The sequence below is a fragment of the Nyctereutes procyonoides genome, unplaced genomic scaffold (assembly GCF_905146905.1).
Source record: "Nyctereutes procyonoides isolate TBG_1078 unplaced genomic scaffold, NYPRO_anot_genome, whole genome shotgun sequence".
In the NCBI taxonomy this organism is placed as follows: Eukaryota; Metazoa; Chordata; class Mammalia; order Carnivora; family Canidae; genus Nyctereutes; species Nyctereutes procyonoides.
In genome coordinates this window covers 14,857,501-15,751,064 of record NW_026575134.1, presented here as the reverse complement: position 1 = coordinate 15,751,064, position 893,564 = coordinate 14,857,501, and the positions used below count along the sequence as shown (strand labels likewise).

The following is an 893,564-nucleotide window of genomic DNA, read 5'->3' as shown; positions in this document are numbered from 1 at the left end:
ACTGGATATTCACTTACATTACTGCATGTATCAATATTTCCTTTTTAAAAATTTCTAAGTGATATTTAGTTTTTTTAAAAAGATTTATTCATTTATTGAGGAGAGACACAGAGAGAGAGAGGCAGAGACACAGGCAGAGAGAGAAGCAGGCCCCGTGCACGGAGCCCGATCCAGGACTTGATCCGAGGACTCCAGGGTCATGCCCTGAACCAAAGGCAGACGCTCAACCACTGAGCCACCCGGACGTCCCTGATATTCAGTTTTGAAGGACAGTTTTCCTGTCTTGGCTTATAGTTAATTTCCTTTCAGCATGTTGAATATATCCTCCAAATGCCACTGGCCTCCATTGTTTCTGATGTGAAGTTAGCCATAAATTGCATTGTTGTTCCAGTGTTCCTATGAATTGTTTTTCTCTTGCTGTTTTCAAAAATTTCCCCTTGTCTTTAGCTTCAGCAGTTTAACTATGACGTACCTAGATACAGGTCTCTTTGTGTTTATCCTACTTGAGATTTGTCGCCCTTGGATCTGAAACGTTTTTCATCAAATGTAGGACGTTTTCGGCTATAAACTTCCTGCCTCTTAATGGGGTTCTCATTACACATTCTTGGGTACATTTGATATTGTCCTACAGATGTCTGAAGTTCTTCCTTTTCTTTAATCTTTTTTTCCTCTGTGCTCTTCAGATTAGATCATTTCTCTTGATTTATCTTCATGCTCAGTGATGCTTTCTTGTATGATATCAAATCTGCTGATATTGCTGAATCCATCTAGCCAAAGGCAGATGCTCAACCACTGAGCCACCCAGGTGCCCCAAATTATTATTCTTATATTTATATTTGTTTAATCTGATTTCCTAGAGGTTTCCCCTAATTTTTTTTAAGTATGCTTCATGCCCAGTGTGAGGGTTGAACTCACAACCCTGAAATTGAGAGTCTCCTGCTTTACTGACTGAGTTGTCCAGGAGCAACTCCAAGTCTTCCTCAGCTTTTACTTTCCACCAAATCCTTTTTTGCCTCCCCTGAATGTGCACCCCATTCCTCACTTGTCCAGGAATATGTTGGAGAGCTTATCTAGCTTGCGTATGGCTCTCTCGTTTCCAGACCATCCCCATCAAATTTGTATCTCATCTGCTGCTTGTCCCAAGTGGGACCTCAAGCTAGTAGAGCCCTGGATTTTCCACACTCATTTCCTACTGAGCTTGCTAATTTTGGTAATAAAGTTGTTTGGCATGGACTTATCTACTCGACTCCAATGAAGTCTTCTCCTTCAGGCAGAAGCTGGTGGTGTTCACTGTCATCCGTGCTTTGCTAAAACGATATGCTGATTGAGCCAGCATTGGGGAGTGGGGGAGGGTAAGTAGGAAGAAAGTTACCCCAGGCAAAAGGACCACAGACTTCCAAAGTTCTAACCAAAATTCCAGAAGTTCTTCATGAGTAAACACCTCTCAGTTTGTTACCTTTGGTCAAACTTCAGAGCCTTAAAATAAATGGCTGTTTTAACACTTTCACTCGGTTTTATATTTGCTTTCGGGGAGAGGATGCACTGCCTTCTTCATGCTGCCCTGAGTGAAAGTTAATTGTTATTCCTTTATTATTTACTCTGTACATTTAAGTAACATTGCAATAATAATTACAAGTCATTACTGTCAGTGTACTACTTTTTTTGTTGTTGCTTTTATTTTTTTTTAATTTTTAAAAAAGGTTTAATTTATTTTTTTCATGAGAGACACAGAGAGGCAGGGGGAGAAGCAGGTGTCCCTGTGAGGAGCCTGATGTAGGACAAGACCCTAGGATCCCGGGACCTGAGCCAAAGGCAGTCACTCAGCTACTGAACCACCCAGGTGCCCTGTTGTTTTTATTTTTTAAAAAGATGTAAACAGTTTGTGAAACACTGTAGATGTGTGAGAATTCACAAGGCAACATGTATTTACTCCACTTTGAAACTAAATGCCGTTTCTGATCAAACACCGCTAAACGGGAAGAATCACCTATCATGTCTGAATACTGTAGAGTGAAGAAATTCATTATGAATTTAGCTTCTCATAAGACTTTTTTTGCAGTGTATTAATTTTCCATGAGATAAAAAGTGGCAGATACTTAAAAAAAAAGAATAAATGGGATGAAGTGTTTATATAAAGTGAAATAGTCTGTACCATTCAGGTGAAAATCAAATATGCATATAGTCTTTCCAGGAAACATTTGAAAAGTAAGTTGGTGTTAAAGTTTTATCAGAGGCTGGATGTGGTAGGTTTTATTAAAGTTCTTGATTTTTCACTCATGTGTTTTCTGTAAAAGTGTTTTATGTCTCTAGCACATTGACTTTTGGTTTCTGCGTATGACGTGTGTTGGCCAATGGAATATGAGATGACATGCTATATTTGAGCAGAAGTATTAGATACAGTTTTATAATGTCCCTCCACCTCTTATACTTCTGTCCTTATGCCAACACGTCCCAGGTAGGAGAGTGCTCCTTCAACTTGGACCTCAGAATGAGAAGACAAGCAGACCTGTAGTTAGGTCCACTGCCTGGAGCAGGACCTTAGCCAACTGGCGACCATCATGCGCTGTGGAGTGGAGGTAAATGTTTGTGGGTACAGGCCGTGAATCTGGGTGCACTTCTGTGGCTAAAGCTGACTAAAATTGGCATAAAAATGTGCCTCTTCAACAAAAGCACAAAATCACCAAAATTAATATTTCTGTATTGCTATAGCAGTAAAAGAAAGCATGTGGGCGGGTTTCCTTTACATTTAGAGGGGTATCTGGGGTGATAAGACTTAAAATACATGCTTTGTGGATTGGGGATATTCTCAGAAAGGCTGAAACTGAGGTTTGAGAGACTCAAGTGATTGTCAAGTGGGAGAGACAAGGTTTCTGAATAAAGATGTGTCTAGCAGAGAATCCAAGCAGTGGTTTCAAATAAGAGCTCAAAACTGAAAGCACAAGGGTACATGTTCCAAATGAAGGTGTTGATTGTCAATCAAAGTGCACACATTGAATGGGAAACTCCATAAAGCAGTTTCAGAATTAACAGCAGATACAATTTTTTTAAAGATCAGGAAGATGAAATGAGTGCGAGATGGAAAGAGAATAGAACACACATACCGAACTGAAAACTTTAATATAATTGCTTCATTACAGACTTAAAAAGTCATACTTCAAATGATGATTACATATCTATAGTCTTTTATTCAATAGAGGTCACTACTTAACCTCAGATAGAATTGTTCAGAAATCATCTTTAAAAGGTTAACGGACAAATGGTTCTTCTAGCACAGGCTGTAGAGGTGTTCAGCCTATGAGAAAACAACTTCTGTTCTTCTCTGGAATCTGGAAAAGTGGAAAGAACTTATAAAAGGACTGATTCTTACATAGAATACAAAAGAGAAGAAAAAGGGGGAGGCATTGTGGTGCATACAGAGGAAAAGTGAAAGAAGAATGATTGATATTCCTATTTCCCATTTCTTCCCTTACGTGGAACTCACATCTCTTTGCACGTGGTATTTTCTAAGGTGCCATGAAATCAGAGCCTTGTGATCAATGTGATCTTGATTTGCAGGGGGCGTTGAAACACTCAACGCTTCTGATTGCTACTACTGACCTAGTAACTGATGAACTAAGAGGTGTTTCCAGACATCTGAAAAGCCCTAAAAGAGAACTGAGAGGGGGCAGGGACAGAGAGAAATCCCTGGTCAGTAAAAAGAGATTCAATATTAGAATCTATATATTCTGGAGTGGGATCTGATACTGACCTTGGTAATAGCCCTAGAAATTGATGAAATATCAGATTTTAGAAATCATCTCTTTCTCCATTTTCCAAGGTCACAGTAATGAGTTACCCGAAAACACTAAGTACCGATTGCCTGAAAAATTATCACAGTTGGACTTCAGGACGGATTTTCCATTTCAAATAAAATGTCTGCATCTCGAGTCTGATATCTCTGTTAGGTCTCTCCTCATTTTTCTGCAAGTACTGGGTTTTATCTTTTATTTATTTATATTGCAAAGTCATCCTAGAATAGTCTTTGTAGAACAGAATAGAATTCTACTGCGGAAAGGGACCTTGGAATTCATCTGATATCCTCTTTCCCACATCATAATTGTAAAGATGAGAAAATGGAGCCCCAAGAGCTTCAGGCTCTCCCAGCTAGGCAGAGATGACAATGGCATCTGGATCCTGTCTTTTGTCATCCAAGGCTTTCACACTTTCCCAAGCCGTCACAGATTAGTTTGGGATCAAAACATCTCATCCTTTAACTTACCCAGAATCTTTTCAGTTGTGTTACACAATCCAACTATTCTTTTGTTGTTTTCTGTTTTATGGTCCTCTCGTTCATTAACACACAGTTTGGGAAAAGAGAGGGTCTCACTACTGACTCTTTGTGGCAGTAAGGGAAAAGCATTTTTAACAGTCAGGTTTGAGATTTGAATGTTCAGTGTGTCTAATTTGAGGCTGTCAGTGACACTGACTTCTACTAGTTATTTAGCACATATGAATCATATTATAGTTTCAAAATACTCTTCTATCAATAGTAACTTCTTAGCATGAATCAGGCTAATTTTATTATTTCCTCTTCCCCAAAACAGCTTCCCTGGTCACATCATATTTGATAAATGTAATGAGCTGCCCAGGTGCTTAGGTGTGTGAAGTCCTAAAGTCTACATGGTGCCAGACAAAAGCTTTACATTCATTTTAGGGACAGTGCGACCTCTGGGCTTTCTGGTTGCAAAGGGCAAGGTTGAGATGGGCAATGGAAGGCTCTGGGAAGATGGGGAAGGATAATCTGCATTCACGGATGGGAACTGAAGAGTTTACAGGAGTTCTGGCTCATTCTTAGTTCCAAGAATCTTGGGAACTCCTGCTCATCCTGGAAATCTGCTGTGGTACAGGGCAGGATAAAGTTCCAGAGAACAGCCATTGGTGCATCCCTGATGGACACCACGTCTCAAGGAGCAAGAACTCAAATTCTCAGGGGAATCCATGGACGCACTTAAGTTCATCGACACACCAACACCAGTCTGTTTCTAGTTGCCGATGACCAGAGTAGACACCTTGAGTGTGTCCCCTGGTGTAGTGATTCTGAGCACGAACCTAGAGGCAATTCTAAACCTGGAATAAGAATAAGGCTCTCCTTGGGTATGACTCAAATAGAAAAGCTCTTTGAATCACAACATTTGAATCTGAGTCACTCGCCAGTCTTTTCTCTGTCCTATAAAGGCAATTTAAGCACTGAGGTCTAAACTAGGCTTTCTGATTCTCCGCCTTTCCCCTCTCAGCAACCTTCCATCTCAACTACCCCATGGGAGCAGTAAGATCTCTTTTAGGCCTTGATTTTAAAGAAAGACCACTTCATACAAGCAAGTTTGGGGGGATTTGAGGGCTTGGGAGAATCGTTAGAAATTATTGTCAGTTCATGTTGTAAAGCTATGTCTGCCCCTGGGAACCATGGCCTGCCAGATGGCCCCATAAATCTGATTACCCTCACCTTTCGTCTTCTTTCTTCCATGCTAAAACTCCTCTGATTTTCTGATATACCAGCAACTTCAGGGGAGTTAAAACAAATAAAACCTAACAGAAGTTCTGACCCTCCATTGCCACCAATGCACTGATGATGCATCATTGTGAATTATATTTTTAGCGGCTTGCAAGTGTTATATTGGGCTGGCTGATATTTAGGTCATCTTCCCACCTCCCCCAAATCCCTCTGATTTTTTAAAGACCTTCTGAGAGTGTACAACCATACTTGCAAAAAAATTCTTAGCCTCCTAAACTTACAAGTCTCACTCATGCTTCTGTTTAATTCTGTCCCCTTAATCTCCAAAGACCCGCCTAAAGGACCTGGAACCGTAATACCTGAACATCATGCTTATAGGACACACCAGATGTAAGGTTCCAACACTAATCCATTTATTTATTTATTTATTTATTTATTTATTTATTTATTTATTTATTTACACTAATCCTTTTAGATTCTTTCCCAGTTCCAACAACTGCCCCTTCATTATTTCTTGCCTCCCATATCCCTATTTCCACTCCCTCTCTCTCCCCATACAATCTCAAATCTTCAGGTTATTAAATGATGGGCATGGTTGGTCTTCATCACTTAGGGTACCATCTGAATCCTCTTCCATATGATAGGTAAGTAGCCGGGTACCTTTTGGAACTTGCCTGTCTGCCTTCTCCCCTTCCTTCCTCCCCAACACCCTCTGCCCCTCATTGAACCGTTTTAGCTTTCTTATCCATTCCTAGTAGTTTCAAATTCCACCTGGTACTCCCCGTTTCTCACTGCTCTTGTAAGGCGGTCAGTTTGGGCATAATGGCAAGATGAGGTCCAGGAGCTTTTATATGTTTTTCATCATAGTAAAATGTGGAAGTGAGTGGAGACTTATGGGTCAAATTCTGACAGAATCCTCTCCTTTCTGCTTAGAGAATTCAACGGTCATATGGCCCGAAATGGTTTATTACCAATGGGGTCGCTGCTATTGCGCATTCTGGTTTCATTGCTTTGAGTGCAGGTTGCCTATTTCTTTACATCGGAATCCGAAAGAATCAGGAAAGGAGCCAACTGAAATAAAGGAACGGAGATGGAAAGGCAGGAACTGTTAAAAGAGCAACAGAATGACTGTAAAGGGAAAACATGAAGCTAAGGAAATTGTACGAAGTGCAGGTGTAAAACAGCAATGCCACACGAGAGTGTAAGGAATTACACTGTGGCTGCTTCACGGGGAAATTGCTCTGAAGACAACTCTCGGGGTCGCTGGAGCTTTGGGGTGCGAGGGAGGGGGAGGGACCCGGACGGTGCAAACGATCACCTGCCTCCTCCTCACTGGAGCCTTGGCACCCCAGCACCGCGCCTCAACACGGAACAGTTGCCAGGGAGTGTCTGCGTAAGAAACACAACAGCAGCCCAAGTCCCCGGGGTTTTCAGACAAACTACACATTCCCGTGACACAGTCACTTGCACGCCCCGCAGTCTCCATCTAAGGCAGGATTCCTGGGGGAAATGACCTGACTTCCAGGAGGGTGTAGGGCCTCCGCGGGCTACAGTTCTCTGGGCTGCGTGTTGGGGCTCGGGCGGGGTGGGGGGTGCAGAGAGGGCACAGCTCGGTGGAGCAGATGCCGAGCGCCCCGCAGGTGTGCCTTCCGCTCCTCCGCCCGGCGGGCCCCTGCGCACCCCTGGCCCGCGGCGGGCAGCTCTGCGGGGGTCCCCTGTGCCTGGCGCCTCTCGCCTGCACCCGCCGCCCCAGCAAGGATGCCGAGGTCCAGGCACGTTGCCGTGCGGCGCCCAAGTGCTCCCCAACACCAGCCGGGGGCCGGGGATCCCCAAGCCCAGGCCCGCCTGTCGGGCCCCCGCCCGCCGCTGTCGGGGGCAGGTCGGGGGGAGGGGGGAAGGCGGGAAGCCGGGCGGGGGCCCCGGAGCCCCGCTGCCCCGCTGCCCCGCGCGGGATCCGGCGCCCCGGCTGCCGCAGCTGCAGGGTGGAGGGCGGCGCGGCGGGCCGGAGCGGGGGGGGGGCGGGGGGGCGGAGGGGCGGGGGGAGGGCGCCGCGCCCCGCGAGCCCGGGGGCCCGCGCTCCCCGCCCTCCTTCCGGCGCCGCGGGGCTGAGGCCGAGGCCGGGCAGGGGCGGCGCGCGCGGCTCGGCGAGGGCGTCTCGGGAGCGCCGAGGGGCGGGGGGAGGCGCAGGCCGCGGAGGAGGCGGAGGAGGGGGAGCCGCGGGAGGAGGGGGAGATGCCCGGAGCCGCCGCCGCCGCCGCCGCCGCCGCCGCGATGCTCCCAGCCCAGGAGGCTGCCAAGCTGTACCACAGCAACTATGTGCGGAACTCGCGGGCCATCGGCGTGCTGTGGGCCATCTTCACCATCTGCTTTGCCATCGTCAACGTGGTGTGCTTCATCCAGCCCTACTGGATCGGCGACGGCGTGGACACCCCGCAAGCCGGCTATTTCGGGCTCTTCCACTACTGCATCGGCAACGGCTTCTCCCGGGAGCTGACCTGCAGGGGCAGCTTCACGGACTTCTCCACGCTGCCCTCGGGCGCCTTCAAAGCCGCCTCCTTCTTCATCGGCCTCTCCATGATGCTCATCATCGCCTGCATCGTCTGCTTCACCCTCTTCTTCTTCTGCAACACGGCCACGGTGTACAAGATCTGCGCCTGGATGCAGCTCACCTCCGGTGAGTGCGCGCTGCCCCGGGGGCGGCGGGAGCGGGGGGGGGGGAGCCCCGGGGTTCCCCAGCCCGGCCCCGGCGCCCTGTCCCGGGCTTCCCACAAGCTCCGGAGCGCGGGGGCCGCGCGGGAGGCGGGGCGCCTGCTGGGCCGGGGGGGGGTGCGACCCCCGGGCGCCCGGGGCGCGAGCGGGAGGCGGGGGGGTGGGTGCTGGGGGAGCCCGCCGGGGAGCAGGGCCCGGCCGCGCCCCGGGAGCCGCCGGCGCGGGAGGGAAACTGTTTCACTCCGTCCCGGGCAGTTATGCAAAAAAAAAATTAATAATAATAAAAAATAATAATGCATCCTCCACCTGGAAGGGAGTCAATGCCAATTCTGCTTTGGGTTCCGCTCTTTGAAGAACAGAGCAGCTTAGACCGTCCCTTCGCAGTTCCCCAGGTGTCACGTCCTCCGCTTGCTCCCTTGTCCGCGAAGGTCCTCACCTGAAATCCTCCAACGGAGAGCCCCAGGGGGTCAGGACGTCTCGGGATCTCATCCCGGGGAAGGGGCTGTAGGGACTTGCGTTCACAGGGAAGGTCTCGTTTCCGTAGCGTTTCTGATCACTTTTTTTTTTTTTTTTTTTTTTGCCCGTGCATGCGAGATTGTTGCGAGCTGGAGGATATGAAAGTACTTTTTTTCCCTGAGCATCAAAGTTACTTTTAACCCAGAAAGGATGGGAGGTGCATTTCTCAATGGCTCTGGAGACGCCCGGGGCCAAACGGACGCCCCTCTCGGCTGCCCACTCTGCCTGGCACCTTGGGTGTCCTGCCCTCTAAGGGCAGCCTCGTCCCTCGGGCGCTGGACACCCTCCTGTTCCGACACCGCGGGGGTCTTTTGGTTTTATGGATGGTTTGGTTGTGGAAGACCGTAGGATATCTCAGGCAGTCAGGCTGTCTAATTTGTGTCCTGTTTTATTGCCCCCCCCCTTTTAAAAGCTGTTACCTTCAAAGATTTTGTACTTATGCCTGGAGAGGTTTTTTGGGGGAGAAGGGATCTGATCCCTGAGTTTACCGGTGTTGTAGGATGATCAAGTCCTTTAGAGGTGCTGGGCGAGAGCATTAAGGTCCCTGATCTTCTATTGCTGGTTGATATAAGAGAAACTTGTGGGAGACTAAACTTGGGTTATGGAAGTATTTGCTTTGTATGAAGTGGAAGTGTGTCTCAGCTGATTGTGATTTGCCCTGTTCTTTCTGGGAACACGTGCAGGTGAAAGGCAAGAAGTGAGCACCAGCTGAGAAACCTGTCCCCCCCACCCCCTTCTCCAGACTGCCATCTCTCCGAAATGCTCCAAGCACTCCATGGACACCCTGTGTTTTTATCCATAATGTTAACTTCTATGGCAATTTCAGGAGCAGACTAACTTTGACATTGAGAATGAATTCATTTATTACAGTCCTTGACATTTGGCTCTGGTTTGACTTTGAAGACATTAGGACATTGAGGATGCAGATGCTTTAGAAAAAGAATTGACCCTGCACAGCTAATTTTAATTTTTCTAAGTTAAATGACCTATTTAGACTGATGATTCAAATTAGATTGTTTTTTGAAGGTTTGAAAGAAATTTGCAGGTGATTTCTGAACAACATGTCCTTAAATATTTTATTTTATTGAGTTTTTGTACTCTAAACCCAAGCTTTTTTTTTGTTTTTAGTTTATTTTCAAAAGGAAAGAAAACAATCTTTGGGAAAGAATGACCGGTTTTGGAGTTAATAGGACTGTAACTATGATAGTGTTTTTTTTTTTTTTCTTTTTCTGGAATAGAGCACACAGGAATTATTCTGGGGTAGTTGAAATGCGATGTCATGTTTTCAGAAGTTTCACATAAATATACTATCCTGTTTCCCATATGTCAGCATCAAATGTGATGATGGCCTTTGTACTAATGAAGACATTTGGATGTTTGCCTCATTTTTGGAAGAGTCCAGGTCGTTAAGTTCTAGGCATACTTTCTAAAACCTTTATTTGCAACTTATTTTGTATTTATTCCTCAATAAGCCACAGAAGAGCATAATTTTATTTATTAATGCAATTTATTAAGGAAGAATGATTATGATGATGGGCAGTTAAGAGTCAAAGTCAGCTATATCCACAGATTTTGAAAGAGTGGGATATAGAGGATATTTTTGAAGGATGTCTCATTTACCGTGGTTCTCTTTTTTAAAGTCTCATGGCACTAATGAGAAATCTCGCATGATGGAAGTTATTTTCAGAGTTTGGGTTCTAACCTTTAGACTGTAATGTTAAGCTTTCCTCATAATTTAACTGTACCTAGGTTGATCGCAAGTGTAATTTGCATGCTGTGAAAGATGAGACTTAATGTGCTATTTGCTTATTAGAGACTATTTAACCCTCACTGGAGGTCCAAAGGATTAACTTGTGTATTTAGGTATCTAAGCATTTTCATGTAGTAACATTGTAAAGCAGAGCCAAGTAGAACATAAAATCCCATATGAAATGATAAGAAGATGATGAAGCAGGAGACTTTTTTGGGGCAATACAGTACCAAGAGTGATCCTTTTTGTGGTTCTGAACAATGAATAGAAAAAGTACTTAATTTATTGGACCTGAAAATGATGTTGCTCTTCTAGCTAGATGTGCGAAGCACATATAATTAATGGTGCTATTATGAACACCTTGCCCTGTCCCTTTCGCTCTCCCCTGTAAATCATTATTAACCTCAGTAGAGTGAAGCTGCTGAATTAGGATCTAATATGTCATACTACTTCTTGATATAATCCTATACTTATGGGCCATGCCTAATATAAAGACTGAAGACAAAGAAAAATACACAGAATAAGTAATAACAATCAGAGATACAAACTTTTCCTGATCTACAGAGAGACAACTTGAGAAGAAAAGAGACTTTTCTTTTTTTTCTGTATGATTTCTCTAACATTAACAGGAAAGAGGTAGATCTGTAATTGGTCAAGTAGGGTAATAAAGTTCAGATTTTTTTTACTTATAATCAGGATGCAAAGGGAATTTTGTTGCTCTGGGAACTTGGTTCTCTGTTTCCATGTTCTCGTTTAAGTCAGTGAGTTTTGGTCGGTTTGCAAGTCTGTTAATAGCCAAGTCTCATAAAGGTGTTGTTTTGTTTATTTGTTTTATTGACTATAAACCATGTCTGGAATTGTTTCTAGATGCCCAAGTGTTAGCCATTATAGACCAAATTCTTTCTTCCCTTCCTTCCTTCCTTCCTTCCTTCCTTCCTTCCTTCCTTCCTTCCTTCCTTCCTTCCTTCCTTCCTTCCTTCCTTCTTCTTTTTTTTAAATAAGCTAAAGCATTAAGGGGATCCTGGCCTGCTCTATCAGTAGAGCAGGCGACTCTTGATCTTGAGGTTGTAAGTTCAAGTCCCACACTGGGTGTAGAGATTACTTAAAAATAAAAAAAAGAATCTTTAAAAAACTAAATAAGCTAAAGCATTAAGGTACAATATAAGGTTTTCTAGGCATCCACCATGGGCTTCTTGGTCAAAAGCAGCAGATGGGGAGGTAACTGCTTTCACCTGTGAAGAAGGGGCACCAGATCCAGGTTGGATTTCTCTATTCAGGAGGGATAAGGTTAGGAGAAAGGGTTGCATTTACTACATCCCTCCCCTCTTGTCATTTAGAGTATACCAACAAGAAGAGCCACCAAGATGGCAAGACTCCATGGCAAGGGCTGAATTGCTTCGTCACTTTCCCCGGCTTCCCACCCTTAGTTTTTCCCAGCTCTTTTTAGCCAACTTGATTTCTTAAATTTTATGACTTAGTTGTTTAGGTGAGATGAGGATCATCAGAGGTAATCCCTGCATTTCTTAGCCTGCAAGAAGAGCCTTTATACAGTGTTATATGATACTGTCTCATGGCACCTCCTCTTTTCTTTGATATCTTAATCAACATTTGAGATGATAAACTTGTTTGTGTGTCTGTCATCTCTAGTGCATGGAAAGTTCCACAAAGCCATGTCTGTTTTTCTTCATATCGTATAAAGGTCACGATCGTGGACACTGGAGTAAAAATATGTGGGTTTCAACCCTGGCTCTGACACTCACTGACTGTATGACCCAGGGAATTAATTTCTTTATACTTCAGTTGCTCATCTGCAAAGTGGACACGTACTTGGACTTACCTCAGGAGATTGGTGCAAGGGTTAAAGAGCTAATGTGTCTCCTGAGTTCAGTACCTGGTGCACTTAGTAAGCAAGCACTATATGAGTGTTAGTTGTGGTTACTGTTCTTGTGCTATTACTTCTTGGTCTTGGCACACTGTAGTGTGTGTATGCCATATACTGAATAGCAGATATTCAATAAATTGTTGTTACTGAATAGAAGAAGAATGATTAATGGAGTGAACAATGAAAGGAGAGATTTAAAATTTCCCGCATGTCATGTTGAGAAGTAAATCTTGTATATTCTTTGAAGTCACGATGCTCATCTTTCTCATTGGTTTGTGGCATCGGCAGTAATTGCACTAAAGAATCTCTTCCAACATTCTTTGACAGCAATGATTGTGACTTGACAGCCTAATTTGTGATGAACTTATTTCCAAGTGGGGGTCTCTTCTGATGCGGGCATAACAACCTTTATTACAACCATAGGACATAATCAATCATAACTCAGGATTCAGCAGGTTTTTCTTTACCATTTGATTTCTCATGAAAAAAATAATTCAAAATGGAGGTTTTACGTAAGAATCAAAAGATCAGGCTTTCATAAGAGCAAGGACCCCGTTAGAGATTGACTTTTCTTACATACCTTCAGGAGCAATCCAGATGGAGGAGGATGTATCGTCTAGGCTTTCCTTTTGTCTTTCTGTAAGACAAATGATGTAGCACATCATTGTAGATGTATTCTTGGACTTGCCAGAGGTCCTGCCAGACTGCTCAGATGGGTGGCCTTTGTGTTCAGAGCTGTGATGCTGGTTTCCAAAGAGGGGACCAGGTTGGGATTTACTGGCCCTCAGGACCATCATCAATTTTTTTTCAAAGATTTTATTTATTCATTTATTCACGAAAGACACACACACACACACACACACACACACACACACACACAGGCAGAGACACAGGCAGAGGGAGAAGTAGGCTCCATGCAGGGAGCCAGACATAGGACTCCATCCTGGGTCTCCAGGATCAGCCCTGGGCTGAAGGTGGCGCTAAACCGCTGAGCCACCCAGGGATCCCCACCACCAACAATTTTTACTGTTAGGCTGGTACTGGGCATCTGAGAGAATGAGGTCTGCTTCAAAGAGCTGCAAATCCATTCTATGTTCAGAGTTGCAGGATGACCTTAAAAGGGGGTTTTTCCTCTGTCGAGGCATTCCCAACACTAGCCCAGATGCAGAGGGAAGAGTATACAACTGCTGAGGGCAGTTTTCATTTTCTAATGACATGTTCCACTTCTAAGAATTTTCTGTTTACCAAGTCAGACTTACAAGAAAGTGAGTTGAAATGAGAATTTAGAAACTGTTTTTTTTTTTTTTTGCTTTTATGCAGTGTGACATGGGATGTGACAATTGAAGAGATGTTGAAAAATATATTAATGCGAATGTCAAAACAAATGATTTTTATAACAGATTTTAAGTGAACATCTGTGAAAAATAACAGACCCTGTATAACCCCATGCAGTGTATTATTGGGTGTTTTTTTTCCTTTGGTGCAGGGCTGCATATTTAATGGCTTTTTTACCCATTGAAAAATATGAACAAAGGTGCCTCGTCCCTCCCCTCACTTAGAGTATACCAACAAGAAGAGCCACCAAGATGACAAGTTACCCGTTGAAATTTTTTTTTTTTACCCATTGAAAAAATGTTAACAAGGTGCTCACATACTTCTGTTACGTAATAAATAAATAAATACTTAACCAGAATGTGGAATCAGATGCTTAACATGAAAACAATTATTTAGTGATTAGTGCTTACGTTTGGTATGACGTTGTATCAGAGAATCCAGATGGCCAGGCCAGTGTATTATGTCCCTACCTTAGAAATCTTTCAAAGTGAGTAAGAAATTCTAAGTGAAGAAAAGAGCAGAGCAGAGCATATAGCTGTGGGTGGCGGGTGTAGGTCTGGGCACTTGCGTGTGTGTGTGTGATGTGAGGCTATGGAGAAAGTAGTAGAGAGAACGTCACATCACACTGGCATGAAGCAAAGAGCAAACGCCCTGAGAGAATTCTAATTTGGGGGCTTAATAGCATGATAATTGGGAGAGTTTTAAAGCATAATTTCCATAATACATTTGAACTTTGGGGGTCAGCACCAGCTTTAATTAATGTGATTTTTGTTTATAATGAGTCAACTGGAATTTTTATTTGATACGAGGGAAGACCAAGGAGTTGACCTTTATTCTTAATAATAACAAGAAGGTATTAATAATGACAGAAAATAAGAGGCTGGTTCATATAGCAAATAGTAGGTAAGTTGTTTGATGGCTTAAACAGAACACTGTTATGAAGAGTCATTGGGGCGATTCAAAAAAGAAATAAGCAAAACAACCTCTGCTAGCATTCTTAATGTTCACGTAATTAATTATACGCAGCTCTCCAATTGTGACTATGATTCTGTGATGCTCCTACTGCTCTGGGTCAGAGCATCTTCCTAGATTAAACCATCCTAACTGTAATCTTAAACACATTGTGCATCTCTTCTGCTGAAATGGAACAGAAAATTGGGTGGTTGCAAGAGAAAGATAAATTTTGGACCACCAGAGACATGAACCCTGTCTAACTACTATGAAAGAAGAACAGAAAGAAGACAGAATGAAAGAAGAAAGTAAACCTTTCTCAAGTGGAGTTGCTGGCCTTTGATGACCGTACTAGGTCTCACGTACCTGGATTTGATGTCTTTCCCACACTAGTGAAACCAGGTCTGCAGCACCGTAGGGGCCGTCTCTATATGCTGAATAGGACCTGAAATTAGGCTAATTGCATGGAATTTTGAGATTATGACTTATCAATAAAAGAGCTAGTAGCAGAGGCATGAAAGGTAGTGAAATTAGTGATAAATGATGGTCAATTAGAAAAGAGGCCTTAACTCCAAACAGAGAGATCTTAATGAATCAAGAGAGTTCTCCTCATTCTTTGTCCACTTAGAAAACAATGGCTCACCTTAGTTTTGGTATATAGAATCATCACAGGCCCATTTGCCTAAGTGTCTGGAGATGCCTTGTGGAAATAGTCTGGGGGGCAGGGTGCTCTGCATCTCCCTTTTTTGCTTTAATGAAGATCAGGAGTGAGGTTGCAGAAATCAAAATGAGAAACGTGTATCATCATTGACAGAAGGCTCAGCCTTTGAGAAACGGGCAAATAGATCCAGCTGTGGAGAATGACAGGGAAAGCAAAGAGTGACACCAATAAATGAAACGTGAATAGAAAAGACGAGAAGAAATTCAGGGTTGCAAAGCCTGTGGAATTTGACAACACTAAAAGCCTGTTGAGGCTGATATCATCAATGGCTCAAAAATATATTGGCACAGGACAAGCAGAGAGCTGGAATATGCATTTGTAGGGCAAAGCTGTGTGCAAATCCCAATTCCCAAGAAGGAAAGATTAAGGCTGTGCTGTACACCCCCCTACCTCTCAGGAGTCATAATAGATTCTAATATCAAGCTATTCAAAGAGAGAGATGATCGAACTTCCTGTAGCAGATGAAAATATGGAGGATTAAAATAAGCCAACCAAAGAAAGAAAAGGTCATTGTGAAACTTGATAAATAGAATTCCTATAGTTTCTCTTTGAAAATCTGGTTACAGATTGTGAAGCTAAATGGATTTCTATAATGCCCTTAATGGGGAAAGGGAACTTACAGGCAGTATTTAGAGCATTTTAAGAACATGGATTGTTGCAAGCTAGACTAATTAAGTTTAAGATTCAGGTGATTAAGACCCAGCAATATTATGAATCTCTGTAATGCCCAAATATCAGTTAATAGAAGATCTACACTTTAACCAGTTGGCTGAGCAGGATGCAGCACTGAATAGTTAGCATTTCTTAAAAACCTTTGTAGAGAAAGGAAGGCTGCCCTGCAGCGTTTTGCAAACTATGGTTGGTGACCTTTTGATGGGTCATGATGTTGATGTTGAATTAAAACAATAGAAAATATGAATATAATGTAAATAGTGAAAATTTGTGAAACCGCTATTTCTTACAATATTTACATATGTGTATGTGGACTAGATCACGATATATAATGTATTACTTACCTGTGGGCTGGATTCAAAATATTTGAAAGATGCTATTCTAGAGGAAAGACGATTGGATAGGTTTAGAAAAATAATGATCTGGAAAATTGTGGAAGTTTGGCACCAATTCATAGGTAATTTTGTATTTAGAGAGTAGATTAGGTAAAATATACTAAACCTAAGTATATTTGAGACATTTTTCTTTGCTTTTCTTTCTTCTGTCAATGACCTTGATCACTGATGTGTCCCAATTAGATTGTGGGTGGATTGAAAGAGAGAATTATTTTTCCAGCTGTGATTGACTGGCCATTCATGCTATGAAAAATGACACAGTCCATCTCTAAGCAAACATTTAAACAAGTGTACTTAACCCAGTGCCAAATGGATATAGACTCAAAAGCTTTTAGGAGTTGGAAGGATATTAATAATTATTTAGCAGCTTCTTCATTTTCTAGATAAAGAAAAAGTGATGGAAAATACTATTGAGCAACTACCATTTGCAAAAACCTTTCGTTTAGTATATTTAGCTTTCACAGTAGTTGTATAAGGTTAGTATTATTATACCCATATTGCGGATAAAGAAATTGAGGCCTGAAAAATTGTTCAAGGGCTTGTGCCAGTGAGTGGTTTGAGCCAAAATCAGACTTTCCCCCTTTCCTGCAGAATGTTGCCTCTGAATCTGAGAGAGGAGTCTTGCCAAAATTACACTTTGGTAGAATTAAAACTAACACATCTGATTCCCAGTGCAGTTTTATTTCTACTACTTTTCTTTTGTTTCCCAACTTGACATGCATTTGCCTAGTATATGCCTCCAGTATGCATTTTCATCATGCCGTGTCAAGGGAAGAGGCTGGTCTTTATAGGGAAAATAATTGCCAAATGTTTACCAGACTTTTCTCTTCAAGCCTGCTTAGGAGTGCAGAGGTGTTCCTCATCTCTTCCTTTTCATTTTCCTAACCTAGAGCCTGGGTGGTTCTTTGCCCACAGCATCCTCTTGTTTGCACATCTGGGCTTATTGCTATTATCCTTAGACTGAATTCGTATGGGCCAAGGGCTCTGTTACCCATTCCTGCCCTGGCTCAAACGCAGAAATGTTCTTAGTGGATTTGCTTACCAATGGTGGTGTCGAAGGTGGTGATGCCCCTGGACAGGATTGCCAAGTCACAGACACAATTCCAGGAAGGTTAATAATAGATGTGGACAGCTTCTGGAGGCATCAGGGTGGGGAAGGGGAACTGGTGTGTGGTCAGAAGATGTCTATCTTGACCTGCCCACTTAGGGCTGGATGACTTTGAGCAAGTCATCTGATTACTCTTGGCTTTTCATTTTCTTCACTCCTTTCATTTTTCTAAGTTGTATATAACTGTGTTACAGATACATAAAAAGAGATCGCAAGTTATGGACATTAAAAATACATCATCTGCTAACTAGTTGTTGCTGTGCATTTACTGACAAAGTAACTGGTAGGGAAACCGCCAAAGATAGGGTGCACTTAAAAGAGAAAGCAAATATAGAACAATCCTAGACAGACAGGTATCCAGAATTAGTTTTCCTCAATGTAATGAAACTTTAAATAAAATTACCTATCTACGAGGATTCTTAGGATTATTGAATTAATGCCTGTGAAATGTATAACTAGACCTGGCACACAGTAAGCACTCTATAAATACTGGCTGAGTCTACTGTTATTACTGTTACTCTATTACTATTAAAGAGAGCAGGGCTGGAGGAATGGGTAGGATTCAGAAAATTTAGTAGGCAGAAGAATCGAACTCCAAATACACAACGTAAAGAAGGACGATTTCGTTTCACAACTTGTGTATGTCAGACCTAACTTGTTCTGAGGATCCAGTAAGATAATGGCAGTGAAAGCCTTTTAGAAACAGCACAGTGTTATATATAAATGCCATTGTGCTTCCTGGAATGGCTTTTCTACATCACTAACAAAACACCATCTTCAGCTTAGAGCTTAAGTTTGTGTTAACAGTGTCTAGCTCTTCCATTTTATTTATCTAGAGTAATGGCTCAAAGTAACAAAATGTATTTCGGAGATAATTTTGAATGCTTAATAACTTCAGCTAAACAAACTTATCACAAGAAGCCATGTTTTGAAGGCAATGTGGACAATCTTTCATGTCAAGACCTAAGTACTCAGGCATTCTTATTAAGTCCCCCCCCCAAATGATAGGGAAATATTATCAGATATTACTCAAAATATTTCCTCTTGACAGTTATCAAAAGCAACACTGAATATTCTTGATCTTTAGTAACGTCCTAGAACAGGAACAATTTAGAAGTAGCATTTTTTTTCCTGTACGGTTTTAAATGTAGCTGCAATATGTTGAAAATTAGGTTTCTCAATGTTATGTGTGTGTCTTTATTTTTTTCTTCCTAAGCAAAGAAAGAAGTGATTTAAGATTCTCAGATTAATAGTCAAATGGTGATTGTTGTTCTCTTTTTCATTAACATGTTAATTCCTTGAATTTCTTTAGCTTTCCTAAAGAAGGTAAGAAAAACAAACTCAACATTGCTTCTTATTAATATTTTTAGTTCAAGTTTAAAGTCATCAACTTTTATAAAAGGAGAATAGCAGTTTGTTATGGCTACATGTATGACTTGACCCAAACCACTGAATTGAATACTGAACAAAAGAATGTTCTCTGATCCACATAGTATCAAGATGCCTTTTGTAGTAAATATATAGAGTTGAGGTTGACAAGAGAATTTATTAAATGGTGATGCTCCATCAGACTCTGCTTTTAGACATGCTGGTGAAGAGATATTTGGTGAGCACTGCCGGGCAGTATCCCAACTGTGTCCTGGAGGTCATAATGAATAGCTCTTCTCTTCCCGACCTCTCAGTCTTCTGGAAAGGGCTCTCCAGCAAGATGAACTCAGATGGGGAAATGGGCCAGGTTCTACAGAGCCCTACTTCACTTTACTGAGACCCCTCCATTGAGTGCAGGATGGGCTCTAGAGGGAGCTCCAGCCCTGTCATCTTGTGTTTCTCAGAACTTTCCCTTTTATAAGGTCAGGTCCAGAGTCATTTTCCCCCTGATACTACTTGCAAGATAACATTTTAGAGGTTAGAGAGTGGAGGATAAAATATGAAGGGTGCAAAAGAATAAGAAAATGGATTCACTCGGAATACATGCAATAGAACAAAAAGTTCCTTTACCGAGAAAAAGCCAACTCCTCCTAGACTTTTCTGTAGTCCTTTGTCTTTATATAAATTTTTTGAAATTACTCTCTGTAATTTCTCTGACCTTTTAAAAAGCTGTTTTGACTTTCCAGTGACCTACCTTTGTAGAGGACTCATTGGGATGGTCTTTCCCCATCAGAACATTTTGGCTAATTTTTCTTAGTCTGGAGATGGACACTTTGGAATAACTTGGACATCACCTGGAGAATAGGCAGGTCCCTGGAGACCTGGTATAGTAGGTTACTGGAAAACTCAAAAGAAATAGAGGAATACAGAACTGCAGAATTTGAAATAGCTGTTTGATCTTGGTGGTCATGAACTATGCATTATGGCTGCCTCTCTGCAGCAGCCTGAGCACATTTTGAAAATGAGAAAAGCAGAATTGGAAATTACATTCCTTGGGAAACTTTAGGGACTGTTCAGAATTTAAAAATAATGTTTACACTAACTCAGAACACAGACCCCAGCCATAAGCAAATGGGCACCTAATTGCATTACGAGCTCCTACCTATACATCCTAGTTTCCATTTCCTAAAATACAGCAAAATGAAAAGAAGGAGTGAGTGCCTACTATACTCACACATACTGTTCTCCACTGGAAGCACCCAAAGAACACATAAATTCCTTTCTTCTTTTCTTTTCTTTCTTTCCTTTTTTTTTTTTTTTTTAAGTGGGACCTGAACTCAGTCTGGTTTCTATTTTATCTCTTTGGGAACCCGAAGTGCAGAAAGTTCTTTAGAGGAAAACTCAAAAAGCACACTGCCTGCTCAACATAAAGCCTTTTTTCCATCTCATACTCAAAAAGCATTTTTTAAAAATCCTCACCAGAATTCCCCCTACCTAGCCCCGAGGCCCCCACTCTGGCCCTAGTGCCTGGCAAAGTGTCTGTTCCTGAACAGGCCAAACAGAAAATCTGGAACTGTACTGGTCATATGGTTTAATATGGCACACTAGCATCACTGTGGGACCTGTTAGGATTTGGGGCTGCATTTCATGTGCATTGAACAAAGGGGAAACGTTCTGCAATCAATAGGAGTTCATTTGACAAGAGCTGTTCCCTTCCGCTGTGTACTATTAAAGAATTGATTTTTTTTACAAAAGGTTTCTAAAAAACTAACCTAATGATTGTGAGAAGTAGTCCCTGAACACTAAAGTTTTAATTGTGATAGATGTATTTAGGAAATAGAGTGAGTCTCACATACGGTTCTAATTCTGTAAGTCTCATGGTGACATGAGCAGTTCATTTGGAATTTATTCCTAAATGTGTTAAAATATTATTTAAGTTTAGTGTAGAAATATGACTTATACGGAGGCAAGCTTGAACTTGTCCAATGAAAAGAGGAGGTGATTTAAATTTCTATTGTAGGGGCGCCTGGGTGGCTCAGTGGTTGAGCATCTCCCTTTGGCTCAGGTCATGATCCCAGGGTCCTGGGATCGAGTTCACCATCAGGCTCCCTGTGGGAGCCTCCTTCTCCCTCTGCCTGTGTCTCTGCCTCTCTCTGTGTGTCTGTCATGAATAAATAAATAAAATTTAAAAAAATAAATTTTTATTGCAGTTACCACATTATTTAGACTAGCTATCATTCCGGTTTTGCTTAACATTTGCGGAATGAATCGTTTCAGTTTATCTGCGAACGTGTTATGGATAATATACTTTATATTTGTGTGTACATACCTGTGTGTTTCTATGTGTACAGTTTAAAAAATATTAACAAAATGACCACTTGTGTATCCACTAACCACTCTCCTGATGATATGTGCCCAGAGGTAGCCACTTCCCTGAGTTTTGTGTTATTAACCTACATTCCTTATAGTTATCATTAATACAAATATACTGAATATATATCCAATACATTCCCAAGTAACAAGTTAATGTTTTACTGTTTCTGTTTTTAAAAGAAATTTTTTCAATATTTCACTGTTCAGTATGACATGTGCAATAGGTACAAATACTATTTAATAGGTTATGAAAGTTCAGTTAACATTCCTCCATTGATAAGAAGTTTTTAGATTTTGAATGTATGTTGAATTTATTAAATGTACTTTCTTGTACCTACTGAGATGGTCAAATGACTTTTTGGAATTAATACTGATGATATGAGTTATAATACTGGATTTTATAATGTTAATACATTTTAAAACCAAAGCCAACTTTCACACCCATCATGAGAGTCTCTTGTATTGTATTATTTTTTTTAAATTTTTTTTTAAATTTTTACTTATTTATGATAGTCACAGAGAGAGAAAGAGAGAGAGGCAGAGACACAGGCAGAGGGAGAAGCAGGCTCCATGCACCGGGAGCCCGATGTGGGATTCGATCCCGGGTCTCCAGGATCACGATCTGAGCTGAAGGCAGACACTCAGTCACTGAGCCACCTATGCCTCCCTATTAATTTTTTTTTTAAGAACCTGCTTTATCTCTGTTATTCTTTTGCATTACATTTCTCTGTTCAATAGCATTAATTTTTGCTTTTATTTTTTACTTTTTTCCCCTTCTATCTTCTCTAGGTTTATTCTCTTGTTCTTTTCCTAACTTCTTAATTGGTTACCAAGCTCATTAATTCTTATCTGTTACAAGCTTATGGAAAAAACTCCTTATCTCTAGTGAGACTTTTGAAGAGACCATCCTTAAAAATTTTGATCGGGAATTATATGCAACCATCTCAAGCATTACACAAAATGAAGAATATATGTTCTTCATGACAGAAAGCTCAAATTACATATTTATATTTAATACTGGATATATATTCAATATATTTTGTATTAATACTTTATATTCTATGTGTCTTCTATGAAGTAAATTTGAATGTTTTTACAAAATCACATATAGATGCTCCCATTTATTCTAGCAATTGCTATTGTAATAATATTTTCTGTGTGCATCATGATATGAAAAATATAAGAAAAAACTCAAGATCACTAAAGATCAGTGGATGCCACCAAGGTCAGTATTTGCTTTAGTGCTCAGTTGCTTCTCTGGATTTTTGTTTTGTTTTTTTCCTTACCTATAAAGGATTTTTCTTACTTTACTATTGCTGAGCCATGCACATGAAAAAAAAGTTTTGAATTTTTATCCAACATTTTTAGGTATTCTACGTGGGAGTGTTTTTTGGGTCATCTGATCTGCCATGTTTCCCAAAATGTAGATCCCATGGGTAATATTCAGTTGACTTTGTTTAGTTCTATGGCCACATGGACTCTAAACTTCCAAGTGCCAAGTCACCAATTTATGCCATTGCTGAAAGGGGGAACGATCAAAAGAGTGTGGATTGATGCATATAATTTAATTATACTTTCTGAATCTACTACTCAAAATTCATGAATGTCCCATAGTGAGTTAGTGTCATATTTTTCTTCTTCTTTTCTTCTTCTTCTTCTTTTTTTTTTTTTTTGAGAGAGAGAGAAAGAAAGGACAGAGGGGTGGGAGTGGGGGGGAAAGAGAGAATCAAATGCAGACTCCATGCCCATGCCCAGTGCAAAGCCTGATGTGAGGCTTGATCTCACAACCCTAAGATCATGACCTGAGCCGAAACCAAAAATTGGATGTTCAACCAGTTGAGCTGCCCAGGTGCCCCAGAGTCATATTTTTCTCAGATAAGCCATGTAGTAAAAGCAAAAGAATGAGTCTCTACTTCCAGTGACATATACATGAAATATAGATTCCTCTCAGCTTTTTTTAAAAAGATTTTTTAATTTATTTATGAGAGACACACAGAGAGAAAGAGAGAGAAACAGAGAGAGAGACAGAGAGAGAGGCAGAGACACAGGCAGAAGGAGAAGCAGGCTCCATGTAGGGAGCCCAACATGGGACTCGTTCCCGGGTCTCCAGGATCACGCCCTGGGCCGAAAGCAATGCTAAATTGATGAGCCACTCGGGCTGCCCTCCTCTCAGCTTTAATATAAAAATACCAAATTACCTGACAGAAATATTGTCATTGGGTTCTCAGTTCTTTTATTTCATTCATTCATTCATTTATCTTTCCCAATTGCCTGCCTAGTATGTGTATTAGAGAAGATATGGAGCCTAAAGCACTTTTTTTTTAACAGGTAATTTTTTTAATTTTTATTTATTTATGATAGTCACAGAGAGAGGCAGAGACACAGGCAGAGGGAGAAGCAGGCTCCATGCATCGGGAGCCCAATGTGGGACTCGATCCCGGGTCTCCAGGATCGCGCCCTGGGCCAAAGGCAGGTGCCAAACCGCTGCGCCACCCAGGGATCCCCGAGCCTAAAGCACTTCTAATATTAAATACTAAATATCTCTTCGTGATTGATTTTTCTTCTTAGGATTGGAAAGAGTTCTGAATTCCTAAGAAGAAAAATGTGGAGGCAGCTATCACATACTAGAGAAGTGCATGAGCTCTGAAACCAAAACATCTAGGTTTGTGTGATGGCTGCATCATTTACAAGGTCGTTTACGACCTTGGACCAGTTCTTTAGCCTATCTATGCCTTAGTTTCCTCATCTGTAAAGTGAGTATAAATATAGAACCCATCTCAAGTCTGGAACACAGAAGACACTCATAAATATTAGGAATGCATATGACCATCATCAATGTTGTCATCATCATCAATAGAAATTGGTCCCAGAAGGAACAAAAGGAAGTATAAAGTACTGCTGTTCTATAGAAACCCCATATCACCTCAGATTATTTCTCTTTTATTTTATTTTTTTTAACTTTTTTTTACATTATTTCTCTTTTAATCTAGAAAAGAAACCATATACATTTTGAAGGTGTAAATTCATTGCTACCCCATTTTTTATTGGGTGAGGTTAGCCCTTTCCATTCTTGGTCTATGTGGGAATTTTATAACAGAGAATGAAGGAAGCTGTGGAACTTCTGTGAAGTGGGTGCCTTTTCAGTCCTCTTCTTGGGTTGAAGATTGGGGTTCTGTAGAATGATATTACTAGGGCTCAGAGAAGAAGTGTAGCAGTTAAGAGATTGTGGTTCCTTGTGCCCTACGTACTGGAAGCTTCCTGAGGGCAGGGATCATGGTGGTTTAATTTACTGTTGTACATTTAATGCTTAGGGTGCTTTTGTTGCAGTTTGCCTCCTCTTTCAATGCCTTAATTTCTCAGCTCTTTTTAGAGAAGGAGTCAACATAGTGATTTTCCCACAGAGTCAGTGCAACCGGAGATCTTCTCATTTTCATATGATTTAAGCTCTACTTAAGAAAACAAGGTCCTATTTTTATTTCAAGTTTCAAAATCACGAACTGTGAACCAAACTTGATTATACTTTAATATCTCATATACATAAATATAGAATGGCACATTCTAAACGGCTCACCTTGACTGGAGAAATTTGGCACTGAAAAGCAGATGTTTTGTTAAAACTGGATACGTGAGTCCCATGGCTTGTAATTTTTTACCTTAACACAAAGAATAAAAATGTTGTAGAACCCAGGAGACACTAAACACATTTGAATATAAACTTTGTTTTTAAACAGATTATTTTCCAAAATGAATTCTTTTAATTCTCTGCCTTTACCGTAACAACCACAAAATCTGAGAGTCGAGCAAGGTGGGAAAGGACAGGAATAAGACAAGACACAGGGGAGTACAGGTCAAGGCGCTAAACAGAGGGAACTGGCATGCAGGGACAAAGCAGCCATAATCTTGACATTCAAATTCTCTGAGAAGGATGACAAATTGAAATGTTTATAAAAGAAAAAGAAAAAAAAAACCCACCTGTGTAGGTAGGGAGAGAACATTTTATTTGGAGGCTAAAACGAAGACAATACAAAATAATAAAAAATTAATTCAAGTCTCCTTCAAAATACAATAACATCAGTTTGCTGCTTCCCAGAGCAATAAGAAAGTGGTGTCATAAGATATACTCTCTAACCATTTTCTTCTTATAAAATAATTGTTTTCTTTTTCACTGTTGAGTTTTTTTTTTAAAGATGTATTTATTTATTTTTAGAGAGAGAGAGTTCATGTACATGAGGGGGGGAGGAGCAGAGGAAGAGAATCTATGAGGCAGACTTCCTGCTGAGCAAGGAGCCCCACACGGGGGCTCAATCCCATGACCCATGAGATCATGACCAGAACTGAAACCAGGATTTGGACGCTTAACCGACTGAGCTACCTGGGTGCCCCACCATTTGGACTTTTTAAAAACACATAAATAAATCTTCAGACATGAGCAAAATGTGTCAAATCTTGCATGCAGTAACATCGATCTGGAAAACTAGGGGGCAAGTGCTAGGGAGTGAATTATTCCCTATGATCAACCCCAGGCAGACAAGGGAGCCCTTTCCTTATATTGCTCCATTACATTGTTCACAAGGATTCTTTTAAGAAGATGCTCATTGTCTCTGATTTTGAAATGACTTTGCGATGTCTGGCTGCTATGGTAACTGCTATTTTATTAAAGAGTAACGTTGATCGTCAACTAAAATTGTCAGCTTGTTGGCACGCTATTCCAGATGTCCCTTAACATTTACCAGTTCTGACTTAAAACATATTTGATATATTCTTACTTTTTGGAAGCGCCCCTATTTCCCTATGTCTATTGATATATTAGATTAATATTGTTGCTGTGTCCGAGTAAGGATACAGTGCTCTTGCAAAGCCTGCTGCTTTTGTCTGCAGTGGAGCTGCTGGTGCACAGGGAGCTCACTATGTGCCAGGTGCAGTTTTAGCACTCTGCGTGTTGCCCAATCCAGTCCTCACTAAATCCTTTGGGGTGCTGCTGCTGTGTTGTTATTATGATGATTACTACCACCCTCTCACTGATGGAGATGGAGGAATCGGAGGCATAAGGAGATTGGGAAGTGTTGCCCAGGATCACACAGCTAGAACTGTGCTTTCAAATACCGTAACTTCTAGCCACGTGCTGCTGGTTAAATGTAAATTTAAGTTGAACTAAAAATTCACTTCCTCGGTTACACTGGGCAAACTTCAAGGGTCCATGTGGGTAGTTGCTACTGTGTTGGATTGTGTAGGATGGAGAAATGGAGACCATCTATCATTGCAGAAAGTTCTATTGGTTAGTGCTGTTGAAGGAAGCAGTGAAGCCAGGGTAAGGCCAGGTGGTGTGGTTCCAGAATCCAAACTCATCACTGCGAATCTGCGCTTTCTTATTTTCTCCTTCTATTAATAATAGAGGGATTTGTACTGACAGTTGATGAGTTAATGTTAAAATGAAGGATAAAGAGCAAGACTAATGACTAAAGACTGAATGAGGGATTCATTCATTCATTCCACGGATATTTCTAGAGCCCCTGTGGAGTGAGAGACACTGTTCTAGGTCATCCTTGACATATTGAGTGCCACAGAAGAGGGTGGGCACCCACAGACATTCCTTCTCTTCCTGATTCTCATACAACTCTTCAGCCTTCCTTGCCCTTGGCATGATGTCACCTTTCTTGCCCGGTTCCTGTACCTCTTTCTTTGTGCCATCGGAGCCCGTTGCATTTCTCTTGCAAATATTATCAGTTTTGGACGTTGCAGACTTTGGAACATAAAAGCAAATCTTAGGCCCCTTGTGTGAGTGACCTTGTCTTCATGGGATCACAGGATCATATTTGTTGGAAAAGTCTTTCTGCCTTCCATGGCCCTCTTCCCTTTCTAAACAGAGTCGACCCTCTCGGATCAAAAGCTATTGTATGTAAAGCCAGGACAATAACATCAGTTCTAGAAGAAAATTAAGATGAAAAGAACCTAACCAATGGTCAAAAATTTTATTCCTAGACCCAAGAAACAGTCTTATGAATCTAATTTTTCACTGTTAATGGTTTAACATGGAAAATGAATCCCGTCTTTGAGTAAATTTAAATCTTTCCAGATGGCGACTATGTTGGCAACTTGTAAGGATACATTGAACCTTCCATTTGCCAAGTGTTAGGAAAGCTTTGCTCCATAGGACAATATCTAGGAATTTGCCTGCACTGTCCTCCCTGACTGTAGCACTTCCCCTCTCTGTTTCTACATCCTGTAAGTGGTGCAAGTCCATGCTCTCCTTTTCTCTATTATGGTCTAGTACAACTTTCTCACTTTAGCTGTGAGGACAAAATTAATGAAAGACTATAAAATATTACTTTTATATTTGTATTCTAAGCACTTTACCCACAGAATACTTTTACGTGTAAAATTCTTAGAATAGTACCAAGTACATGGTGAGCACTCCCTAAATGGTAGCTATTACTGTTATTCCCAGTACCCTCCTCTCTTTGTTTATGCCGTCTTGCCTGAGTGCGTCCTACTTTGCTCTGCTCTGCGTGTTGCCCAATCCAGTCCTCACTAAATCACCCACCTGTCTCTTCCGGTCCCACCTCTGTATTCCCAGCAGCTCACACAAAGTACGTATCTCCTTTGGTGAGTGCTGATTGCCCTCCTCTTCCTTTGAATCTGTCCTGCAGATGGAAGTTCCTCTACCCTCACAACTTTCAAAAATTCTGTGCTAGGTCCTGTTGAGATTTCATTTATTTGCAAGCATTTTATAATCTAAAGGGAAGGCCTCAAGGCAGAAGACAATATAAGCTTGTTTCTTCAGGGACAGAGCTTTCTTCCTCCTTTTCTCTCAATGTAGGGTGGGTCATGTGGGCCCACCACTGAGTCTTCAGCCAAGAATCTGGGTCCAGTGGGTGTGAGCGGGATCCAGGGAGAACCAGTCTGTTGTGCTCCTTACTAATCTTCCAGTGACAGCTGAGGCTCCCAACCTATTTCAATACAACCCAGAAAAGCTTGAAAGTTGGCAGCTGAGCAGGAGTGAGTCTTCAGCTGCACTGGGTAGGTACCTGATTTCAAGGGAGGGGGGAGCCTGTGAGTGCGACACAGAAAGGCTGCTTTCCCTCTGCAGTTCTGGACGCCTCACAGAAATGTGAAATTTCCTGATTTCTGTTTGTAATGTGCTGGGGAGGGAGCACTGAAAGCTCTGACAGGTTCACAAAGCCAGGCATTTTGTCTATTTTATATTACCAAAAGAAAAGGATAGAGAGAGAAAGAGAGAGAGAAATATAGCACACTGCGGGCCACTCTGTGAGGAAATGTAAGATATTTAGCAGTAGCCAATGTTGGAGGAATTTACATTTTATTTTTTATAGATTTTATTTATTTATTCATGAGAGACACAGAGAGAGGGAGAGAAGCAGAGACACAGGCAGAGGGAGAAGCAGGCTCCATGCAGGGAGCCCGACATGGGACTCGATCCTGGGTCTCCAGGATCACGACCTGGGCCAAAGGCTCAACCGCTGAGCCACCCAGCTGCTCCAGGAATTCACATTTTAAAATTAGCTGAGCTTATAGGCAACTGCCCCAAGGAGGAGTGAATTCAGGTACCCTGTGCCATTGTGGTGTGATGTGCAATGAGAGGAAATAAATGATGGAATGTATGGGAGGGATCACAGTTTTCTTAGAACTTCTTAATATTCTGACATTGAATCATGTTAGTTCTTTTTATTTATGTTTCCGCAGGCCTTAATTTAGGTCTGTGTTCCTGATAGATACAGTGATAAATTATTCATCTGTATATAAATAAAGAGCACACTCTGGTTGCAAAAAGTATTTGCAAAGTGGGAGTAATTTCTGTAAGATAAAGGATAATCCTTTATAACTACCTAAACGCTGAACGATGGCACCTTATTTCCTCCATCGATGCCTGGTTAGCCAGAGATTAAGTAAGCTGTGAGCATCACTGCCTGATAGAGGAGAAAGGATTTGCTTCAAATGGTGAGCAGAACCTGCATGAACCCCAAGTGATAATGGCTGTTGTCGTTGAAGAAACCCTGGGATAGTCCAGCACTGTGCCCGGTGCTTTACACACCACACATTTACTTCTCTTTCTTTTTTTTTTTTTTTTTTAATTTATGATAGTCACACACACACAGAGAGAGAGAGAGGCAGAGAGAGGCAGAGACACAGGCAGAGGGAGAAGCAGGCTCCATGCATCGGGAGCCCAATGTGGGATTCGATCCCGGGTCTCCAGGATCGCGCCCTGGGCCAAAGGCAGGCGCCAAACCGCTGCGCCACCCAGGGATCCCTACATTTACTTCTCTTAACACTCTTCAGGGGGGATGTTGTTATTTTGCTGATGATGCGACCGAAGCTCAGAGAGGTTATGTGACTTGTCCAGGGCCACCAAGCGGAAAAGCAAGGCTCTGTTCTGTGTCTCTCCCCTTTTGTGTATTTTTTTCTTTTTCTTTGCAAAAAAAAAAAAAGATTTATTTATTTATTTTAGAGAGAGACACAGAGATTGCTTGAGCAGGAGGAGGGGCAGAGGGAGAGGGAGAGAGAATCCTCCTGGGGACTCCCCGCTGAGGGCGGAGCTGGAAACAGATATGTGGGCTTGATCCCAGAACCCTGAAATCGTGACCTGAGCTGAAGTCAAGAGTTGGACACTTAACCAACTGAACCACCCAGGCACCCCCATGTATTTTTTCTAGTTAATTCCTTTTCTCCTCATTTCCCACTCACATTGCCTTCCCACTGACAAACCATTAGAATGAGTCTGCTGTGTATCCTTTTGTTCGTGTGGATTCTTATAAGAAAAAAAAGCTTTCTCTTTTGTCTTCCTGTATTTTAAGTTTCAGTCAATGGTATTTTGCTATAGATTTCTTTTTTGTTTTGTTATCCATTTATTTATTTAAAGCATTAGTGTGTGTGTGTGTGTGTGTGTGTGTGTGTGTGTGTGTGTGTAGCACTAGGTTTTAAAGATCCATCTGTGGGGCTTTATGTACTTCAGGCCCACTATTGCCAGCTGCACAGGACTCCAGAGTAGCATCCACCACATTTCATCTGGTGACAGACCTCAGTTTGCCCCTGGGTCTCCACCACACCAAATAACTCCACAGTGAATACTCTGTCCACATCCCTTGATGAACGTGGGGGAGATTGAGAATCGCTGGGCCAGAGGGAACACATACACTGACTTTGACCACATGGGATCAGTCTGCTGTCCAGGCTGGCTGCTCCATCCACATGACCACTGGCCATGGAGGAGCGCCCCAAATCCTCTCATCCCCACTGACGCTTCCAGCTGTCTAATTTTTCTAATTCTCTACCTCTGCTCAGCCTGTATGTATAAAGTGATATCTTAGTTTTTAGTTTGTATTTCTCTAAAATTTTGAAGTTTTTCAAAAATCATCTCTTCAGAGGTTTGTTAGCCGCACTCTTTTCTGTTGCTACATTGTATTCCCGTTGAAGGGAGGAAGGTCATAGTCAGGGCCCTGCCGCTCTCTCCAGACCATTCAAAATATAATACAAACCACCTATGTAATTTCAAATTTTCTAGTAGCCACCTTAAAGAAGGTAAAAAGAAATAGGCGAAATTATTTTTTATGACATGTCTTATTTAATGCAATAGATGGAAGTTATTATTTCCATATGTAAGTAATAAATAACAATTATTAATGATATTTTGACATATTTTTTCAAAAGAAGTCTGAAACATTGCACATCCCCTGATTATACCTCACATGACATAGTTCCTTCATTTAATCACTCTGAGTCCTTGGGTTGATTGCATTACAGGTTGTCCATATCTTTCTAAGATGGGGCACCAGAAGCAGCATGTTTCTTCAGATGTAGTCTATACATTGGGTGGTGTTCAGATGGGTTTTAGCTTCCTCTGACCCAGAAACTCTGCTACCACCAGTGTAACATGAAACTAAGTTAGCTTTTTGGAGTCACATTTGGACTTGGCCATTGCGTCTTGTCTGGTAATTCATCTGTTGATGTTCTTCAGGTATCCGGTGTATGTTTAATATGCCTCTAAGGGTACAGATCAGATGTGACTTCCTACTTCCAGTAATTTCTAAGCAAAGAGAATCAAGCTTATAAAAATAAAATTTATTTAAGTAAAATAGTCCTTCTCCACTGTAACTCCTCCCCAAAAGCCCTCAGAGACCCATCTTCAGAAATAACTGTAGCATATCTTAAGTACTGGAGAAATTTTTTATACCTGAAATTGGTGGAAAGCAACTTCTCCCATTAGTACCCATTCAGCCAAGAGTCTAGGTCCAGTGGATGGGACAGTCTTTGAATGTCCTGTTAACCTGATATAAGGATTAGCATATTTTACTGCAGAGGGAAAGCCAACACAATCTCATTTTAATAAGAAAAATATGATATGGAAAGATAAATTTTCATCTTGATGGCGATATAGTTCATTACACAGATGAACCAAATTAAGAGATAATGATATGCAATATGGTAGGCATAATAATAAAGATAATGTGAAAGATTGTAGGAAAATGTAGCATCATTAAAATGATCATATTAGGATAGAGCTTTTTTAGCGGGAGGAAACATGCTATAACAAAGGAAAGAAAAATGTGGTTGCTTGAAACATACAGTCACATATGCAGACTTGGTCACTGCTCAGTCCAGGGGGTGGAAGAGAAAGACAACAATATAGCAGGTAAAAGAACCTTCTGTGTTTTCTCTGCTCCTTAGTGTTGACTACTGATTTCCCCTGACTATATCCAGAGAAAGGGATAACGGCATTCATCCTTAAATCAGGTGAGGACCAGGATGAGAAACACATGGTGGAAAGGAATAATTAAAGAAATGTGAAGATATGTAGGCCTAGAATCATTTTTATGTGACCCTTTTCAATTCCCCCCATTTTCTATCATTTCTAGGAAGAGTTTCATTCAGACCATGAAAGCCATGGAGTTCCTTTAGCTTTGATAAACAGAGGAAGAGGGAAGGTGTTTGGGAGAGAACAATAAAGAAAAACCTAGCTCTGACCCTAAAAGATTCAAGATGGACTCTGGCCCTCATTTCTCCCTACATTCTTAGGACTTAATTCACTTCAGCAAACAGTCTCCTAGCAGACACTGTGCTAGTCTGTATAGGATCTTAAAGATGAATGGTCCATTGCCCCCACAATCTAATGGAGGAGAGATGGCACAAACACATGGACATGAAATCAAGGGCAGAGTGTGCTCAGTGGCCTACGAGAGACGCCGAATACTATACGAGTTCAAAGGGGGAAGCCTTCATATTTAATTTAATTTGGGGACTTGGGGTGAGCTATCAAGTAGATAGTCTTCTAGGTGAACTTAAAGGATTTCCACAGACAAGATAAGCTGGTAAAAGTATGCTAGGCTCTTCCTTCAGAAAGGAGTCCCAAATGGTATTAGGCAGACAATTTCTTGCCCGTTATACTTAAAGGTCTATGTAGTAAAGGTGTCTGCAGCCATGCTCTACGGCTTCATACATTGTGAAGATTACCCAAAGCAGTCTCAGAGCTGTGAGACCAGGGCTTCCTTGCTTCTTTGACAAGTCATGTGCAGTATTGGCCAGATACCTGGTCAGCAAGTATGAGTCTGAACCTGGATACGAGGAGTAAGGCCTTTTCCCTGCTCTTAATGGTAATTAATAGGTATTGACTAGGGCATCAGGGGCAAATGACTAAAGTGACCTTTAAAATAGGTCATTAAGATAAGCACTAACTTTTAGGGAGCCAACTTCAGTGGACTAGACAAATTGGAATATTACGTAGTTAAGTCTTTTTCTTTCTGCATCAGTCAGGGTCCAACCAGAGAAACAAAACCAATGGGAGATAAGATATTAAGAGATGTATTCCAGGAAATTAGCTTACACAGTTGTGGGGAACTTGCTGGGCAAGTCTGAGATCTGTAGGGCAGGCTGTCAGGAAGGGCAGGTGGGCTCTCTTGGCATGAGTGGAAGCTGCTGTCCATAAATGGAAGTTCTCCGACCTCAGACTCTCTCTTAATGCCTTCTGATTATGGACTTCTTCACATCTACAAAATACCTAAGTGGATTAACCTAGACTCATGTTTGATGAGTAACTGGGGCCAGACAAATTGACATTGGTAAAATGGATCATCACCCCTCCCACAGACCAACCCTGATGTTAAGGTGAGGGCTCTTGACAACAGGAACAAGCAGGTTACGGCAAAGGCAGAGGGGAATCCATCAAAGGTATAAAATGCCACATATTATGTGAATCTATGCAGAGGACAGTCCAGAACAGACGAATCCAGAGACAGAAAGTAGATTATGGCTTAGGCTAAGGGGGAAGTGGGATGACTGTTTAATAAGTGTGTGATCTCTATTTATTTATTATTTTTAAAGATCTATTTATGTATTTGAGAGAGAAAGGGAGGGAAAAAGTCAGGGAAAAGCAGAGGGAGAGGGAGAGGAGCATGTCCCCCAGTGAGTGCAGAGCCTGAGGTGGGGCTTGATCCCACAAACCTGAGATCATGACCTGAGCCGAAATCAGAGCTGGATGGGACACTTAATGCACTGAGCCACCAGGCACCCCCCACCCCTTGCCCCTTTTAATAGCTTTATTTATTCGAGAGAGAGGAGTGTGGAGTTTCCATTTAGAAATGAAGTAAGAATTCTGGGACTGGACGGTGGTGATGGCTGCATGACATTGTGAACGTACTTAGTACCATTGAATTATACACTTTAAAATAGCGAACTTTGGGCAGCCCGGGTGGCTCAGTGGTTTGAGCGTCTGCCTTCGGCCCAGGGCGTGATCCTGGAGCCCCGGGATCGAGTCCCACGTCGGGCTCCCTGCATGGAGCCTGCTTCTCCCTGTGCCTGTGTCTCTGCCTCTCTGTCTCTTTCTCTCTCTGTGTCTATCATGAATAACTAAATAAAATCTTTAAAAAATAAAATAAAATAGTGAACTTTATGGTTTGTGTATTTTTACCATAATAGAAAAATAACCAAATGTAACTGTCATTAAACAATTTTCTGTACAGCCAACTGCACCGGCCCCGAAATTGGAACACATCTCCTACTGAGGGTCACCAGGGTGTGATTTAAAAGTGTCAATTTAGTGTGTTGACCTTTGTTTTAGCAAGGGATTCAGGGGCTTGACAAGTGGCAACCTCAGCTCCCTTAGACACTTGAGGTGGACATCGTTCTAGCCTGTTGTTCTGAATCCCCACTTGTAATGTGAGGGCACAGGCAGGCTTTGCTTAGACAACCTGAGAGTGAATCGAGGAATAAAGGTAATAGAGGATGGGGTGGCTTCCACAGAGCTGGTGGTGGAGATCTTCAGATACGGGGAGCTTTTGTTTAGAGTGTGCTGATCGGGAAGATGGTCATGAAGCTCTGGCCTGTCAGAAAGAAAACTGAGATTTAGCTTGACTGGTGTACTTGGGTTCCTGGGAATATTTTACTGCCATGGCTCTTTTCTTCTCGATAAATGCTTTTCAGACTTGCTCTTTATTGGGAGCTGTGACGTGTGGGTCCCCTCCTCTGTGTATAGCATACGCTCTCGCTCGGTGTATGGAGGATGTCAGCATAATGATCCTTTTGCAGTGATGACAGTTCAGAGAAATGTTTTTCAAATTTGTCGCTACTGACAGACACAGATGAATTCCCAACTAGAGTTACGGATCGCCAAGAAAATGGGCTGTGACAGTGCCCTGGAGCCAGGGAGTGAAATGGACCTTCCTTGGAAGAGGCTGCGTGGGGCATATGTTCACAGCGGCACAGAGAGGGAGAGAGGGCCAGCTTGGCATGTTTATGTTCTGTTTATGTCCATGCTTCTTCCTTCTCAACTGGAAACAACATGTTGTATGTTTCATGCCCTCTCCTTGGACATATGTTCAGCACTTTTTATTTATTTATTTCTATTTTTATTTTTATTTTTTAATAAATTTATTTTTTATTGGTGTTCAATTTGTCAACATATAGAATAACACCCAGTGCTCATCCAGTCAAGTGCCCACCTCAGTGCCTGCCACCCAGTCACCCCCACCCCCCGCCCACCTCCCCTTCCACCACCCCTAGTTCGTTTCCCAGAGTTAGGAGTCTTTCATGTTCAGCACTTTTTAAAGCAACATTAAGTATCTGAAGTCACTAAGGAAGATTTTATTTAGTGGCATCAGAGGGACTTAAGTCAACTGAAAGGATCGGTGTTGAGCTTTGTCTGTCATTTTACAAATTAAAAATGAAATTTAAAAGTTACTAGAAACCATCATATATGTTGACTTCACATGACTGATTTTAGCCTTTATTTATTATTTGTTTTTATTTTTTTAAAGATTTTATTTATTAATATATTTGAGAGAGAGAGAGAGAGAAAGATCACAAGCAGGGGTTAGGGGCAGAGGGAGAGGGAGAAGCAGACTCCCAGCTGAGCAGGGAGCCCAATGCAGGGCTCTGTCCCAGGACACCGAGATCATGACCAGAGCCGAAGGCAGATGCTTGGCCCACTGAACCACCCAGGCGCCCCTGGTTTCAGCCTTTAAGAAACAGATTTTATTTTATTTTATTTTATTTTATTTTTTTAATTTTTATTTATTTATGATAGTCACACACAGAGAGAGAGAGAGAGGCAGAGACATAGGCAGAGGGAGAAGCAGGCTCCATGCAGGGAGCCTGACTTGGGATTTGATCCCGGGTCTCCAGGATCGCGCCCTGGGCCAAAGGCAGGTGCTAAACTGCTGCACCACCCAGGGATCCCAAGAAACAGATTTTAGACGAAATTAATATTTTGAGGTGTAAATATTCCCATCCTTAATGACTCAATAAATGTGTGAAAAACTAACAGTTTGATGTGGTTCTTTCCACAAAATAGAATCAGCCAACTTACCCATCTCAGGCATCCTCTGACTTACTCATGTCCCTGAGTCCTACACACGAGGGTCTTGGACAGCTTTGTATTTATGGGAGGAACAATTCTACTGAGCTTTGACTACCAAAGGCCTAGTGCGGTGCTCAGATGGCCACTGTCAGGATCCTCACTTCAGGCTGGCCTCTCTCGAGGAGACACCTGTTGGAAGACAGTTATTTAGGAGTGTGACGTAAGTATGTGAGATGTCGAAGATGTGCTGGGCATTCCATACACAGGACGTATCTTTCTGACAGTTCTGTGCAGTATGTGTCATATCATGAAACTGATACTCAGATAGGTTAGGAACTTGCTCAGCGCCACCCCATAGGTAGTAAGTGACAAGAGCTGACTTCAGACTTAGGAGAGTCTGATCTTCCACCTGGAAGAGTCACTTCCATTGCACAATGCTAAAGTAACAAGGGTTTCAGAACTTTTAGCCACAGAGCTGATGCTGGGGTCTGTTCTGGCTACTAGAACAAAATACCACAGAGTCAGTCACTTACAACCAACTGAAATTTATTACTCACAGTTCTGGACTCTGAGAGCAGGGTGTCAGCATGGTTGGGTGAGAGCTCTTTGGGGTCATGGACATTTTATGTCCTCACATTGTAGAATGGGCCGGCAAGCTCCCTAGGGCCTCTTTTATAAGGACACTAATCCTATCCGTGAGGGTTCCTCATGCTTTAAGTAACTTCCAAAGGCCCCACCTCCTAATACTATCACCTTTGGGGATTAGGATTCCAACATATGAATTTTAGGGGCATAAACATTCAGACCATAGCAGCTAATCGCCAGGAAACAGCACCAAAGGCACCTACAGTTTTAGAGGAGAGAGGCCAATCCAGGGAAGTTTCCTGATTAAGATCTGGGCAATGGCAAGTAATTCACCTGAATAGCTTCTGGGCTCTGAGAAAATACAACTTAAGCATAATCTCATCCGCTCAGAGCCCTGTGCTCCCACACATCCTGTTCCACGGTTAACCATGTCTTCTGTGCTTGCTGTACACCTGCCCATATGTCTCTACTCACACTTGTCATACTTTATTGTGTCTGGCACAGAACCTGGTAGAGTGAGACCTTAATGAGTGCTGATTGAATTAATCAGGTTTAAGGCATCCAGGCTCATTTCAGAGTGTGGGAGATCCAGAGGGAGACTGGATGGGTGAAGTAGGGAACCAAGGAGGGGCTAATTGGACTTGAAGATGAGCCACTCTTTACGGTGTTTTCCTGAGAATAGGTCACCTGGCACCTGAAATGTAAATATGGTGACAGACATGATACAGCCAGGCTTTCTTTAAAAAAAAAGTTTTTATTTATTTATTCATGATACAGACAGAGGCAGAGACATAGGCAGAGGGAGAAGCAGCCTCCCTGTGGGGAGCCCGATGTGGGACTCGATCCCAGGACTTCAGGATCATGCCCTGAGCCAGAGGCAGATGCTCAGCCACTGAGCTACCCCTGAGCTACCCAGGTGCCCCTACAGCTAGACTTTCTATTCATTGTGTTTTCAGCTTTAGGGAGGTTGATTTCTACAGCAGACTTGTTTTCTTAAGTAAGGGCTTTCTCGTGTGTGTGTGTGTGTGTGTGTGTGTGTGCATGTGCACGCTTGCACTCATATTCATCCATTCACATGCCTTCTTGCCCAAGATGAAAACCATGAAAGAATATGGATAAAGACTTCAGGGAGAGTGAAAATGGGGAGGTCATCTGCTCTGAAGATTCAAAAACCCCCATTTTGGCTTATAAGCTAAAGTATTGGGTAGCTGTAAGCTCTAGACCAAGCCCCGCTAGCTGTCTGTTTTTTTATGGTCCTCCAAAAACCAAAGTAAGAACGATTTTTACATTTTTTAGTGGTTGAAAAAAATCAAAAGAGGAATATTTCATGACATGTGAAAATTATGCAAAATCCAAACGTCAGTGTTCATCAGTAAAGTTTCATTGGAACCGAGTGACACCTATTCACTTATGTATTATTTATGGCTGCTGTTGTGCTACAACCACAGAGCTAAGTAGTTGCAACAGAGACCACATGGCCCACAAAGCCTAAAATATTTACTATCAGCTTCTCTGCCGAAAAAGTTTGCCACCTAGCTCTACACCATAGTAGTGTCACCCCTTTTAAGGCTGGTGGGAAAACAAAATAATGTTGTTTCCATTGTTTCAGGAGCCTTTTAGAGGAGCATATGGATTTTATTTATAGATGCTTATTGATTTTTGGTCTTACTTGAATCTGTTGAGGTGAAGGGACTGGAGTAATTGCTGTACATTGTGAAGGTACATTCTAATAGCATCTGGAAAATCTCTCATGATTTTGGTAAAGAAGTTTTAATTTATAAATTGCTTTTGAACCATCGCATCTGAGAGTGGGAGCTGAGGGAAAAGGGTGGGATGGGAATAGCAGCCTTTGGCCCCGGGCCACCTCATGGGCTGCCATGAGATAATATATAGGCAGGATTTTGTGCTTCTCGAGGAAAGGTGCTACATAAGACATTATTATTAATAACACACAGAGGGCCTTGAGGGAGTGATCTTCATCTCTGACTCACAAAATAATAGGTTTCTACTAAAACCGTTTAGATTTGATGATTAAGTGTGTGTTTGTGATGGAGCTAAGGTAGCAAGGAAATCTTGGAGCAATGAGCGAGATCATAGTGACTTCAAGATATATAAATCTGTCTTGATTTTTAAAAAGACAATTTGGGGGAGGTGCTGCTGAGAAAGAAAAGTGTGGGAGCAGAGAGAGGATAAGGAAGAGGAAAAGACAGTAGAGGGTGTGTTCCTTTGGTGGTTAACTTATGGACAACCAAGGCTCCGGCTCCGTCACTGAGGACACTTTGAGCCACTGGGCAGAGTAAGCCTCAATTGTCCTTTTGAAGGAAGTTGGGGTTAGTCAACTCATTATATAAGAAAAATGACCATTGTCAGGTATTGAGGTCATACATTGTGCCAAGAGCTTTGTCTAAGTAGTTTTATTTAAAAATTTTTTAAAAGATTTTATTTATTTATTTATTTATGAGAGACACATAGAGAGGCAGTGACATAGGCAGAGGGAGAAACAGGGTCCCCACAAGAAGCATGATGTGGGACTCAATCCCAGGAACCTGGGAACATGAACTGAGCCAAAGGCAGATGCTCAACCACTGAGCCACCCAGGTGCCCCTAAGTAGTTTTGTTTAAATCTGAAAAAGATCTGGAAAGGCACCTTTAGTCACATTGTACAATAAGAACCTAGTATAAATTACATAAAGTCACTTAGCTGGCAAGTGTTAGGTCTAGGATACAGATCCAGGTGTGCCTAAGTGCTCTGCTCATGCTCTTTCCTCTATGTTCTATAAGAATGTAACTGCTTCCTACTACAATTTATGTTGTTTCTAATTTGTAATGTTGGGAAGATGGGTGTATGTTGGGCAAGTTCTGCTGCAGTTACATATAACCCCCAAATCTCAGTGATTTAACTACAGCTTTTTTCTCTTAGTACATGTCCATGTGTGTGGCAAGAGTGGCTTCATGTTAAGAGCATCTTCACTTGAGGTTTCAGGCTGATGGGATAGCCACTGTCTTGGCAGTTCTGGCTTCGGGGGTGTGGCAAGCGAGGCACCTCTGGCACTCGTTCTCAGGGTCATGCAAGTGGTAACCCTACATTCATATGACCTTGGGAATGAGTGCTTCCTAAATTTTGTACCATAGGTGCCTTGCTTCCTAGTCTAATCCATGCAGTGGAGGGAAGAGGGCCTGGGGAAGTATGCATAGCCTCTTAAAACTTTCACCCAGGGGGACATGCTGTTTCTGTTCACATTTCATTGAGAAAGCAGGAAGGACATCGGATATTGGTGAGCAGTAATAGAGTCTCCCTGAGTAGGTTTGACTTAAATCATTTTTACAGGCCTCTTCCTTTTCTTGTGAACAGATGAACAAGTTTAAGCTATGAAGCAGATCATTATGACTTGGAATATGTTTATTTAATTAATTAATTAATTAATTTTTATTTATTTATTTTTGGAATATGTTTAATTTAAATGTTGACTTTCCTTTTGTGGTCTTATGGAAAATTCAGAGTACCAAGTGCTGTAGCTGAAACTTTTTGGGTTTGGGTATTTGAGTAACAAGGCAGGTGCTCTGTAAAAGTTCCTACTACCAAATCAGCAGTCAAAAGCTAATCTTGGGATTTAGCCATTTCCTAGATGGCCTGTGGAGGCAGAGGAGACAGACAGGCAATTATTACACAAAGATTTTTGTCTTGAACATGTAATAATAGCCTCTGGCAATAGGCACAGTTTGATATTATAACAGCGTGATAGTGGTGGGGGCTCATTTGTGAGTTGTTGTCCTTTTCAGCATGTGGCTCAGCAACTTCTTTTGTTGTAGGCTACATTTTCTCTGTGAGCTGGACACACAACCAGAGTAAATGCAGAAGGAACATTAGCTGCACGCACACATGCATTTCAAAGAGGTATTGCAAGGAGAAAAATGGCTTTGAACAAATAATAGTAAAGCCGATCACAGATGTTAGGTAATTATGTCTGCTCATCCCTGTTCAGAAGTCCAGATCCTCTACCAAAATTCTACTTTTGTTTTGGGGCCAAGTTCTGGTGGTGAAAAATGGTGTGGTACCGTTAAGATTGGAATTTAAGCACTCATCAAAACCCCAAATAATCCAATTGAAAATGGGCAGAGGACCTGAATTTTTCCAAAGAAGACATACACATGGCCAACAGGCATATGAAAAGATGCTCAGCATCACTAATCATGAGGGAAATGCAGATCAAAATCACAAAGAGTTGCCACCTTGCACCAGTCAGCATGGCTAATAACAAAAAGACACGAAATGCAAGTTTTGGTGAGGAATTGGAGAAAAAGGAACTCTTGTGCACTGTTGGTAAGAATGTAAATTGGTCTTCCACTGTGGAAGATAGTATGGAGGCTCCTGAAAAAATTGAAACTGGGAATACCATGTGATCCAGTAATTCCACTACTGGGTATTTACCCAAAAGAAAATTAAAACACTAACGGGAAAAGATATCTCTACCCCTAGGTTTATAGCAGCTATATTTACAATGGCCAAGATACAGAAGCAACACAAGTGTCCATCGATACATGAATGGATGAAGTAAATATATATACTCTGTATATATAATAATATGTAATATATACATATATATGTATATATAATAAAGTGTATATATAATATTCCATTGTATATATATATATATAATACATATAATAACCAGTTATAAAAAGAATGAAATCTTGCCATTTGTGACAACATGGATGGACCTAGAGGATATTATGCTAAGTCAAATAGGTCCAACAGAGAGACCATGATTTCACTTATACGTGGGTTCCAAAAAAAAAAAAAAAAGGAACAAACAAACAGAAACAGAGTCATGAATATAGAGAACAAAGTAGTGGTTGCCAGAGGAAGAAGGGGATGGAAGTGGGCAAAATAAGTGAAGGGGATTAAGAGGCACCAACCTCCAGTTATCAAATAAGTAAGTTGTGGGGATGAAAAATAAAGTACAGGGAATATAGTCAATAATATCGCGGTGACATGATGACAGATGGTGACTGCACCTATCATGGTGAACATAGACTGATGTACAGAATTGTCGAATCACTGTGTTGTACACCTGAAACTAATATAACATGTCAACTAAAGGAATTTAGATGTTGGGGAGAGGTTGGGGAATTTAGGTGTTGGGGAGAGGGCAGGGTATTAGGAGGAAGGGAATTGTATCACGGTGAGAAAGTATTGCATCCTTGCATTTTGTCCACTGTAGCACGCACATTTGTGTCACCATTTAACTTTGCTTCCTTCCCTTGTAAGATGAAACTGGAGGAAAAGACTGTAGCTCTGAATTTGGTGATGAAAGTAAAGGAAGAGATTTGTCAGTTCAGAAGGGATAGCAGGACCGAGAAACTTCTTTCTTACGTTAGAAGTTTGTAGAGAGGAAAGGCTGAGTGAAGGAGTTGGTTGAGAGAGTTTCTGAAGGGTTGAGGGAAGGAGAATTTGTGCTGTAGCAAGGTTGCGGGGGAGGTGAAAGAGAATTGCATTAGGAGGCCAGGGTGGAAGATTCAGTCCTGAGTGGCTGGAATGCCCCTCCCTCTATGACAGGCTGGAGTGAGGATGCCATGGGTGGGGGTACAGATGTTGAGAAAGGTGAGGGAGCATCCAGGGGATAAAAAGCCTCATGCCAGCTTGGTCATCTACCTAGAGTGTGTTGGTGGGGTGGACAGAGGGACATGTTAAGGAGTAGAGAAGAAGTGTGGAACACCTGTGTGGAGAGTCATCAAGACAATTACGCAGAGGGCAGTAGAAACAAGTGGGAACATAGCAAGGACTCAAATGAAGTTGAACGACAGGAATTGTGCTGGAGCCGGTTGCCATGGTTTTCATAATTTAATGCCCCAGGACAAGGGATGAGGGAGTCTAGGTGTAAGACGGGGCCATCTTGGAATGAGGGCCCTTGGCAACTTGGCTTGAGAGGAAAACGGAAGAGTTGAAGGTTTCCTGTGGTTTCTGTGAGGAAATAGAAAAGGTTTAGTAGGCACCGGAGTGTGGGAAAGATGGAGGGACAGAAGCTTTGGACACACAGGGAACGCAGGAGGAAAACCGATAGTTGGCAAGGAGGTACTAAGATCTGTGAGTGATTGAAGTGGGGTGGGAATTAAACTCTTTTTGTGAGAGGGATGAGGAAGAGGGAGGCAGAATGCCAGACCGTGAGCCCAGTGAGGCCAGGGCCAAAGACTCCTTTACCTGGATATCCTAGCCCTTGGCGTGTCATCAAGCACGTTGGGGACGCTCAATCAATCTTCGTAGAGTCAGTTAAGCTAATGTTATTCAGGAGATGGTGGCAAAAGGTGGAGTCAGGAAGTAAATTCTTCAGTGATGGGGCTGTACACATGGTTGGAGTATGCTGGCTTCATCTCATTCAGAGGAGGTGACCTAATTTCTCTCGTCAGGCAGCCCCTCGAGGGCTTTCCTTAACAACTGTTAAACAGCTGGTTCCACAAATAAGGGGTAGCCTCCTTGACTATGCCAAATTTCCATGAATACGTGAATACGTCTTATGGTCATGACTTTGACGATATTCTTGTTAAAGAGTCACTCATCGAGGCTTGGTAAATACACTACAGAGAAGATGAAACAAAAAATGAGAAGCCAGCTAATTTGTATTAGAGATGGGTGAGTCCATTTGTGGATTGCTCAATTTTGAAAAATAACCAAGAAATAGAAAACAAACAACTAGCCCTCACGAATGTAGGGTTTCTTTTTTTTCTTTTTTTCATTTATTTTGCTAAGTATGGATGGCTGTTAATTACATATTTATGATAATACTTCATAGCTTAGTTGTGGATATCCTGAAGCATGTTTTCTAAATGTAATAAAGTCTGGACTGCACGGTGCCGTCTTGTTCCACTGTTCTGCTGTTAAATTTGACCTAGGAAGTGGTTTAAATTTGCTATGGTGTTTGTGGATTAATTATATTGGGGTGGGTGTAGCTGGGATATGATGATCAAACTAAAATGCCAGACAGACATTCTTAATTTTTGAGAAGTTCTATAAAGTTTCTAGCTTTACGACACACAAATAGTGCATTTAATCATCAGAGAGAACTATTTTGGTGTTGAGTTCTGAGGGCCTTATGGGCTATAAGTGTCCAGACAACAACCCTTTGATTGCCAGCTTGGGAATGGGATGCCCTGTGTTTCACTCATAACATGAGTGAACATCTTTCTTATTCTCTATTTCCAAATTAAAGAACTGGTATGTTGTTATAGTCAAGCTTCTGTGTTGTAAGGTGGGATTCAGTGGTAACCCCTACCTAGTATCGATGTTGTTGGGATACAGACTGTCAGATTATAAGCAGGTAGAAGTGGGAAGACTGCTATCTTACTGACAACCAGAACAAAAAATAATGGATTTGGAAACATCAGCACAACGGATACGTGTTTTCTAATTTAGGAATTCTAAAGCTGCTCACAAAGTATTAGAAAAAAAAAAAGTGTGTGACAGCACCTGGGTGGCTCAGTTGATTAAGCGTCAGACTCTTGATTTTGGCTCAGGTCATGATCTCAGTTCATGAGATCAAGCCCTGGGTCAGGCTCTGCGCTCAGCAGTCTCCTTGAGATTCTTTTCCTCTGCCTTTCTCCCCACTTAATAAATCCTTTTTTTTTTTCTTAAAGAAAAAAACTGTGTGTGTATTTTGATTTATTTGTTTTTAGTTTGGCCACCCAGACAAATAAAATTGAGTTGTCATTACTTGCAGATGAACATAGCTGCTGCTAGGGGATTGCTGGGCCTTGAGTTTGGGGGAGTATCTCACAGTAAACATATTTTTAAAAAAAGTTTCAATTGAAGACACACAAAAAAATGCTTCTCTGTAATGGTCCATTTACTTTAAGTAGCTATATCATCAAGACTTACTTTCCCCTCATACCTCTGAACTTTGAGCTGTTAGCTCAGAAGCACTCAGAAATTTGTCATTGTAATTCTTTGGCTATCATTTCTTGTCTATGAAGCCAGCTTTCCTCTATTGGGTGTTGGGTGCTCTTGCTGGGTTGTTTATCCGCAGAGAGTGGTACTGAATGGAGCTGTCAGCTCATTAGCAGCAGGGCGTGGGCTTTAGGTGTACTTGGAATTCAGGAGGGCTGAATTTAGGAGGCCTTGCCAGGCAGGCTTTGCTGTGGGTCCTGCACTTCATTTTCCCCATCAGGATAATCTGGATTTGAATAACATTTTCCTTGTTGTGAAAACCCCTGTCCAGCATATTTTGAAAGGAGGTGTGAGGGGGAAAAAGGAAGGAAGGAAACGGAATGGTTCAGTTTGGGACTTTTAAGACAAATTTTTTTTTAATTTATTTATTTATGATAGTCACAGAGAGAGAGAGAGAGAGAGGCAGAGACACAGGCAGAGGGAGAAGCAGGCTCCATGCACTGGGAGCCCGATATGGGACTCGATCCCGGGTCTCCAGGATCGCGCCCTGAGCCAAAGGCAGGCGCCAAACCGCTGCGCCACCCAGGGATCCCTAAGACAAATTTTAGCTTAGCAAGAAGCTTCCAGACCTTGGCCAAGACAAAATGCTTGTAGACACCCAACTACCTGAATGGGGTGGAGGAGGTGGGGACCCACTTATTTGGCTTATCATCTCTTCCTTTATGCTCACTACCACTTCCTGACTTTCATGTATTTCTTTGTTCCTGCCCCTGTCTCTTTCCTTTTCATTTCTGCCCCCAATCCCAGCCACAGCATCTTTGCCCTGTTTCCAGACATATGTGTGTGTTGTTTTGCTTTGTCTTTATTTTTCTTTGCATAGCATTTCCATAGACTGACGGTTCTGTTATTTCCAAATGGATACCTCCTTTTGGATAGTCTCTGCTGACCTCCTAGGAGGGCATGGACAGCTTATTCTTTGCTGGTGCTAATATTTATTAAGCACCTGGTATGTGTCAAGCATTGTGTCAAGTGCTATGTACACATAATATTCAATTTGCTATAGACAAAGTAGTAATGACACAAGCGTTAACACTTATGTAACCCTATGTGCCAAGCACCACTGTACATACCTTCTGTGTATTGACTTGTTTTACATTCACAGCAACCCTATGAGAGTTACATCAGGCAGTGTCTATCCAGGAGACAGAACCCACACTGCTTAAAAGATAGTTTTATTGGGTATAATTTGTATACCATAAAATTTACCCATTGTAATTATACACTTCAATGACTTTTAATAAATTGGTAGATTGTGAAATCATTACCATAAGCCAGTTTTAGAGCATTTCCGTCATTCCCTAGAATACCCTGGAGCCTGTTTGCAGTTAATTCTGGCTCCCATTCCCAGCCTCATGCAACCACTCATTTGCTTTATATCTCTATCGATTTACTTTTCCTGGACATTTCATAGAAATGGATCCTATACCATATGGTATTTTGTGTCTGGGGTCTTTCACTTGCATCATGCTTTTGAACATTATACTTGTTGCGTGTATCAAAGTTCATTCCTTTTGATTGCTAAGTAGGACTTCATTGTATGGATGCAATACATTTTGTTTATAAATCCAGTTGATGGACATTTTCATTTTTCCCAGCTTTGACTACTATAAAAAAATATGTGGACATATGTTTTCTTTTCTTTTGGATAGATCCTAGGACTAGAGTTACTTGATTGTATGATAAGTTTATGCATAACTTAAGAAACTACCAAACTGCTTTTTTTCCAGAGCGGATGTACCATTTCACATTCTCACAAGCGATATAAGAGAGTTCCAGTTTCTCCGCATCCTTGTCCACACTAGGTATTATTTGTCCTTTTGATGATAGCTATATGAATAGGTGTGCAATGGCATCTCATGGTGGTTTTAATTTGCACTTCTCAAATGAATAATGGTTCTGAGCACTTTTTTTCATGTGCCTGTTAGCCATTCTCATGTCTTACTTGGAAAATTGACCATTCATGTTTTTTGTTTATTGTTTTCTTATTTTTGACTTATAAGACGTCTTTATATATTTTGGATATATATTCTCTGAGATATATAATTTGCAAATTTTTTCTCTCAATTCATAGCTGGTTTTTTTCTGCACACTAATTATTTTAGTAGAGAAAATTTAATATGAAGGATTATTAACCATGTGGACATACATGCCAACCATATGTGGAAGTCTTGAAAAGGCAAAAAAAGAACATAAAAGTTTCACGGAGGCAACCACTGCAAGAGGCAGCTAACACCTCTAAGGATGGAGGAACAGAGGGCAGAGGTTGAAAGCACAGGACTTAGAAGCATGACGAAAGAACTGAAACTTAATCCTTTGAGGAGAGGATGCTGCCCAGTTGGTGCTGGTGGCTCTGAGGACAATGAGGCTGGTTCTTGCAGTGTTGGGAAAACTGCAAACCAGAGTCAAGTGCTGTCCCTGGAACTAACTGCCACTGATGGGAAGAAGGGTGGACCACTAGCTAAAGAACAAGAAGTTCCTCTTTCTTCCTCCAGCCTTCCCGTCTCCATCCAGCACCCTGCCCACCCAAGGGGAACAGAGATGGCAAAGGCAGAAATGTGGTAGGCAGAGCCAGCATCAAAGCATAGAGCACAGAGGGAGGGATTGAAGCTGATAGGCTGTGGCGTAATGACCAACATGAGTAGGTGCCACCACTCTTCCTGTTTTACAGGGGAGTATACTGAGGGATAAAGAAGTTATATAACTTTGCTAGGATGTTCAAGCTGATAAGTAACAGCTGGGATCTGAACTCACGTGTCTGGCTCCAGAGCTCCTTTTCTTAACTGCTACCTAGTCTGCCTTTCCCATCCGGCCATATGTTGTAGTAAAACAAATGCAAACAGTGCTCCTTCCTGTTGAATTCTTGGCTCTTCTGTGGTCCTGTGGTCTTGTTAGTTGAGAAAAACCACAGTTTTTTTGAATTCTTGAAAGTGTAGGAGAACAGTAGCGTTCTTGATTCTACTCAGATCCGGTCTTCAACAGAAGCCAATCTACACCATTTATGTTGTTTTCTCCCCCATACCTTTGTCTCCCAGTTTTGATTTTCTACTTCCTACAATACTAAAATGGTTTACTATCAAGGGCACATGGTTTTTTCCCCTAGTGTTACCCATGGGAGGTATTTGGCATTAGAGGACAATCATTAGGATACAGTTCTCTCTTATGATAAGATTCTAATTCACCTGATTCCATGTTTTCTAGTTGAGTATACCCTCGTCTCCTGATTTTTAGTTGCTTTTAGTTCTCCGAGTTTCAAAACGTGGCTCACTGTTTTAACTTTGGGCTTGAATTTGATGCTTTCGTTGCCTAGCTTGCAAGTACTGGAATAGTGATATTTTTCCCAATTGAGAAATTAAGCACATTTTCTTTCTTTCTTTCTTTTTTTTTTTTTTCCAAATGAGTCACAATATGGATGTTACACAGGCACAATCGGTTCAGTAGTCTGTGTGGTACTCCTTTGCTTAGCATTTGAAAGTGACATTTTAGAATTCTTGTATGAGTATAGGCACATAACTTTGCATAGACAAATAGTGTTGCAACAGAATAAAGTCAGCTGCCTGGGATATGCACATAGCATATGAGTATTTCCCCATCTTATGGATAGACAGATAGGAGATAGATATTTTCCTTCACAGATGTATCTAGACCAAAAGGCTGGCCCACAATATTTAAGCACACATTGAGAACATCAGAGAAGATAACATTTTTTTGGTGGGTGGATTGTTGATTATCAGTTAATTTCAGCAAACATTATGGCATATTTAGGAGTAATCTAGCCTTTGGGGTGCCTGGATGGTTTAGTCAGTTGAGTGTCTGACTCTTGATCTTGGCTCAGGTCTTGATCTCAGGGTTATGAGTTCAAGCCCTGTGTTTGGCTCCACGAGAACCATTGCTCTTTGGTGATAATTTGTTACTGTTTCAAACAGTCACTAAAAACAGTGTGAATTCATCCAGAGTGGTCAGGACCTAAACTGGACTTCAGTATTGTAGCTGGAAGGATGCGTGGGTCCACCCACAACACAAAAATCCAGACTCTGATGGTCCAGGAGATGGTGAGGAAGTTACTTTCTCACATACGTTTGGTCTTTTAGGCTCTTGTTCTTTTCTGATCAGGGAGCCTATAAAACGGAAATTCAAGGTAACAGTTCTATTTTTTTTTTAATTTTTAAAATTTTTTAAATTTTTTAAATTTAAATTTTAATTTTTTTTGAGGTCACAGTTCTAAATGTATGATGTTGATGAGAGAATAACAGGAGCAATAAATCTGATACTTGCATTTAGGTATTAGTATAGTTCTTGATTCATCTGTGACTTCAATGTTCCCAGGATGCTATTTACATCCTATTATTTCTAGCATCAGCTGTTTGTGATTTTATTATACATTATCTAGTGAATGGTCGGAATAATGAATGAAAAAAAATAAAACACTGTGTCTGTCATTGATATGCTTCTGAGTAAAGGAAAATGTCTATGATTTAGACATGTATTTCCCAAAGTTTTCCCGAGAGATGCTTTTTTAAAAAAAGATTCCATAGGCAAATAAGTTTGTGAAATGCTGTATGCCCTAGTCTTCTACTAAAGATTCATAAAGCTTATTAGCATATTAAAGGTTCTGAGAAGCCCCACAATAAATAATGCTGGTGAACTTTGTTAATCCAACATGTTCTACTTATGTGACTGTTAGATCTTCTTCTCATGTAACATCTAATGGAATAGTGTATCCATTTGGTATATTCTGCTTTAAGCAAATTTTTCAAGACAAGGTGCTTGAATTTTACTTGGAAATAACATCAAAGGAAAAAAATCTTTCCGTACATATTTGCACAGTAGAAGCCCCATTTCAGGACAAATTATGAAGTGAATGAAATGGACCTTTGATTAGATGAACCTAGGAAGCAGTTGGTTTGAAAGTATTATGTAAGTTTTTAATATTTGTGAAGTTATTTTTGGTTTCTGTTTATTGATGGTATATTATGACCTGCCATCCCTTCACCTCCCATGCTGGAATAAACATGTCCTGAATATTTGTTGATTTGGAGGATAAATCCCTTATCTATGAATGGATATTAAAGTCTGTTTGCAGACTAGGGTAGGAGAGGCGAAAGACATATATTAAAAATGAACATTAAGACACAGCATGAGAAGTATTAGGTGGGGGTTGCTTGAGATATAACAAATACGCAGATCCCTGTCTTGATCTAATGGGATATATTGGTAACAAGCTCCTATGGCCATCACAGGCACTAATGTTATTGCAAATAATTTTGGAGCCCACTAGAAGTGTGGGCTCCTCTGCAAGACTATGAGCTTCTTAGGATGGACTTTGTGTTTTTGCATTCTTAGGTCCTGTGCACATGGTAAACATGATTTTTATTTTATTTTATTTTTTTACTCTTCAGTGCACTGGTAGGATGAGAAGCAGAATGTTTTGACCCCACCTGTCACTCAGGTCCTATTTCTTTGCCTTGCTAATGCTACTTGCTTCAAGCACTAAATACAATGTGTTTTTAAAATATGTGTTTAAATGCAATTCATAGTAAGTTTATTGAAATGATAATGCAAAATAAGAATGAAGATGTGCATGGTAAAATTTGGTATGTTTGGAAAGCTGGTTTTAAAACCAAATCTGTGTGATAAAGTTGAATCTGTGAAAACTTGACCTGGGAGAAATTAGACTTGATGAAAAGTAATCAAAGTGATATAAAATTAACAAGACTCAGAATCACACATGGTCAAATTTATTATTGGAGAAGAGTTCACATGACAGTATTTAGATATGCAAGATTTGACCCCAGGAGAATAACTGAATCTGGTAGAAACAGTGAGTATAAAGGAAATCTCATAGACACTAACCTGAATCCTTCACTTTGGTAATGGGTTTCTGGAGGCAAACCTGCAAAGGCTGGTGTTTCTCTCACTTTGTTTTCTAGAAAATGCAATATTATAGTTCTCTAGCATCATTATAGTTGCTGCTTTCATCTCCTGTATTAAACTGTTTGCCATCCTCTCTTCCCTAGCTCACTGTTTCCCAAAGTGCTTTAGCATCATCTAAAATACTTGCTAATAATCTGGATTCTTAAGTTTCTTCCTAAACTACTAAATCTGAATCTATAGGGTTTGTCTTAAGAATCTGCATCTTTACTGCATATTACATTGTACTGACCCTTACACAGATTAAAGTTTGGGAACTACTGGTTAATATGTAGGGTTTGTGATATTGGGTGTGGCAAAGGACAGAAATAGTACCAATGGTGGCAGGATGTTAGGGCAGCACAAAGTCATCTATTCACTGATTTATCCAATCATTCAGCACACAGTTTGTGGACACTTTTATGTGGTAGTCTCTGCTCCCCATGCTGGAGTTATGTGAGGGATTCAACAAGATCAAGACCCTACCCTTATTAAGTTTACATCTTAATGTGAAAGACTGACTCTACACAAGTAAAAAGCGTGTATTTTCAGATAGTTTTTGCTTTTTAAAGATATATTTATTTTTTTTCAGAGAGAAAGCAAGTGAGTGGGAGGAGGGGTAGAAGGAGAGAGAGAGAGAGAATCCTGAAGCAGTCTCTGCCCTGAGTGCCGAGCCCTACTCGGGGCTCCGTCCGAGGATCGCAAGATCATGACCTGGGCTGCCCAACCAACTGAGCCACCCAGGCACCTCTTTTCAGATACTTTTAATTGCAATGAATAAAGGGTAAGGAAGTTTTCATACATAACTTTTCCCTGCATCTTCCAGGGCCAGGAGCCCATAGGAAAGGAGGTGGTTGATGAGATCCCTGACATCAGTCATCTCCCCAGCAGGGGCAAGGGTAACACTGGAAATTTTCTCCTTTCTGTTCTCCTGATAGGATCTCTGCTACTTTTCTTGGAATGTAGGTTATCATGGTGGTAACTTGGTGTTGAACTGGTAGGGGGTTGTGAAAAGTTGAATCCAGAGAAGGAATCTCTACGCTGCTAAAGCTTTTGTTAAAGTATACTTCTTGGGTGAACATCAATAAAGTAATAAAGTTGGTGAAACTTCTGCTCTTGGCTGGCAAGGAAGTTGTGGCTAGAGTCCTCCTCCTCATTGCTAGAATATATTGGTAAATTATGTTATGTTAGTCATTTTACCCGTGATATTTCTACATCTACAGTTCATAATATATTGTTTTTTTCCTTGAAAGTTCTAGGGGTCCTGCAAAACGTTAGCACTGTTGTTGGTAGATAGCATACCTGCGTGATCTCTTTAAAATTTCGATGTGTGTTGCAGTATAAAGTTTAATTTTGGGGACGCCTGGGTGGCTCAGTGGTTGAGTGTCTACCTTTGGCTCAGGTCATGATCCCGGGGTCCTGGGATAGAGTCCTGCATCAGGCTCCCCTGCAGGGAGCCTGCTTTTCCCTCTGCCTATGTCTCTGCCTCTCTCTCTCTCTCTCTCTCTCTCTCTCTGTCTCTTGTGAATAAATAAATATGACCTTTAAAAAAAGTTTAATTTTCATGGTGGTAATTTTGCTTGGTAAGGACAAAAAGGAAACATCACAAATTGGCCACATTTTCCCAAATATCTGGACAGTTGCCAGCTTTCCACTAACTCCATTAGGACTGCAGGAAGGTCAAAAATATCCCAGTTGTGGGTGGCAGGGAACTGGATGCATTGTGACATCTTGTAAAGTTCCATGCCTTGTGTAATCGCGGGATAGAAGGAAGGAATTTGCTGACTCATCTGTCATCCTCCAGGTGCGTGAAAGGTGACCAAGACAGGGATCACGGGGTGCTGTAAAATGCTGAATGCCTCTTGCAAAACACTATTTTTATTTCCCTGCTTGTTTGTTACTTGGAGGGAGACATAGTTCCATCGTTTATAGGCAAAGGAGGGAAATCAGGTTTTGATGCCTCACAAAGGCACATGTAAGTTGGAAAAGGAAGAATTTTTGGAGTGAGAAGGGGTACTTCAAACTGAATGCCTGGAAAAGCATCTCTTCATCATAATATCCTTTCACTCTTTGGATTCAGTTTTTAAAGAAACAACAGAATCCTCATTGCTTGGAAGACTTAGAACCTTCTATTGGCGTCTCTGAAGAATCAACTTGCACCTGTGAGGAACTGGGTCAATTAACATAAGTTGACTCTCCCTGCTTTCCGTGACAGTTGGTAAAACAGTGACTGCTCCACATTTCACCTCCATCCCCACCCCAATCATTGCAGCGTCTCCTCAGCATTACATAACCTCTGGGAAGGACAAATCTGCATAGTAAAAAAAATAAGAATGCTTCCCACATTTCCCTGTCTTCTCAATAATAATAGATAAGTTTTTGTTTGCCTTAAACTTAGAGACTTAGAGTTTACGTGCCTGTGGCTTCTTCAAATCTTGAAAAAATTGGGATCCCTGGGTGGTGTAGCGGTTTGGCGCCTGCCTTTGGCTCAGGGCGCGATCCTGGAGACCCGGGATCAAGTCCCACGTCGGGCTTCTGGTGCATGGAGCCTGCTTCTCCCTCTGCCTGTGTCTCTGCCTCTCTCTCTCTCTCTCTCTGTGACTATCATAAATAAAAAAAAAAATTAAAAAAAAATCTTGAAAAAATTCCATCGTGTGAAAATAAAATGGATGCAGCATTGCACTAGAATTTTAAACTTTTCCCAAATGAAATTTTTTTTCAGTTTAATCTTTTAAATATATCAACTCTTTGGGAGTATAATTTCCATTTAAAAAATACACTCACTTCATGTGTGCAGTTGAGAGTTTTGAGAAACTGTACCCCTGGGTTTTGACAAACTGCACCACCCCTCAAGTTTTTCTCCTGCTACTTTGCCATCATTCCCCTCACTCTGGACCCAGGCAACCACCGATCTACTTTTTGTCATTAAAGATTAGTTAACATTTTATTTATAGAGAATTGGAATATGCAATGTGTAGTCTTCTGCTTCTTTTTCAGATTCGTCAGTTCATTACATTTATCAGTAGTTCATTTCTTTTCATCATTGAATGATATTCTGTTGCATGGCTGTACAATATTTGTTCATCTGTTGATAAGGATGTTGTTTCCAGGCTCTAGCTATTATGAATAAAGCTGTCATGACATTCATGTACAAGTCTTTGTCAACACAAAGAAAACATGTTTTCTTGGGCAAATATGTAGGAATGGAATTTCTTGGACATGGGTTAAGTCTATGTTTAACTTCTAAGAAATTGCTGCACTGTTTTCTACACTGGCTGCATCATTTCACATCCTTACCAGCAATGTGTGAGAGTCCCACTTTCTCCATCTTTGTTCACACTTGGTATTGCCCGTCCTTTGATTATAGCTATTCAAGGGATGTAATGGTGGTATCTCATTGTTTTAATTTGCATTTCTCTGATGACTAGTGATGATGTTAAACATCTCATGTGCTTATTGGCCACTAGTGTATCTTCTTCGGTGAAGTGTCTTTTCAAATCTTCTGTAAGATTTTGTTGTGAGAGTTCTTCATACATCCCTGATACCAGTCCTTTGATATATATATAGATCTTGAATATCCAACCTTCCCCCCACCCCAGTCTGTGAGTCACCTTTTCATTTTTCTTAATGGAGTCTTTCAAAGTATTCAATTTGTCATTGTGTTTCTTTATACTTTAGATCAATTTATTATTTTTAAAATTTTTTCTTTGAAATGAAAAGACACAGCTGGTTGTTTACTAGAGACAGGGCCATACTGTTCAGGCACAGGCTTTGAGCAGACCAGATTGTTAATCTTGTATTGGATTTTGAGAAAGGGTGAGTTTAGAGATTGGTGAACTTTCAGAGCTCTAAGTATGTTCACTTTATCTAGAGGAGTGATAACTTGGGTGAGACTACTGCTGATTGGTTGGCACTCAGAGGCATGGTTATTGAAGTGAGTCTCTTTTTGGTTGGCTGATTTTCAGAATCAAGGGGTTGTCTTAATTGGGCTTGCAAAAGCATGTTCAGTGGGGTGAGTTATCATTGATCCATTGAACTGAAAACTGGCTCTGATTTCTGGCAAATATCATTGGAATGTGGGAACTTACATTCTTAAGTCTCCCAACACATCATCCATTGTATTGCTCCTAAATTCTGAAACCAGGAACCAATCACATCCGGTGAGAGTGCTGACTTCTGGTTTATAAACTTTGCACAGAACTTTTGAAAGAAATGGTGCCAGGTGGCTTCTCCAGGCCTATGGACCTTGCTGTTTTCTGCCTGGTTTCCTTCAGTCCAACCAGGTCCACGTCTAGGGCAAGCTGGGAAATCTAGGTTGATTGGCAGATTGTTGGTACTGCTCCAGGACTGAGCCAGGTCTCCAAATTGGTATCTCAGGGAATTTGAGGTAATCTGGAGGAACAGTCCACACTTTCTGGGTGTTCCTCAATGTGGATCAGCTTGAACCAGATCAAACTCACTGCTGACATTTGGGAATTACCCTTTTAAGTTTGTTAGTGTTCCTGTCTATTATTGATGCTTTCTTGAACATGGCAATGGAGTTCCTCCCTTATTCCAAGAAGCTAGAAAAAGGAGTTTTTTTTTTTTTAAAGATCATGATGCATCTGAGAGAAGTGCTATATCTAAAATAATAAACTGCTTGTTTTTTTTTTCAAATCTTGGACAAGCCAACTATTGTCCAAGCTGGCAGTAAGGAAGTGGGACATCTCAGGAGGAGGTTGGCTAATGGACTTTCCTGTAGGTGCACCAGTTAATGCTCCTAGGACAAGATCTAACAGAACAAAAGCCACTGAACCTCTTTGGAAGGAAGTCACAAAGTTTCATGTAAATATGCAGATCCATTTGGAACTTAAGGGGAGGTAGAGATGGGGAGAAAGGGTTTGCCATAGTCTGGGACTCTTGGTCACAGTACCAGCCCAGATTTCACCAAATCTCATGCTTATCATGATGGGAAATCCCGTATTCCACTATTTATTGGACTACTTATATGAAAATTCTTTGACTAGAACAGACAATTGAATTCTGTCCATGGCACGGATTTAATGAGAAAAATATACTTTCTAGGGGCTCCTGGGGGGTTCCATTGGTTAAGCGTTTTCCTTCAGCTCAGGTCATGATCTTGGGGTCTTGGAGTAGAGTGCCTAATCAGGCTAACTGCTGAGTGGGGAGTCTGTTTCTCCCTTTCCCCTGTTCCAGGCTCTTTCATGTTCTCTTGCTCTCTCTGAAATAAACAAACAAACAAGCAAACAACTAGCTTTCTATTTGTTGGTATATTAAAACTTTATCTGTTTCATTATGATACAGATCATATTCTTATTGGAAGCCTGGTGGTTAAGGGCATAGTATTAATAACTATTATTTTACTTAAAATTAATATGCTTGTAGAGATATATTTATATCTATATGGAGAGATGAAAATTAAGAGATATTAGATGTGGAGATGGGAAAAAATAATCCAGCACGTGGTAACTGACCTTTCTTTCTTTCTTTCTTTCTTTCTTTCTTTCTTTCTTTCTTTCTTTCTTTCTTTCTTCTTTTTTTTTTTGTTTTTTGTAACTGACTTTTCTAACAGAAGGTTCAAGAAGAAATGGAACATAAGAAGAATTTATAGTATAAGTAAAGGAAAGCATTCCAGGGCTTCAGGAAGACCTGAATCTGCAGATTGAGTTTACCATGTTTCAGGAAAAATTAATGGAAATAGCTGTAATCTAAACACAATCTGTGTGACATTTTTGAATTTCAAGAGTAAGAAGAAATTCTGGCAAGCATTCAGTAAGGGAAAAAGGTTTCATACAATAGCATAAAAAGCCAAGTTAATCTTAGACATCTCCTTAAGATGAAGACCATGTGTCAACAGGATTTTAGGAAAAACATTTGTGACAGAGGAATTCTAAACTATATATGTCTGAAGGAATCAGAAAGACATTCTCAGATTTGGAAGGGCTTAGAAAATATGTCATTTATATACAATCCTGAAAATTTTACTTACAGGCATTCTCTAGCCAAGAAAGAAATGAATAAAAACAAAGAAAGCAAGAAGCTTGGGGAATTCACGTCATGAAAGGCATCATTGTGAACATTGAAATCGCTGTATAGACTTCATTCTTAATTGTTGAAAATTTGTTTATTGAGTAGAATGTAATCGTAATAAATAATTATGAGAGAAAATAAATGCTAGTTTAGAATGTATAAACTTGGAAAAATCTTAAATTATTTTTTAAAATAGCAAGTGTGAGAAGTGGTAAGGAGAAAAATAGTAAACACATTCATTTTTTAATGTCAAGAGAGGGAGTTAATAAGTATTGTTTGACTCTCCTGCTGCTAATTAGTGTCATAGGCTCAATGAATTGTTTAAGGTATGCGTAAGAATTTGAAGTAGAACTGTATCTTCCAAACAGCATAGAGACTGCCAATGGGCATGTATAATGGGTGAATTTTAAGGCATATAAATTATATTAAAATAAAGATGCTTTTAAAAAGTATAGAAAAATAAAATATAATCCATGTTGTTAAAAAGATAGACTGCCAAGGAAAGATCAAGGTACTATACGGAATAAAAAACATGAAGCATGACACGATTAAAACCCAGTGTTTATTGATGACTATATTTAGTTCTGACTGTAAGTTCCAATGGGTGAGTCTATGTACTAAGCAAGATTCACAGATCAAGTCCAGAATGCTCTATATAAGAGCACATGTGACTCAAAAAGCTCTACTACTATTGAGTTTCTAGCATTTCTGCTAGTTATTTATTTATTTATTTATTTATTTATTTATTTATTTATTTATTTATTTATTTAAAAGAGCATGCACGTGCAGGAGTGGGGGAAAGGGCAGATGGAGAGAGGAAAGCAGACTCCCCACTGAACAGGGAGCCCCACACAGGCCTCAGTCTTTTCCATGTTTCCATGTTATACTTTTCAATAAAGATAATGACTATTATCTCTCTACTGTAGACTACGCCCACTTAATCCCCCTTGCCCACTTATTATTTTTCTGCCTTGCGTGACGTTATGATTTCTTTGTCCCTCTCCCCTTCCTCCCCTCTTAACATCCTCTCTTCTTCATTTTCTTTGTCCAACATGCAGCTTATTGAATCTTTAGTAGATATCAGGCACTGTACTTATCCTGTATATAAAGTTGTAAGTAAAACAGCTGTGTTCTTGCTCTCACAGAATGTAAAACTTAATGACAAATTAAGTTGTGACTCCCATTTTCATTATTTGCCTGATGAATCTCTGCTCGTCCATTTACCATAAAATATTTTTGTAAATGGATAACGGTAAGTCGATTTTGACTTAAAAATCCAATCTCTTTCATTGTACGCTCAGTGTTGGGTGAAATCTCACTGCTTCCACTGGAACGGACTCAGTGGCATGATGAAAGACATTAATTTGATTAAAACTCCCAAAGATAGGCACAAAATGCAAACCCTTGTTTATCATTTGAGTGAGCCTTTGTAAGGGAATTGTGAGTTTTGTTCCCCAGTGTGTGTTCCCTGACTCCATTCTGGTATACTTTGCTTTCCCTATCTCTCCATATATTTGCTGTCCTACAACATTCTGGCTCCTCAGACTCATCCAGGTGCCTGGAAGCAGAAGAGATTCTTGATGATCTAGGACAGTGGTTCTTCAAGGATTTTCCTGAACCAGCAATATGAGCATTACCGGGGAATTGTGTTAGAAACGCAAATTCTCAAGCTCTGTCCTATCTCTAACTGAATCAGAAACCCTCGGGGTGGGGCCTAGAAGTTTGTATTTAGGGGCACCTGCATGACTCAGTTAAGAATCTGACTCTTGGTTTTGGTCCAGGTCCTGATCTCAAGGTCATGGGATCAAGCCCCGCATTGGGCTACATACTCAGTGGGGAGTCTGCTTGAGATTCTCTCTCTCTGTCCTGCTGCCTCGCCTCCTGCTCACTCTTTTCTGTGTGTCAAATAAATACGTAAATCTTAAAATAAAAAAAAAAAAGGAGAGAAGTTTGTAGTCAACAAGTTCTCCAGGTGGTTATGTTCTGGCGGTCTTCAAGATGGCTGCACAGTGGAATCACCTGGGCAGTTTAGCTACTTACTGATTGAGTCTCACCTCCAAGATGCTGGATTTAATTGTCCTTGGATGTGGCCTGAGCATCAGGAATTTTGAATCTGTACAGACAAGGTTGAGTGCCACTGGCCTTGTTCTTTATAGACGGTCATTCTCTTTCTGTCCCATTTCTGATCACAGTTTGCATATTTATAGCCCATTTCCACAAAGAAATCTGAAAAACAAAACAGCCAGCTTCATTAAGATCTTACTGTGGTGAGATGGTAGGCAAAGTGCATGCCTGGGCTTTGAGGCAGATGGCCTTGATTGCTGTTGAAGGCTCTGGCACTTTACCTTCTATGACTGTCAGCAGGTTACCTCATTTCCTTATGGTTGAGTCTTCTCATCTGAAAAATACTAATCAAGATACCTGTCCCATACTGAACCACGTGCCAGCCACTCTTAAAGGCCGCCTATGTGCCATCAGTAATCTACTGTTCACAGCAGTCCTATGAGATCAGTACACTAGTTGCCCCCTTTCACAGATGAAAAAAACGAGGCCCAGTGAGACACTAGCACATGACAGAGCCAGACTTTGAGTCAGTGAGTGTAATTCTACATGCCCTGCTCCTTACCACCATGCCTTGAATGTCTCAGTGTCACAACTGTCAGTTAGACCTCGTGAGATTTTGGTGAGGAGTGTTCCTAGTACCGAATGTGGGAAACCCTAGCAGTACTTTAATATCTGTGCTCTTCCTCCCGTTCCTTTCCTCTTGTGAACAGTGCATGATTTAGTTCAGTCCTTACGGAGGCTTCTAACACAGTGACAACCATGTTGAGGCTTCTGGTGCCAAGACAAACTTTAGATGGGGTCTTGGCCACAGGATGGTCTATGCCTGTCACAAATTCGTGGCTTCCTAATTGGCTCAGACATAGGCTGGCCTTGTCAGTCATCATTAAAGTTATTTTTTTTTTAAATGAGCATGCTAATTGACCCCTGTGGGTCTACTTCCTTTAACCACATATTCAGATGAACCAGCATTTCAAGATCTTCTGTTCAGCAGTTTTTGTGCTCAGATCTTAGCATTTCATTAGCATTTGATGATTGAATACACAGCACCTGGCTTCTCTTTCAAAGTGTTACTATGAAAGAAATGGTCTTCTAAGGAGCAGCCTTTTAAATTCATTTGATTTCTGGATGGAAAAATGTTGGTCTCTGAAAGCCTGGACCTTGTTGTGAGTTTGCTGCTCTTTTTGACAGTATTTATTAATATTTTTAAAGATTTTATTTATTTATTCCTGAGAGAGAGAGAGAGAGAGAGAGAGAGAGAGGCAGAGACACAGGCAGAGGGAGAAGCAGGCTCCCCATGGGGAGGCCGATGTAGGACTCAATCCCAGGACCCTGGGATCACAAACCTGAGTTAAGGGGCAGATGCTCAACCACTGAATCACCCAGGTGCCCCTCTTTTTGACAGTATTTAAAGCCTGAAGGTAAAATTATAGGAATTGCTTATCTTGCTTAGAAAAAAAAGCTTTAAATGTGCAAGAAAGGAGTGGCACTGTGTTTTGTTTTTTAATTTGTCTCCTTATCAAGGGGAGTGGAGGAGGTCTTATGGTCCCTCATTAAAGTTTAGGGTTTTTTAAAAGATTTTATTTATTTATTCATGAGAGACACAGAGAGAGGCAGAGACACAGGCAGAGGGAGAAGCAGGCTCCATTCAAGGAGCCCAAAATGGGACTCGATCCCGGGTCTCCAGGATCAAACCCTGGTCTGCAGGCAGCACTAAACTGCTGAGCCACCGAGGCTGCCCTAAAGTTTAGTTTCGAATCTTCAAGATCAAGAGGGCTTGTTTCTTCTGCCTTGTGGAATTACTTTTAAGCACATTCTCCATTGTCTGATCTCCAGTGTTAACCATTCAGTTCTCAAAAAGAGGATTTGGTTAATTCTGGAAGGTTGGTGGACGTATTACTCACCTGTCTTTACTTTTTCCACCTGTAACCAATAAGGGTGTGGGGGGAGAATAGAAATGAGAGAAAGTTAGAATAATTAGAGCAGAGTACATGGGAACAGTAAGTTAAACCAGTAATAATGAGAAAGGAGACTAAATGAAACCAACCATGGGGCATATTGAGGATGGAAGAAGTGGAGGTTCTGAGTAGATAAGCCTGTCAAAAAATGTTTTTAACTCTAGAAATTGAGGGGGATTGAATTGAGAGGGATTGAAGAATATAAGGGGGATAGCAAACAGAGGGTGTAGGGGAGAAGAGAAGGATCAGGGGATTTGAACACAAAATACAACAGTAACCTGTTCAGTGCAGACCCCATAAATACAAAACAATGGTAGAGTCAAGAGGTGGTGGCAAAACTGAGATGTCTCCCCGAAATTGGGTCAGGGCAGCTGTCTCTGAAGTTGATTGGAGAGCCTTGAATAAAGCTAGTGTAAGCCTAAAGAATGAACCATATCAAAAGGGGTGGTGGTGTTCAGAAACAGCATCTGTTAGAAGGGAAGTCGGCACAGGGGGTCTGAGGGTACCATCAAGCCTTGCCCATGAGAGGGAAGTCCTTGGCCCCAGAAGGGTAAGGAACAGCTGGGATAATTAAATCTTTGTCGTGTTTTGTGGTGGAAAGTTGTGTGGGGTCCCCAGGCTGGACCAGAGGGTCTCTGGTTTTCAGTAGGCCTTTGTTCTCGTGGCTGGAATGGTCCATTTGAGAACCTGGGGCTGCTGAGAAGATAGGCACTGAATGTCTAGTTTTCAAAAGGACAACTGTAGATCACTGTCCCAAACTCTGTCCCTTCTCACCCTTCTCAAGCTCAGGGAAACTGTGTACACCCTGGTTCAGGCCACTTCCTCATTGTGTTTAAAGATTTTATTTATTTATTTATTTATTTATTTATTTATTTATTTATTTATTTATTTATCTATCTATCTATCTATCTATCTATTCATTCATTCATTCATTCATGAGAGACACAGAGAGAGGCAGAGAAGCAGGCTCCATGTACGTAGCCCGACATGGGACTCGATCCCAGGACTCTAGGATCACGCCCTGAGCCAATGTCAGGCGCTAATCTGCTGAGCCCCCCAGGGATCCCCCTCATCGTGTTTAAACATCTCTCTCTCGGGATCCCTGGGTGGTGCAGCGGTTTAGCGCCTGCCTTTGGCCCGGGGCGCGATCCTGGAGGCCCGGGATCGAATCCCACGTCAGGCTCCCGGTGCATGGAGCCTGCTTCTCCCTCTGCCTGTGTCTCTGCCTCTCTCTCTCTCTCTCTGTGACTATCATAAATAAAATAAAAAAAAAATTATAAACATCTATCTCTCCTTCCCAGTGTGGCTGTTCCCGGCTTGACTCCCTGCTGAGCTCAGGCTACTGCACCAAGGCTGGGAGTGGCCCAAAGGAGCATAAAGAGGGTGCTTTTTTCCCTCTGTCTCTTCTACCTCCCTGCCTGTTATTCTAGGAGATAAGAGGAGCATGAGATATTGTTTGGGAAGATTACCTTTTTATAATTCCTAGTCTCCTAAAACAACAGGAACAAGGCAGAAGTTAAGATTTTAATACATTCTTAGACCTCAATAGCTCAATTATCATTTAACATTTGAATTCTCTAACATTTCTCACTGTCCTTTTCTCAGTGTGCTCATCTGGCAGACTTCTCAAAAGGATTTGTGTTCCCATGTAGGTCTATCTACAGGGGGAAAAGGCACTAGACCTGCTGATATTATGGTCCTCATGGCATTTATAGTTCCTATTGTAAATTAATATGTTGGCATTCCGATCTCTCTGAGCTGGGTTAATGAGAAGCTGTCTGAGAGATGTGGCCCCACTTACAGGCTGACAGACTGGCTTTAAGCTGAGTCTGCAGCTCTGAAGGCCAGACTTGGCACCAGAGTAAAATCACCAAGATAATGATTGTCTCTCTAGAAGGCATTTTGGGAGGCAGCCAACCTGCCTCTCCTGATGACACTTGAAATCCCTAGGAGGATGGATACTCATCATTTATGCATACGTTCACTCATTCATTCACCCACTCCTGTACCAATTCACTTATTCATTCAAGAAATAGAGTGAGTTTTACTTTAATGCTAGGATGAATTAAGGTAACTGCACTTTCTTGCCTACATTTTAATACTGTGACCTACAAGTGCTTCTAGACTGAAGATCAGTGCAAGAAATGTCACATTCTGTTCTTTTGTGGGGTTTTTTAGTGTGGAAGTAAGTACTAAAATACTTATTTTTAAAAGTTTGAGAGGAGGAAACACTTCTGGAATGGACTTTCACAAATTGCACTTCCTTAAAAGCAATGAGAGCACTGGTAAAAGTAATCAAAATCAACTTTTTCAGAGTCCTGGAAATTTACCAGGGGCTTGCAAAAAGCTGAGAAGCATCTATCCAAGAAAAATTGTTGAATCTTAGAACAGTGAGATTTATGGCATTTTTACTTGTCCTATACCCATCTTCTGACCCTAGCTCTGTGATGGCCTTGTGGAAAATGGCAGCCTACCAGTCTCTGCACTGGGTACCATAAGTTTTGAACTCTTTAAGAAGTCCCATCTCCAGAGTATTGTCATTGTTTGACTTGTCTTACAGTTTCTTAGAAAAACTTTATTCGCAGGGCATTGTTCTTATTTGACCTGATTTGGAGCTCGTCCTGCAGGTAAAAAATAATCACTGACAGTTGCTTAGTATCACAGCTTTCTGAAGCTGCAAGTGCCAACTGGAGTAGACAAGAGTATGGCCGAAAATTTACAAGGAAGATGCAAGAAGCAAGATGTCCATAGGACTTTTTTGAAAAGCTCTGCTGTAGTCCAGGGGACCTAGAAGGCCACATATACATGCAAGGTTGTAATCATGTCAAAAAAGACCAGAGAATCTCCTAATTTCTCATGTTTGGCTGACCTTGAGGCTCTGTACAAGCAGGAAGGGAAGGCACTAAGCAGCTTTGTAAACTTTCAAAGAATTATAAATGTGCCCCAAAACACACATAGAGTCCCTCAGCAAAGGCCAGGAGATTGTTGGTTCAAGGCAATTAAAACCCTTGTCCAATCATTGACTGGCTATTAAGGTCATGAACAAGACAAGAAGGTCCACTCCCACAACTGCTATTCAGCATTGTACAGTAGTTTCTAGCCAGGGTAATTAGGCAGGAAAAAGAAATAAAAGACCAGGATTAGAAAAGAAGAGGTAAAACTATCTGTTTGCAGGTGACATAAACTTGTATTTAGAAAAATCCTAAAGAATCCATTAAAAAAAGGATTAGCACTAATAAATGAGTTTACCAGGATTAGAAAAGAAGAGGTAAAACTATCTGTTTGCAGGTGACATAAACTTGTATTTAGAAAAATCCTAAAGAATCCATTAAAAAAAGGATTAGCACTAATAAATGAGTTTATCAGGTTTGCAAAATAAAAAAAAACTAATATACAATGATCAAATTGTATTTCTGTACACTATCAATGAACAATATGAAAATTAAATTAAGAAATCAACTCCACTGGGATGCCTGGTGGCTCAGCAGTTGAGTGTCTGCCTTCAGCTCAGGGTGTGATCCTGGGGTCCCGGATTGAGTCCCACATGGGGCTCCTTGTGGGGAGCCTGCTTATCCCTCTGCCTATGTCTCTGCCTCTCTCTATGTGTGTCTTTCATGAATAAATAAATAAAATCTTAAAAAAAAGAAATCAATTCCACTTATAATTGTATCAAAAAGAAAAAATGCTTAGGAATAAATTAAAAAAAGAAATGTAAGGCTTGTACACTGAAAATTATAAGACAGTGTGAAAAAATTGAAAAGCTAAATAAGTATAAGGACTTCCTATAATCCATGGACTGGAAGGCATATTATTATTAAGATGGCAATAGTCCTCAAATTAATCTATAGACTCAATGCAACCCCTATCAAAATCTCAGCTTGCTTCTTTGTAGCAATCAGCACATTGCTCCTAAAATGCCTGTGAAAATGTAAGGGACTCAAAATAACCAAAAAATCTTGAAAACAAATAACAGAAGTTATTCACATTTCTCAATTTCAAAACTTACTGCAAAGCTACATTATTTAAACCAATGGAAGACTGGTCTAAGAATTGACACCTTGACCAGGAAATAGGACTGAGAATCCAGAAATATACATTTCCTTAATTAACTATCTGCAGTTGTTTTGTTAATTATCTTTTATTTTTAAATTTTTAATTCCAGTATAATTCACATACAGTGTTGTATTAATTTTAGGTGTACAATGTAGTGATTCAACAATTCTATACATTACTCAATGCTCATCGTGGCAAATTACTCTTAATTTCTTTCACCTGTTTCACTCATCCCCCCCCATCCTCCTCCCCTATGGTAACCATCAGTGCATTCTCTATAGTTAAGAGTCTGTTGTTGCTGTTGTTTTTTTGTCTCTTTTTTTCTTTGTTCATTTGTTTTGTTTCTTAAATTAGTGCAATCATATGATATATGTCTTTCTCTGACCTATTTCACTTAACATTATAATACCCCCTAGATCCATCCATGTTGTTGCATATGTTGTCAACTGATTTTTTAACAAGGATGCTAAGACCATTCAATGGGGGAAAGAATAGTCTTTTCAACAAGTGGTAATGCAACAATTGGATATCTACATGCAAAAGAATGAAATTGGTCCCTCTCCCTTACACTGTATAGAATAATTAACTCACACAAGATCCCAGACCTAAATGTTAAAACTATAAAACTCTTAGAAGAAAATATAGCTATAAATCTTTCTGACCTTGGGTAATGATTGCTTTGTAAACACACCAAAAGCACAAACAAGAGAAAAAAAATAGATAAGTTAGATTTGATCAAAGATAAAATTTAAACCTTTTGGGCTTCAAAGGACATCAGTAAGAAGTGAAAACACAACCCACAGAATGAGAGACAATATCATATATCTGTTAAGGATCTATATGTGGCAGATATAAAGAACTCTTATAAGTCAGTAATAAAAAGACAATCCAATTTAAGTAAAGGATCAGAAGAGACATTGCTCTAAGAAAGATATACAAATGGCCAATGAACACATGAAAACATAGTCAACATCATTAATCATCAGTGAAATGCAAATCAAATCCACAGTGAGATACCACTTCACCTCTAGTAGGATGGCTAGAATTAGAAAGTCAGATAATAACAAGCGCTGTTGAGGATTTAGGAAATCAAAACTCTCATATCCTGCTGATAGGAATGTAAGATGGTGGCACTACTTTGGAAAATTGTCTGGACTTCAAACAATTAAGCAGACACTTACCATTATGACTCCACAATTCCATTCCTAGCTATGTACCAAAGGGAAATGAAAATATATGTCCATACAAAAACATGCACATGAATATCATAATAGCCCAAAAAGCAAAAAGAAATCTCATCAACTGATAAATGGTTAAACAAAATGTCATATATCTATACAACGGAATATTATTTAGCTATAAGAGGAAATGAAGTACTGATATATCTGATGTATGCTGCAACATGATCAATATTGAAAACATTATGCTAAGTGGGGATCCCTGGGTGGCGCAGTGGTTTAGCGCCTGCCTTTGGCCCAGGGCGCGATCCTGGAGACCAGGGATCGAATCCCACGTCGGGCTCTCGGTGCATGGAGCCTGCTTCTTCCTCTGCCTATGTCTCTGCCTCTCTCTCTCTCTCTCTCTCTCTCTGTGTGACTATCATAAATAAATAAAAATTTAAAAAAAAGAAAACATTATACTAAGTGGAAGAAGCCAGCCACAAAAGACCACATATTGTATGATTACATTTATATAAAATTTCCAAAATAGCCAAGTCCTTAGAGACAGAAAATAGATTAATGATTGCTGGGGTCTTGGGGAAAGCAGGAGTGGGGGACTAGCTCCTAATGGGTATGGGCTTTTTGGGAGGATGATGACAATGTCATAGAATCTGATAGTAGTGATGGTTACAAAAGGCTATGAATATACTAAAAACTGATTTACTGATACTTTATATTTTTTATTTATTTATTAAAAATTTTTGTTTATTTGAGAGAGAGAGAGCATGAGTAAGAGGAGGTGGGAAGAGGGAGAGGGAGAAACAGACTCTCCACTGAGCAGGGAGCCTGATGTGGGGCTTGATCCCAGGACCCCAAGATCATGACCTGAGCTGAAGGCAGATGTTTAACCGAGCCATCCAGGTACCCCGATTTGTATACTTTAAATGGGCGAATCCTATGGTATGTGAATTATATCTCAATAAAACTTACAAAAAAAGTTCTGGTTCAACATTATGGTAAAGCAAACTAATAGTCTACCTAGTAAGTAGTTCTCCACTTTAGTGTACATCAAATCACTTGGAGAATCTTATTAAAATTCTGATTCAGTAGGTATGGGCTGGGGTCCGAGATTCAACATTTCAAATGAGTTCCAGGTGACATAGATGCTTCCAGTCCCCAAAGTATTAGACTTGCAAACAGAAAAAAAAATGTCTAGAAAGAACTTTTGAAATGTTATTAATAGGTGTGGTATAATTTAGATCATTTTAATTTTTTTATACCTTTCTAAGTTTTCTGATTCTTTGAATGTTCTTTAAAAAAAATTCAGCCGGGCACTTAGCTAGCTATCAGTAGACCATGTGACTTGATCTTGGGGTCATGAATTCAAGCCCCACGTTAGGGATAGAGATTAAAAAGAATCAGAAAGAAGTAAATAACCATTTCTAAAAAAGGAAAAGAAATTCTTTGTGAGTATGTTATATTTGTTTTACACTAGAGTTATTTTTCTATCCTACATTTCTGTCAGGAGAATTAATTTCGTAAAGCAATTATGGGTGAAAATCTAAATATATACGTTCATATTATTATTGATTTTATATTTCCTTCTTAAACATTCTCGTTAGCTTTAATAAGGCAATTGAGATTAGTTATAATTACTACTGCTATCTGCTAAGGATCAACACTACCATATACTATGACTGGTTCTTGCCCAGAGAACTAGAAAATTAGCTAAAATATATCACAATTACCAACACCTATTATGCTACATTGCTATGAAAGACACCAAAGAAGAAGGGATTCTAAAGATTTGATTTATGAGAAGCTTATAGTTATTTATTAACCCCTGGATACCTTGTTAAATAACAAGCCTTATTTTATTGTATTTTTATTTTTTAAAGATTTTATTTATTTATTTGAGAGAGAGAGCACGAGCAGAGGAAGGGACAGAGGGAGAAGTAGACCCCCACTGTTGAGCAGGGAACCCGATTGGGGACTTGATACCAGGACCCTGAGATCATGACCCAAGCGAAGGTAGATGCTGAAGCAATTGGGCCACCCAGCTGCCCCAAGGCTCATTTTAACATGATGGACAAACATGGAGGTTTTCAGATTATATCTGATGTGTCCTGAATACATGTGTCCATAGGCATTTTGCAAGGCTGACCTCTGGTTTGTCACTTCAGAGCAGGTCAGCTGTTGCAGGAGCTGAATCCCCCTGCCTTCACGAGCACACACATCCTTGAGTATGTTCAGTGACGTACCCGTGTGCTCCAGCCAGTCTGCCACTTGTGTCACTTGTATCATTACAGGGAATAATTTTTTCTGAAACTGGAAGCGAATTTTCTTTGCCACCTACTCTCAGACTTTCTCCTCTACTCTTACCCCAGAGACATTCTCCACAGTTTCTATTTACTTAGTTATCAGAAGAGCCCACTGACTGGCAGTGGTGAGGAGAGGTGGGAGTAATTGCATAACAAGTGGAAGAAATAAATTGTCAGCTGCGGAGCTACTGTCTTCCATATTTTTCTGTCTCAATTTCTCTCAGTCCCAAACATACTTTATGAGAATAAATTTCAATACTTTATGAGAGTAGATTTCCTCAGCCTGGTTTTTTTTTCTAGGACACTAGGTTATTTCTCATATTGGATGAAGTCAGAGTGACAATTTCTCTTTATTTCCTAATGTTTATGGTCTTTGGCTAGCTTTAGATTTTCAACATCCTCCAAAATAAAACCTTGATTTTGATGAATGTGTGTTTATTAATAAAGGCTCTTTCTGGCTAAAAGTGAGAGAAATAGGCAACATAAACCTAAGTCCTAAAGGGGAAGTCCAGGTTGTCTCACTGGCTTCAAGAACAAGAAGGCTGGTATGTCTGAAGGAAGGAATATTGGAAGACCACCCAAGACTCACTCCTTCATTCTTCTCTCTCTGTAGAGCAACTTTCCCTGCCCTTGAGTCCACATGATAGAAAACTTCACTACTCCCATCACCTCTGAATTTGTATTCATAAGCCTATAGGTTTAGTCACACTAAGAGGGACCAACTTTCCCTTAGACCTATTTTCGATTCTTAAGAAAGGGAATTGGCCCATTTCTTTTCAGTTGCCCACCTTATGTCAGGTTTGTACAAAATGGCTTCCTCAAAGCCACTGCCACATGGGGCTGTTGAAGGAGGTCAAATTTAGGAAGATGGAAAGGGCACAAAATGACATGAAATGGCATTGACAGTAGAGATAATGGCCCAGGAATGAAGGACTTCGGAGGAGTGGATATTCTAGGATACCAGAGAAATGTGATAGATCAACAGACTGACCAGAAGCACATATGGTGGGTGGCAGTGGTAGAGTTATGGTGCTTTACTCTGAGCTCCTCCAGAGAAGGAATGAGTGACAGGGCTATCGAATGAAAGGTTCGACACTGCTCAATCTAGGGAAATCAGGGGCATCCTCTTTTCTCCAACCCATATTTTTCATTAGATCCTCTGTTTTTATCCTGAAATACAGATATAAAAGCATAATAATAAAGAATTAAGAAAGGGAAAAGAAGGTAAAAAAAATGTGAAGAGGTTTTCTTTCAGTGTTAGCCATAGTGTTTTGCTTGGTTTGGTTGAAAAACATCAGATTAATATATTCGAGGAGTCCCAGTAAAAAGTTGAAATCAGAGAAGATCGAAAATAAAATCAAAGGTGAAAACATATGTTAAAGTATAAAGAACATTCTTACAGATTTTGGGATGCATTTAATTTAAAGTAATTAGTAACAAATGACTTTTCCTGGGGCACCTGTGTGGCTCAGTGGTTGACTGTCTGTCTTTGGCTCAGGTTGTGATCCTGGGATCGAGTCCCACATTGAGCTCCCCGCATGGAGCCTACTTCTACCTCTGCCTACGTCTCTGCCTCTCTCTGTGCGTCTCTCATAAATAAAATATTAAAAAAAAACAAATGAGTTTTCCAATAAAATTATACAAATCATATTAAAGTAAAAATTAGAGGCTATAATTTTACATCATCTAACATTCTAAAAAATACTCTATATAGCTGCAATAGAGAATCTTGCTGGTTTTTTGGGTTTCATTACCCAACAGACCATTTCACCAGGTTCCTATTAACTTCCACAGTCATTAAAAAATGTATATAAATTGGGATTAAGTTTATACTTGATTTTTGACCTCACCACACCGCCTAAGGAAACCCAAGAGACATTCCTGGGAATTCCGGGGAGGTGGTGGCCATGTCCTCAGTGGTAGCAGGGAAAGAAAACTGTAACTACTGGTAAAGTCTTCACCTACTTTTTCACATTGCCTTCTAGTTTTTCCCGAGTGACAGCACTTTCCTTTACCCCTTCTTTGGAAGCAATATGTCCTCCCACTGCACCTGCTCAGATCAGAAGGCATATTTGTTACCCTCCAATAACCCACTTATTTAGCAAACAGTTACTGAGCATCTACTAATTGAAAGGCAGATGGGGGGTGTGTGTGTGTGAACAAGCCAAAGAGAAGCAGTGTTCATAAGAATAAACCAGCATGTGTAGTTCAAAAAGGAGATGAAATAGATTTGGGTGTTGAAGGGAGAGTGAGCATATGATAGTGAGCAGAGAATAGGCGTTCCATGTTAAGCTAACAGCACAAGTAAAGGCTTCTGTGGGTAAACAATTTATCTTGAGCTCCATGGAGATAGCAAAAACCCAAAAACACTTCTACATCCAGTTTCTCATAATAGAAAGAATGAATGTTTATTTTAAATTTCTCTCTTCCACGATGAGAATCCAATCCCTTTTAATTTTTAACATGGGTATATTTTTTTCTATTCATTGAAAAGTGAGTGGGTTTTGTTTTGTTTCATTTTGGTTTTTGGGTTTTGATAAGCATTTTCAGCTTTTCCTCAATTTTTTTTAAACATAAGTTTCACAACTATGCAAGATCCTCCTATAAAGGTTTTACCAGTCATCATACCAGGGTGAATTGTATGAGTGAATGAGTTGTTGCCAGTTTGTAAAAAGCTCACAGGAATCTTTTCACTGGATCAGAGTTCAGTCCCTTTACTTGGGAAGCAACTCTGGATTATCTTCCATGCGAAAAGCATGAGGAAGCAGAGCTTTAGGGATCGCTCTCTTAATTTTCAAATATTCCCTGAACAGAGGGACCACAGGTGTTGCACATGCAAAGGGAATTTTGGTCAGCATCAGCAATCTATTGCTGTTCCACCTGCATCATTTTTTCACGCTATTTATGCATCTCCCTTTTCTCATTTTGTGGCAAAATTAGGGCAAAGTGAGGAGGCCGGGGAAGAACTGTCCCAGTGAAAGCAGTAATATTTTTAAAGCTTTTCAGTTTACAGAGCCTTTCCAGTGTATCACCTCATTAATTCTCACATCCATCCTGTGTTTATTATCCCATTTTACAGAAGAGAAAAGTGAGACACGGAGAGATTAGGCAACTTCTCAGTATCCTCCAGCCGTTAGCAGGTTCAAGCCCAGTCTTCCTGCCCTTTGCAGCTTCTTACAGTCCAGTGGACAGCTGCTGTAACCCCATACTTCACTCCTACTCTTCTCTTCTTCGCTGGCGAGCTTCTATTTTTCCTCCTTCAGGAAACTCTCCGACAGAAGAGTGTCCCCCCTGGTGCTGTCATAGAAGCCGTGCACCCCCGTATCGCAGCCCCTGTCACACAGTCTTACAAGGATTTGTTTGCAGGGTTTTCTCCCATGTTGGTCTCAGCATCTTGAGAACAGGGAGTGAGTCTTCCTCGTTTTGCTACCCTCGATGCCTACCATAGGGTCTGATGTACAGTAGGTGCTGAAAACTGGTCCATTCCTTTCTACTGACTGGGGTAATAATCATGGTTGGAGTAAAGGCATCAGTTTCCAGGAGCTTCTGTGTGCAGCTGCAGGTGACAAGGAGTGGTGAAGAAGGATGTCGCTTCCAGAGCAGTTTTTTTTTTTTAAATAAAGATTTTGTTTATTCATGAGAGACACAGAGAGAGAGGCAGAGACATAGGCTTAGGAAGAAGCAGGCCCCATGCAGGGAGCCCGATGTGAGACTTGATCCCGGGACCCCAGGATCACTCCCTGAGCCAAAAGGCAGACACACTTAACTGCTGAGCCACCCAGGCGTCCCCCAACAGTTTCCTGAGGGATGGTTTCTGGGTGCTGGTCCAGAAGCTGCTACTCCTGATGTCCTCTCACTTCCCTGGACATCCTGGGTTCTCGACTGCTGGACTGAGACACCAGATTGTTTGAAGTTACAACAAATGTTGGTATTTTGTGCAGTTTTACTTTTGCTGAGTAACTTAAGATTTTTATTTATCATTTCTTATTGCTCGGATGGTTTTTTTTCACACCTATCACTGGGTGAAATCAGAGTCAACTGTCTGAGAGTTCCATTGCATTCTTCTGTTCGTAAGGCGGCTACGTTAGCCTGGAAGGGTATCTTGCGTAGGTTGTTTTGAAGGCTGTATAAAGACTCCATGAGAAAATCGCCAACTTGTCTTGCCATACATTTATTCAGAATAATATCTTTGAGCAGTCTTCCAGTGTTGAGTTACTTATTGAAGTTCAAAGAAGACGTGCATTCTCAGCAGTGATGATGAGACGAGAAGTGTCTGAACCTACAATTAACTTGTTAGAACAGTTTGGCGTACATTATATTGCAACTATACTATTGTCCGACACTTAATGGGAGAATATTATTAACCCTATCAGGTACATCAATTTTTTTCAGCTACCTAGGGGAATATTCTTAAAGTTGCTCGTGATAAGTCATTTGATTGCCATTTTACTAAAGAAAAGAAAATAGATCATATACACAGATCATATGAGGTTGTTCAGTTTATCAGTAATGTTTGCCCAATACTGTCCATTTTCTGTTACCTGTCATCTGATTTTTGCCAGGTTGCATAAGTGGTAAATTAAAAACTCCAGAGAATTGAACCCGATGACAATATGCTTTCCACTCAGCCAAACCAACAAACTTAAATACTCTTTAACACTATCTAAATGGCCTACTCTCCTCTGCAATTCCAGTGAAAACCACAGGCGTTTAAAAACTTTTCTCAATATTTTCATCTAAAAATTTTCAACCTCCTTCTCCAAACCTTTCTTTTTTTAAGATTTTATTTTTTATTCATGAGAGACATAGAGAGTGAGAGAGATACAGAGGCAGAGGGAGGAGCAGGCTCCATGCAGGGAGCCTGACGTGGGACTCGATCCTGGGACTCCAGGATCAGGCCCTGGGCCAAAGGCAGGCACTAAACCACTGAGGCACCCAGGGATCCTCTCCAAACTTTACATAAGGAACTGTTTATGAATTTCCCATTATACATCATTTGGAATTATTTTGTAAATACTCCCAATTGGTGAGGAGAGCCACCATCTGTAAAAGATGTGCTGACCTCTCAGTGTGCCTTATTACATTGTTCTAATTTAGAGCTGTGAATTTTACATTGACATCTACACGGAATCCTACAGAAGGGGCAAAATGTATGTAATTGTCTTGTTTGTTAGATAGAAGAGAAGCCCTAGAACCAGTTCTAGTCTGGGGTAGGCCCTGGTCCTGGGCTTGGCCGTTGGGTCACTTTACCTCTCCCCTGTCAGTGGCAAAGGCTCTCATCCCTACATAGTGATGAGAAGTAGTACAACTATTGAGTTTTGTGTGGAGAAAATCAAGATTCTCAGCTGTCAACTCTAAACATGATAGAACACGGCTATTCTAAGCCCATTCCTAATATTTACCCCAAGTTGGTTTATAAAGATCTTTGAGATTCTTGAGGAAAAGAGGACTTTATTTTTGTGAAAATAAGAAAATACTATTTTTATGCATTTTTCAAAGACTGTAGGATGGAATTTTTAAAAATGTGTTTGGCATAACATTTAAGCGAATATTTTCATTAAATAAAAACAGCCAAATCAATTTCAGCAGTGTTCATAAGACCAGAAAATAATTTGTATTTACCAAACAGAAAAGGACAGAGACCAATGGAGAAGAAAAAAAATGCATATGAGTGTAACCTTTTGGGTGACTTAGAATTTAAAAACAAAAACAAAAGCAGAAGTCTTAAACGCAAATGAATTTTATTGAAGGAAAAAGAAGATACCTTGTACCAGATATTTTTTCAAAATTCAATTTGGGAAAGAGAATATTTAGAAAATAAAAGTGAAGACAAATTGGATTTATAAAAACAGCCATAATTAAACTAATACATTCTCTGTTTTTATTGTTAGTATGAGTGGCTCAGTTGTGGACCTTTCATTAAGAGAAAGATTCAGAAAATTGAAAAAAGAATCCAGTGAGGAGAAAATAAATATACAAATTATTAAGGGAACAATGGAATTAATTTATGAGGAAAGATTAAAGTAGCAAAGGACGTCTAGCTTTGCTTACAAGTGACTCAGGGGAGTGATAATAACAGTCTACAAACATTTAAAAGGTGTAAAACACCGAGAAGAAAGAGGAATTATATAGCATGATGCCACATGGGTAAAATCAAAAATAACAGGATAAACGCAAAAAGGCTATCAAAACGGCTTCCAACCAGTGAATACTTCAGCACTGAATATTTACTCCCACTAGAAGTGCTGCAGGTTTTAAACATTGGGCTTTTTGATCAAATAAAACATAAAAAGGCCCTCTTTGTTATTACTTATTAGTCTCCTCACTTAGTCCATGAACATCCCAGATCCAAATTCCAGGGAGGTGGATCCCGCAACCTACTTAAGGTAAATTTATACAAAAGTTTAAATTAGGAAATTGTGTCAGGCTTACTTAGCCAAGGGCTTTTGCCAGTAATCTTAGCTGATGCTGCTCTAGCTCACCTTTATCTGTCACATTTGACTCTTTCCTTGAGACCCCGTGTAGATATTATACTGGAGAACACTTTGGCACCAGGTGAGGGCTGGGCCTTTGACTTGGGTCCTCCCGAGATGGAATGAGGATGGCTGTACCCTAGACGACAGCACAGTGTGGTGGAGCCTGAGTCTAGCTGTCTGTCTCCCCTGCAAGACTCTTTACTCCTTCAGGGCAAGAACTGTGTCTTACTCATCTCTGCATCCCCAGCACGTCTCAGGGCACTGTGCACAGAACAGGCACCCTAAAAGTCTACTACATGAATGAATGAATGAATAAATGAATGAATGAATGAATGAAGAGAAAAAGATATAAGTAATGACAATATTATTCAGTTCTTCTTTTGAATGCATTAGTTTGGTCTCTGGGTAAGTTTTTAATTATTAGATTCTTTGTAGCATTGTTTGTGTTTAAAGATACCTTTGAAGGAAAAAAAAAAGGAGAGAAAGACTTTAAGGTAACCCTCCAGGATTTTCCTACAATTTGTGGTTTTGGTGGCACTGGGGTTCCAAGCATGTCCTCTTGTGAGCATAGGATCCCCTCTCTCTTTATATGACAATATGCCTAGGGTAGAGGTGCCTTTCCTGTACTGTGGCTAGAACAGGAGTTGGCTAAAGCAGGGCTTTGGCCTGCCACCTTGTTTTATATAGCTTATTATCTAAAAGTTATATTCATATTTTTAAATGGTTGAAGAAAATCAAAGGAAGAACAATATTTTGTGGATCTGTAAAAACTATAAGAAATTCTAATCTCAATGTCCATTGATAAAGTTTTATTGGAACACAGCCATGCTCACTTGTGTACATATTATCAATGGCTGCTTTGGTGCTACAACAGCATAATTTGAGAAGTTGAGAGAGATCTATGGCCCATACACCTACAATGTCTACCTGGCCGTTTAAAGAAAAAGTTTGCTGATCCTTGCTCTAGGGAGATTATAGAGTTCTACAAACTGTTGTAAAGAATGGTATCTTGAGGGATCCCTGGGTGGCACAGCGGTTTGGTGCCTGCCTTTGGCCCAGGGCGTGATTCTGGAGACCCTGGATCGAATCCCACGTCAGGCTCCCGGTGCATGGAGCCTGCTTCTCCCTCTGCCTATGTCTCTGCCTCTTTCTCTCTCTCTCTCTCTCTCTCTCTCTGTGACTATCATAAAATAAGTAAAAATTTAAAAAAAATTAAAAAAAAGAATGGTATCTTGATTAATAAGCTAAATCTTTAAAGATTTTATTTATTTATTTGAGAGAGAGAGAGTACAAGGAGGGTGAGGGGCAGAGGGACAAGCAGTCTCTGATGCGTGAGAGCCCGACATGGGGCTCTATTCCAGGACCCTGAGATCCTGACCTGAGCTGAAGGCAGATGCTGAACTGACTGAGCCACCCCAGGCATCCCAGTAAGCTCAGTCATTAAATAGTTATTTAAATGAGATCACTTAGTTAATTGTTTTCTGATTTTCTTACTTTCTGTGATAGTTATTGGTGAAATAGCCATGGTTTAAATATTTGAAACTAAACATTTTTTCATTTTCAAAATGTAATTACATTTAATGAAGAATCTCTGAAGTTGGACTCTTAGCCAAATGAAGCAAAGATTTGTTCTTTAATGCTTAAAATTTTTTTTAAATGATCAATGATGATTTGATTATATGTGCATTTTTACTCATGTCAAGTTGTTTGGAAAATGCATCATTTTAGAGACAGTGTTTTGAGACACAAAGTCTGGCTTGAGAATCAAGGTTACTGACTTTTGAGTCTGGTTAGTAGCAATAAATCACAGTAGTCACCTCTCCTGTCATAAAGAAAGAATCTGAATTGAGCCATAAAAGTGCAAGACAAACTACACTAGTTCAAACTAGCAGGTTCTGTCGCCTTGATGTTTTGCCTCTGCCTGTGTCAGAGAGGAGCCTTTTTAAGAGGCTAAGTAGCTGAGCTCCATGATTCTGACCTGAAAAACTCAGGTGAGTAGGTGGTACCTTTCTTGCCAGTAATGAGCCACCTAGGAACCTAGCTAAATATTTATTGAACCATTTTGTATTTTCATCCTATGCTATCTTATAGGGACCATACATGCCTCGATTTCATAGCTTACTCTCCAGGTCATTTAAACAAAAATAATCAAAGAAACATCTGTGGAATTACCTAGATAAAGGGCAGGAAAGTTATGTTGTTCCCCAATTTGTAGTTTCACCCTGGTGTATTGCTGATAGTTGGCATTGACTGATCAAGTCCATATAACCTACTCAACAAGTAGTTCCATCTACTTTAGTTATTTTTGTTTTTCAGGAGAGATGTGTGAGTGAGTGAGTGAGTGAGTGTGTGTGTGTGTGTGTGTACATGCATATGTGTGTCCATGTGATTGTTTCTAATAAATTCAGATAGGTAGTTTTCAAGATAGTGTTGATACTATTTGTGAGATACTACTTTTTACTTAAGGTAAAGTCAAGATGGGATTTGTCAGTCTGTTTTTCTAATGAGTAGATTTTTGAGCCTACAAAAACAATTTCAGTGGGATGGAATTAGAGAGTGAGGTGAAACTGACATTTGAAATATTATTTTCTCCTAATGAATATTTTATGGTGTAAAAACAGTTATTTCTCCCTCCTGTACTTTTACTTATAAATAATGTAGAATTGACTGAGACTAAAATGTTTTTCATTGCTGACTTCAGCAGTACATTTAATACCTAATTTATCAGATGACCAGCAAAGGAAAATAAAATTCAGATGTTCCCGAGTAATGATAGCTATCATTTACTGGGGAATTATGTGCCTGGCATTCTCTAATGCGTTCCATTAAAATTTTTCCCTTCATCCTGTCAACAGTCTAATGAAGTAGGTACTGTGATTATTCTCATTCTATAAACTGGGGCAAAGAGAGGATAAGTTGTTTAACGGTGGATTTAGGATTCAAATTCAGACTGTTTAAATCAGAAGTCTGTGATTTTACACTATGCTATGCTGCCTCCTAATCATTATCTTGCTGGCAACTTTTTTTTTTTTTAAAGTAAACTCCACTCCTGGTGCAGGACTCAAACTCACAACCCTGAGATCAAGGGTTGTATGTTCTACCCACTGAGCCAGGCAGGGTCCCCTTCCTGGCAACTTTTTAATTACAAATTTTGTTTTTAGAATTTTGGAACAAAACATTTAAAGTGTGGTTATATTTGAGACCATTTGGATTCAGCCTGCGTTAATTGTCTTTAACATGTTAGGTAGACCCTAGGCCAGTGACGTTCGCTTCCTGTAATTCCCTTTAATCCTCATAAGAGTGTTGAGATATAAGATTCATTATTCATTTTTTATATAATAGGAAACCAAATCTTAAGGACATTAGCGGGTTTCTGCTAGCTGGAATTCTCACACACAGCAACTCTCAATGCATCTGGCTGGGGATCTCTTTTTCCTTTATTGTCTTCTAGATAAGGATTCATTACTTTCAACAAGTATGCTGTCAAGTTGGAGTCGTTCATTAATTTAAAGCTTTCCATTTATTATGTAGCCATTCTCCACCTAGATCCTTGCCAGTTGAGAGCTGTTTAGTGAGCTGGGACCTCTATGAACAGAAGCATAATTGTGCTACAGATACATTCCTATTTGTCTGGGGAAGACGGTGAATCTGAAGATTGCAGACTTGGACCAGTGAAGCTTCCTTGCACGCAGGAGATAGGGGGAGCGCTTTACCTGTGGAATCCAGGTGGAGGTAAACTTGTTAAGAAGAATTTCGGATGTGACACTAGCAGCAGTTGTCCAAGAAAGGGTCAAAGTGATAATCGATTATGAATTGCTGCCATAGATTAAATGTTTGCCCCTATCCATGCCCCAGATTCATGTTAAAACCTAATCCCCAATGTGATGGTGTTAGGAGGTGGGGCCTTTGGAGGTGATTAGGTCATAAAGGAGACTCCAGAGAGCTCCCTCACCGCTTCAGACATATGAGGACACAGCAAGAAGATGGCCATCTATGAACTGGGAATTGGGCCCTTACCACACTGAATCTGCTGGTGCCTTGACCTTGGACTTCCCAGTCTTCAAAACTGTGGGAACTTCTGTTGTTTATAAGTCACCCTGTTAATAGTATTCTGTTATAGCAGCCTATACAGACTATTGCCTATTTACTATATGCCAGGAAATTCATGTTGAGTCTTCAAAATCATTGTGGGATTTTATAACTATTTCTATTTTAACTGACATATTATCACAAAGTCAGAGGGTGAATAATATGCCCATAGTTATATAGTAGAATTCAAACTATAGTTGCACTATTTGATTCTATGAATTTGATTTTAGATACCTCATATAGGTGAAATTATGTAGTATTTATCTTTCTATGACAGGCTTATTTCACTTATTATAATGTCTTCAGGGTTTATTCATGTTGTCACTGATTATAGGATTTCCTCCTTTTTAAAAGCTTAATAATATTCCATTGTGGTATAAACCACATGTTCTTTATCCATTCATCTGGTTTTTTTAAAAAAGATTCTATTTATTTATTTTCGAAAGGGAGAGAGCAGGAGCAGAGGGAGAGGGAGAAGCAGATTCCCTGCTGAGTGGGAGCCCAAGGCAGGAGTCAATCCCAGGACCTCAGGATCATGACCCAAGCCGAAGGCAGACACTCAACTGATTGAGCCACATAGGCGCCCCTCCATTCATCTGTTGACGGGTGTTTAGGTTGTTTCCACATCTTGGTTATTGTGAATTATGCTGTAGGAAATATGGGAGTGCTAATATATTTTTGAGATACTAATTTTAGTTCTTTTTTTTAAGAGATTTGTTTGTTGATTTGAGAGACAGAGAGTGCATGAGCAAGGGAAGGGGTAGAGGGAGAAGGAGACAAGCAGACTCCCCACTAACGTGGGGCTTGATCCCAACACCCTGAGATCATAACCTGAGCCAAAATCAAGAATTGGATGCTGAGCTAGCCACTGACTGAGCCACCTAGGTGCCCCACTAATTTTAGTTCTTTTAATAAATATACAGAAGCAGTAGTTCTATTTTTAATATTTTGAGGAATCTCCATACTGTTTTCCATAATGGTTTGCCATTTTGCATTCCCACTAACAGCACACCAGGGTTCTGATTTCTTTATATCCTCGATAACATTTGCCTCTTGTTTTTTGGTCATAGCCATCCTGGTAGACGTGTGGTGATATCTCATTGTCTTTTAATTTGCATTTCCCTGATGATTCGTGATATTGACCAATCTTTTCTATTTCGATTGGTCATTTGCATGTTTTCTTTGGAGTTACTGTTCAAAGAACAGAAAGTTTCAGTTAAGCAAGATAAATAAGCTCTAGAGATCTGCTGTATCACATTGTATATACAGTCAACAATAATGTATCCTTAAAAATTTGTTAAGAGGGTAGATCTCATGTTATGTTCTTACCATAAAATAAGTTTAAAAAAATTAGGTGATTTTTTAAAAAAATTATTTATGGGGTGCTTGGGTGGCTCAGTTGGTTGAGTGTCGGACTCTTGGTTTCAGCTCAGGTCATGATCTCAGGGTCGTGGAATTGAGCACTGTGTGGGGGCCCACACTCAGTGCAGAGTCTGCTTGTCACTCTCTCTCCCCCTGCTTGTGGTTTCTGTTTCTAAAATAAATATATACATACATTCTTTTTTTTAAGATTTTATTTATTTATTCATGAGAGACAGAGAGAGGCAGAGACATAGGCAGAGGGAAAAGTAGGCTCCCTGTGGCAAGCCTAATACAGGACTTGATCCCAGGACCACAGGATCATGCCCTGAGCCAAAGGCAGATCATGCCCTTAAAATCTTAAATCTTTTTTTTAAAGTTTATTTATTTAAGTAGTCTCTGCCCCTCCAGGTGGGGCTCAAACTCATGACCCCATGATAAAGAGTTACATGCTCTTCTGACTGAGCCAGCCAGGTGCCCCCGAAAATTCAGTGATTTCAGTAGAAAAACAAGAAAGGAGCAACAGTTTAAAGGGGAAACAGATAAAAAACACAAATGTGAAACATGTAGAAGTCTAAGAAGTGATCAGAGAGGATAAAAACAACAACAAAAAAGACGTACTAGGAAAGAGTGATGTTAATAAATTCAAGGATAAAAGGCGGCAAAATGAAGATACAAAGTCAAAAGGTGACCAGCTGGTGTAGTGAGGAAAGAAAGAGCATATAACATTGTTACACCGGGGAAGGGAAAGGAAGTAGTGTGGGGCAAAACAGGAGTTCTGCTTTGTTTTTAGGTAATATAACCATGCTGTTTTACAATTTTCATCTTTTTTTTTAAGATTTTATTTATTTATTAGAGAGAGAGAGAGAGAGAGGCAGAGGCAGAGGGAGAAGCAGGCTCCATGCAGGGAACTTGACGCGGGACTCCATCCCATGACTCAGGATCACGCCCTAGGCCAAAGGCAGACGCTCAACCACTGAGCCACCCTGGCATCCCCAATTTTCATCATTTTAAACGGAGGATAATAGGCTCATCATTCAAGAAATTTAATGTATATTTTTCAGATACGTGGAAACATGTATGTATACTAAATTTAAATTTAATTTAAAATTCAGGGCAATTTTTCATTATCCAAGTCTAAACTACTCTTGGCATAAAACTTAGCTTTGACCCAGCTACAGCTTAAAAGAATTGCGATTTATTTATTTATTTATTTCTGCAAAATGAAGTAAGGCAGCCCAGACAGCTTACAAAGTGGCTATAAGCTTTTATAAAAAGGTAGATTAACTCACAGAAGGAGCTTACAGTACAGCTTGATTCTTCTCAATCCTTGGCTACATTATGTAATTTGAAATAAATTAAGATTGACTATTTCTCTTTACCTCATTAAAAACAGAATCTTTAATCTCTTTGCTAAATTGTGTCCTCAAAGTGCTGATGTACAGATTTAATTTCTAAGATTTACATAATTCCTAACAATAAAGAGCATACATTTCTTTTGTCTAAAAAAAAAAAAAAAGCTGAACACCCAGTAAGTGGCGCAGCCTGCAGTTGGACCCAGATGGTATTATAATTCTAAACTCAGTGATGTTTGTTTCAACATCCCGGTTGTCATCTTATTCACTCTCTGGCTGTGGAACTCCAATCGGTTACTTCTGGCTTGTTCTTCTTTTGAGCCCTCTTCTCAAATGGGATGGTCTAGGAAACCCGGAAATTCCTTGCTGCATATGATTGACCCATCTGCTTGGCTCAGCTAAGCCAGAGACTTTTCTTAACCAATGCTGTTTTCCAGCAGTATGCAATGACTCAGACCATTATTTTGAGTCTTGAACTGTTTTTTTTTTTTTTTTTGGCTGTAATGTCATTTCTAATCTATATAAGAGCAGTGTGTTTAAAATATATTTTTTTCTCATTTGTTATTTTAGATTCCCTTTATTATTCAATTTCAGCCAATAACAAGGGTTAATTTTTGAGCCATCTGGTTCTTGTGGGACAGGTTTTCCCCAGGTTGGATTTAACTTTCACATGTGAATTTGTAGTGTTTATACATACCAGCTAGTGGATTTGCTCGCCAAATCTTAAGATATCTGGAATAAATTTGATGTGGTCTTCTGCATCTCTGAAATATTGATCAACGTTGGACAATGTGATACAACTCTGATGTTCTAACCATCGTGTCATGTGAATTGAACAGTTTACCTCCATGAGCCCTATCTTTGGAGATAAGCTCTTGAACCAGACAGTCAACTATCTGGTCAAATTAATTGTAGCACAGATTAATAATGCTGATCAATAGAGTCTGTCTCAGAAAGAGCAAATTGGTTACAATACATAAGCCAATTCTGAACAATGGGATAGGGGCTATCTGGATACTTGAGGCAGAAGGCTGAAACATGTCCCCCATTCATTGGAATGAGTGCTGTGACAAACTGACAATATCTACCTTTTTTTTTTTTTTTTCTGTGAGGGGAGGGAGGAAGAAAGAATGAGTGGCAGCTCTAGTCAGGTAATTGTTTAACCCTGTTGAAAGGGAGGAAAGTAGCTCCCAAACCCTACTCTTTGGTCTTCCTACATCTTGCTTTCATAAAATCTACCAAAAAGTTTAAAACTTATGTGTGTGTATATGTCTGAAAGTCATTGTCTTACAAATATAAGAGAATTTTGGGTGAGCCCTTGGCATTGCTCTGATTCTTGGAAGATTTGTTTCTGATGAAACATAGACTTAAAAAAAATTATTTATTTGAGAGAAAGCGAGACAGCACCAGTGGGGTTATGGAGGGGAGGGCAGAGGAGAGAGAGAAGCAGACTCCCTGCTGAGCAGGGAGCCCAATACAGGACACTATCCCAGGACCCTGCGATAATGACCTGAGTCAAAGGCAGACACTTAGGTGACTGAGCCACCCAGGTGCCCCCAAAATAGACTTTTTAAGAAATGGAAAATGCTGGAAAGTTAAGGGAAATTAAAAATCTTTCATAATTTCACTACCCAGGGATAAGCACTGTTGGCAGATGTTATCCTCTGAGCAGATTGCAAGCATTTTCCTGTTGTTCAGTAGTCTTGAAAATAAAATGAATGCGTACTATTTCACTGTATTTAAATAATTGAAATATTTTACATCTCACCTTTTTGGGTGTCTAGGTGCTTTTTTTTAAAAAAGAATTTTATTTATTTATTCATGACACACACACACACACACACACACACACACATACACACACACACAGAGGCAGAGGGAGAAGCAGGCTCCACACAGGGAGCCCGACGAGGGACTCGATCCCGGGTCTCCAGGATCACGCCCTGGGCTGAAGGCGGCGCTAACCCGCTGAGCCACCCGGGCTGCCCCCTAGGTGATTTTCAATTAGCTGCTCTTACAAATAATGTGACAAATATCTTTGAACATAAATATTTGCTTGTATGTCTGACAATTTTTCTTGACTCCTAGAAATGGAATTAGTGGGGTGTTATAAACGAGCAGGTTCTTATTACAGACCAACAAATTTCTTTTAGAGAGGTTGTATCGATTTGCTCTCCTGCCAAGTTCCTTAGGATTTATACCTCTCAGAAAGCAATGCACTGCTGGTATGCTTCCTTTCTCTTCCCATTCCTCCCTTCCTGGTTCCTGTGGTTTTCTGCCTGTAAGAATTTCCAAATGAATGTAGCAGGAAGCACCTGAAGAGAAAGGATGGAGCCAGTGCTTGGTGACAGTAGGCACATGAGGCAAGTACATGGCAGAGAGATAGTACAAAGCTTTTGGGTTGATTCAGGTGCTGGATTATTGAAGCCAGGTGTCAAGGGTAGTGGGGGCAGGAGCTCAGTTGTGGGGACAACATTACTCTTGTCTTCCCGGAGTCCTTGGTTATCTCAGTGGGAGGTGTATGGCAAGCTCCATTTCTGGAGCCATTTCATGGCCCTATGGGGTCTCTCTGTCTCTCTATCTTTCCCTTCCTTCTTCTCCCCACTGTGTGTGTGTGTGTGTGTGTGTGTGTGTGTGTGTGTAGAAATGTAAGAGGAATAAAGAAAGACACTCAGTCAAGGATTGATAACTAGATACTATTTCAAGCAAAATATTGGTGTATGTCTTCCTTCCTTCGTTCCCTCCTTTTTTACAGTGTTGAGGGGAACACTTATTTCCTACCCCAGCCTTTTCCATGGGGAGGGGCCTCTTTTGTTTTGTTTTGTTTTCCTTTTTTTAAAGGATTCTATTTATTTATTCATGAGAGACACACAGAGAGAGGCAGAGACACAGGCAGAGGAAGAAGCAGGCTCCCTGCAGGGAGCCTGATGTGGGACTCCATCCTGGGACCCCGGAATCACACCCTGAGCCAAAGGCAGACACTTAGCCACTGAGCCACCTAGGTGCTCCATCTTTTTTGTTTTCAATACCCATTTTTAAAAACAATGTTCATTAAGTTTAACCCCCACCTCTACACCTGGCTTTTTTGAGATATAATTGACAGATAGCATTGTGTAAAGTTAAGGTGTACAACATGATTTGACACATTTAGGTATTATGAACTGAGTACCACAGTAAGGTTAGATAACTCTTTCATTACATTGCATAATCGCTTTTTTTTTTTTTTTGGTGGTGACAGCACTTAAGATCCACCCTCTTAGCAAATTACAAGTTTATAATAAAGCTTTTTTTAACTATAGTAACCATACTATACGTTAGATCCCCAGAGTTTATTCATCTTGTAACTGGAAATTTGTACCCTTTGGGGAACCTCTTTCCATTTCCCCTACCTCCCAGCCGCTGGCAACTACCCTTCTATTCCTTGTTTCTATGAGTTTGGCATCTTTAGATTTCACATGTAAGTGAAATGGTGCAGTATTTGCCTGTATCTGACTTATTTCATTTAGTGTAATGCTTCAAGGTCCATTCATATTTTCCCAAATGGCAGGATTTCCTTTGTTTTTATGGCTGAGTAAGATTCCATTGTGTATATATACTACAACCTCTTTATCTTTTTATGTTAGTTGACAATTGGATTGTTATCATGTTTTGGCTATTGTGAATAATGCTGCATACTGCATGAATAATGAGGTGCAGATACCTCTTTCAGTTAGTGATTTTATTTCCTTTAGATATATACCCAGAAGTGGGCTTGCTGGATCATATGATAGTTCTCTTTTTATTTTTTTAAAAAGATTTTATTTATTTATTCATAGACATAGAGAGAAAGAGGCAGAGACACAGGCAGAGGGAGAAGCTGGCTCCATGCAGGGAGCCCGATGTGGGACTCGATCCCGGGTCCCCAGGATCACACCCAGGCTGCAGGCGGCACCAAACCGCTGTGCCACCGGGGCTGCCCTCTTTTTAATTTTTTAAGGGACCTCTGTACTGTTTTCCATATTGGCTGCACTGATTTACATTTCCCCCAACAGTGTACCAGGGTTCCCTTTCTTTTACATCTTGCCAGTACTTGTTATCTCTCGTCTTTTTGATAATAGCCATCCTATCAGATGTGAGGTGGTATCTTCTGATTTTTAGCAATAGCCTTTGAACCCAAACCAGGAGACTTGGTCCGGATTACTTCACTAACCAGCTACAGGACTTGAACAAATTATGTAACGTGTGTCTGTGTTATCCATTGAAAAACCTATCCTACCTCCACAGGGTTGTTATGAGAATCAGCTGGATGACATAAAAGTAATGAATGTGAAAGCAAGTCAAAAGTTAACATAAATATAGGTCTGTTAGTGACTAAAGAAAGTAACAATCCACAAGTTGAAATATTTTGCCGTTAAACTGACCCACCAAATCATTCATAGCTATAACACATCGTATTAAAGATTCAAACAAGGTCATGCAAAGGACATGAGTAGTGCATTATTTTGTAGCACCGAGGAAAATATTAATATGTTGATTAATATGGATCATACAAAGATAATCACCAAATGATCTTAATAACTCAACAAGGAAGCAGCTAAGAAGCATTATTAGTAAACATGTAAATTAAAACACTTGAAATATGGATTGGCAAAGCAAAATGTCTAATGCTGATAAAGCTTGAGTGTCTCAATGTGATTCTGAATGATTTTTCAGAAATGTGATTCATCTTTTCAACCATCCGGGCAAAATAGGACCCATCCAGGAATTATTTTAATGGAAAGTACCTCCTCCTGTGATTGAAAGACTGCGGAAGAGAAAAGGCATATTGACTATGCCTTCATAAAAGTAGATGCTTTCTAAGTGGATTAATTTCAGTGAGGGTATTTTAATTAAAAGATAATATGAGCTTAGTTGTGTGGAACATGTTATAGCTGTTCTCATGCTTGTTGGTGATCAGTTGGTTTTGAATGTATTTAACTTTTTGGTGTATGACTTAGAAGTTCAGTTCTGAGTGCCAGTAGTCTTTTTTTTAAACTGATAAGAGTGCTGATTACTTATCTTTATATGTGAGAGGATTAACAAGATATAGCTACAGTGCCAATGACTGTTTTATGAATACCTTGAAGTCATTCCTTGGTATGAGGTTATTTTGCTCTGATGTGTTTATGTTTTTTTGCAGTGTAACAACCAGAAGGGTTGATTGGTAGACCTCTAGGTAGACCTAGAGATGGCTGGAGGGGAAACAGTTTGTGTCAGTTTTTGGAATTCGATAGTCTTAATTCTTTGGGACATGCAGGGGAAATGTCTGTCCTTTAAGCAGCCTTCCTACTTTCCTCCTAAAATCATCCATCATAAATCTAATTGAGGTTGAGAATAATAATTTTAGAATAAATGGAAATAGGCTACCCAGAAGAAGTACTCAGAAAACAAAATTTGCTCTTTCCAACTCCTTTCTTTAATGGTTGTGAGTTTGTTCTAATTTCATTTCAGGCTCTCAGAATATCAGCAGGACAAATAGCACACAAGTGAAAAGAAGTTCAGACAAGGGTCGTATTGCAAATAAACCAAAGGATTATTTTCCTTTTAGAAGTGGTACTGCAATACTGCAAGTCAGCTGTTAAAAAGTAAAACAAAAACCAAAAAAACAACATTTCTTGAAATTGGTGCAGTCTATAGACCTGGATTTGCTAACTCCAAAAAACACACAAAGCAAGAAGCAATATTTTAGATTCTTTTTAAAAAATCTATTTCAGAAAATGTGGCTGTAGTTCTTTGTGCAAATCTCTTTCAGACTCTTCAGATCAGAATAGGAAAACACTGGCAAAAAATTAAGGCAAAAGAAATGAGGTTGTTCTCGTTTTACTGTCTTGGTTCCCTCTCTTATCTGCCAGCAAACGGCACTGATCTAATATTTAGTCAGATCTCCCCTTAATTTTAACAGGAGGTGTGATTTAGCCACACCTACTGGGGTTTTTGAGCACTGTATTAAACTCTTTTAATATACTCCGTTGTTCATTTAATCCTCACAGCAATTCCAGAGTGGGCGTGGTTCTCCCCATTTGATAAATGAGAAAGCTGAAGTGAAGACAGGCTGGATACTAGCCCGTAGCTTTGCAAACAGTGAGGGATAGAGTTCACACCCAGAGCCCCTGCTCTTTACCAGTCCTCTCCACTCCCCTGCCTTCCTGTGTGAAGATTGTCACAGAGGGGGGGCACTAGAAACTAGAATTGCTCATCAATTATTCAGACTAAGCCTAGATAACACAAAGCATCAGATAGTGAAATCATACTCACACATTTTACATTTTTATTTAAAGTGTTTTAATTAAAGATTTTAAGGATTTTATTTATTTATTTGAGAGAAAGCACAAACAATTGGGAGGGGCAGAGGGAAAGGGAGAAGCAGGCTCCCCACTGAGCAAGAAGCCCATGTGGGGCTCCATCCCAGGATCCTGGGATCATGACCGGAGCAGAAGCGAGACACTTAACCACCTGAGCCAGCCAGGTGCCCCATTAAAAACAATTTTTTAAGGCAATCTCTATGGCCAACTCATGACCCTGAGATTAAGAGTCACATGCTCTATGGACTGAGCCAGCCAGATGCCCCCACTCACACATTTTGAAGATGCTAATCCAGTGTTAAGCTTCACTAGTAATTTCAACAATATATAATTGCAGGGCCCAGGCTGAGCTGGGAGTGTGGTGTAGGACCTCCAGTGTGGCACCCTGGGTCATTTCTTGCTCCACCAAGATATACTGTTAGACAGGGTCAACACAGGAGGTGTATAAGTGATGGGTAGAGTTCACATCACTTGCACAGAAGAAGGATCTCCATTTTTATACTAGAGAGTTCCACAGCTTATGTGACATTTTCTATTTCATGTCCCATAAATCTGCAGATTCAGGTATGGGAATTCTAGGTAGCTGCTGGTCCCTTTTCAAAATCAGAAATATGCCAGACAAACAGAAGGAGAGAGGGCCTTGTTTGTTGCTACCTGCAGATTCCTTCCCCAACAGACCAGTCAGCGTGGTAGCCAACATCAGCCAGCAGAGTGAGACCCCAGGTGGGACTGTCTGCTTCTTCCCTCGGATGAATTAGTTATTATTGAACCCATGTTGCCATAAATGTCATGATGTAGGTAACCCCTCCCCCACCATGTTTGTCTCTGCCCAGGTTATGCCTATTCCCCCAGTAGGCCCTTGCCCTTTGGTTCTGCTTCTCTGAATCATCACCATCTACAAACAGTTACAGTGGTTAAAACTTAGAAAGTTATTTATTTATCTGGAACTCTTCCAAGGTCTTTTTATATTAATTCATTTAATCTTCAGAGGAACCCTAGCATACCTGTTTTGTAGTTGAGGAAACTGAGGTACAAGCAGCAAGATAACTTGCTCATGATCACATAGTCTGTCCAGGGTAGAGTGGAAAGGGGAACGCAGATGATATGGTGCCAGAGTCCATGTTCTTGACCATTAAAGGAACTCTACTCCACATCTGGGATGCTCCAGATGGTGGTTTGTTCTGCGTGGCAAACCTTCTGTGTGTACTCATAGAAATAGCATCTCACATTGTTTTTAGTATCCCAAGGTCATCATTGGTGGCCCCTCTTCTCTTCCCATCATGGTCAAACAGCAGGCAAAGCTTCCAGTACATGGGATCACTTTTTTTTTGCCAGGAACCCTATTTTTACTTTCCATTTGACCCACTGTCCAGATGAATTTCTTTTCTGCAGATAAAATGATTTAAAATATAAGAATCTCTCATTCATTAGAAAAGGTAGGCTTTTAAAGGTACGATATTACAGTATAGATGAATACTTAAGTGAATTCTTTTATCTCTTCTAAATGTGGCACTATATTTTTTCATTATTTCAGTGAAAGAGAACTGTATCACACAAACGTTTTTCTTTAAAACCTGCTCATTGGCATTTAGCATGAATAGTAGATAGGGAATCAAAGTTATGCCGAAAATGATTAACCATCAGTCACAGTGACTTTCATATTTTACCCACGTAAAAAATATGCTCTTAATTAGAATTTCCCTTTTGCTTTTTAAGAAAAATACAGAGCTTCAGGAATAAGAAGAGGAAATTGCCACTGATGAGTTTTTCATGATCCCTAGCAGAGGAATTTCTGTGTTGATTTTTAAAAGAATCCTACAGAAGGAGAACATTGTTAGGCGTCTCCTAGAGTTCTGGGGAGCCTCTATAGTCTGAGCAACATATGATTGTGCCCAGCTCTGAGGACAGGGAACTCTGAAATGAAACACAGCTGTCCTGATATTTTTAAGAAAATTGTGAGGGAGACACTATGTGCAATCAATTAAATTGTTCTTTTCCCCTTTCAGAAGACAGAAACAATTTGTAAATGCAGAGTTGCTGTTAAGACTGTAAATTGGCTAGAGTATCTGTTTATGCTGTTAGATTTATGCATAACCTGTAGATGGCACAAACAAGGTCTTATTGACCTTAGCGGCTAAGCGGTGATCCAAAAACAGGCTCATTGCCTTCAATTTCATGCTGCCAACCAGCGGTCTTAACTTTTTGGTATTGAGGGTTGAATTCTCTTACTAATTTAAAAAGGACTTTGACAAATTGAGAACATGTTGCCATCTAAAAATTGTATCCACCATTCCAAATGGGTGTGTTTCCAATATTTAATAATGGCATTGCTTAGGATGTGTTTGGATTTAATGATAGCATTCATTCAGAAAACAAATTGCCTCATGTAGTTAGACTACCAGTAAATGTTAACTCTGATTAGCATATAATTGAGATCATGCCGGAAAACAATAAATTCGGAAATTGATTTAAGAGCATAACTTAAAAAATCATCAATTGGTATCAGTTTGAGCAGAGCCAAGAAATTGGAAATAGAAAAATGGGAGAATAAATTCTTAATCCTACATCAAGGATACTTGCTTATTCATGCAATTATCAATGATTTAACCATTCAACAACGAATATATGTTGAGCATGGTTCTGTTTGTGTTGTCCGTACTAGATGCTAACAACAAAACAGTTAACATATAATCTTTGCCGTGAGAGCTTGGTTGGTTGGCTGCCACTCCTTACTATTCTATGAATGATGCTTCATATTTTATTTCTCAATGCTAGAGTGTTGGTATTCCCTATCTCCAAACACTATTATGAAATTCCTGCTAAGAAAATAATAAATTACAGTATCAGATTGAAGGCAGACTTTGGATCATTTATTTTTTCTTTCCTACTTCTGCAGTTTTTGAAAATTAAGAGACTCATATAATGTGAAAGATAGTTGTGAAAAACTAATAAACCACGGCTATTCCCTCACCCCAACCAATACAACACGGTATTCTCCTAGTGTTACTTCCCTTTTCTTGGCTACCTAAGTACATATTTTCATGTGACTACAACCCTGAAATGCATTCCATTTTCTGGTCTTTTTCAGTGAGCCATAAATACATTTTTAGGTAACAGATTTTGGGGGAACAGTTCTATGTTAACAGAAGAACTGGACGGAAAGTACAGTGAATTCCCCTGTTAACCCCCACCCCCTGACCTGCATACAGTTTCTTCTCTTAATATCCTGTATCTCGTGGCATGCTTGCTTGTTAGGGTTGATAAGTCAACATTGACACACTGATAGTAACTAAAGTTTACAATGTACCTTGGGGCTCATTCAACAAATGTACATTTGTCCTTTAATAAATGAATGGATATGGGCAGACCCGGTGGCTCAGTGGTTTAGCGCCACCTGCAGCCCGGGGTGTGATCCTGGAGACCTGGGATCGAGTCCCATGTCGGGCTTCCTTATGGAGCCTGCTTCTCCCTCTGCCTGTGTCTCTGCCCCTCTCTCTCTGTCTCTATGAATAAATAAAATCTTAAAAAAAATGAATGGATAAACTGTGGTACATCTAGAAAAGAGAATATTATTCGATGATAAAAATAAATGAGCTATCAAGATGAGAAAAGATATAGAGGAACCTTAAATGCATATTGTTAAGTGCAAGAAGTCAGTCTGAGAAGGCTACATACTGTATGATTCCAACTATATGACATTCTGGAAAAGGCAAAACTATGGAGACAAAAAAAGATCGGTGGTTGCCATGGTTAGTGGGGAGGGGAAGATGAATAGGTGGAACAGGGATTTTTAAGGCAGTGAAACTATTCTGTATGGTACTGTAAGAGTTGATATATTAGACATTTGTCAAAACCTACAGATATATAAGTTGTTGGGGGATTTTTTTTTAATGGAGAGAGACAGAGGGGAGAGGCAAAGGGAGAGGGAGGAGAGAGAGAAGCAGCCTCCATTCCTAGTGCAGAGCCCAGTGCCTAGCCCAGTGATGGGCATGATACAAGGACTCAATCTCATGACCCTGAGATCATAACCTGAGCCAAAATCAAGAGTCAGCTACTTAACCAACTGAGCCAGCCAGGGACCCTGATATATAAATATTTTTATACTTTTGAATAGTTGTAGAATGTTCTTTTGTTGGAAGCAATAGAAATATAACCAATTCAAGTAGAAAAAGATTTATTAAGGGACAGTAGGTGGCTTCTAGAATTTCCAGAAGGGCTATAGTTGACCTGAGACTCCAAGGCAATGTTCTGGTCAGGTTACAACCATTAGGAGTAAGGACGCCCTACCACCTGCCACCAAGCACTGGACATTGCAGCTTGCATTGGAGATATGCTGGCGTGCTTCGAGTAGATACTACCTATGGTTGCATTGTGTCCCTCCAAAAAGGTAGATTGACATCCTAACCTCTGGTACTTCAGAATGTGACCTCATTTGGAAATAGTTGCAGAGGTAATTAGTTAAATTGAGATTATACTGGGGTAGGGCAGGTCCTTAATCCCACATGACCAATAGTATCCTTGTAAGAGGAGAAAGACATGCAAGGAGGAGATGGCCATGTAATGAGTAAGGCAGAACGTGGTGTGATGCAGCTACAAGCCAAAGAATGCCAACGACTGGCGGCACACATCAGAAGCTAAAAGAGCAAGGAATGATCCTACCCTGCATGTTTCAGAAGGAGTGTAGCTCTGTTGACATCGATTTTGGACATCTGGCTTTGGGATCATGGGATAATAAATTTCTGTTGTTTTAAGCCATCTGGCTTGTGGTATTTGGTTATAGTAGCCCTAGCAAACTACTAAACCACCTACCACCATATCACCTACTCACTGCCCACCCCCCTCATACCCCTCTTCCCCTGTCAGCTGCAGAAAGAAACTGGGCCTCTTCCCTCTTTTGGGATCATCAGCTCTCCTTGACAGCATGGCAGGAGCATCTGAGCAGTGAATTCTAGGGCATATGCTCAAATGCCAGGCAACCAAAAAGAGTGACAAATGTCCAATATAATTAACATTATAATTATGAATTGTATTATTTATTTATTTGAGAGCGAATGAGTGTGTGTGCATGTTGGAGGGGAGGGGTAGATGGAGAAGGAGAGTCCTAAGCAGACTGCATTGAGCATAGAGCCCAACATGGGGCTTGATCTCACAACCTTGAGATTATAATCTGAGTTGAAGAGTCACATGTTTAACCAACTGAGCCACCCAAGCGCCCCTATATTTATAATTTTTAAGGGCTGCATAATATTCCATTGTGTTGATACCATTAATAAAAAGTTTTTTCCACTTTAATCGAGAAGTTAGAGTAACTTTCAGATTGCTGGTTTTTACATGGTGACATTTGAGGACCTGTAAGTTTTTGCTTCTATTGAGCTTTATCTTGAGGGAATATTAGAGCCTTCATGACTACCACTGCATATTCATAGATTCTATTTTGAAAGCAGTTTCTCAGTTTACAACTTCATAAATAGTATAAATGTGTGCCTGCTTCTTCATAATTCCAGTATTAAATTATTTTTTTTAAAAAAATATTTTTTTAACTGGTAAAAATAGGTATAAAGTGGTACCTTCCAGTTGATTTGATTTGCATTTGGTTGATCTTTAAAAGAAATAAATATTTTCTACATGTAGTTTACAATTTGCATTTCTGGATAGCAGACCATGTGCTAAACTCTGCCCTGCACATGCATTATCAGTTTAAATCCCATGAGGTAAATACCCTTATTTTTTTGGTTTTATTGATGAAAAACTATATCTCAGAGAGGTTATATAATTTACCCAAGATCACACAGGCACAATTGGCAGAATTTATAGCTTGAATTCTTGTTTTCCTGACTCTAGAGCCCAGGCTCTTTACCATATTTGAGGAAACTGTCTCACACAGTAAAACTAGCAGATCCCCATTTGGTTGCAGTTTAGAATGCAAGTTGGAAATTGATGAAAGATAAACCAGAAGAAGAGGTATATTGATGAAAAACTATGGAGTGTTGGATGAAGAATTTTGAACTTCATTTAGTAGGGACTAGAGTGCTGCTGGTATTCTAAGCAGCAGAGCAAGAGGTTTGGAGTGTTGCTTTGGAAGGACGATCTGGTGACATTGTATAGGATTTATTGGAAAGAAAAATACCGGAGTTCAGGAGTTCACTTAAAGAAAGAATAATCATTGACTAGTAAGGTAACAAGAACTTAGATATAGTCAAGAGATTCATATAAAACAACTGTGAATTTGAAAGACATTTCTAAGATGAGTGAACAGAATTTAGTGACCCATGGAAAAATGGAGAAAAGGAAATGAAAGTCAAATGAAGTCAAAGATGTACCAGTGTCTCAGATCTGGGTCACTGGAGGATTATGATACCATTAAAATCCCTTACATAGATGTTAGAAGGAGAGTGGATTTTAGGGGGAATATTATAATCTTGCCTTTAAACATGTTGATTTTCATGTGGATGTCTTTATCAAAAAGTTTAAGAATTCAGAACTAGACCTTGAGGGGAGGAATGAAGCTAATGCTACAGATTTGAGGGTCCTCTGAGTAGAAATATAGTTGAAGACAGTGGCCATATGCATTGACTGTTGGCAAAGCAGTAGGGGATGAGCTGGAGGCTGGAAGCTGGGAAATATACTGAATGGAAGGGAGGAAGGAAAGGGGGCAGGGAGGGATACAAACAATACCTGAAAATACCCCGGTCATACCCTTGACAAATTTACTCTCATCTTCAGGCTTCAAAGTGGAAAAAAACAAGTTCAAGAAAGGCAAAGGCTGAGGAGCACTTACTAGTTGAAGGCTTTGGCTCCAACCCCAGAAAAAGTCCAGGGGCCCAGACTCGGCCGTGTGGAGGATTCCATCTGCCCAGGCTGAATAAGTCTTAGAAGCCCAGAGGCAAAGCAGGATGGAAAATACTTTTCTGGGCTTTCTTCCAAGAGTTACCACCAGGCCTTCTTACTGCTTTACCACACAGAAGGGAGAAAACCAAAGGGCCACTCTAGTAGTGGAGCCCATCCCACAGGCACAGCGGTTAGCAAAGAGTCCACGGCAGCCTTCCCTCTGCTTGTAGATGAAGGAAGCAGGACATAGAACAGTTAAAGCTACACTCTGCCTTCTGCTTAAGAAAGAGACAAGACATGTGGACAGGTGGGTAACAAAGAAGCTCGTCAGAGAGGAAAGAAGAGCTGAGAGACAGAGAAGTGGTAAGTGTCAGCTCTATAGAAGGACAGAGGAAGGCCAGCCCTGAAGACAGGTGACATTTAAGTTTTAGATGGTTACTGGTGGCCTTCCAAAGGGTGGGTTTAGTAGAACAGTAGGTTTGAATCAAATGGCTAGGATCAAACCATAGGAAGGTGGGAGGCATGGAAAAGAATCAATGTCAACCATACTTGGGAGTAATTCTGAATCCAAAGGAATGAGATGGGCTAACAACCCCAGGACCTAGCCAGCCTGAGACTTCAAAGACATTATTACTGTATGTTGTTTGAAAGGTGGGGAAGGCTGGCCAAGAGAGGAACCAACAAGTAGAGTAAGTTTATGCGAAAGAGAAATGTGTACCTATTAAAGTATGATCCTGAAGGATGTGAGAAAGAATAATGCTTATGGTGCAGATGTGCTGATGGCCTCCTGTTAGCAGGTGATTGTTAGGGAAAAGACCCAAAGAAACACAATGGGGAGGAAGAAATGGGCTGAACAGGCCTGATACAGTGGAGGAGCATTGCATTGGATGGGGGAAAGTCATATAGAAGTCTTCTTGGGGAGAGGCCAAGAGAGGATTTTTTTTCCCAGAGCATCTTGGATGAGAGGAAATGAAGTCTTCACCGAGGGTTAAGAGGCTTGGCCAGGAAAGTCAAAGAGAAGATGATAGCTGTCAACACTGGAAATAGAGAGTTAAATCACTGCAAGAGAAAAAAAAGCTCAGCAGAAAAATACAAGGGGGGAAGAATAATATAAGTCGTCAAGACACATTGGAGGGAGAGATGGATTTTGAAATTGTTTAGACGTGGAAAGCAAAATTGCCATAGTCTTCTTAATGATGGTCTAATTTCCTACTACCCCCAAATAATGAGGTTAGGCTATGTGACTTGTAGAGATTCACTTCACTTCACCTCTCATTTATTGCAAAAATAATTAAGCAAGAGTTCTAGAGTTGAACTGTTCTGACTTGCCTGGGCCTGAATCCCAGCTCCATGGTGTACTGTCTCTCTGTGACTTGGGTAAGTTATTCTTTCTCTAAGCCTCAGTTTGCTCCCCTGTACAAAGGGGATCATAGTACACTGCCTACCTCATGATGATGAAGATTAAATATGGTGTTAACACCAAAAAGAAGGGTCACAGAACTGGCAACTAGTACACAGTTGTTAATACTCCCTGTTACCATGATGACGGTGGTGGTGATGGCCAACTACACTGGAAGCTCAAAGATGGATAAAACATAGTCCCTGTTCTCAAGGACTCAGAGGCCATTGGGAAAGATATTCACATCTCTGAGTTAACCCACAGTTACATGAAAATTAACTGATTCTTTGAGCAAATAGTTATTGAGCCCCTCTCAATGTTCCTGGTGCTGGGGATATGTTGGTGAGTGAAACATCCCAAGATTCCTTACCCTCAGGTAGTTTGCATTAGAGGAAGGGGAGAGAAGAATAATAAATAAATGGTAGAGCAAATAATTACAGTCTATTAGGAGGCTATCTGTGTAAATGGTAATGGAAATGAAATGCTAATGGAAGCTAATGGTAATGATAATTAGGATGAGGAGCAATGATGGGTTTGCCTGTTAAAATAGAGAAATAGAGCATGAAGGTAGGCCTTGTTGAGCAAGATGTGTGGGGGTTGTGATGCACAGTTATAATGAAGTCATCAGATGGGTTAGTGCTTCTCGAAGTACAGACTGTAGCCTGTCCAACTTGACCTGGCCATGAGAGAAATGAAAGGGTTCCCAGTCTAGAGGATGTCTGAACTAGAAAGGGCCAGCAGCCATCATCAGAAAGGCTGGAAGAACTGTGCAAAACAGCACCGAGGTTCCTCAAAAAATTAAAAATAGAAGTATCATATGATCCATCAATTCTACTTCTGGCCATAAACCAAAGAAAATGAAGTCACCAACTCAAAGAGATATCTGCACTCTCATGTTCATGGAAGCATTATTTATAGTAGCCAAGACACGGAAAAACCTAAGTGTACATGCATGGCTGAAGAGAATGAGGTATATACAGGCAATGGAATATTATTTAGCCATAAAAAGAAGGAAATCCTGTGTCATTCCCAACATCATGGCTAGACCTTAAAGATATTATGCTAAGTGAAATAAGTCAGAGAAAGACAAAAAATACTGTATGATCTCACTTATACAAGGAATCTGAAAAAAGCAAACTCATAGAAACAGCGAACAGATGGGTGGTTGTCAGGGGTGAGGGCGAGTAGGAAAAGACTGGCCAAAGGATATAAATTTCTAGTTCTAAGATGAATAAGTTCTGGAGATCTAGTGTACAGCATGGTGACTAGTTAATGATACTGTGCTGTATTTGCACAAATTGCTAAGAGAATAGATTTTAAAAGTTTTCAACACATCTCTACACACACACATATGCACACACACACACTAAATCTGTGAGGTGGTGGATGTGTTAACTAACCTTATTTGATAATCATTTTGTAATAAGATATATAAAATTACATCGTTGTACACTTGGAACTTAGGTGATGTTGTGTATCCATTGTATCTCAACAAAGCTAGGAGTAAAAAGTGAAAGAAAAGTTGCGTAGAACTGGCCCACGGAGAAGTAGTAGTCTGGGAGGGCTTTAATTTTGTTAATAAAGGAAGCAATACGATACACCCTAATGTGCTCTCCTAAAACAGAACATAGTAAAAAAAAAAAAAATCACTCAACTAGTACTTTAGATATGAAGCGATCCTATAAATGCTTTTCTCCTGTACGAAAAGGGGGGGGCCTTTAATTTATAGTGTTTTTCACATTAAGTTTATTCAGACTATGGCTACCTTACCAAGTGTGTGATTTACTGGTATTATTACAGAGAAATTGGTTTTGTGATTTAGCTATCTCTTGGTAGGCATCTGCTTGCTGTGCAGGAGAGGGCAAGACCCACTTGGCTTGAGGTACTTCTGCTGGGGAGTCTGAGAATTGTCTGTTGTAATTCACAGAAATGCTGCTGAATGAAGGTCCCGAAAGAAAGAAGGCCTTCCCCTGAGGCACAGAAGAGCACTCATGGGGTCTGCACCAGAACTAGCCAGCCTTTGAATTTGTTCAGAATGCTCACAGCTTTCCCTTACAGAGGAGGTTATGTAAAACCAAAGAAAGATACATAATAAAAGGCTAGACTACCTGAATAGATCCACTGTAGCCTCCCAAGCCACACATCCAAATATTGGTTTATCTAAAGGGTCAGTCAGCCAGGTCTGGAGACATTTTTGGTTGGATGTCAGTTACTGACGTCTGGTGCGTAGAGGCTAACCCTAGGGTATAGATGTCAGGGATGCTGCTGAATTGCCTGCAATGCACCGGACAGCCCCCACCACAAGGAATTGTCCAGCCCCAGTCATCCTCCTGCCAAGGCTAAGGATGTAAAGCTGGGAAAGGAGTGAGCAAGACATGGAGTACACACGGGGCAGTGAAGAGTGGTGGAGTGACTTGATTGTAGAGTCCAGTAAGGGGGAAAGTGTCCTGGAATTGTGGAAAGCAGATGCGGGGGTGGAGAGTGGGAATGCTTCAAAGGATTTTGTGGGGGGGGGGGGTGTTCCAGTTATTGATATCGACAAAGAACATTGGTAGATGTGAACTTGAGCATTCATTCCAACGTGTAGTGACTTTGTGATCTTCATCAATTTCTCTGGGCCTGTCTTATCTGCAAAACTGGATGTTTTCCTCATTTGTCTCCTAGAAATATTGAATGAGATGGTATACGTAAGCTCTTTCCTTTTGTTTAGATGCTGATGATTTATTAGGTGTTGAAAATGACTTTGGCAGAGTACAAAGAGGAAAAGCATGGCCATCTTTTAGAGATTCTGATGAATTCCAACTTAGAGGTTTCTACTTTTCTACTTTTTTTTTTTTTTTCACTTTAAGGATGCTGGAGCAACAGTGGAGCTCCCAGGCATCATCCACACATCTTAGATCTGACTGGATTTATGAGGACAAGAGATCACGGCCATAAATGCATGAAGGAAACAAGCCTTTCAAACTGGCCTTCTCAGCAGTGTATTATTTCTCCCAAGCTCAAATTGTACAAGTTGGGTTTCTTTCATTTTACTACCTGTATTCTTTATGCAGCAGGAGCAGTACAGTGTTTATTGCTTGCAATTAAATTGCTTATTGCAGGGGATCCCTGGGTGGCGCAGCGGTTTGGCGCTTGCCTTTGGCCCAGGGCGTGATCCTGGAGACCCGGGATCGAATCCCACGTCAGGCTCCCAGTGCATGGAACCTGCTTCTCCCTCTGCCTGTGTCTCTGCCTCTCTCTCTCTCACTGTGTGACTATCATAAATAAATAAAAATTTAAAAAAATTGCTTATTGCAGGAGAAATGACATTCTTTGATAAAGAATGCATACATTGTGTGGTACCGTACATTAATAGTTCACTGTAGGGTTTTTATTTTTTTTGTTATTTTTTTGTTTTTTGGTGGGGAAGGGAGAGTATGTGTAAGTGGGGGTTTGGAATGGGGTTGGGGGAGCAGAGGAGAGAGAAAGAATATTAAGCAGGCTCTACACCCAGAGCTAGACTTGGGGCTTGAACTCATAACCCTGAGATTATGACCAGAGCCGAAATCATGAGTTGGATGCTTAACCATTTGAACCACCCAGGCACCCCAGTTCACTGTATTTTTAGACATAGGATTAAATCATCATACTACACTTCTTTTAATTGAAGTATAATTAATATGCAATATTCTGTTTCATGTGTACAGCATAGTGGTTCCACATTTGTGTGCATTGCAAATTGATCATCATAATAAGTCCAGTTACCATCTGTCACCATGCAAAGTTAATACAATATTATTGACTATATTCCCTGTGCCGTACATTACTTATCCATGACTTATTTATTTTATAACTGAAAGTTTGTGCCTCTTGATGCCTTTATCCATTTCATTTCCCTCAAACCCATTCCCCTCTGGCAATTACCACACTGCTCTGTATCTATGAGTCTGAGTTTTCTTTTGCTGTTTTTTGGATTCTACTTATAAGTGAAATCATGTGGTATTTGTCTTTCTCTGTCTTACTTCACTTAGCATAATACCCTCTAGGTCCATCCATGTTGTTGCAAGTGGAAAAAATCATTTTTATGGCTACATAGTATTACATTATATAGCACTAGGTATAAGATCTCTAGATATTTTCACATCTTCTTTATCCGTTCACCCATGGATGGACTCTTAGATCGTTTCCTATCTTGGCTGTTGTAAATAGTGCTGCAGTAAACATGTATGTAGACATGTATGAGGTACATGTATGTTTTCAAATTAGTGTTTTCATTTTCTTTGGGTAAATATTCAGGAGAGGAATTGCTGGATCATATATGGTTTTTGAGGAAGCTCCATACTGTTTTCTATAGTGGTTGTACCAATATACAGTGTATAGGGGTTCCCTTTTCTGTGCATCCTCTCCAACCCTTGTTAGTTCTTGTCTTTCTGATAATAGCCATTCTGACGGGTGTGAGGTGGTGCAGCATTGTGGTTTTGATTTGCTTTCTCCTAATGATTATTGACGTTGAGCATATTTTTATATATCTGTTGTCCATTTCTATGTCTTCTCTGGAAAAATATTTATTTAGGTTATCTGTCTATTTTATAATTGGATTGGGTTTTTTGTTACTGAGTTGTATGATTTCTTTATATATTTTGGATATAAACCCCTATCAGCTATATGATTGCAAATGGTTTTTTCCTGTTAATGAGGTTGACTTTCATTTATTGTTGGCTTCCTTCACCGAGCAGAAGCTTTTCAGTTTTGATTAAGGCCCCTCTTGTTTATTTTTGCTTTTGTTGCCCTTGCCTTTGCAGTCAGATGAGCATTGCTAAGACCTATATCAAGGAGCTTACCGCCTGTTTTCTTCTAGGAGTTTTATGATTTCACATCTTACATTCAAGTCTGTAAACCATATTGAGTTAATTTTTGTATATGATATAGGAAAGTGGTCCAGTTTCATTCTTTTGAATATAGCTGTCCAATTTTCTCAATATCACTTGTATATTCTTGCCTCCTTTGTCATAAATTAATTGACCATATATGTATAGATTTATTTCTAGGCTCTATTCCATTACATTGGTTTATAGGTGTTTTTTTTTAATGCTAGTACCATACTGTTTTGAGTACTCTATCTTTGTACTGTAGTTTGAAATCAGGGAACATGATACTTCTGACTTTGTTCTTCCTTCTCAAGATTTCTTTGCCTTTTTGGAGTCTTTTGTGGCTACAAATACATTTTATGCTTATTTGTTCTAGATCTGTAAAAAATAAAACTGGAATTTTGATAGAAATTACATTTAATGTGTAGATTTTTGTATACTATGGACATGTTAGCAATATTTATCCTTCTAACCCATGAACATGGAATATCTTTCCATTTTTTTGTGTCATCTCTAATTTCTTTGATCAGTGTCATATACTTTTCAGTGTACAGTTCCCTGGTTAAATTTATTCCTAGATATTTTATTTTTTATGATGCAGTTATAAATGAGATTGTTTTCTTGGTTTCTCTTTCTGATAGCTTTTTGTTAGTGTATAGAAATGCAGTGGAATTTTGTATATTAATTTTGTGTCCTGCTACTTTCCTGAAGTTATTAGATCCAACAGTTTTTTTCATGGAATTTTTAGAATTTTCTATATAAAGGATCATATCATCTGCAAATAGTGACAGTTTTACTTCTTCCTTTCCAATTTGTATGCCTTTTATTTTTTCCTCTTGTCTAATTTCTCTGGATAGGATTTCCAATACTGTGTTGAGTAAAAGTGGCAAAAGTGATCATCCCTGTCTTATTCCTGTTCCTGTGAATTTGTCATATATTACCTTATTATATCGAGGTACATTGCTCTGTATCCACTTGTTGAAAGCTTTTTTATAAGCAAATGTTGAATTTTATTATATGCTTTTTCTTCATCTACTGGGATGATCATGTGATATTTATCCTTCATTTTGTTGATGTGGTATATCACATTGATGGATTTGCAGATGTTAAACTATCCTTGAATCCCTGGAATGAATCTTACTTGATCATGGTGTATGGTCTTTTTAAAATATTATTGAATTTGATTTGCTAATATTTTGTTGGAGATTTTTGCATCTTTATTTATCATAGACCTGTATTTTTCTTTTTTTTCTTGTGTCCTTCTCTAGCTTTGGTATCAGGGTAATGCTAGCCTCATAAAATGAGTTTTTTTCAATTTTTGGGAAGATTTTGAGAAGGATAGATATTAAATGTTAGAATGTTTGGTAGAATTCACCAGTGAAGCCATTTGGTCCTGGACTTTTGTTTGTTGGGAGTTTTTTGATTACTGACTCAATCTTCATACTAGTATTGGTCTATTCAGATTTTCTATTTCTTCATGAATAGTCTTAGAAGATTGTATGTTTCTAGGAATTTATTTTTTCTAGGTTGTATAATTTGTTGGTATATAATTGTTTATCAGTATCTCTTATGTTCTTTTGTATTTCTGTGTTGTCAGTTGTAATTTCTCTTTCATTTCTAATTTGGTGATTTGGGCCCTCTCCCTTCTTTTTTTTCTTTGGTTTTCTAGCTAAAGTTTTGTCAATTTTGTTTATCTTTTCAAAGAACCAGTTCTTAATTTCAATGATATTTTCCTCTTTTTTTTTTAAGTCTTTATTTATGTTCAGGTCTTTATTATTTCCTTCCTTCTACTAACTTTGGGTTTCATTTGTTCTTTTTTATTTCCTTTGGGAGCAGAGTTCAATTGTTTAGTTTATATTTTTCTTGTTTATTGAGGTAAGCCTATTTTGCTATGAACTTCCCTCTTATAACTGTTTTCTATATCCCATAGATTATGGCATTTCATATTTGTTTTCATTTATCTCTAGGTATTTTTTATTTGTCCTTTGATTTCTCTGTTGATTCTTGGTTGTTTAGTAGCATGTGTTTAATTTCCCTATTAAAAATTTTTAGGTTTTCTTCTTATAACTGATTTCTAGTTTGATCCCCTTGTAGGCAGAAAAGATCCTTGATATGATTTCAGCCTTCTCGAATTTATTCAGGTTGGTTTTGTGGCCTAACATATCATCTGTCCTGGAGAATGTTCCATATATATTTGAAAAGAATATGTATTCTGTAGCTTTTGGGTGAAATGTTCTGTTAGGTATCTTTAAGTCTAACCGGTCTAATGTGTTGGTTAAGGCCAATTTCTATAGGTTTTCTGTATGGATGATCTATCTGTTTATGTAAGTGGAGTGTTAAAGTCTCCTACTTGGGGCACTTGGGTGGCTTGGTGGTTGAGTGCCTGCCTTTGGCTCAGGTTGTGATCCTGGGGTCCTGGGATTGAGTCCCACAATGGGTTCCCCATAGGGAGCCTGCTTCTCCCTCTGCCCATCTCTGTCTCTCTCTCTCTCTCTCTCTGTGTGTTTCTCATGAATAAATAAATAAAATCTTAAAAAAATAAAATTCCCTATTTATTAGGGTATTGCTATCAATTTCTCCCTTTAGGTCTGTTATTACTCATTTTATACATTTTGGTACTCCTATCTTGGGTGCATTTATATTTATAATGGTATATCAGCTTTCTAGATTAACCCCTTTATCATAAGGAAATGCCCTTCTTCATCTTTTATTGATTTTTTTTATAAGATTTTGTTTTGGTCTAATATAACACCAGCTTTCTTTTCATGTCTATTTGCATAGAATATTTTTTCCATCCCTTCACCTTCATTCCATCATCACCTTCATTCTGTGAATATCCTTACTTCTGAAATGAGTCTCTTGTAGGCAGCATAAAGATGAGTCTTGCTTTTTTAAATCCATTCAGCAATTCTCTGTGTTTTGATTAGAGAATTTAGTCCATGTACACTTAAAGTAATTATTGATAGGTATGTGGTTATTGCCATTTTTTAATTGATTTTTTTGTCTTTTTTTTTTTCATTTCTCTGGTCCTTTTGCCTTCTTTCTCTCTTTCCTTATGGTTTGGTGACTTTCTTTACTATTATATTTAGATTCCTTCCTCATTTTCTTTAGTGTATTCCCTATAAGTTTTTGCTTGTCGTTACTGTGAGGTTCACCTATACTATCTTAAGTTTATTATCCTATGTATACATATCCTATGTATATATATCTGTCTATGCTAAGTTGACAACAACTTAAATTTGAACATATTCCAAATTCTTACATTTTTATCCAACCCCCAGCACATTTTGTGTTTTTACATCTTTTTATTTTATATATCCATTTACTAATTGTAATTTTTGTTAATTTTGCTACTTTTGTAGTTTTGATCTTCATACTAGCTTTATAAATGATTACTACTTTATTATATCTATTCTATATTTACTTTTTTCAGTGATATTTTTATTTTCATTTGTTCTCTGGTTATTAATGAGTACCATTTCTTTTCAGCTTAATGAAGTCCCTTGAAGATTTTTTGTAAGGCCAGTTTAGTGGTGATTAACTCCTTTAGCTTTTGCTTATCTTGAAAACTTTTTATTTCTCTTTTAACTTAAGTGATAACCTCGCTGGGAAGAATATTCTTGGAAGTTTTTCTTTTCAGCGTTTTGAATACTTCCTACCCTTCTCTTCTGGCCCATAGACTTTTTGCTGAAAAATTTGCTGGTAGCCTTATGGGGTTTCCCTTGTAACATAGCAAGTTGTTTTTCTCTTCCTGCTCTTAAGATTCTCTCTTTAACTGTTGACATTTTAATTATGTATCTTGGTATGCATCTCTCTGAGTTCATCTTATTTGGAACTCTCTGGGCTTCTGGGACTGAGAGATTTTTTCCTTCCCAAGATTATGGAAGTTTTCAGCCATTATTTATTCAAAAAACTTGTTTGCTTCTTTCTCTCTTGCTCTTCTTCTGGGTCCTATAGTGCAGATATTATTTCACTTCATGTCCCATAGGCCTCCCAAAGGTATTGCCTCTTTCTAAAATATATTTTCTTGTGGGGCTTTATCTTTCTGAGTTCTATTACTTTGTCTTCCAGTTTTCTGATCCATTATTTTACTTTATCTAGTTTGCTGTTAAAACCTTCAAGTGTAATTTTTCAGTTCAAATACTATATTCTTCAGTTCTATGACTTCTGTTTGGTACTTTCTTATACTTTCTATCTCTTTGTTGAAACTCTTTTACTAAGCTCATCTGTTCTCCTGAGCTTGTGACTGTTACTTTGAATTGTATATCAGGTCGATTACTTATCTCCATTTTATTAATGTCTTTTTGGAAGTTTTGCCTTGATCTTTTGTTTGAAACATACTTCTCTATCTCCTCATTTTGCCTCATTCTCTGTGTTTAATTTTATGTATTAGGTAATGTAAGTATTTCTCCCAGTTTTAAAGGAGTGGCCTTGTGTAGGAGATGATTTATGAGGCCTAGAAGTACAACACCTCTACCCACCAGGTGCTCAGGTGCTTAGGAGGTCTGTGGGCTACCCTTGCTCATGTGCTAGTTGTGCCTCAGGGAGCATATGGAGCACTCATCCAGCTGGTTATGGTGCAGCTACAGCACAGGGTATGGGATAGGAGGGATGAGGCTAGGTGCTAACCCTGCTCCCTCTGGTACTCTGGCATGGGAGTGGAGGAGCTTGTTTGACCCATTTTGGTGTGGCTACAGGATGGGTGTGGGTCATGGAGGTTAGAAGGAGATTGCCAAAATGGTGCCCAATCCCACTAGCATTAGCGGAGTAGAACGAGATCACAGAATGGTGCTTACCAGTGCTTTTGTCCTGGAGAGCATCCCATCAGGTTCCTGCCTCCCCCACAGTCACTTTAAGATTAGTAAGTGTGTCTCATTCACATATGGTGTAGACACTTTTCAGACTGCTGCTTTTGCATTGGACCCCAGGATGGGTAGGTGATTCTGCAAACCAGGCCTCTAAAAGTAGATTCTCTCTACCCTATAGATCTGTGGTTCTCCTCATTCATTTTCAAAGCCAAACTTTTGAAGGAGCTCTTCTCTCCAGTGCAGGACCCAAGCATTGGGGTGCATGATATGGGGGCTAAACCCCTTTTCCTCAGAAGGAAAAGTTCTGTACTTTTGAGATCCCTGTAACTGTGGGTTGTCATGCCTACGGTGAGATTTTTGGCAAGAGCACTTCTCTGCCTCTGCCCTTTTATCCTTGTTATGGAGGCACTATACATTTAGCTTTCAGGACTTTTTCAGAGGATATTATTCCATATGTATCTGTGGATTTGTTGTATCTGTAGGAGGGTATAAGTTCAGGATCTTCCTACGAGGCTATCTTGAATTGCTTCCTATATAAGCTCTAAATATAGTGCTGTGTAGTACACATTGGGTGTACAATAAATGTTATCACTATTATGTTGATGGTTAGAAAGAAGACAGCTATGGTTATTTGCTATATTGTTACCTGAGGGGGAAAAGAGAGGCAAGAAATGAAAGAAAAAGGAAAAGAGTCTAGATGAAATGCTTTTCTTGAAGATTTGGCTTCCCTCTTAGTTTTAATGTTACATCTGTAGGTGACTAATTATATTACTAATTTATATTTTTGTGTGATGAAATTGTATTTTTATTTTTACAGTTGGGAATGCCTGAGGAATTCTTTTAACTCTGGGAAGAAATGATTTGGTGAAATTACTTTCTGCAAGACTATTTGGAAGATTTTTATGTAGAAGACCAAATTAAGTATTTCTTTCATCTTCTCATTTTTAACCTTTTACTTAAAAAATAGATAGGCTCTTATCTTTTCCCAGCTCTCCTTTATATTGGGCTAAATACTCTGAAAGTATTATACGTAGAAGATAAATTTCAGGGAAACTTCTGCATCATTTGAAAATTGTTCCATCAACACTACCTATTACTTCTGTTCACAATGGCAAAATTGTAGTTAAGTACCCATACTGTAGTGTAAAATGCCTTACTATGCCTCAGGTGATGCAAGTGGCATTAGGGTAGCCTCTAGTTTATTGGTAAGGCATTTTCAACACTGTCCATTTAAGCAATGTATTCTATTGTATGGTGGGATTTAAATTCTTTTTTATTTTTTGCTTTTTAAGGATTGGGATTTTAGTTTGACTTATATATGATATTTTTATTCCTATGTCCTATACTATGTTTTGAAACATGGTGAAAGTCTCAAAAAAACAAATTCAGTGTTTATAAAATGAACCAAATTAAGAACAGATCAAAGAATTTAAAAATAGGTGTACCAGGGAGTAACTTTGTACTGATAGTTTTCTACCATGTATATATTTTGTGAATAATTTTCTTTCCCTAAGACATCCTTTATTCTTTGTACCAACTCATGCTTTCATTTATGTTAGTAGGTTAAAATAAACTACATGATGAATGTCTTAGCATTGAACCTCTACACCGCTTTATAATTATTTGCTATGGTCTTTTTTCTTTACTAGTTGTGATTCCTTGAGAGAGGGGAAATCATGTATTTTTCATTACTCTCACTGTTGTCCCAGCCGACCCTAGCCTAATTCATGACATGTAATAAGCATTCAAAAAATGTGTGAATAGAAGTAAATTAATGAATAATTAGTAAATACTTATAGAGTAACTATTGTGTTCTAGGTACTTTGCTAAATTTTAGGGATCAAAATATTATATTTTAAGGTGTTCAGAGTCTGTCTAGTCAAATCCAGACTATGGTTCATGGCCAATAGTCAGTGGTGTTTATGGAAGGGTGAGAGGCAAGGTGGAAGAAGGAGAAGATGAGAGGGAAACAGCATTCGATGTCCTTGAATCTCTTCAAGGAGACCAGTCTAGTTCTCATTTGAAACCTTTGTGAACTTGGGCACCTGGGTGGCTCAGTGGTTGAGCATCTGCCTTTGACTCAGGTCATGATCCCGGGGTCCTAGGATCGAGTCCCACATCGGGCTCCCCACGGGGAGCCTGCTTCTCCCTCTGCCTGTGTCTCTGCCTCTCTCTGTGTGTCTCTCATGAATAGTAAATAAAATCTTTAAAAACAAAAAAGAAACCTCTGTGAACTTGAAAAGCTAACTTTGTGGATGAGTGAAATATCATTATTCCTAAATCTATCCCAGCCTACACTAAACTAAGTAGAGGTTATGCTAAAAAATAAGAGGTGAATCGATATAGAGCTTCTGCTCCACTTCCTAAAGGAAGCAAATTATTCTTTTTAATCTGTTAAATTGCTTGTATAAAAACAGATGGTGCTGGTGTCAGATCATTCTTTAAAGCAGGTCTGGCAGGGTCTTTACTTGAAAATGTTTTGTCAATATGTAGTTTGAATTACTGTGTAAATTTGAAAGAGGTAAGCCTCATATCTGAAAAAAACATCCTACGTTCATGCTTTGTACTGATGCAGCCTGCCTGATTCGATCCACATTAGGGCTCTTCTTTGCTGTAAGTTGAAATCATTTGTGCTCTCTCCATCTGAAGTTATAAGCAGACCTGTGGTTTATGTGGAATCAGAAGTTCTGAACTCTTATTTTAGATTCAAATCATCTAGTTCTTCAAGTACTTGACATTTTTATACGCAAGGTCATGGACAAAGTAGCTTGGATTGTTCAATTCAAGCAATCACAACTTGAAACACCTCATGCATCAGTTTTTGCTGTGATGAGCATCATGAATGAGAACTATCACCAGCGGTCTAAACTGCTTCTTCAAAATATGAAAGACGAGATTATATAGCACACCCTGGGATAGAACTTGTCTAATTAAAATAGATGGAAAGTGCTATCACAATGCACCAGTAGGTAATGGTAACATTTCACCTTGGTCATGTAGTTTTTAAATGGACATTTAATGCGCAGATATTTCTCCAAAAAAGATATCCAGATGGCCAACAGACACATGAAGACATGCTCATCATCACCTATTATCAAGGAGATGCAAAACAAAACTAAAATGAGATATCATCTCACACCTATCAGAATGGCTAAAATCAACAACATAAGAAATGAGGTATAGATGTGAATGTGGAAAAAAAGGAATACTCACTCACTGCTGGTGGGAAAGCAAACTGGTACAGCCCTGTGGAAACCAGTATGGAGGTTCCTCAAGAAGTTAAAGACAGAACTACCTTATGATCTAGCACTCAAACTACTGAGTATTTACCCAAAGAATATGAGAGCACTAATTCAAAAGGATACATGCATCCCTGTGTTTATAGCAGCATTATTTACAACAGCCCAAGTGTCCATCAATTTGATTGATGAATGGATAAAGAAGATGTGATATATACATACATGTGAAATATATTTACACATACATGTACACACACATACATACACACAGTGGAACATTAGCCATAAAAAAGAATGAAATCTTGCCATTTACAATAGCATGTATGGAGCTAAAGAATATTAATGCTAAGTGAAAAAAAGTCTGAGAAAGACAAATACCATATGATTTCAGTTGTATATGGATTTTAAGAAACAAAACAAAGGCAAAAAAAAAAATAAGAGGGAGAGAGAAAGAGAGAAACTCAGAAACAGACTCTTAATTAATAGAGAATAAACTGATGGTTACCAGAGGAGAGGTGGTTGGAGAATGGATGAAATAGGTGATGGAATTAAGGCATGCACTTGTCATGATGAGCCCAGCGTGATGTATGGAAGTGTTGAATCACGGTATTGAACACCTGAAGCAGTATGTTAGCTAACTGGAATTAAAATTAAAAAAAATAAATGGTCATTTAGCCACTTAGACACTGCAGTCATATTATCCTGTCTTTGCCTACTAGCATCCAACATGATAGTCATTTTATAGATGTCTGTCTACAATTAGTTAAAATCTACATGTATAATGTGGCCTTTTTCCTATAGAAATAGTTTTCAACACCTACTGATGTGCTCCCAGAGGCTTTATTTATTTATTTGAGAGAGAGAATGAGCAGGAGAGAGGCAAAGGAAGAAGCAGACTCCCCACTGAGCTCGATCCCAGGACCCTGAGATCATGACCCGAACTGAAGGCAGACGCTTAACCGACTGAGCCACCCAGCTGCCCCTTTGCTCAGCTTTCTAAAGCAAACAAATTTCCTCTGAATCAGTCAAGGGATGGAAATTTTCCCTATATGCCCTTGCTAGGCACTTGGAAATAGATTTGCACTCCTAGCCAGAAGTTTATATGTTAATCATATCTGATGGTACTTAAAAATAAAAATAAAAACAAAAACAGACAAACAAAATATTGTGGAAAATACCAGAGAAGAGCAATAGACATTTAAAGATTCAGGGAAGGATCAAGAACACACAGACGTATGGGTCTTTTTGTGACATTTTAAAATTATTTCTAATGAAAAGGTTGGATTCTTAGCACCACTACTTGGGCTATAAGCAGTGCAGCTTGGGCAAATTCTTTGACTTTCTTTTTCCTTATCTATAAAGGTAGGGTAATAATACATAACAGGGTTGTTTTGAAGCTTAAATGAAATTATGTGTGTATATGAATTTGAAACAGGACCGAAGCAAATCAACAAAGAACAATGAAGTAAGTCTACAGATCTAGGAAAGAAAGAAGAGTGACAGAAGTAGACTTGTGGTTTATGAAAAGCGATGTGTCTGTTGATGTTTGAACTGTTCTTTAAAGGCAAGCTTATGGGGATCCCCGGGTGGCTCAGCAGTTTAGCGCCTGCCTTAGGCCCAGGGCGTGATCCTGGGATCCTGGGATCAAGTCCCACGTCGGGCTCCCTGCATGGAGCCTGCTTCTCCCTCTGCCTGTGTCTCTGCCTCTCTCTCCCCCTGTGTCTCTCATGAATGAATAAAAACAAACAAACTTTAAAAAAATAAAGGCAAGCTTATTTTACTTGAGATACAGGAGGACAAAATCAAGGAGAAACAGCCTAGTGGCTCCTCAGGCTGCTCTGGCCATTACTCCTGGCAGGGCTTCAATTTCAATGGAATGTGACAGTGACAGTCATTTGGAAAACATGAAGGAATAAATGAGACAATGGAAAGATGAAAAAAAAAAACTAAATTCAAGACGTTCTTTAAAAGATCAGGTTTGCAGAAAACATCCTTTCAATCTTTGTCCTGTCTGCTTTCAAGGGGGAGTAATTGATCCTTTATCCAGGAGACATCTGTTCTCTGTGGAAGCTAATGAGGACATTAGAGTAGAAAAATGATGGACCAAGGTAAGGATTTAGCCAGCTTTCCAGAGCCTGTGGCAGCATCTTGTGTGAAGGCAGACCTGTGTTCTAGTTAAAATTCGTGTTTAAGCAGGTTGAGTTTTAAGCCGAGGGTTCTTGGCTTTGCGTTGGCTGCTAGGAAGCCCGGCACCCACCTCTGCCCCATTTTTGCAAGTGCATTTGGGTGTGCATTTTTGTATATCCCTTGGTTCAAGGTTTTTCCATGTTCATTTCCCCTTTATCCTACCTTGCTCATCTGGTTGTATGTATCTCAAAACCACCTCAAATTTATTTTATGATGATAAATAAAACGAATAAAAATGTTCAATTTCTGAGACACCCTCCCACAACCTGTTATTTCACCTGTCTGTGATTTCCTCTCTTTTCCTTTAGAGACAATTTTAAAAGATTTTTCTATAACTTCTGTTTGTGTTTATGTCTCACTCCTAAATTCATGACTGTCTGGCTTTAGGCACCCCCTGCCTTTTTTTTTTTTAAGATTTTATTTATTCATGAGAGAGAGGCAGAGACACAGGCAGATGGACAAGCAGGCTCCCCACAAGGAGCCCGATGTGGGACTCAATCCAGCATCCTGGGATCACGCCCTGGGCCAAAGGCAGATGCTCAACCGCTAGAGCCACCCAGGAGTCCCCCTCCCCCCCCCCCCGCCTTTTAAAAACTGATTAATATGATAGTCAAGAATGACCTCCATCAGTAGATACTTCTTATGGTTTCTCTTGGCCTCTGTCATAATTGTGAGATCACTGTTTTCTTCATTGTTATCAAATTCTTTTTTTTTTTTAAAGTAGGCTCCATACCCAGCATGGAGTCCAACCATGGGGCTTGATCTCTCGATCCTGAGATCAAGACCTGAGCTGAGATCAAGAGTCGGACACCTAAGTGACTGAGCCATCCAGGCTCCCCAAGGATTCTATGTTTCTATAATTTATTTGATTATTCTTGTTTCCTGTATCTCTTATCTGATTCTCCTGAATTTATTTCTTTTTAAAGCACTTCTTTAAAAAAATTTTTATTTATTTATTTATTTATTTATTTATTTATTTATTTATTTGAGAGAGAAGCAAGCACATGAGTGCAGGAGAGAGGTGCAGACGAAGAGATCCAGGCAGACTCTCCACTGAGCACAGAGCCCCACTTGGGGGCCCAATCTCATGACCCTGAGATCATGACTTGAGCAAAAATCAAGGGTCAGAAGCTTAACCTACTGAGCCACCTAGGCGCCCCTTAAGCACTTCTAAAAATGTTTCCAAAGTAGGCCTTTGTGTGGCAAACATATAAACCGAGGGTATATTTATTTCACCATCACATGTATATAATAATTTGTTGGACATAAAATTGTAGGTTCGAAGATTTTTTCTTCAGTATTTAAAAATATTACCCAATTATATTTTGGCATCCAATTTTTCTATTGAGAGAGATGTTTTCATTCAAATTTTTACCCCTTTGGAGACGATAAGCTGTTTCTGCAAGGTTCTTTGTTTTCTCTTGCCTTACAGTTCACTCTCCTTCTGCAAGGTTCTTTGTTTTCTCTTGCCTTACAGTTCACTCTCCTGCCAGTCTTCTTGGCTTCTGGTCTCCTGGTCTGGAAGCTTGCAAGGGAGAAGGGGTGGAGGAGAAAATGTTCCAGGGGTTGGTTGGCTGCGCTGGTATATTCCAGCCCCCCCCCCCACCCATGGCCTCTTGGGCTGCTGGTACCTTACCACAGGAGAAGGCTACTGCTGCTGGCTCTGTCATCAGAAAGGTGATGGAGACTAGAGCAGAATTTAAAAACTCCCCCTCAATAAAGGGAAAGGAGAAAAAATGAGTGAAAATATCAGTGAGGGTGACAAAACATGAGAGACTCACTCCTAACTCTGGGAAATGAACCAAGGGGTAGTGGAAGGGGAGGTGGGTGGAGGGTGAGGGTGACTGGGTGACGGACACTGAGGGGGGAACTTGGCGGGATGAACACTGGGAATTATGCTATATGTTGGAAAATTGAGTTCCAATAAAAATTTTTTTAAAATAAATAAATAAAAGCTCCCCCTCAGGGATGCCTGGGTGGCTCCATGGGTTGGGCGTCTGCCTTCAGCTCAGGCCCTGATCTCAGGGTCCTGGGATCGAGCCCCGCATCAGGCTCCCAGCTCAGAGGACAGTCTGCTTCTGTCTCTCCCTCTGCCTGCCACTCCCCCTACTCTCTTTCTCTCAAATAAATAAATAAAATCTAGAAAATAAAATAAACGCTCCCCTTCAGCCTCTTCTCCCACTGCACCAGGCTGTACTTGACCTTGCTGATTCATGGCAGCCTTTGGCTTAGCCAGGATCTTCTCAGTTTTTGTGTTGCTGCTTCTTTCTGTCTGTGCATCCGCTTGCCTCTCTAGTTTCTCCAGTGTTGATCCTGGGAAGGAAGGCAGCAACCAGGTTTGGTTCGCCATCTTGACAGGCCCCCAAGACCCCTCTCAGTGGTGCTTGACACGGTCGACTCATGCCTTTTTCCTCAAACACGATTGCCTTACCTTCCTGACAGTGCATTTAGGGGATACTTTCTTCTCCAAGAGTCCTTCTCTTCTGCCCACGTCTCTTTTGGGAATCCTGCTTTCTTGTCACCCTCCCCAGTCCTCAGAGATGATCTCATTTCCTTTAAAGACCTCAGGTGAGGGGATCCCTGGGTGGCTCAGCATTTAAGCATCTGCCTTCGGCCCAGGGCATGATACTGTGATACTGGAGTCCCAGGATCGAGTCCCACATCGGGCTTCCTGCATGGAGCCTGCTTCTCCCTCTGCCTGGGTCTCTGCCTTTCTCTCTCTCTCTCTGTGTGTGTGTGTCTCTCATGAGTGAATAAATAAAAGCTTAAAAAAAAAAAAAAAAGACCTCAGGTGAGAGCACAAGCAGGACTCAAGGGGCAGAGTGAGAGGGAGAAACAGACTGAGCAGGGAGCCCGATGTGGGTCTTGATCCCAAGACCCGGAGATCATGACCCAAGCCCAAGGCAGATGCTAACCCCTGAGCCACCCAGGTGCCCTGCCCCCCTTTCTCTGCTCTACGTTAATCTTTAAGCCAGGCCACAATCATCACTTACCCAAAATGGAAATGATCCTCTTAACTGTCCCAGCTTTGCCCTCTGTTTCCCTGTATCCGTTCAGTTCTGTCAAAGCGAAACCTTTATTTTTTTTTAATTTGTATTTATTTATTTTTTTAAGTGGGCTCCACATGCAGTGTGGGGCTTGAACTCACGACTCTGAGATCAAGAGTCAGATGCTCCACCAACTGAGCCAGCCGGGGGCCCCTGAAGCAACACTTAATTCAGTGGTTCTGAAACTTTTTGTCTCAGGCAACCTTGGCATTCTTAAAATTTGTAGAGGGCCCCTAAGAGCTTCACGTATGTGGTCTACATAGATACGCAGACGTAAACATAGATGCAGCTATAGATCTAGACATTATAGATAGAGACATTTACTTCATTAGAAATTAAAAAAGAAAAATTTAACACCAGCATCTATTCTGAGAGCTGTCAGACCAGTGGCATCATCACTCCAGGAGTAGCCCCTGGAAAGCTCTACTGTACACTCTTCAGAGCATGAGAGTGAGAAAGGTAAATGGTATCTTACTATTATTCTTTTTAAGATTTTATTTATTTATTTAAGATGGGGGGTGGTGGGGGAGAGTGAGTGCACAAGCAGGGAGGAGGGCCAGAGGGAGAGGGAGAAGCAGACCCCCCCTGAGCAGGGCTATACTATTTTCTATGAAAACGAGTGAGCTTAGGTGCAAGATCAGTCAGGGTCCCAAGTGCGTTTTACAATGGCATGTTTGTACTTACTATGACTCTCTGAGAATTTTTTATTGAATATGTGGGATTCTGTACTGTATCTAATAGGAACTAAGGGTGCGAATCTTTCTAAATCAGACAGCTGCTGTGCAAATAGACTGTGCACAGCTACTCTGCAAATGGAAAGTGATTAGAGTAAATTCAGACCCAAATTTTCAGGTTATGTGAATAAATCACATCCAAGATAGCCTCATGCTCCAAAAGCTATTTTGTAAGATCTTATTTCAGTTGCTGACCAATTCAGTAGACAGTTTTAAAAACACCGATATTTTTCATATAGATACTCATTAACAATATGATTTGTTTTATCAAGTGTTTAATTGGCTGTTCCATTTATTGTTTAATAAGTATTTTGTTTGCATCTGGGATACATCTTTCTTGTTAAAGATGTGACTTCCATATTTAATACCAGTATTAAAGGAAAAGCAAACATTTAAAAGTGAAAATGAAATGAAAAGTGAGATTAAGTGCTTTTCGTAATATTCTAATATTCATTTGTTAAAAGGTGACTTTGATATTTTTTTCTTCCAGATTAGATTTTTTAAAAAAATTTTATCACCCCTCCCCACCTAAAATACACATACTGGTACTCATTATTATAGGACATACTCTGTATTTTTTTTAAGGTTTTGTTTTTAAGTAACCTCTCTACCAACTGTGGGGCTTGAACTCATAACCCCGAGATCAAGAGTTGCACACTCCACAACTCAGCCAGCCAGGCGACCCATATTCTGTATTTTTTAGAGCATAAATGTGTCCCCAGTTAAAGGCCCCTTGCTTGGCTTGTTGAATATCTTTTTTTTTTCCTCTATTTTGAAAGTTCACCTCCAGAAAGTATGTTTCTTGTTGAATTCTTTTTCAACTGTACATTTCCTCCTGCATTCATTTTATGTTTTAGGTAATTATAAAATGACTGATTATTTATAGACTGGCCTTATAGTCTGTGATTTCATTTAATAAGGTCAAATGCGTTCCTTATGATTTTTAAACAACAAAAATAAGGTCATTTCCAAGATTCTAGGAGAGAAATGGCAAAAATAATGCTATTATATTTGATCTAGGAATATAGTTTGATTTGCATTTGAATGTAAGGATATCTGATATTTGGGCAATTTTAGTAGTAGTCATAATAATAAAAATATTTCAAATAATAGCCATTATACATATTTATTATATTCTAGATTTGCACTGGCCAATGTGGTAGTCCCTGGTCACACGTGGCTATTGATCACTTGAAATGTGACCAATGCCACATGTTGAAAGACAGTATTTTGGAGATACAAGGTTAAATAGAGTACACTATTAAAATTGGTTTCATCTGTTTCTTTTTGCTTTTTTAATGAATCTACTAGAATATTTAATGTTACATAAGTGGCTTGTATTATTTATTATATAAAATTGTATCATTATTGTTATAATGACTATAATAATATAATGTAATATTATTGCACAATATTATTATATAAAGTTATATAAGTGGCCAGCATGGGTGTAGGCACTTTGTATACATTTTAGTTTCATTTAATCCTTGTGACAATTCTATGAGTCATGTATCTTTAATATTCTCATTTTTCATAGAAACTGATAATCAGACAGATTAAATACTTATCCCAAGTGATTCATGGTAAAGCCAATACTCAAACCTAGTTTATGTTCTTAACCAGTAGTCTCCAGCCTTTCTGGTAGCATGCCTGTCAGTTTTTTTTTGCCACCAGGGACAGCAATGTGATTGAATATCCTTCTTTATTTTTAAAAATCTTGGTTTCTTACTTTGTGATAAAGCAGTTTGAAGGTCTCATTCATTTTTAAATGCATGTATTTAATGGATCCGATGGCTGAAATACATACCCTACAAAGATCTGTGCATCGTAGAAGGAAAAGCATCATTGACTGCATGTATTAAATCATGATGCTCAATCTTTTTATCCACTCATTAATTATTCAGAGGCTTTTATTGAAATTCAGCTAGTAGATTTCTATTTCGCCTCATGTCATTAAGTTGTTCTTACAAACTAATTGCAGGATGTGCATTTTTATATTATCAAATGGGTCCTACTAAAACTCTTTGTTTGAAAGATTTTAAACAGGCTTAAAATGATGTGAAATTTTAGAGGCAATTTTTTTGAAGTGGAAACATTTCCATATGTTTATCTTTAAAATTCCGTATGTTTAAACATTTCCATATGCTTATATTTTAAATCTTTCTTTCCTTTTTGCAAAAAATGACACCTTTACTTTTAAGGACAAATAAAGTATGATTACATTTTTTCAAAATATCTATGACCATAGCATACTACTGTTAACCACTTGTCATCACAGATAAGTTCAGAAAATTTATAGCACTTGTCCTTTCTCAAAAAAGGTGTAACGTCTTTAAGTTCAACAATTTTATTAAGTTCTGTACTTTGTCACAAGATACCAGAGATAAAACAGTTTTTATAATTAGCAACTATCTTATTTGAAAGTATTGTAAAGATTCTATAAGATTTTACTTTATTTTTTATTTATTTTTTTATTGGAATTCAGTTTGCCAACATATAGCATAGCATCCAGTGCTCATCCGATCAAGTGCCCCTACTTTAAAATATGATACAAAATGAACTAAATTGATTCACTGCAGTGAATGACCACATGTGGTGCTTTCTCTGTAACTTTACCTTGGAAGTACTTTAAAAAAATAATCCTTACTTAAAATGTTACTTAGGGGCGCCTGGGTGGCCAGGTCAGTTAAGCATCTGCCTTCAGCTCGGGTCATGATCTTGGGGTCCTGGAATCAAGCCCCGAGTTGAACTCCCTTTTCATCTGGAAGTCTGCTTATCTTTCTCCCCTTGCCCCTCCCCCCACTACTCATGCTCTGTCTCTCCCAAATAAATAAATAAAGCCTTTTTTATAAAACTTAACTTTACTACTTGTTACACTTCACAGATTTTCCACAAAACATTGTTCTCGTCAAATAATTCATGTACTGTGAGCATATAAATTTTCTGATATATCTTTTATTTAGAGGTTTACAAAAATAATTCTTTATGATTTTGTTATTGAGGTGTAGTTTGTGTATGGGATATTAGAAAATATTTTATTTTATTTTTTATTTTTATTTTTTTTTAGAGAGAGTGTATGCATAAGTGGTGGGGAAGGGGCAGAGAGAGAGGGAGAGAGAGAATCCTAAGCAGGCTCCATGTTCAGTGCAGAGCCCTATGTGGGGCTTGACCCCATGACTGTGGTATCATGACTTGAGTAGAAATCAAGAGTCTGACCAACTGAGCTACCCAGGTGCCCCAAAAATATTTTGAACTAAATGACAACAGAATACAATGTATCAAAATTTGGAGATACAATATCTAAGAGAAATTTGTAGCTTCTAATGCTTATATTAGAAAGGAGTAAATGCTTAAAAATCAGTGATTTAAGTTTCCTTGTTAAGGTAGAAAAAGATGAGCAAACTAACCCAAAAGTAAGTAGGAGAAAGAAAAAAGGAGGCAAGAAATACATGAAATGGAATGCACACAACAAGAAAATTAACATAGCTAAAAGTTGGGTTTTAAACACATTAACAAAATTATTAATCTCTAGTAAAACGGTTCAAGAAAAAAAAGAGAAAATATAAATTACCAATATCAAGGAAAAGGTTTATCACTAGAAATTCTATAAACTAAAAATAATAATGAAGAAATAGTATACATACAAGTCTATGCCAATAAACAACTTAGGTGAAATGGACAATCTCCTGAAAAATACAATTTATCAAAATTGACATAAGATGAAGTAGAAAATATGAATAGGCTTATTTTAATAAACAGTCTTGAATTTATTAACAGAGGTCCCCTTACAAAGTGAACTTCAGATCTGGTAGTTTCACTGTTGAATTATGTCAAAAAAATAAGGAAAAAAATACTCTTACATGAATTCTTTTAGAAAACAGAGGAAGAAGAAATATTTTGTAATTAATTTTATGAGGCCAGAATAACCCTGGATACCAAAACCACGTAAAGAGATTACAGGAAACAACAAATGAATATCCCTCATAAACATAGACAAGAAATCCCTTTAAAATTAGCAAGTCAAATCCATCAACACTTATAAAAACATTATACATATGATATATATTTTTAATAAATTACAGATACATTTATCCCAGGAATTAAAAAATTTAGCATTTAACAATTAAACAATTTAACTTGCCGTATTAACAGACTACAAATTCAATATCATACAATAATTTCAAATGATGCAGAAAAATCATTTGGCAAAACTTGATGTTCATTCATGATTTTTAAAAAAGTGACTATCGTTAAGTGAGGAATGGAAGTAAACTTCCATAATCTGGTAAAGGGCATTTACAAAAAGCCTACAGCTAAATAGCAATGGTGACAGATTGAATGCTTTCCCCTTCAGATCAAAAACAAAGCAAGGATATCTATTCTCATTATTTTTATTCAACAATAGTAGTAGAGATCCTAACCAATGAATAAGGCAAAAAAAAAAAAAAGAATTAAAAATTGGTGAGAGAGTAAAACCGTCCCTATTTATAAACAACATAATTGCACCCAGGGCACCTGAGTGGCTCAGTTGGTTAAGGGTTGGTTAAGCTTTCAGCTCAGAGCATGATCTCAGGGTCTTGAGGTGGAGCCCTGTGTTGGGTTCCCTGCTCAGTGGAGAGTCTGCTTCTCCCTCTGCCCCTCCCCATGTCCTCTCTTTCTCTCTAATAGATAAATAAAATCTTCCCCCCAAAAATAAATAAACAAATAAACAACACAATTGCATAGAAAATTCTAAAGTAGTCCTAACCTCAACCACCACAACAAAACACACTAGAAACAAAGTGAGTTTCAGAATACAAGGCCAGTATACAATACAAATTTGAATATTTATTTATTCAAATAAATAAGTGAGTTTCAGAATACAAGGTCAGTATACATACAAAATCATAAACTTGTCACCCATAGATTATGGTTTTAAATGAACCAATAAAGTATTGGTTTGGCCATATGAAATTTTGACCCATTTGAACTACAGTTATCTGGAATGGCCTAATGAAACGGGAAAGGAAAATTTGAGTAATTTAAGTTCCTATATAGCTAATAAATACTTATATACATATGCAAAACATTTAAACATTCTGTCTTTGGACATTCATCATTTGAAGAGAACACTTCATTGGCTTATTTTCTCTTTGCTCCAGTTTATCTCGCAGTAGCACTAATTAGCACAGAAACGGTTGGAGAGGGAAAGGGGGAAAGGGAAAAGGAAGAGAAGGTGAGGCTTTTTAGTAGCATGGCATACAATTGCTTGTTGACTGAATTAAAATGCTGGGGGCAGAGGTCAGGAGGGATCATCACCCCAGACACCTTCTGTTTGGTTTAAGACATACGGACTATGGGACTCTCTTTATAAGGAATTGTGTAATCACCTGGTTTGACCATCAATCCTACGGAAGATGGTATATCTACTTATAGGATATCTCCATATACACCAATGTCTGATTTGTGACCTCAATCATATGAGTGGTTTGTTTCAATTATTTTTTAAAGTTTTTAAAGCAGATTTATTGAGTTATAATTGATATACAAAACAATAGCACATACTTAATATACACAATTTGATGAGTTTAGACATATATATATATATCTGTGAAATCATCACCACAATCAAGGTAAGATGTATTCATCACCTGCAAAAGTTACCTTGTGCCTCTTCTTTCCTTCTTTTCCTTCCCTCTCTACCTCCCTCTTTCTCTCCCTCTTTTTCTTCAATGCTAACTATAGGTACTATGTTGTATAGCAGACCTGTGCAAGTTATTCATCTTGCATAACTGAAACCTTATACCCATTAAACAGCATCCCTCCATTTTCCCTTCATGAAATCCTTGACAACCATCATTCTACTCTTCTATTGTATGAATTTGATTTTAGTTACCTCCTATAAGTGGAATCATGCAATATTTGCCCTTCTTTGACTGGCTTATTTTACTTGACACAAATTCCAGGTTTATCCATGTTATCAGATATGGCGGGATTTCCTTATTTTAAAGGCTAAGTAACATTTCAATGTACGTATATGCCATGTTTTCTTTTTCTTCGTTAAAAATTTTTATTTATTTATTTACTCATGAGAGATACAGAGACATAAGCTCCCCCTGGGGAACCTGACGTGGAACTCAATTCCAGGACCCTGCGATCATGACCTGAGGCAAAGGCAGATGCTCAACATTGAGTCATCCAGGTGCCCCTATACCATGTTTTCTTTATCTATTTATCCTTCAATGAATATTTGGGCTGTTTTCCATATCTTGGCTAATGTGAATAACAATGCAGTGAACATGGGAGTGCTGACATCTCTTTGAGATCCTGGTTTCAGTTCTTTTGGATATACACCCAGAATTAGGATTGCTGGATCATATGGTTGTTGCATTTTTAATTTTTTTTTGTATTTTTAATTTTTGAAGAACCTCCATACTATTTTCCATAGTAGTGGCACCATTTAGCATTCCCACCAACAGTGTACAAGGGTTTCAGTTTCTCCACATTCTCACCAACACTTGTTTTTTTATAATAGCTTTTCTAACAGTTATGAGATAATTTATAATTGCGATTTTGATTTGCATTTTTCTGATGATTAGTTGAGAACCTTTTCATATACCTGCTGGTCATTTGTGTGTCATCTTTGGAGAAATGTCTATTTCAATGTCCTGAGCCCATTTTTCAGTTGGATTATTTACACTTTTTGCTATGAAGTTGTAGGAGTTCCTTGTCTGTTTTCAATATCAACTCCTTATCTGCTTCAGTTCTTTTTGGAAAATCCTAGTCTAACTGTAATTCTTCTCCATTTCAGCCTATGTTGATGGACATCAACTTGACACTTTGATACAGGGATTCTTGCTTTTTATTTTTTTAATATTTTATTTATTAGAAAGAAAGAGAGAGAGAAAGAATGAGAGATAGAGAACACAAGTGGGGGTTGGGGGGAAGACAGAGGCAGAGAGCCAGAAGGAGAAAGAGAAGCAGACTCCCCCACTGAGCAGGGCCCTGAGATCCTGACCTGAGCCAAAGGCAGATGCTTAACTGACTGAGTCACCCAGGTGCTCCGGGGTTCTTTTTATATATATATATTTTGTTGTTGTTGTTGTTGTTAAAATTTGTATTTATTTATTTGACAGAGAGAGAGAGAGAGAGAGAGAGATAGCACAAACAGAGGGAGCAGCAGAGGAAGAGGGAGAAGCAGGCTCCTTGCTGAGCAGGGAGCCCAATATTGGGCTTGATCCCAGAACCCCTGAAATCATTACCTGAACTGGAGGCAGATGCTTAACCAACTGAGCCACCCAGGTTCCCCTGGGATTCTTACTTTTTAAAAGATAAAATGGGGGGATCAGCGGTTTAGCGCCTGCCTTTGGCCCAGGGCGTGATCCTGGAGTCCCGGGATCGAGTCCCGCATCGGGTTCCCGGCATGGAGCCTGCTTCTCCCTCTGCCTCTCTCTCTCTCTCTCTCTCTATCTCTCTCTCATGAATGAATAAATAAATCTTTTAAAAAATAAAACGGATAACATATGTTGAATTGAATTGAAATACGTTGAATTGAATTGACTGAGAAGTTTATGGAGGCTGAGGAAAAAAATATACAAAATTTAGAAGAAAATATCTAAAAGAATAGGTTGCTAGACTTTTTTGTATCATCTTTTCATGAAGCAATTTATATCTAGGAGCCTAGATTTGTGGCCTACAGGTAGAATCTGGGTTTTTAGGTTGATAATTCTCTATTTCTTTAGCCAGATGGTTCTGCAGGCTGGGTGCCATCTGACCAGGCAGTGTTTAGTTAGATTATTTAATTGTGTGTTTATTACAGCTTGCTCTTTCTGGCAACAATACTGTACCGTACCTTTTTAGTGTCTCCATGGCAAACTGCTGAGTTTGGGGTGGTGATTGTTTTTTTAAGTATATAACTGGGGCTGCCAGAGTTCACTACTTACTCTCCCATTCTCTAGAATGCCAAAGAACAGGGCTTCCTTACCTTTGGACTTCACTGTACTCCTGCAAAGGTTACTTTTGATTTTTAAGTCTTAATTTTTGCAATATGTAGAGCTCCTTTGGAGTGATTGTTGTAGATGATCTAATGATTGGTGATTTGGACCTCGAGTCCCTTCATTGATTCGAATCATCTTGAGGAGTAGAAATAAGTTTTACCTGGACAGTTAGTAACCATGTCAGAATCCCATTTTCAAAAGTGTGGTTAGGGTTAACCTAAGAAGACAGAGACCAGTGTGGCTGGTAGATGCCTGAGAGACTTGATTTTGTGGTCCTTTGTGGTCATTGAAGGGGATGAAAGACAGGCAAGATGTAGCCCCAAGCCTGTCCCCAAAGTGAATAGCACAGTGTCACACAATACTAGCATCCTTCAAACCCATCCCCATACTAGGACTATACCCACACTGGATGGCACAGTTTAGGGTGAACAATTTGTCAGGCGAGACAGGAGGAGTGGAGTCCACGAACCATTATCTCCAGTGTACGGGCAGTTGACCTGCAGGTCTGTGTTCTCCTGTGAGTTCTAATTATTTTGTGTTAGCACTGGTTGTAAGCACTGTTAGACATCTTGGCATGAACCCCTCTACCCACCAGGTCCATACTCATAGATCAAGCACATGGCTCAGAAATGTCAAACGTGTAAAGAGATCCTCTATAACAGCCAAGAGAAAATTCAGGAAGATTCAAGACAAAAGAAAAGGAGGTTGACCCCAACTGTTGCTGTTTAACCAATAGGAACATGTAATTATAGAATTCCTTAATCCCAGAGCAGCTCTGACTCCTGGCCCCTGGCAGGTGGCTTAAGTGAGGAATCTGGAACGCCATTCTCATTTCAGACTAAGGCAGCCCTAACAGTATTCTGTAGATGCTGGTAGCCTATAGAGAAGCAATTATAGAGATGTTCTTCAGTGGTCAGAAAAAAGCAGAATGGGTGTGTTTCTTTTGACAATGAAAATAGAGTAATAGAGGAACATACAGAAAGCACAAGAGAAATGGTAGTGATAAAAGGATGATTTAACAAAGTCTGGCACCTTGATGGACTTATTGAACCAAAATGTAGATTAATGCAATATTCATCCCTCAAAAGTCAACTCATCATTACTATGTAATATGCGTTGTTTGCAAATTAACACCACCTTTGGGCATTTCATACAGGGTAGGAAACCTGTCATTCCACAAGCAGTTAAATACTGTGAAACTGAGTCCCCAGGCCTGGTTCAGTATAGAGAGGCAGATGCCATCAAGGGGCCACTTGTGACCCCATTTCCCCATCACCATTCATTAAAAGACATCCATGCCTGGTGACTCTGGCTGGGTACACATCCCTGTAGAAAGCAAACAATAAATAGCATTGGGTTTTTTGTGTTGTCAGGACAATAATATGTGTGTCAGCTAAAGGAGTGCTAGTTTGCGATTGCTCTGAAATTCCTTCCCTGAGTGTTACCTACTTTGTGCATGTGTTAGAAGCCACTCCTCAGTATGTCTAGAGATCTGTTGCATATGGATTATGTTTAAAGGACTTTTCCAATTCTTCACTGAAGATTCTAGGCACCACTACTGTGTTAGTTACAGAGTACCTTCTGTCAACCTCACATAGATTGTTTGTCCTTTAATTAAACACTAACTGTTGGTCCTTTTCCAAGATTTGCAATCACCATATTTATTGAATCATAAACATGGACTGGCAGGATCAAACTGCAAGGAACCCAATAAGGGTAGCTTGGTCATTTTTTTTTAAGATTTTATTTATTTATTCATGAAAGACACAGAGAGAGGCAGAGACACAGGCAGAGGGAGAAGCAGGCTCCATGCAGGGAGCCTGACGCAGGACTCGATCCTGGGTCTCCAGGATCATGCCCTGAGCTGAAGGCAGGCGCTAAACTGCTGAGCTACCCAGGGATCTCCTCATTTCTTTTAAAGAGTACCATAGATGTGGCAATCCTTCTGGATCTCTGTTAATTTGAATGTACTCTATACTTGATCTGAAGTTTTGTGTCATCTGGGAAGTTTTTCGTTTGTTTATGGTAGCTGTTGTTTTTGTTTTTAGTACAATATTGGTCACCTGGCCAAGACGTGGTAGTCTTGTGTATCTGTTTGTTCTTAGCAAAACTTAAACACCTTATGTTATTAAAACACAGGTTGATGTTTTTTTTTTTTTTTTGGAAAAATCAATTTTGCAAGCTTTAGTATATGAGGAAATAGGGTAGCATGATGGATGAGAGCACTAGTTCTGGAGTCAGAGTCCTTGTGGTTAGCTCCTGCTTTCCTTCTTCCTAGGTGTTCTTGTGCAAGCACTTAATCTTTGTAATCTTTGGTTTCTTCACTGTTAAATGGGGATATTGAATACATACCTTATAGGGTTGTTGTGAAGATTGAATGAAGTAATCCACTAAACACAGGACCTAGCAGTCAGTAGACATTCACGAAACTTTTATCATCTCATCTGTTAACCTACTCATGGGCTTGAGAAATGGTGCCTGCCCCTGGAGTTAATGCTTCCTTACCTGGGTGCTGCATTTATCTTAAAGAAGTGACACAGAATGGTCAGATATCTAGCCTAGAGCTCCTATTTTATATAGTGATACTTTTTTTCCCATCTATAACAATCAAACTTTTGCCCAGGAAAAGTTGAATATATAAGACTTAGAAACCGTTAATTTCATTGTTTTATATGTAGCTTTTAAAATTATTTATTTATTTATTTATTTATTTATTTATTTATTTATTTATTTATTTATTTATTTATGAGAGACACAGAGAGAGAAGCAGAGACACAGGCAGAGGGAGAGGCAGGTTCCACACAGGGAGCCCGATGTAGGACTTGATCCCGGGACTCTGGGATCACGACCTGAGCCGAAGGCAGATGCTCAACCTCTGAGTCCCCCAGGCGTCCCATTTTAAATGTAACTTAAAAGGTGATTTTGCACATTGCAATACTCCACCAATTTTTTGTACCCCACCCCTCTTAATATCTCTCCTGCAGATAGTAGCAAAACAGGGAGAGAACCAAGACCATTTTTTCTGTCCTTTGATTTAATCTGAGCCTCTTGACCCTCATCCGTAAAGCAATACCTTTCATCTTCTGCAGGAGCTACTAATGAAAGTCAAGTGTTATAAGACATTGTTCTCATCACCAGGAAGACTTATTAGTCAGTACCTTCTCCGAGGGACACAGGGTAATTGGACAAAGCTGGATATTTATTTGATAAAATGCCTCATAGGTCAGTTTCTATGATTTTTCCTCAAGAGGCCTAGGAATTATCCCAAAAACGAATAAAAAAATCTTTGGACTTGAGAGGTAATTTTCAGTAGAAATTGACTTAAGTGAAATCAGTTCTGTTTGTGTTTTCTGCTCTCTGATCATTTGGAATGGCCTTTTGGATTACAGGAGGAAGGGAGCAGTGGAAAAATAATGATAAAAAGATAAAAACCATCACTGAAGACGTGGCCATCAGAAGATCAGTCAGGGCTATGTCATATTTTTTCTTTACGACCTTTTGAGTAGGAAGATTCTTCATCAGAGCTATTTATAGAAAACAGTTGTATTTGGCACTGTTTTTTTCTTTTAACTATCAGTGACAAAATAATGCTTGCTCTGATTAACTCATGCTAATAGATAAGTGAATTCTTAACTTTAGGAAAACTTTAGTTTTGAAAAACACAGATAGGAAAACTATGTCACCTGAGGGGCAGTATTGGAATCTGTACTTGTTATTGTGCATTGGGTCCTGACTGCAATTTTCTGATACTTTTTGCCTTTTTTTACAACTCTTGTTCTAGTGTATTATATAGATAGCTGAATATCAAATTGAGCTTGGGTCTGAGACTGCAGAGTATGGGGACTTGCCCATGTTTCTGGGGTAGGAAGAAGTGGGGTTCTTTCTTTCTCTGAAAACCTCCAATGGTAACTTTAATCTGCAGTGAACAAAAAGTTACAAATTTCCCTTCCTGGTGGTCTTTGGGACTCACGTTCTAAATCCTGAATTAAAAAAAATAATACTTTCTCTAATTGGTCAAAGCACTTAATGGATGCAGACGTTGGCACTAGGTGAATGATTCAAAAAACTGCAGGTTTCAAAATTTTAAAGACAAGTATTGTATCCCTGGGGCTGAAATGTCAGGAAGGCCGATTTAACTCCTTACTGTATAAGGAAGATACGCTTAATATTTGGCTTCATGTAGAAATAGAATGGGATGCCTCCTAAAGTCATGATCTCTGTCAGTGGAAGTAATCAGAGAAAGTCTAGGTTATTTTCTGTCCAATCTGTTGTGAAATAGATGTCTCTAGTGAGAGAAGGGATTACTGGATTATCTTCAAGTTTCAAGTTTAAGATTCTGTGATCTGATTTCTAAGATTCTGTGATCTGATTACATGACTAAAAAGTTCATGATTCTTTTTGTTGAGAACAATATATAAGAACCTATTGCCAGTTTCTTACCTTCAAGAAGTTTCTCGTCTACTTTGTGGTACAAGTCAAAAAGCCAGTCAGGTTCTTTATAAATCAAGGCCACTGATGGTCTCTAAATGTTGAAGTCCAATGACATTTTCTTGAGTACTGTTTTCTTTAGCTCCAGTAGTGTTTAGCATCATCCGACCCCTCATTCTGGGGACCCTAGGCTGGTACTCTACTTAGCCTTTGACTTCTGTGTTCCCTAAAGAGAGATTTTTATCAAGGTTCATGTCTCAGGCATTTCTATTCCCTCTGAAGCATTCATTTTTATAAAAAAGCTTTTAGAACATTACTTTATACTTTTTACATCTTTCTATCAGTCAGTTTGAATAAATGAAAATAGCCACCTATCTGCGAGTAAATGTTCAGGACACATGTACAATATTAAGTTGGACCATATGAAATTACTATTTTTGTAGGTCAAAAATGGTCACATATTTGTAATTTCCTTTTATATTTTATTTGCTTTCTCTACTACCATGTAGGAAATCCATCTTCTACTTTATAAATTGAGATACGATTTACCTTGAGGCTTTCCAATACGTTTTAATGAAAAAATTCTCATTTTCAACTAAATTGATTTATTTTGATGTTATATTTCCCTCCTCAAGTCATGTGGATAACTTCCACTATCATTAATATGGTATAAATATTGCAAGGGAAAAGGGCATCCTTGAGTTCTTTTCCAGTAAAATAATTTATTGGACTCAGATTTAAACCAGTAGACTTTTTTGTCTTCTCCCGAGTAATACTGAATAGTGAAAAAGACAGGAAGATTCTTTTCCTTCCTTTCTTTTTCTTTACTATGTAGTTTATTCATTCTTGTCTGCAGTCCCAGAGTTAGAAATAATCATAGCCAAATTTCAAGGTCTCACCCTGTAGCAGGTTCATCGTGCTCCTTGGCAGGCACAGACAGTGCTTTATATGATGACTCTATAATTACCCAGTTTTGGTAAACACACATTATTTAGCCAATACAGCAAAATGGCTCCTTCAGAGCCATTACATTGCAGTTCATCAAGTAAATAGTGATTTAGCCATTTTCATGAAAAATGTGTGTTATTTCGTTGATAGCCTGTCAATCCACAGCATTCAGCTAATTCCCTATCACCCCTTATGAATATTTGGAACCTCTTTGTGAAAACCATCACTGTACTATATGAAGCCCATACAGTGGTCTATTCCAGTGTAAAAATCACTTGGCATGATTGATTTTATAGGTATTTCTGGTATGAAGGGTCCCCCTTTGTGTTAGAGATACCAGGACTCAGCATTGGGGCTATTAACGTGAATTGCTTTGATAGAAAAGAAAAAGGCTTGATTGCCTTTAAAGAATGAAAAGAAATGATTTTATAATGTTTAGGGCCTGGCCAAATTTTTACTTGATCATTTAAATCTAGGGTCATTTAATGACAGAATTATCAAACCCATTTAGGAGGGTATGCTGATGTGTCTGTTGTCACTGTCTCCAAGCTGGTGTGCACTGATGAGGCCGAGTGTTAACGCTTATAGTCAGTTCCACAGAGATGCCTTTCAGGTTAAAATTAAGATGATGTTGGAATGCCTGAGTGGCTCAGTGGTTGAGTGTCTGCCTTCAGCTCAGGTCGTGATCCCGGGATCCTGGGATTGAGTCCCGCATCGGGCTCCCTGCAGGGAGCCTGCTTCTCCCTCTGTCTGTGTCTCTTATGAATACATAAAATAAAATCTTAAAAAAAAATTAAGGTGTTGTTTTTATGTCTCTTTTGAAAGGCTTTAGTTCCTCCAGGATAAAATAACAGTGTAGGGTTTTTGGCCTGCCTGATTGAGGGACAAACACCCAAGAAGTAGAGTTCAGACCTCAAAGACAGAATTCCCATAGAGAGATGCTGGTAAGGATCCTATGCTTATTTCTTTTAGTGATGCGTCATGCAAGGCTTTCTAACAAAGCAACGCATTAGGATGTAGACCGAGTTCCTACCCACTGTAATGATTTTTTTTTTCCTGAAAGACAAAAATAGCTTCCTTGCCACACGGTGCTGCCGGGCTCTGATGGAAAATATCATGCTGTTTCTTGCTTCTTTCCCTGATGGCATGATACATATATTGAGTACAGGTGCGACAATGTAGGTATATTTAGCAAATCTCTGCAGGGCACAGGAGTGGGAAATTAGGATGGAATCACATAAGGACTTCAGATTGGAATCCCACAAACCACATCAAGCTTTGCTGCATTCGATAACTATGAGGACAAGGACAAAGAAGAAAATCTTGATTGCTCCTCACCTGTGGGTTAGCAGTGGTTCCTAGTTCAGTGTGTCTTTTAGGACTTAGCTGTACGGTTTGCCTTAATCCACCAACATTCCTGAGAATATTCTTTCAGTCCATTTTGCTAATCCAGGTGTGATTTCATCGGAATCAGGGCGGAAAATGGAGTTTGAGGACAAAGGACATCTCTCCATGGTGCTCTCCTGTCATCCCCTGCGGGTACACCTTCTCTCTCCAGCCAATGACTGTAGGCTGTCTTCCCTAAGAATGGTGAAATGTTAGTAGCGATTTCCATCTTGCACAGTCACTTGTTTGATAATCAAAAGATCCTTCCTAGATTCTCTTGGCCTCTGACACAGGGGGAGGACAGTTTGTGACACTTCAACCTTTTCCTTCAGCGCATAAAACTTTCTGGGTTTTTTTTTTTTTCACATTTTCATCCCTTGTTTTAATGGATCTATTCAGGGAAAAGGGCAAAAAAAAAAAATCCCTTTATGATGGTTACTATATGGCAATGATCTTTCTGTGCTCCCTCCCCACCAAGCCCCCAGAAAGATCTGTGGTCTAATGAGTTTCCCTGAGAACTCCTTAGGAAGAAAAATCTCCTGAACCTTTCAGAGAGAAATCTAGAAAGTAGGGATAGGCAGAGGAAAAAAAAAGCTTTGCTATGGTGCTTGGCATCAAAAGTGCCATCCTTGGGACGCCTGGGTGGCTCAGTCGGTTATCCATCTGCCTTTGACTCAGATCATGGTCCTGGGACCTGCCTCCAGCTTCCTGCTCAGCAGGGAGTCTGCTTCTCCTTCACCCTCTGCTCCTCCCCATTGCTTGTGCTCTCTCTCTCTCTCTCTCTCTCAAATAAATAAATAAATAAAAATATATTTTAAAGTGCTATCCTTAGCATTAAAAGACCCTTCTCTCCTGACTTCTAAATTTCAAGTAGTACCTTTTAAAAAGTAGTGCTAGGAAATGAAATTACCCTTCTAAATAGGGACAAAAGACAAAGAATGGTGGTCTGTGCTCTGCCTCTGCCTCATGGCTTGACCTTTGGATGTCCTATTCCCATTCTGCAGTGAGTCTTCTTACTCTCTCCCTCTGAAAAGCCTTCACTGAAGAGACAGACTGGAAATGGATGAATAAGGCTTCTATAAACCCTGCTTTAAGTCTTCCCTGTTCCATTCAGTGGGGCCCTTGTGGGTGGGAGGCTCATAGGTGAACCAGTATCCTGAGCAAGGAGCCCAGAGCTCCTCCTACAAATCTAGTAGGACTAGGACCAGAGAGAAGTGAAACTGCAATTGGAATCATAGACCTAGATTTTGTTTTTCTGGATGTTAAATGAATGTAATGGCTAATTTGATGGTTCATGGAGAATGTCAGAGTGTTAACAGAGGGGACACCACTCATACAGATGATGACCTTTATAATGTCTTCCTGGTGAGAAGATAGCAAGGCTGGAAAGTGAACTTGCCTGCCATGTTTAAAGTTAAGACAACACAGTAACACAGTGGATGGTGGGGGGAAAAGGATTAAGAGGAATCAGGAAAGACCCCGGCCCTGTAAGCCTGGAAATTGGGACTGAGATGGGATAGCCATGGGGCGAGATTGATTGACTGATTGATTGATTTAAAGGTTTATTTATTGGGGCACCTGGGTGGCTCGGTGGTTGAGCATCTGCCTTTGTAGATCACCTGAGCATTCAGCTCAGGTGGTGATCCCGGGGTCCTGGAATCAAGTCCTGCATTGGGCTCCCCAGAGGGAGCCTGCTTCTCCCTCTGCCTATGTTTCTGCCTCTCTCTCTCTCTCTCTCTCAAATAAATAAATAAATAAATAAACAAATAAATAAAATCTTTTAAAAAATAAAGTTAAGACAACAGAAGGAATTGGAATCAGCACGGCAAGCCAATCAGTTACAAATTGATTAAGCATATCTAATATGCAAACTATTGGGGTATTAGGGAAGGAAGAATGCCTTGATGCTGGTGATGCAGTTTTGTTCTGTTTTCTAATGCAATAGCTTTTCCTGATTTTAAAAGTAATATGAAAACAACACAGAAAAATTATGAAAAAAGTAAAAATTGGTAATGACCATCTAGTACACATAGATAATAGCTGTCAACATTTTGGTAAAAACGTCTTTCTATGCCTAAATATATATGATAAAATTGGTTTTAGAGTTTGTTTTCTTTTAATTTTATTTTATTTTTTTGAGAGAGAGAGAGAGAGAGAGAGAGAGAAGCTGTGTGTGTAAACTAGTGGAGGGGCAGAGTGAGAGGGAGAGAGAGAGAATCTCAAGCAGAATCCATACTGAATGCAGAGCTGGATGTGGGGTTCCATCCTACGCCCCTGAGATCACGACTGAGCCAAAAGCAAGAGTTAGACACTTAACTGATTGAGCCACCTGGGTCCCCCTAGAATATGTATTTTATGTTTAAAATATTTTACTGTTTTGATAAAAATGACACATGTTCTTTGTTTAACATCTTCAAATAATATGGCCAAGTACCCAAAATAAAGAAAATTTCCCCCAAATTATCACCCAGCAATAGCTACTGCTAACATTTTGGTGTTCTTTTCTTAGAAGCATGTCTCTCTGCAAGGATGGGTGTGGATTGATTATGTGACTTTTATGTGAAGGACATCTTATTTATTCAAAATATAGCATGGGTACTTTTCAAATCAAACATCAATTTTAATGGTTACATTGTATCTCCTTCTGGAGGTGAGTTTTATTTTACCATTGCTTTATTGATGGGCGTTGAAGTTGTTTATAAGTTTTCACAGTGGTACAGTAACATTTTTGTACCTGGAACTTTTGTTCACTTGTTCAATTTATTTCCTTAGGGCCAATTCCGGAAGTGTAGTTTCCAGGTCAGTGCCTATTTTAAAGACGTTTTATAGCTAATGACAAACTGGTATTTTATAGTTTCAGTTTACATTTCTTTGTTTACTGGATGGACTTAACCTTTTCATATATTAACTATCCACTTGTATGTTTTTCTTTTATTTATATTTTATTGATATTTTGCTTATCCTTTTATTTGTATCCTTTTTTATGAATTGCCTATTTTGTACCTTTTGATTTATAAAAGTTCTTTAAAGAAGTAGATATTAACCCGGTTTTGTTTTTCAATTACTTCTCCAGTTAGCGATTGGTCTTTAAAAACCTACGTAATAATGCCTTTAGAGTCGGCTGGTTCTTGATCTGCAACTTGCTTGTGAACCAGAAAAATTGCACTGGATCGGTTAAACAGGCAAGGAAGACTTTATTTAAGACTATTGTTATAGGCAGAGATTGAATTCACCGAAACAGAAGGTGGTGTTTTAAGTACTTGAATCAGCTAGTACAAAAGTACTGGAGGATCTTTAGACAAGGGGGAGTGTAGTCAATGCAATTGAGGCTATGTGTGTTTGCTAATCAGCGGTTATTGAAGTTAGGTTCCTATCTTGCTCACCAGGGGATGGTCATAGCCTTCTCAGAAATAGGGAAGGTGATCAAAGAAAGAGATGGGGGAGAAATGAAGAGGTCTGGTTTTTCCATGTACCAACGGAAGCACTTCTCAGGCAGGAGCTAGGATTGGAATTCATGTCCTGTATGTACCAAAGTAAAAGGAACATGGTCGGGGCATCAGTGGGATCATAGGTAACCCCTTGTTTATCCTCCTGAAGCCCTCCCTCAAGGTCAAGTTGTGGCAAATTAAGCAGGCAGTCAAATGTTTTAAGATTAGTCTTCACGTGTGAGAAATGGGAATTATTACTGGACACTCAGAACTGGGGTTCTGCAATTTCCTACTGGACTTACTGCATCCTTACTTGCCACAAATTTTGGTGGTAAAGGATATCTAGAGTTTGTACCCATAACATTAAGGAACAGCAAAAGCCTTTAGGCATGCAGGCCTGGGTTCTAATCACAGCTCTATTATTCAGTAGTACCGTGTAGACAGGTAATTTAACCTGTGAGGCTCAGTAGCCTTTCGTCTAAGATGGGGGTAATAACTCTATTCAAGATCATTGAGATAGTTCATGAAGGTCATGTATACAAAATGCACGGCCCATGTATCTCCCATAGAATGAACTCAATTTTTGTTTCCTTCCCTACCATATGGCCTCCTCAACCCCATAAGTGGCACTCCTATTTTGATTAAAAGACATGAAGAGCATAATTGCCTGTCTGATTCTTTAATTCCTATAGTGCCCGTCTATAAAGTTACACATTACTTGGAAATCCTATCCTTTGATTTCATGGCCCAGTCTGTAGTGTATATGGATGCTGAATGAACAGAAAACAAGAGTGTTACCTGCTTCTTCCATCCCGTCTTATTAGCTGTGATGAATTAGTTGATGTCCTCGTCTTGCGTCTGTCATTTTGCCTCAGAGCCTCCTCAGTGTTTTTCCTTTATAGTTTCGTTTAATCTTGATGCACGACCTACGTGTGGATCACAACTTTTCACTTCATCACCAGTATCAACATTGACTTATAAGTAGCCTGATTTGCCAAAAATGGATCTTGTGATTTAAAAATGCACATTAATTAGCATTTTGCATTTAATGAGTTATTGGTGATGAGGCAAATTAATTGAGTCACAAAAAGCTTAGCCCAGGTCTGTAATGTGCAAATTAGTTGATTCATAACTAGTTGAAAAAATTCTTAAAATTTGGACAATGCATAGCAGGCCCTTCAGAAAACAGAATCTAAAACTTGAACCATAAAAAAAGAGAGACTTAAACTTTGAATTCTGTATATTTAATAGTTACTTCTCTTAAACTGCTTGAGAAAGTATATTCCTTATAAGATTGTACAAATATTTTGTAAGAAAAATATTCAAGAAGTCAGAGCAATCTCTAGTTTTCATAAATTGTTGCATGTAATTATCCAGTGGTAATTACTTTATATTTTAAGTCAATTTAGTTAGTTGATTATGAAGTTTTTTGTTTTTGTTTCTTTCTGTCATCTAACACAGCATAGAACACCTAAGTGCCAGGAATACTCTGTACTTATTAATATGATCAAGGAGTCAGTTTTCAGAAAGTTGATTATTATAGTCATGCGTATATAGATGAAAAGTGTCTTTTACAGTTTTATGCACTCCACGAATAAAAAAAGAATAGTGTGTATATATATACATATGTGCATACATATTTCATTTATAAAATTGTATTTTATATAGTCTGATGCTTTATGTTTTTGAAGTTCAGAATGATGATGCAGTAGTTAACTCCAGATGGAGTTATTAAGAAGCTCTCAGGGGCACCTGGGTGGCTCAGTTGGTTAAGCATCACTCTTGATCTCAGCTCAAGTCTTGATCTCAGGGTCATGAGTTCAACCCCCATGCTGGGCTCTGTGCTTGGCATGAAGCCTACTTAAAAAATTGTTTAATAAGCAGACAAATGCACCAGAACAAAAACCTCTTAGAAGAGCTTTGATTTACCTGAAAGATTGAAGGGTGGACAGAGGAAATACACAGAGAACTAATGTTGTACACCTTTCTACAAAAAGGTTACTTAAGAAATTAAAACAATAAAGAGATTATGTAGGTGTATTCAGACTATAATTTTAAGAAAAAATCCCAATATATAAAAACAAAGATGTTGCCAAAGACCTGGTAGGAAATATATAGTGGCTTCACATTGTAGCTTTACATATTTCAGGATTATCATCAGCTTTCATCCCCAACTCATTTTTGAAAGGGTCTTCTATTTTTTTCAAACCCTGTGTGCTCTGTTGCCTCTTTGCTCTCAGCTATCCTGTGCTCTGCTCCATCCCAGAGCTCTCAGACTGTGTTTCTCACACCCTGTTGTCAGTGGCCTTTTCACTGGAGTCTACTAATGAAAGGCATTAGCAGGAGGAGGGAAGATAAGGAGATGGGAGATGGGAAGCATCCTGGTTTGGGAGCATTTCCAGCAGGGCAACAGAGGTAACAGCGCTGTGGGTCCTGGTGATGGGAGTGGGAGTGGGACGGGGGCCTTGGCAGCAGAGCTTTCCCCCAGCAGGAGCACAAAACCAGGCTGTGCCAGATGGCCCTGGCCTCCCAGTATTTCTATTCCTCCACCCAGGGTCACAGTGGTTTCCTACAGTTACTGATCTTTGAATAACTTGACCTTGTTGGCTTTGGCTTCTTAAATGTTTCCAACACCTGCGTAACCAATTCCTCTATTAAATTTCTTCTTTGTGAAATATCTAGAGTGGTTCCTTTTTCCATTCAGTTCCTAATGCATGGCATTCAATCCTACATTTAAGTACCACTTGTTACTTGTTAATGTGTCCAAATCCTAGTATGCTAATGCACCCTGAGTTTTACCTGAAGTAATAGATTTAAATGGAAATGGAATTGCAGCCTTGGGCATTAGACTTCACCGTGAGTATTCTTCAAAGAAGTCCATATAACAGGGTGAGGTGGACAGAAATACTGGTCTGAGGAGATCAAAATTCATGATGCAAACTGCTACCATTGACCACCCAAAGAATACTTTATTGAATGTTTTACTGTGGAGGATGTGGAGGGCAGGAGGTATAGGGACCCAAATACTTTTATAGCTGGCTCTATCCATCTTGTTTGTAGCTACATCACACCTGCTCCAAGCAATTGCCTTGAAAAGTGGCAAAAGGAGAAGGGTCTCATTGGTGACTGCCACCAGAGAGGAAATAAGTAGTTAGGTGTCTATATACTTGTCTTTTTGTTCCAGGATTAATAATGAGATCTAACACTTGAGCAGGGTATCCTCCTTTTTGTATATGATTTTCCAGTAGAGTATTAGAGTGTTAACCTTGATTTTAAAAAAACCTTTTTTGCTTAAATAGATTTACCAAAAAAAAAAAAGCGTCAGTAACACCTTTATTCAGCAACAATTTACATATCTAAAAATCTCAAAAAAAAAAAAATATAAAAATCTCTAACTTTTGCTATTGTGCAAAAACCAAACAAAACCCTGATATTGTTAATGTGTAGATACGTTTCTGATTCCAGTCTTCTAAAAATGTGGTTATTGAAGACCTCCTAGAAGTTAGGGATACATCTGAATTGAAAGGATAACTGAAGAACATACATATATATTTTTTAAAGACAGTATGTAACATCTTTGCCCTTTCCCAGCTGAGCAGAAAATATCAACATTGGAAACGAGAAATAAGTAGACTGTGTTACACAGACAACTGTGCGTATATCCTAGTCCATTCAGGCTGTCATAACAACGTACCAGAGACTGCAGGACTTACAAACAACGGAAATCACTTCCCACAGTTCTAGCGGCGGGGAAGGCCAGGCGAAGGCACTGGCAGATTTTGAGTTTGGAGACTTTGGCTTCCCGATTCACAGCATCTTCATGTCCTCAGATGGCAGAAAGTTTGAGGGAGCTCTATGGCATCTTTTTTTTGAGAGCCCTGATCCCATTTCATGAGGGTTTAGCCCTCATAATCTAACCACCTCCTAAGGGCCCACCTCCTAATAAATCACATTGGGGGGTTAGTATTCTAACATATGAATTTTGGGGAGACAGAATTATTCTAGAGCATTATACTAATGCTACTACTACAAATACCTAATACAAATACCTAGGTCATCTGGGAATAATCTGCTCTTCCACTGTTAAAAAGCGACTTTTTAAAATTTTTTTGCTTTTTCTTTCTTTTTTCCCCAAATTCTATACCATCAAGTTAAGTCCCCGTGTTGTTGTCAGTCCTTTGGGTGCGGCCCTGCTAATATTTCTATCAGTTCTATCCAGCTGAAACAAACTGGCTTTTATGTCACCTTTTATTTGTTGGGCTGAGACTTTATGATAAGTGGAGTTGGATGTTTGACCTAGCTATAATCCCTGCCTATGGATTAAAAGGGATTTTGTCTGGAATTCAGATCTTCTGATGAGAGTCCATGATGCCATGTTGCAGGACTCCACATGTCCCGACAGCATATAGCATTTGCCCGGAATCAGCATCTAAGTTTTCGTTACTATTCTCATGGTTTCATTTCTCAAGGACAGTATTTCTGATGCTTCCCTTTAATTTTATTTCCCTCACTTTTAAAGCTCTCACCACTGCTAGGAACCAACTCATCATAACGATTCTCCAGTGTTCAACTCCTTCATTAACATCAGTTTCATCTCTGGCTTCATCTTAGTGTCCTTCCTTCCCAGCATTCTCTCTAGAACAAAATGGTTTTCATTTTTGTGCTTGCATCTACAAAGTCAAATAGTGTCTAACATTGGTCGTTAGTCAGCGCAAGGGCCATGATTTCAGTTTATTATTCTTGGGTGGGATCATATGATTCATTTAGAAGTGGGAAGGGAGGTGTTGCTTGGCCTCCCTTATCTCGCGTGGCTGGTGTGGCACTCAGACAAGTCATAGGAGGCAGTGGGGGGAAGCGTGGGGGGGTATCAGAAAGGTCCTAGGACTGAGGGAGGGGCAGAAAACTGTAGCTTGACTTACAGCTCTGTAACTCAGTCACATGGGGTCTTCCTGAGTGTCAGTTTCCTACACTGTAGAACAAGAGTGATAATAATTCCTACCCGTCCGTTTCAGAAAAGTGTATCAGGAGCAAATGAGATACGATATGTAAATATAGCTCGTACACTGTGAAGTGCAATACAGGGTAGGTTGTACAGGCTTATCTCTGTTTAAGAAGAAAGTGGCAAATTGACTATGGGGGATTAATCTGTTTCATTATCCCTGCATTAGATTGTGTTGCATGACAAACAGGCTATCTTCTGTGATTTGGCAAACTGTGTATAGATGCATAGCCAACTTAATAACATTTCTTGGGTTGGTTTCTCCTCACCCAGTCACGAAATTAGATACGTTTGGATAGGACCATATTTGAGGACAGAAAGATTGAAAGCAGGGATTTGCTCTGAGCAAATTATCAATTTAGACATTAAGTCATTTGGTTTTTTTCTTTATCCCTCCCGCTCATTCTGCTCTACGTTCTCCTCCTCCTCCTCCTCCTCCTCCTCCTCCTCCTCCTCCTCTCTCGCCTTTCCTCCTTCTCTCTCTCCCTCTCCTCCCCCCAGATCTCTGTATTGTTTACCATGTCTTTCAACTGTAGGCTGACTCATGGATTTCCTTCCTGTTTAGTGTTTTTCTTTCCTATAACATTAGCAGTATTGGGCAGGTCGTTCTCTGATTCTCACCCAGGAGAGATGGATCTGTCAGTTTTCAGTGCATTCAAGATATTTTCTTTCTTTCTTTCTTTCTTTCTTTCTTTCTTTCTTTCTTTCTTTCTTTCTTAAAATCATTTAAAAATTTTAAATTTATCAATTAATTAACATACAATGTATTACTGGTTTCAGAGTAGAGGTCAGTGATTCATATATAATATGATTCATTCATCATTTTCATTCTTATGGTTTGTCTCCCTCTCTGATTTTATCTTGTTTTATTTTTTCCTCTCTTCCCCTAAGATCCTGTTTTGTTTAAATTCCACATATGACTGAGATCATGTGATGGTTGTCTTTCTTTGATTAACTTATTTCACGTAGCATAGTATCCTCTAGTTCCAAACACATTGTTGCAAATAGCAAAATTTCTTTTTTTTCCCCCATAGCTGAGTAATATTCCATTGTATGTATATATGCACCACATCTTCTTTATCCATTCATCTGTTGATGGACATCTGGGCTCTTTCCATAGTTTGGCTATTGTGGACACTGTTTCTATAAACATTGGGGGGTGCCGGTGGCCCTTTGGATCATTTATACCTTAGGGGTAAATACCCAGTAGTGCAACTGCTGGATTGTAGGGTAGCTTTGTTTTCAACTTTTTGAGTTTTCCAGAGTGGCTGCACCAGCTTGCATTCCCACCAACAGTATACGAGGGTCCCCCTTTCTCCACATTTTTGCCAACATCTGTTGTTTTCTGAGTTGTTCATTTTAGCCATTCTGACTGGTGTGAAGTGGTATCTCATTGTTTTGATTTGTATTTCCCCGATGCCGAGTGATGTGGAGCATTTTGTCATGTGTCTGTTCGCATTTGTATGTCTTCTTTGGAGAAACATCTATTCATGTCTTCTGCCCATTTCTTGATTGGATTATTTGTTCTTTGAGTGTTTAGTTTGATAAGTTCTTTATAGATTTTGGATACTAACCCTTTATCTGATATGTCATTTGGAAGTATCTGTCATTTGTCTTTTGGTTTTGCCAACTGTTTCCTTTACTGTGCAAAAGCCTTTTATCTTGATGAAGTCCCAATAGTTCATTTCGCTTTTGTTTTCCTTGCCTTTGGGGACCATTTGAGATATTTTAAACAGAAGGATTTGATAGAATTAGATATTCACAAAATTATTGAAAGGGCTGGAGGAGCAGAAATCTGGTCTATTGATTTCAAGGTTTAACTACCTTAACTGCAAGCCAGAGGTCAGGAAGCTGCTAGTATCCTCTCTCTGCCCCTCCCCCCTCCCCCCTTTGCCTTAATTGGCTTGTACCCTGAAAGTTGGTAACTGGACACCAGAATATGAAATCCAGCTATTGAGGCTGTAAGTACCTATCTTGCCAGCCAGAACTCACATGAGGACATCTCATTGGCAGAACATATACTGCATCCAGAAACCTCATTGCTATAGAATCTAAAAACGCAGTTTTTAAATTCCCATCCTCTACAAGAATGGGGTGAGAATGAAAACTATTGCCAATAGCTTCAGCTTGAGAAGCTGGCTGGCTTACGTTGCCAGGTCATTCTAAAGTTTTCAGAAATGAAAGGGCGAAAATAAGGGCTTTGAGTTATAGAAAACCAATAAAATGGATGCATCACTTGGTGCCCTTGTGAGTAAGAGCAAAGACAGGAAGATCTGCCACCAGCGTGAGAGTGCTGTAGGCATGTTTCAGCATGGAATGGTTTCCATGGAGAATGACAAATTCCCTAAGTAGGAAGCACTTGTGCAAACATTTCCTACCTTTAACCATTGAGGTGCTTCCTAGGGAAGGACCCTTTGATTCCCTTGGCTCTTGTGTGATTCATTCTATGGGGACTCCAATTTATCAAGCTCACATCAGACCTTTGCCCTGTGGACATATGGACGGTTTGATCCAGCCTCTAGACACTGGAGTAAATAAAATGAGTGCCAACAGCTTCTGAGCGGACGGATTTATTTCTGAAATGGCTGCTGTGGATCATTACAAGTGCTTTCTAGAAACAGAGAAGCATTGTCATGCAGGGGGGCTAAAAGCAGATGGTGCTTTTCCTGGCTCAGCAGCAGTGTGTTTCATGGCCATAGGAAAAGGTCAGGGACTGTCTAAACCTCTGCCACCTTTTGTGGCAGGACCTATATGATCAGCATATTTGATGATGTAGACTTGAAGCACCTGTGCAATGGTATTCATTTTGTGAATACTTCCTGGTAGGCATTAATTGGGAGTGGTGTCAAACTGGATTTTGTTTGTGCCTGTTTTTTTCTTTCTTGTATATGCAAAAGTTTCCTCCTCAAATAAATACCCTATTAACCATCCTTAATGTTATTTACCCGGTTTACAGAACTCCTAAGACTTGGTATAAATCTCCAAAGAACGGCAGTATGACAGAGGTAGCTGGTAACTGAAAATTTGCATTTCCCATCAATTTTCTTGCCTACTCTAATTGAATTCAGCTCTTGGAGATTTCCAGGATTCACGATGTACCCCCCCTCCCTTCTAAATTACCTTTAACAGTGGTAACAGAACTCTGTTCCCTAATAGTAAGCATTAAATTTTGTTTCTTGTTTCCTAAAGGTCTATGAAAAATGGTTGTCAGAGAAACTTTAACCGAATTGAATCAAAGTAGCATTTTTTTGGTTGGTTAGACAAAGGTGACATTTCTTAACTTCCACAGCATGAATGAAGTACAGTTATCATCCTAAATGTGAGACAAATAGTGTGTTAATATCTACCCCTAGTCTACCATTTCCTCTGAGCACAATTGTAGCATAATAACAGAAAAGTGTAGGAAAGTAGGTGGCTGCATTTAAAATGCCACACTTAGGATCCCTGGGTGACTCAGCGGTTTAGCAGCTGCCTTTGGCCTAGGGCCTGATCCTGGAGCCCCGGGATCAAGTCCAGCGTCGGGCTCCCTGCAATGGAGCCCGCTTCTCCCTCTGCCTGTCTCTGCCTCTCTTTCTGTCTCTCATGAATAAATGAATAAAATCTTTAAATAAATAAATAAAATGCCACACTCTGAGGAGCACCTGTGTGGCTCAGTTGGTTGAGCATCTGACTCTTGATCTGGGCTCAGGGCATGATCTCAGGGTCGTGAAGTCGGGCCCTGCATCGGGTTTTGTGCTGGGCGTGGACCCTGCTGAAGATTCTTTCTCTCCCTCTCCTTCTGCCTCCCTACCCTTCCTCTCAATCAATCGATCGATCAATAAAGTGCCGTACTCTGAGAATGCCCAGACCCTAGGTAAGCGTGTCATGTGGGCGTTCAGATGTTAGATTAGAGCATACATTGCCTTATGTTTCCTTCTGAAAGGAAAGACCAGTACTGAGAGGTTAAAGAATGAACCAGCAGGTTGGTACTCAGAAAAGAAAATGAATATTATTAGGAATTCTTCCCCTCTGTTCTTTGTACCTGGCCCCATATTTTCAAAAGCAAGAAAAGGGAAAATAATCAATTTGGGTGGCTTTGGCCAGAATTGTCTTTTATGGTTAATTCCATTCTACTTCTCTCTGGTGGGATAATTCTGAATGTGAGAAAATGAACTATTTCACAAACAGGAATTAATCCATATTAAATAACTACTCCTTCTTTGTGACCCTCTGTTTCCCGCTCAGGTAATGCAGTGTGTAAGACAGGATTTTAAGGCATCTGTAGTGTCTCAGCTGAAACTAACCTGGCTCAGATAGAGCAGCTCATCTTCATGAGCACCTGCCCAGGAACAGAACCAGGGGGTTATATCTAGCGAGCACCTTTTGTGCTTGCTTTGTGTGACTACAGATCTACAAATATGAACTCTCCGAACTCTCGTAACAACCCTGTTGTTCCCTGTGGGACAGATGAGGAAGCCGAGGAACAAAAAGGTTAAGGAACTGACCGAGGTCACGCATCTAGTGAGTCCTGAAGTGAAATCTGCACCCAGGTCTGCTGGCCCTAGAGTCCATGTTCTGAACCAGCCCGTGTCTGCAACACCACCACATGGACAAATGCTTGTAATTTCTTTTCATGGGTGCTTTCTCTTCACAGCAACTCCTCTGGCTTCTCCTCTTCTTCCATTTTACTCCAACTCTCATCCAGTTTCTGGTGGGACCTTTTCTGTGCAGAGGTAGAGGGAGAGAGAGAGAGAGAGAGAAAAAGAAGCAGACTCCCTGCTGAGCAGGGAGCCCGACATGGGGCTCCATCCTAGGACCTTGAGATTATGACCCAAGCTGAAGGCAGACACCCAACGAACTGAGCCCTCAGGTGCCTCTTGTTGGCGCTTTCTTAGTTTCCGATGAGTCTGACAGATCTCAGCTTTTCTGCAGAGGTATCCCTGACCAATAAAAAGACAGTTTGTCTTTATAAACACATTTCCATGGATTCCCATGGAGAATTCCCATGGTTTTCTCATTCGTCATATTCCTGATGTGTGATTATTATGCTGCATACATTAAGACAGTTAAATATTTCTTTCCATCAGGTATGCTCTTTTACTGTTGGTAGTATATTTTCTATGTGTGTTAATGGTCTTGTAGACTCTAGAAGTCAGGAACAGTACTTGTAATTCAGCTCAAAGCATCCCATGGAGTGTTCTTAATAAATACCTTTGATGGCAGTGGTAACAGTTATTGACAATGACAAAATTTAGCTGCCAGATGGGAATGTGATGTTTTGCTGTTGCTGTTGATACAAAGCGAGATGACTTCATTGCTGTCTTCTTCCTCCATCTCCTCCATCCTTGTGACTATGTTTTACACTGTACCAGCCACAGTTCTGATACACGTTGCTTCATCTAAGCCTCCTCAACAGTGTACAACAGATGTTTAGATAACTTGCCCTGCTCATAGATGGGAATACCAGGAATCAAAATGAAGACAATGACTTCAGAATCTGTGGTCTTGATAATTACTGTATTTAGCTTACAGAAGCCTTGATGAACCTCAGATAAAAGGTTCTCTACTGTGTGACTTTGGGGAAATTACATAACCACTCTCTGCCCCATTTTTCCTAGATACACTTTGTTTTAATTAATAGAATCAGGAAACAGCATAATGCAGTTTCACACTCAGCACTTTCCATTTGGATTCATACTTAGAAATTGAATTACATTAACAAATAGATGCTATGAAAAATCTCACGCTGAAGTTGGTTCATTAATGCTTTGATCAAGTGTTTTACTCCAGGTAAAATTTTCATTACTCAAGGTTACCGAATGTATGCTATTTTAGTCACTATGATTGAGCAAAATAATATAGAACAGCCTCTTGCCACTGATGAATTTTATATGCTTTTATGAAGGAAAGGTAGGAAGTGGAGGGAAGCTGCATTTTTAAGAAGCTAACTTCCCTTTTCATCAAATGGATATGAAGTACTGTCCTCAAAAGTTACTTTCTTCTATTTTCAGTAACCTTTAAATACTACATGTGCTTTGTAGAATATTAGAAAATATAGGCAAGCAAAAATAAAGAATACAAGAAATCATTACATTCCTACTACTCAGAGATCATAACTGTAGCATTCTGTGGATCTTTTCAAATGCCTTATATGAATATAGGTATGTGAGTATTTGTGACTATTTATTTTTTTAATTAATCAAAATGTTAATACTCCTATGCATACTGTCAGGTGATCTGGTTTTTCAACCAAAGATTTCCTTTCCATTTAGGTAAAGTCTCATGTCATCTCAGTCAGGTCCATATTCCTGTTTTCCCAAATGACCCAAGATTTTTCTGTACTTTGGTTTTTTCAAACCTGTATCATTATATTTGGTTATTATCCCTTTAAGTCTCTTTTAATTTAACACAGTCCATTTTTATGACACTGGCTTATTTAAAAAAAAATGTAGTTTATTGTGAAATGTCACAATCCAATCCTTGATTGAGGATTTCAAACCTGATCAAAATAAAATTTGAAGTGGCATTATGGAAGCCTCCTTCATCAGAGCCTCTACAAGATTGGTAACAAATATTAACGATACTAATAAAAGAAATTCCTAATTTCAAATAGCTATAAATTTTAATGAAATTATGATTTTATTCTTGGTGGAACTAGAGGCAGTGAAATGGAGAACTATTTTCAAACAAATGGTTCAGAATTATACTCACATATTTATATGTGTGAAATATATGATTATGAACTATAAATCCTACTAACACATTGTCAGCATTCAGAACAACTACTGGAACTCTGTAGGGAATACATGCTTCTTTCAAACTTAAGTTTTACCACCTGTTAAAATGTTTTCCTGTGTATTTTGTGATTGGTCTTTGTAAAGTTTTCTCTCTCTTTTTTTTAATTTTTTAAATTTATTTATGATAGTCACAGAGAGAGAGAGAGAGGCAGAGACACAGGCAGAGGGAGAAGCAGGCTCCATGCACCGGGAGCCCGACGTGGGATTCGATCCCGGGTCTCCAGGATCGCGCCCCGGGCCAAAGGCAGGCGCCAAACCGCTGCGCCACCCAGGGATCCCTGTAAAGTTTTCCCTTAATGAAGATGAAGATTTTCTTTATGTAGATTCTTCTCAGTAGGACTTCGTCTCAGTGGAACACCTACATACCCTACTTTTTTTTCACTTGTGTCTACTACACAATGAATAGCAAATGGTGACTAAGTAAACTAACATTATCAGAGCTTTACTGCAATTATGCTTGGTTCTTATAATCTTCCTATCATCAGTTGCTTTCACCATTTGCCAAGAAAACAGATATTTATTGAATTCTAACTTTGTGCCTATCTATCCATTGCACTGTGGTGGAGAACTTGAGCTCTGGAGTCAGAACATCATGTTTTTAAATCCCTTCTCTATAGTGTAACCTTGGGCAAATTACATGACCACTTTGTACCTCATTCTTCTTGATTGTAAAATTAGACTAAAACAGTCTACATCTCATGTGGTTGTTGTGGGAATTCGGTGAGAAACTCATGTCAATCATATAGAGTAGTGGCTAGCACCTGGAAAGGACTAAATAAATTTTAGAGTAAGTTTGTTTTAGAAAATGAGTTTGACAAATAGGATCTGAAGGTGCTGCACTGAAACATATTTCTTGATATCTATCCTTCACTATGAGAAGAAAGAAAACTAAAACATTTATTTGCAAAAAAGTGTTTATAAAACTGCATGACACATATATCCTCCTTATCTTACACACACACGCACACACACACAAACGCACGCACATGGTGTACTTTTTGTCCATAAGCTCACCATTCAACCCTCAAACCTACCTCTATAAGGAAGCAGGAAAACCTCCCAAGCCAAGAAGCACATATGATCTACTCAACAGAGAAGTCTGGGTAAAATTAATCCAAAGATCTCTTGCTTCTTCCCCAATCCACCACAGTACAATAAAATCATTGTAGCCCATTGTAGCTTGTTCCTGGCCTTCTGGAAAGATATAAGTCATCCCTGAACAATTAGAATTTGATCTGCTTCTAAAGACCTTTTTTTGAAGGCCTATTTTGAGATTCAGTTCAATTCAGTTGGACAAATATTTGAATATTTCTTATAAAGACACCTCGCTAGGGCTAAGGTGAATGAAAATATTAAGAAATTACCCTTGACCTCCAAGATCCTGCAGCTTTAGAATAGGGGTGTAGATAGCAGACATATATGCTGAAAAGACATAAGCAAGGAGTCATATAAATAGAGGTTTTATTTTCTGGAATGGAGAGAGAAGGTAAGTTCATCTTTTTAGCAATTTTATTTATTTGATAGAAGAGAGAGAGCACAAGCAGGGGGAGGGGCTGAGGGAGAGGAAGAAGCAGGCTCCCTGCTGAGAAGGGCGCCCTAAGTGAGGCTTGATCCCAGGATCCTCGGATCATGACCTGAGCCTCAGTCAGACAGTTAGCTGACTGAGCCACCCAGGGGCTCCAAAGATGAGTTCTTCTTTAGTGGAAAGCATGGGGGAAACACATTCCAAGATAAAATCATGAAAGGGTACAAGGGTTTAAAAATAACATACAGTGTGGTGAGGAAGAGCAGTATGTCTGCAGCACTGAGTATTGAAAAAAAAAAAAAGAACTATAAACCAGGACCAAATCACAACGGGCACAGACCCTTGCAAAGAAACTTGAACTTCGTCTTTTAGGCTATGAGAACCACCGTTAAGAAGTCATGATTTGATCAATTGAAACATACAAGCATGCCTCAGAGATATTGCGGGTTTGGTTCAAGACCACTTCAATAATGCAAATATCGCAGTAAAGTAAGTCAAATGAATGTTTTGCTTTCCCAGTGCCTATAAAAGTTATAGTTAAACTGTACTGTGGTCTATTCAATGTGCAATAGCATATTGTCTAAAAACGTGTGTACCTTAATTTAAAAAATAATACTAAAATACTAAAATAATACTAAAAAGTGCTATCATCTGAGCTTTCAGCTCAGATCATCTTTTTGCTGGTGAAGGGTCTTGCTTCAGTGTTGATGGCTGCTGGCTGATCAGGGTTGTGGAAGGTTGGAGTGGTTGTGACAATTACTTAAAGTAAGACAGCAATGATATTTGCTGTATCAGTTGACTTCCTTTCACAAATGATTTCTCTGTAGCATGTGATGCTGTTTGTTAGCATTTTACATATTCTATATATTTTGGATATTATGTTTTAAGATATATATCGTGTATTTTGGGTATTAACTTATTATTGGTTATATTCTTCGCAAATATTTGCTCCCATTCAGTACATTGCCTTTTTGGATTTTTTGATGGTTTCCTTCGTTGTGCGAAAGCTTTTTAGTTTGATGTAGTCCCAATTTTTGATTTTTGCTTTTGTTGCTCTTGCCTGAGGACACAGATCCAAAAAATATTGCTAAGACCAGTGTCCAAGAGTTTACCACCTATGTTTTCTTCCAGGAGTTTTATGGTTTCAGGTTTTACATTTAGGTCTTTAATCCATTTAAAGTTTTTTTTTGTATATGGTGTAAAAAAGTTATTCAATTTAATTCTTTTGTGTATAACTGTTTTCCCAAAACTATTTATTGAAGAGACTCTCTTTGCCCCATTGTATAATCTTGTCTCCTTTGTTATAGATTAATTGGCCATGTAAGCATGGGTTTATTTCTGGGTTCACTATTCTGTTCTGTTGATCTGTGTGTCTATTTTTGTGCCAGTATCATACTGTTTGGATGACTGTAGCTTTGTAATATAGTTTGAAATCTGGGATTGTAATTCCTTCAGTTTTGTTCTTCTTTCTCAAGATATCTTTGACTATTCAGGGCCTTTTGTGATTCTATACAAATTTTAGGGTTGTTTTAGTTCTGTGCAAAATGCTGTTAGTATTCTGATGGGGATTGCATTCAATCTGTAGATTGCTTTGGATGGTATGAACATTTTCATGATATTAATTCTTCTAATCCATGAGCATGGTATATCTTTCCATTTATTTGTGTCATCTTCAATTTCTTTTATCAGAGTCTTACAAGTTTCATAGTATAGGTCTTTTACCTCCTTGGTTAAATTTATTCCTATGTATTTTATTCTTTTTGATGCAATACAATTGCAAATGACATTATTTTCTTACCTTCTCTTTCTGTTAGTTTATTATTTTTGTATAGGGACACAACAGATTTCTTTTTTTTAAGCTGTACTTTTTTTCATTAAAGATTTTATTTATTCATGAGAGACAGAGAGAGAGAGAGGCAGAGAGACAGGCAGAGGGAGAAGCAGGCAGCCTCCATGCAGGGAGCCCGATGTGGGACTTGATCCCGGGACTCCAGGATCAGGCCCTGGGCTGAAGTTGGTGCTAAACTGCTGAGCCACCCAGGCTGCCCCAAAGCTGTACTTTTTAAAAGATTTTATTTATTTATTTGATAGATCACAGCAGGGGGTAGAGGCAGATGGAGAGGGACAAGCAGACTCCCCACTGAGTGGGGCTCCTGATGTGGAGCCCAGTCCCAAGACTCTGAGATCATGACCTGAATTGAAGTCAGATGCTTCACTGACTGAGCTTCCCAGGTGCCCTCAGATTTCCATATATAAATTTTTGTCCTGCAAATTTATTGAATTTATATACTAGTTCTAATATATAAATTTTGTATCCTACAAGTTTACTGAATTTATTTACTAGTTCTAAAGACTCTAAGAGTCTTTAGGGTTTTTCCATATATGGTATCATGTTATGTACAAATAGTTTTAGTTTTAGTTTAGTTTTGTTTTTACCAGTTTGGATGCCTTTTATTTCTCTATCTTGTCTGATTGCTATGGGCAATATGACTTCCAGTATTATGCTGAAGAAAAATGGTGAGCCTGGACATCCTTTCTTGTTCCTGATCTTAGGAGGAAAGTTTTCAGCTTTTCACTATTGAGTATAATATTAACTGAGTTTGTTATATATGGCCTCTATCCTGTTGAAGTGTGTTCCCTCTATACTCACTTTGTTGGGAGTTTTTATCGTGAATGGATGGCGAATTTTATCAAATGTTTTTGAACTCTACACCTTAAAATATTTAAGATGATACATCTTATGTTATGTGTTTTTAACCCAATTAAACATTTTAAAATTAAAAAACACCTTACAGAAGGGGCTGTGTGGTCTAATATGCTTTTGAAACATGCATACTTCTGATATCATTCTGGTGACTTAACAGTTCACAAAGACACTGAGAGCTCCTGCAATAAAGGAACCCATTTAACTTTGTTTAGAGCTAAATTTCTAAACATAGTAGTTTACATTAGTTTTTCTCATGACAGTATTTGGAAATGCTTGTCTAGTCTATATAACTAGAAAATGGTGGATGATTTCTTTTGTATTTCTTGAATGGAATAATATGAAATTCATAAAACAGTGTTTTTTTGCTATTGATTCTTAGGCTCTTATTTTTGAGAAAAACTTCGAACAGGTATTCTCACTGACATTAGTCTATTTAAGAAATAATTTTCTTCTTGCCTTAGTGTAGCCTGTCTTGAACCTGTGCATACTGAGCCTAGAGAAATTGGAGTGATAGCATTTGTTTACTTTCAAAAACCCTTATTAGAGGGTCTTCCAAGCATTTTTCACTGACAGATGTCTACTTACTTCCATCTAAAATGGCATGCCTAGGGGTACCTGGGTGGCTCAGTCAGTTAAGCATTTGCCTTTGGCTTAGATGGTGATATCAGGGTCCCAGGATGGAGTCCCACATAAGGCTCCCTGCCCAACTAAGAGTTTGCTTCTCTCTCTCTATCCTTCCCCTCACCCCATTTCTGTTCTCTCTCTCTTTCCAATAAATAAGTAAAAGCTTAAGAAAAATTAAAATGGATATGCCCAAAGGAGCCTCTTTCTCAATGATTATCATAGAAAAATTAAAAATTAAACAAATGCAAAATCCCATCAAAGATTTTCCAACTTGGAGATCCCACACAAGAGATGTTAACTAACAAGGTAATGTCACAGAACTGTTCCGGTGTAAGGATTGGGAAACTAGATTTCAGATGTCAACTGTTGATTCTACTGATTTTTGTCACCCATGGGGTGACAAGACCCAAATGTTGGAGGAAATGGGAATATGACTTCTAAAAGCCTGATATGACTCCTTACCTTCCCTCTTCTTTTATTGCTAAATGAAAATAAAAAAGAAAGGAAATGTTTTGGAAGAATTCTTTTCACTAAAATCCTATTATTAGATAAGTTAGAAACAAATATACTGCATGGGATCACACATCTGGGCAATTGCTGCTTTAAGGCAGGAAAGGGACCATTTGACGACTTTCTGTTGATCTGTGTTATATAGTTCATTGTGATACTGGTCTCTACAGAATATAATTTCTTTCTTTCTTCATTTATTCACTCATTCAGTAAATATTTATCAAATATCCCTGTGTGCCAGGCACTGTGCTTGGCTATAGGCATAAAGTGGTGAACAAATCCAGTGTGGTTTCTGTTCTCATGCAGCCTACCATTAGGAAGAGAAGATAAATATTAATCAAATAATCACATGGATGAGTGAATGGTTATGAACATAATGATGTGGCTTTTTATAAACGAATGCTGTCCTATAAGGGAATTAACAAAAGAACATGATGGGTCGAGGAGGATTTCATTGAGGAAATTCACTTAACTGGGATCTGAAGGATGACCAGAAAGTAACCAGATGTTGAGAGAGAGGAAAAGCTCTAGAAACATATGAAGAGCTTATGAAAAGGAGTAGGGACTGGTCCATGTTGAACCCTTTCCCATGGGGAAATAATACTGAAATCTCTGAAGCTTCTTTCCATTTTGCATTGAGGAAAGATTGGAAGAATAAGGATAAAAATGTTAAATTTCAGTGCTTTGTGTGTGTGTGTGTGTGTGTATATATATATATTATTGCCTTTCTGTTTTTATTCCCCACTTTATTTTATTTTATTTTTTTTAAGATTTTATTTATTCATGAGACACACAGAAAGAAAGAGAGACAGAGACACAGGCAGAGGGAGAAGCAGGCTCCATGCAGGGAGCCCGGCGTGGGACTCGATCCCAGGTCTCCAGGATCAGGCCCTGGGCTGAAGGCGACGCTAAACCGCTGTGCCACCCAGGCTGCCCTATTCCCTGCTTTAACAATGAAGATAAAATATTTTTAAAGTTAAGAGGTTATAAAAATCCCCTTGAATCAAAAAGGACTTTATCAGATTGAAGGTTTTATAGAAACCCTTTTATGAGGCTCCATTATTTTAATAAAACTCATGACTGGTTGAAAAATGAATTCAACTTGCACAAAATTATCTAGCATGGGAAGATGTTTGGTCTGTGGGGTTCTGGAGCTTCAGTCATCAGAGGTTCCTGGAAATCATAGCTCCTAAAGGAGGAAAGAGCCAAGATCATGGCCCTGGGGGGTGGTTCTTGGAACAGTTTTGGTGTTTGCTTTTTGGTCCTTTGTCCTTTTTTTCCCATTGTTCCACTCACTTGGACACAGAAGGTCTTAATGAGGCATGGAGTCCTCCAGTGGGAACATGGCAGCAGGGTGGAGGTGAAGGCACTTCTGCTCATCTTGGTCCATCAGTGGTCAGTGGTTTACCTTTTTCATTCTTCTTGTATCATGCATGTCCCCGGTGTGAGGCTCCCATGCAACAGGCAATATATGCGTCCTCTAAGTGCTATATACAAGTGGGTTCTGTCCATGAGGTCTGTCCTTGCAGCTTAAATCTCTCTCTTAGGAAGACTTAGATAAATACTAAGGGTACTAATCAAAGAGCCTTCCCAAGTCTCAGGCACTCCTTAGTGTGTTGCTGCCATTGGTTCTTAAGAATTAGTCTCATCTCTAAATCACAAAGAAAGTGCAAGACTATCCTATGGAGATAGTGAACACTGCCTGAGGGCAAGTGGTAACAGGACAACACTGTCCCAGAACCAAATTAGGGGACAGTGATCTAGTTAAAACAGTCTTTTGCGGGGTGCCTGGGTAGCAGAGTCTATTGAGCATCCGGCTCAGTTTCGGGTCAGTTCGTGATCTTAGTTTCTGCTCAGGTCACAATCTTGGGTCATGAGATGGAGCCCCAGGTAGGCTCAGGGCTCAGCATAGAGTCTGCTTAGAGATTCTCTCACCCTCTGCCCCTCCCCCCCAATAAATAAATAAATCTAAAAAAATTGTTTAAAAATACAATGATCTTTTAAGAGCTGTGCAGAAAAACTGGTGAAGCCACATGCTGGTGCTGTAATGGGAAATTTCCCTTCATTGTCGAGGAGAACCACTCCCAAGCAAACTGTCTTGACTGGAGTCTGCAGTGAGCTGGAGTTGGTGAAGCTGGGATTGCCAGTTGGCTTCAGCTCACCTGGTAAAGGACTTCATGCCAGAAGAAATCTCCAAGAGCCCACAGGACCCTTATCTGGAAGCAGAGAAAAGAGTGGGCTCTGTTTATCTAAATCTAGTCATTGTGTGTCCTTCATAGTAAGCTCTAACGTATTAGCACTAACAGTCTTCATTAGGGAATTATTATTTTCCTCAGGTGTTTAACTGTCTAATGGCCATTCTAAGGATCCCTTAGGGGTTCTTAGGTTTACTAGCTCTGCAGCACACCAAAACCAAAACTACCAGGAAATGTTGAGAGGACATACAGGGCACTTCTTCCACTGGTACCAACATTAAACAGCCCCAAGAAGGAAATGTGTTCAGTTCCCAGACTCTGTGTCTGCCAAACCTGCATGATTTTTGAACTCTTTCAGCCCTAGCATCTGTTTTCTACCCTCAAATTTCACAGTTGTACCTATTATACGTCACACATATAATAATACTTTCTGTGTAGCAGTTGATTATTTTCTAGAACTTTTCTTGTTGATCAAAAGTAAATCTGTTCCTCAGAGTTATTCTGTAAGATTAGGTTTTATTATCTTCATAAACAGAACAGAAAATGGAAACTTTAGAGTGAAGTTTATTGCTTGAGTAGTATTTACTCGTCACAATTTTATACCACACAAGACTTTGAAGCATTCCATCATGGATACAAGTATGGAAAGAAAAAAGGACTGCATAGTAGGTAAATCAAGACCTTTGAAGAAAAAAGACTCCAGTGTGAATCCATGGTGCCATGAGAACTTGATTAATCATTTAACCTCTCTGAGCCTCTCTCCTTCACTATAAAATAGGAAATAAGATTTTACCTCACAGAATTGTGAAGATTAAATGAGATTACATACGCAAGTCATCTAGTTCAGTACTTGATGCATAGCAGGTGCTCGACGAATGTCACCCCCCCCCCCAATTATCAAAAGGCATGAAATGAAATGGTACTCAGATTAACATCTAATTGTGAGTAGACTAATGGTGACACATCCCTGCCCACCTGCAGATGAAAACTGGCAGAAAAAATGCCCTTCCGTGAAATGGAAAATATATTTGGAATAGAAAAGAAAATAAATGACTTTCCTTAGACAATTGGAGTGGACTGTTCTCAGAATATTTCAAGGATGTGTGATTTTAAGGCTTGGACATTAGTTATTTATGCCCAGTTGGCAAGTTGAGAGCCGCCTCTTTGTACAACTTTCCATCGTAAGCTGTTTTAAAACACTTCATTAGAAAGTTAAGTGTCTGAAAAAAATAACAAATTGTGGAACATATCCTATTGCTATTGTACACAGAGCATCCCAGAGCTGAAATTTTGGCCCAGACAAGATGTTTGGTATGCAAATAAGCCAACAGTAATGAAATCTTGAATAACCTGTGGGCAAAATCAGGAATTTAGGTAGGTAGGTATTTGTGCTGGCTCTTAAACTAGAATAGCTGAGGGTTGGGTGGTGGGAATTCTGATTTATTTAGAAAAGTGTGAGACTTAAATGCTCATGAAATAAAAGCACCAGATCTGGCCTTTTAAGAAACAACAGGTCGGGAAACACTGGGATGAAGCAAGAAAACCAGATTTGGGTCTCATTTCTGCCACTGGTCAGTCATGTCACTTGTCTTACTGGGCAATATAATTCTCATCTATTAAATGCTGGTTTATTCGCACACAGGCATTCTACATGTCCATGAGTAAGGCCTTGAATAAGGACATGCAAGGCTCTCCATGATCATGCTCTGCTTGTCATTCCTGCCTGATCTCTCACAGTAGGCTCCAGCACACCTGGATCCGTAAAAATGGCAATTCGGAATCCGGAAACCCAATTCAGTTAATTTTGGGGAGATCACTGGTACAGACAGGTGACTCCTTGTTCTCTGAGGGAGAAGTTCTGAGCTTGGGTCACCTGTGCTTCCTTTTAGAAAGCATAGATACCATCAGTCTGGAGCAGGGAGGGCAGGACCTGAGAAGTCTTATGGCTACAAAAGGAGATGGGAAAAGAGAGATGGTTGGAGATTAGGAATCAGAAAAGAGAATGAGGGCGTGGGAACTTGGTGAGGGATGTAGTGTGTTCATGGAAATATTTTTTTTAAAGATTTTATTTATTTATTCATGATAGTCACAGAGAGAGAGAGAGAGAGGCAGAGACACAGGCAGAGGGAGAAGCAGGCTCCATGCAGGGAGCCCGACGCGGGATTTGATCCCGGGTCTCCAGGATCGCACCCTGGGCCAAAGGCAGGCGCTAAACCGCTGCGCCACCCAGGGATCCCTCATGGAAATATTTTTAAAGAGACTATCATTATGCATAATGGGAAGCAGAAATTTTTAAATGTCTCCTAAATACAAGAAATATGGCACCCCACTCCAGGCCTTTTTTTTTTAGCATAAGAGCCATAACTTATGAATATAGATAGCTCTTTTAGAAAGGATGTAGACTTGAGCACTAAGTGGTTGATCTTGTAGTCGAGGCTATGCCACCGTGTGGTAGCAGCTATTATGCCCTGCACACACTTGCTAGGGCTCACCCACCTACCCCTCCTGCTCCATGAACGTTGGCTGCTGTGGGCCCACACATGTAGCTGTCACTGCAGAGTTGTCTATATTGGAGGGTCATTGTCCTGCCTGAATGGTTACACACTTCCCTCCTTCCAGAGGGGGCCTGCAACTGATGAGTTGTACCAGGGATACAAAAGCCCAGCTCCTTTTTCTCAAGGTGAAAGAACTCTGCTGTGCATCTGTTTGCACTCTAGAGCCCTTCAGGGGATCACACTGAGATTAGATTTCAGTGCACTCCTATCTTTGCTTTATCCTTCCCCTGGCATCTCCTTCTTCCCTCACTTCCTTACAAGTTTGTCTCTTGAGAACACTGCCTCATAAATCACTTGCATAATTACTTGGCAAGGCCTCTGCTTCCAAGAAGAGCCAGTCTAAACCCCATGGGTGGCCTGGAAGTCCTCTCTGGAGCCAGATCTTTCTGATTAAGGGGTTCCTAAGTGTTGCTGCTGCAAGCCGTGCATTTACCCAGATGGAGCCTCTTTCAAGCCACTCTTCTCACGCTGAATAAATGTCCCATTCATGGGGGTAGTTAGCAAAACCTTCTTTACATTGGGTCTGTCCTTTTAGACTCCCATGTGTTTACACCCTGCTCTGCTGTGTGTAGGAGGCAGACTGAATCAGTCATTTGGCCACATCTGGGACTAAAAGAAGATATTGCCTTTCTAAGCTTTGCTTTTCATGTTGTTCCTTCTCCCTGCCACCTCCTCGCACCCTAAAAGAGCAACTGTTTGCATCCCATGGACATTGAGCAGATCTAGAACCTGGAAGGCAGCTGTCAACATTCCCCAGTGTGTACACATGTCCCTTTCCATTATAGGTATTTTGCCTCTTGACTGGCTGCTCACAGGCTGGCTAATGGTCCAGTCCGAGGAGAAGACCTGGGAAAATATACTTTGCAACATTTTTTACAAAGCCAAGTCTTCATCTGGGTTAGTTCATTGGACAGTGTTTATTTCCTACCCGTATGGAAATGAACATGGGATTATAAGAAGTATGTTGGATGTACTTCGTGCCTTGATGATATGGACATATATGGAACCACATGGATGCTCTCCACCTTGGTGTTGTAGAGAGTTTGAAGTGATCACAGCATATAGACTCCAAAATAGATGAAAGTCATTAAATTCTGTAAAAATATTCTCCTTGTGATCACAACAAAAGTCTGGGAGCAGTCGTTTGTTCTCACTCTTACTCCTGATTTGTTTTAGCAAAATTGATTCCATTCTCTTAGATGCCCTTCTTGTCCTAAAGTAGGATAGAAACAACCTCCAGCTAGTAGTGTTGCTTAATTAAGTCTTGAAAAACTGGTTTTGGGTACTGAGATTAAACAGGAAAGATATAAATCACTATGACTACCACTGTAATTCACCATCTTATAAATTTCATGTTCAGTTGTAATTTCCTTTCTTTCCTTAACCAAAGGGCAAGGTTTTAAAATTGATGATCCACAGACTTTTAAAACTATACAGTAATTTTTACTGTTGGTCTCAGGGAAAAAAAGGTATACCATGTAAAGAAGATATGAAAGTAAATATGTGAGTGAGGTACTGTGGGCACATTTGATATATTTGTAGCTCTTCCAAGCAACTTAGTAAAAAATCTTAAACTTGTATTTTAGACATGTAATCATTTTACACAAGATATTGATTTAAGTAGATGAGCAGAGTTGGCTTATGTAACAACTGATATGTCTTTGCAGTATCCTTGAGATTTTCAATTCTTATTACTCAGAATAGGTCTGGAGAGTAGCATTTTTAATATCTTTCCCTTCTTTTTCAATGATTTGGGGCTCCTTAAGCTCTTATGTCCTTTCTCTAATAAGATAACTCACCTGGCTGTGTTGTACCTGTGTTCTACTTCTTCCCTCATCAGATTTGAGTGGTACCTCTGGCTCTGAAAGGGAAGCTAGACAGGTATACCTCAATGTACAGAGGGCCTCAAAGCACATGCCCCACTGTACTCAGCCTGCCATGATGAAGGGTCATCTTTCATCTCCTCCCCTCCTTCGCTTTATCTCTCAGAGCATGGACATTTCTGGGCCAAAGTGCTGGGGATGGAGCATCATGGGGAAGGGGGAAAGAGGGGAAGGTAAAAACTCTAAAGCCCACAAGGAGTGATTCCTTTTGATCTCATTGGCTTCTTGATTTATTTATTTATTTATTTATTTATTTATTTATTTAGGATTTACCTTCATGAAGTCTCTCTTCTCTCTGGTGAGGTAAAGAATTTAAGGTACCTCACACATGGTAGGAAGTGTTCTCCCCGAGGTGATGAGCTAAGGAATAAAAGCCTGATTAAAAAGTCTTTCCTTTTTAACATATTATTTGTAGTTTTTAATTGGTAATTTATTCATGTGATTTGAACATCATGAGATATATAAAAATACACAGTGAAAATGCTTTCTCCTTTATGTTATTCTCATTGTCTCAGTTCCTAGGCATCATGTTCACTTTTGCACTAAGAAAAATATATTTTATCATGCAAAGGTGATGTCTCTTAATTCTCATTTTATGATGCATTCTTCAAAAAAATGTTTTTAATGGTGATCATCTGTTTTTATTGTCTTGAAACTACTGGTGGTGGATTATATTAATATGATTCTAAACATTAGACCATCCTTTGGTCATTTTCCTTAATGTACTGTTGGATTCCATTTACTAGTATTTTATTTAGAATTTTCTGAATGATATCCATGAGTGATACTGACCTATAGTTTGAGAATGTTTTTCATGGACTCTTCATCATCTTTTGGTATTAATATTATGATTCCTATATAAAAATATTTAGCATGTGTTTCTCTTAATTATTTTTTCCTCTGGGACAGTTTATATAACAGTATAATTATATTCCTTTTAAAGACTTGGTAAAATTTTCCTTTGGTAGCAACTCTTTTTAGGAGTTGGGGTGGGGATCCCTTGATAGCTTCTTCCTCTATTTCATTTATGGAAATTAGACACTTTAGATTTTCTATCACTTTTTTTTTTTTTTTAACTGAAGGGGGAAGGGGCAAGGGTAGTTTTGCATGCAGCTGGGATTCAGAAACCTGAGGCTCTCTGCTTTTTGGCTTCCATCAAGACAGGCTGCTTCCTGCAAATATGGCTTGTCTTTGTGATTCGTCATGTAATTCATTCTCCTTTGCTTCTCTGAACCAAATCAGATCGCCTCACTCTCACTTCCATCCCCACTGTTGCAGGCAAGGTCCCCTTGGAATGGACCTCGTGATATCCAAGAGTGTATTTTTGCCAGTTCTTTGCGAGACCTCCCACAGCTGTGTTCTTGCCATAGTAATCTCTGTTTGGCTTCTCTCCAGTATTCTCCATGAAACTCCTGAGTGAACTTGATTGCTTTTGGCAACCCTTAACAAGTATTTTAGAGTTTCTTCTAGTTTTGCCAGAAATTGAGTATGTTTTTTGGATGATTTTCAAGAGGAGAAAGGGAGAATGCTGAATTATGCAGCTATGTTCATACTAGAATTCCTTGTTGATCTTTAGGGAGCAATGCTATTCATACCGGCTCATTTTTCCTTGGAGAGTGGTAAGGTCTTTGATATCAAAGGGCCAGGAAAGCAGTCATGTTCCTTTCATCTGATCCACTAGAGTTTGGGATCCTGGGACATCTCTTTTCACCATAGGGTTATGATTTCACAATCTGTCATACTTCCAGAGCCGGACTAAGAATTTGGAAGGTCCAGAACTTGCCCTTTCAGCCCCTTAGGGGGGATGTCAAATGATCAAGGGATGAGAGGAAGTCCAGCTGACCATAAATGGAGGTCCTATTGATTGGGCAACATAGGGCATCTAGACATATGGCAAAAGTTTGAAGGCATAGTTTAGGTAGGAATGTGGTATCCTGAACCCCTGCTGCAGTGACACTGCGTGTTGAGAGTCCACAGCATACAACAGTGTTCTAGGCAGCCAGTAACGTCTGCCAGCACTTAGTAGGGTGCAGACTCCACCGCTCAGAGTGAGTGGAAAGTGGTAAAAGGCAGGTTCCAAGTTCTTGGGAGTCTGGGGTTTTAGGCAAAGAAAATAAGGTTGTGTAGCTGCAGCTAGCTTCATGAGCATTTAGCCAGTGCTGCAGTCACAGGATTCCATGCTCAGAGGGGGCCCCCAGGTGATCAAGTGCTCTACTGTCACAGTCTTGAAATACTTAATAGTTTTGGAACAAGGAGTCCTGGATTTTCTGCAAATTCTAGTGAGTGTTTTGTGTAAGTCAGGATAGAGCCCTGGGAATTCCTGTTTATTCTTTACATTTCAGTTCAAACACTCTACTATGTCCTCTCTTACCTTTGTGGCCTCTGATGTGTCACTGAGTGTACCACTGTAAATATTTAATTAGTGTGATGGTCGCCAGAGGGGAGCTTAAGGTTCAAGTAATTGACCTTGGGTTCTTTCAGTTCCCCCTTTGTCAAGAGTAAGATGGAATTCAGAACCTGAGGAGGGAATAGAAGCACGGGTTTCTCAACTCTAGGCATCGTGACGTGTGGGGACAGGGGGCTGGGCTGTTGAAGACCTTGGGTGGGTGATGCAGGGTAGTACCACATGGGTGGTACCATAGTACCTTGGTGAGCCCCTCCTACCCTGAAATCCAGGTAGGTATGACCTTGCAGTTCATTGGAATACTTGGGAGCTGAGGGATTGTTGTTGAGGGTCTCTTACTTGCCTTGTGGCAGGGCGTAAACAGTTCTACAGTTTGCTGCCTCCTTACTGCTGTCACCTTAGGCTTTTTTGATTCCTCCCACTGCTTCACTCTGTGCCCACTGCAGGGTCACTATGTGCTTATCAGGTGAGTCTTGCTGTATATGCCAGCCACCTGCCAGCCTAGTGTAGGAGCTTGTACCAAGAGCTGTGTGTTTACCTCATCATCAAGCCCTTATTAGGCCATTTTGTGGCTAATTTTCAGACCTCTTATATAGTTTATCATCAGTCCCACTTTTAACCTTCCTAGTAGTCCACATTTTTTTTTAATTTAGAAACTAGACTTTTTAAAAAAGATTTTATCTGTTTGACAGAGAAAGAGGGAGAGAACAAGCAGGGGGAATGGCAGGCGGAGGGAGAGGGAAGAGCAGGCTCCCCACTGAGTAGGGAGCCCAATGCTGGGCTTGATCCCAGGATCCTGGGATCATGGTGTGAGCCGAAGGCAGACGCTTAACCAACTGAGCTACCTAGGAGCCCCTAAAACTAGACTTTTCTTGATCAAACCTCTTTTCCTAATCTCCTTACTAAATAAGATGAAAATAATCCACAAATGAGTGACCAACGTTCCTTCATCCTTTTAGGTACTTCCCTCTTACTCCCATGCTAGTAGGTGATTTTTACATGAAATCAGCCACGTCACCCCAGGTAGAGTGATACCTCTTTCTAATTCATAAGAGATGTACACGTAAATAATGCTCCCTCTCCAGACAGACTGGAGGGTGTAGCAAATGTGTGGGGATATTAATTCTTTTTGACCTGCAGCAGAATATCTGAAAATCAGCCCATGGGGACTCAGATCCAAGAAGTATCCCTGGTTACATTAAGCAGCCCTGAAACACATGGGCATCAAGCTCACCGCTCTCCATTGGGTACATAGAAAGCCATGGAAGGGCCTAAAGATCTAAAGCTTCTAATATAAAAACTTCAATCTCTATGTTTAAGACATAATAATAATCAGAAAAATAACCAGGAAAAAATGGATTCAACTGTTTTGCCAAAACTCTTGCTCTAATTCTTTTTCCAGATAGAACAATGTACAATGTAAACACTGATTCTCTTCTATCTAAATACTACTCTCTGAAATTCACTTTTTCCTCCTCCTCTCACATGCTTCTTTTTGGGGTGCCGCCTCCTATTTTTAAGGCCTTCTTAGGGGGCTACATTTAAAATAGCCACAGCCACCCATGCTTGGTCCTTTTTCCTGCCTTGTTCTAGACCCTGTGGCCCCTGTGGAATTTTCATAAGAGTGCTTTTACATACTAAATTCATTTGAACCTCAGATAAAGTTCTTTAAGGATTGGTAGTTAGATTCCAGAGGCTCACAAAAAAAAAAAAAAAAAGATTCCAGGGGCCCAGGATTTACCCTTAGGAGTGCTCAGGTCCAGAAGAGCAGACCCCAGAGAGAAGGAGCCATGGCCTCACTTCAGGTGTGGCTCTAGGAGACAACCTAGGGTTTAGATTAGACCAGAGATTCAGACATGCCATGCTGGTGTTTCATTTTTTCCCAACTCCAAAAATTTACCTTTTATATCAGTGATCAGTTCACTAGGAATTCTGTGGCACTGTACTTCCCCACTGAAGAGTTAGAGGAAATGGAATGGAAAACGATCCCTTTTATTCAAGCTTTAGAGGGTTTTTCACGTGTGCCTAGGTATCTCCCCTTGTAGATCAGGATATGTTCCTGCTGAAGTTCCACATTCATATTCCTTTCTGGGTATTTTCATTTAGTATTACAAATGAGAAGATGACCCTGTCAGGCTTGGCAAAATAATAATAACTTTTCCATGGGAAAAAATTATATAGATGGAGTGAGAGGAGCTAGCTAGACATAAAAACAGCAGCCCACATCTTGCCTCAGGCTGGGCAGGGAGATATCAGGGCATTGCCAGAACTCTGCAGGAGAGTAGCTCGAATCACAGTAGACGAGGGCTGATTGACCAGCCGTGCAAGGTTCTCCCACCATTTCTCTAGGCACCAAAAATCCTAAGCAATGTAGGGGGAAGCATGGAGGCATGAAATAAACAAAAGTACAGAATTATAATTCTTTTCTACTTAAAAAGTGATTTCTATTGTAGTGTGTGCTTATATCATCCAAATTAAATGTTATATCCAAAACCGTCTAAAGTTTTCCCGTCCAAATTAAAATGACCAACACAGAACACAAAATATAAATTTTCTAATCAGAAACTTCTTTATACTTACTAATTTATTGTAATTATTGTATTTATTTATACCAATTTCATTCCCATCACATTTTTTTTTAAATTTTTTTAAATTTATTTATGATAGTCCCACAGAGAGAGAGAGAGAGGCAGAGACATAGGCAGAGGGAGAAGCAGGCTCCATGCACTGGGAGCCCGACATGGGATTCGATCCCGGGTCTCCAGGATCGCGCCCTGGGCCAAAGGCAGGCGCCAAACCGCTGCGCCACCCAGGGATCCCTCCCATCACATTTTTAACAGACATGTTTTCATTCAAAAATCACACACACAGATTAGGTCTGTGTTCGAAGGAAACATGCGTGTGTGTGTGTGTGTGTGTGTACTACTGTTAGAATGTGTGTGTAGAATATGTTAAGTGGGTTTGAATGTTTCTTTCCTGTAGTATGTGCTGATTCACCAGGCATTAACTTATTTTAAAATTATTAATTTTTTTCTGTTCTGCCATAAATTCTCAACCAGTAGATTAAAATTACAGGATTGTTTGAGTAATGATGCTATTAGGAATTGGATTTTATTTTTAAATGTTGGTTTTACGTTTGTTGTTTCATCAAATGATTGTTCTCCTTATTTACAAGTAGGCAACAGGAGACAACATCAAAATTTCTACAACTGAAGCAGGATAGTAGTGCGCTGAAGCACTGGTCCCTTTAATCTCTGAGGAGGAGATTGACTTGACCCAAATTATTCATTTTAGGAAGAATGTTTCAAACTGGGTATCTCTGAGATGGGTTCATTGAAAACATGCCTGAAACTGGGGTCAGACCCTAGACCATATTGAATTCACCAAAGAAAGCTACCATGAGAGGTGCATTGGGCAATAGCTCTGAATTCAGGCTTTGGCTAGCACATTCCAACTCTTCCGTTGGCTGTGTTTTCCATTTGGAACCTTCAACAGTTAGCATAGGAGAGCTTAATAAATATTGTAAATTAATAAATATTCAAGACATAGGTTCCAGATTCTTATGTAAATTCTTATGAAAATCTATTCTGCTCACATTCATTTGTAACTACTATGCCCACTAATTGAAAAGATATTTGACTTATAAGAGCCTCATTGTTTTCCAATTTAAAATGTGTTATTTTACTCTACCCCCTGTCCTGTCCTCTCTGACCTAGAGGAGGATGTTCCCTCTCTTTGAATCTTTGATCCTATTCCCTCCAGCCTCCTCGGGAGCCTTCATCCATCCATTATCACTCTCTGCTTTCACCCCTCCTTTTCCACCAGCCCCTTCTCCTGAGTCTATATACAGGGATGAGTCTCACTGATCCTAGAAGACAAAGCATCAAAAACTTCACTTTCTCCTTCAAGCCGTTCTCCCTTATTCCTCATTTATTTATTTTTCAAATGTATTAAAATAGTATCATTTGCACTGTTACACTTCATTTTGCACACGCTCTTTAACCCCATGTAATTAGTTACTGTTCCCACTATGCCCTGGAATCTGGAAAGTTCACAACAGTGACCTCATTAAAACCCCTCTCAGGTGTAGGTGCTCATCCTCCTCCCCTTCTCTGCAGAATCTGACCCCTTCTATTCTCAAAGTGTGCTTCACCTTGGATATAAGGCTCTCCCAGTTCTCCTTTGAACTTTTTTGATTGCTCCTTCTCCATCTCTTCTTCCTCTCCCACTCCTCACTGTTTATGTATAGGTGGGATTTTTAATCTTTGGCCCCTTTCTCTCCCCACAAAGCTCCCCACCTCTGAGATGTCACCTCCGGGTTTAAGTGTCTCCTCTGGGTGATGAGCTCCTGACCTACCTTTCAGTGCCCATCCTCTCTCTAGAACCCTTGTATCCCCAGAGCCTGCTGACCTTTTCAACTTATGTGTCCTTCAGATACATTCAAAACTAAACTCGCCATCCAACTCCCCTCCCAAGCCACTAGTCCTGTTGCATTCCTAGTCCTGCTGACACCCCCATCATCCCAGACCTGGAGCCCTTAGGATCAACATTGGCTGCTCCCTCGCCCTTGATCCCATTGTCAAGTTAATTTTCAGGTGCCCGTTGGTTTTACTTCCGCAGCAATTCTAGCAGCTATCTTTTGTTGTTGCTGTTGTCTGTCCAGATTCAGGCCCTTGTTACTCCCGTGCTGCTTCAGCCATCTCCTGATTATTCTTCTCTCCTGGTCTCTTACTTCTCCACGTCATCCTAGAGACCTGTGCTACCTATTAGGAGCCATTGGTCACAAGTGCTACTGAACACTTGAAATGTGGGTCATCCCAAGTGAGATATTCAGTAAGTGTGAAATCCATACCTGATACTGAGTACCTAATTCTGAAAGAATCATGTAAAATATCTCACCAATAATTTTGGTATTATTACATGTTGAAATGATAATATGATATATTAAAATTAATTTCATCTTTTTTTGGTGGTAATTCAGAAGTTTAAAATTACATAGGTGGCCTTAAATCTATTTCTATTAGGGAGCATCACTGCAGCACACAGTGAAGCTGATGTTTTTCTTCACCAACTTTAGCAGTGTCTCCTTACCATGAAATGATATTGGCAGTAGAAGCATACGTTGTGTATGCTTTTATGTAATGCCTCCTTTAGTATTGAATCCAAATCGTTTCATTCAATATTCCATCCCCTGAACCATGTGGTCCCAACCCACGTTTCCCATTCATTCATTCATTTATTCATGCGTTCCTGCAGCAGTTGTGCACCATCCCCCTATTCCTTGTTTGTACCCTCCATAGTCAACACCTTGCCGGCCATGTACTTCCCATCTGTGCCCTTGCATTCCCAACCCCCTGTTTATAACGTTCCCTCTGCTTAGAACTCTCTTCTCATTTTCACATGTCCATACCTTCACATCCTTCACTATCCGTAATAGTGAATCTGCCCGGCCTGAAAAAGACTCCTCCACCCACTCTCAACTCCCTTAGCACTCTGCATAGTATGCACAAAGTTGTTCCACGAGCCTCAGGAAAATCGTGCTTGCTTGAACCCCTTCCTCTTTTAAAATCTGTAGTAAGAGGTGGAAGCCAGTATTACAGTTGATTTCCCAATGTGTTACCTTATCTCCCTGCACTGCTAGCCATCCTACAGCATTTCTACAGTTCAAACATCTTCTCAGGGAAGGCTCAACACCTTCCTCTTCTATCCCCCACCAGCCACACAGCCCCTACCCTATTTGGATTTTCACAGCACCTTTATTTGAGCAGTGTTTTATTTCATTTTGTTGTCAGTGCACGCCAGATACTCTGTGTGTTATCTCATTTAATCCTCATTTATTACTTCATTCTGCAACAATAAGTTAATAGCCTGAAATTGCATAGCTACTCAATGGAGGAACCAGGATTTTAAACAAAGTCTTACTGGTTCCAAAGTCTGTATTTAGCCATTAATCTGTACTTCCTTCAGCTTAAATGTAACTGAACCCATGCCCTTGACTGTGTATCTCATCATCACTGCTTGATGCTGAGCCCACGGAGGGCAGGAGCAGTGCTTTTTCTCCGTGCCTTGCATAGAGCAGTGCAGGTAGGATGTGAATCCAAAACATTCCTGGAAAGGGGTGGAGGGGAATGTGGAGAAATTGTAGCATAAGTCCTTATAAACTTTTCAAATCTTAGGAGCTTTTCCAAAACATTTCCCAGATGTCATTTGTACCTTTTATGATATAAAATTCAAGGCCTAAATGAAGAACAAGGTCTCTTTTGCTCAATCTATCATTCCTCCCCTAAACATCTCCCAGTCTCCCTAGAACCAGATGAAATCATCCCTCAGCCTATTTTGTGGTTAGAGACTCTGGTTGTTACAGGTGATTTACGGGGAGGCTGAGGTGCCAGGAGAGAGTGGAAGACTAGATTATCTGATTACCACTATTATGGTCATCAAGTATGATTGACAAAGCAAAAAACAAAAGCATTTTTCCAGGAGCATGTTTTATGCATTTACAGTGTTTATTTATGTGTCGGAACAAAGCATTGCTAATTGACTAGATAAAGAATATTCTTAGGTAAGTAAAATTTCTTTTTGAACATTGTTAATTTAAAAACTAAACACACATCATATGAAGGTATATATATTTTCAAAGCTTTGCTCATTTATCTGATGAATGAGATTCTTCATTTTCAATCTCAAAAAGCAAAATTTCCCTTTGAACATGAACAACAACAACAACAAAAACCCCTACACATGTATAATGTGGAGGCATCTATACTGAAGGTAAGATGATGATAAAGCCAACTGGAAGCCACATTAGAAGCCTTTGTCTTCAGCTGGGAGACCTGACAGCTCTGCCACTTTTAGTAAACAGCCTATGATATGCATTTTGGGGGTGAAATCTCATTTCTCTTATTCTGCTGTTACTATGGTTACCATCCTACAGGATCCTTGTGCACACCAATAGAAAAGAGAGGAAAAGAGCACAAACATACATTTCAATATTAACATCCTTCCTTAACTATGCAAAACCAGATACGGGATACGCTGGGGTATGGAAAGAGCTGGCCATTGGTCTCTCCAGAGGAGCCCACTGCTGGGAACCTGCCTGGAGCCTGGTTAGAAATCCCTTGGCACGGATTGCCACTGTTGCTCTCTGACCCCATCTCCAGTGCCCCTGTGGAAGTCAGCAGACACCCAAAGGGCTGACAAGGCCAAGCCAGAGCCCTGCATGGCTCATTTTAATAATGGACGCTGGGCCCCTGAGGCCCAGAGTCCTAACCTGTCATAGTCTGGCACAGATGACAAGAGAGAAGCCAGAACCCAAAGGCCTGGGTTTTAAGGAAGTCAGAAACGCTAGGCAAGGATATGGGCCAGGCATAGGTGCCCAAGGCCTGCCTGATTTTTGCCAAGTTTTTTGTTGTTGTTTTGGTTTGGTTTTGTTTTTGTTTTAAGGCAGATTTATCTTTGATGCTCCATTTCCTAATCTCTAACGTGAAGACAAAAAAATAATACCCCACAGAGTTATTGTGAAGATTAGATGGGATAACCATTGTGGATATAGTTTGTGGGCTCACAGTGCTGTAAAATACCGTTTTTAATCATTGTGGTTATGGTTATTACTATGACGACACAATCAACCATGACAACCATGAACTGGGAAAAAAAATGCCTATGTGTCTGTCAAACCATCTGAAGCTTTGACAGAGAAGCCTGAGGTCTCTCCTGTGACCCGCTTCTGCACTTGTTCTGGATATCTTACCTTTGCACTAGAAGACAATTGGGCCAAGAATTTTTCATCCGAAATGAATTTTAATCTTCATTTGTTGCATTCCCTACGCTTCACTCTCCATACATGGAAAGAATTTTTAATAAAGTTTTCTTTTCCCTTGGCAATAAGAACATTTAGAAATGCCAGCTGTTAGGATGAAAATGGGTCCACAGTCAATTCTAAGCTAAAAATGGAACATTTAAGTAAATTTTTAAATGGAAAGATGCATTCATCTATTTCTCCTTTGAGGACCACTTCCAACAATAGGCAGTGAATTTCCTTCCATGACGACAGTGGGTCTTAGCTTTGGGCCTGGCCATTCCCAGCTATAGTCAGTCACTCATAGAAGCTCAAATGAAGCAAAGCATGACTGAAAATAATTTTTACTCCAAGAGTGATGGCATAGAACATGGTTAAGAGGGCTTTGTATTCCCTTACTTTTGTTCCCAAGGGAAGCAATGTCTTCTTAACTACTTTGGGAGGAAAAGAAGAACACAGAGCTAAGAGTCAGGAGACATGGCATCCAGCTTTACTTTGCTATCAACTTGATGGGTGATCTTAGCCAACCCACTTAACCCTCATGTCCTGCAAAATGAATCACACCTCCTCTACTTGTCTTAGCAGAGCTCTTACTATAAAAGGAAGTGATTGATGTCAATAGGCTTTGAAAAAAGGTGGGTTTTTTTGTTTTGTTTTGTTTTTTTGGATTTTTTTTTTTTTTTTTTTTTTTTTTTTTTTTTTTAGTGCTAGCCCAAACTTAGATTGTTCACATTTTTGTTAGTTATTTGCTCATAAGGGAGGAAACCTGTTAAAGTTACAATGAAGTATGGCTCAGTTCTTACCCTTTAAGTAACTACTTTGGTGTCACCTTGTACAGGCCCTATGGAAAGTTATACCACCAGCCAGTCTTGGTGGCTCCCAGGCCTTTATGAAAATGAGGGAATTCTTGGTATTGTTTGTGTTAGCTTTCAGTGCACCAGTGCTGTATCATTAATTACAGAGTGTTTTCCCTCCCCAAAGAGACCTGGTGACTAGTAATAAGATGAATTGGCTTGATCTGTTACGTTAATTTCTTTTTATTGGGAGGTTTAAATCATTAAACTAATGATCTCATCCATATTTTGAAGCAAGATAATAAAACACATGCAGTTATAATTACATTTAACCCCAAAACTCTACTGAACTTGGTAAATTGCTTTAAAAGATTCCATTATATTTTTAATAATGCTTTCTTAACAGCAGAAGCAAAAACACTGCCAGAAATAAAATAACAAAATGAACCAACAGATTAGAAAGATGTTTTACAACTTTTATTTTTCCAAATGCAGTAAATGTGTTATCCTGTTAAAGACTTATTAAACACAATAATACATTTGAAGGGATTATGAATCCTTTTAACAGAGGATTGAATCATAAAGATGAATATGGTATATAGCTGGGTAAATGTTTACATTGATTGTGTCATCCTTGATTGGGTGGCCATTTCCAGGAATGACTGGGTCCAAGAAGTGGGAATGTGGGTGAATATTGGCACCTCAGAGGTTTCACCTGTTCTGAAAAGAACAACTCCCAAAACAACTATACCATGTTCTTTTCAGAGACAGGTGAGGGGGTTAGCCAGCTTCTGGAAAGGTATTCCAGCAGTCTGCTGATTTTATCAACATCTTTGTGATCCTTCTTATCAATTGGAGTTAAGTATTAGATATTTTGAAAAACAAAATAGAATTTGCTATAACTATTACTTACTGAATTTTGCTTTATAAAGCTGGAGATATGCTAATGTTTCACCTGTTTGAAGGTAGCAAAAAGATGATTAGTGAAATTCATATGAAAGTGAAATATATATATGAAGTGAAATACATATATCTATAATCTTTACAATTTCATCATTGAGCATTTTGTGCAGTGATGCGGGATTGAGGTCTCTGTGGTTTGTGCTGTCTCTTAAATCTACCCACTGTGTCTCTTTCCTCATTACTTCTGGGCTCCTCAAGACTCATCCTGTCTCACCAGGACCATTGTAAATGAGCTCCTTTTGGTCCTTCAGACTTATATCTTTCCCTCTTCCACATTCTTCCCTCCCCACAGAAGATTGTGAATTTTCTAAGCACAAATCAGATTATTCACCAGCCTGAAATTCCTTAGCAAACCCCTGCCTGTAGAATAAATTGTCTCTTCTGTTCATATGTGACTGTGTGCAGTTCTTTGACTACTCCATGCTCCTTCATGTCTTCTAACCTCCTCTCCCAGGAATAGCCCTACTGACCTTTTAAATGTGTTGTTATCCTTTAAGTGTCTTGTGTCCCCAAGATGCTCTCTCAGACCTACCCCATCTTTCCTATATTTCCAGGCAGCTTCACCCACTAGCTAACCCGGTATATAGTTATCTTGGTATGTACCCTTGTCATTTTGTGCAACTTTGTATTTACCTCTTGCCTCCTCATCTTTCTCATTTGTATATCCCTAAGATTTATCACAGGGTCTGGCAGAAGTACTCAATAAATGTTTATTGATTGAAGGAAGAAGAGAATAAAAAAAAGGAAGGAATAAGCAACTTTTGAATTTCAAATACTATTCTTTGGTTAATCAGAAGTATATTTTTGCAGACTCTTTACAATATAATAACCCAATACTATATGTCACTTTAATGCTGCTTTTCTTTCAACAATATTTGTTCTACTAATTTAAAAGCTATTATGCAAGACGAAGCCTTCAAAACCAGTCAACTAAACTGCTCCTGTCAGTTGGGAGCAGTTAGTGCTCTATACAATTGCTAATATGATTTAAACTGAAGGCAAACATTTTTAGATTTGAAGTAAGAGCAAATACAATGTTAATAAAATTTGGGCTCCATCTAAATAGAATATTTTACATGTGGTTTTATCGTAAATTGTAGAACTCAAGATTATCCCTGTCCTTTAAGTGTCATGGTGAATCATACTGGACAAGCCCTCACTCCTTTTCTGGGGGCTTGGGGACTATTACCCAGGCCCTGTTCTTCTCTGAGGTTGACCATAAAATACCCTGAACTAAAAAAAAATACCCTGAGTTCAGAGGTTCTGGGCTATTTGACTTGATGATACCTAAGGCTCAGGTATGTTAAGAGAAATTTCTGAAAGGGAGTTCTAAAAATGATGTTTCTGTTTGAAATAGGAGAGAAAGGAAACCTTGTAACTCAAGAAAAATCTCAAAGAAAACCAAATATATTCTGCAGCTAGGTCTAGCTCTGCTATTGAATTAGCTGTAACATAGTTGATTTGATGGTTATTGTCCTTTTTCTTTTATTTTTCTTTTTCTGGCTGTAATAACTGGATTTCTGACAGTAAATTAGATCAATTGTACTGTGCTATGTATCAAACTAACTGAATGGAATTTCAAAATCATCAGATTGTGGTCTATATATTGTAAATACATGTGATCAAAGGAGTGAAAATTAGATTCCTAAAGATACGTATAAGGAAAATGATTCAGTGCAAATAGACATGAATTATCAAACCTTCACGTATTATTATTGAGATTTTATGGATATTGAAACAATTAATTCAGAATGGTTCATGTCCACAAGAACTATAGACCTGGTGTCCTAAAAGTATAGCACATTATTTTCTGTGTTACATATAAAATGTAATAGTGCAAAGCACAATTGTTTTTGGTAATGCTTGAACTAGTTAAAATGTGTTGTCTTTGTTTGGAATTTGAAAATACATTCCACTTTTACCTAAATAGTAGGGAAGAAGTCAGTATTTCGGGCTTCAGTTCTTAAAAGATATAATGGTTACCACCAAATAAAAGAAATGATTTTATAACCTTCTTATTTGAAGTCAAAAAGATATGCAGGAAAAGATCACAAAAAAGAGTGTTTTGTCTACTTGTTGACTAAGCCATCTGGCCAGTAAGGTATGTACAGAGCTCTTGATTCTGACAGCATGAATTATTGCTCCACATTAAGATTACAGAAGATTATACCTGTTGTACCTGGTAGATTTAGGACTCCAGTGTTCCACCTACCCCATTATAGGCATCATCTCCTGAAGAATTTGGGTATGCTCTTGGTAAAGAAGGTGAAATACACTTAGGCAGTGTAACTTGCACAAAGTGCTTTTCTAACCCTTACAACCAAAGAGAACAACATTTATTTTTCCAGTGTCAGTATTGTTGGTCCATAAGTAGTATTTTTTTTTCCTTTATTCAACTCTCTTTCCATACCAACTGGGTTTTAGGACGGTTCTGGGTAGATCTAGTTTTAAAAGGTTGCTTTATGTTCATTATGTTTTAAAATGATAATACCCAGTTATATCTGAGTCCTTAGAAAAGGGCATTCTTTCAGACTTCAGTGATAGTGTAAGCCATTTCAAGTTTTCTGGAATATAATGAAAAAAGTGTTAATAACAGTTTTAGAATTCTGCAAACCCTTGGTCCAGCAATTGCTTCTAGAAATCTATATTAAAAATGTAATTACATATGTTTGCAAATACTTAATGATATAAACATGTTTGTAAAAAGAAAAACTAGAAATACTTTAGATACCCCAGATATGGAATTGGTTAACTAAAGTAGGCTTTATAGGACAGTGGAATACTATGAAGTTATGAAAAGATGATCACATATAATTTTACATGGAAAAATCAGGTTAAAAAATGGAATGAACAAAGTATCTCATTATGCTAAAATAAACATGGATATGTACACACACACATATATGTGAAGAAAAGACTGGAATAATTTAGCTCTTTCTGACTTGTGGGATTATAGATGCTTTGCATATTTATCTCTTTGCTCACCAATTTTTTCCAGATTTTCTATAATGAATGTTTATTTTATAAGAAACAATCATTTTTTAAAAAGATTTTATTTATTTATTTTAAAGAGAGGGAGAGAGCATGCATTTGCATGTTTTTGCATGCTCATGAGATGGGGAGGGAGGGACAGAGGGTGAGGGAGAGGGACAAGCAGACTCCACACTGAGTACAGAGCGGAGACAGGGCTACGTCCCACAACCCTAAGATCACCACCAGAGCTGAAGCCAAGAGTTGGATACCCAACTGATTGTGCCAACCATACGCCCCCAACAGTAAAATCACTTTTACGTGTTCAAGGCAGTGATTTCCAAGATGCTTTCAAGTATTCTATTTCGTAGTCTGATGGTGTCCCTATTTAGGAAATTTTTTTCTTAAGTCTCAACCAACATTTTGCTAGCATTCATTAGGCTCTTGTTTTATATGTCTTGTTTTGTCTTTATTTGATTGATAATGAAAAATAACTCTTCAGCACAGTTGCATGATCCATCCTGTAGTTGAAGATAGTAATCAAGTCACCTGTTACTCATATTTCTCCCCAGGCCTGCAAAGACTCCATTCCTTTTATCTTTCTTCGTGAACTGATTTTCTATTCCTTTAATCTTTATTTGCTGTTCACCTCTGAACCTTCTCTACTTTTTTCGTGTAGAATTTAAAATGCAGTGACCAAATTGGAGACAATCATAGAAAAACGTAGCTAAGACTGACTACAGTGGAAAGAGCTGTTCTCAACCATTAGCTATTCAAGAATATGATATGGATTTTCTCCCATAGTCATAGTTCATTGTGTATTCACTTTACGCTTAGAAGTAGTTAATATTTCCCAGGATTTTCTCTTTTTTGCTATATTTTTATCTTATTATATTTTATCCCAATTTTTAATCTCTGCTGTTAGATTTTTGTCCTAAATGTCTTCTCACTTATATGCTTACTCTATGTAATTAAGTTGCATTCTTTTGACACTGAACTATCTCAAAAAATGTCAGTCATTTTGAATGCTGTCAGTGGCGTTAAGAGCTGTAACAACCCTTCTGATTGAGAATTCTCCACAGATTTGGTAAATGTATTCCTCATTCTGGGTCATGAATGTTGAATACAAATACAGTGGCCTCACGGCTAATTCCAATACACACCACATCACCTTTTCCTCCAGGTTGCATCTTTGATTCAACTATCTACCCATATTACAAAAGGGCAATAAAAACCTAACTTCCTGTCTCATTGATGAGACATGATGTATAATGTTGTTAAAGCCTTTGCCATACATATTTCAGGATAAACTACTGGAGTCACTATCCCTTTGTTTTTACTGTGTGGTAATATCATCAAAACATGCTTTGTTCTTCATAGGATTATTGTGGCAGTTTTTTGTTGGCTGATCATTAGCAATGGAACAGTAAGTTTGGTGAAATTTTCCTAGTCTTCAAAGATTACAAAGTCACACTGCTTATACGTGGGAGGTAGTGCATCAGAGGAATTCTCTTCAACATTTGCAGTTGTGTCAGAGTGGCATTGACTCCCAAAATCAATATTCAGCAAGATGAGCATAAAAGAAAATATATGTTACTTTTCTGTCCTATGGGACATAAATCATACAACCAGTGGGATTTTTTGTCTTCTAACTCCATGATTACATTCAATCATGAATAGGAGAAAACATTTTACCTGGGTTGCATTTATTTTTAAAGCCATCACATTGAAATGAGATATGGAAATGAAAAGCTTTCACATTGCTGATGTTGAAGAGCAAATTAGAAGCAAATGATGATAATTACAAAGCACAACCTTGTGTTCTCCCAGATATGCCTAAAGGTAATGAGAAAGCAGAGGGTACAAAGTTGGAGCTGGTGAAGATGGAGAACGGTGAGCTGTCAGCGAGCTCCAGATGAAAAAGGCATAACATCTATCGTATTGGGTGTCAAGGGGAAGACTGTCTGAGTATGGATGACTGAGTTATTTTGTTTGAGAAGAAAAAATTTAAACTCTGGGAATATGGCAATTGGTTAATTATCATATATATAAAATATATTTATACAAAAAAGTAAACACAAGGTAATGAATGTATGACAGTAGTAGAAGAACCCAATCAAATATTCAAATATGAATAAAGGCAATTAATGGAATTAATCACTGTTAAAATTATCAGAGCATGCCATTGCTAATCCTTCTCAAGTAGATTAATGACAAGTCTTTAAAAAGTTACTTTTCCATTTTCAAAGATCACAGTTAGAGACCAGAAGTTATATAGTGAAAAGACATCTTGTATAGATCTCTTTCTTCAAAGCTGAAAATGGACTTAATTATATATAATATGTACACATTTCTTTGAAATTGAGCTTCACTTTCATTTCGTTGGAATAGCATGAAAACTGAAAAGTTTATATATGGAAAATACACTTTTTTCTCCCAATACCTCAGAGTTTGCTGAGCACATTGCATCCATTCTCCTGTCCCTAAACTCCTGTTCCTCAGGACTCAGCCTAGATGTACATCCTCTGGGAAGCCTTGCCTGAGCCCTCAAGTCTCCTAAATATTCCCATGACAATTGCTGTGCATGTTATGTTCCCTTCTACTTACTCCATGTGTGTTTACTTGTCTCTTATATGTCAAATCCTTGAAGCTGTATATACTCACTTTGTGTATATCCTACCATAGTGTGTGACACTGATTGGTATTCATTAAATACATATATTATCACTTGGGCCTCAATTTGACCCTAAAAGGTAGAGGTCAGGATTATAATCCCCATTTTATAATGAAGAAAATGAGGCTCTAAGAGCTTCTGTGATTTGCACAAGCACACACAGACAGTGAAAAAGCTGGGATTCAAATATTTGTTCTTAGAAACCAAGGGAGATAGAATTTTAACAGGAGTGGCCGAACAGTTCTAAATACAGCAGACATTTGGATTTAATTTAAAGAAAAGGGTGTGGGGTAATGTAATCTTTGAGAATAGTCTAATGGAAACACAAATCCAGGAAATTCAGAGAAAACAAATGGTAATAAAGAGGGAATAATAGAAATAGCTAATTCACAAAGTTGTTCATCGGAGGCCACAAAAATGTGGTAGTCATTAAGAAGGTATATTTAAAAAATTCTTTTTCAGAATGAAAGACCTGGTGCACATTTAGCATGGAGCCAAGTTCCCACCTCCAGGAGGATAGAGAAGTGTATTTTCTTCTATTCTCCCTGCTAAGCACAACTAAAAACTTTGGATGTTATAGATAAAAGAAACATAAGGAGACTCTGAACAGTGCAGAGAAGAAATCAGATGGACTAGGGACCATTAGGCTTCAAAGAATAATATGGAACTGAGTTCCTAGGGTTTTCCTAGACTTGGAACTGAAGAGACCAGGCACACAGAAATGCCAGTGGGCACTGATGAAACAAAAGTCCTAACAAGAGCCTGCTCTTGCTAGCCAGAACACCAGGGAAGAGGCAGCAAACAGAAAACTCTTAGATTAGAACCAGTCTACTCCAGCCAAACATTACAGATGAAGCTATGGTCCCACCTTCATTCATGCCAACAGCAGCCAAATGGGGACCTTACACTTGCACATTCTTCCACTCTCTCTGCGCTGTATGAGTTCCTCCCCTCCACATGCTTTGGTGTCAGAGGAGACCACAGGGGAAGCCTCGACTTCCATTTTTACTCGACTTCCATTTAACCAGGTACTCCGCCCCTCCCCACTGGATTGGTTTAGAGGAGGTCTAATGTTGAGTCAGGACTTCCCTTATCACCAGCAGCAATGAGACCACAGACCACGTCACTGCAGTGTCGGTGGAAGCTTCATGGGGAGCACAACTCCCATTCTTCCACCAGGAGTGACAAGAAGCCCACACCCTGGGGTGTCAACAGATCCCAAGTAGGGAATGTAGAGTTCTGCCTCCACCTTGAAGTAGTGGCACGATTCATCTCCCCTTTCCTCTGCCAGATGATGTCAGAGAAAACCAGGAAAGACAGAAAGTTTAAACAAGATTCAAGGGGGTCTGGGTGCCTCAGTTGGTTAAGTGTATGGCTTTGGCTCAGGTCATGGTCCTGGGATCCAGCCCCACATCAGGCTCTCTGCTCAGTGGGGAGTCTGCTTCTCCCTCCTCCTTCTGATGTCCTCCTGCTTGTGCTCTCTAGCTCACTCTGTCAAATAAAATCTTTAAAGATAAAAAAAAAAAGAAGGTTTAAATAAGATTCAGTCTCATAACATACCAAGAAAATATTCAGGGCTTAATCAAAAATCACTTGTCTTACCAAGAACCAGGAAGATCTCAAGCTCACGGCGGGGGGGGGGGGGGGGAGGAGACAATCAATAGATGCCAACACCAAGATGACAGGGATGTTAGAATTATCTGACAAAGGTTTGAAAGCAACTATGATAAATGAGTAATGAGTAAGCATGAATACGCTTGAAACAAGTGAAATAAAACAGCCTCAGGAAAGAAGCAGAAAGTCCCAGCAAATAAACAGAGAATATAAAGAAAAACTGCATGGAAATGTAGAACTGAAAAAGATACTAACTGAAATTAAAAGCTCAGTGGATGGGATCAACAGCAGAATGTAGAGGTCAGGGGACTCAGTGAACTGAGAGAGAAGAACAATAGAAATTACTGAGTCTAAGAAATGGAAAAAAGAGACAAAAAAAAAAGAGAACCTCAGGAACCTATGGGATTAAAACAAAAGATCTAGCATTCATGTCATTACAGTCTCAGTAGAAGAGGAGAAAGAAGATGGGGCTGAAAAGGTACTTGAAGAAACATTGGCTAAAACCTTCCCAATTTTGGTAAGAAACCTATATCCATTGATCCAGGAAGTTGAATAGGATAAACAGGGTAAACTCAATGATACCCACACTGAGACTTTTCATAATTAACTTATGAAAACAGACCAATAAAATTAAAAATCTCTAAAGCAGTCAGAGTAAAATGGCAACTTACTCCTAGGGGAAATAATTCACATGGTGTTGGATTTCCCATCAGAAGCCATGGAGGAAAAGAAGAACTAGAACCTTATTTTTCAAGTGCTGAAATAAAAGACCATCCACCGCAAATCCTATACCTTGCAAAAAGATTTTTTAGGAATGAGAAAGAAATCATGGTCTCAGGTAATAGGAAACTAAGAAATTTGTCACCAGTAGACTTATCCTGAAAGAGTGGCTGAAGGAAATTCTCAGAACAGAAAGGAAACAGTAAGAAAAGGAACACTGCAGGGCACCTGGATGACTCAGTTGGTTAAGCATCTGCCTTTGGCTCACGTCATGATCTCAGGGTCCTGGGATCGAGCCCCCACATTGGGCTCCTTGCTCCTTGGGGAGTCTGCTTCTCCCTCCTGCCTCTGCCCCTCCAACCTGCTCATGCTCACTCTCTCTCTCAAATAAATAAAATCTGTAAAAAACTTTTTTAAAGAAAATGAACATTGGAACATTAAGATTGAAGAAAGAATGTGATAAGCAAAAATATAGGTAAATACAACAGGCTTTCTTTCTCCCCTGGAATTTTCTAAATTATATTTGGCAATTGAAACAAAAATGACAACATATAATTAATTCTAAATGAATATAGAGGAAGTATTTATCACAATCTTATAAATAAGGGAGAGAAAAGAGACGTGGATGGTGGTAAAGTCTCTATACTTCAGTCAAACTGCTTAAATTATGACACTGATAGACCATTACAAGTTATGTATAAATAATAGGCTGCTTGGAGTGACTATCAAAAAGATCTATACTAAGAGAGACACTAAAAATCACTACAGATGAATCAAAGTAGAATTATAAAAAATATATTCAAGTTACCCCAGGATGGCAGGAAAAAGATAACAGAGAAACAAAAACAAGAGAACAAATGAAACAAAATAAAATGACAAACTTAAGCCCTAACATATTAATGATTAAATGGTTCTAAACACGGGAAATAAAAGACAGACTGGTAGAGTGGTATTTGCAGAGGGATAGATGCATAGATCAATGGGACAAATTAAAGAACCCCAAAATGATCAAAGGTGTAAAAGCATTTTAATGATGCAAATATAGCCTTTTGAATAAACGGTGCTAGAGCAATTGGACATCCATAGGCATAAAAATGAATCTTGCCCTAAGTCTCACACCTTCTACAAATATTATTTCAAAACAGTTTATGGATTTAAATGTCAAATTATAGAACCTTTAGGGGAAAAAATCCTTGAAGAAAATATTTGTGAGCTAAGGCTAAGGACACTTGACATCAAAATGAAATCCATAAAAGGAAAAATTGGCAAATTGGATTTTGTTAAAGTGTAAAATTGTTGTTAAGAAAGTGAAAGTGTAAGCTGTAGAATGGGCAGGTATATTTTGCAGACCACGTATTAGACTAGCATATAGGGCTTCATAAGGAACTCTCAAAACTCAACAGTAAGATACAAACAATCCAGTCAGAAAACAGACATGAAAAGACATTTCATTATCAAGGACACACAAATGGTAAATAAACATGGGTGAAGATAGTCAAATCATTAGCCACTAATGACATGCAAATTAAAACCACAAGGAAAGGGACGCCTGGATGGCTCAGTGGTTGAGCATCTGCCTTGGACTCAGGTTGTGATCCTAGGGTCCCGGGATCGAGTCCCACATTGGCTCCCTACATGGAGCCTGCTTCTCCCTCGGCCTAGGTCTCTGCCTTTCTCTGTGTGTCTCTCATGAATAAATAAAATCTTTTTTAAAAAATAAGGACAACATGAGGGATCCTCATGGTGATAGAAGTGTTCTGTATCTTGAATGTATCAATGTCAATATCCTGGTTGTAATATCCTACTGTTGTTTTGCAAGATGTTACCTTTGGGGGAAATTCGATGAAAGGTACATGTTTCTTACACAGCACATGAATCTGTAATTGATCTCAAAATAAAAGCCTTTATGTTTTTTTTTAAACAACATGCACAGAACCAATAGAAAGGCAAAGACTGAAGATGAGAAGAGAGAATGTAAAGAAGAAATGGGAACAGGGAGTTTTACTTTTCATTTAGGAGCTGTCCCTGGTGTTCCTGCAGTTTTAATTCCAATCCAGCTGTTTATTAAGAAGTTATAACACAGAGGAGATCTCCATTACATGGTGAGCCCTAATGCATTGAGCGGAGGCAATAATTAAAAATGGAGAGTAGCAAATACAAACACAATTTATCTCTCTCCTCCTTTGGTCCTTCCAGATCAAATCCACAATGGTTCTCCATCTTGGCTTGCTCTCCCTTGAGATCATCAAGGAAGCTTTAAAAAAAAAAAAGTGCTAATGCCTGATTCCCCACCACAACCACCCCAAAGACACTGATTAAGTCCATCTAGGGTATCTCTTGGGCATTAGCTTTTTTTTAAAAAAAAAGATTTTTATATTTTTTTTAGATTTATTTGAGAGAGATAGACAGAGAAAGAGCACAAGCATGTACACGTGGGAGTAGAGGGAAGGGCAGAGGGAGTGGGAGAGAATCTTCAAGCAGACTTCCTGCTGAGTATGGAGTCATCTGGGACTTGAGCCCATAACCCATGAGATAGAAACCCGAGCCAAAACTAGGAGGAGTTGGAAGCTTAACTGACTGAGCCACCCAGGCACCCAGGGCATCAGCATCTTTACAGGTCTTGAAGTGATGGTAAAGGTGATGAGCTGGGGTTGAGAACCACTGGCCAAGTGGGGATCCACAGCCTGTCTGAATCTTCTCTTTGAGTACATGTCATGCGTTTGTTTTAAATCGAATGTGAAGGGACAAGGTTGTGATGTGTGTAAATTGTTTCACTGTGCCTGTAGAGACAAGGTTAAGTACATCTTTTAAGGTAGAGGTTATATTTATAAATGATATCAACTAACATAGTTGTTCACTCCCCTAAGACTTCCCAGTGTGCCTCACTGGCCTTCCTTCAGCTCCTAGGACATTGCACATTTTCTTTTGCCACGGAGTTTTTGATACATGCCATTGTCCTACCCAGAGCAAGAAGTCGCTCCCTCCCTCTCATACAACCCCATTCTTCTTTCCCTCCTTTGCCTAATCAATCTCCTTCAGCTCTCATTCACTTTTCACCTCTGAAGAGAAGTCAACCAGTGTCTTGGGCTACCATGAACCTCTCCTTCCCAGTACATGTCACAGTTACAATTTTACAGTTATTTTATAATTATTCCATAATGTCTGTCTCTCCCACTAGACTGGGAACTCTTTGAGGGCAGATATCTCCCCTGTAAAAAGCTCCCCAGCCATCAGCCTAGTGCCTGATATACTGTAGGTGCTCTGTAAATATTTTTTTTTTTTGGCTTGAATGAACCAACTAGTCTCTGTTTAGAAGCTTGAGAAGTATTCACCAGAGATAGAGGATGTCACAAAAGTGGTTAGCTAGGCATGGTTCAACTGTAAAATAGTTAACAGGACCTTGGGCAGGTCACTGGTTCTTCCTGTGGCTCACTGTTTGTGTCTGTGAAATGAGAACGGTTCTGGAAGTTGGCTGCACATGTTGAAAACCACTGGGGAAGGACGCCTGGGTAGCTGAGGGGTTGAATGTTTGCCTTTAGCTCAGGGCATGATCCCGGGGTCCTGGGATCGAGTCTTGCATTGGGCTCCCCGGGGGGAGCCTGCTTCTCCTTCTGCCTATGTCTCTGTGTCTCTCATGAATAAATAAAATCTTTTTTTAAAAATTCAAAAAAATTAAAAACCCTGAGGAAACCTAGAATACCAATATTTGGGACTCAACACAGATATTTTTAACTGATTTGAGGTAGAACTCGGGTATTGGACATTTTTAAATGCTCTAGAGTGATGGGATACACAGTCAAAGCTGAGAACCGCTAGCTGGACTTAATGATGTCTAAAATCTGGCACAATTATAAAATTTTAATGTCATATAAAGTAACCTACCTTCTTTTGAAATAATCCTCCTTTACCGCTGGGATAGTGCATTGAAGGGAACCCAAGCTCGTGATAACTCAGGGGCAGACACAAAGTGAAAAGTATTTATAACCTACCACATTCATTTTTTTTCCTGCTTCTTTTGCTTTCAGTCATGGTGGTGTTTGATGGGGGGCCATCTCTCCACAGACTTGGCCTGCTGGCACCCTATGAAGTGAGATTGTGTTATGGTGCTGTATGTGGTACAAGGAAATTGGGAATTAATTATTGACATAAAACAGAACAAATAAAAATTTGCCCCTTTGATTGTTAACTTTCTGCTTTTTCAGAATAGCAGTTTAAAAACACATCTTTCCATCCACATGCCCAGAGGGATTAATCTGCATTGAAGATTAATTCCCTGAGATGTTTCACTCTTTAACAGTCTCCTGGTTTGGTTTTTAATATTTGGCACTAAAAATAAAGCCTGACACCACATTTCATTTGTTGTCACTCTTGAGCTGTAATTGACTCTAAGATCTAAAAGAACTCATTGGGTTCCATGACTTTTATCCATCACAGAGGAGTACCCCTGTTCAAAGAACTGGGATCACAGAATGCAAATAGGGAGTTTGTTAGCCAGGCATCGAAGAGGCTGTTCCAGAAGTAAAAAGTCAGGACTGCATTCTCCCCTTCCCTCCAGGTTGTATTATTTTTTGCTGTCGTTTACTGGCATTGTGACATTAACCTCCACTGATGAGTAGAATGCCTGGAATTATGAAGGAATCGTGCTTTGAAGTAGTAGTGTGATTTCATTCTAATTAGAAAAAATCATTGGCATAAGGAATAAAAGTGGTATGAGGAGGAAGGATTGTTTCCATGTCTTGGCAGCCCTTGAGATGAGATGTGCTTCTATGGTGGTCCATCCAGAGGGTATGTGGGAACCATGTTGGAGAGCACCAAGACCTTGTAGGTCTTTGGGAGGCAACCAAGAAGATTGCCCTCTTCGTCCTCAAGAGTATAGACAAATACATCTCCTCCCCAGCCTGAGTCACTCTGATACTCAGGTGAGTGTCTAAGAAGCCTGTTCACTTCATGAAGACAGAAGGGTGCTATTTGAGCCCATTCTTCAGTCATTCAGTTACTTATATGGTGTCCTCCCGAGTGCACAATGTACCATTAAAAGATAGAGGCCTGAATGTACTCCTGAGTAGGTTAGGCATAGGAAGACCTTTTATTTTGGGAGTGGGAGGAGACAAACAGAATAGCTGACTTTTTATTTTTCTGTATTGGGGAGGGGTGATGACTAAAAGAAACTTGCCTTTCTTTACTTCCACCCCTCAAACAAAATAACTCTGGCTGTATTGCACCAGTTACTCCTCTTTTAGAGTGGAGGCAACCTCTGGGAGAACTAAGCCTTTTGACCATTCACACTTTAGTCTGAATTATGCAAATTAGAAAATCAGCTCACTTTCCTCCTCAGGAAAGTCAGCCATAAAGAGAGACTGAGAGTCTGGATTGGGAGGGAGATGAGTGAGGTTACTTTCAGAGCTTAAGGAAAGAAGGTTTGAGCGGCATCCCAGGGTGGGCAATTTTAAATGGTTAGAATCAGTGTGAGACTTCCTGATGCCTGAGCATAGGAGTGAAGTCCAGGAATCAGGAATGTTACAGACAGGACAGACTAGAGGCCATTTAGAATAAGGTTTGTTGACTTTGTATATTTGCCTAAATTTAACCATTGAATAGCATAGCAGCAAAAAATATACCTCCTGCCATATTGGGTGTATACATTGCTGTAGGCAAATAAAAGATTTGGTTCTCTTAACCTAAAAATTAGGAAGTGTGACTTCCTCAGGAAAACTTGCACAGTTGGCCAAAGGGTACCCAACTGCCCTCATAATCTCTCTGTCTGGATACTCAAACACTGATTGTACCACTGCCTTCCATCCTCCTCTTGGCTCCCAAAGGCCAGAGAATTCCAGAGTGGGCGTCGAGAGCTCCCAGGACTCACAGAGAGTGTCCAGTGTCCATGCAGGAGGCACACACACAGAATATAAGGGGATCCATTTCTAGATCCTCGGTGTGCACATGTGCTCTTTCCTAAAACTGAACTGCCAGAGAGCGGACTTGCAGTGACCATGTTGGGATTCGATCCTTCCTGCCTCTCCTTCATATTCACCCTTTTCCAGCTTTATTTTTTTTTCCTGCTTTATAAAAGAAGGTTTCTTTTACCCTTCTGCAGTCTTACTACCATAACCTCCAGAATGTCAAACAAAGGGACAACTGGAGATAATGAAGTTGGGTGAAGCCTCCCTTAAAACACGTAGGCAGGGCATGCATCTTCTCTGTCTTAGGCACAATTCTGTTACAGACCAAGCATGGTCTTAGGTAGCAAATGTGCTGGTCCTGTTAAGATGTTCTAAAGTCCCAGAGTGATGGCAATTTTTCCTTTAATGACCTCATTTCCCCCATTCCCCAACTATTATCAAAGAATGCGTTGCTCCTAAGGGAGAGTTTTTTTTTTTTTTGAGAGCGAAGTAAACAAATCATAAAAAGAAATACTGAAGATGACAGCAGTTTAGTTTAGTTTTGCAACAAACTCCTTGCAACAAACTCTTGGCAGAGCTTCATACCCTATCCACCTATTTGAGAATTAAAAATCTGAAGTGAGGTAGCTGCCACAAAGATGCATATTAGCACAATTTTTAAACTGAAACATGAGGCTAGACTGTTTCTCATGAAATGTGAGCTTGTCAAGCCAATTGTTTGATAATAAGGACTGCTTTGCTGATTGTATGATATCAAAGAGATCTTCCATAAATTGAATGACTAGATCTTAGGCTCCAAAGTTTTGACCAAAATTTGTTATGCTCTATAAAAGTTTGTATTGGCAAACGAATATTGAAATGAACAATATTTTTATTTCCTCAACTATTTCTTTTTTTATTTTTTATTTATTTATGATAGTCACACATGGAGAGAGAGAGAGGGGCAGAGACAGAAGCAGGCTCCATGCACGGGGAGCCCAACGTGGGATTCAATCCTGGATCTCCAGGATCGCGCCCTGGGCCAAAGGCAGGCGCTAAACTGCTGCGCCACCCAGGGATCCCTCCCCAACTATTTCTGAGTACATGGAGTTAAATAAGATGCCTTTAAGTGAAAGAAAAACAGGTGTAATGGATAGTCATTTGAAAAGTCTTTGTAAAATCCTTTTGGTACACTTCCTAGACCTGATAAAGTTAATGATTCTAACGAATAAGCTAATGACTCTATAATGAATAAGTATCACATGTTTTTACTAGACAGGTTTCTGTCTTCCAAAATGAATTAAAAGTTGCCTGAGGCAGAGGTAGGGAAATGGGCAAAATTGGTGAAGGGAGTCAAAAAGTAGGAATTTCTGGTTATATAAAATAAATAAGTCATGAGCATGTAATGTGCAGCATGGCAGCTATAGTTAATAGTACTGTATTGCATATTTGAAACTCCCTAAAAGAGTAGATCTTAAAAGTTCTTATCACAAGAAAAGAAACTTGTAGTTGTATGGTGACGGATATTAACCAAAATTACTGTGGTGATTATTTTGCAATATATACAACTATGGAATCACTATGTTGTACACCTGAAACTAATGTTATATGTCAATTATGCCCCAATTTAAAAAAATGAATTAAAACATTAAACTTAATTTTAATAATTATACTAAATTTAATTAAATTATCTGACAAAATAACTTAAAATAAAATTAAATGTTATTGATTAAATTATTAAGTAATTTTTGTAATAGATCACCCTGCCATTTTTGGCATATAACTCAAAATCTGTTCAAATAATTGGTTGGTGTTATTATTATTAAAAATGAAAAATAGGAATCAAGTTGAAAGTGAGCCCTGTTTCATCTTAGTAGTAAATATTAATCTAGGAACATATGAACTAGATTAACCATAATAATAACAAAACATTAAGAGATGCATTTTTAGTAACATTTTACTTTGATAACTTATCAAAATTTATGATTTGCATGTATTGTTTTGATTACTCATACTACTAATATTTATATGTTACTAATAATTATAAATTCTTCATTCGGAAGAAAGTGTTTAAACTGTTTGCAACCTATAATAACAGAGTATATTTTAAAAACTCTAAGTTATGTGCTTGTTACAGATACCTAGGATAGGATAATCAAGAAAAGATTTTCAGGAGTGAAAATATGTCATGTTTGAATAATAATTAGTGGGGACAGTGGAAGGCAAATACAAGTTAAAGGAGCAAAGAAATGATATAAAAATACCTGCTTAAAAGATCTTGGGCCTGGTTTCTTTAAATGAATCATAATGGATATCCAATCTCCATGATATTTAAATTCCACTGGATATGTTTAAAAGAGTGATGTAACAGTTTTGTTTTAGAATATTGATATACTTCCTTTATAATTTCTCAATTTTACAATAAAGAATTTTAGATGTTAACTCGAGAAGCGTACAAAGGAGGTACATAGCTTCAAGTTTGGGGCGGGGGATGTTGGAATATATGAACAGAAAAGCTTTGGAGACCCTTGCCTTAGAACTTTTCTTTCTTTTCCAATAAAACTCTCTTCCTCCTTCCCTCAGAACCCTCACTGCTCCCTTACAGCCTGACAGGCTCATTCTCACTCTGGTGTGGGAGACTGCTCATTACTTGCTCTTCTCAAAAGGTGTTTGTGTTGTACCAAGTATTCCTAGAAACAATAATGTAGCTTCAAAGAATGATGTTTGAATAAGAATTTTCAGCCAGGGACAAAGACATCTGAGGGAAAAGGAATAGTTCCCAGAACTCACATGGGTGTTTTGAGATTTGCTGGGCCTTCTCTGATTTCAGGTTACACTGCCCTGTCAGGAGAGGTGGCATGGACAGAGAGCTTCATGGCTCAATGAGAGTTTTGGTTAAACTTGTGACTAAGAAAATTAAATTCAGTAGATATGTGTTGCTTTTTATATTTTAATTGTGATGTTTCTGACATTTCCCACTCCAACACTTTAAGGAAGCTGATGATTTGCATTCTTTGGTTTGTTTGTGGGTCTTTTTTATGTTACACTGACTCCGTTTTCTTCCAACAGATCACTGTGTCAAGAAAACATTTTTGATTTTTTTTCCTTTGCAAAAACTCCTCTAAGTAGGTCAAGGTCATGGCTTTGATGACTGTGTTGGCTATTAATCTTATGTTGCCTAGGAGCCATAGACAATAATTGATATAGAGAAGACAAGCCAGCTGTGCACAGATGCCTCCTTGTGCTTCTGGGGAAAACAACTGTAGCTGGTCATACTGGGCAATGGTCAGGAGCATCATTTTTACAAATGAACAATTATAAATTATAAACAGGGCTGTACTTGGCACTAGTAGAATTCATCCTGCCTATTTCTTTGGACTTCTGCAATTGTCAAGGTCTTGCTAAATGGGAAGGTATCAACTCACTGAAAAAAAAATTAGTGAATGTTAACTGTAAAGATAGACGATAGAGAGATAGATACATATGAGCTTACTTTCTAATGGTTTACTCACAACTTTATATAAAATATGCTTCTCAAATTGATCCTGATTAATAGCACCTTCCTGAGTAATAATAATTAACCACTCATGAACCCCTACCACGTGCTAGACACTGCAATAGACCCTATGAATAACGATGTTATTATTAAATTTAATGATCTCATGTGGCAAATTTGTCTCTGGGTTATATAAAACACACAAACACTGGAGAATCTAGAAAGAGTACTTGCCCAGCTTGTGTCTGTTGATGGATGGATGGATAAACAAGTTGTTACACACACACAGTGGAATGTTACTCAGACCTAAAAAGAATGAAATGCTGCCATTTGTGATAACTTGTATGGAACTTGAAGACATTACGGTAGATGAAATAAGTCAGACAGAGAAAGACAAATACTCTATGATCTCACTTAGATATGGAATCTAATTTAAAAAAAAAAAAACAAGTCACCAAACTCATAGAAAGAGATCAGATTTGTGGTTACTAGAGGCATGGGATGAGTGGAGGGGGAGCTGGAGGAAGGCGGTTAAACAGTAAAAACTTCTGATTATAAAATAAATAAGTCCTAGGGATGGAATGGATAAGATGATGACTGTAGTTAACGCTGCTGTACGGTATACAGGAATGTTAAGAGGGTAGATCCTAAAAGTTCTCATCACGAGAAATTTTTTTCTTTTCTTTTTATTGTGTCTACATGAGAAGATGGATATTAGCTGAACCTCTGGTGGCAACATTTCACAATATAAGTAAGTCAAATGATCATGCTGTATGCCTTAAATTTATACAGTGATGTATGTCAATCCCTTCTCCATAAAACTGAAAAAAAAGTAAATGAATTAAAAATATTTTCTGACCCTTTTTATAATGAAACAAGACACTTTCTAGGACTAGGGAGAAAAAATTAGTTATGATATCAGTTGGATTTTCCTTTACACGTGTATCATGTGTATTAACAGTGGGAAATGTATGAAGTGAATCACAGCTTCTCTCATGACTGATCCATTCACCAAAACTTTGGGTGAATCCTGATCAGGAAACATCCAGATGTTGCCCCTCATTCCTTCTCCATTTGGTCCCCTCATCTGCAGTGTCCAAGCATCTTTTCTATGCTCCCCAAACAGATTCTTTATAATGAATGTTTAATATACATGTAGCCACTTAGATATGCGATGCATGCACATGCTTCATGGTCCCTTCTGACCTGGAAACAGATGACCAGTCTGTAGTGAGTAACTGCAACAACAGCAAGAGTCCAAGCCGATCCAGGACTTGGGCTGCCTTCCTTCTGGTTTGGTAATAGAGGAACAGGGCCTCTGAAGTGGTAATCCTCCAACCTGGCTTCACTGCCAGCGAGAGTTTAAAACATTCAGATTCATGGTTCTCATCTTGAACTTGTTAAGGAACAAGCTTCTGGATCCATCTCAGGAACCAAAGGCTTAAATTTTTTTTTCTAATCATTCTGATGTAGTCTGTTGGCCCACAGACTGGTGTTCAGGAACCATTTCTGTCCATGAACATTACAGAATGCTGACGAATTTATCAGGACTGCTTTCTCCTTTGCCTTACACTCCGGCAGTATCATATTTGTGTTGAGTTAAGTGACAGATATATATATGTAGTTATCAAATCTGGCCAGATTATAGCACAGAGGCAGAGGATAAAATAAGGAGAGGACGGGGATCCTTGGGTGGCTCAGCGGTTTAGCATCTGCCTTTGGCCCAGGGTGCGATCCTGGAGACCCGGGATCGAGTCCCACGTCGGGCTCCCGGCATGGAGCCTGCTTCTCCCTCCTCCTGTGTCTCTGCCCCCTCTCTCTCTCTCTCTCTGTCATGAATGAATGAATGAATGAATAAATAAATAAATAAATAAATAAATAAATAAATAAATAAATAAATCTTAAAAAAATGAGAGGAGGAGGATAAGGCAAGTAGGATGGTAAGCCCCCAAACAAGACTTATGGCAACAAAAGAGGCAGGGAGACATATAACCCACATAGACCTTCGAGCTGAGGCATGAGGAGTTAAGTTTACAAGAAGACAACTAAGGAAGGCCAGGCAACAAAAGACCCAGAGTTAGGGAAGTCTTGCTCTCAAGAATCTGAAACTTAGCCCCTGTGCTTCATAGGAAGCCAATTTCCTTACTGATTTTATGAGGGGCCAGCAAGTGGCCCACTGGTCCTAACATCAGTGAAATGATCTGCATATGGCTCCATGCCTTCAACCCTCGTGTCCTCAGGCCTAGCCCACTGCTTGTCAGTTTATTGATCTGAATTAAACTGAATCCACAAGTGTTGATAGACTCAGACCCTTAGGATCGATCAAAAGTCTTATAAAATCTTATCCACAGGGAAGAAAGTGTGTTTTAATTCTGTTCACTAATTACAATGCTACGTTGAATAAAGACCACGACTGCATTCTTTTGGCCCATAATCTTTCAGATTTCTTCCAAAATTTTTAAGTTCTGGGCTTCCCGTAAAGTACTCTTCAACTCCTACTCATCTCAACCTATTCGTTCTCTTTTAACTCTCAGCAGTTTATTTAAACACACACACACACACACACACACACAGTTTTCATTCATCAATTTCTGGTTTGGCTTCCACAGTGCTTCAACCCCTGACAAATTACATACACCTAGTTTTTCTGCTACAATGCTGGCTTCCTAGAGAAGCGGAATGTGTTGTGGCCATGCACATCATAGTGGAAATATGAGAAGGTGGTGCTGATTTAACAGTTCCTTCAGCTTCTGTTGGAGTAACAGTTCCCCTTAAAGTAGGAGTGGGTGTGTTTGTTTCCCACTCAAGAGTTGAGCTCCTCGGTGTGCATCACACATCTTAAATCTCAATATGCTGCTCACTGTTTTAGCTCTAAAACTACCAAATTCAAAGCATCCCCAAAGAAGCAACTCCCCTCCTCTTCCATTGGCTCACGTCACCACTTCTATATGTACTTACTCCACTCCTAATGGAATATACCCACATCAGGCATTCGAAGTCTGAAGATGAACAGCACTTGTTTAAACATACATGATAAATATTCAAGGAGTCTTCCAGAGCGTGAGTTTCATGGGCATTGTTTTACTCTAGGGTAGGGAGGATTCTTTGGGAAGTGACAGAAATCCAAGTCAGTGAATTTAAGCAAAAGGAGAAAATGTTGGCTCATGCAGCAGAGCTAGTTCACAAGATTGAAAGAAGAGCTTAGGGAATCAGGTCCTGGGGATAAGTCCAGAGTAATTGCCTCCAGATCTCCATCTTTATCTCCTCTTGAACCTGCTTGTCTCTCCTTGGCTTTAGGGTTGGTCTCACATGATTCCTATTCCTACCCCTTTGATCAGGGTTTCTCAACTTTTGAAAATTCAGATTCCCATGAACCACCAGCAGAAATGCCAATTCGGTAGTTATGAAAACTGCATGAAGTGGGGAAGAGATGATTTTCCAAAGCAAAGGGACACTAGCCAAACAAACAAAAACATACATCCATGGAAGAGCTTCATTTAGGATTTGTAATTCCATGAAAATGTCCAACAAGCATCTGTGTGGTACAATAGTGATGTCAGAAAAACACAGAGGTGGGCAAAAAAGATGAGGCTTTTTGTATGAAAATATCAGAGCAGTCCCCAGCTCTCTAGGTATAAATAACAAGTGCATTAGTTACTTAATTTTTTAAGATTTTATTTATTTGAGAGAGAGAGAGAGTGAGCATGAGTGGGAGGAGGGGCAGAGGGAGAGGGAGACAGAATCTCAAGCAGACTCCGTGCTGAAGGTGGAGTCCAATGCAGGCTCCATCTGACAACCCTGAGATCATGACCTGAGCTGAAATCGAAAGTTGGGGGATCCCTGGGTGGCTCAGCAGTTTAGCGCCTGCCTTTGGCCCAGGGCGTGATCCTGGGGTCCCAGGATCAAGTCCCACGTCGGGCTCCCGGCATGGAGCCTGCTTCTCCCTCTTCCTGTGTCTCTGCCTCTCCTCCCTCCCCCCCCCAAATAAATAAATATTTAAAAAAATGAAATCAAAAGTTGGAACCCTTAACCAGCTGAGCCTCCCAGGCACCCCATTAGCTACCTACTTAATATAAATAAATAATGGCCAGTGTCAACTTGGAAGGTTGGCACACCCCTTAGTTAGTTAAGCATTTCTTTAAAATGCTAAGTGCTAATGTTCTAAATGTTTGTATTGCCCCCTAAATTCATATGTTGAAATCTTAGTGCCTGACTTAATGGTATTAGGGGGTGGTACCTTTGGGAGGTGCTTGGGTCATCATGAATGGGATTAGTGCCTTTATAGAAGAGACACCAAAGAGCTCCCTTGCCCTTTGCCATCATGTGAGGACACAGCAAAAAGGCACAAGCTGTGAACCAGAATGAGAGCCTTCACTTGGCCATGCATACTAGTACCTTGATCTGGACTTCCCAGCCTCCAGAATTGTAAGAAATAAATTACCAATCTGAGATACTAATCAACAATGCTGTTGACCCACTTGAGAAGTGTTATGCAGACTTTTGTTGACATTGCAATTAAGGTTTTTTTGGTGCACTGACAGCAGAGCCCAGAAAGCAATTTTAAGATTTAGAAATTAGTTCTGCTTCTGTGGACCTGATATTAATAACATGGAATTCTTATCAGTGAAGACAGAGAACCACTAAACCATTCAGTGGTTGTACTGAGTACCTATTGAATGAGAGACATTATTCCAGTGATGAGGAAGATTCAAAATTCCTATCCTCATGGAGCTTACATTCTAGTGGGGAAAGAGTAACTAAATACACACTATCTAATAAAAGGCCAAATAGTGATGAGTGCAATGAGGAAAAATGAAGCTGAAAGTTAAGGTGTCAGGGAGACTACGTTAGCTGAAGGGTCAAGGAAGATGACACTGAAATGAAGTGAGAGTGCCAGCCAGTGTAGATCTGGGGTAAGAGCACAAAGGCAAAGGCCTTGAGGTGAGCACAAGTTTGCTGTGTTTGTACCGGTGTTGCTAGAGCAGCAAGTTGGGGTGGGGGGTGGTGGTGGATGAGGTTGAAGAGGTGGACAGGGGGCAGATACTATAAGGCCTTGCAATCCACGGCAAAGAGTTGGGGCTATATTCCAAATGTGGTGGGAAGCAGCTGGGGGACTTGGGGTAAGGGGTGGCAGTGGTGATTGATTAAAATCTCCAGCTTTTACATTTTGTAAGATTTTCCTTGCTTCTGTGTAGGGCATAGATTGAATGGCCAAAGTAGAAGCTGAATGATTGGGTAGGAGTTCATGAAACACTGTCCCCCGTGGAGGTGGTGTGTGACATGGACAGATTTTGGATATATTTTGAAGGGTAATACACCAGATTGGAGAACAAGGGGAAGAGAGTTTCAGTAAGAAGAGGGTAGGAACTAATGTTAAGACTCTCCCCAAATAGGGAGAGTGATGGCCGAGGAGAAGACCATGGATTGAACAATAGGTAAGTTATTAGAATTTTTAAAAGATTTTATTTATTTATTTATTTATTTATTTATTTATTTATTTATTTATTTATTGAGAGAGAAAGAATGAGCTGTGGGGAGGGGCAGAGGGAGAAGCAGACTCCCCTCTGAGCGCAGAGCCTTACATGGACTTTGAACCCAGGACCCCAGGATCATGACCCAAGCCGAAGTCAGACACTTAGCTGACTGAGCCACCCAGATGTCCCAGGTCAGTTATTATTTTTAAATCGAAGTATATGAGTAGTGATCTTTGAGAGGTGCAGGGAGAGTGTTGGAGACAAAGCTGGACTGCAGAGGAGTGAGGATAGGGGCTGGGTGATGAGAAAGGTCAGGCCACAGACCCACAATGGTCCCTCTGAAAGCCTGGCCTCCCTATGGCCATGCAGCTCACTTCACCTCGGATATAGGTCTGAATGTAGAAGGAAATTCTACATTCTCAATTCCTGAACTCTTTCAGAAATACCCGTTTACTTCTCTCTCCCCTCTTGACATGCGATAGCCTGGGACTCAAAAAAACTATGAAAAAAGGGGCACCTGGGTGGCTCAGTTGGTTAACTGTATGACTCTGGATTTCAGTTCAGGTCATTATCTCAGGGTCGTGGGATCAAGCTCCACATCCGGTTCCTCGCTCAGTGCGGAATCTGCCTGTGATTCTCTCTCCTTCTTCCCTTTACCCTGCTCGTGTTTCTCTCTCTCCCCCCCTTCTCTTTCCCTCTAAATAAACAAATAGGACCTTAAACAAATTACTGTGAAAAGGACAGAACCTGTACTTTTAATATTCAAAGTGGGTGACCATGTTTATTTGAATGTAAATCACAAATCAAAGTTTATACATGGTTATCTTTGGGGACATTGATCTCTATCCTTCTCCATCTCTTAGAAATGGCTGTTCCAAATTAATTAATCTCTCAAGAGAGCAGGGGATTCATGTAGAAGGCTGATAATTAAATTAATAGCTCTTTAGACCTTGTGATACATTTTTCACAAAGGAAACCGAAATAAGTTGTTTTTACATCAGGAACTCTGTTGGTTTGATCATTTCAAAGGGATCAGTGTTTTCCTTTGGGGTTTGGCAGCCACCGGGGGATTTATCAACATATTTCAAAGCAATTGGGTGAGTTGCTCTGATTGGTAGAAACACACACAGGAGTAGGAGGACTTTGCAGCTCTGTAAATAGAGTCACTTAGCTTCCTTTTGGAGAATAAGCAATGTTGTATACAGGGACTGAAGGTAAATTTGGTGAGAAGGGTTCACAGATTCCAGTAGAAGGATTTGCCTTCCGTTTCTCATTCTTTTTACCCTAGGCAGATAAGCAATTGAAAAACACCTACCTAACGCTTAGGACCGTGTAGTGCAAACAGAATCACAGGCCCTGGTATCAAAAAGGGAAGAGCAAGTGAACAGGTGGGCATGCAAGAAGCAATGATAAATCATCTAAGGTAATATATAACTGAAGGGTTAAACCACGTCCCACAAAATATGTTAAAGAATCTTCTAATCACATGGAATGACTTACTGTTCCTTGAGAACACGGAGCCATTTTCAGGATTGTGAAACATCAACTATGACTCTCCTAGTCATTTAGATAGTTGTAATGACAGAAATTCCATGTCCTCATGCCTTGTCTTTTTATTTTCTATGGAAGGAAGTCCAAACACCTTAGTGTGCCATCCAAGCTGTATGGCTGAAGAATTTTGAGAGGTGTATGGGATGCGAAACCCAAGTCAAACTGGCCTCGGCAGGACAGGAAATTCATCAGTTCACGTAACCCTTCCTGTCGGAGGCAGGGGGTAGGGGTTGGGAGGTGGCTATTTTCATGCATGGCTTGGTCTAGGAGCTCATTTCTCCCCAGCTCTCAGGGAAGCCTTCTCCTACAGTCTTCTTCAGTCTCAGATTCTACATGGTAGCTCGTGGCAGCTCTCGGCTCACAGTCTCCACAGACAAACAGCACATGCTTTCTTCCCAAGAGGTCCTGCAGGAGACCTGCAGATTCATTGCATCTCTTGAATCTGATTGGATCAAATGTCCATCTCCGAAACAATGACCTTCGCTACTGCTTGGGTGCGCTACTGCTTGGCCAGACCTTCTTAGTATGGATCCCCTTGTATGTTCTTTTGTTGTCTTTAGAACAGCGAAGCGACATACCTTAAACATGTGATTCCTCAGTGAAGCCTCAAATCCCCAGCTTCGTCTCTTGCTTGCTATTCCTTGTTCCGCCCCCAGCGTTCCAATGACCAGAAAGTAATTCCTCTTCCCTAAGGACGCAGAGTCCTTTCCAGGATTATAAGCTTAGGTCAGTGGCTGTCCTACTGCCTGTGATGGCATTTCCTCTCCTCAGGAAAACTCAGTCACCCTTTGAGATCCAGCTCCTGCTTGACGAGTGCAGGGTCCTCCAAGAAGTGTGGTGGAGAAAGACGCATCATGTATGTGGTTGGTGGAAGGACCTATGTCAAATACTGGGCATTACACCCTCTTCCATGAAAGTCGTCATCAGGTGGTTCCCACCACCTATCTGTGGCTGACCATCCCTCTTTCCCTACGAAAGGCAGAGTGTGTTGGAAGACTCAGTCCATAGTTTGAGGGCCAGACTCATTGGGAAGATGGGGGAAGACCCAGGCCAGTTCTTCAGTTGGCCTGCAGGGTGGCATGGGGAGTCCGAAGCAGTTATTTGTGAATAGGACTGAATTCAGGAAAGGCTGAATCCTCACAGAGGCTAGAGGTGCTGGGTGGGAGTCTGGTGTCAAACAAGTGAGGTGGGAGGAGCTAACAAGGGGCAAATCTGAAACAGACTCGGGTAGAATGAGTCAGGCTCTGAAGGGAGTGTAGACCTGACAAGAAGAGCAAGGATGTGCAGGTACCGAGGCCCAGAGGACACGGAGCTAGGAGGGAGTATTGCTTCAAGTGCTTTCCATCCACACATGTTCCCATGCTGTGTTTTTATCCTCTTAGTCTAAATGGTCTGTAGAGCTTCTGCTGAAGTGCTAAGACTAGCGTAGCATCGGAAGGGAGATACATAGAAAGGAAAGATGTTATGATTGAATAATCCTGTTTATGACTGCAACTCAGGGTTTGAGACTCGGTCCTTAGGTGTAGGTCTAAGCCATTTTTACATCCCACCGGAATGAAAACAAGCTCATTCCCATAGATTTGCAGAAGATGAGATATTGGTTCTATTTTCCAGCGACTCAAATATAGCCAAAATTTGTTTTCCGTGGAGGCCGTGTGGCTCTTTATGACCACAAACAGCAAGCATATGGCCCGGAAAGTGCTTTCCCCCTGCTAGTTACGTTTCCGGTACACCCAGGACCCAGCGCAGCCACCACTGTAATTGGCAGACAGCGAGTACGGCTGGTTGTTTGCTTGTCCTTGTAAAATTGAGTGTGACAAGCCAATGAGGGGTGGAGCTGTGCTTGTTGTAAACACATTGAGAATTCAAGAAAAGCCAAGTGTAGATCTGAGACTTTGATTTGTGAAGCTCATAACTATTCATTCATTTCTTAACCATAGTTCGTTAAATTTAACAGTTGTGTGACTCCAAATCCACAGATGACAACCGCAACATATTTGGAGCAATAAATTACTGGCTGCTTTAAGAAATGGGACTGATTCAACAGCGTATCCTGGAGTAGTAATAGAAGCACTAAAATCTATCTTTCTACCTCCGAGGGAGGGGTTTGTTTTAAAGGTTTAGATTGCAACAATAAACATTCTTTTAATATTACACCATGCAAGCAAGTCCACTTGCAGAGGCAATCATTTACTGGTCTTATAATAAAAAGTAATTTACAATACACAATATCGATTTGCATTTATACTTTCTCATCATGGCAGGGGCATAATGCTCCTGCGTTGTTCTAGTGGAAAGCGCTTTACAATTATCTAATGTCTGAAACCAAAATACGGTCTGTATTTAAAAAATAAATAAGAGTTCTGAAAGTGGGAACAGGGCCTGGAATGGGTCTGAGTTCCCAAAGTCAAGTCTGGGCTCAAGGATGCTCACCTAATGCTTCTTGCACCAAATCTCCGGTGTATGATTTTTATGACAATAATGCATCACTTTTTATTTATTTCGATCAGTACCGAGTGCTCTTTTCTTTCTCTCTACAACGCTTTCCTCTCCACAGAGATGTCCAGACAAACCCACTCACTTGGTCGGCTACGAACTTCAGGGAGTTGTAAGGCCTGGAGTGAAGATATAAAGCAGTCATCCTAAACTAACAATCACAGCATCTGTTAACCACCAGATAAAATAAGAGTTGGCAAGGGCCCTCGGGTCTGAGCTGATTATTTTCCTAGTAGGAGGGTTCAACTTCTGCTGATTAACACACTCAGAATCCTGATTAACTTTGGGCATGATGTTCACATAATTATGTCATTGGCCTTGAAATGAGAATCTTTGACTTTCAGAGATGCCTCAGTGTCAGTTTTCCTTTTCTCTGCAACCTGAGATCCTCACAAAGACAGCCTGGCCCACCTGTTGTCTGCAAACAACAGCATTTTCCTAAGGATTATCCAGATGTGTAATGATGGGGTCTATATGGGAAATTATTTATGTGGGGGATTGGAGTTAAAAGGCCACAAACTCAAGAGCCTAGGATATATCATATTTCTTTATTTCTAAGTTAACAATTTAATTATGACTTTGCGATACACCGTATCTGGCTAGGCTATAACCTCAGCTCTCTGTGGGGCTCTCCCACCCACCTGTGGTTGTGCTCAGGTTATAGGAGGCAGGTTGGCCCCTCTAGCCTTTAGGCCTCTGTTTCCACATTACGCCAACCTGTGTCATTAGTACATTGATGAATGGCTTTAGTTTGACACTGGGCACACAAGACACTGTGTCAAGGCTGAGTCCTGGGCTTTGGTTCCTCCTGGGTTCAGTCACTTCTTGGAAGTGTCAGGCACCAACCAGCACATGGATTCTAATGCCTGAGGAACCACACACTTCCTCCTCCTTTTGGTCTAGATAATCTGTTTTTAGCTTTGGAAAAGTTTCCCTCTCTCCCTATTTCCATCAGAAGCACCCACATAGACTAGTCTCTTTCCTCTTCCTTGGACCCCTAGGAATCTATTTTTATCCTGGAAAAACCTTTCTCTCCTATTTCCTTATAAATACCCCATTTCCTCAATACCCCATTATTCTCAATGGGCTTTTGCTTCTGGAAACAGAAGTCAAGAAAGGATGTTTGGATAGGCAAGTCTTTGTTTCTTTCCCTGAAAGGGAAGAGAAAATACAAAATATAGGGTGAAAATCATAAATTACTACCACAAAAAGCTATCTTAGCATAGAATGTATGCATGCATTCTCAAAGGCAAATGCCTCACTGATTCATTTTTGCCCTGGAAAAAAAAATACCCAACAAACCAAACAAATAAAATGCACACTAGGCAAAAGGGCCTACAAATCGTATGTGTTCAGTAACTTGGGAATTTGTCACTTTTCAAGGTGAAAGAGAAACGGAGTTTAGTTTAACGTGCCAATGAGGAGACAGTGAAGGGAGGGTCAGTTTTCCAGAACACCTGTCTGAACGTTTCCTGACACTTCACACTCAACATTTCCAAAGCAAAACGCCTCACCTTCTATCCCACTAACCGTACCCCCTCCATATGATTTCTTTTTATCCACACGGTTGGAATTCCCTCCCTGCTCTTTAATCTCGACCAGCCCATCCAGGCACACAGAATCAGTAGCTGTGCTAGGGATGGCTCCAGCAGCTCCAGCTGGACTCCCGCACTGCTCATCACGGCTCTCATCCCGCTGGCTTTGGGACTTCAGGGGTGACGGCTCTGTGCCTGACCCTGCCGGTTTGGTCCTCTCTAGTCTCATTTTTGCTTCTTTTTTTTTTATTTTTATTTTTTATTTTTTTATTTTTTTATTTATGATGGAGAGAGAGAGAGAGAGAGAGAGAGAGAGGCAGAGACACAGGCAGAGGGAGAAGCAGGTTCCATCCAGGGAGTCTGATGTGGGATTCGATCCCGGGTCACCAGGATCGCGCCCTGGGCCAAAGGCAGGCGCCAAACCGCTGCGCCACCCAGGGATCCCTCGTTTTGGCTTCTTGAACTGCACCTTCCCTTTTAACACTTGACCATTCTATTTCTTTATTTTTTATTTTATTTTTTAAATATTTATTTATTTATATGTATGTATGTATTCATGAGAGACACAGAGAGAGAGAGGCAGAGGCATAGGGTGAGGGAGAAACAGCCTCCCTGAGGGGAGCCTGATGTGGGACTAGATCCTGGGACCCCAGGATCACAACCTGGGCTGAAGGCAGACACTCAACCGCTGAGCCACCCAGATGCTCCTCATTCTATCTCTTTAATACTTGACTGTTCTTGTCTAACACAATCTTGGAAGAAACCTCCCTCCACCAGTGGGGCTAACTTTCTAAGCTTCCAGGCTCTGCTTGATTCCTTGCTTGCCTCTACCTCCTCACATTAAGTTAACCTCTAACCCCTTATTGAACCTGTTCTGGACTCTGCAGACACTGCCTTAATTTAAGCCCTCATCCACTTCTCCCTGGAATGTTCAAACAACTTCCACGTGGTTTCCAGTGTCCCCTGTTGTTCCCCACACAGCAGCCAGAATAATGGTTCTAAAATGCAGTGTTGAACATTCCTTTGCTTAAAACTCATCGGCAAATATTTGCAATCCTGGTATCTCATTAGAAAAAAAAAATCATGAAACATTTCAAATCTATTGATTTTGGCTTCAACACCAGGGAGGATAATTCAGGGGATCTGAGATAGAGCTGTGTCATCAGTGTGCTGCAAGACCTCCTTGAGTGACTCTGATCGGCAATCTCTTAGCACGGCCCTGCCAAGTCGACCATAGCCTGCCTCCACCCACATTTCTATCCCACCTCCGGCTTCAGGAGAGCTGGAGGGCATCTCTTACTGTTCCCTATCCTACGGTCTGTTACAGTCTTGATGTTCATTGACATTCACTGGACTGCTGCAGGATGACAGCAAGTATTATCAAAGAGCAAGAGCTGTTTTTTTGAGGTCATTAAGGACCTGGAGCTACAGTTGAAAGAATTCCTTTGCAGTTGTTCACACTGTATTCCGTGTATTCCTTTTCTAATTTCTTGTTCAGTGCTATTTCTGTTGAGTACTAGACAAAATAATTCCTCACCCTACTTGGTATTTACACCTTTAAAGTATTTATAGACTGCTTTTATGTCCTCACTTAGTCATCACTTAACTAAGCTGTATGCATTTTGCTTCCACGCTATTAATTTAGAAATCCATTCTTCCATAAGGCAATAACTTTTCCTGAATCATTCCATTCTTCTTCTATGTAGTTCTTAAATTGTGGTTTTTCTGCTTTGGATAAATAGATTATAAGCCCGTTGAGGATAGCAGTTATGACTCACAATTAGGACTCCAGCTTCACTGATATTTCCCATGCTTTACCCAGAATTGGGCATAAAATATGGAGAGGAGGGTGGATTTATCAAGATTATTTAGGGACCATAAGTTCTAATTCCCCTTTTGGTCATCTTTTGTCATGTTAAGCCATGCTTAAGATGCTCATTACTCCTACCGTTGGGTGTTTTTAGGCATCAGTATTTCTCTGATTGAACTGTGAATAAGCTCACTCAAGATCCATTATTCTTCAGTAAGAAAGAAAATCTAGGAGAAAATGGAATACTTTGTAATATTTTTATCTCTGGAAAGGGATTGATCACATCTTATAACTTGAGAATTTGCCAAAAATCCAAATGATGCTTCTATCAAGCAGTGCAAATTGTCATTCTGGGTTTGTATTACAAGAGGTTGTTTGGCTACAATCCAATAAAATGTACCAAAATGCAATCTCCAAGGCATTCATTCAGCACTGTACCCTTCCTTTGATTCTGTGCATGCCCATGTAGTAGCTGGAAAATATTCATTAAGTTTCTATTACTGAGTGAAATAATTCAGGACCCACTTCAGTACATTTTTGCTAATTCATAGACATTCACCCCACCGCCAGCCCTCCTCAAGCATCCAGTTCTGTTCTAATCACAGTTGTAAATGGAAAACGGTCTTTATCAGCAGAGGAGTAACCCTGGAGCCCAGCAACAGTGAAAGCCACAAACACCTAAATTTCAGACAGAGAACACTGTGATTAGTTGTTAGCCATATTATGAGGGACAAGACCCTGTGCCAGTGGAGGAAGGCCTCGGGACCAGGCTAGCTTTTGAGAGCTAAGGAACAGGGGTGGAACATGGGCATCCAAAGGGGCAGGAAAGAAGGAATGCAGAGAGAAGAGCATGTTGATGAATGTTAGAAGCAGCAGGGATAACAAGCCGTGGAAATCATAGGCTTGTTACAGATGTTGAGATATAAGCTAATGGAAAGACCGAAAGACATCATTGGAAAGTGGGACGCAAACTAGCGTCCGCATTTGCCTTAGCAAACCCCGGAGCCAGCTGTGTGTGCTCATTAGCACAGTTAGTGTAGCTCTGTCACCCTAGGGGCCATCCCTGTGTCTACAGGGCCCCCTGAATAAGCTACGTCTGCCTGCGGCCCACACCATTCTTGCTTTTGTCTGTAGCCATAGCTGCATGGAGGGCAGAGTAAATGATTCACAGTCCTAAAGAGGAACCAAACTCAAATCAAGATAAAATAGCCACTTAGTTTTCTCTGTTTAGAAAGTCACAGATGGGGGCACCTGGGTGGCTCGGCTCAGTGGCTGAGCATCTGTCTTTGGCTCAGGTCATGATCTCGGGGTCCTGGAATCAAGTCCTGCATCAGGCTCCCCACAGGGAGCCTGCTTCTCCCTCTGCCTGTGTCTCTGCCTCTCTCTGTGTCTCTCATGAATAAATAAATAAAATCTTAAAAAAAAGTCACAGATGTATATAGTACATTTTTAAAGATTTCTAATTTAGAAATACTTTGTATGAACCCTCAAACAAGGAACACAAAATAGAAAAGAACAAAATCTTTTCCGGACACACCTGCCACCCCAAGCTGCAATAAATGAAGATGGGAGACAGATGAGTGGGAGAGGACTTTGAAGTTAAATTTTGACCAGTTCACGCATCATTTCATGTTTCACACAGCCCACGTGCCTGGGAACACTTGCGTTTTCATCTCCAGGCCAATTTGAAAATTTTTCCCCCAAGGATGATTTCCCAAACCATTACACAAAGTCTTCTCCTAGTGTAGGAATAAATAATTGGCTCTTTCTCACTATCAATTAAAGTTATTGAGGAAGCTATTGATCCAAACTTCTGTGATCTGATCTTGCTCAGGAAACATACCTTTGGACTTCTGGCCTCTCACATGTTTCCCCTTGAGTGCCAGCCTCAAGTTTTCTATTTAATTTAATCCTTCTACATTGATGATAAGATGCCCCTACCGTTTACTTTCCCTATCCAACCTGTACTGTTTACTTGAGAACGGTAGCAGAGTAAGCTTGCATTTACTAGAGAGCTCTTCTACTGTTGCCTTGCCTGTCGATACATTTAATTATAACAGAATACATCGAAAAGTACCGAAGAATGTCAGTGATGAGCAATAGCATTAATGGCTTAAATGACCATTGATTTCATCCTTTTTCTTCTGTATTCTTTCCTGTAGTCCTTGGTATCAATGTTGTGGACTATTGAATCCCCCAACTCCAGTTAGCCTTTTATTTTTTTTTCCTTAGGTTCCAAAAGATGTTTTAGTTACTCAAGATATAAGGCAAAAAGGAATTTTAACTGTTGAACCCTTGCAGCTTCTTTAATGAGCCTGGCTGATCTTTAACCCAAGAAATTGGTGGTCCATCTGTTCAAGAGGAGCTTGACTACTGTAATTGTTTGGCTCACATCACAGAAGGCATTTCAGCACACAGCCTCCATCTGGTCACTGCTGCTTGCTAATCTAAAAAGAGACTTGGGGATGTGGGGGAGAGTGACATTTCCAGTTAATAGTAATTATATCTAAAAGCTCTCAGCTTCTTTTCATGTTTCCTCCTCCTTCTTGATGCTTCCATCTCCCACAGAGGACTCTTAGAAAATGAGATTATAAGAAGGAAGTTCTGATGCTACATTTCCTCAGTTAGGCAACCTTGGCTTTGTTTTTTGGTTCTTTGTTACCTCCTCCTACTCAGTTGTTTATGGTTGCCAGCCCCAGTTGTTTGGTTTTCCAAGGTACATTGCCCATATCTGAAGCCTGTGTGATAGAACAGGGTGATCTCACTAAGTGTGCACCTGAACCATCACCCAGTGTGTCTAACTGTTCTGTCTTGATGACTGATAAATGTTGTGCATATAAATCTGTGATGCATCTATCAGCTTTGACTAATGTGAATAAAATTGTCGGTTCCCTGCTTCATGAATGTGAATGCTTTGAATTTCAGATAATCATATATAGATGGATTATCATAAATGACACACCTTTTGCTAACCTTAAGACAGCACTCTCAAAATGTGTTATATATTTGCAATGGAATATGATTGTGCCTTGAAAAAAGACATCCTATTGTTTACAAAAACATGGCTGAACCTGGAGGACATTCTGCTAAGTGAAATAAGCCAAACAGAGAAGACGAATACTGCATGATCTCACATATGCACGGAATCTAAAATAGGCTCCTGGAAACAGAGAGTAGCATAGTAGTTGCCAGGGGCAGAGGGGTGGGGGAAATGGAGAGGTATTGGGCAAAGAGTATAAAATTTCATTTATGCAAGATGAATGAGTTTTGGAGATCTAATGTACAACATGGTTGACTGTAGCTAACAATACTGTATTATATACTTGAAATTGCTAAGAAGGTAGATCTTAAGTTCTTACCACACACCAAAAAATAACAATAATAATAATAAAAGAAAATAAGGTAAGAAAATGGTAGCTGTGTGATGGGTATATACTGTTAATTAGTTTAATTGTGCTGATTATGTTACGGCATATACATATTTCAAAACATCAAGTTGTATGCCTTAAATACATCCAATTTCCATTTGTCAGTTATACCTCAATAAGGCCGAACAAAAAGGAGAGCACATTCTTTCCCTGTTGGTCTCTAGTGCAAATGGTTGAGGGAAGTTGAAGAGACTTATCTAGGATAGCTTACGTACAGTCCTGCCTACAAACAGGTGATTTCTCTAGATTCCTTACCACCAAGGTCTTCCTTGGGTAGATAAAGGCTACTCGGAAGCCAGAGGTAGCTTTAGTCATTGTCAAAGCACCTAACAGATAGTAGGTCATAGTGAGTAAAAATCAAGGCAAGATTTCTTCTGCGAGAAAGTATCTCCTGAGCCTCGCTAAAGAAAATAAGACTGAACTCTGGGTTTCAGTTCAGTGGTAATTAGTGATGAATGCTGCCACAAAGACCTTACTTACCATGCACTATTATATTAATTAAGCCTTGAAGTGCCCAAGCCGTGAATCACCACTGCATAATGAATGCTAAATTTTAAAACAAAAATAGCCCTTTCTACCCCACAAAGGCTTTGCAAATCTGAACAGTGTGACAGCTAAAGGGGAGCTTGGGAGGGATGTGTTCTTAGATCAAAGCTCAGGAAGCCTCACTGTGTAAGGTTCCAAGATGCTAAAAATACAGTGACACCTAGGAATGAGTGTCGCCCGACCGCACAGAGCCAAGTTACGAAAAGCTGGAGCCCAGTTTAGAAGATTGTCTTTCAGATGTCTTGTGTGGCCAGGAACATTTGTCTTTGAACATAAAACCATACTTACCTAGGAATTGGAGGAAGGCATCAGTGCATTTTCAAATGTCTCAGAATAAGATATTTTCAAGACCTCATCATCCACTCCACATGGCAGCTGTCCACTGCACAGGGCGGACGTTTTGCCATTTCTTTCTTCATCACAAAGGCATTGGAGGGAGCTTTGTATCCCACGTAGACCTGCGTTCAGATCTTGACTCTGTCATTTGTTATTTTTGTGATCTTGAGCAAGTCTCCGATCATGAATAAAGAGTAAAGAATGTGGATTGATGAAGAACTGAGTGTGGGTGTAGTAGGCATAATAACGGCATAATCCTCAGGATCCGTGAATGTGTTAGTTGAGATGGTGGAAGTAACTTTGCAATAGTGATTAAATTAAGGACCTCGAGAAGGAGAGATTACCCTGGAGTATCCAAGTGGACTTACTCTAATTGTATAGATCTTCAAAATTAGAGAAGCTGTTCTGACTCAGGTCAGAGTCCGAGAGAGATGTGCCTATGGAAGAATGATCAGAGAGATGCAACACTGCTGGCTTTGTAGGGGTTGGGGGGGGATGGACTATGAGCCAAGAAATTCGGGTGGCCTGTACAAGCGGGAAACAAGGAGACAAAATCTCCCTTAGAGCCTCCAAAAAGGATAGTAGTAGCTTTGTCAACACATTGACTTGAGCCCAGTGAGATTTGCATCGGATCTGACATACAGAACTCTAAGATTACAAATTTGTATTGCTTTAAACCACAGAGTTTGTGATAACTTGTTATGGCAGCAATAGAAAACTAAGAATAGTTATTCCTGGTTAGCGGGAATGGGGAATGGAATATCCAAACCCAGAGTCAATTTGACCACTTAATGCAGCATGCATTTTCCAGGGGCCCACTATTAACTGGCAAGGCCCTTTTCTTCAAAACTGAAGAGGTGCTGTGCTGCTGGTTGTGACCTATATAAAAACAACTCTGGTAAGTAGAATACAGGAAGTGTCCGCAAGACATAAGCTAAGGAATGAAAAAATCTGCCTGTGGTTTGGGGCACAACTTAATTTTTGAATGCTATAACTTTGAAGAAAGAGTAAAAGATTTCCAGACAGGGATGGGTCGGAAGAATGTATTGGGGTGGGAGCATACAGAAAGGCATAGGCCAAGAGGTTCAGGTCAAGAAAGGGGATAAGTCAGATCAGGTTGGCCTGGAAATGAGATCAGTGGTTCCTAAATGCTGATGCATGATGAAATCTGTACCAGTGTTTTCTCAGAAATGAGGAAAATAAGGACAATGTAGTGAGTTCTTTTATAAAGCTAAATTCATTCCATTGAAATCCCTTTCCTTTATCCTGAGACTATGTTTTCTGTCTTTTTTGGTATTAAAATTTCTATCTTTTGATATTAAAATTTCTTTTAACAAAATGATGGTGGGTGGTTGTTGCTATTACTATTGTTGAAATGCTCTTACCTGGAAAAATTAAAAGTTGGCAAGCCTACATTGGTTTTCTTCATGAGGCGTGCTGGGGTGGGGAGTGGTCCCTGATTCATGAACTGTAGAAGTCTGGAAGTTGCCATTTTTCATTCTGGCAAAGGATGAATTGAGGGAATAAACGGAGATAATGAGACTCCACTGGAGAGTTGGTAGGATTGGATTTAGGTTGACTGCCATACAGAGTTTAGGCTTTATCTCTTGATAATAGAGAACTGATGAATATATCATTCCATGACAGTCATTGCTGGGTGCTAGGCATTGTTTAAGGTGTGGGGAAATTACATGGAGTGAGAAGGGGATGAGATTGTAACAAACCCTTCCTGGCTAGAGTGGTGGTCCATGAGGAAAGCAATCAAGAAGCTGTAGCTTTGAGGATAAGACGTGGGATTGAGATTGTGGTTGGCACTTTCTAGAACAATGGTTCTAAACTATAAGCTGATTTTCCTTCCAGGTTACAGGAATGTTTGGCAATGTCCAGAGACACTTTTGATTGTCATCCCTGGGGTCAGGGAACTCCTGGCATCTAGTGGGTAGAGGCCATCCCACGATGCATAGGACAGCCACTGCCCCCCGCCCCACAAAGAATTCACAGATCCCAATGTCAGTAGTGCCAGGGCTGAGAAACACTGCTCTACAGGAAGTCAGTTTCAATATAATAAAATAACAGGGAACTGCTATACATTCTGGGGTAGGGTGTTACAAGATCAATACAAGGTTTGTGGAAGGAAAGAAATGAAAATTTATTGACGACTCTGTGTATATCTTGTTTTACCATCACAGTGATCCTGTGTTAGTTATTGTTCTCTCCCTCTTACAAATGTGAAAACCCACAGCTGGGGAAGGTAGTGATCGGCCTGCAGTCCGTTTAATGACCAAGATCAGATTTGAACCTGGACCTGTCCAACTTAATCACTCACCAAGGCCAGTCAGTTATTGATTATTCCACTTCTGTCCGTCCACACTGCCGCTATCTTACTTCAAAGCTAGCCTTGTTGCCCGGGTTACTGAATGCAGCAACCTTCAAGGAGCCTGCTGAAGTCAGGGGGAGCTTTCTAAACAGTGCTTCTGACCCCATCACTTTGCTTAAAGCCCTGTAGTGAGGAGGCCCTGGCAGTTTCTCTGCCTCACTATGCTTGTGCTTGTTCTCCTTGTAGCCACATCCTCTCCGCAGCATGCATGCGTGTGCACATACCCCTACCTCTCTGGCTAGCGCCTGCTCCACTTCCTTCAGAACTCTCAGAAGGGGAGCTTCTTTGATCCCCAAGGGTGACGTGGGGGCCCTCAGGGTACCTGTGCATATGCCATCATTGCCTCAGCCACCCCGTGTGTCAGTGATGCACCTGTCTCTCTTCTACTAATGTGTAAGCAACCTGAGAGCGAGCGCGGCACAATTCTGATATATGCCCCCAGCGCTAGGCACATAGTAGGCACCAAATGCTTTGTGTTGGGTGAATGACCCCGTCATCACTACACATCACATCGAGTCAGGCTCGGCATTCTCCACCGAGGAAGGCCAGACAAAAGACCGTTTTCTCCCTCTAGACACAAGGCGTTAAGGATATTGAATAAGGTCTGACCGTGCGGAAGGAAAGGGAAGACGGGGCATACACAAAGGAAACAAGTCTCCAAGACTCGTTGACAGATGGGCAGTGTGGGAGGATGGGGAGCGAGAACTGCAAAGGAAGGATGCTTGGTGACCAAGTGTGGAGGACTGGGGTGCCAAGGTTGTCAGGTATGATAACATAGAAGCGTGCTGCTCTATTGCAAATTCTCAGTAAATTTCGAGGAAATAAACTTCACTGTTTTTCTTCAAATTTAAGAAACATCTAAATAGAGCCCAGATGGTATTTAAAACCATAGGAATAAATGGGATCCCTGAGCGGTAACACCTAGAAGGAAGAGAGGGAACCTACGACAAAACCCAGGGAACTCCAAAAAGTATAGGTCTTTATTTTGTGTGTGTGTGTGTGTGTGTGTGTGTTCAGAATGATCTTTTATTTATTTTTTATATAAATTTATTTTTTATTGGTGTTCAATTTCCCAACATACAGAATAACACCCAGTGCTCATCCCATCAAGTGCCCCCCTCAGTGCCCGTCACCCAGTCACCCCCACCCCCTGCCCACCTCCCCTTCCATCCCCCCTAGTTCATTTCCCAGGGTATAGGTCTTTAAAGGAGGAGGCTGGGAAGAGGAGGAAAAAGCAGATGCCAAAAGGTAGCAGAAAACCAGCAGAAGAGTGAGAGTGTGCTGTGAGAGCCAGGAGAGGAGAGTTTCTGAGGAAAGAAGCTGTTGTGTCCGAGCTGTGCTGCCGAGAGAGATGGAGCCACCGGCAGGAAGTGGCCATTTTCCAGAGCTTTCCTCCCTGGCAGTGGAAGTCCCCGAGTGCCAGCGGCCACTGAGAGGAGCACAGATGACTGCTAAAGGGAGAGGCGGCTTGGTTTTCCAGAACCTGGTCATGGAGACCTGGCCTAAATGTGTTTTCATTCCTTATATGACTTTGTTGTCCTAAACAAGATAAGCCAGCTCAGCTAATGAAGATTAAAGCCCTCCACCTGTCTGAGTGTCTTGAGGCGCCGGTGCAGGGCTTATTCAATAACTGTGATGGATGAGCCAGTGAGGAGCGGCACAGAAGCAGGTGTGGGCACTGCCATTAAAAAGCCTGAGACCGGGACACCTGGGTGGCTCAGTGGTTGAGCATCTGCCTTGGGCTCAGGTTGTGACCCCGGGGTCCTGGGATCGAGTCCTGCAGTCAGCTCCCTGCAGGGAGCCTGCTTCTCCCTCTGCCTGTATCTCTACCTCTCTCTCTCTCTCTCTCTCTCTCTCTCTCTCTCTCATGAATAAATAAAATCTTTAACAACAAAAAAACCCCACAGACCCAGGTTGCTCTTTGAGACTTCCCAAATTCATCTTGTGCAGAACGTGCTCTGATACCCAAATTCTTTTGCCCCACCTTCCCTAAAATGGAATCTTGGCCAAGACAAGTCAGGGTCTTCAGTAAGGCATTGCCCTTGCCTTCTCTCCAGGCACACCTGTCCCAGGTGGGAGGTGACTGGGCCCACCCCGTGTGCGGTGGACTCAGGAGAGCATTGATGCTGCCTCCTTTTTCACTGACTTTCCTCAGTGCAAGAGCTCCTGAAGAATTAGGAGATTTCAGTTCATTCAGCCCACAAAAGTGGGGTGAGGAAGAACAGAATCATCTGCTTTTCATTTTTCTATCTAAACTAGATGCCATTCTGAGCAAGTGGGAATAATTAGCGCATTTTAATTCCAGTGCTGATGGTCATGAAACATTAATAACTGGAACTGCAGTCCCTTTCCAGTGAACTTTAAGATCCCAGTTTTAGAGAAATGAAAGTGACTCCAACAGAAAACTCAAATTCACATTTATAGGTTTTGGGGGAAAGTTTTATGACTTCGAGGTTATCTCAGGATACAAGCTAACTATGTACACAAGTCACTTTATGTAGCTAGTAGTGATTAGGCAAGCAACCACAAGATTATAATTTGCCTTCGCAAAGACGAAAATTTGGAGCATTATAGGTCAGATGCATTTTGATGGGACATCTGTTGTCCTCTCCCTCAGAAATATAACATTTTCTTTTCCCATTAACCTCAAGCCCCGAAGTCATTTCTCTGTTGGCTCTTTCTAGGACAAGCAGGAGTTTTAGCGGAGAAATGATGGGTGAGGGCAGTTCAGCCTCAATGATGCCGGCTCTTGACAAAGACAAAAACAGCGCACCTCACACGTCATTTCCCCTCCATCCCACCCTCCATACTCTATTTTTCTGCACACATGATTTCTGAAGAAAAGAGGTGTGTTTTCAGGTGCTCAGTGGGAAATCATTTGGGGGGGAAGGGGTATGCAATTGTGAAATTCCTTGAAATGACACGTCCTCTCCGTGCCCCATACCGGAAGTGGAATTGTCACAAAGCAGGCTCTGGAGAAACAGAGAAGTATCCTTTAACCCTTTGAAAAGGTATCTGGCTTGATTGAGGGCAACCTCATTAGGCCTGAGGTATAAGATTTCTGGATGAGGACCTCACACAAAACCTGAGAGTGTGTCCGTTGAGGTTCATACCAAAATGGATGTTGCCTCATTTCATCTGTGTCCTGGTCTCTCCCACCGAGCTCTTACGTCATCATTACCTTTGAAAGCTGTCCAATTTCTTCCTTTTTTTTAAGGCCACCTGAGGAAGAAAATCATTCCCACTTACACCATTCCTGTTAAAAATACGTGCTTCTCCCCATTTTTATCCTCATGTTTCTGTGGCCTTGTTACTTGTCGCAGAAGATCCACTGTCACATAGAAGTCTCCCCAAATGGTATCTGCCCAGCAAGCTCCAAGCTTTTTACCTCTGAAGAGCCTGCTCCCAGCCTCCTCTCCATTTTTCACCCTTGCAAATTCCCATCACATCCTCAATCCTCTTTCTCCTCTAGGACTGGCTTCAGAGGATAATCAAATCTTGTCACCAGTCAATTCATCTGCATCTTTCCTGCTGGCTTTCCAGAAGGGGTGTAGAGGCTTTCCTTAGGCAGCTTGTGATCTGGTTGGCTTTGGTAGAAAACTGTGTGAGCCACCACCTGCCCTCCCATCGTAGGGATGGCCCCAAGAGAGGCTCCTGCACTAAGGGGACTTTGCCTAGCCATTTGCATCCTTTCACCAGTGGCTCCTTCCTTCACCCTCCAAAGAAGTAGAGTTTGTTGCTTTAGCAAATTGATTGGAAAAGCCAGAGAGTGAGGCAATGCTGCCAGTCCTCCTGGGTCTGTCTCCTGCCTCCACCAGGCCTGTTTCCCGTGGGGCATTGCAGACTGAAACATTCACAAGCAGTCAAGCACCTCTCTTCCACATGGAACAGCAGGCATTTTCCTTTCTTTCTCTACCTGTGTGAAAATCTTCAGACATGAATGACTAAAGGATTGTTGGCTGCCTGTGAGCCCACTGTGAGCTAAAAATCTTACAAAGCGTAGTTGATACACACACACACACACACACACACACACACACAGATACACATATTACAAAGGAGAAAATTTTGGTCTGGTATTACCAAACTAAATTTTTATTTCAGAGACTAGTTCCGGGCTGTTGAGGCATGTTCTGTTATGACATAAATGTTTTAACTAACTTTTTGAATCAGAATGTACTTAATGGGTCTTTAGTGGGCACACGCTGTTTGCAGCCTGACTTTGAAAGAAATATCCCAGGGAAAGAACCATGGAATTTGATTTAACACCTCATTTGTGGTTTGCATACGATTGTATATTTCTAATAGAAATACATGAATCCACAACAAAATATTTAATTTAGCTCCTTTGGATCAGTAAACTAATTTATCTTTGAATTTCCCTTGATATGTATCCAAGACTCGTTGCCAACCCACTGTGTATGTGAAGATTCATGAGTCCTAGATAATGTAATGGGGGGAGGGCAAAAGACACAAAAAAAAGTTAGATAATGAAACTAGTAATTGACTTGAGGACTGCTTTCTTAATGAGTAAGTCCTTCTCTATAATGTAAGTGATAATGTAGATTTTTTTTCCTGGTAGTACTAATTGTTACTATAGCCGATGTTCTTAGCACCACATTGACTTAAAGATTCACTGTAGCTTTAGAGGAGCATACAGAGAGCTCATCACCTACCATAAATTTAGGTCCTCCAAAGGCGACACAACATGCCTGCTTTGCATTGGGAGGCCTGGCTTCAGGTTCCAATTCCATGGCCTGCTCTCAGAAATGTAGCGTTGATCATTACTTTGTGTCTTGGTTTTCTCTTCTGTAAAATGAAAGTAATAATCTGTACCACCTTATAGTGTTGTTAAGAGGACTCGAGAAGAAGATGTAAGGTTTGTTATGTATGTTAACAAGAATTCAGCAAATGGTGGCTTTAAATAAGTATAATTTATGCCAGTTAATTTCCCTGGTTTGCAGGTGGAACTAATGTATTCACCTTGTCAGGGGGATGGTTGCATTGATTACTTCAATCGGCCGTCATTCAGTTCTTTTTTAATAGCATATTCCAGGAGCAGCTGGATGGCTCAGTCGGTTAGGTGTCTGCCTTTGACTCAGGTCATGATCTCAGGGTCTTGGGATGAAGCTGCCAGTCAGGCTTAGCAGGGAGCCTGCTTCTCCCTCTCCCTCTGTCCCTCCTCCACTTGTGCTCCCTCTCAAGTACACACACACACACACACACACACTCTCTCTCTCTCACTCTCTCAAATAAATCAATAAAATTTTTTTAAAAATTGTGTATTCCAGGTATTAGAATCTGGACTTGGGAGTAGGAGAATTAGAATAGGTGTGACACATATCTGGGGTTATCCCTCAAGGTTGCCTCTTGAATCTAAGAGGAGTTTGTGTACATATATATCCTACATAAATTAGTCATGATTCCTGATGATGGCGAGAGTAGGTGGGGTTCTGCAGCTGTCTGGGGGCCATGTCTGTACACACGCTTCCCAGATTTAGGAAACAGCACATTGACCTACCGTTTGCTGGCCTTTCTTATAGCATAGGACATGAGGAAAAGTAGGATTTATACCCTTCCAAGTTCGAGGAGCCAGAAAAGCGTGCAGAAGGAATATTTGGGCCATTCCTTTTCAGATTTTATTTATATCAAATGCATCTGGTGAAAATTAATATAACAGCCAGCTAGAGTTATAGAATTTTAGAAAAAAATATTTTCATTTCCTCTTATGGTGAACATCAGCACGTACAAGTTAAATCCCTGCTATGCCTAGTCTGGAAAAAATAATATAACATGATTTTTAGAAATATAAAATGCATCTAAGCAACTATGATAATATATATAATTAAGTATTTTTTAAAATATTTTATTTATTTATTTATTCATGAGAGACACACACAGAGGCAGAGACACAGGCAGAGGGAGAAGCAGGCTCCATGCAGGGATCCCGACGTGGGACTTGATCCCGGGATCCCAGGATCATGACCTGAGGTGAAGGCAGATGTTCAACCACTGAGCACCCAGGCATCCCTAATTAAGTAATTAAATATTTATTAAAATTTAAAGCTTACTACATTTTTAGGGTGTTGTTTTATCTGAATAGTATTTTCATCCCATGTTTAAGTTAAATCAGAACGAAAATGTCTGAAACTAATATTCTTTTAACCATAAAATTATTTTTCCAATAACTAATGATGTTTTCCTCTCAGTCTAGATATCTTATTTTATTTAAACATTTGTTTTCTGGTTGCATGTGTGTGTAAACACATAAATAAAACATAAATTTCAACAAAATGAAAGAAAGAGAAAAAAGAAGCAAATGGTGAGCTCAAGTAAATATAAACATTTATAATCTACATAGAGACCCAAGCTGCTTAAAAGAAAATAAATAACTGCTGATTTTTTAAATTAAGCATTCCATTTGTAACTGCTATTGAGAAATTCCTATTTAAGTGCTCCAGAGGAAAGACCTGCCAAGGAGAGACATGGCTTGGCCAAGCTTGGACTGGTTAGCCAGTCCAGGGAAGTGGGAGGAAGAATGAGGTGCCCACACTCCTTTTCTGTGCCTCTCTGTGTGAGAGACAAAGCAGCCTTTGATTCTCTACCAATTAGCTCACAAGTAAGACCAGCTGACTGTGAGCCAGCCCAGGGAGGGCTTGAGACGCAGCCTGCAGCTGTTGTTCTTGCCTTCAAGGACCCTACAGTCTGGCTGCCCACACAAAACAGCTAGACAGTAGCTCAGTACATTTATTTTAAGTGTTTGATAGAGTTGTGCAGTCCTTAAGGGATTCTCAGAGCAGAATTTTAGAGTCAAGAAAATAGAAGAACTGGACTTTACATAACTTTATAGGATCCAGTAGTTGGTCTTGTGGAAAAAAGAGACCTCTATAGGCTGAAATGAGAGTTAATAAGATCTATACAGGGAATGATGGGGGAATCTGATGCATCAGTAGAGAAAGGAGTAAGTAACAAAGATGATTTTTAAAGTAATGTGAAAGTTCAGACTTGATGCAGTAATCAAGGTGAGCTGCTGAAGATTAGGAATAGATATAATATATATATTTAAATATATATTTATATAAATATATAGATCATTTAACCCGTGCCACAACCCAATGAAGTGGATGTTGTTAATCCCCATTTAACAGATACCGACATTCAAGCCCTGAGAGGTTAAGTCAACCAACGTAGCTTCACAGCCAACCTGGGATGGAGTTAAGATTTGAGCCCAGGCAGTCAGTTCCACACATAACCTTCAACTACTACCCTATAGTGCTCTTGAAGTGAAGTGCTAGAGGAACATTACATGTGATTTTCTGTCATTGAGCTCAGCTTAGTGCAAGGGAAGAAGAGAGAAATTGGTCCAGGAGACCTGAAGTCTTGATAAATGCAAATGAAGTCTCAGTCTCCTGCCATGTAAAATGGTATGAAAATAATATGGAACCGTTTTTAACGTTCTGTAATGCTAGACACATGGTAACTGTCATTGCCTGGCACAGATAGTCAAAATTGATTAAAAGAGGGCTAGTGGAGTCACTCACTAGCTTAGTACATTTTCAAGGTATACTTTTCAGCGCCACACACACACACACACACACACACACACACGCATGCACACGTGCACCTACACATACAATACACATTTCTTATGTACTACTTCTACCCAAATATGTGCTGGGGTGGTAGGAAATTACAAAAGGGCATTGCTTTTAAGGTTTTGCTTTTATAATTGGCAGATAATGAGGAGTAAGAGATCAGATTAGAAATAAAAATTATAATCTGAGGATGTCTTCATACAATTGGGAAAACTGACTTAAATTCTGTATTTCTATATCTATCTAGAGACCTTGATTATTTATAATTCAACTTACCATGTCCCAGGCAGTGTTCTAGGTGAGCACTGTCTTCCTGGAATTTACAGCCAAGGGGTGGACAGAGATATTAACCAATAAATATCAAAAACATGCTGGTGTTATATCATAGGCTTGCAAAACATTCAGTGGAGGCCAAAGGGAAAAGACAATCAAATCACTTTTACCCTGAGGAGAGGAATAGAGGATGGGGCAGGGCTGTCAGGTAGTGTGCTATGGTGAGGAAGAGTCTGCAGATGATGTGGGAAAGGACATTCTGCCCAAAGGCTCGCAGTTACATCATGGGTCATTTGAAGGACAACAGAATGAGTGGGGGGGATATAGTATATGACACAGGTGGAAATGTAGTTACTGGCCAGAAAACCGAAAGCCTTGATTGCAGGGTAAAGGGTTTTTGGACTTTCTCCCATAGGCCATGAGGAGTCATTGGGGTTAGCAGCACACCATCCTGGTCAGCTGTGTGTCTTAGAAAGGTCACGTTGACCTCAGCTCTCACAAAAGCAGCGAGATTACCAGCTCTATTGAAACCTGTGAAAATGATTTCAGGTTCTTAGAGAAAGATCAGCTGGAGGAGTATAGTGTTATTTTTGATTTTTTTAAACAGTGAAAAATTATTCTAGATTTCTCTTTAAAGCTATTTGTATAGAAAGTTATATTTGTCCTTGATACCTCTTTTTTTCAGTCACACACTTCATAAAGAGAATGAAATCCCTTCAAAAAATGTTCTTATCTGCCAAACAGTATGAAAGCCTCTCAAAATTTTCCAGAGCTCTCTCAGCTCTCTCTCACTAGGTTATATTTAGCTCAGCTATAGACCTTGACCTTTTGAATAGACTACACAACACGATGCACTAATCGGAACGATTCTTAATAGACTTGAATGAGCACTTAGTAGCCCCAACCCCAGCCTCATCCACACACACATAGAAACACACACACACACACACACACACAGCCCAAAGCACACACTCATTCATGTTTTAGAGTATTTGGGAAAACAACTATCAAGTTGGTCCAGGGGATGACAGATGTTGTGTAATTTTGCCACCGATATAGGTTTTTAAATAGGCCCTATTTCTTTGAACTTAGGGAAGGCATAGAGTTGTATGTCTTCCTTTCTTAGGAAATTTTTCTTTCTGTTTGAATAATGTTGACATGTTTTCAGTTGCTATAAATCTTACCTTGAATAGCTCTCCCTTGGTTTCTATTTTTCAGGTTGGGTTTGGTTTGTAGGAGCTGTGTGCAGAGATGGACCTGCAGGGGTATAGTGTTTTTCCTGGGAACATGAACCCTCCCCTTTTCTCTGTCGCAGTCCTCCCCCAGCCTTACTGGCCCTACTTCTGTGGATTGATTTTGCTCAGGGAGACCTCTGTCATAGTATCAAGGTATTTTACTGCAGAATCACATTTGTTCACAAATGCCTCCACTCTATTATTTATTATTGTATTAATAATAATACTAGTTACAGTGTGGATGACAATGTGGGAAGCCAAGCATACTCTCCTAACCCTTTGGCAGCACAACTACTCAAAAATAACCTGAACTTGGCAATCCTATTTAAAATAAAAGGTATTGGTGATTCTCAGAAATAAAAATAGAGGAAAGCTAAATAATCAGGGGAAATGCTGAGTATTTCTCCCATGGAGGAGTGTGAGAACAGGAAGACTACTTTTGAAGCACATCAGTTTCCAAGAGGAGATTCTTACTTTCTAGCAACTTTGCCAGCTGGTCATTTGCTCATTACGTGGTGTGCCATGCTCATCAGCCACCTTCTCCGCTCTAGGACACTCAGTTTCCTGGCCTGTAGCCTCCTGCCTGCTTCTGTGGAGGCCTACCTCAAGTCCGTTGACCTTTATTCAGGAAAGTGGTTCTATGTGGATATCAAGGGGATGGTCTCTGCCACTAGCTTGGCCACAGGGCTTAAAGTAGTCTTCAGCAACATGAGAGACGTATCAGACAGCAACCAAATGAACAAGACATGAACCAAGTAATCAAGATATGAGGGCTAAAGACACTGGCAAAACCTTGGCTCAGCAGCCGGGTTCAGACAGAGGTGAGAACCACTGACAGCTCCACAGAAACCAGGCAGACAGTGGCCTTTCCACTAAGGAATGGTTCGCTTTCTGACTTCCTGCTATAGCAGTTTCCTCCTAATTGATTAGTCCTCACTGGATTTTAAAGATGACCAGAGTGTCACTCTGTCCATGGTTGGGCTATTTGACATCTTCTAACCTGATTGAGATACCACCGAGACTCCTGTGAGGAGACTTTAGGTTTCCTATGGGTGGAGTAGGAAGGCATCTCTTTCTCTCCCCTTAGAAGTCCTCTTTGGGACTTACTGTTGCTTCTGAGCTAAGCAACAGAGGTCTGAATTAGGGTTGGAGCCTTAAAAGGAACAAACTCAGTTTGGGGCCATTTTTAAGAATGTGCCTATGTTACCTGTAATTAATCTAAGCTGTGAAATATATATATGTGGAGGGTTTACAATGGAAATATCTTTAAGTGGCAGATTTTTAAGCTTGCTGATTGTAATCTAATGAATCCAATGAAGTAAATTGCTCCCTCCTAATTTTCTTCTTTTATTAATCTAGATTTTTATCACCTGGAAATATAAAGTAGGAATTAAGCTGATGGGTGCAGATCCTGGTCCTACCTTTTATTATTTGTGTGACCAGCATGCCTCTTAAAACTTTTTTAAAAGATTACTTATTTATTTATTCCTGAGAGACAGAGAGAGAGAGAGGTAGAGACATAGGCAGAGGGAGAAGCAGGCTCCTCACAGGGAGCCTGATGCAGAACTCGATCCCAGACCGTGGGATCATGCCCTGAGCTGAAGGCAGACGCTCAACCGCTGAGCCACCCAGGAGTCCCTAAAACTTTTTTTTACATCCCAGTTTTCCCTCTTTAAACAAGGATATGAGTGGTACATATTTTCTGTGTTATTTTGATGATCGGATGCGTTAATATCCATAAATACATCCATAACTATCCACTTAGATGGCTGCCTCTTTACATATTAATCTGCATTATGATTATGGCTATTTATATATTAGATTTTTTCATTGTAAGGTATCCTTCCATACCCCCAGCTCAGTGTGCAGCTTTCTACCATGTTATTTTGATCCTGGATCTAAAATAAGAATCCAGGTCTTGTTTTATAGATGCTTTGCAATATCCTTGCCCAAAGAAACAACATTTCACATTCTTAGAGTTCACACCTTTTGAATTGGAGCCAGAGTTTGGCCTTCAGATTAATAACTCAGGGCAGAAGGCAGCCCATAGAAACTGTGCTGTGAAACACAAAAATATGCTCTCCTCTGCTGCTTTGCTACCTTTCTGTCTATTTTAATAATAAGTTATAAAGGAACCAGCATCCTCCACTTAGACTTAGGCCCTTTTTTATCCCTAACATGGGGAGGGGGGAGGAATGACTTGAGACTACTTGCTACTTCCCTGTCTCTGAGCACTTTCCAGAAAATTTTTAACCCTAACTGCCCTGATTGGATATGAAAATGCCACTATGCCCAGTACATGCTTAGGAAAATGAATCCAAAATGCAAGTGGTTTTGGGACACCTGGATGGCTCAGTGGTTGAGCATCTGCCTTTGGCTGAGGTCATGATCCCAGGGTCCTGGGATCAAGTCTCATATCAGGCTCCCCACAGGGAGCCTGCCTCTCCCTCTGCCTATGTCTCTGCCTCTGTCTCTCATGAATAAATAAATAAAATCTTTAAAAAATATTATAAATAAATAAATAAAAATAAATTCAAGTGGTTTAAAGTCACCTTCTTCCCAGTTCTCTTTTCAGCTGAACTTTTCTTTTACTGTGCCTTACTGCTCTACATCACACTCTTCACGAGCCTTAAGGCAATTTACAAATTAAAACCACAAAATATTGAGATCATTTCATACCCTACAAGTTAGCAAGTCCCTTCTGTTCCATACTAACACCCCAGTTGTTATTGACATTTCATGCTGAGAAGTAAACACTGGAACTTTATTAGTCTAGGCCTGAAGGAATCTTTCGTTCCCAGTAAGCAGTGTCTGGCCAAACTAGAGGCTCAGCTGTTGACAGCGTGAATGTGAATTATTATGGATTGTGGATTCATTCTGATTTATTCTGTCTCCCAGTATTTGCTCAAGATGTCTCTATCCCAAAGTCCTTTCCAAATGATTCTCAAGATTCTTTGTGATGTGACTATTTCTGGCTGATGGCAGTTCATCAGTAGGGAATCTCTGATTAAGCGGTCCAAGATGGCAGCATAGGAAGACCCTGAACTTGGCTCCTCATAGGGACACACCAAATCTACAGCTACATATAGAAAAATTCCCTCTGAAGAGACCTGAAAACTGGTTGAACTGCTCCTCCACAACAAAAGATAAAAGAATCACATTGAAAAGGTAGGAGAGGCAGGGACAGTCTCACTAAAAACCCCATGCTAGCATGGTGACCCACAATAGGATGGGATCTCACAAGTCCAGGGTTTTCCCCAAAGGAGCAAATGGCTTATGCCTATATCAGACCTCCTAACCCCTGGGACCTGCACCAGAGACATGTGTCCCCAGAATATCTGGCTTAGAAAACCAAAAGGCCTTACCTCCAAGGGACCCAGAGGGCTGTAAGGAAATGAGATAATCCTTTTAAAGGACTCCCATGCAGTCTCACTCATTCTGGAACCCAGGACAAAAGCAGGAGTTTGAAAAGTACCTAGACTCTATGTGAAGGGGATTTATTTGCTAATCTTAAATCTTCTGCTGGAGAGGCAGGAAATAATTGGAACTTTACAGAGTTGCCTTACCGGAGCTGATGGGCATGTGCAGACACAACACATTCCTTCTACCTCACTGAAGCAGACAGGTGTACAACCAAGGCACTTCTTCCACACTCTCCAACTGTGACACTAAAGCCAGAGGGTACACTCAGTGCACCCAGCGGACTACTCCTTGATCACCTAACCCTGGTGGTCAGGGGTCATATAATTCTGTGCTGCATAGGACTGGAACAACTGGAGACAGTTCTTGGCAGACTTCCATTCCCAGGGTACTGCACAGACAATGGACTGACACACTCCCGGTCTTTCTAAGAAAAAGAAAGACTTTATTTATCCTGGAGCTTCAGCCTGAGAATAGGCTTCAGGTTTGCCACACATCTAGATACTATAGAGGAACTCTCAGGAAATGTACACAGGGAGACACTATCCTTGTGCTCTTTCCTACCCTCACTACAGCTTGCTGATATGCCCATCTCTACTGATGGGGCTAACACACCCATCTGGAGTCAAATTTTTGCAGCTGTTGCCCAGGAACATCTTCAGATCTCCTGGTCTGGAGGCCAGCAGGATTTATAATTGAGACTGCACAGGACTGCTTTTTTTTTTGCATATTTTAAAAACTACTTCCTGAAGGTCTGGCTTCAAATCAGCCAGAAACTAGATGCTGAGATCCTTTACCTTGGAACACTAATGAGTTTTGGCACAACCTCAACAACTAGGACCTGTCAAGAATAAATCAGGCTGCTTATACAATCTCAAAGGTTCAAGAGACAACCAAGAGCTAGGGCAAGGTTGAAGGATAAGGTTCATCACCTCCACATGGCCACTCCTTCACAACTGGGAGAGGTGGCTGTTTTGCTTAGTGCATTGAAACAGACACAGAGAGTCAAGCAAAATAAGGAAACAGGAATATGTTCCAATGAAAGAACAAGATAAAACCACAGAAAAGACCTCAATGAAATAAAGATAAATAAACTACCTAATACAGAATTCGAATTAATGGTCATAAGAATGCTTACTGAACCTAGAAAAGGAATGCCTGAAATACAATGAGAACTTCAGTAAAGAAATAAAAGACTTAAAAAATGTAACCAAACAGAAGTTAGAGAGCTGAAGAATACAATAAGTGAACTGGAAAATACACTAGAGGGTTCCACAGCAGCCTGAATGAAGCAGAAGAATGGATCAGCAAGCTGGAGAACAAAGCAATGGAACCAATCCAGACAGCAGCACAAATTTAAGAACATTTTAAAAAGTGAAGATACCTTAAGAGACCTATAGGACAATACTAAGCAGAATAGCATCCATATTATAGGATCCCTGAAGGAGAAGAGAAAGAAAGAAGAAGAAGAAAAGTTATCTAAAGAAATAATAATTGAAAACTTCTGTAACCCGGGGGAGGAAATAGATATCCAGGTGCCAGAAACACTGAGAGTTCCAAATAAGATGAACCCAAATAGTTATATACCAAGACATATTATAATTAAAATGTCAAAAATTATATATAAGAAGAGATCTGAAAAGAAGCAAGAGAAAAACAACTTGTTACATACAGACAACCCTCAATAGAGTCTCAGCAAATTTTCAGCAGAAACTTTCCAGGTCAGAAAAGAGTGATCCTATATATTCAAAGTACTGAGAGGAAAAACTTTCCAACCAAGAACACTCTACCTGACAGGTTATCATTCAGAATAGGAGATATAAAGGATTTTTCACACAAGCAAAAGCAAAAGTTGATCACCATTAAACTTGCCTTGTAAGAAATGTCAGAGACTTCTTTAAGCTGGAAAGAAAACTCGCTATAGTAAAAGCTTATAAAAGTAGAAATCTCAATGGTAAAGGTATATATATAGTAAAATAGTGAATTAATTACTTATAAAGCTAGTATGAGGTTAAGCGCCTGCCTTCCACCCAGGGCCTGATCCTGGAGTCCCAGGATGGAGTCCCACATCGGGCTCCCTGCATGGAGCCTGCTTCTCCCTCTGCCTGTGTCTCTGCCTCTGTGTGTGTGTGTGTGTCTCATGAATAAATAAATAAAATCTTAAAAAAAAATGAAAACAAAAACAAGTGGGACTGCATCAACCTGAAAAACTTCTGCACAGCAAAGGAAACCATTAGCAAAATGAAAAGGCAACTTGTTGAATGAGAAAAGGTCTTTGCAAATCATATACCCGATAAGGGGTTAACATTTAAGATATATAAAGAACTCAAACAATTCAGTAGCAAAACCCCCCCAAAAAAATCTGATTTAAAAGTAGCCAGAGGAGGTGAAAAGGCATGCAGATGGCCAACAGGCACATGAAGAAACACTCAACATCACTGATTATCAGGGAAATACAAATCAAAACCATAATGAGATATCACCTGTTGGAATGGCTATTATCAAAAAGAGAAGAAATAACAAGTATTGGTGTGGATGTGGAGAAAAGGAAACCCTCATGCACTCTTGATAGAAATTTAAATTGTTGCATTCACTGTGGAAAACAGTGTGGAGGTTCCTTGAAAAATTGAAAATAAAACTAACACTGTCAATTATACTTCAATCTTAAAAAATTAAAAATAAAACTACCCTATGATCCAGAAAATTCCACGTCTGGGTATTTATTTGAAGAAAACAAAAACACTAATTTGAAAGAATATATGTTTGTCACAGCATTATTTATAATATCTAAGATATGGGAATAACCTATGTGTCCATGGATGGATAAACATATAAAGAAGAATTGGTATATATGTATGTAGTGGAATATTATTCAGCCATAAAAAGAATGAGTTCTTGTCCTTTGTGACAATATGGATGGACTTTGAGGGAATCATGGTAAGTGGAATAAGTCAGACAGGAAGAAATATCATATGATTTCACTTACATGTAGAATCTAAAACAAAACGAACAAAATGAAACAAAACCCATAGATACACAGAAAAGAATGGTGGCTGCCAGGAGGAAGACAGTTTTGGGGTAGGCGATATAGTTGAAGCGAGTCGAGTAGTACAAGCTTCAAGTTATAAAATAAGTCGTGTAGACGTAGTATACAGCATAGTGACTGTAGTCGATAATACTGTAATACTTAAAAGTTATTAAGGGACTAAATCCTTAAAGTTAACTTTGTATGGGGATGGACGGTGGACAGATTTATTGTGGTGATCACTTTATGATGCATATAAAAGTTGAATTATTATGTTGTACACTTGAAATCAATCTATTATCTGTCAATTATACCTCAATAATTTTAGAAACAAGAAGAATCTGACCTTTGCACCATGCTTTTGTATTGTTCACCAATCTTAAAGCAGTCGTTCTTATTTATTTGGTCATAATGAACAGCTCAAGATTTTTGTGGCAAATATGGTTTCTGTTTCTGTTTTTAAAGTTTTTTGTTTTGTTTTGTTTTAGTAATCTCTACATCCAATGTGGGGGCTCGAACTCACAACCCTGAGATCTAGAGTTGCACATTCCTCCAACTAAGCTAGCCAGGCACCCTTTGTTTTTTTCCTCCAACCAAGCTAGCCAGGCACCCCTTGTTTTTTTTTTTTTTTTTAACAGATTCCACTCCCAGTGTGGAGCCCAATGTGGGGCTTGAACTCACAACCCTGTGATCAAGACCTGAGCTGAGATCAAGAGTTGGACACTTAACCAACTGAGAAACCTAAGCCACCCCTTTCGTTTGTTTTCTTACACAGTGTTACCAATCTTAGCTGATTTGATGTTCTTACTTTCACTTAGGAAAAGTATTATAATAATATAGTTACTTATTTTTTTTAAGGATTTTATTTATTCATTCATGAGAGACACAGAGAGAGAGGCAAGGGACATGGGCAGAGGAAGAAGCAGGCTCTTTGTGGAAGCCCTATGTGTGATTTGATCATGGGACACTGGGATCATGCTCTGAGCTGAAGGCAGATGCTCAACCACTGAGCCACCCAGGCGTCCCAATAATATAGTTATTTTCATGAATATTTGTTTTTCCTATGCATTCTAGATGATTTACAAATCTTGTCATCATGTTCCAAATCTTGCAAGGCAACTAACCAAATTGCAAGTCAACAACCTGATTGGAAAGACCACTGGAATATATTTTATCATATCAATATCAATATCAATATCAATAAATATAATTAAGAAATCAACTGGCTAAGCAGAAATATTAAAGTTGGCATTCAGCCAAGGACTTAATGATTGAATATCAGGCTAATGGAGTTGTAATCACTGATCTTCCCACTATAGAAAATTTCTAATAACAATAGTAATAGCTACCATTTAAATCTATAATTTACTATTAATAACCATTGTGTGTTTATTATGTACCTAGCATTATGATAAACACTTCACATGTAATAATTCACTTGATTCTCGCAACAATCCTATGGTGTAGCTATTGTAATTTCATATAAGAGACAATAGAGATATTAAGTAACCTGACCAAAGTTACACACCAGATAGAATTAGTTTTTTTTTTTAAATTAGGATTTATACCTAGGTGTGTCTGACTTAGGACTTGTGTCCATGACCCTTATGTTCTAGACTCTTTTGCCTCTACTTTTACTGATTGATGTTCAGAGGCCTCAGGTATAGTCACAGCCTCACTTGTCATATCCAAGACTCAGTAATTCTTTTTTTTTTTTTTTTTAGTAATTCTTGATGTAGTGATACCACTTTTAGAAGTGATACCACTTCCCTGCTTTATAAAATATATCACTAAGATGGGTGAAACAGCCAGCCTTAGGAAATGAGGACATTCAGTTATGTTTTATCCAATTCAATGCATATTGACTGAGGGCCTATGGTTTCTAAGATATAGAACTGGTTGTTGAAAAGATGCAAAGATATTTGAATAATATAATGAACTCATCTAGAGATACCTGGTCATCTAAATAAAAATTATGTTTTTATGTGAGAAAGAAAACAGACAAAATTGGACATAAAGAAATGTGTTCTCGGGTGGTGGCTCAGCGGTTTAGCACCACCTTCAACCCAGGGTGTGATCCTGGAGTCCCAGGATCGAGTCCCATGTGAGGCTCCCTGCATGGAGCCTGCTTCTCCCTCTGCCTATGTCTCTGCCTCTCTCTCTCTCTCTCTCTCTCTCTCTCTCTCTCTCTCTCTCTGTCTCTCATGAAAAATAAATAAAATATTTTTTAAAAAAATGTGTTCTCCTGAATGTTTTCCTGTAAGCTTTCAATAATGCCTTACCCAGGCAATCAGATGTAGGTCTGTACCCAGTCTAGTTCAGAAGGCATTGGGAAGGGGCTGAGGGTGGGAAGGTTGGCCTTGAAATCACATATTGCTGGGCTTTCTGGTTCTGAAGCCCATGAGGGCCACCCCATGACACCTACCTTGTCTCTGCGTAGAAGAGAAGTGTGTCTAGATTCCAGGGGGTCTAGAACACTAGGAAAGAAAGCACCATCCTTTCAGTGCTGCTGTAAGGGCTTGGAATCTGGCTGTGTGAACATGAATTACCCATGCTCATTGCTCCCATTATAACAACTCTCCTGTAGTGACAATAAAATATAAGCTGAAGGACATCAGTGATGTAATCTTGTGAACCTGGAAAATTAAATAACAGTGTGTGGCGTGCATTGATCTGGAAAGTCATTTTACAAATGGCTTAATTTATCATCGATTGAAAATACTAGTAATTAGAGTTAATATTAGAGTTGACCAGTAATTTTTAGAAAAATACTAGTAAGGCTTTGAAATTATTTAAGCATTCGAATGAACGAGTCAGATTTACTGAAAAACATTAAGTCCTGCGGAGATAACCTTATTTAGCATTGTGGCTCATAGATATTTTTGAAAGAAACTAAAGCCCTCCAGAAAATCATAAATTTAAGTCTACCTCCTGTTTGGAAAGCTCTGTGGTTCAAATAATATGTTTAAGAAGCTAATGCATAAAATGAAATGCTGCTGTTTCCCCTGAACATTCTTTAAAAGGCTGTATTTAAGAATCAGGACTAAACTGGCCTATTAGATAAATTGATCCAGTTTGTCTGCAGCAGGTTTGTTCAGCAGATGGGTGGAGAAGTTGTGTTGGGGGAAGGAGGGAAAAGAAATGATTGACTAGAAACGGAAGAGGAAAGATGGAAGCTGTCTGCTGTCCCCCAGAATGTTTGTAATGTTTGTAATTTAAAATACAGATCATTTATTGCTTGGCACGTTACTGAAGGTCATTGAGCAAATGTATGTACTTCATCTGCTTGGATAACAAGTATCCTCCTTACATGAATGGCACCACGCTTTATCTTCCTGACTGTCTATAATTCTAATTATCTCGCCATATGACCTATCACTCCAAAGGATCAATTTTGGCACAAGTGTAGTCAAGGGAATGTGTCAGGTTGCAACTTGATTTATCAGAAAGTATGATAATAAGTGGCTTTTATATAAAAACTGTGTGTCTGTGAAGGTATAGATGAGTTTTTGTTCCTCTTCCCCTTTTATAAGCCTTCATATTATCAGTGAATAGATACTCTGGACTCCCATTCTGCGGCAACCACTGATGAGTGATGACTGTGACCATATGTGACACGGCCAGCAAGCATGGGACACCGTGAATGCCCGTAGCGGCACCTTCACCAAAGGGAAATGGCATTTCAACCAAAAGAGCCAGAGATAGGAATTACGAGGTCAGCTGTAATCAGTGTTGTGGCTCAGAACCCACCTTTTCCCTACACTCACTGGCTACCCTCAGTTTCCCAATCATGGAAATAAAAATACCCATACTTTTCCTGACAAGCCTTTCTATGCACATTTAGAAATTAGGTTGTAAGGGTGTCTGGGTGGCTCAGTCGGGCATCAGCCTCCCAGCTCAGGTCATGATCCTGGGGTCCTGGGATCGTGCTCCCTGTGGGCCTCCCTGCTCAGTAGGGAGTCTGCTTCTTCCCTCTGCCCCTCCCCCTGTTGATGCTCTCTTTCTCTCTCAAATAAATAAAATCTTTTTTAAAAAAAGAAATAGGGTTGTAAATAATATTTATACAAGGGCTTTCAGTGTTTCTTTTTAATATTATGGAGGAAAAACAGTGTTTTTTTTTAGTAAGATCCAAAGATTGCTCATATTATTAAAACTTAGAATTGTGGAGAGCACAAACACCTTGTTGTAATCTCTTTCCCACTAGTCAATCCATGGCCCTGGAAGCCTTGCCTTTCTCCCTCAAAGATGACACCAGGGCAGTTGGGTACCCTAATTCATTGAGAATAAATTAGCATTTTTTAAGATGAGAACTTCTGAGGAAATACCACATGTGATTGGACCAAGTCTTCTCTGTGCTAGTTCTTTCTTTGTTTACCCACACACCAAGGGAAAACACTATTGATTTCCTAAATGCAATTTTTCATTTCATAACTACATGGCAGGAGGTATTTCATAAGGAGAAAATGTTGTAACCTTTCAAATGAAACAACAACAAAAAAAATTCTCCTTCTTCTTCTCTCCAAGTAATGTGCTTGTGGCTCATCCCTCACACTCCTTCGAGCCAGAATTCCCCCAATGACTGTTAGAATTCCTGGCAAACGTGGCTTTATTTGCATAGCTTTTTCCCCAGACAGCTATATATTTTATATATGTTATATATAAAATAGAGTCAGTTTTATATAAAAATAAGTTTTTAGGTGATACAGGCTTTTTGTGAAAGCAGTTTCCAAAGTGATTTCTAGTGATTGAGATCCCATGCATATTTTAGAAGATTATATTTCCTTTGCTAGGAGTTCAATGACCTCTCAAAACTTGTATCCAAAGAAACACATGTGCAATAGAGCGTGTTTCATCAGAGCAACGTTTTAGGCCCTCTAAATAAATCAGCCTTTCTTAGCAAAGGCCACTGATTTGATGAGTCTTCTTTAGGAAGTGCAGCTGTCATTTGCCTTGGTTAGACCCACACCACACTGTCTGGAGATGTGGACATTCCGGATTTTTCTCTTTGAATACACTCACATCCCCGAAGCTGGTGGGTCAGTCCATCTGTTGCATCAAATGAGGACCTGTATTCCAACAGACAGCTAGGACAAAAGTATTCTTCTAGGCACAAAGGTTGATGTGTTTAATTTTCTTGGTTGGAAGTTTCTAGTATTTATTTAGACACTCTGAGAAGGCTGTTTTTTTTTTTAATTTACATTTTCTTTATTTTTTGAGAGAGAGAGAAAGCAGAGGCAGAAAGGCAAAGGGAGAGGAGAGAGAGAATCCTAAGCAAGCTTCCTGCTCAGCTCAGTGCAGAGCCAGATGTGGGGCTGGATCTCATGACTGTGAGATCACGACCTGAGCCGAAACCAAGAGTCAGATGCTTAACCAACTGAGCCACCCAAGAGCCCCCTGAGAAGGCTGTTTTGTCAAAGACCAGCCCACGGTGAAGAAAGCGAGTGGGGCTGGTGGGTGGGTGAGCAGGTTTCTTTACCTCTGTGTGTGGAGATATAAGCCCTAGGGATCCAGTACCGCTTTCCATGTGCCCCTGTGACTCTCCTCGTGCTGTAGCAGGTGTACCTTTGGTACAAATAGACAAGATCTGCTGTTGAACTAGTGGGCATGCCACCTGCATTGTCCAGTGGACCTTTCCACCTCTTCTGGACCTGAGATACTTTTCCTCCCATGTCTCTGAGCCCTGGACCTGCACTCCTGTCTGCTGCCGTCTCAGTCAGATCTCCAGGTACCAACAGTGGCTTCCCCAGGAGCTGTGCTTTGCTGTTCTGTAGGTTCAAAGATGTCAGGACGGAAAGAGCCTGAATCTCATACCCTTACTTACATTTCCCTCCTTAGGGATGCCTGCCTGGGTGGCTCAGTTGGTTGAGTGTTCAACTCTGGGTTTCTCTTCAGATCATGATCTCTGGGTTGCAGGATCAAGCCCTGAGAGAGGCTCTACACTCAACAAGGAGTCTGCTTCTCTCCCTCTCCCTCTGTCCCTTACCCCACTCATGCTCTTGTGCTCTCTCTCTCTCAAATAAATAAATAAATCTTTTTTTTAAATTACCCTTTTTTTCCAGCCCTCCTGTCCCCCATTCCATGGACCCTCAAGGAACCCTGGAGACAAACAGATTTTAATTCTAGAAGGATCCTTGAGGTATATATCTGAGATTCACCTGGGGAGAATTTTCAAATTCAGACTCCACTGGTGGCAACTGACTTGGCAGGTGTAACTCCCAAGGTGGTTCTGCTGTGCAGTCCTGTGGCAATCTTTTTCTTGTGCAAAGGTACTCGGGTTTTACTCTTCTCCTTCACCAAACTATGAGCTTCTTGAAGGCAGGGATCATGTCCTAGTCTTCCCTGAATCTTACCACCTATCTTATGGTAGGTAGTCAGTATTTATAGGAGAGATGGGAAGTTCTTTAGCTCAGAAAGCCAAGGCTTCTGCAGGTTAAACGTCTTAGCCAAGGTCACAGAATGAATTTGTTGCATGGATCATCTCAGCTCATTATTCTTTTTCTTATTCCAGTACTGTCATCTGAACTTTACCCTCTAACTTTATAATATCTGCATATCTCTTTCTGCTGGGACCTAACCCCCAATTGAAGCTGATATGACATGCTAAAAACCGTGCTGCCCATCTGGCAATGTTCTGTTCCCTTCTGGTTGTCTCTGTCTTCTTAACACCCATGATATGGTGTAGATTCTTATCTTCCAAGAAACATAGGTGGTGCACTCCCAGAGGTTAGAGGAACCAGAATTCGTCTCCTAAATCATTATAAGTCAATGACTAAACTTTACAGTCAGCTCCTAAGATTCCTGTTAAGTTTCCCATGATGCTGTTCCTTGGGATGCAAAACAACATAATGTCACTAAAAATCTAGTGGACTCTTTTTGAGTTATGTGAATTAAGAAGAAAAGAATCTCTGTATTGACTAAATATTGATACATGTATAGAATATATGTGAAAGGGACAGGCTAACAAATATCTTTTAACAACAAGATTCCCCTTAGAATCATTAGATTTGGTGATTGGTCTTCATTAGAGGATTTACAGCCTCTATTGCCATATTTTTTTAAATTGGGTTTTCCAACTCATCTTTTCTATTGGAGTCCTGGATATATGGCCCACTATAGACAATATAGTGATTGAAGTACAGAGAATCAGAGGATGAAGTCTTCCTGTGTCCTTACTTTCCATCCTCGGGCCATGGTTTCTCTTATAGTGATCTCTAGTGTAGCACCATGACATTGTACAAATGTCAAAGACAAATATTTGTCTTTATGACCATGTCCTCTCCTAGGCTCCAGGCCACATAAGGGCAGAGAAATATCTTGTCCATCTTTGTATAATCAGCACCCAACTGATAATAAACACATTTAAATGAATGGATGATGTTTGACCGACAAATTCCAGATAAATATTCTTACTTTCATGACAATGTTAGAAAGAATTGCACATGACTTAGTCCCACATTTCATCATTCAGTGTTCTCAATAGCAATAATCATAAATACAGTATGCATAATGATGGCTAACATTTGTTGAGAGTTTATTATTTGCTGAGCACAATGCTTAGTTTTGGATACCATGCCATTTAATTCCAATAGTGAGCCCTATTAGGTAGATTCTACTGTTTCCCCCTGTGTGTATCTGATATGAAAGAAATTTAGAGAAGTTGTGTAACTTGCCCCGGGTGACGTAGTCTGTAAATAATGAAAGTAAGACTCAAACCCAACTCTGCTTGACACCAGAAACTATCTTCTCAACAGCTACACTATACTACCCTTCCTGCCCTGCTGCCACCCAATTTCCTGATTATCTTCAAGGATAATCTTAAAACAAACTCATGAGAATCGTATAAATATTTGCTGTAGCAAAGTCATGACTCATTATGTTTTGGAGCACCAGAGTCTTATAGGAAAATGTTAATTTTTCCAAAATATGTTTGCTCTTAAATGTTTAAAGTGCTGCTTAAATTAGACTGTTTCTGCGTTACGAAAGCTTTACTTTCCACCAGCCATTGGGAAATTGTGAGATGAATGGAATTTGTCATTACAGAGCAGTTTCAACTGATGGATTGATTGAAGCCTTCCCATTTCTACCTTCTGCCTGCTGTGTTGGACCTCGCATGCTCAGCAGTCATTAGCACCCCTTATACCCCTAACGGTGGCACCAGAAAGGTCAGCTAAGAAAGGCTTGTGCATCAGATTTTCCTGGTGACTTGCGTGTATGAGAATGCTTTGCCCCAAAGATTGGCTTTTTACAGTGAAATTTCAAGAGCTCAGCTGGCTATGTCTTCATTGACACCAGTTTACTCAGCCAATATGTTCAGTAGTTCTGGATTCAAGTCAGGACTTGGCCTTGATGGTAGGGTTTTGCACTTTTTATTATGTGACAAGCCAAAAATTGGAGCAATTGTCTTAAACTTCCATCTCTCTTGTAAAAGGACAGATGCTCTATCTGAAAATAACTTACTTCCAGTGCCTGTTCCTGTTTATCTTAGGGTGATGCCTAGGAGCTATGCAGTCTCTATCATGTTTCTACCAGTAGAAGTGTTCCTAACAAACTCTATGCTGCTTTCTTTTCAAACTCATATATGTAAATATACATTCTACCTAAATAATTCTGCTTTTCCTTCCAATAATCATCCTGGAATAATGGCTGTGTTTATCTTTAAAAAGATTCAGGCATTTTTAGATTATTCAGACATCCTGCCTTTAGTGTTCACCTGTAAAAAGAGCTCTTTTGAAGAATCCAGCATATGTGAATAAGAGTAGCATCTGAACTAAAAATGTTAATTTGATTATATTTCACACTTTGCTTAAATTTGTCTTACTTCAGTGTTAAAAACCCTGTATAAACTCTTTCAGCAGCCTCACCCTAAGTGGTTTGTCAGTAACTCATATTTATTATTTTTGCTTGATGCCCTGAAGTGAGTATTTTAGACCATCTAACAAAAAGGACATGAAAAAGTTAAGAATTCATCATTTTGTCCAGTCAAAAGACTGTAAATGATTCTCCAGTAAACCAAACTTCTGTTTTTTTTCAGTCTTCAATCAATGGCAAAAGATGAGGTATGGAATGAAGTTCTGTGTTTCAGCATAAATCCAAGAATATTTCAGTTGGAAGGAGATTCAAAGCTCCTCCGTTCTCCATCCTTTGCTTTTTTCCAGTGCAGCCATCTCATCTTTAAAGTCCTTGCCAAGTGGTTCCCAAGCCTTTTCTTGAGCACATTTAGTGAAAAGGAGCTCACTCCTTTGAAGGAAGCCAAACCCACCAATTGGTGGCTCGTGTTATAAGAAAAATGCTCTTTGAATAGAAATAAAAATCTACTTCCCTGTTATTTCCACCAATTAACCTGAATCCTGCCTTCAGAAGAAACACTGCATACATTTCATTCTTTTTTTTCCCTCCTGGCAACCCTGTAGGTATTTGCAGACAACTAAGTTTTCTCCAGGCTAAACATTCTCACAGTCTCTTCCTCCCTCAGAAGCATGGTGTTTAGTATATTTACCATCCTGTTGATTCTCTAGTTGCACTCTATCTTGGTAAACATCTTTGTTAAAATTATACTTTTTCTTATTTAAAAAAAATCTGAAAATATGCAATATGTAAAGTAGATTATAAAGCCTTCTAAAATGGAAACATCTCCCCACCCTCCCCAAGGGATAACCATTTTAAGCCATGTGTTGTGTATTCCTCTGTCTGCCAGTCTGTCTCTAGTACAGATTTTAACTGAGTAATTCTGTTCCCTTCATGAGACGTACCACCCAAGTTTTGAAAAAACAAACTTGTGGAATCAAAAAGCATTGTGGTGTTTTCAAGTATTTTCCTCACAGATTTGAAACTATATTTTGTTATTTTTTTAAGTTTTAAAAAATAACATACAACTGGGGCATCTGGATGGCTCAGTTGGTTGGCTATCTGCCTTTGGCTCAGGTCATGATTCAGGGGCCCTGAGATTGAGCTCCACATCGAACTCTCTGCTCAGTGGGGAGCCTACTTTCTCCCTCTCTCTCTGTCTGCCACACCACCTGCTTGTGCTCTCTCTGTGTCAAATAAATAAACTCCTAAAAAAATAACATCCAACTATAATTTTAGGCTCATCTATGATCCACCTTTTAGAGATGTGGCTTTGGAAGCAAGAGAGAAATGTGGGTTTCCATTTGGGGAATGATTAAGTCTGCAAATCATTCATACATTAGGGGATTAATATCTAAAACATATAAAGAACACAACTTAATGTAAAAAATCTGCGAAAAATTTGGCAGAGAATTTGAATAGACATTTTTTCAAAGACATCTAGATGGTCAACAGGCACATGAGAAGTTGCTTTAATATTACTAACCATCAGGGAAATGCAAATCAAAATAGCAATGAGCTATCACCTCATACCAGTCAGATTGTCTCTTACCAATAAGATGAAAAAAAAACCCCACAAGTATTGGGGCACCCTCATATACTGTTGGTGGGAATATAAATTGGTGTAACCACTATGGAAAATAGTATGGAGGTTCCTCAAAAAATTAAAACAAAAATACCATTTGATCAAGCAATTCAATTTCTAGTCTTAATCAAAGAAAACAAAAGACCAACTTGAAGATATGTATGCATCCTTATTTTTATTGCAGCATTATTTACAATAGCTAATAGCCAGAAGAAACCTAAGTGTCTATCAATAGGTGAATGGATAAAGAAGATGTGGTCTACTATTAACACAATGGAATATTACCCAGTCATAAAAAAGAATGAGATCTTGCTATTTGCAACACCTAGGTAGACCTAGAGGGTATTATGCTGAGTGAAATAAATCAGACAGAGAAAGGCAAGCATCTTTTGACTTGACGAACATGGGGAATTTAAAAAACAAAACAAAACAGAAACAGACTCACAGATACAAGAAATAAACTATTGATTCCCAGAATGGAGAGAGATTAGGAAGAGGTGGCAGGTTAAATAGATAAAGAAAATTATGAGGTACTAACTTCTAGTTATAAAATGAATAATTCTTGGGGATGTAATGTACAGCATAGAGAATTTAGTCAATAATATTGTAATAACTTTATATGGTAACAGATGGTAACCAGACTTATCCTGGGATCATTTTGTAATGTATAAAAATATCAAATCACTATCATGTACATATGAAACTAAGAGGATAATGCGCATCAATTATACTTCAATTTTAAAAAAGGAGATTCTACTTGAGAAGAGGAATTTTATAGCTTCATGGACTTCAAGCCTTTAGAGATTTCCTTTTCTTTGAACACTGGGAACATTCATAATATTGTTCAACAATTTTTATATAAAATAATGCCACAGAGTTATGTTTTCTCTTTGAAAAATGTGTCTACTCTGTTGTATTCCTCCTTGATAATTTTGCAAAAGAGCAAAAAGTTTCTTAGTACTTCATGACACCACCTATTTCCTAATAGTGCTCTGCTTCAGTGAGTTGATCTTGTACAGGGATTAAAGTAGATCAGTGTTTTCCTGAGTGTGGAACTTCACTACTGGTATTACAGCAGATGATTTTTAGGCATTCTAGGGACCACCATCAATACATTGATTCATAAGTGAGAAAAGTATTTCTTCTTCAATTTTCATTCAATTCTGTTAATTAAAAGAAGAACAAAATCACATGTTGGTTTCTAACATTAACCAGTTTCCTTTAGAGTAGAAAGAATGACTTTTTTTTCACTGCCTGTCCACAAGATTTAGCTAGAATTAGATAGAATTGTTTTATTTTCACTTTATTTACATTAACAATTACCTTATATTTATGGAAATTAACCCTCATTTTCTATTGAAGCTAGAATAGGAAGTTTTTTTTTTTCAATCAGTTCATTTAGGGAAGAAAAATGTGTTGATCTGAAGAAAAATACTTAATAAGTAATGCACAGGTGGTATTTGGCTATTAAGCCATATGTGGATGGATTTAGGAAACCCACATGTAAATGATATGCCAGGTAGTATGAGAGCATAATCCTATTTAGGCATTTGCTCCATTTGGAATTTTTTGGTCTCTCCTGGCCTCAGCTACAATCAGCACCAGTCATCAAATGGCCTCTTCGCCTTACCAGTGAGAATCCGGGGTGGGGGCATGGGGGTGTGACCTGTGACTGTTTTGGTTTTTCTTCAACAAGTTCATTTCAGTGGCCCTTCCCCATGGAAAGGTGTCTCCTGGGGGACATATCCCTTCTCTCTCAATACCATCACTGATTCTGGCCACAGTGTTTTGCATTGCACAGCTGTGTGCTGGGTGCTCATTTCTCCTTTCAGAGTGACCCATCTAAGTTTACTCCTTAGCAAAGACTGTTAAAAAGGAAAAATATTTGACTTTAACTTTGGTATCAGTGACAATGACATCCATTCACAAAAGAGCATAAATTGAAAGAGACAGAGGAGGGAATCACGGACATTTGCGATAAAAGATGAATGCATCATCGCTTAAAAATACTTACTGCTAATTCAGATCTCTTGATTGTGATCAAAGCAATACAAGTGGTCCCGAAAATAGATACCTATAAAAAACCCCAGCAAAATTAAGAAATTGTAGATGTTCTCAATAATCTGTGTCATGAAGATGACTTAATTGTCTTCCCAGTAACCATTGCTTCAGCTGAAAAGAAACATACAACAACAGTTCACCAGCATGCATTCTCATGCATGGAGTTTCATTAAGGGACAGGAACAAGTCTTGGAAGTAAGAATAATATACATAAAAATTCTACAATATGATTAATGGATTATTAATTTTTAGAGAATTAAAGTAGAGCAAATTACACTTAACATAAAGTTTTGCCGAAAAGGTAACTCTTACCTTTTTATTCAGAAAATCCCTTAAAGAACTTCACGGTTTTTTTAAAAAAGATTTTTTATTTATTTATGAGAGAGAGGAAGAGAGAGAAAGAGAGAGCAAATGAGCAGGAGGGAGGGGCAGAGAGAGAAGCAGACTCCCCGCAGAGTAGGGAGCCCGATGTGGGACTCTATCCCAGGACCCGGGGATCATGACCTGAGCCTAAGGCGGATGCTTAACCACCTGAGCCACCCAGACACACTGAACTTCACATTTTTAAAGAAAGAGTTTTGGTAAATGCTAAATCTGTGCAAGATTACTCAAAGCAATTAACAGATTAGAGTTCCCAATCCTATTGGAGTCTTTTCATTTTTAAAAGGGGGAGAAGGGAGAGGAATTAGTAAGATGCCCTCTAGACACTAAAATGAAAACAATGCCATAAGAATTTGAGAATGGTAAACATAGATATTGTCAAAAGTCCATCCATTTATAAGTTTCTTTGATAAACAAAAACCTACCTACCTACTCTGAAGGGATAGGTGCTAAAATATCTCTTTTGATTTTGTAAAGCTTACTTTATTTAATAGTTAATTTATTTGTTAATTTAGGATTTTTTCCCCCAGTCTTGCATACTCTTAGGCTTTTGCCACTAGTAATATTCTGTATATGTCACTGTTTTGTAAAAAGAAGGCAGCTGAGAAAGAGGAGCAGTACGATGACGGATGGAAAACTTGACCCTCTCTGCATGCAGGTCCTAAGGAAAGGATAAGAAAGGGTGCTCGGTGTGTTTTAACCACAATATAATCTATGAGAAAATGATCACTGCTTTCGATGGATAAATATTAACTCTTTAATCATCATTAATATTTAATGGAAGTAACACATTACTTACATATTTGTGAGGGAATGGAAATGCAACACATGTAACAGAAGACTTTTTAAAAGAGGCTAAGGAGGGACACCTAGATGACCTTCGGCCCAGGGCACGATCCTGAATTCCAGGGATCGAGTCCCATATAAGGCTGCCTGCTTCTCCCTCTGCCTATGTCTCTGTATCTCTCTCTGTGTGTCTCTCATAAATAAATAAATAAATAAATAAATAAATAAATAAATAAATAAATAAATAAAATCTTTAAAAAATAAAAAAATAAATAAAAGAGGCTAAGGATATTTTGCATTTTACTAGTTCTTTAAAATTGAGAATTGGAAGTAATCTTAGAAGGAATCCAGTTTCTCCAGTTTGGCAAATCAGAAAACTGAAGCCCAGTGAAATTGTGTCTGACTCAGTTAACCACCAAACCAGAACTACATATCAAGACTCTTGCCTGTCAAACTCTCCCTCTTTGTGCTGCACCATTATTCTTCTCCCTTGCTTTTAAGAATTTTCCTTAAGGGTTTGCATGAAGTCTATGAAATACCCCTAATTACTTTGAAAGGATGAATCTTGAAAAGAAATTTGAAGATTAGTTTATTTAAGGAATGTAATAATAGAAATTGAGTATGGCTAGCTGTGCAATTCTGACCGTAAAATTCTGGAAGTACTGTGTATATTTTTTGTGTGTTATTGGCAAATAAGCCTGTTTTTAAAGTGCAGGAAGTGGGTAAAATAGCAGACAGTACCACCAAGAGCTTTTTTTTTTTTATAAAAGCTTTTATTTATTTATTCATGAGAGACACAGAGACATAGGCTGAGGGAGAAGCAGGCTCCCTGGGGGGGGAGCCTGAAGCAGGACTCAATCCCAGAACCCCAGAATCACAACCTAAGCCAAAGCCAGAAGCTCAACCACTGAGCCACCCAGGTATTAATCTCTCTGACATCTCTCATTGGATCCTTGTCCACAATGAATCTTTACCCAAAGGTTCTCTTCTTACTTCTTTGGGCTCTGGGCTCTAGCTCAATCCTCTGTTTAACTGGTTGCCTTTTGATGACTCTTTCTCTTATGAAGCGATTCAAAATCAACTGAATTCATAGATTTTCCGTGTTCCATGTAAAGGATCCAGAATTTCATAGATTTATTCATTCAGTACACATTTACTAAACATCATGCATGAATCATAAACTTCTGTTCTAAGGATATAAACACTCAGTTTTTGCTCAGAAGAGGGACATATATTGGGGGCCAGACATGTTAAGAAAATAATCAAAGACAATGTGCTTTAGGAGAGGCTATGGGAGTGTGTAGATAAGCACACCCTGACTTGAATCTTAAAAGATGAGTAGGCATGAAATAATGATTAGAGAGAGAAAGGTATCCAGGCAGACAAATACCATACACAAAGTCCTGGAAATAAGAATCAGAACAGAAGGGGCACCTGGGTGCCTCAGTGATTGAGCATCTGCCTTTGACTCAGGTCGTGATCAAAAGGTCCTGGGATCGATTCCTGCATCGGGCTCCTTGTGAGAAGCCTGCTTCTCCCTCCGCCTATGTCTCTGCCTCACTTTCTGTGTCTCTCACGAATAAATAAAATTTTAAAACCTTAAAAAAAATCAGTACAGAATATAGAGAATTCAAATAGGTTGGCATTTGGGAACATAAAGCATTAGGAAGAAGTGCGTGGCTAGGCAGTCACTGGGAGTTTTAAACATGAGAGTAATGTCAAACTTATAGTCTAGAAAGATCACTCTCACTAAAGACTGAATGAATTGAGATGTCCAAAGCTGGAAGTTGAGATGTAAGTGAAGAGGCTGTGGCTATCATCTAAAGAAAAATGATAAGGGCCTGAACTAGACCAGGGGGAAGGCAAATGCGATAGCTAGATAAGAATTAAAATAAGCAAGACTGGGGATCCCTGGTCACCAGGTGACTCAGTGGTTTGGCGCCTGCCTTTGGCCCAGGGCGCGATCCTGGAGTAGCGGGATCGAGTCCCACGTCAGGCTCCCGGCATGGAGCCTGCTTCTCCCTCCTCCTTTGTCTCTGCCTCTCTCTCTCTCTCTCTCTCAGTCTATCATAAATAAATAAATAAATCTTTAAAAAAAAATAAGCAAGACTTTGTTGATTGATTGGCCTTGGGGTATATGAGAAAGAAGCAACAGTCAAACTAGGACCAGGCTCTTAGCTTAAGGGTTGGGTAGATAGTGACAGCACCATCTGTCTGTGGAACAGACAATGAAGGAGGAAAGCTGGTTCAGAGGAGGAATAATGAGTTTGGTTTGGACTGTGTGGGTCTGAGGAGACCATCAGACATTCAAATGTGGAAGTGTAGCACACAATTAGAAATACAGGAACCTTATGTACTGGGCAAAAATATTTAGGTAGATAAGATCACCCAGGGAAATTTTATGGAATGATAAAAAGAGTAAGATATGAATGAAACTCCGGGGAAAATACACACTTCAAGAGCAAGCAGAGGAAGAAAATCCAGGAAAAAAAAAAGATTTTAAAAAAGGTTAGAAAGAATTGAGGAGAACTGAGAGCCCATGGTGTCATGAAAGCCAAGCAAGGGGAGTGTTTCAGAAAGGAAAAGATTATCAGTAGTTAAGTTCAACAGGGAGGTTCAGTAGTTTAAGGATGAAAGGATGCCCATTGGTCCTTTTACAAACCAATGCAGAAGAATTTTTAGTAGGATAGGGAGGAAGAAGATGAAGGCCAGATTGCATGAATGGATGGGAAGAAGCAAGGGTATATTTGAGGTCATGGATGAAAAGGGAAGAGAAGGGGCACCTGGGGGGCTCAATCGGTCGAGCCCCACGTGGGGCTCCCTGCTCAGCAGGAAGCCTGCTTTTCCCTATGCCCCTCCTCCTGCTTGTGCTCTCTCCTTTTCTCTCTCTCTCCCCCCCTCAAATAAATTAATAAAATCTTTTTTTAAAAAAAAAAAGGAAAAGGGAAGAGAGGATGAATCAATAATTACAGGGATACAACCAATGGAAGGAAACCAGCAGAAGAGTGGTAGTGATTGAAGATTCAGGGAAGGGACAAGGTACTGTCAGATAAACATGGTTCTAGAGTTTACTGGAGAGGTTGTGGTGAAGGGCACAGAGAGAATATTGGACTCGCGCAATTCATCCTCTGAAATTTGAGTATGCATATGGAAACGGGATAATATTAGGGACACCTGGAACAGGAAGTTGCATGAGATGGCCCCAGTGGCCCCTTGTGAGGTAAGACTTCAAAGGAGAGGGAAACGGGAAAGAGCTGACTGAAGATATAAAAGAGATTGATGAGAGAGACACTTCTCTGGGCATTTCTGGCCACTTGGGAGGAGCATTGATGCTGGGCCTCATTAGCCAATAAAGGAAGGGCCTGAGTTGTCCTAGTTCAAACCCCTCCTAGTAGGTGGTGGTAGCAGATAAGCTGTGATGAGGGTAGAAGAGGGTTGTTGCTGGGATGTAAAAGGAAAGAGAGAATCACTCTCCCTTGTCTTTGAAAGTACTAACGCTCCTGGAGAGGATAATTTAGTTGAAGCTAACAGTGAGCAAATCAGGCCAGTTTTCACGGTGATGTTTCAGAGACTTGCTTTCCATGGTCAGTGGTGTGTCTGTGCATATATGTCTGTGGTGGGATCTCTTTTAAAGATTTATTTATTTGAGAGAGAGAGGGTGGAGAGGGGCAGAGGGAGAAAATCCTCAAGCAGGCTCTCCCACTGAGTGTGGAGCCCGACGCCAGGGCTCGATCTCCTGACCCATGAGATCATGACCCCAGCCAAAACCAAGAGTCAGACGCTCAACTGACTCAGCCACCCAGGCGCCCATCTATGTCGTTGGTATTAATGAAGAGCCAACAGTTGAGTTTAATGTTGTAACCTTCTTGTTCTCCTCTCTTTATTCTGACCTCTTCTCTCCCCTGGATCTAAATTTGTTCTGTGATTCTTAATTCCCAGCAATGGGAAAATGAGAGCTTAAACCTTTTTTGTTCTAGTGCCAGCTGTATTTTAACTGATGTCAAAGAAAAGCATTTGATGTCAGAGAAAGTGTTTGAACTCTGGCAGTTAAAATTCAGGCATCAGACTTCAGATGGCTGCTGACTTGGAGCAGCAGCACAGGATTTTTGGCTCATCTATGAACTGGCCTGTCCTTCACCACAGACTAGCTAGTATGTCAGAGACACTTTTACTTAGTGGGTCAGAGTCCATCACAGAAGGAACAGTGAGACCAACTTGCACAGTTCTCCCTTCTGAGAACATTTGAAAAATCTGGAATCATCGATCCTGTTGAGTTTGTAGTTTAAGAATCAGTCATGATCTAGGGTCAGGGATCATTATCATGATAGAGAAGATTTCTCAAGTCACAGTTAAAATGTTTGATCAGCCACCTTTGCTCATATTAAAAATTTCTGGGAATAAGAGAAATGAATAGGAGTTTCATCAAAGTTTTTAGGAGAGTGTTTTCCCTCCAGAACTCATGGACTGGAAATTTTCCACATACTTAGACTGTATTTCTTTTAGTTAATTAGCTAGACTGCTTGAAACATCCTCTTTGAAAACTGTATTGGCTTTATGATTCAACAAATATTTAGAACACCTAAATTGGTGTTGCTAGACACCTAGCATGTGCCAGACTGTGTGCTGGTTGCAAGGGATACAGAAGTGAGCAAGACATGGAGCATGTCTTCAAGGAGTCAAATATGTGCCCACCTCATTGTCACTGTGAGAGGACAGCTGCGACAGCAAGAGGCTTTGGGAAAGGAAGGTGACAGTGCCACCATCAAGTTTCTGTTTTAGAAAGTTCATTCTTGCTTAGGGATTTAAATAGTCTAGAGCCAAAACTCAAAAGCACTTGGCTGATACGGCTAGCAGTCTAGAAACAGAGTAATGACCAATTAAGGAAAATCAAATGAAATGAAGTAAGGAAAAAGCAACAAATGAAAAAATAAGGAAAATTCAAGATCCCAAAACCCCCAGCACTTTAATGAGAGAAATGCTTACGTGAGCTCGATTTTCTCTGATTATCTTACCTGACGGGATACCCAAAAAACTGGAAATTAGAGCTAAGTGTTCATCTCAGCACACTTCTGCTTGAAGCTCTCAGATCAATCATATAACCTCCCTCTGTGCCTCAGTTTCTCTACCACGTAAACAGAAGCAACAGTGGAACTAATGTTCTTACATCTCAAAATCCTCTCCTGCCTTTCTCTTCTGTGGCATTGGGTCACACGTGCCCTGCCTACCCATGATAAACTCCTTTAATCTTGTCTCATAATTCAGTTGGTTTGTGTTAATCACTTGCTGCTGCCATTCTCTGAATTCATGCCAAGATTTTTTTTTTTACCTCCTTTGACATTGAAAACGCTGTATTCTACTTAGAGTTATCTTGATGCATGTGAAGAAAAGAATCACATCCTTCTCCTGTGTACTTTAACCTTTGTGTTTACAGGATCTTAGAATTTTGAGTCACTGCGTTTCATTGTGAGACCACATATAATTTATTTTCTACCCATGCTCAAATATTTCACCCTTTTCTAAGGTTTTTCTTTCTGTTCAGAGTCTGCAATTTGAGTTAGCTAGTCCCTCCTACACTGAACTCCTACTTTCGGAGTGTCATTAAACTCCTATTGGATGATGAACTATCAAACATTTAAATTAAGGGGTTTTGTTCCCCTTTGGCTATGTCAGAGAAATTTATTTTTGCATTCCTAAACTACATTGTTTTATTAGTGAAAATCTACTCTCTGTGCTTAATAGATTGTGCCGAGTAATAGGCAATTAAGGTATTTTCCACGTGAGTGTATCCTTATGAGGTGCTTAAAGGAGTGGAAAAATAGGCTGTCATATCAGAGCTACAACAGATTTCCTTCCTACAAACTGCTGGGGGGCCCCATTAGGGAGAGATTTAGTGATCAGAGGTGTCATTATATAACACCATCAATTGAATTATGTTCTGGTTTAAATTCAGTCCTTGTTATTAGCTAAATAGTATTCGCTTACCTAAAATCATTACTGTTGATATTTTGTTTGATAGGTTCATTTTCAAGGAAGCTATGATTATTACCGAAGGCAGAGTATTTAATAAAAGGCTGTTCCATGAATGTTAATGAGAAAAGGTATGTTTGAAGGATATGAAGATCTGTTCTTTCTTTTTTTTTTAAGATTATTCATTTATTCATGAGAGACACACAGAGAGGCAGAGACATAGGCAGAGGGAGAAGCAGGCTCCGTGTGGGGAGCCCAATGTGGGACCTGATCCTAGGACCCCGGGATCATTACCTGAGCCAAAGGCAGAGGCTCAGCCACTGAGCCACCCAAGAGGCCCTGAACATCTGTTCTTGGAGTTTCCTTGGAACTTGGAAGCAAAGGGGTCAGGCTTGCATGGCAACTCAATAAGAGATCTCTTCATGACTTCATCTGTAAGTTTTTAAAAACTCAACACCAGAGGCTGAAAGGGTCAAGGACCTCACTTAGTTAGTTTCCTTCCTTGTCTGGATGAGGGTCCTAAGCTGTAGCTGTCAGCCCAGGTCACAAGGCTGTCTGGCTCCCGGGCTAGAACAGAACCTGGTGCTGAAGTCCATACTGTGTTGACTAGTCTTAAAAAACATCATCCACATGGCGCTGTGATACTCTATAGTGGTACAAAAATCAAGACCATAGAATCATCTGAATGAACAAAGTGAGGTGTCTTGTTCATTTCAACTGTACCAGTTAACATTTCAAAGTTCTGTTTCATGATGACTTTAGAAAGATCTAGTAATTTCGTGTACTTATTCAGCAAATGTTCACTGAAGACCTGCTCTGGGTCAGGTATTGTGTTCAGTGAAATATTTACTATCATTAAATAGTATCAAAACATACTTTAAATTTAATCAGTGGTTTGGATTGGCATATTATTTTTTTAAGATTTTATTTATTCATGAGAGAGAGAGAGAGAGGCAGAGACACAGGCAGAGGGAGAAGCAGGCTTCCTCCAAGGAGCCCGATGTGGGACTCAATCCCAAATCCCGGGATCACGCCCTGAGCCAAAGGCAGACGCTCAACCGCTGAGCCACCCAGGCATCCCTGAATTGGCATATTATTTTAAAAAGTAGCCAATAGAAGTTTGCCTAAAGGCTTTTTTTCTGTACATTTATCATTTAAGTTACTTAGAGGTTAATTCCACAAATCTATGTTGAGTGTGTGTCATTTGCAAGGTCTATAATTGTTGTGGGATTTAAAGGTACAGATGTCGGAGGAAAAAACTTTTCACTGTGTACATCTCAGACACTTCTTAGACTATGAGTGTGTCCCGTGTGACCAGGATACGAACGCGTATGCCAGAGGTGTAGGGAGCCTGCCCATTTTGTCAATAGCTTGCACTCAATCCAAGTGGGAAACTCAGTGCAGTGTGGAGGCTCATTTGCTTATTTATTCCACCTGCCTCCAAACAGGATATGAGGAGCAAACAATACAAGACAGATACCATATTTTATCAATTCTAAAAATATACATTTCTCATTTATATTTCTCTGAAATCAGTATGCGTCATAAAATGAATAGATTGTAGCATTGTTTCATAGGTTAATTGGCAGTGTTTTTCTTTCTGAGTTCTTCATAGAATAATGTTGTTTTATAATCTTAGATTGGATTAAATAAAGTACATTAGGATAATTATAATAAAGATTTTTTTAAAGGTACCTAAAATAGTTAAAAGTGAAAAAACTCTAGGATGTCAATTATACCTCAATTAAAAAAAGGTTTTTTAATTTAAAAAATTTAAAAAATTTTTTTTGTTTAAACGGAGACTAGGGCTAGCTAAAAACATAAGTAGGATACCAGTTAAACATGGCAGTCCCTTCAGAAACCCTAGTACAGTGACAATGCAGGAATAATGTAATACAACTCCCGACTACCCACCACTCCCACCCAAAAAACTAGAGAGACTGTTTCAAATGAAAAAATATATTTTCACAAGACAGAGAAGAGCAGATAGCAGAGTGGTAACCGGACATAGCAGAGCCAAGGTAGCAGTAATCCAAGTGCCCTAAAAAGCATTCTAATGAGAATGGTATTAAACTGTAATTCTGTGAAGGTATTTGTAGGGGCAACTAAAATTATATAACCTAAGTAGATGGAGTTTTCTTAAGTACTTAAAGGGTCTTTCTAACGCCCCTCGGAAAAATTCTCCAGGCCAGGGGTGGAAGCAGTGGATGAAATAGGACACAGCCAAAATACCCACATTCCTCCTCTGGGGCAGCGCTACAGTAGGTTTCAACCTGATGGTTTGCTTCTAGCTTTTAAAACTTGTTTGAGATTTTATTTAAGTTGGGATAGTTTAAGAAACTTAATCAATGATACTTTCTATTTTAAGACATAGAATGTTTTGTGCTTGGGATGGTGGGCTAAATGGATGGATGATTAAGTTACAGCAGTATATAAATAAATATAGATATAGGTATAGTTAGATATAGATAAATACAAGTATGAGTATATGTAGTTTATGTATTTATAAATGTATATATGTCTACGTGTGTGCATGTATGGATTTCCTTTGTGAAATGAATTTTTATTGGTTTACTTTTAAAGCTGTTGAATTTTTTAAGAGCTATTTATTTATTTGAAAATAGAGAGCATGAGCTGGGGGAGGGGCAGGGGGAGAGGAAGAGCAAACTCACCACCCAGTGCAGAGCCTGACATGGGCTAATGGGGCTTGATCTCAGGACCCTGTGATCATGACCTGAGCCTGATCTGCAAATGCAGTTAAGCATCTGCATTTGCAGATGCTTAACTGGCTGAGCCACCCAGGCTGCCTCAGAAATTTTATTTAAACTTGCAGGTGGTTTCCACTAGGGTTCCCCTTGATACTCGGTTTTGCTAGAAGCTCTCTTCTGGTTTCATAAATTGAATGCAAACACCTAAGCAGGAGATAGGGTTTATTCTCCATAACATGAAGCGTATTGTTCTGTGGTTTCTGTGAGTGGTCACTGTCATTATCACCTTGGACTTCCTAGAAAACCACCTGTGTCCATTCTGCCCCAAGACCCCTAATGCATTCTGACATCTTTAATAAATATTTAAGGCATGCCAGTGTAATACAGATTCTTTCCCCCCCCCCCAACCATGGGGAAGTGAGAAATATATATCTGAGTCTGTTTCTCTAGGGAGGAACCAAAAAACGAAAATCTGGAAGAAAACTCTGTTGGTTAATCAGTTTTTATTGAGACATATGCAGATGTCTCCTGCTTTTTGAAAGCTTGCTTTTACAAAAGACCTACATTAGTACCCGTTTTCACTCACTGAAAGAAATCCAATTTTTGCTTTGGTGAGAAAAAGGCAAAAAGTGAAAGTTCACTGTATGTTTTGCAGCCAGTCTCTGTAGAGGCTGCAGGTACCCTGAATGCTGAGAATGGCCCCGTCAAGCTCCTTCTGGGGAACCACACTCAGCATCTTGGCATCGAGCCCAGGTAGCTTTGAGCTGTGCCTGTGAGCAGCATCTGTGCTCTATCTCTATTTATTTCATGCATCCATTAGTAAGATGTGTCCTAAGGTATCAAAAGAGCTTAAGAAATATTATTTTTGAGGTCTAGAAATACTCAAAATCTTTTCCATATAAATTAATGGTAATTGCATCTTTGCTTTATACCATTTCAGCTTACAAACATTTTTGTAGGAATGCTCTACGTTCAGATGTCAGGAGAAACCTATATAGCATATAGGGGCAAATGGTACCTGAGATAAAGAAAGGCAGTAGAAGACAATTATTTAAGCCATTTTTCTAAGTCACTTAATATTGGTTGCTTGTGCCCCATGGGTCACAAAACAGTTGTAGCCCGCTTTTCTACGAAAGTAGTTTTAGAATGAGTCATCATGATTTGTGTTTTAAGGTTCATGGTATTATAGATTTGTTCTCAAAAGGCCTTCTCCTGGTCGGTGTAGGTCCTAGTGAGCCCCACTGCCAAGAAGGCTCCGTAGAACCATGTACGATTAACCTGCTTCCGTTACAATCCTTGTCACTTTCCATCCCACTTCAACAGATGTTTGAACACTGGATTCCCTTTCATGGTAGACAGAGTCTGCCTTGGGCTACCCCGTCTGCACTCTCTCTCTCCAGCCAGTGGCACCCCCTACCTTTACCTGTGGGTTCTATGCCTCAAGGCAGCCAGGCAATAATGTTCGGAGAATCAAATAAAATATCTGAAAATATCTCAAAGCCTTAAAATGTCTGATACTATATTGTATTATATCACATTATATTGTATTGTTCGTATCCAGTCCTATTACATTATCATCTCCTATTTTGCACTACTAACCTTGCTTCACTGTTTCTCCTGGCCAGTCCCCGGCATATGTTCTTGGGGCCTGCCCACCTGTGCCCAACCCTAGGGCATGTTGGATGCCACTGGACAGTGCCCCCAGGAGAAACCACTCTATACCTTATCTTTCTCACTCTGCATTTAGGTGTGGTTCTGAATAGAGTTAGAATTGGTAGATGGACAGATGAGCAGATAAAGTCAAAGTCAACTGATGAACAGCTAAGAGTGGTCAGCCAAAAAACCATGCTTGGCTACTCCTGAGCTTAAAGTAGAATTTTCTTTTTCTTTCTTTCTTTCTTTCTTTCTTTCTTTCTTTCTTTCTTTCTTTCTTTCTTTCTTTTTCTTTTTCTTTTTAAAGAAGGAGATTGAGAGAGAGAGATATTGGAGAGGCAGAGGGAGAGAGAGAGATTGGAGAGGCAGAGGGAGAGAGAGAATCTTAAGCAGGCCAACTGCCCAGCAGGGAGCCTGATGCAGAGCTCGATCTTACAACCCTGAGATCATAACCTAGCTAAAACCCAGACTCAGATGCTCAACCGACAGAAGCCCCCAGGACCTCTAAAGTAGAATTTGATTTGAAGTCTCCTAATTTAATTGTAGTGCCTTGCCCACCAATTTCCTGGGGGTCCTCATTCTTTGACTAAGTTTTAGAGGATTTTAAAAATAGATTTTGGAAGCATTCTAGAAGTCTACTGGCCTGGACTACATTGCCTGATCTTAGCTTATGCTTATCTCTCCCCCATTTTCTGAAGGCCCAGGTACTAAAGACCAGCCACTGAGCCAACATTGGACATTGTTATTGTCATTAGTATTGACCACTTACTTTGTATTTTATAGCTATCTAACTTACTCCATTCAGAGGCAAACTACACAAATTGGATTATACCTCTAGTGAGAAAACTGAATCCAATCCATAAAGTTACCCTGCCATTTAATGTAAGAGGTAATTATTGTATTAAATGCATACTATATATTAAATAAATACTGAGCATCTACCATGTGCAGGGAAGTTGTGTCAGCGATGGGGACACAGTAGTGAATTAAGACAGAGTTTCCACCTTCCTGGAAGTCACTATGTGGCTAAGCTAGAGCTAAAGCTTGCTTACAGGATGTGCTATAGCTCTTGGGGGTTAAAAGTTATGTCTCTTTATTAGCTGACTGCAAGATTTATAGCTCAAAACTACACTTTTTGTAATGCAGTATTTAGCTTAACAATTGATGGTAGATTCAGTGCTATAAATAAAAGACCTTTCTAATGTTCAGTCCTAAGTGGAAAAGGTGAGATGCCCAGCAATGTACTTGCAGAGACTCTCAGGAGATGGATAGAAATTAAAACACTCACTCATCTTTCAGCTGACCAGTCAGGTTCCCTTTGAAACTATATATGCAAATTATTGGTTACTATTTGTGAAGGCCCAGGAGTACAGTGTGTTACAGATGACAATTGCAGTACATGTTATTTTTCCCTTATTCACAAAATTTTATTATGAAAATTTTTAAACGTAGGAAAATTTGAAAGAGTTATGCAGTGATCCCCCATCTACCTGCCACGTAGATTCTAGAATTAACAAGTTTGTGCTTTATTATGTATCTTTTCATCCATCCTTCCATTAATCCATCTTTTTATACATTTCAAAGTGAGTTGCGGGCACCAGTGACCTTAACACCTAAGCACTTTAGCATGCATATCATTAACTAGAGTTCAATATTTCGTTATATTGTAAAGTATGAATCTTAAGCATTCCATTCAGTGAATTGGGGAAAATATATACATCCAAATAGCTCAAAAGCCTGTAAAAATTTAGGACCCTAGAAAATTCACTCCCATTCTTCCCAATCAACTCCCAACTCCTACTCTCAGAGGCAACCACTCTTCTGGTTTATTCCATCCAAGATTAGTTTTCCCTGTTCTAAAATTTCATATGTTGAATGAACTCTTATGTCAGGTTTCTTTCACTTGGCATGTTTTTCAGATCCATTAATGATGTTGTATGTACCCTAGTTCTTTTTATCATTGAGTGGTATTCCAATATATGAATGTACCCAGTTTGTTTATCTGCTCTCCTGCTGATGGACATTTGTTATTTTCAGTTAATGATCATTATTAATAAAGCTGCAGTGATCATTCTTGAATAAGTCTTTCTGTGGATATGTTTCATTATACCTGGGTAGGAATCTAAAAATGGAATTGCTAGGTCACAGGTAGGTGTATGTTTAGTTATATAAGAAACTACCAGAACATTTTCCAAAGTGGTTGAACTATTGCATATTTGCATCAGCAAAGTATAAGAGCTCCAGTTGCTCCACATCTTCACCAACATTTGATATTGTCAATTTTTTCGGTTTTAGCCATTCTGGTGGATGTGTAGTATTGTATTACTCTGGTTTATTTTATAAATCCCCAAAGAGTGATGATGTTGGGCAGCTTTTTGTGTGCTTAATGGCCACTCATATCTCTTCTTCTGTGAAGTGTTTGTTCAAATATTTTGCCCATTTTTATTGATTTGTATGCCATTTATTATTTTGTAGCAGATTTTTTTTAATGTTCTGGATATAAGTTCTTTCAAATGGTTTATAAATATTTTCTCCTATGGTGTAGATGGCCTTTTCATTTTCTCAACAGTGTCTTTTGATGAACAGAAGTTTTTAATCTTGGTGAAGACTAGTTTATCATGTTTTCAATTTTGTGCATATTTGCTGTGTCCTCTCCTACTCTCAGTTTGTGAAGGTATTCTCTGTTTCCATCTGAAAGACTTATAGGTTTAGCTTTTACATTTGGGTCTATGATCCATCTCAACTTAATTTCTGTGTGTGAAGTTCACCTTTTCCATATAGTTATTCAGTTGTTCCAGCACTGTTTGTTAAAAAGACTGTTTTTAAATCATTGAATTATCTTGGCACATCTATCAAAAAACAAACACAGAAAGTCCCTGACTTTTCATGGTTCAACTTAAAATTTTTTGATTTTATGATGATACAAAAGCAATAGACATTCAGTAAAAACTGTACTTCAAATTTTAAATTTCGATTTTTTTTCTAGCCTAGTAATATGTGGTCCAATACTCTCTCATGGTGCTTGGTGAAGTAATGAACCACACAGTTCCCAGCAGCCATGCAATCATGAGGATGAAACACTGATATACTTACAACCATTCTGTACCCATATAATCATTCTGTTTTTCATTTTCGGTACAGTATCCAATAAATTACATGAGTTAGTCAATACTTTATTTAAAAATGGGCTTTGTGTTAGATGATTTTGCCAAACTGTAGGTTAATGCATGTCCTGAACATATTATAATGTTCAGTAGGCTAAGTGTATTAAATGCATTTTTGACTTAAGATATTTTCAGTTTATGATGGGTTAATCAGTACAGAAGTCCATCCTAAGTTGAGGAAGATCTGTATCCTTGTAAGTGTGGGTCTATATCTAAGCTCTCCATTCTGTTCCACTGATCTAGTTGTCTCTTCTTATGCCACTACCACCTTATTTTGATTAATGAACTTGATAGTAAGTTTTCAAGTTTTAAAGCTTTTTCAAATTGCTTTGGATATTCTGGATATTTTTCATTTTCATAAAAATCTAAAATTTGTATTTTTACCCAAGAAAGCCTTGATGGGATTATCAGAATTCACTGAGTCTATGATCAATATGCAGAAAATTGATAATCATGTTGAGTCTTCCAATCCAAGCTTCAACTTCTGCCAGCAGTATCTTATAGTTTTCAGTAGAGAGGTTTGTACATATTTAAATATTTATTCCTCTTTTTAAAATCCCTTTTTAAAATTTATTTTGGGGATCCCTGGGTGGCGCAGCAGTTTAGCGCCTGCCTTTGGCCTAGGGCACGATCCTGGAGACCCGGGATCGAATCCCACGTCGGGCTCCCTGCAGGGAGCCTGCTTCTCCCTCTGCCTATGTCTCTGCCTCTCTCTCTCTCTCTCTGTGACTATCATAAATAAATAAATAAATAAAATAAAATTAAAAAATAAAATTTATTTTGTGTTTTTAATACTATTATTAATGGAAATGTTATTTAATTTTATCTTTCATTGCTAATACATAGAATGTTACCAATTTTTGCATATTGACCTGATATCCTGACAATTTAATATAATCTAATTATTAACTTTAATAATTAGTTTTTAAATATTTAAATATTTTCTACTTATGTAATTATGCCACTTGTAAATAGAAGTAGTTTATTCCGTTTCTTTTCAATTTATGAGCCTTTTATTTATTTTTCTTGCCTTATTCCACTGATTAGGATCTCCAGAACACTATTAAGTATAAGTGGTAAGAATGGACTTCCTTGCTTTTTTCCTGATCATAAGAGAAAATACTCAGCATTTCATAATTGGAAATGATGCTAACTGTAGGTTTTCCGTGGATACTCTTTACTGGATTGAGGAAGCCCTTCTATTCCTATTTTGCAAGTATTTAATTAGAATGAATGTTGAATTTTGTCGGATGTGTTTTCTGTGTTTTTTTGAGGTTATTGTGTAATTCTTTTTTAGTCTGTTAATGTAGTGAATACATTGATTATTTTGCCAAGAATTTTTGAATTTATGTTATCTTTTAATAAAATAAGATATAATATTTAAAATCATTGAGTAGTTGGTCTGGCACCCCTGAAGCCATTTCAGAGAGCATCTGGATAGGTGAGGTCTCAAAGTTCTGCGAAAATCGGCTTGTCCAAACCAAAACATTGCAAACATCCATTTCCTCCCCTTTAGTTCAATAACTAAATAGAAAATTAAGATAGTTTACTTCATCTTTATTAATAGTTTTGACAATTATTTAATTATGTTCCCTAGCAATTAACTAAAATATCATCTAAATGTAAAACAATTGTTAAGATATTATCCAGTAGTAGAGTTCAGTTATTATATATCAAATTAGAAGGTTAACCAAGGTAATGAAAGTCTCACTGAGTTCTTAGTAAAGAATCTTGATTATTTGGGAAAAAAATGCATTTCCTTAAGGAAATACACACACGTTACCACTGGAAAGAAATAGACCCAGAAGCCATCAAAATAAGAAAGACTCATTACATAGTAGTCTTTAAGAGAGAGAGAGAGAAAAAGCTCACTGGTCTTAGAGGTCCACAGGATAAATAGGAATCAGCACAGTAGTTCAGTAAACCCAACTAACCTAAATCAAGTAAATATTGAGTTAGGCTTACCAATATAGGTAGCATCAGTAGGACTTTTTTTTTTTTTTTGGCTTTATGTTTTCATATGTTTTATGTTTACAACAAAGCCTCATGCATGTACATGAAGGATGGCCATTCTATGACACTCTAGCCCTCAGTGGCACCTGAGCCTCACAGCTCTCTGCCATGATTGATGCTTTTTTCACTTTCTTATCCTATCTCCTTCTCCCTGTTCCCAGCACTCTTGTGTAGTATGTTACCTGTCCTCCCTCTCTTCCTCTTACCATCTGCCTTGTGTCTTCCCTGTGCCTTGGTTGTATCACAGCTTCTTGTAGTACCTGGTGACTCCTACAGGGGCTACTATGCCTGGGGGATGTCTAAGACTGTTTGCCTGAGGGGATGCCTGTGTCTAAAAGGATTCTACCCAAGAAAACTTTATAACCCACTCTTTGTTCCTCTAAAGGAAGATGTTGACATTTGCCAGGAACACGTATTCCTTTTTGTCAGATCTCTAATGGGCTCTTCAGCATTCTCCATCAACTCCCACATCATTTTGATAATAGCCACTTTGTTTGAATATGATGCAGCCAGGGATGTGGAAGTGAAGTATGGCATTGGGAAAACCACACACACACACTCTAACACGGTCTTGTCCCTGATGAATGTTGAAGAGAACAGAAGCCTTTCCACAGTAAAGGTTTTGGCAGGCTACATTGTTCTACAATTTATCAGCTGATAAGTTTTGCTGCCTCCAAGTCATTGTGTTTTCCCAAGTGAAGAACCTTTGGCTGAGCCCTGGAAATACACACACTCCACAGAAATGAAAAGTTATTAAACCAAGACTGCAGGGGAATGCAGAGGAATGCTCTATTTGTAATTCTGGGGGAAACAATTTGGAACACACTTTAGAAAGCTTAACAAAATTACTTGAAATCTCACAGGGAAACAAGCAGCCTTGTTTTTATCTGGTCTCCAAGGATTACATTTATCTTTTAGATCTACTTGCTGCAAAATAGTGATAATGCACAAATTCTGTGAGGTGTTAAATCTGCATCTACCCGTGGCTTGCCAAATTAATCAAATTACCTTAAAGTTAATGCAGTCGGTGAGAAGAGTTTAATGATATTCAAAACCTTCATGGTAATAATTACAGATGAAGAGGGTCAGTCAGTTGAGAATTAATGTGAAAAGTGAATAGAATGAAAATCCAAATTAGGATATCAGAACGTGCATAAATTGTGGGGAAGGTGAACCATGAAAATAAAATTCATTTATGTTCATTCAGAAGGAGGAAATGAAAGAAAATGTGTTGGAATTTGAACCTGGAGAAATTTTAAGGATTGAACAGTTCTAATGGAGGAAGAGAAAGAGGAGTTAAGGATGGTTGGGTAAGCCACATTATTTCATTTTATGCCCACTTATTCCATTTTTGAGGTGGGGGGTAGGGAAGAGGGACAGAAGGAGAGGGAGAAAGAGAACTTCAAGCAGGCTCCACGCCCAGTGCAGTGGAACCTGACATAGGGCTCAATCCCACAACCCTAAAATCATGACCCAAACTGAAATCAAAAGTTGGATGCTTAACTGACTGGCCACCCAGGGACCCCTGCTTCTCTCACTTTTTTAGATGCTGAAAACAGCTACTATAACTCATGTAGCACTTCCACGTATAAGTCTCTTCTCCCTGATGTCATCTGTACAAACATTTTTTATTTCTCCTTTGTGTTTTTTTAAGTCTTTATTTTAATTCCAGCGTAGTTACCCTACAGTGTTATATTAGTTTCAGGTGTACAATATGGTGATTATTTCTCTTCTGTATTTTACAATGAAGAGATAACATGGTGTGTAAATTATCCTTCCTGTTCAAAAAATATGATTATACAAAGCATTCCAAAATAAAAAGTTGAGATGACTTAAAGTAAAACACATTTGAATTTAATTTGTCTTACCTTATTTAGATCCCCCTTTTTAAATGTTGAAACATCTGTGTCTTTTTAAGGAACTTAAATACTCTTTTTAAGATCTCCAATGAGTACAACATCTTACATATTTTAGAATTAGTGTTGTCTACCCACTGCGTTTTTTTTTTAAAGATCTTCTATTTATTCATTAGAGAGAGAGAGAGAATGAGCAGAGAAAGAGAATCAGAGGATGAGGGAGAAGCAGACTCCCTGCTGAGCAGGAGCCTAATGTGGGACACAAGCCCAGGACCCTAACATGACCTGAGCTGAAGGCGGATGCTTAACCACTAAGTCACCCAGGCACCCCTACCCACTGCATTTTTATAGAAGGCACTCAACAACAGTTAGTATAGTAACTTTAAAAAGTGATTATAGATGTGTGGCTAGGCTTTTGCACTCTTTATTAATAGAGTGTCCAGTGAGCTCCAAATCATTATCTTCTGACTTTTCCATCCCCCTAAATGACCATGAGCTCATTGAGAGAATCAGTGACCCTGCCTTGTTCATCTGTTTTATCCCCAGCAGGAGTCCCAAAGTCTGACCCACATCTGAGTGCTGAATAAATGTTGAACTACAGGCACTCACAAACACTGTCTCTTCTGTTCTTTCCTGCTAAAAGCGCCTGTAATCATCTGCCCTTCAGATAAATTAATGTTGTATCTGTTTTTAAGTCACATAGCTATAGCATGATAAATGGATGTATAAGATTTCATAACAATAATAATTTGCCTAATGGGAGTAACATCCTTTTATTAATTTGTGTATATAGCACATGAAAGCATTTCTCTCCATTGAAAGTTCTTTTTGGGTAGTTGTTCATTCTTCTTGTCTTTTGAATACTACTTCATTCATTTCAGTCATTCTTTTTGTGAATGTTCATTAGAGCTGCCTTTAGAGTTAACTACAAAATAAAGTTTCCGTATCCACTCTTTACATTTCAAGCTTCCATGCAACTGAATCATTAAGCACTTTAGTTAAGACTTGCAGATGCATCTTTAAATTGATCCCCCTTGATTAAAGCTAGTTTGCAGGCTCCTGATAATACAGTCATACCAGGAGGAATTAAATGCTTATTATTCTCATTAGATTGTTCAAGTCTACTTTACTTCACTACATAAATAGACAAGTAGAGCCTGTCTCTATTGAGATATGTCGTTTTTTTTAAAAAAAATGTGGTTACTTACTTACATTAATTCAGAGGAAAAATAATCTTCAGTAATTAAGTATGAAATAGACTGTATTTTTAAGGACCTAGATTTATCTTTGCCAAAATTCTGACTAGAATTATCTTCTTTCAATCAATATATAAAATTACTTTGTATATTGACAATACTGGTTTCTGCTAACATTGTGATTGCCCCTTTTGCATGTATATGAATGCTTCTAAGGGACCAGAAAGCTGTGCTTTGCTTTGCTTTATGTGTGCTCTCTCTCTCTCTCTTTCTCTCTCAGATTAGACATTGTGCTCTGTAATTTTTCAAATTTTTAAACTATTTATTTAAACTAAAAAAAAATTGTAAATTGGTAAATATTCTCCCAACCACATCAACATATTATTTTTACTGATAATAGAAAACTTTACTTTGGCTTCCATCTGAATGGAAGCCAGAAGCCTCAGATAAGGATTTAGGCCTCTTTGTCCTTGGCCTGATATCCTGTATGGTAATGCGCCTGACCTTCCTTGCCATACTTTGATGTTTAACTCTTGGAACTGTAACTCAAGGGCACTCCTGGCATTGACTCATCAGAAATGCTGAGGAGTGAGGGACAGGGAAGATATCTGAAGTCATAGTAGGAGAATGGTTAACATTCATCGTAACATTGTTTCACTACTGAATACATACTGGGCTGGCTACTTTTGAGAATTAATCCTTCATTCTTTCCATTCGTCATTTACTGAGATACTGAGCTCTCTTCTGTGGAGTATAAGGAACTACCATTAATTCTATATACTTTCCATATCACCAGGCTCATCTATGACTGAAAAGTTATTGTCATGCAGGTTCTAATAGAACCCTTCATGTTCAATTGAGCTGTCACCAGAGCCATTGGAGCTGTCATTTTGATGTAGATGATAGTAATGACAAAAAGCTCATGTTTCATAATGCTTTTCACTTTTACAAAACATTTTCCAAACTGCTATCTCATTTTATCCTCAGAGTGAAAAAGTAGATAATGAGATAAAAATCTTCTTTTTACCGATAAAGATTTAGAGGCACCAAAGATTGACTCAGTCACTTAGCTCGTGGTGAAGCCAGGATAGAGTCTCATGCTTGAACTGCACTCAGTAATTCATAAGTGGCTGTACTGTGTTATCTCATTCATTCCTCACAGTGTCCTGTGAGTTGGAATTACCACCCTTTTACAGATAAGGAAACTGAGGTGATAGAGGTGATGTAGGTACCCAAGATCATACATATTCACGTCCAGCCAACAGGTATTAAGCAGCTTCTCTGGACCAGGCACTGTGCTGAGTACATTCACATATAGTGTTATTTCTAATCTCACAGCAATCTGTAGAATAGGTACCATTATCCATATCTGACGGAAGAGTAAACCAGTTAATTATGCACACCTCCACTAACCAGCAGTGGAGTCCATTTTTAAACTCCTTTCTCATGTTCTTTTCATTAAGCTAGAAGTTCTCAGCCTTTTTCCCATCTCCAATCCATTCATAAGCAGAGCCCATGTTCATTGATAATATCTCTTCTTGCACCACAGAGATTTTTGATGAAGGGTTTGGTCCCCTAGGAGGTATATCAGAATCTGCTGTGAGGAGGGGCATTCAGGAGAAAGAGTAGCTTAAATCAGCACTCTTCCCCTCCCTGATTAGTGACTATTATATCTCTTCACTCTTACAATAGTCTTTTTTTTTAAGATCCAATTTTATCTCTGTTTTGTCCTCTCAACAAAAATCTATTGAGTACTTCTGTGTGCCAACTGTGTACTAGGGGCTGAAGATATGGTAATGAGCAAAATCTGTGAGGCCCCTACACTTATGAAGCTTATATTCCAGTGAGTGACAAGTTCTTGGAATGAATGAAACAGAATGATGAGATAGAGGAGAGAGTGGCTGCTGTATAAAATGGTCAGGGATGTCCTCTCTGAGGAGTGACATTGAGGCCAAGACTGCAAGGCAAAAAGCAGTCAGTCTTTCAAAGAGCTGGAGTCAGATCTTAGATATTTTCTCATCCATGGCTGGCACTGGCACTGCTCTCATCATCCCACAAAAGCAGCAAGCACAAACTCAGCCTTCTTGACTCCCAGCTCTGGCCATTCGGGGGAAAGTGCCAGCCAGGCCTTTCTCTCATGGAAGCCTGGAGCTGGCTCTGGTTCCCATGACCCGGAATCACAGACTGCCCCACACATTGTCCCACAGCTCCCCAGATCCGCAGGAGTACCTGTTGTTCTGCAGCATGGGTGGGAACCTATACAGAGAGAGCCCTTGACTCACGTGAGAGCTGACTTCAGAATATCAATTCTTTCAAAACTGAAAAGCATTTACATTAGCAGTTGATTTTTCTATAAATCAAGCTGTCTTGTTAAGGATTCAGATTCTTTTCTTTCCCTGTCCTCTGAATGGCACTTAACATACATGCAGGAAACAAGGTGATCTGTGGAGCCAGTAGCAACTAGATTCTGGAAAGCAACGTGGCTCATGATTCATTGTTTGACATGTCTATATCCCGTGTCCCGTAACTTCTGCAGGTAAGGTGACTAAGTGGTGGTTTCCTAGAATTAAAACTCAAGGACACAGAATCAACGATGTTCTCAGTATCATATCAGAAGTGTTTCATAGCAAAGCAATCACTGAAATAGATCAGGCTAGGGCTTAAAGTGAATGGGATCCAAGTTTATGTTTAAAAGTGAAACATAGACTTCAGACTCTAACCTAAAAGATCAGTGATGGGAGTAAAGGAGGCCAATGGCCCTGGGGAGAGTTTTCAAATTAACATTCCTTTTTCTCTTTGTGAGGGAAGAAAAGAAAAGAAAAAAAGAAAAGAAAAGAAAGAAAAGAAAAAGAAGGAAAAGAAAAGAAAAGAAAAGAAAAGAAAAGAAAAGAAAAGAAAAGAAAAGAAAAGAAAAAGCATACAATGGAGATATGACAGTCATTATACTCAGTTCTGCTCCTCTTGGTCTGTGTTGGAGCTGAAAGAAAATGCTGGAACCTGCTGGAAGAGTGACTTTTTTCACAAAGTCAATCTTTAAATAAAGTAGAGTGACTTTTTTCACAAAGTCAATCTTTAAATAAAGTAGAACCTGTAGAATTTGTCTGTCTGGGATCAGGGTTTGTACCTGCATTGATGACTCCAAGTTGGAATTCACACACTCCCACCCTCTCACAATGCTTGGTGTGTCTATAATGGCATCTCTGTATTGAGTTGCATTAATCTGTAATTTGTGTTTCTCTTTCCCATCTCAATGTGAACAGACAGACATCCTTCACCTTCATAACCCCCCAGTGTCTTGTATGTAGATAACGAAGATTTGCTGAATAAAATGTGTCTTCAGACCCTTAGGCATTTCCTAATTTTTTGCATTGATGCATTTGGACAAAATTCTGAATTTCTAAGATGAGCTTCTCAAGTAGTACTATTCTTTCATTAAGTATCCCTTAGCATATATTATGTTGATCAGCTTGCCTCTCGCAGATTTTAAAATACATACTTAAAAATAACATTTAACCATTTTTGAAATCTGTGTAAGTCCTGATGATTTAATTTTGCGGTTTTTATGACTTAAAAGTTCTTAAATATCTCATTTGAATCTACCAAAGTTGACGGAAACTCTGAAATAAGCTCCTCCAAGAGACTAGGATAAACTGTCACTATGATAGGATTTTTTTTTAACTTTTGGGGAAAGCAAATAGCAGGAAAATCCAATTTTTCCAATAATAGATTTTTCCACTCAATTGTTCAGCCATCGAAGCTGCTGGGCCATGCCAAACTGGTTTCAAGACTGCTCCACTGTCATATGAAGCAATCAGGATTGTCAGTCTCCAGGGAGCCTGAGAATTATTTCAAAATGGTCACAAAGGACTGTCAGAATTAAATGTACTTTACTGGGGGGAAATAGATACTTTCCTGCTGGGATTTACCAATGATTTCCTTCATCTTTCAGGGTTCTGAAAGGTTTTTCAATACACACAATTTTCAACTATCTATAAAATGTATCGATAACTAAATATTCAAATAACCGAGATTTGGGTAGTAAAAACACAGAAGCTATCTTTTTTTTCCTAATCTGCAAGAGACATTCTACACAATCAAATAAGGTTCTTAAATGTTTGACTGACCGTTCTCAATCGAAATAATGGCTTTCACTTTGTTTCATAAAGGCAATTCTTTTATTTCCCTCTTTTTTCTTCGAGAGGGAGGTAAAAGGAACCCTCATGCACTGTTGGTGGGAATGCAAACTGGTGCAGCCACTGTGGCAAACAGTATGGAGGTTCCTCAAGAAGTTCAAAATAGAGCTACCCTATGATCTAGTAATTGTACCATTGGGTATTTACCCAAGGAATACAAAAATATTAATTCAAAGGAATACATGCATCCCTATGTTTATAGCAGCATTATTTACAATAGCCAGGATATGGGAACAGCCCAAGTGTCCATCAATTATTGATGAATGGTTAATGAAGATGTGGTATATATACAATGGAATATTATTCAACTATAAAAACGAATGAATTCTTGCTATTTGCAACTACATGGATGGAGCTAGAGAGTATAATGCTAAGTGAAAAAAGTCACTCAAAGAAAGACAAATACCATATGATTTCACTTACATGTGGAATTTAAGAAACAAAACAAACAAAGCGGGAAAAACAGAAAAACCAAAGAACAGACTCTTGACTATAGAGAACACTTTGACGATCCAAAGAGGAGGTGGGTGGGGGCACTGGTGATAGAGGTGAAGGGAATTGAGAGTATATTTATCTTGATGAGTACTGAGTAATATATGGTGTTGTTGAATCACAATATTGTACACCTGAAGCAAATATAACACTGTTAGCTACATTGGAATTAAGAATTTTTTAATTTTTTAAAAATTCGAATTTCCAAAGAATTACCTTCTTATTCATGGAATTAAAAAAAGAAATGAACCATGTTCTCCTATTAAAGCAAGTACGGAAAATGGTCAATTCCGCTGATTTCCAGTAACAGTGATAGGCACGTATATTAATTTTTTTAATGGCTACTCTGTCTTCGGTTAAGTTTTTCAAAATCATGCTCATTCATGTTATAACTACTGCAGTTGTACAAATTTATAACTTAAGAATATTAGCTACAGGGGCATCTGGGTGGCCCAGTCCATTAAATGGTCAACTCTTGATTTTGGCTCAGGTTATGATCTCATGATTGTGAATCTCCATCAGGCTCACTGCGCATGCAGGGAGTCACTTGAAATTTCTCCCCCTCTCCCTCTGCTCCTCCCTCTGCTCCTCCCTCTGCTCCTCCCTCTGCTCGTGCTCTCTTGCTATAAATAAATAAATAGATAAATAAATAAATAAATAAATAAATAAATAAATAAATAAGCAAGCAAGCAAGCTGGCTATAGAGTAATGAGAGAAAAATATTTTAGCAGTATATATTTACAAATTGCATACAGAATCTTTCACACACACAAATTCTGAGGTGTACTCTGATTTGATAAAGCCAACTGTAAAATTGTAAACTCACCAACCTAAGTATGTGATACTTCTTATAAAAGCAATCTTCCTTTAAGAGCCTCAAATCACATTTTTTGATGATTTAGTTTACAGATAACTTTCAAGAACATTACTCTTGCATAAAGTAATGTTTACCACAGTTGATACAACCACAGAAAAAAATACCAGACTTGCTGTCATATGGAGAGTGCAGAAAATTCAAGTCCTTTTTGAAGCTGGTCGGAATCAAAATAACAGTTTCTAAAAAATAAATGTCTTTAAAAATATTGAAAAGCTACCACAGACTTTGACAAGCTCTCGTTATTATATATGAGGGTGTTGGTTAGAGCCAGTCCGAGAAGACATGTCTGGAAGGCAGAATTTGGGAGCTTCGGGGACCTGAGAACCTGGGATATCAGCCACACCTGTCTCCTCATCAGCCACCTTTATGGATTGGGTCACTTCATAGTGCTTCGGGCTTGGACAGACAGTAGGAAGATTTAGAAATAGAGAAACAGAGCTATTGGAAGGCATTGTTTCTTTTGTCTCTCTTTTTTTTTCTTTATAAATGGATCATTTGGTCAAGTCCATAGACAACTAGCTTTGTTGTTTTGAGCATAACTGACAGGTGTCCAGCGCTGGACTAGCTTTGACTCTGTGTGTGAAATGCTCCATCTTTCATGAGCAGGCAAATCACTTATCTTCTTTGAAAACTCAGGTTTCCGTGAAAATGTAAAAAGTAGAGATAATGATAATCCACTCCTGCCTGCCTCAAAGGATTGGGAGGAAGGTCAAATGAGATCCTCTACGATAAGGAGCTTTGAAAGCCACAAAGCACTGCACAAGTGTATGGTTTCATTCTGATGGGTCTCAGAAGAGCTGTCTGCCTGACACACAGCAAGCAATCCTGAAACCCTAACTACGTGCAGAGCCATGTGTTCAGATCCGGTCGCTCGCCTGTCTGCCAAAGGCTTTGCAAAACCCCCTGTGTGATATCCCCTCTATAGACCATCACCAGGGCTGGGTCCAATAAGACTGAAGATTCAGGGCTCATGGGAGAGGAGAGTCAGTCTCACCCAAGCATGACACCAAAGGCACCACCACGTCCGATATCTAGGAGTACATGACAATTCCTTGACTGAGAAGCAGGGGTAAGAGATATGGACCCTTTTTTATTTTTTAAAGATTTTACCTATTTATTCATGAGAGACACAGAGAGAGGCAGAGACACAGGCAGAGGGAGAAGCAGGTTCCAGGCAGGGAGCCCGATGCGGGACTCGATCCCAGGACCCCGGGGTCACACCCTGAGCCCAAGGCAGACACTCAACTGCTGAGCCACCCAGGCGTCCCTGGACCCTGTTTTAGACACTGTGTCAGTCCCGTAGGAAGAGTTAGGACAACTATGGCAGAAATCTAACCTTTTCAGCAAACCCACTCAAATCTAGTTTTGGTGGTTAAGTCAGTCAAGTATAGAATTTAAAAAGTAAATTCTGCTCCACCCACCTAACCAGTGAGTATATTACAGAACCTCTCTGTGCCTGGGTGTTCTCATCTGTAAAATGGAGATAGCCATAATGCCCATGCAAAGGGATTATTAAAAACATTCAATGAGATAATACAGGACTTAGAAAAATGCCTGCAACATAGTAAGGTCTCAATAAATGTTACCTACAATTAGTCTTATTTTTTATTATCTTACTCAGGTTTTAAACTCCAATACTCTATTTGTTCATCTATAATATAAATGTAAGCAACTACACGTTTCCTGGAAATAGAGTTTTTTTTTCCTGTAATTGAGATATGGCTTGAGAGATATAAGTAGATTTTTTTAAATTTTGAAGTAAATATTGTTCAAGAGTAATACTCCCTTTGGTTTAACAAGTCGGACATAATAAGGGGTCTCAGTTTAAATGAGCAGGAAAGGGCACAGAATCACAGTAATGGAAATGGTGCAGAGAGTGTAAAAACCCAGGAGAACAGTAAAGTACATTTAAAATGACAATATTGGTATTACACAGTGCCCATAAAACAGTTAAACATGCAGTTCCTGCCAAACTTGTTTGCCATCACTTCCAAAATTTGGCTGGTAAGCAAGAAAGACATCTGGAAAAATGGTTAAAACAAAACAGTATCTAATTAGTTTTAAAATATTTTAGTTAAAAAGTACAGTAATTAAATAATGCAATTGTGAAGGGATAACAGGGAGAAACAAAGCTGAGAAGACACAGGATTGTGTTCTCAGACATTGTCCGTAGAGACGTTTGGAGCTTGTGAGGGAAGCAGAATTACTTCTTTACTTTTTCATAATGAAACTATTCAAACTAAAAAAAAGTACCAAAACTAATATGATACATTTTCTCACCACTGAAATTAAATAGACATCAACATTTTGCCTCAATTCCCTCAGAGGTATTGCTAAAGCCAAAACTATATCCAATTATTATGTTATTCTAGTTCTGAGTCTACTTGGCCATATAGCTATTTTGTGGAACTAGAGATACAATACAATAAATTAAAACATAGGAGTAAATGTCAGATTCTGAGTTGTAAATAAAAAATCCTCCCGGTATCCTGAATCTTCTAAGAGACTCACTAAATATCAGGGTATTTTTGATGGAATTAGTCAGGGTTTTGGGGGGTTTGTTTTTGGTTTTTGTTTTTTTTTTTTTTAATTCACTAAAGCAAAATCAACACTCTCCAATAGGTGGTATGATTTAAAACACCTTATATAGGGGTGCCTGTGTGGTTCAGTCTGTTAAGTGTTTGTTTTGGGCTCAGGTTGTGATCCTGGGATCTAGCCCCCAAATCAGGCTTCCTGCTCAGCGGAGTTCTCAAGGCAGGAGAAGGCTGATATCCCACCTTGAAGACAGGCAGCTCAAGAGAGAGAATTCTTTCTTACTCAGCCTTTTCTTTTACACAGGCCTTCAATGAACTAGATGCAACTTATTCACATTGGCCAGGAGAATCTTCTTTATGCAGTCTACCAGTTCAAATGATAATCTCATCCAGAAACATCCTTGCAGGCACCCTCAGAAATAATGTTTAACCAAATACCTGGACACCACATGACTCAGTCAAGTCAACATATAAAATTACCCATCACATCGTGAATGTGAAAAAGGGGAGCACCTCCCTTTATTAAAACATACATTCATTTTAAATATCCAGTTTCTGGTTGTCTGGAACAACCTTCTAATTGTCTTTCCAGATGAAGAGCAGCATGAATCACTGGAGTTCTATGAATGAGATGCTAGACTGGTAATTTTAAAATTCAGTGAGACAGGAAGAGTGAGAAAACAAAGCATTCTTGAGATGTCTGGACCAGGAAAGGTGGACATAAACTGATAAGGAGTTGGAGTAAACACTACGATGGTGGTGGTAATAGTGGTGGTGGTGATGGTGATGATGGGTATAGCAAATAAAATTTATTAAATGATTATAATGAATTAGGCAGGTACTATGATAACCCTAACTTGATTCAATCATATGAGGTATGTACCATTATTATCTCCATTTACAAATAAGAAAATTGAGGCTTCTGGAGTTTAGATCTGAAGTCACAGGATATTGGTCATTTACCAGGTTGAAATTCCAGACTACTATGTGATACTCCTGGAAGGACATATCAATACTAAGCAATGCAGGCTGCGTGGGAAGAAATACAGGCAAGAAATACATCATAACACACAGCATGCATTGCACAGTTATGCTCTAACTAATTCGGGGAAGGATGTGTTTGTTAGAACACTTGAAAGTGTATGAATCCAAAGGCAAAACAAGGAAAACTAGTCTCATGTTTAGCTTAACTCAGAGAAGTTGTCAGTAAGGATAGTTGATGTAGCAAATAAAGAAAAGAGAAAGGGTAAAAGGAAAATAGAATCATCTTTGCCCAATTTTCCCATCCTCAAGTTTGAAATTAATTATTAAGAAAAGAAAAGAAACATGGGGTCAAAAATAAGATAGTTGATTAAAAGGCAGAAAATATTAGCAGAAAAAAAGATTCAGATGGGTTTCTATGTACGGATAACAATAATAGAACAAGAGTAGTTACAATTATATGAATTAAATTCCAATTTAGGTCATTTGAAGGAAAGAAGATAATACTGAGGTGTTGTGGTTTGTATAATAGATAATACAAAAAAATAGATAATACAATCCTGGGCTGCCTTGGACACTTCATGTTGGCATGTAGGCTATTGAGAGCATGTCATCATTTCTGGCATCTAGCGTCTGACATAGCAATTTGCCTACGAATAAGTATACAGTAAAATATTGTCATTCTCCCAAATTGAAATAGATGATTATCTCAACAACTACTTTTCCATTATTAAGCAACAGTCTAATTTTCTTCTTCTTTTGGAGTAACATAATATATGAAACATTAGGGGGATTAATTATGTATGTTTGGAAATTCAAGACCAAAGATTCAGAGCATAGACTTTGTAGTCAAACCAGCTTTTTAATACCAGCTCCTCCACCTTTAAATATGATTATCTCTCTGAGCCTCATTTCCACATTTGTAGACTACTGCTGATTATAGTTACCTCCCAGGTTGTTGAGAATTGAACAAAATGTGTCAAGAATTATCTTGTTGCCTCCATAGTGATAATGGATGGATTAGATGGATGAATAGATTGGATGGATGGATGGATGGATGGATGAATGGATGACCAAGAACCAAAACAAAACAAGTCAGTGAATGCTTCAAAAAAAATGAGTGGACTTATGTTGGAATAAAGAGAGGTCCTAAGAATTTTTAGGACCTTGGTATTAGCTACTAGTAATTTTTAAAGTATTTGCATGCCCATACGATTTGCTTGGGCTTCTAAAATTTGACTATGAATTTAAAAGCTTAAAAAGAGCTCTTGAGGAAAGCTCCATAGGCATCTGTGTAGAGATCTAAACTGTCACACCTCTCAACTGATTAATCATTTAATTGTAGGTCAATACAGGGAGGTGGAGTGCTATGAAGGATGTTGAAACTGCCTTGCCCAGAGAAACATTTCATTTTCCTAACTGCCTTGCCAAATGATTCTCTTCCCCCTCCTCCATAGAATGTCTTTGAAAATCCATATGTTGTGAATTAACCTGTGGCATTAATCATAGCTTCCTTGTTCCAGAATTTTTCATATCAGTGTTTTCCCATGCTAACTCAGCTCTCATGTTTATGATTGAGAGTTGGAATTGGAGTAATTCATTCGGAAACAAATATGCAAAGAAATGTATTTAACAATCACAGTGCTTGTAATGAGAGTTCCTCACTTATATATAGAATCATAAAAAGTCAGTTTCGTAACAGGGAATAGAATAGAGGTTACCAGGAACTAGGGAAAGGGGAAGAAAGGGTTCAAGCTTTTAGGTAGAAGATAAATAGGTTCTGGAGACCTAATGTACACCATGATGACTACAGTTAATAGTAATGCATTGCATACTTAAAATTTGCAAGTGTTCTCACCACACATACACATACAAAATAACTAAACGACTATTAATTAGCTTGATTGTGATAATCATTTCACAGTGTATACGTGTGTCAAAACATCATGCTTTACACCTTAAATATATACCATTCTTATTTGTCAGTTATAAAGCTGGGGGCAGGGAAAGAAAAACCAGTCAGTACTAAATAGTGCCAGAACCCCAGAACTTTTTAAAAGCTCAATGCTCAGGTGAAAACTCCACAGGTCAACTTAGGGCAGATCTAGCTTAAAAGCAACTTGAGCTATTCAAGAAGAATTTTAAGAACATGAACCTTACTGTCTTGAATCCTATAATTTCTTTTCTGTGTAATTTCAAATGACCCTCAATACCTTTTAATTGTTGCTATCAAAGAAAAAAAGATCCAGGCCTTAGAAAATGATCATGCTTTTGAAATTACCTCTTCAGAACCAGTGGGAAGGCTAAAAGTGGCCAATGGTTGATGAAAGGTGTTAATAGAGAATGGTATATCCCTTCTTGCCTTGCACACCCACCCCAGCATCAACCCACTTACCCTCTACTCATACCCCATCAGTGCTTGCATAGGTAATTCCAACTTTCAGACCTTGGCTTAATCATCACTTCCTCCATGAAGTGTCCTCAATCGCTCTGCCACTCAGTCTAGATTAGGGTTGTCAAAGAAAAATTATATTGAGCAAGGAAGACTTTATTCAAGACTATTGCCGTAGGGGAGAGAGATTGAACTCAACACTGTTGAAATAAAACGAGGAGGAGTTTTTAAGTCCTGGGGTGTGCTGGTGGGAAAGTCCTGGAGGACATTAGAGGCAAGGTTAGTCAATGTGATTAGGCCATCTCTGTTTGCTCATTGGCATTTAAGTTAGACTCCTACACAATTACCACCACTACCACCACCACGACCTCTACTACCAAACTAAAATATGGAGGTGCTATCTTTCTTGATGATTATATTTCAAAGGGATGGCTTCCAGGTCTTTAAGAAAGATATGTTAGGTTGTAAAACCACCAAGAGGCTAGGAGAAAACTTATATCTCAAAGGGACAAAAAGAATTTACAAATTAGTAAGGAAGCAACCTGTCTAAGGTGTAGTCAAAATGAAGACAACATGAAGGACAACTTGGTTAGGATCTGCCCATTTTATGTTGTCATGGCACTTTCATAATAGTTGCTTTAATTATAATTCTTTATTTTGGCTTCTAAACATTTATTGTGAATTTATAATCTTCAGAAGAGCTCTTGATGAGAGCCCTAAAGGTGCCTGTGCTGACTGTAAGTGATTTGTCTAATATCTGCCCATGTGGGCAGGGACAATGTCTCTATTTGTTTACCACTATATTCTTAGTTCAAAGTACCTGGCACATTGTAGACTCTCACTGAATATTTGTGGGAAAAGGAGAGAGTTCTATAAAAACCCAGATTCTTCAGAGTTCTTTCCTGCTCTTTCTTTGGTATCACAGGGTTAAAGACTCATTTGAATATTGGATAACTAGGGAAGGAATTCATTCATTAATTTATAAATATTTCTTACCATGACTAGAGCACTGTCCTGTCCAAGTAGAATCTATCTTACCTGATTTTCCCTTGGTAAGTCAAATAAAAATGATATACGAAAAGTCTACACACAAGATGCACAAAATATTCTTTCACATATATGAGCTGGCTCAAATAGATAAGCTCTACTAAGTATGAAAAAAATGTTGCTATTTGTGCTAATGTCATTTTTTCTTTTCTTGAAAATACTTCCCTGTGGCAAGTAAAAGCCTTTCCAATCACCCACTGATCATTCTTTTTCAGAAACAGTCACCGTAGTTTTAGAAACATTTTAAATCATCACTCAAGTCTAGCCTTGGCCTAGGAGAGTAAGTTCTAATGGAAGAATTAAAGTATTTACAGAATGTAGAGCACAAGCTTGTCACTAGGGATGGATCCCCTAAATTCAGGGATTCAGCTGCCTTTTAAATAAAATGAAACTGATTATTGACTAAATGTGAAACCCCACGAAATAGACTTTATTTACAATAAATCTAGAAATTTAAGCACTTTCCCTGGCCACCAAGAATCACTCGTGGCTTTTCATGTGTCATAAGGACCAACAATCATAAATCACAACATGAAATAAAGGCTTCCGTTTCTGCCAGATCCTCCTGTGATTGCACGATAAAGAAAACAAAAGCTGATTTTCTCCTCTGCATATTTAATCGGTCCCTTCCAAAGTTTCCGAGTCGGAGAGCTTTAGAAGAATGGCATCTTACGTTTCTTTGGTTTTCTCTAGATAGAATTCATGTTGACTTCATAATAAAACATCTGGACACAAAGAGAAAACTCTAATTCAAAGCCTTCTGATTTGTTCTAGATAATATCTAATATCCAAATATTTCCAGATGCCTGAATCACACACAGTTGTCCCGTTAAAATAAAAACCGAGACCAGCCGTGAAAATTCCCCGAGCAGACAAAACTCGTTTAGTCATACAAAGTTTAAATTAGCTTATTTTGCAAGACTAACTTGACCTGAGTCATTTCTTGCTTGTGCTTCTGGAAATGATAAGTAAAACCTGAATTATACGAAAAGGCTACACACAAGATGCACAAAATATTCTTTCACATATATGAGCTGGCTCAAATAGATAAGCTCTACTAAGTATGAAAAAAATGTTGCTATTGGGAAATGTTTCCAAATGTTTCCTTGGGAACTGTTTCCCAAGGTTGATATGAGGTAACCGCTGACCAATTCCCGTTATTCAAGAAAATTCTAATAAAACCAATCACTGTCAAGGATAGACAATCACTGATTTCCCACTGTACCTGTATTTAAGATCCAATTTAATTATACAATCCATATTTAATTATAACAATACACTCCTGAGTCTCATTCCATGTTTTGGTTTGAGTGCTTCTCATATGCAAAGCATTTTTTTGGTGCGTGCACGATAAACTTATATAAGTTACTGCTTTGGTGATTCATTGGGTTAACTTTTTTTTTTAAGATTTTATTTATTTATTCAAGAGAGACAGAGAGAGAGAAGCAGAGACACAGGCAGAGGGAGAAGCAGGCTCCGAGGGGAGCCTGATGCGGGACTGGATGCTAGGACCCTGGGATCACACCCCGAGCCGAAGGCAGACACTCAGCCACTGAGCCACCCAGGTGCCCTCATTGATTTTACTTCTGTTATTCCTGAATTTCTTTTTCCTTTTTCTGAACTTTTGACACAGTAAATAATTAGATGAATGATCTGCCTTTCATCCAAGTGTTCGAATGTCACCTAGTCCCAGAGCTCACTGCTCCATGCCTTCAATAATGACTTCAAGCTGAGACTTCAGATTTTTAGTGTTTTCTTTAATATATTCACTACAACAGTAATTCCATAGTTTGCTGAAGACAAAACTGAGCCAGTGTCTGTGTATCTAGAGGAAATTTGCAATCTGTGCACACCGTATCAATTATAATCCTTGCCACTGCCAAGTAATAGAAAACAAACTCAAAATATCCTAAGCCTTAAGCTTCAACAATAAGGAATTGAATTATTTCACTGAACAAGAGCTCATTGGTAGGGCAGTTCCAGACTAGTTGAACCTGCAAGGTTAACAGTAGGGTTTTCCTTGGCCTCAAGGCCAAAAGTTAACTGCCCCAGCACCAGATAGAGTGTGTTGAGAAGGCACACCTTTTCCTACAGGTGTCTGTTTATAGGTGAAGGAAACTTTCCCAGCAGTCTTTCATACTGCATCATATCACATCGTTCTATCAAATGGACAGGCCTAAGCCAGTCACTTGCAAGAAGAATGCAACCATCGTCCAAGACAGAATCATCAGGATTTCCCCTGATAGGATGCCCAGATGGAGCCAGGCTCTCCAGCAAGGAAGGAGGGGATGGCTTTGAGTAGGTAACCCCCAGGGAATTCTGAAACTCCTGGAGTTCAGCCAGCAGCCACTTTCTCAGTGCCTCCTGGAGACCCTGGAGATGGAGCAGTGAGCAAAACAGCTAAGCCCTGCCCACGTTGAGTGCATAGCCTAGAGGCGGGAGATGTTTAAAATTGAAAACAAAAACCAGCTAGACTAGGATATAAGTGCTGGGGAAGGGGAGAGGGGAGGTGATGGGGCTGGGGAGTTTCTGGTTCCGAGGGCAGTGTGTTGTACCGGTGTAGCTGGGGGCGGGGGATGTTACTATATTATATGGGGCATCTGGGGAAGACCGCACTGGTAAGTGTCACTTGAGCAGAGACTTGGGATATAATTCTGAGTGAAAAAAGAAGATAATCATTATATGGTTTCACTCACACAAGGAATATAAAAAAATAGTGAAAGGAATTATAGGGGAAAGGAGAGAAAATGAGTGGGAAAAATCAGAAAGGGTGATGAAGCATGAGAGACTCCTAACTCTGGGAAACAAACAGGGGGTAGTGGAAGGGGAGGTGGGCGGGGGAATGGGGTGACTGGGTGACAGGCACTGGGGGAGGGGGGCACTTGACAGGATGAGCACTGAGTGATATACTATATGTTGGCAAATCGAACTCCAATAAAAAAAACATACAAAAAAGAAAAAAGATATTGGTGGGTTTGAACAGAAGAGTTGATGTGACCGGACTTCTGTTTCGTTTTTTTTTTTTTTAAGATTTTATTTATTTATTCATGAGAGACACAGAGAGAGGCAGGGACACGGGCAGAGGGAGAAGCAGGCTCCCTGTGGGGACCCTGATGCGGGACTCGATCCCAGGACCCTGGGTTTACGACCTGAGCCAAAGGCAGACGCTCAACCACTGAGCCACCCAGGTGCCCCCAGACTTCTGTTTTTTAGCAAATAGACTCTGAGTGGGCATGGGCTGGCATAGGAGCACTCCGAGGAGACCATTGCCACATTGCAGGTGAGAGATGATGAAGGTCTTGACTCAGGGTATCAGTGGAGGGGCTGAGACGCGATGGCACTCCACATATGTTTTGAAGATAGAGAAAAGAGGGTTTGCTGTTGGAGGATGGGATGTGGTGGTGAGAAAGGAAGTCAAGGGTGACTGCAGAGCCCCTGGGCTGGGCGGCCAGCAGGACAGTATCCCATTAACTCAGATGAGGGATGAGGGCCAGGGTCGGCATCAGGAGGGAAGGTCCGGGTACGGATCACTGGCTTTAGCAACAGGTGAACACTGGGGACCTTGGCAGGGTCTTTGTGGTTAAATAGAGGAGATGGACGTCTCATTGGAGCACCTGCCTGCCCTTGAGGAATAGGGTTGAGGATGTTGGCAACGTCTTTGTTTCAAAAACCAAAGTGGTGAAAGCCAAGCCCCCTAGCAAACACTATGCCCAGAAGTGCGTGTAGATAAAACTCCCATCTGTCCGGCCAGAACACTAGACGTGAGCAGAAGGGAGCAGCACATCCTGAGATGACATTGGTGGGTGGGCCCTGCTGCCCAGCGGTTTGGCAGCAGAGGTAATTACTGTTTTAACAAGGGTTCCGCTTTCCCCACACCTTTTCCCCAACATCACGAACAATTCCAAAAGTCATTATTTTCTTACATGTGACCCATTTTAAATTTTTTTTAATTTTATTTATTTATGATAGGCACACAGTGAGAGAGAGAGAGAGAGAGAGAGAGAGAGAGAGAGAGAGAGAGGCAGAGACACAGGCAGAGGGAGAAGCAGGCTCCATGCACCGGGAGCCCGACGTGGGACTCGATCCCGGGTCTCCAGGATCACGCCCTGGGCCAAAGGCAGGCGCAAAACCGCTGCGCCACCCAGGGATCCCCACATGTGACCCATTTTATTCACCACTGTATCCAGCAGCCAGAAGAGTGCCTAGCACAGGGTAGGATTTTAATACATATTTGTTTGTGGAATGCATGCTTATTTCACAACAGTACAACTCCCAGGTAGGACTCGGGGGGAAAAGGATTATGTTTATTCCTTGCCTGTTGAATTTTTTTCCCTATAATTTCTTTCCACACTAGTTCCATAAAACAGCTGTTGCTTTTTTTCCTTAATAGCTAGAGACTTTTCACTTTGGCTGCTTACTGCAATATACGATACCCATTACTATATTTTAGATACGCTATATTTTAGGGAGTATGTTTTAAAACCATGGGAAAAAAAGTAAAAATAAAGAAATTCCGTAATGAGGAAAACAATATTACCAGGGCTGTAATGCACACATACTTGATCAACAACATTCGCCACCTTACCCAGTGCTTACCATAAGCTTTCTGACCCCTGTTTGCATAATCCTCACCACAGTCCCCCTGGAGGAGGTGTTACTATTATAACTCCCATTTTACAGATGATAAGACTGAAGCATAAAGAGGCTAAGTGCCTTGGCCCAAGTTTCATGGCTAGTAAGTGCCAGGACCAGGATGCAAACCCAGATAATCGGTCTGTGGTGTCCACATTCTTAAACACCACACTCATTTTGAAGACCCTACCTTTTCCAAGTCATTGTATGTTGTTTGATCATCTTAACTTTACATGTCTTCCCATTTCTTAATGAAAAACTTACTTGGGCTGTGTCACAGACCTAAATAACCTAAGGAAACATATTAGTTTAAAAACAAAAGAGGGGATCCCTGGGTGGCTCAATGGTTTAGCGCCTGCCTTTGGCCCAGGGCGTGATCCTGCAGTCTCGGGATCGAGTCCCACATCAGGCTCCCTGCATGGAGCCTGCTTCTCCCTCTGCCTGTGCCTCTGCCTCTTTCTCTCTGTGTCTCTCATGGATAAATAAATAAAATATTTTAAAAAATAGAAATAAAAAATAAAAACAAAACAAAATGGTTCTTGTTTTCAGGGAGAAAAGCTGTATCCTAGGATTCTGAAAGGGAAGAGTAATATAAAAATCACTAGATTCAGATTATTTGGTCCACATGGGAAACTGTAAGATCCAGAAAGGTCACATGACTTAGCCAAAGTCCTACAGCCCCTTAATGGTAGAGCTGGGACTTGTATCCACATATCTTGCTAGCTACTTCGCTAAGTTTGGGGATATCTTAATTAAATTCAAAATGATGTGTAACTAACAGGGTAGATTAGTGGAATGCAAGACAGCTGGAAAAAAAAAGAAACAGGTCCCTTGGTGGCTTCTCAGTTCATCCTCCACCTAGTTTTTTCACCTAGTGATCAAATAAGACTATTTGTGGTTGTATCAGGAGCATTGCTCAGGCTTCACACTGAACTCCATGAGAAACAAGACAGCATGCCGTGTGTACCGTGGAGAGTGGAAAATTCTCAAGGCTTTTTAAGACTGTAAAAATCAATTTTTTAGATATAAATGATTTGGTAAGAGTAATACCATTTCACATACTACATCTAGTCCAACTTATAATCTTCTTTATTTGTCTCTAATAATGTTTATTTCTGATGCTGTTTTTAGACCACAGGTATGAAATATGTTATCATTAATTCTGTTGATTTTCTTTATCCCTTCTCTGTACTTCTATTATTTTTCATATATTCCTTTTACTGTGATTTGCTTTTTAAAATTTCTAATATACCACTGGTATTTTAAGGTTACATATCAGCTTGTGGTGATAGCAGCTTTTTCTTCTTTTAGAAATTTTTTTTTGCCAAATGCTCATCATATTTCTTTTATATAATCCAATTAAAATTTTTATTAATTCAGAGTGATTTGGATGAGAGATATTCTGGTTAATAGAACAATAGATATTCTAGTTAATAGAATACTATGTATGTATTAAATCAACATACTAAGGTAACAATTCTCAAATAACTCAAAGTAAGCATATGTAACTACTTAATGCGCATTAATTTATCATTTATTACATGGATCAAGCAGTGTTCTAGATACTGGGAAAATAACGGTGTCACAATATTGCTCCTCAAGGAGTTTATGGTCTCCTTGGGGTGTTAGACAAGTATCACATAATAATGCAAGAGTCATATGACGAGGGTAAGAACATAGCACTTAGGGCACCTTTAGACAAGACTGTAACCCATCCTTGGGAAATCAGGGGTGCAGGCACATCGCGTTAAATATAATTTCATCTTGAGTGACTCAGAGGACATGTTGGGATCTAATAGTACTATAGATTTGTTATTAGAAGCAGTTATCACTGGGGTGTCTGGTTGCTCACTTCGTTAAGTGTCTGCCTTCAGCTCAGGTCATGATTCCAGGGTCCTGGATCTAGCCCTACGTTGGGCTTCTGGCTCAGCAGGGAGCCTGCTTCTCCCTTTCCCTCTGCTCACGCTCTCTCTCTCGCTATCTCTCTCTCTCTCAAATAAATAAACCTTAAAAAACAAAATAAAAATTATGAAAAAATAAAAATTTGAAAAATCTAAAAAAAAGAAGGAACAGTTATCACTGTACTATAGATTTATAAAGGTATTTGTCAAGGATTTTAGATGGGGGGGGCCACCTGGTTGGCTCAGTCAATTGAGCAGCCAACTCTTGGCTTTGGCTCCGGTCATGATCTCATGTGTCATGGGATTGAGCCCTACTAGGGCTCCGCACTCTGCGGAGAGTCTGCTTGAAGATTCTCGCCCTCTGCCCTTCCCCCTACTTGCACACCTGCTCACTCTCTCGCTCTCTCTCTAAAACAAGTAAGCAAATAAATCTTTCTAAAAAAGTATTTTAGATGGAACAATGATGCATATACCCTTTTGTCTATATAGATTGTGTTACATATTTTCTGCTTCTACCTCACCTTTTGCTTCATTGTCAAACTGTACAACATTTGCTTCCCATTTGACCATTTATCACTGTATGACAGTCTTTGCTTTCTTCCTTCAAGTCTGTGATTCTTGAAATACTTTCATAAATCAACATCCATTTCATTTCTACTGGTACTCCTTATCAGTTTTAACCCCTTGCCTAAGCCTTCAACTAGTTCCTTTGTTATATGCAGCAACTCTGGCCATGTAGAAATACATTTTATCTTTAGTGTAGCACTTTCCCCCCAGTGATTTTCCATTTCTAGGTACATAATGGCCCAGAGCTCTCTAGTTCATCATTGAAGATCTTGAAATGGCAATAATTTCTGTGTAGGAGCCCCATTTGGGGTTTATGATTAACGAGAAGCCTTTGTCACAGAGAAAGCCTTTTCCTCAACACTTTCCCTCATTAGGAAAACCCTCACTCCCAGCTCACAAAGTTGGCCCTGTTCAAGCATCTTTATACATTTCCTCTTACATGGCAATCCACGGAGCAAAATGAGGACTTGAAGTCTTCCATTTCTTTACCTCTCAAACCTGTGGACTCTTTCTTCAACCCCACCCATAATCCCATGATACCTCTGTCACCCATCCAAAAGGCGACGAATGAGATCTGGAACTGAAAATTAGTTTTGTGGCTCTTGAGTTTTACTGAGAATTGTGTTCTTTCTCTCTGATGGGTAGCGGAAAGCTCTAATATTCAATGAGAGGTTGCGCTGAAAGAATTTGCCACTCCAGAAGCAAGCATGCTTATGTTTTTGTTGGCCTTTCCTGCAAGCACCATGCTAACATGTGATTTCCCAGAGTTAACGCTTTTGCAAACTGAACTGCTGCCCACTCCAGCAGACTCAGATTGAAAGAAGCAGCTGCTACTGCAGTGAATGAGAAAGACCATTGGAGAGTGGGCTGAGCAAGGTGGGGGAGCCCAGAACCTCCCAACAGAGGTGCTGTCATTGATACCTTTCCCTCCATGGAGCTGGATGATCACTTAAACTTACTGCCATCTGTGGAGATGTCATACTAGGGAACTGTTCTCTCACAAGGGAGTTGTAGCTGGCTTGTTAGTTGTAGCTGGTTGGGTCTGTAACTAGGAACAGAGGTGACATGTACACTCCAACGTCAATGCTCTTATTTTATTGTAGAACTGTTAGAAGAAAAGAGGACAAGAACAGAGGACTCCTCCCCTAATAAATAGAGGTTATAAAACTTTGACTTTATAGCAACTTTGAGCTCTAAGTTCCCAAATAACATAAAGAAAGAAAGAAAATTGGTCTCTCCTGCCCAGTCTTTGAGTAGCATATCAACATAAAAAACATCTTCCACCCATCAAAAAATACTCTCCCCACCCCGGAAGACACAACACATGTGTTTATAATTAACTAATCCCTTTGATTTCCACTTATTGTGGCATAAACAATGAATCCCTCTTAGTGTGGTAGATTGTGTTTCCAAAATGGCTACAACAATATTCCCCATCCTATAAATTGCTTTGTTGAGACATAATTCATATAACCATAAAATTTACCTATTCAATGTGCACAATCCAGCCGTTCATAGTATACTCACAAGTTGTGCAACCATCAACCACAATTGATTTTAGAACATTTTCATTACACTCCCCCTCCTAGAAAATCTGCATACTCATTAGCAGTCACTCTCCCCTTCCCTGCTACTCCTTCTACCCCACAGCCTTATACAACCACCCCTTTTAGGAAAGCCCTCATCCCCTGTTCACAAAGTTGGCTCTTTTCAAGCATTTTTATATATTTCCTCTTCCATAGGCAATCCATGGAGCAAAATTTCTGTCTCTATAGATTTCCCTATTCTGGATATCTCATATAAATGGAATTCTATAATATGTGTTCTTTAGCCACTTTTTTTCACTTAACATAATGTTTTAAAGGGTCATCCCTATTGTGGCATGCATTAATATCTCACTCCTTTCTATTGCCAAGTAATATTCATTCAAAATTCATGGTATGAATGTACCACATTTTATTTATCCATTTATCAGTTAATGGACATTTAGGGTTGTTTCCACTGTTTTTGCTATTTGGAATAATGCTACTCTGACATTCATGTAAAAGTTTTTGTGTGGACATGCGTTTTTCTTTTTCTTTGGTGTACACCTAGGAGTGGAATTATTGGTATATATGGCAACTCTTGTATTTAACCATTAGAGTAACTACCAGAATGCCTTCCACAGTGGCTGCACGATATTACATTTCCACCAGTGCATGAGGGTTTCAATTTCTCCACAACCTCACTGACACTTGTTATCATCTGTCTTTTTTATTGTAACCATCCTCCTGGGTGTGACTGTGTTCCCTCACTGTGGTTTTCCTTTGCATTTCCTTGGTGGCTAATGAGCTTCTTTTCATGCATTTATTGCCCTTTTATATAATCTTCTTTGGAGAAATGCCTATTTAAGTTCTTTGTCCATTTTTTAATTGGGTTATTTGGGTTTTATTGAATTTTGAGATTTTTTATGATTATAGGTACAAATCGTATATGATTAGCAGATATTTTCTCCTTTTGCATGTTCTTTTACAATGTGATTTGGACATTCCTCTTTCAGTGTGGGCTGACTCTTTAGCCCATTTGACCAAGGAAATGTGACAGAGGTGACACTGAGTAACCTCTGAAACTGTATCTTGTGGGGTCTGCAGATTTTTCCTTTAAAATCTGAAGAACTTCTTGAACCTTGCTTCCATGCTGTGATGGCTAAGCAGCCACGTGGAGAAACCCACATAGAGGAGGTCCAAGGCTCCTGGCCAACAGCTCTGACTGAGCTCTTAGCCAAAGCCAGCATGACTACCAGCCATGAGTGAGGCCATTTGGGGCCTTCTGTGTACTTACTCCAGCACCCCAGTCAATACAAGTGAAGCAGGGGAACGCAGAGGAGCCCTGCCCAAATTCCTGACTCAGAATGATTGGAAAATAGAATAGTGTTGTTTGTTTCATAAAAATGGGTAACTGAAATATTGAGTAAGTGACTAGTTGCGTCTAGTTCAGAACCAGCAGGTTATATTTATTGAAGAAACTTGTTATAGAAGAAATGGTTTTCTTTGATGTTATTATAAGGATCCTAGTCTTGAATATTGTGGATGTGAGGTTTTTCAGGCATTTAGGCAGTAGTGACGTCTCAACCACTATATCACTTCAAATTTAAACCAAATATCTTGGGACGCCCTGGTGGCTCAGTATTTGAGCATCTGCCTTCAGCTCAGCACATGATCCTGGGGTCCAGGGATCAAGTCTCATATCTGGCTTCCTGCGGGAGCCTGCTTCTTCCTCTGGCTGTGTCTCTACTTCTCTCTGTGTGTCTCTCATGAATAAATAAAATGTTTTTTTAAAAATAAAATAAACCAAATATCCTGAGACTTTTATATACATCTAAAAGTGAAATATCCACCTCCAAAAAGAAGTCAGGGAGCAGTTTGTGGAGCTGCAGCTATGCTCAGCAACCCAGCTACTACCTTAGTAGTCAAATCAGGAATCAGAGTGTTCTTCTAATCAACTCTTGTGGTCTGTAAATAGTGACTTACCAAAATTCAAGAACTCCCATGGAATTTCAACTATTCTGACAGTCACTCGGGGAATTCTTCTTGGAATTTATCTTCCTCAGTGTCCCACAGTGTGTGTGAAGGTACTTCAGTTACACTCCCAGCAGGAAAGAAGTGGAGAGAAAGGAGGACAAGGCCATGAGTGGGCCTCCCCATGACCACTATCCCTTTAGGCAAAGCAGCTCTACTTATTCCTGATTTAAATTTGTAATAAAGAAGAGTCATTATTTCAAATTATTTTTTTTAAGATGGGGTAGGATGGATGGATTGAATAAATAGGTGGACGTATGGGTGGGTGGAAGGAGAAATAATAATATTCTTTGAGAGACCATTTAATGGTGTCCCTTCAACTCAAAAAAATTGAGTGTTACAAAACGTGGCAGGTTGAGATTTACAAAGGGTGTATTTTTCTCCTTTCTTTCCTAGTGGAAAAAGCTGGATAGATTGGTTTAACATATATGAGAGATATTTATGTCCAGAGAATTCATTAAATAGTAAGTGGAGAATAAATCTGGGTTCAGGTATAAAAAGAATTTTCTGATCATGTAGGATATTAATCCTTGAGATGGTTTGTAGATAATAAGCATTGTGTTTTCACCTCCTAAAAGATTATGAAGAATTAAATATTTATCTTCCTACAATGGGTTAGATGACATCTGCCTGAAGGTTATATATAGAGGGAATCTTCCTGCTTCTAACTTATTAAAACATCTTAGAAAATCATATATAGTCAGATGAACTCTTCTCTTAAGATGGTCCTTGCATTAAGTCTCCACCTGGATAGTGTTAAATATTAGGCAATTATTTAAAAGATACCAACTGCATTTGAATATGTTGTCCTCCTTCACCCAACAAAATATATGAAAAGAAGGCAACCATTCTGAATTAATTATGACATCTATTTGAAAACAATGATTTTAATTACTTTTGGCATTTTGGGGGCTATCATAAGAAAGAGCCAGTTTAAACAGCAAACTTATAATTTTGCCTTTTTGTTCTGTGGGCAAAATGCTGCCCATCTCAATTCCACGGTACTGGAGACCAGAATCCTCCCATTCACGAACAAAAGCCCAGAAGCAGTAATAAGCGTGGCATTCCAGAAAAGAGAGAAGTCACACTTGGCATTTACTATCTTCAAAGTGTTTACCACACCTCCCTTATTGCTGTTCCTCTATATTTTATGCATAAAGGAAGGAGAAGATCATGTTTTCCTTTTTAGCATTGGTCTTTCTGTTGAGAGTGACATCACCAGTTATTTGTGATGTGAACACAGGGCTCCCTTGTTCATTGGCTGTTCTCCACCTCCGAATAACGAACAACTTTCAATCACTAAGTGATCAATGGCTTACCTAAATTTGGAACTTCAAGAGGAAATTTTACCAGTTTGTGAGCTCTTCCCTGGGCTCTTTCATGCACTGCATGTGACTTTGCCAAACAGATACAATCAAGGTTATGCACACAAAGATGGCAATGTTGATGGTTTTTAATTTTTTTTTTAATTTGAGTATCGTTGACACACAATGTTACATTAGTTTCAGGCATATAACATATGATTCAACTTCTCTCTGTGTTATGTTTATATGCTCACCACAAGGGTAGCTTGTCATCGTACCATGCTATTACAATATCATTGACTGTGCTTCCTACTACGCTGCGCCTTTTATTCCCATGACTTACTCATTCTGTAAGTAGAAACCTGTATCTCCCATAACACTTCACCCATTTTACCCATCAACCCTCTCCCAGCAACCATCTGTTTGCTCTCTGTATTCATAGGTCTGATTCTGCTTTTTGTTTGTACGTTGATTTGGGTTTTTTGTTTTGTTTTGTTTTTAGATTCCACATATGTGAAATCATATGATATTTGTCTTCCTCAGTCTCACTTATTTCACTTAGCGTAATACCCTCTAGGTCTATCCATGTTATGACAAATGGCAAAAGAACTCATCCTTTTATGGCTGTGTAGTATTCCGTTATGTATATGTTATAAATATATCACATTGTCTTTGTCCATTCATCTATCACTGGACACTTTGGTTGCTTCCATATCTTGGCTACTATAAATAATGTGAAAAATGTAGGGTGCATATATTTTTTGTATTAGTGGTTTCATTTCTTTGGGTAGATAAATACCCACTAGTGAGTATTACTGGATCATATAGTGGTTCCACTTTTGATTTTTTTTTAATTTTTTTTTATTTATTTATGATAGGCACACAGTGAGAGAGAGAGAGGGGGAGAGACACAGGCAGAGGGAGAAGCAGGCTCCATGCACCGGGAGCCCGACGTGGGATTCGATCCCGGGTCTCCAAGATCACGCCCTGGGCCAAAGGCAGGCGCCAAACCGCTGCGCCACCCAGGGATCCCCACTTTTGATTTTTTGAGGAACCTTCATACTATTTTCCACAATGGCTGCATCAGCTTGCATTCCCAATAGTGCATAAGTGTTTCTTTTTCTTTGCATTCTTGCCAACACTTGTTATTTCTTGTCTTTTTTGAGTCCAGCCATTCTGACAGGTGTGAAGTGATATCTCACTGTGGTTTTGTCTTCATATCTGTGAGGGTTAGTGTTGTTAAGCATCTTCTATTAATTTGTATTTTAATTCCAATATAATTTACATACAGTGTTCTATTAGTTTCAGGTATACAGTGTTGTGATTCAGTAATTCCATACATTACTCAGTGCTCATCATGGTAAGTGTAGTCTTTAATCCGTATCACCTATTTCACTCATGCCCTCACTTCCTTCCCCTCTGGTAATCATCAGTTTGTTCTCTATGTTAAGAGTCTATTTCTTGGTTTGTCTACCTTTTTCCCTTTTGCTTGTTTTGTTTCTTAAATTCTACATGTGAGTGAAATCATATGGCATTTGTCTTTCTTGGACTAATTTCACTTAGCATTTTACTTTCTAGCTCCATCCATGTTGTTGCAAAGGGCAAGAATTCATTCTTTTTTATAGCTGAATAATATTATATTATCTATATTTATATATCACGTCTTCTTTATCCATTCATCTATCAGTAGATACGTGGGCTGTTTCCATAATTTGGCTATTGTAAATAATGCTGTAATAAACATAAGATACTTGTATCCATTTGAATTAGTGTTTGGGGGTAAATGCCGAGTAACATGATTACTAGATCTATTTTTAACTTTCTGAGGAACCCCCATACTGTTTTCCACCATGGCTGCACCAGTATGCATTATTACCAGATGTTGATCATGTTTACATGTGTCTGTAGGAAGAGGGTGATGTTTAAAATGTTCACATGGGGGGTTTCTGGGTGGCTCAGTCAGTTAAGCATTGCCTTTAGCTCAGGTCATGATCTCAGGGTCCTGTAATCAAGTCCCACATTGGGTTCCCTTGCTCAGAGGGGAGTCTGCTTCTGCTCTACCCTTGCCTCCTGCTTGTGATCTCTCTCTCTCTCTCTCAAATAAATAAATAAATAAATAAGGTCTGCTAAAAAATAAATAAAATAAATAAAATGTTCACATGGTACTCTCATCATGAAACTTCTTCAAAGTTTCCAAAATAACACCCCAGCCAGCCAGCTGTCATCTTTCCTCCCATAGCCCTGCCAGAACCAGTTTGCCTGACAGGCCTTAATAAGCTCGGCTCTCATGCTTGGCATATATACTCAGTAAGAATAAACAACACAATATACTATAGTTATTCCTTTTATATAAATAAGACAGTAATATCATGAGAAAAACATCCTCCAAGCCCATGTAATTTTTCACTTTAATCAAAATATGTACTAGCTCCAGAGCTGAACATTTTAGACATGAGTGTCTGCTCCTTACAAGATTGCTTTCCAGAGAGGGTGATGTGTGTGACTCATTATCAGCCCCAAAGACACTTCATGGCAGGGCTCTGAGCATCAGACTTCCTGCCTCTAGAGTCCAGCTGTTCACAGTTACAAGTGTGAATATCAGAGGCAGAAAGTTTCAAACTTTCATTCTATTTTTTTCAGTTTCCCAAATAGGAATCTACAATAAGCTGATTGCTCGGGTTTGCATAATATCCTTTCCTTGTTCTCTCATTGTTCATCAAGTACCTTAGAGTACTTAACTCCCCCCTCCATCTTTCACTTTTAAGGCCCTCTTTGTAGTGACCTGAAGTCCAATCTAATATACGAATTTATATACTTCAGGAGTTTTAACATGTGAATGATGGACATTGTGAGGACAAGAGGAGTTTAGACATTATGAAGTGCTGATATGTCCTGGTTGGGAACATCCAAAAACAAAACTATTTAATGATAGAGTACACATCCTGCTGCTTTTATAACCAAATTATGAAGTGTGGCTTTTTATGATGATGGAAGGGACATCTTCAGGAAGAACTAGAAGATATTGCACCACTGGACAGAGTTGAGGTGAGCAGACTTATACACAAAATTAGGTGTCCTACTGGGCTGTTTTTCAAAAGCAAAGACTCTCCTTATTTTTGCTAGGCCCTCATGAAGGTGCCATTTCTTTCATTGTACTCTCGGTGACACACTAGGAGTTTCAGCACCCAGGACAGTTCCTTGCCTGCTGTAGCTGCTCTGTGTTGAGAATTTGAGATTAGAACTCTGAATTTGAGTCTCACCTTATGAAAGTGTCAGAAAATTCAGAAAGAAGAGACAGCCTATGATGTAGCAACATGGGAAGATTTTCAGAGGGTTGTCATATGTAAAAAGCTAAGAGGAAGAAAAATAACTTTACTCTCAGGCTGAGTGGCTGGGGCCATGTAAATTTAAAGACATTAACAGGAAAAGAAGGTTTATTTCACATGCACATGGAGACGTCTCACAGGAATGAAATGAAAACCCCCAAAGAGGTTATCAGATCTGGAGGCTTATATGCCACTTTAACCAAAGACATTCAGTCTAGAGCAAGAACTTACACTGGAAGGAGACTCTTGAAATGTACATAAACAGCTTTTCATTTTCATTTGCAGAGAGGTGTCCAGACAAAGGAAAAAATGGTGGTATATTCTGGGAAGGTAAATATGTGGGCCAATGAATGTAAGATAAATGTTATTTCAGTAGGGTCTCCTTATGCAGATGTTACTTGGTGCCATCTTCTCCTTCTCATGGGAGAGGAGATGTGGGACACCCTCACAAAGGGAGATTCATGCCCTACCTTTTGGTAGATAAGAGGAAGATGGAGAGATTTTTCTGCATTTGCTCTTTTTAAGTTGCTTTGAGCTCAAAATAATACTTATGCCAAAGTGGCATGTTTTGGGATGGCATATTCTCCCATAATCTCTGATCCCCTTCATCATACATGAGAAACCATATAAATGTGATTGATACAGGGAGTATTTCCACAGAAGTTAAACGTTGGGATCAGGAAAAAAAACATCAGGATCAGAAGACTCATAGAATTAAACATATGAATATAATGAATATGGAAATACTTTCATAGAGACATAAAATATTGTATTACATCAGACACCTGAAACACATGAATAGCCCAGTAAATGTCATGGGTCTTGGAATGCTTTCAGCCAGAAAGCATACCTTTGAGAACATCAGGAACTCAGAGGGGAGAAAGTATAAAGACAACTTATGTAGGGAAATTTATCAGCCACATGTCAGGGCTAAGAAAAGATAGCAGAACTCAGAGAAGGGGCTATAAGCTATTAAATTAATAAACAAGGATGTTCCTCAAGAAGTTCCTTACTGTTCATAAGAGAACTGATTTAGCCTGTTCAGGTTGCTGTAAGAAAAATATCCAAGACCAGGGGGCATAAATAGCAAGTATTTATTTGTCATGATAATTGAAAAGTCCAAGATCAAGGCTATTGTCTGGTGAGGATCCAATTCCTGGTTCATAGATGGCCATCTTCTTGTTTTGTCCTCACATAGAAAAATGGTCTAGGGAGCTCATTGGGACCTCTTTTATAAGAACACTAATGCCATTTATGAGGGTTCTGCTCTCCTAACAGTCATCTCCTAAAGTCCTCTGCTTCCAAATACCAGCACATTGGGGATTGGGTTTGAACATAGGAATTTTGGAAGAATACCTACATTCAGTCTAGAGCAAGAACTTACAATGGAAGGAGACTTGAAATGTACACAAACAGCTTTTCAGCTACTACGGATACTTTTAGGTCTTATTGGACATCAGGAAATTCTCTGAAAGAAAAAAGAATCACTGGAGGTAATGAATATAGGAAACACTGTGTATAAATTCAACCCTCAGTAAACTTCCATTGTGGAGAAACACAGAAAATAATAATAATGTGTAAGTTTTTTGTTGAAAGATTGAATCTCAGTAAGTAGAGAATGAAAAAAATCTAGGAAGTAATAAATGTATGATAACTACAGCCAAAAACCACCTTCCTCTGGACAACAGAAAATGCATTGAGTGGTAGAGAACTCATAGTACGTCAACCAGATGAAAAATCTTATGAAGGCAATGGATTTGGGAAATTCTAACAGAAGTCAATCTGCAATAAATTCTATGTAGTAGAATGTAGGTGTCAGTGTTAAAATAAGTCCCACAAAAGACTTCTTCATCCTTTATATTTGGTCTCTTATCTCTACACTGAAGATGGAAGAGTACCACAACCACATGGAAGAAGCAGGACTCAGGAATTACTATGTAGAAAAATTCCTTCCTCTAAGCAGTTTGACTTTTGTGAGGAAGAAAAAACTTATCCTATATTGAGCTGTTATAGGTTTGTATCTACCTGTAACTCATATATCCTAGATATCTCAGCTAACACAAGCTATGAATATCATCCTTTGAAAAGTGCCAAGTTGGTATGTGTCAGAAAAAACACATGGGAGATACTGACAATATCCTGAAAAGCCATTAGCTATTGACCATGACTCTTTTATTTTTAGCCAAGTAAATAAGATGATTTGTTTAATGTTTCTTTATGATTATATTTTGTACCTTTTGTAGTAATACAAGTGTTGAGGGTATCTTAGTACTTCATATCAGGAATCACATGCTGTTAATCAGTCCCATTAATAGTGATACTAAATTGGATAATATGGTTTTTAAAAAACTCTGAATTTCTAAAATTTGACCATGATCAAACTTCCAGGCTATATTGCCTCCAAGGCAGAACCTAAAGAAAGCACTTTTGCCTCACTATGTGGTATGATAGGCAGAGAGTTATTGAAAAATCAAATATTCTCTTTCTTCAGTTGTCTACTGCTCTTGCAATAAAGGAAATAAGGAAATAACCATAACTATGAATTATCCAAACCAGATGTCCATAATCCATTAGAGGGAGTAAATGTATGATCTTTTTCAACCTGAATCATCAGGGGTCAAGAAAGCTGTGTCCACAGGTAACTCTTAATGTCTTGAATAGAAATGCCTGGAGGGCAGGCAGAGGGAATGCACAAGGCTGGAGTATATGACAGTGAGAACTGTTCTCTTGTCCTCTGAAAATCAGATACACATGGCTCACTCCTGTTCTACATCAATGCTGGTAATTATACATGGATATGGAGTCTTATTGCAGGTGATGCTGTATTAGGTACATTACCAAGCAAGCCCTAAATAGAATGGTTCTTTATTGCTGCAGCTACTACCCTAGACAAAACCTTCCATAAATCACTTCCATATTCAGCTAAGATAAAGCACCAGAAATCAAAATACAGCATTGCCTTGGCATATATAATCCCCAGATACTGGCATTAAATCAAGCTGTAGAATTTGACAAACCACAAAAATCAAATGCTCAATGATTATTTTTTATCTGATGATGTACCAAGAATCCTTTTTTGTTTACAAAATATTTCTTGGGGAGATCTCTGTGATGATGTAAGTAATATTTACTTTGAACCTGTGTTGTCAGAATACTAAATTTAGTTAATAAATCTTCCCTTGTGGTCCCATCAGGTAAACATTGTCAATAATCTTACTGTATGTGCAGAATTGCTAAACTATTACAACTAGTAGTAGTGTTTTTTGGTCATTGGAAATAAGTGGCCCTGTGTGATATGTGTTGGGGCTGGAAAGGGAGTGGGAAAGCAGGAGGGAGAGAGAGAAATTTTCATATTACCGAGATGCCCTGGAGTTAAACTTGTTTTTTTCAGGTAAAATTAAATATCATTTTTGTAGGAGTTTTCTGTGTAATTTTAGCCAAAGATTAGTTCTTTATAAAGAAATTAAGAACTGGCCTCCATTCTACTCTCATTGATTATTTTTAAGGTGCTTTTGGACACTTAGGCCATAATTTGGAAAGGCTACACCATAAATAGGAATCTTTCTTGATATCAGATATGAAGTAAGCTTCTCAGATCCAGGGATCAATGACTGATCATATCAGTGTTGACTTAAGATATGTGGAAAATATCCTTTGTCTAAGTATCTGGGAATGTTGCAAAATAAAATACCATCTTGCCTTCTGTCAGATAAATTTTGTTTGGGTTTTATTCCTCTTGTGTCACTGTAATACTGCCACTTAAACAACTAAAAATATAGGTGTTACCAGCTGATGACCAGAAAAATCTGTCTCCCCTTTACAGGGTCAATGTTCTCCCATACTTCTTCTGACATATTAGACCTGTCTCACTCACTGCTTTTTGTATTCATAGCAGAATGCTGTTGGATTCACTGACACTCATGTGTTTTGGTGACAAGGGCTGATGAGGGTTCATCAGCTCCCCACTCATTGCATCCATGTGCATCTTCTGGAAAGTTAGCTGCTGGCTTGGTCACTGTTCATAGTTCTGCTTCTCTACTCTCCAGAATTTGTGGTCCTGCCATTCAGAATGATTTACTTGGTTTCAGAGGGCCACAAGTAGCTTGCTGTAGCTTGCTGCTTTAGCAATATTTATAGTGTAGGTAGCAGCACCTTATGTCTTCCTCAAGAAGTCTTCGTCTGCCCTTCCCCACATGGAGGCTGGTTAGCATGCCTTCTGCTCTCTGTCACTTGAACATTTCCAACCCTGCAGAGCTAATGCTACTCCAAGCTTGGCTTCAATACTGATATAGTGGCTGTGTTCCAGCTCACCACTCGTGACTTAGACTTGCCAATTGATGCATAAAAGGTGTTGAGAAAACTATTTAAGAAGCCACTTAGAGTAGCCAGAGCCAGTCTGTATCCTAGCCAATACTGGCCAGTAAACGCAGTCCCTGTTCTGTAACTGCTAGCTGACTCTCCATCTTGATAGGGTTGATGCCATATTGGATGGGATACACTTCTGACTACTACTCTTAAGTAGGAAGTATATAAAATGGACCATGTGCATTTTTGAACATCACACATGCCTCAAGAGTGTGTGTACTTCTTTGTGCATTTTTCTTCTTCTGCAGCTGTTGTCAACACATCATGTTGTTTTGACATCATTTGTCAAAGAACTGAAGGTTCCAGCTGTCCCTAGTCATTCAGTTAGCTCTGACCTCATTGAGCATAGAACCAGGTCCCTCAAGAAGGCATACAAGAGAAATAAAAGAGAAAATCCCTGCTTTGGAGGAATTTGTGATATTGTCAGAGTCTCAATGGACTTAACAAGATTTCAAACATTTGAAATGCACTAGCACCAGGGCCCCAGAACTGCCAAGGGCAGTTGCAGGATAAATGAGCAAATCATATGTGTTTAGGTTCACCTAGAAATATTTCTTTTTAGAGAAACTGAATGGTAAGCCAGCTTTGTAAGGTGGCAGAACTGATTCAGAGGAGGAAAAACCGCATCAAGAAGGAAATAATTACATGCAAGAAAGGCATGGATGGTTATGAGAATTAGGTCACCTTCTGAGGGGCAGCATTGCAGATTGGGCGGGAATAAAGAATGCTGGCAGGAGATAAAGGAAAACTAGATTTCTGAGATCGTATAGCAAAACAGAGACCATCAATGGGACACCTGGAACACCAGGCACAGGAGTTGAATCCAGTGACTCAGCAACAGACAATTCAAGGCAAGAGCACAGCTCCATTGCTGTGTTTTGCATTTGCCAGGTTTTGCAGAGATATTTACTTACCTGATCTTTTCAAGTCGAAGCCAGCTCTTTCTCAAAGCCCTTGTATGACACTCACGGTCCTATTAGGAGAGAAAAAATACACAATAAATTGAACTGGGAAAATTGAATATAAAGAATTATTATTTACAGGAGGAGATTGGAACAACAAGAGATTAGCTAGTAAAAAAGTAAAGAGCTCTAGAGAAGATAAGAAAATCAGATTATAAGGAGCAGTCACTCCCCTTAGAGCTTAGACAAACTATCCAAGGAAAAGCCTCCCCTACCTCAGGATGAAATATCCAGACCTCACTGGAGAGGGAAGAACTATGACTCATTAAATGGCAGAGAAGTCACTGTGATGTGGTAATGATAGAACACACGGGAATCTGCCCTTGGGTGCCAGGAAAAGCTATTCACGGGGAGGTGTCTCATCTCCTGTGGTATCTCTGCAACACCCCTTTCTGACCACACTTAACCTCATACCAGCTGACAAAGGAAAGTATTTACAACGTCCATCTCAATTTTTGCAGGCAATGAAGAATGGATTTGTAGCTGAGGTAATAAATTGATGATTGGAACACCGTAACTTCTCATTTCCTGAAAATTTACTGATATCCTCTTATTTTTCAAAGAGAAAGCCATATTGGGTTTCCCTTTGAAACTGGTCACCGGTGCCCTGCTTGTCAACCTAACTCCATCTCCTCCAGAGATCCTGAATAGTCCTTGGACGGAGCATGACCCGTGACTGAGAATCAATAATCTAAATTAACATGCTGATATTTAGTAGGGACATGGAAAGGATGGAGGAAGAATGGGTTTATCAGTTTTGGGGAAAAAGAACTTAGGGAGAGGGAGTTCGTTTGCTCTAAATACATTATGGGTCTATAATTTGATATCCCTAAAAAAAACCACTAATACATTAGGATGCATTAATGGGGTTCAGAGCAAGAGATATATTAGCCTGTTTTTATCTCCAGAGCTTTTCTTAGGGCCTGAATATTGCATTCAAATCTAGGCACACCCACTAAAGAAAGCCAGTGAAGAACTCTAGTGCTTCCAAACCAGTATGATGAGGAGCCTGAGAAGAGTGACAGGACCTGAGGACATTAGCCTTAGAAAAAGAAGGCACCAGCAAGACATGGTTGCAACCTTCACAAGCACTTTCACATTGGAGGATAATTTAGGACAGAAGAGGAACCATCAGGAAAAAGTTATGGGAAGGAACGTGAGATGCAATCTTAGAGGGCCTTTCTCAACATTAGTGTTGCTGAGAAAGGTCAGGGATGGCTTTAGGTGCTGACGAGTCACCTATCTTTGGGTAGAGGTGGGGCACATTTCTTTGGGTTTCCTTCTTTCTCTGGTCCTTTATGAGATTCTGTGAGCACGTCAGGGCAGCTCTATTTACCCCAATATTCCATCAAAGAGACAAGCCTCAAACTTCATAGTTAACTTACCCTATAAGTTATTTGTGCCTGATGAGGTCACAGCTCTTTTAGGAAGAAAACAATGAAGAGAACTCTAAAGTCAGTTTTTCATATCCAGACAGCAGTAAAACTTTCAATCATCCTAGTCCTAAAGATCCAAATAATTAAGTCCCTGCACATAATTAAGTTGCATAGGGCCATTGCTAACACTACTATTTGAATGTGCTCTTCAGGATGTAGACATTATTATAATAAAAGGAAAGGATTTGATGGTTCATCTTAAACTGGTATGTGAATTCTTTAGCCTAAAGATTATTATAGTCCTATAATGGAAAGCAATTTCTAAAATATAACTATATAAAATAACCCGATTACATTTATTTTTTTATCAATTTATTTTTTATTGGTGTTCAATTTGCCAACATATAGAATAACACCCAGTGCTCATCCCGTCAAACGCCCACCTCTCGATTACATTTAAAAGGTGAATAACTATTTCATAAATGTTTCCAAGAAATTTGATTTGGTCTCTCTAGTTTTTGATACAGATAACTCTTTTAAATTAAGTCAAAGTTACATACAATTCAGGTCACAGGTTAGATAACTGGTATCTAGCGATATCTAATGATATCATTAAATGATAAGGGTATAGAAATGGAAACTATGGATTTTATGCAAGTAGCTGGACAGTCTCAACAATGCTTTGAGCACATCAGAGTAGGTGTTTTTGCAGTAAATACAAAGGATGATTTTAATAATGATAAAGATGATAATGATGTCTAAAGACAATTTTAGTGCTGAGAGTGGCTGCTGAAACCTTCCTAACCCTGGCTAAGTTTTCTGTTTGGGATGTCTACAAGTTATTAGATTTCTCAATGTCAGATACTCTCTGGAAAACATCAATCTGAGTCCTAAACACTTGGAAGCATAATTTAGTGATTTGTCTTCCATTCTGAGTTCCTAGATTATATTCAACAAATAGAACGTTCATGGTTTTTTTTTTTTCCAAATAGGACTTTCTAGGGAAAAACATTCATTCATTCCACAACCAATAACTGAGCACCTACCTTGTGATAGGCATTTTGTTTGACTATTTCTGTTCAAGTAGGTGGGAACACCACTGGCAAAACACCTTTCTCTATTCCCCTCTATAGTTCAGTTATTCTAATACAGCACAGGCTGAGTACTATAATTAGCCTAAACTCTTAGAAGAATATATAACAAATATCTCTGTTTCCTCACTTATGTCCTCCTCATTTTCTGTAGTAAATGTAAAGTTCAATCGTTGATAACCATTTTTTTTCGTAAAATATATATATGGTCACCATGTGTGTTAGTCAGCACAAGCTGCCAAAACAAATACCATAGATTGGATGGTTTAAGCAACAGAAATGTATTTTCTCAGTTCAGGAGGTTGGAAGTCTGAGGTCGGGGTGCCACACATGGTCAGTTTTGACTCTTGCTGATAGTATTCTGTGTGGTTTATAGATAGCCTCTATCCACTGTGTCCTACATGGTGGAGATAGACAGCTCTGGTGTCTTTTCCTCTGTTTACAGGGACACAAGCTCTATTGGCTTAGGGCCCCACCCTTATGACCTCCTTTAATCTTAATAACCTCTTCACAGATCCTGTCCAAATGTAATCACATTGGGGGTTAGGGCTTCAACACAGGATTTTGGGAGGTTGGTGGGACACAGTTCAGTCCATAGGACTCTGTCTTCAGGATTCCTAAACTATTAGCTGCAGAGTACCAGGAACTATGCTAAAAACTTTACTATATATTCACTTAATCCTTTATATGACTTTGAATTTAGTAATAGTGTAGATAATTTAAGATCTAAGAAGTTAAGAAATTGTCTAAGATGAGAAAGCTAGGAAAACTTAGAGCTCAGATTCAAGCTCAGCTCCCTCCAATCCCAGAGTTTGTGTTCTTTCCAATTATCCCAAATTGCCTTGAAAAATAAATTGTCAAAAAAAAGAAAGAAAAGAAAAATACATTGTCCATACATTATGAGCAAACAACTTATTAGACTAACATTTTATTCAATGATTTGAATAGCTATTTTGGCCTATGGATACAGGTTATTTGAGGAATTGTGCCCTTGTCTTTTTGATCCTATAACTTATGACCCTTTTCTCAAAACATACACACACTCACACACACACACACACACACACACACACTGACAACAGAGAGAACTAAAGCAGAAGCAAAAACTTTATCTTGAATTAAACAAAGAGGCAGATACCATCCTGAATCACAAAAATATAAAAGAGAAAGCAAATAGAAGAATGGTAGATGAATTACCTAAAAAGAGTAAAGTTGATCTTCTTTACCACACACAAGGGGAAGAAGGAGGATGACAAAAAACAAAGCTCTCTTCTGTGGGAGTCTTGAAAAGTCTTAGAAATTGGAGACATTTGGGCACCAGTGGTTGAGCATCTGCCTTTGGCTCAGGTCGTGATCCCAGGGTCCTGGAATCGAGTCCCACATCGGGCTCCCTGCAAGGAGCCTGCTTCTCCCTCTGTCTATGTTTCTGCTTCTCTGTGTGTGTCTCTCATGAATGAATAAATAAAATATTTTTTAAAAAAATAATAAAGAAAGAAATTGGAGACATTGTGCACCACAGGAGAAAGAAGGCTTGTGGCTGAAAAAGAGGGGAGGATATTTAAAAGTCTGTATAAGGAGTAAATAGAACCTCTCAGAATTTTACCTCCACCCCATGTAAGAGACAAATATTCTCCCACCTTTATAGAAAATAAGGTTTTTGCCCTGGAAAAAATGAATCAGATAAGTTCCAGATTAAGGGCATCAAGCACCAAGGAAAAAAGAGTGTTGGGCTTAGGGGGGGGGGATTAAGTCAGCCTCGTAGTGAACAGTGAGACTCTTAGAGTCTTCTTTTCCACTCCAGCTCTAGCATCCAGAATCATATCTCCTAAGAAGAAGATTGTAAGATCCTTCTGTGAAGCAAATGAGCCACACCAACAACTACAGGTACTGAAATGTTGACCTTTCCCCCAAGATGCCAGCTGGCCATCCTGTTGCTCTACAGTAAAGCCCCTCAGTATACCAGCCCTGCCTGTACCCTATGAACTTCCAAGACTCTTTTTGGTGCCTCACTCTTAAATATTAATGGACACAAAAGGACCATGTGACATTTGAATCAAGTCTCCAGCATGAAATGCAGAAACAAAAACAAATAAGCAGAAAAAAAAGAGCTCAGGGGAAACAGAAACAGTACCAAACAGAACAGAATCAAATGTCAAAGAAACTATAATTAAAATGCTCAGAAAGCTAAGAGAAGAAACACAAAAAAAGAATAAGGTGCTATATTTAAAAAAAAGGACAATTAAAGACGAAGGAAAAAACATTTGTAAATCTTAAATGAGGTAATGGCTTTCAATAGAAGGATCTCTCAGAATGTAGGACAAAAAAAGACAGTATATATAGAGAAAAGGTAGGAAGTTAGCCTATCAATCCAGAATGCCCAACATCCAACTAATGTGAGTTTTAGAAAGGGATGACTTAAAAGAGAGTGAGGAAGAAATTTTAAAAGAAATGGCACAGCATTTCCTAAAATATTAATTTCTAGTTTGAGAAGGCTACCAAGTAGTCAATGAATGAACAAAGGCATACTCCAAAGTACACCATAATGAAATTTCAGAACACCAGGCAGAAGGAGAGGATGCCCAAAAGCTTCTGGAGAGAACAAATGGACAAAATGTAAGGGAAAAGGGATGAGATGGTATCTAACCTCCCAACAGACATGTTGGAAGCTCAAAGGCAATAGAGCAATGACTTCAAGATACTGAAAGAAAATGATCTGTACCAAGAATGCTATATCCAGCCAGACTGTCATGTAAATGGGAAGATAGGACATTTTCAGACAGGCAAGTACACAAAAAATCTCTCTCTCTCTCTCTCTCTCTCTCTGCACCATTACTCAAGAAGTTACTGAAGAATGTCGTCCACGTGGAACTGGAGGGTATTATGCTGAGTGAAATAAGTCAATCGGAGAAGGACAAACATTATATGGCCTCATTCATTTGGGGAATATAAAAAATAGTGACAGGGAATAAAGGGGAAAGGAGAAAAAATGAGTGGGAAATATCAGAAAGGGAGACAGAACATGAAGGACTCCTAACTCTGGGAAACAAACTAAGGGTTGGGGAAGGGGAGGCGGGCTGGGGTTGGGGGTGCCTAGGTGACGGGCACTGAGGGGGGCACTTGATGGGATGAGCACTGGGTGTTATTCTATATGTTGGCAAATTGAACACCAATAAAAAATACATTTACAAAGAAAAAAAGAATATGGTCCACATAACCGAAGGGAGTGAACCAAGTATGAGGAAGAGGAGTGTAGATCCAATATAAGAAAGAGATGAAGGAAACCTCCAGTATGAGAATCAAAGGAAGCCCCAGCATGACAGCTCTGCTCCAGGTCAGAACATAGCCAGTCAAGATGGGAGCAGGAAACCAGAGGACTCTAGGAGGCATATGTCCAGGGGAGAAACAGGCCAAAAAGTTAAATGACAAATTTGACCATGTAGAAAATCATACTGAGAGATATTTTATAGAGCTGTTGGAGGTTGTGGAAAGACAATCAGACATTCCCCTTCCAAATGAGTAAATTTAAAAAGCAGTTATTATCTCTAGGAACAATAAAATATAATTCAAGAGAGGAAATGGAGTCATATTAACTTTCTGGTTCAGCAGTGAACAATTCATACGTAGTCATTATAATGAAAACATTGAATATGTATGGACCTAACGAAAGCTGAAGTCTAATTATATTGGGAACAGAGGAATAATATTCACCTATCATAAGGGAAATTCAGCCTTTTTTCAGTAGTCAGTGTCTAAAGCAGATATGTTAAGAGGTAATAGTACTTGTACTACTTAGAAATATGGAAGTTAATGCCAGAAGAAGCAGCTCAAAGAGTTGAAAGGGGTTACCTCTGAGGGATGAGGAAAAGATGGGATACAGGAGACTGATAGTTTTTATTATAAGAAGTGTAGTACTGTTTGACTTTAAAACTATTTGTATGTGTAATATTCTTATTAAAGTAATATTTTTGGGGGGGAAAGTGGATACAAATCCTCACTTCATATTTAGAGCAGTATTTTGGAGCAGGAAGGAACGTTTTAAAAGCAATACAATGGGGCAGCCCGGGTGGCTCAGTGGTTCAGTGCCTCCTTCGGCCCAGGGCCTGATCCTGAAGACCCAGGATCGAGTCCCAGGTCGGGCTCCCTGCATGGAGCCTGCTTCTCCCTCTGCCTGTGTCTCTGCCTCTCTCTCTCTCTCTCTCTGTGTGTGTGTGTGTGTGTGTGTCTCATGAATAAATAAATAAAATCTTTAAAAAAAATAAAAGCAATGCAATAGAAACTATCATTTGGCTCTTGGAAAGAAGCTGAAAGCCACACACATCAGAGATTAATATTTACTTATCTATATGCCAGATTTATGTGGGTTGATAACTTGATATATGTAAAACCATTGACATCAAATAATTACTCAGCTATACGTTTGGAAATGTACTTGAATTTTCAGAAGTCCTAAATTATTCTGTGATCTTTTTACAGTTTTAAGGTGTTGGGGAAAATATTTTGGATTACAAATAGACTGATGTTTGTAAGTAAGTCTCATTTAGAGTATGTGGTACTAGCATCTGTTATGTAGAGTCTGGTCTCTCTCCTCTCAAGCATAACTGGAAAACCTGCCATCCATTGATGACACAGGGCTTTCTATAGAACCAAAGTTCTTGAGAACTTTGCATTTTTAGGAGCAGTACACCTAATTCCAAAGAAAACTGTGTCCTTCTTCCCCAAATAAGGACACTTTGAGCAACTAGGCACATAATAGTTAACTTTTGATTGATTCTGCTAATGGAGGAAATTGCATAGATAATCTAAACACTGCCTGGAAAATATTTATGTTTGGTTTTGGATCACATTACATGATTTTAGAAGCATATTTACGCCTTACATGATGCTTCCTTAGATTGACTCGTATGAAAGATGGGCATGCTTTTCCCAAGTGAACATATGCTGTGGGTGGGGGAGCAAGAAGCGGGTGAGCTAGGTTGAAAGTAGGATAGGAATTAAGTAAGTGTATGTTGACTGTGTTTTGGCATCACATTATTTCCTAGACAGTCTATCTTACTTCCAAGTGGGATCCCACACAACTTGAGAAGAATCAAAAGTAACAAAAGTCTGAATGTCAAAATATCCCCGGCCTTCCTTCTGATCCCCAGCAATGCACAAGATAGAGCTGGCACTCCCAGGCTTCAGATCATCAGTCTGTGAGTGAGATCAGAATCATGAGTAGCTTCCTTTGAATGGGACCATGCTACCCCCTTCCTCACGCACCATGGCGAATAGAATGTGCTCAGTAAATTATGTAGAGGATACATGAGTGCGCAAATTGTGTTATCAAAGAGCATCAGCCCTACTATTTACAGAATGATTATCTCTCAGTAAGTACACAGCCTTCATTTGTTCCATTTTCATTGGAGGTGAACTTGGGAACCAGAATTGGGTTCTTCTGGGGAGAGGATGGTACTTGTCATTATTTTGGCAGTCTCCTTTAAGTAAAATATGACAGGGTTTCTCTGGTGCCTAATCACTCTCTTTTGTTAATGTGCTCTGGCCTGTGGTTTCAGTGACAAATTCAAACTGAATGGGGAGAGCTTTATACAAAAGTAGAAATAAATGAGAGAGATTATAAAATTCCATGCTAAATTATTTTCAAGACTACTCATTCACCTCCTTGGAGGATTAGGCTCTTCAGAACTTTTTTAAAAGTATTGCACTTCTATCTTTATTGAGATATGATTGGCATATAATCCTGGGTACATCAGAATTTTCTTTTATTGGGGATCCCTGGGTGGCCCAGCGGTTTAGCGCCTGCCTTTGGCCCAGGGCGCGATCCTGGAGTCCCGGGATCGAGTCCCACGTCAGACTTCCGGCATGGAACCTGCTTCTCCCTCCTCCTGTGTCTCTGCCTCTCTCTCTCTCTCTCTGTCTATCATAAACAAATAAATCTTTAAAAAAAAAGAACGTTCTTTTATTATATACATAGAAAAAAGACTGCTTTATGGGTGTGATGGGTATCTGTTGTTTGTACGACAGTATCAGCCATTGTTTTTGAAGTAATATGTAAATAATGAAAAACAACCCAAGTTTTATAGCCAGACATAACAAAATAGACATTAAAAATAATAAGTCTTTGGTTACTGCTCTTAAATTCCTCAGGAACAATAGTTAAAATGCTTCACGCTGAGATTTTCTACTGGCCCGTAACTGGTGAGTTTCACAAATTGGTTTATTTTCTCTTCCTCCCCTGGAGTAATCTGGTTGTTCTAGAATAAATATGGTAGAGAATAAACATAAGTAAGAATGTTACCAACTGGGACGCCTGGGTGGCTCAGTGTTTGAGCATCTGCCTTTGGCTCAGGTCATGATCCCGGGGTCCTGGGATCAAGTCTCACATCCAGCTCCCCGCAGGGAGCCTGCTTGTCCCTCTGCCTGTGTCTCTGCCTCTCTCTGTGTGTCTCTCATGAATAAATAAATAAAATCTTTAAAAAAAAAAAGAATGTTTCCAACTGAAAAATCTCTCTTTACTTCACTCTCAATTTTCAGGGCCTCTTGCCTCTAACATTTCCAGAATGAAGCCTCTCACTTGGGAAGTTTCTCTCCTCTTTCTCCTTGTTAGCCATATAGAGTGGTTTTTTTTCCCTTCCATATGGAAATAAAGCCACTTTTTAGCCACTCTCCCCCAACCCCATTGTTTCCCATAACCTGGGTCCCACTGTGCACGCAGTACACGATAGGAGAGGATTGGAGGACGTCACACTCCCATCTGCCACCAGAGCTGATTATGAGACATCTGGTGCAAGGCTCAGCTCTGAAAGTTTACCCTTCACCAGCTGGCGCTCCGAACATTCGAAGATGATCAAACTATAACCCGGCACCTGCCTCTGGAGCTGTTGTTTTTCTTAAAATCTTGTAACATACAGTGATTTTTCTCCTTAATTTTCTCTGGTTTTATGAAATTAAAAGCTGACCTCCCTTTGTAGTCTAACTTCAGGGATATTTAGCCAAGGCTTTTTTCAAGTTTATTTACTTATTATATCTCTTGTCTTCAATCTTTTTCAAATAAGTTTAACGTGGTCTCTATTCTGCAGGGGGGGCAGGGTGTGAACACCTACCAGAATCTGAAGTCTAAACTTGGGCTAAAATTGGCTCGTCAGGGAGGCATTTCTCCTTCACATCACTTGTGTTGTTGGAGGAGCCTTGACTTTTTCACCCAGCTGTTTGCAGGAAGGCAGCTCCTCTGGCCTCATTTTCTTCTGACCTCTTCTCTCCCAAGTTTCCAAAGCAGGAAATTGAAAAGGGAGACAGTAAATAAAACCTCTGGAGCCTTTCTCTAAGACTTCTGCAGCCTTCACAAGCCTCAGTGCTCTTATTTTTTTAAAAAATAAGAACCTTCTGTGTATGTCATATACATCATGATTCCTGCATATGTGATGATTCTTTCGTATGGATTTTCTTGAAAAGTTTCTAGAAATTTTTACATTTATCTTGCACCTTCCAGAGTAAAGCTAGAGCAGTGGGAGAAATCGAGTGTCCTACGGGGAGGTGTAGGTCAGGGGGGTCAAACACTGGAATCACCTGGAGAGGATCACCGATTCCTGATGGCTAGAAACTTCTCCCCTCCCCACAGAATTATTAAATCATTCATTTTGAGATGCAGCTTGGCATTAAAAAAAACTCCCCAGACGATTTCAGCAGGTAACTGAGGATAAAAACAACCATTTTTGTTTAGATTTAGATTCAAGCCCCCCTGAGCGAAATCTAGCACAGGGCTCTATCTTCAGCATACAGCTTCTTAAAAAATGCCAGAGCATAGCCCATTCACGAAAGAACTCTCCACCTTTTTTGGTAAGAACTGGAGGATGTTCTCGGGTGGCTATTGAACCATGATCCTACACACGAGAGGCCCTGAGAAATCTATTAGTGAGCTCTTATAAGCTAACGTAGTTCAGATCCAAGCATCATTGTATCAACTACTAGTTCTCTGCTGACGTTACCTGTCGTAGGAGACTATAGCCACTGATAAAACATTTCCCATTTTTGAATTGACAGTAGTCAAAATAACTTGTCATTGAATTCACAGATTAGTCAAAATACTAATTATCAAGTTTCTCTTCTATCACCAAATATTACACTGCCACAGTCATAAATCCCAATTGCAGTTTCTGAGTCTTTCCATTAGATTCAAGACCTGTGTCTGTTCGGATCATCAGCCCCATGGCTGCAAGGCGCCAACCTCACACATCCTCCGCAGCCTCTCACCCAGGGCTCCTGCTCAAGTAAAACCCAGGCGTGACCTGCCAGCACCGTTAAGAGTTCTTCACTAACTTTCTTTGACCCAGTGGTCCCCAGGAAACCCCTTCTTTACACACTGCCTCTAACACAGCCACAAAACAGTATCGCATGATTATGAGCAAGCTGACACACATTAAAAAAAAAAAAACAGGTTAATTAGCAGCATCCATGCCTGCTCCCGGAAGAAGCAACATCTAGAATTGGTGATAACAAAACTAAGCCAGTAGCAGCATTTTCTTGGTAGAAAGACAACTTGGTGTCAGGCAGTGTGTGTGACATCCAGCAGAAGTAATGGCTTTCTCCTCAGCCATTAGAGCCCCGCTCAGAGCCGAGCTGTAAGCGAGGCCCTGGGGCAGACGCCCCTCCCCTGCCTGCACCTGCTACTTCCCCTGGAGACGTCTATCATCGTTCACAGTGGTTTTCTGGCCCCAGCTGAACATAAGGATCACCTGGAGCAACTTCTAAATGATAGGAGGCCCAAGCTTCATGCTAGATCAATTGAAAAAACCTTCTGGGTATTGGTGTTCCTTAAAAGCCCACATGGTTTTGATATATAGTGAGTGTTTCAAATCACTGACCTGGCTCTCACCCCACTCCAGCCCCTCCCAAGTTCTCAGACCTCATCTCTGCCCCAATCTCCAAAAATGTTTCCCCCATAACAAAGCAGCAATCGCCCAGGCTTTTCCGTTGAATCTGCATTATCTAGGTTCTCCCTATGGCCTCCTCCATGTGGGACCAGCCTATGCTCTGCTTCTTCCACACCTGCAGAGCAACCTCGAATGCTTTTTTACCTGGTGGGCTGGGTCACTCCTAACGAGGCTCCCAGCAGAAACAGGTCTCTATCCTGACGCATTTGTCTGACTCTTGTTTTTTAAAAACTGTGCTCTAACTTGATTTGCAAAGATGAATTGTGCCCAGCGGTCAAGCTCTCAGTTAGCTTGCTGTTCATCCTGTTCATGATTCTTTTCAAAAAGGACAGCAGGGCACAAAAATGGATTAGAAGCAAAACTGGAACAAGGGTGGACGGTGTGCATATAATCCAGGCCTTCGTTAGCATTTGAAACAAGGGTGGCGTCACGGAAACATCCCTCCATCCCTGGGTATTCAGCAGAGGCGAAATGTCCGAGAGCTCCGTGGCTAGAAGTCCCAAAGGTACAGCAAAGGCTTCTTTTTCTAAAATCCTTGTTCTTTAAATTTTTCTTTTTAACGTGTCTTGCAAATTAGTTCAATTTTATCTGAAGGTAAATGTTGCTTACACACCTGAAAAACAGAATGAGACATTTATCTGAATGGAGAATGGACTCCAAAAGGCTCTCCTATTATGAAACAGTGTGCCCGTGGCCTAATTTGTGTTTAAATAAAATTCAGTAGTTGGAAATCGTTCTTTCCCAGGACTCCATGTCTCTAGATTTATGTCAGTTCCAAATAAGCAGTTTTCTGGGAGAATGTGCTACCTGGTGTCCAGATTCAGAGCACATTTCCAATTTGGTCTTATCATCTGGGGGGTCGGGGGTGGGGGGGAGAGTAGGCACTCCCATACCTGCTGGGTCTCCTGGACTACATGTTAGTTCTTTTTATTTTTTATTTAAGATTTCTTCATTCATTTGAGAGAGGGCGGGGGGCGGGGGGGGGAGGGACAGAGGGAGAGAATCTTAAGCAGATGCCCTGCTGAGTGCAGAGTGTCCCTACCTTCCCCCTGGGGCTTGATCTCACCACCCTGAGATCATGACCTGAACCGGGATCAAGAGTTGGAGGCCTAGCAGACTAAGCCACCAAGGCGCCCCGGTGTTAGTTGTACTCAGGCCATATCTTTCACCCTCAACTCCTCCATCAGAGAAGTGCCCTGGCAAGCACGGCTGTCCAATTGAGGAAAATTTGGGCTGCTTTAAGGATGTGTTGGTTTCCACTTTCCCACCGCTTCTTGTGAAGTAAAGTGTGTTTGAGACAGCGTAGCTCAAGGGTGATACCTCTGGCCCTGGTATAAACCTTGACTTTCTCAAAATTAGGAACAGCCAATTTATTGAACATACCTGTGCCCCAGTGTCCACATGGACCAAATAGGATTGGCCTGTTGTGGGGGTTGAATGAGAGAGTATGTGTGGTAAGCATGCAGCTTATGTTTATAATTTCTACTGTTAGGTATTTAGGAGCATTTTTTAATTTGGAAGTTTTTTCCCATATAACCATGGAATGAATATAAAGCATGTTACACAGAAGCATTGACCGGCTGTATTAACATATTTTTGGTTGCAAGAAACAAAAACCCATGCCAGCTTGCTTAAGCAGCCTGAATTATTAGGAGGATACAAAGAGATGTTAATAGAATTCAAGGATCAGAACACAGCCTGGAAAGGACCAGAGCCAGGGACTACTCTGTGATTCTCCTCTTTGCTCTCATTCTCTGTGCACCTGCTTCCTTCCTCTTTGCTAGACCAGCTTTATCTCCTCCTCAGTCATTTAGCAAAACTTAGCTGCCAACAGGCCCAGTTACCAAAAAAAGTCAAGTTGGTCTCTCTCAATCCCAACCCTAAATTTCTTGATACAGGTCTCAGATTTCCAGTCACTGATGTCAGGGCAAAGCAATGTTTTGGAGGTGTTTGTTTGTTTTATTTTTGTTTTGTTTTGTGGGGGTGGGGGGAGGATCAAAGGAGAGGGAGAGAGAATTTTAAGCAGGGTCCACACCCAGTGCAGATTCCAAGGCGGGGCTCGATCTCACATCTGAGATCATTACTTGAGCCAAAATCAAGAGTCAGATGTTCAACCGACTAAGCCACCCATGCACCCCAGAGCAAAGCAGTGTTTCATAAATGGCTGCTGGGAGCCTACCACTGTATGTGGGCTCTGGGTAAGTAGAATCCTACAAAGAAAGAGTTGAGGAGGATCTTAAGGTAAGTTGGAAGACACAGCTAATCTGCAGTTTAAATGATCATGGTTCATGTGGTGAACCAACTATATTATAATGAATAATTTTTTTTTATCTTAAATACAGTCCTTTAGAACTTGAATTGCTCCAAAGTAGGTTTACGTACTTCCAGGGATGATCTAGAAATGTGACTGGTAGAAATCTTCCTGGATTGGAGATGAGGAAGAATTTTATGTGATATTAAAGTAAATGTAATTATTTGTGCAGATGACCGAGTTGTAGATGGGAACACTTGAATGTAATAAGGATATCAACTCTCTCTAGGCTAATCCCTTAGCTCAATCATAATCGATAAAGGTATTAAGAGCCCCCCTCCCTTTTTGGAAGCAAATAAGGTAATTAGGTTGAAATTGAAAAACAGACAAGCAAGAATGATTAGGGAAAGTTTGAAAATGACCTGTTATTGGGAACTAACCTCAACTAGATTTTATGACATTATAAAGCCTTAACAAGTAGTATAGTGTGGTACTGGTGTATGAAGAATCAATTAGACAAATGTAATTAAGTAGAAAGTTCAGAAGTGGACTCTAGTATGGGTAGGATTTTGTGTTTGTGTGTCAACTGTACTTCAATAAAATATTACATTAGTTTCAGATGTACAACATAGTAATTCTACAACTTTATATATTTTATGCTCACTGCAAGATAACTACCATCTGTCACCATGTAATACCATTGACTATATTCCCTAAGCTGTACCTTTCATCCCCGTGACTTACACATGCTATACTGGAACACTGTACCTCCCACTCCTTTTCACCCATTTTTCCCATTCCCCCATTCCCTCCCCTTTAACAACCATCCATTCTCTGTATTTATGGGTCTGTTTCTGCTTTTTTGTTTGCTCATTTGTCTTGTTTTTTAGATTCCACATATAAGTGAATCATATGGTATTTGTCTTTCTCTGTCTGACTTATTTCACTTAGCATAATACCCTCTAGACCTAAATATGTTGTAAATGCAAGATCTCCTTCCATTATGTGTATAAACACACACACACACACACACACATTTTCTTTACACATTCATCTGTGGATGACCACTTGGGTTTCTTCCATATCTTGGCTATTGTAAATAATACTATATTAAATAGAAGGGTGCATATATTTTTTTGAGTTAGTCTTTTCATTTTCTTCGGGTAAATATCCGGTAGTGGAATTACTGTATTGTATGATATTTCCATTTTTAATTTTTTGAGGGACCTCCATACTGATTTCCACAGTGGCTGTACCAATTTGCATTCCTACCCACAGTCCTTTAGACTGTGCATTAGGGCTCCTTTTTTCCCCCACATTCTCACTAACATTTATTACTTCTTGTCTTTTTTAGCCTAGCCAATCTGACTATGTGAGGTTTTGACTTGCATTTCCCCAATGATGAGTGATGCTAGGCATCTTTTCATGTGTCTGTTAGTCATCTGGATGTCTCTGAAAAAATGTTCAGGTCTTCTGCCTAATTTTTAATCAGAATCTTTGTTTTTTAGGTGTTGAGTTGTAAAGTTCTTTATATAGTTTGGATATTAACCCCTTATTAGAGATATCATTTGTAAGTATCTTCTCCCATTCAGTAGGTTGCCTTTTTGTTTTGTTGATGGTTTTCTTCAATGTGGAAAGAAACATTGTGTAGCCAAAGTTTTCATTTTGGTGTAGTCCCAAAAGTTTATTTTTTGCTTTTGTTTCCATTGCCTAAGGAGACTTACCTAGAAAAATGTTACTAAGGCTCATATCAAAAAGATTACTGCCTATGTTTTTTCTTCCAGGAGTTGTATGGTTTCAGGTCTCACATTTAGGTCTTCAATCCATTTTGAGTTTATTTTTGTATTTTGTGTAAGAAAGTAGTCCAGTTTCATTCTTTTGCATCTGGCTGTCCAATTTTCCCAGCACCATTTGTTGAAGAGACTGTCTTTTCTCCCATTGTATGTTCTTGCCTCCTTTAGATTAATTTACTAAATAAGCATGGGTTTATTTGGGGGCTATCTATTCTGTTCCATTGATCTATGTGTCAGTACCATGCTGTTTTGATTACTATAGCTTAGTTAATACAGTTTGAAATCTGGGATATGATACTTCCAGCTTTGTTCTTTTTCAAGATTGCTTTTGCTCTTTAGGGTCTTTTGTGGTTCCATACAAACTTTAGGATCATTTGTTCCAGTTGTGTGAAAATATTGTTGGTCTTTTGGTAGGGATTGCATTGAATCTGTAGATTTCAGTGGATAGTGTGGACATTTTAACAATATTAATTATTTTAATCCTTGGGCATGAAGTATCTTTCCTGTATCACCTTTAATTTCCTTCATCAGTGTTTTATAGTTTTCAGAATATAGGTCTTTAACCACCTTAGTTAAGTTTATTCCTTGTCATTTTACTCTTTTTGGTGCAATTGTAAATGGGATTGTTTTCTTAATTTCTCTTTCTGCTACTTCATTATTAGTGTATAGAAATGCAATGGTTTCTGTTTATTATGTATCCAGCAACTTTACTGAATGTATTTAATAGTTTTTTGGTGAACTCTTTAGAGTTTTCTATGTATAGTATCATGTCATCTGCAAAGAGTGCCAATTTTATTTCCTTCTTACTAATTTGGATACCTTTTATTTCTTTTTCTTGTCTGATTGTTGTGGATAGGACTTCCAGTACTATGTTGAATAAAAGTGAAAAGAATAGATACCCTTCTCATGTTTGTGATCTTAGAGGAAAAACAGTTGTTTATCATTAAGTATGATGTTAGTTGTGGATTTATCATTTATAGACTTTATCATGTTGAAATATCTTCCCTCTAAACCCACTTCGTTGAGAGTTTTTTGATTATCAGTTCAATTTTGTTACTATTAATAAGTCTGTTGTGATTTTTCTCTTTCATCTTGATTCAGTTTTAGAAGATTGTATGTTTCTAGGAGTTTATTCATTTTTTTCTGGGCTGTCCAGTTTGTTAACATGTAATTTTTTGTAGTAGTCTCTTATAATCCTTTGTATTTCTGTGGTGATGGTCATTACTTCTCCCCTTTCATTTCGGATTTTAATTATTTGTGTCCTCTTTTTTTCTTGATGAGTCTTGCTAAAGGTTTATCAATTGCATCTTTGAAAGAAGCAGCTCTTGGTTTAATTGATCTTATCTAGTTTTTTTAATTTCTATATCATTCATTTCCACTCTGATCTTTATTATTTCCTTCCATCTACTAACTTTGGCCTGTGTTTGTTCTTCTTTTTCTAGTTTCTTTAGGTAGAAAGTTTTATTGGGTTGTTGTGAGGTTTTTTGTTTTTTTTTTGTTTTTTGTTTTTTTTACATTTTTCTTGTTTCTTGAGGTAGGCTTGCATCATTATAAACATTCCTCTTTTGTTGCATCCCAAAGATCTTGGACTGTTGTTTTTGCATTTTCTTTTGTTTCCATGTATTTTTAAATTTCCTATTTGATTTCTTCATTGACCCATTGGTTGCTTAGTAGCATGTTGTTTAGTCTCCATGTATTTGTGTTTTTCCCATTTTTTTTCTTTTAATTGATTTCAGTTTCATACCATTTTGGTTGGAAAAGATTCTTGATATGATTTCAATATTCTTAAGTTTATTGAGTTTTTTTGTGACCTAATGTGATCTATTCTGGGGACTATTCCATGTGCACTTGAAAAGATATGCATTCTGTTGTTTTGGGATGGAATGCTCTGTAAATATCATAACTCCTAGATGGAATTTTTCTATGACCAAGATGGTATTGCAAGTCAGTGGGGTGGTCTGCTCAATAAATGATGTTAGAACAACTGAGTGCAATTGGAAAATAAAAACAAGATTTGACTCTCATGTCACACCATACATCACAATAAATTAAAAATTAAAGAATGTGGCCATGGAAATTCAATAAAACACTGAAAGAATTTTTATATAATGTCAGAGTAAAAAAAAGACATTTCAACTATGAATTAAAATCAAAGAGTAATAAAGTAAAAAATTGATATCTTCAAATACATGAAATTCAAAAAACTTCTCAGTGGCTAAAAAGCACATTAAGTAAAATCAAAAATTGAAAAACAAACTGGGGAAAATATTTGTAACTCCTATCACAAAGAGCTAAATATATTGATTATATAGAAGAGCTCATAGAAATCAATAAAGAAAAAATGAAACAAGGAAAACAAAGGCTATGAAAAAGATCACAAAAATATTAAAAATGGTTTGATTGAAAAGATGTTCAGCTTCACTCATAAGAGAAGTGCAAATTTGAATTGCACTGAGACACCGTTTTTCACCTATCAATTAGCAAACCTTCAAAAAATTGATAAGCTATTATGTTTGTGAAATCATGGAGAGATCACCTTTCATATGTAGTTCATGAAGTGTAAACTGGCTCAATTCCAAAGAATGAGATATGGCCATATCTATAAAATGAAATGCACACATCATTTGACCCAGAAATTGAAGTTCTGAAAATTGATCCCACAGATAGGCTTGGAAATTTACAAAATATCTGCGCAAGGTTTTTCAATGCAGCAAAAAATTAGAAACTAGAAGTCCATAAAATGAGGGCTAGTTCAATAAACGATGGAATATATACACACACACACACACACACACACACACACACACAATGCAAAGCAATGGTGGGGGGAGAAAAGCAGGGTGCAGAATAAAGTGTATCATGTGCCAAATATAATTTTAAGAGGATTAAAGAATACATGTGTGGGCATGCACTTGTATTTACTTCTTTAATGTCTAAACATCTCTGAAAGGAAAGACAAGTGGGGACCCCTCAGTGGCGCAGCGGTTTGGCGCCTGCCTTTGGCCCAGGGCACGATCCTGGAGACCCAGTATCAAATCCCACGTCAGGCTCCCAGTGCATGGAGCCTGCTTCTCCCTCTGCCTGTGTCTCTGCCTGCCTCTCTCTCTCTCTCTCTCTCTCTCTCTCTCTCTCTCTCTCTCTCTCTCTCTGTGACTATCATAAATTAAAAAAAAAAAAAAGGAAAGACAAGTGACTGAAACTTACTGTGATCTCTTTAGCAGGGGGCTAGCAATTGGGAAGGTGAGCATAGAGATTTTTCGTTAAGCTTTTTAGACTTTTTCTGTCTGAGCTATATGCATGTGTTATAATGTAGTCAAAACTTGCAATAAGTACAGCTTTACAGAATGAACATATGTTGGCATAAGATACAAAATTTGCCTCAGACCTTTTCTTTTTTCTTTTTTTTTTTTTTTAATTTAGTAGTTGCCTCAACCCCTGTGGGCACTCCAAACCCTTCCCAATCTAGTCCTCAGTGGAATCTTTCAAAATAGATTCATCCTTTACTTCATCATAGAAATAAGAAATTCAACTGAATGATATCTGGTCTTGTCACCTGAAATATAATTGCCAGTGAAAAATTTTTAGAGGGGTGTCAAGGCATGATCTCTGGGTCCTAGAATTGAGCCCCATATCGCGCTCCCTACTCAGCAGGGAATCTGCCTCTCCCCTCTGCTCATGCTCTCTCTCTCTCAAATGAATAAATAAAATCTTTTTTTAAAAAGAAATCTTTAGAAATTCCTTGGTGAATACCGTTTTCTCAGAATATCTCACAATAATTGTGTTCCTGACAAAAAGAATGTGAGGTGATTCTGTGAAAGAATAAAATACAGAAAAATGTTTCTAAAAAATCATATCTAACTCCTCTTGTGATGTGATGTGAGGCTTTTCTGCTCTGTCGGGGGTAGGTTTTCCATACTGCTGCTCTTCAGGACCAGGATCACCCTCAGAGAGCAGAGCGATGCCTCACGGAGAGACCCCACCACCACTCTCCAGGCGCCGTGGCCTCTGGAAACCTGAGGCTCTTCTCTCAGACAAATCTGGGTTTGACTCCAGGCATTATTACCTCTTCGTAACTAGCTAACCAAAAAGAAGATACTTAATCTCTCTGAGCTCATTTTCCCTAGTTACAGAAGAGAGCCATAATAATGCTGTTGGGGAGTACAAATTTTTCTCTGCCCTTTTAGGTTCAGTCAGTGGGGGCCTGTAAATTTAACGCACACAAGACAGATTAGCAGGAGCAAAGGGATATAAACGTATTCATATCCTTACATGCATGGGAATTCCCAGAAAAGAAACGAAACCCAAAGAAGTGGTTAGACTCAGGAGCTTATATACTCTTCTTAACAAAATAAAGAAGGTTTTGCCTTCAAGGGATGATAAATTGTGGAGAAGTCACTAGGACATAGAGGAGAGGGAATTAATGGAAGAATAGGGGTATTTTAGTAAGATCTCTTTATCCAGACTCATGCCAGGGATGGCTCTCCATCCCCTGTGATCTCCTTATCCTAGGACAGGAGAAGGGGAAAATTTATGCCTGGTTTTCAGGCAGATAACTCTTTCTGCAACTGCTGATCTGCTGATCCAGTTGTAAATGATCCTTATGTCAAAGGGCTTATGTGAGGGCGGCATATCCTGACCTCCACTGATGCTGATGAGACTTAAGTAAATTATGTAGAGCAACAACACCAGCGCCAGGTGTATCTTAAGTGATCAACAAATTGGTTGTTCAGTTTGCAAATGTGGATTTTAAAGAGTTTGTTCACTTCCACTTGGATTGCTAGTTGCTCACCAATTATTTTCTGCAGCACACTCTGTGTGCTATTAACATTTTCCAAATGATCATCAACATCATTGTAAGTGAAGAAAAATAGTGCTATATGTGCGTACAATGAGGAATTATGATTCACAGTTTTATTTCTGTGAAATAGAGTATAAAAATTGGCAAACAGAGAGAAAAAAGATCTGAAAACTTTTTGGCTGCATTATCTGGTTTCCATTGGGAAAAATAGATTCTAAACTCAACAAGAAAATCGTTTTAACTGGGAAGACTCTCCAAATTTACTTCTAATGTGTATTGTACTAAAACAAGTTAAATGGGCAGGCACAAATTATAGTTGTCCTAATCAAACATAAATATAATTATAGGAGATTGTGCTATTGAATGTTTACATAACCTAAATCATTAGTCTCTAAGTTGGTTTTCTGCAAGTTTAATACACTTAGAATATAACAATGAGATTTGAATTATCAGCTCACTGTTAATAGAAGCTATTTCATTTATTCAGTATTCAGCAAGCTTCTACTGAATACCAAGTTCTGTGCTAAGTGCTGGAATACAAAGATGAATAAGCACAGTGCCTGCCCCAAACATCACCCCCGGGAGCCTCTATGGAGCTGTGAGCATGAATATCTCAATTCAGTCTACAGGGCACTATAGCACCACTAGAAACAGGCATTGATTATCTTGAAGTCAAACATCCTATCCTCTGCCCAGCGAAGATCCCAGAACAGTCTGGAAGTCTCAGGGAAGTCTTAACTATTTACTTCTGCTCATTTAGCCTAATAAAAGCATAAGTCTCCCTATTTTTTTTTTAACTATCTGTAATAGTTTAAATGTATGAGTCGTAAACCTAAGTTTTTCAGGACGAGAAATTCTTCTCTCTGGACCAGCTCTGGAAAGCTTCCTCCTTAGATCTCAAAGGCTCATGTCCCCCTAGCACTGCAAGTAAAAGGGCCTAAACTAAGTCAGGTTGATACATTTCCAACTCAAGGTAGCTCTGGACCTCTAGTAGCTGGATTCAGCTTGAGCTGTGATTCCTGACTAAGAAAGAATTCATTCAGCATCCAAAGAAATATAATGAACTAGGGCTGGAATTATGAATTTGAGTTCTACAAGCATCTAGGAAAGGCCCTGAATAATCAGTTTGTCTTCCTGTTGTTTCCTCAGTTCTTAGCACATGTTTGCAGGGTTTTGCTATATCAAATATTAAAAAGTGCCATATGATATTTAGAAATGCTTTAGTGCTCAACTAGAGTGACTTAAAGAATAGTTTTTCCCATGTACAATTGCTGGAATTAGTTTCAATAAACCTATAAGGCCAGTGCAGAAAACTTGATTCTCTTATCCTTGTCCTCACAGTCATGGTTGGCTGCTGCAGTTTCTGCCACTGTTTTTATGTTCCTCTAGAAAGAAGGAGGTAGAGGGAGGGGCAACATTTGTATCAGAAAAGCAAAAGCTTCCCAGGGAGCCTACAGCAGGCTTCTGCTGACAATTTATTAGGCTGGAAAGGGAGTTGGGAAGGGGATGAGTCAGCCAACCACCAGAATCAGCTCTTCACCACTCTCATGGATGCAGTGAATGATATTGGAATAAATGGTTAATTGGCTTCACGTGTCTGCTAATTAAAACAAATTGATTCTTATAGGCAGTGATATCTGGTTTCTGCAGGAGGCTTCCAATGAACTAATTGGAGAGTGAAATATATATTATTGCTATTAGATATTTATATGTGTATTCTCCACCTTTTTTACTGGGTAGGCCGGGCCATTTCCATCTGACAAATCAAAGCATCAATATATTTATCCCTCTACCTCTCCTACGTAGGAAACCAGTGGCAGAGGTGTGAGTCCTGAAGAGTGCTATTCCATTCGTGGGCTGCTTCTATTCATAAAAATGACAATAACAACTCTGTACTGAGTGCTTGCCCATGGCCCAGCCCCGAGCTCAGAAGTGAACTTACCCGGGATGGCCTCTCTGGGCCCTCCAATCAGCTGTATTTCCTCAATCCAAAGACCAAGCTCTTAGAGAATGTCTACAATGAATAGTTTCTTTCTCCTGACCCCCACCAAAAGGAAAGCTGTCCTTAAATCAGTGAAGTATCTTTCCATCAGTGGCATCGAAGAAACCAAGAGCTATAGTATTATTTCCATCTGAGACACAAAAGCTTGTAAAGGTAAGTTTTGATAACTCGCCCAGTGCTCATCTCCAGCTCTAGAGACCAAGCTGGTGTGATCGAGGCCAGCACAATTTTATTATACTCAGACTGACATGGTACTATGTGATATAGTAACAACTGTGTGCATGTACTCACTTTGTGCCAGGCACTGAGCTACATGCTGGTCATAGAGAAGACCGCTTCATCCACACAGCAGCTGCCCAGTGATTACTGGTCCTAGTCAGCACAAGTCCCATCCGAAAACAGATTCTAAGGATTTTATTTATTTATTTGACAGAGAGAGGGCACAAGCAGGGGAAGAAGGAGAGGAGAGGGAAAAGCAGACTTCCCATTGAGCAGGGAGCCTGATGTGGGGCTTGATCCCAGGACCCTGGGATCATGATCTGAGCCAAAGTCAGATAGTCAGATGCTTAAGTGACTGAGCCACCTAGGCATCCTGGGAAGACAGATTCTAAAAGTAAAGTTCCTTATATTAAAGTCAACTTACCTGTTCCCAGGTGCCATGTCCTTTACCACGGTGTGGTACTAGTTCCTAGAGGGACCCGTGGGAACATTTAATTCTCCTGTATTTGACATTGACTTGTCAGTTCCCCATGGGGCCCACACCAGAGGGGCCTCTGTGGACACATCCCAGCCTTCAGTTCTTTTATGTGCCTTCCCTTCCTTTTTTTTTTTTTCCTCCTGTATTCCAGTAGAACAAATAGGTTAACTAGCAGAATTCACTTTATTGCATTAACTTGAAGAGCAGGGAAAGGCTCTGGGATCAATGCTAGGAACAACAGAATATATTGAAGGCCCCTAAAGAAAATGAACAAGGAGTAGTGGAAGGGGAGGTGGGCAAGGGGATGGGGTGACAGGCACTGATTGAGGGGGACACTTGACAGGATGAGCACTGGGTGTTATATGTTGGCAATTGAACTCCAATAAAAAAAATACCAGAAAAAAAGGCCCCTAAAGAATTCAGGATCTGGAAAATGCATTTCAGGGAGAGAGACAAGCAAATGAACAAAGTGATCTGTCCTGAAAGCTGTGGGAGCACATAGTAGAAAATAACTCTGCTGAAAATCCAGGAGTACTTCCCAGAGGAGGTGGCATGGACCTGTTACCGCTCAACAGCAGAGAAGGGGAGAGAGGACAGGTAAAGGGGTGGTGTGCGCAAGAGCCCTGAAGAACAAAAGATCTTGGAGAGTCTGTAGGGTGGAAAAGGCAGGGCCTGGCCTGGAGCAACCTCTCCACATGGTGATTAAGTTGAGGCGGGGAGCAGGAGGCCAGCCCAGAAAGCTAGAGGTCGAACCAAGCTATTTGCTGGATTTGGTGTTTGACAAACTAAACATGAGCTCCTGCTGAGAGGGCACGAGGCTGCCAGAGGCGCTGAGGTCCAGGGAGGAGGATGGATTGGTGTGTACATGACCGCACAGAAGTGTGACATGACAGGGAGGCACAGGAGCAAAGAAAGTGACTGGGGATCCCTGGGGGGCTCAGCAGTTGGGCACCTGCCCTCTGCTCAGGGCGTGATCCTGGGGACCCGGGATTGAGTCCCACGTCGGCCTCCCCGCGTGGAGCCTGCTTCTCCCTCTGCCTGTGTCTCTTGTGAATAAATAAATGAATCTTAAAAAAAAAGAAAAGAAAGTGACTCTGACACCCCAAGTGGAACATGGGCTTGGTGGGAAGGGGGATGTCCTGAGGGTGCTCTAGCAGTGTCCTGAATGTCTGACTCTGGAGTTGGGTGGTGGTCCGCCGGGCAGGACGTGGGCCTGGGCAGGACGGCCAGCCTGCAGCCCCCGACGGTGCCCACACGTCTGCAGTTCTAATAGGGTGCGCAGGCAGGGCCTGGGCCCGCTCAAGTTTGCGGGTGACAGGAGCCGGAGGAGGGTCCGTCCTGAGCCCCAGGCCAGCAGGCGGCCCAGCCGGGGCCAGCAGAGCGCGGCCAGCAGGCCGACGGGCGCCCCGGGCAGGGGCTCTCTAGGCTGCGACTCGGCCACCGCCACCCACCCGCCTCCCTGGCAGCCTCCGAAGGTGCTGGAGACCACAGGGCCGCAGCAGCAATCCCTGTCCCTCTGGGGCCAGCAGCCCTGCTCTCAGGAGGCCCCTGGGGAATGTCTTGAATTAGTGACCCGGGAGTATGAGGGGGCACCTGCCCCACGGCCAGCTCTAGGCCCAAGCTGCGCGTAGGCAGTTACTCCGGCCACACCATGAACTCCTTGCTGAAAGCGTGATTTCCATTACACGCCAGGCCTCCTAGAGTTGGTGACCTTCAAAGACTCTTCTAGAGCCTGCAGAAAGCCAGCCCTTTAATGCCACAAGCTGCTGCTGGCCTTTCCTGCCATCAGCGCAGACCCGGGGTGGGTGCTAGAAACTCCCCAGAGGGCCCCCCCAGATGCGGGGAGGAAGAGGGACAGGCGGCAAAAGCAGAGTGGGTGTCCCTTAAGGTGACTCAGGCTCCTATGGGGCATCACCCTGGAGCCCCTGAAACAAATGATCCCGGTTACCAAAGACAGTCTGGTTTAAAAAAAAAAAAAAAAAAAAACAGGTGACTTGCAGTAAGGGCCTGTCTTCATCTCAAAGGACTTTTAAGAACCTAACTGCCTGTCTTCGTGGGGCAGGGTCACCTCTGAGTAACGCGGGGGTGAGGACGCAGCCACCATCAGAATAAATCAGACTGCATAGCGCCACGTGGGGTGCGGAACAAGGGTGAGTTTGAACCCAGCCCGTCAGGGAAGCTTGTCAGATCTTCGAACAAATGGAAGAGAGGCTACCCTTTCAATGGGGCCACGTGGAGAAGCGCTTTCCCTGGTGATGCGGTTTCTCTTCCATGAGTTAAAACTCAAACCTCCCCAAGCACTAAACTGGTAGCAATTCCCACAAAGACTCGATTGTCTAGGACACTTATTGCCAGTGTTCTGAAATAAAGATTTTAAAGCGGAGGCTAGGAGGCTGGAAGGCCCTGGAGGGTGTGAACCCTGGATGCAGGAGGGATTAAGATGAGGGGAGAAACCCGGCTCTGCAGCTCTGACCCCAGGGCCCTGGCACCTGCCCCAAGGTCCCTCTGCACCTGGCAGTGGATTGGCCGTTCCCTGTGGCCCGTGCCCTCAGCTGTACAGCTTGGCAAGGGAGGGGAGGCAGGCCGCCTGTCTTTGTTTTTCATACAGAGCTGGGTTCGATACAAAAGATCCACAGTGTCTTTCATAAAGGTGTACAAATGAAATAAAAATGACTTGAGCCAGGTGTTTGTCCTTCTGTCTCCAAGTCTGTACACAAAGATACATTTCTGATCCCACCTTCTGTGCTTCCAGCCTACACCACCGCTTTGGGCTTGCCCACGAAGCGCATCAAAGCAAACCTTCCAGAGTCACTCTGCTTCTCACTAGCAGTGAGACCTGGGAAAGGCAGTCACTAACCTCTCGGAGCCTCCACTTCCGGATTTGTAAATGGTGATAAAAATTCTAGTCTCACACATAGTGGTGAAGGTTAAACGACATCACATACGTGGGGCGTCTTGTGTGGTTTTGTGACCCATAGTAGATGCTCCATGGCTGGTAGTTACCGCATCTGTGTCCGTCCTATGCAGTAGAGGTTTTGCGATGCGATGTGGAAAGGGAGCAGGAGAGAAGGCTCTGAGTTTCTAAGGTTAGTGAGTAGGTTCCAGGAGCTGCTTTTAACTCAGAAGGAAATGTAGCAGGAGGACTAAGTATGGGGTGAGATGCGTGGTTTGACACATGCTGAGTTTGAGAGGAGGAGAGGTCTAGAGAAACTTGGAAAGATGAACTGGTAGCCTGGACAGTGGGTGGTGTCGGGTGAAAGCATTAACAAGGGCATATAGGGGCTAAGCATCCAACTCTTGACTTCAGCTCAGGTCATGACCTCAGGGTCCTGCATACTGGGCTCCACAGGCCATACTCAGGAAGTCTGCTTCTCCCTCCCTCTCTGCCCCTCCCCCATTCGTGTGCATGCACCCATGGGCGCTCTCTTTAAAATTAATACATAAAATTTTAAAATTAAAAAAAAAAACAAAGGCATGTAGACTATGGAGAAAAGGCCAAGGAAAGAGCTCCAGGGAGCACCAACATTGAAAGGTGGAGTGGAGAAAAGAGTCAAGTCAGAGAAGTAGGAGCAGAAGCAGCTGCTGACAGTGCCCTAGACTCGGGAAGTTTCAGAAACGAGGTCTCCTCCTGGGAGCAAAGGCAGCAAAGACCTGAGAGGGTGAGGACGAAAGGAGGTCAATGGGGTAGGAGGTGGGTGTGAGGGGTGGTCAGTGAGGATACCATAGAAATAGCACTCTGATGGCCGGGGACTGATGAGTGGGCGGGAGGTGAGAGATCAGAGGTGGTGAATGAAGGCCGCTCTAAGAGGGGACCAAAGTTGGGGTTGGTGTCAAAGAGAGAAAGCTGGATACTAACTAAAGGCAGGCACTTTGATTCTACTCTGTGACCGCTGCAGTAGAAAGAGGGTCCAGGGGCATCTGGGTGGCTCAGTGGTTGAGTGTCTACCTTCAGCTCGGGTGGTGATCCTGGGGTCACGGGATGGAGTCCCGCATCGGGCTCCCCACAGGGAGCCTGCTTCTCCCCCTGCCTGTGTCTCTGCCTCTCTCTGTGTGTCTCTCAGGAATAAATAAAAATAAAATTTTTAGGAAAAAAAAAAAAAAGATTGTCCGGTGTAAACTGAGACATGCCAAGGTGCCTGGAGTTTTGAGGGAGAAGAAGGGAGTGGGCAGGGGGAGAGATCGAGGGCTCTAGCGGGGTCTGTCCGGGAAGTAGAAGCTTAGCAAATGTGGGTAAAGGTGTGGGTCAGTGCGATAAGGCCATGTGGCTTTACTCACCGACGCTGATGGAAATTAGGCTCCCAGCCTCCCACAGGGACCAGCAGATAGGGGTCTTCTCTTCTAGAGTTTCTTGGAGCAAACAGTAAACTCTCTGGGCAGCCTTGAGTTCTCCGGAGCACGCACAGGAGGAAGGGCTGGGTCGGCCCAAGAACGTGGCCTTAGAAACATGCTAGAGTCTGCTCGGGTCTCCTAGTGGAATGGAGGGTAGACAAAATCTGGGTGACTGCGGTTCTGATAGGCCGGGGGGCAGGGGGGAGGCCTAGTCAAGAGGAGGGCTCAGGGGAGCCTGAGTTTGGTCAAGGAGAGTCTTTGTCAGAGGAGTCAGGGTCATGAAAATGTAAAGATATTTTTAAACTGAGTGGAAGGATCAGACACAGAAGAAAGGACCAGAAACTGAGAACAGGCTACAAAGCAAATACGCAGGGTGGGAGTAGGAGGCCGGCAGGGACGTCTTAAGTCTCACAGTGGTGACGTTCAAACCAGGGGTAAGCCGGACTTTCTCTGTAAACGGCCAGAGAGTAAATACAAACCGTATACTATGGTCCCTGCAGAACCTTCTTTTTTTTAACCCTTTGAAAACACAAAAGTCATTCAGGCTGCGAGCTGGATTGAACCTGCCATCGCTTGCTGATCCCTTTTCCAAGCTGTGGTTTGATCCTGTGTGTGTGTATGTGTGAAGATGACCCTTCGTGCACCCCATCTGTACACTTCCACCTGTCTGTGGGGACTTTCTCAGAAAGTTCACCTGCAAAATTCCATCCCCTCCTCCCAGCCAAGAAAAATAAATTACAACCTCATCTACTTGATGCAGAACTAATTTGTTGCTTGGCATCCCCCCAAATCCTCAGGCCGGATTCATTCCATCAAGCGGCATGCCAGCAGTCTCCATTCAGAGCCAGGTGATGCTGTCTCCTTGGAGACAGCACTTTTTGCCCACTACTTAAGCCTGATTGGGAGCAACTTCCTGCATGACAACACTCACATTAAAAATATCTTAGGATGGCACCTAAGGTCTGCCCATTCACCGTGTGCCAAGGAATTCCTGACTTGCTTCCAGAAAGAAACCACCAGTAGGCAGTTCCAGGTCCCCTTGGATTGCAGCTCCACATGTGATTTAATTAATGGGTTTCTTGGTTGCATCATCTAAGAACAGCAACGGGCACGCAGAGGCGGTATCTGTCCGAAGCGTCGTGCTAATACTTCAGCCCTGTGTCATTGGCAGAGGTCCCAAGGGCTGGCTGACCAAAGGAATCTGCACCTTTCAGCTAACGATGTCTGAGAATGTCATTTGTTTGTTTGTTTTAAATATTCTGACCTGTTTCTGGGACCACAGGGTGTAGGTGGGGTGCCATGAAGGAATGATTTCCTGAACCTTGTCCCTTCTGAAGGGCACCTCTCAGAGAACCAGCATGTCATCGCGGGAACGTTCCAATTTAGGATCCAGACTGATCCAATTTAGGATCAGACTTGGGTGGGAATCCCAGAGTCTGAGATCTCATCACCTTGAGCAAGTTACCCTACGTGTCTGAATCATGGACTTTCTCCACTGTGAAATGAGAATAATCGCGCGTATCTTGCCTGATTATCATGAGGATTAGACATGATACTTGTAACCTTCCAAATGAGGCATCCAGCGCCCAGAAGACGCTCAGTGGTTGTAGTAATAATAGTAGTAGAGTCTCATTTCAGAAAATAGAAAAGAAACTAGATGCTGTTTATGCCCAATATTTTGGATATTCATTCATCTGAAGCTGAATGGCTGAGCAGCGTGATTTTATTTTTCAAAGTCTCTTTCCATTCTAGTTCTATAAATTCCGGGTTCCTCATCACGTGCTGCTTTACCCCACCGCCTCTTCTTTTTTCTTTTCTTGAGTATAGTTGACACATAATTAGTTTCAGGTGTACAGTAGAGTGATTTGACAACTCTATTACAATACCATTGCTTATATTCCTTAGGCTCTTTCATCCCCATGACTTCTTCATTCCATGACTGGAAGCCTGTATCTCCCTCCCTCCCTTCCCCCTGCACCCATTTTGCCCACCCTCCCATCCCACTCCCCTTTGGCAGCCATCAGTTCTCTGTATTTATGGATCTGATCCTGCTTTTTATTCAATTCTTTTGGTTTTTAGATTCTTCATAGCAAAATCATATGGTATTTGTCTTTCTCTGACTTTACTTAGCATAGTACCCTCTAGAGTCTATCCATGTTGTCTTAGATGGCAAAATCTTATCCTTTTTATGACTGAGTAATAATTCCTGTGTGTGTGTGTGTGTGTGTGTGGTGTGTCACATCTTATTTATCCATTCATCCATGGGAGGACACTTAGGTTGCTTTCATATCTTGGCTACTGTAAATAACACTGCAATAAACATGGGGGGGCATATATCTTTTTGAGTTAGTGTTTTCACTTTCTTAGGGTAAATACCCAATAGTGAAATGACTGGATTGTATAGTACTTCCATTTTTAAGTTTTTGAGGAAGCTCCATACTGTTTCCACAGCGGCTGCACCAATTTAAATTCCCAGCAACAGTGCACGAGGGTTCCTTTTTCTCTACACCCTCGCCCATGCTTTTTATTTTTGTCATTTTTTAGCCTAGCCGTTCTGACTGGTGTGAGGTGATAACTCACTGTGGTTTTGATTTGCATTTCCCTGATAATTAGCAATGTGGAACATCTTTTCGTACGTCTGTGGGCCATCTGTATGTCTTCTTTGGAAAGAATGTCTGTTCCAGGTCCTCTGCCCATTTTTTAATTGGATTATTTGCTCTCTGGCGTTGAGATCAGTTCTTTATATATCTTGGTGGATAACCCCATATGAGATATGTCATTTGCAAATATCTTCTCCCATTCAGTAGGTTGTTGCCTTTTTGTTTTGTTCATGGTGCTTTCCCACCAGTCCCTCCTTATCATGTACGCTTACTCCATATACAAGCTAAGCAAACCTTGTGTGTGCATGCACACACATACACACACTCTCTCTCTCTCCCCCTTATACCAAGTACAAATTGTTCTTTCGTACCTATGAGCATTAACACCTGATGCATTCCCTACCTCAGGAACCTCCTATGGACCCTCCATCTCTACCTCCCCGTGTGCCTCCTCCAGCTAATCCAGGAAGCCAACCCTGAGTGATGACAGCCCTGGCTCCCCTTACTCCATCTGACTCCCACACAGGCATACAGTGCTGTGTAGCCAGCTTTGGCAAAGGATAGTTTTTATGTTTTCTCTGGCTATACTTCCAGTTGGATGTCTTTTATTTTTCCATTCCATATGTTTGTTCCATCTCCATGGTTGTCGATCCCTTGGCCTGGGGTTCTATATCTAATTTCTTCTGTCTTTCCTCTCGGTGCATGGCTGGCATCCTGGCAACGTGTTTGGCGACTGAAAAGCGAGAGAGAGGATTGTGTGAGCAGATATTTGGGTGTGCCTCATGAAGAGGTGCGATTGGCAATGTTATATCCAGGAGTGACAACTTGGCAACCACAGCAGGGACTAAATATCTTGGCAGGAAATAGAACATTGGGACAACAGCGCTTGAGGGCAAAATTGGGGATACCTGAAAGGCCACAGGCAAAATGAAACGTTAAATGGGTGTTATTATAAAACACAATGCTGCTATGAGCTGAAGCCAAAAATAGGTATTCCTTATGTAGAATTGTTCGTAGCAGGACATTTTGATACAGGGAATCAGCAAAATGCAAATAGAGATGTTATTTACAGGATCCTTGGGCATGGCGCATCTTTTCTTGCAGTGGGATTTAACCTATAGTTGTATTATCTTCCTCCTGCCCCTTCTTACCTTTCTCTGAAAGATTGTTCCAGCGACACCCAACCATTCATTGTTAGTTTCCTTGGTTACCAATGACTTTCAGTTTTTCATTTGTGGGTTTCTGGTGTTAAACAAAAATCTCTCTGCTTTTGTGCTGCATTGACAAAGGTTAGAACTAGTGGTTGCGCTTTTGTCTTCAGAAAAGCATTGCATTTTGTTTTTTCAATAAAATTACTACAGTAACAAAAGAATAGAAAATGACTCGTAGAGATTTTCTTTACTGGAGAGGTTCTATTTCTTGTCACCGATTTCAGAATTTTTGACATTTGATTTAAACTCTATATAATCAGTCTGGTTGCACAAAAAATAATTTGAGTTTCTCCGCTTAAATAAAATAAACAAGATTACTGCTGCTATGTTTTTTTAGACCCTCCAACATCCCTGAATTGGCTAAATGTGTTTTATATGATTGCAGGAAGAAGTAGGTGAGATGGGAATCAGGGAGTACATGTGAAATGCCCATATTTTTTGCAGATGACTAAGTACTATTATATGCAAGAGTGAGTTCCCATGAGCTTAACCCAGTTGAATCCTTTAGTCTGGTGAGGTCTGGTGTAGATCCTAGAGGAGGTAAAATGAGCTGGAGTGGGTCTTGCTGAGAAATGTCTGTGAGCAAACCTTGGGGTTGCTTTCAGGGATGTTACCCTACTGCCTCCCTGCTCACAGACCTGCTTCTAGATTTCCCTCCTTGCTGCCTGGAACCTAGTGCCCAGATCTCCTGGCAGAGGCTAACATACAATCCTGAGTTGGCAATGACCCGCCTGGGCATCGTCCCCATCAATGCTTCCTGAAGGGGGTGGCCCTTTGGACATTGCTCGGCCAGAGAAGAGCCTGCCCAGAGGCAATCCACAACCCATACACCACAAAGCTACTCTGCTGTCCATCCTCACAGCATTCCCGCCAGACTTTTCTAGAACTCCATGAGCTGAAGGACCATGGACGCATCAGGCCAAATATCTGCTCATTGTAAGACCATTTGCAAATTAAATTTGCAATTTATTTTCCTTTTAAGACATCACATGGGTATTCTAACTCCCTGTGTGAACATTCTTCACATTCTACTGTCCTTTTAAAGAAAGGTCATGGGTGCCTGCCACTGCCTTTTGGAACCCACGTTATTTACATTTCCTGAACCTCTGCTTATCCACAGATCCATCCCTGAGAAGGAACACACCTGGCTGGAAAACAAAGCCCTGGCCTCCCATTTACCTTTTTTTTAAAGGTTATGACTAGGAGCTTGGCTGATTGTGATGATTCAATTTCTCCACATACCCTTTTTGAATTTATCTTTTTTCAATCATGCATAATCTAACAGAAGATAATGCATGCTGAGCAATCTTATGTGCATACTAATTTGTGTTATGAATCCCTCTCCAGGTGGTTCTGAGGCATCAAAATATTCCAACACTAACCTGCTTTTCAACCCTGTATTTCTAAAACCAGTAGTTTGTTTGTATAACCTTATCTATGAAGAATTCAGACTAAATGCTCCTAAATATTCTTTGCTTTCGAAAGGCATGCTCTCGTGAACCTGACTATCAGTAGTTTCACCTCTTCTAAGGCCCATGTCACTGATGATATTAGAGAAGCGAAGTTTCAGTTTGACTCTTCAGGCAGCAAATCATTGGCTGAAATTCATTATGACGACTAAAAATAAAATCTAGGGTTTTTTTTTAAGTGTCTATAAGATATACCAGTGTCTAGTTTCAAAAGTTATCACTTACTCAGTGTTCAATAGCTACAGAGATTGAACCCACCTAGCAGCCCTGCGACAGAGACAGTAATATCCTCACTTTACTACAGAAATTGAGGTCTCTATAGCTAGGTACCTTGCCAAATACATGAAGGTGCCTCCATGTGGATACAGGTCTGGTTCTGGTTCCCACATCCTTTCCAGTACAATTAATTGCACGTTCTCTCTCTCTCTCTCTCTCTCTCTCTCTCTCTCGTTCTCTTTCACTCTCTTGTTCTACCTTGTTCTCTCTCTCTCTTTCTTTCCTTATATTTCATTCCCACTCACCCTTCTGGCTTTCCATCTTCCTTCTCTGGAGCTTCCTTCCTGGCTTTGGGAAGACTTCCCCTTCCCCAACTCAGAGGTCATGGCTTTAAACTCTGTGTTCTCCGTTGTCTTGGAAGCTTCCACAATCACATTCAATTTGAACTGCTCTAATGATAGTAAATCCTGAGTCTTGGCAGTTGAATCATGTTCCATTCTATTTGGTTACTAACTTTCCAATAGAAAACAATTACAGTGATAGGTGGGCCCACTTAATTGCATATTTTCCTGCAGGTATTAGTGCAGTTGTTTTCTATGCTAAGCCTTTGGTAGGAAAAAAAAAGAGCTATAATATTAAATCATAAAGTGTTCATTGGAAGAAAATAATACATGATTTCAAGTAAAATTATGGAGAGCTTTCAAATTTCTTGCTGCCTTGCAGTTAGAATTGCGTGGTATTGAATGCTGACTTGGTCAAATGCTATACATGTAGCATTTTATGTCCCACTAAATATATCCATATATTCTTGCAAGTTCTCAGTTCTGACTTCTTTTAAGTATCAAGTGCATTTCTAGGTGGATCAAGAAGAAAGACTCAGGGGATACTTTTTCCCAAAACGTATAAACATACACTTTTCTGTATTCTCTTTTACTCTAGTCCAACATTGAAAACATGCTAACCTACTCCTTTAACTACACAGCCTGTGAAATCAGTTTAGTTCACCTCTGAATTGCCCAGGATCCCTATAGACAGTATCAGTGGTTCTCTGTCTTTAGTGTCTGGAGTACTTACTTAAAAATCACTGGAATCCACACCCCAGATACAAATTCAGGATATTTGGGCTGGGACCCAGGAATCTGAATTTTTGACAAGTTTTGTTTTTGGTTTTTTTTTTTTTTTGACAAGATGATTCTGACACAGGTGAGCCCCAAACCCTACCTTAAGAAAAGCCAAAGAGGAGCTAGCATAACAAACATGACCATATTTCATTCTCAAGATGGGCCTATGAGATCAAAATTTACCAGTGGAAAATCTGAGGTTCAGTGAGGTCCCACTACTTACTCCATCTGGTTCCCTGAGCACACCATCCATGTGCCTTTACATGTGATCTTCCCATGTCCTTTTTTTTTAAGATTTTATTTATTTATTCATAAGAGACAGACACACAGAAGCAGAGACCTAGAGGGAGAAGCAGGCTCCCTGCAGGACTGATACAGGACTCAATCCCAAGACCCCGGGATCATGCCCTAAGCCAAAGGCAAATGCTCAACCTCTGAGACACCCAGGTGCCCCTGGAACCCTCTTTTCTTCTACTCTAATGAAACCCTTCTTGCCCTTCCGGTCCCATCTCTGTTTACGCAGAACTCCTCATCTTCTTCTTGCTTGTAGTGCCCTTGGCTTGCTCCGAGGGTTTGATATTGAAGAGGTCTGATTCTATAGCTGTTGGTGCCTCCATAGACTCAGTTCCTCCATGGCAGACGTCATCTCAGATCCCCAGTGCCTTTTCCAGTGTCTGGAAGGTAGGAGGTGCCTCTTAAAAATGGTACCCAGCTGGTAGAGCCAGGATCCAGACCACCAGCTTCTGTCAACCATTCCATGCTCTTTGCTTCTCACCAGGAAATTTCAGACTACTCCAGCAGACCATGCACATTTAGATGCCCTCCACAAGTGCTCCATAATACACAGTATACTCAATGCTTCTCCTGGATACTGCTGGTGACCTAACTCCACAGTGGTAGAGGAATGCTTGACAAGATTAAGGGAATGATGTAAGGCCTTGAAAAAGATAATAGGGACTACTTTTCAACACAGATATTGAAATCATCAGTCTGGGTACCTTATGAATGTTCTAAATAAGCAACTGAACTGATGGGAGGCTGTCACATCTTCTCAAAACTGCAGACTCAAAACATTAGGAAGATGCTAGGCTGATACCATAGAAAACTATCTTGCTTAGTCACAGACCGTATTTCTGAGCCAACCAACACTAATATTAGAGAGAAAGGGTTAGTTAGAGGTGGACATCTATATGCTCTGCTGGCCCACTGACCCCAGAGAAGGGCCCCATTGTCACTTTTTTTTTTCTAATCATTATGCAGTATTTCAAATTGATTCCTTCCCAGCCCTCTAGTTTCTCATAGCTACCCTTTTTGTTTAGTCAGACTTGATGTACAGCATATGATCAGTGTACCATCATCTTTGTCAGCACAACCAGCCCAGCTCTGCCCAGGCTGAGATCTGATCATGTGTGGCTTTAGACAACACATGGAATTTTTTTTCCCTCGGTCAGTGTGGGGGAGAATGTTAGTCATAGCACGCTGCCTATTTGTACTATGCTGAGTTGTCTGTTTCTGTCAACTAGATGCAAAAGTAGCAGAGGGTACATGATTTGCATGTCAGAGTGGGTTAGAAAGTTGCTATGTAAACAACCCAGCGTGAACTTCCTGGTCACCTTCTGTTGCATGTGGAGGCATAAAGAAATAGATTACTCTCTATTCAGTGTCAATTAAATCATCCTTGAAGACTTTCATCTTTGCCTTGAAGGTTATATTAATAGTCATGTTTGTATAGCTCTTTCCTTTTTCAAAAACTTCACATTTGGCCTCACAACAGCCCTTTGGGCATCAATATTCATCTCCTCTCACAAGTCAAATGGTTTTCCCAAGGTCATAAACTCCATTGTATACCATTGTATCTGGTCTTCTTTTCTTACACTAGAGCACTTCCCCTACACCTAGATGCCACACATCTTCATATTCACCTACAAATGTAAACTCAGATGGGCTTAAATCTTAAAACCGGTGCAAATGCTGGTTGGCAGTGTGGTCATGGAGACATCACATTTCCATTAGTAGTACAACTAACTTTTTTTTTTTTAAGATTTTTATTTATTTATTTATTTATTCATGAGAGACACAGAGAGGCACAGACACAGGCAGAAGGAGAAGCAGGCTTCCTGCAGGGACCCTGATCGGGGCCTCGATCCCAGGACCCACGATCATGCCCTGAGCCAGAGGCAAATGCTCACCCACTGAGCCACCAAGGTGCCCCTACAACTAACTTTCTTAAAGAGATGGATGCCTGCATTTTAAGCTCACATGAGCATTGATACCAGGCAGGATTAGGAATGGTACAGTAAGTCCATGAATTTTCTGGACTCAGAGCATGGTGAACTTAATTAAGATGATGTTGAAGGAAGGACGCCTGGGTGGCTCAGCAGTTGAGTATCTGCCTTCAGCTCAGGGCGTGATCCAGGGGTCCTGGGATGGACTCCCCATCGGGTTCCCCACAGGGAGCCTGCTTCTCCTTCTGCCTATGTCTCTGCCTCTCTCTCTGTGTGTGTCTGTGTCTCTTATGAATGAATAAATAAAATCTTAAAAAAAAAAAAGATGGTGTTGAGGGAAATTCAGGGTCCCATGAGGTAGCAGCGGTGGCTGGATAGGTAAATGCAGACTATCAACAGAAATCTTGGCCTCTGGAGGTGTCTGGGTGGCTCAGTCGGTTGAGCGTCCAACTCTTGATTTCAGCTCGGGTCATGATTTCAGAGTCCTGGGATCAAGCCTTATGTCAGGCTCTGTGCACAGCAAAGAATCTGCTTGAGACTTCTTTCTCCCTCTCCCTCTGCTCCTTCCCCTGCTTGTGTTCTCTCTGTCTCTCAAATAAATAAATAAATCCTTTAAAAAATGAAAGAAAAATCTATCTATCTATCTTGGCCTCTGGAAGTATCATTCTGCTGACTGAGGATTGGCAAGGTGACTATCCTACCCATTTCATCCTTGTACCCTCTTCCTGGATTCCTGGATCCCACCCCTCACCCCCCCCGCCAGTTAGTTACAACATGCATGGACATGTTACTAACTGAGCTGAGCTATTTTCGACCACCATTTGCCAAAACAGGCCATGTGAACTGCCCTTCTGTGAACTATAGGCAAGTAAATCAGGAAAAGAAAATACCCATATCCTGACTCTTTTGTCTTGGTTTATTTGGTGAGAGGAGAAAAAAATATTTTTATGTTATGTTGGGATGGAGAAACAGAAGTATTTGATAAATCCAAAATGTGTTTTCTGCATAATATGTAGATACTAATAACTGGTATAATAACAAGGGCACAGCTTGTGATATTTTGTTGTTCAGCTCGGTGATGTGTTTGAACTGAGCCATCTTATAGGTAAATATTATAGCAGAATTATATTATTACTTGCTGTTTGTCTTCACTGCTCCAGGAATTTTTCACAAATCATCTCATTTCATCCCCTCAAAGATCCAGTAATGTAGCTACTGTTACTAAGTTCCATTTTGCAGATGAAAACACTGAGCATGATGACTTTTAATGACTTGTCCAAGGTACACAGCTAATAAATGGAAGTACCTACAGTCAAATTCAGGCAGCTTGGCTCTGGAGCTAACTTTCTCTATAACTATGTGCCCCGTGAGATGTGGGAGCAATACTCAGCTCCCAGAGTAATGAGGATACTTTATAAGCACTTAATTGAACGTTCATTGGATGAATGATACAAACAAATGAGTAAGCAAACAAGTGAATATTCAACCAACGTGCAATGAAGAAAAGAAGTATTTGGGGTACTTCCTATTGATGGGATCTGTTTTCCCAAACATTGGGAAAGAATAATTTAATCAAAGCTCTGTAGGATTACCATTAGATCATCAATTTTTCAAATTTTAAATCAAAATGTGTGATCTTCCAGAAACACTATGTAGACATTTTTAACTCATTCTCTCAAAGTTATCTCAAATAAGTCATGCCCAGCTATATTTAAAAATACTTTCCCATGGGTGCCTGGCTGGCTCAGTCAGTGGAGCATGGGACTCTAGATCTCTGGGTCATGAGTTCTAGCCCCACACTGGTTGTAGAGCCTACTTAAAAATCAAAAATAATAAAAATAAAAATTATGAAAATAACAATATAAATAAAAATACTTTCCCTTCCACAATGATTTAGGTCTCATCTCAATTCCTCATGTAACCTTTCTTCTCAAAACTAACCATGCTTGACATTGGAAAACTATTTATTTGAATGCCTACTTCTTATGTTAACTTTAGTACTTAAAATAACCCTGATCACAAACCCAAGAACTTGAAGGTTTTCTAGATCAACCTCTTGAGTTTGTAGTCAAACTTGTTTATAGTGCATGTGAATTTCAATCTGAAATGCTATATGGGTTTTTTTAAGATTTTATTTTTTAAGCAATCTCTACACCCAATGTGGGGCTTGAACTCACAACCCCAAAGTCAGGAGTCTCATGCTCCATCAACTGAGCCAGCCAGGTGCCCTCCTTTATGGATTTTTAAAACAAATTATTCTAACTACATGCTACAAGACCAACTTATACACTGGGGGGAGAAAACACATCAGAAGTAACAAAAAACCAACCCATAAAGAGAATCCATGTGGCTTTCTCCTTTTTTTCCTCAACATCTTTGGGTGGCCAGTATTAACATTCCCATCCAGAAAGAGTTGAACTTTTATCTGGAGGGGTTTAGCTAAAGAATACCATGCATCAGTTCTGGATGGAACTCCCTGTCTGCAGGAGAAGCCAAGGTTCACTCATCCCTCACTGAGCCTAGAGCAGTCTGCTGGTTGCAAAGGAAACATGGCTACACCATCTGGCTGGAGAATTCATATACAACATGTAGAGCTATAGTCATATACCCTGTTGGCAACCTTACTGTCATGGATAAACCAAGGGGAGTTTGAGCATATGCCAAAATTTTCCAGGTGTGGGAGAGTAAATTTAGGAAAATACGTATTTTATGGTGAAAGCGAATAGCCAGAAAACTGAAAGGCCTGGGAATTCAATGGTGTATTATAAAGATAAGTTTGTATTTATATTTATTATCATAGAATCTCATGAAGGATCCTCATCAAGAACCCAGATTCCTTCTATAATCTGTCTCCAATATCCCCTATAGCAAGAATTGGTAAACTCTTTCTTTAAGGAGCCAGACAGCAAATATTTTAGGCTCTGTAGACCACAGAGTCACTTGCAATTCCTCAACTCTGTAGTTATAACACAGAAAGCAGCCACAGGCAGCTAAGTGTGGCTGTATTCCAATCAAACTTTATTTATAAAAACAAATGGCGGGGATCCCTGGGTGGCGCAGCGGTTTGGCGCCTGCCTTTGGCCCAGGGCGCGATCCTGGGGACCTGGGATCGAATCCCACGTCGGGCTCCCGGTGCGTGGAGCCTGCTTCTCCCTCTGCCTGTGTCTCTGCCTCTCTCTCTCTCTCTCTCTGTGACTATCATAAATAAATTAAAAAAAAAAAAAAAAAAAAAAAAACGGCAGTCTAAATTTATCCCACAGCTTATATGCTGCTGGCCCCTGCCCTTAAGTCTCAGAATCTTCTCAGAAAAGGCAGAGAACACATTCTCCCTACTGAGTCGCTTTGCCCTGAAAGTGTCACACATTACTTCCATTGGTGAGAACTCCTCTTCTGGCTGCACCTAGGTGCAAGGGTCCCTGGGAAATGAAGTCCCCGGCTGGAAAGCCATTTCCCTGTAATACCTCTACATCATGGAAAAGAGAAATATGAATCTTTCCTTCATAGACATTTAGCCATCTCAGCCACAGGCATAGCACACACGTAGAACTTATTCTGCTGGTCCCATAAAAGGAATGCATGTTGAATTTCAGGTTTCTTAAAAGCAGTACTATTCATAGAAAAGAATTTTAGCACATAATCACTAATTTACTGGTTATAAATTTCTTGGCCCAGGCTGCTGTTATAAAACTAGTTTTCAAAAGAAGTAATTCACTCTGTATAGGAAATAATAGATGGTATTTTTATTGAAATATTATCAGCACACATAGCATCTAATGGAAAGTGGCCATTTGTGTATCTATAATTACATGTTGGCTTTTCTGTAGAGGTTTCATCAATATTCAGCAGGTGGATCCATCCATGAAGACCTTGCCTTGTTTCCATGGTAGAAGTGCTTTCTTCAGAAGATGAGGAAAATATGGTTCAGAGATTATAAAGCTAGCAATCCATTCGATTAAAAAATACAACCATCAAGAGATTTTTTTAATTGTAAGAAAAAAATAATTCCAGGAATTTCTAAAACTGTAGTTTCCACGGTAACTTTGACTCTTCAATGTGCACAAACTGCTTTGTGTGGCTACAAAGATACCATATCAAGACCGAGCTGTGTCCAAAGCAGCAAGAGCCATGACTACAGACACCCTAGTTCACATGTGTCCCTTTTTCATGACTTGTCTGAAAGAAAATGTGATGGTTTTTGGCAGAGCTTTACATATATTTTATCTCTGCTCCAGGGTAAGTTATTTCAGATGCATGAGGAGAGAATGATCTATCTCTGATGCACTTGTAGATAAGGAAAGAATCGATCCTGGGCTTTGTTTTCGACTTTTTCCAGTTGCCTAGATTGACAGGTATCTTCATAATCTCCTAACTATCAGAAAAGACTGCCTGTTCCAACAGTGTGAGTCGTGAGTTCTGCTGTTGCTTACCAATTCTGTCTCCCTCTTGGAGTTCTCCCTCTGGGCACAAAGCTACAAACCAACTCATTCATTGCAGATGCACATTGCATTACCTTTACAAATCCTATGTAAAATGTCCTATTACAGCTTCTAAATAAGTTTTGGTAAAACATTTTTCAACACAAAAATTCCCAGTGCAAACATCCCCTCCTACCATCATCTGTGTGTGTGTGTATGTGTGTGTGTGTGTGAGAGAGAGAGTGTAAAAAGCCCTTAATTGGCTTGCATAGCATTGGAACAAATGAGCACATAAAGATATTTTATGTGACTACGCTCACATTCTTCAATCACAAATCATTTTCACACTCCCTGCCTGTATTAAGCATCTCCAGTTATGGGCCATTGCTGTCACTTTATCGATTTGACTTTTCAAGGCTCACAACCCCGAGGCTGCTTTCATCATCCTCCTGGGTGCTTATGCCTGTAATTTAAATTAGCTGCCCCCGCAGGATCAATGTCATGTGGGTGATGAACTTGTGGTCAGCTTAGCCAGTCTTCCTATAAGCCCTGTAATTGAATCAAATATGAGCATAACTAATGTTCATTATCCCTTTCGGGTACAACGTTGAACTTGTTGATATCACAAAGGGTAAATAGTAACTAAGGTAAACACACAATTATATCTGCAATTCATAGCTTAGAGGAGTAATTTTAAAAATACAGGGAAAAATTGTGAACTTTCCACTGTACAGTCATATAGTGATATTAAGTTTTGGCTTTAACAATAACTAATCATTGTGAACTTGAACCAATTCTTTAACTTCTTTCAGTCCCAGTTTTCTCATCTGGTAAAAAGGCATTAATAGCCCCAGTTTTTTAGGATCCTGTACGTGCTAAGCATTGAAATAGCTCTTCATCTTTAATTTATTCCTAATAACATCCAGCAACATCATACTATATCCATTTTATGATTTGTTGGAAAATTTATGTTTGCGTTTCTTTTTCTCTAATATCAACATCCCTGTTTCTTTTGAAAGAATTATGCCTTTTGTCTGCTACTCTTATGGATGATGATGATGACAGGACCAAAGAAGTACTGATACAAGCAAGTGGAAAAGTATTTCTTCTAATATTTTTTCCTTTCTTTATTTCTAAGTACATCCTTTGTTGTTGTAGCTATAGCAATAGTTATCGTGCAAACCTCCTCTATGGTGAGATACACAGGTCAGACATTCAGCCAGTAGGCACAGAAGGAGCCAAAATGGTGGGCCAATGGGTTGGTTTTCTCTGGCTGCATTCTTTCTGACTCACTGGGCCCACGTTAACAAGTTAAGTATTTTGAATATCATCCCATGATAATGATCTGGGCTCACAGAACCTCGTCCTCTTAGTTGCACGGGCCATCGTGTATACTAAGTGCATGTTTCTCACCTCTGAACTGAGGACTTCTGGGCACCAGATGCCATATCCATGTTCATCTTTGCGTTCTTAGTTCCAAGCATAGTGGTTGGCACAGTGAATGTGATCAGTAACTGGATGAATGGATAAATTTCTAGAAAGTAAGTGACATGAGGGGCACTTGGGTGGCTCAGTTGGTTAAGCATCAGATTCTTGATTTCAGCTAAGGTCATGATCTCAGGATTGAGCTCCATGCTCAGCAGGGAGCCTGACATGGGAGTCTCTCTCTCCCTCTGCCCCTCCCCCCTTCTCTCTTTCTAAAGTAAAGAAATCTTAGGGGAAAAAAGGGGGGGGGGATGAAACAAAGGAAAAAGTAAGTGACATGAAACCAATGCTCAGAGAAATGAAATCTGTAAGGTCCATGACTACAAAGTGGCAACACCAACCCTGTCTCTTCTCCTTGCCTCTTATACAGGTGAGGAGCTGGCATCCGAAGACCATGGATGTTCCTGGCTCTTACTGGGAACTCCAAATATTTGTTTCTTTCCCTTGTCTCCCAAAGTACTGTTAAGTTGTGGATTCACAAAATAATCTAGTCTTGCTTTTTGTGGTCTCACCTTTTCACTTCATCCTGAACCCTTGAGAATTTCCTTAGCTTTTCCTTCATCTTTCTTACTCTTCCACCATTTTGGTCAATTCCAGGAATGGCTTCATATCCTGTCCTCCTCTTTAGAGTGCATGAGCCCTCAGGATTCCAGCATCTTTTCTCTACCCAGTTATGAAAAAAAGAAAATATGGTCCTAAATATGGTCATTTCTCTGCATGAGTCTCCCAAGACTGTGCTTTATTTCTAAAGTGAATTATTTCTGAGTGAAATAATTCTCCTGTTTTCATTTAACCTTAGATGTTTATCCTTTGCAGCTATTGCAGATATTAATTTTCTTTTACATACAAATCCATTATGACATCCAGCAGACCCCCTACAAGTTCACAGCTTGCCCTCTATGTAGGTTGTATATTCTGAAAAGTCTAGGAATTACTTGCAATCTGAACTGAATTAGAATTTAGTTTTTTTAAAACACTCAAGCAGAATATAAAAAGAGTTTATATATAGATGCAAAGTGACTTAGCCACACATAGTATAAAGTTTTGGAGAAACACTAAATCATTACTTTGTCAGTTTACCTGAAGAAGTAGTAAAATAGAATATTAAGTATGAAATGATTTGCTTTTTATCTATGCTATGTGTTCTCACCCAACATTTTTTGGAGGGTCACTGATTTTATGTAACCTTATGATTAAAATGGCTGATATACAATCAGAGATCTTTGTAATCAAAAGCGGCACACAGGGAACCTTCTGGCAGGCAGTTACTACCTGTCTTTGCACCTTTGCCACATGCACTGCATGAAATCTTAGCTCAAATGAAGCCAGATGTAATGCTTTTTGATGTTTTCCAAAAGCAGTGTGCATTACATTGAAACACACACACACACACACACACACACACACACACACACTTTGTTTCTCTTTGGGGAAATAGAACATGCAGGTACAGAAGAGAGAATCTGATGGGAAGCAAAATTGCCTGCTAGAGACTGTGGAGTGCTGTGTGAGTTAAGAGACACTGCCCATAGTAAGTTGTGGATCTGATGCTCTAAAGCCAGAGCATCCTCGTTTAGTGGCAGGAGCTCAGAACTGAATGAGAACAGTAAAGACAGATATTTCTTTCTTTTGAAGCTAGAGCCTCAATTAGACCTGGGAATGGAATGAAAGCATAGCCCCTTTAGCCACTCTGTTAGAACTGTATCTCCATGATTCTTGTCGCCCATCCGTGTATTCCATCAAAAAATATCCTGTGCCCATTGAAAAAGGAAGGAACTGGATTGCTGAAGAGGATTTCTGCAGGACTGTTCAGATCCCTGGCGTGACATGCTCAGCTTTCAACAGGACCTTCATGGCTTTTCCAGGATCCGCTCAGAAGGAGAAAATTGCAGTAGCCTAGATGGGGGCACCTTCTGATTTGTCCATGATGAGGAAAACTTCCAAATACAAGCTCACTGTAATTTCAAAATGAACCATGTGTTCTAGAAGCTCTGATTTCTTTTTTTAAAGATTGATTGATTGATTGATTGATTGATTCACTAGAGACACAGAGAGAAAGGCAGCCGCCTCACTGAGCAGGGAGCCCGATGCAGGACTCAATCCCAGGACCCCAAGATCATGACCTGAGCCAAAGGCAGATAGATGTTCAACCACTGAGCCACCCAGGTGCCCCTAGAAGCTCTGATTTCTTCATCCTGCTCTGGTCAGTTCTCACATACCTCAGTCTTACTATTAGTCATATAGCAAAGGAGATCCTAGGTAGAGTGAAAAGTTCATTTTAAAAGCACTCCACACGGAAATGTGTATGATTATTTTTTAAGATTTCAAATGGACAAAGGACTTTGTATGGCATAAAAGCAATGGAATAACTATGGGGCAGAAAACTGAACACGTGACAATATAAAATTTAAATATTTTTATGTTTCAGAGGATACTGTAAATAAAATTTCAATGCAAATCCAAATTAGGAGACAGTGTCCCCCCAAAATGGTAAATGTAAATCCATCTTTTAAACCAATAAGAGAAACACTAAAAACTTGAAAGAAAAAGGAATCAAAGATCTGAGCCATTCACAAGAGACAAAATATAAATGTACTCATTAAACAAACACCCACTGTGTAGCAAAGTACTATTCTAGGTGGTTGGGTATGACAGTAAGAAAAGACCAAGTTCCTGCCTTTGTGGAAATAACATCGTGATGTGCAAAGACCATCAATAAGCAAATTTTAGGAGTAAATGAAAACATAGTATGTCTGATGGTGAAAAGTACTTTAGAGAAAAATAAAGCAGGGCAGAGCAATGAGGGATCCCAGGGGTTGATAGACTGTATATTCTCTGAGGAGGCGATATTTGAGCAGAGGGAAGAGAGAACACTCCTAATTAGATATCTAAGGGGCAGCCCGGGTGGCTCAGCAGTTGAGCGCCTGCCTTCAGCTCAGGCTGTGATCCTGAGTCCCGGGATCAAGTCCCACATCGGGCTCCCCACAGGGAGCCTGCTTCTCCCTCTGCCTGTGTCTCTGCCTCTCTCTGTGTGTCTCTCATGAATAAATAAAATCTTTTTATTATATATTAGGTCCCGGGTCAGCCTCTGGGTCAGGCCCTGGGTCAGGCCTCTGGGTCAGGCCTCCAAGTTAGGCTCCGGGTCAGCCTCCTGGTTCAGCCCTCTGGGTCAGGCCTCCAGGTCAGCCTCCGGGTCAGGCTCTGGGTCAGGCCTCTGGGTCAGGCCTTGGGCCAGGCCTCTGGGTCAGGCCTCCAAGTTAGGCTCTGGGTCAGCCTCCCGGTTCAGCCCTCTGGGTCAGGCCTCCGGGTCAGGCCTCCGGGTCAGGCTCTGGTTCAGGCCTCCGGGTCAGGCCCTGGGTCAGGCCTCTGGGTCAGGCCTCCAAGTTAGGCTCCGGGTCAGTCTCCCGGTTCAGCCCTCTGGGTCAGGCCTCCAGGTCAGCCTCCGGGTCAGGCCTCCAGGTCAGGCTCTGGGTCAGGCCTCTGGGTCAGGCCTCCAAGTTAGGCTCCGGGTCAGTCTCCCGGTTCAGCCCTCTGGGTCAGGCCTCCAGGTCAGCCTCCGGGTCAGGCCTCCAGGTCAGGCTCTGGGTCACACCCCGGGTCAGCCTCCTGCTTCCAACCAGCGCCCGTGCCCGCATCTCCCACAGGCGTCTGGCCCAGCGCGGTCCAGCCGCAGCTCACTGATGGCTCCTCGCCCATGGGGCCTGGTGCCGCTCGGGTCTGCTTCCCACCTCGGGGGTGCTGGTCTCCCCATGGGGAGGTGGGTTCAGAACCCACCTCCGAGACACACTGCCGCATTCAAAGTCTGCAGCTTTTAAGATGAAATCCCAGCCTCCTTTGTAGGCAGCGACCCGGAGTCCTATCCTTCCCCCCATCACCACCCAGCCTGCCCCCCCCCCTTAAGCTACATCTTTCTCCTCCACCTGCCTTTCCTTCCTCCCTCCCTCCTTTCTTGTTCTTTTCTCTCTCCCTTTCGATATTTATGCTGAGTATCAGCATTCCTCCACCCTTCTCGGGGTGTCCCTCCCTTCCGTTGTGCCGGTTCCTGAGGACGAGCCAGCCAAGACCCAGAAGTATAGAGGAGTAAAATTTTTACGTAGCCACGTATGTCGGATTTTTACTTCATGGTTTGCTCTATTCCTTTTATACTCACCTACTCATTTGATGCCTATGAAGTGTTCTCCACTGCTGCGGACATTGCACATTATATCTGGAACCAAAACAACAACAACAACAACAAAAACTAAAACTAAAAAAACAAGACTGGAGGAGTTTTTTGAACAAAGGGTTAATATTCCTGATCTACAAAAACCTCAAAAATGTCTAAGAGAAACACTAAGTGGAGAAAAGTGTTACATATATGAACAAGTATGAAATCAGGAAATCATAAGCTTTATGTTTATCGGGTTTTTTCTTTAAAAAAATTCATCTTTAGGGGATCCCTGCGTGGCTCAGCAGTTTCGCGCCTGCCTTTGGCCCAGGGCGCAATCCTGGAGTCCCGGGAGAGTCCTGGGATCGAGTCCCGCGATCGAGTCCCGCGTCAGGCTCCGGGCATGGAGCCTGCTTCTCCCTCTGCCTGTGTCTCTGCCTCTCTCTCTATCTCTCTCTCTATGTCTATCATTAATAAATAAAAATAAATCTTTAAAAAAAAATAAAAAATAAAAAAAATTCATCTTTGGCTTCCAAAGGAGTGAAAAACACAATATTTTAAGTACATAATCTAAATTAAAAGCAAAGATAGAGGGGCACCTGGGTGGCTCAGTGGTTGAGCCTCTACCTTGGGCTCAGATCATGATCCTGGGGTCCCAGGATCAAGTCCCACATCGGGCTCCCCTCAGGGAGCCTGCTTCTGTTTCTGCCTGCCTGTGTCTCTCGTGAATAAACAAAATCTTAAAAAAAAAAAAAAAAAGCAAAGATAGAATAAAGAGTCTCATCAAGAAACTTCCCATATCATGTGTTTATGATGCACATATTCTATTTTGGTAGAAAATATTTTATCAAGCATATCTGATATTTTTTATTCATTTTATAACTGAAATATAATTAACATACAGTGTTATATTTTAGATGTATAATAAAATGATTCAAAAATTCTATACATTACTCATTACTCATCACCCACCATAAGTATATTCTTTTTTTTAAGATTTTATTTATTTATTCATGAGAAACACAGAGAGAGGCAGAGACACAGGCAGAGGGAGAAGCAGGCTACATGCAGGGAGCCTGATGTGGGACTGGATCCTGGGACTCCAGGATCACACCCTAGGCTGCAGGCAGTGCTAAACTGCTGGGCCACTGGGACTGCCCCCATAAGTATATTCTTAATCCCATTCACCTCTTTCACTCATCCCCTCACCCACCACCCCTCTGGTAACCATCAGTTTGTTCTCTATAGTCTATTTTTTTGTCTCTTTTTTGTTTTGTTTCTTAAAACAAAACATTCCACATATGAGTAAAATCATATGGTATTTGTCTTTCACTCTTACTTGACTTAGCATTATACTCTCTAGTTCCATTTATGTGTCATTGCAAATGGCAAGATTTCATTCTTTTTTGTGGCCGAGTAATATTCCATAGGATATATAATACATCTTCTTTATCCGTTCATCTATGAATGCATGCTTAAGTTGTTTCCATATCTTATCTACTGCAAATAATACTACAATAGACATAGGGGTACATATCTTTTTTCAAATTAGTGTTTTCATTTTCGTTGAGTAAATACCCAGTAATGGAATTACTGCATCATATGATAATTCTATTTTTAATTTTCTGAGGAATCTCCATACTGTTTTCCATAGTGACTATATCAATTTTGTATTCCCACCAACAGTGCACGAGGGTTCCTTTTTGTCCACATCCTCATCAGCACTTGTTATTTCTTGTCTTTATTATCCTAGCCATTCCAACTGGTATCAGGTGATCTCTCATTGTGGTTCTGATTTGCACCACCCTCAAGATTAGTGATACTGAGCATCTTTCCATGTGTCAGTTGGCCATCTGTATGTCTTCTTTGGAAAAATATCTATTCAGGTTCTCTGCTCATTTTTAATTGGATTATTTGTGAGGTTTTTGTTGCTGAGTTGTACAAGTTCTCTAAACATTTTGGATATTAACCCCTTATTGCATATATCATTTGCAAATATCTTCTATCATTCAGTGGGTTATCTTTTTGTTCTGTTGATGGTTTCTTTCACTGGGCAAAAGTCTTTTATTTTGACGTAGTCTCCATACTTTAATTTTGTTGATGTTTCCTTTGCCTAAGGAGACATATCTAGAAAAATATTTCTTTGGCTAATGCCAAAGAAATGACTGCCTATGTTTTGTTCTAGGAGTTGTATGGTTTCAGGTCTGACATTTAGGTCTTTAATCCATTTTGAGTTTATTTTTGTGTATGGCGTAAGAAAATGGTCTTATTTCATTCTTTTGCATGTTACTGTCCAGTTTTCCCAGCATCAGTTATTCTTTTTATTTTTTTCCCCAGCACCAGTTATTGAAGAGTGTCTTTCCCCCATTGTATATCCATTGTATATTCAAGCCAATATCTTTTATGTACATAGATGCAGAAATCCTCAACAAAATTATAGCAATTCAAATCCAACAATACATTTTAAAAAAATCATTCACCATGATCAAGTGGAATTTATTCCAGGGATGCCAGGGTAGTTTAGTATACATGAACCATTTAATGCGATATATCACATCAACAAGAGAATGGTGAGAACCATATGATCATCTCAATATATGCAGAAGCAGCACTGGACAAAGTACAGCATCCATTCATCAAACTTACAATGAAGTAGGTTTAGAGGAAGCATACCTCAACGTAATAAAGGCCATATATGAAAAACCCACAGCTAACATTATAGTCAATGGTATAAAAACAGAGCTTTTCCTCTAAGATCAGGAACAAGACAAGGATGTCCACTCTTACTACTCTTATTCAACATAGTACTGAAGTCCTAGCAACAGCAATCAGACAAGAAAAAGGAATAAAAGGCACCCAATTTGGTAAGGAAGAAGTAAGTCTTTCACTATTTGCAGATGACGTTCTATTCATAGTACACCCTAAAGACTCCACCAAAAAACTGCCAGAACTTGGAGCAGCTGGGTGGCTCAGTCAGTTAAGCATCTGCCTTTGGCCAGGTCATGATTCCAGGGTCCTGGTATAAAGCCCTGAAATGTTGCCTTTTTAAAATATTTTTATTTATTTGAGAGAGAGAGACTGAGCACAGAGGGAGAGGGAGAAGCATACTCTCCACTGAGCGGAGAGCCCCATGCAGGGCTCAATCCCCAGGATCATGACCTGAGCTGAAGGCAGACACAACTGACTGAGCCACCCAGGCACCCCTTCCCCAAATGTTGATTTTTGAACAGACTTATTACTACTACTGACTGTGCAACATGTTACTTTAAGAGTTTCATATGAAGTACTACCCTATAATAACCTCTTAAAAAGAGGACAGAAGACCTTCTCTTTTCTGATATTATTTGCATATGTGGCTTATGTTTTAAGAGTTATTTTGTTGTAGTTAATGTATTTAAAAGCTTCCCAAAAATCTACAGTCAGTTTTTGACTAGGATAAAAAGTCACAATTCTTAATTCTTTTTAACCAGGATTATTAAATTTTAAAACGCTTAAGGTAATATAATGATTATACTCTGATGGGAGAGTAATGTTTTAAAAATAATGAAATTATGGCAGAAGCATTTAGTTATAATTATATACCCACAATAAAAATTTCGATTAGCCTTCCATTACACTGCAATTAACTCTGCATTTAACTTAGTGTGGCCATAGGCTTCACTTGTTTTTGCATTTTAAAAATAACATATGAATATTTTTTGTTTTGTCTTTTCACATTAGTCTGAGAAGTCCCTGGGAAATTAAATTAAGGTCCCAATAAGTTAAAAAAAAAAAAACAATAGCAAAAAGTAGAAGATATACTTCAAATGATAATAATTCATAATGTATATTTATTAGTTATCTATTGCTGTGTGACAGATTTATCCAAGACTTTGCAACTTAAACATATCTTAGTCATATAGTTTCTGAAGGTGTGGAATCTGCACCACAGATGGGTGGTTCTGGATCAGAGTGTCTCATGACATTGTAGTCAAGCTGTCCACCAGGGCTCTGGTGGTCTGAAGCCTTAACTTGAGCCTCCATGTGGAGGATCCACTTCAAATATGACTTGTTGGCAAGAAGCCTCAGTTCCTTACTGGGTGTTGGTAGAAACCGAAGTCTCAGCACATAGATCTTGCCACGAGGCTGCTTGAGTATCCTCTTTACATGGCAGTTGACTTCATCCAGAGTTAGTAACCCGAAAGAGGAAGTCTTAAACCTCAATGGCTTTTATGACCCAACCTTGAAGTCATGTAGCTGTATTTCTGCCTATCGTGTTCATGAGAAGAGTCACTCCCATATTCAAGAGCTAGGAATGACATTCTACCTCTTGAAGACCATAGGAATGTGTCTACTCACTTTAAATCAAAACATAGGGCAGCCCAGGTGGCTCAGTGGTTTAGTGCCTGCCTTCGGCCCAGGGTGTGATCCTGGAGACCCGGGATCAGCTCCCACATCGGGCTCCCTGCATGGAGCCTACTCCCTCTGCCTGTGTCTCTGCCTCTCTCTCTCTCCCTCTGTGTGTGTGTGTGTGTGTGTGTGTCTCTCATGAATAAATAAAATCTTTTTTTTTTTTAAGTTAAATCAAAGCATAAATGGAATGCTGGTCAAATAGGAGGAGGCAAAGCCACACTTAGAACTTGAATGGAACTTACTCGCTGTGGTTCACAGCCAAATGTCAGATTTGCATATACTTTTCTTCCCTTGTTTCTTGGAGTTCTGTTAGGCAAGTACTTGTCATTTTGTGTCTGACACATTTTTCCCACTAAGAATGTACCTTGGTGAGATCAAAAGTCAAAAAAATGCACGCTCCACTCTGTTTTTCGAGATTTCTACTAGGCTCGCTATGAAAGAAGAGCTCAAAGAAAACTCAGGTGGTCTCTCAACTCAGAAGAAAGAGGGGCCAAATAGTATAATAGTGAGTGCTCTGGAGCTTTGCTTTCTCAGATGGAAGCTTTCTATTTGAAATAACCCCTTGCCCTCTGCTTCTCCATGCCTGCGTTCTTTCCCTGAGTGATCTCATGCAATTCACCAAGGTTCACATTTTTATCCCAGCTCAGACTTCTCCCTGAGCTTTGGACTTATCTATCCAATGGCTCAACACCTCTGCTGGTCTGATTAATTGGCTTCTCCAACTTACCCTGTCCGAAGCAGGATATTTCCTTGAGAGTCACAGGCAAAAGGAAAAGCAGTGAGATAAGCGTGCAGAGCACTGAGAGTTAGGTGCTCCCCTGGAAAACGGCCCTATTTCACTGCCTCTGCTGTTGGCTGTGCTGCTTCCTGTGCCAGGGGAATGGGTGGAGTTATATCCCACTCCTTTGGCAGCAGGAGTAATTTCCTAATTGGTCTCCAGGCCGAAAACAGATTTGCCCTATTTGGATGGTATAGCGCTTCCTATGTGACAGCTTTTATCGTTTGTCATGGTTGCAGGAATGTTCACCAGCACAAGGGATTGCTCATTTCTGCCCAGGATTGTGACGACATGAGCACATATTCTGATGTGGTTTAAGGGTTTTTGAAGTCCTTTTGCTCCCTGAATACATCCTTTTATCCCCCCATACTTCCTTTTACCAAGCCCTACTATGTTCTGGTTCTCACATATCATTCATACCTCAGGGGGCTTCAAAACAACTACTCCTGCAGCGCCTAACACACCTCAAGTCCTTCTAGGGAAGTTGGTTCCCAAAGGCCTATTGTAGGTTTTGTTCTATAGTTTTACAGGAAAGAGTATTTACATTACAAAGTTACACATTACCTGGAACCATTTAATGGGAGATGCTCGCTGTCATCTCTGAGAGACCATTGCTTGGAAGAACTAGGACCTTAAAAAAAAAAAAAAGAAAAAGATGATTTGATGGAGGTGAAAAAAGTCAAGTGAAGTCTGGAAGTTCCTAGACTGGGTGAGTTCTCCCCAAGTGCCAAAACACAAGAAGGAAAACATCTGAAGGAGAAAAAGTTAGTCTGGTTCTAAATGTTTCTTGAATGAATGAGTTACTGGCTGACTACACAGAACTATAGCATCCATCAAACCTCTACCAAACTTAAGTTTTTCAAATATTGTTACTTCATATAGGAAAGTAAACATATATTTGAAAAGATTGCATCATATGAAATACAGCCTCTTTTCTGGTGTATTTTTTTAAAGATTTATTTATTTATTTATCTATTTATGATAGACATAGAGAGAGAGAGAGAGAAAGAGAGAGAGAGAGAGAGACAGAGAGAGAGAGAGAGAGAGAGGGGCAGAGACAGAACAGGCTCCATGCAGGGAGCCCGACGTGGGACTCGATCCCGGGTCTCCAGGATTGTGCCGTGGGCCAAAGGCAGGCGCTAAACCGCTGAGCCACCCAGGGATCCCCCTTTTCTGGTGTATTAATAACAATATTTAATTTATTAAGCAGTCATTAAGTGAAATGAATTGTTCTGCATACTTAACATATCTTACCTGTTTGCTTTCTGGTTTTCTTCTGTTTTGTTTTTGTTTTTGTTTCTGTTTCTGTGTGCTAGTAAGCCCTGGTGTTTTCTGTCTTATTTACTGTAGTATCTCTAAACAGCATCTAAAATAGTTCTTGGCACAAAGTATGTATTCCAAAATTATTTATTGAAAAAAGGAAGAATAAGGTCAAAGGGCACAGACTTCCAGTTTAAAATTAATTAGTTCTGGGGAGCAAATGGGCAGCATGGTAACTGTAGTTAACAATACTGTATTATATACTTGAACATTGCCAAGAGAGTTTGTCTTAAATGTTCTCACTACAATTTAAAAAGTGGTAATTTTCTGAGGTAAAGGATGTGTTAACTAGTTTTATTGTATAATCATTTCTCAGTATGTACTGTTACATAACAAAAATTTGAGTAAATTTTAAAGATCTAATTGGCTGTATTAATCCATTCATGAATGAGGCAGCATCTCATCTAGAAAGTAGAGGAGAGCTCTAGGGGGCTACAGAAAAGGAAAGGCTTTTAAAGGTAGAGGGAAGCAGATAAAAGGAAATTATTAGAGGGACGCCTGGGTGGCTCAGCGGTTGAGCATCTGCCTTCAACTCAGGGGGTGATCCTGGAGTCCCCGGATCAAGTCCTATGTCGGGCTCCCTGCATGGAGCCTGCTTCTCCCTCTGCCTGTGTCTCTGCCCGCCCCCTCTCCCCGTCATGAATAAATAAATAAAATCTTTAAAAAAAAAAAAAAAGAATTTATTAGAATCCATTCTTTTAGGCAAGGTCGCCATCCTAAGGGGGAAACCCAAGGGGTGCTGACCAGGAAATTCCCATGTGGACTGGTTAAAGGCTATATTCCTAGAGAGTTGACACTACACAGTTAGGTTACAGATTAAGTCTTGGTTTACTGGGACTTGGGGCCTTAATATAAGTGATGCTATTTTGGGCCTGTTGTTTGCTTTTTAACGATTTGTGCTTCAAATCATTACATTGTAGGGGCACCTGGGTGGCTCGGTCCATTGATCATCTTCCTTTGGCTCAGGTCATGATCCCAGGGTTCTGGGATTGAACCCCCCACTTCAGGCTTCCTGCTCAGGGAGGACTCTGCTTCTCCCTCTTCCTCCCCCTCTGCCTCTCCCTTCCACTTGAGCTCTAGCTCAAATAAATAAAATCTTTTAAAAAAATCATTACATTGTACACCTTAAACTTACACAATGTTATATGTCCATTTTATCTTAATAAAGCTGGAAAAAAAGATGAAGGAAGGAAAAGAGGGAAGAAAGAGAAGAAAGGAAGAAGGAAGGCAGGAAATGTTACCACACTTAACCCCCACAAGGTCTTATTTTTCCCTCTTTTACAAAGAAGGATATTGAGGCTTATCAAGCTTAAACCACATAGCTAACAAAAGACTTGATTTCCACATGTATTCACTCAACAAATATCATTCTTCTAACCTTAAAAAAAAAATCAAACACTTGGTCACACACAGGGCAGATCCCACACACACGGTCCTGGTTTAGATTCTCATACACTTCTATGTGACTCGTGCATACTATTTAAAATCCAGATTCAAGTTAAATCCTATAATGGATTTGGAGATACTGTATACAATTAACTGGGTCATAGTGTACAGATGATAATAGTTGCTGCTCTTCAAGATAAATTGGTGGATTAGCAAATTAATAGTTGCCCAAAAAAACCCTTGAAAATATATTGAACTACGTAATTGCAAAGCATTGTTATTAGCAGCCTCACTAGTTGTGGGAAATAATTCAGTAGGCATCTGGAAAAACTGATGTTTTACGTGTCTTTTTTTCAAACTCATCTTACTTTATTCTAAAATAACCAGAAAAGGCAAAAGGTCTTCCCATGTCCATTTTGTATTAGCTATATGACTTTGGACCAAGAGCTCTTTTCTATAATTCTTGTTCCCCAACGTGTCATCCGAGGAGCACAGTGCAGCTTCGCCAGGGACCTTGTTAGAATGCAGAGTCCAGGCCTCACCTCAGGCCCCCTGAATCAGAATCTGCATTTTCAGATCCCCAGGTTGCCTTGTAGGTATACCAAATTTTGGGAAACACAGCTCAAAGTCTCAGCGACCTCATCTAGTAAAATGTGAGAATTCAAGTGCCTGAAAGAGTATATGACAGTGCTCAGCAGGATTTTGTTCTTTATGCCTAAAGCCCCTACGATAACAGTTACCTTGAAGTCTCTGGGAAGACCAACTATTCTGGTGCCACAGGGTCAAGTGAGGGTCTGGCTTTATAGAGTCCTGGACTAGAACTGTGCCAACAGGAAAAACATTTTTTTCAATAAATATGCCCCCTCCCTCTGCTCTAGTGTGTGTTTGCAAGTTTATTTTTATCCTCTGAACTGCTGAGCCATTGTTAGGATTTGATTGTGTCATATTCTTTGACATTAATTTCAATATGCAACAATTTGAATTCAAGGTCCTATTCAGATGGAGGATTTTTCTTCCTTCTCATGGTGCTTATTTGTATCTAGCTATAAAAGCAATACATGCTTATTATAGTCAAATTAGAAAACATGAGCCACTGCTGTGAGCATGTGTACGTTTCTTACTCGTCTTCTTTCAAGCAGAAGTGTGATTATACTGGGGAATTTTGTGACCCGATTTTTCTGCTTGTCCTGAACACTTCCCGTATTATATAATTTGAAGATAATTAGATGGAGTTCTATTATTTAATTTTGTGACTGTATCAAAATTTAACCACCTATAATTGGAAAGATATGTAGTTTCTAACTTTGTATACAATTCAAATTATGTTATGATGAACATTCTTATTTATAGTTGGTGACTGGTGATTTCTTACTATTGGTTGCACCTAAAATTTACTGAATCAAAGAGTATTTGACACCTTTACTTTGATATAGGCTATCCATTCATGGTGCCAAAGGCAGTCTAAGTATTAATCTAAACACAAAGCCAACTAAGTTTGGAGTTAGTGCATGTTTTTTTTATTTTAATAATAAATTTATTTTTTATTGGTATTCAATTTGCCAACATACAGAATAACACCCAGTGCTCATCCCATCAAGTGCCCCCTCAGTGCCCGTCACCCATTTACCCCCACCCCCCGCCCTCCTCCCCTTCCACCACCCCTAGTTCATTTCCCAGTGTTAGGAGTCTTTATGTTCTGTCTCCCTTTCTGATATTTCCCACACATTTCTTCTCCCTTCCCTTCTATTCCCTTTCACTATTATTTATATTCCCCAAATGAATGAGACCATATAATGTTTATCCCTCTCCGATTGACTTATTTCACTCAGCATAATACCCTCCAGTTCCATCCACGTCGAAGCAAATGGTGGGTATTTGTCGTTTCTAATGGCTGAGTAATATTCCATTGTATACATAGACCACATCTTCTTTATCCATTCATCTGTGGATGGACACCGAGGCTCCTTCCACAGTTTGGCTATTGTGGCCATTGCTGCTAGAAACATTGGGATGCAGGTGTCGCGGCGTTTCATTCCATCTGTATGTTTGGGGTAAATACCCAGCAGTGCAATTGCTGGGTCATAGGGCAGGTCTATTTTTAACTCTTTGAGGAACCTCCACACAGTTTTCCAGAGTGGCTGCACCAGTTCACATTCCCATCAACAGTGTAAGAGGGTTCCCTTTTCTCCGCATCCTCTCCAACATTTGTGGTTTCCTGCCTTGTTAATTTTCCCCATTCTCACTGGTGTGAGGTGGGATCTCATTGTGGTTTTGATTTGTACTTCCCTGATGGCCAGTGATGCGGAGCATTTTCTCATGTGCTTGTTGGCCATGTCTATATCTTCCTCTGTGAGATTTCTCTTCATGTCTTTTGCCCATTTCATGATTGGATTGTTTGTTTCTTTGGTGTTGAGTTGAATAAGCTCTTTATAGATCTTGGAAACTAGTCCTTTATCTGATACATCATTTGGAAATATCTTCTCCCATTCTGTAGGTTGTCTTTTAGTTTTGTTGACTATATCCTTTGCTGTGCAGAAGCTTTTTATCTTGATGAAGTCCCAATGGTTCATTTTTGCTTTTGTTTCTTTTGCCTTCATGGATGTATCTTGCAAGAAGTTACTGTGGCCAAGTTCAAAAAGGGTGTTGCCTGTGTTCTCCTCTAGGATTTTGATGGAATCTTGTTTCACATTTAGATCTTTCATCCATTTTGAGTTTATCTTTGTGTATGGTGAAAGAGTGTCTAGTTTCATTCTTCTGCATGTGGCTTTCCAATTTTCCCAGCACCATTTATTGAAGAGACTGTCTTTGTTCCAGTGGATAGTCTTTCCTCCTTTATCGAATATTAGTTGACCATAAAGTTGAGGGTCCACTTCTGGATTCTCTATTCTGTTCCATTGATCTATGTGTCTGTGTTTGTGCCAGTACCACACTGTTTTGATGACCACAGCTTTGTAGTACAACCTGAAATCTGGCATTGTGATGCCCCCAACTATGGTTTTCTTCTTTAAAATATCCCCTGGCTATTCGGGGTCTTTTCTGATTCCACACAAATCTTAAAATAATTTGTTCTAACTCTCTGAAGAAAGTCCATGGTATTTTGATAGGGATTGCATTAAACGTGTAAATTGCCCTGGGTAACATTGACATTTTCACAATATTAATTCTGCCAATCCATGAGCGTGGAATATTTTTCTATCTCTTTGTGTCTTCCTCAATTTCTTTTAGAAGTGTTCTATAGTTTTTAGGGTATAGATCCTTTACCTCTTTGGTTAGGTTTTTTCCTGGCTATCTTATGCTTTTGGGTGCAATTGTAAATGGGATTGACTCCTTAATTTCTCTTTCTTCAGTCTCATTGTAAGTGTATAGAAATGCCACTGACTTCTGGGCATTGATTTTGTATCCTGCCACACTGCCAAATTGCTGTATGAGTTCTAGCAATCTTGGGGTGGAGGCTTTTGGGTTTTCTATGTAGAGTATCATGTCATCGGCGAAGAGGGAGAGTTTGACTTCTTCTTTGCCAATTTGAATGCCTTTAATGTCTTTCTGTTGCCTGATTGCTGAGGCTAGGACTTCTAGTACTATGTTGAATAGCAGTGGTAAGAGTGGACATCCCTGTCTTGTTCCTGATCTTAGGGGAAAGGCTCCCAATGCTTCCCCATTGAGAATTATATTTGCTGTGGGTTTTTCATAGATAGTGCATGTTTTTAAGTTTCTACTAATTGAGGGGCAATATAATGATGGGTAATTATTTTGACTTGCATTCTTTGCTTCTTAGTAAACTTCAATAGTATCACCAAGTTACAAAAAAAAAAAAAAACAACTATCAAAATTCCACATCTCCTCTGTATGATCAATTAACTTCTGACAAAGGAGGCAAGAATACACAAGGGGAAAAGACAGTCCCTTCAATATGTGGTGCTGGAGAAATTGGACAGCTACATGTAAAACAATGAAACTGGACCACTTTCTAACACAATAACAAAAATAAACTCAAAGTGGATTATAGACCTCAATGTGAAACCTGAAACCAAAAAAATCCTAGATGAGGACACAGGCAATAACTCTCTGGTATCAGCCGTAGCAACATTTTCCTAGATATCTCTCCTAAGGCAAGGGAAACAAAAGCAAAAATAAACTGTTGGAACTACATCAAAATTAAACGATTTTGTACAGCAAAGGAAACCATCAGCAAAACAGAAGGCAACCTACTGAATGAGAGAAGATAATTGAAAATCATATATTCAATAAGGGGTTAATATCCAAAATATATAAAGAATTTATACAACTCAGCACCAAAAAAAAAATTTAAAATGGGCAAAGGACCTGAATAGACATTTTTCCAAAGAAGACATCCAGATGGTCAACAGACCTATAAAAAGATACACCACATTGCTCAGCATCAGGGAAATGCAATCAAAACCACAATGAAATATCACCTCACACCGTAAATGGCTAAACTCAAAAAGACAGGAAATAACAAGTGTTGGCAAGGATGTGGAGAGAAGGGAACTCTCATGCCTTGTTGGTAAGTGTGGAAAACATAAGTTTCTTCAAATAGTTAAAAATGGAAATATATGATCCAATTAAATTTTTACTCAGGGGCATTTGGGTGGCTCGGTCAGTTAAGCATCTACCTCCAGCTCAGGTCATGATCCCAGGGTCTTGGGATCGAGCCACACATAAGGCTCTGGGCTCACTGGGGAGCCTGCTTCTCCTTCTGCTACCCGTCTCTGTTCTCTCTCACTATCTCTGTTACTATTTCTGTCTCTCTCAATTAAATCTTTAAAAAAAAAAAAGACCAACAATTTACCCAAAGAAAATGAAAACACTAATTGAAAAACATACATGCACCCCTGTGTTTATTGCAGCATTATTTATAATGGCCAAGATATGGAAACAACCTAAATGTCCATCATAGACACATGGATAAGGAAAATGTGGAGAGTGTATGTACACACACACACACACACACACACACACACATATATAAATATGATAGACTATTACATACCCATTACAAAGGATGAGATTGTGCCATTTGAGACAACACGGATGGGTCTAGATGATATTATGCTAAGTGAAATAAGTGAGACTGAGAATGACAAATATATAAGTGGGATCTAAAAAACTGAATAAACAAAAGGCAGAATCAGACCTACAAATGCAGAGAACACACTGGTGGTGCACCATTTCCCCAGCACCTCCATGTGTTCACCAACCCGGAAGCTCTCCGAACCCTGGATTTTGGGGATTTTTGTGGAGATTTCATTCCAGAGGCATGATGGATCACAAACTCCTTTTCTAGTCCCCTCCTCACCAGAGAACAGTTGGCGGGGCTGAAGATTCCAAGCATGTGATCATGGTTTGATCTTTCAACTGGTGTTGCAGAGGAAGATGGAAGCCCAAAGTGTGCTTTTTAGCTGGAAGGGATAGGAAGAGGAAGAGAATAGACGCTGACCCTGTCTTTCTTTAAAATTAGAAGGATACTTTCTGAAATGACTTTCTATTGGATGGGTACCTTCTGAAATTTCTGGTTAAGAAAATAAATTTCTGCTTGAACTCTCTGCACTGTCTACTACTTGGGGCCTTGTTCCTCTTTGGAGAAGAGTTGTAAAGGCTAAATTCCAAACACTCAGCAGTGTGTATAGAAAGTTCAGTTCAATTTTTAAGACCAGATTCAGAATAAATTTCCCCATGAAACTGGTAGGGTCAGAATTAACCAGGCAGTACGTGCAAGTGGCCATCCTCCTGCTTTTAGCCTCAGGGTTAATACTTCCAGCTCAACTGCTTGATCCACAAAAAGTCTGTTCTTTCCTGGGTTGCCCTCACCAACTGTCTCTAAGAATGATCAAGTACAAATTGGACAGAGTCAGTCCTTCGCCATCATTTTAAACCCCAATCTCAAACTTGGCCTCTGCTTCCAGGGCCTAGACTCTAAGTTGAAAGTCCAAACAACACAGCAGACTCTCAGAAAGGAGGAATGATTCTCAGGTGGCTTATGCATTTGAGATTTCAGTGGACACACCTCACCAGATTCATTGAGGGATAGTTATCTTTGATTCTCCAATGATGGAGCATGCCTTGCCCTACTGAAACAGAACTGTAGTGATAGGAATCTGTTAAGCATGGAAACTGGATCAACAAAAAGGTCAGGAAGTAGTCCCTTATCCAGAAGCATATGAGAAATAAGTACCCAAAGATGGGTGAGATTTGTTTTCCTTCGTTGTTGTTGTTTTTTTTTTTTTTTTTTTTTTTTTTTTTTACTACCCTTCCTCTTTTGATATTTGAGAGAGTCAAATTCTTGACTCTTGGGTTTCAAAAGCCTAATTCCTAGGGTATCTGGTTGGCTCAGTCAGAGGAGCACACAACTCTTGATCTTGGGGTCATGAGTTTGAGCCCCATATTGGGTGGAAAGATTAATTAACAAACAAGCTTTAAAAAAAAAAAAAGGCAAAAAAAAAAAAAAAAAAAAAGCCTACTTCCTAACATAAGACCAAAGATTTGGAAGCAGTGTTGAGTCATGAGAGCAAAGTGCCCCCAGGGTCTGAGGAAGATTTAGGAGAGCAGAGGTGGTCTCTAATGAGAAGTCCTATCCCCCATCCCACCCGGGGCCACATCTCTAGCAGGGTGTGCTCCAAACCTCAATATGCACAGAGCCAGCAATAAAGAATAGCTGGGTATCTAGGGAGACAAGCCCCAAACAGCATCCAGGGTTCCCAACATTACCTTTGCAGGATATGGGGGAGAAGTAAAACTCACTACAACACCATGGTATGAGAGTAGTTGTGTGACTCCCAGGCGCCAAGAGTGGGACTGCCCAGGACAGACAGCTGGCCAACCTGAAGGGCTTTGCCTTTGGGTACAGGGTATATAAAAGAGTACCCTACCTGGAGTACCCTACCTGGACCAGCAGCTCAAAGCCTGGGAATCTGAGCAGATACCAACATTGACAGGGAACTTAGGACCAGAGCTCTGTAAGCCTACCTAGAGTTTAAACAAAACCCAAGAGAAAAGAGAGATAACAAACTTAAATTGCCTGATAATAAATAATTTTTAAAGATTTTATTGATTTATTTGAGAGAGAATATAAGCAGGGGAAGAGGGAGAAGGAGAAGCAGACTCCCCACTAAGCAAGGAGCCCCACATGGGACTCCATCCCAGGATCCCAGGATCATGACTTGAGCTGAAGGCAGATGCTTAGCAAACTGAGCCACCCAGGTGCCCCTGACTTGATAATAACAGGTGCTGATTCTAACATCCAGCAGAAGGGGAGATAGAAATTAAGTTCCATTATAGAAAAATACAGGAATTTGAGTTTCTTGCACACTTGAATTTGTGATCTGAGATTCTTAATAACCACACACATAATTAGGGATTAGTTTCTGTTCTACATAAACTGGAATGCAGCTAGGTCTGCTGATAGAATCATAATGGAGAAGTGTTTGCCTCACTTTCCCTGTTCCAAAATAGCAAGGGCCATAAAAAGTGGTTTAGAATTTTTTAACATCTAACTGAGATATCATAGAATTTACATTGATCACCTGTGTATACTTTCTCAATGGGGGCTGTATCCATTTATTGGTTTCTGTCCCCTTCCCAAAGGGCCTCAGTACATAAACAGATATTAAAAAAATTTTAGGGAGCCATTTAGGAAAAAAATGCTCCTTGGAGGAGAATAACAAAAAAAAAAAAAAAAAGTTGAAAAACACTGGTCTACTGTTACCTGGAAGATTTGGGAACCCAGACTGAATAGTCTTAGCCTAAGTATATACAAAGAACACTCATTAACAGCTTGAATTAACATAATCAATTTGCTTATTCAATAAAAACCTTAATCCCCTCCCTCACCCATTTTTTCTTTTTCTGAAAGTGGAAGTGGTGATGATAGAAATCTAAATAAAGGTTTGTGGACATGATGTGTCAAAATGGAATGAAAAATTCTGAGGGCTCCGGAGGTCTAACACCACCACCGCCACCGCCACCACCCCTAAGAAAGGAAAAGGAAGTATGTCGGGTTTTAATCAAATAAAAACTGGATTAACTTTGCTGATACAGTACAATTTCTGTAGATGAGCCATCCCTATTGAAGCAGAACTGCGAGTATTACAGTAAAAGATGCAAAGCAACAAAGAAGCAAGAAGACAGATGATACTGCTAAAAGGGTAGGACCTGATGCTGGGTCTCCTACCTTTTTGAATCCTCAGTATTGTGGTAAGAACAATTAGCTGGTGAGAAATGCCAATGAATAGATGCAAAGTTCCTAATTTGTAAACAGGGCCAAGTGTCTAGGTGTTTCCAGTCTGGAAGATTGACACATTGTTCCTGCTGGGTAAGGTCCATGGGGGTGAAGTAAGGTGACAGGTGGAATGGCAAGTGTCCAGGGGAGACTTCCACCTATCCAAGGGACCTACCTGCAATAAGCAATACAGTTACTAAACCTAGCATATATTTAGCTTAGAAAGACCAGGACAACAAGCAAATAAGCAGAAGGGCTGGAAGCTGTGCAGAGAGCCATATACAAAGGCAGTTAGGCGATAGAAAGAAAAAGCAGAGTTGGGCTCACATCCTTGCTCGCCCACTTTGTAAATGTGCATGCCCTTTGCCAGAGAATTTCAATTCTGAGCTTCAAGCCTCTCGTTTGCAAACCAAAATTAATCCCTACTTGCAAGATTGTTTTGAGGATTAAATGAGCATACATTGCAGAGAAGCAGTGTCTAATAAGTAAATGGGAGTTTAAATAAAGAAGTGGGTGAAAATTTAGAAGAATGAAGTGGAGAAAGATAAAATGTCACTAAACTGAGTGTGTCTGTATGGGCATAGGTGTGTTTGTAAAATTCATCAAAGTTTCCCTCATAAAGGGCGTCGAGAGCGTTTACATAACAAAGGGGATGGGGAGGAAAAGCCTGGGAAGGGAAGGTGTAAACAAGTGTAAATCCTGCTTCACAACCACTAGAGAAGAGGACTATCGCAGCAAGAACTGAAAAGCTCAAGGTCATGCCGCCAAAAAAGAGAGAAATTGATGGCTCTGAGGATTTTTTAGCACTGATAAAATGGGTGTCCCTGCAGAGTTCTAAACCAGGAATTTGTTTGGGGAGTTGGCATTTGAGCTGTTTTATGAAAAATAAATGCATAGCAGGAGACAGACTCATTGCAGAGGGGTTTCATAGCACAGGAATGAACTTACAAAAATAGTACTAATTAGTAAAGGGTGAGTAGGAACCATAAGGAAAAATAAATGTGGCCTAAGCTGTATCCGTTGGTAAAGTGAAATCACCCATCATTTTATCACTTTGTTAGAAACGGTTCCCATCAACAGGCCAGAGGCGAGGACAGAAGCAAGTCACTCAGGGTAGGACTTCTTCCTTCCACGTCAAGGAGACCTTGAATGACAAGGAGAACGTTGTCAGGAAAACACCGGCTCCAAAAATAAAGGCAAGCGTTACCATTTAATAAGAGAGAAGCTCTGAGCAAAAGACTTAGCAAACAGCTCAAGTGCTTTACACAGTCTGTATGACAACTTACAATTTATTTCAAATTGGCAGATCTAGGAGGACGGTCACGTAATTCATATGTTGCAAGAATCCACAAGCGAGGATTGAGAAAATACACTGCCTGAGAGTATTAATAGCACATAATTTAAAAACAAAATAAAATATAAAGCAATGTTTCCTGCCAAAAGGAGATTTATAGCCTTCTTAGACGCACCAGTAACACAGAAATCAGATTTACTATGTATTAGAAGAATGTAAGTATAATAATTCATTTGTCTTAGGGCTCATGGGTGGCTCAGTCAGTTAATTGTCTGCCTTTGGCTCAGGTCATGTTCCTGGGGTCCTGGGATGGAGCCCAACATTGGGCTCCCTGATCAGGGGGGAGTCTGCTTCTCCCTCTCCCTTTGCCCCTTCTGTTCCCTTGCTCATCCTCTCTCTCTTTTTGTCTCTCTCTCTCTCAAATAAAATCCTTTTAAAAAAATAATTCATTTGCCTTTTCAAAAATAGTAGTGTACTTTGGAGTTTGGGACACTTTTCTCCATATTGGACTTCAGAAGGACAATAAAACTATAGAGCAAAGCTTTTCTGAGCATTTCATCTAGTCGTTATGGTTGAGTTTTACTCTGGTGCTGATGCAATATTTATATCTTAAATATGAAGGTAAATATGCCAGTTTGTCAATTACTTAACTTGAGCCCACAGAATATCGGCAACAGAGAGAATACCAGTTAATGAATTTGTGTCCCAGGGACCTGGTGGGAAGGCAACAGATGTGACCACAGATTGATTCCTTCTGAAATTCTGTTTTGCCTTTTAAAACTTCCATTGGATTTCCCATCTTTGGGTCGCCTGGGTGGCTCAGGGGTTGAGCACCTGCCTTCAGCTCAGGTTGTGATCCCAGGTCCAGGGATCAAGTCCCACAACAGGTTCCCTACAGGGAGCCTGCTTCTCCCTCTGTCTGTGTCTCTGCCTCTTCCTCTGTGTCTGTCATGAATAAATAAATAAAATCTAAAAAATAAATTCCCGTCTTTATCATGATTGTATTAGGGGGTTTCTTATTCCCTGTATGATAGTTTTTGTGTTTTTGAGAAGGAAAAACAAATGACCCTAAATAAAGTCTAAATCCTCATCCAGTATCACAGGTCCTTTGTGTATAACTCTCAAAATGCCAACCAATGTGTATGCCACCAGGCTCCCGTTCTAAGCAAGTTCTTAATGTAGAAGAGTGTTCTGTGAAAGTGTTCATGGGGCTTTTGTTACATTTTGCTTCCGAGTTTTCTGCTCTTCTTTTGAGTAAGAGGACCAAAAATGTATCCACTAAAACTTAGACACTATCAACAGGTAATCCATGAAATGGGAGAAAATATTTGCTAATCATGTATCTGATAAGGAGTTGAGACCCTATAATGAACTCCTACAACTCAACAATATAAAAAGCAAACAACCAAATTTAAAGATGGGCAAAGGCCTTGAATAAAAATGTATTTTATCCAAAGAAAACATATGTGGCCAAAAGCATAGGAAAATATGCTTAACCTCATGTCACTAGGGAAATGCAAATTAAAACCACAATATCACTTCATATCCATTAGGAAGGCTACTGTCAAAGCCAGAAACTATCAAGTATTGGTGAGGATGTAAGAAAATTGGAATTCTTGTAAATGGCTGATAGGAATATAAATGGTGTAATTTTCCACAAAAAAATTAAATATGGGATTACCATATGATCCATCAGTTCTACCTCTGTGTAAATTTTAAAAATAGGCATACCAAAAAAATGAAGGCAGACTTGAACAGACATTTGTACCCCTGTATTCACAGTAGCTTTATTCATAGTAGTTGAAAGGTGAAAACAACCCAAATGTCATTGACAGACGAATGGATGAAGAAAATGTATTCCAACATACAATGGAATATTATTCAGCTTTAAAAGGGAAGGAAATATTCCCTCTAGACCTTCTTTGTGGAGGATTTTTATCATGAATGGAAGTTGTTCTTTGAGCATACCTCAACATTCTAAAGGCCTTATATGAAAAACCCACCTGGGCACTTGGGTGGCACAGTTGGTTAAGCATCCAACTCTTGGTTTTGGCTTAGGTCATCATCTCAGGGTCATGGGATCAAGCCCTGCATTAACACCTATGTCGGGTTTCCTTTCTCCTTGGCTCTCTGCCCCTCTCACTCATGCTCTCTGTCTCTGTCTCTCTCTCTCTCTCTCAAATAAATAAATTAATCTTTAAAAATAAGGGAAAGGATAGAAAAAAGAAAAACCAACAGCCAACATCATACTCAATGGTGAAAAACTGAGCTTTTCCTATGATCAGGAACAAGATAAGAAAAGGATGTCCACTTTCACCACTAATATTCAACATGGTACTGGAAGTCCTAGCCACAGCAGTCAGACAACAAAAAGAAATAGGAGGCATCCAAATTGGTAAAACTTTCACCATTTGCAGATGACACTATATAGAGAAACTCTAAAGACCATCCAAAAACCACTAGAACTGATAAATGAATTCAATAAAGTCACAGAATACAAAATCGATATACAGGAATCTGTTGCATTCCTATCCACTAAGAATGAAGCAGCAGAAAGTGAAATTAAGAAAACAAACCCCCCCCCCAAAAAAAAAGAAAAGAAAAGAAAACAATCCCAGGGGCACCTGGGTGGTTGAGTGGTTGAGTGTCTGCCTTGGCTCAGGTTGTGATCTCAGGGTCCAGGGATCAAGTACTGCATCAGGCTCCCTGCAGAGAGGCTGCTTCTCCCTCTGCCTATGCCTGGCGTCTCTATGTCTCTCATGAATAAATAAACAACATCTTAAAAGAAAATAAAACAATCCCATTTACAATTATATCAAAAACAATAAAATGCCTAGGGATAAACCTTACCAAAGAGGTGGAAGACCTGGACTCCGAAAACTATAAAACACTGATGAAAGAAACTGATGATGACACAAAGAAATGAAAAGACATTCCATGTTCATGGGTTAAAATGCCCATACTACACAAAGTAATCTACAAATATAATGCATTCTCTATGAAAATACAAATAGCATTTTTCGCAGAACTAGAACAAACAATCCTAAAATTTTTATAGAACCAAAAAAGACCTCAAATAGCCAAACCAATCTTGAAAGAGAAAAATAAGGGGCTCTTGGGTGGCTCAGTCAGTTTAGCATCTGACTCTTGATTTCAGTGCAGGTCATGGTCTCAGGATCGTGAAATTGAGCCCCAGGGCAAGTTCCATGCCCAGCGTGGACATGGAGCCTGCTTAAGATTCTCTCTCTCTTTTCTTCTGCTGCTCCCCCATCCCCTAAAAACAAAAACTACAACAACAACAACAAAAATGAACAATGAAACTGGAAGCATCACAGTTCCAGAATTCAAGTTATACTGTGAAGCAGTAGTAATAAAAACAGTACAGTACTGGCATAAAAATAGACACATAGATCAATAGAATAGAACAGAAAACCCATAAATAAGCCCACAATTACATGCCAATCAATCTTTAACAAAGCAGGAGGAATATACAATGGGAAAAAGATAGTCTCTTCAACAAATAGTGTTGGGAAAACTGGACCCATTTCTTACACCATACACAAAAATAAACTCAAAATGGATTAACGACCTAAATGTGAGACCTGAAACCATAAAAACCCTAGGAGAGAACACAGGCAGTAACTTCTCCAACATCAACCATAGCAACATTTTCTAGATATGTCTCCTGAGGCAAGGAAAACAAAATAAAAAATAAATTACTGGGACTACATCATAGTAAAAAGCTACAACACAGTGAAGGAAAAAATCAACCAAACTATGGAACCAGGCAACCTAGGAATGAGAGAAGATATTTGCAAATGACGTAGCTGATAAAGGGTTAGTATCCAAAATACATGAAGAACTTACAAAACTCAACACCCACAAAATGAATAGTCCAATTTAAAAGTGGGCAAAAGACATGAACAAACATTTCTCCTGAAAAGACATCCGTATGGTCAACAGACACATGAAAAGATGCTCAACAGCACTTGTCAGGGAAATGCAAATCCAAACCACAATGAGCTATCACCTCACACCTGTCAGAATGGCTAAAATCAACAACACAAGAGATAAAAGGTATTGGTGAAGATGTGGAGAAAGGTGAACCCTCTTGCACCATTGAGGGGAATGCAAACTGGTGCAGCCACTATGGAAAACAGTATGGAGGTTTCTCAAAAAGTTAAAAATAAGACAACCCTACAATCCAGCAATTGCACTAGTGAGTACTTACCCAAAGAATACAAAAATACTAGTTCAAAGAGATGCATGCACCCCAATGTTTATAGCAACATTATCTATAATAGCCAAATTATGGAAACAGCCCAAGTGTCCATTGATTGATGAATGGACACTAGAGGGGAGTTGGTTGGGGGATGGATAAAATAGGGGAGAGGGATTAAAGAGTACATCTATCATGATGATAAAAATAAATAAAAGGAAGGAAATTCTGACACATGCTCCAACATGGATGAACCTTGGAGACATTATGCTAAGTGGAATAATCCAGTCACAGAAGAACAAATATCATATAATTCCCCTAATATGAGATTCCATCAGTAATAAAATTCACAGAGTTAGAAATTAGAATGGTCATTGCCAGGGTCTGGAGAGTTTAGGAATTGAGGAAAATAGTATTTAATGAGTACAGAATTTTGGGAAGATGAGAAAGTTCTGGAGATGATCGGTGGTGATTGTTACACAACACTGTGAATGTACTTAATGCCGCAGAACTGTACATTTGAAATTGTTAAAATAGTAAATTTAGCTATGCGTACTTTACCACAATTTATTTACAAAAAAAAAAAAAACAAAAAACAAAACACCTGTAAGGGCAGTTTTCCCCATTTTCCAGACTTCTCTGGCTGTATGCCTCATTCCCAGGACTTAGATATCCTCATAACCTTGCATGCTGACATTAGTTGGGGTATCTTGACCCAAAGATGCTCTGCTCATACTGCCTCCAGCATTATATCTTTAGTCTGTTCTCCTGGGGAGTTCTCTATCTTCCTCTGGTGAGTAGGCTCCCCCTCAGCCGTCAGGCCTCACAAATCCCCTGGAATCAGCTGAACTTTGCATTCATTCCCCAATCTGGGATTCTACCCACATCTTGAGGCATATTCCACATCCCCCACAAATGAGGGCCATTTGGGATCTACAGGCTGTGGGGAATCGCCAAGAGCTGTCTTGAGCCCCCCCAAAATCAACAGGCCATACCACCACTTCATTTTCTCCCCTCCCTTCCCAATATTGCCTCAAATACGATCAGCAAAGAAAATACTGTTCCCCTCTGCTTTTGGCGTTCTTTTTAGCCTATCTGAAGTTTCCATAATTTCTCTAACACCCAACCTCTTTGACCAAGGCCCAGACTGGTGGAGCCCCTGGGTTCATGAGGGACCCAGTCAGGGTCTTCACCCTTTACTCATTGCCCATGAATCCCCCCCTTTCCTGATTTCACTACTCCTGCCCTGGGGTGGAGAGAATGTATGTGACTTCTTACATGACGTATTCTGTGAGCGCTATTACATCACCTGTACTTTATCCATTGGTGACTCTGAAAGTTGAAAATGTCTGAACTGCCTTTATGTTAACATGACTTGCAAATGTGCTTTTGTCTTGGGTCACATGGTATGTTTGATTATATTTCCTTCCTCTATGGGTGACTGAAAGGAGAATATATTTAGCATAGAAATTAATGGATTGAGTTTTCTTACATTCCGTCAGTTGTTTAAATCCATGCCATATTTTAATTTACAGAATTTAATTTCTAGTTCTAGGTACGTTTTTGTCTTGCATTATTATTGGATTTTATTGTGTCTTCCATTTTCTCCCCAAACATCCATTGTATTCTCTATTCTATTAAATCCCTTTTTTTCTAGAGCCCTCCATCCCCCTATCCAATCTGTACCAGTTTGTCTCCAGGCCTGCTGCACTCAGTAGCATGAGTCACTCTTTATGGCTCTTCTGGTGTAGATCTACTGTTTCAGGATCCCATGCCTTCCTCTTTCTTTGTTTATACTCTCATTTTGCTAGAGTATGTCCTCAAATAACTCCTAATAATAGGTATGTGAGTGGTAAACTTTGAATCTTTGCATGCCTGGAAAGGACTTTACTCACTTCTCCCATTTGATAAATAATTTCTCTGAGTGTAGAATGCTGGGATGAAAATCTCTTTTTCCTTTTTAAGGAATTGCCATTTTATTTTCAAGCATCCGGGTTTTGCTGATAAGCCTGATGTCAGTCTGCTGCTTTTCTTTTGTGGGTGAACTTTTTTTTCTTTAGAAACTGTTAACATCACTTCCTTATCTTTGGCATTCTACAGTTTTACAAAGACATGTGTCCCTAATTCCACTCATCCTTCTCAATATTTAGTGAGGTTTTTTTTTTTTTAATCCAAAATTTCACATTTTCTGTAATAAATATGGGGGGGGAAGGGTTTACTCAGCTGTAAAAAAAAGAATGAGATCTTGCTATTTCCAACAATGTGGAAGGACCTAGAAAATATTATGCTACGTGAAATAAGTCAAATTGAGAAAGACAAATACCAAATGATTTCAGTCATACTTGGAATCTGAAAAAACAAAACAAAAACCAACAAATTAATAATAAACAAACAAAACAGTTGAATAAGACCCGTAAGTACAGAGAACAAAATGATGGTTGCCAGAGGAGAGGGAAGGGGGTGGTGGGATAGACAAAATGGGTGGAGAGAGTGGGAGGTACAGGCTTTCACTTATACAACTAATAAGTCACTGAAATAAAGGGCACAGCATAGGAAATATAGTCAATGATAGATACTCAAATTAAAAAATGTTACTATAAACAAAACAATTGGAAAAAAGAACTATATAGAAATTAGGTAGATTTCAATTTTTTTAAAAGATTTTATTTATTCATGAGAGAGAGAGAGAGAGAGGCAGAGACACAGGCAGAGGGAGAAGCAGGCTCCATGCAGGGAGCCCGAAGTGGGCCTAGATCTCAGGTCTCCAGGATCAGGCCCCGGGCTGAAGACCACGCTAAACCACTGAGCCACCCGGGCTGTCCTAGATTTCAAATTTAAAACAATTTTGTTAAATTACCTTGTGGCAGAAAATTATAAAACACACTATATTTAAGAAATATGGATTGTGGTGGCTCATCAGATGCTGGTTAAGCATCTGACTCTTGATTTCAGTGCAGGTCATGATCTCAGGATCTTGGGATCAATCCCCACCTCGGCTCCATACTCAGCACAGAGTCTGCTTAAGATTCTTTTTCTCTCTCTCTCTCTCTGCCACTCCCCCCACTCACACTCTAGAAATAAATAAATTTCTTTTTTTGAAAAGGAAATATGGATTTGAACATTTGAATAAAAGATTCCAGGAAAAAAAATTTACATCTTTCAGCTTTGAGAAATTCTGTATTACTGAAAAATTCTTTTTGTTGTGACTCCCATTCTTACTCTTTAGAGGATATTAACTAGAAATTTCTATGTATGGGGGAACAATAGGATTATGTTCTGTTTTCCTTTCTATTTTCCTTTCCCTACATTATTTTTTATTCCTTCGGTGTCATTTCTTTCTGTTTATTTTTCTTATCCTTGCTTATCTCACAGGCTCTCCTCAAATATCTATTAATCCTTAATTTTCCATTCAAAATCCAGAGTGAGGCAAAAAGAAGCTCATTGTAAACCTTGCATATCTGAATAGGACTTATTAATAACTGGTGGACTTCACTTGAAGATAAGCAGACAATAAATTGGTCTTTGAAATAAAAAACAAAAATACCAAAGCAAGACACTCTTTTCTCTTAAAAGTCAATTCCCATACTCTGGTTGCCTTAGTTCTTCCCAGACTATTGGTTCAATTTTGTTAGAAAAAATTCTCCAATTATTTTGCCTAGGCCATTACGCACCTGGGAAAGGAATGGGCCGACTGTTCCAGACAGATACCTTCAGTTAACTCCTATTTTCCACTTCGTTTCTCATCCTTGTTCTACCTAATGTTTCTACTTTCCTGATGGGGTCCCTCCTCAGCCCCAGTCCCTTCATCTCACATTTGAAGCTGTGGTTGCTTGCAACTTGTTGAACCACTCACTCTTCCTCCATCTACTCCATGTATCTTTAGAATTCTGGAAGGTCTCAGCTGCCAATAACAACTCTCCCCTTCATCTACTCTCCTATTTTGGGATTATCTTTTTTTCCCTATTGTCAATTTAATGAGAATCTCAGAACAATGAAATAAACATGTGTCATCAGACTTCTGTCTTGAAAAACTTAGTCCTGTAGGTTTTGTTATAGAGACTTCTTTCCTTTTGTTCAAGATTTTTTTTTTTTTTTTTTTAGCTCCTGCTATCTATTTAATTTCCAAGTTGTTTTTTTGGGTCATCTTTTTATTGTTGATTTCTGGTCTTTTCAAATCAAGATGTAGCTTTTAAAATCCCAACTTAGATAAATTTCTTTAGGCTCTTTATCACCAAATTGATGTTTGTAAGTATTCTATGGACTCAGATGATCTATTCTGTTTGTAGGGTAAAAATTCTATAAATGCCAATTAATATGACCTTGTTGATTATGTTATTCAAATCCTTTATTTATTTTTAGACTGTTTTATCTGTCAAATTCTGAAAGAGATTTATTAACATCTCCCACTGTAATTTTATCATTTTGTCCTCAAATTTTTAGCAAATTTTGCCTTATCCATTGCTGGCTATGTTTGTACATAATTTGGTTACAGCTTATTTTTCTTATAGATGTCATCTTTGGTAGTATATAAGTTTCTTTGTCCCATTAAATGCTTTTGACTGAATTCTGTTACTCCTCCTTAACTGTGTTTGCATGAGCTAAGTTTTTCTTTGCCCGTTACCTTATTTTTTACCTTTCTTTGTCACTTTATTTTAACTGTGATTTTTGTTAACATGTAGTTGGATTTTGTCTAACTGTTACGATTGTGTATTTTGATAGGGAAATTCAGACTTTTCATATTTACTGTAATAACTGATACTCTTTGTGTTATTATTTTAGATTTAATATTTGACATCCTTTATTTTTCCATCCACTTACTTTTCTTTACATGTGCCTCTGTTTCCACCCCTGCCCCTTAGGTGGGACAGCATCACTAGAAGGGAGTGCATTTTCTTTCTCCCAGGTTGATTAGGTTCTGATAAAATCCTAATAGGTTAGACTCTGGTAAAACAGTTTCCCTTGGGATGCCTGGGTGGCTCAGTGGTTGAGCATCTCCCTTTGGCTCAGGTCATGATCACAGAGTCCTGGGATTGAGTCCCGCATGGGGCTCCCCAAAGGGAGCCTGCTTCTCCCTTTGCCTCTCTCTGTGTGTCTCATGAATAAATAAATAAATAAATAAAAGCTTTAAAAAAACAAAACCATTTCCCTTGAGGGCAGCAGGCCTTGTTAAGAATAACAGAATGCTCTAGCATATTCCAAAATGGTTCCTGTTCCCCTCCGCCTGCTGGAAGCATGAGGGAATTTTGCTCCCATCTTTATTGAGGCCCTGGCAAAGCTCCCGGATGCAGGACTCACAGAAGTGTGGGGACTGAGCTATGATTGGGTCCCCAGGAGTTTTTAACTCCCAGACTTGTCCACACTGAGCCTCCAGCAATTCATCAATTACAGGTCAGGTCTTCCTGCCCCAGAACTGGTTCCCGAGGAGGTTTCTGCTCCAGTAAGTTGTGATGCTCTGGATCTGCCTGTCTGTCTCTCGGATTTTGGGTTTGCCCTGTGACCTCACTTCCCTGACAGATGTGAGAAGTTGTTGATTTTTTAGTTTGTTCAGTTTTCTACTTACACTTAGGACAAAGCGGTGACTTCCAAGCTCCTTACATGATGGGCAGGAGTGACAACAATGACAATTTCTTTTCTGGCTTGGCCAGTTCTCTCTTCATTGCATTTTTTGCCGTGTCGACTTGGCAGTACTAATGATTGTTTTCAATTCTGCCAAGGCTTACCTTCTCCCGCAAACAGGTGCAGTCATACTTGTATTTCTCTATTAACATATCAGAATTAAAAGTATCCTCCCACCTATTTCCTTGGCCTCCTCATCCCACATTCTACAAAGATGGAAGTTTGAGGCTGTTGTAACTTCTTCCTATCTACAGTACCCCCCTCTTGAGTCTACGTGGTGTCCTGAAACCAGTTCCTATCAACTCTTCCCTCAACTCTGTGTTCGGAGACATCACCTTGATAGTTTGAAATTGGCCACGAGAGGAGTATTTATACCATGAACATTGGCAAGCACTACAAAGCAGGGCTTTGGTTCTTGTTTATCATTATTCTATAGAGTGAGTCATTAATCATTTACCAGCACAACGCTGCATTTCTGCTTCCACTGAAGGGTGTGGGTTTTGTGCTGGGAGGCCTCAAAATTCTAGTTCAGGGATAATATCTATGCTTTCGGTATTTTTTTTTTCAAAACTCCATAACACGCAGTAACTATTGCTTTAATCTATTTTTGCTGTCATTGTTGTTGTCATTTTCTGTGTGAGATCTTAAAAGATTTTTTTTTGATCTGAGTAATTTATAAACTTCATCAAGATAAAGTTAGGTATGTAATTTTTTTTTCATTAATCCCACCTGAGTCTTGGGAACTGTTATTAATCTAAAAACTTACATTTCTTCAGAGAAATTTCCTTCTTTTAAAAAAAAAATGTATTTCTAATGACATTGCTTTTTTCTTTTTTGGAGCTCTTAACACAGTAGCCCCCTATGCGCAGTTGGATTGCCAGTGGTTTCAGCTACCCATGGTCAACCAGGGTCTGTAGGCAGACAATTCTTCTAACAAATCATCTGAAGGTCAACTATAGCCAAGCACTATGTCACAATCCCTATGCCATTCACCTCACCACATAGACATTTCATTATCTCACATCATCACAAGAAGAGGGGTGAACATAGGACAATAAATTATTTTGAGAGAGACCACATTCACATTACTTTTATTACAGCATATTGTTATAATCATCCTGTATTTATTATTAGCTCTTGTCGTTAATCTTTTACTGTGCCTAATTTAGACATTAAACTTTCTCATATGTATGTAGGTAGAGGAAAACAGTATACGTAAGGCTCAGTACTATCTACAGTCTCAGGCATCTACTGGGGGTCGGGGGATGTATCCCCTGGAGATAAGGGAGATAAGGAGAAAGCAAGGATTACTATATTTATATCGTAAGTCTCTAGCCTCCAAATCTCTTGTCTTTTCCCTCATGTCCTTGGGATTTTGTTCTTTTGTGCCATTTGTTTTACCAGGTCTTCCAAACCCTCTTCCAGTTCTCAAGAACAGCCATCTTTAGTTTTTTTCCTTCTTTATAAATTGAGGACGTCTTGTATATTCTAGCTGTATCTCCTCAAGGAGCACCAATGCGTCACAGTGTTCTGTCCCACTTTTTTTTCACTTCTGTGGCAGAAGTCCTCAGATCCAGTTCAATTTTGCCTTCTTCCTTTGTATTTCCTTTTTTTTTTTTAAGATTTTATTTACTTATTTGAGAGAGAGAAAGAGAGGCAGGGAGAGAGAGAAAAAGAGCATGAGTGAGGTGAGGGGCAGGAAGAGAAGCAGACTTCCTGCTCCGCAGGGAGCCCGATGTAAGGCTCCATCCCAAGATATCCCAAGATCCTGGGATCATGACCTGAGCCACCCAAGTACCCCTTTCTCTGTGTTTCTGACTCCCCCCTCTACCACAAGGAGCAAAGACCTTAACTCTCAGGTTGGCACAGGGTTTCCAGGCTCTGCTGGCAGCCTCTTCTTGCTCATTGTGTTTTCAAGAAGAGCAATGAGTCAGGGACCTGTTCTCAGGCCTCCATATCCCTATGTTTTTTTGGTGGCAAAGTAGTTAACAATGTCCTAGGCCTGCAGTCTGACCCTATTTCAAGGTGATGGTAGCCATTGCCCATGGTCAGACCAAAGCAGTGACAGGCATGCTACTTGTCATTCCTAAAGTTCCAGAATATCCACTGCTGCCAGCTAGTGACACCACTGGTGGATAAACCAGCCAGAGATGTCACTCACAGGGAGGCCTCCACCAGGATACTGCTATGTAGTATCTAGCCCTGGCCTGTGACTCAGCAGCCCAACAGACCACTGGGTAAGAGAATCACCAGCACCTCTGTACATTGTCGGAGCTGGACAAGTCAGGCCAGATGGGCAATATTCTCACTTTCCTGACCAACAAGATCTCATGTGCAAAATCATGCATCCTTGATGTAGCTTTTTCTCCAGGTTGAGGCAGAGCTAAAATTGAAGTTCAGGAAAGATCACTTTCCAGGACTGCATCATTTGAGGATGTATGAACTGACTGTCTTAGGGTAGTAAAATGTAGGCATTAACTATTCACTGGAAGCCAGTTTGCAGGTTGGTGTGGAAAAGCTTACAAAATATCCTATAATGGCCTGCTCTCTTCAAATAGGAGAAAGGTCATCATTGGTCAGTTGTGTGGGTGATGTATGTCTTGGTAATGAAATTTCAGGGGTCAGCATAGATGTTAGTAGCATTCTAGACTGAGTGACCCAGCCATTTTTTTTCTAAGATTTTATTTATTTATTCATGAGAGACACAGAAAGAGAGGCAGAGACATAGGCAGAGGAAGAAGCAGGCCCCCTGCAGGGAGCCCGATGCGGTACACCATCCCAAGGATCACAACCTGAGCCAAAGGCAGATGTTCAACCACTGAGCCACCCAGGAGCTCCCCTTGGCAACATCTTTAAAAAAATATTAAAACTGGTAAAGATGAGTAGTGGCTATTGTCCAAGTGGGTGGGGAATTAGGGGTGGTAGCTACAAGCTCTGATGCACAAGTACACTGATATATCATGCAGACCAGTGTCCTGGTTTCTCAGGGCATGGTGAGGAGAAAACAAAAAGAAGCTTTAGATCTTCATTCTCAATTTGACACCAACCATTCAGCATCCCGGGTGTGCCAGAGGAATGGTGGCATCATCACTCAAGCACATCCAAAGCACCACCTCCAGTCAAACCCAATATCTCAAAGTGCCTGACAACAGATGGATGGAGCCCTATGTTCATGCTCCATTAGGTTTAATTCACTCTAGACTACACCACTTCCCAGAGTACATAGGGTTCATTCAGGGAAGAGCCAGAAGCATAGGTTTTTCTAACCAGCTGTTCAGTGAAAAATATATTCTGACAAATTTAGAATTGTATCAGCCAGAGATGAATAAAATAAACATCACCTCCTTGCCAGATGTGGAAACTTCCTGGTCACATTTGACGTGCATAATTGGAACCCCATAGAAACCATGAGGTTGAACGAGCCATCATCCAGAGGAGAGCAGTCTATGATACTGCTGCAAGTGATATCCTAGGAAGACCAGGCTGTAATGGCCACATGTCAGCTGGAACCTCAAGGAAACTCAGTGGCCTTTAGGAATCTAACTATCAAAAAAAAAAAAAAAAAGGAATCCAACTATCCCTGAAGAGGTCCTGCTGGGACCACAAAGAGAACGTTCCTTCTGTCCCTCTTACACATGAAGAGTTTTAGGGACAGAGCTGTGCCTTTTCCATTTTCTCTGGTACTTCTTTTTGTTTAGATATTTCAGTATACCGGCTCCATCCTGGCTTATAAATAAGACATGCTGAGTTCTCCACTGATATCATCTGCATGACTGAAAAAAACTTCCCTCAGAATTTAAGGAACTAGTGTGATTCTCTACCCAATACAGGAAAGGGGATGCATAAAAGAAGTGAGGTGTAGGGAGACATATTTGCCATGACACTACCAGCCAAGCCAATCCAAACCAAGCAAGAGTAATCCAAAACCATGAAATGGTGCTTAATTCCAGAAAATACTAAGAAGGAAATTCAGAGGGACATCAGAGAGGTCAAAGGCCTAGGATATGTCAGAAATAAAAGGGAAGGAGGAGAGCAGAAGTGTGAATGCCTAGAACTCTCTCCCCCTCACCTTCAATGGCCAGCTTAGAGGGCTAGCAGAAACAACCAAAAACCCATCACCATACAGAAAGGCCCAAGAGTGAGGTTCTTGTCAGCTTTTCCAGTCCATAGATCACTTCAGGTTTCTGGGTAGCATTCTGGGATCTGGCACTGGAGAAGATATGAGGTGTCCTCATCCAAAATAGAGGAATGGAAAAAAAATAGAGGAATGGTAAGTCATTTTCCCTGTTAAGTGGGATCTTTCAAGAAACATACCTTCACTCTGGAAACATCTGACATTGATATCTGTTGTTGTCTATACTTCAGTAGAAGAGATGAACACCACACACCACACTACTGATGATACAGGGAGCTGGCGTTTGAATCATACTGCAATAAAACAGAGATATCCCCAGGCCTCTCTCAGCTTGGGACTAAACTAAGTTCACAGTTCTTTGGCTAAATTTATTATCTTTTTAAAAATCTCTTTTGTCTCCCTGGTAATTGGAAGTTCCACTGCATATTTCTATTTTGATACTAGTTACCTTCCTATTCTTAACAGTTATATTTATACGTATAGTTAAATATTTCTATGCTGTAATGAAATCGACACCCCCCCGACACTGTTTTACTTCCCTCCTCCAAATCTCAGTCCTCTGTGCCCCGTCCTCATCCAAATCTTAGATCTGGTGGAAAGAATAATGGTCTGGAACAAAACAAAATGAAATCTTAAATTTGAGATTCCAAACAAAGCATAGCTTGGAGGCTCAAAATTATATGTTCATTTACACTCAGCAGGCTCTGTCTCCCTTTGTCCTCATTTGGTTGGTTACTCATTACAGCAGCTGAAGTGGGGACCTTTTTTGATCACAAGTCCCTTGACAAAGGGAATTAGATTTGTTTTAATCATTGATATCCCCAGATCTGTGACATAAATAATAATTACCTGACTGAAGAGTCTGTTTGTCAAGGATATGTAAAATTGCTTTATGTCTGGCTATTCAAAAAATGGCCCCTTTCAAGACTCCCATCAGCCCCTGACAAGAACTCCCTTAGCTGGGAATATATTGCTCTAACGTTCAACAACAACAAAAATCAATGAAGTTCCTATGTTTAGTTTACTGAGATTTTGCTGCCAGTTATTTCTAGGGATGTCACTTTGACAATTCAGAATGCCAATACCTTGAGATAAGTTGGTCCATTTCTTAATGTTCGTGGGAGCTCTAGCATTGTTCCACCACAAGACAATTTCTCAGTAATAGCCTTCTAACGATGTACTGCAATACAGATATTTGTTGGTGAGTCCAGTGTTTGCATGCCTTCCAACCGACTTTGACCTTACATGCTGACTGCACTTAATGAAGACACAGACCAGTCTTTGCCAGATTATCTACATCAGTCTCACCAGTTCTTGGGTGAATCTACTTCTTTTTTAGCATTCTAATTTTACTGTTGGAGGAAAGCCATGTATTTTCCTGGAATAGTAAAAATTAAACTCTATAACCATATAATGGTTAAGAGATGGAACAGCTGTCAGAGTACCCAAGGTTTCAATCCTGGCACCTTACTTATGACCTGTGACATTTTTCAAGGTACTTAAGATCTCCCTTCTTGTTTCATCTTTTATAAAATGGGGGGAATAATAGTACCTACTTCATAGGGATGTGATGTAGTTTAAATGGGTTGGTTCATATAAGAGAATGCTTGGCACCAGTATTCAATGACCTTTGCTCTTTTACATTACCAGAATAGTCCAGGCAAATGAAGGCACTACTGCTTGTTGCTCCAATTCCTCTGACAGATCTTTTTATTTTCTTCAAAATTGTTCAAACTAATAATTTCACTGGGGATTCTGGACTCTGGAAGCCTAAAGGATGACTCTGGCTTCAAAGAAAATAATGTCATTAGAGTCCAGAGATCAGCATTCATCACATGGGAGTCATGGGTAAGAATTGAGATATTGAGCTCATTCTACACACTAGACCCATAACTAACTCCCAGCAACTACGTCTGGACCTCCCAGTGTGTTTCATGCCTTCATAAAGATAGGTTCAGAGGTGTCAAGGTTGGGCCACAGGTTGATTACCCCAGTACCTAGAGATGAGGGGACAACTCATATGTACTCTTACTCAAACTTCCAAGTGTGTCACATGGCAGAAGTTTCAGGAAACTTTTCTTTAGCCCTGTCACTCTGCAGATGTCACAGTTTTTGTGTGTTGTATCACCCACATTATAAGAAAGAATGGAGACAATATAGCCTCTGGTGATGGCCTCTACAGGGCTGGAGCTGTTGTGATGGTCTTGTTTGCTGCAGTCTCAATGGGTTTAGCCAGATGTAACCCCAACAGGAAGCCAGTGCTGAAAGGGAGAATATTGGGACAAGCAAGACTGATCTTACACTAAGCCACTACTGGGAATAGCCAGTGGCGCAAAAGATTCCAAAGTCAGGCTTGATCAAGCTGGAGGTAGTATCCAAGCCAGAGAGTGGGGGCAAGCAGTGGATTAGGTTCTGCAGCAAGAAGGCCCACAAGTCAAGGCCTTCCTGAACATCACTTGCTTTGGTCAAGGCAATCCACTTTCTTGGAACATAACTCAAACTTGCTTTAAGGACTTAAAAAAATTTTTTTTCACACAGCCAAAGCCAAGCAGAATATCAGGACTCCAGATAAGCAGACTCAAAATAAGATCAAATGTTGGTCCCAACAAGAAACCAAAACAGAACCATATTACAGGCTGGGAAAACCCAGCAGTGATCATGGAAGCCCAGCCATGGGAGGCACGGGTACTCAGGGTTCATCCCATACAATAGATCTACAGCTGACTTTATGTGCCTCAATCTGGACCCCAGTAACTACAAATCGGAAGACAGGAACAAGATTTTAACAACACACAATATACGTAATATTAGATGCCAAGTAGCATAAAGCCTAACAAAGATGTCCACACACTGGCCCTGGGAACCTGTGACTATATTAGGTTACATGGAAGGGGGAGTTTGTGGACACAATTAAGTTTGCTGATCAGCAGAACTTGTGATGGGGAGATTATCCAAGTTAGCCTAATCTAATCACATGAATTATATATATATATATATATATTTTTTTTTTAATGACACGTTTAAAAAAAATTTTATTTACTTAGAGAACAGAGGGAGAAGCCAAGGGAGAGGGAGAAGGAGACTCCTCACTGAGCAGGGAGCCTGACACGGGGCTCAATCCCAGGACCCTGGGATCATAATCACATGAATTCTTAAAACTAGAAGAAGAAGCAAGTGAGAGGATTAGAGAGATGGCTCATGAAAAAGACCTGACTTACTATTGCTGGCCCTGAAGATGGAAAGGCACCATGAAGCAAGGAATGCTGGTAGTGTCTCGAAGCTGGAAAAGAGAAGGAAGTGAATTGTCCCCTGGAACCTCCAGAATGGAATGCAGCCCTACCACACCTTAATGTTAGCCCACTCAGACCTATATCAGAATTCCAATCTATAGAAATATAAGATAATCCATTTGTGGTGTTTAACTTACCCTCACTAGGTTTGCAGTAGTGACGTGTTCCAGTAACAATAGAAGACAAATACACATTATGAATAAGGGAATGTTTAGATTGCGAGTGACTCTAGAATCAACACCATATTTGTCTTAAATGCTATTTCTTTTATATATAAAAATTGACTTCTCCAGGGTGCCTGGGTGGCTAGTCGGTTAAGCATCTGCCTTCGGCTCAGGTCACAACCCTGGGGTCCTGGGATCAAATCCTGCATCAGGCTCCCTGCTCAGCAGAGAGTCTGCCTCTCCCTCTGCCCCTCAACCCACTCATGCACTCTCTCTCCTCCCTCTCTCTCTCTCTCTCTCAAATAAATAAATCTTTAAAAATAAGTTGACTTCTCTTTGAAGAACTACAAACGAGGCCTTGAAGAGGGGCAGCAGGCAGTGTTGCAGGGTGGAGAACATGTATTCATCTTCTCTTGACTCCCCCGAGCTGGGCACAAGTAAAGATCGATACCAGACCCAAGACCAAGCCTGGATGATGGCTATTTTAGACTGTTCTCAGTATCCATTCAGAAATGTTACGCTCTGCCCAGGTCATATATGTGTTCAACAAGAACTAGTATCTCCTACTCTGGGCAAACAGGTAACTGGTACTGTGTCTAGATTCAGATAGTAGTAAAAATATATAAATAAAAGAACAAGGAAATTCTTTAGTGAAATATATTGGAACAAGTGCACCATCCTATCACTTTATTAAATGTTTCTAACTAGTGGAGTCTATCAGTAATTCACCCCAGAACTTAAAATGCCTTAGATCATCCCAGTACCACAATTCCATCAGCAAACCCCAGCCTCAGTTGGGAGAGTAGCAAATGAACCACAACAGATCTTTTGTATTCCCAGAAGGAACCCGGAGCCTGTGGATAAGGGGTGAAAGACAGAGCCCTGAGGGGAGGAAATATCCCCAGGGGCAGAGAGCAAAAGCTCAAGCTCCTCCTCAGGCTCTAGAAATTACTCTCAGCCATGCCCGAGGCCACTCTGTAGCACCCGAGTTCAAAGCAAAACCACCTTGCGCGCATTTCACTGGTGGGTTAAGACTGGGTTAAATTTCATTTTAGTCAAGGGAAGTCATTGTTCTGATTCAAGCATTGTTCAAATGTCACACTGGTCAAGGTTTTATCTATAAACTTTTGGCTACTGCTTTCAGAATTTGAAGTTGAAAGACGTGTGAAAATTTTTTGACAGAACATTTAACACGCTGACTTCTTTTACCCTTTTTTGACCTGGTTTTTGTCCTACACTTTTTTTGATACCTACTGCCAATTCCAATTCAGTTTCTCTGGGGAGTTTCTTGTTCTAAAGCAGCAGCAATAAATACGTAAATTACCGGAAGATCTTGCCATCGATCGATCGGTCAAAGCCTAACATAAATTATTTATTTTCCAAAGTCTGGATAATTTGTTTTGAAGGGGCAGCAAAGAGAATGGAAGCCTAAAAACACACTTTAAGGAAAATCTGATGGGGAAAAAGGAGCAAGAAATAAGCAAAAAAAAAAAAAGGGGGTGTGGGGGATTTAAACAATTTGCCACCGTTATCCTTTTCTTTTTTTTTTTTAAATTTTTATTTATTTATGATAGTCACAGAGAGAGAGAGAGAGAGAGGCAGAGACACAGGCAGAGGGAGAAGCAGGCTCCATGCACCGGGAGCCCGACGTGGGATTCGATCCCGGGTCTCCAGGATCGCGCCCTGGGCCAAAGGCAGGCGCCAAACCGCTGCGCCACCCAGGGATCCCCTGTCCTTTTCTTTATATATTTGTTTGTTTTAAATGTCATAAATTAGCTCCTCTGAGTCCATATAACCTTGATCTTAAGCCTCCAAGGAATGAGGGGATGGGAGGGAGGAAGTGACACTGAAGAGAAGCAGAATAGACATAAGGAACAGTCAGCTTGAAGATTGTTACCCAGAGCCCCATCATGCTGCTCTGCCCTTTTCAATGTGGTGGAAAAATAATTCAGTGTCTGGTCTTGATCATTTCTGTTCTGAATGATATTATGAGTCCTTTCTGCGAAGAGAATGACAGCGCTCTATAGCCTATACAACTGTTCTTTAACTGTGTAAGGACCAGAACTGGTGCAGAGGGATACGTAGATAAAGATAGATGGGCAGGCAGGCAGGCAGACAGACAGATAGCTAGAAAATCAGCTAAACTGTGAAAAAAGCACAGCCTGCGAGCCTGTTAGAAATGTGTAAATGTGTATATCTGATAATCCCTTGAAAGTGAGATCCTTCCTTACAAAGGATGGAGTAGCATTCGCCTTTCTTGAGCTTCTGACATTTTTAGCATGCAATAGTTAGTTTTTCCATGTTTCCTTTCAACAATCAATTTTTGCCATTTGAAGTTTCTAAAGCATTAAAATGTTACTTCAGGAGAATTAAATCAAAAGTGAGCAAACGAACTCGTAAATACGGAGAACAAATTGGTGGTTGCCAGAGTGGAGTTGGTGGTGGGGGAGGATGGGCAAAATAGGGAAAGGGGATTAAGAGGTACAAACTTTCACTTAGAAAATAAGTAAGTCATGGTGATATAAGGTACAGTATAAGGAATATAGTCAATAATATTGTAATATCTACATATAGTGACAGATAGTAGTTACACTCGTCATGGTGAGCATTTTTCTAATGTACATAAAGGGTGAATCACTATGTATCCCTGAAACTAATATAATATTATCAACTGCACTAAAATTTTTTAAAAAAACATAAACTGGGCACCAGGGTGGCTCAGTCAGTTAAACACCTGCCTTCAGCTCAGGTTGTGATCCCGGGGTCCTGGGATGGAGCCCCATGTCAGGCTCCCTGCTCAGCGGGGAGTCTGCTTCTTCCTCTCCCTCCGCCTGCTGCTCCCCCTGCTTGTTCTCTCTCTGTATCAAATTAATAAATAAAATCTTTTTTTAAAATGACATAAAAAGGTGAGCAAGCTATGTCAAAGAAAAGTTCGCCACCATAACACTGTACTGGTGCCAAATTCCCTTTCAGGGAAGTGTGTAGAAATGGGTGCTCTGCTTCCAGGGGGTCCAGCAGACCTCACAGAGCTCATCCTCCCTGGGAAGGCATTTAGTTGCTTCTCAAGTTACCCCTTGTACTGAGAAATGAAATACTGGCAGCCAGATTGGCATGAGATCCCTGACCTTGTCCAATTGCAGCCAACAGTGATTTTCCCAGAGTCCCATGGTGAATCAGGACAGAGAGCGAGTGTGCCACCCTCTGTCCACCTGCTGTGCAGGAAGACACTGGGTCAGTTTGTGAAGCATTTTTACAAGGTCATCCTTTCCCATAATATGGGTACATATGGAGCATCAAATAAGTATGGATTTATTCCTGAATATGATTAACTCAAGGTAAATAGGAGGTAACATTCAATGATTTCCACTGGCCTCCTTGTTTTAGAGATAAAATAGCCATGGCATGACGAGCCACATGGAAAACTGCAGGCTGGGTAATTATTAGTCTGTGTTGCTTTGCTTTCGGTGTTATCCTGGCTCGAGCGGATTTTGCTGAGAGAATGGTGATACATGCACTACAAAGGGTTCTGTTCATATGGCCATGGAGAAAGATAATCTCTTCTCAGGTCCTGTGGCTGAAATGCAGCATAGATTTTAGCACATGAAAATGTTGCCTGACTCAAGGACTCTCCTGAAAACAAGCACCCGAAAACAATTATCAGACATGTTTGTGACCTGCCAGCACCTTCAGTTATGTTTATCCAAGGGTTCATTAAAACAACGTGTCTATTAAAATCCAGACAAGTTACCCAAAAACTTATATAGAACCTAATTGATTCATATCTTTATTTTTACCCAAAGCAGATATTATCTTACATACAAGTAACCATGTGTAAATTAAGAAGGTGCATATATATTCATAGACATAAATATTTACATATATAATCTCAAAAGGAATATATACCATTAAAGAGCATACAAGAATGTTTGGCTGACACATAGGCAACTTAAAATATCAAGCCAAAATATCAAGCCAAAAAATCAGGGTGGATTTTCTTGTGAAATGTGTATAAATCCAAATATATGTGCATTTATGTAGTAAAACCTCATTAATTCCCATTCCACCCATGTAGACATTATAATTACCCTAATGATCTTGGCACTACATGTAAGATGAAATACTGATTAGGTGAATAGTAGTGTAAACAAAGGAAATATTTATACATATAAAAGCACAGTTTCTAAGCATCATTTTAGTAGGAGCTCTTGTAACTCAGAGAATAAATGTCTAATTAGAAACACCATGCTAAGCTCTGCCAAGATTCTGAAAGTGTTCTTAGGACTAAAACCAATATTCTAAAGTGATTTTTCGTGCATGATTATTGTTGATAAGGAAAGGGTAATAGCATAGTTGGTGTTAAAAGCATAGATTCCAAAACTAGACTGATTCAAATCTAGTTATCCTATTCTTGGGCTTTGTACAATCTTCAGCAAGCTCTGAAAGTTCTGTGCCTCAGCTAACTCAGATGTAAAACAGAAAATAATGTTGGGGCTGACTGAGAAGCAATGAAAGTCCTCTGTCCCCTCTCTGCAATGGACTGGATTTTTATGTCTCCCTGAGATTCATAGGTTGAAATTCTAATCCCAGCGTGATGATGGTATGAGGAGGTGGGGCCTTTAGAAGGTAATTAGGTCGTGTGCATGGGGCCTCCATGAGTGATTAGTGCCTACATAGAAGGGGCAGAGAGCATGCTAGTTTTCTTTCCACCCTATGAGGATACAAACCAGCCATCTGCCACCTAGAAGAGGTGTTCACCCTTGGGACACGTGGATGGCTGAGCAATTGAGCATCTGCCTTTGGCTCAGGGCGTGATCCCCAAGTCTCAGGATCGAATCCACATCAGGCTCCCTGCATGGAGCCTGCTTCTCCCTCTGCCTGTGTCTCTGCATCCCTCTCTCTCTCCTCTCTCTCTCTCTCTCTCTCATGAATGAATGAATGAATGAATAAAATCTTTTAAAAAAAAAAGAAGAAGAAGAGGTGCTTGCCCCAACCCAACCATCCTGGTACTCTAATTAAAGACTTCATCTCCCAAACTGGGAAATCCTCCTAAGCTCTGAACCCACAGAGAGAGAGAAGAATTGGCAGCAGGAAACCAAAATATCTCCTTTATTATGAGAAAGATTAGGTTGAAGAAATGGCCCTGGGTCTCTCAGCCAAAAGGACTTCTAAATTGCTACCTCAAAATTAGGCCTACTTACTTTCCTACTCCTAGACAGCACTGGAAAATCAAGCCTGCCCCACGTTAGATCCCCAGCCCAGAAGAGTGGGACACAGGCCCCGTGTAGGCAAACAGCTCCCAAGGTAAGGTCAGGAGAGGGCTGGGCTGGCATGCTCAGATTTTCCTTGGGGAAGGGACACCTGGGTGACTCAGTGGTTGAGCGTCTGCCTTTGGCTCAGAGTGTGATCCTGGAGTCCTGGGATCGAGTCCCACGATGGGCTCCCTGCATGGAGCCTGCTTCTCCCTCTGCCTGTGTCTCTGCCTCTCTGTGTGTGTGTGTATGTGTGTGTGTGTGTGTGTGTGTGTGTGTCATGAATAAATAAAGTCTTTAAAAAATTTTTTCCTTGGGGAAATCAGAGAGGAGTAAGGTGTGGGATGGGCCCAAGGGTATTTTAGGAAAAACCCTGCTTTGTGGAAATTAGAAAAGCCAGGAGCAAGTGCTTGCATGTTTCTCTTGGCTTTGAGAATTAAGTGAACCATGTGTTATGTGGACCCCACTTGTGGCAAGTGTCAATAATTACTAGCTATTACGATGTGTGTTATTACTATTAACTATGTCACTATCAAGAGCTTGAGAAATTTGGATCTAAAAAGTTGTCTAGTGAACATTCTAGAGATCAGGACTGCATTGTGTTTTTAAGTCCTAACTTCTGAATTGTGTTCTACTTGGCTATTAAGTCTCAACATTTGGGTAAATTAGCAAGTGATGTTGTACCGTGAACTGTTTTTCCTCTTGTCTGGCATCATATTCTAGAAAGCTTTGTCTCCACTGTGTGGCTCCTAAGTGCATGTGTGGGCAGACTCCTGATGATCTCCTTTCAGCTGTGCCCAGGGCCACGCGGCTGATTCAGCACAAGGTTCAGATAGATGTATGGCCTGTGCTCGGGCAATTAGAGCTGAGCACCCAGGCAGCGTAGAGGAGCTTTTATCATCATCATACACACCACTGACTCCTCTGTCTTCTGAGAGCCCAGGGTTTATTTACACCATCTCCCCCCCCCCCCACCACCACCACTTTCTAAGAGATTTTGTACCTTTTGTGCTATGACCTCAAGTTAAAGGCTCATAAAATTAGACTGGTTTTTTTTTTTTTTTGACTGGTTTTAAAACCAAAATTTATCAGGAGCCCCTTTGTTTTCCCTAGCAGACTCTAACCCACAGTAGTTCCTGTCCTGGGTTACCTAGCAGCTCAGTTGTCCAGAGGTAAACTGAGGTGTCAGTACCACCCCTTCTCCAGATGGAGAAATCCTGCAGCTCCGGTTGGCCGTGTGCTAGTGAAGAAGCTGTGGGAATGCGGGCGTCCCTTCCCCAGGTGTTCAGGGTGGCAGTCGCGTGAGGGTCCCCTCGCAGGGCACAGCGGCTCTGCTGGCATCAGTTCCTTCCATTACCGCACACCTGAATAATTGATAGAGTGAAGTGAATGCAGGTTCGTTTTTTCAGCAGGTTCCCCATGAGTGCCTCAGCAACACGAGGCAATTTATCATGCTTTTTGTGCAACAGTGCATAGACTTTTTAAAGAATGAATTTAGGCTTCTTCTTCCTGTCCGAAAAATAAGCCATTCTCAGGTCCCCAGGGTTAAAAGGTTAGGAGAGTTGGACCAGCAGGATCCACATGCCCCTGTGACCCAAATCATAGCCTTACCGCCTCCCTCCCCATCCATTGCTTTTCTCATCTTGCTTAATTTTCCTTTGCAGAAAGACCCAATTAAAAACATTTGTGGCTTTTTCTAAGGACGTTTCCTTCGCAGAGCTTACATTCAGCTCTTTGGCCAGAAAACTGCCAGAGCAATTAGTGGCTCTAGGGAGCCACTAGTTGTTTGTGTGCCACTTCAGAAGAACCCACTGTGGGCATCAGCGTCCTTTAGAGAGAGGGTTCTTTTAGAATGTGAAAGGTTCCTAACCATTTGGGGTATGGCTAAAATCGAAATCAACAGTCCTGTCCTCACAAGGACACCTTTATTGTGTGTTCTAACTTAGAAGATGTCATGACAACATACAGTAAGGGCCCGGGTCTCCTTCCATCATCTTTCTCTGCTCCCCTCCAGCTTGTGAGCTCTTTAACATTCAACATGTTCTCTGATATACTTCCAGAAAACCTGCTGATGAAATGAAGGAATACATAGCCCCAAGTCAGTCAGTCATTTCCTAGGTGACATTCTAATAAGAAACCCATCTGGGGAGAATAGTCCAGTTGGAACTAATTCTCCACGCATCCCTCACGGTCAGGAAGTAGAGCATCCAAATTAATCAAATGTTCCGGTGCCTTGTGTACTCTCATGTTTAGTATAGGGATGCTGCTACATCTTCTAGGATGATCGATTTGTAAAGAATTAGAAATAATTATAAAACCAAGAGGAATATTATTTAATTTTTCATTGAGACCTTCGGCTAGGATCTTGCAGGTACTTAGGATTAGGAACAGCTGTTGGTTTGCACCAGCTATACACATTATGCAGGTTAGTAAGGTTCTGGTTAATAGGATGCCAGAAAACAGAATTTATTATAGCACTCAAGCATCAACGCAGAACATAATAATACCTTTCCAAAGAAACTAACAGGGCCTAAACTATTTTAATGGCTTCAGTTAATCTTAAATACATTATAACTTTTGGGGGACTTCGCATTTCAAAACTAAAAGAGCCAAGTAGGGGAAGTTTGGATGGAGGGAGAAGAAAAATGTATATTTTGATAATACATTATCAGAAACTAAAATTTTTGTCATGTAATGGCCATCTAGAAGCACAGTTTTCAAAAGGATAGGATTTTTTTAAAAAAGGATTGGATTTATTTATTTAAAAATTGGATTTTATGTTTTTAAAGATTTATTTCTTCGAGAGATAAAAAGAGAGCATGAGCAAGGGGAGAGGGAGAAGCAGACTGCCCACTGAGCAGGGAGCCCAATACGAGGCTCAATCCCAGGACCCTGGGATCAGGACCTGAGCCAAAGGCAGACAGTTAACTGACTAAGCCACCCAGGTGCCCCTAAAAATTGGATTTTTAAAGATTTTTTTTTTATTATTCATTCATGAGAGACCCAAAGAAAGAGAGAGAAAGAGAGAGAGGCAGAGACACAGGCAGAGGGAGAAGCAGGCTCCATGCAAGGAGCCCGACGTGGGACTCGACCCTGGGCCTCCGGGATCATGGCCTGAGCCAAAGGCAGACACGCAACCGCAGAGCCACCCAGGTGTCCCTAAAAATTGGATTTTAATCACAGATTTCACTTACAAAGTTTTCAAAGTTTTTAAATGCAATTGAGCTTCACTTTTATTATTCTATTATATGGCCTTCAGTTTTCAAAACAGATATGGTGAAATATTTGGTCTTTTTCTAAATTAAGAGAAAGCCAACAAGAAGTGAGTGGGGTATCCAGGACGCATTCCGGTGCCTTACGGCCTAAAGTGAAGTACCCTTACTTCAAGGGGGTTGGGGGCAGCAACCTAAACATTTTCCCTGGGAAGCGAGAGCCCGACCCCTTTAGCCTAGGTTTTTATCTTAAGATTTCTCTAAATAGGGCAGCCTGGGTGGCTCAGTGGTTTAGCACCACCTTCAGCCTGGGGTGTGATCCTGGGGTCCCTGGATCAAGTCCCACATCAGGCTCCCTGCACAGAGTCTGCTTCTCCCTCTGCCTGTGTCTCTGCCTCATTCTCTGTGTCTCTCATGAAAAATAAAATCTTAAAAAAAAAAAAAAAGATTTCTCTAAATAGCTACTCCCTTAGCCTATCAAAACAAGAATTGCACTTCAAAAATTCTATTTTTGTAACTTGGAGCAAAACAGTCATTACATAAAATGAAGCACAATTGTACCAAGAAAGACCTTGAGAAAAGATGTCTTTGTTGATGTCACCATTTTACAAACCTCCTATTCCAGTGAGGTTGTGGTGCAATGGCCAATAACCTGCCCAAATTGTGTCACTTGGTGATTCCTATTAAGTTTTGCCAGAGCTATAGGTAGTTTCCTTCTCCAAGTTATTCCCATTCATAAAGGAAAAAAATGGTTTTCTTTTTTTCTATATAAGAAAGTAATTTTCTCATAAACATTAATGTATAAAAAGGCATTTAGAATATTTTTTAAATCTTCCAAGTAACATAAGGTTTTCAGAGGAGATTTTTCTCAACTATGGTTCGGATTCAAGCATCTTGTGTGTCTTCCCAAATAAAGTTAATTTTTGCTAATGGAAATCACATTTTAAAAAATCACACAGATCATTGTTAGAAAGGTCTTGGAGAGGATGTTGCTTTGAGTGCTAGGCAATAAAGGAGTGGAAATTTGAAATATTTTTAAATCATCTACTTTTTTCTAATTATTCTCCCTAGTACTTGTAATCTGTGATCTGATCATTAAAAAAAATGTTTCTGTTGAATGTCACCATTTAAAGATGAATCTTTAGGTTTGTGACCTTGGGTAGTTGTGATATTGACTTCTCTAAGCTGTATTTCAGAGTATACTGTCTAGGTGTTAGAATTCATTTATTCATTCATTTTACTTTCCCTTTCAAAAGTATTCTAATGCCAACTATCTACAAAACATTGTTTTAGGTGCTATGAGTATGGCAACTTACCAAAGCTTCCTTCCTCAGAAAGCTTACAGTCTGTTAATTGAAATACTTGTAAATAAATAACAAATGTAAAAAGCTAAAAGGACTTTAAGGTAGATACAGTAAGAAGCTACAGGGGTTCTGAGAAGGGCAATATTGTAGGTCAAGAAGAATTCAAGATGAATTGCTTTGTGGAGGGTGTTACATTTGACTTGATGGTTGAAAGATATTTAAGAGTGGAACATTTAGGACAATGGTAGCAAGTAACCGAGGCAGAAGAAAAAAGAAAATGATCCAAAGACTTGGTGCATAGATGGGGAGTCAGATGCAGCTCAACCCAAGTGAAATGGAGCATCTAAAAGGGAAGGGGGGGGGATGACTGAGGGGCTCAGCGATTGAGAGTCTGCCTTCGGCTCAGGGCATGATCCCCGGGTCTGGGGATGGAGTCCCACATCGGGCTCTCAGCAGGGAGCCTGCCTCTCCCTCTGCCTGTGTCTCTGCCTCTCTCTCTCTGTGTCTCTCACGAATAAATAAATAAAATCTTTAAAAAATAAATAAAAGGGAAGGGGACTGGGAAAGATAAGTGGGGGCTGGGTCATGAAGCCTTTGGATACCTAAGATGTCTACATGTTCTTCAGTACCAGCAGGGAGCCACCAAAGGTTTGGAGCATGATGGTCTCTGTGGTCATAGGTGATCTGGATTAGAGATTAGAGTGGGTGAACTGAAGGCAGAGGGAAGTTAGAGTTCCTTTTGAGACATAATGAGGCATAAAGTAGAGGAGCGTCCATGACACGTCCCTATGCAGAGATATTGCACACGTAGATGAGAAAAGCATGGCTACAGTTGGGCTGTGGGGCAAAGAACCATGTATGACCCAAAGTTGTAAAACGCTATTCTGTAAAATAACAAGGGACCCTACATCTAAGTTCTCCCAGGCAGTCTTCCTATGTGTCACCCCTCTTGGTCTCTGTGTCCTCCATGCCTGCCTTGTAGAGTCATGCTCCTGTTTAAAAAGGAAATTAGGTGTCCACTGCTGGCTTGTTCAAGAGGTAGCAGCTTGCCAGCTTCAGGAATTGTTTGGCCCTGACCATCACACAGCTCTAAGTTGGTTGTGCCATCAGAGTCTTCCTAAGTGACATGCCCTGGAAACCATAACCTGCCTGGATGCCTCGCGCCTGCTTCCCTTGCAACCTCAACATGATCACGTTCTCAGAGCATCCCATCACTGATCTCCTGGTCACTCCTCAAATACCCCAGGCCTCCTTCCAACCCTGGGGCCTTTGCACATGCTGTTGCCTAGAACATCTTTCCCATCAATTTCACAGGTCTAGGGCCCTGTCCGTTTCTGGTCTTAGCTTAAATGTCACCCTCTCAAGAGGCCATACCGTTATTCTTTATCAGAGCCTTTTGTTTCTTTTCTTATGTAGTACATCAGCCTCCAACTATTTTATTTGTATGTTACTCATTTTTTTTGCCTCTTTCCCTTCTAAAACATAATATAAACCATGTCTCTTTTCTTGATTGCTGTATCTCTAGCACTGAGAACTGTGTCTGGCACTCCATAGGAGATAATCGATATGTAGCTGTTGAATTAATGAGTGAATGAATTAACAAATTAGTGAATTCATGAAGACACCTGTTCAGAAAGCCCTATATAACTTAAAACTATCCTCCTTTACCCCTAAATAATTGAATAGAGAGTGGGAACAAATAGTCACTTACCACCTTTCATCTGCTAAGTGACGTATTCTATAAATAGTGTTCATAGGATTCCCATAGTGATATTTGGGAGACATAAGCATTCTGCTTCCATTCCTGAATTTCCATTAAAAAAAACTCTGGTACCACACCATGTTGCAGTGTTTTTCAGCCTTTTTAGAAATGAAATAGAAAAGAAAATATCAGGGTGCACTGCATTTGCTAAGTATAGTTTCAAGAAACTTTTTAGTGTGTGTGTGTGTGTGTGTGTGTGTGTGTAGGAGGTTGCAATATGAAATTATTTTTTACTATGACTCAAAGTCAATATATACTGTGGTATTTTCCATGTTATCCTAATCCTTTATCTGGCTGCTGTTGAGCTCTTCAAAGCCAGTGTTGAGTTGTCATTCTGCGGTGTTATGATTCCTTATGGCTTATTTGCGATGAAAGCCTTTCTGCAAATGCACACCAAAATTCAATTTTTTTTAGCGTTTTCTTATAGATCAACATACCTTAACCTCTCTCAGAATGCTCAGGCTTGCAGTAAAAAGTGTTCCCAGAGCTGCAGGGCTAGGTTGCTTTTAAGTGACTGGGGGGGGGGGCGCCACACAAATATTTAGGGTAGGACAGTAGTAAGCTTTGCTATTCCTTAAAGCAAGAATTTGAAGCAATGATTGACACCTAGAACCAATATTTGCTAAAGTAACATTTATGTTAACTACTTTTCTCTCTGTCTCTCTCTGTCTCTCTCTTTCTCTCTCTCAGCTGCCTGCCTTGTGCTTGGCTGTATGATTTTCCCTGATGGCTGGGATTCAGATGAAGTAAAACGGATGTGTGGAGAAAAGACAGACAAGTACACTCTGGGGGCATGTTCAGTCCGCTGGGCGTACATCCTGGCTATTATTGGGATTTTGGATGCCCTGATCCTCTCGTTTCTGGCATTTGTGCTTGGTAACCGACAAGACAGCTTGATGGCAGAGGAACTGAAGGCAGAAAACAAAGGTAAGATTGCTTTAGGGAACTCTTATCTGGATGCCTCATGCACATCAAGTACCAGTGCTTCCCTTATGGGGCTAATTTGCTGCATCTTTTAATGCTGTCAAGTTCATAGGCTTTCCCATAGACTCAATGCAAGAAATTTACACAATTGAAATAGAGGATTTTCACATTTCCCTTTATAAGGCTCTCCAAGTCTATTATTATCATTATTTAAATGCATTTTTCAGTTTCTTTTTCCCTAATAGCTATGATACAGCTTTTTTTTATTTTTTATTTATTTTGTCTATATGGTTAAATAGAGCGTACATCCTCTCCATGTGTTTCTGCTGTTTTCCTGGAATGAAATAAAGGCCCGGGGGATCTCATAAAACTATCTGAAAATGTCTTTATTAAACTGTTTCTAATCATTTTCTTTGAATTCAGACTCCTCTCAGAGAGAAGGAACAATATTGACCCTAAGTCATTCCAGTTAGGGGTTTCAACAGTTAACCTGATGAACTGAATTTTAAATGTGTTATCTGGGCGGTTGAAAAGTTCTCATATTTCTTTTCAAAAAGAAAATGTCTGCTGAAACACAAACTAGAATAAAAAATAGGACGTTGGCTGGTGAATGATCACATAAATGTTCTATTGTGCCAATAAGAAGTAGCCAGTCTTTATTCAAGATGAATCTCCTTTTTCTTTCTAGACTTTTAAACCACTTGTTGGGGGATAGAATTTTACCATCCCTGTCGCAGATTTAGATTTATTTCACTGTTTTGTCTTTATGTTATTTTTAACATCAATACTTCGGATTTATATTAGCACCTTCAGTTGAGTGGCTGCTGCTTCTAGTGTTTATTTCTAATTCAAACTAAATCCACCCTTGAATTATGAAATTTCACTTACTATTTCAAGTAGTTGCCAACTTCAGAAACTCTTCAGTGGTACAACAGGCCTCAGATAGAAATATGTATTTGCGTCTACAGGAATGTCACATGTAATGATAGTGTAGCAAGCTTTGTATTTGGACCATCGCTGTTGATGCTGTAAACTGTGAACTGTAAAGAGAGAAAATTAAGAGGTCTGGGAAAGTTCAGTGATCCTTGAGCTCTTTATCTTCGTGATTTATGGGCAGAATACATACTAGTTTACTTGGTTCCATCAAAATATTCTAAACACAGGGCACCTGGGTGGCTTAGTCATTTAAACATCCGACTCTTGGTTTTGGCCCAGGTCATGGTCTCAGGGTCATGGGATCAACCCCTGTGTCAGGCTCCTTACTCAGCGGGGAGCCTGCTTGTCCCTCTCCCTCCCCCTCTGCTTCTACCCACACTGGCACTTTCTCTCTAAAATAAGTAAATAGGGGCAGCCCGGGTGGCTCAGTGGTTTGTGCCCAGGGCGTGATCCTAGAGACCCGGGATCAAGTCCCACATCAGGCCCCCTGCATGAAGCCTGCTTCTCCCTCTGCCTGTGTCTCTGCCTCTGTGTGTGTGTGTGTCATGAATAAATAAATAAAATCTTTAAATAAATAAATAATTTTTAAATATTCTAAACACAAAAATCTGTCACGAGGGAAACAAAACACAATTATTTCCCTCTCATAGTTGTCCTTTCTAGATAAAAAGGATGATATGAAGATAACCATTATAATTTCTGAAGCCTGTTACAGATTGAAAGTATTTTCACATGCACTCATCATTTGGAGCCCTTTTCCATTTTGTGATCTAACTTGGCTTCAAAGTTAATAATAAGAACAGCTCAATATTAGAACAAGTTGCTTTTCACTAAGGAGTAAATTAAAGAAAACTCCGCTTTGTTCTGCAACTGGTTGATTTCCACCACCACCTAATGATGGACTGGAGTGCTATTTATTCACTGTACAATTTAAAGGTATATTGACAGTGTTTAACTTTCCAGACATCCTTTGACCCCAAATAAGGAAATTTTTTTAAATTTTAAATAACAAAAGAAGTAAGATTTTTTTAAGTTGGCAATTGAGAATTCTAACTTCTCTCCACATATATGAGTGACAAAAATTCTGAATTCATGCTTCAGAAAGAAACAACAATATTAGAGGATAACCCTCAGGTTTTCAAAATGGGTCTTCCACTAGATTCAGTTGGCATGTTGATGTCTGATCCCTTCCATTGAGGTTTTCGTTTTAAAAAGCGTCATTTTCCACTCCAATGCCCTGGTAAAAGTGTTGATGAGAAAGGAAGTCAAAAGAGGCCAATAAAGGGACGCCTGGGTGGCTCAGAATGTTAAACGTCCAACTCTTGATTTTGGGTAAAGTCATAGTCTTAGCATCATGCAATCAAGCCCAAAGTCAGGCTCCGTGCTCAGCCAGGAGTCTGCTTGCCCCTCTCCCTCTGCTCCTCACCCTCCACCCTCTTTGTCTCTGTCTCCCAAATAAAATTTTTTTTAAAAGAGGCCAGTGTAAGGTTTGAGGACTATCTGGGCATGATTTTTCTGTGTTTCTCATCTTTGTTTGCTTGTATCACACTTGCATGTGTCCATAGTTTCTTCTATCTCGTTCTGAAGGACCCAAATCCATAGCAGTTCATCTGTATCAAATCGGATCCAGTAAAGAAGCAGAGAGCATCAGGCCATGCTGAGGAACATTTCATTTGTGCTTCATTCTTATTTCACAATTGAAATTCTTTTTGATTATCTGAATTCTGAGAAAGTATCAGCAGCTCTATTGTGTAGACATTTCAGATCCTCATACGATAGGGCCTGTATAAAACCAGGCTGGAATCGTCAAAAATGTAATCAAACCTACATGTTTCTGAGAAATGGTACAAAACTTGTAGTAGCTATACAAAATTGCTTTTATGGTTTGGTATTATTTAAACATTTGGTTCAGTGTTGAAACTTCCAAAGTTGGATTGTTTGAGAGCGGACCAGTCAGTGGTTTTGTATGTTTGTGTATGAACAATCTCACTAAACAGTAGTTTAATTGCTTTCAAGTGCATGCAATAACCAAAACTATATCACTATTACGTTCTATAAATCCTAAGGGAGGAGAGATCTCATAAGTGAAGATGATTTCCAAATATAGAATTGATTATATTTAAATATGTACTTTAACAGTTTGTATGGATACATTAATATAACTTTTCGCTTATTAAAACTATTTTTTTCACTATTCTTTGTCTGTCCCTTGGTAGCCAAGGCCTCCTTTGGGTTTCAGAGTAATGCAATGAGACAGAGGCCAATCTAGCTCACAGAATTTTAAAAGAATTTGCTAATTCCATGATGCCTTTGGTATCCTAGAGCAGACAATACCATATCTCAAGTCTTAGCTAAAAGTGTAAAACATTCATATGTTCTGATATGCATTATATTACTATACATGCTACAACATACCTTTTACAATCTTCTAGTTTTATGGTCTGCTGATCATCCTAACAACCTACATCCTACAATAAATAGCAGGAGCATTATGGAGATAATAAGCCTGCAAGTGGAACATATGCCCCCAATTCAAAGAAGTTTGTCCTGAGTAGTTTCATGATAAGATCGTATCTTCTTTTTGTGGCTTTTGTAACTAATCTAGCAACACACTTCTTTCTCTGTGTATCTGGAAAAGCCCCTCAATGGGTTCAGGCTTGCCCTGTGTCCACTACAGTAAGGATACTGCTGAGATCCATGAGTCGTTTCCTAACAACTTCTCCAATGGATAAAACAAGAATCATGGTTACATAAATTCTAGAATAGATCAGAAAAGGGAAGGGAACTCCATTCTTTTTATTATTATTATTATTGGAGTTCAATTTGCCAACATTTAGCATAATACCCAGTGCTCATCCCGCCAAGTGCCCCCCTCAATGCCCATCACCCAGTCACCCCAACCCCCCACCCACCTCCCTTTCCACTACCCCTTGTTCATTTCCCAGAGTTAGGAATCTCTCATATGCTGTCACCCTCACTGATATTTTCACTCATTTTCTCTCCTTTCCCTTTATTCCCTTTCACTACTTTTTATATTCCCCAAATGAATGAGACCATATAATGTTTGTCCTTTTCCGATTGACTTACTTCACTCAGCATAATACCCTCCAGTTCCATCCACATAGAAGCAAATGGTGGGTATTTGTCATTTCTAATGGCTGAGTAATATTCCATTGTATACATAGACCACAGCTTCTTTATCCATTCATCTTTCGATGGACACCGAGGCTCCTTCCACAGTTTGGCTATTGTGGACATTGCTGCTAGAAACATCGGGGGCAGGTGTCCCGGCATTTCACTGCATCTGTATCTTTGGGGTAAATCCCCAGCAGTGCAATTTCTGGGTCGTAGGGCAGGTCTATTTGTAACTCTTTGAGGAACCTCCACACAGTTTTCCAGAGTGGCTGCACCAGTTCACATTCCCACCAACAGTGTAAGAGGGTTCCCCTTTCTCCACATCCTCTCCAACATTTGTTGTTTCCTGTATTGTTAATTTTCCCCATTCTCACTGGTGTGAGGTGGGATCTCATAGTGGTTTTGTTTGTATTTCCCTGATGGCAAGTGATGCAGAGAATTTTCTCATGTGCTTGTTGGCCATGTCTGTGTCTTCCTCTGTGAGATTTTCTGTTCATGTATTTTGCCCATTTCATGATTGGATTGTTTATTTCTTTTCTGTTGAGTTTAATAAGGTCTTTGTAGATCTTGGAAACTAGCTCTTTATCTGATACATCATTTGCAAATATCTTTTCCCATTCTGTAGGTTGTCTTTTAGTTTTGTTGACTGTTTCTTTTGCTGTGCAGAAGCTTTTTATCTTGATGAAGTCCCAATGGTTCATTTTTGCTTTTGTTTCTCTTGCCTTCATGGATGTATCTTGCAAGAAGTTGCTGTGGCCGAGTTCAAAAATGGTGTTGCCTGTGTTCTCCTCTAGGATTTTGATGGAATCTTGTTTCACATTTAGATCTTTCATCCATTTTGAGTTTATCTTTGTGTCTGGTGTAAGAGAATGGTCCAGTTTCATTCTCCTGCACATGGCTGTCCAATTTTCCCAGCACCATTTATTGAAGAGACTGTCTTTCTTCCAGTGGATAGTCTTTCCTGCTTTGTCGAATATTAGTTGACCATAAATTTGAGGGCCCATTTCTGGATTCTTTATTCTGTTCCATTGATCTATGTGTCTGTGTTTGTGCCAGTATCACACTGTCTTGATGACCACAGCTTTGTAGTACAACCTGAAATATGGCATTGTGATGCCCCTGGCTCTGGTTTTCTTTTTTTAATATTCCCTTGGCTATTCGGGGTCTTTTCTGATTCCACACGAATCTTAAGATGATTTGGGAATTCCATTCTAATTGTTGAACTGTACTTTACTCACAGATTCCTTAAGGGAATAGAGGATGCTACTGAGCCATAAATTAACCACCACAAAGGTACTGTTCGAAGGGAAAACAAGGGGAAGGCACACAGATTAGCTCTGTCTCTACCTGAATAGACCATCGCCTGTTAAGATAATTTTCCAGGGAACCTTCCCCAGTCCCTTTAGAGCGTCTCCCTTCAACACTGCCTGCAACATTTCTGAAGCCTTTTCCAGGAGTGCAACAATAATTGAAAGAGGTCTCAGCTGAAATTTGTCACAAATTGTAAAATGGCAAAATTGGAATAAGGGAGTTTCTTTTTTTTTTTTTTTTTTTTTTTTTTTTTTTAGGGAGTTTCAACAGAGTATCAACCAATAGAAGGCAGCAACTTTGCAGATGCAACAGTTGCCCTAGAAGGAACTTCTGTGAGAGATAAAGTTAATCATCTATGTTGCATCATCAAAGTCCCACAATATGTTCTTATGCAAAAAAAAACAAAAACAAAAACACTGACAAACAAAAAATTTTTAATATTTAAATATTTATTTAAAATCCAAATCGAAAAATATTTAAATATCCAACTTATACAGGAGTTGGCACATGTAAGAAAATTCGACTATGATTTTGGGAAGCCAGCCCTGCAGGCTGTGTGCCATCCCTGGCTCTGGGGATAAGAGCAGGTAGGCAGGTGTTCATTCTTGTTTGGGAGCTCAGCAGCATGATTTCTCAATGAGCCAACAACAGTAGGCATTTCACCTTGATACGCTGCTTAATTGCATATTTTAACACACTGAACTGTGAAGTCAATTTAATTATGTAAAATTAAAGTTTCATCCAGATAAAAAGGATTTGAAATGAAAGCTTCATTTTCAGTTTCTTTCATTAATTGTGAAAGGATAAATAATTACATTTTCCAGAACTCCTGCACCACAAAAATCTCTTTCCTTGTCAGACGCCGTTCATAAAAAAGTATGTTTCTGCATTTGTGTATATGGTCTTTGGAATTGCTTATCAGATAATTGGGTCCTCTCATGAGCAGTTTTAAAGTCACTCTGTCTTCTAGCACTTAAACTGCAAATGAGAAAACATGATTATCCATTAAGAGGTGACTCTAGCTACCATTTATTAAGTGGCTTAAGCTCTTTTTAATGCTCTAATAGGTGGAGTTAAATTCATTTTACTCAAAAAACTAATTGAGAACCCCTTTGGAATTTTGATTTAAGGTGCCACAGCATGCCACACCACAGCCACACTGTGAGTGGCATCAAGGGGTAGTGGAAGGAACGTGTGCTACCTGGACCTAGTGTTGTCTGACATTACCTGAGAGCTCTGCCCCCAGATCTCAGTAGTTCCAGAATTAAGCTTCCTCCTCTAGAAAATGCAGACTTGTCTAAATGGCACCTGAGGTTTCTTCCAACTCTAAGATATTCTAATTCTGGAGACATCTTCACAGGTGTTCATTAACGATGCTCCAAAGGCAGTAAGAGCTCCTGCCCTCAGAGCAGTGACTACACTGATGGCTCTTAGGAACTTGTTAGCGACAAGAGTAACTCTTAGTAACTAAGAGACAGGAAAGATGAAGGTCAAGGAGGAGGAGCTCTAGGTCACCCAGGGTGTGTCACACCCCCAAGTGGAGAGAGTCAGATTGAGAAAGTCTGGCCCTCAACAGAGGCACCTCCTAGCCCCGCTAACCCCCATGTTATGCGATGCCTGTGTGGACACCTTGACAGTAGACAGAGCCCCAGATCAGAGATTCAACACTTTGTTTCTGGTCTCACCTCCAGCACACAGGGTCATTATGACTTTGAGCAAGTCCCTCTACCCAGAACCTCAGATTTCCCTTCTTTAAAATGAGAATAATACCCAGGTCTGCCTTCCCCATAGGGTTGGGAGAGTCCAGTGAAAGTATGTCCGCGGAAACATAATCAATAATATAATCAATAATATCTTTGTAAGCTTTACTCATTACTAATATAATCAATAATATAATCAAAAATATATTTGAAAGCTTTACTCATTACTAATCATTTTTTGTATGACACCTTATTTGATCTTGGCAATAATCATGTGAGATAGCTATCATCTTCCTAGTTTTACACATCAGAAACTGAGGCTCAGAAAAGTTAAATATTTTGTCTAAACTTCCGTAGCTGGGAAAGAATGAATCCAGGGCTCAAACATGTCATTTTACTCAAACTTTCAACTTTTCTCTACCAAACAAGATGATGGAATCATTTCTTAAAATATGCTGATTCTGTTGCTTTCAACTTGACCAATTAGCCCTGTACAAGAAAAGAGCTTAGTCTCATTTTCATTTGGTAGCTTTTAGATAATGTCTTTTAATAAAAACTCTACTATACTTGAGCACAGACTATTCCTGTAAGTGTTGGTATATGGCATTTCCACTTTCATTTGTCTCGAGGTATTTTTTTCATTTCCCTTTTGGTGTCTTCGGTGACCCATTGATGGTTCTGTAGCATGTTGTTTAGTCACAAAACTGAGAAACAGCCTTTAAAGCTGATCCTCTTACTTGACAACGTAACTTTATGAAGACCAAGTGAGGAAGAGCAGGAAGCCCTGGCAAATAGTATCAAATGCTTGCATTAAAGCTTTAAGAAGGCCATGGTGAGGCCCCTATTTCCCCGTGGGGTTAGTGTCGGACCTCGTGGTCATAATTCCTATATTACCTTTTCAGAATCCACAGCATCTTGAGACTTCTTCATTGACTTCCAGCAGCTGCCCTGGCCCAGATCCCCTTGCCACAGAGTCTCCTACGGGCTCCCTCCCCACGTCTCCACTCTTGCTCCCTGGGCTTACTCCCTAGGTTATCTCATTGGGCACCAAGGCTTTAGGAGACATCACACCAATGACCCACAGGTTTAATCCACCTGCACCCCTCCAGTGAAATCTGGTCTCCCCTACCCAACTGCCCACTGATTCGCTTTCTGGATCTCTACCTAACATCTCAAACTGAACATTTCCAAAACTGAGCTCCTGCTGTTCTCTCTTCTTCCACGAAGCCCCATGTCACCCATTCTTCCCCATCTCAGTTAATGGCTGCTTTATCCTAACAGCTGCGCAGGTCAAAACTTCAATCATTCTGGACTCCTCTCTTTCCCCCATAACTTGCATGTAACCCATCCCAAAGTCATGGCTGCTCTACCTTCAAAATAGAGTGAGAATCCTTTGACTTCTTACCCCACCCCACCCCCGCCCCTCGTAGCTGCTGTCCCCGCCCAGGGATCCTTGGAAGACCTTCCCACGTGGTTTCTCAGGTCCCACCGCCTGTCCTTTCAGTCGGATCATGACAAAGTAGCCACGTGGTGCAGTTGACAGGTAAGCTGCACTGTGCGGCTCCTCAGCTCTGCACCCTCTGGTGATCTTACTCTGGGTGAAAGCCAGAGTCCTTCAGTGCATACAGTCTACAAGACCATGCACACCTGCCTCCACCTTGCCATTCTGACCACCTCTCTGTTTGGTTCCCCTTCATTTCCTCTGCTACGGACACACCGACTTTCTTACTGTTTCTCAAACACACCAGGTTGTCCCCTCTCTGGGCCTTTGTGTTTGCTGTCTTGTCCGCCTGAGATGTTCTCCTTTGAAACCATGTAGCTTACTCCTTTATCTCCTTCAGTTTTTACCCAAATAGCACCTTCTCAATGAGATGTTTCCTGGCCAGCCTCTCAAAAATTTCATATACGTATGTATTCCATCTAACCCACTGAATAGTTTACCTCCCAAGAGTGGAGATTTTTGTCTCTTGTTCACTATGTCCCTGATGCCTAGAATAACATCTGGCATATGTGGGCTTCAATAACTATGCATTGCATGAGTGAATTATTGAATGAAAGAATGCATCTATTCCAATCTCTCTTGTATGAGGTCATTCCATTGATGCACAGATCTTAACCTTAGAAACTTTTGGTCTTGGTTGAGCTGAAATACACCTTCTTATAATGTCCATCCATTGCTATTCCCTCTTATACTTTAAGCTATTGACTTACTTAGACATAGTTATCATGTCTGTAATGGCTAAAGTTGCACATTGACCAAATGGCATAGTTTCCCATGTCTTGGGCATCTGGAGATGTCTGTGTCATCACTGCTGTTCTCTATCCACCCAAGGCACCAGGGAAGAAAGAGAAAAGAGACAGGACATCCAGAAGTGTGGTGGAAGGAAGAGAATTCTACAGGAGTCACTCATGAATGTGTTGCCAGTGATGGTCTCCTTCAGTTTACCCTCCATGCCTAGTGGTAATTTGGAGAACATCTGAGTTGCAAGATTAACTCCAGTCCATTCGACAAATACACACTGAGGTCATAAATGTACCATGGTGTGCTCAAGGAGGGAGGGAGCTCTCTCTTTGACCAGTACCCAACCTCAGATGATACCCTCAAAATCAGTATATTCCTCTCAGCCTTCCCCAATTAGTAGACTTGCAGGCAGAAGTGGTTTATGAATCAGAGGGCAAAAGTAGTGCTGACTTTGAATGCTCCATCCTTATCCATTCCACTCCAAAAGACAAAATTATTTTCATGTTTTAATGATCTTTTCAGTGCCGGAGAAAGGATCACTGGGCAAATGTTACATCAGCTTGAAGAAAGGAAGGAGGGGAGAGAGTATATAAAAAATAAAGAAACCTTATATAACAGAGTCAGGATGTCTGAGATTTAACCCTACTAATAAATTTTCAGTCAACATTCCAGCATAACCTTAAATGAAGTCTTGTAATTAGGTTAAAACCAGCCTTGCCCTCCCATCTCTTGCCTTCTCCCTTTTAACAGTAACAATTTGAGTGTTGAAAACAGGGAGAGTCATGACCTTCAGAGACACAGCCCAGACTTAAGGATTTTTTTTTTTCTAAATTATAGCTCTGTGGCCCAATCTTTTTTTATTAAGACTGGGTCTAATTTCAGATCTCTAACACTCTGGATAGCTTCAATAGGTGCCTCAATATTTGGAGTCAATTAGTGATCAATTATCTCTTTCTACATTTGCTATTTTTATTTTAACATGTAATACAGACTTGCTCTTTAAAGTAAACCGCTTTTATTTCAGGGCACATCTGTTGTTTAAAGCCCATTAATCTACACTTGCAAACCACAGGTATACCTCTGGAAATTCTTTCTCCAGCATAAATATACCAAAAGTAGTTTCTTTTCCTGTTCATACAGTTTCCCAACCATGAACCTCTTTACTTCTGTGCATTCTGAAGCCTCTGGTTCTTTCCATATGCCCTATCAGAGACAAACAGGTACCAAAGGAAACGTTAGTATTCTGGGCTTAATTCTTGTTGAATATCCTTGGCCTCAGCTTCCCCCTCAGATTTTTTTTATTTTAAGATATGTAAAATTTTGTTGGCAGAGCAGACATTTACACTCTTGCTACCTATTCAGTGATTCTAAGTTCAAAGAACACAGTGAAGATGTAACCTGTTACTTGGCCCTCACAAAGAGGAAACATAGTTGTTCTTAACATCTGGTGGGGTGGGTAAGAACCCAGTGCCAAGCAAAATTCTGCTGAGATAAATAAATGTTAAGAAACCTGCCAAAGTAGGTATCGCCTCTATAATGCTTCATAAAATATGACTCCCCAGAGGCCCCCGGGTGGCTCAGTTCATTAAGCGACAGACTCTCGGCTTTGGCTCAGGTCGTGATCTCAGGGTCCTGAGATCAGGCCCCTCAGTGGGCTCAGCACAGCGCAAAGTCAGCTTGTCCCTCTCCCTCCCCCTCTTTGTGTATGCATGCTCTCTCTCTCTCAAATAAGTAAAATTTTTAAAATACGACCTTCCGAACCCTACACATTTCATTTTTTACTATGTCTTAACAGCAAGGGCCATATCTTCTCTTTCTGTTATCTCTGGTGTCACAAATCCTAGGACCTAGTAAATGCTTAAATTTGAGTATTTACTGTTTTTATTGACTCAATTTGATGAAAAAAATGTGTACATATTTAATGAATGTCCCCACTTGTATACATGAAGCAGTTTGTCCCTTCATGAATTGCAAAGAAAATAAATTTGCCTACACAACACACAGATGAATATTTTAAAAGGATTCTAGTGGGGGCATCTGGGTTGCTCAGTGGTTGAGCATCTGCCTTTGGCTCAGGACGTGATCCCGGGGTCCTGGGATCGAGTCTCACATCGGGCTCCCTCCAGGGAGCCTGCTTCTCCCTCTGCCTGTGTCTCTGCCTCTCTCTGTGTTTCTCATGAATAAATAAATAAAATCTTAAAAAAAAAAGAATCCTAGAGTAGTACATTAGAATACTAAATATACTGTAACTCTGCCACTTTAGGCCAGTCATGACACCTCTTTCAGCCTTGTTTCAACAGCCACAAAAATGGTGCAGTTACTGTGTGCCAAGCAATGGCCAAAAATATGACATTCAACTCACCAGACCTTTCTTGCCCGCCTCATGCATGTCCAGCCTAGTGATAGACACTGAAAGTTCAAAAATGAGTGTGAGAGCCTTTGCCTTAAGTCTCCAAGGGGGAAGACATTTAGTGTTCGGTACGAGGTTATATCTCTCCAGCCCGATCCTATTCTGATATCCGTGGCTTCACTGTGTTGGTAAACGCCCCTCCCCAACAGTGGACTTGCTCCTGCACTGCTCCGGCAGTGAAAGATGATGCCTGTGATAAGCAGAAATGGTTTCCCAAGGACAGTCTGACCTACAAGTTCCATCCCCTGAACGTCTTTTAAAAGTCAGCTCTGCAAATACATCCACAAGTCTATTAGTATTAAATAAACACAGGAAGACACAATTATGAAGAAACAAAAAAATAGGGATGCCTGGGTGGCTCAGCAGTTGAGTATCTGCCGTTTGGCTCAGGTCATGATCCTGGGGTCCTGGGATCGAGTCTCGTGTTGGGCTCTTCACAGGGAGCCTGCTTCTCCCTCTGCCTGTGTCTCTGCCTCTCTCTGTCTCTCATGAATTAATAAATAAAATCTAAAAAAAAAAATAGGACTGATGTGAAGCAGGGACAAGAAAGATAGGAGAGATGGGAAGTTTTCCTTCTTGCTAAAGCATTAATTTTAGAGCAGCCTATTTAGAATCTAGCCCTCCGAAGTGGCTTTGGGGAACAGTCACCCCTAAGGGCCAGCGGGATCCCCCCTGAACCGTGGTCAGCCAGCTGGTACCTCGGCAAGGGCTCTATTTGTGCAGCTTCCAATGTCTCCTCCTGCTTTACTGCCCACGAGTCTGGGCCTCACATTTCACGGGATGGAGAATCAGTCTGGCCTGAGACATATCCCCTCCCTAACCTAGCTTGACCAGGTCCCCTTTGAGGCTGGGCCTGGAACAATCGGGAGGTGAGGGGTGCATCCGGGGTGCAGGGGCCCGAGCCGTCGGAGGGTTGAGGGTGCTGCCGGCGATCCGGGGGGCGGGGGTCAACCGGGGAGAAGCAGCGGCGCCGGCCGTGTCACCCGTGACCTGGGCCCGGCAGAGCCACCGGAGCCCAGCACGCGGCAGGTGAGAATGCAGCGCCCCCACCTGGAGCCCCCGAAAGGGCCAGATCCTCCCCAGAAAACCCGAGACAGCCCCCCCGCTGCCCGAGAAGGAGGCGAGCCCAGAAGGCCCGCGAGCAAGCTCCGCGGCTGCTCTCCCTGCCCCTCCCCAGGCTGGCCTGGCGGTGCCCGGCGCCCCGTGCAAAAAGATCCAGGGCTTCTCCGGCTGCTCAGATAGAGATGCAATTGTTTGGTCTCTGGGAGCTTTAGATCTCGCTCACCCATACACACAAAAAAAGGAAAAAAGCTTTTCCTGACCTTATAAGGGGCGTGGGGTGCAAAGATCACGTATGAATCAATGAAGCTGTCTCAAAGTCTGTCTTTGGGGAAAATTTTCTAAAAGCATGAGCAGCTGGTTTTTTTTTTTCTTTCTGTTTCTGTCTCCTATATTCTTGTGGATTTTTTTTTTTTAGGAGTATAGTTGATGCACAGTGACACACAGTTTCAGGTGTACAGCATAGTGACTTGATAAGTCTGTACTCCATGCTGGGCTCACTGCAGCGGGCCTAGGCCCCATCCCATCCTACCCGCTATTATTGTGTTACCTTGACTCTATTCCCTATGCTGTATCTTCTATTCCCATGACATTCATTCCATAACTGGAAGCAGCCAGGTTTTTTGTTTTTGTTTTTTAGCCAGCTTGGTGGTAGACTTAATAACTCGTCAGATGTGGGGTGATAATGACCTATTGGGGATCTCTAGTGGAGATCAAGCTAAAGGAACATTGAAATACAATCAGGGGCACCTGGGAGGCTCAGCAGTTAAGTGTCTGTCTTCAGCTCAGGTCGTGATCTCTCGGTCTTGGGATCAAGCCACGCATTGCTTAGCAGGGAGCCTCCTTCTCGCTCTCCCTCTGCTGCTCCCTCTGCTTATGCTCTCTCACTCTCTCTGTCAAATAAATAAATAATCTTAAAGAAATACAATCACAGAGGGAGGACATTTAGAGCCAGAAATCATGTGGTTCTGTACAACCATCAAGAGAGATTTGAAAAGTATTCTCTGGTCCCATCCCAGAGGTTCTAATTCATTTAACATGAGGTGGACCCAAGTATGAAAACGCCCCAGAAAGTTCTAATGTACAGCTTTGGTTGAGGACCAGTGGGTTCACCCAACACCATCCTCTTACAGATAAAGAAGCAAGGCCCAGAAAGGGAAAATAAAGGGCATCGCATCATTAGTAACCCATGACAGTAGTCAAGTTTCACTCTGTAATAGGCTAAATAATCATTGCTGATATGGCTCCATTGCGGCCTTTTCTGGAGAAGGACCTCTCTGCCAGTGCTGGGGAATTGGTTTGTGCCACCTGCTAGCTCTGTGAACATGGGCAAACCTCTCTAAGGCTCAGTGTCCCCACTGTAAGGACATTCATAGAAACTGGCTTGTAGAAATAAGACCATGCTTGTAAACTGTCACAGTCTCTGGCACGTATCAACTCTTGTTCTTTTTAGAGCTTTGATTTTATTTGACAGACACATATATAGTGCTTATCATATGCCATGTTCATGTGATGCAGAGCACATGCCCTAACCACCTTCCCCTACCTTTTGTTCCTCCATCTGTGTGTTGTCATTATGAGGGCCTTATTAAGGTCAAAAGATTGCTTTCTCCACATGCTTAAATATGATATTTTTCATCCAGAAGCTTTATGAATATTTTTAATAAGACTGATGAGGGTTAATTTGTTGGTGGGTTGGGTTGGTTTTGTGTGTAACCTTCCCACCTGAGCCTATATCTTGGGATGAGTTGGGGGGAGCTGATCCATGTACATTCACTGTCCAGATTGCTCACACTCCATAGCTGGCTTTGGAAATGCAGTGACAGTTACCAAGGAGAACCTGTGATCCCCTGATGGAAATGTGACTTGCTCCTTACAATGTTACCTATTTTCAACCTGCCTAAGAATTATTCTGTCGCAGTATTACTGGACATATGAAGGACAAACCAACCCGTTGCATTTAAAATGCCTCTGAGAGGTATTTTTCAGAAGTGATGGAGAAAAGGGGTCCACCCATATTCTCCTACATCTCCTGAATGTAGGAGGATATGATCACTTCAGTTCTTTCACAGAGTGATAAAAATGTAGTGCCCCGAGGCTGGCAGGTCCCTGTGTTTGGATCAGAACCCATCTTTATTTCACCCACTATAAACATGGCTAATAAAAACCACATATCAAACAAATGTAAGAAATAATTTTTTTGAGATTTTATTTATTTATTCATGAGAGATAGAGAGAGAGAGAGAGAGAGAGGCAGAGACCTAGGCAGAGGGAGAAGCAGGCTCCATGCAGGGAGCCCGACGTGAGACTCAATCCCAGGTCTCCAGCATCACACCTTGGGCCTAAGGCAGGCCCTAAACCTCTGAGCCACCCAGGCATCCCAAGTAACGAAATTTTTATTTGAAGTTAAAACAAATTGTGTGACTCTTCCCCCATCATACTAAAATCCATTTCTTGGGACACCCGGGTGGCTCAGCAGTTAAAGCATCTGCCTTTGGCTCAGGGCGTGATCCTAGAGACCCAGGATCAAGTCCCACATTGGGCTCCCTGCGTGGAACCTGCTTCTCCCTCTGCTTGTGTCTCTGCCTCTCTCTGTGTTTCTCATGAATAAATAAATAAAATATTTTTTAAAAATAAAATAAAATCCATGTCTCTCCAGCTGTGTCTCCTGCTGCCCTCTGAAGTGATCCCTTGGCTCACCAGCTCCCTCACACCCGCTAGGTAACACCTATAGCAAGCCTTGCCATGATTATTATTCAAATGATAGTAATTCTCATACAGTAACCGTCAAACTTCTAGGAGCACAAAATTTACCTGGGATGCTTATTTAAAGTGAAATGAAATTCTGACATCTGGAATCTTTTATTAATTAACTTTATTTTTTAAAAATAGTTTTAGATTTACTGCAAAATAGAGGGAAAGCACAGAGAGTTCTCACATAGCCCTTCTCCCATACACACAGCCTCCCCCGCCATCAACATCCCATATCAGTGTGGTCCATTTGTTAAAATCAGTGAACCAACGTTAACACCGAGGTCCATAGTTTGCAGTAGGGTTCACTCTTTGTGCTGTACATTTTCTGGGTTTTGATAATTTGAATCTTTATTTTAATAAGCACTTTTGTTGTTTTTTTTTTTAAAGATTTTATTTAATTGACAGACCACATGTGCACATGAGTTGGGAGGGGGACAGAGGGAGAGAGAGAAGCAGGCTCCCTGCTGAGCAGGGCTCCACCCCAGGACCCCGAGATCATGACCTGAGCCAAAGGCAGATGCATAACCAACTGAACTACCCAGGCACCCTAATAAGCACATTTAAATACATGTGATACAGTTGATTCGAGGACCACATCTTAAGCAACACTGCTCTAAGCCACTTGTAATCCTATTAACACTAAAATTAAAATGTAAGGATACAGAGGCCAATGGCCATAGCCAGACCAGTATCCTTGCTTTAGAGTTCCTTTTCATAAATATCTTGGCTATCTTCCATGGGTAAATAGGCTCTATTCCAAAAGTTTATTTCTAGATTAGTGTTTTGGATTTTAGATCACATATTTTTTCATAGAAAGTATTGAGGTACACAACAATCAAACTCTTGGACCTGCCCTTTAGAGCTTATTTCATTCATAATGTATAGGACTAAGGTTATTTAACAATTACATTTTATTTATTTTTGGTTTTTTTACTTAACAATTACAATTTAAAAGGAAGCAAGAGAAATGTAAACCCATGAAGTTAGTAGACAAAAATATTTTTTTTTAATCTTTGAGAACTGGAGGTGGGTGGGATTTTTGAACAAAATTTCAAAGGCACAGACCTTAAGCAAAAAAAAAAAATTAATTGAATTACATCAAAATAGGATTTCTGTACATGAAGGACAACAAGGACAAAGACTAAGTGACAGATTGGGAGAAGTTGTTTGGAATATTTGCATCCAACAAGTATCTAGACCGAGTAAGGAACTCCTCCAAATTAATAAGAAAAAAACTAAAATCACTTACAAAATGAACAAAGATAATGAATAGACATTTTGGAAAAGAGGAAGCTCAAGAACTGAACTAGCATATGAAGAAATGTCCCAAATCATTGGTAATTAGAAAAATGTAAATTAAAACAGCAATGAGTTGTTAACTGAGACCTTTTAGGTTCACAGAATTTAGACAAGATAACAGGTCTGGATTTGCTTCTGTGCATTATTAGGGGGAGTGTGGACTGAAGCAGTTGTTCTAGAGAGCAATCTAGTCCAGTTGTTAAACATAGCCTGTGGCATTAACAGTTCTGCTCCTGGATTTATATCCAGGAATTTCTCACTAGGGTCCTAAGGAGGGACTGAGTACAAGGATGCTTACTAAAGTATCACTTGTGGTGGGGAGTTGCAGAAAGTCTGGATGTTCCTTATTCAGGGGTGAGTAAACAATTTGGGGTGCATGGAAACTGTACTATTGTGTGGCAGGTCAGAGACAGCAGATTAAATGAACACATAGCAACGTGGATGGATCTTAAGAATGCTTAATGAGGGATCCCTGGGTGGCGCAGCGGTTTGGCGCCTGCCTTTGGCCCAGGGCGCGATCCTGGAGACCCGGGATCGAATCCCACGTCGGGCTCCCGGCGCATGGAGCCTGCTTCTCCCTCTGCCTATGTCTCTGCCTCTCTCTCTCTCTCTGTGTGTGTGACTATCATAAATAAATTTAAAAAATTTAAAAAAAATTAAAAAAGAATGCTTAATGAAAAAAAGGAAACAGAATAAAACAGGTAATAAAATATCATTTATGTAGGTTAAAGTTAGCAAATACCAAGCAACTATCCACATTGTGCAAAAATGTATTCAAATAAAAATGTATACATTAAAGGTGCCTGGCTGGCTCAGTTGGTAGAGCATGTGACTCTTGATCTCAGGGTCGTGAATTCAAGCCCCATGTTGGACGTGGAGCTTACTTTCAGATAGATAGATAGATAGATAGATAGATAGATAGATAGATAGATAGATATCTAAATATATTGGTTGCCTGCGGATGGGGGAGCAGAATGGGTGGGAAATGGGGACGAGGGAATTCCCGGTAGAAGCAGCAGTGGTGCAGATGTAAAGAGTGGGCTGTGTCATCAGACTGCCAAGGTTGCAACCTCACTCCACCACTCACTAGCCATGGATCTTGGGCAAATCACTTGATGTCCCTCAGGCTTCTTCATGCATTAAATATAGATCATATTATGTATCTTACAGCAGCATAGCAAGGTCTAAAAGATATAATCCAAGTAATGCACTTAGCTCAGTGCTTAATATATACAGTGAGTATTCATTAAATGTTAGCAATAGTTATAATAGACCTTCAGCCTTATCACAAGGACTGGTTGTGGGGACATAAAGAATTAAGGGCTGGGGCTCAGTTGGTTGAGCTTCTGACTCGATTTCTGCTCAGGCTGTGATCTCGGGGGCCATGGGATCAAGCCCCCCACCCGGTTCCATGTTCAGCACAGTCTGCTTGAGATTCTCTCTCTCCCTCCCCCTACTTGCACTCTCATTCTCTCTCTAAATAAAATAAATTAATCTTTTTTAACAAGAAAGAATTAAGAGTAGGAAATTGGCTGGGGAGAGAAAGGTGATGGGAGAATTGAGGCAGGAGCAGGATGGTGATGATTAAGTTCTCCAAGTTTCCCGTGAGAATCTCACGGTTGGCCTTACTCTTCTCTCCTTTGCCCTGCTTCCTCCCCTTATGCCCTCCGCTACTTCCCCAGAATCACAGCAGGTCCCACTCCTTGCCCCCAGGTGCTAGGACAGAGCAAGGTTAGTTGGGAAAAGCCCAGGGAATAGAAAAGTGGAGGACCTGGGGTGTGGGGTGAGGAGATGAGAAAGCAGAGAACATGTCGTTTGATTATTGTTGTTTACAAACCATCAGTGCTTAAGACCATCATGTGTTATCCCTGACACGCCCGTGCATTATCTGATGGTTGGAGCATCTGGATTAGATTTGTCTGGGGTGTTTCTGCTCCACATGTCTCTCATCCTCTTCCTGGAACTAATAGGCTAGTCTATCCTTCCTGCAGTGATAACAGGGGCACAGAGAAACCAAGCTCAGTAACACAGGGACTTCTGAAGGCATGGCTGCGTCACATTTGCTAACATTGGTCTAAGTAAGTCATCCTGGGTGGGGAAATATACCCCACCCACAGGAGGAAGGCACAACAAAATGAGAAGGCAAAGAGCAGGGAAGGGTGAAGAATTGGAGCCACTGATGCAATCCACCCAGAGAGCAGCATACTTATGAGTGACAAGAGAGAGGAAACACAGCCTAGCTGGAGAAACAGAAGGAAAACAGGCCCAAGAAGGCCTCTCTCACACACCAGGAAATACCTATCCACATTATGACGGAAGCCCTAGCGACTAGTGTAGCATTCATTTTAATACTGTCAGTTGCTAACTAAGGATACACAGGTCTTACTATGGGCCAGGGGGTCGATCAATCCTTAAAGAAGTGGACAGCTGGATTGGTAGTGCTGTTAGGGGAGGTTTTTGAAAAAGGGCAAACTTTCTTGAATCCAGAACAAAGGTGAAGACATTGAAGGACTGAGATTGAATTACAAGTTTCTGTAAAGTTTGTTCCTGACCTTTAAGGAACCGTATATTGCCCTGAACATTTGATAGGCTCACTGTCATGGCCTAATGTTGATGTTCATACTAATATCTATCAACAGCTACAGTCTGATGTATATAAAATCTAAATACAAAACTGTCCGTTTCTAATGAAATGGAGGATTATCCACAAGTCTCTTTTAAGAGAAAAATAAATCCTTGGTCCCAAAGAAAGGGTAGACCTGCTTAAACGACCAAAGATGTCTATCATATTATATCATGAACGCAATAGTTTTACCTTTAAAGAAGCATTCAAAAAAATAAAATAAGCATTCATACCAAAGACAGATGCCGAAGACATTTTGCTGTGTGTAAAATATCCCTTTTTCTGTGTTAAAATTCAATTTAAATGTGCCTTTTATATTTCAAATATATGATGTTGTACCCAATGACTGGTACCTAGAATGGTGCCCTGCAAGCAAGAAGAAAAAAAAAGGGAAAGAGCCCAATACATGAAAATCAACAAAATGGTAGTCCCGGATATGTAGAGGGGGTTATCATTTATTTCTATTTCAGTCTAACTTGCAATGAGGACTGTGTCTTTCTTGGTTCTGCACCCTTAGGGCCTGGCATCAGCAAGTGGTCACTACCTTTTTGGAGTTAAGTAACTAGGAATTTTCTGCACTTCCACCAAAATGAAAAATGTGAAATAAAAGAGTGATCAGATATTCCATGTATTACACATACAGTCTTCCAGGCATAGATTCATTTGTCTCTACCACCTGGCCCGGTCCACATGTCACTGTTTGCTTTTCAAGGGGAAATATCACCCAAACAAGCTATGAAACAGATGCACATAATCCATCCTAGGAACTCACACCAAGGGGCTTCTTCCTATTATTAGAATGCTCTCTCAGTCTCCTGTAAGAGTTAGGTCTTAAAATAAGACTAAATATTTAAAACACAGAGTGCCAAGTTTCCTTAATCCTCCTATCTTTTTTAAAGATTAGAGCAGGCTTATGTCGTCTTGAATAATTTAAGAGGTGCAAATACGAAATTGTCATTTGAAACATCTCAACTCAGGTAATTCCACGAGTGTTTCTCTCTGTAAGATGCTTGATTGACACATGATTTCCTGAGCTGATTTTTAAGTCGAGCGGAGGACAAGTATTCATCTGAGGGAATTACTTTTTGCTGTCTTTTGTTAAGCAAGGGAAGATGGAGTGGGCTGATGCTTAAGAAACCCTCCTTTCCTGAAAATGGACTTGTTAAAAATGTCTGAAGGGTTAATCAGGTCTCCAAGTTCTGTCTGTGAGAAAGCAAGTTGGGTACTGGGCAAAAGGTGATGCTAGATGGGAGGAGGAGGGCTCAGTGAACTCAGCCCGGGAGTGGGCGTACCAAAGCCCAGGGTGGGGAGCCCGGCCCCCATCTGCATTTGCTCCCTACCTCTGCCTTTGCTCCCTACTGCAGCCTCTGCTCTGAGTTCTCATTTTCCCCACCGTGGTGGTGGTGGGGGTGTCTGCAGGGGGACTCCAAGAGCCTTTGAATGATGATGAGCAGCATCAAGAGTCTCATAATTCAGCAGTGACCTGCTTCACAGGCTATGTCGTGAGGAATAATGAATAAAAAGATTATGGAATCCTTTGCAGCTACAAACTCCTGCAAAGATGATGATGAGGAATAATTCCACAGAGATCAGAAGTTTTGTAGCCAAGAAGCTAACAAGCAGCTTTTAGCAAAGGCTCCTCCTCCCTTGTTCCCCGGGTGTGGCATGAGGACAGTGCAGTGAATCTGGGGTTGCCTAGACCCACACTGCACAACAGAAATGTCATGTGAGCCACATATTCATATCTTCCTGTGGCCACGTTTTTTTTACAGTGACAATAACACTGCGTTGTATACCTGAAATTCGCTCGAGTATTGCCATTCGTGGGCCGCGTTTTAATTTAAGGTGAAATTCGTTTGATGAATTAATTTTATGACTATATCTGAACTTTCAATTTAACATGTAATCAACATAAGAAATTAGGGGCACCTGGGTGGCTCAGTGGGCTAAGCCTCAGCCTTCGGCTCAGGTCATGATCCCAGGGACTCGGGATGGAACCCTGAGTCACGCTCCCTGCTCAGTGAGGAGTCTGCTTCTCCCTCTCCTTCTGCATCCCTCCTCAGCTCATGCTCTCTATCATAAATAAATAAATAAATAAATAAATAAATAAATAAATAAATAAATAAATAGATCTTTTTAAAAATTAAAAGATATATAATGAATTATAAATTTTATAGTTCGCTTTTTCATACTAAGTCTTAAAACTCTGGTGCGAAAAAAAAAAAAAAAAAAAAAAAAACCTCTGGTGCGTATTTTATACCTGCAGCTCATCTCAATTCAGATGAGCCTCACTTCAAGGGCTCAGTGGCCACACATGGCCAGTGGCTCCCGTATAGGACAGCCCGGGCCTCGGCAGCAGGCAGCCCACTTAGTACAAGATGTCTGACCTGGGACACCTGGGGGGCTCAGCGGTTGAGCGTTTGCCTTCAGCTCAGGGCATGATCCTGGATTCCTGGGATCGAGTCCCACTTGGGGCTTCTTGCATGGAGCCTGCTTCTCTTCCCTCTGCCTGTGTCTTTGCCTCTTTTTTCTGTGTCTCTCGTGGATGAATAAATAAAATCTTTAAAAAAAAAAAGATATCTGACTTGCACTGAGGAATATTCATGTGAAAAATCTCTTAATTTTCCCCAATTGATGAATCCTACCTGCTAAATTTCCCAGCAGGAACCCACCTCCAGGCAGGAAGAGGAGAAGCACCATTATTTCCTAAGCTACTGTAAAAGCAAGGACTTGGGTCATCTCATTTGCTGTACAACAGATCTGTGAGGAGAGGACATGGTCCTCCTTTCGTAGAAGAGAACATCAAGATTCAGAGAGTCCAAGGACTTGCCAAGGTCACACAACCAGTGCTGGCAGAGGGGAGGCAGGAACTCAGGCTTGGCTCAGAGCCCAGGCACTTCCATTCTATCACGTTTCCTCTCAGGCATCACTGAGTAGCAGGTGATTCTGAAACTGGTGAGCTTCCAAATCACCTGGAGCTCTTATTGCCCACTGGTTGCTGGGCTCCCTCACCCCCAGAGTCTTTGATTCAGCAGGTCAGAGTGGAGCCTCCTGAATTCCTAGGAGATGCTGATGCTGCTGGTCCAACAATGACCTCTCACATAGAGACTGGATTTGATGCCTTTGAATCAAAGGGGTCTGTTTGCCTGTCTGTCTGTCTGCCTGTCTGTCTTAAGCCAATAGTGGTGCTTCCCTGTGATGCCAGAAACCAAACTTTGATTTATAAATGTATCCATTGTTCTCTTAGCTAAAGCTGACTACCACGTAGTTTGGACTGGACCAGGTCGCCTCATTCTGAACTTTTTTATTCATGTATAATTAACCATTGAACATAAGTTCTTCATTGCAGGTAGGGAAGCATGCACCTCTTCTCAATGTGTAATTACACTCAGGGAAGAGGAAATTATACATGTGGATGTCCTGTACCGTGTAAACATTGGGTAGTCTCTTCTAAAGTACAGACACTTCTAAGTCATCACTATTGCCTTTTGAAAAACTCATACAGTATCTTTCACTGAAGATGCAGTCACATCACCAAGTGTTTTCCCAGTAGCATTTTTAAAAGGCAAGTGAGAGTCACTGTGTATTTGCCACAGCTTAGAAAAATCCTATCTGGGGGGCGCCCGGGTGGCTTAGTTGGTTGAGCTGCTGACTCTTGGTTTGGTTCAGGTCACAATCTCATGGGTAGTGGGATATTGCCCCGGGCGGGGCTCTGCACTCAGCAGGGAGTCTGCTTGAAGATTCTGGCTCTTTGCCACTCCCCCTCTCTCAAATAAATAATAAATCTTTCCCTCAAAAAAAAGGAAGAAAGAAAAATCCCATCTGAGTCTGCAATTTAACTATATTCTAACCACTACTACTGTGCTCAAAAAGCAAGAAATTATTTACCTCTCCACCTAACCACAAGCTCCACCACCTCTTGCTATACGAAGTAGCTTAGGAGCACTTTCAGTCTTCTTAGCCACTGACCTCTGGCCCTTTTCATTCTTGGATGGGAGGACCTTTTCCATTCCTTCATTTATTTTTAATGACTTTTAAGCCCTCTCTTGTACCCCAGCTCCACACCCTGCCATGTCTGAAGAGAAACAACAGATCACCTTCTGTGTATCATGGGGCCCATCATTTTCACAATATGGCAGTGGTCCCAGGTGTGCCAATGTGCCAGGACCAGGCCAAAATGTCACTGAGAATGGAGGAGTTGCCTTCATTAGATGATAGAGCCAAAATCTGAGTAACATCTGTATGTTCCAAACAGAAAAAGGGCAGCAAGGCCTGCTTTCTCCTCAGTCATCAGATGGTGATGTAAATGAAAGGGTGGTGGTGTGGGGCAGTTAGACTAGAGACCTCATAGCTATGCCACTTAACTCAGAGGCTATACCTTTCATAGCAGATGCTTTAAGCCTTTTTCCTTATCTGAATATGGATTGAGTGATTTGGGTTTTTTTTTTTTTAATATTTGTTTAGAGATGGAGTAGGGATGGGCTGAAGGAGAGGAAGAGAGAGGATCTGAAGCAGACTCCATGCCCAGCATGGCCCCCAACGCAGGGCTCAATCTCATGACCCTGAGATCATGACCTGAGCCAAAATCATAAGTCCAACACTGAACCAAGTGAGCCACCCCGGCGCTCCTGGTTTTTGTTTATAAATTTGGAATAGTTCATCCTTCCAGCGCTGAGAGCTTTTAAGAAGAAACAGGGTGAGGTTTTGATGTATCTGAATAAATGAAAAAGACTAAAAATTATAATACGCCCCATCTCACATAGACATGTTTTGAACAAAAACATTAGAAGGAAAGGCCACCCAGTCAGTCACATCACCGAAAATACCTGCCAGTTCTCCAAGCTTTCCCCTTCGACCCCTGGACCCTACTCTGTACTTGGGTGCTAGTTCCAGAGGAACTGGTGAAAAGAAGGGAGGTTTAGGGAAGGCTGGAGTGCTGTTCATAAATGCAGAACCCCTTCATTGGATTTGATTCAGAAGCAAGTGGAACTGCCCTCAAGTGAATTTCCTTAGATGCATAGCCTACAAGAATTTCCATTTAACTGCATCTTCATACAAGCATGGACTTCATCCTTCAAACATGAAGGCCATGTCTAGGATGAAGAGACCTAGAATACCAGACTGCAGTCCCTTTGGTAGCAGCCCCAGCAGGCCGTATTAGGAAACAGCCTTTCATCTCTAGAACATAACAAAGAAGAAGTTAATAGATTTTGCCAGGCACCACCTAGCCACATTTCCTGGCTATAGCTCAGTGCTTCTCAAACTTTCATGTGCCTCTGAGTCGACTAGGGATCTTGTTAATACACAGATTCTGATTCCAAAAAGCTTCAGATGATGCCAGTGCACCACACTTGGGGTAGCAAGAACCTGGAGGACTGTTTCACATACAGAAACACTGCCTGGCATGGCAAGGTTAAGACCCAGGAGCTGAAAGTAGATCGTTCACTGCAGTGTTGCGTAACATAGTGAAGACCTGCTGTACTAAGCCTATGATTGTGATTATGCCAAAAACAGTCTCTTTTGTTAAGACACACAGGTGGCAAGGAGGGAAAATAAACACCCAACTACAAGTGACCAGAGAAAGGCAGGTGGAACTTGGCGTCCGGAGGGTAACGTGACAAATAGCAGGTGATAGTAGCTAGGCGAGCAGTAGCAGTCTAGGATGTGAGGATCATTAAAAGGGTAATGTATGCAGTGGGGAATCTCAAAAAGATCCGATATCTGCATGAGCAGACAGCTGAGTCATGGATATGTAGCCATAGAACTAAACACGAAAGAGGAGACAAAGAGTTGAGGGAGAAGACAGGAGAGGGTGATAGAGGTCTCAGCGAGATCGAGAAGATGGTGGGGAGCTAAGACACAGACTCAAGTCAAGGTCCACAAGACAAGCATTCATTTACTAAAAGTGGAGTTTTGGAAATATGGTTGAGCTCACAGATAGAAAGACTCAGCCCTGGGGCGCCTGGATGGCTCAGTCAGTTATGTCTGCCTTTGACTCAAGTCATGGGTCCTGAGATTGAGTCCCACCTTGCGTCCCTGCTCAGCAGAGAATCTGCTTCTCCCTCTCCTTCTGCCCCTCCCCCTGACTCATGCTCTCTCTCTTTCAACTAAATAAATAAAATCTTTAAAAAATAAAAATAAAAATTCAAATTGAACTCCAATTAAAAAAAATGTAATAAATAAATAAATAAATAAATAATAAATAAATAAATAAATAAATAAATAAATAAATAAATGGACTCAGCCCTAAAGAAGCTGTTCTTTAGTATGCTTGGTCTATGTGCCAGACCCTGCTGCAAAAGGCTTCATACTGTTATATGTCACTCTCACGAATCTCTATCACAGGCATTAATACCCCATTTTGGACACGTATTGAGATTCAGAGGGATTCCATACCTTGCCAAAGATCCCTTATTAGTAAAGGGCAAAGCAAACAACTCATAGTCTACACTCTTTTCATGACCTCATGCAGGCCTCCCGGCACACTGATGAGGTAACTTAATATCAACCCCGGGCTCCTGCAATCTGCCCCTGGATTCAAGAAAGGAGGTGAGCCTTATATGTGGCAAGTGGCCTGAACTGAAGATAAAAGAAGGAGGGGAGGATGAGGTGCCAGGCATTGCATGACATAGTGAAGATCTGCTGTGATTATGCCAAGAGCAATCTCTTTTGTTAACACTTCTGCAGTTATCTCATTTCCTCTAGGAAGTACCTTATCTTAAGCTCTGAGCTTGTCAATAATTCACAGAAAGTGTTGAAAGAGGACAGGAGAGATACTGTACGGGTCACAGTGTCCCAACCTTAGCCAGACAGTGTCCTGATTTCTCTATGTTGGTCTCTGAATTGGCTATCTCTGCACAGCTCACTAAAAGAAATCAAATGGCTCCACTGCAGCATATTCAAGATGTCGTGTGCATGTGTTGATGACTACTCCTCAGCTGAAATGAATAGAAATTGACTGGACCTAGCGTGAGAGGAAAGAAGGTGAAGTATGGGTACCTGGGTGGCTCAGTCAGTTAAGCACCTGACTCTGGATTTTGGCTCAGTTCTTCATCTCAGGGCCCTGGGATCAAGCCCTGAGATGACTCTGTGCTCCGCATGGAGTCTGCCTGAGTTTCTCTCCCTCTGCTTTTCCCCACCCCTCAAATATATAAATAATTTTTCAAAAAGAAGGCAAAGTAGATATGGTGGAGATATACAGATTCACTCATTGAATCACATTTTATTCCATGCATGATTTGTTGCATGCCACAGGCGGGGCGGTAGAAACTACATTGCTTAGACTCCTTAGAGCATAATTCTGCACATTGCCTAGCTTCCAGCCAGCAGAGTTTACCTCAAAAGCTGGAGCCATGCCCCAAAGTTAGTGAGCAGATGTGTGTGGGATGGAGGCTGAGAGCGGTAGCAGATATCTCCGTGGCCAGGTCTTGGCCTCACAAGTGTCAAGAATTCTTCTGGTGTGGATCTGGATAAAACCCATGTGGCCATGGGAGCAGCAGCTTTCCTAGCTTTCTGGAAGGGTAGGTAGTAACTCCCTCCATGGGCCATTTCTGTGGGATTATTTAGGGTTGTTGTCTTGAAAGCTTGACCTAGAGACTGCTCTCTCACTTCCAGCAACTTTGTAAATACCCAATTCCTACATTAAATCCCTTTCTGCTTAAACTAGCTAGAATGGATTCTCTTATCTGCAACTGAGCCCTGACTAATCCTGAAGGAGTTTACAATAAGGATATTTGGGGATGTCACCTAGAAATGGAAGTAGTCTTTTGCTCTCTGTGTATGCATGTATCTCTCTCTCACACACTTCCTTCAGCCTTCCTTCTCAGTAAACCTACTTCCTCTACTCATCATCCTTCATACAAGGCACCTTGAGCTCTCCTCTGATAGCCTTGTTCAGAAATAATGGATGGTTCTTTATGCCTCATCCCATATTCCCGAGGGAGAAAAACTGAGAAACTGAGTGGCATAGTTTAGATTTCTACCTCTAGTTCAGTCGGCTATTCTTCCAATATCAAAATCCTGTGAAGCTTTCTGGTAGTTCATTAATTCACATTTTGCAATCTAAGAAAATGAGTCTTAGTTTACATAGCTTCCCCCAGTCACACAACGGGTAAGCAGAAGACTCAAGATTTACACCCATATCTCCTGACCTCGAATTTGAGGCTCGTTCCACCATACCATCACTGCTTCTTTAGTATTCATAATTAGATCTCAGGAGCATTTCACAATTTACAGTGTGTTTTTATATCCCCTAACTCATCTAATCCTTCCAACAGTCTCGTTGTTGTCATTATCCCCATTTTACAAATAAGAAAATTGATGCTACAGATATTGGGTGACTTGCTGTCCATTCCTGAACTTGATGATTCTCTTCATTGTTTAAAGATGAGGATGGACTGCAGAGCATTGTTGAGCTCCGTATTTGGCCACAGACCTTGCTGTAGTGTCTTCCTGTACTTCAAAGAGATACCTGAATGACCTTCCTAGTCTAATACACCTTGGAAATTATCTCTATTGTCGGGGGGACAGGATTAGCATGAAAGACTCATCCTTGCTTCTTGTCATCACTCAGAGATGTAGTTAAAGGGTTGGTTTTTTTTTAACCTAACTTTTGCAAAGAAAGACATTTCTCAAGAGAAATTACAAGGGCATTTTCTGCACCATCTTTTTTTTTTTAAGGTTTTGTTTATTTATTCATGAGAGACACAGAGAGATAGAGAGGCAGAGACACAGGCAGAGGGAGAAGCAGGCTCCACACAGGGAGCCCAACATGGGACTCGATCCTGGGACCCCAGGATCACACCCTAGGCTGAAGGTGGACTCCAAACCATTGAGCCACCCAGGGATCCAACCATCTTTAATAGTTATTGAGCTGCTGTCTTATACAAAGTGCAACACAGGGCATGCAAAGGACCAAATACTTCTAGGTTTTTTGCAGGCTGCTCCATTATTTCTTCCATGGTGACCTTGTGGCAGCAGCTCAGAGCCCCGGGATAGAAAACTCCGTTATTATAATTCTCCCTCAGTGGAGCTTTCAGCAGGCATTTCCACTTCTACTGTTTATGTGCAGTACAGATGTTTGATTACTTTCTGGCACGGTGATGGAAGTCCAGGCTCCAGTCTCTGTGCAGAAATCCTTCCCTTTTTCTGGCAAAGTTCTGGCAGCCCCACCATGGTCAACATCAGGCTCAATGCAACACACTTCACTTCTGACCACTACTCGAGAACGGTTTTAAAACTCCAGCTTATGCTTCCCTACTTTGTAGTCAGCTGTCATAGCTCCATAACCCTGCTCTATGGCTTGGTTCAGTATCTTTTCTGCTACATCATCATTGTATAACAAAATTCTTTGTTCTTGAATTGGCACACAAATCCCCAGTGATTATCTGGAATGACCCTAAGGTAATTTCTGTCAATGATAAAGCTGAGCTCACTTGTTCCCTTGGCTTTATGGAGGACAAAAGAAACTCAGGAGAGTGGGAGACAACCTGAAGCCTGAGGAGTGGGATGTCCCAGAACTAACCTGCACTTTCTTGGGAGTCTGAATGCTACAGGACCAAGGCTTTAGCAGAGGCAGTATGAGGAGCCCTGAATTTAGAAAGCTCAACTGTGAGGGGCATGAACCAATAACAAGATGAGGTTCTTTCACTTGGGTCACTTGGGACCTTTGCTGATTTTCTCTACCTTGCTTGTTTTACAATAATTCTGATTTTAAAAACTAAAATACTAAATGGGTTAAATTTCACCTAGAAAACTACAGTTGGCTTTTTCATTAGGATTCCATCTTACTGTCAAGTCCATGAGAGGTTTGGAGAAAAGGAAATGGAGCCTTTCCCTCCTTCTTTATCTATGAGGCAGCCCCTGAAAAGAACCTCTGGAGTTCCATGGCACACAGTTTGAAAATCACTGTCATACTTCTAGCCTTGTGCAAGATCCTCTAATTCTGGGCCTCTGAGATGAGTGACAGAAGTGTGACATCAGAATGATGAGAAAAAGAGCAAACATTTGTTCTTTCATTCCTCAATCTCCCGCTCCCATTTTTTTCTCCTAATTTCCTTCTTAATTTTTCTCCTCTATCACCCCACCAGTCTGTGGCAAAGTTCGAACTGTGGGTTTAGAAAACCATACAAGATGTCCCTGAAAAATCAAACTCACTCAGAATAATATTTTGGGACAGAAAACCCACTTTAGGGGTTTCTAGTCAATATCTCTGATTGGCACCAAATCCAAACTAGCTTAATCTTGGTTTGCATACCAAGTTCATACTTTTAATTTTCATTATTCTTTGCATTTAGCAGAACTTATAACCATGGGAAGCATTGTAATTGCTTGTCTTTATTGTAAGAATCTTGGATTTTTCCTTTGTAAAAGTTAAAAAAATAACTGGATGTCTCCAAATTGTAAATGATGAAGTTATAATCCAAACCAATAACAAAAGGCTAAAGATCAAATGGGATAAGCTGGTGCTTTCTGAAGATGATATTTGTCAAGGCAACTACCATGTAAAGGCCCTACAGTCTTTTAGTTCAATGTTCTCAGGAGACTCGTAGTGATCCGATGGAAACTGTCAAGCCTAGAACAGCTGTGGGTTAGATGGAGCTGAGAAAGGTGATTTGGCCCTGCAGTTAGGGAATGAGCTCTGGAAGATGGAGTGTGAATGCTGGAGGAGCTATAAACCCAGAGGCGCCTCTGACAGATGGCTTCCATCTTGGAGAGGACCTAGAGAGAAGGCCTGAAAATTAAGGTAATACCCAGAGGGATAAGATTAACAGAATCACCCCATTTCTGATCCTATGAGGCATGTGGAAGCTGATCTGATTCTCTCCAGCTGGTATATATGCAGCCTCTGGGAATAGTTGCATTTAGGCTACTCAAAAATGGGTTTTAGGTACCACGTATACATTTCTTTTCTAAATTGTCCTCAGCTTACTTTCTTATGCTACTTTGCATTTCTTCTATTTTTTTAAGATGTATTGTTTTTAAGGAGAGAGAGAGAGTATGAGCAGGGGGGAGAGGGAGAGGGAGACACTCCAGCAGACTCCTCACTGAGTGCAGAACCTGATGCAGGGCTTGATCTCACAACCCTGAGAACATGACATGTGCTGAAATCAACAGTCAAATGCTTAACCAACTGAGCCACCCAGGTGCCCTGCTGCCTTGCATTTCTAAGCACCTTTCATTGAACCTCTCAAAGTACAAAACTTAACTAAACCAACTTTGCAACTCCCACATGAGGCAGGGAGTTATTCTGTTGAAAAACATCATGGAAGTCAAATGAATCGGCCAAAGTATATTATAAATCCACAGGTTGGTTTGCAAATAAAAGCCCAGGGTTCAGTGGCTTTTGACTCCCTCTCCTGATAATCACACCTCATTTTGAGGTTTTTTTCCCCCCTTGTAAGATAATTTTTATTTATATTATCTTCATATGACATAACTTTTTTAAAAGATTGATTTATTTGAGAGAGAGAGAGAGAGTGCATACACGCATGACTGGCGGAAGGACAGAGGGAGAGAAGCAGAGTCCCCCACTGAGCACAGAGCCCAACACCAGGCTCTATCCCACCACCCTGAGATCATGACCTAAGTCAAAATCAAGAGTCAGAAGACCAACTGACAACTGACTGAGCCACCCAGGCACCCCCAAGTGACATAACTTTTAAGGAAATGGTAAAGCAAAGCAGAGATAGAGGATATGTGGTTTTATCTTTCCCTTAAAGCAAATACTCCCAGATTCTGTTCTCTATCTTCTCATTCCCACCACATGGCATTCCTAGAATGCCCTAAATCTCTGGGATAATGACTTTCAGCAAAGAAAAAGGAAGCTACTGACCTCCACATCAGCCTCCAAGGAAAGTACCTATGAAAGACTGAAGCAGACATCCAAATACTTGTAATTCTCTTCTAAAAAAAAAAAAAAAAAAAAAAAACAACGAAGTGGGATGGGAACATTGCCTCTTTCTTCCTTCTTACTGGAAATATCTCAGGTCTCTAGTTTTGATCTTCATGTTCTTTTTTTTTTTTTTCCTAGTACAGCACCTGGTGAGTTGGCAGAGAGAATCTAAGAATTTCCTGAGAACACTTTTCTTGGCTCAGTGAGAAAAAGTTGACACCCGAGGGCAAGCATCTCACTGGCTTTTTGTGAACTGATTTCACACTCCTATCTCTGGGGAGTGAAGATTCCTCTCAGTGCTGCCATTTTTGTTAGTGGTCAGCAGGGCTGGGGGTGAGCATATGCTCCTTTGCCCACAGTAGAGGTATGAGATGGCAATGCAGGGAACTAAGGTCTCTTAGTTTCTCATTGTCATCTGTAGATGCTCCCCTCCTGAGCAGTAGAGTCTCTGCTAATTAGCCAACTGGTGGCATTGTTTCTATGACTGACCCTTTTCAGACCATGAGAAATAGGCCCAGTGAGCAAAGCCCCTGGCACAAAAAAAAAAAAAAATAAGTTTGACTTTTATTTCCAAAAATAGATCACTGCTCCTAGCATCCCCCCTTTTGGAAGAGGGCTTGTTATCACCTTCTATCAAATGAAAGCGGCCTTCTCCAACTAGCCTGTCTTGTTGCTTTATTTAGTTGCTCTGCAGTCCTTCATACAAATGTTAAAATACTCAGGTACTTCTACACCACACCTGCATGTACACACAGCCATTGGATGCCATGAGTAAAATAAAAAGGGATGATCATATAAAACTTCTATAAAAACCAGCTTTGTCTTCCTGGAAGGTTCCATCAGATTAAATACAGATGCTATTCAGTAGCAAATAGAGAAACTAGTTTGCCCTCAGACTTCTGAGAAACAAATATAGGTATGGATGTCATTTCAAACATCCCAGGAGTTTCTCATGAAATGCTTCCTTTTACCATTCAACCAGTGAACACTAAAGGGGACAAGGTGCCTTCTGGCTTTATGTCATCTATAAAAACCAAGCTGAAGAGTATTCCAACTCTTCAAGTTTGGAAAGAAAAGCCTTGAGCAGCTTTTCTTACTGTCATTAAGGAGGAATATAGGAAGAATGGACTTTGAAAGTAGAGAGATGTTTTTTGTTTGGGGGGTTTTTTGTTTTGTTTTGTTTTTTTAATTGTATTTATTTATTCATGAAAGACATAGAGAGAGAGGCAGAGACATAGGCAAAGGGAGAGGCAGGCTCCATGCAGGGAGCCCTATGTGGGACTTGATCCCAGGACCCCGGGATCAAGACCCAAGCTGAAGGCAAATGCTCAGTCACTGAGCCACCCAGGTGCCCCTGTTGTTGTTTCAGAGAGAGAGCATGTGCATACATGTGTGTACGGGGAGGGGACATGCAGAGAAGAAAAATCTTAAGCAGACTCCATACTGAGCATAGAGCCCAACATCGGGCTTGATATCACCACTATAAGATGACGACCCAAGCCAAAATCAAGAGTGAAATACTTAACCCACTGGGCCACCCAGGCACCCCCAGAGAGACATGTTTTAACAAAATATTAATATTTATTTCTTTTTGCCTTTCTAAGTACTAGGTATTCTCCATAAAACATCTTAAAGCCCAGATCCTCAAGATTAGGATTGTTACAGAAGGTATACAAATAGTAGACTGAGCCATAGGAAATTTCTGGCAGTCAACCTTTGACCGTATGTATGGCAGTTTCCTACAGTTCAACCAACAGGGGAAAAAAATGAACAATTTTGATACACAAAATAAATTTTACTCTAAGAAGGTAGCGTCAAAGTAATACAATCTCAACAGAGAAAGGATTTTCTAAATTTGACATATCAAAGACCATGTAAGAGTGTTTCCTTCCATCTCCCTTTAAGGCCCAGCCTGAAGGCTAGAGTCATTAGTATGAAAGATTCTAGAACCTTAGTACACCATAAGAGATTTGAGGGGGAAATAAGTCAACAAGGAGACTATACGGCTTCCTCGGGAGACTTAAAGGAGAGAAGTAGATCACTCTCTTTCTAAAATGCTATGATGGGGATGAATTAGATACTCCAAAAGTAGCAAATAAGGAACTAATAAGGTCTGTGAGTCTAAGAGGCTGAAGATCACTTTGAGTTGGGGTCCAGGGGGCAAAGAAGTGTAACCGCATACAGGCACACGTTCTATGAAACATAGCTGAGTCACATGACTGCTTGTGGTTTCAGTGTAGAGGAGACGAAAGATGGGGAAAGTAGACCTGTACCATTTCCCTGTTGGTAGAAGAGCTTTCTCTGAGGTTATTCAAATAATTTTGCACGTACACATAAATGCTGGACTCAATAAACTGACTTATAGAGCTTCGTAACAGTCCCTGGAGAGTGGAAGGACACAGACCATGATGACTCAGGTGTAATCCAGCCACATGGGACCTCACTGGGAATAGCAGGTCTCTGGCACACAGGCTACAATCCCACACCATTGCAGATATCATTAATTGATTCTGGCCAGACATTTCTACTGGAGCCAGAAGGAAGTCTCAGAGTCCTTCTTGACGTAGATTCCAACAGTCACTACTAAGTAATCCAAAGTAAACCTAGAAAATAAACTTTTCCCTTTCTGTGTTCCCCTTCTTGTCTTTGTTAACACCATCCAAATGGCCTCTCCCTGATAACCCACTTTACCTAGCCCCACCTTCGTCCACTAGAATGTAAATTCTTGAAGTGCAGGGATCTTCTTTCTGTTTATAAACGCAGAAGGCCCTCAGACAGTGCTTGGAACAGGTGTGGAGCCCCACAAATATTGACTGAATGACAGTATGATGGAATGAATTTTTTTTAAGATTTTATTTATTTATTCATGAGAGATACATATAGAAAGAAGCAGAGACACAGGCAGAGGGAGAAACAGGCTCCATGCAGGGAGCCCGACGTGGGACTCGATTCCAGGACTCCAGGATCACACCCTGGGCCGAAGGCAGGTGCCAAACCACTGAGCCACCCAGGGATCCCCTGCAGTTTTGAGTAGGGACCAATCAGTGCCGTTTTCTTAAACAGAAAGGTTGATTCAAGTAGATCTGTCAGCAGCTGCAGATTCTAACCATGGAAGCCTGAGTTCAAAGATATTGCCTGTGCAGCACAGAGGACCGTATGGAGAATTTGTCCAGAATTTGATCAGCTCATACACCACCTCTGTAAGGAACCAACCCCTCTCCATCTCCTCTTGCTTGACAAAACCACACAGGATGAGTAACCTCTTGACCAAATTTACCACACTTGGCCTGTGGGACCCTCAACCAATGATTGTTGACTTGAATTACAATAAGAACAGAGACTTGACCAAGTAATTAAAATAATGGCACTTCTCAGGGATATGGTACTTGCACATTTTCAGATAGGTGTTTCATTTCATTTCATTCCACCCTGTGAGTTGATTAGGTTGGGAATTGTCTCCATTATATAGGTATGAGAACATGGCACACAGGTGGTTTTCTCATGACTTGTTTGTGCCAGAGGGTGTACCTGCCTGCTCGGTGCTCTTGCCATGAGGCCACTGCCATTTTTCTGTATCACTTGCTTCCGTTGAGACTATATCATATTCTCCAGGTCTGCAGTCTTGCAAATATATACTAGTTACATAGTTGTAGTTAGGATGCATTTTGAGTATTTCTCTAGATTTTTTTAAAAGAAAACTAGTTTTTTAGCCTAATGAATATTGGTATTTTGACTCTATTATTGTAGTTACTAATACATATTGCTCATAACTCTGAGTGATTTGCTTATTTTATTCCTTTTCCTTATTCTCTGAAGAAAATAAGGGACTTTGGATTTTTTTCCCCCAGGCCCAGAATTCACCCTTAGTTTTATTTATTTATTTTAGTTTGTTCTATTCAGATATAATTGACACGTAATATTATGTTAGTTTTAGGTGTCCAATGTAATGATTTGATATTTGTATGTATTGCAAAATGATCACCACAGTGAGTCTAAATATCCATCACCATACGTAGTTACAAAATTTTTTTATGATGATGACTTTTAGGAGCTGTCCTCTTAGCAACTTTCAAGTATGCCATATAGTATTAACTAGAGTCATTATGCTATACATTACATCCCATTACTTACTTATTTTATAACGAATTTTGTACTTTTTGGCCCGTTTCACATGTTATCCCTACCCCATTCTCCCCACCTCTGGCAACAACTACCAATCTGTTTTCTATATCTATGAGCTTGTGTTTTTGTTTTGTTTTGTTTTAGATTCCATATATAAGTGAGATCATACCATATTTGTCTTTCTTTGACTTATCTCACTTAGCATAATGCCTTCAAGGTCCATTTATGTTGTCACAAATGGCAAGATTTCATTCTTTTTATAGCTAAATAAATACATGTATACATATACTGCACCTTCTTTATCCATTTATCCATCAGTATTTACTTATGTTGTTTCCATGACTTGGCTATTGAGCAATGCTGCTCAATATATAACATGGAAATGCATATATCTTTTTGAATTAGAGTTTTCACTTTCTTTGGATAAATACCCAGAAGTGAAAGTTCCAGAAGTGGAATTACTGGATGATATGGTATTTCTGTTATTAATTTTTTTAGCAATTTCTACACTGTTTTCCACAGTGGTTGCACCAATTTATGTTCCTACCAACAGTGCATGAAGGTTCCTTTTTCTCCATGTCCTTGCCAACATTTATTTCTTGCCTTATTGATAATAGTCATGCTAACAGGTGTAAGGTAGTACTTCATTTGAGTTTGGTTGTACAGTTCCCTGCTGACTAGTGATGTTGAGCATGGTTTCCCATGTCTGTCGGCCATCTGTATGTCTTTGGAAACATGTCTATGCATATCCCCTATTCATTTTTTGATCAGATTGGGTTTTTTGCTATTAAGTTGTATGAATTATTTATATATTTTGGATATTAGCCCATATTTGATATATCATTTATAAATATTTTCTCCCATTCAATAGCATTTCATTTTGTTGATGGTTTCTTTTGCTATGTAGAAGTTTTTTAGTTTAATGTTGTCCCATTTGTTTATTTTTACTTTTGTTGCCTTTGCTTTGGTGTCAAATACAATAAAACCCATCACAAGATTAATGTCAAGGAGCTTACCACCTATGTTTTCGTCCTAAGAGTTTATGGTTTCAGGTCTTATATTCAAGCTTTAATCTATTGTGAGTTAATTTTTGTGTATGGTATCCTGCTTTCCCAGCACCATTTATCAAAGAAACTGTCCTTTCCCCATTTTATATTCTTAGCTAATCTGTCATAAATTAATTGACCATATTTGCTTGGGTTTATTTCTGGACCCTATTTTGTTTCATTGATCTTTGTGTCTGTTTTTATGCCAATACTATACTGCTTTGATTATTGTAGCTTTGTAATATGATTTGAAGTCAGGGAACATGATACTTCCAGCTTTGTTCTCCTTTCTCAAGATTGCTTTGGCTATCCAGGGTCTTTTGTTGTTCCATAAAAATTTTAGAGTTGTTTGTTCTATTTCTGTGAAAAATGTCATTGGAATTTTGACAGGGATTGCATTGAATCTGTAGATTGCTTTGGGTAGTATGGACATTTTAACAATATTCTTCTAATCCATGAGCATGGAATATCTCTCCATTTATTTATGTCTTCTTTAGTTTTGTTTATTAATGTCTTATAGTTTTCAGCATACAAGTTTTTCACATCCCTGGTTAAATTAACTCCTTAGTATTTTATTCTTTTTTGATGTAAATGCAAATAGGATTTTTTTAATTTCTCCTTCTGATAGTTCATTATTAATATGCAGAAATGCAATGGATTTTTACATATTGATTTTGTATCCTACTACTTTACTGAATTCCTTTATTACTTCTAACAGTTTGTTGGTGGAGTCTTTAGGGTTTTCTCTATATAATACCATGTCATCTGAAAATAGGGACAGTTTTACTTCTTCCATTCCATCTTATTTTATGCATTTCATTTCTTTTTCTTGCCCAGTTGCTCTGGCTAGGACTTCCAAAACCATGTTGAATAAAAGTGATGAGAGTGGACATCCTTGTCTTGTTCCTGATCTTAGAGGAAAAGCTTTCAGCTTTTCACTATTGAGTATGATGTTAGCTGCAGGCTTGTCATATGTGGCCTCCATTATGTTAAGATACCTTACCTTTGTACTTTCTTTTTTTTAAGATTTTTATTTATTTATTCATGAAAGACAGAGAGAGAGGCGCAGAGACACAGGCAGAGGGAGAAGCAGACTCCATGTAGAAACCCGATGTGGGACTCGATTCCAGTACCCCAGGATCATGACCCGAGCCAAAGGCAGATGGTCAACCGCTGAGCCACCGAGGTGTCCCCACCTTTGTACTTTCTATGTTGAGAATTTTTATCATAAATGGATGCTGAATTTTGTCAATGCTTTTTCTGCATCTGTTGAGATGACCACATAATCCTATCCTTCATTTTGTTAATGTGTGTATCACATTGATTGGTAGATGTTGAAGCATCCTTGCATCCCTGAAATGAATCTGACTTGATCACAGTAGGTGATCTTGTTAATGTATTGTTGAATTTGATATGCTAATATTTTGTTGAGGATTTTTGCATGTGTGTTGCCTATAATTTTTTTGTGGCATCCTTGTCTGATTTTGGTATCAGAGGGATGCTGGCCTTGTAAAGTAAGTTTGGAAATATTTCCTCTTCTGTTTTTTGGAAGAGTTTGAGAAGAATTGGTATTAATTCTTTGAACATTTGGTAGAATTCACCAGGGAAGCCATCTAGTCCTGGACTTCTGTTTCCTTAGTTTTATTTTTGATTTTTATCAATTTCTGTTTCATCTTGTTGTTTTAATACCCTAAAATGACAACGTTCCTATTGACCAATCACTTGAGGCTAATGATAACTACTTAAATTCATATTTCCATGTCTATTATTCTTTTTATTCTCTCCTCTAGAGGGATAGAGTGAATTTTTTTACCATCATTTGACAGAAAAGAAAAATGAGGCAGAAATAAGGGAACTGATTTGCCAAAAATCATTGAATTAGTTAATGACACAGAGACTATTAGAACTCGAGTCTTTTGACCCCACGTCCTGAGCTCTTTCTGCTCAAATGTAATGGCCTTTGTGTGCCGTCTCCAGCCATGCAGTCCCAGGGCATGCTGACAGGAGAGCTCAGACAATGGCTCAGATTGCCTCCTCGCAACAGCCCTACAAGGACACTGGAACCCACCCAGCAGTGCCCTTTCCCATTCTAAGGCCACCTTAGCTCACTCTTCACAAGAAAGGACTGGCTGTGCTAACCGGCACTGCTGCCCAGCAAAGTGAACGGAAACATCATGCAGAGATAAAGTAGAAAGCAGAAACCTCATTCCCTTGCTGCCTTGAAGTAGAGAATAAAGCATCCTTGGAGGTCCTCCTTCTGAGAGTGGGTTCACCTTCAGAATATAAATGGCAGCCTCCTCCCCATGCCACTTCCTACTCTAGAGGCAGGCAAACTGCACATTTGGTGGTTAAGACACATGACTTGGACTTCAATCTTGCAATCAGATATATTTTTAATTCAAGTCCCATGCAATTTGGTTAATATTAACTTTATTGGGTAATTACCTTATTTGGAGTGCTCTTAACAGTACTGCCGACAAGAATGTCAGCTTGCTACAAGAGATGGGCTTGCTGACGGCAACACAAAAAGGAGCTGAGGCAGGTTTTTCTTTTAACCTATTTATTAAAATTTTATGAGTAAGTCATTTTCTCCCTTGTGGGCTTTCCCTTCTAGCTTGTATGGGATCACAGCTGCTTGAATGTAAATGAAGCCGCCCAGTCTCCCTGTCATCCACAGCAGCTGTCTCAGAGCCAGAGAGGCTCTCTGGGGGTCTCTCCCCTACCCAGGAACTGATGGGGCAATGAGGGGCTTCTGGCTGTACCTCACCCACCGTCTGGTGAGCTGACCCCGGACAGGCAGCGTGCTGCTGTGGGAGAGTCAGGGTGGGCCCTGCCCTGATATGGAGGGGGGACTTCTATACCTGGTCCCAATCAGCCCTGATTGTCCTTACTCATGACGGGGAAGTCACAGCCCCATCAGCACCGCCCAAAAGGCCATCACAATTACCACCAGGCTGTCTCGATTCTCCACAGCAGAACCAAAGTGCTCTCCAGTTAGGTAAATTTAAGAAATATTATACAGGGGCGCCTGAGTAGATCAGTCAGTTAAGTGTCCGCCTTCAGCTCAGGTTATGATCTCAGGGTGCTGGGATCAAGCCCCACATCAGGCTTCCAGAGCTTAAACCCCAGTAAAGCCTCTACATAAATGCGCATCACTATGTCCCAGTGTTTTTCCAGAACTTGAGCTTTATGGAAAGAGTTTTTTGACTACTTATATTCTGGGCATCAAGATACAGTCCATTTTATTCAAGTGCTTTTGTATATTCAATTCTATCTGATTTTGTTCCTTTTATGGAGTTTTGCTCTGAGGATCTCTGTTTGCAGTACCCAGAGCATGCTGGATTAAAGTCCTCAGTCAGGAGGCAAAATATATGACTCTTAGCATCTTTCTACATTAGAGCAGAACCACACTGTAAAATTTCCACTTGCCCTGCCTCTTTGATGCAAGGCAAATGCTGAGCCATCGTTACAGTTAAAACAGTTAAATCGCTAGCTTTTCTGGGATGGGTTTGATTTCAAGAGTCATTGTCAATGCACAGGTCAAAGGTTGAATCACACCAAGGCTCAAAAGTAGGATAACCGTAATATGCTATATTCAGGCAGTTAAATACAGCTACTAATTTTTCATAGGTTACCAACTAAATAATATTTCCAGGGAAGCCTCAGCAATCTTAACATTACCTACCCATTCGTGCCTGAATACCAACTTTTTTTGGAAAAAAAAAATTTTTTTTTTTCATTTTCCTGCCAGTTACATATAGGGGACCAGGTAGAGAAAAGTTACAGAGATTAAAGAAATAGTTTGCAAGAATTTAAAATGCCCTCTCCTGCCAGACTGAAGAATATGATTTAAAACCTCAAAGGTTTTCACTTGCCCTGAAGCAAGCAGCCACTATAATAATTTAACTGGAACCTTTTATTATATAAGTCATTAACTTTAAAAATGCAAATCTTCTGAATATAGCCAACAACTAACAATTTTTCTTCTTGGCTAAAAGGCTTATTCTTCAGGGTTTCTCCTAGATTCTCTGAACTTTCTCTTCCATATTTTTTTCTTAGCTTCTCAGAACATAAAAAATGCATGCTCACATTTTTCTGAAATCGTGATTTTCCTCATGTGCCCTAAAATGCCTCCTATTCTATCAGAATCTCAGAATGCATTGTTTGGGAAGAAGAGAAGGAGAATGTAATTTCAAAAATAGCCTCTGTCCACATTTTCTAGTCTGGGTTTAAGGTATGAGCTAGCTAGTACCAGACCAATGCCAAAGAGGGGATCTAGATCCAGTGGATATAAATCTAAATGCATTCCTAATAACATCAAAGCTTTGTTGTGGTGAACATCATAGACATGAAGGACAAGGAAGTAAATCCCTTCTGTAGGTCCAAAGTCATCTGGGCTACAGCTGAAATTATCTGCCTACACTGATAAATTATTTGGAAATACGACACTTTGCCGTTACTACAATACAATGCCAAACAGAGCGAATTTTTTTAAACCACACCTCACATCCATGCTACCAAGGTACCTGTGGGTCCCCCCACCCCTGCTGCCAATATGATCCTCTCTCTCAGGCCTTCCTCCCAAGCTCTCGCAAAGACATCTCGGGTCTGAAACACCCCAAGTCCTAGTCCGGGCACAAGAGCCCCCTGACTGCTCCCTCTTTTACTCTTGGTTCCCACATAACCCTGGGCTTCAGAATCATCTCCCAAGGCCTCCTCTGCTGGGCCCCACTCCCAGGGTGTCTGTTACCTGGGGTGGGGGAGGAGGTGCCAAGAGTGAGAATCCTAACATGCTCCCAGGTTATATGAATCTGCTGGTGGTCCCAGGACCACACCTGAAGAATCTCCACTCTTAAACTGACAAGAAAATGCCACTGCAATGTCCCAGATATTTATCCTGACGTTTAGGTGAGGGGTTCTGTTCATCGCATATTTCCCTTGTGCCTAGTCTCCTACTTTACAGCACGTGGGACTGTGAGGGTCACCGTGGGTGGCCGGGCTGCTAGACTGGGGGGTAACTAATCTCACGAAGTACGAAGCTGTGACAGGCCTTTACAAGGGGAACAAACACAGCTCAAGACTGGATATCCCTCACTCCTGATTCAACTGTGACAAGCAGCCCCATTGAGAAGTAAAACCGTGCTCAGACTTAGTGAGCCCTGGCCATCCTGCTGGGAAGCACCGTTATGCTCCAGCATCTTCCAGAGGGCACAGGGCTATCTGGTCCCAAGCGTCAGGTGGTCTGGGCCACTGTCGCAGGGAGTTCAACTGTAGCCCTGCAGGTGACAGCGCGGCCTGCAGAGAAAGAAGCTGCCTCTCGTCTTCATTTTCTGACTTGAAAGGACCATGTTCCATGTATCATTTTTAATGGATCCTTGTATGTTCTTTGATGTGTTTGGAGATGAGCACTCAGGCTTGAGCACTTGGTATCTTCCTCCCCGGTGCTCCTAGAAAACAGGGATCAAGGGGTAAGCAGGGAATGGTACTCAAATGAGCCCTGAAGCCCGTTGGCGGACACCCCCATCCCTCCCGATTCGGTCACCGCGGGCCCAGGGCCTGTTGGGAGTAAGGAGTCACAAGGCTTTTCCTGAGGATGCTCTCCCCGTTGCTCTGTCTGCAGCTCCTCACTTCCCTTTGCAGCTAATTATTCCCTTGGCCTGATCCAAATCCCCAAAGGCAACCTTCCCAGAAATCCCCAGTGGCTCATCACCAGCCCTTCAGAGAAAACTGCTTGTCTTACTTAATTACAGCACAGAAAACTGGGCAGAGCGTATCCGGGTCCTCTCTGGCTGCTGCTGGCTGAGAAAACCTCTTGTCTTCTCTCCCTCCCTATCTGAGTGACTGAGCAGGAGGCAGAGGTGGAGTGGAGACACAGCAGAAATCGTGTTCTTTTAAGAAATTCCCCCACGTGAAAGGAAAGGGGAAGACAGGGACCCCTTGTGATTGAACCAAGGCACTGTGGCAGCCTAATGTCACCAGCTGCTTGTTGGGCGGTGCAGGTTTGATGTCGAGGAGAGACTCGGGGGTGTATTTAATCTGTTCTCCTTCTCCAAACAGTGCTCCCACAAGCTCCTTCCATGAGGACCTGGGCTCAGCTTCCTGGGGCCACAGCCCTGCTTCAGAGGAAAGAGAAGGACCCAGGTCCTCTCAGGGTGGTGGAGCCGCAGGTGCCACAATTGACAGACCCTGAGCACCACTTAGCTCTCAGAATGTCCTTCCCATGCCATTGGAACCACAAGATTGAGCAAGGGTGGGGGGCTCAGATTTGTCATTGTTAGGGGCTCTCAGTGGCCCCCACCTCCACTCATCTAAAGCCCAACTCTACTGTGAATCAGCTGATTCTCCCACAACCCCGTGTGTGGGTGGCAACCACACCACCTCAGGCCCTTGTACCTTGATGAGCATTTGCTTTACCTAGCCAGCATCGGTTGACTATCACTAAGGGGCATGAGGTCTGGTGTAGGGGGAGGGGAGGCAGGGACATGCCAACCACAGACATCACCACTCCACAAATTGACCCAAGAAGTACCCAAGCTCTTCATACTCACCTAGAAGGAATACTTATCCTGATTCCCTCACTCTGTTTCTCCAGCTTTCCAGCCATTATGTGTACCCTACAGGAGCTCCCTGAACCTATAACATCCACTGATTTCCCACACACACCTCCTCCAGCTATGGCCAACACACACTCCCGCTGACCTCAAGGCCTCCTTCCCCTCCCACCGTCTTCCCGGAGCTTCCGGGCTGAAGCACCAACAGGGCAGTGGTTGGGTGCCCTGGCTCTGGCACCAGCCTGCCTCAGTTACAATCCAGGCTCCAACATGTGGTCTGTCACATTCAGCCAGTGCTGAGCTACTTTGTGTTTCAGTGTCCTCTTCTCTAGCATGAGGGTGGTGAGGGGCACCTGGGGGGCTCAGTCGGTGGAGTGTCCACTCTTGGTTTTGGCTCAGGTCGTGATCTCAGGGTCATGAATCAGGGCCATAGGATTGAGCCCCACATCAGGTTCCACACTCAGTAGAGAATCTGCTTGAGATTCCCTCTCTCCCTCTCCCCAACCCCTGCAGGTATGTGTGTTCTCTCTCTCTCTCTCTCTCTCTCTCTCTCTCTCTCTCTCTCTCTCATAAATCTTTTTAAAAAATAAAATGGAGACAGTGATGACTGAGCCCACCATGGAGGGACATCAGGAGAGGTCAATTCAATGGAATGATTTCGTGTACATTACTTGCCATAATTCCTGGCCAAATATGTGTGAACTACAATTATTCTTCAAGATCCAGTTGGAATGCTACACATGTCCTCAGAAACCTGGCCTTCCCTCTTCTGCTCCCCACACGTGAGCCTTCTACAGCTATTTTCCCATCTCCTCAGAGGAGAAAGAGGTGCCATCAGATAAGCGTCACCTTACAGCTGCTACGCATCTTCACGTTTCTCTTCCTCTGCACCCTCATTTTCCTATTCTCTCCTGTCACAGTGGAAGAAGGGTCCCTCCTTCCACCCTAAGCAAATCCCTCTGCCTGTATTTGGAACCCAGCTCTCTGTGTTCTGCAGAACCTCACAGTATCATTTGCCCCAGGACCTCTCTTCACCCTCTCCTGGCATTCTTCCCATCAGTATTAGATGTGCTCTCAAGTCTGATAACTTAAAAATAAAAACATTTTCTCAACCCTACAAGCCCCCAGAGCTACCCCCTCTCCTTGAAGCTTCTTGACAGAGTTACTTTCACCTTCTGTCTCCTCACTATAAGCTGTCTTCTGGCTTATTAGATTTTCACCAATGTCACCCAATGTCACCAGTGACCTCTGTGCCACTAAATATAAGGAACACTGTTTGGTCTTTATCCTTTTCTGCTCCTCTGTAGCATTTGTCTCTGCTAACCACTCCTTCCTGCCTAGAGCCCTGTCTTCTTTTGGCTTCCACAACACCAGATTCTTCTTGTTTTTCTCTTTCCTTGAAATTTATTCTGCTTTGAGGGTCTCTTTTCCCCCCACCCACCCCTTAGATATTGGTGCTCTGTGTGTGTCAATTACTAAAACTGTTCTGGTGATCTATTATTGCAGAACAAACTACCCCAGAACTTGGCAGCATAAAGCAACAACCATTCTATTACATTCATAATATTGTGAGTCAGAAATTCAGGCAGGGCTCTGCAAGGCAATTCTTCTGCTCTACATGGCATTGCCAGGGGTCACTTGGTGACGTTCAGCCAGCAGCTGGGCTGAGCTGAAAGGTCCATGAGGTCTTCACTCACATACCCAGCACTTGGTAGGGAGAAGCAGAAAGCTGGCACCCTCCCTCTCCAGGGGGTCTTAGACCTCTCCACAGAGGCTCCCCAGCAAGGCTGTCGGTCATCTCATGAGGCAGACCAGGGAGCCATGACAAGTGCTCCAAGATGGAGGTATCTTGGAGAAAGCTGCCAATTTCTCAAAACTGGGCCTGGAATCTGATGCAGCATTATTTTTACCTTATTCTGTTGGCCAACCAATCATAAGCCTACCTAGATTCAAAGGGAGGAGATACAGACCTCATCTCTCAATGGGAAGAGGGATCTAGGACTTTGTGGATGACTTCAATCCACCACAGCCCTCTCCTTGGCAAAGAGCAGTCTCCACACAGCCACCATCATCTTTCTCCTGAGTCACTGCAAGGCCCTCCTAACTCGTCTCCCTGCTCCTATGTTGCCCTTTCTGTCCTGTTATCCACAGTGAAGCGAGAGAGACCTTTCTATAATGCATATCCCATCACATTACTCTCCTGACCGAACCACTTGGCAGCTTCCCACTGCCATGACTCAGCTCCTTAGCATGGAGTCCTTTGTGGGTCCTTTGCAATTTGTCACTCCTGATGCCATCGCTTCACCCCTCACAACTTCTTATACTCTCAACTCTACAATACTGATGTCCCCAGGTGTGCCATGTTCTCTTTTATCTTCAAGCCTTTGTACATTCTTTTCCCTTTGGAATATCCTTCTACCCAGCACTCCACCTCCCATGGGTGAGCACAAGTATGGACCACACACACACATACACACACACACACACATTTTCCATTCTCACCCTCCTTCAGATCTTGGCTTAGACAAGTGATTCTTGAAATGTGGTCCCAAAGCAGGCAGCGTCAGCATCAACTGGAAACTTGTTAGAAATTCACATTCTCAGGCCCCAGATGTACAGAATCAGAAATTCTAGAGGTGGGGCCCAGAAATGTCTATTTTGACAGTCTTCTGATTCAGTCACCTGGGTCTGGTGCATACTGATGCCTGAGAAACACTGAAACAGTTAGACAACATTTCCCCCAGGCAGCTTTCCCTGACCTAATCCTCCACTAAACTACTAGGATAGGGATCTCTCCTGCATATTTCCTGTCATCCCTCTCTCCCCGCAATCATATCCCTGTCCTAGGGTACTGAATTACCTGCTTACTTGTTTGCCCCCAGCAGGGCCCCCTTTGAGCTCCCATAGGCAGGGGCTGTATCATAAGTATTACCATATCCTCAGCATCTACATAATGCCTGTCCTATTGGCAGTAGCTCAATATGAAATTGTGAAGCCAAGATTCAAACCCCTGTGTGCATCCCAATCTTCTATCAATGTAGATTATAAACACCCAAAACAAGAGATCTAATGCACTGAGGATGTTGTTAATCAGCAGCTGGGATCAGTCTTCCAGTAAATGCCTTGATCCTTGTATAATAGAAAGGAGACACGGAGTAGATGCAGTGCCTACAAAAGATTTTAATAAAACCCCAGAAGGGAAATATGTGCTCTATTGAATTAACCAAAAACCCTGAAAATGGACTATCTGACTCTAGTCCTGAAGTCAGATAAACTAAGCTCATCATCTTCCCATTTCTGCATGGCCAATTCCTCCATTGTTTGCATTTTAATACACTAACTATGTTTAACTGAAGTTTTTAAAATGCCACTGCCTCTTTGGAAATTTGGCAGAAGAGAAGAATCTGGGTCACGCAACTGTGAAATCTAAATAAGGTATAATTAATATGTCCATCAACTTTCACAGAAGTGATGCTAGTTTGCAAACTATTCATTAATTTTGAACAATGACAGCAACCGGTTACAATGCAGACACCGCGCCGAAGAAGAGAGGCTTGTTGTGGTGCCAGCCTGGGTGTCGCTGGCAGTTTGTAGGAACGACCCGCTTCCACGTGCTGCGTGGAGAGAGATGATTACTTAAGACTTTGGGGCTAGAATTATGAGTGGCAATATGACTCCTGACTCCCAGTTCTTTTAAATGTTACCTTGTAATTCATGAAATACTCTCCAAATGGTGAAAAACATTTCATAAATCCCTAGGGAATTTGGGAAAACAGGCACTTGGCACCAGAAATAAAACGTGAGGGCAGCCCGGGTGGCTCAGCGGTTTAGCGCTGCCTTCAGCCCAGGGCCTGATCCTGGGGTCCTGGGATCGAGTCCCACGTTGGGCTCCCTGCAGGGAGCCTTCTTCTCCCTCTGCCTGTGTCTCTGCCTCTCTGTGTGTGTGTGTCTCTCATGAATAAATGAATAAAATCTTTTTTTAAAAAAAGAAATAAAACATGAAAATGGCTGCATCTGAAAATCAGGAGAGACCTTAATTTAAGTCCCAGGCCCTAACTAGTTCCTTGGCCTATTTAACAATTTTATACTTCATCTGCAAACTGTGCCAATAATACCGCTTCAGAATGTTGTTTTGAGGATTAAAGAGGATGATGCACATTTCCACTCAACACACAGACAGCTTTTATGCCAAATATTATGCCAAATAGCTGTCATTTCTATCTTTTGTAGTCAGAATTAAGACAATGATATCAAAAACCAAGTGGACTGCCTTTCTGTGCTACCCAGGGAAGGGTCCATCTGGCACTGTTTGCATTCCTGTTGTAACTGAAAGGGAAACTTTGACAATATCTGGAGACCTTGGTGTCCTGCATATGAAGGATGAGCATGTCCTCAAATTCCTTGCAACAGGGAACCCACTTAGCTGGGACCAACCTTGATTTCCAAATGGAATAGTACATCTACGGAGGGAAAGGCGATGGGATCTACATCACGAATCTCAGGAGAACCTGAGAGAAGCTTATGCTGGCAGCTTATGTCATTGTTGCCACTGAAAACCCAGTTGACGTCATGTCATATCATCCAGGAATATGGCCGGCGAGCTGCATGAAGTTTGCTGCTGCTACTGGAACCATTCCCGGGGCTGGCCACTTCACTCCTAGAACCTTCACTAACAAGATCCAGGCAGCCTTCCAGGTGCTGAGACTTCTGGTGGTTACTGATCCCAGCGCTGACCACCAGCCTGCGTTTTATGCTGACCTTCCTACCATCACTCTGTGTAACACAGACTCTCCTCTGTGCTATGTGGCATTGCCATCCCTTGCCACAAATAAGGGAGCTCACTCAGTGGGTCTGATGTGGTGAGTGCTGGCCCGGGAGGTTCTGCAAGTGTGCGGCACCATTTCCCATGAGCACCCATGGAAGGTCATGCCTGAGGTCTACTCTTACAGAGATCCTGAAGACACTGAAAAGGAAGAGCAGGCCGCTGCTGAACAGGCTGTGACCAAGGAGGAATTTCAGGGTGAGTGGCTGCTCCAGCTCCTGAGTTCACTGCTGCTCAACCTGAAGTCACAGACTGGTTGGTCTGAAGGTGGGCAGGTGCCTTCTGTGCCTTTCAACAGTTCCCTACCCAAGACTAGAGCATCCAGCCTGCCACTGAAGACTGGCCCAGGCCTCCCACTCCTCAGGCCACTGAATGGATAGGAGCAACCACTGAGTCATCCTAAGCTGCTCTTCCACAAAGGCAAACAAAATGGAAATAAGGTTGATGGAAAATAAACAGTTTGTGGAAAAAACAAACAAGAAAAAAAAAGGACTGTATAAAACAGTATGTGTTTCCTCAGGAAATTAAAAACAGAACTATCATAGGATGCAGTACCCCAACTTCTAGGTGTATATCCAATAGAATTGAAAGCAGAGTCTTAGAGAGGTATGTGCACACCTATGTCAGGACAGTATTATTCACAATAGCTAAGAGGTGCAAGCAACCCAGGTGGCCACTGATGGATGAATGGATAAACAGAACATGGCATACGCTATGGAAAATTATTCTGCCTTAAGAAAGAACGGAATCCTGTCGCATGCTACAGCATGAATGCACCTTGAGAACTTTACACTAAGAAAATAAGCCAATCACAAAAAGATAAATACTGCACAATCCCACTTATGTGATGTATCTAAAGTCGCCAAACCCATAGAAGTCAGAGTGTTGGCTTCCACAAGCTGTGGGGAGGGAGAAATGGGGAGTGTGAATAAAATTGAACCATATACTTAATGGTTAGGATAGTGGAGTTTAGGTTATTTAGGTTTTTTTAACCACATTAAAAAAATTTTTAATTAGGGGCCCCTGGGTGGCTCAGTGGCTGAGCGTCTGCCTTTGGCTCAGGTTATGATCCTCAGGCCCTGGAATCGAGTCCCACATCAGCCTCCCCCCAGGGAGCCTGCTTCTCCCTCTGCCTATGTCTCTGCCTCTCTCTGTGTCTCTCATGAATAAATAAATTTTTTTAAAAATGTTTTAAATTAAAAAGCTGGACCCTGTTCCATTCCCTATAATGCTGTGTACTCCTGCCCCTCTCACCACTCCGACTCAGTCCCTTTACCTCTCTCCTCCCCCTTCCCCACCCACATTTTGGGTGCAGATTCCTCAGGGTTCTGGCCTCAGATATCCTTTCTTCCTGCTGTTGCACTGCTGAGGACTTCAGCCACACCCCAGCTCTACTAGCCACGTACATGTTGATGGTTCTACTCTGCTCTATCCCAAGTCTCTAAAATAGGCCTGGAGCTTAATAGGCACTCAGTAAATACCTGTAGTAAATGAATATCTAGGTCTCTAGCCCTACTCAACCTGAGGCTCCATCTGCTGTCTGAACACCTCCAGCTAACTATCCCATGGTTCTTTCAACTTCAACATATCCAACAGTTAATTTATTTAACCTTTCCTAGGGAAAGCAAAGAATCTCTTGGGGCTTCTGGGGGGCTCAGTTGATTAAGCATCCGACTCTTAATTTCGGCTCAGTTCATGATCTCAGGGTCATGAGGTCGAGCCCCACTTGGGGCTCCGCACTGAGCACAGAGTCTGCTTGAGATTCTCTCCCTCTCTCTACCTCAGCCCTGCCCCACTGCTCATTCACAGGCTCTCACTCTCAGGCTCTCGCTCTCTCGCTCTCTCTCTCTCTCTCTCTCCCTCTCTCCAAAAAAAACACCAAACAACAACAACAAGAAAAACCACCTCCTTCCTGTAATCTTGCTTAATTTTGTCCTCAAATTTCCCAACCTGTTTTTATTGATTATCCAAATCCAGTTGATCTTAAGCTGGAAATGTCTGGAGAATCTGGCCACTTCTTTCCTTCTCCAGGGCCTCATCTTTTTTCAAGTGGACTATGAGAGTAAGTCCTTGTCTGTACTTGCTCCCCCAAGAAGTTCATTCTCCACACTAGTGCTAGCTTTTTCTTTCTAAAGGACAAATCTCTGTAGTAGTAATGTTGCTTAAGCTTTAACCTCACTAGCACATCCATAGACTCCCACCTCCTACAGATTTCATTCCTTGAGCATTGGCGAGACCAACAATGCCCCTGTGTTCTGACCCCCACCTGTTCCACCAGTCCTCCTCTCCAACCCCAAATCCCCTACATTGCAGACACACTAACCCTCGTGTGCTGGGCCCTTCTATAACTCCATGTCTGTGTCCATGTAGGAGCAATACAGCTAGATGGAAACAATTTCACTTTGAAAATTTTCCTACCCCAGCTCAATGGTCCATACCTGGCTCAGCTACTGGTTACAGACTGAAATGTTTATATAAAATCCAGTTGTCTACAAAGAAAGATATAAAGGCAGGGAGTGGAGGCTTTCTTTAACTGGCAATATTTAGAATTAAAATAGTCAGTTTTATCAAAGTAGCATAATTAAGAGCTGAGCTTTAGAATAACCTGTAGCTGGGTTGCTATCTGCTCAGCCTCCTCCTCTGTCAAGTAAGTATAAGAATAACATCTACCTCTTAGAGTTATCCAATTTTGGATGAAATTATATACTAAATGATTGCTTTAATATAATACCTGGTGTAATGTATTGCTTAATAAATAGCAGCTATTATTACTGTCATAGAATCGACTTTCTGAATCTGTTACTTAGGCATGGGTCCTCACTAGCATACCTCATGTAATCTCTAGTGCCATGTATAATTCCTTGTAGGCGGGGGGAGTAAGGGGGACTGAAATGATAGGTGCCATCCTGAACAACACAAGATGACAGTTCATGGTCTTGTGGGACAGCTCATTGTGGGCTACTCTGAGGGGCAGGAGGATGGGTTCCATATAAAACTGGAGAAAAGATTTATGTACCTAATAATGTTGTTACATATGGTTAGTGCAATCTAATTCTGCTCATTTGTTCTAATTACACAATTAAGATTAATTACCCAGATCATATGAATGCATTTGCATTATTAGAACAATAACTTTTAAAGAGACAATGTAATATATTTACTAAAAGCCCAGCATTGTTCAGAACCAACAAGACAGTTCTAGAAAATTCTCTCATCATGCCCCGGGTGCGACTAGGCCTAGTTACAACCTGTAATTATCATGCTGCATCTTTGCTATCACAAGCCACTTACCTTCATGCTTTGTTTTGTTGTCTTTTAAATGTTTTCAGCAGTGGACAGTATGGCAGATATTCTTCCCTTCTAAAGTGGGCTCATGCTCACCTTTGCATTGGGAATCACGCAGAAACCCTCCTAGCATGATCCCTGAGGCCTCCTGTTCTCCTTACTCGGCTCTCTGCCCTTCAGGTATAGGAGAGTCTTACAAGTGCTTTCAGTATAATTCGGGTGACTTCTTGAAACACAGCAGGTATGAAGCCAAAAAGTAATGTGAGCTCATTCCCAGTGTAGTCACATGTCCTAAAACAATAGAAAGCATGAGAACAATAGATTTGAGATGATTGTCTTCCTTACATTCTTTCTCATTGAATTCTTAAACCCCATGCAATACAACCTGTCCCTAGTGATGCTTTTATAAATCATGCATAGTACCATAGACAGAGTAGAAACCATTTCTCTTTGTTCACACGTGGAAGAAAACGCAATTCCTCCATGAAGAGTATTCTCAGCAGATTTCCTAGCTCTGTTCTCATAATCTCTGACACTTGACTTAGGTCAACTAATGTAGTCAAATAAGCAGTACAGAATCACCTACAGCCTGTTAGAGAGCTCAGCATGTATCAAGGAGTATCAACAGACTATTCACGACCACGCTTTCCAGAAGGCATCAGCATCCTCCATCCCGAATCCTGTCAGCTACAGCTTTTCAGACTGACTCCTCCGTTAACTTAGCTCATTCTCTTCACACACCATTTCACACTTTATCTTTTCAATCTATTGTAGGGCTTCCTCCAATGGGACTATAAAAATCTTTTTCTGTTATGTTTGCTCTCTCGCTGTTGAGAAAGCATGTAGTGCTCTATTTTGTGCTTAAATTATACATGTAAGAAGACAAACTGAATCCACAGTTCAATGTCTAATGCTTTCTCACTGACTGAGGCCAGTCAGTACCTTGACTTTCGTGGGGGTTTTTTTGTTTTTAATGAGGGTGGGGCTGTCTTTTCCTTGCCTTCCTCATGTGAATGCACTAAGACTTGCTAAAGCCAGAGAGAAAGATGCTACTTGAACAGTTGGAACTTGGGACCACTCATGGGCAAGGACACAGTGTCCTGAAGTGTTGGTGAAAGAGTCCTCGATGCCATACTTGCTGCTTCTATCATCTTTCTCTTCACCTTCACTCATTCTCTCTCTCGTCTTTCAACAAGACTGCATTTACACAGGAGTTGTGGATAAAGTCAGTGTCAGGGCAAAAAGTTATGTAGAGCCAATTGCCCTCGAGAATCCCTTTAGGAAAGCACCACCGTGTCTCTATATCCAACACATCAAACATTTCTTCCCACCAGCATGGGAAGCAATTGTTGCTTCCTGGTTGAGCACCATTCTTGCATTTATGGAAAAATAATTTCTTTAAACTCTAAAATACACACCATGGCAAGATGCTCACACTATGGAAAGCACAGGGGACCTGAGAAGGAGCAAGTATAGATGAATTTATAGCCCCTGACACATGCCCGCTGACAGCTTGCCTTCCCTAACTAGAATGGAGGCCAGTAGCCAACCTGCACAATTTAAATTCTCTCTCTCTCTCTCTCTCTCTCTCTCTCTCTCTCTCTCTCTCTCTCTATCTCTCTTTCTCTCTTTCATACTATACCTCATGAGGATATGATGTTCTTGATAAAATATATGGAGACAATCTAGCACAGTCCTAGGGACAGAGGTAAGGGAATAGGTCAGTTTTAAGGCTTGTAAACCCCAACAGACTCCTGAGGTTGGGAGAAATGCTAATGGGGACCTCTTTAACTCTACTGTGTTTCTGGCCTTTTTCATGTTCCAACCACCTTCAACTACCTGCACAGGATGCTGCCATGAGAAAAACAAAATTAACAGAGCAACCTAGATTCCAGCTGCATGTCCTACTACCCCACCTACCAGAAGAAACTGGCTCCTATTGTCAGGCACCAGTCGCTGTCTCCCCATCATCTTCTGCGAAATCCATATGTACCTTAGAAAGGGTTTGGAATAGGGCACCTGGGTGGCTCAGTCGGTTAAGCATCTGCCTTCGGCTCAGGTCATAATCTGGGATCCTGGGATCAAGGCCATCACTGGGCTCCCTGCTGAGTAGGGAACCTGCTTCTCCCTCTCCCTCTCCCTCTCTCTCTGCCATGCGCTCCCTCTCCCTCTCTCACTCTTTATTTCTGTCAAATAAATAAAATCTTTTTTTAAAAAGGGTTTGGATACCTTAAAGAACTGTAGGAAAACAAAAATTACTCCATTCATAAGCTGTTGCTTTCCGTTATTACAAGCCCTGTGGCTGACTTAGATGTTCTTTGAGAGAATTCCCCTCCGTACACATCTTCAAGGAGGAGTGAAGTCCTATATAAGAGTCTTTGTCAACATTCATATTGATTTCAGGCCCTAACTTTTTCCAGGAGTTTTTCCTCTCTCTACCATGTAACAAAGGCACTAAAGTAACATTACACATTGTAAAATTTGCCAGCCAACCAAATCTGTCACTGGGTTTCTGAATTTCTTGATTTATCCTGCTATCTTTTTGTATTCAAAATTGCCTTGCAGGACAAGAAGAAAGCTGGTGGCAGCAGGGCTGAGTAGCAGAAGCCAAATGGATCATCTGTGTTTGCCAGGGCTCTGTGCTCCAGCCTGGCTGCCTGGTTGCTTCCAAAAGCAAATCCAAGTCTTGAAAGTGTATGCTGAGGCTTTAAATGATTTGAGTCCTCATAGCCTGGTCTATTCACCACCCATGGCAATTCTCCCCACAAATTCCCAAATCTTCTTATATGTAACTAAAAATCAAGATGTTTCCCAAGTAGCTTTTTTGCTCCCTGGGTCAGATTCAGACACCCCACTGCTCTCCCCACAGGCAGAACCTGCTTCTGTACGTTGTTCAGTTCATCTAGATCCTGCCGTCCATCTGAAAACCTTCTCAGCCTGGCCTGGCCATACTTAGGTCTCCTTTCTGGAATTTGCTTACACTTTTTTTTTTTTTGGTACCATCCAGTCCTGCAGTGTCAGGATGGAGGCCACACTCTCCAACCAAATTGTAAACCACCTGTGAACAACATCACATCATTTCTTCCTTTTGAAACCCATGGTGTCTAGAACAGGTTATCATAATCTTGGTTATTACAATTTATGTCATCTGCTATAACTTACCCGCCTGAAATACATTAAAAAGGACATTCTAGTGCACTGAAACTCACACTTGACTGCTTGCTAGACTACCAGATTTCTAGTCATTTGTGACTTTGAACCAGTGACAACCTTTTGGAGCTTCATTTCCTTGTACACAAAATGAATATATTATATATCTCTCTACTTGCCGGTTCAAATAAGAAACAAGACAGGATAAGCAAAGCAGTTCATATCTATAAAAATATTATTCGAATGACTTTATCACCAAGTCATTTGGTCTTTCTGTATGTCATTGACATAAATGAAAAGCATGAATAGAGCATCTTGAACTTTCTGGAATATTTTCCCTAAGTTCCAGACTTTCTCATTGTTTTTCTATGATTAATATTCTCTTGTTACCTCCACAACTGCCCCCTTTCTCTCCATGCTTCTTGTCGGTGTAATTGGAACTGTCTTTCTGAGCTGATTCCTTTCCAGTAACCAAGCTGTCACTCTTGTGATCTGATCTGAGGAAGTGGAGGGGTCATTGGCTTAGACTTCCCTGGCTTCAGGAAACTTTGTTCACAAAACAAACACAAAAGTACAAAGGAAATTTCAAAAGGCTGGGAACTGAGCATGTGGGCAACATTTTATTGATGGGGCTAGTTCTGGCATAATTAAAAAGAGTTTAATTAAGTCAAAGGTAAAGCATTTTCCCCTCAGTGCTATCTCTGCCTTCCATCCCTCCCTCCACAGGCAGGGGCTTGCTGCCTACAACCATCCAAAGGATAGAGCGCCACATAGGTATACACTCCAGGAAGGAGAGTGGATAGAAGTGTGTGCCTCTTAGCCTCCTCATTAGCTAGCATGCTGGCAGCCTAGAGTGTTTGGTTGGTTGGTTGGTTTTTTTTTTTTTTTAATCTGAGAGATCTCTGTATGGCCACCTTCTTTCTTGGAAGCTACAACATATATCTCTCCCATTTTGAATACAAAAATTGCTAGAATTCTCTGTGAGTCCAAACTATATTACAGATGAATTCATTACCTCCGTCATGGCTACTTATTTCAGTTCACTTTGACATGGTACTATCCATGACTAAATAGCTTTTTCATTTTTGGCTCTTACCCATGCTTCCAGACTCAAATATCAAAAGAATTCTGCTGCCTCTGGGGAAGAAGGCACATAGCTGTATAAAATGCTCTCGGGAGAGGAAACCCAAACACTTTGTTTTCCTGTACCTTGTTTTTACTACTGTAATGTTACCCCTTCATTTACTAGACAAGGAAGATCTATTCTGTTTTTCCCATATTCAGTAACTTACAGAGCAGAAAAATAAGATGATCCACAGACATGCTGAAAGAGTTTGGACAGCTGGTAGACCCAATTTTGCAGCCACTTATATTTCCATCCATAAAGCTTTGATAAGTATCTGTGCAAAGGGATACGTGACCAAAACAGGCAGATCTCACAGATATCCTGTGAGCTGACCATCCGTCTGTATCAGATCCTGCTATTTGCTAGCATTTATAAGATGCAGTCAGCTGCACAACTGGGTGGTAAATGAAGCATGTAGATTTACATTACTGCCCAGAGAAAAGGGAGAAAACAGAGGAGAGATAAGAAAACTGAGTATTTCATTTCAGCTGTCACAGAAAACTGACTATTTCAACCAAAATGAAAACAAGCAAACAGAAAGACTAGCATTGCATTACAAAAATGAGATGTAGAAAGTTGGTTATTTCATTGTGAAGAAATTTACTAAGTACTCATGATATTTCTTTCTCTGGATCCACTAAGATGTCGGTGATGAAAAAGCAATATTATCAAGGATGGTAATATATCAGAAGGAAAATCAATAGCCACAAAAATGGTAATAAATTTTTCTAAAGAATGATTGTAACTCACACTTTATAGAATATAACTGTCATCAGAGTGGCCAAGAACCAACTAGGTGGTCTTACAGTCACAGCTGACTAGACAGGAGCTGGGTTTGGCCTGTTTTGGTTTTTTAGCACATTGGCTCCAATCAAGTGGCCTTGTCCCTAATTGTGAAAGAGTACAGAGCCGCCAACGTGGATATAATGGACATCTGACCTCCGGGTAGCATTTGACTCTCCTTTAAAACCCCTGAACTGGGATCCCTGGGTGGCGCAGCGGTTTGGCGCCTGCCTTTGGCCCAGGGCGCGATCCTGGAGACCCATGATCGAGTCCCACATCGGGCTCCCGGTGCATGGAGCCTGCTTCTCCCTCTGCCTATGTCTCTGCCTCTCTCTTTCTCTCTCTCTCTATCATAGATAAATAAAAGAATTTAAAAAATAAAAAATAAAACCCCTGAACTGTTTTGTGTCACCTCCTTTAGGAGAATGTGGCATCCAAAGAAGCTGGGGTGATGCAGGGAGTGCTGATTTACAGGATTTTGGATTTATTAAAATAAAATCAAAATTAGTCTAAAGTACTAGAAGTCAAGATGGGGTCAAGGGGGCATAGTATAGTTGGGAAGGGAGATTCAAGGTACTGATTCTGTTTCTTGAGCTGGGTGCTATCCAGACAGGTGTTCCCACTTTGTCAATTCCCTGAGCTTACACGTATGACACGCATACTTTCCTGTATAGACTATGGAAGTATAATACACATACTTCAGTAAATCGTTCACATAAAGAAGCCTTTGCATTCTCTTGCCAGATCTGCTCTAAATAGCCAACAGATTTGGGGGGGAGGTCAATTTGAGCCCTGGTTTTTTCTGCAAAATGAAAAGGTGGACCAGATGATCCCAGCCCCGACGCTCCTCAGTGCTGTCATCATTGGCACAAGATGAATACATAGCATTGATATTCCTACCATTAGTGACTTGAATAATAATCAGAATGTGGGCAAAGTTGCCACAGGCCTTCCCAGAAAAGGCTATGCACTGAAAGGCTCTGTAAGTTTGCTAGGTGGGGAATAATGTAGAGTAATTGGAACTACAGAGCTGGTGTTGATAGCAAAGAAGTAGAATTAGGATGGCTGTCAGTATGGACCCGACTTTAAAAGCAGATGTTCATCACACAGCGATGTGTGCAATCACACTAAATTTGAGAGCCAATGTTTCTCTAATGGGTTCTTCTCAAAAGTAGCCCCTGGAAATTATGATTCTGTTAAAATATACTCCAGGAATATCCAAACAATCCTGCAGTTTGGTGTTCCAAGCCATTCTTTTCCTTCCTTGTTTAATATAAAGTGAATTTAAAGGTGATCTGTATGGTGGTTGATTGGCAGCTGAAGAGAATCAGAATCTCTATTTATCAGCGAGAAGTTGCCAATCACATCTCACTATGGATGGGAAAGTCCAGAGCCTGGGCTAGAGGGCATTTGCTGGACTGATAGGAGAAATTACTGTGACCTCCATTTGATGAGAAAATAAGCTATACCTAACTCTCTGTGGGCTTTACCTACAACTTAAGTCTCTTGGAAGGCAAAATATGTTCAATAGAACACAGAAGGGGAAAATAAATGATTTTGATAATCCCCTGCACAATCAAACTAGGTAGTCAGCACCTGGATAATAGATCCACAGGGAAATTCTTAAAATCTTATGATCCTTTTCTAAAGTCTTTAAAGTCCGTTGGAAACTGGTCACCTTATTCTACAAAACCACCTGCCTTCATCCCCCTGAAAACCGTTCTGGAAAACCCAGCCAGACAGGCTCTCTGATGGCCATTCCTCTTCTGAATCCCAAGAATAATCCTTTGGTACAAACATAGAAGTGTATTATTTAGTCTTCCAGCAAACATGAAGGGTAACAATGAAATGAAGGAAATGCAAATCATGAGCTGCCACATAAGATCCTAATTACCATAATTTGACCCGGCCTCCTTCCCACTGCCGGAAAGTCAGGCCTTCTGGATGAGAGGGAGCCAAACCAGCGAGATAACAGCCTTCTGTTCTCTCTCCCCATCCCTCGCCTGCTTTCTTTCTTCCTCTCTTCCTTAAATGATGTTCATTAAGACAGCAATTCTTCTAACAGTTTGTAAGCCTCAATTGTATTAGTGAAAGCTTTGCATGACTTGATAAAATGAGCTAAAGAAACGGAATGGGGGGTGGGGGGGAAGCAGACACATGCTGTCTCTTTATTCCCCAAAGCAACTGTCAGTCTCAGAATATTTTCCTAGAACCTGCCAGCAGTCTCTCTGGAATCATTCCTGTTAGATACAAGGGCAGCAAATGTAAAAGGTCCAGGTCTTCCGTGGTATGGCTTTAGAAAGTATTAATAATTAAGAAAAGGGCCAATTCAGATTCCACATGTCTAGTCACATCAGTAACACCATGCCTTCCACCCCCACACAGCTCCCAGAATAGTCCTGTTTCTTAGACTGCTCGCAGCTTTGCCTCATCCCTGATTTTTCCTCAACTATTTGAGGTAAGTTAACTTGGCACAGCTTCTTACATTTAGGATGGTAAATGAGCTGGGCTGGGAGACACAGAAAATGTGTTAACTTCATGCCTATTAGAATTCACCTAAAATGTGCCCATTAAAATCTGAATCTGAAAAGCACACCCCAGCCCAACTGGTGCTGGGCTTTCTGCTCTTTGCTCTGACAAGTGCCACGGAAATGGGCCCTACTGTCACCCTTCAGCTCATGGATGGGATATGATGACATGTTTCAATGGCAGCTTTAAATCAGTTTGCTTAGGCTTCAATAGTGCAACCCTAATTTTGGGCTCAAGCAAGCCAGTCATTAAATCGATTGCAAAGCACACAGCTCTGTGATACTATGTGCCCCTGACAGAGTGAAGGGACTTTTCCACTGACCTTTTGTATTTTATTGCATTTGACCATGCAGGCCACTTTAGTTTCAACCAGTGTGTAGGCGACATACAAAATACAAAGGACATGCCTTAAAGAAGCAAAAACGTCTTTGAGAAGCTGGTCCCCTTCTTAGCATTGGTGTGGGGGCTGCTACTCCAAACAGGCCAGGAATGGTCCAGTAGTTGGAGGCAGAGAGTTAAAGATCAGCAGACCACATGTGAAAGGTCACGAAGCCAGTGTCCAAAGGAAGGAATTTGTATGATTCTGGGAGTTTGAGGCAAGTCTATATTCTCTGTATCAGTGAATTGTGACAAGAGGGAGAGGCAGCTAGTAGAGTGTGAATGAGGAGGCTGGGGTCAGGGACTACACATGAGGAGGGAAAACATGATAGAAAACCCAGTTAAGCAGATAGATCAGTTTGGATGCTTTGGGCAAGGATAACTGGAAGTCCTAAGGTAGGAGAGGCTTTAGGTTTGGCTGACCTTCCAACCAGTCATTTCATCAGGTACCCAGGTTTTTCTGCCTGTTGGCTCAACAACCATGGTGGCTGGCTCTCCTCTGAGTCACAGAATGGCTGCGAGTTACATTTGGGCTTACATGCTTTCCTCCTCACATCCAGGGAAAGCCAGGGAGTTACTCTTAGAAGCTGTCCCAGAAGAATGAGAAGAAACCTTCCCAAAGCTTCCGCAAACCTCTCATAGCCTCTCATTGGCCTGAATTGTCTTGTCTTCCTTCCTGAACCATTTACAACCAGGTTAAATCTTTTTTTTCAATTGACTAAAGTGCTTCAAGGTCTATTCCAGGAACAGGAAAATACGGTCAGGTTTACCTAATTTCATGGGCAGCATGGGGGAGAGATAGATAACTAATCAAAGCCAGCATCCTCCTAAGAAGGAAGAAGACATGCATTCTGCATGGATGACTATACCCATCGCTAAGGCTGTTCACCAAGTGTTTCTGGCTTCCCACCTTCCTGGCACATGATGGGGATTGTACTTCCATGAGACCATGAGACCAATTATAGTCAGTAAGTGGAAAGCAGAAGTGGCATGTGTCACTGCCAGGCCAGAAAGCTTAACGGCCAATGTGAAGCCGTAAAGACCTGTCTTTAATCTGCCTGGGAGACCAGGATTGCTCAAGATGGTCACTGTTGCTCCAGTATATATCCCCAAATGAGGAGATGTGAAGCAGAGCCTCCATAGAGCAGAACCCATGATGGAGATGAACAAGAAATAAACCACTAAGATTTTTCTTTTTTTTTTTTTCTTTTTTTTCCCCCAGTGTATCTTAGTCTATCCTTGATGCTGCTTTCAACAACATACATGGCAGCAGCTGATGTTAGCATGGACGTCTTGTCCTAGGTAGGGAGGCCAGGTTAGGTGGAACCCAGTATCACATATCAGCTAGGTGTGCCCAGGCCAGGGGGAGCAAGTATGCACTAGAGAAAAAAGTAAAGTTTCCCTGAGACTCCCCTCCTATACACAGAGCTACCACTATGGTTCTTGTCCTCATGAGAAAAAAAAAAAGACTATTCCTCATTTTTCCTTTTAAAGCATCTAATGATCTTTTAAAAAAAAAAAGTCTAATAATCTTAAGGACAAAAATATGTGTCTCACATGTAAGAAATAAAAAGGATAAAACAAGCAAAAGGAATCTGCTTTCTAGTTTTTTTTGTTTTAATTAATTACTCAAGAATTTGGAAAAAAAAAAGAATTATCTAGATCAGGGAGATCTGAATTCCTATAAAAAATTATTTAAGGGGATCCCCGTTTGGCTCAGCGGTTTAGCGCCTGCCTGCGGCCCAGGGTGTAATTCTGGAGTCCCAGGATCGAGTCCCACATCAGGCTCCCTGCATGGAGCCTGCTTCTCCCTCTGCCTGTGTCTCTGCCTCTCTCACTCTCTGTGTCTCTCATAAATAAATAATAAAATCTTTAAAAAACATTAAGATCAGAAAATATATTTCCCATAAATACATTATGGGAAAAAATAACCTACAAAGTAAAAAACAAAGATGTTTAAGTCTCACACTCACTGAAATAAATTTTAGTTTTTGTTTTTGTTTTGTTTTGTTTTTAAAAGATTTTATTTATTCATATATATTATATATATATATATATATACACACACACACACATATGGAATTATCTTAGAACCAAGAAAGAGAAGTGATGGAAATCCTCTCGTTTTATGAGTTTTTATAGCCTAGTTCTCAAATGAAAATAAAACAGAAAAAGTCTCAATTATTTTAGTGATTAATAGTTAAAATATCTCTTCCATATATCCATCTGTATTTTCTTTCTCAAAAAATATTCAAAAACCAACTCCTGTCCTTGCTACTGCTTTTTGGGGATTGACTCACCTGTGCATATTATAAAATTTTCCTAACCACTTCAGCAAGAAATAAATTGTACAGAATTCCTTGGCATAATCTGAAAATGATTTGGAGGAGGTTTTTTTTTTTTCCTTGAGAATAATGTTTAAGATTCAGTGGGGTTTTTCTCCTGTAGTTAATTTCTTATTCCTGCATTCAAAAACATCCTGTCTGGTTGCTGAGAGCTCCCAGAGCAGAATACCTGGGTAATTTTGATTAGGTCATAATCTTCAAAACAGGGAACAATTGCCTAGTGACAAGATGCTCATTTCTCAGATTTTTTTTTTTTTTGCCCTCTTCTGAAATTCAGTCCTAATCCCCTATGTGAGAGCTATTTTTACTATCCTCCTTTCAGAGATGAAAATACAAAAGCATAGGAATTATTCTTAGGGTGTCTGCTGACTTGCAAACAGGCACTGGCCCAGGAACCAGAAGGCCTGGGCTCTGGGCTCTGGGCTCTGTGCTCTGGGCCCTTGTCCTGGCTGGCTCATGGTCAAGACAGCAAAGTTTGGATGCGAGCGGAGTCTCAGACACTTGCTGATGGGAAAGGTGTGCAGCACAGTTACATCCAGGCAGTTGCACCAGCCTTACCTGGAGAAGAGACTCCCTTCCTCTGATAATGACCCTCCCAGGTCGGTGGGGTCACTGTGGATCCCCAAAGCACCAGCACTGCCCAGCCACATGGCAAAGCCCCCAGGCCCTCAGACCCTCCCCCTTCCATGGCACAGCAGGGGGCTCTTCTAGAATGCTCTTGGCATTGAAGATCCGGGCCTCTAGACCCACCCCGATGCCTGGAGCAGGAAGCAGCCCTCTGCGGACCCAAGAGCCTGCTGTGCCGGGGGGTCATGGTCATCTCCTAATGATCTCCATGGTGCTCTCCTTCCCGCACACTCTGCCCCAAGCACCTCATTTTCCTTTTGCTCTTCCCTTGATTAATGCCCGTCCTAGCCTGCCTTCCCACAACTCACCCTGCAGCCGTACACTCGCTGCCCTGATCTTCAGAGTCAATCTCCCTCTTTCTTGGCAATGGCACTGGCATCCATCTTCCTCCTGCCCCAGAGCCCACGGGGGCCGGAATCTCCCGTTCAGCTCCTCAGGTGACCTTCCTTCTTGCAAGTACAGGACTCTGGGTCCCGATTTTGTCCTTTGCTGCTGTTCCCTTTGAAAACCTACCTACCGACAACTGAGCTTCCATTTCAGCTTGCCTAGTGCATGCCTCTTTATTTGAAAGACAAAATGAACTTTCTGTAATGCCTTTTAAGTGGGTTTCTGTGCACTTTCCAAGAGGCCTCAAGCTCTCCGGAGTCTGTATGTGATGGGCTCAGGCTTCGTGCCTAAGAGACAGCGAAGACTGCCTCCCCAACCAATCCTTGCCAGGGTTCTTCTAGCTCCTCATCATCCAGGGTCTCCTCCCCTCCATCTCTTTCTTGTGCTTTCCTTAACTTGACCCATTCTGTTGTTTTGAACTACCCATAACCTGCAACTCTGGCCACAACTACTCTTTTTTTTTTTTTCTCATTGTGAAATATTTGGTTTTTTTCTGAGGATAGTATGGTCTATTCTCATCCAAGAAATGCATTTTTATTCTGTTAAAATGATGTTATTAATTGTAATCACCCCGGCATTCTTGTGCTAACAGAAGAATGTAAGCTCTGTGAGGGGAAGGATTTTTGTTATTTATTAACTGCTTTCTCTGGAGTCAAAAACAGGCCCTGACACATACCAGGCATTCAGTTCATGTTTATTGAATGACTGAATGAATAAATAAATAGAATATGCTCTTCTTTCAGGGGCTTCTTTTTGTTACAAAGGAGGCCCCCCATCACCACCATTGGCCACAACCATTCTTGTCTACAAATCTGATTTCTTTCTGCCAAATGCAGAATGCCTTAGAATACCTCAGACACCTCAAATTCACCCTGTCTAAACTGAGCAAATTGTCCCTTTATCCCCACACCCATAACTTTGCCCATTGCCACTATCCTCTAGCCTACCTTTGCAAACACATCTTGGAGTACTCCTCAATGATCCACTTCCTCTCCTTTCTAGCCAAAGTAAGACAGTGTGGGAAGGAGGAGCTAGAACTAGTGGTAGCCATTAAAATGGTAGAGTTTCTAGGCATACCCTCAAATCTGGGGCAAAACCAGGGAGTGGACAGTAGGCAAGAGTACAGTAAGAAGCCCCTGATAGGTTCTGAAGACCCCAGAGCAGATAGGACCTTGGCCTGGTTTTCCTTTGTGAAACTGCCAGCCTCATCCAGAAATCCATGTCATCTGGTACCTGAGCCACAGATTAGAAATAGCCAAGACAGGTGACCAGACAAATGTGCCCAAGAATGTTTCCACTTTCCCAAGGGTTCCTTCAGGCATGTAGGGGCCTCAGAAATTCCTGCCTGTCCCAGAGGGAACCAGAGAAGTTCTGGAAAAACCAGTGGCCAGGCTGAGCCTAGGGAGCTGGTCAAAGAGGCCACAGAGAAACGAACTAGGGGTGGTGGAAGGGGAGGAGGGTGGAAGGGGAGGAGGGTGGAAGGTGGAGGAGGAAAGGGGGTGGGAGTGAATGGGTGACAGACACTGAGTGGGGCACTTGACAAGATGAGCACTGGGTGTTATTCTGTATATAAGCAAATTTAACACCAATAAAAAATAAATTTATTAAAAAAATAATAAATAAAAATTAAAATTTAAAAAAAAGAGGCCACAGAGTGTGAGGACTTGGAAGGGAAGGATATTAGCTGAAATGGTGAATGCAAGCAGCAGGTGACCTGGGCACCAAACATGACTGCAGAGACACCAGTACAAACACCAAAGCCCCAGGATGAGCACAGCCCATGTAGGGCCCTCACACCATGGACCAGCCCAGACCCAGAAAGTCCCCTCCCATCACCATGAGAACAGATGAGCTTTCTTCTACAGATGATCCTCAACTTATGATGATGTGACTCACAATTTTTTGACTTCATGATGATGTGAAAGTGATATGCATTCAGAAGAAACAGTACTTTGAATTTCAAATTTTGATCTTTTCCCAGGACTAGCGATAGATGGGACAGTCCTCTGTCATGATACTGGGTGAGGACAATGACTTGTAGCTCCCAGTTAGCCATGGGATCATGAGGGTGAACAACCAATACCCTGATGACCCTTCTGTTTTTCACTTTCACTGCAGTATTCAATAAAAATGTGATATTCAGCACTTTATTATCAAATAGGCTTTGTGTTAGATGATTGTGTCCAACTGTAGGCTAATGTAAGTGTTCTGGGCACGTGTAAGGCACCTAAGCTGAGCTATGATGCTTGGTAGGTTAGGTGCATTAAATGCATTTTTGGCTTTTCATGTTTTCAACTTACAGTGGATTTCAGTAAACCAAGGATGATCTGTATATTATAAAAGAAGAGGTTGGAGAGCAAGGTAAAGCAAAAAGACCCTGAAAGTCTACCAGAAGAAATAGATTTAACCTGAAAGGAACTATGGAAGAGTGGGATTTCTTTAATTGACACTAAGGTGTTTCTTTCATATAGGTCTTTTTCTCCCTCACTATTGGTTAAGAGCTATCAAAAATGAACTAAGTAATAGACAATTTTAAAAAGTTGTGGGGTTTTTTTAGTTTGAGTTGTAGTAGTACATCTTTGACATCTTTGACATTGCTATACCTTTGACATTGCTATTAACCTCTACCCAAGCCCCTCCCTTTACCACCATCCAACAGTAGACTAGAGCATGTAGACTACAAGATGACCCTTGACTAAAGTTGACCCTTGAACAACAGTTTTGAACTGTACAAGTCCACTTACACATGAATTTTTTTTCAATGATATGCTACTATAAATGTATTTTCTCTTCCTCACAATTTTCCTATCATTTTTTAGCTTTATTGTAAAAATACAGTATATAATGCATACAAAATGTAACAAAATATGTTAATCAACTATGTTATCAGTAAGATTTCTTGTCAACAGTAGGCATCTTGTTTAGTTCTACGGGAGTCAAAAGTTATATGCAGATTTTCAACTGCACAGGTTAGTCCTGTATTGTCCAAGGGTCAGCTGTATACCTCTGAACTATCTCACGTGTATGTTACATTCTTTCCATTCCCAGTGCCAATGCCAAGATTCACTTTGGTCATCTCTTACCTGAATGATGTGACCCTATCTCTATATCCCCTCTTTACAACCCATCCTCATTCACTCTGCTCCCCAGGTTTCAAATCTACAATGATGCCCCATGACTAAAAGGTGATGTTCAAAATCCATATCTTGTTCTAGAAGCCCCTTTCTATCTAGTTCTGGTCTAGCCTGTCCTACTGCCACTCCACCCTCTCTCACACATTGCAAGTTCAAGCTGTAGCAACTATTTACCATTCCTAGAATAGACAAGATGCTTTCACTCCACCTATTTCTGCACTTGCTGTTTCCCCCATTCCAGGTACCCTTTCTTCCCTTGTAGATCATATTCTCAACTATGGTTCCAAGGCCAGGACCATATGTTCCAACACCATCATTAGCCTTTATTGCATCTTCAGTTTGCCTATCTAAACCCTACACTTGAGTTAAACTCCTAAAGATCAGGAAGCATATGTGGATTAATCTTTACAGCCATACCTTTCTACTATGCTCACTCCTTCCACCCAACTCACCTTAACAGAGGGACAGATGGGCTATTCACAGAGCAGAACTCCTACTCACCCCCAAGCCATAGTAGATTCATCTCCACACCAGGGTAAAGGATTGATAAATAGAAGGAATATTGGTTTCTATTCCCAATGGAAAAACCCCCTTGGCTAGGTGCCTTTGTTCAGGGCACAAACTACCCATCGGTATGCAACAGTCCTAGATCTAAGCTGCAATAAGAGCAAAATAAATCACTGTTGATAAATGAACTTGTCGGGATCCCTGGGTGGCGCAGCAGTTTGGCGCCTGCCTTTGGCCCAGGGCGCGATCCCGGAGATCCGGGATCGAATCCCACATCGGGCTCCCGGCGCATGGAGCCTGCTTCTCCCTCTGCCTGTGTCTCTGCCTCTCTCTCTCTCTCTCTCTCTCTCTCTCTCTGTGACTATCATAAAATAAAAATAAATAAATAAATAAATGAACTTGTCTAGGAAATAGCCCCTACCTTTGTCCCTTTTATATTATATGAACTGTTTCTCTGCCATTTAAATAGTTTTTATATCACACTATATCTAATAATCAAACAATCCTCAGCATGCCGTTGATAAACTAATGTCAGACTTACTCAGAGAAACTTATACTATGATATTTGCAGCATCATTGAAAAATTAATTATTTACCAACATTTTGTTGAGTACTCAGCACAGGTAACCAGTCTATGCTTATTAAATAAAACTGCATTAATATTTGAAATTTTATTGCGATCCCTTTAATGGTTGCAATATAACCATTATCCCCATTTTGTCTCTGAAAATAAATGAACTGTATTCAGGGATTGCATTTTAGGTTCCAATTAGCTATATCATAAAAATAACAGCAACCTGAATATTAGTGGAATATTGGTGGCTTATTAAAGTTAGGTCTGTTTGTTTTTCATAGTAATGGCTCTAACACCCAACCAGTTGGTGTGTGCACCCACACCTGACACAGCCTATTCACTCATTCTGCCTTCGAGCTAACTTAGAGGCCAGGCAAAGCCACCAAAAGACTCTGATGCAAGTTGAAATAAAATGAAATGTCAACACATATTCCTTCATTTCTGGAGTGAAGGTACAGAAAGGGAGTGAGAGAATATTAGAATGTGCAAAGCACACAATGCATATCAATAAAGACATTGTGCTGGAAGTTACCTTGATTTTTTTTAAAAAAATAAGGTATCTTGCCATAAATCTGCTCTAGAAGAAGCTATGAATTCCTATGAAGGATATATAAATATCTTGGAATCCCTATGGTTCTCTAGGCTGCTAAAAATATCACAAAGTCAAAGATGGAAGGAAAGTGATCCCACCCCCCTTATCTCTACTCTTGTATGCCTCACATTAGGACAATTCACAATGGGCTAAATATTTTGGGTAAAATATTTATCAGTATGGGTAAAATAATTTGTCAACTCTAAATAAAACTGTGGAAGTGGAATGCCTGGGTGGCTCAGCGGTTGAGCATCTGTCTTTGACTCAGGACATGATCCCAGAGTCCCAGGATCGAGTCCCATGTTGGGGTTCCCACATGGGGCCTGCTTCTTCCCTCTGCCTATGTCTTTGCCTCTCTCTTTCTGTGTGTTTCTCATGAATAAATAAATAAAATCTTCAAGAAAAAAAAACTATGGAGGAGTCAAAAGTTGCCCTCAAAAAAGCTATGGGATGTTCATAACCCTAAAATGTGTCAAATAAATATTAGTTTCTTCCTATCTATCAATTAGGACACTTTCAGCTGCAAATCTCAGAAAACTTGACCCAAACTGGACTGAACACAGTAGGAATAATTCACTTAAGGCACAGTTGGATTCAAGGCTTGTTCAACAATAACATCAAGACTCAGTATCTCTTCTTGGTTCTTCTTGTGCTATGTTACCTTCAGTCTTGGGCTTTATGCCATAGAAAATGGAGTAGCAGCTCCAGACCCTAAGTCCTCTCTGGCTTTAAATCATTCTGAAAAATAAACCATATATTTCCAGGAATCCCAAGAAAGTTTCATTGTTTTTCATTGGCTCTTGTTGGGTCATGTGTCCAAGTCTAAGCCAGTCACTATCATTAGGCATAGGACATTCCAATTGACCACACTTGAGTAATGTATACATCTCTGAACTTGAGACTGCCAGAATTACTTTAAAAGGAATAATAGAAAGTGCTTTCCCTCAAAGGAAAATCTAGGTATAATTACCAGAAGAAAGATGAGAAGATAGGAAGCAGTGGGGAAGAAAGCCAGATATCTGCCATCCCTCTTTATTCCCTTTGGTGGGCAGCCTCTAAGTGGTCCCCCACTGATCCCCAACATTTGGTATTCTGTCCTTTTGTAATGCCCTCTCCTTGAGAGTGGGTGCAACCTGTGACTTGTTTCTAATCAACAGAATATGGCAGTAGTGATGGAATGTCACTACTGCAATTAGGGTGTAAGACTGTGACTTCCATCTTACTAGCAGGGTCTCTACAAACTTCTTGGCTTGGATGCTGGAATGAGGCAGGCAGCCACATTGGAGAGGCCCACATGGCCCTAAACTGAAGATACCTTCTAGATACGTACTGAGCCCCTCAGTCCTAGAGCCCTTAAAGTACTGTAGTCTGCTGACAACCATATAATTGGGAATTGTATCGTCCCCCAGTCGAGCTTTCAGATGAGATTTCCATTCTGGCCAACACTTTAATTGCTGTTATGTGAGAGATACTGGGACAGAGGACATAAAAGTTAGTTAATAAATATGTCCTGTGTTAGGTCACTAAGTTTGTACTCATGTTGTTGTTCAGCAGTAAACAACCAATGCACTTCTTTTCCCCTCCCACATCTCTTTCAGAATCTCTCCCAGCTCTACCATGGTCCCCCCTACCCAGAACACAATACTAATCTTGAACAACCAGAGACTTCTATACCCTGGGAAAGGTCTAGCACTCTCTGCTCCCCATGCACTCCCCTCTTTCAGCTATGCACTGCCCTCAGTTTACTGTTCAAAGAAAGCATCTGACTGAGCCTGTTATCACAGATGCCTCAGGTCTTAAAGGAAAGGATTTTTGGTGACATTTCTCATTGATGGTATCTGGGGCCCTCCTAGCATCCTTTAGGGTCTGTTACAGAAGTATGCTCCACGCTGCAGAGCTGAAGGGTAAAGAAGCATTTTCAACCCCAAAATAATTGCTTTGAGAGAGAGACAGAAATGACTCAAGTGAAAAGGTAATTCTTGCTGATGGCAAATCATGACTGCCTGTGATGATGTGGGCAATCATCACCTGTTACTGGTTTTGAAGTCCCCTCCTATCTGGAGTCACCGTGAATGGCCAGAGTTGACCTACGTGGTCCCACCTCAGTCTTCTTTCTGTCTTCAGTTCCTTCCTCTTGTTCTCTTTAATGCTTTTCAGGATGCCCAGCTGCAGCCTTACAGAGCCCACACTGCAATTGCACTGAAGGAGGATTCATAGTGCTACACAAAAGCTTCCAGCCACCAAAGCACAAAGCCTTTCCTTCAGTCAGGCTCCAGGGTCTCTCGGCTCTTCGGAGAACCATAATCCTACATGGAGAGTCATATTTTCTCTCTCCTATGGGGCTTTTGAGGCTGGCCCCAAGTCCCCTTTCTGCTCACACCCATCTCCTCTCTGCACTGTGTGCAGTTTTCAGACTGGATCCCTTACCCCTCAGGGAATAGGATCGACCAGATTTGCCCTAGCCACATTGCTTCATCTGACACCTGAGCTTTATTCTTCTGTGGATTCTGTGATTCTGCAACTCTGTATAGTGTTTGAATCTCATTGCACAGTAAACCCTGGTGCATTTCATGATTAAGCGCTAAGAAGGCAACAGGTGGCACATTTGTGGGTAATTAAAGCCTGCCATAGGCTGTGTTATAATGCATAAGACTGATGATGTAGGACTTCCAGCAATCCTGGGTGAAGAAACAACTCTGCCTGTCACATAGCTTTTGCTACATGCAGGCTTTCAGACAAAAGAATAGGATGAGGGGGAGGCTCACTACTTTTTTTCCTAATTGATGTTTAGGTCATTTGGGTAATAACCACTTGAAAATGCTAGGCATTTGTCTCACTGTGGGTTTTTTCCCAGAGTTCTGATGCAATATGCTATGGAGCATAATGATTCACTCATACTTAAGTGTCAATTTGTCCAGGACTGAGTTATTCATAGACGGTTTTGAGATGTGTTACATCTTCTGAATTATTAATTAAAGATAAAACTCATTCTGATGGGGGGAGGGATTTTTCTACAACAGTTTATCCCAAGAATCTGCAAATGGTTCTTGATCTCTGCAGTTTCTTATACCAATAAAGGGATTGCATTGACTCCAAAGTTGTTTTTGACAAAAATATGAGTTCTGGATTCTGGGAACCGAAGTATCAAAAAATCTCTTTCTAGTAATGATACATGCTCTCCTGGTGACTGTGAACATTTTCTCTGGAGTGTCTACTAAAACAAAGAGCACTTAGGATCTTTTTCAGATGTTTGTCCCTTATGTTCTTTGATCTGAACATCATCTGAATGTTTTCAGCATGGAAAACAAACCAAAATAATTAAATTCTCTGGACACATCTAGAATGAAAATTAATTATGTGTTAATACAAGGAGGTCCTTTTGCCCTCATTCATTTGTGAACAAAATATTTATCAAGCACCTGTAGGGCTGGGCCCTGGAATGAGGGCCTACTGGGGGCCATGCACAGATCAGGAAATCAGGCATCTGCCTTCCCCCTCAGAGCTGCCACAGCCAATGACCTCATATTATTCATAATGCCTCTCAGGCATTAAACACTACTTTTGGAAATTCTCTTCTCCTTTTCTCAGTCCTCTTTCTACATATTCTTACTCACAATTCCTTTTATTTCCATGACCCTGTTGTGAGGTGAACTGCATTCCCCCCCCCCAAAAAAAAAACTGTTGGATTCCTAACTGCCAGTACCTTAGAGTGTGACCATATTTGGAAACCCAGCCTTTACAAAGGTAATAAGGTTACAGTGCAGTCACAGATTAGCCCCTAAGCCAGGACCACTCCTGACTGTGTCCTTCCAAAAAGGGAAATTTGGACACATGACAGAAACACAGGCATAGGGAGAAGACCATGTAAAGACGACAGCAGATATAGGGATAATGCTTTTGCAAGCCTCGCAACACCAGAGATGGCCACCACAACACCAGAGGGGAGAAGCCTGTACCAGATTCTTCCTCATGGCCCTCAGGAGGAAGCAACCCTGCCACTACCTTCATCCTAGACGTCTGACCCCCAGAACTTTGAGACAATAAATTTCTGTCATATAAGCCACTCAGTCACTGGGGCTTTGTTTTGGCAGCCCTAGAAAATGAATACAGATCTCAACTCCCAAATTGTCATCTCTACCTCAAAACCTTTTTCAAACCTGCCTGATTGACAAGGGATGCACAGCCTTCTCAAACTCACGGAAAGGGCTTCTAGAACCCAATGCTTGTACCCTCACAAGTACTCACTGAAACATAATGGTGCTCCTCACTTCTGCTGCTGCTGAGGATGAGGATGAGGATGATAAATATGGTGCATGGCAGAGGAAGAAGGGGGAGAAGAAGCAAAAGACAAAGCAGGAGAAAAAAAGAATGAATCCACGGACCTGGCTCCTCTCTGTGAAATACAAGAGATATTAATGGTCACAGCAAGATGGGTGTCTTTTCTATCTAAGTATTCCCCACCCCCACACATCCGCGCACCCAAAGAGTATAGAGCAGATTCATGACTGAACCTTTTGAATGTCCATTCCTACATTGGTGGGCACTGGTCATTGATCATTAATGGATGCCCTTGAGAGGAAATCACAGTATCTGGTCCCCTTGTTCATTCAACAGAAGTATTTATTTGTGGTCAGGTAGTCTAGAACTCTGCCTCATTAGCCAGTACTATCCTCCAGCCAAGAAGAGGAGAAAAGTGGTATGATATGTTCACCCAAGGGCTGTGTCTGTGTTTTAAATGCTCTGACTCTCTGACTACTCTGCTCTCCCTTCAGTGACATCCTTCTGGATAGAGATGAGGAGCCATCAAACAGCAAATGATGCCCACATCCCACAGGAACCAGTGTGTCCAGGTTATTTTAAGTGGTGCCATTTATCAAGCACATGCTAGATATTCAAAACATGGTCAGACACTTAGTGTTCATAATTCCAATGGATCCCACCAACCCCTACTTCCAGCATGGAAGACTTGTTATTATTCCCATCTTTTGAAATACCACCCCCCTCACAAGTGTCTGGATTGCCCAAGACCATCCAGCTAGGAAGTGAAAGAGCTGGGATTTGAACGTGTGCCTCTGTGACTGCCTGCTTAGGACCCAATCCCTGGAATGGTGACTGGTATGTAATAGGTGTTCATAATGAGTATTCTGTGGCCTACATGACTCCCAAAGCCTGTACTCTTTCCACAACATGGTAAAATTCTCTGGAACTGGAGAAGAGCTGGAGCTGACAAACCTAAGGCCAAAGCTCTGGGTGACAGGAGTCTGTGTGTTGAGAGATAAGTATTCCATTCTTTTCATTCTACCAATGGCTGATTTAATCAACTTGTAGTAATTATACACACTGCAAGGCAGTATTTATTAGATACCTTATGCTAGTGAGTCTTCAAAACAGGTGAATAACAACAACAGCAAAGATTATTGTCATAAGGAATGTCTCTTTGATTTTAGGGTAACCCCTTCACAAAACATTGATTCCACTAATCACCATTTGGTCATTTGCTGTCCCCTCACACAAACCCTATTGGTCTTTGATCATCTTGCCAAGAGTATAAGAATGGATCTAAAAATATAGATCTCGGAAAAAGAAATACTAATGTGGAACTTTGTGTGGAACCTTAAAAAGGTGAACTCATAGACACAGAGTAGGATGACAGTTGCCAGAGGTCTCCGGGGCTAGAGAATTGGGGAGATATTGACCAGAGCGTACGAACTCCCAGGGGCACCTGGGTGGCTCAGTAGGTTAAGCATCTGCCTTCGGCTCAGGTCATTATCTCAGGGTCTTAGGATGAAGCTCCATGTTGAGGTCTCTGCTTCGAGCTCCCTGCTCAGCAAAAAGTCTGCTTCTCCCTCTCCCTCTGCCCGTCCACTACTTCCCCCCCCAACCTCTGCTGAAGCTCTCTCTCAAATAAATAAAAAAATAAGATCTTAAGAAATTTTTTAAAAAAGCTAAAAACTCACAATTGTAAGACAAAGAAGTTCTGGGGATACAATGTGCAGTTTGGTGATTGTAGTTAATAATACTGTGTTATACTTGAAACACTTGCATACCTAAGTGTCATCAAGAGAGTTGATCTTAAATGTTCTCCCCACAGAAAAGAAATGATAATTACGTGATGTGATAGAAATGTTAACTAACCTGAGGTGGGAATCATTTTGCAATACAGGCGTGTATCAGATCAGCATGTTGTGCACCCCAAACTCACACAACAGTATATGTCAGTTATATCTCAATAAAGCTGTGTAGTGGAGAGGAGGGGCAGATTAAAAAAATAAAAAGTAAAGTGCAGGTCTTCCAGCCTGGGGCTCTCCAGAAGTTTGTAAATCGTTTAACATATTTTTTTCCTAAATGTCAGATTCCTGAGACAGGAAGAAGAGGCACATAGGCCTTCCAATTCTTTTCTTAGTACATGTGCTGAAGAAACAGAGCAAAATGTGAAGAGTCCTTTCCAGTTCCCACTTAGGAGAGCAGATTAGTGAACGTTGCCATAGGTACTAGAGGAACCATCCACGTGCACCTTTGAGGGGCTGAGCTTGGACACAAGGACAGGTTTTCTATTAGGAAAAATCCCAAGGTCAACAGTGTCCCCCACCCCAGGTCTTGATACATTTCCTTCTTAAAATATCTTGCCAGTACTCTCACAACAGCAACACTTTTAATTTTGAATTATTTGTTGAATAGTATTTCCTTTAAAAACAATCATGTCCGGACGCCTGGATGGCTCAGTGGTTGGGCGTCTGCCTTTGGCTCAGGATGTGATCCTGGAGTCTCCAGATCGAGTCCCACATCGGGCTCCCTGCATGGAGCCTGCTTCTCCCTCTGCCTATGTCTCTGCCTCTGTGTGTGTGTCTCTCTCATGAATAAATAAATAAAATCTTTTTTAAAAAAATCATGTCAATAACATGAGTCATATTCATATATATATATATATGTTTTATATATGAATATATATATACCAAATGAATAGCTTAAGGAACTTGCTATGGAAGGTAAAGAAGAGTCTGACCCAAACAGCACAGAGGAAGTTCATTCTACTGTGGCTCAGACACCCTGGATTTGAATGTTAGTCATTTCATTGATGACTCTTCTGAGCACAACAATGTGCTGTGTGCACTGAGCCAGGTGCTGGGGATGTAATCATGAGCAAGACGAGCAGAGTTCCTAGCCACTCAGAGCCACTCATAGTCTATAAGAAAGCAATTAGAATAAATTGTGGTAAGTGCTCCGCTAGGAAAAATGCAGGCTGTACTTGGTGGGAACACTGAATCTAGTTTAGAAGGGCCAGAGAAGGCTTCTTGAAAGAAGCAACAGCTAAGCTAAAATCTAAAGGAGCAAGCCAGGTGAAGAGAAGTGTGTGCCAGACCAGAGATGTCAATGCAATGACCAGAGAGAACGGGCACAGTGCTTCCTAACACCTGAGGTCCTGAATGCCTGGAAGGCAAAGGATAACATGTGGCCAAAAGAAGCATCCAGAGGTCTAGCCATGATGGGTCCAGTGAACCACAGGACTTCATCTGAAGGCAATGAGAGCCATTGCAAAGATTTACGCAGAGGTGACATGCACCCTTGGATTCAAAGGGAATAAATCAAGTCATAGAGAAGAGTAGAGGCAGGAGGATCAGTGAGGAAGCTTCATGGAATGGCCCAGGCAAAAGATAATGGCATATGGGGAAGTATAGTGGCAGGGAGATAGAGAAGTGCTCTTTTGGAGGATGTTTCACAAGACTTGATGAGAGAGGATCATTCCTCTGGTTCACTTTGAGTCACAGGAAGAATGATTATGATCATAACTGAGAAAAGGAACATCAGTGGGATGTGACAAGTTGGAGACATGAAAGAGACTGGAGAAAGAAGACCATGAATTCCCTTTGGTAGGGTGACCATATCATTTATTGTCCAGACTGACAGAAGGACAATAGGAGGAGGCACCGTTGGTGCTATCCAGACAGCATAAACTGAAACTGTACCTTGCAAACCAGACTTTTGGTCATTCTAGTTCGGGGATATATTGAGGTTGGAGGTATTGATAATATATCCAAGGGCAGATAATAAGTGGGCAGCAGATAAATGTGTCTGGTCTTGCGGCGAAATTCTTGACCAAAGAGTCTTCCACTGGGGGAAAAATTTAGGAAGGTGGTTTTTCCCAATTGCTTTACGATCTTTAATTAAGAGACATATTATGACTGTTGTCACTGTGCATGCCAAAAGAAACTGGCAGCTAGGGACTATTGTTCCATCCTTCCCTTACAGCGTATCTTTTATCAGGTGGGCCCAGGAGAACCATCTCCAGCTTGAAGTCAGAATGAATGTGATCAAGGCAACTTGCCTAAGGTCAGACTTTTAATGGACATCAGTTCAAGCAAAGATGGATGAGCACACATATATCCCCAATCCTGGGGTGAGGGGGAGGGAAGCTCAAAAAAGACAGTGTACTGACTTTGGATTAGTGGCATCATTTTATATCTGGATGACAGCATGTTGTTGCTGTGGTTGTTATAATCATTAGCAATTATCATTATTATTATGACAGATGCCATGGTGATGCTAAGCATTAGTCTTTGTCAATGCTAGCGTAAATGAATGCATATATTAAAGTTCTTTCCACTTTTAGTTCATTCTCATTTTGAAGGCTCAACCTGAAAATAACATGAAGACATTTATTGCTGTCACCTACTAGGTGATCATATCATTCTAAGAGAAAGCTATTCTAGAGAATGCACACAACAGTGAAGGATTTGGCAGGTAAGCATGCAGAATTAAAGCATCTTACAAACAAGGTTTAGATTATTATTTGATAATTTGTTAACCTGACTGCAATAATTATTTCTCTAATGCTGACAGAACTGCAGTGCATTAAAATTCAAGAGTGGCTGGTATGGAGACTCCGACTTCTCCAGCATCTGAGCCACCATGACCCCTACTATTTGCTGCATAGTCTGTCTTACTTGGAAAGTGGTCAATGACACTTCCTCAGTAACTGATCCTTATAACAATTTGGAAAGTCTCCATTAAAACTTCAGTGATTTTTTTTTAGGGGGGCAACGACCACTGCTGACAGAAAGCCAGCAGCTGCTGAGAGAGCGCTGATCTCAAAAAAAGAAAGGGCAACCAACCCAAGTGGCCCTCCCCAGTAGAATGGATGAATAAATTGGCATATTCGTGCTGTGGAATACTATACAGCAGTGGAAATTTCAAAACCACAGCTCCCCGCATCAACATAGATAAGCCTGAAAATGCACAATGTTGAGCCAAAGAAGGAAAACATGAAAGAATAAATATCGTATTATTCAAGGATCAAAAACCAGACTCAGAATTATGTTGAGATGTGTTACATACCGATGACCCCATAAAGAAAAGCAAGGAAGGGATCATCAAGTCAGAATAGTGCTACTTCCAGGGGAAGGGGCTGGCATGTGATTGGAGAGAGCTACACATGAGTGTTCACTTTATAATTGTTAGACTGTGTTTTTTAAATAGGGGAGGACCTAAATCTGTACATTTTAAAGTTCTAGTTATAATTATTTATCCAAAGGGAACAGGAATTCTTCTAATTCTACTTTCTCCTCCCTCTGTTCAGAGCTCTTCCCCTATGCCACCCTCTCCGCAGTCAGGCTTTTTTTTTTTTTAAGATTTTATTTATTTATTCATGAGAGACACAGAGAGAGGCAGAGAGAGAGGCAGAGACAGGGGAAGCAGGTTCCACGCAGGGAGACCAATATGGGACTCAATCCTGGGACCCCAGGATCACGCCCTGAGCCAAAGGCAGATGCTCAACCACTGAGCCACCCAGGTATCCCGAGGCCTTTATTTTCTTTCCACTCGTGCTGTCCCCTCACCCCTACCCACAGGGTCTCACACCCTGGACCCTCTCTCTTGGTTTCTGACACAACCTCTTGGCACGCTGCAGGTATGGCGATTGGAGGATGTAGGACAACCGCCTTGCTGCCTCACAGCAGTACCAGGGAGGAGGCTCCTTAGTCAGAATTGGCCTCCCATTAAACTTAACAGTATTGGCAGTGTACCCCCCTCTTTGAAGAATGACAGATTTATGCATGGAACTGCTTTGCTCATTCAGAATGGAGAGGCCAAACCCCTCTTTACAGCTGGCCAGCCTTCTATACAGGCCGGCACCCCCTTTCTGGTGAGGGGAGTTAGCCCCATGATGTCTGCTACCTTTTACCTGTTCTGAGACATTCTACAATAGTCTTGCCCCTCGTTGAGTATGAGATGGAGATCCCTGCCGAAAAGAACAACCTGAAGAGCTAATCCCTCCAGGAGCATCTTTATTCTTAAGTCTTCCTGGGAAAATCTTTTTTATTGCAACCACCCTTGCTAGTAGATTCCAAGCTTTTCCCCAGCTAGGCCCACCATGGGTGACAAGAATCAGCAGCAGGATTTAAGAATTGTGTCTACAATTCTTGTACCTGTTACAAATCTAGTTTCCTTTCAGCCTAGCAGGATTCCATCCTGCTACCTGGGATTTCAGGGTCTGTATGAAAGTTCAGGGCTGTGTGAATCACTGTGCTGTCTCCTGAGGTTGCTTCATAAAAGGATGCATTTGCCAAAGATAATCAGATAGTCTATACAAAGCATAAATGTGAGCTCTAGCTTGAACCTATTCTATTTCCTTGGATTTGAAATCATCACCTTTGATCTTAATTTTAGTCCTCTATGGTAACCATGGTTTCAGAATCCTTCTTTCAATTACTATGAGGTGTTGCATAAAAGGGATGTTGGGTTTAATCTCTTAAGCCCCCTCTGAAATTTCTGCACTGGTCTGGGTGGCAACTCACTTATAAAATGAACTTCAGAAGCTGCTTTCAAAGGCAGACAGAGGCTGTCAGAGCTGAGCGTTTCATTTTCAGGACGCTCAACATGCCAGAAGGCTCAGGCCCAAACCGTCTTTGCCCTGGTGGCAACATCTTGCTCCAGTTACCGCCTCTCCCTAAAGCCTCCCAGGATCAGGCTGGTTTAACACCACTACACACTTTCCATGGCACCTGGGTGGCTCAGTTGGTTAGGTGTCTGACTCTTACTTTTGGCTCAGGTCATGATCTCAGGGTTGTGGGATCGAGCCCCGCATAGGGCTCTGTATTCAGTGTAGACTGTGCTTGAGTTTCTCTCCCTCTGCCCCTTCCCCTGCTCATTCTTTCTCTTTCTCTCAAATACACAAATAAAATCTTTAAAACTAAAAAAAAAAAAAAAAAAGTAAGTAAAGAAAATGCACTTTCCAAGCCTGCCTCATTAACTGCTCTGGCCTTCCAGAGTCCTTGGTCCGGTCAAGCACACACTTCTGGCAATGACTACTTAAACTTCCAGACAGCTACCTCTCCAGTCATTCTGTGGTTCCCCTCCAATGTCTCCTCCTCCCTCATCCTCTTTCGGCCCAGACTCTGGCCTACCCCCAGCACCCCCCACACACACCCGGACAACCTCAACCCATGAGGGCGTGTCCCTGCTCTGAAGTTAGGACCTCCCCACCTCTGCCTCCCTATCACTTTACATAGTGTTGTTTTGTATTGCCGTTCGTCTCTGTCTACGTAGGGCTGGAGTGCCCGCCTTTCCTCCCATTTCCCTGAGGGAACCTGTCCAGTGATGTGTGTGCACAGCTGGCACTCTGTCATGCTGGGTGTTCAATACTGATGTGCTGCCTGAAGGCTCGGATTGCTTTTAGCCTTACCTTGTCACCTTCGCACGCCTCCCCTTTTCCTGCTCACCTGATTCACTATCTCTAACCTTTGTCTTGACCCAGCTCAACCCCAAATGAAGAGCATGTCTTTCTGATTCCCTGGGAACTTTTCTCATTAAATGCCACCTTTATTTTTAACAACCTTGCTTTCCAACACAGTCTCTGAATTCATATTTTTCCAAGTCTCTCTCTTTTTTTAAGATGTTATTTATTTATTCATGAGAGACACACACAGAGAGAGGCAGAGACATAGGTAGATGGAGAAGCAGCTCCCTAGGGAGACCTATGTGGGATTCGATCCCAGGACCACAGGACTACACCCTGAGCCAAAGGCAGAGGATCAACTGCTGAGCCACCCAGGCATCCCTTCCCAGTCTAGTGAGATACTTATCTGCTCGTGTTTAGATCAATAGTATATTCTTTGCTCTGTACCTCTCTCTCCATTGACTGGGAACAAAACTGAGGACCAAAGCTATGCCTATGCTTTATTATACAGCCCCAAGGGCTTCACATCGTACAGGGACTCCAAGGCCTTCCCTGATTGGCTGATTGACAGTTTTAGGTATAGAAACCTCCTCCCCAGACAGCACCATTTTGCCCATCCTTAACCCATAGGAACCCCCTCAGCCACACCATCACTCCTCCCTGCTCCAAACAGCCCCTCCCTGACATGACATCACCAGCTGTCCTTTGAAATCTTCCCGTTGTTGACTTATCATAAAGTCTTTACTTGAAACATTCTTCCAATACCGAGCACTTACTTAGACTCATGCTGGCTATTTAAATTGAAGTTAATCAAAATTAAACACAATTCATTACCTCGGTTGTACTGGCCTACAGTTCAAATGATGAATAGTGACCATCATATTAAACAGCACAGGCCTAGGACATTTCCAACATCACAGGAAGTTCTGTTGGACAGTGCTGATGTAAAGCAAGTAGAAGTGAAGAGAAAGCGGAAGAAAAGAGGATTTATTTAGCTAGCAAGGGTCACCTGGCTTACTGAGGAGCTCTTAGGGCTGAATGTGCCTACACTGCCTGAGGAACATGGTGTTCGTTTTCCCATCCTCTTTCATTTTCTGTCAGTTTCGAAGTGAGTCTTTTCACCAGCTCCTGGGCAATTTATCAAACTTGTTGCAATGGACAGGTTCAGGAAGTTCTCCCTAAAGTCTTGCCTTGTTTGTGGAATTCCTTGCCTGCCCAAAGCAGCTGACCTGGGCAGCCCAGTATCATCGCATCTTCAAATATCTGTCTTGATTCTTCTTTAATGCTGGGCATTGCAGTTTCAGTTTTATGCTTTACTCTGCTGAGCTGCTTTTGTGCTTGACCCTGGGGTGAGCATAGCATTGTGGACTCAAGTTTATAAGTAAAATAATCAATAGCCTTAATTTCAGGTGTTCAAAAGAACACAGAGTGGGAAAACAGGAGCAAACCAGAAAAACAGAAGACATTTCACTTTTCCTATAACAAGGTTATTTACATGGGTTGGGTTTGGGAATTTGTTGTCTTAGTAAATCTTTCCTCCTCTCTCTCTCTTTCTCTCTCTCTCTCTTTCTCTCTCCTTCCTTTCTCTCTCTATCTCTCTCTCGCGCGCGCGCTAAAAAAAAGGGAGGAGGACTTCCTATGCGAACTCAAGATCGTTGAGATTTCATCTAAGTGCTCATTTTTAGGCTTTTTCCCCTTTTTAAATCTGGTAGTGCCATCACCAACTGTGAGATTCTCTTCTGTCATCGTACGCCTGCTATATAGAAGAAATTTCCTATACATTCCATAGCTATGTAGGACTTTATGAGAAAATAGATCATAGTCCCCTGTCAGTATTCACATTTATTTTACGTGCCTTCAAGCATTAAGCAAAGCCCAAACCATTCCTAGCATTACTAACTGGATTTAATATCAGCTTAATTTGATCCCTGTAAATGCAACTGAAAATTTTTCATCTTGATCCTGCTAAGAAAGTAGTAAATTACATGAATGATAGGGAATGTGCTTGCATTTCCAATAATTCTGAAACAGATGGTCCCTATTTACAACCGTCACAATTAACATATCACCACTAGGACTCTACCATGGCTCACCACAGTTCAGTTTTATGCAAACATCTCTGCTGTCCTTTATCTGTCTCCAAAAGAATATATTCCTCTTGTCCATTTGGATCTGGAAAACCAACCAACCAACCAACCAACCAACCAACCAACCAACCTGCTCTCTCAACTACTTACATTCAGCCTGCACAGGAGCCTCCAATGTGATTACACACAAAAAACTCTGACCCTTGCTTCTGAATGATTTCTCAATATCCCAGCAGGAAAAAAAAAAAATTATAGTAGCAAGCCTGTGCCTTTTTTTCTTCTTCTCTCATAAAAAGTAGCAGTTGTATTACTTCTGTAATATAAAGTATATGTCCTGAGACACTAATACCCCATGTCACAGCAGCCAGGTTATTCACTTTAAACAATGTTCCCAGGGAAGTCCTTTGCTCAAAAGTAATCATGACCACCCAGGATTCCAGTTCTTTTAGACTGGAGTTCGTTGATATTTGCCTATTGTAACAGAGATGCCACACCATCTTTACTAATCCAGCACTGCAGCCTTCATTTGTCAAGGAATGATGAGTTTCAAAAATTACAAAGAGACAAGTGTGGCTATGGGGACGTTTCACTGACCACAACTGTCCCCACCATCACCAGCCTTCTGATGGAAGAACTAGGATCAGAGCAAGGCACAAAATGAGCTGATTGTGACTTTTTTCAATGAGAGAGAGCCTTGTCTCTGTTCTCCTTCCTTATGTGTCTAACAGTGTGGGCTCCATATTTATATTATTGCAGAATTCTCTCCAGGCAAATTGGGCTTATTGGGAGGTTTGCACCTTCTCACTCATACACATCTGGACATGTTATATCTGAAAATTGGAAAACGCACGTGCATTCACAGACCATGCAAAAAATGAGAGTGGGAAACACCGAGCCCATTTATCATTCTCCGTGAAAAAGAATTGTACAGGCAGCTTCTTCTGCAAGAGAAGCAAATGAATGAAAGGGTGAGCAGAGTGCTAATAACGTACCACGGCTCCAGATTAAAGTGTCAGCGCTGCTGCTCAGCATCTGAGAAGCTGAAATGCTTCTCTGGGTTTTGATTAGGAAAGGGGAGATACTCAAAGAAATGTGAAGTGCTCAGGAACATTTTCATAAGCCAACCACGCCCTGGCAAGTCGGTAGGCCATATGATGCTGCGGGGGTTCTAGGCCAGGCTGAAGTCCTTGAGTGGGGAGGCAGATGAATGGGTGTTTCCAGGGGTCTTCGCCAAGGCTCCCAAGCAGCCCACCTCGTGCCCAGCCTTCTTCAGTTCCTGTGCAGAGCCTATAGCCCCCCTCTGTTATGACAGCTTGCCTCACTCTGGGTCACCTCAATGAGCACCAACTTAGGGAGATACCATAAGCCCACCCTTACCCCCACTGCCCTCCCACCCCCTCTAGGCAAAAGAAACAGAGACCTCTGTGCTGTGAGATCCTGGCCGCACCCTCTCCAGGGGAAAAGGAAATAATTCCCATTCCCTTGCAATCACTCACTGCCAAGGAAAGCAAACACAGCTTCTCAACAAGTTTGTTCTGACATAGACTTTGAGCATTTTCAGGAATTGATCCAAAAAATAAAAAATAAATAAAATAAAAAATAAATAAAATAAAAAATAAATAAAATAAATTAAAAAATAAAAAATAAATAAAAAAATACAAAAAAAAAAAGGAATTGATCCCAAACAGGAGCATAGAGAGACACCCCCTGGGTCTCCTCCGCTTAAACCTGACTGCATTTCTCCCTTCCTCTGGGAACTTCAAACACCACACAGATGCTTGCTTCCCCACATTACCCTCTGTCGTGCTAAGTCAGAAAATGGAACCTTCAAAGCATTGCTGCAGTTAGGGTAATCTTTATCTAAACTTATTCTTTTCTCCCGAGTTTTATTGAGATAGAACTGACATACAACAGTGTACAAGTTTAAGGTGTACAAGTGACAATTTGATACACATGCCTATTGTAAAATGATTACCAAAATAGGGTTGGTTCACACCTCTATCACCACACGTTATTATCTTTGGGGGGAGGAGGCGTGAGAACATTTAAGATCTATTCTCTTAGCGACTTTCAAGTATAGAATACAGTATTGTTAACTGTCATTACCATGCTATACATTGGATGTCCAAAATTTATTCATCTTATAACTGGAAGTTTGTACCCTATGACCAATATCTGTCCCTTTCTACTCATCTCTGAAGTCAGCTTTTTGGGGTCTTTAAGATTCCATATGTAAATGAGATGATGCAATATTTGTCTTTTCTATCTTATTTCACTTAGCATAATGTTCTCAGGGTGCATCCATACTGTTACAAACATCAGAATTTCCTTCTTTGGGACGCCTGGGTAGCTCAGTCAGTTAAGCATCTGCCTTTGGCTCAGTCATGATCCCAGGGTCCTGGGATCAAATCCCACATATGACTCCCTGCTCAGCAGAAAGTCTGCTTCTCTCTCTGCCTGCACTGCCTGCTGCTCCCCCTTCTGTGCGCTCTCTCTCTCTCTCTCTCTCTCTCTCTGACAAATAAATAAAATCTGTTTTTAAAAAAAAAAATTCCCTTCTTTCTCATGGCTGAATATATATATATATATGCAAATATATACCACATCTTCTTGATCCATTTAAGGGTCACACATCGACCCTTAGGTTGATTTTACATCTTGGCTATTGTGAACAGTTTTGTAATGAACATGGGGTACAGATATACCTTTGAGATCCTGATTTCATTTCCTTTGAATATATACCCAAAAGTGGGATTACTGAATCATATGGTAGTTCAATTTTCAGTTTTCTAAGGGACCTCCATACTGTGTTTCCATAAAGATTGTACCATGTTCCCACCAGAAGTGCACAAGAATTCCCTTTTCTCCCTGTCCTCACCAACACTTAGGATCTCTTGAATTTTTATGAGAGCTGTTCAAACAGGTGTGAGGTGGTATCTCCTGTGGCTTTGTTTGTATTTCCCTGATAATTAGTATTGCTGAACACTGCTGCATGTACCTATCGGCCATTTTTAGGTCTTTTTTGGAAAAATGTCTGTTCAAGTTTTCTGCCCATTTTTTATCAGATTCGTTTTGGGGAGGGTTGTTTTGGTTTCTTTTGCTATTGAGTTGCATGAGTTCCTTACATATTTTGGATATTAATCTCTTATCAGATGGTGGTTTGCAAATATTTTTCTCCCATTCCATAGGTTGATTTTTCATTCTTTTGATTGCTTCTTTTGCTGTGCAGAAGGATGTACTTACATTTGTTGATTTTTGCTTCTGTTACTTGTTCTTTTGGTGTTCTATCCAAAAAAATCTCTGCCAAGACCAATGTCAAGGATCCTTTTTCCTATGTTTTCTTCAATAATTTAACAGTTTTGAGGCACTTGGGTGTCTCATTTGGTTAAGCTTCCAACTCTTGATTTCAGCTAGGGTCCTGATTGCAGGGTTGGGGGATCGAGCCCTGTGTTGGGTTCTGCACTCAAATAGACAGAGTCTATTTGAAATTCTCTCTCTCGGGATACCTGGGTGGCTCAGTGGTTGAGCGTTGACCTTTGGCTCAGGGTGTAATCCCAGGGTTCCAGGATCAAGTCCCTCATCGGGCTTCCTGCATGGAACCTGCTTCTTCCCCTGCCTATGTCTCTGCCTCTGTCTCTTTGTGTCTTTCATGAATAAATAAATAAAATCTTTAAAAAAAAATTCTCTCTCTCTCTCTCCCTCTGCCTCTGCCTCTCCACACCCCCACCCCTGTGCATGCTTTCTCTCTCTGTCAAATAAAATCATTGAAAAAAAAAGAAGTTTACAGTTTCAAGTCTCATGCTTAAGTCTTTCATCCATTTGAGTTAATCTTGTGAATGGCGTAACATAGAGTTACAGTGTCATTCTTTTGCGTGTGATTATCCAGTTCTCCCATCACCATTTGTTGAGGAGACTATATTTTTCCTATTGAGTATTCTTGGCTCCCTTGTCAAATATTAGTTGCCAGAATGCAAGGATTTATTTCTGGGCTGTTGATTCTGTTCTGTTGGTTTCTGTCCATTTATTTTTTTTCTGTGTCCATTTATATGCCAGTGCCATACTGCTTTGATTACTATGGCTTTGTTAAATAGAAGTTCCTGAAATCAGGAAGCGTGATGCTTCCAGCTTTGTTTCTCTGTCTCAGGATTGTTTTTGTGATTTGGGGTCTTTTGTGATTCCATAAAAATTTTAGGATCATTTGTTCTATGTCTGTGAAAAAGGTCATTGGAATTTTGATGGAGATTGCATTGAATCTATAGATTGTTTGGGGCAGTATGGACATTTTAAAAATATTAATTCTTCCAATCCATGAGCACAGAATATCTTTGCATTTATATGTGTCTTCTTCAATTTCCTTCATCAATGTCATAGGTCTTTCACCTCCTTGGATAAAGTTATTCCTAGGAATTTTAATATTTGTGATGCATTTGTAAATGGCATTTCTTAATTTCTTTTTCTGATCATTTAAATTTAAATTTAAATTTCATTTAAATTCTGATCATTTAATTTCTCTTTCTTTTTAGTGTATAGAAACGCAACTAAGTTCTGTATATTGATTTTGTATTCTGCAACTTTACTGAATTCACTTACTAGCTCTAACAATTTTTTTAAGAATCTTTAGGATAGAATCTTTAGGATCTTTAACATCATATCATTTGCAAATAGACACAATTTTACTTCTTAACAATTTAGATGCCTTTTATTTCTTTTTCTTGCCTCATTGTGCATTTAGGACCTCCAGTACTATATTGAATAGCAGTAGTAAAAGTGGGCACCTTTGTCTTGTTCTGATCTTGGAGGAAAAGATTTCAACTTGTCACCATTGAGTATAACGTTAGCTATGGATCTGTCATTCACGGCCCTTCCTATGTTGAAGCACATTCCTTCTATATTTAATTCGTTGAACATGTTATCATGAAAGGATGTTGTATTTTGTCAAGTGCTTTTTCTGCGTCTACCGAAATGATCATATGATTTTAATCTTTTATTGGTGTAGCATTGGTTTGCTTATGTTAAACCATCTTTGCATCCCAGAGACAAACCACCTTGGTCATGATGTACAAGCATTTAGTATGTCATTGGGTCAGTTTGCTAACATTTTTTGAGAATTTTTGCATCTCTATTCATCAGGGATGCTGACCTATAGTTTTCTTTTCCTATAGTGGTCTTATTTGGCTTTAGCACAAGAGTAATGCCAGCCTCATAAAAGGAGTTTGGAAATTTTCCCTTTTCTTCAATTTTTGGAAGAGTTTGAAAAGGATTGGCATTAGTAGTAGAGGGGCACCTGGGTGGTTCAGTCAACTGAGCGTCTGATTCTTGGTTTCAGCTCAGCTCATGACCTCAGGGTGGAGAGATGAAGCCTTGAGTTGGGCTCCTGCTTAGTGTGGCGTCTACTTGAGATTCTTTTTCTCCCTCTCGCTCTGCCCCTTCCCTTGCTCACACATGCTCATACATGCGCAGGCTCTCTTAAATAAATAAATAAATAAATAAATAAATAAATAAATAAATAAATAAATAAATAAATATTTTTTAAAATTAATGTTTGATAGACCTCATCAGGGAAACCACCTCGTAGTGAACTTCTATTTGTTGGGAAGTTGATTACTAATTCAATCTCCTTACTACTGATCTGTTCAGATTTTCTATTTCTTCATGATTCAGTCTTTGAATATTGTATTTTTCTAGGAATTTATCTATTTCTTCTAGGTTATCCAGTTTGTTGGTATATACTGATTCATAGTATTCTCTTATAATCCTTTGTATTTGCGTGGTATCAGTTATAATGTCTTCTCCTTTCTAATTTTATCCATTTGAATCTTCTCTTTTTTCTTCATCTAGCTAATGTTTTGTCAGCTTTATCTTTAAAAAAACAGCTCTTAGTTTCATTGATCTTTTCTATTGTCCTTCTAGTGTCTATTTCATTTATTTCTACTCTAATCTTTGTTCTTTCTTTTCTTCTACTAATATTGGCTTAGTTCTTCTTTTTCTTTTTTTTTTTTTTTTTTTTTTTTTTTTTAGTTTATTCATGATAGTCACAGAGAGAGAGAGAGAGAGGCAGAGACACAGGCAGAGGGAGAAGCAGGCTCCATGTACCGGGAGCCCGACGTGGGATTCGATCCCGGGTCTCCAGGATCGCGCCCCGGGCCAAAGGCAGGCGCCAAACCGCTGCGCCACCCAGGGATCCCAGTTCTTCTTTTTCTAGTTCTTTGAGGTGTAATGTTAGGTTGTTTGTTTGAGACATTTATTTTTCTTGATGTAGGCATTTATCACTATGTATTTCCCTCTGAGAACTGCCTTTGATGTATCTCATTAGTTTCGGTATGTTGTGTTTCCATTTTAATTTATCTCAAGCTACTTTTTATTTCCCTTTTGATTTCTACTTTGACCCATTGGTTGTTCAAGAGTGTATTCTTTAATTTTCATATTGGTGAACTTGCCCATTTTTCTCTGATTTGTAGTTGGAAAAAAATACTTGGTAATATCTGTCTTAGACTAGCTAACACTTGTTTTGTGACCTAACAAATGATTGATTATGAAGAATGTTCTGTGTGTGCTTGCAAAGAATGTGTATTCTGCTGCTTTTGGATGGAATGTTCTATATATGTCTGTTAGGTCCGTTGGTCTAAAGTATAGTTCAAGTCCAATGTTTCCTAACTGATTTTCTGTCTGGATGATCTCTCCATTGTTTTAAGGTAGGATATTCAAATCCCCTACAAGTATTATATTGTCTGTTTTTCTCTTCAGATATATTAGTATTTGCATAATATATTTGAATGCTCTGATGTTGGGTGCATATATATTTACAATCATTATATCCTCTTGATGAATTGACTCCTTTATCATTATATAATGGCCATTTATTTATTTGTTTGTTTTTTGTTTATTTAAATTCCAGTATAACTAACATGCAGTGTTAAATTAGTTTCAGGTGTACAGCATAATAACTCAACAATCCTATACATTACTCAGTGCTCATCACAATAAGTGTGCTTTTAACCTCCTTCACTTCTCCTCTGGTAACCATGAGTTTGTTCTCTAGAGTTAAGAGGTTTTTTGTTTGTCTCCCTTTTTCATTTGTTTGTTTCCTAAATTCCACATATAAGTGAAATCATATGGTATTTGTCTTTCTCTGACTGACTTATTTCATTTAGCATTATATCCTCTAGCTCTATCCATGTTGTTGCAAATGGCAAGATTTCATTCTTTTTTATGGCTAAGTAATATTCATGTGTGTGTGTGTGTGTGTGTGTGTGTGTGTGTGTGTCTCCCAATCTTTATCTATAATGGCCTCCTTTATCTCTTGTTACAGCTTTTGAATTGAAATCCATTTTTCCTAATATAATATGAGCTAATATATGTAGCTCTCTCTGCTCTCTTTTGGTTCCACTTGGATGAAATATTTTTTCCATTCCTTCACTTTCAACCTACATGTGTCCTTGAAGCTGAAGTGTCTCTTGTGGACATCTGGTGGCTGAGTCTGGTTTTTATCTATTCAGTCCCTCTATGCCTTTTGATTGGAGAATTTAATCCATTTACCTTCAGAGTAGCTACAGATAGGTAAGGACTTACTATTGGCATCACATTGATTGTTTTCCGGCTGCTTTGGAGTTCCCATGTTCCTTTCTTCCTCTCCTGATGTTTGCCTTTGTGAAATGATGATTTTCTATAGTGGTAAGCTCTGATTCCCTTCTTATCTTTCTAAGTTTTGCTTTGAGGTTTCATGAAGTTGGCATAAAGTACCTTATAGATATAACTGTCTGTTTTATACTGATAACAACTTAATATCAATCACATACAAAAACTTTACTGTTATAGTTCCCCCTTTTATATTTTTGATGTCACAATTTACTACTTTTTATATTATGTATTCATTAATGAGTTATTGTAGCTGTAGTTTTTTAAGTATTTTTGTCCTTTAACCTTTATACTAGAGTTGTTAACACACCACCATATTAGAGTATTCTGAATTTGACTATATACTTACTCTTACCAGTGGGTTGTAGATTGTCATATTTTCATGTTATTAATTAGTGTCCTTTCATTTCAGCTTAAAGAACTCCTTTCAGCATTTCTTTTATTTTTTTATATATAAATTAATTTTTATTGGTGTTCAATTTACCAACATACAGAATAACACCCAGTGCTCATCCCGTCAAGTGTCCTCCTCCGTGCCCGTCACCCATTCACCCCCACCCCCCGCCCTCCTCCCCTTCCACCACCCCTAGTTCATTTCCCAGAGTTAGAAGTCTTTATGTTCTGTGTCCCTTTCTGATATCTCCCACACATTTCTTCTCCCTTCCCTTATATTCCCCTTCACTATTATTCATATTCCCCAAATGAGTGAGAACATACACTGTTTGTCCTTCTCCGATTGACTTACTTCACTCAGCATAATACCCTCCAGTTCCATCCACGTTGAAGCAAATGGTGGGTATTTGTCGTTTCTAATGGCTGAGTAATATTCCATTGTATACATAAACCACATCTTCTTTATCCATTCATCTTTCGATGGGCACCGAGACTCCTTCCACAGTTTGGCTATTGTGGACATGGCTGCTAGAAACATCGGGGTGCAGGTGCCCCGGCGTTTCATTGCATCTGAATCTTCGGGGTAAATCCCTAACAGTGCAATTGCTGGGTCGTAGGGCAGGTCTATTTTTAATTCTTTGAGGAACCTCCACACAGTTTTCCAGAGTGGCTGCACCAGTTCACATTCCCACCAACAGTGTAAGAGTGTTCCCTTTTCTCCGCATCCTCTCCAACATTTGTTGTTTCCTGCCTTATTAATTTTCCCCATTCTCACTGGTGTGAGGTGGTATCTCATTGTGGTTTTGATTTGTATTTCCCTGATGGCAAGTGATGCAGAGCATTTTCTCATGTGCATGTTGGCCATGTCTATGTCTTCCTCTGTGAGATTTCTCTTCATGTCTTTTGCCCATTTCATGATTGGATTGTTTGTTTCTTTGGTGTTGAGTTTAAGAAGTTCTTTATAGATTTTGGATAAAGGGCTAGTTTCCAAAATCAGCATTTCTTTTAAAGCATGTCTAGTGGTAATGAACTTTCTCAGCTTTTGTTTCTCTGGGAAAGTCTTTATCTCTCCTTCATTTGTGAAAGACAGCTTTGTCATATAGAGTATTCTTGGTTGGCAGTCTTTAAACCTGAGCACTTTGAGTATAACATCCCACTCTCTCTTTGCCTGTAAGTTTTCTGCTGAGAAATCCACTATTGACTTCATTGGGGTTTTCTTCTAAGTTACAAGCTTTTTTTCTCTTCCTACCTTGAAGATTCTGTCTTTGACAGTTTTATTACACAGTACCCCCTGCCCTTATCCATGGCTTTGCTTTTCACGGTTTCAGTTATTCACAGTTAACTGTGGTTCAGAAGTAGATGATCCTCCTTCTGACGTACCATCAGAAGGTTAATAGCAGCCTACATGATGTTGCAAAGCCTGTGTCTCATCACATTGGCATCTCATCAAAGAGGCATTTTATTCTCTCACATCATCTCAAGAAGAAGAATGAGTACGCTAAGATAAAATATTTTGAGTGATAGACCACATCACATAACTTTTTTGTATTATCATTACGTATTAATCTCTGTGCCTAACTTATAAATTAAGCTTTATCATAGGTATGTATGTATAGTAAAAAACATGGTCTGTATAGTTTGGTATTGTCCACAGTTTCAAGTCTCCAATGGGGTCTTGGAAAGTGTCCCCTGCAGATTATGGGGGACTACTATAAGATAAGGAGCCTATACCTCTTTGAGTTTGGAGACTGATGAGTTGCATGCCCAAATCTTGCCCCACATTTGGGAAGTTCTCTGCCATTATTTCTTTAAACACCTTCTACACTCTTCTCTCTCTCTTCCCTTCTGGAACTCCAATAATTCAGATTGCTTGTTGTGATAGTTTCCAGGAGACTCCCTGAAGTGACTAGTAGGATCCACATACCCTTGCTATGTTTTGGCTACCTTACTGGGCAGCTTATCAAGATTCATCAAGAGAGAAATGGGCTGCCTCTTTGGCAGCACCCCACACAGCTGAGGAAAGAGGAAACTGGCCACTCACTCACTCACACTCTTACTTTCCCCCATGGGAGAAATTGCAGGCCTAGAAGGGTTCTCTGAGCCCTGAGCTGTGCTACCTTGGGGGTAAGGTGATGCAAGTAAAGTCACACTTTACTCTCTCAGTGCATCCGATCTCAAATTTTTTGGTTCCAACCACATGCTCTTTCATCCCTGGGTGATTATCTAAGATGATGTTTTCCCAGGACTGCTGAATAATGGCTGAGAGTGACTGGAGCTTGTTCATGGGGCACTTTGGAGTCCACAGGCAGGCTGAGGTCTGTATGTCTGTGACATGACACACAGGTGGACAAGACTCCACCTAGATCCCTTAGCATATGATGCTGGCGATAGAACTAAAGCCGAACGGGTCTGTAGCCTAGTCCTCAGAGGTATGGAGTTGTTTCTGGGTATACAGTTGGGACCACAGTTGGTAACTCAGCTGCCTGGGTGCAGGCCTGTCTCCTAAAACAGTTCTCTTCCTTCTTGAGCTACCCCAGGGTGTCACAGTTTTCCACCCAGACCCCACAACTCCCACAAAGGCACTTTTGGCCTTGAACATATTCCAGACTTGTTGAGGAGGGGATACAAGTGACAAATGTTTGACTCAGCCATCTTGCTCATATCACTTCTTCTGAATACCCAGACTAATCTTTAGGGCATATTTTCTGCCTTAAAAAAAATTATGTGGTGTTGAATTTTTTAATAAGTGTAACAGGTGTGCTTGCCAAGGAAAGTCCATTCTGTGAGTTTTAGCAAGTATCCATAGTGGTGAAGACAGTGGAAACTGAGTCTGGGCAGGCTGCCCCACATCCTTCTCCAAGGCCCTGTGGACCACTCCTATGCAGCACAGGCTTCTGCTAAGAGCATCCACCCCAGGGCGTGGCAGGGCTGCTCTGCAGAAGAAGAAGAGGCAAGGAAGTAAGTAGTTCTGATTCAGAAGCACTTGCAGCTGTGGGCAAGAGACAGTTAATGCAGATTCCCTCTGATGCGAGGGCTGAGGTGGGGAATATTCTGAAATAGGATAGTGATTTACCCCCTAAGAACATTTATCTGTCCCTGTTCCTCAGAACCAAATCTTCAAGTCCCAGAAGATAAAACTGTGTGGCACCAAAGGTTTAGAAGACAAAGGCTGGATTTTTTTAAAGGTATTTCATGTTATGTGAATGAGGTGGACCACTAAATTTGAGGTATCTGATTTATCCTATGACATGGCCACCTCATGACACCGCTTTATAAAATCTTGTTTGCAAATTTTTAGAGGCCTTAAAGTGGTAGAGCTTTTAGAGTAGCGAAAGCAGTGGTTCCCAAAGAAATGAATAAAATAACCAGTTCTCCCAGCTTCAGGTGAAACCTCATTTAGATACAATAAATTGCACAAATACGAATATAGGTGAAGCACTTTGCAAACACAGATTAAGTACAGTAATCAAAGACTTGTAAATTTACCAAGAGTTTTAAAGAGCTATTTAGTTCCCCTGAATTGTAGGGTGGAGATGAGAACAGCCTGTATATATTAAAAAGGCATCAACACCAGAGAGAGAAGTTGTGTATTTAGTGAGGCACAAGGGACTGTAACATAGAGCTTGGTGACAGTATCATCTGGAGAAGGAAGTGGGGGGCGGTTCAAACCCAATGACCATAAGTGGAGCTTTATACCCTGAGGAGTCTTCCATGAGACTAGGTGACTGGATGGGGCTTCAGTAACCCAGGGCTCAGACTGAATTCCAGAAGTGATCTTTGTCTGAAGGATCTTTATCAAAGGTGGAAAACACAGAGCCTAGGTATGACTCTAGTGTAGTCATGATGTGTCTAAATGCAAATGTCCAGAAGTATTCAGTCGTGGTCCAAGGAGGTAGTCAATGCAGGAAATGCTAAATGCTTAGTATAACACATTTATCAGGTAAAAACAAAGTCCCTAAATCATCTTCGTCTAATTCTGAGTTTGTTTTCTGCAGCACGGTTTCTCATTGTCACCACAATTGACATTCTGGACCAACTGGTTCTTTGTGGGGAGGGGAGTTTTCTTGTATATGACAGGGTATGTAGTAGCATGCTTGACCTCTATACCCACTGTAAGCCAGTAGCAATAAAACAAAATATATCCAGTCATTGCCAAGTATCTCCTAGGATCCAAAATTTCCCCTGGCTGAGAACCACCAGCCTAGAGGAAGGAGCTACTTTTTCTAGTTCATACAAAAGCACCCTATGAGCTGGTGGTAGCATGTTAGCAAACCCATCTGTGTCCACCCCTAACACCAAATAAGCCATATCATCTTGGGGGAATTCTAAATGAAACAGAGGTTCAGATGGCTGTGATCTTCAGCAAAAGGCTAACCCAGAGGGACACCTGGGTGGCTCAGTGGTTGGGCATCTGCCTTTGGCCCAGAGCATGATCCCTGGATCCGGGATCAAGTCCCACATCGGGCTCCTTGCAAGGAGCCTGCTTCTCCCTCAGCCTGTGTCTCTGCCTCTGTCTCTCATTGTGTCTTTCATAAATAAATAAAAATCTTAAAAAAAAAAAAAGCTAACCCAGAAAGAAGGGACATGGCTGGGAAGGAAAAAGATAGAATTTTAAAGGACAATGAACCCAGAGGTTGCTTCATTTTCATTGTTCATTCTCCCAAGAACTGTTTGTTGAGTGTCCACTGTGTGGCTGGCTTGGGGCTATACACTGTAAGGCCTACAAAACCATACTATCATGGAGTACCAGGCCTGCAGAACTTTATAGCCTGCATGAGGAGGTGATCAGAGACATGTCCAATGGTAGGATTACACACAGTAGCAGCATGTGATATGCAGAAATAGTGATACGTCGGATACAGAGCCAGTCCTGCAGCACCATATGCAGAGAATGGTATTGAAAGCTCCTGAGATTAATAGTAATTTCAGAGAAGGAAGGTGAGTTCATTCCATTAAATTCTATTGCCCAAATATTTTGTTAGTATCTTTTATCTGAACGAAGAGTTTGGAAGGCCCAGGTTGTAGGCCTAGTCCAGTCCTAACCAGCTACATGACCCCTGACAGCCACTTAACTGCTCTAAGTCTCCTTTTCCCCATCTCTAAAATGGCAGGGCTGGGCTGGATCATTCCTCAGGCCCTTCAGCTACCACATTCCCTGACTCTGAGCCCTTTTGGCTAAGTGTCTCCAGGTGATTGTACTTATTAAGCAGTTTTGGTTTTCTCTATTCTGAGCTTAATTTATCATCCTACGATGTATTTCATCTCAGAATGTGCTATGTAAAAATCTGTATTTCCAAGTCTGCAATATCTTTAGCTTGAAATATATATTATGCCATAAAAATCACTATAGATTTGTAAAGTAAAACTTAGAAACATTAAATTAGCCCATAAGAGCTTTAAAATTAATTTGATCTTGAATGTGCCTGTGAATGAATGGGCTTGACATAAGCCTTTCAATTTTTCGCTCCACTTCAGAGAGTGCACAAAGTACAAACTGTAAATCAACCTCCACATTTGCTGATATGGCCACTAAGCTGGAAAAAAAAAAGAGATGTCTAATAAACTATTCAAACAAGATTTAGGAGCTTGGAAAGCACAGGGTCCCAACTTGTGACTTTCCTTCTTTGAATTATGTTCATGTGACTCAGGTGGTGTCTAGACACACAGAGTGGACACTGGAAGAAGTCTAGTAACTCAGGATGGAATAGGATTTAGCTTTTATCCATTTTGAGCAGGCATGTATGAGAAAGAAAAAGACAGTATGTTCTCAGGTGGCAAAGAGATAGAAAGAACTGGGACTGAGGTCAGTAGGATAAAAATGTTCACTTCACTTCTCCACTCAGATTGGCATGGGCCAAGCATAGCAACAGTCAGCCTGATGGACTGGAGTGTATGCAGACACCAAGAGTCGTCCACATTATGTCCAATATATTGGTACAGAATTCACCATCACACATTAGCTGCTCTGTGAAAGGGGAATCAATATGGAAATATGATGGACTTGGGATCAAACTGACACAGGATAAAATCTTAACTCTACCACTGTCTAGTTGTGTGAACTTGGGCAAGGTATTTAACTTCTGGGGGCCTCCATTTCTGTATCTGTAAAATGGGTGTGATAAGACCTATCATCAGAATTGTTGTGAGGATTAAATGAAATAATGTGTGTTTCAGGATCAAGCCAGCTGCATGTAGCAAAAAAAAAAACAAATTAATAATGTGTTAAACCCAATAGGGGTTGACTTTTCGTTATAGAATATGAAGCCTAATGGTAGCAGTTTAGGGTAGACAGGAGGACTCCGTAATGTCAAGGATGCTCCAGTTTCCTTCTTGATTGTGCTGTATTCTCTTTAGCATGTGGCTTTTATCTTTGAGATTACCTTGTGATCTTAAGATGGTTGCTGCAGCTCTGGCCATCACATTTGCATTTCAGACAGGAAGAAGGAAGAAGAGGGAAAGACAAAAATAACCTGCCTCCCAGCTGAATTTTTAACCCACAGCTTTTATTTATAATTCACTCAACTATTTCTCATTCATTGGCTATACCTGTCTTCAAGAGAGACTGGAAAAGTTAGGATTTTAGCTATAAACATCAGTACCCCCAACAATGTAGGAGATTATGGCAAAGGGGGAGACTAGGTAGTGGACAATTAATTAGCAATCTCTCCTTTTATGTAAAGCACCTAGCAAATGCAAGGCATTCCATGAATAATAGCTATTTTATTTCATTCATTCTTAAAGCTATTTTAGAAATATTTGGCCCGGGATCCCTGGGTGGTGCAGCGGTTTAGCGCCTGCCTTTGGCCCAGGGCACAATCCTGGAGACCCGGGATCGAATCCCACGTCAGGCTCCTGGTGCATGGAGCCTGCTTCTCCCTCTGCCTGTGTCTCTGCCTCTCTCTCTCTCTCTCTCTCTCTCTCTCTCTCTGTGACTATCATAAATAAATAAATTTTTTTAAAAAAAGAAATATTTGGCCCAATTCACCCTGCTAACTCCCTCAGAAGATGTCTAGACCCTCGACCACAGCCCTTTGCATATTTGAAAGCAGCTGTCCTATGCTCATCAGGCCATCTCAGTTCCATACTGCTTGCCCCAGGTCCTTCCGGTCAAACAATATTGTCAGAGTCCTGCACATTCTTCTCTTCAGCTGTGCCTCCCACAGTAGAACTCAATGATCCAGGTATGGGCAACCCAAGAGGAAACAGAAATGGCTCATCAGCTTCCTAGTTTCAGACCCTCTTGTTGCCACTCATTCCTGCCATGCCTGACTTCTAAATCAGCTCTGGGGACCTCATTCAGCAGAGACTCTGATACAGCTCAGGTCAAGTTATCTTGCCTCTGTGTCCTCAGAGCAGAGAAGCTGGAAGACCCCAGGACTTCTGGGTCTCAAAGTTCTTAGGCAGGCAGGAGGGTGTCGCTGCCCACTGAATTAGCATGGAAAAGGTCAAGAGGAGGGACGGACACCTGGGTGGCTCAGTGGTTGAGCATCTGCTTTTGGCTCAGGGCATGATCCCAGGGTCCTGGGATCAAGTCCCACATTGGGCTCCCTGCCTGGAGCCTGCTTCTCCCTCTGCCTATGTCTCTGTCTCTCTGTGTGTCTCTCATGAATAAATAAATAAAATCTTTTTTAAAAAAGGTCAAGAGGACAGTCTCTCAGAATGGGAAGGGAAGAGTCCCAACCCCAGGAAGCTGAGAGCTCAGTAACTCACATCTAGCCATCTCCTTTGTCCCCTTGTCTGAAACCAATGGACCTAGATGCTCAGATATTCTTCCAGCAAAAGAGCAGTGTCCCAAGGGTACAGGACATGTGTTCAGGAGCCACTAGCCTGACAGTCCTTCCCAGGGAGTAAAGCCGCCAGGGCTCAGGAAAGCACAGCCAGCTGGCCCTCCTGGTATCTAACCACAAGGGTGTTGGGCAAAGTCTCCCCAGGCCAGAGCAGCTAAAGAGGTCAGACATATGGAATAAATAGGAAGGTAGGAGGAAAAACTTGTCAAACATACCGACTCTCAAAGTCCAAAGCCTCATAAGAGGTCCAGGCTGCAGTCTGGCCCACTGGTCTCAGGACTTAGACACAGCTCTCACTCTCTGGGAAGACAGAGCAACCCCAAGAAGGCCTCCCAGAGGGTTCAACTCTCACTGACCAAGGCATCTGCAGACTGGCTTGCCCACCATCAAAGGCAAGCAGAAATGGGCAAAAATAAAGGGAAGAGAGTAGAAAAAAAATTGAAAGGCTTACTCTTATAATAGACAGTGTTCAAGGTCACACACAGGTGCCTTTCAAGTCATGGGTTGCTGAGCTACTCATGGAATATAAAAAAGAAGAAAGAGTGGCTTCCCTTTGCATAGGATGAGGATCCTTCCTGGTTTCCCCAGGAGTCCCAGTTTATGCCTGCTGACCTGACAAAATTACTAATAGGGGGCACCTGGGTGACTCAGCCAGTTTGAGTGTCTGACTGTTGGTTTCAGCTCAGGTCATGATCTCAGGATCCTGAGATCAACCTCCTCGAGCTTCCCTCAGTCTCTGCACCCAGCATGGAGTCAGCTTGTCCCTCTCCCTCCCTCTCTGCTCCTCCCCTCACTTGGTCTCTCTCAAGTGAATGGATAAAATCTTTAAAAATAGTAATAATAATAATTACTAATAGCACTCAGTTTCACTCTCAAGAGTGACCTGATTGGACCACAAATGACAGGGTGGCTCCACCTTGGGGAGGGACTAGGAGCAATAAAAATCATTGTTTTGATAACTTTTCCCCTGCAACTCATATTTATACCCAGAAATTGACCATTTTACCATGCGATCATGTTCAGCTTTATAAATTAAAAATTTTAGTCTTGTCCAAGCTATCTTAAAGTACTGTGTCATCAATCTGCCCTCTTATTCTCAACAACAACAAAAAATACTGTCCAGGCATAATGATGATATGAAATTAACTGAGAGTTTTGACAGAAGTGCAGCCTGCACAGTTTAGTTTTTCATCCCCCTGATTGCTAGAAAATTCAATTCAGACAGTTCCAACTTAGGTAAGAGAGCTTTGAAGGAACTACTCGTGCTCTCAAAACTTTTCTGTACTTACAAGTATTTTTTTTCTCTAAGAAATGGTTTGTTTCTTTTGAAGGAAAAACAGAAAATTGTTAAAAAAGAAAAAAAAAGACAAGCAAGGAGCAACATTTGGACCCAAGAGCTATATGTCAGCCTCTGTGTAACCATATCCTATATCAGAGAAAAAGTCTAGGGCAGCACATCACCATGATGGGAGAGTAACCTGCAGCTCCCACCTCCAGCGTGCCCTCACCCCAACCCCATCCCCCCAGGTGCCTTACTTACTTACACCAAACCACCAGGCACCCCAACAGGATTGTCAGAGTCTCTGAGAGCCATCATGCAGCACCATGTTCTCATTTGAAGAATAAGAGGCAGTGGGATTTTCCTGCATTGTGAAAAGATTGTGAAGATTAATGAAGTAAGGTCTCAGAGAACATCTTCATACGTCAGCAGAGGGTGCTCAGAATGCTGTACAACACAGGAAGATACGAGATACTGTCTTCAGAGCAGCCAAACATGAATCTGAACCCTTACCAAACCTGATCTACTGTTTGCTAGTTAGTGCCTGTGGGTAAGAGACTGAAGCCTCACTGTCCTCATCTGTAAAAGGAGGGCTGGGAATACCTTCTAGGATGTCAAGCAAATGGGTAAGACAGTGTGAGGCAATGCCTGTCGTACCAGAGACTCTCTCAGTTTCTCTCCATGATTAGCCCTTCAGTTATTTGAGGACTAATGATGTGTGTGTAATGTAAATTTTTCCAGCCCTCTTGCTTCTCCTATTTTTGTCTTTTGCCATTTCGGTGGCATATGGGTGAAAGCCAGGCTGGAATAGCGAGAAAGCTTTGAAGTGAAATGAAACTTGAAACTTCTAGAAACCAGCATTGCCCTTTGTTATTTTCTGTTCCCATAAAAGAGCTTGGCACAGAAGATAGACTTGAATATTTGGCGTGTTAGGGTTGAGATGCATCAGATAATTTTCAGTGGCCCCTTCTGGTGGAAAACCTAAGGTTGGTTGTATTGTCCACCGCTCTGTCAGCCACTATTAATACCAATAGCATTACATCCTCCAATGATCATAAAGAACAGAACATAAAGAGTCACTATGAAGGACCAAATTTTGCTCCCAGCTACACGTTCAGGGACTTTAATTCACAGGGCTCGAGTGCATACATCTGAGGAGAGAATTTTCTTCACAACCCATGTTCATTCTGTCCAAATGTGTCACAGAGTAATACTTCTGTAAAGCATATTTAACCTAGCAAATTGAGTCTTAAAGCATATCTTTCGCTCTGTTATTTCTCATTTAGAGTACTCTTTCATCCGCCTCAGCAAGCTCTTTGCCTGTCATGGCTCGCTACTTTGTCTTGGGATCTTTCTGTTTAGTATTTCTACTTGATGCAAAGGTCAGACCAGATGGTTAGAATAACTAAATCCTCAGGAGGACTTTCCTGTCTCTGGGTTCCATTAGGACCTAGCCTCAGGCTTCTTCTGAATCGTCACCTCTATCTCCCTCTTCTGTATCTCTTAGATGTGCTTGGACATCACCAGTGCATTTGCCTCCTGACTTTCAATATTCTATAACATCATTTGCCTCCTGAAATCACTTGCTGAGACCTATTAGACATCAATGGGGTCTGGCTGGGCAAGAGGGACCAAGATGGCAAGCCCATATGCTGGATAAGGTGTGACAGTAGCCATTGTCCTATAGAGACAAACACTTGCACAGTGGCAAGTGGACAGAAGGAATATCTAGGGCCAAAAGCCAGCTGAAACACTTCCAATGTTCCACTGACCAGCAAATAAACACATATATGCATGGTCCACTCAGTGTAGCCTGCTCAGATCCTAGAGGCAGAGAAGGCAGCTTCGGTTTCATGATGATTTGGATGCAACATGCCCAAGGGATTTATTAGATCTTTGTAGTGCTGAAAAGTTTGGTCATCTCAGCTGAAATGAACAGTGATGTTCTCAGATCGCTGAAGGCACTGTAGCCTTGGAGAGGTAGAAATACTTTTTATTTTGATACAGGTAGGAGACGATTGTCAGCCAGATTTATATTTCTTTTTTAAAAAAATTTTATTTATTCATTCATGAGAGACACAGAAAGAGAGAGAGGCAGAGACACAGGCAGAGGGAGAAGCAGGCTCCACGCAGGGAGCCCAATGTGGGACTCAATCCCAAGACTCCAGGACCACACCCCGGGCCAAAGGCAGGCGCTAAACCACTGAGCCACCCAGGGATCCCCCAGATTTATATTTCATAAATACATATAAGTTCACATTCTCTAGCATTTTCTTTTTGCCATTCATTCCTTCCTTGCATTCTCTTCCCTTGGATGGGTTCCATTGTGAATTTTCTGTAACACTTCACAGTGTAGCCTCCGGAGTCAAATGCCCTGGCTTCAAATCTTGGCCCTTCAGTTTACCATCCATATGGCCATGGGTGATACATTTAACCCTTAAGACCTCAGTTTACTGATCCTCACTAGTGGAAATGAAAATAGAGCCTACTAGATTGATGTCTTGAGATTGAGTTAATCCTCATAAAGACCCTAGTATCAGACACAGAGTAGGTACACATTAAATATTGTTCAATCAACCAACGTTTGCTGTGTTTTATTCCTAAGAGTGATGTTTAGATTTGCTCTCCATGGTGCTGCACACTTTGCATCTAGATAGGCAATGTCCAGAGCCTGTGAGATTCCCTGCAGGCATGAATAACACTAGCAAGAAGGTAAGCTTAGATGAGATATGAGCCTGCAGTGGTCATCACTTGTTCTTCCACTCATTTCATTCACCAAATACTTTTTGAGCACCTACTATGTGTTAAGCACAGTTCTAGAAGATAGACTCAGGTAGACAAAACCCCACTCCTCCTGGAGTTTGTTTTCTGATGGGGAGAGATGGGCAATAAAGAAATTTAAAAGGCAAGACAATATCAGAGAGTTCAAAGTGCCATACAGAGAATTTAAACCAGGTAATATGTTAGACAGTGACCAAGCTCCTCCCCAGGTTGTTTATTCAGGGAGGGTCTCTGAAGATGTGCATTTAAGCCAAAACCTGGATATGGATCCAACAATAGCCAGTGAGAAAGAATTTCATGCAATAGAAAGAGTAAGTGCAAAGATCCAAAGATGGGAATGAAGAGCCGTTTTGTTGAATGGTAGTAAGAGGGAGAATGGTATGAAAGGAAGCAGGAAGGGAGGCTTGGGCCAGATCCCATAGGCTCCATAAACCAGGGAAAGGAGTTTGGATTTCATTTCAACTGTGATGGGAGCCATTGGATCGCTATGAACAGGGAATGATAAAATATACTTAAATTTTTAAAGGTGCCTCCTGACTGTCTTGCTCTTCTCTTTACTGTCACTGGGTGTGGCTGGCCCTGCATGCTGAGGTATTTATTATCTTTGGAAAACACTGTCCTATACAGCCGCCACATGGAAATAAGTGCTCAGAAGACCAAGAGGCCAACATATTCTACTCTGAAAAGCCCACAGTTCTTTCACACTTCCAGGACGTGACAAGATAAAAACAAGGATTAAGCAAGAAGTTTACCACCTGCCCTGGAAATTGAAAACGAAGAAAGATAGTACCAAGGCTGTGGTGAACATAAAATTGGCTCCTACCTTCCAGCACCCTGTTTTTCAGGAGTCCACTGTGCTGTCCTAGTCATTGCCATACTCCAGAAGGAATTGAAGGATTACCCTGGCTGAGCAGTGATATCCTAGGTCAACTTTTGGGATGTACCACAGACTAGATCCCAAGAACACTTGGCTTTTATAGATTATGACTCTGCCATTTTAGAGTCCCTTATAGGAAGTACGTCTCATAGGATATCAATTTATCTCTGGGGACACATGAAAATTGCACCCAGTGTGGTTCTGAAGTCAATGCAGTGTGTTTCAAAATAACCCCACAGCCCAGTGACGGTAACATAAGCATCTTTCCTAATATTTCATCATGATGAAGGTTTCTGTTCCATTTGGAGGCTATTGATGTATATACAACATGGGGCAAGGAATCGGGAACCCTAGGTTCTGCTGCCACTGATGGGTTGTGTTTAAATTTTGAGAAAGCATTTTGAACCCTAGTCTGTTCATCTCCGAAGGAAGGAACCTGACCTGACTCCATCTTGGATCACGCTTAGCTCTCACATTTGAATGTCCATAAACCACCATCCTGATTTCCTGGTGGCCCACATTTGCAAGACAGCAGAGCTAGAGGCAGGGCCATCTGGTCTACCCTACAGCTAATTGGATGCCACATTGTTAAACCTACAGCTTTGACTTCTTTAGCGCCATTTTATCAGTTGGACCAGCCACCTCTGCAGTTAGGAAGAGTACAGCTTTTCAGTGAGTTTATCCTCATCACCAAACTATAAATTCTGATAATAATGTAGTCACTAGATTTTACTGAACATTCACCTTATATCATTCAATCCTCATAATAACCACATGAAATAAGCATTATCCCCAATCTAATGCAGGAAACTGAACCTCAGAAAAGTTAATTTGCCTAAGGACTCAGCTGAAGCATACCAGACAGACTTCAACTCCAAAGCACATGCAGGAATTGAGCCTCACTCAATGCCACACTCGAGCATCATACTTACTTATTTTGCCAGACTCCACAATAATACATCAAGGTATTGGGCAGATATTACTCGATGCTCAATAAGTCATCCTTGAATGCATAAATGTTTAATGCTCTGCTAACTTGCCTTCAGCATTTACCCGTGCTGCTTTGGAGAGGTAATATAACCAGAGGCATGCCCACTCTACTTAGAGTTTGTGCAGAGTTTCCCATGAGACATGGATCCTGTGATCACAACCTAACCCATGTGATGATTAATTTTATGAATCAACTTGAATGGGCTAAGGCATGCCCAGGTAGCTAGGAAGACATTTTTTCTGGGTGTATCTGTGAGCCTATTTCCAGAATAGAATAGACTGAGTACAAAAGACCATCCACAGCAATGCAAGTGGGTGTTCTACTGAGTGTCTGAATAGACAAAAAGTCAGAGGAAGGGTGAATTTGCTCTCTCACTTGAGGCAGGGTGTCCACCTCTTCTTACCCCTCACATGTGCCATCAGCACTCCTATTTCTCGAACTTTCCAACTCAGACTGAGTCTTACACCATCAGCTCCCCTTGTTCTCAGACATTTGAACTTGGGCCAAATTATACCACTGGCTTTCCTGGTTCTCCAGGAAAATATATTTCCAATATGTCCTATTGGCTCAGCTTTTCTAGAGAACTCTAACATAAGTTATATAGGACTTAGGTATTTAAAGTACATAAAGGGAGCAGCCCAGGTGGCTCAGCAGTTTAGTGCCTCCTTCAGCCCAGGATGTGATCCTGGAGACCTCAGATCGAGTCCCGTGTCAGGCTCCCTGCATGGAACCTGCTTCTCCCTCTGCCAGTGTCTCTGCCTCTCTCTCTCTCTCTCTCTCTCTCTCTCTCTCTCTCTGGTCTCTCATGAATAAATAAATAAAATCTTTAAAAAAAATAAAAATAAAGTACATAAAGGGTCCTAGCTGGTCTGCACAGTTTAGCCATTTGGGGGAGCAGTGGTTCCCAACTAGAGGGCTGGGGTGGAGAAAACTCCACTTGAGGAGCTTTTTCAAATTAAAAGTTCCACTTGTAGCACCTCCCCCCGCCAAAAAAAAAAAAAAAATCCTAGTCCTACCTGGATAGGGGAGAAAATGTCTAGTATGACACAGGTTTCCAGATGCTTCTGATAGGTCTGTCCATGCATGTCCACCACCCCAACCTCACACACACACACACACACACACACACACTTCCATTTAGTAAAAGTCGGTTCTGTCTTTTCATTTAAATAAAGGCTGATCTTCTTAGAATCTAAATTAAATGATGAGGCTTTGTGTGACTTGAACATAAAGAAACCCAGACTTCCAACTGTATTGTTTATTAAATAACTCTCAACATTTTACAGAAGGGTTTTGACTGAAGTTGTCTTACATATTTATGTTTCATTGTATCTTTTTCAGAATCTGACTTCTGGAGCCTCGTACGCATCTTGCATTCAAATTTTATTAATGCATAATAAATGTTTTTAGCTCACCACTGTGCCAAAGAACAATGATGAAAATATTCTGTGTCAGCTCTGTCCAATAAGTACCCCAGACACATGTGGCTTTTAAGCCCTTGAAATGTGGCTGAAGAGACTGAGGAACTAGATTTTTAATTGAATTTCATTTTAATTAAATTTCAGTAGTCACGTGTGTCTAGTGGCTACCGTATTGGAACGTGTGAGTATGAAGAAACAGCCTTTCTTTTTTTTTTTTTAACCACAATTATGCAGAACTGAGACCCATCCTATTTTTTTTAAGTTGCTTTCCATAAAATCCAAGATAAAAACAATAACAACTGTAAGAGCCAGGAAGAAATTCTAGCATGCTTACATTCACCCCTGGGAAATGAATTCTTAATGAAGTGAATTCTGACCCAGGAGTAGATGAAAGCAGGTAGGCCTGAAGAGACATTCCCAAGGGGAGGTCCCTGGCAAATTCCTAGTCGTCTGTGAGACATGGAGCAGAGAGAGCCTGTCAAGGAGAGAGTAAGTCCCCCTCAGAGGAAAATCTAAATGTGTTTTTAGCCACCTGTCACCCCAGAGGGAGGACAGGATGGCAATGTTAAATTGGCGAGATTGTAAAACACAGAACTTAACTACCATACACGGCCAGCTGAGGTGTTTAAAGTGCATTTTAACTGGTGCAACTTCATTCCTGAAATCCAGACAGTGGCTGATGGCCAGTGGACGTCAGACTGCAGACCTCTAGCTCCTTCTTTCTACAAAACTAGCATTTCCAGTAAAAAAAAAATACTGTTCTGCCAAGGCAGGATTGGGCTGGATTTTCATCTAAAGCAAAGATCAAGAAAATCCCAGACAGGACGCCTGGGTGGCTCAGCAGTTGAGTGCCTGCCTTTGGCCCAGGGTGTGATCCTGGGGTCATGGGATAGAGTCCTACATCAGGCTCCCTGCAGGGAGCCTGCTTCTCCCTCTGCCTGTGTCTCTGCCTCTCTCTCTCTCTCTTTCTCTCTATGTCTCTCATAAATAAATAAATAAAATCTTAAAAGAAAGAAAAGAAAGAAAATCACAGAGGACCCAGGATTCGGGAGAGAGATCAGGTGACAAGGTAATAGGACACACAGGCCCCATTGCAAAATTGTGAACTAAATAAATATTGTTTTAATCCATTCTGTACAAAAGGTAGCTATCCCAGGAGCAAAAGTGGACAGGAACAAACTGGAAAGGAGTTCGTTAATGGGTCCAGAGAAGAGAACTAGAGATGAGTTCTGAGCTAGGACAGTGTTTCTCAAGTTGAATTTCAGGGACATATTCTTGCGAGGAGGTGGGGGTCACAGGGGTTAGGAAGGATGTTTAAGTTTGATGCTTTCATTTTACCAAATGTCCTTTATCAGTGACAGTTCTCAGTTGAAACTCATGTTCAAAGAATGAGATTTTAGCTTTCTTAAGAAAATGTTTCTCAGGGTGCCTGGGTGACTCAGTTGATTAGGTGTCTGCCTTTGACTCAGGTCGTGGTCCCGGGGTTCTGGGATTGAGCCCATCATGGGCTCCCTGTTTGGTGGAGGGAGCTTCTCCCTCTCTCCCCCTGGTCGTGCTCTCTCTCTCTCTCTCTCTTGCTCGCTATCTTTCTCTCTCAAATAAATGAATAAAGAAATATTTTTTTAAAAATTATTCTCCAGGGATCCCTGGGTGGCGCAGCGGTTTGGCGCCTGCCTTTGGCCCAGGGCGCGGTCCTGGAGACCCGGGATCGAGTCCCATGTCGGGCTCCCGGTGCATGGAGCCTGCTTCTCCCTCTGACTGTGTCTCTGCCTCTCTCTCTCTCTGTGTGTGTGACTATCATAAATGAATAAAAATTTAAAAAAAAAATTATTCTCCAGTGCTGGCTAAGGAAGTATACCATAAGTCTTTGAGGATTATTTTCCTTTAAAGGGGTCCATAGTTTATTCAGCTTTGGGGATCAGTGACCTAAAGGCAGACCATACACGCCATTTGATTATCTTATTGGGAGAATTAAAGTAGCTTCCTAACTAACTTTGCCCTTAGCTTGTGAAGAGATTAAACCTTTCTAAACTCAGCAGGGCAGGCTGCACATAATGCTCATATTTTACTCCTAATGGATGTCATTGCTTAGAAAATCATGTTCTTCTCTTGCAACTAGGGAGCAGCACAGTGCAGTAGTCTTGGATCATGAGTCGGGGGTCCACCAATAACCCTGACTCTCCAGCGGGCTGGGACACTTGTCCTCTCGGGGCCTCATATCCTTATCTATAAAACAAAGCAGCAGATGGGGTCATTAATTACCAAGGTCATGTCCAGCCTAGATTTCTGATTCCAACAATAAATTACAGTGCCATCTTGCATTTCTCCTCTGAAAGGCCTCTCAACTAAAAATCATTTTCACTAGGACTCTGTTTCATATCTGTTCTTTTCATTGCTACCCTCCGCCACTGAGCACTGAAGGCCCAGGAGGCGATGCATTTGAAGGAAAATCAGTCAACACTCAGCGTTCCACCTATTATCTGCTACCACCTGGGAAGTGGGAAATTAAACTATCGAACCCGGACTCCCAGGGCTTAGTGCAAATCACCCAGATATAAAAGAAATACTCACTCAGAGGGACATTTGGGGTTTTTATAAAGTTTCTAATGAACGAGACAGCTGTTCACTCAAGTGTGAGTAAATCAAGGGGAACCATAAAGGCTATGTCGCTTCTGTGTTTTGAGTATTATAGAAAAAAATTATTTAATGAGTAGACTCTCAGGCTGTTAGTTGATCTACTGCTGTAAGAGTGACTGATGTATTTGGTGAGTCTTCTAAACAGTCAGCAGTGTCCAGTAGGAGCAGGGATGGTACAAGACGTGTCTGTAGCAGAGAAGAGCTGTTGTACACACATGTCCATGACCCACCTTTCAGGAGGGGTAATGCGATTCCTTTTCTCTGAGAAGTCCTCTCCCTGTCGATGGAAGTGTGTCCCATGACTTAGGCCTTGATTGGAACATGATACCTGTGGTCCAGGGAATAACTCTCAGGGGTCAGAGGGACCCAGAAGAAGTTTGCCTTGAGACCTGAGTGTGTAGCTAAAGCAGAGTTTAGAACATCTGAATTCTCCAAAAATGACGCTGGCATCAGCCGTTCAGTCAGTGATAGAACCCATTCTTTTGGCCTTCTTCCTATGTGGGCTACCCACTAAAGCTTAACCTGACAACTGATGCCTGGGTCTGTCTGCTCTTCCTTGGTGAGGATGGGACCTTGCAGCCCAGAGTAGTGCTTAGAAGCTACTGCCATTGGACAGTACTAAAAAGCTCACACTACAGGACGCTGGTGCCACAGCCAGCTTCACTCCATCCAGGGCTCCAGCCTTCCAGATGTGGCCCTGTGGCCTGATGGGCTCCCTGATCCTCCTGGAAACATGGCATTGCTTGTCCCATCAACCAGAAAAACATAACTGCCTCTATCTCTTCTGCTAAAATAATGACCTTCCAGACAGCATAGAATGAAAGCCTTCCAGTGCAAAAGAATGACTTGTTTGAAATGATTCCCTTTGAGATCATCTTGTGTTTCCCATCCTAGTTATAATTTGGCTAATTGCTTAATAATTCTGTTTAAATGTCTCCATTTCTGCAAACATCAATTCATTAGGTCTACTTTTCCTGGTTGGAAACCTCTTTGCTTCTCTAAATATCCTCTGCCCCTTTCTCCCATTTGCACTTTTGCCCAAGCAACATTCTGATGACATAAATAGCATCCCTTCAAAAAGATATTGGACAAATCAAGGTGTCTCTCTGTGTTCTAGAGCCCAGGTGCTGTAATCTGTGTCCCTGAAACCAGTACCTGTGATTGGGAAAGATCTCAGAATGTGTCTTTAAAAAGCCAGCTTCCCTCCCAAATGAAGATGAAGCTGCAATCCCTGGCAGCCCTAACCCACTCCTGCCATGGGGGGGCATGCTGTGCTTGACAGAGTGAGAGGCTGCCTGACACAGGACAGCCCAGACCCAGCCCTTACAAGCCTGCAGCCCAACTGGCAACTGGACAGTTCAACTCCGGGGTACCTTTGCACATAAGAATATTATCCAGGTTGGGGCACCTGGGCGGCTCAGTTGGTTGAGGGTCTGTCTTTGGCTCAGGTCATGATCCCAGGGTCCTGGGGTCCACCCCATGTCAGGCTCCCTGAGCCTGCTTCTCCCTCTCCTTCTGCTCCTGCTTGTGCTCTCTCTCTGCATCAAGTGAATAAATAAAATCTTTTTTTAAAAAAAAAATATTACCCAGGTTAAAACTCTGCTTAAAGCAGGGGCCTTCTCAAAACACACCCATCCATGGGTTGGGCGCCACCAATATACATGTGTGCACGCACACACGCACACACATACACACCCTGCATGTAGCTGGAAGCTGAACATCATGGTGGCATCTGTGCTTTAGGGAGTAAGTGTCCTCCTTCAGGGGCAGCCTGTGACTCCTACTTTCTGGCAAAGGCCAATTAGGGGAAACAGATGCTGGCCTGTTCCTTGCCATTTGTTCCTTCTGTACTCTACCAGCTGAAGACTTCCAACGTTGCTTTTAATGTTTCCTTGGAAAGATTTAGCATCCACTCACCCAACTGTAGGAACCAAATTGCTTCATCTAGATACTCACGTTCCAAAGAGAGCCAACACAGTCCCCTCGCATCTTTGCAAGAGTGGGAAAACTTAGAGTAACAGGGAGAAACCTGAAGCCTCCATCTGGGAAACTTTCTCGGGCCAGTGATGAATAAGAAGTGCCGTAAGTAGCAACCAAAAGAAGGAAGCGGGAAGAGCACCAGAGTCCCATTCTTGCCCCCATGACCACACTATCCTGCCAAGGGAGCTCGGAGCCGATGGAATGGTTCTAGGAAGGAACAGAGGAATGAGATCTGTCCTCCTACATGACTTGGCGCGAACCACTTGGTACTCATGACCCTCCTGCCCCTGTGCTGGTGCCTTTAAGCAATTCACTGGATGGAGGCCAGTTAGAAAACACAAGACACCATCAGGGCAAAGGTAATCCCTGATGATGTAAACGTAGCCTTGAATTGTCCAAAATGAACCAGGCCTCGGGGCTCTAATTGATCTGTGTGAATGTGATTGATTTAAAAATCAATTTCTTTCTTTAAAAGCTACTCTGAATTGCTTTGGAATTTGAAATTATGTCCTCAAAGAATTATTGCAATACATGAAATTATTGCCCAACCTGTACACTTCTCACTTTGTCTATTTCTCCTGAATGCTTGCTTTGATTTGTTTCTATTGTTTTTTTCTTACTGAGCATCTCAAAATCTCTGAGTCCTCGGCCTTCCGTAAACGTTTGACTGGCTAATCTGGGTGGTATTGCCTGAGGAAGCCAAGGGTAAAACTAGTGGTAACAGTGACATCTGAGGCTTAGATGATGCTTAGTGGTGTGTAGGACTGTTCCAGGTATTTCACGTGTATTAATTCATGCCATCCTCACCACCGCCTTACGAGGTAAGTGCCCCTGTTAGACCCATTTTACAGATGAGGAAGCTGAGGCGTGGAAAGATAAGATACTTGCCAGGGTCACACAACCAGCAAGCAGCAGAAACGAGGTATGAAACCACAGTCTGGCTCCCAGACCTGTGCCTTTCATCACGGCGGATCACCACGCGTGTCTTTGTGCACGCCGTGACTGGGATGGCCAGGAATGACACTGCTGTTTTTGACCTTTAACAAACAAGTGCAAGCTCTTAATGTAATTTACCTTTAACCATTCTGTTTTTCCCTCCCAAACTCTCAGACGATGGAAATGCTTAAAGCAAACCAAGGTAGTGTGAGAGCACGCCATGTAAGTGTGAGCATGGCTCCTTGTGGGTCCGGCTGTGTTTTGTGCGCTTCTGCCTACCGTTCCCGCATGTTCTCTCTGCTGCTCGCCTCTGACTCCCGCTTTCGCCGCTTGGCGCTTGGGCCGCATGCACGGTCGCTTTTAAGCCCTAGATCGCGTGTCTTGTTCCCGATTTTACATTCGTGCTTCTCTCTCCCACAATCGCCGGCCCCAGTTAGAGCTGGAGCCCTTGCAACTGTGAGCCTGGCACCTGCCCGGGGAAGGAGCTGGGGGCTCCTGGGGAATGCACTTGGTTACTGTTCTCTGACAATGTGCCCTGACTGTCGGCTCTCAGGATGGAGGCATGTGGCCTCATTCTCGCAGGGACGCACTCCTTCCCAGTGTGGAAACGGGTCTGTGGGCTTCTCCACACTGGTCGTGGCCACCAATAGCACACCTGTGCTGTGCCGTGTTCTTCTGGGGCCACCCCCCTTAAACAGCTCGTTGTCCTGTGAGCCTCTGTAGGAGTCAAAGCTATGAAAATAAAATGCCACCATGCCATGTGGCTGAAATGAGCCATGGAAAGAAGTGGTAATCTTCTCGTTTATTTAGGATTCCTCTCTGTACATACGTATACAGTGGAGACACGTACTTCTATGAAATGTGTGATCCTGAAGGAGAAAGGATAATGGTTTTTAAGTCAAATAATGGGCCCTTCATCGTTCACATACACACACAGTCACTTTTGGTGTTCCTTGACTCCACATAAACTGTATTTCCACTTTGAGTGATTCTAATATGTGATCAAACAGACTTACAGAATTAATAAATTGGGGAGGAGGAATTTATAATATGAACCTGTCTGGAGCACCTGGGTGGCTCTGTAGTTAAGTGTCTGCCTTCGGCTCAGGGCATGATCCTGGAGACCCGGATCGAGTCCCACTCAGGCTTCCTGCAGGGAGCCTGCTTCTTCCTCGGCCTGTGTCTCTGCCTCTGTGTGTGTGTGGCTCTCATGAATAAATACATAAAATCTTTATTTAAAAAAATGACCCTGGCTTACTGTACAGCCTTCTCCACCTGTCGACGACTTCAGGGTTGGATCAGCCTTTGTCCTCAGTCTCACTGAAATCTCAAGTGTGTGTTCAGGGGGGATTAGAAGGACATTATCCAAGTTGGCTGTCAGAGGTGATAAGAACTTGAAATTGAAGGGGCTCTCATGAGATGTGTGTGCTCAGTGTTGAGACCCCAACCTACCATTTCGAGCTGACGGGTCCTTGGGTCCTTCACTCCAAACCCTTTAACTCACAGAAGATGACTGGGAGGGAAAGTAACTTACCCAGGACGGGACTGAGGCCCGACTGAAACTCAACCCTCCTGTTGGCATCGTAGATCTTCTCAGTGTGTATTATCCCAGCTTGTTTCTCTCTCTGAGAGAGGCCCCCCCACACACAGCCAGGAGAGCTTTTGTTTTTAGAAGTGAAGGAGAGAAAAAAAAAAAAGAAGAAGTGAAGGAGAGTGAAGGAGCCAACATCCCAAGAAAAGACTGGGGTCCCAGTCCTGGCTGTGCCATAAACATCTGGGTGAGCTTGGCAGAGCTACTGCGCCTCTCTGGACCTCGGGCTGCTCGTCTGTAAAACGAGTATAAGAGTTGCTGATTACAGCGAGTATGTGATGCTAACTTTGCTCGTGAACCTCCAGCTGCTTTCACACGGGGTGCTCCCCACCGTATTCATTTCCCACTGCAGAATTATGGAAAAACTTCTAGTCGGGCTGTACAAACCGGAGCAAGAGCCCCGGGAGTCTGTTAGGAACTGAAGGTAGACACGGGCAGGAGGGAGAAGGTGCAGGTGAGAAGCAAGTAGCCTTCCCTCCTCACGCAGGCCCCTGAAACCGAGGTGGGCACGGCAAACTCCACACTTGCTCATGTCCGATTTCTGCACTTTGGGGCTCTGTGGCTCATGTCTTCTTTTCTCCGTCACAAGACACCAGGCTCGGGGATCCCTGGGTGGCGCAGCGGTTTGGCGCCTGTCTTTGGCCCAGGGCGCGATCCTGGAGGCCCGGGATCGAATCCCACGCCGGGCTCCCGGTGCATGGAGCCTGCTTCTCCCTCTTCCTGTGTCTCTGCCTCTCTCTCTCTCTCTCTGACTATCATAAATAAATAAAAATTTAAAAAAATTATTAAAAAAAGACACCAGGCTCAGTATATGAACAAGGTTACATTTTCTCTTTTCAGTATATTGCTTCCTGGGTTGACAGGGCAGGGGAAGTCTCTGAGGCAATCCAAGAATAATTTAAAACCCAACAGGGACACCTGGGTGGCTCAGTGGTTCAGCATCTGCCTTTGGCTCAGGATGTGATCCCGGGGTCCTGGGATCGAGTCCCACATTGGGCTCCCCACAGGGAACCTGCTTCTCCCTCTGCCTATGTCTCTGCCTCTCTCTCTGTGCCTCTCATGAATGAATAGTTTCTAAGGTGCTATTAATTTTCTACTTTTTAAACATAATTATTTGTTATTATTTTTTGTACCTTATAGGTGTTATTTTTTAAAAAGCTACAAGCAGAAGGCACCTGGGTGGCTCAGTGGTTGAGTGTCTGCCTTTGGCTCAGGTTGTGATCCTGGGGTCCTGGGATGGAATCCCGCATCGGGCTCCCCCCAGGGAGCCTGCTTCTCCCTCTGCTGATGTCTCTGCCTCTCTCTGGGTGTCTCTTATGAATAAATAAATAAAATCTTAAAGAAAAAAAACATAAGCAGAAAATTTACCCACTCTTTAAACCAACTATAACAATTTCATGAGCCAGGGGACAAATCAGTACCCTTATCTACAGATGGGGATACTCAGCTCTGTTACAGAGAAGTTCATCATTTTGCCTAAGATCCCGGAGCTAGTAAGGGGCAGACAGGATTGGAATCCAAATCTGTCTGATGTCATCATGGACACTTACCCACCATCACACCTTGGACACTCGATATTAAAGACCAGAGCTAGTCGGGATCCCTGGGTGGCGCAGCGGTTTGGCGCCTGCCTTTGGCCCAGGGCGCGATCCTGGAGACCCGGGATCGAATCCCACGTCGGGCTCCCGGTGCATGGAGCCTGCTTCTCCCTCTGCCTGTGTCTCTGCCTCTCTCTCTCTGTGTGTGTGTGTGTGACTATCATAAATAAATAAAAAAAAAAAAAAAATTAAAAAAAAAAAAAAAAAAAAAAGACCAGAGCTAGTCAAGAAAAAAAAAACTAAATAATTGTTTTTAATTACAGAAATGCAGATATTAAATACGCAATGTCATTTTCACAGGGCTTTCCTTTTCCATGATAAATCTGTGACACTTTTATGATGAATCTTGATTTTGGAGCAGAGAATCATCACTCGATTTAACAATCTGGCCCACACTGGTTTCCGTATATCGTTTAGCTCAATGTGCATCTTTTTTCAAAGTAGCGGGTCTGGTCTGCAGCCATTTCCTTGGAGCTGCCCCTGATTCAGAGTTGAGTGGGAAGAGCAGGCCAGGATATAGCAGGGAGCGAGACAGCACGGAGGGGGATACTTGCCTCCTACTTCCTACCTTCTAATGCCGCGGGACAAAACATAGCCCTGCAAAAAGCTGTGACCTCAGGAAGTATCACTGGGATAGAATTTCAGCTCCGGGATTTTGGTGGAGCTGGGACTTTAGAGGGCAAATCTGGGTGGAAAGGTTGTGCCAGAGGACTCTGTTTTACCCCCCTAAAGATTTTATTTATTCATGAGACACACAGAGAGAGGCAGAGACACAGGCTGAGGGAGAAGCAGGCTTCCCAAGGGGAGCCCCATGAGGGACTCGAACCCAGGACCCTGTGATGAGGCCCTGAGCCGAGGCCAGGCTCAAGCACTGAGCCACCCAGGCGCCCCTGTGCCAGAGGACTCTTAAAGCTGCATTTGCACGGTACCACGTAGTGGATTGAAAAACGTCGATCCACCAGATCCTTTGGGGGGAGCAGCTGTTGGAAATTATGCTGAGGGCCTGCAGACGCCTTCCTGGCAAGCACATCCTCGCCCAGCAGTCCCCTCCCTTCTCCAGTGACAACCATGAGCGCAGTTTGAAGAGGAAAATGGCCTTGTTGCGCAGCCCCGCGAGGCCCGCGGTCACACTGAGGCTGCGGGACAGGCAGGCAAGGGCGTGAGCCCCCGCGCCCCGGTTACTCTCCCCTTTGCGGGGCGCACGGGGCCCCGGGAGGCGCCGTCGGGGCTTCGGAAGATAACCGTGGTCCTGCTGGGCCCTCTGGTGGCCGTGTCGGTAACTGCAGGTGTCCGCGGCGCGCGGCGGCGGCGGCCTGAGACCCTGCATAGATGCGGACTGGGGGCAGCGTCTGTGACCCCTGAGGCGGCAGCCCCGAGGGCTGGTGGCCTGTCGTGTGCGCACGCCCGGCTGGCAGCCAATGTGATAAGATCCCAGCTCTCCTCTGTGCTGCGGATACTCCAGTTCAGTTCTGGGACCTTCTGGAAGCGCCGGATGATCATTCACATCTTGCCCTGGGACGACCCGTAGCCCCCTTTTTACCTAAACCGGCCTGAATCCCTGAGAGTCTGAAGAGCCAGCCACGAGAAGCCTGAGCCACGCACCCCCCCCCGTGTGCTCCCCGAGGGCCTTTCTGCGTAGACCAGCTTGGCGTGGGGGCCAGCAGGCCCGCGGCCCCCAGCCCCCAGCGGACAGACCGGCCCCCAGCCCCTCCGCCTCCCGCGCGCCATCCTCAGGGCCTCCTGAGCACAGCAAGTGGGTCACCTCTGACGACACAAAGCGAAATTGTCTCCACGGTCCTAACCCCGCGGCGTTCTCCCGGCGGGGCCCCCCCACCAGCAGCCGTCACCGTCACCCAGGGACTCAGAAGACAGGCGGACTCTGGGTCCCCCCCAGGCCCGCCGCACCCAAACTGGCGATGGGGCCCGCCCGTCTCCAGGTGATCCTGAGGCCCCCTCAGCTTCGGGAGCCGCCTCAGGCGTGGACGCGGGCCAACACGCCCGGGACCGCGCCCCTCGGCTTAGTGAAAACGTACGTTCGGACCCCGCCGCACACACCTGCAGTGGCCCCGGAGCCGGGTGCAGAAACCGGATTTTAAACCGCGGTTCCATGCGATGGTTCCATTCCGATGTGGACGATCCACGGGCCGCCGTTTTTGAGAAATTCTGCTCCAGGACGAGCAGGGTCATCTGCCTGGCCCAGGTCCGCTTCCTCCTTTGAATTAGAGAGAAGGATCGTTCTCGCGTCTTGCTGGTCGGGAGAGGCCTCGGGCCGGTGCGGAGAACGCGGGGCGTCCGGGCTGTTCCCCTGAGGACTTCGTTTCCGCTGCGACCGTGAGGAGAATCTTCGTGGAGTCTGGATCCTAATGCAAAAGTGGAGTCTTTTCTCTGGAAAGTGATGTTGATTCCTGAGAAAATGGGAAGAAGAGGAAGCCTGCGGCTTCTTTTTTTTTTTTTTTTTTTAAGATTTTATTTCTTTGAGAGACAGAGAGCGAGCGAGCGAGCGAGCACGGGCCAAGGGCAGAGGGAGAGGCAGAAGCAGAGTCCACGCTGAGCCCGGAGCCTGATGGGGCGGCCCCAGGACCCTGGGGTCATGACCTGAGCCCAAGGCAGACGCTTACCCCACTGAGCCCCCAGGGCCCCAGGCAGGCGGGGCTCGGCCGAGGAGCTGCCACCCCGCGGGCCGAGGACCTCTCACTCCCTGCCTGAGCAGCCGGAGACCTGGGGGCGCTTTCCCAGCAGGGCCCCGGGGGTCGGGAAGAAAGAGGCGAGGAGCGGCCCTGGCTCACGTGACCTCCGCACCGGTCACCCCGGAAACGCAGGGCCGCTGGCGTGAAGAGCCAAGTGTCGGGCTCGCCGCCTCAGCCCAGCTCCGCCGGAAGGCCCTGGGGCCTCCCGCAGCCTTCCCCTTCCGTCCCCTCCGCGTCCGCCTCCCTCAGCCCGGGAAGGGCGCCCACCCCTCGCGGGCCCGAGGGCCGCCCCCACTAAGCGCCGCGCCCCGCGCGTCCTTCCCCTGCTGTCAAGCGCCGCTAGGGCCGCTAACGACACATCTCCCCGCGCCCCTGACAGGGAGGAGCGGCAAGAGCAGGGCTGCAGGCAAGGCCCGAGAGGAGCCCACAGGCGGGCTTGTGTGTCGAGGAGGGCAGCGGGGGGGGGGGGGACCGCGGGGCAGTACTAGGAGAAGAGAAGGCTTTGCCCCAGGAACAGACCCACTCTCGACAGGGAGCTTTCGGGTGACGAGCGACCCCGCCGGGCGGGAGCTGGCCTGGCTCACCGGGCGCTGCCTTTCCTCGGCCTCCCTTGCTCTTCGCCGCGAGGGCGGCCAGTGTGGCCCCGCAGGGCCCGAGCTTGGGCTTCCCCGCTGTGCGCCCGGGCCTGGAGCTGTGCTTTGTGTGGAGCCCGGGGGGGGGGGGGCTCGGGGCATGTGAGGGGGCAGCGGGAGCCCTGGGGCCTGAGGGGGCAGCGGGAGCCCTGGGGCCTGAGGGGCAGCGGGAGCCCTGGGGCCTGAGGGGGCAGCGGGAGCCCTGGGGCCTGAGGGGGCAGCGGGAGCCCTGGGGCCTGAGGGGCAGCGGGAGCCCTGGGGCCTGAGGGGCTGAGGGGCAGCGGGAGCCCTGGGGCCTGAGGGGCAGCGGGAGCCCTGGGGCCTGAGGGGCAGCGGGAGCCCTGGGGCCTGAGGGGCAGCGGGAGCCCTGGGGCCTGAGGGGCAGCGGGAGCCCTGGGGCCTGAGGGGCAGCGGGAGCCCTGGCGCCTGAGGGGCAGCGGGAGTCCTGGGGCCTGAGGGGCAGCGGGAGCCCTGGGGCCTGAGGGGCAGCGGGAGCCCTGGGGCCTGAGGGGCAGCGGGAGCCCTGGGGCCTGAGGGGCAGCGGGAGCCCTGGGGCCTGAGGGGCAGCGGGAGCCCTGGGGCCTGAGGGGGCAGCGGGAGCCCTGGAGTCTGAGGGGCAGCGGGAGCCCTGGGGCCTGAGGGGCAGCGGGAGCCCTGGGGCCTGAGGGGCAGCGGGAGCCCTGGGGCCTGAGGGGGCAGCGGGAGTCCTGGGGCCTGAGGGGCAGCGGGAGCCCTGGGGCCTGAGGGGCAGCGGGAGCCCTGGGGCCTGAGGGGGCAGCGGAGCCCTGGAGTCTGAGGGGCAGCGGGAGCCCTGGGGCCTGAGGGGGCAGCGGGAGCCCTGGAGTCTGAGGGGCAGCGGGAGTCCTGGGGCCTGAGGGGCAGCGGGAGCCCTGGGGCCTGAGGGGGCAGCGGGAGCCCTGGGGCCTGAGGGGGCAGCGGGAGCCCTGGAGTCTGAGGGGCAGCGGGAGCCCTGGGGCCTGAGGGGCAGCGGGAGCCCTGGGGCCTGAGGGGCAGCGGGAGCCCTGGGGCCTGAGGGGGCAGCGGGAGCCCTGGAGTCTGAGGGGCAGCGGGAGCCCTGGGGCCTGAGGGGCAGCGGGAGCCCTGGGGCCTGAGGGGGCAGCGGGAGCCCTGGGGCCTGAGGGGGCAGCGGGAGCCCTGGAGTCTGAGGGGCAGCGGGAGCCCTGGGGCCTGAGGGGGCAGCGGGAGCCCTGGGGCCTGAGGGGGCAGCGGGAGCCCTGGGGCCTGAGGGGCAGCGGGAGCCCTGGGGCCTGAGGGGGCAGCGGGAGCCCTGGCGCCTGAGGGGCAGCGGGAGCCCTGGGGCCTGAGGGGCAGCGGGAGCTCGGGGCATGCGAGGGTGTGGGGAGGCTGGGGGACTGCTCGGTGTCCTGCTCCCCCTCCCCACGCCTGTCACCTGTCCCCGGTGGGAGGGGGAGGGCCTTTCTTCCACCTGTCCCCTGGCACCTGGGCCTGCCCAGCCTCCCCTCCTTGTGCCTCCCCAGTGACCCCCTGACACCTTCTGCCCCAGGAAGGGCCTGGCACGAGTGGGGACGATGCGGGTTGGGTGCACCTGTTCCGCAGCGTCTTGGGGCGGAGCGTGGTGGTGGCCCCCGGGCCGGGGTGGCAGTGCTGCCTCTGTGTGGTGGACGCCGGGCAGGAGGCCACAACTCCCTAAGGGATGAACCTGCGGCCCACTCCTGGTCCCGTTATCGAGCACTGAGATTGCAGCACCCTGGGGCCTAGCCCAGCACCCTTGGTTGGCGATACCGCCAGTGGGAAGGAGAGGTTCCCCAGGACCTGCTGCAGGCCAGCTGTGTGGGTCCATCAACCGATGGGAGGGGGAATGCCAGCAGCCATCAGGCCTCATGGGGACACAGCGAGGGGCTCCCAGCCAGCCCCCTGGAGCCCGCTCTACCCCCGGGGAACCCTCTCTTCCTTCCCAGTCTTCCTGAATCTGTGTTGGTATTTTCCAGCCAGTTCAAGGCATCCTCCAGGGACAAAATACAAATTGTGTGATCTCAGTGATTACACAAATGAGCTAAATGCTCTGACATTTACATTAAAACCAGCACAGCACAATGTAAAAACGAATAAAATTCATGCTAATAATTACAAGTTTTAACTTTATGTACCCAGAAGGACATTAAATAGCAAATAAAATACACCGTGACTAGTGGTGGTTGCACAACAGTGTGAACATATTTAATACCACTAACCTGTCCATTTAAAAATGTGCATGTACTGTACAAATCTAAAAAAGGTTAAGAGGGCAAAATTTATGTTCTATGTATTTTCCAATAAGAAAAAGAAAAAGTTGAGGCATCTGGGTGGCTCAGTCAGTTAAGCATCTGCCTCTGGCTCAGGTCACGATCCCAAGGTCCTGGGATCGAGCCCTGCATGGGGCTCTCTGTTCAGTGAGGAGCCTGTTTCTCCCTCTCCCTCTGCTCCCTTCTCCCCCTGCTCATGCTTGTGCTCTTTCTCTGTTCCAAGTATATGAATAAAATCTTTTGAAAAAAGAATAAACGCAAACAAATGCCATGACAAGGCAAGAGAGAGCCCACAAGAAAAAAGGGAAAAGCTTCGTATTATAATAGCTTTAATGGCACTGCTTCCCGCTCTCTGAACAATTTTCATCTAGCCTTGGGCCTGCAAATTATGCAGCTGATTGCCTGTACCTCACAGTCTCGCCTGACTAGGAGATGGTCATGTTAATTCTTACACAGTGTTAGAGGTGAAATTCTTTATTTCTTTTTTGGAAGATTTTATTTGAGAGAGTGAGCACAAGCAGGGAGGAGGGGCAGAGGCGGAAGAGAGAAGCAGGCCCCCCCACTGAGCAAGGAGTCCAATGTGGGGCTTGATCCCAGGACCCTGGGATCATGACCTGAGCCAAAGGCTGACCTTTAACCAACTGAGCCACCCAGGCACCCTGAGGTGAAATTCTAATCCTGTGGGGAGAAAAAGTTGCCAGTCTATGACGACTAAAGGTAATTTCCATCTTAGCATCCGTTCATCTACCAGAATAAAGGAGAAAATGTAAAAGTAAGAAAACAAAGAGATTCTTGCATTTGGATGAGCACCTGTCACCTTTTGAGGTGACCTTGTGCATGCCCTGGGCAGCGTGAGGTTCCATGGTGAGATGGATTCATTATGAGAGCCCCTCTTCAGGAATGTAGTTGCCTCACACTCAACACAACTGTCTGCATTTCCAGCATGTTGCAAATGACTTAGGTCATTTTTCACCCTCCTTTCTGAAATCTGGCGCCTCCTAGGGTGATTAATAAGCTCATAGCTTCTCATATCCACGAGAGAGAGGATAGCAACCCTTCCTTCCAGGGTAAGAAAACTTTATGTAAACTGGGGTTGCCATAGCTTATAAATTCCTCATAATTACTTTCCATCGACTGGTAATGTATCCACCCAAACACACCTTTCTTTGCACTCTTGTGAACCTCAGTTAGCTCTTCAGGCAGGCGTGGGAAGCTTAATGTATTTCCTGTGAAATCATACCATTCTCCTTGATCGGCTTATCCCAGCTTTGCAAATTGAAAAAAAAAATTTTCATTCCTGGCATCAACAGCCTGTTAAATTGGTTCTGATTAATAATTGAATCTTAAGATCCGTTCAAGGCAACATTTCACAACAACAGATTAGTAGGGAGGGGAGAGTGGTGCCAGGTAGCACATGTGTATCGTGATAGCCTGGGCTGATGACCTCAGATGGAGGTTAAATGTGGAGTCTAGATTCTGGGAGACTTTAATTCCTTAGAAAAGTTGTAGAAATACACAGAAACTTCTACCCTACTGAATGATGGACCTAGTATTTATTTCCTAGTAATAGACTTTGAATGCTGATCTAGAGGCATTCTCCTTGGACTTGGAACTCTGCTCTGGATCAGATTATTGTGGTTCATATTAACCTCTCTTAGATTTTAAATTACTTTTTTAAGATTTTTTTGAAATTTATTTATTCATGAGAGACAAAGAGAGAGTCAGAGACACAGGCAGAGGGAGAAGCAGGCTCAACACAGGGAGCCCGATGTGGGACTCGACCCCGGGTCTCCAGGATCATGCCCTGGGCTGAAGGCAGCCGCTGAGTCACCCAGGTATCCCAGAATTTGGATCATTTACAACAGCACTGCGGAATATTTCTTCCTTAATCCTGAAGGAGAAAATACAGTCCCCCTGAAATGTCAGACTGAGAATCAGATAGATAGGCTCCTAGCTTAACAAACCAAAAGTAAGGCCCTTGTGGATGATTTCCAGGCATATAGTGTGTCCAAATGACCCTAGATCTTTATGCCAAATCCTTTAAGTGTGTCCAGACTTACCCAACATCCAATTCTCCCAGCCCAGTCTGTGACTGAAGGTAATTTCGATCCTGTTCTTTCACCTATTGGAGAAAAAAGGACACCTAAAAGTAAAAGAACAGATTCCTGCTTTTAGATGAGCAACCATCACATTTTTAAGTAACCTCTAGAGTTTCTCGATAGAGACCTTTAGGATGCCCTAAGGTGTTGCGTCAACTACCTGGGGGATTGGTTTAAGACGTTGGTGACAGGGCTCCTGGGTGGCTCAGTGAGTTAAGAGTCTGCCTTCAGCTCAGCTCCTGATCTCAGGGTCCTGGGATCAAGCCCCATGTCTCTTGCTCGGTGGGGAGTCTGCTTCTCCCTCTCCCTCTGTCCCTCCCCCTGCTTGTGTGCTGTCTCTCTCTCTCAAATAAAATCTTTTTAAAACAATATATAAAATAAAATGCTGAAGAAGACCTTCTTCCCAGATCTTCTGAGTCTGACTCTTTGGGAATTGTTTAGTTAATCCAGAAACTCTTAGGTGGTCAAACTTGAGAACCACTGACCTACAGACACTTTCATAAATTTCAGTAAATTGTTGTACTCTCAACACCTAAGTGTCCAACAGTTCTATTGCACACATGGAAATCTTTAAATCACTTCCTCAGTAAGACTAATTTGCACATTTTGTAATTCCCAGAAATTGAGAGCAAATGTCTTTCAACCTTCATTCTTTGAGTAAGCAGGTTTTTAGGATGTGCTATGACCTGGGCACTGCACAAGGTTCTGTAGATTAAGTGACCTTCACAGCTCTACGAGCAGTAATACTCTGCATGTTTGGCAATGTTGGGAAGACCCCAGGCTGCAGGACAAGGATGAGAAGTGAATACTGGGGGACACCTGGGTGGCTCAGCGGTTGAGCATCTGCCTTTTCGGCCCAGGGCCTAATCCTAGGATGCGGGATCGAGTCCCACATCGGGCTCCTTGTGGGGAGCCTGCTTCTCCCTCAGTCTGTATCTCTGCCTCTCTCTCTCTCCCTCTCTCTCTCATAAATAAATTTTAAAAATCTTTATTTAAAAAAAAAAAGTGAATCCTAGGATTAGGGAAAAAAGGGAATCCTGGCGACAAAGAGACTCCCAGCTCCTGTGCATATTGTGATTTTGTTGTGTGCCAGGGGCTCTGTCTATATTGCCTCTTTTTGTCCTCACAAATATATCGTCCCCATTTTGCATATAATGACACTATAGCTCCGTGAGGCTATTCAACTAGAAAGCAGTGAAGCAGGGATTCCCTCCCAGCAGCCTGCTTCTAGAATGCAGGCTCTGATTCAACACCATTCCAGCTGTCAGAGTGGTGCTCCTTTCCCTAATAAGGCAGAAACCAGGAGGTGATACTATGAGATGTGAATATTTTATACCACCATGTGGCCACCTCATTTCAATTCCACTGGTGATTCCTTCTATATTAAATCTATGAAGCGTGTACGCAGGCCAGGGTCTGGGGAAACAAGACAAATAGATGTATGCTTCGAGAGGCTCCCCATTACCAAGTCACTCGGTCACACAGAAAATCTAGAATTAGAACTGAGAACCCCCAAAGTCCTTGAGCAGTCTTGAGGCCGTCAGCTGCCTTGCCTGCCTTTCTAAAACTCTCCTAGGGAAGGTAGCTCCACCTCCCTGGCATTCTTAGGATGTCAGAATAACTGCCAGTTGGGCTCTTCTCACTCAAGCAAAACCACTCCTGGGGGCAGTAGATTTGGAACTGAGTCCTCTTTGTCGTGCCATCTGGAGAATTATAATGTTTTAACACCTTTCAACGTGTTAAAGTCAGTCTTTTTCTTCCTCCTTCTTTCTGGAGCCTGGAAAAAAATGCCCTGGGCTCCCAATACTGGCCCCCTCCACATAATCCCTAATCACAAAGCTCTGCGTTAGGACAGCAGAGGTTTCTAGCTGAAGGTTCTGCAGGAGACAAACAGGGTTTGCAGACACTACGCAGCAGCAGCTTCCGTGATAGTTAAGTCTAGTTGAAATCAGTTGGTAAATTCTAGCAGTGTCCCAGGCTGCCTCCTGCTCCAAAGGCTGAACACAATCCAGGATATCTCACTGTTGCCACGAAAATTTGTGTCCAACTGTCTTGAAGATCCCACAGACTTGCCCTGAAAGCGAGCGTGGCTGACGTCCTTCACCCAAACGAATCAATCTGTACATATTCTCCTCAGCCCCTTTTACATTCAGACGATACAGGGGTGCTCCAGTGAGACAGGGGACCTCCTAGGGACTCCGCCACAGGCTCGGAGACCCACAGCAAACACAACTCACAGGCCTCCCTGCCCCCCCCCAAAGTAAGGCTATCTCCAGAGACCCCCTCCCAAATATAAATGGGGACAGAGTGTCCCCACTCAGATGTTGTCAGCACCCCAAGCTGCTTCCCCCACCTTGAGAACCCTCAGTTCAGGATTGCCACCAACACTCTTGTCTGCTTTCTGCACCTGCCTTCCTGGGTGGCTGCACATAGCTGGGGAAAGACCCCAAGGGCAGTGCTGCGTCTACCACGCCTGCACCTCCGTACAGCTAACCTCTGCTGAGCATCCCCTGCCGCTGGGCACGTCCTTCCTGGCCCCTCACGTCTGCCTTCCACAAGGGGCCCCAAACCTCCTGCTCTGGGCTCAAGCCTGCATCAACACCTCCACCCAGGGTGGACCCCTCTAGCCCCTCTGCCAAGATGAAGCTCGTCCAGTGACAACTTCAAATTTCCTCTTGTCCACCTCAAATCTTTTATCATCACCCTTTTTTTATTATCCCTTCATCTCTGTCTCTCTCCTTTTTCTGCCCCAGAGACTCCTCCCCATCCCTCTAGCCAGCCCCTGGGACCACCATTCTGTTTTCTGTCTCTATGATTTTTTTAAAAATATTTTATTTATTTATTCATGAGAGACACAGAGAGAGAGAGAGAGAGAGAGAGAGAGAGAGAGAGAGAGAGAGAGAGGCAGAGACACAGGCAGAGGGAGAAGCAGGCTCCATGCAGGGAGCCTGATGTGGGATTTGATCCCCGGTCTCCAGAATCACGCCCTGGCGGAAGGCGGTGCTAAACCGCTGAGCCACCCAGGGATCCCCTGATTTTTTTTTTTAATTCATGAAAGACAGAGAGAGAGGGAGGCAGAGGCAGAGGGAGAAGCAGGCTCCCCACTGAGCAGGGAGCCCAGTGTGGGACTTGATCCTAGGATGCTGGGATCACAACCCAAGCCAAAGGCAGACGCTCAACCACTGAGCCACCTGGGTGCCCCATATGATTTTTTTAAAACCAGTTTATTTTATTTTGGATTTTTTTCATCATGATAAGTGAACTCTTCAGTCCTCATGCTCTATTTCCCCCGGCCCCCCACCCCTCCCAACTCTGATGACCATCAGTTTGTTCTCTATAGTTTGTTTCTTGATTTGTCTCTTTTTTTCCTTTGTTTATGTGATTTGATTCTGAAATTCCACACAAGGGAGATCAAATGGTATTTGTCCTTCTCTGACTTATTTCACTCAGCATTATGCCCTCTACCCTCTATATATATATATATATATAATCTCACCTCTTCTTTATCCATTCACCTTCCCATGGACATTTGAACTACCACCATAGTTTAGCTATTATAAATAATGCTAAAATCAACACAGAAGTACATGTATCCCTTTGAATTAGTGTTTTTGTACTTTTAGGGTAAATGTGTTTCCTGGATAATAGGTAGTACTTTTTTTAACTTTTTGAGGAAACTCCATACTGCTCCATACTGTTTTCCACAGTGGCTACACCAGTCTGCACTCCCACCAACAGTACATAAGGATTCTTTTGTCTCTACACCCTTGCCAGCCACTCGTTGTTTCTTGTGTTTTTGGTTTTGGGTAATCTAACAGGTGTGAGGTGATATCTCACTGTGATTTTGATTTGCATTTCCCTGACGGTGAGTCATGTTGAACATCTTTTCATATATCTGTTGGTCATTTCTATGCCTTCTTTGGAGAAAAGTCTTCATGTCTTCTAACCATTTCTAATTGGATTATTTGTTTTTTGGGTATTGAGTTGTATCAGTTCTTTATATATTTTGGATACTAACCCTTGACTGGATTTGTCATTTGCAAATATCTTCTCACATTTAGTAGGTTGTCTTTTAATTTTGTTGGTTGTTTCCTTTGCTGTGCAGAAACATTTTATTTTGTTGTAGTCCCAATACTTTATCTTTGCTTTTATTTCCGCTGCCTCAGGAGACATATCTAGAAAAATGTTGCAATGGCCAACGTCAGAGAGACTACTGCCTGTAGCTCTCTTCAAGGATTTTTATCATTTCAGATCTCACATTTAGATCATTAATCAATTTTTTTTAAAGATTTTATTCATCCATTCATGAAAGACACAGAGAGAGAGAGAGAGAGAGGCAGAGACACAGGCAGAGGGAGAAGCAGGCTCCATGCAGGGAGCCTGACATGGGACTCGATCCCAGGTCTCCAGGATCATGCCCCAGGCTAAAGGCAGGCGCTAAACTGCCGAGCCACCCAGGCTGCCCTCATTAATCAATTTTTTTTAATTTTTTATTTATTTATGATAGTCACACAAAGAGAGAGAGAGAGAGAGAGGCAGAGACATAGGCAGAGGGAGAAGCAGGCTCCATGCACCGGGAGCCTGACGTGGGACTCGATCCCGGGTCTCCAGGATCGCGCCCTGGGCCAAAGGCAGGTGCTAAACCACTGCGCCACCCAGGGATCCCCTCATTAATCAATTTTGAGTGTGTTTTTGTATATAGTGAAAGAAAAGGGTCCAGTCTCACTCTTTTGCCTGCGGCTGTCCAACACCATTTGTTGAACAGACGGTCTTTTCCCATGTATTTTACCTGTATTTTACAATACATATGTATTTTCCAATGTATGTTGTATATTCATTCCTCCTTTGTCAAAGATTAATTGATCATATAATTGTGGGTTTACTTCTGGGTTTTCTGTTCTATTCCATTAATCTATGTGTCTATTTTCATACCAGTACCATACTGTTTTAATTATTACTGCCCTATAATATAACTTGAAATCTGGAACTATGATACGTTCAGTTTTGTTGTTCTTTTCCAAGATTGCTTTCGCTATTCTGGGTCTCTTGTGGTTCCATACAAATTTTAGGATTGTTTGTTCTAGTTCTGTGGAAAATGCTATTGATATTTTGATAGAGACTGCATTAAATCTGTAGATTGCTTTGAGTGATACGGACATTTTAACAATATTTGTTCTTCCTGGGACACCTGGGTGGCTCAGTGGTTGACCTTCCGCCTTTGGCTCAGGGCGTAATCCTGGATCCTGGGATCAAGGCCCACATCAGGTTCCCCATGGGGAGCCTGCTTCTCCCTCTGGCTATGTCTTTGCCTCTCTCCGTGTGTCTCTTATGAATAAGGAAATTTTTAAAATCCTTTAAAAAATATATTTGTTCTTCCAATCCATGAGCATGGAATGTCTTTCCATTTCTTTGTGTCATCTTGAATTTCTTTTATCAGTGTCATAGTTTTCAGGGTATAGGTCTTCTACATCTTTGATTAAGTTTATTCATAGATATTTTATCATTTTTGGTGCAATTGTAAATGAGATTGTGTTCTTAATTTCACTTTCTGCTGCTTCCTTATTAGTGTATAGGAATGAACAGATTTCTGCACATTAATTTTGTATCCTGTGACTTCACTGAATTTTATCAGTGCTAGTGAATTTTTGGTAGAGTCTTTAAGGTTTCCTATATAGAATATTATGTCATCTGCAAATAGAGTTTTACTTCTTCCTTACAAGTTTTGGTGCCTCTTACTTCTTTATGTTGTCTAACCATTATGGTGTGGACTTCCAGTATTATGTCAAATAAATGCAGAGTATTGTATAGCTGGATGAAGAGTATGGATCCAAAAGATTTTAGCAGGTTGACTCTAACAGAATGAAATTTAACAAAGGTCAATGTAAAGACTTGACCATGGTTTAAAATACCCAGCCACACAAAGAGGTCATAATCAGGAGCTATAGAGAGGAAAGGCAGAAAGGATTTAATTAAACGGCAAGGTCGTTGGGTACCAATACTATGAAAAGCAAATGGGATCTGGATGCCTGGGTTGCTCAGCAGTTGAGCATCTGCCTCCCACCCAGGACGTGATCCTGGGGTCCCACGATCGAGTCCCACATCGGGCTTCCAGTGTGGAACCAGCTTCTCCCTCTGCCTGTGTCTCTGCCTCTCTCTCTCTTTGTGTCTCTCATGAATAAATAAATAATATCTTAGAAAAAAAAAGCAAATGGGATCTTGGGCTATGAAATATAAAGTACCTACTGCAAGGAAAGGATTGCTCTCTTCAATTGAACAGTATTCAACTCAAGTCTGCCCATAGTGCTGATTTCAGCTCTGGACACCATACTCAAAGCAAGGCTTGGTGGACATTCAGAAAGGAACAACTGGGACCATGATAGTACTCAAAACAGATCCTATGGCCAAGCCCTAAAGGGCTACCCAGAAGAAGAGAGATTAGATAGGCTTTATGTAGCTCCATATTATATAGCACCAGGAGGAGACACTACAGGATACTGTAGTGTCAGCATAGACTAGTGAAAAATTTGTCAAGTCTCTAAGATGCAGAGCATAGAAGGGACTTTTTGGGGAGTTAGTGGGTAACCAGGGGAGGTTTCCAAGTTCAGTGGATATGAACATGGCAATTTCAGCCTTCTCTCTTCAAATCTCTGCTGCCACTGAAATCCTTGATTGTGTGTATCTGCCTGGACCTGAACTCTCCAGCTTCTTAAAGTTGAAAAACCATTGCTCATTCTTAAAGCCACAGGAAAAAGGATTTGGTGATTTAAGACATTTTTTTATTTGAAAATTTGAAATATAAGAGAACTTCCTTGACCCTTGATAAGATATCCAGTAGAAAATCACAGCAAACATCATTATTAATCATGAAATATTAGACATCTTTCCTTTAAAGTCAGGAACAAAAGAAGATGCCTCCACCACCACTACCATTAAAACATTATGCTGGAGGCCCTAGCTAGAGGGATAAGGCAAGAAAATAAATAAGAGATATAAGGATTGCGCTAGAAGTAACAAAATTTCATCACTCACAGAAGATATAATTGTCTTTATATAAAATTTAAGAAAATCTGGCAAACTACTAGAATCAATAAGATGGTTCAGCAGTATTTCTTAAATGTATAATCAGTATGCAAAAATTTAGTGTGCCTGTCTAACAACAACAATCAATCAAAATATAAATGTTTTATATGTCCTGTTCACAGTAGCAAAGAAGACTACAAAGTAGCTCATGTGCTCTAGATTTTTTTTTGTGCTCTAGATTTTTAAGAAAATATTATAAAACTTTACTGAAGAGTATAAAAAGAAGTGTAAGTAAATGTTCATGAATGGGAAGATTGAGAATCTTAAGTATGTCAATTCTCCTTAAATTGTGAGTTTATAAATACAATTTTATTCCAGTCAAAATCCCTATAGAATTTTCTCAAAACTTGGCAAGTTAATCCTATATTGATAAAAAGAAAAAAAAAGAATGAAGGACTAAGAATGGTTAAAACATTTTTGCACCTGGATAAACAAACAAACAAAACAAACAAACAAAAAAAAACCTGATAGACAAGAACCCAGAACAGACATATTTAGATGAACATACATGATATATGATATAAGTGACATTACAAATCCATGAAAAAGGGATAAACTTTTTAACTATTGTTAGTGAACAATGACCCTCCAAATGGAGAAAGAAAAGTTAGATCATATGCCTACTTCATACACAAAACAGTAAATTTTATGTGAATTAAATACCTATGGAAAGAGCAAAACTTTAAACCTTCTAGAAGAATATTTAGACTACTCATATCCACAACATAAATATATACATAGTCCATGTGTATTTATGTATATATTTTTTTCTTAAACATATAAGCACAAATCATAAAGAAAATGCGTGATAGATTTAACTACATTAAAAGTTTAAATTTCTGGAGCCACTTGGCTGGCTTAGTTGGTAGAACATGCAACTCTCGATCTTGGGGTTCTGAGTTCAAGCCCCAGGTTGGGCATAGTGCTTATAAAAAAAAAAAGCTTAAATTTCTACATAAGTAAAAAATGATTAGGAAATTCACAGAGGAGGAAATGTCATGGCTAATATAGATACTCAACTAGGTTTTTAGGTCACCTAAGACTTTTGCCTAATGCAAGGAGGGTTGATTATTAAAAAATCCACTGCTGAATAATAGACTCTGTGTGGTGTGGTTACTCACAGCATCATATTTGTTGTAGCTCTGAGTGCCCACTAATCATTTGCTGTATCTTTGTCCAAGGCAGATCAAGCATTGTACCACTATTAAAGGAAGCTCATCACATCCTGGGGGGGGGGGCACTATATGTTATGTGCACAAGGCTGTAAAGATGTCTAGGTTCCTGGGGCCAGTCTTCTGGAGGCAACCCTGGGAATGGACTTAATGGGTCTGCCCCCCTCCAGTCCTCCCACACCAACTCCATCTTTTTGCAGTCTCTTAGCAAAAGCATCTAGGTTTTCCTACTACACACTCCAAGACGAAAAAATAAGAGCCCACTCTACCATAAGTGGCAGCTATATGTAATGGGTTAAAAATATTAGACTGGGCGTGCCTGGGTGGCTCAGTGGCTTATGCATCTGCCTTTGGCCCAAGTCACGATCTCAGGGTCCTGTGGTTAAGCCCCACATTGGGCTTCCTGCTCAGCAGGGAGCCTGCTTCTCCCTCTCCTTCTGCTGCTCCTTCTGTCTGTGTTCTCTCTCTGGCTCACTCTCCTCTCTCAAATAAATAAATAAAACCTTATAAAATAAAAATAACAAAATAATAAAAGTATCAGGATGTATATTTTATCCCCTAGGATGTAAATTACATAAGCATCCAAGCTCTTGCAGTGAATGCTTCTCTCTCCTAGCACCTCTCTTTGCTCGTGCTAACAATGAGAAAAATCAAATCAAATATCCGGATAGACTGATGTCTCCTGTCTCCAGATTTTGTAGGACACTGAAAGAATACTAAGAACCCAGCCTGAAGGAGACAGAAAAATCTAATCTTCTTTATTTTTATTTCCTTTTCTGAAATGTTTTTATCAGTACAATTACCAGAGGCAGTGCCTGACTTCCCTTGACAATCTTATGCTTTCACTGTCACATACAATTAGGTGCTATTTATCATTAAAAGAAAAGTAAAACAAGATGATAGGATACAGCAGGTGAAGTCTCCATCTCAGCGTTGATAAAGGCTTTATCTCAATATAATATAACCCAGATATTTTTAAATGTATACGATTTGTATTAGGTTGTGTTTTAGTGTGGAAGGAGGAAAAAAGAGGAGGCAAACAAATACAGCATCAAAAACACTTTACCCACCGAAGAGAACAGGTGGAAAGGGCATAAGACAGATCTGAGTTTGATACCTATAGCTTAGAACTTATATGACTCCGGGAAATGTATTTAACCCTGTCTTTTTTTCTCTTCTATAAAACAAGCATATCTACCTTAAGGAGGTTTTGTGAGGCTCGAGCCTTTGGGGGGGAGGGGGGGTTGGGGACACAACCAGACCCCAGCAGGAAACACATGGCAGCGTCCACCAGGGTAATTTAGGAGTTTAACGAAGCAACTATTTACAAAGGCGTGGGCAGGACTAAGAGTGGAGGGGTGCTGAGCCTCCCTGTTGGCCTCCGAGGGAGCCATCACCTCCCAGAGTGGTGACCAGAAGCCGGAGAGAAGTGTAGCTTCAGCTCTCTCTGCACCTGGCTGCGGGAGGGGGCCCCACAGGCGCTGTGGCCTTCAGGTGGGCAACGCGGCCCCCAGCTTGTGGCCCCAAGCAGGAAGGCATCCCACCGCTGCTGCTTCCATCCCTCGGCCTCTTTGCCAGCTGTTCCTATGGCTGAAGCCTGAGGGCAAAAGAGCTCAGCTGCTGCAGTCTAGACGGTGTGCCTCCTAGAACACAGAGCTCAGGGGAGGCAGGTGGAGGATGGAGCTGGGGGGCCAGTCAGAGCTGGGTGGAAGGGGGAGAAGAGCTGGAGGCCCGATCAGAGCTGGGTGGAGGAGTGGAGAATGCAGCTGGGGGGGGGATCAGAAAATATCAAGTAGAGCACTCCACAGGTTTAAGTTGGCTTCCTCACTCCCCCCCCAGGCGCATTTTGCTCATCAAGCAATGCTGGTCTGTAAATTGGAAATTGTTTGGCCACTCATACCTTTTCAAAAAGGCTCCACTCAAAGGGCATTCATTATTTTTTTTTATTTGATCCCCATAGCATTTTATTAGGTAAATGGGGCAAGTGGGATTTTACTGAAGCTTGAGATTAATGGCTCTTCAAAGACCATAGAAGGTCCAAGGCTATAACCCAAATTCATGAGATTCGTGGGAGACTGCAAAGACATAGATGCTGACAAAGGTTATTTGTGATGAATGCTTTGATCATTCATCCTAAATGAATCCTAAACATTACCATCAGCCAGCCAGCTACTTCCACGGCAGGGGCAGGTGGGTTGGGGGTGGACAGACTGCACCTCCAAACAAGGATTTGACTCCACATATAATAAAATATCAAAGTGTGTATGTACCATATACGCATTGATCTATATATATGTTACTTATAAGGAAGGATATATATACAACAAAACATATACTGGTTTTCTTTTAAGATTTTTTTTTGTTTTTAAATTTTATTTATTTAGTCATGAGAGACACACAGAGAGGCAGAGACAGGCAGAGGGAGAACCAGGCTCCCTTCGTGGAGCCAGATGTGGGACTCGATCCCAGGACCCTGGGATCACGACCTGAGCCAAAAGCAGATGCTCAACTACTGAGCCAGACAGGTGTCCCTAAGATTTTATTTTTATGTAAGCTCTGTGCCCAGTGGGGATGGAACTCAACCCTGAGATCAAAAGTTGCATACTTCAATGACTGAGACAGCCAGGCACCCCGATACATGTATTGTTAATAAAAAAAGAAAGAGAAAATCAGAAACAAGAAATGGAGCAAAGTTCAATATGCTAATCATAAAAGTTATTCTGGGGGAGGCTGGATGGCTCCGTGGGTTGGGCGTCTGACTCTTGGTTTGGGGTCAGGTCATGATTTCAGGGTTGTGAGACTGAGCACCACACCCGGCTCCGGGCTCAGCATGGAGTCTGCTTGAGTTTCTCTCCCTCTGCTTCTCCCCCCTCAAATAAACAAATAAATATTTAAAAAATAAATTTACTGTGGTTGCTGTGTCTGAGCATCAGATTCAATTCTGAGTTTCTTGGGATCAGTAAATTAAACAATTCTCATTCTCAGAAAAGAAGTGACATACTATTTTCTCAGGAGAAGAAAGTGCGGGGTGGCGGTGGTTCCCAGAAAAAAACTCTATAATAAATTTCTTATGGAGGAAACTTCCTTTCATATAAGACACCGAGTGACATAATGGACAGTAGCCTTGACAGCAGGTTTATAATTAATACAAACTAGTGTTTTCCATGGCATTTCTTAAAATCAGAGCATAATATTTTAAAGTAATCTCTACACCAACATGAGGCTCAAACCCACAACCCTGAGATCAAGTGTTGCATGCTGTACTGATTGAGCCAGCCAGGCGCCCCCAGAGCATAACACTTAAAGTACATGCCAGGGGGGCTTCTGGGGGGCTCATTCATTTCAGTGTCTGACTCTTGATTTCAGCCTGGACCATGATCTCAGAGTCCTGGACTTGAGCCCCACATGGGGCTCCGTGCCTCTGTGGAGTCTGCTTATCCCTCTCTCCCTCCCTCTGCTTGTTCTGTCTCTCTGTCTCTCTCTCTCAAATAAATAAAATCTTTTAAAAATTCCTTTTTTAATTTAATTTTATTTATTCATGACAGACACAGAGAGAGAAGCAGAGACACAGGCAGAGGGAGAAGCAGGCTCCATGCAGGGAGCCCAATGTGGGACTCGATCCCAGGACCCCGGGATCAGGCCCTGGGCCGAAGGCAGGTGCTAAACCACTGAGCCACCCAGGCATCCCTTTTAAAAATCCTTAAAAGTCAAGTACATGCCAGTGAAGATGATTCTGGGAGAAGTCAAGGTGATGTCCAAGCATCAGTCTCCCTGGTTCCAGTGGGGTCAATGGTGACCTCGGCGAGCCTAAGGGAGGAAGAGAGGTCATCCATCCCTTTGAGACAACCTTCCCTGTGTAGCACTTCTGTCAGGCAGGATTTTGACCCGCACAGATGTCCGGAGGTGGTTCTCTCCTGCGAGATGGGCACTGAGTGCCGGGGCTCCAGCACTGCTGACCTAGGACAGTCCTGGGCCTTGAGCGGGGCAGGTGGGGGGCTGCTGAAGGTGTCCAGGGACAGGCAGATGGCTCATGCCTTCCCACTCGGGGACAACAGGGCCTGCGGGCAGCAGGTTAGAGCTCACTCAGCCCATAATGTGCGCTGCCTCCCTCCCCCGTCTTCCAGAACTTTGTTTTCAACTATCAAGGGGGAAAAGGAGACAAAGTGACTCGAGGATAGGAAATACTCTTCATAGTCACCTCCTTCAAATAGAAACCTCAAGTCTAACTGCCCAGAAATGCCACGCAGTATGCCAGCTAGGAGAATCAATGTCTCACTCTCACTGGGAGTCACAGACCAGGGCTACTGAGAGCCCCCTAACATCTGAGCTGTAATGCAGATGAAAGGAGATGAGGATGAACTTCAGGGGTGAACTTGAACTAATGTAGGAACTGTCATATATGACCATTTCCAGGCCCCGGGTACTTTGACACATTACCCCAATCTTCCTACTTACCTTTCAGGTAGATGGTATTACATCCATGTTAGTTTTCAGATAAGAAAATGATGTTCCGGAAAAAAAAAAGAAAGAAAGAAAATGGTGTTCCGAGACGAGAGACAATCACCCAGGGTCAGAAACTAAGAGAACCCCGCTTTCTCTGACTTGAGGCAGGGGCTTGCACTGCTACTCCCCTCCAGGCGGCAGATGGCTTGATACTTGGCCTCTGTGATTTGGAGAAGGGCAGGTCTGGGCTCCCTGGCCACCTGTCTGGTCTTGCCTGAGTCCCAGGCCCGGACTAGGTACCGGGCCCGGTTGCCCCTCACCCCTGCAAAGCTCAAAGCCAGACACACATCTGGACCTTCCACACCCAGGCCAGGTTTTCCAGGAGATTTATCCACCCCTCCCATGGGCCCTTACAATAACCCAGAAGTAGGTAGAGCCAGATAAACAGCGCTCATTACAGGAGAGTCAAAGAGAGCGGTCTCTCTCATTCTCTCTCTCACATACACACACACACACACACACACACACACACACATACACATGCAGCCCTGCCCATGTCAGAGCTGGACTGCCCAGCCCCAGGACAGTATGTGTGGGAAGATGTTGTACAGCTGAGAAACTTCTAAGCACCCTTACGCTATCTCAGATGCGGACGGCAGAGCCCAATTACACTGCACTGGAGTCATGCTCTGCTAACTGCCCTTCATATCTGGCATACTGGGTTTTCCTAATTAGAGCCCTGACCTGCCCAAAAAAGAAATTAAGAATAGAAATGGCTTTGTGTTAGTGATTCCAGATCATATTTTTTTGTTTTCCTTGACTTCTGTTTGACTTATCTCTTTTTATCCCAAAATCCTATAAAGTGAACAATGCAAAAATGATGGGGAGGGGGCTTGATCTTCTGGTTGAAGGCATTTCAATGTATTCCTATGGGTTTATAGAATTGCATTCTGATCAAACAAAATTGACTCTCTTGCCTCCATTTTTAATGACCATCTGCTAACACCTTGTGGTCACCGGCCAGTTACAAGGAAAGCTGCACAGTTAACACCTCTGTATTTCTGTGACACTGAAGGCATACTAAAATGTGAGTGCTGTGTTTTTAGGGTCTCTTATACTGGCTCCTCTTAGGCTGGGCTCTGAGAGGCAGAAGTCTTGGGTTGCGTCGGGGCGGCTTATGGTCAGGATGGCCAGGTGCAGCCAAAAAGGCAACTGACATTTCCTGGATCCCTACTGCATGCCAGGCACTTTCTCTTAATTATCACCTTTAGTTCTACATACCTCCCGCCCTCCCCCAGGTCGGAGTTAATGTCCTCATCGTACAGGTGACAGCACAGACTCAGAGATGTCAGGTAACTGGCTCAGGCTCACAGTAAGTCAGTCACTGGCTGGGTCAGGATTTGAACCCAGTTCTCTCTGATTACGAAACCCATTTCCTCTTCCTTCTGCCATGCTCCTCACTCCATTTCACCCCTGGAAGAATCAGGCACTCAACTCCACAAAACTGGAATCGGTCATTCACTTTAGGCAAGCAGGCCTGGGGAAGTATCTCGTATTGGGCTGGGCAGGTCCCATCCTGATGCAGATGGATATATTTCTCTGGGAGGAAAAAAAGTCTCCATTTTTAACTTCATGTTATTCTAATCTTGTCCCTACTATTCTATTTCCCACAATCCCATCTTCCTCTGGCCTCCCAGCCTTTGTCATTCTCCTTCTCATTTCCAAAATCATCTCTCAACTCCCCCTTTTCCCTTCTTAGCTGATTTTTTTACCCAGACAAGAAATGGGTGGATGGAGTTGCATTTAGCTTGTTACTTAATTAACATGGATTTATTCACCTACTCCCTGCCAAGGAGAGGTCATCAGGATAGCCAACCATGAAGCACTGGTCACTCTCAGAACAGAGAGAAGTTGCTAAGCAGGCCTACAGGGGTCAGGAGACTTTCCAAGAGTAGTTTCCTCATCCAAGATAACCCACCTTTACATCAGCAGAATCCTGTACAAATAAACAAAACAAAAATCTAACCTCCACTCTTCAGATGTGCTTGCATTTACTCAAGAGAGGTGGTATGTGGACTGCCTGAGTGGCTTAGTCGTAAGGGTCCAACTCTTGATCTCAGCTCAAGTCTTGATCTCAGGGTTGTGAGTTCAAGCCCTGCATTGAATTCCATACCCAGTGTGGAGCCCACTGAAGAAAAAAGAGAAAGAGAGGTGGTATGCATTGTGTTCGGGATCAGAGACTCTGCAGCAACCAGACTACCCACAGTAAGACCCCAGATCCACCAACTGCTAGCTACAGGATCTCGGACAAGGTACATAACCTCTCCGCACATCCTCTCTTGGAATCATTGGGATGTATATGTTCATGAAGTACCTGGATGACTGCCTGGCACAAAGTTAGCTCATCAACAAACATGTGTAGAACCCCCTCTGTGTAAAAGTTCTGTGCAGGAGACAGTACTGAGTACCAAGAAGCACCATATGCGAATCGCCAACAGCATGGCACAAATGCTGTGCAAATCCCAGCTCTGCCACTTAACCAACCCCATCATAGCGCCCAAGACCGCCACAAGCTACTTACCCTCTCTAAGCCTACCTGTGTTTCTGAGAAATGGGAATAGTCATTGTATCTGTCTCACAGGGCAGGGGTTACAGGTGAAAATGCATGAAGGCTTTGCATGGTGCCAGCCTCACACGTGGCAAGGGCAAAATATATGGCAACCACCAGTGTCTTTGTGGGCATTGACTCAGGTCCAAGAAAGTGACTTCATGGACCTTTCAACCAGGTGGGAGAGCCAAAGTGGAAAACTCTACTGCCCCTAAAGTGCAGTGGCCTGTGACAGCAGGAACTTCACTGAAGGTAGAAGGCCCAGTTTATGTATGGAAGAAAGAAGCCCCGGACAGTTTTTCCATGGACTCTGACTTCCTCTGGGATGCTCACTGAGGCAAATCCACACTCTGGAATGTAGGGCCTAGATGTCTGGAGGCTTTGACCAGCCCCAAATCTACCATGGTGAAAGATGTACGGCAGCCCCAAAAATGATCCTAAAGGAAGGGCAGGATCCCAACTGTGCCCTTTTTTCCTCACCAAAGTGAGAGCAGGGCAGGTGCTGTATAGACAATGTAGATGGACCAGAGCCCAGAGGCCCCAGTTGCCTAGTTCGGGATGGGACTGAAGCCAAAACAGCAACTGGCTGAGGGGCGGCCCCTTCAGCCTCGCTTTCCCTGGCCACCCAAGTACTGGACCAGGGTGCCTTCATCCTTTTATTTTCTTTTAAAGATTTTATTTATTTATTTATGAGAGACACAGAGAGAGAGTGTGGCAAAGACACAGGCAGAGGGAGAAGCAGGCTCCGTGGAGGGAGCCTAATGCAGGACTTGATCACGGGTCTCCAGGATCACAGTTTGGGCCAAAGGCAGGTGCTCAACCGCTGAGCCACCCAGGCATCCTGCTTTCATCCTTTAAATAGCCAGTGCAGGTCGAAGCACTGGGCTGCTTAACACTGCCACAAGAAGACAAAGCAGGTGTGTGTGTGTATATGAATATTTCTATCTAGTGTATTTGGTCTTCAACTCACCTTTCTGAAAGGAGTATGTGTCAGGTAAATATATTGTTAGTAAGATTATTTTTAAAAGAAAAATGGTGGGGGATGCCTGAGTGGCTCAGTGCTTGAGCACCTGCCTTTGCCTCAAGTCGTGATCCTGGGGTCCTGGGATCGAGTTCCATATCATGCTCCCCACAGGGAGCTGCTTCTCCCTCTGCCTGTGTCTCTGCTTCTCTCTGTGTCTCTCATGAATAAATAAATAAAATCTATTTTAAAAAAAAAAAGAAAAACAGTGACAGATGATCCTATTAAGAAACAAAGAAAATGAAGAACACCTTAAAACTAGTACATTAATTTTTCAAATTCTGCTTTGTAACAATATATGAATGTGGAACACCTGGGTGGCTCAGTGGGCTGGGCATCGTGCTGTTAATTTCGACTCAGGTCATGATCTCAGGCCAGGAGATCGAGCCCCGCACCCCACTCCACCCTCAATGGGGAGTCTGCTAGAGATTCTCTCTCTCTCTCTCTCTGCCCCTCCCCAACTGGGTTCATGCATCGGGCACACTCTCAAAAAAGCAAATAATCTTAAAAAAAAAAAAACCAACAATATATGAATGTGCTCATATAGTCTCCCACACACATTTTCTTTCTCTTCCTGCATTTCCAAAGGGATTTCAGGTAGTAAATGCTCTCTGCCTTTGCACACTGGCTTCACAGAGCAGGAGATGAGAGTGGGAGCAAGGCGTCTGCAGGCTTACAGTTGCACCCAGTTACCTAGTGGGTCTCTGCAGCCCTCAGAAGGTTGTGGGAAGGGCATAACAGTGCTTCTGTGGAGTAAATGGGGCAGCGGGGAGAGGAGAGTAGGTGAGCAAGCGTTTGGAGATCCCTAATGAAAACTGGCCCGTGGAGCCCTCCCTCCCTGACATTAAGCATTGATGGTGTGACCACAAGGTGAGCCTGGAGATGTGATAGGACTCCCAAGAAATGTCATCTGCATATAGCTGGCAGCTGCTCTAATCTGATTCCTCTAATTTTCTTTATTACTAAAATGTTCAAAATATTAACCTCATTCTGGATATTAAATTAATTTGGACAAATCACAATTGCTGCCAATTAACTGTACTGAAGAGCATTTCCTCTTCATACTACAATTCACAATTGCACATAATTGCAATCTAATTTATTTGCTTTAATTAATATTTGATTTATATAAAAAGAGATGGGAGAGATTTTTCAAGAGTGTCTTTCTGCTGACAGTGTTTTGGTGCCTAAAAGGGAGCCTTTAAACGCTAAGGTCATTCCTTCTTCTGTTCCAGTGATTTGGGTTTCAGGAGGCTCTAGGAGTCACAGTACGTGCAATGTTAATTCAGGGTCATCCATTGCCCTTAATCCCATGACATTAAAACTCTGTAGTTTGGGGCACCCGAGTGGCTCAGTGGTTGAGCGTCTGCCTTTGGCTCGAGTCGTGATCCTGGGGTCCTGGGATCGAGTCCCGCATCGGACTCCCCACAGGGAGCCTGCTTCTCCCTCTGCCTCTCTCTCTGCATCTCTCATGAATAAATAAATAAAATCTTAATAAATATATAAAACTCTGTAGTTTGATGGTTCTTGCAGAGAGTAATTTTACATGAATTTGTCCTCTCTGTTCATAGGTGGAATACTCATTCCCCATAAACAAGGCAGGTCCTCGCACAATTATGCAATCAGAATTTAGTGTTGGTGCTCTTTATGTTCCTTTCTTTGACCCCCTTATCTGTACCTCCCTGCACCCGCCCCCAAGTCCTCACCCCTCCTGCCACCCTCCCTCCAGCCACCAGATGTAAGCCTGCTTCACACTCTGGGGAAAATTTACTGGTCCTGAGTTCTGACAGGTCATTAGAGCCCATATGGGTGAATTAATTCAGAGGAAAATGTTACCTGATAATAGCTCCCAGATAATATAGCTCTATTTTAACCAAAATCTTCAAAGCTTTAGGCATGTTTAAAGGTGATGGAAATGTTACTTGCTAGTAGCAGAGAGAGGAGATTTTTCAGACCTTAACAAGCCTTTTAAAATGCTTTAAATTACATGACAAACAAAAATATTGCAACTCCACACACACAATAAACAGAGGCGGGAAGATTTCCAGTTTAGAAAGCTACTGATTCGATTCTTATTTCAAATATTTATTGATCACCACTGTGTGTCCCACATTGCACCAAAGGCTAGAGATAAATGAAGATGCACCCTATATTAATGAAACTTTTGCCTCCCTAGTCTCCCTAAAATCATTTGTTTGCCTGCTTCTCTCTTCCACACCAGACTGTGAGCTCCTCCCTGGCAGCTCCTCTTCATCCTGGGAGCCCCATGCCTGGCAAACAGTTTAAAACTCAACACTGTATGGGTGTTCAAAATGAAGAACATCACAATCTAATAACACTTGGGGAACACTAGATTAAAAGCAGGTTTCTTAGACAACCCACAGACTGGGAAGATCATTTGCAAATTACATACCTGGTAGGCACTTTTGTCCAAAATATATAAAGAATTCTTAAAACTCAACAACAAAAGGGCAAGTAACCCAATTAAAAACTGGGCAAACAATCTCGATAGACATTTCTCCAAATGATATACACAAGATATACAAATGGCAAAGAAGGACATGAAAAGATACTCAACATCATCAGTCTTTAGAGTAATACAGTTCAAAACTACAAAGAAGAACCACTTCCCGCCCACATGATGGCAAGTGGAGATAGAAGAAGATAAGACAAGTGGAGAAACTGACAAGTGGAGATAACAAGTGGAGAAGTTGAAACCTTCCTATATCATTGATGGGGATGTAAAATGGTGCAGACATTTGGGAAAATAGTTTAGAAATTCCTCAAAAAGTTAAACAGTGGCAGTAAAACCCAGCAAGTTTACTCCTAGGTATATACCCAAGAGAAGTGAAAACATCCATCCACCCTCATCCTGATCCCCCTTCCTTTTGAAAGTAGAAAGTGGAGATCTTGTAATGGAATTCATAAACAGACTCTGGAGTGTCCATTTAGACTACACTAACTAGACTTCAAAAGATTTTGTGTGGTTTCGTGCAAGTCAGAATAAATTCTGACTAATTGAATCCACAACTTCTACATACAGGCTTCCCTTTTTTTTTAATTTCTAAACGATACATTTCATTTAATAAACATGTTTATCCCTGTCAAAAAAAAAAAACTCCCACAAGAATGTGCACAGCAGTTAGTAGAGCATTATCCATCAGAGTCAAGAGATGGAAACAACCCAAATAACTACCAGTTGAAGAATTAATAAACAACATGGGCTATATTCATACAATGGAATACTATTTGGCAATAAAGGAAAAAAGAATGAAGCACTGGTTCATGTTACAGCATAGGCAAACCTTGAAAACATCATGCTAACTAAAAAAAAAAAAAAACAACAGTCCTAAAGGAACAGCTATTGCATGACCTCATTTGTATGAAATGTCCACAACAGGCAAATCCATGGAGTCAGAAAGTAGATCGGTGTTTCTAGCACCTGGAGGGAGGGGAGATTGGGAAAGCATAGGATGTCTGCAGTGATGAAAATATTCTACAATTAGTTGGTAGTGCTGATTAAATAACTCCATGAAAATACTAAAAATCAATGAATTATATATTTGAAAACATCATTTATGGTATGTGAATTGCATCTCAGTAAAACTTAGAAAAGCTTCTCTTATATCAAAAAAAACCATTCGGTGCTTATCTGAAATTTAACTACTGAATTCTGTATTTTTATTTGCTAAATCTGGCAACTCTGGTTTTGCAAGATGATCCAATTCACCTAGATCAGGTTGAAACAGAGATCTAGAATTAAAATGGATTAAAATCAAGGAGGGACCAAAGAAGTTTGAAGTCAAGGAAGAGAGGCCCCAAGGCATTGTATAACCTTGGCCAGTATGATGGCAAAATAGTTTTGTGGGAACTTCTTCAAATCTGATGAGATTTCTCTCATTTCCAAGATCTATGGCAAAGGGTTCATATCAAAGACTCCTAAAAAAACAATATTAATAAATAGTTGCATGAAATAATGTGTTTCTTAAAGGTATTTCATCTTGGATGAAGCTTAAATTAAGCTTCCTCCTGGCAGCTGAGTACATGATGAATTGTATTATAAGTAAGTCTATTTTTAGCCTACTAGGGCTTTGGCAGACTGTTAAAAATAGAAGCAGGCCTAGTAGAGTAGACAAGCTGGGGAGCTTTTCCTTACTGATTAATGAAAATGAAGCCAGTTCTCTGACTCTAATGGTTGGAGGGAAGGTGGATGCAACTGTGATCAGGTTAAAAGGCTGTGGCTTGTAATTTGGAAATTAGTGTGTCATGGGTCCCTGAGGCAGAAGATGGGAACATAGCTGTAACTCAAGCTCCCTGGAAATGCTCAGATACTGGGAGTAGAGGGTTTGCGTATTTGATCGGGTGAGAGGCCAGTATTTTAATAATCAGTTATGTTAAAAAAAAAATCGCTTATGCTTCTGTCCTGGAGACCTGTTTCCCTCTATCATGACTTGGTTCGTTGACTGTTCCGCTGCTCCATGGGTCATGGTGGAATTGCTCAGCACACTAGGTTAGTGGCCACCAGGGGGCACCGAAGCAGCCCATCCGGGGGAAGAGTGCAAGTCCCTGGGCCTTTGTGGCTCACTTCTGAGCACCCCGTGACCCCGTGACCCGACAGCCTTCCCCTTGAGCTTCCCTGCCTACACTGTGCATTTCAACAGTGCAGCACAGTGGTTGAACACGTGCAGGGACTCCAGACAGAGCTGGATCTCCCACTTAAAACCTTTATGGCTTCTTTAATCCATGCACAGGGATTATAAAGTACTTCCCTCAAAGGAAGGTGGTAAGAATTAAATGAGATCGTGCCTGGGAAGTTGGGGGGCAAAGGGGGCTTTTGTTTTTTTATTTAAGTAATCTCAACACCCATCGTGGGGCTCAAACTCATGACCCCAAGATCAAGAGTCACATGCTCTCCCAACTGAGCCAGCCAGACACCCCAGTACCTGGAAGGTTCTTAAAATCCAATCCTGGGGGCACCAGGGTGTCTAAATCGGTTAGGCATCTGCTTTGGGCTCAGGTCCTGGGATGGAACCCCACCCCACCCCCATCATGCACTTGCTCTCTGTCAGAAAGAAAGGAAGAAAGAAAGATCTTTATTTTTTTTTAAGATTTTATTTATTTATTTATTCACGAGAGACACAGAGAGAGAGAGAGAGAGAGAGGCAGAGACACAGGCAGAGGGAGAAGCAGGCTCCCTGCGGGGAGCCCGACATGGGACTCGATCCTGGGTCCCCAGGATCAGGCCCTGGGCTAAAGGCAGTGCTAAACCGTTGAGCCACCTGGACTGCCCCAAGAAAGATCTTTAAAAAAAAATTTTTTTTTAATTTATTTACTCATGAGATCAAAGAGAGAGAGAGAGAGAGACAGGCAGAGGGAGAAGCAGGCTCCATGCAGGGAGCCCGACATGGGACTCCATCCTGGGTCCCCAGGATCACGCCCTAGGCTGAAGGCAGCGCTAAACCGCTGAGCCACCCGGGCTGCCCAAGAAAGATCTTTAAAACAACAAACAAACACCAATCCTATGCCGGTGTGTGATAAATATTCAGTTCCCAGGTACACCCTGCAAGTCATAGAGTGGGGTCAGGTGCTAACGACCATATCAGAGAGAAGATATTAGCTTCCTTCCATTCCCTTCTGTATTGGGATCTCTCTCTCTTCTCTTTTTTAAAGATTTTATTTATTTATTCATGAGAGACACAGAGAGAGAGAGGCAGAGACACTGGCAGAGGGAGAAGCATGTATTGGGATCCCTTCCCCCTTCCTCGGTCCTTCCCCAGGGACAGACCCTGAGACCTACTCCATACTGTCAGTTCAAAGATCTGCATTCTGTCCATTTACTAGAAATACCCTATGCCCCTCAAAGTTTATTCACTCTTCTGTATGTACCCTTGTGTTGTCCAGTGTGGTTCATGAGCCACCACACCAGGATCGTCTGGACCTACAAAGTTGGGAATTTCTGGGGATGGAACCTAGGATTCTGCATTTTAATGTTTCCTAACTGAATCTTATGTACCATATTCTTACTGAGATTTTTTTTTTAAATAGAGATATAGTGCAGATTGATCCCAACCAGCTGTTAGGAGGGAAATTAGCTGATTATCTGATTAAAGTAATTCACACTGAACTGTGAAGAACAAATAAACTCCCCTTCCAGGAGAATTTGCATTCTGACATTTCCAAACCTGAACGAATTTCTAATTAGTGAACCGCCTGGGATGGATGTTTACAGAAAAGCGACCTCACCTATGACCCACTCCCTCAGGGGAAGGCTTGATCTGTGGTGAAAGGAAGGGCATGTGATGTAGGGGCACACTCATCCCCCTTCCTCCAACCACCGGAAATTCAGTGCCAGGCTTGCTGGCTGGTGGAGAGAAGGGAAAAGAGGAGGAAGAGAAGTGAAAGGCAAAGGAGGAAGAATGGGAAATTGAGGAAGGTTTGAGGGAAGAGTGCGGAAGGGGAGAGACCTGAAGAACCCTCTCAAAGATCCCCACTTGCACAGCTTTGGAATAGAGTGACAGGGACAGCAGCTGGGTCCTTTCTCCATCACTCCATTCTGTCTTCCAGAAGGTTCAGAAGGCCCAGAGACAATCACGACTGACACTTCTATTGTGTTGGCTATTCAGTTTAATCGTTTAATACAAAGCTGCAAGGGGGCAGTCGTTCCCTTGTTCTCCTTTCCTGTTTCCAGACTACTTCTCTTCCCTCTAAAGGCAAGCCTGGCATAGGCCCCAGTCCTTGCCGCCACCCCACCCCCTTCCCTTTTACAGGTCTCATGACCTATAAAGTGAATTCTGGTCTCATGGTTTTAAAGACCATCTGAACAACTGAAGACTCCCAACTATGAATCTCCAGTCCCTACCTCTGCCTTGCATTCCAGATCCTTCTAACTGCACTCATCTCTACTTAGATGTCTAATGGCAGCTCACACTTTTGACAGGTACAAAACCACACTCCTGGTTTTTCTCCCAAATAACCTATTTCTCCCCCAGTGCTCCCCAACCCAGTGAATAGCATCTCACTCATACAATGGATCAAAAACTTTGGAGTCATCCATCAACTGATCAATCTCTCTCTCTTCCTCTCTCTCTCTCTCTCTCTCTCTCTCTCTCTCTCTCTCTCTCTATATATATATATATATATATATATATATATATATATATATGTCTCTCTGTGTCTTGGTCTCTGTCTCTCTCTCTCTCTCTCTCTCTCTCACACACACACACACACACACACACACTGCATTCAACCTATCCCAAATCCTGCTGCTCTATCTTAAGAATGCATCTTGAATCTGGGCCCCTTCTCATCACCTCCACCACTACCAGCCTGTCCAAGCCAGCATCGCCTCTCACCCATAACACTTCATTGCCTCCTGTCCTATCTAGTCTGGTTGCCACCCACAGCCACAGTTGAGACTTTAAAATATATATATATATATGAGACAGAGAGAGAGAGAGGCAGAGACACAGGCAGAGGGAGATGCAGGCTCCACGCAGGAAGCCCGACATGGGACTCCATCCCGGGTCTCCAGGATCAGGCCTCGGGCTGAAGGCAGCACTAAACCACTGAGCCACCTGGGCTGCCCCCACAGTTGAACCTTATACATAATTCTCATCACCTCCTTCCCCCTTTAGTCCTCAGAATCAAAACAGCTGACTGTGGTCCTAGGCTACTTCTGGAGTTGCCCCATCCATGTTGCTGCCCCATCTCCTATCTCCAGCTACCCTGGCTACTCTACTCTTCCTCCTGCCCTTGCCTTTGCTGAGGCCTCCACCTGGAAGGTGAAGATCCCCCAAATATCTTGTTCCCTCACTTCATGCAGAGAACCCTTCCCTGATCACCTGCCCCCTAAATAGCAATTCTCTTCCTATCCCGATTTCTATTTCTTCATAGCACTCAAAACTATCTGATGTATAACAGTATATATGTATTTGCTTTTTGTTTATCTCCCCATTTGAATGTAAGCTTGATGCGAATGGGACTTATGCCCTTTTTTGCCCACCACCCTAGTGCCTGGAACAGTGCCTGATATATCATATGTGCACAATTAGTATTTGTTGAATGAATGAAGCAAAACTACAAACGTGAATAAAGATGGCTACTGAGAGGTGGTTTCCAGGTTACATTGAAGGTCCTATTTATTAGGAGAGTTGGAGGAAAGAATGGGATAACTCGCCCCTCTCCCCACCCTACCCACCCCTTGTGTTATTTTATGGTGGCTACACAAAGATAAGGCATGTCCCAATTTCATTCCCTTTTTCAGTAAGTGGTCATTTCTGGAGTTCTGGACCTCCTCTTCGCAAACAAGAACACCTCTTCTTTATACCACCAAGCACTCAAAAATTATGTATTCACAATTACGGAGTCACAAACTCAGCTTTTACCCACTTACTGTACATAAAACAGAGTTAATGAGATTAGGCAATAGGAAGCCTTTCTACTGCAAAATATATTAATGGGATTCTCCCAGGAGCTAAGCTGCTCCCTCTCTGAAAGTTAAGCACATTCCAGAAATCACATTAAAACTCTTTCAGGCCCCCCTGGGGCTCAGGGGTCAAGGGAAGGGAAGCCTGATGTAGCTTTACAAAGCAACTTACTACACTCAACAATTAACTATGGGTGGGAGAATCTGCTTTGTGACTTTCTTTCTGTGTCTTAAAGAAATTTATAGTATTTTCTCCTTTCATGCCAAAGCTTGTTATGCTGGCATCCATTTCCCATAAATGGTACCCACAAAGATGGTCATAACCTCCACTGGAAACAACATCAGTAGCCACCCTGTAGAGTGAAGCAAAAAGCAAAAATTATCTCCTTTGTAGGAAATAGCTGGAGTGAACGAAGGTGATCCTCTTACTTGGTCTATAAGAATATCATCTTAGGCATCCCTGGGTGGCTCAGCGGTTTAGCACCACCTTCCACCCAGGGCATGATCCTGGAGTCCTGGGATTGAGTCCCACATTCAGCTCCCTGCATAGAGCCTGCTTCTCCCTCTGCCTGTCTCTCTCTCTCTCTCTCTCTCTCTCTCTCTCTCTCTCTCTCTCTCTTTCTCTGTGTGTGTGTGTGTTTCTCATGAATAAATAATTTTTTTAATTTAAAAAAAAAAGAATATCATCTTAGCTTGAGTTCCCCCATAGGCAGACCCTGAAACAAGAAATCAAAGATAAGTGGTGGTGAGGAAAAGATCCCAGAAAACACTGATAGGGGGTGAGAAAGTGAGGCAGTAAAGGGAGGGCAGCCAATGTGTTCTCAAGCAAGTCACTATTTGGGTAAGTGAAGCTCAATCTCGCCAGAGAGCTCTAGGAGTCCAGGGATAAAGAGGCAATATTTATACATCAATTCTCATCAGCCATTGACTAAGGACTGCTGGGGGTAAGAGAGAGTATTCCCTGGCATTTCCAGTCTGCCACATGGATACACAGAGAAAGCTCTGGTATTCAGAGATATTCCTCTGGCAAAAAGAAGCCAGGGCTGGCAGTTGGACATTGGTCCAGTGGGCATTGAAGTGGTCAAGCCCAAAGGGAAAGTGGTAGAGAACCAACAGCCTCTTCCATGAGTACTGGCTTTTCCAAAAAACACTGCCTAAAAATGGGTGTTCCCCCATAAAGTCCTCTTATGTGCCCAGTTCTTGTCATTGAGGCTCACACAGAACCAGTAAAAGGTACCCTTGTCACAGATGCACAGTACTCCAGTGCTGTCATTGCTACACATGTGAACTCTGCATGAGCAATCCTCTGTAGGCATGTAGATATCAGAGGCATTAAACTACCCTTGATCATGTTTAGAAAGCATTCTCCAAAGGTATTTGCATATTTGGGATGAGACTAAGTTTTCCAGGAGAAGGAGGGGAGGTTCCTCTCTAAATTGTTTTCATTGATTAATCTGCTGAAAATCCCCAAATTGACTTGTGAAAAGTCAAGTTCATGTCAGAAAGTCAGAGCTGAAAAGGTAGAAGGGAAAGGAACAGTCATAAGTGTTAAAAATGAGATTTAAATAAGTAAATTTTAAAGATCTCCCTGGCTTGATTCAATGATTCATGAATCAGGCAACATCTCATCTTGCAGACAGAAAGGTGCACTGAAGAGCTATTACAATATGAAAGACTTTTATAAGGAGAATGGGGTAGATTAAAGAGGTTCCTAGCAACAAATAGATTGTGGCAAAGTCGCCTTCCTTTGGGTGCCCGAAGGGGTCTGTCAGGCAGATGACCTCACCAGTACTGACCAGTTAATTCCAGACTGGCAGGTTTAAGATTCCACTCCTAGAAAAGGTTAAAACTGAAATTAAGTTAGATATTAAGTCTTTGTTTGATGACATGGGCTTAGCATAAGTGACTCCATTTTGGATTTGTCTCTTTTTTTAATATATGATAGCTTTACCTCAAATAGAAATGACTTGAATCTGACTAAAGTCAGAAAGAGAACAAGACAGGGGCACCTGGGTGGCTCAGTGGTTGAGCCTTTGGCTTAAGTCATGATCCCAGGGTCCTGGGATCGAGTTCTGCATTGGGCTCCCACAGGGAGCCTGCTTCTCCCTCTGTCTATATCTCTGCCTGTCTCTGTGTCTTTCATGAATAAAATAAAATCAGAAAGAAAAAAGAAAGAAAGAAAGAAAGAAAGAAAGAAAGAAGAAAGAAAGAAAGAAAGAAAGAAAGAAAGAAGCAAAGAAAGAAAGAAAGAAAGAAAAAGAAAAGAAAGAAGAGAGAAAGAAAGAAAAAGAAAGAACAAATGAACATGCAGGCAACCAACTAAAAATCAAGAGAGAAAGGTGAGGGGAAATGGAGGTAAATTCTCACTTTTCTAGAAGAGACTCAGCAGATATTATCTAAATATGATAAATTAATAAATAGGAAAATATTAGCATACTATTTCAACTATCAAAGGAGCTACCATAATAAAGCTGGAAGCTATGATAAGAGAACATCTCCTGGGGGTAAGAATCAGTATGAGAAGGGATGAGGTGAGGAGGCTCACACAACCATCCTCATGCTTTGATTTTTTTTTTTTAACAATATACACATAGTGCCTTGGAAAAATAGAAATTTGAAAATTCAAGCTGCTATACTCCACCTGGTATATTGTGCCCATCTCAAAGCTATGTAAGTGTAATCAGTTTTCCTTATGAGGGAACAACCTTAACTCTGTTTTCTAGAGGTTGTCTTTCCTTCTCTCTTCTTTCCTCATCCAGTCCTTGGGCTCTGGAAACATCTAAAAGGAATATTTCACAGCTTAGCAGAATAGTGGGGAAGGCATCCCACTGCCCTACCCCTGCAGAGCCAAAGGGGGACCCCAAGGCAGGCTGTAAGTTGTCACAGGCCATTAGACCTACTTATCTCCTTAATCTGTGTGCCATCCCCTTCCTTCCCTGCATTACAACCCACCCTAGAGAGCTCAGGGGGAAATGTTCAATCGCTGCCTCTGGCAGGAGCCTCACTCACAGCTCTTAGCTTGATGATTGCACAAAGGGGCTGACACTACGCCCCTAAATTGGCTGTGTTGGTCCCTTTAGAAATGAGTCAGTCTTTCCCCCTCACTGGGTTCTGAACACTTGCCTGGTGAAAACTTCACTGCCCAGAGCTGAGATAAATTGGTAGCAGAAAGGAACAGAGGGAGCAACAGGGAAGCTTCCTCGGCCCAAAGCGCCTCAGCAGCCAGGCAGGCTCAGCAGGACAGGGAGGACTGCCTTTGTTTACCTGAAACGGAGATGGAATGTGGCTCCCAGGATGGCCCATGGGGGGCGCTGCGTGTGCTCCCCTGCGTCTGGCTGATAAGAACAGGATGTGGGAAAAAAAAAAAAAAAAAAGAACAGGATGTGGGGCCTGGAAGCTGACCAGCCACCCCCTGTGTGCCTCACACTCTGCCACGGGCCAGAGTAGATGGCCTTTGAATGTTCATTTAATTTTAATGCCCCATGGTAGATAATTTCTGTTTCTACCATGTTGCTAGGCAAATCTGTTGAGCCTTTCTGCTGATCTGGTGCCATGTCTGTGTGCGCCCCAACTTTCCTCTCCCATCAGAGACCTCCAATTGCCAAAGTAATAGTCTCGAGCAGGGTTTTTTGTTTGTTTGTTTTGTTGTTTGTTTTTAAGAGTCAGTTTTGAATGATCCCCCGGATTGGCGTTCTATTGTATTGGCCAAGCACCATTCTTCTGAATCACAAATAAAATCATCAAAGTCTGGTTGGAGGTTGGGAAGCCTAAGACCAGAATTCTGTTCCCTATCTATGGAAGAATAATGTCCTATTACAGTGAACAAGCAATGGACAAAGGAGAAATGGCATGTGCTGTGGGGAGCATTATTCAGCCCTCCTATCTGTGACAGCCACCAAAGGCAACAATAATGAAGAAGACCGATACTGTGTAGACAGGTTGATGGGAAACATGTCAGGGCCAGCTCTTCAGTGACTTAAACAGATCCTGGCCTGCTCTACATGGCTTCTGGGATCTATCTGCTGGACTTGTTGAATCACTTTCAACACAAGCTAATCCTGTTAGCAAGAATCTTAGAAAAAGAAAGCGAGAGTGATTCTTTCCCATCGTTATGAATTCTTCCAGTCCTTATAAGTGTTCTTCTTTTGCAATGCTTTGCATATGGATCACAGATTTTCTTCTCAGGGCTTATTCATTCAACAAGAATGTATTGAGTGATATATTGAGTATGCATTGCGTATATGGGAGGTGCTAAAAGGAATGCTTACAAATACACGCATGGCTCTCTCCCTTTGGTGTGCTCACTTTTCAGATCATCTCCTAATCACCCTTTTAGAAAAACAAGCACAAATCCATGAAGACATTGCAGATGGCACAATGTTTAATTTCCTTTTCTTTCCAAGACATTTAATTTTCAAAAAGATAATAGAGCATTTTTTCTAATTTTTTTAAAGATTTTATTTATTTATTCATGAGAGACACAGAGAGAGAGAGAGGCAGAGACACAGACAGAGGGAGAAGCAGGCTCCATGCAGGGAGCCTGACGTGGGACTCAATCCCAGGACTCCAGGATCACGCCCTGGGCCAAAGGCAGGCGCTAAACCGCTGAGCCACCCAGGGATCCCCTAGAGCATTTTTTCTAATTATAAAAATAATGCATGCTCAGCTCACTATAAAAAAAAAGAAAAAAAGAAAGAAAGAAAGAAAGAAAGAAAGAAAAGAAAGAAAAGAAAAGAAAAGAAAAGAAAAGAAAAGAAAAGAAAAGAAAAGAAAAGAAAAGAAAAGAAAAAAGAAAAATCAGACAATACAGGGAGGGAAAACATCCTAAGTCTATTGTTCAGAACTGAATTAGTAGAGGATAGATCCTTCCATGTTTTTTTTCTACGTACATATAAACATTTTATTTTCAAAAAAGGATCACACATTCTATTTAATAATCTGCAGTTTTCATTTAATATGTTATAGATGTCACTCATTTAATTTGGCTCTACATTCATTTTTTTTAAGATTTATTTTAGAGAGAGAGAGCACATGAGCGTGTACACACACGCACACACACACACACACACACACGAGTGTGGGGAGGGGCAGAGGGAGAGAATCTTCAAGCAGACTCCCCACTGAGCTCAGAGCCTGAGGTGGGGCTCAGTCCCACAGCCCATGAGATCATGACCTGTACCAAAACCAAGAGTCAGTCTCTCAACTGACAGAGCCACCCAGGAACCCCTAGATCTACATTCCTTTTAAATGGTTATATGAAAATGCTACTATTTATTTATCCAAGCTCATATTTGTGGCATTAAGTTTACTTTCAACTTTTTGTATGATACACAATCTTCTGTGTACAACTTTATTGTTATCATTGTATATTTGGAGCATTTTTTACAAATGCTCACTAAATGCCATTTATTGAACTTCAAGCTCACAACCTGATATTATTTGAAACCCTTGTCTCATTTGTATAAAGCAGAGGAAGGAAGAGAATGACAGGCAAGGCTATCTCAAGACTCAGAATTATCTAGGCGAGCAATATCAAAGTGGAATGCTCAAGAAAACAGCAGAGCAGGATCCTGTTTGCCTTTGGTCTTTGTTATCCTTACAGTACTATTCAGGGTCATAATCACTGAATTAGTTTTCTTATTGGTAAAATGGAATTAATGCTGTTACCTGCCACTTTATGCACATACATTGACCATCATAATGTGCATAAAGGACTTAGCACAATATCCGGCCTGCAGTCTGCTCAATAAAGGCAGCTGTTATCATCACAGAGAAACCTTAAAATATCAGCCAGTAGTCTTACAGGAAACAAGGATCACAGCTGATTTCTAGGCTTTTTGGGGAGATGTCCTTACTGGGGACATGATTGACTCAGGGTATGACCACATCCATAAAACAGTGAACCATCCTCTCCTGGGATTAAGTCTATTGGCTCTTTCCTCCTCCCCTCCTCCCCCAAGCCAAAGGCTTTCCCCTAAAGGGAGTTGTATTTCCAACACTTGAATGTCATCCTTGGTGCCCATAAAACCCTCAAGAGTTATTTCTAAGTGCTTAATTCCAGAAAAGCCCTTAGAGGTTATATGGATTTTTGTGTGTGTGTGTCAAAATAGTAAAAAATTCACAGGGAGGTCTTTCTCACTTCTCTATTTCATCTCCTCTCAGTCTTTCCCGAGGGAGAATGAGTGCTCAACACTGACCTTGATTCCTCAAACAACCCTATAAAATAGGTATTATGTTCATTTTACAGATGAGAATGCCAAAGCTATGGCAAGTAAAATTACTCGTACACATCTAGGAGGTGGCCAATCTAAGATTCAGACTTTTCTCTGAGTCCAAAGCCCAGGTGCTAACAACCTTAAACTTCAATGCAAATGAGAATCACCTGGGGATTAAGCCAAGCCAAGATCCTGGAACCTACATATTCACAAATACCCAAGTGAGTGAGATCCAAGAAGATCCAAAGGCCACATCTGGAGAAGCACGGCCCTTGGCCATACAGCATTTACAAAGCCCAGGTCTGAGGCAGGGCTCTCTAAGGCCATAGGATTTTTTTCTCCTGGTCATCACCAAAGCAGCTTTACTGAAACCTCAGTACACCTTACGATGAAGGGAGCCACGAGTATATTTTAGATATTTGCAGACTTAGGAAATGGATCCCAGACTGTGGTTGAGACACACCCAATTTCTGGATGATTCTATATTATCCATTGCAGTCATCTTTATCATCTCCCCAGGATAGAGTCAAATCAATTGCAGTGGCCTTTCCTTCCCTGGAATCCTATCCTCCACTTTCTGTGCCATGGTACCTTGTCCTCTGCTGACTCAGTTGGCAGCGTGGGATATAGCAATAGTTCAAACTCAATACTATGAATCCTTAGAGAGCCACCAAGATACAATGCAGAGAGGCAGGAGGAGGGGAGAGCCTGGGAAGGGGGGTTTCAGAACCCGAGACCAAGGCAACTGCCCTCAATTCTGTTTGATGTGTAGAACTGGAATCCCTAAGAGATTCTCTTGAAGAAAGTTTTTCTCTGGGGAAAAAAGAAAAGCTGGTGGAGAAAAATTACTAGTCTAGGCCAGAATTCTAATCCAAGTCTTCAGCTAAGTAGCTGAATGTTTTGGGGAAATTTTATCTCCCTGAGAACTTACCTACCAACAAAGAAAAACAAAACCTTGACTTTGTTGATACCTGCCTTTGTCTGCTCCGGCTGCAATGAGAAAGTAGCACAGACTGGGTGGCTTATACAATAGAAATAGATTTTCTCACCAGCTCTGGAGGCTGTAAGTCCAAGATCAAAGATATGGGCAGGTCTGATTTCTCCCGAAGCCTCACTCTTTGGTTCGCAGATGGCCATCTTCTTGCTGTGTCTTCACATAGCCTTTGTCCTATGCCTGCATGCCCCTGCTGTCACTTTCTTTTCTTAAAAGGACACCATTCCTATTGGATCAGGGCCCCACCCTTATGACCCCAATTTAACCCTAATTACCTGCAGACCCTATCTCCAAATATAGTCACGATTGGACGTTAAGGTTTCAATTTCATAGAAATTATGGGGGACACGATTCAGTCCATAACTATGCCTAGGGGAGCTCCTTTCAAAAAGAACCAGAGGCTTACTGAGCATCTACTATCTGCTGAGCACTGCACTGGGTGTTTGGGACACAGAAGCTTATCAGCAGAGGACTTTGCAATCAGAGGGCTTGCTGTATAGAAGGACAAGGCAGCTCTGATAGCAGATGATTGGGGCAAATGCAGGCCTTCTGGAGAAGTGACTTGAGATGATGTATGAAACAGGAGAGGGTGCTCAGCAGCTGGAAAATGGATAGAGGGTGTTTCCAGCAGAAGGGAGAAAGGCCTAGAGGATCTATTCTGAGGCCTGCAGGTCACATTCGGTGAGGGGAACACAGTCTGGGTGAAGAACCCCTGAGGGAAGGCTGGAGTGACTAGGAAAGGCCATGGAAGGCCTGGTGGGTGGCACTGAGCTACAGGGTTGATTCCATAGCAGAGTCTCCCCCAAAAAGTTTTAAGCAAACCACAGTCTATTCACTTCTGCATTATAGAGAGTCCTAAAATTCTCCAATTCAGGTGATCTCTGGCTCTTCCTTACCACTATGTCATTTGTGGCAAACCAGTGTCAGCCAATCAGTGATGGATCACACATTTACTAGATGCATTGATTCTTAGCTACTTCCCCAATAGGGGCGGTAGTGTGTGTGTGTGTGTTTGATTAGACCTTGATTATACACCGCTTCCTGGACTCTGCAGTCCACTTCCCTTTGGCCTAGAGGGGAATCATACATCATACTTGAATGTTTATTTCATTACAACAAACACCCATATGGATAATTAGCATGAGGGCTATTAAATTTGTGGTAATAATGGCCATGTAAAGTCTCATGATCCTGAACTCCCTGCTAATGACTCTCACTCAAACCCATAGATCCTTATCCTGAGGATCAAAAGCTTCCCTGTTTCCTGGAAGAGAGAATGAGTTTAGGTGTTGAAGAGCTGTACCTTTGCATAATTTCACAGAAACCTGTAGACTAGTTTGAAAGAAGCCCGGGAAGCATCAGCTGGGTTTTACTAGTAATTATTAGCAAATCCGTTTTTAATAACACAGATTTTAAAAATGTTTTTTAATAAGTCCCTTCCCTCTTGTAAATTCTGTGCTAAAAGAGGACAGGTGTTAAATAAAGCAATCTGACACACAAATGCAGATATATCAACATACATCATTCAGGTGATACAATTAAAAACAAAATCTTTCCCCCATTAAATCTCTCCATAACACTAGTAGAAAACAAAAAATTCAATGCTTCATTATTGAATAAGCATTAAAGCAGAATGCAATGCACAGCACAGGCAACCTGCTTAGAGATGTCCAAGACAGGATGCAATTTCACCTTTTGATAAAGCCAAGCAGATACAACCCATTACATGCATGTTTTCAGGATAAACAGTAACCAGTCCTCAAAACCATTTATTATAAACAGTTCACCCTAGATTGAGCTGGTTAATTGAGGGTGACCACCTGTGTTAATTGGTTTTATGCACAGGAAAAATAAGCTTCCCTTATCTTTATGACAGAAGTAGTTTTGCAACTTGGAGCAGGTGTCACTGAAGGTCAGCTCCTCCCCTCCCACGGAAACCCCGCAACGGGGAGCTGTCTTGACGTTTACGTTTCAAAGAGCTGCCTCCCGTCCTTGAGAAAGACATTCCTGAGTCATAAACCTGTCAAGAGCCTTATATAGTTTCTAAAAGGATTTACACACATTTCAGACATAGAGAAAATTTACAACTGCAAGATTTCCATAAATGCTCTAAGAAAAGTGGAGTGAGGGGCCAGGTGGGAACCTGGCAAAAATCCACCTCTCAGCAAGAACAATCACCATGTGGGAACTTATGCAATGCCCATAACAGCTGTATACGCAGGGCTAGGCCACCCCCGTCTTATACGTGAGGCAACAGGCCAGGTCACATGCCCAAGGTCACAGAGCCAGTGCGGAGTAAAATTGTAGTTCACAACCAGTCTCTCTGTCCATTGTCACCAGTCGGAATCACTGGGCCCCCCTGTGTCAAGGAAAAGTAAATGTTTACATGATTTACTGTTGCTTAATATAAATGCGTGGTATTTCTGGAATGACATAGTACTACTTAACACTATTGTGCATTCAGAACAAAACAAAACAAAAAAACCTGCCAACATTTATGGAGCTCTTCCTATTTGCCAGGTTTGCCTGCTGAGTCGTGAACACCTTATAAGCATCATCTCGATCCATCATCTCGATCCAGGATGGGGGAGTACCTCAGGAAGGGGGTACTCCCATCTTTCAGATGAAGTACAGAAATATTAAGGAATTTCTCTAGAGTTACCCAACCCATAAATGGTGGAATTAGAATTCAAAGCCAGAGAAAATGGCTCCAGAACACATATATTTGACAGTAAACTGTATGCCTCCAAGAAAATCAGGAAATTTATATTATCAAGGAAGGCCAGGTGACTCTTAAGATAGTGTCTGGAGAAGAGAGAGCCTGTGAGTTTGTGCTTGAGAGAGAAAGAGAGGGAGGGAGAGAGGTGTGCATGAGCACAGGGAAATGATGCAAATTATCAGTCTTTCCCTGAACAGGAAGGGGAAGAAGCTTTGAGAGCAGATGTGTGAGGCTGAATATTCAGTGTCAACAGAGACATATTTATTATTTTGAGAAGCCAACACACATTCGGGTTGCATGATTTGCAATTTCGTGTGTGGCAATACCCAATTTGGTTTTGCTTTTATTTATATTTGTAGAGGATTGTCATGACCACACACTGACGTGTTAGTCATAAGCTAGTTCATAAAATGGAAAAGCAAGACAATCATGAAAAATTTCAGAAGAGCACATAGACGTTGCTAAACTGGGGCACATTAAGATTGACACGGGATTTATTAGTTCCTGTGCAATGCACTAAGAATTGAGGGTGCCACCCTCCTACCCTGCCATGCATGTTTTGGGGGGCTTCATTAATAAAAACCTTTCAACCGGTATGCAATATGGAATGGCTTCATGTTACAGCTGGACATATTATTAGAATTAATAAGCCAGCACCAACATTCTATTGTTGACACATCTACCAAGGAAGTGCACCTGTTTTTTCTTGCTTATAATAGATTCTGCAGTATTTCTCAATGGGGACAAGAAGGGGAAAAAAAGAGATGTTCGTGAATTAACGATCAAAATTCCTTCTCATGAATTACTTCCTAGAAAAGGTCACATGAGAAAGTGTTGTGCCTCATATCAAAGTCCAATCTTCTGCTGCATACAGGACTAGCACCTGATTATCAGCACCTGATTCTTAGGCCACTTTCTGCCCCTTCCCGGCCAAGAAGATCAGTGACCAGAAGAATGGCCAGAAGAACAGTGAGGCAAATATCCTCCAACTCTCGGTGTTAAAATTAGTATGTCAGATTGAAAGGAAGGTAGGAGATGGAAAAAGATCATGGGAAAGACAGAGAATATAAAGATGGGGGGTTTTTTAAGTTTACTTTTTTTAGTGATCTCTACATCCAGTGTGGGGCTCCAACTCACAACCCCAAGATCAAGAGCCACACGTTCTTCCACCTGAGCCAGCCAGGCGCCCCGGTGTTGTGTTTTGTTTTGTTTTGTTTTTTAAAGAAAAAAGAAGAACTTAGGGGAAGAAAGGAAGAAAATGTGGTAGGACTGTCTCAGATGGTGCATTTTTAACTTCCCGGATACCTCTTGACATATTTATACTACTATATATTTGGTTAAAGCCAAGTGTTGAAATCCTAACTGCGGGCTAAGGTGAGAGAGCCCTTCACCGGCCTTTCCTCCTTCATGGTGGTGGAAGGAATGGAATGTCTCTAGAAGTCCTCACTGAGTTTGCACTGAATACCTCTACTAGTCGCTCAAGATTTGTTTAGTCAGGTTTTTCATAGATGCTTGTGCCTGGTCTGGTTTCATTCATTTATTCAACAAACACCTTTTAAGCACCTGTGACAGACCAAGCACTTCCTTAAACTGGGGATACAAAGGTGAAAAGGAGGGATCCCTGGGTGGCACAGTGGTTTGGCGCCTGCCTTTGGCCCAGGGCGCGATCCTGGAGACCCGGGATCGAATCCCACATCGGGCTCCCGGTGCATGGAGCCTGCTTCTCCCTCTGCCTATGTCTCTGCCTCTCTCTCTTTCTCTCTCTGTGACTATCATAAATAAATAAAAATAAAAAAAAAAAACAAAGGTGAAAAGGACACGATGACCCAGAGAGTGCAGTCCAATGCCTTAGCATCACCTGGGACATAGACATGTAAATTCTCGGGCTTTACCTCAGACCTACTGAATCCAAATCTGCATTTTTAACAGGATAACCAGGTGATTCTTAGAAGTATTGAAGCACTGACCCGGTGGATTATTGACAAGGGCAGGGAGGTTCTCTTCTATTTCTTAACTCCTCTGTTGTGTCAACTCAGAAAGAATTCCCTGAAAATTAAAGCAACAGGAAAAAAAAAAAGGCAACAAGCATTTATTTGGGCAGTTAGAATTGCAATTCCAGAGACACAGACTCAGGTAGAAACCTGGCTCTTGTTCTGAGGAAGACACCAGAAGGGGCAGACTTGTAAAGGCTAAAGGTCACAAGTACAGTTCACATTTAGGTCCTTTATACAAAACAGGGATGGAAAGTAGGTTAACTAGGATTCCTTGGGTTAATATGCAAATGAGGGAGGGAAACTTGTGGAATCATTGATTCCTTTCAGAAAGAAGCTAATAATTCAGGTGTCTTGGTGAGGCAAGAATTAAGTCCCAGCTAATGGCTTGCACCTGGCAAATTGTTCATGGTTCCTGAGGTGAAGACATGCATAAATTCCTCCTCCCTTATGGCCTCCCAACCCCATTTTTTAGATTTTGTTTGTTTGTTTGTTTGTTTGTTTGTTTGTTTGTTTGTTTATTTATTTATTTATTTATTTATTTGAGAGAGGGAGCCAGGGGAGGGGCAGAGGGAGAAACAGACTCCCCACTGAGCAGGAAGCCCACGGGGGTCAATCTCAGGACCCTGAGATCATGACCTGAGCAGAAGGTAGATGCTTAACCAATGAGCCACCCAGGAGCCCCCTGACCCCGTTTTAAAAAGAGACTCTCTTACGCTTGCTTGCTTGCTTGCTTGTGAGCATTTTGAAATATCCAATTATAATCGGTTCAGCAAGTATTTACTGACCTCCTGTCACAGATGAGGCTTGAGCTACGAGCTGGGGGTACACTGGTGAGCAAGACAGAGGAGGTCCTGAGAGCCTGGAGAGGGAGAAAGAAAATGCGTCAATAGTTACAGATTGTAAGTAGTTCTATGAAGCAAATAAACTGTAAATACTATAGAGAGAAACCAGAATGAACTATGACAGCACAGTAGAAGTCTTCAGGAGTAAGTTATTTGCATTTTGTATCTTGCTTTCTCTTCTAAAAATGTGAACAGTCACTGTTTTTCAGGTCCTACCTGAAAAAAAGCCAAATCTACAGAGCTTATGTTCCAAGATCCCCAATGGATGCCTGAAACCACAAATAATACTGAACCCTCTCTATAAATTTTTTTCCTCATCATAAATAGCTCTGATAAAGTTAAATTTATAAATTAGGCACAGTAATAGGTTAACAAGAGTAACTAATCACAAAATGGAACAATCATAACAATAAACTACGATAAAAGTTATGTGAATGTGGCCTCTCTCTCAAAATATCTTGGTGTCCTGTACTCCTCCTTCTTGCGAGGAGGTGAACTGATACCTATCATGAGTGCCTACACGATAAGATGAAGAGACGTCCTTGTGACACAGTGTTAATGAGTGACCTCCTGACCAGATGTCAGAGGGCAACCATGTGCTTTCAGAGCAACTGACACCACAGAGAGCAAAACCATGGAGAAGGGGGAACTACTATATTTTTGGCCTTCTTTCCTTTCTCCCAACATTCCATCCCTCTGCCTCAGCAGCGATTACTGACACTGTATATGCCACTGAGCAAGCAGTCACACACACCAGCTCATTCCCAAATAAAAATTTGGATGCAAAGTAAACTATAGCACCCGGAAAGAAGTACTGCTGTTGCCTTTCTGCTTAGGGTAAGAGGGCATTAGAGAATCGAGATGGGCCGGTGACTGGGAGGGAGCTTCCTACCCTCCCTGTATTCCTACAGCACCGTACTCGGGGCTGGGGAGTTGTGCTGATGGGGGTAGTGAGTGGGAGGATGGCATGCAAGGAAATATTTAGCAAGGAAAGATGGAGTGTATATACCCTGACTTTCATCAACCCATTGGCCAATTACACAACAGACAACTACAACAAATACAGACTCTATAAATCACCTATAAAGCTAGTGGTGATCATACTGCAACCAAAATCAGTACTGGACTTTTTTTTTTCTTTTTTTTTTTTTTTAAGACTTTATTCATGGGGATCCCTGGGTGGCTCAGCGGTTTAGCTCCTGCCTTTGGCCCACGGTGTGATCCTGGGGACCCTGGATCAAGTCCCACATCGGGCTCCCTGCATGGAGCCTGCTTCTCCCATCACCTGTGTCTCTGCCCCTCTCTCTCTCTCTCTCTGTGTGTGTGTGTGTGTGTGTGTCTCTCATGAATAAATAAAATCTTTTAAAAAATAAAGACTTGATTCATTTATTCATGAAAGACATAGAGGCAGAGACATAGGCGGAGGGAGAAGCAGGCTTCCCACAGGGAACCCGATGCAGAACTTGATCCCAGGACCCCAGGATCATGACCTGAGCCAAAGGCAGACACTCAACCACTGAGCCACTCAGGTGACCATGGATTTTCTTCTTAATTCAGCACCAGAGTATATCATGAGCATGCATTTATTTTCAGCACAGATCCAAATCCCCTGCAGTCAGACCACTTGAGGGACAAATGATTGCCCAGAGAGAGACTATGGATGGAATAGTAAAGTGGATGTTGGGGTTTCAAGTATTGCTTCTCTAGAAATTGTGCCAGGAAGAAAACAGCAAGTCAGAGATGGCAGTGCTCTCTCTGACCTGTGAGCACGATGCCAGCTGTCCAGCCACACATGTCATTTACGGTATGCTTAATGCAGCAATTCTAAACCACAACCAGAGAAAGGGCATTTGCCCACTGTTCCAGTTCATCTATTGCCATGTTAACAAACTATCCCAAAACTTTGTGGCTTAAAACTGTGTCAAAGGTTTTTTTTTTTTCCAAAGATTTTATTTATTTATTCATGAGAGGCACAGAGAGAGGCACTTGATCCCGGGACTCCAGGATCATGCCCTGGGCCAAAGGCAGGCACTAAACCACTGAGCCACCCAGGGATCCCAAAACTGTGTCAAAGTTTTGTTGGAAAAACTCACACCTGTTAGGGTTGCTACTAACAACCACTTTTATTATATCTCATAATTGTGTGGATCAAGAATTCAGGAAGGATCCAGCTGGGCAATTTGTCTGCTCCATGTAGCATCAACCAGGATCATTTGGTGGCATTCAGCAGGTGGCGGGATGGCATGGAGGGTCCAAGATGACTTCTCTCACATGTGGGCCCCTTGGAGGAGATGACTGGAAAGCTGGGCTCAGCTGCACCTCTCTCCCTCTCCATGTACTTACTACCAAGGCCTCACCATATGGTCACTTCAGCAGAGGAATCAGGAGCTGCCAGTACTCAAAAGATGTTCAACATCGCTAATAATCAAAGAAGTGCAAATCAAAACCACAGTGAGACGTCACCTGGCATCCATTAGGATGGCTACTATTATGTTACAAAAGTTCAACCGAGTGCATTTTAAAGATCTAATGGGCTTTATCAATCAGTTCATGATTTGGGCAGCATCTCATCTAGAAAGTAGAGGGGAGCTCCAAAGGTTTCTTTTCTATAGAAAAGGCGATGTTTTTAAAGGTAAAGAGGGAGCAGAAAAAAGGAAATTACTAGCAAATAACCCATTGTTTTACGCACAGTCAGCCTCCTAAGGGGGAATGAAAGGGTCTATCAGTCAGCTTCCTTCTACTGAGCAGCCATTTCCCATGTTGACTGATTAAAGATTAAAACTGAGGGGCGTCTGGGTGGCTCAGCAGTTGAGCATCTGCCTTCAGCTCAGGGCGTGATCCCACGGTCCTGGGATCAAGCTCTGCATCGGGCTCCCTGCGTGGAGCCTGCTTCACCCTCTGCCTCTGTCTCTGCTTTCACTCTGTGTTATTCATGAATAAATAAATAAAATCTTTTTTAAAAAAAATATTAAAATTTTTTTAAAATTAAAATTACAGTTAGGTCAGGACTCCTGACTGCCTCAATTGGAGGAGTATACAACTTTTGATCTTGGGGTGTGGGGTCAAACCCCATGTTGGGTGCAAAGATTATTTAAAAATAAAATCTTTAATTAAAAAAAAATTGCAGTTAGGTTAAGGATTAAGTTTTGGTTAACTGTTTAGGGCCTTAACCTAACTGACACCATTTGGGGCCTATGGTTTTGTTTTTAACACTATGATCCCCACCACCACCAAACAAACAGAAAATAAGTGTCGGAGAGACGTGAAGAAATTGAAACCTTTGTGCAGTGTTGGTAGGATTGTAAAATGGTGCAACGGTATGGAAGCTTCTCAAAGAATTAAAGATAGAACTACCATATGATCCAGGAATCCCAGTTCTGGGTGTACATCCAAAAGAATTGAAAGCAGGATCTTGAAGAGGAATTTGCACTCCCATGTTTATAGCACTATAACCGGAAACTGGGTTTGCCTCTTGGTGGGTGTTGAGCCAAAAGATACAACCAAGCCAAAGAATAGAAAAGGAAGGATTTCCCCTTGCAACAAGTAAGAACACCAGGAATATTTCCCAAAGCAGTGTCTCCTTGAACAATAAAATTGGAGAAGTTTTAAGCTAAGGGTCCATGCATAGTTCATGGAAGGGCTTGGCAAAGGAGCATCCCATATGGAATTGGGGCAAAAGTCATCCTACATGAGCAAAGTCCAGGTGCTAGGTGATTGAAGTCACAAGGCCAGCAAGTGTCAGCATCATTAATTCTCTGGCTCCAATTAGTCCAGTGTTCAAATGCTCAAAGGGGTTCATATCCTGCAAAAACAACACAAGAGTGTATGTTCAGTCAATTTTTCCTTTCAAAACAGCACTGAGAGTTTTACCACTTTTCTTTTACCTAACCACACAGTCAGATTATCTCCTGGCCTGGTAGTGACTGTTTGTTCTTGCATTCTTTTGTTCACTGAAAATCATCAACTACCAACGTCTTTTTTTTCCTACAGTTTTAATATATCCCAGGAAGTTCTGCAAAAGATGTGCTTGGGCAAGTAGTGCTGATCAAGGATAGATCACAGAATAGTTGGGGCCTAACATGACTTCTCTTAGATCAAGAAAGCATCAGGGAATAGGAATTCCTGTCCCTTCAAAACGTCCTTCTAGCTGGATTAAAAATCAAAGTGACACGGGACAGATTAACAGGAGAATAGCTATATATGCTCAGGGAATCCACAGAGATATGGAAATCCCAAAGACAGGCAAAAGAGGGTATAGATGGGGGCATCTGGGTGGCTCAGTGGTTGAGCGTCTGCCTTTGGCTCAGGTCTTGATCCTGGGGTCCTGGGATCAAGTCCCACATCGGGTTCCCCACAGGGAGCCTGCTTCTCCCTCTGCCTGCGTCTCTGCCTCTCTCTGTGTGTCTCTCGTGAATAATAAATAAAATCTTTAAAAAAAAGAGGGTGTAAATGTCATTCAGTGGGTAGGGGCCTGGAACATCAGAGGAAGGCCTACAGGGCAATAGGAAGAGCAGATGTTTGGTAATTAGATGTTTGTCCTTCCATACAGATGACTCACTCAGATAAAACTGATCTATGTTAATAGCTCTTATTCTGGGAAAGACCCCCAACTTAGATTGTCCTGTGTGCTTGAGGAACAAAAGTTTCTCTTGGGCGTGAAGAGTCTCCAGTGCCTTCAGCTCAAAATACTCCATGTGCCAAAGTAGCACATTCAGAGGGGGGGGGGGGGTGGCTGTCTTGAGCCCCTTCAAAAAAGCTATGCCTCATATTTCTTTTAACGGGGCACCCTAAATCTTCCCACTTATAGCAGCACTATTCACGATAGCCAGAAGGTGGAAGGAAGCAAACCAGATGTATATCAACAGATGAGTGGATAAATAAAAGGTGGCATATGCTTACAATGAAGTATTCCTCAGCCTTTAAAATAGAGGGAAATCAAAAAAATAAATAAAAAATAAAATAATAAAATAAAATAAAATAAAAAAATTAAAAAGAGGGAAATCCTGCCACGGGCCCGCACACGGATGAACCCTGAGGACCCTGTGCTAGTGAAATCTGCCAGTCATGAGAAGGCAGAGACTCTCTGATCCCACTCACAGGAGGTGACTAAAGTTGTCCAACCCCTAGAAACAGGAGGAGTGGCAGTTGCTGAGGGATGGGCGAAGGGAGAAAAGAGGAGTGCTGTTGAATGGATATGAAGTTTCAGATTTGCAGGATAGAAACCCTCCTGAATTGCAATACCTTGAAGTGGTTAGGATGGTGAATTTGATTGTATGTGGGTTTTTTTGCCACAACAACAACAAAACTGCCAGTACTCTTTCTTTTTCCGAAATATTTATTTATTTATTTTGGAGACAGTGCTCAAGAGTGGGGGTGGTGGTTAGGGGGGTAGGGGCAGAGGGAGGGAATCTCAGACAGGGGCCCCGCCGAGCGGGGTTTTGGGGACGAGGCTCGGTCTCGCGACCTGGGAAATCATGACCTTAGCCAAAAATCACCAGTTGGGGATCCCTGGGTGGCGCAGCGGTTTGTCGCCTGCCTTTGGCCCAGGGCGCGATCCTGGAGACCCGGGATCGAATCCCACATATCTTTGTGTGACTATCATAAATAAATAAAAATTTTAAAAAAAATCACCAGTTGGAGGCTTAACGACTGAGGCACCCAGACACCCCTGCCAGTACTCTTAAAGCCCAGATTCAGGGGCGACCCAGGTGGCGCAGCTGGTAAAACAGCTGCCTTCCGCTCAAGTCATGATTCCGCGGTCCTGGGGTAGATAGAACCCCACGTCGGGCCCTGCCCCGGGGCGCACCTGCTTCTCCCTCTGCCTCTGCCGCTGCCCCTGCTTGTGTGCTCGCTCACTCTCTCCTCAAATAAATATGTAAAATCTTTTTAAAAAGAAGAAAGAAGGGATCCCTGGGTGGCGCAGCGGTTTGGCGCCTGCCTTTGGCCCAGGGCGCGATCCTGGAGACCGGGATCGAATCCCATATCGGGCTCCCGGTGCATGGAGCCTGCTTCTCTCTCTCTCTCTCTCTCTCTCTCTCTCTCTCTCTCTCTCTCTCTCTCTCTGTGACTATCATAAATAAATAAATTAAAAAAAATAAAAATAAGAAAGAAGAAAGAAAGAAAGGAAGGAAGGAAGGAAGGAAGGAAGGAAGGAAGGAAGGAAGGAAGGAAGGAAAAAAGAAGAAAAAGAAAAAAGGGACGCCTAGGTGCTCAGTGGTTAAGCACCTGCCTTCACCCCAGGTCGTGACCCCGGTCTCGGGATCGAGTCCCACGTCGGGCTCCCTGCATGGAGTCTGCTTCTTCCTCTGCCTGGGTCTCTGCCTCTGTGTGTGTGTGTGTGTGTGTCTCATGAATAAAGAAATAAAATCTTTAAAAAACAACAAAAAAGAAAAAAGCCCAGATTCAAAGGGAGGGGGGCGCAGACCCCACCTGTCAATGAGAAGGTCCAGGAACCCGCAGCGTCTCCAACGTGCCACGCCCACCACGGGGTGCGGGGCGCCCAGCACCTGCGAGACCCTTTCCGGGACCTGCTCCAACTTGCTGCACCTCCGGGACCGCAGGGCGCCCCGAGGCCCGGGGAGAGGTGGGCGAGGCTGGCCCCCCAGCTTGCCCATCGTCACCCCGAGGCCCCGCGGGCGGGTCGCTAAGGTCTGACGGCTCCCGCCGGGCGCTTTACCACGGGGGGGGGGGGCCTAACTGAGTAGGTTGGGGGCAGCCACAGCGGGCGCGGCCCCGGAGACCTTTCCGAGCCCGCGAACACGTGGGAAACGTGGTCGGGTCTGCGCCACGGGGCGGCTAGCGACGCCGCTCGCAGGAGCAGCCCCTGGAATGACGGCTTCGGAAAGGGTCTGCAGAGAGCCCTTAGGAAACCGAGCCGGGCAGCCCCAGCCCCAGCCCCAGGACCCGGCCGCCCCCGGATCCAGAGCGGCGCTGACTGGCGCGGCCCTGCGCCCTACTAACCCGGGGCCTGACCTCCCTTAAATTGCCTCCCCTGAGCTGCGCGACAGCCACGGTGCAAGAGTCCTGAGAAGAAACCGGGTTTCACAAAGCAAAGATCCCCGGGTAACCACGCCAGTGCTTCCACGGAATCCTGCAGACGGCCTGGTAGCTCAGTCGTTGGCCACAGACCCGAGGGCCCCATCCGGAGAGGAAACCCGCCCTTTCACCCTCCTCCACCTGCGGGCTTCCCAAATCTGTGCGCAGGGCCAGCCCCTCCCAAGCCTGCAGGCGGGAGGGTGTCGCCGGGCCTGCTACTTGAGTCATCCTAGTGGCGGTCCAATTTTACCGCCCCCAGCCGGGTGTCCTCCTGATATGGTGTGGGGAGTGTTTGTGTTCCAGTCACCACCAGAACCAACACGCTGGTTATTTTTAGCCTTGCAGTCTGCAGAATTCTCCAGTACCCTGGGATTCCTGTTGCATGGCGGTGTCATGCACAGGAAAAAAAAAAAAATCCCCAGGGTTAGTAATGTCTAAGTAGCTCAGATTCCAAGCCCAGATTCTCAGGAGGCCTCGTGAGGAGCAGGAGCAGGCTGCACTAGGATGAAGCAAACCCGGCACCGTGTGTGCAAAATGTCGGGAGGCCCTCGCTGGAGAGCCCAGAGGGAGCACCTCCTGAAGTCCTCACCGCCAGCCCCAGTCCATTCTGGCTCTCTGGCTTCTCTCATTGCGCATCTGCTCGGCAGCTCCCTGCCCAGCAGTGACCCTGCTGGTAGGGTGGGCACTTCCAAAGGCTAGCAAAGTCAACAAAGGGCTTTCAGAGGGAAGGGTTGAAAAATCAATGGTGAGGTTAGTGAGGGACCCAGTGAGGGATCCGGTCACATGGAGGATATGGGTGACTCCGGATGGCAGCAGATGGGAGAAGGATTGGTGACGAATGACCTACTTTGGGCAGCCCCTAACTGGGTGAGACCCCAGATGGTTGGGGTATAAACAGGAGCCTTGTGAGGTTGGCTTCAGTCATTCCCTTCCTACGGGGAGGCTCAGGATCTTCCCAGGGAGACATGTACTCCTCCTCAGGCTTGGGTGTCAGGGCTAGGGCTGTGCAAGGGTGGAAGGGGGTGGGCACTGACCTAAGGCCTTCTGGTGGGGAAGAGCTTGATTCTTGTCTCAAGTATGAATCTCTCGGACAAAGGAGAATGAGTAAAGCAAAAGAAGTTTATTAAGCAAAGATACAGAGAAAGCTCTCAGGAGTGAGAGGGGTCCCCACAGGGGTGTCCCTGAAGGCTCATAGTGGCAGTCTTACTGAGAACTCACTGGGAATCTTGTGGCCTCAAGATTCTTATGCTGTCTTGGTTTGAGTTAGGACTGGTGACATCTTTAATGGCTTACTTCTTCTTTGGAGTCTATTCTTGGCTATTCTTTGTTGGTCACAGAGGACTGTCATAAAAAAAATCCTCCCCCCCCCCCCCCCCACACACATACACACCTGGGCAGCGTGGTCTGGCTCACTCCCTTATCTCTGGTTTCCTTACACCTCAGCATCTTTGGGATTCCTGTGGGCCTGATGCCTAGCCCTGCCTAGCCCTGTTTGTTCCTAATTCACGTCCACCCCTGTCTACTCTCTTCCCAGCCTGCTGTGATGTCATCAAAGCCAAATCAGGCAACCTAGAGCCAGGGAAAGAGAAAGTGAGAGTCTCTGGTTCCTGGATGCCAACAAATGGTTCGCACCAAAGCTGGCTTTTCTATCATGAAATCAGGAATGTATTTATTTATAAGTGTCAAGAAAATGAGGGCTCCCCTCTCGTCTCCCTCTTCCCCTGCGTCACACGCACATGGCCCTGGCACTTCCATATGCTCCCTTCTCTTCCACATGCATAGCCACTTTTCAAAACCCCTTTCCCTATTCTCCGTCATGGATTTATCAACTGCACCACCTCCTCCCTCTCCCTCGCCCCAGCTAACACCTTTCATGGATCTTACTGGAAACCCCTGACACTTAGTTCTGTGAATTGTAAATAGAAAAATATTCAGAGTGGAGAATGCTAGAGCAGTGGAATCATGGACTCACAAACCGACTTTGGATTCCATCTGGCAAGACCACCTCCAGCGCAGCAGAGCAGAGACCACTCAAGGCTCCAAAGCACCTATAGCTTGTGTAAAACCCATCGGTTGCTTATCTTGCTTTTAATCTGAAGAGAGCATTCCCTTCCATAGGGCTTCTACCAGCATGTTGCAATCTCAGAGAATCGTTACAGATTAATCATCATTACGACATGATCATATTTCAATTATCCCCTGTGTAGTCTGGGTACATTAAAGCAACTCAGTTCTCTCGCTGAGAGAAGTTCATTAAAGCCATAATGTGCATAAGATATTTCAAAGTGTTTTAAAGTGCATTGGAAAACAACAAGGGGATAAACGCTAGAAACAACAGAGTCTTCCAGAGGTTTCTCTAGCACTCATTCAGAAACCATAATCTTATCTTGTGATGTGGAACGAGGACTATAACTGGATAATGGACCAATTGTTTTATTATCATTTGTGTTTCTAAGTACTCTGTGATGAAGACCCAACGGGCTGTTTCCTTTCAGCCCAAATCTGGCCAGCTAGATGCATTTACCCATCTTCACAATATATAAGGGACCCTCCACCCTGCTGAGCAGTGCCAGAGTGCATGGAAATCATCCAAAGAAAGGAGTCAATTGTATTATTTGTAGTCTACTTGTGTCAATACAGGAATAGTCCCTAATACTGTGCTGCAGAAAAGGAAAAGCACCTTATCCTCTGAGAATTTGTCCTAAGAAGGAAGCTAAAGGAACAAATAGAGGTTTATATGCAAAGATATTTATTCTTGATAACAAAAAAAGGGGGGGACCCTACCTACACTCTGACAATGGTCAAGCAGTTGAGAATGGGATATTGAGCATATAGTAAAAGGAATGAGAATGGAATGGGATATTCTGGAGCTATTAGAGATTGGTGCTGATGGATAGGGTTCCTTGCTGGCTCAGTTGGTAAAGCACGCGGCTCTTGATCTTGAGGTCATGAGTTTGAGCCCCATGTTGGGCATAGAGATTATTTTAAAGTTAAAAACTCTTTAATAGGAAGAAAACGAAATAGATGCTGATGACACAGAGTGGAAATGTAGAAATTTGTTTTTAATATTTTTAAAAATATTATGCTGTGCTTCCAACTGTATAAAATAAATGCACATTTAGATAAGGAATGGAAAGACACGTGGGAAGAAAACAATATCTCTTTTGCAGTTGTTATAGTGTTGATTGTATAATAAATAAATAATACTTGGAAAGAAAAGGAAAACGCTCAAGTGAGACACTTTCTGTGCCAGGCAGAAAAATCTCTGATGCTTGGGATCATGTCACTTTCTTCCGTGCTCCTGTGTAGCAGCCTGTAGTCTTCACCTAGATGTAGAGAATCCACGCGTCTGGGTTACAAGGGCCCCTTGCTGGAAGACTGTGCTGTTTGTTTATGGAACCGGAGCCTCAAACTTTTCAGTTTTCCTTGATAACAAATCTAAAGTGCATTTGAACCATTTGTTGGTGTGGTTTCTCTGTGACAAGTTTGCACAAAAATCTTGCTGACAGAAAATGATGCGTTTTTTTTTCTTTCTCTTTCTCTTTCTCCTCCCACTGCCCCTACCCCACCCCATCCCGTCCCTTTCTGCAGTTCTGCTAAGCCAATATTCTCTAGAATGAGCACAAAACAAATCAAATAACAGCTAAACAAATCGAATAAGAGCTTTTGTACATCAACATCAAGAAGGAAGACTCTTGGGAGAAATCAGAGTACAGAAACAGATCTGGACAAGAGTGGAAACATCTGCTTGTCAAAGCACCTTCTAAATCTGAATCGGCAGAGATGGGAGTGATTTTCTGGAAGGAGCTATGATAATGGATTAAACACCAGCTCATGGGAGACTATCATCGAATAAGATCAGACCACATTCATGAGAAATCACATTCAGGAAATACTTTAAGAGTGAGGAATAGAAATGTGCTAGCATTAACATGTAAAATATGTATGTACTGAGGTTTGTAAACTGTCCTTTTTTAATCAAAACAAAAAGCTTTAATCTTTCAACCTTATTTTAAAAAAGGCAGTCGACCCCTAAATTATTCCTATCTCAATAGCCAAGAGGCTGATCGAGCATCATTTACAGAGGAAGCAGCTTAGGAAATGCCTCTGAGTGTTTTCACAGGAGCCTGATCTTTGATTCCCCATCTCTGCCGTGCGTTTATTTCACTGTGTAATTAGTTACAACCACTCAGTTAAGAGATGTAACACTTCAAACTTTTTACAGAGTCTGTGTTCAGTTTAATCTGTCTGTACAAGTTATTACTGAGAAAGTGTTTTTGACATATACTATAACTCCATCAAGCTGTATATTACAGGAAGTACATCTTTACATCATAGGTTCCCAAGCAACATAGAAATCCCTATCAGGAAAACAGCACCAAGGAACTCTGAAAAATTTAGAAAGCTCATTCTCACCTTGGATGCTCACATGTAATATATAGGCTGCTGTCAAATGAACACTTTTTTTCTAATTCTCCCTAGTAAATGCATAGGAATTTAATATCCTTTATAAATAGGCATCTAAAAGCGCTCTTTTTTTTTTCTATTTCTTTGCCATACATGTCATCAGAAATCCATATCCATTCTTTCCCTTACTAACAGGTACTCATTTTTGTTTTTTAAAAAAAACCATTCCGTTAAACTTATTTCTAAATGATAGTAAGTGGTACTAACAAAATAAATACTAATTTAATAGCCTTAGAAATAAATGACTATATACTTATACAGGTCAAGAAACTTGGTAGGAGTAAGTTGCCTTTTTGTTTATTAATGTTGGTTTCAAGAATACACAGATTTCCTTGAGCTTTTGGAAGTAGTTACAACTGGTCAGTTGTCTTCAGCAATCTTTTGCTCCCAGGCTTCCCCTACCATCACCCTCATCACATATCTCACCAATATGCAAAGCAGAAAAATACCTAATACTGAAGTAGCCAACTTCTTGAGAATGGACACAAGTGAAAATGTACATGCAGGGAGTAGTCAGTGTGAGCCAAACCATGTTCTATACCAGAGCAGAAAACACGGACAAGTAGAATGCCTTCATTTTTAGACTCAAAATTAAGATCAAATTAGCATACATTAGCATAGTGGAACACCAGATGGAGGGTAAGACAAGAAGTGATACAGATCGGAGTTGATTTCTTGTTCCCTGTCTCTATTAAGACAACACTCTCATTTTTGCCAGATGTTTCTGGTACTAAAGCTATCTCTTCACCATAAACAAGATTATGTTTTAAATGGCTAGGAGTATGATAGGTATGCTCAAATGAGTGAACCCCAAATCGCAAACATATGGGTTTTCTAAAGAGCCAAATTAAGGAAATACTTATTATCTCTAAAGTATTAGCCGTTCTGGGAGTTACCTGTTGCATTAAATATTAGCTCTCCCACTGCATTCTAAACACCCCCTAACTAAATTTAATTACACACAACTTTTCAACAATTCATCTTTTATTTAAAGGGAGGTACCTCTCTATCTACAATAAAATTAGAAGGTGTTGGTTTTCTCTAATCCATGTAAATTACAGATTCCATTGGAAGTCCTACATCACTGATAGTGGTGTTTGCAAAAATGAAAAAGTGCTTCCTATCCACATGCAAATGTTTTGTAAAATTTTTTTCCATAAAACCTAAGTGTAATTTAGCGTACCACAGTGCTCTGAGGATGGGTCATTGATGATGTGCCATTTGTACATAGGTAATACACATGTAAATCACTAAGTGTTAAGAAGTATGTTTTTATCTTTTTAAAAAAAAAAAAAAAAGAAGTGACTCCCTTTCTCATTCTGTTCTGTTGTATTGCGTCCAAAAAGTTGTGTGTAATTTTTTTAAGGTCCAGGAAATGTAAAGAAATTTGTTGGAATATCTGAATTTCTGTAAAAAATAAAAATAAAAATAAGATTTTGTTACTTAAAAAGATGGCTTGATGATGTGGCTCACATTCGGTGCTTTCAGTGTCTTCATCCAGTGAGCCAGTGACAGTGACCAAAATGGCTATCTTCAGAAAAATCTCCTTTCTAGGGGTGGGGGGCTTAGTCAGTTAAATGTCTGACTCTTGATTTTGGTTCAGGTTGTGATCTCGGGGATCAAGAGATCCAGCCCTGCATTGGGCTCCTACCAGAGTGTAGAAACTGCTTAATATTCTCTCTCCCTGCCCCCTCCTGTCACCCCCACTTGTGTGCATGCTCTCTTTCTCTCTGACAACAAAAAAAAAAAATTAAAAAGAAGAAAAATCTCCTTCTTAAGATTTTATTTATTCATGAGAGACACAAAGAGAGAGGCAGAGACACAGGCAGAGGGAGAAGCAAGCTCCATGCAGGGAGCCTAATGTGGGACTTGATCCCAGGACCCCAGGATCACTGGGCCAAAGGCAGACACTCAACACAAAAGATGGCATTTAATGTGAAATCTGGGGGCGTCTGAGTGGCACAGTCAGTTGAGTGTCCAACTCCTGATTTGGGCTCAGGTCACCATCTCAGGGTTGTGGGATGGAGCCCCATGCCAGGCTCCTCGCTGGATGCAGGTCTGCTTGGGATTCTCTCCCTCTTCCTCTGCCCCTCCCCCAGCTCTCTAAATAAATAAATAAATAAATAAATAAATAAATAAATAAATAAATAAATAATAAAATCTTTTTAAAACATAAAAAAAAAAAAAAAGTGAGCTCTGAATAAGAAGGAGCCAGCTCTGTGAAGAAAGGGGGAACATCACCTGCCCCGGGGGAGCCGCAAGTGTCAAGGCTCAAGGCAGGAAGTCCCCTGCGCTGGCTTGAGGAGGGCAAGCTGCAGAAGAAGCCAAAGCCGGTGGCCCGATTGGGGCTGGGAATGAGGTGGGCCAGGAGGTACCATTTGTAAGTGTGAGACAAAGCCATGGGGCGGGGGGGTCTTAACGGGGACTGATGCCAGCTCTTTTATAATTTTAAAGATGAGTCTTGGCTTCTGGGTCTAGCAGAATAAACTAGATACTTTAAAAAGCCTTCCTTACAGACTGCTCCCAGATCTTGGATAAATTACAATGAGCTTATTTTTAATACACAATTTAGCTTGCAAGAAAGTAAGAGAAATCCCAAGGGCCTTAAAAAAGAAAAGGAAACTGAAAACTAAGCAAGAAGTGTAAGCAAATGCAGAAACTGGGATTGCCCGAAGGCAAATGCATACATCAGAGCAGGGAGCAGGAGGCTGAGCCTGGGGCCACTGCGAGGGGCTGAGCTAGATTTGAAAGCCCCACCCAAGAACAGGCCCCTTGAAAAAGGCCACAACTTCCAGACAAATATAGCACAGGAAAAATGTTCAAGGTAGCAAACAAAAGAAGCCTTGTCAAGAATTGTCTCCACATTAGCTCTAGATAGAATTGGTGGCAGAAGGAAGGGAGAAAGGAAATCCATGGATATGCCCCCCTCCCCCTTCAAATCTTGGGATTCAATCTTACACTCTCCATACAAAGATACTTTAAGAAATTAAAGTTTGCCAGAGCCCTGGCAGCTGGCAGATCCAAATATACATCTTTTCTGAAAGAAACCGTCTTTATAACACAGATCTCACCAATTCAGTCAACAAGGTATGTTTTCTCAATTTTTAAATTACTAAACATACAAATAAGGCACAAGAGAGAATCAGCGAAATCATGAACAACAAATTTATTGCCCCATAGAGTTTAGATTTGCAATTACCTGGCACAGGATGTAAAATAATCGTGTTCTATATGTAAAGAAATAAAGGCAGCCCCGGTGGCTCAGCGGTTTAGTGCCTGCCTTAGGCCCAGGGTGTGATCCTGGAGACCTGGGATCGAGTCCTGCATCAGGCTCCCTGCGTGGAGCCTGCTTCTCCCTCTGCCTGTATCTCTGACTCTCTCTCTCTCTCTTATTCATGCATGAATAAATAAAATCTTTAAAAAAAAAAAGAAAGAAAGATGGTATCTAAAATATGAACAATATAAAGAAGCCAGTAGATATAACTGGTTGGACTTGAAGAAAAACAAAACAATTTCTTAAGAGTTGAAAAGTATAATCATAGAAATTTAAAATATGATGTGTCAAATATAAATTAGGTATAACTAAAGAGAGAAGTTGTCAACTAGAAGACAGAGCTAAAGAAATTACCCAGAGTGAAATACAGAAAGCCAAGAGATTGGAATATGAAAACCAGTTTAGCAACAGAAAAGATCTATATGTCTAATCAGAGTTCCGTAGGAGAAACAGAATAAGGGAAAGACAATATTTGAATAGAAATTGGCTGGGGACACCTGGGTGGCTCAGTGGCTGAGCATCTGCCTTCGGCCCAGGGAGTGATCCTGGGGTCCCGGGATTCAGTCCCGCGTCGGGCTCCCTGCATGGAGCCTGCTCCTCCCTCTGCCTGTGTCTCTGCCTCTCTGTGTGTGTGTGTCTCTCATGAATAAATAAATAAAATCTTTAAAAAAAAAAAAACTAAATTTAAGGGGCACCTGGGTAGCTCAGTGGTTGAGCATCTGCTTTGGCTCAGGTCGTGATCCCGGGGTCCTGGGGTCAAGTCCCACATTAGGCTCCCTGCATGGAGCCTGCTTCTCCCTCTGCCTGTGTCTCTGCCTCTCTCTGTGTCTCTCATGAATAAATAAATAAAATCTTAAAAAAAAAAAGTAAATTCAAACATGACTGTAAAGTGTAGACAGAAGAAAGGAAGTACCATGAAAGTAACCAAAGGGAGGGATACCTTGATGGCTCAGTGGTTGAGCATCTGCCTTTGGCTCAGGGTGTGATCCTGGGGTCAAGTCCCACATTGGGCTCCCTGCAAGGAGCCTGCCTCTCCCTCTGTCTGTGTCTCTGCCTCTCTCTCTGTATCTCTCATGAATAAATAAATAAAATCTTTTAAAAAAAAAAAGTAGCCAAAGAGAAATGGCATATTGCCTACAAAGGAATATCTAAACTGATAATAAATACCAGAGACATTAGCATATATATCCAAAATGCCAAAGTAAAATAACTCTCAGTCTAAAATTGAGTTTCAGCAAAAATTTTTTTCCACAATTAAAAGTGAAATACATTCATTCCGAGGAGAACAAAGCTAAGGGGATTACCAGCAATAAAGCTACACAAGGAATTTCTGAAAACGAACCAAGTAAGATTCAAGATGCAAAAAAGAATTTGGTACATATGTGGGCATATCTAAACAAACATTGTACAAAATAATAATAAAACATCTAATTTACAGAACTGAAAAAAAAAATAAAAAGACAGCTAACATACTGGAAAACAATACCATGTCAATTGAAATGAGATCAGAGCTTAAGGAATTTATGATAATTAGAAAGAGGGTTAAGATATAGATTAATAATAATAACTAACCATTGATTATTTATAATGTGCGGGGGATATGTAACCATTCATTTACTCCTCATAACAACCCTGTAAGTTAGATACTATTGTTATCCTCAGTTCACAGATGAAGAGACTGTGGTACAGAGGGATTAAATAATTTACCCCAGGTGACACAGCTAGTAAGCAAAGAGCTGGGTTTAAACCCAGATAACATGATTCTAAAATCAGTTCATTTCATTACCCTCTATGCTACTTTAAAATGTTAAATATAAAGGATAAATTTTAAGGTGAACAATGGAAGATACAGATTCAAAACAATGAGGGGAAGTGGAATAAGAAAACCTAAAGGAGGTGATGGCCACATCGTTGTCTGGTAGAGGCAGGGACTTGGTGGCTGCAGTTCATCCACCCATCCCTTGGGACTGGATGAAATGCATTTCCGGTGGAGGCTGCGGAGCCGAGCCACAGCCATGACCAATACAGTGGTAGCAGCTGGACTGACCATTGCTGCTGCAGGATTGGCAGGCCATTATGTTTAAGCAAACTATGAAACATATGGAGCTGCAAGTAAAACAAGTTCTTCAAAGTCTACCAAAATCTGCCCAAATCTGCCATCAGTGGTGGCTACTATATAGGTGGGTTTGAATCCAAAATGACAAAACAAGAAGCAACATTAATACTAGACATAAGCCCTACCAACAATAAAGAAAAAATAAGGGATGCTCATCGATGAGTTATGCTTTGAAGTCACCCAGACAGGAGAGGATCTCCTTATATAGCAGCCAAAATCAATAAAGCTAAAGAGTTTCTAGAAGGTCAAGCTAAAAAATGAAGTAACTGGGATGAATTTTAAGTTCTTATTAGTTCATGCATACAAGTGCCAGCTTTTTATAATAAAATGCCTCAAAGCTACAAAAAGAAAAGTGTAGGAAGAGGAGAAGGAATAAAAAGCACAATGTAAAATAGAAGAAAGAAAACCAAAGCAGACAACAAAATAAATATAAGTAAATTAAATTTGTCAGTTAAAAGAGATTGTGAGAGGCTCCCGGGTGGCTCAGTGGTTGAACATCTGCCTTTGGCTCAGGTCGTGATCCTGGGGTCCTGGGATTGAGTCCCACACAGGCCCCCGGCATGGAGCCTGCTTTTCCCTCTGCCTGTGTATCTGCCTCTCTCTTTGTGTCTCTCATGAATAAATAAAATCTTAAAAAAAAAGAGAGAGAGATTGTGAAATTGGACTTTTGAAAACCCATCAGTATGCTGCTTATACATATAGGGGCACAGTTGATTAAGCAGCTGACTCTTGATTTTGGCTCAGGTCAGGATCTCAGGGTCCTGGGATCCAGCCCAGAGTCAGGCTCTGTGCTCAGTGGGGAGTCTGCTGGGGGTCCTCTCTCTCTCCCCCTTCCTCTGCCCCTCCCCACCAACACACACACTCTCTATATATAATGAAAAAACAAATATTTTTTTAAATGAGAAACATACAAAACATGGACACTGAAAAACTGAAAAAAAATAGAAAAATATATAATAGGCAAATACTAACCAAAAAAAAGCTATTTTAATAGCAGACCAAAAAACAAAGAATTTTCAACAATCAAAACACAATAATGAAAATTCCAACTCATGCACAGAATATTAAAATTCTAAACTTGTATGCATTTAATAAGATGGCTTCAAAATATGCATAGCAAAAGTGGAAGAATTACAAGGAGAAATAGATAAATCCACTATCATAATGGAAGACTTTAACAAATTTTTCACAAACTATTAATAGATCAAAAAGACAGGGACTCCTGGGTGGCTCAGCGGTAGGGCATCTGCCTTCGGCTCAGGGTGTGATCCTGGGATCCTCCATCGGGCTCCCTGCATGGAGCCTGCTTCTCCCTCTGCCTATGTCTCTGCCTCTCTCTCTGTGTCTCTCATGAATAAATAAATAATCATTTTTTAAAAAGAGACAAAAATATTTAGTAAGCATAGGAAAGATTTGAATAATTCAATTATAAGCCTAATTTAATGGCATGTAAAAAAGCCATACTGGTACCCGAAAAATAATAAAACTGCTACATATCAAAGCTTGCTTTAATATTGCTCCTATTCTAGTAAAGTCTACGTACCTTATGTGTTATACCTTAATTTTTTTAAAGATTTTATTCATTTATTCATGAGAGACACACACAGATAGAGAAGAAGAATCAGAGACACAGGCAGAGGGAGAAGCAGGCTCCCTGTGGGGATCCCAATGTGGGGCTTGATCCCAGGACCCCGGGGTCACCACCTGAGCCGGAGGCAGACGCTTAACCGCTGAGTCAGTCAGGCGCCCCTACACTTCAATTTTTTTTTCACTTCAATTTTTTTTTAAATGTTAGTCACCCACAAAGAAAACAACTATCAAATTTTCAGTGAACTGATTATTTAAATCTAGCACATAATTATCCAGAGAGTAGAAAGAAACAATGCTCCCACAACACAGTTTAAAAAGGGAAAACTGGGATGCCAGGGTGGCTCAGTGGTTGAGCGTCTGCCTTTGGCTCAGGTGGATCCTGGAGTCCTGGGATCAAGTCCTATATCGGGCTCCCCACATGGAGCCTGCTTCTCCCTCTGCCTGTGTCCCTGCCTTTATCTGTGTGTCTCTCATGAATAAATAAAATCTTTTAAAAAAAGAAAAAGGAAAACTATAGGCCAACCTGTGTCCTAATACAAACATCACATTAAGAGGCTAACAGGTAAAAGCCATATGATTGCCTGACAAATGCAAAAAAATCATTTGATAAAACTTAATATCATCTATAATATGAATTTTTACAAAACTAGAAATAAAGACAATTTCCTAAGAAACAATTTCTACCAAACAATACTTTTACCTATAATTGTGACATGTTAAAAGTAGTCCCTTGGGGTGACTGGGTGACAGGAAATGAGGAGGGCATTTGATAGGATGAGCACTGGGTGTTATACTATATGTTGGCAAATTGAATTTAAATTTTAAAAATGTAAAAATAATAAATAAATAATAAATAAATAGTAGTCCCGTTAAAATAAAGGACAAGACAAGCCCACCATCAGTATGTTCATTAACATTATATTAATAAAGCCAACACATAAAATAAGAAAAGAAATAAGAGGTATAAGAATTTGAAGAGAAAAACAAAGCTGTTACCATTTTATGATCGTAATTGCCCTCATACTAAACCAATAAGAACAGATACTACTCTTGATCTTAGTCAAAGGCCAAAAAGTGATATATAGTTGCCCTCATAAAAACCAAACAAACCAAAAATACAGGTAGAAATTTTTAGAATCTATAAGAAATTAACAAGATGTTTAGATTTAAGATCAATGTATTAAAGTTGCATTTGTCTATCACGGCAACAAGCAGCTAGAAACAATTTCTTTTTTTTAACACAATTTCAAAAAATATTTTTAATGATAGCAACAAAAATCATGATACTCAGGAATACATCCAGCAAAATATGTATGGCACCTTAATGGAGAACATTATAAAACCTCATTGAAATACTTTAAAGATCTTTAAAAATGTAGAAATATACTATATTTCCTAATAGAAAAATTTAATATCATTAAGATCTGATTCTCCTCAAATTGTACAATCAATGAAATGCCCACCAAAATTTCACTAGAGCTTTCTGAGGAACTTGACTAGCTAATTCTAAATTTTTGTGGAAACACAGGGTACCTGGCTAGCTCAGTCAGTAGAGCATGAGACTTGTGATCTCAGGTTAGTGGGTTCAAGCCCCACACTGAGCATGGAGCCTACTTAAAAGATAATAATAATTAAAAATATATATCTATAAAATTTTTGTGGAGGCACAGATGCGAAGAATAGCCATGATGCTCCTTAAAAAGAGCAAAATGGGAAGACTTACTCAATCAGATATTGATTTATTATAAAACTATAAGGGGATCCCTGGGTGGCTCAGTGGTTTAGCGCCTGCCTTGGGCCTAGGGCATGATGCTGGAGACCCAGGATCGAGCCCCATATCAGGCCTCCCTGCATGGAGCCTGCTTCTTCCTCTGCCTGTGTCTCTGCCTCTCTCTCTGTGTTTCTCATGAATGAATAAATAAGATCTTTAATAAATAAATAAATAAAATAAATAAATAAATAAATAAATAACTATAATAATTGAGGGGTGGCTGGGTGGGTCAGTCACCTTTGGCTCAGGTCATGATCCTGGGGTCGTGGGATGGAGTCCAGAGCTGGGCTCCCTGCTCAGTGGGGAGCCTGCTTCTCCCTCTCCCTCTGCCCCTCCTCCCTCTCACACGTTCTCTCTCTCCAATAAATAAATAAATAAATAAATAATCTTTTTAAAAAGACTATAATAATTGATATAAACAAACCAGTGAGGCAAACTAGAAAGCCTAGAAGTGTATAAGTGCATTTTTTTTTTTTGAAAACTGAAATAAGAAGAAATGGCATGATAGATCAGTACGAAAAAGTCAGTAAATGGTGCTGGAACATTTGCTTGTTGTTGGGAGATAATTCTAATGAGACTGGTGTTTCTGCATGTCTTGTGAGCAGAAACACTAACTGCCTTTATTCCAGGCTGTCTTTTCAAGACTCTGTATAGCAAACAGCTTGGGAAGATAGAGACAGGATCTCCCTCTAGAGCAAAGAGTAGATTTCTGTATTGTTCAGTAATAAAGGTAACATCTCCCTCTAGGCTAGTCTGGCTCATTGCCCATTATAAAAGATTCAGGTTCCCTAAGGCTCAGGGTTCCTCTTCTGTAGCACAACCCATTACAAGTATCACCCAGTCCTCTTCTCATGGCCCTTGTCTCATGTGTTCCGTCTGCATCCACAGATTGTGGCAGGCCAGCTTCTTAGTTTGCCAGTAGGGTTAAGATCACAGCGCTGGGACACCCGAGTGGCTCAGCCATTGAGCATCTGCCTTCAGCTCAGGGTGTGATCCTGAGTCCGGGATCAAGTCCCAATCCCTCATCAGGCTCCCTCTGTCTGTGTCTCTGCATCTCTGTGTGTGTGCCTCTCATGAATAAATAAATAAAATCTAAAAAAAAAAAAAAAAAGATAGCAAAAGCAGGGAGACAGGAGGAAGACTCTTTCTGTTGTTGGGATGAGGAAAGGTGCTGGCTGAAACCAGAACAGAGTTGGTGTTGCAGGCTGGATTTCCTGGGAAGCCAACTGGGGAGGATCAGGGTGAAAGTTTATTACACAGGCTCTCAGGCTCAGACTTGGGCAGAGAAGCAGCAGGGTGGGCAGGAGAAGGTGGGCTGGGATGATGGAAGCCGCCCCACATAGGCCTCCCCTGACCCACTGGGAGCATAGATCTGGGATGGCATTTCAGGGTTGTCCTGCATCACATGACAGGGATGGGCTCCCATCATCAGTCCCTTTATGTGGGTTGCTTTCCCCCGGGAAGGGGGTCTAAGCATGGGTGTGGTGACTCTCTTCCACTGAGGACAGCTTCCAGAGAGGGCAGAGAGGGCTATGAGGGGACAGCTCAGCCAGTCACTGTGGGAATAAGGCCCGGGTCTCAAGAGGGCCCTGGGGGCACCTTGGGGCCTCTACCACAGATAGGTGTTTTAGACACTTGTTGGTGGATTGGATGTGGAAGATGAGGAAAGAGAGCTACTGATTTCTTACTCTGAAAGTGATGTTGGTTCCTAAGTTAGGAGGAAGAGGCAGAGGAGGAAGAGGTTAGAGAGATGGCAATCCAAAATTATTATGAGAAGAGTGTTGAGGGGGGTAGAGGTGACAATGAGGCTGACATAACAGCAATGATAGCCAACATCTGGACAACACCACGTAGCCTACAGGTACTTTCATGTCCATTCACATCATTTGCCCCCACAACACCCTGGAAGGTATTTTCATGCTCATCTAACAAATGAGTACTCTGAGGCTCAGAGAGGCCAGATAATGTGCCCCTAAGATCACAGAGGACTAGGGCACCTGGCTGGCTCAGTCAGAGGAGCATAAGACTTATCTTGGGGTCATAAATTCAAGCCCCACTTTGGGTGCAGAGATTACTTTAAATAATTTTAAAAAAAAAGATCACCAAGGATGGGCTTGACCACAGATGTCCTCACTCCTTATTTTGATAAAGGCTTTCAGATACGCTTTAGCTCTTACTGGTCTGTGGGCAGGAGTGAGCCTGTGGTTTGTCTTTCAAAAGTTATGTCCTGAAACTTGAGTTTCTTGGAGGGATTGGCTGGATTTCATTTCTTCCATGCTGGTTCTCTGCGACCCTTCTGGAGGATAACTTGCATACGATCGCTACAAAGAAATAAAGAACGCATTGCTGAGTCAGTTTTTCATTTTTGAGAGCATTTCGCATCCAGGCACAAATGTACTGCCGTCTCTGAAATAAAACATTCATTCTCTCTCCAGGGTAGGAGACCAGTTAGAGCATTAAACTCCGCTCTGAGAGGTGCCTGGGTGGCTCACTCTGTTAAGTGTCCACTCTTGGTTTCAGCTCACCATGATCTCAAGGTCCTGAGACTGAGCTTTAAGTCGGCTCTGGGCTCAGCACTGGCCTTTTCCTCTGGCAAGAACTAAAAGGAACCTACCCTCAGGGCCAAATTGGCAACTATATTTGCAATTATGGACTAACGGCTGATCCTTGCCAAGCCAACATGGTGAACTGAAGGGATCCTGGAAAAATGTGGTTGTGATGTTCTCTTGCTGATGGTTTCTCAAGTCAAAACATTTACTTAAATTTTTAGCTGCCTCCAAAGCAGGAATTTCTAAAATTTTACAAACAGCTTCTTTATCAAAGCTTTCATTTTTTTTTTATATCAAAGCTTCTATACTTTTCAGGATCTTTTTATTTTAAAGAACTTGTGATTCTTTACTAGATAATTAAAACCCATCTGGAATTAAATACAGTTGCCTTGGGGCGCCTGGGTGGCTCAGTTGGTGAAGGGACTCCCTTCCACTAGGGTTGTGATCCCCAGGTCCTGGGACCCAGCCCCACCTCGGGCTCCCCGCTCAGCAGGGCTCCTGATTCTCCCTCTCCCTCTGCCTGCTGCTCCCTCTGCTTGTTCTCTCTCTCTATCAAGTGAATGAATGAATGAATGAATGAATGAATGAATGAATGAATGAGTGAATGAGTGAATGAGTAAATAAATAAATACAGTTGACCTCATCATGTCAAAAATGATGAAGTTGCTTTCCTAGAGCTTAGTTTACTGTAGATGTAGAAAGCAGTTGGATTTTTTAAGTTGATTTGTACTGCCACCTAGTGTTATATTTCGTTGCAAATTTCAACACCCTGTAGAACATTTCTGTGGGTCCACTGGGTTACCCCTAAAAACAGTGTAGACTCAAGGATTGATGCTTGCAAATATAGAGAGAACTAGCTCCTCTGTGAAACAGACCAGTCCCATCATATACTTGATAGGCTAAGAAAAAAATCTTAACATAAATATGAAAGGGAGCTCCCAGTAGAGATCCTCTTAAACCACAGAGGCTCCTAACATTAGGTTTTTTTTGTTTTGTTTTGTTTTTTTACTTTTACCTTTAAATTTTACCACAATTATCCCACATAAGCCATTTCATTTCTCCTAGATAAATAAATCCAATCCTGGCTGATTCATTTAATGGTCACTCCATTTAGAAAGCCAGAATTGTGTACAGGCCAAACACATGACAACTAACAAAATGCTGTCTGGGTTCAAATCCTAGCTCAGAGGGGCACCTGGATGGCTCAGTGGTTGAACTCAGGGCATGATCCCAGGGTCCCAGGATCGAGTCCCATGTCGGGCTCCCTGCATGGAGCCTGCTTCTCCCTCTGCCTGTGTCTCTGCCTCTCTCTCTCTCTCTCTCTCTCTCTCTCATGAATAAATAAATAAAATCATTTTTAAAAATGCTAGCTCTGAACCTGCAATGCCCTTGGACTAGTTATAAGACCTCCATGACTCAGTTTCGTAATCTGTAAAACAGGAATAATAACCAAATCTGCCTCAGAGAGTGGTATAAAATACTACGTTTAGCCCAGAAACTAACAAAGGTAAGCTCTCAACGGAAACACAAGGTACCATTACATCCATAGATCACTGGGAGTCTAATTTACAAAGCCCTCCAGGATGCTGGGATAGCAGAGGATCCCCTGTTGCATCCCATTTGCAAATAGATCTTTAGACACAACAGGACCCATGGTCAGGTCTCTAAACACTAGAATTACCATGTGACTTAGCAGCTCTAGGTAACTACCTTAAAGAATTGAAAACGGAGATTCAAACAGGTATTTTTTTTTAAGATTCTATTTATTTATTCATGAGAGACACAGAGAGAGAGAAAACGAGGCAGAGACACAGGCAGAGGGAGAAGCAGGCTCCATGCAGGGAGCCCGATGTGGGACTCGATCCCAGGACCCCAGGATCACACCCCGAGCCGAAGGCAGACGCCCGACCGCTGAGCCACCCAGGCATCCCTGGTTCAGTGCCCAAATCTTGGTTTGGCTCAGGTCACAATCTCAGGGCTGTGGGATCAAGTCCACGTCGGGCTCGGCGCAGAGGCAACTTGAGATTCTCCTTCTGCCCCTCCCGCTCATGCTCGCTCTCTCAAATAAGTAAATAAATCTTAAAGAAAAGAAAGAAATACTGTATCAGGCTGAACAGTACAAAGTACCCATTTAGCCCAAAGGAGACATTAAGGGCTTCATGTGCCCCTGAAGAATAAGCCCAAGAGTCCCCACAAAACAGCCAGTGCACCTGGCGCAGGAAGTTGCCACCACTAGGACCTCGTCCACCTGGCCCTCCGCATCAGCCCACTTACTTCTGGAAGCCAACCTCCAAGATGACCGTGGTGAAGCCTGCCCCCCGGCACTCACAGCCCTGCATAACCTCCTCCCACAGTCCACCAGGGATGGTCTCAGTGACCAACAGCGTACAGCAGAAGAGGTGATAGGCCAACTTCCAAACTTGATTATAAAATACTATGACTTCTGCCTTGGACTGTCTCTCTTATCACTCACAGAGGCCTCAGCTGTCATGTTTTGAGGACATTCAGGAAGGCTATGGAAAGCCTACATGCTAAGGAACGGAGACCTCTAGCCAACAGCCAGCAAGGAACTGCAGCCCACCGGCAACCACGTGAGTGGTCTCAGAAGCCGTTTCTCCAGCCCCAGTGGAGCCTCTCAGGGACTGTGCCCCGCTGATCAGCTTGGCTGCAATCCCAGCTGTGGGCTCCTGGGCTCTGGATCCTCAGAAACCACAGAAGATAACAAATGCTTATTGCTTTAAAGTGCTACCAGAAGGGGTCATTTGGCACACAGTAATGGTATCTGTGCGACTAGCAGAAGAGCTGGAGTTTTGGAGATAAGCACAGTGTCTTAAATCCTGGTTCCGCCACAGCCTGGGCAAATGGCACCACTTCCCTGAGCCTCGGGTTGCTCACGAGCGACTGGGGACATAACACTCGAAAAGCTGCGTAAGAATCAAAGGAAAGCAGTTAGAACAGAGAATAGTCCTCTTTGCAACATTTTAAAGCTAGAGTTAAGAATTTCCTCAGGCTGGGGTGTCTGGGTGGCTCATTCGGGTAAGTATCTGACTCTTAATTTCAGCTCAGTCATGATCTCAGGGTCGAGAGATGGGCCTACATCAGGCTCGGTGCTGGCCATGGAGCCTGCTTGAGATTCACTCTCGGCCCCTCTCTCTGCCTCTCCCCTGGCCACCTGCAGGCACCCACACTCTCTCACTCTCTTGCTCTCTCTAAGGGAAAAAAGGGAATTCCCTCAGAACAAGTAGCTCTGTGACAATAATAGGTGACAATTGCACATTCAGCATCATCATCATCATCATCATTTTTAATAAAGGTGCCTGGCTGGCTCAGTCAGTAGAGCGTGCCATTCTTTTTTTTTTTTTAAGATTTTATTTATTTATTCATGAGAGACACACAGAGAGAGGCAGAGGCACAGGCAGAGGGAGAAGTAGGCTCCATGCAGGGAGCCGGACGTGGGACTCGGTCCCGGGTCTCCAGGATCACGCCCTGGGCTAAAGGCAGCCGCTCAACCGCTGAGCCACCCAGGCGTCCCAGAGCATGCCATTCTTGATCTCTGGGTCATGAGTTTGAGCTCTGCATTGAATGTAAATACTTAAAATATAAATGGGGGGCACCTGGGTGGCTCAGTCAGCTGTGCGTCCAACTCTTGGTTTCAGCTCAGGTCATGATCTCATGGGTTGTGGGAATGAGCCCCTGTTGGGCTCTGTGCTCACTGGGAAGTCTGTTTAAAGATTCTCTCCCTCTGCCCTTCCCACAACTTGCACACTCTAGCACACACTCTCTTGCTCACTCTCTCTCTAAAATAAATAAATAAATAAACCTTTAAAATAAAATAAAATGAAAATAAATTTTGTTTTATAGAAATGATACTTTATTTTTAAAGGATTTTATTTATTTATTTGACAGAGAGAGAGAGCAACCAGGGGGAGCAGCAGAGGGAAAGGTAGAAGCAGGCTCCCCACTGAGCAGGGAGCCCGAAATGGGGCTCCATCCTAGGACCCTGGGACCATGACCTGAGTGGAAGGCAGACGTTAACCAACTGAACCACATGGGCAGCCCTAGAAATACTTTTTAAAACCCTATCTGTGTATAGTATAAGAAAGTAGTTAATTTTTTTTTAAATCACACGATGTATTTCAGCTGCTTCCCATGTATATAAAATCATTCCGTAACCCGTGTGTGTGTGTGTGTATTTTTTTAATAGCTCCACACCCCACTGGGGACTTGAACTCTGAGCCCAAGAGTCACACATTCTATCACCTGAGCTGGCCAGGTGCCCTATTCAATAGCCCATAAACAAGTATTTATGAGGTACCCATTATACCCAAGACATTGTACAAAATACCCAAGACATTTTCATACCTTGTACTGTGTACAAGGTACGAAACACAGTACGAATTTTCTTTATCTTCAAGGAATTTACAGACTTCTTTAGGTAAAATAACATGAAAACCTAAATACCATAAGATAATGCTATAAGTGAAGTTGCGAGAAAGAAATGACTGAATAACACAGCAAACCAGATTGGCTTTGAAGCTATCTGGACCTTAATTTCAGATTTGCAGTCTTCTAGCTTTGTGGATTTAGGATTTAAGCAAATTACTTACTCATCTGCCCTGATATCCTCATCTGTAAAATTGGGCTAATAAGGTATATGTTAATGAGATGCCTCAACAATTAGTTGTTATAAGGACCAAATATATATCTACACATATGTATATTCATATATATTTATGCTCTATATTATATATAATTATTACATATATATTTATATATATATATATATATATATAGTGCCTGATAGAGGAGGAATGCTCCATTTCTAATATATAGGTTACAGGCTATTAAGAAGAAAGAAATAAACCAGGCTGGAATATGGAATATGCTAGGAGACAGAGAAAGTGGTTCTTGATTTGGCTTTAAGACCAAGTCAGCTTTATTTTTTGTTTTAAAGATTTTATTTATTTACTCATGAGAGACACAGAGAGACACAGAGAGAAGCAGAGACACAGGCAGAGGGAGAAGCAGGCTCCCTGTGGGGACCCCAAAATGGGACTCAATCCCAGGACTCTGGGATCATGCCCTGAGCCAAAGGCAGATGCCCAACCACTGAGACACCCGGGTGCCCCCCGAAGCCAGCTTTAAATGATCTGGAATGAAATGTACCTGGCTGGCTCAGATGGAGGAATGAGCAGCTCTTGATCTTGGGGCGGTGAGTTCAAACCCCACACTGGGGTTGCACACTTTTAACCAGAGAGATTACTCAATTAAACAAACAAACAAACTTTAAAAAATAAAAAATAAATAAATGACCTGAGAGGAGAAAGAAGGGGTAAGGTAGGAGGACCCAGCATGTTCTGAGCATACATGGGAATTGGAAGAATGGCCTTGACATCTCCCTGCCACAAAGACACTGCCACCAATAACGATTCCATTCTCTTTAATAAGGAATAACAATACTGGCTAACGACTTGGTGTGGGTTAACCCACTGAGTCCTCACAACAATGCTATGAGGTAGTAAGGTAGTTACCAACCCGTTCCTCAAAGAAACTGAAGCTCAGAGTTTAAATAATGTGCCCAAGATCTTGTGGTTACTGAGCAACAAAGCTGGGCCTGAACCTGCCCAGCCTCACTCCAGACCTGGGGCTCTTAGCCGCTGTGTTCAGCTTTCACTGGTTAATCAGTGATGCATTTTTCACTCTACTTAACATTTTCCCACCACCTAGCCAAATCCTGAGGCAACTGAACAGAAATCTCTCAGGAAAGGTAGAGTAATTTTAAATTAGCTCAAGTTCATATTAAACCAACAAAACATTATCTAAATTTGTCCCAAAGTAATGACTCTTAACCTCTGAAAGTCTTCCAACAATTAAGGCCCCTCTTCCTCAAAGGATCCACCTTCCTAGAAGGATCCACCTTCCTAGAAGGATCCACCTATATACACAGATATAAAGTGTATAGAATTTCAGGGATTTTCCAGAGCCCAGGGAAGAACCCCACTTTAACACCTCTCGACCTCAAAATCTCCAGAGGAGGTAAAGGGCCCCCTCCTCTGGGTACAAAGGGTCTGGGTGGGGGGATTTCGCATCCAGGTCCCAATAACCTCATTAGTAGAGATAATCAAGCGGGGGGGGGGGGGGGGGAGGAAGCCACACGGCCTGCATACATATTCAAATCACAAACTTTCTCTTCAACCACATACATTTTACTGAATAAGGATTTGAGTTCTTGGCAAGCGTGCTGGTGGGGGACTGCAGATGCTTTTGTTCTGCGGGTGGAAGGGGAGCCGGCTGGGGGTCGGGCCTTCTGGAGGAAGGCCGTGACCAGATGGCGTGGCTGCTGCCCTACACGCTGTCAGGTGCCACTGGCAGCTGGGGTGGGGAGAAGCCACGTCCAGCCAAGGGACCAAGAAAAAGCCGGAATCGACCCATTCCCAGTCCCATTCTCTAGCAGTCCGGCCCCATGTGTACTGGGCCAGGTCAAAAAATAAAAAAGTAGTTTCTCTCCTCTAACTCTGAGTTTAGGAATAGTGTCTTTCTCCTCTCTGATCTCCTGTGAAGGAGTAAAACACACACACGATACGGTATAACATTAAAGAACGAGTTTAGGGGACAGATCTAGGTTCAAATCTTAGCTTTACCACTTATTCAGGCTAGCTACTTAGCATCTCTGAACCTCTGCTTTCTAGCCTAGAAAATGTGGGGCAGCCCGGAGGGCTCAATGGTCTACAGCGCTGCCTTCAGCTCAAGGTGTGATCCTAGAGACCCAGGATAGAGTCCCACATCAGGCTCCTTGCATGGAGCCTGCTTCTCCCTCTGCCTGTCTGTCTCTGTCTCTGTCTCTCTCTCTTTCTCTCTGTGTCTCTCATGAATAAAATAAATAAAATCTTAAAAAAAAAGCAGCTGCTAAAATCGGACCTCTGGTGTTTCTGACTATTGAATTTCCACTGAGATTAGTAGCTCCCTTAGATGGGTGTGTTTGTCCTTGAAAATCAAGACCTATTGTAATCTCCAGGAAATATAAATAATCCATAAATCCTAAACCCTTTGGGTCAGAAGCCATAACTGCTCCCTTCGATTCCTCACCATTCCCAGCACAGAGCTTGGTGGACAATTAAATGTTGGCAAGTACACGTGGGCCTGAAGTCACTCCGGAGAGCCAGGATCGCCTTAGGAAATTACCAGGGGGAGCCGACTTCCTGCTCACCATCAGAAGACAGATGGGTGTTACATCAGGATGGTGCTGAGGAGCTCTCTGCGCCGGGGAGAGGCTTGGTCTTCTCAAGTTTTCCTCAATCCTTTGGTTCCCTGAAAGCAGTTGGCTGCAAAGCACCTTTGCACTAGCTTTTCATCTTTTAACTTGGAGGTAAAGGGAAGGCCTTGGGGAAATCAGCTGGATCTATTTATATCCTGTATCTCTAATGCAAGCAAACAAACAAACGAAGAATTTGAGAGTCACCTGGCTGGCTCAGTTGGAAAGCAGGCTCCCTTTCCTTGCCCTCTTGATCTCAGGGTCATAAGTTCCAGCCCCACACTGGGGGTAGAGATTACTAAAAATATGTAAATAAATATGTAATATTTACATAATATAATATTTACATATAAATATACATATAAATATTTATGTAAATAAATAAACTTTCAAAAAAAGAATTTGAGGAGGATTTATAGGGAAAGATACAACTTAACAAAATAGAACCCAGGATTAAAGAAAAAAGGAGAAGCAGATGTGATGCCCCTAAAATGTACCACAGTTATAAAATTGACTCTACACTTTTTCTTTCTTTTTTTTTTTTTTTAAGATTTATTCAGGAGAGACACAAAGAGAGAGGCAGAGACACAGGCAGAGGGAGAAGCAGGCTCCATGCAGGGAGCCCGACGTGGGACTCAATCCAGGAACTCGATCCTGGGACTCCGGGATCACGACCTGAGCCAAGGCAGACACTCAACCACTGAGGCACCCGGGTGCCCCTCTACACTTCTTGAATAAAAAGACAGACAGTAAGTTTCCTGGCTCTCATTGGAAATTAATAAAATGCCAGGGCACCTGGCTGACTTAGTCAGAAGGGCATGCAGCTCTTGCTCCCAGGGTCATGAGTTCAAACCCCATGATGAGTGTAGAAAGTACTTAAATAAACTCAAAAAAAATTTTTTTTAAAGGGACGCCTGGGTGGCTCAGTGGTTGAGTGTCTGCCTTTGGCTTGGGGCGTGGTCCTGGCGTCCTGGGATCAAATCCCACACCAGGCTCCCTGCATGGAGCCTGCGTCTCCCTCTGCCTATGTTTCTGCCCCCTTCCCCATGTCTCTCATGAATAAATAAATAAAATCTTTTAAAAGAAACTTCTTTTTTTTTTTTTTTAAGAAAAGAAAATGCTCATTTGTAGGGAGAGACACAACTCTTTCCTGACACTAAATCCTGGTGAAATTTTCTCATATGGAACATACATAAGGAACTGCAGCCACACCAGGTCCCGTCCTCGACAACTTTTTAACAATATAAATAAGTGGTTTTCGTGTGGTTACCTATCATAATAACCTGAAATAAAATGCCACCTCAGGGGAGATGACCAGACATCAGGAATTGGAACATTCTAATTCTAAGCTTCATGTCTTCAAGAAGTCTATACTATGAAAATAAAAGGTGGAGGAATGCATTCAAGATTAAGAGATACATGCTACTGAAGAGACATAACCATTTTCAATGTGTGTGTCTTGGTTGGTAAAGATATTTGAATATGGGCTTTTAGGAGACATAGGGAATTATTGCTAGGTATGATAATGGCATTTGTGGCTATGTTAAAAGACTTACTTACTTTTGGAAATGTATCCTGAAGTATTTAGAGGTAGCTTTTTTTTTTAAGATTTTATTTACTAATTCATGAGAGACACAGAGAGAGGGGGTTGGCGCACAGACACAGGCAGAGGGAGAAGCAGGCTGGGCCGAAGGCAGGCGCTCAACCACTGAGCCACCCAGGGATCCCTAGAGGTAGCTTTGAAATGGTTCCAGAAATAGATACATATAAATCGAATATATCTGACATATATTGAATATATCTGAATATCACACCTGCTGATAAATATCATTACCCTTCTCATCACCCTGGCCCCTCTCTGGAAATTCCCCACGACCCAGCAGCTAATGAGTCAATGCCTGGCACCCAAAGGTCCTCCAGAAGCTGCTACAACGGTCTTGCCCTCTATTCTAGTAAGAAGGACGCTGTCTCTGCCCTTGCTAGTTGTGACATGCTTTTTAAGTCCATCCCTGCTTACTATGCTCCCAGCACCATCCTCTAAATTCTTGAAGATGCATTATTTCACAACCACACCAAAGCATGTACTGTTCATATTTCCTTTTACATGTGAAGAATCTAAGCTCAGAGAAATTAAGTAATTAGCCCAAGAGGCAGAGCTAGAAACCACTGCTGCATATTTTCTGATTGTACCATGTAGGATCAGGAGGTCAGAATTATTTTATCCTTAGAAGAGGAAAAAAAAGTGGGGCACCTGGGTGGCTAAGTGGATTAAGCATCTGCCTTCAGCTGAGGTCATGATCTCAGGGTCCCAGGATCGAGTTCTACATTGGGCTCCCTGCTCCACAGGGAGCCTGCTTCTCCCTTTCCCTACTCTTGGGCTCTCACTTGCTCGTTCTCTCTCTCTCTCTCTCTCTTTCTGTAGTAAATAAATAAAATCGAAGAAGAAGAAAGAAGAAGAAGAAGAAGAAGAAGAAGAAGAAGAAGAAGAAGAAGAAGAGAAGGGGAGGAGGAGGAGGAGAAGGGTAAGAAGAAGAAGAAAACCAAGCAGCCAAAAAGAGCCCAGAGGTCCCCAGGACCTGGGGAGTCTGGGTGTCCCCAGGGCTCCCCTTCTCCTAGGTAAGATCTCGCCCTATGAAAGCGCAGGTGGAGGTGCTGACTCACAGTAACAACTCACAAAGAACAAGCAGTCCTGCAACCCAGCAGCTTTCTAGAGCTACACCACGGAAACTACTGGAACTCCAGGGGACCCCCGCACCTGTGGTTGTGGTACCCTTGCAAGGGAAGGCAGGAGGAGCAGGTGAGGATGACCCATTTAACCTTTCAAAGCAGTAGCAAAAGTCTGCAGAGCTACTTTTGCAGCTGAGGATGGGTGCCTGGCTCACGGCCCTGAGGCCTCGCGGGGGCCCCTGCGCTGTCCCCCTAACCTGAGCTGGTCAACCCGGGCTCCTCCCCGGCCCTCACCTCCCACCTTTGCCCCTGCCCGGGATTTCCTGGTGACCTTCTAACGTTACTTTCGCCTTTCTCATGGCGCTTAACCCCTCGTGACCCTAGAAGCCAGTCCTGCTCACCAGCTGGCGTGGGTACAATAGCTCTTGGAGCGCAAAACCATGGGACTGAAACCAGAAGAAAACGTATTCATGAGAAGAGCACCTGGCAGCTGGGAGACAGAAGGAGAGAGAAAGGAAGGCCAATTGGTACCTCCTACGGGACCCAATTAACTGGGGATTTCGGGGCAAGAGTCACTAGGCCCTCGCAGCAGGCCTCAGAGGACAAATCCCGGGGAAGCTTGAGACCCCAAGCGTGGGGTTGAAGGGCAGTCAAGGGGTGCGCTTCGTCTAGTTCTGCTCTCCACGTGAGCACCGACAGAATATTCCTGAGGGTCCGTGTTATTGTGAAATAATTTTATTTATTTCAAAATTTCACAAGTGGTATTCTTTCATTGGAGAAAAAAATTTAAAAAAAAATAATTTTTTAAAAGATTTTATGTGTTTGACAGAGAGAGAGCACAAGCAGGGGGAGCAGCAGGCAGAGAGGGAGAAGCAGACTCCCCACTGAGCAGGCAGCCCAATGTGGGGCTCGATCCTAGGACCCCGGGATCATGACCTCAGCTGAAGGCAGATGCTCAAACGACGGAACCACCCAGACGCCCAAAAAGAAAAATAATTTTTATTTTTTTAATTTTTTAAAAGATTTATTTATTTATTCATGACAGAGGTAGAGAGGCAGAGACACAGGCAGAGGGAGAAGCAGGCTCCATGCGGGGAGCGGGATGCAGGACTTGATCCCGGGACCCCAGGATCATGCCCTGAGCCAAAGGCAGATGCTCAACCCCTGAGCCACCCAGTCGTCCCAAGAAGAATAACTTTTAAAAATTTTACAAAAAAAGAGAGAAAAGTTGCTCATAATACAACCAGGACATAACTACTTCCAACATTTAATATTCATACGCTCATCACACAAAAAAACCAGGTGCTACTCTATGCATCCTCAGGAGCAGATGGTCCACATTTTCCAGGCCAGGACGCTGCTCTGCTACCTCCCGTCTAGTGGCCACTGTGTGTTTCTTTCTTTCTTTTAAGATTTTATTTTTAAGTAATCTCTACACCCCAAGTGGGGCTCGAACTCACAAACCTGAGATCAAGAGTCATGCGCTCCACCAACTGAGCTTCTTTATATGGATAAAAGATAAAGGCTTAAGCCAATGCCCTACTGGTGTGCATTCGGATGCCTGCTGGCTGGAATTTAAATTCCTTTATGAAGTACAGACACTGAGACTAGCGGAGGTGACATCCTGGCCTCCTCAAGTTCCCAAACCCATCATGCCATCTGCGCCACTCACTGGCCCATTCCAGCCCAAGTACTCTGCACTTTGTGCGTTGTGTTCCCTTGCCATTCACTCAGATCCCGTCCAGTAGAGCCATGTCCAGGAACACGCATCGTCGGGGCCATAGCATCATCTTACTTCAGCCTTCCCTTCTTAACCCTCGGACATAATCACAAAAACAGGCAGTTTTATCTGGATCTTGTTTCCAGCATTCTGTATTTTTTATTAGTGGACAGCGACTTCCAGATGACACTGCTGGCATCTCTCTGCCCAAATGAGAGCTTCTGACTGACCAGACAAACGGCTAGCAAGGGGTTTACACACTCCTACAGGGATACAGGGCTAAGACGAGGTCGAGGGAGGAGATGCCAAGTAGAGAGCACACTCACACGCCCACGTGCACACATTCACACACAGGCATGCACAGGGGGCACACACACTTAGAGGCACAGAGGTACACAGAGAGGCACACGTGCTGGTGCACACACAGGCATGCACACAAGGCACATACAGAGGGACACGCATATGCACGCACACAGAGGTGCGCACACACAGGGATGCTCCAGACCCTTCACAACAGAAGATAAGAAGCTTTCATAAGCATGGGACATCCTGGCTCAGTGGTTGAGCACCTGCCTTTGGCTCAGGTCAGGATCCCAGGGTCGTGGGATCAAGTCCCACGTCGGGCTTCCTGCGTGGAGCCAGCTTCTCCCTCTGCCTGTGTCTCTGCCTCTCTGTGTGTGTCTCTCATGAATAAATAAATAAAACCTTAAAAAAATAAGAAAAAAATTTTTAAAAAGCTTTCATAAGGAGACAAAGTTGTGTCCTACGCATTTCAGAGGGAGAAAAGCCAGGACCGAGGGACTGAATGCAAGTGTCTATTTTGCCCCCGAGGGGGAAGCCTGTGTGGGAGGCATCCTGCGGCCGAGGAGGCAGCTTAGGGCTGAGGTTCTGTTGTCAGCTACACATCCACACCACTGCAGGCTCTTCCATTTTTTTTTTTGAAGACACCGCAGAAAGGTCTCTCTTTTTCTCATTTCCTCTTTGTGACGTTAAGAACGCCCTGGAGACAGCCGTGTGCCTTTAAATGACTAAGATTCCGCCTCTGAGGTAGAGAGTTGGGGTAGGAGGGGGAGGCCACTCCTGCCAGTGGGCAGGGAGGGCCCAAGGCTGCGCAACCGCCACACCCGCGGCTTCCCTGTTTCCTTCCCTTCGTGGCAGCCACGCTCTTCGAATGGCCCAACTTGAAAAGCTGAAGCCACTGTTGTCTGCTCTTCCTTGTCCTCCTACGCCTCAGCTTCCCCCTTCTTCCCACTCCCCCATTGCCATTTCTTCCTTCGTGTTTCCATTGCCCCAGCTCAGGCCTTCCCCTCCCTTTGGAAGGACTACCAGGCCTCCTGTGTGTCCTCACCCTTCCCACTCCACCTTTTTTAGAAGATTTTATGTATTTATCCATGAGACACACAGAGAGAGGCAGAGACACAGGCAGAGGGAGAAGCAGGCTCCATGCAGGGAGCCCGATGCAGGACTCGATCCCAGGACCCCAGGGTCATGTCCTGAGCCAAGGGCAGGTGCTCAACCACTGAGCCACCCAGGCGTCTCCCCACTCCATCTCTTAACACCTCCCAGCCCATTCTCACAACCAGACTAACAGCCCCAGTGTATGATGTGCATGATGTTGTCCTCCTGCTAGAAAACTCTCAGTGGGTCCCACGGCCTGGCGGGAGGAGCCCACCACAGCTAGGCTTGTCCTGCCCTCCCACCCTATTTGCGCCTGGCTGCTTGCGTCTCCCGAACATGCCAAGCCATCCAGTCTTCCCTGGGATGCCCATCTTTCCCTGGAATTCCTCCCCTTTGTCATCTTTACCTTCTGTGTCAAAATGACCGTTCTTTTTTTTTTTTTAAGATAGATTTATTTATTTATTATTTATTTATTTATTTATTTATGATAGAGAGAAAGGCAGAGACACAGGAGGAAGGAGAAGCAGGCTCCATGCCGGGAGCCCGACGTGGGACTCGATCCCAGGACTCCAGGATCCCGATCTGGGCCAAAGGCAAGCGCTTAAGCCACTGAGCCACCCAGGGATCCCAAAATGACCATTCTAAGCAAATCTCCCCGACCCTGGCTTATCTCTCAACCACCAGAAAGCACTCCCTCTTCTATGGCTTTATTCTTTGTACCTTTCACTGCCCTGGATTTTATTATCCAGTTAATGTCTTATCTCTCCTATTGGACTACATTTCCTGAAGGGTGGAGGCTGAGTTCTGTTGGTCATTGTAGGACCTGCAGCCCCAGGAAATTCCGAGTTTCTGGGAGCTGGCTCGGTAATTACCGCCGATGGCCCTGGCAGCCCTGTCGGATACACTACACCCTTGAGGACGTGGCCACTGGCCCTGGAAGCTCACCCACGTCCTGAATTCCCGGGCAGGAGAGCAGATGCCTGGACTCGCAAAAGGAGCTTAGGCTGGTGTTAGGGATTGAATTGTGCCCCTCCCCCAATCCATATGTTGAAGTCCTCATCCTCAACGTGGCCTTATTTGGAGATAGAGTCTTTAAAATGAGGTCAGTAGGGTGGATCCTAATCCAGTTTGACTGGGATCCTTATAAGGAGACACACGCGGACCCAGAGACTCGTGTGCAGGGAGCAGAAGTGAATGTGAGGATCCAGGAAGGCTATCAGCTACAAGCCAGGAACCCCTGGAGGGTCTCGGAAGCTGGGGGGCGGGGGTAGCCTGAAACTGATCTTAGAAGGAACCCATCCTACCGACACCTCGATACCCAACCTCTAGCTCCCAGACTGTAGGATTACCCATGTCTGCTGTTCTAAACCGACCAGTGTGTGGTGCTGTTAGAGACTGAGTCCTGAGACACACCAGGGGGCAAAGCCAAGGCCCCAGGAGCCTCGGAGCAGAGAGAGAGAGAGGGAGAGAGAAGGACGTCTTAAACTCCGCCAAGGCGCTTGGCTCTGCCCTGGAAACTCCTCCCTAATTACTACCTTCCACTGTGCTCCCCGTGCTCCCTCCTCCTCAGCAGGGGGGCTCCAGGGATGTGGAAATGCCTTTCCTCCAGGCTTGAAGGGGCATTTCCTGAACCCTCCTCATCCCACATACGCCCTCCCACCTCTCGGGAGCCCCAACAGACCTGCTAATTGTGCCAAGATTGACTCCATGTAATTAGGTTAGCAGGGTGTAAGGGCTCCCCACTAGCAAACAGGGAGATGGAGGCTCGGCGGCCTCCCATGAAGGTTCTCCGCTGGCAGGACACCGAAGCCGCCCGCCCGCAGGGAAGGCCGAGGGCACAGGCTGAGGGTGTGAGCGAGCGGGGTGCGCTGGGGAGGCCGGGCCCCAGAACCTCGACCAGTGGGGGCGCCAGCAGGGGCACCGGGCCTTGCTGGAATGCTCTGAACTGGTCCTCCAGCCTCTGGCCACGTGGGGTTACCAGACACTTAAACCTGAGATACGTAGTAAAGGTAAAATGCACACTGGACGTCAAGACTTCATTTGGAAAAAGGAATACAGGGGCACCTGGGGGGCTCAGTCGGTGAAGCATCTGCCTTTGACTCAGGTCATGATCTCAGGGTGGGATGGAGCCTGGCAGCAGGCTCCCTGCTTCTCCCTCCCCCCTACTCGTGCTCTCTCTCACTCTCTCTCTCTCAGATAAATAAAATCTTTATAAGAATGTCTAATATTTTAAAAATATTGTTTACATGCTAAATGGATACTATTTTATATGTTGTGTTAAATCGATTACTCTACTACAATTAATTCTTTTTACCCTTTTTAATATAGCGACTAGAAAAGTTCAAATGACACATGAGTCTCACATTTGTATTTGTCTTGAAAGGCGCTGCTCTAGGGCCTGCCCTCAGCACAAGATCACGCCAAATCCTTAGCCAGAGCCAGCCTCCGCCAGCCCACTGGTGCTGTTCTCATTTCCATTTTGCAGAGAACACTCAGCACAGAGACGTTAAGAAACTTGCCCAAGAACACACAGCTGGTAAGGAGAGAAGAGAAGGCAAGGGAGAGCAGGAGTGGCAGCTGAGAGACCTGTGAGGAGGTGAGCCCTGAGGGTTGCTGGGCACTAGGATGGCAGCAGGGAGACAGAAAAATGGGCAGACTTTAGATAGACTCTCAGAGAGAAGTACTCGGTGTGAGTTGTGTGTAGGGAGCAGCAGTGAGGAGGAGGGAGAAAAGATGATCCCGGGCATCTGAGGCACAGGAGCATTTGGGGGTCCCAGGGCTAAGCGATACAGGAAGACGGCACAGAGGTAATAATGTTCAGGTCCTAACTTTTCCATTTACTGACTGTGTCATCCGGAAGTTAGATCACCTCTTGGGACTCAATTTCCTCAGCTAGAAAATGGAAAAAACACAACCTCTCCTAACAGAGAGGTCTTGAAAAAGAAATAGGATGATATATATAAAAGTGTGGCATCGATGTTTGTTTGTTAATTGTTTAAAAAGGGGAAAAAAGGGAGCACCTGGGTGGCTCAGGTCATGAACCGGAGTCCTGGGATCGAGTCCTGCATGGGGCTCCCCCCAAGGAGCCTGCTTCTCCCTCTGCCTGTGTCTCTGTTTCTCTCTGTGTCTCTCATAAATAGATAAGATCTTTTATCTAAATCTTTAAAAAGAGAGAGAGAGAGGGAAAATTAGAGAGAGGTGTCAGGATCCAGAAACATTCCGGGCATCCCCTCTCTTGTCATTTCCCAGGGCTGCCACCTCCGTGATTAGCCCCTGGCCCCCTTCCTGGGAGGCACAGGGGAGCTAGCACACGAGGAAGGCTCATCTCTCCCAGGGAGGCGGACTCGCTGGGGTCACAGCCCCTTTCTCACCAGAGGACCTGGGCAGGGGCCACAGAGCCGGGCAGAGATCCTAGAGGTGGGGTCCCTCTGGGCTCCGCTCCCCCCATCCCAAGGGACAGGAGTCCTCGTGCAAGACCCCCGGATGCACGGTCACACTCTGCCAGGGAGAAGTTCACCCTGTCTCAGAGACTGTCTTTCCTGGGCAGGAGCAGAACGCTCCGCATCTGCCCGATGCCAGAATTGGATTCTGAGAACAACGCCCTCTGGAGTTGTGCGGGGAGAGCTCTGAACCACAGCTAATTGCTGGATACGTTCCTCAGGCCCTACGTAGGCCGGGCAGCTCGGAGCAGCAGGAGGGTTCTCGCCATCCCTTTCTGCACACTCCTGTTTTTTTTTTTTTTAATGTTTATTTATTTTTTTAATTTTTATTTATTTGTGATAGTCACAGAGAGAGAGAGAGAGAGAGAGAGAGAGAGAGAGAAGCAGAGACACAGGCAGAGGGAGATGCAGGCTCCATGCAGGGAGCCCGACGCGGGACTCGATCCCGGATCTCCAGGATCACGCCCTGGGCAGAAGGCAGGTGCCAAACCGCTGGGCCACCCAGGGATCCCTACACTCCTGTTTTTGTAATCCCCAGCAGAGCTCGCCCTGAGTCCTGCTTCTCCTCAGGTGCAGCCCCAGCTAGGAGATCTGATGGCGGGCCCGTCCCCCACCCTGCCCTGGACTCAGGCCTGCCCTTAGCAAGCCAAGCTGACACTTCCAACTGTCGTTAGACTGGGCAGGATAGCTCCTACTCTAGTCTGGTGTGTGGTACTCAGTAAATGTTTGTTGGATGAATGACTGACTGACTGAATGAATGAATGAATGAATGAATTCATCTCTGCTAAGATCTTGGCAGATAATGGCATTTTAACGGAAGGTTCTTTAAAACCAAGACAACTTCCAGGTATCTGAGTGGCTCAGTCAGTTAAGCATCGACTTTTATTTAGGCTCAGGTCGTGATCTCAGCGGGGTGAGGTCAAGCCCTGTGTCTGGCTCTGCACTGAGCATGGAGTCTGCTTGTGATTCTCTCTCCACCTCGCCCTGCTCCTTCTCTCTCTCTCTCTCAATTAAATAAATAAAATCTTAAATGAATAAAAACCCAAAACACGACAATTCAAGAGTCAAGGAATTGACCACTCTTCTGACAGCATACTTGCTGTGACCCTTAAGCAAAGGGAGACTTCCCAATTCTCCCAGACAATACGTAGGCAACCGCCCCCTGCCCCCTGCTAAGAACTGCCCCAGCCTCCTGCGGAAGTCTGCAGGTGAGCTGGACTGGGGCTCTTGGGGGCCGCTTGCCAGGGTCATTCCCTGACCGAGTGGTTAGGTGTCTGGAGCCTGTGACCAGGCTGACTGTTCTCTCATCTCTGCCCATATTTGATATTTAGGTCTGGGTACCATGGGCCACACTTTCCACACCTTCTGGAAGGATCCTCACCTCCTGATGAATCATCATGGGGCTTCTCCCTGTCTGCTATTTCTGAGTGTTTGTGAACAACACCATTTCTCAACAGGGCTGAGCGGGGGTGAGGAGAGCAGGCTCCTCCCCCCGGTGCCAAATTTAAGTGTGGGGTAGGGGAAGCCAAACTCAGTTATCGAGATAAATAATATTTGGATGTAATCATTTCAAAAAACGAAATTATGGGGGCACCTGGGTGACTCAGCAGTTGAGCGTCTGCCTTTGGCTCAGGTCGTGACCCGTGAGTCCTGGGATCAAGTCCCACACTGGGCTCCCTGCAGGGGGCCTGCTTCTCCCTCTGCCTGTGTCTCTGCCTCTCTCCCTGTGTCTCTCATGAATAAATAAAATCTTTCAAAAAAATCAAAATTAATGCAAAGTAATCCATAATGAGCAAAATATCAAAAAAAATTAAAGATTCGATTAAAATATTTATTTTGATGACAGGTTTTTCTGGCACCCCCTTAAATTCTGTTTAGTGAGTACCTCGCTTACCTCCTTCTAAGTCTGTGTCCCAAGGGTCAAGTTGGGGTCTCTAACTGGTGTCGGCCTGGCACTGACTTTAATTGCTGAGAGCCACTGCAAGGAGGTTGGTCTGGTGGTAACTGGTCTGGGGGCCCATTTACCTCTTTCAGAAAGTCATGCAAAGAGATAGGCAGGGGGCCAAGTCTATTGTTCCAAAGCTTCCACAGACCTTGACCAGCCCTTGGGCTCTGCGGTCTGCTGATCAGAGGTGCAAAGGTTTTTGAACAATCCAAGGCCTTTGATATGGTTGCCAACACCCACATTTTCCATTCTGGGAACAATGCCACGGAGGGCTGCAGCCACCCGCCCCCACCCAAGTGAGGAAGTGTCTGCAGGTTGCCAGTGGGGACAGGTCCTGTGAGGGCAAGGGTCAGAAGTGTGCTTGTCTTCTTTCTTTTGTCCTCTCTGGCCAAAGCAATTCTTTTTTCCAGAAAATGAAAAAAAAAAAAAAGGGGGCACCCGCGTGGCTCAGTGGGTGAGCGTCTGCCTTTGGCTCAGGTCGTGACCCTGGGGTCCCCGATGGAGCCCCACGGCCTGCTCTCCGCGGGGAGCCCGCTGCTCCCTCAGCCTGTGTCTCGGCCTGTCTCTGCGTGTTTCCCATTAATAAGTGAATAAAATCTTTAAAACATGAGAAAAAGAGTGAGCCACCCCGTTACACGGGCAGGGAGACACCGCCCCAAGTCGCCCTGATGGCCTCTTGAACTCTCTCCTGAAAGCCCAGGGCATCAAAGTCCCGACAAGCCCTTTGGGGGATCCGCCATCTGGGGACACCCCCAGCAGGTTAGCTCTGGGCCGAGCTGACCGCTGTCTTGGAGGAATGCGGGGAACACGAGGTGGTTTCCAGCAGGCAAAGTGTTTTTTCCACTTCCTGTTCTTTGCGAACTTGTCCAGTTCCGGCGTGAAACCGCAGAGGCGGAATCAGGCGCGGCCCCGGCCCCAGGCGCGCGGCGAGCCCCGAGCTCCGAGCCCGGGGAGGGGGCGCGGGCGGGCGCGGGCGGGCGCGGGCGGGCGCGGGCTGCGGGGCTGCTCGGGGCTCCCCCCGCGCTCACCTACCGACCGGCCGGGTGTCGCTTCCGCGGTACGAGCCCCGCGGTAGCCAAGCGGGGGTGCTCTCCGGGCGATCTGGCGGGCGCCCCCCGGGCCGCACGCGCCCCCCAGCCCCCGCCCCCGCCCCGCAGCACGCGCCCCCCACGCCGCGCCCCTCTGCACGCGCCCCCCTCCCCCCCGGCCCCGCAGCTCGCGCCCCTCCCCCTCCCTTCCCCCTCCCTCCCCATTCCCTCTCCCCTCCCCTCCCCCTCCGCTCTTCCCCTCCCCCTCCTCCCCTCCCTCCCCTTCTCCTTACTCCCCATTCCTCCTCCCCTTCCTCCCCATTCCTCCTCCCCTCCCTCCCCCCTCCCCTCCCCCGCCCCCAGCAAGCTCTCGGAAACGGAAGCGTGGGCGCCTGTTTTGTTGCCGTGGCAACAAAGGCCTCTGAGCGCGACCTGGAAGGCCCAGCCCTCCAGCACGCGGAGCTTCAAGCACCTCGTGTCCCCAGGACTGGGTGTCGCTCAGTCAGGGGAGCAGTGGGCCTCGGACAGACCTCGGTGACGCCGAGGAAGTGGGGAGACAGCGGCCGCTCATCACTGACTCACAGCCACAGAGCTCAGAGCAGGGGGGAGCTGCCGCGGGGGGGGGGGGCGGACTTCACTGGTAAAGGAACCGAGTCGGGAAGGGCCTGGGCCTGGGCCGGAGGGGCCCCGCAGGGAGCGGCGCCCAGATGCCCGGCAACCCTGAGCGCCCCCAAGGACTCTGGGTTCTCCAAGCGAGAGGCCCCGTCAGCGCTGCGAGGTTCCTCGTCAGAGGGAACAGTAGTCTTCTAATGACTTCTTGTTAGGATTAAATGAGGTAGTAGTTTGGGGACCCAAGAGGATAGGATAAAGGGCACCCCTCATCCCTTACAGAGTTCTGAGTAGGGGCGCCTGGGTGCTGAGTTGGTTAAGCATCTGCATTCGGCTCAGGTCATGATCCCGGGGGTCCTAGGATGGAGCCCCAGGCTCAGGTCATGGTCCCGGGGGTCCTAGGATGGAGCCCCAGGCTCAGGTCATGGTCCCGGGGGTCCTAGGATGGAGCCCCAGGCTCAGGTCATGGTCCCGGGGGTCCTAGGATGGAGGCCCAGGCTCAGGTCATGGTCCCGGGGGTCCTAGGATGGAGCCCCAGGCTCAGGTCATGGTCCCGGGGGTCCTAGGATGGAGCCTCAGCCCCAGGTGGGCTCCCTGCTCAGCGGGGAGTCGGCTTCTCCCTTGCCCTCTGCCTGAGTCTCCCCTGCTTGTGCTCTCTCGGTCAAATAAAATCTTCAAAAAAAAAAAAAGTTTTGAGTAAGGTAGGCAAGAAGAAATCAAACATATGAGATCAGAAGTAGTAACTTTATCACTAATAAATTTTATATTGGAGTCGGCGGTGGCTTCTGTTTGTAAGTAAGTGACCGGGTCGGGCCGGGCCCCACAGCCTGGGGCAGCCTCGGCCAAGCGCCCTGTAAACCCCGAGCGGCCTGCGGCCCGGAGCCAGCTGCCAAGGGGAGGCGAGCGCCTGAGCTCTGCGTCTGGGATTCCTTCCTCCGTTTCCTCCCTGAGAAGTCGCCGCCGCTCCCTCTGCAACTAGGAGGATGGGGGGGGGGGCGGTTAGAGAGAGGGAGGTCAGAAATCTTGGGCTGGAAGAGAACATCAGGGCAGAGGAAGAAATTTTTTCGACCCTGTTCCAAGCACCAGCAGCAGCACTGGGTACACCGGGAAGTGCCCAGTAAATCTTAGCCCTTACTATTATCAGTCTGGCCTTTCCGGCCTACCAGAGAGGCCGCTGTACCTGCACCCGTGTGACTGCTCGGCGTCTGCCCCTACTGGACGTGTGACCTCAGCCCGTTATTAACCTCCGGAAGCCCACGTCCTCCTGTGTAATAATACTTGGAAGACGACATGACCTAAGCGTACGGGACCTGGCACAACACCTGCGTCATGGTAGGTATTCAATGTATGGTGACGGCCGCTGTTAGAAAAAGAAGCGGGAGTGCGAAGCAGAATAAATGCAAAATTAAGATGGAGACATGATTGATTTCGAAGAGATACGTGAAGGAAAGGCTGGCTGCCCCCCGTTAGGGCGATTGCTCCCATGGGATCCACATCCAGACACCTGCTGGTGAAGCCCTGGGTGTACTTTGGGCCTTTTCCTGTCACTTTCCCTAAAACGAGGAAAAAGTCCAGTGTTCACCCAGGTCGTAAGATGATGACAGTCCGGATGCTGTGAGCTCCTTGGGAAAAGAAAATGAATGCTGTTTTATGTGGGGACCAGGATGGCCTGAGCAAGTCTCAGAATCTAAGAGTCCCTGTCTGAGTTCCAGAAGGATAGACACTGAGGCTGTTTTACTCACTGTTGTTAGCACCTATCGTGGTGGGTGGTCCACAGCCCACATTTATTAAATATTTGCTGAATAAGACAGAGAATGGATCGGGTTGCTCTGCACACCAACCATGTGGAGATGGTGCCTAAGAGGTGGTGGTCCAGGGCAGCCCTGGGGGGCTCAGCACTTTAGTGCTGCCTTCGGCCTAGGGTGTGATCCTGGAGACCCGGGATCGAGTCCCACATCGGGCTCCCCGCATGGAGCCTGCTTCTCCCTCTGCCTGTGTCTCTGCCTCTCTCTCTCTCTCTCTCTCTGTGTGTGTGTATGCGCGCGCGCATGTTTCTCATGAATAAATGAATAAAATCTTCAAAAAAAAAAAGGAGGTGGTCTGACTTTTTTCTACATCTAAGGCATGCTGAACCAGGAGCATCTCTATAATCCCTAATTTTGGTCTTGCTTAAAGGAGGAGGAAGAGAGGAGAAAGTAATCCAGAGAACTATCGATTCCTGATTTTTTTTTTCCTTTGAAGGCCCAGTGCATATTATTTTGAATGTGAGAGCTTCAGTTTCTCATGCTAAAGATTTCCTATGCAATGTGAGATAAGAAAAAGTGGAAATGTACTATCTTAGCAAGGAGGGTAAACTGTAGAAATAGCCTACTTTGAGGGGTGGGATGGATGTAGAACTCTAGCAGATTTAATCAAATTTCCTTCTAAAGCCTTGGACACCCAAAGAAGTGAACACACACTGTATACAATAGTAGAAGATGACGTAACACAAATGTCCATCCACAGGGCACCCATGTAATGGTGCATCGTGCAGTTGTGAAAAGTCAGAGTAGTAGCTCTGTATATTAATATGATTTCTGTAATGTGTTGTGAAAAAAGCAGAGTACAGAACAGTGTGCGGAGTATGTTATTATTATCCAGGAAGGGGACATACAACTACTAATATTATTTGCCTCTTTTCTTTAATGAAAAGATAAACCAAACACTAGTAAAAAATAGTTATCCATAAGGAGGTGGGGGGATAAGGTAAAGTGGTGAGATCTAGAAGCTAGACTTGACTTCTCTCAAATTTTTTTAAAAGATTTTATTTATTTTAAAGAGAGAGAAACAGCATGAGCGAGAGGGGGAGAGAATCTCAAGCGGACTCCATGCTGAGTGTGGGGCCCCATGTGGAGATGGATCCCAGGACCTGAGATCATGACCTGAGCTGAAACCAAGAGTCGGACTGTTAACCAATTGCACCACCCAGGTGCCCCTCTGGAACCATGTACATATTTTAAATAATTATAAAACAAAATTTAATAGAGATGGTTAAATTCCTGGGACACCTGGCTGGCTCAGTCAGTAGAGCACACAGCTCTTGATCTCAGGGTCATGAGTTTGAGCCTCATGTTGGGTATAGAGTTTGCTTAAATAAATAATCTTTTAAAAAAAACTATTAAAAAATTCCTAAAAATTGAAAGTAAATGAAATTAATGAATCTAATTGTGTATTGAATTAATGACAACTCTACAGAGGAACTATTTCTTTTTTTTTTTTTTTTTTCCAAAGATTTTATTTTTGGGCATGTTTGGCTCAGTGGTTGAGCATCTGCCTTTGGTTCAGGGTGTGATCTTGGGGTCCTGGGATCGAGTCCCACATCAGGCCTCCCTGCAGGGAGCCTGCTTCTGCCTCTGCCTGTGTCTCTGCCTCTCTCTGTCTCTCATGAATAAATAAATAAAATATTTAAAAAAAAAAGATTTTATTTTTTAAGTAACCTCCATACCCAGTGTAGGGCCTGACTCAAAACCCCAAGATCAGGGGTTGCACACTCCACCAACTGAGCCAGCCAGGCACCCTGAGAGGAATTGTTTCTAATAATTTTATTTTTATTATTTTTTAAAAGATTTTATTTATTTATTCATGAAACAGAGAGAGAGAGAGAAACAGAGAGAGGATCACACTCTGGGCCGAAGGCAGGTACTAAACCGCTGAGCCACCTGGGCTGCCCATAATGATTTTAAAATATAGTAAACTGACTATATCCCTACTGTGATACATCCTAAAGATAAAAAGGAACTGAGTGTCAGTCTGCTAGGGCTGCTGCAACAAAGTGCCACAGCGTGGGTGGCTTACACAGCAGAAATTTATTGTCTCGCAGTCCTGGAAGCTAGAAGTCTGAGATCAAGGAGCCGGCGGGGTTGGTTTCTTCTGGGGCCCCTCTCCCTGTCATGTAGACAGCTGTCTTCTCCCCACGTCTTCACATGGTCTCCCTCTGCGCCTGGCTTCGTCTTAATCTCCTCTTCTTAAGCACACCAGTACACAGGATTAGGGCCCACACTAATGATCTCATTTAACTTTAATTTCCTCGAAATACAGTCAGATTCTGAAGTACTTCAACATATTAATTTGGGGGGACACAGTTCAGCCCATAACAAACTGTAAAGAAACTTTATATTCTGTGTTGTAGTATTAGGGGTGTGGGTGTGTGTGTGTGTGTTTGGGGGGGTTATTTAAATTTTACCCCTAGCTAAGGCCCTTGACACTGTGAGGCTGAGATAAGCCATACCTGTTTCCCTTCCCAAATTCCTGACCTGTAAAATCAAGAGCAAAATTTAAAATTTGGGTGTTTTTGTTTTTTGTTTTTTTTAAAGATTTATATATCGGGCAGCCCAGGTGGCAGAGACACAGGCAGAGGGAGAAGCAGGCTCCTTGCAGGGAGCCCGATGTGGGACTTGATCCCAGGACTTCAGGATCACGGCCTGGGCTGAAGGCGGCACTAAACCGCTGAGCCGGGATCCCTGGGTGGCGCAGCAGTTTGGCGCCTGCCTTTGGCCCAGGGCGCAATCCTGGAGACCCGGGATCGAATCCCACATTGGGCTCCCGGTGCATGGAGCCTGCTTCTCCCTCTGCCTGTGTCTCTGCCTCTCTCTCTCTCTGTGTGACTATCATAAATAAATAAAAATTAAAAAAAAAATAAAATAAAAAATAAACCGTTGAGCCACCCAGATATCTCTAAAATTTGTTTAAGCTGCTGAATATGGGGATAATTTGTGATGCAACCATACTAATCAGAACAGAAGCATTTTGTAGCCCTCATCCCCAGTAGAAGGGGGGCCTGGATCTTACCAAGCCTCGAGGTGTAATTCCACTGACCAGTTTGCAGGATTAAGGGACACATAGAGGGGGCACCTGGATGGCTCAATTGGTTAGGCATCTGACTCTTTGTTTCAGCTCAGGTCATGAGCTCAGGGTTATGAGATCGAGCCCCATGTCAGGCTCCTCGCTTAGTGGGGAGTCCACTTGGAGATTCTCTCTCCCTCTCCCTCTGCCCCTCCCTTTGCTTGCGCTCCCATGCTCTCTCCCTCTCTCAAATAAATAAACAAATCATTAAAAAAAAAAAAAAAAAAAGGAACATCACACCACAGAAATACAACCAGAAAAGTCCAGAATGTGGAAATCTCTGTGTGGGACAAATGATCTGGCTTTTTCATCAAAAAGAGTTGCAAAAAGAAAGAGAAGGGGAATTCAAAGGTTAAAAGACTTGAGAAATGGATCGGTTATGCAAATTGACACATGGACTTTGTTTGGATCCTGATGCAGACAGATCCAAACAAAAATATTATTCATGATACAACTGGGAAAACGTGGACACTAACTGAACATTTGATGGTATGGAAATTATGGTCAATCTTTTTTAAGTTTGATGTTGCTGTGGTTATGTTTTGTTTTGCTTTAAAGGTCTTTATCTCAAGGAGATAGATATTGAAGGAAATGGAAATGATGTAATATGCGAGTTTTTTGCCAAAATAATCATGAGTGTTGGAGTGGGGTGGTAGGAAGTAGGGGGGGTCTAGATGAAACATGATTGGTCCCAGGCTGGGCGATGAGTCCCCGGACCTTATTTTACTATTTTCTTTAATTTTGTATGTTTGAAAGTGTCCATAATAAAAAAGGGTGGAGTTTTTTTCTAAGATTTTATTTATTTATTTGAGAGAGAGACCACAAGCAGGGGGTAGGGAGAGGGAGAGGCAGGCTCCCCGCTGAGCAGGGAGTCCAACTGCAGGGCTCAATCCCAGGACCCCGGGATCATGACCTGAGCCAAAGGCAGATGCTTAACCGAATGAGCCACCCAGGTGCCCCTTAATGAGGGTGGTTTTTTTTTTTTAATATTTTATTTGTAAGTAATCTCAACACTCAACATGGGGCTAAACTCACAACCCCAAGATCAAGAGTCCGATGCCCTACTGACTAGGCCAGCCAGGTGCCCCAAGGACGTATTTTGTTTTGCTTTGTTGAGCAGCAAATTTTATCCTTCAAAAGATTCACTTAATATGCATTCCATTCAACATTTCTCGAGCTCTTACGCTGGGTCAGGCACTAAGGTAAATTCTGAGGCTACAGACATGGATCAGTCATGACGGCCTCCTGGGAGCTCATAGTCTTGTCTAGTGGCAAAGAAAGCACGTACACAAATGAAACAGGAGAGAAAATGCCGAGTGCCCCAGCAAGTAACAGGCTGTCTGTCCAGGAGAGTTTCAGGGAAGAGCGTATCTTGGTGGAAGCCCCTCGGATCCCACATGGGCGAGAGCTTTCCTCGGCATCTACACCCCAGTCTCCCAGAATCTGGCATAACATGGGTTTGAACTTGTGTGGAAGATACGGCCTCAAACTATTTGGAAGAGCCTCTGAGTCCTGGTGGCTGCAGCCTTCCCGGCATTACCGAGGGGTGGTCAGCTCTGCGGATCTGCTTCACACTTGTCCTCGTCAGCGCACGCCGCCGTGTTGACATCCCCCTGCCTGGGTGGTTTGAACAGCAGACGTTAACGTCTCCTCGCTCTGGAGGCTGAGAAGTCCAAGATCAAGGCGTTCGCTGTTTCAGCTCCTGACGACACCCCTCTTGCCTGTTGGCAGGCAGCGGCCTTCAGCTGTGTCCTCACCTGGGGACAGACAGTGCCTCAGTGTCTGTTCTCTAATCCCAAAGTGAAGGCCCTTTCCTTAGGGTCTCGGCTCAACCTATTTCCTAAAGACACTATCTCCAAGTAGTATCACACTGGGGGGTAGGGCTTCCACGTAAAAATTTGGATACGGGGGCATCTGTGTGGCTCAGGTGGTTAAACACCCGATCTTGGTTTTGGCTCAGGTCATGATCTCGGGCCCGTGGGATGGAGGCCCATGTCGGGGTCTGCTTGCCCCTCTCCCTCTGCCCCTCCCCTCACACTCTTTCTCAGTTTCTAAAATAAAAAACAAAATTACTCAGTATCAGAAACTTTGCCCCAGATTCAAGAGGGCCAAGCTGGACCCTGGCATCTATTTTATTGTTTTTTAAAGATATATTTATTTGAGAGAGAGAGAGAGCTGGGGAGGGGAGGGGCAGAGGGAGAGGGAATCTCAAGCAGACCCCTCATTGAGCATGGACTCAAAATCTCATGACCCTGAGATCATGACCTGAACCAAAATCAGGAGTCAGATGCTGAACCAGCTGAGCCACGCAGGTGCCCTGACATCTGACTATTTTAATAGTTTCCTGATCCGTTTTTGGAGCCTCCTTGTCGAACCCACTGACTGAGAAATGGCCAGGCCAGGAGGGGCACCCACACCTGGGGAAGGAGCAACTTAAACAGTAAATTTCATAAGGTCAGTATTTCCATGCCCACTTCCATTTCTTTTTTTTAATTAAAACTTTTTTCTTATGTTTTTTATTTTAATTCTAGTAGAGTTAACATATGGTGTTTCATTAGTGTCAGGCGTACAACATAGTGAGTTAGGCATTTTATACATTTGTCAGTGCTCATCATTAGTGTGCTCTTCATCCCCTTCACCTGTTCCACCCAACCACTCCCAGCTCCATGCCCCCAGTTTCTACTTTCTGGTTTTGATTTTGGATTTTTTTTAAAAAAAGATTTTATTTGTTTGAGAGAGAGAGTGAGAGAGCATAAGCAGGAGGAGGGGCAGAGGCAGAAGGAGAAGCAGACTCCCCGCTGAGCAGGGAGCCGGATGTGGGGCTCGATCCAAGGACCCTGAGATCATGACCTGAGCCGAAGGCAGACACTCAACTGACTGAGCCCCCCAGGCACCCCTTATCTTGCATTTCTTTTGCTTCCGGAGTTGAAGGACGTAGGGCCAACAGACTTCCTGACTCTGAGTCCTAGCACCCAGCCCCCTTTCCTGGGCAGATATTAAATCTCCCGCACATCATAATCACCCACATCTAGACATATTCACTATTTTGTACTCATCTGAGTTAATCCAACTTATACTTGCATTATTTTCTTTGGCTGAAGACTTTGGAAAGCAGCATGAAGTTTGGGGATTTTTCTTTTCTTCCCAGAATGAGAAAACTCTTCTTCAGTGCAAGGCTTTTAGTATTTTCATTCCCAGTCTTCACCTTCTTTTTTTTTTTTTTTTTTAAGATTTTATTTATTCTTGAGAGACAGAGAGAGAGGCAGAGACAGAGGCAGAGGGAGAAGCAGGCTCCATGCAGGGAGCCCGACGCGGGACTCGATCCCGGGACTCCAGGATCATGCCCTGGACCGAAGGCGGCGCTAACCCGCTGGGCCCCCCGGGCTGCCCTGTCTGCTAGTTTAATTGCCTCGCTGAACTGGCTGGTCCCCTGCAGCCCTCTCTGACCAAGGGTGAGCTTTCAGAGAAAGCAATCTGGCACTTTCTCCGGGGTCTGTGAGACAACCTGCACTTTGTATGAATCTTCAGGAAACAGAAGGGAGCCACCATGGTCTTCTGTCCCCAAAACTTCTGTACAAAGTTGGGGCATCCCTGGCACATGTTACCGAGAGAGTGTTTGGAGAAAGCCACTGCCGGGGCCATGTCCGCCGTCCTCCCCTTCGCTCTCCCCTCAGGCACGGCTGCTCGGGAGGCTCCCGCACCCTTTCCCTCCAGTTCAAGTCCACTCACCAGGGAGTCCCTCTCCCCAGGGACCTTCTGTGACCTCGACGCTGTAAAGCCTGCAGTGAGCTTTGTCACTAATGCAGGTCCTTGATTCACCTTGTGTATTGGCTAAAGCACACTTAAGCTCTCATGTACACTTCTTTTTTTAAAGTTTTTTTTTAAAAGATTTTATTTATTCATGAGAGACAGAGAGAGAGAGAGAGAGAGAGAGAGAGACAGGCAGAGGGAGAAGCAGGCTCCTTGAGGGGAGCCCGATGTGAGACTTGATCCCAGGACCCAGGATCATGACCTGAGCGAAAGGCAGATGCTCAACCACTGAGCCACCCAGGTGCCCCATGTACATTTAAAAAAATATTTTATTGGGATCCCTGGGTGGCGCAGCGGTTTGGCGCTTGCCTTTGGCCCAGGGCGCGATCCTGGAGACCTGGGATCGAATCCCACGTCAGGCTCCTGGTGCATGGAGCCTGCTTCTCCCTCTGCCTGTGTCTCTGCCTCTCTCTCTCTCACTGTGTGACTATCATAAATAAATAAAAATTAAAAAAAAAAATTAAAAAAAAAATATTTTATTTATTATTTGACAGAGAGAGAAGGCGCACAAGCAGGGGGAGCAGCAGGCAGTGGGAGAGGGTAAAGCAGACTCCCTGCTGCGGGGGGAGATCTGGATGTGGGGCTCGATGCCAGGCCCGGGGATCATGACCTGAGCTGAAGGCAGACGCTTAACCGACTGAGCCACCTAGGCAATCCCCCATTAAAATTCTTTAATGTTTAAGAATTCTCAAACTCTGGGACACCTGGGTGGCTCAGCGGTTGAGCGTCTGCCTTTGGCCCAGGGCATGATCCTGGGGTTCCAGGATCGAGTCCCACATCGGGCTCCCTGCATGGAGCCTGCTTCTCCCTCTGCCTGGGTCTCTGCCTCTCTCTCTGTGTCTCTCATGAATGAAAAAAAAAAGAAAAAAAAAAGAATTCTCAAACTCTTGAGGAAGCAAATCCCCACGCCAAGGCCCAGAGAGAGTCTGAGAGCTAGCTAATTCGATTTCTTTGCTTCAAGCAGCCAGCTTGTCACATCGCTTCAAAGCCCTGACTTTCATTCTTGGCGTTTTCTGTCTCATAACCTGTCAAACGCACAACATTGCAAGACAGCAAGCTCTGATCCTTGGTCCTGGGGTTAGGCTCTGTTGCTGCGATCCCCTCAAAGTGCACGTGTGATGTTATACCCTCTGTGCCTGACTCTTATTCAATCAAAATATAGAAATAAAATAAAATGCCTGTTTGATGCTTACTGAATTCTCCCTGGGAAGAGAACCGCAAGGGGTAAGGGAGTTAATGTCCCATGAGACGCATGTTGAACTGCAGCTAGACTCCGGGAAATGTGCCACCTGGCCTTCCAGACAGAACCGTTCAATGGGCTCTTGTGCCTCGTCCACCAAAAGCCTCCTGGGATCTCTTTGAATTATAAATCAAATTTACTCAGATTCCAGGATCTCTACATGCTTAGTGTTGCTAGAAATCTGGGATTTCTGTCTTTCTTACCGCATAGATGCTTTTTTGCCTATTCCCCTAAGCTGAGCAGTGTGACCTGCATCCCTGGGAAGTGAATGCTTGTTCTGGTTATCTTGTTGTCATGACAACATCCAAGCTTATTTTACCTTTGTAAAAATGAGTCAGAACCACATGTTTTATGACGCTATTTATATGAAATATGCAGAATAGGCAAATCTGGACAGAAGACAGAAAGTAGAGACAAAGTAAATTAGTGATTGCCTAGGATCTGGGGAATTTGGGGGTGATAGGGGAATCAGAATGGCTTTTTAGGGGTATAGTGTTTCTCTTGGGAGTGATAAAAGACTCTAAAATTGTGGTGAAGGTTGCACAACTCAATGAATATACTAAAAACCATTGAGTCACCCATTTTAAATGAGGGAGTTGTATAGAATGTGGATTATATCTCAGTAAAGTTGCTAATTTTAAAGGATTTTATTTATTTATTTACTTATTTGAGAGAGAGAGAGCACGCGTGAGGGGTGAGGAGCAGAGGGAGAGGGACAAGTAGACTCTGTGCCGAGCATGGAGCCCGACATGGGTTCCTATCTCACGACCTGAGCCAAAATCAAGAGCCAGACACTTAACCAAGTGAGCCACCCAGGTGTCCCAGGAAAGCTGCTATTTTTAAAAGAAAACAAGGGCTGTTTTGGTGACTCAAGTCGGTTAAGCGTCTGCCTTTGGCTCAGGTCATGATCCAGGGATCCTGGGATCCGGCCCCCTGTGGGGCTCCCTGTTTGGCAGAGAGCCTGCTTTTCCCTCTCCCTCTGCCCTTCTCCTTCACTTGTGCTCTCAATCTCTCTCTAGTAAATAACTAAAATCTTAAAAAAAAAAAAAGAAAAAAGAAAACAAAAACCACACAAGCAACACTGAGTTGGGTATGTACTCAAACTTATTCCAGTAAAGGAGACAAACCACTTTGTCACTAAAGGAGAAGTCTAGTCTCTTATCCCGTCCACCCGTACTGTATACACAGTTTCTATTTGGGGCCTTTTTATAGTTGTGTCATAGCTGGTGAGCAACAGTTAGGTCAAAACCCACAAAGGCCTTGGTTACAGCTGACCTTTGTGTTTGGTCAACAATAGCATGATTGATGTCACCATGGCTCAGCTCAATCACACAGATGGACCCAGGAAGTTCCGGAAGTGTGCTGGGGCTCGTGGGACCGACCAGCTGCAGATTCGGCTCTGCAGAGGGACAGTGGTCGGCTAGACCTCAGCTCCAGGGTGAGATGTTGGTGAAGGACGTAAAACTGCCTTCCCTTGACCTGGAGGTGGAAGGTTGCTATGGAAGGAGTCCTGAGGGAAAGAGTGTGGTCTGGCTTGGCTTGGATATACAGACTGGGAATTTGTGAGAAAAGCTCATTTTGAGCCCAACATTTCTTTATTTCTTTTTTTTTTTAAAGATTTTATTTATTTATCTGAGAGAGTGGAGAGCACAAGCAGGGGAAGGGGCAGATGGAGAGGGAGAGGCAGGCTCCCCACTGAGCAGGGAGCCTGATGTGGGACTGGAACCCAGACCCCAGGATCATGACCTGAGCCAAAGGCAGAAGCTCAACCGACTGAACCACGCAGGTGCCCCGAGCCCAGCATTTCTCTGACTAACTGGCAGCCCAGCACCGCCCTTTGGCTTCACTTCCCCCATCCCTGACCCCCAAGGGAAACCATATCAGGTCAGGAGGCCAGGGGAGTGGAAGTCACCTGTAGTGAACTGACTGACCTGGAGGTGGGTGAAGTCAGAGCACAAGGACGTGGGACAATTCCCCCATCACTTAGTAAGAAGGCCCTGTGATGGCACACCTGGGTGGCTCAGTGGTTGAGCACCTGCCTTCAGCCCAGGGCCTGACCCTGGAGACCTGGGATCAAGTCCTGTGTCGGGCTCCCTGCGTGGAGCCTGCTTCTCCCTCTGCCTGTGTCTCTGTCTCTCTTTCCCTGTGTCTCTCATGAATAAATAAAATCTTTAACCAAAAAAATAGAAAAAGAAAGAAAGAAAGAAAGCAAGAAGGCCCTATGATGTTGAACTTTATGTGTCCACATGGATAGGCCACAGTGCCTGGGAGAGTTGGTTAGATTTTTTCTGGTTGTTTCTGTGAGGACGTTTTGGATGAGATTTCCATGAAACCAGTGGGCTCGGAATAAAGTAGGTTGCCGTCCATAATGTGGGTGGGCCTCGTCCAAGCAGTTGAAGGCCTGATCAGAACAAAAGGCTGACCCTCCTCTGAGCAAGAGGAAATTCTTTTGGCAGGCTGCCTTCAGACTTCATCTGCAATACCAGCCCTTCCCAGCTTGCGGGCCGAGCCTTTATACTTGAACTGCAACCGTTTCCTGAGTCTCCAGCCGGCCGGCCCCCCCACTTCAGATTTTGGGCCTGCCAAGCCTGGCCAATGGCATGAGCACACTCCTGAAAAGAAATCCCTTTGTATATATACATCCTATTAGTTCTGTTTTCCTGGTGAACCCTAATACAGGCCTACATTTCTGTCTTTGGGAGGGACACTCGGAGTAGAAGGGAAATAATGCTCTGACCTCACCATAAGGAGACTAAGAGCCAGGGACAGAAGCTTCCTGAGCAGGAGTCGGGGCATCCGTGTGGCAGCTTAGTGAGTCCGTGTGGCACCCCAGGAGAAACAGGTGAGACTCTAACTACACGCAGGGACCGGGAGGCCCGTGCCTCTAAGTCGTACCTATGGCTTCTGCTCCTTAAGGAAGCATGTGCTCACTCAAATCCCAAAGCAAGTCCTGCCCGCCAAGTGTCCGTCTAGAAAGTGCTTCTTCTGGGGAGGGTCACCCCACGTTGGCTCTCCGGCCTTGGGAGGAGCTGTTTCAAACTGCTGCTCCTTGTACGCATAGCTAATCAACCATCGTCAGGCAACGACAACAGACATCGGCCTCATGGGCCACCTCGGATGCTGGAAGCTGGCCCCTGAAGCTTCCTGAACAAGGAACAGCAATTCTCGAGAGTCCACACACACACACACACACACACACACACAGGATCATGCTCAGCTGTCAACAGGGCCTCACATTTTGAAATAACCTCCACTGGTCACTTCTCCTACAAACTATAAACTTCTTTGGGGGGATCCCTGGGTGGCGCAGCGGTTTGGCGCCTGCCTTTGGCCCAGGGCGCGATCCTGGAGACCCGGGATCGAATCCCACGTCGGGCTCCCGGTGCATGGAGCCTGCTTCTCCCTCTGCCTGTGTCTCTGCCTCTCTCTCTCTCTCTGTGACTATCATAAATAAATAAAAATTAAAAAAAAAAAAAAAAAAACTTCTTTGGAGTATACAGATACTTGCATTCTCTGAAACAGGAGCCCCAAAGCCCAGCCAAAGATGGGGTGGCGGGTGCTCTCACCTCCCAGCCTCTGAGACATGCACTGTCCACGCTGCTCCTTTGGCACGTGGCATAGTTTTCTGACATCAGCAGCATTTCTGTTCGACTGTCCTAACTCTTCAGTTAAATGTAAAGGCTCTTTCTTGCTCTCTTTTTTTAAAGGTTTTATTTATTTATTCATGAGGGACACAGGGAGAGAGAGAGAGAGAGGCAGAGACACAGGAGGAGGGAGAAGCAGGCTCCACGCAGGGAGCCCGACGCGGGACTCGATCCCGGGATCCCAGGATCAGGGCCTGGGCCGAAGGTGGCGCTAAACCGCTGAGCCACCGGGGCTGCCCATAAATAAAATCTTTAATAAAAAAGCCTCACGACAATCCTGATTGTATTTTAGCGCTCATTTCATGGATGAGGAAATGGAGGTTCAGAGAGGTCACAGTGCTAGATGTTGGGGGTCTGGGATCGGAGTCCCCCTTTGTGTGCGGGGTGCACGATCAGGTGGCATTTTGCATCCGTGGCCCCTGGGACAGAGGCCGTCAGCGGGTGACCTGCCATCTGCGTGTGTGCGGGGAGGGGGCTCCACACGGGCGCTGGTGTCCAGGCCAAAGCTCAGGGGACGTGCCACTCACGACAGGGCCGCAGGGCCGCTGTTCCCATCCAGGAGCCTCATTCCCTGTCTGTGGGATCAGCTCTGGGACGTTCTTTTTGAAAATGAATTTGGTGGGAACTTAGGTTTTGGTCCAAAAAACATTCCACAAAATTCCCAGCAAACCCCAAATTGTGTAGTTTGGAGGGAGGAAGCATGTCATTTTTTTGGTAGAAATAGTCTGGCAGTAAACTTCTAAAAACATAATAAAAGTGTTTTTTAACATCCTGTTGTTCCTCCTTTTGTTGATTTTTGAGTATCTCTTCCCAAGCAAGGCGTTATGCAACAAGATCTGAAACTTGCCAAACTTCTATTTTGTTGGCAGTTTTATTTGGTTCCTTCTCTGTGTTCCTGGGCATCTTATCTGCTCTGAACTTTAACCTGGGAACTGAGGTGACTTTATAGCCCTTGGAGAGTGGCCCAGAAACCACAGGGGCTAGATAGCAGTTTCCTCACCATTTAAAATGAAAAGCAAAGTGAAAAGCTCCCTAAAGCTGACTGTAGGCTATCAAGGTTGTGCATGGTCTCCTCTGGGTGGGTGACTGAACCTACGAATATGGAGTTCTGGGGGCGCCTGGGGGGCTCAGTGGTTGAGCGTCTGCCTTTGGCTCAAATCGTGATCATGGAGACCCGGGATCGAGTCCCGCGTTGGGCTCCCTGCAGGGAGCCTGCTTCTCCCTCTGCCTGTGTTTCTGCCTTGCTCATGAATAAATAAATAAAATCGTAATAATAAAAAGAATATAGATGTCTGTGATAACTGGTTCTTTCTCTTTTCCCTGAATAAAAAATCCAAATCCCTAGGTCTTTCTGGGTGTCTTCAAAAACTCCCATACCCCACATCCCACGAAAGCCAGTCTGGCGCAGGGGTTAGGCGAGCAGACACTAGAAGCAGATACTTTCTCCGGACCTTAGTTCTGCCTCTCCCAAGCTATGCGACCTTGGGGAAGCTACTTGAGGTCTCTGTGGCTCAGCTTCCTTATCTGTAAAATGCGGATGATGAGGTAGGTTAGAGTTGACAGGGTCGGCAGGGTGCACTGAATAAGTTAGTGCACAGAAAGCGCTTCCTTAGAGCAGTCTCTGGTGCGGAGCGAATGCTCAAAGTTTTGTTCTCATTATGAGATGGCTTTGGTCTTTTTATTTTTTTTTTAAGATTTTATTTAGTTATTCATGATAGACACAGAGAGAGAGAGAGAGAGGCAGAGGGAGAAGCAGGCTCCATGCAGGGAGTCCGACGTGGGACTTGATCCCAGGGCTCCAGGATCACGCCCTGGGCTGAAGACAGGGGCTAAACCGCTGAGCCACCCAGGGATCCCTGGCTGCCTGATTTTTTAAAAAAGATTTTATTTATTTATTCATGAGAGACACACAGAGAGAGGCAGAGACACAGGCAGGGGGAGAAGCAGCCTCCATGCAGGAAGCCCCATGCAGGACTCGATCCCAGGACCCTGGGATCACACTCTGGCCTGAAGGCAGGTGCTCAACCGCTGAGCCCCCCAGGCGCCCCCCAGGCGGCTTTGGCCTTGTGGTGTAGGTTAGATCACACTATGCGAATACATGTGCGAACACCGCGCTGGCCTCCACAGCGGTTAACAGACTCCCAAAGTGCGGGCCCTTGCCAGAGGCGTGTGGTAGCAGGAGCTCCTCCAGGACAGTTGGCTCCTTGTAAGCACCACGTGTCACCCTTTTACCTAGGCCTGCTTTGCCGCTCCGTGTCAGAGATTAAGGTACAGAGAGGAGGGCACCTGGGGGGCCCAGTGGTTGAACGTCTGCCTTAGGCCCAGGGGTGACCCCGAGGTCCCGGGATCGAGTCCCACCTCGGGCTCCCTGCAGGGGGCCTGCTTCTCCCTCTGCCTGTGTCTCTGCCTCTCTCTGTGTCTCTGATGAATAAATAAAATCTTAAAAAAAAAAAAAAAAAAACAGATACAGAAGCCAAAGCCACAGGTTCCAGCAGCCCAGCCTCAGAAGCCCTGGCACGAAAAGCGACTCCTGTCTCCAGCTTGCGTGGCCGGCGGCCCGGAAACCCCGGTCCTGGCCTGGCCGTTAACCAGCTCTTTGACACAGGACAAGGGGCTTCTCTGAGTCTGGCTGTACATAGGAAGACTGAAGGCTTGGGCCTGAACCCCAAGCTGGGGCCTCCCGGATCCCAGGGACCCACGCACAGGCCTCCCAGCTGGTGGATGGCACCCCCAGGCGGGAGGCTTGGTCCTCACCGACCGGGCCTGTTGGGGCCAGCGAAGCCCCCGGACCAGTGGCCACGGCCACGGGCCACACGGCAGCCCTGCCCTCCCGTCGGTGGGGGGGCCACATGCCCGAGATCCCGCAAGCCCGGGAGAGGCCCCGCAAACATACGGCGCCTGGGGGCGGCGTGGAGACCAAGGGCATACTGGGACCTCTCAGCTCATGTTTTTTGTTTTTTTTTTTTTTAAGATTTTTATTTATTTGGCAGAGTTTGAGAGAGCATGGGGGTGGGGTGGGGGGGGAGGAGGAGAGGGGAGGGACCCAGGACCCTGTGACCTTAATGGGCTCAGCCGCCCAGGGAGCCCCGACTGGCCCACGTTCAAGAGCTTATACCTGGAGTGACACTGCGAGTCACACTAAGAAATACCTATTTGGCCTTTGCCTCTAGTCCTGGCACAGGGCTCCGTCCGAAACCCCTTGGCGTTTCGTAGGCAGTAAGATCCATAAAGGTGTCTTGTTATGGTAACAAGGTGACTTTGGGTGTTATATAAGGCTGATGAATCACTGAACTCTACGTCTGAAACTAATAATACACTTTATGTTAATTAATTGAATTTAAAAAAACTTTTTAAAAGGTCCAGAAAAAAAAAACAAGACCCAACGTGGCTTTTAGATCCCTACCTTAGGATGGGGGTTGGTTGCCAGAACCAATCAGGTGATTAAAGGGTTGGAATTTTCAGACCCATGGCCTTGTCCTGAGGGTGGGGAGAGGGGGGCCATCACCGGCGACCAATGATGTAATCAATCATGCTTCAGTAATGAAGCCTCCATAAAACCCCAAAAGGACAGGGTTCAGAGAGCTTCCAGTTAAGCAGGTGGAGTTGTGAGGGGGTGATGCGCCCAGAGAGGACATGGGAACTCTGCCTCCTTTCTCCGCGTCTCGCCCTATGCATCTGTTCCATCCAGCTGTTCCTGAGTTACACAGTAAGTCACCCATCTGCTAGGTAAACTGAGTTGTGTGAGCTGCTCTAGCAAATTAACGGAACACAGGGAGGGGGTAGTTGGAACCTCCAATCTATACAGTCAGTTGCTCAGAAGTACAAGTGACAACCTGTACTTGCTTGCAGTTGTCCCCTGAAGGGTGGTGGTGAGGTGGGCAGGGAGAGCACTGCCGTGGGACAGCCCTTCACCTGTGCGACAGGATGCTCTTTCCAGGTAGATCGTCTCAGAATTGAGTTGGATTGTGGGACACCCCGTTGGCATCTGACAACCGCCTGGTGTGGAGAAGAAGCCTACACATTAGGATGGGGAACAGAAATGCACCTGGCACCAGAAGGCTCGAGGTTTGGGGCGCCTGGGTGGCTCAGCGGTTGAGCACCTGCCTTCGGCCCAGGGCCTGATTCCAGGGTCCTGAGATCGAGGCCCATGTCGGGCTCCCTGCGTGGAGCCTCTCCTCCCTCTGCCTGTGTCTCTGCCTGCGTCTCTGTGTGTCTACCATGAATAAATAAATAAAATATTTAAAAAAAAGGCTCGGGGTTCAAATTCTAGCTGTGCTGCTGTATGGGTGACGTTGCATGAATTGCTAACCTCTCCCAGCGCCCGGTTTTCCAAGGGGTGTAGTCATCATTAAATAAGTTTAAGTACCGGGAGTCTGGGTGGCTCAGCGGTTAAGCATCTGTCTTCAGCCCAGGGCGTGATCCTGGAGACCCGGGATCGAGTCCCACTTTGGGCTCCCTGCGTGGAGCCTGCTTCTCCCTCTGCCTGTGTCTCTGCCTCTCTCTCTCTCTCTCTCTCTCTCTGTGTGTCTCTCATGAATAAATAAATAAAATCTTAAAAAAAAAAAGAGAGAGGTGTTAAGCAAAAATCTTAGCAAGTTAAAAACAATAAAAATAAACCTCAGAATTTAGGAAAACCGCCACCTGTGCCAGATATTATTCCCTCCTCCTCCTCCTTGTGAGCAGCGCGTGCATACGAACAAATGAAGAGGGGAAAAATGACAGGAAATTCGTAGTATAAACTTGCAGACTCCTGGTAACACAGTTTACAGCAGGACTCCGGGATTGCTTCTAAGTGAAGAGAAACAAGTCCCAGTTTGAGCTGAAACCGTTACCAAGGCTCGAGCCTGGGTAAATGATTTGGGGAAATTCCACGAAATCTGCAGGCCAAGTAATTTCACTTATTCTTAACACTCGAACTTTTCCATTTCGTTTTGTTTCAGCAGTTGCTAAAAAACCGTAGACAGCTGGGGTGGAGCCAGGAGCTCTCTTTTCCAAGAACAAACCAGGTTTGATAAGAAAGACCACATGTGTTTCTCAAGATAGTTAGGAAAAGGCTTTTTCTGCCAAGCCCTAGCCTCGTCACTGCTGGGGAACGTTCCGGCTCCCACGGCCGCGGAGGAGCGCACCCCCGGGGCGGGGCGGGGCGGGCAGGGGGAGGCAGTGGCACTACCTCGCGAGGCTGGTACTGGAGGGACGAGCAGGTGGGCTGGGGGGGGGGCAAGCGAGGATGCGGTTCAGGCGGTTCCCAGCGTCTTGCGCGCGGAGCCCCAGCTGGTGGAACGGCGGGGGGGGGGGGGCGGGGAGTGGCATGCAGCCGGCAGGGAGAGAAACCCGGGCTAGGGGGCGGGTCTGCGGGCCGAAGGAGGGAAACTGAGGCACAAGACAGCCGCGCGGGGCAGTGGAAGGGAAGGGAGAAAACGCTGCGACGCGGGCGCCCCGGGGCCTCAGGGGGCGGCTAGCGGTGGGGGGCGCCCCGGGGACCCAGCACCAGCCCAGACAGATGCTTGACCGCTGAGCCACCCAGCCTCGATCCCAGGACCCCAGGATCACGACCTGAGCCAAAGGCAGACGCTCAACTACTGAGCCACCCCGGTGCTCATCTCTTTAGGATAATTCACACTATTGATCCTGTACAAATCATGTGTGATTTTGGGCCTCAGCCTTGAGCTTACTGAGTGTCCTTGAGACAGGTGTCCAAGTATAATGCTTCCTTAATTTCAGTCGTGGGTCCCAGGATTTCAACCACTCTTCCATCCTAAAAGAAGGTCCCTAAAAGGATTCACTCTTACCTCCTTACTGAAGAAATCATGAACAGCAGCAACAACCCATTTTTATTTTTTTCTAAGAGGAGAAATGCTTCAAAGAAGTCTGAGGTTTGCAAAATGGGAGAAAATAGCTCATAGGTTTATAAATGAAAATATTAAAATATTTACAGATTAATCCTTTCAGTGCAGATTGTAGACCTAGCTTTTTTTTTCTTAAAGATTTTTATTTATTAATTCATGAAAGACACATAGAGAGGCAGAGACATAGGCAGAGGGAGAAGCAGGCCCCCTGCAAGGAGCCCGATGTGGGACTCGATCCCAGGACTCTAGGATCACACGCCCTGAGCCAAAGGCAGATGCTCAACCGCTGAACCACCCAGGTGTCCCCAGACCTAGCTTTTTAAAATTGAATTCATTGTCCTCTAATGATTAAAAAGTAATAATAATCCATCGGGGCACCTGGGTAGCTCAGTCGGTTAGGCATCTGAGTCTTGATTTTGGCTCAGGTCACGGTCTCAGGGTCCTGGGATCCAGCCCTGAGTTGGGCTCTGTATTCAGTGCAGTCTGCTTGGGATCTTCTCTCCTTCTGCCCCTCCCGCCCTCCACCTCTATCTGTACGTGTGTGAGTGTACTCTCTCTCTCTGAAATGTATCTTAAAATAATTTATCATACTTCTTATAGCTACATCTGAAATATCATCCAATTCCTTTCTGGCACAAGAATTTCAATGTAGGTACAAAATCTGAAAAGATGGTTTGGAGACAAATGGGTAAAGACTATAACTTTGTAAATTCCATCAAAGCCTATTTTTAAAATTTTGTGCGGGGGCGCCTGGGTGGTTCAGACCGTTAAGTGTCAGACTTGCTTGCGGCTCAGGTCATGATCTCAGAGTTGTCGGATTGAGCCCCACATCTGGGTCCATTTTCAGCACAGAGTCCACTTGATATCCTCTACCCCTCCCCAAAATAAATATCTTTAAAAAAAAAAAGGTGCTATTGGGTCACTTGGCTGGCTCAGTCGGTGGAGCATGTGACTCGATCTCAAGGTTGCAGGTTTGAGCCCCATGTTGGGTGTAGAGATTACGTGAAAATCTTGAAAAAAGAAAATAAAAATATTGTGCTATTAAGTTGTTTTTGGAGTGATAGTTATGTGGGCCTAGTTTTATGTAAATAATTAAAATTTTCAATCAGCAGTTGCATAGAATTCATTTTATTACCTATTAATAGAATACAAAATGTTCTTGGTTCAAGCTGGCTATCTTCATGATCTTTATTAGAGTTAGCTTGCCTAGAACCAGTTAGAAAAGACTCTGTTATAGCCTAATTCATTGGTTTGTTTTTTTATTTAAAGATTTTATTTATTTATTATGAGAGAGAGAGAGAGAGAGAGAGGCAGAGACACAGGCAGAGGGAGAAGCAGGCTCCGTGCAGGGAGCCCGACGTGGGACTTGATCCCGGGTCTTCAGGATCTTGCCCTGAGCCAGAAGGCAGACGCTCAAATGCTGAGCCACCCAGGCGTCACTAATTCATTGGTTTTATATTCACTGAATCAGCAGCCTTTTATAAAGGCCTATTTTGTGGGTAAATGATACTGTGGGCTCAACACTTTTAAGAGTAAATTTTTTAAGATTTTATTTATTTATTCATGAGAGGCAGAGAGAGAAAGAGAGAGGCAGAGACAAGGCAGAGGGAGAAGCAGGCTCCATGCAGGGAGCCCGACGCGGGACTCGTCCCCTGGGACTCCAGGATCAGGTCCTGGGCCGAAGGCAGATGCTAAAGCCACCCAGGGATTCCCCCTAAACCTTTCATTATAAAGAGATTCCCTTTCAGTTCTATTAGAAATAATTTTGGTTAGGAAGTAAATTTTAGTTGATTTATTCTTATTGAGTAAAAAGTGAATGAGCAAGAAGCGTGTGTTTAATGGACTAAATATAAACTGTTTTCTTGGGTTATCAGAAAAACCCATTTACAGTAGCCTTCCCAGGGCAATGAAGAGAGTTGTCGCAAACCAAGGAGGGTTACTGAATTCATTCCGTGCTCCCGAGGTCTCTTACAAATAGCAGATGCACATAATGTAAGAGCGAGAACCCCACGTTGTGTGTGTACAGTGTGTGTACTTGCATGTATGCACAGCAGTCAGGGAGCAATATTTAACTTCTCAAATCTGAGGAACTTAAAATGTGGAATTCTAGTAGGGGTGCCAAAGAGGGAAAGGAAGAGGGAAAAAAAAATGAACCGAGAAAACCTGGCAGTATTCTTTCTTTGTTCTGTGCTGTTGGTAGAATGGTAACCAGAGGTTTTTATTACACACAACTGAAAGGACCAATTAAAATGTGGAAAGTGTTCCTTTGCACAGTCCAATGCTAGGCAGGGAAATACAATGTCACCAGAAATTGCTAGAGCAGAGTTTCAGTAAAGGATCGTAGAACAATAAGGCCTTGTTAATCCCGTACTGGTTTATTCAAATAGTGTGTAATTCAAAGCAATTGCTGCTCCCCAGGCAGGAATTTATAATTGCTACATTTGAAGGGAGACTAATGTGTCATTGCAAGGGGAAATCAGGTCTGCAAAGGGCCTTGTTGGAGAACCTCCTAAGTCCCCAAACAGCTCTGCAGCAGGCCAAGTAAAACAAAAGGGCGGAGAACCACCCCATGAAATCAGTGGGCCGCAGGGCTGAGCTGCGTTCCCCTTGCTTCTCGCCTGCCTTTCTGGTGGATTTGCAAACATCCCCAAAGCGAGGAGCAAGGGGCGCAGGGCAGAGGAGCTCAAGTGTTATTTCCTAACTTCTAGCCCCCTGGCCAGGGCATGCAAGTTCATTCATGAGAAATCCACGTGTGCATGAGCTGTATGTATATATAATTGCTGGTGAATACAGAGCATCCTCCCTTGGCATAAAAACACGGGACAAGAGTCAGACATGAGTCAACGGCAAGAGGAGGCCTGAATCAGAATATATTCTGAACAATTTGGTCAACAGTCTTTGAGAGAACAATCCTCCAGTCTGATGTTGGCATTTTTATGGAATTGAATGTGAACGGCTTAAAATTCCATGACTAAAAAATTCAGCTTTGATTCCAACGACTGACCTCTGCTTCCAGGGACACCAAGCAACGTCCGTATCCCAACAACACTGTGAGGCTGGAGACTTAAGTACATAAAAAACAGGAATGGGGTACCTGAGTGGCTCAGTTGGTTAAGTGTCTGCCTTTGGGGTCATGATCTCAGAGTCCTGGGATCAAGTCCCCGAGTTGGGCTCCATGCTCAGAGGGGAGTCTGCTTCTCCCTCTCCCTATAAATAAGATCTTAAAAAAAAAAAAAAAAAAAAGGACTTCCTATTTAAAAAAAAAAAAAAGGTTAGAGGTGGGGGTTGAGGTAAAGCCCTTATGTAGAACCCAGCTTAAATGGAGTGGGCTACTTCTGACCCGAGAACTGCCTGTTACTCAGGAAATGATCAAGAAAGACCTTTAGATGAGACATCTCAGCAGACGTGGATTCAAATCATCTTTTCGCGGTCAGCGATTCTGAGCTGCCAATGCACGTCGTAGCATGCACTCAGCCTTACAGGGCTGCTAGGGCAGAGGCATTTACTGCTCGGCAAGACTTACGGCTCTCCTCCCATCCACCCCAGCCCCTCTGTACTTGGTTCTTGTCCAACTCCTGAGACAGAAGGGACACCACAGAAGAGCATGTGAGAGTTCTCTGTGCCTTTTCTTCCCTGGCCAGGATGGTGGAGACCGAAGACTCCAGTGATACAACTCCAAATGTCAGAGCCTCTATCAACCAGGGTCCTGGAGCAGGATTTCTGTGTCTCTACCTCCCACTCCACCACCAACCCGCATCCACTACGTAATGAAGGCAGTGATCCCGATCCCTGTTAATGTGTTAAACGAAGGTTCTGGACTTCGTTACTGCGGTAGAGGCGAGGCTAGTGAGGCAGCTCTTCGAGATCTTTGTGTAGAAAAGGAAACTCCATCTGGAGAGAGGATGAGCAATCTGAGTTATGCAGTTCTTGAGCAAGCCCCTGAGGCTTGTGCCAGATTGCCTTTGCGTCACATCCCTCCCAAAGTTACTCCATGCCATTGTTGGCTACCATTCTTCAGGGAGTGGTGAAGGAGGAAGTGAGGAGGAGCCCTCCTCGGTGGGGGTTGACATCTGACAGTTCCCTTCTGAGAGTTTCTCTTCTTATTCACAACCTTCTCTTGGGATTTTGGGCTTGCTTAACATACGGTACAAATCAGTGAAATTATTCATTGTGGTTTTCATCTGAGTGAGCTGGTTTCCGCTCCTAAGAAGGGTCTTAACAAAACAGGAAGTTTTTCTTGGATCTAGAAATGGAACTCTGCCTCCTGACATGAGTTTTTACCAACTTCTGCAAACCTCTTATTTTCCTACTTCCCTGTCAGAAGGTGGAAGACAGAGACAACTAGATGTAACTAGAAAATGCTGAGGAGTATCACAGTAGACTTAGGGCCGATTTGGGTTTGGTAAAATGGCAGCCTGCCCAGGCCAGACCACATCCTCCCTTCTGACCGCTTTATCTCTGACCTCTTCCTCCACTTTGGCCTTGGCAAAGAGTATGAAGGGCCACGGAACACTATGATGATTGGTAGACACTCCTTGATAGTAATCCTTGACATATGTTTCCCAGCTGGTACTCCTCAAGAGATGTTGATGTGCATCATACATTAGATTCTACTCTGGGGGGATAGTGAATAAATGTGTCTTATTCTCAATACCTGTCACATAGAGGGCACCTAAGAGAGTTTTTAAAGGAATCCAAGAAGGAAGACTTGATTCTTGTAACGGACTTGTAATGGGGATTGAGAAAATAAATAAAGGTATATTTTATGGATGGGGGAAATGGAAACACTAGGAGTCTGCTACTAGCTCAGGGTCATGAAGGGGGCAATGGAGAGGTAGAGCTAAAATCCAAGTTTCTCTGTTTGTTTTCTTCCAGTTGCAGGACAGGCTAAAGTTCTCACCCCACCCCACCTGCCCCGCCCAGTGATATAGGTCATTTATCACCACCATCATGCAGTGTAAATTCCCACCCTGAGATTCAACATCTATGTTTGTATCACACAAGTCTATCAGGACAGACCTCAGAATCCTGACATCCTTATTATAGGGGGATGGAGTCTAAGGGTACTTTTAAAAAGTTATGTAAATTCCAGTTAATATACAGTGTAATATTGGGTTTCAGGTGTACAACAGATTCATAAGGATGCTAATTCTTAAATTCTTACGGATTTGTATTTTCTATTTTCCCCAAGAATAAGCATGTATTATCCATGCTATCAAAAAACAGTAAGAGTAAAACTGCTTCTCGTTTTCAATATCTGCACACAGGGAATTCAGGGGGCTTCTAGCTCAGCACTTTGAATTATTCATCAAGTAGGTTTGGAACTGAAAACCACAGGAAGGGAACTGCAGCAGCAACTATTAGTTGCCCTCTAGTCTAGTCTGTAATTCTTTTCTTATATAATAGAACTTTTAGCCAGATACACGGTCACCCAGCTTCCCAGCCTCCCTTGCAGCTAGATGGGAGCAGAAGTTGGTGTGTAACTCCAGATTGTCATGCTTAGAAAATGTCTTCATTGTCTCCTTTTCTTCTGGGATGTTGATGCGAGCGTTGGAGCTGGAGCAGCTATCTTGGAAAATGAAACAGGAGGCATCTAACAGGAGTGGTGGCACAGTGAGAGAAAAAACCTGGGCCCCTGACATTTTTTAGTTGTTGAACTTGTGTCCTAAGTAATACAGAGCTAAACATTTACTAGAACCATGTTCCCACTTTCTGGCCAGAAAACAAATGTGCTGTTTGGAAAGAACATACAATTGAGTTAGTCATGCTTTCTGTGTTTATGGGCACAAGGGTTCAGTTTTACCTCTGCAATCAAAAGTGAGCCCTTAATCCAGGCAGGGCATGTTACATAATAAGGATGGTGAAGAAGCTGTGGAAATTCATCTGGCATTTTCAGCAGACCATGTATACTTAGGCTCTCCCCCTACACAATTCAGAATTTGTGCAAGTGGTGCCAAGGTTTTGTGTAGGAGGGCTGCCTGAACAATCCATCTTGCTATGTAGCCTCTCCAGCAATATGGTAAATTCCAGGGTACATCTGCTCGTTAGCATGAATTCAAATGAGTTAGTGAGAATTAAAATTATTCATATATTAACACGCAGGATGACTAAAGATATGGAGCAGAAACTTAATAGAAATTCTGCTTTTTGGAGGTCTCTTTAGGAACACAAAATAGGCTGACCTGAGCGGAGTTGCTCGGTGGCTAGATTCCAGCCACGGTCTCAAGTCTATGACCTTCACCGGTCATGCTGAGCCCCTTAATAATCTATAACCAGTAGGTCATCATTTAAAGAGAGGTTGATGAATCTCTCCTCACCCAAGTTAATTAGCAGCTCTGGTCTATTTGTGGAAGTATGTAACCTTCCAGGCTTCTTCCAGATTAAAATAATACCTGCTCGAAGGCTTGACGTGTCTGAGAATTCCCTCACAACTTCCAAGGTTATTCTCTGATACCATGGTCAGGGCACTTGGTATTTCAAAAAAAGGAGTCTATTAAAAAAAAAAAAAAAAAAAGAGTCTAAAAAGCCACACCACAGCAGCAGTGGGATTTACACCTTCCTATGAGGGGACAGCCCATCTTTGTTTCCAGCCCTCGGGAAGCAGAGTTGGTCGAAAGGCTGGAAAAGTCATTTGACAGCATTCTAGCCCTGTCAGCATCTTCACTGAGTAGCTTTGCTATTTGCTGTAAACAGCTGTAAATTCCCCAAACCGCAGACACACCCAACTGAAAATGTTAATTACCACAATGCCTCATAAAACCAGATGTAAATGAAGATGGAATTAAGGTCCCACTGGAGTTCCATCTTGGGATCCTGTCCCCTAGCACAGATCATTGAGAATGGACGCGGTTTATTTCTTCTGAAATTACATTTAGTCACAACTTTCAAATCTGATCCGTTCCGTCATTTTGTGAAACTACTTGGTTCTGGAGAACATGATGGCTGAGGTGCTAGGCTTCAGCTAGCTGCTTTTCAAATCTGAAACTTAGTTTACTGTGGGAGAAACTGAGACTTGTTTAAATATAAGACCTTCTTTAAGACAACCAAGTTTTGTTGAAACTCTTGCAGAGAACACACGTATGGACAACTGTTAGTACTTCTGCTTTTTCCTAAGTTCCAGAAACCATGGCTTCTGGTGAAGTGCCCTGCAGGAATAGCAGGCTTTAGAAAACAACAAAAACCCCACCGGGATGAGAGAGGCTCATCTGTCCTCACGCTGTGGCCCTTCTATCTTCTGGGTGGCCTCTCCCCCTCCCCCCACGGCAGTGTCTGTGGCTTTGATTTATAATCTTCCACCCACACAAGCCTTGGCATTCACTGGGATCCTACAATGAGGTTAAGGTGTAATCCTGGAGAAAGCATTTAAGGACAAGGGTGTGGGGGGAGGGTTAAGGAGAAGAAAGGCAATTAGGAGACCACATGCTTGGGTCTAAGTGAATGAGCCCAAGTGCTGGAAGGCCTGCCTGATTGAGGGCCTGCCGAGTGTGGTTTCGGCGGCGTTCAAAACCGTGCCTTTGCCTCCGCCTCAGTCTCTTCCCCTCACAGTCTCTTCTGGGGGAAGAGCTCCTTGCCTAACGTGCTGTGACCAGGATGGCCAGTGTGTGCACACCCCTCCCTCTTTGTCAAGATTTGTTTTATATGCTTGCAAAGCCAGATCTCAGTGTTCCCAGCTGTAAGGCTGGGGATTTGCAGTATATCCCCTGCGGGGTAAATAACCACAGCTGTCATCTTCTGCCAGAAAAGAACTTGCTGCCCCAGCTTTGGGATTTAGTGCATGATGAATGCAAAAAGTTTTCTGGAAGAGAACAGGAGATACCCCATGGGTCAACTTTGAAAAACTGCAAGGTGCCAACCCTATGCGAGCCATCCCAGGTTCTAATAATCATCATGGCAGGGCGAGATAGGTGGGTATGCTTGAAAAGGAGAAAGTCTCAGAACTGATGTCTTACTGCCTGAAAGGAGTTGTGAGATTCTCCTTGCACTTCTGAGGACTGCATTAACTCACCGTTCTCCCTTTGGGGAGTGTTTCTGATGTCATGTTGCGGCCGTGGGCTCTAGAAGCTGACTCAGGTTGGAGGTCTGGCTCTAAGACTTACTATCTGGGGGACCTAGTATGATTTTCTCTTCTGGAAAACAGGGAGAATGTTCCCTACTTTACTGGATTGAGGTTGTGGGAACTAATGTATGTCTAGTACTCAGCATAATGTCCAAGCTTATAATAGAGGCTCAATAATGGTTAGCTGGTAGCTGTTCATGAGGAAATTAATCTAGTTTACCATTTAAACAGTGGAAGGGGAGGTGGAACAATTTTGACTTGTCTAATATAAGACACCGGAAAACTTGCATGGCAACATTTGTTATATGCGGGACCAGCCAAAGACCCCAGAAGGGCTCCCGTAGGTGTCAGAAGCACCCAATGCTTTCTTCAGGTAATTCGGTTCTTAGGGGTAAGCCAGGATGTAGTGATGTTAAGGTTCAGAATCCATGTCTGCCCATGCAGGAAAAAAATTTGTAAATCTTAATTCACACGGCTTCTAGCTTAAAGTCTGAATCCAAATCTTCAAATTTTTCAGGCTTTTCTCCCTTTCTATCATTCTGGGTCTTTTATCTTCTAAGATTTACCACCATAGAACCATTTACCTTAGACATTAAAACAACAAATACTTTTAAGGGTGTGTAATTACAGGCACTGTGAAGGATGCAAAGAAGTATGTTTCCAGACTGGAGAATTGGCATGAACTGACTCAGTAAGATGGGACTAGAGATTAGAGTCATGCCTAGGCTTTTCTTTATTTTTTAAGCTGCTCTTTAACATTCTTCACATTCCCAAACTAGCAGATTTAACACTTAAGACTGAATACCCTCTCCAAGCATGTTTAGAATTGGCTGGATCTAATTTTTAAAGGCTAGCAATTATTGAGCTCCTACTATGTACAGGGCACCCATATGGCTCACTTAGCCCTCAGAGGAACCCTATACAGTTCTTGTGATTATCATCCTTTTAAAAAAAGATTTTATTTACTTATTCATGAGAGACGCACAGAGAGAGACAGAGACATAGGCAGAGGGGAGGCAGGCTCCATGCAGGGAGCCTGATGTGGGACTCGATCCCAGGACCTCAGGATCACACCTAGAGCCAAAGGCAGGCAGATGCTCAACCACTGAGCCACCCAGGCGCCTCTGTGATTGACATCCTTATTCTACAGACAAGGAAACTGAAGTCTGGAGATTAAGCAACTGGTGCAAGGTCACAGGCTAGCTGGAATGTCACGGAAATAATGTGTAGGTACAAGTAGGGGTAAATCTCTTTGGATGTTGCGAAAAGCAAGATCAATCACACTGGGAAGGTAGGATGAAATTTATTTTATTTTAAAAATAATCTCTGTGCCCAACATGGGGCTCAAAGTCATGACCCTGAGATCAAGAATCACATGCTCTACTGTCTAAGCCAGCCAGGTCCCCCCCCCCCCCCAGGGTGGACTGAAATGCACATTTTATCTTCTGGCTAGCAGCTTACTTACCAAGGGTAACCTGTCTTTTGTCATTTAAAATACTACACTAGAGGGCGCCAAATACAAAAGCTCTGACTTTGAAATTGTTTTCATGCAGTTCCCACAGTGCTACAAGATATATAATCAGTTAATGGATTGAAGCCAAAAGACCATTCCAAAAAGAGTATGATGCAGTTCACGATAATTAGGAAGCTGTGTTTTCATTCCCTCAATTAAAAAAAACAAAAAACAACTCATGCTTTATATTAAGCAATTCATAATGTGTTTCTACTTGATCCTGTTATTCAAAGTACCTTTTAGCTAGTTGTTTAATTTGTTTGCTCTAACTGCCTAGTGGTCAAGGGAAAGAATAAACTTGGAAAAAATATGTTAACCTAGATGAAAATAGGCACTAAAATACACCTCAGTGTCATTGTTAATCTTTTATTTATTTAAAAAAAATTATTTATTTATTCATGAGACACAGAGGCAGAGACTCAGGCCCAGGAAGAAGCAGGCTCCTTCTGGGAAGCCTGATGCGGGACTCGATCCTAGGACATCGGGATCTCAACCTGAGCCAAAGGCAGGCGCTCAACCAGTGAGCCACAGTGGCATCTCTCTAATCTCTTAGATTTAGTAAAGTATGCATATATATTAAAGAGGGGAAAAAAAATCCATATCCGAGCTTAAAATAAAAAGGAACAAGACCCCGTCTTTAACCTCAGTCTGAAGATGTAACATCTTTTAGCAGTAACTCCAGATTTCTCAATGTTTCTATTTCTTGACTTACCAAGCTGACATTATTTTCTTTGAAAATGGGAGTTACCTAAAAGAATTATCCATCTCTATTTATAAAGACCTACATCTCTTATAATCCATCTTCATAAAAACAGTTTACAAAATAACTTTTTCCATTTTGTTTCCATTATTCCAAGAACACATCATCATGAAACATTTAAAAAACACCTAGAGGAAGGACGACTGGGTGGCTCAGTGGTTGAGCATCTTTCAGCTCAGGGCGTGATCCCAGGGTCTGGGATCGAGTCCCACATCTGGCTCCTTGCAGGGAGCCTGCTTCTGCCTCTCTCTTTGTGTCTCTCATGAATAAATGAATTAAAATCTTAAAAAAAAAAAAAAAGACCTAGAGGAAATTAATATTCTGATCCTATCCATACACATAGCCTTGCAAAAATGAGATTGTTGTACGTGCTAATTTCATTAAACTATATATTGCTTACGTCTTCGTATCATTAAACATTCCATTCTGGTTTTCGTGAACACAAGTTAAACCGTCTAGAGTAAGGAACTTCCAACTCTTCAACCGACGCTGGGATCAGAGGATTTCACTCCAAGAGGGAGCTGTGGTGTCTGAGGGATCATTCACTCTGAGTTACCGGATGCTTACTGTTTGATGGGACAAAGACGTAAGCGTCCTGCAGGGACAGAAGAAAAGCAACTAGACACTGAAGTTAGCAACTCAGCCTGGAAGGGAAGAGTTTTGATCATTCCTCGACAACGCAAGGCTCAGTGAGTCACCAATGAGTCCGCCACAAGTTGGCGGAGTTGGTCCATTTGTTTGGAATAATCTTTTATGTTTCATTTTTTAATTGTCACAAATTATCTAGCTTCTCTGATTCTTTCTCAGGGCCTGCCCCGTTCCCCTCCAATCTACACCTGGATCGAGTGAGGGGGCCGATGGCCGCCGCCGCCGCCGCCGCCTGGACCGCCGCCTGGACCGCCTGAAGCGCCGCGGGTCAGGACGCACCGCCCCCCCACACCCAGAGGGCGGAGCCCGGGGAGAGCAGACCCTCCCTCGGCACCTGCGGCCGCGAGCAAGCGCACCTTCCACACCTAACAACAGGGCACGAGGAGACAGGTGCGCGTGAATCCTCCTAGGTTCTCACCTTTCCTGGACTTTTACGCCAGGTTCTGTTCTAAAGGCTCCGCGCGCATCACTGCCTTTGATTCACCAGCACGTTCCTGTCGGCGCCCGGCTACCCGGAGTCTTGGACGCGGGACGAGCAGGTGGAGCTGGGGCCGGGCCCTCCGGCGGCCGCGCCCGCCCGCCTCCCGGCCCCCAGCACAATGGCCGCCCGGCCCTACCAGCCCTTCCGCTTCCGGAAGATGGCGGCGGCTGCGGCGGCGCCGGGCCTCGGGAAGCCGGAAGGGGCCCTAGACTCCCGGGAGAGGCGACGAGCAGCGGGGCTGAAAGGAGAAGGGAGGCCCTCCCCGAAGTCCCGAAGCCGCGGAAGCGGAGGCCCCGGCGCTCCTCCGGCGGCCCGGCCTTCCCCCTCGGCCGCAGCGCTGCCCGGGGCCGCAGGCGGGCGGGAGCGCCCAGCGGACGTGGCCGCCGCCCCTCCCCCGCGGGGGTGACGCGGCCAGCGGCCGGGCTACGCCCTTGGCGGCGGGGGCGGCGGCTGGGGCCCGCGGGCTGCCGCGAGGGACGCCGGGGCGAGGGCCGCGGGCGGCCGTGTGGGCGGGGCCCCGAGGGCGCTGGGCCCCGAGGCCCGCTAGAGTGCCTGGGACGAGGCGCGCTTCCCACGAAGGCTCAGAACCGGGTCCCGGACCCCCTTCCTCCCGGCGGCTCGGCATGCTGGAAGCGCGCTCAACCTGTCTAGCGTTGATCAAAGTGAAAGTCGTCTCTGGCTTCTCGCATCCGCCACCTTCTCGGCTGAGGAAGGGTCAGTCACCGCAGCCAGAAGCCAGCACGCGGCGGCCGACCTGAGCAGGGTGCTCAGATGCCACTAGCTCCCCGCCCCCCACGGCCCGGCCTCGGCCTCACTAGGGCTGCAGCCTGTGTGCGCGGCATGGGGGGTGCACGTGCAACACCCCAGAAGGGCCTCCCGGCTTCCAGGGGCTGTCAGAGGCCCGCGGCATAAAGCCAAGAACCTGTGTAGCTGGGGGCAAGGGATACCCCTCTGGAAACTCGTGTAAAGGTCACAAGTTTTTCTGGGAGCTTCAAACAAATGCTTCTAGTATTGGCCAGGAATTGTTTTGGGAAAAGGTACTTCAAAGGACCACTCCAGAAACCAGGGTGGTCACCTTGCCTTTCCTTAGTTTCCTTCCTCTACTGGCAAACCAGTGGTTCTTCAGTGCAAATAATTTAGTTCCACAAAACCACCAGAAAAAGGATTCTAATCACTGTCTTAAGCCATACTTTGGGGGTGTTTTAAACTTCACTCTTTAGGGTACAAAGAACCTGACTTGTGGATTACTCTTGACTATTTCTCAGTTAGGGTTGAGTTCACAAGATAACTGATGTAACTTGTTGAAAACATTTTTTTTAAGCCTATCAACAAATGGTTATTTGGATTGCAGTATCGGTTTATGTTAAACCTACGATGCACACAGGGAATTTACTTTTACAGAAACATTGTCTTGATGGTTGTTAATCCCTTATTTTAACTCATTTAGCCAAGTCAATCCCCTCCTCTGACAACTAATATTTGAGAGGGGCATTTTATTCTTCTTTTATCTCTTACAGATTAAGCATTTTATATCAAGCTGCCTTTAATGACTAGTTTTCTTGTTCAACAGTTAGAGGAAGAAAGCAACTATCAAATCTTGAGTATGATGCAATTCTTCTGTGTGCAGCTCAATATAGCATTTTCTCTTCCTCTTTTCCCTGTAGGATTGGCACTGTAAATTAAAAGCTCCCCCTAAAATCCATGACTGTTCAAATATACTCTTTGCAATTGTTTATGCAATACCCTGTTGTTGCCTTCTTTTTTAAAAGATTTTATTTATTTATTCATGGGAGACAGAGAAAGAGAGTCAGAGACACAGGCAGAGGGAGAAGCAGGCTCCATGCAGGGAGCCCGACGTGGGACTCGTGGGACTCCATCCTGGGTCTAAACAACTGAGCACTGGGTCTAAACAACTGAATGAGTTTTTGCATTCCTAAAGACTTCTTAAAATACTGATTTTTCGGGCAGCCCGGGTGGCTCAGTGGCTTAACGCCACCTTCGGCCCAGGCTGTGATCCTGAAGACCCAGGATCGAGTCCCACGTCGGGCTCCCTGCATGGAGCCTGCTTCTCCCTCTGCCTGTGTCTCTAACTCTATGTCTCTCATGAATAAATAAATAAATAACTTTAAAAAACTTTTAAAAAATACTGACTTTTCATAAAACATCCCATTTACATTATGGTATTGTTTCTTATTAATAAAACTTTATTTTTCCCCTCATTAATAAACTTTAAAAAGGGGACACATAGTCTCTTCACTGACTGCAGTTTCAAGATCTCAAAAAAGGAGCATTTCTTTCTTTTCATTATAATTGCCTTTTCAAAATCTAGACATGATCTGATTTTGACTTGGTAGGTTTGTCAGGAACCTGAACTCTAGACAAGCACCAGGTAATTCTGATGCAAGTTGACCCAGGATTCTCATTTTAAAAACCACTGGCTTGGAGAGGCAAATACATCACGTTTGCTTGGAATTATTTCTATGGTTGGTCCCAAGGTTATCCTGGCCAATTTGTAGATTTTGTAGAACGAGATGGAAAAATACCTGCAGAGGTAGAAAACTGAATAATCTGTGCACAAAAATGCAAATCTGTCTTGAAATTCTTTAAGTTCTACTATATTAAAGGAACACTGCCCAAATGAAATGTGCTAGATGGAAATTGGCTTTTCTATAGAAAAACCTGTTTCACAAAGGCTGTGTGCCATTTATTCAAGATGTTCAGGCTCAGATATAATGTATTCCAAGTTTACTAAACCAGTCTAAGTTCTCCTCCACCTACTTACGATTAAAATTTGCAATTCTTTATTACCTTTGCTAATGCTTAGGACCCAGGTTGAGAGAATGTGCTGCTGTTAGCAAACTCAGCCTTTGCAGGCCCCAGACTTAAATCAAAATATATTAAAAAAACGGAGCCTACCAGTACTATGGTCAGACCTTGCCAAACACCTGGCAAAATTCATTGGCTTAATCCAGTGAGACATTCCCCAAAGATGTCACTGTGTCTTCTCTGTAATAACGTCCCTCTGTGACCTGCAACTATAGTGTTGAGTGAGACCTTGTAAGGACCAGTGCTACACAGAACATAAAATCTGATTGTATTTTGCAATTTAAACTCCCTACTCAATCCATCTTGTGAAATCATGAATAAAATAAACATTACTTATTTATGCCTCACAAAGTAAATTCTTTTGGGGGAAGTTTACACAGCCCTGTTATAATAAATTTTGGCATGAGTCAAAAAGGCTGCCCAAAGAGGGCAGCTACATTTAGGATGTACATGCGTGGATGACCAATTCTTAAATTCAATACAGCTTTGGTAATTGCTTTATAAAAAGCTTACATTTCACTAAAGAGTCCATCATCTTAAAAGAAAATCTTGACAATGTTTATTATGTCTGATTAACTTTCCTAGTCTGTTGAGTAATCAAAAAGCATTTATAGTAATTTTGTGATTCTACTGAAGTAAAACTTTAACTTAATAGTGCCATCTTTTGAAGGTTGTTTTCCAATGAGGAGGCAAATCTCCTTACTTTTAATGTTACTTATCCCATTATTCTTTTTGAATACTAAGCATGATACATGTCTTGGCTCACAATTTACTTAACCCAGTAGTTTAATTACATTTTCTTCTTGTATGTCTCCAGTAGGGTATCAAACCCTAATAGTTTAAATATACCAAAACAATTTTTACATGTTATTATAAATTCATTTTAATGATGGCATATTACTCTACTGGCTGTGACATGACACATATAATTATTTGCCTATTCATTAGCCAGTTCTTACAGTATTTGTATTCTTACCTCCTGGCTAAGCTGGCTTCCCTCTTTTCTATGTAGTGACAGATCATCCCTTGATGAACAGACTAATCATCTCTGATGAACAGAGAGCAGGCTCTCTGGTAAACTAGTTGCCATTTCAGCATTGTTTTTAAAAGTCTTATGTTCAAAGTATTCCCTTTAATCTCTCTAAAAGCCACCTTTTTTTTTTTTTTGGTAAAAGGCCACCCAGGAAATAAATATTCTAAGGTTTTAGGCCACAGTATCAGTCACATGGGGACCTTTTCAACAACTTTTAAAGCTCTCAGGCTGTAAAAACACAGGCTGTGTGCTCCCTTTAGTTTGCCCATTTCTTTCCTGGTCCTTATTGGGGGGAGAAAGGTAAATCTCAATTGCATGCACATATGATTACATCAAAAAATCTGGCTGGGGCAGCCCCCAGTGGCGCAGTGGTTTAGCGCCGCCTGCAGCCCAGGGCGTGATCCTGGAGACCCTGGATCGAATCCCACGTCCGGCTCTCTCTGCATGGAGCCCGCTTCTCCCTCTGCCTGTGTCTCTGCCTCTCTCTCTCTGTCTCTATGAATAAATAAATAAAATATTAAAAAAAATTCTGGCTGGATATTTAATTAAATTTAGTCTTCATAATAGTTTTTGGCATCTCACATTATCACTGAGTGCTCCTGTTTGGCCAATTAATACAGCAAGTATTAAAGATTTATCGCAACAATGCTACAATCATATACTTGTGTAATTTCAGTGTTACACGTTCACACCTTACCTCTTAAATAGCTAAAATTTGCCACTGTAATTTTAGTAGCTAACATAATGAAAACTAGAGTTATTTTCCAATCTATTTTGGTAAAGTAACACTAGTCAAAAACAAAAAACACCCCAATAAGGTTAAGTTTCTCAAAATGCTTCTTGTTGACTTGGTTCACTTATGGAGTGAGCTACATGTGTCCTAATAACTTATGCTGTTTGCCATTTACCTACCCGATTCCTCATTTTACTTATGTTTTTGTGGGACAGAATTTAGAATATTGTATTCAGCTCCTTAGGCCCAGAAGAAAAAACTTTCCAAAGATGCAATGAACTGCCCCAGTATCACTGTGGCTGTTTGAAAAGTCAGTAACATCTTAGGCAAACTACTGCTTGTATAAAGAGGGAGGGGAATTAGCCAACATTTATACTGTATTTTTATTTATTCTTAAGTATTTATTCATGAGAAACACACACACACAGAAAGGCAGAGACACAGGCAGAGGGAGAAGCAGGCTCCATGCAGGGAACCTGACGTGGGACTCGATCCCGGATCTCCAGGATCACACCTTGGGCTGAAGGCAGCCCTAAACCGCTGAGCCACCCAGGCTGCCCCAATACCTTAGAGGATTTTTAGGTTAATCCTAAATTCTAGGGACACCTGGGTGGCTCAGCGATTGAGCATCTGCTTTTGGCTCAGGGCGTGATCCCAGTTTGGGGATCAAGTCCCACATCAGGCTCCCTGTGAGGAGCCTGCTTCTCCCTCTGTCCATGTCTGCCCCTTCTCATGAATAAATAAAAACTTAAAACAAAACAAAACAAAACCCTAAATTCTATCAGTCTACACTAATATTTGTTAAGCTTATGCTGAATGGAGCAAGAGTACAGTGTGACAGCCTGGATATACCTGCTCTTTTAAGATGCAGTGTTTGAGGAGTACCTGGCTGGCTCAGTCAGTGGAGCATGCAATTCTTGATCTGGAGTTGTGAGTTCAAGCCCTACATTGGGAGTAGAGATTACTTTTAATGGGGGTGTTCTCTTGTTCATGTATTTGGCACTTGTGTAAACTCTGGTTTTAGGAATAGTGATACCTTAAGATGACTGACTCTCTCAGGGCAACAGAAACCATCAAACGAACAAGTACCATGGCCAAGTTCTTCTGACAACCAGAACTCCATTCTTATCTCTGCCCTTGGGTGCTTATATAGTGCATTATTTATAATGCCAGCCACTCAAATTACTCCTCCCTCTTTGAACAGGAAAAACGATTAACACAATGGAATGTTGGAAGGACTAATTCCACACCTGATTTAATCCTTTCAGCCATGAATTTATTAGGCAAGGTGAGTTAAAATATAGTCCTTTAAAAGTTTCTTTCCTTCTTGCACAATTTATTTTACTTTTAAATGCAGTTGTATTGTCTTTTACCTTTTCTGTTAAAAAAAGATCCCACAACCAATGATGTGGACTACTCTGGTTTCCAATATGGAGAATCCCAATCCTTTAACTTGAAAAAAATACCCAAGTCCTCCAAATCAGTCCTCCTGCCCAGTTCTCTGAATGTCAAAGAAAAGAAATTCAGTGAAATGAGGGTATCAGAGAGTAACCATTATTCTCAGGGTAGCCAAATAACTTCATCATCTAAATAGTGATGACTATGAATGGATGAACAAGATTCCCACTGTTCTTACCTAGCAACCAGTGAAGAGCAGCCAGGGAACTAGGCTGCCAGAATCAGCAGGCAAAGACCTGGTTGAGCTTAACTTTGATCTACGGGAAATTAAATCATATTTTTTGCTCCTGGTTTATCTGCTGAATAATATAATGACGATAGTGGAAGTTACTTTAGACTAAAACATGTGTCCTGAAAAGACCTCCTCAGAAACAATCTGTCTCACACACACACAGAGTTTGAGGAAAAAACTTTTTTATATTTTCTGTATTTTTTCATATGTATCTCTCCCTAGCTTCGGCTGCATCACTGACTTGCTCAAGTAATTTGTAGTTCCTCATATTCAGCTTTTATAAATGATGTACAATTCAAAACCATGCTTATTTATCAATCTAAGGTGGGGACCGCAAACATACAAGATCAAGACACCAGACTTAATAAGCAAATTGATGTCTCTCAGGGTGAAGGTATAGCAATCAAGAGACAGGTAAGTTAAAAAAAAAAAAGTGATTTATTAGTTTGTGAAGAAAAGAAACTTAAACCTCTTTGGCCAGTACATTACCTCCATTACTACGCAGAAAGTCTAATTATACTCAAAGCTGGCCAGTGAAAAGGATACCAAAATATCAAATTATCCAATGGGAATATTTACTGGCATTAGGACTGAATTTTTTGTATTGAAGTAGATCTTTAAAGTCCTAGCTCGGGATCCCTGGGTGGTGCAGCGGTTTAGCGCCTGCCTTTGGCCCAGGGCGCGATCCTGGAGACCTGGGATCAAATCCTACGTCGGGGTCCTGGTGCATGGAGCCTGCTTCTCCCTCTGCCTGTGTCTCTGCCTCTCTCTCTCTCTGTGTGTGTGACTATCATTAAAAACAAACAAACAAACAAACAAATAAATAAATAAATAAAAAATAAAGTCCTAGCTCATGACTTCTTCACTTCTTAAGATCTACAACTCTTTAGTAATACTAAACGAAATGCTGCTTCTTTCTACTGAGTTAGACTTCTAGAATTTAACGTTACTGGTTGAGCTTTAAGATAAAACATTAACCTTAATTTTTTTTAAAAAAAGATTTTTATTTATTCATGGGACACACACAGAGGTAGAGACATAGGCAGAGGGAGAAGCAGGCTCCCTGCAGGGAGCCCGATGTGGGACTTGATCCCAAGATCCCAAGACCCTAGGATCATGCCCAGAGTTAAAGGCAGACGCTCAACCACTGAGCCACCCAGGCACCCCAACATTAACCTGAATTAAAAAAAGGTCACACTGCCTAAAACGTCTCAGAATTGATTCCTTGTAAAACTAGGATGAAATGTCACTATATTGAAATAATAGTTGATAGTTCCTCTCTGCTCCCTTTCCGGATTTTGTTTTTTTAAGATTTTATTTATTTATTCATGAGAGACAGAGAGAGGGGCAGAGACATAGGCAGAGGAAGAAGCAGGCTCCATGCAAGGAGCCCGATGCGGAACTTGATACCAGGACCCCAGGATCATGACCTAAGCTGAAGGCAGACGCTCAACCACTGAGCCTCCCAGGTGTCCTGCCCTTTGTAGATTTTTAAAAGTAAGCTCTATACTCAATGTGAGGCTCGAACTCACAACCCAGAGACCAAGAGTTGCATCTTCTACTGATGGAGCCAGCCAGGTACCCCGCTTCTCCCCTCTAAAAAAATTAAATTTTTATAAAGATTTTATTTATTTGACAGGGAGAAAGCAAGCACAAGTATGGGAGTGGCAGAGAGAGAGGGAGAAGCAGACTCCCAGGGAGCAGGGAGCCCAACATGGGGCTCCATCCCAGGACCCTAGGATCATGACCTGAGCCAAAGGCTGTACTTAACTGCCACCCTGGTGCCTGCCCCCTAAATTTTTAAGATTTTAAATTTAAGTAATCTCTACACTCAACGTGGAGCTTAAACCTTTACCTCCAAGAGTTCCATGCTTTAGCAACTGAACCAGCCAGGCACCCCAAAAGCTCCTCCCCCTTTTAAGACGATCATATATTAATTAAAGGTGAGGAATTTAGAAACAAGGTTCCCCTTTCACAACAAACCTTAGCACACTTAAACAAAAACAAAACAAAAACAACCTAAAAGCACAGAAACTGGTTTACAGGCTAACAATACTTGGCTTTTTATCTACTAGAGGAAAAAAAGTTCATCAGAATATTCTAAATTTCTTTGAAAACAATGTTGCTGTTCTGAAGTCTCAAGAAGAAACCTGAGAAAAGGTTCGCGACAATAGTCTTCCCGAGCTTCTTAGGTTGGGGAAGCCAATATTACAGCAATACTTCCCAAAAAAGAACTGAAAATAATTCTTTGTTCTGTAGGTTTGTATAGACATTTTAATGGAACACTTCATTTCACATCTCTTTATTAAATAGATAACTACATGAAAAGTACCTGAGGTTTGTAAAATAGGCGGATTCCTGGGTCACATTAAATAGTTCAGCATATGGTTCTTCAGGAGTTGCTACATCCTAAGAAAATTATGAATGATGACACCTAACATCTTGTTTTGCGGAAGTTTGGGTGTGGAACCCAGGAATGTATAGTTTAATAAGCTTCCCAGATAATTATGGTGATCAAACTGGCTTGGGAACCACTGGCTTACAGCATTTTAACATTCCCACAGTAGGGAAACTAATTTTAAAAAGTGGATTTAAAAAAAAAAAAAAGGTTTTGTAGTTATGACCTATAACCCTGGGAGTAAAAATTTGCCTTTAACAAAAAATTATTAGAAATAGAGGACCAGGGCAGCCCAGGTGGCTCAGCGGTTTAGCGCTGCCTTCAGCCCACGGAGTGACCCTGGAGACCCGGGATTGAGTCCCACATCGGGCTCCCTGCATAAGAGCCTGTTTCTCCCTCTCTGCCTGTGTCTCTGCCTGCCCCCCCCCCGAATAAATAAATTTAAAAAAAAAAGAAAAAAAAAGAAAACCAATTAAGTTTTGCCTCGAGAACTGAATGCATTACGGTATTGCTACCAGTTCTTTAGGTATAGTACCTGTAACAACATTTTGGAAAAGAAATTTGATGGTATGTATGTAACAGAATATATCAACTTATATTTAATGTTGCAAATCTTAAAAATTTTTTATTTATTTTGAAAGATTCTATTTATTTATTCATGAGAGACACAGGAAAAAAAAAAAGAGGACACAGAGAGAGAGAGAGGCAGAGACACAGGCAGAGGGAGAAGCAGGCTCTATGCAGGGAGCCCAATGTGGGACCCGATCCTGGGACCCCAGGATCATGCCCCCTGGGCCGAAGGCACCACTGAGCCACCCAGGAATCCCCAAAAAATTATTTTTAAATTAGTGCCAAACCTTCCCAAAGAATATATAATTGCTTGCATTGTGGGAGAGATTGGTTAGCACATTAATGATTCAAGTTTATAAAAATGGGTATTAACAACAGTGTTGACTGTAAACCATTCAGAACTGAGGCTAACTAACTTTTTGCACAGAGATAAAACATATTTTTTTTATCACTGCCACTTGAGGATGTACACCTACTTAGTCCCTAAGATTGTTATTGCTGCATACTGGTAAGCATTTATGGATCTCCACCTACAGTACTGGGCCCAAAGCTATTCTTTTGAGGTAAGATACCAGAATCTAGCCCTGAACTTTCATTCTATTTAACAGAAGGCTGTTGAACTGTTAAGAAAAATTAGCTATGGGGGCACCTGGTTGGCTCAGTGGTTGAGAGTTTGCCTTTGGCTTGGGTCGTGATTCCAGCATGCTGGGATCCAGTCTCGCATCAAGCTCCCTACAAGGAGCCTGCTTGTCCCTCTATGTCTCTGCCTCTCTCTGTGTCTCTCATGAATAAATGAATAAAATCTTTAAAAAAAGTAAGCTATGAGAAAGTTATCTTCTCTAAAGTACATTTATAGGGAAGCCTGGGTGGCTCAGCAGTTGAGCATCTGCCTCTGGCTCGGGGTGTGATCCTGCAGTCCCGGGATCAGGTCCCACATCAGGCTCTCTGCATGGAGCCTGCTTCTCCCTCTGCCTATGTCTCCGCCTGTCTCTGTGTCTCTCATGAATAAATAAAATCTTAAAAAAAAAAGTACATTTATAGTTATCTTTTTCTACACATTGGAAAGGTAGGTTAAGCGTGAAAAATAAAAACTTATAACCAAACCTCAGAGGATGGACAGGAATTTTCATTTTGCCCAAGACAACACTGTTTTGAGAGGCTTTTATCTGCCTGCAATGGATAGAAGTACCAGATGTTTGATCTGGGATCGTTAATCTTTCAAGATAGCTGCACCTAATTATTGTACTGAAGAGGGATGGATGTCCAATTTTTTTTCTTGTAAGAATCTCTTAAGAATAAGGATGATTTTGCCCTTGGGCACAAATCATTAGCAATTTTGGATTTGAAAATTTAAGAAAAACATTTAATTATGAAAATTCATCTGTAATCTTCTTCCCTTCTCTTCACAATCTAAGTTTAGGAGCTATTTACAGATTTATACCAAAGAGGGAAGTGACCTAATTAAGCCAAACATTTACTAAGTGAGCACTTACTATGTCCCAGGTATTGGTATTTTTTTGTTTTAAAGATTTATTTATTCATGAGACACACATAGAGAGAGAGGCAGAGACCTAGGCAGAGGGAGCAGGGTCCTTGCAGGGAACCCAATGCGGGACTGGATCCCGGAATTACGACCTGAGCTGAGGGCAGGCGGCGAACCGCTGAGCCACCTCGGCATCCCTGTCCCAAGTATTAATGCAAGCACTATGGATTTATCTCAGGGAGACAAAGTGAAACGCTGCTCTCCAGGGGCTCACATTCTAAAGGGGTGATTCTCTAAAGAGAATCTCCTCTCTAAAGGAGATTCTAACCAACTACAGTAAGTGCTATAATGGGGCTGGATAAAAGGTACATGGAATTTTAAAGAACAATGGACTGTTTGGAAAAACACCAGAAAAAGCTTTGAGGAAAAACACTTGAACTGAAGGATGCATTCACAAGGGGGAGAGAGAGAAGTAGTACACCATAAAGAGATGATTATACAAAAGAAGGTCTGAGAGAACAAAGGTTTGGGGAACTGAAAACGGTAGTAGCTTTAGCTGGAAGCAAAAGAAGGTGCAACTGAATCTTTGGAAAAAGGGCAGAGCCAGATCATAGGGCCTTGTTCGCCATCCTACAGAACATTACAGCATTTCTAGTAAGATCAGATTTACATTTTAGTAAAATTACTTTGAAGGATGAGAGACAAATTTGAAGGGGTAAGATTATAGCCAGGGTAAGCAAGGAGGCCACTACATGGTTAGATATATAAGAATTCATTTATTTGGCAAATATTCAGGGCAACTGACTACTCTATGCCAGGCCTGAAGTAGCGGTAGTCGTGATGAAGACAAGGGCAAGCAGACCAAGAAATTAAAAAAATTTATTTAAAATGGACATTACTAAGGACATAATGGACACGTGGTAGTAAAGGATTGAGGATAGATCTTCGGTTTCTGACAAGCGGAGACCATAGCGGTTTTAGTTTGTATGCCATATAGTTAATGTACAAGTTAATGTTCAACATTTCCAGTATCATTACAGACTAGAATAGCTTCAGGGGAAAAAAAAAATCAAATGCTTTCTGGTAATACATTCCTGTTGTAGAAAACTCATCTGTAAGCCTACAATCCAGAAAGACCCAGTTAAATCATTCTACTTAATTTTCTAATATTTTTTTCTACTTTTTTTTTTTTTAAAGCTTATTTATTTGGAGGTGGGATGAGGGAAGGGCAGAGGTAGAATCTTAAGCAGGCTCCACTTGACCCTGAGATCATGACCTGAGCCAAAATCAAGACCTGGAGGCTTGGGCAGCCCCTGGTGGCTCAGCAGTTTAGCGCCGCTTTCAGCCCAGGGTGGGATCTTGGAGACCAGGGATCGAGTCCCATGTTGGGCTCCCTGCATGGGAGCCTGCTTCTCCCTCTGCCTGTGTCTCTGCCCCCCCCCCATGTCTCTCATGCATAAATATATAAAATCTTAAAAAAAAAAAAAAAAAAAAAGACCTGGAGGGCTTAATCAACCGAACCACCCAGGCATCCCTCTTTACCCATTTCTGTAACACTTATACAAAAGTCCCACAAAATTGTAACCCTATTTCTGTTATTATTTCTTTGTATTAGGTAATACTTTGAAATGATTATTTGAAAAATAATTATGGCTGTAATTCATAGATTTACCCTAATTAGATTGTTGGAAATATAAGGCATTTTGTTTACTTCAAAATGACTTGTAATGAATTACAATGACTAAAAGACTGACTTGTCACAAAAAAAGAGTTGAGACACATGAATGATTCCCAAATAGCCCCAAATGAATCCTGCACAATTTTTCATTATTCCACAGCAAAATGAGAACAATGCGGCAAGTTTTTCAAAAAGACAATTTTAAAATCATATGTCCTGGGGCGCGTGGGTGGCTCAGTTGGTTAAGCATCTGACTTCAGCTCAGGTAGTACGCTTGGGGCTCAATCCCAGAACCGTGAATAGTAGAGAGTCTGCTTGTCCCTCTGCCCCCCCACCTCATGCTCACTCATGCGTTCTCCCTCAAAATACTTAGAAAACCTTTCCAACTCTTTAGTTTGTCCCTCATATATAAATAGATTTGATAGATTCAACCAATAAAAAAAAACAAAAACAAAACACACAAGAGTTTCTTAATTGCTTTGTTGATTCGTATCCTAAAGATCTAGATGAATACACTACTTGATTTGTCCTAAACCCCTGAAGTTACCCTGTTCTCAAACGGCTCTGTATTGTTTGAATGGGATATAGAACGTGAATCTTTCCCATGTTAACCTATCAAGGCTCCTATGAGACCTAAGACCTAGACTTTCAAGTCCATGATTTAGAAGGAACAAATCTAACCTGCTTATTAAGAAGCTATCTAGTCACTGCCAGATACTAATACAAAGGGAGTTACCCAGGCACCTTGACAAAGACTGTTTATTGTGATTAATAATTACCCTGTTCTTATAAGCACCTTTTCCTCAAGTAGCTCAAAGCCTTCTGGCATACAATGTCTCCTTGATGGGCAGTAACAACAGAATGAGCAAGAAAATAACGTCTGCCAGTGAGACAAAGAGGCTATAAAGAACACGAATAATCAAACTCTAAAAATACTGAAATACTTTCAAAATCATAGTTTTCTCAAAATTTTTAAGTTCATATATAATGAACACATAGGTTATATTAATCTCAGGTAAACAAAAATTCGTGGTTTTAAGTCCACATGGCCTGTGATGGCAAAACTCTTCATATTCTCTCTCAATCAGAGCCAATATCCCTACACTTACCTTCATATGAACATTATAATAGAACCCTAAGTTAAAAAAAAAATCACTAATCTGGCTGTAATAATTAAGCTCCAAAATACCAAACTTCATGACAGTTATAAAGACCTTCTTTTCACTGAGAATTCTTTTCCAGGGTATTAAATTAAAACTTCCATGCATGATGTTTAACTGTCTTCTTCCCGTCTCCCCAAAGCACTGCCCCATGACCTATTTTTGCAATCTGGTTCCTTCATTTTACTTTGCTAATTCATATTTAGAATATTTTAGATTTCACACAAATTTCAGTTATTTCATAAAAATGCATGGCATGGAGAAACTGTTCCAGTTTACCATAGTAAAATAAATTTCAGGGAACATATGACTTGACTATTTTATTTTTTATTTTTTGACTTGACTGTTTTAGAAATGGAAAACATAACGTAAGTATTGTTTAATTTTGGGGGGGGATGCATGATAGCAAGGGTTGGGGGGGCAGTTTATGCAGAGAAAACCAAGCAGCTACTTCTCTTCCACAAATAACTGATTTTACCAAGCATCTATATGGACAACTTAACCAAGAATCTAAAGAGTTGAATCTTTAAAAACTGCTCACTTTGATGTAGGCGCCCAATTAAACTACTCTCAGAATTTATCCTTGAACATAATTTTCCCATTTAGCAGACAGAAAAAAGGCAGAAATATACAGAAACAATTTTATGTCCCAGCTATTAATGTCTAATTATCGCTTAGATTTTTATGGCATAAACCTCATTCTACTACTTAGTGTTTTTAGTTTCTGAGAAAGCTATTTGGACCCAAAACTATGAATTAGGGAGTAATCTACTACCTAAATGCAATTTAAGAGGTCAGTTTATTTTGTAGCTTAATACAAGGAAAGTTTTGAGTCTTGGTTTTCCTCTCAATTTAACTATGCTAACTCCTGGTCATCTTTACAGAGGCTGAGCACTTCTAGAATACCAAACTTTAATGTCACTGATAAATAAAACTCATTCTTGCCTCCAGAGGCAAGGATAACACATTTTAAAATTTTTATTTATTTATTTATTTAACATTTATTTTTTTAAAAAAAGTTGAAGTAAACACTACCCAATGTGAGGCTTGAATTTATCAACCTCAAGGTCAAGGGCCACAGTTCCACTGACTGAACCAGCCAGGCACTCCAAGTATCATGTTAATACTCTGATACACATGTATTTACAAGAGTATACCTGTTACATTAATTACAGAAACTGTATAGTTGATGATTAAGAGGAAAATCTGTAAAGTATAGGAGTTAAAAAAAATGGGAGGGGGCAGTAAAAATAGGAAGCAAAAATTAGCTACCTACTCTGTTAATGATCACCCAGGAGAGATCAAGGCACAGGATATAAAAAGTATTGGAAATAAAAATAAGTTAGGGGCACCTGAGTGGCTCAGTCGATTAAGTGTCTGCCTTCAGCTCAGGTCATGATCCCAGGGTCCTGGGATTGAGCCCTACACATCCCTGCTCAGTGAAAAGTCTACCCATCCCTCTTTCTCTCCCTCCTCCTGCTGTCTTACTCTCTCAAAATAAATTAAATACAATCTTTAAAAATAAGTAAAAATGATTTGGGGCACCTAGATGGCTCAGTTGGTTAAGTATCTGACTTCAGCCCTGAGATCAAGCCTGGTGTTTAGGCTCCACACACAGCAGGGAGTCGGCTTGTCCCTCTGCGCCCCCCCCCCCCCATACACTCTCTTCAATTTCATTTGTTAAGAGGGCTATTTCAAAAAATCCATCTCGGGATCCCTGGGTGGCGCAGCGGTTTGGCGCCTGCCTTTGGCCCAGGGCGCGATCCTGGAGACCCGGGATCGAACCACATCGGTCTTCCGGTGCATGGAGCCTGCTTCTCCCTCTGCCTGTGTCTCTGCCTCTCTCTCTCTCTGTGACTATCATAAATAAATAAAAATTAACAAAAAAAAAATTTAAAAAATCCATCTCTTTTAGCACTGAAACCCACCTGCTGGGGCACCTGGGTGTCAGACTCTTAATTTTGGCTCAGGTCATGATCTCAGGGCCCTGAGATAGAGCCCTGGAGTCAGGATCCTAACTGAGCATGGAGCCGGCTTGAGATTCTTGCTCTCCTGCCCTTGCCCTCCCTCCCCCACCCCTTGCCCTCAAAACAAAAACTACAACTGCTGTGGTATACTAATAAAAGCAAAGATAATCTAAGTTCAGCTGACATACATTGGGTATAAATGGTATTTATTTTTAGCTGGTTCTGATCTTATATATCAATGTTTAAAAAAATAGGAATAGGTTATCTAATACAGCTGGGCCCCCGCCCAATATTTTGGGCACACAATATAAATACACAAATCAGTTGATATACGAGCACCTAAGTCAAACTGTTTTTCAAAATGTTTAACTGTTAGAGCCAAGAACCCTCAGAAAAAAAGGTATTAGCTAGAAGAATATTTAGCTCACCCAGGAAACTATACTTGGTGACATATTACATGATGAAACAAGGCTTAGGCATATCGTTATTTTGAAAAAAAGTTAGAATCACACTGAAACTTGTTTTAGTTTCACACAGGTGTTGTGTTTGGGACAGATTTCTTTTGTAAAGTAGAAAATCTATCCTGTTAAGTACCAGTAAGGTTAATTAAACCATGCGTGAAGATGGACATTTTTAAACTTTAATAAAAGCATTAAATCAAACATTTACTACAGCTCATGGTTGGGTCAAAATGTGTAATATGGAGGCAGTGTGTGGGTGGCTTAGTCTGTTAAGCACCTGAGTCTTGGTTTCAGCTGGGTTCCTGAGATGTGTCCAGGTCCCAGTGGAGGGCTCTGTGCTTAGTGGGGAGGTGCTTGTCTCTCTCCCTGCCCCTCCCCCAGCCCCGTGTGCATTCTAAAAACCTAAAAAAAAAAAAAAAAAAAAAAAGTTCTTTCTCCCTCTGCCCCATCTCCCTCTTTAGGAAAAAAAAAAGTGTAATATGGCAATTTGCTTAGGCAGGAAATATTCTAAAAATAACATCATGTGCAGAATTAACAGGTTATGCATTTATGCAGTTATAGAAAAATGCTAACAATGACACAGTGTTTTTTTCCTCTTAAATGCCCTAACTTAATCAGATATTATAAGTTTCTGCTTTCTAAAGGAGATAGTTCCCAGACCTATATATGGACGAATTCTTCTGAAATAATACACTGGAAAGTGGTGAGAACATGAAAGTCACCTGGAATTTATCAAAACTGTTTATGACTATTTTCAAGTCACAGTCACAACTTTCTTACACCAGTAGTTTTATACGGTCAGATAACATCCTGTCATACGAGGGTAGCATTTATATATTATAACAATTATTGTTAGGATTTCTGCTGATTGCCAAATGTTTGTATATTGTCCTAAAGCCATAAAAAAATACAACAGGCATGGACATAATTTAAGATGTACAAACATGAACAAAAACACCTGAAATTTGAAGCCTCTTAATAAATTCTTTTGGGTCTAGAATTTTAATAAGGAAAGCAGATGTCAAGATTTATTTCCTGATGCAGGAGCAAAATTACCAGTTCTGGCTTTTGTTACACAAGTAGACTTGGGTTGTCTGTGTTCCGTGGATTCTCAGCATAAAATTTAAAATGCCAGAAGTCTCTTAAATCTGTGTTGATTAATTAGTAGTTATCAATTATCATCTAATGCTGTCAGGCACTAAGCTACACATTTGCAGATAATTAAACAATTTACAGATGAGGAAGCAAGTCAATCAAGGACATGTAGGCTGTAGAGGCGCCTGACTGGCTCAGTTGGTAGCGCATGTGACTTGATCTTGGGGTTGTGAGTTTTAGGCCCACGTTGGCTGTGGAGACTACTTAAAAATAAAATCTTTTTAAAAAAAATACTTTATTTGAAAGAGCGAGACTGAGCGCACGCATGAGCAGGGAGCCTGATGTGGGGCTCAATCCCAGGACCCTGGGATCACAACCGAAGCTGGAGGCAGAGGCTTAACAAATTTAGCCACCCAGGTGTCCCTTAAAAATAAAATCTAAACAACAAAAACCACACAGGTTCTAACAGGTGAGCATAAACAGGAAAGGAAAAGTCATCAGACTTGCTCATACTTGCTCTGATTCCCTCTCTATGTCCAACTAGAAAGAAAGAAAGAAAATCAAATCAAATCTAAGAAATCAAATACTTTTTCTAACCCTAATCCCAATTTAGAGTCAGATTAAGGAAGATTAGGAATGAGATTGGAAACCTAGTGTATGACAGACTTTGACTAGTGATCTAGTTTTCAATTTGGAATTAGTTAGCAGTATCTGAATTCCAGGCCTATTCTGAGACTTTATGCCAGCCATTACCCTCTTTGCGAGGATTTCCTCAAAAGAGAAATGGGGAAAAAAATTATATACACAAGGCTTGATTGAGCTTCACTGGCAAAGGACTCGAAATTAAAAAAAAAAAAATCTGGTCACAATCCACCCTCTTTTCCAATCTTATCTATGTGCTGCATGCAAGCCTAGTCAAACTGGTTTCTTATGTTGTGCTTCACTGCCCCTGTCACTTGAAATCCACAAATATTTTACCAAAACTTGATTTCCTCTGTGAGACACATTACCTGTGAGCAGGGTTCTGCCTGAATGCTTACAGTACATATCCACCTGGCTTGACTCTAAATTAGAATAAGTTTAAGGGCCTAGTCCTAGCTTGCACAAGGACAAGTACAAACATTTCAGCAAATAGAGGAACACGACAGACAGAAACCAGATCTGAGAAGAAAACTGGCAAAATAGGTGTCCAAAAAGTAGGGAGAAAAAAAACACCTCAAAGTTTTTAACATGATGGTATAAAGAATAAATCGGAAGCATGTTGCATTCAGTTACATAGTTCACTGACTTGCTATTATTCCCATAAACATAAGGCATGGCAAAATTTTCAGGCACTTCTCATCAAAGCTATCTGCTTTTTGTGCAACAAAACTGGGTGCCTATTATATGCCAGAACTTTGCACTTTAGCTACAAAGATAAGTGAGATCCTGCCTACCGACATCTCGTAGGTGAACAGAAAAGAGAAATATATGGGGTGCCTGGGTGGCTCAGTTAAGTGCCCAACTCTGAGATGAGAGTCCCGGGTTCAAGCTGTGCATTGGGCTCCACACTGGGCATGGAGCCTACTTTAAAAAAAAGGGAATGTCTCATTTTTCTGGAGATAAAAATAACTGTTTACAACAAATCAATAATTGCTCCTGGAGGTTTACTTCTCATTTAATCCCTAATACCAGTAAGATAAAAATAGTTACTCTTTTACCTACTCTACAGATTATGAAACTAAAGAGAACAAATCACCTAAAGTTTCACTCTAAGTGGAAGAGCAAATATTAAAATCTTTTTGAGGGGGATGCCTGGGTGGCTCAGGGGTTGGGTGCTTGAATTCGGCTCAGGGCTTGATCCCAGAATCCGGGATCAAGTCCCACATTGGGCTCCCTGCAAGGTGCCTGCTTCTCCCTCTGCCTCTCTCTCCGTCTGTCTCATGAATAAATAAATCTCTAAAAAAAAAAAAAAAAAAAAAAAAATTTTTTTTTTTTTTGAGAAAGACCGAGAGAGCAGGGGGAAGGGCAGAGAGAGAAGCAGATTCCCTGCCGAGTGGGGAGCCAGAGTGAGACTGGATACCAGGACCCTCAAATCACCACCCGAGCTGAAGTCAGATGCTTGACTGAGCCACTCTGGTGCCCCTGGAAGAGCAAATATTGAAACTTGGGTAATTTTTTAAGAGATTTTTAATCATTTTAGACAGAGTGAGAGACAGCATGAGAAGGGGCAGAGGGAGAAGCAGAGCCACTCAGATGCTCTGAAATTAGGGTCATTTTAATTTTAGAGGTGTTCATGATCTTCAACCTCTGGCAAATTATTTGGAAGGTTTTAAGCAAAAAGATTTGTTTTGGAAAGTTGGATATATGAATTAAGCTAGAAGAGAATCATTGACAAAAAAAAATTCAAGGAAAAGCTGAGAGAGAAAAAAATCAGTTTTGAATCTGTTTAGTTTTAATTCGTTTAGTTTTAATTCAGGAGTCCTCAGTAAACAAAGATGTGGAAATTAACACAACTGGTGAAAAGGTGGCTGGGGACACAGCACTGGGAAATACCAACAGTTAAGAGGAAGAAACCAACTAATGAAAACAGGAAAGACAGAAGTAGCAACTAGCAAAGGGTATTAGCATATAAACCAGAGTTTTAACAAGGTGTGCATACATATATACACACATATATATACGTACACACACATGTATTTTTTAAATTATATTTATTTGAGGAAGGGGGGGCAGAGGGAGGGAGCAAAGAAGAGGGACAAGCAGATTCTGCAATGAATGCACAGCAGACATGGGGCTCCATCCTAGGACCCTGAGATCACAACTTAGGACAAAATCAAGAGACGCTTGAAGAACTGAGCCACCCAGGTGCCTCTCAATAAGGTATACATTTTAAGCAATTCAACACTACGTGATTAGAAGACCACCTGCGTCTGGAGCACATAATACAGAACTTTCACAAAATGTAGACAACTGCATATAGTTTTTCCATATTCTCTAAGAATATGAATCCTGACTTCTGAAGTTATTAGAATAGCTCCTCTCTTGGTCATTTAATTCTTTTTTTTTTTTTAACTTTCTTTTTTTTAAAATCTTTTTTATTTATTTATGATAGTCACAGAGAGAGAGAGAGAGAGGCAGAGACACAGGCAGAGGGAGAAGCAGGCTCCATGCACCAGGAGCCCGACGTGGGATTCGATCCAGGGTCTCCAGGATGGCGCCCTGGGCCAAAGGCAGGCGCTAAACCTCTGCGCCACCCAGGGATCCCTCGGTCATTTAATTCTTAAAGGATTTTTCAAACATCCATTTGATGTAGCCTCTTATCCTTTTAACTCCCATTTGCCCTTTAACTTGCAGTAAAGTCAGAATATGGGAATATAGAGTAGCCAGATAGTTGTCCTGCAAAAGATGTGGTCAGACAAGTTGTTTTTAAGACAGAGGAGAGGTGGCTACACTACATACTACTGTTATCATATGAACTTGAGAATAAGGATTATTTTTGCTGGTTTTGACTACAGAAGAAAAAAATGCCATTTCTTGCGTATCTAATTTTTGGAGCACTTGCTGGCTCAGTCGGGAAGCATGTGACTCTTGATCTTGGGGTTTTAAATTTGAGCCTTGCATTGGGTGTAGAAATTACTTAATAAAACTTAGAAAAAATAGTTATCTTCAGGAAGGAGTAGCCTTCCTTCATGAAAAATTTCAATCTTAGGGGTAAGACTAAACTGGAGAAATAGGTTCCCTCTTTATCTCAAAAACACTGAAGTGGCAATAGGAACCAGGCACTGGGCATAATGTGTATGTGATGGAAAGGTGCAAATTGCTCAGAGTGAGTTCAGTTTTACATGTAAAAAGAAGAGGTTTATAAATTCCTACAAGGTTAGTTAACGTTTGGCTTACTTTACTCCTTAGGAATCAAGTCACTGGTGGTTGAAGCAACCTGGTTTCAAAGAGTTAACTAAGCAGTGTACGTTTTTCAGAGTTATCAGAACGGATTTATGCTGTTTTATTGTCTAAAGGAGGAGGAAACCTAAAGTAGGTGATGAATAACTGAAAACCTCAGGTTTAAAAACAAACTAAAATCGTAACCTAAAACTAACTTGGCTTAAAAAAATTTCCACTCATGAGGTGCCTGGGCAGTGTTAAGCCTCTGCCTTTAGCTCGGTCCTGATCCCAGAGTCCGGGGATCAAGCCCCTCCATCCCATCCCTGCTCAGCGGGGAGTCTGCCTCTACCTCTGCCCCTTGTGCTCCAACTCTCTCTCTCAAAAGAAAAATCTTTAAAATAAATTCCACTCTAATTAGAGAGCCATTTAGATTTTTTAAAAGGGTACTTTAAAATGCTATAATTTCTGTGAATTACAAAATAACCTAACACTGTATCCTTAGGAGAGTTTTGGACAAAATATTCTTACTATGACTAATAAGACTCTGGCAACTAAGTAAGTACTGGCATATAATTTGTATTTACTTATTTTATTTGTTCCTAATTTTATTTTTTGAAAACTTGAGTGTAGGTGACTTATTAGTTTCAGTATATAACAGGAATTTGACAAGTTTACTATACATTATAGTAGCTTACTCCTACTATCTGTTACCATACAAACGATCACAATTATCACTGTTTCTTATGCTGTGCATTCTTTTCCTGTGACTTTATGCCATATAATTTAGCCATCTAAAGAAGATGACAAATAGTATCTGTTCCTTCTCATATCTAAATATGAATGTGTCCACTTTCTTCCTCTCCTATTAGGACTGAATACACTCAGCTTTGACACTCATCTTTGAAAACTTAATAAATTTAAAACAATTATTTTTCTAAAGTCAGTTCTTTTTTTCACTCCAGATCCAGGCAACCAGCATGGATGTTTCTTTAAGTCTTATATACCACCTCCTTATTTTACTCCTACTCTCATTCAGGCTTTTCCTCCATTTACATTATTAAAGGCTTTTAAGTATCAGTCCCTTCCCCTAAGGTTAAAGGTAGGTAAGATTTAAAACAAGTCCTAATACATCTCACTGTCCTGTGTCTCAGCTTAAAACTAAGTGTTCATTCAGACAGTGTTAACTAGGACAAGGAATATAAACTTTGGTGAGGTCAGAGAGAATGGTGTCCAAGTTACTGCTCTGCAAACCTCAGGTGAGATAAGCACCTAACCGAGATAAAGTATATACAAAAGTATCAAATAGGTTTCTGGGCGCTCAGCATTCCTTTTTGGAGGCGAGGGGATTCACTAGCAATTAAAGATTTTGAGTGCTTAAAGACTTCCCAACAACTCCACTCCACTCTCACTGAACTAGGATCAAAATCCTTAATTCCATTTGTTATATCCTCACTTATTAACCAATAATCTTTCTGTGATGTTAATGGTTAGCACCAAACCACTCTTTACAAAAAAATATGGTATTAAAACTTGAGCTAAATTTAAAAAGGTAAAATAAAGGTTGGGGGAGCTCCAGAGGCTTAGTGGTTTAGTGCCGCCTTTAGCACGGGGGCGTGATCCTGGAGACCCAGGATCAAGTCTCACCTCAGGTTCCCTGCATTGAGGCTGCTTCTCCCTCTGCCTGTGTGTCTCTGACTCTCTCTCCTGAATAAATAAAATCTTAAAAAAAAAAAAAAAATAGAGGTTGGGAGAAACTAACAAGTAAACATTTATACATAAATGCTTCAAAAGTTCTAATTACCAAGTAGTTTATATTGCCGAACTAACTGAAAACCTAAGGGCTGGGAATTATGTCTTGTGTGTGTGTGTGTTTTTTTTTTTAGAAGAATTTATTTATTTATTTATTTATTTATTTATATTATATTTATTTATTCATTCATTCATTCATTAGAGACAGAGAGAGAAGCAGGCTCCATATCCGATGCGGGACTCAATCCCCGGACTCTGGGATCATGACTTGAGCCAAAGGCAGATGATCAACCGCTGAGCCACCCAGGCGTCCCATGTCTTGTGTGTCTTAAATATGGTAGAAATGCCAATTACTTTATTCAAATTAGAGCTGGAGTTCCAAACGGTCTCAAGAACAAAGCAATCAGAGCCAGAAAACCAGATTACAGTTTTATATTTGAGACACAAATATCAATACATTTTGGGAGGGGCACTTTTAAAAATACCTTTGAGAATAAGGAATATTAAAGTGACAATCTCTCAGAATAAGTTTCTATATAATTTAACTCAATTTGTTTCAGTTGCATGAAATATCATTTACTGTAGGTTGATAACCAATTTATCAGGACCAGTACTATTTAAGAGATACTTGTTCAGTGAAGGTACATACTGTCCCTCAAAAAGACAAGGCTGTTTTGTGGTGTGGTTATAACAGAAACAAACAAAAAACCTCAAATCCGATTTTTATAAGAAATACAAGATAAGGGATGCCTGGGTGGCTCAGTGGTTGAGCATCTGCCTTTGGCTCAGGTACTGATCCTGGGGTCCTGGGAGAGATTCCTGTATCAGGCTCCCTGCATGGAGCCTGCTTTTCCCTTGGCCTATGTCTCAGTCTCTCTCTATGTCTTTCATGAATAAACAAATAAAACCTTAAAAAAAAAAAAAGAAATACAAGATAAATTCTACATTCTTCAATGCCTGTGGCAAACAGAAACAATGAAGGGAAAACGGCGTAAGATATTTTTCTTTAAGAAAGCAAACACAAGGGATCCCTGGGTGGCGCAGCGGTTCAGCCCCTGCCTTTGGCCCAGGGCATGATCCTGGAGACCCGGGATAGAATCCCACGTCGGGCTCCCGGTGCATGGAGCCTACTTCTCCTTCTGCCTGTGTCTCTGCCTCTCTTTCTGTGATGACTATCATAAATAAAAAAAAAAAAGAAAAGAAAAGAAAAGAAAAGAAAAGAAAAGAAAAGAAAAGAAAAGAAAAGAAAAGAAAAGAAAAGAAAGAAAGAAAGAAAGAAAGAAAGAAAGCAAACACAAGGGCAGCCCTGGTGGCCCCCCAGCGGTTTAGCGCCGCTTTCTGCCTGGGGGTGTGATCCTGGAGACCAGGGATCAAGTCCCACGTCAGGCTCCCTACACGGAGCCTCCTTCTCCCTCTGTGTCTCTGCCTCTCTCTGTCTGTCGTAAATAAATAAAAAATCTTAAAAAAAAAAAAAAAGCAAACACAATCACAAGCTGTCCATAGAATAAGCAGAATTGGGAAACTAGGTACACTCAGAAATTTTATTCTGTAAATTACCACTCATTCTAAGCAAAGAAAGGACATCCAACAGGTTTCTCAGTATTTTCTTCACTGGCTCCATTCTTACATTTGATACTAAAGTTTACAGTTCACACTGAATATTAAAGAGCCCATTTTCTGCATCTACTGTTAAATCATTCCAGAGAACAGAACAGTGGGCTCTGCAAGCTTTTGCTAGCTTCCTATTTGCCTCATTCAGATGGAAGGAGAATACTATTAGTTTCTCTATTTTCCAAATAAAACTCCATACTCAAAAGATGTTTCAAACATGAACATTTATCAGGGAGAGTATAGCTTTTTTTTTCTTTAAAAAATTGAGAGACCTTAGGTGAAGGCAGACACTTAACTGAGACACCCAGGTGCCTTCGATCTTTTTTTAAAGATGTATTTTATTTGAGAAAGAGTATGCAAGCTCTCACACAAGGGGAGGGGCAGAGAAAGAATCTCAAGTAGACTCCCCATTGAGTGTGGACCCTGATGAGGACAGGGCTCCATCCGACCCCGAGATCATAACCCGAGCTGAACCCAAGAGCTGGAATCCATCAACAACACTCCACTGACTGAGCCACCCAGGCACCCCAAGGCCTGATCTTTCTGAATAGCAGAAAGCAGTTAAATTTAAAAATATTTTTTGAACACTCAAGAATAAACCTCTCTTTCTTAAGAAAACCAATCAAATTGACTCAAGGTATCCACAACCTTGGCAAGTTTGAGTACTATTTGCAAAAACGAATTTCAAATTTAGTGTTAACAACGGAAATAACACCTTGCCAAGCAAGAAAAAGGTAACACTAAATTCACTTTTCAGGAATATCAGATCAATCAGGTGGTGTCTCTTTAACCATAACATTTTAAGGTATATTTAATAGTTTAAGTTCAATTTTCGACATCTTTTTGTTCTACACTTAGATCATTAAAGTGGGGGTGAGGCAGAAGAAAAACCATATAAAAATAAAACCCAGTGAAAGTCCCATGTAGTTTCAAATTTTTTTTTTTTTAAATTTATTTATTTATGATAGAGAGAGAGAGAGGCAGAGGAAGAAGCAGGCTCCATGCACCGGGAGCCCGATATGGGATTCGATCCCGGGTCTCCAGGATCGCGCCCTGGGCCAAAGGCAGGCGCCAAACCGCTGCGCCACCCAGGGATCCCCCCATGTAGTTTCAAGTATTTTCTTTTGAACTTGAGCTTTGAAAGATAATCACTATTCAAAAATACCCTAAAAAGCTTTTCACAGTAAGACAAAAAAAAAAAAAAAGGATCACCAATGTTTGTTTTAAAGCTCAAATCTGACTCTTAGAATTCTTATTGAGGAACTTCATTTTACATGCAATTTTAATAAGCCCTATTACAGGAGTGCCAACTTCATGATATATAAAACATACGTAGCTACCAGAGGCTGGCACACGGCACTTATAAAGGACAGTTAAAAAAAAAAAAAAGATAAAAACCAAACTCAAGGGCACAGCAAATTGGGTCCTCTAGTACGAGCAAGCAATAGTAAATATACCTTGAGAAGCCCCAAACTCATCAAGGAATTAGGAACCCAAATAATTGCTGGTGTTTATACAGGTTTGTAGATAAATATTCTTTAGATTTGAGAAGTATGGATTTTAAAAAATAAGGCCAGTTTTTTCCTTCCTACCTTTCTGGAGGCAGAAATATCCCCATCCCCTCTCTTATAAATCAAAGGGGAAGAAACCTTGCCTGTGAGCCTCCCTAATCCTTCATTTCCTCTTCAAACCCTGGTGGTCAAAAGTGTGAAAGCTAGGTTTTACCAGTTTGCACTGCACAGTTTATTAGTAGAGTGTTATCTACCTCAAAGAAACCAAAAAACTTGGTACACCTGGATGCTAACCAAGGGTCAGGCACTGGGCTGTCATTAATATAAAGAATGGCTCATATGACCTGGGAGTAAGGATTTGAAGAGTTTCAGGAGGCAAAGTCTCAAGTTATCCAGGAGTAGAAGTACTTCAGGTGGTGTGGACAAAGACGCACAAGTATGAAACAGCACTCAGTATGCATTCTATTAGGGGATGTCTGCCACCTAAAGCCAGTTGTAAAACTTCCAACTGTACAAGAGATGATGATTTGAAAAAAAAAAAAAAAGAAAGAAAAAGAAAAAAAAAGGCTCGGGTATGGTTTACTCAAATAATGAAACATGAGAAGCAGAAGAAACCTGAGGGAATGGGTGAACAAAATTCTTTGGAATCTAGTACCAAACTCAGAATTTTATGGCAGTACGGGAAGCCTGTGGGCCCCCCTGTGTACCTTAACACTGCATTTACAGCTAGGATGAAAATTTAGAGTTTATTGGGCAGTAAGAAGTACAAATGAAATTGCCCAGAGAGAACATACAACACAAGAAGGTAGTCAATAAAGAATTAATTGCAAGTAGCATTTAAAATACAACAGGAGCGTGGCCAAAGAAAAACTAGAGTTCAAGATTTGGGAATTAGGCATAATGAGGGCATGCTGATGAAAATGACAAAAAACAAGGCTATTAGCTTGAAAAATGGCTTCTCTTTCTTATTAAGGCAAAGTGAAGCTAAGGTAACTGAAAATCACCTTAAAAATCTGACTTTAGGGACTCCGTGGTGGCTCAGTGGTTGAGCATCTGCCTTCAACTCAGGGAGTGATTCCAAAGTCCAGGACTGAGTCCCATATCTGGCTCCCTGTGAGAAGCCTGCTTCTCCCTTTTCCTAGGCCTCTCTGTGTGTGTGTGACTCTCACGAATAAAAAAATAAAATCTTAAAAAAAAAAAAAGTTGCTATGAGAGTACAGGAGACACAACTTCTACATCCTTGGAGTTATTCAAGAGTTCTTATAGACAAAATGCCCAGTTTATATTCACATTGGACAAACACAAACTTTGAACTCTAAAATCTTTGTACTATTTCACATTTACAGTTTAATTACAGCCTTTTCAGTTCATTCATATTACTGCACTAAAAAAGACACAAAAACTAGCAAAGGTTTAAATATAAACAAGTGAATTAAAAAATTGTGTTTTCAAACTCTCAAGTCTACAACTGACACTAAAGGAAATAACATAACCCTGACCCAAGTTCAACCCATCTTTTCAGGTCCAGCAAACATTTCCTCCTAGCACAAGATGTGTTCTGTCAAAAAGCAAGCCAGGTTTCGGTGCAAATGTCTTTGTTGTGTGTAACTCCCTGCTCTCAACACCACCCAAGGGGAGAAGCCTATTAAATTTTCATCAGAATGGCTACTATGCTTGTTTGGCCAACTGGGAATAACCAAAAACAAAACCAGTACTTTCTTAATAAACCTACCGATATAGTCTACTTAAAAACTTCTGAACTAAAGACCTGCAACTAGCAATATTCCAAAAATTAAAACTCCAGTTCATACCTCTCCATAAGTGACTTAAAGAGATAGGCTTCATAATGGTGCAGGAATCTTAAGGAATAACATTTACCGAGCGTGAGCATTTCGTCTTTTATTTTTAAAAACCATAGTTAAGAGGGCGACAGAGAAACAAAAATATTGAAAACATCCTTAGAACTTCAAACAGATTACAACACTAACAGCTTTTATTCTGTTATTACTAACCACGCCCAAATAAAAAAGAAAAGCATATCCACTAAGATTACACATTCTTGTAGGATATACAGATGGGGAGGATATGAGAAGTACAGACGGAAGAACAGAAAGCCTGAAAAGAAAAAGGGTCCTCACAACTCCGAAGGCATATTCCTTGGTTTCTTCTAACTCTCAGGAATTTTTAAGTGTTCCTGGGTGTTATTTACACCTTTTACACTTGCTTCCAAATTTAGTAAGCATTTGTCTACCGGTATCCGAGCAACTTTACGTTTTCCCGGAAAATAACCGATACTTCTTGACGTTGTGGCCCAGCTGGTCTCGCTCTTTCGCTCGGGCCAGCGGCCCTCAGGGGCTCACAGTTGATGGCGACTCCCACACTAGGAACCTGCCACCTTACGTAAGTACTTCGCAAGGAGAAAGGTAGATAAGAAAATAGGGCACCAGACCTTCTCCTCCACCAACAGCTGTCACACCCCGTCAGGAGCGTCCCTCCAGGGGCTTTCCCCCGGGAGCCGCAGCTGCGAGCTGCATGGGGGAGGGGAAGCGCTCGCCAACAGTCATCTCTTCCTCTTCAGGCCGCCAACGCCGACCGCACCACAGTCTCCTCCGCCCAAGCCCTTTCCCCTCCCCCGCCCCAGCCTGGGTCGGAGCCAAACCCCACAGGAATGCAGCCCGGTCACATGCGCTGCGGCGGCGGTGGACGTGCCTCTCCCCCCGCGCCCCAAGGAGACCCAGCGCCATCTTGCCCTGACGCAGTTACAAAAGTCATGGGGAGGAATTGTCTCTCCTCGTCCGCGCCAGCGCCCCAAAGTTTCGCAGAGGCCGAGCCGGGGCCCTCACCTCGCGCAGGGACAGGAGGAAATACTCAGGGAAGAGCCTTGAGATTCTCTTCGCCACTGCTTGGGTTCCATATCGGCCGCGGCAGCAACGATCGCCATCGTCACTTCTCCCTCACTGCCTTTGCAACAGCCTCCCCCGACGGCTCTGGCCCCACCCGCTGCTGCAGCATGAGGTCATCGCCAGCCAATCACGACGCGCCCGTCGGAACACCTCAGGCGCCGATTGGCTGCGAGGACCGCCTCTGCCTCTCCCCACTCCGCTTACCAAGCGCTCCGGGTCCCTGCGGAGCGAGAAGACGGAAACCGCCATTTCGGGTGAAAAGACCCCGAAAACAAGAACCGGAATCACCGTGTCATTTTAGTGGGGGGGAAACCCTTGTTTTATTCTTTGGCCTTCCCCCTTTCTTCTTCGAGATCACCTTCTCTCTGTCCCTCCCTCGTTTAATCCCCGCCACATAAAGGAACTCCCGCTCCCCACCCCGCACATGTCCCGCCGGCGGGGAAGTCCTTCCCCGGGGCCAAAAGAAGTAGGAGGCGGCGACGGCAACTGCACGGACGGCAACGGCAGCTTTTTACCCCGATACACGGTGGCAGGAAAGCGGCGCTGACGGTGGCTGTACTTTTCCTGCTGCTTCTCCCCCCGACCTCTTCCGTTTCTCGCTCCTCCATCGAGACGGCGCTGGACGCTCCAGCTCCGCTTTTATCCGGTGCCCGGAGTCTGCGCACTGGAGCCTCCTCAGCCCCTAGTGGGCGTCGAGTGACACCCAACCGAGTTCACCCAGCGCTGGAGGCCAGACTGGGGAGGGGGAGGGGGGCTGAGGCTGAGGTGGCTTGGGGAGTGGGAGAGGGTGCATCGCTTTAGGAGGGGGATGGCGGGGGGGGGGCTCGTTCCCGGGGCCCCCAGTCCTTCCTTATGCTTCCGCCCAGGGGTGGCGTGCCCGAGCTCGCCGACACCTAGGCTGGAGGGCCGCTCAGGGAAAGGGGGTCAAGAACCAACCCCACCAAACACCGCAACTTCCCCAAACCTTCGGTGACTTGTTGAATGCATCTGTTGTGAAAAAGACGGAGCTTCTGCCCGCTCTCCGCCTCCAGTTGGCCATCTTCGAGCCTCTGTGGAAGAGGCCACGGCGGGCGGCAGCCCACAAGCAAGATGGCGGCGGGCAGCTTCGTCCCCTCCCCCTCTGCCCCTGCGGAGCGGGGCGGGCGGGCCCCGTGCACTTGCCGCCGCCGCCGCCGCGGCCGCCGCCGCCGCCGCCGCCGCGGCCGCCGCCGCCGTCGCCGCCATTTTCCCAGAGCGAGAGGCAGTGACACTGAGCGGGCGCAGGGGGCCGAGTCGGAGACCGTGCCTGAGTTCGGGAGCGGCGACAGAGAGGGTACAGACACTCTGAGCAGCCTTGCCGTCGCCTCTGCGCTCCTGCTGACTGTCTGGGGGCCCCCTCCCCGACTCCTGGGTTGCTGGTGAAGAGGCTGCGCGCTGCTGTTTGGGGAGGGGGTGTGTGGAGCCGGGTCCTGTGTCCGCAGTGGCTGCTGTCGGGGGGTCGTCTGCTCGCGGAGGTGTGGAGAGACTGCTTGAGGGTCGAGCAGATAACGGGGTTCGGGTGTCTGGTGTGTGAACATCACAGGTCAGTGCCTGTCGCCTCCTTGGGGGAGTTCTCGGGGTTCTCGGGGTGGAGGGACGCGTGGTGCAGAGGGGAGGGGGCTTCCCCATTTTCATCCTTTTTGGGGGTCGGGGGTGGGGGAGTCGACGTTGACTCTCAGGTGTCTGGGTTGGGGCAAGACGTCGCTTGTTTGGATCGCATTTGTCCTTTTCTCTCCCCTGTCCCTGGAAAGGGAGCATTATGGCGGGTTTTGGGGTTGGGGAAAGGGGAAACTGGCAGTTAAACCCCCTTGAGAGTGGGAGTTAGGGAGGGGGCGCACTGCTCATTGGCAGCGGGTTAGGGCCGCCCGGGTGAGGAGGGAGGCTTGTGACTGTTAGCGGGGTTTGTGTCGGAGCGGTCCCAGGAGCTGCCAGCCCTCCTCCCTTTGCTCGACCGCATCTCGTTCAGGTGCTGGAAAGCCGTGCAGGCCCCATTTTCTTCTTCTTCCCTTAATGGACCGGCAGTCTCCGGTGTAACGTTCTGGTAACTACGAAGGGGGTTAAAAGGACGCCCTGGGTCTCTATCTCCTTTGTGGCAGCACGAGACAGCTCCTCATCCTCCCCGGGAGAGGGTAAACCCGCCCCTGAGGTGGTCACCCCAGTACCCAGCCTTCCCAGTCTCCTCCCCCACTCCTCTGGCATTATCGCCGTCCTTTACCGTACCGGAGGCTTAGAATCCACAATATGGCACATTTCAGAAAAGCTTATTTTGACCAAGGGATTGGCACAAACACTGTGGCAGCAGATACAGGAGAGAAACAAACGGTTCACTGTGCTAAACGGGGGAGGGGGGGAGAGAGAAAAAACAATCCGGAGTGCTCTCTTCCCCTGGCCTCAGTTCCGTGCGGATCCGTTCTGGCTAGAGTCTGTCTTAAGAATGATACAATTTAAAGTCAAAGAGAAATCGCTAGAGTTCGCTTTGGAGTAAACCCCGGGATTTTTTTTTTTTTTCCTTCCTCCTATTTCCCCTCCTTTAGAGATGTGAATAACGTAAGGTGTTGGAGTTCTGGAGACCTTGGAGAGAATTAAGTGAGGTGCATTCAACTCTAGGCTGGAGACATCAATACCTGATTGGGAAATAGCCCCGTTTTTTTCCTTTATTTTCCGAGATGGGAAGTAAAAAGTGAAATTTCCCTCTTTTGTCCTTTACAGATTCTAAAAATGGCGGCCCCAGGCTGATGTTGTGGTAATCTAATCAGCTCGGGTCCTCCACACCCCATGCAGTGCGTTTGTCTGCAGCATATTACAGGCTTATTATGTTTACATGAAAAGACTGTGCTGTTTTTCTTCCCCAAATAGTTTACAAAAATGTGTTGATTTTACTGCAAATTACAATGCTTGTGTTGATTAATTTTGTTGATTTTTTTTTTCCCCTGAGAGGCAAAGAAAATGACACTACTTTCAAAAAAAAAATAAAAATAAAAACACTCAGGTAGTTTTAGAAATTTCAGTGGTGAGGGTAGGTGCTCTTAAACATAAAAGAAAATATTAAGGGTAAGAAATAGTTTTTACTTGGTTTAGTCCCAGGTGCTTTTTATTCACTGTGCTAAAGTAAGTTAAAAAGGTTTAGTAAGTATATAAGTGTAGCATTTTGTGTGACTAGATGTTTTAGTTTAGAGTGAAATGTTTCCCGTCTACCTCTTGACCAATTTTGTGAGTTCTGGTGTTTGTACTCTTTCAGATTAATTTTTAGGGAGCTGTACAAACAAGCCTAAACCTGTTACTTCACTGGGTGTGGAGATGCTTGTTCTTTTCACTATTATATTTTGCATCCATTTTTCTCATGTATTTGAGCATTCCTTAAGAATTTTCTAAGTTTGTATATTTCATGAAGTGCAGCTCCACACTTTGCTGCCTTTTAAAAATTGTTTTATACCATGCTGTCATAATTATGTAAGTAGAAAAGTAAGGCTTTAGTTCTTGAGTACCCCCCCACCCCATGCCCATTTACCTATTTTGGGATGTGGAACTTAGCTGTTTTAATAACTTTAAACACCATACCATAGTACACTGTCTTGAAGCTATTTTATGCTAATCTCAGAATCTAATAGATTGAGGCAGAAAATTAAATGGTGTCATTTAACAATATTTTAAAAAGTGGGAATGATTAGAATTCATCTCTCTAGTGGGATGTTGATCTTTTTGGCCTGAACTGAGCAGTGGGCCATTAATGACGTTTAATGATCATTCTGATGTGGAATGACTGAAAGATGAGTGCCTTTCAAGCCAGGAGTTGTTTAAAAAGGTTCAAGAGTATACACCCTTTCATGATTCTTTTATTCCACTGTAAAATCTGCTCTAATATTTACAATGGAATAAGAGAATCATGAAGATCATATATGAGCTAGTTAAGTTTCTGTTACACAAAATAATTGTAGGAATAACTAGAGAGTTTCATCATGGAAGACTGAGCATACAACCTTAGAATCTTTGAAATATTTTATTATAAAATGAAATGTTTGTGGGTAGTAGGCGTTTGTGTAGGGATTTCTGGTCAATACTCATTTGTAGTGTGCTCTGAGTGATCATATAAGTCTAGATCCATAACTGCTGTATAAAGATTGTGCGTTTGTTTTATAGACTATGTGGTTAAGATCTGTGGTTCGGAAGGTTGGTACTTAGTTAACTGAGTATCTAATGTAGGAAATCAGTATATTCTTAGGAAAATTTGGTTTATGCAGCCATGGGAGGGAACACTGTCTACACCCATTATTTTTTTCCTTGATAGTGACCTTGGGCAGGTCTAGACACACAAAGCATTTGAATTTATTTGGCTTCAAATAAACAAAACCAAGTTAGAAATTATAAGAAAAGCTGCCTTCATACTAGTAGTTTTCTTCATATTGGCCTGCTTCCTTGCTTTGTTGGATTTTGTTTGCTTGTTTTAAGTATATTGTATTTTATTTTGTTTTATTTTATTTTATTTTATTTTATTTTATTTTTTTAAGATTTATTTATTCATGATAGACACACAGAGAGGGGCAGAGACACAGGCAGAGGGAGAAGCAGGCTCCATGCAGGGAGCCCGACGTGGGACTCGATCTCGGGTCTCCAGGATCGCGCCCCGGGCCAAAGGCAGGCGCCAAACCGCTGCACCACCCAGGGATCCCAATTGTATTTTATTTTAAATGGTTACTTATAAATAACAACTACTGCCAGTGTTTGGTTTTTGTTAATGTATACTCCATTGACTATCTGTGTTTAGAATTGTAGAGGAAAATTTATTAAAAACTTAGGCATGATTTTTTATTCTCTGAGTTTTGAAGCAGTAGGTCTCTTGGGGGGAAACTAGTCAAATGGCCTTTGTTCTTAGAGTAGCTGAGTTTTGAGAGATTAGGTGTTTATCTGTTTAAGTGGATTTGTAGGAAATCATAATGTAATTGGAGAGCAGATTTTATTTTTAGAGACTATATTTTGATCATACTTCCCTTTTGTTGTCAGTGTACGTTATAGGATCCCTTTGATCTCAATTTAAGTTTAGAACCTTTGCAGAGCTCCTCCATTTCCCTTCAACTCTTTAGATCTCTAAAAACTCTTTCACAATTTTGGCTTGTCTGTCTTACAGCTTTGAGTCAGAGAATTTTTACCATGTATACCACAGTAAGCTCTAGGACTTCTTGGATATAAAATAAGGAAGTGAGGAAAACCGTTTAAAAAGTCGGGACATACCTTAGTGGTCTTAGTGAAAGTCTAACTTCTTAAATTGGTTTCTTATGTCTAAGAATAATGTACCCATTTTCATGCATCAAACCCTTACATCTATGGTTTTATTTTTAAAAGCGTGTTACGTAAATCCCAACAGTTATGCTTTTCTGGAAGTTAATACTGGGGCTTAAATGTGTGCTATCATTGAATGTTTAAAGTGGAGAAAACCAAAAGGACTTTGAAGAGCTATCAAAACCTGCTAAAGAAATATTAGTATGGAATTTTTGTTAAAGATACTGTATTTATTTTTTAAAAAAATATTTTCATAGTGTGTAATTAGCTTTCATCTCCAAAAGATTTATTCACAGAAGAGAGTAGGAGCTCAATTATTTGAATTTAAAGCTTTCATTTAAGCAAACATATCTCAAATATTCAGGGTGATTAGGGACTGTTCCTTGTCATACGTTAGAATAAATGTTTAATACTTGTATTCAGGGAGAAATTTTTTTTTTAAAGATTTTGTTTATTTATTCATGAGAATACACAGAGGAGAGAGAGAGAGAGAGAGAGAGGAGAGAGAGAGGCAGAGACACAGGCAGAGGGAGAAGCAGGCTCCAGGCAGGGAGCCTGACATGGGACTCATCCAGGGTCTCCAGGATCAGGCCCTGGGCTGAAGGCGGCGCTAAACCGCTGAGCCACCCGGGCTGCCCTAAGGAAGAATTTTTAATGTGGACTATGGAATTATTTTTACTTTATGGTAAAATTACTCTTTTGTGTTGCCTGGCAAAATAGCAAGGATACTATTTCAGATGTTGCTGTATAAATGTTAGCTCTTAGGCTGAGTTTAAAATTGGAGTGGCATACTGTCTCTTTTACTGTCTTTTGTAATCTACAGATGTTGGGAAAGAGCCTTATTTTTTTTTAACATTAGAAGGATAATATGTATTACTTAAAAACTTAATGTGGAAGAGCAATATTTTTTAGCGCACCAAATTTGAAGTAATTAACTAAAAATCTTGCTATTGCAATTAAACAGTATTTTATAGAGAGGTAGGAATTAACCAAGGAATTTTTTTGTAATTGTGAGCACTCATGCTAAGTGCTGCATTAAAAATCAAATGGTGGTGACTAAAGCTAAGTTAATTAGGTGTTATTTGTATCTTTAAGAATATGAGATGTAAAAAAAAAAAAAGAATATGAGATGTTTTGATTAACCATTAGCAACTAGTGTTTTTTACGTAAGTCAGAGTCAAGAAAATAGTTGGGTCTTATATTTCACTTGATAAATATTTTCACTTAATATGAAATCAGTTCCTTTTTCTTCATAGCTCATACGTCAAATTTTTTTTTTGATAGTTTTAGGAAAGCCATTTTTGTATTGTTAGATGAACTTTCCAGCTTTATTGGAAAATCTGATTTGATTATTTACAAGGACTATTTAAGCTGTTTGGGATCTTGGACTTTTCAGTGCAACAGGTCAATCAGAATTCTTTTTTGATGTGTTGAATTAAGATGCCATCAAAACATACTATGGCTTTTGATGCATAAATAACCTATAATATAGTAATTCATTGAAAAATCAACTACTTGGCCATTATTTGTAGTTAAAATATTTATTTTTGCATTTAAAGTCTTAAATGTGAAATCTGGGTTTAAGACCAGACCTAAGGAACAAAATTTGTGCAGCTTTATTTTAGTTGTACATTTGGAAGAGAGAGATAATTTTCTAGCAACTCTTAGATGTTTGCTTAATTTAGAGTTAATCCAAAGGAATAAACATCTTGGTCTTCAAGCTTATAATTGAGAAAGAACATTGAGTAATCACATCTATGTTATAGCTAACGTGGTTGCAGCGTTTAAGGTCTGAGCCTGTGGCATAAAGTTAAGTAATGGAACAGTAGGATTGAGATAGTTTTGGTTTGTGGTGTTCATAAGATAATTTTAAAGTTCAGGTTCACAGAATTATGTTGTCTAACATTTTATCTGAGACCAGAAAAAAATTTAATGTTTAAATCTATCTTGACTTTCGTTTTCAAAAGATATTTAAAACATAATTTTTACTTAAAGACTTGAACTGAATTTACTATAATTTATTTTAATTTACTATAATTTATTTCAGTTAAGTAAGTTTAAAGATTAAATATATTTTCCCATTTTTCTCACTGGTTTAAGAATAAGGTAAAATCTAGTGTCAATTGTTTTTAGCAGAGAGTAAGGAATGTGGTGAAAAGAATTAAGTATTAGGATATTATCAGGGAAACAGTTTTGTTTTTTTCAAAAGTTTACATATCAGAAGACTATATGAGAGAGATAACTCTCCTAATATTTTTTCTTATTTGACAGACTAATAATGAAATATAATAGTTTCTATTTTCCATTTTTACAGAGAGATTTCTTAAATTCCTCTTGTTTTTTTTTTTTTTTTTTTTTTGTATGTTGTTTTAAAGAAAGACAAGTTTCAGGAATCTGAAATTCCATTTTCTCTTCAATAACGTGGCAAGAGATGGGAAGATCCTTGATGTGACTGACTCAAAGGTTGGGACTCTGCTTCATTAGCTATAAATTGATGGGGTTCTGAGCTTAATCTGGGACATAGTAGCTCTTCTTGAGAAAATAAGATTGCTCCTTTTCAAGTATTTGCTTTTCTGCTGCTTCTCTTTAAATGAAGCTGCATAATTGGCTGAATTGACACAGCTTTATTACATCTTACCATTAAGCTCCCAGGAAAACCATATTTTTCAAGCACAGACAAAAGATTAATTTAAGTAGCTACTGTTTCCCTTGCACTGTTTATTTCTACTTCTCAAAAGCCTGCTGTTTCAGGGTTTGTTTGGATGCAAGGTACTGAAATCAGCTCCAACTAGCTTAAGTAAAATATTTGTTATAAGACTGTAGGGAAATCTTGGAGAACTTTTTTGAAGAAAGTACAGTTAGACCTCACAGGAATTGGCAAAGTGTCAGTAAGCCACTGTTCTCCATCTTGATCCCTTTAATTAGCTGTGACTGGTTAAGGAGATGGTGGTAGAGTGGGTATTTATGGTGTGGGGGTGGTTTGCTTGGATAGAGAGCAAAAGAAGGACACTTAATTCATCGTAAAACAATTGCCTTTTTTCAGGGATGTTCAGATGTACTTGAGAGGGCCTCTGAAACTAAATAATTATTATCAAACTGATGATTCCACTTTTTAATTTTAAAAATACAAATATTATATGTAAACATGCATATATGTTGAGGAATACTGCCAAATAACTAAGGTTTTTTTTAATTTTTTATTTTAAAATAGTTTCACTTACAGAATGTTACATGAACAGTGTAACACTTCCATTAAACTCTTTAATCAGATCCCCTGATTTTTTACATTGTCACATTTGCTTTATTATTTTCTCTGTACATGTAAAAAGTTAACTATTTGAGAATACATTGCATATAGGATGCCGTCTTCTACTTAAGTATGCATTTCCTGAGATCAAGTGTCTTTTCTTAACTAAACAGTGATTAAATTCAGGAAATTTAGCAGTGAGGTAATACTTTTTATCTAGTCTATTGTTCATATTCCATTTTCATCAGCTGTCCCAATTATGCCCCTTATTAGCACTTTCTGGTGCAATCGCCAAATTCAGGATCAGAGATTGCATTTAGTGCTCAGATCTCTTTGTCTTTCATGGCATTGGCATGCTAGCATTAAACAGTGCCCCTCTGTTGGGTTTATCTAAGGTTTCTTCATGATTAGATTCAGATTTTGCCTTTTTTTCTGGAATACTAATTAAGCAATATGTGTTTTGTTTTGTTTTTAATCATCTGGAGGCACTTAATGTTTGTTTGCCTTTTACCAGTATGTTCATTTTGATTACTTGGTTAAGATGTGGAGTAGCTTCTCCATTGTATAGTTACTGTTTCTCTTTTTGCCATTAAGTAATTTGTGGGAAGGTATTTTTGAGATTGTGTAAATATTCTGTTCCCTGTCAGACTTGCCTAGAGTTAGTGTCTGTTGATAATTCTTGCCTGAATAAATTTTTACTATGTGGCTGCACATGCACCAAACTTTTTAGCAATGATTTGTGTCTGGGTAATTGGAATTGTGGGAATTTTCTTTTCTCTTCTGGTTTTCCTGTGAGACATATGGATCGCTTCTGTAATCACAACAGCTAAAAAAAAAAAAAAAAAAAAATGTAAGGAAGGAAAGTGTAGATAATTTGGATAGTATCAGATTAGTGTCAGTTTTCTGCACAAAGGGGATTTAAAATAGCTTCCTTTTTTAAAAAAATTTTTTTTTTTAAAAATAGCTTCCTGAATGCTGGTCTAATTTGAAATTCAAAATACAGAAAGTAAATAGGTTGTTAAATTATTATTTTTTAAAATTATAATTAAATAATAATTATTTTTTTAAATTATGGAGTTCCAATTCCTCATTTCATTTTTAGAATTATTGCTAAATGAGTCTTGAGTTACAGTTTGTTTAGGTTTATGATTTGCTGCTAATGCTACCATTTTGATTTCTAAGACAAGACTGAAAATATGTATTTTAATTATGTTATTCCCCTTTTCCATTAAAAAAATCCTTAAAGAATTATTTTGAAGAAAACTATTTTTTCCTGAAATTATTGAGATCAGTTTTTTAAAGCATAAATAGAAGTTTGCCCTTTTAAAAAGAGTTGGTCAGATGGTTCATTTAATACAGCAGAGTATCAAACATTTCTAACTCTTAGAACGAAGTGGTCTGTGATTTTTGGAACAAATACAATACTTGTAGAAAAGTTCAGGAGGACAAGAAATGGAAAATTCAGACTTTAGTTACATTATAATGATACTTTTATCAATCTGGCATGTTTCCTTTTAGTGAAAGCAAAATGTTGGTAGTGAATTTGGATGATAATTTGAATATTTTATTGATTTAAACCCTCAGTAACATGTGGAATGAAAATTACTAATTTCTTTGGAAATTTTCAAAGAAAATTGGGAGAAGAAAATTCTGAGACTTTGTGACTACTTGCAGAGTGGAGGTTATATTCTCTAAAACTTAAACTTTCCTTCTGTGAAATTTAAGGTCATATTTCAAAATAGGATTAATAAGATGATACACCTGCATCTTAGCATCTTGTAGGTGCTTAATTGTGATTTAAAATTCATTTCAGGGCAACCCAGGTGGCTCAGCGGTTTAGCGCCGCCTTTGGCCCAGGGTGTGATCCTGGAGACCCGGGATTGAGGGATTGAGTCCCACGTCCGGCTCCCTGCATGGAGCCTGCTTCTCCCTCTGCGTGTGTCTCTGCCTGTGTGTGTATCTCTCTGTGTCTCTTGTGAATAAATAAAATCTTAAAAAAAAATACATTTCAATCAACTGTATTTCTGTCTTAAGAGAATGAAAGTTCAGTTTGTAGCACTACTAAAAAATATTCTATTGTCTTCAAAAAGTACAGAGTGAGAGGTGCAAAAACAAATACCATGATGAATTTAAGTACTTTCTTTTTAGGCCACAGCCTGTGTCCTGGATATGTAAAGTAGCATCCTATTGACTGAAGTTAAGAAACTACATTTAGAATTGACTTGTGAGATGTTTTAGTTAAATATTTTTCATTTTGGCCCAGGGACCACATGTATTATTTATTTACATGGAGTGCTTACTAAAACAAACATTCTTGGGCCCCATTCTAGACCTACTTAATCACATCTAGTGGAGCCTTGAATTTGCATTTTAGTTACTAGTCTCAGCTGATTTTTACACTGTTCTACCTCTTCCCTTTTATTTTACAAATAGACCAAATTCCAGGGAGATTAAATAATTTTCCCTAGGTCATATAGTTAAATAGTGGTTGATCGAGGATTAAAATTTAGGTCATAATTCTTGATACTTTAAACTTTTCCAAGAAACCATGATGACTGTCCTCTTGAGAAGTCAGGCCACTATTTTTAGATTCTCTGAATGAAGGAATACTAGTTTTTGTGCAGTGTCATGTGACAAACTCTGCAGGTTTTGTGTTTTTGTACATCCAAATTTGGGACAATCTATTGGTTTCCAGAATCCACATGTTATTTACATAAAAGTCTTGGATTGGAATTTAGCAGTACAAATTGTGATCAAGTTGTGGTGAGCCTTGAATGCCAGGATAAAAGATAATGGACTTTATGGGAGAGCTACTAAAAAATCTGCTTTGGGGAATGACAGACTGGTACATGATTATTACCCGTCCCAATTCTTAAGATTATAAAAGTGGTGATATATAGTTATTAAAAGAGCTCAAAACAATAGAGGCAATATTGCACAGGCTTAATAGTAGAAACTAGAATCATAATCAAACCAGATTGTATTGCCTCATGATCTTGGGCAAGTTGCTTATCTTTTGGTGCTTTAGTTTCTTGATCTGCAAAACTGAGATAATAATAGAGCCTATTTTATAGAGTCGTTTTGAGAATTCAGTGAGTTAATACAAGTACAATTCTTAGTAAGCTCTTCAGCTGTTTGTGTTGTAGCTGTTTCTGGAAAAAAGTGAGTTTCTGACTCCATTGCTATTGTCTCTCATGTGCTGCGGTGATCACTATTTATGGCTTATTTATATATTCATATATAGTATTTTTCCTGAAGCATTTTATGTAGATACTGTAGAAGACTCTTTAACCTTCATTTAAAAAATATTACTGCCAGGGGTGCCTGGGTGGCATAGTTGGTTAGGTGTCTGACTCTTGGTTTCAGTTCAAGTCATGATCTCAGGGTACTGAGATGGAGCCCTGCCTTGGGCTCCACTCAGCATGGAGTCTACTTGAGTTTCTCTTCCTCTCCCTGTCCCCCTCCTGCTCATGCTCTCTCTCTGTAAAACAAATCTTGGGGCGCCTGGGTGGCTCAGTTGGTTGAGCGTCTGCCTTTGGCTCAGGTTGTGATCCCGGGGTCCTGGGATTGAGTCCTGCATCAGGCTCCTCGCAGGGAGCCTGCTTTTCCCTCCTCCTATGTCTCTGCCTCTCTCTGTGTTTCTCCTGAATAAATAAATAAAATCTTTTAAAATGATAAATACATCTTAAAAAAATTTATACCAATTGCATGTTGAATGATGTAAACTACTCTGCTGCTTCCACTAATTGCTCATAAGAGTCATGTTTGTTCCCAAATTCACTAATCCCATTGTACTTGTGTTTATATTATTAAATATAGCATAAACCAATGATAAATGAGGGTGAAGAGAGAATTAATTAAATGAAAACTAAATTAACTACTTTGGAAAACTTGTTAAAAACACACTAATTGCTAAAGAAAGTTGTTAGGTGTGGGTAAGGTAACTAAAAGAAAATGGGAGAAAATAATACAAATACAACTCTAGAAGGAAGTCTGCATTCACATTGCTCCACAGATATCTTAAGTAATTTCTTGCTTTGAAATAATCTAAAACCAAAAACTGTAGGCAATGCATCAACAGATGTGGTTTATACAAGAATGAGAACCCAAAATTCCAAGTAGGGGAGCCATGTTCAAAGAGAACATTTTGGCCTGATGCTAAAATATTGCTGAATGGTACTTTAAATTAAAAATACAATGTTTGATGTATGTAATTTTTAAATATTTTTTAAAAAGATTTTATTTATTTATTCACGAGAGACATTGAGGGAGAGAGAGAGGTGGGGGGGGGGGGGAGGAACAGACTGAGGCAGAGGGAGAAGCAGGCTCCATGCAGGGAGCCGGATGTGGGACTCAATCCCAGGTCTCCAGGATCACACCTTGGGCTGAAGGCGGCGCTAAACCGCTGAGCCACCTGAGCTGCCCATAAGATATATATAATTTTTAAGTGATTCTCCATGTTATCTGATTTTGATGAACTCACAAATTTTGAGTTTTGTTTTTATATATATATGTAAGTGCAGATTTTTTTTTTCAATCCAAAAAGAGATGAATCCTATATTTGGTAGTTGTTTTTTGTTTTGTTTTGTTTTGTTTTTGTTTTTGTATCTTGGAAATCTTAAAATGCTCTTTCATGCTGACATCTTGATTTCAGACTTTGGTCTCTAGAATTGTTGTTTGGTGGTCATGTGTTGCAGCATCCTTAGGAAACTAATACATTCCTCAATTCCAGTTACCCTCGATGAAGCCCAGTGCTAGACAGCACACATGCACTGCACACACATACACCAAATAAAAATAATTAAAATGCTATTTCAGAATCTGTGATTTATCCACTGGGTTTTATAGGGTTCTATCTAGATGGAATGACAGATTTCAAATATTTGTGGAATTAAATACATGCATTGATCTATCAAGATCCAATAAACTTTATTATCTTGTGAGATTTGAATTCTACTTTTCTTTGGATTCTTCTAACAATTAATGTTGTAAACTAGATTCATTTAGTGAAACTAAATTCATTTAGTGAAATGTTGAACGCCCTCTGTGTGAAAGCATTATGGTAGCTACTAATTTTGGCTTGCTGATCTTGCACATATTTCCTAAGGGAAGTAACTGATAATTGTGTTGGCTAATAACCCTGGGATCAGTTTGTGTGGTTTTCAAATTTTAGCCTGTAATTGTTTGATATATTGTAACATGGTTGCTATATGTTAGTAATAACCTATTAATTATACACTAATATAGTAGCTTTTTGATTTTTGAATTCCAAGTAAAAACTGGCAGATCTTATGGACTTGGTATTGTGCCAAAGGACAAAAGTTCTTTTATTGTGTAATTACTTTGAGAATATCTTATTTATCATTTAAATTTAATCCAGAATGATTTAAAAGGAGATTTAAAAGGAGTCTGCTGGTATAGCCTAAACTGTCACAGGGAGTTTAAATTTGATGCTTCTTATATCCTGAAGTAAATGGTTCATTAAGGATTTTGAGAACAGTATTTCTAGTTTAGCCCCTAACTTTATACAGCAATTTTTTCATGTACCAATGAGTTTTATAAGGGTGGCCAGTCAGCTTAGTACATGTTGATTTTTTTTTTTTTAAGATTTTATTTATTCATGAGAGACACAGAGAGAGGCAGAGACACAGGCAGAGGGAGAAGCAGGCTCCATGCAGGGACCCTGATGTGGTACTCTATCCTGGGACTCCAGGGTCATGCCCTGGACCGAAGGCAGATGCTCAACCACTGAGCCACCCAGGTGTCCCCATGTTGATTGTTTTTTATTTATGTATGTACATAATGTTTTCTCTCTGGAAAGACAGGTCTTTAAAATTAAGTTGGAAAGTGAAAGTAGATGTAGCCTATCTCATAGCAAAAATACTGGTCAGTAATAGCACTTGTATCTAACCAACTTCATAGGTGATTTCAATTTTTTCCTTTATTGTATAGTTTCTCAGTGATTATATGCCTGCTCAAGACAGGCTACTCTAAAAGCTTGAACGAGACATGTAATAAGTTAGTAAAGTCTGCATATCTGAGTAATTTTCTTAATGGAGGCTTAGATCTACTAATTGCATAATTCGTTTTTGGGAGTGAGATGCATGGACATTTTTTTTTCCCCTAAGCTTCAGCTCTCTAGTTGTTATGCACTGGTCCTTTTCTTCCCAGGTTTTTGTTTTTGTTTCTCTATTTATATTAATAAATGAAGAGGAACAAGTTGATCATTGACTACTGTAAGTCTTGGGATTAAAAGGATTGGGGAAATGTAGAAATAAATGGTTTAAACACAGCAAGTATTTTTTCTTACTCATTCTGTTTGTCTCTTGCTGATATTGTGGTTTGTTGAATACTTAGAAATTACTTTTTTTGAACTTAAGATTTTCATAGTATTTTAAATGTGAAATTTTAAGATCTTTTCAGATATTGACAATAATAGAGCTGCTTGTTTTTCCACTATTTAAGTGGCTTCAGTGGTCAACAGTTTTGTGACTGGGATTGAGTAAATTATCATTGGATTGAATAATAGGAACTTCATGCCTTTAATTCTAAAAGAGAAGGCACTAACGTTGATAACTAACTCTGCAAGGTATATATTTTACTCATTTTTTTTTTAAGATTTTATTTATTCATGAGAGGCACAGAGAGACAGGCAGAGGGAGAAGCAGGCTCCATGCAAGGAGCCCAACATGGGACTCGATCACGCCCTGGGCTGAAGGTGGTGCTAAACCACTGAGCCAGCCAAGCTGCCCATATTACTCATTTTTCATAAGAGGCCTGGAGAGACTCAGGATCACATAGTTAAAGAGTGACTGATCAAGGGGCACCTGGCTGGTTCAGTTAGTTAAGCATCAGACTCTTGATTTTAGCTCTGGTCATGATCTCACGGTTGTGAGATAGAGCCCTGAATCAGGAGATTACTAGAATAGTTGCCCTATAAGCTGGCGAAGAAGTGCTGAAAAACATGCAAGATTTTGTCCATTGTTTGGACGAATGGCGACAAACTGGAAGTGTTAATGATTATTGGAAATTATTCAGATGACAAAGATGTTGGGGCGGGGCTTGAAAACTTAGAAGGAATCTGAAACACTGGGGAGGCACAAAAGGCTAGGTGAGCAAATGTAATAGAGGACTGGAAAACAAGGATTAAAAAGAAAACTGGGAGGGTGGGGTACTAACAAATGGAATGGAAAGTATATGGAAGAGATTCAGTTTGAACATTTGATTTTTGCAGGGATGGGAGATACTTGAGTAAATACATGTCCTGTAGATGGCTAGGAATTGGAAATCAAACTGGAATGAATGGTGAAATCCAAGGTTGTTGGAGACTAATAATGGAGAGGATTGAGCCTTGAGAGACACCACATTTTATAAGTAGTAAGAGACGGGATGCCCAGGTGGCTCAGCGGTTGAGTGCCTGCGTGATCCCACAGTCCCAGGATCACGTCCCACATCAGGCTCCCTGCATGGAGCCTGCTTCTCCCTCTGTCTGAGTCTCTGTCTCTCTCTGCCTTTCATGACTAAATAAATAAAATGTGATAAGTGAAAGAAAAAATTATAAAGAACCAAAAAAGTTCCAAAAGGAAATCAGTGATGTTCTTCTGTGGCAGGTATTTTAAGATTTATTTCTGTTCATCTAAAAGGGGAGGTGGGCATTGAATGTGTTAGGCTAAGGAAAAATGTGATTTAATCAAGACTAATTTAGGTAGTATCTAAACCTAAACCATTTTAGGCATTGATAGATAAAACATAAATATCTCAGTTCTTGGTATAGGGTAAAGTAGATCCAGTTTTGGAAGCTAAGCATCTATTTTTTTTAAATATTTTATTTATTTATTCATGAGAGACACAAAGAGGCACAGACACAGGCAGAGGGAGAAGCAGGCTCCATGCAGGGAACCTGACATGGGACTCGATCCCAGGTCTCCAGGTCCACATCCTGGGCTGAAGGTGGCGCTACACCGCTGAGCCACCCGAGCTGCCGGGAAGCTAAGCATCTAATAGCTAATTCAAAATAATGGGTCAAAATGTAAGCTAGTCGCTTAAAAATATATAATACATTCTTTGGGAAGTTAAGAAATTAATGTGAAACAGGCTTTATAGCTGGGGTAGTTTTTTAGGTAACCTGGCCAAAGTTTTGTTTATAGTTGAGAGAACTGCCCTCAGGAGGTTGATCTGCTTAAAGACCTCAAAGCTAGTTATATAGGAAAAAAGTTTACATTGAGAAGTTGAGAAGGCTTCCAAGAAAGCATAGTACTTTAATGATCCTTGAAGGTTTAATAAGATTTTTGTTGGGTGGGATGGATATATGTAAAGGAATATTACTTTAGAAAATTTGAAGGAGGGGCACCTGAGTGGCTCAGTTGGTTGTCTGCCTTTCCCTAAGCTCATGATCCCAGGGTCCTGGGATGGAGCCCCGTATCAGGCTTCTTCTTGCTCAGCGGAGAGCCTGCTCTTCCTCTCCCTCTGCTGCTTTCCCCTACGTGTTCTCTCTCTCTCTCTCTTTCTCTTTCTCTTTCTCCCCAAAATAAATAAAATCTTAAAAAAGAAAATTTGAAGGGGAATGAGCAGAGATATGCCAACAATAGCAAAAAGACTGGCATAATCAGAGGATTTAGCATGGAACAGGGTAACTTGTTAATGTCAGGATTAGGAACTTAACTGTAATTGCTGTAAGCTACTGTGCTTTTTTGAAGAGGGCAAAATTAGGGTACTAGTGGACTTTGAAGTATACCTGTTCACTGTCTAAGCAACTGTTATAAAATAAAGGCTAGAGGAAATGCTTTTTTTTAGAAATACGACATCCAGGGCACATCCTAGACCTACTAAATCAGAATCTCTGGGAGTGAAGCCTAGCCATCCATCATTTTCAACTCCCAGCCCCAGGTATATGAAAAGTAGCAGTTTGTGGATTTATGTTTGAGGATCACTGGTTTAAAGGTCAAGTTAGAATAGGGAAAGAGACCACTTAGAAAATTACTCAGCCCAGGTCTGAGATAATAAAATATAGACAGTAGAATCTGAAAGATTTATTTAAATTCTGTTCATTAGATTTGTTACACATTGTTTTTAGATAGGGAAATAAGACACAAGATCTCCAATCTGAAAGAAATGATGAAAATAGTGGTTGAAGGAATACTCCGTTAATCCTGGAGAGGATATTGTTTTATGTGAGACTAGAATGAACAATGAGAGAATAAAATTATTACCAATGTTAATTGTTTCTGTCAAAAATTATGCCCTTACTTGGTGGAATACTTATTTAAAGGCTGAAAAAGCCAGAATGAACCAGTCTAATAGATTGACTAAAAGATGAATGCAGTTTTTTTGTTGTTTTTGTTTGATTTTTAATGACAGTAGACTCTAACACTACTTTTTGGAAGCTTATTTTTTTCTTTTATGCTTTGGTCAGGTAGAGTTTACCAGTGAAATAAGTTTTTAATGTCACATGTTGAGTCAGTAAGTATTTTCCTCTAGCAAGTGATTTTGGAACTATTCTCCAGGAAGCTCTAGGCTTTTCATGGAACCTAACTGGTAGCTGGGATGATGTACAGGCAGGAACATTCCCCTGCCATCCTCTTTAACCACAGACATAGCAAATATGAGGTACACATGCCTACCGTACCTGTTAGCAGACATTACTGATTGCTTGAGGCCTTCTCCCATTGTATTTGGCTGTGGCCTCCTTAACATAGTACTTCAAGGTGACATTAGCTATCTTTGGGAAAAGCATAGGGGATTCAGGCTATTTTTCATCCTGGAATCAAAATACATGCTTAGATTTCAGTGTTAGAGTTCATTCATAAGAAATTTTCTATCCTACTCAAAGGTTTGAAGGCCTCGATTTTAATGTCATCTTTTAAAATTAAATTTTAATGTAGATTTACATGCATTTGTAAGAAATAATACAGAGAAAATGTTTTTCCTTTACCCAGTTTCCCTCAATGGTAACGTTTTGCAAAACTGTAGTACAATGTCACAACCAGAATATTGATACTAAAATCTGCTCCCTTTTTTCAGATTTCTCCAAGTTTAGTTCTCTGCATTTTTATCACTTAGGTAGATTCCTGTATCCACTACCACAGTTAAGATACAGAACAGTTCCATCCACAAGAATCCCTAGTGTTGCTCTCTTAGAACCACACTAATGTTCTCTGTTTCTATAATATGTCATTCAAGACTCTTAGGTAAATGGAATTATATGGTATATGATCTTTTGGGGATTGGCTCTTCTATTTCACTCAACATAATTTCCTTGATATTTATCCAAGTTGTTGCATGTATCAATAGTTCCTTTATTTTGCTAAGCAGTGTTCCATTTAATGTCATTTTCCCATTTGGAATCTACCACATAGGACATGCAGCTTCAGACTTTTCCTTTTAAATCTGCAGAACATGTTGTCTCTGATTTTCTTTTGTTAATGTCCCTGATCCTGTTTTCTCCTAATGTCTTGGTCCCCAACTCCATGAGGACTACTGGGAGCACAGTTTAAAAATTACTGATGTAGGGAGCACAGTTTAATTACTAATATAGATAACATTTTTTTTTTTTAAACAGAAGAGAGTTGTAGAACCCATGAAGTATGTGGTATTAAGTTTGAAGAATCTTTTTCTTCTGCACTTGTATATTGAGCAATAAATTCTAAGATACGTAGTCATGGGCCATATGGCAAGTAGAAAGTGGCAATAGGTAACTGCTTTAGAAGGAAATAGCTTTTGTTATTCTCAGGTATGAGTAAAGACTAAACTCATCCTAAGACCAGTTTTGTGTGTATAGGAAACAAATTGTACATCTGTACCCAGAGACTCTAACCTATCAACTCTGTTGATCACTGAATTGCTATTTTATTTTTTTTTAAGATTTTATTTTTATTTATGAGAGAGAGAGAGAGACAGAGAAGCAGGCTCCATGCAGGGAGCCCGAGCGGGACTCGATCTCGTGTCTCTAGGATCAGGCCCTGGGCCAAAGGTGGCGCTAAACCGCTGAGCCACCCAGGCTGCCCCTCAATTGCTATTTTAAAAAGCCACGTTTTACTAGATTTTACACTGTTGTTTAGTGATCTCAAACACTTTGGGGGGATGACAAATACTATTAAAAAGTAACAGCATGGTGCATTAAAAAACTGATAATATTGGGGCACCTGAGTGGCTCAGTCGGTTAAGCATCTGCCTTTGGCTCAGGTCATTCATAGTCGTGGGATCGATCCTACATCGGACTCCCTGCTCAGTGGGAAGTCGGCTTCTGCCTCTCCCCTGCTTGTGTGCATGCTCTCTCGCTCTCTCTCAAATAAAATCTTTTAAAAAAAAACCCTGATGGTATTGAAATTAATTATTTTAACTTTTAGATGCTTTGGGATGGGAAAGGAGGAATGTATGAGTACTTTCGCTGGTTGCTGAACTGGTGTTTAGAAGTTTTCCCAAAACCCTGGTAGAAAAAATGGTACCTCATTATATAATGCCAGACAAATAGTTTACTATATAGTGTTTATACATGTATTTTTTTAAATTAATGGATTTCATCTTTTAGAACAAGTTTAGGTTCACTTCAGAACTGAGAGGAAAGTGTAGATTTCCCACCTGCCTCCTCCCCATACAAGCACAGCCTTCTTCATCATCAGTGTTCCTCATTATTATGGTCATATGTTACATTCGATGAACCAACATTGAAACATCATTATCAACCAAAGTGCTTATAGTTTACATTATGGCTCACTCTTTGTCTTCAAAGGTCTCTTTATCTTTATTTTTTTTTTTAATATTTATTCATGAGAGACACGGGGGTGGGGCAGGGGGCAGAGACACAGGCAGAGGGAGAAGCAGGCTCCATGCAGGGAGCCCGATGCGGGACTCGATCCTGGGCCTCCAGGATCATGCTCTGGGCTGAAGGCGGCCCTAAACCGCTGAGCCACCCAGGGATCCCGGTTTCTTTATCTTTAAAAGTTATTCTTCTTGATACTTTAATACCCTTTTTAAAAAAGTTTATTTTGTTAGTAATCTCTATACCCAGCATGGGGCTCAAATCCACGATCCTGAGATCGAGTGTCACACATTCTTCTGACTGAGCCAGCCAGGCGCCCTGGTCAGAAATTCTTAATAGTTTACATGACTTTTACAAGTGTAATAATTGAGAATTATTTTCTAGTACTAATCTTTTTTTATTTTATTTTATTTTTTTTAGATTTTATATATTTACTCATGAGAGAGACAGATACATAGGCAGAGGGAGAAGTAGGCTCCCTGTGGGAGCCCAGTGTGGGGCTCAATTCCGGAACCCCAGAATCTTGACCTGAGCCAAAGGCAGACTCTTAACTGCTGAGCCATCCAGGTGCCCTCTAGTACTCATTTTTTTTTTTTTAAGATTTTATTTATTTATTCATGAGAGACACAGACAGGCAGCAGAGACATAGGAATTGAGAGGAGAAGCAGGCTCCATGCAGAGAGCCCGATGCTGGACTTGATCCCATCCCTGGACTCTGGGGTCACGCCCTGAACCAAAGGCAGACGACAACCGCTGAGCTACCCAGGCATCTCTCTAGTGCTCATCTTTTAAGGACTTTTACTAAATATTTAATTCCCAGAAATTTTATCTGATCAGCATAGCTAACACTGAGTGCCACACACAGTTTTTGAAACAATTCGGAAATACGTTCTGTGATTATTCCTCTTGACAGATAAGGAGCTAGGGCTTAAAGTAACCATTATTAAGTGGCAGGCTGTGAAAGCTGAGGCATTGCTACTTTGATACTGAGTTTAGTAATAATGATTGGAATTGTACTATGATACAGTGAAACTGAAACTGTTAAGAACCGGAAAATACACTTTTTGAATATTGAATTTTATTCTTTTTAAAGATTTTTATTATTTTATTTACTTATGAGTGAGAGACAGAGACATAGGCAGAGGGAGAAGTAGGCTATGCCGGAGCCTGATGTGGGACTCGATTCCAGGACCACAGGATCACAACCTGAGCCAAAGGCAGATTCTCAACTACTGAGCTGCCCAGATATCCTGAATGTTGAATTTTATATGTAGGTTTTCATTTTTCAAGTAGGTCCACCAACATTAACCCTGACTATAAACAATGATTTTCCTAAATAGAGATTTTATTTGCTATAAAAATATTGTAGGTTGGTGAAATTCTTTGTTTCTAGGAACAGAGTAGTTATTAAAGGGCAATTCAAGTTAAAATTTAACTGGTTAGATAGGTGGTCTTTGCTTAAGTAGTTTTGTATGAGAATTTGAGTCATACTTCTGCAGACTAGTAATCTCAAATTTGGAATATGGTTCCTTTCACTTCAGTATACTAGTGAAGCATATGTTTGTTCCAGAAAATAGTAAGAGAATTTGAATATCTTCTGATTATGTGCTTTGCACCATCCCCAAAATATTTTAAATCCAAAGTTTAGACTTTGAGCCTGTGGGTCTCCACTTATGTGGTGTTTTAATACATTGTTGTGGAATGGATGTAAATTCACTAAGTAGATCAGGTTTGAGGGAGGAGCACGGTGGGTTTCATTATTGTTCTTTCAGTGTGCTAGAATAAATACAGTCCAAATGTCCTGGAGTGAAACACTTAGGTGTTTGTTTAATCTCTCTTCTTTTTGAGAGAGGCAATTGTTAATTTTTTTCCTCCTTTCTGTAAATTCTAGGTCATTTATTTTACCAATTATGTAGCAAATTTTAATTTCAGGCAAACTAATATGTAGGTTCTGGAATCAGACTGCTAGGGTTCCAGTCTTGGTTCTGCTATTTATTAGCTATGGAACTTGAAACAAGTTTAATCTCTACATTGTCTATAAAATGGGGATAATAAATGTACTTAAACCATAAATTCATTGTGAGGATTAAGTATTTTAAGCGCTCAGTATTTGTTACTGCTCTTTTAACCTCTGGGGATTTGAGTATCAGGTAAGTGCTTATAGAGCACTGTCTGATACTAATATTAACCTAGTTGGAGAAATAATTCATTCTGTTGTCAAAGTTATTTTATGTTGCTTTTTGCAATTTGATATTTATTCTGTTTTTTCAAGAATAATCTGTTAATATACTTTTGATTATAAGGTTTAAACTGTTAAGATCGTCAAGCTAACCTACCTCCATTTATTGTGGAAGCCCAGAGTAGTGAAATGTCTTGTCCAAAGTTTCATAGGTAATAACTTGGTAATAGATCTTGATCAGTCTGTATTTTTTTTTTAATTGTTTCTTACTCAACTGCTACGGAGTAAAGAAATCTTAAATTCATAGTTAGGGCAGTTTAATTTCTAATTTATAAGGAAATCTTAGGTATGTGATCCCTCACAATTTCTTTCAAGTTTCTTTATTTCATTTCCATTAGTAGTTTAGCCAAAAATTCACCAGCTTATCAGTGATACTTATCCAAAACATAAACATTGATTTAATTTTAGTATTAAGAGCTCTGTATAAGGTACTTATAAAGGGCAGAAAGATAATAAATGACTCTTCAAAGAGATTATATTAGATTGAGAACTTTTTTTTTGTAATTTTAGAAAAAAATTTCCTCACACTTCCTTCTGCTTTTTGGGTGTACAATATTTATCTTTTCAGGAGTAGTTTTTGTTTTCTGGACAAGGTCTTAAAAGCAGCCTCAGCCTTCCAGTTTTTCTGATAGACTGTTTGGCAATTGCTTTTCCTAGCTTTTTATTTTTATTTTAAGATTTTATGTTTTTATTCATGGGAGACACAGAGAGAGAGAGGCAGAGACATCGGCAGAGGGAGAAGCAGGCTCCCCAAAGGGAGCACGATGCGGATTTGATTCTGGAACTCTGGGATCACAGCCTGAGCCAAAGGCAGATGCTTAACCACTAAGCCACCCAGGCGTCCTGCTTTTCCTAGCCTTTTTTTTTTTTTAAAGAAAACTTTCTTTTAAAGATTTTATTTATTTATTCACGAGAGACAGAGAGAGAAAGAGAGAGAGAGAGAGGCAGAGAACACAGGCAGAGGGAGAAGCAGGCTCCATGCAGGGAGCCCAACATGGGATTTGATCCTGGGTCTCCAGGATCAAGCCCTGGACTGAAGGCAGCGCTAAACCGCGGAGCCAACTGGGCTGCCCTTTTTCCTAGCTTTTATCTTATTTTTCCTACTTTAGGGTTTTGTTTTTGTCTTGGTATTTTTGCCTTTGCTTTGCTAAATCTGTTTTTAATACTGTATTTTCCGAGTTTCTTTTCTGTTTGATTTGGTATTTAGCTTTAATTGTTGTCTTTACTGTGATTACATTCATTTATATAAAGAGGTGAATAATTTTTTTTTTTAAGAATTAGCTGCTCTCTTTATGTGAGTCCCTTTAGTTTTAGGTGCCATGTTAGATAGAACGACCTATAATTTTATGACATTTAAAAACAGCTCAATACTCCTATGTTCACTTGGTTTCTAGGTCTATTCTGGATAGCAGGTTTTGTGAAGACATTTATTCTTTCTTGGACCTCAGATTTACCAGACATCTCATGGTATTTCCTTTTATATTATTTCTTTAATGGCTGCCATTTATTCTCAATGTATTTTGTATATATTTACCTGCCAGTTGGATAACCAGTTTCTCGAATCACATGTAAGATGTGAAAGCTTTGTGGTAATGGTTTGGATTGTGTTGAATTATTTTTTCCTCTAATTCTGCCTGTATTACAAGCTCATACCTTTTCTGCTTATTACTACGTTGGCTTTCCCTTTTTTTTTTTTTTTTTTAAGGCACAATGATTTGACCCTAATGAATTTATGGTTTTAGTAAGTATTAACTACATTTTTGAACAGTATGAGTTTTCTGGCTATAGAGTTTTTGGTTTTAATGAATAAGGTGAAATATTTGCCGTTTTATAGTCTGAATAGATAGGACCTCTTGCCTTCTGACCTTTTTTTTTTTTTTTTTAAATTTATTTATTCATGAGAGACACAGACTGAGAGAGAGAGAGGGAGAGACATAGGCAGAGGGAGAAGCAGCCTCCTCGCAGGGAGCCTGATCTGAGACTCAATCCTGGATCCTGGGTTCACGACCTGAGCCGAAGGCAGGCGCCCAACTGCTGAGCCACCCAGGCATCCCTCTTCTGACCTTTTGTGAATAAATTACTGAGATCTTCTTCCATGTTGAATCAAATTCAGTCTGTGGGGATGCAATAATGTGTATCTATCCTGGGGATGAGCTTCTGTGTTTTTTAGAGCGATGCATTTGTGGAGAAGGTGTCATGTAGTTGCTATTACAGCACTTAATTGTAGAGGTTGACAACTCATTTGGCTAATGAGACTAGGGCTGCAGTTTCATCTTAGATGCTCAAATTCATTCACTAATCCCTTATAGAGTGCCTGTTATGCTGCAGGCACTGTGCAGGGTTTGAGAGACAGGCAGTAATCACACAGACACCTGACATTGTCTGAAATAGGCTGATGGCAAGCTCTTCACTGCTATTTTAAAAGTTTAAATGTGGTGTTTATTGAGGATTGTATATTTATATAAAAAGGCAGCACACTGTTAAATACATACTCAAGCAGACTCTTTTAGGTTGGAAATACTCAGTTACCTAAAAGAATACATAATGATTTAATTTCTGCTTTCTGGTTTCTGCCTCTGGTTAAAACAAAACAAAGAAAAAATAGGCACTACTAAATGTTTAACAACATACACCTAAGATAGAAGACAACTTATGAGTCTAATGTAAAGGCAAACTGAGCTGAAGAAAACTACCAATTAGATTCTCCCAACAAAGAAGATAATTTTTTTTTTAAGTTGTAACTGTTATCTGTTGTTAGGTCCATGTCGTCAGCATTTTAAAGAAATACACAATAATGTACATTTGAAAAGAACAAACTTAGTTTTGTATTGCTTGCATGTTGTCAATTAGCAATTTTATAGCTTTATGTGGGTTAATAAAGATGGCTTTTATGAAGTAATTCTAATATCGGGTGCAGGAAAGAAGGTAGGGTAGCTTTTCCTTTTGCTCACTCTGCTTTAATTATTTTTAGATGATGATTTTAATTTGATGGAACTGTAAAAACATATAACTAATTATTTTCCAAAACTATTATAGAAGATTAATTTTATTTTTAAATATTATTTATTTATTTATTTATTCATGAGAGACACAGAGAGAAAGGCAGAGACACAGGCAGAGGGAGAAGCAAGCTCCATGCAGGGAGCCCTACATGGGACTCTATCCCGGGTCTCCAGGATCACGCCCCGGGCTGAAGGCAGCGCTAAACCGCTGAGCCACGCAGGCTGCCCAGAAGATTAATTTTAAATGAAGAGGGCTTTTCTTATGTGACTGCTATATACTGATTGCTAAATATGTGCGATGCTGTGTACAAAAATGCTTTACATTTATTATTTCAGTTTCTTCACAGAAAACTTGATAAATTCCCACTTTTTAAATAAGGAACCTGAGGCTTAGGTTAAATAACTTGCCTAGTTCACACATCTGGCAAAGAATAGAAAAAGGTGCCAATGCTTATGTTTTTAATTTTTAGGTGCAAAAGCCTGTTGCCATATATTTTTATTATAATACCGTATAATTTAGTAGGTCTCCACCAGTTATACATGATTTAAAAGTAGAGGCTGGTTTTCTTGAAGAATTCAAACCACTTTTACCACTTTATTTCTCTATTTTGGTATGCTCTGGTCAGGTATGAGCTCACAATCTGCAATATGTGAAATAGGAATTAACCTGAATTAGGTATTCTCAAGGTTATTTGTAAAAATTAAAGATAAATACAAGAATGGCTATTTGAAGAAACCCTGCTCTTCAGTATTTCAGGTATAACATGGCGGTAACAATTTTGACTGTTGCTCTTTTCTTGTTTATAGGATTATCTCCCTGTTTTGTTCCTAAGTTATACCATATTATTACTGAAAAGATTTTGAGTAGATAGTTCACAAATAGTATTATGTGCAAGTGTTATACAGTGAATTAGAAGCATTGATACTGAAGCTTGAGTATATTTTGTTACTTGGTAAATTTGTTTAAAAAACAGTTCAAGTGTATTAGTTTAGCTAATTAGTTAATACAAACTGCAGAAATTGAGAACTCCCTCAGTAGACATGTATTTTTATATAGTATGGAAAATGACAACCACTTTAAAATAGATTTTATTATAAATAAAATAGCCTTCCATATGTGTGTGTGTGTGTGTGTGTGTGTGTGTGTGTATGTATGTGTGTATAATCAGTAGAGTGGAATTGGTTCAAATCGTGGTTTTAATTTTTGAACTGAGCTGCCGTGGTTAATTCTGTAATCTTTCTTGCTTTTGTGATCCTCAGTGATAAAAGATTCCTATCAGAGTTGTAAGGATAATAGAGCATCCATATAAAAGCTAATATGCTCAGTCCATAGTAAGTACTCAATATTTGTTAGTTTTGATCACTTTCTGGAAGATTTATTTTGGATACTAGTGCTGTACGAAATTCCATTTAATCTTTCAGAATGAGTAATATTCGTTGGTTCTTCACTAAGTAATATACCTTAGTTAATCTTTCTTTTGGTATTTTAAATCCATTCCCAAAGGGAGATTTTGATTCAGAAACTTTTCATCAGAATCCCATAACTTAATTCAAGAAAAAATTAAATGAAGTAGAGATTCCCTGAGCAAATTTCATTTTATATGGATACTTTAATGAAGAATGCTTCATTCATATATTTTACTTACTGTTGTTATAGTGTGACTGTGTTAGGAATATGAAGATAATTTTTAACATTTTGTTCCCTTTTCTTTTAAACAGGGTTTGTGGATGCACTTAGATGTTTGCAATGAGCACTGTGGCTGGCATGCCCCAGTGTTTTGGATACCAATGCATAGGACTCCATAGTAATCGAATTTACCAGAGGCGAACGTCATGAGCATAGTGATCCCTTTGGGGGTTGATACAGCAGAAACATCATACTTGGAAATGGCTGCAGGCTCAGAGTAAGTATTTAAATTAAAAGTATTTTGGTTAGGAAAGGCAAAATATTTTATACCAGTTATTGTAACACAACCAAGAACTGCTTGGTTCTTGGTTGTGTTATAGTTTTTCTCATTTTAGATTCTTGTTGAAACAAAGTATCAGAATGTTAAAGGCAAAACTTCGCTTAACTGAGTTATTTTTTAAAACACCTCTTGAGCCAAAATGCCATATCTTTTTCTAATTCTTTTGTCTTTACCATCTGCTAATTCTCAACCTTAAGAATCATGGGGGTGCCTGGGTGGCTCAGTTGGTTTGACACCCAACTCTTGATCTCAGTTCGGGTCTCGATTTTGGGAGTGTAGGTTCAGGCCCTGTATTGGGCTCCTCCATGCTGGGTGTGAGCCTACCCAAAAAAAAAAAAAAAAAAAAAAAAAAAAAATCAAGATAACAGATTACTGTTTTTTTTTTTTTTAATTGTAAAATTTGTCATGTTTATATTAGAAAAGTAATTTGTTTTATATTTGAATTTTTACAAATATTGTAAGATTTATTTAAACATGGAATTTTTTTTTTTTAAGTTGAGTTGAAAAAATTCAAGCCATTTTAAATAAGAGAAAGATACTATTTTCTGCTGGCTGATTATTTTGATAACTTGTGCTTTTATGAGAGCCATTTCTGATGGATTCAATGAAAGGTTCTTACTTTGCCCCTAGATTATTTGGTTTAGGCAGTTATACAGATAGATTTCACTATATTTTGTTTTTGAATGACCAACCACCTTAACATTAGGTTATTGGCTATGAAGATTGATTGTTCTTGGGAATTGCAAGGGATTCCAGCAGGAGTGTGGTAAGCTATAGGATGGAAAGATGTATATGTTTGTTCTCTGATTCAATAAATAGATATATTGTGTCTAATGGGACTTTAATTGACCAGAAAGCTGATCTTTTTAGAATATACGTTTGAAAAAGGAAATTTATTTATTTTAAGGTCTTATACTGAAATATGGAGAGGATAAAAATGCTATTTATTCTTCATTTGCTGGCATTTTAACTGGTTAGAAGTGTTTCACCCCTTCTGTGTGTACCATTGGGAAAAAAACCTAGAGATGCTCTTTAATAATTCAGTAATATATTATAGTTTATTTAACTATGATTATTGTAATACAGTTATTTTTTTATTTTAATTTTTTTGTAATACAGGTTTTAAAAGCCATTGCTTTTTCCATGCTGTATATGGTTGTGTTTTTTTTTTTTTTTTTTTTTGTAGAATGATAGATTCCTAACAAGGCACTCTATATAACAGGTGCTTGCCACTTATTCTGCCCAAATAGGGATACCATCAGGAGGAAAGATCTTGGAAGTAGTGCTTGGGAGACAAAGTGTTATGAGTCTCAAGTACTGGTTTTTCTTAGTGTAAAGCATCTGGGAGATACAAATCCATGTCTCATAATAGTTACAGGCATGTATTGGTAAAGATTCTTTGCTTCCTAAATATAATCACCTTCTACAGTTCTTTTTAAACAAAAAATTAGTGGGTTTTTTTTTTTTTAAGGTTCTATTTATTCATGAGAGACAGAGACAGAGAGAGAGAGAAAAGCAGAGACACAGGCAGAGGGAGAAGCAGGTTCCATGCAGGGAGCCCGATGTGGGACTCGATCCCGGGTCTCTAGAATCACGCCCTGGGCTGAAGATGACACTAAACCGCTGAGCCACCCAGGCTGCCCCCAGAATTAGTGTTTTAAGCAATTAGTACAAGATGCAATTTCTTTCTTTCTTTCTTTTTAAAATATTTTATTTATTTATTCATGAGAGACACAGAGAGAGAGAGAGGCAGAGACACAGGCAGAGGGATAAGCAGGCTCCATGCAGGGAGTCTGACGTAGGACTCCATCCGAGGTCTCCAGAATCACCAGGATCACGCCCTGGGCTGAAGGCGGCACTAAACTGCTGAGCCACCTGGGCTGCCCCAAGATGCAATTTCTGAAATTTTTATATTGAATAGGAGTTTGTCTAGTATGTGGTTTGAGATACATGTGTGCTTTGTTGGCATGTCTAGTATTTGTACTCAAAAGCAATTCACAGAATGGAAAACATTATTACACAGTTAAAAGAGAATGAATAATACAGTGAAAGAGGACAATGTCAGGGATAGCTAGCTTTTTTTCTTTTTTGATTAAATATATTTTGTTAGAGTACTTATAAAATAAGTATGATTTATATTATGGATTCAAATCTTTTTTGGGTACAAATATGGCCATTTTTATTATGGGAAAATGACCAGTTCATGGGTAATTAAAGAATGACTATCTTTCTGTTTTAGGAAATTTTTTTTTTCTATTCCACATACAGGTATATGTCGCGTGGGCATAACTTCCCCCACTCAGTGGCACAGAAAGTGTAGCTCGTGCCAATATTTATTGTAGGACAACCATCAGAATTTTTGTGGTTTAATTTTCGAACTTTTGAATTCCCGTTTTTAATGTAAATTCTGGAAGCTTAAAAAGATCCTTAAATAATATTTTTTTTGCTTCCCACAGAAACAAAGTTTTTAGAGTTGTTTTTATAGGAAATTTTGATGTGACTATTACAGTGCTTTTTATTTCAAATACATAAAAGTTGTGTAAAATGTAGGATGCTGGGAGAAGGATGTATGGGACTTCCCTCCCTATTTATTTCCTGTGAAGCTACATAATTATTTCAAACTGAAATGTTTTTAAGAGAATTACATTTTATTGTATTCATGTGGCTATATAATGTTAATTATACGTTTGTATTTTAGCTGTACAACCTTTCTTTAAAAAACTATCTATCACTAATTAAACTATTTTAAAATTTAGGAAATACTCAGTAATTGTTTATTGAGTGTGTTAGTGTACTGGACAAAATTTATACTAATTTCTGAGGCTATAAAAGAGAATTTCTTGGATTACTTGTTCATCTAGTCTATCTGTAGCATTTTATAGACAGGAAACTGAAGTTGAATGTCTAGTTCAGGATCTGTGAAGAATGGGTTTGCTAAACTCTAGTCCATTATTTCCATACTTGGTAACATTTGCTGTTGAATTATTGTGTCTCTAAAATAAAACTCATTATTCTCACCAAGTCCAGCTTCTTTATTACATATTTGTGTTCTTCTCATCACTAAGTTTTGAAAACCTTAGGCTTTGCCTTTCCTTCAAGGTTAGGGATCTTGTATTTTACTTCTTTCTATTCCCTTCAGGAGTTGGCTCTCTACCTAGATGTTTGAACTGAAAAGAAGAATTTTAAAATATGAATAACTGAGTAGTGAAGATTGATAGACTATTGTTCAAGTGTATCTGTTTTAATAAGAATAAAATTGTTTCATTAGCTTAAGTATTTTTTAAAGGAGTTATAAACATTCCACAAATTTAACTGAAGATATTATATTTAAAAATCACTTTTTACTATACATAGCATTGATAAAAACCAATATCTACTTGGTGAATAGAATTGGAGTTGAAGCCAAATGCTACAGGGAAGACTCTTAAGACACCTTAAAAATTGTTGACTACTTAGATCTTTGCAGTAAGTTTTTACCTGCATTATGTTTGTCCTTAGATTTGAAAACTACCCATTACAATGTGCAGGTTAACATATGACTAATTTTCTCACTAGTGCCTGATGTGATCCTGAGTACAATAAAAAAAAATGGAATGGTAATAATTTATTTAAAGGGAAAAATGAGCTAAGTGTAAATATAGTTTTTAAAAACTTGATTCTCAAACTGACCATAACTGGAATAATCAGGAGACTGCTTTTCTTACCTGGAAATTGCATCCGTAAATTTTTTTTATTAACTACATGTCTATAAATATAGGCTAATACTAGAAGTAGATTTTTTGCTTTCAACATAATTTCATAGGATAAAACTAGTAATCCAAAAGAGAGCACATTTTGGATCACTTACAAGCATCAACTGTGTGGAGAGGGTTTTACTAGAGGCTCAGGTTACAAAGGTAAAGTATGAATTTTTACCCCTACTCTTAAGGGGTATAATCAGTTAGGAAGTCAGAACCCTAGATCAGAGGTGTCCAGTAAGAAAAAGTACACAGCCATGTGTACTTGTAAATTTTCTAGTGTGCATATTAAAAAGGTTTGAAAAAAGGTGAAATTAATTTAGTTATGTATTTTATTTAACTGAGTATATCCAGAGTATTATCATTTTAATATGTAATTAATATAAAAATAAGAATGAGGTATTTTATGTCTTTTTCTCCACACTAAAAATATTTGAAATCTGATACGTATTTTATATTTTTACAACCTCTTAATTCAAACTAGTCACATTTGAAGCGCTCAGTATATGTCCAGTGGCGACTGTATTCAGTAAAGAAGCTCTAGACTACATAACAAAGTGATGCGGCCTCAGAAAAGAAGAATACAGTGAAGCCTAGGCTATAAAGTAGTTATGAAAGTTGCAAAAGTGAAATCTAAGAACCTTTCTGAATAAGAGAGAGAAAGATACAGTTATGAGTTAGATATTACTATTCTTAATTTATAGGCAAGGAAACTGAAGTCACAGAGCAGAAAAGTGGCAGAGACCACACTTAATAATGTGTTCATTTTAGGCCTTTTCTGTACTATATATAACTCCTTTACTAATGTTACAAAGAATGATTTATATACCATAATTCTTTTGACGTGGTTCACGTATATAGTAGCTTCAGTTCTATCAGTAGTAAATTCAATACAATAAATGACTGCATATAACAAAGTTTTTCTCAGATCTTTGCTCCAGGATAAGAGATATAAAGGAAAACCTAGACTCCATTATCATTAGACAGGAAGGTTGAGCCAGAATAGCTCTTTATTAGAATTGTATGTTTTTTTATCCTAATAGAACTTACCTCTTCTATTTCTTTTTTACCTCTTCTACCTCTGACATTCCTACAATTTGAATTCCTAAATTGGTTAAATAAATAAACAAAAAGTTTGGAAACCCTTTTGGAGCTGGAAAGTGGGAAGATGTACAAATGGGGAATGTTAAATTTAATCTTTCCTAGCCTTTTTGAAAAAGAAAAGCCAAACTACTTTTCTCTATTAGAGACTGGGAATAAGATTGCTAGTATTGTATATTCCTTTTCATAATTACTATTACTACATTGGTACTGTTAGAAATGACTAAAACGAACTTTTATAGAATTATGAGTACTTTTGGTTGAGGTGGACAAATTACTAAAACTGATGTAATTATTTTGGAGGAGGGCTCCTCATATGATACCTGGCAACATAATAAATGTTCATTTGTTGCCTGGTAATACTAAAAAGAGAGAACTGTTCTCAGTTTTGTTCTGCCACTAACATATTAACGAGCCCTTAAACATAACACCTAATCATTATAGACTTTGGTTATCTTAATTTGAAAAAGAAAGGTTGGATTGGGATATTGTGACTCATTTGACTTAAAATTTCTGAGATTCATTACATTTTTACCTGTATTTTGCTCTAGTATTTGATATTAGGTTATTTCAGTGTCACTAGAGCCACCTGCTGACAGAGTTCATTACTTGTTGAAGTATTGGGGTGCTTTTAGTCTGAATTTGTATAATTGAAGATGCTAAAATGTTTTGTGTATACTGAAATGTTTTCAGTAGCATTTTACTTGTTTATTTTCACTGATGCTTAACTTTTTCGCTTATGATTTCTTTACATGTAATACATTACCAATAAACTAATAGTTTCTGTTGCTCTTAAAGTGTTTGATTTCCTTATCCTAATTTGGAAGTGCTTTCACTTAAATGTGGTTTTGTTTTAATATTTAAAAGCCTATTTTATAGTCCTGTGCTAGCATTGTTTAGAACTGTTCTTAAAATGATGTTGAGTTTCTCATTTGTTTCATACTTAATCATAAACAATTTTTTCTTTTAATTTTTTTCACTTGTGATACTGAATACAAAGCTCAATACCTCCGCATAACTATCTGTAATATAGTGTATTATAATATCTCCTAATCATTCCAGCAAAAAGGCAAGTATTATTTCTGTTTTGCAAAAGAAATACAGCTAAAGGAAATTAAACTTCCCTTAAGGCCACATAATCAATAAAAAGTAGAATTAGGTTTCAACCCAGGGTTGCATGGCCACTTGATTTTATTAATGGATGAGTTAAATGAAATGTAAAATTCCACATAATAAACTGAGGACAGTTGTCACGCCAAACCTGCTCTCCATTTTATTTTTTATTTTATTTTATTTTATTTTATTTTATTTTATTTTATTTTATTTTATTTTATTTTTTTAATCAGACTTCGATTTGCCAACAGAGTATAACACCCAGTGCTCATCCCATCAAGTGCCCCCCTCAGTGCCTGTCACCCAGTCACCCCATCCCTCCACCCATCTCCCCTTCCATTACCCCTTGTTCATTTCCCAGAGTTAGGAGTCTCTCATGTGCTGTCACCCTCTCTGATATTTCCCACTCCTCTTCTCTCCTTTGCCTTATAATCCCTTTTTCACTATTTATTATATTCCCCGTATGAGTGAAACCATATAACGATTGTCCTCCTCTGATTGACTTACTTCACTCAGCATAATACCCTCCAGTTCCATCCACGTCGAAGCAAATTGCAGGTATTCATCGTTTCTAATGGCTGAGTAATATTCCATTGTGTGTGTGTATACACCACTTAATTTATTTTAATTTGTTTTAATTATTTTTTAAAGATTTTATTTATTTATAAGACACAGAGAGAGGTAGAGGGAGAAGCAGGCCCCATGCAGGGAGCCCGATGTGGGACTTGATCCCGGAACCCTGGGATCATGCCCCTAGCCAAAGGCATACACCCAACTACTGAGCCATGCATTCGTCGTCCCCCTGCTCTCCATTTTAAAAAGTTTCTTGATATGTTATTGTAATGTGTATAACTTTCATATGCTGTCTTTAAAAAATAATAGATTATAATAACTATAAAAGAAAATTGACAAGCTTTGATCACAAATCTGAAGGAGCATATTGAGAACTCAGGAAGATTTTTCATACCTATTGCTATAGCAATTAGGGATTCACTCTATCCATGTGCCATTATTGATACCCAAGTGTGTATTAGTGAATATTTTAGCATTAAAAGGAAAATTAGAGGTTTTAACTAAAACACTTATACGAAGAACTCATTAAAATCAAACTGTAAAAAAAAAAAAATCAAACTGTAGAGGTGCCTGGGTGGCTCAGTTGATAAAGTGTCTACCTTTGGCTCATGTCATGATCTCAGAGTCCTGGGATCGAGTCCCATATCGGGCTTGTTGCAGGGAGCCTGCTTCTCCCTCTGCCTATGTCTCTGCCCCTCCATCTATCTCTCTCTCTCTCTCTCTCTCTCTACCTTTCATGAATAAATAAAATATTTTAAAAAATAATTTTAAAAAATCAAACTATATTTTAAAGGATTATACAGAGAAGAAATTAAATTTTTTTTAAATCTTTTTTTTTTCCTTTTTTTTTTTTAATTTTTATTTATTTATGATAGTCACACAGAGAGAGAGAGAGAGAGAGGCAGAGACATAGGCAGAGGGAGAAGCAGGCTCCATGCACCGGGAGCCCGACGTGGGATTTGATCCCAGGTCTCCAGGATCGCGCCCTGAGTCAAAGGCAGGCGCTAAACCACTGCGCCACCCAGGGATCCCAAGAAATTAAATTTTTGTTGAGGAGAAAGGAAATCATAAAAGTCCCCAGTTTCTGAGAGTCACAGCTTATTTATTCAGTCGTTTATTTGAGAGAGAGCGTGACGGGGGGACGGGGCAGGGGGGTGGGGAGCAGGGTGCGGGAGCAGAGGGAAGGGGAGAAGCAGACTTCTGCTGAGCAGGAAGCCGGATGTGGAGCTCAGTGTGGAACTCCATCCCAAGACCCTGAGATCATGACCTGATCTAAAGGCAGACGCTTAACTGACTGAGCCACCCAACCCTATTAAGGGCTTATAATATACCAGCCACTGTTTTAGGTGCTAGGGATGCAACTTCACATCTAAAATCTATTTATATTCAAATTAACTTTTCTTGTAAAATAGAAAAATGTCATTGTTGGTAGAGTCTTTTTCTTCCACTTCCACTTTTTTTCTGGAGAGATCTGCCTGGATCTCATCCCTCATCTTTTTTTTTTTTTTTTTTTTTTTAAGATTTGACTTATTGATTTGACAGGGAGACAGAGCACAAGAAGGATAAGCAGCAGAGGGAGAGGGAGATGCATGCTCCTCACTGAGCAGGGAGCCTAATATGCAGGGCTCCATCCCAGGACCCCAGGATCATGACCTGAGCTGTAGCAGACGCTTAACTGGCTGAGCCACCCAGGCGCCCCCCTCCTTATCTTTTTGAGGATGTTTATACTTCACTCTCACCTACAGCTATCCAATATTTCCTGCATCTTCAATTTTTTTCTAATAAGATCATTACCATCTTCTATAACTATCTTAAAATTGCTACCCTTTTTTCTTATTCCATTTTTCTGTTCCTCTTTATAGCAAACTCCTTGAAAGAGTTTACATTCAGCATCAGGCTACACATCACCACGATAAATACCCATGTTGTCAAACTAATTGGTAGTCTTCTATAATTTATATAGCTTTATCAGCATTTGATATAAATAACCAGTTCCTCCTACTAGAAAGATTTAACTCTCTTGGCTTTCTGGATACCACACTTAACTGGCCACTTTTCTCATTTATTGCTTGATTTTCTTCCCTCAAATCTGTTTCCCTTCTGTTCTATGCTCATCTTTTTCTTTAAATAACTCCATCTACCCAGTTGCTTAAGCCAAAATCCTAAGGTGAGTTCTTCTGGGTTATTCCTTTTCCCTTACCATGTCTGATTGATTGGTTAATCCTGTGTCTTCCTACAGAATGCACTTAGAATCATTATGCTTCTCTCCTTTTCTCCTGTTGTCCTAGTTTAAGCCATTTTCATCTCTTGCTTAGACACTACAGTAATCTCCATGTTTCTCTTTTGCTTTCTGCAATTCATTCTGTCTATAGAAGGCAATATGATTCTTCTGAAGCATAAATCAAATCTTAAGTTTTTCCCACTTGAAAACCTTCCAGTGATTTTTTGTTGACTTAAAATCTAACTTCTTTTGGCACTGTGGGCCCCACTTTTCTAACCTCTATTCAATATTCTCCTTTTAGCCTACTGTTATTCCCATATTGATATTATTTTCCTTGTTCTTTTGAACATTTTGAACTTGTTTCTGCTTGGGACCTTTGTACTTCCTGTTCCATCTTGCCTGGAACATTCTTTTTTTGCCCTTAGCATAGTCTTAGCTGAGCTCAAATATAACTTTTCCATGAAGCCTTTCCTCTGAAAAACTTCTCTGAAGCAGTCTTGTTTTCTTATTTTTTCCTGTTTACTAAAATACAAGCTTCATTGTATACAAAGATGTGTTTTATTATATCACTGGATGTGCAGCACATACCACAGGGCCTGGTATGTAGTAAATATTGAGTCATGAATCATAGTGGTCTCTTGGGATCCCTGAAGCTTATTATATAGGAATAATGATTGTTGAATGTTCATATCTTAGCTAATTTTATTTCAGTTGTTTAGGAGAGACAGAACTAAAACTAAAAAAAAAAAATTATGGCCTCTCCATTGTAGGAAAACGTACGGAGGTTTAGAATTGAACAAATTGTGTCTTCTGTATAAAAATCTTATACAATTGGTGTGATTTCAGTAAGGTGAATGCTGTAGTTCTTTAAAGTAGCTGTTTTGGTTAGTACCTATTTCAGGAAGCTGGGAAATAATAAAAGGCTTTAGGAACCTAGCAACATTAAAATAGCAACTAGAGAGAGACTAAAATTTACTATATATGTTACCTGAGTGATTGTACTGACTGTGATAGAATACATTAGGACAGGAAAAAAAAAAGAATAGCTTAGGACAGAATGTAGAAGTAGGAGGGATATAAAATTCTCCAGTATTAGAATTTTAATAAGTGATGGGTTTTTTTTGGTAAGTGATAGTATTTTGACTAGGACATTTTAAATCACGTTTTCTTTAACTGATGAAGGATTTTTTTTTTTTCTGATGAAGGATTAAGTGATGGAATTTCCCAGACTAGTTAGAAGTAGGAGTTTAAAATATAATTTTATTTTCTTAACTCTCTGTTTAAAGATTCCTGTTTGGAAGCTTGGTAGTAATGTGCTATAGATAAAAAATGGGCACTTGAAACTGATTTAATCTTTGTGTGGCTAAACAGCCAAATAAAAGATTCTGTTATAAATAAAACAGCTGGGGTGCCGGGGTGGCTCAGTAATATAGTGTCTGCCTTTGGCTCCAGTCATGGTCCTGAGGTCCTGGGATCAAGCCCAGTCAGACTCCCTGCTCAGCAGGGAGTCTGCCTCTCTTTCTCTCTCCCTTCTCCTTTGTCCCCCACCCCCAACTTCTGCGTTCACGTGTGCGAGTGTGCTCTCTCTCTCAAATAAACCTTTAAAATAAATATCAAATTAAAGGGTTCTCAGAATGCAGAACATTCTGTTAAGGGGAAAGGTAGACGCAAAGAAGTTTGGCACGTCATGTAATAATTAGAAATTAAGTGGAAGAAAAGAGAATTTAAAGCATATTTGGTAAATGACACCAAGTTTGATAAGGTTTTATTTTTTATTTTATTTTTTTTGGTAAGGTTTTAAAAACATAAGGCTGCTTGAGAGTTAATTGGAACTTCCTATTGGTGTAATTGACAGATTAAGAGATTACTAAGAATTGTAATTCTTTTAGTCATAAAATATTTGAAAGTCTTTTATTCCCACATCATCATTGAAAGTAACTAAATATTGGGGCAGCCCAGGTGGCTCAGCGGTTTAGGGCTGCCTTCGGCCCAGGGTGTGGTCCTGGAGACTCAGGATCGAGTCCCATGTCAGGCTCCCTGCATGGAATGGAGCCTGCTTCTCCCTCTGTCTGTGTCTGTGCCTCTCTCCCTGTCTGTCTCTCTGTCTCTCATGAATAAATAAATTAAATCTTAAAAAAAAAAGTAACTAAATATTACATGAATCTAACAGTGGTTAATGTGCTCAGTGTTCTGTACGTAGTAGAAAATTAATGTAGGTAAATCACTGAGGTGGGTTGGTCCCATACTTGAGAATTGAAGGAACTCAATTGCAGAAATTATTAGTTGTAAAGAGCAAGTTGCACATTTTATTATCCCTTTCTTAAGTAAAAAAAGTTACTAATTTGGACCATGGGCACCATTTGCTCATTAAGAATACTTTTAAACTATACAGGATACTAAGTGTTTTTTTTCAGGGAAGCAAAGGTAATTTATAAGTGGGGTTGAGGAAGGAGTCTTAGAGAGGTAGCACTTTTTACATGCTCTGATCAGAATCAGGACTCTTCCTGAACCTACTGAATCTGAGAGAATTATTTATAGTTCAGATTACTCAACCTTACATTTGAAGTCCTCAGCTTTATCTTGAAATGCTGCTACTCCAATCACATAGCTATCTTCTTGCTGGAGAAACCATTAATGGCTCTGTACAGTTTTTCAGAATAAAAGTCATGTTCTGTTCCTTAGCTAGATATCCAGGGTATTTTTTGAACTGGTACTTGGCTGACTTTATCTGCTTTCATCTCTGGCCTCTTCTGCATACCTTTAACCCTCTCTGCTCTGAATTTTAGCAGTTCTTTTCTTTGAGAGAGAACACATGTGTGCACTCTCTCCCTCAAATAAATAGTCTTTTAAAAATCCAGTATTCAGGGATCCCTGGGTGGCGCAGCGGTTTAGCGCCTGCCTTTGGCCCAGGGCGTGGTCCTGGAGACCCGGGATCGAGTCCCACGTCGGGCTCCCGGCGCACGGAGCCTGCTTCTCCCTCTGCCTGTGTCTCTGCCCCTCTCTCTCTTTGTGCGACTATCATAAAAAAAAAAAAATTGTAAAAAAAAAAAATCCAGTATTCATCTCAAGTGTACAATATAATGATGCAGCAGTTTTATATATTACTCAGTGCTCATCACAATAAGTGTATTTGGGTTTTTTTTCCATTTGCTTTTATTGAAATTTGATTTGCTAACGACATACAGTATAACACCTAGTGCTCATCCCATCAAGTGCCCTTCTCAGTGCCTCTCACCCAGTTACCCCAAACTCCCGCCCACCTCCCCTACAATAAGTGTATCTCCTTTATCTATTTCACCCATCCACCTCCCTGCTAGCAACCACAAGTTTGTTCTTTGTATTTGAGTTTGTTTTTTTTTTTTCCTTTGTGTATTTGTTTCTTAAATTTCACGAGTGAAATCATGGTATTTGTCTTTCTCTGACTTATTTCACTTTTTCATACCCTCTATGTCCATCAGTGTTACAAATGGCAAGGTCTCATTCTTTTTTATGACTGAGTAACATTTCTGTGTGTGTATGTGTATATACAACTTCTTCATCTGCTGACAGACACTTGGGTTGGCTCCATGTGTTGGCTATTTTAAATATTTTTGAACTAGTGTTTTCATTTTCTTTGGGTATCTAGTTGTGGGATCACTGGATCATATGGTAATTCTGTTTTTTAATTTTTTGAGGATCCACCATACTATTATCCATAGTGGCTGCCCCAGTTTACATGCCCACCAACAGTGCATGAGTGTTCTTTTTTCTCTACATCCTTGCTAATGCTTGTTATTTCTTGTTTTTTTGATTCTAGCCATTCTGACAGGTGTAAGGTGATACCTCGTTGTTGTTGTTTTTTAAAGATTTTATTTGTTCATGAGAGACAGAGAAGCAAAGACACACAAAGAGAAGTAGGCTCCATGCAAGGAGCCTGATGTGGGACTTGATCCTGGGACTTGGGGATCATACCATGAGCCAAATGCAGATGCTCAACCACTGAGCCACCCAGGCATCCCCTCGTTGTTTTGATTTGCATTTCCCTCATGATTAGTGATGTTGAGCATCTTTCCATGTGTCTGTTGGCCATCTGTATGTCTTTGGAAAAATGTCTGTACAGGTCCTCCACCCATTTTTAATTTGGATTATTTGGGTTTTTGGTATTGAGTTACATGGGCAATTCTTTTTAATTTGTGCTTCCTAAACTTCAGTGAACATAAGGTGCTTATTGTAGATTTCTGAGCCTGATCTTTAAAAAATTTCATTCCTTCAGTTAAGTAGAACTGTAAAAAAATTATAACCTGCATTACAGGTGATGTGATGTCATGATTGTGTTAGTCATGCTTAGATAAACATGCTTAAACATGTCTTGGTGCTTGTATCTCTGACTGCATGTGTACTTTGTGTGGAATACCTTCTTCATCTCTTCCACCTCTTTCTTGGGCTTGTTAACTTTTCATTCTTTAAAATTTGGTAAATATGATTACTATTATGAAGAGCCCCTCTACATACCTCTGATGATACTACTGTAATCATTGTTGTACTTGTCTTCCCATACATAAATTTCTTAAGGACTGCTTCTTTCACTTCTTTATTTCTTAATTTCCAGCATCTCAGTGTCTTTTTTTTTTTTCTTTTTCTTTTTTTTCTCTCGTGTCTTCTGCTTACAATGTGGGCTAAAATGTTTATTGAGTGAATTAAAACTATGTAAGTTCCTTAAAGACAGGGACTGTGTTTTATCTTTCATAGTCCTTGGCAAGCACCAGCCCCCAATATTTGTTTAATCTTTTACTAGTCAAACTGAGGTCTATGGATGGAGTGCCCAGAGGCTCTGTGAACCCTATGAAGTTTTATTTTTTATTTTTTGCTGTTTTAATTTTGAGCTAGGAAAAACATTTAAATCTGTTTAGAGTGATCTTGGTTGACCTCCACTTTATACTGAATACCATCATGAGATTTCAGCTCAAGTGCTTATTTGTGATTGATGATCTTGGTGTACAGATCACCTGAAGACTTAGTCTAACATGTTTCTCTAAATACAAATCTACAAAGAAAAATCTCCCTCCCTCTATTGCAGGATTTTATATGTTACTTAATTTTGACAAATAGCTAACTAAACAAACATCATTCTAACTGACCTCTTCATATTCCTTGAAAATTCCCCATGCCATTTTTCCTCTTTTTGCATATATATGGGATATTGTCTTTCTCTATCATTACTGGTTTTTTAAAAAAAATTTTTTTTTCAGTAGAAGATATATTCTTAGTATAAATTCCAATGTTTGAAGTCCTGTCTTTCAGAAGTATTCTTACTTTATAATGAAACCTCATGATTGTTATTCCTTATCCTCCCTGTTACTCAGGATAGATACGGTCTTCTCTTGAATCCCCTTCATTCTAGAACCTTGAACTTTGAACTTTTGCAGATTCCCCAAGGAGATCTTACTAGGTTCAACTAAACATTCAGACTAGTAAGACTATCATAGGCCACGGTTGGCACTAGTCTACATGGTATACAAGACAGGAGTCACAGTTTATCAGAGGTTAGCATCAGTTGTTCGTTGTCTATATGAGACCATGTAGGAGTTAGCCATCCAGAAACTATTTTCTTTGGCTTCTGAGGTGATTGGTCAGGTACGAAGAGACAAGGTCCACATTGAGTGGTATGAGTCTCCTGATTTAGAGCCCTTATACGCCTCAGAGCCAGTATTTCTTGTAACAATCATAGGCAGAGTTTCCAGTTTCCCTTCAAGGAGGAGCATGCCAGTTAGAAGAGTCACTGTATCTTTGGGAAGTTCAAATCTGTGACATCCTCCTCAAATCTTTTACTAGTTTTCTCCATCTAGACACAACTTACTAACCAATCAGGGCCATTTTAATTTGCTGAGTAATATAACAAATTACCTTATCAGGTTTTAGGGTAACAGAGAGGGGTAGAAAGTTAACTAAATAGCAAAATCTCGGGGATCCCTGGGTGGCTCAGTATTTTAGCCCTTGCCTTCAGCTCAGAGCGTGATCCTGGAGTCCCGGGATCAAGTCCCACGTCAGGCTTCCCTGCATGGAGCCTGCTTCTCCCTCTGCCTGTGTCTCTGCCTGTGTGTGTGTGTGTGTGTGTGTGTGTGTTTCATGAATAAATAAAATCTTTAAAAAAAAAAAATCTCACACAGGAGGAATGAGTTTTGTTAAGTATCTGCCCATACTTTTCTTAAGACATTATCCTGTTTGTGTACCTGTCTCTTTTTGCTAACCCTGCCGTTCCTCCCAGGATCAGAAACTGAGTGATAGGAGTATGTTTTATATATCTGTTTATTCTGTCTAGGATCTAACAAGTTACCTTAATCACATGGTGAACACCATCATAGAAATTTTGTTGAATTAGAGTTTGTATGCTCCTTTGAACATAAGGTAAATCCACTAAAAAGAACTTAGAAAAAATGTTATGACTGCGATTTGTCATAGTTGGAAACAAAGTGTAGGATTAAACTTTCTGGATGAAGGGCTATAAACAGTTGTGTCCTCCAGCATTACTAGGGTTGCTCTTATTTTAATGTCTATATGACTTCTTTGGAATAGGGACTACAGAATGATGTCTCCAGATTCATCCTTTGATGTACTGAAAGCATATGTTAGTGGTGATAAAATACAAATTTGAGAATACAGTGAGTCAGCAGAAAATGGCTAATGTTTCTCTATAGGCAAGGATAGAAATATTAAAATAAGGTGATTTTTTTTTACTTTAGTATAATAAGCTATATCAAAACAATCTTGAAAGTGATCATGATGAGATCATCATCCCTTTCTACAGAGTGTATTTTACTCATGACTGGAGTACCCAACCTGTCTATTACATCTTATTGAAGAAATAAATGGATCTGAAGAAAGATAAATGATCACCAGGGCTTAAGGGGCTATGTTAAAAAGATGGTTAATAAGGAGTGCCTGGCTGGTTTGGTTGGTAGAACATGAGTCTCATCATAACTCAGGGTCATGAGTTCGAGCCCCACTTTGGGTGTAGAGATTAACTTAAAATTTTTTTTTTCTTTTTTAAATTTTTTTCTTGAAAGTTGATAAGTTGATAGGTGGCTCAGTGGTTGAGCACCTGCCTTTGGCTCAGGGTGTGATCCTGGGGCCCTGGGATTGAGTCCAGCATCAAGCTCCCTTCAGGGAACCTGCTTCTCCCTCTGCCTGTGTCTCTGTGTGTCTCTCTCATGAATAAATAAATAAAATCTTTAAAAAAACCAAAAACTTTCCAACCAGAAACCTTAAAGTTGTTACTTTAAAAACAGTTTAGAGGCACTTGGGTGACTCAAGTAAGTGTCTGACTCTTGATCTCAGCTTAGGTTTTGATCTGTTCAAGCCCTGTGTTGGGTTCACACTGGGAGTGGAGCCTACTTAAAACAGAAGTGATTTAGGGGTACCTGGATGGCTCAGTTGGTTAAGCATCTGCCTTCTGCTCAGGTCATGATCTTGGGGTCCTGGGATCAAGTGCTGCATCCAGCTTCCTGCTCAGCGGGAAGCCCGCTTCTCCTTCTGCTTCTCCCTATGCTTGTACGCATTCATTCATTCTCTCTCTCTCTCTCTCTCTCTCTCTCTCTCTCTCTGTCGAATAAATAAATAAAATCTTGAAAAAAAAAACAGAAATAATTTAAACATTTAAGGGGCACCTGGCTGGCTCAGTCAGTGGAGCATGCAACTATTGATCTCAGAGTTGTGAGTTTGAGCCCCTCAGTGGGGTGTAGAGATTACTTAAAAATAAATCTTTAAAAAAAACCCATGATTATCTAAAATCTTAAATGTGCAGAGGTGCCTGGGTGTCTCAGTCATTTAAGTGTCTGACTTTGGCTGGGGTCATGATCTCAGGGTCCTGGGATAAAGCCCTGTATCAGGTTCTGTGCTCTGCAGGATGTTTGTTTCTTCCTCTGCCCTTCCCCCCACTTGTGTGGCATTTTCTCTCTTTCAAATAAATAAACATCTAGATATACAGTAATACTGAGTAAAATCATTTAGAACATTTGAAAAATGCTGCCAATGATGGCGATTTCCCTGCTTACTTAGCTTTTGTGTCAAAATTATGAATGATTTAAGCAGTAACTGGAATTAGAACATTAATGCCATTCTGTTGTCATATTATTTTCTATTTATTTTGTTGGTAGTATGTAGCTCCTTGCCTCCTGGAGCTTGTGTTATTAAAAAAGACAAGGAAAAAAAAAAAGACAAGGAAAGTTAAGTATAGAAAAATGATGTATGTGGGATGCCTCAGTAGCTCAGCAGTTTAGTGTCTGCCTTTGGCCCAGAGCGTGATCCTGGAGTCCCGGGATCGAGTCCCGCATTGGGCTCCCTGCATGGAGCCTGTTTCTCCCTCTGCCTGTGTCTCTGCCTCTCTCTGTCTCTCTGTCTCTCTCTCTCTCTCTCTCTCTCTCTCTCGAATAAATAAAATCTTTAAAAATAAAATAATTGAAAAGCAATTTTAGACTGAATACTTAGTTATACTTTAGAGACATTTCTGAAAAAATAAGTAGTGTTGTATATCTGTATAATGCATTATAGTTGAGAAAATGCATTTTCAAGAAAATGCATTTTCATATTCTTTCATTTGAGTATCATCCATATTGCTGGGGAGAAGGTGAAAGGGGTATATTTATCCCCACATTACAGATAATAAGTTCAAATTTAGAAAGGTGACTACTCAGCTGTACCCATTGAATGGCCATCCATAGACACTTATGTCCTAATTTCATGCATTTCTAAAAGTTTTAATTAATAAAGTAATCTCTACATCCCACATGGGTCTTGAACTTACAACCCTGTGAGATCAAGAGCCGAAAGTTCTGACTGAGTCAGCCAGGCATCCCCATGGTTTTGTTTTGTTTTGTTTTGTTTTAAGAGAGAAGACTTGTTAATTTTTATGGAGTTTGGAAGAAAAAGATAAATATATGGGATAAGACTGATAGCATACAAAAATACTACATGAAAAGTAAATAAATTAACAATGCAACAATTAAGTGCTATAGGAATCCATAGGATTTATAAACATTTTGATGAGTTGAAGCATTTAGGAAAGTACTCCTTGAGTATATGAAGTAAAGTTATGAGAAATGTGTTGAAATCAAGAAGTAAGGGTTGAGGCTTAGAAATAGAAATGCCTAGGATATTGTCCTGAGTTGGGTGGAAAGGAAATAGTATACCATTTTTACAGGTACCTATTGAATAAAAGATATGAAACGTAAGATAAATGCAAAGATTTGCCAGTCTTGTTTATCTTACAGTTTTATTTAATATTTAAAGCAGATCCCCACATCATTTTACCTATGTTTTCTTCACTGTACATCACTTAAAGATAAGGATTTTTTAAAACCACAATACTGTTATTTCATATGACAAAATTAACTTTCTTAATATACCCAGTTCATCTTCAGATTTCCCTTATTTGTCTGAAAACTCTTTGTAACTGGTGTGTTCTATTGACATCCAGACAAGATCCACACGTGTATTTGATTGAAATATCTTTGAATCTCTTTTTATCTGCAGCAAGCTTTTAAATTTGTTTTTCCTCATACCATACACTGTTGAAAAACTGAGTCTTTTGGTCTCTAGAAGTTTTAACATTCTGGATTTGGCCTGTTGCTTCCTTTTGCTGTCATGGATAAATCTACTTATCCCCATATTTCTGTAAACTGGTATTTAGATGTAGAGATGTGATTAGCTTCAGATTCTTTTATTCCCTCTTTCATTTTCCTCCTTTTTTCTTTTCAGCATAATATTTTGTATGTGGGACTTTGTAATTTCTGTTGTATAGTATTAGAGAGGTACATAAAACTTGGTTGTGTAACTTTCAATGATGATAAAAAGAATGAACAGATTCAGGGGCGCCTGGGTGGCTCAGTGGTTGAGCATCTGTCTTCGGCTCAAGTTGTGATCCTGGGGTCCTGGGATTGAGTCCCACATCAGGTTCCCCGCAGGGAGCCTGCTTCTCTTTCTGCCCCCCCCCCCCCCCCCGTGTCTCTCATGAAAAAAAATGAAAGAAAGATTCAGGTGTTGTTAGCCTTATGTGGCCATTTGCTGTCAACCTTTCAAGGTTTTAGCATCCATTGGCTATCTGTTGCTTAAATCCATCATCTCTAGAGGGTTGAAAATTCATGATTTTTCTACTTTGATCGTTCCTTCTGCATTTATTAGCTATTAGGGAACTTCCAAAAGAAGCAGTTAGTATTTGAGTGTTGGCTTAGTCAACAAGAGAACATTAATTCTTTTTTAAGAGAGCATATTTTTAAGTTTCATTTTAGAGCCAAGTTACATATTAGAAAGCTCTATGCATTTCATGTCCTCAGTTTGTGGGAAACAGAATTCAGAGGTTTGAAAAAGAGAGTTCATCTACAAATGCTGTTTTGACCATTTGGCCATACCTTACTGCATATTTATATATGTATGTATGTATGTATGTATGTATGTATGTATGTATCTGTTTTTTTCTTTAAAGACTCATTTATTTATTTTAGAGAGTGTGTCGACAGTGGGAGGGGCAGGGTGAGAGGGAAAGAAGCAGACTCCCTACTGAGCACAGAGTCAAACATGGAGGCTTTATGTCATTACCCTAAAATCATGACCTGAGCCAAAACCAAGAGTTGGACACCAAACCGACTGAGCCACCCAGGCACCCACCCTTATTGCTCATATATTACAAATACTTTAACTATGTGCTATTTTTTTAACACTTTGAATTGTCAGACTAGAGAGTGGTTATCTTTTGGGAAGTTTCCCTTGAATAGAGATTATCTTTTTGACAGTGATCATTGTTTCAGTGATTTAAGAACATATACAAAGCCATATATAAATGAGTACAAATAAGTATCCTGCTATTTGAAAAGTGACATCAAAATTATGTAAGTGAAATCTCATCCGTCTGTAGGGTGAACAAAGCACTATGACTTATGTTTTGATATGCAGTTATTTATAGAAATATGTTAATATAGTTTCTGTTATAAATGTTATGCCTGTATATTGGTATTTATGTGTGTGTGTAGGTATATATATTTATGTCTGTATGTATTGGCTAAACATAGTACTGTAGCAGCTGTTTACACAGAAATTTGTTATTGTATATTATCCCTTTAGCCCTGACATTAGAAATTTATTAAATGGGCCAGAAGATTTTGAGGGAAACTCCTATGACCTCAGTATAATGATTTTTGTTATGAGTTCCTGCCAAGATATTATCCATATACAAATAGGGTAGGTTTACCTGGATTTAATTAATCATATTTTGAGTGGATATTAAATGATTTCTCTTATACATAGTTTTATAAATAGTGTTACAATAAACATCTCAAATCTGCAGGTCTTTGTCTAGTGGGAATTACTTTCTTAGGATAAATTCCCAAAAATGGGGTTACTGGATCAAGGATGTTTAACTTTTGGTATTTGTTACAAAGTTGCATGTTTACCATGTTCTGGAAATGCAGAGCTTTGGGGACATTTAACACCATGGAGCTTTTAAAGAATATTTCTAAAGATACATGTTGTTGTGTTACTTTTTTTTAAATACTATTTTATCATTCGGGAAAAATCCTTAAAATATGTCAACCAAATTTATGGTTGACATTAAAGTAACACTTTAAAAAAGTGTTACCTTTTTAAAATTACTTTTAGTATAAGCAGCAGCATTAGAGATGAGGATCTTGATAAAGAATTTCTACTTTCTTTCATTACCAAAGTGTCAGTGGTGCAGCTTCAATTTGAATCATGAGGTTATGTGTTTGTGACTGATTTACATGCTTGAATTTAACTGCTTTTGTGCTGAAAGGGTTTGTTTGTTTGTTTTTGGAAAGTTTTTTTATGCTTAACCATTAACTACTTCAAAATAACAAAGTTTTTGCCATACTCTTTAGTAGTATATTCAGAGTTTGATCTAAACCTTTAAGTGTAAGTCTGGGCAGCCCTGGTGGCTCAGCGGTTTAGTGCCGCCTTCGGCCCAGGGTCTGATCCTGGAGTCCCGGGATCGAGTTCCATGTCGGGCTCCCTGCATGGAGCCTGCTTCTCCCTCTGCCTGTGTCTCTGCCTCTCTGTCTCTCTCTGTGTCTCTCTCTCTGTCTCTCTCTCATGAATAAATAAATAAATAAATAAATAAATAAATAAATAAATAAATAAATAAATAAATAAAATCTTTTAAAAAAAGTAAGTGTAAGTCTTTGTATTTTGACCAAAATATCTCATGTTCCCTAAAAAATAGTATTATAGATCAGGAATTGCCAAAATTCTTTTGCCAAACTTGGGGCTTTGATCCCACGACCCTGAGATCATGACTAGAGCTGAAATCAAGAGTCAGATGCTTGGCTGTCTGAGTCACCCATGTGCCCTGACTTCTTCCTTCTATATAATTTTTGAAGAATTTTTAAAGCAATTGATACTGTAAATCAGTCAAAGGCAACTTACTAATATCTATTTTATATGCATTTGCCCTTCTGTTGAGCATTTCCTCAGGGATCCATATTGTAGAAATATTCTAGTGTATTTAAAGAAGATCTGTTGAAGGGTCTATAAATGCAATGGTACCTTTAACAGTGAAAAATATAAAGAAATATCCACCAATAGGGAAATTGCTTTCTTTCCTTTTTTTATAATTTTATTTATTTATTTATTTATTTATTTATTTATTTATTTATTTATTTATTTATTTATTTATTTATTTATTTATTTAGAGAAAGAGTGTGTGTGCAAGCTGGGGAAAGGACAGAGTGAGAACGAGAGCCTTTAAGGCGGACTCCGTGCTAAGTGTAGAGCCTGATGCTAGGCTGGATCACACAATGCTAAAATCATGACCTGAGCTGAAATCAAGAGTCTGACACTTAACTGACTGAGCCACCCAGATGCCCCCACCAGTAGGGAGATTATTAAGTAAACTATGTACATTTACATAATGAAGTCAGCAATTATTACCAAAAATAAGGTAGCTAAGTATTGACACTGAAAGATGGAACAAGCAAATTGAAAAAGCAAATATAGTATACTGTCATTTTTAAAAATAAACAGCTCTTATGTATATTTATGGATAGAATTTAGAGGGAATTACATTGTATCTTAACATGAGTGTGAGTTTTGGATGAAGACATGGTCTTTCACTTTCTTAGGTATTTAAGTTTTCAGCAATGAAAATATTGATTTTAAATTTTAAAAATATTTCTTTTTTAAAAGAAGGAGTGAACAAATAATTTTTAAAATAACAGCATAAAAAAATAAAATAACAGCATAGGCATTAGGTGAGTATTGATTTTTAAAGTATTCAAAACATTTTGTAAGCTTTTCTGTAATTTCCTCCAGAACCATGTAACAACCTCAGTTTGTGCCTCCGTTCTTTCCTGGTTGTGGAATATTAGATCTCATGGCAGCAGTCACTTAGAGCTAAAATGAGACTTTGTATAGGGGAGTGAGACAGGAGCAGTGTATGAAGAAGCAGTTAACTATAGAAGTAGGACAACTAGAATGTAACTGCATTAAGAAGTCTTAAACCATGAAGAGTACAAATAGTACTAAGTTCTAAGGGCAAATTTTGAATGAGAGGTAGGATAAGGAGTATCATAAAATCTCAGTTGGTGGCTATGGCAAGAATAAGGGCGCAGAAACAAATCATGTTTTGTGTGTGCAAGGCAGAAAGCAATTTCATTGTGAATTGTTCTCTGAAGTAGGTTCACTACCACATTGATCAATAGGAATTACCAGGACAAGGTTCAGGAGGATTGATATGAGTAAGGAAATTGGGAGAGTGGTATATGGAAAATGCTAGGCCAGGGAGCTTATGTGGCAGTCACAGAAGGTGAGTGTGTTAGTCCCAGTTGTATCAATTGATGGTCACATCATCACTACTTAACCATTTCATTAATTGCTCATCTTACTACAGGCTGCTGCTTGTATTTTTTCATAAGCAAACCTTGGTTCATTATGAAGTTTCTTATTTCTTAACTTTAAATGATATTTTCCATGGCTTTATTACTTCTTGGCACACTAACACATACCTACAGTTTTGAACATTAAAATGTATACTTCATTCACATTGACACTGGGGCCCATGTAGATTCAGTATGTTCTTCATCCTGTTTAAATTGTTTCTGCCACTTTTGTCCTCCCCTGTGCGTAATGCCCCCAGTGCCACTGAGTATGTTAAATAATGTTCATTCTTCAACTGTATTTGAACTTGGAGGAGAGACATTGATTTTACTTAAAAGTTTTGTTATGACCCAGAATCTAGATAGGATATATAGGATATATCTTGTCCACAGGGTGTCTGCCTAGTACAAAAAAATATTTGTATAGACAATAAAGTAAATGCTTAATTTTAAATTGATGAGCAGAACAAAAATGAATGGAATTTTCTTTGATGCAATTTTTTTCCCCCTCCAGACCAGAATCCGTAGAAGCTAGCCCTGTGGTAGTTGAGAAATCCAACAGTTATCCCCACCAGTTATATACCAGCAGCTCGCATCATTCACACAGTTACATCGGTTTGCCCTATGCGGTAAGTGTCAAATATTTTTCTGGAGCAGTATTTTTTCTATCTAGAAGTTGAAAGTAGATGTTTGAGGTATTGTGCATAAAACTGAATATTTAAAAGACAATACTGTCTTATATTATCTAAACAATTAGATATTAAATTTGCAGTTTAATTTTTTTATTGCTCTATCTTCACGGGATTAAAATTCTAGAAGAGGCATTCTCTACAAGTTTTAAAATTATTATTATACTGTTAATAGTTTAGTGTTAGAGTTCTTTATATTCTCTATAAAAAATTCATGGAATTGCATTCACTATCTACCGTTGATTCTGTATTTTACATTGTAATTTATATAGTAAATTACGTAATTACCATTTATTGAGCACTTCTGTGTCATACTTTTTCTAAACATTTTTACATGTATTATCTCATTTAATCTTTAAAACCAACCTCATGAATGGGTATAATTGTAATCCCTGTTTCATAGCTGAAAAAATGAAAGCTTATCTAAATTAACTTATTCAGTGTTTCATAGCTAATAAGAGGCAGAGGTTAGATTGAAAGTTGTAGAACTGGACACATTTGTGATACTGTCCAGGTACAATTATTATTATTTTTTTAAATATTTACTTATTCATGAGAGAGAGAGAGAGAGAGAGATAGGCAGAGGCACAGGCAGAGGCACAGGCAGAGGGAGAAGCAGGTTCCACGCAGGGAACCTGACGTGGGACTCAATCCCGGGTCTCCAGGATCATGCCCTGGGCTGAAGGCGGCACTAAACCACTAAGCACTGGAGCTGCCTAAAAAACCAAATTTTAAAAAATCTTCTGTTACATGCTTTATAGTGATAATATGTCTTTATTAGTCATTTTGTTTTTTGTTTTTTGTTTTTTTTATAGTTTTATGGTTTTATTAGTCATTTTGTTATTTATTTATTTTTTTTTAGTATCCACATTCCTGAAGTGTTTTTCTTTTCTTTTTTTTTTTTTTTTTAACCTCTGGTACCTGCTTCTATCTTGAAGGTGGAGCTCTTTGACCATAGGAGTTTTTTTGTGTGTTTTAAAGATTTTATTCATTTATTCATGAGAGACAGAGAGAGAGAGAGAGAGAGAGGCAGAGACAGAAAGAGAGAGAGAGAGAAGCAGGTTCCCTATAAGGAGCCCGATGTGAGACTCGATCCCGGATCCCGGGATCATGCCCTGAGCTGAAGGCAGATGCTCAACTGCTGAGCCACCCAGGCATCCCTGACCATATGACTTGTAAGGATGTCTTTTTTTTTTTTTTTAATTTTTATTTATTAATGATAGTCACACACAGAGAGAGAGAGAGAGAGAGAGAGAGAGAGAGGCAGAGACACAGGCAGAGGGAGAAGCAGGCTCCACGCACTGGGAGCCCGACGTGGGATTTGATCCCGGGTCCCCAGGATCGCGCCCTGGGCCAAAAGCAGGCGCCAAAACCGCTGCGCCACCCAGGGATCCCCATGGATGCCTTTTGATTGGAGGGATGAGGGCAAGAGTTTAAGGGAAGTCACTGTGTAGGTGACTGAGGTTTTAGGTAGACATTTTCACTTCCTAGTATGGTTTAATATCGAGCTTTACCATGTCATTATTTTAAAGGTATTAAGGGGGATCCCTGGGTGGCGCAGCGGTTTGGCGCCTGCCTTTGGCCCAGGGCCCGATCCTGGAGACCCCGGATCGAGTCCCACGTCGGGCTCCCGGTGCATGGAGCCTGCTTCTCCCTGTGCCTGTGTCTCTGCCTCTCTCTCTCTCTCACTGTGTGCCTATCATAAATAAATAAAAAATTTAAAAAAATTGCTTTAAAGGTATTAAGGAAGAAATGGACCAATTTCATATTTCTTGAGAATGTAAATTAAGGATCAAATTTTATTTGTGTTCATATTGTTGAAATTATATTGTGCTGTATTTGTGTTCAATTATCCAGGACCATAATTATGGTGCTCGTCCTCCTCCAACACCTCCGGCTTCCCCTCCTCCATCAGTTCTTATTAGCAAAAATGAAGTAGGCATATTTACCACTCCTAATTTTGATGAAACTTCCAGTGCTACTACAATCAGCACATCTGAGGATGGAAGTTATGGTACTGATGTAACCAGGTGCATATGTGGTTTTACACATGATGATGGATACATGATCTGTTGTGACAAATGCAGGTAAAATATTTTACACCATTAGTTTACCTTTTTGAATTTTGCTAACCTTTGATATTTAATCTTGGAGAAGATAGGGTCACTTTTAAAGGAATTGATGAATGCATTTTTTGATGCATTGCTGCTATCAATGCCCAGTGTGTTTTGCTAGAAAAAGTCCCTATGGCAAAGAAGCTCTCTTAGAGTTTATTAGAAATCTTCATTGTTGACTGAGTAATAGGCAATCAGTTCTGAACTTTATTCATATAGGATCCCATCTCTCTTTTTGCTCATTCAGTAATAATACAACTACATGTAGTGGTAGACAAGATAGAAAAATGAGCCCTCTGAATTTCCTTTGGAATTATTTGTGCTGTATAGTAAACTGTGATTTTCCAGTTTGGGGGAATTATACATTTTGATTGATGTTTGTTTGACCTGACTCTCTCACCTCCTTTTGACTTGAACCTTGCAGCACTCTGGAGTCTCCTTGAACCAGAACCACAGTCTCCCCTCCCCCAACCCTGGTTCAACCACCAAGAAAGGCCTCCTCCCCTAGAGAAGGTGTGATTGGGACAGAAAGTGGGGTTTTGTTTTCATTTTTTTTTTAAGGGGGGAGGGAGTTGGGGAGGATGGAGAGGGAACAACAGTAGGATTTCAGCCTGAAAGTTACTGAGTCCATCCCCTGCACAGAGTGGGAAGCAGAGAGGATTTAAGCAGTGTAGTGTAGGAGGTAAGAAATTTTGGTGGCTTTACACAATTTCCTGGGTCAGATCTTTGTGGCATAGCTTCATTATTTGATTTGAAATAGTATAACATATACCCATATTTGAATGTGACGGTAAAAATACATCTTAGAGCCAAATAGAAATTACTTTTCGTTATTTGTAATTTTGTTCCCATCTATTATGTGGTTAGGAGTTGGATGTTATTGATATAAAACATGCATGTAGTTGGATGTTATTGATATAAAAACATTATATTTCAAAATGTTGATTTGCTTTTGCCAAAAAGTGGGGAAATTAGTCTTAATTGGAGAGTGAAATTTGATATTTTTATGTAATGTGATATTTTGAGTTAATTTTAATGAAAATATATTGTAACTTTTCAAATTTAAAAATTACTGTGACATTACTCTGAACAATCACCTTAGTTAATTTATTCAGGAGGTAATTTAAAAACTAAAATAATAACTTCAATGATAACTTGTTTTCTTCATTATTTTTTAAATAATTAGAAATTCTCAATTCATACTTTAACTGATCATTAATATAGTTTTAGTTGATATTGTCTAATGTAATTATATACCATTTATCAGTGTTTTCATTTTAATGCATGGTTTCTTTTGATTTCATTACAATGATCCAGATATAATATAGAAATAGCTTGATTAGAAAATAGTGAAATAGTCCTTAGGATTTATACCCTGTATAGATCCTTGAAGGACCATTTCAGTTTTTGGATTGTTCAAGGTACTTGCTCTCAGCAGCTGCTCTCTGTTATTAATCTATTTTTAGTTGTTTTATTTTTCTACTGCTTAATCTGTAGTAGACTAGCAAGGCTTTATCTTTTATCCTCTCTTCTAGTTCTATATTGCCACTGTGTATTTCCATGTGCCTATACTCCTGTTTCAAGTTTGACATCTAGAGCTCAGATCATTTATTCATTTACTAGTTTTGTTCTGTTGTCTTCATTACATTATTACTTACCCCCAAAGTTAATTTAGTTTGTTATTCTAACCCTCCTTGTCAGGTGCTCTGCTTTTCTTTCTCACTTTTTTCTCCCCACATCTTATATTCCATTACCTTCCACCTCCTGCCAGTTCTTTTCCCAACATTCTCAGTTCAGAAGTGAAGAACATATGGTAGCAGTTAATTCAGTAGAGGTATATTAGAAGTGGCTAATTATTATGTAAAGAGTAATTAAGACTATTTTTAGGAACTATTTTTGGGCCAATTAAAGTCTTGGCAACAAAATACAATAATGACAAATTGAGAAGTTGCCTCAAGCTGATCTATGTATTCCATAAAAATAATTTGAGGACAGGGTAGGTTTAATCCCTGTCCTCACTGAATGTATCTTGGATTCTTTATCTTTTCTGCCACATTCTAGTTCTGTCTTTAACTCAGGTTTGAAATGTTGGAATATCCTCTTAGTTCATTTTTCTTTGTTTTTTTAACTTCTTTGAATTAACTGTGTACCATCAAAGTACCTCTAGTTTTGCCTGTTCCCAGGTAGAGGAAATATATACACATCCTGATATTCCTGTATAATCTGAATGAAAATCCTCCTTTATATAGATTAACTACATTCTGGCTGTTGCTTCTCATATCTATGTACTTGAGAAAATGTGGCTGTAATGGCGTCTTTTCTTTCTAATCTCCCAAATGAGGTTTTATTCAAGTCCATTATTCTCTAGGGTGCTTTTCCTATAAACTTGAAGTAATGTGGACATCTTCACTTTGTGACTTTTGATAATATTTGTAATGTATACCTTTCACATTTTTAAGTGATACTTGCTTTAGAAATATATATATATACGCACACACATATATAATATCCTATACTTGTCCTTTTGTCTTTGCATCTCAAAGTTTTATTCCCCTAAGAACATATTTCTATGAATTTGTCACAGCACTTTTTAATACTAAACTCAAAGTGGGCGCTTACTAAGCGATAGTTAAATAGAATATCAAATCTTAAGTTAGGATGATTCTATTAATATTTTATATGTTCTGCTTTTTTTCTTTAAGTGTTTGGCAACATATTGACTGCATGGGGATTGACAGGCAGCATATTCCTGATACATATTTATGTGAACGTTGCCAGCCTAGGTAAGTTGTGCATGCTTATAAGATTGCCAGTAAATTTGCTGAAGTAATCTTCAGTTAATAGAGGTTTATATGTGAATTCTGGATTAAACAATTAGTGGATTGCTGTGTTTCATCAGTTCTAAGATACAATTTTCATTTTTCTATTTATTTTTTTGGGGGGACTCTGATAGCTCTAAAATCAGGAAGAATCTTTCCATTGATAATATGTTATGGTTTACTTTGTAAGGTATTTTTACTTTATTAATAATGCATAAATTAATAGTGCATCCTCTAAGTGATGGCATATTTTTTCGCTGGAGCGTACTATGTTAAAGAGTTACTAGAAGGACATTTCCTTAAAGAATTTTGTAGGTCTGTACTATCATTCCACCACCCTACGTCAACAATTTTCAACAATCTTTTTTCATTTATACTGTCATATATTTCTTCTCCCTTTCACATATTTTAATGGAAATCCCAGATATATTATTTCATTCATATGTATCCCTATGTATTTCAGTATATATGTATCTATATGTATTTCATTATATATCTGTAAAATAATTTTTTAAAAAAACCAACCCCAAAGCCATTATTGTACATGCAACAAAATGTATTATCACCCAGCCACTGTTAAAATATTGATTGGTTGATACATCGGTTTGTTAAAACTCTAGTTACAGAGTCTTACTCTTCCATTACACCACCAACTCTGGTCTACTTTGCAGTGTGTTTAAGGAACTGAATTGTTTGATTTGTTTGCTAATTGCATTATTATGATACAACTGGTTTCTATATCCTTTGTATTTCTGTGAATAAGTATGTGATCAGATTATAGGTTTGATTTTTTTTTTTGAGGGGGTAGTTAAGAATATTTCATAGACTGCCCTATCGGGTGACACTTAATATCTGGTTGTCTCTATGATAGGACACACTGATAGTCCTTATTTAGATACATTAATTTATTAGGGGTTGCAAGTTAGTGCCATGTTTAACTTATTGCTTATAACTTATTACCTGGAATATTTCTATAGAAACAAAATCTTAACTGTTCTTTTTTTTTTTTTTAAGATTTTATTTATTTATTCATGAGAGACACACACAGAGAGAGAGAGAGAGAGAGGCAGACACAAAGACAGAGAAGCAGGCTTCACACAGGGAGCCCGATGTGGGACTTGATCCCAGGACCCCAGGATCACACTCTGGGCCAAAGGCAGGCGCTCAACCACTGAGCCACCCAGGCGTCCCAACCATTTAGTTCTTGTAAAAAATACAGTTGACCCTTGAACAATATGATTAAGATCTGTGCGAGTCCACTTAAATGTGGATTTTTTTTTTAAACGTGGATTTTTTTTTTTCAATATAGTACTGTGAATGTATTTTGATGACTTTCTTAATTACATTTTCTTTTCTCTGGGTCACTTTACTGTAAGAATAGAGAATATACTACATATATTAAATATGTGTTAACTGTTATCAGTAGGCTTACAGTCAATAGTAGGCTGTTAGTAATTTAAGTTTTTTGGAGAGTTAAAAGTTATATGTAGGCTTTTGACTGCAGAGGGGGTTGGTGCCCCTAACTCTTCATGTTGTTCAAGGGTCAACTGTATTTCATTGAGGAAAGGCAGGATAAATGCTTGTTGATTCTTACCCTTTATTTACTAGTGTTCAGAATACTGAAAAGAAATTTAGGTATTATGAACTCAGGGATTTAAACATCTTGGATATCAGTCTGTTGCAGTAATTATCTTTATTGATACTCAGTTTTGGTCAGTGGAAACCTCATCAAGTTGGCTCTTGAGCCCTTTTGACAGTATCCTAGTGGTACTAGCTAGGTTTTGTGATTTCTGGTATAACAAAGTATCTCGAGCTTAATTTATACTTCTGTGCCTCTAATTGAGAATTGGTTTTCAGAACTAGAATCTGAGAGCTAGTCATGCTTTTTCCTACTGGATTGGTCAGTGTTCCTAGGTCTTTGTCTTTCTAGACAAAACTAGGAAATATGTTCTATGTGTTTATTTTAAACATGTGAGTTTATACAGATAATTGCAATTTAAATTTGGAAATCTAAGGTTTTCATTTAACCATTTTTTAAAAAGATTTATTTATTTTTTCATGAGAGACACAGAGGGAGAAGTAGGCTCCCTGCAGGGAGCTCAATGTGGGACTCAATCCCAGGGACTCCGGGATCACACTGGATGCAAGGCAGATGCTCAACTGCTGAGCCACCCTGGGGTCCCTCATTTAACCATTTCTATATTCCATTTATATCAACTAATTGCCAACAACACAGACAATAATGTAATTAGAATATCACCAACTACTCTGCTTCCTTTCATAGGAAAATATAACAAGTCTCAGAGTAACAATACTAACACTAGCACCAACAATATGATTATGTAAAACAGTATGTATGTATGTATGTATGTATTTAAAAAGTAAACTTTGCGCCCAACTTGGGGCTTAAATTCACAACTCTGAGATCAAGAGTTGCATGCTCTACCATTTGAGCCAGCCATATGCCACTTTGTAAAAGAATTTAGAATTTTTTTTACCCTTAAGATATGTTCCACAAGGAATATATGGTTGTGTTTAAAGTCCCTTAAAAAAAATAAAAAATAAAGTCCCTTAAAAGGGGACACCTGGATTGCTCAGTGGTTAAGCATCTGCCTTTGGCTCAGGTTGTGATTCCTGGGTCCTGGGATTGAGTCCCACATCAGGTTCCCTGCAGGGGAGGGAGTCTGCTTCTCCCTTCGCCTATGTCTCTGCCTCTCTCTGTCTCTCATGAATAATTAAATAAAATATTTAAGACAAATAAATAAGTCCCTTCAATGGATTTCACTGTGTGATTATAACAGCAGCTGGATACATACTATGTTGATGAGGTTATTTTATTTTTTATAATAAAACATTTTGAGTTAATTATAGGTTCACATACAGTTAGGAAATAATACAGAGATTCTGTATATCCTTTACTCAGTTCCCCCCAGTGGTAACATGTTCCAAGACTATTTATACAATATCACAACTAGGATATTGACATTGATACAGTCAAGATACAAAATATTTCCATTGCAAGGATACCTAATGTTACTTTTTACAGCCACACCACCTCTCACCCCTCACAACTCTCCCATCCTTACCTTTGGCAACTCCATTGCTGTAATCTGTAGCCCGTGGCTATAGTTTTATCATTTCAAGAATGTTATTATATAAATGGAATCATACAGTATGTGACCTTTGGGATTGGCTTCTTTTTTTCCTCTGGAGAGCCAGCCAATTTGTTGTATATACCAGTATTTCATTCTTTCCAGTTGCTGAGTTGTGTTCTGTGATATATATGTACCGTAATTTGTTTAATCATTCACTCATTGAAGGACATTTGGGTCTTTTCCACTTTTTGGCTATTGCAGAAAAAGTTGCTATGAACATTTGTGTACAGGTTTTGGTGTGAATAAGTTTATTTCTTCTGGGATAAATGCCTGAGGGTGCAATTGCTCAGTCTCATGGTGATGGCATGTTTAGTTTTATAAGAAATTGTCCAACTATTTTGCAGACCAGTTGCCCATTTTATATTCCTACCAGAAATATGAGTAACTAGTTTTTATTTTTAGGATTTTTATACTTTATTTTCATAATTATATACTTAAATGATTATATCTTTCCACCCCTGAAATAAAATTAAAAAGGGATTATTCTTTCCATTGTTTATCTCCTTATTAGAAACAAATATGTACATACGTATTTGTATACCTTTCCTTACTTAGGTGATAGTATATTACAGTTTTTGCCACATATCCTTTTTTCTCTTAAAAATATGTGCTGGAGGGACACCTGGGTGGCTCAGCAGTTGAGCGTCTGCCTTGCACTTAGGGTGTGATCCCAGAGTTTGAGGGATTGAGTCCCACATTGGGCTCCCTGCATAGGGCCTGCTTCTCCTTCTGCCTATGTCTCTGCCTCTCTCTGTGTGTGTGTGTCTCTCATGAATGAATAAATAAGTCCTTAAATATATATATATATATTTGTGTATATGTATATATATATATGCTGAAGATCACTTTATAGTAGTATGTAGAGATTGACTCATTTCTATCTCTTCAATATGTTCCATCTTTTTCATGTAATAGTTTATTCAGCCTGTGCCCTTTCATGGACAGTGAGTTGTTTCAGTCTTTTTAAATTGAAGATTGAAGTGGGATTGTTCAGTAAAAGGGTAAATATTAATGTATAGGTAAAATTTTGTCAGGTATTGCCAGATTCCCCTGAAATAGGAGCTGTACACTTTGAATTCTTACCAATAGTGGATAAGCATGCCTATTTTCCCAAGGCTTTTAAGAGTGTATGACAGACTTGTAATTTTGCCAGTTTATTGCAAAATTATAATCTCAGTATTATACTTTTCACTTCTTTATTATGAGTGAGGTTTTACTATGTGATCTTGTTTCACCTTATGACAGTTAACTAACCTTTTGCCCAGATATTTTTTTTAAAGAATTTTTAAATTTAATTTTATTTATTTATTCATGAGAGAGAGAGAGAGGCAGAGGGAGAAGAAGGCTCATACAGGGAGCCTGATGTGTGTCTCTCGATCCCGGGACTCCAGGATCACACCCTGGGAGGCACTAAACCGCTGAGCCACTAGGCGTCTCTTGCCTAGATAGTTTTTGATGGTGTAAATGTCTGTTAATGAATTCAGTAAGAGCTGTTTTAAAACTGATCGTTAGGGAAGGTAGTTTGTTGAGTGATACCTCTTTATTATTTTGTGATAAATAGGGTGGTTATCAGTAATGCTAGGATATTTATATATCCTAGTAGACGTTAAGGCACGCCTATTACTGAATTGTAGACCTTTCAATCTAGAAATCTAGAGCTCTATTCTCTCATCTAAGAATAATAGCTAATCTTATTTGACCTCTAGACTGATAAGTTTTGATAGTAAAAATGTTGACAGGAAAAATAAAACAATTACTATGGATGATGTAGTTCACAAGTGGACAGTTCATGAAATATTTTACTTTTTTTTTTTAAGATTTTATTTATTTATTCATGAGAGACACAGAGAGCGAGGCAGAGACACAGGCAGAGGGAGAAGCAGGCCCCATGCAGGGAGCCCGATGTGGGACTCAATCCTGGGTCCCCAGGATCACATCCTGGACCAAAGGTGGCGCTAAACCGCTGAGCCACCTGGGCTGCCCAAATATTTTACTTTTTAAAAAAGTTTTTATTTGGGACGCCTCGGTGGCTCAGGGGTTGAGAGTCTGCCTTCAGCCCAGGGTGTGATCCTGGAGACCCAGGATTGAGTCCCACGTCATGCTTCCTGCATGGGGTCTGCTTCTTCCTCTGCCTGTGTCTCTGCCTCTCTTTCTCTCTCCTCTCTGTGTTTCTCATGAATAAATAAATAAAATATTTTTTTAAAAAAAGGAAATCTTATATAGAGTCACTTAACTGGCATCTGCTAATTGTGCTAGATCAGATCTGAGGCAATGGAGAATACGTATGTTTTATACTGTTTGTTTTTCGATAAGAACATTAGAGAAATTGGGACACCTGGGTGGCTCTGTGATTCAGCGTCTGCCTTCTGCTCAGGATGTGATCCTGGAGTCCTGGGATCGAGTCTCACATCTGGCTCCCTGCATGGAGCCTGCTTCTCCTTCTACCTGTATCTCTGCCTTTTTCTCTGTGTCTCTCATGAATAAATAAATAAAATCTTTTTTTTTTTTTAAAAAGAACATTAGAGAAATGGTAAAGTTTATTACATTTAAAGCTGATCAGTTTTATATCTAAATATATGAAAATTTAATAAATAATCATGTTAATATTTTAATGTAGGAGTTTGGATAAAGAGAGGGCAGTGCTACTACAACGCCGGAAAAGGGAAAATATGTCAGGTAGGTGAAAAGGATTTATACTGAATTAAGAATAGTGTAATTGAGAGAATGAGTGGCCTGCGTATTTTAGTTGGATATAAACACCTTACCAGTGAATGTTGATTGTACACATTATTTACAATTTCAGGTAGAGGTTTTAATTAGTCTTTTTTACAGATTATAGAATAAGAATGTACTTATTTCAGAAAATGTGGAAAGTAGAGGAAAATAAAAATTATAAATCATCTATATTTTTCTACAAAGATAAATTGGTTTAAAGAAGTATTAAAATATGTTTGCTTTTCCGGAAGATGGTGACCCATTAGTTTATTATATGGAAATAGTATTTCATTTTTAGGAATAGATTTTAGAAGTACAACTGTGAGACAACTTTCATTTTGGCTTAAAGGAGTACCAATACAAATGATTTTGAATAATTGTAGTTTATTGAACTCTTCCTGTTTGATGGACATTTAGATCGTTTTCAATATTTTTTGTTATTATTACAAATGGTACCTTCAGTGAAACCCTCATGGATAATTTTTTTTTTGGATTTTTGTTCATCTTTGGATATATACCTGGAAATAGGATTACTGGGTGAAAAGGTAAGTGTAGAACTTTGCTAGATATGGCTAAATTTCCATTCATAGGGAATTTTGAATTTCCACTGGTAATTTATGCAAGTGCCTGTTTCCCACAGTCACGTCACCTCAGTGTATTGTCAAGATTTTTGTATCTTTTCTAGTTTAATGTATAAGAAATGGTACTTGTAGTTTACATTTAAATGTATCTTACTTTAAAAAAAATAATAAATGCATCTTCGTGTGAGGTGAGGAAAAGTTTATTCTTCAAACAGATAGAAATACAGTAGTTTGTCATGTAGAATGCTGTCTTGTTTTTTTGTTTTGTTCAAAATAGTATTACAAGTACAGTAATTTTTATTTTGCCTTGGAAGATGGTGATACCAGTGCAACTGAGAGTGGTGACGAGGTTCCTGTGGAATTATATACTGCATTTCAGCACACCCCAACATCGATTACTTTAACTGCTTCAAGAGTTTCCAAGGTTAATGATAAAAGAAGGAAAAAAAGTGGGGAAAAAGAACAAAACATTTCAAAATGTAAAAAAGTAAGTTTTTCCTTCTTTAAGATGAGTTAGATGAGAAGTGTTGGGACCTGAGTTTTATAGGAAAGGCAGGTGAGTAATGGATGGTAGCTAGAAAAGGCCGAATCTAAGCTTTTTAAAACTAATTTTAAAATTTTAATATAGGGATCCCTGGGTGGCGCAGCGGTTTGGCGCCTGCCTTTGGCCCAGGGCGCGATCCTGGGGACCCGGGATCGAATCCCACGTCGGGCTTCCGGTGCATGGAGCCTGCTTCTCCCTCTGCCTGTGTCTCTGCCTCTCTCTCTCTCTCTGTGACTATCATAAATAAAAAAAAAAAAAAATAATAAAATAAAATTTTAATATATTTTAAAGATTGAAGTGTCATAGAGAAGAATGTTTGCATAATGATTTGAAATCATCACTAATGAAATTAGTCATAGAAATACAAAAACTGAAAAAAAAGAAAATTGCTGTTTTAGAAAACAAATAAAGTCCTAAATTTTTAAAACTTATGCAATTCTAAAAACTTTCTATATTTGTTGAATTTATCATGTAGATTTTAAAAATTTTATGTGATAAATTATCCCAAGGATATAATGGCACAAAACCTTTTCTAAGGCAGTTTTTCATTAAATTTGTTATAATTGCTACTGAAGATTTTTGTCTCCCAAGGTAAAAAAGTACTTTTCATGATGACTATATTGTTATTATAGAGTGAAACTATCTCTAGATATATAATCAAGGTTTTTTTCAAAGAAAGCATTTTTCTTTGAGTAATTGTTCACGATATTCTCTCATTGCTTATATATTTTTAGGATTTTATTTATTTATTTGACAGAGTGAGCACAAGCAGGGGGAAGGGCAGAGATGGAGAAGCAGACTCCCCACTGAACAGGGAGCTCAACTCAGGGCTTGATCACAGGACCCTGATATCATGACCTAAGCTGATGACAGACAAAACCAATGAGCCACCCAGGCGCTCTGTCTGCATTCTATTTTTAATTAATAGAATAATATTCTAGTAGATGACTTTAGTGAACTGATTGATTCTTAAATATTACATCCAGTTTTAAAAAAGAACTAACTCAGAATTCCATGTTCTTTCAGGCCTTTCGTGAAGGATCTAGGAAGTCATCAAGAGTTAAGGTAAATACATTAAATTTAAGTCCTTAAAAAAAAAATAAATTTAAGTCCTTAGTACTGTCAGTTTCAGTTTTTTAGGAGCTTACTAAGTGCGTGCTTGTCCATAATCTTTGTTTTCATCATTGTGTATCATTTCATTATTATCTTTATCAGAAGTGGCATCCTTGAGAATCTTAATTTGATTAATATGCTATCTTAAGAGTTTAAATTAACTCTATTAAAAAAGCAAAAGGAAGTGGTATATCAGTATCACTGAGAATTTGAAAATTTGTGTTTTTTTTTTTTTTTTTGCACAGTTGGGATTCTAGTGATTTAGTCAAGTCAGTTATAGAATACTATAAAATCACCATAGAAGTACAAAGTAATCATTTGTACCTTGAATTAATTAGAATATATCCTCAATTTTGTAGATGCCCAGGTTGCTGAGAGAGGCAAGGCTTGTCAGCTCTGCCTCCCCCTAAAAGATAGGTGTTGGATCACAGAGGTCAGCTATATAGTGTTTTTGTACCTTCTTAGGTTATGTGGTTAAAGGATAATGGGTTTCTCAAGTTGTCAGATAGTAAAATTGGATGTGAAGAGCCTGTTACAGTATATCTGTTATGCCAGTAGTGTAAAGCATGATCATTATTCATTATTCCATATTTCCTGGAAAACAAATCATTAAACAGCTATCCAGTGATGATTATTACATGTTTTTGTAGTTCTTTCTCAAGAAAGTTAATACATGGTGTCACTGCAAACCCAAAGTTTCATAAAATGTTCCTTATGTGTTAAAATTGGGGTTTTATATTAAAGTTGTGTTTATTAAAGTTGTGTTTATGGGATATTCTCTGACATACTGTACGGTCTGCAAAAGTTTTTGGATTTAGCTAGTGGAAACTTAATAATTCACTGGTTTCCCTTCCTTTCTAATATATCCAGTCATCCCTTTAGCAGGTTTATTGAAGAAGGGGCATCTTTTACTTAAGTGAAATATTTTCATTTATTATATAAAGAAATGACTAAGGAAATAGAACTTTAAAAATGCTTTGTATGTCTTTGAGGATATTTTTCCTTAACTCAAAGATACCTCTTTAAGATCATAACAATTCTAGTTAGTAATTCTGTAGTATTTATAGGTTCAAGAGATATAGAAGAATTTACTGTATCAAATGTATACCAGGTCAGTAGAAGGCTTGGGTGAGGGGAGGGTAAAACAGAAAGAAAAAAAATTAAATTTATATATTTCTTTAATAAAGCTGAGGAAAGCCTTAATATGTAATATTTCATATTTGTATAAAAATCTATTATAGGGTGGTTATTATAACATGGCATATTTAAGTATATAAAGTATCAATTGGTAAAAATAAAGCTACTCCTATCAAGTAGTTGAACAACTTACTATAGTTTGTTTCATTTTAGAAAAGTGATACCTTGTATAATAAAAGTTCATTATTTATGGAATGTGGACAAATGATAAATTTTAGTGTTACTGTACATGCCTAACAGAATATATAAGGATCTTTACAAATTCTACATGATTTTTAAATTTTAGTTAGGTTGTACATATTATAGAAATCTGTTTTATCATCAAGGTGTTCACTGTTATAGAAAGAAACTGACAAATAGTGTTTATAAGAAAGTGAAATGTCATGTAAAACCAATTATAAATTTGAATTATGCTAATGAAACATATATGTTTTTGTTATCTGCATTGGTTGATTTTCATCCTGAGATTGCAGTTAAGAATTGTCGTGGAAGGGGACGCCTGGGTGGCTCAGTGGTTGAGCGTCTGACTTCGGCCCAGGGTGTGATCCTGGAGTCCTGGGATCGAGTCCCACATCGGGCTCCCTACATGGAGCCTGCTTCTCCCTCTGCCTGTCTCTGCCTCTCTCTGTGTGTCTCTCATGAATAAATAAATAAAATCTTAAAAAAAAAATAAAAAAAAAACAATTGTCGTGGAAGTCCACATTTTAATACGTTTTTAAAATGTATAGTAATTGTGCCTATTTATAAATTGCATTCCAGCAAGAAAATTGTTCCTTTTTGTTCTTTTTTCTTTTGAACATTATTTCAAGATTTTTTATTTTTAATATTTTGTTTTTTAAAGATCTTATTTATTCATGAGAGACACGCAGAGAGAGAGAGAGAGAGAGAGAGAGAGGCAAAGACATAGGCAGAGGGAGAAGCAGGCTCCATGTAGGGAGCCCAATGTGGGACTCGATCCTGGGACTCCAGGATCACACCCTGGGCCGAAGTCAGATGCTCAACCACTGAGCCACCCAGGCGTCCCAAGATTTTTTAAGTAATCTCTACACCTAGTGTGGGGCTCACACTCACCACCCCAAGATCAAGAGTCACATGCTCTTCCAACTGAACCTTCTTTTTGCTGTGTAACAGACTATTTTTTTTTTAAAGATTTTTATTTATTTATTCATGAGAGACACAGAGAGAGAGAGGCCGAGACACAGGCAGAGGGAGAAGCAGGCTCCACGCAGGGAGCCCGATGGTGGGACTCCATCCCCGGACTCCAGGATCACGCCCTGGGTCAAAGGCGGAGCTTAACTGCTGAGCCACCCAGGCCTCCTGCTCTGTAACAGATTAAAAGAGGCTATAACTTCTTGTACTTGGCACTTAGCATTTTTGTTTTTATATATAATATATATAACTGCTGAGCAGGGAGCCTGATGTAGAACTTGATCCCAGGACCTTGGGATCATGACCGGAGCTGAAGGCAGCTGCTTAAAGACTTGAGCCACCTGGGTGCCCCTTCACTGTCTTTTTTTTAATCATTTGCTTAGCTGGCAATGACTCCAAAATTTTGAGTATTTGCAGTTTTATTAATGACCTCCATTGGGCTAACGTGGCGTCAGTGAAGCCTGAATTTTTGCTAGTCCAACATAACTTGGCCTCCTTTAGTTTTCTAAGTCCTTATTTGCCTGGCATGCAGTATCAAGATGTAGTAAGCTGATCATTTATGGTTTTTCCCTAGGACCAACTTAGAAAGCCTACCATTATCTCTTCTTTATATTATGTTCTTTTATATAGATTATCATTTATTTGTGTATCTGTGTGTATATATAAATACTTAGAAGTCCAGATATTAATACTTATTTGCTATGATTTTAGGGTTCAGCTCCAGAGATTGATCCTTCATCTGATGGTTCAAATTTTGGATGGGAGACAAAAATCAAAGCATGGATGGATCGATATGAAGAGGCAAATAGCAACCAATATAGTGAGGGTGTTCAGAGGGAGGCACAAAGAATAGCTCTGAGATTAGGCAATGGAAATGACAAAAAAGAGATCAATAAATCAGATTTGAATACCAACAATTTGCTCTTCAAGCCTCCTGTGGAGGTAAATATATCATTTGCCAAAAACTTTTTTTTTTGCCAAAATCTTTAACAAAAGCTATCTTATAATGTATATCTTGAGTAATAAGACTGAAAGCAATCAGATTTAATTACTCTCAACATTTCTCTGGTTTTAGAGCCATATACAAAAAAATAAGAAAATTCTGAAATCTGCAAAAGATTTGCCTCCTGATGCACTTATCATTGAGTACAGAGGGAAGTTTATGCTAAGAGAACAGTTTGAAGCAAATGGATATTTCTTTAAGAGGTATACTCACTTATTTTACCACTTATCTATAGTTAAGAATTGATTTTTTGCCTATTTCATCAAGATGCTGTATTTGTTTATATTTTGCTTTCCTAAGTGATTATTCTAATATATTTAAAATTGTAGTGTGATCTAACAGTGACTAATGCCAACTTTTGAACTATAATAAAATATAACAAAAAAGCAGATATATTCCTCAATCTCACTCATATCTCGCTGACACTCCTATAAACAGTATACTTCAAAAATAAACAGCAGTATAAATGGATGTTAATTAAAAACTTACTCCCTGAGATTATAAGGAACCCTTTTGCATCCAAGACCTTTCTTAAGTCCTTATAACATAATTGCTAGAACCTAAAAAGATCATTGGCGATCACAGGCAAAACACCTTCTTTATTAGAGGATGTTTGATTTGGTCTTACATTATTGCCACCACTTTGAACTCTCACTTTCTTTCTTGGTACTGAAATGTCTCTGGAGCCCTCTTCTATGCTATGTGATTTTGGGAGGGGATTTGATGTTTTGACTCATTGCTTTCGTGAGATCTAGAAGAATGTTAGTGTCTCTAGGGAGATACTATTCTCAGTCTATATGATAATTAAACTATTGTTTATAACTTGAGTTTTTAAGATTTGAAAGATATACAAGAATAATTCTCTTGGATATAGCAAATTTTATCTGAAACAGTGCTATAAATCAAACATTTAAGTGCACTGTGAGATAAAGATTTTCAAGGTGTCCAGTTATGAATCCTTCTGTAAAGGCAGTAGTCACTCCCTTTTTATTTTTCCTTTTGAATTTGAATTTCTACCTTCAGCTAACTGCCTTTGATTTGGGTAAGATTATTGGAGCAGGTAAAAATCTAATTAGCATGAACAAATGGGTTCTGGTATCAGATTGCCTATATTCAGATCTTGGCTTTACTATTTATTTACTTTGAATCTTTTAGAAGTTCATTAATATGTTAATAATTTGTAATGCATTTCTTTCTTTGTAGACCATATCCTTTTGTTTTATTTTATTCTAAATTTCATGGGCTAGAAATGTGTGTTGATGCAAGGACTTTTGGGAATGAGGCTCGGTTCATCAGGCGTTCTTGTACACCCAACGCAGAGGTAAGCTTATAGAAATCGTTTTGGAAGGCAGGGGTTTAGGGGATTTGAAGAACCGAGCATTAAACACAATCTGGTAGCTTAAGACACTTTTTAAGTATTGCAGCATTTTATATTGTCCAGTGTGTTTCCATTGTGAAAAGTTAGGTAATATTGGGCTATGAGAGCTTAAAAGTGACTTTGCACATTGAATAAATGTTCTTTGTAAGAAGAAATATTGGACTTCTGTTTATTTCAGAAGCTCTATTTATGGGTCAAATATAGGATCTGATTAGATCAAGATAGAGGACAAAACTGAAAGCTAAAGTAGATTTTATATGTGTTAGTCTAAAATTTTTTAATAAAACTGTGTTTTAATTTGGAGCCCTAAGTAGTATTTCTGGTTTTGTTTTTCTACATGCCATACTATACATTTTTTTAAAATTTTTATTTATTTATGATAGTCACAGAGAGAGAGAGGAGAGAGAGAGGGGCAGAGACACAGGCAGAGGGAGAAGCAGGCCCCATGCACCGGGAGCCCGACGTGGGATTCGATCTGGGGTCTCCAGGATCACGCCCCGGGCCAAAGGCAGGCGCCAAACCACTGCGCCACCCAGGGATCCCGAAACTATACATTTTTAATTTATAGCTATGTTACACTTAAGAGCATAGGTTTTGAAACCAGACTTATTAGATTCATGTCTTCTCTTTGACTTACTAGCTTTGTAAACTTGTCTATGCTTGTTTTATGTGTAAAAAGTTGTTAAGAGGACTAAAGGAGTTAATACATTGGAAGTACCTAGAATAATGTCTGTCATAAAAAAGTTTGGTGTTAACTGTATCATCACTCATTACTGCATGTCATCAGATTGAAGATACCATTATTTATAAAACTCCCAATGTCAGGGATACTCAGAAGTGAAAAAATATGCATTGTAGAGTCAATGAAGTGTAGTATGTGCTTTTTTTATTTTAAGATTTTTTTATTTTAAGATTTTATTTATTCATTCATGAGAGACACAGAGAGAGGGGCAGAGACATAGGCAGAGGGAGAAGCAGGCTCCACGTAGGAAGCCTGATGTGGGACTCAATCCCAGGACTCCCAGGATCATGCCCTGACTAAAGGCAGATGCCTAACTACTGAGCCACCCAGACATTCCGTAGTATGTGGTTTTTAATGCTACATGGTAGTCTGTAGAGTTTGCATCTCTGTATTTATGTTTCCAGTTTATAACCAGCAATTAATTAATTTTAAAAAGATTTTATTTATTCATGAGAGACAGAGAGAGGCAGAGACCTAGGCAGAGGGAGAAGCAGGCTCCTGGCGGGGGGCCTGATGTGAGACTCCGATCCCAGGATCATGACCCAAGCCAAAGGCAGATGCTCAACTGCTGAGCCACTCAGGCATCCCAGTAACAATCAATTTCTAGATAGTTTTGTGATTACAGATTTTCCACAGTGTACTCATGAATTCCTTTAAAAAGTTTTCAAAATTGCAGGATGAGGAGCTACTAAAGATAGAAATTTTATAAAAATATAAAATTTTCTTTTGACTAACAGGTGAGGCATGAAATTGAAGATGGAACTATTCATCTTTACATTTATTCTATACAGAGTATTCCAAAGGGAACTGAAATAACTATTGCCTTTGATTTTGACTATGGGAATTGGTAAGTTCAAGTCTCTAACTATGTTTGTTATCTGTTTTGAAATAGTTTTTTTTTTATTTTTAAAGATTTTATTTATTCATGAGAGACACAGAGCAAGAGAGGTAGAGACACAGGGAGAGAGAGAAGCAGGCTCCATGCAGGGAGCCTGCCTTGGGACTCGATCCTGGGACTCCAGGATCATGCCCTAGGCCGAAGGCAGGCGCTAAACCCACTGAGCCACTCAGGGATCCCTTGAAATAGCTAAAACTCTAGGTATTTTCATAAGCTTTTTTATTTGTATTTATTATAAGGCAATTAAATGTACTTGAAAACAAGCATTTTGGTGTCAACTTTCCACTAAGCATGATTATTAGTTCTTTTCCAAACTTTTTAAGATTTTATTTATTCATGAGAGAACGGGGAGAGAGACAGAGAGAGAGGCAGAGACACAGGCAGAGGGAGAAGCAGGCTCCATGCAGGGAGACCCATGTGAGACTGGATCCCGGGTCTCCAGGATCATGCCCTGGAGGCACTAGGCGGCCTAAGCCGCTGAGCCACCCGGGCTGCCCTCTTTTCCAAACTTTAAGTGTGATAAATGCTCATAGTAATTCAAATCAATAGTCCTAATTCTACCATACAACACTGATCTTGTTTGCATGAGGATTTTTTCTTCTATTTTAGGGGGTACAGTTTTAGTCCTATATTTAATTTGGCTGATCAATGTGAATGGGTAATTTCACTATTGCCCCTCAAAACAAAAGAAATTGTGCAAATTTTCTTTGCAGAGAAATCAAAAAAGTTTGTTGGAGTCCTGTACGGAAATTCTGAGAATTGTTGTTCTGAAACACTAGGGAAATAAAGTCAATTCTGAGTATAAAAACTTCAACTTAAATTCTATGTAAATTATATTCTGTAGTATTTTGCCTTCATCTTTTCTCATTCATTACTTTTGAGATTCAGTTCTGTTGTTCTGTCTAGCTCTTGTTCATTTATTTTCACTGGTGATAGCATTTATCCATTCCTCTGTTGGTGATCCTTTAGATTTACCAAAAGTGTTCCTATGATTTTTTGAACATATCTTTGTGGGCACATGTTCTCTCCATGGGAGGGAATCTAGGGGGTGTACTTCCTCAATTGTAGAGCTTACGGCAGTCTCAGTGTTTACCAGACATGGGTTAATGACCAGTTTCTCGTCTCACACCTTTCTTCCTAGCTTCACTTCCTTACGGCTTTTAAATTGATGATAATCCTTGTGAAACTGTCTTTTTATATTTTTGCCATTTTTCTTGATTTTTTAAAAGATTTTATTTATTTATTAATGAGAGACAGAGACAGACACACACAGAGAGAGAGGCAGAGACACAGGCAGAGGGAGAAGCAGGCTCCACACAGGGAGCCCACGTGGGACTTGATCCCGGGTCTCCAGGATCAGGCCCTGGGCTGAAGGCGGCACTAAACTGCTGAGCCACCCAGGCTGCCCCATGGAAGTCATTTCTTAAAGTATAAGACAAAACTGGTTAAGTTTTGGGACCATGGAATGAAATAAATACCGGTTTTGTCTTAATGTAAACCAGAGTATCATTTTAGTTTTAAAAACCCCATTTTAATGTTTTTTTCCTTTTCTAAGTCGTAACTGGTTATCCTTTGACTGAAGGCCCAGTCTCTGGTCAGGATCAACTTTTAATGATTGTTTTTTATTTTAATTTTTAATTTTTTTCTAAGGATTTTATTTATTCCTGAGAGACACAGAGAGAGAGGTAGGGACATAGGGAGAGGGAGAAGCAAGCTCCCTGCAGGGAACCTGATGTGGGACTTGATCCTGGAACCCTGGGATCACCACTGAGCCAGAGGCAGACAGTTCCAACCATTGAGTCACCCAGGCATCCCTGATTATGTTTTTTAAATGAGGGAAAAAAAATTTCTTTTGGAGTAGTTACCATGGGTTTGCAAATAGTGAAAAGTAAGGACTGCTTATAAGTAGTAGTAATAGCATACAGTTTTATAAAATTAAAATGCTGCTTAAAATGTACTAGAAAATTTTACAGTGTGTGTCTTGAATAAATATTTAACTGGTTATCTTTCTAGTAAGTACAAGGTGGACTGTGCATGCCTCAAAGAAAATCCAGAGTGCCCTGTTCTAAAACGTAGTTCTGAATCCACGGAAAACATCAATAGTGGTTATGAGACCAGAAGGAAAAAAGGAAAAAAAGAAAAGGATATTTCAAAAGAAAAAGATACACAGAATCAGAATATTACTTTGGATTGTGAAGGAACAACCAACAAAATGAAGAGCCCAGAAACTAAACAGAGAAAGCTTTCTCCACTGAGACTATCCGTATCAAATAATCAGGTACTGAACTATGCTCTTTTGCTTTTCAACAGAAATCAACAAAAGAAAATAATTTGTCATATTTTAATCTCTTTATGTAAAATGGTTTAAATTTTTTTCAGTTGAATCTGTTATTTAATGAAGTACTTAGAAACATAAAACACAGGTTCTGCTAGGATTTGGGCAGTGTTAAACTTGTTAAACCATTCAGCCAGCAAATGCTTGCAGAATTCAATGCAAGATTTTTCTATAACTGGGTAATTTAAAAACTTCTTCCAGATGGTATCGTCCTTATGTTAATAATAAAATGTTCTTATTTAAAGTCTTAATTTCCTTTTTTTTTAAACATGTGGGGCATAATTCCTATAAAGATGAGAGAGAGGATTTTTCAGAGAAAATTCTCTTAGCACGTAATTTTGGGGAATGAGTTTGGCTCATTTTTCTGCCCTGCTAGAGAATGGTTTCTTATATGCCCTCTACACAAATGGAAATTAGGCAGGGCCATTTAAAATGAAAATAAAGTTTTACTCTCTCCAGTACCCCCATCTACCATAATTTAATAGTTTAATTAATTTAATGATAATTTCCCATAAGTTTTAAATTGAACAAACATTTTTTGAGCACTTGGTATCTGTAGGCCCTAGGTTTTATGAAGTGATTTTATATGTTTACTTTGCTACCATATTTGACCTGCTGGGTTCTATTGATAACATTATTGACTAGAACTTTATTTAAAAAGCAGAATTACTTAATTTTGAACATTTTATTGAATTAAAACCAGTTTTAAAGTTCTGAAGCTGATTTAAGTAGGCTCATAATTTGTCTACGGTGAATGCATTAAATGTTATAATGTAGTGTCCCTGATTTGTAGACAGAATAGTAGTTTCTATAAAGCAATCATTTCTATCTTCCAGGAACCAGATTTTATTGATGATATAGAAGAAAAAACTCCCATTAGCAATGAAGTAGAAATGGAATCAGAGGAGCAGATTGCAGAAAGGAAAAGGAAGATGGTAAGTTGGGAAGCTTCATGCTGTCTCTTGGGCTTATGACAGCTGCTCTTCCCATAGTAATTGTTGCTGCCTTTAGGAGGGTTTTTACACTGTTCTTTGTTTCAAATTACCAAACATGTGCCACTGAACATTTGTTTGGCTTTGTTATTATCATTCAGGTAACTTGCACTAGTCTTTTCTATTTTTATTGTGTGTTCATTAAACATTTTAGAATGTATGACAGTTAACATTTTTGAGGCTGAGAACTATTAATAAATTTTAATGCCAGAATTACTGTTCAAAATGTCTTTCATTAGCTAAATTGTACCTTTTCTCTTCATAATTAAATGTAAAGCAAAAATGGAATTTTAAAGCTTATAACAGCACTAAATAAATGGCTTATGTAAAAAGAAAACCCACTGGTAGCTACTATTCTGTATCTTATATTGGTATCAAAAAATAAGGTTTTCATTAAAATACATTTGGTATTTATGTTCTTTGTTCTACTTTTTATACAGATAAGATACTGCAAATAAATTATACAAGATACTTTCTTAGAAATCTATGTTAATTTAGCAGTGGATATAATTCTTAGGCCAGTTAGGTATTATGATATATTTTGCCAAAGGTTTGAAAAAGACTTTACACACCAAAATAATGATTTTAGCATGGACTCTCCCCACTCCGTTTTATTTTATATGCTTCCTTGTTTCCTATGTGTGATTTTCATATTGTATTCCAAGGAATCTCAGTGTCATATACTTAGGGTAGGGAGGGGTAGGATCTTTGGTCATTGTTTTATTGCCTGGATGGTCATTCCTCCAACATTATTTCATTGTTGATGTTCACAACTCTGAGAGCAATGCGGAACTGTTTCACAGTGTCTGGATTTCAGAGGCACAGTTCTGAGGGGACCAGGTGATATCAGAGACAAAAAACTATATAGGATTAAGTACTCAAGGAGGTTGGTTATAAAAGAGGGGAGGAGTTTTTTTCCTATGCTTAAAGGAATTACCTTGAACCCTTTTCAAGATCTGGTTACATCTAAATTATGAACCTACCCAAATTATCGGTGGCCTTCTCTTGACTAGATTTTCAGTATTCGTCCATTTGTTCCACAATTGCCAGAGCAGTGTATTTGTACTAGACTGCAAAACCATTGTAGAGTATCACTGGGTTTTGGATGAGGCATGTGTCTGGTAGGAAGAACCTCTTTCACAAGTGACTTTAAGGGCTATAATGACTACTCTAAAAAAATCATGAAATTAAAAGAGTTTAATGCCCTTACAATAATATTACTCCAATTACATTTTAAAAAATGTTTTTATGACTGTGGGGCTACTTTTAATGCTGAGAAAATCTGTGAACTTAGAACATCCTCATTTTCAGATCCCAGAAGAAAATCGAAATATCCTTTTGCTGATGAACTTTGGACAGATAAAAAGGGAATCCATTTGTATGCATTTTAGCGTATTCATTTTAATATCTGCCTCTAAGGTAGTGGCTGTGTAGCTGGGTATTTTTCATACAAAAAATGTAAACTTGAAAATTATCAGAGTTTAGAATTTGTTATTTTGAAGAGATATGAAATACTTAGCCAATTGGCATGGTCTCCCCAACCCTGCCAACATACTAGTATTTGTAAGGAACAAAATATGTTGTTTTTTAAAAAAATATATTTATTTATTCATTTATTCACACACACACACACACACACACACACACACACACAGAGGCAGAGGCAGAGGGAGAGGGAGAGGGAGAGGGAGAAGCAGGCTCCACACAAGGAGCCCGACCTGGGACTCGATCCCAGATCTCCAGGATCACATCCTGGACTGAAGGCAGTGCTAAACCGCTGAGCCACTGGGGCTGCCCAGAACAAAATATTTGGTTTTGAAAAAATTAATCCCCCTTTAGTGTCTGCCTTTTGTGTTGGTTAACATTAGTAGTTGGAAAGAAAGATTAAGGACAACTCCTGAGAAACTTATGTTAAACAGCCTGAAATTTCCTTCTGTGAGAGGACAGACTTTAAATCATTGTGGGTGTAATAGGAGATACTACTTCTCTTGTATATTTGAGATAGAGATATAGTCGTATCTTCCTTCCAGATGAATACTATGTAATGTCCAAATTCAAATATACCTCAGCCCATCCTTTTGTAGTATAGCTTAAACCATATGAAATTGTCGATTCAACAGTATGTACCTACGTACATGGCAGTTTCATACACAATCTAGTGTTTAGCATTTTACTCAGTCTCCAAAAATTGCACCAGTAGATGTATTATTTTGGTTGGTTGTTCTCTTCGGTGAGAGTGGAAGAAGACAATGTCTCTGCCCTCAGAGGCGTTTACAGAAACAATTACAGTGCACAGTCTTTTATTAACATTTTTCTTCTTCATTTTTCTCCCCTTAAAAAGTTGTTACCTACTTACAAAAGCAAACTTGTATATAATTAAATAGTTCCTGACATTTGCTTTTTAACTAGTAAATACTTCTTGGCAGTGGGTTGGAATTGACTTTGGAGAATTTTAAAATGAGTCTTCGTAAGCTATGGCAGTTGAAATACAGTGGGCTGTTTTTACTTACCTAATTCTAAAACCCAGTATACTACTGAGTGGATGCCCCCAGGTATACAATAGGGGGGTGAGGTGACCACAACCTCATCAGAGGTAGACACTGTGCAGCAGGGAGTTAGACACTGGAAGCTCACTGTATTTTGTTGAATTAACAGCTGATCTATTAAAATATAAAACTTTTATAAGATTTAAATAAAGGAGGCTTGTCCCTCCCAATTTATAATAGCATCAAAAGAACCACCTAAAGTATCTTCTGATACTATGTTTTTAAAAGAATTTTCCATGGCATTATGCGAAGATTATATGTTGGGGATATAGTCTTGGTAATATTTGATGATACACTAGTCAGATTGCTTAAATTGGAATCCAGGAAGATGGTTCAGAAGGCCTTCACACTTAAAAGAGGATAGAAATTTAAGAAACAGGGGTGCCTAGGTGGCTCAGTTGGTTGAGCATCTTCTTTCAACTCAGGTCATGATCTCAGGGTCCTGAGATTGAGCCCCACATCCAGCTCCTTGCCCAGTGGGGTGTCTGCTTCTCTCTCTGCCAGCCCCCTATTCATGCTCGCTCTCTCAAATAAGTGAAAAATAAAATCTTAAAAAATATTTAAGAAACAACAAAAAGGATATGAAAGGATGGTCACTTAGGTTATATGACATGCTTCAACTTGTCAAGCAGCTAGGAAAATCTGGTATTGTGTATATCAACTACACAGGGTGAGAATTTGTCATTTTGTTGATTGTTATAGCCCCAGCACCTGAGGAAAAAATGCCTGGCTTTTATAAAGTATGTGGTCAGTAAAAGCCTACTAAATGTTTGTGGCAGTCCTTTAAGTAGAGATCTAGGTAGGCCTCTAAGTGTGAACTAATTGAAGATTCCTTATAGGCCAGGTAGTGTCCCGGAGGCCTTCCAGGATGCAGGTTTCTCCATAACATCCATCACATCAGAAATTAGTCCATAAGATTCTGATATGTTCTGTGCAAATAGGAGCTCTGTAGCCAGTTGAGTTAGTAAACAGTGCTTCAGGGCCCAGTGTTGTTTCTCAGTATACACATAGTATGTTTAAAAATTTGAGAGTTTGTTTTATGGAACCATTTCATAAACTTAGACACCGTTGCAACTTGTTTATGGTGATACCTTTGACATCCTAGATTTTTATTTGATGGAACACTCTGTGGGAAAATTCTTTAAAGAATCCCTGCTATTCCTAATGTCTTTAGGAAGTCACCTGACTTAGAAGATTGCTTTAGAAGATGCAGAAGAAATTTTACTAGTAAGATATCATTAAATTTCTTGCCAGGAAAGTCATCTGATGACATGTGAAATATATCACTGATCACTTTTCTCTCCTTGTAACATGATTAAGTTGATGGTCAGTTACTAATTTTAATTTTCTTAGGTCCCATTTTCTCACATCACAGAGCTTAGTGTTTCTAAAGATGAGTGATGAATGACATTATGGTATTGAATAGCAAAAGGGAACCCATTTATTTTTATTGGTACTCTGTTCAAAGTGAGGATACTCTGCTTTAGCTGCCTTGTAATAAATTCCAGATTTCCAAAATCTTGTTAAAATACTTCGTTCATGCCTTCATACAATAGTGACATGTACACAATTCTTACTCATTTTGCAAATCCGTGAATATTTGCTATATGCTGAGGACAGTTGAAGGTACTGGGTGAAAAAGGCGGCAAGGTTCTGCAGAAGCTGTCATGGAGAATGGCATGCATGGAATAAGAAATACCAAAGAGAAGGCAGTACTATGAGATACACTGAACCATCATGTGGTAGAGAAGAAACGGGGTAGCCCACAAGCCATACTTATTATTTTGGAATTATTTTATTAATCAGTAATCTTTTTTTTTTTTTTTAATTTTTATTTATGATAGTCACAGAGAGAGAGAGAGAGGCAGAGACACAGGCAGAGGGAGAAGCAGGCTCCATGCACCGGGAGCCCGATGTGGGATTCGATCCCGGGTCTCCAGGATCGCGCCCTGGGCCAAAGGCAGGCGCCAAACCGCTGCGCCACCCAGGGATCCCATTAATCAGTAATCTTAAGCATTTTTTATTTTTTTTAATCTTAAGCATTTTTAAAAGATTAATAAATCAATCTCTAACTATTGTTCAAGAGGATAAGCAGAGTTATTTGAGGAGTCTCTTACTTTCTCTACTTCATGCCTGTGGGTAGGGTAAATTTGGCAAGCTGACCCTGCTCTGGTTCCCTTTCTTTTAAATAAAAGCAAGTGTTTTCTTTTAGGAACCACTTTCTACCCATTAGCAAGGTTAATAATTAATAATAATAATAATAATAAATCACAAGTCCCTAGAGGTCTTCATTTTGTTTTCTTCTCATTTCTTTCATTCTGCTGCTAAGCACATCTCTTTAAAGCTGCTGTGGTACACCTGCAGTGGCATCGACTTACTCTTCACTCAGTGAAAAATTACCAGTTATCTCTAATTGGGATGAATTTACCCAGTGGAGTTTAGTTTTTCAGTTGCAATATTATATAAAACTTTAATCTGTGTTCCTTATTATATACCCCTTGAACTATATTGGACCTTACCTTTTCTCCATTTATCGAAAGGAAGCTCAGACAAGATCTTCATAGTCTCTTGCAAGTATATCAAGTTTTATCATTTCAAGTCAGATTCATGCTCCAATGTGTTTATATATGGAAGCACAGAACTGGAATACAAATTTTAAAAATACCTATTCAGGTGATAAAATCTTCAAAAGGGATATTAAGCAGACTTTCTTCTGCTTGCAGGAACGACAGAACTCTGTATTTGCTCTATAAGATCATAAATAAGATATATGTCATGAAAGCAATCTGTTGATTGATTTCATCAGGGATCCTTCGTAGTTGAGTTTAACACCCAGTACTCCAGCATCAACAGTAGGTCAAAAGCCACTGTAATATTCCTGAAAGGAAAATCTAATTCTTTATCAGGATCTATGATTGCCCAGCTAACAGATAATACAGTTCTGAGGTCTGCTTATGGGCTTGGAATGAGTCATGGTTCCAGAATACGCACGTCTTAGCAGTAGCCATACGTGACAAGTATAATCTGAACTACATCAGACACAGGTGTTAGGGTCTGTTGGGGTTAATTAGGACTCCTAATTTCTCTAATCCCCTCCGTAAACTGTAATTACCCCCAGCTATATATAAAACTGATTATTTTTCAGTTAGGTCTATAAAACTGGCAAGTTTTCAATCACTGAATAAACTGTGTGTGGTTATGTGTCAAAGAATGTGTTAGATGTGATGGTGAAAACAAATACCGAATGACATATGAACCTTGCGGAATTTAAAAGCAGACTGGAGTATTAATGATTTTTTTAATGTAGAAAATCAAGGGCATGCTTACATTTCCAACATTTGTGTGTTTTTGTTTTTGTTTTTTTTTTACATTTGTGTGTTTTAAAGATGAGAGTGTATTAAAGGTGCTTTCAGTTGACAGTTGTAGTAAATGTGGGAAGATTATGCTTTATTTTGCTTTATGTAATGTCAGTGATGGTTAATTGGAATAAGTAAATTGGGAGCCAGGAAACTTGGATAATAATTATGGCTCTGCCTTTGAATGAGTCATCTAATACACACGGGCTTTGGTTCCTTCAGCAGCACAGGACTAGATTTTTTTAAAGATCCTGACTAGCTCAAAAAGATTGAGTCATCTCAATCTTTTTCCTTTAACTGTCAATTAGTGGTATTGTTTACAAGGGAGTTCAGTATTTATGTTCATTTTATATATATATATATATTTTAATATTTTTATTTCTTGAGAGAACATGCACTTGTAAGCAAGCTGGGGTGGGGTGTGGAGAGGGAGAGAGAATCAATCTTAAGTAGGTTCCACGCTGAGCATAGAGCCCAAAGCAGGACTGGACCTCTCAACCCTGAGATCATGACCCGAGACAGAATCAAGAATTGGACACTTAACCGACTGAGCCACCCAGGTGCCCCAGGAGTTCAGTTTGTAATCAAAAGAGTTTGGTCTTTTTTTTTTTTTAATTTTTTTTTAAATTTATTTATGATAGTCATACAGTGAGAGAGAGAGAGAGAGAGGCAGAGACACAGGCAGAGGGAAAAGCAGGCTCATGCACCGGGAGCCCGACGTGGGATTCGATCCCGGGTCTCCCGGATCGCGCCCTGGGCCAAAGGCAGGCGCCAAACCGCTGCACCACCCAGGGATCCCAGAGTTTGGTCTTTATTCTTTATGTCAAATAATTTTATCTTTGACCCCTACTCTAACCATCTAAAACAAGTGAATAAATATTGGCAATTCTTTATGTATAAAATGATTCTTGCTCAGTTTGTTTCTTCTGGGAAAACGTGCTTTTGTCAGATCTATTTTAAAATTTTTGAATAGAGAAAATAACATTAGTTAACCCCTTTTTATCCCTCATTACCTCCTTCCCTGTTCAACAGGTGAAGCAGTTAGGAAAATCATTTTTTGTTACTCCAGATTTCTAAATTTAGGATTTTTAAAAAGCCCTGATAGGGTTTTTTAAAGAGCCATAAGATTAAAGGGGTTTGAATAAATTTCCAGTTCCAGTGAAAAGACCATGGTTGCCTGTGCTGTATATTTTAATGTTAAGTTACCCATCCCACAGCAAAAGAAGTAAGATGCAGGTGTGTATCCAGACAAGCAACCTTACCTCTGTGCACCTCAGTTTTCTTATCTGCAATATAAAGTGAGGATGGTCGGTTATGATGAGTGACAAGTTTGCAGTGTGGCATTTGTTGTGACCAACTAGAGGCCTAGCAGTACTATCAGAGGAGTTCTGTTGACAGGCTATTTTTGTCCCCTTACTGAGTGGAAAAAATGGAGAGAGGGGGGCACCTGGGTGGCTCAGCTAAGTGGCTCGCTGTTGATTTCCACTCAGGTCATGATCTCAGGGTCCTCGGATGCAGCCCCATGTCAGGCTTCTTGCCCAGCCGAGGAGTTCACTTGTGGATTTCCTCTCCTCTCTCTGCCCCGCCCCACCCCCCACTTCATGCACATGCTCTAAATCTTTTTAAAAGTGAAAAAATACAGTAAGCTGTGGTTTCCAGAGTGTAGGTGTCTTAATGCTTGAATCCCTGCTGATAATTACGGAGACTAAAGCTTCAGTGTGGAGAAGCCCATGCAGCCCGAGCGTCAGTTTCACTAACAGAAGGTGAGGAAAGCCAAATGGATCGGAGACTCAGGACCTGGTTCTTTTCGTCTAGAGAACTGGACAGCGAATGGAAGTGCTTCCTGTTTCTGGTTAAAAGATGAAGCACTTGCCAGGCCCACAGGCCAAGGCTCTGGGTCTTGCTTTTAATATTCTCTCTCCAGAGAAAACTGAGGGACAAAGGCACTCTGGCTGACCCTCAGCCCCTGCCTTCAACTGTTGGAAGACAGGAAGGTCAGAGGGTAGAAGAATGCCTTGTAATAACTGTAACGGAGGGGCACCTGGGTGCCTCAGTGGTTGAGTGCCTGCCTTTGGCTCAGGTTGTGATCCCGGGGTCCTGAGATAGAGTCCCGCATCAGGCTCCCTGCATGGAGCCTGCTTCTCCCTCTGCCTGTGTTTCTGCCTCTCTGTGTCTCTCATGAATAAATATAATCTAAAAAAAAAAAAAAAAAGAATTGTAACGGAGAACAAGAAAGCTGAAGTACAAATAATAACTGACACTTATGGAAAATATCCTGTCCCATGTTGTCAGTAATATTTACTCCCTAAGTTTCTGAGTGTGTAATCTTTTCAACATTCATTACCTTAGGAACTTTGAATCTTATTTTAAGAAGGGCTAACTAAACTTCTCTATTATCAAGAAAGATTTTCAGTTTGGTAAAGCAAAGTAGTTTTTTATGCCTCTTTGTTTGATTTTGGTTTTGCTTTATTCTTATTGTTGACAATCATCCAAGTAGTCCTTTCATGAAACATATTTGTAATGACAGGGTTTCCTGAAATGTTTCAGACTCTGAAGGATCTCGCATGAATATATGCCCCCCAGACTGTCATCAGTAGACATGTTTTGCTAACATCATCGTAGAAGTTTTTTTTCCATTTCCTGTGAACATTTGGGACTTTTGAATTTTACTGCAGCGCAATGACATTTATTATGCCACTTGAAATTTAACTTTTGTAGACAAGAGAAGAAAGAAAAATGGAAGCAATTCTGCAAGCTTTTGCCAGACTTGAAAAAAGAGAGAAAAGGAGGGAACAAGCATTGGAAAGGATCAGCACAGCCAAAACTGAAGTGAAAACTGAATGTAAAGATGCACAGATTGTCAGCGATGCTGAAGTTCTTCAGGTATGTTACTCAGGTTTAGTTTTGTTTTCATGCTTAAGCACTTTCTAACAAAAATGGCACACCTGATTTAGTCATATTCTGTAAAGAATTTTTAATGTCTAATGGTGTTCAGGTGCATTTTTTCAAATCCCATGAGAATTTGCTTTTAGAGTAAGAAAAAATTATTTGAACTTAGTATATATCAGAATTCATAAACTTGAGGAAATTAGCTTCTGAAGTAGACTAATGTGTTTAGATTTCAGCTTCTCACTTCTGTAAACATAGAATCAAAAGATCCACTCTACTGTATTTTGAATTAGGAACAAGCAAAGGAAGAAACTGCTAGCAAGCCAACCCCTGCCAAAGTGAATAGGACTAAACAGAGAAAAAGTTTTTCTCGGAGTCGGACTCACATTGGCCAGCAGCGTCGGAGACACAGGACTGTTAGCATGTGTTCGGATATCCAGCCATCTTCTCCTGATCTAGAAGTCACTTCGCAACAGAATGATATTGAAAATACTGTACTTGCAATAGAACCAGAAACTGAAACTGCACTAGCAGAACTGATTCCAGAAACTGAAGTCCCAGCACTTACTAAGTGTCCTGCGAAGTACCCTAAAACAAAGAAGGTAGGGCTCTTCCGGAGCTTGGGGACTCTCTCCTAATGACCGTGTGTTAAGATGTTAAACATATTTGTGTTTTTAAGATTCAGTCTCTGTAACATCTCATTAAGGAACAAAACAGGAGGCCTAGTTTTTACACTTAGTAAAGTTACTAAACTAAGAATGAGAATCACAAAATTGTAAGATCAGTCAATAAAAATGTTTGTACTGTTGTTACAAAGAGTTATAGTATTCGGTATATATCAAGACTTTCTTTTAGTATTGCTAATGACCATGTAATGATTTTAAGAATTTATCAAAAAAATTTTTTAAATCTACCATATGTACTAAATTGACACTTTGTAGAAACAACTAGTTTTACATGTCATCTTTTATTCTTTGTATTTCCTCTAATTTTCACAGTATAGACAGATGAGAAGAATTAAATATGAAGAAATTGTTGATTGCCATAAGGAAGGGTAGTTTTAAAAGAGCTTATTCATCTTTGAAAACCTACTCTCAGACCTAATGATGGGAAAGCAATTATGGGAAACTATTCACTGAGATAAACCAACCTGAGCTTTATAGCTCAGAAATAACAGAACATCCTTATGAAGTGCCCCCAACCCCTGGTGGAGTATAGTAGACTGGAGCAGAGGTATCAAGTGGTAATTCCTTAGGCTCTTTGGGGAGGTGTTAGATCATAACTGGATTCTTCTCGTACACTTATATAACAAAATGTTTTGAAATTTAATTTATCTTGTCTTTGTTCTTATCGGATCCAGTACAGTTTGGTACTATGAGACCAGAAGTATATTCCGCAAACATCTAGGATGAACCTGGGAGTATACTTTAATGGCGAGTCAGAGGGTTAGAGAGATCTGAGCACAGTTCTGATTGGAAGTCAGTACTCTTCCTTACCGCCCCTTGGATCTTGAACAAGCAAGCCAACACTTGCCTTCACCATGAGCAGTTAAATGTATGTTAATTATGCTGGAATTAAAAAAAGAAACCAATCAATGAGCAGTTATTTTTGCCCACTTTGGAAGGACAAAAAATAATTGTAACTTTTCTTGCAACTTTTCTTTGTAATTTAGTGAAAAGAAAAATTCATGTTTAAAAGAGAAGCTACTTTCTTGACTACAAATGATATAAAACCTGCCTTTTAATTTTTATATGCCTCAGTTATTGTGGCATTACTAGTTTACTTAAATTCCTGGTCTGAGATGTAGACTCTTATTCGATTTTAAACAACATACTGTTTGAATACCAAATTATCATGTTTCCTCTAATGTAAAGGCTCCATGTAGTGTAAATAGGGGATAGCACTTACTCTGTGCCAGATACTATACCATTTGGAGAGCTTTTATATATGTTATATATGTTATTTAGCTTTTTTTTTTAATTTTTATTTTAAAAAAAAATTTTTTTTAATTTATTTATGATAGTCACACAGAGAGAGAGGCAGAGACATAGGCAGAGGGAGAAGCAGGCCCCATGCACCGGGAGCCCGACGTGGGATTCGATCCCGGGTCTCCAGGATCACGCCCTGGGCCAAAGGCAGGCGCTAAACTGCTGCACCACCCAGGAATCCCTATTTAGCTCTTTTAATCCTCACAGTAACCTTATGTGTAGAGCTAGTTTGTTATGACCCTCCTTTTACAGATAAGGATTGAGATATAGAAAAGTTATGTAACTTGAAGTCATGGTGTATGTGGCAAAGCCAGGACTCATACTCAACAGTCTAGCCGCAGACTCTCTGTGCTTCCTGTTGTTTGTCCAGGATACACAGCTGTACATACATTGGGGGAGAAAGAGAAAACAGATACTAGAACGTTTATGATGATTCTCACTGGAAGACATTATTTTTTAATGTGTGTCTGTGTGTGTGAGAACGCATATACTGCTTTTAGATTTTTATAGAGTAAAAACAAAAATATTTGATAACCAGATAGAAAACATATACCTACACAGCAAACAAAATGTGCTTGTGCTGACAGATGTAATCCTTATTTCCATACCCATTATAATTGAACTTGAAACAATTATATATAACTAGACAACAAAAAAAGTGAGTAGTCATTATATTTTAGGATCAGGTGTATTCAATAGAGCTAGTAAAGATAATTATATATACACTGTAGGTTAAAAAAATCAACAGAATTAATTTAAAAGGGACTGTGTAAATTTTCAAATAGTGATGGTCAATTCTCACACTTTTTTTTCTTCTTAATGTATATTCATCTGGATATTTTGGTAGGCAGCCAGGGTAGAAAAACACTGCATAATATCAGATTATTCTTACAGACTGATAATAGAAGCCGTAATAAACCTAAATTTAGTGTCTGTGTTTATAAAATATACTGAAGTCTCTTAGACCTTACTATATTTCAAAAGGTACCATGTGTTTTCTTCCTGACAAAGTACTATTGTTTAAAAAATTGTAGGAGCAGGAGAAGTTAACCAAAGAAATGTAGAATGACATTTTGATTTTTTGGACATCATCTATGAATGATTTACATTACCCAGCATATCATTTTGGATAATATATCAATTTCAAATTTGTTATCAGAATGTTCTATAGAAGAATCTGTATAATTATATATCAATTGATGCAAATTTTTCTTTTCTCTAGCACTTGGTCAATGAATGGTTAAGTGAGAAGAATGAGAAGACAGGAAAACCTTCAGACAGCCTTTCAGAAAGGCCTCTGCGCATAACTACAGATCCTGAAGTGTTAGCTACCCAACTCAATTCTTTACCAGGTCTCACTTACAGTCCCCACGTGTACTCTACTCCTAAGCACTATATTAGATTTACGTCACCATTCCTTTCAGAAAAAAGGAGAAGAAAAGAACCTACTGAAAACATTTCTGGCTCATGCAAGAAGGTAAACTTTTCTTTGGATATAAAAACCTAGGATGAGCCCAAGGCCAGTCTCCTTCCTTACTACCATTCCTGGTAGTGAAATGCTTTTTAGAATCAGCTCTACATTTAGAAGCTATATAAACAGCTACAAATTGATTTCTATTCATTTGTCATGTATTCCAGCGATGGTTGAAGCAAGCCTTAGAAGAGGAAAACTCCGCAATTTTACATAGATTTAACTCACCCTGTCAAGAAAGATCCAGAAGTCCTACAGTCAATGGTGAAAGTAAAAGTCCACTGCTCCTAAATGATAGCTGTTCCCTTCCAGGTAGAATTTCTTTTGAGTGTTTAGTGTGAAGAATGTGGCAGGATATATACAGCTTATATAACAGACATTCTAATTGTTATACACTTTATAAAAGAAACATTTTATTTTTTCTGTCCTCTAGCCTTTTGGATGAAGATAAACATGAAAACCTTAATTTGCAGTACCATGTATATTTGGGCTTATGGATCAGTGTTTGGGCTGTTCCTCAGATTTTAACAAAGTCTTAGAAATCAATTTAACATCTGTAGTTGTAAGACTTCTCAGACTCTAGGCCCGTAGGCCATCTGGCAAGATGCTTCGTGCTGTAATAGTAAAAATTCATGTGCGGGTGGGGGAGAGAGTGTTTCGTGTTGGTAGAATCTTTAGAAACCCTGAAATTGAGTTGGTGAAAGTCATCAACAATTACTGTTGTTGATGTTTTGGTCTTTCCCAGAATATATTACAGATTATAGCAAATGCCAGCAATACAATGTCTATTATTATTGCACCAACAGATTTAACTACACCACTGAAAAAACGAAGGCTTTATCAGTTGCTAGATTCTGCTTACTCTGAAACCTCCACACCTACTCCTTCACCGTATGCTACGCCAACTCACACAGATATCACTCCCACGGACCCATCGTTCGCCACTCCACCACGGGGAAAATCAGATGACGAAGCTTGCAGAAATGGTTATAAGCCTATATATTCACCAGTTACCCCAGTAACTCCTGGCACACCAGGAAATACCATGCACTTTGAGGTGAGACATTTAAATGGGAAAAGAAAACCTGTGGGGATGGTATATTTAACAGCCCTCCCCCCCTTAACAAGTATTGTGGTTTGAGTAAGAAAAGACAGTTTTTAAGAAACCAAAAGGGCAAATTTGGAACATGCATTTATATGAATTTAAACTTTTATATTTACATTTTTATTAAAAGTTTTATCACATAAAACTTTCATGTTGTTGATACTTAGTATCAGACTAAATGGCTATGTGTATCAACTGGACCTTAAACCAAAGTCTGTATAAGTTTTCATTTCTATAAATATCATGGATTTACAGATTTTAACTTTCAATTCTAATTCTTTCTTTTATATAGAATATTTCTTCCCCAGAAAGTTCTCCAGAAATTAAGAGACGCACTTATAATCAAGAGGTAAGGAGTTATTCAAAAAGATTAAATTGGTGACCTCTTCCTCTTATCATTATTTTGCTTAAATATTGGGAGATTTTAAAATAAGTAGTCTCAAGATGTTTTTATTTGTGTCATTGTTTTGTTTTGGTTCTACAAACAGGGATATGACCGATCTTCAACCATGTTAACTTTGGGGCCTTTTAGAAATTCCAATTTAACGGACCTGGGTCTGCAAGAAATCAAGACTATTGGTTATACCAGCCCTAGGAGTAGGACTGAAGTCAACAGGCAGTGCCCTGGAGAAAAGGAATCTGTGTCAGACCTTCAACTGGGACTCGATGCAATTGAGCAAACTGCCTTACATAAAACCATGGAACCACCTACACATGACAGGACTGATTCTAACAGCCAACTGGAATCTACTCACTCTGGACGGGGCACAATGTATTCTTCCTGGGTAAAGAGTCCTGACAGAACAGGAGTTAACTTCTCAGTAAACTCTAACTTGAGGGACCTGACACCCTCCCATCAGCTGGAGGTTGGAGGAGGCTTCCGAATAAGTGAGTCAAAGTGCCTGATGCAGGATGATACTAGAGGCATATTTATGGAAACACCTGTGTTTTGTACTTCAGAAGATGGGCTTGTTTCTGGTTTCGGACGGACTGTTAATGACAATTTGATCGACGGGAGTTGCACACCCCAGAATCCACCACAAAAGAAAAAGGTTACAAATTTAACGATTTTAGTCCTTTTAATAGTGTCTTTTTCATACTCCTTCTGAGGGTTATTAGCAGTTATACTATGTGTTATGTAAGGCATTCGTACTCCAGTTAAATTTTTTATATGTACATTTTTAAACCTTTTGTAAATGCTCAATTAGAAAATGTTTACAGAGAAGTAGAACGTTCTAGTGATAAGGAAAATGCTTCTAAGCATGGTTTCAGAGATCGAAACCTCAAGGTGATCTATTTCACTGAAAGAGTAACTTCAAAATAACCACTTCCCGGCCAAATAAACAGAGTTGAATAATATCTGTGTTCTTCTTATCCTTACTTGCCATAGAACAGCCAGCCTTGTATTGGAGAAATGCTTCTTTCTTCATCTATAATACCTATAGTCTTTAGGCCACGGATAGGAGTATTTTGAGAATGTTCTATAAACAATAATGTAAGTTCCCTGACATTCCACCATCATTTGGTTGGGCAGACATACTGAGAAAATTAGAATGCCTTATTTCATAGGAATGGGATAAACGACATTTATTTTATTTGTTAATAGGCTTATTGCTTTGCAAGTCAAAGAATTTTAGTGATGTGTGCTTTTAATTTTTGTAACAGAGTCCAGTTGGCAACTTTGTGGGAAGCAATGTAGTATAGTGGAAAGAGCACGGGCTTTCAAGTAAGACCTAGGTTCGAATCCCGGCTCCAACACTCACCAGCTGTGTGACCGTGAGTGAGTGAGTTACTCAATTTCCTCATCTGTAAAATGGGGATGATAATATACCTATTTCATAGGGTTGTTGTGAGGATTAAATGAGATAATGTATGTAAATCATCTAAATGCAATGCCTGGCATATAATAGGCATTGATAATTGTTAATTATTATTTGTTCAAAAATCAAATTATTTTACATAATTTTTCTAATGTAAATATAGTAATTCTCTTTAGAAAAAAAAAGAATAGATCGACTCTGACCTATAAAACAAAAATAAAAGATTTGCTTTTCCTTATCTTTCTTGCTTCAAGGTTTCTCTATTAGAATACCGTAAGAGACAGCGTGAAGCCAGGAAAAGTGGCTCTAAGGCAGAGCACTTTCCCCTGGTTAGTGTGTCGCCTCACGCAAGTGGCAACTCAAGCAACAGTGGTGACGGGTGTGCCAGCAGGAGCGAGAGTGGGGAGCAGCTAGAAGGCACAGCTAGCCTGCCTTTACCAGCACCAGCTACAGCTTATAGTGCTACTTTGGAAGAAACCAGCAATAACTGTCCTGTTAAGGAAGCTCCTGCCAGTGAGAAGAATGAACCAGAAGTTCAGTGGTAAGCCTGGGTAGTGTAACTTAGAATGAAAGTTGTCTTTGTTCTTTGTCATCCAGGCGGGAGCTTTTACATAGCTGATTTTAAAAGCGGCTAGATCTGGAAAGCACAGGCTTTCATTAGTGAACTCTCTCCCCATCTGCTGCTGTTGCCCTGGGCCAAGGGGCTAGACGGTGCGGTCATAACGTGGAGAGATCCTCTCTGCCGAGAGGGTTTCAGGCAGCCCTGTGTTTGCCTGTGTGAAGGCTCCGCTGTGCTTCCTTTTTGACAGTTCTCACATTTTCCCCACAAATATCCTGTCCAGAGAACTGTCCTCTTAGTCTGCAGCCTGTGGTTTCCCTGTATCCCAAACCGGTTACAGAAAGGAAGAACGAGTTATTTTTTTCAGTAGGACCAGCAGAGGCTGGATGTGGGAAGGGTCTTGGCAAAGGGCAGAAGGGCCCATTCACTTGGCCTCTGGGTCCCCTCACCCCCGAGAGCTTCCCACTGGCCTTACAATCCAGACACAAGGTCAGATCTGGCACCTGCCGTGGTGTCTGGAATGCTGATATACCACCCTTCAGCCCCCACTCCCCGTCACCAAGAAATCGCTTGCGACAAAGGAATGGAGGCTGTGTTCAAAGCTTTACACCTGAGTATTTTCCCAGCAGCGCAACAGCCTTGGTCTGAGAGGACATGTTGGCCATCAAGGACAAAGAATAATCTAGCTGGCAGTAGCTTCCTTGAACTGATGGTATGATTGATTTTATGTTCAAGGACCGCTTCAACCTCAGTGGAGCAAGTGAGAGAAAGGAGTTACCAGCGAGCGCTACTTCTCAGCGATCATCGAAAAGATAAAGACAGTGGTAAGTGAGCTCGTTCCTTTGCTGAGAAGTGGAGCCAGTGGACCCCTCTGCACCCTCGTTCTTGGCAGCGCTAACATTCTCTTCGGGTCTGCTTCGTCTCTAGGGGGAGAGTCACCATGTGTCCCATGTTCACCGAGTCATGTTCCGTCTTCACCTTCATCTCATTCAAATCACATTCCCCAGTTGCAACCCAAGGGCCCAGTCCCTCCTTTCAGTGAACTTATGGAAGGTCAGTAAGCAGATGACCTATCGTGGTTATTGTTTTAAAAACCTTTCTAAATCAGGAAGGAGAGCGCCTTTCTAAGAAGTGGGTTGGAAGAGAATTTATGCCGCTCTGTAGTGTTAGTACTGGGCGGTGCTGGTCGCGCAATTTTACATTTACTCCAGGTTTCTTCTACTTTACAGATCCCGACACTGAAAATCCAGAACCCATGACTACAAGTGAATGTCCATCCCCAGACACCTCTCAAAATACTTGTAAAAGCCCTTCAAAAATGAGCAAGGTAATACAATTGACCTTTGAATGTGGCCATTCAGAGAAGTGGACGCTAATGTGCACACGGAGATTTTCCTGCTGTACCAAGGATCAGGTTGCGATTCTTGCGGTGCTTTGGGACCGGCTGGTCTCCTGTGCGCACGGCACCTCGGTATTCCTCCTAGAGGTCCACCTGTCAGCCCCGGAGATTCAGGCTTTTCCTGAACGGTCCGTTTTCTAACACCAAAGGTCAGATGACCAGTCCATTGAAAAGAAATGCTACTGCCATCCCGATTCAAGAAGACGTGGTGGTCTCATGTTGGTGCCAGGATCTGTGGAAACTAAAGATGAGGGATCGAAGATGGATTTTCTTTTTTCCTCAAATGTAACATCATACACATTTCAGTGGTCTTGTACTTGGATTATTCATATTTGAACAAAAGACATTTGAGGTTATAGCAGTTTGGGCGAGCACGTTTAATTTACCCAAACCGGTTGATCGTTAGGTTGGGTGCAGGATACGGAATTGAAACTTGCCAAGTGCTGGAGGTTACCAGAATTCTTTCAGGATAAGGCTCAGAAGCAGGTTTGATCACTTAGGGGAAAAAGGCACACTGAGTGTAAAGACCATTATTTCCGTAACTTGTCTTCAATAAAAATTAATCGAGGGCATTCTGGTTATGCTCAGCATAAGAACTCACTCAGCTACTGAAAAGGCTGCCTGTCTTTGTCTTGGGTGTGTCTCCCCCCACCCCACCCCCCGCAGCCCGGTGTCGGGCTTCTCCAACCTGTCTGTCTCATCCTCCACCTCTTTCTAAAGGGGATCCTGAAATAACCTTTTAAATACCACCGGTAACCGTCCTCCATGTACAGAACACGTGTCTTATGGGATCCGTTTTCTTTCCACAGCCTGCTTCCCCGGGCCCCGGGCTTCCTGTTCAGCCACAAGGGAAAATACCCACCAAGTCCGATTCGCACTGGGAGGCGAGTGCGCCCGCGTCAGAAGCCGAGAGCGGGGTTCACCTGAAAGCAGAAGTCCACCCGAAGCAGCTGCTGAGTAACACCCAAGCGCTGGCCAAGAATCCTCCTCCTCAGCCACTCGTCCGAAGCGCATCCGAGCAACTTTCACAGAAGCTGCCATCCGCGCCAGTGAAGTTGCACTGTCCTCCGTCCCCTCATGTAGAAAACCCTCCCAAGTCCTCGACACCCCACCCACCTGTGCAGCACGGTTATCTATCACCAAAGCCCCCCTCCCAGCAGCTGGGATCGCCCTACAGGCCTCATCATTCACAGTCACCTCAAGTGGGAACACCTCAGCGAGAGCCTCAGAGAAATTTCTACCCAGCGGCACAGAACCTTCAAGCCAGTACTCAGCAGGCCCCGTCTGGAGCCCTATTTACACAGACCCCCTCAGGACAATCCTCAGCGACATATAGTCAGTTTACCCCCCCAGGTCTGAGCAGCACGGCACCGCCCCCTCCACCCCCTCCGCCCCCCTCCTCCTCGTCTTACTATCAAAACCAGCAGCCCTCTGCGAACTTTCAGAATTATAATCCGCTTAAAGGTAGTCTTTCCCAACAGACTGTGTTTGCAGCGGGACCAAATCAAGCCCTTCCTGGCGCCAGCGGCCAGCAGCCCGCCCCAGGCCACCATGTCACTCCAGGGCATTTCTTGGCTTCGCCCAACCCTCCTCTCCACCATCAAAGCGCTGCGGCAGTGGTTCCTCCCCCGCCGCCCCCACCCCCCGCCCCCGGGCCGCACCTCGTGCAGCAGCCAAGCTCCCATCAGCAACACTCTGTAGCTCACGTAGTTGGGCCCGTTCACGCCGTCACCCCTGGGTCTCACATTCATTCTCAAACTGCTGGCCACCATCTGCCCCCGCCCCCACCACCCCCTGGTCCCTCCCCTCATCACCACCCGCCACCTCCCCATCCTTCCACAGGACTCCAGGGTCTACCAGCACAGCACCAGCATGTTGTAAATTCGGCACCCCCCCCACCTCCTCCGCCGCCACCCTCCAGTGTTTTGGCTTCCGGGCATCACACCGCCTCTGCTCAAGCCTTACACCATCCACCTCATCAAGGACCTCCACTTTTTCCTTCAAGTGCTCATCCAACTGTACCACCGTATCCCTCCCAAGCCACACATCACACCACTCTGGGACCGGGACCCCAACACCAGCCTTCTGCAACAGGGCCACATTGTCCATTACCAGTCGCAGGTCCTCATCTCCAGCCCCAAGGACCAAACAGTATTCCAACACCTACTGCTTCAGGGTTCTGTCCTCATCCTGGCTCTGTGGCCCTGCCACATGGGGTTCAAGGACCTCAGCAGGCATCTCCAGTGCCCGGACAGATTCCAATTCACAGAGCACAGGTGCCACCAACATTTCAGAACAATTACCATGGTTCAGGGTGGCATTAAAATGGACTCCAAAAACATTTTTTAAAATGTTCTGTAAGATAAACTGTATATTTCATATGTACCTGTTAAGGTACTTTTTAAAGCTTGTACATGAAACTTTGTATAAAAAAAAAAAAAAACACCAGTGCTCTTTCATTGTATTTTTCCCATTTTTGCTTTTTAAAATTCCTTAAAAAATGTGCTGTTAAGCCAGTATTAGGTATCTTTATTTTGTAAGTGAACATTCCAGCTGTTTTTCTGGCAGTAGATTTGATGCTACATGACCTTTAAATTTTATTGTTGCAGTTAAAATTCATTTAGTGAATGTTTTCTATATTATTTTATACATATGCATTTAAGTACACAGCTAAGTAATGGCACTATGCGGATTTTCATTTTTTTTTTTCCTGTCAGCAGTTCTGTGAGTGCATCTTAGGTATAAAAAAAAATGCAATACAGATTTTTATAGTTTAGTGTGGACATGGCTCATTTTGTTTTATCGGTTATTTGCAAGCAAAATGTAATTTAATGTATAGATGATTTTTAATGTCTCCTGACAAACTGTAAATACTGCATTTCTTTTGCGTATATAATTGCTTACAGCTTTTCTCATTTGATATATAGCTTTGTATATACAGCAAGTCTTTGCAAAACTGTGTGATCTTTGTGGAAGTAGTACAGTATATGGCCTTTAATTTCTTTTTTATTTTAAATATACTGTCACATTGAAGCACTGGTTGGGCATTTTAATTCATGTTAATAAATCACAATTATGTCAGTTTTACCAAATTGTCCTGTACAACTTCTGAGATTGGAGTCTGTTTAAACAAGAGTTTTTAACACAAGTTCCATCTTTTCAGATCTAGTTTGTAAGGAGCCTTCCAGTGTCTTGAGCTCCACCTACCTCAGCTGGACGTAGCAGACATCAGGAGGAGTAAGGGGCTGTTCCTCCTACCGGTCATGCTCCTACCGGTCATTTGTGTGGGAGCGAGAAGCCACAGGAGGCCCCCTTGCTGGGGGAGGCCGCGTACACTTACTTCCAACTGGCCTCACGTGAAACGAACCCCTACTGTTCGAGCCCTGCCCACGGCTGAGTTCCAGCCCGGAACTCAAAGGTTTGGAAGTCTGGTGTAGTCAGCCTGGCAACCCAAATCCCTCATTTTGTACCCTGTAGAGCACGCAGGACTGCAGGGTCTTGCCAATCAATCAAAATTACTTGAAAACCCTAAATTAACATTTACTATCTAGCTATACTATTAAAAAGAAAGTAGTAGATCTTCGGAGTTCATTTCGGGGATACAAGACTAAAAGGAACAAAGCAGCATGCTTTGAGTTCTCAAGTGAAATGAAAGTAGCCTCTCAAATGGACACTTCGCTGAAATACCCAATGCTAGCTTTTGTTTTGGGAAAATAAAATCCTTTGTCTTCTACCTTTAGGAGAATTAAGTATAACTGGAGGTAATGACACAAACACATTTTTCCAGTTTTCACCTAGTTGACATAGTTTGGCACAGCATATACCCTCTGTGCACTGGAGAAAACCGTAAGCAGACTAAGAATGACTGGATAAGATCTGGCAGTAATGAAAAGTCAGGTTTTACAGTAACCTTTAATTTCCATTTCCTTTTGAAAACCAGCTCATGACAGTACACGAAGACCGCTGCGTCCAGGGCTCAATTCTAATCAGCTTCAAGTTTTAAGAGAACTTAGGTCAACTTTGCCCTTCTTGACTTTAGCGAACAACGTTCTACTCACAGGTGTTCATTAAGGACACGCTTGTCCAAGAAAATATGGCTTTACCTCGCCCGGCCCCGCGGTTTCACAGAACAGAGGTGGTTAACCATCAGCACAGCGAGCAGCCTTGGTCACTTCTTTAAAAGGACTGTCCTCCTAAGGACTTTAAGTTCCTCAATTATAGATTTGCCTACAAATAACTGATAGAGAAGCTTCTCCATGACCTGCAGGACCTCGCGGGATTCCCTGACTCCTTGATGAAGGGCGCACACACTCTCAAATACGGTCTCTGCCAAAACTTCATTAAAGTTTTAAGAACATTACTGGAAGAAAAAAGGGAATTTAGGAATAATCTCAATTGCGAATACAAATTGGAGTTCTCTACCCAAGGAGAAACTGTAGTTTATCGTGTTAGTATGATCCGAGTACAGGAAGAAGCAAGTTAGTAAATCAGTTTTCACCTGAAAAATTTATGCTTTCCTGAAGCGTCTAAATTTGCTTTTTTCAGCCTTTGGGCAGTTCTACTCTCCAGGCAGCCAGCTTCTCCTCTGCTGAAATCACGTGTGTGATCCACTGCTTGTCCTTTTCCGTGAAGACTTGACCCGGACTAACAGGAGGAGAAGCCAGGACACTCCCTCGGACCAGCGAGCTGGCTGCGGCGCTCAGCTCACACGTGTTCTTTATCATCAAGCCACCAAGATTCTGCTAAAAACCACACTATTTCTAATACAAATGTATACTCCTTCTAGAACAATTTTCTTATATTGTAAACCAGCGAGGCTCTTAAATTTAGAAGGGATAGATCTTTACCAATTCCGAACAATCTAGTTTATTTTCTAACATGAGCCGGAACTGCATTGGATAGATTTCATTCACGTGTGCTATACACCCTGCTATTGATGCTTCAGAGTTAGGGAAGACAAAGACGTACTTGGTGGCTCTTGTAAGGACGGACCCTGCGGACATGGTGTCTGTCGTAGAACCTACTCGGTAACCTACAGCCTCGTCCGAAACCCTTAGCATGCACGATGCATAGGAAGTGCTTATGTTCTATTATCTCACAGCCACATGTGACATCATGCTAACTCCTGAAAGGACTGTGTCTCGTTCCCTCAAGATGAATACTGTTAAGATTTTAAAAAGATGTGCAATGCCCAAACACAATGTAGCTCCTTTGTTTTTTGATAGAAGGTGAATGAAAAAGAATCACTGCAATTCTAGGTAGTGAATCTGTACGACACAGCAATTCTTCTAAACCCACATTCTGTTCTTAGAAAACAATGAATGATTTACTTATAATAAGCCTTAATGCATGTTCTACAACTATGTTTCCTGCGACAGGAATGCTGATGCTTTCTTTAGTTTGGGCTACACTACACTAAAAGGAGAGCAAATGTTTGTTGATTCTATCACTTCAAATACAGGCCAATGACCAAGGCAATGTCTGGAAAAAAAAACCAAAACACTTTAATTTTTAAGACAACTGCAAGCACCTCAAACAATGGATTATTATTACAACACTTGTTATCTTTTCACAATCTAGTTATTGCAAAGGCATATGGATAAATGTTAATGGACAAAGTCAAGAAAAACGAGGCACCTTAATGAATGTGAAAGTTTAAAAAAAACCTGACATTCAATCCACTGACTTCTAAAAGAGGCTAGAGAGACCTCCGTATATTACATTCTAAAATGGTATTGCCTACTATGGTTTGTGTCCTGGATTCTACAAGTTTAAGGAAATGCATAAACAAAATTGTGTGCAACCTGCAAAGGGAAAATCATTTTCTCAACTTCGATGCATGGGAAGACAACGAAAAAGCTAGTAAAACTATCGTAGCCACACAGAAACGTGATCCCTGCTACCTCGCAGATGTTAGGATCGTGCCTGCTGCTCTAACTGTACATACCATACCTGGGTTTTGGACAAACACAAGCAAACTTTTCCAAAAAATATATATATATTTTTTTCTCATTCCATACACTGCACATGGTTTTGTTGTCCGAGTTAATCTATGTAGAGTTTAACTTACAGTGTTTGGAGGAGGCAACACCACATGGTACCGGGCTATCACATTTTTAAAGGGAAATTGCTTTTTCTTTAAAGTACTTTTAAAAATATGCAAAAATATGAATGGGAGTGCCAAAACTATAATACGTATTTCAGAATGAAAGCGTGTCTTTTCTTGCTTTAAAGTGCCATATAGGGAATGACATAACTCAGAGCCACTTTGTTTAAAATCCAATGTAAAAAGGACTGTTAGGGAATGAAAGGTCTGCACAGCTCCTGGGAGCAGTTCAAGTCCGCTACATGCAACTCAGGCTACAAAGCACTCAAGACTTGGTAGCTTTTCTGAAATTTGAGTCCCCATCCCATATTTAATGGAAATCAACATTTACAGGGTGCATTTACATACACTATAATACAGGAATGATGTCCCTTTGCGAGAAGATAAAATTGTACATTTCCTTGCTATTTCTTGGTTCCAACTTGATAATTTCTTAAGATTGTAAATTATATAGTACTCAGCTAAAATATTTCTTCATAAATAGTTACAAAACCTGCCAAAACACAAGGGGGAAAGTATTTTTTGTTCAAAAAAATTGACATTTGAATGTCACACAACACAAGAAACAATGCTTAGAGACATGTTATTGTTTCCAGAAGAAAGTGGGTCAGTAAACTACTAAGCTGAAGACAAAAGACTACCCTTCCCCAGGATCACAGTGCACAAAAAGCAAAATGTCAAACAACAGTACCTCAAAGCAAAATAAAGGTCTGAGGATGAAGCCAGCTCACTTGTAATCCTGTTAAAGAATGAGAGTCACCGTTTAGGTCCAATGTACTGGAAAACATTTGCTAGCTCAGAATGCTCGATTTGTAGAATCTGCTAAGAATTCAACCAAGGATGCCGAAGGCATTCGCCAGCTGAGGCTCGTTTTTCTGGAACCATTTCTAACATTGGGATCAGGAAATCTGTAAACTGTGCAGCATCTTCATGGGGCCAACCATACTTTTCCACAAGGACATCAAAGAGGCTCCAGGGCTTCAGCTTGGTGATATGCCGCAGTTCTCCTACAGGGAAGAAACAGGCACCGTCAGGAGAGCTCGGGTGTGCGCTTCCCGCCGGTGGTGCAGCCAGGTGTTCAAGGAGGCGGACACCTACCTGCCCGACACTAAGCAACGCCAGGAAAGGCCGGCCTTCCCCTCAAGCAGTAACCGCTAGTTCTCTAGGCTGTGTCGCATTTCACGGAAGCTTGGCAAGTGCCAGTAAGGGGGTTCAGATCAAGAGTCCCGGGCTCCTCCAGGTGTCCCCCCCCCACGTCTTTTATTTGTAAGGAATGACAAAGGCACGCTCTCTCCACTGTGGGGTCTTCTACAATTTGTAGACATGCTTAGGAGAAGCTCAAGCTGCGTACAGAGCCCTGGCCCGTCCCCTCTGCTGTTACCCACACAGAGAAAGGAGTCTTGCCCTCTGGACAGTGCTGTTTTGGAGAATCTCTCTGATGCTATAGACAGACTTTATCTCACTGTTCGACACGTAGCTGCTCCCTAGATGTGACTACCGAGCCCGACGTGCGGTGCTCAGCGCGAGGGAGGAACGTGAGGGTCCGTCTGTCTGTCTGTAACGGGCCACAAGCAACCAGCGGCTCCCGCACGGGGCGGCGCAGCTCAGCGCCAACCTGAATCAAACAGCGCTCATTTCTACATGCTCGGGGACAGGTCTAAGAGGTCAGGACGTCAAAGCTTGAGGTTGAACTCTGAAAGCGTGTTGGCTGCAACGTAAAAAGAGTAGGTTACAACTAGCCCTGGCTGACCTGATGGTGACGCACAGCGATGTAGATGGTCCGAGGACAGGGCAGCCTTTGTCATAATAGGGGAAAAAGTTGCTTTAGGTCAAACTACTAAAAGGTCAGGTTACCCTTTAGGAGTAAGTCCCTTCCTCTTCCACTCAGAAATTTTCCCAGGCCTGTCCGTGCAGAGGCCCGTGGGCACTCGCGGTCTCACGCACGCTCCCCGCGCGTCGGCCCAGAGCACCAGGCCTGCACCCGCCGCACGCCCCCCACACGCCCCATCTCCTCGCCCCTTCCCCTTGCTCCGCTAAGCCACGAGTGAAGGTTTTCACGATACGCACTAAGAGGCGAGCAGTGCTGTGCGTCCAAGGTCGTCTCAGGATGCCTGGGCCGGCTCACCCATTGAGGCATCTCCATTTAGACCACCGACCACCCCCCTCTTCCATTAATCACAAAGAGAATCAAAGAACATTACAGGAGACTAAGAACAAGAGAAAAAATGACCCATAATTTCACGCACAAGGATTTTTTTTTGGGGGGGGGGCTCACATGCTCTTTTAATTCTGTTCTTATGAGCTGGTACCTCTATAGTGCTGTACTCATCAAGTGCACAGAATTTGGAATAAAACTCTAGGGAATGTTTTTTGTCAGAGACAGTGTGTAAAATCATCTGAGGACGGAGGCTAGAGCTCAGGGTGGTTACAGAACTGTAGGTCAGGTCTACTTCTATGAGGGAAGTGGACTTGACATCTTAGGGGAGAAAGTGTTCCCCCCTGTGGAAGGAAGACCGTGTCACTGGGAATGAAGTCTGAGCAATCGCTGGAAGTTCATCCCCTTTAATCTGGAAATTCCAGCTCTAGGAATCCAGCCTAAGAGAATAAACCCTAGCACCCACCACCCCACACCCCAAACACAGACACTGCAAAATTAGAGGTGCTTGTGAAATGCTCGGTGATAGGCAAATGGTGGCTAAACAACCAACCAACCATCGGACACCTACTTGATGAACACTATTTAATATTACCTAATAACATGGAGTGAAATTATATGGCACAATGTCTGGTACCAGAAGAATTGGATCGCAAGAGTAATTTTCAAAACGCCCTTAAAGATGCAAAGCAGGTGCCCCCAAACACCAGCTTCGTTACTGGTTTTCTAGGGACTGTGGCTCTCACCGGAGCAAGGATAAAGGACACTAGGGAAGTTCACATCACACATCACACGCTAAAACCAAGTTCTCTGGAAAGGGAGAACCCTCCACTACTGACCTTCATCTGTTCTGGCCCGGAGCAAACATGCCGTGGGTTTAAATGGACGCACCTGCCGAGCTGCAGTGTCTGCGGAGACTGAGGAGGAAGCTCTGTCGGGGGGTGCCACTTTTAAACTAAAATTCATCAATAGGCATCAAATTAAGTACAATCTTTTATGAAAAGAGAGCAGCTTTACTGTGCTGGATGCCTTAAAACCTGCATAATAATAGTGATGAAAACAATACACAGCCGAAAGGCCAAAAAAATCTATTTATTCATACCTCACTAGCTAGAAACCAACACATTTATTTCCAATGTACAGACTAAAATACCTAACTTCCGTTGGCTAGGTAGTCCCACACAACCATGTGCAAAGACGCTGTAACAGGAAAACATGCAACATGCAACACAGTCCTGAGCACCAACTGGTACTGAACACACACCACCACCGCAGGAACAACACCGAACTGCCTCTGAACACAACAGACATGTGGGTCATGTAGAGCTGGAAGAACTAATGCCAAGAAAAAAGCCAGGATGTAAACTGGCCCAGGCCCTACGATCACATGTACAAGTTACTGTGTTCAATTCAATACGAAACACAGTCTTCTAAACAGTTGATCAGGTAGGAGCTCACTCATACATGGAATTTAAGAAAACAAACAGATAAACAGCGGCAGGGAAGAAAAGAAAAAACAGAGAAGGAAACAAACCATGGGACACTCTTAATGACAGAGAACACGGAGGGTGGTGGAGAGAAGGTGGATGGGCTGGATGGGGGATAAGCGGACAGCTGTCAACTGATGAGTGGGGAAACCAAACACGGTCACCCCCACACACACCCGGCACAGCACAGGGTACTGTACAGGCCACCACACATGAGAGGAACTGGGAGAAACCATCTCCAAGTCCACGTACTGCACGATCCCGTTTATAGGACCCGTCCAAACAGGGAAACCGCAGGAGGCAGAGAGCAGATCCACGGGCGCGGGGGGAGGTGGCGAGAGCAGGGTGAGCGCCACAGGCACCCGGTTTCTGGTTGAGAAAGAAGACACTGAAACCAGCTAGTGCTGACGGCCACGTCAACTCTGGAATACACTAAAAACTACTGAACTGTATACTTTATTTTTTTTAAGATTTTATTTATTTAAAGAGAGACACAGAGAGAGGGAGGCAGAGACACAGGCTGAGGGAGAAGCAGGCTCCACGCAGGGAGCCCAACGCGGGACTCGATCCCGGGTCTCCAGGATCAGGCCCTGGGCTGAAGGGGGCGCTAAACCGCTGGGCCACCCAGGCTGCCCTGAACTGTATACTTTAAAAGGGTGAAGGGTCTAGATTACATCTCAATAAAGCTGTTATTAGAAACAGTACAAACCGTAGGACGCCTGGGTGGCTCAGTGGGTGCGCATTTGCCTTTGGCTCAGGAAGTAATCCCGGAGTCCAGGGATCGAGTCCCATACCGGGCTCCCCTTGGGAGGCCCCCTTCTCCCTCTGCCTATGCCTCTGCCTCTCTCATGAATAAATAAAATCTTTAAAAAAAAAAAAAAAGTATAAACCTTACAACAAAATAATGACTTTAAAAGAATTCCAACACTGTTAATGCATGCAGTAAAAACAAACACTCCACTAATTAGCAGCTCATAATAAATGATACAAATAAATGGGATGAACTATAATAGAACGTAATTGAACCTGTTACAGCAGCAATTTCACTACTTTCTTGGCATGATACGCTCAACTTCAAAATGAAATGTTAAAAACACTGATTCGGGCCTATGACCAGCTGTGGCCCATGGGCTGCTCTTTTCCAAAACGTCTGCTGTGTTCAGTGTCACCACTGTCTGCCTCCACGGCGCGGTCTCATCACTACAGCACCCTCCTGTCTTACACCCTGACCCTAGCTGGGGGGCCTCGATCGTGCAGCCTGCAAAGAGGGTGCAGGGCCGCCGCGGGGGTGCCACATGGGCCCTCCCAGGCCGACAGGGACACAGCACCACTGCTTCTGGCTCATAAAGGCTTCCCTCCAAAACCAAGACCGAACACGGATTCATGTTTTTGAATTTATTAATAAGCACTTATTGTGTCCACTCTGCACCAGGCTGTGGGGATCCCGCAGCAAATGAGACACACTGAGCCCCTGATCTCACAGAGAATCCTCACAACTCAGAAATGAAAAAAGTGAAACTGTAATTAAAGTAGTTCACATCTTGAGAGTTTCAGACTCCCGAGCATGAGGAACCTCTTCTAGTTATCTGCACCGAGTCCAGCTCCCTCGGAGATGCGCCCTGTGCCGGTGCCTGGCACCTGCTGGCACCTGCTGGCACCTGGCTGGCAGGCGGCAAACGGCAGAGCCTGACAAGTACCCAAGTACCGCCACCTGAGGCCGAGCCAATCACACTCGGGCTCACCGCCCACAAAGGGCTTCACGCTTCACGGAAACGTGACCATCTGCTGATCTGGGGTGATTCTAGAGAGAAGTTAAAATCCTTCTAACAATTTTCATCTCAAACACTAGAGGTTAAGAATGCAGCACACGGCGCCTCTTTTAGAGAGTCCCCTTCAGTTCTGAGGCTCTCTGGAGCCTCACCCATCAGGGGCCCGTCACAGGGGACCTGCAGGCACTGTGCTGCCCATGCTCTGAAATTTCCAAATGCAATTTGAGGTCTTTGGTCCAGCACAAAACATCACTCCCAAACATTCGAACACACTGGACTGCCTTACCTAGCATCAAACCAGTTTTTAAAGTCATGGGGTCCTGGGATCGAGTCTCACATCGGGCTCCCCCCAGGGAGCCTGCTTCTCCCTCTGCCTGAGTCTCTGCCTCTGTGTCTCTCATGAATAAATAAAAATTAAAAAAAAAAAAGTAAACCCCTCTGATATTTCCATTCTCAGCAAAGTCTTACTAAAGTGATGGCCGCCAATGGGTCAACACCACGTCGGTCAGCGGCGCAGGCCAGCGTGCCCCTGACAGTGCTGTCTGTGCCACTGCCACCTGAGGCCTGGGATGCTTCTGGAAGAATAGTCCCTCTTCTGGGGACGCGTCTTATTAGCCTGCTTTCACTGCCATCACAAAATACAACCGAGTGCCTTAGAAATAAAAATGAACAATGTATTCCCCGCAGTTCCGGAGGCTGGTCGTCTGACATCGGGCTGTGGCGGGGCTGGGCTCTGGTGGGCCTCTCCCGGGGCGCAGACTCCTCGCGTCGTCCTCACAGGGCACATGCAGCCCGGGAGTCGTCCGGGGTCCTGTCCACAAGGGCACTAACCTGTCCATGAGGGCCCCACCCTCATGACCTTATGTACTTACCAAAGGCCCCACCTCTTAATATCATCACCTTTGTGGGCAGGTAGTATTCCACCTAGGAATTTGGGGGGGGGGGGCACACCTTCAGACCATAATAGGACAGAACAAGGACAAAATTCACAGAGATGCTTATTTCTACTGGGGCACATCTCCACACACTGACCAAGACGGCTTTTATGGATGATCTCTGGTGGCTAATGTCCGCATCCCAAGGAATGACCTGCTGGTTATTAAACCTTAACAGGGGATCCCTGGGTGGCGCAGCGGTTTGGTGCCTGCCTTTGGCCCGGGGCACGATCCTGGAGACCCGGGATCGAATCCCACGTCGGGCTTCTGGTGTATGGAGCCTGCTTCTCCCTCTGCCTGTGTCTCTGCCTCTCTCTCTCTGTGTGTGTGACTATCATAAATAAATAAATAAATAAATAAACAAACAAACAAACAAATAAATAAATAACCTTAACAGGGTGAGAATAGCAATTATTTCCTCTGCCAAAAAATCCAGCTCCATTTAAAAATTCTGGGCCAAGAAATGAATAAAACTAGTAGCACTTTTAAGTAAGAAGATGTGAACACAGAGCCGACGTCCCCGGCTCCAGGTGGGGATGAGCCCTGTCTCCCGCCCAGGAGGACAAGGAGCACTGTTCACTCCCTCTCAATTGCTGGCTGTTTTCCAAGATCATGGAAGCAATTTCCTAAGTTTTTGATTTTTCTTTTATCAATTCTGGCACAAAGATACTAAAAAATTTTTTTTCAATGGATACATTTAAGGTTTCATTACTTCCAAAATGGATATTCACACAAGTCACTTGGGGAGGCAGGACAAAACCCATCTTTAATGTAACAACACATCATTCCCCTCATCTTGGGGGATGTGGTGAAATCTATTTTTATGAGAGGCCCTTATTCATCATAATCCTGCTTCTGTGATTTCTGTAAAAACCCTAAATCCCCTCTCATCTCTACTTATTATAAACAAACAATGATCAGGACCTAAGTCCCAATTCCCAGTCATTTTAGAGGATTTCCTGCCTTGTCACAAACTCTCCTTTACATTCAAGTGAAGGAAAAAAGTAACACACCACGTCACAATGTTTTCAGTCTATCTTTACCAAAGATGCCAAATGCATTTAACGCTGCAGGTCACCTTCCAACAAGCTCCTCAAAAAATAAAAAATAAAAAAAAAAATAAATCCCCATGCACGCAGGCCTAAAGCCCACGCACGCTAACAACCTGATGACCCAGCAGCACAGGAGCCGGGCAAGCACCCGGTACTCCCACCAGGGGGTGGGCAGTGGTCGGGCACAGACCACGAGCAGTCCCAGGAGCAGCGGACGGAAAGGCCGCACGACCACTGCCCTCCAGCACGAAGGGCTACAGGGCGGAGGGCTCCAAGCTCAGGGCCGCCACCACCCGGCATCAGCTCACCTCAGCAAGGGTTCCAGGCCCCGGCCGGGTCTGAGCTGCTCCCCAGTAGGTGCGGTCCCCAGTGGCCTGGGGCACAGGCAAAGCCCAATGGGCACAAGTGGCTCGGGGCAGCTGCCTCCAGGAACAAACCAGAGCACAGGACTTCATTTTGTTGCCACTGGGGTCTGTTCCATTTGTCCCCCCCACCCCAGCCCCACGTGCACAGTATGTGGCTCCTGCCCCACGGACAGTGGACCGAGAATCGCAGAGCCCAGGCATCCTAAGCAGCTCCTTGCTGCAGAGGACAGGCGGCGGCAGCTCGGTGAAAGCAAGTACCCCCGTGTGCCGTCGGGGCTGTGGGTCCCGCCGTGCGTGAGGCTGGAACCTGTGCATCCGCCTATGCAGACCGTCCGCTTGGCTAAAGGAGCAGGTGCTACGGTCCCGGGCTCTGCGGGCTGCCCCCGCCCCACAGCAGCAGGTCAGTGATATCCCCTCTTTCACGGCAGCGGCCGGCAGCTCCTGGCCCACCCTCCCCTCCAAGCCCGTATCACACAACGGCGACAGCGGGGGCTGGACACTCGCCGCACCGAGTCATGTACAGCCATGTCGTCCGGGGCCAGGCCATCTCTCACGGGCTCTGGAGACATCCTCAAGTATGAAGAAGGGGTCTGCCTTGATTAGAACAGAGTTCCTCAGGCCACAATGAATCCCAAGCCATAATCATCCTGAGCTTTCCCTTGCCCCAAGTATTTTCAGGTAACATTTTCTAGAAGTTTCCTATGGAAGCTTAGTCTGCTCTCTCAGTAGTACTGTCTAGAAGTTCATCCTGTTTAGAGTGTTCTCGTTTATAACTCTGCCTTAGCAAACATGACATGACCTACTATGGTGCCATGCACTGCATAGACAACTCTTACACTTTTTTTGAACAACCACACGCCCTGAAATCGCCCCACCCCGACAGGGAAATGGAGGTTCAGAGGGGACATGAAGTGGAGACACAGCCAGCCTCAAAGCATGCGCAAACCCCAGCTCTGTCCCTAAACACGGTTCAGCGGCAAAGCCGTCCTACCGCCCCTCAGGCCTACTGGGGCCCACGTGTGAGGGGAAGCACGGACCTGGCCGTGTGACCCAGCCTCGAAGATCAGGTAGGCTCTTGGAACTCAAATTAATACAGGCTATCTACAGGACAGTTCTCCCTAACAATCTTTTCTCCAGTAGTAAGTCTTTAAAAGGTAATAAGAAAATAACTGCATCTAGTTACATATTTTCGAGATTGCCCACTGGGTGATCCCAGGACAGCTGCGGGTTGTGGTCACTGTCCCCTGAGGAAGTGGAACAGGAAACTACCAGGTTCGGCACAGTTAATTCTCAAACTTTGTGTGTTTAACAGGGATACGTAGAGGATGAAACAAGGACTGGTCAGCTCAATATCACCAAAAGGTATAATAAAGGATTATTCCTCTAAAACAATACCTTACTCACAGGAAGATAAAAAGTCAAAACCAGTTCTCTAAATCTGGCTAACGCAGAGAGTAACAGAATACCAAGGACCCTCAGAAATTTCTAGAAACTCTATGTCCTGCTCACAACCAACTTCAAATGTTTATTATTAAAGTGTGTTGCAGCCCTTTCCGCTCCAAAAAATCTGAGCTGGAAAAACATGATTCAAGAGGCCCAACATGCTCACACAAAAGAATATGGCAGTGGGAAAGGGTCCTTTTAACACTAAATTCCTGGGGCTTCTGGGTATTTTTAAAAACTGATTACAAACTAGAGACTAAACAAGGCAAAGGAATGATTGTTTAGGGTCACGTCAAGGGAAGATCGACAGACCTGTGATATTCAAGTAAATCAGCCACAACGCAGTGTGAGTAATGCAATGGGAGAAAAAAGCCGGACTTCTACGCGTGTGGGGCACAGAGTTTCACGGGCCCACACCCCACTCTGGAAGTAGCTCACACAGACCCAAGGTGACATGGAGGCCTGTTCATCAAGTCCAGTCCTTAGGCTGCCTCTGCTCCATGGCAGAAAACCCTGCAGTTCCAAGAACAACAGCGTGGAAGACGCAAAGTCAAGTGTAGCTGGTCCCTAAAAATCACGTCCACTCCTTTTTACAAATCCACAAATCCACAGTTTGGGCTCAGAATAGGAGAGGGAGGTGGGGAGGAGACCAAGGGTTTCAGGAAGGTTGTGCTCTTACAAAATCCACACTCCACAGACACGGGATGGTTCAAGCTTAGGTCTTGACAGCTTTCTTCAGCAGATTTTCCCACCTGCAAGGGTCCAGGTCTTTCTCCACTGCCCAAATGTGAATGCACAATTTCTCCTTTGGGGGGAGGATTATACTGAAAATTAGTGTTGCATAAATACCGTTACCTTTTCTGGTGAAAAACTCCTTGGAATATTTCCCCAACATAGCGTATTTTCGAGGGACTTTCCCCAGCAGTTCAATGATCAATGCTATGTGATCTGCATTGGGAAACATTGCCAGCAAAACAGAAACACACGACAGTTGAATCAGTACACTGCATGCAGACACTGCTACCGCCCGCGCAGACAGAAACAGAGCGCGACCTGCGTGATCCAAGCACGGGCTTTGCCGGTGTGACCGGATGCACGGGGTGACCACAGCACGGGGCAAGTGTGGCCTTCCCTCTCAATTTTTAAATCAGCATGGGAATTTTGTTAGGTTGCCTTTTGAATTTAGGAGACAGCTCTGTCACCATTAATGCTACAGGCAGCTGCTATCCCGTTTCTGTCTGCATCGTGGCGTTTTTCAAAAAGAAGAGGTACTACCTCTGCGATTGAAGAATTCCCGAGAATATTTTCCAGACAGAGCAAAGTGCCTTGGGATACTGCCTAGCAGCTCTATGATGTGGGCTATGTGGTCTATGGAGGAGAGAAAAAAAGGATACGGGAATGGGAGGGGCACAGGGAAGGATGGGATAAAAGAAGAGGGGAAAAAATTGAAATTAGTAAAAAATCAGAAATAGATTCAAATCAACAATGTCTGCAGCACATTCATGCAGAGGCTTCTGGGGCTGGCAGGCCTCAGGCACCATCTGGAGCATTAACGGTGACTGTGCCAGCTCACCCCAGGCCACCCCAGCATTGCAAGCAAATAAGCATGGAGATGGTCAGGTTTACAGATGGAATTCAAGCCAGAATTCCCAGGTTTTCAACTCAGCTCCCCAACAGGACAGAGAAATGGGCAGTGGATCAGTGGACAAAAGGACCACAGAAAGGCTTTGCAATTCCTACAGCCTGTCGTCTCCTGGCCGCTGGGCGCCAGGCCCGAGCAAGTTCAGGCCAAGGGCTCTCCACAAAGCTGCCCATCTATCAGGCCTGAGGGGGCTCCAAGCCCAAGGAAGAGCATCTGAACTGGGCGTTTGAAAACCAAAACACAGCTCTGTTTCAGTGCAGGAATACATTCCTCTCCAGAAGCTCAGGCCTCTCCGGAGACCCAGCCTGAGATATTCAGCAGCGAGTGATACTCACCTTCGTCTCTGGAATAGTCTTCCCCAGAATGCGGTTCAAACAAATAATCTCCCGTTGCCAGCTCAAATGCCTAGGACACAACAGATGACACGCTAAGATGACACGCTAAGATAACAGATGACATTCCCACTCTGGGAAGTGGCCCCCGAGTGGCCCCCGAGGCAGCAACTGTTTCTCCTTGTACAAGAGACGTTTTATGAGGATCTGATCAACCCAAGGAGCCTTCTAAAAGAACTCAACACCAACCTTTTTCTTCCTTCCAAAAAGTTCAAAGAAGTCTGAGAAATATTCTTACATCTCCTCCACCGGAGGATGTAAAGGCTGCGTACGCCCCTCATCTTGCAGGAAGCATGCTGGCAAGCAGCCGTGTGCAGGCCTAGCGGGGGACTGCACCCCAACTCTGAATGGCAGGACCCAGACTTGATCTAGGACCAGGTCTGACTCAGGCCTTCTCTCAACCTGCAAGCTCATCTGGCCCCGAGAGCAGGTGAAGCGAAGACTCTCATGTCTCAGTAACCAAGAACCATGTTCTGTGTCTCATTTCTTTCATTTCTGACTCAACCAAAGGGAAATCGAAAGCCACAAAGAAGGCTCTGTGGCTCCTGCTTGGTGCCCTGGGGTGGAAAGAGCCAGGTAAGGAAGGCAGGGAGAGCTGGCCTGCCTCCTGGGCTGCCACTGCCTGCTCCAGCAGCCAGCCTGGAGGGGAAGGCGCGGAGGCCCCACGTTTCCATTTCTATCAGTCTTCTCCCCTCGTTATCAAAAAACCCCCTCAGGGCCATGAGTTTAATTTGCTAACATATATAAAGATGGTAACTGCTGTTGCTCTGAGGATCCAATACCATGTTTTTAAAATCTTTTTTTAAAAAAAGGAAAGGCTAAATCCTATTTTTGGTTTTCCCATACTTCAATTCTGTATTGGAGCTTGCTGTTCTGAAAGGCACCGGGGGACTTGCCCTCCCCGCATCCCCCCATTTCCACCCCTGTCCCTGAGCACATGTGGAGGAGCGGCTCCCCACCACTGCCTTCAAAGAACCAAGGGTGGCTGTGCTGGGGCATGACCACAGCGCCTCACTTTTTTTTTTTTAAGAAAAGAAAAAAGGAGGGAGGTGGGGTAACAAGATGGTTGTCAGCTACCCTGGGAGAGCACCAGCTCAAGAACTCGGGATCCTGCAGGGCTGGACACGCCCAGTCTCAGAGAAAGCTGGTCAGGGAAGGTCCTCACCTGGGGCCTCTCCCCTCCACACAGTGAACAAGATACACCGATCTTGGGTCAGGGCACAAAACCTCACACGTGGCCACAAATCCGAAGGGAACAATCAGATTTCATGGTGAATGTCCAGAAGAGTCTTCTTGGCTTGGGACGAGCCATGAGGAAAAGGAGAGACCCCCATGGAGAAGCCAGGAGAAGCCGCTGCGGAGGCTCCAAGGACAGTGCCACAGAGGCTCCTAACCCTGCTCTGGAGCCCTTGCTCATGCAAACATTTCCGTCAGGCTGAATATATTTCTTAGAGCCAAGCACTAAGACATGTCAACTGAGTGTTCTCTGAAAGATGGCCGTTCTGATTAGCACCCGTGTATTTTCAATGAAACACTCAAATCTAAGAAGCCCACAAAGAAATGATCTAAAAGAAAAAAGGAAGAGGAGAGGTAAGATGGAGGAGGCTCTGGTCCTGGTTCTCTGAAGAGTGACGGGAGCTCTCAACCCCGCAGCCTCTGCAAGACTTACTGCCATTTATGTCATCAAAGGCCTCCACGCCTCATCACCAAGAACAATCTGGAGCTTTAGTACAGCTTAGCATTATGAATTTAATATACTGTTGTATTTCTAAACTTTAACACAGGGATGGATGGGGAAACACTGTTTACCAGGTTCTCTAGGAAAAACAAAAGGGACCTCTCAGCCTTGCCTTCAGGGATGGAAGGCAGGGGTGGGGAAACGAGGCTTGCCCCCTTGGGGGGGGGGGGAACTTCACCATGACAACAATCAGCTGATTTTAAAAGTGTTTTAAAACTCCCCAAGTAACCCTCAAAGCCCTGAGGGAATTTATGCTTAATTTGGGAGGAAGGGGAGGAAGGAGGAAGGAGACAGTCTGCTACTTCTGTATCCCTGTTCACAGGAGGAGGAGCGGCCAGGACGCGGACACCATGTGGGGGGACAAGTCCTTACCTAATGGAAGGCAAGACACACAACCTGACACAAAAGCGTACCGACGGTTCCACATTATTCTCCTACCTCTGTGATCTTGTCCTAGTTTTCCGGTTATATCATCAAAATTTAACACCCCAAATTAGAAGCACAGGTTTCAGAGTTGAAAGAGCCCTCAAGAGTCTAATTCAGGGCAGCCTGGCAGGGCCCCTCCTGTGTCGCTAGGGACACCTAAGGCTTGACCTCACCACATTCCGAAACGGAACATTTCTCCCCACTTCCCATTGGCCTAGCCTCGGTTCCCGCCGCTTCCGGGGCCCCCACCCACCCCCCGGTCCTGTCCCTCCCCACACCACAGTCTCCACGGTCAAAGCAGCCATCACACATCCACCAATTCTTCTCACCATTCTTTTCCATACATTGCACAGCAAAGACCTAAGTTTTTGATACTCACCAAAAAACTTTATTTTAAAAATTATTATCTGGTATGATTTGTCAGAGCAAAGTAGGAAAACAAAGGCACACTGTTTCTGATCTATTTGGCCACATCTTGCCTCAGATCTTGATAACTTTACACAAACACCTACTTTTCTTCATATTATCTAGCACCACACTTTTTACTGTGGCCTCGGAGGGGACGCAGCACAGCGCACTCCGAAGAACTGTTAATGTCTGAATAACAGACGAGTACGTTTATTACCCACTGCTCCTAGTGAGAAGACGAGTGCGAGGCTTTATATACAAAGCCTCTTACTGTAAATATAAGAGAATTTGGGAGGGGTGGAATTAATAAAGAAAAACATGAAACAGCACCCTAAACACACACACACACACACACACACACACACACACACACACACACACACCTGTGCACACGCGCCCTGGCTAGGGAACAAGACCAAGAAAGAGAAACTGAAATTGGTGTAGAGACGAGAGGCCACTCATGCTCATCAATTCACAGGTCAGCAGTGAGAAGAAGATGCCCTGGTGAGGGCTTGGGGCAAGGTTTAGACACAAACTTGTGATGCAGCCAAAGGGAAGAGGACACGTGGGTGAAAGAAGAGGCGCCCCGAGGCCCTGATGAGAAACACCTTCATGTTTTCCATGCGAACAGACTCGGTCAAAGGGAACACATGCAGCTGCTGGGTCCTGGAAGTCAGAGGACAGCCCGACAGCAATAAGCCAGAATATTCCCTAGATTTTATAGGAGGAGAGATAGGAGGAGAGATGGCACTTAGGGAACTCCATCTCCTTAAGGAGATAAGGTCTGTCAAAGGTCACCAAGAAGGGTTACCTCAGACAACCCTCCGGAGACACCACTGCTTCATCATCCCCCCCAGCATGAGCAGAGGGTAAACCTGCGTATGACCTGCAAGCTTCAGAAACCAGGAGGAATTACTTGGAGTGATCTTTGTCATCAGAGCAGAAGGTGTGACGCTCGGGGCGGTGGCTGAAGAGGGCCTTGAGAAGACACCGATGAAATGAGACCAAGCCGAACCCCAGGACATGCCTGAGGGTCCTTCCAATTCACAACACGCTCAAGACAGCAGCCTTGCCCTCACCCATCCCACAGAGGACAGACTTCACGGCCAGGAAAACTCAGACCACATACACCGGTGGGACAGCCGCATCGTGAGCATTCAGGGGGTGAGCCAAGAGAAGAAAATGGCCAAGGCCGTTCTTACCATACACGCGGTACTCCAAATGTCAGCAGGTGTACTGTAACCTGCTCCTATTAAAACCTCTATGGATCTATACTGACGTGTCTGGATGTCTTCTGTGAAGTGTTTATGCTGGAAGGGAACAGACTGTATTACTATGGAGGGAAACAGACATTAAAAAGAAAAAAATAAAGTGTCTTCTAATATGTGATCATGATCCAAATGTTTTAGAAAGAAGACTCTACTTACCACCCAACAAGCATTTCCCAGGTCGGCAATTTTAACTCTAATTTTATCTGCATTCCGTGGATCCAGGGGATTCACCAACAAGTCGGCCGCCCGGGTTTTTGCTGGCATGAGCAAACAGCAGGACAGTTAGTGCCTGGGATAAGTGGTTTGCATGTGTGCACACGTTTGCCGGGCACAGTCTCCTTTTCTAGGAAAGTGATGGGATGATCACTTAGGCCTGGAACCCTGTACGTTGCACTCAACAGAATTTTAAATTCTTGGTCTCCATCCCTAGAAGATATTTCAGGAGAGAACACCCTGGGCTGCCCAGACACCTCCCTGACCTGGCCTTGTTCTTTCTCCTTATATCCCTGATTCCTTCACCCCTAGGTCAACCCTACTCTCCTCCCCTTGGCATCTTTCTAGCCACTCCTGACTGCCTCAGAGCCCACAATGAACCACATTTAGCTCACTGGTGCATTACTACGTGAAACACGAAGGTAGAGAGAACACGTTCCTGGGTGGCCAATCCCTTTGTAAGTGATGCTCAATTCACCTGGTAACTGCGTCACCTACCTCTCCTGCTTGGGCTGAGCACAGAGATCTCAAAGGGTAGCTGATGACTGATTAATACATACAGGTTAAAGGCCAGAACTAATCATTTTGGGTTTAGCTTTGAACAAGGAATGCTCCAGAACACAGGTCTCCTGAGGCAGCCAACAGGGCAAATCTTGATGTTCCTCTAAGACCTCAAATACTCAGACCACTCTTAACCCCAGAGGGACTCTGAGAGGAGCTCATCAGCCAACACAGGGTTATTAAGCTTCTCTGGGCTCTTGGGGCCCGAAAAGCTTCTCAGATTAAGTCCAGACCCTGCCCATATCAAGCACAGTTAACCAGGGGACAAATGACAAAGTCATTTGGGAAAATAACTTGGAGGAGCCCAGACAGAAAATCCTGAAGTAAGTAAGCGTCTTCATCAATTCTCACACTGACCAAAAGCTTGGACTTTTGGGAGGGATGAGATGTAACCAGGGCTCTTATCATTGCAGAAGTAATTCTTAAATGGTATTTACAGACTAAACAGAAAAGTCCACTCAACACAGAACATTAAATACCCTCTGTTCGCCCCAAACTGGGCACTGCTGAAGCCAACCAAACCGACTTCTGGGTATACCAACACCGTGGAGCCACTCAAGGGGGCTCTGAGTCCCTGGCATCCCCACACAAGCAGCAAGGCCAGCCTGTGCTCACCTGTTTGCAGGGCAGCAAGTAAGCAAGGCACCCAGGAGCTGGGACACCCACAGAGCTCCCCAAGAGGGGCCAGAGAAGTCTGGTCAACATCTTAACCCTCAAGCCCCCTCCTGCAGCTTGTGGATCGACGTGGGTGGGCCAGGTTCATGTGTTCCCTTTTTGCCATCTGCCCTACGACCACTTTCCTCTTTATAAAGACGCTGGTCCACTGTGGACTTCACCAAAGGCAGTCTGAGCCAGCAGAACACACACAGGAACTCGGGAATGACGGGAAGGCAGGCAGCAAAGACCCATACGAGGAAGCAAAATGTAGAGTGACTAGGGGACAGGCAGAGAACAGAGCTCCAGAACTGTACGAACGCTGACCCAGTGGATAGAGGGCAGCACTAGAAATGGCCAGAGGAGTCCCGCATGTCTCTCAATCAAGGAGAGTCAGCAGGCAAGAAAGTGGAATTTGAAGTTTGCAGAACTGGATTCAAATCTGAGTTTTAACACCAACGACTCGTAAGACTCTGGCAAATGGCCTAAATTCTGTGAGGCTCAGTGTTCAAGAAAGAAGAGGAAGGGGTCATGCCACCCCCATCCAAACCAACCAACCAACACCAATCAGCACAGGAGAGCCAAGTAGCCTCCACCCGCCCCCCCCCTGCAGGCTGAGCTTCCACCGGCCAGAACCAAAGGCCCACCGGCTCTCTGCAGAGAAGAGGGGAAGCCAAATTCAGATCAAAGGTCTAAGGAAGGAGGGCGAAGCTCCAGTTCTGACTCAGAGTAAGCTGGCGCCTGAGGGCAGGCCTGTGGAAGAAGGGGTGTGTCCACCACCGGTTCCCAGGTGCTTTAAATACACTTCCCAGAAGCTGCAGAATTCAACTAGGTTAGAGGAAATGCCCTTGAAGAGACACCATCACACAGGTTCAATCCAGGTTCTCTGCATTTAACACCCCTCATTTATGATTACGAGACAAAGCCTCTTTGGTGACAGGCTGTTACCCTCCTGTTTCAGGTCTGTAAACAGTGACCCTGCTCACAATGCATTCCAAGTAACAGGGGATTCATTTCAGAACTTTTAATTGTTTAAGAACACAAAAGAGGCTTTTAAAGGAGGACCTACTTGTATTTCTGACTTCCTTTGCTCAGGGTGATAATTACCTGGGTTAGGGTACCTGACTGCAACCCTCAGAAAAGCCCATTTAAACACAGGGACAGAAAATAATAAAAAAATAAAAAAAATAAACACAGGGACAGGGAATCCCTGGGTGGCTCAGCGGCTTAGTGCCTGCCTTCTGCCCAGAGCGTGATCCTGGAGTCCCCAGATGGAGTCCCATGTCGGGCTCCCTGCATGGAGCCTGCTTCTCCCTCTGCCTGTGTCTCTGCCTCTGTGTGTCTCTCATGAATAAATAAAATCTTTAGTAAATAAACAAACAAACAAACACAGGGGCCCACGTGCTTGCTGTGCACTCATACCAACTTTGCATTGTCCTGGAACTGGATCACCTCCTCTAAGCAATGTGGTGACCTCCCACAGCCCTTCCTTGTTCTCTGCCTCTACCAAGGAGGGAATGAAAAGTGGGAAGAGAAAGGTGGGAAGAGGCCACTTCAGAAAGGACTGGAGCCTGTAAATTACCTCCAATGACCTGGCATCCAAGTGACACTTCATTCCATGTGAGGCAATCTTAGAAAATAGTAAGGTGGCAGTGGTGGTGCCTCCAAGTGACAAGACAGCCGTCATCGCTTATCTGCAAGGCACCGTGCTGGGCTCACATGGACTCTTTATGTACTTTAAAACACCCTTACGATAAAGGCACGAGTACCTTCTCTACATGCAGAGGTTCAAGTGCAAGGCCCATGAAGGAGCAGCACCGGGAGATGTAATGCCTGAGCCTGACCCATTCATTCACCAAGTACTTATTGAGTCCCTTCTATGTGCGATCTTGGCACTGGGAATAGCACAAGCCAGACGTCTAAGGCTCCCCCACCCACACCCCAAATTAGGAAACTCACCCATCAGTAGGAGTGTGGGCAGTAAAGTAAATAAAAATGACTGAGTCACACGCCATGTCAGAAAAGAAAGAAGAAAAACAAAGGAAGAAGATGAACAAGGAGGAGGGTGGGCAAGGGAAGTGTTTCCAGAGAGGGTGACGTGCGAGAAGGCACCTAAACAAAGGCAGGCATGGACGGCAAGAGGCTCTTGGCAGAAGGCACAGCAAATACAAAGAGGCAGAAACAAGTTAGTACTTTAGGGAAACTTGAGGAAGAAGCCACTGCAGAAGGGGCAGAGTGAGCAGGGGTGAGGGGCGGGCTGTGCCAGAGAGCAAGCTGCCAGTGAATGGGCCACAGAGAGCTCTGCAGAAAGCTCATAAACTTTATAGAGTGGGGCCTCGGGGTGTTATTGTGAGTGGAAACAGGCTGGAGGTCCATCCCCTGGGAGGGAGAGGTAGGGAAGATGACAGGATGTGCGTTGGAAAGCTCTCTCTGGACAGCCCTACAGAGGATAGGACAGGCAGTGAGGAGCCACAACTGGCAGCTACCTGGTACCCTGTCGGGTGAGGAGGACTACTTGGCAGGGAAAGCCAGCAGGACCAGATGGGACAGGCCAAGATGCATGCTGTGACTCCAGCAACCAATAATCCAAAAGGAATCCTGCCTCCTCTTCTCAGTCTTCAGCGGCTACCCAGTGACTCCAGGGAAAAGTCTACATCCTTCCACCTGCACTGAAGTTCTTCCCTCCATCCTCTCCGTCTGGCCTTCTGCTACTCCCTAATGTGTGTGTACTCTGCTGTAACACAAGGATCTCCAGCAACTCTGAACACAGACTGTTTCTCTTGTCTGGTGTCCACGCAGGAGTCAGTGGCCAACCACCCACCTCTGGGGCAGGAAACAAAATGGAGCGCCTCACACAAGTGATTAGATAGGGCGATCCTGTCCCTGGTGTGTACCTAGAATTTAACAATATTGGAAAGATCTGCTCAGGAGGAGATTTGGATCAACGTGAAAAACAGATCCCCTATTTCTCCCTGATGTGACATTCGTGCACCAGAAAGGGCGCTAGGAATGGAGCGTGTGCTAGACAGAATAAAATTCTGATGGTGAAAGGGGAAAGGCGGGACAAAGAGGAGAAGAATATAATCAGATATCACTGATTTGTTTATTATTCAATAAAGGTTTATCACAGCACTGAGTTAGATGCTGAAGATACAAAGATAAAAAACGCACAGTGCTCTCAGAGATTTTACATCCCACTGCAGAAAAAGATAGTGGAAATAATGACCACTCAGTTAAGAAAAGCATGAGCAGTAGGTAAAGAGGGGAGAGGGAACAGACCTGCTGGGGAACCCACGTAGGGCTTGTGTTTGAGTGGTGGTCGGCACAAGAATAGGTTTGCTGAGAGGACAGACAATGGATATACGGAGGAGAAAACATTCCAAGCAGAAGGAAAGACATCAGAAAGGCACAGAAGTGCATTTGCACAGTCTTTATTAGAGCTTGAAAATAAACTGAGGAGAAGCTATGCCATAGTCATGATTGCAGAACTTTTCACTGTTTGCTCCATCGATAAAAAATGTTTGAATATTTGTAGATTTAACATGCTACTGTTCCTATAATTATGAACACTTTATAAAAGGTTAAAAAAAAAGTCTCAAAAATGGCTTGGAGAAACAGTGACTCCAGCCTGGGGCAGAGAAACTGTGAATTGAGGATGGGGTTCTAGAAAGCGAGGAAGGACACAAAGAAAAATGGGGTTATGTCAACAGGACAAAAGAGACAACTGGAAAAGGCTCACGTGGACCAAATTTGGGACAATTCTGGCATCAGGAAACAAGAAGCTGAAAATGATTATAAGACATAATCCAAGGTGTTAATTAGAAGAACAAAGAATCCATGTGTGCATGATATGAAGGGATGTGTGAGAGACTGCAGGGCAGGTGGCAGGCCTGGAAAGAGCACGAAAGCCTCACCTTCTGCATCTCCTCCATCTGGCTGCTCCTGCTCCTGAGTTCTATCCTTTGATAATACACTAGTGACCTAGCAAGTGAACTCTTTTCCTGATTCTGTGAGCTGCTATAACAAATTAACTGAACCTGAACAGGGATTCATGGGAACCTCTGATTCACAGCTGATAGGTCAGAAGCATGGATGCCAACATGGACTTGCCACTGGTGTAGGGAACTGAGCCTTTAACCTGTGGAATCTGATGCTGTCTCCAGACAGTGTCAAAATCACGTTAAATTGTAGGACACCCAGGCAGCCCCAATGGCCCAGCAATTTAGCGCTGCCTGCAACCCGGGTGTGATCCTGGAGACCCAGGATCGAGTCCCATGTCAGGGCTCCCTGCATGCAGCCTGCTTCTCCTTCTGCCTGTATCTCTGCCTCTCTTTCTATGTCTGTCATGAATAAATAAATAAAATCTCAAAAAAAAAAAAAAACGAAAAAAAGAAAGAATAAATTTAAAAAAAATGAATTTTAGGACACCAAGCTGGTGTTGGAAAAGCTTCTGATGTACGGAAAACCCCCTACACACACATTTGATGACCAAAGGTGTCAGAAGTAGTGTGTGAGAGTGAAGGAGACACACAGAGGTGAGTCTTTCCCTAGGTAAACCTACCTTCCATGTGAAAACATTTTATAAGCACCTTCAAAGACCCTTGGTTAAAGTAAAAAGGAACAGGATAGGATATGTCTACTCAAGTAAAAACAAACACACACACACACACACACACACACACACAAAAACCCAAAAACAACAAACCAACCAACCCACATCCTTAGAATGATTAGCTAGAGCCAGTAAGTAACAAAGACAGCTCTGCAGGCTTCCCCTGCTGGACTCCAGGGGCTGCAGGATTCCCTGTGCTATCTGCAGGGCTGGGTCAACTGACTCATCATGTGTTAAACACTCTTGTCAGCAGAGGGAGCAGAGGAGGTTTCCGAGCTATTCCTCTGTGGGCTAGAATGGAAACCATCTGCGATTGCTTACTGGAGCCCCTTTGCATGACACAGGTAGGGACAGGTCATGTGGCATTCACTCTCAAGGGTTTGACAAAAGTCATAATCACAATAAAAACACATGCCACTTCCTTTAAAATTGCTTTAACGTTTCAGTTGCAGAGTTCTACAATCAGGAACAACCATCAAAATAAAATGAGACTTCTTCCTCAATACAAAGAGCCGGTATATTTCCCTGAATACAAACAAAAAACCAAAAATTAAATATAACACTATCAGATGGAAGTACAAATTATAAACTACATATTCTATAAAAGCTATCGTACATGTAAGCTGCTGGACCTGGAAGGTTTTTGCAATTGCAGATGTCACTAACTATAGAAGGAATAAGAAAAGCTCAGAAATGAGATCTGATATTCAGAACGCAAGAGAAAGCCTAAGTGGTACAGAATACATTTTAAATTACATTACTTATTCAGAATTACAAAAGTAATACAGCGAAAATGGTTAATGCATACATACATGAATGACTTGGCCACCTCCAGGCCAATTCCCTTCAGAGCATTTGTCAAGGTTATGATACTCAGACCACGGAAAGCAAGACACCTGGCGGGGAGGGACACTTACTTTTTGGCAAATCTCCAGTGCTGGAGGCTGAAACCGTACGGCTTCTGTCATGGGATGGACTGCTTTCCTCAGGCTCGGTAAGTGGGGATCCCTCGGAAAGTGCAGAGCCACAAGCCACAGGTTCTAAGGGCCCAGAGAACAATGATGTGGAAAACTCTGGAAACTGTGACTCAGGAATTTTATGCCGTCCATTTGGCAATTCACCATTGAATTGTTCATAGGAGCTGCTATATGTGTAATCACTTTCTGCATTTGGCTCATCGAGGTTATATTCCTCAGGATTTGGGCAATCTTCTTCTTCATCGTCTTCATCATCCAGCTGCTGTTCCAGTAAGAACGGGCCATTCTCAATATGGCCATTGGTTTTGGGTGATTCTATCCAGGCAGGGTCTGCGTTGGTCAATTCCTGTTCAACATCATCTTCATCCTTCTCAGTGTTTTCTTTCTCGGTGTCTTCTTTCTCTTCCTGGTCCTCAGCCTCGCCTTAAAAAGTTGATGGGTTAAGAATCAGAATGTGTTACTCTCCTTAACACAGTGGCACTAGGTACATATTTCCTCCAACAAGGGACAATGTTGAGTGGGCTTAATTTAGGGTTATTTTTTTCCCTCAAATAAGCTCAACCCCCAATGTGGGTTTCAACCTCACAACCCCAAGAGAGTCACATGCTCCACTGACCGAGCCAGCTGGGCAACCCCGAATATGCTTGATTTATGTACTACAAAGCAAAGCACCTCTTGGTTCTCAGGGTAAGATCATAGGTTTTCTAGATCTCATTTTTTCATTCAGTAAATAATTGGCTAACTCTTATTAGAAAAAATTAGATTTGGAGGAAAATGACTCTTTATAAATAGAGTTGCCTTTCTACTTCTACCCTCTCTTCTACAATCTTCAGAAAATGTCTGTGAATACACTACTATTAGGTTAAAGGTTAATTAGAAAATAAAGAATAATCATTAGTATGATCGAGACATGGTGTTAGACATTTTCCATTTTTTAAAAAACTGTTTTAAAATACTAACATATTTCTGGCATTCGTTTTACAAATGAAGTGGCAGACGGTTTCCCATATTCCCCAACCACAGCCTATGTGGTGACCCAGCAGGTGCCCACTCAGGAAGCTCCAGGACCCCGCGCGACCCCGCGCAGACTGACCGTTGTCATTCACAGGCTCGCTCTCGGCCGCATCCTCTAAGCCGGCAGCTTTCAGTTTGCCCTCTGGGCGGTATTCATCATCTTGTTCATTGGAAGGTACTGCTGATGTGATGTTTTCTTCTATTATTTTCCTTTCGGCTTCTCGCTCCAATTCTTCTATCTCCTGCAGGCGCTTTTCCAATAACTCAGCCTGCCTTTTCTGCTTCTTTTTCAGTTTTTTCTTTTTGTTCTTAGATATTTTTCCTATCTACAACATGGGAAGAAAATACCACAGGTCAGTCTGCTTCTTTTTAAAGCACTCCACAAGACTACATGTGCTAGCAACATGGCAAATACCAACAAATCATGTTTCCTCAGGTCTTATTCATTAAGACCAAGTCCCCAGACAGGAGACCCACCTTGTGGTTAGGGTTACAGTAAAACCAGAAAAAAAAAAAGAAACCAGCGCTGCCTTACATCAAGTAGGGGGCGACTAGCAGTCCCTGTCCTTAGAGGGACACAGCTCCAATTCAAGAAGTCCACTTCAATTCAACTCTAAGAATGGAAAATGCTCAGATACCCCGGCCTTTAAACAAGAAGCACCCCTTGCAAGTTTTATTGCTGCCTATCAACAAACTAACAGTATCGCCTCTCCTTAATGTCTTACCCAACTACCTGCTATAAAAGAAAGGCCTGCCAGCACAGGTGTACTGCCATGAAGGTTGGTCAACAGTAATGCTGGTGTTTGGGTCTCACACAACGAGCTGGGGTCAACAGCCGGGACTGCAGAAACTGTCAGCAATGAACATGTGAAGTAAAGGAAAAAAAGAAAAAGCCACAGTTTCAGTCAGCCTCCTATCAGGGCCACGTGACTGGGAAAGTGCTGGCAATGACAGCCTACAGTCTTTCCACAGAATCAATAATCAAAACAAGCTGCTCAAACCACAGCAGGACTGTAGGCAATGATTCGGCTCCTCAGTAAGCCAGGTGGCATAATTATTACAACTCCCTCTTGTACTGGGACTTTCATTCCAAAGTGAGGGCTGCTGGCAGCACTCTGAATTTCTCGACATTTCCTTTCAAATGCTTCTGGTTCATAAAGCTCTTTCAAAACTTGTAGGTGACTCATCAACTCAAGATATATATATATATATATATATTCATTCTATCCTCTACTGGAACTAAACAGGTTTAGCGACATCAGGGTAAGTTTTAATTCCAAGCAACTTGTTTCATATGACTGGACCACAAAACAGACAATACTCTTCCATATTTAACTAGTGGCTGGAAAACAAATTAGAGTGCAAGTTTCAGAAAAATGGGTATCTCGGAGGCAAATCAGAAATAATGTTAAGTGTTTTGTAAAAATCACACTTCGAACTCTATCTTGATCAGGTCACATTTCACCAGAGTCAGCTAACAGCACCCTAGAAAGTGAACAGGGAAAATCTCTAACTATTCCAACTCTAAAAATCCCTTCAACTTATGAAAACAGTAAGCCTCATATATTCAAGGATACATAACATTTATCAACATGCCCATCTTTTACATCAAGATGGATTAAACATCTACAATTGAGAGAAAAAAAAAACAAAAAAAACAAAAACAAAAAAACATAAAATCCGTTTGCCCAAACAATCTTAAATGAAAAACTGTGACAGAGAGAAGCAGAGACTAACGTTACAACTTGAAAAGCTCAATAAGGAACAGTTGCTTTTGACATGAAGGTGAATATAAGTGTATGTGTAAATACTTACAGGTTTCTGTTGTGGAGCCGTACTCACTAAAACAAAATGAAACAAAATGAATGTTTAGAGGAAAATGGGTCTGTATCTTTATTAGGTAATCTCTATTGTAAAATGAAGGTAATCATTGCCTTTTAATGGCTATCCAACTTCAAAACTGTTAAAACTACAGAGCTTCTTAATCACAGAGATCTGAAGAAAGTTTATCCATCTCAAACAAATGACTGGCTCTTCAAAGGCACAGAAGTAGTTGTTCATTGGGCCACTTCCCTTATTTATCTAGAATTAAATACCCATTCATTTCAAAGAGAGTCAATCTCAAAGCATTGACTGATAACTTAAGAAAATGGGTAAGAGTTCACAAATATCACATAGTCATCTAACCAAATTTATTTTATAGACAATAAAATGATGAATGTAAATTAGGAGATGTACATCTATGTTTGAAAACTCTTTGGCAAGTCTATACAACAGAAATAAATGCTCTAGAAGTCACATGACCAGTCTTTGCCAGCTTGATCGACTGTAGGTCTATGATCTAAAAAAACACCCTAATGGTAGAAAACAAGACTAGGAGATAGTGTGCATCTCCCAAGAGCCCTGTCAGTCACAGGACTTCAGACCCTAAGTCTGCACACTTGCCGGACAATGCACTAGGGTGTAGATAACATGAAGAGATGAGGAAAGTGGTCAACATGTTACTGTAGCCGTTACACTCCATGGAAACCAGAAAGAAAACTCTATATGCCAGTACTCAAGGCATCTGGCCTTGTCCCACCCTTGGGTCTTTTGTAACTAATTCCAAATTCATCAGTTAGACTCAGATTGATGTAGACTAACTGGAGACAAGGAAGCATTCTAACGAACCTAAAACCGGAAGAAAATTCTGATGACTATAGGTCAGCTACAAGCAAGCTGTTACCATGTACACCTTCACAGAGAAGTGTGCAGGCGATGAAACAGCTCGCAGGATTTCAAATTATTGTTTAAGGGAGGACAAAGTAACTCAAATATTAAAGCATAATTTAATTGGGCATCTTTTTAAGACCTTTTTAAGAAAAATGTCTCATTATTTCTAGCTGTCAGACTCTCAAAAGTTCCTAACAAGTATATGTTTCACTCAGCTGCTTTCAGAGTGCAACTCTGCTGGCTCTCAACGCCCCCAAACAAATTGAAACAAAGCTGGCTTAGCTCCTCACCTGCAGACCCCGAAGGAGGAGGAGCACCTGCTTTCTGCCACTCGGTGGCCTCGGCTGCCATCCTTCTCACATATGCATCGTCCACACACATCAGGATGTTCTCTGGTTTTATGTCAGTATGAATGATCTTGCACTTACTGTGTAGATAATCTAACCCCTGGAGGACCTAGTCATAGTAAAATCAAGAGAAGAGAGGAGTTATTAATACCTTCTCTGTTCAACATTTGTAAAAATAAGTAACATAATCACAAGGCACAAAATAAAATTGACACAAATTTCTCGTAAAAATCTCCCTCCTGCCCCCACCCCCACAGGAGCCCAGCATCTTCCCATAAACAACCAATGTACATCATTCTGGAGATTCTTTATGTTCATGGAAGCAAATGCATCTATACACATACTTACATTTATAACAACTTTATTGAGATGTAATTTACATACAATTCATCCTTTTAGGTGTACAATTCGATGGTTTTTAGATATCCACCATCACCACTATGTAAATTAGGACATTTTCATCACCCAGAAAAGACACACCCTACCCAATGGGAGTTACTCTCCATCTCCTCCAGCTCCCCCAGCCTGTGCAACCGCTAACCTACTTTCTGTCTCCACACATTTGTTGGTTCAGAATATTTTATATGAATGGAATCATACAGTCTCCTAGAACAGGCATGATGTTTTAAAGGTCCACCCAAGTGTAGCATGTACTTCTGTTCTTTTAACTGTCAAATAATGTTCCACTGGATATGCTCTATTTTGTTTAGCCTTTCATCTGATGGATATTTGGATTGTTTCCCCTTTATGGTTCCTACAAATAATGCTGCTATGACCATTAATGCAGGACTTTCTGTGTAGATATACGTTTTTACTTTTCTGGAGTGTATACCCGGGAATACAATTATTAGGTCATATGGTAACTCTTTTTTTATACAGTGGCTACATCATGTCACATTCCCAGGAGCAATGCATGGGGGTTCTAGCCTCCTTGTCATGGCCTACACCATTCTCTTTTTTTAGTCACCCTAGTGGGTATGAAGTGTAACCTGCGTCTCCATGAGGTCTAATGATGTGTATACATTTTTAATACTGCAGGAAAGGAGGAGTAAACAGCTGTGGAATCCAGATCACAAAACCTCATTAACTCAAAGAAACTGCTGAACCAAAATATCCATGAAAACAAAACCCACAAAATTTACAGAGTGCAGTGACCACAGTGTATCTGAAATTATTTCCACTGGAGAGGAATTCTTTCAATTCTTCCCATGAACAAAAATATGTTTTTAAAATATTCCCAAGTTCCTGTACATCAGAAATTCTATATGCCCAATAAACATTAGCATTTAATAAATATCATCATACACTGTAAATCATTTTGGGGTCTTGTCCACAACAGACAAGGAAGTGGGAAAAAGACAAGCAGAAGGATATATAATATGTATTTCCCACTCTAGAAAGTTCTCAGCAAGAGCACAACGCTTCTGTCTCTTGTATCTGGCTAAACAACTGTAACAGATGACAGCATTAGGAAATGAGGGGGCAGAGAGGTTCCACAAGGAAAATGAGAAAAGGAAGACCCATCCCCTTAAACAGGATGAAAATCCCTATATTCATCTGAAATAACTTTCCCTAGGAAGCATTTTTACATGACTTCGACTGACCCAGCATCAGTCAAACTCCTTAACAGGTCATGCACCCAATTCCAGGTGTCTGACATATAGTAATAAACACAGCTCACTGTCTCCCAGGGCTCATGGCCCCAGTGTCCTCAGAGAACTTACTGTCTTATGCCAAGGGAAGGAAAGGGACTGGCCAAAAAGAAACCAAGATGAACCACAGGCGTAACAAATGCAATTTAATGAACTGCTGACAAGTTCCTAGGAAGCACCAAAACAGAGGAACAGATAAAACTAGAATAAGAGGGGAAAAAAAGCCACTTGTTTTTTTCACTTAAAATTAAGATTTAATGTTTGCAATAATATTGCAATTAAAACTATTAAATTATGTTTAAACCATCAAAGGACCCTGAAGAAAGATTCATTATACGTTTCCATAAAGAATTAGGTTATAATCCTGATGGGAACACAATCCAGTGGGCCTATATGTTATTCACTGACATTCATGCATCTTTCTTTATTCAAACTGCAATAATATGGGGGGAATTTTTATACCTGAATAACAGAGATTCTGAGAAGTACAAGAAGTTAATGGATAAGAACAGTAATGATGTCTAACCTATGGAGGCAAAGGAACAAGATTTTTGAGAAAATTTAAACAGTTTAAAATTCTTCCAACTGAAACTGCATTTCAAATATCAAATATAAACTCAAAGTAAAAATGTCAGTATCTTTTTGCCACCACTTCATGCCCAAGTCATGCCTATCTTTCCACCCTAGCTCTTTCGTGGTAGTCAGGTTATTTTACTTGTGGGAGCCCACACAAATAAGAGTTAATGTGATCCAGTATCCAAATGTGTTCATGAATTCCCAATGACAAGGAGGCACTTGAGACGAACAAAGTGTTCTCAGCACGAATTTAAGGTCCCAGACTTAAAATATTTGCAATTGCACTCAACTAGGGTTACCTTTCCATAAGAAACACAGCTTACGATGTCTGACAATGAACATAGTAAAAGAACTGACTGCTGAGACAAGTAAGTTAATTAAGATAATGCAAATCTGAAAGGAAATCGTTGAGAGGCACAGCACAGTGCGGTGTTAAAACACGGCCAGGGGACTCACACCACTCGCAGACTGCTCATTCCCTGAGCAAAGTACTTACACTGTCTGAGCTTCCATTTTCAAATATTTAAAAAAGGGGGGAATATACCTATTAAATAGAAATATGGTAAGAATTAGAAATGATCTATGAAAAAAAAATTTTTAATTAAAAAATGACCTATGGAATATCCACAAAAAACAAGGTTTACAGGAAGCTCAAAGTAAGTGGGAGAACTAATCTAAGTCAGAACATATGCACTAACATTGACTAACTCTGTGCTATGTATTAAACTTCTCTGGGTCTCATTCCTCCCACCTAATGAGTGGGCTATACACGATAAATTCTGTGTACATCCCACCAATGAAATTCTGATGCCATAATTTCTTTTAATTCTAAATTACAATTTTTAAAAAAGTCTTTAGCTGTAGACAAAAAAAAAAAACGGTTATTTTGAAAAATAGAATTTCTGTTCTCAGCCAGTGAATTTTAAAGCAATAAAGCATCCGAGAATCCAGAATAAACAGTAATGATGGGCAATCACATAATCATTTATGTAAAGTAACTATGATGATGAACAAAAAAGAGAAAAAGCAGTGAATCAAGCTCCATGCTGAAGGACAGATCTCCTCTTGCGAAATCTGAAAAACAGAATTAAAAGGAGCCTCTACTAATTTTCTGTGTTTCCTTTACTTGCCAGGCCCAGTATATTTGTCTTTCTTGCCTAAAAACACATACTTGGCCTCATCAGCAGGAGGCAGCAGAGGCTGCAGAGAGATCCCCCGCCTGCCAACTGCTTGAATCTACAGTTGCCATGAGAGCTGAGATGAATCCAAGCACAGATGGGCCAAGGATGGGGCTGCAGCTCATTCAGAGCCAGATCACACCCTCAAAAGAAGGGGCCAGTTTTCTCCTCGTGAAGTCAGACCTGCAGGCTAGCAGCAGTTTATCAGCAAAGGCAGAGCCTAGGAGCCCCCAGTTCTGGTTCAGACACTAACTAGCTAGTTCCCTTCCCTGGCCTCAAATTCATGTGTAAATTAAGAGACTTGGTTCAAGACAGTCTCTCAGATTTCCTTCTGTCCACCTATGAAGATAGCGGAGAGCATCTGTTACTGGCATCAACAACATAATCCTACTCCCCTCCACCACGGCTTTACAATAGGTCCCGTGATCCTGGAGGAGGAGTGAGTTGAGAAATAATGTGGGAACTTCTCTCAAAGATGTCTCCCTGGCCCTGCTCACCACCCAGAAAAAGAAGCTTCCTCCAAAAGACTAAACTGCAAAGAGAAAACAGAATGACAGCAACTTTCCAGATTATTTTCTGACTCTGGTCACCGCATGGGTACTTTCTTCTTCCCACACCTGAACACAGGACATCACGAGTGAGGAAACTTGGCCTGCCTCTATTTCTGTGGACAAGGCCTTGCTCCTGCAGCACCAAGGGAAGCCCAACTGGCATGGGAGGGCCAGCCCACACAGGAGCCATTCGCAAGATACTCATTCCTCAGGGTGTGGACAAAAACCCCACAAGCCAAGAAACTTTCCTACTGAGAAACCTAAGGCTCCCACGGATTTCTCTTCTTCAGTAAACAGACACGAGGTGACAACCTGCTTCTGACATGGCATTAAACTGAATGGAGAAGTGTGGGAATCCCAGCTCAACGGAAGGAGGCAAGAACTGGATGCACACGCACACAGAAGACTCAGTGGACACTGTCCTTGTCTGCTTGGGCCTGAAAGAGCCTTCTGCTCCATGTCCTCACTGGACTACTGAGAATTCATGAGAAGACCCTGGAGCTGTTCTTGCGAATGTGGTCAGGAGAAAGAGAAAGCCTCCATGCCCTGCACACAGATGGCGCCACAGAGCAATGAGCTGGCTAAGAGGCTTCCTGCCTGTGAAGGGGAGCGACTTCACCACATTTCCCAGTTGAGGACCCAACATTCTGAGGAGAAGGATTCCAAGTCAGGACAGAAACATGTACTGGGCAGCCCGAGTGGCTCAGGGGTTTAGCACCTGCCTTTAGCCCAGGGTGTGACTCTGGAGACCCGGGATCAAGTCCCACATGGGCTCCCCGCATGGAGCCTGCTTCTCCCTCTGCCTGCGTCTCTGCCTCTCTCTCTCTCATGAATAAATACATAAAATATTTAAAAAAAAAACCATATGTACTACCACAATGAATATACAAATGTTTACCAACTTAAAATTAATCTCCTGTTCTATAACTGATTCCTGGCTCAGTGGTAATGAATTCACTAGGAGCAGCAAAATAAATGTAATGGTAAGTTGATACTAAGTGTAGACAAGAGCATTCAGTGCTAACAGGCAAGGCCTTCATATGCCCCCAGAACCCACTGCCTCACAGCAGCGGGGGTATGGAAAAGCACTTCTATTTGTATTTTATTTTATTTTTTATTTATTTGAGAGAGAGCAGGAGTGTGAGGGAGAAGCAAACTCCTCACCGAGCAGGGAGTCTAACGTGGGGCTTGTTCCCAAAACCCCCGAGATCATGACCTAGGCCGAAGGCAGATGCTCAATCAACTGAGCCACCCAAGCAGCCCGGAAAAACACTGCATTTTACAAGTCCCCTTAGCTTACATAGTACAGTGCATGTTACCAATTATAAATCACTTAGTAAATAACATCTAATGGCTATTCTTTTAAACAACCTAATTGCCAGCTCTACTATGAAGGAAAAGAAAACCATTTACCACAAACAGACCCACGAATGTATACTTTGATAAACACATGCTGTAACTTAAATGCTCCCAGATCTTTCTATGTAGACATAGGGCCTTGCACTTGAGAGCACGGGTTCCGAAATTATACCACCTGAATTCAAATCAGCGCTTAAAAACGTGGGAGTCTAAAGAGCATTGTAACTGCCATTGACATTCATAGTTACAGAAAAGATTAATAATAATTTAAAAATCCAGAGCTACAAGCTATAACTGCTAGTTTTCCTAGAATTTTAGCAAAGTCACCAAACCAGGGCCTTGCCCTTACAAAGAAGCCATTTCCTTACAGGGTTCCTATAAAGGGCAGTGAATTACACCATAAGATTTTAAAAAGTAAAATGTCAGTGACCCTTTCAATATATGAGCGAGTCAAAGTCACATTTAAGGAACAGCAACACTGTCTGAAGAAGCCAGCAGCTGCAGCATACCTTTCAAGCGCTACAAATAAACACAGCCAACACTAGTATCCTGTTTCTTCTGGATTTAGAAATAAAAGAAAAACATGAAACAGACCTCAATAAAGCTGATTTAAGAAGAAGGAAGACATGAAAGCCAGAGGGTGAAGAGACTAACACAAGATTCCACACACCTGAGCTAAGAAGGCAGCCTGGGAGAGGCAGGGGCTGCACACAGCATCCCAGACGCCACCAGCAAGTCACCATGGCTACAGGAGGACAGCTAAGAACTGACCAAAGGACTGAGAACAGTGTATGGGAAGTCCTGAAAAGGCAGATGATTAAATCATGTCATGCTTTTAAAATATAAACAAGTGGTAATGTTTGTCTACCAGCACATCCAATCACAGAAAGTGAGCCAATGTGTAGAACAAAAAGAGGAATGTAGACCCTTTCTTTCATTTAAGGAAAGACAACCTACGAAAAACATTCCTTCACCACCTATGGCATGAAGGAAGTTACAAAGAGACACAGAACCCCCGTAGAATTCATAACTCCAAGAGCTCACAACACAGGTGGAGAGACACACTGGCTACTTCACGCTGGTCATCACGCTGGATGCTCTATCAACAGCCCCTCCTGTTAATCTCCACAAATCATCTAATATTATCTCAATTTCACAAATGAGGAAACAGACTCACAGAAGCTGCATCATTTGATCAGGGTCACAAAACAGTAAGTGCCAAAGTTATAATTTGAAGTTAAGCCTACTGGCAAAGGTGCATACTGGGTATACTTTCCCAGTCCAGTGGTTTTCCACAAGAGGGAATTCTACGTCCTCAGGGACATCTGACAACTTTTAGAGACCTTTATAAGTGTCACACCCGGCGTGGGGGTGGCTGATACAGGTATCTAGTTGGTTGAGGCTAGGAATGCTGATGAACACCTAGCAATGCACGAGACAGGTCCCCACAACAGGAATTTTCCAGTACAGAATGTCAACAGTGCCAGGGCTGTGAAACCGTGGCTCATAGGGCAAGACACTATGATCATCAGGAAAGGCCCAAATGGAGGGCGCAGGCATACGGAGAAGGGAAGGAGGAGCACTCTTAACTGGAGTAGAGTGGGAAGGAAGCCTCTGCCATGGAAGCAGGATTTTGGTAAAGTCCTTAAAAATATGGGTAGAAAAGACAACTTGGTGTTTTCAGCAGCCTAAGACAAAAGAAATGACCAAAGATGTGCAGCTAATAAACAGCCAGGTGAGTACTTTCTCTAAAATCCCTACAAAATGAAAGTAGTAAACATTTATGAATAAAAACTCTGACAAATCTGCATGTATTTATAGATGCTTGGGCATCTTTGAACATTCATAAGAGACTGGTAACTTGGTTGACTCTAGGAGAGAAACTGGGTACCTGAAGGACATACATTTTAGAACATTTACATATATTATCTATTTAAAAGATTAATCAATTCATGGGAAACAATTTACCTGCCAGGAAATAAAAGCTGAATCAGGATTTGTGAAGGGAAATACGGGCTGACAGCAGATGGCAGAAAAACCTTAAACAGGTTCACAAGAAGAACGGTGATTTAATTTTTACTGGACATTAGGCCAAGTACAATTCTAAAGTTATTTTATGCTGCTTGGCAAAATGCTAAAAGCCAAAGTTCCAGAGCCAGACTATCTACGTATAAATGCCTGTTCTACAGCTTACTACTTTTTAAGTTAATTCATCACTGGGGCAAATTACTTAACCTCTCCACACCTCTCTTCCCCCTCCATAAAATCAGAAGGGTAAAAATACTTATTTCATAGGGTTATTGTAAAGAGTCAATGGATTAAAATTTGTAAAGTACTTATAACTATGCCTGGCACATACTAAGCACTGAATAAAAATTTATAATAATCAATAGTAGCATCCCTTTACATTTAAAAAATAATCTAGCAAGGAAGGTACCTTTCTTTATTAGTCTCATTTTATTCATGAGGAAATTGTGGCTTAAGGAAGTTAAGGAACTTAGCCTAAGTTCCTGGCTAGAGAAGGGTACATCTGACACCAAACCCCAAGCTCTTTATCCTCCCACATGTCATTTCTTGAAAGTAAATGTTAAGCTTTAGACAATAGGCACTGGAAAACCACTAAAGGTTTCTAAATGAGTAATATGAATTACTGAAGCAACGTTTTGTTTAGGAATGGAAAGGAGAAAAAATTGGCCTAGGGAAATAGAGCAGGATGGGCAGGCCTCTGGGAGAGTAGAGAGCCTATGAAAAGGTACTGGCTGGGGGTGATAAGGGTCTGAACTAAGGAAGGTGGTGCCGGAAACACAAAGATCAGGAGTAAAACACACACCATGGCAAGGATCGATGGCTAGGTGACTAGTGAAACATGGCAGGTGAGTGAAACCAGAAGTCAGCCACACCTGATTTCAAAGGCAAGGGAGGCCACAGAGTGGGAAGAGTATTAGAAAGCTGCTCCATCTTGCCTGTTTTAGGAAGCACTGTAACTGTAAGGTCTATACTCAGAAATACTGAATCCATAGGCTGAGTGAAAGGGAATAAAGGGGGGGATCCCTGGGTGGCGCAGCGGTTTAGCGCCTGCCTTTGGCCCAGGGCGCAATCCTAGGGACCCGGGATCGAGTCCCACGTCGGGCTCCCGGTGCATGGAGCCTGCTTCTCCCTCTGCCTGTGTCTCTGCCTCTCTGTGTGTGTGTGTGTGTGTGTGACTATCATAAATAAAAAAAAAAGGAAAGGGAATGAAGGATCCTCAGGTTATAAGGATTATTAACCGGGATAGACAGCAATTTACTACTTTGAAAGTCACGGGAGGGATGCCTGGATGGCTCAGTGGTTGAGCGTCTGCCTTCCACTTAGGGCGTGATCCCAGGTCCAGGATCAAGTCCCCCATCAGGCTCCCTGTGAGGAGCCTGCTTCTCCTTCTGCCTGTGTCTCTGTCTCTCTCAAGGATAAATGAACAAAAAACAAAAAAACAGAAAACAAAAAACAAAACTTACAGGAAAGAAAGTTTAGGGGAAAAATCCAGAATCCATGATATTTTAATAATAAAATAAAAGGTGCGGTCACACTAAAATCAAAACTTCTACTAACATTGCCTATGATGACTAAGTACAGATGAAAATTTCACCTCGAAATCTTCCTAGACCAATAAAACACTCTAAGAGTTCTCAGTCTCCAAAGCACGGTGTGTGTGTGAATTACACGGGGAATGACGCACTCATTAAAATCATTTGTTCATTCAGCAAGGACCCACGAAAATTCCATTAAATCCCATGAATTTCATCTTTAGATTTGCAGACGTTTTTACTTGCTGAGAAAGGCAATAAAGTTCCCCGTTCTGGAACACAAAATAAATATCAATGGCTCAACTGAAAGTCACCTTCTTTCATGAGCCAGCTTGAGACATGGCCAGTCCCCTATGGAACCATGGACATCTTTCCAAGTACAGGGTTCCAGGGGATGACAGATCTATGTGAAATACATGCAAGCTGGAGCTTCTCAAATTATTTGCTTATTGTAAAATATGTAAATCTCAATATTTTCAGGATTAACCAGAGATAATTAAGAAATTTTTTCAGTTTGTTTTTTTTTTTAAGATTTTATTTACTCATGACAGACTGAGAGAAAGACAGAGGGAGAAGCAGACTCCACGCAAAGAGCCCAATGTGGGACTCGATCCCAGGATGCCAGGATCACGTCCTGAGCCAAAGGCTGACGCTCAACCACTGAGCCACCCAGGCTTCCCAATTTTTTCAGTTTTAACAAGATGATTTTTTAGAGTTCAGTTGCCACTAATAGTCATAAATATGGAATTGTCATTCAGGGATCAAAAATTTCCAGTTAAAGGTTAATTGCCACCGCACCCCCCCCCCACATTAAAGGAAAAAAAAATTTTTTTAATTTTTTTTTTTTAATTTATGATAGTCACACAGAGAGGGGGCGGGCAGAGACATAGGCAGAGGGAGAAGGAGGCTCCATGCACCGGGAGCCTGACGTGGGATTCGATCCCGGGTCTCCAGGATCGCGCTCTGGGCCAAAGGCAGGCGCTAAACCGCTGTGCCACCCAGGGATCCCGGAAAAATGTTTTTTTATTTGATATATTAACCATGTTAAAATAATTAATAAGTTAAAATGCTACTATCTAAAATCTAAAAGAGAACAGATATTAGTATTAAGCCAAAGCTGGCCACAAGTTCACAACAGGCATGTATATGTACCAACTGCATCCAGGAACAGTACTTCATTGTCTAAGCCAAGGCAAAGAGCCCTCCTCTTTCCAATCTCTCTTCTTGTGTAACATCTATAATGTTAGAAGACAAGCTGCCAATTTGCAGTGTAAAGAGACAAAGATAAATGATGAACGATGCGACCTATACACAACTTTAAAAGCAAAATCTAGGATAGGATGCTTTCACAAACCAATTTAAGCTTTGAAATCTTCATTAAATGAAAACCTATTCATATGCACATAAGCAAATACTATCTATACTACAGTTGTTAGGAAGGTTCTTCTATAGGCACCCATCTCTTGAAGTCACTTTAACCGTGACTCATTCCATCATTTGTTTCCTATGTAAGAAATCTGGACCCAGGCCTGTGTTTCAGGTCTAGAGACCCTGAACAAGTCTAGCTCCAGCTTTGGGCCTTGAGGGCAAGGGATGGGCACCAAATCACATAAGCCTTTCCTCAAGCAAACCAAGCAACTCCCTGATATATTACTTACTCTGCAGAATTATCCAAGGCAATTGTCCATGACAACAGAACAAGTAATAAATTGTATCTGTAACTTTCCTAGGTAGGCTATAAGGGCAATGAGGAATAAGATTGATATATTCCATGCAGAAAACTGAATCTGGTAAATATTTCTAATTAGGAGATCTTCCATATGTGTATACTTTCATCCTATAAATATTTGCTAGAATATCAGACCCCAGCTAAAGGTTTTCTTTTGTCAAGGCAATTGAATAAAGTACAAATCTAACATGATACTCCCGATATAACTTAAACATTCCTTACATTATCTTCCATTTAACCTCCATCCAAAGATACATAGAAATAGTAAACAAACACAAATTATCTATTTATTCTCTATTTTATAAGGAACTAAATGGGACATTTCATAGTAATGATATTAGATAAAACAATTCCTCAGTATGTCGTATCACTTACCTTAACAAAAGATCAATACACCAAAAGAAATGCATGCCTGACATTTACCTACTGCCCTCTTCACAAGACAGAATGACATGTGATTAGATAATTATAAAACTGATGTAACAGGTTCAAATGTTGTACACTGTAATGTACATGCATAAATTTATAAAAGAGATTATATTTAGACCTGTGACAGCATGCACATGTGTGTGTATTTAAGAACAGAAATTTGCACTGAAAGGCTAGCCAGATAGGCACTGGAGGGCAGGGCTGCCCTGGCTTCCTCACCTGTCGAATGATACTCTTCACACAACGTACGGGGAGGCCTTGGTAATTGGACTTGATGATCCACTTGAGGAGATGATGGCCAAGCACTTCGAAGACCATGCAGACATCTGGGATATGGTTAAGGATCACGTGTGGACACATTTCTTGGAGTGAGGCAATTGCTCAAAGCAGTATCACTGTAGCACTTGGCAATTTTATCTTTATAAAATGCTGTATCATGGGGCACGTGGGTGGCGCAGTCAGGTAAGCGTCCAACTCTTGGTATTGGGTCAGGTCATGATCTCAGGGTAGTAAGAAGGAGCCCCACGTTGGGCTCCATGCTCACCATGGAGACTGCTTGGGATTCTCCATGGTGCCCCATCCCCAATCATGCACACCTACATGCGTGCACTCTCTAAGAAACAACAAAAAACATTTAAAAATGCAACATCAAAATAAATAAATAAAAAATAAAATAAAATAAAATAAAATAAAATAAAATAAAATAAAATAAAATAAAATAAAATAAAATAAAAATGCAACATCACTACCATCAATAATACCAAAGTGGTCACAGGCTGTTTCTCACCAAAATAGGTAGATCTAACATTTACCAAGGACTTATATCCTACATGTTACTCAGTGTAGGCTTGTCAAACAATGTGCTTACCCTTACACAGAAGCAACCACAGTGAACCCAGGAGCCAAAGAGATCTCCAGTGTCACTCACACAGTCCAAAAGTTGCTGGGCCGTGATGCAACCTTGCACCTCCCTGCACTCTTGCTCATTTCAACATCCCCCTCCCTGGTAATCAGCAGTAATGAAAGTAAGCAAGGCTAAAACCTCATAAAAACTGATGGGGGGAGGGCAGCCCGGGTGGCTCAGCAGTTTAGCGCTGCCTTTGGCCCAGGGCCTGATCCTGGAGACCCAGGATCAAGTCCCATGTCAGGTTCCCTGCATGGAGCCTGCTTGTGTCTCTGCGCCCCTCCCTCCCTCCCTCCCTCCTTCCCTCCCTCCCTCCCTCCCTCCCTCCCTCCCTCCCTCCCTCCCTCCCTCCTTCCCTCCCTCCATCTCTCACGAATAAATAAATAAAATCTTAAAAAAAAAAAAAAGACTGATGGGGGAGAGGGGGCAACAAAAAACCCTGTCTTAAAAGTGTCCTGCCTGCCTGCCTATATTCCTAACACATAAAACATTTTATAAAATAGAAATTTACAAAACACAGTGAAGATATTTAACCTTTTCCTTCAATAGTATCTTTTTTTTTAAAAGATTTATTTATTTGAGAGAGAGAGAGAGAGAGAGAGCGCACGTACATGAGCAAGAGAAGGGCAGAGGGAGAGGAAGAAGCAGACTTCCTGCTGAGCAGGGACCCACCCCCCCCATGCAGGGCTTGATCCCAGGATCCGGAGATCATGACCTGAGCTGAAGGCAGACGCTTAACTGACTGAGCCACCCAGGCACCCCCCAAGAGTATCTTTCTTTGCAGAACCAGATAAAGTTTAATACTCCAGGCAGCTCTCAATGATGTAAGATCACAATATAGAACATAGCATTTAATAATGAAATCTCAGGAATCTGGGTGTTCTAGTCAACCAGGGACTCTCCAGAACTAGACCCACTAAAGTCCATCATACAAATATATTCAGGTTATTCATACAGAAAGATTTAAAATGTCTCTGAAACCTTTTGAGAATATATTGTTCATCCCTGGAAGCCTAAAGACAGGCTATTACAAGCAGGTTAATTGATTTAATATTTTGTACTACAATATCTAGCTCTACCAATCAAATTATCACAGTTGCTTTAAATATTTTTAGTGAAAAATTTAAAAAGCATTTCTACACTGCAGAACATTATAGATTTATGCACAGATAATATAAAGCCAGAAGTGTCTTACTATTTCCCAAATCATTATAAAAAATGGCAAAATGATTACAGTTGGTAAAAGACGCAGAGCCAAAGGCCAAGATTTCTAAATTATGACCTAAATCTTTTCAAAGCACTGACAACCTGGACTATAATGGTTTCCCTAGCGCTTTATAAAATAGTAGTAACAGCCACTGGAATGTATATATACCCAAAACATTCCATTTACCTATAAATCAGGTAGTTTCTCCAAAGAAACTCTCTCAGCTATTCCAAGCAAACTGCCTTACAAAACTAAGAGAAGCTGCCCTGCCTGCCCATAAACAAACAGGCTCACCTGGAGACAGGGCAAAGGACCAGCTCTTTCTGTCTATAGGGTGGTGGAGAGAACACCAGAACCTGAGTGACTTGGATGAGCGTCTGACTCTTGATTTTGGCTCAGTATGTGATCTCGGGGTCATGAGATTGAGCCCTGCATCGGGCTCCATGCTCAGGGGGGAGTCTGCTTAAGATTCTTTCTCTCCTTTTCTCTCTGCCCCTCCTCCTCTTCAATCTCTCCCTCAAAAATCAATCTTTAAAAAAAAAAAAAAAAAGAGGGGAAAATGCACTGAGCAACAACCAGAAATAATCTTGAGGAAAAGACAAAGTGACATCAGCAGGCACTGATACTTACTAGTACCCTCTAATCCAATCTCTGAAGGAAATACAGAACCTCCTTCAGACATACAGGGTATGAAGGAAGTGCCTGCTCAGGGATTAAAGCTTAGGAGATACAGAAACAGGGTACCAATCTGGGCTGTAAGCTGGAAGAAGGCTTTGCCTTGGGCTTCTGGAGCTGGAGGAGGTCAAATACCAAAATGATAGATCTGTTCCAAACATGTTATGATGGAAGGAGCAAAAGATTGGCAAGGAGAAGACCCTGACTCTTGACACAACCGATCCTTTGCTCCTTTTCATCTGTAATGATGACTGTGACTAATCTTTCTCAGCTCTCTACTTACACATATGTATGGTTCTTCCTTAGCTTGATATTGAAGGTAGAGGGATTGTCTGTAAAGAGCACGGTGCCTGGACAAGAAGAATGTTTAAGATGCTGTACGACCCCAGAGAGATTACCCAAGACACTGAAATGGACTGGCAGGAATTGGGGAATTTTCGGCATACCATGTTACAGCATTCTATGATGACAGTAGAGGCTTTATATAGACATTGATACAGCACAGCAAACAGGAGTTTAAACAAGCTTGAAATATTTCCATATTTTAAAAGTAAAAGCCACTAGGAAATAAAAGAATTATCAGTAAGGATACGTATTCCATTCATGCCTGAAATCTTGAAGTCATCAATTAACTGTACTACCATGTCTTTATTCGGGTCAGTGGGATCACTTTCTCGAACCTACAGGAAAAAAAATGAATTCAAGGACAGAAATATTTAGGACTGAAAGTCATTTCCATTATAATCAACCAAAAACATTTTAGTAAAACAGATGTTTTTAAAGATAAAAGATTCATCATTCAAACTTAAAAATTCCTTTGTAAAATTTTGTCATTAATTTTTCTTGCATTATTCACATTTTGGGGGTACTTACACATTTGAGCAGTTTTATTTCATCCAAGGCTGTCTCTGTATAATGCTGGGCACTTTTTACAACTTTCATTGCAACAAATCTTTTCCCCCTTTAAAAAAAATGCATATTTTTAATATTATCAGAAGTAATCATTATAATAACATCTATTCAATAAATAGAAACTTCCTTTTTTTTTTAAGATTTTATTTATTCATGACAGACACACAGAGAGAGGGGCAGGGACATAGGCAGAGGGAGAAGCAGGTTCCCTGTGGGGAGCCTGATGTAAGACTTGATCCCAGGACCCCAGGATCAGGACCTGAGCCAAAGGCAGATGCTCAACCACTGAGCCACTCAGGAATCCCAATAAATAAAAACTAAAAACCTTTCCTTTAAAACAGTACTTTTTCGGGGATCCCTGGGTGGCTCAGCAGTTTAGCGCCTGCTTTCAGCCCAGGGTGTGATCCTGGAGTCCCGGGATTGAGTCCCACATCGGGCTCCCGGCCTGGAGCCTTCTCCCTCTGCCTGTCTCTCTGTCTCTTTCTCTGTGTCTCTCATGTATAAATGAATAAAATCTTTAAAAAAAAAAAAAAAGACAGTACTTTTCAAATTGTGCAGCAGCAATTAAGCAATAGGTTAATGGATCAAAACAATCTCTTCTTTGCATCATGTTGTCTTTACCTAATTAAAAAAAAAAGGTAGACTGGAAAAATATCAGAGTTCATCCATACATTAAAGGTAATTCTTATTTTATAACACTTCTGTTTTAGTACATACACATACACACCATATATGTATGTGTGCAAGGGGTAGCATTGCAGTTTCATACTATGGAGCTGTTAAAAAAAAAAGTTAGAGACCACTGACTTTTAAGGTCGACACATCATTATTTTACATGTGAATGTTTCTCTGACATGGATGAATTATTATTAGAATATGTGATACAATGCAATTTCAATGAATAAGCTTCAGACATAAAAGCAGAAGAAAGTTAATATATTAAGATAACACACAAGAGAACTTCTGACTGGGGTGGGTGGGTGTCTAGGTGAGTGGGGCAGGCTTATGCTAAGTAGTATACATGCCACAACAGAAGTAGGCGTGCTCCTCAGCCATACCGTACTATAAAGGTTGAACTAGCCCAGAAACTAAATGCACAAATGACAAAGAACACTTACTGCATATCCCAGCACAGCCAGACAGTTGAGAAGTGTCCCCATCCTAGCTTCCTAATAACATGGTAGCGGCCATTGAAGAGGTCTCCAATTTTCACCGGATGGTAGCCACCTGTTATAAAAAAATTTTTTTTAATTTCAGAGAAATAGTAAAAAAATCTCTTCCTTTGCGTCAGTTCTTTTTTTTTTTAAGATTGTATTTATTTTTCAATTAATCTCTAGACTCAACGTGGAGCTTGAACTCAAGACCCCAAGATCAAGAATTACATGCTCTACTGACTGAGCCCGCCAGGTGCACCCTTTAGTCAGTTCTTGAGTCCATTTAAGAAAGCTCTAAGTACTAAAATCAGATCAAAATATGTTGAATAATACAACATTTTTCTTGAAAGTATCTTTCATCAAGAGAAAAATGTCCTTTGCCTAAAAAGCCCTTCTGTTCATTCTGATTTAACTCAGAAAAGCCACCCAGCACTCTGTAACAATAATTTGTGTACATAATATGCACACACCAGTTCTTGACTTTTCCACACAATGTCATCTTCTTTTCTAAGCATTCAATGCAAATCTTCTTGGGTCAGCAAAATAAAAAATGTGTACTCTGAGTAAATCTGCATACACCAATAGTTAATGTATAAACAACAAGGAATCATATAATGTACAACAGTTCACCCTCCAACAGAGCTCACTCCTCTCTCCCCTGACTTCTCCAACCTCAAACCACTGCTGAGAAATAGGATGGAGAGTGAGAGAGCATACCCTGTGGAGGCAGATACTTGAGAAAGGTAAAAGAGTGCTTTTATAGATATCTGGCATAAAAAGACCTTTACTCTGTATTTGTAAGTAAAATAAGCAGGCTGCAAAGTAGCATGAAGAATGTGATACCATTTTTGTGAAATACACCAGGAAAAATCTAGGGGGATAAGATGTTTGCAACAAACATCTCTGGGTATAAAATTACTTTTATTCTTTTTATCTATCTTAATTTTTTACTAAAACAAACATAATGCTTTCTGACTTTTTATTCTTATAACATCCGCTTCTTTATTGCAACATTATCTCTCATTTTTCAAGTCTGCAAGTCAATTCTTACAAGTCATTCAAGGAAGGATAGTTCCACGGATAGGTCCTTCCCAGCTAGTGTTCAGAGGCTCAGAGCAGGTGCAGGAAGTATTCAAGCCACATCTTTTAATGTATCTAAGTTTCTTTCAGAAGGCTAGGAGTAAACTTCAAGAAATACTATGAATATTTTTTGGGTTTATTTAGATTGTTACCTAACTGAATTAGTGAAGCAGTAATTTGACAAGATACTGAGCTTTAAAGATTCTTATTCTCCTGCCATTACACCTGGATTTCTCAGATTTTAATATCAAAGTCTTTAACAGGGGGATCCCTGGGTGGCTCAGTGGTTTAGCACCTGCTACTGGCCTAGAGTATGATCCCGGAGTCCCGGGATTGAGTCGTACATTGGGCTCCTGCATGGAGCCTGCTTCTCCCTCTGCCTGTGTCTCTGCCTCCCTCTCTCTCTGTATGTGTGTGTGTCTCTCTCTCATGAATAAATAAATAAAATCTTAAAAAAAAACCACACACAAGTCTTTAACAGTATTCTGGGTAAAAGATATGAACTAAAAGATAATAAATTAAGAATATAGCAGATAAGGGATCCCTGGGTGGCGCAGGGGTTTGGCGCCTGCCTTTGGCCCGGGGCGCAGTCCTGGAGACCCGGGATCGAATCCTACGTCGGGCTCCCTGCATGGAGCCTGCTTCTCCCTCTGCCTGTGTCTCTGCCTCTCTGTCTCTCTCTGTGTGACTATCATGAATAAATAAATAAAATCTTAAAAAAAAAAAAGAATATAGCAGATAAGATAGGTTGTGACTAAACTCATTGTAGTGATCATTTCACAATAAACACATAGGTCAAGTCATGATGCTATACACCTGAAGCTCATACAGTGCTATATTATGAAATACATCTCAATAAAATGAGAAGAAAAAATGGCTTATTACTTACTTAAAAGGTTAAACTAAAATTGAAGTGAAATGAATTTACAATACAATTTTGAACCATTAAAATTAACACTGAAAAGGAGAGAAAAACTATAATTTTCCAAGTACAAATTAGGGGCATTGTGCTAGGCACTTTATTTTCAAAACCATGTTCCATGAAAGGAAGTAAACTCCACAATATGTTGCTGGTGTTCCATGGTAGAAGTGGGGAGAAGGGAGAGTCTGGGAAATAAGAAATTCAACAGAGCAAAGCAGGTGTTTTGACCACGGCGTTCTAAGAGCCCAATGTCTTAACACACAGTGGGAATTTCAAAGAGAAGAGAGCATGCTGCAAATTCCAGACATATTTGTTCATGAAATGATCCTTTAAAAAAAAAAAGTAACATTTCACAACACAAAGTATTTAGGAAACACCAATGTCTATGTCATTTCTTACAACCACCCCACAAAGCAGGTTCAGGTCTGGAAACCGAATTTGACTCCAAAATCCATGCCTTGTCCACCAGAAAGAAATGGATTTCGTTTTTAACAACTGCAGGACTATTTCCCGGTTGAAGTATATAGGGAACACTTGAAAGCTTAATTAGAAGCTATTTACTACTTAATTGCATATTATTCCCAATATTAAAGTCTCTAAATTTAAAAATGATTTAGTTATGCATAAAGAGAAGAAATTTTTATCACTATGGTATGTTTCAGACTTGGATTCTCCAACAACCAAAGTGTGTACATGTGAGCAAGAACAGAAGAGCACTATTTAGCATAGCCATTCCTTTTCTCAATAGGGCTTTGAAATTTGAACAAAAATTATTAATTTAGTCCAGTTATCTCAGAAGCCCACAGATGAACTAAGAGTAATGTACTTAGCAGAGGATTAAAAAAAAAAAAAAAGAATATACCTAAAGGCAGACTAACTAAAACAAGAGGGGGCAGAGAGACAATCGTTGAATACAAATGTAAAACAAAAGTACTAAACACTTATGCTTTGATTTTGAAAACATGACATACATAATTTCAAAACTATATTCCATATATTCTCCTACCCTAACTCCCAGATCTCTACAGAAAACAAGTCTCTTCCCACAAAAGGGTAAATAATACTCATGCTGCCAGAAAGGTAGAGCATGATTCCACACAGTAGACCACACCAACCTGCCCAACACCCATGGAGTTAGAGGAAATGGCCACTCCTGTAACTCTGCCAATAAATTCTCCAATTTCCTGAGATCAGCAAACAGTGTGCACCATAATGACTACTAGCAATGAACACTCCATGGCTTACAATATTGTCTAGCACACAAGGAATCTTGAGAACAGTCATAAACTAGATAAGGACATCTCCTTATCTCCAATGCAGGAATTTATCAGAAGTGCTACGCCTAAGATCCTGGTCATGACATCAGGGAGAGTACCAGAAAGGCTCACGCACTTGTGAACTACATGACTTGAGTTTGGTTGACACATTTGTTTCAGATTGATTGACTGACTGATTTTTAAAGAATTTATTTATTTATTCATGAGAGAGAGACACACACACACAAAGAGGCAGAGACACAGGCAGAGGGAGAATCAGGTTCCATACAGGGAGCCCGATGTGGGACTTGATCCCAGGTCTCCAGGATCACGCCCTGGACCAAAGGTGGCGCTAAACCACTGAGCCACCCAGGCTGCCCATTAGTATTTGTATTATTTAATATAAAAACCATGCACTTGTCACTTAGAAATTTACCTTTAATTATTTAAAAAAATAAATATTAGGTCGGATGACAAATCCAAGGGAATAAAAATGGACTGTTAAGTAATTAAGTTCACTTGCTGATTTCTTGTCCAACCCCTATCCCTCCAGGACACTGAAAAAAACTGTCACTCAAGCTCTACTCAAACCATCAAGGCTCCAAAGAAGACAACTCTAAAACTATCCTTCCTAGCTGTTCTGAATTGTTGGCCAAAGATAAAGATGTCTCCCTTTTCCTTGCTGAGCCAAAAATAAGGTCAATTTGAGTGAATCAAAAGTTCAGAACTCTATCATACACAATTGTCTGGAAGTATTTTCAGCTGTCTTTATTTTCTAATCAAGGTGCTATTAAGTACTCATTTTTTTTGGTGTGAACACTAGTTTCTCAGTCCTCTGATGGGGAGGTTTCTCTCCACAATCACTCAAGGCTTTGTAAAGGTCTGAAGAAAAACTTGAGAATCACCTTCAAGAGTCTTAAAAAAGGAAGAGATGGTAAAAAGAAGTTTGTTCACAAAACAGTTATAGAGACAAACCTGGGATCACTAGAGATACTTATACTCTTTCCTCAAAAGTTAATAGAACAAAGAGATAGAAAAGCAACAAGGATATAAAAGATTTGAATACACCATCAACCACCTTGATAAAATCGACATTTATAGAATATTCTAATAGCAAATATTTTTTTCAAGTACAAGGACCATGTAACAACATAAACCATATGCTGGGCAAAAAACAAGTTTAAGGGATGCCTGCGTGGCTCAGTGGTTGAGCATCTGCCTTCAGCTCAGGTTGTGATCTCAAAGACCCAGGATCAAGTCCCACATCAGGTCCTTGCATGGAGCCTGCTTCTCTCCCTCTGCCTGTGTCTCTGCCACTCTGTGTCTTTCATGAATAAATAAAATCTTTAAAAAAAAAAGTTTAAACAGAAAAGATTCAAGTCATGGCATGTTCTCAGACCACAACAAAATTAAAAGAAAATTGAGTAAAAATATCACAAAATTGGGAAAATAATACACTTTAAAATAACCCATGAGATAAAGAAGAAATTATAAGAAAATTATTAAATATTTTACACTAAATGAAAATCTAACATCAGCATCTGTGAAATACTGCAAAGACATTAAAATGTAAGAGGAAAATTTAGAGCACCAAATGCCCATATCAGAAAAAAGATCTCAAATCAATAAGTTCTTTCCAGAAAAAAAAAAAAAAAGTTCTTTCCAGCTAAAACAAAAACAAAACAAAACAACCCCCCCAAAAAAAGTGTAACTCAAAGTAAGTAAAGAGGGATGCCTGGGGGGCTCAATGGTGAAGCATCTGTCTGCCTTCGGCTCAGGGCATGATCCCGGGATCCTTGTGGGGGACCCTGTTTCTCCCTCTGCCTATGTCTCTGCCTTTCTCTCTGTGTCTCTCATGAATAAATAAATAAAATCTTAAGAAAAACAAAAAACAAAATAAGCAGAAGAAAGAAAAGAATAAACATATAAGCTGTAATTAGTGAAAGCAGCAGCAGAAAAATAGAAATCTGTGAAACCAAAAGCTGGTTCTTTAAGAAAATGAAAATAATAAACTAGCTAAGTTGACCAGGGAAAAAAGAAAGAAAACACAAATTACCAACACAAGCGAGGTGACATCACTGCATATTTTATAGCTATTACAAGATAATAAAAGAATATTACAAACAATTTTATACGTATAAATATGAAAGCACAGATGAAATGGACAAATACCATGAAAAACACAACACACCCAAGCTCCAAACAAGAATTACATACCTAGGGGTGGTGGAAGGGGAGGAGGGCAGGGGGTGGGGGTGAATGGGTGACGGGCACCGAAGGGGGCACTTGACGGGATGAGCACTGGGTGTTATTCTGTATGTTGGTAAATTGAACACCAATAAAAAATAAATTTATTATAAAAAAAAGAATTACATACCTAAATAACTCTTTATCAGTTTGGGGTTTTATTTAATTATTTATTTATTTAAGTTTTTTTTTTTTTTTTTTAAATTCATGAGAGACAGAGACAGAGAGAGAGAAAGGCAGAGACACAGGCAGAGGGAGAATCAGGCTCCACCCACGCAAGGAGCCTGACGTGGGACTTGATCCCGGGTCCCCAGGATCACACCCTGGGCTGCAGGTGGCGCTAAACCGCTGCATCACCGGGGGCTGCCCAGTTTGGGTTTTTTTTTTTTAAAGATTTTATTCATTTGAGAGAGAGAGAGAGTGTGCGCGCGCACACACACACACACACACACACACACACACACACACACACACACACACGAGTGCCCACAAGCAGAGGGGAGGGACAGAGGGAGAGGGAGAAACAGACTGCCTGCTGAGCAGGGACTGCATCCTGGAACTCTGGAGATCATGACCTAAGCTGGAAGGCAAACACTTAACCATCTGAGCCACCCAGGCGCTCCTCTGTATCAGTTTTTTTTTTTTTTTAAATCAATTTGTAGTTAGAAATCTTCCCATAAAAAACAAATTGGTGAATAATATCAAACATTTACAGGAAAAATACTAACAATTCTACATACTTCCTGAAAACTGAAAAGGGGGAAACACTCCCAATCTCAATCTATGAAGCCAGCATTACTTTGATTCCAAAGCCTGGCAAAGACATTATAAGAAAGCTACAGACCAATTTTCCCCATGATGTAAATATAAAAATTCTCAACAAAATTTCATCAAATCTAATTAAACATATAAAAAGGATAATACTTCATGACCAGGCGGGTTTTATCCCAGGAATAAAAACTTAGAAACCATATGATTAGTTCAATAAACAGGAAAAACAAACAAATAAACCACATTTCCTGATATCCAACATGCATTCCAGATCAAAATTCTGGACAAAGTAGCAACAAGAGCATTTGTGAAAAACCTATAGACAGCCTTAGACTTAAACCCAAAGACTAAAAGAAGAGGGTGTTCATTCATAGAGGATGAAAAAAAAAATAGTTAATGTAATGGCTAACCCAATAAGGACCCAGATTATAAAAATAAAAAGAACTGGTAATAAAAGGTATTTCTTAAGGCAGTTAGATAAACATAGTAAGATACGGATTTTAGATAATATTATGGAATTATTTTCTTAGTTGTAACAATGACATTATGGCTGTATAATGAGAGTGCTTTTTCTTAGATAATCTGCTAATGATTTTTTGGAGTAAAAACTCATGATTTTTAGAACTTCCTTTTCAATAACTCGGTAAAAGAAAAAATGTTCCAAGGGGCACCTGGGGGCACAGTTGGTTAAGCATCTGCTTTGGGCTCAGGTCATGATCTCAGGGTTCTGGGATCAACCCCCACATTGGGGTCCCAGGATGGAGCCCCCCATCTGGCTCCCTGCTCAGCGGGGAGTCGGCTTCTACCTCTCCTTCTCCCAGTATCCCTGTTTATGCTCTGTGTGTCAAAAGAATAAATAAAATCTTTTAGAAAAAGAAAAATGCATATATGTATATAACAAAGCAAGTAAGAGAAAATCTCAGCTCAGGTCATGATCGTGAGATGGAGCCCTGAGTCAGGCTCTTGCTCAGTGCAGAGTCAGCTAAGGAGTCTTTCCCTCCCCCTTCACCCCTAGCTGTTCCTCTCCCTGATCCCACCCCCTAGGCGATCTCGGTCTCTCTTTCTTTCTCTCTCTCTCTCTAATAAAAAAATTAAATTAAAAAAACCTTTTAATTATAAATTAACTTGTGTTATCATACCAAATATTCTCTGTAACACTAATGAATGGGAGAGAGCTCTATAGGGAAACCCAGAGCAAAGGAAAATGCTCCATAAGAGGATTCCTATTTATCTGTGACCTAAAGAAGTAACAAGTTACTTGAACATAAAATATGATAAAACACAAACAATTTTTGCAGTGGAGCCACAGAGATTTAAGTAGAATCCATAGATTGAGAGACCTTCAATATACAAAATGTTAACAGAAAGTCCAACAAATAATTTTAAGCTCTCGCCTGCCAACTACTTACTTATTAGATTTGTGTTTTTAAAAGGATGCTGATTTCAATCAGCACTGGCACTCGCCAGCTATGTAGTAACACTGAGCAAATTATTGTTTCTCTGCATACCTGCCCCTACAGTCACCTGCTCAGAACCATACCTGGGCGCATATTCAGTGCCACTTAAGTGTTCACTGCTGCTCTGCCATTATCCAAATCCACTGTGACTAATGACAGATTAATGAGTCAGCAGACCAGGCTTCAGGGTACGGTCAACATCTAGTTAAGATGGTAAAACTGGCCCAATGGGTAATCTAACTTATTAACATAGTCCAATTAGTAAAAGGCTTGTGATACTCCAGATATGATGATGATTTATAGCTATCAAATGTCAAAAAGATACTTTTTTCTTTTTTTTAAGATTTTATTTATTTATTCATGAGAGATACACACAGAGAGAGCCAGAGACACTAGCAGAGGGAGAAGCAGGCTCCATGCAGGAAGCCCAATGTGGGACTCGATTCCAGGTCCCCAGGATCATAACCCAAACCAAAGGCAGGCGCTAAACTGTTGAGCCACCCAGGGATCCCCAACTTTTTTTTCTCTAAAGGTTTTTAATTCCAGTAGAGTTAACATACAGTGTTAGATTAGTTTCACGTGTACAATATAGCAATTCAACAATTCCATATACTCAGTGCACATCATGATAAGTGTACCTCTTTAATCCTCATCACCTTTTTATTAACCCCCCCCATTGGTAACCATCAGTTTGTTCTCTATAGTTAAGAGTGACGACGGCATCTTGGTTTCCATCGTGTTCTCAGGATCATGGGATCCCCCCTCTCTCTCCTTCTGCCCCTCTCCCCACTCACTCTAAGAAATAAAATCTTTTTTAAAAACTGTTTCTTGGTTTGTCTCTTTTTCCTCTGCCTATTTGTGTCTTAATTCCACATGAGTGAAATCATATGGTATATGTCTTTCTCTGCCTTATTTTGCTTTGCATTATACTCTCCAGCTCTATCCATGTTGTTGCAAATGACAAGATTACATTTTTTGTGGCCGCTTAATATTCCTGTGTGTGTGTGTTTCTTTGTGTGTGTGTGTGTGTGTGTGTGTGTGTGTGTGTGTGTTTCTTTGTGAATTCATCTATTGATGGACATTTGGGCTACTTCCATAGTTTGTCTATGGTAAATAAAAGTGGAATGGACACAGGCAGTGCATGTATCCATTTGAATTAGTATTTTTTGGGTAAATACTCAATAGTCCAAATACTAGATTGTAAGGTAGTACTATTTTAAACTTTTCGAGGAAACTACATGCTGTTTTCCACAGTGGCTACACCAGCTTACATTCCCACCAACACTGTAAGAAGGTTCCTTTATTCTCAACATCCTCAACACATGTTATTTGTTGTGTTTTTTATTTTAGCCATTCTGACAGGTGTGATATCTCATTGTGGTTTTGATTTGAATTGCCCTGATGATGAGTGATGTTGAGCATCTTTGTATGTGTCTGTTGGCCATCTCGATGTCTTTTTTGGGGGAAATGCCTGTTCATGTCTTCTGTACACTTTTAAATTAGATTATTTGGTTTTGGGGTGTTGAGTTGTATCAGTTCTTTAAATATTTTGGATACTAATCCTTCATCAGATATGTCATTTGAAAATATCTTCTCTCGTTCAGTGAGCTGCCTTTTAGTATTTATTGTTTCCTTCACTGTGCAGAAGTTTTTTTGTTTCAATGTATTCCCAATAGTTTATTTTTGCTTTTATTTCCCTTGCCTCAGGATGCATATCTAGAAAAACGCTGCTATGGCCAATGTCAGAAAAATTACTACATGTGCTCTCTTCTAGGATTTTTATGGTTTCAGTTTTCACATTTAGGTCTCTAATCCATTTTGAATTTATTTTTGTGTATGGTAGAAGAAAGTGGTCCAGTTCCATTCTTTTGCATGAAGCTGCCCAGTTTTCCCAACACCACTTGTTAGAGACTTTTTTCCATTGCATATTCTTTCCTTCTTTGATGAAAATTGACCATGTTATTGTGGGTTTATTCCTGGGTTTTCTATTCTTTTCCCTTGATCTATGTGTCTGTTTTTGTGCCAGTACCATACTATTTTGATTCCTACAGCTTTGTAATTTAACTTGGAAGTCTGGAATTGTGATACCTCGTTTTGTCTCTCTTTCAAGATGGCTTTGGCTATTCGGGATATGTTGTGGTTTTGTTTTGTTTTGTTTTGTTTTAAAGACATCTTATTTATTTATTCAACAGAGACAGAGAGAGAGGCAGACACATAGGCAGAGGGAGAAGCAGGTTTCGTCTGGGTAACCCGATGCAGGACTCAATTCTAGGACCCCAGGATGACAATTTGAGCCAAAGGTAGATGCTCAACCACTGAGCTACCCAAGTGCCCCGTTCTTTTGTGGTTCCATACAAATTTTAGGACTGCCTGTTCTAGTTCTGTGAAAAATGCTATTGGTATTTTCATAGAGATTGCATTAAATCTGTAGATTGTTTTGGGCAGTAGGGACATTCTAACAATAAATTTCTTCCAATCCATGAGCATAGAATGTCATTTCATTTCTTTGTGTCGTATTCAATTTCTCTTATTAATATTTTGTAGTTTTCAGAGTCCAAGTCATTTTCACCTGTTTGATTAAGTTTACTCCTAGGTATTTTATAATTTTTGATGCAATTGTAATTGGGATTGTTTTCTTAGTTTCTCTTTCTGCTGCTTCATTATGGGTATATAGAAATGCAACAGATTTCTGTATGTTGATTTTATATCATGCAACTTTACTGAACTCATTTACCAATTCTAGCAGTTTTTTGGTGGAATCTTTTGGGTTTTCTATATATCATAACATGTCATCTGCAAATAGTGAAAGTTTTACTTCTTCCTTACTGATTTGGATGCCTTTCCTTTCTTTTTGTTATCTGACTGCTGTGGCTAGGACTTCCAATACGAATAAAAGTGGTAAGAGTGGGGTTACCTGAGTGGCTCAGTGGGTTGAACATCAGATTCTTGTCTTTGGCTCAGATCGTGATCTCGGGGTTGTGAGGTTGAGCCCCATGTCAGGTTCTATGTTCAGCGAGAAGTCGGCTTCAAATTCTTTTCCTGTCCCTCTACCCCTCTCCCCTGCTGACTTCATGTGCACATGCTCTGTCTCAAATAAATAAAATCTTCAAAGAAAAAAAAAGTGGTAAGAATCAACTTCCTGACCTTAAGGGAAAAGCTCTCAGTTTTTCTCCATTGAGTATGAAGTTCACTGTTTTTCATATTATTTTATTATGAATGCTGAGGTATGTTTCCCATAAACCTACTTTGTTGAGAGTATTTATCATGAATGAATTTTGTATTTTGTCAAATGCTTTTTCTGCATCTACTGAAATGATCATATGCTTTTTATCTTCTCTTTTGATATAATTAATGTATCACATTGATTGAAGAAATTCATCTTTTTGTCTATCAATGGTTAAACATTAAAATATACTTATAAAACAATCAAGATTTTCAAAATTCAAGTTTTTGTCATTTCCCAAGAGATTAGAGTGTTGGCTTATCAAAGTCTTATAGAAACTGTGGCTTCTATCTTATTTATTTTTTATAAGATTTTGTTTATTTATTCATGAGAGACACACAGAGACAGAGGCACAGTCAGAGGGAGAAGCAGGTCCCATGCAGGGGGAGCCTGGTGTGGGACTCAATCTCGGGACTCCAGGATCACAACCTGAGCCAAAGGCAGATGCTCAACTGCTGAGCCACCCAGGTGTCCCTGTGGCTTCTATCTTGAGTGCTTCCTCTCCACCTGGTTGCCTTGTTGTGAGCAGCCCTGTAGAGAGTCGCATGTATCAAGTACTTGAAACCTCTAGCCAACAGCAGTAAATAACTGAGACCTGCCAACAACCTCAAAAATGATCAGGGAAGCAGATCCTTTAGGCCAGTCAAGCCTACAAATTACTGCAGCCTCAGCTTGACTGTAATGTCATGAGAGAACTTGGTCCCAAACCAACCAGATTTCTGCACATCTTCTGAATATAGACATTGATTGTCCTTGTTCCATACTATCTTTCAAAGGCTTCCAAAGTGAATAACCTTGGAAAACAGACATACTAATAACTCCCACTGGAGAAGAGGGCACAGTGATTTGCTGTCCAGTATGATAAATATCTCCCCTCGGGAACAAAGGTTAGGCAGGTTTGGCTGCATACCCATAAAAGATTAGAGTTTCCTAAGCTTGAAGTTCCTTAACTTTGATACAAAGCACAGCATGCAGAGAATCCACCTGGCCCTGCCTGCCTCCACAGGGCCCTTGTGGGATTTAGGGTCAGGGGTAACCAGAATGGACATGAACACATGCTGTTTGTGGCTCTGTGAGTCATCAAACCCTCCGTTTCTGACTCGAGTCTCAGGTCTTCTGCAAGCATCTATGAAACTGGCTGGCTAACTTACCAGCTTGTAGGAAGAATAAAATCTCAGAAATATCTTGGTTCATGATAGATTTATCTTTAGCACCACGAAAAAGCACTCTTGTTTAGAGTGACTAGTTTGTTTTCATCTTATGAAAACTGTCAGTCTCATAACCATTACATTTCCTTCCTCGCTTTGATGACTAAGAAACCCAGGGAAAAATTTACAACACTCTTAAACTGTACAGATATATATTAATAAATCTTTATGTATTTACCTTAATGTGACTATTCTTTTTTTTAAAAAAGATTTTATTTATTTATTCATAGAGATGCAGAGAGAGAGAGGCAGAGACACAGGCAGAAGGAGAAGGAGGCTCCATGCAAAGAGCCTGACGCGGGACTCGATCCAGGGTCTCCAGGATCACACCCTGGGCTGCAGGCGGCGCTAAATCGCCAAACCACCCGGGCTGCCCTAATTATTCTTTTCTATAATTTCCTCATCTATTTGTCTATTATATTCTATGAATTCTATGTGTAAAATATGTCTCAATTATGTAAAACGTTAGGATATGATTAATACCTACTTATCTTACAGGATATTAACATCTACTTATCTCAAACAAGGCCCTCCTGCTTGGAAGCATTTCCTGATTTTCCAGGCTGAGGAGAAGCTCCTGTCTTATACTTCCCTTATGTACCTCTCTAATGTCTCAGTATGTTCTGTTTCAAAGTACAATATTTTAATTATTCATTTTCTCATTTGTCATTCCCAGGAGATTTTACTTTAAAGATTTTATTTTTTTTAGGTAATCTTTACACCCAACGTGGGGCTCAAATTCAAAACCCCAAGATCCAGAGCTGCACGTTCCACAGACTGAGTGAGCCAGCCAGGTGCCCCTATTCCAGGAGATTTTAAACACTATGAGGAGAAAGACAGTATTCCTAGCACACAGTAACTAGATAGATCACAACAGGCAAATCAATAAAAACATGAGAGAAAAAGCAGAAAACACAGGAGACACAGATGCGAGCGAGGCCGGTTCTCTGTTCCTTGGTATGGTGTCAGAGAGAAACTCAGAAGGCTTTACCAGATTAAAATGTGGGTTTACATTAAATTCTGAGTTAATATTACCCTATAACAGAAAAACAGAGGAAGGCCCAGAAGGAAAAAGAGATAGCAAAAGGTAAATTACAACAGCAGGAAGGCATGTTTAAAATAAAATTTGAGGCTAAGAAGAAAACAAGAGAAGCATGTTGGGATCAGATTGTGAAGAGCCTTGAGAGTTGGTCATGTTTAGACTTTCATTATTAATGAAACAATGAGGTTAAGGCTGTATTGAGATCTTATGATTTTTACAGCTTTTATACCTTATTTCTCCTTACTTGCTTTGTGGGCAAAGGAAGAGTAAATAGAAATTATTTGAAATTCTTAAAGGACATTCTCTCCCCCTCCCTCTCCCCTCTTAGCACGGGCTTTACTTTTTTAAGTAGAGATTACTTAAAAATAAAATCTTAAAAAAAGGTTTTAAAAAGGAATGACAGTGGGCATCCCTGGGTGGCTCATTTGGCACCTGCCTTAGGCCCAGGGTGTGATCCCAGGGTCCTGGGATTGAGTCCCTGCAGGGAGTCTGCTTCTCCCTCTGCCTGTGTCTCTGCCTCTCCCTCTGTGTCTCTCATGAATAAATAAATAAAATCTTTAAAAAAAAAAAAAAAAAAAGGAATCAGCCCACAGTGGACATGCAATCCACACGTGTGGCAAGGCAGACTCTAAAAGTCTAATCCCTACATTCTATAGTCTAGAACATCCCTGAATCACTTCTTAATCCAGCAAGAATGGTTTAGAACACAGTATTCTATCAATGTACCTTGGAGGTAGGTAGTCTTTAAAATGCAGCGGAATTATCATCAGATAATAAATGGTCAATGGCTGTCTTGATCAAGAGCCTAAGTACAGAGAGATTCACTTGATTCTGTAATTTAGGTCACAAGGTTTTTGTTTGTTTTTTTTTTTCTCATAACTACACATACAGCTAAGTGTGCAATTTCACTGAAAATATATTGTATATACTAACTACCTACAAATCTCAGAATTTGCAGCTCAAGAGAGCTCACAGACACATTTTCTATCTGTTTCCTATCGCTTCTTAAATACACAGTGTCAGGCACAACCATTTATCTCTTCAAGTACCTTTGACAGGAGAATCTAAATCATTGCTCTAGTGAATACGTTGTTATAAAATTTATACTTAAATTGAAAAATACAGTCAACAGAAACTAAACATCGATACTTTAAAGTCCATTTGAGTATCTAGTTGATACACCTACTTAATAGTATGCTGTAAGATAAACACTCCAGAGGACTGGAAGAGGTGTAATTTTTCAAGTATAATTTTGTCATTTAATGAAATCAATCTTTATGTCTATCCCTCTGCATTAATTTTGGTTGTTTGTGTTGTTTTTTTTTAACAGATTTCTCAAAGAACAATATTCCCTTGAGACTTGCATGCGCCTAACAATTTACATGGGACCTTTATAAGTGAAGGTCAATTTGACTGGATAACAAAATATGTGGCTCAGAATTTCTTTCCTTGGGATCCCTGGGTGGCACAGTGGTTTGGCACCTGCCTTTGGCCCAGGGCGCGATCCTGGAGACTCGGGATCGAATCCCATGTCGGGCTCCCGGTGCACGGGACCTGCTTCTCCCTCTGCCTGTGTCTCTGCCTCTCTCTCTCTCTCTCTCTCTGTGTGTGTGACTATCATAAATAAATAAAAATTAAAAAAAAAAGAATTTCTTTCCTTGAGTATGTCAAACGCATTACTCTATTGTCTTCTGGCCTACAACGCTGATGTACAAAACTCTGATACCAATCTGATTTTCCCCCAACAAGACATATGGTCTTTCTGCCTAAACATTTTATCACTATATCAAGCAGGTTAAGGCTGCAGTGTTCATTGGGATTTTCTGATTTTTATAGCTTTTATATTTTATTTCTTGTTCTTAGCCTTCCCCTTACTTGCTTTGTGGGCAAAGAAAGAGTAAAAAGGTATTATTTTAAATTCTGAAAGGGTGTTCTCTTGCCTTTTAGTAAACATGGGCTTTAGTGCAAGAACTTGGACATTATTCACATGTACTCAAAGATTCAGGCCTCATTTTTTGGTTCTCAATTATGTTCTGGATAAGATCAAATACAATATATTAAAATATAAACTGGGGAAACAATTGATCTGGGAATAGGAAAGTCTTAGTTGGGTAAAAGCAGAATTCAAAAATCAAAAGACAAGCAAAAAATAGATTTTTCTTTTTTTAGTAAATAAGAAACTTTTAAAGTAAGAGAATCCTGAAAGCAGTTCTCTATTTAAAACCAAAGGCCATTATTATATACACTCAGATACCAATACATAACTGAGAGATTACATTTCTTCAGGAAGTCAAGGCCCATTGTTATTTCTGGCTCCTAGGAACCATAAGAGAGCAAGTATATACTGAAGTGCACAGCAATGTCTGACTCAACCACACAACTGCAGGCGTCTTCCCAAGCAGATGTTACATCTCTTATAAAAAATGAAGAAGAATACATTGTGAATAATCCCAATTCTCAACTATTCTCAAGAAAATTTTAAGGTGGTGGGGGGGTGGGTGGAGGGTGGAATCCCTGGGTGGCTCAGTGTTTGCATCTGTCTTCAGCCCAGGGTGTGATCTTGGAGTCCCATAATTGAGTCCTGCATCAGGTTCCCTGCATAGAGCCTGCTTCTCCCTCTGCCTCTGTCTCTGCCTCTCTCTCTCTCTCTGTCTCTCATAAATAAATAAATAAATAATAAATAAATAAATAAATAAATAAATACAAATAAATAAATACATAAATAAATAAATACATAAATACATAAATAAAGTCTTTTTTTAAAAATGGGGAAAAGAACATAGGTCATGGATTCAAAGGGCTACAAACATAGGAAGTAAAAAGTCTTAACACATATATTGAAAATAGAACTTACTTTTGAGCCTCAATCTAAAGCCTCATCTAGTTTTATAATCCAAAAGCAATTAGTGATTTATAGTTTAATCATCATAAGAAAGCCTAACTCATCCACCAACTTGTGCATACTCCTACATGAAGCAACCAACACAGCAATTTAGATATAGTTAGTGGACTTTAGGCTTAGGACTTATAATCTATGCCAGACAAAAAAAGCATTAAATGAATTTATGCTCTAGGAAAAGCAGTTAAATGATTACACCAAAAAGTAAATCTAGCTAAACATACAGGGAGTCTGCAATGTCCCTTCATTAAGTTCTTGTGACAAATCATATTCTCCAAAACATGACGCAACAGTATCTTCCAAAGCACTTGCTCTTCTAGAACCCTGATGTTCTATCATCAAGAAATGGACTCTACTTCCCTATAGATCTGACTGGCTCCTGAAAGACTTCTAGTCAAAAAGAATGCAGCACAAGTGACTGCGTGATTTCTGAAGCTAGGTTGAAAGGCAATGCAGCTCTCACTTTGAAAGGTGGAGGTCTGCTTCTGGAACTCTGAGTCACTAGGTAAGAAGTCTGACTACTCTGAGGTTGCCATGCTATGAGGAAACCAAGCCACATGGAGGTGTTCCAGTTGGCAGTTCCAGTCTTCCAATTCTCCTGTCCCGGGGCCAGATATGTGACTAAATAAGCTTCCGGATGATTCCAGGCCTCAGCCTATTAAGACACTGCAAGCCTTTGAGATGTCTCAGCTGAAGCCACAGACATCATGAGGCAGAGGCAAACCATCCTAGCTTTGACCTTTCTAAATTCTGGATCCATAAAATCATAAGCAAAATTAAAAGTTGGCCTAAGGCTGCTAAGTTCTGGAATAATTTTTATCCAACAATAATAACCAGACAGTCTTTGTTCTGCTCCCCACAACACCTATATAAAACCTCCTCTATTCTGCAAGAAAGATGTGACCCCTATCTTTCCGAGACTACTACTATCTCCAAAAATCACTCATTTGATTCTTTCTTTGCCAGCCCTGTCAGCTCTCTCCAGATTTTTTCTCTTCTGCCTAGAAATATGGTCAGGGTATCCTGTCTTAAAGTCAACTTTCCCTTGTTCATATCTAACTGAACCTCACCCCCAACAAGCTAAAATGTTCTCTTCATTAACTGCTAAATTTTACAAACAATCTGCTATGAGTGCTCCAGTATACCTGTTCACCTCCAAGACCTATCACTGGCCCCAATCGATGGGATCTCTAGGGCCACTCCCTGCAGGTAGTTCACTGGCCTTGTCTTAGCCTTCATCTCCCTAAGTCTCTGGCTTACCTGAATACTGCTATTTTTTTTTAAGAATTTATTTTTTTATTCATGAGAAAGACAGAGACAGAGAGAGGCAGAGACACAAGCAGAGGGAGAAGCAGGCTCTATGCAGGAAGCCTGATGCAGAACTCGATGCCGGGTCTCCAGGAGCATGCCATGGGCTGAAGGCAGGGGCTAAACCGCTGAGCCACCCAGGGATCCCCTGAATACTGCTATAATTAAATCCTTCCTTCTTGAAAACTCTTCCTTTTATGGCTTAGACGTAACAGTCACGGAGAGAACTTTTCCATCTCACTATATTACTAATAGAGGAAAAAATTACTATTCCTCCAGAAGTCTGATGAGAGATTCAAGTTTAAAGGCTCACCAAAAAAAAAAAAAAAAAAAAAAGGCTCACAGTGAATATGAGTGGTGCAGTGAAAAGAGCTTAGTAGCCTGAAAGGATCAATGAAAGTTGCAGAAGTAGGTAGAATGATTTTAATTAGTATATAAAGGGACAAAAGAGTAAAGCATAATCAAAATATGATAAAATTATAGTCAACTGAAACTTCTTTAAAAAAATAAACACTTTAAAAAGAAAAGAAAAATAGTCTAGCAATTCCTCATGATATTTAAATATGGAGTTACAATAGGACCTAAAAACAATTCCACTCCTAGGTATACCCAAGAAAATGGAAACATGCCCACTCAAAAACTTATACACACACACACACAAAGTATACACATACACGCACTCCCATGCACACACTAGCATATTCTTAATAGCCAAAACAGAAACAATGAAATGTACATCAATTCATAAATGGACAAAATGTAATGTAGCTGGAATACAGAATATTATAGTATAAAAAGGTATAAAATAATAATATATGCTACAAAACAGATTAAAGTTAAAAAGATACCAAGTACACCAACCACAAAAGGCTACATGCTGTAGGATTCTGAAAGTAGATTTAGTGGTTGCCAAGGACTGGGATAATGGAGACGAGGAGTGACTGCTAATGAACATATTTCTTTTTTGGGGTGATGAAAAACATTCTGGAAGTAGACAGTGCTAATAGTCGCCCCATTTGTAAATATACTGAAAACCAATGAAAAGTAGCCTCTAAGGTGGTAAATTTTACATTAAGTATTATCCCCCCCTTTCCAGCAGTTTCAATGAGCCACGGTCAACTGCAGTGTGCAGGGGATCAGATCCTCTTTCTGACATATCACCAGAAGATCGTCAGTAGCCTAACACTAGGAAACAAGGCCTACATCATTCCCCTCACTTCATCGATTCGAGCAGGCATTTTTATCATCTCATTTTACCCCAAGAACAAAACAAGAAAATATTTTGAGAGAGAGAGAGAGAGAGAGAGAACGTAACTTTTATTACAGCATATCGTAATTGTTCTATTACTGTTGTTGTTAATCCCTTTACCTGGTTTGTTTGTTTATTTATTTATTTATTTTACCTGATTTATTTATAACAGAGTTTATTACAAGCGCATATATATAGGAAAAAACATGTATATATAGGGTTTGGTAACTACGTGCAGCTACAGGCATTCTTGGGGGTCTGGCAACTCAAAAACCCTAGTGGACGGCAGCCCGGGTAGCTCAGAAGTTTAGCGCCGCCTTCAGCCCAGGGCATGATCCTAGAGACCAGGGATGGAGTCCCGTGTTGGGCTCCCTGCATGGAGCCTACTTCTCCCTCTCTGTCTCTGTTTCTCATGAATAAATAAATAAAATCTTAAAATAAAAAAAAAAAACCTAGTAGATTGGGGGGGGTGTATTGTATTCAGTACAGATAATTGTATGAGAAAAAGAAACTCATCAAGTTTTCAAGTACTAATAGTACAAAGTAAAAAAAGGAGAAAAAAATCTAAAACTCCTTTACTTCTTTTCAATCTTTTCAATTCTAGGTTGAAACAGGATCTAGTACAGATAAATACGAAAATCATTCTACCAGAATATCAGTGCTAAGAAGGAGAGGGATCAGAATAAGGAATTCTTAAGAATACAGTTCCTTTTTATACTAGCCTCAAGAGGGAAATCAAAAATATAGGCAACTCTATTATAAACTTCAAAGTTGCTAATAAGAGACTAGATTGTAATGGTTCCCACTACAAAAAGGAAATGATAATTATGTGACATGATAGAAGCGGTATCTAACACTAATGTGGTAATCAGAGTACAATATGTAAATGTATCAAATCAACACCCGAACTTACACAATGTACATCTTACATTTACATAATGTTATAGGTCAATTGTATCTTAGTAAAAATACATTTTTAAAAAGAGAGAAAATATATTATTCCAAAACTTGTCTTAACACCGGGTTATTAGGTTCTATTTGTAAATGTTTTAAATATTTTAATTTAGATCCCAAATAAGAATCAAACATGCCTGGGGCCCACCAAGATAAATAGTAGACAGCCCTGAAGAGCCAGAGTACAAGAAATGATGCATAAGAGTTTCAGTTTTTGGCCAAAGAAGGAAGGTAAAGGAAATTATGTTCCAGGGAGTTGGTAAGGGGACTGGGAGAGGATGAGACAGAGAAGTGGGCCATCACACTGCGGACTCTTTCTAAAAACAGACTCCTGGGCCCAGTGGTGTAGGCTGGCAGAGAGGACTATGGGATGGTTTCAGGAACCATTCCCAGAAAGAGCACAGGGAGGTGTGGCGATACAGCAAAACAGGCTGACCCCTGCTGAACGAAGTGGACACAGGAGGCATTTGGGCAGGGCCCTGTCACTGCAGCTATCCCACCCAGTCTGGTCTGGCACTGAGCACAGCGGGGCAGCCCCAGCAGCTTGGCCAACAGCAACCTGACTGAGCAGGGAGGAGGTCCTTGACAGACATCACATGGTGGCTCTGGCCCAGATGTCATGTCACACGCCTCTGGGGACAGGAAGACGCAAAAGGGCCAATTATGAAGGGGGCTAACAGGTAGGGACAGAACCACTGACATTTAGAATTCAATTAAGACTCCTCTATACCCCCAAATTGGAAATTTCCAGTTACACAACTGAATATGTGCAGGACCTTTTCATGGACACAAAGAGAACTGCTGAGTGCTCAGTTCCTTGATCTGCTCCATGTCAAGTGGAATCCCAATCTCTGGCTGTTCTCCTACCCCCTTGACTGCTCTGTTTCTTTCAACTTGTTCTTTCTCCTCCTGTATTCCACTGGATCTCCCAAAGGTCTGTCAGTGAATAGTACCTTTGTATCTTTTTTATTCATTTAACATATCTTAACATGACTTGTTTTCCTATCAAATCTGTAGTACTTGTGTAAGGTTTGGGAATAGTCTATAAGAGCACCTCCACTTCTCCTAGAACTGCAGAGCTGAGCAGTCGCACTGATACCAACTATAAGTCTGCAGGTTCCCAACACCAAGCTTAGCTGCAACAGTTAATAATCTGTAGGAAGAACTCACAGAACTCCCCGGCGGCTATTGATACTCATGATTACATTTCATCACAAACATAAGGGCCACAGATTAAAATCAATCAAGGGAAAAGACATATGAGGCAGGACCTAGGAGGGTCCCAAGTGCAGAGCATCCAGGTGTCCTCTTCCAGTGGAGTTAAATCAAGAGTCAGATGTTTAATCAACTGAGCCACCAAGGTGTCCTGGGCAGTGTTAAATTCTTTACTACACCATTTGCTAGCCACTCTTCTGAGCCCCAGATTCCTATTTCTAGCTGTCTTCTTGATATCTACACTAGTTTCTTTAAGGTAAAATGAATAAAGTCAAACTCCTCAAAATTTCCCCAGACCATGATTTCATTGTTGCTGTTAAAAGTGCCAAATCCACTTCTTTCCAATAAGGAATTGAGGCAGTTTATAAAACCATAATACAAGATACAAAATTAGAAGGAAATTGGGGCAAAGAAAAAAATAGTCCAGAAACAAAATAAAATAGAATAATGCTGCAGTGAAGTTAGGACACAGAATGCAATGCTGGAAATTCTCGCTCACGTGTTACAGGAGGGTTGCACATTTGGCTCTGAGTTTTTTAGTAGCCAAATAATGTCCTAAACAAAGAAAAAATGGCAAGCAGATTCAAAATTCAGAGTCCTTAAAAAAAAAAAAAAGGATGCCCAGAATGCACTGCTCTTCTTCTAGTCGCCCCACAGTTCAAGAGTTGGAAGATTCTCATCACTGTCATCTACATTCAGTCATTTGTCAAATGATTAAGACGCTTCCTCCATGGTGCTGCTAGCTTTTCTGACTTCTCCTTTATATATATGTATCTTTTCTCTCTGACCATTCAAGATTCACAAATTATTCTGTCTTAAATAAAGCCACTCCTTGCTCAAAATCTATAATGGTTCCTCATAGCTAAGTTTTCCTTTTTTAAACATTTCTTTTTTTTTTCTATTTACAAAGAAATATATGCTTAGTACAGAAAACCAAGAAAAATAAGACCAAGAGGTAAAACACACACACACAATCCTATAATCCATACATAAGTAGGTACGGCAACTATTTTTAAAAGTTGAAGTAAAATTTACATAAGATGGAAGTAAAAAATCTTATGTACACAATTCCCTGATATTTGAAAAATGGATACACCCTAGTCAATATGAAGAATATTACTCTAAAACCTCACTAAACTTCCCATGTTCCCTCTCCTAATTATGTTTTTTGTAAGCTATGTATGTAAATCAATATTTTCTCCTAGTCTGAGCCTGTTCATTCCACTTTTAAAAGTTCCTTTTAATCTGCAAATATTTTATTTTGATGAAATCAAATTATTTTTTATTTTGTAGTTAATATGTCTTGCATGTTCTCTGAGACATCTTCCCTCACTGCAAGGTTGTGAAGATATCCTCCTACTTTTTTTCTTTTTATAAAGCTTTATACTTTTAGCTCTACATTTAAATCTATGATCCATCACAACCTGTAAAGATAGCTAAAAAAATATCTACACATTTGGGCACCTGGGTGGCTCAGTTGGTTAAGCATCTGCCTTTGGCTCAGGTCATGACCTTGGGATCCTGGGACCAAGCCCCATGTTCTTGGTCTCCCCGCACAATGAGGAGTCTGATTCTCCCTCTGCCCCTTCCCCCTGCTCATGCGTATGCACTTTCTCTCTTTCTCTCTCAAATAAATATTTTAAAAATATCTACACACTTATTTGATGATCAGAAACAATCAGAGACGTCTACTCTTACCACTTCTACTCAACTTTATGCACAGAGCAAGAAAAATAAAATGCATAAAGAATGTGAAGAAAACAAGTATCTGCAGTGAAATGATAAATGACCTGTGCGCAGAGTATCTTAAGAAATCTACATACACACACATGAACTATTCTGTGTTTCTTCAAGATTTTTTTCCCAACATATGTTAGAAGCTGGCGTTTTAAATTACTTCATGAAAAAATAAATAAATAAATAAATAAATAAATAATAAATTACTTCACATACAAATTTCTTATCCTGATCTTTATCCTCTACGTGATGCTCCCAAACTCCTCTTCAACCTAATCTATGCATCAGCTTTTAGCATGCCATGGGCTAGGAAAAGCAGGGAGGGCACTTAGCGCTTCCCAGAAATGCATGTCCCAGCCTCCAGGACTGAGTCAGAGAAGAATCCTGCGCCATCAATAAAGTCTTCCTCCCCACCCACCCCCGCCTTATAGTTAATTAACCACACAATAAAGGTGAAAAAGGCTATTTAAGTAGTTTCTTGATCTGGTCTCTTCAGTCACTACTCAGCCAGATTATTCTATTAAGTGCCAGGGACAGGTTGGGAAGGCAAGACCAGTGAAGGCTCTGGCACTAACTAGCTTATATTTATTCTAGTGGCAAAGTTCTGAGCCTACAAACTCCTAGAGAATGGAGGCTGGTTTCTCACTCACCTGTATAATCTCTGTAGTAAAACACAATACTTTATACATAGTAAACCTCAGAGAATTGAACTGTCATGCTAACTAAAGTTTAGTGATTATACCCTCACCAGCATTTCACAATACCATTGGGCCTATCAGGTGTCAGAATCTCCTCAGTCCCCATGAAAGAAATGCAATGAAGCCGCCTGCAATTAATTCAGAAGTATCTATTAGTTTGTTCATAGAGATAAGCAATTTCTTATAAGGCTTCAGGTAAGCCAAATTGAGCCAACAAATTTTAAAAATATATTCAACCAGGGTAAGATTAAGTATGTACACAAAATTAGTGGTTTTAAGGAAAATAACTGTGAATGAATAAAGATGATCTTTTTTATATTAAAGAAAGGATGGGCAGCCTGGGTGGCTCGGCGGTTTAGCGCTGCCTTCAGCCCAGGGCCTGATCCTGGAGACCCGGGATCGAGTCCCACGTCGGGCTCCCTGCATGGAGCCTCCTTCTCCCTCTGCCTGTGTCTCTGCCTCTCTCTCTCTCTCTCTCTCTCTCTCTCTCTCTCTGTCTCTCATGAATAAATAAATTTTAAAAAAAATCTTTAAAAAAAGGAAAAAAAAACAAATTAAAGACTACACTTCGATAAAATACAAGCTGTAAGACATTGGTTTCTAAGGCAGTCCTATGTAAGGTATAGTGCTTTCTTATTTTAAGAAAAGCTGAAGCTATAAATGTTCTAAGTCCTAGATTGTAGGGAGAGACAAGGCCAATGAAAACATATAACCACTAATCACCGACTTTACATTCTGAGCATTATTCATAGATGGAAAGGCAATTTGTGTGTAAGAAAGTCATTGGATATTTTTCTAGTGTGTGAATATTTATACTGTTTATCCTATGTTTTGAAGAAGATATTGCTAAGTTTCATAAGAAAAAAATGGATGCCACTCAAATGGATAACAAATAAGACCTTCAGAGCATGACGGATAATTTTAAGAAGATCCAGGAAGAAATGAAAGATCTAGATTCTGACTTGTGTCCACCTCCTCACTCTGGACATGCCTTCCAAAACACACAGCAAACATCAGTGCCATACGGCCCTTAGTTGTAGAGCTTAACACTAGAGGCAATTCCTTTATCCAACAACAACAAAAAATTTGTTGCACTGTAGAGAGTACAAATGCAGTGGGGTTCAAAAATAGATAGCCCCTGAGTACAGGGAATCTCCCAGACTGAGGAGAAGCAGATCACAAATGAACACAAAAATAAATGTATAATTACACACCATGGTGACTACTGGGGGATGGGGGAGCTTTGATAAGAGACTACTGGGAGGTACAGAGCTTGGAAGGGCCTAATGAAGATGTAATTAATGGTTCAAAGAAGGCCGTTCTGAGGAAATGACACACGCTTACCAAGTCAGACCACAAAAGTGTTGAAATCAATATTTCCAGAAATAACACACACGATAAAATTGCACAAGGCGCCACCTTATTGAAGCGTGATCTAAGGGAGCCAAAAAGAAAGCAACTCCAAGGAGGCAGTCAATGCAGGCAGGATGGTACAACAAAACAATGTTCCTACCGTCACCACTAACCTAGTCCTTGTAGCAAATATGTGATGGACAGAAAAATGTTTACCCAAAAGGTAGTTCAAAGCAGCTAATTCCCCTTCCACAGTGCTTCAGCCACCCAGTATGCAGTGAACGAGGCCACTGCTCAGGGCTAGCTTTGGAGCTTCAGATGCAAGGCACGTACCTTAGCCGAGCCTGATGAGGTTCTGAAATACTTGGGTGAGTCCGGGTCTTACTCGCTGGCGTCCCAACTCAAGATTTACAGTCCAGCTCAGGAACGTCCACCAGGCGCCCCTGGCCATTCTGAGGCAGGTGGTAGAGCCACGCTCTGAAAACCCTCCCTGCACCACAATGTCCCCACAGGAGGAGGTTCTACTCTAGCGAAGTGGCTTTATGCTCAAACTCACAAAGCGTGCACGTATTGCGCAAGGGCCTCCCGGAAGTGTCTGTTCATTGGCTCACCCTGTGCCCGACCCTTGTTATCTCCTGGGCTTGGAAGTAGGAATCTGAACAAACTGCCCAGCCTGCTGCTACAGGCCTGACCCGAGACAACTGATCAGAGGTGACCCTGAAACGAGACAGGAAGAGAGAGAGGCCATGCTGACGCAGCTCTCTCCCCAGAGGCCAGGGAAACAAGCCCAGCACAGTTAGGCAGCAAAGACCCCTCGGGGACCAGCATGAAGGGGGTGGCAGGAAAACACACATGGGAACAAACTTCAGAGGAGACCAAAGAACAAGAACAAGACACATGAAAATAAAATTCACATTTCTTTAGCACTTTCTATGTACCAGGCAGCATGGCACATACTTCACACATCTGTCACATTTTCATCCTTATAAAATCTTAGGTGGTAATCTGTTATATTACACAGAGAGATGATATTATATCGTAGACAAAGGAGTTGAAGCCTGGAGGGAAAGGAGCCTGTCTGAGGACACAGAACTGGGAAGCCAGATCTTGAACCCACGACTCTCAGGCACCAAAGGCCATAATCCTCCTGGGTTTGGTGGAAGAGCAAAATATAAGATGAGTGGGAACAAGCCAGCTGTGAAGAAAGAGAATGCACAGCCAAAGAGAAAGGAGCACTGAGGATGCTTTAGCAATATTAGAACTTTAAACAGCATCCTCAGTGTTCAAGTGGCTAAATGGGGAAAGACTTGTAAAGAGATAAAAAGGTTGGTTGGTCACGAATGATCCAGAAGGGCAGAGATCCAGATGCTTACCACAGCTATTGTGGGGTGCTCAGATTCCAGGTGACTTTGCTCACTCTACCCCGATGTACCTACTTCCTAAGGAGAACAAATATTTCTTTTGTGAAGAAATAAAACAGGTAGCGTGTTTTGTTGGTGGTGTTTTATTTTACTTTGTGAGTACTAAAGAGTAGCTGGTAGGGCAGAGATCTCTAGGAATGAAGTTGAAGAAAACTGAAGTGACGGAGGACAAGACACCTACTCAGACAACAGGAATCCCACCCCTAAACTGTAAGAGCCACCCCTCCCTTGCCCCCTGCCCGAAAAATTCAGTCCCAATCACTAGACAGGGTGGGGCAAAAAGGATATCTGAGCACAGTGTGACTGGTGATTCATCACGTACAAGGAAATTAATCAAATAATTAAACGTAATGAAGATAATGACAGTCTTGCCTCTTACTGTCAAAGAAAAAAACCCAAAAATACAGAAAGGGAAAAAACTGGGCCAAATCCTCTGGTATTAGGCTGGAATTAGAGATATCTGATTAAATTCATATTTTAACATATACATAAGCAAAAGTAGAATTAAATATAAATACAGAAATACATATAAGGGGCCCCTGGGTGTTCAATTGGTTAAACGTTTGCCTTTGGCTCAGGTCATGACCCCAGTGTCCTGGGTTCCAGCCCCACATCAGGGCCCCTGCTCAGTGGGGAACCTGCTTCACCTTCTCCCTCTACTGTTCCCCCTGCTTGTGCTCACGCTCCCTCTTTCTCTGTCTCCCCCTCATCAAATAAATATATAAATATATAAAATCTTAAAAAAAAAAAAGAAAGAAATCTATATAAACATAAAGGGCTGTGCTAAGAGACGCAGAAGCACTGACACCCCAACAATGATAATCACACCTAATGCCCAGATCTTGTTTTCTAAATACTGTCCCCCACTAAAAGGAACCAGGCATCCTTGTAGAAAGAGCAGATTCCAGGGCTGGAGCAGGGAAAATACAAGATGAGTCAGGAACAGTTTACTGTACTTGCAAGAAAGAAAGTGTTCAAATGACAAGACATCTCAAAAGGACACAGAATCAATTTGAAGGAACTCCTAAAGGCCAAATTTGAGATAAGCCAAGCATCAAAACAATTAAGGGGAGTAACTGATTAGAAATCACTGAATAAAAAGGAAATCCATGAATGAGTCCATCTGAAATAGCTAGAAAGACAGGGAGATAGATGGGAGGGAGTGGTGGGAGACTGGAAGAGAAAGAAAGGAAAGGGAGAAGCAAACAAATTAGTTGGCAAGGGGATACTTATTTACAGTCTCAAAGAAGGAACTCTCAACAAAATTCTTATTATGTGTGTGTGTGTGTGTGTAACTTCACAAAACAGTGCCCTACCTGATAAAATAATGTGCAAAGAGAATACTTCTCACAGAGCAACACTTTTGTGATATTCCAAATCAAGAAACATGGGGGCACCTGCTGGGTTAGTCAGTAGAACATGCCACTCTTATTCCCGGGGTTATAAATGGGAGACCCATCTTGGGTACAGAGATTACTTTAAATAAAACAAAACCTAGAAAATAAAACAGTTTACCAAACTAAGAAACAGTATAACAAAATAACTGGCCTACAATCTTCAAAAATGTCAAAGTCACGGGGATCCCCGGATGGGTCAGTGGTTTGGCGCCTGCCTTCGGCCCAGGGCATGATCCTGGAGACCCGGGATCTAGTCCTACATAGGCTCCCTGCATGGAGCCTGCCTCTCCCTCTACCTGTGTCTGTGCCCCTCCCCACTTCAGATGAATAAATAAATGAAATCTTAAAAAAAAATAAAAATAAAAATAAATAATAATAATAAATGTCAAAGTCAAAAAAGCAAGAAAAGACTAAAGAACTATTCCAGGTTAAAGAAACAAGTGTTAACAAAGAAAAAAACAAGCCCAAACAAGTTATTGCCTCCCCAAGATAGCAAACCAAGACTTAATTATAGTTTCAACCTACCCCAGGAATGTGACCTTTTAACAATCAACCAGAAGTTTCCTGATAAGCACAAGTGAGGTAATCTGCATGATAAAAATTCTGCCCCTCCCTCCCCCTCAAAGGAAGATATCCTGGCATGAAATAATCCCCTTCCCCTAGTAACTCCAAACTCTCAGTTTTTACAACTCCCAGCAGCATCTCCACCTGCTAGATGCAGATGTAGCATTTGTGAACTGCTTCATAAAGTCAATTAGATCTTCAAATCTACTAGGTTGAATTTTGTTTTTTAACACAAGAAAACAAAATGGAACATGATTCTGGGAAGGACTGATCTCATATAAAGGACAATACCAGCAACTGGCAAAACCTGAATGGATGGTGAGGAATGAATGGCAGAACTGGAACAATGTTAACTTCTTGATCTTGATGGTTGTTCAGTGGTTACAAAGAAGAATGTATTTGATTGCAGGCAAAATATACTAAATAACTCAGGAGTGAATAAGCATCATGTTGGAAAGTTAAAGTCTATTCTTGGCTGGAGGGTGGGGGTGGGGCACAGATCTTGTCCCACACATTCCCAATCAGTTCCACAGACTCCTTGAATGCATTTATGTCCGCTACCTTAGACAAACGGTTTTGATCTATATACAAAAGTCACGGAGTAAGGCATCTGTTACATGGACCAGAAGCCAGGAATGAGAGAATGAGAGAGAGAGAGAGAGAGAGAGAGAGAGAGAGAGAGAGAGAGAGAGGGCAAACCTGACATTCTCTCACATGCTATATAGTCAGGCTGACTTTAATACTCTTAGATGTTTAACTTCAGTAAATGTTACCTAAAATCAGCCCTGACTGAAATTCTTCCTTCATGGCCCTGTATTTCGGTCTGGGGTATCCACTGTGCTGTTCTACAGAAATGGTAAAGGGATAAATAAGAGGACTGGTTATATCTCCTGACCCACATACTGAAGAACCAGATGTGAGGCAAAGAATCCTCATTCTGTCATGGTGGTGCCCATGTGAAGAGAGAACAGAGGGCTAGCTGAGGACAAAGCACAAGCTGATACCCCACAAATGACACCCCCCCCCCCCCGTGGGATATGCGTGACATTCCTCAGGCACTCCTGGCTGCCCTAAAGCTAAGGGAAAGGAAAAACTATAGTTAATTCATAGATTATAGTCCTATAGACATGAGTCTCCCTCAATTTATAAAATGTCTTAGTGATTCACAAGAAAACATTCTTATCAATAACCTAACTTCCAGAAAGAAACTCCCAATTATCTTAATGTTAATGCTTTACTAGAGGGAAAAACAACCTTAACTTGACAATGGCAAGGCCTCCAGTATTGCTAGATCCTCTTTAGAATGCAAAAAATCTTTTGAAAACCCCCCTCTTCCTATTGCCCCCAACTCCCAAGTATATAATCAGCCACCCTTCACCACCCTGGGACAGCAGCTCTTCCTGCTCCTGGGCCCTATGTCTGTTCTTTAATAAAACCACCATTTTGCACCAACGACAACTAAAGAATTCTTTCTTGGTCATTGGCTCCCGATCTCACCCCACCAAACCTCACCTATATTCCAAAACTACATCACATGTGCTAGAAAGAACTGTTCCTACAGACCAACCTAATGCTTTGGCCTAAGCAGTAAAATAGAAAGACAACTGTCTGCATCTCCTTTTCATACAACTTCATTTCTGAACCAAGAAATGCCGAGTAAGAGGGAGGCTGTAAAACCTCTTCTCTTCACCTTTCCACAGACTCTGTTATGTTCCATATTAAATGGCAAGGAGCTTTAGGGTCATAATCACTCCTCATACAAAAGATCTACAGTTCTTTTTCTAAAGAAAACATGGATTCCATGCACAGAAACCCATATCTATGGAACAATCCGGTTAGAGTGGAAGTTCTTTCTTAAATTTTTTACAGCAGAACATAAATTTTCTCTTCCACCTAATAGGTAACTAAAAAGTACAATGTTCCATAACCAGTACACGAATGGCTTGCAATCACTGGATAAGTTCATACAAGACACTACAGAGCCAGAGACTCACTAACGCTCTACGGCCTGAACCGTATCCATCTTCTACCATCGATTATTATTCTGTATAGAATCTGATTTACCTTTAACTTCATCTGCAACAAATCAGTGTTTCATCAATTGTTCAGAAGCTCAGACTACTGGACTATGATTATTTTCTCTTAGAATGAAACTCCAAATGAGTAAGTTAAGTAAAAAGAGGAGTCAAATGGACCCAGCAACTTCCCTTCCTCCTACATTCATCTGGTCTACACATAGAGTCTGGATCACTCTGTTTTCAATATTCATTACACAACGTGGTGCCTTGTAGGAGTGTAACTCTATGTTCTTGAGCTTTAGGAAGCATCAATACAGGAACACTTCACTTCAGTGGATTTGTGTCTTCTGTGAAATCACAGCTAAAAACATAATCCACTGTGTCACACAATGGCATAACCCAAAGAATGTTTTTTTCATTGAGCAGCACAATGCCAGGAAAAAGCCTGTCTCTGTAAACAAATGAGCAGGCTTTCTTTCCACGGACAATGAATACTATGAGACTCTACGCTATACAGAGAAAGGACTGGTTCCTTATTAGTCTTAGCAGCCTGAAAACTTAAAGAAAAATGTCTTGCACAACAGTTAAGTTGGCTCACATCAGGAGCCTGGGACCTTCAAGTCTATGCTCTTTGTAGATGGCTTATTATGTTTTTATCTTTAATTGTTCTGTTGGGTTTTTTTTTTTTAAGATTTTTATTTATTTATTCATGAAAGACAGAGAGAGAGAGAGAGAGAGAGAGACAGAGAGGCAGAGACACAGGCAGAGGGAGAAGCAGGCTCCATGCAGGGAGCCTGACAGGGGACTCCAGGATCAGGCCCTGGGCTGAAGGCAAGTGCTTAACCTCTGAGCTACCCAGAGATCCCCATGTTCTGTTTTATATTACCTTTAATTCCATTAGACTTAAATCCTCTGTAAAGTACCCAGAGTATGTACGTACATATTTTCTATCTCTTACAGTTCTTCCTTCTGAAATCTCTTACATTTTTGGGTATCATTCTATATTTAATGGCCTAGAAATTAAAAATGATACTGATGCCAAGAGGTTAACTGAATAAAGACCAAACAATCTGCATGGTTAACTTCCCAGACACCAGTAAATGGGCTCCGGCCCCACGGCTCCGGCCCAGCGGAGCTCACACATCACCTTTGCAGTAGTCGGCAGGGTCCTCCTGCTCCTCATCGTCAGATCCCAGGATCTCCTCCTCTGGCTCTGGGGGTGTGGGGTCCGGTAGAGGCGGTGGCGGTGGCGGAGGTGGTGGTGGAGGAACTAAGGGAGCTTTCTGCTGAGGCTCCGGCCTGAAACAGTGGAAGGAAAATTCCTATTTACTTAGAAGCCAATCTTGCATCATGGACACACACGAGCGTTTCTTGATACAAGAGAAAAATAAAGCTGGTCACACACTAAAGAAGGAATGCTGATTAATGTCACTTTGTCATTTTAGCTGAATTCAAGTGATGTTTCAACATACGGGTCAGGAGGAAAAAGTTATACTTTGTAGACGCGTTTTCACTCAGAGATTCAGTATTTCTTAAGTCCTGACAATATTATGAAATATAAGTGAAATATGAAGAGTACTCACCCTGCCCCCCATGATATGCAGCCTTATTAACTAGTTAGAACATATCCCACAGAGATTATAAAAAGACAGATGGAAGCAGCCCTGAACTTAAAACAGGACTTATTTTGGACTTGTTTTTATTATTTTAAAATTAAATTCTATAGAGATAGTAAGAATGTGGCTAGGTTTCCTGGATGACTCCTAAAAGATGACTAATATATGCTGTAGCTGACACACAGTTATTTTCAGTAAAGAACTCAGTTATCTATCAACCTCGCTCATCAAGAACACTACCCCCAAACTAGAAATGAAAAAGAAAGCAGCCACTGTCTATCGCATATGGTATAGTCTGTACATTAATGCAAGGTTTGCAAGGTTGCAAAATGGTCATTTCTAATTGTCACACAAAGGCTACATGATGTTTAAGTATGCTCTTTTACAAAAGATGAGAAAACCTGTAATACAAAAAAAAAAAATTTTTTTTTTTTTTAAGCTTGAGAGATTACAGATGTAAACCTTTCAGGTACCTAGAAACTCAGGGGCATACTGAATACATGTGCTTATTAAATAAGTAAAGCATTCATAAAGCACCTCTATAAAATCAAGCTTTCACTTACTCTAAAAAATCTAACTGCTATTTCTGACTGTGTCCTTCTGGGGAAACTTGAAGCCTTGGTTACAACTCAGGCACAAGAAGCACATCTCTCCTTTAAACAACAAGCTGTCCTTAGTAGCAATGGGACCAGCACTGCTGGCCAGAGCTGTGCGGGTAGGAAATGGGAAGGGTCCAGACACCCCACAGAATATAGAGATGTTCCCTGGACAGACTTTCAGGAGGGTGAGCGGGACTCTCTAGTCTGGGGAGCAAGGGGAATCCCACAAGGACGAAAGGGATAGCCAACTGCTCTTGGTTTTGGCCTGTCCAGTACCCATGATTCTCCTTTAAAAGCGCCTCTGAGACACTGCTACTCTTGCACAATGGAAAGCTGGTTCCAGGTCCGCTCTCCTCACTGTAGTACAGCCTAGGGCACACAGAGCCAAAGCTCACCCAACAGTCCCCGTACCTCCAGGTCAGCGGTCACAGAGAGAAAATTGATCTGCAGCTGCCAGTGAGAGGCAGGGCCAGCAGAGCCACCCTGACCACTGCCCCCGTCCCTGACTAGAAGCCAGACCTCTAGATTCCTGCCAAATCGAAGATCCTCCAAATAGCATTTACTATATTGCCTCTAGCCTAAGTTAGCTAGAGTTCACATACGTGGTTTGCCACCAAAACTCAAACTGCCACAGGTCACAAAAGGGGGCAGGCATGGAAAGCAGCAGAAACACCAGCATCGTGGGGAAGGAGCAGGGGTCACAGCCCACGGGTGACCTTAAAGGCGAGCACCGGCAGGTATGAAAATCATTGGCAGAACAACTGAAGAACACTTAAATACTGAAATGACTTGGGTTGACTTCTACTTGCTAGAATTTAGTTAGAGGCAAAGTCACAGCCCCCTGGGTGATGACATTGGAGCATTCCGAGCTAAGCACTGCTCCTGGTGGAGCACTGGAAGGGAATACTCACCACCCAACACCCACATCACTGTCAGAATACATCCAAAAATACATCCAACAGACCTTATGGAAGTTTAATAATCTTTCTGGCAGCCTCGAAAATGCTCCTTCTCTTTTAAACATACACGCCTTTACCACAAGTAGAATGCTGCTGGACAAAAGCGAGGCCTGAAGAAGGGGAGGCAGCAGGACGGCACCAGCGGGAAAGGAAGGCCAGCAAGACACGGTCTTACGCGCCCCACTCATTCTTCAGGGCAGCGTGCGACACCTCCCTAGTGGACAAATCTCGGTCAGAAAGGCTTTGAAAGTTGGCTCTTTCTTCCTTAGACATCTTATATGAAAAAATGGGGAGATTCTCCACATCTAAAAGAAAACCCATCCTATTCCCTACAGAAACTAGTAACAACTAATGAACCGAGGCCGAGGATCTTGTTCTTCCAGTGCCAGGCTCTACTGTGCCCTGCACCACCGCCGTCTGGGCCCGGTAATTCGCCGTAGCAGGGGCTGTTTTCTATTCCGTAGGATGTTACCAGCAGCCCTGGCCTCAAGCCACTAACGTCAGTAACGTCTCCTCCTCCACCCCCAGTTGTGGCCATCAAAACTATGTTCAGACATCAACAACTCCCCTGGGGACAAAGTCATGCCCATTTGAGAACCACTGCTCTCATGGTATTTTCTGTATTTAGCTTTATCTCTATAGAGTAGATTGTATCTGTAACAAGGGAAAAGAAATTCTAATTTTCATGACCCCATTTTCTCTCTTTTGAGAAGCTCAAATACCTTCATCATAATGTCTTTCTTTTAATGACTCTTAACTAATTTGGTGAGCTGCCCTTATCACTTGACAAAATTCTCAGACCCTCTGGTCTCAATGAGCAGGTCCTGCTCACCTTTCCAGTGAGGGCACAATGAACAGGCAGGCCGAAAACCCCCCAAAGCCAGTTAGGTCTCATGTGTAAGGGAGGAGTCGGGAGTACCTTGAAGTATAAAGGAGGTTGAGTAATGCTGACATAATATTTCACCTGGCTATCCTAACAAAACATCTAGGACTATGATGTCTAATCAGTAGCCACCGGCCACATGCGGGTACCTGAAATGTAACTAATCCAAATCAAGATAAGTGTAAAACACATACTAGATTTCCAAGATTTCATACAAAAAATGTAAAGTATCTTAATAATTTTACATTTATTACATATTAAAACAATAATGCTTGGGATAAAATGAGATAAATTACTAAACTAGGGATCCCTGGGTGGCACAGCGGTTTGGCGCCTGCCTTTGGCCCAGGGCGCGATCCTGGAGACCCAGGATCGAATCCCAGGTTGGGCTCCCGGCATGGAGCCTGCTTCTCCCTCTGCCTGTGTCTCTGCCTCTCTCTGTGTGTGACTATCATAAATATTTAAAAATTAAAAAAAAAAAAAAAGATTCTCTTTCTAAAAAAAAAAAAAAATTACTAAACTCACCCGATTATTTTACATTTTTAAGTGTGCCTACCAGAACACTTCAAATTACAAATGAGGCTCACATGATATTTCTCCCGGACAGCACTACTCGACCCTTCAGATCACCAATACCAGAGGACATTCCTGGTCACCCAATAACTATGGTTTTTCTCCTGCCTCACATCAATTATCACCAATACATCATAGTAAGGCTCAGAACAATGCTATAGTTCCAATCATGATTTTTTTTTCATCCCATCCATCCTTGTTACTGCTTACTACACAGTAGAAACACAGATAAATTTGCCTTAAGGCAACTGTATGGACGAGGCCACACCATCTTTAAGGCTGGCTTCCTCAAAGTGGTTTCTCATGGCTTCTAACAAGTATTACAAAGCCTGGTTAAATCTCAACTATTTAACAGATGCAGAGGTGGCAGTTTGTATCAACAAATACATACTCATGAAATATATCAACAGATTTTTAAAAACATCTTTTCATCAACCCTAATGAAAACCATCAAGTTATTTCATATAAGAATTACTAGAAAAGCACCTAAGAACACATGTAGGGAACTCATAAATATTTTCAACAAGGGTGTCAACACAATTAAATGGTGAAAGAACAATCTTTCCAAAAAATGGTACTGGGACAAATGGTTATCTAGTATGCAACAAAATAAAGCTGTAACTCTACCTCACACATACATAAACATTAATTCAAAATGGATCAAAGACTTAAATGAAGAAACTAGAACTATAAAACTAGGAGGAAAAAAATGTAAGTAAATCTTCATTACCCTAGGCTAGGCAATGTTTCTTAGATATAACACCAAAAGCATATGCAATAAAATAAAAAGTGAACTTGGGCAGCCCCGGTGGCTCAGCAGTTTAGCGCCACCTTCGGCCCAGGGCGTGATCCTGGAGACCCGGTATGGAGTCCCAAGGTCTGTCTGGCTCCCTGCACGGAGCCTGCTTCTCCCTCTGCCTGTGTCTCTGCCTCTCAAATAAACAAACCAACAAACAAACCAACAAACAGATAATAACAAGTAATGTGGAGAATGAAGAAATTAGAACCTGAATTTGTAGCAGGAGTGTTACGTTGTCCAGCAGCTTTGCAGTCTGGCAGTTCCCAAAAAGGTTGAATTTAGAATCACTATGGAACCCAACAATTCCACTTCCAGATACATACCCAAAAGAAATGAAAACATATATCTCCCCAAAATCTTGTGCAACAATATTCAAAGCATTATTCATGATAGACAAAAAATGTGCATCAACTGATAAATGAATAAAAAATGTGCATAAATAAAATGTAATATTAAGGAATAAAAAGAAACAAAGATAAGAAAAAAAGTACTAACACATGCTACAACATGGGTGACCCTTGAAAACATTATGCTAAATGAAAAATATCAGGCACAAAAGACCATGTTATAGGATTCCATTTTACATAAAAATGTCCAGATTGGGGCACCTGGGTAGCTCAGTGGTTGAGCATCTGCCTTTGGCTGAGGGTGTGATCCCAGAGTCCTGAGATGGAGTCCCACATCAGGCTCCCTGCAAGGAGTCTGCTTCTCCCTCTGCCCATGTCTCTGCCTTTCTCTCTCTCTGTCTGTCTCTCACGAATAAATAAAATCTTTAAAAAAAAAAATAAATAAATAAATAACTAGACCAGGCAAATGTATAGAGAACAGAGTAAATTACTGGTTGCTGAGGGCTTGCAGTAGAGGAAAGACAAAAGGAGGGGAATGGGGATTAACTGTTAACAGGTATGGAGCAGCTTCAAAAAGCTACTTTTTTAAAAAGCAAAAGCTTACAAAAGTATATCTTTTTAATATCAACTTTCTTTTTAATATCAACTTTAGAAAGTATGTGCCTCTAGGAAAAATAAGAAATAACCTATATTTAGATTTAGAAAATCTGCACACATGTTCTCCTTCACAACTGCCCCAGCCACCTTTACAGTAGAAAGTAATAGGTAGTTCTGTAAACTAATTTAAAGAACATGTTCTCATGTCAGGTAAACAAGGCACCACCTCAACAACTAGAGTAAAATTTTAGAAACAAAATCCCAACTAGTCATTTATATTTTTCACAAAGAATTATATTCATTTTGCCCTACAAAGGACACAACTAAATATTCACAGTACTCCAAATAGGACAACTGTATAAATGCAGCTTAAAAAACAAAATATTTTCTTTAGATATAATACTAAGATGATTTTACCATGCTTATCTACTGCATATTGTATTTTTCATGTACATTTACTCTATCACAAAAGGGAAGAAAACTGAACCCTAGCAAGATGCATGCATCATCTGCTCTACATTGTCATGGCAACCAGATGGGAGTTCCGACTTCCTTCCAGCTGCTATTTCTTTTGAGCAGAGAAAAGGACAAGTAAACTTCACATTTGGCAGGAAAAGAAGTCCTTTCCTTTATTATCAACCTAAATGGCAACTGACACTAATTTTAAGAAATTAATTCATTCAATTCATCTGGAACTAAAATATAGAGAAAAAGAAGTTCCAAATGAATTTCTCCTAGGAACATTCAATAAAGTCAAATTTTGTTTTCTTTCTTCTCTATGTCCACCACCTGATCTAAAACTCACTCTCTTCTTCCCTCTCTATCTCCCTCCCTCCTCCTTATTCTCCCTTTTTTTTTTTTAAAGATTTTATTTATTCATGAGAGACACAGAAAGGGGGGTGGGGTGGCAGAGACATAGGCAGAAGGAGAAGCGACTCAACTCCCTGCGTGAGTCCGACGACTCAACTCCCTGAGTGAGTCCGACGTGGGACTCAACCCCAGGATTCCAGGATCACAGTCTGGGCCCCAGGTAGGTGCTAAACCACTGGGCCACCCAGGCGTCCCCTTACTCTCCCATTCTTGATGGTAAATTATTAGCCAGAGAAATATGCAGTCTGCCATTTCTGCTTAAGGACAGAATTAATCAATACATACTTTCTCTCAAAATAGCCTACCCAAAAAGCATTCCTATAAGACTGGTAAAGCCGCACAGCTAAAGTGACAAAACCCATAATGATTTCATGTATTCCTCCCTAATGAAAAAACTTCCAAAGTTTGGGTAAATCAAACCTGAATGTTAAGTGTCTGCTGTGGTAGGCCAACTTCTAAAACTGGGTCCCAGTAAGCCTCAGCCTTCTGTAATTCCCTATTCCTCTGAATATGGGTAGATCCCATGAACAAGATACCACTTTCAACATTATATTTATTATGTTACAAGGCAACTAGGCAGCTATGCTGGGTGGGCTTGACCTAATTACATGAGCTTTTTAAAACTCTACCTTTTTTTATTTTATTTTTATTTATTTTTTTTTTTTTTAAACTCTACTTTTTAAAAGAGTTTTCTCTGGCTGGTTACAGAAGTCAAAGAGACATGCTCCAGCTGGTCGAGAAGTAAGCACACAACCATGTTGTGAACTGGCCATCAGGTCCACATAGCAAGAAATTTCAAGTGACCTCTGGGAGTGAGCTCAGTGCCCAGCCAGCAGCTAGAAGGACTAACAAGGAGTTCAATGCAAGTGAGTTCTGCCAATGACCAATGATCTTGGAAGAGTGCTCTGAGCCCCAACAGAGAACCGTAGTCTTGGCCAACAGCTTGATTTCAGTCCAGTGAGAATCCAGCCATGCTGTGCAGCCCTAATTTCTGACCTACAGAACTATGAGCTAATAAATGTGTATTGTTTTAGGCTACTAAGTGTGTGGTAATTTGTAACACAGCAATAGAAAATGAATAATGAATACAGCTGCCAAGTAAGTTCTCAGTAAGAGAGCAGTCCACGTGAATTTATCAGATTTTGGCCACAACAGTGAGGCCTGGATTTTTTTAAATAATTAAAATGGCCAGTGGAATTAAGAAGCTGAGTATTCAAGAATGGAAATCAATTCTTTTTTGGGCATAGACAGGTAAAACAAAAAACAAAACGTATGCCCCAAATTCAAACAGAAGCAGTCATAATTCCAAGCCAGAACGTTTAGACCTTATTTTCTAAGACTACATTGTTTCTAGAATATGGTGCACAGCCAACTAAAAGTTGATGATGATATAAGTAAATAGACCTGCCTCCCAAATTATCAACATTTTAGATAAGAAAGGAGTTAACTGTTTGATCACCTCACAACATATATATGACAGAGCTACATACTTCTTATGCCACTGGTACTGTGAATATTTTAGAATACATTTGTGGGACCTGGGAGAAATCTGAAGTGGAAAAAGAAAGACTTTTCTTTTCTTAAACTTGGAAATGTTTAAGCCAGAGTTCAGAGGCATCTAAAGAGACATCCACTGATTCCACAAACAGAACAGCACCTATCATATTCCAGAAAGTTTCCAGGGAGCCCAGCATTGAGGGATACACAGTCTTGCAAGAAGGGGAAAAATGCATGTCAACATGAATACATGAGCACTAGCAACAGCTCTACAGGTATTGTTACGGAAGAGGAGATGGCAGAGAGCTGGGCCAGAAACTTCTGCATACTGGGAGTGATCTTAAGAGACTAACACGATGAGGAATGGATGGTGGGAGTAGCAGATAGGGAGGAAGCCCAAGGCCCAGGCAACAAGGTGACTGGAAGCACAAAGGCATAACAGAGTCTTGGCTGTGGTGTGGCTGGAGACAGGAAAGAGGTTCTGCTGCAATCAGCTCACAAAGGAAGGACCCACAGCACTGCTCCAAGGAGTCTGGGCTCTATCCTTACAGCAAGTAGGTGACACTGAAATGTAAGAGATTTGCTTTATGCAAAGAACTGGCATGTGGAATGGGTAGAAAAGATAAAAGCGGGAAGCAAGTAGTGAGGAGACCAGAGATGAGATGATAAAACCATGAACTTAGAACTTGGTAATTCAATTGCTGGAGGTGGGTCTTTCCTTCCTAGGTTTCTGGTAGTAACATAATGTTACCATTAATTTGGATGGAGAACAGAGCCAGAAGGAGGAGGAAGGGCTTTCAGAGAAAACTTACTTCTCTTTTAGTTTATCTCAGTTTGAGAGGACTATGGGACACCTAGCAGTGTAGGAATACAGTGGGTTGCTTGGTGTGTAGAATCTATAGCTAAAAAATCAAGATTTGGGCTGTAAATAGAAGTAGGGGTCATGAGCAAGCAGATGGTAGCTACAGCCTTTTCAAGCACATGAGAATGCCAAGGAGAAATGATGAACAAAAAGCACCCAAGGCAGAGCACCAGTTAATAATCCATAGCAATAACCCATAATATAATCACCAATATAAATCCCATGTATTTTATATACATTTTTAAAGAATATACATATGTATAAAAACCTCCTATAAACCTACCTTTTACATTAAGATGAGCTATACACTAAAAAAAACAAGAAGAAAAAAACTAGCAAACCTAGGACCCATATATGCTATCTACAAGTTCTGTTTTTAGGCAATATGAAGTCAAATGGGTACAGGATAAATTGCTACAAATAAAGAACTGTCTACTGAGATTTGTACGTTGATGAAACTTACTATAACCACTCATGATTGCCTCATGCTACTCAGGAAATAATGCAACATGTACCACTTCAGACAAGGCTTCTGCAAAGTTCCACAAGTTCTAAATCTAAAAGTAACTGTAATTATACAATTCAGTAGCCACTAGCCAAATCAATTAAAACTGAGTAAAATTTAAAACTCAGTTCTTTAGTCATCTAGCTTCATTTCAAGCACTCAACAGTCACATACAGCAGGTGGCTATGGTATTAGGCAGTGCAAATTCAGAACATTTCCATCACCACAGAAAGTTCAACTGGACAACACTGCTATATGCAATATTCTAGCAGCATGAACTTCTTCCAGCATATCATTATTTTTAATAGGTAAATATGATTAACTAAAAGAGTATGGAACATTCTTCTATACAGCCCACTACTAGAAGTTTGAAAAATAAGCTGTATGGGACGCCTGGGTGGCTCGGCAGTTTGGCGCCTGCCTTCAGCCCACGGAGTGATCCTGGAGACCCGGGATCGAGTCCCGCATGGGGCGCCCTGCATGGAGCCTGCTTCTCCCTCTGCCTGTGTCTCTGCCTCTCTCTGTGTCAGAAAGAAAGAAAATAAGAAAGGAAGAGAGTAAAGGAAGAAAAGAAATGAAGAAAAGAAAGGAAAGGAAAGGAAAGGAAAGGAAAGGAAAGGAAAGGAAAGGAAAGGAAAGGAAAGGAAAGGAAAGGAAAGGAAAGGAAAAAGGAAAAGGAAAAGGAAGAAAAGGAAAGGAAAGGAAAGGAAAGGAAAGGAAAGGAAAGGAAAGGAAAGGAAAGGAAAGGAAAGGAAAGGAAAGGAAAGGAAAGGAAAGAAAAGAAAGAAAAGAAAAGAAAAGAAAAGAAAAGAAAAGAAAAGAAAAGAAAAGAAAAGAAAAGAAAAGAAAGAAAAGAAAAAGGAAGCTGTAAAATTATAACCAGGGAGGGTATGGAACCAGGCACCTAGGATTAGCCAATGAGACAGACTTGGGATACCTTATTCTGTATGTCTTCAGATTAGAGGGGAAATCCTCCCTGAGTATTTGTGATCTCATGCTTCTCCACATGCAGAGCTAGCATTTGAATTTATTGTCATACCTACCCCATCCTGGAAATTTACCCAAGAAATTTAGAGTGCTTCTAGGTCATTGCCATCTGAAGGCTCCTAGAAGAAGTAAAAACAAATCTTCTTGGGAGAAATGTACCCTCAATCAGGGCTCCTTGGGATTCTCAGTGATTAAAGCCTGTGGAAATGTAATTTAACAATTTTTTTTTCAAATCATCATATAAATAAGGAAACAACACTCTATGAGCAAGCCAAAGGAAATAATCAACAAAAAGAGATTTCAGATACTAGTATTTTGTAATATAGAATATAAAATAAGTATGTCCATAATGTTGATAGAAATAAAGGATGGAAACTAAAGCATGAGCAGAGGAAAAAAAAAACCTTAAAATACATTGAATTGATAAACAGACCGGAAGAAGGATCTAAAAAAAAATCACCTAGAAAAAATCACAGGAAAGATAGTGAGACTGAAAATATGAAAGAAAGACTAAGACCTGGAGTAGAGAGTGAGAAGGTCTAACCTATGTAATATTTGGGTTCTTGAAAAAGGGAGAAAATGGAGGAGGGACACTATTAGAGGAAATAAGAGCTGAGAATTCTCCAGAACTTATTAAAAACGTAAGTTCTCAGACTGGGAAAGCATAAAGTATGCCAGATAAAAAGAAGCCAAAATAGAATAAAACTGAAGAACGTTAAAACAAATATTAAAAAAAAAAAAAGCAGGAGGAAAAACAGCCAGATTTCCTACACAGAATGACAATCGTATAGTCACTGAACCTCTCGAAAGAAAGAACTCAACTTGCCAAACAACAGTAGTGTGAGATCATTTAAGTGTTAAGAGCCAGTAACTATATTCTCAGCTGTATAATTGGCTAAAGAAAATATATACATCAGCACACCCACTGGGATGAGTCCTCTCTGCTCCTGATACGCACAGGACTCTGAGATGGAAAGCACACCAGTGCCGGCCAGGGTCGGGGTGGTACCGACTGCAAAGAGGCACAAGGCAACTTGTGGTGCCCATCAGTATTACCTCACCATTGTGGTTCTCACTACACCATGTATGTGTACATTGGTCACAACTCTGAACTGTATACCTTAAACTGGTAAATTTTTACTTGATGTAAATTATACATTAATAAAGCTGATGGGGGAGGGGGGAAGACCATCACTGCTGCCAAGGAGTTTCCCCTGTAAAATGCTCTTAACACAAGCTCCCATCATACCCCAGCTGGTTAAGGTCTGGTGCTCTTCAGTTATTGAGATCGACAGACAGGACAATTGGTCCTGACCTCTGCCACCTAGGTTCAGATGACTTGCTACCTTCTGAAAGCAAGGGGAAGAAACCAAAACTTCAGAGTTGAACACAGGAAGAGCCTTACCTAAGATGGAACAGAAATTCAAAACATAAGGCGGTGCTAAGGCTGGCACCCATGAAAGCAAATACTACAAATGATGGTCTCTTGCTTTCACAGACAACATAGTCCCATTTCAGTGCCAGTTTATCCAATAACTGAAGACTGTCTTGAAAAACATCAAACTCACAGCTGTGACAGGGCAGGGACTAAAGAACTCTACGAGTCCGAGCACCTCACCAACTCAGATCAAATAGAATGCAGAGACTGGGATATTCTCTCCCCTTCCCTGTGTCATAAATTTTGTGATTCTATCCTGCAGTTCCAAGTTCTGCTTGATTTCCCAAGTAGTGGGAAAGTACCTCATTTATGTGTTCAAGAAATATTTACTGAACTCGATTTTATTGCTAAAATGAGTAAAATATGTATCTTTATTCATGAACCAGAAGTATAATAGATTATATCAGACAGGTGTAAAAATAAAAATATAAAACAAGGCAGACATTGGTCTGAAAAGATTGTTTACTTAATTAACTCACAAGTTATTCAAGTTATACAGATTTCCAATACTGTTATAAGGTCCAGGGGATACAATGACAAGAACAAAAAAATGCAACAATGTTCTCTGGTCAGGTGGGTCCCAAGGAACGCTTAGAGAAAAGAGTGACAATTGAGGTTCACCGGTGAGGAAGAAAAAGTGGTAGCTAGGGAAAGGACTCTCAGGGCAAGAGAATTGCGTGAATGACCATACGTATGACAGCAGGAAAAGGCTTGTTCAGTTTTGCTGGCGTATAAGGTTCCCACAGGAGAATATTGGCAGAAATCCTAAGAAGAAGGACGCCTGGGTGGCTCAGTGGTTGAGCGACTGCCTTCAGCTGAGGGTGTGATCCCAGAGTTCTGGGATCGAGTCCCACATCGGGCTCCCCGTGTCTCTGCCCCTCATGAATAAATAAATAAAACCTTTAAAAGAAAATTTTTAAAAATCCTATGAGGAAAGGTTAGGACCAAATTTTGACACCCTTGAAGGATGTTGAGTTTACTTCTGGTAAGATATAAATGCCATGCAACGTTTAATCTGTTTTTATTTTAGAAGCTGTAACACAACAGTTCTTAAAGAAGACCATATACACCAAAATCAATGGGGAAGGTTTTTTTTTTTTTAAAAAAAAAAAAAAAAGGCCTAGAACCAGGAGACTGTGACTCAGTAGGTCTGGAATGTGTCTTGGACACTAGTCACTAGGAGACTGGTACACACCCATGGTTAGGAATCACTGCTATAACATTATTGCCTCTAACAGGTGTCTACCAGTAATGCACTCAAATGTGCTTATGATTCACAGTTGACTGCTGAACAATGTGGGTGATAGGGTCATCAACCTCCGTGCAGTACAAAATCTGTGTGTAATTTCTGACTCCCCAAAAACTTGACTACTGCTGACCAGTAGCTTTACTTGTAACACAGTCAATTAATAGATATTTTCTATGTTACACTTATTATAATACTGTATTCTTACAATAACGAAAGCTGGGACAAAAATATCAAAATCATAAGGAAAATACACTTACAGTACTATATTATACTTAAAAAAAAAAAAGATCTGTGCAAGTTGACCTGTGCAGTTCAAACGCATGTCATTCAAGGGTCAACTGTACAGGCAAATAGATACAAACAGACATAAACAAAGAAAGGCTGATACAAATAAAAAATTATAATCCTCCAAAAGACCTCAGGAAATGTACCTACCCTTTAATCAACGCATATTTTTAATTTTTTAAGATTTTATTTATTTATTTATTTATTTATTTATTTATTTATCTATGAGAGAGAGAGAGAGAGAGAGAGAGAGAGAGAGAGAGAGAGAGAGAGGCAGAGACACAGGCAGAGGGAGAAGCAGGCTCCATGCAGGAAGCCCGATGTGGGACTCGATCCCGGGACTCCAGGATCATGCCCTGAGCTGAAGGCCGGGGCTAAACCGCTGAGCCACCCAGGGATCCCCAATGCATATTTTTTAAATGTTTCTTCTCTAATCACAGTCTGTTTTCAATCACTCCAAGTAAAAGCAACTTTTCATTAATTCCGTTAAAGTATAAATACTTAAATCCTTATGTTTTAAAGTTAAAACTCAGAAACCATAGCTAAAGAATGTGTAATTTAAACATGTCTGATTAATGGCATATGCTTTTCCTGTCTTTCCAATAATAATAAAAAAAAAGAAAACCCACAAGAATAAAGACAATCAGAAAGCAAAAATTGAGGAAGGGTAACAAGAAATTCAACAATGTTTATAGAAAACAGTGAATGGAGGAGATAACCAGCAGGAAGAACATAAGCAGCTACAACCACAAGTCACTGCAGAAATAGACACTGACCAGAAACCTGTCCAGCCTGGAATCACAGGAGCCTCAACACTAGGATGGGGGTAGGGGTAGGGGTGGGGGTGGAGGGTCTGCTGGATACACAGAGAGCAGCTGGATGGAGCCTGGGCTCACTCTCACCCTCAGAGTAGCCAGATTACAACTGCTCCTGAGGTGAAGACTAGACATTTTGGAGACACTAGGCAAAGAGGACACGGTACGGTATGAAAAGGGAGGATCTCAGACTCCATCATCCCAAAGGATCTTGCTCCCAAAACACAATCCCAGTTCCTCTTCCCCTGAGCAGGAGTCTGGAGAATTCTTTATCGGAGAAACTGATTAGCCCCCACCCAGGCCAGAGCCACTTACAATTACAATAGGATTTTTTTTCTCATCCTTCTCTTCATGCTTTTTCTGTGATATGTAAGAAGAGCATTAGCGTGTCACCCATGGCATTCTCCCCTGATGACAGTCAATCAACAACTCAAGCCAGGTTCCTTCCAGTCTCTCCAGGGCTGGGTGGTGGGTGACTCTCACCAAGGTAAGATGCTATAGTAGATGACCAAGGACAAGAGCTCAGCCTTAGGGTCTATGTACCTTGCACAGGTGCTTACTAAGACAGACAATTAAATATATGCTGAAAGAAAAGTCAAAACTGAAAAGGTGTATACTTGCTGCTTTCTAAATCATTACACCTATAATACTGATTTCCTTATCTTACAACTGATTCTGAACTTCAACGGAATCACAGAAATTTTTTGAATTAAAGAATATATTTCCTAGTCCGTCCTTTCCCCCAAATATGCAGCAAATAATGAGGTTCATTTGAAAACAAGAAAATATGTTGAAAAGATACTATTTCTATACGTTAGAAATTCATGAGTAAAGAATCTCACTAATGACTCAGTCACAAACTGGTAACAAGAACAGGCGAAAATTTCCAACTAGTGTATACCTAAAGGTATACAAGCTAAATAATCTATTCATTACTACTTATTAGGGAGAATTTTAGGAACTCAAATAATAGGTTATTTAAATCCTGAAAAATTAAGTAAGATTTCGTTTAAATGATTTATGTTTTCAGGTCAGCAGACAGAAAGCTAAATACAGTCACCCCTCAAAAGATGGAGTTTAATTAATGCTTTATACACTACATGCTTGAAGTGATCTTGTTTCTCCTCACGGAGCCATTTATAGTTTAGACAGTTTGACTTGTGATACCTAGCTAAAATATTAGCTCTTTCAGTAGTTTGTTAGTATATGAAATACATCACTAAAAGAATCCAAAACTAGCACACCATTCCAATAGAATTTTAATACAATGTTTTCACTACAATTCACCATAACTGCTTGTGTCCATCAAGACACCAGATTCTCTGCATTAACTGTATCATCCCAGACTGGACAATTTGTTTCAACTGGTATCTTGAAATGTTTAAAATGTTTTAGAAGAACACTGAAGGAGAAACAGCAATCACAACAAGTGCCAAATAGTAATCTTTTGATAATGGTGAGAAATAGAGTAGAAATTGATAAAATTATAAATCCTTAAAGTATTTGCAGTATTGAGTTGGTAGAGTCAGAAAATGAATTTCATGTGAGTGAATTAGCTTAAGAGTTTACTAATCCTGCTCACCATTTTTTGACCAAATTTAAAAGTCTCAAAATCATATTATATACTTTATGATTTATATGCTATATAGGCCTTTATATACTTGCCTTTACTCTTCTTTGGCTCCAGACAAGCATTTCCACCATCCTGCTGAACTGGTGCACAGAAACCTGGACATTTCTTCTAGGATCTCAAACCAACATCACACCAAAGCCTACTTTCACCCCAACCACACCTGTTTGTCAAGGTCGATGCCCAGAAGCATTCTTTTTTTTTTTTTTTAAACCCTAGAAGGTTTCTTTTTTGGGGGGGGGGGGTTAAAGATTTTATTTATTTATTCATGAAAGACAGAGAGAGAGAGAGAGAGAGAGAGAGAGAGAGAGAGAGAGAGGCGCAGAGGGAGAAGCAGGCTCCATGCAAGGAGCCTGATGTGGGATTCAATCCCGGGTCTCCAGGATCACGCCCTGGGCCCAAGGCAGGCGCTAAACCATTGAGCCACCCAGGAATTCCCCAGAAGCATTCTTTGATGACTCCCCTGAAGCCCAATGCTGCTCCTCTTATGATACATCCCTTAATCACACCCCTGTGGTAAACATCATTATCCGCCATCCGTCTCTGATGGTCCAGGTCCCTCCCCGTTCAACCCACCTTCCTTTACCAGAGCTACCTTGTCAAATTAGAGATACAAGCTGTGCCATTTATGGTTGAAAAGTATTATTTCTTTTTCTTCAGATAACAAGCATTTTCTTCATTAAAAATATATAAATCACAGAACTACAAAGAAACTATTTACAGTCCTAGTGTCCAGAGATAAACCATAGTATCTCCATATATATATCCCCCTAACCTTTAACCATGTATACCTTACATAACTTGAGGCCATTCTTTTCATGAGCATTGTCTCCCGTCTTCAAAAACTCTCTAAATGTCATTTTATAATAGGCATAGACTACTTCATGACACCTATCTACCAAATTATATAACCATTCTTTTTTTTTCAAGCCTTGAGACACTATATATAATAATGCTTAAAAATATCTTTGGTCAGACAACTTTCCCTACATCTACATTATTTTCTTGGGACACAGTCTCAGGAGTAAACTACCAGATCAAAGATTACAGGCGCCTAAAAACCAAACATACTGCCAAACTGCTGCGCAGAAATCTTTTACACACTTCACTCAGCATCAGGGAGTGGCTGTACTGGTAGCCTTAACCGCTTAGGATGGGCTCTCTCGCACACACTCTACCGCAGACATTTCAGCAATAGAAGACTGTTTCCTTACAGTAACGTAGTGTTACATGCTATGCCTAAGAACAATAAAGGAATCATAATTAACAAAGTTTGTAACTCAATATTTGAAGTAAAATTTGATCTAACGATTGCTGAAGACAATATTCTAACAATTTAGTAAGCATTTTAAGCAGAAAACTTTAACAGCAAAAACACTGGTGAGTTTTAAAACTTTTTTTTTAGCATACTTCAGTATGTATTCTGAGTATTGTGAACTCTTTAAACACTGTTCCCCACATTTCTTGTAAGTTTTTCATCATTACTTATATTTTTGAGAGAGAACATTTTGATATAAATACAGAGCCAGAATCCATAATAATATGAATTCTAAAACATACTTCTAAAAGACTTCCACTTATATGCAACAATAACCACATGAACAATTTACTACATAGGTCTGTGTCTGTTTCATCATGAACAAGACTGATAATGGCCCCTGACCTCCTGGAGTATTTTGCTGGATCTACACTGGAATTAGAACACAGAAGCTTCTATTTGTAATTCTAATGGTGGAAAAAGCCAGCTAAACTTTAATACTGCTATGAGCCAGGCATTATCTAAATGCTTTCACATTTATTCAGATACACTTTAAAGACTGATTTCTTAAAAAGCACAAACAGCACAGAAGAAACTTTCACCACTGATGCATTTATTCTTTGTGCAAAATGACCCGGCTGTGAGACGAAGTGGTTGCACTGACCTGCACACAGACCCCACAGAGGACCTGCCAGTCCAGAAAAGACATGAGACCATGATACCTCACAACATTATCTCCACTTGCCCAGAATGGGCTCAAGGGCAATAATTTCAAAAAGATCTGTGTTTCTCTTCAGCTTAAAAAAACAAACAAAATAACCTGCAACAACTATCTTTTGCTGTTGCCTTCCAGGTCCTTTTCCGAACATCATCAAAAATGAAAAAGCATCTTTCAAAGAGGTTCCAGATGGGCTGACCTGTCACAAGCTGTCCACATTTCAATAATCCAGGCACAAGATGGAACTGAAGGTCCTTCCTTCGCAATCTGTCCTGCCACAACTCTGCACCAGAGTGCCCCAAGTCTAAGTATCTCCCACCTCGGTGCAGCCTTCTACTTTATGGAAGCCGTTCTTCCTCATTCTATCTTGACAAATTATACTCTTCCTTCCACCATCAAGTCCTATTTGATCGCCTCCCTGTGAAATGTCTGTCCTCCACAGATGTGAGGACAGGGCCTCCTGCATCCTGCTGGCACGTTAATTAACTGCAGACACATTCTGCTCTCCCGCTTGCAGGTTTAAGCACCACCTCTGACCACCCCACTCCTGGTTCCACGCCTTGCATACTGCAAAACTTCACAACTCTGTGTTCTTACTCTGTCTCTTAGGTAGTTGAGATGAAAACAACAGAACCCTGGATAATGGAACTCTTGCTCCACAGGTACTCTGAAGACAGCAAATATGCAAACCTTTAATATTTTCTTAAATTTAAAAACATGAAATTATTTCCTTATTTCTTAAAATCATCTACTAAATCCTTTTCTACCCTTGATTTTTAAAAATAAAATTCCATACACAATAAAATTATTACCTTATAATTCCAGATAATATATGTATGGGAATTTAAACAAACAAAAAAGGAGACACCTGGGTGGCTCAGTGGTTGAGCCAGGTCTGCCTTTGGCTCAGGGAGTTCCACATCAGGCTCTGCAGAGAGCCCGCTTCTCCCTCTGCCTCTGTCTCTGACTCTCCCTGTGTCTCATGAATAAATAAAATTTTTAAAAATGATAATAAACAAACCAAAAAGTTTTATTTGAAAATCACATCACTGCTTTATTAAATCACCTGACGAGTGAGGGCTTCAACACCAAAGGGCTCATGCTATCCTAATATTTTAAGGGAGCATTCTAAGTCATTTAATTTAATCCTGCTCATTGAGAATCACTGCCTGTCTTCTAACTCTACGTAAAAATACACTTTTAGGAGTGACATTTTATCTTCATAAAGTAGCAACTGAACTTCAAAAGACACTAAAAACTGTGAGATTCAAGTTCTCAGTATGTTGGCCATGGTATACTTTCATTCAACAAATATTTATTAAAGACCAACCAAAGGGGGAGAAAATCCGATGACAAGCACAGAGCTACACCTGTCTGCAACAGTACTGACTACTAACATGTCATCTTTGAAGATTCTTAAGTAACAGTTCCAACATAAAAACACAGATATCGAGAAGCCAAGTTGGTTTCCATTTCACTAGCAGGTGCATCCCAACACGTTCCTACAGAAAAACAGTTTATATGTATAGTGTCGGTAGGAACAGTCAACTTTGGATTTTATCAAACTCCTTTCATGTGCAAAGGAGGACAATAAAGTAATAAAAGAATAAATGCAAAACCAGTTTCTGGAAACCAGCTGCAATGAAAACAGAAGGGGTGTCTGCGGAGCTCAGTGGTTAAGTGTCTGCCTTCGCCTGAGGTCGTGGTCCTGGGGTCCAGGGATTGAGTCCCACATCAGGCTCTCTGCAGGGAGTCTGCTTCTCCCTCTGCCTATGTCTCTGCCTCTCTCTGTGTGTCTCTCATGAATAAAAAAAATAAAAGCTTAAAAAAAAAAAAGTAAAGTAAAATCCTAAATTAAAATTACAGACCGAAGATGGTGAACAATTAAAAATTCTTATAATGTTTGGGGAAGCCTGGGTGACTCAGTCGGTGAAGCATCCATCTGTTGATCTCAGGACCGTGAGTTCAAGACCCACATTGGGCTCCATACCGGGCATGGAGCCTATGTTTTTTAAAAAACAAAACAAAACAAAGCAAATTCTTATGTTTGAAAAAGCTAACTCATAAAACAAAAATCCTCCAACAGATTAATCCAATACCTAGCAGTACATCTAAAAGTTCTATAAATACATATAAATTATATCATAAGGCAAAACCAATTCCTATTATTGTCTCAAGTGTCTGTATTCAAACAGGCTTTGTTATATAACCTTAATACCTTTCTTTGACCCATCTTTGATGTGAATATCACCTTTTTATTCAAAACCAAACTAAGGAGAAATACTACTCTGTAAACATAAAATCACTGATTATAAAATTTTAGTTTTAGTTCTTTTGAAATGGAATCAAGCAGAAATGATGAGCATAATCATCTTCCCATAGAAAACTTGACTTACTAGTAAGCTCTCCGCATTCACCAGCTATAAGCTAACCCAACTCTTCTGTTCCCCTTCCAGGTAAGACCACCACTAGGTACACACCTCAGTGGTGAACAGGGAAACTAGGAGTTACCCTCAGCACCAGCCCCTGCCCCTGCATCTGATCGGACAACAACAAACGGACTGCCTCCCCCATGTGCATACACTCTCCTCTTTCCCCTCTTTGACTACCCTGCTCTGTTTAAGCCACAAACACCCCACACAACGGAATCATTACATGTCCCTCAGCTTCCACTCACCCAATTCTGTCCCAACTATAGTACATAAAGAAAAAGATCCTTCAAAAATACAAATTTGATCTCATCATTCCTTCCTTTTTAAAACCCTTATCCCTTGAGATAAAGCAAAAATATTCCTAACATGATGATCTGGCTCCTGCTTACTAATCTAGCCTCACTTCAATACCTCTGCTCCTTTTCTCCCCCCCTCTTGTTTATTATATTATATTCCACTACATGAAAGATACAAAAAAAAAAAGTATGCCCATCTGCAATGTTAACAAACTAACAGTCACACTTGCTTCAGATCTTTTTAGATTAAAGACGAACTTATCATAGCTAGACTTGAGGACCCTCAATTCCTCCCCTCACCCTTCTACAGGCTCAAAATTAAGATTCATCATTCCTACACATATTCTTATACTTTAGCCACATTCTTGGATGTATCACTTTCTGTCACTACAAACATGCTAAAATTGTCATGCACTTCTCCCTATACACACGCACAAGAGATTCCCAAAAGCAGTCTCTGCCAAGCTATACTTGGTAACTCGTGAAATCAATGCACAGGTCATGGCAGTATTTTATTAAAAACAGAATAACGTAGAAAAGTATGTCTCATTTAATAGGAGTATTATTTCTTTAAACAAATTTCAGTTCTGAAACATGGATACACATGGATCTGTGTATGCACTGGGTCAAAAAGAATAGAAAATCCACTGCTTGAAAGTGTATACCTACAAGTAAAAACTCTCATCAACAGGCTATGTACAAGTACAACTTCAACTCTGATACACTGGTAATTTAGATAATCATCTACCTGGAAATTTTCTTTAAGGCACAAGGTAGAACTCTGGTTTAACTTATCCCATATGGATAACCAATTGTCCTAGCAGAATTTACAAACTAGTAACTTCCACACGATAAATACGGTGCCCTTTCTCATTTTATGAGTCCATTAAAAAAAAAAGAGGAGGGGGGTGGGGTGAGGGGCAAAGAGAGAGAGAGGGGTAGAAAGAGAATCTCAGGCAGACTGTGTGCTGAGAGGAAAGCCTGATGTAAGGCTCAATCCTAGGACCCCAAGATAATGACCTGAGCTGAAATCAAGAGTCCGATGCTCACCCGAATGAGACATCCAGGTGTCCTGATACTAGAGTGCTTTTATGTCCTCCATAATACTCTGTCATTGTCTCCAAAAAGGCCATGCACAGTTTTTGTTAGGAGTTATTTCTAGGAATTCAGAGTCTCTATTCTTTCTTCAAAAAAAAAAAACACTTTAACTGGCTTCAAGTACCCCATGAATATACCCCTCACTTGTCATACAGTTAAGGTCAGCTCAAGTTTCAGCTTGCCACCTTCTTCCATTTTGGAACGTGCAGAATTCTAAATCGAACTGCAAACTGCCAGTTAAAATACATCTTGCCATTGTCCCTGTTTTTGTTCACAAAACTTGGTATGTTTATCTACTATTTATAGTGAACTACACATCCTCCCTGGCCCAAAGAAGTTTCAAATGTTTACTTGCTAAATCAAAGTTAAGCCTCTCGTGAGGAAAAAAACTAATCTCAAGATGCACATGAGCTAAAATATAAAGAGGGTGTTAAAATATCAAATCAAGTGATTCCCTTTCCTTTCTGAAGTTTTCATAATCATGGTAATGAAGTTAAATTTATCTAGAACACTGCCACCATCCAAAAATCAATAAAATTTGGCTTGCTTTTCTGTCTGTAAAGACAGTGGGTAATTTATTTAAGACTAGCAACTAGTACTCTCCCATTTGCCCCGGACAATCACTGGTGCTATCATCCTTGGAGCAGGCTACAGCGAGATGCCAACCAGCAGTTAGGATCATCTGCCCTAGTAACTTTCTATTTAAGATTCATACTTCAAACCACGAGTTGTTCCCATCTGTTCCAGGTCCTAGATGAAGTGTGGCAGGGAGCGCTTCCCATCATCCATCAGTCTGTAACGGTTAACAGCCACCTTACCTCCCAAAGCTGCTCTTAAGCATGACACACAGCCTGTATATTTTCACTCAGAACACCTAAAACCTTCTAAATTTGGTGAAAAATCTGCCCAGCCATCTTTTTTACATTGTAATTATAGATACAGAAATTTAATTTATTTATAAAGTTTAATAAGCTCCATATAGAAAACAACCACTCTTAAGACTAAAGAATATAGAAAATACATTCAGTAAAAATATTTGCCAAAAATATATTGTACTTCTTTCTTATAACAATTTTCTTATAGCTGAACTCATACTTCCACACTGAATGCAGAGCCCAATGCCGGGCTCAATCCCACAATCCTGAGATCACCACTTGAGCCAAAATCAAGAGTCAGACACCCAACTGAATGAGCCAGCCAGGCACCCCAAAGTTAACTATAAAACTAAGAACTTCTAATGAGTCTCAGAATCTAAAGGTCTTCAAAATATGGTAATAAATATGCCAAAATATTAAATCTATTTTATTTTTTAATGGTTTTTAAGGGTTTTTTGTATTGTTTTGTTATTTGTTTTAGTAATCTCACCGCAACATGGGGCTCAAACATACAACCCAGAGTCCTGTACTCTTCTGACTGAGCCAGCTGGGTGCCCCTAAATCTATTTTACATAAAATAAATACAAAATCTTATTTGCCTGTGAACTATTTAGGGATTATATATTTCCCAATATACAAAAATGAAAGTTTTTTTTGCTTGATTAAAAAACAAAACATTGTGTATGTGTTCAAGGAAGAAATAAAAATTCAAGATTTAAAAAGATTTCCATGTCACCAGCAGCAAAGACCTTCCCCTCAAAAAGTAAGCTCCCCTTCACCTCACCACCGTCCAAGTTTGGGTTGAGTCAAAAAGAATATCCTGATTAGGATAAAAGGATAAGACAGCAGTGACTGCTTTCATCTGCACCAAGAGCAAATCACTTCTCACCTCTTCACTTCCTCTATCCTTCTGTGTTAAATTACCAGATACCTTAGTGGCGAGTGGTGAGAACTGTGACTGTTAACTGCTGCCTGGTCCTTTTTCCCCTAGAATCAAAGGCACCATAACTCCCAAACTCAATAACTGAAAGCAAATAAAGAAGTCTTACAACTCAGTAATAAAAAAGATAAATGACTCAATTTAAAATTGAGCAAAAGATCTTAACAGACATTTCTCCAAAGACGATAAACAAGTGGCCAATAAGCACATGATGATTAAGTAATGATGCTCAACATCATTAGCCATCAGGGACATAAAAATAAAAACCACAGTGAGATACCACTTCACACCCAATAGGATGGCTATAATAACAATTAAATAAAAGCTAATAACAAGTGTTGGCAAGGACGTGGAAAAATTGGAAATCTCTTACACTGCAGGTGGAATGTAAGTAAGTACAGCAACTTTGGTAAACAGTCTGGAAGTTTCTACAGAAGCTGAAACATAAGCATTACCATATGACCTAGCAATTTAACTTCCAAGTATACTCAATAGAGGGGGAAAAAATGTTTTTACTCGAAAATTTGCACAGGAATGTTCATAGCAGAATTACTCAAAAGAGCAGAAAAGCAGAAATCCAAATGTCCATCAACTGATAAACGGATAAACAAAATGGAGTATTACTTAGCAGGAAGAAGGAATGAAAAATGAATATATGCTATAATATGGATGCACCCTGAAAATTATGGTAGTTGAAGACAACAATAACCAAAGACATGGTTCTATTTGTACAAAATTTCCAAAATGTGCAAATCCTTAGAGAAAAAAAAAAACAGATTATTGGTGGCCTAGGGCCAATGAGAAATGAGGAATGACTGCTACAGGGAACAGGATTTCTGTTTGGGGTGATGAAAATGCTCTAAATTTTACAGTAGTGATGGTTACACAATTGTGTGAATAGACCAAAACCACTGACTTGAACTCTTTAGATAGGTGAACTATATGCTATATGAATTACAGCTCGATGTTATGTATACATGTTTTTAAGTAAAGTTTTGTTTTGTTTTTGTTTGTTTTTGTTTTATGATAGTCACAGAGAGAGATGAGAGAGAGGCAGAGACACAGGCAGAGGGAGAAGCAGGCTCCATGTACCGGGAGCCCGATGTGGGATTCGAGCCAGGGTCTCCAGGATCGCGCCCTGGGCCAAAGACAGGCGCGAAACTGCTGAGCCACCCAGGGATCCCTTAAGTAAAATTTTAAAAGTAATAGTTCTAAGTAAAACTATTACACAGCTTATCACTTTCCTATTCAGCTTGCATTGTTCACTTGAGGCTTTATAAGGGGCGAGATGGGGCTACCAGACAAATGAAGTAAGCCATGCAGTGAGCCAGAGAGCTTGACAAAAATCAGGAAGGATTTGAGCCTGGGATTTGACTGGACATTATCCCCAGGCTTTTCCAGGAGTAAGAGACTTATGCTTCCCCAAATCCACATCCCTGAATTTGAAGACAATTCCCTAGCAATCCTCTCATAGAGCCCCAAAGTAAAGCATCTCTGTTATTCTATAACCTCATCCAGGGAAATTTCAAGGTACCAAGACATCAAGTCTACAGAAAATAGTTAAAGCACTGATACACAATCAACAATGAGAATATAAGTCTGAAGAGTTTCACTGATTGAATGGACATTAGGGATGCACAATCCTTTTATCTTTTCTATGTTTCCTCCCTTGGGTTCCAAGACAAAAAAGGTTTTTTTGTGTTGTTTTGTTTTTGTTTTTGTTTTTAAATGGTTTTCAGAAACACTTCATTATGAATTTGGAACAATTCAAACTCACCCTCAAATTCTGCAATACCCCCAAAGATCCTAAGGTCCCCTTCCAATGTTTAAAAATTCTCTTTCAACAATGAAACTATTCCTATTCCTGCACCTTCAAAACCCACATTATGCCTCATCCAATTTTTTCACAACTCAGAATCCATTATACATCACAGATATTCTTCACCTACCATCTAAATTTACCTCACTGCACTCTCAGGGTTCTCAAGAAATTTACGTATTTATCTACTAGTCAATTCAGAGACAGCTGCAAGAATACAAAACAAAACATGTTCACCTATTTTTCCACTTCCTAGTCCAGGCAGATACGAGAAAGAACATGAACTCCTGTGACCATACCATCAGTATAAAAAATAACAAAAGTATTATATGTACTAACTACTGAGATTAAATGAGCGCTAGGTATCATCCTAAACTCTTAACATATGTTTACTCATTCAATCCTCTTTACAACACTATCATGGATATTATTATCCTCCATTTTACAGAATAGAAAACAGACCAACTTGATCTAAGCCCGGTAACTGGGGACCCAGAATCATATCAAGGAAAATAATGAAAGAAAAGTCCAACAAGAGCATATAACAAGTCTTAAAACTATAATTAATTCTCCCTATGCCACCCTCCTGTAGCCACCTTTCCTTTGAATTCATTATTATACCCTTACCTCATCTGCTGCCAAACAAACACCATATGCCACAGACCACAGGAAATCCCTCTAAAGGAAATTTTTCGTCTAGAATCTTTATTCCCATTAATTGAATCAGTAATTCTCAAGAGTAATTTTTAAGTACAGAATATACTATTAAGGAAAAATATTTTAGATTTTAATGTATTTTGTCACAGTTCTTCTGTTAATCAGGTAAAATATAAAAAGCACTAAAAATATAGTAATGCAATTCCTTCTCTTCCACATTGTGGAGTAGAAGGGGTAAAAACTGAGTAGCTACAAGCACACTTCATTGTACTTAATTATACAGAAAATGCAATGTCCTATGCTAATACAGAGCAGTTCTGAGAGGCTCAAGAAGTCTATTCACTTTCCTTTTCATTTAAAAAAATATTTTAAAAAAGCACAGCAAACATCTCACAACCTACCTTTACCCTCAGAGAAATGAGGAAAGGGGAAATAATCGATACAGGCAAATTTCCACACCCACAGCTATTTTTAGTATTTTTAATTTACTACTTTAAAAAAGGAAGGTTTTAATAACAGAAAAAATATGAATCATGACCAAAACCAAACAGCCCAAGTTGGTATGGGCGAAGTGATTCAAGGAATGGATAGAGTTCACTACATGTAGAAAATTAACTTGCTAGGAGAATAGTACAGTGCCTGGATTTAGAGCTTTTGATTAGCACTTTGAAAATTTACACTTGAGGCTGCAAAGCCTCAAATCAACTCTCTGAAATATCTCTCCTCAAAACACGTTTAAAACAGAAATTTCTGGAGCACCTGGGTGGCTCAGTGGTTGAGGGTCTGCCTTTGGCTCAGGTTGTGATTCAGGGTCCTAGGACTGAGTCCCACATCAGGCTCCCCCATGGGGAGCCTGCTTCTCCCTCTCCTATGTCTCTGCCTCTCTGTGTCTCTCATGAATGAATAAAATTTGTTTAAAAATAAAATAAAAAATGAATAAATAAAACAAATTTATGACACTCCAACATCTAGATACTAAAGGGAGTATGAAAGGTGCAATATTAAGTTCTTTAGATGTGTGGGTAAGAAGCCCATAGACATGACATCAAAGGAGGATACCAAAACATCTTTTTGTTTACTTTGGAGGAAATTAATATATACAGTCATCTATCACTTTTATATAGAAACATTTCGGTTTCTGCTGATTAAGTGTAACTACTGTTCACAGAAGCAGCAGCCTCTTTACTGCCTTTTCACTGTGGAATTGATGCTGGAATGACACTGGCCCACCAACAGTTGTTTAAAAAGCTGGTACCCAAGAGAGTAAGAAAACTGCAGTGAGTTCACCTCAACTAAGCAAGCATATAAACTACCCTAAAATGTGAAGGGACAGTGCTGCTTTAAAGGGCCTGCCTTTCTGCACTAACATTCAGAAAATCCAGACATGTAGGTATCTCACCTTCACTGAATCAAACACACGGCCTTAAGCTTTGCTGTCACAGAGATAATTCTCTCCTTCCCTCTCATCCCACACTCTGCCCTACAGATGGAGAAGGAGTGCAGGAATAAAATTCTATAGTCAGGATCTATGATCATTGAATAGGAATAGGTTCTGGTTAAATTAATGGATGGCACTGAGGCCATGAGGTAAGAAATGTCAAGGAACTTGGGCAGCCCAGGTGGCTCAGAGGTTTAGTGCCGCCTTCAGCTCAGGGCCTGATCCTGGAGACTCTGGATAGAGTCCCACTTCGGGCTCCCTGCATGGAGCCTGCTTCTCCCTCTGCCTGTGTCTCTGCCTCTCTCTTTCTCTCTCTCTGTGTGTGTCTCTCATGAATAAATAAATAGAATCTTAAAAAAAAAAATGTCAAGGAACCACACAGAGACCAAAAACATCTGAGTATACTATGGGGTAAGAGTGGAAACAGAGGCAGTGAAGCAGAGTCACTGTCACAGGAATCTAGCCCAGGAGTCAAGGCAAAAAAAAAGCAAAACAGCTTTTAATTGAAGAACTAAATGATTGTGATGAACCTGATAAGGACTTAGTGATCCAGGAAGGTTTCCAGGAGGTGTAGAATTGAACCGGGTCCTGACATACAGGCAGGGGCCTGACAGGAGTGGGGAGGACATTATCTACAGGGAGACTGAGGTCCCTCTTCTAGCCTTAAAACCCAAGAGCATGAAGGAACACAATCGGCCAGCAGGACACTGTGGCTCAGTCTCAGCAAGAGTATCTGTGGATGAAAGTGACCAAAACCATAAGAATCCTTTACTGGAAGGGAAAGGTAGTCCTTAAGCAAATGATAAAGACAGGATGGGACTTGAAGAATGTGTCAGACTCTGACAGAGATGGAGATGGGAGCATTTCAGAGGGAGCAGTAACTATAGCCAAGGCAAACGTGGCACTCCCGTTGAGCAGCACCCATGGAATACATCAAACTCAGCTGTAAAGACAGTGGAGACAAAAAGCTGGAGACTATCACTGCCAGGCTCTAAAATCCATAGAAAGGTAAGGAACCAGTACATGGAAGATACTGAAATGACAGGACCATGTATGCCTTAGACGGATTACTGTGACACACGTAAGCAAGGTGATTGAAGGAACACAGGAAGCTGAAAACATCTACCCACGGAATGGATTTACTTTCCTATAAAAGGAATATATATCCAATCAGATGCCCTTGATTCACTTTTTACATTTGTTCTAAGTTTTTATTTATTTATTTATTTATTTTTTAAGATTTTATTTGAGAGAGAGAGTGAGAGCATGAGCAAGGGGAGCAGCTGAGGGACAGGGAGAAGCAGACTCCCCGCTGAACAGGGAGCCCAGTGCGGGGCTGGATCCCAGTGGTGGGGGAACAGAGGACTAGCTGAGGACAAAGCACAAGACGGGGGCAGCACACTGACAAGTCCTTGAAACAGGCAGGGGGGCATTCCTCTACAGACTCAACTGCCTCAATGTTAATACTCTGCTAAGGGCAAAAGGCAATCTTAGCCCGATTCTTTAGGACCCTGTGAGTTTACTTTAATGTACAAAAGTTACTGTAGAAATTTCCTGTATTTCTAAATCCCCCACAATATGTGTTGGCAATCATTCCACAAGCATATGGCCCACTATTATACATCTGAAGGGTCTCATGACTAAGGTTTTATTAGACAGTAACAAATAACCTTTTCCCAACAATAGCTAGCCCCCTCAAGGTCCTGGAAACCTTGCTTCCAAACTTCCTTAGAGAGTACGCTATCCCCAAACTTCTCCCAACTCCCAAGTATATAATCAGCCACCCCTCACTAGCCCGGGGCAGCAGCTCTACCTGCCCACAGGTCCTGTCCCCCTGCTTTAATAAAACCACCATTTTGAACCAAAGACGTCTCAAAAATTCTTTCTTGGTCGTTGCCCCCGGACCTCATCCCACCAAACCTCACCTATATTCCAAAACTACATCACCAGGACCCCAGGATCATTATCTGAGCCAAAGGCAGATGTTTACCCAACTAAGCCACTGTCAGTACCTCTGTTCCTATTTTTACAAACCATACACACATATAAAGGTATATTGACGTCACACTCATATGCTGCTGAATGTAAATTGCTAAAATCACTAAAACGTATCAGAAACCTTTAAAATGGTCTATCTTAAGACTTTTCCTTAGGAATTTGTCCACAGAAAACATTCCAAACATTTTTTAATTAAAAGATGTAAACAATGGCGGTTTATAATAGCAGATATAGTATAGATCCCTATTCGATATTTTTGAATTCATTAAAAGTAAAAAATTGTTTTAAAGATTTATTTGAAAGAAAGAAAGAAAGAAAGAAGAAAGAAAGAAAGAAGAAAGAAAGAAAGAAAGAAAGAAAGAAAGATAGATTTATTTGTAGGGGGGAGAAGTGCAATGGAGGTGTGCACAGTGGGGAGAGGAAGAGAGAGAATCCCAAGCAGACTACTCACTGGGTATGGAGCCCAATAAAGGGCTCAATCTCACAACCCTAGATCATGGTCTGAGCAGAAACCAAGAGTCAGGACACTTAAACGACTGTGCCATCCAGGTGCCCCTAAAATTTATTTTTTAAATGAAATTTACAAGGAGTTTGTAGTACATTAAAGCAAAACTGGCAAACACTTTATAATCTAAATCTCAAAAGTGATGAGGTTGCAAAAGAAAAAAACATAAAATATTCATTAATAAGTTGACCATTCATAAAATTATGATCAAATCAAGTATCTCTCCATACTTTAAAAAAATATATCTGTTTAATGGAGGCACAGATTAGTCTTCCACTGAAACTAAGCATCTGACAACAGAACACAGATACAATTTAGTAAAAGCAGAAATCTTGAGAATATTCAAGATTTCATGGTGACAACAATAGATGTTGCTATTAATAACAGAAAGCTACTGACAAAGAACCTGACAGACCAACTAACAACTACAGGGGACAATATCAACAAGGATAATACATTACCAACTTTTTCAAGAAAAAATAACGGGAGCATGAAAGAATCAGAACACTGGAAAAATGATGAAGTTTTCAACTACTTCCACCAAAAAAGATTTTCTCAATAATTTGAGCCAAATTCAATTATGAAGTGAAAAATATATTGGGGGTGAGAAATATTACACCAGAAACAGCATGTGAGTCATCTTTTGCTCATTCAATAAACTGGCCTACAGATGAAACAATGCTCAATTTTTATGTGTAAAATAAAATTAATTTTAATAATTTATAATTATTGTTATATCAAAATAAGGCCTCAGTTTAATCTTTTTCATAATTTACATGAAGCTTAAGTCACTATTTAAATCACACACATTAAGAAGACTTCTATTTCGGTCATCATCAGATAAATGAGACCAAATTTCAGTCAACTACATTATGTAAAAAAAAAAAAACTGACAAGAGGAAGATCACAGATGTATGTCAGTAGTTGCTACTAGAATGTCAGACTGTGGGTAATTTTTTTAAGAGAGAGAATTAAACAAATACTGTTTGAAACAATGCAAATATGTTAGTAAATAAGATTTTTGAGGGATCCCTGGGTGGCGCAGCGGTTTAGCGCCTGCCTTTGGCTCAGGGCGCGATCCTGGAGACCCAGGATCGAATCCCACGTCGGGCTACCGGTGCATGGAGCCTGCTTCTCCCTCTGCCTATGTCTCTGCCTCTCTCTGTGTGTGTGTGTGTGTGTGTGTGTGTGTGTGTGACTATCGTAAATAAATAAAAATAAAAAAAATATTTAAAAAAAATAAGATTTTTGAAACATACACCAATATTTCACCTATGATTTACAATTGCTTTTTGATCTATTCAGACATAATGGAAAGTAAGTTAGATAGAACTCCTCTACCTAAGAAATATACCTTGGGTCCCTATGAAACACTGAAGACAAAACTGAGTAATAATCATTTACTGACGCTCAACTGTACCACTTCAATCCTCAATATAACTCAACAAACTAATTATCACCTTCAATTTTGGGAGACAGAGAAAGACTACGTAACATTAGCCACGTGATAAACCTAAATAGTGCCTAAGCCATCCTTCAAACTGAGACTGTCTATAAAACATGCTCCATATACATGGCTATGAATTACCCCAAAGAGAAAGCCTTAAAATAACTTACACATTAATAGAAAAAATAAAGCAGCAAACAGAAGAAAAGAAAGCAGGAAAGCACCAATGTGCAGCACTTACCAGGTGCTACAGGAGGCAGGGAAAAGGTATTCTTAACCTCAAGAGTGGGAAAGAAAAAGGGTCTAGTAAACACGGGCAGAAAAATACAAGCAGCCTATAAAGGGGAAGGGGAGGTAGACCATTCCAGGCAGAGAGGACAAAGGAGCTTTTTAAATTGTAAATATTATTTGACATTTACCCCCCCCCCAAAAAAAATTGTGCTAAACTTCTAGGAACAGAAGTTAAACAACTGTTTAATCATAATTTTTAACTTGAGCATAGTTAAGTGCACGTTATAAAACATTATTTTTCTTACATTCATGAAGCAAGTTTATTCCAATGATTCATAAACATTTTTGTCATCATTGTATTCATCAGTAAAGCCAATTCTTTAAAGTGGGTTTTCCAATTTACAGTATATTTCTAGGCCTTTTGTGATGCACTTTTATTCTTATTTTTATTTAAATAAATATGATATTGCCTCTGGAACTGTTATCCCAAGTCAGAAATAACCATCCATTCGGTTTTCCATTTGATTTTACACACACACACACACCATAACCTCCATATCACAATCACTTATTGTTTTGCTTTTTGTGTGATCTTTAAAAGGTGTTGGAAAGATAGTCGACACTTGCAACTGTGAGAAATATTTCAAAATCTGTTAAAATGCCTTTGCCTTTTTTACCTCTTCCACTAGTGAATTCTAAATATAGATGAAATTAAGCACTGATTGAAATCATTTTGTTTTGTTTTTTAAGATTTTATTTATTTATTCATGAGAGACAGAGAGGCAGAGACACAGGCAGATGGAGAAGTGCAGAAGCAGGCTCTCTGCCAGGAGACTGATGCAGAACTCAATCCCAGGACCCTGGGATCATGAGCTGAGCCAAAGACGCTCAATCACTGAGTCACCCAGGTGCTCCTGAAACCATTTTGATTTATAATATTTTATTACAAAGAGTTCTTTGCTATGCAAAATAATGTCCTTGAGATTAGAGTCAACCCTAATGAGGGTTGCTTGCATTGCTCTCTTCTGAGGGATAATTTATTGGGAAGGGGAGTACTCACACCCAAGCAGTTCCCACTACTTCTACATTAACTTAAATAGGCATAAAAGAAAGGGCAGGGGAGAAACTTAAAACAGGTTGACCTAGATCGAAGTTCTCACTTTGGCATATATGAGAATCTCCTGGATCTATCCCCAAGTTTCTGCTTCAAAGAAATGGGATAGGGTCTGAGAAGTCCTGTTTCTAAAAAGTTCCAGGTGATGCCAATGCTGTTGGGCACCACACTCATGGCCAGAAGACACAGGCCTTTCCCTTGTTTATGTGATGTTATGGGTTTTGACTGTGTCTTTAAGGTTATGGGAATCACTGAGGAATTTCAAGTGGGGAAATGACGTTACAAGACTTGTGATTTTTATGGGGAATGGAGCTGTCACATATAACACATTTCACTTATATAGTATATTTTTCACATGTATAATTTCTGAAAGCAGGATACATTTTGCAATCAATAGTGTAACACAGTTTAATAAACAGTGAATTTTCTTTCTTAGTCGCATGTCAAGTAACGACAGATTTTAGGGTAATATAAAAGACCCATTTCAGGTCACACAGCTAGTAAACAATGGTTCCAAGATTAGAAAACCCCAAATCTTTGACAGAGAAGCCAAACATCTTTAATATGATACTGCTGACAAGAGTGACCTATAAGTTTGCTTGCCAGACAAAAAGGAGATGAGGGCAAACCAATGCAGCATAACATATAAACAAGGGGTACCAAGGAAGTTTCTATGGACACCAGATGTGAAATACCAAATTTAAGCAATTAAGATGAATTGCTTCAAGATTTTTATTAAAGAGCTATAAATAAATGAAAAAAAGCCAAATGAGCCACGTCCACAAATGTAGAGAGAGAATCAGAACAGCAGTTTGGGAACACCGTTTTACAGAGTGCTGCAAGATGCAGAACATGACATAATGTCTCTGAGGAGACAGACAATGGTTTGAGGATTCACCTTAAATTATAGCAGGTGATACTGTGAAGTTACGTTTGTGCCATGACAGGCTCTATGTATGGGGAGCTGCCGGTACACCACACATCATCAGCTTTCTGAAACTACCAGAAACTCAAGACATTTTACAGCAACACACAGAAACAATTCTCAAAAACAAAACAAAACAAAAAAACAACCCACAAGCTTTATGCTTTTGATCAAATGTGGTTTGAAAAGTGACTTTCGTGGGGGTGCCTGAGGGACTGACTCAGTCTCAGCCCAGGTCTTGATCTCAGGGTTATTAAGTTCAAATCCCACATTGGGCTCCACGCTGGGCATGAGGCCTGAAGAGAAGGAGAAGAGAAAGAGAAAGAGAAGCGAAGAGGAGAAGAGAGAAAAGGTGACTTTCTGAAATACCGCACTGTAGGCTGCCAAAATGATTAATCCCAAAACTTAAAGGAAAAAATTAGAATAGAAAATCTAAAAATTTTATTTGTCATAACATCCTGCATATTCCCACTCTCTACTGCAAATCTACTAATAAAAGATTCACTAAATTATGCAACCTACTCAGCACATTCTCAAAACACACTCACACCTTTACTTGGATCAATTAAATGTTGTAACTCCTAGGAGAAGAATGTGCAAATATGGTGTTCATCAAATACATCTTCCTTACTAAAACAACTAAAAGTTCAGAGGAGCAAACCATTAAGCTGGTAATTCTTCTGGGGCCCAAATATTTTTTCATCCCTGAAAGGAACTCTAAACACTACTTAAACCTCACATTCCACTTCTGATTAGAAAAATGTAAACCAGACTTAACTTTGAGGCTACACAGTTTTTCCTATAATTACCATGTATGTTTAAAAGCTTGAATAACTTGACTCTGATAAGTGAAGAGTTTCACACAGATGACTTCTGCTACTAGACATGAGATACTTGGGTGCTCTATTAAAACCACAAGCCAGGGCAGGGCGCCTGGGTGGCTCAGACGGTTAAGCATCTGTCTTTGTCCCAGGTCAAAGTTCCAGAGTCCCCCACATCAGGCTCCCAGCTCAGCGGGGAATCTGCTTCTCCCTCTCCCTCTGCCCCTCCCCTCCACTTGTGCACATTCTCTCTCAAATAACTAAATAAAATTTTTTTTAAAAAGGCCAAACTTTAAGAACCTAAGTAAGCATATCCAGAGCAATTAACACAGGAGATTTCTGGTTTTCCTTGCTTGGTCTTAGGTTCATTATATACATGTAAGTTTTGGACAGATTTCGGGTAAAGCATTTAAATGTTTATAAACAGCCAATAACAGCAGCAGTACATTCTGACAATTAAAGCACTAAAAAAGCTACAGTATTATTAAGTTTGAAACAACTCATGAGCAAAATAACCTAGAGCTAGAGGCAAAGCATGTATCTAAATCAACCCCTCTGTCAAAATAACTATTCCATCCTCCCCCAACCAGACAAATGACAAGAGGTTCTAAGTAAGGGCTGAATCATGCAGGGTAAACAGCAAAGCAACATTACTTGGGACTCTCAACTAGTGGTAATTAATGATCATTTTCAAATCAAAGCAGATTCCATTTAAAGATGCTGCATGCTTCATTCAAATTCCTAAGAGATACCATACTAAGAGAAGTAGACCATTATCATTATTATTATTACCCTCTTCTCTTGGATGTGACTAAATTAAAAAAAAAAAAAAAGTTCATACAGGAGTCACCATAAAGCTCTGCCTCCCACTCCTGGAGAAGATGTGATCTGTTCCTGCTCCTTGAAGGCCAAAGCACAGGCTGAAGGCCCAGGAAGCAAAATCACAGCAGGAAGGGTCTAGCTACAATGATGGAGCATATCCAGTAGCCATGATGACCCAAGGTGGATCCAGAGACATGGTGGGGGCTGTTGGCCACCAGTCCCCCAGCTTCTCTGTTGTTCCTCCATCTACATCTGTGACCCCTGAATAGCATGGGTTTGAACTGTAAGGTCCACCTACAGGGAGATTTTTTTTTAAAATAAATATATTGTAAATTTTTCTAGAGATTTTTGACATTTTGAATAAACACACAAACTGCATGGCTTAGAAATATTAAAAAACTTCAAAAAATATTAGCTATGTCACAAATACATAAAATATATGTAGATGCTAGTCTATTCACTACTGTAAAATATACACCTTATAAAAAGTTAAAAATTTATTAAAACCCACAGAGACTGTACATGGTACCATTTGCAGTTAGGAGAAATATAAACATAGGATGCAGTAATAAATCATAACCATATCAAGTTAACTGTAATACACACTGCACTACTGGAATAACTTCATAGACACCTCTGCAGCTACCGTGGGGAGCTCAAGTGTAGCAAGTACCCATTAAAGTACAGGGTGACGCTGATCACTGCACAAGGAGAGTGTATCTCCAGGAAACTGTGTTATCTTGGTAAAAGTGATCTCAACACATCTCACAGTTCTCAGGTACTTTTTGTTGTGTTTAGTGCAGTACTGTAAATTCTGAATAACACCATCGGGCCCCTAAGAAGTGCCTCTGGTGATCGTGGAAGTGCTCCCAAGAAAAAATTCAACTGCTCGGTATGTACATGGAGTGAGGTCTTTTCAGTTATGGTGGTCCACCAATTCAAGATAAATGAATCCAGTGTAGGGACCACTGCAGAAAAAAGAAAAGGATGTTAATGAAGCTGTCACTGCGGCTACGGCAGCAGGCACGAAAACCTTGGACCTTTGGGAAAATACATTTTTATCCCATATTGAAAATGCAGCTTTTATGTGGGTGCAGGATTGCTAAAAGAAAGGCATACCTCAAAGACTAATAAGATTCAAGGAAAAGCCAAGTCATTATATGACAACTTCAAGTAAAAGGCAAGTGAACGATCTAAAGCTGGAAATTTTAATGCCAGCAAAGGATGGTTTGGTAATTTTAGAAAGAGATTTGGCTTTTAAAAAGTTAGGATAACAGGAGAAGCAGCTTCTGCCAACCAAGAGACGCAAATGACTTCTCAGATGCCATTAAGAAAATTACTGAGGAGAAAGGCTATCTGCCTGAACAGGTTTTTAATGCAGACTGAAGTGCCCTATCCCGGATAAGAGTGCCACAAAGGATATTTCTAAGTAAGGAGAGGCAAGTGCCAGGATTTAAGGCAGGAAGGAACAGTCTAGCTCTACTGTTTTGTAAAATGCAGTCCAGTTTATGATCGGGATTGCCCTTATTTGTAAAGCTGCTAACCCCTGAGCCCGGAAGGGGAAAGATAAACATCAGCTGCCAGTCTTGTGGTTGTATACCCCGGGGCCTGGATGGGTTCCCTCGAGCTTTGTCCCTGAAGTCATGAACTGCCTTGCCAGTAAGGAGCTGCCTTTTAAAGTTCTTTTGATACTGGACAATGCCCACAGCCACCCAGAACCCCATGAGATCAACATCAAAGGCCTGAAAATGGACTACTTGCCCTAAAACACAATGACTCTAATTCAGCCTCTAGATCAGGGGTCATTAAGGCTCATTACACATGGTGATATACAATGGAAAGGACTGTGAACACTATGGAAGAGAACCCTAGAAGGATTACACCACTGAAGATGCTACTGCTGTTATAGAAAAAGCCGCGAAAGTCATCAAGCCAGGAACAATACAATCCTGCTGTAGAAAACTATGTCCAGATGTTATGCCTGACTTCACAGGATTTACAACAGAGCCAGTCAAGGAAATCATGAAAGAAACTGTTGATATGGCAAAAATGGTGGGTGAGTAAAGGGTTTCAAGATATGGATCTCAGAAAAACTCAAGAGCTAAGACACCACACCAGAGATGACTTGATGGAAATTAAGTGCTCTCATACACCGCCAGATGATGAGCAAGTCACAGGAGAAGCAGTGCCAGAAAACAAACTGACACTGGACAATCTGGAGGAAGGGTTCCAATCACTCAAGACTGATATTGATTTCTTTCAGGACCCGGACCCTTCTGTGATAATGGGTGCTGAAACTAAATAGTGCAAGAAGGATTGGTACTATATAGAAACATTTTTAGAAAAATTAAAAAGCAAAAGAAGTCCATTACAATGTAGTCCCATAGGATAACACCTGGTGTGCCTGCCTCTCTGGCCTCCCTTCCATCTCCTTTACCTCTTCCACCTCTGCCACTCTTGAGACAGCAAGACCAACCCTTCCTCTTCTTTTACGTCCTCCTCAGCCTATGCAACTCCAAGATGACAAGGATGAAGACTTTATGATGGATGACCCACCTCCACTTAGTGAACAGTAAACAATCACCATGCCATACAGGGAATAAACTTATCTGTTGTGTATGGGATTGTCTTTGTGTGAAAATCTAATAATTGTAGGACAAGCACTGAATTGAGACATTTCAGTGAATTGAATTGAGACATTTCTGTTTTGTAGTCATCATCATCATCATCACATTATCATCACCATCGCCTACACATTCACCATAAAAAACACTGCATCCAAGACTTGCATGGAAATGGATAGTCTATTCTTACATAGGCATAAGGTGAGCAATAGTTAATATAAAATACAGTGCTAATTTTCTTTTTTTTTTTTAAGATTTTATTTATTTATGAGAGACAGAGAGAGAGAGGCAGAGACACAGGCAGAGGGAGAAGCAGGCTCCCTTCGGGGAGCCCAATGTGAGACTCAATCCCAGGACTGCAGGATCATGACCTGAGCTGGAGGCAGACGCACAACCGCTAAGCCACCCAGGCATCCCTGTGCTAAATTACTGTACAGTATGCCTGCCTCTCACTAGAGGTACTGATTATCAGCCTATGAGGAGTAAAGGAGAGAGAAAATTCTCAAACCGACTTCCTGCTGAGCATAGAGCCTGACACAGGGTTAGTTCCAAGGACCCTGAAATCATGACCTGAGCCAAAATCAAGAGTTGGTTGCTTAACCAAATGAACCACCCAGGTACCTCTAGGTTTTCATTTCTGATCTCTAGTGTTAGTAATATGGGTAATAGCTACAGTATTTTGTACCATGTGAGATAATATTAATGCAGTCACTGATAGAAAGTTCATGCTATCAACAGACAACACAAATTTATACTAATGACAAATATAGTAGAGTTCTAGAAGTGTGTTTTCTCTGCCTTATGAATTCTGTAACTTTTTCCTTTACCTAGTTTACTTTATTGTAAGAATAGATTATAAAACACGTTTTAGGATTTCTTTTCCTTTAGTGCCTGTGGTTCTTGATCACACACTGCTCTAAAGAGGCAGACCAAAGAGTGGTGGGCAGCAAAGTTTATTAAGCAATAGTACAAAACTCTCAAAGGAGGGGACCTGAGAGGGTTGCCATTGGAGTTCCAAAGTCTAACGGGTTTTATGGGCTTTTTGGTGGGTGTTTTATTTATTTTTTATTTTTTTAAAGATTTATTTATTTATTCATGATAGAGAGAGAGAGAGAGACAGGAGGAATGAGAAGCAGGCTCCATGCCAGGAGCCTGACGTGGGACCTGATCCCGGGACTCCAGAATCACGCCCTGGGCCAAAGGCAGGCGCCAAACCGCTGAGCCACCCAGGGATCCCCTTGGTGGGTGTTTTAATCTGATTAACCCTCCATGCACCTGTCAACCAATCAGGTTTTTGTCCACGAGTTCATCTACCTGGCAGGTAGTTCTTTATGTGGGAAAGGTGGGGGGCTCCTTCCAGGGTGGTGCAGAATAACAGAATGGAGTCTTTTTCCTTTTAAGAGTGGCTTCCTTTTAGAATGAGGGCCCCTTCCCCTGCCTGCATTTCTTCAGACTATCCTCCATTACAGGTAACATACAAAATTTGTGCTGTATCAAAACTGCACCCTTGTTCCAGTCAACAGTAAGCTTAGGCTATTAGTGGTTATGTTTTAGGGCATCAAAAGTTATATGCAAATTTTTTTACTGGTGGGGGTCAGTACTCCTAACCTCTCCATTGTTCCAGAGTCAACTGTGTTTCAATCATTCTAATAAATTGTATTTCTTAGTGAAAATAAAAGTCAGTTTGTATTGCTTGGAACATGAAAGCCTGATTGACAGGCTTCACCAATACACAGTCTCCATTTTATTTTTGTTAAACATAAACAATTTTTGAAAACTTTGGTTCTTCTGTTTTCGTTTTAGTAACAAAATCATTTTGTTTAGTAGAAAGTTGGAAAGCAGAGCATGTACACTGAAGAATGTAACATCATTTATAATCTCACCACCTAGACAGATATAACTAAAATCATTTTGGAACACATTCCCAAGCTTTCTGCCCAAATGGACATTCTGACCCCAGAGAAGGTGTGGACACAGTAACCACACTGGAGATCTATGAAGACATTAAGCCAGGGTGACCACATAATTCATTATTCCAATACACTTCTAGGAGTGAAAGGACTTCTTTCTTTCCTTTCTCTATTAATAAGCCAAGAAAACATACTTAAATTGGGGCTATCCTTGGCAAACCCAAGTGTATGGCTGCCCTACATATCTGAATAGCTCAGTCTAGTGATTAGAAACCTCTACTTTAGAAACAGTACCATTCATCAGAAGAGGCTATGAATTATAAATTCTTCCCTAGCACAATTTATTTTTATCAACGGGCAAAAGTGGGAACAAGATAAATCTTTCTATATCCTCACAAATCCAAAATTTAAAGAAAAACATCTTAGAAAACTGCAATATAACTAGCATCAGAAAATGCAAAATAGAGCTGTATCACTCCTTCCTTAAATCAGAAAAAAAAATGTTGATCCAATTTTTTTGCACAGGAAGTCATTCAATAAAAACCATACAGAGAACAAAGGACTTTTTCCTGAATTATCAAGGCACCACTGAAGCAATATGTCCAGTTCTTCACACCCAAAATAGTGTATATTTTAGGGTTTTCTTCCTCCTTTAAGTAGGTCAGAGCCCTTAAGAAGGCTGGTGGGAAAAACAGCCTAAATATCAAAATACATTGTTTCAAAGAGACTCCTAGAAGCTGACAAGAAGTGATGAAATGAGAGGAAAAAAGTAAAAAATAATTAAAAGACTCTAATTCGACAGAAGCAGATATAACAACTGTACTCCACAATACAAAGCAACAAGAGAAAAACCATCAAGTATGGGAAAATCAGAGTACAGATTCAAAAACAATGATACATGGTTGATGAGAATAAGAAAGCCAGAGTCCCTTGAGCTAATTTTTTTCTCTCCATTTTAAACCAGATCTTGTTTTGTAGCAGCTTTTGCTTCTGGCTTTCTGTCTTAGTCAGCAACCGCCCCTTACCTACTGGCTATTATTATTTCCTTTCTCTCTCCTCCCAGGGCTCTCTTCTGAAGAGGAGTCCTGCTCACATTCCCTGCCTCCAATGGATCCTATTTTACCTACAGGAGAGTAAGTTCAGTCTCTGAATCAAATACTTGGGACTCAGCCTAAAAAGTCCAAAGTAAATTTTCTTATTAATTTACTTTTATCCTTTTAGATGGCGAAAGTGAAATAATTTTATTTGGAAGCAACACAGAACAAACACAACTTTAAAACATTTATTTAAACTGAATACCAAGAATACGGAAAAGGTATAAAAGTCATGTGAGGTACTACATATCATGCCTGGTTTGTAGAATTCCCTACGTATTAATCCTAGACAGAAATTACAAACAGGCAGGGACGAAGGGAAAGAGAGAGGGAGGGAAGAAGGAAACTTTTTTTTTAATTTTTTTAATTTTTTTTTATTTTTTTATGATAGTCACAGAGAGAGAGAGAGAGAGGCAGAGACACAGGCAGAGGGAGAAGCAGGCTCCATGCACCGGGAGCCCGACGTGGGACTCGATCCCGGGTCTCCAGGATCGCGCCCTGGGCCAAAGGCAGGCGCCAAACCGCTGCGCCACCCAGGGATCCCCAGAAGAAAACTTTTTTAATGTTAAAAGCCTAAACAGATCGTTATTTCAGAAAAGTACAGGATGAACTAGAAGCTGACCTTCGAACTTCACTCGTCTCTAAAAATGGAAAGATCGGGATCCCTGGATGGCGCAGCAGTTTGGCGCCTGCCTTTGGCCCAGGGGCGCGATCCTGGAGACCCGGGATCGAATCCCACATCGGGCTCCCGGTGCATGGAGCCTGCTTCTCCCTCTGCCTGTGTCTCTGCCTCTCTCTCTCTCTCTCTGACTATCATAAATAAATAAATTAAATAAATAAATAAATAAATAAATAAATAAATAAATAAATAAATAAATAAATAAATAAAAATGGAAAGATCGCTGAGGAATGAGAATACTGATTTGAAACGACATTTTTTTAAAGCACGTTTTTTCCTCATAAGTTGTATTTTAAAACATGCTCTTGATTTATTGGAGGATTTTTACTTACTAGAAAGGAAAATATTTACCTGATATTTACCCAAATGTTTACTTATCAGTATTTATTACCAAATATATGCATTTCCTGAATATTGGCTTAAGATGCTTAACTGAAGTAACCTTTGGCAGTACAATTCCAGTGCACAATCTACAGTGCCTTATTTTTATTATCATTTTGTTTGCTTTTTAAAGAATGATCAAGAACCAGTTTACCAAATTGGAGGAATGAATTAAAGGCAAAAAGATAGAACTGGAAGTGAAAGCACTGAAATGATGTCAGGATACAAAATAATTTTTTTAAAAGAGATTGTATAGTAAGGAAGGGATGTAAACTTTTGTAATTTTGCTAGTAAAGAACTCTAATTCTTTTTTTTTTATTTTATTTATTTATTCATGAGAGAGAACAGAGAGAGAGAGAGAGAGGCAGAGACACAGGCAGAGGGAGAAGCAGGCTCCATGCAGGGAGCCCGATGTGGGACTTGATCCCAGGTCTCCAGGATCATGCCATAGGCCGAAGGCAGGCGCTAAACCGCTGAGCCACCTGGGCTGCCCAAGAACTCTAATTCTGATACCAAAATTAGATGGTAAACAAACGAAGAGAACTATCAAGCTAAATTTACATATTCCTTCTCTGTGGCCTCTACCAGCCTACTATACGGTTAAATTCATGATTTCTCAACTGGTATACATTATTATATTTGTTTTATACAAGTACAGAAATGGGCCCAGAGAAGGTTACCTACTTGCCCAAGGTAAAGCAATTGAGTATAACTGGCCTGATTCCAAAGCGTGTGATCATAAAATACCACCCACTACCTCTTGAGCATAAACATTATCTCCTCAAAACCTCACAACTCCATGTGAGATGGACATTACCATCTTTATTTTAAAGATCAGGAAAACTGGGGCCCCTGGGTGGCTCAGTTAAGCATCCGACTCCTGATTTCAGCTCAGTTCATGATCTCAGGGTCACAGGATACAGATGGTCTGCCTGTCTCCCCGCCGCCCCCCTTCTCCCTCCTCTGTCTCTGCCTCTCTCATTCAGGAAGGAAGGAACAGAGGGAGGGAATGGAGAGAGGGAGGGAAGAGAAAAAGAGGGAGAATACCTAAGACATAGGTTAGGTAGCTTGGCAAGATTTAGTTTCTGGTTCATGGCTCCAGAGCCCATATACTCTTTCTAATATATCATGCTGTTTTCAATACTAAAAAGAAAAGTGATCCTGGCAGGACTAAGGTCAAGGAAGATTTGAACTTTTGTTGCCAAAGCCTCTCCCCTTCCTCCCTCCTTTCCCACATTGTCTTTCCCAACAAAATGATCAGACAATTCTCAAGGATTTACAGTATTATCAGTCACTCCTTCTACCAACCTTCTCAAACACATAACTGGAAAAGATTAAAGATATTAGAAGGAATTCTTCCCCCAAGAAAATGTTATCAGGGCAGGGCCACTGTCAACTGTCTGCCATAATTTGCATAATAACCTTACTCCAAGTCCAAGGACCAACTCATATATTGATATATTTTTATTTTATTTTATTATTCAGAGAGAGAGAGAGAGAGAGAGAGAGAGGCAGAGACATAGGCAGAGGGAGAACCAGGCTCCATGCAGGGAGCCTGATGTGGGACTTGATCCCGCGTCTCTGGGATCACACCCTGGGCTGGAGGCAGCGCTAAACCCGCTGAGCCACCAGGGCTGCCCTATATTGATATATTTTTAAAATAAAAAATTATTTCCCACTGTCATTTCTCTCATGCCATTATCACCTGATTTATGATGGGCTACATTTATAAGAGGAGTAACATCATCTCAAATGACCCTTCCAATTTAGAGCTCTAAGTTATCTCAAAAAATCTTCTCTTCCTTTGCCTGTTTGTGAGGAGAAAGAGGCGGAAAATTTATGGGGGTCGAGGGCACGGGGTGGGGGTTGTAGATAAAAACCCCACAGTAAGAAAAGCAAAGTCACTATTATTAGGGTCTACCGTACACACAAAGATCCACTCACAGGCACATACACAAAGTCCAATCTGAAACAAGCAACAAAAACAATCCAGAGCTTGTGCTGTGCCAACCCAAAATGAATCATCTATTTTTAGCACACATCCACTCAAGACAGGGCCTAGACTGGTCTGCAGCAGCCAAATGAGCAGCCAACTGGGCTCACCAATGAATCTCAAGGCAAGCAGATCTCTAATCCTTAAAAGTAACCTTTGGCTTGACTAGAGCCATGACCTGAACAGAACAACAGAAAGCTCTGATGGCTTTAAAGCTTGTCAAGGAAGTAGCATTTCAAATTTCAGAGGTCTACTTCCGCATTTTATTTATTTTGATAGAAGGAGTGGCCACAGTTCAAAAAGCCTGGACATCTTTACATTCTAATCTCAATTTTCCAAGTCTGTGGAAGTCATTTTATAGTTGAGGAACCTGAGAAGGAGCAAAGCTGACCAAGATTAAAATCAAAATCCTAAAGTCATTTACAAAACAACTTTAAATACTAAATGGTGAATTTGGGGCTGTGAACAAAAGTGGAGAATTTAAATAAACTCTGAATTTGAGGAAAGGTATAAAATTTTACATTTCAGTTATCAAGATTATAATTAATCTATAAATTAGAGCAAACTAACAGTAGTCGCAGTTCAATTGATTACTTAAAAATTTAAATGTGAAAAGCGGCATCAACAAAATTTCCTCAATCCAATCTAGGAAGCTGTGCCCAGTGTTCTCACCACCCACATCTGTCAGCTGCAAGGCAAAGAGAACTAGACCAAGAGGTAGCATACGCTCCAGTCCCAATTCGGCCAAGCAGCCAAGCATTAACGGGTAGGCCTCCAAGGCGCACGGCTCACCGGTAATTCAAACATCAGGTAAGTACTACCAGAAAGAAGCTGCTGGAGATCCCACCCAAGACAAAGCGAGTGCTTTAAGGTTTCCAGGGCGGGGGGTACAGAAACAAACACTTAATAAAGCTTTTCAGAAGAGAGTAAAATAAGGGGAGAATGCCCAATATTGTCTAATAAAAAAATACTTTTTTCTCAGAGAAAAACTTCCTTACTAATTGGGAAAGAAATTTTATTATTTTTAAAAAGATTTTATTTATTTATTTATTCATGAGAGACACGGAGAGAGAGGCAGAGACACAGACAGAGGGAGAAGCAGGCTCCATGCAGGGAGCCCAATGTGGGACTCAATCCCGGGACCCCGGGACCACACCCTGAGCCGAAGGCAGAGACACTCAACCACTGAGCCACCCAGGCACCCCATGGAAAGAAATTTTTAAAACTTTATTCAAATAAACATTTGCGCCTACTATACGGGCCAGAAGATGTGCTAGGTGCCAGGAACACATAGACGGATAAAGCTGTCTCGCATGGTCTTGTGGGGGTGACGGGCAGCTTCTCAGACAGATGTAGCAATGGCTTTCTAGGAGACACAAATGGAGAGAAGGGCCCTCTGCAGGGGTGTTGGAGGGAGGGGTAGCTCAAAGTGGGGATAGTATCAGAACCGTGAGGCCAGTGGGGCAAGAAGAGCACCTGTGAAAATGGCAAGGATGGAAAGATCAAGACAACAGGGCAGGAGGAAGTGCAGGTGGGGAGCACCAGTCAGCCTTGAGAAGGCCTTTTAAGTGTGTTTTAGGAATGTGATCCTGGAGGTGGCACAATGGGCCAAAGGGAGAGGCCGGTGGCAGTGAGGAAGGAGGCTGAGCAGCACTGGAGGCCAGAGGCACGGAGTTGCAGAGCACATGCAGCACACCAAGGTTGCAGGGGACACTCAGTTTGGAAAGAACCTGTGCAAGGGAACTAACAGGACCTGTGACCAACCAGATGTGGACTGGGAGGAAAAATGAGGCGCTCAGGCAGTGCTGAAGATCCTGAGTCTATAAAAAGTCATAAATCCTCAATTTTTAAAATTCAAATGAGCAGTACGACAAAAATTTTAGAGACCAAAGGACCATTCCCAGTCACAGTGGGCCTGTGCTCAGCCTGACAGTGGAGAAGCAACTGAGCAAGAAATCTGGCACAGAGAGGACGGTGGCTCCAGCAGCTGCTGCAAAGAGAAGCTTAAAAGGTAGATACACATTTGAACTTTGAACAATGCAGGGATCGAGGTGCCAACTCCTGTACAGTAGAAAACCCACACGTAACTTTTAACTCCCCCAAAAACTTAACTACTAAGAGCCTACTGCTGATGGAAACCTATACCCATAACCTAAACAACACATATTTTGTATATTATATACTATATTCTTACAATAAGGTAAAGAAAATGTTAAGAAAATCATAAGGAAAAAAAAGAAAATCATAAGGAAGAGAAAGTACTTTTAACAGTACTCATAGTATTGTTTAAAAAAAAAAAAAAAGGAAATCTGTTTACCAGTGGACCCACACAGTTCAAGCTGATGTTTTTCAAGGGTCTACTGTCCTCATCAGCAAAAACCCTATTTTCTGGGCTGAGATTAGGAAACTTCTTTCTATCCTTATATAGATCTTACAAATTTTCCTGTTGCCTGCTGCTTTCTTTCAGAGATATTTATGATGTCCATTTAAACCCACAGAGTCAGGATAGAAATTTAGCATTAACATTTAAGCACACAGGGTAATTTTTGTCCTTGATCCCGGAGCCCCTAAGGGCAGCCACACACCGAAAGGATTATTTATCCCCTCACCACCTCTACAATTACATTTTACAAGGCAGAAAAGTGAGGTACACATTGGCCATATAACCTGTGTACGAGCATAGTCAAGAAGGGTTAAACAAAATAAAGAGTTTGAGGGACACCTGGGTGGCTCAGTGGTTTAGCGTCTGCCTTCAGCCCAGGGCGTGGTCCTGGGGTCCCAGGATCGAGTCCCACATCAGGCTCCCTTCATGGAGCCTGCTTCACCCTCTACCTGTGTCTCTGCCCCTCTCTCTGTGTGTCTCTCATGAATAAATAAAATCTTAAAAAAAAAAAAAAGATAAAGAGTTTGGTTTACGGCAGTTAAATTTAAGGCTTCACAAGACATTTAGGTGGTGATGTGGGCCGGTGGATATCTATGTCTGTAGCTTAGAATGGAGAGCTAAGATATATATTTGGGAGTCACCAGCACACAGATGGTACCCAACACCATGGAAACAGATGAGATCATCTATGGAGAGAGTGCAGACTGACAGATCAAAAGACCTGGGACAGAGACCCCGAGGAAGGGCCACCGTGCAGATAAGGATGACTTTCTGTCCATCTTCTATCCCCATGTCTTCACTAACACAAAACCGAAACCTTTGGGTTTCTATGTATTTCCGCGCCATTTTAAGAGGTAAGGGGCACCTGACTGGCTCAGTTAGCAGAGTACCTGACTCCTGATCTTGGGGTTCTAAGTTTGAGCCCCACGTTGGCTGTACAGATTATTTAAAAATAAAAATCTTTAAAATAAAAAAATAAAAAAATAAAAATCTTTAAACCAAATAAATAAATAAAATCTTTTAAAAAGAATCAGGTAGGTGGTTCTTGGGAATTCCTGGGAATGCGAAGCACTAAGATACACAATGGTAAATGCTGGGTCCTGGTCCTCCTGGCATGGGCTGCAGCCTCCCTGATGGGTGTTCAAATTAAATGTATCATAGAGAAAAATGGACAGACTTGGTACCTCCAGCACTATGTGAACTAGAAACCAAAGCCATGTCTCCAGGGGCTCCTAACTACAGCACAAGGCTGCATGTTAACAAAAATCTTTCTTCCCACCATCAACCGTTTTTCTCTACAGATCAAGTACGAATCCATTCAGTGTCATAAAAAGGAGGCACTTTTTAAAGTCATCAGCTCTGTGGCTTTGGATGTTATCTCCAATCCAGGACCATACTGCTCTGAGGGCTAATTGCACAGGCTCCTGGAAAAAGTTCCAAACTCGGTGACCATTAGGCAAGAGTGAAAGATGAGGAGCAGGAGGAAAGAACGAGGAGCTTTCTGAACTGTGTCATTGATCATCAAAGTGCAGTAATACCTACACAGCTACTAAGAATCATTGAAGTACGAGAGAGAGAGAGAGAGAGAGAGAGAGAGAGAGAGAGAGAAAAGAAAAGAAAAAAGAAAGAAAGAAAGAAAGAAAGAAAGAAAGAAAGAAAGAGAAAGAAAGAAAGAAAGAAAGAGTTCTCATTTTACTGTTCAAAGTTTTTAACCATTAACTGAACAAAACAAAATACAACAGGACAGCTTAACGGTGCCTAACAACATATGTTACACAGTAGCTGAAATGAAGTCTGATTCTGGGTATCAGAAGTGATTGTACTATGACCTTTCTCACCTTCTGTAAAGGCTGCTACTACTTAAATGAAGCAGCTTCTGTAACTCCAGAAGGTCAAAGTCACTGTCTTCTTGCCTATAAAACTGCCTAATCCTCTTCAGACAGAATAGATCTGGGGTTAAACACCCCTTTTCAGGCCAAGGTGGGCAATAAAAGGGAAGAAGATAGCAAAAATGTGGCTTCTGTCCATGTGTGCCTGTCATCTATGCTTTGTTCCTTGGCCAAGATTGGCACCCCGAGTCTCACCACCTTATTGGTGCTTATCCACTGAAGCTGCACACAAGGAGTGCATATTCCTATGAAATGAATGCACCCCTGGGGCACCTGGCTGGCTCAGTCAGTAGAGCATGTGACACTCGATCCCAGGGTCAAGATTAAGCCCCACATTGGGTGTGGAGCCAACTTTGAAAAAAAGAAAATGACAATTCTGCTAATGTGGTGATTCCTTCTAACATTCCTTTCAGTAAGTGTATGATGTGGAATGACAGGAGACAGGAGAGTGACAGGAATGATGTACAAATCTTTAATTTCTTCACATGAGCTCTTGCTGTCCACAGGCTCTCAAAGCATGACCTTGTCACTGAGCTACATGTCATTCTAGTGTTCAAAAACACATCATTTTGTACCACGTGCCCTCACATGCAACAAATAATGCAAAGCAACACTGATCTGTTGCACCAGTGGAGCAAAGACTGGCTGTGCTGGGCTTACAGGGGACACAATGTTGGTCACCACACAGTAATTTCATACTCAGAGACATGCAGGATGTACCTCACGCACATGCAAGGTGTGATACTGCTGAACCCTTAGTGGGAATTTTTTTTTAATTTTATTTATTTATTCATGAGAGACACAGAGACAGGCAGAGACACAGGCAGAGTGGAGAAGCAGGCTCCCTGCAGGGAGCTCGATGCAGGACTCTATCCCAAAACTCCAGGATCACGCCCTGAGCCTCAACCGCTGAGCCACCCAGGAGTCCCCTTAGTGGGAATTCTTTTTTTTTTTTTAAAGGTTTTATTTATTTATTCATGAGAGACACAGGGAGAGAGAGAGAGAGAGAGAGAGAGAGAGAGAGAGGCAGAGACACAGGCAGAAGGAGAAGCAGGCTCCATACAGGGAACCCGACGTGGGACTCGATCCTGGGTCTCCAGGATCAGGCTCTGGGCTGAAGGCAGGCGCTAAACCGCTAAGCCACCCAGGCTGCCCTTAGAGGGGATTCTTAAGTGCAGAATCACAAAAAATATCAAATCATATGAGGTAACTAGAGAGAGCCTCATCTTGAGAAAAAATTAACTTCAGTAGATCTACTTTAAAACATTAAATTTAAAGAAATTTCTTGGAAAATGCTCAATTTGCATTTATCTAAAGAATCAGTACAAACAGATCCATCATAATATCTAGTCCTAAGAATCAGAAAGCCTTTAATGTCCTCCATAAAATGTGTGATTGCATTAAACTACCAGAAGGGTGAACCACAGATAAGCACTTCCATTTTTGTCACTTGCTGTTAAATATTTTATAGCACCTCTGAGAGAAGCAGGGGGTAATAACTGTATTTCTCTCCAGGAGCCAGCTGGACTGCCATGTCGGGCCCAAGCTAGCACCGAGAGCGTGGCTGCGCCATGGGCAGCAAGAGCAGCACCAGCTCCTTGAGAGCAGTGGAGGGACACAGTGAGAATGGCCTGGACACCGCACAAACACCATTTCTGGATTTGTTTACTTTCAAATATATACTTACATCTACCTTGATACGTAGCTACCACCACAGCAATAAATCCACCATCGATACACTCTCGCTTCAACTACAAAAATTCAGGGAATAAAGCAGATTATTAACCACAAAAATCCTGTAATCACGACCAACCATTATTTAACACAGAAAAAAATATTTAAGGTTTGACAGGCCAACCACCTATCTTTAGGACATCTCTATCCATCTAAACCAATAAGGAACCATCCTCTTTTTAAAATCTTGGAGACACTCTTCACAGCCTCTCTTGGTAATCCAGGTCAGTGTTTAATACTCAGAGCAACAAGGAATTCATCCACCCTCTGTCATTCAAATGGTAAATACTGCCATATTGTTTCTACTCCCTTCCAGAGCAAATGAGTAACATATTGCCACCAACTCTACAACACATCTTGCAACCTTTGATTCTATTCTAGAGGGAAAAATGCATTTCTTAAGACTTTCTTTAAAGACCTGACTTTATGCTCACAGGAGCATGTGCACATTCTAAACATGTGTGGAACATTTCCCTTGTTAAACCCTGTCAATGGCTCTTGGCAAACTTCAGCATTAAAACCCAAAAGCCTGGGGTGCTTGGGTGACTCAGTCCATTGAGCATCCAACTCTTGGTTTTGGCTCAGGTCATGATCTCTGGGTTGTGAGATCGAGACCTGCGTTGGGCTTCCCAATGGACATGGAGTCTGCTTGAGATTCTCTCTCTCCTTCTCTGCTTTCCCCTCCCCCTGCTTGAGTGCTCTCCTTCTCTTTAAAAAACAAACAAACAGGGATCCCTGGGTGGCTCAGTGGTTTAGCGCCTGCCTTTGGCCCAGGGTGCGATCCTGGAGTCCCGGGATCAAGTTCTGCGTTGGGCTCTTGGCATGGAGCCTGCTTATCCCCCTGCCTGTGTCTCTGCCTCTCTCTCTCTCTATGTCTATCATAAATAAATAAATATTAAAAAAACAAAAACAAAACTTTTAAAAATAAAAAATAAAATCCAAAATCCTTACCACTGCACCGAAGAATCCTTGTTGCCAGGGCACAATATTGTTCCATCCTCTTTCCCAGGCTCACAAAATTATCTAGAGTTCCCAGATAGTACTACAATGTTTCACTTCACTCTGGCTTCTCACATGCTATTTCCCCAGCCTGCAACACTAACCTGAGGACTGGGACTTCACATTTTAGCCCTCCCACTCTACAAAGCACATGCAATGCTGGCTCCCCCCCCCCAAAAAAAAACCCTCAAATTCTAGGAAAAAATGCAGTTTGCTAAAAAAAAAAAAATCCCAAGAAGATGATTAATTTTTACAATAAAGTCGGTGAATACTTAACTGAACAAGGCGAGTTGGTAAATCTGAATTCATGCGCATCTTTTAAAAAAAAGAAAAAAGGAAAGCCTACCATTGGTGCTGGGGGTTTTATCATCTGGCTGGGGTGAGAAGCTTCTATCATATAGCTTCTTGAAATTCCTTACAAAATTAAGATTCATTAAGAAAGACCTTAAGTATACCTTAAGTGTTTCATAAATGCTGACTGAATACAACAATCTACTGTGCCTTACAGTTTGTCAAAGTTGATTATATGGACTTCACTCTCACATATGCACACCCAGTGGACATGGAAGGTGTCACACTAACAGCTGGCTTTATTTGAAAGAAGAGCTAAGGGGGACACCTGGGTGGTTCAGTGGTTGCATGCCTGCCTTCGGCCCAGGGCGTGATCCTGAAGTCCTGGGATCAAGTCCCACATGGTGCTCCCTGCGAGGAGCCTGCTTCTCATCTTATGTCTCTGCCTCTCTCTGTGTCTCTCATGAATAAATAAAATCTTTAAAAAAAAAGAAAAGAGAGAAAGAGAGAGAGAAAGAAAAAAAGAAAGAAAGAGGAAAGGAAAGAAAGGAAAGGGAAAGGGAAAGGGAAAGGATTGGTCTACATCAACCATGTCAAGCATATTGTTCACCATCAGCTATACAACACTCAAAAAGAGACAACTGTGCGACTCCCAACTAAAAGTGTAAGCAAGAAGGTCCTTTACTACCAGTCAAGAGTGTCGTGCTATATCATTGTGGAAGCAACAAAACACTCCTGCCCAAGACCCTTAATAAGCTGGTATGCAAGTGATTCCATTTCTAAGACCAAGACTTAATAAAGAGAATTATGGCATATCCAACCATATGACGGACTCAGTACTATGCAGTCTTTAAAAATGATACCTAGGGGATCCCTGGGTGGCGCAGCGGCTTGGCGCCTGCCTTTGGCCCAGGGCGCGATCCTGGAGACCCGGGATCGAATCCCACATCAGGCTCCCGGTGCGTGGAGCCTGCTTCTCCCTCTGCCTATGTCTCTGCCTCTCTCTCTCTCTCTGTGACTATCATAAATAAATAAAAATTTAAAAAATATAAAAAATAAAAATAAAAAAAATAAAAATGATACCTAAAAAAAAATGAAGCTATAGGAGATTACTTAATAACATAAGAAAGGTTGCATGTGATAAATATAAAAAGCCAACTCCAAAGTAATTCATCAGTATGATACTGGGTTTTCCTGTCGATGGTAGTGACACTGTTAAAGTAGTTCTGCTTGATTTTTATAGATCTACTTACACTAAAACAAAATATTAAACTTGAAAAATGAATGATTTTCATGATGATAAAATGATAAAAGCATGAGTGCTTTTTGTGTCCTTTTTATCTGAATTTTCTAAAATGAATAAACTTATCTTCTGGGATATGTGAAAAGTATTACATTAAGGGGCACCTGGGGTGGTTTGTCTGGTTAAGCATCTGCCTTTGGCTCAGGTCATGATCTCAGGGTCCTGGAATGGAGCCCCACATCAGACTCCCTCTCTGCTTCTCCCCTTGACCGTGTACTCGTGTGCTTTCTCTCAAATAAATAAAACATTATATTAATCATTATGAAGTTAGACAAAAGGCTTATTTCTCCTGTAGGAACTAGTATATTTTCTTCTTATAGATAGTTCCCTTACTTTTTTCTTTAGTTTGTCTGTCAGGAAACTTAAAGTCCAATTTGCCAGTCACCATTAGCAGGTGCATAGCAAACGCCACGCATCTGGTAGAGTGGGCTTCTGACTACCGACCATCACAACCTTCAACTCTGACCTGCAATTTCTCTGATGCTTTTTTTATTTCATTGTAGATATTCTTCTAACTAGCCTCAAATCTTTTTTTTTGTGGGAGGAGTGTCAGTGAAGGGGGGAAAAGAGAGAAAAAGAAGGGAAAGGGGAAAGGAGAAAAAGGATGAAGTGACAGCTGCACAAGCAAGATACTGCTCTGCCTCTGTCATTTTCAGGTTAACTGATTGAAGTTATGTTCTACCATAGTGGGTACTTCAATAAATGTAGAATGAATGATGAACATAACACCTTCCCATTCGGATAAATTCACATCTTTCAGGGGCCCTTCCTACTTCAAACAGTTAAAATCTTCTTGAATTTTGGTATTTAGTATGTGGTTATTAGAGCAGTGATCACCAGTGTTTCTGCATATCTGAAACATCAGAAAAACCCAGAGACACACTTCTTAGTATAAAAATAGTTTGATTTGTATGCCTCCAAACTACAGATATTGCCTATAGTACCTACAGGTTTTGAAAAACCTTTACTATAAATTCACACAGGTCTGTGACTCACAGATTGTAAATCAATTTGCTTCAGCACAGAAGAAAAATGTTTACCATGAGCTGGATTTAGACGGCAGATATTCCCTTCTTTTAAGGCTGGTACGAGTTTTTGTTTTCTTAATTTGCGCCATCATTTAAAATGAAAGATCTGGGGCTCCTGGCTTGGCTCAGTCGGTGGAGTGAGCAACTCTTGGTCTCAGGGTTGTAGGTTTGAGCCCCTCACTGGGTATAAGGGTTACTTAAAACTAAAATCTTAAAAGATAAATAAAAAATGAGATATCTGACATAAAAAATTATCGATTACTAAAAATCACAAATGCTTTCAAAATTTAGCTTGTATTTCAACATAGCAGGTGATCAGCAGCCACCTCTTTATTCACTTATTTATTGTGGAGGACATGGGTTCTTTATAAACACATGATGTTGAAGACACAGGTCATTATAAAAACTGCATTACACACCTATGAGCAAAGGGACAGATGTATAACTATTCCAAGCACTGCAGAATTATGTAGCGTGTCTTTACATACCATATATTTGTGAGTACAGGCTCATTTATTACATTTACACACACACACCCTTCTATTATAAACTCTGGGTTTACAGAAGCTGGAACATCTTTAAATACTCTTTGCCACCTGTTTTTCACCTTTCCTGGGTTTTTTTTTTTTTTCTAATTAAGATTTTATTTATTTATTCATGAGACAGAGAGAGAGAGGCAGAGACATAGGCAGAGGGAGAAGCAGGCTCCCTGTGGGGAGCCCAATGCGGGACTCAATCCTGGGACTGACCCTGGGATCACACCTCGACCCAAAGGCAGATGGTCAACCGCTGAGCCACTCAGGTACCCTTTTACAATATCTTTTTTTTTTACGGTATCTTTTAATAACGTTTTTTGCGTTATTAAGTCTTCTGTCACACATTTTAATATCTGCATCACATTCCTTACACTGGATAAACTGTAACGAATTTAATACTCTCACATTGCAAATCATTTCATTTATTTCCAATAGCTTTGCTATCATAAGGTGCAGGGTAATTTACAAAGACCATCTTGTGTTTTATTTTTTGCCTTTGAAGAATAATCAGAAAGGTTGTTAATTCTCTGTGCTCCTTCTCCCCAGTTCTCACTCTCCTTCCTCTTTAATTGAAGTATAGCAGCAGCCACCTCTTTAGATGGGCTTGTAGTCTCTAGTGTTGTAGAGTCTGCACCTGGCCCTCATCACTCACTTAGAGTTGCCTTTGGTAGGCAAATGTATGTAACCCCTTCACCACACCTCTAGTCTTAATCTGCATCCACCCAAAATGCAATTATTGGTTATTTGTGATTTTTTCAAAAAAGTGCCAAGAGCATCTCACTGGAATGGCCCATGATCAGTGCTTAGCATCACCCACCCAAGACACTGACCAAGTTAGGGGAAGCCACCACCAAGGCCTCTTCTATAAAAACCCTATGCTCTTGTGCTCCTTTGCTGCTCCCTGATTTCCAAAATCACTGACTGGCTAGTGCACAGCAGCTGCTGATAAATGCTGGATGGACGGATGATGGATGGATGACAAATGTCATCTACATTAAAATTAGTCTTTACTTTCTTCCAGCTAGTGGCACCTAAAGAATTCTGATCCAAAGGGAATCTGCAATATGATTGTTAGAGGTAGAGTTATTTCTTATTATTGTCATTGTTATTCTTAAACTAGTTGTACACATTTGTGCAAACTTCCCTGATCTGCCATTTGGGAGGGGGAAGAGGAAGGGTAGTTCTCAAAGTGAAGAGGAAGTGCTGCTGTGGGTACACAAAATGATTATAGGTAATACTTGGGACTCGGTATTGAATTACAATGAATACTGAGAGAGTTATACTCTTTTCCCAACTTCTTTCAGGCTGATTATATCAAAGAGCATGTCTCACTTTGGTGCTAACACATATTTAAGCTCCTTTCTGACACTTGCCAATTTAATTTCCCTTGTAAACAGAGGGAGCATATGGCCAAGCCTAAAGCCTTTATCAGACAACAGAATCTAGACAGGATTTAATAGTAATTGTTTTTTTTAAGGTTCTGGTAGGGATTTCTTCTTAAAGAAAATTAACTTTAAAAAAAGCATTAAAAAATTTCTTATATATATTTTATCACAACTAAAAATAAGCAAAAAACATGTTATTAAGTAAATAACAGCAAAGGATAGAATGTAACCATAACAAAGAGCACAAGGTGATATACAAAATACTGATATTTGGGAAATAAGTGGCTACAGTTTGAAGTTACCAATTTGGCAAAGAGATGAAAAATGTTCAGATTTACTTTATATACATATATATTTTTAAAAATCTTATTTATTTATTCATGAAAGACAGAGAGAGAGGCAGAGACACAGAGGGAGAAGCAGGCTCCCCAAGACTCCTCCGGAATCACACCTGATCTGAAGGCAGTCAACCACTGAGCCACCCAGGCATCCCCAGATTTACTTTATAGTTTACATTATAACAAGTGTAAAAAAATAGAAGTAATAACAAATTGTGCATTTTTATAGTGACAGAAAAACCTACGATTTATAACCTGGACAGAGTTAAATTACCTTATCACTATAATTGACTATATATGATAATAAATATAACTATTATTGACTATATATGACTATGCTTTATTATACTTTATCACTCTAAGCCAATACCACAAAAATAAACGATTCACTATACCAAAAAAGTCTTCCCACAAAGTTCCCAATTGTAAGCTGCAGATGTTGATGTAAAATAAAAATATTCTGTATGAAAACACTTCTATATTTAAGGTCTTGAGTTGGTGGTGCTAATACTAAGTAAACCAGTAAGCAGACCACATGTCACTGATACTCCCCTCTGTCAAACAGCAGCTGTGACAAATGGTACAAAGGAGAGGTGCACAGTTCTGTCAGGACTTATAATGGGTGTAATCTGAACTATGCAGGCCTTCCATAAGATGGGAAGGATAAGAGCAGCAGACAGCAAAGCAAGGGGCCCATGACCAAAGTCAGACCAAAGGAGTCTGAGGCTAGGCTGGAGAATGTGGGTGCTCAGTGGCCCAGATACGCCCTTATGCCAAGAACAGTGGGAAGAGGGCTGAGGGTATTTAAAGTGGAGTGACCTGCCTGAGCAGATTGGTGTTCTGAAGAGTTGTGCTGCCTGTAATGTGGCAGGCCTCCAAAGAGGCATTAGGAAACAGAATCAAAGTTTAAACTGATAACAAAATAATCTAGAAATTACTGCATTAGACCACATAAATAATGACCAACAGGAAGGAAGCTCAGATAATTGTCTGAGTTTTTTGACAGAAATTAGAAGACAACAGTACACTTTTATTTAGGCCTATAGTACAGAACATTTTAGAAGCTATGATATAAAATATAGCACTATACAAATTTAACATTATAAAATGTAATATAAAACTGGAACACATCAAAAATGTCCTAATCTACTGGTCAGAACCAAGGTGGCCTATCTACCTCAAGGGTCTACGGAGGGGTTCTCAAGGGTGGGATGGCTGAGTACCAAGAACTGAGACCCTGATTACTTCCCCAGTTCTCACCTCAAGCTTTTCTTTAATGTTTTCTATGATAAGCTTCTAATAAGGCTTAAATGAAGAAATTCTGCTATTGAAACCAAGTCTGAAAACTAACGGTAACACCTGGGGCCTCCACAATTGGTCAGGGGTAGAGCGCAGTACCTCCGATGACTACACCTTACGATTCCCATTTGGTCTAAACTTCTAATTCTGATTTCCTTCATGAAAGTTGGTATTCAGAAAGTCCCTTATCTGCATCTAATTCTCCTCAAAAAGGCTCAAGCTACAGGTCACACTGGCACACCCACAAGAATTCTGACAGGAAGTGGGGAAGGGAACAGAAACGGGAAGGTAGGAAGGTAGAAAGGACGGATGGATACAGTAGCAAGCTCGCCAGGACCTGGAGCACAGCCAGGGCGAGTGCAGACTGGCATATTCACTTTAGAAAACTGGCAATGTCCGCTAACGCTTAGCAATTGCACGCCTAGGTACACACACAACAGAAACGCATCCTGGGTCCATTCCCCAAGACATATGTATACAAATGCTCACAGCAGCAAGATTCCTAACAAGCTGCAAATATCTCACATGCTCATCAATAGTAAAACAAATAAATAAAGCAAGGCACAAAGACATATGTATACAAATGCTCACAGCAGCAAGATTCCTAACAAGCTGCAAATATCTCACATGCTCATCAATAGTAAAACAAATAAATAAAGCAAGGCACACTCATTTGGTGAATTCTGCACAGCCACGACTGAGCCAACTCCCCCTAGACACAAAACACAAGTACATCTCACAGGTAAGAAGACAGCCCGAAAGCATGTACAGAGTGTTTCTATTTATATGTGATGCTCAAAAACAGATACAAATGAACAGTCATAGAAATAGAAATAACTTAATCTTTGCCTTAATACTAAGACCCAAAATGAATCCCAGTCTTAATATAGTAAGAGCCAAGAACTTTTATTAAGTAAACCTAGCAGAATATCTTAGTGATCTTGGGCTTAGCAAAGATTTTTTAGATACAACACATAAAACATAAACTACAGGGGCACCTGGGTGGGTCAGTGGTTGAGCGTCTGCCTTCAGTTCTGCCTTCAGTTCAGGTCGTGATCCTGGGGTCCTGGGATCATGTTCCACATCGGACTCCCCACAGGGATCCTGCTTCTCCCTCTGCCTGTGTCTCTACCTCTGTCTCGTGAATGAATAAATACAATCTTTAAAAATATAAATAAATAAATTACAAAAGAAAAAGAACCCAATAATTGGATTTCATAATGATCTGTGCACTTTCCCATACATATCTTCAATAACCATATTACTGAAAAACTAAATGACAACAGAAGAAAGCCTAAGGACTGAGGGGAGGAGACCACACAATCAGCTGCTGTCATCTTTTCTCACCACTACTCAGGCAAAGTGCGTCTCAAGTTCACCTGGCCCGGATACTCAGTCTGTGGCGTGAGGGTAAGAAAGGGAGAAGCCATCACCACCACCCGCCCCACCTTGTGAGCTGGAATGGGGAGAGGGGAGTACAATGAAGAGGGAGTTTTTTTTAAGATTTTTTTTTTTTTAAAGTAATCTCTACATCCAACATGGGGTTCGAACTCACAACCCCAAGATCAGGAGTCCCACCTCTACCAGCTGAGCTGGGCAGGCACCCCACAAGAGGGCACTTTTTATAAAATCTGTCTTCATCCTGCCATGACTACCCTTAGTTCACCACAGATACATGAAGGAAAATATACTCAACCTAAGAGCAAATAAAAGACACTTTGATCCTGGATCCTTTTCCACTGAATATCCTTTACTTACTTATCTCTCCCATCCTGATTTAAAAAAATTTTTCCCTCTCCATTCCCCTTATTCTTCCAGGCTTCTCTTTTGCTTTCTGCAACCACGCATCATTATCATATGCCCTTTTTCCTTCACTGAAGAGGCTCCAAAATAAGAAAAGGAATTAAAATACACACACAAAAATAGCACAGGTTCTTTGTGTGTTTCAAATGCCCTTCTTGTCCTGGGGTAGGGACAACAATCTCTATCACTTCTCACCAATCCTGTTTATACAAAATTGGGAGAACATAGAACACAGCGTAAATATTTTTGTGATACTTTCTCCCTCTTCCTTTCTCTCTTCTCCTGAAAAAGGTAGATAACAATTTATAAATTCAAGTAATTGCTAATTATGTGATATGCTAATGACGTACACTACCACTTATTATCTATTACAGTATAAAGACCCCTCTAACACCCAAAAATGTCAAACACATAACACAACACAACACAACACACACACACACACACAATGATCCTTTTGGTATCCAGTCCTTGAGAAAGTGCAAACCTAATGGACACTACTAGTTAGTTAACTTTAGATTGACTATGAACTTTATTAATTACAACAAAAACATTTACATTTCACAAGTACAGATGTGGGCAAAGCTTTCTGAGTAAAGAGGTTCCCAGCTTCTCAGGACCTTCCCCTCACGAACTCCTCAGCCCTCCTGGAGTCCTCATGGAAAGACTCAGAATCCTCATTCTGAGCACCCTGGGCTCAACTCTTCTTCACTGAATAAGAATTGTCCAAATTCTGACAAAAAGTTTAATTCAGCTCCTTCTGCTCACTGAGCATCTTTTGGGGATGACGTGTCAGAGTCCTCCCCACAGCTAATCCTTGTGTGCACACACACACAAACACACACATTCTGTCTCTCTCTCCCCCTCCCTGCCTCCTCCCCTTTCTTCCTCACTTAGAACTCTTATTTGGAAATGTGTAATAAATGATTACTACCTTTTTGCTAGCTATTATCATGATTACTACTCCTTTTCCTCCTCTTCCCCACCCACTCCACCCCATAAATTTCCAAATCTCAGAAGTGAGATTGGGTTCTTATGGCTAAGTCCAGAAGAAACAATAACTTGAAAAGCTAGTTTTTGTTTTTTTTTTTTTATCAAATAAATGTAGACAGCTTTCTTTTTTTCATTAAATGGGAGTAGGTAAGGAAGTAAACCTGCATCTGGTCCTCTCACTGCCACATTTAAGATGAATACATTCATTCATTCAACAGTCAGCAATTAAAAAGCTGATACTCATAATAAGAGCTGCTCCTCAAGTCTGCAGAAAGGGGCCCTCCTACAATGGATACAGGTTCCCATAAATGGCACTAACATACAAATCAGGCATCATGTGGGGTTTTTTTTTTTAACTCATTCAATAATGTTCTCTATCCTTAATTTAAAAATTGAGTAAGTTAACATTTTCCTCTTTCTCCAAAGTATAAACCAAAAAACAGAATTATAACTTTCTGTCACCACGTTGGATTTTCTCCTATGAGTCAGCCGTTCATGCCTCCCTACCAAACAACATTCAATGGGCCTCCACTATTCTGTTAAAGGTAAAAATACAATCTTTTTTTTTTTTTCAAGATTTTATTTATTCATTCATGAGAGACACAGAGAGAGTGGCAGAGACACAGGCAGAAGGAGAAGTAGGCTCCATGCAGGGAGCCTGATGTGGGACTCGATCCCAGGACCCTGGGATCATGACCTGAGTCAAAGGCAGATGCTCAACCACTTAGCCACCCAAGTTCCCCAAAAATACAATCTTAAATTTCAAGGTGGTATTGAGATTTATTAAGAAAATATATCTCCTCATTTAAGCTCCAAAACAACACTGAAAATTCCATAGATTGCTTCAAATTAGATTTGTATTTCTCAATGAAGGATCCTAAGTCTACAAAAATAAATTAGGTTTAATTTTTTTGTTGTTGTTTCTCCCATTTTACAAAACTGAAGAAGAATTAATTCAACTAACAGTAGCTGTCATACAGGACTAGCAATTCCCATTAAGCAGGTTAAAAATACTAGATGGAAAAATTATTAGAAATATCGCATCACTGTTTATTGTCTTGTTCTTAGAAATGTTGCTTTTCTACTGGATGGCCTGAAATATCAAAAGATCATTCTATCCTGCAGACAGTGAACAGAATCAATTGTGGCAAATGGTAAGTTTTGGTTTCTTGCAAACAAGTAGCTTCTCCCTTCTTTTAAAGAGGATGGGATTTCTTTATTTTTACCAAAAAGGGGGGGAGGGTACTGACCATATGTAAATTCCAAACAGCTTTAGGACTTAAGGCCATGATTCAAACAGCTAAAATTTTTAAAAATCTAGGACTTTTTCAAAGTTTAAGTAACTGGTGAACAAGGAATTGAAGAATGTGATGTAATGTTACATGATACTATAAGCTATTAAATTCATGGGCAGGATACATAGCATTACTAGGCCATGAATTTTTTTTAACTTCATATTCTTGTTTCTCAAGTTCTTTCAAACACATTAAAAAGAGAAAAGATTTGACTACTCATTATTGCATGCCTTTAAGGAAGGAGGAAAAAAGGAATGATTTCTATTTTTAAAATTAATATACATTAATGAAACAACTTCTATGTTTGCAAAGTGTTGGCTGACCCATAAGCTACATTTATCACTCATTAAGTCAGCATATCACAACAGCCATATGTATGTCTAAATACCCCCAAAAGAATAACTAACAAAGCAAGTAAGCTCTGGTAAAACTGTGTATAAAGCTGTCACAAGCATAGTGGCTGATTTCTAAACTTTAAAACCATGACCACATGCATCCTTCCTTTCCATCAAATTTAACTACAAGAGCTTAGGTAAAAAGACTTAAAAAATAATAAATAACAGTAACAATAATAAAATTTAAAAATGTAATCTCCAAAATATTTTAGAATCTTTCCTTAAAAGAATGTATTGTAACCACAGAAACCTCACCCATTCCTAACTTGTTTCTAATATTCATCCATTCTGTCCAGTCTTCAATTTGTCAATAGAGAATTCATGCTACTCAAAAGAGCTAACATAATTATTGCTACCATCCCACTGAGAATGCTCTTCCTGGTAACAAAACTCCGACATTACAGTTGGCACCCGGACCGCTCACTATTTACACCACCACCCTCTCCCCTTCCTATCACCACCATTTTATTGGCAGAACATTCACAAGGCTCAAGATTGTTTTTCATCTCAGCAAACAGAATGTTCAAAATCAGATGGCTAGCCACTGACCCAGAGTTAGAAACTACATAAAGATAAACACAAATGTGAATAATTTTTTCTATTTTCAATCCCTAAAGAAAGCAGTTAACATCTTATTTGTAATGCTCTAAATTACAGCCAGGAGCCTTTCACCTAATTACACTAATAAATCGATTTAATGTCATCATTTTGCCATCAGATCACGTCCTCCATACACTACTGTACTTGAATTAAATCTTTTACCATGGTAGGTTCTTCACCTCCTTTTTTTTTTTACCAGTGCTTTTCCTCTTATCATTTCTCAACTACTAAATCATGTCTCCATAACATTTCCCTAAATATTAAATCTGTGAACAAAAAAAGATAACCTGAAAACTAACCACAGGGGAGACAAATCAACACACCTACAATACAAAATAAAAAACATGAAGTATAAACTATTAGATAACCAAGGGAAAGGCAAGCATCAACTGTATGCTCAAGAACCTTGATTTAAAACCTTATGTAGTATACACAATTTTGGCAAACAGAAGTGAACACAATATTTACGTATCAAAATGGTCAACTATATGGCCTCATTTCTGGCTTGAGATAAAAATACCTTAATTCCATTTATTAAGTAAAATAACCATTTTTAAGAAAATATCTCCTTACAGGTATAATCATTTGATTGACAGATAAAATAATTGCTTTAAAAACACTTCTGAGTCATTTTGTCCTTACCTGCAGGCACGAACCATTACTGCATGCAGTGACTGTTCCATTTCCTAGCACAGACTTGAAGAAGCATCATATCTCTCTCTCAGAATGTGACTAATCTGTGGGTTTGCAATTCCTAAGCTATTTACAAATGGCACTCCCTTTCCACATAAGAAAATATTTATTATAACCAGAAGCCAAGTATTTTTAAGCTAGATCTTACAAATAATGGTGGTAATTTTGTTTAGCAACAACCTCAAAATATAGGAAGAAAATCTAATACTAATATTTCCTTAAAGAAAGCAAAATTTTTGTTTTGCAGCTCAGTAAATTCTTTTTATAAAGCCTTCAACAGCTGTCACACATGAACTAGCGCTCTGCTGTACAGGCTGCAGCTGATTAGGCTTCACTATTTTCTAAAAAATCAATCACCCTTTGTAAAAGCAGAAGAGCCTGCCCAAAGACACATCTTCCATACACCACAACGACCAGCATGCAGTACAGTACATTCTACAGCAAACTTGACAGGAGAGAAAACACGTCCTGGTCTGCTTCTTAGCAGGGCTACAGCACTGATTGTTCATGCAGGAGATGCAGCTGTACCTTTCTGAAGAGGACGACTTCTCAGAGTTTACTGACATCAGCAGCTCAATCTTCTGCTTGATTTCTGGAAAAATCAGAAAAGATTCACAACCAGGATTGCCTGCCCTTGCTTCCAAGCTTTATATCAACAGATTTGTCGTCTCGGATCCCTTTTGTTCAAAAAGAGGCCCCGAGATTCGCAGCACTTCTGTTAGGACTGGGATTCGACGGTGCTATAAAGGGAAAGGCTCCAGAGGCACCAGGCCTTGCTGAACTATGCACATGACTGTTTATGAAAGCAGGACGTACCACTTCTTTTAAGCAGAGGGGGGTTTTCGTTTTTAAGGTAGAACTGGCACGGCCCTACAGGAAGATTTCAAGTGCAGCGAATTACAACACAAACAAGAAACGCCAGCCACTGCATTTGATACCCTAGAGCATCTGAGAAGCCCAGGTAATGAAGGTGTGAGTTGTGAAGAGCAGATGTGCAACCCTTGGCGACTACCACTTCACCAGCCCTGAAAAATATGGCTCAGTGAATCATTTTTGTCACTTAAGAATGAAATATTAAACCAGAACCCCAATTTATATAGATTGAAATTTTTTAAATCTTTGTTCCAATTTCTTGGTTGTCTTTAATTGAAGAATATGCTTAATATCTAGTCCCGAACTCCTTTAGAAAAAGACTTCTATTTTACACCTTAATTCTCCCCTCCTCCTTCTCAGTACAGCACAAGTGAACAGCAACACCCAGTCACCGAGCAGATAATATACTTGTCCTTTTAGGAAAGGACTGACAATGCCATCTGCAACAGGAATGTAAGTGCCAATTTAATTTAATTAAAAGAGAATTGCTGATATTGATTTGGGGGAAAAAAAGATAACAGACTAAAAGGGAGGGAGGGGTAAAAATAAAGGGGGGGGACTTTTAAAATACTAGTGACTAACCTAAAAGCACATAATTTTACGGGGGAAAAAAACTAACATAGTGCCATTACCCAAACTATTTCACATGTAAAGCTATTCTCCTATTTGTAAATGTGCTTCCCTATGCATAATAAAAGTTCACACAGGAAAAAAAAAAAAAAAACCTGGCCACTGAAATACTACTATAGACAGTCTCAGGATTTCAAAGTAGACCTCAATAGTTTTGGATTTTTTTTTTCTAGGTGTAAAATCTTAAGTTTTTAAGAATCTCAACTACAGAAATCAAAGGAATCTGAAAAGATGTAAAAGAAAGTGGGAATAAAAATTAGTTGCATAAAATACAACGGGCCTGTTCAGAAACAGCCTTTCAGTGTTGTTAAAGGATTTTCCTAATTGTTTAAGCTAACGACTTCATCCAATGGGCGCTATAAAACCGGCATGAACATCTGATGAGAGATTAGAATTTGCCACAGGCTGTGGCCAAACTACCTAACCACTGGGGAGAGCACAGCGCACGGTGGTTAAACGGAGATGATGATGATGAAACTTACCTTGAGGATTCTTACGTGGATTGATACAGCCGGGCACCAGGTGCCATGGTAAATGCCCCTCCCACCGGTTTCAAAAGAGCACAGTGTGTAAGAGCTCGGGCTCACCGCTGTGGATTTGAAGGCAGGCTCCCCCCAACATTTTTAATAGCCATACGACCTTGGGGAAATTACTTAGACTTTTTAAAAGCCTCTATCTCCTCTCCTATAAAATGGGGATCATAACTGCTCATAAAGAGCTGTTGTGAGGATTTAATGAAATACAGTATTCGATGACAGACGTGCAGATGTAGGGTCGTGCCTGACATGTAGTCGGCCCTCTGGGTCTACTGCTGGGGAGCGCCTAGCAAAGGACAGTAATCCTCAACAAATATTTGTTGAATGAGTTAATGAGGTACACTAACTAGGTCTGTCCTATTTGAAACCGCTTTTCCAGTTTTCATCCACCTTCTCCCCTTACTATCAACCACAATACACCTTTTTATCACTATAGTTTGATTATATGTGGGAATTTAACTTTATAATCTGCATCTCCGCCTCTCCATCTAGAGAGTTATTCTCAGTTTATCAACTAGCCAAGTCAGAAACAAGGTTACACTTGAATCCTTCTTCACTGTGGTAATTGTTCATTCCAAAAAGACAAACAAATTCACACTTTGGTATACAGATGATCTGTGTGTGTAAGCTCAAAGACCCCAAGCTTAAGTGCCTCTGGCTGGCTCAGTCAGTTAAGCATCTGACCCTTGGTTTCAACTAGGGTCATGGTCTCAGGGTCGTGGCTTCAAGCCCAGGGTCAGGCTCTGTGCTCAGCACAGAGTCTGCTCATCCCCTCTTGTTCCTCCTCTGTGCGTGCACGCACACACTCTAATAAATAAAATCTAAAAAAAAAAAAAAAAAAAAAAAGACCTCAAGTTTAAACTGTACAGCTCTCAGGAAGTGTATAAACATTTGAAAGGAAAGTTAAAGCTTTCAGAGCTCTAAACCAAAAGGGTTTCCAATAATATATGGACAAGTTTCTAATATCATTTTCACATTTTCTTCAAACCTTCAGATTTGTTTCTAACTCCTGAAGGACTAAAATGTTTAGGAATTTTCACAAACACTCCAAACACTATGTTAATGTATTGCGTACCCTCTGAGATCCATGTATCCCATCTATCCTACTATCTACTCCTCCTTACCAATACCATCCATGGTCTGATTACTCTGCACATTCATTAAGGACTCTAGAAGCCATGTCAATGAGTCTTACTCCACTATAATACATGCTATATGATGTTCATGTTGACAGGACTTCCAAAAATCCATGGCTAAGGACGTCACCCTCCTGAATCTCTGATCACTTGAGTCATCTACCACAACCACACTTAGGATACTCTCTTACACACACTACAAATATCCCCCCCCCCAAATTAGCTGGTTTTCCTGTTTCGTTTATAATATCTAGGACCTTATACTTTATTTTTTTGCAATTAAGTCCACCAATCTCTTCCTTAATGAATGATGGTTTTCCTGTTACCTTTAGACCTTCCCCACACCAAATTTTTAAATCACCCCATTTTCTTCTAATACATTTTATAATTTTATTTAGCATGTAAATCTTGGACCCTTCTAGAATGTATTTCAGTCTATCAATTGATGTAGAGATCCAGTCTGCTTTTATAGTTAATTTTAATACGTTATTCCCCACCCACCCCCACAATTCTAAATTACTCTCTTCACCAACCACCCCTCAGTTCTTCCAAAGCAGCAATCCTACAACCCGTAAATACGTATTTATTCAACCAGCCATGGTCCCGGTTTATTCATTCGGGCCAATGAGTTCTAAGGCCATACTTCTCTATTTCACAAAGAAAATAAACAAATGGTTCTATGTAGTTTGAATAAGCAGATTTAAAATTATGGTTGCTTTTTTGGTCATAATTCTGTTTTAATTTCTAAATAACATTATGGGACAACATTTTTTATTTTTCTAATCCTTTTGCGTTCTTATGATTCTCCTAATTCTAGGGTTCTTTGCTGTATCAATCTTTTTTTTCACACAGATCTTATGTTTAGTGATAGTTATCTAACATGACCCTCTTTTCACTCACTAACTCTTCCATCTATTCCTTTGACATCCATAACCAAAGGACAACGATGCTGAGCAAACCTGAATTTCAAGCCCAATATGCTCTCCTGCAACCCAGAACTGTATATCCTTACCTTACCAGACATCTTCACCTTCATACATGGTCATGACATGCCTTGAACATCTAAAGCTAAACTTCATCAACTTCGCAGTCTGAGGTCCTCTGTTGGAGTGTTCATCTCCCCAAATAGCAGAGCACTGCCTTCCTGAGCCAGGAATTTCTGAAGGATCCCAAACTAGTATCCCACTCTCATCTGGGGTATCATTACCACTCCCACCTTTTTAAATCTATTCTATGTTCCAGGACTACTGAGCGCTACCCTGCGATTCCCCGAACACACCATGCTTGCTCACAGCACCAAGTGTTTTCTTACAGTTTCACTCCCCGGGATACAGTGCCCAGTTCACTTCTCTTGCATATCCAACTCCCTTTTCTAACCTCAGCCCAAGTGCTACCTCTCCTCCAAGAGCATCCCAGACAGAATGCACTTCACCTCCTCTACCCCTCTACAGATCATATACACTTGCACTAGAGAATTACTAAAATATATACACTACTTGTCTGACTCCCCTGAGACCACAGTTTCCGTAGAGGATGGGGACCTTCCCTTCCATTCACACTTGAGTCTTTGATGGTTTTCTTAGCTTAGTCTAGTTTAGTTGAAGTTACTATCTAGCTAAGTTAGTTTCCTTATTCTTATATGTACATTTCCAGACAGAGTCCAAACAACTGAAGAGTTTGAAGACTCCTGAGAAATCATCACCTAGCTGAACCATATGAATTTATGAAGACGACACTGGAGAGCCCAAAAGATAAACAACTGGTAGCAAGAATACTCTTTACCTTCTCCAAATCTCTGAGACCCACAGCTAAATTCCCGAGGACTGGGACGCCTGGGTGGCTCAGTGGTTGAGCACCTGCCCCTGCCCCAGGGCGTGATCTTGGAGTCCTGGCATCAAGTCCCACATCGGACTCCCTGCATGGAGCCTGCTTCTCTCTCTGCCTATGTCTCTGCCTCTCTCTCTCTCTGTCTCTCATGAATAAATAAAAATCTTAAAAAAATAAAAAATAAAATAAATAAATTCCCGAGGACGTAGCAACCCACGAGGAACATTCAACCTTCTTTAAAATCAGTTTCTAAATTCTATTTTGTCACCTCTCCAGTCAATTTTAAAATTACCACTATTAGTCGGCTTCTTGATTACAACTGGTCAGTCTATGACATCATACTCTTGTTACTCATCACTTTACACATCAAAAAGGAAAAAATCAATTCACCAGGATCTCCCACTCATTCTCTTCTATCCAATCCCACAGACTTTCTTCACAAAAACCTTTTATTCTCACACCTATACTTTAAAAAAATACTCAAATTCCTTGTAAAGATGAATAGTTTTAACTCTCTGGTTAATGGCCTACTATCTCTAATTTTCCACTCAATGACTTGAGTTCGGAGACTCACAGAACACTCCAGGCAATGAGCTGAGCCCATCCCTAAAAACCCAGACCAGGAATAGCAGTTACTGTTAACTACTATTAAAACAAAGTCCAATAAAGGATGTACTTCAAAGATCGGACAGCCTGGGGGAGAGAAAGTGGGTAGTCCTAAATCCACCTGGATCCTAAGAGCAACTGCAGCGTGACACTAACACAAGGATGCCATGGAGATGACATGCTCCCACGTCCTTTACATCACTACATGCTGAACATGAGTGCACATGAGACCCTTCCTTGTACGACATGAAAATTAAATGAGACATAATTGAGCAGACAGTTCTACCTAAATTCTTACACCTACATTCTTTTTCCATGGGTGTTATTCCAACAGATTTACTAAACTTTCTTTCTCTTGCCAAATCTTTACATAATCCTTCACAAAGCTAATTTTATTTGGGGGCTACATAAGGAGGATTTTAAAAAATTAATGCTTTATATATATTTGGAGCCATTTCAGGGCTACAAGAAACAGGTATGTGCTCAGTTTACCTCAGGTGATATGATAATACTGCAAGAAAACATCTAGAAGTTAAGAATAGAAAAATGACTCCACAGGTCTCACAGTCAGAATCTGGCTCAGAAGACAGCTCTTGATACTCAGTTCATGTTACCAAGTGCTCAGAGGGATTGCTCTCCACCTTAATGCTTCACCATTCTGGTTATTCAACACCTCTCTGACCCTAATTCCACTTCTCCTGTCACTACCAATTAAGTGCTTCTCCTCTCTATTTCACCTGTTCACAGATTCTACTGCGGCAGGATGCATGCTTCCGGCCATCTTTAAGCCTACAAGTACTGGGAAGGGGTTCCCATTTAAATGCAAAACAGGGCCTCAGAAGCTTTTCTGGCTTGAATTAATTGCTGATATTACCACCTGGGACCAAGTACTGCATTCCTGACTCAAAATTCAAAGACAAATATGTAAGAGACCCTTCATAAAGGGGTAGGAGTAAAAAAGCAAGTTTTCCGAGACATATGGGAAGGTCAGTGATTAACTGACCAACACCATGCAGACAGTCTAATCTAAAAAGGAGTCCTTCTTATTCCAGCATTCATTATTCAAGTCATCTGTTATAAAAACACACAGAAAAGCAAAAATTGTGCAAATAAAAACAACTGCTGATGGACGAACTGGCCATTCAAACTCTCCCTGGTTATCCCTAGCCTCTAACCCCACCCATCAACCTCCTTTCTCTCTCACTGAGGGTCATACAGTCCCAACAACAATTCAAATAGAATGTAAATCTGAAATTTTACAAAGTGAAAACTGAAAATATGCAACAAAAGATGCAACATTTGATAAAGTTGGTGGAAGATACTAATGAAATGTTAAATCCCAAATGAGGATAGAAACTCACAAGGCTACAGGAGGAGTTAGGAAGATTAGTGATTGATGAGAAAAATCAACAAGGACAATAATATGCTAAGTATCTCAAGAATGATAATTATTTGACTATCAGTAACTCATGGGGAAAATAATACAACTCTTAAATAGTTTTGCAAAAATGTCCTTCATTACAACTACATTATAAATTAAAAGTATCCACATTATTATATAAAATTTTATATGAAAATACATGCCAAAAATACTTGATAGATTCATTGTTCATTCTAATACTCAGTACTTATTTTTCAATTATAATTCAAATTTTGATAAATAAGCTTACTTTCAGAATCTGATTTTATTTTTCAAGATAAAAGTCTCAAATTCACCACCCCTTAAAGTAGTCTTTTTCTAGTATCAAATTTCCTGGTGCTTTAATCCCAAAACAGTATTACTTGTGCTCCTGAATATGGTCCAGTGCCAATGGATTAAATGTGTTCACTCAAAACCCTACAATGGGATGGGGGTGGGAGACGGACGGGACAGGAGGAGGTGGTCTCCAGCTGGTTATGTTTCAGTATGAACTTTCACAGTAGCTGCTGCTGCCACTTATCAGAGACAATTTCCTAGAGGAAATGTTTTTCCTTATGCCACTTTTAAAATTATTACTGAGTGTAGTTTATAACCTAACAGGAACATTAGTTTGAAATGAAAGGTTTGTTACTGATTTACAAGTTGTAGCAAGAGAAGTGGGTCAGGTCAATCCCCTCAAACTGGGATTCCCATTTCTCACCTACCCCCAAAAGCCTGCAAGCAGGAGCCAGAGAGAAGAGGAGCCAGGTGGTGCTCTGGCTGTGTCTGCACCAGCCCAAGACCCCAGATCATCCATCCTGACGCTGCAGGGCTGCCTTCAGACTTCACAGAGCATCCTACAGTATTTGCTACATTTTTTTTGTTCTTTCGATATTGAGGAATTTCAGGACAACTAAATACAAAAATGCATTAAAATGTGAGAATATGAATGTTTAAATAAATGCTTAATTTTATTAGCATGACTATCATTGCTCTCTATCAGCAATGAAATGTAATGAAACTAATCCTGAAAACTTGTCTACACGTTTCTCACCAAAGCAGAGTATCATTAATAGTTAATCCAGGTTGCTCAACAGAACAAAGGCACACTCACCCTGACTCTGTTGGGGAGACAGAAGAAGTAACGCAAGTTCTTAGATAACTGAGCTGTTACACTCAGGGTGAGATCCAATGCTCTGTTTACCATGTTTACCATGAGATCAAGTTTAAAGCTTTCTCTATTTTACACTTAAAAAATAAATATCATTTATATACAAATTTTAGAAATTACAATACTACTCAGAAAAAGGAAGTATTTTTATAATCCCAATTAAAAGATTGCTTTTTATACTAGATTTAATATACAACTGAAACTACTCAGTTCTCTAATATTGTGGCTTACAATGTCATAAATTAAGACATTTTAATTTCATTTACAATTTTGGCATATAAAGGACCGTGAATTCACCGAAGCAATGAAACCTTGCTTTCCAACTCCTAAAAGAAACCAAGGCCCGTTCAACCATCTTGAAAAGTAACTTTGCTTTTAAGAAGTGGTAAAAATATTGTACGTATACAAGGCTTATTTACATGTATACTAAAAGAAGCCCTATCAAAATATGAGGTGTAAGGAGGAATTAGAGTCCGTAACTCCCAATCCATATTAACTTTCAAACTTAAGAACTGAAATTGATGATGCAGCTCAATTTTTCTACCTTTCTACATTCCCTTAGTACCAACAGGCACTGCACTAGATGCTACCTGAACAGCGGTAGAGAAAAATATGAAGGGCAAAATTACACCCCTCGGAGAGTTCAAGTCTAATATTTAACATTTAGCTTGAACCATCAGGCTTATTTGAGCCCTTTACATGAATTAACTCACAACAAATGGATAAGTAGGTAGTTAACATTTCCCTTTTTTTTTTTAAGATTTTATTTATTCATTAGAATACACAGAGAGGGGGGAGGGAGGGAGGGAGGGAGGGAGGGAGGGAGGGAGGGAGGGAGGGAGGGAGGGAGGGAGGAGAGGGGAGAGGGGAGAGGGGAGAGGGAGAGGGAGAGGGAGAGGGAGAGGGAGAGGGAGAGGGAGAGGGAGAGGGAGAGGGAGAGGGAGAGGGAGAGGGAGAGGGAGAGGGAGAGGCGGAGACACAGGCAGAGAGAGAAGCAGGCTCCATGCAGGGAGCCCGACATGGGACTCCATCTGGGGTCCCCAGGATCACACCCTGAGCTGAAGGTGGCGCTAAACTGCTGAGCCACCAGGGCTGCCCAACATTTCCATTTCATATGCAGAGAAACTAAAGCTTTGAAAGTTTTAAAAATTTCGAAAACTTTCAGAGCTAAACAATTCCATGTATAATAAAATTAAAAAGAATACTTAGGAATACATTTAACCAAGGAAACGAGAGACTTGTACACTGAAAATACAAAAACACCGTTGAAGGAAATTAAAGACTTAAATGAAAAGACACCCTGTGTTCATGGTTTGGAAAACTTACTGTTGTTAAAAATGGTCATACTCCTGGAGATTAATCTACAGATTCATACAATTTCTATCAAAATTCTAACTGCCCTTCTTTTCTCCCAGAAATCAACAAGCTGACCTTCACATTCATATGGACATTCAAGGGACTCTGAATCTTGGAAAAAGAAAAACAAAACAGGAGGACTCACACATCTCAATTTCAAGACTTCCTACAAAGCTACAGTAACCAAAACAGTATGAAACTGGCATAAAGAGAAGACATAAAGATCAATGGAATAGAATTAGAGTCCAGAAATAAACCCTCACATTACAGCCAACTGTCTTTCAACAAAGAGTGCCAAGTCCATTCAATGGAAAAAGAATATTCTTGGGACGCCTGGGTGGCTCAGTGGTTGAGCACCTGCCTTCAGCTCAGGACGTGATCCTGGGGTCCTGGGATCGAGTCCCACATCGGGCTCCCTGCATAGAGCCTGCTTCCCTCTTTGCCTGTGTGTCTGCCTCTCTCCCTGTCTCTCATGAATAAATAAATAAAATCTTTAAAAAAAAAAAAAAGAATATTATCTTCAAAAGATGGTGCTAGGAGTGCTGGGTGATGCTGTTGGTTAAACATCTGACTCTTAGTTTTGGCTCAGGTCATGATATCAGGGCTGTGAAACCAGGCCCCCTACATCGGGCTCCATACTCAGCACAAAGTCTGCTTGGGATTCTCTCCCTCTCCCTCTGGCCCTCCCATTCATTCATTGTCTCTCTCTCTCTCTCTCTCTCTCTCTCTCAAATAAATAAATAAATAAATAAATAAATAAATAAATAAATAAATTTAGAAAAAAAAGAAAAGACAGTGCTAGACAGCTGGATATCCACATGCAAAAGAATAATGTATGTTGGACTCCTACATCATACCACATATAGAAGTCTCAAATGGATCAAAGACCTAAATAAAAGGCAAAAGTCCTAAAACTCTTAAAAGGGAATATAGATGCAAATCTGACTATAGATTAGGTTGGCTTCTTAAATATGACACAGAAAGTACAAAAAAAAAACAAAAAAAATGATCATAAGAATTATAAACTTGTGTACATCAAAAAATAGTATCAAGAAGAAAAAAAGATAATCCACACAATAGGAGTAAATATTTGCACATCATATATCTGATAAAGAACCAGAATGCTGAATATTTAAACAATTCTTACACTCAACAATAAAAAAATCTCAATTTAAAAATTGGCAAAAGATCTACTAGACATTTGTCCAAAGGAAAAAAAAACCACAAATGGCCAATAAGCACATGAAAAGTTGTTCAGTGTCATTTGTCATCAGGGAAATGTAAATCAAAACAACAATGAAATATCACTTTATACTCATCAGGATGGCCTATAATCAAAAAGACAGCAACAAGTGTTCACAAGGATACAAATTTGGAAACTTCATGTACTGTTGGTGGAGAAGTTAAACAGCAATAGCTACTCTGGAAAACAATCTGGCAATTCTTCAAAAAGTTCAACAAAAGGTTACCACATGACCCAACAATTCCACTCCTCAGTATATTCCACTCCTCAGTATATACCCAAGAGAACTGAAAACATGTTCATACTGTTCACAAAAAAAAGTGTACACAAGTGCTATTCATAATATCCAAAAACTGTTAACAATCCATATATCCATCAACTGATAAATGGATAAAGAAAATATGGTATATCCATACATAAGAGAAATGTAATTAACAATACATGCTACCTACCACATAGATAAATCCTGAAAAACTATGCAGAGTGAGACAAGCCAACACAAAACACATATTATAGGATTCCATTTATATGAAATGTCCAGCACAGGGAAATCTAGAGAGACAGTAAACAGCCCTGAGGGCTGGCAGGGGAAGGGGAGAAATGGAAACTGTCTGCTAATGTACCGAAGAGTTTCTTTTTAGAATGATAAAAATGGTCAGAATTAGGTAATGGTGATATCTTTACAACATTATAAAATGCTAAAAGCCACTATTTTGTAAACTTTAAAATGCTGAAAAAGGTGACCCTATGAATTTTATACATATATAGTAAAATATACATATATTTATATATTTAAAACTAAAAAACTTTCTCTCCCTCTCTTTCTCTATTTCAGAGCTAGTATGTCATGGAGCCAGCATGAGATCCTGGATGGTTGAGCTCTGAAGCCTGGCTCCACAGCCGTGCTGCCCAGCCTGCAAAAAGAAAAAGGACCAGTCTGACTGGGCAAAAGGAATAGCCAAAGAAGGCATTTGACTTTTGTTACTAGGGTTAGAAAGACTCTGCCAGGTGCAGTAAAGCCATTCCAAACAGGAGAATGGCACAAAGCTTGAGAAATCCCTGTCATGTGGATCATCCAAGTTGTTTTGGTGACTGGCAGGAGCGAAGGAAGTACTGGTAGGAAATAAAGCCAGAGACACTAGCAGGGCCTGTTCCTAGAGCATCATACATGCCATACAAAGTCCTGGTTTTACATACGGCAGACTATAATCAACTATACAGCCAAGGCTAAAATAAGAGATTCAACAGGTGAATCAGAATTAAAAGCAAATTTTAAAAATCTTATGTGATGGGATGCCTGGGTGGCTCAGTGGTTGAGCATCTGCCTTTGGCTCAGGGTGTGTTCCTGGAGACCTGGGATGGAGTCCCACATCAGGCTCCCTGCATGGAACCTGCTTCTCTCTCTGCCTGTGTCTCTGACTCTCTCTGTGTCTCTCATGAATAAATAAAATATTTTTTAAAAAAATCTTACGTCATGCTGAGAAGACAAGACTCAACTTCATAGAGCTATTTATGAGACGTGTGGATTCTCCACAATTCAACTTGTGTCCGTATGCCCACACAGTGCCCCTCAGGAACTTTGACAATTATCACCTCTCTCGTTTATAAATCTTAAAATTCTCACCTCAAGCATCAGTCGTCCCGGATTTCTATACAGGTCTTTAATGGCAGCAAGCAATAGTAAAGCCTACTTGCAAGGCTGTGTTGCTTTACAAAACGTTAGAGGTAACAAAGATACTTTGGCAAGTCAAACACAGGCTACTTCACTCTTGTCTTGCCTTCTGTGGGATTTCCTACCAATTACATTGACAGAAAGCCTCAACTAGTTCTCCATCTTAATATGCAAAAAAACAAAAACAGGGCCTTAAACATATCAAGGACACAGAAAAATCTTAGCTCTATTAACATCAAAGTGACCTTGAATATTCCTGAGTACAAGTTCTTCATCCTTATCATCTATGGCCATGGATCGAGTTGCTGGATTCTGGTCACTTAGAAAAATATTCTGAGCATGAAATAATACCTAAAGATTAAGACATTGGGATTCCTAATTGTATTTGTGATAACTAGCAACAACACTAGCAACAGTAACAGCTACCATTTCATACCAATCGCAATGCTCAGAACTCTCCTACCTGCTTTCTATAATATCTCCCTTAATACTCTCATATCCCTATAAGATAAATATTATCATTACCCCCATTTACAGAGAGGGAAACTGAAGTACAGAAAGGCTCAGGAACTTGCCATGGTTCACAGAGCTAGTAGAGTCTAGGGCGAATCTGAACCCCAGCAGTTTTTGCAGTGTCTGAGCTCTATGTGTGGCCCATTTAGAATGTTTTCAAATTTCTCCATAATAAAAAAGCTAAACACTATAACACAATCCTACAAATGCAGTCCTATTCATATGTCGTGCTTATAATCTTGCTGTCCCCTCCCTCTAAAAAAAAATCTCTTCCCCTCTGTCAGACTTAAAATAATTATTTAGGTGTCAAGCATTTGTGGGAGTAAGGTCATTAAGAGTTGAAAAAAAAATTAAAATTTTTGGCTATATTTTGACTACATTTAAGGAATGACCTAGGTCCTGAACTGGTACTGGGTAACTTGGGCACTCTAAGAAAATCTGGGGATGTTATTTCTTGTATTTAATTTTCCCCTTCATGCCAAGGGCCATGTGCACTGATCTGCAGACCTACTAAGTCACTCTCTTGGAATGATGATGCCGAAAAAGTCCTAGAGATAATTCTGATGCACAGCCAGTGTTGAGAATCACTGGTTTTACACTTGGCCCCAGTCCTCCTTATCCAACTAAAATGACAGTATTACAAACACACAATTCATTTCACAAGCACAATTGGCCAATCATGCCAAACAATATTCTATTTATTGACTTCAATATAGAAAATGCTAGATAGTTACCAATCCAGTAATTCCACTTCTTCCAAATCTAAGCCAGAGAAACATTCACATGCGGCCTAGGAGAATCACACAAAGATGCTCGGCATAATGCTATATGACACAGCAAGTTATGGATAACAACCCAATTTTTAAATGAACTATGATACATTCATCACACATAGAATCTGAGAAGATTGAGGTAGATCTACATGTACTGATTTACAAAACTAGAACTACAGTTGAGGAATACACATAGTATAATACTACTTTTGTTATACATATATATTTTCAAAGGTATATATATATGTGTGAGGTTTACAAAAATATATATTATATATATATATACATATAAATGGGAAGACTGTATTCTAAAATTATTAGAAAAAGATTTGCCTTGCTTTTGCAGATGAAATGAGGAATGAGGAAATGATGGTCGGAGAATTTTACTTGCATTTATATTTCTTATAGGTGTTATTTGTGTAATTAAAAATAATTTTCTTGGGCAGCCCCGATGGCCCAGAGGTTTGGTGCCACCTTCGGCCTGGGGTGTGATCCTGGAAACCCAGGATCGAGTCCCACGTCAGGCTCCCTGCGTGGAGCCTGCTTCTCCCTCTGCCTGTGTCTCTGCCTCTCTCTCTCTCTCTCTCTCTCTCTCTCTCTGTCATGAATAAATAAAATAAAAAATCTTTAAAAATAATAATAATTTTCTTAAATAATGTTAAGTGTTGCCAAATGGTACTCCATTTACAATAACCCCTTTTGTGGTTACCCAGCTTTCAAATGGACACTGCAAAAAGACTGCCATCACACCATTATAAATAGCCTCCAAAATGCCAATTTTCACTTTCAAATAAAATTCACAGTTTAATCAAGATCAAAGCAATTTCTGTTGGAAACCTGAGAGTGTTATACTGAAGGGGGGAAAGAAAACAGCTAAATTCTTCTGACACTGTTCTATCATAAGAAAAGGAGTCTTGTGAAGGTTACACAATTAGCATTTAAAACTAGCTTTAAAAAGTAAATTCCAAAAAAAGGGGGGAAATTCAGTATGTCCCTTCTAATTCTATCATGAGCAGGCTTTTAAAACAAAATAAAATTGCTGAGACAAACTGGTGAATTAAAAAAAAAAAGGCATCTAAAAATACAATTTAGCAATCCAAAAATGATCGAGTTTCAGCCAATGGATGCAATGAGCCTATGAAAGACAGGCTAGTGCTACAGAGGAAATGCAGAACACCACCGATGAGGGGTAAGATAACTAAATTTTATGAGTAGAGACATGTAATATTTGCGTTCCTTTTTAGACAGTGCAGAGGAGAAAGGCATGTGCTCAAGAAACCAGAGTCAAGTGCCAGTGCAATTACAGAGCAAGAAACATTTCCCACAAAAGAACCACTGCAATGAAGAGGTAAATATAAAATGGCTCAAGATCAGAGCCTTAAGAAATTCTACTCTTGCTTTTTTTTTTTAATTTAACTTCCTCCTCGTCACATCATTATCTACTATATTTTCTTTTTAAGATTTTATTTATTTATTCATGAGAGACACAGAGAGAGAGAGAGAGGCAGAGACACAGGCAGAGGGAGAAGCAGGCTCCATGCAGGGAGCCCGAAATGGGACTCGATCCCAGGGCTTCAGGATCACCCCTGGGCTGAAGGCAGCGCTAAACTGCTGAGCCACCCGGGCTGCCCTATTATCTACTTTAGTAACAAAATGGTTCCTCAATTTATACTGAAATATACTAGCCAATGTGTTTTAACTCATCTGAAGTACCCTTTTGCTAAAGCTAATTCTCTAGAATCTGGATCTACTACAAAGAATGGAGGAGGGGGAAATATTTGGACTGATGGCATTTTACTTCTCGGGTGCCTGTTTTATTCTTCTTCACACTTTCAGGATGCCTGGGTGGCTCAGTCAGTGAAGCATCTGAGTCTTGATTTCGGCTCAGAGCCCTGAGATCAAACTCCACATGCTGAGCTCTGTGCTGAACGTAGCATCTGCTTCAGATCCTCTGTCCCCCTCCCCCTCTGTCCTCCCTTCTCAACCCCTCTCTAAAAACAAAACAAAAACAAAAAGACCTTACATTTGTATCTCATGTATTATATGTATAATTTTAAAATGGTTTTAACTTTTCGCCAGCTCTTAACCAGTTTCCACTGCTTTCCCAGCATGGTCTCTTCCATAACTCCTCCTCTAAACGCAAGTGACCCTCAGCCACCCAGCAGTCAAGGAAGGAGTGATTCTGGATAGCCATGTGTCATGACAGTTTAAAGATTATGTGTCTTAACTTATTTAAGCAATTCTGGATTGAAACATTCACTTCTGATTTAAAAATAAACTAAACATACATACATACATACATAAATATAAACTAAGCCAAATATAAAGTTTCTCGTCTACCTCAGGGCCTTTTGTTATAAGCACTCCTCGAATATCTGTGGGGCCTCTGAAAGGTAGCTCAAGGTCTGCTTCAGCACCAAGGGCTCCAAGGTTAGAACAGTGAACTTTTTTTTTGGCTTCTTACTGCTTTCCGTTGTTGTCCCTTATAGTCACTACATGTGTGCCCTTCCCACTGGCTCATTCTAATTGTTGAGTAAATTATAGATAGTTTCCCACACTGTATATAAAGTTTTCTTTGAATGTTTATGAGTCCTACACATTCAAGGCTCATATAAAAACAGCTCTAGGCCCACTCTCTTTGGGGGTGCCACTGCCACAGTACATCTGCTTCTCTTTGAGCATCCGTTTCATTGCTTCCCAAATGATTAGTTCTATAACTGCAGCTTGCACATGGAATATAAAAGCACGCCAGACTCTTCTACATTATGGTGGCAACAATAACCCTTGTTTTGTATTATGATGTCAACGATAACTCTTGAATTTGGCAGGGATTACATATCTTTATCTTCACAAAAACACTATGAGGCAGATACAAATATTATCTCTATTTTGCAGAGGAGTAAAACAGGGGGAAAGGTAAGGTAACTTGTCTAAAGTCACCCAGCCATGGGATCCCTGGGTGGCGCAGCGGTTTGGCGCCTGCCTTTGGCTCAGGGCGTAATCCTGGAGACCCGGGATCGAATCCCATATCGGGCTCCCGGTGCATGGAGCCTGCTTCTCCCTCTGCCCGTGTCTCTGCCCCTCTCTCTCTCTCTGTGTGACTATCATAAATAAATTAATTAAAAAAAAAAAAGTCACCCAGCCATGAAGTGGCCCCAGGTAAATCAAACTCTCAAATCAATGCTACTGCTATCCACAGTGACACACTGGCCCTACCAAACTGGCCTAATTTCTCCATTTCAGAAATCCAAATTCCTGGGGCAGAGAATGCATTATCCCAATTCATCTTTTTTACCCAGGCTACATTATCCACAAGATGCTACACTCCCTGGGGCCTGCTTGCACTGTAACCAGGGTGGACACCTAATCCAATCCCTCCAGGGGACGTAGCATACACCATCTGGAGAGGCTGCGCTGGGGCATCTCCCACGTACCACCCCATCTGTGTGCTCCTCTCTCCTGACAGCAACACTTAGGAGTGCTTGACATAACTCAGGAACGATCCCCAAAAGTCAAAGAATGAGAATGGAAAAGAAAAATTCTAGAGTTTAGGCAAGAGTTTTTCATCAAGCCCCCCAGCACCCACTGCAAATCGCTGTTCCAGCTCTACTCTATATTCAAATTTTTCTATGCAAAATTTTAATTACCTATGGTTTACTGGCATTGCATTTAGGACAGTGTGAATCAAAACTCCTGTCGAGGGATCCCTGGGTGGCGCAGCGGTTTGGCGCCTGCCTTTGGCCCGCAATCCTGGAGACCTGGGATCAAGTCCCACATCGGGCTCCCGGTGTCTCTGCCTCTCTCTCTGCCTCTCTCTCTCTCTCTCTCTCTCTCTCTCTCATAAATTTAAAAAAAAAAAAAAAAAAAAAAACAACTCCTGTCGAGTTCCCTACATCTACTCATCAAGGTTCTGGTAAAAAGAAATTCAGAGTTAAATATTTCTTCCTCTAAAGGACCCTAAGCCTTGTGAAGTTTGAAACAAAGGAAAAGCCATGCCTGAGTCTTGAGAGAGAGGCAGAGACACAGGCAGAGGGAGAAGCAGGCTCCATGCAGGGAGCCCGACATGGGACTCGATCCCAGGTCTCCAGGACCACGACCTGGGCCGAAGCCGGCACTAAACCACTGAGCCACCTGGGCTGCCCGAGTAAATAAAATCTTAAAAAAAAAAAAAAAAAAAAGTATACGCTGCTTTACAATTTTAAGTAATCATCTTTTATTCTAGAGCTACACTGTCCAATACAGAAATCCTAGCCACATTTGGCCACTAAGACTTGAAAGATGGCTACTCTCAACAGAGATGTGCTTTGCACAAAAAGAAAATGAAAAATACTCCATTAATATTTTTTATACAGACTACATCTTCATATATGGTTTTGGAGATATTGAGTTAAATGTATTTAATTATATTATTGGATTTGTGAAATAATATTCAGCTGTAAAAAAAAAAAAAAGACTAATTCTGACACCTGCTACAACATAGATAATCTTAAAAACATGCTAAGTGAAATCAGCCAGACAGAAAAGGACAAATATAATTCCACACAAATCTTATTCCAATACATGAAGCACCTAGAGTAAGTAAATTAACAAGAAAACAAAACAGAGGTTGCCAGGGGCTGAGAAGGGGGAGATGGGGAGTCATGGTTCAGGTCCCACTGTGAAGAAGCCTTACCCAGGTATCAAGGTAGTAAAAGAGGCTACAAGAGTTACCCCAGTTTCTCAGTCGAGAGGATGTCATCACTGCCAGCAAATCAGTTGGTAGTTTGAGAACCTCTAATGAATCCTACCCAATTTAACCCCACAAAAAAAGAGAAGTCCAGTAAATTGGTTTGCTATCGTCAAGCTTAAAAGACAAATCTTATTTTGTCCTACTAAAGAATGGATCTGAGGAGGACGGGAATACTCTGAGAGGTCAGAGCCATTTCCACAAACCATTCCACAAGTGCTTCTTAACAAGTACCTTCAAAATACTCTGACAAACACAATCCGCTTTGTGCTGAGAGCATGTCTCTGTATAAAGGACACAATTTTACAAAAGTAACATACCATACAAAGAAGCAAACAAATTGTTCTTTTGATTTATAGTATTCAGTCCTCTAAATTTACCGTTTCCAAACCTCAATTTATAACCACATTCCCTCACTCCCCTTCCCATTTCAGAGATACATTTAGTTCTGTCTTAAGCAATGAGTCTTTAGAAGACAGATTCCAAATGTAACAAACATACTTACTAAAAATCAATGTGCAGGGATCCCTGGGTGGCTCAGCGGTTGAGCGGCTGCCTTCCGCCCGGGGCGTGATCCTCCATGGAGCCTGCTTCTCCCTCTGCCTGTGTCTCTGCCTGCCTCTCTCTCTCTCTCTCTCTCTCTCTCTCTCTCTCTCTCTCTCTCTTATCAATAAATAAAATCTTTTTAAAAAATAAAAATAAATAAAAATAAAATATGCCATGAAGTATATAAGACACAGGAATGTCAGGGAAAAACAGGAAAGAAAATATGAGATAAGTCCACTGGCTTTACAAGAAGTAAAGAAACCCAATCTCAGGAAGCCAAAGGGTGAAACAGCATCACAGCCATTCTTGGATATAAACATTTAAGAAAAGCTTATGAGGCTATTCATGACAAATGAATAATACTAACAATAGCACCTAACAGTGATACTGACCTTTATGTTACCTGTTGTGGAGGCTTCCCATTTATTAGCTCAGTTAATCCACACAAACCTTCCATGGAGTTGGAACTGTAATTTCATCCTACCCTCACTTACTGATGAGGAAACAGAGGCATAGAGAGGTTAAATAATTGTGCCCAAGGTCACACAGCTGATAAATGGCAGAGCTGGGAGAAAGACCCAGGTAACTTGGCTCCAGAAGCTGCTGCTACTACAAAGGGCCTCTGTCAATCTTTATGGCGGGTTCACGATAACATTTATGGTGGAGTTCAAGTACCATAAACTAACAAAAAAATGCAGGGACTAAGAATACTTTCTTTTTTTAAGATTTTATTTATTTGAAAGAGAGAGAGAGCACAGTGAGGAAGGGAAGAGGGAGAGGGAGAGGGAGAAGCAGGCTCCCTATTAAGCAGGGAACCCAATGTGGGACTCAATCCCAGAACCTGGGATCATGACCTAAGCATAACCGACTGAACCACCCAGGTGCCCCAAGACTAAGAATATGTATTGAGCCCCCTCACACACTCACTGGACAAAACCCTAAGGAATCTTCAGGAACAATAACTCACCGATGTGATAGAACTGTCAAAATGAAATAAACCTATTTTAAAAATAAAAAATAAAAACCAATGGACTACTGCAAGTAGCAAACCAACTGCCAATTACAGATCTTTAGTTTTACACGGAGTTCAATGATACAACACTGACACAGGCCGTGCTCCATACATCACACAGGAGTCACAATGGCTGGAATACAAGGCAGGACACAGCACATCTCTTGTGTCTTGTCACATTTTCCTTCACCATAAACTATACCTTAATGTTGTCTTGTTCGACATGTGCAATTTTTTCAAATCACACTGGCTTTCAAATCACAGTCATCTGTAATGTATGGCAAAGTCCTACAACCTACCTCCTTGGCTGTGCACTCTGACAATCGATTAGGAATACGGAGGTCCTCAAAACCGTCAGCTGAAAGGCCTTCAGAGGTGATCACGTTCTGGCAGGTTGTTTCCCCCAGACTTGCCAAGTTTTATTAAGCTTTAAGATAATTAACAAAACCTATGATAATCACCTGTATCAATTACTTTTGTTTGATTTTCATTTCCAATTAAAGTATAATTCACACAATGGAAAATTCAGTTCTGTAAAGTGCTATGTGTGAAACAAACACAGACAGCTGTGTAACCAATCCTGCCACCAA

At 41.0% G+C, this 893,564-nt stretch overlaps 3 protein-coding genes and 2 pseudogenes across 12 annotated transcripts in view; 4 read left to right on the top strand and 1 right to left on the bottom strand.

The window, feature by feature from the left end:
- Nucleotides 1-7,723: 7,723 nt before the first annotated feature.
- LHFPL3 (LHFPL tetraspan subfamily member 3) lies at nucleotides 7,724-551,120 on the top strand. Its single transcript, XM_055301179.1, has 3 exons — nucleotides 7,724-8,165; nucleotides 379,674-379,910; nucleotides 548,713-551,120. The coding sequence occupies exons 1-3, from the start codon at nucleotides 7,724-7,726 to the stop codon at nucleotides 548,739-548,741; spliced, it is 708 nt and encodes a 235-aa protein (XP_055157154.1). The 3' UTR covers nucleotides 548,742-551,120.
- LOC129494076 (40S ribosomal protein SA-like) lies at nucleotides 427,233-428,213 on the top strand (annotated as a pseudogene).
- Nucleotides 551,121-554,877: 3,757 nt separating the features above from the next.
- On the top strand, nucleotides 554,878-555,239 carry LOC129494324 (mitochondrial import inner membrane translocase subunit TIM14-like; annotated as a pseudogene).
- An 86,556-nt stretch (nucleotides 555,240-641,795) lies between these two features.
- On the top strand, nucleotides 641,796-736,575 carry KMT2E (lysine methyltransferase 2E (inactive)). Of its 5 annotated transcripts, none has more exons than XM_055301170.1 (28): nucleotides 641,796-642,119; nucleotides 664,489-664,561; nucleotides 666,723-666,853; nucleotides 667,816-668,000; nucleotides 691,179-691,293; nucleotides 693,211-693,440; nucleotides 696,170-696,250; nucleotides 702,059-702,117; nucleotides 703,052-703,224; nucleotides 704,308-704,346; nucleotides 707,452-707,682; nucleotides 707,816-707,946; nucleotides 708,947-709,064; nucleotides 710,601-710,710; nucleotides 712,775-713,039; nucleotides 713,933-714,031; nucleotides 722,709-722,873; nucleotides 723,173-723,481; nucleotides 726,090-726,344; nucleotides 726,506-726,650; nucleotides 727,145-727,395; nucleotides 727,736-727,792; nucleotides 727,932-728,495; nucleotides 729,518-729,804; nucleotides 730,558-730,646; nucleotides 730,750-730,875; nucleotides 731,052-731,149; nucleotides 732,031-736,575. In XM_055301170.1, the coding sequence occupies exons 4-28, from the start codon at nucleotides 667,930-667,932 to the stop codon at nucleotides 733,543-733,545; spliced, it is 5,583 nt and encodes a 1,860-aa protein (XP_055157145.1). In that variant the 5' UTR covers nucleotides 641,796-642,119; nucleotides 664,489-664,561; nucleotides 666,723-666,853; nucleotides 667,816-667,929; the 3' UTR covers nucleotides 733,546-736,575. The 5 variants fall into 5 exon arrangements, with proteins under 5 accessions (XP_055157145.1, XP_055157146.1, XP_055157144.1 ...); XM_055301171.1 differs by lacking the exon at nucleotides 666,723-666,853 and adding an exon at nucleotides 648,230-648,313; XM_055301169.1 differs by lacking the exon at nucleotides 666,723-666,853 and adding an exon at nucleotides 648,226-648,313.
- Nucleotides 736,576-736,703: 128 nt separating this feature from the next.
- SRPK2 (SRSF protein kinase 2) overlaps nucleotides 736,704-893,564 on the bottom strand; it is a 239,137-nt gene continuing 82,276 nt past the window's right edge. For 2 of the 6 annotated variants that reach the window (XM_055301172.1, XM_055301175.1), the window contains 15 exons: nucleotides 810,553-810,704; nucleotides 779,351-779,459; nucleotides 778,194-778,281; nucleotides 777,913-778,000; nucleotides 774,754-774,860; nucleotides 763,444-763,609; nucleotides 762,257-762,282; nucleotides 760,521-760,767; nucleotides 759,368-759,850; nucleotides 752,567-752,667; nucleotides 752,342-752,449; nucleotides 748,511-748,580; nucleotides 747,809-747,901; nucleotides 747,389-747,481; nucleotides 736,704-738,334 (listed from right to left, as the gene is read on the bottom strand). In XM_055301172.1, the coding sequence (XP_055157147.1) occupies nucleotides 738,150-738,334; nucleotides 747,389-747,481; nucleotides 747,809-747,901; nucleotides 748,511-748,580; nucleotides 752,342-752,449; nucleotides 752,567-752,667; nucleotides 759,368-759,850; nucleotides 760,521-760,767; nucleotides 762,257-762,282; nucleotides 763,444-763,609; nucleotides 774,754-774,860; nucleotides 777,913-778,000; nucleotides 778,194-778,281; nucleotides 779,351-779,459; nucleotides 810,553-810,704 (2,116 nt within the window). In that variant the 3' untranslated portion in view covers nucleotides 736,704-738,149. Of the gene's footprint in view, nucleotides 738,335-747,388; nucleotides 747,482-747,808; nucleotides 747,902-748,510; nucleotides 748,581-752,341; nucleotides 752,450-752,566; nucleotides 752,668-759,367; nucleotides 759,851-760,520; nucleotides 760,768-762,256; nucleotides 762,283-763,443; nucleotides 763,610-774,753; nucleotides 774,861-777,912; nucleotides 778,001-778,193; nucleotides 778,282-779,350; nucleotides 779,460-804,338; nucleotides 804,490-810,552; nucleotides 810,705-873,483; nucleotides 873,548-893,564 lie in introns of those variants that run through there. The other 4 variants (XM_055301173.1, XM_055301178.1, XM_055301176.1 and 1 more) reach the window with 4 other exon arrangements.

What these genes read in the sequence shown, in the direction of transcription:
- KMT2E (XM_055301168.1), top strand. Translation starts at nt 667,930, where the DNA reads ATGAGCATAGTGATCCCTTTGGGGGTTGATACAGCAGAAACATCATAC. An exon ending in ACATCGGTTTGCCCTATGCG is followed by an intron (nt 691,294 to 693,210) that starts GTAAGTGTCAAA and finishes TCAATTATCCAG; the next exon opens with GACCATAATTATGGTGCTCG. An exon ending in GACGCACTTATAATCAAGAG is followed by an intron (nt 727,793 to 727,931) that starts GTAAGGAGTTAT and finishes TTCTACAAACAG; the next exon opens with GGATATGACCGATCTTCAAC.
- LHFPL3 (XM_055301179.1), top strand. Translation starts at nt 7,724, where the DNA reads ATGCCCGGAGCCGCCGCCGCCGCCGCCGCCGCCGCCGCGATGCTCCCA. An exon ending in CTGGATGCAGCTCACCTCCG is followed by an intron (nt 8,166 to 379,673) that starts GTGAGTGCGCGC and finishes TCTCTCTCTCAG; the next exon opens with CTGCCTGCCTTGTGCTTGGC. An exon ending in ACTGAAGGCAGAAAACAAAG is followed by an intron (nt 379,911 to 548,712) that starts GTAAGATTGCTT and finishes CCCTTTCTGCAG; the next exon opens with TTCTGCTAAGCCAATATTCT.